Source organism: Canis lupus, chromosome 3 (genome assembly GCF_011100685.1).
Source record: "Canis lupus familiaris isolate Mischka breed German Shepherd chromosome 3, alternate assembly UU_Cfam_GSD_1.0, whole genome shotgun sequence".
Classification (NCBI taxonomy): domain Eukaryota; kingdom Metazoa; phylum Chordata; class Mammalia; order Carnivora; family Canidae; genus Canis; species Canis lupus.
In genome coordinates this window covers 55644409-56797841 of record NC_049224.1, presented here as the reverse complement: position 1 = coordinate 56797841, position 1153433 = coordinate 55644409, and the positions used below count along the sequence as shown (strand labels likewise).

The 1153433-nt window shown below is 42.4% G+C and overlaps 6 protein-coding genes, 8 long non-coding RNA genes, 2 other non-coding genes and 1 pseudogene across 30 annotated transcripts; 8 read left to right on the top strand and 9 right to left on the bottom strand.

The window, feature by feature from the left end:
- Positions 1 to 66461: 66461 nt before the first annotated feature.
- LOC111095236 lies at positions 66462 to 86092 on the bottom strand. 3 transcript variants are annotated; one of them, XR_005357113.1, is made up of 3 exons: positions 85275 to 86092; positions 83163 to 83316; positions 66462 to 69056 (listed from the first exon to the last, which is right to left on the bottom strand). It is a non-coding gene; the product is annotated as an uncharacterized LOC111095236 (long non-coding RNA). The 3 variants fall into 3 exon arrangements; XR_005357112.1 differs by having other exon boundaries at positions 83163 to 83225; XR_005357114.1 differs by having other exon boundaries at positions 66462 to 67037; positions 83163 to 83225.
- Positions 86093 to 108467: 22375 nt separating this feature from the next.
- Positions 108468 to 148115, top strand: LOC111095235. 2 transcript variants are annotated; one of them, XR_005357111.1, is made up of 9 exons: positions 108468 to 108696; positions 111584 to 111651; positions 112022 to 112067; positions 112271 to 112391; positions 117453 to 117688; positions 117808 to 117856; positions 119886 to 120061; positions 123888 to 124103; positions 148005 to 148115. It is a non-coding gene; the product is annotated as an uncharacterized LOC111095235 (long non-coding RNA). The 2 variants fall into 2 exon arrangements; XR_005357110.1 differs by lacking the exon at positions 148005 to 148115 and adding an exon at positions 138169 to 138442.
- A 3286-nt stretch (positions 148116 to 151401) lies between these two features.
- Positions 151402 to 158431, top strand: LOC111095234. The gene is made up of 3 exons (XR_005357109.1): positions 151402 to 151630; positions 154018 to 154099; positions 158068 to 158431. It is a non-coding gene; the product is annotated as an uncharacterized LOC111095234 (long non-coding RNA).
- An 8546-nt stretch (positions 158432 to 166977) lies between these two features.
- LOC102154086 lies at positions 166978 to 181596 on the bottom strand. The gene is made up of 7 exons (XR_005357108.1): positions 181475 to 181596; positions 171220 to 171398; positions 170406 to 170625; positions 170073 to 170167; positions 169847 to 169981; positions 169494 to 169604; positions 166978 to 167206 (listed from the first exon to the last, which is right to left on the bottom strand). It is a non-coding gene; the product is annotated as an uncharacterized LOC102154086 (long non-coding RNA).
- Positions 181597 to 399872: 218276 nt separating this feature from the next.
- Positions 399873 to 402560, bottom strand: MEX3B (mex-3 RNA binding family member B). Its single transcript, XM_038532095.1, has 2 exons — positions 402251 to 402560; positions 399873 to 401401 (listed from the first exon to the last, which is right to left on the bottom strand). The coding sequence occupies exons 1-2, from the start codon at positions 402543 to 402545 to the stop codon at positions 399951 to 399953; spliced, it is 1746 nt and encodes a 581-aa protein (XP_038388023.1). The 5' UTR covers positions 402546 to 402560; the 3' UTR covers positions 399873 to 399950.
- Positions 402561 to 407701: 5141 nt separating this feature from the next.
- LOC119871217 lies at positions 407702 to 415435 on the bottom strand. Its single transcript, XR_005357107.1, has 3 exons — positions 412924 to 415435; positions 409786 to 409958; positions 407702 to 408223 (listed from the first exon to the last, which is right to left on the bottom strand). It is a non-coding gene; the product is annotated as an uncharacterized LOC119871217 (long non-coding RNA).
- Positions 414029 to 419151, top strand: LOC106558624. 3 transcript variants are annotated; one of them, XR_005357104.1, is made up of 3 exons: positions 414029 to 414371; positions 417488 to 417654; positions 418947 to 419149. It is a non-coding gene; the product is annotated as an uncharacterized LOC106558624 (long non-coding RNA). The 3 variants fall into 3 exon arrangements; XR_005357105.1 differs by lacking the exon at positions 414029 to 414371 and adding an exon at positions 415258 to 415689 and having other exon boundaries at positions 418947 to 419150; XR_005357106.1 differs by lacking the exon at positions 414029 to 414371 and adding an exon at positions 415703 to 416628 and having other exon boundaries at positions 418947 to 419151.
- A 53788-nt stretch (positions 419152 to 472939) lies between these two features.
- EFL1 (elongation factor like GTPase 1) lies at positions 472940 to 592999 on the bottom strand. The gene is made up of 20 exons (XM_038532984.1): positions 592976 to 592999; positions 592333 to 592436; positions 588605 to 588672; positions 583632 to 583716; positions 573477 to 573610; positions 572167 to 572304; positions 570572 to 570786; positions 561909 to 562032; positions 559623 to 559699; positions 558824 to 558960; positions 557776 to 557898; positions 555716 to 555815; positions 550997 to 551148; positions 550579 to 550745; positions 545666 to 545804; positions 505954 to 506085; positions 501296 to 501443; positions 492146 to 493128; positions 480759 to 480943; positions 472940 to 473266 (listed from the first exon to the last, which is right to left on the bottom strand). The coding sequence occupies exons 2-20, from the start codon at positions 592421 to 592423 to the stop codon at positions 473078 to 473080; spliced, it is 3387 nt and encodes a 1128-aa protein (XP_038388912.1). The 5' UTR covers positions 592424 to 592436; positions 592976 to 592999; the 3' UTR covers positions 472940 to 473077.
- LOC111095232 lies at positions 506899 to 512237 on the top strand. The gene is made up of 4 exons (XR_005357103.1): positions 506899 to 507079; positions 508525 to 508766; positions 511650 to 511760; positions 512038 to 512237. It is a non-coding gene; the product is annotated as an uncharacterized LOC111095232 (long non-coding RNA).
- On the bottom strand, positions 529242 to 529388 carry LOC119871382. Its single transcript, XR_005357482.1, has one exon. It is a non-coding gene; the product is annotated as a U4 spliceosomal RNA (small nuclear RNA).
- Positions 593000 to 593131: 132 nt separating the features above from the next.
- Positions 593132 to 632928, top strand: SAXO2 (stabilizer of axonemal microtubules 2). Of its 4 annotated transcripts, XR_005357101.1 has the most exons (6): positions 593905 to 594055; positions 595966 to 596145; positions 599054 to 599118; positions 601506 to 601708; positions 631455 to 632039; positions 632732 to 632928. XR_005357101.1 is itself a non-coding variant. In XM_038532982.1 (4 exons), exons 1-4 carry the CDS (start codon positions 593253 to 593255, stop codon positions 609694 to 609696), a joined length of 1365 nt encoding a protein of 454 aa, XP_038388910.1. In that variant the 5' UTR covers positions 593132 to 593252; the 3' UTR covers positions 609697 to 611377. The 4 variants fall into 4 exon arrangements, 2 of the variants coding, with proteins under 2 accessions (XP_038388910.1, XP_038388911.1); XM_038532982.1 differs by lacking the exons at positions 593905 to 594055; positions 599054 to 599118; positions 631455 to 632039; positions 632732 to 632928 and adding exons at positions 593132 to 593290; positions 608753 to 611377; XM_038532983.1 differs by lacking the exons at positions 599054 to 599118; positions 631455 to 632039; positions 632732 to 632928 and adding an exon at positions 608753 to 611377 and having other exon boundaries at positions 593560 to 594055.
- LOC119871355 lies at positions 613162 to 613229 on the top strand. The gene has a single exon (XR_005357463.1). It is a non-coding gene; the product is annotated as a small nucleolar RNA SNORD49 (small nucleolar RNA).
- ADAMTSL3 (ADAMTS like 3) lies at positions 618205 to 955523 on the bottom strand. 2 transcript variants are annotated; one of them, XM_038532980.1, is made up of 30 exons: positions 955397 to 955523; positions 954010 to 954111; positions 908531 to 908650; positions 856742 to 856869; positions 832401 to 832446; positions 822772 to 823008; positions 808050 to 808176; positions 780190 to 780264; positions 773307 to 773464; positions 758926 to 759037; positions 753430 to 753568; positions 752300 to 752350; positions 751255 to 751459; positions 749029 to 749176; positions 747374 to 747458; positions 735200 to 735486; positions 723999 to 724128; positions 708508 to 708700; positions 708248 to 708427; positions 693926 to 694079; positions 681279 to 682350; positions 674302 to 674429; positions 672043 to 672171; positions 643553 to 643735; positions 641264 to 641380; positions 634873 to 635056; positions 631739 to 631943; positions 626712 to 626812; positions 621219 to 621433; positions 618205 to 620342 (listed from the first exon to the last, which is right to left on the bottom strand). In XM_038532980.1, the coding sequence occupies exons 2-30, from the start codon at positions 954076 to 954078 to the stop codon at positions 620236 to 620238; spliced, it is 5085 nt and encodes a 1694-aa protein (XP_038388908.1). In that variant the 5' UTR covers positions 954079 to 954111; positions 955397 to 955523; the 3' UTR covers positions 618205 to 620235. The 2 variants fall into 2 exon arrangements, with proteins under 2 accessions (XP_038388908.1, XP_038388909.1); XM_038532981.1 differs by lacking the exon at positions 641264 to 641380.
- LOC119871216 lies at positions 677585 to 680645 on the top strand. The gene is made up of 2 exons (XR_005357102.1): positions 677585 to 677705; positions 680418 to 680645. It is a non-coding gene; the product is annotated as an uncharacterized LOC119871216 (long non-coding RNA).
- A 6721-nt stretch (positions 955524 to 962244) lies between the features above and the next one.
- On the top strand, positions 962245 to 972177 carry LOC119872856. The gene is made up of 4 exons (XM_038533688.1): positions 962245 to 962463; positions 962504 to 962695; positions 970625 to 970708; positions 971866 to 972177. Exons 1-4 carry the CDS (start codon positions 962245 to 962247, stop codon positions 972175 to 972177), a joined length of 807 nt encoding a protein of 268 aa, XP_038389616.1.
- Positions 972164 to 1109578, bottom strand: SH3GL3 (SH3 domain containing GRB2 like 3, endophilin A3). 6 transcript variants are annotated; one of them, XM_038532975.1, is made up of 10 exons: positions 1070820 to 1070917; positions 1032325 to 1032365; positions 1027199 to 1027267; positions 1018886 to 1018958; positions 1016240 to 1016383; positions 1012246 to 1012379; positions 1008641 to 1008799; positions 999108 to 999211; positions 997858 to 997967; positions 972164 to 972818 (listed from the first exon to the last, which is right to left on the bottom strand). In XM_038532975.1, the coding sequence occupies exons 3-10, from the start codon at positions 1027205 to 1027207 to the stop codon at positions 972613 to 972615; spliced, it is 939 nt and encodes a 312-aa protein (XP_038388903.1). In that variant the 5' UTR covers positions 1027208 to 1027267; positions 1032325 to 1032365; positions 1070820 to 1070917; the 3' UTR covers positions 972164 to 972612. The 6 variants fall into 6 exon arrangements, with proteins under 6 accessions (XP_038388903.1, XP_038388907.1, XP_038388902.1 ...); XM_038532979.1 differs by having other exon boundaries at positions 1016240 to 1016376; XM_038532974.1 differs by lacking the exons at positions 1032325 to 1032365; positions 1070820 to 1070917 and adding an exon at positions 1109462 to 1109578.
- LOC119870923 lies at positions 1036734 to 1037331 on the bottom strand (annotated as a pseudogene).
- Positions 1109579 to 1153433: the final 43855 nt, after the last annotated feature.

Below are 1153433 nucleotides of genomic sequence, written 5' to 3'. Positions count from 1 at the left end.
ACACACATATTTTCTGATCTGCAAAGTTGTTTGAACAGAGTACCCTCCAAGGCATATAATTAAAATCTGGCCCTTGTTAATTGTCCTTTTAAAGACTATAGCATCTACAAATCACTTGAAATCTCCTATATTTAAAAAAGATTCCTAATTGAGCCAAAATATTAGGGTATTGATTAAACAGTTTAAGCTCTATTCATATAAGTAAATACTATGCAGCCGTTAAAATTGAATAGAAGAAATTTGGATGGCATGAAGAGGTGTCGTGGTACACTGATTGCTGAGGGAGCAGAAGTCGCTCCAAGGCAGAGGTCATGTGATGGACTAGGGCAGGGCTTCTTGAACTTCACTGATGGGGACCCACTGTGAGAAATACACTGGAGATGTGGTATACAGCCCCCCATCCCAAACACACACGCACACACTTGAGGTAACAATTTTGTAAAGCTCTGTCTCCTACTCATATTTCTCCATTGAAGAAGAGTTTTGTGAAATCCCTACTAGCTTGTATCATGTCTTCCTTTTAACGCCGGTCACAACACCTAAATCACAGTCATGGTACGTTCATAAGGCTCAAAATCTGCAGCTGGAAAACCCCTGATAGGAAGAGAAACAGGGGCCACTTCCAAGCACAAGCTCAGGGAACACAGTATTCTAAACACTTGGTGTGAATTAAAACAGTTCATTTGGTGATAAATCTATTGTGTCATTACAACTTTATCCCCCTTTTCTAGATGAAGTAAATGTGGGAGAGAAAAGTGCAACACCTGGGACAAACGCATGAGACAGAAGAGCAGTGGAGTGACACCTGTCCTCGGGGACACGCCTTATGATGCCACATTTCATCCGCCTTTAACCAACATAGATGAACAAATCTGGAGAGCACGACCAGATGCACCAAGGCTTATCTCTTAGTGCAGAATTAAGGTGGGGGATAGTTTTCTTTCTGTTTATCTACATTCCAAATTTTTTTAAATTAAAACATTCCTTTGGAACCAAGTAGAAAATTCATTCCATTTACCTATTTCTGAATTCAGTGACAATGTTGTTGGGAAAACTCACCTTGTTCAACAAATCTTCATTCATCTAAATTTCTCTAAACATCCTTTTGAGTGACTCGGAGCAATTTATTTGAATTGTCAAGAGAGGTCTTACAGAATCATTTCGATGGCCACTGCTGGTCCCTCTGACTTTAGAGAGCTGTTAATTAACACAAATCACTTGTCAAGCCCACACCCTATTCGCTAGTAAGTGGTGGAATTTGCAGATGCCCCGTATTTCTAGCATACTTGATGTCATCATGAGAAAAACGTGGAGGGCCTTTCTGCAGTCTCTAACGCTCACTTGCCCTTGCCTATTTCCCTGGGACGTTCTGATGGAAACAGGATTGAGGGAAAATTTACCTTAGGATATGGTGTGTTGGAGCCACTCCAGCTCACAAGAGCCAGTTGCACATGCCTCTCTCCAGTGACATCAGGTTGGTCACTTAGAATCAACCACGTTTATTTAAACCAGGCATGTTGGCAAATTCTATAAATCAAGACTTTATTTTTGGAAAGCTAGTTAATACACATTTACCACCATAGCATTGAGTATAATAGATCTGTGACTGAATGGGTCTTGTCGGGTGATGTACAATTACCCACACTGTTTGTACCAAACCTTGTTTTGCATGAGTTTTATCTTAAGAAACGTATCCACTGAAGCTCTAGACACAACAGAATCAGCAGTTAAGCCAGCCTCTCGCATAGAATATGTTGTCATATTTCCTGCCTTGAGTCAGGCTTATTCCACCAGTGAAAAGATGAATTGTCATGTCTCTTCTAACAAATGTGATTCTTTTGGCAAAGCTTTTAAAAAGTAAATCTTTTTTTAAAGTTATCATTTATAGTCATTTTGACATGAAAATTTAATATGTAGTGATATATTTTCAAACCTCTCGAATGCGTTTGAGCTCTGGCAACATAATATTGTAATACAGCATATGGAAATGTTCCTTGTTGATATCACCTGGGCCCACGCCTTTCCTGACCTAAGGCCACAATTTCTTGGATCCCTGTACCAACTGATAAGTCTCTTGGGCTTTAGCTATTGAAATAGCATATCCAACCCTGATCATTGTGCATGTATTAATGTTAATAACTGTGTAGTCACCTTAACTTATGAATTGTCATTTATTAATGAGTTTCAATGTCTAATGACTTTATGCATATCATTATCTAATTATCTAGTTATAGATATATATACACACACACATACATTAAAATCTAACTACTTTTAATTACAATGTATCAAAATCTAACTGCTTCTAGAAGACTCAGATTAACTCTGGAAAAAAGAACTATTTTAGAAACCCAAAATACATGGGCATTTTATTTAGAGGAGAGGTACTGAATTGGAGTTCAAAGAGCCTACCTGGTTCCCTTAATAATATAGCAGCCTGATTCTCAAAGGAATGTTTGTGTGGGACCGGTGGCTGGCTGTGTAGTAGAGATGTTCTCCATTACCCCAACCACCACTTCTGCAGGAGGTAGAGGTGGAAATCTAATGCTTGCACAATTCTCCTGTGAAGATATTTGTATTTGAGGCTATTTCTTAGAAATGTTTTTCTATTTCTTCACTGGTAATTGATTGTGGTGTAATTTCTTAAAAAAAAAAAAAGATTTTATTTATTTGAGAGAGAGAAAGAGAATGAAGGGATCAGCAGACAGAGGGAGAGGAAGAAGCAGATTCCCTGCTGAGCAGGGAGCCCAATGTGTGGGACTCAGATCATGACCCAAGCTGAAAGCAGGTGTTTAACTGACTGAGCCCCGATTGTGGTGTAATTTCTCTCTTAGGGTAGGTTTTAATCATTTAGATTTTATTGGGAAATGACCACGGGGTTCTCGTTTCCTTGCACAGAATTACAAATAGGTTTTTTTTTTTTTTTAAATGTGCTTATATCTTTCCTTCCTTCTGCCTTCCTTGGGTTTATTTTATCATCTCTTTTGTGCGTATGTATGTATGCATGCATGTATAGTTACACACAGTGTCACATTACTTTCAGGCATACAACATAATGATTTGACAACTTTCTACCTTATGCTGAGCTCCCCACAAGTGGAGCTACCACCTGTCACCATATAACACTATTACAATACCATTGACAGTTTCCTTCCTTTCCTAACTTTTTGAATTAGATGCTTAAATGATATTTTAAAATAAATCTTCATTTATTAATAAATGCATTGAAGATAGTGAATTTTTCTCTGACAACAGCTTTATGTAGGTCGGCAGGAATTATACAATAGGGCGTTTGGTTCAGTTAAGGGATGGAGGGTTTGCATCACTAAGGAAATGGTATTGAGTTCAGATCTGAGAAACACACAGGGGTGCAGGGTAGGGAGCATTCCTCTCATGTGACAGAAGAGGCCAATTCCCTGGGGTGGTGGTAGGGAAAGAGTGGGATGCTCAGGGAAGTGAACTGATTGGTGAGGCCAGAGTAGGAGGGTTGATGGGGGAAGGATGGGGAAAGGGGACTGTTTGACACAAAAGTGAGAGCTGGAAGGCTGGTTAGGGGATGAAGCCTGGTGTCTATACAGAGACACAAAGAAACGGATGGATTGAAGACTGATCTAGGAAAAAATCAGAAATAGTCCCTGGTGTTATATTATTAATGGATGGGGTAAAGGAGATGGGGAACTCACATAAATCCCCTTTCTTATGCAACCACACCAGGTGCTAGTGCCTAAATCTTATTTCAGTGTAGCACTTCCTTATCCCAAGAGTCTTACTCACGGGACTCCCAGTATACCTCCCCCCCAAGCCCCATCCTCTTCTATGCCCTAATGATGCCCAGGCTAGCACCTGTGTCCACATGTACCCCCCTGTCTAGAAAGCCTCGCTTTCTGGTCACCTGTCCCAACCCTAGATAGATGAGAAAGCATGTTTATAGACACGCATGTGTTTTTTCTTCTCTTCTCACAACTTTTTGTCTTGTGACCCTTCACCTACGTGGTCAGCACATCTGTCACTTCATGGAAGGGATATTCCAGCAGACAATAGGCTATTGCATTTCAAAAGCTTGGGCCTTAATAGGTTCTCATGGTGGAGAACAGTCATCTCTAAGTAAGAGTATATAAGTCAGATCCCAAGAGGAAAATATTAGCTTTTCTCATATGATGGGACTGACAATTATGAACTCATGATCAGTCAGTGGGGTCACCTGAGGGAACAGACAGAGCTTCACATCACAGGGCAATCTGACTACCTTACTCTTTCTTTTACTGTTTGTATATGTATTATAATTTCTGTGTTTCTGGTTTAGTGGTCATTTAAATTATATTTCTTGAATTTAACTAAATCAACCTTCAAAAAAAATGGACAGGTGGCTTTAAAAGATTTTTGGAAGAAACTTTGATTCCAAAATAGTACTATAATATATGCACAAGACAGAAACAAAATACCAAAGCTGACATATCTCCTACATCCAAACTGAGTTGTCAGCTACCTCATGAATTTAAAAATGATAATGTAATCTGACCTGGAAAAAAATCAGAACAATTTTAAAATTATTAAAACAATTAGAAATACAGATTTGAAACCCATTGCTATGAACAATAAACTTCACACTGAATATATATAATTCCTTGAGATAACAACCAGTAATGGTAATGGGAGTATAAATGAACATATGTATTTTGGCAGAGCCTGCCTTTGGTTGGTAAGTGTTCGTGTTCATGTAAAAAGCAATCTACAAATTACTGGCATATGGAATATTTGATAGATCATAGCATAACTCCCCACTCACTGAAAGCAGAAGATCGTCCTCCTATTGCAGTGGTGAGAGCAGTATTTCTAGAGGAGTGAGGGCTTGGATTCTGGTGCACTGCAGAGTAGGAAGCACTGTGTCCTGGCTCTGGCTGGGGCGTCTTTGCAATGAGTGCCCTGGCCCAGTACTGAGAAGTCTGTAGCAGAGTAGGCCTAGGGATCTTTAGAGGGCTCTCTGATTCTCAAAGGGCTGTTAAAGAGAACTATCTTTGAGCGCTTAGGAGGGGCCTGGAGAGATTTAGAAGACTTGTTGAATCCCTAAGGCCTTTTTAGGTGGGAATAACAGACGCAGCAGCAGGAATCTGCAGGAAGTAAGACTGAAAACATGACAATCAGCATCATGTTATGTGACTCTAAACCACGTGCTCCATATTTATCCCTAGTTGCAGGCTATTTCTTCCTGGTTAGATTGGGACCTTCTTTTTATTTTTTTTTAAAGATTTTATTTATTTATTCATGATAGTCACACAGAGAGACAGAGAGGCAGAGACACAGGCAGAGGGAGAAGCAGGCTCCACGCAGGGAGCCCGACGTGGGATTCGATCCCGGGTCTCCAGGATCGTGCCCCGGGCCAAAGGCAGGCGCCAAACCGCTGCGCCACCCAGGGATCCCAGATTGGGACCTTCTTGAGAGCAAAGTGGTCTCTTTATAAGTGTTTTGTGCTCTTCAAAATACCTAAAGCATTGATGAGGACACACAGGTGTTAGTTGAGGGCTTACTGATTTATTGACACATTGACCTCAAGAGAAACAAAGGTTTATCTATCTCCTCCACATCCTATGGATGGTTATCAATTCAGAGACGAGACTAACCAGCCTCAGCCACTGATCTAGTGGCTCTACCCATTATTTACTCATTCCTTGCTTGTAATGAGTACTCCCAAATGGAACAAACCCCCAGGAAGAGTTCTTGATCCATAGAAATAAATCCAAGTGAAATCCATTGAAATAAAATTTATTTTATTTTAACAATGCAACTATTGGCATAGAGACACACAGGAATTTGTTTAAGGTCACCAGAGAAGTAGTGACAGAAAACCAGATGCTTCATCTTTACCATTTCCAGGCAGCTATTAGGCAGTGAGAGAATGGTCAGATTTTGTGTTTGTATGCTGATTAGTGATATTTGTATTAATTAATAATTATATTTTAAAAGGTAAAAAAATATTTTCAGTACTCATTACCTTCTCAAGAAATAGATGAGTTGATACCTACACCTTGGGACTTTATATACATAGATTTTAAAGATTTTACTTATTTATTTGAGAGAGAGAACACTAGCAGAGCGAGGGGCAAAGCGAGAGGGAGAAACAGACTCCCCGGAGCCCAATGTGGGGCTCCATTTCAGGACCCTGGGATCATGACCTGACCTGACGGCAGACACTTAACCTACTGAGCCATCCAGGCACACTGGGACTTTATATATTTGCTTCAAAAACAGCTTTTGTTTTCTTTCTGATTTGTCTCTATTATATGAATTGCTTGTGATTTTACATAATTCAATAAAAGCATCATTGGCAGAGCTAAGGCAACCCAATTTTAAACTATGGCTTTCCTTTCATTAAAACATACATACACTTTAGAGAAGCTTTGGAGAGGATACCAGTTCGAATTAAAACAGTTCAAATTCCATTTTAAAGTTCTTGCTGAATTACCCAGAAAAAATACCAAACAGGGAAAACTCCACAACACCACCAGATACTGTTGGGGTATAAAATCAGTACATGTCAGAAGGAAGCTATGATGTATATTTTGTGTTGACCACAACACAAAGATGATGAACTTCTGTGTTTGTAAAGGGATGTGTGTGCTTGCTGAGACTAGCAAATGATTACTCCTCAGTCAAGAGAAATTTTTTCTTACAAGTATACAGCAAGGGACACATACTCATTTGAACTGTTAAGAAAGTACCTATAAGAGAAACTTCTACTTTGGAGAAAAGGAAGGGGAAAGACTCCCATTGAGCAAGATATATCCTAGAACTTCAAGGCTTCCTAGGAATAGAGATGGAAATACAATTCTAGTTCTTGAGTCTACGAAAGACAGTATGGCTTTGAACCAAACTGGTAACAATCTTCACTGTGATTTTTCTAGTGTGGCTTCAGCATGAGATTCCAAAGGACATTCATTTCTTGCTTGAGGTGCTTTGAGTAACTTCACTGAGGTGACAGAGATCTGAACATCTACCTATGGTTTCATCTTTAGCCATCTGGCTTGCGTACATCTTTAGCAAGACAGCAAAAGCACTTGCTAAGTATTGTTCATTAAGTACAATCAGAGCAGGGCCACATGGCCATGGGCCAGGGTCTTATAGATTGCTACTGAACAGAAATTATTCTCCGGAACAGTAGCTGCAAGCCAGCATTTCACCTCTGAAGATCTATTTCCTAGGACTTTTAACTGGTATTGTATCTTTCAGGGTTCTGTCATTAAAGTAGAAACCATAATAGGTATATAAACTGAAAGGATTTGATATAGGAATTGGTTTTATAATAACTGGTGTGGTTGAAAGAATAGAGAAGAAACAAGTAGCAAGCCCAGAAAACACACACACACACACACACACACACACACACACACACACACACGAGAAATAGTTATCACCCATACGTTTTGGGGAGAAAAGGAAGGAAATCACTTGGAGTTATCAGAATAGATAATTTTGGAAGTGGGAACCCCACTGAGGTTGAACTTAAACTCCTGAGAAGTTTATTTTGTTTTGTTTGTTTTTTTTTTTTTTTTTTGTTTTGTTTGTTTTGTTTTGTTTTTTCCTGTAGCTGAAATGACTCTGATGATCCATGATGATAAAGGTTTGGGAGTGTTGAACAAAATTGAAATCTAGAACTAATTTCTGCTGTTGGGGAGAAGTGCTAATGTTGAGGTGGCCAGGGACAGTCTGCAGGAAAGAAAAAAGAAGCTCACTCCTCCCTCTAGCCTTCCCACACTCCCCAGTCCTCCCTGCTGTCAGAACCTAACATGAAGTCACTTGGCAAAGAAATAGTCCCCCACACCACCATCTCAAGATGCCTTAAAGAAAGTTTGGGCAAAAGACAATATGTAAAATTTTATTTTGAGAATCTTGAAGAATTTAGTTTATTCATTCAAGGAGGAAAAGAGAAATTTATGAATAAGTTTTCTGCAGTGAAGTCACCTGGGGACTGTTTGGGTTTTTCTGAATTAGGATCACAGTGAGTATTATGAATTTGAGTTTAGCATTGAATTAGTGAAATTGTATTAAGTGATTGGAGATTTGCAAACACAGATCTACAATGAACATTTGCACTAAGTTAGGAGAATTTACATTTCGCAAGTTACAAAGCAGAGCCAAGTGTGAAGGAGGACTGAGGGCAACAGCATCAGCTGAGATTAACAAATAGAAATTCACATTAAATTCAACCCCCCAATTCCAGGATATTAATTTCACTCAAGGTTCTCCAATTTCCAAATTAATGTTAGAATTATGAGGCTGTCCAGTCACATTTAGACTTCTGTTATGCCATTCCTATTTCCCAGCCTCTAAAATGTAGTCATTTGGCCCGTTATGCTTAGATAAACACCTGGAAACTCTCTTGGGAAAGATCCCAAGTCTAGACATACTTTTAAAAAAATCCTCACATGTGTTTCTTGTTATAAGAACCGATTACTCTGCACACAAGAGAAAGTTCCCATGTCTTCAATGAGTTGCCAATTATGTCACATTTTGTGATGAAGCCCTTATGACTAATATACAAATACTTGCCTTCAGAAAGTAGAATAATAACAGGGAAGATAGAGAAGAAAAATGATTTTATCTAAACTGCCAGAAGACCTATTTTTTAAATGCAAGCCTTAGATGATGGAAAAGGAAGGTGACTCACAGCAATCTACCAAGTAAACTGTTACTGTAGTTTATAATTTTGGCAATACCACTTATGAGAAATCTGATCACAGCATTTCAGGTTTAACACAGGAATCCATGCAAATACATTTAGCTACTATTGTTTTCTAGATTTTCAACTGAGATGTCTCTTTTCTTCTCCTTCCTCTTTTTCTTCTCCTTCTCCTTCTCCTCCTCCTTTACCTTCTCCTCCTTATTGTCCTCCTCCTTCTTCTTTTTCTTCTTCAAATGATGATGATGAAGAAATAGGAAACCATCTATATTAATACTCAATTCTAAGAACAGTTACTGTTTATAAATCAGAAAATTAAAAAAAATCATACATGCAATGCTACCAAGAATGGACTCAAGGGGTACTAGCCAAGAACATTTACAATTCTGCAGGTATGAACTATGGATAAATGGCAACTCTTACTAGCTACCCACTAATGTACCTTTCTTAGGGCAGCCAGGACCGGCCATAATGACAACCTCTAAACAAGCACATCAAAAGAACACAGATTTGATATCTAGAACTAAACTCTACAAAAATAAGAATGCATCGATAGTACTTGGTTTTAGCTAAAAGTTTGTATAGAAAACATACCGAATAAAGTTGGAAAATAATCAGTTATCAGGCAGGGATTTTGATAGCTTGAGGGGTCAGAGCAGTGACTCACAACTCTGGGCTTCCAAAATAAACATATTAAGATAAAAACTTAATATCTTCTTGAGAAGATAATCAAAACATGACTCCTGCGTTAGGAACTCTCTTCTTAAGCCACTGCATCCCCGATCTTACAAATTAAAAGTTTCATCAGATTGATTTCCCCCAGAATTTCTCTCATGGTTCCCTAAAAAATCAAAATACGAATGTGTAAAAATTGAAAACAAACAAACAAACAAACTAACCCGAAATTGCATTAACCCTCATATACAATATTCATTATTTTTGAAAGAGCAGTCACAACACAAAGAGCAGTACAACAAAATGTATTTATGTACAGACATTTGAAAAGATTCAGTAATAGAGAAAAGAACCATCTGATATCTCAGGGAAATACCTTTTCTTTGAAAACCTATAACCTGAAAGAAAATGCTCAAGAATCTTTCATTTCATTTATGGAATCACAGCATAGAATCATGAAGAGGGAAGAATATAGGACCAGTACAGTGCTTACAGTACAAATGAAAAATGTGTCATGAAATTGAATATAACAGGCAGTAATAGCAAATTAAATATAATAATTAACATTCTTGATTTCATGACACAGAGCAGATTAACCTAAAGCATTTATTGATTCACATAACTGGATATTCCTGTAGAATGAGTTTCTTTTCAGGCAGGGCCCAATCCTGACACTCAATGATGTCATCCACTTTATCTATTCTGCAACTTTACTTGTCTCTGTTTTTCTTTTACTTTGGCTGCAAACCTTTCTTACTCTATATAGACTTTCAAAGTGTCTGGCAAGATACTCATCCGAAGTCCCAGGCCTATATGCTTTCAGGTCATAATCCTAAAATTTTTTTTTTTTTTTTTTTATTTATTTATGATAGTTACAGAGAGAGAGAGAGAGGCAGAGACACAGGCAGAGGGAGAAGCAGGCTCCATGCACCGGGAGCCCGATGTGGGATTCGATCCTGGGTCTCCAGGATCGCGCCCTGGGCCAAAGGCAGGCGCCAAACCGCTGCGCCACCCAGGGATCCCAAAATGTTTTGGCATATTCTTTTTTTTTTTTTTAATTTTTATTTATTTATGATAGTCACAGAGAGAGAGAGAGAGAGAGAGAGAGGCAGAGACACAGGCAGAGGGAGAAGCAGGCTCCATGCACCGGGAGCCCGACGTGGGATTCGATCCCGGGTCTCCAGGATCGTGCCCCGGGCCAAAGGCAGGCGCCAAACCGCTGTGCCACCCAGGGATCCCTTCAGGTCATAATCCTAAAAGAGAAAAAAAACCCTCAAGTTCCCCCAAAATATCCCAGGGAAAACTCTGGCCTGGGAAAATATCATATACTCCTATCTGAAAATATCACCAAATCCGTTGGGATGCAGTACTATGATTCTCAAAATGCACATTCCTGGGTCTGGGATTAGAGTTTGGAACCATAATTAACAGCCTACCAGCACTCCATGGGACTGAGAAGTTCCTAAGAGAACCAGATTAGGTGTGGCAGTTTCTAATGCCTGCCCTGACCAACAACCACCACCGTGTGCTACTTTGCAAAATCCAAAGAAAGAAGTAAATGACTTAAAACACATCATTATTAAATTCTCCAGAACTCAAGGGAGGGCAGATAAAGAGATGAAAATAACCAGAAGATAAGACGTGGAATTTTGCGTGAAAGATCCAATGTCCATAAAAGAGGAATCCAGAAAGAGAGAGTAGCACATATAGAGAAGGGGCAGAAAGCTAAGCCAGAGCAGGATTCAACAATGCAAAATGCCGCGTCAATAGCCAGCCCCAATGCCGCCTTCTGTGGCTTCTCACTGATATCTGGGGAAATTGGACACCAACAGCGCAGCATATGGGTTGAAATGAGTAACCTCTCTATTTTTTTAATAGTACAATTTGCTTTTGTTTTTTGAAACTGAAAATATATATTTTCTAAAAAGTCAGAAAGGTTTCAATTTGCCTTCTCCAAAGCCAAGAGTTGTGAAAAAAAGGAAGGAAGGAAGGAAGGAAGGAAGGAAGGAAGGAAGGAAGGAAGGAAGGAAGGAAACAAAACATGACAGCTTGACACCATTCACCTATGTTCTGTGGAATAACCAGAGCGCTGTTCTACAAGACCTGTCTGCTACAAGTTGCCATTCTTTAAAATGTCAGAGAGCAGTCAGACTGTAGGAAAAACAGGCTCCACATATGTTCAGACGATTGTGCTTTTCAAATGAAGTGTTGTCGGAAAGAGTTGACAGTGGAAACCTGCCAGCAGATGTTCATATTAGAAATAATTTTTTAAATGATTTCCTTAGTTCGAAATTGCAGACTACTAGTCAGCTTTTTTGGCAATACACCAATAGAGAATCTTCTGGAAACCAGGAATTAGAATGGTTGTAAATGAGATCTAAAACAATAGTTTGTACCAGTGGGGAGAGAGGGACACATGGAAATCTGCTGACATAGTCTATTAATAGATCTTATTTCCAAGTCTGGAAACAAAATTCTCTTAATATCTGTGGATAAATGAAGGGGAGAAAATCAAGAAGGAGCCTATGAAAATATATAGCAGAGCAAGGGAAAGGAATACACGTTTAGAAGGTGCATAGGAAGAGTGTTTTTGTGATTTCCTTTGGTATTCAGAAGGAAAATTCTAGAAACTTTTCGCATGATGAAAATAATTTAAGTAGACACAGAAATTCTGAAATAAAACCACAACAGGCTGAAATGGAAAGATGAGAACAGAGGGCATGAATACATGGGTAGAGATAAAGATGATCACAACCCAAGACTGTCCGTGCAACATTGAGTTGTTTGTTGGAGGCATTGAAAATTGAGATGATGCCAAGACTAATGAGATGAGTAAAGTGGAAAACAGCTTTGTAACTCTCTCTTTCAGATTTTAGGAGATACAGTTGAGATGGGAAATCATGAGAGAAGGTTCTAAATGTAAATGACAGCAAAGCATCCTTAACAGATGGAAGATTATTTCTAAAGAAGGTAGATGGTAAGAAATCCACAAAGTTATAGGAGAAACTTTTTTCTAAACTGAAGAAAGTGAATAAGAATTCACTGAAAGAGGAAGGAAGACGAACACATAGCGATTTCCCTAGAAAACAGAAAAAAAGAAATGACTAAGATAAAATAATTATTAAAATGAGAAATAAGAAAAATTAAAAAGAAGATAAAATTGATAGCTTTTTCTGTAATAAATACCATTAAAACTAAGAGCAATAAAACAGTTCAGTCTCTGGTCTGAAACAAAAATGTGCAATAAGCAATTTTAGGAATAAAAACAAGGGCGTGACCAAAGATTCAGTAGATATTTTGAAAAGAAAACGAACATGTTCACATTCCATTCACATGTTCCATTCAATGTAAAGAGAGGCTCTCTTGGGTTCAATGAGATTCACTTTTAAAGTACAAAGATGCTTTTAAAGGACAAAGTAAAATTCCAACAAGTATCTGGGCAGAAAGAAAATTAATCATTACTTAGTCACATAAATCAGGCTGCCCCACCTTTCTCTAGTGCAACAATCATTTTAGAAATAAGACAGAACAATTCTGGGTGCCCTAGAGGAGAAAGAAAAGGTTGTGATATTTCAATATATCCATTCAAGATCATTTATGTGCACATGTTTAGTGGGAGTAGAGACACCCCAGCCATGTAACTGCTCACAAAAATATACCATGCATTTCACTTGAAGATTTTATTTCAACAGGTAATCCTTCTAAAAAGATGATGCAAATTTCTGATTTTCAGAAGCAGGCTACCATAGCATGAAAAGTCTGAATATCAGCCAGTGACATTAATTCCATGAGACTGAACCTTTAAAAAACAAATATTGTTAAGTATTTGTTGCTATCTTTAAAAAACAAATATTATTAAAACTTTTGTCTTTGAACTTGTGAATGATGAACAAATGAAAGATACTACTTCACTGTTTGAAAGAATATTGCATGATTCTGATAAAGAATATAGCTTAAAGTTAAAATTTGATCTTTTAAAATATAAACCTGTAAAATTTAAGATAGATCTCAGGCCTCTAACATACGGGAGAAGGGTGCCTGGGTGGCTCAATTGGTTAAGCATCTGCCATCAGCTCAGGTCATGATTTCGGGTTCCGGGGATCCAGCCCCACATAGGGCTCCCTGCTCAGTGAGGAGCTTCTTTATTCTCTCCCTCTGCAGTTCCCCCTGCTTGTGCTCTCTCTTTTTCTCTCTCTCTGTCAAATAAATAAAATCTTCTAAAATGATAAAAGAAAATATGGGAGAAAATCAAAACAAAAGCGGAAAAGAGATTCATTGGAAAGTTATTAGCTAGTTTACAGAATTCATGGAAACACTGAGGTGGAGGGCAGGTCCTAGGAGGTGAAGCAGCTAAGATTTTGTCATAAGAATAATCTTCCAAATACCGCCTATGTCACTTGCCACTGCCACTCACCACCACCACCACCACCACCACCACCACGACCACCACGTGGTTGACTCTCCTGGGACCACTGGCTATGCATTCCTGTTCATTTCTATGGCTCTTGGACACTCACCTTTGTTCCAGGAGGATTAGACTCTCAGCTCATCACAAACATCTTGAATAATCTGTAAGCTACCCAGAATATTTAGGTCACTCCTTCAAGGGTTGGCATCTGATTATCTGTGCTCTGATTCATGCCCATGATCCCCCTACAAATTAATTATTAAAATTACCTGATAAGCTTTTTAATAATAAAGATTCTAGAGACTCACACTGGAAACTCAAATCCAGCAGATCTGTGATGGAAATCTCTCTCCCCCATTATCTTTAAAAACTACCCATGAAATTCCAACCAGGTCCAGGTACTGCTATTTAAGGATCCCTACTGGGCACAGAAGATGGGGATATAGCTGTGCTTACAAAATGGGATCTAGCTGTTGTATAGACATAAGGTGACTCTCAGATGAGCCCTGACCCTAGTTTCAGGAGGAGAAAGGAAGGAATCCTAAGGAGTACAGCATGCTCAAGACATTGTTCAAGACTCAAGGGTTGATGAAGAGAAGAATTAATTAGTAGGAAGAAAACTGAGAGCAGATGTTCAAGAGATTATACACAGAAAATGTGAAATCAGAAGTGATACCTGCCCAGTGTGCAGAAAGTGAGATGGGGAGGCAATTAGGAGGAGGAGGTAGGCTGGGCTGGGTGAGATCGTATAGCAAGTTCACATTCTTTTTGGCTTTTTGGAGCTTGAGATAGGAGTAGAATTAGTCTGTCGTTCATGGCAGAGCTGTTATGATGATGTCTGATCTGTTGCCGCTCATCTTCTTTAAATCAGAAAGTTTTAGAGACGATTGTCTGTGCTAAGAAAGAGAGAGAGGTCAGGCAATGGATGCCAAATACCATGTCTCTTTAGATAACTCTGCTGCTATTCCCAACATTTTTATGAATAGCAAGGAATGGAACAAGGAAATATTGTGTGTTCACAAAGTAGAATTGGAGACATGGATTACACAAAATAGTCCAGGGGGATATGGAATGTTTGAGAAGGGCAAAATTAGACTGAGAAATTATGTCTGCCATAAAAAGAAAAACTTGTCCCAGTTATAAATGAAAACAATGTTTTTGTTTTTTTTAATTCTAGAAATGTAAAGAGATTGATGGGACATGTGATCTCACTTCTAAGGAGGAGTTCAAAAAAGGAAATGTAGGAAAATCTCTGGAAAGAAAATTAGAAGGAGTGGAAATACCATTTTCTGAAAGAATACATTTGCAGTGAATGATGTTAAAACCCATGGTAGTTTGAGAGTTCTGGTAGAACAGTGTGCTCATGAGAAGGTAAGATCCAGAATCTGGGATAGCACAGGTGGTGCATGGCACAGAAACATCCTCAATGAAACAGCAGAAGCTGTTGGTCCCTGAGATTTATAATAGTTCCCCTGAGGTAGGGAGGAGCCTCTGAATTCAGCAAAACCCACAGTTTTAATGAGTAAGACAAAGAGAGGGAGTTACAGAGCAGAAAATTTGCCCCTGGTGATAGGAAAGGCCAAGGAAACTTGATATAATAGGAGGTATTAAACCAGACAGAGAAATAGATTCTAAGACTGAGCTGTAGAGTCAGTGAGTCTCAGCTGTTTAATTAAAGTGCACTTCAATTCGCTGAGTAACATTTTTCTTCCCTTAAGATTATACATTTGAAAAGTGAAGGGATAGGCAGAGAAAGACTCCCTCGTGTTTGAAGTGCAATCTGTCTCCCGTGCCATGCTACATAAAGAATGTCATTGTGGGAAACAAAGGTTCACTCAGCAACTCTTCAGGGACAGTATTACAAATCTTCCGTTTTTTACTTCTTTGGGCTGGAGTGAATACAAGCGAGCATCAAATACGGACCCATGACCTTCACCATGCTGGAGCTAAAGATACAGCAGACTGTGGGAATATCATTCATTCCTTCAACACACATTGGCAGAGAGTCACTGTGTGCCAAAACCGGTGTCGGACACTAAGAAATCAAAGACCATTAAGACACCAGACCTTGATGAGTTTGCTGAGTGGGAGCAATGCCATGATTAGTGTCTAACGTGATCAAAGACAGCATTCCGGGGATCCCTGGGTTGCTCAGTGGTTTAGCTCCTGCCTTCGGCCCAGGGCATGATCCTGGAGTCCCGGAATCGAGTCCTACATCAGGTTCCTTGCATGGAGCCTGCTTCTCCCTCTGCCTGTGTCTCTGCCTCTCTCTCTCTGTGTCTCTCATGAATAAATAAATAAAATCTTTTAAAAAAAAGAGAGAGAGCATTCCAAACAGGTGTAAGAAAACACAATACTTAATCCAGCAGAAAGGAAAGAGATTGATCACCAGTCAAGGGTTCCTTAGCTAGAGATCTCAATTATGTTTAGTGTCAGATAGCAAGCTTTCAGTGATTTGGGAGGGAAAAAAGCCTTCAGATTTTAGGCACAAGATAATTTCCAGGACTCTGCAGGAAAAACAAATGAGTGGGAGCCTCCTACATCCATGCACTTCTGGTCTTTCCCTTCTCATTTTCTTTCCATGCTACTGAGGGCATAATCTCATTTTAGACAGGAGAGGAGCAGCTCATTCTCTCATATGGGTGAGGGGACATTGAGGAATGGGGGGCACACAGTTTTGCAGGAGAGCAGGAAGTTGAATGAGTTTCTGTCTGAAGACCTCAGTCTTCTCCATGAAGTGGGAGGTAAAATCATTGTTAATGGGTGTATTAGACTCCAGGGCTGCCATATGCAATGCCATGGACTAGGCGGCTCAAACAATAGAGACTAATCTTCTTCTATCAGTTTTGGAGCCTGGATGTCCAAGCTGAAGGCACAGACAGGGTCTATCCTTGGCTTGAAGAGGGCCGTCTTCTCCCTGTGTGTCACAGGACTTCTCTGTGTGCTCACACCCCTGAGGTCTCTTCCTTTTGGAAAGAACCAGTTCTATTGGATTAGGACCCCAGCCTTGAGAATTAATTTAATATTAGAACCTCCTGAAAGGTTGCATCTCCAAATACAATCATACTGGGGCTTAAGATTTCAACATATTAATTTGGCAGGGGGCACAATTCGGTGCATAATAGTGTATAAGGTAGATGAGGTGGGTTGGCGGTTTGGAGAAAAATGTGGAATTGCAAGAGCTGCAGAGAGGAAATGGATCAAGAACAAGCAAAGACTGACCAAGGTAAACCAAACAGTGCTAAGAACCCTGCAAAGATTAGAGATCTGGGGTATACAACATAGCCATGTGTTCCTCTAACTGCCCAGGTGTGTGAGTGGAAAGGCTGGCCCAGCAGGCTGATTGCACCTGTTTGTCAGGATCATCAGGAGGGCAAGGCATTCTGAGTCCTGAGGGAGATCAGAGTGGGTGAGAGAGTATAGAGCCAAAGCTGGAAAGTCTGGCACAAGGGATAGAGGCAGGAGAGCCCCACCAGGCACAAGAGGAGTCACAAAAGGGACTCAGGAGGGATGAGAAATGGGAGGTGGTGACTCAGAGTGTGGGATATGGGAATGCAAGTCCAGAGATGCAAGAAGCCCCAGTTTCCATTTGTGAGTCAGTGACTGAAATGCCACAAATGTTATTAAATACAGGAACATTTGGGACCACGTTAAGAAAAAAAAAGTGAATGTTTTTCTAAATGCTAATGAAAATTATAAGTCTTTGGGACTACTTAAGAAAAAAAAGCTACTAACCAAAATAATTTACAATGCAGGTAAATTCCTGAAGCTTCATTTGTGACCTTCCCCAAGATGAGCCTGAAGGAAAAGTGGAGGGAAAACAGCAGATTTCACAATGAATGTAGACAATTTTCCAGACTAATATGAAGGTTACATGGCCTAAGAAAAGGGAGGCGTGCATACCAACATGTTGTATTCAGTGAGGAATTTTGAGGCACTATGGGCTAAGGCTTAATCTAAAATATAAAATGAATCAGATAATTTTACATTTCTCACTGAGAGCTGTCAAGAATAATGGTTTGTCTTCAACTTAATTGCCACTATTACTTAGACCCCTCATCCTCTGGATGGGTTTCAGGAGGAATGAGGCCAAAGGAACTGCCCTGTCTGATGCAAGATGCTTTGGCAGGGAGGGGGTCTTTCGCTCATGGATGGAAGGGTGTTCTTTGAAAGAGCTGGCCCTGGGCAAAGAACACAACTGTTAGAGCTTGCACATACTTTCTTCTCAGATAATGCTCTGGCGTCAAAACCAAATTTGTCATCTTTGCCTAGCTGGGCCTTGGCAAGGATGCAGCACAGTTAAGTCTGGGAGCAAGAGGCTCATTGACATTGCATGTTTCTCCAGTTATATCCATCCTGAGCATGGGAGTGTTCACAAGACAAGGGATCAGGGACTGGGAAAAGCGGACATTGGCGCTTCTTTCCTTTCTGTTCTGTTCACTCTGTCCAGTAAACGTGTCTTTTTTTGTACGAGAGTCCCTGGCACTAAGAATGCTCAATTGCGCCAGAACATTCAGGTAGACTTGGCAAATGTGGAGTAAGTCGTTATGCAACCATTGTGTAGAAGTTAGGAAAAATTGCCACCTGTGTAGATGAAAATATGTGGAAACAGCACAAAACTTACGCTCTGACGGGAATGAGTTAGGTAAGGGCCAGAAAATACTTCAGGTGATAAGCCCAATTCTTAAAGCCAAAAAGTGTATGTCTTCATCACCGACATCATGAAGTCCTTGACATGATATAAAAAAGTCAGAATTTTAATCAATTCTGTTGTTTTTCTCCTTTTCAAATTCATTTCTTATTATAAACTTAATAAAAGTTCTTTCTTCTCTTAATTTGGTTTATTATGTGGCTGTTTTTCTAACTTTTCTTTAAATGCTTAAATAATTTATTGTCATTTTTTTACCAGACAATATCAAAGCAATTTAAGTCATGATTTTCCTTTTAAGTATAGATTTGGCTTTTACTAAGATACACAATATTTGCCTTGATATGTTGTTCTGGTTATGTTAACTATAGATTATTTAGAAAATAACGTCAATTTATTTTGTTACTCAGGGATGCTTTAGGTGAATTTCAGATTTAAATTTTCAAGTGGTTTCATTGTACGGTATTTGTTTTGCTTGCATTTTAATAAAATACCTTCTTCCATCACATTACGGCCCCAAAAATGTGGTCTTTACAATTTCCATTATGTAGCGTTTCTTTGTGTCCTAGCTGTGGTTGATTTCATATACATTCCATAGAAATATTAAAAGAATGTGCATTTTTAGTTCTTTGTTTATAAGAATCAAAGCACATGTGTATCCATGTCCATTTCACTAATTAGATTGTGAAGTTCCTCTATTTCCTTATTATAGAGAGTTTTGTTTGTTTCTGATGTCCAACATCTACATTCTATAGCTGAGGCCACAGTTTTTGTTGTTGTTGTTGTTTTAATTTAGATTACTATTAATACACAATAAAGTGCACGGATGTTAAGTATTGAGTTTGGTGAATTTTGGCAAGTGTATACTGCTGCATCAGTACTACCTAAAACAAAATATAGGGTGCTTTCACAGCCTGCAGAGCACTCCTGAGCCCCTTTCTGGTCAATTCTCCTCATCCCATAACCTCTATCTGCTCAGAAACTTGATTCAACTTTGAAAGAAGCACTGTTATCTAGCTATATCTCATAATAGGAGCAAATCATGGTGGCCTAATTCAGAGGGAAGTTTACTATTTATATTCTCACAATAAAAGCAGTGTGGAGTTACACAATCCAGAATCTAGCTTCCAGGTCAGGTTAGTACATAGTCTCCCATCAAGATTACCTTGTAGTGTCAAGTTAAGCTTTACTGCTGAAACAGAAATGAAGAATGAAGGAAGAGACAGGGCAAATGGGTCACCTCTCAGCTTTTTTCACAATTTTTCCGGAAGGCTTGCTTGAAAACCACTCCTTACATCTGGTCAACTGCACCCAACTACAAGGAATGCTAGACCATGTAGATTTTTTCTTTTCAAAAGCAGAATACACGGAACTGCCTCCATGGCACAGGGGTTTTGGGCAGGAAGAATGGCTATGACCAGGGCCCCAGCTTACCTCTGTCACAGCGTTCTTCATCTGTATGCTTCTGGTGAGGCTTGTATCTTATCCAGCTCCAAGCCCAGGGCCTGTGACCCCCAACTAAGTCACCTTCCATTCCCCTGACCACACATTTGTTTCAGGAAGGGCCACTGAGAATCGACAAGTCTCGCTTCCACGGGATGTGTTTGATCTCAGGGAAGCCTCTTTTTCCCTCACCATCTGGAATTGCTTGATGCTAGGTGGCTTGGCCAACTTGACACCATGTGGGAAGCAGCCACCTAAAATGGAGTCAATGTTGGGAGAAGTATGGCCAAGGAAGCTTCAGAGACCAGGTCTTTGTCCATTGTCACTGCCCATAGTGTCAGGCCTACCATCAGAGGTAATAGGTAGTGTTGGTACAAGCAAAGTAAAACATGGTCCTTAAAAAAATTAAAGACTAAAACACATATTACAGATTATTTCCAAAGAATGAGATAAAAAAAAATAAAAGACTAGAAGGAGTCTTCTCATGTCAGCCGATAAATCTCCCTGTCTTAAAACAGATTTGATTGTATTTCTATACTTTTATGGGAGTCCTAGGCGAACCACTTACATAAGTTTTGTGTACTTGATGGGTAGAAAGGCCGATTGGTGTGTTCAGGTTTCTCTGAACAAGTGTGACCTTCCATGTCTGTAAATCTCATTTCATTTATTTTATGTCTATGCCAGTTTGGTTTCTAAAAACTTTCTGATGGCGTACTTGCATTTACTGTATATTTATTCTTTAGCAATTAGAAGCATACTGTTTTTGTCTTGTCTACTTATTTTCCCCTCCATTACTACTTTATCTGCAATTAATATTCTCCTCCCAAACTTCATTTGGATTTGCCTGGTCTCTGCCTCCCCTTCGAACTTGGTCATCTTATTCATCATCTTTAAGGTCTATCACAATGCCTGACCTGCAGTGGATATTCAACAAATATCTTTAGGATAATTTCATAGGATTTTGTTTTGAAAGATGAATCTGAGAGATAAAAAAGTATGTCCTACTTGTAATAGTCTTTAATATATTTGTTTCCTTTTCTCCTTTCTTGATAGATTTTTATATTCCTAATCTTTCATTTTGTCTCATTATGTAGAAGTCATGAATATGACTTTTAAGATATTAAATCTTTTAGTTTTGTTTTAATTTTTTCTGAAGGATCATGTTTTACTTACTTGTATCTACCAAAACCATGATCTGACTATACCCTGACATACTTACTTATTAGTTGATTCTTGTGGTACTGAGAAAATATTAAGAAGATGATATGGGCCTAAAAATATTTATCAACATGAGCCAGGCATTTTTGGGGGGGAACATTGTAGTATTTGGCATATTTCTCAAGCAATTATTAATTTCATTGCATTTTCTGACATTCTTTACTGGATTTAGGGAATTTAGGATGGGTGCAACACTTGGCTAATAAGGATCTGTATGGCTTCAAGTGCCTGTAAAAGATGAAATTTCATCCTACAATTAATTCTGACAAAGAAATGAACAATTATATTAGTTTTTAAAAAGGAGGTGAAAAAATATATTCAAAAGGTGGGACACAGAGGCAGGAAGGATGTCTTTTTCTTGGCTCATTGAAATGAAGACATATGAGAGGATCAAGAAAATCTCAAATCCCAGTATTTGTTAGTATGCTTCCTTGCATCTTTATTCCCCCCTAGGTATCAGGAGATTTTTATTTTTTGGCAACATGGGTTCTGTGCCTTTGTGTTTCCCTCTTCCCAAAGCTAAGCCAGGAAATTCTTTATCTTTACAGACAGCCAGTGTCACAGAGATAGGATATTTAGAGAGACTAATATTTGTACTTGTACACATGGAACACATTCCGGGATGCTTGTGCCAAGGATTGAGGAGAAAAAAAATATACAAAGAAGCAAATTTAACAGGGAAACAGTGCACACCATTACAAAGTTGTGTTTAGTACGCTGTGTGCCGTGCATGCTTTACCTGAGTATTCTTACCCACCGGTGGAAGCCTCATCCTTTTTCTGCAACCCTGGAGTATGACCTCAAGATGGCCAATCCAGCAAGAACTATGTGGTTGTTCTGGTAAACCTCAGTTACTCCAGCCCATCTGGGAATCTGCTGGTTTCAGGAAAGGGCAAAACTCCTCCAGACTGAGGGAATTGGATGGGAAATGGTGCTGTTCCATTGGTGGCTGTTCTTAACTCTCCTTTTTCTCTCTCTGCCTGGGGCTTAAGAGCCAATGGACTCGGGGAAGGAGGAGGGCAACAATTCAAAAAATAAAGGAGATGCTATTTTACTTGTACCCAGAGGTGGTGAAATGACTCATATTGGTTCCAAGTACATTGCAGTTCCGGGGATTATCTTGTATACCACTTTAAAAAAAAATTTAATTATTTATTTGTTTGTTTATTTTAGACCGAGACAGAGAGGGAGAGAGAGAGAGGGCACAGGGGTAGGAGCAGAGAGAGAGGGACAAACACTCCGCACTGAGCGCAGGGCCCGACATGGGTCTCGATCTAACAACCCTGAGATCAGGACCTGAGTTGAAATCCAGAGTCAGATGCTTAACCAACTGAGCCACCCAGGTGCCCCATACATCACTTATTTTTAGGCAATTAAGCCATTTTTATAACAAGTGAATACTAAGTCTCATCAAAAAATTAAATAATATAAAATAAATGGAGTAAAATGGGAGTTCTGTCTTTGTTTTCCTATTCTTCCTCCCTACTCTCAGAGGACTCTTTTTTTCACTTTGGGTCTGTGTGACTTTGAGCAAGTTATTTTTGTCTCTGTGTTGGAGTTTTTTTTTTTTGTTTTTTTTTTTTTAATTTGTAAAACAGCAATAACAATAGCAACTATCTCCAGGAACTTTAGTGAGGATTGAAGGAGAGACAATTCATGTGAAGTACTACTTACAGTAAACTCTTAATAAACGCTGGTTATGACCTTGCTAATATCATCATCAATTCATACTTGTCTTGTATTCTGACACATTTGGAATTTATTAAGTTGTTTCTCATGTCAACTTTTTCTTGGATATCTTTCCATTTCCATATTTGTTTCTATGTAACGATTGCATAGTAGCCCACAATATGAATAAATCATGATTGATCCAGCCACTCTTCTGTTGGTAGAGATTTGAGTTGTTTTTCGGTTTCCAATATGACACATAATGCTGCCAAGATCATCTTTGTGTATAAATTTCAGAGCACCTACTTGTGAGAATCCTTCATATTTCAAGGTATAGCACTGCCATGGTATATATTGTATATTTAATTTTAAGAGATATTGCTAAGATTACCAGTCCAAAAGTTGTATCAACTTGTATTCAGGCCACCAATGGTGAATGAAAATCGCTTTTCTTTTGCTTCATCATTTTTTAATATCTTCTTTCCCCTTTTCCCCAAGTTCTAGGGAAATTTCTCAATCTTTTCACTGTGTTCATAGCCTTTAACAATTTTTTAAGAAATTGATGAAGACAACAACCCAAATCACTCTTTCAAACTATAAGTTGTGCTATAGCATTATTGTTATTCAGAGGCATGGTGCCTATTTTCCTTAAAACTCTGGAGACTTGGTCTCACACCTTTGAGGAGAGGTGGAGGAAATGGTGGCTTGGATTTTGATTGTTGTTTTTTGTCTTATTTTGTTCATTGTGTTTATGTCTTAAGAAGCTGTGGTCATCAGCAGAGATATCTGAGATATAATTAGGACATAGAATATTGGGATTAAAGTCAGAGTTGCTCTGAATAAGTTTCATTATATGGAGTGTGGCTACCAAAAGATGTCTCTTTAGTTGTCCAGGGAGCCTGCCTGGACATGAGAACACCTTTGCAAAATGGAACACAGGACATGAGAGCTAAAAACCCAGGTTTGGGGGAGCCAGTTTTCTTTTGTTCACTTTCCACTATCTCATAGGATCATCTCTACCAGGCTGGCCTCCTTCTTGAACATGAAGTTGTGATAAATGCAGCTCATTGTCTTTGGCTAATTATGGACCATGAATGATATCACTGATGCACTGGTAGGAGAGGTGAGCCCATACACAACTCTGTACATGTGACACACACTGCAGTCAAAGGTACCAAAAAAATTAATAAGTAAATCCAATAAGCAAAACACTGGTGAATTATATATTAAGATGATGGAGTAAATAATAATTAATAATAATAAAAGCAAACTGTCTTATAACACATAATGAAATGAATGTAAATTTTTTGCAACAACAGAAACAAAATTCACCACCAGTAATCAACCTAAGAAAGGATAGAAGGATTCATGTAAAGCTGTGAACTCCCCAAAATGATGACCAAATAAAAAACCAGAAGATTCTAATGTGGAGCTGAAAGTTGCAATGCAAGACTGTCTCCTAATCCCACCCTCATTGTGAGAATGAAGGTTAGAGTTGTTTTTTTCTAAATCATGTATTTCAATTTTGGATGGTGTTAATTCCCTGCAGTTAAAGAGGTGGCTCTTCATGTTTTCAAAGGCCCACTCATCTTCTTTCAATTTTATTTACCTTTAATTTTATTACATCGCTGACTTTATTGATCTAAATGTGAGCATGGAAAGATGTCTGGAATAATGCTTAAGGAAAAACCAGTATTTTTTTTTTTCCTAAAATAATTCACTCAAGAGCATCCTATATCCTGTGGCCATTTCAAGGCTTTGCGGACAGTGGAGTTCACATTCCCACGGTGCAATCCTGAGATGCCTGAGGGTCTGTCTTCAGCTCCGACCCTGAGGATTCTGATCTAAATGATTTCTAAGGCCTATTGATTCCAGATAAAGATCTTCAACAATTCCTGAGGGAGACTCTCCCGTAGGAAATCCAGGAAGCTTAGTGGGAATGACAGCATCACCCACATCATGGACTGAACCACAATCACCGTGTATTTGAAGAATTAAAGACAGCATACATTTACAATGGATGACAAATAACATAAAATACGATTCTGGCATGAACTCCCAACCCATCCTCCCTGGGGAATGGGCAAATTCCTGACCCAGATGTAGCTGGGAGAAATGTTTTTGCTCTGGCTCAGCGGAGTCTGACTCTCTGTCCTTGAGTGATTTTGTGTGTCTCTGCAATGTCCTGTCTACCCACAGTTTGTGTCCTTATTGTCATCACCCTGGTGTCAACAAACAAACAGAGGAATAACCTCAGGTTGTCTGTTGTCCGTGGGCTGAGATTTGTCACGGTCAGGTGCAGGGTCATAAACAGGTCCCTATTTTTCTGCATCCCACTTTTGAGACCACCACTTGCCAGATCTCTGCAAAGCCCCAGGCTTGCAGTGTGCACACTTCAATACAAATGCCTTATACATGTTTAACAGAGGCCCTCCCTCCTGAGGCCCTGGCTCTGCTCTGGTCCACATGCTCTTTAAATCACACTTTGTCTTCCTCTGAGCAGTCCCCTGGCAAGCGGCAGGGATTTTATGTGGCTCTAAAAACCTATCTTTTGTGAGAAGACAACAGTTTCTGGGTGGAGTTCAATGTGAAAAGCCACACTTGGTGCAGAAGTCACTGATTTTATGATACTTCCAGTATCTTTCTTTTCTGAGCATCTCCTGGCTTTAGCACAGGACTATTCCACTTTGGCTTTTCTGAGTTAACCTTCCCACAAGCACCCTCAACTTCTGCCTGCTTTTAAAGACCCTGAAACAGAGACAGGGTGTGGGTTGATTGGGTGGCCTTAAACCGAAGACATTTCCCAACACCATTCTGTGAGTGAATTTCTGACCATGGTTTCAAAGTTTTATTTATAATTCCCAAAACGATGCCCCCACCACTTGCTAATCTTAACAGATGTACCAGACAGCCATTAAATTGGGGTCGAATTCTGTGTAGGAGAAGAGAAGGGAGCTCAGATTCATTGAATTTCCATGTGTCAGATGCTAGACTGATTTCTCTTGTTTACTTCTCTCAACAGCCCCATAAAGCAGGTACTGTTCTCATTTTTCTAATAAAGAAACTGAGGCCAGAGCAATTTACGTAACTGGGGAAGGTCACTCTCCAGCAATCGATGGGATTGCCCAGGTCCATCTGATTCTGTGGTTGATACCTTTCGCATGAAACAGAACACATTTCCCAGAACTGGAAACATGAAGGGAGTTAGAGACCCATCTTTAAAAGACTTCCAAATGTTTATAACATTCTTTATTTCAGACAGCCCAAGGTTGCTCTGTAAGGCTGATGCTGCTGTTTCGTAGCTAGGGTTAGCTAAGACAGGTCGGGGGCTGAGCACCACAAGGAAATTCTTAACCAGATCCCAGGGGTATCCAGGAATCCACGTGGTACTTATTAGGAAGATTTTTGCAAATGAATCGCTTTGAGGATTTTCATGGAGGAAGTGGGTCTGGGAGACCCTCCTGCTCCATATGGGCTGCATTTCGCTCAATGGGGTCTTTGTTTGAGCTCAGCTCTGGAAGGAGGTCAGGCCGTGGTCAGCTGAGGGAACCCCCGCTGAGCAGCCTGGGCCCCGAGCTGTCATTCCCCCACTTTGCTTTGGACAAGGTACAAGAAATCCTTTATGGGCTGGTGCGGCGAAAGCTGATGGAAGCCAGCTTTGTTCTATTTTTGTAACGTATTTCTGGTTGAGTTAATTCTATGGAAAAAAATAGTCAGTGGGTTTGTGTGTTTATATAGGCCCTTCATCCCGCTGCTTTGCGCCAAAATTCCCCAAGCCTGTGAGGAAGTGAAGCCAGACGTGCTCTGCGTCCCGGGTTCTCACCCCAGTAACCTTGTGATCTTTCCAGGTTTACTCGCAGAGCATTTGCGTGGAAACTGATCTCTCAACTCCTGCCTTTTGGCAGGAGGACACTTCCTTCATATGGAAAAGTGTTTAATACCAATTTAATGGTCTGTCTAGCCACTGTACACCCTGAGCCCCCCTCCCTCCTCAGCACCCACTGGCACAGAGCATGGAAATCTAACTTTTAATCACCTTTTCCAAAACGCCCCCAAATTTTCTTTCCAATGTGTCCACTGCTTTTCTAATGAGGGCTTGTCCCAACTCCCTTTTAATCCTGCAGAGGGTAACTGCTCCTATAAATTAGAATGATGCTCTTAATGCATCCATATTAGTTTTTAGCTTCTCCTACTCTCATTAAACTTAATCACAGACAGGAAGGAGGTGGGTTTGTTTTTTAATTCTCAGAGACCAAAGCAAATGGAAATTATTTTGTTGGTAACACTGTTAAAATGATGCCAAGTGTTTTAATTTAAAGACTGAGACTGATACAGGCCAATGGGAGGAAAAAGAGATGTTTAATGAGCATTTGCTGAACCTGAGGAATCAGATAGACACTGCATTACACGTTTTTTTTAATAATAAATTTATTTTTTATTGGTGTTCAATTTACCAACATACAGAATAACACCCAGTGCTCATCCCGTCAAGTGCCTCCCTCAGTGCCCGCCACCCAGTCACCCCCACCCTCTGCCCTCCTCCCCTTCCACCACCCCTAGTTCACTTCCCAGAGTTAGGAGTCTTCCATGTTCTGTCTCCCTTTCTGATATTTCCTATCCATTTCTTCTCCCTTCCCCTCTATTCCCTTTCACTATTATTTATATTCCCCAAATGAATGAGACCATATAATGTTTGTCATTTTTAAAAATATTTTATTTATTTATTTGAGAAGTGGGGAGCAGAAAGAGAAGCAGACTCCCCACTGAGCAGGGAGCTTGATGCAGGCAGGGCTCAATTCCAGGACTCTGAGAACATGACTTGAGTCGAAGGCAGATACTTCACCGACTGAGCCACCCAGGCACCCCACTACAATACACATTTAAGCAAATCGTAGCATTATTTTGTTCAAGTGTCCTTACATAACATATGGGTACATGGTGGAAGACTGTTAAGTATGCTGAAGTCTTCGTTAAATACCACGCAGTCATAAGATAAATTAGCTACACTATCCATTTCTTATGTCACTTAACTATGAATGATCAACTCAGTGATTTATCCCTGGCCAAATTTTGCTTTTGCTGATAGTTGCTGTTGTTTTTTGGGTTTTATGTTTGCTTCTCTGTTTTTCATTTTTAAGTATTGTTATTGTTTCAACTGTCCAATTTTTAAAAAAAATATATATTTATTTATTTATTCATGAGAGACACAGACTGAGAGAGAGAGGCAAAGACACAGGTAGAGAGAAGCAGGCCCCCCACAGGGAGCCCCAGGCGGGACCTGATCCCAGATCCCAGGATCACGACCTAAGCTGAAGGCAGGCACCCAACCACTGAGCCACCCAGGCATCCCTCAAATGTCCAATTTTTAAATTCATTTAATTTTAGTAGAAATAGCTGTGTTCTAGTCTTGACTGCTAGTAATACACTAAGTGACCTCGGGAGCACTGCTTACTCTTTCTAATCGTCCTTCCCTCACTCCCACCAATTCTTTTATTCTCTGAAACATTTATAATTCTCATGTCCCCAGTACACTTCCAGCAAATTGCAGGTCTTGTAAAGATCTTCCAGACCCCTGAGAGCTTGGACTACTCACTCGTCTTGCTTTCCGGCTGCTTTCTTATTTTTACATTTTAATATACTGCATAAACACTATTTTAGCAGCAATAAAAGAAGAGGGAAAAAAATCTTTAAATTTCCCTGAAGTTCCCATTGTCCTTAAACACCACTTTTCTCCACGTCTGGGAATCTACTCACCAAGTTCTCATGTATGCACACATAACTTTTACATAGTTATACTCATAGTCTCAGTGGAAATTATTTTTGTCTTTCACTTAATATTATATTTTAAGCATTTCCTGTGTTGCTGGAAAGTTCATTCATTCAATAATCTCTTTTCTATGGACTTCTATGAATCAGTTATTATAAAAAAATGTAATTATATTAATAGTTTATTTTTATGTGAGGAGAGCTCACATACAATAGTGTTATATTAGTTTCAGGTGTACAGTATACTGATTCAACACTTCCATACATCACCTGGTGCTCCTCACCGTGAGTGTGCTCTTCATCCCCATTACCTACTCCCTCAACTCCACCCACCTCCCCTCTGATCACCAGTAGTATATTCTCTGTAGTTAAGAGTCTGGGTTTTTTTTTTTGTCTCTTTTTTATTGGTTTGCTCATTTGTTCTGTTTCCTAAATTTAATAATTATTTCTATAAAAAGGTTACGTAAGGGATACCTGGGTGGCTTAGCCAGTTGAGTGTCCAACTCTTGATTATGACTCAGGTCATGATCTCATGGGATCAAGACTCAGGTCAGGCTCTGTGCTCAGTGAGGAATCGGCTAAGATTCTCTCCCTCTCCCTCTGCCCCTCCTTCCAACTCATGTTCTCTCTCTCTCTCAAAATAAATAAAGTCTTAAAAATAAAAAAGATATAAGAAGGCTATATAATATCTCCATAATATGTCATTAAGAAACATCATTTAATGAAGCACCCTCTTTTATTGGATGTTTGACTTTCAATTTTCTGTATTATAAGTAAAGCAATAATGTAAGTCTTCTTGCATCCAGGTCTTTTCTCATATTGACAGCCCCTCACCCCACGTAAATTTTGACGAGTCTTATTTTACTCAGAAATTTCTATAGTCATAGCAGTATTGGGTAAGAATTTAAGCTTATTTGTTTACTAGTCTTACGGCATTCAACAGGCATTTAAATCTTCTGAACTTGTTTGCTTGCTTGTATGATGTTGATAATATCTGCTTTCCATATTTATTGTGAGGATAAAATGTGATTGGTTGTGAAAGCATCTAACCAGAAAACTATGAAATAGTAGACCTCTACTAGAATTTTATTTGATTTATTGCCAAATTATATTTCAACTGTAGAAATTTACACTATGTGAGAGTATCAATGTTGCTAAAATCTCACCATATTATTTATATTTTTTCATATTTTGAAAATTGACAAGGCATTAATCGGTGCCTGATGCTGTGATTTTTTAGTAATTTTTAAAGATTAAAATATAATTTATATACAGAAATACAAAAATCAGAGTGTGCATCCCAGTGAATTTTATAAGGTGAACATACCCATAAAATGATAGAATATTATCATATCAGTATTCTGTAAGCTATACCATACTCTTTCTGCCATTACCTCATGACCAAAGGTAAACCAACATTTTAACTTCTATCATGATAGGTTAATTTGGTCAGTTTTTGAAATTTTTATGAATGCCATTATATAACAAGTCCTTTTTTTTTCTCTGGATGAAATTACTCATTGTGTTTATGAAATCCATGTTTCATATAAAAATAGTTCATTTACTCCATGGTACAAATATATTACATTTTATTCCTCCATTCTAGTATTGATAAACATTGAAGGCATTACTAAATTGTAATAGAGGTAGTTAAAAAACAATAGAAAAGATGGAATAAAATTCTAAAAATGTATTTGTGAAAGAAGGAACAAAGAATAGAGTGACCACATAGGAAATAAATAAGATGATAGACTTAAGTCCAACTGTATTGATAATTACATTAACGGTAAATGGATTAAACATTCTGAAAGACAGAGATTTTCAGATTGGATAACAAGCAATATCCAATTCCATGATTGTTTAAGAGTTTTACTTTAAACTCAAATTTGAAAATAGTAGGATAGAAGAATATATACTACACAAATCATAAGTATAAGAAACTTATGTATATTAATACTAGGATAATAGGGTCACTTGGGTGGAGTTAAGAGCCCAACTCTTGGTTTCAGCTCAGGTTGTGATCTCACTGTCCTGAGATCAAGCTCCGTGTCAGGCTCCATGCTGAGTGCAAAGTCTGTTGAGTTTCTCTCTCCTTCTCCCTCTGCCCTTCCCCCACTAGTGCTCACATGCACTCACTCTCTTTCTCTCTCTCTCTCTCTAATAAATAAATAAATAAGTCTTAAAAAATACCAAGAAAATAGACCTCAAGATGATAAATCTTGTCTTAATAATAAGAAGTTAGTTTATGAAGAAGACATAATAATCCTATTGGTAGTATATTACCTGATAACAGACTTTCAAAATACATGAAATACCATCAATACAAATGAACAGCTGTTAAACCCCAAAACATGGATGAATGTCCCAACTAATACCACACAGAGGAAAAGAAGCAGATATAATCAATTATATGCTGATTGTCTTTATTTATAGTAAGCTCTATAACAAGCAAATTAAATTATGGTAATAGACATACAATCAGGGGCTGCCTAAGGCAGTGTATGTTGCTTACCCAAAGGAACTTTTCTGGGCAATGGAAGTATTCTGTAGCTTCAATATGATGGTGGTTATACAGGTTTACACATTTGTCAAAACCCACCAGACCTACATTGAAAAGTTATGCATTTTAATGTATGTCACTTTCACCTGAATAAAGTGGATTTTTGGAAAGGTAGAAACATGGTAGTGAAGTCCCATTCACCTCAGTGTGTTCCCTTCTATTTGCCTCTCAAGTTCCATACTCTCTGAGTGTTTTCCAACACCTGCAAGCAGTTCTTTTGTTGTTTGTTTTTGCAACATACCTCAAATTTGTATTTGCTCCTGGTGGGAGATTTAATCTCATACAAGCTCTTCCATGATAGCTAGAAGCATAAGTCCTATTGACATTTTTTAATTACTAGAAAAATTAAACACTTTTAATATTTGGAGAAAAAGGTAAAGAAAAGAGAAGTGACGTACCCCCAAATCACACAGCTTCTAAATTGAGAATAAGGATCAGAACTCAGCCACTCTTTTTCCAGAGTCTATCCTTTTATTAATCATGTTTTATGGAGAGGATGGATTCTGGATAGGTGAACATGGGAAGGGGGGGCTGCTGATTGAATGGCCCATGTATATTTTTTTCCTGCTACATGAGTTATAAGAGGGAATCATGCCAGGATTTTCAGAAGGTAAGATCTGAAAATCTTGTTGCTGCTGAAAAATGCTTTGTTTTTCAGTGACCTTTTGGTATTCTGGAGAGACTTGCAGGAAGGAGCATTTTGGCACCACTGCTGTCTTCTCCTGTAAACTAATTGAAACCTTATTCAAAGCCAAGCATAATTATGATGAAAAATCTTCTGCCAAAAATGGAAAATGCATTCCTTATAAAAGATTTTGGGGTTATCTGAGAATAGATAATAGAGTGTTGAGTGTATTATGTCATTTTTGTTCTAAAATTTGATTCAGTTTAGTGAACTTAACCTTAAATACAACTGCCAGACACTTCTCTATTGCTTAAAAAATGTTTAAGTTGAACAAAAAGTTGGGATGCTCCCATCCCTGGAAGTTTTCCATCTTAGCTCTGGTTTGTCCATGACAGTTCCTCAACCTTAGCTTGACTTTGTAGTAAACGTTTAGATTCTGTCCTTTTACTAAATATGGCTTCCAGAAGTAATGCAGGCAAAATGAACTATTTTTTATAGGAAATAACAGATTTTATCATAAGGTTTCAGTGAGAGGCATTGCAGTATAAAGGACAGAAACCCGGGGATCCCTGGGTGGCGCAGCGGTTTGGCGCCTGCCTTTGGCCCAGGGCGCGATCCTGGAGACCCGGGATCGAATCCCACATCGGGCTCCCGGGGCATGGAGCCTGCTTCTCCCTCTGCCTGTGTCTCTGCCTCTCTCTCTCTCTCTCTCTCTCTGTAACTATCATAAATAAATAAAAATTAAAAAAAAAAAGGACAGAAACCCTTCTCAAAGATTGATTCCTACTTACCAGTTCAACAGTGAAGGAATGATTGTATCACTGTGTTTCTCAGCTCCCAAAGACTCCTCAACACCGGTCAACATGGGATTGTCCTGGACAATTTCATCTCAATTTCATCTTTCATGCCTGTATAGTACCCATATCACACAGTCTTAAGCTTAAGCAGAAGAACCATCAAAGGTCAATAACCTCTCTGAGATTGTATTCAATAATTTATATATGAATTGTCTGTTTGCCCCCCAGATCTTATTCCTTGCTCTTTCCTAGCTCTGCTGTCTAAAGCCGAGGGACTCACCGATGTCCTGCGGGACCTGGTTCCAGGCTCCCATGTCAACTGATTTCCCCCTTGCCTTGGCTAATGGAATACACTGGCTAGATATTGGAGATCCAAGGCTAAGAGAAGTCAGGGTACATTTCCCTTCCCTCTCTTCTCAGGTGACTTTTCTCTTAGGGCGTCTACCTCCTCCAGGTCTTCAGTTTCTGCAAGACAGGTTCATTGTGGTTCCAGCTTCTGTCTGATGAAGCTAAGCTCCTGTGCTACAGTAAGACCACCTCCACTATGCCATTCCCACCCGGGCATGGGAGTGGGTTTCTGATGTTGTGACTCTGATTGACCTCACCTCACCCTGTTTGGCTACTTAAGTACTTAAGTTTACATAAGTATTCCTTATATTAAAATTTCTTTGTGGGTAATTGTTAAGGTCATTTTCTCTCCCTGGTTAAATCTTGATATAGGGCACTGACTTATAGGGTATATTTACTGCTATCTTGCCATTGCTGCTAAGGCACCAATGTAAAGACAAAGTGTTAAGTAACCTACATTCTGAAGACAGTCCCAGACATCTGCCTGCAATAGGCATCATCCAGGTCTCAGGGCTTCCCAAGGGCTTTTTAGAGGCAGCAGAACCTGCTTCACCATCACCCACCATCCCACCACACATTCCCAGTCTAAGAAGGAAAGCGAGGAAGAAGGGGCACTTCTTACCATGAGAAACACAGTATGTGTGGAGAGAAAATTTCCCCTCCCTCATACTAGGTAAAACTAGGAGGGAATGATTCGTAAAGCTGAAGTGGATCTGTAAGAAATAAAGATTGGCATGCTTTCCCTTTGATGGATGTCAGTTAAGGCAGAGGAACTGCTGATATGACATCATACCTATACTAGAAGGGATAACAAGAACAGGAAAGAGGAGGGAGGGCTGAAAATGAGGCCGGTAGGGCCCAGGAACACCCTTCCTTTCTTCATAGCCAATTCTACACAAAGGTCCTTTAGACCAAGTGCAGACAAGTGAAGGTGACCGTGTTTAAGTCATCTTGCCAGAACCCCACCTTTCTGGTGAGGGCACCAAGGATCAGCCTGTGGGTTTAAGTCTGTGAAAAGACTCAGATGCATGCAGTAGGTAGATCCTGGGGACCCTAAAAAGTCCACATACACTGCCTAAAAGTTTCAGTGCCAGTCAACATGGCCCAGGACACAATGACAACAAATGGGAGAGGCCTGTGACTTTGCCCAGCTGGTTAGGGAGACATTGCTCTGCCTTCATCTCTAACCCCTGCTGGAAGAGGAAGGATCAGGGTGCACCAAGAGCAGCTCTCAAGCTCACCCTGCAGCCCTGCCCCCAACAGAAATGCTGATGCTGGGAAGTGCAGGAAGCCTGGTCTCAGACACACTGTCCACATTTTAAACCAACGCAAGCTAAGTTCTTCAAAGAGAGATGACTCAAAAGTTATAGAATCAGGTGGCTCAGCATCGCCTTCAGCCCAGGGTGTGATCCTGGAGACCCGGGATCGAATCCCACGTCAGGCTCCCTGCATGGAGCCTGCTTCTCCCTCTGCCTGTGTATCTGCCTCTCTCTGTCTCTCTCTGTGTCTTTCATGAATAAATGAATAAAATCTTTTAAAAAAAGTTATATAATCTACTTACAGTATCACAGGGGTAAGAAAAAAGTTTAAGTAAAAGATAAGTATGAAAAAATTTCAGATTCGTTAGTGAATCAATCATGAATTTGTGTATTTTCTGGAGACAGGGTATACAGCTTTCATCACTTTGCCAAAGGGTCTATGAGCCCCAATTAGCCAAACCATCAACATATGTAGTAATGACTTCAAATCTTTATTCTTTGCTTTGATATGTCTCTGGAACACCAAACTTGAATTTTTAATTTTATGTCATTTACCTTTTCCTACCATCTTGTTTCCCTTGTTGTACCCATCACTCCCTATTATTATTTGGTTTACCTACCCAGCCTGTGAGTAAAGCCATGTATTGTCTGTCTCCCCCACTAGGATGCATGCTACATGAAGACAGGGCCCCTGGTGTCTTGCTTACCATTTTATCTTTGGAAAGCCATGGAGTGCGTGGGGTGACAAGACTGTCTATAGGGAGTGTCCTGTACACATCCGAAACAGACCACCTCACAAAGCAAACCCTTCTCTGGCCTACTCTTGTTCTTGGTTACTCTGCACTAGAAAATGGTCTTGACTTATCTCCCACACATAATCAATTTCTAAATCTTGCCATGTGCGCCTGAGAAATGGTCTTTAATCTAATCCCAGCTCCTAGCTCGTGCTGCTTCGGCTTCAGATCTCCTTCTTACCTCTCTCACCAACCTCCTAAGCAGGTCTCTGTCCCAGTCCTCCCATTCCAGGGGTGCTAAAGCTCTGATTCTAGAGTTACTGCCCTAGAACCAAACCTCACAACATCAGTCCTTTGCTTAAAGACCTCTGTTGTCTCCACCTTCTATCAGGATAGAGCTCAAATTTATCACGTGGCCTTGATGAATGTTCAGAATTTGGGCCTTTTGTCTCTCCAGCCTCATTCTCTGAGTCCCCAAAACCTTCCACCCAGGCCCTAGTGTCTCAAACATCCCACGCCCTCCCCAGCTGGACACCGTCGTGCCCTTGCCTCCCTACCTCTAGCTTTATTTCCCTCCCAAATTACTCTTATTCTTCCAGACTGAGAAAAAAAATCCGTGCTGCTTTTCCTACTCCCCTCGGGAGAATTATTTATGTTAACTGAGCAAATTTCTTAACCACATTTGGGACTGCTGCTCAATCTGTCTAACGGACAAAGTGAGTATGAAGGAGATGATGAGCAAGGAGTCAGTGTGGCAGGGAGGAAGGAAGCTTGGCTTCATGTGCAGTGCTAACTTTATATCTTTGTTTTGCAAAAGTCAGCCCTAGCTCACGAGTGAGTGTTTCTATCACCTAGAATAGGACCTCATAGAATAGCCCAGCCTACTTTCTTATTCCCAGATGTCGAAACTGAATGAAGTTCATGAAGACTGAACACACACCAGACATGATTTTAAATATTTTCTACATATGATGCCATTTCACTCCTTCAAAACCCCAATGTAGGTGCTCTTGTCCTTATTTTACTAGTGGGGAAACTGAGGCACAGAGTGATTCAGGATTTCAGAGTCAGCACTCTCTCCCCCTACTGTACTCCCTGGACCTCAGGGAAGGGGTGATGCTTGCAGCCACACAGCTGCATGTTGGTGCAGAGTCAAGACTCAAACGTGGCCCCTTACTGCCCAGTCCTTTAGACAGTGACTCGATATCTGGGAATATGAAGATTCACCCGAAACCACAAAACTATAATAAGAGACCAGAATCGAGAACCAGCTGACTGGCCAGGGACTTGCACTGAAACAGGCTGAGCAGGTGGCTGAACTTTTATGCCCCTAAAGCTTGTGAGTAAAGCACATAGATGTTCAGGCCAGAAGAACATGTGGAAACCATATACTTTCTATGACCAGAGAGCCCTGTTGGAAGGTGGAGTTGATCTACAGTGTGTGTGTGTGATAATCCGCACATTTTTTCTTCTTGGAGCAAAGCCATTTCAGTCTCAAAAATGAAAAGAGCTCACTTTGACCAGAATGCATCTCATAGCTCTTCTCTGATGCTATAAGACAGCAGAGCAGTGTGGTAGGAGAGGAGGATCCCACCCTAAAAAGACCACAAGCTACAGGAGGGTCTGGTGTGGCTCAGCTCCACTGGTCAGCCTTTGCACAGGACCTCTGGGGTCTGGGACTCACATTCATTGGGAAGAGCTATAAGCTACTGTTGCTCGGGAAGAAAATATGGAAAGATTTCAAAAAAGACAAATATCTATTTCACCTCGAAAACTTCAGAATTAATGATTCCTTTAATTGGTTGGGGTTCTATAGTTTACAAAGCACATTCTATATACTACCTCACTTGATTCTCACATGTGTGTGCATGTGTGCCTGTGTGCACATATGTGTGCATGTGCATGTCTGCCTGCAAATGCATATGTGTGCATGTGCACATTTTGTGTGTATTTCCTTCTGCTCCCTTTCTCCACCACCATCCCACACAGAACCAGAAGAAAGTCCAATCGCAGTATTGTCCATTTTCCAATCCTGCAACTGGATAAGACCAGAGATGGGAAGACCGAGTAAAATGGCTGAAGGACACTTGAACAGGGCAGAAGGTGCAGAAAGAGCTGAGTCCTTGAAGGAGGCAGGTGAGACAGGGTCTTCGTTCAGGAAGCCCCACAAGTGGAGCTGAGGGACCTCAGTGCTGAGCTGTCTTAAGTGTGAGTCCTTGTGCTGATCAGCTGCCCGCAGACAACTCACTGACCAATATTCTAGATATGTTTAAGGTCTGTTAATATGAGGTGGGAAATGGGGAAAACTTTCATGGGACTGGGATGAGGAAGGGAAATGTTCACAAAACTGGAAGTGAATAAAGTAGTTGGAAACATTCTTGGTTTCCAAGCTTGGGTCATGGGGAGCACACTTACACTTGCAGGGGGCACATCTAGACCCAGAATGTAGGTCTAATAGGTATTATCTGCTCTTCTTAATAAATAATGAATTGAAAGCCAAAGAAGTGAGGAAAATTCACCCAAGACATAAAGTCAAGAAGTGGCCAAACCTGCACTTGTACCTGAATCTTCTGACAATGACTCCAGTGGATCTCTCCTGCAGAACTGGAGAAGGCACCAAGAAGAGATGGGTTGGAATCCAACAGCCACACACCATCCCTGCTGAACCAGCCAAATACAAGTGACTTGGAGGTCTTTGTTTTTTGCTTCCACAGCATACAGGCTCGCCAGCTGATGTTATCGACCTAGGTAACAGGGATCAAGATAACAGAGCAGATGGAAAGGTGACATGGGAGAAACTCAAAGTCTAAAAGACCAAAAATTCAGATGCAACCTGACCAGTTATCAGGAAAATGCAAAATAGAGCAGGAAGGCAATATCTTTTCATCCAACAGAATGAGGTTGGCAAAACACATTGAGTTGATAATATGAAGTACAGGAGAAAATATGGGTGCTTCCCCCACACTGCTAGTGACAGGGCCTCTTGGAAAAGCATTACCAGGCAGTCCATTAATTTAAAAATACATATGTCCCATATCCCTTTAATTCTCAGTATCTCCACAGAGAATTGCGTTAAGTGTACACAAGGAAGCGTGTTCATTGCTAAATGTTTTTTACTGCAGTGAAAAATTGGCACCAATTAGCAAATGTCTAAAGTAAAACAAATTTTTTAATTAAAAAAAATCCCACTGTTATTCACTTCCTTGCTACTCACACCTAGTAAAAATACAAGGATGGAGTGACACGATCTGGCAGAAAAGATCCCTCGTAAAATTGTGCTGAGTGGACAAGGCATGCAACAGAATATCATTTTTGCAAACACATGCCTACGCATCAACATTACAAAACTCCATGTGGACATATTTCTGTATAAGTGCAGATGAAATGGTCTGAACAAGTTGGGGTCTTATTGTGAGCAGGGGTAATGGTGAATGCATTGGCAAATTCACATCTATAAAGTATAACCATCAAATAAACCTCTAGACTGGAAGCAAGGATTGGGACTATTAAGAGAGATTTTAGCTTTATCTGTCCTGTCTGAATTTTTCAATGATAATATATTTGTGTTAACTAATATATATTATATATTGCATACACACAATTATATATTATATGTATACAAACATAAAATTATATGCATACTAACATATTGTATGTTTACAAATGTACTCTTAGGAGCAGCAGGAGGGTGCCTGTGGCCATCACAGCCCCGCTAGGTCTAGGGTGGGGGGTGCCCAGAAACTTCCCATGAGCTTCTCTCTGAGCTATCCTGCTCTGTCCTGCTGGGTTAGGCCCTCTGGTTTTATTTTATTTTATTTTATTGTATTTTATTTTATCTTATTTTATTGTGGTTATATTTCCCACATTAAAAATATGTACTCATTGTAGAACATTTGGGAAATACAGAAAAATTAGGGGGAGAGATTAAAACAATCCCCCATGGTGCCACAATCCAGAAGCGATGGTTGCTAAGCTGTGGTCATATCTATCTTTCAGGACTTTTTTTAGTACATTGTTCACATGGTGCTAATCATATGGTATATATCTAATTGCATATATTGATTTTAATATCATTTTTATGACCACCAATGTAGTGCGTATTAGCTGTAATATATATTAGTTTAAGGCCAAAAATTTGAGAGGGGGAAATAAAGATTGTAAAGAAAAAACAACAAATGACTCAGGTTCCCCTCTTCCTCAGTAAACATTTTCTCGTGTGTGTGTGCGTGTGTGTGTTTTTGTAATTTTATCTAGTTGAAAGCAAAATACGCCTACTGATTTTTAAGTTCAAGGGGTTATCAGTAAGTACCCGGTGAAAGACGAAGGTTAATATCTGCCGTGATTTGCATTAGCTTCTATTTCTTTCAAAATGACATGGGCTACTTAATATATATTTTTATACCTATGTAGAGCACCAGGATTTTAGTGGTTCTATGCTGCATTGCTGGTTTTTTTTGTTTTTCTTTTTAATAATTTTCCTAGCATTCTTCCAACCATACTACATTTGCTATTAATTTTGTTAGGAATAACTAATTATTTAGAACACAAAACAAATCTAATATTCTTAAATAAAAAAGCCCTGCAAGTCAGTCTACACTGCCGCACCCTCCCCACCCTCACATTCCCTAGGTTATTCATTATTATTGGTTTATCAGTAGCTCTGTGAACTGCCTTGTGTTTAGAGTCAAATTTTCACAAAGGGCACGTAGGCAAGGTATTTACAAGGTTTTTGTGTATTTAAGAATCTCTTTCTCTTTAAGGAAAGCGAGTGGGCCTGGTAAAAAATTAGGGGTCTCAGATTTTCCTCCCTCCCTCAAGTCTCACAATATTGCTCCATTGTTCTGGTGTTCAGTCTTGTAGATATATATTCCTAATTTTTGTTGCTTCTAATGTGACTGGTTTTCTGCAGGGAAGCTTGCCAAACTTTCTCATAACTATTAAACACTTTAAAAATCATGTTTTCAGGATCTTCCTTATGAGAAATTCCTTTCATAGGTATTTTTTTTCTCCCCCTGCACAGGTGTTTCCTGTGGGTGCAAGCAGGACTCCTTCCCCCCAGGCAGCAGGCACATGCTGTGTTTCCTGCCGCTTTGGCTCTAGCTGTTCTGCTCTGTGCTTTCTCAGGCCCATCACTGCCCATGTCTGCACACCCCCGTGTCTGAACAGCCCCATGTTTGCACACCCCCATGTTTGCATACCCCCATGTCTGCACACCCCCATGTCTATGACCCCCGTGTCTGCACACCCCCATGTTTGCACACCCTCATGTCTACGAACCCCTATGTTTGCATACCCCCAGTCACCGCAACTGTGCTGGGCCCCTCCCTCTCTCTCCGCTGACCTGGGTCCCGTGGAAATCCCCCTCCAGATAGAGCCCTGAGACTCATGGCCCTGCGCAGGTCCCCTGCTGCGCTCCGGGGAGCCCTCCTTCTACCCTGCACCTCTCTTCTCTGGCCCTCAACCATCTGCCCCCAGCATTGGTGAGATACAGGTGCACATAGCAGGGAGGCCAATACTTCCAGGGAAGCCAGTGACACCTGAGTAACACAATGAGACAATCAGCGGTTGAAAGGGGGGCCAGAGCCACATCATGGTGAAAGGGCAGAACTGGGGCCCGGTGCTCGGATTATAAGTGAAAAATGCCCCCTTTCTGATCCCTAATAATAATACTGGTTAGTACTGACCTCATGCTCACTCTGTCCTGAGTACTTCCTCTATTAGCGCATTTACTCCTGGAGATAAACTTGTGCAGTGGACACACCATGATTACTCCTGTTTTACAGATGAAGAAACTGAGGCAGAAGACTTCAGTCTCTTGCTCCAGCTGTCATGGCCAGGAGGGACAGAAGAAGGACTCAAAGCCAGACTGCTCCAGCACTGAACTCTTAACCACCAGGCTCCAAACATCTCAGTGAATCAAACTGGCCATGATTCCTGGAAAAAAGACAACTTTCTCATCAACGAGTAGATAACCAGACCACTGATATTCACGGTGGGGTTACAAGGACACATTTGGACAAACCAGAGGCTGAAGCCCAGGGTCATATGGGTTGCATTTGGTTTTGGTTTTGCACTGTTTTGCACGTTTGCTCCTCGTCTCCTCCTTACCCCCAGCCTGCTGCTGTGGGGGGTGCTCCTCCCAGAGTGCAAGAAACTCTCCTAGTCCTTCCTCTGGTGCCTGCCCAGGTGTGTCCTGGCCACGGCCACCTGGGAAATGTTGTAGAAGAGAAGGACAGATGAGCACGAGTGAAGAATTGCACGTCACTCAGGATGTTACCACGGCTGTGGCCACACAGCAGAACCAAGGCTGCTGGTTCCCTTGTGGGGACAGTGTTATTTCAGAGCTAGTGGTTGGGGGTAGGGTGGGAACAGACAGTGATGCAAAAATTGGGTTCTATTACTTTTATTTTATTTTTTAAAAATATTTTATTTATTTATTCATGAGACACACAGAGAGAGGCAGAGACATAGGCAGTGGGAGAAGCAGGCTTCCTGTGGGGAGCCCGATGTGGGACTTAATCCCAGGACTCTGGGATCACAACCTGAGCTGAAGGCAGATGCTCAAACACTGAGCCACCCAGGAGCCCCAATTCTAATTACTTTTAAAGCTGGATAGGTTCATTCTGTTCCAATTGAAATAATTGCAGAATATGGAATGAATGAATGAATGAATGAATGAATGAATGATCTAGGCAAGCTATAGATCATGCCTCCACGTGTCTCAGCTCCTACAATTATTTTTCCTAAGATAGTTGACTCTGACTTTCATCCATGAAACATCCACACTCAAATTCTCCCCGACTTGTCCAGCCTTTGTTCCCATGCTTGTCCTCATGCTCCAATTCATTGTATAGGTCCTACTATAACTGAACAGTAACCATATGCCATCCTATATGTTTCAGTGTCACGTGTGTGTCCTCGTGGAGAAATGTTTGATCACCAGGGGACTGGACTTCATTTACTTATTCTCTATTCCCCCTTACTGCTTTTTTTTTTTTTTTAAGATTTTATGTATTTATTCATGATAGACACAGAGAGAGAGGTAGAGACACAGGCAGAGGGAGAAGCAGGCTCCATGCAGGGAGCCCGATGTGGGACTCGATCCCGGGTCTCTAGGATCAGGCCCTGGGCTGAAGGCGGCGTTAAACCGCTGAGCCACCCAGGCTGCCCTCCCTTACTGCTTCTTGCAGAGTATTGAATATGTAATTAAAGTACCAGTGACTGAGTGCTTTTCCAAGGGTCAAGACGCTCCACAAGATGCTCCATAACCCCTGCCATAGTTAATCTCACAACAGCCTGGTAAGTAGGTATTTATACTACAGGTTAGCGGAAGAGGAAAATGATGTATCAACACATTAAATAATTTACTCAACCTGGGATTTAACCCCAGGTGGCCAGATTCTAAAGGCCATACTCTTAACATCATTCCATGATGGTGCTTTCACCCAAAAAAGACACAGATATGGTTGTGATAGGAGAACGTTATTAAATTCTAAGTGTTTTAAAATTTTCCTGAAAGGAAATTCAGTTAAAGAACAATTCTGCTAAAGAAAATTCTATTTTTGCCGATAATGAACCTTTCATCAACTTCTAGGGGTAGTCTGTGTGCTGGCCCAGTTTCTATGCTTTGGTTGAGTAGAATCTGGGAAATGGGTAGACAGAGCCGAGTAACTACCAGGAAGGAAACTGGTTTACTTTGTTTCCAGTTAAAATGGGAGGAGAACTGCATGTGTGAAAAGAAGACATTGAGGAAGAGTGGACTATCTAAGGTGATTACTTAATTGGTCTGGAAGAATTTTGTTTCAGGTCAGACCTGAGCATGAAGAGTGAGAGCGATCTGGGAGCAACTGTATGAGAGACTTGGGAGATGGGGTGGGTACGGAATCCTGTCCCTGGAGCTTGGAGATACTTTTGCAAATGAAAGCAATGCCTTCAAAGAGGGTTGTCTGGCTCCAGGAAAATCAGATTGGAGCATTTTCATAGGAAAGAGGAAGGATGAAGATAATTGTCCTGTTATCATCATGTACCAACCAGGCTGTCCAAAAACACAAGAGCTCTGTTTCTGCGAAATGCTTCACGAAGGAGGGGGCGTAGCACCAAACACAGTAGATGAGATTCAGGTAAGATTTAGTTGGATTTCTAAAACAGTTCTTGGGAAGGACTGGCATGTGCATGAAGCAGCTGTCTGCATTCAGCTCATTCTATTCTATGCATTTTTAAGGAAATATTCTGTTAATGGAAACATAGGTATAGGTGTGCAAAAAGTGTACATTGCTAAATAATTAGACTATTACTGCTATTTTTGAGATCTTTATGTATTCTTATTGCTCTAACCCCCAGAATTGACCTCTGACCTGAACCTTGTATTTATAATTCCTGTGCCTTTCTTTAAATTTTCACACAGGTTTATATGGATCAACAGTATATTTTAGTTTTGCATGATTGTGAGTTCTATATAGATGCCCTCATACACCTAAATATGGCACGTGGGGTGTATCTTCTTCTGTGACTTCCTTTCCCCACATTGACAGCATAATCCACTTTGATCCATGCAGCTAAAATGGATCTACCTTCACTGCTCTCTAATGTTCCATTCTGTGAGTAGACCAAAATTTATTTATCCATTTTTCCTCTCAAATATTAAGATTGTGCCCATTTATTTTTGCTACAATAAAAACACTAAGATGACGTTATGTATTAGGGTTCTCCAGAGAAACATAGACAAATGGAACAGAATATAAAATATGTATATATGTATTCCTTCTATATATATGTATGTATGTATTCCTTCTGCTCATGTGTATATATATATATATATATATATATGTATATATATATGTATATATATATATACATGTATATATATATATATATATATATATATGAGAGAGAGAGAGATAGACAGACAGACAGAGAGACAGAAATAGAGGGAGATTTATTATAGGAATTGTCTCAGGCAATTATGCAGCCTGAGGATTCCCATGACCTACTTTGTACAAGCTGGGGAACCAGGAAATCTGGTGGTGTAGTTCAGTCTGAGCCTAAAGGCCTGAGCGCCAGGGGAGCTGATGGTGTAAGTCAGAGCTGGAGTCTGAAAGGACTCAGAGCGCCAGCGTCTGTGGGGAGGAGGAGATGGATGTCCCAGCTCAAGCAGAGAGGGCAAATTTGCCCTTCCTCTGCCTTTTTGTTCTATCCAGGCCTGCAACAGATTGGATGATGTCCACCAACATTGGTGATCACCCTCTTCTTTACTCAGTATACTGATTTAAACACAACCTCTTCTGGAAACACCTTCACAGACACACCCAGAAATAATGTTCTACCAGCAGCCTGGACATCCCTCTGCCCAATGAAGCTGACACATAAAATTAGCCATCGCACATTCTTAACCATGTCTCCTGGGATGTGGAAGCCTTACCAGGGAAGTGTGATTCAGAGAGAGGAGTTGCGGGGTCACAGTGTATTCATGGCCACCCTGACTAGACAACACCAAACTGGTTTCAAACTCATGGAGCCTCTTCAAGTGCCTGAGTCTGGTGGCTCCTGCTGGTGTCATCTAACCTAATAGATTTTGGTCAATTTATTTGGTGTGAAACAGTAGCTTATTGTGATTTTAACCTGCATTTCCTTGGTTAATGATAAAATGGAGCATCTTTTCATGTATTTACTAGTCATTCATGTTTCCTCTTTTGTAAAATGTCTGATTACGTCACTTGCTCAGTTCTAAAATTAACTTTTTCTTATCAATTTATTATTTCATTCCCAAACTTAACAAATTTTGTCATATATTTTGCAAATGGACATTTGCTCCCTATTTGTAACTTAAAGAATTGATCTTATGATGTCTTTGATCAAAAAGAGTTTTAAATTTTAACGTAGTTGCACTTTTAAATCTTCTTTATCATGGGAAATAATATAAAGATTCCAATAGGCTTTTTTATGAAATAATAATATTATTTGTTTATAATGATTGTTTATTTTCCTTTTTTTTCTAATCTTTGCCCTCTTTTCTTACTGTGTGGCCAGTACATTTTTTGAGTAGAAATGGTGATAGGTGTTTCCCCTCCCCCTCTGGTTTTAAGGAACACGTTTTAAGTATTTCCATTAATAGTAACCTTTACTATAGGTATTTTTTCCCCACATACTCTTTATGGAGATAAAGAAATTTCCCTCTATTCCTAAATTGCTAAGTGTGTGTGTGTGTGTGTGTATGTTTTAACACACTTTAAGTCTGGACTTGATGTTCAATTTTATTGAATGCTTTTTTCCTTGCATTAGTTAAAATGATCATATGGTGTTTCTCTTTCCCTCTAAGAAGTGAATTACATTTCCTAAGATAGTGAATTACATTGCTACCCTAAAATAGATCTTTTAATGTCAGCATGTTAAATTAGATATTTTTATGTTAATCCCGCCTTGTGTTGCTGGAATAAACCCAATATGTCAATGCTCTATTTTTTTTAATACGTTGGTGGATCTAGTTTGCTAATACTTTATTCAGAACTTTTGTATCTGTGTTTATGAAGGAGGTACGCCTATGATTTTCCTTTTACATTCTATTCTTCTCAGGTTTTGGTTAGGCTAGTCTCAAAAACCCAGTTGAGAGATGTTCCTTCTTTTCTATTTTCTGGAATAGTTTATACAAGTTCAAAAGTCCTTAGACATTTAAGAGGGGCTGTCAATAAAACTAGCTAGGCTTAGAATTTAAAATTTTCCCCTTTATGTTTAATGCTCTCTTTTTTTTTTGCTTAAAATTGTTAAGTGTATTTATCTTTTCTTTTTTATACTTTTTTTTTTTTATTAAGTAGGCTCCACATCTAATATGGGTCTTGAACTCACAAGAGTTCACTTGATCACTCACAGAGATCAAGAGTCACATGTCTACTGATTGAGCCAAACTGGGGTCCTTATATTTATCTTTTCTATTCCAATAGTCCAATATCTGGGGATGCTATAGTTTTCTCCCAAATTATAAGTGTTTTACAAACAAGAGGATTCTTCAAGTTTCTAATCCTCAAACTTATGGAGATGATACATGTTTTTCAAAGTAGTTTCATCAGGTGACCTATTCCATACTTCACTGAGGCTCAATGGATAAATACAGTCAACCCTTGAACAAAACAGGTTTGAACTATGCGGACATGTATACACAGATTTTCTTCAATAAATACTGTCGAGTGCTGTTACCATGTTGTCTCCTCTTTATGATTTTCTTAATAACATTTTATTTTCTCTAGGTTACTTTACTGTAAGAACATATAATACAGATAAAATACAAAATATGTGTTAATCACCTGTCTGTGTTATTTGGTAAGGCTTCCCCAAAACAGGAGGCTATTAGCAGTTGAGGTTTTGTGGAATCAAAAGATATATGTGGACTTTCAACTACGTGGAAGGTCACCACCCCAACCACCATGCTGTTCAAGGGTCAGCTGTATTATTATGTGAAAGTCTTAAATAAAATTCTTCACAAGTATAGGGTACTGTTACTTTTATTTTTGCTGATGTAACAAATGAAGAACCCAGGTATTTAAATAACACGAAATTTTTTCCTAATCTAGTGGGTTTTCCACTCATACACACCACCAGGGCTAGTCTTTCTCCTAGCCTTCAGGCTGCAATATACTTGCACTGTCTCCATCATCAATTTTTCTCAACTGTGTCCTTAGGCTGGTGAATGACTTCTTACCTTAAAAAGATGACCAGAGAAAACTAAAAACATTAGCTGGAGGTTCTGCCCATGTGTCAGTAGTAATGGGATGGACATTTCTTCTCAAGAAGGAAAACAGAAATATGCCAAGGTCCACCTTCACTGTTGGTCTCTCATTTGGGTTTGATTTTATTAAAGATCCCCCACCTTCTAGGTTTTCTTTATAAGCACTTTTCACATTTCTTATATAAACGCTTTATATTTCTATGGTGATTTGTAACTTTTCATGCAACAATGTAAGAACCTCACCAATGATGAACTAGAAGCTCAAGAAACTAATGTTGATTAAATCACAATTACATGCCCGATATACACCCATTATCTAATCCTGCCACCAATTGTGTGAGTTGGGTGTTGTTATTTCTACTTTTCACATGAGGACACCAGAGTCACACATCTGTGAGTCACAGAGCCAGAATTCAGATCCAAGTTTGCTGTCTCCAGGCACAGTGCTAGACTTACAGAACTCTCCTACATACAATTCTCTAGGCTCACACAACCTTGTTACAAGTGACCTTACTAAACTCTATTCTTTTGACTTCAAGTCCAGGAAGCCTTTCACCATAGTCTACTGCTTGAACTGAAATAGTAAGCATTTTTCCTGAATATTTCTATCAGTAATGAAAAGTGAAATGGATAATATGGCAGAGACTAATTGGTATCCCCCAAGATGTTTCTCCTTCTCCTATAGCCACGGACCTTCAACCTCAGCTAAAAGGTGGGCTGTGGCCACCCTCCATGAAGGTGAGATTCCCCAGGCTCTCTGGCAGCCATGTGGGGACTGTCATGAGGTCTGCCAATGGGATCTAAGTGGAAATCAGGTGAGTGACTTTGAGAAGCATCCTTAAATTTCCATTATTTACTGGAATCACAGTAGGTATTTGGGATCAAAGGAGGTCCTGGGGCAGGAAGCCAAGCCCAGTAGGACACAAGAAAGAAGCCTGGGATCCTGCTTCAAGAGGCATTACTTAGCCCTGGACAGTCTCTCTCCATTTTATATGAGAAAGAGCCTGTTATCTTGTTACATTACAGTGGTTTTGCTTATTTTTTTTCCTCATTACAGTCAAATATAATCCTAACTCATAGTAAAACTTTACAAAGAAGACTCTGAACCCAAATCCATTTTCTTTCTGGTAGAGAAAAACAAATGTTTTTAGTTTTGCTAAAACTAAAGCTATTTCTTCATTATTTCTCTTTGGGAGTGGAGAGGCTGGAATGAAGCCCAGAAATGATGTCTTTGGAGTTTTAACATTCCTGTAAGGTTTATGTAATAAAAATCAGAGCTTCTGGATGGCTTTTTAGAAGCTCAAGATGAATGAACTACAAAACCAAAATGTGGAATAGCACCCAAAGTATGAAAGGCCTGCACTCTGCCCCTTAGCTCACTGAAGAGAGCACAGCATTGCAAAACTCTCTCACTCATCAGCTTAGACCACGCAGACTGCCTTGTGACAGTCACACTGATACACAGAAGACAACAAAGGCACTTAAAATGGTTTGCCTTTTCCACTAACAGCTTCAAGCATGTCAGATATACCCATTATTGTTTAGCAGAACAATATTCTTGTGCTGCTGATGGAAGGGCAAATTCTATAACATATATATGGTGATCTGAATAAAGACTTTCAGCCCCCATGTGAGTACTTTTATGAAATATAGAATTAACTGTTTTCAATAACTTAGCTCATCTATAAAGAATATATCAATATTTCAATTGTACCAGTTGCCAATTTCAACCCAGATAAAGGATCTTTAAAAATGGAGGCTATTATTATGGGTAATTTATACACAAGGCAAAAATATATGGTGACTAGGAAAATAGAAGAAAATAAAAATCTGTAATCATCCCATCACCTAGAGTGATCTCTAACTTGATCATGCATCAGAATTCCCTGTTGGGCTTGTTCAAACACAGAGTGCTGGGTCTCACGACCCAGAGTTTCTGATTCATTGATGTGGATGGAGCCCAACATTTTGCATTTCTGACATGGTCTTTGGTGATGTTGATGCTGCTGGTCTTGGAACTCCACTTTGAGAATAATAGACTTTGAATAATCACTTTTACCTTAACAATGTCAATCTTCTGGATCTTCTGATCAGCAATACCTAACTGTTCCAGTCAAATCACTGATAACTTTCACACTTTATTAGGGTCACTTCTTGGCCCCTCTCCTTTTTATTTATCAGCAGAATTAGGCAAAATAATCATGCCCTCCTCTTGGTAAACTGTCCTCATTTGGCTTCTGAGTTCCTGTCCTACCTTATTCCTCATTTCTTAACCTCCGATAAGGGAGTGTTTCAGGGCTTAGTCCTTGGACCTTTACCTCACTCCATCCACACTTACCTGTTATTTTTGACTTTTTGATACTAGCCATTCTAACAGGTGTGAGGTGATATCTCATTGTGATTTTGATTTACCTTTTCCTGGTAATGAGTGATGTTGAGCATCTTTTTATCTTCCTGTACATCTTATTTGGATAAATGTCTCTTTGGATCCTCTGTCCACTTTTAAATCAGGTTGTTTGTCTTTTTATTGTTGATTTGTAGGAGTTCTTTATATATTTTCGATATTAACCCTCTTATCAGATATACAGTATGCGAATATCTTCTCCCATTCAGTAGGTTGCCTTCCATTTTGATGATTGTTTCCTTTATGGTGCAGGAGTTTTTTAATTTGATGTAGTCCCAATTGTTTATTTTTGCTTCCATTGCCTTTGCCTTTGGAGTCAGATCCACAAAGATACCACTAAGACTGATGTCAAAGAACTTACCACCTATGTTTTCTTCTAGGAGTTTTATGGTTTCAAGTCTTACATTCAAGTGCTTAATCCATTTTGTGTAGGTGTAAGATCATATTCTAGCTGTATCATTTTGTGTGTGGCTGTCCAATTTTTCCAACAGCATTTATTAAAGAGACTGTTCTTTCTCCATTGCACATTGTTGGCTCCTTTGTCACACATTAATTGTCCATATATGTGCAGGTTTATTTCTGAGCTCTGAATTTTTTTCCCGTTGACCTATGTATCTGTTTTTGCTGTAATATCATACAGTTTTGATTATTATCACTTTGTAGTATATTTTGAAATCAGGGAATGTGATATATCCAGCTTTGTTCTTCTTTCTTAAGATTGCTTTGACTATTCAAGGTCTTTTGTGGTTCTACACAAATTTTGGCATTGTTTATTCTAGGTCTGTGAAGTATATCGTCAGAACTTGATAAGTATTCCATTGAATCTTTTTTTTATTTTTTTAAAATTTATTTATGATAGTCATACAGAGAGAGAGAGAGAGAGAGAGGCAGAGACACAGGCAGAGGGAGAAGCAGGCTCCATGCACCGGGAGCCTGACGTGGGATTCGATCCCGGGTCTCCAGGATGGCGCCCTGGGCCAAAGGCAGGCGCCAAACCACTGCGCCACCCAGGGATCCCCGATTCCATTGAATCTAGAATTTGATTTGGGTAGTGTGAATATTTTAACAATATTAACTATTCAAATCTATGGGCACAGGATAGCTCTCCATTTATTTGTGTCTTCCTCAGTTTCCTTCATCAGTGTCTTATGGTTTTCAGAGTATATAGGTCTTTCCCTTCTTGGTATTTTAAATTTTAAATTTTTTGATGCAATTGTAAATGAGATTGATTTTTTATTTTTTGCTTATCTGGGAAACTCTTAAATTCTCAAAATAACCATGCTGGGTAGAAAATTCTTTGTTGAAAGTTTTTTCTTTCATTACTTGGAATATGTTATGCCACTCTACTCTGGTTTGTACCATTTTTGTTGGAAAATTTGCCAGTCGCCTTATGGGAGTTCATTTGTACATAAAGAGTTGTTTTTCTCTTCCTGCTTTTAAGGTTCTCTCTTTATCCTTAACTTTTGCCATTTTAATTATAATGTGTCTTGGTGTAGACTTTTTTGGGTTCATCTTATTTGGAGGTTTTTGGGCTTCCTAGACCTGGATATACACTCATTGCATGTTTGTAATGTTTTCCTCAATTTTTCTCTGACCTTCAATAGTGTACATTTTTTTAAATGTATGCAGGTTTTTGATTTTATATAATCAAATTGAGTCAATTAGTTTTTCTGAAATGCTTTCTGATATTCATGTCAGCAAGCCTTTCACATATATGCATGGGCTTATACTTTCTTCTCATTCACTTGTGGTTCCATTGTAACGTTTACCTCTAAACCATTTGAGATTTGTTTTAGTGATTAAGTTGAGATCTAGAGCTAACTTGCATGAATATGAAATTACCCAATTGTCTCTAAGCTTATTTAAAAATCCAATAGATCAAGTCCATTCCATGCTGAGAGAGATAGAGACAGACACAGAGACATTCTTGCATAGGCATTATACCAGATACCTTTTTTCTTTTCAGACTAAGTCAATTTGTATTTTTGTGTAATGAATTTTTTTAGTTGGTCATTTTGGCTTTTTCAACCAAATACATACTCCCGTGATCTGTATTAGTAACATACCTTTATTTCATTATTTTGTATTTGTTATCTTGGCTAGCCTCTTCAGCAAAATGATAAGCATTTTCAGTCATACAAGAAAGTATATAAGAAGAAAATCACTAGTAGGGTTTATTTCAGGAATGCAAGATTAATTTGATGTCATAAAATTTATTAACACATTCAATCACATTGGTAGGTCATAGAAAAATAGCAATTGACCAAAAGAATTTAATAAAATTCAACCTCTCCTTAAATTTAAAGCTAAGATTAGAAATACATTTCTATTCTATTTGATTTGAAAAATGTTAGCCCAAAGGGTGACACTATATTTCAAGATACAAAAGCTTAAGTCAGGAAGAAAACAAGAATAGTTGCTTTCTAATTTATTTGTTTTCATATAGTTTTTCTTGATCAATTTATTTTTTCTTGCACATTTGAAAATCACACATTTTATTTCTATTTTAGAGTGGTTGTCACTAGTAATTACAAGTTTTATTAAAAACCACTTTCAATTAATGTCAAAAATTAATGAGTATCTATTGTTCTTCCTTTAAAAGTAAAGCATTAAGCAGAACTTTACTCCCTTCTGTCTTACCTTCTGCTCTACATAGCAGTTCTTTTGGGGCTGAAATATGCAATGTAGATTTCTATGATCAAAATTAACTTCTTTTTGACTTCTGAAGCTTTCATTTCAAGATCCTCATGACCTGGGGCCTGCCTCCACTTCTGTGGTGCCACCTGTTCTGCTCTCCCTAAGGTGTTCAGTCTTTAACCACATTAGCCAACGGCTGGCTCTGGAGGGGTACCATGTGCTTTCCCACCTCAGAGTCCTTGCATAAGCATTACTCTCTGCCTTGGATAGTCTTCCCTTTCCTCCCCTTCTCCTAATTACATTCCCACTCATCTTTTGTATCTCAAGTCAAGCATCACCTCTGCATACCCTGATAATACTCTGTACTTTTTCAATTATGGTGTTTGGTAGAATTCATAATTATGTATTTGTGGGGAAATTATATGCTGTCTCTTTTCTCCACTAGTCTATAAACTCCATGTGGACAGAGACTGTGTTTTGCTGACCATTTTATCTCTAAAAATTAAAAAAATTGAATAAATGAATGGTGTATATCTTAGATATTAATTTGCATAATCATACAAAAACTGATTTCTACCTAAATCTGTATGTTACCAATTTCATTGTTTATAAGCTCCAGGAACTCCTTTGTTTGGAGTGACCTTAAAATGGGTGATCATAAAAATGATGAGGCCAGGATAGGGTCACACCTTGTTGGGTTTTTTTTCAATTTATTTTTTATTTATTTTTTTATTTATTTATGATAGTCACACACAGAGAGAGAAAGAGAAAGAGAGAGAGAGAGGCAGAGACACAGGCAGAGGGAGAAGCAGGCTCCATGCACCAGGAGCCCGACGTGGGATTCCATCCCAAGTCTCCAGGATCGCACCCTGGGCCAAAGGCAGGCGCCAAACTGCTGCACCACCCAGGGATCCCGGGTCACACCTTGTTATACCTCACCTTTCCTCACCTCCCCTCCCCATGCAGAACCAGGTTTCATATATATTCTGTGAGGTACAAAGGTTTTTATACCAATGCTAAAGGCACAGTAATACTTCAAGACAAGAAAGGCTGGTGTGATCAACTTATGGTGTATAGAACAGATCAGAGAATGTACATCAGATTTTTCATTTCTGGGTCATATCTTGGTCCCTGTCAGTGACTTTCAAATTGGTTCCCAGGGGACATTGCTGGGGGCTTCCAAAGAAAATTATTGTCTGCATTTTCCAATTGTTTTAAAATGAGTCTGCTATTACTTTCTTGATTAAAGAGAAAATGTTAACTAAAATAGAATGGCTCTTCACAAACTTTGGACCTTTTGTGGAATTCAGTTCTGCAAAAGGTTATTTAAATTTTGGACTTAAATTCCAGCTCAAAGAGGATATTTATTTCTTGTTGCATTTAGTCAATTTATCTGTAATGAGAATATACTACCATGACTTTGGCAATCATTGGAAAACCCCTGTGTAGTGGTATGCTGGAGCCACAGTGTGCCAGCTTGCAAGAGTTGAATGTTATATTTTCAGAAATTTTGCAATCCATTTGTTAAACCCTCAGTAGCTTGAAATCAGCCATGGTGGAAGTTTTACACCATGGAAATTGGCAAATGCTACAAATCAGGGCATTGCTCCCCTGAGAGAGCTGACTTTTAACATTTACCAGCATCCCACTGAAGCAGGCTTGAACTATAGAGTATTCCCCTGGGTAGTTTAAAGCCACAGCCTAAAACACTGAGTAACCTAATCCTTTACGTGTTTGGTTAACCAAGAGAGAATTTGGAATGTTGCCCTGGTCTATGAATGCTTTATTATATTTAGGTGCTTGACAAAATCAGAGGGGACTTCCTTTAGGAGACTAGACACATTTGACTACTTTCATGGGCAATGAAGCAAAATTTCAAGATGCCAAGAAACTTAGAGACCAATCAGATGGTTATACGACTTCTCATTTGTTTTCAATAGACACACATGCATGCACATACCCCTTACAATGTGTGTAAGAATAGTCAAATATTCTCCGCCTGAGTATTCAGCCCTTTGCTTTTGAGGTAGATTCATAATTCCTATATCTGAGCAGAGCTAAAACCTCCTCTTTCTGTGTGTGAGAAAGAGACTAAGGACTTAGGTCATCTTAATTCAAATAGGAGAAGGGGTTCTTTTCCTCCTAATATCCCTCTGAAGGCAAAAATGATGGGCAGTGATACCATCCAGCCAGAACATTATGTCCTCAGTTGAAGTGACATTAATGAGTATATCTTTTTCTCTTCTCTAAGTAGCTGCAGTAAAGATCAAGCTGGCACATATTTTGAACAGTTTCCTTCTAGAAACATTTTCAGCTGCTTCACGTCCATTTGTTCCTAAAAGGTAAAATTGATCTTTCTGAGAACAATGCACACAGATCATTATGGGTCTCAAGTTGAGAATAATAGCTAACAGCCAAAATTTGTTTTCTTCTCTTTTCCCCAAGAGGAAACACACACACACACACACACACACACACACGCACACACACACAGTCACAGAATATATAATGAATGTCAATGGAGCTACAAGCCTATGGAAAGGAATTTGAGCATGGGTCTCTCGGGACATTTTCAAGGAATAAACATTGGCTCAGTTTAGCACCACTACTAGTTGTGAGAATAATGGTGTGCAATGCATATCCAGGCCAACTGTACACTGCTGTTCAATTCTCATCTAGGATTCCCCTGCATATTCCCCAGAGCCTCACCAACTATTCTAATATCTCACTCTTCTCTTTTTTTATTCCTAAGTGCAAAAGCTTTCGAAAGTAAAAACAAAAGAAATGAGAGATACAAGAATGTAAATAGGTGCCTTCCTTAGAAAAGGAAACCTAGTGGAATCTATGATTCAATGTCAAAGTTATCATCATGCTCATTTCTTTTGGGCTCTCTAATTTTGTGTTCATATTTCACATCTTTAGTTTTTGGAAATATTTTTGTTTAGCCAGTAATGGTGATCTTTGGAGGAATTGTTTAAAAGGCTTAATCATATAGCTTCCTTCACTCAGTTGAGATTATGGCCAGTATAGATTCTTTTTTAAGACTCTTTTTTTTAAGAATCCTCAATTTTGATGTGTTTGTTGCATGTGTTCTCTCCGTGGAGTCTTGAGTCCATTTACAGTGTGAAATATGTGTCTAGAGCAATGGGTCCCTGTGCAAAGGTGGTGCCATTGTTCTTTCCCGGATGCCATTCCAATGCACTTCTTGCACTGGCTTCCCGCCAAAGCACAAGATCTCCAAGGAAACCTGGAGCTGGTTGCCATGGACACTCCCTTGGCTGATAAGTCACATTGCACCTCTCCACTTCTAAACACGCCCACGAAGCAAGTCCTTTGGGTGATCAGACAATTCTATTCATTGACATTTCCAAACCTCTTAAGCTCAGATCCATTTCATGGGCAAGGAAATGGCATACACAGGGCCCAGCAAATATTTGTGCCTATCCAAACTAGCATGGAATGAAGCCATCTTTCTGGAGCGTGGGGAATAAGTAAGCTTCTGCAAATATCAGGCCTGAATTCGAGCAATCAGACTGTAATGACCAGAGCAACAGGAGTGAAGACTGTCTGTGAAATCTGCTCCTTGTAATCAGATTGTACTCAATCTACTTCCACTTGATTGAAGGTCACATCACACTGTGTTTCTCTTGGGGATGACAAGGAGAGGACAGTGGCCCATGGGGTCATTCACACTCACGCTGTAAATGTTCAACAATTTTGAACACTCACGCTGTAAATGTAACAATTTTTTGACAGTGACTCTTTTGCTTATGATGTCACAGTGTTTAGAAACCAGAGGTCACTTACTAGCATCTTATGAAAAGTTTTTCTCGTAATTTGGGAGAGGTGTTGATAGTGTAGCAGGTTTTGCTCAAAATCTTCTGGCTTGATTTATTTTCTAGAACCAAGCATTTTGAGCCACCAGTTCAGCTAATTCTGATTGCTAAATGGGAATTCTATATTAAAAACCTGAGAAAGATGAACTCCTTGGGACATGTCCAGGGGTTCAGTTGTTTATTCGGCCACACATTCCTTTGGACCTTTACTCACTATTTTACCACCAAAAGTAGCTGTGATGCAAAAGGACACCAGACATGGAGCTGTGGCTTTCTGTCAATCCACAAGGATGAAGTCGTGTGTGTTTAAATATTTAACATCAACCAATAGTATGTATGAATGGTCAGAAAGGAAACTGAAAACCTATTCCAAATTGCTAACATTTGTTATCTTACTCTGAGAGAGGGGAATGGATGAAATTGGAGAACGCTTACTCTCTTTTCTCTCAATATCTGTCTGTTGTTGGCTCTTTACAATTAGGATGCATTATTTTGGTAGTTAAATAGGTAAACTATTATTTTTAAAGAAAATTGATGGCATTTTTCCCTTTATCCTTGAACATATATCTGCTATGAATATGAAAAAAAAAATAAACTGGATGCAAATAGGATGTAGGAGGATGTGTGTTTTGGCCTCCCCAGGAGCACAGGCTGCAGGTTGCTTTATGGAAAATTAGAAGCATCCAAGAGGAAGAAGGTGACGGGATGTACAGTATCCAATTTTTCTCATCCTTCCCAGAATGCTGCTGGAGATGGTCCCAATCATGCACAAATGAAGGGAAACCCAAACTGTCACTCAACACCAGGGGAGAATGTCATTCAGATGCAGCAGTGTGCAACAGAGTCAGCTGTGCACTGTCTGGGGGCTGGTCTGAAGAACACCCCACACTGCCTTCCTGAGATCATGGGCCTGTAATTCTGGGAGTGGGTCGAGGAGACTGGGCCAGAGTTAGCACCCAGTCAGGTTGAGAGGCTGTTAGCACGGATATATACATGAGGATCATTTCACTCTGAAACGACAGCTTGAACTCAAAGAGAGAAAGACAAGCAAAACCACAAGAGCAGGAAGCAGGTGTGGAGGGTGTCTTATCACCCAGGAGTAAGTAGCTCAGAGCAGGAGATCTGAAGGGGACTTGGGAGGAGAGGTGACACCAAGGATGCATAACTGGTGCTTGACTCCGGAGCCCAACCAAACCCAGAGAAACCACATGGAGTGATTCCCCACGCTGGGTCTGATTAGCACTTGATCAGAATGCCCTTTCCACCACAGGGCACTGGACCCAGCACCCCAGCTTTCATCTCCCTTCCCACTTAAGACTGGGAGAGTGTCTTTAGTCTCCAGCTGGTCCGTTCTGAGAAGCATTTTCTCTTCATGTTATTGCTGACTAAATCTGCCAGGGATTTGTCTATTTTCTTTCCTTCCTCCTCTTCTCCTCCCCACCTCCCTCCCTCTTCCCCCTCCTCTATCTTTCTCCTCCTTCTTCCTCCTTTTCATTTTCAAAGAAACAGTACTTTTCTGTTTTCTGATGCCTTCATATTAAATTTGTTATCATAGATTCTTTCTTCTTACTTTCCTTGGTTTCATTTTGATGTTTTTTTTAAAAATATTTTATTTATTTATTCATGAGACACAGAGAGAGAGAGAGAGAGAGACAGGCAGAGACACAGGCAGAGGAAGAAGCAGGCTCCATGCAAGGAGCCTAACGAGGGACTCAATCCCCGGACTCCAGGATCACGCCCTGGGTCAAAGGCAAGGGCTAAATTGCTGAGCCATCCAGGGATCCCCTTTTTTGATGTTTTTTAATAACATTTTGAGGTGAATGTTTAGATCATATATTTATATTCTTTCTTGTCTAATAATCAAAGCCATAGAGGCCTTATGAATTTTATACTGAATAAAATGTTGAGTACATGTAATGAGTTTTGATGCACAATTGTCTCTGTCCTTCTGGTCCATGCAGTCTGCAATTGTTTTTGTTTTACTTTCTGACTCAAGATTACTTGAGAGTGCTTTTGAATTTAAAAGCAAATAGGATTTCTATTTAGACTATTTTTTAAAAATTCTTGATGTCTATGAACTGTGGTTTTTATAAATTCTGATTCTTGAAAAGTATTGAGGTTTTCTTCCTGACATAATGTATCATCAATTCTTTATAAATGTTTCACAGGCACTTGAACAGAAGGTATATTCCCTAGAGAGTAAAAAGACATAGTAAGATATTTACTGGTTATTTGTTTGCTTTGCCTTGGCTTCAGAGAGTCAAATCAGCCATCTTGTTCCACTCATGAGACTTTCTCATTCTTCATTCAAGCCAGGATTTTTTTTTCCCTTTAAGTTGACTTGCTTTAATCTATTTTATTCCCCCCACACCCATTCCCCTCTTTCTCTACAGATAGTTTCCCTAATGGGTCTGCTAATGTCTTTAGAAACAATAAATCGCTGTAAACTATGATGTTTTGTGTATGTGTATCTTAGGTTTGTGTAAATCTTATTATGCTGAGGATCTAACTTCAGTTTTTACCTTTTCCGTGACACTGTTTTAAGCTCTACCCATACTGTTGTGTTTTTTCCTATTACTTCTACCTGCTATAGTGTGCGCCCGGCATCGTGTACATTCTGTTTCATTTCATATTCAGTCTTTATGTGTCCCTGCTTCCCACTTCTGCAGACAGCAGGTGATACCCTACTTCACATGAGCCCTCTGGAAGGCACATTTCTCAACCTTGTAACCACTGACGTTTGGGGCTGGATAGTTAATTCTTTGTTGCTCAAGCTATCCTGGGCCACGTAGGGTGTTGAGCAGTATCCCTGGCCTCTCCCCAACCAGAAGCCTGTAGTATCCTCCTAATTGTGATACCAGAATAAATCTCCAGACACTTCCAGATGTGTCCTGAGGAACAAAACTATTGTAGTGAGCTTACTGCTCTAGGGTACATATTCAAGGAGGTAACTGGTGAGTTGTTGTAGCAGCAGGACTTCACGGAGGGTGGCCAAATTGCTCCCTGCCCCCAGCAGGGTTTTTGTTCTAGCATTTCTGCCAAAGAAAGATAGCATTCAACTTTCCTGTGGGACTAATCTGGTGGCTGTGATGTGGAACCTTATTGACTAATAAAATTACCAGTGATACTGAACAGCGCTTCGTATACTAGCTGCATCTCCAGTCCCAGGCTGTTGAAACGTCTAGTCATATTTTTGCCCACTTTCCTGAGTATGTATCCTACATTTGTCTCTCAGGGTAAATACATCCACGCAGTCAGCTCTCTGTTAACTTTATCTGGATTGTCCTTTAGGAAGCAGAAATCCTTAATTTTGATGGAGTCATATATAAAATTTTGCCCTATAAACTCTAATGCTTTTGAAATCTTAAAAAGACCTTTGCCATTTAAAGGTTTAAAAAAATATATCAATCTCTGTAGTTTGTATTAATCCATCCAGATGTGAAATTTGCAGATATCATGTGATAGGAATTTATAATTTGAGTCCTTCATTAAGTGAATGATTTTCACCCCCAGTAATCAGTACTGAGCAATCTAGCTTCTTCTAACTGTATGTGGCCAATAGCTTCTTCCAGTCTGTAACATCTTTTCATTATTGTAAGATTAGGAATTTAAGACAACCAAATTCAGCAATATTTTCTTCTGCACTTAACGCTTCCCATTCCTGTTCAAGTAGTCTTTCCCAATTGCAAGGATGGAAAAAGATTCATCAATATTTTCTACTAAAATTTTGCCACCTTATTTCGACATTTAAGCTTTTAATCCTTTTGGAGTTGATTTTGGTTTTTCATGTAAAGTAGGTACACAATTTAATTCCTCCCCCTCTCCCCGGGTGGATAAATATGTTTTCCAGCTCAATTTATTAAGTGATCTTTTCCCAGTGATTTGTTAGACCACGTTTGTCATTTATCAAAGTACCATAACGTAGGGCCTGGTTTCTGAGCTCACTACGCCATTCCACTGGGCAATGTGCTCATCCCCGCGTAATCACATGATGCTTTAAGATATGCTGGCTGCAGTGTCACTCCTAATCTCTACTGAAGCACATCTCCCCTCCTTCTTTTTCAGACACGTCTAGCTACTTAGTATCATCTTATTGAGTTCCATGAGAAACTCTGTTAATTTGTGTTAAATTCATTGTATTAAATTGAATTTGTGTTAAATTTATAGATTAATTCAAAATTCAACATAATTTTGACAGAAAACCTTCCATCCATGAGCATGAGATATTTCTCCGTTTATATAGGTCTCCTTAATGTCTTTCAGTGAACTTTTATAACTAATATGTACAGGTCCTTTATGTAAACTTTGCTAGATTCATTAACAAGTATGGTTTTCGTTGCTGCTGTAATGTTCTACATAAATTACATTTTCTGTGTGTTGTTGCCACAGTACAGAGATATGATCAAATTTTCAATATTGATCTTCTTCTTAACCACCTTGCAAGTCTCCTGTTATTTCTAATAATTTATTGATTTTTTTTGAGTGAGGTTTTATGTAGACAATTGTTATTATTTCTAATGCTGGATGTCTTTCTTTTCTTTTTCTTTTGGTTCTGTGCTGGCTATGCCCTCTATCATGATGTGGAAGAAAAAAATGATAAAAGTTGGTATTTTTGTGTAATTCCTGATTTTAAACCTATGGGGATTTCCATAGGTTATCAATGCTTTCATGATATTTTCTTATTTAGCATAATGCTGAGTATAGATTCCTTGTTTGAGGTTTGTTGTTATTTTGGAGAAAGAGTGGTGATACACATCATCATATTAAGAAAGTCCTCTTCTTGTCCTAATCTACTGTTTTTTTTAATAACGCATGAAGGATTATAAATTTTATAGGTGGGATTTTTTTTAAAAATTCCTTTTTCATTCAAGTTAATTTAATTGTGTTATTCAAATCCTTGGTAAATTTACTTATTTCTTTTCCTCTATTTGATCCATCTGTTTCTGAGCTGGGTATATGATATATCTGACTATAATTGCTTACGTTTCTAGATGCCTCTACATTTCTAGAGGTGTTACATACACTTTGAAACTAAATTGTTAATTGGATATGTGCTTATGCTTCAGGGTACATTGTTCCTCCCCCCACCCCGGATTCATTGTTCCTTTATATTCATTATGATGATTTTCACTATAATTATTTTTGTGTCATATTAAAGCTATTACCCTGGCTTTCTTTGGGTTCAGAACGGCATGAGATTATATCTCCCATCTTATTGTTTTCAGTCTTTTCCTATCTTTTTCAGTCTGCCTATTGAAGAAAACGTGATGATGAATATCATTTTTTTAAAAACAATTCTTTTCTACCATCACACTGTCTTTTTATTTCTTTAATATTCTTTTCCTGCTCTCCATTGCTTTGAAAGTTACACATTTCTATCTTTGTAGTGCTTTCTCATAACATGTTAAGATTCATACTTATTTTCTTCCAGTCTATTTCTTTTTTTTTTTTTTAAGATTTTATTTATTTATTCACAAGAGACACACACACACAGAGGCAGAGACACAGGCAGAGGGAGAAGCAGGTTCCATGCAGGGAGCCCATTGCGGGACTCGATCCCCAGACTCCAGGATCATGCCCTGGGCCAAAGACAGGCTCTAAACCGCTGAGCCACCCAGGGATCCCCTCTTCCAGTCTATTTTTAAAGCTCACCAACAGATAAATACGTTTCAAATATTTTAAATTTTTCAAATATTTCCATCAAATAAGAAAAATAAGAGTGCTCATCTCACTCTAGTTTCTCCCTTTTCTGCTTACTGCCCAACCCCTAGGCCCAAGCCATAGTGTTAGTTTTCATTTTATTGATTAACTATTACAATTAACTTGGAGGGGTGAGATAATTATTTATTTAGACAGGAGTAAACTTACTCTTGCTTTACATATACCTCATGGGGCCTTGAATTTAGTTTTGCTTTTTTATTAATGTATTCTTTGCAATGAGTTTTCGAAGAGGGTCTTGGGGAAACTTTCTAACACTTTTTCACGTCTAAAAATATCTTTATTTTGTTCTTACACTAAAAAGGTATCTTGGTTTGGTATATTATTTTAAACTCTAAGTTATCACTATTCCACAACTGGAAAATACTATTTCGTTGTCTTCTAGCATCTGACATTGCTATTGATAAGTATGAAGTCAGTCTGGTTTTCCTCCTTTGCAGGTAATCTTCTGTTTCTTTCTGGAACTCTCTACAATATTATTTGACTTTAACCTTCTTAAATTTCACTATATTGTGAGCAGTTGTGAGGTAGTATGTACACATCTTCTGATATTCAGTCTGTAAGTCATTTATTTTTAAAATTCATTTAAAAATTATTTATATTAGGAATCTTTCACTACACAAAATAAAGACAATATTACAATGAAGTCTCATGTCCATCACCCGGTTTGAACAAATATCAACAAATAGCCAATTTAACTTTGTCTCTACTCTTCCTACTTCACCACCACCACCACGCCATCCATTTTAAAGCAAACCCCAAGCCTCATAACTTTACATTCACAATAAATTCAGTATCTTTAAAAAAAATTTAAGGGGTGCCTGGCTCAGTGGTTGAGCGTCTGCCTTCAGCTTAGGGTGGGATCCTGGAGTCCTGGGGTCAAGTCCCCCAACAGGCTCCCTGCAGGTGTCTTCCTCTGCCTGTGTCTGTGCCTCTCTCGGTGTGTCTCTCATTAATAAATAAATAAAATATTTTAAAAAATTTGTTTAAATTTTTTAAATTTTAAGTAGGCTGCATACCCAATGTGGGGCTTGAACTCACAACCCCAAGGTCAAGAATCACATGTTGCACTGACTGAGCCAGCCAGGCACCCCATAAATTCAGTATCTTTAAGTAAAAATTATTAGGTTTTTCCCAAATGAATGGCAGAGAAATTAAAACCGGCAGAGCCATGCAGTAGGTTCAAGTGTGCTTTAATGGGAAGTGCTCCCGGGCGAGGTTCTGTGACTCGGAGGGGCTTGAGTCAGGGAAGTCCTGCCCAGGCAAACGGCAGGGGGGGTCTATAAAGAGTTTTCCGAGGATCCCTGGGTGGCTCAGCGGTTGAGCGCCTGCCTTTGGCCCAGGACTGGGATCAAGTCCCAAGTCGGGCTCCCGGGATGGAGCCTGCTTCTCCCTCTGCCTGTGTCTCTGCCTCTCTCTCTCTCTCTCTCTCTTTAGGTCTATCATGAATAAATAAATAATTTTTTTTTAAAGCGTTTCGGCGGGGAAGATGGGGGCAGGGCGGCATTCTGATTAGGGCAAGGGTTACAGGTCTTGTAAGCTAAGTTAGGGTAGGGCGGCAAGGTGGCCTTATTGGGAGGCTGCTGGCCTGGGGTCAGCCGTTTTGAGGTCCCCAGTCTCACCAGCCCAACAAAAAGAGTCCATCTTCTTAACATACCCACAACACTATGATTACACCTAAAAATATTATATTAATTCCTTAATATCGTTTAAAATCTAATCTGTGTTATATTTTTCTGATTAATCAGAAAGATGTCTTTTTATACTTGTTCAAACTAGGCTACAAACAAAATCAAAGCATTACATTTGTCTTACATAGTTTGTAAGCATTTTTAAACTGTAACTGTTTTTCCCTCCTTATTGGTTTTTTTGATGAAATGGTGGGGTTTTTTCCATTTTTTTTCTAATTTTGAGAAATTCTTTTAAATATTTTTCAAGTATTTTCTCTTTTGCTTACATTTCCCCTCCTTTTTGTAATTCTATTATGCAGATGTTGACATTTCTACAGTATCCTCCATCTGTCAACTTTTCTCCTGCTTTTTCTGTTGTTCTACCCTTTGCTAATGCCTTTGAGACAGTGTCCTAACCTGTTCTGCGTACTAATTCATTCTTCAGTGAGACCTACTTTGCTATTCAGTTCATCCATTGTATTCTTTATCCCAGTTCTTGTATTTTTCATATCCAGTATTTGTGATTGATCCTTTGTTACAGCCACGTTTCCATTGCACGCTATCAAAACTCTCCATTAGTTAAGACGAATTTCTACATTTATTTTACACTCCTGCTTTTCTCTTCTCCATAAAATCTCAATGGTTTATAGTCTTCCTTGTATACAGATTGGCTCAGATGGCTTGGCATTTTTCTTCCTGAGTTCCTATTTTACTAAAGATAGCAGCTATGTTGGCAGATCCTGTGTGCCCCAGGGCAAAGCTCCCAGGCAGGAAAGTCTGGGTGATGGGTGCAGAGAGAGGAGTGTGAGTTTGGCCATGCTGTCATTCTAGGCCACCCACCTTGTCACATACCTTCCTGTCTCTGCCCTTTCCCAGTTTAAATGCTCTATGGTTTCTCTCCCTTGGTTGTGATCACCTCACTTTATGGGGTGCTGGGCTTGTACCACTGTTTTTCTCTTTTCTGGGGCAATGGCTTCCTCAGGGGTATGTCTGAGGTCCCCCAAATTGTCCCCCAGTACAAACCTTTGCCTCTCAGCCCTCTTCTGTGTTTAGACACCCTTCTGTACTGGGCTGCCTCTTCCCTGCCCCTGGGGCTCCTCTGGGGATTTCCATAGGTTATCAATCCATCCACCTCCCTCTTCCTTTTATGGAGTAGATTAACCTACATCAATATAAAATGACCATCTTTGTCTTATATAATAGTCTGTGATGGTTTCAAGTCTATTCCTTTCATGTTCCTCTGTTTAAAATAATCCTTACCTATTTTACTTCCCCCTATCTCTTTTAGTTGTCTTTCTTATAAAGCGCATAGTTAGATGAGGTATTTTTTCTATCATATCTCAAGAAGTAGTCTTTTAACAGGAAGCTCTAACCTACATATAGTACTTTCATAACTAAGATACACGGTTTTTGAGCACATCATCTATTCTAATACTGATTTTTATTTTCTGCTTCCATGTTGGTTTTTTCTAGTTGTTTTAAATATCGCTTCCAGCTTCTTCCAAAATAACTCTTTTCTTTGATAGTGTTTTAAAAATTGTATTTACCATCAATTTAAAACTTTTGAAAACATCTTCTACTGAGTTGTTGATATTTTGTGTTTCTCTTATTTAAGAATGGTGCTTAATCTTGCTCCTGTTTTCCCATGCACCTTTCTCCTACCCCTCTGTCTGTGTTTATAGAAACTGAAGCTTTAAATTCTAATCATTACTAATAAGTTATAGTTCAAATGTGGCAGGTTCTGTATTTCAAGAATTATTTTGAAAATATATATGCATTCAGCATTACAATCTGCTCTGCTACTATTGTGATTTATGCTCTGTTGAACTAGCTTGAACTCTCACAGTCAGTTCTAGTTTATGACGACTTCCTTATACTTGAGCTCTTTATTTTGCTCCCTCCCTCTAGATTCAAGGGCTTTTTGAAACAAGTACACATAGATGCTATTTCTGAATTTTTGCATGTTTGAGAATGTTTCTCAGTTTCCCTCACCCTCATAAGATGATATTCATGGGAAATAATGTCTGGACAGCATTCTTCTTCCTACAAAATTTAGTAATTATCACTTTATTGACTTTCAGTGTTCTGTCAAGAAATAAATCTAAAACTCTAATACAGTATCAACCAAAATTCACACACTTCGTCTTGACAAAAAAAAATACCCTAACATTTGTGTGGACAAATGAATATGGAAGGAAGGTCAAGACTTTTCAATAAACTTTCTGAATCAAATGTATAATGAGGGGGTACTTGCCAATCCAAAATGAGAAGATGTTATTAATTTCTAACAATTAAAAGAACACTGGTTCAAGAACAAGCATACAGATCATAGAAGCAGATTTAGTATAATGTTTAGCATAAAGTAAAGATAACATTACAAGTAATGTTAGAGAAAAGATAGAATATTTAACTTATGGTATTTTGATTCATTTGTTCCCAAATTGACTGATATGGTTTATAATATTTGAAAGCTATTTTAGTGTAGAGAAACTAGAAATAAATATAATTATGTAATATATAAATTTGCTGTGATGGTGGCCCAACTACATCAACCCTGTTTATCAAACCTGACAGTGTGCTAAGTGATATTTCAGGAGCAAGAAGCATAATGATGAATAAGAGGGTTTGTGATCCCTGCCCTGGCAGAGCTCACACTCTGTTACAAATTATTAAAATCTAAGAATAACACAACAGGGAAAAATCACACAGTATATGAAAATGCCCAGTGGTTAAGAGAAGGGAGGTATTGGTGTCTGATGTGAGTAATCATGCAAATTATTCCTATGAAATAGATTAACTGTAAGAATATGCAAAAAAAAAAAAAGAATTCTAGTGTCAATGAGATCCGATAGTGAAATGAAAATGAAATGAAAAAAATGATATCTGAAATTAACGTTCTCAGATGTATAAGGAAGAACTACAATTACGGTGATACACTGTCTCATTTTTCCTAGTCTTTGACAAACCATACAAATTTTAAAATAATACAGAGCATTTGGATATTGAAAACACTCAAACTTAAATTTTAGTGATACACACACAAACATGTTTCATACTATGATGAAGTATTAAGATATTCAATTACTAAAAAAAGAGATATTCAACTACTAACATGTTAGGGAAAAAATATAAGATTATTTTATAAATCAATATGAAAAATGTAGCATCTCAATTTAAGAACTAAGAAGCTAAAGAGGAGAGAAATACAAATAAATAAGATGCTACAAATTATGCAGTCTCTTAATAACAGAAATTCACTTTATTAAAAAATGAGGCAGAATTTTAGCTCTCAGTTTGGCAAATATCTTAAAACACGATATGATGGATTGCTGCCAGGACTGTCGTGAAAACAGAACTCCCATAAACTTTTGACATTGTAAATTGGTATATATCTTCTGGAAGCCTCTCTTATATCAAGAGACTCAAAAATGCCCAACTTTTCTGACTCAATATTTCTAAGATTTCCCCCCAAATAAAGTGTGTGTGTGTGTGTGTGTGTGTGTGTGTGTGAAGATGTTCAGTGGGAGATTGTATGAGGAACACAAACAGACACTTCCATTCATAAGACTAAGTCATGCACAATATTAAATCATGTCTCTGAAGATTATTTAATACAGAAAAATGTTATATAACTTAAGAAAATAAGCCACACAATTGTATGCACAGTACATATGTATTTTGTGAAAACCATATGATGTGTAAGCTATGTATACTTTTACAAAGTCCTTGTGTAGATTTTTATTGTATAGAAAAAGGTATCAAATGGAAACATGTCAAATTGTTAACAGCGGTCAGCTATGGATGGTGAGGTTAAGGATGCTTCTTTTCTTCTGAACACTTTATTTTTCAAATAGTCATCTGTGGACATATTCTACTATAATAATTATTACAAAATGTTATTTTTAAAAGTGAGTCATCTGGTTTTATAGCATCTCTGACAGATGGTATGCCAGCCTGAACACTTCCAGTGTGTAGGGGTCTCAACATTTCCCAGCTTATCCACTCCATTGTGTGACAGTTTTAATTATTAGAAAATGTCCCTTATACTGAGCCAAATTCTGTTTCTCTGTGAATGCTGTCCATTGGTCAGAAGTGCATCTTCTCCTCCATATGGAGAGTCTTTGGATATTTGAAGACAGCTGTCACGTCAGCCCCGGGTTTTTCCAGGTTCAAACTCCTTAGCTTCTTTAACAATCCCTAGTATGGACCACATCTAGTTCATTGGCTTCCAGGCTGCAGAATTATGTGTTAGAAAGAAAAGCTTAATTATCAGAATCAGTTATGCTTGCCAAAAAGGAAGACATCAAGCCTGCCTGTGACCATTTGTGGCCTTCACTCTACCTGTGATGACTTCTCACAGCCCAGGCAGAGGGGGCAAGGTCCTCACCTGCCTCTTGTCTTCTCCTCTACCTGCCAGGTCTTGGCTTCCTCCTTACTATCAGAGTACCATGTCATGCCTTCATCTTGTTCAAAGCCGAACCGCAAGGGATGTGCTTTTGCTCTGCTATTCTCTTTATCACTCTTTGTTACTTGTCTCCTTCAATTCCCTATTTCTTCACATTTTTTGCCAGTGTTGTCTGCCTTTTCTCCCACCAAACCCCACCCTCAGCCTTATCATTAGATATCTAGAAGGTCATAAAAAACAAACCATATCTTTCTTCTTTGTGACACTTAACCTCAGAAGACCACTGCTTTTCACTTCTTCTTACTTTCAAACTGCAAGTACATTTTACTTATTTTTAAAAAATATTTATTTATTTGAGAAAGAGACAGAATATCAAGAGAGAGCACAAGCAGGGAGGAAAAGGAGAAGCAGGCTCTCAGCTGAGCAGGGAGCCTGATGCAAGATTCAATCCCAGGACCCTGGGATTATGATCTCAGCTGAAGGCAGATGCTTTACCCGCTGAGCCACCTAGGCACCCTTGCAATTACATTTTAATAACTTATTATCAGAATAAGCACACTTGAAGCAGAATACTCAAAGAAGTAGGAAATATTGGGTAGTAATATAATATTATGTTGTGAAATAAAACTAAACTCCTTTCTGATGGATTCAATCAGTCACAAAGTGTCACTCCATGTGCAAGAGAATGGTCCACCTTAAGTGTCACCCCATGATGCTTCTAGCTGAGAAAGAAAAACACATTTTCAGATTGTCAAGTGCAGCAAATATGATTCTACTAGCTTCCTAAAGAGTCTACTTCTAGGGATCACCTGTGTATTAGGGTTTTCAGAGAAATGGGACTAATAGAATGTGTGTGTGTAGAAGGAGTGATTAGAAGGAATTGGCCACATGATTACAGAGGCTGGCAATACCCATGTCTGCAAGGTGGGCTGTGAAGCTGGAGATGCAGGACAGACAGTGGTGTAGCTCCAGTCTAATGGGCAGCAGGCTGGTGGTCCAGGAAGAGCTGGCATTTCTATTTGAGTGTGCAGACAGGACAAGTTGATGTTCCATTTCAAGTCAGAAGGCGGCCTGGAGAAAGTCTCTCTTTTAGGGGAGAGTTGGTCTTTTGTTCTGGTCACAGCTTCAACTGATAGGAGGAGACCCACCCACATTATGGAGGGCATTCTACCCAACACCCACTGATTTAAATGTTAATTTCATCCAAAGATTCCCTCACAGAAACACGTAGAATAATGTTTAACTGAGTATCTGGGCATCCTGTATTGATGCATAAAATTAGCTATCACAGCCTGCTTATTAGAAACAATCTAAGTATCCATGAATAGGCATTAGCTAGCAAACAACAACACCTGGTGGCATACTATGTAGCTACTAAAAACCATGAGTAAGTAACACCCAAAACTGTCTGTGAAATAAGATTCCAAAAGAAAAGTAGAATAGAAATTCATATGTCCACAAACATAGCTTACGACCTGCCAAAAATAAATGTGCATTATTAAAAATGACTAGAAAATCTTAAAAAAAAAAAAGATCAAGGGTGGTGGGATGAAGGTATGAAGTTTCTAATGCATAGAAAATAATTTTTCTGCAAACTCCCAAATTGATGTCTTAGCCACATGTTCATAACTTCTGCTTTGTCCTGTGAAATTATCATTAAATGGTCCCTTGAAAACTCTGTAGGGGCTTTTACTATAAGATTTGGTTGAAACCAATGGAATTCCCTTACCTAAATTAGTGATAAATTGTTTTTTTCCTCCAAATGTTCTTATATCTCTTAAAAACAAACATCAAACCAAATAGTTTCCTTTGAATATCATCTTTTTTTATATGGGTCTTACCGATCCCTGCAATAAAAGACCAAAGGTAAAAGGTGCTGGCTTCCTGCTTCCAGAGAAGTCCCAAGCCTGATAATCATACAGTATACAAAAACTGTCAGTGGTCTCCTGAAGCTCTCCTCACTCTCTCCAGTCACAGGAAGAGGCAGAGCGTCCACTCTGGAGAACAAGAAGTAACACAGGTTTGAAGTGAAGCTCACTGGCAACAACAGTAGCTCCACAGTGAGCTATTGGCTCTTCTGCTGTTTTGTCTGTGACGGGGTAGGGATGAGTGTGAGTCAGGGCTGCAGCAGTACCAGAGAGCTCGATAAGAATAGAGTGTGGGACAGAACCAGCAGGGAGCCTTGGGACACCCTGAAGCTGGTAAGAGCAGGAATCTGGCCCCATTCCTGACCCCCCACCAGGACCACCACTGCTGCCACGCAGTTCCAAAGGAGCACAGAACTAGGTTAGGGGCTGGGCCATGTTTTCCAAGCCCTTGAGAGCAAGAGCTGGGGAGGATGGGCCCAGCAGGAGCTGTGGCCACTGAGGGACACAGTCTCTGTGACTTCAGTAGGGAGCAATTGGGGAGAGACAGCCTGGTTCCTCTTTACCATCTCTTGATGGTGCCTCCCATTGGTTGATCCACCAGAGGCCAGTAGGCATGGGAACCTGGATGGTAAGTCCAGTAGGTCCAGCCTTGAAGACAAGGCAAACAGAGAATGGCAGACAAAGGTAAAGAACAGCTTTCAGCTTATGTGGAGGTGGGTAGGAGGACAAATAGAAGGTAGTCAGCACGGTATGTTCTTTGCTGAGATGCATGGAGGAGGTAAAAGGTTTTTGCAGGGCTTCCCTTGACTTTGGGTAGATGGTGACACATTTCTGATGGTTCTCTCCAAAGGATAATCTAATCTGAACACCAGCGGGGAGCCTCGCAGGCTCAATCACGGCCAAGGTCAGGCGGAGTTTAATGATGTGCCTGACCATCATCATGGCCCACTGAGACACCTCCAGGGCAGACTAACCAGGACATGCTATCAAATTTGAAAGCATGGTACTTAACACGGACAGGAGCAAGGTAGGAGCGCCCAGGAAGAATTGTGGCAGATGCAGCTCTCATAACTCAGGGAGATGCCGTGTGTCATGTGTTCAACCCCAAAGATGACACAGGCACTGGTATTCGAATGATATTTTTATCCTCACTGCCTTTATATGTTTTAATGATAATCCTGATGTGGCTCAGGCCATGCTCTGGAAGACTTCTGCATTGTCTCAAAGGGAGACAGATCTGCAGTTTGGCCTCTTATTCATGTCTCTCTGGTTTGGAATGATGCTTGTTGTCTACAGAGCAATCCCAGGAAGGGCTGTGGCCGAGGGTCATCAGGTCCATATCAGACAGGAACTACAAATGCGCAGATTCTCCTCATAGGGGATGCCCATGGTCTGGCTGTGCCACAGTTTATTCATTCACCTACTGAAGGACACCTTGGTTGCTTCCACTTTTTGGTAATTAAGAGCAAAGCTGCCAAAAACATCCTTGTTCAAGTTTTTGCATGGACCTCAGTTTTTAACTCATTTGGGTGAATACCAAGGCAAGCAATTGCTGAATCTTATGGTAGGGGTATGTTTAGTTTTTTGAGAAACTGCCAAGCTAACCGCTAAAGTGGCCACACTCTGTTGCTTTCCCATCAGCAAGGAGAGCTTCTGTTGCTCCACATCCCCCAACTGTTTGTGATGTTGTCAGGGTTCTAGATTTTGGTTATTCTAACAGGCATGTATCTCATTATTGTTTTAATTTGCATTTCCCTGATGACATGTGATGTGGACCATTTTTATTATATACTTATTTGTTATCTGCGTATCCTTTTTGGTGAGATGTCTGTTCAAGCCTTTTGCCCATTTTTTTGGGCAAAAGACATGAAGAGAAATCTCACAGAGGAAGACATAGACATGGCCAACATGCACATGAGAAAATGCTCCACATCACTTGCCATCAGGGAAATACAAATCAAAACCACAATGAAATACCACCTCACACCAGTGAGAATGGGGAAAATTAACAAGGCAGGAAACCACAAATGTTGGAGAGGATGCGGAGAAAAGGGAACCCTCTTACACTGTTGGTGGGAATGTGAACTGGTGCACCACTCTGGAAAACTGTGTGGAGGTTCCTCAAAGAGTTAAAAATAGACCTGCCCTACGACCCAGCAATTGCACTGTTGGGGATTTACCCCAAAGATCCAGATGCAATGAAATGCCGGGACACCTGCATCCCGATGTTTCTAGCAGCAATGTCCACAATAACCAAACTGTGGAAGGAGCCTCGGTGTCCATCGAAAGATGAATGGATAAAGAAGATGTGGTTTATGTATAAATGGAGTATGACTCAGCCATTAGAAACGACAAATACCCACCATTTGCTTCGACGTGGATGGAACTGGAAGGTATTATGCTGAGTGAAGTAAGTCAATCGGAGGAGGACAAACAGTGTATGTTCTCATTCATTTGGGGAATATAAATAATAGTGAAAGGGCATAGAAGGGAAGGGAGAAGAAATGTGTGGGAAATATCAGAAAGGGAGACAGAACATAAAGACTCCTAACTCTGGGAAACGAACTAGGGGTGGTGGAAGGGGAAGAGGGCGGGGGGTGGGGGTGAGTGGGTGACGGGCACTGAGGGGGACACTTGACGGGATGAGCACTGGGTGTTATTCTGTATGTTGGTAAATTGAACACCAATAAAAAATTAATTTATTAAAAAAATAAAAAGAAAAAGAAAAAAAGAAAAAAAGAAAGCTAAAAAAAAGCGCCTTTTGCCCATTTTTTAAAAATGGAGAATGGGGTTGTTCTGTTATGTTGAATTTTAAGTGTTTTTTGTACATTTTGGATAATAGTCCTTTATCAGATGTGTCTTTTGCAAATATTAGCAAGCCCAGTTGTGGCTTGTCTTCTCATTTTCTTTATAGTGTCTCTTGCAGAGCTGAAGTTTTTTAAATTCTAATGAAGTCCAGCTAATCAGTTCTTTCTTTCATAGATCATGCCTTTGGTGGTGTACCTAAAAAATCATAGCTAACCAAGATCATCTAGATTTTTCTCTCCTCTATTATCTTCTAGGACTTTCATAGTTCTGCAATTTACATTTTGTCTTTATGGTCCCTTTTCCATTAATTTTTGGAAAAGACATAAGGTCTGTGTCTGGATTTAGTTTTTCACATGTGGGTGTCCTGTTGTTCCAGCAGTGTGAGTTGAAGAGACTGTCTTTGCTCCATTGTACTGCCTTTGCTCCTTTGTCAAAGATTAGGTGACTGTATTTATGTGGGTCTATTTCTGGGGTCCCTGTTCTGTTCCATTCATCTTTTTGTCTACAGCATTCACTTTTGATGTACACCATTCTCCCATGGCTTTTAACAGCCAACGACAGGTGCTCCTTGCCCTGAGCCCAACCTCAGTGGGTGCTACAATTCAGTCCTGGGTGTTTAGGTCTCTGGAGATGCCTCTGCTCCACTGCCCTGACTACCTTTCCCAGTCATTACTATTCTACATCTCGTTTTATGAGGAATGCAGGGCCTCTGTGAGAAGTTCACAGATATCACCCCCCAAAAAACAAGACATAAATACTAATGTTCTTAGGTTGTTCCTATAACCCTCTGGAATTCTTCACCAGACCCACCTGAGGGGCAGCATGTCCTCCTCCTGCCACAATGTTGAATTTTTATTTCCTCTTGGACAAGAACTAGATCTTATAACAGCATGTATTCTCTTTCTCAACTGTTGTTTTTTATAGAAACTTTATACCTTCTTCCTTTAGAGTTTTTATTCTATCTAGTCTCAGAAGGTCCCCTTTCTCTTACAAAAACAAATAATCAAACAAAAGATTTATGTTCTACAAATGAAAACTTGGATTTAGAGACTATTAGTTATGAGTTTAACAAATCCAATAGCAACTTCACCAATGTCTGTTGTCCTAAGGCCTGAGCTCTATCTTCCCACTCAGCTCATTTCATACAACATGTTATCACAATGCCCCAACTAGTGGAAAAAGGAAATAATATTAAAATGCATGAGAAAGAAAAAGAAAGTCTGGCTAATATCTCAGTATATCCTGGGTATACACATAGGCTCACACATAGATTACAAACAGAAAAATAGATAACTTTGTAGATCAAAATAAATGAATACTATATACACATTGGTATATTTCTCACAATCTTTAATTGAGAGATAGTTTTGCATAGTGAAGACCATAGTAGTGTATGAGTGAAAGATCTAAGTGTTGTATCTATTTATACAACTATCTATCTAGTAGTAGAAGTATAAGCCAGTTCTTATTTCAGTTTGTTATTAGTTAAATACCTGTTTAATAAAATATCTAGTTGAACAATTAATGACTGTTCTTAATAACAGAACTGTTAATTATTTAACTTTTTTTAATCTGCATTTTCCAAAACTTTTAATGGAAATAAAAGCTTTAACCAGATTTTTTTTTGCTAATTAAAAATGTTAAAATGTAGTGATAACTATGAGATCTCATTTCCACGTAACATATTGGCAAATATCCCAGACTTCAAGTGCCCCCAAACACTTGGTAAAGCAAGCAAAAGTCCTCTCCAAATGAAAATCACCTCACTCTAGATCTCAAGAAATTTCTTCTTTTTTTTTAGATTTGGGGTTTTTAAAATTTATTCATGAAAGACACAGAGAGAGAGGCAGAGACATAGGCAAAGGGAGAAGCAGGCTCCCTGTGGGGAACCTGATGCAGGACTCGTTCCCAGGACTCCAGGATCATGCCCTGAGCCAAAGGCAAATGCTCAACCACTGAGCTACCCAGGCATCCCTCAAATAATTTCTGAAGTAGTTTTACAAAGGCAATATCCAGCAAATAATCAACAGTAACCAGAAATGCAAGAAGATCATACAACATAAATGAGATCTATAAAGCAAAACAATAGGATAGATCTATATGGATTCCAGTTACTAGAACAATCAACCACATCTTATAATATAACTGTGCTATCATGACAAAGAATAGAAAAGCCATGTTTGCAAATTTCTGTAAGGAATAGGAAACTAACAACTGACATAACCAATTTTGTAAAGAACAAAGAGCAAATTCTAGAACTGAAAAGTACAAAAATGAAAATGTATTACATGGGTTTAAGGGCAGATTAGACATTGCTGAAAAGAGAATTAGAACTGGAATAGAGGTCAAAGAAAATATCCAAAATAAGGCACAGAAAGACACAGGAGGAAAGAGACATAGAGTAAGATGCTGAATACAGTGAGAATCTCTCAATGCATGGAACTGGAGTCACAGAAGGAAGAGAGAAAATGAGTAAGAACCTTTAAAGAGTAATGGTTGAGAAAGTTTCAGAAGTACTGAAAAACAGTAATTCATAGATTCAAGAAACCCAATAAATCAGAAGTAGAGGAAATAAAAATAAATCTAAAACTAGGCACCAAAAAGAAAAAAGTCTATAAAGACAGATTATCTCCAGTTTCAAAAGTTAGGGAGGAGGGGCAAGACGGTGGAAGAGTAGGGTCTCCAAATCACCTGTCTCCATCAAATTACCTAGAAAACCTTCAAATTATCCTGAAAATCTATGAATTCGGCCTGAGAATTAAAGAGAGAACACCTGGAATGCTACAGTGAGAAGAGTTTGCGCTTCTATCAAGGTAGGAAGACGGGGAAAAAGAAATAAAGAAACAAAAGGCCTCCAAGGGGGAGGGGCCCGCGAGGAGCTGGGCTGAGGCCAGGGCGAGTGTCCCCAGGACAGGGAGCCCCGTCCCGGAGAAGCAGGAGCTGCACCGACCTTCCCGAGCGGAAAGGGGCTCGCAGGGAGTTGGAGCAGGACCTAGAAGGGCGAGGATGCCCTCGGGTTCCCTGGGACACTAACAGAGCAACTGCGCGCCCAGGAGAGTGCGCCGAGCTCCCTAAGGCCTGCAGCGCGCACGGCGGGACCGGTGGGACCGGGAGCAGCTCGGAGGGGCTCGGGCGGCGGCTCCGCGGAGGGGGCTGCGCGGCCCCGGGAGCAGCTCGGGGGGCTCGGGCAGAGGAAGAGGCTCCGTGCGGAGGGGGCTGCGCGGTTCCAGGAGCAGCTCGGAGGGGCTCGGGCGGCAGCTCCGCGGAGGGGGCTGCGCGGCCCGGGAGCGCGAATCCAACAGCGCAGGCTCCGGAGCACAGGGCGCCGGGACACAGCCCAGGATCCGGCCTCCCCGGGACAGGCAGAGGCCGGGAGGGCCCAGGACAGCAAGGACGCTCCTGCCCCAGCTGAGCAGATCAGCGGCCCCGCCCCGGAGCCTCCAGGCCCTGCAGACGGAGTTCCTGCCGGAGCTGAATCCAGGTTTCCAGGGCTGGCCCCGCCACTAGGGCTGTTCCTCCTGCGGCCTCACGGGGTAAACAACCCCCACTGAGCCCTGCACCAGGCAGGGGCACAGCAGCTCCCCCAACTGCTAACACCTGAAAATCAGCACAACAGGCCCCTCCCCCAGAACACCAGCTAGACGGACAACTTCGAGGGGAAGCCAAGGGACTTAAAGTACACAGAATCAGAAGATACTCCCCCGTGGTTCTTTTTTGTTTTGTTTTGTTTTGTTTTGCTTTTTGATTTGTTTCCTTCCCCCACCCCCCTTTTTTCTCCTTTCTTTCTTTTTCTTTCTCTTTTTCTTCTTTTTTTTTTCGTTTTTTCTTCCTTTTTTTTCTCTTTCTCTTTTCTTTCCTTCTTTCTCTCCTCTCTTATTCTCCTTTTTCCAATACAACTTGCTTTTGGCCACTCTGCACTGAGCAAAATGACTAGAAGGAAAACCTCACCTCAAAAGAAAGAATCAGAAACAGTCCTCTCTCCCACAGAGTTACAAAATCTGGATTACAATTCAATGTCAGAAAGCCAATTCAGAAGTACTATTATACAGCTACTGGTGGCTCTAGAAAAAAGCATAAAGGACTCAAGAGACTTCATGACTGCAGAATTTAGAGCTAATCAGGCAGAAATTAAAAATCAATTGAATGAGATGCAATCCAAACTAGAAGTCCTAACGACGAGGGTTAACGAGGTGGAAGAACGAGTGAGTGACATAGAAGACAAGTTGATAGCAAAGAGGGAAACTGAGAAAAAAAGAGACAAACAATTAAAAGACCATGAAGATAGATTAAGGGAAATAAACGACAGCCTGAGGAAGAAAAACTTACGTTTAATTGGTGTTCCCTTGGGCGCCGAAAGGGCCAGAGGGCCAGAATATGTATTTGAACAAATTCTAGCTGAAAACTTTCCTAATCTGGGAAGGGAAACAGGCATTCAGATCCAGGAAATAGAGAGATCCCCCCCTAAAATCAATAAAAACCGTTCAACACCTCGACATTTAATAGTGAAGCTTGCAAATTCCAAAGATAAAGAGAAGATCTTTAAAGCAGCAAGAGACAAGAGATCCCTGACTTTTATGGGGAGGAGTATTAGGGTAACAGCAGACCTCTCCACAGAGACCTGGCAGGCCAGAAAGGGCTGGCAGGATATATTCAGGGTCCTAAATGAGAAGAACATGCAACCAAGAATACTTTATCCAGCAAGGCTCTCATTCAAAATGGAAGGAGAGATAAAGAGCTTCCAAGACAGGCAGCAACTAAAAGAATATGTGACCTCCAAACCAGCTCTGCAAGAAATTTTAAGGGGGACTCTTAAAATTCCCCTTTAAGAAGAAGTTCAGTGGAACATTCCACAAAAACAAGGACTGAATAGTTATCATGATGACACTAAACTCATATCTCTCAATAGTAACTCTGAATGTGAACGGGCTTAATGACCCCATCAAAAGGCGCAGGGTTTCAGACTGGATAAAAAAGCAGGACCCATCTATTTGCTGTCTACAAGAGACTCATTTTAGACAGAAGGACACCTACAGCCTGAAAATAAAAGGTTGGAGAACCATTTACCATTCGAATGGTCCTCAAAAGAAAGCAGGGGTAGCCATCCTTATATCAGATAAACTAAAATTTACCCCGAAGACTGTAGTGAGAGATGAAGAGGGACACTATATCATACTTAAAAGATCTATTCAACAAGAGGACTTAACAATCCTCAATATATATGCCCCGAATGTGGGAGCTGCCAAATATATAAATCAATTATTAACCAAAGTGAAGAAATACTTATATAATAATACACTTACACTTGGTGACTTCAATCTTGCTCTTTCTACCCTCGATAGGTCTTCAAAGCACAACATCTCCAAAGAAACGAGAGCTTTAAATGATAGGACCAGATGGATTTCACAGATATCTACAGAACTTTACATCCAAACTCAACTGAATACACATTCTTCTCAAGTGCACATGGAACTTTCTCCAGAATAGACCACATATTGGGTCACAAATCGGGTCTGAACCTATACCAAAAGATTGGGATCGTCCCCTGCATATTCTCAGACCATAATGCCTTGAAATTAGAACTAAATCACAACAAGAAGTTTGGAAGGACCTCAAACACGTGGAGGTTAAGGACCATCCTGCTAAAAGATGAAAGGGTCAACCAGGAAATTAAGGAAGAATTAAAAAGATTCATGGAAACTAATGAGAATGAAGATACAACCGTTCAAAATCTTTGGGATGCAGCAAAAGCAGTCCTAAGGGGGAAATACATCGCAATACAAGCATCCATTCAAAAACTGGAAAGAACTCAAATACAAAAGCTAACCTTACACATAAAGGAGCTAGAGAAAAAACAGCAAATAGATCCTACACCCAGGAGAAGAAGAGAGTTAATAAAGATTCGAGCAGAACTCAACGAAATCGAGACCAGAAGAACTGTGGAACAGATCAACAGAACCAGGAGTTGGTTCTTTGAAAGAATTAATAAGATAGATAAACCATTAGCCAACCTTATTAAAAAGAAGAGAGAGAAGACTCAAATTAATAAAATCATGAATGAGAAAGGAGAGATCACTACCAACACCAAGGAAATACAAACGATTTTAAAAACATATTATGAACAGCTATACGCCAATAAATTAGGCAATCTAGAAGAAATGGACGCATTCCTGGAAAGCCACAAACTACCAAAACTGGAACAGGAAGAACTAGAAAACCTTAACAAGCCAATAACCAGGGAGGAAATTGAAGCAGTCATCAAAAACCTCCCAAGACACAAGAGTTCAGGGCCAGATGGCTTCCCAGGGGAATTTTATCATATGTTTAAAGAAGAAACCATACCTATTCTCCTAAAGCTGTTTGGAAAGATAGAAAGAGATGGAGTACTTCCAAATTAGTTCTATGAGGCCAGCATTACCTTAATTCCAAAACCAGACAAAGACCCCACCAAAAAGGAGAATTACAGACCAATATCCCTGATGAACATGGATGCAAAAATTCTCAACAAGATACTGGCCAATAGGATCCAACAATATATTAAGAAAATTATTCACCATGACCAAGTAGGATTTATCCCCGGGACACAAGGCTGGTTCAACACCCATAAAACAATCAATGTGATTCATCATATCAGCAAGAGAAAAACCAAGAACCATATGATCCTCTCATTAGATGCAGAGAAAGCATTTGACAAAGTACAGCATCCATTTCTGATCAAAACTCTTCAGAGTGTAGGGATAGAGGGAACATTCCTCAACATCCTGAAAGCCATCTATGAAAAGCCCACAGCAAATATCATTCTCAATGGGGAAGCACTGGGAGCCTTTCCCCTAAGATCAGGAACAAGACAGGGATGTCTACTCTCACCACTGCTATTCAACATAGTACTGGAAGTCCTAGCCTCAGCAATCAGACAACAAAAAGACATTAAAGGCATTCAAATTGGCAAAGAAGAAGTCAAACTCTCCCTCTTCGCCGATGACATGATACTCTACATAGAAAACCCAAAAGTCTCCACCCCAAGATTGCTAGAACTCATACAGCAATTTGGTAGCGTGGCAGGATACAAAATCAATGCCCAGAAATCAGTGGCATTTCTATACACTAACAATGAGACTGAAGAAAGAGAAATTAAGGAGTCAATCCCATTTACAATTGCACCCAAAAGCATAAGATACCTAGGAATAAACCTAACCAAAGACGTAAAGGATCTATACCCTCAAAACTATAGAACGCTTCTGAAAGAAATTGAGGAAGACACAAAGAGATGGAAAAATGTTCCATGCTCATGGATTGGCAGAATTAATATTGTGAAAATGTCAATGTTACCCAGGGCAATATACACGTTTAATGCAATCCCTATCAAAATACCATGGACTTTCTTCAGAGAGTTAGAACAAATTATTTTAAGATTTGTGTGGAATCAGAAAAGACCCAGAATAGCCAGGGGAATTTTAAAAAAGAAAACCATATCTGGGGGCATCACAATGCCAGATTTCAGGTTGTACTACAAAGCTGTGGTCATCAAGACAGTGTGGTACTGGCACAAAAACAGACACATAGATCAGTGGAACAGAATAGAGAACCCAGAAGTGGACCCTGAACTTTATGGTCAACTAATATTCGATAAAGGAGGAAAGACTATCCATTGGAAGAAAGACAGTCTCTTCAATAAATGGTGCTGGGAAAATTGGACATCCACATGCAGAAGAATGAAACTAGACCACTCTCTTGCACCAGACACAAAGATAAACTCAAAATGGATGAAAGATCTAAATGTGAGACAAGATTCCATCAAAATCCTGGAGAAGAACACAGGCAACACCCTTTTTGAACTCGGCCACAGTAACTTCTTGCAAGATACATCCACGAAGGCAAAAGAAACAAAAGCAAAAATGAACTATTGGGACTTCATCAAGATAAGAAGCTTTTGCACAGCAAAGGATACAGTCAACAAAACTCAAAGACAACCTACAGAATGGGAGAAGATATTTGCAAATGACATATCAGATAAAGGGCTAGTTTCCAAGATCTATAAAGAACTTCTTAAACTCAACACCAAAGAAACAAACAATCCAATCATGAAATGGGCAAAAGACATGAACAGAAATCTCACAGAGGAAGACATAGACATGGCCAACACGCACATGAGAAAATGCTCTGCATCACTTGCCATCAGGGAAATACAAATCAAAACCACAATGAGATACCACCTCACACCAGTGAGAATGGGGCAAATTAACAAGGCAGGAAACAACAAATGTTGGAGAGGATGTGGAGAAAAGGGAACCCTCTTACACTGTTGGTGGGAATGTGAACTGGTGCAGCCACTCTGGAAAACTGTGTGGAGGTTCCTCAAAGAGTTAAAAATAGACCTGCCCTACGACCCAGCAATTGCACTGTTGGGGATTTATCCCAAAGATACAAATGCAATGAAATGCCGGGACACCTGCACCCCGATGTTTATAGCAGCAATGGCCACGATAGCCAAACTGTGGAAGGAGCCTCAGTGTCCAATGAAAGATGAATGGATAAAGAAGATGTGGTTTATGTATACAATGGAATATTACTCAGCTATTAGAAATGACAAATACCCACCATTTGCTTCAACGTGGATGGAACTGGAGGGTATTATGCTGAGTGAAGTAAGTCAATCGGAGGAGGACAAACATTATATGTTCTCATTCATTTGGGGAATATAAATAATAGTGAAAGGGAATATAAGGGAAGGGAGAAGAAATGTGTGGGAAATATCAGAAAGGGAGACAGAACGTAAAGACTGCTAACTCTGGGAAACAAACCAGGGGTGGTAGAAGGGGAGGAGGGCGGGGGGTGGGAGGGAATGGGTGACGGGCACTGGGGGTTATTCTGTATGTTAGTAAATTGAACACCAATAAAAAATAAATTAAAAAAAAAGTTAGACTGACAGCCCACTTCTCAACTATAATAATGGAAGCCAGAGATGATGGAAAGATACATTTAATGAGCAGAAGAAGAATAACTGCACTTTTATCTATTCTCAGTGAATACATCTCTCAAAAGTGAGAGCAAAATAAATAAACCTTGAAGAAAAGAAAAAAGAGAGACAACTTCCCACCAACACATCTACATTGTAAGAAAGTCTAATGGGTATAATTAAGATCAAAGAAACATGTCCCTGGATGGGAAAAATGTTGGAGATGCAAAAAAGAATGAAGATCAATGAAAATAACAAATAAAATGAAATGTAAGTAATCTTTTACTGTACAAAGCAAGAATAATATTGTCTTGCAAGGGTTAAACCATATAAAAGAATGGAAAAATACACCATGGTATGAGGGAGACTCTGAAAAGTGGGGCCAAAATATTCTAAGGTCTAGGATACTTACAGTATTAGGGAGGAAAATATAAAAATATCAGTTAATGTTAAGTTAGAATAAGTCAAAACATGGTGTTGAAAAACTAAAGTAACCACAAAGTGCATGGTAAAAGACAGCAGGGTGTCTATACTATTAGAGAAAAAATATCAAAATAATAAAAACAATGCCCCCATTGAAAAGAAGTCAATAAAAGAGAATAAATAGAGTATATAACAGGAGCAACAAATAGTGTGCATTTAGTGCAGTGACAGTTTTAATCAAGGTGTATTGCATAAAAAGGTAGAAAAAAACATCCCACCCATGTACCATTTTTATGAGTTATCTAAAACATAAATATACAGAAGGTTGAAACAAAGCAAAACGGAACAAATGGAAAAAATACTTAGTTATTACTGGTGTGGAATGGCTTCCAGGAATGTTCTTTCTAACATTGAGCTTACTCATTGGGCACCTTAACACAAAGGGCCAGGCCAAGACATACCATGCTGTGAAAGGGTCTTTTGGTGCCCAGTGCTAAAAATATGTGGGATATGCAGAAATAAGATGTCAAGGGTGTGGAACCAAAGGTACCCTTAGAGAAAGGTTCTAGTCAGTAGATCTCTAAGTAGCAGATTCAGTTCTCACAAGAGATTTTTGACTAGATAATTTTAACAGTTAAAACATCCCACATAGAGTATTTTCTTTTTCAATGGGTACCATTTGAAGTAAAATTTATCATTTCTGTCTGTAGGGCATAAACATGGAACTACTATACACAGTGAGTAATCTTTGTGGGAAGTCACATTTTATTAATCCCACTTTAGGAGATCTCATTTTAAGATACCTGACATTTCTTACTGACAAAGTCTAGTGACTCCAGATTACCACCTGCACAGCAAGGAAACCTGCTCCTATGACAAAATGTCTATACATATTCATCCAGGGTCAGTGCATATAGTCTTAACCTGGTTATATGTTTGTGTGTCTCAATACAATATAGCAGTGATTTTAAAGTGTACTGGGGAAAAATAATGTGTTCTGGGATGCTTCTTGTGTATCTTTAATTTTAGAATAATTGTGGTCTAGTGATCGATTATACTAAAATTCAAATGCAATGAGAGAAAGTACCTGATTTACCTTATTAGGAGTCAATAATATAAAAAACAAAAGACTCAAAGAAGTTTCAAAATGTCAAAAAATTATCTCTTATTATATCACAATAAAAAAGCAAAATTCTAAAGCTAATGGTCAAAGTACTAATGGTAAGGAGAAGAATTATGTTAGCCAAGAAAATGCTGGTAATGAAAATAGTAACATTATATGTTCTCATTCATTTGGGGAATATAAATAATAGTGAAAGGGAATATAAGGGAAGGGAGAAGAAATGTGTGGGAAATATCAGAAAGGGAGACAGAACGTAAAGACTGCTAACTCTGGGAAACGAACTAAGGGTGGTAGAAGGGGAGGGGGGAGGAGGGTGGGAGTGAATGGGTGACGGGCACTGGGGGTTATTCTGTATGTTGGTAAATTGAACACCAATAAAAAATAAAAAAAAAAGAAAATAGTAACAGACAAGATCAGGAAGATTAGGAGAATATTCTCAAACAAAATGAAAAAGCAGAAGGAAGGTAAAAGCAATAGTAAAAAAAGTATAGTCTGTGTGATCAACAGAGTATCCATGAAGGTCAGCAGCAACTTCATTTTGACAAATTATTGGATTCGATAGGATTTGGTAATGATTCTTTTGTTATGATCTGATATGATAAGCAGTATCCCATTCACATTGTTTAATGAAAGGTGGTTTTTGTTTTTAAAATTATGATCCAATAATAACAATAGAGAATCCAACAAAGTGTGTAATGAGCAAAATATATTTTTCTAACACATTTCAAAGGAGAAAATTTAGTACCATTGTTATCCAACCTCATCAAAGCTTAAATACCTTGTTTCATTTCCAATCAGTTTTTGACATGACAGACATTGCTGATCTTAGGTTTTCCAACTTCTGAAATGTATTAAATACATACAATAGTCATCATGATCTCAGAGAGTAGAAGAAGGTGATGTTTCTTGGATTGCATGTAGATCAAATAAAACTGAAACAGATCAATCTCTTTAAAGATATATAAATATTATTTTAAAGGGCTAAAGATAGGGCAATGCCAATTAAATTTTTACATGAAACATGCTTACCTTTCAGAAGTCAAGAAATGAAGTGGTGTTCTTCAAATAATGACAATTTAATGAGCATATTAAACCCATTGCTGTGTTAGCACCAGAGTTATGTAAAGAGGAAAAACAATTGACTTGCTTATTCAAAACAATTTAGGAAGAATTAATTGAAATAACTGTTAATTAAAATTAACTGAGTTAATTGAAAAAAACGGTAATGAAATTGTAAATCAAAGAAAAAACAGACACAAAATACAATACCATTATTGTAGAGTTTCTACCACATGTGGGATTTAAATAATAATCAGTGTGCAATTATATTGCATTACTGTTATAGCAGAAAACTCGATGAGTTTTAATTTTTTCACCAGCTGCAAACATCTATCTGAGAATCGATTCAAAAGAAGAGAAATAAGTTCTGGATGATTCTAACCTGCTACTAAGCAAAATTCATGGTAGGCCATGAGACCACACTGAGGTTATGGAAAGGCAAGGGGAAAGCTATATGTGCTCTCTTAAAACTTTGATAAATATGCAGAAGGCACATGAGACATTGTTCTGATAGCTCCTGGACTGCTTTCTACTTGACTATTTTTCATTAGTTCTGCATTTCTCCTTCATATTCTCCTTATGGAGAGAGTACTTGGCCAACTTAGATTTTTTTTCTGGAAAAGACCAAGTGTGATGAGACAACCTACTCATTAAAAAGCTGTTCAGCCTTGAAGCACAGAATAATAACATTTTTTTAGGAGTCCGGAATAAAATTTTGAAGACTCATAAGAGAAAGCAATCATGAATGCCATGCCAAATGTTTGTTTTACAAGTTAATACATTTCAGTTGTGCCTTGCTTGAATACACTCTTCCGCACGCTCTCCTCCTTCAAGCAACGAGAGGCACCTGCTCCTTATTTTCTTCCCACTTCGTGAAGTTGCAGGCTCTGTTTTGCCTCCTATTATGTGTACTTTGCCTCTTTCATCATGCAGCTTATTATATCTTTCACTTCCTTGTCTTCTCACTTTATGGGTCTTCTCTGGAAATTTGCATATAAGTGCAACCCCAGATCTAATGTCTATCTTATGGACACACTGACCTCTCCTCTGATGCTTACTGAACTCCTGCCTGCCTGCTGGGCCTCCCTGTGGAGTCATGCTGCTTCTACCTCAAATACGCTATTGAAAACTGAGCTCATCACAACTCATTCGCCTGATACTTGTGTGAACATCAACTATACAGTGAGTGCTTTCATTTGGGTGGGACAAAAATAAGATGGCTCTGGCCCTACCCTCAAAAAGCTCATAGTCTGGAGGGACAAAAATGTGTGGATAAATGTGGGAATGCACCCAAGGGGATGCACTGAGCCTCACTGGTCCTCAGCTTCAGGTGGATTGCACCTCTCCGCACCCAGGGCACTGGTGGCTCTGACTCACCCTCTCCTCTCCCCATACACACCCAGGCAATTCCGAGCTCATTAATGGCAGTGTCCTGGCTTCTCTTCAGTCTTTGGACACCACTGCCCTTGCCCATACCTTTATAATGGCCCTATACCAGCTTTTGAAATGGGATTTTCTTATGCCAGTCTTTGACTTCCCATCCATTTTATACAGATCACTGCTCCAGGGCTGTTACCCAGGCTGAAATGGTTCATTGGCTTCAGTGCCAAAGAATCAAAAGAATCAAATCCCAATTCTCAGCTTGATATGGAAGGATGGCATCTCCCCCAGGTTCCCACAGAACCTTCACACACACACACACACACACACACACACACACACACACACACACTTTCCCATGTTCCCTTGGGCTCAGGTATACCAGGTCACAGACCACCTCTGAGTGGCACAAGCACTGTGAGTTCCACGCATACACAACTGGCTTACTCACCAGAGCTGCAGTGTGGGTGCTACAGGGTGCACATCTCCTCATTCCCTATGCAGTCTCTCCCTCCCCGCCACACACACTGTGTGCATAGCAGAGTCCATGTGCCTGTCTAGCAAATGCTTCTTGGATTGACAGAAGTGCTTTAGAAGTGTCATTGGCTCAAGGCAGTGAAGGGAAACTACACACATGGTGAGGGTAGCCGTGTAGCTCTGTGCTCTGCAGAGGTCTGCAATGTTGGCCTGAACAGCAGAGCGTGGGGTACTGAGTACCAGAGCACCCTCCCTGACAAGTGGGGAGGAGAGAGGGAGGGACAGATCCCAAATGAGAAAGTCTGCAGCAGGGCAAGCCTGGAGCTCAGGTCTCTGGAGGCCCAGCCTCCCTGCCTTCTGGCACAACCTGCTGCTCCAGAGTTTTTTATTTCAGTGACAGGCATTTCATGGTTCTGTCACTTTTATTCCGTTTTGGTGAGGCTTCTGTTTCCAGGAAGCAAGCAGACAAACGCAAGCCTCAATTATAACATTTCCCTGCAATCCTAAAACCATTATCCAAAGGACGGGAAGAAGAATTTAGGTTTGGGGAACCGCAATGCTGGGAGGATCCTCAGTGGGGCCCGAGCCCGCCCTCTGTGGACAGTGAGTCCCAGCCTGCGCTCGCTTCTGCTTGAGGGACGCTGGGGGGGTGGAGAGGGGGTGGAGAGTGGGGCTCATGCTCAGCACCGTGGACAGCTGCTGCGGCCCCAGGGCGCGGAGTCCTCCTCGCTGGCCCCACAGTGCGCATCCACCAGGCGGCCTTGGAGGTTGGAACTCCATGTTCTAAACGTTTCTGTCCCTTTCTACTTCTAGCTTTGATTCTAGAATTTCAGCGCTACTGTGACAGACACATGAGGGGCCGTGGGGTTCCGTGAGGTCAGAGCGCGTGACTTCCCCTCACAACCAGATGGGCGTCAACTGCCCCAGGCAGAAGGTCCTCTCCCCCACTCCTATCTCTCTCCTCGCTTTCTCCTCTCTCTCTCTCTTCCGTTCTCTCTCTCTCCTTCCCCCCCCTCCTCTCTCTCTCTCTCTCTCTCTCTCTCTCTCTCAATCTGTCTCTCTCTCTCTCCCCCCTGCCCCATGACCTGTCTGTTCTCTGCCCGGAGCATAAGGCACAGTGTGTGATCACCCTTGGCTGCCCTTGAAGAAGTGAGTTTCCTCCCCCTGAATCTAGAGAGCTCTTTGGAGGCCGGCAGGCCCCTCCATTACACTGTCACAGAGGCTGACCCAGGCAGAGAGGGCCAGGCCATCCGCGGCAAAGAGCAGAAGCCCTGCAGCCTCAATTTCGTGCCCGTGAGGGCCTCCCCTCATCACCAAGGACGGCGAGTCCCTGGGCCCTTGCTCAGGAAGCTGCCAGGCTGGGACAGCTGCAGGCCACCGTGCAGTCATGGGACAGCCATAGGTCACCGTGGGTAAGCGCAACATGGCACAGGGAGCGAGGCCTCCAAGCTCAGGTCTGTGTGTAGGGAGTTCAAAGGCCCTCCTGCCTGATGGAGTTTTTGGATCCCCTTGTTAAGAACCACAAACAGGGCCATGACCCCTGCTGGGCACCGTGTGCCTCGGGTGCAGGGCTCTGTAGGATTCTGACTCCTCCACACAGCATCAAATCCTTCAACGAGAAACAGGAAATGGAAATCGTGCCCTAAATTTAATTCCAAAATACAAGTTGCCTTTCAGGCCATCTGATCCATATAACCAGAGGACTGGCATTCGGGAAGGATCTTTCCCTGAGGATGTTATTCTGTATTGGCAATGAAAGGCCACCAGAAGGTCACGTTCCAAACAGCATCGTGTCTGCTCCTGTGTCACCGCAACCATCATCTTTGCTCATGTTTACTGGGAACTATTCACTGAGCGCTCTGTTCAATGCCTAGTGCATGTTCATTCATTTAACCGTCACAGCGATTTTACAGTATGGAAACTATAACTGTCCCCATTTCACAGCTGAAACTATAATTGTCCCCATTTCACAATTGGCTTCTGGTCTCACAGCTGGGACGTTGTGGAATTAGGATGTGGTAAAGCCCAGATTTGAAATCAGACCCCAAAGAGATGAAATGACTTGCAGACAGTAACACGAAAGTGCTGCACGACCAAAGTCTTCTGGTCCCCGGTGCTCTCCTCTGAGAGTCCAGGAGCCTGAGCTTTGGGGGGTTTGAGGATACCAGCTTTAGGATCAGACCAGACCAAGGTACTTAGTCTTACTCACTCGGGGACCATGAATAAGTTAGGTCTCAGCTCAGAGCTCCAGTTCTTCCTCCATACGAAGGAGGGGGCAACATCACCCATAGGGTGCTTTGGTGTGTTCCATACAATTAGTTCAGGGCTTTTCAGAAGTAGAAGAACAGCCGGGACTGAGAAGCACTAGGATAGAGACGTGGCTCCTGCATTTTCCCTGCGGTGGAGCTGAGGATACCTCCCTAAGCCGCCAGCTTCCTGCCTCCTCCTCACAGCTTCTCAGGAACAACACCTGCCCTGGCCAGGGAATGTCATGGAAAGGTGAAGAAGGGCTGTGTCCTCCAGACAGGTTGATATATGAAGGACTTCTGAAGAGCCATCACACCACACTCACACATACACACATGCATACACATGTACAATGCACATGCATGTGCACACACGCACATGCACACATGCTCACACACGTGCATACACACACATGCACAGACTCGCACACACACACTTTCTACTATCACCACTGGAAGGATAGGAAGGTGGTAAAAAAATTATAAATGTTATTTAAAACTGCCTCATCCTGGGAGGTCAAGTTCTCCCCTGAAAACATGAAGACAGGGAGTAAAAGCTCTCACTTTCACCCCAATGGGGCACTGAGTGAAACCAAGGGCCTTGCCTCATGGGGCCTACGTGTGGGTGCAGACCAGGTGGTGAACGAGTCTGGAGTAGCAGTGACATGGCATGAAGCAGCCTGTCTCGAGAACTGAAGGGCTCTGTGGATGTTTGCAGGAATCTGCGGATGCATAGCTACACCGTGGTAGGGGATAATCACTGCTAAGCTGTTTGGTGCTCTTGTCACGTCTCGGCCTTTCATCAATGACACCAAAACTTTGTTGTCTATTTTGCAATTGAGGAAATCCAGGAAAGACCAGAGAGCTACTGAGTTAGGACTGGGGTCTGGGTCTCAGAATACCCAGAGCAGAGTCTTCAGAAGGAGAAGTAAACCGCATGAGCAGAGCTGATGGTGGGGAGACCCGGCTAAGCCCCAAGGCTACCACCTCAGGTAGCCCGAGCCTGACGGGCCCAGAGGGACACGTGAGGCTGTCAGTCAACAGCAAAGAACTGTTTGAAGACCAGCTCCCTGGAGGGAGAAGAGCATATTAATGATACGAATTGCATATTCTTAACAAGGCAGCCTTGGAGAAATTAAGCATCAAGGAATAGTGTGTGGCTCAGAGCTAATTTACAAACTATTCAAGGCAAAGATAATGAAGATGAAAGTCCATGTTTATTAGAGATTTTTTATGTGCCAGGAAGTGTGCTATTGGCTTTTCATAGATTATGCTGTGTAATCCTCAGGAAGCCCTTACAAGTTAGGTGCCAATATCATCCACATTTTCACAGATGCAGAAACTGAGTCTAGGAGCTTCTAACCATTCCTCAGACGCATCGTGCTGGCCATGCATTTGCCATTCATTTTGTTGGGACGCTGCTCCCTGGGTCTTCATGTGCACAACCTTTCATAGGCTTCAAGGATGCACTCGAATATCTCCTGGAGAGGTTTTCCTGACAATGAACCTACCAGAACTCCAGAGTCTCCTAAGTCTGCTTGCCTTCTCTCTAAGGCAGCTGTCACTACTCGAAATTATGTCACACCTCTGTTTGTTTACTGCTGGTCTGTCCGGCTAGAAGGTAAACTCAGTGAGAGCAAGGGACTAACCCAACTTATTGCTGGTTGCAAAGTCTGACACATAGTAGATACTAAATAAACATTGGGTGAGCAGATGCCGGAGCAGATGGGGATTCAGCGTCCTACCCTCAGCCTTTGCTGGCCCTTCCCACTCCACGCTGGCCCTCAGGTTGGTACATACTTTCCGAGAGACCAAGAATTCTGCTGCCAAGTGTCACTGCCTACTGGTCAGTAAACAGAGATGGGGATGCTCTAGGCTTCTTGCAGATCACTTTTCTACTTTAGGTCCTTGGGCTGATTAATTTAAAAACCAGAGAACTGAGAATCATCACAGGCTTTCCTGGAGATTAAATTCTGTCTGTTGTTATTTCTTTGAATATTTTTTCCTTCCACTTCTCCCTGTTTTCTTTCAGGAATCCTATTAAGTAGATAGTGAGGCTTCTGAATCTGTCTTCTCTATGACTTTTTTTGACACAGTTCCTATCTCCTTGTCCCTTTGCATTGCATTCTGGGGACTCCATTTGGCTTAAACATGCAGTTTATTAATTTGGTCTTTGGCTGTGTCTTTTCTGCTGTTTTTATCAGCCACTGAGTTTTCTAAATGATTTTTTTTTATATAGATGCAGCATCCGCTGTCATCTCTCAGAGAATATTAACAAATCTATCAGGACCCTCTTGACTTTCTCTGGGTGGCAACTGTTCTCTTTGTCAGGTTGCTTCATCTGCATGCATGATGTCCCTCTGCTGCCATATTTGGTCCTTGTGTGTGTGCCTGCCTCTTTGAATCTAAGAATTGCCATCCAGCCATGAGTCCTGGTTTTACTTGCTCAGCCTGCCTCTAGGGATTGCAAGAAGGGACAGGGCTGTGGCCATCAGGGGTGCTCTTAGCCGTCCTCCTGGAGGTCATCATGCACAGGGACATTGCCTGCATCTCTGGTCTTGATTCCTCCACTCAACACTCCTAACTAAAAGTAGCACTCACTGTGGTCTACAGTTCAGCACACAATGGCTCTCCTGCATCTACCACAGACTCCTAGACATCTAAACATCTGATGGTGCCTCCTCCTTCCTGCCAGTAGCTTCCGCCCCAGTGCAGAGCCTGTCAAGAGCCAACACACCAGTGGCAGTGCTCCTGGGTTCTGCACCTGTGGTTCTGAGAAGTGCTCCTCCTCTATGACCTCCAGCCAGGTCTCCCAGAGACCTTCCTAACACCCGGGCTGTGGGGAGAATGACCTTTTGTTCCAGGACAGTGAGAACTCAGCATGGGTCAGCTAGGTGTTCACCATGCTCCTTTTACCCTCTTATGTCTCCTTAGCATCTGGTTGTTTTGTGGATGTAAAAAGAAGTCTCAAGTACTGAGTCTGTTGGGAGAGCAGGGGGAGGGAAACAAATAAATACACATACACACAAAACCCTCTTACATTTGAAAAATAAATGATATTGACGTAGATGTCTATCATACAGCCCCATAAAGTTTGCTGATGGACCCTCTGATAAAAGGTTGTCTCTGAGATATCTGGGTAGCCAAATGTCAAACCCTGCCAAATGTCTTCTGAGATGAAAGGACTCTAACCCAGTGAGACATTTGTTCTTAAGTAGAAAGTCCTGTCTCCCAGCTGGCTGACCAGCCCCCTTAGATACAAACAACCCTCAGGAGTCTGAGGAGAGGGAATCTGCAAGCAGCCTGGGGCTCTGTGTGTGGGCTCTTTGCTCAGCAATACTGTGGGCCCCTCTGCCACGGAACCCGCTAGTCAATGTGCTCTGTGATGAAATCTTTCCAATTTCCCTGTTAAAGGAGTTGTTGCTATTTCTCAAAATTAGAATGATTTATGAATTATTTTTCAGAGATAAAATATTATTGACCAGACCCTTTTAGAGTTAATAAACTAGCTACACCAGTAGGTTGATTGGTCAACCCAGATGAATAACTATGTGAAATTTTTGTTGTTGGAGTTTTAAAATATTTGTTGCCTTCCCTTTCTCTCTGTGAAAAAGATAGACTTTTTGAAAAAAGTTTTCAAAATCAGTTAAGAAATGTATAGCACGGAAAGGCACAGCCCTGGGAGCCTACCAGTCACTGTAAACCTAACTTAACAATTAGGAGAACAAGAGGAAATGCTGTGGTGGAGCCAAAAATTGTAGTCTTTGGGTATAAAACAAAAAGAGGATGGAATCAAATTAACAGAAGAACCAAAGAGAGGGTCAATATTTTAAAAGCAACAAAAGGAGGGGGTCAATGTTTAGAGCTATAATACCTGATAATACCAAACATTTCTCACAAATGTAGTACATGCTTTCTTTACGTGTATGACCATATGCAGTCCTTTTAACAATCCTATGAAGCACAGAGTTATTATCCAATTTGCACATGAGGAAATGCAGCCCAGGATGGTTTAGCAACTTGCCCAGAGTCACACAGCTGGTGATGGATGAGGAAGTTGGAATGCAAATCCATACCGCCTGGTTATGGAGCTCGGCTCTTGCACTGGATATGGATACTCTTCTGACATTCACAAGGGCAGCTGCTTAGGCTTCTTGTCAATCCTTATCCCTATTTCATTTTCTTTTTCTGTTTTGTCTGCGCTGACTAGTACTGCAAATTCAATGTCAAATAGAATTGATGATAACAGACATCTTTGCCCTAACTTATTTATATTAGTCAGAGTTCTCCAGAGAAACAGATACAACAGGATACAGATATGAATTTTGATGTATCTATAGATGTAAATCTATAGCTCATATTTGGCCAGGACATGAGCTACTGGCCATAAAGATTATGATACAGATGCTAGCTTAAACTGGCTGCAAGTTGGCACTCCTTAACTTTTTTAAAAGTAAACTTTATTTTTTAGAACAGTTCTAGACATAGAAAAAATTTCAAGATAGTACAGAGAGTTTTCTTATACCCCCTTTCAATTATATTTATTTTGGGTAGATAGTCTGTTTATATCCATTGTCCATTTTTTAACTGAGATTTTATTTCATTACTTGTGAATTTGAATGAGCTAGTCATGCTTTAGGGAAATTAGTAGGGAATGTGTGTGTGTAATGTCATTTGCAACAATTTACCCTCTCATTTTTACCTGTCTTCTCATTTTGCTTCTAGTGGTTTTTGTCATGCAGAAATCTTGTATTTGTATGTAATTAAATTTACCAGTACCTTATGGTTTCTCTGTTCTAAATTGTACCTAAAATATTTATTATTCTGAATCTATAAAATAACTCACATTTTCTTCCCTACCAAGTAATCAATTTTTCCCCCTAGATCCCCCCATATGAAATAAAATCTGTTCTATTTTTTTAATCTATTTCTGGATTGTCTATTTCGTTTCCCTGAATTGTTTCTCCATGTGACAATATCATGTTGTTCAAAATGGTTCCATGATGACTCTTAATAATAGAAAGCAAATTGAGAGTTGATGGAGGGAGGAGGGTAGAGGATGGGCTAGATAGGGGATGGGCATTAAGGTGTGTACCTGCTGTGATGAGTACCGGGTGCTGTATGTAAGTGATGAGCCACTGAATTCTATTTCTGAAACCAATGTTGCAATGTTTGTTAACTAACTAGAATTTAAATAAAAATTTGAAAAGAAAAAATAAATGGTGGGATGACATGTTTTCACTTGATACAGATTAAGAATGCATATACATGTTTCATTTCAAAACATGATGACAACTGACGGTGGTGTTTTTGAGGTGGTGTTGATGCACACACACTGCTGGCGTTACCATGCTCAAACTGGAGAAACCTGTGTAGAAAACGAAGACAAATGCAGGAAAGTAGTCTCAGCCTTTGATCCTATAACGTCACTCCTGTTAGGTATCAGGAGAAATCATTCAAATAAATGAACATTTTACATTTGTGAAAACATTTCTCTTGCATTACTTATTATAGAAAAAAAGTAGTAAGAGCCTTAATGGCCAATAATAAGGAAATGAGTAATTAATTTTGGGAAATGATCTAAATGAAATAATATTTACTCATTAACATTGTAATTATGAAAAGTATGTAACATCCCAGAAAATATATTATGGATATAATTAATTTTAAAGAGCAAAATAAAATACCATAATAACATGTAGAAAGTATATACACATACGGGTATTAAGCAGTGATTGATGTTTCTTCCTTTTTAAGAGATTGCTTTGAAGTAAGAGATTTTTCAAAGTTTTTTACTATGTGTATAAAAGATTTTCATGACCCTAAGTGCTTTTTATTTGGAGGTTTTCTAAAGGTTATTATTTTACCACATATTTATCCATTATATTTTATTGTGTTCTTATCATGAAGCCACCAGTTTAAAACATTTGAAAGGAACACTTTAATAATGTACTAATTATTTTGCTAAGAAATGGCTAATTCAGAGATTGCTATAGCAGAGTGACATGAAACCTGAGTCATTAAAAGACACCTTTTTAGAGCTGTCTTGTTGTCAAGCAGAGTTCTAACAATTGTATGCCTGTTGCACAAATTCAGTAAAGAGGGAGGCAGAGAAGAAGCAGGAGAGGGGGAAAGAAAAGGAGCCAGGGAAGCCCAGACAAGTCAGGATTTCAGGGTTTTCCGTTCTCAGTATTGGATGCAAACAATGACACCCCCGCCCTGCCCACCTCGCAGGATTGTTCCAAGACCAAACGAAAGCAAACATGAGCCTAAGTGGAAAGCTGTTGTTGTAATTATAAGTGCACTCATCAGTGTCATTCCCTTCAAAATGTGCAGATTTCCAACTGCTTTGAGGGAATAATGCCACTGATCCCACTAATGCACGTAGAGGCTGAGAATTTCTTACTGAGATTTGGTCTAAAGAGAGGCCAATTATGTCTGGTTCCACACCTTGCAGGGAGCTGGCTTTTTTTCTTCTTCTTCTTCTCCTTCTTCTTCTCTTTTTTTTTTTCTTTTGGGAGAGCACTGCTTCACAAATCTTGACCTCAGCAGAGAATGAATGAGCAAATGCAGAGGCTGACATTGACTTTGAAATGTCTGACGGGACATAGGGCTGAAAGCATCTATCAATAATTCATTTTAGGTTATGGGGCAGAACAGGATCCCCGCTGGTTTTAAAGCCATTAATTGGTTGTTAGACTCCATTAAGTCACTATGGTTGTGAAAAGCATGTCTGAAGTTTAAAAAAGTCACAGATAATAAAGGCAGCTTTTTTTTTTTTTTTCTTCACAACTGGTGTGACTTCTTTGCTAGCAGGAAAAAAAGCCTAGGCCAAAAGGAGATGAAAATTGAGACTTCACAGCCATGGTTCTTTGGTCTTTATATCTGGGAACCAGAAGAGATGGCAAGACTTGCTCAAGCCATTGTTCTTTTTCCCAAACAAAACACAATTTTTATTTTAAATGTTAATTTCCTGACAGTTGCTTCCTAATATTCTAATGAACTCTGTTTGCAGATTTACAGATGTTTTGTCAAAAGTATCTATTTTAAAGAGAAAAAGGAATTCATAGGCTTGAAGTCAATTTGCCAAAAATAAACAAATAAATTTCCTTTTGGGCTAAAGTGCACTTATATTACAATGAAGAAATTATATGGGAAATCATTAAAGCCTTCCCTTGTTTTAAAAATGTTTTCATTCTTTCACTTGTCTTCCTAAATGGCCACAAGTAAACCAGGAAAGCCACAATTTCACATGTGATTGTAAAACAATATGGGGGCAATGCTGTTTACCTGCCAAGTGGAGCTCTTCCCTTTGCGCATTTAACATCATTCCTCTCACTTTGCATACAGATACCACTCATGGGCAATCAATCCTCATGAAAATCCAGACAGGAAGTTGAAACAATTATCTGTATCTCCATTTTTCACATGAGAAAAATCATACCCAGAAAGTTGAAGTGAATCTAAAAACAACACAGATAGAAATGTGCCAGACATCTTTGGAGAGATTTTTACCTGTGGTGGCTTTCTAGGTGCCATTCTGTAAAGTCCTCACCTGACCTCTTGATCAGGGGAGTGATTTGCAAAGGGTCCACTGAGTGCATGCAATACTTTACTGGGTCAAAATAATAATAATGAACCATTTGGTAATGATCCACTCTTTTTGATAGTAAAATACGCCCTTCCAGCCTTTGCTCTTCCCACCTGATTGTTCAACTTAGGAGCTCTCTCTTTTTTTTCTTTTTTTCTCAGATAAATATCCTATGCCCTCTTACCCTCACCTAGCTTTAATGGAATATCATTGACAATAAAAATTGTATATATTTAAGGTGTACAATGTGATGCTTTAATATACCTACATGCTGTGAAATGATACCACGATCTAGGTAACTAACATATCCATAAGCTCATACAGTTACCTTTCTTGTATCTGTGTGTGGTGAGAACACTTAAGATCCACTCTCTTAGCAAATTTCAAGTAGACAATAGAGCATTATTAAATATAGTCAAAATGCTTTACATGGGATCCCCAGAACATACTCATCTTATAACTGGAAGTTTGTGGCCTTTGGCCAGCATCTCCGCATTTGCATCACCCCCAGCCCCCCAAAACTACAGCACTACTCTCTGTTTCTAGAAGTAACATTCTTAGATTCCATATATAAGTGAGATTATGCAGTGTTTGTCCTTCTGTGTCTGGCTTATTCCACTTTGTGTAATAATTTCCTCTTGGTTCATCCATGTTGTCATTAGTATCAGGATTTCCTTCTTTTTTAAGGCTGAGTGATATTACATTTTTATATATATATATAAATTTATATTTATATTTATATATAAAGTATATATAAAATTTTATATATATATAATTATATTTATATAAAGTGTGATATATATATATAAAGTATATCACACTTTATCCATTCATCCAATGACAGGCACTTAGGTTGTTTCTGTATCTTGGCTACTATGACTAACACTGCAGTGAACATGGGAGTGAGGAGATTCCTCTCTTCTTTCTCTTTCTAACTGTACATGACAAGGGACAAGGGTGCTACGTTAATTTTTGGAATGGGCATAATATGAATGCCTTTCTTAAAAAAGTACATGATGCCTCCAGTGTATATGTATCATTACTGCTTAAAACTTGAACTTTATAAAAGCAGCAGAAGCACTTATCAAGAATGACTGATCCACATGGACCAATTATGCACCTGCTGTTTAAAGACACCTACAAAATACATCCTGGGACAGTATGGAAAATGGTGGTACAGACACGGGCATGGATATTATTGCTGGCATTCTTCTCACTGTGTGATCCTGGGGCCCCTGCTGCTACTGCAGAAACCGTGGCTCAGATGACTCAGGGACGATAAAGAGGGGATGGTGAAGCCTGAGAAACCAAACACAGGAGATTTCAAGTCTTTGGAAATCACAGCATGTGTCTTATTTCTCCACCATCATGGTGGCTCTCAAAACGAAATTCAAAGAGTGCTCTGACATAATTCAATTCCATTTACAGAGGACCAGAGAATTTCGGTGCGTGGCACAAGGAAGGCCATGACTTATAAGTAACAAAATCTCAAAGAGTTCTCACTATTCTATTCTTTCTCAACACTATATGAGTATTCCCTCCAGTCTCCTTGGAGTTTGGAATATAGTATATTTAAATGATCTCTTCTGTGTCTGTGTGTGTGCACGCACATGTGTAAATAAACTCAGTCTTCCAAATGATCAAGGCTCTACTAAGGCAACCTTGACCTTGGCTCTAAGCAACCTTACTATAGTAATTTTTTTAACATGTGAATAACATGATTGAAACAATTTATTATTTGTATTTGTTTCCATGAAACAATGGAAAATACCACAGCGATCTCAGATCTGTTTCAGATCTGTGATTTGCTATGATTTTGATTTTCTTATGAAGGAGGTATGGAAGGCAAGTGTGGGCAGGACATGGAGAACAGGGAGTGTGATAGGAGTGGGGAAAAAAAGTTTCTAGGAGAAAGCTGGGAGGTCTCACAGTGATTCAGCCAGGGCTTTGCAGTAGGCACATTCCACAACCTCCACTGTTCTTTGACTATAGGTAAACACAGTCTTAACAAAAACAACGAGGCGTAAATATTAACGAGGCCCAGTGTGAAATGATGTTTAAATAGATATAACCCAAGTAAAGTAAGGTAAAAACATATACACAAACAATCCTTTTATGTGACTATTTTTTGAAGTTTTGGAAGGCGCCCACGGATTCACCATACGTCTTAAAGGCAGGAAGGTTTTTAACGGGCTGAAAATCGACCGCCAGTCATTATGATAGAATCACATCTCTGTTAGGACCCTTGAACACTGTCTCTGAGCTCTGTTATGACAAAATGGGGCAAGGGAAATAGGTCAGACAAAAAGAAAATTTTCCTGATTGGAAAAATTATATTTCTATATATATTTTTTAAAAAATCAAGAGTTTTTTTTTTTTATTGCATCATGGGGGTTTATAATTCTCTTTTTCAAGCCTAAGAAAACTGAGTGGTAAAGAACTACTCTGGGAAATAAAAGACACTTTTCTCTGTTCCAAAATGAATAGAAAGCCCAAGGAGCCCAGTGGCCAATTCTGAGTGCTCTATCCTGCAGAGAGCACAGCCCGGCTGGATTTCAGACTTCTAGCCTCCAGAACCATTGTTTAAAGACACAGTGTTTGTGCTAATTTGTTACAGAAGCCCAGACAAGCTAACACAGCGCACTAATATTCAGACATGAAAATGTCCATTCATTATTCACTTTTAATATTTTCTCCAGTCCAGAGTAATTTTAGAATCATTTTGTCAAAGCATGATGAAAAATACAGTCCTATTCTGATGTTACTTAGAATAATGTTAAATACATAAAGGAAATTGGGGGCAATAGATCTCTTTACAATTTGATCCTTACACCCAGCAACATGATATGACTTTTTAGTTATTCTTCTGTTATATCGCATAAGAAAGCTTTGATTTTTTTCTTCATATGATCCTTGTAGTTGAGTTTAATTTTAAGTTTTTTGATAAGTATGTTATACATCATTGCTAATATAATTGAGTGTGATTTTATTTTTGTCATTATATGCTCTAAATCAGTGCTGTCAAGTAGAACTTTCTGAGATAATGTAAATGTTCTATATTTGCACTGACCAATGTGGTTGCCATCGGCCCTACATGGCTACTGAACACTTAAAATTGGGTTAGAGTCATTGAGGCACTGAATTTTTAAATTTTATTTCATTTTAATTGATGTAAATTTAAATAACTACATCTGACTAGAGACCACAATATGGAAAAACATAGTTCTGAGAGATTGATTACTGATGTTTTGTAAGAAGACCATGTAAGGCATTATAGTAAAATGGTTAAGAGCATAGGCTCTGGAGTCCTATAGTCTGACGCCACAGCTCGTCACCACCATTACTATCTCAGTGAACTAACACTGGAAATAACTCTAAGTATTGGTCTGGAGACCAGCACAGGGAGGTGAAAAACCCCGAGGAAGATAAGCATTGTCTTATGAGGGACTTGCATCATCTGAGGCTTCCTCCTTTTAGGTAAAAGATGGGAAATGGTAAAATCCTTCTTCAACTCCAAGAATCTTATGTACATCTATTCAAATAGCTCTATCCCAATTCTTCAGGTCCCACTCCTCCTCTCTCAGGATTTGGTCTTTAGTGTTGGACACCTCCCAGTACTGAGAACCCAACATTCTCTAAAATTTGTCTCCTCTTACAATTTGGCCCTCAGTTTGGTCCCCGCCTTTACCTCAGCTCTAGGAAATGAGATAGTTTTGCATGCAGTTGAAGAGGCCCTGAAGGACAGCCCAGAGAGGTTCTTGACCCTTTGCTCTGAATTGGTGATTGATTGCACCATGCTTGCCATTGTCTCTCTCCTGTGTTCAACAGTGGCTGCTCAGTTCCACAAGCGTTGTAACCACCATTTCCCCTCAAATCACTCAAAGGCTAGAGATATTGCTGGAGCTAGGCATTGGAGTTTGTGCAATCTACTGAGAAAGTGATCTCAGACAAAGTAGGGGAGAGAAGCAGAATAAGGCAGGAAGTATTGTTTAACAAAGATGTAGTCTCAACTGGAGTCTAGCTTTAGTCTGAGCATGCATTGTTCCACAAGGTCAGCCCACCACTAAGACAAGGGGGTCTGTCTTCTGCAGCCCTCTGTCAGGAAGTCATTGTCTGCAGGCTACCTGAGGTCAAAAGTAATGCCATTTCTGTTCTGCAGAGTGTGATTTTTCTGGATAAGTTGTAGCTATGAGCTTTTGGAACTTAGGAGAGCAATTGAGGCATTTGTTACTGTCCTGGTAAAGAAAATCTGTGAATCAAGAGTGTTCACTACCCTAATATTTTTAAATTGAGTATTAGGAATTGAATTTCTCTTAAAAGCTAATCATCTACTAAGATTATCATTTTTTCTTTTCTTTTTTTTTAAATTTTATTTATTTATTCATGACAGACACAGAGGCAGAGGCAGAGACATAGGCAGAGGGAGAAGCAGGCTTCCTGCAGGGAGCCTGATGTGGAACTCAATCCCAAGACCCAGGATCACAACCTGAGCCAAGGGCATGACCTGAGCCACCCAGGTGCCCCAGATTATCATTTTATCTAATTATATTTAGAGTTATTAGTTGTTATTGCTTATTTATTTGATAATTGGTCTATTGCTTGATTGCTCTATGTTACCCATGATGAGTTAGTCTTTTTTAAGCAACTGTTAAATTCAATTGACTAACATTTTATTTAGGATTTTTTATCTGTTGTGTATAGCTGCATAAAACCTATTCTGATTCAAATTGCTTAAAATAAAAATAATTTATGTGCTCACAATTTTTCAGTTTGGGTAGGAGTGGGAGGTATGGCTCATCTTTGTTCCATATTGTACCTGCAGGGATGTAACATTTAAGATAGCTTTTTCCTAATATGGCTTGGCACCTTATGGGATTCTGGGAGGATGAAGGGTATTTCTCTCTTCCAGTGATGTCCCCACCTGACTAGCTTGGGCTTCCTCACAGCATGGTGGGTGGGTTCCAATTAAGAACATGCCAAGAGGAAAGTCCCAATGTTCAAGCATATTTCACATTTCCATTGGCAGCAGGTGGACTAATGTCTTATTGGCAAGACCCAGAGTCTCTGTGGACCTACCAGAGAGGGAATACCCATAAGGTGAGGGTCACTTGAGACCACCAGCATCAGTTTACTACAATTCTGCCCTAATGATTCATGTTTCTCCCACATGCAAAATATATTCGCCTCGTAGGACCTGTAAAGTCTAATTCCACCAAGGCATGAGGCTGAGACCTGAAATCCAGAGTGGAGACATCTAATTCAATCAAGTAAAGGCAAGGCTCTGTGGATATAGCTCATCTTTATATAAAGACCTGTGAGCAAAACGTCTACATTTTCTGCTCACTCAAAACCTCCATATACAGTGATGAGACAGGGACAGCAAAACTGCAGTGGACACTGTTGTTCAAACAGAGGAACACAGGAGGCATGTAGCAATCATTGTTACATAGAATTTCTGAGATCCAGCTGGGTGCACTCTCTGGTTTCTCTACCAAGACTCAATCATCTTCCCTGGGAGAGATTTCCCTGGGATTTTTTGCTCTTTTCCATAAATTTGTGGTTCCTCCCTCTGGTTCATCCTTCTTTATCCATGAGAAAGGCCTATTTTTGTAGCTGAGTGGCTTTTGTGGCTTACTTTCTGCTCATTGTGAACATCTCTGTCCCTTTTCACCCAAGCAGTCGGTGCAAGTACAGGAACAGCAGGTGTAACTGTGTGATTGACCAGGCAAGGCAATTGGGAACTCTTTCAAGGCTCTTTGAAGCCTAGAGAAAATGGACTATGAAGAATCCACCTTAAATTTCTTTCAATGAAGGGTCTTACAGTTATACACATAATTTTCTACTTTGAGAGTCTTCTGTTAGGAGAAACAGGATAAAGTGGAGAAGGCAAATAAAAATCCACGTCTGGCAGCATATAAATCATCAGGAACCAAACTACAGAAACCTATACTTGTGAATGATGAAGAAAGTGAGGAATTTATTCATAAATGACATTCTTCTTTCCATTCTTTCCCTTTTCTCCCCAAAATACCTCACTCCCATCGTTAAGTTTTGGAAAGACTGGGAAGTTTTATTTTTGAATACAAGAAGTTCTGGATTCTTTTCACTATTTCAATAGCATCTATTTATTTGCTGAGACTTCCTATTTGTGGATTCATTGTAAGTATATTTTCTTTTATATCCTTGAGAATAGTTATAATAGCTCCTTTAAAATTCTTATCTGATACTTCCAACATCTGGCTCATCTCAGGTTTAGTTTCTTGTGATTGTCCTTTCTTTCCCACATGGGTCACATTTTCCCATTTCTTTGTATGTCTAGTAATTTTGCATAGTTTACTGAACATCATGGATGATGTATTTTAGAGACTGGTATATTCTGTTATACTCCTTCCTCTAAAGAACTTTGTTATTTTATTTTATTTTATTTTATTTTATTTTATTCTATTCTATTCTATTTTATTTTATTTTATTATTTGCTTTGTTTGGGCAGACATTTATTTTGTCTGGATACAAACTCCAAACTTTTTCTTTCCTGGCGAGAGGCAGTTAAAACATCTCTTTCATCATTTTATTCTCAGCAGGGCTATTTGGAGTCATCCTCTACATATGTAGTTCAAAGGTTTCCACACAAAAAAATTGTGACTCCTCTTTTCTGGCTCTTTCTTTGTTAGGACAACTCTGATCCCTGGTGATCACACCCTAGCTGTCCCATCCCAGCCAGTAAGATGGAGAGTTTCTATTCTAAGACTTTGAGTTTCTATCCAAGTTTTAGCAGCCTCACAGGGAGTCTGCCTGGAGGCAAAGAGCAATAGAAGTGGAAGACACCCACAACTCCAAGCATCCGCTCTCCTACAGCTCTTCCCTGTATCTGCAAGAAGCTGTTTTAAAATTTTCATCCAAAGTTTATAGTTGCTATCTGTAGAAGGTTTTGTCCAATAGAAACCCTTCTGCCATTAATGGAAATGCAATCTCTATTTCTTAGGTCTTAAAAATAGTTCACCTAGAAAAACATCTAGTCCTAAAATCTGGGTCAAAGTGAGGTCGTTGGGGAAGGAAAGGGAAGAGAAGAATGGAGAAAAGAATATGATTTTTCTATATGTCTCTGTTTCTTTCTCATTAATAAATATAGCTTTTCTCATTAATAAATAAACTATAGTTTTTGATGAGTTATATTTTTGGTCATGGACTTTTATCTAGATTCGTTGCTTAGTAAATGTTTCCTTGGGTAAGTAATTTAACATCTCTGAGCTACTCCTTTATTTTTGTAACAGTGTTGATCATGCCTTTCTGAGGGAGAAACTGAGGTAACAGGTACTCTGTAAATGTTCATTTCTCCTCATCCACTCATTCACATGTGACTTATTCAAAGGTAAAGACTACACTTTATCTTTGAGCCACAGATTTGGATCATTTGGTTGCCACATAAATATTTGTACAGTAAGTAAACAAACAGACTTGCCTATGAATGTGGAAAGTTTTAAGATTATATATATATATATAATTGGTGCATATATATAATTTAAGATATTTATATAATACATGTGTATATTAAGTTATTGTTTCTATGTAGCGGTATTTTATTGCTCTGTCTGCATACAAAATCTCCTGTATTGATACCCATGCTAATAGAGGTGAAGTTACATCTGCTTTATTTTAACAGTAAACTATTTAGAATCTGCACTTCTGTTTTTATGGTCTTTGTATACTCTTTATTACTATATAAATGAGTACAATTTTGTGTACCTCTTGAAAAATAGCTATATTAAAATGTTCTGCAGAAATACCTTAGTCTAAAATCAGGTAATAAAAATATTTTTCCCTAGAGCCAGTTCTGGGAAAAGCATAATAGTCCAAAATCCCACGATTGCATAGTATAATAGTATAAACTAAGAAAAGATTTTGTATTTGTTGTTGCCTATGAATTATGTGAATTATATTAAATATTGTGGAGAATATTTTCCTTGCGTGAATAAAGTTGTTTATGTAACTAAGGTCTCAACTATGAAAAGGCCATGCAGATCTCAGCTTATACCAGCAGGTAATGGTATAAACTGCATTCTTAGCTTGCTGAAGGTATGAATTTGCTCTCAGATAAAACATTTCTTATTGTTGCTTATATATACAACTTAAATTTTTTCCTGAGTGCTCACTAACCCAAATGATAGGATGTTTATCATTAATTAAAACTGGGGCTTCCATCCCAATTCCATTTCAGAATGAAAGAAGTCCAGACTAGAGTCTTGACTGTCTTGGCAAATTCTGCACTGTCCACCCATTTATGCAGCTATTACCTTGGGCATCTTTTTCCAACAAGAGATATGGCTGTGCTGAAAATAAAGCACCTACTACGTGTTGTGGGATATGCTGGACACTGTGGGAGGTTTGGAAAAAGATAAGACACAATCCCTATCCTCAGTGAAGTTCAGGAAAAATCTCAAAGTAAAAAAATATACAGTTTACAGGCTTCTGGACATAGTCATTACTTTTAACATAGCTACAATCGATATCAATGGAAAACTGGCTGTAAAAAGCAGAACCATGGAACATTTAGAAAAGAGTAATGAATATGGCAGAAAATTCAGTTCTCAGCAGAATCCTGTCAACAGGAGAAATGCTACTTCCACAAATTCCTGAGTGGAAGAAGGCGTGTAGAGAGCTTCCCAGGCCATCTATAAAACATGAGACCAAGAACAGAACAAATGAAGAAAGGTTTCTATTTTCCTTCTGATTTAGCCTTAACTTGTGATTTATATAAAAAAAATTTTTTTTAAAGAGAGGACTAAGCTCTTCTTGGGGCCGTTACAGGGCTGCATGGCTATGTGCTTGCACTAACATTGTTTATTTCGAACATCTGTGCCATCATCTTTGGTCATGCCTGTGGAATATATGAAGTCATCTCTTTGGATGTTTATATAGCTGAGGAATAATCAAAACCAATGCACCAGAGATGGATTCTCCTTTCCAGAGTTTTGAGCTCCTTTGCCCTTTTCATATCACTTTTAAATTTGCTCAATCCAGCAGCAAATGGTTGTTGAATTAATTAATGAGCATAGTCTGTGATCACTTTCTTGCCCTTCTCTCTCAACACGCACATATACCGCATTCACGTGCATGCACATATGCACATACATATGTACATGCATGCCCTTGCACATGCACACACACCCATGTGCACCCATGTACACACACACATATGCACAGTTCAAAGCACAGAAGAAAGATGAACAACATGACTTATGGTGAGCTGAGTTCTACTCTGGATCCTGCCATCCATTGCTCCGGAACTTGGGTAGGTCCAGCTCCCACCTGCCACCAGGGTGAACTCTCTTTGTTCTTCTTCTCCTTGAAACCCTCTTTTACTGCCTACTACGTGCATGGCAAAACCCACAGATCCTTCATGTTCTGGCTTCTGCCTCTGTTTCCAGCATCATCTGTCACAATTCCACCAAAATGCACCCTACTGGTAACCATCCTGAACTACTTGCTGGCCTTAACTTCAGACATGCTCTTTCTCTCTCAGCTTTTTTTGTCTGCCCCTTGACCAAGCTGAATGGCAGCACCTCCTTCACCATCCTCAGTGCTACAAACACATCCTTATGGACACAGTCTTGTAGCTGCAGTTGACCCAAAGGCAGGTGAGAGTCTGGAATGAATACAGCACTGAAGGCAATTGATGGCAGTTCTCCTGAAAGTGGGAAGGACCATGCTGAAAGGCAGCAGGATCAGTGGAAACATTTGACATTAAAGATTAGGTTGTTTCTTTGTACCTACAACCTGTTGACATATTCAGGCTCTTTATTTTCAGATTCTTTTCTTTTTTATTCCAGTTGTGTTGTAAGCAATACAAGCGGGGCAGTCTTGGTGGCAGGAGGTGGCGCATTGCTGGTGTCATGCCTTATCTGGAGACTGCTGACACCCAGAGCCCTCACCCTTGGGGGCACTTTCTCTCCCAAAGGGCTAGCCTGTCCACCAGTCTCTTTCAAGAAGCACACTCCTGAAGGCAAGTTACTCGTGAAAGGCCCCTCTCTGTATCCATCCCCATTCCTCTTCCACCCTTCCAGAAAAGGCCCTGATGGAAATAATCAAAGGACATTGAAATGGAGAAGAAAGCTGGAGCAGGGTTGAGAAATGGGAAGGGTGCACCTGCATGTCCATCTTGGCCGTAGATGGGACTGTTCTGAAGGGAGTTGCTGGCTGCCAACTCAAACTCTTTCTTCCTCAGAAAGTGACGCAGTGTGGAAGGACCAGAACAGTACTCTGCCAGCAGCTCCAAACCAGGAGGAAGAGTTGCACGTGAGGGTGGCTTCAGTGAAAGATGGGGAGCGACTCCATTGTCAGTGGAACCAATGACGTTTGTTGGTGACTTCTTAGAGAACTAGTGGCCCCTCATGAGAGACCGTCTGTGGGAGGCAGGGCTTGTTAGTTGGCCCTGCTTTCAATAGTGGGAAAATATTTCCTATGGGAATTGGACATTCTTTTACTCCCAGAGTGGCCAGGAAGCTGGCTCAACCAAACCATGACCTTGAAGTAGAACTCCAGGAGAGCAGATGAGGAAGGTGTCCTCCCGTCCAAGGTTTAAGGGAAGCCCGTGGAGGATACTTGGAGAAAAGATGTCTCTCACTTGACTACTCTGGACTGGAAAATCCTCTCACCTCCAGGGTTGGCAGCTGGACAGGCATGCTGCTCATACCACCAGGCTCTGATCTTAAGGCTAGAGAGAATTCTAGCAGTCACTAGGTAAACATGAGGGGGGCCACTCAGACTGTTTAGAGGGACACAGCAAACTGGGGCGTACCCATGCATGAATCAGAAAGCAGTGGTCCTGCGGGCAGACACTCACCCACATCATCCATCACATGTAGACTCTAAAATAGGTAAACAGGAAAAAGATAAAGTAGGGTCTACCAAAAATTCACTAATGTAAAAGTAGGAGACATATGTCACCCACAAGACATAGAAGAAGAGTGTATCTTCACAAGAGATGTACCAGTGACTTTTTGCATTGTTATTATGCAATTATTCATTGCAACAAAACGGTAAGTAGAAAATGCTGTTAAACTAAAAGAAAAAAAAAGCCAGCCATAGTCTCATCTGTGAGACATAGCCCATCATCCTGTCCACATGTATTAGGGGATAATTTACTATTAAAAAAGAAGGAGGAGAGAGAGTGAGCTTTCCCTTGTCTTACATTTATTTAATCTCATATATATTTATTATTTCCTGATACATATCAGCAAGGACCTTTGATTATTATTTTAGCCTGTGGATTATATCACTAATGGTTTGGTGCTTGTTGCATGCCAGGTTTGGCTAGTGGGAACCCCTTCAAACTGGCTCCTATTCTCACCATCTTTGGAGTACATCCTTACCTCCCAGCCCAGCCCTAGAATGAACCATTTCTGCATGGACTCCTCCTGTGAACATTTCCATATATTTCTTCCCAGTCATTTTTTCCTAGGACAACTTAGGGAGATTTGGCTTGAATTTCATGGAAGTCCAGACATTTCTTAGCTATTCAGGTGAGGAAAGGGGGCAGGTTCTCCTGAGAACCCTCCAGGTGGAAAAGATCCTGAGGGAAGAAGAGCTTAGATGTGCTGTACCTGAGCCAGTAAGAAGCCCTCCCCCAGCAGAGGAGAGAGGTACCTGTGTGGAAGCAGGAGTCTGTCCCTGAAGAAGTGAATAAAGCCTGGAAAGCTTCTCACCAAAAACATCCTGAAACTATGCAACATGATGGCCTGGCCAACACAGATAATAGGGTCCCTCCACCACCGCTTTGGGACTGTGCTTGCAGGGGACTGTGGCTGGTAGCTGCTGCCCTTGGAGAGGACTTTTGGGTCCCAGGGCAGGAGCTGAGGACGGACCACCAGAGTGGAGGGAAGGTAAGCATCCCACAGAAGCAGACAGGCTCGTGAACACCTGTGACTCACGCCCCGGTGCTTCCATAGTTCTGGGAAGACACCTGCAGAGGATGGGCTTCTTGTCTGAACAAGAAGAGGGAAAATTGGTTAAATCTTAGTTATTATGACTAAGATTTACACATTAGCACCCACAGAAAAGTGAAGCTCTGGTTACTTGGAAGACAGAAACAGATACTCATTTTATTTATTTATTTTTGATCCATGTCTGCCTTCCTGTTGAAATATAATGCCACCTCCCAAGACAAATCCAGAAATTTTCCTTCTGGCTCCATGGTTCTCAATTAGGAGAGCTTTCCCCCCACCCTAGGGGACATTTGGCAATGTCTGGAAGAATTTTGGGTTGTCACAACTAGGAAGATGCTAGCGGCATCTAGTGGGTGGAGGCCAGGGAGGCTGCTGAGCATCCTACAGGGCATGGGACAGACAGGATGGCCCCCGCAGCAAAAGATTCCCTAGTCCAAAGCGTCAATAGCACTGAGGACAAGAAATCGTGTTCTAGTTATATATTTTTTAATTGATTTGGAAAAGCTATTTATATATTAAGAACATTACCATACTTTATTGTATATGTTACACAACTTTCCCATATTTATCTTTTGCATTTAATTGTATTTTTAGACTCACAAAACTACAATTTTTGTATATCCAAATCTATTAATTTTAGGTTATGTCAGAAAATATTATTTCTATTTTTGATATTATAATTTTCCTAGGCTAACATTACACGAATATTCACCTATTGTTTTGATGTTTTCCTAGTTTTATCATTTATTTTTAGTGATCTGAAATTTATTTTGTGGTAGGGTAGAGTGGGAAAATCTCAAATTATTATTTTCTTCACAAATAGTTATTCTGTGTTCCAGCAATGTATACTGAATAAACTTGATCCTTTCTCCAATTTTTGAAATAATAAAATCATTATATTCTAAATCTAAATATATAGTTAGAATTGTTTTGGGGATTTCTATTTTGTTCTATTGGTCTATATATTGTGGTGACAGTTTTGTTGTAGCTTTTTTATTGTAGATAATAATTGTGTCAAGGTCAAAGAAAAATCGTATTGAGTTTGGATCAGGAAGGATATTTTCTGGGTTAATTTAAAGAGAATTGTTTTTGCAATGAGTTTTTTAATCCAGAAATATTCTGTTTCTCTATTTATTTATTTATTTTGTCTCTTCGTATATAGTTCAGGAGGGTTTTTAAAAAATGTCTTCTATATGTTTCCTTTAAATTTATTGCCAGATTTTTCATATTTTTGGTGTTACTAAAATATTTTCCCCTTCTGTTTTAATAGCTTATGCTCCATAGGAAAGATATTGCTTTTTAAAGTTCATTTTGTAGCTGGTTTTCTAAATTGCCACTGTTAGCAGTTTTTCAATTGATTGTTTATTTTCCAGGAATCATGCCCAGTTACTGTTCTTGGGCCTTTTTCTTTCCTGATAATGCTCTGGGGACCACCCTCACTCTTAGGAATTAGAATTGCTTTGAAGTTCTGACAAAAGTCCAAAAGTTCAGAGACTAGACACTTCCAGTAATATCCTAAGATGTACTGACTTCAGGACACCTATCATCATCATTTACTATATGCCCTAAATATGGAATGTGCTGTGCTGTATTTCTAGAGTATGAATGAAAACTGAGGTAAGATGTTTATCTGTTGAAATGCAGAGATCTTAGTTATGTAATTCCATGAGTTGCATGTATTCACGTAACCACCATCTAAATCAAGATATAAAACATGCCCTTTAGCCCAGAAAGTTCTCCCTCTCTCCTTTTCAGTCCCCATTCTCCTGAAGGCAACCACTGTTCCGATTTTTATCAACCTGGTTTTGCCTCCTGTAGGATTTCATATAAATGGAATCATGCAGTACGTCATCTTCTGTGCTTGGCTTCTCTATTAAACACAGTTTTTGAGATTTGAGCCCATGGGGCCACATATCAGTAGTTCATTCTTCTTTATTGGCAAGTAGTATTCCATTTCATAAGTTTGTTTATCCATTCTTCCATTGGTAGACATTTGGGTTGTTTTCATTTTTTTTCACTACTTTGAATATAGTTGGTAGGAATATTTCTGTACAAGTCTTTCTGTGAACATATGTTTTCATTTCTCTTGGGTAAATATCTAAGAGTGAAGTTCCTGAATCATTTGGCAGGTTATATATTTAACTTTCTTTGAACATTTTGGTCTTCCAGAGTTTACCAATTCTGAGAGTAGACACTTCTGCTAATACCTGAAGAGTATGTATTGACCTGAGGATGCCTATTGCTATCTGCTGTGTTCCCTGGATGTGGAATGTTTTATAACTTTGCATTCTGGCTAGAATTTTAAACTTACAAAAAGTTGCAAAAATAGTGCAAAGAATTCTTGCATATCTTTTATGCTAATTATTCACCAATAGTTTACATTTTGCCCTATTTGCTTTCTCTTTTGTTCTATCTACCCATATTATTATCATATATGTATGTATATGTGTTTACATATTAACCTTTTCTGAATTGTTAGTTAATAATAAAAGTAAGAGTGAACTAGTTGGTAATCATTAGCTAATTCCTTTCTGAATAACTAGCTAAAGGGATCATTTGATATTTTACCTCTAAATAGTTCAGTGATCCACCTAATAACGGTTTTATCCACTGAGTGGCATTCAATTATTTCAAGAGTTCCATCTACTTAAGTTTCTGGCCACTTTTTGTCATTATCCAGCATGTTCAAATAACTGTTTTCTAAAAAATATTTTGTACAGAGTTTATCACTGTTATCTGACAGGAGGGATGTTATCCAAAAAAGCTGTTCCTCTTTTATAGGAACCAAAATATGCCTTTGATACTGCTTTTGACTGAATCTTAGTGAAGTGCAACTAAAATCTCCCAGTGAAATACTGTTAATCTTCTTTCCCTCCATTGCCATCATGGCATTGACCATACAGCATGCATGATCAAACATGAGCTCAAAATCTATGCTCCCCCAACTCAGAGACATTGAAACCCAGAAAGCTCATTCAGTGATTTTAACTTTTTGTGGGATCTCAGTGTTTTGTGGTCATAGCATTAAAAAAATCTTCCATTTAATCTTAGCTGCATTCCCATTTCTAGAATAATGCCAAAATAACAGAGAGACCAAAGCAGATAGCCTGTGTTGAACCAATGTCATAATGTAGGATCCTTTTTAAAATCATGGAATGAAACCTGGTTGGTTATCATGTATTACTCTTCTAATTTAGTGTTTGAGTTCAAATAACATTTTGTCTGTGGTTCATGTGTTTCCATTCATAAATTAAACTATGGTTTTCTCTTTTGAGGTTTCCATGTCAAGTCCCTCTACAAGGGTGATATTTGTTGCATAAACTGGTCCTAGTCACTTACTTCACTATTTTCTGTAGGAGTTCAGAGAGCAGAGAAATCATTTGTGTTTTGGGGATTTGAAACACTGCACCATGAAACTATCTGTGTCTGGATTATTATTATTATTTTTTTGATTAGAGTTATTCCTATGAAGAGTTTTTCAAACTCTTAAGGTTGTTGGTCTGAATTCACATTTATTTCTCTTCATAAATAAATTTTAGAACATAGTAATTTCCTTGAAGATTATGTGACCATCAGAATCATCAAATTTAATAGAATATATGTTTAGATGGTTGTCTCTTACTACTTTGGAATCCCATCTGCATCTACAGTTATGGCTACTGTAGTAATGTTGTATATTCGTGTTTACTTTTTAATTTTTAATGAGTACTGAGAATTTAGAATGGTTGTTCTCCCAATTCTTCAATGCATTTTGAGGGGCTGGTAGCTTTGTTCTTATTTTTTTTTCCCTAAAGATACAGCTCTTGTATGTTTATACTCTAAATTAGTTTTCCAGTTCATTAAAATCTATGTTGCTATTAATTCCTTGCTTCTCTTCCCATATGTTTATTTAATTATGCATTCTCTGACTTTTTGTACTAAGTACCAATTTCAATTATTTTAATTCCTTTTTTATTTTACAATGAATATAGTAACTGCTCTGAATTTTTCAATGACTTTAGTTTCGGCATATGTTTTGGTTTAATTGTACTGCCATTTTTATTTCCAAAATATTTCTATTCATATGTTATCGATTCTATTCAATCATTATAAAAATGTGGGTGAAAATTATTAACATAAATAGATGCTAAAGATATTTTTTAAGTAAAAATACTGTGTTACTATCTGGCATCTACAGAATCATCCAATTTTTTTCATATATTTAGTAGTCCAACAAGTATCAAGTATTTGATAAGCATGTAAAAATATTTTTCGTGGGTAGATATGTATCTTAAATATATATCAATCATCTATAAAAATATATTGACAGATAGTTTAATAGCTATGCAGAGAAAAGTTCTGGAAGAAAAATTAGCTGAGACATGATTATGTGCATATGGTAGAATTATTATTGTTTTAAATTTTTTGTTTTACTTCTATTTGTAGCAGATATTTGATTTTTAAATATTGTTATTGAGGTTTTTTTAAATGTGACTCTTCTTTGACCCAGTTTTTATGTTTGTAGGAATTTTGCCTAAGCAAATAATTCGGGATGTACAAGAATTTAGGAATAGCATTGTTTCATGCCAGATTGTAAGTAAATCAAAAGTGCTCCAACTATCTCTGTGTCCAACAATGGCTATGGATAAAATAAGTCATGGGGTTTCCTTACATGGTACCATGTACCCAATAGTATTATGTTACAAAATATATTAATGTGCATTGATGTATTTTGATAAATGACACACTCTTAAGAAAGCTATTAGCAACATATAATATAGAATGGTTATACTTAGAAATTCACCATAATTAGATAATCATAAAAAACATCTATAATTACATGGTATGATTTTAACCATTTATTTCTTAGCTGTTAATATTATCATGATGTTTTATTCCATTATTAATGCCTACCTTTTTGTTTCCTACGATAAACTTTCATGTCTTCTATTATTTTTTAAAGACTTGTGAAGGATAAAGAAGCGGAGGTGAAACCTAGGGGATGGCTGGTAATTGAAAGCATGTTTTTCATTCAACCCTTGTTTGGGGGAAATTAAAGCAAAATTGTTTTTCTGGAGACTCTAATAAAACTTAGATAAAATAGCAATAATTAAAACGGCAAGGGGGAAAAAACCCTCTGTGGAATTTTTATTGCAAATTTCCGAAAATAGAGAATGTGTGTCCATTTATGTGAGACCTTTCTTACCAACAGATTGGGGAACTTTCAACAGACCAGACAACAGAAACTAAGACTAACAGTGAACGTGAAAGAAACACATCCTTATGCTATTCCGGACCAAATACCTGGACTCTTGTTGCTGACTGCGCTGCAGGTGCACCCCTGTTCTGTTTTTTGTTAACTGTACCATGCCCCACACAGAGCCCAACTGGGGAGCACCAGCCATGAATGGGTGGGTCAGAATGTAGATGGGTCTGGGTGAAAAGTGTGGCTTTAGTGGAGTTACTATAGAATGAGGGTGAGAAGATGGTGCCCTGAGCTTCCAAGCTGTTAATTATTTTTAGAAAGTCATTTGGCAGACTACAGTAAATATGTCTATAATTTGAAAAGATATCTATTTGAAACCACATCTATTTGAAACCATGTAACCATATAGGTTTGAGCTAAAAAGTTCCCTGCTGTATTGACAGCCAGGAAGAATTAGAAACTATCTCTCCCTGATGCCAGTGATGCTGTCCGTGGACTACACTTTGAGAATCAAGGATCTGTAATACTGCCAAGGATCTATACAATGATAATTGTTCAGCTATAATGACCCTTCTCATACATAAATATAAATATTACCTTGAGCAAGATACTCTGCTTTACTCAAATGAAAAGTTAAGATAACACCTACTTACCAAGAATGTTGAAAGGATCCCAGTAGCTAATGCATTTGAAGTTTCTGGCATACAGGCACACTGTATATGGTTCGAGAGCAGCTTCTCTTGGCTCTGTTAGAGAGATGGAGTCTTTATCTTAGCCAGTGACCTGTTAGGCATGACCTTCATGATGAAGGTGAAGATGGCATAGATCATCAGATCTTTGAGATTAGCTGAATGTATTTAGGACATTTTTTAAAGATTTTATTTATTTATTCATGAGAGACACAGATAGAGAGGCAGAGACATAGGCAGAGGGAGAAGCAGGCTCAATGATATAGGGAGCCAGATGTGGGACTTGATCCCAGGATCACACCCTGAGCCGAAAGCAGATGCCCAACCGCTGAGCCACTCAGGCATCCCATATTTAGGACAATTTTTGGATGGCGATAAGAGCTTACATTTGTTGAATCATGACTTCAAGTCAGTTTTGTCTGACTTAAGTGCCTGCACTCTGAGCCACTGCTTCTTTGGGGGGCATTTTAAAAAATCATCTTTTTTAAACTTTTGCAATCATATCATTTAAAAGAGAGGATTTCTTCGTGGTTGGACACACCACCTCCCCATAGCGATATCCTAGCCCTCCACAGACATCGGGAAGACCCTTACATTTTCATCTTGAAAGGAACAATGTTGTATCCCACCACAATAAGACATATGTAGATGTTGATGGCTTATAAATGTCCTTCTAGAGTTGATCAGCAGTTTGTGGCTGTGACATGACACCTTCACAGTCAAATGCATTTGGAAAAAAAGAAAATTCTTCCAACAAGCAAAACTGATGCAGGATAGTAAGCTTGCAGCTTCTGGGTAAACCCAATAAGTGATTGCCTTCCTTTTGTGGGTATAATCTTACCAACTTCATAATGGCTCTGTGAGGATCAGATGAGATGATGTCAGCTATGTTTGTACTCTAAAAAATAAACATATTCTTTCCATGTAGATTGGCTCTGGTGGGATTTGCTTCTATGTCAAAGTATATTTAACATAGTCTAATGTTTTAAAGCACTTTGAACAAGCAGAGATACAGTAGGATTAAAGAGAGATTTGCATATGGGCTTTTCCCTTTGTGTTGCATAATGAAAATGTGAATTCCACTTTCCCAGCCACAGGGGTGATGACTTTAGCATAAAGGGCTCACCAGGTAGGAGGTGGCTTCCTGGGATGACTGGCAGCATTCTCATGGAAAATTAAAAACAAGTGCTTATTTTTAGCTATGAAAATGTAATCATTCCTGCACTCAAATATGCTTTACATTACCTGGAAGAGGGTTTATTGGCACTGAGTCTGTTGTGTAACTGAGGAAACCACCATGTGCTATAAAAATGTGCTGATGTGAAAAGCAGTCCAATGAGCAACAGGCTGATGGCAGGAACAGGTAGCAGAGCAGAGGAGGCTCTCCTGGAGGGCGCACAGGAGACTGGGGGGGAGCCACCTGGTGCCACATGGTTAGGACTCTCTGTCTTAGCATGCTGCTGAACAGTTGGCAAAAAGAATTCAAGGTCAGAGGAATTATTACCTTATCAGCATGTGGGATCATTTGCCCTTTTTAGATACAAATTTTTATCTCTTGTTTGCAATGGTCAATCATCTCTGAGATCTCACATTTGAGCTCTCTAGATTGCCTTTTTCAAGGGAGAGATTCCCAAATTCCTAAACTGAGAATGTGGAGAAGAGTTCACAGTGATTCTTGGAGGGTAGAGTAGAAATAGGCATTTTTATAGCACATTATCTGGGGCTAAACTTTAATCGAGATCACAAAGGGCTCACTGAGGGTGGATCTCTTGACACTCAGAATTATTGACCTGACCTCTGGGACCTCTGGGTCTCATATCTGTAGCTCTTGGAAATGTTATTCCACTCATAATACAGAAGCATTATCAGTAGACATAAAAATTAAAATAATCAATACCAAGGCTCCTCTGGAGAGCACGGGAGCAGGAAAGTCTTAGTATATAAGCCACAAATATTTTCCTCTTTCTGGTCTAACAATTGGCTACAATGACCTAACTCCCTTGTGAACAGCTCTGCTCAAATCTGATATCTCAGGGCAAGCCCTGCCCTTGCTGACACCTCTGTCCAAGATATTGCCTGGGTCCCTCCAATACCCTCCTCCTTCTTTCCATGAAAAGCCTTGCCTGAGCTTCCAGGGATAGGACCCTCTCTTGTTCATTTTTACAATTTTTTTAACTGTGACTATCTTCTTTTTTTTTTAAGATTTTATTTATTCATGAGAGATACACAGAGAGAGGCAGAGACATAGGCAGAGGGAGAAGCAGGCTCCCTGTGGGGACTCCAACGCAGGACTCGATCCCAGGATCCTGAGATCATGATCTGAAAAGACAGATGCTCCACCACTGAACCACTCAGGCATCCCTTATTTTTTGTTGTTGTTGTTGTTAACTGTGAGCTCTGCTGCCTCCAGGCAGTGTGCCAGCATCATGGAGAAGAAATCCAAAATCTCATGCCTGGGCTGGAAGAGGCAAGAAAATAAACCTAAAGAGATTCAAAAAGAAATACTGAGATAAAAGCTGAAATTAATGGAAAAGATTTCCCCTTCTCTAGAAATGATTTGATTAGCAAAACCCAAAGCTTGTCTTTTGAAATGATGAATAAGACAGATAAACCTCAGGCAAATAGGATCAGAAAAGATGAGGCACAAGTAACATTAAAAACCACAGGAAAGGGATCCCTGGGTGGCTCAGCAGTTCAGTGCCTGCCTTTGGCCCAGGGTGTGATCCTGGAGTCCGGGGATCAAGTCCCACGTCGGGCTCCCGGCATGGAGCCTGCTTCTCCCTCTGCCTGTGTCTCTGCCTCTCTCTTTCTCTCTCTATGTCTATCATGAATAAATAAATAAAATCTTAAAAAAAAACACACAGGAAAACACCAGCACACAGATAAATAAAATGTTTGAAAATTGTAACAGGATACTATGAAAAACTCCGTAACAAATTTGAAAATAGAGTTGAAATAGACAATTCTCCTGAGAAATATAAAATCAGAATTGGCCCCAAGTCCCATATACAGAGGCTCTAGATTTCCTAGATTTATATGCACAGTTGTTCGTGCAATTCCGGCTCTTTCTCTCTACTTCTCACACCCGCTACACAGACTCTGCTCAACACCTGTCCCGGTGTGCTGCTCTACTTGTACCTGCTTTTGCTCTTTGCAATTTCTTTCCTATAAAAGGAGCATCCAGGAGGAAGCAGAAGAGGCACATGTGGGCAGGGGGTGTCATTGGGCCACTCTGCACTTGTCCTCACCTCACACTCTCCATCCCATCAATGGATGGGAACATTTTGCCATGGCTGCCCTACTGTCTCCTGTTTCTCCACAAGGTGTCAGTGATCCATGCCTATTCCTGTCAATTCTGAGTTCACACATTTCCGTTCCTTCTACATCTGCTCACTGACTAATCTATTTTCCACCTGCAAAAGAAGAGGCTCCCTGGTGGATCAGTACTTGAGCATCAACCTGCGCATATGTAGAAGAATGACTAGAAGGATGTGCAGCAACAAGCAAAATGTGCTTTTCTCACGTGGCAAGACGACAGATTTTCTCTCCCATGTGTTTTCTAGTTTTCCAGAGTGAGGCTGGACTGTCCTTTTAAAATTATTTACTTTCTTATTCAAAAGTAAAACATGAACACAGTCTCATGTTTAAAAATATGCCCAAGGTCCACAAAATGTTTTCTTAGAGGAATTACTCATCAGTGTGGTGGGTATCCAAATGCATCTTTGCTTTGAATTTCAAGCTCTCTCCTGCTGTGTGTCTATTTGTCTCTATCTCTGTGTCTCTTCTCGTTGTGGTTTGTGTGTAGGAGGGGTTGATTTTGTATCTAAATCTTGTTATACTATACTTCTTGTCCTGTAAGTTATACTTTGCTCATTTGACATGTTTTGAAGACCTTTGCACATTGGTACACACAGATTCGTTTTTGGGTATGTACTGCAGAGTTTGGAAGTCTGGTGGTGTATTTATTCCAATTTGATGTATTTCTCCAGTTTTGCCTGTTACCCACACCGCTGCAGTGAATGTATATGTCCTTTCACATCAGACACATGCGACTCTGTCTCTAAGGTGGAGGAGACACCGAGGCAGATATTTGCTGAGCCATGGAACATATATATTTTTCTGCTGAAACTATACTGTGGAGCAGCTATGGAAATTTATACCCACCAAAGCAATGAATGAGAGCATTCATTTCTTTACCACATCATCAAGATTTGATATGGTAATAAGAGATGGTTAATCAGATGAGTAAGAAAATGACGTGTCTTTGTTCTCACCTGCATTTTCTCATCACCATGAGGCTGAGAATCTTTTCCCATGTCTGTTAGTTATTGGTACCTCATCTTTTAGGACCAGGACTACCTGTTCATGACTTTTGTCCGTTAGGATTTTTTATTTCTTTTTGAAACAAGTATCTTTATATGTTCTGAACGTCCATTTTACTGTGGGCTATGCACCTTGCAGCAATGACTTTGGATACCGGGGCTCTCCCTCTCACTTAGGGCTGCAAGCAGGGCAGTGTATTGTCTCGTCTCAGATGCCAGCAACCTGTTCTGTGATGCCTGGCCCAACGCAGAGAAGCAGAGACACCAGATAACCCCTTCTGCTCATCCCCAATGTCTCCAGTAAGCACCCTGATGACCGCTCTTGACCACATCCATGCCTGTCCCTCCAGCGTCTGCTCCCTGGGCTGTCAGCATCTCCAGAGCCCATCTGTCCTTCCAACAGCCCTCCTCAGGTGCGTTTTAGCCCACAAGTTCTCCTCCAATCTGACCCCATAGTCTATTTCCCTTTCAGGAATTTTTATAATCTTTTCCTTTTTAAAAATTTCACTTTTTGTTTCTTGACATTGAACAGGGAACTATATTCACTTTAAAGGAAGAAGAAGAAGCTCAAAGACCTTATGGTGAGGTCACACTTTTGTTCGTTTGTTTATGAGTTAGGGTTGATAACCTCCAGTGTATGCAAGGCTGGGTTTCCTTGCTCACCTGGATTTATTCTGTAATTATTAGGCATCCTGGATGTTGGGCACATGTTTATTCTGACAGTCATCTTGAACTGGAAGTCTGGTGATTTTTAACATATTGCTGAAAGAAAGCAGAAGCAAACACCCAAACCCCAAATCTTTACATTATTCCTTAAAAATAAAGCCATTTCATCTAAAAATAGGTGTATCCAGCTACCATGCTGCACTTGGTGGTGGGCTGGGTGCCGAGGCCAGGGCGGTAAGACAGACCTTGCGCTCCCCCGGTGCAAGTGCACAGCCTCTTCCAGGGGGTCTTGGCTTAAAATACATTCCAGCAGGGGTTATCACCCAGAGAGAGATCCTTCCAAAAACTCTTGTCTAGTCATTATAATCAGGTCTCTTCCACTATGATAATAAGAGCTATATGTTATAATGAACAAATCTATATTCATCTGCAAAACAACCCTATAAGGTAACCGCTATTTTTATCCTAACTTTGCATATAGGAACTATTTTAATACTCTAAGCACACAGTATTTACCTTTCCTGGTGCACAATATGTTGCAAGGAAATCCCCGTTGGTTGACATTTTGCAGTGGCAGGCCTCCATGGGTTGATGACAGACCCCAAGTAACTCTAGGATAACCCACCAGATCCGACGACTCTCCTTCCCAGACCTATTGGCCAGAGGTAGGGCTACACTGTGCCCACCTGTGTTCTCGCTCTCCACAGTGTTTCATTTGCATTAAGCCATGACTCCCTATGAGCCCTCAGGTGGAAGTGCTCTTAGGATCCTCTCCCCTTTTCCTGAGGCACAGAGCAATGAAGCAAGCAGGCAAAGGTAACAATGCTGGGGCTGGGAGGGTCAGGATTTGAACCCCTGCCAGTAGAGCTTCCGAATTTTTGTTCTCAACCACAGGGAGGCAAACCATGGATGGTTTTGCACCGTCTACAAGCTAAGGGTGTCTTTGGAATGTTTAAGGTTTGTGAAAACAAACAAAAGCAAAGAATAACTCGTGCTAGGGGTTGTGTGTATGGCCCACACAGCCTGAAGTACTTAGTCTCTGGCTCTTTATGGAAACAAACTAACAATCCCTGCCCTGAACTGCTCAGCCACAGGGACCGCGAGTGAGCTGAGCGCTGGGCCAACTTTGATGACCTTGCATCGGGAGCTCATCCCAGAAGGGATGCTGGCGCTTGTACGTGAAAATCCCAGTGAGACATAAGACTCGGGTGTAGGTCACTGGTCTGGTTCCACAAGTTCTTTTACATCTTTGGATCTTAGATTTGATGAGCTGTGCTTGTCTGCTTGGGTCTGCTAGGATTACTTGAGCCCCTTTGAATTTCAGATAGCATCGCCACTCCCAGGATTATCTGCAGGTTTTGTTCTAAGTGGAGTACAGAGCACGGATGGTTTAATAGGCATCACATTTGTCCTAGAAAAGATTGAGCTCCGAGTCTGTTGCAGAGGAGGAACTGAGGTCAGAGGGGGTGACACCTTGATGACTACGGCATGAGTGATCCTCGGTCACTGTGCAGGTCCCTTCTTCCTCCCAGTCATGGGCACACAAGGGAAATGGGAAATGGGAACAAGGGAGCATCTCTGTCCCTGCAACAGATGGGAGGATGCAACCTCCCATCTCACCGCTCCTCTCTCAGCTTTGCATCATGGGACTTGTGGAAACTTCAGAACACCTGTGAATCCTAAGACATCATACACAAAATGTGGCATTTGTGAACATGTATGAGGGACAGATAATTGTCAACAGATTCTTAAGCATATTCAGGACTCCCCAAAGATTAAGAACTATAAGCTGCACCAGGACAACTGGCCCATGGCCTTGTTTTATGTATACCTGAGTAAAAAGATGGTCAGTAAATTCAGTTTCTGGCTTTGGGAATTTTGATTCTTTCCCTCAAGTTTATTGTTTTAAATAAAGTAGTAATGATTTTTTTTCCACTCTGTAAGGGACATCTGTGGGTCATCGGAGAGCCCTGCAAGAAGCTACATAGCCTACTAAGGGTCCTGCAAAGGGAACACAGACCACACATCAGCATTTATTGAGGATCTGCTCAAACATGGAAGCCCGAGTCTCTAAGGAAGGATGGTGACCCTTATGTGATAGAGGAAGAGATGGAAGCTTGGTATGTTTTCACCAGCATTTCACTGTCACAGCTCTGACCTCTCTGACTCTAAGCCCACAATCTTGTTTTATTAAGCAAAATGTATCTTGTTTTCTCAGATTACATGTTTATTATAGAGTAAATTAGAACTAACACAAAGAAATCACTCTGTTATCACCATAGTATGTTTCCTTGTCATAGACTAGATCTAGAGGCATAAATATTGACATAGGCATTTCCGAGATTGTGATTATACCAAATGTACAACATTTTATTCTGCTTTATTTCACTTAACACGATAACGTGAGTATTTAATGTTTACTGACAACATATTCTTAATGATTACATTATATTCTAAGGCAAAAAAATCCTGGCATCATGTATGTACTAAGTCATTCAATTACAGTTGTAGAGGAAAATCATTTACAACATTGTATGATTTCCATGAATATTTGTAAGCATAAAGGCTGTAGAGTTACTTTCTGATGGTAAAATTCTAGAAATTGTCACAGGTCACGAACCTTTTTTGAGTTCCAGTTTTGTATATGTATGTATACAAATGTACCAAAATAGCTCCCAGGAAAGTGAAGTTTATTTACACACACACACACAACAGTTTTTCTGTTTTATCTGTTTCGTGCATATTTGTCAGTACTGCAACCTGCCAAATTCATAAATTCAGTCCATTTGATTATTTAAAATAGTATTTTATGGAACAGAGCAGCATGGTAGAGTACGAAGAGTACAGCTTTGGAGCTGGAGAGCTCGCTGTGAAGTAGCTGGAACTTGACCGGTATGTGGTCTGTAGATAAGTCATTTACCTTGCCCCATGCCTCAGTTTCCTGACCAGTGACATTTGGAACATGACACCTGCTTGGTGGGCCTGTTGTGAACATCAGAAAAAAAAAAAAAAAAGAACTAATGGAGGTAAGTGGCACTCAGTAAGGAGAGGTACTGCAGTCTCGGTAAACCTTCCAATTTCCAACATTTGATCGACCAGCCATGTCCAGCCCAACTTGAACTTTCATGTCCATTTTCCCCTTGACCGCAGGTTCTTTGAGCTGAAAGGATTGAGTTCTCATTTAAAAAAGGGAGTATTGCCTCTGTAGGTTCTTCTAGCAGATCAGAGTAGGGAGGTGAGGCGGAAAGGATGCTGCACCCCAGGCAGCTGCTCCTAGAAGAGGCATGGCTGTGAGTGTCTGAGGCAAAAGTCAGGCCATCCCAGAAGAGCCAGGAGGATCTGACGCACAGCCGAGGGGCCACACCACGGACAGGGTTCAATGAAGCAGGGGTACAGGAAGAACCTTGGGGTATAGGAAGAAAATTTATATGTACTTTTTAATTTAAGGAAGTTTAAAAAAACATAACTAAGCTAAAAATATATACAAATAAAAATATTTGTATTTTTTAAAGATTTTTTTAAAAGATTTACTTATTTATTTATTTATTTATTTATTTATTTATTTATTTATTTATTTATGATAGACTAGAGAGAGAGGCAGAGACACAGGAAGAAGGAGAAACAGGCTCCCTGTGGGGAGCCCGATGTAGCACTTGATCCCAGGACCCCGGGATCACGACCTGAGCTGAAGGCAGATGCTTAACCCCGGAGCCACCTGGGTGCCCCTAGGCTAATATTTAAGTACAGATCCTAGCATTTGCAGTTGGCCACATGCTAACCAGTTATGTATGTGAAGAACCTTCCTCTGAGACAGGAAGTTGCAGCATAGGGGTGGGCTGAGCACGCGCTTGCTTACCTGCTGGCTTTCAACATGCATTTTACATGTGTCCCCACCAAGTGAGTTCACAGATCACAATCTTAGGTGGAGCATGTACAGACATGTATACATACAGAGTAAGTATAAGGTTACCTGTAGGACTTATGTTTTATACAGAGTTGTATACATGTGTACCCATTTATATAACATTATATAAAGAATTTTATGTATCTATAGGAATATATAAAGTGCTACTAGTATTTAGATGTGTAAAACTATGTTCAAAATTTTATATATGATGTAAGTATATACATAATCCTGATTATGATAGGATTATCAATCTGTATAGAGCTGCATTTAGTGAGTACATAGATGATTTTATACATGTGTATATACAAATACACATAATGTATATATCATATAAAGTATTAATGTACTATTGTGCATATATTATTTTGCACATATATATAATGTGATTAAAGTATATTTTATAAGAAAATGTTTATGGATATAATTATGTATATATGCAAAGGCTTATATATGTGTGTCTGTGTCTGTCTCATATATATATCTCATATATTCTGTAACTACAAAGAGTTTCTTTGATTGCCCTGGAGTAACATACTTGGAAAGTTTTCAAAATTGAAGATGTCTGCAAATTTTTAGTTTTAAGTAGATGGATATTCCGAATTCACTAATACTTTCTGTGATGATAAATGACTCTGAGAACCTCACTCAGTAGGTATTATAAATGCACAATCTGCTCCTTCAAAGTAAAAAAAGTTTTAACAGAAACTAAGAAGGCAACTACTTTTCGGAAGAAAATCATAAAATGGAAAGAGCACCTTGATACAAATATGATGTTTGGAATCATTTTCATTGTTATGCAGTTTTGTTCTGAAATTTAAGGGTGTTACCTATAACAACATTCGGGTCTGCAGGCTCTAAAACCCTGAAGTGGAATTTTCTGGTTAAATACTAAATAGCTGGGCAGCCCGGGTGGCTCAGTGGTTTAGCGGTGCCTTCAGCCCAGAGTGTGATTCTGGAGACCCAGGATCGAGTCCCACATTGGACTCCCTGCATGGAGCCTGCTTCTCCCTCTGCCCATGTCTCTGCCTCTCTCTCTCTCTGTGTCTCTCATGAATAAATACATTTTAAAAATCTAAAAATAAAAAAAAAAACCTAAATAGCTTCAGTGGGCTTTGAACCCACTAAAAATATGCAACTAGTTTGCCAGAGCACCTGATTCCCACAAGGAGCGAGGGAAATGTATTAACTAAATTTAACAAAGTACTGTGCATAATGGGTGAACGGATCTAGTCCGTTTTAGCCAAGGATACACTGATTCCTTTTTAGACCTTTGAATCTTTATGAAACAGCTCCTCAGTTCTGAGAAGCATTAAAACAAAGTCTGGAAGATGAATTTAGAAGCTTCTTTGAATGACTGTGTTGAAAATGTAAACCAATGTTTTCCAGAAATGATACATCTTCTCACAAAACATTATTGATATTTAGTAAAGGGGATTGGTAATATTTATGGAGGGCAAAATAGATTGTACAATTGAAAAATAATTTAAAGGACTTGTTAATTCATCTTTTCCTCATCCAGTAAAAATTTCTTTGATACATAATTGACATATATTAGGAAGGTAAGGCATGTAATTTATAAACATATATAAGCATGTACTCACATATAAAATTATATGCACAATCTCAATATGTATGTATGTAATAATATGCATGCATATGTGTGTGTACATACATATATTCACACATGTGTATGTAGTATACTTAAATATTTTTAATGCTTAGGGGAGGTCAAGTATGTATTTGGAAATCACTGCCTTTAGTAGAGTAGGTCAGAAAGAACAAGTGCTTTCCCAAGTACATATAGGTAATTTGCTCCACACATAGCTCAGTTACAGGCTTTTACACATCACTTTACTGCTGAGAGACAGAAGGGCAGCTTGCTCCTGGGGTGTCCAGGTAAAGTAATGCTTTTCCTCTCACTTTCTCCAGGTCTTGATAAGTCAAATTAGTGACTTAACTATCAACCTCAATTTTAGCAAAGAGGCAGACTTAAAGGGTCAGTGACAACTGGAATGAAACTAAAAATGCATTTAAAATAGTTCTTCGCAGGTAAATGTTTTACAGCCTCTCTCTGGAGATAAAAGCCTTGATGTGTAGCATTTGCCGATTTTCACGGTGTGACTACCTCCCTTGAAGCCAGTTTCAATACCAACACATCTCTGAATGCTAAGGTTGGAAGAGCTGCACACAACCAGCCCTTGCCAGACAGGATGAGCTGGCTCCAGCACCCACCGCTGAAAAAAAAAATCATTAAAGTAAGTGCACCTTTAAGATTAAAAAGCACCATATGGGCAACAGAATCTCTTTCCCTTTCCCTCTCCACCCCAACCCATGTTACTGCATCAAAGAATAGAGTGGAGTCAGAAAACTGTGTGCCCCAAGTCAACCACTTACTTTTGGGGTCTTATACCAATCACAGCATCATGCTGGGCCTGTTTCCTTTTCTGTGAGATGAGCATGACACTAGCTCTCCCACCCAGCTTCCAGGATTGTCCTGAGGACCTAATGCTGTCCTGTGTACAGATTAACTTCTCATAACTTCATCCTGTCCATCAGGCAAACATTTCTCAAAGTTGAACTCTAGAGCCCTGTCAAAAAGGCAGATAACCAAGTGCATGAATTGTGAGCCGGAAACTAGGAAAATATAAATGATGAATCATCTAGCAAAGGAATGTCATGCCCAGTGCCTCCTGCAATTAGGGCTTCTAGCGCATTTTATTTTTCTTGATTTCTCTAATCATATGCAGTTCTTCTGTAATTAACTGGCTACTGTTCTTGAATGAGTGGAAAAACTATTTGCTAAAGGCAAAGACTTGATAATATTCACACAAAATTGTGTGCTTCTCTGACATATGCTGTTCTTAAAGTCAGCTGCTATTTTTGTATACATCCCATACACCAAACCCCTGCAGGAATATTCTGAAGACTCGCCTGCTTGCTGTCTGTCGATTACCTTGTAGAACGTGTATTATTAATGGCAGCAATTGCTTTCTGACCTCCTTGCCATGATCCATTTCCATCCATTAAGGCATTACATTATCCACTTTAGCAAAACATGAATCATAAATGAAATATTGATTTTAAAAATCACCAACTGCTTTACATTAAAAACACAATTCTTATAAAGTAAAATTTCTTCTAAACTGAAGTGAGAATTCATACCATTTAAAGACGCAATGTAGCTCAAAGACTGCACAGTGATCAAATAAATACATTCATGTGTAGTTTCCTTTTATGATAGCTTTATTTTTAGGATCTCAAAATTATTTGTTCTTTGAATTTATCATTACTGAATTGCATACATTTGGATCAATCTATATCTTTTATTAAAGCAAATAAGTATAAGTTTTTAAAACTGCAAATCTTCTTTCTCACTGTGCATTGGAGAAATTAGGGCTCTGTTTCCAAAACAAAAGTGAGGACCATTCAGCAAGGGAGTGATTTTAGAGTAAGGCACTATTACCAAATGTAATGTAGTATCTTTCATAATGTTAATTTTCTTTGCAGCATAATAGAGGAAATTTGATACTCTGTGACAAGTGAGACACTAGATATTTGTAAAAACATAAACTTGTCTCTCTAAATGGGATAATGTGAGACAAGTGTTTATATCTATTATGATAGATGATCAGCTCTCTTGGACAGGCTTCACCCCAACATCTGAGAAGGATTATGGCTTATGTAGGGAGGAGTTGGCTGACTCTATAAAAATAAAGTCCAGTGCTGAGAAGCTGTATCCCTGAACCAAACATTACCCTGAAAGGATGCTAATTAAAAGGAGGGATTGTGAACTTGGCCATGTGCTGACCTCACTTTTAAAGCATATAGAGATCCTCAAACACACAGAGAAAAGATGATTCTCTCAAAGTGAGACATTCTCATGAGTAAATAGATCTACCTCTATGTCTACACCTATGCCTATATACCTCTTTCTTCAAAAGAAGCACACCTGGTAGTACATGAGCTCTCTCACCTGTGCTGAGACAGCCAGGTAAGTAGACCATGAGTGTGGATGTTCATGACTGTCTTCCTCTAGTCTCAGTAAACAGCACATAAATGGGTGTTCTGATTGATTAGCCACTGCCCACTAATTGGGAAAAAGAGGAGGCAATGTTAGACCCTTTTAAAGGTCTCCTTTGACTTAAAACTCCTGACAGTTATCTTATCTTTTTGGTCAAGAACATGCCATTAGGAAATATCTCTGTGACTTACTTTGGCCAGTGATATGTGAGTGGAAATGAGACAGATTATGTCTGCTTGCTTTGAGAAAGAGAGCATGAAAGCATTTTAAATTCAATACTCAGTGGTTTCTCATGATTTTCCTGGGAATTAGAGAAATAAGAACCTGGGCTGAAACTCAGGTGGAGAGGCTGAGAGGTACCCTTTCCTTGTAGGTGTGGCTAGGGTTTTCCTGTTGAAGGAAATCTTAGGGAAGTTGGTGACATGAGTATATTTAATAGAGGAGTCAGGACCCATGTATTCTTGAGATCCCCTTTAGGAGCCAACACTCAGTTGTAAGAATGATGCACTTTTGGATGCACGGGATGGTTTCTAGAGGCCATAAATTAAAATTGAAATTAGAGATGTCCAAGAAACTTCTAGATGAAAAACCATCTAACTTAAATGTCTTTTAGTCTAAATTCATTAGGGCTTAGATTTACTCCTCAAAATCCCTGAAGACAGGACTTTCATTATATCTCACAAGTAGTCCATCCCATCTGTGGAACAGCTCTGAGAGATGAATTGATGTTTATTTTTTCCATCCTTCTGCTTTCTAGGTGGTACAAAAAAAGTGTAGAACTTTTTCACCTTGATAGACACCTCAATATTTGATGACAGTAATCATGAACACTGTCCCCATTACCCATTCTTCCTCTCCTCATTGCTTTTAAGTGCCTGCCATGCTTTTGGTTAAAATTATTTTATTTATCCAAGGATTAATTTACAAAAGTAATATAATAATCTACTTTTATAAAAATTTAAACAATAGAATCATATCTAAGATAAAATGTTAAAACTCCCTTTTACTACTTTCCACCTTCCTTCCCCATGTTTCTTTTCAGAGGTAAACAGTTTTTTAAGTTTGGTGTATATCCTTCCAGATTCTGTGCCATTCTATATGTGCATATACAGGCACAGAATGTTATGGTTCTTGTTTTTATATAAATTAAATTATATTACAGGTTTATATGTTTCCACTCATATATTTCCATTGAACACTTGTTTTAGAGATGTTGCTATCACAGAACTTATAAAGATACCTCATTCTGGAGCACCTGGGTGGCTCAGCTGGTTAAGCATCTGCCTTCGGCTCAGGTCATGATCTCAGGGTCCTGGGATCAAGCCCCATTTTGGGGGTCCCTGCTCAGTGGCGAGCCTGCTTCTCCTTCTCCCCGCTCTTGCTCTCTCACTATCTCTCACTATCTCTCTCTCTCTCTCTCTCTCTCTCTCTTTCTCTCTCAAATAAATATGTAAGATCTTTAAAAAACATAAAGATACCTCATTCTATTTAATGGCTGCAAAAGTATTCTATAGTACAAATAATTTATTAACATTCCTCTATGGATAGCCATTTAGGTGGTTTCCATTTTTCAGCATTGTAAGCAATGCTAAAATAAACATATTTGTATATGCATCTTTGTGCACATGTTCAAATATTTCTTACAGAATAGATTCTTAGTAGCAGAATTGCTTTTCAGAATGATATGGAAACTGGACTTTTTATAGAGTCTATCTTAGTGTCCTCCTCTTATTCGTACAGCCTCTATGCCATGCTAATTTGCAAACCCATAAGTAACACATACAATTGTCCAATTTCACATGACAGCCTAAGGTGTCATAGACAGATACTGGTTGCAGAAGCAGATTGCTACCAGTATAAGTGAACATAAGATATATAGCAATGGCTTCAGGGCCAGACAATGGTGAGTGATACATGGAGGCTGAAGAGTTAGTAACCCACATTACACAGTGGTAAAACATCTGGTCAATTTGTTTCTCTGATAACTTGGGAAGCAGATAATATACCAAATGAGCAGATGACTTTAGGCAAAGAGATTGGGAAACAAAATGCTAGCAGCAAGACTTGGTTGTTATTGGCTGCATTTGGCAAGGTAATAAAGAGATGAGCTCACACAAGGATTGCCAGTTTAAAGGGATTAAAGGGACTGATGTCTAGAGATTTCTGGATTAAAAAATGAAAAATAAGACTATTCCTCATCTCCAGATCTTTGATCAATAAAGGCCAACTAATATTTAGCCTTGTCCCGTGGCAATGAGTACACTTAGTACCCTAGGGTAAGCACTAAGAAAAACTTATCACGTACACAAGCATTCTTGTAAAAATGCATAAATTAATTGTACTGTGACTACACAATCAGACAAATCCAGGATCCCATGTTGAACTTGCTCCATCAGCCTATGTCCATAAACAAGACATAGGACAGTCCCCAGACAAATCATGACAGATATGTAATCTGAGAAAGAAACAAACTTTAGAAATTATAAAACAGAGATTTTGAGATTTCTTGTTATCATAGAATAACTTAGCATAGGCTGATTGATACAGGGATGATAATAATTAAAGTGTTCTAATATCCTCAAATTATGAATTTTACAAATTAATTAATTTTAGACTTTATTAATTATTCATAGTATGTTCTTAGGAATAACTATTAAAAATAGAAGCAAGATATATAACATCCATTCCAGTAAGAAGAAGAATAAGAAATAAAGTCTCAATTACATTAAAAAAGGGGGGGGAAGTCATAAAATGAAAATATGAGAAATAAAAAGGACAAGTAGTAGAAAATATACAAATATATCAATATATCAATGATAATGATAAATGTAATAGACCAAGCTCAAATTAAAGTTAAAAAACAAAGACTCTGAGTTTGCATTAAATTAAACAAAGTTCAGCCATAAGCTGCTTATAAATCACACACCTAAAATATAAAGAAAGAGAAAATTTGAAAGTAAAAGGATTAAAAATGGTATATCAGACAATGATAAACCCAAAGGAAGTTGTGTCAATTGCACATAAAATAGATGTTAATAAGACAAAATAGGCTTTAAGACAAAAGGCATAGAGAGGTAACATACATGGTAATAGAAGTTTTAATTCACAAGAAGGCACAACAGTTCTTAACATGTATGTACTTAGTAACATGGCCTCAAAAATATAAAGCAAATATTAGCAAAATCATGGGGAGAATTTTACAAACTCTTCATTTCAGTGATATACTTAAATACAACTCTCTCAGTTACTCATAGATTCAGTAGAAATATAAATTTAAAGAAGGTATCAAAGAAATAGAAATACATTTTTGTCAAGCAATGAAGACATTTATAAAAATTGATCACAGTTTGGGGTGTAAAGCATATTTCAATGAAATAAAAAGAATTGATGTCATACAGATCATGTCCACTGACACAATGCATTTTAGAAGTCAATATCAAATGAAGAAATAAATCCTCATATGTTTGGAAATTTAAGATACCCTTCTTAAGTAATCTTGGGTCAAAGAAGAAATAAAAATGAAAACTTGAAAATGCCAAGACTGAATGGCAATTAAAATACTACATATCAAGAGGCACCTAGTGGCTCAGTTAGTTAAGTGTACAACTTTTGATCTTGGCTCAGGTCATGATCTCAGAGTCATGGGCTCTGTACTCAATTGGGGGTCTGCTTGAGATTCTTTCCCTTTATCCTTCCTCTGCTTGCTGTCTCTAAATAAATAAATAAATAAATAAATAAATAAATAAATAAATAAAATCTTTTAAAAAGGACTACATATTAAGCACATGGAAGAGAGTAACAGCTGTATTTTCACACAAATGTATGACCTAAAATGTTAATTTTTGAAAAGAAGAAAGGATGAAAATTAGTGAAGTATAAAATAATGAAATTAGGGAAAAAACAACTGAATAAGTAGAAATCAAATAAATAAAAAGGATCATAAAAACCAAAAGTTAGTTCATTGAGAAATCTAAGAAAAGGGACATAATTCTAGTAATAATGACAAAGAAAACAGAAAGAAGGGCACAAATATCAATATTAAGAATTTTAAAAAGTTATATTGCAAAAAACTTATAATATTTCATGCAAAAAGATAAATTAATGCCAATGAGTTTAAAACTTGGATAAAATACACAGATTTTTTTAAAAAAATTAACAAAAACTAAAACCAAGGAGAAATGGAAAGACTGATAATTTCTAATGCACTACAGAAACAGAACTGATAGTTAACTTACCATGAGAAGAATACCAGAGCCAGATGTTTCCCAAGCAAGTCCCAACTTTTTTAGGAAAGATCATTCCAATTTTATACAAACTATTTTATGGAACTGACAAGAAGAGAATACTTCCAATTCAATCTATGAAGCCAGTGTAATATTGATAACTGGCAAAAAAAAAGAATATCATTAGAAAGAAATATTATAGGCCAGGTGCCTAGATGGCTCAGTCAATTAAGTGTCTGCCTTTGGCTCGGTCACGATCCTGGGGTCCTGGGATCAAACCCCACTTCAGGTTCCCTGCTCCATGGGGAATCTGCCTCTCCCTCTCCTCTGCAGCTCCTCTGCTTGTGCCCTCTCTCTCTCTCTCTCTCTCTGTCAAATAATTAGCTAAAATCTTTTTAAAATAGATTATAGGCAAGTTTAAACATAAGTGTAAACACAGAAATTAAAAAATATACCAGTAAACTGAATTCAGCAACATATAAAAAGATATAATGAAAGAATTGGGGTTATTCCAGACATTTAAGTGGTTTTGCAATGGAAAAAAAAATCTATACATGCAAATGCAGAAGGAATGACACAGTTAGAAAAATCACCATTGTGCAACTCCTAATGAAGTAATCTCCCTTAGCAATGATCATCAGTAGACTCTAAGACCACTAGTGAAGGATTGATGGCCAGTGTGTCATGGAAGGATGAGGCTGACACCATTTGAACCCCAGGGATTCATCTTAGCTTGACTTAGAGCAACAACAGGACCCAACAGGAGGTATATAGCACCACTGGGAAATATTCTTAATAGATTGGAACCTGAATCTAGAACCTTGTATCTTAACCACCAGTTTACAGGAAATCCAAGGGAGAAACAAGCTAGATGATGATACAGAAGAGCAATCAGCCAAATCCCTGACCTAGTTTCCACAAGTCAGTGACATAAAGAAAAGAAAGAAACATTTTTGTAGAATAAAAAAGCAACAAAACAAAAATGTCCTTCAGGGGCATTCTGAAATATTCATGGGTGAAACAGCATGACTTCTGTCTTGCCATAATCAAATAATGGGTTTAATTGAGGGAATAATTGAAACAAGATTAACAAAATACACTTAGGGTTTGTTACTAAATGATGGGTACATGGTGGTTCGTTTACATCATACTACTCTCAGACATATTTGGAAATTTTTATGATAAGAAGTTTAAAAAAATGAAGTATTATTACTCAGAGAATCAGATTAAATAATGGGAAAAATATGATTATTTGATAAACATCAAAAACCTTTTCGAAAAGTCAACATCTGGGCAGCCCGGGTGGCTCAGCGGTTTAGCTCCACCTTCAGCCCACGGCGTGATCCTGGAGACCTGGAATCAAGTCCCACGTCGGGCTCCCTGCATGGAGCTTGCTTCTCCCTCTGCCTGTGTCTCTGCCTTTCTCTCTTTCTCTCTGTGTGTCTCTCATGAATAAATAAAATCTTAAAAAAATTAAAAAGGCAACATCCATGCAAGATCTAAAAGAGTCTTAGTACACTAGAAATAGGATATTTTTATATATGTTAGAATTACTAATTAAAAAAAACTATATCAAAATACCATACTTACTGCTAAAATGTTAGTAATATCCTTCAAAAAGGAACAAGATAACTATACTCATTATCACTACTTTTTTCAAAGGTTTATTGTACGTACTAGTTAGAGCTAAAAAGTATACTGACACATGTATTCTATGAGCTCATATGCACACTCACACACACAGATAAATAGTTTTTAGATTAAGGTGTAAGCAAGGATTTGGAAAGTAAGAAACAAAACTGTCATTATTTAAAAATTATGACTGTCTATAAAATTCCAAATAATTATCAAATCAATTGTTAGAATTGATAAAAGGACATTTATAAGATCGATATACAAAATGAGATCAATATACAAAAATTCATTGCAGATTCTATAAGCAACAACAATTTAAAGATGAGATCTTTTTCTAATAGCAATGTATGCATGTATATCCCCAAGGAATAAATTTAACAAGAGATGTGTAAGACTTTTATGAAAACAGTGATTAAATTCTACTGGAAGACATTAAAGTTCCATGAATACAAAGTTTCAATATCCAAAAAATGTCAATTCTTCTCAAATTAATCTATAGATTTAATACAATTACAATCCGAATATCAATAGCATTCTTTCAGGAACATGTCAAGCTGACTTTAAAAGTATTCTCAAGAACAGGTCCTGAATAAAGAGAATAAAGTGGGAGAAAGTGCTATATCAAATAAAATGCGCATAAAGCTACAGTCCGGCGATGTGGGCACAAGTGTAGACAAACTGTTAACCATTGAACATAATAGTGAAACCAGAAACAAAGCCACACACAAACATATCTGAGGTACATAACAGATAACCAAGGAAAAGATAAAAATAGTCAATGGTTCTGGAACAATTGATCATTCTTGTGAAAAAAATGAAATTGAATCCCCAACTCATGCACAAAAATCAATTTCCATTAGATTAAAGTCTAAAATGTAAAACACTCTTAAAAGAAAGCAGAAGTAAATATTCTTATGATCTTGGGATGTGAAAGATCTATTTAAATAAGAAACAAAAGCATTAACCTTTAAAATGTTCATCAGTTCAATTGCATTGATATTAAGATATCACCATAATTAGAGTAAAAAATAAGTTAACAACTTATTGTATGAATACAATATAATACAACTTATTGTATTGTGCTTATTGTAACTTATTTTTGTATGTACCATGTGTTAACAAAAGGGAAAACTATATCTGCCAAATATAACACTTGAATGACTAACTGGAACAAAGAATCCTATAAATGAATACCGAAAAATAAGCAAACCCACCTGAGTGGTGTTGTCCAATTCTAATGAACATACAAATCCCCTGGGAATCTTATTTTAACGGAAGCTGGATCTGGCATAGGGGCTGAGATAGTGCATTTGTAACAAGCTCTCAGATGATGCTGAAGCACGTGTCAGTAGTCAGCATGTTGAATATCAAGGCAACAAGAAAATCAGCAGAAGATCTAAGTGAGAATTTCATGAAAAATGAACCACAAGTGGTCAATTTAAAAAAATGAAATGATGCCCAGTTTCATTAGTAATCAGCAGAACAATGTCACAAAATTTGAAAATTCTGACAATTTCAAAGGTTGCCAGGAGTGTGAATTAACAAAAACTCTTATGCTGATAGTGCAAGTTTGCTTTTGTTTGATTAGTGAAGGCACTTTGTTAATAGAACTAACACAGTGTTATTTGCTTAAATAATAAAATATTTTATATTTTATATATATAAATGAATATATATATATAAAATGAAATGAATGAATTACAGGTGCATATAACCACATGGGTACATTTTAAAGTATAATTTTTGGTAAAAAATAAAACATCACAGAAAACCCAAAGTTAGGTAACAAAAAAATAAAAATAAATAACATATTGCTTGGAGATGTGTTTATATATGATACTATTTTATAAAAAGCAAAGAAATTGTTAGAATTATGGTCAACTCTGGAGAAGAGGCACAGACAAGAAAGTATACAGAAAGTACACAGGCTCTAGTAATATTTGAACTATGTGTGTTGTGATTTCACAGATATTCCTGTAATTACTACATTTCATAATATATGTCTATTACTTATATAATTGTATGTATCATGTGTTTACAATAATAAAATTTAAATAATATTATAAATATGAAGTTCTGTGTTTATAAATAGATATATTTACTTTCTTGTGTATTGGTGTGTGTCCCCATCTTGAGCTAAACTATTTAAAATCATTTAAAGTAGGGGATTAAGAGGTACAAACTCCCCGATATAAACTAAATAAAAGTCTTGGGGATGAAAAATACAGCATAGGGAATACAGTCAATAATATTGTCATAATGTTGTTTGGTGACAGATGGTGACTCCATTTATCATGGTGAGTGCTGCGTAATATATAGAGCTGTTAAATCATATATGTTGTTCACCTGAAACTAATATAATACTGTAAGTTAATTATACTTCAATAAAAAATCATTCAATGTAAAAACACTTCAAGAAACATTTATGTAGTTCTATAGAGATTTAGATTAAAACACTTTCACATACGCATAGGAAGATATATTTAAATTATACCTCATAAATAAAAAATTGATTTATTTTCATATTTAGTGCAGAAGCCTCTATCTTATATTTAAAGAGTTAAAATAGAAAAAGAAATTGACATATGACACTTGGGTAATCCTATACAGATACTGATGCAATGATCTTTCATATAGATCATTCTTAGAGATAACAGATACTATTCATATGCAAATAAAAATGTACTTACAAATATCTACACAAATTTACATGATCCCACACAGGTAGATTTACAGATAGATTTGCAGAATTTTAAACAAACCCTATATCCAGACATATGTATTAATCCCATATAGTCTCAAATATATGTGTTTACATATAATCTTAAATAAGATATATATATATATGCAAATACATATGGGAATTCTATTTACATAATCCTATATCAATAGTGACACAGATATTTTCATGATCCCACAAAGGAACAGAAGCTAATACATTAAATAATACCATACTAGGTAGTATGTACTGAGGATTTACTGAGACACTATATACTAAACATACAAAGTTATAGAGAGCAATTCATGTAGGTAATCTTGTACAGGTATATTTAATTATGTACTCTAAACAATTACTGATATAGTAAGATTTTTGTGATACTAAACAGATACCCATACATTTACAGAACACTAAATGTTATACACAACTGATAAATCATTTAACACAACATCTGAAATTAAGTATGTACTTTATGTTGGCTAATTGAATTTATATTTTTAAAAAAGAACACTAAATGTATTAGTGTTCTATAGGTCAAGCTATGTAATTTGGTATAAATACGTAATTTATTCTATAATCTGAAACAGAATCAAAGAAAGATTTGGAACATCATCTAAAGATATGGATATATTTGCATAATCATAACAAACTTCCCATTTCACATAATCAATCTGGCAATAAGAAATTTAAAAAATCCCTTATGAAGATACAGATATATTAAATAATCCATCAGAGAAGTAGACTCCTATATATCTGTCTATATATTCCTGAGCAAATAGATATATATTTATATAAGTCCATACAGGAATTTCTACACATATATATTTATATTATATATATTAAAAATATCTAGAGATATATATATTAAAATATCTAGAGATGCATTTTCATAACTAATGATGCAAAAGATATATATCTTTATATATATGTATGTATGTATTTATATATTTATCTGCATATATGTAACATATATATTCCTACCCTTAGATAAACTTACACAGTTAAATATATAATTAAGCATGATCTTAAATAGATGCAGAATCAAAACCCTATCCTGGTACAGATTAAAAATTCAATTAATAATACTATATAGTCAAAAACTCTATATTCATAATCCCAATGAATCTATAGCTATAAAATCATATATAGTTGCATAAAAATAAATCATAATCTCACCCAGATCCACATTTGGGTCAAGGTTTATGCTCTTAATCCTGTCCATAACCTAGTCTCCAACCTCATACCAGTGCACACCTGTGATTCCATTCTCACCTACTATCAAAACCATACCCTAACCTCAGCTCTTCCCCAATTTTGTATACTATCTCAATCTTAACTCACATACGTGTACATACTTACCCAATTATACCCACAATCTGATTGTGTATTATTACTCCTTTATAAATTAACATCTTCATATTCCTCTATACATAGCCATACATATGCCTAGTCCTCTATGTACATAAACAAATGTATATTTAAAGATATGTTTACATATACCTGGGTATCAATACATGTATATGCTTAGTCCTATATATACTTAATTTGATATAATAATACTTAAGCTTATCTATCTGTTTGAATATATATGTTTCTATATAGACACATAATTTTATTATACACATAAACACACATACAGTTTTTTGTTTGGAAGGAATTATATTTGTCTTGCAACAATTGAATCATATATTTTCCCACTTCCTTTTTCTTTCCTAAAAATACCTTGGGATAGTTTTCCAAATCAACTGGTGGGCATCTAATTCATTCTTTTGATAGGCACTACTTTTGTTCTCCGTTTTGCCCCAACTAACAAATGTAGTAAATATCTATGGATATAGATTCTTTTTTTTTTTTAAGATTTTATTTATTTATTCATGAGAGACACAGAGAGAGAGGCAGAGACACAGGCAGAGGGAGAAGCAGGCTCCATGCAGGAAGCCCGATGCGGGACTCAGTCCCAGGTCTCCAGGATCACGCCTTGGGCTGAAGGCAGCGCTAAACCGCTGAGCCACCTGGGCTGTCCTGGATAGAGATCCTTATATACTGTGGCTTCTGTATCTAGAGAAAATTTTCCCAGGAGTGAATGTCTGGGTCATAAGCTATACATTATTTTAATACATGTTGTCAGATTGCTTTCCCAAGAAGATAAACAGTTTACTTTGCCACCAGCAATGTGTAAGAGTACTTTTTCTGTTGGTTCTTACCAGCAACCATTATAAATCTTTTAATTCTTTTTTACTAGTCTATGAATATTTAGTGTTCTTTGTTATTAATTCAATTTTCATTTCCCCAGCTACTGATAGATGTGAGCAACTTTTCCTATTTTTTGAGCCTTTTAGTGTTGTTGCACTGTGAATTATCAACACTTAGCTCACTTCTCTCTTGAATTATTCCATACTTTCTCAACTTATAGGAGTACTTTTTATATTATAAGTAGTAATGTAACATCTGTTGTATGAATTTCAATTACTTTACCCAGATCTATTATTTATTTGCCGACTGTCATAAGGTATCACTGGCCCATACAAAAGTGCTTCACTTTTTTTTTTTTATTTTATTTATTTGAGAGAGAGCATGACAGCACAAGCAGAGGGAGCAGCAGAGGGAGAGGGAGTAGCAGACTCCCTGCCGAGCAGGGAGCTACATGTAGGGCTGAATCCCAGGATCTTGGAATCATGACCTAAACCCAGCACAGACACTTAACCTACTGAGCCATCCAGATGCCCCAAAAGTGATTCACTTTAGACATCTGCATTAATTTTGAACCTTTGGGTGGCCTGTCTTGATGAAGGCCTCTCCACCCTTAAATTGCATATGGAGTCTCAAACATTTTCTTGAAATATTTTTTTATCATTTCAATAGTTTATTTAGCCCCTTTGTCTGCTTGCATGTGAACTCCCTTGCTTATTCAAATTGCCATCTACCAATCTGGAGTGATCTGCCTCTTTCCTGGGTCTCTCCTTGTCCTCCTTTTCTGGGTCAAGGTTAGAACATCACCCAGGGAACTCCTGAGCTCGCAAACCAACACCACCAATGATTACCAGAATACCATCACTTCTTTCTGATTTATCCAAACCTGAGAGATGTCAAAATGTTCGACTATAATTATGCTTCGATGAAGCTTTCTTTGCATTTGAAAGAGTTTTTGCTTTTTTACCTGCTATGCTATTTGGTGCTTTATTGTGTATCAGCTTTTTTGGGGAAGGGGGATTCAGGTGAATCGCTTCATAAACTGCCTCATCATCATCTCCTTTACACATCATCGTGCTCCATGCCTTAAGCTCCAGCTCACTTGCTACTACCATTTCAACCTACACTCTGTTTGCATTTGCCCCCGTATCTCTTTTCCACCCCTTTATTTTCAAGCTGTCTTTATAATTTTTTGTTAAATGGGTTTCTTAAAAACAGCACATAGCTGCATTTAAAAAAAATCACAGCCTATATTTATTTTAATGAAAGAATTCAATCTGCTCAAATTTATTGCAATTATTGAGCTAGTCAGCTCTATTCCCTCAATTTTCCTTTGTTACTCATTTTCCACAAGTGTATTTTTTCTTTTACTCATTATTTGTGAGTTTGATCAAAAAAGCATTGATTCTATTCTTTTTATCTTTTGAATTGGAATTTGTGTTATATTTTCTATTTTATTACTGGCTGGTATGATTACCTTTTCTTTCCCATATCTTACATCTGTACTCTACTCCTTTTTTTTTTTCTTCCAGACTCTACTCTTAAAAACTGAAGTGTTACACTTTTTGGAAATAATGACAGTCTTAGTGGGTTATAGACAAAATTATATTCATAGAATGTAACATGCTCATTGTTTATTGAGCACCTATCATGTGCCAGAGACTTCGGAGGTGCTGGAAAGACTTCAGTGGATAAGACAAGTCCCACCCAGGCTGTTTCCACCTGAGCGAGTGGTGGTGCCTCCGGCTGAAGGCGAGCACAGGGCAAGCTCATTGGCTTGTTCATGTTTTTTGAGAGCTTGGAGTCGAGAGTCTATAAGAATAGCAAATATTTATAAATCACTTAACGATTTTCCATTGTTTTATGTGTGTGTGTGTGTTTTTTTTTTTTTTTTTTAAGATTTGTTTATTCACGTGAGACACAGAGAGAGAGGCAGAGACACAGGCAGAGGGAGAAGCAGGCTCCATGCAGGGAACCCGATGTGGGACTCAATCCCAAGACCTCGGGGTCACGCCCTGGGCCAAAGGCAGATGCTCAACCACTGAGCCACCCAGGCATCTCTGTGCGGTTTTTTGCAATGTATCCACTCAATTCATGTTCACAACAGCTCTCTGAAGTAGGTACCCTTGCAGTTTCTCCAGAAATGTGAGGCAAAGAGGAATTTAAGTTTCCCGCGGTTCAAGGCTACGGAGCCACAGGGCCGAGGCGACGTCCTAAGCACGGTCAGTCCAGCTCTCGCTCGCGGACCAAGGTTGGCTCAGACTCTTCCACGAGGTCGCCCGGGGAGTTCATGGAGGTAAGGGAAAGAGGTGTGCAGATGGGACCCACACGGCAGCACTCAGAGCTGCCACAAGGTGGAGGAACCGGCCACGGAGGCTGGAAAGGAATGGCCCTGAGCAGAAAGAAAACCAGGAAGTTGGGGCAGCCCCGATGGCCCAGCGGTTTAGCGCCGCCTTCAGCCCAGGGCCTGATCCAGGAGCCGCGGGATCGAGTCCCACGTCCGGCTCCCTGCGTGGAGCCTGCTTCTCCCTCTGCCTGGGTCTTTGCCTCTCTCTGTGTGTCCCTCATGAATAAATAAATTCTAAAAAGAAAGAAAGAAAGAAAAAGAAAGAAAGAAAGAAAGAAAGAAAGAAAGAAAGAAAGAAAGAAAGAAAGAAAGAAAGAAAGAAAGAAAAGTTGATGTTTCAGGAAAGAATTGCAACACAAAGAAGGCCCGGGCCTCCTGGAAACCCCAACTCTGAGCGCTTCCCAGGCAACCTCTGAAGCCTTGCCCGTCGTGGTCCCGCCCTGATGGCGGCAGGGATCGTTGCATCCGCGGATTTCCCGCAAGGCGGCCATGACGGTCGCATCGGGCTATTTCCTGGAAGTGCCCATAGAGGCTTCCGGAAGTGACGCAAGCGCAATGGGACCCGCATGGGGGTGGGGCGGGACACCGAGGGGCAGGGGTACCCGGGAGTGGGTCCTGGAGGGATGCTGGTCGTGGTGGGGCAATGTTGGGGGCTTGTAATACCTCACTTCCTGTTACACGTTTTATGTGTCGGGCAGTGTGCTACACACCAGCATTGCCATAGGGTTCAACTCAGGAGAAATAAATGTTACATTTTCCATATTCTGTGAGGGAGATGAAGGCTGGGTGGGGGTGGGGCAGGTGGTTTGTGCGAGGCCACAGCTCCTGTGGCTGCTCCGACCTGCTCCCTTGGGCAGCAGAGCCTGTGCTTAGACCTCCTCTCCTCCGTGGTGCTTCCACATGCAAGTGCCAGACCCCAGGTCCCCTGGAGAAGCCAGCTCAGCCAGGGCGTGGAGAGGGCCGACGCAGTCCCTGTGTCCTCCGCGGGGACATGGGGCCAGCCCCCTGGTGACCTGGGGCTTACCTGGCCTTCTACCCCTCCTTGACTCCGCAGCGCTGGCCGACAGGAAACGGCTGATGGCCTGGCTCAGGGAAACTGTCACCCCTGCCAGGCTCCTGGAAAGTCAGGCTGCTCCCACCACTTGAGGCCTGTCACCACCATCCTATAATACCATCTCTGGCCTTAAGAAGGGACTGACAGCTATTATCGTGGACATTCCTGCAGAAAGAGAGAGAGGGGGAGGGAGGGAGGAGAGAAGGAATGAAAGAGAAAGGAAGGAAGAAAGGAAGGAAGGAAGGAAGGAAGGAAGGAAGGAAGGAAGGAAGGAAGGAAGGAAGGGAGGGATACATGTATACCTGGACATTAATGTAATATAAACAAGCAAAAATCCCAGTAGACTTGATCAAAATCAAAGTTTTTAAAAGAGAAAAATGGGCAAATTCTGGTGAATCTCGTTTTTTAAAGCTAGAGAAAGCTCAAGCATGCAACCTTAAGAATAAAGATGATTATACATCTACAGGTACAAAGGATATCTAAATATTATATGAGGATAATATGCCCACACTTATGAAATACATCTGAAAATACAGATAAATTGAATTAACTCCCAGAAATAGATTAATTACCAAAATCAACTCAGGAAGAAGGGGAAAACTTAAATAGACTCAAAGTCATACCAAAAAACTGAAAAGTACTTCTGAAAAGGTACTGAAAGATCTACTCAGATTGTTTTTCAGAAAAAAAAATTTACTAAGTCTTTAGAAAAAAGAAAACTGCATACTTAAGAAACTGTTCCAGGGAATAGGGAAATGTGAAACACTTCGTCATATGAAATCAGCATAACCAACTAGGCAAAACAGACAAAAATAGAACAAAAAAATAAACGATAGAACTACATATATGTCACTTTTGAAAACAGATGCTCATATCACAAAAAAATATGTAATGATTATCTGAGTCTAGTCCAGTAGTAAAGTGAATATTACAAGCTAGGCATAACCCAAGAAGGCAAAGGTGATCCAACCTTAGGAAATATATGGAAAGTATTTACTACATTAACAGATTAAAAATCACACTTCAGTCAAAAAGATGTTGAAGAAAAATATCTAAAGCTGTTCCTGAAAAGAAAAATAAAAAGCACTAACAAAAAAATAATCTTAGTAAACCACACATAGAAGAAAATATTGGGGCGCCTGGGTAGCTCAGTATGGCAAGTGTACAACTCTTGGTTTTGGCTCAGGTCATGATCTTAAGGTCTGAGATAGAGCCCAGCATCAGAGTCCACACTCATCAGAGAGTCTGCTTCAGGATTCTCTCTCTCTCTGTCGCTTCCCTGTGGACATGCTCTCTCTCTCTCTCTCTCTCTCTCTTTCTCTCTAAAATAAATAAATAAATCTTTTTTTAAAAGAAGAAAATGCAAATAAACTAATGAGCAATATTGCAGAAAAAAAGTCTTAGCTATACATATCAGCAATCTCCAGATCAATGGCTAAAACCATAAGGAAGAAGTCTTGAGGCACGTTTTCTAGAAGACCAACAAAAGACTTTTGTCTCATTAGCCAGAATTTCATCTCAAGCTCATTCTTAGACCAATCGCTGGTATTGGGAGTGGGGTTCCAAAGAAAATATGGCCATGTGGAGCTGTGTGGGTCAACCAAAAAAAATCATAATTTCATTAAAAATAAATAAGTATGCCAGTGAGGAAACCAGCAGTATCTGTTAGCGATCTCTATCAGAGACCTGAAATAAACAGCATGTTTAATATATAAATAAATGCCAGAAAATTAGAGGCAGACTTCTTTTTTTTTTTTTTTTTTTTTTTTTTTTTTTTTTTTTTTTAAATTTTTTTATTTATTTATGATAGTCACAGAGAGAGAAGGAGAGAGAGGCAGAGACAGGCAGAGGGAGAAGCAGGCTCCATGCACCGGGAGCCCGATGTGGGATTCGATCCCGGGTCTCCAGGATCACGCCCTGGGCCAAAGGCAGGCGCCAAACCGCTTCGCCACCCAGGGATCCCTAGAGGCAGACTTCTTGAAGTCAGGAACAAGATGGGGCTGCCAGTAGTTACCATTCTGTTAGAAATCTTAACAACTTATTCAATATTGTTTGAGCGCTTACGAGGCACCTGGTGCTGTATTAGGTGCAAAAAACATAGTAATAAGCGAGCCTCAGATTCTGGCATCTAGTAGAAGAAAACAGTAAATACAAAATAACTGCAAGTTATTCTAAAGGTTGTGCGCTAGAAGAAAGGAGCACTTTCTCCAGGTGGATCCAGAAAGTCTTAACTGAGAGATATTTAAGCTGAGAGCTAAGAATTAGAAGGATCTGGAGGAAGAGGCAGCAAATGTTCCAGGAGGGAGAAAATGCCCAGAGGACAGAAAGGGTTGAGGTATCAGTGCCCAAAGGTTGATATAGCTAAAACACAGCAGACAAGGAGATATTTAGTGACATTGGCCAAGGAGGATACCGGCTTGCCCACGGGGCTGTATGTCTCCTAGGAGTTCGGACTCTAATTGCATTGACGGCTACTGAAGGACAAAGTTGGGGAATGCCATGATATGATGCCCGGTTCAGGAAAACCTCTTCTGCTACTCTTTAGAAATGGGATTGAGGAATGCAAAGTAGACACAGGGATTCCAGTTTCAAAGCATTCGCCAGTCACCCATGTGAGAGATGATGGTGGCTGTTATGGGAGTGGCTGTGTCCCTCCTGCCAGATTCATAGTTTGAAGTCTTAACCCCCAGAACCTCAGAACATGGCTGTATCTGGAAATACAGTCCTAGGAAGGCAATGAATTAAAAATGAGGTCATTAAGGTGGGCCCTCATTCAATGTGACTAGTGTCCCTATAAGAGGAAGTCTGGACATATGCACACAAAGAGAGAAGAAAAGGATTAGGGAGAAGATAGTTAGGCACAAGCCAAGGAGAGTGGCCTGGAGCAGATCTTCCCTTGCAGCCCTTACAGGGAGCCAGCCTTGGTGATACCTTCATCTCGGACTCCTAGCCTCCAGATTGTGAGCCAGAAAATTTTTGTTATTTGAGCCCAACTGCCCCCCATCCCCAGTCTGTGGTACTTTGTTATGGCATCCAGGAAACTAATACAGTGGCCTAGACCAAGATGGGGGTAGTAGAAATGTGAGGGGTGGGGAAAAGGCAAATCCACACACATTTTGGATACAGAATCACAGATGCACCGAAGGGTCATCCAATACAATCATACAATGAGATAAGAGATGAAAATATTAGAAGGGAAGAGATGGATTATCACTTGAGCTGGTGATGCAACTGTTGCCCTAGAGCCTGCCCAAGAGCTGTAAGGTCATACGTCATAGTCATTGGTTATTGGTGGTTGGACTTTCCTGACCATGTCACTCAGTGTTTTCTTTTTACCTATTAGAGACCTAGAGCAGGCATAAGAGCTGTCTTTAAGGAGATAAGGGCTGTCATGGGGATTAGAAACCTGACTTGTTTTGTGACGCTTCAGTAGGTGAAGCCAGGGAAATAGTAGAAATCATAGGGAGGCTTAAAACAAAAGTTATTCTGATGAGAAGCATCCAACAAAAGAACTTCCTGTTAGTAATGAGCCTCCTGCCCCTGAAAATACTTCGTCAAATGCTGGGAGACAAAAGTGATGCTCCTCTTTGAAGAGGAACTCTTCCCTGGAGGGAATTGAGGCTAGGTGACCTCTCCAGTTGCTGATTCAGTGATTCCAGGAGATGCAGTGATTTGTTTTTGTAACTTGGTAGCAGAGGTAATACCTTGTGGGTTTCAAATGCCAAGGCACGGAAACCTGTCCTGGATCTGGCCATCCAGTGTTTATTGGTGAATTCAGCATGGCCACAACTCACCAGAGACACCCTCTTAATTCCCAGATCTACCAAACCCAGTCTCTTCTGTTGTATTTGGTTGAGCGCCAAGCACATGGATCATCTCACCATATTCTAGGTCAACTAAGAGAGAGCTAAATATCCTTTGAATCATTATTAACATTTATCAAATGTTCAGTTTCTTTCCAGCAACATTTACCACATATGGTTCCCTTTCCTATTTAGACTAAAATTATTCTATGGCTGTTTTGTTCCCAGGTTTTATTGCAGAACAAAGCAGTCCTGAAGAGCATGTGAAATTGCTCTGTACCTAACATTCTGTAAAAGTTTGGTATGGGCTGTGGTTCATGAGCTAGTCAACATTTGTAAAACCCTTCCAGACTTGTCTGACAGTATTTTTTGCCAGGAAATTGCTTGATCATTAGATACCTGATGTTCATGATTAGCAAAAATAAGCTTTCTTAGAGTTGGTGTGTGTGTGTGTGTGTTTAGTTGGAGTTAGTGGGGTTTTTTTTTTTCAGTTTTAAGATATTTACAAAGCATTCTTTATGCTGCCCATAAAAGTGCAAAATAAAATTTTCCTCCTGACATTCTGTACAAGCTTGTAAAGAAAATGTTGCAGCCACATGAACAGCCTACACCTCCATTCTGCAGTTATGATTTATAATAACACTGGAAGTCACGGGCCAAGGAAGGATTATGAACTGATCTTCAATGCTCTGACACTTCAGCATGAAAAAGCAGTTGCCCAAGTGCCAATCTGCAAAATCCCACCATAGTTCCAGCCAGACTATGAGGGCTTTGAAAGGGAAACAGATTTCGGTGACCATATGTGCAATTATTATTCATCCCAATGATGATTGAATAAACAAGTGTGTTAGCCTGTCTGGCCCTCAACGTGCTGAAGCCAGGTAGGCTGATGCCACTTAACCCCTATGCAGAAAGTTATCCCACCTGACCCAGAATCTAGATCCCTAATTCCCCACCAAGAGGGAAGAAGCACTCTTAGTAGATCTTAGGCCAGGATCACAAGGTAAACATGTGTCACCCAGACATGAGTCATCCAAATGGAGACACATGGCCATTTCCTCGGACAGCGTGACCTTAGCTCACTTTCTCATTGCCCCTGCCCTCTGAAACACTTGACTTTTATCTGGCCTCATTTATCCTGTTTCCCCCATAAATTCATGCCCCCATTCATCTGTGATAGAATTACACACTACTTTTGTCTTAGTTTTGTTTCAATTGTGTTTTGTTTTAAGCAAGAACCAGAAGCATTGGTTTCATACCAATGAAGGTGCTCATATAACAACACAAAACAAGGTGCCAAAATTAAGGGAGTTATGGTTACTCTTGCTCACTAAATCTGGCTAAAAGAAGATCTCTTTTATTTTTCCCTTTGTCTAATCTTGGATTAAAAGATGAATAAGGCATCATAATTCCTCAGTAATTCTAGCTTTTCATTCTCAATGACCCTACCACATCCCCAAATGGCCCTAGATCTCCACAGCATCCTCAAGCATGTCCTCTAACCACTGAAATGTCTTGGATTCTGGTTCCTGTCCAGCCACATTTCAGAGAGAACACTTAACAAAGTGAATCATGGCCAAGAACTGGCTCCAATAATAACCACAGCTGTGTAGTCATAGGCAAACGACACCCTATCCAAACTGACAACATTCAGAATCCCTGATTTGAAGGGAAAAATCAAGGCACACAGACTAGGAAATACACTGGCCAGTGACTTTCCCTAGCAAGTAGTTTCTTATAATTCTAGAAACATGGGCAAGGGTAGCAAAGCTGCCACGAACATCTTTGGGTCCCCAATGTCTATTTATTTCCCACTGACTACATGGCAACCACTCCTTCACTTAATCAGCACATGTTTACTGAGCCTATGTTCCAAGCACTGTCCCAAGGAAATGTAGATACTAAGATGGGAAAGAGACAGAAGTGACCTGATGCACCATCTGGCTTCGAGAAAGCTCCCAAATTAGTTACCTGGCAATTGGAATCATTTCCTTTTTCTTTTTTTAAAGATTTTATTTATTTGAGAGAGAGTGTGTGTGTGGTGTGAGTGTGTGTGAGCCAGGGGAGGGGCCAAGGGTGATGGACAAGCAGACTTGATCCCATAACCTGGAGATCATGACCTGAGCCGAAAACCAGGAGTTGGAGGTTTGAACCTACTGAGCTTCCCAGGAGCTCCAATTGGAATAATTTTCAATCAAATTAAATGATCTCAGTGCCTAATTTGACTAAGAAATAGAAATTCTCGTGGAGGGAAGTTCTGAAAGATGTTCCTGGAAGGGCAGCTGTGGCAAATGGCTTGGGAAGTGCACGATTTAACACATTCTGTCTCCAAATCAAAGAACAAAGATTCCAGATAAAGTCATGCTCCCCATAGATCTAAAGTCACCTAATGAAGGTGTGGGTTTCAGAGATAATATTCTAAAATTTAAAAAAAAAAACTTTTTTAAGGAGCAATGCTATTAAATTGAAGCCCAGAAACCAGTGATAGCTACAGGCATGGAGTAACCTGGCCAGTGTATCTTATTCCAAATATTAAAAAAAAAAAAAAAAAAAAAAAAACAAGAAAGGAAGGAATGGCAACAATAAATGCATTGATTTCTGCTTAACATACTTCCTTCTTTTAAAATAGAAATAAGGGGTACTAGGTTGCTCAGTGGTTGAGTGTCTGCTTTTGGCTCAGGGCGTGATCCTGGGGTTCTGGGATCGAGTCCCTCATTAGGGTCCCTGTAAGAGCCTGCTTCTCTCTCTCCCTATGTCTCTGCCTCTCTCTGTTTCTCTGTGTAATAAATAAATAAAATTTAAAAAATAGAAATTAGTTATTTGCATTCTATTCTGTGCTTAAAATTTGAGAGAGATACTTTTCTTAAAGGACAAAGACTCTGTGAATATAACAGCCACTGAGATCATTACTATCTAAATCAGATGTTCCTACTTTATACATTTACTTCTGTCCCTTTGCACTGCCACCTACTCTATTCACTCTCCCTTCCAACAGCCCCTACCTTGGGCCTTTTCGTTTAACACAGGAATTAGCAAAACTGGGCCCTGCCCACTGCCTGATTTTGCAGAGCCTGGGAGCTAAGAATAGCTTTTATACTTTTAAATGATTGGGGGGTAGAGGATGAGGAGAGGAAAGAAGATTATCTTGTGACCTGTGACCACTATGTGAAATTTACATTGGAATGCTCTAGATAATATTCAACAAATGAGTGTAGCTGTGTTCTAATAAAACTTTATTTGTTGGTTGCTTTTGCACCAGGACGGCTGAGCTGAGTAGTTGTGAGAGAAGCCTCATGGCTTTCACAGCCCAAACTGTGAACTTCACAGAAAAGTCTGCCAACTACCGGTTTAATCTTACCTTATTCTTTTTCTTGTAGTGGTCTTGCACATTGGTGCTGTCTCTGGATCTAGCGAGGTCTCTTTCACTTATCTCACCACAAAATCTGTTCATTCGGCACTTTTTCTACCTCTCTGAGCACTGAACTTGTACTTCATGCTATGCTTTCTTGCAGGCTGAGCCAAGGCATCACTGATCCATCCCCTCGCTGCCCCACCTATCAACCTATAGGCTTTTCCTTGTCCTGGTGATTCTCCCCAAGGCTGTTCTCTATCATTTTATCTCTGGGGCATTTTCTCCCTTCTAGAACTCTACCATACAGTCTTTCCACAGCCTTTCTGGCAAAGGACTTTGTAGGCTTGATCCCAGCAACCTTTGGCTCCCATGTCCTCTTTTCTCATCCTCCAGGAGGCTCACCCATAATGGAGACACATGGCCATGTCCCTCAACAATGACCTTAACTCCCTTCTGCATTGGCCTTCCACCTGAAACACATAGCTTCAGCCAGAAATTTTATGGGTTCCAAACATCTTTTCCTTTCTCTAAATATTTTAACACAGCTAATCAAAACAAAACTGTTTTTAAGTTGGTGCAGGTTTTTTCTATGGTAAACTATTTGGAAGTTTTTGTCACAGTAGTTCTATTAAAGCCACATGGTGAAGACACTTCTATGACTAATGTTGTCAACATTCCTCCTGTCCCTCAAATTTGTTTTTGTAAACAATTTTTAATTTTCCATGGAAATGGTTGAGATGGGAGGGTGCAGAAGACCATGAATCAGAGCCACCTAGTGATGGTGCTTCCCTCAATTCCCTACTCCACTCCAGGACTGAGCAGCAAGTTTGACTCTGTGGATTGTATCCTTTTCTCCTTGGCCCTACACTCTCAGCATCAATGGAGGTATTGACAGATTGTGAAAGACTCAAGTACAATTGCAGGTAAAGAAAGAATAAGAGAAAGATCCTAATGATGATCCAGGAAGTAAACTGAGTTTCTGATGTTTGAGGTAGGGGGAGCATATCCTTAAGAATCTTTGCTGAGTTGCAATCCTCTTTATTACTTTTGCAATTTATTTATTTATTTATTCATGAGGGACACAGAAAGAGAGACAGAGACATAGACAGAGGGAGAAGCAGGTTCCCTGCAGGGATCCTGATGCAGGATTGGATCCCAGGATCCTGGAATCATGCCCTGAGCAGAAGGCAGATTCTCAAGCACTGAGCCACCCAGGCGTCCCAATATAGCCTTAAATTACAGAGACCTAATCTGGCCATTTGACTGCCAATAATTCTAGTCCCAGTAGTATCAATGAAGGATGAACTTCTTTGGATCTCAGTATTCTAGGACCAATACTCATCAGTGGATTGGGCAGGATTTTGTCCCCTCACAAAGAGGTAACAGGAAGCTGAAACCTCAGTAAAGTCAAATGGCATGATTACATTAACTTGATGTATAATTGTATGGTGTGATGTATGGCATGATGACAGCCAGACTAGATGAACTTCTCATCAGTGCATGTACCATGTGCAAATTCTACTAGAATCCTACTCTCCTAAAAGGTATTCTGTATTGTTGATTCTGAAAATACCAAACATAACATACCATCAGTAATTCTGGGCATTCCTGAACCTGTGGGATCCTCTTCTGGGAGAAGAAAGCTATTGAACCATGAGAGGTGATGTTCTTATGTCTCTGGGAACTCCCAGTCCCTGCAGACACATGTGTCTGTGCACATCGTATAATTGTTATGCAAAAATCTATAATAAGAGGCTCAGTCAGTTAAGCCTCCAACTCTTGATTTTAGCTCACGTCATGATCTCAAGATGATGAGATTGAACCTGTGTCCGGCTCAGTGCAGAGTCTGCTTGTCCCTCTCCCTCCCCCTGCTTGTTCTCTCTCTCTCTCTCTCTTAAATAAATAAATAAATAAATAAATAAATAAATAAATAAATAAAATCTTTTTAAAAATTACAACAAAATCCCCGGGAGTCACCTAGATCTTGCCTTTCCACTGGTTATAAAAACTTACACTGTGTTCCTTTGTCCAACTAATCATGCACACTGATGGAGAGCACCTGCTCTGAAAGAAACTATAAACTCAGTACCAGGAAAATGAGTATCTAAGCTCTCTTATCTACACTCTTCAGATAAATCCAACTCTTCCATGAAAGAGGTAAAATGAAATAATCACTACAATTTAGAAAGGGAAAAAAATGTCTGTGTGATGTCGATCTGGGTTGTGTACAACTGTAAATAATAATAAATATGGTGGCTTAACCAAATAAATCCTATATGGATTTGTCCCAGGCACCATCTCTCTGTCCACTCCTCCCATCTTTAGGATGTGTTTCTATTTTAATGTAGGTTGTCTTATGGTCACAAAAGGGCTGCTCCAACTCCAGACTCAGTACTGTGTTCCAGGCAGGAAAGTAAAATGCAATGGGGGGACTAGGAGGGAATGAAAAGAAAAAGAAGAAAATTGCAACATTTGTCAGAAATGCTTAGCTGACTTCTGCTTCTATCTTACTATCCAAAATTCTATCATGAGGTCATCCCTAGCTTCATTGCAAATTGGAAAAATTAGTATTTTAACTGAATGTATCACAAAATTGGCCTCCTGTTAATAAGGAAGAAAGAGACAGCACAAATTGGGTAGACAACTAGAGACGTCTGCCATATATGTATAATTCCCAATGGGAAGCTCAGAGACAATGTGTTTATCTATAGCTATCTGCAGCTATTACATAGGGATTCTGATCACAGAGTGTCTGTTTCTGTGTGATATTAAACATCTAGCTGTATGAAAACCATCTGAAATATGTTCACATCCAACAGATGTTTGGCACGTTGGAACCCCATTCTACATGTGCTGATTTTAACCCAGCCATCCTTTAAACAACAGATCTCCAGGTTATGGAATTAAAATGAAGTACAAGGCTTGACTTATATTAGAACTAGTGAATTGTGCCAGAACATGGAAAGAATGTATGGAATGATCTGTGAAAGTAGAAAGAATGATTTTGTTGTATGTGCGATATAGTAAGAATTGTTCTGATCTAGATGCCAAAGTTGAAATTTTTGCAAGCAGAAGGTTGATCCATTAATTATTTTTGAAACCCCAGGGTTAGTCATGCTTGCCTACCTCTATACATCTTGGGTTTGTAAATTGCCATATTGTAAGGAAAAGATTTTCAGATACATATGGAAGTTGATTGAAAATCCAACTGTTTCCAAGGATGAGGTTTGGCTGACTGGATTTGCTGTGCCTTTACAAAAAAAAAAAAAAAAAAAAATTTTTTTTTTTTTTTACTTCCAGATTTAGTTGAGACCCTGGAATTCTGATTGCATCTGAAGGTCACACAGCTGGCATTCATTTCCAGCTACTAAGTTAAATAACACCCCTACCTGCCACCTTTCTTTCCAAGAGAACAGAAGCATATACATTTAAATGAAGCAACATTTTTTAATGAGTCTGGGAGAAGGAAAACCAACTTTTATTGAATACCTACCATGAACCAGACCCCGTGCTAAAAACTCTTTGCATATTTGCAAAGTAAAATGATACCTTAGTTTGTGAGTCCTCTGGGAAGAGAACATTTCATGACAAAGTGAACTGTGCTTAAAAATTCTAAGTCAAAAAAAAAAATTCTAAGTCAAGCTGAGAAGTTGAAGTGCACAATGACCCAGCTGAACAGAACTTCTATATTGTCTTTGTGATTAAAAGAGATCAACACCATCCAATGAGCTTCATGGCCAGCCCAGTTCAGCTACTTCTCAAGCCTTTTTATTTTTTCCCTCATGGTGAATTTTACGAAGTTTCTTTTCCAATTCCTTCTACTGATATAAGCGGGAAAGATTTTATATGTTGTCTTGTTAACAGATTGCAGTTCTATGTATGTGTATACCTGGTCATGATAGGAGTTCAACTTAATTTGATATTTCTGTTTTTATCCATAACTATGTGATAAAGGCTTTGTCTCCATTTTAAATTTTCCACCCTAGAGGCACATAGATTGGAAAGTATGACCATCAATTTCAATAAAACTTTCTAGGGTACTGAAAATTCCTATGCAAATAAGGTGTTCCACAGCACAGAAAAGAATGGGAAATTCCCCCAATTCAGTTTACGGATCTAGCAAAACCCTTATAACAAAACCAAAACCAGACAAGAATAACTGAAAGAGGAAGATTGTAAACTGCTTCTCTTATGACTATAAATATTCTAAATAAAATGCTATCGAACAAAATCCAGTAGCAAATTAAAAATATTGCCAAGTGTCTCCCCTCAGAATACAAGAATGATTCAAAATTGGGAAATCTAGTAACATAATTTAAATGTAAATTTACACATGAGCATTACATCAAACCTCTTCTCTTCAGAGCAGGAGAGAAGAGGACGGAAAGTTCATCGTCCAGCTGGGAAACTTAAGAAAGAGAGGCTGAAGACAAAGAATGTAAGTTGCTGATTTCATTTTTCACCCAGGCTGGCAACATTTTAAAAGATTTGTCACATCCACTGTAGTTGAGCATATGGGAAATGGGTACCTTCATACTTTAATGAGTGAGTGTATATTGGTACAGTTTTCATGGAGATCAATTTAGCAGCTGTCTCTCAAAAGGTAAAATGTATGTATCCTACTGACCCAACAATTCAACTAAGGAAACTATCCTCAAAAATATATGCATATGTGTATAAAGATATATAAAGATTTCCTATTTCTGTATTGGAGAAAATCAGAAAAAAGCTGAATGCCCAACAATAAAGAAATTGTGATATAAATATTGATGTATTCTTAAAACAATGTATTCTACAGTTACTAAATAGAATGACGTGGACATCTGAACTGACAATGGGATTTCTGAGACATTTCTTTGAATGATTAAGAAGTTGCTCTGCAATATATATACATAATGCTCCCACTTTTACAGATAAAACCTCTCCGTGTGTAGACACACACTCACACACACACAAACACACACTTTAATCATGGTTACCTCTGGATACAGCGGAGGGGAGGGGTCTCCTCTCCTCTCAGGGGAGACACTGAGATTCACTGAAAGTATAGGATATAAATGGGAACTTTACATTTTATATCTGTCCTGATTAAGTTGTACTGCCCACAGAGGTATATTATTGCAATGTAAAACAAAAGACTACAGACAAATATAGAAAGAAATTCAGGCCAGTAAGAAAGAATTGTTCTGGACAGGCTAAGAGAAGGCAGTTGTTCAAAGCACATGATTCAGTGCTCCATGGGGAAAGAGACTCCATGCCTTCAGGAAAATCAGCCAGCCACTTCAGTATCTCATAATTAAACCTCTTCTGTTTTCTATAGGCAACAAAAAACATAGTGTAGTCCTTCTCAGATATCCTACTAGAAAACGTTAGTGCGTAGAGAAAGCTCTCTGTTTAAGAGAGGTTCCCAGAGATATAATCTTAGAAAGCCCATGGAACCTCTTTCAGTGAGACACAGGCTTTCCTCCAGCCACCCTAGCCCTTTGGGAAACGGGATCTTTGTGACCTGGGCAGACTCCTGAGCGGAGTCTTTGATTGCCAAGTTCAGGTATCTTTTTAATGTATCTTGCAACCTTAATAATAGATTTAGCCAGACCAAAATATGTGGGTGGCCCCAGGGAAATTAACATTTTGTCGCCCTTTAGAAATAAAGCTCTTCAAATATCTGCTTACATCCATTTATTTAGGATCTGAGCACTGTAGGAGAAGGGGAGAGAAGTCTGTAGATAGCAGGCAATAAGCATGCTCTTGATTGTTCTGAATCATTTAGTTCCGATTTTAGGCCTATGCACCTTATGAGACAATCAATTAGCTTGCTTCTGAAGAGTCTAACCCCAAACCTAAGTGGCTCATGACATTATTTCTTCCCACCACACTCGTTACTGTCCTTTGCATGGACTCTGAGCAAATACAACTTTCTCCACCTGTGTCACATGTTCCACGTTGTATTGGTTTTCCATGGCTGCACAGCAAATTACCAGTAGCCCAGAAGCTTAAAGCAACGTGCATTTATTATGTCATGGTCTTCTGTGGGCTAGAAATCCAGGCACAGCTTCATTGAACTCTGGGTGGTAAGCTAAGGGTCAGCCAGGACTGGGGTCCCACCAGAGGCTGGACAGAGGAAAGAGCCACTTGGGAGATCCCTCGGGCTGTTGGCAGAATTCATCTCCTGGCTGTAGGACTGAGGTCTCTGTTGGCTTGCTGACTGTTGACCATGGGACTCTTTCATGGCCTAGAGGCTGCTTGCAGTTTGGCACCAAGTGGCCTGTCTCCATAGTCCTTCTCACAGCATGGAGGCTTACTTGTTCCAAAATAGCAAAAGAGAGTCACTCTTATACACACACACACACACACACACACACACACACTGCAACATGGCAGGTGTGATGTCCTGTTACTTTTACCATAGTCTATTGGTCTGAGGCAAGTCATAGCCCCTGCCCCTGGCACTCAAGGGGGGATGATCACAAATGTGAACATTAACATAACAGAATATAAACAGTAACTAGCCCATGCTAGGATCTATCATGGGGTGGTTCAGCACCCTCTAATAGATCAAGGTCCTATGAATTCATTTACTGGTCTACTCCTTAGTCTGGATGATAAAGCCAAGTCTAAATTATTCTCATTCCCTAAATTCATGACACTTCTCTCATTCCTTAAGAGATTAGTGTGTTCACTTAAAAATGAGCATGGATTTTCAAGTGCTACATAATGTAAGTGTTTCAGTAAAGACAAGTATTTGAGCATTGTTTCCTGGTCTTTGTTTTTGAGCAATTGCTATTAATATTTATCTGAAAGTCAACTCGGCTCTGCTTTTCCCAGTTTCCATTGAAGGGTGAAACCATTCATCTGGGTGCGCCTGATATCATTGTAAATGGAATCTCTGGAAATGCAGCATGATATGGTAAGCCATCCATTAGGCCTTAATTTTGCTTAAAATCACAGGCGGCAGAGTATCATGCTTCCATTGAAAGAAATAATGGATGCAGAAAACAATCCTGATAGGGATCCCTAGAGAAACGAATGAGTGTGCACCCTTGATGTTGGCAACTTCTCAAGAAAAGAAAGTTTTCAAATGAGGAGGCATGATGACTCATGTTTCCACGAGTAAAAAGATCATTTCTTTCCATAGAAATAAAAAGCCACTTGGCTCTCAACAAAGATCAGGAGATTGAAACTGAAGAAAACAAAATGAATAAACATGGAGAGGATATCTGGGGTCAAAAAAGAATAAATCTATTCCCTAAATCACAAATACCCTCAAAAAGAGAAACACGACACCTTCAGGAACTAATCTTATTTATCCAAAGCAGGCAAAAGCTCAGGAGGGGAGCTCATAGGGACCTGTGATTAGCATGCCCATGCTGGTCGGTCATTTCTTCATCTCTTTGGAGTGGCAGCCTAACATGGGTGGTGGCATGCCCCCCCCCCCCGCATCTTCTTCTCCCATATTTTACACACCATCCTTACCCCTTGGATTCCAGGATGGAGTGCCATGGTCAGTGGCTCCGTTTGCCCAAATCAATCCACTCCCTAAGGCCACTCCTGGTGTTGACCTGGCCTCAACTAACTACCCCATGGCTAGCACCTCAAGCCTTGCCTTTCCCAATCTCAAAGAGACTTTTTTTGGAAGTTCTGATGGCACTTTGTCCACTTTCCATCCCTTGAACCATGGTCTGATTGGAATTTCTTGAAGGATGGGAAGGCATACCATTCAAGAAGGATAGGGAACTCTTCCCTATTTTCCAACATTGACATAGATTTTGGGTTATATTGGGAAAATGAGAGGATAGGGAATTAAAGATGAGTTCAATCACCATCTTGAACTGGATTGGTGCAGATTCTTTTCCCATTGAAACCCTGTTTTTAACTGTTTGTTTTTCTTGAAGGAGGAAAAGAGAGGATCTATCCCTGACAACTCTTTGTTCAGAAATCATGTAGAAGATGCTTGTAGGGGGTGAGCCGGTGCTTCACTGGCTTACTTTTAGCATGCCTGATGCTATAGCCTGAGGCCTATGGATGGGCTCCGCCTGAGGCAGACCATTGTCTCCAAGCCTCTCGCTTGGGTGTGTGTGTTATGTCTGCTTACCCTCACCTCCACACCAGGTGTGTGGTGGGGTCACACTGAGTACTCTTCCCAGGGTGCTGCTGCCCAAAAGCTGAGTGAGGGATCTTGCACTCCAGGGAGGTCAGATGCCCAGGTCCATTGGCTGGTGGCTCCTTAGGCCGCAGCACCTCCAGTGGTACTCTTTGTCCCATCTCTGCCAACCTACAGAGACAGGTTGGTAAACACATGATACATACCAAAGAAATAAGAGTGTTGAACATTTTTATAACAGTAATTGGCTTAAAAATTGAAAAACTCTTAGAAGAAGAAGAAAAAAAATGTAATTATAATGAATTACTCAAATGCACCAATCTGAGTTTTTGACAGCAAATACACAAAAACAAACAAAAAAGAGGTGAGAAGAATCGAAACTATACAATGGCTAGAGCAGAATTGATAAAACATACATGAAAATCTACATTGTTTAAACCAACAATGCACATTGTAATACAGGGTCTAGGCATGCTTAAAGATTTGTTTTGATCACAAAGTACATTTAACACATGTGAGAAGTAGAAAGAGAATTTCCATTCTCTGAAAAAAGTAATAAATAGATGCTCTTAGTAAGAAAGAAATCAGACAAAAAAAACAACTCTGTTATCCTTTGCAAATTGAAAAATTCTATGAAATAGGTTTCACCTATTTTTTTCTGATTTCCAGGAACCCAGCAGATGTAAAATGAACCATTATTTTAATAGCTATTGTTTTCAGAGTCTTTAGGACAAGTTAATTAATTATATATAGATTGGGGCCAGAAATTGATGGTATATGCTTTTTGTAAGTTTCCATTAAAACTGACTTTCGAATTTATTCTTCAGTTTTTGTAATTACAGTAAAATACACAAAACATAATATTTATCATCATAACTATTTTGAAGTGTACAGTTCAGTAGCATTAAGCACATCCACATGGTTGTGCAACCCTTCCCCAGAATTCTACTCATCTTGCAAAACTGAAACCCTGTCCCCATTAAACAAGAACCCTCACCCACCCTCCAGCCCCCCACCCCCCACCTGCAACCACCATGCTACTTCCTGTCTCTGAATTTGACTGCTCTAGGTACCTCAGTTATGTGGAATCATAACGGTATTTGTCCTTTCTGGTTGGCTTCTTTCCTTTAGCTGACTATCATCCTAGTTCATCCATGTGATGTTAAATACATTTTGAGAATACCTTGAGACAATTGTTTTTCTTACATTATCTATTGTTACATATTTATTAATATATTCCCTAAGGATTTGGCTTCCGTTTATGGATGAATCCCTTCTTGGTCATGCATTGTTCTTTTAACACATTCTTGAACCCAATAAGGCTGTATTACATATATATGAATGCTATGAATTTGCTTTGCAACAAGTGTGTCTGGGTTCTTAGCTCCGGCAGGCAACTGTGCTCCCTGCTATACCACCAGCTTTTGGCTGTTATCTTTGGTAGATATTGGGATCACCATTTGAGTTGCTTCATACCTGGGCAGGTGCCCACATTTTTTAATACTCAGGATGAGTTCATTCATTTTATATAATCTCTTCCTAGGACATGTGTTATCCCTTCCCTGATTTGCTTATTTCTGGGTTTTTCTGCATCAATTCCTCTCCTCATAGCTCTTTGATTATTCGTTTGCTTTCCTAGAGTGTATTTTCTTCCTGGTAAATGAAGAAAGCATTTAACATTATTTTTTTCTGATTATAGATTCGGCACGCTTCCACTGATTTTCACAGGCAATGTTCTAATTTTCATAATTACTTATTAATGTATATTTGATTGCCTCCTTAACCTACCATAATTCCTTGATTTTAAAAGGGCCATTTAAAAAACAAAAACAAAAACAAAAAATAATAAAAGGGCCATTTTCTCATATTTTTTTAACATTTTGAGAACCAGTTTGTGACTTAAATAAGAAAGACCCAGAGCAAATATGAAGACATAAATCAACATCTGTTCAAACTAACTAGTGGATGCAAAGGATCCATTAAATAATTCCTTGTGCGTATTTATATTTTCAAAATATAATTACTATAATAATTTAAGAACATGCTTAAAAAACGAATGGGCTTACGTGAGATAGGGAAGTAGCAAAGGAAAAAAAAACTCTTGTCTCGTCCAATCTATTCTTTTCACTGATGAGGTAACTGGGGTCATTTGAGAGGAACTGATCGGCCACAGAGCGGGAGTATTTTTAGGCAGTAACTTGCAGAGCAAGCTGTCTGTGGAGCACGTCCTCGCAAGTGAATGGCCTCGCAGAGGCTGGGGGAAGAGGAGGGTGGCATCAGGCATGCAGGTGACCCACCAGAGCCAGTGCTTGAAATTGGTACACAGATCTAAACACAGACTTCCCATGATATCTGAAACACACAGCATCATTCATTTCTTTGGACCAAAATGCTGGAAAATCCTAGGAGACTATTCAGGAGAAGTGAACATCTCAACCTGGCATTGCCTTTAAAAGCTTGGCCTCAATTTATTTATTAGATATGATTGCAGCTTTCAGGACCCTGATTAAATAGGACACAGAAAGGTTAACTTTTGAGGAGGGAATAATGGGTCAGAAAAGTCCACCCTGCACAAGGTCTGCTGGCAGGACAGACTGCCAGCTGGGGAGGGAATGAGGAGCAGGGCGTTAACGCCAGGACTTGGCCGCTTCCCATGGGGGCCGGGCTGGGACGCTGCCACGGCTGTGGGCTGCCTGCTTCAGGGTCAGACTTCACTGCACACTGTACACGTGACCAACCTTGAGCTATCTCCAAGCTCTTGTTCTGCTCTCCAGATCTGTAGAAAACTCCTTCTGGACCAGATGACAATATATCGACTGCTAACATCAGAGCTGGAAGAAGCATTTAAGAAAACCAAGTCTACCATGAACCACCTGGCTGAACTGATACCTACATGATTTTGTCAATTTAATTTCTGGAAAGTGGTGATAAAAATAAGAACCTAAAATGTTAGAGACAGTCTTCAACATCATGATTTCTTTAACTTGCTGAAGTCTGGGTTTTATTTTATTGTTTATTTTGCAACAGTAGAAATAAAAATTAACCATGATCAGAAATGTATATTTTTAAAATGACAAAATATTAAAATCATGAGTCAAGAAAAGCTTCAAAAAATAATGTAATGCAGCTGGTGTTTTGTTTGGGATGTTTAGCAGAAGTTTCCTTCCTTCACATAAGTTCTTAGGAGGAAGCTGATATGTACAACAGTAATGGTAGAGTTTCGGTACTTGAACGTAGACTTGGGGACATAGAGGCAGCTCATGGGATCCCTGTAAGAGCAGATTTTGCAGTAGCAATTCTGTGTAACAACCACAAGTGTTTAGTTCTTGCTCACAGGTCTGCGGGGTGGCTGCCAGGGATCGGTTCCAAGTAGGAAGATAGGTTTAGAATTTTGCTCTCCATGTGTTCTCACTGTCAGACTAGACTGAAGGAGCACCTCCTACCCGGGACATAATGTCCTCATGGTACAGAGCATCAAGGTAAGAGGCTAAACGAGAGACATGAGACACCTCTTAAAGTCTCTTCCCATAACTGGCATTGGGCACACAGGTACTTCCACACAAAGCCCACCGGACAAGGCAAATTATAAGGCCACACCCAACGTCAATGCAATTCCTCCTATAGAAAGAGGCGTAAAGCATTTTCTAAACTAAAATATCCACCTGCTGTGGTCTGTTTGTGTCCCCCTAAAATTCATAGGTTGAAACCTACCCCCAAAGGTGATGGTATTAGGAGGAGGGCCTTTGTGGGTGATTCGATAATGAGAGCGGAGCCCTGATGATGGGATTAGCATCCTTGTGAAAGAGCTCCCTTGCCCCTTCTGCCATATGAGGGTAAAAATAGACATCTGTGAGCCAAGAAAGAGCTCTTACCCAATAGTCTGGCACCTTGACCCCGAGCTTCTGGTCTCCAGGACCATGAGGAGAAAATTTCTGTGGCTTACAAGCCAACAGGTGTGTGGCATGTTGCTATAGCAGCCCAAATGGACAAAGACTTTGCTGTTTCCCTCATTCCCCCTTCCTCAATTGTGGGCTTCTGATCATCTCCATAGAGCCCTAAGACACCAGGGAGCAGAGTTTAAAAACAGACAGTCAAATTCAACTCCCTTTCTTTTATAGTTATTGGAAACGAGGCCAGGGATAGTTCAGGTGGAGCCTGCAGCATCACAGTGCACACAGAATCCGCTTCCAAGGAAACCTGGAAACAGAGCAGCTTCGCTAACTTATCTGGTGCTCAGTCCATCAGAAGAGAGCTGCTCTCCGTTAAATGCTAATGCACCAAACTGATTAAATATATCTTTATATACTTAAAATTTTGAGACTTAGGCAAAACTTATAATTACAGAGTATATAGTAAGACTGTTAATTAACTTGTGCTTGGAGAAGATTTAGGCCAGTAAGTCATATCCTCTGATTTCATTGATGTCAAAAGCATCTTGGCAAAGATTTGCTGCCAACCTCAAACACTGGACTTGGTTTAAGGGCCCTCCTTAGGACAGAAGATGGGATGAGAGTTTGGGAGGAAAAAGAGGGTTTTGTTATTGTACTTGTTGATTTTTTGTTCTGTGTTTTCAGGTTTGTTTCCTTGCTTTTTCAAATCTGGAACATTTTCCTGATTAACTAAAGAGCCCATCAAGTAACTTTCCTATACAAACTATATGTAGTTCCCAACAAACTCAGGATGAGCCATAGCCAAATATGGTGGAAGGAAAGAGCAGCCAATCCTGTATTTTTGAAAATTCTCAAAAGAGCATTTTTCTTTATGAGGTTAGCAAGCCTTTCTAGAAGATTCCCAAACTTTCCTTTCTATCACAAAAGGTCTTCACACTAGCCTGCAGATTTTAGAGAGATGGACTTTCCTAAATCTTTAGGACATCCTTGTAGAAATAGAAATATTGAAAGGTCAGTGTTCCTCACAGACTGGCTGCAGGCTTCAGCAAGGCTTTCCCCTCTTTTGCTCTTGAACAGCAGAGAGCAGGAGTCCCAGGCTTGCCTGATTTCTTAAGAAATGAGCTTCTGTGGATTTCATAGAGAGATTTGGCTGCTGGTAGATTGATTGTTCTTCAGCACATGTGAGCCCATCTTTCTGAGGATGCCAACATTAATGCATACTCTCTTCTCTAGAGTCAGACAGCACTGCTTTCCCCCTCCTGCCTTGATGTTTCTGTGGTCTGGAGGTCTTGCACACGAGTGGAAGTGTATCTCTTCCAAGCTGTTGCCAGAGTGGAAGTGTATCTCTCCCCCTGAGCAACCAGAGAGATGGGTAGGGCAGGGAGAGAGTGCCCAGCAAAAAGCAGAGACAGGACAAGTGATTCCCCTGGTGCCGCAGCCTTCACTCCTTCTTTCAGGAGGGTGAGATGCACAAGGAGGGGACTTGAGTCTTCAAAATGGTGCCGACTTTCTCATGAAAGTGTTCACTCTCATCACACCAACACTGATCCGGAAGCAATCAGGTTTATGATTCAGTTGAATCTCTGTGAAAAACCAACTCTTAATGATCTGGATCAATACAACTGAGGAGAAGGCTCTAATGCCTCGTTATTCATGAACTTTTTATGTGCCTTAGATTTCATCTGTCCAAGAACTGAGCAAACCCAGGGTTGAATGAAACACCAGATTTGTTTTAGAATTACCTTGCCAACCCCAGTTCATCTCTGTGGCTCTTCCAAGGGAGCATATTATAGTCCAATGTATTCTTCGAGATCACACTATCACATCTTAGATCTAAAAAGCTGATGTAAAAAAGTCATCTAGCCTAGTTTTAACTTAATGGATAATTAAAATTAGAGAGAAAAGTCTTTCCAACTATGATAGGCAGAATTCTGACACAGTCCCCCACATTCCTGCCGCCTGGTGGATATGACTCTTTAATCCTCTCCTCTGAGGGTGAGGGGACTGTTCACATGATGCGCATCACTTTTGTGGTTGAACTGTGCTATATGTGGGTGAGGGCAAGGCAAAGGAATCTCTTAGATATAATGAAGGTCTCTAATCAGTTGATTTTGACTTAATTCAAAGGGAGATTACCCTGGGTGGGTCTGTCCCAATCAGTTGAGTCCTAAATGAAATTGGAGATTCAAAGAAAGAGAGATTCTCTGATCCACCCTGAAGAAACACCGCCATGTTGCAGACAGGACCACATGGCAGAGAACTTTCTTAAAGGAGCTGAGGACCTCAGTCCTACAGCCACAAGGAAATGAATTTTGCCAACCACCTGAGTGACCTTGGAAGAGGACCCTGAGCCCTAGCCAAGTGCTGCTGAGACTCTGAGCTGTGCACCCAGCTAACCTGTGCCATGCCACTGACTCCAGGCTGTACAACAGCAAACCTGCATTGTTTTAAGCCTCAAAGTTTATGGTAATTTGTTATGCAGCAGAGAAAACAAATACACTTAGATCATATATCCAACCTGGGCAAGGCTGGTCCAAGAACAGTCTCTTTATCCACGAATTGGTTTCCTTCTGTTGGTTGCTGGACTGAAAGGCCTCAGCTGTCCCCCAAGAACACAGACAAGATGAGACCCCCAGAGGAGCTCAGAACCCTTGAGAAGGAATTCCTTGAATGGAGCTACCATGCACAGTTCCATGACCTCAACCAGCCTCCAAAGGGGCTTGTTTATAGCTTTATTCCCACACATTTAGGGCAGCCATCACACAGACAGCCCCAGGCCTCACACACCAGCAGACATGGTTTGTTTGGTGCTTAAGAAAACTTGGGATATGTTACCAGTCTGTGAAAATTCCAAGGATTTCATACAAAAGTTAGAATGTGTGGCTTTTCTTGAAAACTTGGGAGATGTGACATTAGCACATGGGGCCTGAGCATCAGTGCCCTTTCCAAATGGGGCGACCCTCACCATCCCCAGGGCTTCAAGTTAATTTGCACTGGCATCAAGTTAACTTGAATTGTTTCCCTCGTTTACTTTCTTTTTTTCTTTTTAAAGATTTTATTTATTTATTTATTTATTTATTTATTTATTTATTTATTTATGAGAGAAAGAGCAAGAGAGAGAACACAGGCATAGGGGCAGGGGTGGTGGTGGTTGTGGGCAGAGACAAAGGGAGAAGCAGACTCCCTGCTCAGCAGGGAGCCTGATGCAGGACTCATCCCAGGACCCCAGGATCATGACCTGAGCTGAAGGCAGATGCTTCACTGACTGAGCCACCCAGGTGCTCCTCCCTCATTCACTATCAATGCCAGGTCGTGGGAGGTTGTTGGTTTGGTACATGTTGGGATGTGTCCCTGCAGGGAGCCATTTGGCACCATACAGAGAATGAAGAGAGGATCCCTAATACAGGGGCAGGGTCCACAGCCCTTCCTGCCCTGGCAGGTGGAACAGGAGAGGAAGGGGAGCAGAAAAGGGGTCACTGGCTGCCTGCCAGGCAACTCCTGCTTCTCAGAGCAGGTATTAAGGTGCAGAAAGATGAGTGCTAGGGGGTTGAATAGAGAATGAAGTGCTGGTGGCTCTGGCTTGGGGTCCGGGGAGAGGGTCACTCCTACCTGCTGCCAAGGGAGTAGAGGCAGAGTCTAGCAAAGGCTGAGATGGAGGAAGCCACAGAAACCATACTGTTCAGTCTCCTGGGAGGCCCAGGTAGGGCAACAGCCAGGTCTGGTCACTGGTTTGCCCAGTGTCCTGGAGACCCTTCCCCAAAGCTCACAAAGACCGGACAGACAAGGCCACACAGCCCCAGGTTCCCAGCCTGGCCAGCAGCTGCTTCCATAAACCAAAAATGCATCCTCTAATGCTTCACCATACTGGGAACAGTGGGTATTTGGTAGATTAAAAGGGTGTGAGTGAAAGAGGCTACTTCCTTGGTGGCAAAGATGCCTGTCCCTGCTCTTTGCACACAGCCCCTGGTGCCACCAGAGTCCCTGGAGTCAACAGTAGCCTCTGCTCATCCCCCATGGCCTCACCCTCAGTTGTGCTCTAAAGCCCCCCACTTTGGTGGGGGAGGGGGTGCACAAGGCAACATTGTCCTAGAGTCCATGTGGCCCTTATCTGTTAAGGAAAGGGGTGCCCCCAGCTGTGATGCCAGCCATCTCTGATCTGAAGGTCCCCTCTCCAGATCCGACCTTCTCCAGGTCAGCCCTGCTGCCTGAGCATCTGGTCTCCTGTCACAGTCTCAGGGGCATTCCTGAGAACACAGAACCAAGCCATTATCCTGAGCCGAAGTCAGTGCCAGAATGCAGAGTCCAGCCCGGACGTCGGCAGGAAAGAAAGCCTTCCAGTGGATAAGAAAATGCATCTGAGGCCAGCGTGCCAGCTGCAAAGCACAATACGAATGCCAAACACGACTAGCAGTACTCCTGCGTCGGTGCTAGAGCCGACCGTGTAAATTATGCATTCTCCAGTTGGTCTGGGGCTTACCGTCACATGCGCTTTGCACTCAACGCATCAGGCTTCCATTGTCTCACTTGTGCATGAGACCGGCTCATCTGAAGACAGTGACACTTGTCTCAGAGAAGCAGAGGGGGCACCAGACGCAAGACAGCAGCTGCCCCCGTCTTGCTGCTTGCCCGTGGATACCTAGGAGCGGTATGAGGCTTCTCGTGCCTCCCAGGGCCCAGCCTGGATCCAAGACTCCCTTTGTTACTGCTGAGTGAACCCGCACCGGGAAACTCCCGTGAAGACGGCTTTCGTAAGGCTCCCCCAACAGGAGCGCCCGCCCAGGACATGGGCACCGGGCTCCGCAAAGAAGCTGCAATCCGTTTCTTAATCCCGTTCTCCTCCTGCTTCCTCCTTTAAAGGGAAAAGTATCTCCAGGAATATGTCCTCTATCAGGAACATACCAAACCTCTTCACTGAGTCACGCCTGACTCCCTTCATTCAGTACACAACACCCTGATCGATGTCTGCTGATGAGAGATAAGATCTCCTGATGAGTCAGGTGTTATCCGGGAACAAGGCTCCCGATTCAGTGGCTTTTGCAGAACAGTGTAACTAAAAAGCATCTCTTGAGGACAGGCACATTGTCAGGGGAATGGCTCGTGGCCCCTGATCATGTAACTTTCATAACTCCTGGTTTGGCAGGAGGGTTACGTGGGTTGGAATATATATATACATTTATATATGTATACACATATATGTATATATGTGTATTGAATTATAAGATGATTACTTCACCTTTTAAAAAGTCAGTTTCAAGTGAAAAAAAAAATTTAAGTCTGCAGAGAAAGAACCTGGAAAGGAATACAAATTCCTTCCTGGAAAACATGTATCCCTTCCTGCCCTCCCTCCACCCCTGATAAATAACATGAGCATGCAGCAATTTGCCAACAGCAGCTCCAGGCATGAGGCACAACATCTGTTACTGAGACGCTGGAGAGACAGTGGAAGGCAAATTGGCTGCCTGCCAACCCTCAGACTCCAGATTTTTGCTGACAAGGCTGTCAATAAATGGGCAGATGGCATCAGCTCTGCTGGCAGGAGAGTTCGGTTAACCCAACGTGGGACATCATCTTAAATTCATGGTGCACTGGGCTGAACCCTTTGTTGGGCCATTAAAACCATTCCTTGATGGAGAAGGGAGAGCACTGGCTTCGTTTAATGAGATTAACTAAGCTTCCCACGATTGGCAGACTGAGTAAGATCAGCCCCTGTGACCGCAGCGGGGACGGGGGGAGGGGGACCTCATTCACACACTGCGTTTTATGCCATTGAAGCACGGGGATCTGCCCTGAGGAGCTGTGCATGCCCCTGCAAGGAGAACGTGACCTGAAATAAACGCTCGCCAGGAAGGACGGGCTGCCTCCTTTGCAAACACATGGGTTTGCACGATGATCGTCTTCCAGGCGCCTCATGAGAGTCTGTGAGACCCAGGCCAGCAGCCTCTGCATGAAGAGCTGTGGGAGCTCCAGGTCTCAGCAAGCAGGGGCACGAGCATGGGGAACCCTCGGAGACGTCCTCTGGTGGTGACTCGGGAATAGCACCCTTTCCTATGGGAGACAACGATGGAAACCCCTTAGAGGAGAAGCTTTCGGTGATTACAGCATCATCTAAGGCACACGGGCTGTGACAGATCTGCAGTGAGACCTGAAGCAGGTCATCCAGCAGCTGGCCCTATTTTGCCATCTATGATGTGGAAGAAGGACGGACCACTCAGCTGTTGGAACGTGACACTTGAAATATTTCCACACACCGCGTAGCGTTTCAGAGTTGCAAGGTGCTTTTGCATGTTGTACGACAGTGGGTCTCAACTGGGGACCATTGTGCCCTTCAGAGGACCTTTGGCAGTGTCTGCGGACACCACCAGCATCTCGTGGAGGAGACTGGGGATGCTGCGAGGTGTCCCGCAATGCAGAGGACAACCCCGCGACAAAGAATGTCCCTGTGCCCGGGCTGAGAGCCTGCACGAGGGCAGTGGATGTCTTCCCAACGCCCTGGAGATGGGGAAACATGGATGGAGACGCAGGCGGGGCAGAAGAGAAAACTGGTTCTCCATGTCTTCAGCCGACTTAGTTTCAGGGTGGCTGTTCCAGATGTTATTTGCTGTTTTTAACTCTTCACTAAACTGCGAGTTCTCCCAGTTTCTTCCAGCTATTCTTGTAAATCAGATTTGAATAATGAAATGGCAGATCCATAAAAGGGCTTTTAGTTCAGCTTCTCCATCGTAGACGAGAAGATACATCTGCTCTGTAGCTAGGCCCGTAATAAGGTGAATAAAAGCAAGGTTTAAAACTGGCAACTGGGATGGAGACAGGGTGTGAGGGGTTAAAAGGAAATTAAGGCAGCTTGGGGATGGGATTTGGTGCAGACGTGGTCTCTCTCTCTCTCTCCTTTCTTGTCTCAGGTCCGAGTTGCTTTGGGTGGACAGAGAGGAGCGGTGACTTACTTCCTTAGGCATCAGTTAGGCAAAACTTTGACCTCCCTGCTAAATTGTGTCACCCCCAAAATTCAGATGGTGAGGTCCTGACCGCAAGTATCTCAGAATGTGACCTTGTTGGGAAAAAAGGTCATTACAGATGCAGTTGGTTAAGAGAAGGTCATATCGGAGTTGGTTAGACCCTTAATCCAATGACTGGGCTCTTTATAAAAAGGGGTATTCTGGACACAGGCGTCTGGGGAGAACTGCACATGACGATGAAAGCAGGGATCAGGGTGATGTGTCCTAGCTAGGGCATGAACTACCAGAGAAGACTGCCAAACATAGCCAGCAAACCTCCAGAGGCTGAGAGAGAGAGGCATGGGGCAGAGTCTTTCTCATTGCCCTTGGAAAGAACCAACCGTGCCCCCACGTGGAATGCTGGCTTCTACTGAAGCCAGCTAGTTCATGACGGTCTGTTACTGCAGCCCCAGCAAACTCTCACAGCCAGGCAGGTAAGAGTGGTGGCAAATGACAGGTTGTTCTTGTTGGAGTCAGCCTCCACCCTTCCCTGTGCCACCCAGCTGCTCCTAAAGAACCTGAGACTCTCTGTTCCACTCATACACTGAAGCCTCCACACCCTCCCCTCTCTAGCAGGTAGGGAGGAAACAAGTTTTCATCTCAGCAGGGCCCAGGGAAGGTTTCCAGGAATCTTTGCTACACAACTGGTGGTAAACTCTGTCTTTAAAACATCATGACAGGGGATCCCTGGGTGGCGCAGCGGTTTGGCACCTGCCTTTGGCCCAGGGCGCGATCCTGGAGATCCAGGATCGAATCCCACATCGGGCTCCCGGTGCATGGAGCCTGCTTCTCCCTTTGCCTGTGTCTCTGCCCCTCTCTCTCTCATTCTCTCTCTCTCTCTCTCTCTCTGTGACTATCATAAATAAATAAAAATTTAAAAAAAAAAAACATCATGACAGGATGGGGGATGGAAGGCTGCCTACCTGATTCCTTCTTCTCTGCATCTTGGGGACCTAGGGTCTCTACACCTCTGGTGTAAGGCTGGTTCAAGTTGTGGTCACCCCTGGATGCACATTAACAGGATCTGGAAGCTTCAACAAACAAAATAAAACAGTGTCTGGGTCCCCAGCCTGGAATCTCCAGTCAGGGGTGCTCAGCCATCTTCCCCATGTGATCTCATATGCAGCCCAGGCTGAGACTCTCTGGTCCAGAAGGAAGAGCAGAGCAGCCTGTGTGGGAGGGTGAGAAGCCACCATGTGACTCCTGCAGGACTCCAGAGTCATGTTATTATAGAAGATGCACATGGGGTCCCTAAAGAATTCCATACTGGGCAGTGAGTGGTCACGTTTCCATTGCTGAAAATTATGTTAGCAGCAACAAAAAGGATATTTTGGAAAGAGGAGGCAGGGAAGGCATGAAGACCAGCAAGAGGCTGTTGTGCAGTCTAGGTTAATGGCAGGGAGCATCTCAGCGGGAACAGTGCCGAGAGGGTGTAGCGGCGTGGGCTTAAACCACATGAACAGTCCGTAGCTTTGAACAAACTCTAGGCAAAGTTGATTTGGAGGTTGAGAGAGAGAGGGGTGAGACCAAAGAGAAACCCAGTGCATGTCTAATGGTGACACAGTAGGATGGGTAGCGAGGCCGGAAAGTATCCCGGTGAGCTCTGTTCCAGGAGGACACTGGAACTCAAGTGAGCAAGTGAGGCTGAGTCGTACTTCTGGAGGCCATCACCATTTTTTGAGCATGGATTGAGACCAACCCTAGGACCTCCAAGGTTTAAAAGGAATAGGGAAAGGAGCAAAAGCAGAGCAAAAGGGGGCACGAGACAACACCAGGAGAAAGGAGGAGGGATTGCTGTCAGAGGCATCAGAGAAGATTTCTTCTGGAAAATCAGTGTGAGGAGTAACCAGGGGGTTGGGAAGTTTAGTGAAGGAGTTTCAATGGATTGGTGGGGAGAGGAAGCCAGGAAAGAAAGGGTCGAGGAGCTGGGGGTGAGGAATGCCAATGGAGAAGAACTCCTGTTGTAATAATAATGTACCTAACACCTGCATCGAGGGCTTTTTAGTTGTGAAAACATACACATAACATAAAACTCACCATTTTAACCGTCTTAAGGTACACAAATCAGTGGTATTTAGTGTACTTAGCATGTGACACAATCGCCACCACTAGAGCTAAAATAAACTTCCCAATAAATGTCCAGTCTCCAGAATAACCTCATTTCCCCTTCTTCCCAGCCCCTGGCAATTGCTGGTCTTCTTTCCATTTCTATGAATTTGCCTATTTTGAATATTTCATACCAATGTGACAGTTTAGTACATGGCTGACGTCTCTCACTCAGCATATGGATTTCTTGTGTTTTCAGGCCAATCTATGTTGTAGCATGTGTGAGTACTTCCCTTCTTTTTATGAATGAATAATATTCCATCCTGTGAATAGAGAACAATTTGCCTGAGCATTCATCAATTTGCGGGTAATTGGGTTGCTCTGCGATAGAGTTTACAATTTACCTCAGTCCAGATTCTCTGAGAGGTGGATGCCAGAATGGGATTGAATACGCAAGGATTTCATTAGTTAAGCCACCTGTGAGGAGAGTGGGGAACGCTGGGCAAGGGTGGGAACCATGCAAGCCTCTGACCCACATAAAGGGGAGAGAGGGAGGGATGCATAGAAATGTTCTCGGCCCCAGCCAGTCCAAGTGAGACTCAGCAAGGCCAAAGTCAGATGTCCAAGACTTGTGTCTCCCGTGAACAAGCTCCCCTGTGGACCCTGGCAGTAGCTCCAGCGAGGCAGAGCCAGGGACAAACCAGCAATGACTTCAGAGCCCAGTGGCTGAGGCCCTGGCTGTATTTGATAGTCTGTGCAGAGCTCTCTCATGGCCTCCACACAACATTCAATCTATGAGGCAGATATTATGTTTACTATCCATATTGTAGAGCTCAAGAAAACTGAATCATAGAGTCTTGGCCGATATCAATTGGGCAGGAAGTGGTAACACTAATGTTTAAACTCAGATTTTTTTAAATCTCTGTTTTCCCCAAAATATCTTCAAAATGCTTGGAGAATCTCCCCCTCATCTCTATTCTCTGTTCTGCTGCCATTCTGAAGTTCTCAGGATTCATCCTCCGAACTGCAGCTTCTGACAAGTCTTCCTGCCTTCACTGCTTTCACACAGATGGTCCTGCACGTCTCTGCTCAAAACGCTCTGATGGGTCTCTGTTCTTATAAAATGGAACCTAACTCCTTGGCATGATTTGTTAGACCTCCAGGACGCATCTCCTGCTCCCCTTTCTAATGAGCTGCCTCTCTACATCCTCTGCCACACGAAGCCACCCTGCGTCCCCCAAGGATCCCCAGCTCCCTCAGACCCCTCCTCACCTTATGCTCTCTCTGTCCCTCACAGGTACCTTCTCCATTCCTTTGATCTGAGAACTTCTACTCATCCTTCAAGACACAGTTTCTCTGATCTCCAGGTCAGGATTAGTGCTCCTGGGATGAAGCATTTATAACACCGCACTGTAATTAATCGGCTAGCTGTTTGTCCCCCAGAATGTGGATCCCGGGAGGGTTGGGACTGAATCTGATCCATCTCCACTTTCCCTGTGCCAGAGGCAGCACTGGCACAGAGTAGCTGCTTAATCAGTGTTTATAAGCCACCCAGTTAGATCAAGGAAAGCCTATCACAGATCAAAGCCTTGCTTTTCAGTGGGTAGAACCTCATGATTTCTCACCTGAGCCTGGTGGTGGAAGCCAGGGCACTTAGGCTTCTAAGGAGAGAAGAGTGGCAGAGCTTGAGGAAATCAAGGGGTAGACGACCGACCAACATCTCCCCAGTAATCCCGAGCCTTCAACTGGCGGTTCAGAACCTGTGAACCAAGGAAGTGGTTTTCTTCAATCACTCAAGACACATTTAACAATAAGAAGATCAAGTTCCCCTCATATCTCTTTAGTTCCTACCTGGAGTAGCCTGAGGGAAGTGATATCTGATTCTATGAAAAGCACAAGGCTTGAAACGTGCAAATGCCAGAGGAGGCGACGGCCTGAGTTTTGATCTATGGAAAGGAATGATAAACAGGACTAAGATCTATTAACCTCACATCAAAGTGAATCGCAGCTCCTTCTTTTCAACAGCAATTAGCATGGCCATTTCTTGACTCTTCAGTGGAGTGAGCCCAACTCCCTCTCTTAAAAAAAAAAAAAAAAAGGCAGAAATCTGATCTTACAGAGAACTCTGGCAGGAATATTAAACTGCCCTCCCCACTTCCTTTCCACAACTGGAATCAAAACTACCTTTCATCCCTCTGGTATGCAGATTCCAGAGCCTCCTGGACGGGGTGAAGTCTGCTCAGAAACGAGTGTGGTGCTGGGCAGGGTCGCGTGTAGCTGCAGGACGGTGAATGTGCGAGCTGGGGAAGCAGCCCGTAAATCAGTTTCGTCCCCGCCTGGCTCCGAGGAAGCAATCATAATTGTGTAACTCTCTTTTAAGACCTTCCTCCCAAGTACAAATGCACTGCGGGTGAGAAGCACAGGACAAAGCCGGTCTGGCAGATCAGGAAGAGAAAGAAGTGGGAAGAGAAGCAGGGCCCTAACCCCAATTCAGATGCCCCACCCCCCACCCCGTCCAGCCACCCCTCCTACCCCATCCACCCCCATCCACTCCCTGGCCAGCCAGGTTTCCTGTTCTCACCAGTCGCACTGGGAAGAGCTGGCTGGGCAGACAGAAAGGCCTCCCCTGCCTGGAGCACTTAAAACACCTCTGTGCCTGGAAATGCAGGAGTCTGGCTGGGTCAGTTCTCAGGAAAGCCGCAGGGAACCCCTTCTGGATGCCTTGTGGACTCCAGGCTGCTTCAAACTTCCCTTCTCCTCAGAAGTGGGTTGTGCCTTACCCTCAGGCTTTCACTTTTTTACTTTTACTTTTTCCCTCATTTAAACAAATACATCTACATCTACATCTGGGACCTGCTGCAGTCCAGGGTAGGCACCCAACCAGTGTTAGCTTTGGGGTCATGTAAAGGCCCACTATGATCTCCTGAGGGGTCTCAGCTTCCTCAAAAGACAAGACGCAGGGTCCCCAAAGTGGGAGCACTCAGAGGTCAATCTTTACCTGGGGAACTGTGGTCTTGTGCCAAAGCTCAAATGCTCCTCTTGCACGCGATCTCCTCTGTACGGGCTCTGCTCCCACATCCTGCCGCCACCTTCAAACGTGGTTTCCCCTGTTTGAGCCTGGACACAGCTGGCTCTTTCACTTCTCCTTAGCACGGATGCTTGCAGTTTTCACAGGAGCTATTCAAACACCAAGAGAGAATAAAATTAGAACAAGTACGGATGATGCAAAAACAATGACCTCTATCACTTACAAGGCTGTCCTGGCCACCAGGTGCTCCGCGTGCCGGTCCTGTGCGGCCACACAGAGCAGATGCCATCCTCACGTGATGCGTGGTAAGAACAAGGGATGTTATGTACTGGGTTGCCCACCACTCCTCCTCTCTTCTCTGAATACTACACTCTTCGGAGCAGCCTCTCACCCTCTTCCCTCCAACATTCAGTAAGACCTGCTGTGGACTGGTGATCCAAAGCATGGCTTTGGGTCAGAATTGCCTGAATTCTAATCTCAATTTCGCAACTTCCCTCAGACAAGTCTCTTAACTTCTCCGTGCTTAGTTCTGCATCCTCAGAAGAGGGATGATTTTATGAGTACTTCGTCATGGATTGCCTCCTAGTGTTGTGATGGGGAGTAAAAGCTCCTATGAGTAGATGCTAGGAATATTAACAAGCCAAGGAAGAAGTGCTATGTGGTTATTTTTACTCTGGAGGGGGCAGCCTATTGTGGCACCCATCCCCTTGGCCACAGCTGACCACCTAAAGAGTGGACACACTACTCATGTGGCTAGTCTACTTCTTCGGTTTTTCTCAGGGCATCCAGGTTAGGAGAATCAGTCCCACTAGGGGCAGAGGAGGGCAACAGCTTGAGATATGAGATGCAAGAACTTCTTGCAAGGGGGCTGAGTGCTGCTGCCAGAGCAAATCCAAGAAGAGGGAAAAATTTCAAGAGAAGCACTCCCAGCAGCCTTTGAATCTCTACTAGATGTTGCTGACATCCAATAGTACCCCAAAGCTTCATCCCATCCCAGACCCCACCCCTATCTCCTAGAATTCTAGTACTCATCAATGGTAATAAAACAGTAACATTTTAATGTCTTCAGGGTGAAGAACAATCCTATTAAAATAACTGTTACTCACAGAATAACCAACCCCTGATTCAAGACACTGTAATACAGATAGATGATCTGCAAATATTTTCTCTCAGCCTGTATGTTGCCTTTTCATATTGTCTGATGGAGTTCCATTTGTTGATTTTTGCTTTTGTCACTTGTGCTTAAGAGGTAAATATCCAAAATATAGAAAGAACTCATATAGTTTAAAAACAAAAACACAATCCAATTAAAAAGTGGACCAAGGATTTGAATAGACATTGCTCAAAAGAAGATACAGAAATGGCCAATGGGTTCACGAAAAGATGATCAATATCATGAATATCAGGGAAATGCAAATCAAAAACACCATGAGACATCACCTCACGCCTGTTATGGTGGCTATCATCAAGAAGACAAAAGAGACCAAGTGTTGATAAGACTGTGAGCTAAATTGCAGTGGTTATCACATTGCAATATATAAATGTATCACATCATCATGTGCAGCTGAAGCTTACATAATGTTATATGTCAGTTTTTTTAAAAGACACTACAACACAATATTCAGAGACATATTACACACCCAGAGCCATAGTTCATCCTTCAACACAATCACTTGAGCCAGACTTCCCCAGTTCTCACCACCATTTCTCACTCAGACTCCTCTATGCTGTAGCTCTGTAATGCTGGATGGTTTAACTTGGCCATCTGGGCCAGCTATTTGGATGCCATTCTTGATTATTTTATTTCTGCCAATTTCATAATGCCAACTTTATATTCCAGCCAGTTAGTAAGCAGTTGGGTTTCCAACCTTCGTCAGTGACACTCATAAAGGAAGGGAGGACAATGGGACAGGGAGAGGAGGACTGAGGGCATCATGCTTGGTATTTTTCAAGAAAAATGTGGTTGGCGATGTGAGGTTTCGTGAAAATTAGTGCATATCAATTCCCAGCAAATGCCCAAGATACAACTGAGTCTTTTTTTGGCAAATAAAGAAAATACCAACTTTACACTTAATTCATATTTAATTCTGGGGGATAAGTCTGTAAAATTTTTAGTTATCCATAGTTACTATGGAGTATCAACTACAAGGAAAAGAGAGGTTAGTGGATGTTGCTCTTTGCATGTGGCTTTCTAATTGGTATAAGTTGCACAGAAGAATTAGATAAGCAACCAAATTCCCAACTTCACAATGATGTCAGTCATAGGAACACATATTCCGTCAGTCTCTATAAGTCTCTGTGTGTCTTATAGGTGTGTGTGTTTAGAATAGTCTGGGAATGAGGAATCCTGGCTCCAACACTAACGTGTAAAGCCTGAGACAAATTCAGGATTTAGGAGCATCATTTGGCCTTTCTTTCTTTTTATATTCACAGAATTCAATCAATGCAGTGGAAAAAGCTTACAATTAGAAAACATCAAGACTCTAAACCAGTTCTGCCTTAGGTTTATGCTCACTATGTGACCTAAGACAAATTACTGCCCTCTCTCAACCTATATGGTCTCACCTTCAAAATAGGAGTAATAACTTCTGCCCATCTTGTTGGGTAGGAAGGATCTGATGAATTAATATATGCAAACTACATGTGCATTGTAAGTACAGGATGACACCACCATGACCATCACCATCATTACCACCATCATCCTCATGATCGCCAGGATCACCACCATGATCACCACCACCACCACCACCAGCATCACCCATCACTATCACCATCACCATCAGTACGACCATCACCACCATTGTCATCATCACCATATCACCATTACCACCATCACCACTACCACCACCATAATCACCATTATCATCATTTATTTTTGGCCATGGTTGGTGGGCATTCCAATAAGTGGGATGGGTCTAAAGCAAAGTTTCTCAATCTGGGTTCTACTGACATTCTGGGCTGTCATGGGGTCCTGTCCTCTGCATTAGAAGGTATTTGGCACTAACCTGGCCCATGTGCCCATAGCACCCCCTTCCAGTTGTGACAACCAAAAACACCTCCGGACATTTCCAAATATCCTTTAGGGGTAAAATCACCCCCAGTCGGCAGGCAGTCAGTGGCCTAAAGGGCAAGCCCTGTCTTCCCATAAGATGAAAGAAGGATAGAAGAAAGAGTTAAGCTTGTTTGGCAGTATGGCAACCATCATTCTCTGAACATTTGGATGGGACTCAAAAGAGATATCTGCACCTGTGTCCCATTGCTTCTAGAATATTCTTTTGCTCCTGTTCCCAAACATTCTTTCTCTGAATTAGAAGTCATCAGCCCAGTAGCCTTTGACTCCAGGTGTCTGTCTCAGAAAGCTTACATTGTTTTACATCAACCCCCCTACCCTTTGCATGGAGAGTGCACCATTCACTTTAATCTCTGCTGATCTTCCCAGTAACCTGGAATGAGGAATCTGAGGATATTATAGAGGGATGCCTGGCTTGTGGCAATGCCATAGGTGGTAATCCTTGTATACATTCACCTGGAAAAGATACAACTCAGAGAGTAGCCAGGGAAATCTGCCTTTTATCTTCAAAGTAGCAGGTCACCCCCTCCCCAAAAGCTAGCTGGGGGAGCTCAAACCCAAGTGCCATGGGGTCCTTTCTGATTTGTGTTCTACTTGGTCCTCTCCCATTAGATGTGTGCCCTCTAAAAGATCCCAGCCATCACTTTGCCTCTGACAGTGTTATCATTTGTATTTTGTCTTGTCTGGATTCCTTTTTTTTAAAAAAAGATTTTATTTATTTATTCATGAGAGGCACATAGACAGAGGCAGAGACACAGGCAGGGGGAGAAGCAGGATCCCTGCAGGGAGCCTGATGCAGGACTCGATCCCAGGACCGGGATCAGGCCCTGAGCTGAACACAGATGCTCAACCACCGAGCCACCCAGGAGTCCCTGTCTTGTCTGAATTCCTAAAGTTGATGTTGCAGAGCTGCCTCCTCTCTTTGCAACCACACTGGCCCAGCTGCAGAGGCCAGGTGCCGCTTCTTCTAGCCCCAGAAATGTTCACCTAATCTCATGCCTCACCTTGGCTTTAGAGCCCCTCCAGAGACCGAGTACTATGTGCTGCTCTAGCCCCTTGACAGGGAGGAGAGATGGGGCTCTGCAACATTCAAATAAGAACAAAGGACTTGAGGAGCTCTGGGGTGACACAGTTGGTAAAACGTCTGACTCTTGGTTTCAGCTCAGGTCGTGATCTCAGGGTCATGAGATAGAGCCCCATGTCTGGCTCCATGCTCAACAGGGAGTTTGATTGAGACTCTCTCTCTCTCTCTCTCTCCCTCTGCCTTTTCCCTCCCCATCCCTGCTCTCTGTCTCTCAAACAAATAAATAAATCTTAAAAAAAAAGAATAAAAGATTTGGAAAACTTAAGCACTCAGATGCACAATTCCACCCCTCAACACATCAGCTAGTTTATTTTTCCTGTATTCCTGTCTAATCTTTGTTTAGGCCCAAACATAGCTTGCACACTTATTAAGGTATAAATATAATGATATGTCCTTCTTTTCCATAGTTAATACCATATCATAAGCATTTTCCACTTTGCTTTAAAAATTACCGTTTTAATGACCACCTAAGCTTCCATAGAGTGGTTATAAAATTCCTTACTTAACTGTTTTTCTGAGATCTAGTCTTTTTCTGTTTTCCCTATTAAAGTTAATTCTGCAATTAACATTCAATATCTTCCAAAATTCAGAATTTTTTCTTTTAAATTATTTCCTTGGGACAAATCCCCAGAAATAGAATTGAGTTCAAGGACATACATGTTTATATGACTTTGGTACAGCTTGCTGTTGCCCAAAGAGTTATCCCAGTGACCATGGTGTGAGCAATGTTGGAATAATTATTTTATCACATCCATGTCATTATTTTTTTAATGGTATCAGATTATTTATCATTGTTTTCTCCAACATCTTTTTGAATACTATTAAAGGCAAACATTTTCTCCATATGAATTTTATTTTATTTTATTTTTTTGTTTGTTTGTTTGTTTGTGATAGTCACAGAGAGAGAGAGAGAATGAGGCAGAGACACAGGCAGAGGGAGAAGCAGGCTTATGCACCAGGAGCCCGACGTGGGATTCGATCCCGGGTGTCCAGGATCGCGCCCTGGGCCAAAGGCAGGCGCCAAACCGCTGCGCCACCCAGGGATCCCTCCATATGAATTTTAGTTCCATCAAAGAGTTCATGGAAGGGACAGAGGAAGAGGTTTATGTCCCAAGTTCTACTTCAAACCATTTAAAATCACACGTTAAATTACAAATGTTCTGTCCAAAGCCTTCCTTAGGCTCACCACTCTCTGTAGGTTTTGTGGTTGCTGTTTTGCTCCTTCCCTCACCTCATCCTCTTGTGCAACACCTCTGTACTGCCTCTTTCTCTAGTCATGGAACCTCAAACTTCTCATGCTTTTATCTCCCAGAACCATTCAGCTTTGCTCAAACCCATACAGGTGCAAACACCTCAAAGGTAAAAGAACCAGCAGACATAGAAGGCAGTTAGTGACAGCGTGTTAGGCTTTAGCTCAGCACCCTTCACAATAGACATTACTGCTGATGCTTCTGGATAAATAGAGGGCTGTCCAAGGAGTTCTGGTGAAGAAATATTTCTGTATCCCATCATAAGCTTCCATCATGGAAGACTATCTGAGTACAGTACCTCTTCGTCACATACCTGAAGCACCACCTAGAGAATCTGTACCATGCTTCTGATAGATCTGACAATGCTTTCCTTCTAGATGTAACAAAAGCAGCAGCAATCCCCGTAACATTAGCTAGCTCTTCTATAGCTCATAGCACAGGCCAAGGACGGCTCTAAGAGTTTCACATTTATTAACTCATTTAATCAACCCTGAAAGCATATAGATTAAGTATGGGAACTATGCCCAGTATACAGATGAGGGAACTGATGCAAAAGTGCACCCAGAGCTGGAGTCCATTCCTAGACCCTGTGTGTGTCCTGCGAGCCTTGTGGGATGCCAAGACCAGTGGGGTCGGGGGGAGTACATGGGACCATGCAAGCCCCTCTGACTCCTTGCTCTGCCCAAACCTGGGCTGGCTCTGTGGCCAGCTCCTCATGCAAGGCTATTCAGAAGGAACACATATTCGGAACCAGCATGGGCTCAGGCCTTCTCCCATGCTGGCATACAAGGTTCTCAAGACATGCTAATGTCCCATTTTTCTCTGCTGGCCAGGGTTAAGGTCAGAGTGAATGTGGTTGGATAATGGATCTTAGTCAATTCTGCACAGTAGTCGTGTTTTGCTGCTCCTAATGCACCCTTAAAAATCAATCCCATTGGCATTAATAGAACGTTCTCATTAAAAATATATGAGACATGCTGAGTGGCATATGAATGGAAAATAAACATTATGAAATGAAGTCAGGGACTGTGTGGAGTCTATTCTTTCCTGACTTCTATTTTTCTCCAAACTCTCAGGCCTTCACTCTGATGATTGCTAATTAATTACTAGTTATTTGTGCGAAATTAGCAGCATCACTGTCTAAGTGGCAGTACCATATATCAGGAAAGACAATAGCCTTTGGGTGGAATCTCAGCTGTGCTACCAGGGGCTGGTCCCTCAGCATCTCTGAGCTTTATGTTTCTCCTCCATGAAGTTCAGGTGGCTGGACCTCTTCCCACTGCCCTGCAGGCTCCAGGAAACCCACATGAGGCCATGTATGTCTCAGCAATGCCTCCACCCTCACTAACTCTGGGATTTTCTCAAGTGACATACCTGGGCGAACCTTAGTTTCCTTGTCAGTCAAATGTAGAAGACAGTATGGGATTGAGTGAGGAAATTGAGGAGGAATCGGTACCAACATAGTTTGCAAATATGAGTGTGCTGTGTCTGCATAATAGATGCCTTCTGAAAAATTAACAAGGCAGGAAACAACAAATGTTAGAGAGGATGTGGAGAAAGCGGAACCCTCTTGCACTGTTGGTGGGAATGTGAACTGGTGCAGCCACTCTGGAGAACTGTGTGGAGGTTCCTCAAAGAGTTAAAAATAGATCTGCTCTACGACCCAGCAATTGCACTGCTGGGGGTTTACCCCAAAGATACAGATACAGTGAAAAGCCGGGACACCCCGAAGTTTATAGCAGCAATGTCCACAATAGCCAAACTGTGGAAGGAGCCTTGGTGTCCATCGAAGATGAATGGATAAAGAAGATGTGGTCTATGGCTACAATTGAATATTACTCAGCCATTAGAAACAACAAATACCCACAATTTGCTTTGACTTGGGTAGAACTGGAGGGTATTATGCTGAGTGAAATAAGTCAATCGGAGAAGGACAAACATTATATGGTCTCATTCATTTGGGGAATATAAAAAATAGTGAAAGGGAATAAAGGGGAAAGGAGAGAAAATGAGTGGGAAATATCAGAAAGGGAGACATAACAGGAGAGACTCCTAACTCTGGGAATGCAAAAGGGGTGGTGGAAAGGGAGGTAGGTGAGGGGTGGGGGTGACTGGGTGACGGGCCCTGAGGGGGGTATTTGATGGGATGAGCACTGGGTGTTATGCTATATGTTGGCAAATTGAATTCCAATAAAAAAAAAATAGATGCCTCCTGACTCCCAGTAACTTCACAAATTAAAAATAATGACTAGGAAAAGGATAGAGATCCTCAGTTCTTATGGTATATCTCTTTTTGCACCCTAAAGATGGTGTGCTGGTTGCACTACACCATTCTTTCCTCCCCCATTGAGAGACTTTGGAGAGGCTCACCATTCATCCCTAAGGTGACACAGAAGAGGAGCTGTGTCAGACATGCTCAAGCTCAGTGGTCAAGTGTTATAGGTAAAGTGTAATGTGAATGTACTACATGGGCTTCTGTTGGCTTTATTCACACACCAGGGCCATCCAAGCCAGCATCAACTGTGACATTTCAGGTTCCCCAGAAAGCAGATATTTATTGGAAGGTGGAGCAACAACTGTATGAGAGTCATCCCATGAAAGGAGCAGGGCTGGGCCAGGAAATCCTGGGCCGTAATGGGGTCTGGTAGAACTTTTGTCTACACCTAGTCCTTTCTTGGAGGGGGGATAATGTTCCCCTACGCACCCCTAAGGATGTGCACATCCTAATCCCCAGTGAATATGCTACTTTACATGCAGAAAGGGACTTTGTAAATAAGTAAGGATTTTGAGATAGGGACCTTATCTTAGATTACCCAGGTGGGCCCGTGTAGTCAGTCACAAAGCTCCTTATAAGAGGGAGGCGGGGGTGTCAGAGGCAAAGAAGATGTGATGATGGAAGCAGAGGTCAGAAACACAGAGATGAAGATGCTATGGTGGTTGCTGCCTTTGAAGATAGAAGAAGGAGCCATGAGCCAAACAAAGCAAGTGGCTTCTAGAAACTGGGAAAGATGAGGAAATGGGTTCTCTCCATTTCTTTGTTTTTCCTTTTTTAAAGATTTTATTTATTTATTCATGAGAGACACACAGAGAGAGTCATAAACATAGGCATAGGGAGAAGCAGGCTCCCTGCAGGGAGCCCGATGTGGGACTCGATCCTGGGACCCCAGGATCATGCCCTGGCCAAAGGCAGATGCTCAACAACTGAGCCAGGTGTCCGTTCTCTCTATTTCTAGAGCCTCCACAAAGAACTCAGTCCTACACACCCTTTGTAGACTTCTGATATCCAGGACTGTAAGATAATAAGTTTGTGTAATTTTTAACTGTTAAATGTGTATCAATTTGCTGTAGTGGCCATAGGACATGGACACAGAAGATCACATGAGGCATCTCTGTGGCTGCCTGTGACCTCCAATGCCCTTCAGGCTCTGTACGGATACCAGAGGAAAAGCTGCTGAGCTTTAAATATTCCCTCTCTAAAGGCACAGAAAATGTTCAGCCTCAAAGGGTGTGGGAGCTTCACAGACCTTCACAGAACCCGCTCCCTGTATTGGTGCTGGGCTTTCTCGATGCAGGCATTTTGACAGGCCTGGAGCATCAGGCTCATGCTGAGCTGGATGGCCCATCATGCACAGGCCAGAGTCTGCAACACGGACATCAGTCACTGTCCAACATGGTGAGAAGGAAGTGTCAGAGGGAGAGAGCAAAACTGTGTACCTCAGGAATTCAGACCCTAATATCTCAGGGACACTGAAATCTCAGGGACGCTGGGGACTGAGTTTCCTAATTAAAAATCATTCCACAGGGCTGTCTACATACTATTTAATTTCTCTTTGTTTGGTTCCTAAACTCAACCCTGAACATATGTTCCAAAACCTCAGTTTCTTGTGTCCCTTTCCACAGTTCATCTCTAAACACAGCCCTAGTGCACTCTCCAAGAATCCACACTTTTCTGGTCCCCATATGACTAGATGCACCCTCCCACCCCCACATGGCACCTCCTGCTCTGTGGGCTCCATGTGGCCTGCCCACCGAAGCCACATCCCAGCTCCAAGAATGTAATCCCTTGCCTGGCTGGGGGTGTTTTACCTGCTAGAGTTTGGATGCAGAAAGACCCATTGCTTCCAATGAAGGGAGGACCAGGGTTGACCTTGTTATGCTCTGACTCCAGGGGGGATTGCTGCATCACAGTGCAGAAGGATTTGGGGGATGGGAGGTGAAGGAAGAAATCCCAGACTGCACATTCATGGTGTAGGCAGCTGGATGGGAGGATGGAGAGCACAGCCCTGGGGAAAGCAGAGACATTTCTTGGGCTGGCGAACCAGGTTAAGGCCTCCTTATGACTCGGTTTGCAACTGAAGCATCACCCAGCAGCAGACCTGATCCTCTAGAAAAGTCTGTAAGGGGTTCCGTAAGGAGGTTTGACCATTTTGAGGACGTTTACCTCCAGGTTGTTCCTCAGAGGCCCACCGGGTTATGACAGAGCATCTGATCACGCTTCTGCAGGCCCCAGCTGGGTGAGCCCCAGGTATCTACCACTGTCCTGGGAGCAGTCAGTCCCAGCCTCCAGCCTACAGCAGAGCTCATTACTGCAACGCACCCAGTGCTACACCAACACCACCCAGAGATTAATTGGCTGTTACAATCTGATTGCTTGGAGCTCCCTTGTTGGAAGTTTGAAAAGGCTAACACCATCCGTGGGCTCCTCTGATGGCACTTTTTATGGCAAACCAGGCTGAGGACAGGGATGCTTATATGCAACCCAGCCGCCCAGAAGGGGTCATTAGCTGCCTCAATTATGGACCATGTTTTTCTAAAGCTTACTTTGGTTCTGGGTTTTCCAAAGTTGTAATCAATCCAAATTAAACTGCGTGAGATGTTCAATAAAACAACTGATTGTAAACCATTTGCAATTCGGTAACTTCCAGAGCTTATTATCCTGGACGCCTAAGGTAATTTTTTTACATAAATGTGTGATATTTTCCATCCCTTTATGGGTTCAGTTTGGAAGTTCAGCATACAAATGTTGTTTTCTTCATTTCTTCATTATTTCATTCACTCATTCGATTCAATGATCAATTCAACAATTAAGGTCCACTGGATGGGTCCTAGGGACAGTGAGAGAATCACAATAATGAGCATGGCACCCCAAAGAGTTTGTAGTCTAGAGAAAACACAGATACATAGATTGAGTACAATGCAATGAGATATGTGTTCTAACGGGTGCACCCAGGGACACCGAACCTAGAAACATTGACAACCCACTCTGCGTGGAGCTTGGAGGTTGCAGGAGAGATCTGAAGACTGGACAACGTTTGAGCTGAGGAGAAAAACCATGAAGGAGACACTGGCATGATCTAAGCAGTTTGATATGTTTGGGGCTCTGGTTGTCTGGGGGAGGAGCTGGAGGGGCTGGTCGGTGAAGGGACTCCAAGGGTCACAGCGAGGAGCTTGGCTTTGTTCTGAAGGCAGTGCAGAATTTGTGGTCGGACACTTCATGGGGTTCAAGTTCTCCTGAAAACCAATGGATTTTGCCAAAGGCAGTCTTCTGCTTTACCTGAGATTAATGTGCTCTCTTCTGTAGTATTAGAATTCTTTATCATAAGAAAAAGTCAAACAGAAGGTTGGTTATCTGGGTGAGAAGCTCAGGAAATAATCAAGTATAGATAGATAAAGGTTTTGGAATCATCCAAATTTTTTTTTTTAGTTGAGGCTGTAGCAATGGATAATTTCACTTCAAGAGAATTGATTAAAAAGTAAGAGAAGAATCTTGAGATACAACAAAAATTACCTGGTAATATACTTAACAAAATATAAGAAAGTGTCATATAGAACTTGGCTAAAGGACATAAAAGAAATTTAAGCTATCAAGCCTCTGTAAATAATAATTCTCTGCCCAGCTGAGTCCATTCTAGCCAAACTCATTGTGGAATTAGCTTTTAGAATTTGATTTAAAAAGAAAATTCTAGTGATCATCTGGAACAACGGTGATCTGAGACCCTGGGGTGCTCCCCATGCTCTTTCAGGGGACAGTCTGCTAGACCCAGTTATTTCCATAACAGTAATCAGGTGCTGTTTTCCATTTTCACTTCCGATTTGTGTCCAAATGTGTGACAGAATTTCTCACAGGCTACACGACATGCAATGATGTCATCATTCTGACCGCTAACAGATCGTGTGCTTTTGTATTCATGGGTTTCTTCAAAATGTTCAAAAGTAGCCAATGTAGAGGATAAATGTGTAAATTTTTGAAGATTACCTCGGTTTGCTGTCTGTGTTTTGACTGTGTCCCATTGTCCTCTTATTTTTTCCTGCAAAAATATCCATAATACCCTGTAAAGCATTACTTTAAAATCCCAACGTTTTCCTCACATCTATGCAGAAACCAACAAGAAATAATGCATCCTATTGTTAGATTTTGCAAGTCCTAAGTTTTGAAAACTTTACTGAGAAATAAATAAAATCTTTAAAAAAATTAAAAAGAAAACTTTACCAAATTATCATTTTTTACATAAAATTTATTTTAGAATGCAATATTTTGTTCAAAAGTAAAAGAAACCTTACTTATAATTTAATTTCTTGTATTTATGGACAGATTATTGGCTTAGAGAAGATCAGAAGACAAACTTTTCTCAACTCACAAATTTACCACCTTCGTCTAGATCCTGAAGAAAGGTCAAGTGGGCTTGAGAGAATTCATCAACTTTATGACAAGAAGGAATCTATTCCAAGGAAACTGGGGAAAATTGTAATACGAAACAAAAATATGACAAACGTTTCTGTTTCCTTGGTTTATTTTTTTTAAGATTTTATTTATTTATTCATGAGAGGCACAGAGAGAGAGAGGCAGAGACACAGGCAGAAGCAGAAGCAGGCTCTCCGTGGGGAGACTGATGTAGGACTAGATCCCAGGACCCCAGGATGGATCGAGACCTGAACCAAAGGCAGATGCTCAACCACTGAGCCACCCAGGTGCTCCTCTTTGGTTTCTTATATGTTAATAATTTACCTTATTGTTTCTCACACAACAAAATATTGTCAAAAGGTATTATGGTGGAATAGTACTATGCAGTTAATTTGCTACATCGTTTTGAAACTAATAGCTTGATGTTTAAAGGAAAAGACATTGAATATTTAAATGTAGGCATGATGGGCTCTTTGAAAGCCAAAAAATGTGTTTTACATTTTTTTCCAACTAGAAACAATATAGCCAGGGAAGCCTTTTCCAGCGCAGGAGAAGCGCACTCCATAATGAGAAGACCAAAAAGCCTTATTAAGCCAGCATTGCTGACTGCCTGCTGAATGAAGTCAGTCAAAGATATAATGGTGACTCTACTTTCTGATAAGATCAGTGATGACATTAATGAATGTGATTTTTTTTTAAATTTTGTATAATGAAATATAGCAGCATTTGGGAAAGCTGCATAACTCAATGAACCAATATCTTCTAAATTACCAATACATGGCATTACAAAACCATGAGTAAATAATTTATTCAAAGGATAAGATAAACAAACAGGTTTTAATGTATGAAAAGTTCATTGCTGTCATTTCAGACTCCACAGAGCAAACAATCTTTAAGAAACTTCCAATTGTTAAATTTTTGTGTAGTATCAAAGAAGAATATCCATAGTTGCCAAAAAAGTTATTAAAATACCCCTCCCATTTCCAAATACTTACCTATGTAGGGTCAGATTTTCTTCACAGGCTTTAACCAAGACAACATCCACCTGTAGATGGCATGCTGAGTCGGATGTAGGAACTAGGCAGTGTTCTAATAAGCTGGACATTGGAAATATTTGAAGCAATAGTCCTTAGAGCTATGGCTACTGGTTGGTCTCTCACTTCTTGGGAGACTCCAATTCTCTCTGATCCCAGATATCACCTCTGCTGGTCCCCAGGGCTTGCCTAGCAGGATGAACCAAACCCCAGCTCCTGGGAAGTCGGAGCTCTTGATAGTCACACTACTCAGGTGAGCACAGTTCTGTTCACAGTCACCACTGTCTGAGATAGCACCTAAAGGAATCCAAATGGATCACATGAGTTCTACACCCTTTCACCCCTGCTATGTAACCAGGGCTATACCACCAAAAAGGGAAAAAAGAGAGAGACAAACAGACAGACAGAGAGGCTTGCAAAAATGTAAAACAATACTTTTCTCTTTTCCAATAATTTGTTTTGGAAAACATAGCCATTTTTATAAAAATTATATTATTTATGTTAACATGTTATAGTTACATGGCATTTGTTTTTAAATGATTTAGCAAATAAGTATTTTGAATAGTTCTCAGTTTTAATTTTTTTTAGTTTTAATTTCTAATAGGTGAATATCAGTAGGTATAACACACATGAAACAAGCATTCTTTGAAGTCCTCAAGAATGTTCAAAAATGCAAGAGAGTCCTGAAGCCAGAAATTTTAAGAATTTTTGATCTGAAAGAGTAAATGCATTAAAATAGTCAAGTTTTTGAAAAGGAAGAGTAAGAAATAGAAATTTTCCCTTCTCGATTTTAAACCGCATTATAATATAAAGCAGGCCACCTGAGTGGCTCACTGAGCATCCAACTCTTGATTCCAGCTCAGGTCATGATCTCAGGGTCCTGGGATCCAGCCCCATATTGGTCTTCATGCTCTTGGGATTCTCTCTCTCCTTCTCCCTCTGTCCCTCCCCTCAATCTCTCTCTCTCTCTCTCTCTCAAATAAATACATATATCTTTAAAGAAATAGAAAATAATATAAAGCAATAAGGTGAGGCTGGCAACAGAAAACACATATTTGGCCCAGAATATATATATAAATATCCAGTGAATGATAAAAGCAGCATTTTGAATCAGGGGATGGAGGTAAAGATTATGTAATAATTATTTATTATTTTTAAGTCTTATAAAAAGTTACATGACAAAATAAAATATAAAGAATATATCTGTAATATATTTTATAAAAGGTTAATAATATAGTTAATATGTAAGGAGTTCCCAATAATTAATAAGCAAAAAGAGAATCACAGAATTAAGAGGATAATGGGCTAATTTACAAAGCACGCTATTCAAAGGCCTAATAAACACATGAAAAAAATTTTTCTCATTAGCAACAAAGAAACGGAATAGTTAAAATCAGATATCATTTTTATTGATTGTATTCACAGAGAAATTTACTTTGTAGTCCTGGGAACAATTTTTGGGAAATAAGCACATTGATCATTATTCTCAGGACTTAATAGGCTCCTTTTTTTCTGAAGAACAATTGGTCAATCTGTAACAAATTATTTAAAAATGTGCATGTTTTTTGACTAGGAGCTTTCATTTTGGAGAATTCACACTAGCAAAAAAATCCAGCATATGCACAGACACTATGTAGAAGACTGCTCTTCACAACATTGTTTTTACTAGAGAGAAATTAAACCAATCTAATTATCCACCCTTAATAAGGGATCATGTCAATAAAATGTGGTATAGACTTACCTTAACATACTGTGCAGTCACTAACAATGACAAGGACACATGGAAAGATGCCCAAGGCAAATCAAAGGCTAAAAAGAGTAGATTATAAATTAATATGTTTAGTACGAACCCACATGTGGGGAACATCACCCGTATTCATCAATATGTGGTCTTCCTCCTCTTCTGGGCGTGCAGAAAGTCATATTTTTCAGTTTCATTGAAGTTAAGTGGAATCACAGGACTAGTTCTGGCCAACAAAATGAGTGCAGAAGTGACTTGTTTGACTTCTGGGCTGAAGCAGTAAAAAACTGATGCTGGTTGTACAGTCCCGTTTCCCCACCCACAGCAACCAAGAAGGCCATGCGGTCCAGACAGTGTGGTCACAAGACAAGAGTCTCTGTGAGCTTGGCTCACAGAATGGCTGAGTAGAGCAGAGCCACTGCCAATCTGTGTTGGAAAAGTATGAGGAATAAATCTTTGTTTTATTAAGCCACTGAGAATCCAGAGTTAATTTATTGCTGCAGTAAAACTTAGCTAACATGAGTAATATGCTATTTTTTTAAATAAAAATCACAACAAAAAGAATGTGTGTGGGGTGCTATGTAAATGTGATTGGTAAAAAATTTTATGTTGTGACTTTCTCCGGATGATCTATTTTCATAGCTGTAATTTAATCCGTATTTTTTTTCCTTGAACTTTCTACAAGACACATGTATAATCAGAAACTCTGAAGCTGTTTCCATTTTGGAAAATGAAAAGTGTATCGATAATATCTCGGAGAGAATTCTCTGGTCATTTGAGGGCTTACTCCTGTCTACTCACATTTAGCCCTTATTATAAGCGGAGGATGATAACTGCCAAGTATGTGTTTCTCAATAAACAAGCATATCTGCCTGGGCAAGAGTGTGTTTTCCTTCTGGAAGGGTATTGAGAGGAGCTAGCATTGAAATGAAACCTAAGATTGTCAAAGTGGGTGATGTCAGATGAACAGATCCTTGAATACAAAGCTACAAAAGGAAGGACCTGGAAGGGGTAGGGAAAGGGAGTTGAATGAAACCACTGAGCCAAGTGACCCCAACACATCTTGACTTGACTCCAACAGTGTCCCGGAGGAGCTAGCGTAGCCATTGGAAAAGCTAGAGATCTGCCAAGATCTGTGAAATCAGCCGCCTTAAGTTAAGGCTCTGTTTGTTCACAGAATGTTATTCATTCTGTGACAGAGTACAAGAAAAAGCCATATATTCTTTTTTTTTTTTTTTCAGGAGAGAAAAGAAAAGCAGAGACGTTCGTGCCATTTCATGAAGAGCACTAATGTTTACTCACACGTGTCTGTACTTCCACCTCCTACTACACGTCCCATCATTGCGTCTTACCTGTGGCTACTCCAGGCCAAGTCAGGAAGAGCTGAGGATGCAGAGTCAAGGGCGTGTGATCCAAGGCACAGGAAGAAGGCTGCGTCTGAGGGATGGCTTGGGGAGGGGAGTCTGTATGTCATTTGTAGTTTACTCTACCCCACGGATTGGGAGTTTCAGATTTCTGGAACCTTTAGAATTTCCCCAGTGTTAACTGTCCACACAAGCAGCAGTTTTCCCATGGGTATGAGCAATCAGATAAGTATCTAAGAGATTTGCAGGAGACAGGAGCTGAAGTGACGATAACTCCACGTGCCAGTTGGTGAGCTCCCATGTCTCAGCCCCAAACCCATCCTGCTCTGCTTGTTTCTGGGATGCTGGAGCGGGAGCTCTGCAGACCACATCTCTGCTCTGCTGACTGCTTCCTGCCTGGTCTGGCAGTAGGGGTGCTGGAGGGAGGCTGGTGGGCTGGGGGAGCCAGGGGCACCAACAAGTAAGATACAGGACACCCAGATAGATTTCAGTTTCAAACCAATAACAGGTCCCTGTTTACCATAAGCGTGTGCACGATCTTGCATGAGATAAACTAAAAAAATCTCTATCGTTGATCTACAATGTAAATTTTGGGCATCTATATTTTTATTTGCTAAATCGGACAGTCCTCAGAGAAAGTAGGCATTAATTATTGTTCCTCCCTGGATTATTCACCTCGAGGCCACAGTGTGTTCCAAGAGAAGGGACTGAATTCACTGGACAGTCTGTCCAACCCTTGCTTGAAGAATCAGCCTATTTCATACCCTCAGCGATGCCAATACCAACTGACCAGTGTCCCCTCCTCTGAAGTCTGGGTCCCAGCATCACAGACCCTCCTCTCAGTCCAGAGACACTGGCCCTAGCCAGGCAGTGCCCCTTCATAGAAATCTGCTTCAATTCAGAGATAGTTTCCACTTCTTTCTTCTGTCCCCCAGCCTTAGAAATGGTAGTTGCTACTTCTTAAGACAGGCATATTTTTGACCTTTTCAGTTCTTCAGAAACTAATGAGCAATTCTTTACAGTAAATTTTCTTTGTTAAAATGAGTGACATGGTTTTTCTTTGGATTGGGCTTGCCTGATGCATCCACTCCGTAGCTAATCGTGATACAGGCATGGAAAGCGCCAGGGGAAATTGAATGGTGGCATAGATGTAAAGTAGAGGGGGAGGGTGGGTGGTTGTCTGGACTCTCCTAGGGCTGGGGGACTGGGATCTAAGGGAATTAACCTGGATGGAAATGGGCTGTAGGGATTATCATGCAGAACGTCCGTAGAACTGCCTGACAAGAGAGCAAGAATGACTACCCTCCAGCGGCTGGTACCAAAGGGAAGAGAAGTTGACTCTGGAGTGTGGCACAGGATTCTGCAAAGATGTGGACATGAACATGAATGGCAAGAAGGAGGAACACAAAGCAATGGTGCATCGGATCAATGGTCCAAACATGGCCATGGAGAGCATGCAAGAGCAAGCTCTTCCCCTTGCTGCAGGAGCTACAGCAGGGGGCAGGAACAAGATCTGCATCAGAGTCACCCAGAGCCGAAGTTCATGGAGGTCGGGGGCGGGGGGTGGACACATCCAAGGAAAGCACTGGAACACATAGATGTTCCCAGGGAGCGAGTGGGAGCAGAGAACAAAGGAAAGATCTGGGAGGCATGTGATGGGGTGCACACCCCAGGAACCCTGACTTGGGTTAGAATCTGCTGTATTGTGCTGCAGAGTGTTGGGGCAGATGTCTTTCCTGGGCTTTTTAAAGGCCAGTGGCAACAGGTGAACCCATCATGTTACTCACTGTTCCATTGATCTTCAGACCCCAAGTGTATGTAAAAACCAGACTGCCACTAGCCTGGGGCAGGTGATCGTCATCTCTCCTGCTGGTGGAGGGCAGCAGCCTCCCAAGGCGGCTGTATTCATTTCCTATCATTGCTGTAGCAAGTTAACCCAAACTCAGTGGCTTAAAACAACAGAAATTTATCATCTTGTGGCTCTGGACGTCAGAACTCCAACGTGGCTCTCATCGGTCCAGAATCAAAGTGTCGGCAGGACAGCGTTCCTTCTGGAAGATCTAGGGGACAATCTGCTTTCTCGCCTTTTCCAGCTTCTAGAGGCTGTGCCCGTTCCCTGTCTTATGATGCATATCACTCTGACCTCTGCTTCTCTGAGCACATCTCAGACTCTCCTACTCCCCTTGTGACGTGGGCTCTCCCCAGTAATCCAGGCTAACCTCTCATCTCAAGACGTGTAACTTCAGTCGCATATGCAAAATCTTGTATCCAATATAAGGAAACACATTCACAGGAAACACATTCACAGGTTCCAGGAATTAGGGTGCGGACAGTTTTGGGCACCATTATTCTGTCTCCCACGGGCACCAGGACGGAGTTTCAAGTGTACCAGTCCCTGTGACTATTCCAGGTGGACAGGAGTGACTCACCTGTTTATGATGCTAACGCCCCCCCCCGCCCCTGGTGGGAGGTAGCCGTCACCTGTCAATCTATGTTGGGTGCAGCAGGGGTGGCAAAGAAGAAAGTGTGCACAGTGGGCTCAGGTCTCCCCCAGCATGCTCAGAGCGGATCATGTGAACAAGGATGGTAGGGGCATCTTTCCCAGTGTGACCAGTTCCCATGACCCACTGGACTATACACATCCGTTTTAGCCTCTAACCCTAGAGGACTTCAGGTAAGTAGCAAACAGAAGGGAAGTTGACAAGAGCAACGAGGAACCAGCTGCAGGGAGGTGATGCAGACAGAATGCCCTCAGGGTGTTGCTGCCACCCAAGCCCTCACCAGATCTTGCCCCAGAGGACAGACATCCTCCCACAGAGGACCAGCCCGGATGGGAGCCAATTGGCAGTACCATACCCATAGAAGTTTTATTTGTGACTTAGCAGCCAGGACTTCTGTTCCAGAGCACCTGCCAAGTTGGCCAGCAAGAGAGGTTTTCTCAATATGCTAGGCCAGAAAAAGCAACCTCAATTTGCTCACATGACCCTTCGTCTGACAGGTTTAAGAAACACCAGAAGTTAATTATCTGAACCTAATTTCCCAACTGGTGTAATAAAGGAACAGAGATGTTAGTTAGCAGCTCCTGTGCAGCATCTGGAGTGAGAGCTCCGGAGGACAAACCCCTCCCCAGGCCAGGCATGTCCTGGCCACCACCTCATCCGTGTGAGCCTCCCAGGCATATGGCTCAGGATGCAGGCCAACAGTTGCATAAGCAAAAAAAAAAAGTACATAAAATGACAAAGTTGTCACCTTTCATAACACATCTCTGGCCTCCTGGGTTGACATCTTTTTCTCATTCATGGTGGGGGCTGCGGCTATTTCTGTTACTTGATCTGTTATCGTATCCCTCCCCTAACTTCTAGGTGAAGAAATGCCACAAAGGGATTAAGTGACTCAACAAACATTTAGAGGACTTTATGAACTGGCCCGGAGCTTGTCTCGGGAGCCTTGCAAAGGCGGGCGGAAGCTGTCCCTGCACCACGGGACCTGGGACCCGCAGCCAGGGAGAGTGGGGGTGTGAGTAGTCAGGGTCTGAAAGTGAAAGCATCGATCGCTGCAAACAGCCACAGACACCGTTCAGGGGGCCGGGGGAACACAAGGCTCGGTGGGGAGGCAGGGACTGTTTCCAGAACAAAGAGTCTGTGCTGAGCCCCAAAGGACACAGAGGTAGAAGGAAGAATAGGGGTAGACATGGCAGGGCTTTTTCTGGGGGATAATGACCCTGCGGTTGGATTCCAATTTATATCCGGTTCATAAAGGGCAATGGAGAGAAAAAAGGAATCACAATGAAATACAGTGTATGATTCTTGCCTTCGGGAACCTGAAGTCTTAAATGCACTCATGTAACAACAACAAAGCTATAAAACACTGGGCAGTGGAGGGATTTGGGGCGGGACAGGTGTCTGGGTCTGGGTTTAGACGGAGGTTAGAGGAGGGTGGTCTTATTTCTGGGCACTTCGGCAGCCCAAGCCCAGTTTTCAGGACATTTCCAAAGTCCATGAATGGGCAATGGTTCTAAGACCCAAAAAGTTCCAGAAGGCTGGCAAGTGCCTCAGGGCTTCCTTATCATCAATGCTGTTGCACTGACAGGGAAATAAGAAAGGCTCCTAAGTATCCACTACTGTGGAGTCTGGGGGACCTGGAGGTAGATCTTTGCTCCGCTGGCTTCTCACTGTGTCTTCCTGGACCTCAGTGGCTGGAAAGCTAAAAGCAATCCCCGTCTTCCCTTGCAGCCAGGTAATGTTCCACATGTATGTCCCACCAAGCTTGAGACTAGGGCAAGAGCTGATCTGGAAACCGAGTCAAGTAGCAGCAACACCAATGAGGGAATGGGGAGGAGGACCAGGGAGGCATCTATGATGCTGCCCTGGATGGTGACCCCAAAGGCCCGGGGAAGTGGGGTCTCCCGGCGGCTTTCACTGAGCAGGAACAGCAGCTCCCCTGGAGCCCGGTGCTACAGTGCAGTGTTAGGAGTCTGCTCTGGACACTCCGTCTCTAGTCTGTTCCTAAAGCCCTCCAGGATCTGGTAAGCTGTCTACCACCGTGAGCCTCAGTTCTTTCTGCTTAGCTTGAGTAGATTCTGCTTTCTGCAATGGAATCCCAACTCAGAGGAGCTAGGAATGATTTGTATAAGCGAAAGGGCCTGCCAAGTGCTGTCACCGAGATCTCAAAGCAAGACCAAATAATGGTCCCCAAAGATGCCCACACCCTAATCCTCAGAACCTGTGAATATGTTACCTTACACGGTAAGGCAAATCAAGGATCTTAATAGGGGTGAGCCACATGGATACACGTACAATTACAAGGGGACTCATAAGAGGAGCACAGGAAGGTTGGTGAGAGTCCGAGAAGATGTGATGACAGAGCACAGTGGGGAGTGATGCAGGGCTATACCGCTAGAGACAGGGCACTTCCAGAAAGTACCTGGCTCTCCCGATGCCTTGATTTAAGCCCCATAAGATTCATGACATCCAGAACTATAGGGGAAAAAAAACTTGTATTGCTCTAAGCCACTACATTTGTGGCAGTTAGTTAGAGCAGTGATAGAAATTAATACAAGTGGCTTTAGGGATCCCCCCACCCCACTCTGGCCTGGCTGCTGAGAAGAGCCACAGTAACGCTATGGAGCTGTTTGAGGGTGGCCAGTTGACATTGAGGTAGACGGGACCCTCAGGGGCCTGGATCTGAAAGTTCCTTCAAAGGCGGCCCTAGCTCTTCAGGAATCCATCTGGGGCCTCCTCACCGTCCTCCAGCCCATGCCCTGTAGGGAAGAGTGGCAGGATGTCGGGAGCAAAAATAGGATTATAGGAGAGAGAGCACAAGGTCTGGGTTGTCCTGTGCCAGTCTGCAACTTCTGGCTACACCTCCTACCAAAATCCTGAGAAATCCCCACAGTTTATATTCAGGGCTTCTCAGGAGTCCAGCAGTGACCCACCTTGCACATTCAAGAAATTCCAAGACTGAAAAGTTATCAACAGATCTGGAGAAACCGGATGGAGGAGGTGACTTCGTGACATTTTCCCATGGAAACCAACATCTAGGTGCGATGAAAACTCTCTAGCAGATTCATGGGTGCCAGGGACAGAGAGAAGGGGGTCAGGGGACTGCATATGGATACGGAGTTTCCCTTTGGGGTAACAGCATGTTCTGGAACCAGATGGTGGTGATGGTTACATGGCATTGTGGATGTACTAAGTGCTGAAAAAGGTTTAAATGGTCAATATTAATTTATGTGCATTTTATCACAATAAAAGAAAACAAACCCTCTGCTCCTTGTGGCTGGGTTGGTGCAAAACCGATCAACCACCTCGGCATTCTGCATCCCTCTAGACACTTCTCAAAAGTGAGGCTGTACTACGAATCCCACCAGCCAGCCCAGGGCAAAGAGCAGTTTCCCTGCGGGAGCCCCTGGCTGGGCATTGATCAGCGGGTTCAGCTGCCCAGACCACCCGTCAGTGGGGCAGCACCTGCTGAGGGACCCATCTCACTTTGTGGAAGAGCCCTGGAGTCCCAGAGGCTCACACATTAATCATCCCTCTCCTGTGCTCACAGGCACACCCTGGAAGTAAATCAGAAGTCTTGGGGTTTGCTCCAGATGAGAGCAGGAAGCACGTGTCTGTTACCCCCCAGCCCTGCAGACGTGGCTGCAGGAGGGGACGTGCTGCCCAGAAGCTGTTCCCTGGCTGGTTCTACAGGCAGCTATGGCAGTTTCCAGGGACGACAGCTGCGCCATCCGGATGCACTGGCTCCGCTGAGCGAGGTATGCAGCCACCGTCGTGCCTACAGCTCAGGAGCTGAGCACATGCCAGACCTCCTGCTCCCTGCTCGGTCCTCCCAGCCAGACTTCCTCCCGTCGTTCGAGAGTGATCCACCCTCACATCCACCTTATAGGAACTAGAGCCTCAAGTACTGAAGCGCTGTGTTCAGTGTCTCCAACCATAGAGAGCTCCTGAACTGCTCTGATTCCAGAGACTACAGTCTGCACCATTGCAGGAGGGTGAGATGTAGGGAGAGAAGATGTTTGCACATTATGCTGCCTTTAAGGAAAAAATAAAAGTCCTTTTGTGTGTCCTTGGTGAGGACTTAGACGATGCAGCTCCTGTAGGTCACGGCTAACCTGTGTGCAGGTGTGAGATGGAAGCCTGAGGGAATGTGTCCCACCCTCGCACCGCTGGAGAGACTCCAGAGCAACCAGACTCAGAAAGCTAAAGCCCAACCTGGACTGTCATGTCAGAAGTCCCCAGGGTTGGGTCCCTGTGTTCCCAGGGCAGGCCTGAGACCCTGAGAAGGGGAAGCAAGCTGAGGTGCCAAGAGGTGCCTAGCAAGGGGCTGCTATAAAAATTATATATATATATATTTTTTTCTTTAGGTCCTGGGAACAAACACTTTTTGAGCTTCTTATGAAAGTGAACATAAATCATAAATCACAAGTTGTAAGCACACGGCTTGATGAATCTTCACAAACGGGACACATTTGTGCAGCCAGAAGCCCGTCCAAGCAACCTGCCTTGTTCCCCAATACCACAGATCGGTGTTGGCAGTGTTTGAACTTCATGAGAATATAATCACGCACTAAATCCTCTTGCGTGTTGCCTGGTAGGACTCCTGGAAGCTTCATCCATATCGCTGCATGTGGTTTCGTTTTAGTTTATTTATTCTTATCAAGGAACTGTATCTATTTCATCTTGTGAATCTGTCTACCCATTCTATTACTGATGGACATTGGGGTGATTTCCACCTGGCAGCTAGTATAAATACTGCTGCCGTGAGCATTCTTATATAAGTGTTTTGGTGAATCTCGCATGCATTTTAGAAAATCATGTGTCAGTGTCTACTTTTAGGTGTGCTTTTCTCCCCCCTGCATTTAACAGCTTCATCTCCAAACCTAGATTGAGGTGTTCCATAACTATGAAGTTCAAAATCTAAAAGCAGAAATGAAATAAAACTAAAATCCCAGATGTCCATCCGCAGTAGAACAGTTAAGTACACATTAGTATATTCACCACATGCAATATGATGCTGCATGATGGGGTGCAGGGGGCAGTTAAAGGGTAGGAATATAAAGAGAATGAGACTTTACTACTCCTCCCTGAGATTTGCATGGCTGTGGCCGCATCACCTCCAGGGAATGGGCATCTCGGGGTTCCAGACTGTTGCTGATGGTAATCTCTTTGTATCAGTGGATGCAGTACGGGTCCACAGGCAGGACAACCAGAAAGTCCAAGCTCAGCTGCACACCTCGTCAGAGCTGACCTGTGTGCATCCTTCTCTCCTTCATTCTGATATTATGGTTTGGTTATGCAACCTTCCCCTTCGAAGCAAACCATGAATGATGTATGCTGCTGAGGAAGTGTCCTCTGGGTTGAGCAGAGACACATTTTCCAGAGCAGAGCTAGCCTGAGATAATCATGAAAGAGCCTAAGAAAACACATGCATATGTGTTGCATAGAAGTGAAGAGAGAGAGGAACAGAGAGACACAGGCAGACAGGAGAGAGAGATAGAGGGAGGCTATGCAATCAAACAGAGCTGGCAGGTCTTGAAAATGAGACTCAGACCATTGACTCCAAACCTGTAGAAAAGATTGAGTGGTGGTGAGATGCACTAAGCCTGCCCGTCTCTGGACCTGCAAGTGCAGAGGTCTGGGAGGGAAATACCTGCTGTGTCTCTATCTGCCTCTTCTCATCCCAGCTTCTGCATTAGGGAAATTCATGAAGCTCATGAAAGAATTCTGCAATATAAATGAGAACTTCTGTTTCCAAATCAAAATCTGGGAGAGAGACGCTATAGGGTTTGAAAAACAAAAGTTAAAAAATTCTCGCCGAGCATCTCCTAGCTCTGTGAAAACACACATTAATATTGATGCCTCCTCAATAAATGTTTGTGAACAAAAATCTCTTCCCAAAGGAAGTCAGCCAAATTGCTTCATTTCAGATAATTTTCCACATTTCCTCCAAAGTTTCCATAGCTCGCTTCGATCCATCTTGAGAAGCAAATAAAGAACATTGTTTTCCAGGAATACGTTTCAACAAAGACCTCCACTTTGAAACAGCCGCCGGGACTTTCTGCGTGGGGATTGCAGTGAGCTTGCTGGCGATGTTGCTGTCGCTTTTACCAAGATCAATATCATCGGGTGGGACAGAGCACACTCCTCCAAGGACACCTGTCATGTAGTGCTGCACGCTCCTGTCCCTTGCAGGGAAGACAGGTTACTGATCGCAAAGAACGTCCTCATCTTGACCCCGGCTGGTTAGGAAATTCTGAAGGTCAGCCTAAACTGATTATTCTCCAATGAAACTGCTGTATTTCTGCATATTTGTTTTCAATCTGCTTCCCAGGCACCTCACCTGAGATTTCCCCAGCATGTTCCATTGTGTCTGAACTTTTGTCCGTGTGCCGTGGAGACCATCCGGGACCAGCACAATGGATGAAGGGCCCTGCCGTGGGGACCATGGGACAATGAGCCAGAGCTACAGAAGCTGCCCTGGAGATATGAAGCACACACCTGCAAGCCAAAAGCAAATACCATCCTAAATATAGCTGAAGCCACACGATATTAGGAATGAGATAGTTACGCATAAATACCACTGAGATGCTGTCATAGTGTCATCTAGAAGTCATGAGTCTATGGAGACAGAAGGTTACCGGTCGCAGCAAATAGACTGGAATAAACAACCTTGTCTTTGTCATAATTGCACAGAGGGGATGTTGGCAGCTGAGGACAATGCACACAGACAGGTGCGCATACTCACTCCCTGATACCGCAAAACCATGTTGAGGGTTCACCTATGCCAGGCACCATGACTCCTGCGGGACAGCTGGCGGGGACCAATGCAGACCAAGCCCTGTCCTTGTGTGGCCACAGATATTAGGGCCAATGGAAACCTGATGGAGCAGGTCCATGGGGGGTGTGTGCTGGAGTGCAGTGAGGGGCCTTTCTGAGCAAGTGACATTTAGGGAGGATCTATCTAGGTGACACACGGGAACAGAGAAGTAAGAAACCAGTAAAAGACTGACACACTGACAATTCATATGGTAACAAAATGAATGTTGGCTCAACATATGTTTAAGTCTCTCATTTTGCCAAAATTCAAATACCTGCAAGTTGAAATAAGAATAAACCATGATAAGCCATCAAATTGGAATTTATTAAAAAACTGTCCTAGTGCTGGCAAAGAGGTAGCAAATTGTCATTTCCACATTGGCTCAAGACTCAAGAAAACTGTATCATTTGGTCCTCCAATTCTACTTCTAGAAACTTAAACTACGAAAAGATAATAGAGTCCCCATATTTAGACTATGAGGATATCAGACATTGGAACACTGAGGGACAACGGGGGTTGCCATGTATGCACAGACTACACACTCGGTGAGAATACACCCAGTGCCACGGCAGTCATGTTTGGAAGGTGGGGCTAAAAATGACTCTTTTATTTCATTTTTTGGTGCTATTATCTATTTCCCGTTCTTTCTGCTTTGGAGTCTCCTATGCATGAATAAAAAACCTGCAATAAATGCTAAAGAAATATTTGCCTGGACTCACATAGTGCAAGGAAGAACTTAGTTTGCACTCCCGATGTCCAACAGGTTAGCTGGAAAGGTCTGGTCTCTTATGCTAGGTGCTTCTATGGGTGGAGCGGGTTCCGTCAGGGGCAGTCGGAGGGCCTGAGGGAAAGCACCCAGTTTGATGTGTCACCATCTGACAGGCATACATCTCACACCGATGGCAGTGAAAGGATGTGTCAGGGAAGCTATTACATGAAATGGGAATTTGGATCTATTGAAAAGGATTAGAGAGACGAGGAGGGATTTGGTATAAGGAAAGAATGCCTCCTAAATCTGCCACGGAAACTGCTGTAGTGGAAAGGTCAGAAGAAATATGGGAGGCGTCCGGGGCTGCAGAGCCGTGGCCTGGGACCAGAGAGGCACACCTCATCAGTCACGGGGATGCTCTCAGCCCCAAGAACTGGCTCGGCTCCCTTGCAGAGAACCAGGAGCACTCCGGCTGAATAGAGCACTAAGAAACTGCATGTTACCCTAAGTCCCATGGTTAATGACCCCAAAGGAAAGATAAATGTTTGAATCATTCATAAAAGGAAAGAGCAGAATAATGAAGTAAATGAAAAGAGAAAAAGAAGGGGGAGAGGGAAAGAAAATAGATAAGGAAAAAAGATGAGAAGTAACACCATTAATATCATTTTTTAAAAAGCCACTAGAGAGTAGAGAAAGGACCATATTCAGAGTCAGTGGAAATGGGCTCTGGCCCCTCGTTCTGACCATGTCTGACCCTGAGAAAAATCCCTTACCCTCTCTGGATCCCAATCTCTCCTCCTACAAAACAGGTGGGGGAGTGGGTAGGCTTCACAAGCTGCAGGGGATGTTTTAGGCTAAATCTCAACAGGTGTAGCTCGGTAGTGCTGATGCCTCGTTTCCACCCAACAAGTGAGCATGACAGTTATGTACACATGCTTTCATCTGAACAGGGGCTGAACTTGAGCGGAAAATTTATACCAGAGTCTTCCTCTCTCCACTACCCCTTGGTGGTGTCACGTCCAAAGAGAAATAGAACTGTAAGTTAGGGGCAGTCATATGTGGCATCTGCCTTCCAGAGGAACGGGAGCTGCCCGCAGCTTTAGCAGCAGTGACCACATGGATGGCCTTGGCAGTGATTGCTTCGGTGTGTGCCAGGAACAGAAGACACATTTCAGGAACACCTGGGTGGCTCAGTCGGTGAAGCATCTGCCTTTGGCTCAGGTCATGATCCTGGGGTCCTGGGATGGAGCCCCGAGTTGGGCTCCCTGCTTAGCAGGGAGCTTGCTACTCCTTCCCCTCCTGCCTACCCTTGCCCTCGCTTATGCCCTCTCTGTCAAATAAATAAATAAAATCTTAAAAAAAGAAGAAGAAGACACATTTCAGGAGACTCAGAAATAAAAGGGAAATTTGAAAATGGGTGACGGGCACTGGGGGTTATTCTGTATGTTAGTAAATTGAACACCAATAAAAAATAAATAAATAAAAAAATAAAAATAAAAAAATAAATTAAATGGAATATAAAAAAAAAATGAAGACAGAGGGCATGAAGCATACTCTCGAGCAGGTAAAAGTTCTGAAACACAGCTCTGTGTGTTGGAGTGCGAGCTCTAGGGTCTTCTTTTTTTTTTTTTTTTAAGATTTTATCCATTTATTCATGAGAGACACAGAGAGAGAGGCAGAGGCACAGGCAGAGGGAGAAGCAGGCTCCGTGCAGGGAGCCTGATGCAGGACCTGATCCCGGGACTCCAGGATAACACCCTGGGCCGAAGGCAGGCGCTAAACATACCTGCTGCTCCCTGGCCGTTTGCTCCCAGGTACCAGAGACTCGCAAGGGGTCGCGGCCACTGAGACGGTGACGGCGGCAGGGAGAGCTGGGAGGATGGAGGGGTAGGGTCCCTTGAGATGGAGAGGTAGCTGGTGCAGACCTCACAGGTGGAGGCAAAGCTGTGCTAGTGGGGAGGGCTGAATGCGGGAGGAGCCAGGTTTGTTACTTGGAGAGCAGGCAGGAGAGCACCCTGCTCTAGAGAGGGCACCTTGGTTGAGAAATTAATATTCTTCGTGTGGATCCAAACATTGCTGAAGGCAAAGATGGAGTAAGTGTTTGGTGAGGGAGCTGGAATTTTAGTACAAAATGTCCTCATGGAGACTGGAGTGCCAGAGGACCCGATGCAGAGGATTGGCAGGCCCCTGGGGAAAAGGTCAAGATAGGAAGCAGGAGGGTGAGGGGAAGGTGAGGTAGGGGCTCAGACGCAGGATGCTGGCCAGGAACGCATGGGATTACCAAGCCTCATGGTTATGAGGGGATCAGTGATTAAATTTTATTTTGAAAGGACCTGAGCTTCTGTGAACCATATCCTAGGTGCTGAAAACATATTTATTCAGCTAATTTTCTCATCTGGATCTTTACAATTGTATCTTAACGATTTTTTTAATGTCCAGTTGTAACTTCCAGGCAAGTCCAGCCTCCACACTCCCCCTAGAGTTATCTTCCTAAAATATGGATCAAGGACCTATCAATTCCCTGTTGGAATACTGCACCAGCTCCCCAGCACATTAAGGAAGAGGTACAGCTAACTTCAAACACGTCATTGAAAGCCCAGCACAATCTAATGTATCTGACATCATCTGCCCTGCCTGGCACCCCCTGCTCCGTCTCATCATGCCAACTACACGGCACTCCCCTCGCCGGGGACAGGTGGAACATCAGTGGGCATTCGGCCTCCAAAGCCAGTTTGCATGTGTTAGAACCCCAGGGTCATGACATACAGCGACTGTGTGACCTGATTTAGTTACTGACCATCTCTTAGCACTTCCCACATTCCTGAAGTGAAGTGGTAATAGTGCCAACCTCATAGGGTTGTTGTGAGGATTTAATAAGTTCATGCAGGCACAGCACTTAGATCACAGCCTGGCACCGAGTATGTGCTCAATAAATGTTAGTGATTCTAGAACAAGTGTTCACATTTCCCGTGATGCCGCACCCTCCTCTTTGCAGGAAATGCTCCTCTTGCCTTCCCCACCTCCAAATCCCTTGTTTCCTCTCAAATCCCAACTCAAATATCACTCCTTTGAAGCTTTTAGAGCTTTTTCCTTTTCCTATTTTCCAAGTTAAAATTAATCACTGACTTTGGGCTCTCATGAGATTTATCCAGACCCAATTAGAGCAATAACAGCTTTTTACTTAAATTAACTGCTTAATGCAGCTTCACCTAGAGCAAACCGAGAGTGGGCTTCCCCCTTCTGCTGACGGCCATGGACAAACGCAAGCTCCGTGGGCTTTGATACACAGCAGTGAGAAGGTGGCATATGTGCTTTCATTCACCTGCACATCCCAAGGGGCTAAACACGGTGCTCAGCACTTACTAGGTGCTCAGGAAAGGTCTTTTGGGCCAAATGGAATGGAATGGAATAGGATTGAAGGGAATCGAATGTATTTACATCTCGAGGATTTAGAGGTATCCACCACACAGATCTCTCAATGCATCTAACATTATTACAGGTTTTAACTATTTTGAAGGAAAACTCTAAACTGAACCCCTTCTAATATGAACAACTAACATGCATTTTAATGAGCAACAGAGAGCTTATAATATCCCACTGTACTAGCCAGCAATATGTCCCTTTTCTTGCCAGTAATAATTTCAATGGGGAAAGTATCCACAAGTATTTCTAGCTCCCTTTAATGTTATTAAAAGTACCAGTGTAGCCTAGCAACCACCAAGATACAGATATTAAAACAGACACTTTATAATATATTCCAGTACTTTGCCATCCATTTAGCATAAATGTCTGCATTCTAATAATTCCTGATTTCTTATTTATAAGAATAATTTTATGCCATTTTCTGTGCTGTCTTTCTCAGGACCCTCTTCCTCCCCTCTCTGGTCCCTTCATGTGTTGATTGATCTACTCAGATGTGATGCGAGAGAAAAAACAAGTTAGTTAAAAAAAAGAAAAATAAAAAAGAAAGGAACCCAAGAGCACCTCAGGGCAGGGCAGGCTATGTGAAGTGAAAGGTATGTTTAAACAGGTCCCATGGTGAGACTTGGACTTCTTTCTAAACCCCAACATTCTGCTTTCTTAGCAAGGCAAGGGCATCTCTTTAGCTGCAAATCTATTATCTCATTGTGCAAAGAGTTGCAGAGGCCCTGGAGTCAAATGCCAGAGGTCAGTGTAGATTTTTGTGTGGGGATCTTGCATGCAACTGAACCATGAGGCATGAACAACAGAATCGTAGAATTGGGTCTTAGAAGGAGTCTTGAGAGTCATCTCTGCTATACTCCCACATATGTTTGACAAGCAGGCACCCATCCTGTACTAATGCTTTGGCCATAGAGCACACTGGCAGGGTTTTGTGCCACCAAAAGGAGCCTGAGACCCAGACTAAGGTGGACAGGGAGACTCTGGAGTCCCCATTTTGGGGAAAATCTCAGCTATGAATGCAAGAAAGGACACTGAGGCAGTCATCAAGGCACAAGCAAGTCAAACAAGACCCTTTTTTAAGCTCCATAGGGATGGGAGTAGACATCTGCAGACTCTTATGGTGAATGAAGATGGAAAGATTGATGGTCCTAGAGAAAGGACACACAAGAGTGTGTCAAGCCTGGAAGGTGCAAAGCAGGGGTGAGTGTAATCAGTGAAGCTCACATAGGTCAAAAGGAGTAAGAAAATCTCTACCTAGGCACTAAAAGGAGAGGAAAATATCTGTTAGAACTAATAAATGGATCAAGCAGAGTTACAGGATATAAAATCCATATAAACATCAGCTGCATTTCTACATGCTAACAACAAATTGTCAGAAATAGAAATTACAAAAACAATACCCTTTATAAATGCATCAAAAAAGAATAAGCTACTTAGGGAATAAGTTTAACCAAGGAGGTGAAAGATGCATACTCTGAAAACTGTAAGACATTAGTAAAAGAAATTAAAGAAGACACATGTAAATGTGCTCATGTGCTGGAAGAATTAATATTGTTAAAATAGTCATACTCCCCAAAGCCATCTACAGATTCAATGCAACATCTATCAAAATTGCAATGGCATTTTTCACAGAAATTAAGGAAACAATCCTAAAGTTTGTATGGAACCAAAAAAGTCTCACTACCCAAAGCAATCTTAAGAAAGAAGAATAAAGCTGGAGCTGTCACAATCCTAGATTTCAAGATATGCCACACAGCTATGATAATCAAAACAGTATGGCACTGGCATTAAAAACCAACAACACATCAATTAATGGAGTGAAATCAAGAGCCCAGAAAGAATCCTATGCATATAAAAAGGAGCAGGGTGTGGGAGACATTCCTGAAGATGGAGGTACATCTCTTTTTTTTTTTTTTCATTTACTTAATTTTGATTAAGCTATTCCTCCCTGCCAAGCACTGTCCTAGGCATTGGGAATACAACATAATTCCTTGTAATTATGTGCCAACATAATCCTCTAGTGGCAAGGAGCAGTTCAGAAGTGGAAAATCACATTTGCAGTAAGAAGTAACCAAGTAATAAAAGCAAAGGATCAAGAGGAGGCATCATCCATGCCTCAGTCAGCATGATTTCCAAGAGGCAGTGGCATATAGTTGTGATAAGGTGGAAAGATGGTGGATGTTACCAGTAAATAGATTGTGGGTGTTTTCTGAAGGCAATTTTTCTTTGCAATTAAGAAGTCTAAAAACTGAGGAAGCTCACATAAGCTCAAATGCAGAAGTAAGAGACGAGAGTGTGATGTGGTCGCTAAAGCCATCACCACATCTCCTGCATCTTCTGCATCAGAACAGAATCCCTCCTTGCTCTGTTCTAGAGACAGTGTTTTAAGGACGGCTTCCAGAAGAAGGTGAGCAGGTGTAGGCATCTGAGAACATGGCCTACAGGAGTATCTCAGAAAGTATGCTGAGCTCAGTGGAGCAACGGGAGTGGAGATTAATTGAGCTTGACAGTTGCCGAGTGCGGGTACACGTCCTTCCCATAAACCATCCAGGGACACGTTAGTGGGAAGATGGCTCCATTGGTTTCCCGTGTCCACGTTCCTTGGCATCAGTCTCCCAATGCTTTCCTAATTAAGTCAGGGAGTAACTGTCCCTACACCCCTGCTGCTACAGGAACCCTGGCCCCTGAACAGGGGCAAAGGTTCCATAATAAATTCATTTAAATACAGTGAGGAGTCCCATGTGCTGCTTGTCTCCTCTCACTCTTGATCTCTAGCTCCTTTTTCAAACCCCGTGTCCTGCAGCTAGCTGTCTAGCTGGCTCTGCAGCCGTCTAGCTGGGCTGCAGGAGGAGATGGAGTGGGGAGGGGCAGCTGGGCCGAAAGTGAGAATCTGGCAGAGAGAGCATGGGATCAAGACTCCCTCCAGAATGAGAAAACCATTTGGCTCCCCACCTCACTCTCCTCCCCTCCCCTGCCTCATGACTGAAGAACAAATGGGACCCTGACTGTTTCCTGAAAAAAAGTGCTGCCTGCCAAGCCTAGCACCATCTGTCGTATGCCCCAAGATCATTTCCACTGCACCGATAGCATTGGCTCATGTCCTGGATGGTGAATGTTGCCTAACTACCTAGGATTGAAGGGAGGAGGGAGTGCAAGGGAGGCGCGACCAAATGGGTAGATCATTCATACTGGATATAACAGAAGCCTCATCAATCGGGGGGGTGGCATCTAGAAGGATCTCACACTTGTTGAGGAAACACAAAGGTCAATCAGCAGAAGAAGCTAGCAAAGAAAAGAAACGATGCAAGTTGGCACTGAGTTCGGGAGATCGTGGGAAGATTGTTGGAGAGACCTGGGGGTGTTCATGGCTTCTCTTCACAGGCCTGGGGTGCCTCAGCTTCTGTTACAGGGCCAGAGGTGGGTGATGAATTCATATACACCTGAGAAAGCAGGTCTCATCGTCCACCATGGTCCCCTCACTCCCATCCAGCTTCTCCTAGCGGTATCGCACAGAAGCGACACAGATGATGTGTGTTGCTGCGAGTCCTCCTGCCACACGTTCTGTTCTCACTGTCGGGGCTGCTGCCAGTAGCTGCAGACAGATCTGGGAGGAATGAGTTCTGCAAGGGTTTGAACATGGAGCTGTGAGCTCGATTCTCAGCTGAGGATTGAGCGGCATTTCTCGCTGGACCTGCCAGCCAGTGGGTTGATCTGACCTGTAACTCGGGACCCATCATCGGTGATGTTGGGGAGCCAAGACGCCTGCAGACGAGGGCAGCTAAAAAGGTGAGGAACATTTGAAGACCCTGGAAACGTGTCCTTCACCTTATATAAACCAGAATTCTGTAGAGCAGTCATTGTCAGACTAGCTGAGCCAGGGGTCTGTTGCACCCCCGATTGCCAGCCCCACCCTCCAGGTTTCTGACTGCTTGGTCTGCGGTGGGCCTGAGACTCTGCATTCCTGATGAGTCACCAGATGGTGCCGGTGATGCGGCCCTTAGCAAAATGGGCTGCCCTGGAATGGCTACTGGGTTGGAGGCAGAACGGGGGTGAATACAATATTCCATTTTGGGTTCCCCTAAGACTAAGAAGGATTAGTGTGCAGGCACAGTGAGAGGGGTTCCCCACAACACTGGGTGGGGGGGTAGGGAAGTGAGCCAAGGAAGGGAAGAACCGACAGAGGGTACACAGCGAGGCCACTGACCCCAGCAGGCGTCTACGGCTTACTCTTGCAGAAGACCTGGGAAACCAGGCAGCACACGTCTCAGTATCACTCCTCTGTGGGAAGCAAGCTGTGGAGGGTGGCAAGCAGGAGCCCCCCCACCCCACCCCACCCCCGAGCCACTAACCTCCCCTGAGGCTGCTCCAGGGAGTGGTAGGTCCTTAGCACGTTCATCCTGCCACTCGGGGCGGTTGACAGGCTCTGCAGAGCTTGGCTGATGGGATCCGGACAGGATGCCGGCAGCAGGGGCGGCAGGGGAGGGCCAGGCAGGTGGCAGACGGATGCATGGCCAGCCCCACTCCCTGCCATCTCGGTCCGCGATCCACGGACCTGCCTCCGGAGCCCACGTGTCCCCTCCGGCAGAAACTGGCACCCACTCTGCCAGCGAGGACAAACCTCTTTCCCGGATGGTGGGTAAATCTCAGAGGCTTAAGGGAACAGGGAAGGTGTTGTCAGGGAGAGGGCATCTCCTGGGGCACCTGTCTGGGGAGGGTCCTGCATGACACCTCCATCAGGCCACTGCCCATCCCCGTGTCATGGGGTTAGCTCTCGTAAGTGGCACCCTAAGTTACAGATCATGTCCCTGGCCCGAGGCTTCAGTCATCCCCTGGTCTCTTTGGCTAAAACCCTTTGCAGGATATCCCATCCCCTTCTCCACCAAACCACTCTCTCCCTTACCAACCCTATACCCTCCTCTGTCCCGGCAGAAACCCAAGCCATAGCATGCTGAGCTTCTTAGACTTCTACAAATAAAACATTGTTTTATGCTTTGTAGTCTGCAAATGCTGTTCCCCTTCAAAGCCATTCTCACTTTCTCACCTCCAGGCATTTACTCTGCAGGATTTGAAGGTTTGGGACCACTTGCCCCATCATGCTCTATTTCCTGGGCTGAGACACCAGTGTTTTTGGTGCATTATATTAAGTGCTTGATTCTTTGCTTTTTTTGCTTTGCCAGGTCTGGCAGCGAGGAGCACCTTCTAGCCTTCCTTCTGGATAACGCCACCTAGTGCTGCAGCTGGGTGAAACCCTGGCTGCTGCGCGGCGGCCCCTCCTGTTGCCTGAGCGGCTCCAATGGGTGGCTAGCTCCTGGCACCTGCAGCTACCATGTTGGGGACCGCTGACTTCATACGGACAGCCCTGCTTCCCCTGCTCCTTTCTATTTTTATTAGGGCAAGAGGGTAAAACGGCATTGTTGTTGTCTTATAATTGGAAACATGACCCATATATTCTTGGCTGCCCCAACCTTTCCTAGAAGGGGGGAAAAAGTGAAATATCATTTCAGGAACGAGGGCTTTCCTAATCTGTACGCTCAGCATTCCTGCCTCCAGGTTAATTAAGGACAATGAGATATGATCCACGGAAAACAATGTGGGAAGGAGGCAGAGAAGTTAGAAGTACAAAGCTTCCAAGAGGAGATTGAAGAATAGGATCCGTGCCTACAGCCGTCACGGGAGTTTTAAATAGCTGAGTCTATTGACTTGCCATTTTGGTCTTGGGAACACAGCACTGGGAAGAGGAGTTTCTGAGGGGCCTGCTCTGTCCTGGCCCCTGAGATATGAAGATCCTAGCCAGCACCACCTTCAGATGCCCGCAAGCAGGTAACTTAGAATCTAAGCAGACAGAGCCAGCCTCCCAGCTTCTGTGCAGCCCTGGATCCAAGAAAAGCATGGGCCCCAGATGAGTGAGACCCTTTGACTCTTTGTCCTTCCCCTTCTCTCCCTTGCTCCTACCTTGATGCTGTCATCTCAAAGGCCTCTTGGTACCTCGTCATCTGTTCCTGTCTATTTTCCATGTGGACACTCAGCCCTACCCAATCCCTGAGCCGGTGAGAGACTCTGGCCTGGCACCCACAGGTGGGGTCTGTCCCAGCCCAGGTCCCTGTCCCTTGCATGAGCTCTTGGTGCTGGGAACTCAACGATCAAAAACTTTCCACTGGGGACCCCTGTGAATCTACGTCCAGGCATTCCCCCTGATCAGACGGGAGCCAGACCAGTCCGATCAGAGGCACCATACCCACAACATGCCTGCCACTCCCAGTCCATGAAAGACATTGAGGTAGAGGGGACCAGACCTGGCCACCATGAATACAGTGCTGCAAAGCCTCAGAGGCAGCGGGCAACAGCCTTCGTCTATCACCTGCTGCTTTCAGATTCCTAGGGCTTCCAATTCCAGCTCTGTGACTTACTACTTTAGTGGCCTCAGAAATGTCCCTCTCTGGATTTACTCCCTCTTCAGTGACGTGGATGCCATGACTTCTGCATCTGCCTCCACAATTGTCCACCCTCAGGCCATCGTGGAGGCACAGACCCTCGGCCTTACTAGAAGGTAAGAGATGGAGAAGGGAAGGGACAAAATGGATGGTTTGGAATGACAATTGTACTATGCACCCAGTGGGTTCCTATTCCTGTACTCTGATCACCGAATCCTGATCACAGGGACATTTCCTCCCTAACTTCCAACCATTCCAGTGGAGCACCAGCCACATGCTCCACCCTGTCCCTCACAGCCCTCAGAGGAGCAGCACGTGACCAAGAATCGCCTTATTGTGCACTGTACTCCCTGGACAATGTGACCCAGAAAGAGACAATCCAAGACGTCTGCAAATAGGTGACAACTGGCTAGCTATTCCTCTCTGCCTGTAGATTGAGAATTCTCAGGAGTACAGACACAAGGCTGTTGATGAGCATTTTCTCAGCTACATGGAGAAGGGTGAGTGAATATGAGAGCCAGCAAAGACAAAGCAGAGACACAGATCTACCCTCATTTCTCCCATATATTTCCCAGTGAACCCACCACTACCATCACTACCACCACTCTCCTGCTCCCACCACCCAATTTATTTTTTGGCTAAGCCAGTTTGAAGTAGTTTTTATCATTTGAATCTAAAAGTGTCTGGAGTCATAGAATAACTCCTTGTTCATCCTTGCTCATATCTCTTTTTTTTTTAAGATTTATTTATTTATTTATTTATTTTCTTGAGAGACAAAGAGAGAGAGGCAGAGACATAGGCAGAGGTGGAAGCAGGCTCCATGCAGGGTGATCCCAGGACCCAGGGTCACACCCTGAGCCAAAGGCAAGACACTCAGCCACTGAGCCACCCAGGCGTCCCAATCCTTGCTCATCCTTGCTCATCCTTGCTCATCCTTGCTCTTTCGGCATCAGAAACCCACATCCCATTACTTTTCAAAGCCTCCGCTCCCTTCATGGCAAAAACCTTGCATTGTTTGGACTTTCTGTCAGCCTCCATGGGCCTTGGGCTCTCCCAGGTCTTTTAGGTTTCCTTGGCCTAATGACAAACATCAAACATACTCACACTCCCAAGAAATACAGTCCAGGGGCTGTATCCAACTGTGCTATCTTTGTGTGGGAGCAGTGTCCAAGCACGCAGGAAAATGGGAGGATGGGGACATCCCAGCCAAGAAAGGCAAGCCCCAACACTGCCAGAGAGAAATGAAGACCACATTTCCAGCATGTATTTCAACCCAACATAGACCTCCAGAAAACAAATTCCCTGTCCCCCAGTTTCCATCAACAAATCAACTTTATTAATCCTGAATACACTGCAGATGAAAAGTTTAGATGGGCTGACCTGTCTGTCCAGCCTAAGGAAAGTAGCAAGAGTACATTATGCACCAGCGCTGTTTATGCCAACTGCAAAATCCCACCACCTCGGCTTTTTGAGAGCTCCTAAGGTCATAGGTTGTGAGAGGCTCATGCAGTTTCAACACCCTAAAATAAGTCACCAAATATAATAATTTCACACCTTACTTATTCCACAGATAACCACATCCAGTTTACACGTGTCATTTGGCAAAGCCACGAAGACAAAGAAACATGCCCCTAATGAATAATCTTTTCTAAACCAACCCTGGAAAAATCTTAGTGCTTTTTGGAGCACAACATACAAAATGCAATTTCATTTTTCCATTTTTTCCCCAGGTTTCAAGTGGCAGAAGCAATCTGATGGGCTTATAGGCTCCGTATGTAGGTCACTGGCACATTTGCATGTCCTCCCAAGAGTCATTTTCCATGGGATTTTTGCTCGGGGAGTGAACACATCTAAAATTGAAACTCTCTTTGGTGAGGCTGGTATTCAAGTGGGAAAAAATAGAGAGCAGCTCCCAAGCCATGCTAACAATGTTGGTTCTATTTCAAAGTGTGTTCAGTCTGGTGAAAATGACAGGGAGGGCCACCTAACCTGCCTAAGTGTCAAGCAGCCAAAGCTGTGTTTGGAAAAAAAAAAAAAAAGTGATGGTGTCATTTATAATCCACATGTGCCCTTTCTAGATTTATACCCAAAGGCATCTTGTCATTTATTGTTTGGCCAGTGCCTCTTGGAGACATTTTTCTGTGATTATTTCCATGCATTTTCACAGCAGCATCTGCTGCTCGGATGGTGATGCCCAAGAAGAGAATTATAGAGGCTGCATATCCAGAAAGTCATGGAATCTGAGCTCTCAAAATGAGAAGTGACAAAAGCCAAGAAAGAACATGGGATGATGTGTTTCCAATTCGGCATTTAGAAATATATTCATCTACTAAGTCACCAAAGCCACGACAGAAACCACTTTTGATTTGCCTTTGTGCTTCCTTCTGCTGCCATCCAAACAGAGGGTTAATTGGACAAATTTCACCGCATCTTCCCTCAAAGAGCAGGTTGTGGACAGAGTCTGACGCACTTGCTATATGCCTTCCCTGGTTTCCTGTCCTCACCTGGCAGAGGAGAGCCAGAGGCTGTGGCAGCAGAGTGACCTTGGGGGAAGCTCCAGGCACTACCTCCCTCCCCACACCTCCCTCCCTGTAGAAGAGAAATAATCAAGGTCAAGGACTCCATTGTTTCCAGCTACTAATAGTTGGTGAAGCCAACAACAACAACAACAAAAAACAATGTATCTCTGCTAAATGCTGTGCAGCACCATTTTTCCCTTTGCTCCCAGACAACATTGCACAGGACCTGCAGGCGTATCCTCTCTGCCTCATTAGGATGCAGGTACAGCCCAGAGGGACAGAATCTGGTTGTGGTGGCTGAATTCAGTCCTTGGCTTTCCATCTGCTGCCCTGGAAACTTGTAAATGGTGACATGGAAGGAGAGCCCGGGGAGATGCCCATGAGGCCTTGTCCTTGGCTCTCGTTGAGGCCCAAAGTTAGAGCCCAGGCACCCAAGTGCATTACCCCAGCCCACCTCAGTAGGATGAGCCCCCCAGTAAACAGGAGGTGCCATCCCCAGAGCTATCTGCCTCCCCCATTCCTGGCCCAAGGCAGGTGGGCAGATCCTGCATAGCTGCTCCTCACCGTCTCAATGGACACACTCAGTCTCCAGTCATAGAGCCATTTACTCAACAAAGCATTATGGGGCCCTGTGACTGGTGCTGGGGACATCACAGTGAGCAAGGAACACCCCTCATGTAAGGCAGCACAGAACAAAGCCAGATGGAGTTGTCTGTCAGATGCTTATGTTCCAGGGCAATACACACAAGCACCACCCAGACAACCCAAGTAGTGTGGCAGTGCCATGGGCAACTGCTCCTGGTGACACAGAGAAGACTCCAAGGATGGGCCGAGTAGGGAGCAGGAGTCCACCGCGTGGGCAAGGCAGGAGGATTGGTACATTTTTGAAAATACAAGGCAGGTAAGAAAGGGAAGAATTATTGGCTATTACAGTATGACTGGAGAACAGCACCCAGTAGAAGACAACAGGAGCAGGTGAAACAGGCCAGGGCGTTTTCACGGAGGCCCATGTACATCACCCGCCCAACACGTGTACATCATTCATTCAGCACGTAACTATGGCACGCCACCTCATCCCCCAGTACTGCTCTAGTCCTTGGGACTGTGACAGCAAGCAAGTACATTGTGCTTGTAATGTATACCAATGTCCCGATTTCGTGCGGGTACCATCTAGCAAGGGTGGACACACAAGCAAGTGAATTTCCAGACGAGGTCAGCCCTGTGAAAAGCAGTCATGCTGAACAGGGAGGTAGGAAAGATGGAGCTGCTACTCTGCACATATGTACAGGGAGCCCCGGATGGCAGCTGGACAGAGAGCTGAAGGAAGTGACCAAGTGGCTGGGGGGACTGGGCCTTCACAGATCTCGAATGCATGCACAGAACCCATAAACCACGTTATCACAGTTCCCTGGGCAGGTGCTCCATCAATGCTTCAAAGCTATCCCTCTAGATCTTTCCCAACCCCAGTACCCCCATATCAGCTGACTTGCCATTTCTCACAGTGGATGAAATCACTTTCTCTTGGTGCCAGTGTAAGTGGAGGCCTCTCTCCCCACAAGTACAGTCCCTTCTGTGCACCCCACTGTGAGCAGCCGGCCAGGAGCCACTGTGCTGGCATCCCCGGCACTCACTCACCTGCTGGATCCAGACAATTGACCCAAGCATTTGGTGAATTTACCATATCCCCTTATTTATCAATGATGCTCTTAACCACATCAAGATGACTATGAACAGCTGTAAGAACGCTCATTCTTTATTCCCAATAATGAAATACAATTTTCTGTTAAATATTGCATTAGCAGAAACCCACACTGCGTCCTTTTGCAGGAGAACTTTGCAGTTCATGCTTTTAGAACCAATTTGAAATCCTTCTTGGTGTCTTCTTGTTGTTTTTACAAATCTTTTAGCATTTTTAGGGTTTTTCATCCTTCTTTCACAATTCCACTCTTAACCGTTAACAGACGTGGAATCTGAGGTACAAACGTACAGCCATGACTGTCATTTCCCTGAGAATTCTCATTCTTTCCCCTGATTTGAGTATTGCCTAATTTTTCTGCAAATGATTAACAAGTCAACACATCCAAAATTTTCCTTATTAGAAATGAAAATGTAAACGTTTAGCAACATGTTTGCAGCTAATTCTGATTTCTTTAACATTTGTTTCATTTAGTTCGTCCTTAAAAACTTAATTGCAAGGAATATATATACAAGGCTGATTTGAGGGATTAGCAAAAACGATACTTACGCTATAAAGATTTTAGAAAGAGAAAAATGCATTCAAACGCATCAGAAAGCAATCAGAAGTAACAAAGGAAATCGTATCACATTTGCAATACAGAAGTTTGAGTTACAGAAAGATAGTACTTTATATGGAAAATGTTCATTTGCAGTGATTTCTCCTTGGACAAACTTTTAGAATTTTACAATTTGCTTGCCAGTTTCTTAGAGGGGGGAGGAGGGGGGCAAACCAATTTTAGATTAGCTCTCAATTAGATAATCTTACTATGTAATCAGTACCCCAAAATGAACATTTCTGCCAGAGCTATTAAAACAGTCACATTAAGAGCTTTCAAACTGCAAATCTATGATTGATAACCATGATAAGTTGAATGAGTTGGTTATTTGACAAATCAAATTTTAACTGGTTGGGTTTTTGAGAATTAACTTCTGGCCATATTGCCTGACTTTGAAAGAGCCAGTGCCCCTCATACTGGGGAGTCTGTCTCCACAACCCATTTCCCAGGAGCAGTTGGTCTCCCGACTGGTTGTGTTCTTCTCTGTCTACTCCTACTGGCACTTCCAATTACATCATAAATCTTGGCCAAATCCATAGCCCTTGTAGGATCTGTGGCCTCAGCTTCCCTGGAAAGACAGGATGTGACTGGGATCATGAGCTGTACCAACACCTTAGCTACAGTGCAGTTCACTTCCATTAATACTCACATATATCACTCTGTTGGGATCATGACCTCTTACTTCTGGCAGCTTATAGTGCAGACGGGAAGCCTCTGGATTTCTGCTAAAACACTGACTTCTATTTTCAAGTGGGTCATAAGGCCCAGACACCTAATACCCTTGATACTTAAATCCTGGCATTCTTGTTTTGAGCACAGTTATTCTCCACTTGACCATGAGACTATCATCCCGGATTCACAAGAGAAGAATCAGAGGATTTCCCTGAAATTATAAAATCTCTCTCTCTCTGCCATCAGTTTAGGAGAATGACAACATGGGACAGAGAAAAGGGTGCTGAGCTCACAGCCAGGAGACCTAGCTCCACCCAGGATGCTGCTCACTGGGTGACACCGAGCACACAGTCCCAGTTCTTCGCATCTTGGCTCTTGGCACTGTCCAGCCAGGGGCGGGAGCTAAATGGTCTCTGCAGCCTTTCTTGGTGGTAACTCTTTGGGATTCTTGTAAACACAGAGCTTCTGCCCGTATGTAGGAAAATGAGGCATCCTCTCCATCAACCACTTTTTCTTAATCATTGACAGTCCACTTCTTATGAAATCCTGTATTTGATTTTGATTTTAATTTTGGACAAAGTAACAAAGATCTCTCTCCCAGTAAAACCACACTTTGAGAACTGAGACAGCAAAGCAGAAGAGAAAGTGTCAGCCATCTGGGGTCCCCCAAGGCCCCATCCCAGGCTCTGTTCTGTCATAAACAAATCACCACCCCTGTGCTCTGTCTCTTTTGATAACACAGAAACATTTATACTCATCCTCTGTATTGGAAAAGGAAAATATGTTTATCAACATATTAGAGCTCAAGTAGTCATTCGGTTCTCTCCGCACATAGTAGGGATTCTCAACCTCAGGACTACTGACAATTTGGGTTGGATAATTCTTAGCCATGCAGGCCTCTCCCTCATGCAGGCTGTTCTGCAATATCCCTGGTCTCTAGCAGCTGGATGCTGAAAGACACCCCACTCCCCAGGTATGACAAACCAATAATGTTTCCAGATATTGTTGAAGATAACCTAGAGGCAAAATGATCCGACTTGTGAACCAATCAGTAATGTGGTAAAACTAAACTACAAATCTAAAACGTAGATAAATGATTTAGTAGATCATGTTAGTGCTTTACAGATGCTGATGTCATTGGATGTCTGGAAATGAAGAATTTCCAGGCCAGAGAACAGCATGACGACCTAGCAGACTCAGAAAGGAGAAGAACCTCTTTGAATCCTGCTTCCCAACCTATGAGCTGAGTGAGCTTGGGTAGGGAACATGACTTCTCTGAGCTTCCATCTCCTCACCTGTAGGATGTAGCGGTTGGGAGGATTAAATGTGAACATTTGGGTACTTACCGTAGCAACGACTATTGATAGCACAGCGACACCTACTGACAAATTTTCATATTGCCACTCAGCTCTGCTAGAACTTTTTTTTTTTTTAATCCAGCATCGTTAACATACAGTGTTATATTATTAGTTTCGTACACTATAGTGATTCAACAATTCTGCACATTATTCGGTGCTAATCATCACAAGTTCCCTCCTTCATCCCCAGCATCTATTTTACCCAATCCCCTTCAGAACCGCCCCCCCCCCCCATCAGAACATTCTCTGTAAGAGTCTGCTTTGGGTTTCTCGTTTTTCTTCGTTTCTTAAATTCCATATATGAGTAAAATGAGCACCTATTGCGTGTATACCAGATACTATGCTGAGTGCTGGAGTTATAAAAATGAACCAAACTAAATCCCTTCCCTCAAGTTTCCCATTCATTACTAGGGGAGGCAAAGGCAGTTCATTGCTAGTCCCAATGCAATCGAGTTGGTGTGCTATGCATATGTGGGGCACAATGGTCCAGAGACAAAGGAGTATTTCACGGTGCCCTACAGAGAATCACAGTCTATTGGGGTGACAGAAATGTGAACACAAATGATCTATATAGTACACTTGAACTGTCACAGAGATATATGAAGAGAGCCTAACATTGCCTCAGAGAATCAGAGAATGCTTTTCAGAGGAGATGATAAGTAATGTCACACCGCCTTTAATAATAAACTGTTTAGAGATTACTATAAAGTTATTTTTGAGATTTCTTAGAAATGCAAAGAAAGATGAGAAAGCATGTCTACTAATGATGGAATATTATTTTCTTGAGGATAGTTGACACACAATGTTATATTAATTTCAGGTGTACAACATAGTGATCTGACAAATTTAGACATCATACGATATCTACAAGTATAGCAATCATCTGTCCCAATTCATCATTGTTATACTATCATTGACCAAATTCCTTAAACTCTGCTTTTTATTCTCATGACTTATTCATCCCATAACTGAAGGCCTGTGTCTCCCACTCCCTTTCACTCATTTTGCCCACCCACCCTCCCCTCTGGCAACCATCAGTTTATTTTCTGTGTTTTAGTTCTGATTCTGCTTTTGGTTTATTCTTTTTTAAGATTCCATTTATGAATATAATCATATGGCATTTGTCTTTCTTGTCTGACTTATTTCACTTAGCATAATACTCTCCAGCTCCAACCATGTTGTTGCAAATGGCAAGATTTCATTCTTTTTTATGGCTGAATAATATTCATATATATCTATATATATCACATATATAGAGATACATATCACATCCTTTTCATCCATTCACCTATTTATGGACATTTGGATAGCTTCCATGTCTTGGCTATTGTAGATAATGCTGCTATACACATTGCGGCGCATATATCCCTTTGAATTAGTATTTTCATATTCTTTGGTTAAATACTTAATATTTGGAGAATATTCCTGTTTCCCGAATTCCTGGATTGTAGGGTATTTCTATTTTTAATTTTTTGAGGAATCTCCATACTGTTTTCCACAGTAGCTGTACCAGTTTGCATTCCCACCAACAGTACACAAGGGTTCAATTTTTCTCCACATACTTGAAAATAATTGTTGTTTATTGTGTTTTTTATTTTAGTCATGCTAACAGATATGAAGTGTATCTCCTTGTGGTTTTGATTTGCTTTTGCATGATGAGGAGGGATGTTGAGTATTTTTTCATATGTCTGTTGATTATCTGTATGTCTCCTTTGGAAAAATGTCTATTCTTCCACCTATTTAATTGTTTTGTGTGTGCGTGTTGGCTTGTATGAGTTCTTTATATATGTCGGATACTGACCCCTTATTGGATCTATCATTTGCAAATATCTTCTCCCATTCAGTAGGTTGTCTTTTTGTTTTGTTGATATAAAAGCTTTTTGTTTTGATGTACTCCCAAAAGTTTGTTTTTGCTTTTGTTTCTCTGCCTCAGAAAGCATACCTAGAAAAACGTTGCTATGGCTGATGTCAGAGAAATTACCACCTATGCTGTCTTCCAGGATTTTAACATTTCTTGTACAGCTGGTTTAGTGGTGATAAACTCCTTTATCTTTTGTTCATATGGGAAACTATCTCTCCTTCAAATCTGAATGATAACCTTGCCTAGTAAAATATTCTTGGTTGCAGGTTTTTTCCTTCTGGCTCTGAATATATCATGTCACTCCTTTCTGGCCTATAAAATTTCTGCTGAAAAATCATGTAAGCTTTATAGATGTTTCCTTTTAGGTAACTTTTTGTTTTTCTCTTGCTACTTGCAGGGTTCTCGCTTTAACATTTGGCATCTTAATGACTAAGTGCTGTGGTGTGGACTGCCTTGGGTTCCTCTTGTTTAGAACTCTCTGTGCTTCTTAGACTTGGGTGTCTATTTTCCTCCCCAGGTTAGGGATGTTTTCAGCTGTTTTTTTCTTCAAATAAGTTTTCTTCACCTTTCTTTCTTCTTCTTCTAGGACCCCTCTAATGCTAATGTTTGTTCACTTGATGTTGCCCAAGAGATTTCTTAATCCACCCTCAGTTTTTAAAAGTTCTTTTCTTCTTTCTGCTGTTCAGCTCATATGCTTCCCATTACCTTGTCTTCCAGATCACTGATACATTCCTCTGCCTCCTCTAATCTACTGCTGATTCCCCCTAGTGTATTTTTTTTATTTCAGTTATTGTATTCTTCAGCTCTGATTGATTGTTTTTAATATTTTCTGACTCCTTATTGAAGTTCTCACTGAATTCTTCCATTCCTTCTCCAGCCTGATGAGTGTCTTTAGAATTATTACTTTAAATTCTTTATCAGGTATATTGCTTTTCTTTGTTTCATTTAATTCTTTTTCTGAGATTTTTCTTCTTCTTTGTTTTGGAGAATATTCCTCTGTCTCCCCATTTTGCTTGACTATCTGTGTTTGTTTCTATGGATTAGGCAACATGGTTACTTCTCCTCAAGTTGAAGGAGTGGTCTTGTGTATGATGTCCCCTGTGTAGACCATGTGTTCTTGATGATCCTTGCTGATTGGCTGCAACTGTGGCTATAGATGCTACTTTTTAAAACCATGGCTTTTTACAGAAAGGATAAAGGAAAAAATAATAAAAGAAAAAGGAAAAGAAAGAAAGAAGAAAAAGGAAAAAAGAAAATGAAAGAAAAGGACAAAAACACAGGAAAAAAGCTAGAAACAAGACAGACAAATTTTAAAAGGTAAATAAAACAATAAACATTAAAAAAAAAACACAGAACTACAGCTTATTTTCTGTGCTCCAGCACAACCAAGGCTGATGTGGGCTTCAGGACCCTGGGCCCACTGGAGTGTGAGCTCATTAAGGTGACTGGGCCCACTCATATGGGGCTCCAGACTCTGCTTGGGTCCAGGTTTCCAAGCTGAGGTGACAATGTACACCCTGTGGTTCTCCAGTCCCTCTGACTTGCAGAGCATTCCCAAGCTCCTCTGCTTTGACAGAGTTCTCTTTACATGCTAGCTGTTCTTTTAGACACTTTTTTCCTGTGCCCCAGGACAGAGATATCTGTCCCCAAACCCACAGTACTACCCTCACTGCTGTTGGCAGTGTCAGAGGTGAGACTTCCCTTCGTGTCTCCATCTCTTTGTCTGATCTTTTGTCATTCTCTATCTTTGGTTGTCCAGTAGCCATTCAGTCATCCCTCAGTTCTTCTTCAGGAGGAATCATTAGTAGACGTACAATTTGGTGTGTTCCATGGAGGAGGGAAGTTCAGAGTCTTCCTGTGCCACCATCTTGAACCAGAACCAATGGTGGAGTCTTATGATTAGGGCCCATAGAGATGTGGAGTCACATGGGGAGTCACTTTGTCAGTGTGCAAACATTCTCTGTTCCACTGTGTCTGGGTTTGAGACATACTCTGGTATCACAAATACCTGATAAGCCAACACAGCACTATCTTGATAATGATCAAAGTTGAAGTGACCAGCCTTTTCATGGTTTGCTTGTATTCAGGCTTCCCAAAGAAGTAAGATCAGATTGCATCAGGCTGCCATTCTCTCATTTAGAGTGCCTCTACTGGACAAAGTTGGTCTCAAGTCACCTCAAAGATAATTGACCTTCCTTATGCCTACCCATTGTCTTTAGCTGTGCACTGATCCATGGCACAATCAGCTGTGGCCAGCATCATTGGGTTGGTTTCAGTCAAGGTATATGGCACAGGCCAAAATAATAAATGAAATAAAAATGTGCTTCAGGTCACTGTATGGCAGAAACTTCTAAACATATTGGCCAGACCAGTATATAAATTTACATGCTAGCTTTGTATTAGTTTGTAGCATATTTCTTGTATCATAAATTATCACAAATTAAGCTGATCAGCACAATGGAAATTTGTTCTTTTATAGTCTGGAGATCTAGAATTCCAATATCAAGGTGTCAGTGAACTATGTTCTCTTCAGTTGTCTCTGAGGAAGAACCGATACCTGATTCTTCCTAGCTTCTGGTGGCTCCTGAAATTGTTAGCATGCTTGGCTAGTACAAAGACATCACTTTACATTCTACCTGCATCTTCACACTGCCCTCTTTGTGTGTCTGTGTGTCTTCTCTTCCTGTAAGGATACCAGTCATTAGATTTAGGGCCCACCCTCACCCAGTGTGATCTTATCTCAACCTTTAACTAAAAATATCTGCAAGGACCCTATTTGCAAATAAGATGACATTCTGAGGTTCAGGGTAGATATGAATCTTTGAGGATACTATTTATCCCATTACTAGCTGTAGGGTTATCAGACTTGTTTTCCAACTATACATTCAACCTTTGATGCAGGTGTGAATTTATGAAAAAAGCTGACTGGTGTATTTCAAAATAAAAAAATCAAATAGGCTGCTTTGAAGAGTTGAGGGGAAGTCTTCAAAGTCATATATGTAAATCTGGTTCATCTTTGCCTTGGACTAGTCAAATTTCTGAAGAGAAAATGTAAGTGGGGCTGGACCAGTTTGCAAAAAGGGAATGCCAATGTATAAAAGCAGATTTAGTCATCCAGGAAATAAGGGATAAGTAAAAATACTATCCATAAACGTGAGCCCTTTGTCTAGGCAGACAAGGAAGTTTTTCAGGTGTCATGAGTGTTTTAAAAATATTAGCATTCTTTTTTTTTAATTTATTTTTTATTGGTGTTCAATTTACTAACATACAGAATAACCCCCAGTGCCCGTCACCCATTCCCTCCCACCCCCTGCCCTTCTCCCCTTCTACCACCCCTAGTTCGTTTCCCAGAGTTAGCAGTCTTTACGTTCTGTCTCCCTTTCTGATATTTCCCACACGCATTCTTTATAGATTTTGTATATTACAAATATCTTCCCCCTAGTTGTGAAATATATTTTAACTTTCATATCAGTATCTTCTAATAAAGAGAAACACTAAATGTTAGTACAGAAGAAAGTTTCAATTTTCTCTTTTATTATCTGTGTTTTTCTTTAGCTTACTGAAGAAACTTTTCAACTTCTATATCAAAAATATTTTTCTGCATTTATTATTGACTTTTTTACACAGTTAGGTCTCTAATTCATCATATCATTGATTTCTTTTAAGGTGAGGATCTAACTTTATTAATTTGGAGAAGTTGACATTGTACACATGATTATGGCATGACTCTGGAACCAAATCATCTTCTCTGGCTTATAAAATAGTTTCTTAACAGTTCCTTGTAACACGTGGACAAGAAGATATACAAGAATGTTCATTGCAATATTTTTCATAACAGTAAATGAAATGTCCCTTGAGAATAAAATTAGCAAATAATTTTCAGTGTATTTATATAGCCGTAAACGTAACTGAACTGGAGCCACACATATCAGCGAGGGATATTCGAAAATTACTGTGTTGAGAGAAAATAAATTTGAGGATGATATTTTTTAAAACCACTTACTATGAGTACTAGCATTAAATGTTCAAAACAATTCCATATGTTTCATATGTACTAACAGCATAGAAACATGCCTGGGAATGAAAGACTCCATTATGAGGTGACCGCTGGGCAACAAGGATGGAATCAAGGAGGTGACCGTGGCGGAGGGGGTGTTCAGCTTCAATTCTATCTGTAATGTTTTCACTTAAAAACAAACAGACCAGCAACAAAAACCCTGCGGTGATCCGGCGTGCTGTCTTCGAGCTGAGTGGTTCAGAACTGAGCAGGGAGTTCTCGGGTGTTGATTACAGCACTGCAGACCCGGTGATCGTTAGGCCTTCTGACTGTGACCCACAGTAAGGAAACGGTTATTTCACATTGTGACACACGCGCATGCACAGGCGCTTGCCCACATCTGCATGTACACACAGAGAACTGAAATCAGATTTTTATGAAAGAAGTTTGCGTTTACTAAATTGATACCCTCATATTTTCCATTCTCCTTTATTCCATTTATTTTCTTGAAAAAATGTTACCTGCAGTTTAAAAAACACTGGCTTATAGTTTTGCATGGTTAAAATATTTTAAAGTTTAAGAAATATCAGTACTGGCAAATATTTTAATTGGATGAAAGGACCGATTTATCTGGAAGGAGGACTGATCATGTACTCTCAAAATTCGTCACATGCTCCATCAGAAAACAATGATGTGCAATGGCTTTCAAACTCTGCTTAGCCATGAAGCCCTTTTGATAAATCCAGTGCAAAGAAAGTTGAAATGTGTGACCTTGAATAACAGTGCCAAACTCTTCCTCAGGGAGGGAACAGTGGTTCTTGGAAAACTTTCTTTGATGCATGCCTGGAGCCGAAGGTGAGCCTCTCCGAGGCCTGGCTCCAACCTTCGGAGGCAGATGAGGCTGCTCCGCGCAACTGAAGTGGGAGAGTCTGGAAGTGCCAGGATGTCCTGCAGGGATGGGGTGAGGAGCAGAGTTGGGAGGGCAGCAGGGAACCAGAAGACAGCAGAGGACTGTGAGAGGCAGGAGGTGCCTGCTGCCCTGGAGCCAACCTCCAGAAACGTCTATTAAGCTCATGCATGTCTGGTATATGGGAAATTATTGTTGTTATAGAAGCCCAGGGGGCTTCATATCAGGGCTGACCTGTCATGACAGAGGAGCCCAAAAGAACTCCAAATCCCAAGAGACAATTGAGGCCAAATGAAAATCATCGTCCCTTGTAATGAACAGAAATCAGGAGGAAGGTTTGGGTTTCCACTGGGTGACAAAGTGAGGGATCCAACACCATTTCAAAACTAGATCCCAAAGGGCAGGGAATTCTGTGGATGGATATGGGTCACGGTGGCATCTCAATATGTAAAATAGGTAAAAACTGGGCTGCTTTGATGAAGGAGGCAGCAGGAAGGGAGACGGGGGTCAAGAGAATGGGATGGGGGTACATTCAGTGGAATCTGGGCCCTTAGCCTCCCCCAGCAACTGAGGGACCTCTGGAAAATGCTGTGCGTAACCTATTTTACAGATTAGGAAAGAGAGCCCCAGAGTAGTAAAGTCACTAACCTGAGGTGACCCACTTAAGAAAGCAATGGGATCTCCTGGCCTCCAGTTCAGACTCTCTCATGACCATGCTGCACTTGTTTGTGTGACTTGCTTCACCGTGTGAATTAGGTAGAATCAATAAGATGAGAGCCTTGAGAGAGTAAAACACAGGTCATCTGATTTGGGCATTACTATGCCCAAATGTATGTGGGAGTTCGAAAGAGGAAAGGAGCAAGGAACAGGACATTCTATGGGGAGAAACTGAGTGACATTAACAGCAAGGAAACAACAACAACAACAACAACAACAACAACAACAACAGACAGGCAAGCCTTAGCTTGTGCAGAATTTGCATAGGGCTTAACTGCCTGCATCAGGAAGTGGGTGGGAACCTGCCAGGCCCAGGCCCCCAGTGTCCATGGAAGGTTTTAGGACAAATGGCCTCCTCTCATCCTCTCCTAATGAAGCCCATGGGAGGATTTACAGTTGTTAAAGAAACTGAAAAATGTCAAAAGATCTATATTGTGTCAAGACACCAAGAATTTGCCTCGGTTTCGTTTCTACCTTGTGCCTTCCTGTCTGCTTTTGTCAGGCCCGTGATGGAGAATCTTTCAAAGACAGCAAAGCCAAGGGACATTTGCTTCTAGGTTCTTCCTTTGACTTCTTTTCTCCAGTGACTGAAAGTGAGCAGCACACAGAATTGACAGTTCCCAGGCAGCACAGTCTTCATTCGGTTTTTGTGTTGTTTTTTTCCAGATTCTGGAGCTCTGAAGATTCGAATGGGCTCTGGTAAAAGCAGAGCTTGAAATGCAGACAGGGAAGCTGAATACTCTGTTTTCGTGATAATGGTATAGTCTGGTTCTTCAAGGGCTCTGTCTCCTGCTTGCTGTTATAAGCACTAGAAGCCACACCTAAAGCTGACTATATAAGATTATTATTTAGATATACCTTACCTCTGTACACTAAAAAATCTCCATGGTGACAACTGCACTGTTTCTCTGGAGAATTCTAACATGACACATTTCCACTTATTTCCATGTGGTGGGTCTTCTGTTTTCATGCTCGTTATTGTACAGTCCAGGCTTTCTCCAAGATTTAAAGTTATCACCTTTATCATATAGTAAAGGCTTTCCTCTTTCATCTCTATTTGGGTCTATGTCTGGATTTTTTTATTCTTTCTCATTCCTTTCTTTGTGTACTCTTTTGAAAGAACCACATTGTCAGGGCACCTGGGTGACTCAGTGGTTGAGCGTCTGCCTTCCACTCAGGTCGTGATCCTGGGGTTCTGGGATTGAGTCCCACATTGGACTAACTGCAGGGAGTCTGCTTCTCCTTCTGCCTATTTCTCTGCCTCTCTCTGTGTCTCTCATGAATAAATAAATGAAATTTTTTTTAAAAAAAGAAAAAAAACACGTTGCTAAATTATTGTCACTTTTTTTCTTTCCAAGTTTTTATTCAAATTCTACTTAGTTATCGTAGAGTGGAATATTAGTTTCAGGTAAAGAACGTAGTGACTCATCACCTGCATACAATACCCAGTGCTCACCAGGACGAGTGCCCTCCTTAATCCCCATTTCACGTATTCCCTGCCCACCTCCCCAAATTATTGTCACTTTAAAATACATGCTAACACTGGTACAGAAAGCTGTCCATCATTATCCCTTTTTTTTTTCATTATCCCTTTTTATGATATTTTTTGTCTTCTTACCACTTTATTTTGTCTGCTGAACCTTATGAACCAGCATTCCCAAAGTGTACCTTTGAGATTTCCATAGGTGACACAAAGAATTTATAGATTTCTCTGGGGACTATTGACATAGTTACAGTATTGTCTTTCCAAGTGTTCATCAAGTATTACTTCTAATTAATGGATCATTGTTTTATGTCCTTTGTTAAAAGCTTTGTAGTTCTCTTTGAGTAAATGAAAGTTATTTCTTTTTTTTAAAGATATTATTTATTTATTTATTTATTTATTTATTTATTCATGAAAGACACAGAGAGAGAGAGAGAGAGAGGCAGAGACACAGGCAGAGGGAGAAGCAGGCTCCACGCAGAAAGCCCGATGTGGGACTTGATTTCGGGTCTCCAGGATCACGCCCTGGGCTGAAGGCAGCGCTAAACCACTGAGCCACCCGGGCTGCCCAAAAGTTATTTCTTATTTTATTTATTCCTAGGTATTTTTTTTGTTGCTATTTTGAATGAAAATTTTTTCTTTATATATCCAAACTGGTTATTTCCAGTACACAAGAAAGTTATCAAGTACTGTATTTTTATGTTAAAAGTAGTCTTCTCACTAACTCTTTTACTTCAGATGCAGTTTTAGTTTATTTACTTGAGTCTTCCCAGAGATAGAAAGCATCATCTACAAATACTAGTTTCACCTCTTCCTCTTCAATGTCTCTGTCCCATCTTACATTTGTATTTCCCAAGCAGCAAATATACCCATAAAAATATTGAATAACAGTGTTGATAGTGATATTTTTCATTAGTGTTTAAGAAATATTACTATGTTCTAAACTCTGCAAAGCAGTTTACATGCTGTTATTAACTGAATATTGGTGCTCCCCAAACATAAAATTTTGAAATCCTTACTCCAATGTGATGACATTGGGGGCAGGGCCTTTGGGAGGTGAATGACAAGGTCATGAGAGTAGAGCCTGAATTCATGAGGATTAGTGACCTGGTAGAAGAGACTCCAGGGAACTCTCTCACCCATTCCACCATGTGAGGACACAGCAAGAAGATGGCCATCCATGAACCAAGAAATGTATCCTCAGCAGACACTGGATCTGTTGGCACTTTGGCTTGGACTTTCCAGCCTCCAGAACTTGAGAAATAAATATTTATTATTTGAGCCACATAATCTATGGTGTTTTTGTTGTGGTAGCCTGGACAGGTTAAGACATATACTTTGTTTTATTTGTCTTTCAAAAAAAACATTAAGAGGTCAGAGAAGATGGTGAGCATCCTATTCTCACTTTCTCCATCAGCAAAATGAGAGTAACAGCATCCCCACACAACAGATTATTTGTAGAGATTGATGGTCTACAAAATTCTGGTTCAACTTCTCACACTACAAGCTTCTGTTATGATAGTTGTTAACTCTGCATCATGACTACTGTTATTTTATCATCATTTTACAGATGAAACAAGGAAATGAGACTTGGAGAAATTGAGATCCACACAGCTAGGAAGTGCTGGAATTGGGACCCAGGCGCCTATCTGTATAACTTTCAGATCTATGCTTTTGCCTCCTCTTCATTTGATGGAAATTTTCCTGTGTTTCAAGGTTAAGCAAATCACCTTTCAACTTCTAGTCAATGAAAAACATTTTGGGAGGAGTTGTTACCTAATTTTTATCAGTGGCACTTCTGGATATTAAAATGATCATACAGTCTATCTTTTCTAATCTACTAACAAATTAATTTTATGGTAATATTTCCTCATGTTGAACCATCCTTGCATTTCTGAAATCAACTGCACTTAGCAATGGTCATATTATCTTTTAACATAACAGTGGAATGCTGAATTTAATTCACATGCATTGATTCATTTCCCAATGTAAGACAAGGCCCTCACATTTTTTTGTTTTTAGATTTGAAGCAGTTGTTTTAGATGTGTCTCTCAGAAACAGCATTTAATGGAATTGAATTTTTATTGATTTAAGACATTTTGTATTTAATGTGAGTATTCAACCCAATTACATTTTGTTTCATAGCTGACAAAGGTGGCCTTACTTCTGCCAACTGTATTTCCTTATTTCTGTACTTGTTTACTGTTTCCTCTGCCATATTTTTCACTAGTTTTTCCTCATGTGGCAATTTAGAAAGAAATTTTAAAACCTTACAAGCACTTATATTTCAGTTTTCTTTCAATATACTTGATATAGCGTGACATTCTGTTCCTTTTATGCCATGACTTCTATATGTTTGCATTCTTTGTTTTGATTTATTTCACAATTGCCTGGTATATATCTTTAAGTAAAGATTTTTGGGAAGAATATAAGTGCAGTATATTTTTTTTTAAGAGTTGGCAAATCTGACCACATCTTTCTTTTGCCTGTACTCACAAATTTAGCTGTGAATAGAATTTTTGGATCATGGCATTTTAAATTCAAAAGTCTATCTACCTCACCTCATTATTTTCTGTCACTGACTTATGGCCACCTCCCACTTTATTTACATCTCTGCTATAGTGATTCCTATGTTATATGATGACATATCTCTTTGTGGGACACCATGCTACTAGGTAATAAGCTCTCAAGAACTGTGACTTTATCTTTTTGATCTTTGATTCCCTAAGACCTATCACCATACCCAGCACATAATAGAATGGTTCTCAGTAGAGGTTACTTTAATTAAGGGATATGAAAACAAATGAACTTTGCCAGTTATAATGTTCTACATAAATAGAAAGGCAAGACCATCATCAAAGGCTCTTCATTATCCGTGAAGGTTACATAGCAATATGTTTAAAAGCCTTTCTATTAAAGTTAATATTATTTTAGTTTAATTTGTTGATTAATTGATTTTGTAGGTGACAGTATGACTGAGGCTAATGGTAGAATCTAGAAAAGGATATTTCTACCTCCTAGGGTTTTGTAGGTAAAGGCTGTGACTTCTCCATCAGTTAGTTGATCATTGGGAATAACCATTTAATGAAAACAAATTGTTTAGATTTTAAAATAGCCTGGAAGAGAAGCAATAATAAAAGAAAGCTGGCATCCCATCACAATGAGTTCAATTATCGGAAAAACTCAAACATCCTAACCCCAGTGCAGGACAGGTGAACATGTGCCAGGGGCAGCCACACATCTTTCCTAAGGTAGTACAGCAGGTTGCACAGACAAGTTTCAGAGTCTGACAAACTTAAGCATGAATGCCACTAACTGTTTAGGGATTATATCATTTATCAGGAGCCCACCTTCAGATTTCCTTAAATGTAAGATTGTAATAATGCAACCTATCTCTTAGAAGTCTTATTAGAGGGCAGCCCTGGAGGCTCAGCGGTTTGGTGCTGCCTTCAGCCCAGGGTGGGATCCTGGAGACCTGGGATCGGGTCCTGCGTCAGGCTCCCTGCATGGAGCCTGCTTCTCCCTCTGCCTGTGTCTCTGCCTCTCTCTCTATGTCTCTCATGCATAAATGAATAAAGTCTTCAAAAAAAATTTACAAATTAAAAAAAGAAGGAGTCTTATTAGAATGAACTACAATAAGGAAGAAACATAGGATCTGAAAAATTGTTATGTGCAAAATTGATATAAATCCCATTCCTTTGTCCCATATGCACAGGTATTAAACAGGGGGATATCAATTAATGAGTAATTCAACTTTAGGAGTTGTTCAATGGTCATGAAGGGCATTTTGCCTGGCCATCTGTCACTAATACCTACTCAGTGAAGAGCAAAGCATTATTGTTTCAGGCTTGGCATTGTGCCATAACCTGTAGATATTTAGTAGAATTTCTTTTTAAAAATATCATCTTTGCTCTTTAGTTTATTAACCATGTCAGAAGAATCCCATACCTCAGACTGGCCCCAGACTCCAAAAGACATAGATAAGTGTCAGATTCAATAAAGTTGTTTTGAGAACGAGCACTGAGTGGTCCTCTTTTCTAAACTCATTATTGGGACCAGTTTACATTGGGTAAAATGTTCTTTTGATGTTATAAAATGTAAAAGAAGGGGGGAGGACCTAAAATACGTATCCATGTTACTCTTTGAAGAAAAACTAATTCGTGAGAAAGTACCCAACTGGCAAAAAAAAAAAAAAAAAAAAAAAAAGTACTGAAATAAAGAATGCCAAAACAGACAATATCTTTCAAGACTGTTGGTGTCAAGCAAATAAGTTGGGAAAACTTGTAGTGATATTTAAATAATTGTTAATGTAACTATGGAACTTAATGTAAATGTTAAGAAACATCTTCAGAAAAAGGTTCATAATTTAAACATCAATAATATTTACTTGATTTATATTCTTGATTTATTGGATTATTTAACTTAATATTAATAATAAATATATTGACTAGCTTAAAGTCTTAGATATTCCCTCACAAAAATATATAAACGAAACAAATAATTATACAAAGGACAAGGATGAAGTGAATGTGATAAATTTCTCCCTGATAGAGCAATAAATTTTTTCATTCTTGTTTTTGACAGAAAGATATCAACTCAATATAATTTTACCTTAAAGTAACTAGAGTAAAAAGATCGTATATTTTTGGAAATCTAGAAGGAAAAAAGATCAATAAAATGTGAACAAAATACTAGCACAAGAGGTAAAGAAAGTCATAGTAAAAAAAAATCAAGGAAACAAGAATAAAAAATACAAAACAATGAAAATCAAGCCTGTCTATGAGCACAGTAAATGAGAACATACTGAGTGCAGTTAAGAAGTCAATGTCTCTAATACTGAGTCAGATAAGAAAGTTCAACTTTGTTGTTTGGAAGACATAATCTCATTTCTTTTTTTTTTTTCAAAGATTTTATTTATTTATTCATGAGAGACACAGAGAGAGAGAGAGAGAGGCAGAGACACAGGCAGAGGGGGAAGCAGGCTCCATGCAAGGAGCCTGACGTGGGACTCAATCCCAGGACTCCAGGATCAGGCCATGGACTGAAGGTATCACTAAACCTCTGAGCCACCTGGGCTGCCCCATAATCTTATTTCAAATAATAGTGAATAGGTACCAGGAAACATTAAAAAAGAAAGCAATATTATTATCAAACTAAGAAAAATTCTAAACAAATAACATTTCCTAATAATTAACATAAACCACAATGAATGCATAAAAACTAAGAAACTTGATGCTTCATCTAATTATCATGAAAATCCATATAGCTAATCTAGAAATAGAAAAACAAGCTTACAGAATCACAACCGCGGTGGAAGAGTTTAATCCACATCTCTTGTATTTGAAGGTCAAGTTGACCAAACTCAGATGATGATAGAGAATATTCTGATAATAAAACTGACAAGCTTCTTCAATAGCCACAAACGTTTGAACTTTGGAATCCCAACACAAAATATATTCCTCTCCAATACTTCTGGTGTATTTACAAAGATCCATTTCATGTCAGAACACAAAAATTCAACAATTGTAATGAACAAAAATTACACATCACAATTCTTTTGTGACGATTTTAAAAATACCTCTTTGAACAAAGAAGTTGAGAACAAAAGGGTCTCAGAAGAAATCCTCACACTTGGGAATTTAAAAATCCTTTTTAAATTTTAAAAAATTTAAAATACTTTTTAACTTTGATGTTAAAGAGATTAAATAATGGCCCCCACTCTGAAATGACAATTTTCCTAATCACAAGAAGCACCTCATGTGCCGGCAGCAGCCTGGCTGGGCTCCTCCCGCTGTTTCAAACCCTCCCTGGGGACCAGAGGGCAAGTGCTCTCCCACCAGCACCCCATCACCACTGGGGTTCCCACTCTCCCCTCTCTGCTTGCCTGGGGTCCTGGGGTAGGAAGGCAAAGGACATGTTTTCTTCTCAACACTAACTGAAATTAACTCTGACATTTTCTCCCTCCTCCAGTTCAGAGTCTATTTATTTTGGAAGCTTGGCTCTTTATGTATTCTTTCAAAACTCTTGGTTGGACCCTCCAGCCCAACAGTGCCTCTTTCATTTTCCATCTTTTACTGTTATCTCTTTCCTGAGGTTGTAGGCTTTAAATGCCACAGCCATGAATGGACTGAGTCCCAGAGAGGCCAAATGAAAGGAAATTTTAGAGAAAGTTTAGATAAAGTGACAATATAAAATATAAAATATAATTTTTATTTTATGTTTAAAAAAGACACACCAGATTTGCCAAAAACTGGCAAAATGTTGATAATTATTGAAGTTAGGCTAAGAGTTCATCATGCTCTTCTCTCTACTTTTGTTTGTTTTTGAAATTCCCATAACTAAATGATTTTTAAAGTAAACTTGCATACTGTGTCAAAGTGGACTTTATTCCATCACATGCAAAAATAGTTCAATATTGGGAAATCCATTTCTATAGTTTGTCATCATATCAAAGGGGGGAGATTTTTGTTAATATTAAATATCCATTCCCCAAGGAGCTTTTAGTCAACTAGGAAAAATGTGATCTTGTGTCAAAATATTTTAAAGAAAGTTAGCAGACATCTTATTTATAAATAGTGGCAAGCCCTTCTATAGGATTTATGACATACCAGTCTCCATTCAAGTCCTTTACATACACGAATGCATTTGACTCTCCCAACAGCTCCGTGAGAAACATGCCATTACTATCCCCAGTTTACAGGTGCTGGAACCAAGAACAGAGAGGTTGAATGATTTGCCCAATTTCACCCAGCTAATCAGTAGAGGGGCAAACTCACAGTCTGGCTCTAGAGTCCATCTCTCTCTAGTACCGGGTGCTTCCCTAGGTTATGCTCACCTACAGTAAGACTCAGAAGAGTTTATCATCGGCATTAGGACCACATTCTAAGTTGTCAAGATCATCACAGTTATCCAATATTGATCTGAAAGCTCTAGTAACTCCATAACATGAGAAAAAAATAAAAGGAAATGTATTAATATTATGAAGAAGCTAACCAAATTACCATTATTTGAAAATGTAAAAATATATTAATTTCTCTAGGAAATTCAGGATAATCCACTGGAAAATTATTAGAACACATAGGTAAAATGAAATAAATAATACACCCAAGAAGGTTTTTTTTTTTTTACTACAGAAATATTTAGTTAGAAAACATAGTGAAAAATGGATTCCCTTTGGAAAAGCAAGAAAAAAATCTAGAACAGCTAGAAATAAACATAACAATATGGATGCCATGCCTAAATGAAGAAAACCACAATTTTATTTAATAATAAGACTTTAAAAATTAAGATATATTCCATATCCTTGGATGTGGAGTGGCACAGATATTAATTGTAGCAAAAATATTAATTTCCAAAAAATGATTCCAAAAATCAATTGATAAAGATGATACAATTCCAATTATAGACCTAGTGTCATGATCCAAATTGCTTCCTCCCAAAATTCGTAAGTTGAAGTATTAACGAAGAAGAGATTCCCTCTCTCGCTACCAGTGTCTGCAAGCCAGAAAGAGGATCCTTACAGGAAGCAACCATTTTGGACTTGATCTTGGATGTCCAGCCACCAGAACTATAAGAGAAAAATTCCTGTGTTCAAGCCAGCCAGTCTATAGTGCTCTGTTATGGTGGCCCAAACTGACTCATACATCCATTAACTTTTTTTTTTTTTGGTAAATATTTAATAAAATTGTTCTAAGCTCTTCCAAAAGACTAAACTCTTAAGAGTTATATTCTAGAAAAACATCATTTAGCAAATCTCATCATAAAGCTGATTCCCTCAAAAGCCATCAATGGATGTTAAAACTAGTAGGTGAAAGTTTGATGAGTAATGGGATATTTTTTGCATTCAAAGGATCCCCTCAGATGATGCTTATTAATTACAAAGGGAAAATAACAACTTAATCGTGGAGACATCAGTATTTCTGATAAGTGGCATCAGTATTTTTTTTTTTTTTTTTTTTAAAACATTTTTTTTTTTTTAAATTTATTTATTTACGATAGTCACACTCAGAGAGAGAGAGAGAGAGAGGCAGAGACACAGGCAGAGAGAGAAGCAGGCTCCATGCACCGGGAGCCTGACGTGGGATTCGATCCCGGGTCTCCAGGATCGCGCCCTGAGCCAAAGGCAGGCGCCAAACCGCTGCGCCACCCAGGGATCCCAAGTGGCATCAGTATTAATAGGACCAATAGATCTGATGTGTCTCCCAAAATGAGAAGAACACAGCCTCCTTTCTGTGATATTTCTGCCTAAAGCTGCATAATCTGAGTCTAATCATGAGGAAACACCAGATAAATCCAAACAGAAGGGCAGTCTGCAAAATTGTTGGCCTGTCCCTTTCAAAAAAGTCAAGTTCATCAAAGACAAGGAAAGATTGGGAAATTACTCATGAGAAATAAAGAAGACCAAAGAAATAGGACACCTGAATGCAGTGTATGACCTGAAATTTTCTTTTGATGCAAAACACATTATCGGGCAATCGACAACATTTGGACAAAGTCTGTAGGTTACTAGCAGTGTAGGGTCAGCCTTGCTCTTTCAACTCTGGCCATTATGCTGTGGTTGAATGAGAGAATTCCTTATTTTTAGGAAAATACACACCTAAGTACTCAGGATAAAGCGACTTTCTGTCTGCAACTTATTCTCAAACAGTAAAGCAGAAAAATGGTGTGTGTGTGTGTGTGTGCGCGCGCGCACACGCACATGCACGTGCATACACACACGCAAACACCTGAGAGGAAGGCCCAGGAATTGAGATTTAATCTCTGGAATCATAAACTCTCAAGATTTCAGAATTAGAAAAAGACCGTAAAACTGATTCTCCGATCCTTTCAGCAATTTTTCCACGCAGGGGCCCTCAGAGAGTGCCTACATACAAACATTAACAGGCAGCCATTAATAATAAAAGTATATGTAATTAATTATACGCCTTCATGCCAGATGCTGCGTTAAACCCTTTGCACACATTACCTCACTGTACCCTAACAAACTCAAGACCAAGACTCTACGATTTCCACTTTAAAGAAATAGAAACAAAAGCCAAAGAAGTGAAGAAATTATCGGAGATCACAGAGCTAGCCGGGTAGAAGATCCAGTCTCTCTGTATTTTCATTGTATTAAGGACTTCGCCAGGCCTCTGGTCACAGATCTGCACCCTGGGGCACCTCTAATGACATGATTTCTCACTGTTTGCACACAGTTCAAGATGACCCTAGTCATGGGCAAGGGACAGATCAGAAGAACGAGAAGTTTGGGGGAGATTGGAGCTTTCTATAGTGAAAGACAAGCCAAGAAAAGTGTATCAGGAAAGAAAAGACCCCAAGGAAAGGGAGGGGTATATGCTTGGGGAGTGGGAGTTCAAATGAGAGGGAAGGCTGGTCCCCAGGTCAAGGCACCCAGGAGTCCAGACTGGTCCCTGTGAACCATGTCAACTCCCTGAAGTGGAGCCCTGCCATCATAGGAAAAGAGACCCCAATTTCTCAGAGAACCAAGACTTTGGAGAAAATCATCATAAACTGGAAGCATACAGCAGGGTGGAAGCATACACAGGTGTGGATGTCAGCTGGATCCTGCCTGTGCATGCCGGGCACATAGTCGAAGCTCTCTGAACCTCAGTTTCTCCAACTCTATAATGGGGATAATGATCATTATTCCAGACACTGGCTAAGGATTAAATAGTTAACATGTAAAATGTTTAGCACATAGTAGGTACCTATTAATATTAACTGTTTCCTTCTTCTTTCCTATAATGAAAGAAGAGTATCTCCAGAGGCCTCCAGGAGGATATCAGAAAGGGAAGAAATTCTGACAAGCATAGAGGAAGATGATTAATTATTGGAGCCACTTCAAGCTCCTAGAGCAGCCGTAGGCCTTCAGCCAAAGGTCACAGAGGTTGGCCAGCTGTCCGGCCCAGCATCCAGGCCCTCCTTGCCGCCATGAGTCAGGGAGTACTGTTCCCTCCTCTGCCTGCCCTGCTCTTGGCCACATGCTTCCTGCTTTCTTTGCTTTACTTATTATTCGTTTGTTTGCAGTCACATCCCACCTAGCTCAGAACTGTCGGTCCCCAGTGAAGATGCCGTTGTGAATTATGATCCTGGCTATTAGAACTGGAGTGGCCTTGCCACACAAAAAGGGAAACCGAGGCCCTGAAGGGGCGAGAGGGTGGCCAGAGGTTGTAGTAGTGATAGCTCGCAGGAAACCAGGCACAGACATGTTAACTTTTGGACTCTCCCCAGGACATCAGGTAACCCTGGAAGGAAGAGTCCAAGCTTCCCATCGATACTTGAGTGGGGACAAAGAAAAAGTTCCCCCGAGAATGACAGCGGGCATGACTCTGGCCTCGCCTCTGAGTGAGGGGTGGCTGACCGCTGGACAGAGACAGACTAGTTGATCACATGCTGGCCATATTCTAAGCTCCAGCACAGCGAGCCCCCCGGATGGGGACTCTGTCCCTTGCCAGGGTTCTTCTATAGTCACGCAGTGTAGTGCTGCCAGGTGCTCGGAAAATATTGGCTGAAATAGATTGGGCTTCCTGTTCAGGTTTTGAGGAATGTCTCCTGGCTCTCTCCAATTAATTTGCAACCAGGAAGCTCCTTCCTTTTTTAAGAGAACAAAACAAAGCACATAGAAAAAATGAACAGTGAACAGAAAAGTGGATAGAAATTGTAAAGACAATGAGGTAGATACCTTATTCCTTACTTTATTCATTTGACATTTATGTAGTACTCTCCAGGGAGCCATGAGTATGGGAGGTGAGGCCCACAGAGCAGCAGTACCAGTGTTTCTGGAGAACTTGTTAAAGATGGAAGTTCTAGGGCCTGGGTGCAGACCTCTGATGAGGCTGGGCATCTGTATTTTAACAGTTGTCCAGGGGATTCTGTGCACACCGAAGTTTGAAAGCACTGCAGGAGAGGATAAAGGCAATGCAGACAAAACTCCATAGAAAATCCACCCAACAGAGGGAAAGGCTGACTCCAGCATGGCTGTGGAAAGGTTGGCCCAGGAGGTGGGCTGGACATTGTCTCCCCTGCGCCTCCACCCCATAAAAAGATAAAAATGAAAAGTAGGCAATTGTCATGTTCTTGTATGCAAATCACCTTCTATGGCAGGATTTTTTTTTTTTTTTTTACAATGTAGGTTATGTCTTGTGAATTCATTTTCAATTATTTTGAAATGAGCTTGATCCAGCCATTTCCAGAATGCTAAATGCAGCAAATGTGGATGTTCTTATACAATCGTGGTCAAGGGACCCTGCCTTCTGTGCCCACGTAGTCGTCATGGTACCAAACTTCCCCGAGCAAATCTACAGATTGCTAATGTCAGAGGGAAGTTGGAGATGCAGTGAACACATCCATATATCATAAAACCTGTTGGTACTAAGTGAGAAACCCACTATTGGTACCACGTGAGTCTCTAAAATGGCCTTTAATTCTGCCAAAAGAATAAGCATGGCTAATTGTATGTCCAATTCAGATAATTGTTACAATTGAGCATTATAAATCACTATTCTAAAGAATAAAAATCATTTAAAAACATCCAGGTTAAAGAAAAAAAAAAAACACTACTCTATGTGTGACCTGATAGAATGACTGCAAAAGTCAGCATAGAGGTGAAATAAGATACTGTCCACAAGGAAGAAAAGAAACAGAGGCAGCCAAGCTGGCGCTCCTTGTGCATAATGGGGGAGCAGCAGGGTCACTTCCGGTGGTATGATTCTTTTGTGCTCCTAGATTTGCACTTCTCAGTGGATCAGGATGGGTTAAGCAATTTTTTTTAAGTTTTAAAGATTTTATTTATTTATTCATGAGAGATACAGGGAGAGAGGCAGAGACATAGGCAGAGGGAAAAGCAGGCTCCCTGTGGGGATCCTGATGCAGGACTCAATGCCAGGACCCTGGGATCATGACCTGAGCCAAAGGCAGATGCTCAACCACTGAGCCATCCAGGTGCCTCGGTTAAGCAATTAAAAAGAAAAGAAAAGAAAAACTTTGATGAAGCCTCTACTACTCTAACAGCATATAGCAGTGAGGAAATTTCAATTGTTGATTATTTTGCAGAAAGCTAATAGTCTAGCCTTTCCAGAAAAAGAGTGTGGGAAGGGAACATGGTTGATGTGAAGTTAACGAGTCTCAGGGTGTGGGGCAACCTCCTCTCACCTGGATTGACTCTTGACTTTACAGAGAGCTGACTGAGATGAGGGAGGATGGGGTGGCTCGCCCGAGGTCTCAAAGCTTAAGACTGAGGAAGCCCTGACTCCCACCCCCCCACCTTCCAACCCCATGCAGGGATGCACCCCCCCTCCCCCAAGGCATCTGCAAAGTGACAGGTAACACATTTGAGAGTTTTAATTTCAGGGTCAGAGCACATTGCTGCCTTATCTTTTCAGCACCACTAGTGGCCCCTAAAGACAATTTTCCAGGTAAATGAGTCTAGCCCTTTTTAAGCACCAGATTTTGAAGCACTTTGGGGGATGAGAGTGTTTCTAAAATAAGCTAATCTCCCACACCACTTTCCAAAACAGAGAATGCTGAATATTAAGTCTGGTGGGCCGAAGAGCGGCCCCTCTGAGAGGTCTCTATCCTAACACGTCAGCATTACTCAACGTGGCAAAAAGGGAATTTGCAGATGTGAATAGGCTAAGGCTCTCGAGAGGGAAGGTTACCCTGGATTATGTGGGAGGGCCTCGTGTCACAGCAAGGGCCCCTGCAAATGGCAGGCAGGAGGCTCAGGAGGGGGAAGGGAGGCGGGATGACAGCCACAGAAGCAGGTGTGGAGAAATGGGAGAGGATGTCTCTGGAGGAAGTTCTGTCCACCCTGAGAGGTCACCCATGAAGGGAGGTTTACTAGGCAAAGCGGGAGAGGCTGGGAAGATGATAAAGGCAGAGGAAGCAAGGTACAAAACGGCCCTATCGGGGGAATTAGGGGGCTACGTCCAAGCCTGCCCCACGGGCTGCATTGAGAAGAGCAAGGTGCCCACCGTGCAGGGAGGGCTCAGGCTCAGGCTCAAAAGCCAAATTAGTAATGATGGACTGTGTTCTCAGAGCCACGGGAAAATAGGAGAGTATTATCAAGGGATTTGCATTTTGAAGTGGTCTGTTTGACAAGTGGTAAAGGACATACAGAAGAGGCAGGAGGAGAAGTCAGAGAGCCATGCAGAACAGTGCCAATGGTGGCTTATGTGAGAAAGGCTGGTGGTCCTGAGCGAGGAACAATCCCCAGACCCATGGCTGAGCAGGGGTGGAGTGTCGGGGGTGGAGAAGGTAGTCAAGAATGCCTCTGGGACCCTGGTTTCAACAGCTCACCAGGAAGCAATGTCATTTGCAAACAGGCAGTGCTGTACCTGAGGAAGGTTGGTCCTTTGGGAGGGAAGATGGGAAGGAAGCCTCTGGACACGCTGCATCTAAAACTTGCATGTCCGTCAGGATGACAGCGGATGACTAAGACCATCTAGGCTCATGGTGGCATACTCTGCAGCGTTCCTAAGAGGAAACTGTATGGAAAGATGAGGAATATTCTCAAACTATATAATTACATGGTGGGGAAAAGTGGACAATGTGCTACCATTTTGGTTTTTAAAAATGTGCGTGTGTGTGTGTGTGTGTGTGTGCATGTGCACTTGTTCATTTACATAAGCTCAGAAACAGGAGAAAATAAACTAGCAACAGGGACTATCTCTAGGGGAGATATTAGAGGATCCAGGGGGACAGAAGAGTTTTCATTTTATAATTGTGTGCCTCTTGAATGTTTTGACATGTGCACGTATTACCTATTCATTTAAATTGAATTTCAAATAAATTTCACATAAATAGATGCACAATGCATATCTTCCTAGAAGAATGGAGGGCATGAGGTAAATGCAAGGAAAACAAACAGACTGGACAAGAGAGTGACAGTATCACACAAATTAAAATCCCTGGCAAAAACGTTTAGGCGGACAAAACAAGTTATTTTATGCTGAAGAAAGATACCGTGCAAATTAATATGCAGTCACCTTGAAAGCTTATGTACTAAATATCATAGCCTAAAGCATATGGAATTTAAAAACTCAAAAATATGAAGATAAATTGGCAAAACTAAAATCACAAAGGGAGATCTAACTATACCTCTTTTTAACTGACAGAATAAAAACATAGGAAATAAAGAAATCAAATAGTAAAATTTAAAGTGTTATTTACAGAAAACAATGAACTTTGTAACTTATACTCCATTCATCGCTTTCAAATAAATGTGAAACGTTTACAGAAAGAAAGAAAAAGAAAGAAAGAAAGAAAGAAAGAAAGAAAGAAAGAAAGAAAGAAAGAAAGAAAGAAAGAAAGAAAGGATCTCTCAGGGCAAAATGAAATCTACAATGAATTCCCCAAAGTGAAAATTATACAGGATTCATCCTCTCCCCACAGTGCCGCAAAATTAGCAATTAATATTTGGAAAGCAACCACTTGGAAATTTAAAAACCATTTCTGAGAGAAACCTAAATTGCAATCACATGTTGTTTAGAAAGAAACAGCAGTGACATAGTCAAACATTGCGTATCAAAGCCAGTGGGGTATGACTAAGATTGTACTCAGCATATCAATGGCCTTAAATGTTTTCATTATTTAAAAGAAGGAAATAATGACAAAATGAATAAATCCAGATCAAACTCAAAAAGCTAAAAGAAAGCAAGAAAAAAATTCAAGTGTCCACATGCAACACACACACACAGGAGTGAGGAGGGAATGGGGAGCTCCATGTTGACACAGCTGGTGAAACTTTTAACAGTATTGGTTAATCACCAATATGCATGAGCATGTTGACACTCTGGAATCTTTTTTACATCCAGACAGACTGTTGAACTTCCTACATGGCCACTTACTAGCACAGCACTGGTGTCCTCTTACCCTAGAGATGAAAACATAATTTAGGATAATATTTTATGGAGATACATTTGTAAAGGCTTAGGATTTATTTTTTTTAAGATTTTATGTATTTATTCATGAGTTGCACAGGGAGAGGCAGAGACCCAGGAAGAGGAAGAAGCAGGCTCCCTGCAAGAAGCCCGATGTGGGACTTGATCCCAGGACCTCAGGATCACAACCTGAGCCGAAGTCAGATGCTCAACCACTGAGCTGCCCAGATCCCCAAAATTTAGGATTAAATTGATAGTTTGGCTTCTGGGTAATTATTCAAAAGGCATCATCCAGGAGATGTGCTAAAAGGATTTTCTCAAGAATTACTTTGATGGGGAAAGTTGGAAAACTTTCAGTGTGCGACAATGGGAGACCATTGAGTTTGATAACCCAATCTGTCGTACAGTCGGGTCCCGTGCAGCCCCTTAAATCCATGTTGAGGATTCATTTAAGATTAGGTGGAGACAGTGGCTTGTAAACATGATGCAAAGAGCCTCGTTTTTGTAAAATGCCTCAGCTACTCTAAGAAATAAAACCTCCCTGAACAAACAGCCAGAGATTTCTAAGTCAAGTCATCAGTGATGTTAGGAGAACAAGTTTCTGGTTCTTTTCTTTTTTTTTTTTTTAAGATTTTATTTATTTATTCATTCATGAAAGACACACAGAGAGAGGCAGAGACACAGGCAGAGGGAGAAGCTGGCTCCATGCCGGGAGCCCGACGCTGGACTCGATCCCGGGTCTCCAGGATCTCGCCCTGGGCCAAGGGCAGGCGCTAAACCGCTGAGCCACCCAGGGATCCCAAGTTTCTGGTTCTAAGTCTATTTTAGCTACATGACTTGGGGAAAAATGACTTCTCCCCCTAGCCTGTCTCCTCATCTGAAGGGATTGATTAAAACGATCCCTTCCAGGCCAAAAATACTATGATTCTTTTATGTGAGGCATTCACAATGATAAAAATCCTCTCAGGTACATCGTGTAAATTCAGACCTAAGGGCCTGCGTTTCACGAACGGCTGTTTGGTGCAAGTCCCCAGGGCAAGGACAAGACCCAGGGCTCTGGCGTGAGTCTCCTAAGGCAGAAAGCAAAAAACGCCAATGCACCAAACCACCTCCACGCTGGTGAGTTTTATTCTGCAGAGAAAGCCAAGAGAGAACAGGATTGCTGCTCATTTCACGTCACAGTTTTAACAGGCCTGTTTGCTCCATTCTCCAACTTTCAGGCTATTTTCATCCCGCCAACAGCTAATTATCGCAGCTTTCCACGGTACACGTTCGCGAATTACGGCTTCGGCCAACCTCTCTGTTCCCTTCCCCAGTGATTTGCTATCCCTCTCTAAGAATAAGCATTTCTAGATTCTGAATGAAAGCTCCTAAGACGCAAAACACATGTGATCATTATTTTTTTTCTGTTATCTTTTTTCCTTTCTTCTTTTATTCCCCGTTCACTTCCTTACTTCTTGGCTCAAGATTCCATCTTCAGTTTCCTGTGCCTCAACTTCATGTTGCACAGTGAGGAGACGATGTCCCCCCAGCTCGGTGAGTGCAGATGAGACACGGTGCGTCCCCCGCCCCCACTGGCAGCAGGAACATTCCTTACCCCAGGCCGGCTGGCTGCGTGTGGGCACCGGGGAGTCGGGAGGCCTGGCCTGCGTGCAGCACACGATCCAGCACAAGCCATTACTATCCCAGGCCTCAATTTTGCATCTGTTACAATACACAGAAAGGACCCCTGCTACGGTATCGCCAGCTGGCAATGCTCCTTCTAGTTTAAAGCTCTGTCAGTGTGGACGCGTCCGCAGGTCACTCGTTCACACGGAGGCATGCCTTGATCACCGTGGGTACCCAGCATGCATGAAGCAACTACTATAAACAGAACATACACCTGTCCCTGGAGATATGACACAAGCGTGCGCCTCATCAGAGCCGATGGCCATGAGATCCAGGGAACCTTCTTCCTTCCAGGAGTGGGGAAGTGAAGACTCCCCTGACTCATCGCCTGGTCATGATTCCAGCACAGACAGAAGAAATGCCTCAGCATCTTGTGCAAATCTCTCTTCCTGGGCCCAGTACACCTCCTCATAATGGTTTCTTTCAGTAACCATCGTTGGCGATGGGCGGTGAGCTCACTGAGGGCAAGAACCCGCAGCATCTGGTTTGGGACCTGCTGTGCTCTGTGCGAACAAACCAACTGGTCAGGTAGGAATGCAGGACACACGTGACCTGTGCCGAGTGCCCAGCCTGCGGAGCCCCCCTGGGAAATGCAGTGCTCGGCGGGAGAGGTGGTGCTCAGGCTGGGAGCAGAGAGTGTGTTTTTGTGGAAGAGATGGAGTGAAGCAGGATCTCAGGGTCCCTGAGATTGGTTCAAAGAAGGGAAGACTGGAGGGAATTTAGAACGAATTTGGCTTTCCTTTTCACTTTTCTGTGGGAGTGAAACATAACCTCTAAAAATCTCATCATTAGGCATTGGCTGATCAGAAAAGCATCCCTTCGGCTCAAGCCCAAATATGACCCAAGCGGCAGCCCCAGAGGGGTAAGGCTGGGACGAGGGGCCTGGCGGCAGAGAACCAACGGTTCACTTTATGCTTCATGCCTAACAGGGCTCTTCTCTCCGGGGTCTCACGTTTAAACATATGCGTCTGCATTAGTCACTCCAACTCAGTTTCTTTTCAATCCGATTTCTAAGCTAATGTAGCATTTTCAATATGATTCCACAGTGTCTTGGCATAGGAGAGACCATGATGTCATACTTGAACTATTCATTATGATTCTAATATGCAAGGGGAAATGGCCAAATCTTTTCTGGCTCCATGTGTGATGGCAAGATGAACACTCTCTCTCCAGTTAAGAGTAAATCAAGATGCAAACGACCTAACATTTCCCAAAGAGGGCTGCAGCAGACAGCCCACATAAATTAGGAGCTGCTTCCTCAGAGGTTATATAAACTCAGTAATTATTTTTAGGAGTAGATAACTGTGATCAGATTGAAAGGCCCTATGGATGGAAAAGAGGGAAAGAGACAAAGAAATAGGAAAATTGAATGTGCCTTGAGCATGTAGATTCTGTATTTATTCTCAGAAGTGAGGGAGGAGACAGGTGAGAAGCCAGAGGAATGAAGTTGCAGGGCTACCTTCCACGTGGGCTCTTTCATAAAAAGGTCCCATGAGTCCTAGCTCGATCCTGGGAGAAACTGAGGCCCAGAGAATGGAGGTAACTTAGCCCAATCTTGCCAGTGGGTGACACCAGAATGAGGGTGAGGAAGCATGTCTCCTAGTGTCCAGTCTAGGGGCTGGCTGTTTACCTTCTGCTTGAGTCCTTGGAGCTGTGTCTTGGGACTGCATAGACTGGGGTTTGCCTGACTAGTTACATCTGGAAGAGAGCTGACTTTTGAAGATCAGCTCAGGCTTGGGCTTTCCACCACCACACGACACAACCCCAGGAGAGAATCTAAGAGGGTTCTGGGACACAGGATCAGAAGGGTGGGCTCCCAGCTCAGACCTCCCTGGCCTTTGCTCAGTAAGGCTCCAGCCTCGTTCTCAAAGTGAGTGAGCCCATCACACCCGCTGAGCCTTGCCCCCCCAGCCAAGCAAGGTGAGTGAGAACGGAGAACCGCTCATCGATTGTTAAGGGTAACACAAGCATGTGGTATTGACAAGTGGTGTGATTGGGAGGAGCGTGCCGGTGGAGGCCTTCTGAAGGAGGGTAGGAGTCAAAGCCACAGGACCCAGGAACCAGGACGGCCGGATGAGCTGCCGGGGTGGGCTGCTCAGACGGGACGCCAGGAACTTCCCTGAGGTGGTGCTCTCTGCTCCACGCTCAGCCTCAGGGCTGTCAAGCTCCAGAAACCGCATACACTATGGGATCCCAGCTCACTCGGTTTCAAAATCACCACAAAAGGTGAAAACCACGTAGCACTGATGTTTACCTAGTCACAGCTGAACAGATCTAACACATTCAACTCATTTTCTGAGGGTTGGACACAGGCTGGGTCTCTCTCGCGGGGCCCCGGTTGCAATAGTTTGCTAGTATTCTGGCTTCTGTTGTCCAAAAAGTACACATCTTCAAGGAGCAAGATCACATCCAGAGAGTTGTGATGCGCAGAGGCCCAGCCCCTGGAGACCAGGTGGGTAGAGAGCGCAGAGGAGTCACCTTCCTCATCCCAGGCACTCAGGCAAGGAGCTCACGGAAGAGAAGGATGGGCCAAATTCCCTCCACCACTTACACTGTCCTTTCCTCTTCTTCCTCCCTCTCCTCCCGAGGTTATAACTACACTAGCATGTGTGAGGTGCCTTGTCTGAGCAAATGTTGGAGCTCTGGGCCAGTCTCAGATTGTTCCCTCACCCACCATGCTTACCACTGAGGTCCCTCAGGTTTGCTGTGGGGCCAGGCCTTGTCACACAGGGTACCTGACTGGCCTCACTGTCACCTTCGTGGACAGGGCCCCTGGAGAGCCAGCAGGGAGCCCCTGCCTCAGACCCTGCTAGAGTCCCAAGGCAGAGCTATGTCATCCTCTCAGCAGAGTACTGAGAACCCTCTGAGTATTGAGAATGACTGCAGTCAGAGGCCCCTTCTCTTATTTCCTTGGCTCTGCAGACAGAAGTTATCTAACCTGGGGAAAACCCCTCCCCTCTCTGGGGTCTGTAAATTGGGAAGATTGGCCTACATGAGCTCTAAGCCTCTCTCCCCACTGATATCCTATGTGTGCCAACATTGTGCTGATGCACACCGTCACTAGACAGTTTCCAAAGAGACTGTGCTACACACACCTATCTGTAGCAACACAGTGCTACAGTCCCAGAGTTTCCTTAGAGTGTCACTCGGGAGCCCCAGATTCCCCAAAACTATAGGAATAAGACAGGGTGGGATCCAAAGCCCAAAGTGAGGGGCTTCGGGTACTGCTTCACTATTGAATGCGGGGCCCCTGGTTTATTTATTTAACAAGTATTTATGTAGCACCTATATTGCCAGACATTGTTCTAAGTGCTTTGCAAATATTAATTCTCTTGGTCCGGGTTACAGTCCTGTGATGAAGGCACTATTATAGCGCCCACTTTACTGATAAAAACATTGAGGCACAAAGCGATTAAGAAACTTGCCTAAGAGCATAGTGCTAATAAGTAAGGACTCCTTTACATATTTGCTCAGAGTTTAATACGACTAACATTCCCATGGAGGGGAAGACGGATGGGAAGCAAAATCTCCAGGGAGGAGCATTAAGAAGGCTGGGAAGTATGCCCAGGCTTTATGACCCTCAAGCTCATGCTTTCTCCCCTTCCATAGCATTTCTCACAGTGCTCATTTCCAGAAGACATTTATAGGTATTTTGCCAACACTTGAAAAGGAGATGTGTGTGGGGCTTAAAACTTAGCAGGTCCCTTTGCTGTAAGTTTTTTCAGAGCCTCTACTCTGAATAATACGATTAATCAAAAAAAAAAAACAAAAAAAAAATAATACGATTAATCAATCATTGATTATCTAATGATCAATTATTATTTTAATTTGTTAGTATATAACTACTGATCGGTTATTAGTTATATAACAAATAATGATTATTATACAATTATTAATTAGCATTTATTTGTGTTATCAATTAACTAACGATTGGTAATTATTAGTATAATGAATCAATTATTATTATTTTTTAAAGATTTTATTTATTTATTTATTTATTTATTTATTTATTTATTTGAGAAAGAGAGCATACAAGCATTGGAGAGGGAGAAAAAGACTTCCTGCTAAGCAGAACCCTGAGATCATGACCCCAGCCAAAGATAAACGCTTCACCAACTGAGCCACCCAGGTGCCCCAAATTTATTATTATTAATGCTACTAATGCTTTTTACTCTAATTATCATTATGAGTCTCACAGGGAGGTGGATAGAATGCAACTTTTGTCAAACATGTTTGACAATGGGACTTTTTTCTCAAGAAGTGTCCCAAGGGATGAAAGCTCTAACAAGCACACTTTGAAGACACCAGCAGAAGGCAGTAGAAAGTTGATATGTACTCATTACATCCTCCAATGTGACCATCCACTCCCTTCCCTTCTGAACTCACACATCACATCATCTTACCCTTTCCTGAACATGTCTAACTTGCCCCTTTTTGTTATGCATGAACACACCTGCCTCCCCTCTATTAGTGGTGGGTAGGCTCCCTAAAATAGAGCCCTCTCCAGATTATCTGTAATATTCACAGTAATGAGCACAATGTCTCGCTCATAGTAAACACTCACCTGTTTGCTGAGTGAATAAATGAGTATATTAAAACCACTTCCATAGGAGAACAACAGAAACCAGTATCCCAAGAAAAGAAAGAAAATTAAATCTAAGAGTATTCATTGGGGGTTAGATTTCCAGGGTGGCAATGCTGTTAAAGACAGCACAGATCAGAAGAAAAGGCAGTTCTCACGTGAGAGTTGGTTCCCAAGTAGCAGAAAGGGGAGAGAGAGATGCAAAAGAAGCTGCAAGACTATCCAACTTTTAGAACTGGAGGGGACATTGAAGACATGCCTGCCTGAGTCTGACATTTTATAGGTGGGAAAACTGAGGCTTACACGTACATCATGACTTCCCCCAAGCCAAAATCTATCATCCCCAGACTTTCATAATGCTATCAAGGCTGTAAATCCAAAGAATCATGCAAAGCTGACCTCTGAAATTATTTTTAAGGAAATGGCATTATAGGCAGGCAGGGAAAAAAATGATTTCTTATTAGATTTTCCTCCTACTTGGAAATAGCATGGGGCTATCTAATTTGGAAGGGCCAAGGGGCAATCTTGCCATGAGTCCTGAGCCGAGCTCCCACCCAAGCACCCCCATCCTACATCACCCTTCTCTCTCCAGTCTCTTCTCCTTGAGCTTGGATCCAGGCTAACAGGACAGTGGCCCACAAATGCTAAGCTCTGAGTTTCTGCCCCCCATCACACCAACTCCTCAGGGCTCACAATAGAGAAACTGCAATTTCTGTGGCTTCCCCATCAGCTGGCCTGCTCAGTGAATCCTTTTTCATCAATCTTGGTAAGAGTTGAAGTCAAACTCATGTTTTTTATTCAGGTCTAAAATAAATGAGCGGCAGCTGATTTTCTCGGCCTGGCACAAAACTGCAGTCATGAAACATGAAAAGGAACAAAAGCCATTGGGCCAGAAGTTTTTTATGGTTTCCTGTGAAATATCATATTCCCTCCGCATGTCCTGGAGCCCTCACAGTGCTCACTGCAAGAAACCTCAGTCAGACCCGGGCTGCAGCTCAAATCCAGGCCTTGTCTAAACCCTACACACGAGGGAGCTCGGGGGACAGCTCTCTTAGAGTTCTTCTAAGGTCAAGGGTATTTGTTTGTAGATAGGAATGTCTGCTGAGAACAGGCTACAAACAAGTGGGAGTTCCCACACTGTTCTTTGGAAAGAGTCATAAATGCTGCACTAGCTCTGTCGAATTTAACAAGATATTCCAATATCTATTTGAACAATTTGGTCACATTCTTATGGATTAATGGAGGGTTGACTTACATATGCAGACTTGGACCAAAATAGAGAGAGGGGCCCGTGGGAAAAAAAAAATCTAGATCTTTATTATAAACAAGAGCTAGTAGCAAGTAGAATTTCTAATGTCTCACCAATAGGAGAGGTACTGTCTGCATTTCAGTAAATACTTTTATCTATATTAAATACTTTCAATCAACTTATCTTATTCGATCCTCATACGGCTGGCAGTGATGGTAGTAACAATAGTTGCACCGGGATACAGGTGTTGAGGTGCAGAGAAGTAAAAGAAACCAAACAAGGTCACCCTGCAGGTGACAGAGTCAAGTTTAGGGCAAGATTGGACTTCTTCCTCCATCCACTCAATCCCCACAACATTGGGTAGATTGTCCTGACTTGTGTACAGTGCTGATTGGATCCTGCCAAGCTGAAACATGCCATTTGGGTGCCTTCCTAGAGACAGGAACAAAATTCTCCATTAGGATCCCAGCACAGGAGAAGCTACTCCTGGCTTTGTGGGCATGCTGCTGCCCAGTGTGGGAGCCACCACCAGGTGCAGTGTGGTCAGCGGAACAGAACCACATGACAGAAGCAGGCAGGTCCTGTGGCACAGGCTTCCTGCAGCACACAGTTCCATTCAAGTTCATTGTAAACAACTCTATTTAAATAGCAGAGCGTGGCTATTATTAACTTCTATTGCTCTGTCCAGACATGGGATCAAAATTTAGAGAAAAACAGCCACACACAATTTAATCATTTCCATATTCGTTTTCAACTACCAGCAACCAGCATTCAATTCATCCTTGACCGTCTCCCACCCTAAACTGGAAAAGTTTAGGGCAGCACCTGTTAAGGGTGTAGGCACAGCTCTGGCTGGGGCCCTGTTTGTTGGCTGCTGCCAGCCTGCTGGGCTGCATACCAGGTGTTGAAAGCCTTTCGCCCTGACAGCCTCAGCAGAACCCGTGCTCGGAGCCAGACTGGACTCTGAGTGTTTGGGAGTCTTGCTGTGTCCTTGGATGTGGTCTGCCAAGAGTTGTGCTGCTGGGATTCCACATGAGTGTGCATGCACACACACACAAACACTTCAAAGGAGTGGGACCACAATGTTCAGGGTATCAAGTAGGACATGAAAACAGGACCCTATTTTCTTCCCCAGGATGAATAGGAGGAATGAAGCAATTCTAGAGGGATCTGAGCAAAGACTCTACTTCCTCTGGGTAGAAAGCCTGAGTTAGCTCAGCTTCCAATCAGGGGCTGCCCACATGAGTATTAGCATGGCCACATTTCACAGAATATAAGATACTACAGCTTGAAATAAATATCATTATTTCATATATCGATTTAAGAAAAAAAATCACTTCCAGTTAAGCTATGGCATACCTTCCATTTTAAGAGACATCCCAATATCAGAATTCTGAAATTGTGTGTGTATGTAGGAGAAGTTTTAGAAATGATAAATTCCTAAGCCTATAAATTTCAAAATAGCCTATGCTATTTTGTGGATGGGGGCAGAAGGATGGAAGGAGGAAGTACAGCTAGGGGAGCTGGTTTACTCAAGGTCACACAGCTTGTTTGAACCTGGGATGCAAATCGAACTGATTCTGACTCCAAAGTCAAGATTCTTTCTACATGTTCCACCCCCTGAATTCCACCTTTCAAACAACAAGGCCTTCTAGTACCAACTAGTGTGCTTAGGACCTAGTGCCTTACAGAGCTGACCACCAATAGGGCCCAGCATCATGGTGGGGCCATTAAGCCCACATCACTCCTGGGTTTACCCTCCTGACCTCCTGTTTTCTGAGGTTTCGCTACACCGACTGCCAGAACCCACCAGCAAGTCTGCGTTCTAAAGCAGAAATGCCAAGGAGATGCTGGACACTTTGGTTTTACATTTCTGGCACGAAAGACCAGAATTCTTAATAGAGGAGCATTATTGATATTTGGGGCCAGATAATTCTTTGTTGTGGGGGTCTGTCCTATGCATTCTAGAATGTTTAGCAACATCTCTATCCTCTATCCACCAGATGCCAGTAGCACTCCCCAAGTTGTGACAACGAAAAGCATCTTCAGACATTGCCCAATGTCCCTGGGGAAGGAGTAGAAGGCAAAAGCACCCCCTGTTGGGAATCACCACCATAGACCTTTATTAGTCTACTTTATCAGTCTCTTCTTGATTTAAAATTTTTTTCAAGGCAACTCTTTGGCATCCTCATTAGCTTTCAGAGTATTACCTTGCCTCTGGCCCCATCACAAATGAGAAAGAAAAAAGGAAGGGAAGAGTAGATTCCAACTGTGCTATAAGTCCATGTGACCATATTTTCCAGTAAGACAGAACAAGCACAGTGTTAAAAAAAAAAAAAAAAAAAAAGTTCTTCTCTAGTCCCATCAAGTATTTTGTCAACAGCACATTATTTGGTAAGTCTGTGGGTTGGAACCCACTTGAGAAGGTTTGACCCGCAGCTTCACAGTGTGACGCTAACGGCTTCTAAAGACAATCTAGCTCTTATTTCTTGAACATAGTCTTTGTAAACGCAATTAGGCACACATAACCAGTTTTTAAAGTGGAAGACAAAGATTTCTCAACTAGGTACCCTCCCAGTTATGTGGATTTGAGTTCAAACATGTCTCCTCCCTTCCATTTCTACCTCTAGTAACTCAACTGGTCTACACAGTGGCGAAATTTAAATCTAAACTGAAGCCAGAGTCTAGTGGCTTGATTTAGAGTCTAGGGAGTTAATTCTCTTAGGATAGGATTTGAGATATCAGCCGAGTTCTCATTTCCTGCCTTTTAAGCGAATCTCTGAAGCATGGATTTAGGAATAAGTCTAAATAGTCTTCGGATAATTTTAATGATTATTAGTTTGTATTATCTTTCTCGTCAACTGCCTAGAGGCACACGGAGTGTTGTTATAACTCTACCGTAAGGCTAAACTAGCATGCGAGATGTTGGAGACAAAGATGCTGCCAGAAAAATAGAAGCTTACCCCAGCTTTGCATATATTGTATTTTTGTCCATTGCTATGCAAATTACCTCACAAAATTATAAAGAAAGTACAGTCAAGGTCCAGGAAAGTAAGAAAATAAATACATAGTGTGGGAAGAGTGTTTTTATTAAGCAGAAAAAATAAATTCTTGACCCATTTATTCTTTCATTCATCCATTGAGATTATTCAGTATAAAAATATTTATTAGGCTGCTACTTTGGGCCAGGTAGGAACAGGGGAGATAAAAGAAGCAATTCAGACAGGACGTCAGAAAACCTATGCCTAGCTGGGAAAACAGACAAATAAGAAGCGCTATTGAGTAAAGCGATCATTGCAATGTGAAAAATAGGCGCAATGTTGTGCAATAAGAGGCATTCCCCTTCCAGGGAAAGTGAGGAAGGGCAGGAAGGTCCCATGGAGGCAGTGATCTCTAGGTTGAAGCTGGAAGGGAGAGTAACTCCTACCATCACAGCTGATTGATCGGGAGGAGGTAGAGTGTTCCAGGCAGAGAGATCTTCAAGCCACAGACAGTTGGAGGTTGACAGGAACGGAGATATGTGCTCACATTATGTCTTCATTTTAAATATAGGAAGCCTGAGGTTCAGAGAAGATCTTGCCCTTATATGTAACCAGCAGAGCTAGAACCTAACTATCAAATTCAACTCTCCTGACTCGCCATCCAGGGTTAACCCGAATGACTGGCTAGCTGATTCCTTCTGATGCTTGCATTCCTGCTTTCATTCAACTGTTGGTAGATGACCTCTGTATGTTCCTGATGATAAAAAACTGGACCTATGATAGCCTTTGCCTTCAAGGACCTTACAGCATATATATAATATATTATATAATAAAATATAATATAAAAATAACTTCACTAAGTGCAAAAAGAGGGGTACACTACACACTAGTGAGTACGTGGAGCAACAGGGACCCTTATTCGTTGCTGGTGGGAAAGCACTTTGGAAGGCAGTTTGGTGCTCCTTCATATTTACCCAAAGCAGATGGAAACTTTGGTCCACCCCGAAGCCTGCATACAGGTTTATTCATAATCAACAAACTTGGAAGCAACCAAGATATCCATCTGTAGAAATGGATAACCAGAAAATACACTGTGGTCTGTCCAGACCATGAAATATTATTCAGCACTAAAAAAGAAACAAGTACCAAAAGACAGGGAGGAACCTCAAATGCATATTACTGAGAGAGGCCAGTCCAAGGAGGCCACACACTGTATGATTCTACCTACATGATATTCCGGAAAAGGCAAATCTGTGGAGGCAGTAAAAAGATCAGCCGTTGACAGAGATGAGGAGAGAGAGGGATACACAGAGCACAGAAGGCGTTAGCAGTGAAACGTTTCTGCGTGCTACGAGGGCACCTGCCACACATCATTACGCATTTGTCAAAACCCACAGAATGTAGAACAGCGAGACTGAGCCCCGGCGTAAACCACGGAGCTTGGTGATGATGGCCCAGGCTCATCTGTTGTAACAAAAGTCCCACCCTGGGGAGGATGTGGATGGTGGAGAAGGCTGTGCATAGGGGAGGGCAGGGGAGGGCGTATACGGGAAATCTCTATACCTTTTGTTCATTTCACTGAATCTAAAACAGCTCAAAAAAGTCAAGTCTATTAAAAATTTTGAAAAATACCAGAGGCTGTGCACATGTGAAGAGTACAATATTTGAATGGTGTTAAGAGACTATTAGTTACAGGGGGGGAAGCTGATGGAAAGAGGAGATCCCCGAAACTCAGTGGCTGAGAGAAGAGGAGAATTTCATGCTGTCACTTAGCTGTGGCTGATGAGCACTAGCGCCAGCTCTGCCCCAGCGGCCATGCCTCCCCACAGGGGTTTCCCCGGCCGCACCCCCCAAGGTGCGAGGAGCAGTCCTGGGTCCCTCCCTCCAGAAGTGAGATGGCACCCGGCACCTCCACTCCCCTGCTGCGGGAGAGACGAGCAAAGTGGCTTCAGCTTTGGATTTCAATTACATAAGAAATAAATTTGGTAGCTCTCCACTCCCCAAGGATCTTAGTTATCTTCACTAAGCCCAAAGCAAGCCCCGCAGTCTGCGAAGCATCTCCTTGTGAAGATTTCCCATGCAGACCACCTGTGCCCAGTGCGCTCCCTCCAGCAAGGAACTGGGAGCGGCCGGCCAGCATGTCACCCCTCTGGGCTGTGTCTGCCCAAAGGCAGATGCGTTTGGAGGAGTAGAGTCAGGGGGAAGCAGGACAGGGACCCTCAGAGATCATGGAGCCCAACTAGCTCTTCAGAGAGGGAACCTGACTTCCAGGGAAGCTAAGTAGCCCATCCAAGCCCTGACAGTGCAGGGAAGAGAGTGTTTGCTCTTTCTACGGCCAACTCTGAGCTTCTGATCTTTCCTTACCTGTTTCCTTCAGGGAATCACTGAGTTAAATCCCTGAAAAGGAAGGTCAGTTTGTCCCCCATGGTACCTACAGCATCCTGCATGATGACTTCAGGGGGTGGGGCTCTCTGCCGCCAGCCAGTGGGTGGTGCAGAGCAGCTGAGCGAAGGGCAGTGAGGATAAACCAGATCTCTCCAGATGCTGTCATTCCCTCCCACCTCAAGGACATTCCCTCCCACCTTCCCATTGAAGTGACCCCTCCACCACTCCAATGATCTCTCTTTGAATTCACTGAATTTTTTCTTGGTTAAATAAAATGATTCTAAAAAGAAAATATACATCCCTCCTGCCATAAATGGAAAGCGATACCATTTCTCTTAAATGGAAAGTAAGTATGAAAATAAAAACCCATTAATTAAAAAAGACACCTGTGTACTGCCTGCATTGTCTCACCTGTCCTCAGTGGAACATAACTCCGAAAACATGTCCTAAACCACAGGACAAAGCAAGTGTTGTCAGATCAGCTTGAAGAATGCACACGGGACATGGAAGCCTGTGCTCACCTTTGCCAAGGTGGAGGAATTGCTGAAGACCGAGTAGCTGTGTCACCATGGGGTATACGTGCACGTCCTAGATAAGTGACAGATCCCTCTGTTTCCAGGAAGTCTGGCCTTTGCAAACACACCCCGGGGCCTGAATTGTCAGTTCGACAGGGGAGAGTCCAGGTCCCAAATGCAGGGCCAAGATTCAACAGTTCATCTCTCTAATCTTCATGCCTTCAACGAATGGGCAGAAACAAGTGTAATGAAGTGGGGCAGGGGCGTTGTATTAAAACAACATCCAGCTCCAGCATTTCTCTTAGGAGAGCAGCTGGGTTCACCTGGGGGAAAAGCCTCGGGAAGTGTTTGGAGTTGAAGATGACTAGGGGGACTGAGTGGGTCCTCATCTGCCCCATGGAAGGAGAGCCCGGCTTAGTGACCCAGGGAGGGAAACAGGAAGGAAGGGAGAAGTAGAGCCAAAGACGAGGAAGGTGAAGAGTGCATGAAGAACCCCCTCCCCACCGTCCATGCTGGCTCCACGTACCCGAAGTGACCCAGAGACTACTATGAACCTGTTGCCTGCTGCCCACAGTCCCTCTGGGGCCACCGCCTCGAGTACGGCAGCTGCCCGCTTCCAGGGCCCCCATCCCTAGCAGCCAGTGACTGCCTAGAACCCACTCCTGAAATGCCTCTGACGCCTCCCCGGACACAGTGGGGACGTGGTGCCTGCCGGGGTGCAGAGAGGGTGCGTGGCATGTACCCCTCGGTCCCTGTTCCAGCAGAATCAAGCTCAGTGTTTCCCTTCACGCCTCCTCCTATATTTGTTATATGCCTTACCTACCTCAGTGTCCTAGCTATAAAATGGGTACAATAATAATAGGGCTTGCTTCCTGTTATCCTCTCCTTTCCTTCCTGCATTAGACAGGAAGCATGGGCCATCTAATAAGAACTTCCTGAATTTCTTTTCCCTCGCCCCTCAAGCAACACATCTACTCCACATCTTTATTTGCTTCCCTTGGTCACAAAACAGTGAGCAACCCTGGCCTGGGCTAATGGGGTCCCCTGTGCTCTGACCCACAGCTGTTCCCCCTCCTCTTGTACCTCCTTCTCCTTCTTCCCTCTCCTCCTCCATCTCCCCCTCCTCCTCCTCCTCCTCCTCCATCCTCTCTCTTTCATGACTGTCAGCAGCCCCACCACCATCATGATCACCAGCCTCCTTTGCCTTTTCTCCTTTGGGCTCTCACTCAAGCATCCGCCTCATCCGTCTTGCTGGGCTGACTCTCTCCTGAGTCCTTCACTCCCCCCATAAATATGCCGGGTTACTCCCCTGCCCAGAGAATCACCAACTTCCCTCAACCCGCCCTTCTCCTGTGGCTCCTGCTCTGCTTCCCTGCCTCCCTTCACTACCAAATTCCTACAAGAGGAGTGGACATGCTGCAGCCGCCTGCGCTCCCTTCTCGTTAGTTGAGCCCCTGCAGTGGGGACGCAACCCTGATGGCTTTGGGTTGTCTGCCAGCCGCTTATGTCGTCTCTCTGCAGCATCCAGTGGTCACACAACAGGCATCCGCGAAGGCTCCCTAAGGACACACACCATGCCGGTCCCTATGCTATTGCTTCGTGTGCATCATGGTCAGTGTCTCCCAAGCTGTGAATCAAACTTAAGCTCTCTTTCAGAGCTACAGTCCAGTCCAGTGACAGGCACTGCAAATTCACCCAGACTCCAGCAGAGTTCCTTAGTGAAGTCCTGTAGCTGCATGTCTCCTGCCTGCCCTTCCAAATCCACAGGCAACCTTCGCCCCTGCTCTCTACTCAGAGCTTCAGTGGGGCTCTGTGCCCCTGGCTCTCCAGGGGAGGGCCCTGGAAGAAAACTGGAGCAAGAGAGAAGTGAGGGAAAGGTACCGAGTCTTCAGCTGCCTTCTGGTGTGGTCCCCTGGGTGGGCTGTGTGCAGGTGTCTGGGCCTCTCTTCAGAGGGTCATGGCTCCTGCCAGGAAACCCTCCCAGCAGATCTTCCCCTAGAGTCCAGTAACCTCTCTCTTTCAGGCCCAAGGAGGGGAATCACAGCTCCATTGATGTAGCTCTAGGGCAGCGTACAGTCTCTGGGCCCTTGTCTATACCTCCCAAAGAGCCTCTCCGCCTCTCTCCTCTCACTGGTCAGTGTGAGCGTGTTGTCTGTTCCACCAAAATCATGTCCGACATATGGATCCCCCATTCTCTGTTCCATTCAGTGGAGGGAAACCAAGACTGACCCTTGACCCTTTGCCCTCTCTCCTCACCCAGAAGCCTATGTCCTCCGCCTTCAGATATGTGGCCCTAGAAGGCGCTCTGAATGCCTGTTCTCACTGAGCTCGCAGCCCCACACCCAGTTCTCCCTCCTGCACCAGCACGGAGGTCCTTCTAAAATGGCAGGCTGGCCATTTCTGTCTCCTGCGTAGAAATGTCCCCACGGTCTGAGGATGGAAGACAGAAATTACAGTCTCTGCAGGGGTTTGTAGAAAGACAAGTCTCTGAAAACTATAATCAAATGACTGCTGGAAAGCTTGGAGAATTTCTACACAAGCACATATTTGTCCTTAACCTAGAGACCTACAGAGGTGTCACACACACAGTGATGTTTCCCTAAATGTCTCGCATGTCATCACAGTGGTTTCATGCTTTACCATAGGCCTGGGTAAATCCAATCTCTAACAGCTAGCCCAGATCATAACAGCCACAACACACATGATTTCATCTTTCTCAGGTCTGTGAGAGTCAATACGTAACAAACCTAAAATAGAGGGAAAATATTTGCATCCTCTCCAACAAATAAAAACACATTTAATTTTGCTTAGCAAGTGACAATTGCCATAAAGCAATGCAGCAGAGGATCCAGTAATTCTGTTTGACTTTGCTAGGAGTGAAGCTTTCATTTTTGTGATAATTTTGGTGCAACCCTCCAGATGAATAATGCAAGCAGGAAAAAAAAAAACTAACCCCTGCGCCCAGTGTAGATGCCAGAGGCCACAGAGCTCTGCAGCAAGGGTGTGAGGCCATGCCTGCAGCTTCTCAGCAGGACAGAAGGACACCAGCCAATTAGGAAGAAGGCTCCTGATCCACTTTGTTCTCTGCAGAGCAAACAGAGCTGAAGGTTTTAATTCCCTGGGAGCCAAAATCTTTCACGAGAGAGCCTCGCATAATTTCTTATTTAGGGAAGGTTTAAAGAGATTTGCGCTGGGGTATTTAATCCAAAACCCTGGAACTGTCCCAGCATGGGTATAGATTAGAGGACAGTTGACTTCACACATTGATATTCAAAATAGAAAGTCGCTATTCTTCAAAAGTGGCAGGGAGATGGGTGAGTGACAGCATCCAACACCAGCTGTGCCGGGCAGGGACCTCTGTCTCTCACAACCTTCAGGGTTCTACAGCTCTTGGCAAGCCGCTTAAGGGAGGACTCCCCCCTCGCGCCCCCACCAGCCTCTGGATGCCCAGCCCTTTGCAAAATCAACCACAGACCTTTCAGGAAAGTCCCTCTATCATGTCTCTCCCTCCCCCTTCTCTCTAGCATGCTCTCTCTCTCTCTCTGGGCTACCTTTCCTGTTCTGTTTCACTGGATTTTCATGCCGCAGACTAGGGATGTTTGCACTTGGCAGTGAGCCCACAATCATAAAATCCAAGAAGGCTTGTTTATTTATAAGAATTCTGCAGTTAGGGTAAGTTCAGTAGAATGTTTCAATTTAAAGTAAGCAAGAACCATTGGGTAATCCATCACCAATTTACATTTTCCATTGAGAGGACGCTATTTATCACTATCTGCAGATAGCCACACATTCCGTCTCAGTGTTTGCCAAGTCAAATCCCCGGCCAGTGAATGTTAGACAGCCCTGAAAGGAAGTGAATGCATAAATCAAATTTGGGGATTTTGTAGATAACATGCAGAGAGCTACAGGAGATGCCCACGGAACTTGGAAAGAAGGTGACCCCTGATGTCCAAAGTTAGAAGATTTGGCTCCATGCTTTTTTTAGAGCCCCAAACAGAAGTGATTCACTGCCAAGAGACATTCTGTAAGGTGTAGTGAATAAGATCCTAGAAAGCCCAAGTCCAAGCAGTGCTCATGGAGGGTGGTGTCAAGGAGGTGGGAATAATTGATGTCAAAGGAGGCTGGCAATGTGCCCTGCTGTTGGAACATAATGTGAACAGAGTAGAATGGATAGCACCCAGATGAAAAGGAGGCACAAAGGACAACAGAGTGGGGGTTGGTCCAAGAGCACAAGTCCTGGCTTCTGGTTGAGAGACCAATGGATGAAAATTCAATTATAGAAACCCAAAAAAAATTATGTACCACATAACTGGCACATGTCTGGACAGCCAGATAGCTCAGTCTCATTCCTTTCATTTCTCTGTCTCATCTCTGAAAAAGTGATGGCTTTTGTTTTCACTCCATAAACCTATAACCCCATAACCCACCCACCTCATCCCAATCTACCAGCCATAAATTCACATTATGTCAGTGAGAAGGTACAACTCACAATGGGATGGATCATGGCGAAGTACTTGCAACAGAATGGAGAAAAGAGGCAGAGGCATGGCCAAGGTCTAGACTCACCTTGGCACTGGGATAGAATACATCACATTATTACCAAGAGTAATGCCATGCGCGATTCTGATTGTTTTCTACATATTCCAAATATTACCGTGACACTTAGTGAAAAAAAAATCACAATATTTAAAAGCATGGCAAGCAAAAAGATAATAAAATAAAGGTCCAGGAAGCAGTTTTAAAAGTGGTTGGCATTTGGTGATACAGGAGAAAAGAATCCTATGATGACAGATGGGTAAAGCCCAGAAGCAAGGTAACCCAAAAGATGTTCAAGTAAGTACACAACCAAATATCAACAGATATAGGTCTCAGCCAATGGAATTAGGGTTGGGCATAGCCCTTACCCAGAGGAGGAAAAATGAAAAAGACAAGGTAAGACTCTAGTTCTAATTAGTCATGGAGATACAACACAAGTGTCCTGAACTGGAAACAGAAAACGATTTTGAGACAAAATAATGGTAGTGAGAACTAAGATATTCAAAGACAAGGGTAAGGAAAGCCTGGGGGCCCAATGTGAGATGCTGGGTCGAAGCAAGTAATGAAGTGATAGAAGGTGTGTTGTTTGTGTAGGGAAGGAAAACTAATTTCCTCCTTCCCCTTCTGAATTCTTGGCTGAAATCTCTGTAACAAAAGATAAATAAGAGACAAAAAACAAAACAAAACAGAAGTCTATTGACATATACGCCTCTTGTGCAAGTGGGAGATATCCAAGGACATAGTAGTAACTCAAAGCAGCAGCTTAGAACTCTGGCGTCTTATAACACCTTCAGTCAAGAACAGTACATTTGTGGAGAAATGACAGAAAAAAGAAACACAGCTTTAGCCTTCTGAGTGTGGAGATAAAGGCTGGTGAGCAAAATTTGTTACGTGGATTCCTCTGGTGCCATCTCCAGGCTGATAGGGTCTGTAGTTATCTCCAGTGATTAAATTTTGCCTTTCCTGATTGAGAGGGGAGAAGAGATATCTTCATCAATTTATGTCCTGCCTCAAGGAAAACAGGAAGAGGGCAGGAAGCTTTTCTTATATCTGGTTCTTCTCAATTAACTTCAGCTCAAAATAATCCTTATGTCAAAGTGGCATATTTTGGGGTGGCATATGTGCTACCTTTCATCTGCCCTACATATTTCAGCTAATTTTTGTGTAGCAAACAACCACAAAATTTCAGTGGCATGGAAAAGCATGCATCTATGTAACTCACACATACATGGATCAACCAAAGGTCAACTGATGTAGGCTATTCTCAGCTGGGTGGCTCTCCCAGTCTCAGTAAGCCTCACAAAAGTGCAGATCAGCTGAGGATTACTGATGTAGGCTCAGCTTGTCTGGAGTGTTGGGCTGGTGTTGCTCTACACCATATGTTCTCCTTCTCCTGTACCAGTGGGCTAGCCCAGGCATGTTCTGCTCATAGTGAAAGAGACATACCAAAAAGTAAGCCCAATGCGAAAGTTCATTTTAAACTTTTGGCACAGCAAGCCCACTGACATGCCACTGACCCCAGAAGGCGATAACCACACCCAGCATGAAATGGGCAGAGAAGCACATTTTACCCTTGGAGACTGAGAGGAGGGGGCAGCCCTGGGAGAAATGCATATTTCTGAACAGCAATCCACTAGCCCACAGGTTTCCAAACACAATAAGTTCAGAAACGAGGAGACATAAAAGGGAAGATGCAGAAGGTAAGAACATAGCCAGGTTTGATTATCACCACTTTGTCAGACAAGCTGCAGCTTCCCAACCTGTCCTCCAAGACAACAGGAGACACAAGTTGGATTTCTATACTTATTTTTTCTTCCCACAACTGAGGCCACATGAGCCCCATCTGCACATTCAGTTCTGCCCTGCAGGCTTGCTGTGGAGAGAATTTACAAGCTAGCCTCCCTCTCACAACTTGAACCTCCATGTTAATCCTATGAGGCACACTGCTCAGCTGTCACCGTCCAAATGGTTGGCCCATTTCCCAGAAATGATTATTCCTTAAGTGTGGAGTAGGGATACATTTTTTTAAAAATCAATTAAAGGTCAAGTATGAATAGAAACCAACATAAGGACTTGGGACCAGGATAACAGTGATTAGTGCTGGAGAAGTACTTCAACACGCTTGCTCAACTCAAAACACTTCCTGGTGATAAAAAGGAGAAATAGGTGAGCCTGATGACATCACTCAGGTCAAAGTGAAACAAAAATCTGCACGACGCAGAAGTGGAACAGAAACCGAAAGTAATGAACCGGAATGGAGGGACTGCAAGATCTTGGACCCAAAGGAAGAAAAAAGTGCCCGGGAGCTTGGTCCAGGCACGGGTGACAGGAACAAAAGGTTTTCATAAGAAATGAGATAAGAAAGAGTCAGGAGGAGGTGCCTGACTGGCTCAGTGGTTAAGTATCTGCCTTCAGCTCAAGTCATGATCTTAGTGTCCTGGGATCGAGCCCTGTGTTGGGCTCCCTGCTCAGCAAGGGGCCTGCCTGCTTTTCCCTCTCCCTCTGCCTCTGCTGCTCCCACTTCTGGCACACTCTCTCACTCTTTCTCTTTCTCTGTCAAACAAATAAATGAAATATTTAAAGAAAAGAAAAGGAAAGAAAAAAAGAAAAGAAAAGAAAAGAAAGAAAAGAAAGGAAAAGAAAAGAAAAAAGAAAAGAAAAGAAAAGAAAAGAAAAGAAAAGAAAAGAAAAGAAAAGAAAGAAAGAAAAAAGAAAAGAAAAGAAAAGAAAAGAAAAGAAAAGAAAAGAAAAGAAAAGAAAAGAAAAGAAAAGAAAAGAGTCAGGACTGTGTGAAGTGAAGGGCTCCCCACTACTCTTCAAAGGAGGCTGGAAGTGGCAAGTGGCTTTAAAGCTATGATTGCATAGGAAGCAGTGGAGCTACAGAGGCGTGGGCACAAGGAACAGAGACAGATGTGCCGGCTCTGTGTTTGGGTGTGTGGTATCCTCTGTAACACAACTGAGGTGGAGCCTCCTTGAAGCTGGGGTGAGATGGTGCTAAGCTAGGAGCCCAGGGGTCCCAGGAGATGGGGATCATGGAGGGTGACAGGAACACACCAAGACCATTCAAGGAGTGGAAGAAAACTGAACCACACAGATAAGACCAAAGTAAAACTACACTGCCCTCTCAACATTAGCTTCAAAACAAGGAATGATAAAATTGAGGGGCCAAGGAGAACACCTATATCAGAGCATGACCTGGTGTAGTTTGAGGGGCCCGAGCAGGGTTAGGGGGAACCCACGGGAGGGAAGGTGTCAGCCCTGCACCATGTATTGCGACAGAGAGTGGAGGGACAGAGGCCCAGAGAGCAGCCAGGCAGGGAACAGGGTACTGGGAGTGGTGGGGGAAGCTAGCTCACCACACACAGAGGTGTTCATCAAATATTTAAGTATGCCGAGGATCATGGGAACCCGGTCTCTCATGCTGGGAAAGGAATCTGTAGGTATGAGAGGAGAAGAAACCATGAGTAACACTATGTGTCAACTATATCTTAAATAAACAAATAAGCAAATCAGTAAATAAAATGAAGAAAAAAACACCTAGAACAAATCCTGTAATGTTGTTTGGGATTGGAATTGAAGGTGTAGGTGTGAACTCATGCTTTTCAATACATGGAAATAGAGAAATAAATATGAATGTAAATGCTTATAGATCCATAGATCTGCAGATCCATATCTGCACCTAGAAACCCCAGGAGCAAAGGTTCCTTAGAGAAATGACTGATTTCACGACCAAGACAGTTTTTATGCCAGGAAATAGGACCCAGCTTGAAGGGGTTCCCACTGCCCCACAATGCCCCACAATGACAGCATTTGCACATCAAAATAAGCAATGATAGTAATGATTACAACCAATTGAATAACATGAGAACCCATGAGCCCATGCTGATATAAATGAGTCATTGGATGAACCCAGTTTGCAAAGAAATGAAGCATAGCTTCCAAGTACCACCCCCCAAAACACTTAGGAATTACAATGAGTAAAAGAATAACTTTTCCATCTAAAATTCCAGCAGCCACCACCTTTCTTAAGGGACTAAAGTACACATCATCAGTCATGTGATGGATTCCAATGGGGCACCACCTGATAGGATGCAGCAAAGTGAGCACTGTGTCACTGTTAACCCCCTCCCTGTCCAAAGTGCACGGCAGGAGTCTCATGAAAAAACTTTACATAAATGCAAATTTGTCAGGAAAGGCTGAGGAGCTGCTCCAGAAGAAACTAAGGAGGCCTAACAACTAAACATAAAGCATAATTCTGGACTGGAACATTTTATTAGAAGGGACCTAAATGGGATAATTGATGGAACCGTAGGGAGTCTGATGATTAGATCGTAGGAGTGGCTATTTCCTGTGATGTAAATGGCCTGATTCTTGTAGCTGTCTTGTGTACTGACCTGTGTCATTACCATCGTTTTGCCTTTTCTAGATTGTTCTATAATTGGAACCATGCATATGGAGCCTTTTCAGAGTGGCTTCTTTTACTTAATAATATGCACTTAAGTTTCCTCCATGTCTCTTCATGGCTTGACAGCTCTTTTTTTTTCTATGTTTTTATTTTTATTTTTTCATTTGGTTATGTATTTTTATTGTTGACTTTTTCCCCCCAGCTTTACTGAAATCGGTGGTTGGCAGCGGTTTGACGGGAGGGAAGAATAAGTAGGGTAGCACAGAGGGTTTTTAAGGCAGTAAAACTGCTCAGTGTGATCCTATAATAGTGGACACATGTCATTACATATTTGTCCAAGTCCACAGGATGCACAACACCACGAGTGAACCCTAGTGTAAACTATGGGTTGGGGTAATAATGACGTGTCAATGTAGGTTCATCATTTGAAACAAATGTACCCTCTAGTGGGGGATGCTGATAGTAGGGAAGGCTGTGGTGTGCAGGAACAGAGGGTATATGGAAAATCTCAGTACTTGCTTTTCAATTTTGCTGTGAGCCTAAAATTGCTCTGAAGGAATAAAGTCTATTTTTTTAAAGACAAATATTTCCAACTAGTTTTTTTTTTAAGAAAAACCTAATCATGTGCTTCTTATAAGAGACTATAAAATACAGTTACAAAAGGTTAAAAGTAAAATATGTAAAAAGATGTATCGTGTAAATACTAACCCGTATGAGGCTCTCACAGCTATATTAATATCAGACCAAGTAGACTTGAAGGCAGGAAGCATGATTAGAAATAAAGAGGGAGCATTCCATAATGAGAAAAGAGCCAACCCACCAGAGAGATTTTACAATTTAAATGCACCAAGTATAAGACCCTTAAAATATATGGAACAAAAAAGAATCTGAATCCCAAACATCATTTTTAAGAGTATATCTTTCAAACAAGTGGGGAAAAAAATCAAGAGAAGTAACACAACAAAATTTGATCAATTAACTAAATAGCAATATTTTTTTCAAGCAACACAGCTTTCCAAATCTGCATTGCTCTTGGCAATGTTCCTTGGTTTTATTTCTGGCCTAGAAACTTTAAAGTTATGTTTGCTGTAACTCATGGCCATCTAGCTATATTTTGACAATAGTGGCTTTCGGAATATCCTATTCACCATGGAGCTAGAAGCAGAAGCCCCCTTCACAGCCCTTGTCACAGCCCAAATTTTATATTCCTATTGTGATTATTTGATTAGTATCTATGTTTTCCAGTATCCTGGAATCCTAAATCCTAAATCCCATCACAGCTGAGGACCCTGTTGTTTTCTGTGCCTCATACCATGATCAGCAAGTAATATGAAAAATGTGATATTTGCCTTCAAGAAATTTAGCAGGGAAGGCAGTTATTAAACAAAGAATAATACAGAGTTAGATAAATCTACGTAGGCTGAGTGATACAAAGATCTACAGCTTGCCAGGAAATACCTAAAAAGGGAGAGGATCCAGTCCCAAAGATCAAAGTTACTGGTATCTAAATAGAGCAGCTGTCAGGTGCACAGCTCATTCTTCAGGCGCTGCATTCCACTACGGATGAACCAAGCAGAGGCTACGCATAGGAGGCAAAACCTCCATTATCCTCACAGGATGGGACCGCTTTGCCTCAAGCCTGAGGAGGCCAAACTCCCATTACCCATGCTCAGGCTGTGCCTCACCGCATCGAAACTAGATTAATAGTCTACCCTTTGGAACCATTTCCCTGCAAGACCAGTCATACAGAGACAGAAGGTTTTCATAAGTTGAAAAGGGCTCTTTGGCATTTGAAGCTTCATCATTCTCTGAGGGTTTGGCCATTTTCGTATCTACAAGTTTTGAAATCTGACTGGGGTTGAACTTCCAATCTACCATTTCCTGTGTCATTTTGGTCAAATTGCTTAACCTCCCTAAGCTTTGGGTTCCTCTCTGAAAAATGGAATGAGAATGACATGTTGCCTCATGAGGACTAGGTGAAGCGAAATGGGTCACGTGCTCAGAAGGGCTCATACCCTCCTGCTCAGCACTGGCCCCCAGGCTGCCAGCACATGGAAGCACCTGCTACATGTCACACGGATGAGTGCCTCGCAGCTCTGGAGGCCTCCATGAATATGTTGATTCTCACTATCCACTCTCATTAGATATAAAGACATCTCTTACACTTATTTTGGAGTTTTAGTCTTCAATATTTATTCCTGTTAATTTCCATGCGGTATGCAGTCCTTTTACCATCATCCATAATGCCTCAATGTGTGAGGCTGGGAGAGGTGGGAGGGGAGTACACCACGCACAACCCCCTTCTCTAAGTCCAAGAAGGCAGAATGTGAGCAATTGTCTCTTCTGGCTTCATAAAGCTCACCCAGGCAACATCATCAGTTGTATTTCACAGACTGGGATTCTTATTTGGGTAGGAAATAAATAGTAGAGTACAGAATGATGACTGTAGTTAACATCCAGCATTAATGTACTTGAAAGCTGCTAAGAGAGTAGATCTTAAATGCTTTCATCATTTTTTAAAAAGGTAATTAAGTGAGGTGAAGGAGGTGTTAATTAACCTTGTTGTGGTCACCATTTCACAATATATGTGTTTGTCAAATTATCACAGTGTACACCTCAAACCTACACAATGTTTTATGTCACTTATATCTAATAATGCTGGGCAGGATTATAATCCTAAACTACCTGTTCATGGTAGCTCATCAATTATTGAAGGAAGGTGGAAAACATATATGGATGGATGGATGGATGGATGGATGGACCGGTGGATGACAGATGAGGATAGAAAATATTTACAGATAAAAATAAAATTTTTCTTTGATGCCTGGGTGGCTCAGCAGTTGAGCGTCTGCCTTCAGCTCAGGGTGTGATCCTGGAGTTCTGGGATCGAGTCCCACGTCGGGTTCCCTGCATGGATCCTGCTTCTCCCTCTGTCTATGTCTCTGCCTTCTCTCTGTGTCTCTCATGAGTAAATAAATAAAAATCTTTTTAAAAAATTTTTGTCCTTGTGAAAACAATGCACTTAGGCCTGTACTAAGGGAGGCTTACAAGATATGTAATACAGATTAAGGACTCAGGAGTTTGGAATCTTGAGAATTAAAAAGCCTAGACAACGATTTGCACTGCCACTGTCTGCCTGTGCTGCAGGACCATCTCTATGGAACAGTGTGTTGACGTAGTAATAGACAGTTTGTCCGAGCACTAAGGAGAAATGACCTCTAGAAACACTTCACTGACCTGTACAGCAGGGCCAACTGTGTCTCCTTTTGTTCAGAGTGGACCGAAGCAATGACTCCAAAGAGTATTACAAACTGACAACTCACCCTGGATGATCAGGGATCATGTAGGAAACACAATTCATGACTTTTGTGTCTGTGAAATGGAAGTTGGGAGATGACACCAGCCATCTCCCTGTGTGATCTAATAGTTCAAATACTCTGGTCCTTCTTACACAACAGACATTTTCTATGCGTTCCTGTAGCATAGGACTGTGAAGAACCAAATCCTTTAAAACCCTTTGGGGATTGTGGGTTCATCAGATGCCTGCGTGCAAGCAATACCTTAAAATGTAAAGTTCGGCAATGGGATAAACCCATCAGAACAGGTTCAACGAGGACTGCAGCCTATTTATCCACAATTAAATAATTCTGACACCTTGGTGAAATACCCATACATCTCTTTCCCAAGTGCCTACAATTTCAAATAACACTAATGTTAAAGAAAGAAAATATACTCTGGTTCTTCCCTCTTCCTCACCCTACCCCCCCTGCACCCTTATAGCCACAGTGGTCTACCTTCCCCACCCCAAAAAACATCATACATGCATTCGCACACCCAACATGCCCAATTAATTTGGGGGAAACCCTGGAAATTTCTCACACATATTTACAGAATATCCCATATGTCACCATGTACCATCTGCTGACTGTATCCAGATACATCAGCACCCATGACGAAGAATGCTCCCTCCCCACAGATTGTGCTGCACTCTTGTATCTCTTTCTGCTCCAGTGTCTTGTGGAGTTTGGGCTGAACCAGCCCACCACATGCCACCAGCACTCTGTTGAGTAAATCCAGGAGAGGCTGGGGGTATAAGTCTAAATAAAAAATATAGCAGGCTTGACTCAGAATGGCCCTTCCTTGCTGATGACTCAGTTTTTGTTACGTGGCCAGGAATGTTTTTTCAATCTGATTCTCTTCCTTCAGGGTATATTCTGTGCCAGGGGGCTCCTCAATGCCTCATGCACATCAGCTCCTGGCATGCCCACCCTGCAGCCCCCAGACCAACAGCTGGGAGTTTGAACTGTAGCAATGGGCACACCATCCAGGCTCAGCTTAGGACTTACTATCCTTCGTCAGCATCATCTTCAACACTTGTTTTAAAATTAGGCAAAAAAAAAAAAATTTAATGAATTGTTTAGGACTGCAATCTTAGTCCTGAAGGTATTTAAAATACCTCTTGTGGGAAGAACAAATGTTTCTGAAACCCAAAATAGACAAATTGCACTGGCCTACTTTTCAACAAGTCCTAGCAAGGCACCGACCATAAAAACTTCCAGTTTTCTTTTGGTCTTAACCAGACTAGGAAAGTGTTGAGGTTTGGTTTGCAATTTTCCACTGGTCCAAAGAGACCACTCTTTGAAATCGCTGCCTCAGGGCATTGGCACCCATGACCATCCTGCGCTCCGAGTCCCCCCAGTGCCCCCGCCCCCCAAGAGGAAGGGTTGCAAGTGATCCTTCTGCCCATGGCTGATACATTTATCATCGAAAAGAAATGTAGCTTTGTTGGTAGGATCAATGACTTCCCTAATGAAAAGCACATTTCCATACATGTTCCTAACAAGGTCTCACGGAGGGCCTGTGCCGCTTTCAAAGTTAACTGTTTCCAGGTGCCCGGAGAACAGGTCTCAGGCTCAGCGAGCCATTTGCAACCTAGTGCTTGAGTGTCTTTGTTCTTGCAAGTGTAAAGTTTCCCTCATTCTCTGCTTTATGGCCAGAGGTTTCTGAGTTGCGTAACACCCAATAAGAGAGCACCAAAGGGCTTAGTTTTATTGTTTTGTTGTGTTTTATTGACTACATGTTTTATTCAGCTAATGTGTGCCGGAGAGGCAGGCAGTAACAGCTCAATTATACCATCACGCTCTTCCTCTTTCCCGAGAGCCCAGCGACCCAGCACACTTTTATTACATCCACATGCCAATGGGAAGGAAAAGAAGGAACAAAGGAGGACGGCATGGTGCTCTGGTGTAAGGGTTAAAGCTGGAACTGCTTCCTTCTCTGGCGATCTTTCAAGGCCAAGAGCTTCCCAGACACTAGCAATGGGTTCCTGGGGTGGTCATACAACCAGCCACCGGATCCCTACCTGGGGGCAGAATGCCGTGCTCTTTGGAGAAGGGCCGGGGGAAGCTTTCTCCTCATTTAGAGGACTGGGAGCACTGGGATTGCACTACAATCATCCAGCCTTGGATGGAGTGACATTTCAGCCAAGGTGGAGGAGCTCACTCAGAGCCCCTTAGATTTGGCTGTTATTAATGTTCATGACATTTCAAAGTAATTCATAAAAGGTCATATAACCAAAGCTTTAGAATGGGTGAGTGACCAGAGTTCAAATCCACACTCAGCTACTTCCTGTCTTTGTGAACTTAACAAATCTCTCAATTTTTCTCAGCTTCAGTTTCTTCAACTGGAAAATGGGAATTATGTTACCTGCCCTCAGGGTTGTTGCAAGCACTTAATGGGATAATTGGAAAGCACGTAGCATATCACTGAATGCACACCAACTGGTACCAGTTTCCTGCTGTGCACAGTTACAAGCAAGTACACTCAGTTTTTGCAGTTTGCTTTTGTCACTTGTTGCGTGAAAAGCATATTGGTGGTTTTACCCACCTTTGTACCATAATGTTCAGTGAGAAGAAGCGACATAATGTTTGAGCCATTTCCTTGCTGCTAAAGATTTCCCCAATATCTATGTAAATAATGCTACAATGTATATATTTGTGCATAAGTTTGTCAGTATTAATGGCTATGTCCTTAAGATAGATTAATAGATGAGGACTTATGGGATCAAAAGATAGGAACACTTTTAAGACTTGATACTCAATAATATTGTTCAATTATTTCCCAAAAACTTCCCATTACATTTCCCAGCAGCACTAATAACGTCTCTTATTGGCCAACAGAAATGGGAAGAAATATCCTAAATTTGACTTCTTCAATGAAAGATTCGTATTTAGGCATGAAGTTCACATTCCCCTCTTCATAGCAAAAGAAAGGGGAAATAATGGTAACTATGCAGCCAATAGGAATTATCTAGAAAATTGAAAGAAAATTAAAACTGAGTTGCTTGAATATTTTCTTAATTCTCCACACTGCAATTCCAAACACAACCTCAATACACAGAACTGTTGTTTTCTACATTTTACAGTGTGCATATTTTTGTCCTAAAGTAGAAAGAGTTACAAGTGGAGTGCCTGGGTGGCTCAGTGGGTTGGGCATCTGCCTTCAGCTCAAGTCACGATCTCAGGATCCTGGATTGAGTCCCACGTCAGGCTCCTTGCTCAGTGGGGAGGCTGCTTCTCCTTGTCCCTCTCCCCTCCCCTTGCTTGTGCTCTCTTTCTCAAATAAATAAAATAAAATCCAGAAAGAAAGAAAGAAAGAAAGAAAGAAAGAAAGAAAGAAAGAAAGAAAGAAAGAATTACAAGTTAGACATCCAGCCACTTTGTGGAGTCTTTAGCACTCAGTAGGTAGAATGTGGTGCGGAATTAGTGAATTCTGAGCAACTTGAAGATTGTGTAGGACACTGTCTTCAATGTGGCCATAAGTGTAAGTCTAGCATCGCTATGCAGGAGAGTTTTTAGATGACCCATCTCCACATTCTCATTTTTGCAAATGAGCAAACTGAAAGCAAGAGAATGCAAGGAATCTCACCAGTTAGCCAGCTAGGAAGTGCAGAACTAGGGACACCCCACAAGCAAAGCTTGAGTCATGCTGCCTCCCTCTGCAAGGAACATCCATACTACCACCAAAATGGTAAAGCATTCCTGGAAACGGTCCAGTTCTCAAATCTAGCAACTACCTAAAGGGCATATCTTGGTGAGAACTGTGAAATGTACCCTAGTGAAAAAAAAAAGCAGGAAACCATTAGTCCACAGGCTAGGATAATATACGATTTGATTGTTTTGCCTAACAGGGGGTCAGCACAGAAGTTGAGTGAGTTAGCCAGTCTCATGTTCAGGAGCCTGCTCAATACTCTCTTTGTTTACCACATATTAGACCACCTACTTCCTCCACACAGATAGGAGATGGGAAGGACTGCTTTCCAATGGAGCAAAGACCCATGGGCCATCCCAGCCAGGCAAATTCTTGCTGCACAAAGCAAGAAAGCACAGGCTCTGCTGTCTGCGATCATTCAGTGGTCTAGCAGACCCACAGCCAAATCCAGCTGGCAGCCTGTTTTCATATGGCCTGTGAGCTAAAAATGATTTTTTTACCTTTTTTTAACGGTTGGCTAAAAAAATAAAACAGAAGAATATGCAACACAGACCGTATGGCCCACAAAGCCTAAAATATTTACTATCTGGCCCTTCACAGAAAAAGTTTGCCAGCCCCACTCTAGATTAGAGCTCAGTACTGATTTATCAAGCCTACTTTCAAGGCTCTGACTATATTTTTAGACCTGAAATTCTTTCTTGTCTATCAGAACACCTCTTCTCAAATAATGTAAAGGGTGAAAAGGTAATGTAAAGGGGAAACAGTATGTCTGGTGGTCAGGAGCACTGCTTTCAGAGTCAAAGGAGTCTGAGCTTGAGACTCAGTGCCTCTGTCATCTGTGAGTTATTAGACCTTGGACAAATTGCTTTACTTGTGGGAATCATAATTTTCTCAACTTTGAAGTGGGAGAAAGATCAGTGACCACCTCATAGGGCTCTATTGAGGAGCCAATAAGATTTTCTATATGTAGTTAAATAACAAAAATACAGCTGAACACATTTGAAGATCTGATTGGCTTTATTCGGTGATTCATTAATTGGGTAGCATCCCAACTAGCTAGGAGAAAGGAGCTCTCATGAACCGGACAAAATGGGAAGTTTTTAAAGGTAGAAATGGGGGCCCCTAGGTGGTTCAGTCAGTTAAGCATCTATCTGTGGCTCAGATCATGATCTCAGGGTCCTGGGATCAAGTCAGCATTTGGCTCCCTGGTTAGTGGGGAGTCTGCTTCTCCCTCTCCCTCCAACCCTCTCCCACCCCCTGCCCACTGGAACATGTGCATTCTCTCTCAGATGAATAAATTAAATAAATAAATAAATAAATAAATAAATAAATAAATAAATAAATGCAGAGAGGAGGTGGAACAGAGAGTCATAAACTGCCTCCCCCAAAAAGAATTATTTTGGACAAGGTCACCTTCCTTTGGGAGACAAAAGGGTCTATTAGGTGGATTACCTCATGGGTGCTGACCAGTAAATTCTAAAATTAGTTAATTAGTGAATATTACATTTCTGGGGAAGGTGGAAATTACAATTAGATTAAGTAATAAATTTTAGTTTGATGATGTGGGACATAGCACAAGTGACTCCATTTTGGACCTATTATTTCTGTTTAACTATATAAATATATGTATATATTTATAAATTGTTTTATAACTATATATGTATATGCATATATATGTATGTGTATATTTTATAACCTAGAGTTTATATTTCTATAAACATAAAATTTATATTACATTTACATATATATAATATATGTAACATATATATGAAGTTTTTATAGCCTATAAAGACCTACACAGATAAAGAAAGGTATTTTTACTCATGATATTGAATCCAAAATGACTTTTTTTACACTTGCTCATGTTTTAAAATATATCATATCTTTAAGTATTTTTAATTAAGGTATAATTGGCATATAACATTATATTAGTTTCAGCTATACAACATAATGATTCAATATTTGTATATATTGCAGAATGATCACTGAATAATCTAATTAACATTCATCACCATACATAGTTACAATTTCTTTCTTGTGATGAGAACTTTTAAGATCTACTCTCTTAGCAAATATGCAATACAGTATTAACTATAACCACTATGAGACATTACACTACATTACATCCTCATGACTTATTTGTTTAATCATTGCAAATTTGCACCTTTTGACCCTCTTCACCCATTTTGCCCACCCCTTTCTTTATTAAAGTAATAAAAAGCATGCTTATTTTTATTTTCAGATCATGTATAACTACTTATCCCTTGAACTGGAATAATGTAAGGAAGGCAAATGTTCCAAAGGGTGCATATTTTTGTGAAACTCAAACATATTCCTACGGTATTGAGCCCATGGACAAATCTAAAGCTACTTGTAATTTAAATCTAAAGGTAAGGGGAAAAAAAATAAAGGTAAGGGGAGAAGAGTCAAGATGAATATGAGGTTCCTGGGATAATTACTACTTACTGATTCACCAATTCATATAACAAATGAGCTTTGTATCTCTTAGAATTAAATTAGGCTGTAAACAATGACTAGCACATAGCAGTTTGTTTTTTTTTCTTATAACAAGAATTGATATATGATGGCCACTCATGCCCCCATGTGTTCCAACTCTGTCACCTGTGGCCATCTGCCTTTCACGTTCATGGTCACAGGATGGCTGTGACCATCTCCAGCATGAGCATCAGGTTCATGGAAAGGCTGAGGGCATAAAGCCAAGGTTCCTACCAGCTGAGCTTTCCCTTTTACAAAGAAGCCCACCCTGTGATCTCAGAACACATCACATGGACTTCTGCTTCCAGGAACTTCTCCATGTTCCTCCTGCTAAGTACAGCTGAAAACTTTGGACATTGTATTTAAAACAAATATAAGAGGACTCTGAACCATGGACAGAAGAAGACAGACCAGCTGGGGACCTCAGGACTCAAGGAACAAAACAGTTGGTGAGTTCCCCGGGCTTTCTTCTTGCCTGGTGTATTTCAGATCTGGACCAAAGAGGTTGGCAACCAGGAAACTCCAAAAGGCACAGACAAAAAGCCCAGAGAAAGCCTTTTCTCTCTTAACAAAGGATCAGGGAGATGGCAGCTTAGAAAAACAGAAATCTTTTGGATAGCAACCTCTCTACTCAGCCAAATAGCACAGAAAAATCTGTGCCCCTCCCCACAAAATTGTAACAATGCGTCCCAACACACACACACTTGTACACACACACACACACACACATCCCAGATGGTGTCAGAGTAGGCTAATGAGAAGCCACAAGCTTCGTTACTGCTGACTGGTCATGCAGTCCCACTCCAAGGTGTCAGAGGAGACCAGGTAGGACCACCATCCTCACCTGGCAGTAAGGAGGAGCCCTCACAAGCATGGAGTATCATTGGAGATGATAGGGGAACCTGAGCCCCTCCTTCACCTGGCTATTACGGGAAGTCCCTCCACCCCTGCCAGAGTGGTGTCAAGGATAGACAACTGAAACAGAATGAAGTAAGACCAATGCCTTGTACCATTATACAAAAATTTCCAGGATTCCATCACAAATCATCTGTCATACCAACACCCAGGAATATCTCAACGTGAATTCAAGAAAAACAAAAACAGACAATCAATACATGCCAACACTGACATGAAAGAGATGTAGGATCAGATTTAAAATCTGACAGATTTTAAAGCGTGATAAAAATGCTTCAATCAGCAGTTATGAACACATTTGAAGCCAATGAGAAATAGAAAATGTCAGCAAAGAAAGGAAAGTCCTAGGGGAATACAGACATCTCCCCAGCCAGAACCAGTCACACCGCCTTCCTGGTGCAAGAACGACTAGGAAATGTTTTAGCTCCAGTGTCCTGTGCAGAGGACAGGGAGGGATGACAGGGTCTGTGTGAGCAGTTAGGAACAAACAATCTTGAGTGTCTTCTATTAAGCTCTTGTGTAAGATGTTTGTAGCCAACTACTTTACCCACCGAACCAGAGTTAGCATTCTCCACGCATCGTTGTCCTCTTCCTTCTGGTGTCTGTTGCATAAGTGTGTGCCTGTGGCCCTAAGCCTTTGTGAGGACAATGGTAATTAAAGGAATTATTCCTTCGAGACAGAGTGGTGATTGGTGATCATCGATAAGTGGTCTCTGTGGGAAAAGACTCAAGATTAGAAGACCTTCGCTAGCATACTGGCATTTTTTTAAGATTGTATTTATTTATTCATGAGAGACACAGAGAGAGAGGCAGAGACATAGGCAGAGGGAGAAGCAGGCTCTCTGCTGGGATCCCGATGCGAGATTCAATCCCAGGACCCCAGGATCACAACCTGAGCCAAAGGCAGACACTCAACCATTGAGCCACCCAGGTGCCCCATCATTCCAGCATTTTAATAACTGATTTTAAGAGAGCTGTAAACAGATTAATATTTTAGGGGAAATATAAGAACGGTTTTTGAAATTGCCATAATATGCTGTGTGTTTTCCATGACAGTAGATGCCATAACAAACCTCCTTTTTCCAAAGTGACTTTGAAATTTTCCTCCCACTGAATCTTTTTGCCCCAGGAATAAAGTCACACACCAACATGGATGGAGAAGTAGGGACAGCCAAGGCAGAGGCCTGATACTTCCCACTGTGTGAACTACACACAGTGGCACCTGATTAAAACAAAACAAACAATAAGGTGCTCTGCATAATTAATAGTTAACCAAAAGATTGGAGGCTGGGCCTTGAATGAGAATAGAACTGAATATTTCTAAGAACCGAAGGTGCCCAATGGTTCCAAGCTGAGGCTCTGGTTACGCTGTGTGACATTCTGTTCCAGGAGCAGAGCGAGGTGGGGCCCAGCACAAGAAGGCTGCTCATTAAAAAGAAGAAGAAGAAGAAGAAGAAGAAGAAGAAGAAGAAGAAGAAGAAGAAGAAGAAGAAGAAGAAGAAGAAGAAGAAAAGAAAAGAAAAGAAAAGAAAAGAAAAGAAAAGAAAAAAGAAAAGATAAGAAAGCTAACAATTATAAAGCATATAGAGGAAATATTTCACTGATGATATATCTTATTAGGTTCTGTGTGTGAATGTGCCTTCAAAAGTTTTATTTCAAGAAATACATATTTCTAATATATGGTGCTTGTAATGCAAGAAGCAGGGCAGACAGATGCTGCAGAGGGAAAGGTTCAGAAAGGAGGGAAATCAGGCAAGAATTTTCTGTTGAAAAGAAAAGAAAACTAGAAAGAGGTAGGTGGAGAGAGACTTCTAGAAGGGGAAGTAACAGCTGTTGGATGCGGGTGACCATGCTCTGAGTACAGGGCCATTCCTGCCTCCCTCTGGTCTTTCAGGGTCTGTGGTTCTGCTGGGTGGGTGAGAAATGCCAGGGCAGTGGGTCACTTTGTTCTCCTTGTGGAAGGTAATGTTAAGAGCTAAGAAGAGCTGGGGCCCTGATTCTGGTTCTGTCACTTTGAGTGCAAGTCACAGAAATGGGCCTCCAGTGCCATGGAGAAGCATTAATAGTAACATAGTGGAAGGACCCTCATGTGAGGGAATAGGCTCCAACTGTCATCTTTTGATATTTAAATGCCCAGGAGAGACCACCTAAGCAGCCTTGTGTGGGCCTGGTTCCCACCTGTTCCCCAGGACTCCTGCTTCTCCAGTTCCACCATGGCTAAGAAAAACTGCAGCAGTGATAGCCAAAGATGGGGCTGTTGATGCCGACAGGTGTCCAGTACACCAGCAGAAGTCTCGGATCGGTGGGCCAGTTTCGGGAAAGGTAAAATCCCAAAGTATTATTAGTCAGTGAGTTAGAAATGAAGAGTTGAGGGAGCAGAGATTGATCCCCTTTAGGAATGGAGGAAAGTAGGTGCTGTGCTCTGAGCTTTCTGGGCACCATGTCTTCTGTCCTTGTAACAACCCAGTGAGCAGAGTACTAATATTTACCCCTTCTACAGAAGAGGGAAGTGAGCTTCAAAGCAGTCAAAGGATCCTCCTAAGACCACACAGGGGTAAAGAAAGGAGGAAGGTGGAAAACGGAGAGCCAGCTCTCCTGCCGGAGTCCTAGAGTTTACAAGTCCAAGAGCAAATGCACCAACCCAAGTGTATGTCCACCCCACAGCCTCCTTGTCTACCCCTCAGGCCCATCTGGAACCACTGTTTCTATGTAAGATTTCTTCTTGGAGAATAGAAGTGCTTCTACTACTAAACACAACAAACAAAACGTTATTCAATCCTCTGATGCAGGTAAACAGACAGAGATTTCCAGATTCTAGCCTGTGAAGACGTAGGAGGCATCATTTAAGGAGTCGACAGTGTGTGGCTCAAACGTATGGACAGAAGCCCTTCTCTGACAATAAATACAGAAAAAGAAAATAGTTTCAGCAAGTATTTAAGGCCATAGCAGCAGAAGAAAAAAATCTGTAATTGGTTAATATTTCCGTGTTAATTCCTTACAGTTTGGTCATTGCTACAGTCCATGAGTCATTGAGCATCATTTAGCTTTTGGTCCTGAGCAGGGTAATGCATTGTATCATTTAAAGTCGAAACTTTTAAAGACAGAGTCAAAATTAAAGCCAGTTTTAATAAAAAGCCTGAAATTATTACATGTCATCTTGATGCTTTAAACTATATATTTAATGTTTTAGTTCTTATATCAATTATTGCTATGAAATGTTATTTTATTTGGCACTTTTCTTCAACCCAATGCACCCAAACTATATTCTTTAGTCCTCGTGTTAATTGGAAATATCCCACCATATCTGATTCTGTGTGCAGGAGCTGTATTCTTTTAACAATGACAGTATTCAATTTAAAAGTCTCTACTATATTATTGCATAGGCTGTAATTTGTGCCCGAACGCTTTTGTTAATATTTCTACAAACTGTGATTCTTTTATGTGGGTTTCTTCGTACTATGGATCTCTAAAAGCTAAAGTGCATGTCCTAGTCTTCCTTCCTTTACTACACAATTCAGCTTTCAGAGTTACTGTTTCTCACCCAGTATGACATGGAGTGGTCCTCTCAGGGGGAAGGGGGAGGGGGGACCACAGGTCTCTGACCTTTGCATTTTACTTTTGGAATCTCTGTGACCATTTCTAAATATATGATGCAGAAGAGGAAACACAACTGAGGACCAGGGACCCAGGCCCTAGAAAACCGTCCCCATGGCTATGCTCCTTGGGCCTCAGTCACTTCCTCTGTAAAATGGGAATAACGACCCTCAACTACATGGTTAAAAAAATATTAAAGCACCTTGGCATGATTCTTCACAGGTGACAAGACAAAGTGACATGCTTGTTCTTATTCAAAGGAGTCAATAATCCTCTGCGATAGAGAGGAAGATAGCTAAGAACATAGGTTCACACTCTGCCTCCACTGTTAACAACATCATGACTTTGGGCAAACTATTTAGCTGTTTTGCACATCCACTTCTGCATCTATGAAATGAAGATTATGATAATGTGCACAGTTTGTTAGAGGATTAGGTGGGTAAAGACAGTAAAGGACGCCCAGCAGCATGTGGTGCATGCTAAGCGCTTAACTGAAAGTCTACTGTCATCACCATTTGTTATCATGCCTGCTGAGCTTCTAGGGAATCTGAGGTTTGAGTGGTGGATGCCACAGTTGCCTCACTGGATTTCCATCCCACCCCAACCCTGGGAGGTCTCCTAAGTCACAGTCTGAAAGCAGAAAACACCTCCCAGACTCTGTTAGGCTAGAGCCCTACATGGTTTGGTTTCCACCGTCCAGATGAATTTATAAGTGGGGAGAAAGACAAGGTTCAAGGTGTTAGTTTTCCCAGTTCCAAGTTAAGCAGAGGAGTGTCATTCCAGAGCAGGAAGTGGGTGGGGGTGGGGGTTGGGGAGGGACTTCCAGACTGGCAACTTCCTGACCAGGTAGAAGAGGAGGCTCCCTTGTTGGCTCAGTTTAGTGGTGTGGTTTTTGGAGATGTTCCCAGAAGCTCAAGTCTCTTCCACTCTCCTCCCTCTGATGTTGTGAACTATATTTTGTTTTTCTAGACCAAGTGGAGAGGATTCTGTTGTCTGCAACTGAGAGGCTCATCAATGTGGAAGGCCCAGGGCATCTGCCCTCAGTCATAAGCATAAACCATAGAACACCAGGTTTACAATTCCGATGTTAGTTCTCATTCCACTACGTTACAGGAAGAGAAAAGAAAATCCACCAGATTCATCTAAATTCATTTATCAAGTCTCTGAAACATGATTATATCCCTATAATCTAGGAACTGTGCTAGGTCCTGGGAAGGAGTCTGAGTTCATTTGTAAATAAAGAGTTGTCTTCAAGAAACTTGTAATCAGTGGAAGAGACCAAATGAAAACAAATAACGTGTGATGTAGTGCTTTCGTAAAGACAAACACTATATATACAACAGCAATAGGACAGAGAAAGCCACTATCTCCAGAAGCAACAGTGTGAGTTTCTCAGGTAAGGAGGCCAGAAAGGGTGGCTGGGGAGGGCAGTAATTACAGGTAAGGGAACAGTATTTGCAGGAGCACAGAGGGCATACCCAATCATGGCATTTTCAGGATTGTTTTAGTATTCAGAAAAAAAAAAAAAACAATATTACTTTATTTCAAAATTGTGTTACTTTATAATCATTTTACTCCATAGCTATCTTGAAGCATCTTGGGGTATTTATTTCAGAGTATTCAAACCAATAACATAGAAGCCCTAGGCAACAAATTAGCAGAATAAATGCATATGGCTATGAAGCATTTCAGCTTATTTAACCACATTAATATGACTATTGCTCCCTTTGGAAGAAAACCAGGGGCCTCCTCAAGTGAGATTGAATTAAGTATGGGGTTTCTCTACCTCTGATCTAAGGAATTTAGGGGAAAGGGGAAAATAAATTCTGAAAATTCTCACTAAGGAAGCATCTGGTGGTCAACCAAATGGGATAAATTATATCCACAATTCCTATAGAATAAATAACCAAAATATTTGATAACTATTAGTAATGAAACATAAATGTAATTTTATAATTTGGCCAGCTGGCTTTTACAGGCTTCTGTCATTATCTTGAGAAGTAGAACATTTTTCAAATCTAAAGCTGAAAAACACAAGCTGAAATTAAATTACTTGTACAATCTGGACATCACAACTTCCAGGGACTGATGAGAACAGGGAAGTGGTCAGAAAATCTGGTTCTGCTTCTGGTTCCTGGTGCATTCCTACTTGGTGAATAATTACAGGTAAGCCTCCCAAAGTCTTTAAACTCATGCCAGCCCTAATTCGTGGGGATCAGCAGAGACCATGAGAGTGAGACCATATTCTAAGTTGTAAAGCACTGTACTTCCTTGGGAGGCTCTTATTGTCCAACTGTCCTGGACCTTCCTGTTTTTTCATGTACTTAAAAGGAACCTTAAAACATGACTTCACATTGTTCAAGATATCGAGTTGATTTAAATACATTTTAATTATTACAACATTTTGTATCTCCATTTTACAGGTGAGGAAACAGAAATCTAGAAAGACAAAGTAACTTGTCCAGGTTCCCACTAGTCAGTAAAAGCAGAGCCAAGACTCAAACTCAGACCTAGCTGACTCTAGAACAACTAGAAGTTGTGTTGTCTACAAAAATACCTTAGTAAGATATTCAACAGAGGCCTCTTTATCAGAATAAAACATGAGGATTCTTGATGGATTTCCAAGTAGTAAGGAAGGCAAGAGCTAAGATTTATCTATAAGTGGTCCAAATTTCTGGCATTTTCTCAGCCTGCACATTCTCATCATCTTCTCAACTCACACAGGAAGTCATTGTTACTTCCACTCGGGCTCAGGTATCGTATGTGCTACTCTTTCTTCCTGGGTATCACAGGGAGATTGCAATATTATGGCCTCTTAAGAAAGCCTTTCACATTCCCATGCCTGGTCTATCATATTGGTTTGGGATCTTCAGATCCCTAGGCTATTCCCATGTTAGACATCTCCCACAGGTATAGACTTGGCAGGATGGGATATAGTTGGTAAGTAGTTGGAGAGAGTCAAGAATGGTCAGACTGAATAAATAGGAGCCAGGGAAAGCCAAGGCCCAACACAGCCAGGCTCCTTCTTCATAATTGTGTCCCCAGGCTCTACAGGTCCTGAGGAGGATGAAAATTATACTCCTAAGCACTCTCTGCTCTCAGGGCATTTACCCTCAAGTACCAGAGGTAAGACAGATACACAATTGCTCTTTAAACAATGCAGCACATTTCTGGGTAGGTAATATATCTCATTTCTATACAAGTGAATACATGATTTTAAAGGTGTGGTAAAATAAACAGAAGATGAAATTTGCTTTATAACCTATAAACAGCAGCTTGCATGGGCCAGGGAGTTGATCTGACATTCATATTTATGCTTGGTTCAAAATTCAGGGCAAAGATTTACAACTGTTCTTGTAGATCAGAGATTGGAGTGTGGAGTGTGTCCAATACCACGTCTATTCACTCCACAGAAAGTAGATGGAAATCCAGCCTTCATAATTTTCACTGTTGCTAATTGTTTCTCAGAATGCTAGGAGTCTTTATAAGCTGGAGTGGACAGAAAAGGGGGAAGATAAAAAAAAATCCTAGTTCTAGAATCTTCCCTGCTGGAATGTTTGTAGGGAATATTATAGAATGCCTGCTGGCAACTCTCATTGGACAGAAGGGTAAACTGAGGCTGTGGGAGGATGGACAGCTTGTCAAAGTCACACAGTTAAAGGTGAGGCCTAGTACATTTCCTCTGTCTGAATTCAAGTGCCCTGAAAGCCAGTTTCTGTCAACTGGAAGAGAGGGAAGAAGGAAGGAAGGAAGAAAGGAAGGAAGGAAGGAAGGAAGGAAGGAAGGAAGGAAGGAAGGAAGGAAGGAAGGAAGGAAAGAAGGAAGGAAGGAAGGAAGGAAGGAAGGAAGGAAGGAAGGAAGGAAGGAAGGAAGGAAGGCAGAAGGGGAGGGAAGGAAGGAGTAGGAAGGGAAGGAAGGAGGTAGAGAGGGAGGAGGTGGAGAGAGGGAGGGAGGAGAGAGAAAGAGAGTGTTCATATTTGACATTACCATTTTAATGATCAGCAGCAGAAGGAGAGCCAGCCAGCCAGGAGAACCTCCTAACCATGAACGCACACTTGGAAATTTGCATGAGCAAAGACAGTCATTGTATCGAGCCACTGAGATTCTGAGGCTATTCCTGCCACACTCCTCCTTTACCTAACAAGACAGTTATTACTGAAGGAGGGGTTGGCTGAGCAGGCAGTGGGCTGGTGTGCTGGGAGGCAGAGCATTTGGAAAGACGGCTGTCCTCAGCTGCTTGAAAAGGCAGCCCAGATGCCTACTGATCCCACAGCAGAGGACAGAGGACAGAACCCACGCCCTGCCTGTCGGCTGTTACTTGCCAAATTTGGCAAGGTCTTATAGGAAAGTAGTGGCTGGTTTAGAAGCACATATGAAAGAGAACAGGAAGATTTCAAGTATTTGCAGCAGCAAATGTTGAAAGAGCCAAATCCTTCTGGACCCCAGTAGCATAAGAATGGACTGTAAACGGCTTTGTGTGGCAAAAACCGGGTGAACTGACTCTAGTGACTCAAGGGATCCCAGGCTCTGACTGCATGGAAGCAAGGTAGCGCCCTAAATCCCAGTGTGTGGGGGTAAGGGAGCGAGGGAACCAAGAACCAAGACCGCAATCGAGGGGAGGGGAAGTTGCATATAACACTGAGTGGGGAAAAAAAAAAAAAATCAGAAGTCTTCCAAGTTTTAAAGAGAATTATAAATTGCTTAAGAAAAACTCCATTAAAAAAAAAAAAGAGTTTTGACTGTTCACCATAAAACATATGCTTTAGGAAAAAGGTCAGCAGAAACTGTATCTCCCAAAGAAGGCATCCACCTGCATGCTCTCTTCCCTTAGGTACAGTCAAGGAAACCTCTTCCAGAAGGTACAGCCAGGGGCCACGGATGGCAAGGCTCTAGCAGCCTTCCCCACCTGGGTCCCCCTCCAGGATAGAATCAAGCCCTAAAGCCCCAAGACATTCCTTGTAAGCACTGAATTAACTTCTTCCCCACGAATCCAGAATAGTTCTAACTACACACCAACCTTGGGAGAATGGGAATGGTGGCTCCAATCATTTTCTGTATGGCTTTATTCTCTCATGGAACCCCAGTTGAGAAAGGATTCCAGAGAGTTCCTTTTAGAAAACCAAACCACTCTCTAACTGGGAAACTTTCTCCAAGGCCAAGGCAGGAAGCTTCAGGATACTGCCACGGAGAGGAACGAGAGGCTGCTGTGTGGAAAGTGAGTACTCTGGAATCACATGGATGGGTATGGACATGAGGCCCACACTTTCTGGGGATAAATTAAAAGGTCTTTTAAAATGCACATCTTTTGGGGGCCCCTGGGTGGCTCAGTGGTTGAGCGTCTGCCATCGGCTCAGGGATGATTCTGGGGTCCTGGAATCGAGTTCCACACTGGGTTCCCTGCAGGGAGCCTGCTTCTCCCTCTGCCTGTGTCTCTGCCTCTCTTTCTGTCCCTTATGAATGAATGAATGAATGAATGAATGAATGAATAAAATCATTTTAAAAAATGCACATCCTTTCAACCCAGCCCTTCCTCTTTGAGGATTGCATCCAGGAGACAATTGCAGATTCATGCAAAGATGTTCACTGAAATTTTCATCATGGAGTAAATTTTTAACTGTGCAGACTTGTATATGCAAGAAATATCAACATCACTTTATAACTTTTAAATTAAAGTGAATATAGCAGCATCCCCACCCAATCATCTCAAGAAGGTGGGAATTCAGTCTCGGCTGTTTTAGGAAACTCTGCTCTCTTCTTGGGGTCTCCAGTCAATGGAATCAGGAATCTTACATTGGGTCCAGTCTTGGTGGAGATGGAGGGCTTCTTTTTCCAAGCTGTCAGGACCCCCCTCTGGCCATGCACCACCCCCCAAACTCCCCCTCCATGTGGCTTCCATCACTTGCTGGGGGATGGGGACGCCTGCCAGGGTTGAGAGCCCCCTGCTCAACACCAGCCCTGCAGCAACCATTCCCTGAGCCCAGCCAGGCACACGTTGGGTCCCCTCCCATTTATAAACCTAAACTCCTCCCTGGACAAAGCCACTTTGCATAATCCTCTCAGTAAACTGAAACTTATCCAAACAAAAGTGTCTTCACACCCCTGCCACAAAGGAGCTCAGGCTTTTGGTTTCCTTTCAAAAAGGAGGGAGAGGGAAAACCCAAAAACCCAGGGAGAAAGGGTACAAAGAACCAGCCTCCCTTCATAGTCTTTGACAAAGACGAAATGAAGCACCAAATAGTAAATTAATCCGCACCTCAAGGATAGCAAAACTACTGGGGAAAAGATGAACAGTTTGCAATTCGAGGGTATTCCCTTCATTTACAGTTCACCCAGTGTAAGGAATACCATGTGGGGATGGAAATTCAGATATAGTCATTTTAATAACAGGAAAACATTACTAAAAATTAGGTTTTTATGAGGGACTCCTGGGTGGCTCAGTGGTTAAGCATCTGCCTTTGGCTCAGGTCGTGATCCCGGGGTCGTGGGATCAAGTCCCATGTCGGGCTCCCTGCAGGGAGCCTGCTTCTCCCTCTGCCTGTGTCTCTGCCTTTCTGTGTCTCATGAATAAATAAATAAAATCTTTAAAAATAAATAAATAAAATTAAAAGGGGTAGGAAAGTTGAAAACCAGGTGGCACAAAAGTGTTTAAAGATTGTCTCCCCCTTCTAAAAACCCAAAGTATAAGGGTACGTGTGTGTCCAAAGAGCCTCTCCACACAATTATGAGACGAGCAGAGACACGGGGCATAAAGCCCCAGTGCCAGGTGCCATATGCATGTCTTCTGTCCTTTTGCTTGTGTGTATATCATGCAATTTTTATAACCATGCATTGTGTTTGCATGACGAAGCGTTTAGAAGGACGCTACATCCCTCTGCTGTCACCTTCTCTTTTCCCCACCTGGCTGAGGCTCTGGTGGCTGCCCCCTAGTCTGCTAACTCAGACCCCAAAAGAGCAGAGCCCAAGTCCCATGAATTACTGAAAACATTCCTGCCCTAGAATTGGGAGTTGGGGGGCTCAAGGCAGGCTTCTAAAGACAGGGAGTCCTGAGCAGAAGAGAATCCGACCTTGCACTTGTGCATTCAGTCACACCATGGCCTTTGTTTTTTCATAAGTGTTTAATTTTAAAAATATTTTAAAACACAAAACAAAACAAAACAAAAGTTCTTCAGGGACTTTTTTTTTTTTAAGATTTTATTTATTTATTCATGAGAGACACTCAGAGAGAGGCAGAGACACAGGCAGAGGGAGAAGCAGGTTCCCTGTGGGGACCCGAATGTGGGACTGGATCCCAGGACCCCGGGATCACGCCCTGAGCCAAAGGTGGAGCTCAACCACTGTGGCACCCAGGTGCCCCTCGTCAGAGACATTATTGGGCCCTCTGTTGGTCAGTAGGAAGAGTAGGCAGGCAGCAGGGCCAGTCAGAGTGTGGGACGTAGATGGGGTGAGGGAAGAGGAAAGAGGGGGAAGTGGGGTCACTTCTCCCTAAAAAGGGAATAAAATACGGGAAGGGCTGGGGCTTGGATCCCAGTGTCTACACCATGAATAGAGCTTGATTCATAGTGTTGAGTTGTGCTGAGTTTATAGGAGTGTCATTTTGGACATCTAGGGTTTCTGTGTCCCCAAATTCATCTCAATCTGTGTTCACTCATGGCCCCTAAGGGGGCATCAATGGATCCTTACTGTCAAACCAAAAGAAAGGTCTCTGAAGTGTGGCCCCAGGAAATAAAGGTTGGAATGGCACCCAGGAGCCTCAGATGGACTCCCCCACCAACAAGCCCAGGGTCCTGGGTCAGACATCAGCCTTCCGGGACCCACATCTCCTCCTGACGTGAAGAGGTCCAGGCTGGGCTGCATTGGGCCAGTCAGGGTCAGTGGCAGGAAGCCCTGCATGTGCCCAGATCTCCAGGGACCCCTGAGGGGACACGGAAGTGGGTGTCACCCCTTCACATGGGCAGCGCCTGCCTGGTACCATGCGTGCGTGTGTGTGTGTGTGTGTGTGTGTGTGTGTGTGATTTGGTAAATGCTTTCATGTCGTTTTTTTTAATGCTCTACAGCTGGAAAATGCTTTGGAAACTATGACACTTGATTTTTGCATTGCTTGTCTCTTCTATCATTCCATGGTTGTTTTTAATCAGTGTAGTAGCAACAGAGAAACTCAATACAGGGCTGGAAGGGCACCTAGGGCTATGCCGTGACACCACCCAGGACCCCGCCGGGGTCAGCTTGGTGCTGCTCCACCAACTGTCTCTTTAGAACGGTTTGCACCTGCTGTTTGGGTGTTAAACATGCATTCCTGAGAAAGACAGCAAAAAATGAGAATGGAGATGGGGAGACAGGCAGGGAGGAACGAGTGAGCCTATGGTCTTCCGCAACGCGAGAACACCGGGTCCTATTGTGACATCCATGGGTCCCTTCCACCATAAAGAGATATTAAAAATTACATTTTTACAACCACATTGATATAAAGAAAAATATAATCTAGCTTTGATTATATTCATTGCCTTCATTCTATGTTTAAATGAAATTAAGACATTTCCCAGGGTCCCTAGAAGCATCACAAGGCCAGGCACTGTACCTACTCCTGCCTGATGGGGAAGATGGTCCTGAGTCCACCTGCCTCTGCCCCTTACCCATGGCTGGCTCCTTCTGGAATATGCTCATCCCTGGTCTGACCCCAAGCTCAGTGCAAATGTCCTGAAAAAGGGATCTAGTTTTTAAATATCAGAGGGATGAAAAGTTAGACATCATGTTCTGTAGGAATCTTTAGAGTCTCTCTGAGAGAATGTGATCACAGACACAGTAAATAAATTTGAATTAAACTATCCCTCTTCTTCTCCTCTCAATCTCTTCACCATCCTAAAGAGAAAATAGGCAAATAAATAAATCATAGTTTGGAAGAAATTAGCAGATCATTATTGTGTGATTTTGCTTGGTTTCAGCAAAGTGTGGTTGACATTCTTTCTAGGGGAACAGGCAATTAGTGCACAGCAGAGAGCAGAGGCAGAGGCTCATTATAAAAATAAAATAAATGTGTGACCCGGGCACCACGAGGGAAGTGGCACGGCTGCAGAGTGACACGGTCGGGGCTTTCTTCAACAGCTTGAGCTCAGTCTGTGTCTAACACAACAAGTGAGCAAGAGGTCTCAGAAAAGCCCCCGTCAAGAACCAAGGGTCAACCATGGAAGATCAAAATTAAGGAGAAACCCGGGGAGAGAAAGGAACAAAGAAAGAGCAGGGATGCCTGGGGCTGCAGAATGTCAGGGTGGAACCAGGAACCGGTCTCCATGTTGGGCATTATTGTGCCAAAGCAGAGCGTGGACAGTCTTCTGAAGGCAGTGGGCACTGGACGTACAACCCCTGACGGGGGATGGAGTGCACCCAGGTGGCGAAGAGCACTCCGGGGGGGCCCTGGGACAGGCAGGCTGTCAGCACCAAGGTCACCGGGTGACCTTGGGTGAGTCAGCTCAGCTCTCAGTGCCTCTACTTCCACACCTGTGAAATTCAAATAACTGCATGATTTTCAGGGTTGTCGTGGAGGGAGAGTGACAGCACATGTGGACACTACCTGCTTAGAATAAGAACTCACTGATGGTTTGCCATTGCTAGTGTCATGAATCTTAATACATCATGGTCAAGATTTTTAGGCAGCTCCAGGGAGGATTATGGAGACATGGCGTGGCCCAGTTAAGTTTTGGCTCTAGGGGCTCCCTCTGAAGAGCTGTGTTTTTGAGACTGAAGGGATTCAAGGAGAATGGGATTGGTGAGAACCCACTAGGTTTAGTGATTGTTCTGTCTCATGCACACACACACACTCACACATGCAAGCAATGCACACATGCATGCACACATGTATGCACATACATGCACACACATGCACAATGTATGTATGCACACGAGCACACACATGCACATGTGCACACATGCATGGGTACACACGTACATATGCACACACATGTGCATGCACACACATACACCCAAAACTCAAGGCTGTCTGACTCCAGAGCCCACACTTGGGAGTACCAATCCTCTGCTAGTTCATAAGAGTCAAGAGAGGAAATGTAGACCCTGGTGTGTTGATAAAGTCCATCAGGGAAGCACACACTAGAGTAATTTAAATAGTTAAATGAAGGTGTATCATGGTAGGACTGACTTACACAGGGTTTACTGCAGAACAGCTTCAGAGCTTAGCCTGATGGAGTGGGGGCAGGATGGAGTCTTCATTCTGAAAATGAACTAACAGAGCCACAGGTGTAAGGTCCACAGCATCAGATAAAGGTCAGTGGGATATAGATAAACTTTGAGAATTAGAATAATCCCATAAACAGGGCTGGGCTTGGTGTCCAAGTGTGGTAGAGCTCTGGTCTGCACTGCACCCGTCTGGGGCCCATGGAAAGTCCGGAATTTGGCTGAGGTCCAGGCACTGGTGAAGCCACATAAAACCTGAACCCTCGCAGTGTTGGGTCAGGTCTAGACTCCAGGATAGCTCTGCTCTTCTCTGTGGGGAGCAGCTGCGGAGCATTTCCAGAGGACCATGGTCTCCACCAGCCATGGGTCTCCCCTGTTATCTCCTTGCTTGGCCAGTGGCACCATCTTAAGCTACCTTAAGTCCCCCTGCCCCAGGGCAGGAACAAACTCTCAGTTCCTCTGACAACTTTCTCAGGAGGGTCCAAGGGGACCAGTCCATCCCTGGGACTCTCATCTATCAGTTTCCTCCCAAGACCTTCAACCAGTCTTTAAAAGATTTGCATTTGTCCTCTATTCAAGGCCATTGCTGCAAGAAGCCCTCCTTCCGTTCCCCTAATTCCTTTACATGGAACACTGACTCCAGCTCTGTGACCTGGGGTGGCCTCCATGGTCTTGACTCAAACCTCTCCAGCCTTTGGGAGGAAGGCTTCCCCCCTCCTCTGAATGTCATGAATTCTCCATCGCGACTGGACACGGCTTCCCCACAGTACCTCGGGACGGTCAGGCAGCTCTTGTGGCCAGCACAGCTGTATCGGTCCCCAAGCGGCTCCAGTCTGTGGACCACACTTGGAGTCAGAGATCCAGGGCTCTGGGCCCTGGCCCTGCCCCCCCACCACCCCCAGGTTGGGATCCCACCCACCCTCTGTCCTCAGTTTCCATCTGTGGCGCCAGGAGCTCAAGGAAATGCGTGCTGTTCCAGCTGCTGCAGGGCCCCGCAGAGCTCCTGGGGCTCTGGGGGACTTCCGCTCCCTAGCCTTCTGTATCAGTTTTTACTGCCTATGATTTCATTTGAAGACAGGTCTCTACCACGTTAAAGAGTTTGAAAGCCACTGGGCCCTATGGCCACTCACAGCCCTTCCAGCTGTGGCTGCCCATCATTCTGTGACAACTCCCTCCAATAGTAATTGCTGGCACCAGGTGCAGGGGCCCCACAGGCGCGGGCCGGGTCGTACTGATTCTCCTCTGGCCCCCAGCCAGGAGCCGGCACAGCCTCTGCACCGTAACACTGCAGGGGCCAGCCCCAAGGGACACTCTGGCTAGTGTTCCTGCTGATGAACAACAGCTGGCCAGATGCTGGCGGCCGTTTCTTGGTCCCGGGGACTCATCCTTTCTCCTCCCATGTCCAGCCCCCCAGGCCACAAAGCCAAGGTCAACCTCCTTACGGTCTATGGAGCCTTGGCACAGCTCGAGAAGGCAGGAGGAGGCTCCCTGAGGTGGCCAGAAATAGCCACTGCCACCAGGGAGAGCGGGAAGCCTGGACCAGCATCCAGCTCACAGCTGGGTGACAGCTTTGGGAAACCCTTCGCCATGGCCAGACTCACCCCCTGTTGCCCTCAGCCTGGTTCAGGCTGGAAGCCAGGCTGAGGACAGGGACACCTGCCGGTGGCGTCTCTCCTGTGGGGAGATATGTATGTGTGACCATGGAAAAATGAGTCATCCTTTTGTTATAGTTTCCTAATCTGTAATATGGTGATAATAGTACCCTACCTTACATAATTTGTGGTAGAGACTGGTGGTGTCCTCTTGGGCCCCTACAACAGGACATCAGTTTTGTGCCCCACCCCCACAATATGGGTCATAAGTAGTCGAAGCCGGTTATGTTCTCATTTGCCAGAAACTGCTGGGGAGGAAGGGCACAGGACATAATTCTATAAAGAGAATATCTATTGGAGACTTCCAGGAAAGATGCTCATCCCTAATCAGTGATGAGAACTTTTCAAACGAAAGCTCTATTTTCCTGTTCCTTTTTCCTCTTCCTGCTTGAGATGCTGTCCTGTGGAGATATATGCTGGAACCGCAGCAGCCACTCTGCAGCTATGAAGCCATCCACCACTGATTCACTGAATATGGCAGAATGGAAAGACAGAAAGGACCCAGGTTCTAGAGAGGATCTTTCAGCTGCTGAGCCAACCCCGAGTCCATTAATTTCCAGATTCTTGTTCATAATAGACCTCACTGATGAGCACTTACTACATTTACTATATGGTAGATATGATGTTCTAGCAGATGATACATCTGAAGCATATTTTTGTGCAGTGTCTGGTCACAGTATATACTCCGTCAATATTTGTTCCGGAAAATGATAAAAAAAAAAAAGCCCAGTTTTTCCCTGTGGGTAATAGCCTCTTTCGTTTTCAGTAAAATCTCTAGGTCAAGGGAATGTATTTTGAGAGGCAGCATACATTTACCAAGTGCTCACTTTCTACCACTTTTGCTCTTGAGGACATTATACAAGATGCATAGAGTCCTGTCCTTAAGGATATTACATTCCAATGAGGGAGAACAAACTAACATTTAGGAGGAAAAATTGAGTCCTATTCATAGTGCTAAGAGAAGAAGGGTAGATATTTTTAAATTTTAATTTATAAATAAGAGTAATGTAAGTAAGTGGCTTAAAAACTTTAACACTGTAGAAAAACATAAAATTAAAAGTATGCGTGCTTTTCTGTTACTCTTTGTCACACTGTTTACAATTTCTTATATATCTGATTAGGAAAAAATTTATGCATGTATCACCATTTCAACCTATAGACGTTTATATGAGTTTTATTGAGATCTAATCACGTGTCATACAATTCACCCATTGGAAATATACAATTCAAAATATACTCACAGAATTGTGCAGCTCAAGCTGCAATTTTAGAATATTTTCATAGCCCCTCCCCCCCAAGAAAGAACCCTGTACCATAGCAGTCCCTGCATACTCCCTACCCACAGCCCCTGGCAACCACCAATCTACATTTTATCTCTGTGGATTTGCCTATTATGGATCTTTCATATAAATGAAATCAGACAATATGTGGCCTTTTGTGTCTGCCTTCTTTCACTGAGCATGTTTTCAAGATTTATCCCCCTCGTAGCATGTCTCCATACTCCTTTCCTCTTTACTACTGAATGATATTCCAGTTAATGTACATTTGGATTATTTCCATCTGGGGCTATTATGAATAATCCTGTAATGAACATTCAAACCCACAAGCTTTTTAAAAAAAAATTCAGAAAGGGGTTCAGTCCTACTTTTCTTCACAGTTCATTTGTCACTTAGAAATAAATCCACTTCAGGGCAGCCCAGGTGGCTCAGAGGTTTAGTGCCGCCTTCAGCCCAGGGCGTGACCCTGGAGACCTGGGATCAAGTCCCACGTCGGGCTTCCTGCATGGAGCCTGCTTCTCCCTCTGCCTGTGTCTCTACCTCTCTCTCTCTCTCTCTCTCTCTCTCTCTCTCTCTCTTTCTGTGTGTGTGTGTGTGTGTGTGTGTCATAAATAAATAAATAAAATCTTTATTTTTTTTTTAATTTTTATTTATTCATGATAGGCACACAGTGAGAGAGAGAGAGGCAGAGACACAGGCAGAGGGAGAAGCAGGCTCCATGCACCGGGAGCCCGACGTGGGATTCGATCCCGGATCTCCAGGATCCCGCCCTGGGCCAAAGACAGGCGCCAAACCGCTGCGCCACCCAGGGATCCCTTTTTTTTTTTTTTAATTTTTATTTATTCATGATAGGCACACAGTGAGAGAGAGAGAGGCAGAGACACAGGCAGAGGGAGAAGCAAATAAAATCTTTAAAAAAAAAGAAATCCACTCGAGATCTTTATATATTAGCACATACAGGTTACTGGGTAGAAAAATAAGTGCATCATGCATTTGATAAATGCAATAAGGAGATGGGGTTTGTGTGGGGAGAAGCCATCTTTTATTTTGAATGAGTCAATTTTATAGAAAAAAGAAAAAACTGGGGTGCCTGGGTGGCTCAGTCAGTTAAGAGTCTGCTTTCGGTTCAGATCATGATCTCAGGATCCTGGGAATGGAGCCCTGCATCAGGTTCCCTGCTCAGGGAGGAGTCTGCTTCTCCCTCTCTTGTTCCTCCTGCTTGTGCTCTCTCTCTCTCTCTCTCTCTCTCACACAGATAAATAAAATCTTTAAAAAAAAAAAAAAAGGAGATAGCTGGGAAGGAGTGTTTTTGCCAGCAATCAGGAAAGGTATAAATAAGATTAAATGCCATTATCACCTACTTTTGCAAATATGGTAGTTTCTCTTGGTATCCCTGGCCTCATTTCTAAATAAATAGGTTATAAAAACAAAGCAAACAAACAAAACAAACAAACAAACAAAAGCAACAATTGGTGATTGTCGGACGGCATGGAATTGACAGGGGCACCTGCGAGCCTCCCGCCGCCCTGGCTGCCATCCCAGGGCACACACCATTAGAGCTGGCAACCACCCCTGCCCACCACCCCTAGTCACCCTCTGTCATCCCCACCTCTCCCCAGCACAGTCCTCCATCCATCCCCTCACATCTCACATGCCCAGTGCTTGGGTATCTCCCGTTTGCTTTATGAACAAGTCCACAGAGGTACCCCGGAGTGGCTGCTCCTTCACCACCATGCAGCCTGGGACACTGAGCGAGGTGCCCAGATGAGGAGGGGTGGTAGGAAAAGGGTCCCACATTTCCCCTTATTACCCCTCGGTAAGGTAACTAGAACTGTAGTTGTCTTGCCTGCCCACCCTCAGGCAAACCTCATGCAAAACAGTACAGGCTCCTCTTATTACCTACTTTAGCACCCCATCGCTTTGTTTTTCCTAAGTCAGAATTGGTTGCTATATTTGTAAGAATTCATTACTGAAATATTCCACCTGGCGACCCAATCAGACTGGCAGCAGACTAAGGCTGATTATACAGAAACCCATCTGTCCTCATTAATCTGGGTAATGATGTGCAGAACACCAGCCCGGTACCCTGGACGTCAGCGTGAGGGTCCCTATGCAGGCGACAGCGGGTGGTGACATGGCTATACACCACCTCCCTCTTTGATCTGCAAGAACCACATCAGAGACAATGACAGCCCGAGGTCCAAACACAGCCATGCAGACAAATCATTAGCTGGTATCACAGGGGACAGGACCAGTTCCTGTAGAAATTCAAGTCTGGCCCCATCTCCAAACACACAGGGGACTGTAAGCACTCTTTCCCCTGCTCCACCATTGCTACTTACCACCCTTTCCTAGACCTGAAAAAATCATCTAGCTTTTTTTAAAAATGCAGTTTTAAGATATCGTGGATGTTTGGAAATTTAAAAAAAAATACAAATTCATTGTGCTGCAAACTTTGTCATCACCCCCACTGGCTAGTTTCTATCCAGAACCGAAATTCTAAAATTATCCCATGGACTGACATGGTTAGGGTTATCCCAAACACCTGCCACGTGCTCATTTGCAAGTAAGCTGGTGCCACCCCTTCCTGATACCAAAGATGTTCCCTGCGCAGCTCTCCTGCATCACCTGATCTGACACTCCATTCACCACCAATATAGACTGGTACCATGAAAGGCAAATCCAAATGGTTTCACTGGGAGCAGTTGTTCACCTGGAATAAGGATTCACACTAATGTCTAAATTCCCAGATGCCCAATGGACCCTCCATTTCAAGGTCCCATGGGCCATCAACTTCACTTATCTAGAACTGAACTCAGTCTTTCTCTTCCAGCATCCAAATGAAATTCTCCTTCCTTTGCATCATGACACCACCCTCCTCTTGGTTCATTTTCTCTGAACTGGAGCATCCCACTCCCCTTCTCCTTTTCCTGTAAGGGAGGCCACTTAATGAGCTTCTAAGCTATGACAGTCATCTGGCTATTTCCCTTCCTCTATCAATCCCTACTAGGTTCAGCTCTTCATCCATCAAATTAGCCCTCATACTTTTTTTGCACACACTATTAGTTACAGATCTCTCCAACCTCAAATACAATCAAACAAAACAAACAAAACAAGAAATAAGATATTAAATACATTAATACTGGAAAGAAAGTAAAAAAAAAGTCATTGTTCTCATATGAAGCCAGCCAGTTAGTAAGAGAGTTCAGTAATACACCAAACACATGACAAAGAAACAAAAAATTCCTGTATTTGTCCCAGAAACAGATAATAATCAACTAGAAAGTGTAACAAAGACATTGCCTCCCCAAAAGCAACAAAAAACGTAAATGCTTAGGAATTAACACCAAATGAGAAGCACACAGGTCTCAGATGAAAACTGCAACACTAAAAAAGCAAAAGAATACTACATTGTTTTTAGGTAAGAGGAAGCAGTGTAAAGACGTTAATTTATCCCCTAAATTAATCCATCAGTTCAATTTAATCCAGTAAAAATCACCACTAAGATTTATCATAGAATTTGGGTTATTTGACAATTATACAAAAGGTCATATAAATCTAAATTCATAGCGAAGAACAAATATGCATGAATAATTAAGAAAGTCCTGAAAATAAGAACAATTTGGCAGGAGTTCTATTGGAATTTGAAATACGTTATAAAGTTATAGTAATGTGTGTCTTTTTGAGTCAGCAGCAAAAGTCAAAGAAGTTTGCGCAACAAAACAATGACTCCATAGACACAACAATGTAGGAATTTAGTTTATGATGTTTACTGGAGAGTGAAGGGGTTAGAGATAGAAGATGAAATCATCGATGCTATATGGAAAAGCATGTGGATTCAACCTTACTTTACACTACACAAAAGACTAAAGATAGAGCAATAAATCAAGTGCAGAAATCAAAGCTCTAAAAGAAAAAATACAAGAATATTTGTGTACTCTTAGGATGAGGAAGGTCTACTTCAGAAGACAAAGAAATCCATGAGCCATAATGTATAAGACTAATTTAGCCACTGCAAAGATTAAAATTTCATATTAAAAAATCACACACACAGCAAAGTTATGAGATAATTTACATACTGGAAGAAGAAAAGTGGCAACAAGAGAATGGGGGTGGGGGTATGGTATGAGCTAAGAGATGAGGCAGACCATGGAGGACCTCAAAGGCCACATTGTAGAATTTCAACTTCACCCTAGAAGAATTGGACAACCAATTCTACTGGACACCAAAGGGTTATGTACCAGATGGTGACATGCCTGGGATTTGTATTCAGAAAGATCCTTCTGATACAGGATGGAGAGTGGATGGGAGTTCAGCTGCGGTGAGTGTGGGCAGACCAATTACAAAGGCTTCTAGCACGGCAATCTGGGCACAAGGTGTTAACGAGGGTTGTGATGGAAATGGACAGGAGTGGATACATTGGAGAGACATGCAGGTGCTAAGGTAGCAGCTCGTGGCCATAGATTGTCATGGACTCAGAGGTGAGGAAGACAAGAGTGTCAGGAATTACTGGTAGGGGTCAGGCTTGTGCAACTGGAACGGTGGTGGGTCCTGCAGGGAGACAGAAAACAGAAAAAGATGCTTGGAAGAAAAGCCTAAGGCTGTTTTGGACAAGTTAGATTATGATAAGTTTGAGACCTCAGCGCCAGTCATCGGTGTCCCACAGGTCCTGGTTCACAGGCAATAGGAGAATCAGGCAACTGTATAAAGATGTGAAGATGCGGGATCTAGGGGAGGGACATGCCTAGGGGAAGGGAGATGCTCACACCAGGAGTGGCACACTGCTTGTTTCTCCACGTGGAGATATTTTGTGTCACTCTGACTGAATCCGTGGAGAGTGTCAGGACTTAGGGGAGTCTATGTTCAAGATGTGCTCCCCAGATCCCGGGTCGTATCAGCATGGGGATCATGCCAGTGGGATTCTACGTAAATGTTTCCTTCTTCTTCTTCTTCTCACTCATAACTTCCAGATTTTGTCAAAATATACTTGTATTATTTCATTAGGAGGCTGTAGAATGAGGATAGATGAATTAAAAAAAAATGCCTTCCAGAGAAAGACAAATGGGAAACTGAAGATGATAGATGGTTATTTTTTCTTTTTGATTCTCTTTAATGCTTACAATGTTTTGAAGAATGGTAGCATTTGGAAGGAAACTTAGAGTGGAGACCACCAGTGCCTGGGGGTGTATTGTGATTCTGTAGGGACAGGAGAAGGGGAGGCAAAATGAACCCGCAGGGGGAGAGGAGAGGAAAAACCCACTAACACACACTTTTAAAACTAGTGACAAGCTAGAGGGGATTTCTCACCTCAAAGTGAGAATGCCATTTCTTAACAAAAATATTCCCCTCAAAAAAAAAATATTGTAATGTTGCTCCTGTTTATCAGAATCACCCACTGCGGTTCCCAGTTTGGAGTCTTTCATATTTAAACTTAACAAAGTCATTGAAATTAAGTAAAATTCTTCCCTTCCACTGCCATTTCCCCCCCTTGTACCTAGTAATAGAAATGCTCAAAATCCATTTGTTGTTGATAGACTAACTGTGATTCTGCAGCGCCGTGGGATTTGAACAGAAATACCCTGACATGTTCTCAAGTATATCCAGGGTTGCTGGGCTGGCAAAGGCTGCCCCAGGTCAGTTCTGTGGAGCCCCATATTCCCTCTGTGTGGCAGTTTGTGCTTTTTGCACCTTTCTGAACCTTCCTTGTCCCTCAGAAATCCCTCTCTGTGGTGCTCTGAGCTTCATTTCCTGGTGTGAGTGAGCAGATTCTCTGACATCTGCTTCCTAAGTGTGAGTCTGGTGCTTCATTTCCATCTCCAGCAGTCTAAAATTAGATGACATCACTGGGAAGACATTCATCCCAAGAAAAACCATCCAGCCAGCAACACAGACTCGACTCCAGCTATCGTTCTTAGGGACTGCATCCAACCTGGACAAAAGGAGAAGAGGGGCAAGGATGGCCCTGGGCGACCTTCTCCAGAAGGGAACTTAGGACCTTTGTCATAGGGAAGTTTCCTTCCACCTCCACAGAGTGCAAGTCATGTTCAAATATGGAGTTAGAGACACTAATGTTCACAACAGAGCAAAATACAAAATCTGAGCTGTGTTTGCAAGAAAGCAGCCCACGGTAACGCCATTAGAAACATCCCTTATCTGACCCACATAAACAATACATACACGTATGTGTGTAAATGCACATGTGCAGCTCTAGATATAGATAGAAACATATACCAACAGACTAAAGAAACCAGTCTCATTTGCTTTTTTCTCTCTAATCAAGATGCATTTTGGGGGCCTGCATTCAGTTTCAATTAAGGGATGCTTTTAGACCTTTTATAGAGGAACAACTATATTTAACACCACCATTCCCTCTAAATAGTAATTGGATTTTACAAGGTATGAAGCTTTTAAAGGTACCTTGAGTCTCAAAACCTTCTCTCTGCCACTCATGAGCCAAGTTGGCTGAACTCAAAGTACAAATGCCCCAGCAGGAGCTGCCCAGGAACCAAAGAACTCGCATTCCACCTCTGAGGGTGGAAAGCAGAACCATGCACAGAGGGTTTGGGCTCATTTTTCGCCTCCAAGGGAGGAAGCAATCCCTTTTAAAAAAAAAAAGAAAAAGAAAAAGTAATTTGAGGTAATTGGCTCACTGAATTTTTTAAGGATTCAGAATTAGGTTTTAAACATGATGACTGTAAAGAAGAAGGAGGAAAAATATGCATTCAGAAACATATATATATATATATATATATATATATATATATATATATATGTATATATATATTCTGTTGGAAAAAAATCAGCTAGAAAAAAAGGACTTTTGCAGGATCCATTGAGATTAAGCATGTTTTTCATCTCAGTCTGCTTTTATGGCACCAAATCAAAATTTTCCCAATGTCACAAAACAATGATGCAAAACTCCAAATAAGTCAGAATGAAACACTAATGCATCAACAGGATGTGTTAAAAAAATAATAATAATAACCCTTCAGACATCTTCTTCTGGAATGCATGAGCCTGCCCTTATTACAGCCTAGACATCTGCTAGCACTCTCCTCATTTTCCTCCACATGGTATTCAAGAATTGATGGACAAAAAAAAAATGCATCAAAACAGGTTTACTGGAGCCTAGGAAGATGGCAGAGCAGGAAGCACCAGGAATCTGTCTCTCCACCTAGACAATTACACTAGCAGAATCTGTCTGAACTATTTTGGAACTCTGGAATTTATTGATGTCTTGCAACTTCCAGAGGAAGGTCTAGACAGTATTATGTGGTTAATTTCTGCCAATTTTTCAGGTCTTACTTCACCAGCAGTTACCCTGCCCCACCCCAGCCCCATGGCAGGCAGCTATGCACCTGTTCCTGGAGCCGTTGGCATGAAGTGTGTGTGAGCCAGAGTGGACAATAAGGACCTTGTCCCTCCAAAAATCAGGTTTTTATGTTCTGATCACCGATTGCTGCTTCTGATCATGGAGGTGCTGGACACAGAAGCAGGTGGCCATTGTTACACTCTCCCCCCAACCCTATCATTGTTGCAAGCTCCTCCCTTCCAGTTGAATGACTTCCAGGGGATTTAAATGGCCGGCATATTTTTTCCCCATCCAGTTTTCTTTTTTTTCCCTTTAGGGAACTGGCAGCAAAGTACAGGTCATTCAAGGGACACCTGAGTGGCTCATTGGTTGAGCATCTATCTTTGACTCAGGTCATGATCCTAGGGTCCTGGGATTGAGCCCCGCATTGGACTCCCTGCTCAGTGGGGAGTCTGCTTCTCCCTCTCCCTCTATCCATCCACCCTGCTCGTGTACTCTCTCTCTCAAAAATAAATAAATAAGAAAATTTTTTTTTTTAAAAAAAAGAATAGGTCATTCTAAAGCAGCTGCATATACAGAGGAAAGATTTAGGCTAGAAAAGACCCAAGAAGACCTTAAGTTTATACATCAGGCTGATCCTTGGTACAGAGCCCACATGATAAAAAAAATAAACAAACAAACAAACAAAAAGACCCAAAAAACCCCAGCAAATTCTGGGGAAGAGGAAGTATATAACTGACTTCAGACTTGCCACATTATTAGATTCAAATGTCCAGTTTTCAACAAAAACTCAGAAAGCATACCAAAAAAAAAAGGAAATTATAGACCCTCTGAAGGGAAAAATTAAACCATCAGAAACTGTTTCAGAGAGGGGCACCTGGGAGGCCCAGTAGGTTAAGCATCCTATTTTTGGTTTCAGCACAGGTCATGATCTCAGAGTCATGAGTTCGAGGCCCACTTCAGGCTCAGTGTGTGGAGTCCACTTAAGATTCTCTCTCCCTTTCCCTCCCCTTCCTCCCCATCACCCACGCACATGTGCACACCCACTCTCTCTCTCTAAAATAAATAAAATCTTTTTTGAAAAAGAAACCATTTTAGAGAAAAACCAATGACTCACCAAGCAGACAAAGATTTAAACAACTGTCTTAGTGAACTACAGGAAAATGTGGAGAAAATCAAGAAAATGAAGTATGAACAAAATGCAAATATTAATAGAAACAGAAAATCTACAAAGAAATGAAAAAGAAATTCTAGAAAGGTCTAGAGCTAAAAAGGACACCAACTGAAATGAAAAATTCACTAGGGAGATTCAAAGTCAGAGTTGAGTAGGCAAAAGAATCAGTGAACTTAGAACAATTGAAATTATTGAGTCTGAGGAACCGAAAGAGAAAGGATTGGAAAAAAGTAAACAGAACCTAAGTGACCTGTGGGACTCCATCAAGTGGACCAACATATTCATTGCAGAAGTCGTAGGAGATGAGAGAGAAGAGGTAGAAAGATTATTTGAAAACAATGGCCAGAAACTTCCCAAGTTTCATTAAAGACATGAATATAAAATCAAGAAGCTAAGTAAATTCCAAGTAGGATGAATCAAAGATACCCACATCAAGACATTAAAATCAAACCATCAAAATACAAAAACAAAATGAAAACCTTGAAAGCAGCAAGAGAGAAACAACTCATTACATATAAGGGATACTCAGTAAGATTATGAGCAGATTTCTCAGAGATTTTGGGGGTAGAAGACAATGGGCCAATGTTTTCCAAGTGCTAAAAGGAAGGGAAAAAAATTGTCAACAAGAATCTTATCTGGCAAAACTTTCCTTTAAAAGTGAGGGAGAAAAAAAAAATAAAAAAAAAAAATAAAAGTGAGGGAGAGGGGATCCCTGGGTGGCACAGCGGTTTAGTGCCTGCCTTTGGCCCAGGGCGTGATCCTGGAGACCCGGGATCGAATCCCACATCGGGCTCCCGGTGCATGGAGCCTGCTTCTCCCTCTGCCTATGTCTCTGCCTCTCTCTCTCTCTCTCTCTGTGACTATCATAAATAAATAATAAAAAAATTATAAATAAATAAATAAATAAATAAATAAATAAATAAATAAATAAATAATAAAAGTGAGGGAGAGAGGATCCCTGGGTGGCTCAGCAGTTTAGTGCCTGCCTTCGACCCAGGGCGTGATCCTGGAGTCCTGGGATCAAGTCCCACATCGGGCTCCCTGAATGGAGCTTGCTTCTCCCTCTGCCTGTGTCTGTGCCTCTCTCTCTCTCTCTCTCTCTTTCTGTCTCTCATGAATAAATAAATAAAATCTTTAAAAAAAAGTGAGGGAGAAATTAATACATGCACACATAACTGCCAAAAGCTGAAACAGTTTGATACCACTAGGTCTGTCCTGAAAAAAATACTAAAGGAAGTTGAGCCGGTTGAAATCAGCAAACACCAGACAGTAACTCAAAGCCATGTGAAGAAATAAAGATTTTAGTAAAGGTAAACACATGGAAAATGATAAAAACTAGTATTGTTGTAACAATAATTTGTAACTTCAGTTTTTGTTTTCTACATGATTTAAGACATGAACAGATTAAACAAATTATTAGTTTGTGTTTTTGGAGACAATGTATAGAGATATAACTTTATGACATCAATAAATCAAAAGGATTGAGACGGAGCTACAAAGGAGCAGAGTTTTTGTATGTTATTGAAGTTAAGCAGTATAAATTCAGATTAGAGTGCTATAACTTTAGGATGTTAATCAAAATCGTCACTGTAACTATAAAGAACATAGTTATAGAAATACACAAAAAGAAATGATAAGAGAATTAAAATGCTTTATTGTGGACAAAAAAGTGATAAGGCATATAGAAAACAAGTAGCAAAATGACAAAAATCTCTCCTTAATAGTAATTAAATGTAAATGGGTTAAACTCTCTAATTAAAAGAGAAAATGAAAAAAATGATACAAATATATGCTGTCTATAAGAGACTCATTTTAGGTCTAAAGACACAAACAGGTTTCAACTGAAAGGATGGAAAAAGATATTTCATGTAGATAGTAACCTAAAGAGAGCAGAAATAGCTATACTAACATGACACATAATAGACTTTAAATCAAAAAAAGTGATAAGACACAATGAAAGGTATTATATTATATATCAATAAAAGTTTCCATACAGTGAAATAATATAACCGTTATTTGCACAATTAGTAACAGACTATCAAAATATCTGAAGAAATTAAATGGACAGAATCAAAGAGAGAAACAATTTTACAGTAACAGTTGAAGATTTCAATATCCCACTCACAATAATGGACAGAATGCCAGACAGAAGTAAGAAAACAGAGGACTTATATAATATAGTAAACCAACTGTATCTAACAGCACTCCACCCAAGAGCAACACACACCTTCTTCTCAGGTGCATATGGGACATTGACCAGGATAGATCATATGTTAAGCCATGAAATAAGTCTCAATAGGGTTAAAAAGAGAGACATTATACAAAGTATTTTCCCCAACCACAATAAGGTAAACATAAAAATCAATAACAGAAGATCAACTGGAAAATTGCACAGATTTGTGCAAATGAAACAACACACTCTTAACAAATAGATCAAAGAAGAAATCACAAGGGAAAATAGAAGCTTCACAAGGTTAGAAATAGAATTGCCATATGCTGCAGCAAATTCTACTTCTGGATGTGCACCTGAAAGAATTGAAAGCAGAGTCTCAAAGGGTTATTTGCACACTCATGTTCCTAGTAGCATTTTTCATGAGAACAAAAATGTGAGAGCCACTCAAGAGTCCATTAACAGATGAGTAAATAAACAAAATATGGTACATACATACAATGGAATATTTTCAACCTTAAAAATTAAGGAAATGCTGACAGATACTACAACATGGATGAACTCTTAAGACATTATGCTAAGTAAAATAAGCCAGTCACAAAAAAAAATTGTATGATTCCATTTTTCAGAAGTACATAGAGTCATCAAGTGCACACAGAAAGTAGGATGATGGTCGCCAAATCTAGGGGAGGAGGAGTGGGGAGTTATTGTCTGACAAGTGTAGAGTTTTAGTTTGGTTGCACAATAATCTGAATGTACTTAATTCCACTGAGTTGCACATTTAAAAATGGATAAGATGGTAAAATGTTTGTTACACATATTTTACCACAATAAAAAAAGTGGTGTTGGCCAAACTCACAGAGTTTATGAACCTAATTCCATACTCTCCCACAGTGCCATTTTTTCCTCATTCTAAGTTTGCTCTTACCCTAGATTTCATTGCCTAGTAGTATTGTGCCTGAAAGATATTTCCTCCCATTTTACCAAGATCCATTCTCTGTGGATTGTGTTTTCAGGAGCTAGGAGAACTAGCTTTTGGAGCTGGGTTGCCTTGGTGTGAATCCCAGCTCTGCAACTCACTAGGTGGGTGATGATAAGAAATTTATTTATCCTCTCTGTGCCTTCAGTTTTGTTACTTGTAAAATGGAGTTCATAATAGATCTTATCTATGAGAGTAGTTGTAAGGATTAAATGTTAAGCTGTAGGTACAAAGCTGATCAGAATTCCCAGGCCATGTTAGATGCTCTATTATTACTGTGACTACCATTTCACTAAAACAAGCATTTTCTAGGAAATCAATCAGGCCCATGGATTCTACATTATTTCGCTTTCCACTGTACTTACCTTTGTTTCATAGTCTTTTAAGTGGTCTCCCTCCTCCAGTCTTGGATCCTTCCAATCCATTATCCACCTCCAAGCTAAGGGAATCTTTCTGAAAGACAAATCTGACCATGCCTCTCCTCTGCCTAAGGTTGTTCAGCTGCCAATGCCGCAATCTAGCCCCTGCCAGCTTCCTGAACACTTTTGTAAGGTTCACCCACACTCCGATTGCCCTGAACTGCTCGCGGTTCCCTGAGTTCTCTTTTGTTATTTCCTATGGCAGGTCCACACAGCTCCCCCTCCTGGGAAATCCTTCCATGTTTGATCCACCTGGAAAACTCACTCATCTTTTCAAGTGCAGCTTTACAGTCACTTTTCCGTGAAGTGTTTCTTGGCCACCTTGGCATTGGATCACAGCAACCATAACACTTGACTGCATTTGCTTGTCTCCATCTGGCAGGAGCTGATGCTTATTCCACTTCATGTTCCCAGTACCCAGCATGATCCTGGCTCAGGACAGACAAACAATATGGAATGAATGGACCTACTGTGCACCAGCAGACAAGGAGACGGAAGTCATGGTGTGTCTGCTCTCAAGGAATTTGAAGTTATTACAGTTAGAGGCAACACCAGCCAATAGTTCAGGAAGGACTCCAACCAATGTGCAGGTAAATGTCTCATAAAGGCTGCAGATAAACTCTCACCTTCAAAATGAGGACATCACTTGGGGAGATTTTAGAAACATTAAAATAGGAGTCAGTATCTGTTGAGCACACCTATTGTCTGTTAAGGACCATGATAATTGTGTTAAAGGCATCATGTCATTTAAGCCTCATTAATTGATTAAATAATCAGTCTGAGCAAGAGAAATCAGATACTTATATTGCACATAATTAAGTTTACACTGGGAAATTCTTAGTCACTCTATTCATTCTCTGCTCATGTATGTATGTGTCAATTTGTATTTATTGACCCTGTCACAGAAGGAATGCAAAGAGAAAACAAAAGAGGTAAAATAGCCTTTGATTCTCCAACAAGACAATGGTTTCAAAAGCCAAGCTTTAAATAAATGAAGCAGAAGGAAAAAGAATTATAACTCCAAACACTTATTTACTTATCAGAGGCAAGCCCAGCCTACTTGCAGACCAGAGTGTTTTACCATAAACCATGGAACTCAGAAGTGAAATCAGAGAAATCTCTGCCACAAGGAAAGAGGGGAATTCCACTCCTTCTCACCTGTGGAATGTGGGAATGAGAGACATGGGGCAAGAGGTGAATCATGGATGCTGGCAAACTCACCAACTTCTAGGATGAAACGTGGAGGCAGAGAGCCAAAGTCTTCAGAAAAGTTTGGAGGAATTCAAGTATACTGTGCCTAGTGGTTCATTTCCCTGAACATAGCTTAAGGAAAGTTACAGAACTAGGAAAAAGCCTTACGTGTAGCAAGACCACACACCTTACGTGGCATAGATTGGGAAGGCCACACTGAGCGAGGCAGCCATCAACCATGAAGGAGATCTGGAAGTTCTGTGTGCCTCAGAGAAGTTCCCAGAGATCAGGAAAAAAAAAGAGAGAGAGAGAGAGAGAGAGAGAAGTTCCCAGAGGAATCCAGGACAGAGAGACTGCAGAAGATGGCTTTGGGATCAACAAAATATGGTCAGACCAGTCTTCAGCATTGGGGACTCATGTAAGCACATCTGAGTAGACACTATGCAGTGGCCCAGGTAGAAGACAAGGCCAGCCACCCAGCAGAGAAATCAGTCAGGACATAGGAGTCAGCAAAAGGTCCTGCACTCACACAGACATAAGATGACCCCTCACTTCCCCTGGGCCATCAGATTTGTAACACCCTCACTGTAGACCCAAATCTTTTGGGGGACAAGTAAGGGGAGAGAGACAAAATCAGAATGACTGCACATTTTCCAAAAGGGATTAATCCACTCATTCTACAATACTAAGTTCCTATCCCATGTAAAACAGTCTCATAGATACTGGAAATATAGCAATGAACCACATAGACAAAAATCCTACACTCACAGATCTTGAAATAAGACATTATTCTTTCTATTAGATTCTATTAGATAAGACATATGTACCATGGGGTGCCTGGGTGGTTCAGTCAGTCAAGCATGCAACTCTTGATTTCAGCTCCTGTCATAATCTCATGAGATCGAGCTCCCAGCATGGAGCCTGCTTAAGATTCTCTCTCTCCTCTCCCTCTGACCCTCTCCTCTCAACTCATGCTTGCTCTCTCTCTCTCTCTCACAAAACAAAACAAAATTAAAAACAAAAACAAATAAACACTAAAATACATCAAATATACAAATACATCAAATATATACAAATATAACAGAGGGGCATGCTAAACTCCAGTGCTAAGGAGGAGCATGGGGAGTGTGTGGGGTTGCTGTTTTATGCAGAATGATCAAGAAGGACCTCAATGGTAAGGAGGAAAATGAGGAGAGATCTGATATTATAAGTAGTGATCCACAAGAATGCCTGAGAGAAGAAGGTTCCAGATAGAGGGGACGGCAGGTGCAAAGGTCCTACAAGGAATATGTTATGGGTGTTTTTAAAAAATCACAGAGGCCAGTTCTGTTTTAAACAAACAGAACAGGAAAGACAGTTGTCAGAAAAAAGCAAGGGGCCAAATTATATGGGCCTTATAAGCTTTCATAAGAGAAAAGGGAAGTAATTGACAGGTTTGAGCAGAGGAATGATATGATCTGACTTGTGTTGTGAATTCATCACCTCTTGGCTAAAGAACAAAGAGGTTATAATTTCCTGATAGAAGGGAAGTGATGGGAGAGAAAAAAACAGAAAAGAAAGACACACAGTAAATATACAATAAAGTGATTGATATGATTAAACACACACACATCAGTAATGACAAACAGTACAAATGGACTCAACTCAGGAAGAAATAATAAAAATAATTCAGCTGCATGTTGTGTAAAAGACATAGGTGTTAAGCACAAGGACACAGAAAATTTGAAAATAAAAGATGAAAAAAAGAGAAAAGAAGAAAATGTTAACCAAAAGATTGACAAAATTGACTTCAAAACAAAAAGCATCACTGAAGATTAAAAAAATCATAGATGATTAAAGATTCCGTTCACTAGTAAGATATGAAGAATTCTGATGCCCTCGGTGATTTGCATATGAATGGAAGCCCCCAGAAGAGCAAACATCCATGCTAAGCCTGGAAGAACACCAGGAATGATACTGCAAGAGAGATGACCAATGCACAGCCAAAGATAACAAAGAATATAAGGAAAGGAACAAAGATTATTGATTTAAAACATCCAACTGCCATGGCCCTTCACAAGGAGACATCCAAAACTAAAGATATACTAAGATTGAAAGTAAAAAGATGCCACTTACAATAGCAGCAAAAAATATAAAAACATAGGAACAATTCTAGCAAAAGATGGACAAGCCATGGATGGGATAAATTGCAGGGCTTTAATGGAAGTTTTTTTCTAAAGCTGAATGACTGGAGAAATATAGTATTTTAAATACCCATTCTTCCCCAAGTTATCTATAAAGTCAATGCAATCCTCAACCAAAACCAAGCAGATTTTTTAAATAAGTTGACAGCTGATTCTAAAACTTCCATGGAAAAGTTAAAAGATCGAAGAAGAGACCAAACGCCACTGAAGAAGTCAAAGCCAATATGCTTGTGTGAAGATGTATTATTAACTCAAGTAACTAAAACAGTAGAGAATAAGTCAGAATAGTCAAGTAAATGAAAAGAATATCCTAGAGAGCCTAGAGACAGATCCACATCTATGTGAAACTCACTATAAGACCAAATTGGCATTGCCTATCAGGAGAAAAAAAGAGGTTACTTTTCAAAGAATGGTGCAGAAACAACTGATATCCATGTGGGGAAAAAAATCAAATTGAATACATACACCATACCATTCATAAAAATCAACTCCAAGTGGACTAAAAAAAAAAAAAAAAACTTCCAAGTGATTACAAAAGGAAAATTATAAAAATTTCAGAAGACAGCATACATGAATATCTTTATGACTTGAGGATAAATAAAGGTTTCTTAAAACATTAAACTCACAAACAGAAGCATAAATTATTTAAAATTCAGCTACATTAAAAAAAAGGACTTCTATTTTTTATGTGATTGAAATTTTTTATAACAAAATATTTTTAGTATCAGAACTTCTGTTAATCCAAATACAATAAAGACTGCCAAAAAAGCCATGAATTAAATGAAATGTTTAATTTAGTTAAATGATAAGGGATTAATATACAAAATACATAAAGAGCTTTCCAGAACCAAAGAATTAAAAGACACACAATCCAAGAGAAAATGAGAAAAAAAGAATAATGTCAAAAAGAGAAAAGACTAGTGGACCATGAGCACATGTTCAACTCCATTACTTTCATTAGGCATTAGGCTAATGATTATTAAAATCCCAACGATAGACCTTTTCATCTCCATCCAAATGGTGAAAATTGAAAAGTTGAACAATATCAACTGTTGGCAAGGATATGAGGCAACCAACTGACTCTATATCCATTCTTGGTAGAGAAGAAAATTAGTGTAAACACTTTGGTAAGCAGTTTGGCATCACCTAATACAACTAAACATGTATGTATCCTATAACCCAGACATTCCTCTGCCAGGACCATATACTGAGTAATCTTCACACATAATACATAAGAAACTCTTTCTCAGCAACATTGTTTACATCAGGAGCCACCGAACTTTCTGTCAAGGGCCAAATGGTAAATATTTTATTCTTTGTAGCGCATCCAGCAATTATTCAACTCTGCCAGAGTAGCAGGAAAGCAGTCATTAGACAATACATAAACAAATGAATGACTGCATTGCAACCAAATGTTTTTGATGGGCACTGAAATTTTAATTTCATGTATTCATGTGTTATGAAATATTATACTTCTTTTAATTTTTTTTACCACTTAAAAATATAAAACCTTTTTTGTATTGAAGGCCCTATAGAATCAGGTGGATTTGACCCAAAGGATAAATTTTTCTCTGCCTTTGGTTTGTGACCTAAAAAAAAGAAAAAAAGATAATACAATCATCCATCAACAGACAAATAGCAGGATAAATTACAACATATACACAACAGATGGGGAAGTAAGTACCTGTGTGGAAGAAAGTAGAGGGGACCTGGAAGAAGTCTGGAAGAGCCACCAGACTGCAGTGAGGGAATGGGAGGGGAGGTTGGGTGGAGGCATCCCAGACTGCCATGCAGTCGTGAAAAGGAGCTTCAGGGAATCTGTGAGCCAGAGTTGGCCCACAAAGGACCTGTCTCCCAGAACAGGTCTACCTCAATACCTTTACCTGAGGTATCCTCAGTATGGACAGTGAGTCACTGCTGGTGAGCAGCATATGGGAGGTGGCCTTGGCACTAACACTCTTGAATTTCAGATCCCACCAGCGAAACCCTTGGTCAGTTATGTTCCCTGCAGTAGGACACCCAAGACACATTGTCATGGCCACCATTATCAGATAAAGCATATATCCCACTTACACGAAGTTCTAAAACAGGTGAAACTAAACACTGTTTGGTTTGTTGATTTATCCATAGGTGCTAAAACACAAAGATAGACAAAAGAATGATTGATAAAACCTCAGGATGGCGATTTGCCCCCCCCCCCTCTGGGCAGGGGAGTAAGTGGGAAATTACTCAGCATTAAGGCCACTGGACATACCATCTTGAGCTGGATAGAGGGCACATGGGTATACATTTTATTATTGGTAACCAACTGCACATAGATGTTTTACCTACTCTTTTGTATATATGACATGTCACCCAATAATTTTTATAGAAAAGTATATTTTGCATATCAAAGTAGCAGAGTGTGCAAATACTCAACCATGCCAAAAGGATAGAGACTCTGCACTTGGCTGCTGTCAACTTTAGAGATCATGTATGTGAAGCTGCCTAGCTCAACAACCCAGAGATCTCTTCCTCCCTTCCCCCCTGGCAGTCTTCAGCACCAGTCTGCACCTGGTCGAGTTTGAGAAGGTGCTTTTTCTGTTTTTTACTAAAGTCAATGGAATCACATCAGTGCTGTTCAAAGGGGGTCTGGAAGATCTCCTTCCTCTCATCCCTGCAGAAAGGGACAGCAGAGCTGTTCATTTTTTTCTGTCCCCTTCCTGATCAGTACTCACGGGTGAGAGGGAACCCATCAGCCACAGACCAGCCTTCACTAGCAAAATGCTCTGTGTCACTCTCAAATTCAGAAGCGCATACAGTACTCACACTGCACTTGAGATTCCCCACCAGCTTAGTTCATTGTAATTATCATTAAGTGCCTCCGCATTGGAGTAGTAGTTTAAAACTCTTGGCTTAAAAGAGAAATTGAGATAGAAACTTGATAATGTCGAGGACAAATTTTCCATTCCTACTTCATTGTTACTCTTCAGTAATTTAATTTAAATTTTAGCAAATACCATTTTGGTGACTATTGAGATTTTTCTTTGGACCTATGGATATATATTACAGTAAAATTTTTCTAACATCAAATCATTATCGCATTCCAGGAATCTTGTTAATTGGGTCTTGAATTCATCTTAATTTAATAGAATGCTAGCCTCAATTTGCTAGTGTTACATTCAGGAACTCCTTGCCTATTTTTGAAACTTAAATTGGACTGTAATTTTTTGTGTGTAGAGGGAGTGGGCTGTGTACATTCTGTTACCAAAGTTATTAACAAACAAATAAGGGAAATTTCTGTATATTTCCTTTCTGTGTTTCTTATACATTCAAATGAATCTAACCAATAAAACCATCTACCAGGTGCCCACATCCTTTTTTAAGTGTAAATTTTGGCATCTCTGGAAATCAGTCCTCAGTTATTCTAGTTCTCAAGATTTTCCGCTTCTAATGTAAATTTTTATAAAGGCTCTATTTTCCTTAAATTACTCTGTATTTTAAGATGTTCAGATTTATTTCCTTAATTACACAGAAGAAAAATCTCTATATTCTTTTCTTTCTTCCTTTACCAAAAAAAAATTAAGGAGAGATTAAATTAGTTTCCTTATAATCTCCATTGTTTATTGTCTCTTAATTATTCATTGGGGCTACTATTATTCTCTCCTCCTGCTTCCATGAGATTTAATCTGTATTTCCTTTCCTAACCTGGACTCCATCTTTGTTACGTTCCCTCATCCGCAAACTCATCAGTTACTCTGCTTTGGAGCCACTGCTCCCCCCGCATCACTGTTCTCCCGGTGTCTCTACAGCTAATATGGGGGACTCACTTTCACCGTTTTCTAGGATGTTTGAAATCACAAATTTAGATTCAGTATTTTTTATAGGGGATTTCTTTTTTTTTTTTTTTTTTTTATTATAGGGGATTTCAATTATTTCCCATGTGATTGAAGTTTGTGATCACAAAAATGGACTGTATAATTTCTCCCCTTTGAAATGTATTAAGACTTTCTTTGTGATCTAATTACGTCTTATAGTTGTTCAATGCATTCTTACCAAAGGGCACTCAACTATGAGTAAGGTACAAGTTTCAATTTGGTCTATTTAATTAAATTTAGTAATGTTGTTATCCAGATCCTCTGTATTCTCACCTAGCTGAGGCTGCTTGATCTTTCAGAGGTGTAGGAAACTGCTGAAGTCTTCCTCTCTGCTGGCCTTTCCACTTTTTCTTCTTGGGTACCTTATACAAAAGCACCCTGTCATGTATGCCAATGACATGCTACTTCTCACAGGTACATTCTGACCCTTATGTCCACAGGGTGCCCTGTACTTTTTGTCAAAATAAAATGATCTCCATCAATTTTAATGCCTTTGTACTTTTAATTCTTAAAAGAATTATATAGGACTCATATAGGAGTCTTTTACTCAAGATTTTTGCTTTTTTGCTTCTTTGTCAAGATTTTTGTTTTAATCTTCCCATTTTTCTTTTTTTCTTCTTTCCTTTCTTTGATAGTCTTTCATGAGTGATGTATAATAAGATTTGATTTGCTATTTCTTTTATTGCAGACTAAGATTAATTTTCTCTTTGAATATCTTAATGTACTTATGTGTGATTTCATGGATAATACGTTTGATCTTATTTATGTTCATCTTGTTTCATGCTTTTCGAGTTTGAGAGAATTTTGTTTGTTTTCTGTGTTTGCTTATACTTTACACCAGGTTTTATTTATTTTGTCTTCTGTGGTGATATTAAAATTAGTCCTTTTTAAAACAGACTAGTGATTACCCTGAACTCTTATAATATTATCATACTTGCAAATACATTTCTCTAATGATCAAAATCAAATATAAAATCTCTCTGTCTCACACATGTGTGAGATGACACACTTCGTGCGCACTTCTTTGTCCCTGTTGCCTACCTTCTTCCCAGTTTTGTCACATGATATTCGGGATTTTCAGAAGCATGTTATAATTAAATTACAATGTTTACATCATATTTGTTCTATTTTCATGCATATAGCTTACAAAGTAAACATAAAACAAAAACAATTCCATTCTCCTCCTTTAATTCTCCAAGTACCTGCTTCCATAACTGGAAAAACCCACTTTTACTCATTTTGATTCATTTCTTGGCCAACTTAACTGCTCTGTGGATTCATTGTCCTCTAAAAGAGCATGTAGGTATTACCTGATGGCACCTTCCCTTCTCCCTCCCCTATCCCCCCAAAAGAGAAAAGATAAGATCTCATGGATGCCCTTGTCTATGAAAACTTTCCCTGATAGAAAATTTGGAGGCTAAAAGGTTTTTCTTTCAAAAGATTAATTTGGAAAAATCTATGGCAAGCCTGAATATAAATAGAACAAAATTCTATTTGTGCCTTTACTCCCTACCTGGATAACAGTACGAATTTATAAAAGCACCACCACACCTGATGTGCTGTTCTTTCCTTTGTTTAATCGTACAGAATGTGTGCTTATTTGGGCTCAGAGGCTTTCTTCCACGTGTCTTCCCTTTCCATGGCTGGGCTTTTCAGCAGGTGTCCTGTCACCCACCTGTGGCTCTGCCACCACATCATGCTCCTCTCCATCCTTACTGTTCTCTCTCTCTCTGTACCTCTTTTCCAGATTTTGAGAGCTTTCCTTAATCCAATTCAGTATCACTTTCCAAAAGGTTCTAGCCATGGAAAACAATTTCAGACAAAATCTCAGATACCCAAATTATTATAAGGATTATTTTGAAGGAAAAAAAAAGGATCAAAACTAGCTGTTCTGGTTGGCATGAGCCCACAGGGCCCTGGGCCCCCATGCCCTACAACTCCTTTCACCTGCTAGCCAGCCCCCAGGGCACTCCCTTGTGGCTGCAGCATGCTCAGTTTGAAAAACACTACTCTGCATTTCTCATGAAATTTTCTGCAGTGTCAGCTTGCTTCTTTATTACTTCTACTGCTGATTTTGATTCAGCAATTTCATTTTTAATGCAAAATACTATATTTTGTTTATTTGGTACATTCTAAATGTCCCAAAGCTCTGTACCCAACTCCTCTGTACACCTGTAACCTTACAAAGCTTACACTTCACATTTAATTGGCAACACAGGCCAAAAATTTTAAAAGAAGTCAGATCTATTAACATTTGGAGCAATTTTAATAACACATTTGGCATTCACTGATGGTAGGTCTCTTTGAAAAGCCAAAAGAGTAAAGAAGGAACTTAATTTATAATTTTCTTTTCACTAAGAAAGGCTCAATATACACTTAAAAAACAAATTTCGAACTCCTGAAAACATCTGTCTCTGGGTGGGAGGGGTGCAGGATGTGGACTCAGCCCTGGGAACCATACAAATTAAAAAGGAATGCAATATTCTGTGCATTTTATGTTGGTCTTTGCACCCAGGTCTGTTATCAACCATTTTAAAAAGTAATTAAATTCTAGTTTTCTTAAAAGCTTTCTTTATCACAATCATCTCCCGTTTCATGAAAATCTCTTGTGCTCTCCTCTCATCCACCGGCTTCCTGAAGTTTATTGAGTTCAAGTTAGATATTTTCTAAAAATTTTCTGCTCTTTCCCATAATAAATTTTTTCCAAAGCACGCTGTTCCTGGGCCCCTTGGGTCCTAGGTTCTCTGTCTTCCTCATTTCAAGCCTTTGATCAAGGGAAGATCTTGGGTTTGATATTTGGTCATAAAAAGTGCATGTGGTTTTGCTCTGGTCCCCACCCTCGTCTACATGCCTCCCATAGAGTTTCACATCTCTGCCCATTCCCAGCCAACTCTCCCGCGATCTGCAATTTACTCAACCTAATGAAGGATCTGCTAGGTCAGCTTTCTGGTCTCAAGTGGCACAAACTTATTTCCTCATCCAAGACACTGAATGAAGAACAAAGCCTTCTGTTTGCACTAATCCCACAGTTTTCCCAGTTGCCAAATTCATATTTCCCCATTAACATATTGGGATTGTAGTCCAGGAGTAAGTTGGAGAGAGAGAGAGAGGCTATCACAGACAAAGAATTTCCTGTGACCTCTTTTCCCCTATATGGCCTTACTCTGTTCCTCAGAGCTTCCTCTCAGTTCTGTGAAGTAGACATTTCTCCAGGCTTCTAGGAAGCCATTAAATAATATTTCTGGTTTCCAGCTTCGGTGGAAATCTGAACTCACTTCTATATTTTCACAATTATGTCAGAGGGAAGATGGGAGAGGGTAAGTGGAGAGTGTCTAGTTTCCTGCCATCATAACCCACAAACTAGCATGGCAACTCAAGTACATAAGGCCACGGATCCAGCCTGCAATCTTCTCTGAAATCGTTCAGAATGACTGCTAGTACCCAGAGTGAAATTTGACCCATTAGCATGAAGAAGACAGTAGAGGACTTGAGTATATATTTGTGCATATGTGTGTGTCTATGCATGGAATGTAGACATGTGTGTGTGTATACATGAAATGGGGTGGTAAAATAATCAAGGGGTGGACACACATAAATTTAACACAGAAATAGAAATCTAACAGAATCTAAAAATCAGAGAGTTTGTATACTCATTTCTGGAGTGTTCCTCATGGCAACTGTTAAAGGTCATTTATTTTATCTGCCCTCTGGACTCTAATCTACTTGGTGCATGGCCTTGCCATGGGCTTTTGATGATTAGCTACTGGGTATCCACTGCCCTCCTAACAGTACCCAATTTGAGCTAAGCTCTTGATATTTTTACAAAGCCCTTGTACTTTGAGGGAATTTGACCCTATACTCAGTGCCCTGGGTGGAACCTGGGCACTCTAGTCGTATGACTCTAATCCAGTCAGAGTCATACCACCTGCCACAGGGCTAATTCAGATAAGTGGCCTAAACCAGCCAGTATCTGTCTTTCCTCAGCCTCAGCAACTGGTCTACACTTAGCAGACAACCCAGTGAGATATGAGAAGAGGTTTGCTGAGAAATTCTAGGAAGGAGATGCTTTCTCCTTAGCACTACAGTCACCAATATTAAATCTGGAATGGTGACCACACTTGGCTAACATGAAGAAGTCACCCCCGAGATAAACAATGATACTGCAGAAAACTGAGTAGAAACAAGGTCCTTAAGAAACTGTGGTGACTGAAGTAATCCCATCCTCAGATCACCCTACCTTGAAAATCTTCCATTCATGAACCATAAATCATGGCTTGATATAGTTCAAGCAAGTTTGAGTTGGTTTTTCCATTATCTCCAAAGAATCCCATGTAACTCAGGGACTAGGGGTCATGTTCATGTCTATATCTCTTACCTCAAACATGACATCACCTGTTCTGCTCTCTGTTTCCTAAATGATTAGCCTTACAGGAAGCTAATGCCCAAATGGCTCAGAGAAACCAACAGTGGAAGTCAGCACCAGGTTATGGGTTATCTGTGCTGGGCTGAATCTTGCCATCTGCCCCACTCAGCAAACAACCTCATGATCAATGAAATCATGGTGGGCCTTTATTTTATGGCACAAATTGCATCATCAGTTGAAACCATAGTCACTCTGAAAGCAGGAGTACCCGCTTTATTTTTGAGACTTCCTTCCAGAGCATCAGTGGTAGGAAGTTGGGTTGTCTCAAAGAAAATGAGTTAAGCAACTTGATAAGTGAAAACTTCCTGATTGGACGATGGGAACTGCCTGTATAATCCATCTCTGTGTCCCCAGCACTAAACAGAGGACCTGATTCTCACAGTGCCTTCCAAATGTTCTATGAACGATGGCTCAGGAAACATGGCCTTCTGGAAAAATCACTGAGCTCTACGTAACTATATAAATATCCCTTCTTTCAATGCCCACAGTTACCTAATGAAAGTTCATTGAATTAATTGTCTGTAAATATAGGCTTCATTGCACAGGTGTTTTGAGAAGAAAGGAACAAGAATCTACCCTTGTCTCCATGCAGGAATTTCCAAAGAATCTATGGAATATGAGAGAAAGTTTTAATGGCAGCATGAGTTACATGCAATTCTAGGCTCTGGGGATAGATGGAGTGAATAAAGCCCTGATAGGAGCTCTCAGTCAGAAGAAATGACCAACTTCCTGGTGATACGGAAATTTCAATGAACAGCACTTTCCTTTTCTGTACACCTTACCCAATTAGATTCCTATTAAAAGGGATCCCTGGGTGGCTCAGCGGTTTAGCGCCGCCTTTGGCCCAGGGCGTGATCCTGGAGTCCTCGGATCGAGTCCTGCATCAGGCTCCCCGCATGGAGCCTGCTTCTCCCTCTGCCTGTGTCTCTGCCTCTCTCTCTCTCTCTCTCTCTGTCTCTCTGTCTCTTATGAATAAATACATAAAATCTTAAAAAATAATAATAATAATTTAAAAAAAAGATTCCTATTAAAATATCAAATGGGAAACAAGTTTAAGGAGACAAATATCTTAAACATGTAGAATGGTGACATCTATAGTTCAGTGTTCCTTGATAGATTCTATTATAACTCCTTGGGAAAACATGATATTAGGTCTTGACCTCAAATAATTCCTTAAAATAAATTATGTATTTACATTACATTACACAAAATGCCTTATAATAAATTAAATCAAATAGGAGAAAATATAGACCTATATTTTTCCATTCTTATAGTAGATAAATGCTACTTTAAACATAAGAGAAAATAAAGATTTGCTAAGAGAAAAAAAAAGACTGATAAGCACCAGTATGTTAAAAAAGAACTGTTACATTTTGTTATATGATATTTTTTTAACTTTTAACTAGCTCTAAGCTTGGTATTGATGACATCATGAAATCATTTTCAGATATGTAGTAGTTTTAATGTAGTTCTCACCCCTTACACAGACCCAGATTTGGTTAGGACTATTTAGATTGTCTTTGCTTCAATGAAGTCAGTTCATTATTTGTACTATGTGTCCAAGTAGTATAATTGAAGATAGAAAAACGTTACCAAATTTTCAAAGCTTAGTAAGGCTGGCATGACCAGTCAACACATCCATCCAACACATGACTATAGCTGAGGTGTTAAACATTGGAGACCTCCTGCAGACTTTAGGGCATCTGGGTGGCTCAGTTGGTTAAGCATCTGACTCTTGATTTCAGCTCAGGTCATGATATCAGGGCTGTGGGATCAAATCCTGCCTTGAGCTCTGCATTGAGTATGGAGTTCACATAAGAGTCTCTCTCCTCCCTCTGTCCTTGCCCCCACTCCCATGTGCATACTCTCTCTCTCTTTCTAAAAATAAATAAAAATAATTTTTTAAAAATTATTCTATTTCTCAATTATTCAAATTTTCAAAATTATTTAATTATTCAAGTTGTCTTTAAAAAAATTCTCTCTCCTTGTCCCTCTGCTCTCCCCATTCATGCTTTCTCTAAAATAATAATAATAATGATAAATTTTAAAAATCTGCTTAACTTTAGTGATATGATTCAATTAAAGAAAACATGAAGTCATGAGTTAATTCAAACAGAAAAGTGACAACATAAAAACTTGCAGATTCAGCAGAGAGTGGATAACAACTTGGAAGAAAATCATAGACATTTGTAGGGATTTTTTTTTTAACTGTAACATCACCAATTAGCTTTGATGGCAAGAGGATGATACTTGTGGAAAACCATAGATATCAATGAAAAGCTTTAGATTCTTTGAAAAAATACAACTTTCAAAACTGACAGTAAAAAGACATAGAAAATTAGGATATTCCTGTATCTATGAAAGACATTGAATCTGTAATTTTAAACCCTCCCACAAAGAAAGTGCCAAGCTCAGCTTCAACAGGAAATTCTCCCAAATATTTTTAAAAGAACTTCTATTTTACACAAACTTTTCCAGAGAATAAGAAAAAGCATGAATACTTTCCATCTCTTTTATTCTCTATCCAGCATATCTTTGGTTCTAAAACCTTAATACATATATATATAAAAGTCTGATCCAATCTTCCTCATGAACATACAACAAAAGTTAAAATGAAAAAAAATCAAAACCAAAATATTAGCAAATCAAATCCAGTGATACATTAGAAAGAAAATTAGCAAGGGTCAACCAAGTTGAATTTATTTCAGGATTGCAACTTAGTTTAACATTTAAAATTTAATCATCAGGGTCACCTGGGTGGCTCAGCGGTTGAGCATCTGCCTTTGGCTCAGGGCATGATCCTGGAGTCTCAGGATTGAGTCCTGCGTCAGGCTCCCTGCATGGGGCCTGCTTCTCCCTCTGCCTGTGTCTCTGCCTCTCTCTCTGTGTCTCTCGTGAAGACATTATTAAATAAAATATTTTAAAAAAATAAAAAGTAAAAAATAAAACTTAATCATCAGATTAACAAAAAAATGGAGAAAACCATTTTTCTCAAATAAATGAAAAAACATATCTGGGAAATTAATCACCCATTCACAATTTTAAAAAACTATAGCAAATTGGTAATAAAAGGGAACTTTTTTAATATAATAAAAGAACCTACAAAATAAATATATTAAATATAATTAAATGGTGAAATATGGAAATGCACGTACCTAAGTTTGGGAATGAAATAGATGCCACTATCACCACTTCTATTCAACATTGCTTTGGAAATCCTACCTAATACAAATATATAAAACAAGAAAAAATAAATAAAAGTTTAAAGTATTGGAGAACATTTGGAAATAATTATCATTATGCACACATGATGTAACATCCAAATGATCTACAGATAAGAAGTGAAAGATTTTTATACAGGAAGCAATAAAATGTTACTAAGAGGAATTTCAGAAAGACCTAATTAATCAGAGGAATACACCATGTCTGCCAATTTGAAGACTCAATATTATAAGGATGTCAGTTCACTCATATTTATCTAGAGTCAATGGTCAATGTAGTCTTAATCAACTTCTTGCAGCTCTTGTAGAAATTGGTGAACTAATTCTAAAATTTGCGTGGACTGCAAAAGGGTCACCAACATCAAACTTAATGATAATGAGCAATTCTAAATGACTTGCGCTTCCAGATAGGATAACTTATTAGAAATCTGCAGTAGTTATGGCTGTGTTGTGCTGGCACAAAACTAGACAAAAGAACTAATGGAACTGGATTGAGAGTCCAGAAACACACATAGATGTTCACATGGATTATGACAAAGACAATCTTGGAGCACACTGAGGAAAGAGTGATGTTTTTCAAGAAATGGTGCTAGGTCAATACACTATCCAGAAAAATAAAGAATATCTGAATTCTGAGGCATTTAGGTGGCTCAGTGGTTGAGCATCTGCCTTTGGCTCAGGTTGTGTTCCCAGGGTCCTGGGATTGAGTACTGCATCAGGCTCCCTGGAGGGAGCCTGCTTCTCCCTCTGCCTATATCTCTGCCTTTCTCTGTGTGTCTGTCATGAATAAATAAATAAAATCTTAAAGAAAAAAAAAAAAGAATAGGGCAGCCCAGGTGGCTCAGTGGTTTAGTGCCGCTTTCGGCCAGCAGCGTGATCCTGGAAACCCAGGATCGAGTCCCATGTCAGGCTCCCTGCATGGAGCCTGCTTCTCCCTCTGCCTGTGTCTCTGCCTCTGTCTCTCTCAGTCTCTCTCTCTCTCTCTCTCTCTCTCTGTGTGTGTGTGTGTCTCTCATGAGTAAATAAATAAAATCTTAAAAAAAATATTGGAATTCCTAACTCTTATGGTAAAGAAAAATCAATTCCACAGGGCTGATACACATTATTTGGGCTGATGTGCCCAAATGTAATAGGTAAAAGAGTAAAGCTTCTAGACCATAACATAGAGGAACTCAAGCTCCACAGATAGCACGCCCAAAAAACAACCAGAACATAAAGAAAAATAATGATAACTAAACTTATGAAATTAGAATTCCCGTTTATCAAAAGACACCATTAAAGAGGTGAGTCAAGAGTCAAGCCAGTGAGTGGGAGAAGAGGGATTTCAACCAGCATATATAAAGAACACATATATCGATTTTAAAAGAGAGAGACAACAGGTCCAAGGAAGGCCTCTGGGCTGTTGCTGCTGTTCTATTTCTCAATCTGGGTGCTCATTCCACAAGGGCTTGCCCCAGTTGGTCCTGGAAGTAGAAGGATTCCAAACCCGGGTATACCCAACTTCAGTGCCCTGTCAATAACACTGTTTTAATAAATGTGTGTATAAATCGTGGTTATGAAGAGGTCTACTTCAAAATGGTTAAGAGTAAGAAGATATTCAAATCATCTTTAATCACCCATTTGGTGACAAAAAAATCACAGAACCATGACTGAGAAACCACTGCCACCTGGTGGCACCTTGCCCTAATTGCAGGATCAGATATTTTCCACATGACTCCACTTCCAAGTGTGCAAATTCAAAACAGCAGGATGACAGCAAAAAGTTGTCCAGTCTCCCCACACACACCCAGTACTTCTTCTTCGAACAATTATTTATAGAAACCAATCACTTTTCTTTCATATCACTTCATCTTAGTATTATAAATATTCCATCTTTATCCTCTACTCATAATAATACTGTTACCTACTGATTATTGGACCATTACTACATGCTCAACATTTTTGTATCAGTCTCTTTGCACAGATACGTGTCATTAGCTTGTCATGGCAATTCAGTGAGGAATCTTCTACTGCTATACCCAATTTAGAAATGGGTAAACTGAGATGTGCCAAGATTTCCCAAGGGTCGACAGAGGTACTAAATAATCAAGTTGGGATTGTAATCCAAGTCTGTAGGATTCCAGATGTCCTGCTCTCCTATTTTCCCAGCATTCAAATTGGATGTTTTCTCCTCACAGTAGGGAATCCAGAGATGAGTATTCCAGAGTCCAAGGAACATGAACAAATCACTGTATTTGTCACATTATCTGCAAACTAAAAGTCTTGCCCAGATGATCTCTGAGGCTTCTTCCCACCCCATCACCTCATAGCTCCTGAACACAGAAGAAAGGCATTAGTCTAAGTCACTTGCAATATGTTTTTGCAGTTTGCTGCAACTATTTTTAGATCATCACAGAATAAGAGCTCATTTCATGGAGCCAGTCACAAATTTCTCACAATCTTTGGGGGAAATCCAGGCTTGAGGGATTCTAGTGCTTAATGAGATGATGTAATGCAGGAAAATATATAGCTGGAAGAAAATTTTATTAGTGTGAGTAAATGTACATTTTCAAGTGAATTACAAGACCTTAAGAAGTAAATGTATATGCCCCACGGGGAAAATCACCTAAGACTCTAACACAGAGCATGTAGTGTTCATTTTCAGGCATTCTGAGAACCTCTGCAGATGTGAATAAAAAAAGGAAAATTGTGCAGAACCTTTAACCCTAGAAAGAAAAACGAATGACCTCAGAAAAATATCTTCAATTAAGCAAATTGAGGACACCCTGTGACAGGTGCAATTGTCAGATAAAGGGCCTTTCTAATGCAATATGAGTTAATATATTCATTCAGCAGAAGTGCATTTATGTAAATCTGCTGATGTGAAATATCTACAGGATTAGCAACGTTTAAGACTAATACATGAAACTGGTCTGGTATTCAAATAGTTCAACATGTCTGTTTTTAAAAAAAAGAAAAAGAAGAAGAAAGAAAGAGAAAGAAAGGAAGAAAGAAAGAAAGAAAGAAAGGAAGGAAGGAAGGAAGGAAGGAAGGAAGGAAGGAAGGAAGGAAGGAAGGAAGGAAGGAAGGAAGGAAGGAAAAAGCCATGCTGCTTCATGCAAATACAAGAAGTAACATTCCAGGGATCCCTGGGTGGCGCAGCGGTTCGGCGCCTGCCTTTGGCCCAGGGCGCGATCCTGGAGACCCAGGATCGAGTCCCATGTCAGGCTCCCGGTGCATGGAGCCTGCTTCTCCCTCTGCCTATGTCTCTGTCTCTCTCTCTCTGTGTGTGTGACTATCATAAATAAATAAAAATAAAAAAAATTTAAGAAGTAACATTCCAGGTCATATAAATTTCTCGAAGTGTTTCTAAACTGTCACATATATAGGTATAATACATTCGACACATACTAGCAGATTTCAATCCTATGATGTCAATTTCAGAATTTAAAACTGTGACAGACTGTTAGTGAATGGGAAATCAGGTTATTTCCATTATGATTTCAAGAGCTCACCTTAAATGAATAAAATAATAGAGGTAAGGAACTGCACAATGAGAAAGATGCCTCAGAGAGATGCTCTTTTGTCCTGTCCTACCTCTTCTAACTCGGCAGAGGTGCTCCTGCTGTTTTTTTAGTTATTAAACAGGAATTTACCAGTGTGTAAGCTAAGAATAAATTCAGAGATTAAAAATCTTAGGGAATACCCCTCACTGATGCTTTCAAAACCAACAGAGCATTGCAAGAAATAAAGGGACCACAGCTTGATGGGGCTAAAGCAACTAACTTATCCCCTACCTCGTTCTCAGCATGCAAAGGGCCATGCGGACACTTTCACAGAAGAAGGGACCGGAGCACAATAAGAAGGCAAAACCGTGCATGCATCCAACAGACCCAAGTGTTGATGCCTCCAAGTGTGGCCTGAGGGCTCCTCTTTAGAATGCTTCTCTGTCCATTTTAATCTTGCTATTTACCTTCTCACGCTGTCCTCCAAGGCCAAATTCCAGTTTTGCATTTCTCAGAAAGTCATTTTGACTGTAGTAGCCCACAGGGATCTCTCCTTTCTCTGAGTGTCTGCAGGACTTGCAATGGGAACCATACGGTTTGTTTCTCAAACATAAAATGCCCCGAATCTCCTCTATGTCAAAGGAAATCAGATTATTCTGCAAGAGATGCCTCTTAATGCACAAGAAATACTTTGCATTTCTGATGTGTCCTTTCCTAGACACTGTGTGGATCCTGACTTCCAAGCTGCTGAGCAAGGGTGGGAGTGGGGGGATGGATGGAGACTGCGCTGAGTTTGAATCCAACCTCCTCACTTACAAGTCATTAATTTTTCTGAGATACCACTTCCTTGTCTGAAAAAAACAATGGGATGAGAATATCTCTATTGCAAACACAGTATGACAGTTGAAGGAGACAACCCATGTGAATGTACTTAGTACAGTTCATAGCAAACGTTAGGCCTTCCACACATGCTTGATTCTCTCTTCTATTGGAACTTAAAATGCAGGGAGGGGGAGGAGGGTTAAGGTAAAATAGCCCCCTCCCTCCAAGGTTTAAGTCTATCAAATTCTAAAACAAATAGTTTGGTCCTTAAATAATTCACTGGAAGATGACTTTGAAAGAGTTAAGCTTTAAGTGTAAAATCTTTGTTTTACAGAGTCAACCCGCAGTCCACAAAACCCTGTAATTCGGGAGAGAGCAGGATGGTGTTCCACACAGGCAATACACATGTGCCATGACCCCACAGAGTCCAGGGCTTATCAGTCAAGGGCTTATCTTGCCAGCCAACATCCTTAACAGCTACATTGTCTCTCCAGAATTATTTATAAAATGTCTGCGGATCGTGGTGGTATTTCAGCCTCCTGCAAGTCATGGACAGCCTATTCCCTGCCTTCTTGAGTCTCCTCTTGACAGTGGGCATGGGCAGTCAGACAAGACAATGCAATGAGCTCTTAGGGTCCTAAATCAGAGAACTCACCACAGCACCTTCCACTGACCCTATTTACACACATTCTGGGACAGAGATCTAAATTAGTGTAGGTGAAATAAGACCCAATGAAACAGGGTCGGTAGAGGTAGTTTGTGCTCACACAACAGAGATGGGCCAAGTGGAGAGTGGTGTACTTCCTCCACACTTCTGGATTCTGCTCTCTCTGGGCACGGACCTCACCTTCTCCTCTAGGAGGGCTCCCTTCTGTGCCCCTTCCAGCCGCCATCTGAATTCCCTCATTCCTTTGTGGTCAAAATCCTTGACAAGCTCATCTACATAAGATTGCTCCGTGTTCTCCCCTCCCACTCTCTCCCTCAACCACCCCAGACTCATTTCTGTCCTACCACTGCATCCTAAAAATGCTCTCCTTCCAGTGACCAAAAACCTCTGACTTGCCCAATCCGACCGCACTTTGAGTCTTGTGCCTCTCAGGCTGGTCTCTTTCTACCTCAGCAGCCTTTTCTTGGGGTCCTTCACTTGGCTTCCTTTCTTCTACCCATCTTTTTAATTTTGTTCTTTCCCAAGGTTATGTCCTTGGCTTTCTTCCATTCTCACCCTGTTTTCCTGGGTTGTCGTAGTCACATTCTTAGCTTTACTGTCCACCTTTAAGTAATGACTCTATTTCCAACCCAGATCTTTCCTTTGAATTCCAGATCTTTAACTCTCTCTATGTTTTCCCAATGTCCAAAGGCACCTGGAGTTCAACATGTCCAAACTGAACTCAGCATCTCCCTTAAAGCTTGTTCCCCCTTTTATTTCTGAATGGCAGCATTCTTCCCTCAGAATCCCAACCTAGACACCTGATAACCACCCTCAGCTCCCAATTCAGCAATCCCCCAGGTCCTATTGATTTCTAGATTATATTTGCACCCACACACACAACGCCACTGCCACTGCCACTGCCACTGCCACTGCCACTGCCACTGCCGTGGCTCAGGCTCAGGCTCTGGTCCTTTCCCCTGGAGCACCACAGAAATAGCCTCTAAATAATGGTGCTCATCTCCAGTCTCCCCTTCCTACCTCTTTCCAGTCCAATCTCAAAACTCCTTTAAGCATGCACTCTCTAAAATATAACATAATTGTGATCATGTTACTCACCCACCCCCGCCTAAACTCTCAAAGTGCTACCAATTGTCCCCAGAATAAAGTGTAGGAGAAAAATGTCCGTCATGATCTGGCCCCTGCCAGCTCCCCCAGCCTCCTCCCCATCCTGCGTGCTCATGCTTTGGCCCACCTGTTCCACGGGGCTGCCCCACTGTGGCCACACTCTCACATTGGCAACGTGGCCTGAGATGCATCTCTCGATCAGGTGTTTTTCCTCCTTATTTGCCTAGAATGTTCCTCCTTATATTTTGGATTTCAATTTAAACATTGTATTAATGTCCCAGGGCTGCCACTAACCAGATGTCTCAAACACGTGAACTTGATGGTCTCTCGTTTCTAGAAGTTGGAGGTCCAAACTCAAGAGGTCAGCAGGAAGGGAACAGAAGAGTCTGTTCAGTTGCTCTGCCCTCAAGTCTGGCAGCCTCAGCTCTTTCCTGGCTTGTGGAGAGCAGGCTGTGTCTCCATGTGGTCTTCCTCTAGGCACATGTCTCTCTGTGTCCCCTATAAGGTCATATAGGATCAGCCCCCCTCCCACCCGCCAATGACCTCTACTTGCAATTTTCACCTGACAATCTGCAAAGACCCTCTTTCCAAATCAGGTCACACTCACAGTTTCTGTGGGTTAGGACTGCAACATATTTTAGGAAGACGTGATTCAACCTATGATAGTCATTATTATGTCAAATTCCCTTTTTCTTTCTGTTTCGAGTAATGACCCATAAACACTCCCCCATGAAGTTTTAGGGACTTCTTCACCCAACAATTAACAGGCCAAAACTAAGAAGACTAGGATCCAGTGAGGCGATATAGCCCCACTGGCCACTTGCCCTTGCAGGGAAACTGAGCTATTCATTTTGGGGCCTTCTGGGCCAAAGGCCAAGGACCAGAAGTGACAGTCAAGGGCCACAAGATATGAGGAGTCTGCTGGAGGTCTTCCGCATCCCACATTGTGCCACAATGATGAGAAATGACAGCCGTGGGGCACGAGTGAAGCAGAAGTGCACTGGACTCCCTCCCCCAGCTCAGCAGAGCACAGAGGGCAGCTTTGGTGCTGAACAGCAAAGGGAGGGGAGAAAATCTATTCCCGAGAGGCAATAAACTGACATTACCCTCCACACAGGATTGCAGCCCAGATTTGAATCACCAAGGCCAGCTGGAAGCACCTGTGCATCCAAGAAGCGCATGGATACAGTGCCAGAAATGAAATGACTGGTGAATGAAAGACTGCATCTTTAGAATGAAAAACAATTTAAATCAAAACTATGTAATATTGATACAAAATGATGACTTTGTTTTTTAAAGAAAGCAAGTGAATGGGGAAAAAGGAGTTTGGCTTAACACCTTTAAAACTGATATTCTAACATATTATGTTTGTTATTAAAACCATATATAACAGAAGTTCTTCATTCCTCTGACATCTGATTAATCTTCTTCACTTCCTTTTACTCTTTTTTTTTAAAGATTTATTTATTTATTTATGATAGACACAGAGAGAAAGAGAGAGGCAGAGACACAGGAGAAGGGAGAAGCAGGCTCCATGCAGGGAGCCCGACGTGGGACTCGATCCCGGGACTCCAGGATCATGCCCTGGGCCAAAGGCAGGCGCTAAACCGCTGAGCCACCCAGGGATCCCCTACTCTTTTTTTTTAAATAAAACTACTGGGCCTTTTGGGGGGCAGGAGGTGTTATGGCATTGTTGGAGAGAATTGTATTGCTTGGAATCTAATGATCGTGAAAACACAATGAAGCACCGACATTTCACAACATAATAGTCAAAACAATTCTCAGGAGTGAGTTCGACCACAGAGGAGTTCAGTGCTGTGACCATGGCCTCAGAAAGTTTAAAACCCCTTCCTCAGCTGGACGTTACTGCACAGTGTCATCTTATCTGTAACAAGGCAGGTGTTAGGGGCACCTGGGTGGCTCAGTGGTTGAGCATCTGCTTTTGGCTCAGGTGGTGATCCCAGGGTCCTGGGATTGAGTCCCTTATCAGGCTCCCCACAGGAAACCTGCTTCTCCCTCTGCCTGTGTCTCTGCCTCCCTCTCTGTGTGTCTCTCATGGATAAATAAAATCTTTAAAAAAAAAAAAAGAAGTCAGGTGTTAAGTGAGATAGCAGGATGGCAGTCAAATAAAATGAGGTTCCAGAAATCAAAGAGGACTGAGAGATCAGTGTTCTGCTGAAGCTTAAGCAGGTCCTTCTTCGGGGTGCTCAGAAAGGCTACTGAGCTATTTGGACAGAAGCCCGGGTGGATGGAGCCAAGGTCGACAGCTCATGGGACACTCAGGAAGTTAGTCTCGTCCTTCGACAGGGTTGAGTGGGTCTTAAACTTTGGGGTCCCTTTGTTCCTGCAGTGGCCTCTGGCAGAAAGATGTACAGGGCCGGAGGGGAAAAGCCTCTCCCGAGCACACTCAGGCCAAGTATTTTGCAAAGCACTGGCTGGGAGAGAGAAAAACATCCCTATCTCCTCAAAATTTCAGACACATACAGATTCAGAAGTAGCATATCAGAAACTAACTAGCTACATTTAAAATGTGTGTGTGTGTGTGTGTGTGTGTGTGTGTGTGTGTGTAGCTAGTAAAGACTGTAAGGGAAATAAAATTGGAGCTATTGCAGGTAAAAAGCCCGAAAGCTGAGTCTAGAACTCAGGTATAGGATGCAGCCTTCTGAAACAGGACACGTGGCCCATGGGAAGGGGGGTGGCATGTGGAAGACCTGTGGGAGTGAATCAGAACGAGGATGATCAGAGAGATGAGAAAAGAGAGGGGCTCCGGGTGAGGGGCGTGGAGGGTGGGGGAGCTTGGTATCTGCTCGCAGTTCCCTACAGAAGTTCTCCGCTTCGGACCTGCCAATGCAGGAGATGAGACGGGGTGAAGACCGGCGCACCTAGCTTAGCTCCAAGGCACTGCGCAGGTAAGTGCAGGTAAGAGCAGGTAAGCACATCCTCCCTCAATGGGGCTCATTCCTTCCTGCGTGTCCACACAGGGCACCTCCGCCTCTCTGGGCCTCCACGTCTTCATCTATACAACCAACGGGCTGGACGACACCGCTTGTGTGGTCCCGTCCAGCAGGCCATTTGTCTGAGTTTCCTATCACTGCTATGGCAAATTATCATAAACGCAGCGGAGCAACCTAAGCGTGTTCCCCCATAAATCTGTTCCCTTCCATGGGTCCGAAGTCCAAAATGGGCCTCACTGGCCTCCGATCAACGTGTTGGCAGAGCTGCATCCCTTCTGGAGGCTCTGAGGGAGAATCCCTTTTTTCTTTTCCAACTTCTAGACGCCCCCCCCCCACTACATTCCTTACCCTCCCTCCTTCTTCCAACAATGTCGGGCTGGGTCCTTCTCACCCGGCCATCCCTCTGCTGCTCTCTTTGTGTTTCCTTTACCATTTCCGTGGACTCTTGTGCTTACTTTGGGCCCACTCAGATCATCCAGAATAACCTCCCAGTCCTAAGGTCTTCTGATTCCATTAAGGTCACCTTACTTCTAACCTTATTTCCTCTTTGCCACTTAACCCATCAGTCTCAGAGTCTGGGGATTAGGACACAGGCATCTTTGGCGGGCGAAGGGGAGTCATTATTCTGCCTACCACACCAATAACACAGAATTCTGTTTCTATGATAATCACCTTTCCTGCACATCACCTCCCCAGGGCCCAAGGGGTGAGTGCCATTGGAATAAGGAATAAAGAGTTGGGCTTGTGAACCCCCTGCTGGTGGAAAGGCAAGAAGGGGGCACACCAGCTACTTATCACGTTTCATTTATGGCATCCCATTTGTCATCACTTTCGTAGGAGAAAACCAAGTTTCAGGTCATTTATTGAACGGGGCTAGTAAGCAGTAGAGTAGAAATTCAAATCCATGTGCATCAGAATGGACCAGAATTTATGTTCTTTTGCTTATGTTAGTATTGTCCCGACTGATGGGCCCTTGACTTGGACATGTTCCTCATGAATTTTCAAAACATAAATAAGGGAAAGATAAAGCTAAATGTACTCAATTCAAAAGACTGTCTCAGGCAGCCCCAGTGGTGCAGTGGTTTAGCGTCGCCTATAGCCCAGGGCCTGGACTGGAGACCTGGGATCGAGTCCCATGATGGGCTCCCTGCACGGAGCCTGTTTCTCCCTCTGCCTGTGTCTCTGCCTCTCTCTCTGTGTCTCTCATGAATAAATAAATAAAAGCTTTTTTTTAAAAAAAAAAAAAACTGTCCCTATTCTGGGCTTTTGATCTTCCTATCTTTAGGTTTTGGGATATTTTTTAAGATTTTTATTTATTTATTTGTTCATGAGAGACACAGAGAGAGAGGCAGAGACACAGGCAGAGGGAGAAGCAGGCTCCCTGCAGGGACCCTGATGCAGGACTCGATCCCAGATCCCAGGATCATACCCTAAGCTAAAGGCAGATGCTCAGCCGCTGAGCCACTCTGGTGCCCCTATGTTTTGGTTTTAAAATGATTTCCAGTTTAGAGGATGCTGGATGTGGAAAATGAAGTTTCTTCCAGTTGTACAGACCCGATCTTTGGTGTCAGCACTGCTGCCAGCCCCAAGTCTCTGTTAGCTTCTCTCTGAAATGAGAATAATCGGATTTATCTTGGAGCTGTTTCAGGAACTGAGATAAGGCACAGGGCCTGGCCTGGCACCCAAGATTGCTGCTGATGGGAATTTGCTCAGGCCACCACCTTTGCAAGGCCAGCCAACCACTGGCCTCCATCTCTCACTTGCTGCAATTGCCTCCTGCACTCCCACTCCTGGGCCCTCCTCTTCCTGGCCCTGACTTGCCATGGCCTCGCCAAGCATCACCATCCTGAAGTCTTGGCAGATTCTCAGACTCACCACATCCCAAGCTGAACCCTCCTCTACTCCTAAATCTGCTCTTCTCAAGTTGTCTTTGTTTCTATGCAGGATACACACCCCACTGCCAGTCGCCCAGGCCAGTAACCTGGAGACTCCTTGGTTCACTCTTTCCCCTAAAGCAGCAGTGGCTGCCTGGGTGACACCCTGCTCTTAGATGGGATGCCCGTGGCCGCTATCTCCAGTTTTTCTGCCCTGGTTACTATTCTAGAGCTATCCTCACTCTCTGTTTCCAAATGCCTCCAGAGAGACATCCAGACTCCCTTGCCTCATCCTCAAATGCTCTGCAGCTCACAGTAGCTTTCCTGTGCTCCTCCTTTTCCTATCACTCTCTCACCACATCCTGAACTCTAGCTGAATTACCAAAGGCCCATTGTCTGCCTCACCACCCCCATCATGGCTCCTGCATATGCTCTTTCTTCCACAAGATTATCCTGGGCCTCGATAGGATATCCCCAAAGGATGTCCCCAGCCCAGGCCCTTGTGCCCTCCCAGTGAGTGCCCCGTGTAAGAAGCCTTCCTTTCTCATCAGCCAGTAGACTGCTCATTTTATGTCCCTAGGTCTTCCATATAAAACAGGTTGAGTAGGATCCTCCATTACTTTGTAGGATACATTTACTTTTTACATTACTTTTCAAAGCTTTATTTGAAATATAAATACGGGAACTGTCAATTGGCTTTAGTTACTTATTCATAAAGAACAGGTGCTCAGTTGAGCCTGGCAACCCAGCTTCACAGTGTCTGGCTCTTCTCAAGAGAGTTAGGACCTCACCCACTTATTCTGTAAAACCAGGGGCCCAGTGACTCACTGGATGGCAGCTACTTCTCTGGCGCCCACCAAGATCCAGTGACAAAAGTTATCACCTCTTCCCTGACTCGATGAGAAAGAACCAGTCCTTCTGGGGTAGGGAAACACCACCAGGATCTCCTCTTTCTTCCCCACCAGGGGCAGTTTTCTCATATCCAGAGCCCCATATCCATAGTGAGTCTGTGTTTTCTCTGGACCCGCTGGTTTAGAGGGAAAAGATGCAATGTCTAGCTCACCTCCTAGATCTAGAAAGCAAGTCCTTACAAAGTAGCGAATCTTTCCTTTCTCCCACCCCATGTGCTCACAGCTTCACCTCCTTCAGGCACCTGTAAGGGTGCATGGTTTTAGGACTGCCCCTGCCATGCCCCATCTCTTAGCCAGCTCTCCTGCTGCCACCTCTACTGCCTTACCTCATCACGGTTTCCAACCCAGTAACCACAGAGCTGTGCCCACACTGTAATTCTGGGTCCCACCCCATCATCACCTCCAGGGCCAGGGCCAGGCATCTGTGCTTTACATATATGAAGCTGCCTGATTTCTAGGGTGCATGAGGACAATGGTCCCATAACCGCATCTTGAATTACAATATTAACTCCCATATTAAGTGATATCTAGCCCCTCTGCCTTGGGGGTGCTGCACCCCCAACACTTACACTCACGAACCAGGAATCCTTCCCTTGCTCATGATTGTCACAAGCTCACCCCTTTCCTGGAAATGCCTCGTCAGATATTTGAAGGTTCTACTGGAGATAATATAGTTCACGATCAGTTCAGTTCCCCCAAAGTTTGAAGAACTCCAGAATCTTTTTCACATGGCTCGCCCAGTGGGAACGGACAACATTATCATGTCTTATAATGCTCCCTGAATTAGCAAATAAAATTATTTCTGCTCTACCCTGAGAACTACGTTGACAGTTGGCAAAGAGACATTAGTTTTTGAAGCCAGATTCAATAAACCAAATTCATAAATCAAAACAAAGCCTTTAGATCCTTTCACTGTATTATTCTCAAGTTATTTCTTTACTATTGTATTTCAGACTCCTACCTCTGATGCCCCTCCTTCACTGCAGATCAATCTGTTCATTTTTTTTAAACTATACCTGCATCTATTAAATGCCAGGAATGATGGCTCTAAACCAATAAATGCCTGTTACCCTGTCATTCATTTCTAGAAGGAAATCGGCTATTGATTGAATTTGCTTCAAGTCCCATACCTGGTTCAGTTCAGCTGCCTCTGTATTTTCTGATGTAAATACTTTGAAAAAAAAAAAAAAGAGTCTGAAATCCTTTGCTACTTGATGTTAGCATTATTAGCAGCTTGTCAAAGAATTCCTAATTTTTTTATGTGCTCTTTTTAAATACTTTCACCTCTTATCGGGTATGATTATATATTGTCTTGGGAACAACGCTTTCCCAAGGAACATATGCTTAGCCGTGTACTGTGAAGCCACAGGAAAGCCATCCTCTTGGTGCAAGCTCTCAATACACTGGCACACACCCATCTTCAGGGGATGGATGTGATGGTGAGAAACAGTCCTAGTGTGTGTGTGTGTGTGGGGGGGTTGTAGGGCACCCTTCTTGTTCCAGCCTCAGGAGAAGAGGGACACCAAATATTTTGGGATTCTGACTCAAGCATCCGCGGAACATTCCTGGGGCCCTGAGGAAGGCTGCTCATTTTGTAGTTCAGTGTGGGGAATGGCCTCTTGGAGCCATTAAAGAGGGACAAGCTGCCCAGAAAAGCTGTGGCACCAGAAGAATGTAACCAATATGGGAAGGACTCAAATTCTTCAAGCTCCAATATGTGCTGAGCATATCCTGCTTCACTCACCAATCTCAAGAGCAAAGCATGAGGCTTGATGCCACCAGGGTACAAATCTCAAACTTGCAGTTTACCAAAAAAGTGATTATCACCAAAGTCTGTGTGAAACAAAGCCCCTCATGTTCCCAAAGGCCTGCTAGCTCCAGCTCTCTTTTCTAGAGTGGGGACAAGGCCCCAGGACATGCAGTTCCGGGGGCCTGCAGGGAATGACGAAGAAGGTACAGGGTAGAGGATGAGAACCACGTCACAGTGAAGGAGAGTGGAGGTTAGGGACACCCATGGGCTACCTAGCATCACATGAAAAATGATCCCTAAATGCAGGAACCCAAAACAGTATCTGTTTTTTTTTATATAATAAATTTATTTTTTATTGGTGTTCAATTTGCCAACTTACAGAGTAACACCCAGTGCTCATCCCGTCAAGTGCCCTCCTCAGTGCCTGTCACCCATTCACCCCCACCCCCCGCCCTCCTCCCCTTCCACCACCCCTAGTTCGTTTCCCAGTGTTAGGAGTCTTTATGTTCTGTCTCCCTTTCTGATATTTCCCACACATTTCTTTTCCCTTCCCTTATATTCCCTTTCACTATTATTTATATTCCCCAAATGAATGAGAACATATAATGTTTGTCCTTCTCCAATTGACTTATTTCACTCAGCATAATACCCTCCAGTTCCATCCACGTTGAAGCAAATGGTGGGTATTTGTCATTTCTAATGGCTGAGTAATATTCCATTGTATACATAAACCACATCTTCTTTATCCATTCATCTTTCAATGGACACCGAGGCTCCTTCCACAGTTTGGCTATTGTGGACATTGCTGCTAGAAACATCAGGGTGCAGATGTCCCGGCGCAAAATGGTATCCTTTATTGTGTGGCAGGTTCTGTTGGCCAGGACTCCGGAAGGAGCCCGGGGGCCCTAGCTTAGAGGCTCTCAAGTGGGTTGCAGCCAAGACATTATCTGAGGGCTTGACTGGGTTCCCAAGCTCACTCAGGAGCTGTCCACGGGGGTGTCCACTCTGTGCCACATGGTCCTCTCAGTGGGTGCCCTGACTATCCAGAGTACATGGCAGCTGACCCCCGCCAGAAGGAGAAATCCCAAAGACAAACCAAAAAGGAAGTCCCGATGCCTTTTACCAGCTGGTCTGGGAAATGTAGACCTTCACTTCCTCTTTGTGCTCTTCAGGAGGAACCACCAAGGGCAGCCCACCCTGGGAGGCAGGGAGATTGGACCCCACCTCCCGAAGGAAGGAGGATCTCAGAGAGCATCTGCATTTTCAAACCACCACTGAATGGATGGGGGCTCAGAGCAACGGCAGAGAATGTTGTTGTATGCATTCTTGGCCATAAAAACACCATTTTTACACTTTTACATTCTAACACACTTGCTTCAAGACATTTTGCCCTGTCCAAGTGCCCACTACTTCAGAAGTATGTATAATCTCTTGCACCTCCTGCAATCTGTGGTTCTGCATTAGTGCAGACTTGCAAATCACCTTACGTCTGGGTGCTCAAAGCCAATGAGCAATTGTATCGACTTATTGGAGAGGTCTTCCAGGTCATGAGCATTCGGGGCTGGGGGGTGAGGCCCAAAGCCAAGTTCTCCACCCTCAGACTAACGCCAAGCCGGCACCGACTGTAGCAAATCAAACAGGATGTGTCAAAGGTTTACACATTGGCCCTGCGGATTAAATTCATATAATTTCGTAGCAAGAGATAGCTTTGTCCCTGCAAAGGCTCCCTAACTCCATCACAGATAAAAATAAGCAAAGCTGCTTTTAGAAGCTTTGTATACTTTTTCCCCTTCTGACAGGCTTCAAGTGGCAGCATATGATTTGGTCTCTGAGATGTACAAAGTGTTTTAATTAAAGGTTGTCTAAAAATACAGAACGTCTCCACAACCACATCTGCCATTAACTCTTCTGACATTCTGGCGGCATTAAGTCCCAGAAGATTCTTTACATATTAAAAAGAATGCAAGTGTGCCTGCACACTGCTGGCTGTTTGCACCGACAAACCAAACCGTGTGTTTACAGTTGGTGACCACAATAATCGCAGGCGCCACGGGGCCCGCTGCAATTTGTTCTTACGGCTTGAGAGGCAGACTCAGAGATTGGGTGGCATTTTGCTGAATGACTTTACTTAAACATCCTGGGAGGAGAATTTGATGGCGTAAGTGTCCACGGGAACAGCCCAGGGAAACAGTTTTTTATCCCAGATGGCCACCAGCGCTTCCCTGTCTATTAGTGAATTTGCCCCTGTCTGTCTCAGGTTTTTAGATCCATAACAATAACACTAGGTATGAGCTAGACAATGTGCCTAGGAGCGTGCAAAATGCTTTACACTGACGATACACCCGATCCTCACTTCCTCCCATGAGCAGGTCCTATGGTTACACCCATCCTGTAAGCCTCCTTCATCTTGCTCATTTGCACCTTATCTGATGATAGACAGAGCTGTCCTCTGAGAAGCAGTGGCGGGTAGTGGGAAACAGTATATGCACGGAAAGAGAGGTCCAGAAGCTGGCTCTGTGCTTTACCAGCTGAGCCCTCTCCGGTTAACTCCTTAGCCTCTCTGTACCTCAGTGTTCCCCACCTGTGAAATGTGGGTCATAGCAGTTTGTTAATATGAATCGAGTCAGTTAGTATCTGTAAAGTACTTAGAACAGAGTTCGGTACATAATAAGTTTTCAAATAATCTGGTCCGGTGTGAACCAGCCTTTCCTGGAAAGAAGAAGGCGACTTGGGAGTTAGATCCTTAATTAATCAGAGAAAGAGAAAAAAAAAGTGTTTTCGTAAATGGCCTGTGTCTGGATCCCCCTCTAGAGCCTCCCACCAGAGGCGGGGAGGGGGCGGGGGGGGGGGGGAGCCGCAGGGCTGTCCCAGCAAGCCAGGCTACCAGGACGACAGAGCAGAGCCTCCCGCAGACTCAGCCTGAGCGGGAGACACAGTGAGTGGGAGCAAAGCTCTGCCAAACGTACTGCAAGTAGAGCCACGTTAACTGTAGAGCAGAAGTCACCATACTTCACGCCGAATTCCAAGCTGCTGGTACCAATTAGCCTCAGTCATGAGACGCCCTTCCTCTTTCTCTGTAATCCCTACAGCAATCTTGTAAATAATCCATCAAGGCCCAGGAGCCTAAATCCAGCGTTTGCTCCTGGCCCACAAAGGAGAGCAGCAGTGCGTGAATAAAATCTTGAGTTTTTTATTCCTTCTTCACCCCAAACATTTTTCCCTATAAAAGAAAGGTTGCCATATATATCCCCAAAGCTGCTGAGGGTAGGCTAGGAGTTCTACTCTCTGAGATAATGGGTTGAAGGTCTCCACACACAGGAACTCACCATATGTATCTTTGCAAAATAACCAAAGATAAAGCTTTCATGTATCAGAACTTAGGGAGTGAAGTGAGAAGTGTCGATTCTTGAGGGCCAAGCCACCCAAATGGACGATAAGATAAGGAGCCTCTGGCAGCTGGAGGGTCAGGAGTAGGAAGCATATCTGCATGAACAGGGCACTGTTTGGAGAACAGGGCACTGTTTTGGAGAAAAAGGGAAGAAAGCAGGAGAAGAGATGGAGAGTCCAGGAGAATTTTCCACCAAGCGTTGGTTACGGGAGTGGTTGCCGGCTTTGTGGGGGATACTCAGAGAGGAAGACATGGAGAGGGTTTCTAAGAAGAGTTGCTGTGCATTAACCAGCCCCCTGCTCCCCACCTCCCATCCTGTCCTGGGAGATTTTTCTAGAGACTAATTCGACACTGGCAGTGTTTCCAATGTTATTATTCTGAGGGACTTTTAATTCTTTTAATTGATACACTACAAAGGTGGGGCCACATAGAGCCCTGGTTATACTGAGCCTATATGTTCAAAACACACCAGCTTCAGGGGAACCTCGACCCCAGGATTCCACAGCTCTGAGAACACACTATCCAGGCAAACATTAATTAAGCTGAAGCGTTTGTGCCGTGAACCCGTAAGAAAAATATGCCTTTTTGACTTGGAGGTGGCCACAACCAACATTAGGAATGGCTCGAAAGGCGGATTGTATGGGGTAAAAAAGTCAGGCTGTGCAAGAATCTTCCACCCTTGTGAGGGAGCAGCGGGCCTCCGGCAAACCCACGACGATCCAGACCCACTCGGCTCTCCTTGGCTACTGTTGTTATAAGTCTCTTATACTTTTAGGCCAGGAAAAGATTACCACTCATCAGACAGTAAGACAATGTCACTTATAAGACACAAGAGCACACTGTGACCTTAAGTCACTGGGAGGAGCTGCCCGGGGACCATGCAGTCTTCCACCAGTCAGGGCGTCAGGGCAGGATGGAATGAAATAGCTCTCCTCTCCTTCACAACACTTCCTCATCTTCCCTTCACTCTTAAATCCCCTAGACTGGTTTGGGGGCCCATCATTCCAACAACGTCATCCACAAACCCTGCTGATGCTGGGTCCTCATCCAAAGGCTCTGCAGCAGCCCGACACTCCTCACCTGTCCCTCGGCTTCCACGATGCCATTCTGCCTTCAGTACCTGTCCTGGTGCCCTGGCTGTGCCTTCTGTCCTGCTGGACATGCCCCCAGGCCTCTGCATTTTATTTTCCCCCCAGGCCTCAATGTTGGGCTCTCTACTTATGACCCCACGTCCCTCCCTGAGCAGTCACATCAGTGCCCAAGGCTCCCCTAGCATCTGAAATGTCAGAGCTCTCCTCGGAGCTCAGAAGAGCCTGTCTGAGTGTAATGCTTTAAATCTCCACTAGCGTATCTCTGAGATAATTCATATTCAGTATGTCCCAAGCTGGACATGTTATCTCCCCGACAAATGTTCCTCCTCTCAGTAAAATATCAAAAATAACAAGGATGAGAGCAAATGTATGCTCTGTTTCCCGTGCCCTCAGCACCGTGCTGCACATATTATACGTGGCGTCTATAAATCTCGTACTTTGCACAGGAATTCTAAGGGTTGGTACTTCATTAGCTGGGCTTTACAAATAAAGAAACTAAGGAGCTGACAAGTTAGGTCATTTCACTGTTAGTAAGTGGTGGAGCCGCTGTCTAGATAGTTGTCACACCAGAAGCCAGGGAAACGTCACCCGCTCCCCGCCCAAGAAGCCTCTGGCCAATTCATCAACCAGCTCTGTACATTATTGCTCCTAATAGATGTTTCTTTTCCCTGCTCTCTATCTCTGAGGACACTTCCCTTTCCACCTGCTGTTATTCCTCCTTGGCATGCCTGTGATGGCCTGACCCCCTCCTCTAGCACCTCCTGCTCATCTCCAATACATTCCCCACACGGCAGCCAAAATGACACTTTCAAAATTCCATCACCTAAGCCTTTAATATCTTCCCACTGCTTTTAGAATCAAGACCAAGTTCCTTTTATTTCTTATGATTTCATTTATTCATTCATGAGAGACACAAAGAGAGAGAGGCAGAGACAAAGGCAGAGGGAGAAGCGGGTTCCATGCAAGGAGCCCCAGGTGGAACTCAATCCCAGGACTCTGGGATCACGCCCTGAGCCAAAGATAGACGCTCAACCACTTTGCCACCCGGAAACCCAAAGACTGATTCCTAATGATCCCACCCCCACCCCGCAACACTCCAGGTCTGTGGCGTGATACTACCTTCTTCTCTGAGGGCTATAGTCACACTGTTCTCCCAGGTCCTTGGCATCCTGCTTCTTCCTTCTTCTACCCAGGCTCTGCCCTGTGCCTAGAAGGTTCTTTACCCCCCCCCCCTCACCCTACCTAGTGAGCATCAACCCATTCTTCAGATCTGAGACCAAATTCACTGTTTAGGGAAAACTCCCTGCCTCAGAGCTGTTTGTTATCTACTTCACAGCATTAATCTCACTTGGGCATCTGATTCATGGTTATAGTGATGTCTGTATCCTTCACTGGTCAGCAAGTTGCCTGAAGACAACAATTATATCTGTTCTGTTCACCACTGCCCCCTCCTTTGACTGGCAAGTAACTGGCATTCATGGATGTCTGTTGGGTGGATGAATTGATGGAGAGACAGGTGGATGGATGGATGGATGGATGGATATGATAGATGGACGGGTGGATGGTTGGACATGGACAGGTGGATGGATAGATGGATGGTTGGATATGGATAGATGGATGGATGATCGGATGAATGTGTGGATGGATGGATGGATGGGTGGATGGTTGGATATGGATAGATGGGTGGATGGATGGATGGTTGGATGGATGGACAGACAGATGACTGAATGAAAAGGGACAATCAGAAGCGCAACCTACCTGCCCCTGTTTTTTGTTTTCCACATTTATCTGAAAGATGATCGGTGTTTTTTTTCTTTGCACACCCAGCCATGTCTTCAGCATGCTGCGTGGGTGTTAAGTACCAGAAGTCAAGTGATTCCTATAAACCTAAAAAGAGGCCAGCTGCCAGACTCATGAGAGCAATGAATAAAACTGGAGAGGAAAGCAGAGTTCTAATCTCAGCAGGAGACAGTGAAGAGGGCGTGAACCCGACGTCTGGAGACGTGCCTCCAGTCACAGCTCTGTCACACATTAGCCATGTGACCCTGGAGAAATCTCTTCGCTTTCTTAGTTTCTCCAAATGCTATTTTAAAAAAAAAAACAGTGAGAGATACAATGCTGTCTTCATCTCTCAGGATCCTTACTGACTTATTAATAACTCTCAGTTTATTTCAATTATAGTATTTGAATTCTTCCCATAGAGGAGGATTTCACATAGGATACAAAAGGGAGGTTTAAAATAAGAAAATTCGTATAAGAACTAAACGTGGCCTTTAAATTTCTTTTGGTGTTGTTTCCAGACCAGGTACTAATGTTTTGCTGCATTTTAAAATAGCAATTTAAATGTTCTGCTTCTTTTATTCACCATGGTCATTTATTTGCTGCTCTGTAGGACTTTAAATGAACATTGAAGAAGTCATGTTTATTTCATTAGTAGAATTATTAATTTCTCCTTATCATGAATGCTGGTGAGGAAAGTCATTTTATGCACTGCAGTTCAGAGCTGCAGCATATCATCTGTGTGTCAATCATCAAAACACATTTTCTTTGAAAAAAAGTAAACTATAAGTACAACAAATTGAGCTTTGTCTTCTTTTTATAATCACTGAATTCTATTTGTGCACTTTCCAGACATTAACTCTGAAAGGGAAGAAAAGCAAACTTCAGATCTGTTAAGTCTAATTAAGGTAAGTATAGTGGATGCGTTGGAGTGAGACCCAGACCACCAGGAAACTTCAGTACATTTTCCGACGAAGTGTAAATAAACACGTCCACTTTGCTATTAACAACAGCAATAGAAGGCACTAAAAAGCTTGGCCGACATGAATAAAGATGAAGTTATGAATACTTAATGACCAAATGCCCCAATTAAGAGAGGCAGACCCGGAATATGTGGGTGCAAGTGTATGTGAATTTCCAGCCCGTGAGGGAAGAACCTGTAAGTTTCACAGTAATGTTGAGCTTCAAATGTGTGAGCTCTATAAACTCATTCTCAACCAAGACTTTTAGGTTTATTTTAGATTTGGTATTTTAAATGTAGGAGGGAAGCAATGCTTATGAATGGTAGATACAGTGTTCCTTTGTCAGGGGGTGGGTGAATATGGTTGAGGAGAAGCCAAGTTGGAGATTTAAATAAACCCAATCCTCTTTTATATAAGGGTTAACTCAAAAAGTACAATTTTTCAAACCTATTGAAGTGTTTATATCCAGAAAGAAAATAAGGGATTTTATCCAAGGGGGAGAAAAAGAGATGCAGGTGGTAACCACATTTTGGTTAGGGTTCAGGCAACTTTGCAGGTTGGGGAACAGTTTTACAAGCACTAGCTGGGAGGTCTTGGGCAAGTCCCTTCCCTTCTCTGAACTCAATTTTTCATAGCCATACACTTTATGTGAGGATGGGAGTCCTCCAAAGTCCCTTTAGCTGGAATATTCTAGGATGCTATAAGAGCATCCCCATCATTTCAGAAAAGCATGAGTTGAAATTTTTTCTGTGCCTAAATTCTCATAAACGAAAATTTGCCTTCTGATTTGTACATGGGCACCTTATAAGTTTGGTAGCTGAAAGTCATTCCTGACCACTTGATCTACTTTATGGAGTTCAATCACATGGCATTCAAATCAATTTGTTGAATTGTTAATTCAACAAATATCTACTGAGTGCCATATACCCTGAGGTTAGCAAGTGTCAGGAATTGCCTGACCAAAAAGAAAGCCATGGGACGGATGCTCTCATTTGAACTTGGTCCCCAGGAGGCCCTCTCTGTCCAGCAGGTGTTCCGAACAACCATCTTTGCTTCACTGTTTTGTCTAACCCTATCAGTGTTTGTTTCCAGTATTGATCTCTCTACCTAAAATAAGTTTTATATATATCTATGCCTTTTTTATCATACCAGACTGGACATATTTTCAATAAATTTAAGAGAGAATGCTGTGAATGGTCAACCGCACATTACAGTCTATGGCACCCTTGAAATGTACTTGAGTGGCCTGTGAGTATGTCTAAGAGATAGGTCCTCTCCTGAGCCAGCTAAACCTAAAGTGTAACAGGATGTCTTAGTATTTGGAAACAAATAATGATTTCAAGTGTCAGCTCCAAACTTCAGGAGTGATTTGCAATGATGCTCTTTCTCAATGAGTAATTCAATGTAGCCTGACACAGGTAAGGTATAGCAGAGATTTACTTATTTTAAAATGATGGATGATTCTTCCACATAACACTGGAGGAGTCAAGTAATACAAATGCAACTTACTTAACTCCGTATGTTTTCTATCTTTATATAATTATAAAGCAAACATTAGTATGGGCAATTAGTATTGTGTTCCATACAAAGCAGAGGATTAGTAATGCACTAAATATGATCCCTACCCTTCAGCATTTAAGTTAATAGGAGAAGGAAGATATTGACATAAATAAGTACTATACACATTTCTGTTTCATTCAGGGTAATGATAGCTTTGCCCCTTCCATCTCTTTGAAATCAACCAAAACAGCAAAGAAAATACAAACATAAAGGCAAAGTCCAGAGTTACAGGAAAGATACCAAGTCCTGCACATCTCAGACAAAAGCCATCAAAACATAATTCTCCTAAATACACAGCATGACTAGATGCCCTTGTCTGAAATGAGAGTCAGGTGCAAGAGCCAGTGCTAGGAACCCTTCTGGATTTAGGACAAAAGTTAAGAAGGCAAGAATAAATTGGTAATCACACACACACATACACACACACGTGCATGCACACATACTTTCACAAGTACACACACACACATGCAACATATTTGCAGGAAGTAGTTTATTGTTGAAGAAGAGTGAAGGAAAAATCATTTGTATTAGAAGCAGCCTATTTCTGCCAAGCTCCGGTGACCAGGTAAAAGTATGAATCCTAAATGAACTCATTCCCGCATACAAACCTGAGAAATGAGGAAGTTGGAAGAGTTCCCACTAGCCTGAAACAGTCCTGGGTCCTCCCCTCACTGAAATTTTCTGAAAATAGCCGATCCAGGAAAGAACTCATCTTATTCAAAACTGAGTAGGATTTTTTTTAATTTATACAAAGATGCCATAAAAAGTGAGTAAAGAAACTGGAAAGCTAAATGCCAAAATAAATGCTCACTTGAAAAAATGTTGCCATAAAAAAATAAAAAATAAAAATAAATAAAAAAATAAAAAAAAATGTTGCCATAAACAGGTGAAAACTGGGATCCAGCATATTGTCATGAATGTTCAATACTTAAACAATCAAAATTATCTAACAAGAGTACAAAGCAGGAACAAAGAACTAGAAAAGCAGTGAGAAAATCACACGAGGAAATATCATAACTGGTAGAACTCAGGAAATCAGTAAAACAGAAAAGGAAATAATGACCTAATGAAGGTATAGTGGAAGCAGCAGAAGAGAGAAAAGAAACTGCTGGAAACTCAGTAATGCATGTAAAGCACAACAGAGAGAAAAACATTCATTCTGAGAAATGAAAACAATCAAAAAGTTAAAACAATATTTTAATTTTAATGGAAAAATAGACAAGTCCCATGCTATATAGTTAAAATTGTCACAGAAACAGAGAACTTGAATAAGGGACTACATTAAAAGTAGTTTATATTTAACATTTATAGTTAAAAATATAAACAAAAAAAGTTTTGAATCTACTACAACTTGAAGGACACATTATTTCCTTGCCCAGAGAAGGAGGGTGTGGGCAGAGGTCAAGTGATACATAATGAACATCAACACATATTCTAGTAAAATTGTTTGAATTTATAGACATCATTATTTTGCCAGCCTGATAAAAAGATCAAGTCACCTATTAGGGAGAGAGAAAAAAAAAATCAGGTGGCCTCAGATTTCCCTACAGCAATACTCAACCTAAGAAGAACCCTAGTAAAACAATACCTATGAAATTCTCAAGGAATGCAATGTGGGGCAAGGAAGTGAAACTCAGCCAAGCTGTCATTCACATATAAAAGCTATAGATGAATATATTTCCCATGAGACCTTCCTGAGGAAACTACTAGAAGAGTCAAGTGACAAATGGAGAAACTACATTGAAATAACAGGTGTTGGACACTTAATCCACTTAACTATTTGACTACAGCTAAAGAAAATAAAGAGATTATGGCTCTATAAGCAAATGTAAATGGTATACACCATGACAATATAAAAGATAATAAGACAATGAGATTGGGAGGAGGAAAAAAGAAAAGAGGTTATAGACTATACTAATTTTGTCAAGAAATAGTGCTAATAGAGCTATAAGTATAAGAGATATAACATCTCAAAAAATAATATAATCTAATAAAACTAAATGAGGAAGAGGACAGAAAAGATGGAAGAAATACACTGATTCACTATTGCTCATAAAAATTGAAAATTGAAGATTATCGTTGGAAAGTAAGAACTAGAGAACACAAGTGTAAAGCTTCCAAATTAGGGGCACCTGGGTGGCTCAGTGGTTGAGCATCTGCCTTTGGCTCAGGTCAGGGTCTTGGGATCAAGTCTTGCATCGGGCTCCCTGTGTGGAGCTTGCTTCTCCCTCTGCCTGTGTCCTGCCTCTCTCTGTGTGTCTCTCATGAATAAATAAATAAAATCTTAAAAAAAAACCTTCCAAATTATAAGGAAAAAATATAAACACAGAACAAAAGCAATAACTGTAAATAATTTGCCCATGGAGCTTATATAGTAAAAGATTGTTTCAAAAAGCATTAAAAACAGAAATTAAGGTGTAATATTCTGACAGAACAAGTCAAAGTCATATTAGTAATGATGTGGTAAAATACACTTATTCAAATAAAAAAATCCAAACAAGCATTTGCACTATCGTTACAAAGAACAAAGCACTCTTAGAATTCCAGCTGCCCCTTTTGCAAAAATTGACAAACTGACCCTAAAATTGATATGGGAATGCAAGGGACCCAGAATAATGAAACTAATCTTAGGGGAGAAAAAAAAAAAACAAAATTAAAGGGCTCACAGTTCCTGATTTCAAAACTTATTATAATCAACAGAGTGTGATAGTGGCATAAAGATAGAATTAAGATCAATGAAATAAAACTAACAGTCCAGAAATCACCTGCCATTGATCAGTTTTAAGGTCAATTGATTTTTGTAAAGGATGCCAAGACATTTCAATGGGGAAAGAATTATTTTTTCAATAAATAGTACTGGGACCAACTGTATATCCACATGCAAATAAGTGAAGTTGGACCCCTACCTCACATCATATACAAAAATTAACTAAATGGGTCAGACCTAAATGTAAGACTTAAAACAATAAACACTCTGAGAAAAAAAAAAACATAGGAGTAAATCTTTGTGACCTCAGATTAAGCAACGGCCCCTTAGATATGACACCAAAAGCACAAGGAACAGAAGAAAAATACGTAATTTGACTTCATCAAAGTGAAAAGGCATTGTGCTTCACAGGACAACATCAAGAAAGTGAAAAAGTAAACTACAGGATGGGAGAGAGTATGTACAAATGTTTGTAAACATCTTTTAAGGGAGTTGTATCAAGAATATATAAGGAACTCTTACAATTGAAAGATAAAAAAACAACTCATATCTTAAATAGGCAAATTATTTGAGATTTGAATAGCTATTTCTTCAGAGGAGATCTACAAATGGCCCATATGCACATGGAAAGATGCTCTGCATCATTAGTCATTGGAGAAATGCAAATCAAAGCCATAATGAGAAACCAATTTATGCCCATGGGGATGGCTTTAATCAAAAAGATTGACAATAACAACTGTTGGCAAGGATGTGAGGAAATTGGAACCCTCCTAACATTGCTGGTGGTGGGAATGTAAAATGGTGCAGCCACTTTGAAAAAGAGTTTGGCAGTTCCTCAAAAAGTTAAATATAGAGTTATCATTTGACCTAGCAATTCTACTCCTAGGTATATATCCCAGAGAAACAAAAAAATATGTCCTACCAAAACTTGTATGGAAATTTTAATAGTGATATTAATTCTAACAACTAACAAGTGGAAATTACTCAAATTCCCATCACCTACTGAACTGATGGACAAGTTGTGCCATATCCATACAGTGGGTTATTATCCAGATATACAAACAAATGAAAAACTTATAGGCACTACAACAGAGATAAGCCTTGATAATATTATGGTGAGTGAAAGAAACTCAACACAAAAAGCCACATATTGTGGGATTCCATTTCTATGAGATATCCAGAACAGGCAAATCCAGAGAGACAGAAAGAGTATTCGTCATTGCTGGGACCTCGGAGGAGGAAGGAATAGGGAGTGAGTGCTGAAAGGAACAGGGGTTCTTTGTGGGGGTGATGAAAATGTTCTGGAAGTAGAGCATGTTGATGGTTGCTCAATTCAGTGACTACATGAAGCCACTGGATTCACCATGTGAAAAGAGTGAGTTGTATGTTATATGAGTTATTTCTCGATGAAGCTGTTGTTTAAAAAAAGAATAAGCCATTATCTATATAGTTTTCATATATATATATATATATATATATATATATATATATATATATATATGGAAAGAAATAAAATGACGAAGAGAATGTACCATGCATGTAAAAAGTAGATAGATAAACAAATACTGAAAGGGTAGGAAGGCATCCAACTTTTCATCTTATGCTCTTTTGTGCTTTTTGTTGTTTGTACTATGTGCAGAATTATATCTGTTAAAATAATAAGAATTCAAAAATTCACTATAAGGAAAAGTGTAATCACTAACATACAAGAGAGATTGACAAAACTCTATCCATAAAAAGATGGACAGGGGAGGATTCAAGGTGAAAAGGTAACTCAATATAAGCCTGCAAAGATTTGCTGACTTCATCTGATGAGAATCAAGGACATTTTAAAAGGACAGAAAGAACTAAAAGAGCCAAGGGGTAAAGAGTCCCTGGGCTGTATTTGTGTCAGGTCAAAGTTTGGAACTTTATCGATGAGGCAGGTCTTTGTAAATATAAGCATGTCAATCCTCTAAAAATTGCAATGACATTTATCAACAGCTCTATTACTCACTTAAATAAGGAAGGAAAAGAATAGGCAAAACTATATACCAAGCATATTCTTTAATGTTAAGCCTACTATATTGAACATCAAAAGCAATGATTATTCTTGTACAATGTTTTCTATCATATGTTACATTTTAGGGAAAAGCTATAAATATGAAACCAGAGGCCTCTGGTTCTCTCTCAATCCCTCCCTTCCTCCCTGTCCAGCCTTCCTGCCCTCCATACTTTTGATCTACCTGAAAGAAAAGAAAAGAAAAGAAAAGAAAAGAAAAGAAAAGAAAGAAGAAAGAAAGAAAGAAGAAAGAAAGAAAGAAAGAAAGAAAGAAAGAAAGAAAGAAAGAAAGAAAGAAAGAGAAAGAGAGAAAGAGAGAGAGAGACAGGGAGGGAGGGAGGGAGGGAGGGAGGGAGGAAGGAAGGAAGGAAGGAAGGAAGGAAGGAAGGAAGGAAGGAAGGAAGGAAGGAAGGAAGAGCAAGTGATCTTCCAAAGCCCATGTGTGTGGGAAGATCTCAGAGCTCAGCACCTCTCCCCCTGCATCAGAGTGTCAGGGCCTTAGCAGATTTCTGGATCACTGGGTGCTGAGAAACAACAGCAAACTCATCCAGAGTTGCTGCCTTTGTCCATCAGCAGGTGTAGACAAAATAACCATTGTAGAAAGTGTTATGCATTCCTCCTACTATCATTTTCTCTATGCATGCTGTCACACTTGGGAGCATTTAGATTTTCTGCCAGGGACTGAAATGAGAGCTTAGAGGTGCATTCTTGCACACCCGAATCCAAGATCATACAATTTACATCTGTTAAAATGCACATGTTCTTTGACCCATTATTCTTATTCTGGGTATTTGTCTTAGAAAAATATCTGTATCTGTGCAAAATAATTCATATATGAAGATGTCTGTTGCACCACTGTTTCACAAAACAGAAAAAACTAAATGCCCATTACTATGGAGATGATAAGCCAAGTTGTGGTGCATCCATATTATGAAGTACAACATGGCATTTAAAGAGAATGATCTAGATCTACATATACTCACAGAAAGCTTTCCAAGACATATTAACAAAGGGGAAAAATCAAGCTGAAGAAATATGTGTACAGTGAGATATTTATTCAAAACACACCTCTACTCATAAAAGAATATAAATGTACCAGAAAAGGACCTAAAGGATTCATACCCCACTGATAATGGTTGCCAAGGGTAAAGCAATTGGGAAAATAATTGAAATTTCATATTTATTTCTTCTCTATTGTTTAAATTTTTTTTACAATCAACACGGCTTTCTGTATTACTTGCATAATAAAAAAAATAGTAACCCACTGACTTGGCAAAAATTTGGGAAAAGACAAAACACATAAAGAAGAAAATTAAATTGACTTTAATCCTTTTGCTCAGAAATATCTACAATTAATATTTGAATATGTTTTCTTCCAGCATTCTGTGGACCTTTTTATTATAAAATGTTCAAGGGATTTAAAACTTCAAAATCCCCAGCACAGAGCATAAACTGACAATGTAGGGCAAGGGTTGTACCCTCAAGTTACATTTCTATTAAAAATCAACCCAACCCTGCATGTGCACAGCCATTACAATGAAGTTTTAAAAACTGATATCAAAGAAAATAAGAGAAATGAAATGCCCTATAGACCCAAAACAGACTGCACTGTGGGCTTTTGACTGCTGCAACCTCTACATCATCCATTTTAAAATATGCTGCAATTGTGTTAGGTCGCTTTTATAATTCAAATAGATCTTGATCATCTTTTGAGTTCTTTGAGGAGCAAAAGGTTTTAAAAAAATGAAATTTTACACCTGTTTATAGTAATTCTCATTTGCAATATAACCTCTATAAAGAAACATACACAATTCCTCAATGCTCCAAACCAAGGCCTAAGAAACATGCCCATCCTGGAATAGGAGAGGGGTCTCTAACAACCACAAGGCAGAGGAAGGTGGGCTGAGAAAAATACTGCTGTACCTCACAGGAAACCCAGTGATAAACCCAGCTTTATCTGCTCAGGTGGTCCCACCTGGAAAACACAGATGGGATGTCTTACTCTCCCACTGTTTGCTTCAAAGAGACAGAGCCTACACCAAAGTCATAATTGGCCAGGGCTACGGGGGCATTTTCTTGGTGGCCACTGGAATGTGAGTACCACCACCACCCAACCTGATGTGGAGGAGTCCCTGTGAATAGCAGTTCCTGGGGTAAGACAGAAATTCTAGAACTACATGCTGGGTGTTATATTTAATGTGTCCTCTACTAGTTCAGCATATCAGAGAGTAGAGATCATTGTGTTTCAACAGAGGAGAGTTGAAACAGGCAAATTAAGGGGAAAGAGGTGAAATAAAGGGAAAAAAACATATAAGAAGAGTGGAAATCCTGATTGGAGAGAGTAAATGCCAAAATTGATGGTGCAGAAAATTGAATCAGTATAGCAGAAAAAAACCAGAGAGTTATTCTCAGATTTGAAAGAAAGGGATGAGTAGACTAAAATGATTAAAGATAAAATGACATATAGAAGAAAGTGGAACAATGCTCTGACATAGACATGATTGAGATTCCTGAATAACATACCACACAAAATAAGAAAATAATTACCTAAAACATAGTGAAAGAAAGTTTCTCTTAGGTCAGTCATTCTCGAAATATGGTCTGCAAACCTTTGGGGGCCCGGGACACTTTCAGAGAATACACAAACTTGAAACAATGTCCATAATAATACAATGACATTATTCTCTCCTTTTCATGGAGTTGCTAATTTACAACTAGCTATCATATTCTTCACCCCCCATGCATTTTTTTTAATGCCAGTATGATTTGAGAATGTCTTTGCTGTAACAGCACAAGTAATAATATTATGAAATCCTGGCCATTTTATATTCTGAATGTTACTCTATGGTACTGAATCTCCAAGACATCCCAGTGGTGTGCACCTGCCAGTATTCACACTCTCATGCAGCCTCTCACATGAAATAGAGACAACCTGTATGACCGAAAGGATATTGCAAAAATAATATATGTAACTTCTGAAGCTAAGTCATGAAGATATCATGCCTCCCTCCTTACCGTCCTTCTCCTCTGAGGAGGCAGCTGCCATGTTGTGAAGTCACAACCCCTCTGGAGAGGTCCTCATGGAAAGAAATTGAAGTGTGCTGCCATGACCCACCAGGGATGTGAGTGGGCCACCTTGGAGGTGGATCTTCCAGCCCCAGTCAAGCCTTTGGATGATGCAACCCCAACCAACATCTCAAATGCAACCTCATGAGACCCCCTGAGCCAGGATCACCGAGTGAGGCTTGTCCTGGATTCTGGACCTGCAGCAACTTTGTGAGAAAATAAATGTGTGTGTTTGTGTTAAGCTGCTAAGTTTGGGAATAATTTGTTATACCCTCATAGATAGGCAGGAAGCCATGTGTCAACTGGAGAAGCACAATGATTGCTCCAGAAGATTTGCTGACAGCACTAGTCACTGCTTTTCATGGAATAGTATTTTTACTGAATAAGTAACTGGCACATTAAAGTTACTCAGAAGCAGGCACATGGCAGCCTTTTTCTCCAAAATGAACAAAGTGAACACGTCACCTTCAAGGAAAACTGATAGCATTTGTTGCCAGTGATAAAACGTGGACTTTTAGAAGGAAATTCAAAGCTTGAATTTCTATCTGCCACCATGAATCTGTTTTCTTTTTTAATTTATTTTTTATTGGTGTTCAATTTACTAACATACAGAATAACCCCCAGTGCCCGTCACCCATTCACTCCCACCCCCCGCCCTCCTCCCCTTCTACCACCCCTAGTTCGTTTCCCAGAGTTAGCAGTCTTTACGTTCTGTCTCCTTTTCTGATATTTCCCACACATTTCTTCTCCCTTCCCTTATATTCCCTTTCACTATTATTTATATTCCCCAAATGAATGAGAACATATAATGTTTGTCCTTCTCCGACTGACTTACTTCATTCAGCATAATACCCTCCAGTTCATCTTTTCTGATGAAATAGTGACCAGCTAATTAACTACTGTGATTTTTAATATGGCATGATGAAATGTGTCAGCATTTGGAAGATCTATAATGCTCAACAAATTATCATTTTCCACGTGACCACTGCATGATGTCACAAAAGATCCATTTGAAATGTAAGATGAACCAGTGGGTTTTAATCTAATGGAAGACGAATAGCTCATTGATAGTTTCAGAGTCCATGCTGGAGCTCACCTTTAAGAAATTACCACTTGCTAAGTTTTGGTATAATATCAAAGAGAAACATCCATAAATATCCAAAAAGTCTATAAAAATACTCCTCTTTTCATCAAATACATAACCATGTGTTGATGGATTTTCTTCATCTACTTCCATAGAAACGACGTAATGCAGCAAAGTGGGTGAAGAAGCAGATCCAAGAATTTATCTGTTTTTTAGTTATCTCCTCTTAAAGAGATTTGCAAAAATACAAAGCAATGCTAGTCATTGAGTTTTATTTTGTTCTGGAAGATATAGATAGCCTTGATAAAAAAAAATTTGCTGTTTATGCAAAGATTTAATGAGCTTATTATTCTACTTTAGATTAATTAATGAATTTTTTAATCCTCAGTTTTTAATTTACAATATGGTAAATAATTGGTAAATATATCCCACATAAACAAAAGTTTGCCGGAGAAGGTCCTCAAAATTTGTCAAATCTGAGACCAGTAAGTTTAAGAACTGCCTTATATGTGGAAGATGTGTGTGCCTGGTTGAAGCGTTGACCTTTCTGTGACTCAAAATTGGTTGAGTTGCGCTGTGGAAATGAAAGCCTGCAAAATCTGAGGCTTACAGCAAGAAAAGTTTATTTCTTGCTCACACCGTAGGTTCATAATGGCATAGCTGTTGTATAGGAAACTTGCAGTCATCATGGCCTGGCGTGATGGGGAAGGAGGGCCTGGCAAAGCATGAGTGGGTCTCACAACTCCCAACCAGAAGGTAAGTCACAGGGACACACCCGACCTGAAGAAAGGCAGACATTTCTTCTTGCATGGCTACCAAGTACAAGTGCTGTAATCGAGTAGATGACACCACATCTCAGACAAAAGTCAAGTGAAAGAATCCACATCCTACATCCAGGGCTTTAATGTCAGGAATGAAGAAAATAGTCCAAGTACACATGCAGAGAGAAAAAAGCCTACCTGAAGAAAAAAGAAACAAAGTCAAACCGGGTTTTCTGCAACTCTGAACGCCAAAAGATAATGGATTAAAAGCCACAGAAACTCAAAGATTAAATCATGTGACCCAAAAATTGTCTTGGTCACATTTCAAGGTAACAGAAAACGCTCTGAGATGTTTAGGGGCTGCAAAATCCACCACCCTTGAATGCAATCTCAAAAGCATTTTCCAACCCACTGAGAAAGGAGCAACATGAAGAGCCGGGAAGTGGGAAAACCATGTTGTAAATGAAATGGTAGAGAACCCTAGAATCACTTAAACGGAGATGAGACTGAACACTTGTAAATCTGGTCATAAAATGGAAGGCAAAGAACAAGAATTATTCTGGAAGAGGAAATAGTATAAAGGAACTAAGACTTTTATAATGTCAATCAAGATCTAAAATTTCAGATAATAGAAACAAAGATTAACAAGTGGGAATATAATGAAATAGAGCTAAAGTTTTATATTTCTATTTCTTACACCAGCATTACTTCCTTCTTGAGTCTGATATTTGATGAAATATAGGTTGAAAGTTTTTAAAAATTTAATCTTAATTAATAATAGAAACCGAAATTACAGATATAAATGTAGATATTCATAGATCTATAAATATAGATTTTTTAAATGATATAAAAGATAAAAATAATAGAGTCATTTATAAGGAAATAAAAGAAAAGCTCTAAAACACTGAAAGGGGGGAGGGGCCAGATCAATTATGATGATTTTGGAAACTAAGCTAAACTCTTCTGAAATGGGAGTGATTCTGTAATAGGGAAATTAAGTGTGCTGTTTATAAAAGGCATTCCTAAAACACAGTAGAAAAAACTAAAAGCGAAATGAGAAGCAAAGTATATCAAGCAAAAACAAAGTCGAGATATCAATTTACTTTACACAGAATGAAGTTCAAGAAAATAAAAAGACACCACAGACTACAGAGATGGTTAATTTTATCCTGATAAAAATCACAATTTACAATGAAAAAGTAACCACAATGAATTTTTATGTGTTGGATAACCTTGTGTCAACAAACCTGTGGAAAGTATAAAGTAAAAGGAGAAATGAATATAAACATAAATGACTGGAAAGCTAGTGTCAGGCCATGATAGATCAGGACAGCACACACTTAATAAGGATATAGAAATAGGAGTACAATTTTTAAATTAATATATAAAAGAACAAGAGAATTTGATGCTTGGACTATATCTTATCTAAAATTCATGAAACATAAAATTGATCATAGCATTGGCCAGAAAAATAAGTTCAGTAAATTTCAAACAGCATAAGTTATTTGGGCCATATTTGCATATAAAGCTTCCATGAGATTAAAAATTAATTTTTAAAAGGGAGAAAATTTGACTGAGTGCCATGTAAAAAGGAATTAATATCAAGGTATTATTAAAGTAAGAAATCAAGAATAGCTTATATTTTAGAAAATCAATTAGTATAATTCATTATATCAATAGTTCATAAAGAAAAATGAACCTCTTATTTTTTAAATACACACTGAGATGGAATTTGAGAAAAATAAAATTATAGACTTCTGACATTGAAAAATATATATATTCTTAGTAAATTAAGAATAGGAACTGATTTATTAACATTATTTTTTAAATTCCTACTTTAATGCAAGAAAAAAAGTCACAATTTAAGGCAAAACTCTAGAAAAAGTGAGAACCAAGACAAGTATATGCATTTTCCCTCAAGGAGATTGCCTATTCAGCTAGCCAAAAGAGCATATAAAAAAATTAAAGATGATTGTTGTATGATCCAGCTATTCCACCTCTAAATGTATACCTGAAAGAATTGCAAGAGAGAGACAAACTGGTACTGTCACTAATTTCTCGCCAAGTTGAAAAGGCAAAAACAACCTAAGTGTTTACCAACTGATGAGGAGCTAAACGAAATGAGGTCTGTCCAGACACTGAAACACTATTCAACCATAGGAAGGCATGAAATTCTCATACATGCTACAACACAGGTAGACCTTGAAAACATGCAAAATAAAGTGTACAGACACTGCAAATATACTTAACATCACTGAGTTAGGCACCTAAATATGGTTTAAATGGCAAATTCTATGTTATATATATATTACACCATCATAAAAAATGCAAAGAAAAATTAAATATAGAAAAAGAAGAATTATAATTATTGCCTTAAGCTGATATAAATATGCTTATTATGGAAAATAAAGGAAAATAAACTGAAAAATTACTAGAACTTAATAAACTAGAACTAGAGCTTAATAAAGAGACTAATCACAAAATAAATAAACAAAATCCAATAATTTCCTATATAGCAATAAGAATTACTTATAAATTTACGTATGAAGTATTATTTATAATACTTATAAAATGCATTAAAAGTAAATATTCTAATTTTAAGAAAAAGTTTAAAAATCTAAAATACTTAGGGAAAAAAACCTAAAACATCTTGTAAGAAGAAAGCTATAAGCTTTATTGAATGACTTAAAAAGAACATCTGAAAAATGAACAGACATACCATGTCCTGGAATGGGAGGGCTCAATACTGTAAATATGTCGGTTATCACCAAATTAATCAAGATGAACAACTAAATCTCTATCAGAATTTTAAACTTAACGAAAAAATCCACAAATGTATCTGGAAGAATAAATGTATTAAAATTACTAGGAAGAAAAGGTTACAACAATCTAAAATACGTTACTAGTACTCAGATGTGCCCATTGGCCGATTCATTTCACATTTATGTAATAAAAAGCACCGAGCACACACCATGTACCATGTGCAGGGACCCAGTGATAGCCAGACACACAGGGTTCCTGTCCTCATGGGCCAGTGGGAGGAGGGTACTTGGCAGATATAGTGAGAAAACACTGAATTCTTTTCCATCTCCACCTGTCTTAGGTTCATCGGCTGTGACTCTGCAGCTGAGATTGCAAAAAGAAAAAAACAGTTTGTTAACACATACATCATGCATACCCTGCATGCGGAGTAGGGGTGGTTACAGCTGGGGGTTTATACAGCATTTTAACAGAGAACAATAAATTGGGAGAGAGATGGGAATGGAAAACAGAGGAAAACGGTCCAGGCTTCTAGAGACGGCACACTGGGAAGGCGAACATCTAGGGGAAGCTCATGGAAGGTCAGCGTTACTTCAGTGAGGTTCATTACGTGGACTCTTCCCCATATCCTGGGCTGTTAAGTGCCTGGGGTTCTAGGGAGCTCAGCCCCTCCTGAGACAGGAAAGGGAGACACCTTTGCAAACTCACAGCCCGCTTTGAGGCAAGGAGGGAAGCAAAGCTTTTCCCGTGTCTGCTTCTTCTCAGTGGCCTTCAACTCAAAATAACTTGCATGCTGAAGTGGATACTTGGGGTGGCGTATTTTGATACTGAGGGACCTGGGGGGTGGATTGCAGTGAGCTCTGTGGAGGAGAGAACCAAGATAAAATGCAAACAGGGACCATCCCCCCAGAAAAGACCATCAAGAAACGGGAAGAGAGATCATGTAGCAGGTGAGATTTAAAGCAGGGGGTCAACTGTGGGGAAAGCCTGCTGCAAGCATCTCCCCAAAGGGAACAGTGTGCACAGAAGCCCTGAAACAGGAGGGTTCACGGGTGTTTGCATGGCAGCTGGCCAGAGGACAGGGGATGGAGAGCTGTCCACAGTGGTTTGGTAAGCAAGAGATTTTAAGCCAAGGGAAGGACTTTTGATTTTATTCTTTTTTTTTAATTTATTTTTTATTGGTGTTCAATTTACCAACATACAGAATAACTCCCAGTGCCCGGAGTGTGATTTTATCATGGTAAGATACTTTCGTAAGGATTATATTTTATTTGGATGAAAAGGTTCGATTTGAAATAGGAGATTGCATGATCACGTGCTTACTGGTAAAGCAGCAGGCTAGCTGCTGTGTGCAGAATGCCCGGAGGGGAGAAAGCAGTGGAGGAAGGGGGAGCATTGGAGTGCTGAAGCAACACCCCTAGAAGACACCTGTGATGGCTTGTCCAGCAGAGGTGACAGGGAGGATGCAAAAAATTAACTTGTGGGACAGGACAGGAGAAAGTTGTCCGGAACAGACCCAAACATGAATACAAATGGACTACATAATAATTAATAGTGTTTCAAATCGGTAAAGAAAGAATAAATGATATAATAAATAATTTCAATATGGTAAGCTCTTCCTTTGGGTAAAGATTCAGTCATGACCCTACCTCAAGTCCCACACTGAAATAAATTCAACCTAATTGAAAATGTCAGTGTGATGCATGACTTCGCCATTGCTTTAGGGAGGGGGACAAATCTATGACCGGAATTTTCCGCCCTTTGAAACAACATCCCAGAGTTTGAACATGTGAAATCACAAAAGAAAAGGGACCAGAGAAGAAAATGAAAATTGCCACTTTACAGGTACTTGTCATATTTCCCTGGGCGCCTTTTGGCTGTCTCTCAGATTGTCCTTGCCTCTGATGACTTAGACAGCCTTGAGGGATGCTAGTCAGCTCTTTTGGAGAATGTCCCTCCATTTAGATTTGTCTGTTACTCTCACGATTAAGATGGGAATCCTGGTTTAGAGAGGACGAGCACAGAGGTGAAGTGCCACCTGCGCCATATCAAGTTATGGCATCCTGTCCACGTGACTTGCCATGCTAAACCGGATCACCTGGCTGAGGTGGTGTTTGTCAGGTTTCCCCGTGTAAAGTTATTCTTTGGTCCTGTTTCCCTGTGGTCCCCATTGGAAGGAATTCACATGGGACATGGGAGGAGTAGGGAGTTGGGCTCCACCTCCTTGACGGCACAGCTTCCACATCATTTGTTTGGAATTCCTCTGCGTGGGAGATCTATCTACTCTCCTTCGTGTATTTATTTATTCAATCCTTATTTATATCAGTATGGACTTGTGGATATTTATTTTATACTTGGGCTTCTAATCTAAATACTACTTTATTTATTTAGTTGCTCAAACCATTCCAGCTTTGGCCATTGGGAGCTCTTCCATGGTTCCTGTGACCTTTGACACTTGCCATCTCCTTCTTTTTCGAGCACTTCCTTACTCTCTGGCACTACAAGATGCTCCAGGCTCATCTTCTATATTTCCTGTGCCAGACCCAAAATCAGTCACTGCTCCAAGGATCCCTGGTTCCTATAGTTGGGGAATTGATTTTGAAATGAAGATCCAGACACCAGGTGTTAATTACTTTTTTAAAAAATCTGATATGATTCATTGCTTTCAAGGTTGTGTTAAAAAAAAACTGGCACTTTTCATCCATCACTGATGAAGGAGCAAATGATATGGCTTTCCTGGAAAAGTAAATTTTCAAAGTGTGTACAGCCTTAAGACTTACACAGATTTTGATACTGTAGTCTCACGTTTGACGCTCTATCTTAAGTGCAAAGATTTTCTGCCTTATTATGTACAATAGCACAATATCAGAAAAGCCAAATAACATAGAAATGATGAGACAAAAGAATAAGAATAAATAAATTATTCATATAAATGAGTAGGGAAATAAATAGATACATATGCATATGGGTGTTGTGGAGGAATAGTTTTTGTGTGAACGAGGAGCAATAACGCGTGTGTGTGTATTGTGAATTACAATTTGTTAATAAGAAAACACCTTTTAAATGAAAGGAAAATTTCTAAAATATTAATAGCAATGGCCTCTGAATGACAGGATTGTCATGTGTAATTTTTATTGTTTCTTCACATTTTTTTCTGTTTTATCCAACATTCTTCTAAAAGCTGTACTTATAAAAAAACTAAACATCAAATGTTTCTATCACTTTAAATTAGGGATGTGAAGCGGATGTCTAAATGATTGCTGTGGGCTGTTTGGATTTCATGGACAACTGGCTTATCTCTTCACTGAGTGACGCCATGATTTTTTGGCAGTAGGTTCCTCATCAGCAATAGAGGAGGAGGGCCTTACCCGGGAGATGAATCAACTGTCCTCAAATCACACAGCCAATTGGTAGCAATACTTGAACTCGACACAGCAAAAGATGCTGGTGTGGGGCTGGACTAAAGGCGAGGCACCAGAAGCCTCTGGATTGATTTGCTCTGTCACGGTTCTCTTGGCCATGCTAACTCCTGAGGAACACACCTTCCTGCGTCATAGGGAGGACTGAGGAAAGGAGCAGACAAGCCTCAAAGTATCACAGGGAGCAGAGCATGTTGAAATTACAAAGTCAAGCAAACTTGGCTTTCAGATGTTGGCAAGGCGGGTAATTAATTCACGCGGGACTTTGAGTTCTGGATTTGTTTTTCTCTTGTGCGAATCTGGGTTTGTTTTGGTGGAGAAGTAAGTAATAATTTTGTGTCGTCTTCCCCAGCGACAGAGCTAGGTCACATGACTCAAAGTTTTACCAAAAGCAGCACTTTTATTCTGTAAAGTTGCCAAGGCAACACCAGCTGCTTATGGCATCATGTGACGGAGGGGACACAGACTGATTTTAGAAGCCTAAAATTATCACTCAATCTGCTCACCAAAATTCTGAAACAGCCAAGATGGCCCCAAGCCCAAGGAAAAGCTTCATAAATACTGCTCTGTAAAAATGATGATGCTGATGAATTATGTATTGTTCTCTGAAGTCTGGTATCACAGCCTCAAATCACATACTAAAAACATATTCAAGACCAACATATGCTGGATATGCAGGACATGCAGGACACACCTGCTAATCTGTTACCAATTACAGTTTTCCCAATACCACATGGATAAAAATATTTCTTTTTAGTTTTTGTTAAATGGACTTGAAAAATTAAAATCTATTTTTGTATAAGTTAGATTATATCTCAAAGAGTTCTAATTCAAGATATGTTGAAGATGGAGAATGAGAATGATACTTTCTGACTAGAATATACAATTGTATAGTAATTGGGAATATATATATATATATACACACACACATACACACACACAGTAATTGTTTCAATATTTTTATGATAATAAACAACAGTCCATGGACCATAGTAAAAGTCTAAATCTTAGAGGTTCCCAGAGAGAATTAATTACATGGACAGATTCCAGAGAGTTATAACCTAATTCTAAATTGATCATTTGTCAGGCATTTAGAAGCAGAGAAACTGGTCTCAACCTCTCGTCATCCCCTCTTAGAGAAGAGATAAATTAGAATAGAAAGCAAAAACTGGACTCACTGCAAAATGCAATACTTTATCCTATCATGTTACCCAAGCTTTACACTTTTTGTTCTCAGAACACTCACTTTTAAATTAGATAGTTGCTTTGAAGTGTATGCTGCTTTTGCTGACAAAACGGGTAAGATTATTGTTGAGGGAAAAAATCCAGAGTGCGTGTGTGTGTGTGTGTGTGTGTGTATTTCTTGTAAACAGACTTCTCAACTCTTTACATTACTTTTGCAAAGATGAGTAATTGAGTACTCACTGTGTGCAGTACAGTGTGCTAGGTTCTATGGGGATACCAAGATCAACAAAATAACCTTTCCTCCGAGGACATGAGATAAAGGTACAAATAAATAGAACAAGATACAAAGAAGTAAAATTGAAAGCAACAGGACTATCCGATTACAGGAAAGGCAAAAGTGTCTCTGACTAGAAGGATCATGAGTGCTTCATGGAAAAAAGTAATATTTTGAACTGAGCTTGTAGGATGAGGAAGACTTTAAATTGAGTGAGGAATAGTCTGCTGAGGCAGAGACGCAGGTGGGCGAGGGTGGAGGAAGTAAGTCAGGAGCTCGGGTGGGAAGCAGAGAGGAAAAATACAGTCAGGAAGTTGTTTGAAGAGCGTTTAAGGGTAGGTCGGGACCAGGTCCTAGAGGAACATCATTCTGAGGTTCTGGACTGCATTCTGAGAACAAACAGAAGTGCTGATGACTTGGGGCTGCAAGAGTGACGTGTACTTTAAGATTAATTTGGAGAATGTCCATTGAATGCAGGCTAACCCAGGGGGGCGGGAGTGAGTCATGTTGGGGGCCCAGAGAAATCACAGGTGGGAGGCACTGGAGATGGGGACTGGGTAAGTGGATGAGGAGGCAGATGGCCTTAAGATGCATGTGGGGGGTGCCCAGCAGGGCTTGGGGCCAGCTGGGTGCGTGTGGGTGGGAGGGAGTGCTCGTAGACTATACCAGTGCAGAGTATATGAAGACAAGCAGCTCTCTGACCTCCATGCCAGCTGGAGTCTGGCTTTGTCTCTGGAGCGTCTTCCCCTTCCGCTGCCTTCTATGCAGAGTCACGTGTGCATGTGTGCCCATGCGTGCATGTCCCTGTGTCTATCTGATCAGAACTGGAGGGAGAGAAAGAGGACAAATAGACATGATAAGGCTAGGGCATTGTCAGAGAATCCAGAGCACAGCACCTAAGAGAATCGAGGACCCAAAGTGAATATGAAAGCCAGTGTCCCAACCATGATCCCTTTAATGCATGAGGGAAGAATCAGATTCATTTTAAATTATTTTTCCATGGTGATATTTAATCCTGTAGACCACATACTCCAGAATTGAAACATAGAGATTGAAGCTTCAAGAGGGCTGCATGTGGCATGGACCATGATTTGCTTGGTTTGGTTCTAAGGACAGCAAGGAAGGGAGAGGTTTTTGATTTAATTCATTTTTTTTAATGTTAGAGGCAAAGGCCCAAGTAGCAGTGTCCAGGAGGCAGGATCATCATGAAATGACTGTCCTGTGATCCGTGACTGCTGTTGAAATGGACTTTCACTGGCCACGATCCACAGGTCACTTCAGTAAATACAGTAAATAAGTAAAAATTCAGACCCTTGATGTAGCGGCAAAAGTGGCTCTGAGAATATTTTAATCTGCTATAAACTATACACATACATTGTAGCATCACACCTGCATTCAGATCCAGACTGTGAAAAATATTTACAGTGCTTTATAAGTCATCTTATCAAACAACTCAGTTGGATTTCAGGTGCCTGATTTCACCGAACTTTTCGGAGTGGTCATCTAAACCGTATGAATGTGAAGTTTGATAGGCACACCTCATTTGAAAGGTAATTCCATTTTATTTTAGAGAATTTTTTAAAATATGGAAAGGTAGAAAAAGCTTATGCTTTGCCTGCCCCCCAAGTGACAACTGCTTCCATGTTGATGCCAGTGTTTTAATATTTTCTTCTCTGCATGGATTTCCTGATCATTTTATATAGCCTAAATAATAGTTTATGTGTAAATTTGTATCATTTAATCCAGGTGTTTCCACGTCATTATAAAATTTTCATAATTTATTTTCACAGGTAAATAACGTTCCATCAGATCAGTATACCATGATTATTGAACTATCATTGAAACTTCGGGTACCTATATTTTTGCTAATAGAGGAGCATCTCACTGCATATTTTTTATGCTTAGGTTTGTTCCCTTGAAATGTGTTCTCAGAACCAGGATTGCTCACTTTTTTTTTTTTTTTTTTAGGATTGCTCACTTAAGTGTAATTTTATTTTGATCCAAATATCCTCACCTAATGTATAAATGCAGCATCTCCCATTTCTTACAGGAGAGAAGAAACAATCATGGCATTTCACGTGGCGAGCTTTATCATTATATCCTTCACTCCTTTTCTGTTTCGCTCACTGTCAGGCAAGCAGGGTTGAGAAGCAGGAAGGGTAAACTAAGGCTGGTGTCAGATGAACTCCCCTGATGGAGAGATGATTAGACTCTAGAAGGAAGTGTGTGAGAACCACCTACCTGTCCCCCCTCCTCTGGCTCTGTTTGGTCTCTTGTCACTCCACCCAGTTGTGATGGACAGTTCCTAACATCTGTCTGAAACTTGGCATCAGCCTCCCCTGTTTGGTGCTCTGAGGTCCTGCACCCTCAGAGCCCCAGAATCATGGTAAAAAGCTGTAGCACCTGGACTGGATGAAGCCAAGATGCGTGTGCATGCCCAGTACCACGTGGAGTCTAGCCTCCTCCCAAAATTGGAGCCCTCTGTATGAACTCCAGTCCATACAACATCAATATAGGTTTCACACACACACACACACACACACACACACACACACACAAGCATTCTAGGGCCCACTTTAACAAAGTTTTCTTGGTTGAAGATTTTCTCCGAGTATTGGTAGTGCTCTCTTACTCTGAATTCCCAAATAGGAGATAAAATACATAGCATTTTCCAAACTCAGTTGATGACAAGGACTCCTTAATGGTCTACTGATGGGTAGGAAGAATGTTGGGGAACAATACTGTGAAATGGTGCCTCACATTCCCGCTTTCTCCTTCTGTGTACCTGACATCCTTACCCCAGCCAGTCCTCTGAAGTGTGGAAGACCACCCTCCCACAAAGCACAGTGTTAGCACTTTTGAAAATGAGCAGGTGGTCACTGCTCCCTCTGTTTTATATCCCTTGTGTAAATACAAATTAGCCAATATCTTGTCTTCAAACCACTTTTCTAACTGTGTCTTTGTTCAATAATGGGTGCTCTAGAAAACATATAGGGACTTAGGAAGATTATATGGCATGCATTATGAACAGCATTATCTTCACATTGAAGTTGGCTGAACCCACCTCGAGATCAGCAACCATTCATTACAGGGGGTGGGGTGGGGGTGTGTGCGGTAAGGAAAAAAAGGAAACCAAATGTTAAATATCCCCTGAAGCAAAAATCCAGAATAATCTGGGTTTAGACTAAAATATAGACTTCAGGGATTGGAATGAAAATGAGAACCTGAGGAGGCACAATAGTTTTAACACCTTATTTAGTAGGCTATTATTCAGAAACTAGGTTGTGTATCCCCTTAGCAGCCAATAAGCATACTTCTTTAAGAAACAGGGTCATGATTGGCCAACATGGATAAAATAAAAGTGTTTTGCTTAGCATTTCTCTTAGATTCTCTGACTAAATGAAGAACATATTATATTCAAATATTTTTGAGACACTACAAATGCTGTCTTGATTAAGATGTAAAGGTTCCTGGTGACACATCATGGAAATGAACTTTTGACTCAGATCATCCTCAGTGATGGCCAATGTGTTTAGGGCAAAGCTTTCTTTGCAGAAAGAGCCACAATTTAAGCCAAAATTATGTATAGTAGTTGTCATTCCAATTTACCTGTTTTTGCTAGAAACTCTACCTGAGATGTGAGGCTGAGGACTAGGAGTTAGAGGGACTAGGAGTCAGAGCTTGCATCTTATGCCCCCACTGCACCCACAACAAGGCCACCATAGACAATGGCCTCAGACTCCAGCTTCCCAGGGTCTGGATGGAGCTAAAATGTGTGTGCATGCCCAGTACCAAGTGGAGTCCTACCTCCTCCCAAAGTTGGAACCCTCTATATATAAACCTCATTGGTTCCAGGAACTAATTGATAGAAAGCTTAAGCATTTTGCAAAATAAAACAAACAGCTATAGCTTAAAAAGAAGGGTAGCCAAAGCTCCAAACCATAGATCATAATGTATTCAAATGAGTCAACTCAGCTCCAGCTCTTGGATTCTGGAGAATGAGACAAGGTTTCTATGTGCTAGGAGGTCACTGCTGACAAGTACAGAAACAAAAGGAATGTGAATGACCTGCAAAACAAAGAGGACTTGGATCCAGGGAGGATTGACTAGGAATCCAGGCCTTCCTAGGGGACAGTCTGCTCCCCTCTCTCTTCTGAGCCATCTTAACCACAAGTCCTCTGGCTATCTCACCCTGCTGCTCCATCCTTAACGTCAACTACATTTCTGAGCACAACCACTGTTGGCTTTTGACCACCATGGATTCTAGCCAGGGGGTTCCTGAAGACACCAGGGCTTGTCAGAGACAAGATTTCCCACTCTCTGACCATAAATTGATGGTTTCACTACTTTCACTGAGCTGTTCAGGCTCAGAACCCAGGAGTCAATTCCAGAAATCCCATGTCCCTCCTCTCCAAATATAATTACTCATCAAACTTTGAAATTCTCTGTATTGTCCTCCATTCCCCCAACACACACCACTCATTGTGCTCCCAAGCTTTCTTAAAAATGTCTCTTGTCACACTAGACCCTGAGATTCATGAGGATCAGGGCTACATCTAATTCATATTCCTAGCTCCGTCCCCTGCTATCGTGCCTGGCTCACAATTGATACTTGGGCATGTTTGGTTGAAGGAATATGATCCAGCCAATTGTTCTGTTCCATGTGTTTCTTCCCTGCTTTATATTCTTGCCAATACTATCATCTTTCAACTAAGACTCAATAATATAATGATTAAATTATGGATAGTGAATGCTGTGAAGAAAATGATGTGTAATAAAAAGACTGAGGCAGGCCATGATATCACAGATAAAATAGTCAAAGATGTCCCTGAGCAGAGGCATGAATGAATGATGGAAAAGAGCTACGCAACCACCTAGGAGGCAGAGGAGAACAGGGAAGCAAAAGTGAAGGTAAAGGCCCTGAGTTAGGAATGATGGCATCTTGCTTGAGGGGAGAGGAAGAGGGCCAACATGGCTAATGCACCATTAATCAGGAAAAAAGGAGCCAGAGAAGAGGTCCAAGAAGTAGCAGGGACTAGAACATACCCTAGGTATGTCAAGAAACGTGGATCCTATTCAAGTGCAGTGGGGAACCATAGCATGGATTAACTTAGGAATTTAAGTTGTCTGAGTTAATTATTTCAAAAAATCATGCTGGATACTGTCTGCAGAGTGGGTTGAAGGGGGACAAAAGAGACCCGTGAAAGCATGTATGCAGAAATGTAGGAGATGGTGTTTGTGGATTGTGCTTGAGGAGAAGAAGTAGAGGGTATCAGTAGTGGTTGGATAACATATATATTTCTAAGGCAGAATCAAAAGAATGTGCTGATCAATTGGATGTGGCTGGTGAGGAAATCCGATGAGCCAGGGAAACACCTGGGCCCTGGATCTTGGGAAATGACGAGCTGGGTGAGGAACTGCTTTGCAAGGTGGAGACAGTGAGAAGTCAATGGGAAGAGAATCTGTTTGTGTTAAAGTGAAAATACCACAATTGCAATTGGTGTGGATCTGGAGCTTAGACAAGAAGACTGTGCCAAGGACATCAGTTTGAGAATCAGTCATATGTAGAATGTATCAAAGATCTGCAGGGACGGGTGAGTTCAATGAACCATGCATTTTAATGTCATGGGGTCCCCTTTGGCCAGGAGCCATGCAGGTGCACAATGCCCTAATGAGAATGTCCAGATGCCTTCAAACATTTGACTTTTATATCTACATCATGACCCTTATGGGCATTATTAAACTTTAAGAACTCTCTGGAGAAAACAGGGAAGGAGCAAAGGGCATAAGAACCTCAGGAATTCATGTGGCCCCCAGGGAGGCAACGCAAGAACACACAGTCTACAGCAAACAACGTAAACCAAAGTTGGGGAAACTCGCCAATGAGTGTGGCTCCAAATCGTCTCTGCAGCAGCAACAACAGCAAGGACCAAGAGCCAGAGATATAGAAACAGAGGTGAGCTGAGCACGTCTCCCCAGAGCCTCCACCTCCACCAATCTATTAGTCTACAGATATCTGGTCTCCAGAGACTTCTTCCATTCAGACCCTTAGGCCTATTTCCTTGGGCTCAAGGGCATCCTTCTTCATCTCCAGACCCCTCTGGGGACCTCCATGTTTATACCTACCACTTCCCACCATGATACTTTGATCCAAAGTTGGGGCTGACCATCTGAATGAGAACCATCATAGCATGGGAACATACCTGAATTCACAAGGAGAGTCAACCCACTGAGATGTTCAGCTGATCCTTAGGGGAACCATGAAAAAAACCAGGAAAACAATTTATGTTTGTGTAATTCATTCACGATGCTGCCCCCAATTTTTTTTTCTGTATACTAGTGGTTCTCGGTCTTTAACATCAGGATCATTTGAAGGGCTTGTTAAAACAAGCACTGAGCCCCACCTGATCTGCTAGGTCTGAAGCAAGACCCAGGAATGTGTATTCCTAACAAGTTCGCAGGTAATGCTGCTGTTTCTGATGCATGGTACGTGTTTTGAGAACCACTGCCATAGGGTATTCTGTTGTGTGACTATCCCGCCATTTATTTATACTTTCTACTGCCATTGACATCTGGGTTATTGTCATTTGGGGGCTGTTATAAATAATGATTCTGTGAGTATCTTTGTCTACATCATCTGTTCACATATGTAACAGGTTTCTGCTGGGTCCCTAGGAATTGTTGGGTCATATGGCATGTGTAAGTTCAGCATTAAGAGATACTGCCAACAAGTTTTCCAAAGTAGTTGTAACTAATTTACACTCTCAGGAGCAATAAATAGTTGAGAGTTCTTGTAATGCACAGCATCCCCACCAATGTTTAGGCTTTTGAAGCTTTTAAGTCTCCGCCAATCTGTTGACTGTGTATGTGGTTTTCATTGTGGTTTTATTTTTCCTTTCCCTGATGACTAATGAGGTGGAGGCCTTTTAATATATTTATTGGGCACTAGGCTTTCTTTTTATATGAAGTGCCTCATCAAGATTTTGCCTGTTTTTCTAATTGATTTGAATGAGTTCTTTATACATTTTAGATACTAGGTCTTTGTCAGTTCCATGTGTTGCAAACATTTTCTTCCATTGTGTAGCTTGTCTTTAATCTTTATGATGCCTTCTTGTGAATAGCATTTCTTGATTTTCATGGAGTCTGTTTCCGGGTCTCTCAAACTAGGAGCGGTGAAAGACCTTTTCTCCCCCACCCCCACCCCCACCCCCACCCCCGCCTCACATCAACTGGGGAGTGATGCTTTAGAAATTACAACATGATTGAATATAAACATATAACTTTTTAAAAGCATTCAAAAAACTTTAAGCATTTGATTATCAAGAAATGTGTTCAAGAGACCCTCCCTTCATCCTTAAGCCTCACCCAGTCTTCTGAGGATATTGTACCCAAGAATGAAGCAAGACTCAGGAATCCGAGTTTTGTACTTATCAACTGACTCTTAAACAGAAGAACATTCAATTGCCAAGCTTTTTACTGCTTAATAAAGGTCACAATAGACAACTTACCCTATTTACTCCCAACTATCCCCCCACTCATTCTTTTTTTTAAAAAAATATTTTAGTTATTTATTCATGAGAGACACCGAGAGAGAGAAAGAGAAGCAGAGACACAGGCAGAGGGAGAAGCAGACTCCATGCAAGGAGCCCAATGTGGGACTCAATCCCGGGACTCCAGGATCATGCCCTAGGCCGAAGGCCAGGGCTAAACCACTGAACCACCCAGGGATCCCCTCCCCCACTCATTCTTGACCTTGACCCAGTTCATGGGCCTCCAGTGTCCTTGAAGCACAGGGGTGGTTAAAGTCATGGATGTGGTGAAGTCATCTGTACACATGATACACAGTGATAAAAAAAAAAAAAACTATGGTTCTAAAATCATGTTCCTCCCTCCAGAAAAAAATTTTAAAAATAAAAAATAAATGAAAAAAGTAAAAAATAAATTAATCAAATTAAATCAAATCATGTCCAAATATCCCCCAGAACTTTTTTCAAATTCAGAGTCCAAATGTCATATGGACTAGCTGAATGGCATGCTCATAATATAGATTGATTTTAGCAAAACACTTAAAAACTTTCTTCTAGAATATAATGATAGATAAGAGTACAGTGAGAACTGGGGGATTACACCATTAAGTCATGGAAAAGGAGATGGTTGAGCAATATTTTTTCTTTTTTTAAGGATTTCAGTTATGTATTTGAGAGAGAGAAAGAGATGGCAAGAGAAAGCACAAGCGGGGAGGAGAGGAAGAATCAGGGAGCCCAACGTGGGGCTCGATCTCAGGACCCAGAAATCACAATCAGAGCCAAAGGCAGATGCTTAACCAACTGAGCCACCCAGGTGCCCCTTGAGCAACTTTATGATATAAAAAGAAATTAAAAGGTGAAGACTGATTTAATTGATATGATCCTTATTTTCTTCTCTGTTAAGAAGACTTAAAAATTAATTATGTTGTCATCAGCTGTCACTGTTTCTGTGCCAACCCACCCTGGATTGTGAGCCACTTAAGGGCAGGAGTTAGATCTTGTTCACCTCTGCAGTGAGTCTTTTGTAGATAATCTTTAACAAGTAAAAGCAGTTCTCTTTCATTCTTTTTTTTTTTTTAGTTCCCTTTCATTAATTTGTTAAAAGTCTACCATAAACGAATGACTGCGTACATGTTTTTCCTGCATCTGTTGAAACGATCCTGTGGTTTTCTGCTCTAATCAGTGAAAGTGACAGCATGTACCAATAGATTTTCTTTCTTACATCCTTGAGATGCACCCAGTTCATCACAATGTAGCATCATTTCTACACATTCCTGGATTCAGCTTGCTAATTTTTGTTCATCAGTTCATGATCAAAACTGGCCAGAAGTTTCCTTTTCTCCTCCTGTCCTTGTCTTGTTCCGATATCAGTGTTACACTTGCATCATTAAATGAGTAGGAGAAAACTCCTTTTTTCCCTCTATTTTATGGAACATTTTGTGTGAGTCTAAAACTGTATATCCCTGAATTGTTTGTTAGAACCCACTTCTAGATGACTCCAGATTCAAGGGTGCCTGGGTGGCTCAGTCAGTTAGGTGTCAGCCTTCGGCTCAGGTTATGATCCAGGAGTCTCGGGATTGAGTCCTATATGGGGCTCCCTGCTCAGCGAGGAGTCTGCTTCTCCTCCCTTGGCTCCTCTTCTTTCTAAAGCTCTCTCTCCCTCAAATAAGTTTTTAAAAACTGTTAAAAAAAAGACTCTAGACTCAACTATTTCTTTTTGGGAAACATTTAAGTACAAATTACTTTCTTTAATGGTTACAGAACAATCTGTACCTTCTGTTTTTTTTGAGTCAACTGGATAAAGTTATTTTTTCTAAGAATTTGTCCATTGTTACCTAAGTTCTGAAAAATGGGGCACATAGTTATTCGTAACATTGTCTCATTACGTGCTAATCTCTGCAGCACGGACAGCTCTGTTGCCTTTCTCTCTCTGGTATGGTTTATCTGAGCTTTCTTATTTTCTTGATAAATACTGCCAAGACTTTATCCATATTATTAATCTTTTCAAACAGCAAACTCTGACTTTCTTTATTCTCTTTATTGTCCTCTTCCTCTTTTATTTAAATAATGTTTATCTTACCTTTAATATTTTCTTTGGGGGGTTATTTTGCTTTTATTTTTAAAATTTACTTAAAATCACTCAAGTCATTTCTTAGGCCTTTCTTCTGGTCTTGTTTAAGTATTTAAGGCTTTACATTTCTCTCTACCAAATTTAGCTGCAAGTCAAGTTCACATACTCTGCCTTTTTGTTCTTGTCCAACCCCAAATACATTCAATTTTCTATTGTGATTTCCTCTTTGACCGACCTCTGAATTCTTTAGAAGTGTTTTGAATTTCCAAATGGATGATTTTCTAGTTCTCTTTCAATACTGATTTTTGAAGTTAATTTTTGTTAATGTCAGAAAATGTGACCTCCTCATGGCGCCCATCCTTAAAAGTGGTCTGGCTTTTATAATCTAGTCTTACATTGTCCAATACATAACCACTAGCCACAATGGCCATTTAAATATAGATTAATTAAAATAGAATGCAATTTAAAGTTCGGTTTCTTTATTGCACTGGCCATATTTCTGTTGCTCAGGAGCCGCCACAGCAGACTGCAAATACAGAATGCTCCTGTTACTGCACGAGGTTGGTATTGGACAACTTCTGGTGTGGCGTGTGGTCAGTTCTCCTAAATGCACTCTGTGCACTCGAGAAGAGAGACTGGGGCAGCTGTGGGATCCAGCATCTTACATGCACAAGTTCGATCAACTGTGTGGTTCAAACTTTCCATGTCCCCCTTGAGTTTTAAATTTGTTTTACCTACTACTGGAGAAGTGTGCTAAGTTTGTGTACTGCTCCATGCAATTCTGTCAAATTTCATCTTAAATGTTTTGAGGTTATATCATTATGGGCATGCGAGATCAGAATTGTGACATCTTCCTTGTGACTTGCACGATTTCACCATCATGTGTTGACCTTCTGTGTCTCTAGTGACATTTTTTTTTTTAACCTGGAAATCTATTTTATCAGATATGGTTACACCCATGTATGGTTTGTCTAATAGAGCAGTCCCTTTATATGGTTCATGTTTACCTGGAATATCTTTATCCAATCCTTTACTTTTCAACTGTATATTTTACTTTAGCTGTGTCTTTTAAGCAAATAATGGCTGATCTGTTCTTTAAATCCCAGGTGACAGTATTTATCTTGCAACCGGATGGTTTCCATCATTGACATATATTGAAATGAGTGATACATTAGATTTATTTCTACTATTTTATTTTGTGTGCTTTATACTTTTCTCGCTCTTTTACTTTCTTCTGTTTATTATTATTCCTTTCTTGCTGTGTTGTAGAATAGTCAAGTTGCATTTTTCTTCTGTTTTTTCTTACTACTTTGAAAGCTATGCACTCAATATCTATCTTGTGGTGGTTTCTCTAGAAGTTGTAACATGCATGTGTAACTTAGTAAAATCTTAGTTAATCAATATCCTGCCTCTTGAAGAGATCAAGGTGTATTTTAACTCTGATTAATCCCATTCTGAATAACGTGGTTTGTGTCCAGTGTTTTGGGTTTCACCTTGTCTTTATTTAAATCAGTGTTACTTTAGGTAAATGGTTAATTATTGTTTTGCCCTTAATCACTCTTAATTTCTGCTTTTTCTTGTCTTTGGGCTTCAAAAGAGTTCTACTTTCTTGCTAATTTAGCATTTGAAGGGTTTCTATGTACATATATGTGTGACCTAACAAGAGTCACTCATTTAATGAAGACTTTTTTTTAAAGATTTGGTATATATTTATGAGAGACACAGAGAGAGAGCCAGAGACATAGGTAGAGGGAGAAGCAGGCTCCCTGAGGAGAGCCTGATGCAGGACTCAATCCCTGGACCCCGGGACCATGCTCTGAGCCAAAGGCAGACACTCAACCACTGGGCCACCCAGGTACCCAATGAAGACCTTTTTTATTAACTCTTAGAGGCTCCAGACTTAGGGAGCCTTCCTTATAGTTTGAAAGAGACATTTCAACCCAAGAAGATATTTACTGAGACCCGAATGTGCACAGGTCAAGTAGTTTAGAGACACCCTGGAAAATTCATCGCAAACATGTGCACAGCCTACCACAGGTCAGGGTTGTAACCTGCATTACTTCTTGCGGAAAGTATAATTATGATCATTATGATCTTCAGTGTTCAGAGGAGGAAAGTGTGTCTTAGATTATAGATTATCCAAATCCCCAAAGCTTGGCAGAAAGATCTGGAACATGAATCCAGATCTTCTGGCTTTGAACACCCCTGACTGTCCACCACCCCTCCACTTGTTTGTCCATCATAGGTAGTTAAGAGCAGCTAGAGATATTCTGGGAGTCCCACTGGTTTAAAGTTAATAGTGAAAAGGAGATCTGTGCCACGGGGGGTGAAGGGTGGGTGAGTAAAAACTGAACAGAGAAAAACATGTTGAATGAAGTTTGTTTTGTTTTGAAACACTGTGATTATCCTCTTCATGTCCAATTTTAAGTGCTTGCTCTCCCTTGCCTACTGTCCAAACCTCCAGATGTCTTGGAAAGACAGATGCTCCAGCATGTCAACCGTTTGGCCCCTTTAAGATGACAACGTATGGTTCCTGAAACACTCAATTACCAAAAATAATTGTGCTGTACTTAATAAATCCTCACTGGTGCAGTAAGCATATGGGCAAGGCAGTATGGTAGATGTCATACAGCAAGAATAATGACAACAGATGTGCTACTACCAAGTTCTTTCTGGAACAGCCACTCCCGTTTCCTACTCTTTATTTCAGGATTAAAAAGTGAAGCATATTAATGAATGGTCTGGCCTACAGGAAAAAAATATACGTTACATGATTTGGCCTAGTGCCCATCCCAGAGTCCCCATGACTTGTTCATCCTTGGAATTCCAAGCTGTTTTATATGGGCTAGTCATCATGGACTCTTTTGAAGGCTTCCACTTTCCTTCCTGCTCTCTCCTGCCAGGTCAAGAATCTTTAACTCTCATTTTTAAAAAATGGCATCAAGCTGATAAATGTTTAATTCTAGAACCCCTCTCTATCCCTTCATCCATGAAGCTGTGTCACTGTCCTGAGTCACCTTACGTCTGATCCAGAAGATGGAGGTCACTGACCCTGGTACCCTCAAGGCTGCCTGGATCCTCTGACTTTATGCTACAGCAGTGGCCTGAGCTTCTTCTCTCTGCCCTATAAGCCAACTCCGCCCCAAAGACTACACATTCCTTTTTTTTTTTTTTTTTTTTTAAGACTACACATTCCTGAGACTCAAACAGTCTCCTATCCCTTGTCTCTTCCAGTTTCATGGCTTTCCTGCTTTAACCACACTGCTGGGACCTCATCTTCCAGGTTCAAATCTCAGAGGCAGTCAGGCAGCCCTAAGAGAGCCATTGAAAAGAGTTTAACCATGTGCCATTTCTGTGTGTACCATGGGCTTCCCAGCAAAGACTCCCCCCATCCAGGGAAGTATCCTCTCTTAGACCAGCATTGCCATGGTGATTCCCAGGTCTAGAAATACTTAGTAAGCAAGGAGAGATATCCTGATCCAGGTTCTCCATGAGCAAGTAACAGGCATGGTTCCTCTGCTATGACCCATCATACTCTTCTTTTTTGTCCCCAGCAGACTGGATTCAGAGGTCTCCAACCTCTAGGTTCCTCTGCCTTAGAGACTATGGAGGACCATGAATACAGGTGGGAAAAACTGGTGATCACCATCTCATGTTTCACTGTGAGGCACCCATGCAGCATTCCCATGAAAAAGGTGTTCAAATCCTGTAAAGCTGTAGGTGGTATCTGAAACACAGTATTATGTTTAACAGGCTTGGCAAAAATCTCCTCACAATGAAGTCTTTCAGAATCTACCTCTGAGTCTCCCCAGTTCAACCTTCTCTCTTGTTTTCCTCACTAGAGCCAAGAGGCAGCTTGCAGCTGGGGAGTATTGAGTGTGAGAGCCCCCACTGGTACTGAGGCATAGCAGGAAGAAAGACAAAGTAGAGAAGAAAGCACTGGCCATAGAGATTTGCTCCCAGATGAGTGGTGCTTGATCTCCCTACATATTGCTCATCATCCTTCATCCTTAACTCTGCTCCACTCTCTCTGAGAACCTCATCTCCAATTCCATTAAGAAAATTGCCTCCTTCCACCCAACCAATTACATTATTTCTGCACCCATCACTCATCTTTACTGCATTTCATTCTCCCTGTTTGACTACTCTCCCACTGGTTCATTTGACATCATCCCATCTACCTCCTTGGAAACATTCTTCATCAGTTTTTACCTCCTTGCTTTATTTCTGAAATCTCTCCCTCTCTCCTGGCACTTTCCCTTAAGTAAATAGGCATGCTTACCTCTCTTATCATTTTTCAAAATTCCTGCTTTAACCCTGTGTAGTAGATAGAATAATGCCCCCTCTGCCAGAACAAGTCCACATTCTAATCCCAGGAACCTGTGAACATGTTACCTTACATGGCAAAAGAGAATTTGCAGACATGATTAAGTGAAGTATCTTGAGATGGGGAACTTATCTGGGATTATCTGGGTGGACTCAATGTAAACATAAAGGTCCTTATAAAAGGAACGTAGAGGGGTCAGAGCAAGAGAGACAGATATGACAGCAGAAATGCAGGTCAAAGGAATGCCATTGGTAGAAGGGGAGCATGAGTCCAGCAATACAAACAATCTCTACAAGGTTAGAGGCAAGGAAGAGATTCTCTAGAGTCTTCAAAGTGAAGTGAAGTCCTGCCAACAACTTGATTTTAGCCCATAAGACCTGTTTTCCAACCTCTAACCTCTGCAACCATAAGATAATAATTTTTTGGTTGTTTTCAGCCACTAAGTTTCCACAATTTGTCACAGCTGCAATAGGAAGCTTATAAACATTGCAATCCTTCTTTAGCTAATCTTCAAGACTCTCTTCTCTCTTATCCAAGCTGGCTCACCCTCTTTTCCCATTAACCCCTTAAATTACTATAATCTCTTATCAGAGAGAAATACCCAAGGTATTTTCCTACCAATTCCCATTCTGGAACATTCCCATTTCTAGAACATAGTCTCTGTCTCCTTCTCAGAGAACCAGCTATAACTCAAGAAGATAATCCATAAAATATTATGGAGGGAAAAAAAACCTGTTGCTTCATACCCTGGTTGCCTTAAACATTGTTCATAAATAAGAGACTCTCCACTATTTTTGTGGGTCTTCTCTGTAGTTTAAAATATTTTCTCTGTGTGTGTATTTCTTGGAAGAAATGATAACATGAGAAAAAAAAAGAAAGGATAACATGGAAACACCTGGTTAAGGGGATTTACCCACTGTTTATATCCCTTCAAACCCCCCATGACCTCTGTCAGTTCTGGCCCCCAACCCTGGTCCCATCACTACACCACTACCTTCCCCCCCAGACAAGACTGCCTTTCTGGAGCCCTCCTCCAGCCAGCCTCCCATGGCCCATTGGAATCCTGCCCTTCATCAAACTCAGAGCATGGCTCCCCTCAACCTCCTGAGGATTTCAACCTGCAGGTAAGGTTCTGGCTCCAACCCTTCTTCAGACCTTTCCCGGTCTCTGAGATCAGCTCTTCTGTCTTTTCCCTGGGCACCTTCTCCTGGGACTCACACTGGTGGTGCCATCTGCATGGATGAGGAAGATTGAAATGTCTTTAATGTCACTCAACAGAGGCCACTACCGAGGAGACCTGAATCCACTCTGTCTTGTCTGCTCTGTGGATGGAAGAGTCTGGGTGAGTTCTCCTTAGGCACGACTCTCCGCCAGTACCTCATGTCTCTGCCTCATCAAGGTTGTCCCATTTGGCCTACTTTCTTCTTGCATCTTGTGGCATCTAGCTTTCTCAGTTTGGCTGACATGAGAAGCTACCACATCTCCGATACTTTCTTTCTGTTGAACTCCAAGTTCTGAGACAAAGAGTCTTAACTCCAGCTCCTCCTTGAAGGAGACTCAGCTGCTGAAACTGTCCTTCACCCCATGCCAGTATCCTCCAGGATGGCCTTTGGATGGGAAACACACAGCATCTGACCAGCCACCCCCAGGGTCTCTGCTTAGACCTCTTCTTTTTCCTTCCTTATGGACAAGCTCATGTATTTTAGCCACTACCTCCTCCTCAAAAGGCCTGATGGGATTGACAATGAACCAGAATGAGCAAACAAGAGCAAGCTTTAGAGTATAAAATATCTGACTGCCAAAATGTGTTTTCAAATTTTCAATGGAAGGGTGGGAAGATAAAAGTAAGAAATATTTCAGATGGACAGATCAAATCTAGAAGGTCAAACAATCAACATATAAACTCCAGAAAGATGTACTCACACGGGAAGAATCATATTCAAAAATGAAAAAAAATTTTCCCCAGCTAAAGGGAACACTGACCTTCAAATTAAAAGGCCCCTCAAAGTGCTGGATGCTGGAGAAAGGATTCAAATGCAGACACATCCCCACAAAGTTTCAGAACCTCGGAATGAAGCAGGCAATCCTGAACCTCTTGAATGCTAGCAGGTCACTCAAAAAGCAATAAAAATTAAACACGATCATCATCAGCGATCCCCGGTGACCTGTGACAATAGAACACCCTGTTCTTTTGATGGAACATTGCCTTCAGAAGTTCAAGTAACTGGTCCAAAGAAACAAGATTCAGGAAACAGTAGCTCCAATACAGCAGAGCAAGGAAGGGCTATCCCTTGTGATATTAATGCAGCAGACCTAGAAGCCAACAGCACAGACGGCAACAGGCTGGCTGAAACTAATGACGTGACCAAATCAGGGGTCTCACATCCAGCCCACGAGTAGCTATTGCTTGCATAGGACGGAGAGGTACCAAAAATAGCAGAGGGTGATAAATGCCATCCCCGCTCCTAGGGGCTCATAGTCTAGCCTACAGGAAACAAGCTGTGGTCGGCCCCAGCCTCCCCTCCAAATACACACCATAGCCATCCCCTGGCTCAATCCCAGGGCTGCAGCTCCTCGGCAGCGTGGCAAAGTACATGTGACTCAGTTGTTCAGGGGCGAGCAGTCTAGTAGGATAAGGGGGTTCCAGGAATGAAACCCCCATTCCTTTTTTTAAGATTTTATTTATTTATTTATTTATTTATTTATTTATTTATTTATTTGAGACACACAGAGAGAGAGGCAGAGACAGAGGCAGAGGGAGAAGCAGGCTCCATGCAGGGAGCGCGATGTGGGACTCCATCCCGGGTCTCCGGGATCAGGCCCTGGGCTGAAGGCGGCGCTAAACCGCTGAGCCATCCAGGCTGCCCATCCCATTCCATCCCATAGCCCATCCTCTGCTTTCCAAACCAGGTTACTTCCTTGCATCCTTCAGTACTCCCTGCACCCCCTGAAGGGCAGCTACACACAAGAGGTCAGTGGCCCTCCAGTCTGGGCCCCTCGGGACTGGACTGCACTGGACAAAAGCTCTTCCAGAGGGTGGCCTATGGGTGGCCTCTTGTCTGAGGCAGACTCTCCCCTATTTTATATCCTTTTTGATTTCAAATCAAAACAGAATGGAGGTGTAGTAAAATAGAGAAAGTAATTCTATATATAGATATAGATATATGATAAAATTGCCATTTTACCCAGAGTTAGAAGGAGCCGTGAGATTGAACAGAGCAAGAAGGAAAATTGGAAGTTAATTACTACTTTACAACAGAATAAGAAACTGAGAATGCCTTGCGTTCTTTATCATCAGTCCTCCCTGAATTACAAAATAAACAGGATAAAACTTCATGTTTTCTCTATGCAGACTGAAGCGTGGCATTAAGAGGCTCTGGTAATTAAATTTAATTGGAGCCAGATTTATAAAACAGACTGTGGGCTGTTGGGGGTGAGGCCTGAGCACCATCTACCTTCCTCGTCACATAAATGCTGGCTATTAAACTTGATGCTGTGATCTAGTATGTGTAACAGGCCTTAGAAATAATTGATCAAAATGAGATTTTACTTCTATCAATTTTTTTAGAAGATTTAATTTATTTATTCATGAGAGACACACAGAGAGAGGCAGAGACACAGGCAGAGGGAGAAGCTGGCTCCATGCAGGGAGCCCGATACAGGACTCAATCCCAGGACCCTGGGATCACACCCTGAGCCAAAGGCAGATGCTCAACCACTGAGCCACCCAGGTGTCCCTCTATTGATGATTATAAGATTTTTCTAAGTAAATCATGGCTGGATGAAAAGCATGCACTTCTTTGTAAGGGATGGTGTTCTATAGCAGGATTTATATTTAAATGCTAGGGATAATATTTTTGTTAGGGTTCTTACAAAATCAGTCATCAAAAAATGGTTTCCCCTCCTCTATCCAGCACAAAGCCAGCACTCTGAATCTGTGAAAGGTAAACTTGCTTCTCTCTAAATGCATTCACCTGCTGGCTTTCAGATGGACCTCCTCCATCCAGGCAGAGAGCGGCACTCTGTAGGGGAAGCCAGAGGCTAGTCCCATCAACAAAACAGCACTTGCAGAGCAGGGGATGCCTTTCTAGGACAGCAGCAGAGAGCACAGACCAGAAATAAAGATGGGGACAAATCCAGGATGATAGAGTAAGTGCCAACGCAGGGTGGGAACAAAGAAGAAGGGAGTGGGGTCCATGTGGCAGCTTGGGGAAGGAGAAAGGGAAGAGCCAAGAGAAAAGCAGACACATGGGTAAAAGCATGTGAGAAGCCAAGCTGGCCAAGCAGCAAGCCACTGTCCACACCCCAGTCAGAGCACAGTGAAAGATGGAGGAGCAAGGTGTGGGGTGTGGAATAGACACTCAGCTCCCTGTTTCCAGTTCCATTTCCAGTTCCAATTGCCACAGAGATACCGTCATATCCACTTTCATCCACATAGCAGGTACCATAAACCTCCTGGACAGAAGAGAAGAAGACCGATCACTCCAAAAGTAGCATTTAACTGAGCAGCTACTATGGGCCACACCCTCTGCTGGGCACCATGCACACATTATTTTATTGAATCCTCATAACTAGCATATGGGAGACAGATTGTTTCCCCTTCTGTTATGGATGGGGGGAAAGGGTCTGAAGGAGATGAAATACTTTTCTTCGTGGCCCAACATACAATGATGTTTGAATGTCTACAAAGTCCTTGTCCTTAACGAGAATAAAACCCAAGAATCACACAGTGCTCTCAAAGTCTGAAAGCAGCCTAACAAATTTTATCTCGTTTGTCTTATAAACACTTACCTAGTGAAACAAGCAGGTTATTTATTAATACCTTAGTGGGAAAAAAATGAATAAACTGAGTTAAAAATTAACTCAAAGCCACAGTCACACAACCTGGAAAAAGTGCCAGAACTGTGGGCACAGCCAGATCTCCCAATTCCCTGACCGACGAGTTTCCAAGCCCCTTCCAGGTTACAGGGAAGAGCTGGGACCTATTTGTAAATGGAAGTGAGAGTGACTTTCCAAGGAGCAGAGGGTCAACGGTGAATGGGTGAAAACATACATTTTCCCTTTAATATTGTATTAGGTCAGGTAACCTTGATCAATGGAATAGATAAACTCCCACATCCCAGCAGAGAAGCAAATAGAAGAGTCTTTCTCAATTATAAAAAATAATTTATATATAAATGTTATATTTATTTAATATAAATAAAGAAGATGTGGTGTATATATAGTATGGAGGCAATGGTTTTGGCATCGACCAACTCTCAGCCGGGAGAAAAAGGATCCTCTGGCTAAGTGCTCCTCAGACAACTTCAGTTTCCAAGGCACCCTCTGCCCACCCTGGAAATGCCAGGCTCCCCACCCCTGAACTTCTGGGCCTCAGACTTTCCTGCTCAATCTTCAGGGACCTCCAGGTATCTCCCGATCCTTCCTCCTCTTCTCCCATGTAAGCCGGTCGCGACCGCAACAAGTTCAAAGTCGCCAGCGGGCAGGTGACTGCAGGGGGATTCCTTATGCTCGCTCCTCCCAGCCTCCTTAGAAACCAGTGCCTTGGGTGCCTGGGTGGCTCCATTGGTGAAGCCTCTGCCTTTGGCTCAGGTCATGATCTCGGGGTCCTGGGGTCGAGCCCCATGTTGGGCTCCTTGCTCAGCAGGAGGTCTTCTTCTCCCTCTGCTCCTCCCCCTGCTTGTGCTGTCTTTCTCTCTCTCAAATAAATAAATAAAATCTTAAAAAAAGAAAGAAACCAGTGCCTTCCAAGATGGCCTCCCCAAGCCACTTCACATTCCATTCCCAAGGCCATGTTCAATGACAAGGAAAGCTCCAGAGCTCCCTTGTACACCTGGCAACTATGATGACCTGGGCACTCTTTACCCACCTGCTAGGCTGGAGCCAGCACAAGGGGATACACGTCCCTACCTCTTCCTCTACATTCTAGATGGTACCCTTGCCCCACCACTCAACCAACTTCCCCTCTCCCCCATTCCTCCAGACACAGTGTGTTTCTTTCTAGACACCACATCTCAGAGCTGATCAAGCCATCCCAAAAGAGAAAGGGCAGCGCAAATACATTCCAGTTAATGTCCAAAGCCAGTCAAATCCACAAAATGTGGCCAAGTCCTCAATAGCTCCTCCTACCCCAGAAGTTCCCTGGGGTTCCCTGTCCAGGGATGACCTCATCAGAGCAGAGCCCTGGGACTGATGGAAGGGGGTTCCTTCTTGGCTGCAGCTCAGCATGCTGTACCTTGGCTTTTTTGGTAATAAGCTGAGCCCATTCACTTGTCTCTGGAACCGGTCTGTAAGCTCCTCCAGGGCTCACCTTTGCCACAGTGCCCAGAGGATGATCAGAACTGCAGCTGAAAGCGAAGGATCACTGCAATCAGCCTCCTGCCCAGTCCCTGCTTCCCCTTGTCTTGCACCCGCAGCCTTGGGAAGCCAGCTAGAGAACCCGGATGGAGCCCAGTAGGGCCCTATGTGCAAAGAGGCACTCACCTTCTAGTTAATTAACTAATTCATCTGATCAGTCTGCAAACATATGCTGATGCTCCTCTCTGCCAGTTCCCTGGCTGGGCGATGGGCACAGGATGACTCACGGTCTCTCCTCCCAGACCTCATCCCCGGGGGGATTTTCCTACCAGGAGTTCTTTCCAGCACAATCTCTTTGGGAAAAGAGTCTGTAGGCCCCCTTCACACGGTGCATTGGGCACCAGTCAGAGGTGGAAACTGTAGTGGATTTTCTCCCCCAGGGGTATGGGTGAAAAAGATGGGGAAACAACCCCCTGCAAAGCCAAATGGATTCAGACTCTGTCAATTCACATTTCTTCATGAATCATGGGCTCTCCTCGCCCCTTGGCATGGATTTCAGGAGAGCAATTCTGCTCTCTGCTTGGGGGTTGCTAGGAGGGAAGGGGAGCATGGTGGTACTCAGACGAAGGGAGAAAAAACCTGTATGTCCTGCCCAGAAAAATGTCTCCATGGCCTTGTGGCAGTTCAGGTTCTTCAGGTTGCAGGGAACTGGGTCAAGGGTCAATACACACACACACACACACACACACACACACACTGCTGATGTGCCTGGAGCCTCTCCCACCCACCCATCACCCACAGAAATCTCTCTTCCACACAATAGTGAGGTTCACACTGGGAGCTGTGCCCCATTTTCTGGATCAGGCTGTGGTTTCGCCTCTCTTCTCCTGGGTGTCCAGGAGGGTATAAGTGTCCCTCAAAGGTCAGCTATTCTGAGCCTCCTGCCAGAGCATCTGCTCCTGAGGCCAGTCATGCTGGGCAATCAGGAGAAGGGGGTGGAGTGGGGCAGATTCCAAGGCCTCTGATGAGGGGCCTCAAAAGAGAAGACAGCATGTCCCCCTCCACTGGTTTCCCTCCCAAAGTCAAAGATCCTTATCCTCAGCATCAGTTCAGGAGCAGGGTCTTCTTCCTCGTCCTCGCACACCCCCTGCTTTTTGCATCCCTTCCAGCTGTTTTTCCAGCCTGTGCAGCTGCTGTCTGTTCACCCAACTGCTCCTGCAGGACTGGACATGTTTCTCTCTTTGCATTTTCTCCCCTCGTGGCAGCAGGCCAAGCAACAGAAGTCCCCGAGAGTCACCAGCCCGTCCAGCCAGGGTCACTGCCCGGGGCCTGTCCTCCTCCACTACCTGAGGGACAAGCTCTGTCAGGTCAGATTCTGTTTCCTCTTCCGGAGTCCCACTGAGACCCCCTTGCCAGGGGGTCTTGTGTTATCTTCCCCACTGGAGAACAAATTCTGCTCTGTCCTGCAAGCTCAGACGCTTGGGTGAGGAAGGGGGTCTGCAGGAGGTGAAAACGCAGTCTCTGCTTCCCATTCAAGTGTCTCCTCCTTTAGGGTTTTCCACTGGCTTCTCCAATGTCCCACAGGTCCAGCTTGTTGACCTTGTTGATCTACTCAGCTACCCACCCGCCTGCCCGCCCTACACCTGCTGGGATTCTTTCTTTGAAGGATCCAGCCAAGAATATCTTTTCTCTTCTACTAATGGAAATCATGAGGTCTCTGGATCCCTGCCTTATCTATAACCTAAGGAATTCTTAGCCAGAAGCAAATTTTACATACACACACACACATACACACACACACACAACCAAGGAACATTTGGCAATGCCTGGAGACATTCTTGGATGTCACACGGGGGTGGAGGGATGCTACTGGCATCTGGTGGGTGGAGGCCAGGCATGCCGCTAAGCATCCCACAGTGTGCAGGACGGCCCCTCAGCAAAGATGAGCTGTCCTAAGATGTCATTCATGGCCATTTTGAGAATTCTGGCCCTAAGGGTTTGACACCAAGGGATCTGCAAGTGTCTCTGCAGCCTAGCAGTCTATGAAACCCTATCAACTTCTTCCCACTCCCAGAGATTTACCCTTCCTGATTCCAAGTTCTGAGTCCCAAGTGTTTGCAGGGAATATCCAATCTTGTGTGTGATTTCAAGTAGACCAATAATAGGAATGCCTAACAAAAACATTTTATTGACCTTTAATAAAATCATTTGTAAATGATTTTACAAATCATTTGTAAATACTGTGGCATATTGTGTGTATTTTGTATATGTAGAGCACCTGTCTGTTTAATTTTTTTTTTTTTTTGGTCTCTCCAATTTTATTATAGGACGTGTTAGGGACCTTTTTTTCCCCAAACATTTATTTGTTGAATATTGGGTGAAGAATTCCTGAGAGACTTCAAAAAAAGTTTTTACCAAACCTCCATAATGCAGTTTTCTCTCAATGGAGAAACATGTGATTTTCCTTAGTGTTATATAGTTTAAGTGGAGGAAATACTGACCTCTTTAAAGGTAAGGAATTTTATATCAGCAAATGTATTTAAGGAACGAAAAATGAATCCTATCTTTCTGTTAAGGCTTTTATGAGATCTCCCGATAGAGAAGTGTTCTCCTTGCCCCCGACAATGCTGCAGCAGGTTATCTACAGACTTGAGAGCAATGAAATTGCCTTTCTCTACACATTTGCCTCTCCAGTCAAAATTCTTGAATTCAGATTAACCTCTAGTGAGAAGTCAAATCATTGACATCTACTGTATCTTAAAAGTTGGAAGTCAGGAGCCAACTCCTCGACCAAATGCAGGGCCTGAGGAACTCTAAGGGAAGCAGCAGGGGGAAAAAACTGCCTGTGGTGGTGGTGGCCTGGTCCAGGAGCCCAGGAAGGTGACTGAGTCGGGACACCAGGCAGCAAGAAGTGTGGGTATTCATGGGGGTGGGGGGAGAGAGAAGGAAATAAGCCAGAAGGGAAAGATAATAGTGGAAACCAGAAAGGCAGGTAAGGGGATAGAGAAAGGGAGGTGGGGCCACTCAGGGATGAGGGGCCAGGGGGCACAGAAGACAGACTCACACAAAAAAAGTCTGCATCCTTGACTCTGCAAAGTGAAATTTTAAATAAGAAAACTATGAATATCTTCCTTGAAGTTTCTTGATCCTTGAGTGGGGGATGGATGGAAAAGCCGGGAAGTTAAAGAGATGGGGAGTGGGGCCGAGGGCCTGAGCGCATTATTGGGGGTCAGGACCCTGGCCCCTAGCAGCAGGGGTGCTCTGGGCTGGGGTTGGGGGGCAGCCTACATTCTGCCCACCGCACTCCACTCCCATTAACTGCAGGTATCCTTGGTACTCTCTCAGCTCCCAAGAACTTCTCAATATGGTGCTCCAACACCACCATCCTGCCCACCCCCAGCATACACCTGACTCTCAGCTCCTTTGGCCCTTTTGTTTTTCCCAGACCTTTTCTCCAAGATATTCCATTTCTGCATCTCTGGGCACCAGCCACCATGGGGCTCTCTTTCCCTCTTGGAATGCCAGAAGATGGGGTGCCATAAAACCCTTTGTCCTCTGGTTTCTGCTTCTTCTTGGCTCATCACCTTCCGAGGATTCTTCTTTGGGCCACAGACCTCAACTCAAGATAAATACCCCAAAGAGGTTCCTACTACCAACCCCAGCCACTTCAGTCAACCCTACAGCTTCCTTCATCTTGGGCGCTCAGTCTTCCCCACATCCTCCCTCCTCTCTGCCCCTTTGCTTCCAGCCAGCCAACAACCACCTCTCTAAGAGCTCATCTTGGATGACATTTTCCCCATTCCACACTCCTTAGTCCCAGATTTTCCTCCTTCCCTCCTTTGCCTACATTAAAAAGTTGATCATGAAAATACAGTTTTAAAATACTTAACCAGCATGAATTGGGGAAGAGTCATATCAAACAGTAGGCCCCTCCTGGGACTTTTTGGCATGTCGCTGGTCACTGTGCATGGGCCGGTGACCACTGAGGAGCTGGTCTGTGCTCATTATGCCTTAACTTAGATTCATGGAAAAACTCATGCATCAGTGTTCCAGGTGCATAGTAAGTAACTCTTAGGAGCTATGCAATGTGCTCCTGCACGACCATTAACTAATCGGAGACCTGAAAAAGCCCTGCAGATAGCGTCCTCACTATCCCACTTGCAGTCCATACTTCCTGCCCCACCCTCTTGGGGGCTCAGCCACTTCCCAGTACCCTCCCTGGGACAGATGTTCCAACTAAACTCTTACTGATCCATGGTCATAGGAGAGCAACACCACCACGTCTTCCAGAGGCTCCTCGCTACAAGGAGTATAGGTAGCTGGTCCCCTCCAGCTACCACATTTTAGGGATCTACTGTGCCACTCCTGCTGAGGCCTGGGCTACTCCCAGTCAATGTCTAAGTGCAGTGGAAGTACTACCGCCAGGGTATTCCTGCCCAACACGAGACTCCTCTAATGGGAAATCATAGCTATGCCACTCTCCAGCAGGCTTCTTCCTTCCGTCTTTCTCTTCACAGATGTCAAGTCAGGCTGCAGTCTGAAGGCTGCCCACTACACCTGTTCCCTCTCTCCTTCATCCTCCATAGGACTTTCCCTTAATAAATATCTTGCATGTCTAATTCTGTCTTGTTATCTGCTTCTTAGAGGATCCAAACTAACACAGTGATTACCAAGAGTGGCCCAGGAAAGCAGACAAGAAGAACCCTAGTCTTGAGGCTGGATGACTCCCTCCCAGGTTGGCAAGGAGGATCCCACCTCCAGTGAAATGTGAACATGTTCCGTGGCACAAAGTAGCTGCCTAACTGGTAGATTTCACAGGTGGTAACCTGAGAAAATATCTCAGTGAGGGGCAGGGGGGCACTTTCTTGATGCTATGGTGGCTTTGAGAAGCCTGCAGAATAAGATGGTCCATGCTAAGCAATAAGGATATGCCTGATACTGCTTTGGCAAACAATAGAGGAAGGGCGAGAAAATGCTCAGGGCAGTGGATCTGATATACAAAGCTAAAAGACCCACTGGAGAATTAAGTTCCATTGGTAGGCACCGTGAACCCACCATTCATCAAGGTCACCAGGAGTAAGTTGATGAGAGGGGTACCAACGACACCCAGCAATCCAGTGGTGGCTCTCCTCTGCAGCCTAGAGCTGACTATAGGGGAGGCACTCACAAAGTTGGTCTCATAAAAGGTGAATTATGTGAAGGAGGCCCAAAATAGTAGAGTCCAGGTGGCAGTACCTCACTACCAGAAGCCAAGAGGCCATAGTTACTGCAAATCAGAGAAGCAGTCATGGGGCCTGGACCCATAGGGAATTGTAGAGTTGGTCCATAAGGCATAGTGTCCTGAGAAGTAAAATAGATCATCAGCCAACAAGGGAACTGCTAAACATCTCTTATCAAAAGAAGGCAAAAATGAGATGGTAGGAGGCTGTCAGAGATCACCCAAATAAAACAGTCATGATCCTTCTTCCAGTTCCTAGACCTGAGCCCAATGATTGAAGAGTTGGTCAGGTGCCCTAGAGAAAGGACCTTTCGACACCACAGCAAGTACATATTGTGATGATTCCTTCTGTCTTTCCCCAATGACCTCTGGGCAATATTCTCGTGACTCTTCACTGGGTAAAGGGGAATGCACATACCTTTCAAGAATTGGTAGACACTGATACTTGGATACCTAAAGTGTCATCAGGACTTCATTGTTATAGTAGGAGCCCACAGGGACCACAGGAGCGATATAGTTCTGGCTAAAATTCACTGGATCAGTGGACACATGTGGTGGTCATTTCCCCAGTCCCAGAGCACATAGTTGGGATTGATATACTTGTCAGTTCGAGTTAGCCTGTATTAGTCTCCTATTGTGGCTACAATAAATTGCCACAAAATAGCTTAAAATTATATACATTTATTAATTTATAGTTCTGGAGGTCAGATGTCCAGAAAAAGGTCTCGGTGGACTAAAATCGAGGCAGCAGCAAGGCTGTGTTCCTTCTGAAGGCTCTAGAAAAGAATTTGTTTCCTTGCCTTTTTTAGCGTTCAGAGACCACCCACATTCCTTGGCTTAAGACTCCTTCCTCCAGCTTCAAAGCCAGTGACTGCATCCCTCCAGCCTCCCCTTCTGTCACCAATCCTCCTTCACTAACCCTCCTGCATCCTTACTTCCCCCATAAAGACCCTTGTGATGATATTGGATCCACCCAGAAATTCTAGGATAATCTCCTTTTCTCAAGGTCCTTAACATAGTCACACCTGCAAAGTCCCTTTTTGCCATATAAGGTCATGTAGTCACGATTCTGGAGATGAAGATGTGAACATCTTCAAGAAGCCACCTTTCTGCCTATTACTCCCAACACTGAGTCCTTAGCCTCTGGGCAAGTGCTGTCATAGTGAAGAGGACCAAGCCTGGTAATCCATCAGGAACAATGTGGTATCCAGTGAAAATTCCAGAGGCTAGTGGCATCTTTAAGGATCTTGGGGAAACACATTAGAGACCTTATTGTATCTCAGTTTAATTTATCACTATGGAGCCTCTAAAAACCAGATGGATCCTAGGGAATAACTAGAGACTCCCACAACCTCAATTAAGTAGTAACCTCAGTTGCATCTGCCCTGCAGATTGTGGCATTACTGCTGGGACAAATTAATAAAGCTTCAGGTACAAGGTATGCTGTCACTGATTTGGCAAATTAGTTATTTTCTATTCCAACCAGAAGAGAAGATGTGAAACAGTTTGCATTCCTAAGAATCAGACAACAGTATTAATTTACAGTTTGCCTCAGGGCTATGTTAACTCTCCTGCTCTCTATCATAATGTAGTCTGAAGAGATCTGAGGCACCTGGACATCCCACATAACACCACATTGATCCATTGCATTAATGACACTGTGCTAATCAGTCAGGATGAACAGAGCCGGTGAGTACTCTGGAGGCCCTGATAAGATACTTGTAATCCAAAGGTGGGAAATAAATACCACAAAGATTTAGGTACCTGTTCTTTTGATAAATTTTTAGGAGTCAAGATGTCAGGGCAATACTGGGATTTTACCTCCAAAGTAAAAGATTGCTATGCCTTGAATTTTCTACCCTAAAGAAGGAAGATAGTCCTTTTGGGGTTCCACATCTAGGAGTACTGCTGTGGTCCACATACTGGTTGACACAGAAGGCTGGAAGATTCAATGGAACCCAGGGCAGAAAAGAGTTTTGTGCAGTCTTGCCCCTTGGGCCAGACAATCTGGCAGACCATGTGACATTGAAAGTGTGTGGTAGCAGAAGATGTGGTATGGAGTTCATTGCAGAGGCCCATGGGAAAAATCATAAGCAGATCCCTGGGGTACTGGATTGAGGCCTCATCATCTACAGCAGAGACTTACATGACTTTCAAGAAATAACTCATGATATATAAGTAGGGCCTGGTAGAGACAGAATGCTTGATTTTGGAGCATCAAGTGAACGTGTGTCCACAGATGTCTATTATGAGCTGGATTCTCCACATCATAAAGTAAGATGGGCTCAGTAATCCATTAGTAATTGAAAACAAGTTATCCAAGACTGGGTCTAAAAGGACCAAAAGGCACAAGAAAGGCGCATGAATGGGCCCAGATGCCCAAGCCATTCACCACAATTTTCTCAGCTTATATGGGACCAACTGAGGAGGAGAAAAGATCTAAGCTTGGTTTACTGCTGGGTCAGCTTGGGATGTGGGTATAGGCTAAAAATAGGCAGCAGCTGCATTATAACCACATTCAGGGTGGTCCTGAAAGACAAGTTAGAGGGGAAAAAATCTTCCCAGTGGAAGAGTTGCATACCTGGCACTCTAGTTCATGTGAAAGAGAAGTGGCCAAGAGGAAAACATCTAAATTCCTGAGCAAAGGCCAGTGGTCTGTCTAGCTGGTACAGGGCCCAAAAGGAAGAGACTAGAAGGTTGAACACAAGGAAGTCTGTGGAGGAGGCACATAAATGAATGTGGGAATGGGCACACTATGTGGGGATTTTTTTCACCTGTTAGCACCCACCAGAGAGCATTCACCATAGAAGAGATGGTGGACAACCAGCTAGACAAAATGCCTTGGCCAGTTGGCTTTACCCAGACTTTGTCAGTGGCCACCCCAGAACTGGCACCATGAGCACAGGAATGGAACAGTGGAGGCCATGCATGGGCCCAACAGCCTGGACCCCTACTGAGCACAGCAAGTCTAGTCATGGCAATGTCTCAATGTTCAACCTGCATCAACAGAGGCCAATGCTAAGCATAAGAAATGGCACTATTCCTTGAGAACAACCAGCATGGAGTGGCAAGTTGACTATTTTGAACCCCTCCACCCTCAAAGGGATGGCTATTCATCCTGTCTCTAGGCTTCAGGTCCCATTTCCTGCCATAAACCAAACCTTACTCAGCTCAGGCGGATCTATTCAACTACCTGCCTGATGACCTCAGCCTTAATGGCAAATTACCGGCCCATCCAGTCTCAGCTCTTAAAGTAGGTCTGTTGCCATTTGTCCAATATTTATCCCCCACCCTCCTTCATCCTTTATCTTTTGTTCAAGATGACACTATGCAGAGCTAAAAACGTTTGTTTTCCCAACCACATGACCAGTTCGGGCCAGTGAGAGGCAGTCCACAAATGAAAAGGCAGACACTCCCCAGGAAAGTGCCTCTTTATGGTCACCTTTGCCCTTTCACTGGGCCTCCCCGCTTCTCTTCATGCAAGGACTACAGAAAAGAGGGCACCAAGCAAGCAACATGGTGGAAAGAGCAGTAGTCCCTGGTTATGTCTCTGAGCCAGCAGACCAGCCCTAATCTGTTCAGACCATGTGATGTGATGTCCTACTCTGGGGCTGTCTATATGTAAATCCACTCAAACTCTGAGAAGCCACTATGGGAAGTCATACAAGCTGAATTATGTTCCCTGAAAAAGATGTATGTTGTGATCCTAACTTCTAGTATCTCATAATGTGACCTTATTTGGAGATAGGGGTCTTAACAGAGGTAATCAAGTGGGTGGGCCCCAGGCCAATATGACTGGTGTCCTTACAGAAGGGGGACATTTAGCACAGAGACACACAGAGAGGGAAGGCAATGGGAAGAGACATGGGACAAGACAGCCATCTACACACTGAGTTCAGAGGCCTGAGATGGGTTTTCCCTCCCAGCTCTCAGAAGAAACCAGCCCTGCAAGTACCTTGATATCTGACTTCTCACCTCCAGAACCATGAGACAGTAAATTTCCATTGTGTAAGCCACTCAGTGTGTGGTGCTTTGTCAATCCTAGCAAAAGAATACAAGAGGGTTTTCTGTTATTAAAAATGGACGAATTCCCTATGATGCAGCCAGGCATCGAATCAGGATCCCTGGGTGGCGCAGCGGTTTGGCGCCTGCCTTTGGCCCAGGGCACGATCCTGGAGACCCGGGATCGAATCCCACGTCGGGCTCCCGGTGCATGGAGCCTGCTTCTCCCTCTGCCTGTGTCTCTGCCTCTCTCTCTCTCTGTGACTATCATAAATAAATAAATAATACCTTTAAAAAAAAAAAAAAGATGATGCAGCCAGGCAGCCTCCAGCTCTGCTCCTCCCCAACCCTTCTTCCACATGTGACCTCAGCAATCATCTACTGTAACCCAACATTTGGAAAAATCTCCCCGCTCCGGGTGACTGATGGGTCAGTGAGCTATAGGGATAGCCACTAAGTTGTACTTCAATTTACAGAAGCCAGTAAGAACTACCAGGGAGATTCTCAGAGGTCTTAGCAAGTGGCACACGGACTGCCCATGGCCACAAAGTTATGAGATTTCATAAACACCATACAGGGATGTGTTTTTGCATTCCTCTTGTCCTGTGCATCAAACCCTGCAGACTTTCCTATTTTGAGAAGTTCCTAAGTATGACCAATTGTCTTTGGAGGTGGGTTTGGATCATATTCTAACCATTAGGGAAGGATTAATTGGATTGCCCTGGAAGGGACTTCATTCTGGTTTCCAAATTTAATATATGGCCGAGTTCCATCAAGAACCTGCAAGGCCTGGCTCACTCACTCTCTTACAGCGTGTTGCTTGGCAGCTCCAACCTCACTAAGCAGAGGGTAAGATACTTAGGCAGTAAATTCAAAATCCCACCCCTTCCACCACTTCCTTGGTCCCAAACTTCTCATAAATTTTTTAGTGAAATTTAAGGTGGTTTTTCTCCCTAAGTGGGAAATATAGATTGGAGGTTTTCATTCATTTTGATCTCATCTTTGGAGTGGAATTGCTGGAATCTGACTGGCACGTGCTCCTAAAATGTATATTAATGAAGACTGAGCTCTTGAAATTAAACTTTTATGACAATAACACACTGATGTACATGCTCATACAAGAGAAGATCTAAAATACTGCTACTAATAATAAATGGATCTTAAAAGCTTCCTGGTAACAACTGTTTGTCTTTGATATTTAATTAACATGAAGCCAGAGCCAGTGTAAGGCTGTTGAGCAAATCCTAACAGTAATAAAATAGTAATGCACTTATTTATTCCTAGATGTCATTTAGATACAGTTAGCAATTCTTTTTTGTTTTCAGATATCACATTCAGTGAGTCTGGGGGTCAAATATGCTCCCATTAGATGCGCAGAACTGCTTACTGTGCTCTCGTGTGTCAACCTGCTTACGCGTTACATTGTGAGCAGTTCTTACCCTAAAGCACTTGGAAAAGAGTCTAAATCAAGCTCTTCCATCATGCAGCATTTAGGGTATTTATTCCATGTATTTTATCCTTGTCTCAACATGCTATATTTCAGTGTTCACCCCGATAACACATGCTTTCCAGTTTTTGCCCTTCCTCATAATTATTATTTGTTAATTATGTGCATCTCATACATTTCCGTGGTTAATCTTCCTTCCTATCTTTGGATTCTCTTCTAAAGTGTTAAATTGCTTCTTCTCTGTCTTCTGAAGCCCTGCTTCAGAAAACTTTCAAGCCAATTTGTAGGATCTACACTTCTACACTTCCTAATAGCCTTTAGCCTTTGATTATGTAAATATATGCTAAGAAACAAGACTTTTATTTAAAAAATAAACACTGGTTCTCTATAGTAAGTTTAAAGTAAGTGACAAGTGTTTGAAACGTTGTAGAATTTCTAAACTTAATTTGAAAAAGATGGAATAAATGAACGCTCAGAAATGTACACATTCCTATAAACAGAATATATGAACATACCTGTCTCCTATTAGTATCAGTATGTGTAAAACTCAACAATGGAGGTTTTCAGATAATCTAACTATATATTCATTGGTTAGAACAATTATGTAAAAACCATACTCAGAAGAAAGCTGGGAAACATTTGTAAGCTACACACACACACACACACACACACACACACACACACACAAAACTTTGAATGAAATAAGCAAGCACATGGGGCTCTTCCATGACATTCACCTCTTTATATGGCTGTCTGGGCTTTGCTTCCAAATGCATAGTTTACCGAAGGATAGAAATGCACCTTGTAATGTGGATAATCATGATAAACCTAAAGCAAGTTGTTTCAGGTCGTACAAAATTGTACCATGTCCCCTTGCTAAGGAGCACATCTTTCCTCATTTGAAGTCATCCACAGCAGAGTTAGCCCTTCCCCGGGGCTCTTGAGCTCTCAGGTGAGCCTGTGAGTAGAGGTAGGGAAGGTTTGATTTCTCAGCACGGTCAGAATATTACTAGGCACATGCACAAAAGCTTCCTTTTCCCCGAAACAGGCTTTTTTCCCTATCTGCTCTCCCCTGGTGGGAAGGAATTCTGTGGTAAACAAAAATATATGTAAAAGAGGGACATGACTTAAAATAGCTCAGTCAGAAAGTGAAATAGTGGTCACCAGAAGCAGGGGAGGGAAGTAATAGGGAGTTTTCATCTGAGCAGATGAGAAAGTTCTGGAGATGGATGATGTGATGGTTGCCCAGCAGGTGACTGTGCTTCATGCCACTGAACTGGGCACTTAAAAATTATTAAAATGGTAAGTTTGGGGCAATGTGTATTTTACCACATTTTTTGTTTTTGTTGTTGTTAAACATATAAAACGAGGAACATGTTACTAAAATAACACCTAGACATGATGCCGTTAGGATCTGTCAATGTTAGAAAGATTTGGTTGTCTTGTGGATGCTCTTCTCTATAGACAGGCTTACATGCTCTCCTACAGCACAGTACAAATGTGCCTCCCACGAGGAGGAGGTGTTAGAACTGCTAGGACTTGAAGCTTCTGCACAACGAAGGAAATAACCAACAAAACCAAAAGGCAACCTATGGGAAGGGAGAAGATATTTGCAAAGACATATCTGAGAAAGGGTTAGTATTCAAAATATATAAAGAACTTATAAAACTTAAGATCTGAAAAGCAAATAATCCAATTATTAAATGGGCAGAAGACACAAACAAACATTTCTCCAAAGAAGACACACGGATGGCCAACAGACACATGAAAAGGTGCTCAACATCACTCATCATCAGGGAGTGGCAAATTAAAACCACAATGAGATCCCACCTCACACCTGTCAGAATGACTGGAGTCAACAACACAAGAAACAGCAGATGTTGGTGAGGATGTGGAGAAAGGAGAACCCTCTTTCATTGTTGGTGGGAATGTAAACTAGTGCAGCCACTCTGGAAAACCGTGTGGAGGGTCCTCAAAATGTTATAAACAGAGCTACCTTATAAACCCATAATCACTACCAGGTATTTACCCAAAAATACAAAAACATTTATTCAAAAGGGTACATGCACCCCAATATTTATGGCAGCATTGCATTGCCTACAATAGCCTAACTATGTAAATAGCCCAAATGTCCATGGACTGATGAGTAGATGAAGAAGATGTGGTATATATGATGGGATATTACTCAGTCATGAAAAGAAAGAAATCTTGACATTTGCAACAACATGGATGGAGCTAGAGTGTATTATGTAAGTCAGTCAGAAGAAGACAAATACCATTTGATTTCACTCATATGTGGAATTTAAGAAGAAAAAAAAAAAAACCAAACAAGCAAAGGAGAAAAGAGACAATCTAAGAAACAGACTCTTAACTCTAGAGAACACATTGCTGGTCACCAGAGGGGAGGTGGCAGGGGGGGAACAGGTGATGGGGATGAAGGAGGCACCTGTTGTGATGTGCACCAGGTGATTATGAAGTGTTGACTCACTATAGTGTACACCTGAAACTAATGCGGCACTGTGTGTTAACTATGCTGGAATTAGAAAAAATAAGTAAAAGTTAATCATTTGAGAAGAGAAAAAGAACTGCTATCAGAAAGAGAACTGATAGAAAAAGGACTCCACATCCCTCCTCTAGGATGGAGATGGATCCCTCACGAGAGGACAACTCTACAGATAATACCAAAAGTGCCATGACGGAGAAGGAAGAGGGAGGAGGATAAGACAGTGGAGGGAAACCTGTGCACACATCCAATGTGGTCTGTGTTCAAAGTGAAAGCAACTCCATAAGAAACATCCAGAAGTGGTGTCCAGCCCCTATACCCCTGAGTCCCTGCAGCCCTCCTCACAATAGGAACAGCCTCAGTGTCCAATGACAGATGAATGCATAATGAAAATGTAGTATATATGTACACAATGGAATATTATTTGGCCTTGTAAAAGAAGGACATCCTGTCATTTGCAACAAAATGGATAGGACTGGGGGGACACCATGCTAAGTGACACAAGCCAGACACAGAAGAACAAATACTGCATGATCTCACTTGTATGTGCAATCTGAAGTAGTCAAACTCATAGAAGCAGAGAGCAGAATGGTGGTTAGAGGGGTAGGTGGGGGGAACCTGGGTGGCTCAGTGGTTGAAAGTCTGCCTTCAGCTCAGGTTATGATCCTGGGTCCTGGGATCGAGTCCCACAACCCTGCAGGGAGCCTGCTTCTCCCTCTGCCTATGTCTCTGCCTCTCTCTGTGTCTCTCATGAATAAATAAATAAAATCTTAAAAAAGAAAGAAGGAAGAAGGAATAGGGGTAAGGAGACATGAGGAGGGGATAGTCAAAAGGTACAAAATTTCAATTATGTGAGATAGATAAGTTCTGGAGATACACTACACAGCATAGTGCCTATAGCTAACAATGCTGTATCGTATAAATCAAATTTTGTAAGACATTAGATTTTATATTGTGTTCTTACTACTACTACTACTACTACTAATAATAATAATAATAATAAAGAAGCAGGAGGAAACTTTGGGAGGTGATGGATATGTTTATGGCCTTAATGGTGGTGATGGTTTCACAGATATACATTTATCCCCAAACTCAGTGAATTAAATATATTAAATGTGTATGTAAAAATGTATATAAATGCGGGATGCCTGGGTGGCTCAGTGGTTGAGCGTCTGCCTTTGGCTGAGAGCGTGAACCCAGAGTCCTGGGATCGAGTCCCACATCAGGCTCCCTGCATGAAACCTGTTTCTTCTCCCTCTGCCTGTGTCTCTGCCTCTGTGTGTATGTTTCTCATGAGTAAATAAATAAAATCTTTTAAAAATGTATATAAATGCATATGTACTGCGCTTTATGTCAATCATACCTCAATAAAGTGGTTTCCTTTATATTTTTTTAACAGAGAAAAAGAGAGTGAGTGTGGCGGGGGGAGGGGGGGACGACGGGAAGGGAGACAGAGAATTCCGAGCAGGTTCCACACTAAATGGACCCTAAGATCATGACCTGAGCCGAAATCAAAAGTCAGATGCTTACCTGATTGAGCCACCCAGGTGCTCCAATAAAATGGTTTCAAAAAAAAAAAAAAAACTATTTAATAGCCTTTCCTGTACTTATCTAGTTATGGTTTCCAATCCCTGCCCTACTCCCCCCACCCCAACACACACACAGGCCTTGCTAGGCCTAACGTGTTTGGTGAAACATGTCTTGCTGACAACTCCAGCCAGCCAGTGGCCAGAGCCCATGACCGGGGGAGTATGTCCAGTCCTCACCATACATGGCCACATGCCAGCAGCAGGTGTGATGGAGTTTGGATGGTCTGTGTGAGCTCTGACTCGAGAATGGGCTGGCAGCGTGACCAGGTAGTCAAGAAAGCATATGAGTGCCAAGGACGTGTCCCTGCTCCGAGTCCCTGGAGCTGATGGTGAGCCAGCCCAAAGCACAATATTTCCTGGAAAGCCAAAGTCCTCGAGTGGGGTAGCGTGGAAGTCAGAAGATTCGGGGTGTCCTGGTGAGGATCTTCAAATCTCTGATGGGCTGGTTGTTGGGCCAAAAGAGAAATCTGACTTGATCCACAAAGTGAAAGCTGCTGAGTGGAGCTTCGGCTTTTGGCTCCAGGCAAAGACCTGCTTTCTCACAGGTGGACCAGCTCAGGGGCACAAGACGGATGACCTCCATGGCCCCAAAACTCTCCCAGGAAACGGGGTAGAAGAGGCAACTCTAGCACCGAGGGAGGTTCTGTTTCAGCAAGACTACATTGAAGCTGCCTTCTTGCACCAAGACCCTGCCAGGCCCTGAAGGTCCTCAGCTCATTCCCCTTTCCCAAACCAGCAGTGGCCTTCCTGACCTAGGACCCTCACCACCTCCATCTTGGGCCACTGATCGCTCTTCTCAGTCCTGACTACAACCAGGCTTTCTTCTTCCTAAACCAGCATGTTCCTTAGGGAGCCACTGTGTCCACAGGCCCATGCCCAACCACATCAAATGTAAATGCTTCTCTTACCTTTCAAATCCCAGGGACCTCTCCCCACCGCTGTGAGTGCGTAAACCCCTGTTCCAGTAGACCTTTCTTTCTCTGTCTCACCAGACAGCCACTTGGATCTCTATTTTTATTTGTTTAAATAACGCATCTCCTAGGGATAGGGAATGGTCCAGGCAAAGGCACAAGTATGTGAAGACAGGAGATGTATTCAGGAAACAGTAAGCAAACGTGTTTCCTCTAAAATTCTATGGCTCCATTCAGTCATCCCTGAAACATCTCCATTCCTTTCTCTTTAATAGCAGGGACATAGCCACTGAGACTTCAAGTCCCCACCTCACCCTGTCCCTCTGCACTCTCCAGGAACCCCCTCTGCCACCATACCGTCAATTCTATGAGGTGGAAGCCTTCAGAATTGCCATCATTTGGGGCTCCGAAAGGTCCAACACCAGTGATTTCATATGACTCAGTCGAAGATTTTTGCAAGGCCCTTTGCACTCTCTCCTCTCCTCGGGCTATCCCAGATGCTCTTCGCCGCTCTCACACTGAGCCATCTGCTTCCAGGATCAGGGCCAGGGCTCCTCACCAGCATCCCCAGCCTATCCTGGCTCTGGCCCAGTTCATCCGGCTCACGGTTACGAGAGAGTGATATGAAAAGCGTAGCCCCTGAAGGCCTGAGAGACGCACGCCGAAACCCTCAGCCAGGCCTTCTGGGCCCTCTATAGTCTCCATCTGACCTGCTTTTGCAATCCTTTGTACTGTTTCGTTCAGCTGGAGCCCTCCCTGGAAGGAGCCTGTGCCTGGAGCTTGCCCAGGCCAGTGGTTCCCAAACCTGGCTTCGCATCAGAGTCCTGGGAGCTGTTACATCATCAATCTGTCAGTTGATCGATCCAGCTTCATGGTCATTCATATACGGGCTTACGATGTTCTTGTACTTCAAACATTTTTTAAATTCATAGATTATTCCTTTGAGCAGTTTTACTTAGGTTTACACCCAAGTTTAGCAAGAAAGTTATAAGGAGTTAGGGATGCCTGGCTAGCTCAGTCAGTAGAGCACACAGTTCTTGATCCCGGGGTTGTGAGTTCGAGCACCGCACTGGATGTGGGGATGACTTAAAATGTAAAGTCTTTAAGGAAGAAAAAGTCCAGAGAGTTCTCCTATACCCCTCCCTCCCTCCCTCCCTCCCTCACACACACACACACACACACACACACACACACACACACAGCCTCCCGACCAACCACCGTTATCCCACATCAGTGGGGTGCATTTCTTACAGTCAATGAACCAACTCTGACCCATTATCAGCTGAAAAAAGTGCTTTTGAATGGGTAATATTTATTATTTAAAAAGATGTGAACACTACAAAAGGATATGCAAGAAAAGCAAGCCTCTCCCCAGCCCCTGACCCCCAATCTTACTCCCCAGAGGCATATTCTATATATCCACAATCACACCTGCATGTATGTCTCCATATACAATTTTAATATCAATGTAGCATCCCGTCTATGTAATAATGCACCTTAACTTTTTCTTTTTAAAGATTCTGTTTATTTATTCATGAGAGACACACAGAGAGGGACAGAGACATAGGCAGAGGGAGCCCAATGTGGAACTCGATCCCAGGACCTGGGGATCATGACCTGAGCTGAAAGCAAACGCTCAATCATTGAGCCACCCAGGCGTCCCAACTTTTTCTCTAATAATGCATATTGGAAATTACCTAATATAAGTACAAATTAAAAGGTTTCCTTCTCTTCCACAGCACCTTGCAAAGTGTTGTCTAAGGTATATATTTACATCTTTAACTAACCACCCCTACTGATGGCTGTAGGGACTTGGTTAAACTGCAGATTCCCAGGCTCCTCCCAAAGGTATTGATTTTCTAACGGGTGGATCCGGGAATTTTTTTTTTTTTAGGACTTTTCCGGGTTTCCCTCACATAGACATCTCAAGGGACAAAGCCGCTTACAAAGCAGGGAGTGCGGACCAACTAACCCACCCGGGAGGTCCCCGCTATAGGTGTGGTGGTGATAAGTAACCCCAAATATCAGAGTCCTGCTTGTAGAGAGCTTCTCAGCGCTCATTTTCTTATAGGGTCATACACTACTGTTGAGGTGCTTTCCGGACTCTGGAAGGAATGGTAAGGCAATACTATCATGGTTTTAATGAGAAATGGGTTTTATGGACTCTAAATTCATGGTGGTGGGGTGAGATATTTTCAGTTAACAATATATTAAATGTACTCCTAAAACATTGGAGTCACTTCTGAAAATTCTGTGAAAGCAAAAGCTCTCCAGATATCTGTGCAGGGCGTGGTTAGAAAGATCTCAGTTTCCAGAAATCCCTAGTCTCCACTTCACCAATGATTCCCTGTTGGGCAAGGTATTTAAGCTCTGTTTCTTGGGCTGTAAAATGAGGACCATAATGATATCGATATTATCCACCTCCTCAGGGGATCGTCATGAGGTCAGTTAAATAAAAACATTTTGAAAAGTGTAATGTCTCCTGTGCAAAATAAAATAATGGCATTGCATCACTTTTCAAGGTACATTGTCCATCAAAATGTTCTGATGTAGAAGATTCGACTCAGGTAAAATTGACCAACACCACTCATGCCTCCTACTTTGAATTTTTCAAATTATTTTTGACCTACGAAAATAATGCAATGACATGGTAGAAAAAACCCTAAGGGTCATGAGGATATAAAATGAAAAAAAGTCCATATATCAGACGTATGGATTAATAGGTAGTGATAGATAGATGCCCTTTCCATAGGTCACACATTATCCTAAATGCTCCTCAGTGCAACACTTTGTTAATAGTAATAACATTACTATTATCATCCCTATTGCATAAATGATAAACCCGAGGTGCAGAGAAGTTTAGTAATTTTCCCAAATTATACAGAGTGGCAGAGCCAAGTGTCCTGTCATCACCCCCAAATATCCATCTTACTCCCCAAAAATGACCACTGTTCAACAATTAATTGCATATCTGTATAGTCTTCTATTTCTGCATAACAAATTACACTGAAACTTGGACACTTGACACAAAATGCATTTATTGTCTCACAGTTTCTGTGGTTCACGAATCAGGGTTTGGCTTAGCTAGGAATCTCTGACAAGGTCTCCGCAAGGTTGTGGTTGACATGTTGGCCAGGGCTGTGGTCTCATCTCAAGATTCAACCTAGGGACTCTGCTTCCAAGCTCATTCTCATGGTTGTCGGCTGATCCCAATTCCTGACAGACTCCTGGGCTGAGAACTTCAGTTCTTCATGGCCAGAGACTCCCCCTTACCCCAATTTCTCACCCCATAGACCCCTCGCAGGGCTGCCTCGGGACATGGCTTCATCTGGAATGAACAGTTTGAGAGGCTGGAGCCAGCACAGAAGCCACAGTTTTCTTTATAACCTAACTTTAGGGGTCATGTGCCACATTCTGTTCATTAAAAGCAAGTCACAGGGACACCTGGGTAGCTCAGTGGTTGAGCATCTGTTGTCAGCTCAGAGTGTGATCCTGGGGTACTGGGATCGAGTCCCACATTGGACTCGCTGCATGGAGTCTGCTTCTCCCTCTGCCTCTCTCTGTGTCTCTCATGAATAAATAAATAAAATCTTTTTTAAAAAGAAGAAGAAGAAGCAAGTCACAAAGTCCAACCCTCACTCGAGGAGAGGGATTACCCAGGGGGTGATTATCGGGAGGTGGGGATCACAGAGGGCTAGCTTGAAGGGTGCCTATCACGATAGCCTCAGAACCTTTTCTATGCACGCAAAACTTTGCTTTCACAAAAAGCCTGTCTTTTGGGTTTCTCCTCTACAGACATCAAGGTGATGATTCTGTTTATTATAATATCTAGAATTCCACTCTGTGTAGGTTATAGAGCTTAATAAACAAATCTCCTAGTGATGGGCATGTAGGTTATTTCAAGTAAAATAGCCTTTTCTCACTAATTTTCCAGATACTTACTGAGTACCCTTGTGGGCTCTGTGTCAGGTGTTGGGGGCTCAGAAATGGAAGGATGAAACCCCTGCCCTTGAGGCATACTCAGCCTAGTGGAACAGAAAGACCAATAAACAAACAACTGTGAAAAAAAAAACCAAACAAACAAACAACTGTGAGAAACACCAGCCGGTGCTGCCATAGAAGGAGGCACAAGGAGTCCTTAAGCCCAAAAGAGGGGCTCAGCACGACTGACACTTCCAGAATGATGTGAGCCATCACTCTTCCCCTCAGATGAGGAAACTGAGTCACAGACCCATCATGTCTTCCACCCACACCTCCCATGAAGACATGTGCTCCAGATGAATGCCCAAGGTAATGAAGCCAATGGGAGAAAACAGAAAAAGAACTTCGCATCCTAGAGGCTAAACAATGGATTGATTACATTTTACTTTTCAGTCAGGGGTTTGGCACCTTTTTTGTCACTAAGTTAGTTCAGTTGACATTTTTAAGGAGTTTTTTTTTTTTTTAAGTATTCTGTACTCATTTTATCCTCATCAAATTGTGTGTGTGTGTGTGTGTGTGTGTGTGTGCACCTGGGAAGAATATGTTATAGAATGAGCTTAATGTTCACTGTTCAGCTGGTCACAAAACAGCCAAGAGATCACAAGGCTTTGGCACAGAAAGGCCCATGTGCTTCTACGGCGCTATTCGTGTTCTCACTTCCCATCAGCAGCACGGGCACATGGCCAGGAGTCCTGAGAGCTGTGAGGCCCTTGCTCCACTTTCCAAATCAACTACACTTATCAATAAGAAAGAACCATCATCCCCTTGCTTGACCGTTGTGTGATGAATGAGTGCTCACTCTTTCTGAAAATACCTCCTATAAAAGCCATTTTTTCTGAAGCGGTAAAGATAGGAGCTTTGGATTCACGTGGAATCCTAGTCCAGTGCTTATGACTATGTGGTCTTAGGTAGGTCATTTAACTTCTCAACAACTCAGTCTTTTTATCTTTGAAATGGGTTTACTCATAGTCACCCTGTTGGGCTGGGTGGGCACAGCGATGGCCCAATAAACTGCCACCAGCACATAAGGGATGCTTAACTCCTCCTCCCCACTTTCCTTTTCCTGGAAAGTAGAGGGAGCAGGAGCCATATGGGGGGGATAACCTTTACCACTTGAAGCATCATCAGTGGGGGCACAGTCAGGTTTCCATTGGATCAGGGGAGGGAGGAAGGCAAATGGTGGGCAGTACTCCGCATTAGAAGGACCCGTGTTCCCTAGCTACTCGGGAATGACCTTCTCAAGGTCAGAGTCATCGACACTGATACAAATTCCACCTCTTCCCAAGTTACCTTGTTCTCCATTGAGCTTTAAGGGCGGCTACTACCAGCGCCACACTGGCCTGCAGGCTCAAGACCCCCGTGAGAGGGGGCAAATTTGTCCACACTTCTTGGAAAGATAAGGCTTAAGAGATAAAAGCACTGGCCTGCCTCATATCTGAAGGCCACTGAAGATAACGAGGCTTTTCTCAAGAGCCAATTGTGGTAGGATAAGGCAGACGCAGGAAACAGGGAAAAGGGAAAGGCTGCTGGCACCGAATCCATTCCCAGAATTCTCCAGAACCTGGTTTCGCCCTGACGAAGCAGAAGGAGCACAAGCCTGAGAAAAGCCAGGTTTGCATTCATTCGGACCGCATTGCGAGTATTTGCATTTTCCCACAAATAGGCACAGTAAGCTGTCAGTGGTGCCTCCTGCACGGCCGTGGGAAGGATCACGGCAGAGAACGGGACAGAAAGTGCTGTGAACATTCCATGCAAGCGGTATTGCTCATCGATCGGGTGCAAACTAGCCCTGTTTGGTGCATAAAGGAGTTCTTGAATTCTGCTCCCCAGAGCTCAGGCGTCAGCTGTGCTCCCCCAGCAGCCCCCCTCCCCATATTCCTGATGTCACTGGAGCTACCCTGGCTAGTAGATAATCCCACCAGAAGATGGCTGAGGGTCAATCTTTATGCATTTAAACATCAGAAGAATATCACCAATTTCTTGTTTTGTTTTTTTTTGGGGGGTTGTATATTTTTTATTGGAGTTCAATGTGCCAACATATAGCATATCACCCAGTGCTCATCCCGTCAAGTGCCCCCCTCAGTGCCTGTCACCCAGTCACCCCATCCCCCCCGGGCCACCTCCCCTTCCACCACCCCTTGTTCGGTTCCCAGAGCTAGGAGTCTCTCATGGTTTGTCACCCTCTCTCATTTTTCCCACTCATTTTCCCTCCTTTCCCCTATAATCCCTTTCACTATCTCTTATATTCCCCGTATGAATGAGACCATATAATGTTTGTCCTTCTCCGACTGACTTACTTCACTCAGCATAGAATATCACCAATTTCAAGGCAGTGAATAAACAGCAGGGAAGATACATTTGCTTTGTCTACATCAGGGTTTCTCACACCCTGGGCCACATTAATTCCATCCTGTGCCTTGTAAGACATCTAACAGCATCCCTGGACACTACTCCCTAGATGCCAAGAGGAGTAACCCCAGGTGTCATACCCAAAAATGTCCCCAGAGACTGCCTAAATTTGGGGAGAGTGCAAAATCACCCCCGTGATTTCGTACCATTAGTGTACACAAATGGGAGCGGGGAGAGATGTCTGTTTGCTGGCCTTTTGTTGCTGAAAGATTTCAGAGGGGTATAAAAGCAGAAAGGGAAGGCGCTGCCAGTCTCAGGGCATGAACGGGGCATCTCTCACCTCTCCGGCGGGAGGACTGTCACCTCCACACCCAGTGAACACCTCCACGTGGGGCTGTCATTCAGGGTATCTGGGGAATGGGACAGAGGGCTTGCCTTGGATCAAAAGCTAACGCCATCTGATACCATGAGCATTTTCCACAACCTGTGCTGGTGACAAGGGCCTGCCCTGCAGGGGAAACCAATGGTCTAAAAGAGAGAAAGCTCTTTCTCTTAAGAAACCAACATTTATTAATAATACATCCCCAAACTTCATGTCAACAAAGGGAGCTTCTCACCGCAAAGAAATATAGGCCATCCAAGGGGATGTTAGCGGCCTCAAGACCTTTTTTTTCCAAAGCAGTATATGGACCACAAGATACCTCTACATGTAAGAGCCCATAAGAAGCTCAGGCAAGGCTTTTGGGTTTTGTTTGCCTTCTGTGTAATCATTCTGCCAAAGCAGAAAAGCAAAGTTACACTGGTAAAGAAGTAAGTGTAAAAAGAATCTTGGTTCTGTTCTAGGCATTTCCGAACAGCTAGCAGGAAAGGTGGAATTGGACTAGAATATTGCTGTTTGCCAGGCCTCGGCCAACCTCCAGTCCTTGAGGGAGAAGAGAGGAGGTAAACGCCGACTGGGAACGTTCCAGAGTTGGAGACGATGCCAGAAATTTCCCAAGCTGGGCCACTCCTTTTTCCCTTCCCACTCCGGATTCCAGCCTCTTGCCTTCACACGGCAGCATTTAAACCAAACCAATCAGGAGCTATGATGTGACTCAATTTCTGGACAAATAAACATTAATACAAAGGGAAAAGAGGAACCACCACCAATATATACTGTAGCCCACTGTTTGGACTCACCTGCTAAATGTTACCCATCAGCACAGATTAAAACAAAAGCCTGCCACAATCTGGGCAGACACCATTCCCCAGGGGCAGCTCAGCTGGAAAGTTTGCTGGAAATTCAGTGGCATGGTCTGATCAATTTTTAAATACTCTCTAGAAGACAAGAGTTCAGGTCAAGTGAAAGCACAGGGCTCCATCGCTTGACAAAACCCCACAGCCAGGGAGCAGGTGTAGCCTGCCAAAAGCAAACAAAAACTTCTCTCAAACAACAACAAATAGTTAACACCCTCAGCCTGTCAACACCAATTAGCCTGCCTTCCCAGCAGAAGCCTCTTAAGACAGACGGGTCCTGAAATCCAGCTAGGTCCTCTGCGAGCGGAAACTGTCACTGGGTGGCTTCTCCCAGGGAAGTGACCCTCAGTGGAAACCTACACCAGCAGGCACAGCCCTTAGGCCCCCTCTACCCGCCCCCCCACCAGGGGTCCCGCTGGGTGGGATTCTAACTTTGCTGGACTCCAGGCACTTTTGCTTTGGCAGGCTTCTTCCTGCATAATAATACCTATGTTAAAATTTACTTTTGATAGAACTTTAAATACTTTCATATTTTATTTTCTTAGCATTTCAGGCAAGTTTTAATTAATAGGTTCTTGCGGACCTGAAAATTAAAACATTCCCTTTGAATAATTTCATTTCCTGTGGGGGTTTCTTTCTTCTAATTTGAAAAGAAATTAAACGTTTTCCTGGGGCCCCCTGAAGGTGTCAGGGGCCCTAGGCTCCATGCCCACCACTTCTCAGGGAAAAGCAAGCCCTGATTAGAAGGAACTTGCAGTTCTTACAAAATACTGTTACCCGTGGTCTGTACATCCAGCTCAGCACAGCTCTGGCCTATTCGAAAGCCCATTCTATTGATAAAATACTGACATAACATGCCTGGAATGTACACATTTTCACTTGTCACTTAAGAGTGATTTACACAGGTGTACTCCAAGGCGCTTAAAACAAAACAAAACAAAAAACCAACTCACCACACAAGATAGATTTTCTTCAATATTTTATTTATATAGAAATACTTAAAAAATGAAGTAGCACCATTACTTAAGTTTTTACCTTTATTATGTAGAACTTTAAATGTCAGAAAAATAAAACTCTTGATACAATTTCAAATCTTGTCTCAGCAAATATAATATTAGTATTTGACCATGAGGTTAAAGGCCCTTTATCATAAAATAAAATATATTTTGTTTTTTAAACTTTGCTCAGTAAAGTACATTTAAGCTCAAGTAACGTCACCTACATATACATAAACAAGTGGTAAACAAATGTATTAAAATAGAAATACTAAAACTATAGTGGCCCAACAGAATTTTTGTAGCTTGCACTGAATTCTATTTATACAAATGTTAGAAAGCATCAACAGTTCCTTTTGACATGTTTATACATTTCCGTTTTTTTTGTAATAATATAGAATAAAATATGCTTTATATCACTGAATAGAAAATATGCTGGGTGAAGCATTTCTAGAAGATTTGTCTGAACCTATAAAATCTCCATCCCAACAGAATACTGTTCAAAACATTACACATTTTATGGTTTTGTAATTCCGTCACGATTGTGTGGTTATTAAAATAATACAGTGTTCTTTGCCATAAGGCCATACTAAAATAAAAAGATTTAACCCAGCTACAAAAAAGTTCACTGAACTTAAATTAAAATACTTGTAAACATCTTTGCAATATGAAATATAATTTTTCAAGTCAAAAAAGAATAAAATACTTCAATCTGTATTAATGCAATTTCTCTTTTAAAACTTTTAAACGTTTTTTAATATATAAGAGATATGTTACAGTTTGTTTAACTTTTATAAAGCTGCAGTATCCTGGTTTCACAGGTACTCCTGGCCCTTCCAAACATTCAGAAAGGATCCACTGTGTTCTATAATAAGCATCGTAGGAACCCAGCCACAGAGGGGAACACACTAAAACAGTCCACACATCCCATAAGCACTATTATTATCATCTTCATCATAATCATTATTGTTCATTTTTTTTCCTACTTAAAGAAAATGGAAAACTTTGTGGGGTTTTTCTTCTTTTGGAAGCCTCCTATGAAGTACAGTGTAAAAACTATCATTACTAGAATGTCGCCGTTCCTATTATTTATAGAGCATGCATTTCAGGTGGTTCGGGGGTTTCCCAGGCTATAGGACTCTGGATGCAGATATCCTGGCAAGTTCCTTTGTTTAAAAATTACTTTAAAAAACAAAAACAAAAAACAAAAAACAAAAAACGAGCGGATACTACAGCTTTCCAAGCTCCTCTCGGATCTCAGAGTGTGAGCAGGGCGGGGGTGGGGCGGTGAGCGGGGTGGGGGAGGGAGGAGAAAGTGGGGCACCAAGGCGGCGGGCAGGGGGGCTGGGGGGCTGGGGGGCTGGGGGGCTGGGGGGCTGGGGGAGGACGCCGAGGCCGCGGGGGAGGGGCCCCCTGCCCCCGCCGGGTGCGCGCACGCGCGCTGCCTTCAGGAAAAGATGCGGATGGCCTGAGTGACCGCGGTGTGGCAGACGGGGCACTCGGGCTCGCTCTTCTCGCAGATGCGGTTGGCGCACTCCATGCAGAAGAGGTTGTGGCCGCAGGGCACCAGCGCGGCGATCACCTCGCTCTCGAAGCACACGGAGCAGTCGCGGCTGCCCTTCCGCCGCAACCCCGACGACGAGGAGGAGGAGCTGGAGGAGGAGCTGGACGACGACGAGGAGCCCGAGGTGTCCGACGGCTGCAGCCCGGGCAGCTGCGCCCCCAGCCCGTTGGCATAGGCGGCGTAGGTCAGGCCCCCGCCGCCCGGGTCGCTGCGCACGCGGCGGGCCAGGTGGTGCTCGCCCGCCCCCGGGGCCATGTGCAGGGGCGGGGACAGGCGCGGGCAGCTGGCGCCCGGGTGCAGCCGCCGGTGCACCAGCAGCCCCAGGTTGGCATTGGAGGGCGCGCCGGCGCCGCCCCCGGGGAAGACCACGGAGGAGGACGACGCGGACGAAGACGCGGACGAAGAGCAGGACGAGGACGCGGGCGCCGCGGGGCCGCCGCCAGGGGAGCGCTCGAACTGCGCCCAGAGCAGGGGCGCCCCGGGCGGGGGAGCGGGAGCCGGGTCGAAGGTGGGCTGCAGCTCCGGGCAGCCGTCGGGGGAAGGCACGGGGGCCTCCCCCGCCGCGTACGTGTATCCGTTGCCGTTGTTGTTGTTGTTGCCGTTGTGCGCGAAGCTGAGCGCGGGGCTGGGGGGGCTGTAGTCCGCCAGGCGCGGGGTGGCGGCTGCGCTGCCGCCGGTCCCCCCGCCGAAGTAAGAGTCTGTGGAGGCGCTGCCGAGCGAGCTGGAGCTGTCGTTGCGGTAGCTGGAGAAAGGCTTGCGGCCGGGGGTGGGCGTGATGCTGGGGGTGGGCTTGCTCCAGAGGCTGCCGGGGCCGGACCCGCCGGACCCGTGGTGCAGATCGAAGCCCACGTCCGTGCCGTTGGCGTGAAAGTCGTTTTCGTCTGTGAGCTCAATGATGCCGCCGGTGCGCAGGGCGATATGCGCCTCTATTTCCTCGCGAGCCCGGTCCACGTTCTCGGGCATGCCGGTCACCTCGAACACCGGCTCCTTGTCGCGGCTGGGCGTCACGATGTACGTGTGCGTCTGTTGTTGGATGCGCTTGATGGTCGCGCCCTTGGGCCCCACCACGAGCCCCACCACGCGGTAGGGCACCCGCACCTGGATGGTGGTCTGTCCCGGCAGGTTGGGCGGCCCGGGCACTGCGCCGTTGAGCGCCGTGTTCTTATTCCGCGAGGCGCGGATCATGGAGAAGTGCTCCGCCGCAGAGATGATCTCTCTCCGAGCCATGGCCACATCCTCCTTCCTGCCCGTCACAACAAAGACAGGCTCCTCCCCGCGAACCGGGGTCTTGATGTAAGTATTGGTCTTCGCCCGCAGCGCTTTGATTTTACAACCTGGGAGCCAGGGCGGGGGTGGGGGGGTGGGAGGGGGGTGGAGTGGGAGAGAGAGAGAGAGACAGACACGCCCATTATCCCGGGGTAACCGCGGGGACCCGGGACCGCCCGCGGCCAGGGCTGCGCGACGGCAGGACACGCTTTGGGCGGAAAGGGGGCGGCTCCCTCCCTGACCCCGGGCCACGCCACGGGCCGGGAAGCGGGTTCCCCCCGCGAGGCGCTCGAGGAACAGCCCATTGGCTGCCCGGCCCTCCCCCAGTGACTGCAGTCGTCCCGAGCAAACCCGAGAATCCCAGAAAAAGTCAGCTGGGGAGATGCTGCTAGGATCCAGCGGGGCGCGCGGTCCCGCCCTGGAGACGCGGCGGAGGGGTTCGGGGACGACGGCCGAAGCCGCGATGCCCCAGAACTGGGGGACTGATGGGAGGGGGGGGGCAGTCCCGGGACCCATTGTTCCTCCTCTGGGCTCCATTCCGCTCTGCAGAAATCCAGAATCCTCCTCCCATCCGATGCTCCCTCCTCCTCCTCCCCCTCCCAAAGGACCGATCAAAGGCCCCCTCCCCCAAGCATCTTGTATTTAAATTCTATTTCCCGGGGTGGGCTAGGTGGGGGGCGCTAGGGGAGAAGGCAGTGATTTTAGCAGGATGGAGCGCATCCCGCCGAGGCAGCGGCGCGGCTCCGGGAGACAGCCTGCCTGCACTTTCTTTGTCTGGGGCGCCGGCCCCTCGCGCGGCTCTTCCTCTCTCCTCGAGCTCGCGGGCGCCGCGGATCCCGAGCCCTCCCGCGCCCTTCCCGCGGGGCGGCGGCCCGAGACCCTCTGCCCCTCCCGCTCCCCGTCTCCGCCGGACCCACCTTGGCGCCCCACGATCTCGGCGACGTGCTCGGAACTGGGCACCGGTACGCACTCGGTCATGTTCACGCTCTTCTTGCGCGGCTCGCTGTCGTACAGAGAGGCGCCCTCGTCACTGTCCAGCCCCAGCAGGGAGAGCTGGTCGAGCGCGAGCTGCAGGGCTCTTTGGTCATCCAGGGTCTCGCCGCCGCCGCCGCCGCCGCCGCTGCCGCCGCCGCCGCCGCCGCCGCCGCCGCCGCCTCCCCCTCCGCCGCCGCTGCCGTGGCGCTCCAGGTCTGCAAACAGGGAGCTGGGCATCGCTCGGCCGTGCGCGCCGCGCCCCCGCCGGCCCTCGGCTCGGCGGCCAGAAGCTGCGGCCACAAAGGCAGCCGGGAAGCGAGCGGTCAGGGGCGGGGAGGCCGGCCGGCTGCCGCGGGCTCCGTGGCTCCTTTCTCGGCGCCGGGAGGACTGGGTCGCTCGGAGCGGTCCGCGCCGGGCAGTGGCCGCGGGAGCCCCCGCCTGGGTCCCCACCCCAGGTCTGCCGGCGGGTGGGGCGGGGGCAAAGCTCGAGCGGCAGCCGCGCGTGCCCCCCGAGTGCCCGGCTGGCTGGCCACAATGCCGAGCGAGGAGCGAGCAGGCGAGCGACAGCAGCGTTTCTTTAAGGAGCCCCTCCCCGGCTCCTCTCCTCCCTCCCGCCCGCCCGCCCGCCCGCCCTCACTCAGCGCTTTTTCCTCCTCTCCTCCCCGCCTCTTGACTGAGCCTCTGCAGCCAGACGGCTCCGGAGGGGGACGAGGGAGGCGCAACGTCACCGGCGGGAGCTGACACTACAATGCTACTGACACTATCGCTGGGGGAGGCGATTGGCGCGCGCCGGGCCGGGGGCGGGCGGAGGCCGCGGTCGGGGCGAGCCGGGAGCGAGCGCCCCCCGCCCCGCCCCGCCCCCGCGCCCGCGCCCGCGCCCGCCGCAGCCCGCCCCGCTCTCCGCCCGGCCGCGCCCCTCCCCCGCCGCCGCGAACGCCTCTCTTTGTTGTCGAATGCGGGACCGGCAGGCTCGGGACCCTCGCGCGCACCTACCGGCCGAGGACGGCCTGTCCCCAGCTCTGCTCCCCCGCCTGACGGGGACCAGGGGACGCGCCCAACTCTGCGGCCGGCGGCCGGCCCGAAGCGAACGGTCCTGAGAAAGTCCCGTTAGCGTCTCCAAATAGACCGCCCCGGGAGCCCTCGGTGCCGCTGGGAGGAGGGGCTACTGTGTGCCCCGCAGGGCGGTCCGAGCGGCCGGACGCGGGGAGTGGGACTCGAGGTCCCGTTGCGCTCGGACACAGCGGCTCCTGGCGCGGGTTGCCCACCTGCGCGGGAGCGCAGGCGACACAAAGGCACAGGCCCGCCCGCATCGCTCCCGGCGCGCGCGCCCGCAGCCCCGCGCCCCGCGCCCCGCGGGCGGCACTCGGTCCGCCCGGCCCCGACCCTGCGACTGGGCCAGCCGGGCAGCCGCCGCGGCGCGGGGCCGCCCACCCCCCCCGCCCCTGCGGCCCACGACCCGCGACCCCCGACCCCCGGAGCGCGCGGCGCGGGGGCCCTGCACTCGCCCCGCGCGCCGGCCGAGCCCCCGCGGGCGCTGGCACGTGCACGAGCGCCGCGCCGCCACCGCGGGGACGCCGGCCATGGCTCCGGCGGGCAGCGAGGGCGTGCGCGCGCCGCCGGCCCGTCCCTCCCCGCCCCGCGGCCGGGCATGCGCGGTGCGCGCGGGGAACGGGCGGGCCCTTTAAGGCGGGAGCGGACGGAGCGCGCCCCGGCCCCTCCCGCGGCCCCGCCCCGCCCCGCCGGGAGGTGTGCGCCCGCGGCCCGCCGCTCTTTGTGCGCTTCTCGGGGTGGGGCTGGCGGCGGAGGGAGGGCGCGCCCCGGCCGGCGGGCACGGCGAGCGGCGCCCCCTCCCGGACCTGCCGGGGCCGCCTCCGAGCGCGAGAGAAGAAAGGAGGCTTTGAGGGCCCGGGCCCGCCGCCCCGTCCCCCCGCGCTCGGCCCCGCGGCGCCGCCACCCGGCCGGTGGCCCCTCGGCCCCGCGCGCGCTCCTCTCCTTTGTTCCCGGCGCCCCCGGGCTCTCCGCGCCCCCGCGCCCGGCCGGCGGGGCCGCTCCGCAGGGCGGCCGGGGCTGCGGTTTCCCGCCCGGGACAATGGGGCCATGTGGCCGCCGCCGCGGACCGGCCCCCTCGGGGGACCTGGCGGGGCCGCGGGGCGAGCTCGGGGCGCGCGGGCGGAGGCTCCCCGGTGCTCGCTCCTTGCGGGAGGAGCGTGAGCGCCCGGGCTCCGGGGTGCCGAGCGTGAAGTGGGGGAACTCGTGCCTGCCGTGGCCGCCTCGCGAGTTCGGAGAACTGACTGTGACAGCGGACGCGAACGCGCCTGGCCATCGGGCCCTTGGGCTGATGCCTTTACTTGGGAGCGCGGGAAGGTGTTCCCTTCTTGCTCACCTGGAGCTGTCTTGGGGAAGAGGTGCTGATTATTTCCTCGGGGAAATGAGGCTTCGAAGCCACTTCCAGTAGTTATTTCCTCAGGATGTTTATGTCCGCGTCCCTGCGCCTGAGTGTGTGCGTGTGTGTTTCTTCAAAGGGAATGATGGATGGGGTGGGGGAGGGTGCTGTGTCCTCCCAGAGAGCCACCACCTAGAACTCCAGCGGAGGAATCTTGTCTTTTGACCTGGTTTATGGACTCAAGCCCCACTAATCTGTGAATGAGGAGGGAGTGCCTTGAGGGTGGAGAGGGTCCTGGCCGGTCCAGGCGCCTCACTCAGGGCCCGACAGCACCGGGGCGGGCAGGAAAAGCACTCCAGAGGCCCAGGTATTTGCATCCTGCCAGCACAACAGGCTTATTGCTGGCCTCTCAGCTCTGTTTCTAGGAATGTATCAGCCTCCCTCTTGGGCCAACTGAGGTTTCTTTCTTCAAATAACACGGTGAAAATAAAGTTGTTGCCCAGCCATCCAGTGCTGGTGAGGCCTGTACACAGGTAAAAGGGGGGGGGGCCTCCTCCCCAGCGTTGCTTGTGCTGGGGAATGGGCCTGCACACATCCTCTCCTGCTACCTGCCGTGCTGGGATTTCAGATGGGAAGACTGCATGCTTCAGAATCCCCGGGGTGCCTGGGTCATCTCCACGAAGGTGACTGTGACACTTTGCATAGGTGACAGGTATCTTTCTCCACGACCTGATCATGGAGGCAGGAACTGTACCTGGCTCTACTTACACATGTCCAATGAAATCACACATCTTAACGCACATGGAGGATGAGCTGAAACTTTGAACGTAGGAATTCATGAAAAGCTGCCAACCCCAAGGAGCCTATGACATTCCTTGTAGCCTGGGGTTACACTCCATAGACCAGAATGCTTCAGTAAAACTTATGCAAACGTGGCATCGTTTTCTGAAGACACCCACGAAATTGAAATGATGGACATGGTAGCAGGAGCTATGACGATTCACAGATCTGATTCCCAGTGGAGCCCTGCTTCAGCATTCCTACCCTACGAAGAGAGGCCAGCATCCAGCTTCCCACCTACCTCAGGGGGTTGTTTTAGCAGATGGATAATGATGGTGAAAGCTAACTCATTGTAAATTACAAAGTACTAAGCAAACATATGGGTAGATTGGTGCTTTACCTACAGCCTCTTCTTACCTTCTCAGTTCAGTACTGACTGGTCAGGGTATTTTCTGACACTTGAATGCCATCGTACAAGTTACAATCTGGAAAAATTAACTCTCAGTGAATGGATTTAATAAGCCAAGACCTGATAAAACTTGCAAAGTCCAGTTCTGTTTTAAAATAGGTAATACAACCCAACTCCGTAGTTTTTGGCTAGACTTTCCCAGGCTCTTTTAGGACCTCAGAGCTTAACTGCTTTTCCTGATACAGGACACATTCCCTAAGGACTTCCCTGATGTGGCTGTATTATTATTTTTTTTTTTTTTTTTTTTTTTAGCAAGACAGAAGCTTGAAGAGCGTGATCTGGTAATATTATAGAGAATTTCAGTTGTTATAAAATAAGAAAAGGTAAAGTTACTCAAAACAACCAAGATAAACAATGGGCCCATCTCGTACTGGTTTCCAAAGAACTCAAACTATTTTGCACACAGCCTTCTCACTTTTGCAAACTGAAAAGCTGGCAAAAGCAGCTAAAATCCTCATGGGAAAACATGCACACTTTCAGTCAACTCACTTCACATTATTGAGTATCTACATACCTTACTACAGGCACCCAAGAAAGTGCTGATGGTACAGAAATGAACATGGCAGGGGGGTCCTTTCCCCTGGAGCCCTGCTCATGTGCAAAGCCAGTTACACGGCAGGGATGAGTGCCCAGAGAGTAACAGGTCTGCCTGGAGTCCTGGGAAGGCTTCCCAGAGGTGGGGACGTTTGTGTTGTGCTTTCAGAAAAACAAGGTGTGAGAATTGAGATTAGTGCCTAGTGTGGCTCATGGTATCTAGTAGGAACCCCATCGGTGTTTATTAAATGAATGAGTAAGCCAAGCTGAAAAGGCTCCAGGTGTAATTTTCTTAAGTATGTATGTGAATAACTGTCTCTGGGAAGCAGCCCGAATGACTCCAGCCACAACTACATGACTTTGAGTAATCACAGGCAAGATTTATCGAGCACTCACTGTGTGCCAGGCAGTTTACCAAATGCTTTACAACGTGCCATCTTGTGTAATCCTCTAAACCACTCAGGTAGATTCTTCTCTTGTCCCCATTTTGCGGATGAAGGGAAGTTAAGTCATTTGCCCAAGCGGAGGCAGATTTGCCTCGAAGCAGGTGAAGTCCAAGTTTCTGTGCCCTTTTTGTGCACATGATCTTTTCACGGCCCCAGGAAGGGTCAAAGCAATTTATGTACAGGATCACGTATTTTAGTAAAATTTCCAAGAGTCATGTTTTTATTCTTTTCCTTAAGGAGGACCACAACACTGATGTGACTTAGTCTGTAATCGTAAAGTACCCCAGGTTCCTTCCCGTCTCTGGGCTATGGGTTCCCCAGCTGGAAGTTGGGAGCATTTCCAGCCCTGGACTCCCCACAGGATTGGAATGATCACATGAGGGAGGGCCCTGAAAAGCATGTTGTTTTTTGATGTCTTATTGTCTCTACTGTTAACGTGTATGTGACATGAAACACAAAAGTTTTTTAAGAATATTTTAATGAGGGACACCTGGGTGGCTCAGCAGTTGAGCCTCTGCCTTTGGCTCAGGACGTGATCCTGGAGTCCTGGGATCAAGTCCCACATCAAGCTCACTGCAGGGAGCCTGCTTCTCCCTCTGCCTGTGTCTCTGCCTCTCTCTCTCTGTGTGTCTCTCATGAATAAATAATAAATAAAATCTTTTAAAAAATATTTTAATGATATGGGAAATCCTCCCACTTTGAATGAACAAAAAAAAAAAGAGGTAAGAGGTGTGTGTGTGTGTGTGTGTGTGTGTGTGTGTGTGTGTTACGAAACATTCAGGAAGCATCAGCAGAAGCAAATGAATAGGCTGGAAAGCAAGACATCAGAATTTTCACACTTGGCTATTTAAGTAGTGGGCCACATTTTATTTTCATGGTTCCCCATGTTTCAAGTTCTAAACATACATCTTTATTCAATTAGTCTTTAAAAGTAATACATGGTTAGTTTAAAAGTTAAATAGTGCTAAAAGGCTTAATAAAATAAAAGCACCTATCCTGCTGTAAGTAGGAGGAAAAAAAAAACCTAAAGCGAATCCTAGCACACATTGATATTTATTAAAGCTTTTGGAATTATGAGAGTAAAGAGAGAGGAAGTTCCATAAATTTTATAAAATGGGCCTTTAAAAGTCGCTTGACTTCTAAAATTTAAACATCATTTAGTTAATAATCAGTAATAACCATTCTGCAATATCACAAAGAAGTAGGAACAAGAGGAGGTAATTTGAAAATCTCTCAGATACACAGGAATCCAAGGAGCCTGGAAGCTCACTGATCTTCAGAAAGGAGATGCCCTTTCTTCTTCCTGCACAGACATGAAAAAGATTGGTGGAATCAGGGCTTTTTTTTTTTTTTTTTTTTTTTTTTTTTTCAGTTCGATCCTCCACTTTGCACCAGACTCTTGGGTGGAGCCCCTGTCTCTGAATTGACAGAGGCCACAGGTGGCTCCCATCTCAGGATGTCCGCGCAGGCAGGGTCCCACACCCTCGCCTGGCAGGGCCCCCACGGCCGGGGATGAGAAGTGGCAAATACTCCTTGACAGGGAGTCTGCGTTGGGGACGCAGAGACCCAACTTCCAGCATGAGGTGCTCATTGTCTCGGATGTAATTAAGGTGAGCCACTGTGTGTGTCATGGGTCAGTGTGGGCTAGACTCAGACTGGCTGCTGCGGTATCTAAGAGGAATGTGACAACTGCCCCCCAAATCTAGGTGGTGGGGTCTCCCTCCCCTGGTTTCCGGCCTCCCTGAGCTCAGCAGTGCCTGGTGGCATTTATAAAGCAATAGAAATAGAGCAAAAAAGTATTTAAAGCCCTCATCTCTTTCAACATCTTGTATGACCACACTTTCTCTCTTCCTGTAACTTTTTTTAAAAAGTAAGAAATACCTTTGTAACCTAAGGAATTTTTGTATTTTCAGCAGCACCTCTAAATGTCACGATGCTAATGAGTGAAATACAGCTGTAATGTTGTCAGGACTAACTGTGAAGTACTAGCTCGTTTCACTTCATGATAAAAAAAATCCTTTCTTCCCTGCGCATTTCAGTTCAAAATATAAAGATTATGTCAGCGGAGCTATTAAAGTGTTGGCTAATAATAGAATCATTTTCATAATGCTAATAAGACAAATCTACAATTTTATTAAAATTCTAGAGTCTTCACCGTAGTAACATGTGTGTGCAGCTACATAGAGAAGACTCACTAAGCAAAGAAATACAAGGGCAAGAATGCGTTTGAGGAAGCATGATCACCAGTCAACCCAACTAGAGAACTAGAAGAGGCCATGGTGTAAACTCCACGTCTCAGAGAGAAGAAAGAAGACGTGGCCTCCAGCAGGAAAATCTGAAGCAGCGTCCTAAGTGGGAAGCATGAGACCAAACACAACTGAGTGTATGGAAATATAAAACCACTGCATATAGAAAACAGATACCAACAGGTTGGTTAGGAACAGAGCTGAGGAGGCTGCACGTCCCCCTCCCCCCAGAAGAGGTGGGTCTCAGGTAGGACTTCACTGGGCGGAGGGCCCGCCTTGGTCTCCGGAGCTCAGCGGCCCCGGGTGAGAGCTGCCGCCCTGCCTCGTGGTGAGACCTTGAGCATGTGTGTGTCTTGGCCTGGCGTGCTCAGCCTCCGCGTCTGTAACACCTGCCTCCCGGGGCTGATTGCAGGGTGCCGAGTGGCACGTACTGAGTCACCTGCACTGCTCGCTGAACTGAAAAGACACTCTCTGGGAAAGAAGACAAGGGGGCTGCTGTGTTTAGCTGTGATGTGCAGCCAGAGGAAATTAAAACCGCGGACACTGGTGTCAGATGAGAGCTGGGTCCTTAGAACGCTCACAAACGTTCAGAAGCAAACCCGAATGGAAGACGGCTTACTATGTGACAAGAGTAGAGACGCACATGAGTGGGGGCAGGAATCGTCCTGAGATGCAGCTGAGATGCCCGGCTGTTTTGAAGCACTGTATGAAAACTGGACCTTTCCCTGCTTCACAGCATAGACTCTAGTGAGGTCCAGGGGGATTAAGGAGTTCAGCTTGAAATATGAAATCCTAAAAGAGCCAAATGGAAACAGGTGACTGTTTCTATAATTTCAAGTAGGAGAAGGGCTTTCTGAGCGTCACCCTAACAGTGGAAATCACTTAGGGAAAGGCTCTTATAAAACAAAGAAACTGCACTGCAGGAGAAAATCCTATACAGGAGGCCTCCGCAGGTGTGACGTACCAGGGGTCACCTTGGGGGGGCACACAGATAAGCCCTCCACTATAGTTATTGTAAATAAAATGTATTTATTCTAATTGTATTATAAAATCCTATCAGTATATCAAAACTTGGAATTCACTGGTGTGGATGCAAGGAGGAAGCCAAATTTGGCATGTCGTTTTAAAAAGGAAGTCAATCTGAACAACAATCTTAGATGAAGGACATTACAGTTGGTTCTCAAATATGGTAAAATATGTAATATGGATCTTCTGTCAGAGTGATGATTGAGATGCGAACTGTGGATGAGATGTTCTAATTAAGGCTGCTTCTTTAAAGATTAATTTATAACTAGAATTTTATACAGTCCAATCAAAACAAGTTATTATGGGGGGAGGCATGCAAAATCTTTCGGAGGTTCATCTGAAAGATCACAGAAAGAGCACGGCTTCTGTGCAACCGAGATGCAATACGCTATAAGGCTGTGCACGGACTCCCATCCTCCTGGCAGATACTCAGCGCACCTGTCCTGCTGGCACTGGGCTGGGGGATCCAAATGTAATGGTGACCCAGGGCAGGACTTGGGCTGATGGGCATTTGTGTAGAATCACCACTGTCACAAGTGCCATGGAGGACAGGACCATGTGCAAGGAGTGTAAAACAAGAAATCTGATAATTCTTGGTACATAGAGGACTTCATCTCTGACCTAAGAATACATAATTGATAAGAAAATGTATTCATGAATGAAGTGAAAAAAGCAGAAGAAATTGCTAGCCTGTAACATTTCTTGAGCGCTTAATATATACTAGGATTTTGCTGGTTCTCTACATTAATAATCTCAACAATCCAGTGAAATCGGTACTATCATTATTTATATTTTCACTCAAGGGAAATGGAGCCTGAGCTAGCAGGTGGCAGGCTGACCCAGGCTGCCCAAGCCAGAGTGTGTCCATCAGCCTTTTTTTTTTTTAAAGACACCATCATTGAGAAATAATCAAAATTCAAAACCTTGGACATACTTAACACGTATATTTTTTTAATATTTTATTTATTTATTCATGAGAGACACAGAGAAAGAGAGAGAGGCAGAGACACAGGCAGAGGGAGAAGCAGGCCCCATGCAGGGAGCTGGACGTGGGACTCAATCCCAGGACTCCAGGATCATGCCCTGGGCCGAAGGCAGGTGCTCAACCGCTGAGCCACCCGGGCGTCCCTAATGTGTACAGTTTGATGGGTTTGTACATATGCACGCACCTGTGAGCCCATCAACACAATCAAGGTGATAGACGTAGCCAATCAAGCCAAACATTTCCTGGTATCTTTTTTTTTGTGATAAAAAGATGTCACTGACATAAGATCCAACCTCTTAAGTTTCTCAGTATGCAATACAGTGGTGCTAGATGCAGGAGCTATGTAGTATGGCAGAAACCTGGAACTTACTCATCTTGCATAACTGAATAGCTTTACACCAGTTGAGCATCTCCCCATTGTCTCGCCCGCCCAGACCTGGTAACCACCACTCCACTTTGCTTCTCAGGCGGCCGTGTTGGAATATCTCTGTAAGCGGAATCGTGTGGTCTTTGTTCTTCTGTGGACTTATGTCACTTAGTACGGTGTCCTCCAGATTCGGGCATGCTGTCACAAATGGCAGGATTTCCTTCCTTTTGTAAGCCTGGTATTCTATTGTATGTGTGTGCCACCTTCTCTTTACCCATCTGTCTGTGGACACTTGGGTGTTTTTGTACCTTAGCTATGGTAAGTGATGCCGCAGTGACCGTGGGAGTGCAGATGTGTCTTCGAGAACGTGACTGAGCGTATACACCCAGAAGGGAGACTGCTGGATCACACGGCAGTTCCACTCCTGTGTGTGTGGAGCTTCTATGCTCTTTTCACAGCAGCTGTACCTTTATGTGTCCGCCAACAGTGCACAAGGGTTCCAATTTCTCCACATAATTGCCAACGTTTTGCTCTGTTTTGTTTTGTTTGCTTTATAATAGCCATCCTCACGGGCATGAGGTGGTATCTCATTGTGGTTTGGATTTGCATTTCCCTCTTGATGAGAGCCCTGGAGCATCTTTTCATGTGTCTGCTGGCCATGTGGATGTCTTCTTTGGAGAAACGTCTATTCAAGTCATTTGCCCATTTTTTTAATCTGCTCTTGGCAATGAAATTATGGCTATGACACCAAAAACAGAGTCGACAAAAGCAAAAGCAAACAAGTGAGACTACATCAAACTAAAAGCCTTCTGCACAGCAAAGGAAGCCATCAACAGAAGGAAAAAGCCACCTACAGAACGGGAGAAGATATTTGCAAACCACATATCTGATTAATATCTAAGATGTTAAGAAGTCGTACAATTCAATCCAAAAAAAAACCCCCAAAACACACAGTAACTCAATTGAAAAATGGGCAAAGAACTTAAAAACATTTTTCCCTCTTAATCATTATGCTACAATGCCAGAAGAATTTCAGGATTACACACACACACACACACACACACACACATGTGCGTGCTAACGTTTGTTCACACACCGAAACATCTGGCCACATACATATCTAAATATTAGAAAGTTATAAATCAAGGTACTGGGGCAGCCCGGGTGGCTCAGCGGTTTAGCGCTGCCTTCAGCCCAGGGCCTGATCCTGGGGTCCTGGGATCGAGTCCCGGATTGGGCTCCCTGCATGGAGCCTGCTTCTCCCTCTGCCTGTGTCTCTGCCTCTCTCTCTTTCTCTGTGTCTCTCATTTCTAAATAAAAGCTTTAAAAAAATAAATCAAGGTACCAACTATTGTATAAAATATATTTTATCCTCCTACCTAGACAAATAGAACTTCATAATGAACTGGAAGGCCAGGTTAGAATCCAGAACTCTCAGCCTCCATGGGGTCCTGCCGTGGAGCCTGAGCAAGTGGGGAGAGGTAGCTGTGGCCAGGATCCGCATCTCCCACCCCTCTTCTGCCCCGTGGTCAGGCTCCACCCCACACCACAAGGGGTTCTCCGGCACACATGTGTAGACACCCCAGGCCCATCCACACCTGTCCCCTGCAAACGGCCACTCCCTTAGACACACCTTGGGCCTGTGCACACATTTTCGGTGGAAGGCCTAAGGGACTGTCAGGGGAGAGGTCCACATAGACACCTCTGGGCACAAGGTCCCATTGTGACCTCACATTATGGGGAGAGGCACAGCCAGAGGGCAGCAAGAGTGGGACCTTCGAGCATGGGGTCCAGGGCTGGGGCCTCTCTTGTCTGACACATAAAATGACTTAAAAATATATATGAATTTATATTTAATATTAATATAAATATTAAATATTTATATATAAAATAAAAATATATTTAATGACCTAAATACATATATGTATTTATGTATGTATGTATATGTATTTGTAAGTCACTTACAAACTTTATATATATACATATATATATGAGTTATGAGGTAGCAATTGAGGTAAGTACTGTTATTCTCCCCATTTTGCATACGGGGAGCGATTACACAGGAACTTGCATGCCCCAGGACAGGGAGGTTGTAAAGAATACCTGTGACAGCCTCCCTCGCGGCCTCCCTCCTTGCTCCTCCTGCCCCCTGCCTCTCTTCCTTCCCTCCTTCCCGTCCTCCTCTCCACAAACGTTTGGAGGGCACCCCGTGGTGTGCCAGGCACCGCCTTTACCCAAAGATTCAAGGGTGATGGGGACAGACTCTCTCTGCGGTATACAATGTAGTGAGGAGACGAGCATCGATCCCACACAAATACATGTCTAATTACAATCTGGGACGAGTGCACTGACAGATAAGCATGTGTTGATTTGTTGGTTGTCTTTGATTTCAGGTTTCCTGCTGAGACAGGGAGGAATGTAAATCTGTTTTTCTCTTAAAGCCAGGGGCCTTCCGTATTTGCTCAAACCTTCGAAGTGGATGCATTTCGTACAGCTAGCCAGAGCTGGGTAGGCTTCTGACACGTCTATAAGCTCATTAAGTCAACTCTACCACTTAACTCTTTACCAAGAGTTTCAGAGGCACACCTTCCTGCAGTGCTACGCAGCCAACTGCCCGCTTATTGAAGGTGGGGGTCTTACTCGGGACCTCCGTGCCAGGTTCCCATGGAAATGCAGAAGGGCGGGTGGAAGAGGGTCTGTGAGCTCCTACAAACCCATTTGCCTTCTGGATGTCCATGCACCACACACCAGAAGAGGCCAGAGGTGGTGGTTAATGCCCGGTATCTTGGTGCTGCTCCTCCGACTGCCTTACTCTAGATGATTTCTCGTAAGTGGACCCTCGCGGTGTGGGGGATGGACGGTGGTCATCTTAAAACTAGGCAGAGGCCCCGTCAGCGGAGAGCAGGAGGGTCCTCACTCTCACTCGACAGTTAACACCCTCCACAAGGATTTTGGCTGAGAAGACCTAAAATCATGTTATTTTTAAATAGCTTTTGTGTTGTGGGACAGGCTCCTAGGAGGAGGATCCACTTGTGCTGTGTGACATTGGTTCTGTGGATTTCGGATTGCCTGTTGATCTTACAGCTTTTTGCACACGGTTTTCATAGTTTCCAGTAACCAATAACTAAATCCTGACGAACTTTACCTTGGGAACGGAACCGTTGTATCTTTATCATACTTAAGCGTCAGTTAGACAAATATTACCCAAGCAGCAAAAGCAGCTTGTCTTCCCCCACTCCCTCGCCCTGGACTGAACATTCCAGCTTTTTAAAATTTTCATCTCCTGCAGAGGAAAATCTTATTCTTAAAACTGGTTTTACACACACACACACACACACACACACCTTCCTTTCTCAGGTCTGCTGCAGGGGCGCCAGTCTGTGGGCGCCCGTGGGAACTGGTACACCTTGCGGTGGCCTCCTTACCCCTCACTGGAGTGTCTTCTGCTGCCTGGTGGTCTCCCGGGGTGCACGAGGGACTGGCCTGGACGCGGTGAATGAGCCCCCGCCAGGATTGTCGTGTCCTGCCCCAGGATTTCCAGCTGGGATGCGTTTCCTCCAAGTCACTTACAAACTTCAAGGCAACTGTTGGTTTGTGGAGGTTTTTTTGTTTTGTTTTGTTTTTTGTTTGTTTTTTTTGCCTGGGGATTGACAGGATTTGGGAAAGCACCAAAGCCCCAGAATCCGAGCTCAGAAAAGAATGAGGACATGGCTAAGGAAGGGGGACTATCTTGTCTCCAAGGTCTCTTCTACCCTATGAGCCCGAGTGGGGTGTGAGTGCTGCAGAGGGAACCAGCTCAGTTCAGGCGCAGGCAGAGAAACCCAACGCTCATGAAGCTTCTGAAGCGTCCCAGGGCCTAACGCCCAACCCGCCACCACCACCACCTCTGCTCCTCCCTCTCTACCTCCACCTCATTATTACATTATCACTATTATGATGAAGCACTTTGTAAGCTCCCAGGCTTCGTTGCCACCCTAGATGTGTATAATCTCCTGCGATGCCTCCATTTACTCGTTTAAGGAATGAGGTTGTCACGGGTGCCCGTCGCAGTGCTACAGCTTCACACGGGCAGATGCTCCCCGCCCCAGGCCCTGCACCTGGAAGGCACTCAGTGAACGCTGCCGTCTCGGTTTGGGAAATCCCAGGTGCACTCTTTCCCATGTCACCTCAGAAATGACTTAACCTCTGTGTTTCAAGGTCCGTCTTTGGAAAAGGGGGAGATGTCCATTTTTCACAGCATGGAGTTAGCACAGGGATTACAGAGACCCTGCAGGCAGGGGCGCCTGGGGGCATCTGTCAGTGAAGCATCTGCCTTCATCCCGGGTCATGATCTCAGGGTCCTGGGATCGAGCCCCATGTTGGGCTCCCTGCTCCATGGGGAGCCTGCTTCCCTCTCCCTCTGCCCTCCCCCTTGTGCTCTCTTTCTCTCAGATAAATTAAAATGCTACCCGCAAAAATGCAGCACGGTCCCTCATGCCAAGGCCACAGTGTCACATAGTAGATGCTCAGAAAGTGTCTGTGGGGCATTGTATGGGCAGCTGATGCGCCGCCACGCCGAGCGGCAGGCCGGGGTAGAAGGTCTGAGATTGTAGGTACATAGTGTCGCCGTGGTGAATGGAGTCAGCAGATGTGAGGGCCACAGATAGCTGTGACTGTCCCCACTCACGGTGGGCGACTTCGCAGCCACACAGATGCTACTGTGCACACAGCCCAGCGACCCAGAGGGGGGGCTCTGCAACTGCAGGCCTCACTGTTCCTCAGGGGCCGCATCTGCGGCCGGAGCCCTGACACCATATGTGCGGCCGCCCCAGCACGTGTCGGGTGGCTGCTCGGGGCACAAGCGTCCCTGTGCTGCCAGCGTCACATCTGTAAGGAAGCCCAGTCGCCTCTCACAGAACTGGGCCAGCTGAACTCTAACCAGATTCAAGACACATAACTAGGGAAAGAAAAGCAGCCACGGCAAGTCAGCCCCAAGTTGCTCCCGTCCAGACAGCGGGCACTCGCAGCTTCCCGGCCCTGCTCCCTGGGTTTCAGAGAAAAACAGGCATCACGCCGTCTTCTCTGGGGTGTTCACCTGCTCCAAGGTCAGCGGTCTTTTTCTTTTTAACCTTTCACAATTTCAAACGTCTAGGAAAGTGCAGACACAGGAATAGTTGGAAGAATACACATGTGTTCTTTACCCAGATTCATCAGTTGTGTGGGGTTTTTTAAAAGATTTTATTTATTTATTCATGAGAATAAATACCCACACCCACACCCACACTGTCTCTGTCTCTGTCTGTCTCTGTCTCTCTCTCTCTCTCTCACACACACACACACACACACACACCTACTTTCTGAAACCACCAAGAGTCAGTGAGCACGTCCTGGCCCTCTACCCTTAGTCACCTTGTTACGCATGTCCTCAGACCCAGGATCTGCTCTCACAAACCCCACCACTGTGACCCACTTTAGTGTGTTCCACGCTGACAGCGCTTTCATCAAGTCCACCGTCCTGTTCCGATGTTGTCAGTCAGGGTCAGCACCTTTTACGTCCCAAAAGATGAAAGAATCAAAAAGATGAAAATCTCAGAGACTGAGTAGAGTCGTATGTATTTTAAAATCCTCACCTTTTGGAGTAAATTCTTGAGTGGGCACACGCGCGCACACACACGCACACACACAACTGTGCTTTAAGCCACCCACCTTGAGGTGCTCTAGGCTCTTTTGTGTTTGCACTGTCTTAGTGAAAACTCCCTACGAGCCCCGTGTCCACCGTGTAGGCCGGTGTCCCAGGTCCTAGAAAGGGAGGCTCAGGGAACGAGGGGCAGAGGCACGCAGAGCAGGCTCTGCCAAAGCCCGGTTCGTTCTCCAGCCGCCAGCTCTCCAGCCGTCCCTGGGCTGGGCTCAGGAGGTACTAGAGGGAATGCTGACCTCTGCCCCCACTTTGGCTTTGCTCTGCAGGAAAGATCTCAGACTTAGAGGGAGGAGGAACCTGGGTTCTACTAATCAGACGAGAGCAGACTACAGAACTCTGAGCCTCAGTGTCTTGAGCTGTGCAATGGGGGTGCTAGCGGAAGCCAAGCACATCTGTCCAGTGTCAGCACCGTGTCTGTCTGCGGAGGTGCTCAGTAAGTGGCAGCCAGCATGTCATGGGGGGAGAAGCAGGGAGGCACACAATTCTGACACAGTCCCCAGATGGCTGTAACAGTAGCTAGGGCCTCCAAGGATCCCCCCAAGAATGTCTCGAAAGGGAGGCCAACTCTCAGGGGCCATCAGAGGTGTCTTCAGAGGAGGCGTTTGACCCCAGAATGGGAAGGCAACTTTCCAAAAGACTGGAGGGAGTCTGGAGGCTGCAGGAGGGTGAGGAAAAGGGAAGGGGAAGCAGTCCATATTCCACCTGCAAAGCACAGGCCATCAAGAGGCTACAGCTTCCTCTGTGGGGCTAGCCCTAGAGCCAGAGGGCTGGGCCAGTGGAGGGGAGGCTGGAAGCCCCCACCGACATACTGCAACAATCGATTTGCACGGACCCCTCCCGATGCACGCTGACAGCACCTGCCCCACCTCCACCCCTGGGCCATTAGCAGGTGCAGGCTAGTAGAGGAGCCAGTGAGAACAGACCGGCCCAGCCCTCCCTTTATTAGGGACTTTACTTTACTTTATTTATTTATTACTTTATCAAAGTAACCAGGTACTTTTTTTGGACTATAAAATTAATAATGCTCATCATCGATGATTTTGAAAATATTTTTTAAGTCTTTTTTCGCATTTTCAATTAGGGAACTCTCACTCTGTAATGGCTTTGTTACCTGGCACATCAGAATAATTCAGAGGCTGGTTAGCTGGTATGAAGTCACTAGACACCACATGGACCCCCCCCTTCCACCTTCCCTCCTATGACCTGTCAGCACCTCCTATGACCTGCAGCTGCCCTGCAAGGTCCCAGCACCCCTTCTCACCCAGGGGGAAAGCCTCCTGTGGCGGCAGGCTACCCAGTGGTTTTCCTACAGGCGATCCATTTTGAAAGTTATGGATTTTGCTGAATGTAAAACCCCTATCTTGGAAATAAGACCCCATCCGCTGTGATTCTCAGGCAGAAGCTGGCAGCAGTGTCACCAGGAGCATCTCGTACCCTCTCGCATCCCCCTCTGGAGCATTGGGGTGGGGGTGCTGGGCCTGTGTTTGGGCCTTCAGCTCCCCAGGTGGCGGTGGTTCCAATCCTCTCCATCAGAGGGTGTTTGTTTACTGGCTTCACGCTGAGCAGGAAGGGACCCCAGAGGGAGCTGGTTATGCCAAAGCCCCAAGCTGGAGCCCCCTCATTAAAGCTCCACTCACCCAGTTGTGCCTCTAAATGGCACAGTGCCCTGGAGCTTTTAAAACACAGTTTACTCCCAAAAGTAAGCACTTGTGTCTTCTCTTCCAGGAACAGATCCGCCAAGTGAAGCTCAGCTCTCGTCTCTGGCCTCAGTGTGGCCCTGACAGCCATCAGGGAAAACAGCACGAAGCAGAGATCTGATTCATCCAGGTTACCCGTCCTGTTAACTTTGTCTTTTTTTAAAAAATATTTCTTCTGGTCTAAAAAATATTATCTTACACAAATGCTGGCAAAAGTGTTGTGTTTCACTTCACAAAGGGCTTCTAAGAGTTCTTTTTTTTTTAATTTTTTTTTAAATTTTTATTTATTTTATGATAGTCACAGAGAGAGAGAGAGAGAGGCAGAGACACAGGCAGAGGGAGAAGCAGGCTCCATGCACCGGGAGCCTGACGTGGGATTCGATCCCGGGTCTCCAGGATCGCGCCCTGGGCCAAAGGCAGGCGCTAAACCGCTGCGCCACCCAGGGATCCCACTTCTAAGAGTTCTTAAGAGCTGAGGGTAGCTTCCCCTAAAGCACTGGAAATGTGATTCAGCTTATATCTGGGTTTTATAGAAAATTTGGAAGAAGGTAGATGATGCAAGAGATAGGTGCATCTGCCACAGGTGTGGCCCGAGGGTCCCGGACACCCCACCCGAGTCGGTTCGGGGCAGGGGTGCAAATAACAAGCCTGGGGCCCTCCTGGTGGCTCCGCCCCATGTGTTTCCCCACCCCAGCCTTTAGCCCCAAATCTCAAACACGGCCAGGCCTTGCTGGTGTGCAGGCACCTCTCCCTGTTCCTTTCTCCTGACTTCGTGAAAAATCGGGATACAAATCAACCCATTCTTGAGAGAAGCACCTGACTATGTCCTCAAGGGGAGTTAGAAGGAAAGCCATCATTCCTTCCCTGCCTTTGTGTTTTTATCATGTTTGTTCTGTGTGGTTTGTGGAACAGCAAACTATTCAATCCAGCTTGAAAACACACCCACACCCACACCCACACCCACACCCACACCCCAGGGAAGTGTGTTGGAAGGACCCAGGAAGCCCTGCCAAGGGCAGGAAACACAGCCTTGTCTCAAGGGGCTGACACCATTGGCTGCAAGGACAGAGGGGTGGCTCACACTCCTTGTCTCTCTGGGGCTCCTGGGTCCCTAACCTTCTCCTCATTTCTGCTTCTTTCTCTCTGCTTCTGTCCCTGTAGCTCCTCAGGCCAAATACCTGGCGGAAGCTTCCAGAATCTCTGAGTCGCAATATCTAAGTTTATCGTAGGGACAATCTGGTTCAGCGTGAGTCCCATTAGCTCAGTGGGGGCAGGGTCCACCAAGGTCCTGGGACTGGCCCCCCAGCATGCATCCCCCCCACGTCACTTCACCCCAGCTCTGTCATTCATAGATGTGCACACATTTCTCTACCTCTGACTTCTCAGTCCACACGGCAAGCGTTCCTGGAACACTCTGCTCTTTCTACCTCTCTGGCACCATCAATCGCTCCTTCTTCCAGCCACAGAATCCCTGATTGCCTTCTGGAAATACCCCTCATCCAACACCGTGCAGGTTCAGGTGAGGCTGTCACGTCCCACTCTGCCACCTGTCTGGGCAGTGGGTCACTGTGATTCAAGGTCAGAGGAGGAGCATGTGACCCAAGCAGCAGGGCCAAGGAGCTGGGCCTGAAGCTGCCCATGGTCATCTTGGTTTGCCCCAAAATGAAGCCAGCACAGACAAAAGGCAGAGCCAAGAAACAAACCAATGATGGACAACGTGGTTTGAGCAACTCAATCTGGACACATCTGAAGTACGTGTCTCTCCCCACCCCCCACCCCTGCAAAACAACCTGTTTTTTGCTTAAGCCAATGTGAGTTGTACTGAAGTTACTTTTCCCAGGAATGACCCTGGCTGGGCAGAGGGTGGACCCGTAAGACCCTCCTGAGGTCTGAATCACTTGCAGAATTGCAACTCAGTGACTTCCTAATTTCTGAAAGCGCTCTGGATGGCGGACATTCTCGAACACAAGTCTCCGGTGTGGGCTCTGCTCTGAGAATACTGGCATCTGCAGCTCTTTTCAAGACCCAGACTTCAGGATTATATAAATACGTTACCCGTGGGAATGAGAGTTTGGAAGGTAAGTGGACATAACATTAAGGGCCTATGGGATTCAACAGACAAAAAGGGCACGTGTAGACACAGTGACAAGTGGAGGGCCCTATGTAGGACTGGGCAGGTGGGTTCTTATCAGGGGGGAGCGGGGCTGCAGCAGCCCCTACGGAGGATGGACCAGTGCATCTTCCTTGTTGCCCCTGGGGAGGAGCACAGGTCATCCTGCCAGTTTGCCCCCCTGCAGGACCAGCAGGTCCCAGTGGCTCAGCCACCTACCCCATGCCAACAAACCTCCCTTTCAAAATCCCCAGTGGGAAGTGCCGGGATGAGGAAGGGGTTGGAAGGCTTAGATCATTCACGGGCTGTTGCTCTTCCTAAATCCCAGCTCTGCTACATCCTGTAATCTGACCCTGCAGGCATGCCCCCTGAGGAGACACTGGGGGCATGACCCCAAGGTTCTCAGGCTCAGCAACCTCTCTTCTTAACAGGACCCTAGCAACCTGCTTAATCTGGAGAGTTGAAAAGAACCAAATTAACAGCAAAGATGAATGCAAAGATAACCCTTAGGAAATAAGCACCAGCCTCTCTTCCTCAGGGTTCTGAGGGCCTGGGCTGCAATCTTACCCTAGAATAATCAATCAGGGCCGAGAGAGACTTAAACTATTTCTAGTGTTTGAGAATTCCAGTATATGTTTTGATACAAGGAAGAACATCTATATTTAACATCAACCAACAATGGTGCGATATAATCATGCTAGTTCCCAATGATGATAGGATTGATGAAAAACACATTAAGGGAGCTGGTGCCCCTGGGGGGCTCAGTCAGTGAAGCGACTGCCTTTCACTCAGGTCATAATCCCAGGGTCCTGGGATCGAGTCGGGCATTGGGCTCCCTGTTCAGCTGGGAGCGTGGTTCTCCCTCTACCTCTCTCTCTAATAAATAAACAAACAAAAAAATTTTTTTTGAAGATTTTATCCATTCATTCATGAGAGACACAGAGAAAGAGGCAGAGACACAGGCAGAGGGAGAAGCAAGCTCCTTGCAGGGAGCCGGATGTGGGACTCGATCTCAGGGCCCAGGGATCAGGACCTGAGCCAAAGGCAGATGCTCAACCACTGAGCCATCCAGGTGCCCCTAAATAAAATCTTTTTTTTTTTTTTAAAGCATCAGAGTGCACCAGAAGCAATACAGTCCAGGCATGAACCTCTGGCACAGAAATGTTGGATGTACTTTCTCCAATCCTATTGCTGGATCTCTGTGACTGTATTTGTAACCTCATTTGGAGATAACTCCAAGTCTAACTCTGAGGCTCCTCCTGAGCGGAGGGTAAATCACCCGGCCCCCTGCCCACCCCTGGGCCTCTGCCCCAGATCTAGATCCGTACTGGTCCTGGATGTGGGGCGGACGCTCCACCTCTGACCTGGGATACCAGCTTCGGGAGGCCCCCGCGGTCCGTCCAGACCCTGGCTGCTGCTGACCCCAGGGACTCTGCTGCCCTCGTCTGCAGGTGCCCGAGGTCCCTTTAATGAAGGGAACTCTTTTCTACCCCACTCTGCAGAATTCAGCAGTTGCTCTGGACATTTATTAACTGCTCCTGCTCCTATCGTTCCTATTCTTCTGCCAAACCCATGTGACACACTCTTCCCTTCAAAACTGTGTAAGTAGTGAGCATCGGCTGATTAACACAGACACAGAGCGAAGGGGGTGAGCGGCTCCCCGGGAGCCCCCAGCCCTGCAAAGGACACAGGCATGTAACAAGATAGCACCACACGGTTCGATGAGGGGGGGAGGGATATTTCTCCAGTTTTTCTTTTTCTTTTTTTTTTTAATTTTTATTTATTTATGATAGTCACACAGGGAGAGAGAGAGAGAGAGAGAGAGAGGCAGAGACACAGGCAGAGGGAGAAGCAGGCTCCATGCACCAGGAGCCCGACGTGGGATTCAATCCCGGGTCTCCAGGATCGTGCCCTGGGCCAAAGGCAGGCGCCAAACCGCTGAGCCACCCAGGGATCCCCAGTTTTTCTTTTTTACGATTTTATCTATTTATTTGAGAGAGAGAGAGAGAGAGAGAGAGAGAGAGAGCACGCACACGAGAGTGAGCTGGGAGCAGCAGGCAGAGGGAGAGGGAGAAGTAGACTTCCCCTGGAGCAGGAAGCCCAACACAGGACTCAATTCCGGGACCCTGAGATCATGACCTGAGCCGAAGGCAGACGCCACTCTGACTAAGCCCCCCAGGGTCCCCTCTCTAACCTTCACTGTTCATCTCCCCCCAGAATCCACATTCCAGGAAGACAGATGGTGTTCGTTTTGTTATGCCTCCACCCCTCCTGGCACACAGTAGGCGCACAATAAATATCTGTGGAATAGACGAATACCTCGCATGTTTTCCTACCCTGTTACTCCATTTGACATTCTCAGGGCTTAAAACATCACGCCTCAGTAGAATTACGTTCTCTTGGTAAACATCAGCTTGAACGACATCATGGCACATTTCATTTTATTTCCGTTTTATGTTATATTTATATTTTATTTCAATGTTTTCCAAATGTGTCAGAGGACAAGAATGGCCTGAAGTGTCTTTCTGAAACACGGGGTCCTGGGTGCCACCCCAGCCGTTTGGAATCAGAATCTCCCAGGCGGAGGGACACAGTCTGGGGCCAGTGCTTGGGCACATCTCCCTCATTGGCAGGGAGACTGGGGGACTCCTGATTCTAAGAAATTTATCAGGGATTACCTAGCCTGCTTCTAGTTAAGTGATTTGTGGAAAGCCTGCATTCCGGTGCACTGCATGGTTTCCGTGGCCTGTACGTCGCAGGTGTGTCACTGGGCCCGCGTCAGTGCCCAGGTCCTGACAGCCCTCAGCTCCGGCGGGGAGGGGCCCCCGCTGCACTTGGGCCCGCACCCGCCACCCTGGCCACCGCCGGGACCTCACCCGTCTTACCACCGACTCCAAACCTCCTCATTCTATTTCGTGCTGGTTTGATCCCTCCTGAGACTGAACATTTTCCAGTGTTTGCATACTAATCATATTTTCTCTTTGGAGACTTTCTCTGACCCTGTTTTTTGTCTGTTTAATTCCTGGTCTCTTCATGTTTCCTGCCTAGTTTCCACAAACTTTATATACAAGATAGCAACTCTTCATCTTTCATATTTACTGCAAACACTTTCCCCTCAGTGGTGTTTGCCTCCGACTTTATTTTTGAACACAGGAGCTACATGTGCACATGGACTCACACACACCTATGCACACACACTCCCTCTCCACAAGGAGCATTTGGATGTCTGCAGGCTGGCGGCCTGGGCTGGCGACATGGACATGGCAGTGGGAGCTAACAACACAAAGGACACACAAGACTGGAGTTTCGACGATCACTTAGGAAGAAAGTAGGAAAGAGAAGACGTAAAAGGACCCAAGGACTCCAGCATGCAGAGGCCGGTGCAGAGGGAGCGATGGCACGGGAGGCTGGCCTCAGAGGCAGGAGAAGGCCAGGAGCCCTGGGGGTCAGAGGTGCCGAGAGGGGAATGTGCAAGGAAGACAGGGTTCTGGGAAGAGTTCGGGTCCCAAGGTGGACAGGCCTTTGCTTTTCCTTCTACTTGTTCCATGGTTTGCTTGGTGGGTTGTGCATTTAACTGCTTCATCCGTCTGGGGTATCCACAGAGAAGCAGTGCAAGGTGTGCCTTGGCAGCCTCGAGATGGAGGGGGCTGAAGCTCTGTCCACTTTCTCCAGCCTCACAGACCAAGGGGTAGAGGAGGAAGACAGAATGGAAACTGTTTCCTCCTGACCTGTGGTAAGGATGTGGTTTCCAGGACAGGCCCAGGTGACTCTGTGGGTCTCTCCCATCTGGATTAGAAGCCCGAGGTTTACTTAGACACTTGAAATTAATTGGAATTAATTTAGGAGAGGAGTGGAATTAGGGAGGAGAGCCTTTCCTGACCACAATAAACTATTTTAAAATCACTTTCAACTACTTGTGATGCAAAGTTATGGCTTTATACTAATAGGTGAGGAAACTGAGTCAGAGCAGTCATGTGAGCTGCCGGAAATGTCATGACTAGAAAAAAGTGGAATTGGGAGAAAACCCCCAATCCGGTCATTCTCCAGCACATCAGGCCACCTGAAAACCATAAGAGCAAGACTGAGGGAGCTTGATGCTCCTCTCTTGCCTGAAGGGACATCTCTGGTCATGATGTGTCCCGGGAAGACACAGATCTGAGGCAAGTGGGAAGGTCTGACAGGCATTTGGCTCAGGTGCTCTCATGGCTTTTTGAGGAAAAATGTTCTGCTTTCTTGAATGAGAAAGGGACCCCTCCAGGGACAGCTCTCCTCTGGGGCAAGAGGGGGCTCCATTCGCTGCGGCCAGGCCAGCAGTCTGCACGCTGTCATCTGTTCCTGTCCTTGGACTTCACAAGGCTGGCTTACTTTAGCCAGGATCGGGGCTCCATCATCCAACAGGTAGCGCGAGTGTGTACTTGGGGTACAGCAAAGTGGGGGCACGAGAAGGTGCTGGTACAACAGTTTGGTATTTTAGAAAAATATGTCATTATCATGGAGGAAATTAACCTTGTTGAACTGGCATGTACTTAATTTTAGAGCTTGGTATTGTTTTGTATTTTGAATTACACATTGCGGGCAGGGGGAGGGGAGGGCACACTGTAGCGACTTCAGCATTCAGGGCCTCCTTTTTTTTTTTTTTTTAAAAGATTTTATTTATTTATTCATGAGGGACACAGAGAGAGAGGCAAAGACAGAGGCAGAGGGAGAAGCAGCCCGATGTGGGGACTTGATACCAGGACCCCAGGATCCCAGGATCATGGCCTGAGCCAAAGGTAGACTCTCAACCACTGAGCCACCCAGGTGGCCCGCATTCAGGGCCTCTAGACGGATTCTCCCTGCCTTGGTGAGGACTCGGGGGTCTGAAGAGGCCATGCTCTGCTCTCCTGCTGGGCTGGGGAGGGAAGCAGCTGAATTTCAGGCTTCACCTAATATCCTGGCTCTGCTCAGGGAATCAAGAACAGGACATTGTAGGATCTGCGTAAAGCTAACAGCTGGCATAAGAAGATGTGCAAAAAGTGGCAGCCCTTGGCTTAGCCGCTCCTGGACAGCTAGTCCTGTGGCCTTCCTCCGTGCAGGGCTAGCCTCAGTGTCTCTGTAGAGGACTGGGTGGTATTTTTGGTCGCCGTCATACAGTGTCTGTGTTACAACTACTCAGCTCTGCTTGGTGGAGGGCAGGAGTGGCCATAGAAAATATATATGAACCATGTAGTCCCAAGAAGACTTGATCTAAAGATAAGGTGACTGAATCTCATGTCATTTTACAACTGCCCCCAGCTATTTAAAAAAAAAGTGCGAGGACCATTCTTCCCTCATGAGCCGCATAAAGCCCAGCAGCGGGCCCACCCTGGCCCTCAGACCACATGTTACAGCCCTCCCATCCCCTCGCCCCCTCGCGCCCCCTCCCACCTCATCACATGTTATAATTGGCTCTTCCTTATGCAGGACCGGCATCACATTTCTTCTCGCTAGTATAGAATGGAAATTAAGTACCAACCTGTCTTAAAGCCACACAGACAGTGGGACAGCCGAGTGCCCAGAAATGCAATTGTTCATTTATTAGCACTGCCACCCTCTCTCGGCTACGGGGCTGTGGCTGTGATGGGGCGCCCCCGGTCCTAGGAGATGCAGGGAAGCTGGTGGCGGCAGAGATGGGGAGCATTTGCCTTTAGATTTCCCGGTCAATGTGCCGAAATCTAACTTGGAGGTTCAAAGTCCCGCTTCTCTGCTTCCCAGCAGTGTGATGCCAGACAGCTCCTCGGCGTCCGGCGAGGCGTCCGGGGTCCGGCGTGCAGAGCCCGCGCTCCCCCTCACCTCGCAGGGCTGGGAGGATTCTGGGAGAGGAGGCAAAATCGGTACCGACACACGATAAATGCTCAGTGAACGCAGAGGAGAGCACCCTGAGAGCCCAGGGTAAGCACCACACGCATGGTTCCTGATGTGGCCTGACATCTGGAGAAGGCACAGAATGGCAGAGGGCTCCGGGACATCTGCAACCTGGGGCGGGCACAGTTGAACACAGTGCTTTTTGGCTTCCATGGGGCAGGGAGCAGGTTCCTGTCTATGGATCCCAGCTATCGTGAGCAGAGTGTGCAAACATACTGGTGCAAAGAGTCTATTCTTACCCGCCAGCAACCCCCCAAAGTCCCCACCTCTCCACAGGAGACAATTTGGGGAGGAAAATCTCTTAGTGGGATCCTCCTGTGGGCGGCTGTTCTCATTTCTGCAGCCTGGCTCCCGGGCCTCCCCAGTCAGTGTATACAGATGTTTACACAGCTGCAGACCTCACCGAATGTCCTACATCCATACGTTCCCCCATGTTGCCGTATGGTGCTCTTATCTACCAGTGGTGGTGGCAGCAGACTATTTCTCCGAATAGCTTCACCATCTTTGTCTTAACACAGCCTCCTCTGAGGCATTGGGCTGGGTTGGTTGATTTGTTTTTCCAGTGTCATATATAATGCAGTGCCCACAGCTCTTACATTCTGCTGAACTCTTCCCCTTTGTTTTCTTCTGAGAGATTCTAAGGAAAGGATTGAAGCCGCGCTGCACTCAAATCAGGCTACAGGTTTCTCCATCCCCCTCTGGCTGCATCCTTCCTCATATGATGAAGGGTCCCCAGCAGTCCCTGCCCCAGTGGCCCCAAGGTCATCTCCAGATCTGCTTTCTGGATCTCTCCTCCCAAGGTCCAACCTCCCCAGCAGTGGGCATAGACGTGGACCTGAGGGGTGGCCACTGGGCACTGGTACAGCGGACAGAGTTGGAATGTGGGAGCCAGGCTGTCTGCACACATTTACACGAGGTCCCTCCCAATGCCAAACAGACCCAGGAACTGGGAAGAGATTGGGTGTAGGGGCCAGCAACTGGCACTTCCCATGTTGTCACACTCCAACATGGGACCCGGAGCAGTCTGAGAACCGGACACGTGAGCCTGGCCTTCTAGGTGCTGTGCACATGTACCCGTCGAGGAAGGACAGGTACCCACTGGTTCGTAGCCTGACTTATTACCGTAACCTACTGATGCACATGGTAGGTGAGGCCCCAGTCGTCCTCTTACTGGCACCCTGCGAGTGAGCAGGAGTCCTGGCGTTGCCACCATATTTAGCCTCTCAACGCGTCTGTGCGGCCACACCGCCTTTCCCAACAACCATCCTGGTTTACAACCTGTGCGCGGGCCAGCTTCGTCCCTGCTCCCTCAGGCAGCGGGGACGGTCACTGCTGCTACCTGTGTCCATTCAGTAGGAGTGGGACCATCTGCCCGCACTGCTTCCCCCTGCATTTCTTGGATCAGCTGCATGAGTGATAATAAAAATCACCTTTTACTGAGCCCTCACCACACTCAGGGCAGGAAGATAAAACACTCTTGCCCGCACATTCTCAGTTACTCCTCCCTGGAGCCCTTTGACCTTCGGGGTCCCTATTCCAGAGACGAGGATGGCCAGAGGAATAAAGGGGGTGATCAGTGCAGAGAAGCTCTGCTGGACCCTCCTTCCCGCCTCTGCGGGCTCTCACTCTGCCCCTGTCCCTGCCGACACCTGTCTGCTCTGGTCTGAACACGTCATACAGGTGGAGTCCTACCCCAGTGACCCTTTGTGCCTGGCCTCCTGTTCAGGAGGCGCCTCCGCCCTCCACGCCGTGGCAGGTGGCAGCACCACATTCCCATCTGCGGCTGCATGTTCGAACTATGTGTTCTTCCGTCCAGACGGCCAGAGATGTTCCTTCCTCTGTAGTGCGCTTTTGATTAATTTCCACGTGGGGAAGGGAGAGGACTGTCTTCAGGTGACAGACGGCCCTTGTCTCTGTGGGACCCCCAGCCTGTCACCCTCCGGAGGGCACCTGTTTACCTTCTCCCCTCAACAGCTTTCCTCTCTGAGTGCCAGGGTCCTGTTGACCAGAAAGTCACCAGGCCTGCCTTGGGCATGCGGGAGGCTGGTCTGCGGCGAAAGCACACTTCCTATCGGTCTTAGCTGGTTGGTTAATGGGCTTGTGGATGATACCAAAACAGAGAAAAGTGTTTTTATGGTTTCCAGGAGTTGATGAAAAGCCACAGAGGGGGTAAAACAGAGGCTCAGCTACAGCTTGAGCTTCCAGGTTCCTTTTAAAAATGAGCGCCAGGGCCCAGGGTTTCATAAATAATCACTGAACACATGGGAAGATACCACCTCTTTCGTGAAGCCTCTCCAATGCCCATCGGACACCGAACTCGCACATACCTTCCCAAGGGCTACCTTCCCTACAGTTCTGTGACGGCACCTTCCACGTGCCCCAGACCCGTCTCTGTACTCATCCTTTGCCCCCCGAGAGACAACACACTGTCTACAGTGTGGGGCCAAGGCAGAGACCTCTGGGGCTGCACACCTTCACCTGTGCACTGGGCCAGGACAGGCAGCTTGGAGAACCTGTCCTGAGTCACAAGTGAGAGAGAGTGAGCGGGTGAGCAAATGAAGTGAGACCACAGCTCTGTGGTGCACAGCCACACTGCCCAATGCTGTTGCCGCTGGCCACACGTGGCCACTTCAGTTAAAATTCATCAACATGACATGCAATCAAAAACTCACACTGGCCACAGGGCAAGTGCCCCATAGCCACACGTGGCTGGTGGCCTCCAGTGCACGGCACACGTGATGGAACATTCCCATCATCACAGAGAGTGCCTTGGACAGTCTGATCTGAACGCCTGTGTCTGTTGCACACTCACACACGGACGGACACGTGGGATTGCAGGGACTCTCCAGTGCAGGCACAGGAAGGGTCATCTCACCCCGACAGATTCAGCTGAGTCACTGCCAGATGTGCAGGGCGTCCAGGTACGTAGGGGGGCAGAGAGGGTTCTAGAGAAAGTGACAGGGGATGCATTTGTTCCTAGGTACCTTCCTCTTCTTACTTCAAGCCCTCCTAGAGATTAAAAAAAAAAAAAAAAAAACCCTCAGGGGGTGAGCTCATGGCCGGGACGTGAGAGCCCTTCACGCCTTTCCCAGACAAGCAGCCTTGCATGGTATTCCCATGACTCTGCACTTTTGATTTGTGAGGGGAAAGTCCTAGGTGTCACGTGATAAATCATTATTATTTATTTAGGGCTGGGAAGGGGCCCCAAGCAGACGGTCTGTGAGCCACGTGCGGTCACCACAGATGCCTGCCTAGAGAGCCCGCGTGGGGCACACGCCTTCCCCGCCGATTCCAAAACAGTCTTTGCTGGGCCATGTTTGCCCAGACGGCTTCAAGTGTGCTGTGCCTCTGTCCCTGGGGCCCCATCTCAAGCAAGCACATCGGTCACCCGCAGGAGGCCCCCTCCCCTTTGGGGTGACATCTGACTCCAGCCCCGGAGCTCAGCCGCAGCCAGACACCCCCACTCTCTGCTTGGAAACAATGAGCGACCGTTACTGTGCGGGGCAGGGAAGTCCCTGGGGTAACAACTGGATTCTTTTTCTTTTTTTTTTTTAATAATAAATTTCTTTTTAATTGGTGTTCAATTTACCAACATACAGAATAACACCCAGTGCTCATCCCATCAAGTGCCCCCCTCAGTGCCCGTCACCCAGTCACCCCCATCCTCCCCTCCTCCCCTTCCCCCACCCCTAGTTCGTTTCCCAGAGTTAGGAGTCTTTATGTTCTGTCTCCCTTTCTGATATTTCCCACACATTTCTTCTTCCTTCCCGTATATTCATTCCCTTTCACTATTATTTATATTCCCCAAATGAATGAGAACACAACTGGATTCTTTTTTTTTTTAGACATTTTTTAAATTTTTATTTATTTATGATAGTCACAGAGAGAGAGAGAGAGGCAGAGACATAGGCAGAGGGAGAAGCAGGCTCCACGCACCGGGAGCCCGATGTGGGACTCGATCCCGGGTCTCCAGGATCGCGCCCTGGGCCAAAGGCAGGTGCTAAACCACTGCACCACCCAGGGATCCCCCACAACTGGATTCTTAAAACCTCGAGGCGACCCAGGGTCTTCCAGGCAGCAGCTTCTATGAATGGAAGATTTCACAGGAGAAAGATCTTGGCATTGCCCCCAACACAGATACCCTGGAAGCCAAGGACGGCCACAGTCTCAGGCAGAACGCACAGCAGGGACATGCACATGGAGAGGGCGGCTCACTGCGCTCCGGCTCCGGGACGGGCACACGGCAGGGGCAGGGGCGCAGTTCCCGGGGGCCCCGGGGGTCCCCAGGCCTGAGGAAGCCAGCCAAGACGGCCAGGAACACCGTCTCGGCTGCAGAGACCTATTAGCTGAGATTTCTCTACGTGGAAGCCTGAGGCTTCAAAATAAGCCATCGAGTGAGACGAGGAGGAGGCATGTCTCACCCAACAAGGATGAAACCCGCAGCAAGAAATTCATCCGGAACCAGAAATATTTATTTGTCAAAGTAAGTGCCTAAGAGTCTGTGAGTGCTACAAGCCCACTGTAAGGCAACCGGCACGACTGGAATATTAAAAATAAGGTTGTGAATGCTCGTGACTGGTAAGGGGTGAGTGGGAGCAACGCCCAGAGGCCCTGCCCGGAGCACCCGGTGCCAGCGTGAGAGGGACCCCGAGAAGCGTGATGAGGACGCCATGCGCCGGGTGGCCTGAGTCTGCCCGAAGAGTACGGGGAGTCCCGATGGGTCTCTGCAGACCTTTCAAGGTTTCCCTCCTCCGGAGGGTAGGTCAACAATGCTGCTTGTTCTGAGCAGGGGGAGCGCCCGCCCGAGTGCCATGCTGGGGGTGGAGGCTGCTCATTATATTTCAAGCTCAAGGGCACACAGCTTGTAAGTGGCAGCACTGGCACTCACACCTGCACCCTCCTGATACCCCGGGCCCCTTCCTTCGGGAAGTCCACCTGACTGTGCCAGGAGCCCCCTGACCTCTGACTTCTCTCCCCGGTGTCGCCTTTCCTCTTGGGTGGCTCCCTCGGACCTCTTCTCCCCTCCACGGAACCCACTCCTCCACATGGTCTCAACGTCCATCTCCCCCTCCTGCGGAGTACCCCCGCAACACCAGCTGACCCACCTGCCCAGCCCCCTGCCACACCCCTCCCCCCATGTGCAGCTGTGGTACCTATTTCCCCTCACGCTCTGGAGAACGACTCAACGAATTGACCAGTTCTCCCTGAACACTTACTGGGCTCAGGGTGGCTGGGGGTGTTTGGGAAACCACCAACAGGAACAAAATAATACCCAGAAATCGCCATCTGATGGTTAAACAATGGACTCTCCGCATACCCAGCTAGCGCTCCATCCCTGCCTCCCAGGGCACAAGAGGTAGAGATGCCCACAAGTAACTTCGGGTGTTGCGGGCGATGCAGTGGAAGCACAGAAGTCTTCAGGGGCTTGCAGGGGCCTGTGGGGGGCCTGTGGGCATGTTCAGGTCGGTGTTCCACAGGAGCTCAAGGGGCAGGGAACATGGAAAGGGCACCCCCAGGAGAGTCACTTTGGCAGCTCCAGGCACGGGGACTGCACTGCTCAGACATGTCAACACACGGGGGTGGCTTTGGGTATTGATTGCAAAGGTCAAATTGTCAGCTAACTATGAGCGCAGGTGACAGGGAGGTGATGGCATTCAGCACACAACTCAGGCCCTCGGGCTCGTTCATCATTACACTTATTAGAGCAGGAGCACAGACTTTTGGGGAAGGGATCTCAACAGGGCCTGATGGTCAGATGCAGCCATGATGCCCTGTGATCCAGCAGTTCCCCTGAGGACGGTACCCTACAGAAGCCCATCGCTCACCTCACTGCTCATCTCATTGTCCAGCACATTGTTAATTTTTGTTTTTCAATAGTGGGATGCTGGATATCTTGCTAATGATTTTTATAAGGAATTACTTGACAAATTATCAAAGATCCACAGGATGGAATATGATGGAGCTGACAAAAGGAATGAGTTCAACATACATGTCTACATGGAGAGATGACCATGAGAGACTGTGCTTTGTAGATCAGGATACGCACAGGATTCTGTCATGGTGCCCGTGTGTGTGTCTGCCCAGGAAAAGACCTGAAAGATCTGGTTGTACATAAGGGTTGACTCTATACCCAGGAAGGGAAGAGGATGGAAGGGAAGGTTTTCACTGTTTACTGCATGTGTTTCTGGATCGCTTAAAGGATTCATAGCACACAGAAGTGACAACTTCTGTTAACTTAGAAAATTTTTGAATGAAACAATTCAAGAGAAGATGCTGGCCTACAATGAGATGAAGTAAAATCTAATTAAATATCTGCTTCATTCCTTCTCCAAGAGCCCCCAACCAAAGGGCCAGATGTGCTGGCAGGAACCACGCAGGTGAGGCCAGGCACCTGGCACCCCTGCTGCTCGCCTGCAGTGAGTGGTGGCTGCGGACAAGTCTTGCTGCCCCAGCTGGAGGGGGCCAACGCCCATCCTGAGGGACCTGATTTTCCTACTTAGGAACTGTGTCCGATCGCTATCCTTACCCTTTCCAACCTGTGTCCAGTGACTGTTCACACACACACACACACGCACACGCACACGCACACCCACATACATGCATCCCAGGCGCTGAGCAGGAGCCTCTCTGTTTCTCCAGCCAGGATAATTTTCGGGGCCCTGCTTCTCACTTGTGACAGAAGTTTCCCTTCTCTCACTGCACATGAACCCATAGCAGCAGCAGATCAGCATCACTGCTGCAATGTACAACCACGTGTGCTGGAGCAGTGCTGCGGACACACATCGCACATCTCCGAGCAAGTGCACACGCTTTGTAACACACCCGGCAGCAGTTACTGCCTGTCTTTACTCCGTATGAAAAACTCAGGCTTCTCCCACAACTTATTTGCAGCTTCCCACTGAAAGCACAAACGGTGCAATTGCTGGGTCGTAGGGCAGTTCTATTTTTAACTCTTTGAGGAACCTCCACACAGTTTTCCAGAGTGGCTGCACCAGTTCACATTCCCACCAACAGTGCAGGAGGGTTCCCCTTTCTCCGCATCCTCTCCAACATTTGTGGTTTCCTGCCTTGTTAATTTTCCCCATTCTCACTGGTGTGAGGTGGTATCTCATTGTGGTTTTGGTTTGTATTTCCCTGATGGCAAGTGATGCGGAGCATTTTCTCATGTGTTTGTTGGCCATGTGTGTCTACTTTGGTGAAATTTCTGTTCATGTCTTTTGCCCATTTCATGATTGGATTGTTTGTTTCTTTGCTGTTGAGTTTAATAAGTTCTTTATAGATCTTGGATAATAGCCCTTTATCTGATACGTCATTTGCAAATATCTTCTCCCATTCTGTAGGTTGTCTTTTAGTTTTGTTGACTGTCTCTTTTGCTGTGCAGAAGCTTTTTATCTTGATGAAGTCCCAATAATTCATTTTTGCTTTTGTTTTCCTTGCCTTCATAGATGTATCTTGCAAGAAGTTGCTGTGGCCAAGGTGGATGGAACTGGAGGGTATTATGCTGAGTGAAGTAAGTCAATCGGAGAAGGACAAACATTATATGGTCTCATTCATTTGGGGAATATAAAAAATAGTGAAAGGGATTAAAGGGGAAAGGAGAGAAAATGAGTGGGAAATATCAGAAAGGGAGACAGAACATGAGAGACTCCTAACTCTGGGAAACAAACAAGGGGTGGTGGAAGGGGAGGTGGGCAGGGGGATGGGGTGACTGGGTGACGGGCACTGAGGGGGGCACTTGACGGGATGAGCACTGGGTGATATGCTATATGTTGAAAATTGAACTCCAATAAAAAAAATAATTAAAAAAAATAAAACCAACTTCCCAGAAAAAATAAAAAAAGAAAGAAAGAAAGCACAAACGGGCCCCTGTAGCGACAGCCTGGGACTCTGTGTAGGGGAGGCTGCTGTCTGCCTGGGTCCTCCTCACCCCAAACCCGGGCCTCTCCTACGGGAGCTTGCAGGGCAACAGAAGAGAGGTCAGTGAAAGCGCACTTGAGATCACACACTGGCCTCTCCAATTAGGAAATATCCATTTTAGTCTTCGTGTCTCTACTTCAGTCACTCTTAACTCTTCTTCCCGCGTCAGTACCTCCTTTCCATATCATGGCCTCTTTCTAGATTCCTCTATGCATTTGATTTGTCTTTAAGGATTGACTCAGCAAGACCTTTCAAAAGCAGACAGAGAAAAGGCCTTAAAACTCTCGCTGATTTAAGTCACTTATCCTGTCAGAACTTCCATCTGGTTCCAAAGTCATCCCAGCTGACAGGAGCTCAAAGGCTCACAGATCCTTCGTTAGTCCGTGACGCTGACCCCACAAAGCTGGTCTAAAAACCTCCTCAGGATGCACACTGGCCTCCCAGGGGGGTGGGGGGCGGTCACAAAGCTCCACTTCTTTGGGAGAAGGAACTGCAGGGAACGCTGGGTGAGCACAGAACACGGGATGTCAGAGCGCTAAGGGCCTGGACGTGCGGAAAGATAAGGAGCCTGAAGCCCCAGGACAGCAAAGTAACCTCCCTGCAGTGGAACGTCTGGAAGAGCCTCTCACACCATGCCCGGCAGTCACGACAGCCCGGACACTTAGCTCCTCAGACCAACGTCACTCACCTCCCTGTGCATGAGCCCCTGGAACCTTGAGCTGTAGCTCTCATAATTTACACCCTTTTCCAGCTAGCTCTGCAACACAGCTCTCTGTGTTTAAAATGTGGCCAAGGGTGGAAGTGAGTACAAAGGCTTCTGAGCAGCCCAACTGAAACACTGTTTACCCACAGAAGCATGTAACTCACTCACATTCAGATGCAAGCCTCTCCACCTCACTCAGAGCCCGTGTGCTCTTACTTAACATGCAATTCTAACAAGACCAGATGTGAGGCTCCTAAACTAACAGCAGATCAGAAGTAACAAACTACAAGTAGATAGAGGAACGTATCAATATGTAACAGAAAATGACCCCTTACAGGAAAAGATACCTTTCCTACAGGGAAAGATAGTCAACAAGGAGTGAGTGCAAAATCTGGGCTGTTATGCTGGAAGACAGATAGTCTTGCATCCCTCAGGGTCTTGAGCCTTATAACCAAGCACCTACCCTGTAACAGGCTCTTTGCTGGTACATTAGTCATTGCTTTTGGTCACTAGTTATAGGGACCCAAAATAAAACTGGTTGAACCAAGCTGGAGCATGGGGGGCAGATGTTTTCTTCCACATACCAAGAAACCCAAGGGGTAGGGAGGCAAAGACTGAGATGGCTCTTGATTTCATTAGTAACCTTCACCATTTTTAGCCTGTGGCTTCCAGCCTCGAAGTCACCTCATGATCACAAGATGACTGCTCCAATTCCAACCATCACATTCGCATTCCAGTCAGCAGAGGGGAAGAAAGGGAAATGGAGGGAAGAAGGCACACTTCACATCTCTATTGACCTCTCTCAAACAGCTTTACCTGATTTTGCTTTTATCTCACTGGCCATCCCAATGTGCAAGAAGAATGGGAGATGAAGGTTTCCATGGTGGCTCCAGACAACACAGAGGTTCCAGTGGTGAGGATGAAATGAGAAAGAGGTGTTGGGAAGACAAAGACATCGCCGTTGGGCACCACGGGCAACGCAGGGATTTAAACACAACTCCACCTTCAAGGAGCTCAGGCTTCAGGGAGAATCCTTTCCTTCCAAAATTGTTAAAATAATAATTATGTCTTGAGACATAAACTCTCATCTTGATGAACAGACTCCGTAATTTAGGGCAACACTTTCCCAGAAGATTCTAGACTGCAGAGAATTTTGCTGAGTTTGTTTGTTTGCTTTAATTCCATGAGAATTACATTTCTGTCTATGAAATCCGCCTGGGCCGCGCTCCCGCCAGCATGTAGAGTCTTCATGAGTCTGCGGTAGGAAATGGGAGAGGTTTTTGCTAATAGCAAATGGCCACAGAGTTCCCCAGGCAGGTAGACGTGGAGGGCCTGTGCTCCTGTCTGTCCCCCGACTTACTCCCTCGGGCTGGTCCCGGGATCATTCAGGTTGTGGGTATCGTGGCTGCGATTCTTCCCTCGTGGCACTTTATCAGGAAACGAATTGGCCGCAAGAGGCGGGAAACCCTCCGATCACGCACCATGTGGCTGCAACTCCAGGCATGGGAGGGATGCACTTTTAGATTTCACTCCGAGCAAAACTGATGTTTTCTTAAATAAAGCGAATGTGCTAAACTGTGATGGTTTTCTGCCCCCAGGGGAACAGGTGAATTTGAAGCAGGTTTTTTCTATCTCTACACTGGCCAGGGATGCGGATTTCCCGACTATGCTCTATGCCTCCTCCCCGAGCCAGAACTGTGGGGGCGAGCGCTGCACTCTGGCACCTCCTGCCTCTGCTGTTCACTGGCCCTACCTGTCCTCTCTCTGCGTAGGGGCAACATGCAGGCTTAGTGACAGGTGGAGGTGCTGGGTGGGGCGGCACTGAGGGAGGGTGTGGAGCACCCCACGCAGCCTTGGGGAGCATGGAGAAGTGGGGCCTGAGGGCACAGGAGGAGCATGAGCAGGTCCAACCAGACACCCAACAACCTTGAGGATGAGTCGCACATCAACGCAGGCGTGCCAACCCCGTTGTCACTCACTCGGCATTCCTCCTGCCGGGTGCGAACCAGGCACCATGATCTGTCCATACCAACTCCCTGCCTCCCAGTAGGGTTGATGGGCACAGAAGTTTTTCTGAAAGAGGTTTGCCCAAACTGAGTTCCAATGGAGGGACAGTGCAAGCAAAGCAGAGTGGGGAGCGGGGCTGGTGGGGGGAGCCCGTCCAGGGCAGGTGCAGGTGAGGCTGGGCAGGACTGGCTGGGGTAGGCGACAGGCCGAGATGATGGGGCCGCCCTCAAAGGGGCAGGATGCCTGGGCCCCCATGGACTGCAGGCAAGGAAGGGCAAGGATCCATGTGGCCAGGGGAGGGCAGCTTGGGGCGGGCCTTCCTGGGGGTCAGTCAGTGGGCTGCGACACAGACTTGTCAGGATACCAAACACAGGGGCAGAGGTACAGGCTGCTAGAGACAAAATCCACAACTGCTGGGGAGGTGGGGGGGGCACTGAGCGATGGGGAGTGGGTGACCTCATCCCAGCTACACATCCTGCTCTGAGAGTCTGTCAGAGTGGGAGGTTTGGTGGGTTAGCCGTGGGGCCTCCCTCTGATCAGCTTGGGGTATGTGGGTCCAGGAGTATGGAGGGAGCTGGGGAATGCAGCAGGTGTCACTCTTCTGCTGCGGCCTGAAGACTGAGCAAGGCTGTCCCTGTGACGATACATGTACTGTTCCCCTAGAGAGCATCAAGTGCCATAAGAAAGGATGAGGATCCTCAAAGGGAGAGGGGCCTTTTTATGGAGGCTCTGTCATCCTTGGCAATGGGGACCCGTCATTTGCAAACACATGTCTTCAGAAAACCCTGATGGGTAAGTGCTGGGTAGGATTCACTCCCCGAAAACCACAGTGAATCAGAGGATCAGAGATGGACAGCGGCTCCCTCAAGCTGACCCAGACAATTAGTGACAGACAGGGAACCAGACTGCAGGCCCAGTGGTTACGTGAAGATGGGTCAAGGCTCGGATCACAGCCCTGCCACTCTCCAACCTCCCTGAGCCTCTGCTTTGTCACCTGTGAGCTGAGGCTAAGCGATACCACCTTCTCACAGGGACACGGGGAGGCTCAGGTGAGATCATGCAAACCTGCATCATCCTTCACACGGAGCCCAGCACACGGAGCTGCTCAGTTACGGGGGATACTTAACAAAGCGACCAGTGGGCCCAGTCTCGTGATTAATCTGAGAGTAGGACATGAGGGCTTGGCAGTCTGGGAGCCATGGATTTCCACGGGGTGTTTTTCTTCCTCTAAAAAGCTGAGTTCATCCTCCGTCCAAAGTTCAGTGCAAGCCAGGGTCGGGCCTGCAGCTGAAGCCCAGGGGAGAATGTAAAGCCCACCCTCCTGCTGGGCCTGACACAGGGACAGCATATGACACTCCTGGCAGAAGCAAGCCAGCCTCCTCCATGCACCCACTGGGCTTAGCCACCGCTGCCGGCCCACGCTCCCGGACCCCACTCTGCCTCTTCCTGCACCGCCCCCTCCAGGTGGCCCTTGGCACTGACTCGGCGGCCCCGGGCAGGGGCACTGGCAGGGCAGGCAGGAGCGGCCGGGTGGCGGTGGGTAGGCGTGTTTTGGGGCCCTGCCTTCTGCAGAGCCAGCGCTAAGGCGAGCAGAAGCTCTGACTCAGCTTGGCTTCTTCATCTGTGCCCTCAGTCACATGTCCGTGGTCAGGACCACAGGCCCCAGTGACAGTGACGTCCGACTGTGAGCAACACAGCACACAGCTGCTCTGTTCCAGGTCTGGGGTGGGGGTGTCCCGTAGGATTTCTTGAAACCTTGTTCCTGTGGTTGCTATGGACCAGACACTCTTTTGCTTCTAAAGTTCAAATATAGCCTAGTCTAAAAAAAAACAAAAGAAAAGAAAAGAAAAGAAAAGAAAAGAAAACAAAACAAAACCTGCCACAATTCAAAGTGAACTCTGTTTCTATAAAAAGGAAAAAAAAATAGTACTTTTCCAAAAAACCATAGCCCAAACTGGAACATTTAAATATGAGACTGATATATAAATATGCATACCCTCTCATAAAAATAGAGCGGTTTAGGTTGTGTTATTTTTTTCCCTCATTGTTGAATGTCATTGAAAACCCACCAAAAGCCATCCTGTGGTGAGTAAAATCGACTCCACACTGGTCACACCTCCCCCTGCTCACAGCAGACAATTTCTAACAGAGGAAAAATCTTAGAGCCTCTTACAGGGCCACAGCTGGTTGTTGCAAAGTCAGCCACAGTCATGATGCCCATTCTGAGGCGGGAGGTGCATTCCCAGGCCCCCAACCCTGCCCTGGGGAGCTGGACGCTGCCTGCTAGCAATGGGGCCGGGGTGAGCAGAGACAGGGGCGGGGTCTGTGTCCGCCCAGGGGTGCTCTCGGCGGTGGGTGCCAAGTGGGGCACCACGAAGGGGAAGTCTCGGGCTCTCATCCTGCACCCTTCTGTGTGCTTCACTTTGTGACCTGTGGTGACCAGGGGCCTGGCCACTTGGGGGTGCTGCGGTGACCTGCAATGACCAGGGACCCAGCCACACAGTCATGGGGCCATGTCGTCTCAGGGCTGCACAGTGTCACAATCTTGGGGCTGTGCCATCACAGGGGCCACCTGTGGGAAAAAGCTGGATACACTTGACCCCTGGGGCAGTTGAGGCATTTTTCTACATAAAAACAAAGAATTGAGAAGGCCCAGGAAGAGTCAAGAATGGGGATGAAAAAAAAGAAAGAGCACATCTTGTGCCATGATGAAGGTGACTAACTGCCCAAGCGTGCCCACAGATAGGTGGAAGGGCCAAGAGCCCAGCTAAAGGAACCCCCATGCCCGAGTTGGAGCTGCTGAGTGACAACATCAGTAAAGGAGGACTAAACGGTACACCCAAGTATAAAATAAATACCCATGGGTCTATACTGACATAAAGAAATGATCGAATAAATCAGTAAAGAAGAGAAGAGACAAAGCTCCCATGCAGAATTCCAGGTAATTGATGTGGGTTATCTGCCCTCAAGCAGGTGGAGCTGACCCTCCAGCTCTGAAGTGTGGGGGTGCCCTGGCCTCCTTCAAAGACCACTGGTGGGAAGAGGGGCAAGAAGGAGTAACCTGACTGTCTCTCCTGGGCCAGCATCACAGCCAGAGGTCAGGCTGACAGTGTCTGCGATGGACGTTGATATGATCTGATGACAGTGGAACTTTACCCCTGGGACCTTCCTCACAAAAACCTATTGCTCTGCTCTAATCATGAGCAATGCATCAGAGAAAGTCCAGCAGAGGGGCCTCCTAGGAACATTTGCCCAGAGCTCCTCAAACCTGCCAAGCTCATCAGAGACAAGAAAGGTCTGAGAAACTGGCAGAGCTGAGAGGAGCCCGAGGTGCAAGGCCTAATGTCACATGGTGTCTGGTATTGGATCTTGGAACCAAAAAGGATGTTAGGTAAAAACCTAGGAAGTCTGAATAAATTGTGTTAATCTAATGTTAATAATAATGTATCAATACCACTCTATTAATTCTGGCAGAGGTGCCCTACTGGTTAGGTAAGACCATGATCATAACGGGAGAAATTTAGCGGGGTGGGAATGGGAGAGCACACGGGGAACTCTCCATACTATCCACTCAGTTTTTCTACAAATATAAAACTGTTCTGTTAAAAAAAAAAATCGGGTCCATTAATTTAACAAAGGAGGAGGAGAAAAGAGAATTCTTAGTGCCTGCCTCCACACAGGGGTGACCCGAGGGAGGGCAGGGTCAGCACGCGAGGAGGGGAATCGAGGCAACCCCACACCCCCAAGTTTGTGGGGAGGTGTGCAAACCTCCCTGGGCAGTCGGGAGAGGAACCCCATCAGCATCAGCGAGCAGGCTGCCCGGGCGCCCGGCATCAACACCACACGCTGCGGGGAATTCCGGGCTCGTTACCCTCGCTGCTGTAAAGGAAGGCCATTGCTTTGCTATTTATAACCACAATAGCCTTCTAAGGAAGAGGCACCCTGTCCTGTAAAGACCCTTTGTCCTGCCAAGCACAGCTATGGCTTCAGATAGCCGGAGGTGAGTGGGAAGGGGAGGACAGGGAGGGAGAGCAGCAGGAGCCCCAGAGGCTGAGGGCTACAGGGGGAAGGGAGGCTGGCCGAGAGGACTTTTATACCCCGAATGTCAAAGGTGAGGCTGTCGCTGTCTGCACGTGGCTCCCAGGCGGGAACTCCCGGGTTGGCCCACAGGGCGCCTGCAGAAGCCCTGCCAAAGCGATGGCCTGGGACATCCCAGGCTGCTTCACTGGCAGAGGAACAGGGCTAAGTGTTTGTCTGTGTATCACTCAAGTGGACATAAGGAAGCACCCACAAGGCATGGAGCAGCAGACGAAAATGCAGTCCATGTGGGAAGCTGGCTGTGGAGGCGACCCCCCTCCCCTTCGAGATCTCAGATGTCTCGAGGGAAGTGAAGATTTCCATGCATCCTTCCTGGGAGGGTCTGTGTGGCATAGGGACATGAGCCAGCAGCTCCTAGGGGACGCCAGGAGCCAGGAGATGCCAGCTGACATGTGGGCTGCAGAACTCTAACTCAGCACTGGAGAACTTGCAAAGGTGGCCCGGGCCATGGGACCAGCGAGGTGGGTGCAACCATGTCCGAGCAAGGATGCCCAGGGCTTTCCTGGGGAAGACCTAGAGCTCTCAAGGCGGGGGCCGCAGCTCCCTGGCCCTCGGCACACCCTGGTAGAGGTACCCTACTGGGGTACTTCCAGAACACGCCTGCCTGAGTGAATGTGCCTGAAGTATACAGCGCAGTGCCGTTCCCTCCATCTGGGAGTGCGTTCGCTCCACTGCTGACAATCATTTCTCATGGGTAACAATGAACACACCATTCACTAATTAGCACCCTCAGAAAACATCTGTTTGTCTTGTTTCTGGTGGATATTTGGAAATAGAAATCACTGCCGAGCTAAACTGAGCGAGTGAGCATGTGTGTTGGCGAGCTGGGGAGTGGCATGGTGGTAAGGCCGCCAAGAGCAACTCTATTTAAAATCTCCCCTCAATGCCTGGGTGGCTCAGCGGTTGGGTGCCTGCCTTTGGCTCAGGTCATGATCCCAGGATCTGGGATCGAGTCCTGCATTGTGCTTCCTGAGAGGAGCCTGCTTCTCCCTCTGCCTATGTCTTTGCCTCTCTCTCTCAGTCTGGGTCTCTTATGAAGAAGTAAATAAATTTAAAAATAAATAAATAAAATAAAATCTCTCCTCTACCCGCGTCTCACAGTTCAGCACAGGCCGCTGGCACAGGTCAAGCTCTCGTGGAAAAATGGCTAGGGTGGTTTCTGTTGTCAAGACCCACTGAAGGGCTCTTGACAGAGAAAGGGCTGGAGGTGGCAGGGGCTGCACACTGACACCCCTCTGCTGCAGGATTTATCTGGCCATAGAGCACAGGCCAGCAGAGGGCTCTGGGAAGAAGGAGCCTTAGAGCATCAACGTGGACTTGCAGGGTCTGGTGGTGGGACGAGGAGACCAAGGAGGATCCAGAGTCATCTGGGTAGAGCCAGCCATTCAGGTGAGGGGGGAATGAAAGTGGGCAAGGTTGAGGGGAGAGGGACCCCAGAGGGCTGAGAAAGGGGGCATCTGGTGTGCTCAGAGGCAAGCAGAAACCCAAGTGTGGTCTCACCGCTTCCATCGTGCCCCATGGGCCAGTATCTGGGTCACACTTGATGCTCAGGCCCTTCTTCCTCTCCAGGAGGAAGGACTCTCCCCCAACCCCTCTCACCGTGCACAGGACACATGGCCAGGACCCAGTTCTGGAGGCCACGTGGTGGTCAGGAGGAGGACCACATCAGGCCCACGAGATCTTTCTTGAACCCTAATCCTGTCATCGCCTATCTCTTGTGGCCCTCAGAGAAACTGAGCTCTTTCCAATGATAGTCAGAGAGAGCCTCCACCACTAGGATAAGCCTGTAAAAAAGTGCCCCCATGATCCAACTCCCAAGCAAGGAGGGGCCCTGCGCCTGCACATGGCTGTTGATGGCGGACACTGGCAGCCTGTCCCAGAGCCCAAGGTGAGCTCAGGAGACCACTCACAGCCCCTTGTTCCTGCCTAGCACCTGCACGCACAGCGTCCATCCCAGCCCCAGCCCCAACCCCGACCCCGGGGGTGTCTGCCACCCCAACAACTCGACTTCTTCATTACTCTTCCCACATGCAGGGTTCAGGTCACTTTCTTACCTTTCCCATCCTGAAAACACAAAACCTTAATGGATCATTGGAAATTGATGGCTAGAGTTCTGGTGCCCATCACCACCCCCTCCAAACGCAACCACTTAACTTTTGGGTTTGGGTTGGCAATAAGGAAAGCTCAGACACTAGGAATATAATCATTAGTCTGTGACTACAATATATAATAAAAAAGAGGTAACATGTCATGTGTAGTAATACAGATGTATATGTAGCATTTAATACCTACTATATGATACATAATATATGACACAGTATGTATGTGTCTCAACACATAGTAATGGGTATTCGGATGGTTACTATTATTTGAATTCAATCAAATGTATTATAGCACTTGTCTTTACAATACACATTTTTCTATAACAAGAGGGACTCCAGCTTCCCATCAAGTCTGTTACCATGTGCTTCACTCACGGTGGGGAAGTTCTAATGTTCTCATCCGGGGAGGAAATTCTACCTCTGTGAGACAAGGAAACTCCCTCAGGTTTTCCCAACCCTCATCTCAGTTACCTCTCGAGCTCAGGTTTGCACACGTGAGCCATGGATGGCAGACTAGGGAAGATGTGACGCACACAGACCAGTGAATCCAGGCCAATTGAGGTGTGCTTTTTCACAGCCCAGCCTGGCCAGCTGGTGAGAGGTATGCAAGGTTGTGGAGCCCACAGCCCACGGCCCCCATCCTGCTCTCTGCCCCGAGCACCCGTCTCCCTCCCCTGCCACCCCCTGAAGTTCTGTGTGTCTTAGAAATTCTCCAACCCTGAGGAGTTGAGTGTTCATCAGTCCCAGCGAGAGGGAAGAAAGTGGAGGGGCCCATGGAAGCCAGCACACAGCCACTGGGAGTGCCCACTAAAGGGCCAGGCCTCCACATCCATTCCTGTGCACTGCTCTGAGCCTCAATCCTTGCGCCTCTCCCTCCCCCTGGACATGTCCACACGGATGTAACAGTGGAGACTCCATGTTAGTGTTGGGAATGGCTTGTCTCTAGTCACCCCAAAAACCCAAGGAAAGGGAGTCAAAGGGAGCCGAGGAGAAAGATACCCAGCCATCATTCACACATCATGGAGGCCAATCCATCAGGGGAGAAAGGGCAGGGATCAGAGGGACCCCGCTACTGACCTTGACTCAGAAAGTAAATGCAAGCCCAGAGCTGAAGGTGGCAAACAAATCTGAGCCCCATGGAGCCTCATGTGGTGTTCTATAAACAGCTTTTTGTAGCATACGCTCTATCAAGATCATCTATGTCCATAAATGCACTTGCACAACATAATGTTTAAGGGCACTCTAATGATTTCATCAATCCTTTAATAACAACTTTCGGGTTTTACACTAGAATAGACAGTGCTGCTCAGAGTCTAATCAAAACAGCTTTGCCCACTTGTCTACTTCCTTAAGACAAACCCCAGATGGAAACGTCAGATAGGCACACTGATAAGGCTACATTTACATTCTTTTCCAGAAAAGGTGTGGCATCTTTCAATCCCACCAGGGAGACAGGAGAAGGTCTGTTTCTCCCTGTTCTCACCAAATGGGATTTATCGTTACATAATGCTTGCCAGAGCTTCTCAAGAGTCAGGATGCACATATCCTTTGATACATTAATTCCTTTTCTGAATGACCCCTAAGGAAACATTCATTCATAGCTGTATGAACAAAGACCTATGATGGCGCAGTGTGAATCACAAGCCGGCCTGCTGTAGGGTCCTTTCAGCTGATGGCTAAGTGTCTCCTACCAAGGACAGCATTAGTCCTCTCATCAAAATCCTTAGGGCCATGATTAGTAGGGCGGGTATCCTAATGTCCTCCCCACCCCAATAGCAGTGCTCCCCTGGAATGCCCACAGCTGCATTCCCGGGACAACCACAACCTCCCTTCCCCAAACCTGTCCATCAGACCCAATTGCTGGCAACTTCATCTTTCTTAAAAGCAACTTTTAACACTTCATACCTTGGCTCAAAGCAAGAGAGATTCTGAGGTCACCTTGTAGGCCGTCTGGCTTCAGGCTTTCCTGGCCCCTAACCCTCACCCTGGCCCTCCTTCCTCAGTCCTCAGGACGAGCATCCCACAAAGGAGCATCCAGCTTGTGGACCAATGCTGACGCTGTGACCAATGTCTGCCCTCCTCCTCCCCACCCACCACCAAGACCCTGCTGCCCCCCTCTGTTTGGTCCCCGAAAGACCTGAAATATTCAGAGAACACAAAGATCTGAGTGGCGGCGGCAGGGGAGAGGGGGAAGGACACCATGAAAATTAGAGATCCATCTCTGGGTAGAACTGGACTCCCTTTCCTTGATGCCAGAAGTGATCTTTGTCCACTCTGTCCAACTTCAAACCTCATTTCCTTATTCTGTCCAACAGCCCAACAACTAGGAACCCATGAAGATGAATCTCAGGAGTGCTACTTCCCAGGGGATAAGGTACCTGAGAGTGAAATCGATGGTTCAATCAGCTTTCTCTCCCTCAAGCCCTCAGCTGCCATCATGTGCACTGGGGGCTGGAGGTGTGGGGCATGATGGGAGACGGACAAGCTACTGTGTGGCTGGGGGAGGCCCAGGCGGTACCCTGCGGGGGTGGAGGCCTGGGGGGCGAGGGGTGGGTAAGGTGAAGCCTCTGGGACAGAGGGAAGGAGGCCCAAAAAGAAAGGAGTGCACAGACAAGGAATCAAAAGGATGTCAAACTCATCTTGCTTATAACAACACCTGACTTGGACAGGTCACATAGGAATCCAGGCAGAAAAGGAAACTCAGCTCACACTCCTCTTTTCTCTTTCCTCGCAGCCCCCACCCCATGTCTCTTCCCAGTTCTACTGAGGTATAATTGACCAGCGATGCTGCATAAGTTTAAGGATGATTCGATATGCACTCGTGTTGTAAATGTTTACCGCAGTAGGGTTGGTCAACACATCTTTCACCTCACACGATTACTATCTTGTTATGGCGGTGAAAACGTTTAAAATCTACTCTCTTAGCAACTCTCAGGCACACAATACGGTACTGTTAACTCCAGGCCCCATGCTGCACATTAGATCCCCAGAACTTGCTCATCTTTACCGGAAGCATGTACCCTACTGACCGCCATCGCCTGATTTGCTGCTGCCACCTTCTGCCCCTGGCCTGGCACTGACCGGTCCACACTGTTTTCCAGAGTGGCTGCACCAGCTGGCAGTCCCATCAACAGTGTAAGAGGGTTCCCCTTTCTCCGCATCCTAGACAGCACTTGCTATCTCTTGTTTTGATTCTCGCAGTCCTAACCAGTGCAAAGTGATAGCTCATTGTGGTTTTGATTTGCATTTCTCTGATTAGTGCTGTCGAGAAACTTTTTGGGTACTTATTGATCATTTGCATGTCTTCTTTGGGAAAATGTCTATTCAGATCTTTTGCCCATTTTTTAATCAGATTTTAATTTTTTTTTTTTTTTTTTTTTTTTTTTGCTGTGGAGTTGTAGGAGTTCCTCATATATGTTGGAAATTAACTTCTTATCAGAGACAGAGTTTTGGCACAGTGTCTCCCATTTCATGGGAGGCCTTTTTGTTTGGTTAATAGTTTCCTTTGCTGTGTAGATACTTTTTAGTTTAGTCCCACTTACTTTTTTTTTTTGCTTTTATTTTTTATCCTTTTTGTGTATTTTACAAACCATTCTGGCCAAGACTGTCAAAGAGCTCTTTTCCTATGTTTTCTTCTAGGACTTTTATACTTTCACACTTTACATTTATTTATTTGTTTGTTTATTTATTTATTTATTTATGTTATAACGATTTACTTATTTGAGAGACAGTGCACACCTGCAAGCGGAGGGGGGGGGGGCACAGAGGGAGAGAGAGAATCTCAAGCCTACTCTCTGCTGAGCGTAGAGCCCAACACAGGACTTGATCCCATGACCCTGAGATCATGACCTGAACTGAAATCAAGAGTCGGACACTCAACCGACTGAGCCACCTAGGCACTCGACATGTCTTACATTTAATCTCTTAATCCATTTCAAGTTAACTTTTGTGAGTGGTATAGGACACATTAATAGAATAAGAGACAAAAATCATATGATAATCTCAATAGAAGCAGAAGTAGCATTTGACAAAATTCAACATCCTTTCATGATAAAAACTCTCAACAAAGTTGGCATTGGAGGAACTCACCCCAACATATTAAAGGCCATCTACAGCAAGCTGCAGCTAGTATCATGCTCAGTGGTGACGGGTGAAAGCTCTCCCACTAAAACCAGGGACAGGACAAGGGTATCCACTCTTACCACTCTTATTCAACACAGGATTAGAAGTCCCAACCAGAGCAACATAAGCAAGAAAGAGAAACAAAAGGCAGCTAAGTCAGAAAGGCAGAAGGAAAATTGTTTGCTTATGACATGATCTTACATGAAGAAAATACTAAAGATTCCACCAAATAACTGTTAGAACTAATAAATTCAGTAAAGTTTCAGGACACAAAATCAACACACAAGAATCAGTTGTGTTTCTGTACTAACAATGAACTACCCGAAAAAGAAATAAAGAGAACAATCCCATTTATAGTAGCATCACAAGCAATTAAATACTTAGGAATAAATTTAACCAAGAAGTGCAAGATCTCTACGCTGAGGTCTGTAAGACACTAATGAAAGACTGTGAAGAAGACACAAATAAATGGAAAGATACCCAGTACATGGACTGGAAGAGTTAATATTGTTAAAATATCTGTACTACCCAAGGCCATCTATAGATTCAACACTATTTTTATCAAAATTCCAATGGCATTTATTACACAAATGGAACAAAGAATCCTAAAACTCCTATGCAACCACGAAAAATCTGAAATAGCCAAAGCATCTTGGGAAAGAACAAAGCTGGAGAAGCCTCACCTCACACTTGCTGATCTCAAATATATTTCAAAGCTATAGTCATCGAAAGAGTATGGTACTGGAACCAAAGCAGACACCTACATGGCTGGAACAGGGCAGAGAGGCCAGAAAGAAACTCGTCCATCTGGTCAACTAGTACTTGACCAAGGAGCCAAGAATGCACAACGGGAAGAAGACAGTCTCTTTAAGAGGTGGCCCCGGGAAATGGATTGTCCACATGCAAAAGAACGAGATAGGACCCCTGGTTCCAGGAGCACTGCAGAGTCCTGCAACCCTCATAAGCTCTGACCCTGGCAGCAGGTGCTGGTGCAGTCACCACAGAACTCTCTTGAGACAAGCAAAGAATTTTCCAGCCCATGATGAAGTGCTCATTTCCCATGTGGGGCAGGGAGGGGAGCTTAGTGATGCTTTATGAAGTGGAGAGTCAAGTTACAGATTTTTTTTTTTTTTTTTACCATCACTTCAAGCACTCAATTTTGTCCTCGCTGGCACAGAAAGGGCTAGAGTCATTTGAATTCTGTGCTAAGGCTGCTTTTCTGGAAGGGAAAACAGGGAGCCTTTTAGGATAGCGGCCTCACTTTATTTCAGAAGAGGGACATGGGATTCAGAGTTGAAATGCCCTTCCAGAGGCAGCACAACTGGTCACACATGAAGCCCAGAGTGGACCCCAAGCCTGCCTGACTACAGGGTCCATAGTCCCAGTGCCATTGTAGCCCAGGATGCCCTCAGACTCAGGCCCGCAACAGGGGACCTGTCACTCGGCTGTCACTGTCCTCAGCTTCAGCCTCGGACCCAAAGAGCCCATTTCCCTGCAAGCTTAGTTGCCTGAGCTTCCTGGCTCTGCACCGTCCAATGTGCAAATGTGGGTTTGTTTCCTCAAAATGGATCCCCTCAAGTCGGAGCTTCAGGCCCCACAAAACTTGATCTACTTCTGCTGACCAAAAGCATCTCCATTTCATCTTCAAAACCCTGTCTGATGGGACTGTCTCTGGGATGAGGGACAGAAGAGCCTGGGCAAATATGGACAAGGCTTCGGAGACAGTGGGAGCTTACCCAGAGCAGCCCTGATGACCCCTGGTGCTTGATCTCTGGGCAGCCAGTCCGAATACACGTCCTAAAAGGCTTCCTCTTAAATTCCTTCCTTCCTAATTGGGGTGGGGCAGGGGCGGGTTCCCCCTTCATTTAGGACTTCCCACAGGCTCAGAGCCCCATCTGTAAGCCCCTGCCACTGACGATCTCCTCCATCCAAGACATGCGTGCACAGGACCAGAAGCTTTGGAAGAATCATCCAGGCCACAGAAAGAGGGCCAGGGGATGGGGAAAGCCATACCGGAAGAGAGGAAGGCCCATCTACAGAGCTGGAGGTTGGAGATCGCAGCGTGCTGTGGACACTAGGACTAACTGCATGCGATGGAAGCTTAATCCAAAAATCAGGTGGAAGACAAACTGGTTTGGGGAAATGTTCAGAACAGACTAGACTTGGTGAGCATATAGAACAGGTGAGTGGGGGTGTGGGAGGAATGACTTGGGTGGAAAGTGGTGCCAGGAACCGAGGCGGGAAAGGCTAGAAGTGGACCCAGTTTGGGGAGGTACTGGGAGGAGGGGAAGGCAGAGTCAGCTTTGGACATTTTGACTCTGTGGGACTCCTGGTAGGCACTGGGATGAAGTGCCTGCTGGGTGAGGGGCCCAGAGTGGGGCAAGGCGTGGATAGCAGCCACAGAGAGGCAGGGGGAAGCCCCCTTCAAGGCCACCCAAAAAGCCCACGTGGGGACCCTGGGGAGGAGCAGCCCTGGAGCATCAGCTCCTAGAGGTGTCCCAGCCAACAGGGCTGAGCATGCCGCTCCTTCCTCCCCGCCCTCTACCCTGTCCTGACTGACCCTGGAGACCAGATGTGGAGGGTGACCGGGGTGGGGGGCCAGGGTGGGGGGAGGTGCAGACATGCTCCCTCCCATCCCCACCTCCTTCAAGCCAAGGCCAGGCCAGTGTTAGGGAAAGAGGTTGGGCTCTGGGAGGCAGAGAGTTGGACAGACATTTTAACCTGGGCCAGGCATTTTTCTTTTTAACATTTATAGGTGACTGGGAAGTTTTTAGATCTTCCTGAGATGACAGCAAGGACCGGACAGGAAGGCATGCTGCAGGTGGGATTTTGTATTTCTAAGGCAGTTTCCAGGACCCCACTGAGTTTGGGTGCTTGATGAACCAATTAAGGGGTTAGAGATGTTTACTTCAGACAATTTTAGAAAACACTTGTCTGCAGAAAGATGGAAATAAAAATCAAGCATGATCCTAACACCAAAGTATTATTGATGTTTTGGGGAATAACATTCAAGTTTCTAATGTACTTCTTGTAACTTGTAATCCTGACGTCATTCGAACTTGCAGAAAAGTTGCTGCAACAGTGTGAGAAGCTCCCACACGCCCTCACTGGGGTTCACTCTCCCTCTTCTGTCTCCATGTATACGGGCACAGGTGTATGGGCAGGATGACTATTATAGTGTTAAATGTATCAAATGTGAGTGTGAATATTTAAATAATTATTTTAACAATATACTCCTGTATTACAGACATTTATTTTCTGAGCCATTTGAGATTGAGCTGGAATCGCTTCTCGGCCTTTTGGCTAAAATCAAATGCGACTAAGCTGGAGGCTCCCTTAACCCCTGAATGCTTCCACGTCTGTTTCCCAAAAGAAAGGTAGCTCCCTACGTAACCACAGTACTGATACCAATACCAGTATCAATATCTGTCAATATCTAGCCCACAGTCCATATTCAGATGATGCCAATTGTCCAAATACTCTTTTTCACAGCAACTTGCTTTCCTGACTCAGTGGCCAGGTCAGTGGTCTCAGGATTTTGAAGAACACAGGCCAGTCATTCTATCAGCTGCCCCACAGTGGGCAGTTATGTGACGTTTCCTCGTGGTTCAGGTGACGCATCTTAGGGTATAGATACCCCAGAAAGGATGCGTGTTCCCAGTCCATCCTGGGAAATGCACAGGAAACGGGCTTATCCCACTCTCAATGATGTTAACTGACATTTATCACCTGGTGGAGGTCAGATGTTCTTTAGGAAAACTGATATTACACTGGATATGCCATTTTACAAATAACTTTTTCACTAAACAACCTGCTATAAATGTTTGGTATGTTTTATTTATTTATTTTTTTTATTTATTTATGATAGTCACAGAGAGAGAGAGAGGCGCAGAGACACAGGCAGAGGGAGAAGCAGGCTCCATGCACCGGGAGCCCGATGTGGGATTCGATCCCGGGTCTCCAGGATCGCGCCCTGGGCCAAAGGCAGGCGCCAAACCGCTGCGCCACCCAGGGATCCCTGTTTGGTATGTTTTAAACATACTTACATGGCACTATTGTAATAGATACATAGTTTTACATGATATGCACATCCTATTTACTTATTAAATTCCCATTTTTTGCCAATTTCAACATTTTGCCAAATTTTTGCTAACATTAGCAATATGGTGATCATTTTAATAATTCTTTATACATCAAAGATTATCTCCTAAGGGTACGTCCCTAGGACTGGAATTAACAATTAAGGGTTATAGATATTTTTAAGGCTAAAAAGGCCATTAAAAGGGCCTTGTCCTCAAAAGCATTCATGGTATCCATCCCGCTCAGCAAAGTGTCCTCCTCACCATCCGCCTCCCTAGAGTATGCCCAACATTGGGTTTTGTCAGTTTCCCAAATCCTTTCTTGCTCCAGTTTCTGTTTCTTTACTTAGAAAATGTGAACTTTTTTCCATTTATTTTGGGCCATTTATGCAACTTCTTTTCTTCGGCTTCCTAATCACACCCTTTGCTAGTTTTTCTGCTGAGTTTTCATCTTTTGTTATAATATATAGTTCTCATTGTTACTATTGTATGAACAATTTGTAAGTTTGGTTTTGAGTTCCTCCTTTCTTTTTCCCTTAGTGTGTGTTTTTCTAAACTTCCAAACAATATTTCCATTACTCTATTTGTAAATAGAGTAAATTTGTATTTGTAATTTTTTTTACACATTTGTCAATGTAGTCATAAGTAATGCTCTGCTGATTAATGTGTGATTAATGTGTGGCGCTACATCTTCTGGTTCAAAAGCAGAGCCTGGAAGACTTTATAGTCAGTGGTTAAGATCATCAGCTCAGGGTCAGGCTGACCTGGTGTGGAGTGCTGGAGTGCTGTCTCGACGGGGTGACTTTGGGTGGGTTCTTCATTCTCTCATCTGTAAACGAGGAGATAATAGTAGGGCTTTGGTGAAGATTGTATGAGATAGCGTGTGAAGTGCCTGTTCCCTGGCGTTCAGACAATGTTGGGCTCTGTGGCCATTTCATTGCTCTAATGCAGGCTCCTGGGGACCGCATCCAAGGCTCTGACCATTCAGGATGGTATAAGAGGACAGTGAGCTGCTCCTGGGATGTGGAGCGGGGCTTTCAGAGAAGCTCGATGGTGGGTCAGCACGGAGACTTGTTCGGCATCTGTTAACTGGCTGTGGTGAGGGTGCCTCCAGGTGCCAGCCCCAAATTGCTGCTCTGCCTCTAACTCTTCCAGGTCCGAATTGGGATGAGCGGCTGTGTCTATCAGTTTCAGTTTTCTATGGTCCCTGTAGGCCAATGATTTGGAGTTTTAACCTAAGTCAGTAAGTCCTCGTGAGCCACTGACTGAATGATGAACTTGGAAAACACTGAGCCTGGCTCCTGGTACAGGTACAGGGCACAGGGTACAGGTGCACAACCAGCACAAGCTGCTTCTGTGATTCCTGCTTCCCCATCTCCTGCCCACACTCTCATGGACAAGGCAGATGCTGTGGACAAAGCCCAGGCAGCAGCCTGGTGCCAGCTGAGGTTCTGCTCGTTACCTGCTGTATGGCGCCAAGCAAGATGGGCACCCCGGGAATTCTCTTCCCTCCTCTTTGAAATGATGGTTTGGAGGACAACTTGCGTTCAGAGGGCCATTTCCCACTTGAACATCGTGTAATCCTATCCTATGGGATTTGGCATCGTCGCTGATTCCTGAGAGCTTACCCTCTTGAGCTGCGTGCATACCCACAGAACGAAAGCATGACACAGGAGGCGAGCACCAGAGTCTTGGGAAGGGCATCCGACCCTCTACCTCTCATCACCTGACCTGCTTCCCAGGTGTCCACCCTCCCACTCCTGCTAAGTGCCCGTAGAAACTCCAACTTGTGGGCACCCCCTGAACGCCAGGCTTCTTACTCAGCTCTACAAGCTAATTATTCGTCCGACCCCAACTACGCACATATTGGGAGAAGGGCCGAATTCTTTCCAACCTCACGATGGAAATCTAAAGAAAACAATGTGAGACCAAAACAATGGACAACTGCACATTCCCCACCACAAATGGTGCCATCACCAAGACAAATATGCAACATTGCAGGGCTTGGGAGACGGCCCAGGAGCGGCCTATGCTAAGAATGGGAGCAATCTGGTCCTGTGGTCCAGTAGAGGAAAAAACCCCAAAGTTTCTAATTACCTCGCCACAGTCCTTTATTTTTGATGTAAAAAAGAGGAAATAGCTGAGATCTCTCCTAGTCACAGACACGCTCAAGAGTCAAGAGAAAAGCCTCGTGGCCAGAGCATGGCTGGCCTGGGCCCGGCAGCCCCTGATGCTCCTCCGATGAGCCCTCAGGAGCCAGCGGTCCCACTTCCTCCTCTGCCCGCTGTGCAGGGGTGTTGGCAGCAAAGTTCCCCTCAAAATGCACCTCCTCCCACTTTGGTGTTCTTTCTCACAAAGGTCTGTTATGGGAGGAAGGACCTGAGGTCAGTCACCATCCTGGTCTACTCAACAACAAAAGGAAAGTGCAGCTCGTCCCCATGGGTGCTCTCCCATTCCTCCACAGCTCGCTGCTTTCATCCTTTATGTCCTCTGGGGGCCGCTGGGGGCTGTGAGGTCAACAAAGAGCTCATCCACTACCGGCTGCAACAGAAGTGGAATCAAGCTTCAATCCTTAGACTTTTAGGGCATCACTAATGTCCTGTCTCAAGAATTTTCCAGAAGCCTCGGCATGGACAAGCATGGCCTGAAAGGATGCTTCCTTCCCACAAATAGCATTTCTGCTGGGGAAACGCTCTGCTGCGTCTGTTTCCCTCAGTCTGGCCCCAAGTGTGGCTCTCCTTGCTCAGCCGCAGAGTTACCCCAACTGCCCACAAGGGACATGACTCCGTGGTATTTCCTGTCCCTTGTGAGGGGACAACTGGCGTCCTCCTCGCCGCCTGACAACACTCACAGAACACACGAACCCTTCTCCCAGCCTGCCCGGTTTCAGGACCTATAGATAGGAGAATGGAGTAGGGACGGCACATGAGGTGAAGGGCCAAGGAGAAGAAATTCAGGAAGAGGGAATGAGGGATCCTCTCTTGTTGCGGTTGGCTTGCCTCTCAATACCACCGACACGTGCCAGCAGGGCTCATTTGACTTTTGTCCTATCTCAACAATGGCAAATCATTAAAACACACACACACACACACGCCCAGTTTATCAGAAAGTATAAAAAGAAAAAAATATTACCATATGGCTGTGACATCTCCCCTCCCACATCCTAACCACACAAGCCCCACCCCGGCCCCGATGCCCCTCCTGCTTCCTCTGCCCGACCAGCCCCACTCTGTTCTCCTGTGATTCCTGAGCACCTCTCCCAACAGAACACCATCAGATCTGGAGGAGAAATGCATCGCTTGAAATGATGCAGGAAGGACAGTCTGTCTGCAGAGGAAGAGGACGCTTGAAAGAGGGGAAGAGAGCTGGATTCAGAGACAGAAGACCAGACAGGGGTCGTCCAGAGGAACTCGGGGTGGCAGCGCTGGGAAGAGCAGAGCTCATGGGGCAGGGTGCCGGGGGCTGCTCAGTGCTCCTCTCACCATCTGCCAAGGGCCCCAGGAAAGGTCTGGACAGAGATTTCGAATCTTGATTCCTGCCCCCGAATATCCTTGTTTCTTGTGCAAGACCCTCACCACAAGTCACCTTCAGGGAGTCTACTATACCAGGTCCTGGTGACCACCCTGTTCCAGTGATTGCCAGGTCCTGGTGACCACCCCAACCCAGTGACCACCAGGTCCTGGTGACCACCCCATCCCATTGACCGCCAGGTCCTGGTGACCACCCCAGCCCAGTGACCACCAGGTCCTGGTAACCACCACATCCTGGTGACCACCCTGTCCAGTGACCACCAGGTCCCGGTAACTACCCCATCCTAGTGACCACCCCAGTGACCACCAGGTCCCGGTGACCACCCCATCCTAGTGACCACCCCATCCCAGTGACCGCCAGGTCCCAGTGACCATCCCATCCCAGTGACTACCAGGTTCCGGTGACCTCCCCATTCCGGTGACCACCATGTCCCAGTGACCACCAGGTCCTGGTGACCACCCAATCCTAGTGACCACCACATCCCGGTGACCGCCATGGCCCAGTGACCTCCTCGTGTGAGCTCCTGGAGGGGACTCCCATCGAAGTGCCTGGGGCCACCATCTTTCAGGAGTGACCCTGGGAGTGGTGGCCTCAGGGTTCTGTTAATGCACTGACCGGGCGGTGTGGTGACAGGCGCCCCTCGGGGTTCTGGGAGGGACCTCGGGGCAGGAGGTCCAGCACCCAGCCGTCCAGGGAGGCCCACTTCTTGGTCTCCAGGCTGCGTCCCCGCATGGGGACCCTCCCCCGTGGGCTCCCTGGGGTCTCTAACCCCATTCCTGGGGGCTCCTCCCTGGTGGCCCCAAGTGCTCCCAAAGGCGCCGCCTCGGGCCGTCCCACCGGGAACTCGGTTCCAACCGAGGAGTCTAAGGGGGACACGGCCTGGTGTCTACACAGGTGGGCTAACCTCGGTGTGCGTGGGGGCGGGAACAATGGCGACGGCAGTAATCATAGTGGGCCCCGCACTAACCGCTCCACGGACCCACCTGACCCGGCGCTCCCCGAAGCCGCGCCCCGGGGGTGGGATCCCCCTGTTGCAGATGAGGCGCGTGGGGCCCGGGGAGGGCACGTGCCCCCAGCCCACCAGCTCGCAAGCGGCCGCGTCGGGATCCAGGCGCTGACCTCTCTGACCCCAGAGGCCAGCTCCTCCTCACCGCCACCCGCAACCACGTCCAGGTGGGACAGAGGAGGCCCAGCTTCTCCGCCACGCAAGGCCGGGTCAGGCCTGCCATCGCTGATTGGTGGAGCTTGAACGAGCGACCCCACCTGTTGGCTTCCCATTGGCTGGTTTGTCGCTGCACCCGCCTCTTCCGGCCCCACCCAGAGAGCTTTGATTGGATGGGTAGGGGGTGGGGCTGTGCGAGGGCACGCCCACTAGTGGGGCGGGGCACCCGGGAGCCCCGCCCCTTGGAAGCCGCAGGTGGGAAGGTCTGTCCCTGGCTTTTCCCGGACCGTGTCCTGGGAGACCCCTCAGCCCTCAGCCTGTTGGTCACCCCAGGGGGGCCTGACCCTGAGCTGCCCCTGCCCGGACCTGGGGCCACCCGGTGAGAAACCAAGGAGCGTCCAGCTCAGAGCACGTGGCCAGGGCCCTCCCGGGCTGGCCTGACTGGCAGGTGCTTGCACCCATCCATCAGCTCGCGGGGACCCTGCGGCACCCCCAGGCCACAGCTGGATGGGGCCTCTGCGGCCAGATAGTCCACCTCGCTTGGCATAACGCGTGGCTGTTTCCTCTCCCTGGGGACTGGTTGGAATGCAACCCCCCCCCCCCCACGCCCCACCCCAGACTCCCCGCCCCAATCAGAAGCCCTGGGACTCGGGCCACTCTGCGTTTTAAGTCCTACAGGAGATTCTGGTGCAGGGTCCAGTTGAAGAGTCTTCAACACTGAACTATGTATGGGTTCGCCTCTCTCCCCAGGTCGGGCCTGGGGCTGGCAGTGCCGGGAATGGGCTACAGACCTGAGGCTCTGACCACCCAGAGGATGTGACCTGGCTGGGGGGTGGGAGTGGGGAGCTCATCCCCCGAGGGGCACGTTGATCACCTTCTGAGGTAGAGTGGATGGTGTTGGGGCGACACCGCCAAGGTGTGGAGGAGGTGGTTGAAAGTAGATGGGGTTGGGGCGAGAAACTAGGCAGAGGGCGGAACCTGTTTTCAGGGCTGACATTCCCCCCCAGCGAGGCCTGCCCCTGCCTGGTTCACACTGTGCTTCTAGAGCTCCCGAAACAGCCGTCCTCAGGAACAGTGTCACCAGAACAAACCTACCACAGGAATAATTCCTGAAAGCAGTTTGCACAAACAGATCAATATTTAATTTCTAATGAGCAATTTTCGATGAGATCCTCAGTCTGCTGTCCCCTCACTCACCTGCACCCTTGGTAGGCCTTCTGCTTCTGCCAGTGGCTGCATCCACCTGATATTATGGCCTTGATAATCTGATATTACGGCCACATTAAGACGGTTTTGCTCCTCAGGAAACATTTGACAGTGTCTGGAGACATCTTTGCCTGGACCACTGAGGGATCTACTGGCATCTAGTGGGTAGAGGCCAGGATGATGCTAAATAGGAAGATGCACCCTCACAAGAGTTATATGCACGCCGCACACACAGACACACACTCCACAGCACTCATTGCCTGCAATCTAACAATCTAAACTCTACCAATGATTTAGAGCCAATCACACCCTGGGGCCACCTGCCCTTCTGCTTTTTAAAAAAAGATTTATTTATTTATTTGAAAAAGAGAGAGAGCACAAGCATGGGGGTAGGGAGAAGCAGGCTCCCCACTCAGCAGGGAGCCTGACACGGGCCTCGATCCTAGGACCCCAGGATCATGACCCGAGCTGAGGCAGACGCTGCACCAACTGAGCTCCCGGGCTCCCTGCCCTCCCACTGCTGTCCCCTTCTCCCTCCAGTTGCTGGCCACAGTCCCTATCCCAGTGACTCTCAAGCCTGACTCTGCACCAGAACCTCATAGAAGATTAGTTCGAACACACATTCCTGGACTCTGTCCCCGGTCTTTGATTCTTGTAGGTCTGGACCTGGGCTGCAGAATTTGCATTTTGTACAGGTGCTGCTGCAGCTGCAGCTGCTGTTCATCTGGGGAGCACACTGGAGAACCACTACCTGGCGCCAGCTTCTCTTCACCTCTGGTCCTGTTCTCAGGCTGCTGCTGCTGCCCTGGCGCCCCCGGGGTTCCACCCTCAGCATCCGGCTGGAACGCCACCTCCTCCACCAAGTCATCTCGGGTGCCCAAGTGGAAAGAATATTTCTACTGCTGCCCTCTATCAGCCATATGGGCTCTCTGTAGCCACTTATTTTCTTCTTCCATTGACAGTTATTTAAATACATGCCTTGCCAGTCAGGCATACTCAAAAGCTAGTCACTGGAAGAGACTTTAATCAAAGAGATTATCCACAAAAATGTGGGAAGGATTGGGGCACCTGGGTGACTCAGTGGTTGAGCATCTGCCTTCAGCTCAGGGCATGATCCCAGGGTCTTGGATTTGAATCCTGTATTGGGCTTCCTGCAGGGAGCCTGCTTCTCCCTCTGCCTGTGTCTCTGCCTCTCTCTGTGTGTCTCTCATAAATAAATAAATAAAATCTTAAAAACAAAAAACAAAAGATCTGGACAGGATTTAGGGAAACTAGCAAGGATGCTGAAGATACCCCCACCCCGGGCTACAGTTGCTGGAAGCCATGGCTCCCTGAAGGGCAAGTGGACAAGTCATTACTGGAATCAGGAGAGGGTCACTGGACAGGAACTATGGCCTTGGGAAGAGGAGCACAGACACTGCCAGGGGATGGCCTGGCAAGGAGGAAGTTGCAGGAATAAACACTCTGGCCTCTCCCTTGCACCTGTCAGTATCCTGCCGGTGCCTCCCACTAGCTAAAGCCAACAAGCACACAGATGGCTCTGGAGCAAATGGATGCAACCCCTAGGGGTCAGCCTCCCAGGGCTTGAAGATGGTGGAGCAGAGTGGAGGGTGGGCCTAGTGGTCAAACAGAGGGTCCCTGGCACACAGCTTCCATCCCTGCAGTGAAATCCCAGAGTGTAGAGTCCACGTCAGAATCACCCACCCCCTCCCAGATCCATGAGAAGCCCAGACCTTGCATAGCATAGTAAGTTATTAATAAATATTTGGTGAATGAATCTTTCATCATTAGTGGGTGAGCATGTCTGATGATTAACTTTCAGATGTTTTATGGAATTTAGCTGCTCAAAGAAATTTCTGAGAATATTCTAAGAATGTTCATAGCTCCACAGGAAAACCTGCCAGCAGAGGCCCCATGATATGGCTAAGAAAACCAGCTCGTCATATTTCCCAGCTCCATCCGGCACTTTCTCACTTATATGTCACTTTATCTTTCAAAACAAAGAATATGAAGGAGGGATGTATCAGACATGTGGAGGAATGAGAATTTTCTCAGGTTTTGAGTCATCAGAGAAAACACAAAGCAACAGAATTAACAGCAGAGATATTAATCTTTTATAAGTGAAATAGAACCACACCAAATGTAAAGGGAGAAAATTGACTGCAAAACATATTTATTTATTTAAAGATTTATTATTTATTTATTTATTTATTTATTTATTTATTTACTTAGTGTGTGCAAGCAGGGGGAGGGGCAGAAGGAATATCAAGCAGACTCTGGGCTGAGTGCATGGAGTCCTGCTTGGGGCTCCATCTCATGACCCTGAGATCATGACCTGAGCCGACAAGAGTCAGACACTTAACCAACTGAGCCACCCAGGCACCCCAAAACACATTTACATTAGAAGTGAGTATGGGTTCAAATCTATGCAGTTCTTGCAAAGATGACCAAAAAACAAACTAGAGCTTTTGAGAGAGAGAAGTGGTCTTTATGCTAACACTACCAGCTACTGTTTCCTGAGCACTTACTATGGATAGGAGCTGTGCTAAGCGCCTTATATATTTTGTCTCATTTAATTCCCACAACTAGCATGTGAACCACATACTGTTACAATTTCCATACCAACAGGTTCTCATAGTTGGTCAAAGGCAGGGTCAGAGTTTAAATCCAGATCTGCCTAATTAAATCCGATTCTCACTAGCAAATAGGTGGTAAAAAGTCAAAACATTTGGACCAGGGACAGAGGAGAGGCCCGCCGAAGTCCCCTGGGATGGTGTGACTCAGGATACAGGACCCAGACAGAGAGGCACAGCCACAATTGTTTGCTCCCAAGCTCACTGACCTGGAACGACAGATGTTGATTTGCAGCTGTTGAGCAGGTGCAGAGACGGGGCAAGGTGGGGGAGCTCCCTAGTGAGCATGAGGTCCCTTCCTGAGCTGGGGGAGAGCGTCCTGTGCACCCCTGCTGGCCACTGTGGGAACTGGGAGAGGCTTTCTGCCTCTGCTGCCTGGCCTCCTGGAAGCACCTGCCCCTCAGCCCTACTCTGGAACAGGTGTGTGGAGCATTCAGTAGCGCCTGGCACCTAATAGGGACTCGATAAGTATTTGGTTTTCACTCTTCCCTGATTTGTATCCAACAAATTAGTGGAGGAAACATGTGTGTACAGTCTTCATTTTATAGGATAAGGCTCACCTCGTTTGGGGTTTTAAGTTCTCACATTAGTGAGAGGGCCTAGTGGCTGGAGCTGGCATGTATGGAGCAGGGGCAGACAGGACAATGTAGCAGGGCTCCACCGGAGGGGAGCAGAGAGCTGGGAGCAGGGGCGGGGGGCAGGGGGTCTGCATCCCTGTGCCAGGGCAGGAAGACCCAACAGGGCCACGGAGGCTCTGGGAGGCCCTTCCAGCCTCTGTCACTGCAAGCTGGTAGTTTATAGGAGTTATGAACTGGTGTCATCAAACCCAAGACTCCAGAGGCAGAGATCTAGGTGAGGAGGAGCCCAGGATGGCTTTTCGATTAAAGGTGTAGCAGTTCTGTAGGGTCTAGAAGGAACCCTTTCAGAAGGGGGCATAATGACAACCACCGCTGTTCACTGAATGTGCTGCTATATAAGGATATTACTGGGGGGATCTTAAACATTCTTCCCTGTGGTAACATCTAGTGCCAAACCCAGCAGACGCAGGTCGCGGAGTGTGTTCTGGGATGTGGGGAAGATACCCCGGAGGCACCCCATGGGTTTTAGGACTTGGGCGGGGACGAGGAGATTGTGTGGAAGGAAAAGCTTCCAGACAGGAAGGGGAAACAAAACTCCTGCTATTTCCTCTCGATGGGCCGGGGAAGGAAGAGAGGGGAGGAGAAGCAGTGGGTCAGACCCATGTGTCCCGGCTTCCCCAGGATGTGGCAGCGTTGGCGTGAAATCAGCTGAGGCTAGTGCCCTGCCTCTGGGTTGTGACTCTGAGAAGAGTATTCCTTGCCAGGAGCCCCTCACGTTGACACGGAACGGCCACACCAAGTGGACATGGAGGCTCCATGGGGGAAGGTAGACTCGAGGCCTGATGGAGAGCTGCCCGGCTATCCATTGGCTGGCAGACCAGAGAGCCAGCGCATGAGAACCTGAGCTCGGCCCAGGGACCTGGGCTGGTAAGAGGTGAGGAGACCCCACGACAAAGGCCATGGAGTGCACATCTTAGGAGGGGTCAGGTGGAGGGTGTGTCTGACTCTCGGAAGCCATGCAGAACCATGGAGAGCTGGGGTAGGGGCAAGTCAGCAACTGACCCAGAAAACAAACTTCAAGTTAATCACCATTCCCGGGAATCAGAAGCTGAAGCAGCCCATGGACCAAGCATCCTCACCTGTGCTGCCATGTGGCCTCCAGCCAAGCCACAGGGCCTTTGCACATCCCCTCTCCTCCCCTCAAACTCGGCTTCATAGGCCTTCCTGGCTCAGTCACCTGCCCCTCTTCCATACTCTCTTTTATAACACTTGTCATTTTATTTGCATACAATCTTACACTTACCTTGGCAGCTCCTTGCCTAACACCTGCCTCCCCCACAGATTATAAGCAAACTACAGATATCCTGCAAATCTGGAATCAAATACTTCAGTTTGCATCTCTAGAAAATAAGGACACTGCCCCGTTGAACCAAAACGCTATTATCATACCTGGCAGGATGAACTCTAACTTCTTCATCCCCTTATACTCAGGCTGCGCTCACATTTCCCTGAGTCTCCAAGATGTCTCCTGCGCTTGGTCTCCTGGATCCAGGATCCAATCAGTCCTCACACAGAGCAGCATATTTAGAAAACCATCTCAAATGTCATAATTCAGACCAGATGTTTATCAACGTGGATCACAGAGAGCGCCAGATGCCTCCCATGTGCATCCCTGCAAACTCAGGCCCTTCCAAAGCAGCCTTGGCCTGGATGGGCATGCGCGTCCAGGAGTGAGTAGCTGTGTAGATGCCGAACGTTCCAGAAGCCGACTCCCTGAACATTCCAGAAGCTGCGTGGAGGGGCCACAGGGTGCTCTTCAGAAGAGCAGACCGATGGCCACAGGGAAAGTTTTCTCTTTCTCTAAAGGACGCCACAAATCCTGCCACCTTGTGGGTGGCACTGCCCCCGAGGCAGGTCCCAGGAGGCAACCCTTGAGAGGCCATCCACGTGGGCAGCAAGTCCTCCCTGGTGCTCGGCCACAGTGCAAACAGCGGTGTCACCACACCAGCTGGGGCAAGGGCTGGGCCTGTGAAAATTTTGTGGTTTGCACAATCGTCTTGTGACAAAGAGGCCCTTGGTGCATGGGACCCCACTGGGCACCAAATACTTGGTGGTTCGGGGCCCGTCCTGTGAGCTGTGGTCGTGGAGGGGCTGCCTGGCCTCTACCCAGCAGTGTCCTTGGTGCCAACATCGCCCTCAGTGGACGATGACTCCGGTCCTAGGTCTTATAACCAGGGACTGGCTTGAAAGAAAAGCCAGGAAAGTTCCAGAACTATGAGGGAGAACCTCAAGCCAGGCATTTCCGTGGCGCCGGGAGGGCACCTGCTCTCGGGGGTAGGCAGATGCATGGGGGCCACTGGCCAGCTCCGTCCTGAGCCTCAGTGTCCCTCCACCTGTGTCCACGGCAACCAGCACTGGCAGTGAGAGGACCGATGGGGCACTTTGGCTCCTGACTCCTTCCCGGAGGCCCACTCACTCACCCCCCTGGGCCTAGGCCGAGGCCTCACCCCCCCGTGGCCCCTGCGGGCCGCACAGACGGCCTCTGTGGCCCCCACCAGGGCCGCCCCCGCCACGCTTGTTGCCGGCCGTCCCCGAGGTAGCACCGAGGCCGACCTCAGCCCCCAGGGCCTGGCTCTGGGCCTGGGCTGCGGCGCAGCTCCCGGGCCTCTCAGCCGGAGGCGCAGGGAGCACAAGGCGTGGGCAAGCCTTGGCACGGGGTGGCACCCGCAGGGGCTCTGGGGTCCCGGTGGGTTCCTCCATCCTTCCTTGCTATCCCACCGGGGTGGTGAGAGGGGGCCACACGGGCCGAGCCAGCCCACCGACAAGAAGGGGTGGCACTCACAGGGCGAGGTCAGGAGGTCAGGAGCAAGCCGCTCTGCTCGCTGTGCAGGGGCGCAGGGAGGATGCCCCTTGTGGCCTCCAGAGCAGGCACCCCCGTCCTGGCCCGGACGTGCCCGAAGGTCCCTTTCTCACTAGAGGCTTTTCTGGCCCCCGGGAGCTCAGGGCCGGGGCCTGAAGTCTTTCCCTCGAAGGCCCTCGCCCTAGATCTCCAAACACCTTCCCCCCAGTGGGGACCCTCCGTCTCCCTCGCCAGGATCTGCCTGGAGCACAGCACATGAACGAATCTCACTCCCGATCCTTCAGTCTCGGGGGACCACCTCCCTCCCCTTCTCTGCCCGCACCCCACTGCCCACCCACAGCGAGGAGGCCGTGAGAGGCCGACTCTGCCCGCCTCGGTCCCCCTCACCACGTGCCCCGCCGGGCTCTCACGTCGAACACGGGCACGGGGACCCCACGGCCGCTGGGGCCAGCCCGGGAGCACCCCAGGCGGGTACAGCACACCTTTCTGCTGAAACCAGGTTGGGTGAATTTCTTGGAAAACAACGTGTTTCTTAGGAAGGACATGAAGCATAATGTCTCCCCTCGCTTGGTCTCCTTGGTCTGGTGGGCGCGTGCAGCTAGCTGGGCCTCTCTGCCTTCTGTAGCTCACATGCCTCCGCCAGGGAACCAGCATGCAGACGCCCCGCGGGGTGGGCTCTGCTCCCCCACCTAGTAGCTGTTGACCTTTAGCTCAGTGAACCTTAGACCGGCATCTGTAAATGAAATAGAACCAGTGCACATCTCGTTACCAGCAGTGTTCGCGAGCATGCAGTGGGTGCCAGGGTTCAAATCCCAGCTCTGCCTCCTGTGGGGCCTTGGGCAGCTTCATCTCTCAGCCTCTAGGTCCCTCGTCTGTAAGAAGACCTCCTGCCTCAGACAACTGTCACGAGGCATTGGGATGCCTGGCACAGAGTAAATTATTAATGGTTCTGGAGGATTAATTGTAGGTTGCTTGGCACGGTGCCCAGCACCTAAGGGCTCGATGCATGGCAGCTGCTATTATTGTAATGAGTTCCCTGATATGCCAAGAGTGAGGGCACCCTGGGCTTTTGGGGTCAGCCTGTTAGTGCCACGGCTCATAGTGTAGTTTTTGGTTCCACTCAATCTGTTCTCTACCTCTCCAGCCGCTTGATCAAGCATCTCAACCATAGCTACATCCAAAATCCGAGGCAGCTGAACTGAAAACCCCTTGTTTGCAGCAGGAAATGGTTTTTCTACTTTTTACTCCAGTTTTAACAGTCCAACTGTGTGGCGACGCCTGGGTGGCTCAGTGGCTGAGCGTCTGCCTTCAGCTCAGGTCATGATCCTGGGGTCCTGGGATCGAGTCTCACATCGGGTTCCCTGCATGGAGCCTGCTTCTCCCTCTGCCTGTGTCTCTGCCTCTCTCTTTGTGTCTCTCATGAATAAATAAATAAAGTCTTTTTTAAAAAAATAAAAGTCCAGCTGTGTAGATGGAGATAAACTCACAGCGAAATAATCAGTAATGCTGGCCTGTCCTTGATTCAAAGTTTGAGCGTATTTTTCAGCTGATGATGAGAAGTTGTAAGGACAGGCAGGTTGGGCCAGACATTTTCCAGTTTGGTGAACCATGGTGGCCCTCAAGTCATGACCCACAGGGAAGGGAGGGCCATCCCTGGCACAGTCCGGGTCTGAGCATTCATGCCACCTGCCACCTCTCATCACACCCACAACCTGGAACACAGGACAGCAGATTCCAATTGCCAACACTTAGCAGCGGGCCCCCGAGAAGCTGGCAGGGCTTCCCTTCTTCGATAGAAGAGCACAATGATGAGATATCCAGGTCCCCCTGATTCATAATTTAATTGACTGTATCCCAACATCTGTGTGGTGCTTGGGCAAGGTCTTCAGCCAATCTGCTCAGTTTTCTCAACCATCAGAAGGCGCTATCTGGGAATCATGGCGACGTTTGGAGGTAATCACATGATGTGCTTGGATGGAGTCTGGCACACGGTAGGAGCTCAAACAATATTTATTTTCACTACTACTGGTTTTATCATAAACATGCTGAATTGTCTTGGGAAAGAGTAAGCATATTGTATAGGAGGCAGGTACCCATCTCAGAAAGAATCCCTGTGATGCTAAGGAACACCCGTGGGCTCTTTCCCTGCTGCGTGTCCAGAGTCAAGAACTGTGTGAGGGCATCTGTGCCCTGAGACCCATATTTCTTGTACATAAATAATGTAAAAACCCAGAAGGAAGGTGAACAAGGGTCACTGCGTTCAGTGAAATAATTAGTAATCAATGTGTATGTGTGTGTCCCAGAGCCTGTGAGATTTGAAAAATGTACTGTTTGTATCCAAGGGGAGCTTCCCCAGGACAAAGCATTGTTGGAGGGACAGATGGACTCTTATCCCTCTGCTGGCGTAAGGCTCTTGGCTCCTGGCAAGGGGTCCCTAATTTTTCCTTGAGGTTCCCTGGGAGCACTTCCAAGGCGGGGTGCCCACGGTATGGAAGGGAAGCTGTGCTCTCTGGAGGCACGAGCTGGGACTGGGCAGCAGGGGGACAGGTGTCTGCTTCCTTCCACACCACCCTTCCCATAGGAAGGAGGAGACTGCACTGTCCTCTCCCCCAGGACCTGAGAGATCCAGCGAGACAGCTTTTTCTGGGTGTGCTCACCACCTGCAGTGGGGTTGTCATGAGAGGCTGCTCCAGGAGCCCAATCTGAAGAGCAGGCCCCGGGTGAACTCCAAGGTGCTCCTTTCCTGGCTCTTGCTGGGGGCAGTGGTCCTCAAGCCGCAGAGTGCGTGAGAATCGCTAGGAGGATCGAGGTGGCCGCCCCCACCTTCTGGTTCAGTAGGTCTCGGGTGGGCCTGAGGGTTCGCACTGCCCACTAGTTCCCAGGCTAGGCTGCTGCGGCTGGTCCAGGGCCCGCGCTCCGGGAACCACTCACCGATCCAGGGCTTCGCTACTGAATTAGTGTCCGCCTAGACGCCCTTTCGAAACAGGAGTCTCGGGGGCTGAGACATGTGCACCTGAGTCACCTCGGTACCCCCTGAGCTCGGCGACAAGTCAGCAGCCAGCTCACTGGCTGCCACGCCCTGTGACACGGCGTGCTCACGTAGACTCTGGGAACGCAGGGATGGGGCTGGGGTGTGCGGGGAGGAGGGGGACCCGGGGCATGGCGCCTGAGTGGGATCTGCGGCTGGGGGGTCTTCAGATGTGCTCTGCAGGCCCCTCGGAGCTCCGTGGAGTCTGCCACGAGCCACTGTGTTGTGCTCCTGGGGCCGGGTCTGAGGCTTCCCTTCCTTCCTCCCCCTACCCCCCTGGAGCCTGCAAACGGGTAAGTCCACTTGGATTGCTTTTACGTTGGACCTTCCACACTGGGTCTGTTCTGGAGGGAGCACCCCAGGCCTAGGTGGACTGCATGTGTGCCCACTTTAGGGTGAGCAGACCTTGCCCTGAGGTTTCCCTATAGGGGGAGGTACACCTGGGAAGCAGACAGGCCTTGAGTGACCAGGGTCACAAGGCCGGGGATGCAGCACGGCCAGGTTGTGGGGATGGGGAGCCAAGATGTGGTAGGGTCCCAGGAGACCCAAGGACTCCACCCTGGGAGCTGAGCACAGAGCTTCTGGTGACTTCACAGCCCCTCCCCCTCCCATGGCCTCTCAAGGGCTCCTCTGTTCCCCTCCTTTCGTCTCCCAGCTCTCAATGCCAGATTCCCTATTCAAATTCCTGAGACCCATCAGCAGCCTGCCCTGATCTGAGAGCTGCGGGTGCAGACACATGGTTCAGGATGGGCCAGCTCCTGGGACAGGTGCATCCAGGGTCCTTCCCCCCAGTAGATGCTGCAGGGGACGGTGGGGGGTGTGTGGGGACTGGGGTGCCCCGTCTGTGGGGTGACCAGGTGCCAACCACATCCCTCCCCGCACTGCCACTTCCCTGTGGACACAGAGCCACTCAAACCCTGGGCAGCCAGGCTGGGGCACCGAGACGAGGCAGGACAACTGTATTCGCTGTCTCAGCTCCTGGAATTACCTTTTTCTGATCATCAAAGTAATTCACGTTGGATTTGCAAAAGAAAAACTGTAGAGAAAAACATAACATAGAAAGAAAAGACACTCTAATGATGACCACAGAGGTAAGACATTTATTTAACAGGTTGGTAACCAGGTCTCCAGGTTTCTTCTGAGCATTAACAATGTACACACGTTATAAATGCGTGATAAAAACGGATTCAGGCAAAGTATAGAATCTTGGGATTTCAACGTTCATGGGTGGCTGCCGGTGACCCGCTGGTGCCACCGTTGACGTAAGCCATCCTTATCGATATCTGGGCACCTGTAGGAATGGAAGAGAGGCTTCTATACAGATGCCCGGGCTACCCGTGACAGTCGTACCTTCTAGCACATACTGCCAAACCAGGCAGGATCCCTTCTCAGACCCTGGTGTCGGGGTCAGTCTGCAGTGGCCAAAAGATGGCCACTTCCCCTCTGGTGCTACTGGTGTCCTGTCTCATCTTCAAGCCTCGCCCGGCTGCCAGTTGCACAGCTGCCACCACAGTATAGTAAACAAGGTCATGGTGGTGGCGGTGGTGGGGTCTCCTTAGAGGGAGCTTGGGGTATGAGAAGGAGGCAGACTCATTTATTTGTAGGGGATCTGAGGAACTTTCTGGTGCATAAACATACTATAAAAAGCACGACTGGTAGAGTCACGGGAGGACATAATAGCTCTGAATACACTAGTGATGGCCATTTGCATCCAGCCCAAGCCAGGCCTCAGGGACACCTGCCGAGGCCCCGGGGTGAGTAGAGTGTCAAGGAGCTGATTTACTCAAGATTCCACAGAACCCCAGGACATGAAGGCCCACTGCTTCGAGGGCTTTCCGATGAGACAACACAAAGAAGGTAAGATAGAAAGAAACAAAATCCAGCTCCACGGCTCTGGTAGGAGCGTGGCCCAGGGAACAGTGGTGGTGGTGGTGGTGGGCAGGGGCCTGGGGCCCCAGAGAACGCAGGTCTGACCCTGGGGCTGAGTGAGCTCCCCAGGAGTCCCTGCAGTGGCTGCCGCAGTGAGTAGGGCTCCCCTCGGGCAGGGTGGCCCAGGGCTCCATGAGGAAGGCTCCGTGCACACGGCTTCAGAAACATCAACCTTTTCTAGGGTAAGGGAAGCAGCTCTCAGAGACAAGGCTGGGCACAGTCTCAGACTTCGACGGTGTTCTGCCTTGTGTGGAGAAATGATTGACCAGTAAGCATCGCTTTTTCTAAATCCAACTCTACTCCAAATGTAAAATGCTATTTTTTTGGAAAGACTGAGAGGAGATGGGGTGGGATGGGGTGGTGGTAATTTAAAAGCACCCTAAAGCCGCTGCAAACAGCCAAATGAGCTCACTTCCAGCTGATACTCTCAAAAGTGAAGTTGTTTTAATAAAAGAAAATGACTTTGGAAGAGGTGGCATATAAAAGGAAAAGCATATATTGTCAATGATCTCATGTGATGGGCAGAAAGAAAAAGTCTCCAGCTCTGAATTTTCTAGACATACTTTAAAAAAAAATAGAAGAGGAGTAAACATTCATAGCTGGACCTCTCATAAGGTCATTTTGTCCCCCCTAGAATTAGGGCAAATAAAAAAAGAAACATCTAAATCGGATGTTCAAACAACCCCGTCCAGTATGATCCAACCCTCACTCCTTAAAAGCACACTTAGAAGTGCCCCAGATCCTCCTGCTGGGCTTGAAAGGCATGTAGCTGCTTCCTCCATCCATCTGTGTTCTGTGCAGAGCAAACGCTATGTGGATGCTCTTTCTCAAATCAAACAAACTTTTTGGTGGTTCTATCCTATGCCCTTTCATGTCCCAATCCTAAAAATACAGCGTACACATGTGGAGAGACTGCAGAGTTTTTTTTTTTGAAATGATCGTTCTGATTTTATTACATCAGAAACTCAGCCTATACATTTTCTACAACTAGTCACTGGGGAAAAAAGCATTATTTTTTCTCTGTATCTCTATTTTTAACTTTTTATTATTATTATTTTTTTAAGAGTTAAGAGTTTCTCTATCATAAAGTGGAAGAAAATCTCAGCCAGACACAAAGACCTGGCAGAGACATGCAGGGTCAACGGATTAATGAATCCCCAAACCAAAAGCTCCACCCTGTGGGGCTGAGATGAGCTGGGGGAAGAACCGGTGAGCTGGGAATACAACTCTCTGGCTCTCTGGAACTTCCTTAGGAAAGCCAGGCACTGAGGAAGGCCATGTGTGGGGTGAAGAAACCCCATGCCCCTCCTCAGGATCATGCCTCTGGCTTAGCCCTGCTGGGTCCAGGAGTGCCCAAGTTGGGAGAGGCCTAGGGAGCCCCTCAGCCCCTCCTGCCCGGCCCATCTGGCAGGAGCTACTCTGCCTCTCTGGAGTCTGCAGCACAAGGCTGCAGAGACCCCACGGGCAGAGACACCACAGGTGGGTGCCTTCCCATTTCTCGTCCCCAGGCCACCAGGAGACACTCCGGGGCAGGCTGTGTGTGTGGAACAGCAGGATCAAAGCAGAGGCTCAGTCCTCTCTGGTCTGGTTCGTGTTCTGGTTGGCATTCATAATCTTGCTTTTAGAATCTGAACAGAATTCTTGGCTTTTATTAATTTTTATCAATTTTTGTCTCCTTAGAAAGCTTAAAATGCTCTTTGACTTAAAAAGACTGCTTCACAGTGGAACACCTTTGAATTAATCAATCACCTGCTCCTCTGGAGGGCTCTGGGCTCAGGGACGAATGGCCTGCGGCCCTGTGCCTTATTTGGTTGCTGTAAGACAGGAGAGGAAGGACACGTCCTATCCAGGCCCTTATTCTCAGTTCCAAGTGCACAAAGTCACCTTCCTGAAAGCAATTATTTTTCCAAACTTACCAGCCATAAACCAAGCCATTATATGATTTTGAATCTTGGACACTGTGAGTAGCTTTAGCTTCTAGGCTGGAGATGCAGACTATAAATACAATAAACATAAAGATGTCCCATGTCCTCCTCTCTGCCAGAGCAGGGATTCAGCTTCTGTTGAAGAACCGTGGACAATAATCCCTGGAGCGTAGGGCTTACCCGAAAGACAGATGGGACCATGGGCTGTGCACTTAGCTCTTCCCAGGCCCTACTAGATTTCCTTATTCCTACCCCATTCAACACATGTGAGAATTCTTCAAGTAATTCCACACGTGTGTGTGTACACATGCACACCTACACATAGTTATACACACACACACACACACACACACAATCTATGTGTCTGTGTGTATTGATATGGTATCCCAAGGATCATAATGAGATTTGGGTATTTTGCATCAGGTCTATGAAAACTCTGACCCAAGAAGCATGTCTCTTCTAGCCTTCCCTCGCTTGGTCTGCCTCTGCTCCAGGGTTGGAGGGGAAGAGGCATTATATTGATGTTTCCTGAGCAGAAGGACGGTGGGCCCTGGACCTCCATGAGTGAGGGTCCTGGTTTTGTGGCTGCCTCAACCCAGCCCTCCTCATGGCCCCTGAGGTCATCTATAATACTGCAAGAAAGCAATGCCTATGTGAGAACAGGAGCACTTCTGCTGAGGCAGGGTCTGGGCACAGCACTGGAACATAGAGTAGAGACACAGTCTCATTAGCACGCCTGCCACAGATGGATGGGGATGCAGTGACTCGGGTTCTGGCACGAATTGCGTTGTAGGATGGATCACCCCCGGGAGGTGCCTAGCTTACCCCTGGGCTGGCCTCTCTGTGGTTACTTGACTGCTCATGACCGTGTCCCTCAAACAAAGAGAGGAGGGAGGAAGTCTGTGAGCCCGACTGCCACTGCCCCCACAGCCATACACTTGGCAGGGCCCATGGGGCTGCAGAAAGAGCTCCCACTCTAACTCTTGTGCTTCTTTTTCTCTGTTAAATGCAGCATGTGCTGCTAAAGGGTAGAGTCTAAGAATACTTTTTATAGCACATCTGGCAGCTTGAAAGATGTTATTTACAAATGCTATAAATCGACGTGCCAGCTTTTCCTGCGCTATCAAAGTTTTCAAGATAAACCAATACATGGACAAACGCTCCTAAATTAATTCAAATATCAGTACCTGTTAAGCTCAAACAGATTGCGAATTACCTAGCCACGCTTTCCTCAGCGTCTGGGCCAATCAGACTCCACCAGCTATTCTGGGGCTTGAAAGATTAAAGATAAAATGTCTATAACTAGTATTAAGACCTAGTTTATTGACCTAGTTTATTGGGGGGAAAAACCATTAAAAGCATTTCGAAAACAAAGCCTGGTCTGATCATTTTATGTGTTTTGAAAAAGAATCCTTCCTTGAAGTGGCTATAAAAATTATTAGGGCAACATCAAAAAATTACAAAATCTATTTTTGGCTGAATTGCATTAGCTCCTTATATGGAGATCTCCCTGAAGGATGCAGCCGAGGAGATTTAAGAAAAATATTTGCAATAAAGGCAATGATCTCGTCACATGAGCTAATATCCCGTAAGACTAAGAGGAAGCAGCCAAGGAAATTATAGAATTTTTTTTTTTTTTTTTTTTTAAAGAAAAGGTATAAGGCATGACGGTCACTAACACCTATTTGAACATGGGCAATCTGATGCACGAGGAGCTGTGAAAACACAGGGTTGAGGTCAGCACCAATCAGACCGGACACTGTTTTGCCAGACAGAAAGACCAACGTAAGAAGGTGGGCTGTGCCCATGCCTGGTTCAACCAGCTAAAAGGGAGGTAGTCTCCTGAGCCTGGAGTCTCTTCCAAGGGATAGAAGAGATTACATGCGGTATGATGCGGGAATTAAACATGAGCCACATTTAGGTGGAGAACCCCAGCAGAGGTGTGATGCGGTGGAGGCGTGGCTGCCCAGCGTGGGGTCACTGTCTGGCCAGGGGTCTGTGCATCAGGCCCCGACAAAGCACATGCCTCACTGCCAGGGGTTACACACAGGGTGGGCACACGCCACCACTGCATCGTTTATTTAACCTTTCCCCTCTTACCAGAATCAATCAAGAGAACGCTTCGGATACATGTTCTCTAACACCTTCTTTAAAATATTCATAAGGACCAACTTTATTGAAAGTGGACACACAGAGAGAATGCAGCATAAAGAAGTGTTTCCAGGATCAAACCCTGGGTGATGCTTTTACATTTACTATAAAGAAGAGAACTTGTCAGTAGAGTAGCTACTTATTTTTGCTGAGGGTTCTCTGCTTTTCTGCGTGCTCCACGATCTTCTCTTCCACGTAAAGACCCTTCCGTTTGCGCACGGCGTTCATGTACTTCCGGGCCTGGTTCTCAGAATCAGCCTTTTCCCCAAAGTGCAAGTATTCTTCCTCGGTGGTTGGCACCCAGAAGGGGTCGCTGGGAATGATCTTGTAAAAAGAAGGTGACAGAATGTGCTTGATCAGGCAAATATACTTTCATGCCAAACAGCCCTTCAAAATTCGTACAGTCTTAGCTGAAGGACAGTTAAGCAACGAGCAGGGGAGCAGGGAAGCTTGCCAGAAATGGTAATAAACCAATGTGGACAATGAAAGGAGTGGGATGAACATAACTGGTAACGTCCACACCCCAGAGCCTGCATGTGACACTAAGGAACGAGGGAAACTCTTAATTTTGAATAATGTAATAAAAAATCCCTTTCACTAGGATATTATCTGGGTACTGGTGTCTCTTCATCAATTTTGCCTTTGTCCCCAGCAGAGACCAACACACATAAGCCCATTCTTGATGACTCTGAGCCTTTGGCTCCAAAACCCAGTGGCGTGCCCGCTGAGCTGGACTGGAGGGTTGGCCCGTGTTTGCCTGGATGAGACGCAGACAGAGGCACCTCCTTCCCTCTTCTGTCTGGACCCATGCCTGTTCCCACTGGGCCCGTGAGGAAGACAAGGCCAGGGGCAGGCACGCCAGGGATGCTTTCTCTCTGAGGCTACTGCCAGGGTCAGGGGGCGGGGAGGGGAGGAGAGGGCCAAGCAGGGCCCAGGGATGGCAGTGGGGAAGGGCCGAGGGGCTCTGTGGCTCTGTGATGACCAGCCAGGTCACGATGTCCATGGAGGTGGTAATAACCCAGGACATGACAGAAAGTGGGGGTGGTTCCGACTCCTGACGGTTTCATTCAGGCAGAGAAAGATCCACGAGCCCAACACTCACGGCCTCTCTCTGCCTCCTCACCTCAGACTATGATGGTGAACGTGAGAGGAGGAAAACAGACCTGAAGAGCATGGCCTCCCCTTCCTCCAGAGGCTGCCCCCAGGAAGCACACAGCCTGCCTGTCCCTTGCACGACTTGCAGCAGCCTCACTGCCCCCTCCCTGCCCCTGCGGCAGGGGCCCCGCCAGGCCAGCTGGTGTCATTCTGGAACTCAGGACCGGCTGCGCAGTACTGCCCGCGGTCAAGATTGCATCCTCCAAGGTCAGCTTCATCAGTAATGAAGGTGAGAGTCTGCCCCTACGTGCCTTCTTCTTATGTGTGTTTTCTCCCGTTTCTCAATTGGGTGAACAAAGGGATGGTATTTATTAAGTGGCCTCAAATCCTGACACTTTTCAATTTAAAACAGATGTGAAAGAAAAATGTATTTTAAAATAGTTGCTCTTGAGCACAAGAAAGGGGGGTGTCTGTGGCCCAGGAGAGGGAGATGTCTTGGAGGGAGAGATGGGAGCCCCCAGTAGAGGGAGGCAAAGGCCCCATCCCCTCCCCACTTTGGATGGGCCCTGCCACACAGCCCGGCCCCCAGGGGCACGGGCCACTCCTTCTCTGGAGCTGGAATGACCAAGGGCCTATGTCCCTCATCCTGTGCTGCCCACCCTGGTGGCGGCACTGAGCCAGAGCTGTGGCTCTTGGGAGGACAGAGGGACAGGCGACTCGGACACGCCCTGCCACGCCATGACACAGTCCATGGGGAAGGAAACTCTCACTGAGGTCAGCGGATTACTGGGCAGGTAACCCCGCACATGAGAGCAGGAACCACGCTCAACAAAGGGAGAATTCACAATCAAGTAAGACATAACAACAGAGGGCCTGGAAATTATAGGTTCATTTAAAAGTCCTCTAAGAAATAAAGGGTGTGTGGGGCCATGGCATCCATAAAACGTTAGGCAGTCAGAAAAAAGAACTGGAAATCCTAGAAATAAAGAATTTGGGCTACGAATAAGAAAGAAACTCCATAGCAAACTGCTCAAGGGAGTAAGTGAAAAGATGGACTTGACAATCAGATTCTGTAACGAACTCAGCAAAGTAGACACACAGCCCAATAAAACATGGGTAAGACTTGAGAAGACCTTTCTGCAAAAAAGACATGCAAATGGCCAACAAGCCCTGGAAAGCCTGTCATTAGTCCTCAGGGAAACCCAAGCCCACAAGGAGCTTCCTCTTCTCACACAGGAGGACAGCTACTGCTGCAAACAGGAGAGGGAGAGACAAACACACTGGTGACTGGCTTGCGGCAGGAGGGACATGGTCAGAAGGGGGGACACCTGAAGCTGGCTGGGCCACCATGCTAGCAGAGATGGGGAGCACAGAGGGCACTGGGATCGGAGCCCCCCGCCTTGCAGGGGTATGAGGAGGCCCCCGGGAAATGGAACCATCACCTGGGCACCTGGGCAGCCATCCACAGGACTGTCTATACTGCAGGAGACTAATTTTAAGCTGATTACCCTCCCCTTTCCAGCGGGACAATAAACCCACCACAGATGATAAAGAAGCTATGTGTTCTTAGTAAGTCTGAGGGACAGTGGCAAATAAGTTGTTGATTCTGCTACAAAAGTGACAAATTTTATGAACAGCAAGAAATGAGCTACTAGTTGAGAGATACCAGACTTGGACTAGCCAATTTAAGACAAACCAGAGTCCTTGATTCAAAAATTAAGACCAGGAGTTTCAAAAGATCTCATTTTGTGTGGGCCTTGGGCATAGACTTCCAAGGTTTGCTCAGTTTGTTGGCCAAGACTCCAAGCCCACCTTCTGCACTCACCTTCATCTGCTGGAGGCCTCCTCTGGGGACCTGCTCCCTACCACACTCCCTGGGGGCTGAGGCACCCACATTCCCTGCTCCTCCCCAGGGCAGGTACTCCCTACCACCCTCCTCAGGGGCTCAGGCGCCTACACTCCCTGCTCCTCCCCAGGGCAGGTACTCCCTACCACCCTCCCCAGGGGCTCAGGCGCCTACACTCCCTGCTCCTCCCCAGGGCAGGTACTCCCTACCACCCTCTCTCTGGGGGCTCAGGCGCCTACACTCCCTGCTCCTCCCCAGGGCAGGTGTTCCCTACCACCCTCCCTGTTCCTCTGCAGGCAGGTGCTCCCATCCAACTGTCCCCAGGAGCTCAGGCGCCCACACTTGCTATGCCAAAATGAACAGCATCCTTGAGGCATCAGTTTGGAAGAAAAGATGCTGTTTGCTAACTGGCTCAGCCAGAATTCATCGGCCCAAGGGGAGAATGTTGTTTTTGCAACCCCACAGGCTGAAGGGAATGGCATTTACTAGTTCATGGAAAGGGAGGCACCCAAGTGTTTGCTGTTGTCCTGGGTATTTAAAAAAAGAAAAAGAAAAAGAGAAAGAGAAAGAGAAAGAGAAAGAAAGAAAGAAAAGAAAAAAAAGAAGAGAAGAGAGGAAAAGAGGAAAAGAGCTCAGAAGGAAAGAGTCTGGGGAGCCCCATGTCCGTCCTATACCCAACTGCCACCAGGATTAGGGCCAGCAGGTGGGAAACACCGAGTCCAAGATAACCCCGTCGGGCGCTCCCGTGATCCTAACTGTGCTCCTCAAGGCAGGGGAGCCCGGGCCTGCCCCCAGGGTGGGCTCAGCGTCACACAGCCAATCCCGAGCCTGTGCTAACACAAATGCACCCCGGCACTGGCTGGGGATATTTTTCTTTCTGTGCCTGTTATTAGCTCCTTTTCTTCCTTTTTCATAGAAGGGGCCAAACATAGAAAGAGAAATTATGGGATTGCTGACTTCAAAGGTTTCCTCGTGGAAAATGCCTGTAATCTTATCTTCTCTATTTTTTGAAGCACTTTCTCTCAAAAGCTCTTGATTGTAAATTATATGGTGTGATAGAACACAAATGAAAGAAAGTGCCTTGGAGTGAGAAGCCAGATCTCAACAACAGCGTTATTTCTAAACCTAGCTATGGGGGAAAAACCAAGACAGCCAGAAACTATCAGATCAATGGCATTTAATTATAACATCGTTTTCAAGACTTTCAAAGATGCGAAGCTTTTGGGAATAGGACCAGGACAGGTGGCCGGGGGATGACACGGGACAGCACCAAATTCTTGACTCTGTTCTCTTTAAAGTTGTCAGGAGACTGATTTTTAATAACAAACTAAGGAAGCCAGAAACCAATATTAAAAAAAACCAAACCACTATTATTAAGTATGTAAGATGCCTGGCCTCTTTTTAATTGAGAGAGAATGGAGACTGAAAAAACCATCATGGTTTTCACATTAACAAAAACTGCCTACTTGGTATAAACTTGCTGTTGTTACACGGCTGCCCCTAAACACCCATCCTCCCCAGTTTCTTGGCTAATAGGTATTTCAGGTGGGCATACTTAGGATCAGGATGAGGGGGCACACTTCTTCTGGGAAGAGCCAGACAGTCAATATTTTAGACCGCAGGCCACACGGTCTCTGTTGCAAGTACTCAGCTCTGCTGGAAAGCCACCACAGAAAATATGTAAATTGATACAGCTATACTCCAGTGAATTTTATTAACCAAAACAGGTCACAGGCCACAGTTTGCTGTCTCCTGACCTAGTCAAAGACAACATTTCCCAGCCTCCTTGTTAGGTGGGCATTATCAGATGTGTCCGTATGAATGGCTGTGGGCAATGGGACTTGTATGAAATCCCACCGTGTCCCTGCAGGGAAGGCGCAAGCCCCCCTCTTACTGGCTGGAATGCAGGGATGCAGGGGTATGGTGGGAGGCAGAATGGCCACTCTGGACCATCAGCAGGAGCCCAGCAAACCAGAGGAGCCTAAGCCCCTCCCAGTGAGCCCCCACCACCCCAAGCTGCTGCCCTAGATGCAAAAGAGCAGCTCTGCCTTAGCTGAGCCACTCTACTCTGAGACCCTTTTGAACGAACAGCCTTACCTGCCGCTTATTTGCCAATTAAGAAACCATGAAAACATGACAGATTTTTTAAAATGCATTTTATAAACCCACTTTCCAGTTTAAATCTGACTATACAGCGATGATGTATTTCTAACAAACAATAGAATATATAAATTCACACATCTAACTCTTCCAATATTGATAACATTACAACTGCTGTGAATACCTTCTTTGGATCTTACATGCAGGGAATGCTGGGCATCACTAACTACACTCTCTGTGCTGATCAAGCATACTCTACCCCGGTCCCGTCAGTAGTGTGGATTGAGGCTATCTTCCTGAAACGGATGAATTGTCATCTCAAAGATATCAGAAGCATGAGCTGCAAGTTCTGGAGGCTGTTTTCAGCCATGGCAGCACCAATGAAGAAAGTGCTTTGCCTCTCAAGGTCATTGCTTTGAAGTGGGATAAATCTCGCTGTGGTTCTACATATCATTTGGCTGCACTGCCCCATAATCACAGCTCTGGTCCCCCCAAAAAACACAGGAGAGGGCTGTCGAGATGTGTTTCACGGAGAGCATCACTCTGATTGACACCACAGACGGAGTTCCTCACTAGCTGCTTGGATAAATCCACTCCTCCTATTTCTCACTGCTCTGTGTTCTTACATAAAGTTGAGTGCCAAAAACCCAAACTGAAAGGGTAAAAGTTTGGGTAAGTGGGAAATTACTACCTGTTTAAATTCAGAAGTTAACCAGTCAGTTAAATGTTTTGGAGCACCTGTTTTCCACATAACGAAATATAGCAATGACATCTATTCAGATATAAACCAGTAAAACCACCAAAACCTCATTTCTAGACAAAATACACAATGCAAGAAAAGTTTCATAGCAAATCCCTGCTAAAATGGAGACTGTGCTGACATAAGAAAGGAACCTATATTAGAACCTTAACCGTAGTTCTATCAAGCTATAAGAATGACTTTCTCTATGGAGAGGCAGACTCAGGTGTGAGCTCTGGATTAGCATCTTCAGTTATCACTTCAAGTGACACGAACTGACCAAGTACAACTGGCCCTGTCCAGGTCCGTGGTTCTCAAGAGTCACCTTTCTTTACTATGCTGAGTTACCTGACTATAAAATTCATTTTAAAGAGGAGGTTCTCCCTCACTTACTACATTCGCCTTTATTTTTTTTTTAATAATTTTTATTTATTTATGATAGTCACACACAGAGAGAGAGAGAGAGAGGCAGAGACACAGGCAGAGGGAGAAGCAGGCTCCATGCACCGGGAGCCCGATGTGGGATTCGATCCGGGGTCTCCAGGATCGCGCCCTGGGCCAAAGGCAGGCGCCAAACCGCTGTGCCACCCAGGGATCCCTACATTCGCCTTTAATACCTGCATTGATATGGGACCCATCTGGCTAACGGAGGTGAGAGAAGGAACAGCTGAGCCCCGATCTGAAACCGGGAGCTGTGCCAGGGCAGCACTGAAGAAGAGCCTGGTGGTCTGAGTGGCCGAGACAAGCCTAGTTGAGCATGGAGCAGATGCCAAGCACACGCATGCCAGCGATGGCCCATAGCATCGGGCATCAGGCCCTGCACTCACCATGCCTGATGTCAGGGAGAGATACACTGAGCAGGTTCCGTCTGCCCCAGGGAGCAGAAGGACACTATGTAAAACCAGAGTCTCCCACTGCAGAGCCAATGCTCCTTCCAATAACAATGACCCTCCCAGGGAAGAGTGAACACTGTGACATTCTTTCTATTCCCTGTAAAGTGACTTACAGCCAGTAATTAAAATATTCCACTCCCGACCCAAGGCCATGTCTTGAGACCTCTCCAAGGCTTCCGGCATGCACTCTGTACTCCCCCCAGCAGCACGCGCCTCTGGTCTCAGCAACCTGTGGGTCTCTGCTCAAAGATGCCTCCAGAAGGCTGCTCTGACCTCCCTACCCTCCTTGGATTATTACCTTTCTCTCCTGCTCACCATCTTCTCTTCTCTCCCCAGCAACGTGGATCAACACGTCCAGTTTTAATCTCAGGTAAGGTTTGCTCTCACCCACCTCTCCCTACCCTGGCAGTGGGGTGTTCTGATGAGCCCCTTCATCCCAGTACATGTGAGAGCCGTGGAGACCCTGAGCCTTCACAAGGCGGAATGAAGGTTACATGATGCATCGGAATTGAAAGCTGTCCCTTGCAAGAAGCACAACTGTCCCCTAAATACTTCAAGTACTTTTCCCCCAGAAGATAAGTTCCTGAGAGTTTCACTTTCAAAATGTCTGTGATTTTCCTTTAAAAATCTAAAATCTGGGATCCTCGGGTGACTCAGTGGTTTGGTGCCTGCCTTCGGCCTAGGGCGTAATCCTGGAGTTCCGGGATCGCGTCCCACATCAGGCTTTCTGCATGGAGCCTGCTTCTCCCTCTGCCTGTGTCTCTGCCATTCTCTCTCTCTCTCTGTCTCTCATGAATAAATAAATAAAATCTTTAAAAAAAAATCTGAAATCTATCTTCGAAGGGAAACAGAATTGAATGTTGTGGCTTAAATTTTACATCCAGTAAAAGGAACAAATGAGTGTGTGTGTGTGTGTGTGTGCGCGCGCGCATGCACGTATGTGTGTGTGTGTTTATTACAGGCCACCTGTGACCTAAGGATCATTCGATCTGAATGAAAAGCAGCCCTGCGCCGTCTCCAGGGCCATTGGCGGAGCTGCAGGAAAACCAGCCGGCGTGGGAGGTCCTGTTTGCCACTCTCTGGCGTTATGTGCAGGAAGCACATGTGCCCCCAAGGAGGAGGGAAGGGGATCAGGGCTGTTACCTCCCAGTGGCTGAACACCAGCTGCGGGCTGGCCAAGCCACTCGTCCGCTTCCTGATCTCATCCGCAAAGCCGAAGCTCTCAGCAACGGGCAGCACCGCCTTGATGATGAACATGTCTGTCCCTTCTTTCATTTCTTCTTGAAGCACTCGACCTTCTCTCTTTGACAAGACGGCATAGACACGACCTGCAAGGCCATACAGCTTTTAAATTCACTGAGCAGTTATGTATCTAGAGCCACACAAAGACATGATTACGCACACCCCCATAACAATCCACCAGTGAGTGTAACTTGGTTCCTGATAACTGAAGTTTCCAAAAGCATGAAAACTTTTTCAGTAGTTAAAAGTAAGCTACAAAAAAATTAGAGGCAAAAGGTAACAAAAAGCAAAATCATCCTACCTAAAGGGCAATCCCAACACAGCATGAGAAGCAAGAGACTTTCAGAGGAACTTCTGATATAATTTCACCCATGAGCAGTCTCATGAGATGAGTGTGATTGGGCTTTGTAAATATTAAACTATTTTAATAACTATGAGACATCATTAATAGGATGGTGATAGCACAAGGCTATTTGGGACTCATAAGCGGGCAACTGGCACAGTGACATTTTTTATATCAGAAACAAAACCACACAGAGACAACTGGATGCTCAAATTTTTAAGAACCGCTAATATGTAAGTGGCGTAAGATTTTATTCCCCCTGAAAACGGATAGTCCCTGGCATCTTTAATGTCTGATAACAACGTCTCCTGCCACATCACAAGAACACCACCAAATCCTCTTGGCTAATACTCGCATTTCATCCTTAGGCCCGAGGCTGCCTGACACTGCGAGGGGGAAGTCTTCCCTGGGCGGCTCGGTAGCGGTGCCTCCAGGTGCGAAGTCTCCTATCAACTGGTAAGCAGGACAGACGCTAAGAAGAGAGACTCACACACAGCTGTAAGGCACCAGCTGGGGCCAGCAGATACTCTCATTAAAGCCTCCTCTTTCACCTGCCACTTAGGAAGTTTTCATTGCATAACTGATCCGTCCTTAAAAGTTTACAGCGTTGCAGCTGAGCAGAGCAGAAATCTTCTCTGAGCACTGGCAGGGTCCCTGATGTTTCCTAGGTGCCCGGGGGACTGCCCCAGTGTGCCCGTGCCCACCTTCCTCCCTAGGTGCCAGGGGGTGACCCGGTGCGCCCGTGCCCACCTTCCTCCTTAGGTGCCGGGGGGGGGGGCTGCCCCGGTGTGCCCACACCCACCTTCCTCCCTAGGTGCTGGGGGGGGGTACTGACCTGGTGCGCCCATGCCCACTTTCCTCCCTAGGTGCCCAGGGGGGCTGCCCCAGTGCGCCAGCACCCACTTTCCTCCCTAGGTACCCAGGGGGGCTGCCCCGGTGCACCAGCGCCCAATTTCCTTCCTAGATGCCCAGGGGGGCTGCCCCGGTACACCAGCGCCCACTTTCTTCCCTAGGTGCCCGGAGGGGGGCTGCCCCAGTGCACCAGCGCCCACTTTCCTCCCTAGGTGCCCAGGGGGGCTGCCCCGCTGTGCCACGCCCACCTTCCTCCCTAGGTGCCCAGGGGGGCTGACTTGGTGCGCCCGCGCCCACCTTCCTCCCTAGGTGCCTGTGGGGCTGACCCGGTGCACCTGTGCCCACCTTCCTCCCTAGGTGCCCGGGGGGGCTGCCCCGGTGCGCCAGCGCACACCTTACTTCCTAGGTGCCCGGGGGTCTGCCCCGGTGCGCCAGCGCCCACTTTCCTCCCTAGGTGCTGGGGTGGGGGGCCTGACCTGGTGCGACCGTGACCACCTTCCTCCCTAGATGCCCGGGGGTCTGCCCCGGTGCGCCAGTGCCCACTTTCCTCCCTAGGTGCCGGGGCGGGGGGCCTGACCTGGTACGACCGCGCCCACCTTCCTCCCTAGGTGCCTGGGGGGCTGCCCCGGTGCGCCAGTGCCCACTTTCCTCCCTAGGTGCCCAGGGGGGCTGCCCCGGTGTGCCAACGCCCACCTTCCTCCTTAGGTGCCGGGGTAGGGGGAGCTGACCCGGTGTGCCCGCGCCCACCTTCCTCCCTAGGTGCCTGGGGGGCTGACCCGGTGCGCCCATGCCCACCTTCCTCCCCAGGTGCCCAGGGGGGCTGACTTGGTGCGCCCGCGCCCACCTTCCTCCCTAGGTGCCTGTGGGGCTGACCCGGTGCACCTGTGCCCACCTTCCTCCCTAGATGCCCGGGGGTTTGCCCCAGTGCGCCAGCGCCCACCTTACTTCCTAGGTGCCCGAGGGTCTGCCCCGGTGCGCCAGCGCCCACTTTTCTCCCTAGGTGCCAGGGCGGGGGGCCTGACCTGGTGCGACCGTGCCCACCTTCCTCCTTAGATGCCCGGGGGTCTGCCCCAGTGCGCCAGTGCCCACTTTCCTCCCTAGGTGCCGGGGTGGGGGGCCTGACCTGGTGCGACCGTGCCCACCTTCCTCCCCAGATGCCCGGGGGTTTGCCCCGGTGCGCCAGCGCCCACCTTACTTCCTAAGTGCCCGGGGGTCTGCCCCGGTGCGCTAGCGCCCACTTTCCTCTCTAGGTGCCCAGGGGGGCAGCCCCGGTATGCCAGCGCCCACTTTCCTCCCTAGGTGTCCAGGGGGGCTGCCCCGGTGTGCCCACACCCACCTTCCTCCTTAGGTGCCGGGCGGGGGGGGGGGGAGGAGCTGCCCCGGTGTTCCTGCACCTACCTTCCTCCCTAGGTGCGGGGTGTGGGGGGGCCTGACCTGGTGCGCCCGCACCCACCTTCCTCCCTAGGTGCCCGGGGGGGGGGGGGGGCTGACCCGGTGCACCCGCGCCCACCTAGAGCTGCTTATGCATCCCTAGGAACTGAGGACGCAGAGCCAGCCTTCTGCCTGCGAACTCTGAGGACTCAGATCCCCCTGGTGGTGGTGATCAGGAAAGACCAAGGAAACAAAAGGCAGGAGGCCCTTGTGTCAGGCAGTGGTGGCCTTAGGAATAAAAACCCCTAAAAACTCTAAGGGGTCTTCCTCATCTCCAGATTTAATGGAAAAACAAGCAAATTGCAATTCTGTTCGTGCTGAAAGGCTCGGCCTCCCCTTCTCTCCCGCCAGCTCCCACACTGCTCCCTTTCTTCTGTTTCCCGAGTGCTCAGATTTTCACTTCTTCAACACCCGGGTTCTACCGGCAGCCTGGGCTGAAGAACGATGGCTGCCCTGACGCGCCACCATCACTTTCAGATGGCAAATGTCCTTTCCCCATCCTCTCATGATTTCTGCGTGGCTGAAGCTGCTGGCCCACACCTCTGACGGCTCTCTCTGGCATCAGCATCAACCCTCAGAGCCTGGCCCTCTGACTGTCAGCAGCATCTACCCAGGGACCAACGCCCCAAGGACCACTGGCCGAGGCTCCCATCGCTCCTCTGAACACTTCCCACAGAGAGCCCATCCATATCTTTTGTGTGAGTTAAGCTAGGGAGGCCGTGCCTGAGCTGCTGAGACCAGTTCTTTGCTAGGCCCCGCGGTCACCCACGCTGACTGTGACTGCCAGGGCATCCCCACGTGCACCCCAACTCCTCCAAAGCCAGCATGCTCGGGATGAAACACAGTCCCCACCCGTCATCCAGACTAGCAATCTGCGGTAGGGAAGCAGAACAGAGGTCAGAGGGGTAACGGAAGGGTCACCGTGATCCACCCCAGCTGCCACAGAGATTCTGCTCACCACTCTGCAGCTTACCTCCTCCCACAAGGCCCAGCCCATCAGGGCCACCCTCCCCCATGGGCCACTCTCCAGCCCCAAACCTGCTCCCCTCTGGTTTCTGTTAGCCCCAGCTTCTCTCACAGGGAGACCAGCCTATAAGCTCCTGGAAGATAATTGGCTCTCTCTCCACCCTGAACACCTCCAACTTTTCCATCCCAACCCTTTCCTATCTGTACCACTGTGACTCTCTCATCCTGCTCTCAACATTTGGAGCCCAGACCTGAACATAGCACTCTGGGTATGGTCTGGAAGCTTTGACACAGCACAACAAGGGTCTGTCCCCTAGATGCCCTATGTAGCTGCCTGCGATTCCCAGGAGGGGAGAAAACCTTCGTAACCTTGACTCAGCTAGCTTGTTGCAGGAAAAGCTGTAGGTGATTTACAGAAGCAGATACGAAACAGCGAGGCGCAGGGTGGGGGCGGGGGAGAGATGGTGATCTGATGAGTGAACTGGAGTGGAGACCACAAGGGGCAGACACTGCAGAGGCCCCTTCCTTGGGGGTCATGCCAGCGGGCTCAGATCAATAACTGAGATGGAGGCTGAATGTAATTAATCGTGTAATTTTGAGCCATTCAATTTTAATTCCACTAAAACTAAATCCTGAAACTGGGGCACAGTGATGGATCACTGAACAGGGGAAAATAGCTATAAATAGAACCTTCCAAAGATACTTGGCTTTTATGACAGGTGTGTCCAGTGCTTGGACCCTGTAACCCTGGCTCTGCTCTCACAGAGCCATGATGGCTGCCTTACCCAGGAGGACTCACCATTGTGTGGCCTCTGTGGTGACTCCAGCTCCCCTTCAACCAGACGTCTGCTCCACGATACAGGAGACCCCTGTCCATGCGCCAAAGGCCACGGTGTACCCCGCTGTACCGCATGCAAGGCACCAAGAGCAAGCACCCACCAGGGAAACCACAGCAACAAAAAGCTTAGTCGATGACAACAGTCTGGTCACAGCTGGTCTTTGAATGACTACACCACGAATTTCTCAGCCTGAATTCAGGGCCCTCTGTGGCCTGTAGCAACCCAAGACGTCAAGCCCCAGGGAATCCAGGCCCTGCAGCACAGAGCACAGCTGGAGCACTCACTACCACAGCCACCTGAGGTCCTCCCACTCCCCACTCTACCTACAATGCACCTACTCCCACTCCATGGTCACGTCCTTTTCATGAGTTAAAGCCCATCTAGAACCACCATCTTTCATGGGATCCTACAACAAGGAAAATCATCTCTTCACCACTTGGGCTTCACTGAACCTACTCTGCTCTAAACGCATTCATTATATGTTCTTATATGTATATTTTCTTCTGTGATAGGCAGCAAGACTGGTCTGTATACTCTACAATCATTCGAGCTGAAAGTTTGGAAATTAAAGGTATGATTTTTTTTTTTTCCTCCAGTATTTAGGAAAGGAAGCAGCTGTTCACAGCAATGTTTTCTCTTACAGTCAACAAACAGGAAACAATGCAGATTTCCAATTTGGGGATGATGGGAAGTAAATTATAGCCTAACAAGTTGATAGGATGTTATGCAGAGGTTAAAATGAAGTTTTGTGAATACTGAGTAGCCACATGGAAGCGGGCTTATAAAATGAATAGTAAATACAAAAAGCAAAACTAATATTACACTCCTGCTACCATAAGGTTAGAGCCACGCAAAATGTAGTATTATGGATGAAGATTGTAAAAGAAAGTGGAAAACGACATGTTGATCTCCAAGGAGGAAGATTTTTCTTCATCTTGTGGTTTCTGTTATTGTTGGCAGCCCTTGCAGTGTAACTTCAATTAAAACACATAGATGGCAAAATTGGTGGGCACTTCTCACTCTAATAAATCAGGTCACACTAACCTCTTTCCCTTTTGTTACAGAGCAACCAGGCTGCTAAATCCAGCAAATGTGGTTGACAGGATGCAGACGGGCTTCCACCAAACATGCGCTGCAGGGTGCTGTGGACTGTGGGGAATGTGGGCTGCCTGCTTGCCTACAGAGGAATTCAGCCACGAGTTTATAGGACAAGCATGTCAACCAGTTGCCCCCACCCTGGGAAGACGCGCCAGTGCTCTGACTGCAGCTCCGTGCCCTTACGATGATCACCAGCAGCTTACAGGCTCAGAAGGCATGGGGATCAAATCCCAAGGTGACAGGATGCTGAAAGGCTAAGAGATACTTGGACAGAATCAGGGTAACTAGGTAAGGACACACACTCAACATGACATCAGTTAGTATGGGTAAATGCAAGGTTTTACAGTTGGCTTCAACCAACCAGCCATCCAGGGTTAGAGGGAATGCTGAAAAGAAGCTCCTGTAAGTAGTTTGGTATCTACCAAGTAGATACCAGTCTTCTGTAGGCTCTGTCTTTAGTCTGTGGTACACAGAGAGCCAATTTCACACTTAGCTGCTCAACTCAAAATTATTCCATCTATCAAAGCCCATTTCAAAGAACTATCACTTTCAAAAAGTCTACCCTGTTTCGAATTTTCCTAATCCCAATTTCTCATAAAATTTCACTGGAAGGCCATATTTATTCACTGGATTCAACCATGTTGCACTTCCTGTTTTACAGTTAGGCTTTGTCACCCAACTCATCTCTCAAAGCAGGATCTCACACAGCATAGGCATACATACATATCTGTACATTTTTGTTGAAATGAATTATGAGATGCTGATGAAATGTAGAAAGAACTCCGAGTTTGGAATAGGAAAGGTTTTTAAAAGTAAACAGTGACACTTATTAAGACTGTTTCTGACATGTTAAGGCATGCATGTTTATCCTTATAGGTGAAAACACAGGATGGACTACAATAGCTGTTGCTGTGATTAAAACTCTAGAACTAAAAAAACAAAACTCTAGAACTACCAGAAAAAGTTATTTTTCATACGTGAAATTATTGCCAAAAACAATGAGAACCCAAGAATGAAAGAAGCTACCAGGTTAGAAGAAGGAATATAAAGAGAGACAGCTTGCTACCCACGTGGGAATTAAAAACACAAACAAATTCCACTAATGTTAATGTTAAAGACGCCTGGGGGGCTCAGTCAGTTAAGCGGCTGACTCTGGGGACTCAGGTCATGATCTCAGGGTCATAGGATTGAGCATTGCATCAGGATTCCTGCTCAGTGCAGAGTCCACTTGAGATTTTTCTCTCTCCTCCTCACTCTGTCTCTCATGCCCACTCTCTCTCTCTAAGAAATAAATTAAGTGGAGCATTTTCTCATGTGCTTGTTGGCCATGTCTATGTCTTCCTCTGTGAGATTTCTGCTCAGCCATTAGAAACGACAAATACCCACCATTTGCTTTGACGTGGATGGAACTGGAGGGTATTATGCGGAGTGAAATAAGTCAATCGGAGAAGGACAAACATTACATAGTCTCATTCATTTGGGGAATATAAAAAATAGTGACAGGGAATAAAGGGGAAAGGAGAAAAAATGAGTGGGAAATATCAGAAAGGGAGACAGAACATGAGAGACTCATAACTCTGGGAAACGAACTAGGGGTGGGAGAAGGGGAGGTGGGCGGGGGGTGGGGTGACTGGGTGATGGGCACTGAGGGGGGCACTTGATGGGATGAGCACTGGGTGTTATTCTATATGTTGGCAAATTGAACACCAATAAAAAATAAATTTACAAAAAAAAAAAGAAATTAAGTAAAATTTTTTAAAAATCTTAAAAAAATAAGATCAAAGACAATTTTCATGGGTAAAGAACGAGAACAGAACCATACCTCTGAGAAAATAGAGTTTATAAGTAAAGAAGGCCATTTTCTTGGGATCATTCCCCAGGTAAAGTGATTCTGAAATGACTATTTTTCCACAGAATGTCCCAATCTGACCATAAGCAATTTTATCTATTTAAAGAAAGACTTCTATACTTTAACAATCTGTGTAGAAGGAACTACATTTTTAAGAGAGACTAAGGACACTGACTTTGTTAAATAAAAAAGACCTGAACTTGTCTTTTTACTCTTCTTGTGTCAATTCTTGGAGAATTAAAGCATCGGTCAGCAAAGTCTGGAAGATCTCTGAATATCCAGGCAGGGATACTGCTGGGTACTAGAGCATGGCTATCATTACCCAAGAGCCCCTCAAAGCCATGGGAAAATGAACTTGAAAGGAGACCCTCCCCTCTAAGCAGCTTCACACTAATTCAGGAGGGAATAATTCCAGACCAAATCAAAATAGTTTCTTTGTGAGGCGGAGATGTGGCAGCCACGTAGGCCAGCCAGGGACGATGGGACTGAGGCTGAGCAATGACCAGCCCACACACAGGAGCCGTGTTGCCGGGGGCAGAGAGGCCAGCGCAGTGGAAGGTGTACCAGGTGGAGGGGAGGAAAAGACTGACTTTGCTCCTAAGACAGAAGAGGGCAAACAACCCTGAGGATGGAGATGTGTGTGTAACTCTCCCACTAGGTGCCAGAATGCAGCCTGACGGCCAGGTGAAGAAGAGCGCCAGGATGGAGAGAAAGGCCAGGAACCCAGCGATATCTCAAGGGGCTGTCCTAGGGCTGTCTGCTCTTGTGAAGGGTCCTGGTGGTGATTTCCTACAGGAAAAGGGGAAGTGGGCATGGCACACTGATTCGACAGTCTGCCCAGAGTTTCAGTCTGATAAATGCCAACAGCTGATCCAGGTTTCACGTGTTATGTGAAAAACTGTCTTCTCAGAAAGCGAAGGACAAATGCTACTCCAAACACACAATGTAGGAGAGCCGGCAACTTGAGGAAGAGATATGTGCTCCTGTCACTATCGTAGGAGTGCAAGAGAAGGAAGGACAGGCGCAGATGTATGGGGACCACAGACTTTTTGAAGGATTCCCCAACCGCATATACAAGAAGAAACAGAACAAGACAAGTTTTAGGATAACAAACTCCAAGATAAAATTCCTTTCAGGAGTAACAAGAGTCTGAAATATCAACCACAAATAGTCCCAGTGAGAGACAGAGGAGAAGAGATCCTCCCCACCCCTCAAATACAACAGTAGCTCCAAAATAAACCTTGGGTCAAGGAAGGGATACTTTCACTGTCGTTAAGAGGACACACACGGTGGATAGAAGAAAAGGTGATAGAAGCACATCCAGAGTGTTAAGCCGATCCTGACAAAACCACAGTGCCAACTAATGATACCACAAAGGGTCTTCTCTGTTAGCTTCAAAGTGACTGAGGCAGGCCCACAGTGAGGAGAAACATGTGCAGTGTCAACAGAGAAGAGCCGGAACGCAGGGCTTCCTCATATCTGTGTGTCCTGCTCTCTCTTTAGTGGGGGGCACACACGTAGAGACAACACTCGCGTTCAAGACAGCAGAGAAGCTGACGAGCAGGTACATGGATTCTGTCTCTGGATCTCATGCTCCTGAAGGAACTTGGCCTTCTGAGAAACTATGGATGATAGGCATCTACCAACAAATGAACCTCTGGGGAGTGGGGTGAAAACCCCCTGCAGTATAAGCTGCAGACTACGAAGCCACATGCTAACTAACCCTGCAGATTTTTAAGAAAATATTAAAGATTTGTGCATATTTATAAAAGCATGAGTTAGGCCTCTGGACATCATGGACTGTGTCACAATAGCTTATCAACCTACGCTTACTTCTTTTATATGGTTGGTATGCTGATCATCAGGGGAAATCTATAGATATGAAGGAACTTAACTTCATCAAAACATTCAGTTCACTGCTTACAGAGTTTCAGTTCTCAGCAGATGAAAAAAGACACATGAAAAAAAATGAAAAAAGAATCTGTGTTAAGATTGTGGTGCTGGGACTTCTTTGTCTTGGCATTAAAAACAAACAGTAAAAACCTTCCTATAAGCATTGTGTATCTATATAAAACCTAAGGGAAAAATGAATTGTATAAATCTGGCTGACTCATAACTAAATACAGTTGTCTGTGGGGACTATGTACTTTCTATGACCTAGTCAATACCAAAATTTGGATTCTGCTTTCTGGAGAATAAGCGGGAAGATATAACTTATTTTAAAAAGAAACGAGGTTGAGGTTGATTTTGACTCCCTACGAGTCAGTGACAGGATGCAACTGTTAAATGCTGTCATCAGGAGAGTGCTGTCACATTGGGGAGGCGAGAGCAAGTCTGTGCTCCATGCCGGTCAGATGGTATCTGCGGTGCTATGTTCACATACGGCTGCTTTAAGAGGGATGCTGAGCAAGTAAAGTATGCCTCAACAGACGGCAATGGAACAGCGAAAGGGCACAGAAAATCTTCTCAAAAAAACAAGCCGAAGGCTCTGGAGAGTCTTCTCCAGGACGTACCTAGAAAACAAACGTGCCACAGTGTGGAGGAGGCACACATGGTTGGAAACTAGCAGGAGACAAGACTTTTGCTCAAGAAAGGAAAGATGATGCCTCATCATGGAACAGGTTGTGAGCCACCCATCAACAAAGGCATTCAAGTTGAGGTGGCATCTGTCAGGGTTAGAGAAGTTGGAGCTCAGGTCTCCTTCATGAGTCCCTGATTCTAACTCCACCTCTGCCTTCATGAATTAAGAAAGTTCTTGGTGAAAATGGAGAATAACATCTGGGAATGGCCTTGATTGGTTTTCTCAAACTAATCTATGGATTCCACAGCTACTAATGATACACTGGACCCAAATAATGCCGAGGCACATTGTATACTACATGGCACCCCCGCAGATGTGATTCACAGCACACACGGGCTCTGAGCAGCCCCACATCACCAAATCCGTGTGACTGTGTAACCCAGCTGTTTCTGAAACACTGTTACAGATGCTAAGTCCCTATCATAAGAGCCCTGCTGTGGAGAAAGGCATACATTTCTTTTGGGGAAAAAAAGCCCTAACAATTTAGATAGCTGCTTTTAGGAATGAATCAGCAGAAGAACTTTACCAAAAAGAATGTAGGATAACCACAAAGTGACTCAAAGGGCCGCAGACCTAGAGGAAACCTAGTAATTTGGTCCACTCTCCCAACCAGCGCTCAGCTCCCTATCACCCTTCCAGGCCCACAGGAGAGCTGCCGCGTGCCAGGCACAGCTCGAAACCCAAATCTGTGTTCTCCTGTTAATCTTTCCTACCTCCAGTGAATGATTATTGTACTTCTTACAGATGAAGACAGTAAGTCTTAGCAAGAAGTACCAGCTGTCAAAAGTCAGAACAGCTCCTAAATGCCAAGGCTTGTGTCTCCAGGGATCCCAGAGGATCTTCTTCCAGAGAGGAAAAATCAGAGTGGGATTTAAGGTAATGCTTAGTGGTGAATAAAGCCCCCAACAATTTTCTTCTTCCACAGGGACCCATAATTTATAGAAGCCCTTCTGTGTTAGGTGTGTAAGAATGTCACCCACCTCTTTGACCATTTCCAGGAAGACTCTGGCTACCCAGACTGATACGGTTACTCACTTGAGAAAGAAAATACTGCACAGGTTTGGGTGGTGATGTTTCTGGGCAGTTTACAGCTCATTTACCAGACCTCTCATGACAGAAAAGAGTCTATGTGCCGCAAATGAAAAGACCTTGGGTAATCAAGTTTCCTCCCCCAACCACCCCATCACAATTTTAGTATTTAAGATGCCTGGCTTTCAAAGACCTTAGTCTTTTAGTAAACTAGATGATGATGTAGCTTCTGTAAAAAAAATATTAAGTGCATTTGAGTTTTCTGATCTCAGAGACCTCACCATACTCGCCCCTTCTTACCAAGAACATCACCGGTGGCCATGATGTCACACGTGTACATTGCTGCCATCAGACGCTGAGGTTTCACCTGCAGGGCATAGCGACAGGCTTCCTTCATGGTGGCGATGAGCTGTCCTGAGAAGGGTCCGTAGCAGTCAGTGAGTGAAGACTCTCCTCTCTGGGAAGTCTTCTTCTCCATGGGCTCAAGGCTGCCATCTTGGAGTCCCTGGTTTTCACCTTTGCTGGAACAGGCTTCTCCTCCCCCCTGTCCCTCCTGCACCAAGTCTCTTTGCTCTGGATTGTGTTTATCACTCGCCCCTTGTTCCTCAAATTTACTTAGGTCCCATTTTTCCAGAACGAAACAGACACCCATGAGAGGCTCCTCACACATGGGGCCAGAGAGGGTTGCTAGCTGGAAACCACTCACGATGCTATTGCCAAAATCTCGGTATCTACTGGTCTCTTTTGAAGCTTTGATGGCTGGGCCTGTCCATACTGAGTTCTGAAAGTCTTCACTCTTATTTACTAATATGTTGGGCCCGCATTTCCTTGGGCCAAATGACCAGATCTGGTCAACAGTGTTCCTCCATTTCCTCCCTGTTAGGTGCTGCTCTAGTCTCCCTTTGAATTCCCACATTTTTTCTTGGGTCTTCTGGTGCATCATCTGATTATGTCTGCCCTCATTCAAAGAGGATGTCAACTGCTCCATAGAACGAATCAAATCACTATTTTCTTCCAGGATCTGTGTGACTTCTTCTGGAAGGGGCATGGCTCGAACACTGAGTGTGGCAAGCTTATTGGGGGTTGTTATGGTGATGAGCCCGTCAGAGTCAACTTGAATTCCTTCAGGGATTTTGCTCTGATCTTCTTTTGTTTGGTGGATAACTGCAACTTTTTGTTGTTTGCCTATTTCTTCATTGACCATGTCAACTTTTGGGGGTTTGGTGATTGTTTCTCTGAATGGAATAATGGGTTCAGATACACTGATTTGAATCCTAGCAAACCTACAGACAAATTCAAAAGAAATAGCAAGGTTATATAATAAAAAATGGCATCAAAAATCCCATGTAGAAATATCACAAAATGGAGAGTCTGCAAAAACACAGAAACACAGAAGTGATTTACTAGGAAAGATCGGTACTGTACATCATATCAGAATTCAAAATCCGCTTTCATTTTGGATTGAAAGGACTCCCTCTAATGGGGACATATCTTCAGGGAGTTCTGTGCATATATAAGAATGTCACTGCTTTGTTCACTCAAAATAAATAAGCCATCTATTTAGAAAAAGATGTTTTGAGTGGAAAATAAATATTTTAGTAAGATCTGACATATGAATTCTTTAAAATAATATTTGCCAATTTAAGAACCTGGAGAAGAAAAGCTCCATGATTATAACTCTGAACAAAGAATATCAGAACTTAAGGACACCTTGTCAAGTGCTGGCAACATATCTGGCTTTGATAGTGAGGCTCATGGCAAGGCTAGCATGATGCAGGAGTGTGCAACTGGGGAGATGAGGCTTTATTTAATTAAATTTAAATAGCCACACGTAGCTACTGAGCATGTGATATGTGGCTGATGTGACTGAGGAACCGAAGTTTTAATTCTACTTAACTTTAATCTGAAATAGCCCCACGTAGCCTGTGGCTACTGTATTGGCCAGCGCGGGTCTTGGACCGTAGTCTGGTACCATGTTCAGAAAGCCCCTTTTCCACATGTCATGAGGTTTAGTTTCATGCTGCATTTTTTTCCAAATGAATCATGAATTTGCAGAGAGGGGATTCAGAGAAATTGGTGTGGATTGAATGTGATGACAAAGAACCATGCAATTTTTCTCTTCTTTTCTATCTAGTTCACTCTCAGGTAACATCAAGGCTCTGGTCTGCTCTATGTCTGCCACTGGCAGTGGATGGATGGATATACAGATCAATGGACATACAAACATGTATGTGCTCACATATACATGTTATATGAAATTTTGGGATTGCAGAACAATGCTTTTCTCTGGGAAATATTATTCAATAAGAATATTGAACATTTCTTATTCAGTAAGAAAACTAAACACTAAACATAAAAGTTTATCCACATTCTGTGGATCTAGGCAGGTATTTGGTTTATCTGATTTTATTCTTTTTGATTAAATTTGAAAACTCAATAAATGGATGGTTTTCTAAAAACAGCATGTTATCAAAATTGGTAAAAATTGAACCTAACTGATTTCAGAATATGGAACCTGAATATACCATAAAGTGTGGAAGAAAATAATGTAAAAAAACATTATTTTCAAGAAAGGTTTTGGTTTTGCCAGGGAATGTGTTCACCTTCAAGGATTAGCTTATTTCAATGCTGTTATGATTCACTGTTCTTACTGTTACAGAATATGTAAGGGATGTTTTCTTGACTTTGCATTAATTTAAAATATACTTTGTGAGGGGCACCCAGGTGGCTCAGTCACTTAAGCAGCCGACTTTAAATTTTGGCTCAGGTCATGATCTCAGGGTTGTGAGACTGAGCCCTGTGCTGGGCTTGGCACTGAGCATGGAGCCTGCTTGGGACTTTCTCTCTGCCTCTCCCTCTATCTCTAAAAAAAAAAAAAAAACGAAAAATGAAAAAAATAAGAAAAATATATGCTTTGTGAAATAGGTGATGGGGATTAAGAGTACACTTACAATGAGTACTGGGTAATGTATGGAACCGAACTACTATATTATACACCTGAATAATATAACACTATATATTAGGGGGCCCCTGGGTAGCTCAGTGGTTGAGCATCTGCCTTTGGTTCAGGTCATGATCCTGGGGTCCAGGGATCAAGTCCCATATCCGGCTCCCTACAGGGAGTCTGCTTCTCCCTTTGCCTATGTCTCTGCCTCTCCCTCTGTGTCTCTCGTGAATGAATAAATAAAATCTTTTAAAATAAACCCACTGTATATTAGTTACACTGGAATTAAAATAAAAAACTCAAAAGTACTACTTTATTCAAGGTATTGTGGCTAATATAAAAATTATAGCTGAAGTCATCATCAACATGCATTTGGTGCCCTCTATGTACACCAGGACATGCCCCATACATTTTCATGTGTTAAGAAAATAATAAAATATACTTTAATATTTGAACTACACAGACAAACCTGCAGTTCAATCTTAAGAATTCAAATATAAAGTCTAAAATAACGGTGAGAAAAAAGGATATATGTGTTTTTTTTTAAATAGTCATTTACTATGTATGAGGCACTGTGCTAAATGTTTTACATGTATTATATCTTTAGTATTATCCTCATTTTCTACAGAAGTAAGAAACATTAAGCCACACCCCCAAAGTCCCAGAGCTAGTCAGTAGAGGACCAAGGACCCAAATTTAGGTCTGACCCCAGAATCCATTCTTTTTCCAGTTATACTACACTGAAAGTTAAATAGCACATCAAAGGAATACTTCACCACAACACTAAGTAGCTTTTATCACAGGGTATAAAAATTTATTTGTATTAAGAGATCTGTTAAAATAATATAGCATATTAAAAATGCCAAATAAAGTAATCAATCTATGTAACCATCTGTAAAAATGCTTAGCATTCAATAAAATTTTAATACCCTTTTCTGATTTTTTTAAAAAAGGAAAGCATTTAGCAATCTCAGAAATAGGAAAATATTTTTTAAATTATCATTATTTTGAGAAAAAACACTGTTTTTAGAACATTCCAGAAAATCACTGCACAGCTACTAAGATAATGAGTGCCACATCTATGACATCACCCCCTTTTCCTCGTGTTGTGAGGTGCTGTGTGTCAGACTAGCCTTCAAGTTTCGGAGGGTCCCAGGAAGTCTCTACAGGAATCATTTATGAGATTGATGAAAACCACGCCATGGAAGTGGGACTGTGCACAGGATGGTCACACCTGCAAAGCCCCTTGGGATCAAAGGCTCTTCAAATCCCGGGAATGCAGAGCCACCATTACTTCAAAGAAGATGCAGCAGGCTCAGACACCCCAGTAACTTCCTGCAGTTTCCTGTCACCCTGACCACCACCACCTGGAGGTCTTGTGGTCTCTGACCGGTACTTCCTTGAGCTCTGGACACTTAGAACACTGACAGTTTCTCTGGCCTGGACAAGACAGACTGTCCCCTACCTCCCGCTCCTGCGCATAATATATTCCTGAAAATGTGTGTGAGCTGAAAAGGAAGCTTATGTATTAGAAGGCAGGTTCTGTCCCATGAGGGCTAAAATACTCTAAAATTCTATAGTCCTATAGGACAGGTGACCAAACAAACATCTACTGATCTGTGACTGACGACATGTAAACAACTTGTGACTGACCCACGTAAACAACCACTCAAGTCAAGACTATTCGCTGTCAGGACCTGTCAGAATTTCCTCCAAGTCCATCCTGAGTTCTACTGTCGTCCTTTCTTTAAAATTCTTTTTATCACGTGAACCTGGAACCCCCATACTTTAGTTCAATCTGCTCTGCTTTCTTGTGCTATATGTATAAACAGAATTGAATTTTGTTTTTTCAGTTGGGTTCTTTGGCTCAGGATTATGTTGTGAGATTTCTCCATGTTCGCTTGTTAGCTTGTTCACTGAGATTACAGAATTTCATGGTAAGAAAATATCAAAATTTATTTACCCACTGTGCTGTTTGAGTTGTTTTCAGTCTTGGGCTATTAAAATGTTTGTTGCTATGAATATTCATTATGCACGTTTGTCAAACTTTGTGTTAAGTATCCTTAGACTAGAAACAGGAGTAGGTTTGCCAAGCCACAGGAAATACCTACATCCTACCTGAGTACATAGTATGGAATTGTATTCCAAAGTAGTTATACCAATTCACATTCCCACTAGTTATGTAAGTGAATTCCTACTGCCTATCTCTGCCACCATCTGATACTGTCACTTTTAAATTTCAACCACTCTGGTGGGTATGAGGTATTTCACTTTGGTTTTAATTTTGTTTCATTTCATGTATCTTTTCATGTATTTATTGGTCTGTAGACTTCTGTTATGTAAAGCACCTGTTCAAGTCTTTGTTCCAATTTCTAGGGATTGTTGCCTCTTGAATGAATTCCTCTCTTGGAATTCTTTATACATTGGGACTTTAAGTCCTTTGTTTATTGCACGTATTACAAATGTGCTCTCCAACCCTGTGGCTTACCTTCTTACTCTTCATAGTATCTTCTGATGATTAAACTTCACTTTGTCATTTATGCATTTAACACTATATTTAAGAAGCTTTGCTCTATCCTGAGGCCTCGAAGATATTTTCCCATATTCTAGGTACTTTATGATTTTGCCTTCCACACTACTATATACCTGGAATAAATGTCTGAGTTCAGGATGTCAGGAGTTCAGAGGCCTGAGCTGCCAGCCCCATCTGCAGCCTTCCCACTGTTCCGCTGTACCCCTCATTTCTATGCTCTGTGAGAGTCTACCCACCCATCCATCTATCCTTGTGTCAACAGCACAGAGCCTACTTCTGTAGCTTTAAAATAAGTTTTGATTTCCAGTGAGTGCAGTAAGAACTTGCACCTTGTTATACTTTTTTAAAGGGTTTTGGTCATTACTGGCCCTTTGTATCTCCACACAAACTTCAGAATCAACTTGCCAAGCTCTGCAAACACATGCAGTTAGCAGGATTTTGATTGGGACTGCTATGAATATATAATCAGTTTGGGGAAAGCTGATATCATTATAATATTAACTTTTTAAAGCCATAAAGATACTTTCTTTCGTGCTTTATAAGTTTTGCACAGAGGGCCTATATATGAGTACATTTTATTCCTGGGTATTTAATAGTTTTGTTACTATAAATAGTAACCTTAAAATAATTTTCATTTTCTGTTTACTAATGGTATATAGAAATGCAATAGATTTTGCATATTAATCTTGAATAGAGCAACTCTGCTGTATTTACTTTCTAATCCTAACAGTTTCTGTAGATTCTTCTGGATTATTAGTACACGATAATATCATGTACAAACAGTAATGGTTTTAATTTTTCTCTTTCAATTCCCATACCCTTCATTTTTTATTCTTTATAATGCTGCCCAAGACGGATAATATAATGCTAAACAGAACTTGTAAAAGGAGGTACCCTTGTCTTATTTCTGATCACAAAAGAAAGCTAGAAAGCTTTCAAAAATTTCATCCAGTAAGTACATGTTTGCTATAGTTATTCTGAAGATACTCTTTATCAGTTTAAGGAAATTCCCTTCTATTCCTAGTTTGCTATGAGTTTTGATCATGCATGAATGCTGAACTTTATTAAATGTTTTTCCTTAAAAAAAAAATGTTTTTCCTTTGTCCACTGAGATGATTTCTCTCTTTTTTCTGTTAATCTGGTAAAGACACATTCATTGGTATATTTTTTTAAATAAAGATTTGGTTTATTTATTTGAGAGACAGAGGGAGAGAGAGGGAAGGAGAGAGCATAAGCAGAGGGAGGGGCAGAGGGAGAAGCAGTCTCTTGACTGAACAGGGAGCCCCACTGGAGGCTCGACGCCAGGACCCTGAGATTATGATTGAGCCAAAGGCAGACGCTTAACTGACTGAACCACTCAGGTGCCCCTTGACTGATATGTTTAATGTAATTCCAACTTTGAATTCTTTTGATAGTTATAGGACTATCAGGCTTTCTATTTTTTCATGGGTCAGATTTTTCTAGGACTTGGTCCATTTCCTTTAAAATTTATTGGCATAATACTGCTTATAATATTCTCTTCTGTTTCTTGGCCTGGGACAAGCTAGCACCTAGCACCTGATTCATCAAGGTGCCCTAAACTCCGACACGCCACGAGGGACTTAAAGATACAGTGACCTGTAGTCAATACCAGCTGACGCAGTTACTCGGGGTCCCCATGGGGCACGTAACAGAACTCTGCCTCACAGGGTCCTGGAGGATCCATCCATTATCCTCTCCAATGCTTAGTCTTCCCTGCTAACTATCCCTCCCTACTTGGGCTCCTGGTCTCCTCTTTGACAAGGGGCAGTAAACAATGAACTTGAGCATTATTTCTCTGTCACACCAGGGGCCACACAGAGATTATTTGTGTTTTCTTTTGAAGGGGGTTGGTGTCCTCACTTTCAGAAACGAATTTTTAGGAGAAGAAGATAATAAACAATTCAGAATTTATCAAGTATCTTATTAAAACAGTATATATTTTTTGAAAAGTAGATATGTTTTTGCTTTTGTTAGCCTCATTCAATGTAAGTCTAACTTATTTTCAGGTATTTGGATATTTTCTAAAAAGGTTTACATAGAGTAGTTTCCAAAATAAACTGATGCATTAAAGTATTTTAATGCTATGTTAAGGGCATATTTTTTAAAAACAAATTTCTTTTATTGTAAACTATAGTTCTTTTCTCCTGAGATAAAAAAAAAAAAAAAAGAAAAAAAAAAAAGAAAAAAAAAAAAAGTACCCATATGAAAGCCATGAAGAGGAAAATTAAAAAAGACTAAACAAAGATACAAATAAGTAATAGTCAATTAAATTAACTTTAGGTTTATGGGAAAACAGTATTTGAAATGTAATTCTAAGTGCCGAAAAGCATCTTTTTTTTTTTTTTTTTTTTTAAAAGAGGAGTTAATGGCCTGAGAAATGTAAGGTTATTTAACCTGAATTTTAATTGGCAACAGAGTATGAAAAGAGAAAATAATTTAGTTCAAAGACCCCAAAAACTAACATAACATTTCAATGGTTTAAAAAAAAAAACCCTCTTGAGAACTATTATTTTTTAAATATACTTTAAGATTTATCCAATTAGCAGAATTCTCTAACCTGATACTATAACCTTCAGAAATTGTAAGAAAATGTTATCAATATTGAGGAGATGGAAGATCTGCCTTCCAGTTTTGTGCTAATCATGGCTATAAAACCATTTAAAGAAGGAATAAGCCACAACATCATTTAAACTAGAGAACAGAGCTGAGGAAACTCCTCCTCCAGCAGGAGATTTTACAACATCCCCAGGATGGTGCTGCAGAGCAGCTGTTTTCATGCTATTCCATTATCAGGAGTAGCAGGACAACTGTAGCAGGAATACTACAGCAGGAATATTTTAGTAGTAGTATCGTAGCAGGAGTAGTAATAGTTGGTGTACTACTATCAATGTGACTGGCTCATCATAAGGATTAAATGAGACAGTGTTTAATACAGTGACTGGCATGTAATATTTAGTATATAATTATGTTGATTATTTATAATTATCATTACAATCATCACAGCCCTCCAAAATTTTAAAAATAAGAGGAAGGAAGGCCATGACAAGGCAGTTCATCAAAGAAGAAAAATGAATGGCCAAGAAATACAGAAAGAAATGTTTCAATAGCATGGAAAATGTCTTTATTAACAGTGAACATCTTAGCCGTCTTCCAGACTGGTGAATTTAAAAAAAATATACAGGGTTGACGAAAATTTGGGAAAAGAGGCACTTTCAAATACTTTTTGCTGGCTACAGTGTAAACTCTATCAGCCTTTCCTAAGGATAATGTAGATCAGAAGCCTAAAAAATATGCCAGCAATATATGGCACCTGGTGAGCCAGAAATAACACCTCTGAAGTTAATGTAACCAAATCAGAGCTGCGCATATGTAGATGTCCGTATATATGAGAATGTGCACAGAACAGGCTGCGGGTTTGAGAGCCCAAATGTAAGTGAGTGGTTCTTTTCATCCTTCTGGCTTTTCCTAATTGCTATAATAAACACACGTTGGCTTGGGAATAAAGAGGAAAAGTGTTATTTATAAAAAGTGGTCTGGGATGCCTACTTCCTAAAAGGCATCACCACCAGGATGGAGAAACAGATCCCCTCAAGGTGTACCTCGCACAGACTCCATCAGGAAGGAGAGAACTCTGTCTCAGTGGCCCCTGAGCTCACAATGTATGACGTCATTCTGTTGCCCTGACATGCTGTGTGTGTGTGTGCACCTACAGGAAAATACGGATGTGTAGAGATATTTTATGACTTAAGCTTAACAATGTTAGAGTATTCAAGTCCAGAAGTAAATGGTCAGTCATTAAAAACCTAGTCTACAATCTGACAGCACAGTAACAGTTCATGTTTGAATTGAGGGCATTTCATTTTTCTCCAAAAACAAGCCACAAAGTCCCCCTGGTTCAGGACCCATTGCCCCCCAATGACTTGGGGGCTATGCTGGCCCACCACCATCCTACCTTTCTTTCAAGTCATCCAGGCACCGCTGAAGGTGGACCTCCCCTGCTGTCACTAAGACGTGCTCTCCTGTTTCTTGAATTAAGATCTGGACACAGGGGTCAGCCTGGTTTAAGAGTTTCATTCCTCTGACGAGCTGAGGCATTTCACCTAGGTTAATAGAATGAAGTGCTGATTAAGAGCAGCATAAGGACTCATCAAACCTCAAGACGGTGTCCATGGACACTGAAAGGAAAAGTATAATGAAAGTCTTAAAATAACTCTTCCAAATCATGCAGCAATGTGAAGAAAACTGACTTCTGCTCATTTGAGTACAGAGCACTAACATGAAACACTCAGAAGCTTACCGTCAAGACTCCCAAAGCTGGTCTATACCACTTCTTCAAATGCTCGGCAAATACAAACTACCACCACTGTATGTGTAAATCCACCTAAATTGTATTACAGAAGTACATACTCTCTACCTAAAATGTAATAGAGCTCTTCCCCAAAGAAGAGTTAAAATCAACAAATCAGCAAATAATGACAACAAAACCCCACTTCACATGGTATTCAAGAAACTGCAGTAGAGCCACACATGTAAAATGATCACCCTGAGGCTCTTGACAAAACTGTGTTTTAGAAGAAAGCTGTCTCATGGGTCGAGGCCACTGTGCCCACTGAGCCATGGGCACCTTCTGTATTCCCTGCTGCCTGTCCTTCTGGCATGCGGCAGCTTTCCCGTATGGTCTGTGGGAGCTGAGGCCATGGCCAGGATTCTGGTCCATATCGTGGGCTTGGCCACTCTTTCACATCTTCCTGCTTGCTCAGCAGCTACTGTTCATTTAAGTAGAGACTCCAGTCTTGAAGGCATTTCTATGCAGCCTGGTTTCGCTTCTGCACTTGAAGGAAAGCCTCTACCATTCCTCAATGCTTGGTTTTCAACATGCCAAGCAAACAAAGCCACAGGAACTTTCTGCCATCAGTAGTTTTCAGTATGTCTATTCCATGGCTATTTATTTATCCATATCTACTTGGTTCTGAAATAAAGCTTTTCTAATGATAATACTTCATATTAGCTAGTGACATGACAACAAGTACTTCATAGAGACAAGCTCATTAACTATGTGGCAGAAATGAGTACTGTTCTTGTTTTATGGATGAGGAGGCAGGTATGGAGAACCTAAGGACTTATGTCAAGGTCCCAGAACCATGGGCTTTGAAGCATGCGGGACAGGTGTCAGCCCCCCGCAAAGCCAGGCAGCCATGAACCACACATGGGATGCATGCAATAAGAGGACCCCACTGTGCATGGGGCTACCAGACTCGGTCTCATTTGTTCCCTCAAAGTATACTGTGTCTTCCTCTGCCTCATTAAGTGGACTCACGGGCATTACCTAGTGTTAACTTAAGTTTCATAGAATTTGAAGCATGGCTGAAAAGCATTCCTGCAAAAAGACCACTGATGACACAAATAACACAAAGCACAGAGGAATCAATAAAAAAATAAACAAAAGAGCTTTCCATCAGCTCCCCATTAGCCAAATTACAAATTCTTTTTTTTTAAAAAAAGAAAGCAAATACACTTAAATCTATCTCTTCATAGTAAAGGTGACAGTTTAACAATAAAGAAGAAACTTTCTCAAAATAAAACTTGGAATATGGAGACATTTTGAAATTAGATGTTTGAAAATGTTTATTTACAATGATAGTCATTTTGTTTGTTGGCAAAAACAACGTTGATTTAACCTCTTAAAATCTGGAAGTTGATTTTCCTAACCTGCTTAAAAATCTTCCAAATGATCTGTTAAAGATAAAAAACCAACATCTTTTAATACTGTAAAAAAAATCCTGAGATGATGACAAATACTATCTGGATTTAAAGGAAATCTTTGTGTGTAAACTGCTGACTGGGTTTTAAAACAGACACTGTGAGCTAGCAAAGGCAGCCCATGATCTATTTCTTCCATCTGGACCACACAGTTTTGAGGTGTCTTTCCTAGTGGTGAGGCCCATTTAAAGTGATGGGCTGAAGTCAATAGACACTACAAGCAGATCCTTGGATGACTGTATCACAGTCCTGTGTCAGGACAAGATTTCAAAAACAACAAAGTGTCTCTGTGGCAGCCATCTCTATGATAGCCCAGCTGTCCTCACCTCCCGGCAGTCCTTATGGGCCCATGTGGGCCAGAGTGAGCCTAAGTGCTGTGTGACCCCCAAGCCTCAGCCACACAAGCACTCAGCCCCCATGTCAGGGTGCTGGACTACTGGCTGACAGCAGCTGCCATGCTGTGCCACAGGGCACTGACTACTCCCTGTAGAGCCTTGGGCAAGAGTTAGTGTAAGCCTCAGTTTACCTCTCATGAAGATGGGGATAACACAGCACAGGGCTAATGAGAGGATTAAATAAAACAGTCAATGTAAAATCCTTAGTGTGTGGCATGGAGTAATGAGGAAGAGGATGTACTGGTTGTGGGATGTCTACACTGTTTTGTACTGGGGTGTCTGATCTTAGGAGGACCCTGTGGATACAGAACTGAGAGGTGGTCACCATGGTATCCTAACTCCAGCTTCAGAAATCAGAAAAAGAAAAGTGGATGAACAAGTGCTCAGAATTACCTATGCTGAAAGTGAGAAAGAGGCTGTCTTGTAGATTAGTCAACCCAGTTTGTGAGTATGAACAAGAAAAAACGGCCTGAAAAAAAAAAAAAAAAGAAAAAGAAAAAATGGCCTGTTCTGCTCAGAAATAAATAGCACATCCACCTGGTGGTTCTCAGGGGCAGTGTCACTGGGAAGTCTGGGTACAGGAGGGTGGACACCACAACAGTTGGCACACATCATCCACGGAGAATGGAGCTCTGCGCCACAGTGAGGAGGGGCACAAGAGACTAGGACACAGTAAACACAGGGGACTCCTCGGGGAGTCACTGTCCCCGAGGGCTCACGGGGTGAGGACAGCATTGGGAGAAGTGTTCTCACACATCCTCAGTGTGTAATGAGATGTGGGCCTTGTAACAACAGCAAGAAGACAGAACAGTGGGTATAAAATTCGGACACAGAAGTGTGGGAATGGGGCACCTCAGTTACAGTCAGTAACATGCACAGTAAATCCAGCAAAAACAATACATCTGTTGGGAAAAAGGAGCAACACTCTTTAAAATTATGAGAATTGGGTGCTCCTTCTAAATCATCTTAGTTTCTTTTTTACCTAGTACATTCTAATGAAACACATATGAGGGAAACCCTAGCATCCAGATGGATCATCCTTAAGTCTTTCTATTTATTCCATCGCCTCATTTATGGAGAGGAAATCACTCTTACTGAGAGTCTGCTATGGGACGGGATGGAGACAAAATGGGGGCAGGAGCGAGGTACCAGGGTCCCTCTCCTCCTGCCGCCAAAGCTGTAGAGAAGCTGGTTCGGCTCCCTTCAGGGCTAGGAGTTAACTTGGCAGAGACAACAGCATAGGGCAGCACACAACCCTCAAACAGATTTCAAATATTATAAATTTCTAGTAAACCATCATGGTTTGAATTATCAGTTATTTCTTTAATCTCTGTTTTAAAAGTTTAGATCTAAATGGAATAGAGAAGAATTAAGTAATACTAGAAAGGCCCAAGAATAAGCTATGGTTGCCAGACTCAAATGTCACAACTCCAATAAAACTGAACTTTCTTGTACTGTATGTACTTCTGAGGTGGAGGCAGCTGACAACAGCCAGAGCCAGACCCGCAGTGAAAGAGAAGAGCCAACCAGGAGGGCCCAAGATCTGGACAAGCGCACAGAGAGGAAGCGGGTGTTAGATAGAATAGGGTAAGTCCATGCAGTCAGTCACCACACGCTGGTCGTCTCCAATGACAGCCCAGAAAGGAGGCTGTATCCCTGGGGCCCAACGAAGATGGCTGTTTCCTAGGGCAGAGCCCAGAGGTCAGAGATGCAGTTCTCCAAGTATCTGCTCTAGCATGCAGGGAGCCTCAATGCCAAGGCTATCTGGTAGAACTTGAGGCAGAGATAAGCTTTCGGAAGGCCCAAGTTTTGGGGCGAGGAGGCGTACAGCCATGCAAGGACAACGGGACCATCCTCTACCTCGGCAGAGATCTACCACTTCACAGCGCTTGTCCTTTGGGTCCCTGAGCACAGCCTGGAGGTTCCCTGACCTACCACCAAGCACTGGGAACAGCAGAGTTGGGGTTAGCGATGCCATGGGAAACTACATACAAGAGTTACTGAGGACTGCTCAGGCAAATGCTAGAAGCCAAAGACTAAGCACCAGTCAGGACATAATCTGGCATATGTGGGTGGGGCAGGACATGCTTCTAAACAGGCAGGAAATGCTCCGTGTCCAGATAATCTAGCAAACCTAGAGGGAAGGGCCCCCCCTGTGCCAGGGCTGTGAGGGTGCAGAGATGCCCTGGTCTCTGCCGGACAGACAGACCCAGTTTCTCAGGGAACAAAGGTGCCTAAGTACACCATGTTCCTAAGGCAGAGGTCAGATTCCCTTTGGAGAACTGGCAGAATGTGTGGCCTGATGGCAGGGTGGGGGGAGGACTCCTTCTATTATGCACCTGAATGAGAATTCACAGCATACTTATGAAACAAATAGTGAGGAGTCAAGTATGAAATCCATGCATTTACAAAGTGTAATGAACATTACAGGCTTTTAAAAATGAAGTCATCTTACTTGGGTGTTTCGGTTCAACAGCAACCCTCACAATAGGGGTGGCCTCGAAGTTGAGCGGTATGAACGGCGGGCAAGATGGCACACTGCACAGTGTTGCTGACTTCAGCACCAAGTCCTGAAGGCCCCCGATGCCTGCAGGGAGGAAAAGATCCATGTGATCAGTAAAGGGTGATGGGTTCTGAATTTACGTCAGAAAAATAAGACCATCAACCCAGTGTATACATTGCTGAGGAAAAACACTTAAAGATGTTGCAAGGAACGAGGCCGACCAGCACCCATGGATACTATTTAACTGCTGATAAACAGACAGGAATTCTGCTGGCCACTGGCTTCCAGACGCACAAATCATGTGGTATATCAAACTGGGCTAACACATCTCTACTTTGACCACAGAAGTGATCACGTCCAAATACATGTCTGAAAATACTGATGATTTCGAATCATAAGTTTTAGTTTTTTAAAGTACATTAATGTGATGAAAGTGAGTGTCTACTGAAATAGTCTCTTTTCTCAAATCCTTGCTTCGGGTCAAGGGCATTTGGAGACTTCAGGTTTGAGGCTGCTCTGGAGTCCTTGACCCAAGCCACCCTCATACCACCCCAATTTTAGAAGAAGACATCACACCTTCCCCACTTCAGGCTCCCAGAGACAGTTGAGTAGGACCCTCCCGGAGGGCATCCATCCCTGAGCAGATGGGGGCAGAGAGAGTGCTGACAGGGGAGCTCCTGGGGCATACTGAGCCTCACATCCACACTAAGAGCAGACAGCATTTTAGAAGAACTCAAGTCATACGTACAAGGGCCATTTTCGTGCTTCTGGGCTAAGGCAAAGATTAGGGAGGGTATGGAAGGAGAGGCAGTCTACTCAAAGGAGAGGGGACACAGGAGACGGGCAGGGACATTCCATCAGCATTCCATGTCTCCACTGTGAGCTCAGAAACAACAACGGAAGGGAAACAGGGAAACCACTCTGTTGCCTTCAGTTGACACCCAATACACTCTGTTTCAATGTGTACTGGGGTGATGGGATGCTCCACGACCGAACATCCAGCAAGGGAAGGCAAGTGACACAGAAGCTTCCAGCACACAAGCTCAGAAGGTGGTGGAGAGGTCTCCCATATAGCATGGTGCGACCATACAGTGTGGATGGCCCTCCCTCGTCCCCCACTGAATGCCTCCAGTCTTCACCACCTGCCTGCATGAAGGGAGGCTCTAACCACATGAAATCTCCTCCTGTAGCATGTATGGCTACACATGCCCAGTTTAGCTCTCCAGAGGTCCACATAAGACAGGCTTCCATGTCCATCGGACACCCTCAGGATTTTGAAGGCTCCCGTCAGATCCTCTGAAGCCTTTTCTGCCTTACTAATCATCATTAGCTCCTTTAACTGTTCAGCTCATGACAGGATTTCTAGACCTTTGTTGTGCAGGGGACCCTCCCCAGACTGAAGTTTCCAAGGTCCTAAATTTAGTCTTCGTGTATCCTGTGTATGTGTCTGGTCAAGGTATAAGTTTCTTATCACTGTGCCCCTTGGCCCAGTACACAGAAAGGTCTACCCTGGTCTCGAGCTTCTTGCTACTTCCCCGTACTGGTAAACAATGATGGAACAGATCTGGGTCTGCCCAAGTTACCACCAAGTCTACTAGGACTAACATCCTCTTCCCTTCCTCTCCCTCTGACCATGCACACACAGCACATGGTTTCAATGGAAACAGAGAGGCCAGTCCTTCCTCTGTATTACCAGAGATGTAGGCTGCAGATGGTCAGCAGATTGGCAACCCTGTCTGTCTGAACTTCTGGTCTACATTTTGCTATTCAAATTACCAAATCTATTCTTGCTACTTAGATGTGTCCAGATTTGTGAACATGATTGTAATTCCCCCAAAAATAGAAAAGAGAAAAGTTATTACCACAGTATTCTTAGTCAAGGTTAAGGATTTACAGAAAAAGCAATGCTCCAAAGATCATCAAAAACCCACCATCTGTATGACGTGTCACCATTTTTACTTAATTTAAGATATGATCTTAAAATCCAGGAAAGGGACCATTTAAGTTATTGGGCAAATCAGAAAAAAAAATTAAGAATCACTTTAAGAATTCCTTGAAATACTAACAGATAATTATTAAGTGTACACTCTGGTATTTATGCAAAACACAGTTTAGAAGAAGCTTTTTGTTTTCAAATGATAACACAATTTTGAAAAAAGAATACCCAGGATCACACCATCCTAAGATCATCAATGTTTTCATTTCCCCCGCCCCCCCAGGCACACATAATTTATCGTTACAATGTTCATATAATTTTTTATCCTTTCTCTTTCACTCCTATTGCTCAAGTCACAGTGATAGCAACTTTGGAGGAAGAGTTTCTTCACAGAAAGGACATTTGCTGAGGCCTTTTTCAACTGGGGCTGAGGGGGTAAGGGACATATTCCTTCAAGAGAATCACTTCAGAATTTCTGGGATAGAATAACAGTTCAGAAAAAAAGATCAAATTATCATGTCATTGATTAGGGTTAAGGACTGACAAGAGTACAAGCTTATTTTTTTTTAAATATTTATCAAAAACAGATGTATGATCTACGAGAGAGAGAGAGAGAGAGAGAGAGAAGACAGGCTGAGGAAACAGGAACATGGGGTCACAGCGACGTCCTGAACACCAGAAAGCTAGCGTTGTTTCTCTATGGACACGGGCAACTGTTGCCTGGTTGAAGATAAATGATCCAAGTCCTCTCCGCTCCGAATTCTTCTCTCCACAATATCACTTAGGTGAACTCCGGCTCCGGGGCTGGGGTGGAAAGTAACACACCCAGGTAAATGCCGAGCCCTGTGCCGTAGGCCCCTGCCAGGCTGGCACACCGCCCCCTCCCAATTCTTATTTATGCAGATCAGCACTGGACAACACAGTCAGGCCCCAATTTTTTCCAGGCTCTCTAATGTTTCCCTTTCAAAAGTATTCCAGAAACAATACACAGGAGCATCTTTTATGTCTCCTCTTTTATGGTCTGAGACTGGAAATTTGGAGTCTGAGAGACAGGCTGGCTCTTTGCTGACAACGTTCTTCTATTCTGAACAACTCCCTGAGCACAGGCTGAATGAGTCTAGGCCCAGGTCACATCAGCGGGCAGGAAGACAGTAACAATGTCACTGAGTTCTAACACTGCTTCCTACAGACTGAACCCACTGCCCATCTGAACAGCATTACTATCTTCAGGGAAGTCTGGATTCTGAAGTGTGCATTCAATGCTGGTATAAAAATGGTATTGGATTTTTAAAAAAAACCAACTTTGTGGGAAAAGATGTTAACGCTCTAGCTGGAATATAGTCTCCTAAATGCCAAGGTTTCATTTCAAGCCATTTAAACATTACTGCTCAAGAACCAGCAACTCGTTCCTCTTAATCTGTTTAATACATCTGAGATACCAGTTTCCTTTACATCTCCACAGCAAATGCTAGTTATATACCATGAATGCCCACAGAGCCTCAGGCCCATGAGAGCAATGAACGTGACCTTAGAACAGACATGGCAATTCAGACCATGTTGCTGACCCTTGAACAACAAGGGGTCAGGGGTTCCGGCCCCCATCCAGTTAAAAATCCGCGTGCGACTTTGACTCCCCTAAACTACTAACAGCCTGTTGTTTACCGGAAGCCTGATAACATAAATAGTTGGTTAATACATGTTTTGTATGTTATATGTATTCTACACTGTATTCTTATGATAGAGTGAGCTAGAGAAAAGGTCATTAAGAAAATCGTAAGAGGAAAATATATTTACAGCACTTCATTTACTGAAAAAAATCCACATATAAGTGGATCCACGCAGTTCAAATCTGGATCCAGTTGTTCAAAGATCAACTGGATAAAAAAAAAATTTTTTTAAAGTGCAAGTTTCCAGGGTAGTATGAATCCAGAAAACCACTGGCTGGAAGACCACCTTCTAATCTAGGTCCTTCTGTCTTTGGATCCCAAAGAAGCCCAAATCTTCTGTCTCAAGTTCATGCCCTTATTCTGTATTTTTCAGCAAAACTCTTATTCCGCCCCCTTTGACTCGGTCCAGAGGGCAACACAGGGGATCCACACAGTTTATAACTTGTTACGGAGGTAGGGGGGCAGATGGGTACATGAATATAAAATATACTCGAGGGCCTTTTACAAGTCTGCTTGGCTAACAGAATAAATAGCTCCAAAGTAGACCAACAGTGCTGACTGAGGTTTTCAGAGAATTGGTCACGTTTCCCCAGCATGCTCAAGAAGTCCATTAAATCAATTGCCCTGTAGCTTGTGTTACAAGAGGCCCCAGGGAAAATCTTACAGCAGTGACATCACCGGGTCAGAATTTCTTCTTCTCATAGGGACAGATGGAGCTCATAAGCAGTTAATAATAGTTCTTAGGCAAGTTACATCAAGACCAGGGCCTTGCTCTCAGAAGGGCCTACAGTAAGGAGAAGAAGGAATACCTAAGGAAACAAAAAGACTTTTTTCTGGAGCTGTGGAGGCTTGCTATCCTTGTCCAAGTTAGAAAACAGCCAAAAACTTGCCCTGCAGTGTCCTGCATCAGATAGGAGTGACACCTGGGTGTCACAGTGGAGTCTCAATTTACACCCCAAGAAAGAGTCCTAAGGGAGCCAGACCCCCTCCACTCCTGCAGGAACAGACTAATGCCACTGGGCCTGTAAATCCTCACCCAGAATCCATGGTAAGGGAGGCCCAGGATTAAAATGATGGAAGAAGGGGCACCTGGAGTGCTCAGTCGGTGAAGCATCTGCCTTTGGCTCAGGTAATGATCCTGGGGTCCTGGGATGGAGCCTTGCATCAGTCTCCCTGCTTGGCGGGGAGTCTGCTTCTCCCTCTCCCCCTGCTGCTCCCTTTGCTTCTGTTCTCTGTCTCTCTCTCCCTCACCTCTCTCTCAAATACATAAAATCTTAAAAAAAAAAAAAAAAAAAAAAAGTGAAAAAATTCCAGCTTGGGCCTGGAAGTGGAACAGATCACTAAATGCTGCCTGATATCCTATCTCAGAGCAAATAAAAAGACAGAGAAAGAAAAAGAAAAAAGCCTTTAAGTCATCTCTTGGTGTGTCACATCAGGACCAAAAAGACTTCCAAAGGCGCTTTCTAGGGAAGCCAGGAGTCTAGAGCGCCTGCAGTGGAGGGCGGGCCAAGCTGGAGGCCAGGGGAACACACACAGAGCATCAAGGGCCTTGCACGCCACGCCTGGACTTTCCACTGAGGGTGGATGTGGGTGAACCAGACCTGGAGCAGAGCTGGCAGCGAGGGCTATTACTCTGAGGCTGGGCAGAAGGGATGAGGAGGGAAGTGAGGCCAAGATCCAGATTTCACATCCAGATTTTGGACTCAGCAGAGGATAACCTGTCCAAAGTGTTTCTCTACCCTTCTTTCAGCTTCATAATTATTCCTGCCATTTGTATATGGGTTTTGTGTGTGTGTGTGTGATAAATATTGTGATTCTTATTTTTCCCTCTAGACCATAATTTCTCTTTTTGTTCTACGTCTATATTTCCTCTCTAGTACCTTTTCTGAGCCTTTTTTGTTTGGTATCTAAGTTTAAATGCTTAGAAAGTTGTGCTTTCAAAAAAACTAATAAATATCTATTCAACTTTCTGTTCATTTTTTGATGATTATGTTTTGAGGGCAAGGGTACAAACAGGCACTTCATAAAGTTTTTTCAATGAACAGGTGAACATGAGCACAGCTGTGTCCTCAGAACTGAAGATCCAGATGTGGACAAAGGCAGGTGAAGTTGGTGACAATAAAATGTGACAAAGGTCACAAGGAGAAAAACATGAGGTTTGTTCATGGAAGAGAGAGAAGTGGGTATGGGGGGTGACTGGGGAGGTGAGGTGGGAGGGCAGCACCACGGGGGGGCAGGGGTGGTGATGGTGGACATGGCACCTTCGGAGACCCAGTGGGATACCGGCCAGCATCCACAGAGGCCCTGGGACCACATGTATGACTGAAGATCCATTTTCAGCCCACTATTTCCACTTCTCTGGGACCCTGCAGCTGCTGCCGGTTCTCTCATCTAACAACATGTGACCATGTTATGTGCACTTTGCGGTCACAGGAACCAGGATGTAATTCCAGCTTGAGCATTACACCGGCCACCTCACCTCTTCCAAGTTCCAGCTCCCTCATGGGCAACATGCAAATGCAGCAGGTGGCACCTTTCCAAGGTTCCTGTGAGCCGAGGATGCCCACACACAGTGTCTGAGTCCCAGGCACACAGTGAGCATGTGTAAATGGAAGTGGTGGTGTGGTAGTTGTAGGGGTTGTTTTATTACTAAAGTTCTTAACCAATTTGGGGTTGGTTTTTTTTTTTTTGGTGTACGGTATGAATTCGTTAATTTTTTTTTTACAAATACTATTAACTGGTTAACTATTACATATACTGGTTAACTGTAAAGAAGGTTATAATAACTTCCTTTGAGGCATAAAATTCATATTCATAATCAGATCCACATAGGAGCTTTGTATCCTGGCCCACTGACCTACATTTATATTTTACTCAGTTTTATGGGATGCTCCTTTGAGATAGGTTTCAACTCGAGTGATTTAAATAAACAAGGAAATATAACAAAAGTAACCACATAAGAAGTACAAAATGCCTGGTATGGTTTAAAACAACACTGGAAATTTGTTTTTATGGTTAAAAAGAAAAAAAAGAAAAGAGATATGGCTTTATACAACCAGACAGTTTTAACTGGATTTATGTTTCAGCTCAAAGTATTTCCAGGTATTTCCAGTTAAAAGTGGGAAGCAGAGTCACTTGCAGATGAAGTAGCAACCTTGTCACAGGCTCATACCAGACCCTGACTGAAGGATCCAGGGAAGAAAACAGAGGGTAACCCAAGTGCACGAGGCCTGAGAAGAGCCTCCAAGCTCTGCGCTCAGGTCACAATACAGACAGAAGCAAGGCTCTGTTCCTAACTCCTTTCTGGGAAAGTAGTGCAACTAAAGGAAACCCAATGCACAATGTAGCAGTTGCAGCAGTGGCATGTCTGATTACACAGCACGCGCAAAGAGCCCAGAATTGTGTATGTGGGAACCCAGACATGACCAAGGGGACACAATGGGGAAAGGAGGGACCACTGGGGAAACATCATGGAAACAACAGTACGTGTGCCTTGACCACACAGCACATAGAAAAATAAATCTCTCAGGGATCGAAAGCCTGAAGGTGAAACAGAAAAACAAAGCACAGATCACAAGATGACACAGTGAAGACTGGTAACTCTCACGATATCATTAAAACTGTATCACAAAAAAGCCAAGGATTAAATGTTTCAAAGTATTTTCAATGTTTAAAAGACAAAGGATTAGTAAGCATAATATATAAAGAACTAACAGAAATCAATGAGAAAGATAGGCAAGCCACTAGCAATACAGGCGAAGAATATAAGCACTTCCAAGAGAAGACTGAAAGACAAGGAAGCTCTGAACAGTCAGAAAACACATTTAAAAAATCTTAATCTAAATAATAAGGTAAATGCAAGTTAAAACAATGAGATGGCATTTCATGCCAATAAAACCGGTATAAGTCTGAAGAAAGCACGGGTTTAGTAAAGAAGTGCAGAATAAGTAGGTCCTCTGCACTGGAGACAGAAACAATTGTCATGACCACTCAAGAGAACAGCTCTGCATGTTCAGCGAAGTACGCCCAGACAGTGCAGCTCGACAGTCTGACTTCCAGCTGTATATCCCCCAGTGTTGGTAACATCACAGCAGTGCACACTGGCAGCAACCCAGAAGCAGTGACAACACCAATGGTACGATCTAGGAGATCTGGTCTCTACTGGGGACATTTCTGGCTGGAGCCTACTGCTGACATTCAGCAGGCAGGACCAGGGACCAGGGCCTTGCAATGTGCAGAAACATACACTGCAAGGAATTCCCCCAAGGTGGCACAGCTTTTGAGTATTCTGCTGGACAAACCTGCTTATAATGATCTGAGCTTAAATCTAACTTCCTTTTAATAATGAAGTACTTTCTTCACAGTTTAATATATTGAGCTTTCGAGAATTCTGTTCTGAGAAGGAGCTGTTCACCATTTCACTGACAGCCACACACGGCATCTGAGTCATCAGTACCATACATCTGTATCAAGCTACATCTGCAGCCACCACACTCACGGTGATTGCAAGTTCCTGACTTGATTATGCTATCGGTATGGTCCAACTGGAGCACTGACATGCTGCAATGTATTTAATTTCATTGTGGATCATTTCTCTTTTATTTATCTTATCACAACAAAGGTAACTATTGATGTTTTTGAAATTAGGCAAGAAGGTAGATTATCATCGAATTTCATTTCTAGGTGGATGTTCATTATATTACATGCTATTTTTATTATTATAATTTTTTTAACCAGAAGATTAAAAAAAAAAAAAACACAGCCTTTCAGTTGCTCCTGTGCCTTGAATGCTTGCATTGTTTGAATGACCACACAGCAATAAACTCTGTGATTATCCTGCATATGTATTACATCTGCATTAGCCGGTTTAGGCCCTAGATACTAAAAATGTGCTCTCACCTCTGGACTGCCAGACTTGGATTTCCCTGGTGCCTGGTGTCCACTAAGGGAGTTTTGGATTCTTATCTGATGGGGAGCTAGAATGTTTCCTGAGGTTAATCAAGGTTCTGAGATTGAGGCGTCTGATACTTTGAACTATTCACTCTTAGTTCCATGAAGACCCTAATCTCGAGATCCCCTCACAGGCCATCCTGGCATTAGATGTGGGCCTGTGTCACCTGACATTACCACTGTGTCCTCTACCATTCATAATAATCATTTTTCCAATGATTAATATTTTCTTCAAAGTCAATTCAGTAATTACAGAATTTAGAGGGTCCCACAGAACCTTATAATCTCATATATCATGATTTATTTAAAAGTAGAGCTCAAAATAGTTGGTGAAAGAATATTTCATATAATTCCTGTCCATTTTAGATTTATGTCAACAAACACCAGTTGACCACTTAGATTTATAGGTCTGTGCTGAGCACTATGAAGGACACGGAAATGAAGACCAAGACCCCACATTTAGTTTTCTTGCATTTTGTTACTGTAAGTGCCAGCAGAGCATTTTGAAAACTCAGTCACATTGTTGCTGATAGTTTATTCAGTCCTTGAGCCTTGGAGTTTGAGATGTCTGAGACTACTGCTATGTGTCCGCATCTTGATGAAGCATAGTCACTATGGCACAGATACAACTCACTTGATACCTGAAGAAATGTAATTTCTAAGAAGAAATGAAACAGTATTAGAATGTTAACTAGATTTTAAGCAAACTCAGGTCATCCTAATGCAAGCTGGTACTTTTGCCAGTTCATGCAGCTTTCAAAGCAGTTGTTACTGTGGACTGATCACTTTATAGATGAATAAAATAATATATCACTTAAAATATTAGTGAGGCTTACATTATAGTAGTAGTGGGCTTTAATTTTATAATAAATGAAAGCATTTGGTCAGTATTGGTATCAACTCCCTTAATAAAGGACCAAGGAATCTGTGCTAGAGACTGGATTAATGGGAGAATCAGCTTAAAAAGAACTGAATAAGATGGGGCCCCCGACAGATACATCCATTCTCATTTGCTGCTCTCTCGTAAAATGACAGGTCAATAAAATTTCCACAAGGTAGCAGTTTTCATCACTATAAGTTAGAACATCCTAAATGCCTAGTAATATGCTGAACACAATATACCTGTCAATAAAATACCATACTACAAATCGAATTTTGAAGACTACTTAGACACAGATAAAGCAGAATATAAAATTATATGCTGTAAAGATGATATGAATAGAACTATAACTAAAAATGAAAATTGTAATAGTATTAGGATTGACATTATGATTATTTTAAAATAAAAGGCATTGTAACTCTACCATGAAAAGTTATTAGACACAAGCTTTAAGAACTCTGGAGGGTTTTTGTTTGTTTGTTTTCAAAGAGCTGTCATTAACTGGGTCAAATGAACATAAACCATATAAACTGATTTACAGCAGAGGGAACACCACAGTGCAGTGAGGATCTGGTAACGACTCTAGTCACTGGCGTATCTGCACTGGAAGAAACAATTCATGTGACTCTCACCTCATACATTTTACAAAGACCAATTTCAGACAGATCAGAAGTCTAAATCTCATAAACAGAACAAAACAGTTTACAGAAGAAAAATGCAGAACTTCTTATGACTTTGGAGCAAGCAGATTTCTGAAAAGGACACTAAAAGCACTACTCATAAAAAATTGGTAAGTATTACACTGCATTAAAATTAAAAACTGGGCAACCCGGGTGGCTCAGCGGTTTAGCGCCACCTTCAGCCCAGGGCCTAATCCTGGAGACCAGGGATCGAGTCCCATGTCGGGCTCCCTGCATGGAGCCTGCTTCTCCCTCTGCCCGTGTCTCTGCCTCTCTCTCTCTGTCTCTCATGGATAAATAAATTTTAAAAATCTTTAAAAAAATTAAAAACTGTGGTCCACCCAAAGACACTGTTAGAGAGAAGGTATCTCCCCGAGTAGGAAAAACTATCTCCAATAAATACATGCAACCAGGGACTTTAATGTAAAATATATGAAGACTACGTACAGATCAATACAAAAGAAGGCAGAGAACCTTAAAGAAAGCAAACACTTAACAGGCAATTCATAAGTGGGTAAAAATCAATGGTCAATAAATAAATGAAAAGGAATTTAAATTCACTAGTCATCAGGGAAACCAATGTGAGATACTACTCCTGCACATACCAGAATGACTCAATGGCAAACAAAACAAACACTGGCAAAGGTATGGAGCAATGGAATTTTCAGCGAACTGGTGGAAGCATAAACTGGTACATTTACTAAGTTTGTACATATGCCTACCCGACAACATAGCAATTTCTTTTCCAACAGAAGTGTGTTCAAATATTTAGGAAAAGACATGCACAGGAATATCCAAAGCAACGATATTCCTAACAGCCAAACACTGGAAATAAACAACATCTGCCAATAGAAGAGTGGATACACTATGGCAGTCACATAAACAGTGACAAGAACGGACAAATCACAGCCACATACAGGGACACGATGACTCTCACACCACTAGCACATGGAGTGAATGAAGCTCAACAGACGACACATGAGGACATTCTCTCTGATTAGGCTTTCCCAAAGCTTAACAACAGGTAAAATGAATCTATGAAGCCAGGATGGTGGCTACCCTTGGCATGGGGTGGGAGGCAGGTGGCAGTAACCAGAAGGGCATTTGGCTTCAGGGAGGCTGGTTGTGTTCTGTTCCCAAATCTGGGTGCTAGTAACACTGGCACATGTGCAGTTTATGAAAATCTATCAAGCTGTGGTTTAAGATTTGCATGCTTTTCTCTATGCCTATTGTGCATCAATAAAGATTTACTTAAAAATGTTATTTGACACAGATTACAGGCAACCTCAGGTGCTTCTGAGTCTTTTACAGATGCCATAACTCAACTAATAAAGATAAGCCATTTCAGAGCCTTCACAGAGGAAGTGGCAGCCAGAGAAAGAACACATGGTGTGTTGCCTTGTCTCTTTTCCTGCCACATCATCCAGTGACTAATGAAAGGACTAAGGGGCCATGTCCTTACATGGATTTTTCTGAACACTGTCCTCGAGGAAATCACTCCCCTTATCCAGTCAGAGCAGCCAATCTCTTCCTGGCTGTAAGTGTGTCTACCTCCTGGCTCCTGACACTGCACTTCGTTCAGAGGTTGGTCTTTTTAAATTCTCATTGGTAGATGCTCAAAATGATTTTGAAATTTATTGTTTGGTTTTAGATCTATTTCATTTTCCAGGAAAACAAAACAATTCCCAGCAAACATCACATAATTTTCTACTGCTACCTTTATCTATTTGTAAAAAGCATCCAACACATTACCCAAAGAATTTCCGGGTGTCTCCTTCCACTCTAACTAAGTACCAGAGCTGAAATCTAGCCACCATTAGAGTAAAATGATCTCAGTTACATCATGGGAAGCATTTCTTTGGCTCTAAGAAAAACAGGAAAAGTGCTGCAAAAAGTACGTCAGCAAAATAATATGAAAGTCACTTCAAGTTGATTATTTCCGTAATGTGGTCCACCGTATCTCTCGACAAAGACTCCAGAAATACTGTGAGGTAAGACTACCACCTCTAACTGACCCTGAATAGGAGAACATAAAGAGCGATATCAGGAGAACCTCCTTTACTCTACTGGGGCCCTTAGTGTATCTTCTTAAACAACCACAAGTGTCCTTCTGATTTATTAACAGGCCCTGCTCCCCTAGTGAAACCTGTTACAAACCAAAGAACTCCACTATAGCACAATGCAGAAATGCTGATGGAGCATCGAAAAAGCAGCCTTCCTAGGATAGACTCATGAAAACCATTCTCAGGGCTTCCTGCCCCTAGTGGAGTTAGACTAGCCATAACCAGATCCCACTGGCTCTCTGTCCGCCAGTTCCAACAGGGCCCTATTTCGGACCTGGCCACCAGTTTCTCTGGGGCTGTTCCTCCAGGGCCCAAGAGCTCACACTCACTATAGATACTCAGGCACTGGTACTGTGAAGGTGCCAAGACTTGGCAGAGGGATCTCTGAACTAGAAATGCTTTTTCCATATGCTATACTGTTAGATGGTGTAAGACACTGCTCATGACCAAAAGTCTCACAGAGGTCAACTCTTGCAGCTCTTACTCTTTCCTTCCAAAGGTCTTGGTCATGGGAGCAACAGGCCTGGGTCAAAGGCAAGTCAAGGGACAGTGTCACACCCTTCCTCCCTCCAGAGGCTAAGGTGTAGCTACTGGATTATTCTGTCATGTGTAGTTTCCTATTTCATAGGAGGAGTTTCCTTCTAAGAGGTACCTCAACCATATCCTCAAGGGCCCGTTCTACAACCAGGTGGATACAACCCACATCCAAACCCCAGAAGATAATGTAGTCCATGCTGAAGCTGGTCCTTCACACTTCACTATTCGAGTAACTATTCCACATTCCGGAAAGGGCTCATGATATTCAGCTCAGGTGGCAGAAGACGAGGGTAGTGGGAGATGTGGGAGCAGCCAGGTTTCCAGATCCAATACCACATCAGGCTGGCAAAGGCCTTCTCTGGAAAGCAAAATCACCTCCAAAACTGTCACCATTGCAGATAACATCAAGGGCCTTCTTTAAAGATTTGCAAACACCTTTCGTAGCTTGCTTGTAAAGCAGCAATGTTCTTGGTTTCAAGACACAAACAGAAACCGTAAATTCCAGCAAGTCCTCAGAGCTCATCCATTTCACAGAGGAGGACCTGAGGAGTACAGTGGGGTAAGGCTGATCCCAGACCGTAGTTCTGGAGAGAGACCAGACCAATTTTCCTGACTCTCAAGCCAAGAGTTTTTCCCTCTATGCCATGTTCCCCTGATGTAGTCCAGACAAGAGGAGTTACATTTTTCCAAGGACAATAAATAGTCGTAACATCTCTGCTCCTTTCCAGGATCACTAAGATCTCATTCATATGAGTTCACGGCTTCATCCTGAACATGTACTGCATTACACGCACGTGGATGTTATATCACCTTCCCCTGTCAGGCTCTCCCTGGCTTCTCGTGTTGTATCCAGATGACAATCCTTCTTTGTAATGCCACTGCCTCTACTTTTACCTTCTGGAATAACACAAGCCTTTACACACTCGAGAGCTAGTACATCTTCCCCAATACTTCTGTTCTCATAAAACTCCCTGGAAATGTCATATTCCCTCCATTTTTGGGCCCATTTCTAGGCAGTTCAGCTTGTTCTAAGCACAGGTCTGCTGGGAGTAGATGGTCAGGCAGCTGCTGGCTCAGACTCAGGTTCCCATCCAGTGGGGGTCCTGGGGGGGAACCTCTTCTTCCTCTCTGCCTCTTTCCTGTCCTCTCCCTCCGTCGCCAGTCACCAGCCATCCTTCTCGACCAGGCAGAGGGTGGAGCGGGCAGTCAGGGGCCTGGGGTGGCCTGGCACAGGCCACCGGCCCACAACCCCTTCTCTGGTCGCCAGTATTTCCCCCGCCCCAGCCCTTTTTAAAACGAAATGCCCTCGTTTGTAAATCCTTAGACGCTTGAGAATAAAACCCCTCCCTTTTCTTCAAAAAAAAAAAAAAACCTGCACAGTACAGTTCATAAGCAGCAGGTTCCCACAAGGGTCACCTGCATTGGAAGGATTATTCTGTAAGGAAAGCTGGAGTCCACCCAGGGATGGCAAAAGAGGATGTCAAGCCACTTGTAAGGCATACTTTAGGGGCATGAAGGACAAGGAGCCTGGACATGGTGCTAAGTTGGGTTTCACGAAAGCACAGCAGGTAAGCATGTGGACAGGAGCTTGGCACCCACCTCTACGTTGGGGATCCAGCCCCCTGGGCACAGGCCACAAGGCAATGACAAGGTCAGCAGGTGGAAGGCTCACGTGGTGAGAGAGCTAGCCTGGCACAGCCCACGGAAGGCCTAGTCTGTAGAGGGAGCAGGAGCATCAGCAGGCCCTGTCGCAAGAATTTTCCTGGAGAAGCACTTAACTGAATACTGAGGAGTGAAAAGTATCAATTTCTCAAATGAGGGGAAAAAGGAAGGTTAATAATTACATTTTATAATGATTTTGTCCCTAATATAAACTTAGTGACACCAAGCGTTGCCTATGCCTGGGTGTGTGCCCATTTCTGCAGGCACAGGGGTTAAAGACAGATTTGGCATCAGGGTCTATTTCTCTGCACACAGCTCCCACTGGCTCCTTCCAAAAGTGAATCTCAGCATGCTGCAGGGGTGATGGCTCCACCGCCGAGGGCACCTTGCACCGTGAGCTCTCCCTAGCACACCGCACTGCTCTCTCGGCAGCTGGGGCCAGCTGAGGAGAACACGTCTGAAGAGGCACTGCACCCACCCTCCCCAAATCTGATAGAAGGAGCTGGAAGAAATGCAATCATAACAAAGGTTCTAAGGATGGGCCAGGAAAACTTATTCTGTGGCTCTGAGTTGCTGAATTTCTAGCCATTTTGAATACGATCACTGGGTTTACAATAGGCCCTTGTGTTCTCTGTTTGCGAACAGGGTCAGTTGGCAGCTGCTTAAATTTCTTAGGGAGTTACTGAAGCCAACGTTAAAACAAAACCAAGCACAGGATTCCCTAAAAAGTACAAAGCACCGGGAAGTATGCCCAGAAGAATAATGTCAGGTGATCTTCTGAGTCCAAGAGCATTATACTCTATCGGTACATATTATTAACGAAAAGCTCACCCTTCCAGATGGCTAGAGCCGGCTGTGCCCTCCTCCCCAAGGTCCTAGTTTACTTTCCATGGTGCTGTGGTGCTCTTGGACCGCAGAGGTGAGGAGATACATGAAGCAGACCAGAACAGAGGCCAAGAACAGTGACTCAGTCTTCTGGCTGTCATTATAATCAGTGGTTAATAATGTTTTTTAATCCAGAGATTTGGCCTTGATATTGTCAGGAAAGTCATTGTTACAAACGTCTACCCCGGGAAAGCCGGGTGCTAGATTGCCATGTGGAAGGTCTGCAGTTGAGACACACATGCAGGATTCTTTTTTTTTTTTTTTTTTTTTAATTTTATTTATTCACGAGAGATGCAGAGAAAGAGAGGCAGAGGTACAGGCAGAGGGAGAGGCAGGCTCCATGCAGGGAGCCCGACGTGGTCTCCAGGATCATGCCCTGGGCTGAAGGCGGCGCTAAACCGCTGAGCCACCCAGGTGCCCCACATGCAGGATTCTGACCAGCCAGTGTCACTCCTGGTACTCATGGGAGATTGAACTTGAGGAAGGCTCCAACCACGGCTGGTGACACACACTCACGCCAACTTCACAAAGTGATGGGGGAGCATTAATTTAGTTTCAAAAAAGTTGCCTAACAACAAGAAAGACAACACATTGCAATCCGGTTGGGTTGGGAATCCTTCAGTTCATTCCCCAGAGGAGGAGGGGATTAATTATCACAGTGAGCCTCTCCTTGAGAAGGAACTGTCCTCCCACTGCTCCGAAGGCATACTTAGCATTCAATCAGGGCAGAGGAAGACCCTCCCGGCAGGCCCAACCCCTGTCAGAAGCTAAGGCCATGTTATGACGTGGGGCGGACAACCTGCCGTGCCCCCCTGCCGGCATGGACAGACTCAAAACACACACATTCACAACACACATGCATCCTGCCCAGGAGACCTGGGACTCTCAGGAGCGCTGGGTGCATATCTCTGACCACCCTCCCTCGACATGGTTGGGACCACCTACTTTCAAAAATAAAGAATCAAAGCTAAAATTACACCTGCATCTCACCCAGGAGGCCAAGGTAAAGATGCAGGGGGGTGAAAAGTGAGACAGGGACTCGTTCTTGTTTCTGTAAGCCCCACACCAAGTACCAGCCAAGGGGCTTCGTCAGAGAAAGGAGGAGGCCAGAACTTTTCTCTACTTGTCACCCTTTTGCTTGATTCATCATAACGTGTCTTCTTACATGAAAACAGACAAAAATGAAGTAAAGAAAGTCAAAGAACAACAAATATCTAAGAGAAATTGGGGGGGGAAATAAAAGGAAAAAGCACATCTTTGCCTATAAATTTTAAAACCTTCTCTACGGCAAAAATAAAAGTTAAAAGGTAAACCAAAAATTCCAAAAAGTTATATAAAGTGTACATCAGAAAAAAGACGAATAGCCTCCACATATAAAAAGCTTTTTATGAATAAATGAGAAAATGACTGAGATATAGCCAAATCTAAAGATGGAGCCAGGGACACCTGGGTGGCTCAGCAGTTAGCACCTGCCTTCAGCTCAGGGTGTGATCCTGGAGTCCTGGGATCAAGTCCCTAGTCAGACTCCCTGCGTGGAACCTGCTTCTCCCTCTGCCTATGTCTCTGCCTCTCTCTCTCTGTGTCTCTCATGAATAAATAAATAAAATATTTTTTTAAAAATAAATAAAGGTGGAGCCAAAGAAATGATTCAACAGAAGTAACACAAGAGGCCAACTTACATGTACTGCCCCACTTCATTGACAACAAAATAAACGCACATCTGAATGAAAACTCAGTTCCACTGGTCTGACATATATGCAGAACTCTCTAACCTAATGTTCTGAGCCTAGAAGAGTGGACAGTATCCACCTACAATTTAAAAATCTCCATGTGTATCACTCTATTCCCACACATTCCTAATGCATGGTTGTTTCGCCCTCCACTCAAGGAGAAATTGATCTGTTACGCTGATCTCTTCAAACACATCTGCTATTTATCAATTCGAGGGTATTAGTATCGTCCAATCTTCCTGGTTGTTTCTTTGCTGATGGTTGTTCTTTCTCTGATTTCTTAGTGTAATCATCTGCTGATTTTTTTTGTTTGTTTCTTATGAAATAATAAAAGCAGAAGCTAGTGTTTACGGTCATAGTTTCGGAACCACATCTCTAGGGTTTAAGTAAGTAGAATCTCACTTTTGTCCACTTCAGAATCTGTGTGGGAAGTGCCCTTTCCACCTTCAAATAATACCCATAAAATGTAGGGCACCAGGCAATAGGGGGAAAGGCCATTAAGAGAACACAAAAATATTCTCAAGGACTATCCTGTGTTGTCTGGCTCTCTGGCAAAGCCCAGCAGGAAAGTACATTCTCTTTACATAAAAAGCCAAAGGAAATTCTGCTTTAGCAGAGGACACTCCATCAGGCTGAACTGAACCAGTTCCAAACAGCATTTTGCTTTTGCAAGAAGCACCATACACTTTTTTTTGGATCCTTTTTGAGTATCTGCTACCTTTAATTTTGATAACTTAGCTTGATTATACATTATACAGCTTATTTATTTTTATCTAAACCTTGTTAGTTAACATACAGTAGAATTCTGGTTTCTGGAGTAGAATCCAGTGATTCATCCCTAATGCCCACCCCCCACCCACTTCCCTTACAATTTAATTCGTAATAATGGCCGAGTTTAACAGCTGGTTAGCAAAATTCATTTAACAACTGGCTCTCGTGAGCTCCTCAGTTTCCTTTTCCACATTTTGCAGGGCTGATTTTCCAGACCTGAGCTTTCTATTTCAACTTTCTGGAAGCTGTATTTATAGGACTCGGTTTTGCTCCTGTTCTGCAGAAACGACCTTCACCGTGCATGCATCCTCTCTTATGAGGGAGGCTCATGAGGCTCTTACTTGCACGGCTCCCTACAGCAGACACCCCACAGTGCTGTGCCACTCATTCTGGTAATTCAGGGGCTCACCCAGAGACTCCTCTGAGCACCTCCCCACTGGGACCTCCATCTGCAGTGACTTCAGCTACTTTCTAGAGGGACGTTGTTTACCATTCCCTTGAACCCTGAGTCCCCTAATCATCCTAACCCTAAGATATTTTGTTTAACTTTCCTGTGTAAGCTATTTCTAATCTATTTTTAAGTGTGATTTCACAAATGCTATTATATACTGCCTTGCAGAGAAGTTAGCAGGGGGTGACAAACACCACTGCCATCACAGTGGTTTTGTACTGGGGACACACTTGCCAGGGAGTAAAGGAGCGAACACCGTGATGCATATTTAAAGCTCAAGTTTCACTTTTTATTTCTAATGGTAGGAAAAAAAAAATTATAAAATGGACATAATTTCCACTAAGCTGTTTGGTTAAAATGAAATTCAAGTGTTTTAAATCAAGAGATACTATATCCTATAGACACATATTTAATTTCTACTTTGTTCTACAAGTGACTTAAGAGATTATATTTTAATATCTAACTGGTGAGAAGTATTTTGAATATATTTTATTATTAATTTTGACTTTTAGTTTATTTTATAATATAAAACTGCCTTGCTGCTTATATTTTGGGAACTTTATCAAGATTTGGCCTGTAATCTAGAACCCAGTTTTTAAATTTAATTTACATACAGGGAACAATGTTTTATATACACCTATTAAATTAAGCTTACATTCTAATAAGGTAAAAAGATGGACCCAGAAGGACACAGAATTCATGAGGAAGAGCTTTCCCCTTTTGGAATTCTGGAGATAGGAAAAGAAAAGCCTGATGCTGACCTAATTTTCTTTTTCTCGTGGGTACCCCTGCTTTCAATGATGTGGATGTTCTGGATTTTTTTAATTCTTGAAATTCTTGAGATATCTGTTTAGAAGATTTCTGGGGGTCTTCTCTCTTGTGCTCCTGTCCCTAGCCCTCAACGGTGTCTGTTCCTTGGGTATGCTTTCAACACGAGGACGCAGGTCCCTGGACACTCCCCCCATGACTTCTTTCTGGTGTGCAGACACACACATGCAGGCATGTCAGTACACACATCTACTTATACTGAACTCACTGTGACTGTTTCCTGTGTCCCAGCTTTGCACTCGAGTTTGAGTTCTGCTAGAGTTTCTGCAGAGCCTTCTTCTCAGTCACTGACTCAGGTCTCCTCTGCCCAGAATCTGCTTCTCCACGGCTTTGTTTTAAAAATCCTACGGCCATGTTTGTAATTTCCAGTAATTTTTCTGTTCTCAGTTCATTTGTTTTTCTTGAGTGTCTGCTCTGGCTTTCATCAGTGCTCTATCCTCCTAATCTTACCCTGGATAATAATTCATTTTTCTCTATTTCCTCTGGTTTCTTGTAAGAAGTCAGTCTCAGATGGTCCTACTGCTTTTGTGGGTCAAACTGGTCTTTTTCCTTAGAAACGCTCTATCTTTCTCTATATCCACTGATTCTTCCCATGTTTACTCTGGGAGAGAGAAGCATCTGTTTTGTGAGTGGTCAGAAGCTGTGCCAGAGTACTCAGGTTTCTCTTTGAATCTTTAGTCTTCATGAAAAGAGGAGGGAAAGTCTGAAATTTACTGTAAATTTGCCATCTTGGTGACACAATCATCTATATGGTACCGAAGGGGTTGGCAACTGAAATCAGAGCGGGGGGCGGGGGGGTTTACTTTATTCTTCTCATGCCTTGAGTAATATAAGCAATAATACTGGTTTAATAGGGATGTGTGTGCATGCATGGGCATACTTCCTTTTTAACGTCTGTGGAACATTTTTTTTTTTTAAGTAGGCTCCATGCTGGGAGCCCAACATGTGTCTTGAACTCACAATCCTGAGATCAAGACCTGAGCTGAGATTAGCGGTTAGATGCTTAACCAGCTGAGCCACCCAGGGGCCCCAGTGTCCGTGGAACATTTTAAAAGGGACATTAGGTCACAAGTATAATCTCACTAAAGTCCCCCCAAAATATAAGCTGCACAGCTATGATTTTATTTTCTGATTCTCCTTGGATTTTTTCCATCCTAGTTTGCATCCCCACTACGATCAAAAAAAAAAAAAAAAAAAAGGATTTTTCCACAATGAAAATTATTTATAATTCATTTCTACCACCTTAGATATTTAAGGAAAACTGACAGCTTTCTTCGCTCCATATTCTCTCCTGGCTATATCCAGAGCTTACCCTGCACATGTTACTCGCTATCCACATCTCGGTCAATTACAGACACTCTTTGTAAAGAAAAACAACAACAGAATGGAAATCTCTGAGGTTGCTAATTTCTCAGATTACCTAAAGCAGTGAAGTATTCTTTTACGGAAAAGCAAGTTTAAAGTTTCATCATTCAAATGCAGCCTATCTAAAACACCTGGAAATGATTTCCAAGTTTTCAAAGTCACTATTCTAATAGGTATTACTTCCAACCTAACCATTACTGGCCTTTGAAATATAGAAGCTAAGAGCAGACTGGACGGATCAAATACTATAGATAAAAGGAGTCTGAAAAGCATACAGTGCTGTAAAAACATAAGGTGGTAGTATTAAAAATGGATTTGGACATGAAATCCCAAACTCATTCATTTCAACGACTCCCCTAAACCTTGGCTGAGGGCAGAGAACAGTGAGACTTTAACCCAGATCTCATTCTGCACCTTACCAGGGTCCTTCCAGGCCATCAACACCAGTCGAATTACACCCCGTCCCTATGTGATTAGAAACAAACAGGTTTTCGTCAAGTGCCCTGGGTTTTCACTCAAACCCATCACGTTTACTTTCTGGGGGCACTTCTGCAAATTATGTGATCAAATTTGAAAGTAACTTTTCAGGAGCTGCATGTGGTCTGACAAAGAAGAGCTCTGCATTTGTGGCAAAGTGACAATTCCTGGCTATAACTAATTGGTTGGTAATAAAATCATCACAAGGAAAATGGATGCAGACTACCAGTCATAAGAAATCTCAGACTCTAACATACACGTGTTAGCTGAAGGAAATTTATACACTCATCCACCCAAGAATACACAGCTGAGTGCCAGTGAATATATGCAGGAAAGAGTTGCTGAAGGTACAAACTAATGGGATTTTTTAGTATCTGCTGAGGAAAAGAAGGCTAGGCACGCTGTATCCGAAAGTAACAAATGCAGTAAAACCAGGTGTGGAAATGTCCAAAAGCCACTAAAATAATTAAAATTGAAGGAGATGTACCAGTCTGTCCTTTAGGAATCACAGAAACTAGAATTATTCTCAAAAAATTATTAGCAATCATCGTGGTCAGATCCTGCTGCTCTATGTCTAATGAGGGGCTTTAATAAACATTTCTTTCTTTGGTTTTCACAACTCTATAGGGTGGAAAGTCCTCATGTGAATCAAGAAAGAAATTAACAACAGTAATGACTTGGAAACTGTGTCAGAAGGGAGTGTGATAAATTATATACCTGTAGTACACAATCCCTCCTGACCCTGGGAGTGAGGCAAGACCTGCACAAAGTAATCACATATTCAAGGCCAATTTTATAAAACAAAGAAAAGGGGCAAAAATTTGTGTGTGTCCGTGCCTTGTATAAGGAGGAACTATGGAAGAATACATCCCGATTTGTTACTAATGGTAACATCAGAAAAGTGGTTGTAGACGTGATACTATTACCTCTGACATTTCTGTATTGTTGATAGTTACTATTGGCATGTGCTACCTTTGAAATCCAAAATGAGTGAAATCAAAATAAAAACATATCAGTTAAATTTGCCAACAAAGAATGGGTATATATTCAAAACAGAAAACAATTCAAATTTCATACACACACACACACACACACACACACTCATACATTTTAATAAAAATGAAAACACCCTTGGATTATGCTGTGGTTTGTGACAAATGGATCTTGAAAATGGAAGTAAAGTTGATCAAATATACACACTTGCTGGAGGAAACAAAATACAGATTCCACTATATGTACATTTACTGAGCATTAATCATCATGTCTTAAACATTACCTAATGACTTAGGACTCAAGAGAATATTTTTTTAAATTTTTTTTCAAGAGAATATTTGTAATCAATTTATCCACAGCCTTCCTTCTACACTCAATTATATCCATTTCTATCCTTGCAGATAAGCAACCCTTACACTTTGAACACAAAGTCCAAGATTACTGTGCTTCCTCATTGCAAAGGCTTTTATTCATGACAGTCTACAGCATCATGACAATGTAAAAACAGTTATGTTTGTCCACATTCTGCTTAAATGTGGAGGTACTTGGTTAAAGTAAAATTTGGCAAAGCCTTTAAAAGGACTATTTTTTTTTAAAAAAGGACTATTTTTTTTGATGGTATAAATGCCTATCAAAGTACAAAGTCATATCTTACTAATTAAATTCTTTAAAAGGGTGTTCTTCCCTCCTCTGGCTCGTAACTGATCAAGTGTTACTAAATACACCTAGCTTTTAGACTAAGAAGCCAAACCCATTCTTTAGAAAAACCTGGGGCCCAACCAGCTGATTGTGCCCACAAAAATCTCTGGCCTCTTCCACGACCTCTTTTCAGGGCTCTCCAGTTACCATCCCACTTGGTCTCTCCCACCTAACTCAGGGCTCCTACTCTCCCTTGGCCTTGAAGCAAGGTTGCTGCCAACACTGCTGGCATCCACAGTGGCCAAACCAAGCTGGAAAAGTCCTTTGTCTTTACACTCAGTAGCAGTGTAATCTCTGAAGAAGAATTCTAACTGAAAAAGAGTTTACTGAGGACTTCTTTGGGAGTCCCTCAATAACAGAGCAAGATGAATGGCATCTCTTCTACAAGGGGGTTGGTCAGTTTGCAATGAGGAAGCACAGCTATGGGGCTCCCACTCCTTCATCTGCGGGAGGACCTTACACTAACTTCAGATCAGAAGTTCACCCTTCCTTCCATATGACCAAACTGTTTCCCCCAAGATTCATTCCAGAAACGTTTCTTTAGCTCTTACCTAGTTCAAAGCATACTACCAGATGCTGTCAGAAACAAAGATGAGCCAGGTAACATCCTGAAAGAATTTATAGTCTCCGTCTTAAATTGGCAGGATACGTGGGATGGTAGCATTTCATTGTTGACTCTTATGTTTAAAGAATGATTTGAAAGACATAAAAGGCAATGATATATGGAATTAAAAATAGCATATGCCTTCCAATTAGCAATAATCGCGCCTTGGATAAACCTCATTGGCTACAATACTGCCACTGCGCAAAGCTAGCATGTGCCTTCCAAAATGTTAAGTAATCCAACAATACACAAAAGTATCATAAAAAAATGCAAAAAAAAAAAAAAAAAGAAAGAAACATTAAGATCAAAACATAAAATAAAATAACCAAGGATAAATACTTTGGTCATAATTAGGGTGGATCACAGAATTCAGCATCCAAACTAGGATTTTCAAGAGTGAGAGGGGGCACAAGGACTTCTCCAAGACAACAGGCATAAACCAGAGTGTCCCGCACAAGCCCGGCTGGGAGGTCCCCATCAGAATAAAAACAAACAGCTTGCTTGACCAAGGAAGGGAGACAGAGTGATAGGCTCCAGTATTCACTCTTCCTGTTCACCTCACGCCCCAACACAGTCCTGCTTTCAGAATCTGGAAGTCAGTCAGGCATACACTGAAGAAAAATGGAAAACAAAAAAGGATTCACACACACAAAAATATCCTACAGTGTCTGCAAAGAACAAAGCTACAGACTTCTTACATTTAAACTAAATTTAAATTTGGTCATAATGTGAATTTTGGAAATACTGGGCTTTTGTTTTTAAAGACAATTTTAGATTTTAGCACCAGGTTAACACACCTGGTTTCAGTTATAAGCTGGTCTAATCTCATAAAGGGAACTGTTTTCCAAACTTAGTATCTAAATAACTATGAATACATTGGACTTTCATGGGCCAAACAAATCCATGAAACACTCAGTTATTCAAAAAGCGAAGTTATTTTGAAAGATCTAAGTAAGACCAGTGCTGTATTACTTGTGATCTCTCACTGCTGTAGGAGTTCAGGCTGTGAAGAGCCGCAGATACATCCCATCTGGGCATATTGACACATCTCTGTATGAAGGATACCCCGCCACCAGAGTGCATACACCCAGCTTAGGTTACGACACATTCTGCACCTCTCAACTGACGTTGGCTCTTAGACAAACTAATTTCTGGTAAACACACTGAGGATCAGAAGCAGCAAAGCAGCAGCAAAGCAGCAGACCAGACATGTGACTGGTGCCGCAGGCTGGAAACTTAAGCGCCCAGTAAGCTGGGTCTCTACTCTCCCTGTCTGATCTCTGGGACCTCAGTTCTCCCATACATACTCCAGAAAGGAATCCTGGCAAACCAACAAATTACTGTAACAATATCTCTTGGGATTTCCACAGACTCTCTTCTTTCTCTGGCTCAAAATCCACTCCATCCCTATGCTCAGAAGGAGCAACTGGAGGGGCAGTATACACCTGCATGTCCACTTACACATAGCCGCACTGTGCCATGAGAACACGCCCCCATTTGGTAACAGGCCCAAGGAATAAAGGTGCTGAGAGATGTACTAAAAGAGGTATAGGGACTCAAAGGAAGGAGCCAGATATATCTACTGGAGCAGTTGGAGAATGCTTCAAAGAGGTGGCAACTGAGCTGGGTTTTGTGTCTGCGTTCACAAGGAAAAGGAATCCTGGAGGAGATAGCACATGCTGAAACACACAGGGAAGAAAACTCTGAGGGTGCGCTGCTGGTGGGAATGGAAACTGATGCAGCCGCTGTGGAACAATATGGAGATTCCTCAAAAAACACAAATGGAGCTACCCTGTGACTCACTGCTCCCACCTCTGGATACACAAGTCAAAGAAATAAAAACAGGACATCAAAGAGATATCCACACCCCCTGTTCACTGCAGCATTATTCACATTCGCTAAGATATGGACACAAGCTAAGTGCCCACCAACAGGTGGACAGAGAACGGTGTATGGAGTGTGTGTAATATTATAACAGGATAATAATGGGACATTGTTCAGCTGTTAGAAATGAAGGAAATCTTGCCATTTGCCATAACATGGATAGTTCTTGAGGGCCTTATGCTAAGTGAGGTAAGTCAGGCAGGGAAAGACAAATACTTGCATGAACTCATTCATATATGGAATCTGAAAAAGCCAAACTCATAGAGAGTAAAATAGTGGTTACCAGATGCTGAGGGCTGGGGGCTCTAGGGGCAAAGTTGTTTATAGGCACAGATTTGAAACTAGCAGTTAAGTAAGTCCTGGAGATCTAATGCAAGCTTGGTGATTACAGACAATAAAACCATATCATAAACTTCAAAACTAAGAGACTACATGTTCTGTGTCCTCACCACCAAAAAGAAATGATAATTAAGTGATGTGATAGATATAGGCTAATGTGACAGAGAGAGTCATACTGCAATATATAAATGATTCAAATCAACACACTGAACACCTTAAATTTAGACACTGTTATGTCAATTATGTCTCAATAAAAATAAATTCTTAAAAATCCTGATATATTCAGAAGTGGTGAGAAGCAGATGGCGAAGGGTCTCTGAAGCATGAATACAAAGCAAGTCTAGACAGCTGGTGTGTGGTTATCAGCAGAGAGGAAGTATAAAGGGGCCATTGGAAAAGATTGTTGCTTGGGGACAGGAGTCTCACTACCTCACCTCTGTATATAGTTCCTCTTTCTAAATGACAAATTCTCATTGATCAGCTTCTCTCCTCTCCCTTTTGAGAGAAGCCCAGCTATCTCTCCTCTTGTCCTTCTCTACAGTTTTCTCACTTATAAAAGCAAAGACTGGATCCTAGTTTCAAGTCTCATCAACCAAGCTCAGAAGACTCTGAGTCTTAAATTCCCCTTTTATAGGAGGAAAAGACTGGGCTACAGAAGGATGAAATTCAAGGACCCCACAACAAAATGTCACAGATCACAGCATTTCTGCATTGCAACAATCAGAGAGTGTGAGGAGAACCTGGCAGAAGGATTTAAAATAATCTGGGCTACACAACTGAGCAGGAAACAAAATCCAGCTAAAAAGCGGTGAACGAGACAGTATCATTTGTTGTAAGTCAAACTTCCTAGTCTCTGTTTTCTCATCAAGTTTCTTGTGAGGCTTCCATAAACAAACATAAACGAAAGGGACTCACTGAACACCTGGCATACAGTAGGTGCTCAGTAAATGCTGGGTAAGTCTAAGTCTTTGATACATCGTTCAAGCACATTTAGAAATGAGGCATCTCAGGCACCTGGGTGGCTCAGTGGTTGAGTGTTTGCCTTTGGCTCAGGGTGTGATTTCCAGGTCCTGAGATCAAGTCCCACATCGAGCTCCTTGCAGCAGGGAGCCTGCTTCTCCCTGTGCCTATATCTCTGCCTCTCTGTATGTCTCTCATGAATAAATAAAATCTTAAAAAAAAAAAAGAAAGAAATAAGGCATCTCTATGTGTATCAGTTAGCAAAATATATACAAATATAAACTGCTTAGAAAATGGAATGACAATGGTCATTTTGGAAACACTGAAGGCTTGTGGCTTTGAAGAGAAACAACTATTCTGCAATAAATCTACTAATTGCTGCTTCTCTAGACCTGAAAGAAAACATCCCCTATCTCACTCCCACCCCCAGGGGAGAGGGGCTTTGCCTTTGGTTTTTAAAGCATATCTGATTTCTTGCAGCTTTTACAGAGTCAAATAGTAAGATCCATTTAGCTCCAACAGAGAAGGAATAGCAACTCTTGCTTCGAATGTGCACTTGAACCAACAGATCCAAATCCTTTGAAATATGACCATCAATGCAGTTACGAGTTGAACTGCTGCAAATTAACAAACAGTCATCTGGGAGACATAAAACAAAACCAGCGACGAAGTGCTTCTAATTGCACGGGAGATCAGGATGTTAGTGATGTTTTCTCTTCTGCTTCATTGCCGACTAACCAGTATGTATTTTCATAATAATGCTTCTTCCAACTAGAAACCACCTAAGGAGTTATAACTCAATTTCTAAGATGAAGCGGAAACCAAAGCAAACAACAGAAACAATGCCCTCAGTATCTGGAAGAGAGGTGGGCTATGAAATTGTTCTTTGGGTTCCAGCAGCAAGCTGAAACCATGATCAACATCTCTTTTTTTTTTTTTTTTAACATCTCTATTTTAATGACTCCCACATCTCTCAACCTCCAGGAATGAAAGCTGCCTGGCTGCCACGTGCAGGACGCTGGGCCGGCAGCCGCGTTCCCGCACAGCCCCATGCAGAGGGAGGTGGGTCATGTTGACATGCTGCGGTCCAGCGCAGCACAAAACCCATGCCGCACTTCAAACCCTTCACCCAACGGCTTAGGACTCTCTATAAACATGGTGAAGGGTTACAAGTTTCACAGGCGGCGCTGGCAGGGCACAGGCTCGGGGCACGGGGCTCACAGACACCAGCCTTTGTTCCTCCGTCCCCAGGCAGGATGGAAATCCGTGGAAAAGGCTGCCCCCTTGTGCGCAGCTGTGTGTAGCTGCGGCCCCTGCTAGGGCTGGAACCATCCTCTGCCTTTACGCATCCAAGGATGGGCGGCGGACGGCTTTAGAGAGCAGGTATAGCCCACTCAGCCTCTGCCCAGAAATCAAGGATCTTGTGTAATTATGGGTCGGAGAAAATACCAATGCTTCCCACTTGGCTTAAGTCTGAGAAAGCATTCTGGACCTCCCTTGGGGCTGAGGCCCCTCAGCATCACGCCTCTGAGAATAACGGGGATGGACAAGCTCTCCAGAGTGAGAGGCAGTGGGGTGCTGCCTTCCTGTGAGACCACCCTCAGCTCAGGACATAGCAAAGGGGTTTCAGAGGGCTCCAGGGTAGCAATGGCCTTAGGAAGAGGAGGGCAATGTTCTCCTGTTGACCGAAGCATGGCCAAGAGAAAGAGCAGGGACTCAGAACATCTCTGCACCTCTAACATCATGCAGCCTTGCTTCTCAGCCTCCCACAGCACCTGGCTTACACCTAGCGGGGAAAAGGAACTGGTTTCAGTGTACTGCGGGAGGGAAACAAAGAACTTCCAGTGATGACATCACCTTGGCTCTGGGGCCCTGGAAGATCTCATCACATTAAAAAAAAAAAAAAAAAAAAGGTGTTACTATCCTGATACCCTTTAATGAGAAATGTCCAGACTGAGAAGAGATTCTGCTCTCAGCTATGAAATTCCAGAGTATTTATAATGAAAAGAAAATGTGTCCACTATTCTAAAGAAAGGTCTTCCCCTTAAGGGATTCCTCCCCCAAACCAGCTTCTGTGAAGTGCAGAAGCTAAGTGTCCACCTACAAAAGAGACAGGAACTTCCTCTTTTGGCAAAAGGTAAAGTGACTCTCGTCCTCCATCTACAAAACTGGAAAAAGGCCACAATCTATTTTATGCTGGGGCAGAACCCAGGTGCTTTTAGCTCCTCTTGTTCTTAATACAATTACACAGAGGTCTAAGGATTTCCCTTGCAAATGACAGCTAAAAAAAATTAATAAAAAATTAATATATTTCCTTTTATTTTAAGGAAACAAATTATACTGAATCAAGATTTTTTCAGAATATTATTTCAGAAGAATATATACTCATTTTTATAGTTAATAACTTCTTGCAAAAAAAAAAAAAAGGAAGAAAAAAAAGAAAAAGAATTCAAACCTTAACTCTGAATCTACCATTGCACACAGCTCATGGTCAACACACAGCCTGGCCTCTCATGGAAGAACCTGTTCTGTGCTCTGTGTTCAAGCCTGCACACATGCTTCCCAGTAGAAAATTTTTGAGCTCTCTCAACTTGCAAGCCGTGGCCTCTGCCAGCCGGCCCCTCCTCCTCCTCCCAGATGCCTACTTCCGGAGCCAGGTTTGGAGTGGAGTTCCAACATCAATGCTGACAAGTCAGGAGCTTCATGGATTTACCCCTTCTGCCTTGCTTCTCTGGGGAACTAACTCCCTATCATCTCTGCTGCCTGGAGCTTTCTCTTGTGGAAGCTAACAGAAGTGCTCATTTTCTGTAACTAAATAAGCAGGATTAAGAGAGAGTCAAGAAACAGTTTTAGTTACAGCCAAAGCACCTGATTTCTTTTCTATATCTGCTGGAAGACACTTTTCAGATGGGGTTCACTATAACAAGTGAAACATCAGAACGCTTATGATGGCTTGCTTGGATTTTCATTAGATAAAAAGAACCGCATTTAAATAAATGACATGTTAAGTTTGAAAAATGTTCTTTAATCTTCACAATTAAGTGCTTTACTTATAATTTATCTTCTTTGTATGTGTGACTTTTGCCAATTAATGGTATTTCCCATAGAAATCTATAGGAATAACCTTCTTACTTAATCAACATTTTGCCCTTTGATACTTTTAGAAACAAAATAAAGGCCACCATCCCACTGTGTCCTATAATCTGTACCTGCAAGATGGAACTAAGGATCAGAGAGGTTGAGCACTCCACCTAAGGCTACAAAAGCCAAAAAAAAAAAAAAAAAAAGCTCTGCAGGAATGTAACCCAGAGTATCCTACATCCACTCCATACACTTCCCATTTCTCAACTCAGCCCTTGGGGACAAATTCTGTAAGGCAACACCAACAACATCAAGTAAAGATATTAACACGGTCTTCCCTCCTAATCTAAAAAATACATGAGATGACACTCAAGATATAAAAAACTTTAAAAAGGAAAACAAAACAGACATTACAGGCCCACTAGTCATCTGAAGAAAGGAGACATTCCTAGTATGTGTGTACTCCTCCCTTCTCAATCAAATCTCTCCAGGGAGTGCTTTGACCTTGCAGTTTATGTTTCCCTGTGTTATTTATTATATATGTATCTGTTCCTCAACGATACATGGTATTTATATATTTTTAACCTCTATATAAATGCTTGGCAACTTGCTTGTTTTTTAAGTCCACTGTACTTGTGAGATGGACCCCAGCCAATACATTAGGTGTCCTGGTGTCATTCACTTTCACTCAGGTATAACATTCTTCCCAAGTAGACTCCACCATAATTTACTGATCCATTCTTCTGTCCATGGATGTTTAGGTGGTCACCAATTTTATTTTTTGCTATCATAAACAGTGCTATTATGAACGTTCTTGTGCCTACTCCCTTGTTTAGAGCAGACTTAAAAGCTTCTCCAATATATATACACCTACTCATGGAGTTCCTGCATCTTGGAGTCACATATTCAATTTAGGGGTAAAAGAGAACATATTTTTTGAGGTTTTTGACAATCAGTTGACTGTCTACAGAAAAAAAAATCAAATTTCACCTTGTCAACAAGAAGACCGTTGTATCAATTATTAAGGACATCTCAACCTTCATTAAACCATTTACAGAAGTCAAATTATTTCCCCACTTCTGGTCATGCATTAAAAATACCAAGAAGAGGGATCCCTGGGTGGCGCAGCGGTTTGGTGCCTGCCTTTGGCCCAGGGCACGATCCTGGAGACCCGGGATCGAATCCCACATCGGGCTCCCGGTGCATGGAGCCTGCTTCTCCCTCTGCCTGTGTCTCTGCCTCTCTCTCTCTCTGTGACTATCATGAATAAATAATAAATAAAATCTTTAAAAAAAAAATAATACCAAGAAGAGAGGGCAATCTGCTATCTTGTCAGAGCCATTTAACAATAAAAAAGGCATGTACTATTTTGAGATGGTGGGGAAGAAAAGCCCTATCAAATAATCCTTTGTTCTCAAATAATGTCTAGAGAGGCAATGAGCTTATTAACAATTCTTAGCTTACACACCTGTAATAATCTATCTGTTCAAAAGAAGATATGTGGTTACAACCAGTTACTTTAGTCCATGAAAAAGGATGAACAGACACACCTTAACCTGCGGGATGAGCATTTTGCCAAACCCTATGCTAACAATTCTGTGTGAGGCCACTGACAAGGGGACTCCAGCTACTCCATAACCTGGTCAGCTTGCTCCATTTGTAATGAGCGGCTGCAGTCCACTGGTTGGGAAGGACACAGAAAAATGAAATGATAAAGAGAACAATGTATAAAACTAAAGAAATCCAGACAAGGTTTTATGAAGATTCAGGTCATAAACACATTCATTTGAAGAAGAGAAAAAAAAAATGAACCAATTCTTCTAAAAAAATAAATAAAATAATATATGATATATTAGAGGCAAGGCTTCATAAAGATGCTAAATTAATGTATCAAAAACTTGTAACAGATGAGGAATCTGTTAAGGATAGAAGTAAAAATACAATATAACAAACAACCAAATAACACTGATCAAGAGAAAAGGAAAAAATAAAAACCAATTAACATAAAAACAAAGAAGGTGAAATAAGCACAGATAACATAGGAAGACAAAGCTTCCAGCTTGCTCTGGGACAGATGATGATAGGACCTCCCCAAGCCTCAGTTTTCCCATCTGTAAAATCAGATAATCACCCCCTGAACACACAGGAGTTCCTGGCACACAGTAAAGCACTAACAGATGCTAATTTTTGATGTCATTATAATCAATATTAATACTGGTATTCATGCAAATGAACTGAAATACATGATTATCTATGAGAACATGAAGTTCCAAAACCAACATAAGGAAGAGTAAAAAGAACCTAAAAGGGAGAATAATAACTGATAAAACGATCACATCAACCTTGACAACCAACCAGGTATAGTTGGTTTCATGGGTGTTAATATCAAACTGCTTAAGGACTAGAAAATTTCTGGAAAACTGTGTGGAGGTTCCTCAAAGAGTTAAAAATAGACCTGCCCTATGACCCAGCAATTGCACTATTGGGGATTTACCCCAAAGATACAGATGCAATGAAACGCCGGGACACCTGCATCCCGATGTTTCTAGCAGCAATGTCCACAATAGCCAAACTGTGGAAGGAGCCTCGGTGTCCATCGAAAGATGAATGGATAAAGAAGATGTGGTTTATGTATACAATGGAATATTACTCAGCCATTAGAAACGACAAATACCCACCATTTGCTTCAACGTGGATGGAACTGGAGGGTATTATGCTGAGTGAAGTAAGTCAATCGGAGAAGGACAAACATTATATGTTCTCATTCATTTGGGGAATATAAATAATAGTGAAAGGGAATATAAGGGAAGGGAGAAGAAATGTGTGGGAAATATCAGAAAGGGAGACAGAACATAAAGACTCCTAACTCTGGGAAACGAACTAGGGGTGGTGGAAGGGGAGGAGGGCGGGGGGTGGGGGTGAATGGGTGACGGGCACTGAGGGGGGCACTTGACGGGATGAGCACTGGGTGTTATTCTGTATGTTGGTAAATTGAACACCAATAAAAAATAAATTTATTAAAAAAAAAAGAGAAAATTCCTGGGCCATTTAAACTGTGTCATAAAATAAAAAACAATGAAATCTACCCCTTAATTTGTTATTCATTTCATGCAGCTCGTACAATGCTGTTACCTATACTCCATGAATATGAAGTAAATATAAAGTAAAACTAATCTATAAAATGCAGATCATCCAAACTTAACAAACATAAACATTTTACATGAAAAACCATCAACAAATTTAATTCATTGCTCTGTTAACATACTGAAATACATTCAACAGTAGTTTTATTCCAGGAACACATGACTCATTGATATTAAGAAATGTATTACTGTGATTCATGGTATAATGGGCTCAGAAAAGAAAAAACATCTATTGCCTGAGAGGTACAGAAAAGACCATTTGATAAAACTCAACATCTAGCTGCCTTTAAAAAATTAATCCAGTAAATAGAAACAGTTGTTGTAGTCACTATATCATTATAAACGCCATGCAGATCAAATCTCTTAATGCAGTGTAGCATATGTAAGAATTCTGACAATGGCAGGCATGAGAAACCACATTGCACCACCACTTAACACTGTCCTGGGAGTTACAGCAAGTGTACTGAAACAATAAGCTATAAATATGAGAGAAGAGATCATCTCTAAGAAAAATACGTATAGGGGATCCCTGGGTGGCTCAGCAGTTTAGCGCCCAGGGCGCGATCCTGGAGTCCCGGGATCGAGTCCCACATCAGGCTCCCGGCATGGAGCCTGCTTCTCCCTCCTCCTGTGTCTTTGCCTCTGTCTCTCTCTATATATCATAAATAAATAAATAAATAAATAAATAAATAAATAAATAAATAAATAAGTAAATAAATAAATAAATAAATAAATAAATCTTTAAAAAAATACGATAGGTTATAAAACAAAAAGTATGATTATTTTTGTATTAAATATATACTATTTAACTCTACACTTAAAAATGGTTAAGATGGTAAATTATACATTATTATCTTTTTTACCACAATTTTAAGAAATGATAGTTTCATACGTGGATATAAAGAGACTGGTGGTTACCCCTATGATAAGAGAGAACTTGTACACAGCCGTCTGCATTTTTCAAACACACCTATATTATGGCCTACATTATACTGAAAATTACTTTTTAAGAAGAACTTAAAACATAACATTTAGCATTCATATAGAAGAGCTATAACATAGCTCTTCATATAAAATAAAATAGACAAACTTATATAATAAACAAAGCAAGAAAACACAAACAGAATTGGTAATAAGACAATAAACCAGATTGAAAGAATCAAATATTTTATGTACATCTTATGTACCCAGCCTAGATGACTTTATAAGTGAACTGTTTCCAAACTTTCAAAGAGAAGGTAAGTATCACATTCTACAGATACTTCTCTAGACCGGCACTGTCCAATACAGCAGCCACGAGGAACATATGATTACTGAGTACTTGAAATGTGACCAGGGCATCAGATGGAGTAAACTTTTAATGCTATTTGGTCCGTCTATGTAAATAACCACATATGGCCAGTGGGTACCATCACACAGTGCAGCTCTAGAGGGTGGAAGAGATGATGTTTCCTATTTTGGAAATAGCAAGAAAATGAAGACCAAACTTACTTAATATCCAAGAAAAATCTGGACAAAATGCTAGGAAACAGAACAGAATGGTGTATCACAAGAATATGCAATGATCAAGTGCTATTTTTTTTTTTCTAGGAATGCAAGGACAATTGAATAATCAAGAAATAATTAAAATATAATAAATCCATGACATCAATTACAGCAAGCAGAAAAGCTCTATAACTTTGTCTTCAGATGCTGAGAACACATCAATAAAATTCAGTATCCCCGGTTTAAAAAAAAAAAAAAAAAAGCAGCATAGTTTGTTAGCACAATACATCAGAGATATGAACCAACCAGCATCAGCAGACCTGAAACTAAAACTACTGTTTTCATTGAAGTTAGGAACTAGACAGAAGAGCCGTAATGAGTACCTATCATATTTCTATTGGTGATTTAAAAATAAGAAACAAGACACATTATAAGGACACAATAAAATCACTATCATCTATAAAAGAATAATTATTAAAACCAGCTGAAAATTAATTCTAGGAAGTGACTAGTTAGGCCACTGGTTATTTGCTGATTAAAATAGATTCTGTCCAAGTGAAAATGTTGATAATAAGGTGTATTTAAAAGAAATTCGGGGATCCCTGGGTGGCGCAGCGGTTTGGCGCCTGCCTTTGGCCCAGGGCGCGATCCTGGAGACCCGGGATCGAATCCCACATCAGGCTCACGGTGCATGGAGCCTGCTTCTCCCTCTGCCTGTGTCTCTGCCTCTCTCTCTGTGACTATCATAAATAAATAAAAATTTAAAAAAAATTTAAAATTTAAAAGAAATTCACTAGTAAGTGAATTCAATGTATTACAAAATGTACAAACTTGAGATTTCCTTGGAAACAACAAAATCAAATCTGCGTGTAATGTCCAATAGCTCTGACTCCTCACATACCCCACACGACTAAAGCCAGAAAGATGGGCAGATGGACACACAGCCCTTCAGTCAATCTCTGCTGACTTCCCATCACCCGGCAACCCACCTCAGCAGAACTAAAACCAGCTCAGAAAAAAGCTAATTACTGTTATTTTTCCTCCTGTTGTGAAAAGAGGAATATCATGTTTCCTCTTAGAATATGTCCTTAAAATGTTGAAGACTTAACCATATGGAAGAGTTCTGAAAGTATATAAGAAAAGGCTAAAGATTTGGAATCCTAATTCAATTTCCCCTCACATTTTAATAGGAGCCTGTAGCAAACATTTATTTTTAGAGACATTCTTGGTAGGGGCTGAACAAAGGGCTATTGTGTGTTAAACACAGGGAGGTCTCTCTGGTCTCATCTACCCAAGTTTTTCAAACATCAGGTTGGAATTAAATGATTTTAAACTTTAAATCAACTATTTCCAGACCACAAACTCTATTCCACACTGATCAGTCAATGTGTTCTCCAAGTGAGCTATAACGGAGTTCAAATGTGAAATCTACATTTTCCAAGTGCCAATAAAGGAACTTTCCTTTGGACTTTGACTATATGCACTGAGTTGTTCAAAATGCCATATAAGTTTTCATTTCCTTCTCCAACAGAAATTTTCATCTGCATTTCATCAATCCGACTCAGCATCATCTCTGATGAAAAGCACATGAGTATCAGTCATTTCATTCTCTCTTATATTCTTATTAAACAGGAATTACAACTTTTCTCTAAGTTAACAAGAGCAAAATAGATGGGCTTTATAGGCCTGCCCTGATCACTATGAACTTTGTAATGTCTTAATTTGTAATATGTGTTCTGTCACAGGCCTGCTAAAATAGAAAAGAAAACAAGAAATTATCTATGGTTTGTGGTGTGGTCATTTTAAAACATGCTAACAAATTTTTTTGACATGTCTGCCATCAAAAGGTGGAGTTGGTCTCCTCCCTCTGAATATGGGCCGGCCATGGTGACTCACTTCTAATATGGAGTGAGGTAGAAGCTAGGGGGAGGCAGCAGAAGCTATATCAGCTTCTCCAGGCTCTTCCTACGGGATGCTCACCTGCAGAACCCAGCACCATGCTGTGAGGCAGCCAAGCCGCCATATGGGAAGGCCACATGTTCAGGCCCCAGGCCCACCCCCAGCCATGGCCCCAGCTGCCAGCACCAGCCTCCCCACGGGTGAGTCAAAGGAGCCTTCTGTCACTCTAGCGCACAGGCCTGGAGCTCCCTAGCTGATGCCATGAGGAACGGAGACAAGTTGTCCCACCGAACCACCCCCAAACTGAAGATTCATCAAAAAATAAAAGCTGTCTGTTTTTGGCCACCAGGCTGCGGGTACCTTATTATGCAGCAACAGGTAGCTGGAACATGTCCATTAGTTCAACCAAATTCATCCATCCGTCTTCTTTTTAACTTCAAATCTCCCCAAGAAGACAAACCTCTTTAAAGTTAACAAAGATACAAAACACACTCGCTCTCAGCCCACTCACCTGGACAACCTGGTGGCTGGGGTCCCAGCATCGGCTACCCTTGGCCATTAGGAAGCTTTCTCCTGGGCTGTGTGCTTCCCACCGCCTGACATGCCAGGAGACTTGGACTGCTGCTCTCTGCTGCCTGAAACTCACTCCTAGCTTTGGAAAGTTCCTTATTAAATACCTGGCTGATGAAAATGCTGCTCCTGTGACATATGCTCCAGTTTTTAAATCAACAAACAAGTGGAACTTGCCTAAAAGTGTGGTTCTGTTTCCAAGGCTGCTAACTAGTTTCAGGATGTTCCCATGAAGCAATTCAAATGCATTATCAAGCCCACTGAGTAACCATATCAAAAATTTTCTGTTCCTGAATACACACGAGGAAGGAAAGTATCCTAATTACCTGAAATAACATTTTTCCCTAAGAAGCACAAGCCTAAGAAGTTAAAGCTGGAAGGGACCGGAGAGATAATCTAGGATTTAGGATTCTTTTTAACCAGTGGAAAACTGACATAATCTATGTGAGATTTTCATGACATAAGTACTAAGAATTTTTACCTCGCTCCCACCTCACTGAAATATCAACCTACCAGAATATAATGGCAACGTTAAACTTCAATTTTGTTCATATCTTACAAACCAAATGTACAAAATATAATTTGGTGGATATTTTATCACTAGAGCAATAAAATGTACTCCTTATGATGTTATTTAATATTCCATCCTTAATGTTTAGAATATATGATAATAAGTATAACAGTATGTGATGAGCATAATAAAAAAAAAGTCCTGTGAACCCACAAATAGTCTTCTAAAAAAAAAAAAAAAAAAAAAAAAAAAGAAGCAGCAGCAAAGTGGCTATTCTATTTTTACCAAAAGAAATGTTAGCCATCACTGCTCTAGTCCAAATCATTTGGAGAACTGATGTCCAGAAAGATTATACAACTGGCCCAAGGCCATATAACTAGTTAGTGGCAAAACTATGACCAGAATTTTGGTATACGCATGTTTTCCAGTCTTGCACAGGGCTCAGATTTTAATTAATAAAAGGAAAATGATTATTTTAGTTTCATTTCAAAAGGCAAATCAAAGTGGTTGGCTGGATTCCAACTCCTCCAAGGTTACTTGCGTAATCCTTCTGGTGGACTGTCTTCCTCCTTAAGGTAAAGAAATGGGGGCCCAGGCAGTGCAGGCATGTGGGAGGAATGTGGCTGACAGTGTGGACTGGCCAGGCAAAAGCACTCACAACCCAGCATCCCTGGCCTTAACCGTGGAGGCTATAAGAGTAAAATACTCATTCCCTCGCCTCTACTGCAACTAGGGGGGCCATGTGACAAAAGCCACAATAAATGAGACTACATATACATAGACATCACTGAGCAAGCATTTCTTCCCAAATGAAAACAGCGCTGTGAGAAGGACTCTGGCTCTTGTACTCTCTTCCTGCCAGGAATGTGGGTGTGATTCCTGGAGACACTGAAGGTGTTGTGGTTCTCTGGGGGCAAAAGCCACACACTGAGAACAGCAAACAGGCATACAGAAGGAACCCAGCTCCCTAAGAACACAGGAGAACCAAGCTCCAGCCCTGGATTATCTATCCTCCCGCTTCCTGTTGAGTGAAATTCCAAACTATGTAGTTGGTTTTTAGTTACCTGCAGCTAAACACAATCCGAACTCTTATGCAAAATCAATCTGGCTTTCCTCCTCAATCCACTTCATCCCCAAGTGGTGTGTGTGTGTCTGTCTGTGTTATTTCTACATAGCTAAATTTGGTGAACAAATGTTTTGTTACCTTGACCATCACCCTCAGCTCCTACCAAGCACCCCACCATTATTTCTGAAATAGCCGTAAAGGAGAAAGAGGCACACCTCTTCTAAGAGGCAGAAAGTGTTAGCTTCCAGCAGGTCTCCTACAGCAGATGGCAGGGTGAGGGCTGCCCCAGGCAGCAGATGAAAGACAGATGGTTTTCTTCCTCATACACCACAGAGCCTCAGCTCTGGACAGCACAGGGAAATCCAGAAACTACTGCACATCAAGTCCCCAGCCTCTACTGGGGAAAGACTGCCAACACTGGGCCTTAGTTGGTGGAAACAGGACAAAAACCGTTCACTCTACAAACACCCTCCCTTTCACTTGAGTGTTGTGTTAGAGATCCTCTCTGCCTTACCTTCCATTTAAAAACAGTGTCTTCCATTCTTCTTCCCATACCCCTTCTGATAAATTATTTTGTTGGCTATGGTAGCTCATAGAGTTATATCAACTGCTTAGGTTCCATGGCATTTTCCAAAGGGATGGAAGAGAATAGGTAAGAATGATGAGAAGTCGGGAATTCTACTAATTCCATGCCCCTCCACAAAAAAAAACAAAAACAAAACAAAACAAAAAAAAACCCTCATAAACTAAAGAAAAGAATGGATCTCTGTGAGGGAGTAGCAAAATGCTTAGGCAAATTTCTTGGACCCGAGTTCACAAAATCCAAACAAATCGTCAGCTATTCTGGACCAGCAGTCTAGACCATTTCCTTAAAAGATAAAGAGAATTCCTAGCGCAAACAATCACCCAACAGCTTTATAGCTGACAGTACCCTAAGGGTTTGGAAAGCAGCAGCACAGGAGCTACGGCATCCCCACACCACACTCAGGTCCCTGTGATGCTCCAAGGGAAACTCCTCAATCTGAGACTTTCGGGTTGCATGAACAACCTCAAAAAGTGAACTCCGCACATGGGAGGGGAGGCTAGCAAACATTATGGGGTTGATAGTATTTATGGATGGAAATTGGTAACTCCTATTAGGAAAGCAACATCCAATGGATTAAAAGTATTGGAAGAAATGAAAGGAGTTCCATAGACCTTTACATCAGAATAGTTTCTAATAATTTAGAACCAGAAAGGTCTTAGTCATCCAGACTGACTTCTATGTGAACAGGAATTCTCTTTCTTGCTCCCAGCCAAATGGAACCCCAGCTGAAATCAGAGCATTCACAAATTACTTAAGCAGCGCTTTCCGAAACAGAACTGCGAGAATTCACAGCAAGTCACAGATCCACAGGCTAACTGCTCAAATGCAAGAATTTAAAGTCTAAGGACGCCAGAAAAAAACAGCCAAACTAAAAGAGAGATCACAGTTGTTTCCTTCAAAGATCTCACTAAGTTTGTGCCACATACTGGCCGCTCTCTCCAAATGGCACAACACGGCCTTACCTAGCACATTCCCTGGAGGTACCTCCTCTAGGTCTTCCAGTTCTCTCCCCATCAGAAGATACAGGTTTTCTAGAGTGCAGCATGCCATGTGGGGAACCGGGGGAAGGTCCTCTAGAGGAGCCGAGAAGCCTAATGGCACCTGGGCAAAGAAAAGCAATTGAAGAGAAGTCAGGAGGCATTGAATAAAAACATTACGTACTATATATACGTTATTTATATTCATGGGTGAGATGGTACAGTCATACTTGATATAAACCTGAAATACGGAAATTTGAAAGGGTATGATATAAAATATATCTCTTTTATGAATAAAATCGGAAGTAGTGAAACTTTTCACATACTTAAAAACTGTCAAGAATTCGACAATTGTCATAAGCTTTATGGCTTAGTAATATAAATTCTGCTATGATCTGGACCACCACATTACCCAATAGACGCAAATCCCCAGAGTCCCTTGCCAGTATTTTTGTAAACCATGTCATACACCAGTTCTGGTGGCAACTGTGCTATTACTTCAACACTTGTTACTACTATTATCACTTAAAATTCTTTTACTCTTATTATAATGCCCTTCAAGCATTCAGCAAGAGCAGGTGCCAGTCCTGAGTTACGCATGAAAATGAGTAACTTTGGAAGAGTAGTCAGATGTGATAAAAATGCCATGAAAATGGCCAAATAACAGCTATTCTAAGCTTATGTTGGTAATCTGGAAGACAGCACGCTGCAAGATACTGGGGATAATATTTGTTCTTACAGAGAAACCGTCTCAAATTATGTAAGTTATGTCAAGAGTTATTCAATATCTTGAAAAGTATTCAAGACAGTGCCTTGAATTATTCAGCAACCACCGCATAAATGCAAGTACCCTGAAAGTCTTTTAATCAACCAACTTATCTTTGGTACCCCTAGGCCCAAGGCACTATGGTATCTGTGAAGTGAGAAAAAAGTAAAGTTATAGCACATATAAAGATAACATCACAAACGGAGTGACAAAAAGCACCAGAGGCCAGGAAATTCATAAAAGCCCAGAGAAGGGAGAAGCTCTTATGTTAGGGAAGACTTGGAAACCCCATGAAAATGCTGGCCTCTCAGGCACACACAACATTCAAATGTACTTGCTCTGATTCAGCGACAACTCTGTAGGATAGCTCTAAAGACACACTGGAAAGACATACAAAATAGAAGGATGACACAAGAGGAAACGGAATTATCCACAGATAATGTGATCACCCACTTAAAATAAGCTACAGATAAGCTATAATTAGTAAGACAGTTAGCAAGGTGGCTGGACTCAAGGACATCATACAAAAGTTAACTGTCTACATCAGCAAGAGAAAAAATATTTTTTTAAACAGTAACTTTTAGAGTAACAACAAAATGTAAGATAGCCAGGAAGAAGTCTAATGAAAATTATTAAAATAGAGAAAATTATAAAACTTTAATGAAAAACACGGAAAATAACCTAAATAGATATGCCTAATAGATGCATAGATTCTATACTGCAAAAAAGTCAATTCATGCCAAATACATGTGCTAATTTAAAGCAGAGTCTCAATGGAGAGTTTCACAGGACCTGACAAACTGGCAAGCTTTATACAGAAGAGAAGAGAGCAATAAGCAAAGCACTCACACACACATGAAAAAAAGGCAGATGACATGGCTTTTTAAATATCAAAACACTTAGAAGTGAAGTCAGTACTGAATAGAGACAGTGATTGATAGACAAACAGAAAAATGAAGTCTAACAGTCCAGAAACAGACCAATGCACATATAAAATTTAATTTCTGACAAGGTTGACAGAGCAGTGGGTAGAGAAGGGAATTCGCGGAATGGTGTTGGAACAACTGGTATTTGTGAACTTTTTTTTTTTAAGAGTTTATTTATTTATTTATAGAGACAGAGAGAGAGAGGCAGACACAGGCAGGGGGAGAAGCAGGCATCCATCATACAGAGAGCCTTATGTGGGACTCGATCCAGGGTCTCCAGGATCACGCCCTGGGCTGCAGGCGGTGCTAAACCGCTGCGCCACCGGGGCTGCCCAACAACTGGTATTTGTATAGGGACAAAATAAGATAAGATACCTTCTTCATATCATATACAAACACTGAATCAAATATTTATACGTGAAAGGTAAAACTTTAAACTTTAGAAGGAAACACAGATGAAATATTGCCTTTGGTACAGTCACAATTTTAATTTTCTTAAACAAGATACAAAAATCAAAACCCATAATGGAAAAGACTGACAAATTCAACTACATTAAAATTGAGAACTTCTGTACATTAAAAGATACTAATAGAAAATGTGACAAGTCCCAAACTAGAGAAGAAATCTATAAGACTTCAAACTAACAAGGAATTAGCATCCAGCTTATACAAAGAACATCCTAAAAACCAGTGTGTTATAAATATTTAATTTATTAAATTTAATGTAAATTAAAACCTCTTGAAAAGACCATATCATATGCATCTGATTGGCAAAAATTAAAATTCTGGCAACAGCAAATTTTGGTGAGGATGTGGAACAACTGAAAGGTTAAGCACTCCAGCTGGGAGTGTAAATCAGAACTATTTTGGAGGACAATCTGGAATTAACCAGTTAAGCTGAAGATACACATACTCATTACCCAGACAATTCCACTAAAGGTGTATTCCCTAGAATTTCTTGCAAATGTGCACAAGGAAATACGTATTAAAATATTCAAGGAAACAATGCTTAGATTAACAGAAAAATGAAAGCAGCTCAAATACATAAAAAGAGGAAAATGGAAAAATAAAATTGTTTATTTATATAATGGAATATTATACAGCAATGAACACTGGAGTACAGGAATAAGCGTCAACATAAATTAATCTCACAACGTTAGGTAAAAACACTGAGCCGTAGAAGCATAACTACAGCAAGATTCCATTTATACAAAGTTCAAAAATAATATATCCTTTCATAGCGCATGGATAGGTCATAAAACTATAAAGAGAAACAGAAGAATGTCATAGCCTAATGGTAGACCCCCCGATTCCTGCTTCCTGTTCATGCCTTCTTGCAATCCCCTCCCCGGGCGTGAGAGGGGCCTGGAGCCTGCTTCTCATCAGAGGCATATGGCAAAGGCGGTGGGATGTCACTCTCATGATTATGTCACATCACCACCAGACTGCCTTGCTAATAAATTCAGCCTGGACTCTTCTTGCTGGCTTGAAGGAGTAAGTGCAGCCAAGCTGGGAAAGTCCACATGACAGGAAACTGCAGACAGCTTCTAGGAGCTGAGGGTGGCCAACAGCCAGAGAGAACGTGGAGCCCTCAGCCCTACTGGTACCAGGATATGAATCCTGCCAACAATCGAAGTAAACCTGGAGACAGATCCTTTCCCCAGTGAGCCTCCAGAAGAACACAAGCTGGTCAACACCCTGGTTGCAGCTTTGTGAGACACCACCAAGCAGGACTGGCTAAGCCATGCTTGGACTCTCAATCCACAGAGACTGTGAGATGACAGAAAGTGTACTGTTTTAGTTTGCTAAATTTGTGGTAGTCCATAATGTGCATCAATAGAAAAACAACATAATGGATAAACACGCAAGTCCAGGTAAGGCTGACATCTGGGGTACGTGTAATAATGTATCTCACATTGTTTTTAAACCAGGTTGGATTTAGATTCTTCTGGGGCCCCAACTACTGGAGCATGGAGTCATTTGCACTGTCAATTCATTTCACTGTTGCTCCTTGAGTCAACTTGACACATGAGAAGTGGATTTCAACCTCTAGCCTCACGAGAGCAAAGATACACTACATAAGATAAATCGGAATGCTCATGGAATTTATAATGCCCAATAAATCAGTGCTATGGTAAGTAACAATTTCTTACTCATCTTGACAGTTTAGAGAACTAAAAGGAAAAAAATTAGCCACTGCTTGACCCTTACTGATAAATTACAAACTACCAACTATGTCTAAACCAGAATGTTAAGATGACCATAACTGGGTTTTTATACAGGCCATCACAGCACTCTCAGCCCCCAAAAATATAGCCCTACACACACCCACTGCTGTGCTCCCTCCTGCCAAAGCAGAACACACCTCAGCCCACCAAGGGCTGTTTACCCACAGCCTAGCACAGGAATCTCTAAGGATTAAACTGCTAACAGTAATGGAATAAACATCTGAGGCGAGGCAAGGCAGGTTAATGGCAGACCCTCCCAACTGCCACCCGGCTCCCTGTCATGTTTAGCCACGACCAGTAGCTTCCCTGGTTTACCCACAAGGAGAGGAGCCTGCGCTCTCCTGCTCACAACACAGCACATCTTACATGTCCTTACTCACTGCTTCTTGCTGATCCTGACTCACTCCCAGGACTTCTGGCATCTTCATTATCCTACGACCTTCAAAACATAACTACTGCATATACACTTTGCTTATGTCCAAAACTGTTGTAGGTAGCTCGAGCCTATGGTTTCTTTCTTGCACTTTGGCTCAGGAGCACTTAGAGGCTGGCTGTTCACCTGCCTGAGCCTCCTGATCAATTTCTGGGACCTACTTGCCAGGCAATGGCTGCTGGCCACCTGCTCTCTGCCTGTGTCACCCAGTTTTTGGATCTCCATATTTAGTGAAGATCTGCCATTGCCTTGACTCCAACATGACAGCTGCTCTTATCGTATCTTTTCCTGAGCCTTGAAAAGACTTATGATTAATTAAATAAGGCCTGAAAACAGAGTTCATATACTGGTTTAGTTTTCCAAATGCTACTAAGTGAGATAGATTAACAAATGTCACCAAAGCAACATAAGAGGAGATATATGGATTCATATGAATGTGCCTTTCTAGAGACAAAACCAATCTACCAATAAGGTAAATGCAACCAGTTTGAAAAGATATTAAGAACCTTGAAACAATATACTAATGTTTTCCTTCCAATTCTTACCCGCTGCAAAAACTCAACGGGACTGTATTTAGGCCCCAAGACAAAAATTTTCTTTCCTCTTCGAGCCACACCACTGAACACGCGAGCAAATGCAATAAAAGACTCTTGGTTGTTTCCTTCCTGGGGCAGAGATTTAAGGGTCACAGTCTCCAGCTGATGCTCATCGCCTGCCGGAAACAAAAGGATAGTGAGTGCTAAGAACACTCTTTCCAATCCAGGACCCACCTAGAAACACTACAAACACAGAGGGAGCACTGAATAAGGCACACCTGGCCCAGTTTCAGGAAAGAAACACCCAGAATGGCGGAATACTGATGAAAGTTATGATTAAAGCCGAGCCCAAGAGCTATAGGATGAGTGTTCTAAGTTAAAAAACAAAAACAAAAACTTACTTCAAACCTATTTAGGAAAACTATACCTTTTGGCTCTTCTGCCTGTGGACTTGTTTCAAGGGCACTCCCACCCTGGGGGCGCTCCATGGGTGCCTGGCCCTGCGCTGCTGCCAGCTTCTCCGCGTGCCTCTGCTTTGCACGCTCACGCCTCTGAGCAATTTCTTCCTGAGTGAGAGGTCTACAGGAGATCACAGATATGTTAACATCCAGCAGCACCATGAACCTCTTAGTAGCCGGAGCAGGGAAACGGCAACCATCAGTGTGGCTGGGTGACGATGATGGTCACAGGTCCCCTCCAAGCAAAAGGTTTCCCCCAGCTGTGGCGACAGAAGAGAAAGCCTCGTGGGCTCTCTCTAGAAGAGAGAGAGTGTATCCCTAGCTATACAGAGCTTACAAACTGACATGGGGGAGCCCATGTCCCCCGAGTCAGCCACAGCAGCACAGGGCCTCTCTGTAACACCCACATCCACCTCCCCATACACAACCACCCACAACAGCATGGGTCTCTCTGTAATGCCCACATCCACGTCCCCATCCAGAGCACCCACAGCAGCACAAGGCCTTTCTGCAATGCCCACATTTCTTCTGGATGAGGCAGGTACCAGGGCTCATAGCACCCCTTTAGAGAAGCAAGGGTAAGACCTCAGTAGGAAATGGAAGTTTTCTCCACAAGCACAAAAACATATCTTCAGGGAGAACTGGGGTCCAAGAGGCAGGGTTCAAGGTCAGGCTGAACGCTGGTTCAGCAGGCCTGAAAGGTCACACTGTGATTATCAGCCGCAGCGTCAGACCTCAGTGCACGGTAGAAAAGGCAGGGCATGGGTGTGTCTGTGGGTTCACTAGGCGTTAGTCTTGGTTGGGGTGAGGGAGGGGGTCCAGGTATTCTTCCTAAAGAGTTACCGTCGAGTCTATCAGGCCACAAAAAATGCACATACATCCTTAATTAATAACAAAAGTCTTTTCAAAAGGAAAGCGCTAAACTGAATAAAAATGGACATTCTGTTTAGGAGTTTAAGTTTGGAAGGTGGAAACCAGGCAGGTGCACTAAGTCCCAGGATCTGGCTCTTTCCCATGTGCCTTCCTAAACCTACGTGCGTCCTCAACTCCCGCACAAAGCAAGAGCAACTGCTACCCTAGTGCTGGCAGCACTAGAGCATCTCAGCCCTGTACTCTGGGACCAAGCACCAAGAAACTCAAGACCAAGAAATTTCTGTTCCTAATTTTATGCTCTAGCTGTAGAAGCTCAGCTCTGCCACCTGGTCCTGTCACTCTGTGCCTCCCTCCCGCTGTCCCTCACCTTTGGCACTGTGATTTTCTCTCTGATCTCTGACCTGACACCCAACAGGTAATCTCATCCCCACCCTGCCATCCTGCTCCCCGCCCCCCTCCCCTAAGTACCGGAACCATTCAGATAGTCCTTCTGCATATACACTGTTCCTGTGCATTTGAAATGGCCACATATTCATGGAGCTCCTAAGCTGAGGGCCCTAAAACCCTTCTCCCTCCTACTTCAGGTGGGTTAGCCTGGAAGATGATTGCTTACAGCACTGACTGTCCACTGCTGTACCCTTCACATTCCTGTCTGTTAGACAAGGCCTCCCAACAGGACTGGACACTAGTTCTACCTCCCTTGGCAACTGCCCCTCAAAAAGATGAGTTTGGTTCTAGGAGCTGTCTCTTTTGGTCAGTCCCACATGACTGCATGGCTGCATCATAGGACACAAAACCTGAGCAAGTAATCTCTGAGAACAGACTAGTCAGGTGTGTCTTGAGCCAACCAAAACTGCTGGTACTGGAGGCTGGCTTCCCCTGCAGGAGATCAGCTTCCCTCCTGGAAATTCTAAGTATTAGAAGCCCTTTAAAGTATGGAATAGGTCTGCTTCCTCATCATTTCCCACCACAGCTGCAGTTCTGTCCTCTGGAGCAACATCCAACTGACCCACCTCTCCCTCTCCTTGTGATGGCCTACACTCTTCCCCTTGCCCTGCTCCACAAGGGGCAACACTCCAACTGTCCCATCCATCAGCCCCATGTTTGTAGACTCTTGCTAAAACCTCTTACAAGGGACGCCTGGGTGGCTCAATGGTTGAGCATCTGCCTTTGGCTCAGGTCATGATTCCAGACTCCTGGGATCGAGTCCCACATCGGGCTCCCTGCATGGAGCTTGCTTCTCCCTCTGCCTGTGTCTCTGCCTCTCTCTCTGTCTCTCTCATGAATAAATAAAATCTTAAAAAAATAAAAATAAAAAAAAATAAAACCTCTTACAAGAATATCTGAAAAGTGCAAGTTAAAATATAAATGTAGGATGTAATATCTTCATTAGAACAGGGAGGAAAAAATACAAGACACCTATTTGCCCATGAAGAAAAAGTCTCCTTCAACGAGCTTATCACTAGGATCTTGACAACCTCTTAATCACTTTGCATAATTACAGTACATAATTGTTACAACAATTAAATGAAATAGATATTATCATTCCTACGTTACAGATGATAAAGCAGAGGCTTAGGAAATTTAACCTGAACCAGAGTCACCCGGAAAATAAATGGAGAAGCCACAATTCAAATCCAGATCTGACTCCAAACCCTGTGCTCATTATCCTCAGGATGTCTCCCATTCAGAAGGAATTAAAGATGATAATATCATCATCACATTAAGTAAATCACTTTAACTTTGGTTAAGAAAGAAACATATTTATTCACATAAATTACATCTTCATTCTCCCTAAATTCATGACACAGTCTGTAATAAATTAGCATTTATAGTCATAGTCATCAAGTCAGCATCCAATGCACAGAGGCTCCCTGCCCGTCTGAGCATTTGCCCAGCCATCCCGTGAACATTCACTCTGTGCCCAGCGCTGCTGGGGGCTAGGGCAGTGGTGCAGGGAAACAGAGCAGACAGCTGGACAGGGACTCACACAGAGTCCCCACTGCATTTCCAGCATTTGTGGAGAATAAAGAGGAATTTATTTACAAGGAAACAGAGCTTGATCAGCCAAAGAAAAGCTGTGGGTGACAAGTTCCTCAGGCTGTAGCTGAACGAACCATTGATGGTACTTCCCGAATGGAGGGGCATTACTGATTACTGACCCAACAGCAGAGATGAAGGGGTCAGAGGCAAGCACGCTGCCTGGAAGGCTGGGGAGAAGAGTGGGGAGTGAAGGAAATGCTGCAAGGACGCATAGCCATCCATCCTCCGGGCTCCACACAAAACGCTCATGCTCTGGCTGGGCAATGCTAGAGTGTCAGGGGACATGTTGCTGCAGCTGCTACCAGAGATGAGATGGGGGAAGCAACAGACCCAAGAAGTGGCTTCTGTTTGAAAACAGCATCTCATAACTGGAAGGAACTGGTTCTTGAGAAGGAAACAAAAGCAACACACAGACTCAGAGATTCAGGGGAAGAGGAACCGCCTAAAAACTCGCAATAGAATGTTACTTACCAGGCATTTAGACCAAGTACATACTAGCAAGAATTCGTAATCAACTACAGTTGAGAAGAGCAAAAACAAAGGACCAAAATCTAGAAGGGCTGGGAGGTTGGATGGCTGCTAGACATTTGATAGCTCCTAAATTTAGGAGCAGGAGCTGAAAAGCCACACTGGGTGGAACTTTCCAGAATACCCAGTGAGAAGCTAAGGAGCAGCAGAGTGGCATTTTCAAAGTTACATGAAGAGTAAAACCAAATGCAGAAGCTGGAAAAAAGAAAAATAAAAGAAAAAAAGAAGGAAAAGCCACCCTGGATGAGCAAGGCCAGATTCCAGGCAGCAAACTACAGCCCCAGTGGCCTCCTTCCAGCATTGTGACCTGGAGCACCTAACTCACTCTTCTCCAGGATCCTTATTTTCGTCACAGGTGAACCTGAAACCCTAAATCCTTCCACTGGAGAAGTGTTGTTAGATCTCTCTAACAGATGAGATACGAATACTGTAAGAGCTCTGTAGACAACAGCCAGTGATTACTGTTACTGCCATTATTATTCACAAGACAGAAGAGTAAGATTTAAGATGCTCCCGAGTTGGTAGACATTCTTAAGAAGTAATATTTACATTATTTCTCTCGGGTTACTGAGAAGATCCCTACAGAGAACATCCAGAGTAGATGTGGGTACTACAGAAAGAGGAGCTTCCAGACCCCACAATCACACTGAAGGAAGGTGGTCCATGGATTGGCAGAGGCTGAGACAGTACGGGGAACCAGACAGGAGGCTGCTGCTGCTGTCATTTTCATAGGAACTGATGAGGATCTGAACTAGATGGAGAAGTGGTGGAGTCGGGAAGGAGGGTAACACACATGGAAACCGAGATGATGTAGAAGAGATTCTCCAAGCCATGGGCAATGTGAGAAATAATCCATCTCTGGGGGTGCCTGCCTCCTGCCACAAACACACAGATCAGCACTCATGCTCAGGCATTCATAAATCTCCACGAGGTCATCAAAATGGGCTTGGAAAACTTGCCAGATGCTCAATAAAAATGAACTGTGGCTACTGGATTATGATTCTTGAATTTACATGAATTCAAATCAATCGTCTTGGCACTGACTCAACACTGTCTCCTACAGAGAGATCACAGAAAGATACTGCACTGTGCACAGTGTGTGCTCCCACAGGGGATGCTCAGGACCCATCCCGGCCTGAGGAGGAAAAGGGCTGTCTGCACACTCCCACCTATGCCACCTCTGTGCTCCCCCAAACACACACCACCATATCCAGGGCCCAGCCCAACCTTCCCCTTCTCCTTACCTGGGTTTATTCTGGGGCAGAGCCTTGGCATCAACTGCAAACATTTTGGAAACAAAGATAATAACTGGAGCAGTGTCCTCGCTTCCACATTTCAGGAAAGCTAAAACAAATAGGAAGGAAAAATGTCACTAGCTTTGCCCATTACCAGAAAGGCAGACTTCTAAAACACAGGATGCTTAGAATATGGCATCATCTCCCAGCCTATAATCTTTTATAACTACAATAAAATTTCTATTTAGAAAAGTATAAAATTGCTAGAACATAGTAGAGCAAAAGCAAGCAGAGCTGGTAGAAATGGAGAAAGAAAGGTGAAATAAACAGAGCAGAAGGAGGGCTGGGAGCTGAAGCATGCAAAGAGTGCTAGCCCCTTGCCCCCACTACAAGCCCTCATAAATCCCTCCCTACATCCTGAGAGGGGGTAAAACTGAGAAATCCTACCACATGTCAACAGCCCACAAAGCAGCTTATTAATAAAATACGTAAAAGTTACACAAGTTAGAAAATGGACAAAATTATCTCACCATGCAGTAACAAAACACTTAGAAATAAAGATTCAATATTATAAACATGTCAATTTTCCCTAAATCTAAACATTCTAATGCAATTTCAGATCAATACACTGACATTTTTCTCAACCTTACTGGAGGTATAAAACCACTGATTGGTAAATTTCTTAAAAAAAAAAAAAAAAAAGTTAACCCCCCCCCATCAAAATAATGTGCACAAAGATTAAAGAATTCAACAGTAATACTGAAATAGGAGCAAAGCTACAGGAAATCAGAAGAAGCATACAGCAGGTGTCTTGCTGGGGACACCGGTGCAAGGCTGTCAAGACCACACTGTCTAGGATCACTCAGGCTGCACTGGGGAGAGAACCAGAGGAAACCAGAGTGGAAGAGGGGACTCTGGGTGAAAAGCTATATTAACACCCTAATGAGAGATCACGGTGGCGTGGCCCAAGGAGACAGAAGCAGAAATGCTGGGAAATAGGTGAATTCTGCATAGATTTCGAGGCAGGAATATGCAAGATGTGCAGATGGACTGGACGCAGGGCTGTGAGTAAACTTAAGAGCCACGGATCACTCTGAGCTTTATGGAGTGAGCAAATGAAAGGACCGAGTCTCCTATGACAGAGCTGGAAATAACCAGGAGAGGCAGGCTGAGGGAGTAGGGAAGAAGCCCACTTGGGGTATGTTAGGGTTCAGGTGCTTCTCAGACAGCCAAGCAGAGAGAGGTGCTGTGGGCACCTGAGTCCAGAGCCGAGGGGGCACACAGACCCCGAGACACACGAGTGAGAACCATGAGCAGATGCTGTTGTAGAAAGCCCCGAGACAGGTGGGATCGCCAGGAGAGGGAACACAGGCCCTGCTTGGAGCCTCCCGCCTGAAAGAGAAAGGAAAAGGAGGGAGAGGAGCCAGGAACAGAGAGTAAGAATAACCAGCCAGGGAGGAAAGCAGAGGCTGGTGGGACGCCTGGACACCTAGATAACAAAATGCCTCAAGGAGGAAGGAGTGACCTGCTGGGTTAAGCGCTGGGGCAGGTCTAGTTGGATAATTGTTCAAAGGAGAGTCAATAGGGGCCCCAAGAACAGCAACCAAGTGGTTTTGGGGATGGAGGCTGCAAATTCAACAGAACGGGAGGAAAAGAAGTGGCAATGGGGAGTACATGCAGGGGACCTTATGGAGCCTTTCAGAGCCTGGAACAGGCAGTTCTCCTCCTGTGGGGAGCAGTGAGAAGCCCAGCCCTGGAACCCTTGGCACAGTCACTAGGGACCCAGCCATGCTGGTGACACAGCAGCTCAGCGACACCTTATTGGCTGTGAGGGGCTGGTCACAGGGTCCCAGTGGCTTCTGAGATGAGATCCAGGCAGAAGGGATGAGGCTCAGAACCTCTGATGTCCCACCCCAGGAGTGAACAAAACAGCAACGCTGAAGCTCTGGCAAAATGGCCTTTTGTGGAACTGGTCATTTAGCAAACTGGCATTTGACAAACTGATCTAGAGCAGCCTTGACTGAGGATGGTCCGAACTACGGCACATGCTGAGGCCACCTCTACCTCACCTGCTTTCAGGGCCTGGGTTTCCGGCGGTAGAGAGTCGAACGTCTGTGATCCTGTGCACATCAGTCTCTCCACCCTCTCGGCTGTCATATCCAGGGGGCTGGGAAGCTTCTGGCATACCATAGCTGACGTCTGCTGTCAAGGGCTCACAACCTCAAACACATGCCCTTCACCCAGATAGAGATTCCCAGCGCACACTATGTACCGAGGTGACAGTGTCGGTCCATACAGGAAATGCCTGAGCTGGGAAACGCTGTGCACCACATCTCATGGTACAGACACACTTCCAAGGAGTTCACAGACTCGCTACAGCCTGGGAAGGACCCTTGGCACAGATATTCTAGGACATGGATGGCCCAGGGAGCAAGAGAGGGCAGCATAGCTTAGTAGCTCGGCTTCACATGGTTTCAGTCTATCTACGCTTCTATCAAACAACCATTAGCCACCAGCCAGGATACTGGAATGTCCCTGACCAGAGCCAGTGTCACTGCAGGGGTGAGGTGTCACTTCCAGCCCACGCCCAGGACCCTGCACCCAAAGCCCTCCATGTGGGGACTGCTTGGGACACGCACACCAGTGAACAAGAAGACAATCTGAATTCACCTATAAAATCACCTCAGTTAAGGTGCACCACCTCAAATCAAGTCTTCTGGTAGTCACTAATATGATGAGAAATATCAAAAGGCTAAGATAATATGGCACTAAAATTAAACACTGATCTAACATAACATAAACACCTAAATTATCTACTTATATGTAAATCTTAGTAAAATATTTTATTTTTACAAACTACCAAATAAAAATTCAAAAAATGCATCTTCTTGAAAGAACCTGTATGTGAGTTGGTTTAGTAAGACCATGAATCAGTACCAGAACATTCATTTGTAAAAGCAGTAAATACAGCTTCATAGCAGAGTACTAAGTACAGAAGACTTATTTTGAGTTGAAATGTGTTATCTCCAAAGGATTTCCTGATTGCCAGTAACGTGATGTTTTCTCCAGTTTTGTCAGAACCATGATTTCATTACAAACCATCCAGGCAAAGGATACCGAGCACAGCATGGGAGATGGGCAGCCACTGGCTGCAGATGGCATTGATCTGAACTTTAGGATCTGAATGTCGTGCCTCTCGGGCTCCAATTTTCAATCCTAAAGAAGTCACTATTTTATCAATTTTTTCTCTGTCCCTGTAGTAAGCATACAAGTGGAGGGAAAGTCAGAGACAGGAGGGAACAGACAGGAAATGGAACTCCACGTTCTCTGACACACTTACTTCTAATGTACGTCTGCTACAAGGACCTGAACATGCCCATGGAGGGGCACCTGCCATGGTGGGGGGCAGTTCGGTCCTGACACCCTTCCTTTCCAAGATCCCCCTCCTGCAAGGCTCCCAGGGGGGCACCATTCCAGGGCCCATAGGTGAGCTGTGGTGACCAGGAAAGCAGCCTTATGTGCGAATGCTCAAGGTCATGATTCCAACTCTGGAAAAACTCTGAATTTACTAAAGCAAAATTTCTTTTCCACTGGTTTCAGGCAAAGTGTTCCCAAGTTCCCAATTAATGATCCTAGATATCAAACACCCTTTCTGCTACAATTACTACTTTATTTTAGGCTGAGTTTATAAAGACAAAGACCCAGTGTTTCCCTCCATCCCTGTGTCCCCTCATCTCAGCATCCTGGGGAACCCTGACTACCGTTCTGTCCCTCCTGCTCCCTGTGACTGGCTGGTCTTCAAAGGCTCTGCTCACTTCCTTGACCAACTAAGGTTTCTGAAGCATGTGGCTCATCGACCCTGAAGGTGAGGGTGGATCATACTGCCCAAAGATAGACGATTTTATGGCAGTCTTACTTTTTCAAGACGGCATCATACAAACTCCATATATTCTCCAGGATCAGCTGCACAAATAAAGGTTTCTTTCCTTTTGCCTGTAAAAAAGAACACATGCACTTAAGTTTCTGAATTTTTAACAGGTAGCTTATTTATCCTTGACATGTTTTATTAACAACAGGTCTCATTTCTACCAGAAAACATTCACTTAGCAATAAAGTAGCAGGAAACAGTTGTAAGAATGCACTAAACAGCCAATAATGTGCAGTGTATATAACAAACCACTGTTCTTTTTCTCTGGGAGCAGGGACTTGACAGATGATGAGAACCACTGTGGGGCATGTCACTGCAACTGCCCCAGCACTGCCATCAAAGGCATGCATGACATCCAGGCCAAGCACGAAAATGTCACACTGTGTGTGCAGGTCCCTTCCACAGACTTCTAAACAATGCTCTTAAATATGAAAAATGTTCAACTTTGAAGAAAAGGATACTAAAACAAAAAACAAAAAAAAAAACCCTATCATTTCTCTTACCAAACTATATGCAAAATAATGGCACCTCAAGAAGGATACCGTCACACACATGAGACGGAATATACATGGCCACCCCTTTCCTGAAGGACAGGTGAGTAACGAGATAAGGATGACCGTCTCCAGCTTACAGATGTAAGAATGAGGACAGTCCACAGAGCTGGTAGCAGCAGAGCCAAGATTCAAATACAGACTTGGACTCTTGGGTGCTCTTTGCCACCTCACTACACCGGCTCCTTTTTAAAATATACTGTTTATAAAACAGTATTTTTGGGCAGCCCTGGTGGTTCAGTGGTTTAGCGCCGCCTTTAGCCCAGGGCGGGATCCTGGAGACCCAGGATTGAGTCCCACATCAGGCTCCCTGCATGGAGCCTGCTTCTCCCTCTGCCTGTGTCTCTGCCTCTCGCTCTCTCTCTCTCTCTCTCTCATTGTCTCCCATGAATAAATAAAATCTTTAAAAAAAAAAAACAGTATATATATATATATATATAAAATATATCTATTTTTTTTATTTTTTATTTTTTTATTTATTCATGAGAGAGAGAGAGAGCGAGAGGCAGAGACACAGGCAGAGGGAGAAGCAGGCTCCATGCAGGGAGCCCAATGCGGAACTTGATCCCAGGACCCCAGGATCACACCCTGGACTGAAGGCAACGCTAAACCGCTGAGCCACCCGGGCTGCCCTATAAAAGGCTTTTAATGGCACAGGAAGATGTTCACGATATGATGTCAAGCAAAAATCCAGCCATGTTATATAAACAATATAAGCTCAGCTGAGGGATGGACATCTCTATTCTAAAAGAATGAAAAAAATTAAAACCACAGCACCAGCAGCGTTGGCTTCTATTCTTTTCTTATAGCTTTGTATTTACAAATATTTTCTAAAAGGAAATATATATATGCTCTTCCATGAGAATAAATTTATAAAATCCTGAATTTTACATTAAAAACAACAAACAACAAAGCAGCATCAAGGAAAGTATCCTTTAAGGTTCTGTGACTCAGCAGCCCTGCACCCATCAGTTCTCCCTATAGAGGGAAGGGTCCCGGAAGCACCTGCCTCTCCCCATCAGTAGGCATGGTGACCAATGTTCAGCGAGAGAAGGCCTGGAGCTAAGCCTAGGAATACAGCATGTTCAGAAAGAGTCGTCTCTTTACAATGAAAGGGACAGACACACAAAAACTTGATGCACAGGCTCCCTGCATGGAGCCTGCTTCTCCCTCTGCCTGCACCCCCCCCTCTCTGTTTCTCATGAATAAATAAATAAAATCTTTAAAAAAAAAAAAAAGGTTGATGCAAAATATGTCTCTTCAAGTGCATGGGGTCTGAGAATTTTGCTCCTCTTAAAATAAGAAAGAAAAGAAATAAACAAAAAGCAGTTCTTTGTTCCCTGAATTTAAAGAATTCCATTTAAGCAATTCTTGGAAGTGAGACATGTTAATGTGAACCCCTCATGAACTGACCCACTTTTTTTTTTTTTTATTTTAAAGATTTCATTTATTTATTCATGAGAGACACAGAAAGAGAGGCAGAGACATAGGCAGAGGGAGAAGCAGGCTCCTTGCAGGGAGCCTGATGTGGGACTCGATCCCCGGAACTGGGATCATGCCCTAAGCTGAACCCAGACGCTCAACCACTGAACCACCCAGGCATCCCATGAACTGACCCACTTTAACCAAAACCAAATTACATCTACCAGAGATGTTACAGTACAAGTGTGAATATCAGGGCAAGAATGTGGCTGACACACAAGAGGGACAAATGCCACATCACCTGATCAACCTTCATGATCTTCTTAGCCTTCATATTGATATAATAATCTCCCCACAAGGTTTTCAGAAGAACTTCCTTTTTGATGCCAATTTTTTGACTGTAGATTGTGGCAAAGTGCTCAACCCTGAAAGAAAAGCAAGTGTTTGTATTATGAGTAACAACACTTATTATGAGAGTAGCTAACAATCCACTATTTCTGTCAGGTTCTGTTCAAAGTGCTCTAGATGTACTACTACATGCCCTCATTTCCACTTCTGATGAGCTGGTACTAATGACCTCCCCCATTGTACAGAAAAAGCTGAAGCACATGAGATATTATATAGGTAACACATGAGGTTGGGACTCAAATCCAAGCAGTCTGGCTTCAGAGCCCATGATCTTGCCCAGCCGCTCTACATTCATATGGATTAGAGTTCATTCTATTGCTCCCTTTTGTAATTCTGCATGTGTAAAGCAAGGCAAGAGGCACAAGCGTTAAGGAGATGCAGACTCCAGCTGCCCTCTGCAACTATGCCAGCAATAAACTTTGTTTCTGCCCTTTGCTACTAAAGGTGTCTGGTGCTCACAATGGAAAACACTACAGAGCCAGAGCCTGCCAGAAAAAGGCCATTTAGCATCCTGGATTCAATAGGAAACATATGCATGCTTACTAAGCTCTCTCCCCCACCTTCAGAAAAACCAGTTAGCACCCAGGTCTGCTCAACTGCAAACCCCAGCCACGGAATGTAGTCACTTAACAATGCGAGGTGCTATCTGTAGCTCTGTGCCGTCTGGATCAAAGAAAAAAAAAATCTTTTCTGCATGGAATAGCACACTTCACAGAAGGTGTGAGTCCAGTTCTCAAAGCACCAGCATCTGGGAAGATGCCTGCTATCCTGTCCATGGCACACAGTCCACAGGTAACAGACTCTTGACAAGTTTTTACAGAGTGTCAGCAAGTGTGGTATTGCCAGAATCCAGGGGTTAACTACAGCTTAGTCCGATGAGCCGAAATTCTCTCACGATAATGGAACCCTGATGGGAGCATAGGAAGCTAGTTCATGGTTGCAGTCGGAACCAGAGATGTGAAAAGCATCAGGCTTCAGCTTAGCAGCAAGGGCAGGCACCACAAAGTGCTGGAGATAAATACCCAATGTCCCTTTCACTGAGGATGCAGGGAGAGAAAAGACCCAACCAGGAATCAAAATCCTGATTATGAGGTTACAGGCTGCTTACATTCCAGAGCTGGCATCAAGGGGCCACCTCAAAGTGACTCACTATTATCAGCTTAATTTCTCATCTGATTCCACAGTTATTTGTTCAGGTAAAGGGTTTGTTGTTTTTTTTTTTTTTTCAATTTCCCAAAATTTTAGTTTCTATTATTATTTTGTTTATATTTATTACACATATAAATTATATCTAGGTTTTGTATATATATTATATATGATTAACTTAAAATTGTTCTCTCCACAAACTCCCAACTCAGTCCACAGCCCGACAGCTCCTCTGCCATGGAAGGCTGAAAGAACATTAACTGGTCTCTCTCCCAATCCAGTGGCACATCACCAGTAGAGAGAGCAGGGCCTCCTCGCCTTCCTGTGGTGAAGCACACCAAGAGCATGGCACAGAACCTGCCTTCCATCCAGATCAAGTCAGCAGACCATATCACCCTGCAGTTTTCTAATTCTAACCACCGGATTTTGCCAGGTTCAGTACAATCCTGCATGCAGATTTGCAGATCCATTCTGGGACCTATGGGAGCAGGACAACGAGAGGCAAGCCCTATGGCCTTAGGGTCCCAGGCATGTCCTTCAACCCAACCTTTGCCGAGAGCCCTGACCTTTGCCCTGATGGTTTTTAGGCCTCAATGAGTAAAGCGGACACTTTGATCGACATACTGGCAAGTTGGGTCTATTCTTATGTGGCTAAAATTGAAGGCGATGACCAAGTGATTAGCACAACCAACTTCCAATATTTTCATATTTCATATTTTTTGAAATTGCTTTTTTTCTTGATATAGGCCCAATTTTTATATATCCTTCACTGACACTCAAATTCTGACTTTACTTATTATCTGTTCACATGATTTATGTTTCTAGTTGACCTGTTAACAGTCTGTGATATAAAATCTTCCCCAAACCACATAGATTTCTACTTATACTTCTATTTTTGTCTCATGCACTTTGTTATGATCACTGATACAAAGTTAATCTCTGCCCATTATCCATTAAAAAGGATCGTTATACCTCAATATATTTGCTATAAATTCTGCATTGTTCTTCAATACTGCCAAATTGACTTTCTTTTTGCTCATGTTTGACTGACATATTGAGCCAAAACTCTCATACTTACCTCTTATCTATTATGTTCCCTGTTCATCTATTTTAGGTAGCAAATCTTTGGGGTTTTTTGGTTTTGTTTTTGTTTTGCGGTTTTCCTTCTTTTAAAAAGCTATCTCTTCAATGGAGTATTCCATGCACTTAGTGTCATAACTGTTCTTGTCAGGTGGATTTCTAATAAGATTTCTGCTCATGTTTCTAGGATTGTTTTTAAATGTTACTTTGTGGTACCTAGACTTTTCCATATTCCAGATCTTGTACAACATTGTGTCAGATACATGTCCTGTTTTTAATTTGAAAAGTGGTAAACTCAAAGGTATCCACAATCTCAAACCTCTATCAGAGTCACAATTTATACTGTAAGAAAACTGCCCATTTGCTCAGGCCATGGTCCTCAAATCCTTTCCATTATTCATTTATACACGCAGGCACAGAAATCTCCAAAATCTTGGTTCTTATCCTTCTCATTCTTTTTCATCCCATAGTTGCCATTAAATTTGCTTATCAGCACTTCCTCCACTACTGCTTCATAATTTTGTCATTAGTTATAATTTTAAAACAATGACAATTTCTCCATTCTTGGATTCTATTTTAATCTATTTCCTCCACAGAGTACCCTCAAATGAGATTCTTGGGAAGATCTGCAGACCTACCGACCTACCCATCCTGGTCTATCTTCCTGAGCAACAAGGTGGCCAAGTGGCAGGTTCTGGGGCCACATATCCTTCTGCGTCCAAGCTGCCTAGTAGGCTGATGTTAACTGCAGAATCCGAAAATGCTGGTGTTCAAAGATAAAAGAAGTTGCTTTTGGGAGAATTCCTGCCACTACTCTATAGGGTTGGGAACTCAGTTGTACTTATCGAAAACTGGAGCCAGATTCTGACCTATCCAAGCCAGTGTGTCTCTGCTTCTGTGCAGCAGATTCTCCTAAATTAACATCTACAACAGGACAGGCTGAGGCCGGACACCCAGGTTCAGCCTTGAGCCACACTTCATCCTGTCCCATGGCGTGTAAGTTTAAACCACTCTCCAAATTCTGAAATGTGCTCATGTCCCACCTTTAGGGATACTGGAAGTTGCCACCTTTCCCTAGTCACTGACTTATGAGGAGAAGGCCAGTAGGAGAGTGCCTCTAGTGCTTCCATTTCCAGCACCAGCTCCCTTTAAATGACCATGTCCACGTGCTGACCACAGGCAATGACAGATCTCTAAATGCCACCTTACCTAACACAAGGGAACTCAGTAACTGGCTGAAAGCAGGTGGAAGTATCCAGAGTTGTAAGGGATCCAGAAGCCATCCGTTCAAGACTCTCACCATCCCTTTTCCTTTCACAATAACTTACACCAATTTCTGAGATTTAGACTAAAATTCACCTGAAACATTATTTATGGAAATCATTCCAAGACAAGCCCCCCACACTGTGACTTATGAGCAAAATGCTTACAAATTAGGAAACTAGCAGGCCTGGTCTGGTTATATGACTGAATGAACCAGTACTTTTTAGCTCAAAGAGATTCTCCAAAATCATCCGAGCCCAACATTCTTAGTTTTCGGTTGAGGATGCTGAGGTCCAAAATAGTGACTGTGGCAAGTCATCAGCTATGTGGGAAAAGTGCACACTCTCTGAGGGTTGGAAGTTTCTATTTTCATCATATTTCCACTCTGAATTTTAGTATGACCTTCACAGGCACCAGATGGACTCTGGTATCTATAACTGATGACAGGGATCCCTGGGTGGTGCAGCGGTTTAGCGCCTGCCTTTGGCCCAGGGCGCGATCCTGGAGACCCGGGATCGAATCCCACGTCGGGCTCCCGGTGCATGGAGCCTGCTTCTCCCTCTGCCTGTGTCTCTGCCTCTCTCTCTGTGACTATCATAAATTAAAAAAAAAAAAAAAATTTCTATAACTGATGACAAACCAAAAAGGAAAAATCATGGTATTGTCATTTATTATACTATCAAGGCAAAAACTGTTCAGTCAAAAGGGAATGAAGAGCACATTCCTGTAAAATGGAGGACAGAACAGCCAAGATTGGTTGGGCTCCCCCTAGGCCATGCACTATGCTCAATTTATGATCCCTCCTTCTTTTCCATTTGCAAACTGACAGACATTTTATGAATAGGCTCTGTTTCCCCTGGTGCATTGTGTCTGGTTCTATTATCCCTGCAATATATGCAAGATTAAGCCCATGACCAAAGTAAACTTCATTGTGGTCCCATAACTGTTCATCCAAACTGAAGACATTTTTATCAAAGTAATAATTCTCTCATTGTATTTGGATTTTTCTAATTCCACAAGTCAGTAATGGTTGTGGGGAAGAAATATAATCAGATGCCCAGCCCATTCTAAAAACTGAGATCACTACTCCATGGCTTGGCGTGTACGTATCCAGAAGGGGCAGTCAGAAGAGACAAAGTCCCTGTATCCTAAGCAAAGAGCCCACGGAAGCACCACGTTAAGAAAGCATCAATAGCACATGTGCATCCAAAGAAAGTTAGCTTTTCATACCAACTTGTGCTAGTGCAGATAATAGAAGTTAATATAAATGTATTTGCTCATATAGTCATAAATAGCCTCCAGATGAGATACAAGAAACTGCTAGGATGTACTAGTTTCCTGTAAGAAAATGAATTGAAAACCTAAGGGACAGGGTGGGAGACTTTTCATGGTCTCCTGTGGACACTTTGTCCTTTCTGAATTTTAAATTTATTCAAAAATAAAGTTCTAAACAAATCATTTTACATAAAATCCACAAAGAGATACAAGACTCGTTCAATATCCAAAAAATCAATCAATATAACCAACTATATTAATAAATTATATAAACTAAAGGAAAAAAAATCATATATTAACTGATACAGAAAAAGCATTTGACAAAATTTGATATTAATTCATATAAATGACTCTGAGAAAGGAATACAGGGGGAACTCCCTCAAACTGATAAAGAACATCTGAAAATAACCTACAGCTAACATTATACTTAATGGTGAAAGACTAAGTTCTTTCCCTCTAAGATCAGAACAAGGAGAAGATGTCCACTCTCCCTGCTGTTACTCAAATAGTCCTGGAAGCTCTTGGCAATAGGGCAAGAAAAGAAAAGAAAGTGGCATGGTAAAGGAAGGGGTAAAGTAGTCCCTATCAGCAGGTAACATGACTGCCTTATAGAAAATGCCAAAGCACCTACAAAGAACTCTAATGAGTTTAGCAAGGTCACAGCAATACACAAGAGCAATACACAAAAATCAATTACCTGTATTTCCAAAAAAGTAGAACTGAATATGTGAACACCAAAATCAAAAATATAATACTATTTATAATTGCTCAGAAACAACAAAAAATTAAGTGCAAATCCAATTCAATATGTATAGGACTTTATGCTGAAAACTACAAAGTGCTAATAAAAAATCAAAGAAAATCTTTAAAAATTGAGAAACATAGTGTTCAAGGATTAGAAGTTACAACGTAGTAAAGATGTCAATTATCCTCAAATTGATATAGAACTTTCCCCATGCACTTTCAATAAAAATCCTAGCAACATTTTTTTTTGCAGATATAGGCAAAGATTATTATAGAATGTACATAGAGGCAGAGACCCTTGAACACATGAAACAATTTGCAAAAGTAGGAATGTGGGCAGAAACAATTTACCCAATTTCAAGCCTTATTATATCCTTATAATAATCCAGACTATGTGGTACTGGCGAAAGACAGACACACAGGTCAAGGAAACAGAACTCTCAGAAATAGATCCACCCAGGTATATCCAGCTGATTTTGACAAAGGCACAAAACCAGGTCGTGGGGGAAGCATGATGGTGCTGAAGTAATGGGACTTCTAGACCAAAAAAAAGAACTTTGACCTGAGTCTTGGAGCTTATACAAAAAATTAACTCAGAATGGATCACAGACTTAAATGTAGAAAGTAAAACTAAAAACTTTTAGAAAACACTATGAGAGATCAGGATCTCAGGGCCATGCAGAGTTCTTAGACTCAACTTTAAAATCATAATTTATAGGGGTGCCTTGGGGTGACGCAGCTGGTTAAGTGCCCGACTCTGGGTTTCAACTAAGGTGGTGATCTCATGGGTGCTCATGAGATGGGCCCCATGTTGGGATCTGTGCTCAGTGTGGAGTCTGAGTTCTCTCTCTCCCTCTGCTCCTCCTCTCCACGTTCTGTCTCTTTCTGAAATAATAATAAATAAATCCACCCAAATTTTGCTCGATGAAAGACACTGTTAAAAGGATGAAACATCAAACTATAGACTGAAAGAAAATATTTATGAAGCACATAGGAGACAAAGAAGTAAAATCTAGAAGATATACAGAAAAACCAAACGATACAATTAGAAAATGGGCAAAGGACTACAGAGCAAAGGAGCTCATCAACAAAATGAAAAGGCAATTTATGGACTGGGAGAAAATATTTGCAAAAAGGGGTTAATATCCAAAATATATAAAGGGCTCATACAACTCAATAGCAAAAAAACAAATAATGCAATTTAAAAACTGGCAGAGGGACTGAAGAGACATTTTTCCAAAGAAGACGTACAGATGGCGACACTGAAGTTGCTCAACATCACTCCTCATCAGGAAAATGCAAATCAAACCGTAATGAGCTACCACCTTCTATTTGTCAGAATGGCTACTATCAAATAGATGAGAAATAACAAGTATTGATGAGGGCATGGCAACAAGAGAATCATGGTGCGTCACTGGTGGGAATGTAAACTGGTGCAGCCAGTATGGAAAACAGTATGGAGTTTCCTTGAAAATTTAAAAATACAACTACCATACAATTTGGCAATTCTACTTCTTGGTATTTATCTGAAAAAAATTGAATTTGAAAAGATATATGCAACCTCCAGTTCACTGCAGCATCACTTACAATAGCTAAGATACAGAAACAACCTAAGCGTCCACCAAGAGATGAACGGATATAGATGTGCATCACATATAATATGTACGTATTGTCTGTAGAATCAAAAAATAAAAACCAAACCAAACCAAACACCTCACAGATATAGAGAACGGACTGGTGGTTACCAGAGGCAGAGGTGGGCAGTGGGTAAAATGGGTGAAAGGGGTACAAACTGACTTACAAAATAAGTAAGGAGGTCATGCACAGCACAAGTGACAACACTTACATATCGTATTGTATGTGGGAAAGCTGCTAAGAGTGTAAATCTTCAAAGTCCTTATTACAAGAAACAAACTTGCTCTATACCAATCTATGGGTAACTACACTTATCACGGTGGTCATTGCACAGTTTATACAAATATCCAATCATTCTGCTATACACTTGAAACAAATGTTATATGTCATTCATATGTCAATTAAAAAAGAAAGAGAAAAGAAATGAAAATGAGCAAAGGACATGAAGAGATGTCTCACCCAAGGACACTCATTATTAAGCCCACAATAACATAACAATACACATCTGTCAGAATGGCTAAGAAAAAGTGACACCACCCAACGATAGTGAGGATGTGGAGAAACTTGATTCCCACACTGCCAAGCAGCAGAATGTCACTAGATGCTTAGCACATCTGTGGGGGGGATACACACCATCTAGAATAATCAGTCAGTTTGGGCTCCATGGACAGAGTTGATGTTTACAACAATAATTAAATGGCGCCCCTTCTGGGAAACAGACATACTAAACCTATGACTGCCACATGCCCAGCAAATACACTCCCACACACTCATCCCAGAGAGATGAAAACTCATGTTCACATGAATGTCTGTAGTGGCTTCACTCACAACAGCCCCAAACCAGAAAAAAACCCAGACATCCCTCCATGTGTGAACAGTTACACTGTGGCACACCCACCCCAAAGGATAGTACTGAAGAATAGAAAGGAACCCACTTCTGATATGCAACAACTTAGCTGAATCTCTAGACTATACCACTGTGTGAAAAAAGCCAATCCAGAAAAGGTTATATAATGTTTGATTCTGTTTTTATAACATTTTTGAGATGACAAATTATAGAAACGGAGGACACTTAAGACTGCCAGGGGTTAAGATGGGGCAGGGGGTGTGAAGGAAGCAGAGGTGACTATATTAGGGCAACATGAAAGATCTTTGCTGGGATGGACTTAATGAACATCAATTCTCTGGCTGTGATCCTGTGCAACAGTTTTGCAAGGATACCTTACTAGGTAAAGGGCACAAGAGAATTACCTATACCTATACTATACTAGGTAAAGGGCACAAGAGAATTCTATTCTTTCTTAAAACTGTATGTGAATCAATCATTGTCTCAATAAAGTCTTATTAGAAACATCACTTGTATATACAGACCACGAAGAGGAAGAGATCGAAGGAGATTCGAACAGACTTACCCAAAGCCCCACCCATCTAATGCACTTGTAAACACCACATTGCCCTGATCTGGAGAGAAGTAGAGGTGAGAATCATCCGTGTCTTCCAAGCCAGTGCTCCAGTCGTATACTTGCTCTCCTGGTTCAGAACTGGGATTCACCTGCGATTCAGTCTCTCTCTCTGCTCTTTCTTCTAGGACTTTAGAAGTAAAAAGAGTTCCTGTGAGTGCATTAATCTAGGAGAGAGGGTGAAATGGCAGAAAGTCACTAGATGCTTAGCACATCTGTGCTGGGCAACACACTATCTAGAATTGTCAGTCATTGGGGTGGAAGGACAGAGCTGATGTTTACAATAATAATCAATTTACATGTTATCAACCCATTCCTTCCAAACCCAGCAAGACTAAACCGTAAGGCTCTCAAAGGTCATGCTGGGATGCGAGGGAGTGGCATGTGCAGCATGGGGCTGGCATCACCTGAACTCATGACCCCCGTGATCCTAGTCCAGAGCTTGAGCCTATCCACTCGCCAGTTCTCACACCTGGATGTTTTTTCACTGTCCTCAGGCCCTCTTCCCGGCTGCCAAACCTCCTCACCTACTTCCCTCCCAAGTAAGCGACCTTATTCCTACTGCAGAGAGAAAACGGAACCTATTATTCAGAGACCCTACAAGCTCCCAAGATTCCACCCTACCGGCCCGTTTCTGTCTGCAAACACCACTGGCCCCTGTCCTGCTGCTTCACTGGTGCTCATCCTTGTCTGCCTCCACAGGGAACTAGATCCATTGATCTACACTTTCTCCTTTGATCATTTCTTCCCTTGGGCAAATAAATACTCTCAACTGGTCTCATCGGTGGTACCCCACTATCTTGAAGAAAGTCCAACCCTCCACACCCAGCACATGACATTCGCCACAATCGAAGCCCTGTATTCCTCTCTACTCCTGCCTCCTGCCACTGCTTTATAATCTCATTCTTCAGCTACAGCAAGTAATCGGTAGTTCTTTGAATGAAACATCCTCTTATGCTTTTCCTTGCGTTTACTTTGTACATCTTATTCTTGCTCTCCTAAATGCCCTGGCCGTAATTCCTGACCTTTTTCTATCTTGAGGCTTCTGTTGCATGACTCTTCCTCTCTTCCCTCCTGACCTCGTCTGGGTAAGGTGGCCCTCATTCATTGTAAACCACACCCAGGGCTTCTTGCTGTTCTTCAAAGACCTCTTTAAAGGTCTCTCCACCACAATATGAGATCTCTGAAGACAGGGATTCTGACCTGTCAGTACATTCATGCTCTCAGCACACAGTGGACATCCCAGAATTCATTTACTCATCACACAGCTATGTAAATGTCTGCTGAGGAAATAAATGGTTGGGCAAACTGTCATCTAAAGGCAGGTATAAAACAACAACAACAACAACAAAGAGTTGTTGGAGGGGATTCCCACGAGGATGCCTGTCCTCTGCCCACTGCCTCTGTTGTAGTGTGATGACTCTGACACACAGCAATTGTAGGTGGAAAAGTTCTAAATATGCGATTTTCTGTGGCAACTTACCAGCTTCCCTACAACTCTCCTTGGAGCCCCAACTTTTAAAATATTGAAGTAAAGGATGAGATACCTGCTCTAAAATATTCTTGAGGTGAGAATAGGCCTCCTGGGGGGTAAATTTCAGTTCCACTATCAAACGATCTAGCTTATTAATCACCAAAACCGGGCGGATGTTTTCGAGCCAGGCTTGTCGCAGAACAGCTTGTGTCTGACGAAAACAGAAAGGCAAATGTAAAATTCACGATTTGAAATAATTAAAGCACCTGAGAAAAATCCTGATTAATAACCAGCTCATTGCCATACTTTTATATCACAACCCAGATTATACCAGTCAGATATGGGGGCTCAGCAAACGCTCCCGAAGTCTCCATCACAGAAGGAAAGAACCCCAGACAAGAAACTGCCTTTGCCTTTATGGAACTGACCATTTATTTAAGAAGGATAAATAAAATTGTGCAAAGTTTACTAAATAATTAGAAAACACTCATGTGGCCAACACATAGGCCTAAAAACCAGAGCATTCCCCATGGAAGTCCCCACATGCACCTTGCTGACCACAATACCATCTCCTGGAGTGAACTACTGTTGTGCTTTTCTGAAGTCAGGCATATTAACTCCACTTATCCTGCAGGGCAGAGATTCAGGCTGTGCTTCTCCAGCCTGAGGATCTGTGCCCTCAGGGGGAAACCAGAAGGGAAGAGACAGGACAATGATGGCATAATTTCTTGGAGTTAACCAAATTTCCTCCATTTGAGTAATTTAAGCCTCTTACGCCTTTTTAAAAATATTAAAACAAACAAGGGTATGCTAAGAGGGAAGATATAAAGGCTGACATTTTCTCAGATAAAACGTAAGGCCAGCAAACAAGTCCTTCCAAGAAGGTGGCCGGGGAGCCACCCTGAGGTCCATGCCCAGAGCATCACCCTGGTGAACCTTCCCACCACTGGTGCAAAGGAGAAACACTCAGTTGAATGAGAGAAGGAGTGGGGGCGGGAGTGGGTGTGCAGGCGGGCAGAAGCGTGAGCGCCAACAGAGAAGCCAACAGAAGAGTTTCATGTAGGGGAGAACTGGCTCCGTATCTTGCCATCAACCACCTCTCACAGTCCAGAATCCTCTCCAAACCCGGCATCTCCCCCGCTTTGGCACAGTCCCTCTCCAAGAGGGCATCAGAGATGCTTCCAAGTTCTTAGAGGTAAAGTCATCCTCTCTAGGATCTCTTCCAGGCGTGGGTGACTTAACTCCATCTCAGACTGGAATGTCATCAAATGAAATGTGAAGCCCTTTCTGTCAGGGAAATGTCTGAAATGGCACAGAGCTTCCAGTGCCCAGTCCCTCCCCTTTTCTCCACCTTCTTCATGTGACCACGTTGTGACCTACTACCTGTGGACACACTCCTTCCACGGCATCGACCACGATGATACACCCGTCACAGATGCGCACAGCTGTTGACACTTCTGAGGAGAAGTCCACGTGCCCCGGAGAGTCTATGAGATTGATCAGGTAATCCTCATTATCTAAAACAGAATTTGAAAACATGTATTCAGCTGTCCACAATATACTCCCTTAGCCATGCTAGAGTAAGAAAGGTTGTGAAGAAATCACTGAATGAAGCTAAAGAATCCAAAAAGCTCCATCGAAAGCTGGTGTTCCAACTTAGGAATTCCTGTGGATGGAACTACTGATTCCAAGGAGCATCTACAAGAGAATGTCGAAGGAGTTTATTATTCGAAAAGTTACTACTTATTTAGAATTCTCTGTGAGCCAGGCACTGTGCTAAGCACCTCTCACATGCTAACCACACATTACCAAATCCTTACAATGCCCCTATGAGATAAATATTACTATTTCACTCTACAGATTAGATGCTGAGACTCAGACACCAATATCTGAACGTAAAAGCTGTTCAAAGAAGCCAAAATGGGAAATGCTAATTTTAAAAGATACGAAGCATTTTGCCACTGCTTTCCTACAACCTCTCTGAGAGTAGGGTGTGAATCTGAGATTTAGATGTGATTCTACAAATATTTAAGGAAGGGTTATTATGTGCCAAGCAACATGCTATGTGTTCACATACAGAGACTACCTCCTTTAATCCTCTTGACAAACAGGAGTATTTAGCTTTTACTAGGGTGGTAGCTCATAGGGATTTGTCCCAAGCACTGAAAGCCCCACAACCCATCAAACTCCAAAGTCAGTCCCAGACCAGCCAGAATAAGAAGCCACCCCAAGTTACAAAGACTTCACACTGGTACGTAATTAAGAAAACCTTGCAGAAGAATAGGAATTCATTAGACTTCTATGCTCATTCCCAACTGTCAAACCTGATAGAGTTCTCTTTTAAAGGCAAAACCATCACTGAATGCTCAGGCTCCCACAGAGACACTTTATTTCCCCTTTTCCTCCTAATGTGTTGTTTTCCTACTTCTGTGAGCTCCCGAGCTACTCCACTGTCCAAGGGGTAGATATTGATATTACACTTTGCAGGCCATTTGGAGGATTTGCCCTGCTGTAGCCTGAACAACCTGACGACAACTCACCTTGTATCTTAGGTGACAGTGATGATCATCAAACATTAACCACCACAAAAACCACAGCCAAGGTTCACGTTTTGTGGACTCTTGTGCCCGGCACTGCTCTAAGCATTTTACAGACACTATGTAGTGTTTGCCAGTAACCACCCTTTGCGGTTGCTAGTATCATTAGCATAATTTCACAAGGCAGGAAAACTAGGGTACAGAAAAGCTAGGTATCTTTCTCGAGGGCATCTAATGGGAACCCAACTCCAAGGTAAAATGCCTAGGATCAAACAAATCCAAATGGCAGAGTTGAGGTTCACCTTTAACACTCCACTCAAGATGGCGCCAAGTTCATCTCATGTGCTGGGAGTCCGCTGGTAGTGAATTCCTAAACACTAGGTTAAGGATTCTAAAAGGCACCAGGTCTCAGTGAAACTCTGCCACCAATTAGCAACAGGCTGCTTCTTACACATCCCCACTCCCAACTCCAACACACACCACCTATTCCAGGACTTCTTGTGCAAATTTTGGTCTAAGGGATTCTAGCTCTGCTGACCCACCAGGGAAGGCTCCAACCAGACAGAGGACTGTGGACATCTCCAAAGAACACCAAAGATGTCAAAGACCCAGGGCCCTGAGGCAGTGGCCCCGGGGTCTCATGGGACCTTTTACTGTCAGGGTTCACATCACTCTCTGGCATAAACCTATGCTCTCTACTGAATAATCCAGAGGAAAACAGGCAGTACTAGCAGGGTCCAACGGCCTATCAGCCCCCATCACATAAAACAGAAGCTGTGAGATTCCTAAAATCTCTCCGCATTTTCCTAGGCTAACCCTTCACTTCATAGATAAACATGCCCCCGAAAGGGAAGATATGTACCCAAGGTCACAGAAGGAGTAGCCAGCCAGAAGCACACCCAGGTCGGTCTAATGACCTTAGCCACTTCCCATAGAGGTCTTAGATTGCTTTATACTTTGCAGCCAGGGAAACAACACTTGCTTGTTCATTTGGATGAAGTCCAGACTCTGGTGTGGGAGAACTGTAATCACTTTCCTACTCCACCTGACAATGCCTGGCCCTAAGAAAGAACTTTCAGAGGCTGTGTCTGCTGTTGGTTTTTTACAGAATTTAAAAATGTGCCCACAGAGAAACCTCAGGCTTCCTACACAGCAGTGCTCTTGCTTCTTGTTGGGGTTACAGACCTTTTAGACAACACCTAGAAACACAAACATACCTACCTATAGATCCACCTATCTATCCATTGTCTATCTATCCTCCCCTAATTATGCGCCCAATCCCAGACCCTTTGAAATTCATTCAAGTTTGGATCTCGAAGACAAGAGAAAGCCAGTGGATATACCAGGTGTTTTCGCCTGCAAACAGGCAGAATAAAAAATAGGACTGTGTGATCAAAAACCTTTGGGAAATGCAGTGGAGGGGGTGTAGGGATGAGGAAGAGGTTACAACACACATATCTGCTAAAGGCTCAGAGAAGCTCTATAGTCAAAAAGACTGACTTCCCAAATGTATGTGATGGAGAGAATGGGAAGTGTCATGGTCACTCACACAGCCAGTAAGCGTGGTGCTCAGCACACAGTCTCTGGCTTTCAATGATTTTTTTTTCATCCTAACGCTTTCCAAATAACTTCAAACACTCATTTCAAAGGTATGAAAAAGATCTCCAATATCCATCAAGAGAAAAAAAAAGTCCATAAACCCAATTCTTCTGCTGTCTTCAGCTGTGTTGTACTAAGATCTATTTCCCTGAATTCCATCTACCACTTTTTGTATGCCTGAGAATCAAATACACACACAGTATTTAAAAAAACAAAAAGAACAGTTGTGGGGTTTAGCATGTTAGATATTATTACTCTTACTAAGGGAGATTATAATTTTGAGGCATGCTAAATAACCTCTCTGATTTGTCACATGGTCCCAAAGCTGCACACAGGGCTGACTCCTGCTAATGCATGAAGCTGTACTTCCCAGAAATTCCCACTCTTCATTTCAGGGACTGATCTAATCGGCAGAGCGCCAATGCAATTTTTTTTTTTTTTTTTAATGTTCCAGGTACCTGGGAAAAAGAAAAAGTTGGAAGCCTTTAAGTTAATCATGGGAGGTGTCTTTCAGACAAGGTCTACTAACGGGGTGATGGGAAAGTCATCTTTCCGCGGCCTGTGAGTCCTCCAGTTTTAAGACGCTATGGGTAACTGTCTCACTGAGGGTGCACATTTGTCACCAGGGCCTCCCAAAGGTCTTGTCTATGAAGAGGAAAACTTCATATAAGGTCATGTTCAATTTCCAAAACACTGGACATGTTCACTAACACACATGTGGGAAGCTGAAATGAGAAAACTTGCCTTCAAACAAAGGGACGTGGTTGAAGACACTTCGTGCAAGTGTCTCTTACATTTCGGTGTATTAGAAAGATACTATATCTCACAACAGAAGCATCAGGAACACGCAGAACCTGAGCCACGGGAGAACACAATCCTGAGTATGTTACTTACAGAACATGCAACACTTACGGACATCAGTTATGCCCCAGCTGTATGGGAACCACCAGTTTTCACAGGAAATACCATTGCTATCCCTTTCTATGTTAAATTAGTATATAAAATTCTTGTAAATCAACTGATACAGTTCATTATTTCAAAGAACCGTGTGACATACTCTATCTCCTATTTGCTGACACATGTTACAGGTCTTGACAGGAGAACTGTGTGCTCAAGAGGAAATTGTGGGTGGTTGATCTGGATGGCACAAATGTCAAAAGTGAGGTGTCTTAGGGTGGAGACAATGACCTACAGACAGCTATGAAGGGCAAAGTTTCCTTGCTGCGTGACTCCATTCCCGAAGTCCCCCCAGACCCTCCCCAACATGAGACAAATGAAACTACACATGGGCCACCCCTGACTACAGTTGACCTCACTGGCTTGTGGTTCTTCTGTGTGCCCATCTGTGCCAGCCACTCAGTACTGTGGCCACACCCTGAACTCTGACATCACCAGGAACCCTGCTACCTTTGAAATTGTGCTGCATAGGTAGTAAACCTAGTAATTATACATCCATACTGTCTTGATCTTCTATTCACTGGCCTTTTTGCCTAGAAGGATGTAAGAAGAACCAGAAAAAGAAGCCTTGTGAAATAAATAAATAAGTAAGTAAGTAAGTAAGTAAGTAAGTAAATAAGTAAGTAAGTAAGTAAGTAAGGCTGATGTTCATTGTTTGGAACAAACCTGCTTAGAATCTTTGTGTTTACTTCACCCCGGAGGGCAAGTCAGAGGCCAAGGACTATCTTTTACGCAGTTTCGTGCTGGTCATGTGTTATGACTAGAAGGCACAGGTCCCATTGTCAGAGTAGCTGCAAGCATGACAGTAGCACACCTCTGACCAAGACAGCGCAGCAGGACATGAGCTAGAAGGATGTATGAACATCTTTTTTAAAGATGAGACAGACTTGAGGGAACATGATTAAAAGCTGATGGTCAAGTGTCAATGAAAATATCAGAGAAGAGGGATCTTTGGGTGGCTCAGCAGTTTAGCCCCTGCCTTGGGCCCAGGGCGTGATCCTGGAGTCCCGGGATCGAGTCCCACGTCGGGCTCCCTGCATAGAGCCTGCTTCTCCCTCTGCCTGTTTCTCTGCCTCTCTCTCTCTCCCTGTGTCTCTCATGAATGAATAAATAACATCTTAAAAAAAAAAAAAAAGATATCAGAGAAGAAACTTAGCAGGTGCCAAGTCCAGAGCACAGGTCTTCCACAATGAAGGAGACCAGCAAAGACACTAAAATCACTCTGTGTTGAGGTGTGGTAGCAAGCAGCTGAGAGAACTGTTCCATTTCTGTGATGCAGAAGGTAAAGATGTCTGCTAAGATTGTGAGGGAGGGGAAATGTGTGGGCTGGGGTCGGGAGGGAGGTTTAAACAACCTGCTGGAGAGAACACACAAGACCCAGCAGAAGAGACAAGAGAAGTCTGCCAGCATCCCTGAGGACCAGCCAAGACCCCAACCCAGCAAAAGAAGGAAAAAGTGTGGCACTAGCTCTGTGAAGGGTTAGTGTTTTATTCAGAGAAGTAAGACAGGAGGTCGAGGAAGCAAAGAAACTGAGGACCCTGGAGAGACGGTTAGTGAGATGGCACATCTGGGCTGTAAGAGACAGGCTGTGGACGGGGCCCAAGGAGCTAGAGAACCTGATGAAGTCAAACTTGATGGGCACTTCCCCACATAGGTGAGAGAGTGGGACAATCGAAGAGTGTGGGGGAAGGGAGTATTCCAATTTGAGTCAAAGATAGGCGGTTCCAGGGGATGCTGACACCAAAAAAGGAACCATGACAGTGAGTGAGTGAAGAAGATCTACATGCCACCATTGTTGAGAGGCCATGCCGCTAGAGAGCTCATTGTCAAGAGTGGTAAAAGCTACCTTGGTAGATTTGGGTAAAATGGATAATCACAAGCCAGGTGCCAATGTCACTCATGAGCTTGCACCATACTCAGGAGCTGTCAGGGATAAGAAAGAAGAGAACAGATAGGATGAATCTCAAGAGATGGGGAGTTTTGAGACAAGGCTGGAAGAATGAAGCTTTGAATTAGAACCAGGGAACAAAGAGAACAGCAACCCTGTCCATGTCTTAACCCAGAGACAGATGGAGCGAGGAAGAATGAGTAGCATTCACTGGAAAGAAGTACAAGGAAAGCAGTGTCCTGGGAAAACAGCCAGGCTAGCAGCGGCAAGGAGAACATCAACAAAAAGACGCTGAGGATGGAGAGATGCTTGTTTCCCTTGGAACGTTTGCAGAGTGCATCTTGGGAAGGAAGGGAATACCAGGAAGTTGAGAGAAGGGGTTAACATCACAGAGAAACACGGGGAAGAGCTGCTAGAGAGGCTCCCAGTTTGGGGGATGACCAAGGACTGCGGGGATGTGGACACTGCTGGGTACACGAAGATGTCTGTACGACCCCCAGCACTCCCTTGTGCACAGCAAAGAGGCACACTTCAGGAGCCATGAGCCATGGTCTGGACTGACCAACTTCGAAGAGACTCCTGGTCCAAGTGAACAAGCTGGAGATGGAATCAGCTGATTCCCAGGACCACTGCCACATGCTAACCACTCTGTCCCCAGGAAAGTTTCTGAAACTCCATGAATACCACTCTGTATGTATGTCAAATCAGGGTAGCATCCATCTCACGAGGTTGCTATGAGGATTATACATGAAATCATGTATATGAGGCACCCAGCTCAGAATCAAACCATCACATACCCACTTTCTTACAGCTGGCATCAACGGAATGCTTCACAAAAGAAAAGCATTATCTTAAGAGTAAAAAGTCTGACCTTCAGTCAAATAAAGGATGGACAATGGAAGCCCTCCCTCCTAGCCTCAGTCCCATCAGCAGGACAATAATTAGGACCAGGGGTTAAAGTTCACATTTCCAGAAGGAAAGGGAAATTACTGTGTCTAAGACATTAGACTTTCCAGTGCCTGCCAGCCATGGGTGAATGTGGGGGCGCAACTTGGTTTCCCCTGGGCCTTGTCTCTGGGGATCAGGACCAGGGTACCTGCAGAAAGCCCTGCCCACTTTCAGCCTCTAGGCCCCACACAGTTGCCTCGTGGATAAATCCTGAGTGTCTTGCCAAACCAGGCCTTTAGCCTGTATGCCTCACATCACAAACAGAAAGCCTCTAAGTTAAATACCCACTGCAATTTGTTCTACATTGTGTTTTAAACATCTTTAAATAAGTTGCCAATAGCTTAAAAATTAGAAGATTTTAACCAAAATCTCAAAGCCAATTAAAAAAAAAAAAACAGATTCCCACAAAGCATCAATCATCTGGAGCTGAATGGCATCTGCCCCCACCTGGGGATTTTTTTTTTGGGGGGGGGGGGGATGGTGGTATTTCAGGGGTGGGTACAATTAATTCACTCTCCAGACTGCCTTGCTCATGTAGAGGTGTCAACACCAACACCATGTCAAGAGCTAATAATGTAGTACTTAATAATTACATTTGACTTGTGTTGCAATAAGCAGTTAATTATTTGGGGGTAAAATTAAATTAGACATTTACCTCACAACTTGTGTGCATATGCATGCACATATACACAATTATGGCTGGATTAGATGTAAAACCTGAAAACATAATATGGTAAAACTAGGAGTGATTTTTTTTTTTAGGAGTGATCTTTATTTCATTGTGTTTTACTGTATATTCTGTAACATACTGAATTTTCTATAATACATACAAATATGTAAATGTATTTAGAATTTTTAAAAAGACGAGTTGGATTGAACACTTCATTTCAGAAGTTCTGCAACAGTAATATTTACTCACCGGTATAAAGAATGGCTACGTGGTAGAAATGGCAGCAATATGCCTTGAAACTACTCGAAGAATACTCCAAGAATTTCAAATTATTTGACCCATTTAAAGACACTTCTCTCATCTTTATCTGAATTCTAGGTTAAAGGATTCAAAGGAATCCTTAGGACTTTTTAATAGAATGTAAAATGTATAGTGTTTCCTAACCCTTGAAATCCCCAGATGAATGGATGGTATCCTTGTGGGAAGGACAGAGAGAGAAGTAAGAAACAGAGAAATAATGAGGCTTCACAATATGGTCCCAATATTTGTAGCAAGTTTTGATCACAACGGTAAAGATGAGGCTCCATTTCCTCAAGGAAGAACCAGGTCCCTAGAAATGCTAAGATAGAGTATTACCTTCGATAATGTACCTAGGTTTGTAAGCTTATTTGTTTACTTCAAACTAGAAAAACACCCTCTCTTTCAATCCAAATATGGATCTGAAAAAATTTTTGAAAGCCAGTTAGGAGTCAGAACCAGACTGGGACTTGATTGACATTTAGCACAGAGCTTCTTAATGGATTATTCAGAAGAAGCATGAAAGAGGGGAGACACAGGGAAATAAAAATCACCTGTAGAGTTTCTTCAACCATCAGGTTTCCTTTCTCCAAGAGGAGATCCCCTTCAGACTGTCCCACCTTCACAGCAGGAATACCCTCTTGCAGCAAATGAGTACTGAGATACAGATAAGAACGTATCTCATCTCAGAGGTGTTCTGAGAGCATGTGCCTCACTAAAGATCCCCAAATTCTAGCTACATTTTGTATACTGGGAAAAGAAGGTTCTGTACCAATCGTCAGTTGTGACAGCTGCCTCCACCAAAGCCCCCTCTAGGCCATCATGTTCACAGAGACACATTTGATGCTCTATGACTCCACTCCAATCACCACTTATCAGACTAGAAGGTGACCATCCAACCCAAGGGTGGTCAGTCCATTGGCACAACCTCTGCTAGGGCCTGACATAAAAAGATAAGCTGGGCCACATCTTGCTCCTGGGAATATGTGATCAGAAACACAAGAGAAAGCAGCAGTAAGCAATGAAAATGGAATAAAAAAACAGGAGTTGAGAGGTCAGGGCAAAGTGAGTTTATGAAGATGGGGACACTAAGAGTAGGTAAAAGCTATGAAATAGAGAAAAGACTTACAGGGTAACAGAGAAAAAGACAGAGACTGAAACCCAAGGAGAACAGTGGAGTTCCAGAGAGAAGATCCATTAACTTGTACTGATGGTCTCCAGGGCCATGCTGGATCCAGAATCAACATCTGGCTTCAATTCCTAGGAGATATCGCTCCAATAATGCTGTTTCAGTAAACAGTTAAAAAAGGGAGTGGGAGAACTGAAAATACAGAGACAACTAAAACTGACAAATGGAGGAATTATCAAATAAAAACAGAGTAGTGGTATGAGTGTGGACAAAGGAAGACTACAAATCTCTTGAGGTCTATAAAAATAGGGGGAGATGATAAATAAACTGAGCATTGACCCATGCCACGCAAGAAGGACACACTCTTTAAAATGTGAAAGTTAATTTTAAAACAAAATGAGGCATTAATTTAAATATTAAATTTTAGGAATTCATCGAGAATGCCTAAGAGCTTCTAGACTGGTTTCATACAAAAATATTTTGAAGTCTGACATCAAAGAGAATATAATCGTGTCTCATACAGAATGTCCCTTATGTCAGTGACAGACACAGGCCACTGTGAAAGATGAACCACAGATCAGTCGCTTAGGGAAATGAAATACATCTTTATTATTTTCTTCTAATTATAAAAATACACATTTTGTGTAAAATTTCCAAATAGTACAAAAATACATATTCTAGACAATGTACATTTCACATAACTGAACCCCTGGTGGTAACTGGTGTGAGGTTGTAGTGTGTATCCTTCCAGACTTCTTTATCTACACATATAATATCAAGACATGCTCTTCTCATACAAGCATTTACTCTGCAACTGGCTTATTGTCTCAACATATATTCCCTGTATTATCACATGTAGATCAAACAGGTGTAGAAGAGCTCTATGCTCTTCTTGGCAAGGATGTATCAGTGTCCTTGACCATTTCCACAGACAGACATAAAGGTTGTTGGTATTTTTTTTTCCACTAAGACAAACTTTTCAGTGACTATCACTGAATATGTATGTGTGTGTGTATATATATACACACACACACACACCTCTCTCACATACTTGTATGACTACTTCTGTCACATAAATTCCTGCAAGTATTACTGGTAAAATGATATCTTGGTTTGAGGATAGCAAGTTGTCACGGTCATGGCAACCCAGTTAAATAAATAAGATTTTAAATCCAATACTGAGGCCATAGGAAGGAAGGATCCAGCCAGGAAATGGAACACTACGGCTGAGCCAGCAAAGTCCTGAGACTCTTGACCATCCTTGTGAAGGAATCCTTACAATCACCTGGGTGGATGGGGGGCAGGTGTGAACTGCCAGTTCTTCTGCCCTCAAGCCAGTCAGAGGTCCCCATCTGCATCCAAGTCTGCACAGCCTGTCTCTGACAACAGATCTGGAGGCCAGAATGAAATTTGTGGGATATAAAGCAAAGAAACTGAGGCATACAATTAATTCAGAAAGAGAAAGAAGGACACTGAAAAGACAAAACTATTTTTCTTTAAAACACAGATTTACCTTTTGCATAATGTAGTGAAATGGCACTGGATTTCATAGTGATCCCTCGAACCTGTTCATCTTCTCTGCTGTCCATGTACCTTAACTGTAAAAATGCAACATACGCATCCTTACTTCCCAAGGAATTAAAATGTTAACATCAAAATGGACTGAGTTGGGACTTCTGCTTTAAACACATAATTTTTAAACTAAAAGCCCCTTGTCTTCTTTTTAAAGTGGGGAAGGGTTGGAGAACTATCCAGATGTGTTCCAGTACCACACATTCATACAGAAAGTAGCATGCGGGGGAATTCCTTCTACTCATGCAGAGCAGAGCCTGTCTTTCCCTACTCATACAAAATCCAAGCAAAGACTGAAACAGAAGCTCTCTAGAAGCACTCCTTTCCCCAAATTAGCAGATTTTATACACATTTTTAAAAACAGAATGGCATGATGGACGATATTTATAATATCACCAGTTAGCTGATGGCGTTCAGTGTTAATGCCATGAACAAGGGCCCACGTCTTTTTCTCTGGGCTACGCAGTGCATCAACACTGACGGGACTTCACATACAGGGCAACCACCTCCTTGTACCCCCTCAGACCTACGCGCCTAACTTCCTAACTCCGTCTCCAGGACCACCTTCCTTTGCCCTGCCTTACTTCTCTCCACTGTTACTCCTTTGAAAAATTCTTCACTTTTACATTTACTCCTTTCAATCAAAAGCCTTAGGAAAAATGTACTGATGTGGGATTGCCACATTTATTCATCCCACATTAATTCCTTAATCTTCCAACAGCCTTCCAACCCCGCAGCTCTGGCAAAACCAAATGCCTAAAAGCTACAAATGACTTCTGGCCAAACACGACAATCCTTTTTAACATTCAATCTTTCTGATTCAGTGTGGCATTAGACAGACATAGCTACTGACCCTTGTGTGTAGGTGTGTACACATGGGCACATGAGATTCTTCAAGGAGTCTGAAATCTCCAACTCCCTTCCTATCTCATGAGATGGTAGTGCCAGCTCCCCTTCCCCTCTCTGAACTCTGAGGTCTTCCTCCAAAGTCTCAGGCCCTGGTCATTCTTCTACATGTGTGTATTTTTAAGTACTGAGTTGATATAAAACATACACAGCAAAAAGAATAACACAGTGAACATCAGTGTGTGTGCCATTCTATTGAAGAAAGAAAAAAAAGATTTATGTTAACGTCCCTCTACGCCCCGGTCAGAGGCAACCACTATCCTAAATTTTACCTTGTTCATTCACTTGCTTTATAATTTGTAAAAATGAGTATATCACTAAGCAATATATATATATTTTAGAGCTGCAGGTTTTAAGCCTCATACAAGTAGAATCACACTTTCTATACCTACATATCACATACATACACACACCCATACATACATATATGTACACATATGTGCATATACACACATACCCATATGTACATACATGCACCACACATACACATATGGTACTATCACTTTATCTCTGCTCAAATTCAGATTCCTGAGATTCATCCATACTGACAGATACAGTCATAATTCATTCAGTAGGACTGAACTACACAAATCCACCACGCCTTGTTCATCCATGCTGTTCGTGATGGGACAAGTAGACTGATTCTAGTTTTTCTAACTAACCCTGAGCTGTCATTAACAGATGGGTGTCTGTCTCTTGGTAGACTACCCAGGAGTGGTATTTCTGAGTTATTAAATGCACCCATCTTCTACGTTACTAGCTATTTCCACAGTTTTCTGAAAAGACTGTACTGTTCTGCACTCTAAAGAGTGGATCAGTGCCTGTCCTGCTTGGCCACCTCGGCAACACTTGAAATGGTCAGGCTGTTTTTTTAAAATAGATGGATGATAATATTTTTCTAATTTACATCTCTCCAATTATCAACAGGGTTGAGTATCCTATGAGTTTACTGTGAGTTTCTTGCTCAAGATGTTTGTCCATCTTTTTAATGGTTGTATTACAGATTTATTGTTTTAGACTGAGTTATTTATAGCCTTTGAATACTAGACCTTTGTCAATTATGTGTCATTATTTTCTTCCAGTTAACAGGCTTGTCTTTTCCCTCTCTTTACGGTGTCTCCTGAAAAATAGATGTTCTTAAGTTTTAATGTAGTTGAGTTGATCAAACACATGTAATGGTATGTACTTCTGTCTTCTATAAATCTTCTCTTAAGGTCATAAAAGTATTGCCCTACATTATTTTCTACAAGTTTTATAATTTTGCCTCTCACATGAGTATTTTAATTACATGCTACTGGTATGTAATTACATGCTACTCCACAGGTAGAGGTCCAATTTTATCTATTTTCCACATATAAACCAACCATCTAAGGACAACGTATGAGGAAGCTCATCTTTTCCCTCCAGATCAGAAATGCCAGCTCTGTGATAAATTAGGATCCCTGTTTCTAGGCCTGCTATTCTGGGCCATGAGTCAATTTTATCCCTCAGCCAACTGCAATCTACAAGCTGTTGTAGGTTCATAGTAAGTCTTGTTATCTAGTAAGACACACTGCACATCCCACTCTTTTTCAGATGTGTCTTGGCTATTACTGGCCCTTTGTTCTCCTGCATGATTTTAGAAAAAGTGTATCATACTCACATTTTTAAAAAGCTGAAATTTTTACAAGAACTGCTTATAGATCAACATGAAAAAATACTGAGTCCAACAACTTGTGAACATGATCTAGCTATTTATTTACATTTTCTTCAGTGTCTCACAGGTACAGGTACATCTTTTATGCTATGTAAGTATTATATTTTCTGCTTATTGCTCATGTATACTCTTTTCAATGACTTTTATATCCTGAAATTTGCTAAATTCTTATTAATATCCTATCAGTTTATCTGTATACTTTTCTGAGTTCTCTACAAAGTCATAGCATCTTTTCTAAAACTTTATTTATTTATTTATTTATTTATTTATTTATTTATTTATTTATTTTGCTTTATTGTTGCAGCAGAACCTCCAGGGCGGTGTAGAGCAGAAGCTGTAACACAATGAGCAGAAAGGAAAAAGAGCGCCCTGCCTTATTCCTGAATACAAATGCAAAAATGTCAATACTTCATCACTAAGGGTGCAGGACTTTTTGTAAATACTGTCAGATTGTGGAAATTCCTTCTATGCCTACTTTGCTAAGAGGTTTCATCAAAAAGGATGTTAAATTCTATGTTTCCTACATCTACTGAAATGACCATGACTTTCTTACCTTTAATCTGTTAATATGATGAAATGTGTTAAACCAATCTTCAAGTCTCTGCAATAAACTCTATTTAGCTATGAAAAACTAGCTTTTTATACAATTCCAGATCCTGTTTCTTAATAATGATTATAACTCTTGTATCACCCATCACAACAGCTGTCATGAGATTTTCCCATCCTGTATTATCCTTGCTGACTTCGGGGATCAAGGTAATGCCATTGTCTGGGGAGCTGGAGAGTACTCCCTGCCTCCTCTCTCCTGTGATATCGAATGGTTCAGGTAGAGCTAGAGCATGTGTTCCCTCAATGTCTGGTAGAATGAAAATTAAACCATGTGGACTTTTTCTTTGTGGAAAGATTTCTGCCAACAAATCCTGTTTCTTGAATGACTGCTTTCTCTCTCTTCCTGACCTCACAGTGGTGAGTCCCAGCTCTCCATCTTTAAGTCTGTTGCTGGGCAGCGCAGCTCACCATGTCCCACTCGTGCCTCCCCCATCCCTGCAGCACTTCCTTTCCTAGCAACTCGCACCTTTTCCTCCTTCCTTTCCTTCTTGATCAGTTTCACTAGCTATTTATCACTCTTGTTAAAAGATAACCAGAAATTATATTGCTAATATTTTTCAACAGACTATCTTTCTAGAGAAATTTTAAGTCCACAGAACAACAGATCAGAGAGTAGAGTCTCGCAAACTCCACCCCTAACACTCACACGTTTCCGTATTATTCACACCATGTGTTAGTGTTAGCGGGTAGGTTACATGTAATGAACCAGTACTGATAGGTGACTAGGAACCAAAGTCCCTCGTTTACATCAGAGTTCGCTCTTTACATGTGTGATGACCCGTGTCCACCATTACCAACCATATGTGCTGGTTATATTAATCTTTTCCAAGAACTAACTTCAGCTTCATCGATCTTTTCTATAAAATATTTGTTTTCCACTTCATTAATGTATGCTTTATTATTTGTTTCCAGCTACTTACTTTACAGCTATCACGTGCTTTTCTAACTTCTCAGGTGGAGGAAACACAAGCAGTTGCTCATCTTGCTCAGCCTGGTTTCCTCGGCCCTCTGTGCACTACCTGCCTCCTCTAGCTACTTTTCAATTAATTTCTACTTCTCTACTTCCTCTCCTCTCCCATCACTCGATAAATTTTGCTGATTGCGTCCTAAATGCATTAAGGGAAGGAATATCTCCAGTTCCCTACTGCCAGTAACTTATTCTATGTCCTCCTACTCATGGCTGAAAACAAACAGCTCTTTAATTTCATTTTCCAAAACAGTCCTTTCACCATGACTCTCAGACTTCAGAAGTCCCCTCTTGGTACTCAAGTCAGCCTTCAGGTTCTTCTCTGATCCGTTACACTCTCTCCACCAGCACTCTTCCTCCCCCAGGGGTCTCTGGGCAAGTGTTCCTCTCAGATCAAGCACAACACACCAATTAGCCTTGATGCATTTTATCCCCCCTATCCCCCCACCTGACAGTTTCTCCGTCTTCTCTTCAAAACACAACTCATCCCCGTGAAGAATCTCATCCTCTGTGAAATCTTCCACAATTGTGCCAGGCTCTCATTAGACTTGTTGCAAAATCTTATTTTGGCATTTATAAAATATTCATATAAGGCCATATAAAAAGAACTTTTAGCAGCTTCTTAGACACACAAATTGTGCTTTACACTTTTTTAGGATCTCTAAGAACACATCACATTGTAAACAGCTAACATTTATTGAAAGGCAACAAGTATTTATCAAATAAAACAACTTACCTTGCCTGCGAGGCGGCTAGAAATGATTCCATTGCTGGATATAAGACAGTCAGCTAGAGTAGTTTTTCCTGTTAAGATAACAATATTAATTCAAATCGATTTCTTTTTCTAAAAGGAAAGGAGATGCACTGCATCCTCAGAGTTAACTTCTGACCATGAGAACTGGTTTCACAAAGATTTCCTATTTACCTATAGTGAGTGAAGCAAGACCTAATGAGCATTTAGACTTCTGAACAGAATACCATCTGGAAGGACACAGACACTAGCGCTCAAAGTGCTGTAATTTCTATCTCCACTCCTAGGGATCGCATCACCCTCACGTGAAAAGTTGTCAAGCAACTTTTTTTTTCCCCAGCGTAGAACTTTTCAGTAATGGAGGCATCATGTACAGAGTCAAATGCAGACTCCTAGGTGATGAGACAAACCATCATGCCAATCAAAAGACAGAACATCTAGATTACAAACATTTGCAGAGTTAGAATAATCGGTCTTACAAGAATTTCACCTAGTTTATCATAATTATTTTTTTCTTTTTAGTTTATCATAATTATTAATCATCTGATATCCATAACACTGACCATGCTATTAATTTAAACTCTTGACAGCTCAGAATGACAAAACAATAGCAGAGCGCTCATTTTTGTCTCTGAATGGCAGACTGGGTAAACCACCACCAAGAAACAAGAGAATATAATCTTCCGCCACATGCCCCCACATATGGCCTCAGCTGGTATTTGCGGGTTAAAGTGTCTTAAGAAAATACTTTGCAAAGAATTTCAGGAAATTGGCTCTTAGTCCTATAGTGAGCAAGCCCATGGAGGGCATCAGCTACCCTACATCTACTCCCAAAGCTACTTGCAATCCATACTAAACCTAGGGATCTACTCTGTAATAAAAAAGTCTTGGTATATTCAAGTACAATTTCATAAAAGATTTTATGAAGTCTACACAATTTAAACTGGTATAAACAGATAACTCTGTTTAAAGAACACTGCTTACATAGTTACTGCAGCTGGACTGAAGTAGCAAAAGGAGGGTCTTGTCTTTAAGACAAACAAGTCCTAAAACTCTAAAACTTTCAGCAAAGCAATGGAATCTGTTAACAGTACAAACCAGAAAGCAATCTTGGGAGCACTGAAGAGCTTTAACAATGTGTTGTCCACTTGGCACATGCATCTTATGTGTTAGCACAATCCTAGAGCATCACTTGTCTACTATTCAGTGGAGCAGAATTCATTCTCAGGATGGCAAGCATGTATCCCCTAGAGTGTTAAGCACCCAGAAAGCACTATCTTTCAGCACTCTGCTATATTCCTAGGGCCAGACACCACTGACCTGCCATGTGATTTAATTCACAAAGCAAAAGAAAAAATACTTTTATCAAACCTCTCATCCTCAACGTGTAAGCAAATTATAAGAACTCCTAGGGCAGGGGTCAGTGACTGGACCTGTACACACTGCTCATGCTCAGCTGGCTTCACTTGCATAGTGACCCACTACTTCTCCTCCCAGTTCCCACACTACTGCCTTTCAGCTACTACACCAGTGGCAACAGTCACCTCACTAATGTCTGCCTTCAGTGCATACTGAATACTTCCACCAGACTCATCTTTCTAACGTGCTGATTACAACACCCCTGCTTTGTTTTGTTCTCCCAGTGGCTCCCTACTCCCTAAGAATAAATGTTAATGATCATCCTCACAATAAAGTGCGTACTTGCCAAGGGCTTCTCGTTATTACCTCATTTAATCCCCACAATCCTGTTAAGTAGGTAAGATCTTCCTTTCAGTCTAGACATTGCATGTCAAAACTCAAAAAGGCGAAGTGACTTGAAAAGGAGTTTGAATTCAGGCTAACTCCAGGGCTGGGGTCCTTAACCTTGACCCTGGTGCCCAGCTGTCACTTAAATGGAGCTTGAACTCAGCCTGTCTACCTCCAGGGCTGGAGCCCTTAACCCTGATCCTGGTGCCCAGTTGTGACTTAATTGGAGTTTGAACCCCAGCTGTCTACCTCCAGGGCTAGAGCCCTTAACCCTGACCTTGGTCTCCAGCTGGCATGAAGGGCTCTCCGAGCTATGACCCAGCCAGCCTCTTCACCTTCAGGATGGTAAAGATATCTTCACACACCTGTTCCTATCACCATGCTGTGGCTACCTGAACTAAGAAGGAGTCTGAAGTCAAGAGCAGGAAGAAATGCGATGGTGTAAGAGCAGCTTTTCTGTCAGGAGCACACACATTGTCCATTAGCTATCTCTGCCCTTCCCATGGCCTATGTCTCCTTCTTCCCTTCTGATGCTATTCCCACTTGGAATGTGTGCCTCACCTTCAAGGATCACCTTTAAAACCAAATACAGCATGAAGATGCCTCTTCTTAACCCATTCCTGCCTTCCCGATCCTCCAGTTCTCCTACCCCTCAGAGTCCAGTTTGCCCCTCATCTTGTGCGGCTTCAACCCCAAATCTCCTCTAGAGCTCCACTGCTGCCCTATTTGTAAGCTCCTATCTTCTGACAAAAGTAGCAAAATAACTGGAGTTTAACAGATGTTCACTAAATACGTGATGAGTTAAATAGAATCACATTAACACAGGCTCTGAAGACGTTATGTCAACACTACAGACTTTTTATATTACAAATCCATTCCAAAGATGTTCATTTTAACCAAAACTCAAGTTCTCATTAAGAGGAAAAAAAAAAAAAATTACACAGGGGCACCTGGGTGGCTCAGTGGTCGAGCATCTGACTCTCGGTTTCAGCTCAGGTCATGATCTCAGGGTCCTGGGATCAAGCCCTGCAGGGAGTCTGCTTGGATTCTCCCCCTCCCCTTGCTTGCACGCTCACACTCTCTAAAATAAAATAAATGAAATCTTAAAAAATAAATAAACAAAAAGCAATGAAATACACTACACAGAAGAATGCTAAGCACTAGTTAGCCACGTTCATTTCAAGGGCTTTATGGCTGCGTCTCTCGCAGTAAACTTGCAAAGCCATACTCGCTTTCATCAGTCTCACCTGCCCACAGCTTCGCTCCTCCCACACCTGCGGAGACACACCCGCTTCATTACTGAAAGTAAGCCCTTTAAGAAGGACTCTTAACAATGGAATATTACTCAGCTATTAGAAATGACAAATACCCGGGATCCCTGGGTGGCGCAGTGGTTTAGCGCCTGCCTTTGGCCCAGGGCGCGATCCTGGAGACCCGGGATCGAATCCCACGTCAGGCTCCCGGTGCATGGAGCCTGCTTCTCCCTCTGCCTGTGTCTCTGCCTCTCTCTCTCTCTCTCTGTGACTATCATAAATAAATAAAAATTAAAAAAAAAAAAAAAAAATGACAAATACCCACCATTTGCTTCAACGTGGATGGAACTGGAGGGTATTATGCTGAGTGAAGTCAGTCAGTCGGAGAAGCACAAACATTATATGTTCTCATTCATTTGGGGAATATAAATAATAGTGAAAGGGAATACAAGGGAAGGGAGAAGAAATGTGTGGGAAATATCAGAAAGGGAGACAGAACGTAAAGACTGCTAACTCTGGGAAACGAACTAGGGGTGGTGGAAGGGGAGGAGGGCGGGGGGTGGGAGTGAATGGGTGACGGGCACTGGGGGTTATTCTGTATGTTAGTAAATTGAACACCAATAAAAAATAAATTAAAAAATTAAAAACAAAAACAAAAAAAAAAAAAAACAAAAGCCACCTCATTAACATAACAAAAAAAAGAAGGACTCTTACCGTGGTCTACGTGAGCTAACACGCAGATGTTCCTGATGTTAGCAGTGTTTTTCTGCAGGTGAATCATCTTCTCCAAACTATTGAGCACCATGGTCCCTGATTTCCTGTGTATCACAAGAGCACACGCGCTAAAGATCGGGCCTAAACTATTACTTTTCCCCTGTAACGTGGGGGCCCGACAGGGCTCGCCAGGAAGGAACCCGGGGCCTGTCTGCTCAAGCGCACGCCGCCCGGGTCGCGCCCAGGTCCGGGCCCAGGTGAGCACCCGAGCGGAGGTCACAGCACGCCTGCCCCCGGGGACCCGCCGCACCGCGAGGACCCAGCCGGGACCCCGGCCGCTCCCTCCCTCCCGCACTCCGGCCCCCGCGCCCCCGCCCCGCCCCCGGCCCGGCCCACGCGCGCCCTCACCGAGCAGGTGCACTGCAGGGCTCCCGGAGCGCAGCCCCCCCCCGGGCGCCCTCCCTTCACCTCCCGGGGGCCCCGCGCTCGCCGTCTCACGATCGCGGCCCACAGCCCACGGAGGCGGCGGCCCCGGGTGGACCCGAGGGCTCTGCGCGGCGGCCGCTCCCAGCCGGGGCTCCTCGCGGCCCCCGGCCACGCCCCCGCGCTGCCGCCCGCAGCCCGCGGAGGACGCCGCACTCACCGGCCGCCGCCGCCCCGCCGCCCCGCTCAGCCCGCAGCTCGACACACCGCGCGGACGGGACGCGCCGACTGCCCTGCGGACCCGGACGCGCGCGCCGGGGGCGGGGCTGGCGGGCGCACGACCTCTGACCCGCGCGCGTCGGACGCGCCGGAAGCCGGAAGCCGGAAGCGGGCGCCGCGTCGGTCTCCCGGGCGTCCGCGGTTGCCCTGACGACCGTGGGCGCCGCGGAAGCTGCAGGTGCTGAGAGCCCGCGGGGCGGCCGCTGCGGGCGGAGAGCATGAGGAGCCGGTGTCTGTGTCAGATCTGCACCTGCGGGTAAGGGCGGGCCGGCGGGGCGGCGGCCGGGCGGGGTGGCCGGACCCCGGAGCGGGCGCCCCCGGAGCCCAGGGAGGCGGACGCTCGCCCCGCACCTGCCCGCTACCGGGCTGAATGTGTCGGCTGCCGACCCCGCGGCCCGGTGCGCCCTGAGCGCGGGCCCGCTGGCGGAGGTGGGGGCGCAGGGGCACCGGTCCTCTGGGGCCTGGGGCGTGGCGGGGGAGGGGGAGGGTCGGACCCCCTGGGACTCCACGGGAGTAGGGCGATGCAGGTCCCTGAGCGCTCAACCCTGCCTTGCTTCCTTCCACCTGCAGCTCCGTCCATCCCTGACCCTGTCCCCGTCCCCTCCAGGCAGTGCCCGCGCCCGCTCTCCCTCCATCCCTGACCCTGTCCCGTCCCTCCAGGCAGTGCCCCCACCCGCTCTCCGTCCGTCCCTGACCCTGTCCCCGTCCCCTCCAGACAGTGCCCCCGCTCCCTCTCCGTCCATCCCTGACCCCGTCCCCTCCAAGCAAGCAGTGCCCACGCCCGCTCTCCGTCCATCCCTGACCCCGTCCCCGTCCCCTCCAGACAGTGCCCCCGCTCCCTCTCCGTTCATCCCTGACCCTGTCCCCGTCCCCTCCAGGCAGTGACCCCTAGGGATCTGCCTGAGAAGGGAGTAGCCTTCACCTAGAAACCAAGGATTGGTCTGGGAGTCCTGCCTAACAACTTCCCAGCTCCTGTAAACACAGTCTTCTCCTTTAGCTTCACTGTTGGCCTAGGAATTAAGTAAGTATTTGCTAAATAAATATTAGAAGCATGTAGATTCCCCACAATGAAAGAATGATCATGTAGCAGTGGGAAGTGAGTATTGGAATGGTATCAATAAAATCTGTCACATTTATGTTAGGATTTGAACTTTTGTAAAATTTAAGTGGATAAATCAAGATGTTAAAAGCTTACTAAAAAGAAAAAATAAAAAGCAGATGTAGCCTCCAAAAAAACTAAAAAGAGATTGTCAGAAAGTTGTTTCTAGAGATTGGAAACATTGGGACAGGAGACTTTTGCTTTCCTTTATAAGCTTTTCAGTATTTCTTAATTGTTTTGTTATAGTATGAATGAATGTTTTTGATGGAAAATAAAACTAAGAACAATGAGAAATTCCAAAGCTTTGACTTGATTCTTGTAACTCCGTGCACCCAAATCAGAACCTGCATGTATGACCTATGTACCCTGTCCCTGATTTTTCCAAAAGACCAGATGTGATACTAAATCACTTCAGCACTTTCCCAAAGCCTCCATTGTCAGCTGATAATCCTGAATTTCTTGACTCCTCTCACTTTGAATTTTCCTGAACAGCCTATGACACCACCTCTTCACTCTTCCCTGCACGGCAATTCTTGCTGTCCAGCAGCCTCTAAGCAAAGCTGCTTATCTCTCCTGTGTTCTTCCTGGGGGTTATGATTTCATCTACAGACCATATGCATTTTCTTCAAATCCAACCTTCCTTCCATGGGCTTGGATAATTAGCACTTAGTCCCCAAATGACATAGGACTGAGAAATTGACCTCATATTTCAGCATTGCGGGATTTTACTTTTTTGTGTTTTGCTTGGGTTTTTCTGTTTAAGAGCTTTTATTTTTTTCTGATTATGAAATGAATAAATAGGCATAGTATGCAAATTCAAGGCAAAAAACCTAGAATATAGTGAAAATCCCTCATAATCCTGGTCGCCACAAATACTAAATGTTCTTTAAGGCTTTTTGTACCTTTGTACCATTTTTGTACATTCTTTAAAAGGAAAGAGAGAGAAACCATACCATACATTCTGTTCTACCACAACTTTTTCTCTGCATCTTGCAATGGCTGCACCTCAAGAACAAACCCCTTCTCTTTAACCACTGCATGATATTAGCTTATATGATATATTGGCCAGGGTTCTTCATTACAGACAATATAATCTATTGTGTTCTAGTCTAGAAATAGAAGAATTTAAAAGGAGTATATATAGCTCACAGAACTGTTGAAGAACCGAAGAAACAGTTCTCAAAATAAGATTTTTAGGAAAGATTCCCAGAAATGTCATCTCAGAACTGGGCTGCCAAGGGAGCTGCTGCCTCTACTAACAACCGGGAACCTGCAGCAGCCAAGCTATAGGCCTCAGAAGCACTCCTTACTGCCAACGTCAGGGAGCTGCTGGTCAGGAAGCCCCCTTGCAAGGCTGAATGCTGCCGGATGGCTGCTGGCTCCAACCTCCCTGTCTCTCCCACAATCCTGCAGCAATGGGGCTGTGTCCTGCCTCTCTCCCCAGGTAGCATTCTGAGTCAGAGTCTCATGTGAACATCCAACAGGTTGAAAGCTCAATTGTGTGGAACCTGCCTGCAAGGGACCTGGGAAATGTGCTTGTGGGCTTTTCAGTTTCTCAGTATAAGAAGACCTGCTAAATCTTTGTCAGAGGAAAACCAGAGTTTCCACCTGAAAGGACATACCATAATTTATTCTTGTTTTGGCAAACACCACTACAGAATAAACAGAAGGGTTTTGTGTGTGTGTGTGTGTGTGTGTGTGTGTGTGTGTTTTAGTAAAGCTGCTTTTAAATTTAGAGATCCTATGCTTATTGAAGGACTGATTAAGATGCAATTATTATAAAATATTTTGGGAAGTCAAAATAATCTTGCAGTGTTTTTATGTTTGCACAGGCGACATCACTGTCCACATGGAACCACGAGAATTTATGAAAATTCTGGCCATTCTTGCCCTACAACTGAATATTTGGAAAAATATCCTACATATGGCAATGTGCTTCCACCTCAGAGTCTTAAACCCAAGCAAGAATTTCGAGCATGCCGTGGCAAAATGGAAGGAATAACAACATTTAAGTAAATATTAAGAAACTATTTGCTTGACTTATTTTTTTCCCAACTCTTCCAGTCTTAATAAAGTTTTTTTTAATTCTTTAAATTGAACTATTAAGTTTATCAAAGTTGAACCAAGAAACAAGGAACTAGTTGAGTTGCAACTTGAGAAAATCAGAAAGATGAGAAGTAACTTAGAATGACAAAGTAAGGAAAAGAGGAAATAGAAAGTTTTCTTGATTTTTTTTTTTTTTAACCACCTAAAATCTCTCATGTCTGTCTGCTTTCCACTGTCACCTCCAACTGGAGGAATACAAGAGCTTCCCGTTTTTTCTGTATCTACTCTAGGTCTGACATCTCTGATCTGTTTCCTATACTTCAGCCTGCAGAGATGATCTTTTCAAAGTGCAGTTCTAATCCTATCACCTCCTTGCTTAAAATACTTAAACTTTCCCATAATAGGGCAGCCCCGGTTACTCAATGGTTTAGCACCGCCTTCGGCCCAGAACGTAGTCCTGGAGACCTGGGATCGAGTCCTGGGTTGGCTCCCTGCATGGAGTCTGTTTCTCCCTCTGCCTGTGTTTTTGTCTCTCTCTCTGTCTCTGTGTCTCTCATTAATAAATAAATAAAATCTTTAAAAAAAAACTTTCCCATAATATTTAATATATATAAAAATCCCTACCAAAATCCCTTCTTGGTTTGGTCCCTAATTGCTTCTCGATTTTATTGTCACTGTGCTCTTTAATGCTCACATCCCATAGGACATTTTTCATCTCTTGAAAATATCAGGATTCTCTTGCCACAGAGCCTTCCAATATACTATTTTACTTACCTGGAATTTTCCCTCACCATGACCCCAGTTAGTGCCTGTGTAGCCTATAGATCTCAAAGTGCTCTGATGGCCGCTGGCACTGTACCTGGTTCTCAGGCTGGATAAAATCCCCTATGTAAGCCCCTAAAACATCTTCCTATTATTTATCATTTCAGAGGGCCATGCAAAGAGGGACTCTGTCCCTTCTCATCTTAGCATTTTATTTCCAGAAACCTAGCACAATGTCTGCTAGCATAATAGGCACTCAGTGTTTATTCAGTGGATGATAGATGACAAAAGAAAAAAAGAAAGAAAGAAAAAAAAAAAGAAATCCTAATCCTAAACTCATTTGGACTTAGCTTCTTTTTTATTTTTTAAACATTTTATTTATTCATGAGAGACACAGGAATGCAGAGACATAGGCAGAGGGAGAAGCAGGCTCCCCAAGGGGAGCCCGATATGAGACTTGATCCTGGGATTCCAAGATCACGCCCTGAGCCAAAGGCAGATGCTCAACCACGGAGCCACTCAGGCATCCCGCTGCTTCTTTAAAGAAAAAATATTTTTTATCTTTGTAAATGCATTCTTTTCCTTATTAATGTGCATACCATATTCAAGGCACAATCTTAGGTGTTAAGTATAAGACCAATAAATAGAGGTTCTTGCTTTCAAGGAACACATACATCAGATTTCTGGAATTTGGGGTTTTAAAAATGCTCTGTAACAACTTCAATTTGCAATGTTACCATTTTCATATCATTTTAGATAGAGCTCATTTTACTTGCATGAGCAAAGGTTGAAACTTCCAAACTTTTAGTCCAGTACTTCTACCTTTAACATTTTAGGCAACCCTTGAAGTTAACAGTGCTTTGGTGACTCTCTTTGACTTCTGTAGGTGTGCAGCTCTTCCACAGATTTGAAAATCTTCCATAGCCCTCAGATTGCTTTAGAACCATCCAGAAGGGTTAAAATTGCAGATTCCAGAGTTCCACCTAAAACAGTCAACAGGTGACAGAGTGGATCCCAGGAATCTGCATTTTTAACCAGCATTGCTGGTCGTTCTGTTGCCACAGATTCAGTGAAGTGGGCCGACTACTGCACTGTTCCCTGTGTCTGACGTGGGACGCGAAGGACTGTGCCTTCCTGTTGCTTACAGCCTTGTGGAAGTGCAAATGAGAACCAAAAACTCAAATGAATAAACAAAATATAGATTATAGCAAATAGGATGAAGAAATTGAACAATCGATTGGGACAGAGCAAATGGGAGTGGTTGCTCTTTTTTCTTGCTTTAACATTCTTCCTCAATGCCTTAATGATCCATAATGGAGATTTGAAATAAATTCTACAATAAGCATATTTGTTGAATAAAGATTCTGTGTTTAACTAGTTCTAAGTGTTAAAATAATTAAGTGTAACCTGCCATATCTTTCTTTAAAAAAGCAATTGCTTTTCAATTCTGGGTTTGTCAGGTAACTTGTTCAAGTATCCCTTGATAGTAAAACAAAAAAAAAAAAACAAAGCAAAACCCAAAAAACAAACAAAAAGAAAAAGATGTCCCAACTCCCAAAAGGTCCAATATGCCAAGAAAACTAAAATATCCATTTCTTAAATCATCATCTCTACACTTAGTAAAACATTGCATCTTTTCTTTACATTTTGACCAGGGAACTAGCAGTATTTCCAAGAGTCCTATGCTAGAGGTTTGGAACCTTTCCTTAACTCCCTCATGTTGACTGTGTTGACTAAGCAGCAGAAAGCTGATGTATCTGTACCAAGGGAGAACAAAGTATCGTTCTATACTTTTCTATAGTAAAGGATGAGACTGGGTAAAGAGCAGAGGTCTAGACAAGATTTTTGATCCTTTATAGCATTACAGTTGCAGTAAAGTGAGTGCCAGAGTTGGCAGGAAGTCTGCCCTGGAATTATGATTATGGACATGTTCTATGTTTGGGGACATATCTGATGTCTAAGAGTGTATTCAGTCATTACTGCTCATAGAAAGTTGCTTTGGGTGAGGAGGTATACTTTCTAACACTTAACTAATCTAACTAGAGAAACTAAGACATCTAAGCCTTCTCTCTGTCTTCTCCCTGATTCTTCCACTCCCTGATTGCATTTTAGCCTATTCCCCTCTAGCTGGTGTTTGGGAAGAGCAAAGAACAACTTAGATGTCTTGAGAATGAGAGGTATGTGACTTCTATTTATCTATTCAATAATACTTAGTAAGCATCTATTTAGTGTCAGGTACCACACTAAGCACCTGGGATACAGCAGTTAGCAGCAACAGTCATGATCTCTGTGCTCACAGGCGCTGCGGTCTAAGGAAGGTAGCAACATATCACTCAGAATAAGTACAAAATCGCACCAGGGAAAAAATCTATGAATAGGCATGAGGTGACTTGAGAGCCAGAATAAAAGTTTTGACTTTATCAGGAAATTGAGAGGAATGAGTGAAATCCTGAAGGATGAAGCAATTAACTGGATGAAGTGGGTAAGGAAATGCATGGCAGACAATGAGCAGCATGCAGGAGGCAGGAGCAGAGAGAGGAGGAAATTCTCAGAAAAGGTCAGCTCGGGCACAGAGGAGGCAGCTAGTGAAGGAGGCCACATGCATTTTTTTCTGTGTCATTGGAGCAGTAAGAGATCATGGGACATCTCTTTTCTTTCTCATTTGTCTGTCTGCTTGTGTGCTTGCTTGTTCTTTGAGGGGGTGTGGAATGGGGTAAGAGTCTAGGCAGATGAGGACCGGCATGACCTGATCAAATTTCCAAGTGAAAGGATCAGTTTGGGTGCAAGGTGAGGAAAGACTTGAGAGAAACCAGAGTGGATGCATATAAATGAGTTTAGGAATTGTTGAACTGACTTGAATGAGCTATTATGAGAGCTTGGAGTGTTGTGGTAATGACCTGGAGAAAAGGGTGGGTGAGATTGGAGAGAGAAAGGAGGCCAAGGTGGCGGGAGCTGGTGATGAAGCAGCCCCAGGAGAGAGCTAAGGGGTGAAGGGTGAGTGCTTGTTGGTCACTGCACAGCTGAAGAGATGGTGATGCCCTTCCCTATGATGGGCCACCAGCCACCAGACCACATCTGTCAGGGGCAAATAGTGCATTGGACTGGGGGCATGTTAAGTTTGGAGATGCCACTGCAAATGCAGGTAGGGAGCTCAGAAGTCTGAGCTGATTTACAGGTTGGTGGGTCATTATTGGTAGTAACTGACGTTGTAAGTGAGAGTAGAGCTGTCTTCAGGGGTGAGCACTGGGGGAGAACAGTACTGTGTGTAGCTAAAGTGTTCAATGGCTGAGGAGCGGGGTCACAGCCACATCAGAGACTGAGGAGAAACCAGCATGAAGGCAGGAGGAAAGAGGCTCCCAGAGACGGAGGGAGTGGGGAAGAATGCCCCACAGGACAGATGAGAAATGGACTCAGTCACAAAGAAGCCACCATGGCCCTTCAGCCATGCTCAGAAAGCCGCTGTGCTGGACAGTGGCCCGGAGCATGTGGACCCAGTTGAACAAGAACCACCAAGTCTAAGAAGGGACATTGTGAATGGGAGGAGGGACTCAGTGAGGCTTCTGCTTTAGGGGGCTTATGGACGTAAATAGGAAATAGTAATATAAGATGGTTCAAACCAACAAAATGAGTGACACAGTAGAGTTCAGAAGGAAAAAAGCAGTTTTGAAGACTTGTAGTCATAATAGTAGGAACTAACATCTTGCTGCTGCCATGTACCAGGCTCTCGTATGCGTGTGTATGTGCATGTGCGTGTTCCAGTCTTTAAAATAACCCTATGAGGTAGATGACATGCTTGTCCTAGTTTATATATAAGAAAACTGGGGCCTCAACAGGTTAACTAAGTTGTCCAAGGTCACGCATCTAGTGAATTTGGACCCAGGCTGTCGGGTCACTCTGGGCCAGTCATCTTCACCCCACCAGTCAGCCCCAGTGTCTGCAGCACCACTTCTGCAAAATGCCTGGGGTGGCTGGACTACACTATGGCTCTCATTCATGGCCAGGGCTTCTCAAGGATCCAGAGATGAGTGAGAATCACATCTATACTATGAATGTGACTTATGACTGAAGGCCAGAGTTTAGACATTGATTATTCATTTAATTGATTATTTAATAATAAGTGGGAAGCAGCATGATTTCAGTAAGAAGCGTGTCCAAATTTAGCTTAGTCTTCAAGTAGGATAAATAAGGATTTTGACAAGTAGACTCAGGATACATTTAAAATTTTTTCTTAGAGTCATTAAATCTTTCACCTAAGATTTCCTTCTAGTTAGAAAAAAAATGCAGTTACTAAAAGATTTTATTTACGTAAGATCCAATCAACTAAAGATCACATAATAATGATGTTTGAAAACTAGGATTTTTGACACACTTATTTCTTAAGCTATTTAGTCAGTGGATAGGACATGAAGGAATTAAAGTATTTCAAGCAGTTTATCAGCTATCACCACCTTAATATCTTCTTAGACTTTCTAAGTGAAAGAAACTTTGAAAACATCAATACTGCATTGAAATAATTAGAAATAAAGGAACCTATGAGGCTATGTTTCAAATTTATATGTTTCAGATCGGATTACCGTCCTTATGAGATAGTCAAACAGCCTCGCCCTGTACCAGAAGAATACAAACCAAAACAGGGGGCGATTGATCTTGGTACTACCTACAAACGGGATTTTAATTCTTACAAGGTACAGCCTGTGGCCATAGTCCGGCCTTTGGAAAGAAAACAAGTGAAACGAGGGAAGGTGGACACTGTCCCAACCTATAAAGGTAACTTGCCATTTCAAAGGTGAAGGAGCCAAAAAGACTAAAGCTCACTTTCACCCAACATCACAGCATAATTTGGTGTGTTGCCAAAATTAGTTCCCACCACTTAGGAAACTTTTTTTTGCTTTGGTCAAAGTAGTATTATATAGTGAAAAAAAAAAAAAAAAAGACCATTTGCCTGAATGAAAGTTAAAAGACCTGAATTTCTGTCTAAATTTAGCCACTTAATTCATTTTTTATATCTAAAAGCATATACAGTTGACCCACTAGCAATGTGGTTCAAACTGTGTGGATCCAAGTAAATGTAGATTCTTTTTTTATAAATACAGTCCAGTCCTTTAAATGTATTTTTTCTTATGGTTTCCTTAACACTTTCTTTTCTCTAGCTTACTTGATTGTAAAGAATAGAGCATTGTAATACATATACACAATATATGTTGACTGTTTATGCTATTGTTAAAGTTTCTGATCAACAGTATGCCATTGGTAGTTTGAGGAGTCAAAATTATGTGCAGATTTTTAATTGTGCAGGGGCTCAGTGCCCCTAATTCCTGTGTTGTTCAAGGGTCAACCATAAAAACAAAGAATGTCATTGAAAAAGCATTATGTCACACTTACCACATTATGCCACATTTAGTTGGCACTGTTCCTTTCTTTCCATTCCAGAATGAGCTGAAACTCTACTGAGTTTACTTGAGTCTTTCAGAAGGTCAAATAAATAGCAATTCCCTTCACGATTTAGGTTCTGAACCAACTGATAAAGCAGAAGAGTTAGCAAATGGAGAACTATATATTCCCTTTATAGTGATAAAGACCAGCATGAAGGATGAAACAGATGCTTCCCGATACTTAACTCAATAAAATAGGCTTATCCACCCAGTGACAATGTTGGACCACCACTTAGGAGACCAGCTCCTCCAAGACTTCCAGCATGGAAGAAGTGTGAAAATACCTTTTCTCTATTGGCAACTGACTTAGAAGAGTAAGGGGCTGGTTTCTCCCCAAAAATCAACCAGATTTTAAAATATTCTATTGCTTTTAGAGAATGGGGTCTTTTTTTTAGTAAAGTCTATCTTGTTAGTACATATTATTTCTATATTTTTAATAATGTGATTTCATATTTAAGTTTATATCCTTTTCATTCATTATGTGATACAGCTGAATCATATACCTTTATATGAGGTATATCCTCATATAAAACCCATTTATAAAAGTGATGTCACCCACAACAAAAGCAATGGTGTACAGTTTAAATAGGCAATAGCTGAATGCATATGTTTTCTTTAAATATCACCCTTACCGGTTCAATGTGTAAGTGATTGCATGTTATCAGTATGCTATGATCTATGGGGAGGGAGGTCAGGAGCATTGTGCTTTCATCTTTTAGGCTGTGAGCACATAAGATGCTACACAAGGAACAAAATTTTAAGACAATGCACGTGGTGAACAAGTATATTGTTATAATGCAATACAGCATATAGTAATTGCAGTTCTGTATTTACTGGTATGCAGAGGAGGTCATGTATTACCATAACAATTGGACATAAAATAAAATTAGTGAAAACAACTGTGTCTTTTAACAACCATCATAATTTCTTTTCTTTTTTGCCCTACAAGATTTTTTAAAAATATCAGTAATATTGATATTCCCTGTGACTATTACACACACACACACACACACACACATACACACACACGTTCTCTAAGCTCATTACCTGGGTTTCCTGTAGATTTCTATACTTCTCCCCCTATAATCCAATGTTGAGGATTCCTGGGCCTCTGATTTTCTCACTTCTGACCTTTCCTCGTGAGGAAAGGTTATTGTATTTCCAGATGTGGGAGCATGAGACAATAAATACTAAGGGCTAATGCAGTATTCATTCTGTGTGATGATTATACTGCAGGTTTTGTAGGTATTTATGTAAGGATAGGTCTGTAGCTGGCAATAAGTCACAATGAGAAGAGACTCTCTCACTATCCACTGAGAATTGGGAAACAGAGGAAAGACAGAGAGGGAATATGATAATGAGAAAGAAAGAAAAAACCCTGTAGGGCTATGGTGAGAAGGGTAAATCTAGATTCTGGAGATGCAGTTCTATGAGACAAAAATGTATCTGCCCCCAGCACGCTCAGTTTAGAAAGTCATTTATACTGAAATGTGAATGATGAAAATAGGCCAGTATTTGGTTTGATAAATGTTTAAGGATTACTCTGCTCTGTAGTAGGCCCTATAGAGATCTGAATGCAGAGATTTGAATTGAGCATGTTTGTTAACATTTAGATACTTTATGATTGAGGGGAAAAAGCAATAATAGCATAAAAACTAAATAGACATACTAGAAATAAATAATATGTGTTATCATTAGGGAGGAGGAGAATTCACTAGAAAATTAATGGAACAAGTCATGTTCCAAAAATTGAGACTGAGCAAGATAACACTTCAGTCCAGCCTGAGAATGTATTAGAGACCAGTAAGTATTGATCTATAGGAAAGGGAGGGAAATCACAAAAATTAAGATGAAATGAGCAAAAACACATAGAGCCAGAAAAATAAATAAAATAAAAATAAAATGTTGTTCAGTAAACATCTGAGGATTTCAGGAACTGAAGAGATTGGGGTGTACCTCTATAAATGTAGATAGAGATCAGATTGTGAAGTCTTGATTACTAGGCTGGAGAGCTTAGTATTTTTCTTGTAGCTGCTAAAAATGTTTGAATTCTGTTCCCAGATAGGATACAGTAAATGACAGAAAGCCATTATTTCCACTGCAACAGCTAAAAATATGTACAAATTTTTAAAATATAAAAAAATTCTGTTTCATGGCATTAGACAGCTGTGGAAGCAAAGAACTAAAATTGCAGAGATGGAGGAGGCCTTCTTAGGTGACCTAAAATAGCCAACTGTTTACTTCCCTGGGAGCATTTGTCACACCTAAGCCTAGGCTGAAGACTGGGGTGGCATAACAGAGACTCTACTGGGTGAAAGCAAACCAGTGGAGCACCTGATATGTGGACTGGTATGACAAACTGGAATCTATCAGTCCTCCAGATGTATGGCTGATTTTCCCTGTGGGATGTTTGCTGAGTGTTTAGAGGGTATGATGGGCTAGGAGACTAGGCCAGAAAGATCTCACAGAAATATCCTATGGCTGTACTTGGGAGGAAGTGCTTAGGACATAATGTACCACAGAATGAGGACACTACCACAAACACACCACAGTTCCTGTCCTTGTAACTAGAGAAAGATTTTGAAGATTATGTCTAACTAAAAGTGCCTCTGAGCACCAACCTAGCTCAATTCCTAACTCAAGGTGATCTGCCTAACATTGGGAACACCAAGCTTTCTCCTTTTGAAAATAACATTGATTTTAATGTCTGTGGTTTACATATACATGCCATCTAGCATTTGGTAAAATATGAGACCTATGAAAAGTCAAGAAATATCTGGAGAGATGATGGTCAAGAAATTTCCAAAATTGATGCACAAATCAGGTCACAGATTCAAGAAGCTCAATAAAACCCCCAAATAGATAAATACAAAGAATACCACACTTAGGCAACTGTCATCAAACTTCTAAAAGCCAAGTGAAGGTTAATCTTCAAAAGTAGTAAGAAAAACTACACATTATTTATGAAAAGAAAAACTAGACATATGCCTAACTTTTCATCTGAAGTCATGGAAGCCAGAAGATAATGCAATGACATCTTTAAAGTGTTGAAAAACAAAACAAAGACCCTAGAACTTTAAACCCAATGAATCCCAGAATTTTATATCTAGTGAAAATATCCTTCAAAAATAAGGCAAAATAAAAATGTTTTCAGAAACAAACAAAACCCCCAGAGAATTTGTTAGTAACCAACCCATACTATGAAAAGTAGTAAAGGAAGTTCTTCAGGTTCAAAGGAAATGATTCCAGAGGGCAGCATGAAATGCAGGAAGGAATGTAACACACAGAAAGGGTAACTTTGTGGATAAATATAAAAGAATATTGACTTCTTAAAGTCAAAGTTATATTACGTATTTTATATTAATATAAAAGTAAAATGTAATAGCACAAAAGACAGCAGCGTGTAAATGGAATTACACTGTTGAAAGTTTCTTCCACTTCTCCAGAAGTGGTAAAAATATCGGTTTAAGTTCAAGTAGGCCAATAAGGTCCCCTAATACATAAAAATGCATTTTTATTCTAATAGTAGGGCAAGTTCTAATTAAAATGCTAATGGAGGGATCCCTGGGTGGCGCAGCGGTTTGGTGCCTGCCTTTGGCCCAGAGTGCGATCCTGGAGATCTGGGATCGAATCCCACATCGGGCTCCCAGTGCATGGAGCCTGCTTCTCCCTCTGCCTATGTCTCTGCCCCTCTCTCTCTCTCTCTCTCTCTCTATGTGTGTGACTATCATAAATAAATAAAAATTGAAAAAAATTAAAAAAAATAAAATGCTAATGGAGAAAACTGAATAATAAAAATACCCTTTATCCAAAGGAAGGCAGAAAATAAGGGGTAAGAGTAAGGAAACAAAGAGCATGTGAGAAGAGTCAAAAGCAAATAGCAATATAGTCAACTTAAATTCAACTACAGCGTTCACTATTACATTAAATGTAAATGAAATTAAAATTTCAATTAAAACTTCAAGATTGATTATTCAGTTGGAGCATACAGAATTTCCATTTACCTCTCAAAATAGAGATATCTAGTAGGAAGGTAAATATGTTGGTTTGATGTTCGAAAGAAAGCCTGGAATGGAGATTCAGCCTGTAGAAGTCATCAGCTTACAGGCAGTATTAAAAGTATGGGAGTTGTTTGATGATATGTAGATTGAGAAAGAAATGCCCATGGTGGAGCTCCTTGGTTTTATAAAGGTTATTTCCAAGTCCGTGGTGCCATAAGATGCCGCAGGGAACAGGTTCCAAAGTACCAAGGAAGAGAACTAGCATATGCAACTTAGGACTTATGTCCTCAAAAAGGAACATAGAACAGGTCACTAATAAGGATGAGGTTGGAGCTCTGCATACAGACATTCATGGTGAGCAAAAGCATGCAGGCACCTCATGGACTTCAAGTGGTTCAGAAGCAAGCAAACTTCCTAACTAAATTTTAGTGGCTAGGACTCAAAAGAATGAGCAGAGGAAACTGAATTGCCCTTATCTAATCAGGACAATACTGCAGTTGCCAAATGACCAGACTGTATTGTTAGATGTGCATGGCGTTATGCTTGCCTTTCTAGAAGTGTCCATAAGATACTAAAATCAGATGATATTAATAAAGACTATGATGTTTTAAAGGTATCATTAGAATGTTATTAATAAATATTCCAGAGTAAACAAATAATCAGTATTCCAGGCATATGAGCATAGGCATATGTATAAAAGGAAAATCAATTTTCTGCAGTTATCTGGAACTGATATTCATGGTAACATGTGCTGTCAAACCTTGTGTCTCAGTTTCCAAATTCTTACTTCCTTTTTGAAAATTGAAGCTAGTGGTTGGTAAGGGAGAAATACTCATTTCTATTTATTTTCTCTCATAAAATTAACATTTTCCTCAGTTGTTTTGGCAGTAAGGTGGAACTCTAGGCCTTCAAAAGCACCCTGTTACTTCCTTTTAGTTTCTGAAAAATTGTGTTATGATTTTATACATTAAAAGGGAAAGAATATATACAATCTTTGTAAAGATTCCAAAGATTAATTTATAAAAGACAGAAGTTATGCAAGATAACGTATTAGAGTCTAGACTAAAGTCCATGTAATGTCTATTGGAAAGGCCAAAACTCAAATGCTTTTTACATGGATACCTACTTTGGAGAGAAAAATTCTTCATTCACAGACATTTCTCCCACAACGGCCAAGTTGTGGACTGAATGATTACTTCTACCCCATCAAGCTACTGATATTTGGATGAGAGTAGATGCTTGGCCCAAGAGACAAGACAAAATAGTCTGGCAAGAAGAGATGAGCTGAGTAAGCCATTCTTCTTCTTGTGAACCCAAATTTGAAAAAATGGAGCTAGATAAAAGTGAGAGATGAATCTAAAAGGATGCCATGAAGTAGAAGCTGTGGTAAGGTGAAGACTTCAAAATCCACCCGTAAAAAAAAATCCACCTGTAGGGTAACAGAACTGATAAACAGGCAGAAGAGCCCAGGTAGTAGAGTAGCAATCAGACCAGATGCGTGCAGAGAAGTTAAGATGCTGTAATAGAAACCATGGGCTCTTGCAGAGAGGGAGGGAGGGAGTAGCTCTTTCTTTCCTCAAGCTTCCTCTGACCCTGACAGCTTTCCAGTACCAGTTCCCTGGAAGCCTTTACTGTGAACTCTCTTTTTCTTGAAGCATCATGAAGGAACCTCTGTTGTTTGTAACCTGAAGTATAAAATAGGTTAGTTGCTGTTTGAAAGCACTCAGTTCAGGCCTCTGGCCTCTAGATGGCCCTTTGTCTTTTAGTGACACCTTGAAGTCCATTTTCTGAGAAGGTAAAGTTGAAGGTAACGATCTTTCTTGGATAGTTCAGGTGATTCTGTATGTTTGCTCAGAGCATCTGGTAGGCTTTCCTATAGTATAATGGAATTGAAATTTTCTCTCCTTTGAGGAGTCCCTCCAAGGCAAAGAATAATGCTCACATCACTTTTGCCCACGTATCTGGGCCTTTGATTTTATGTTAATCTCTAGATTTTATGGTTTACTTTAGCATTTCATGAGTTATGGTGAAAATCCCAACCAGTTCCTGAAAAACACAGCCATAATCTCCTAAACTCTGTCTTTACTCAAAACACAGGCTTTCAAAAACTATCAACAATCCAAGCTCAGATGTTCCATTCCCTTGTGTATTCAGGTAAATCTAGAAGTAGAAAGTTATACGTACTAAAGTGGGGAGATAGGAAGAGAAAAGTGGATATGAAAAAAACATAAATCAGAGGAATCTGAGCAACTTCATACTTGATTAGTGTTTTCTGAAGGAAATGGAATGATGTTTGACAATGAGAGAAGTAAGTCATGATTTTTAGAAGATGGTTGTTTTCTTCAGTATTTTAAAATGCTCTCTTTTTTATTTTCAAGATGATTATAGAGCTTGGGACATTCAGAAAATTGACCTTTATAAACCAGAACAAACTTATCATCCCCCAACTGTGAAATTTGGAAATTCAACTACATTTCAGGATGATTATGTTCCTCAGGAGATAAAGCCTAGGCAAAACTTTAAACCCAGCCCTGTGGCCAAATGCTCTACAGTTCCTTTTAATGGTGATACAAGTCATCGCCTTGATTATGTACCTTATCAGCTAGAATTCAAGTTTGCAAGGCCAAAAGAAGTGTACAAGCCAACCAGCCAACCCTTTGAGGATCTCACAACTCACCGATATGACTTTCAGGGTCTTGTAGGTGAAACTGCAAAAATCTGCAGACCTCCATATACCAGAGTGACCCAAAATGCTCATTTTGAAGGAAGTACTGAATTCCGTGAAAGCTTTCAACCATGGGAAATTCCACCACCTGAAGTCAAGAAACTACAAGAGTATGTCCCACCTACAGGTACCATGCAGTTAAACAGCACGAGCCATCTTGACTATGTTCCCTATCAGATCAAACGTGTTGTTCCCATCAGACCAGTTTCTCAGAGAAGAATTAACAATTTTCCTTTTCAAGGAAAAAGCACCACAAAGGAAGATTTTCCAGCCTGGGAATGCTGTCGTCAAGGTCTTATTAAGCAGCAACAGCAGATTCCCAACCCATCTGGAAAATTTGATGGTTGGAGCACTTTCAGGTCTCACTATGTGCCACATGAGCTGGTTCCAACAGAGAGCTGCAAACCTGCACATGCTTTGTTTAAGAGTTCTGCTCCATTTGATGACACAACCATGTACTCTATAGAGTACACACCAAAGAAACAGGAAATCTGCCCTGCTAGCTATCCTTCTCCTCCAGGGTATATCTTTGAAAATACAAATTCTCGAGGTCATAAATTCTTCCGCAAGATCATGCCCACAGTGGAGGCCTTCTGATCATCAACTCATGTTTGAAAGGAAGCTAACAGATATTGGTTTTCTATGGGCAAAGCCAACTTTTTAGAGGGGGAGAGCAGAAGAGTGAGAGAGAGAATATTAAGCAGGCTCCACATCCAGCACAGAGCCCAATGCGGAGCTCGATTTCACAACCCTGAAATCACGACCTGAGCTGAAATCAAGAGTTGGACACTTAACCGACTGAGCCACCCAGCCACCCCAAAGCCAATTCTTTTTTTAGTAAAAATTATTTATGGGAGAGCTAAAACAAATCATTTTTAAATTTTGAACAAGAAAATCAGAAAATTAATTATAGGAAATAAGGACATTAAAATCCATTTTTTAAGATCAATCCATTGATATTCTTTACCAAGATTGTTCTTTAATCTGTTATTCTGAAAGTTGAATAATAGACATTCATTCCCATCTGAAGTACTTTAATTCCCAACATACTGTTTGGTAGCTTGTCTCCAATTGATTATCATTTATACCTATGTTTTAAATTATGGCAACTACCTGGTTATTTACGTACCAGTTGCCAAGTATAAAACACGTTAGAACTATATAGGCACACCTCTGAAAATGATGCATGGATTCCCTCATCCAAGACAATGGCCTTCATTTCCTTAGACATCAGAGTATCTATGCGGTGTACTTTGGTGGTGTTGAGGGTGATTGCACTGTTCTTCACCACGTTCAAGGTCATAAGAGGAACTGTGGTGTGACAAGCAAAGGCTCTGCGGGCTGGGAATCAAGGCTCTGAGCATGGGTTCCAGTGACATCACCCTAGGCCAATGACTCATGTCTTTGAGCCCCAATGTCTTCATTTGTAAAAGGACACCTGCCCTGCTTAGTTCAACATTCTGTTTTGAGCATCAGATCATATGACTCATCGTAAGCTGAAAGTAAAAATGCTGAACAAATCTCAGGAATTCTTAATAAGTCCCTTAATCTCTTTTTGCACTTGTTTTCTCCTTTTTCAAAGTAGGGTAATTACCTACTCAATACTCACTTTCGGGCCCAAGGCAAAGATTGTAAAATGACCAAATTTGCGTTGAACTTCTGAGTAGTTTGGTTCCTGGGAAGAGTCTTGTCCTCCATAGTCATGCAAGTGCCTGCAAGCTTCTTACAGAGAACAGAGAGTTTGGATTAGGAGAAGAACATGGTTTGAAAGATCTCATTTACAAGAAGGAAAAAAGTATTTGTGAGAGTAGTTTTAGGAATGATGGACAGCTCTGAAGGATCCTCAGGGTGACCTTGGGTAAGGATGCATCTAATTGCCATGCCTAGAGTCATTGTTCCGAAGCAGCACCAGGCTTACAATGGGGCATAATCTTGTCCATCTCCAGTGTGAGCTGAGTACTAAGGTTGGAGGGAAAGCATGATGCCAGTAAGTGAAGGGGGAAGAACATGTTGCATTTATAAATGCTGAAAATTTCCTAATGAATCAAACTCCTGTTTTGTTTTCTTTGATAAATGATTGCATTATGAGAGAGGATGATTTATTTTTTTCACAATGTTTGGTCTTTTATAGCTTTAGAGCTGTTTCAAACTATATGCTAAAATGTTTTTAGTTGTTTGAAAGTAGCTTGTTTTTATTTATGTTTGTATTTATTAGTGAAAATTATGACATGTAGAATTTTATATTTATGCAACATTAATAAAGCATCAATAAAATGAATGAATTTTCATGAAATCATTTCTGTACCAAATTTTCTCTGGAAAAGAGAGCTTTTTAATAATGTCTTATCTAATTTAACCTGTACATAACTAGGTATTCCTACCTTTCCAATAGAAAACATTATTATATACTCAAAATGAAACAGTAGGAAATATGATAACACTCTCAACCTAGCCCATTTTCTGATGCTGGACGTTCAAATCCCCCTGCAATCTAATGGGGGTGGTCTCCTCTTGAGACAAAAGTTACTCATAATAAGATGTATCCTGGCAATACATCCCAAGGCAATGTGACTTGAGCTGAGGACACAAAGATGAATAATGATGTGTCCCCATAATCTAGCAGTTACTATAATAGGTGTGACTAAGATTGGAACAGGGTGTACATGGGCCACTTTGCCTGGGGGTTTAGGAAAAACTTCCATAGAGAGAGGACAGCCGAGCTGAATCTTGAACAGTCAGTAGGCACTTGCCAGGTCCAGGAAAGCAGGAAAGGGGGAAATAAGGTGAACACAGGTACAGAGGGATCTATAGCTGCATGCATCACCTGATTCATGGTGTCTTTAGGTCTCCTTGAAATATGTACTGCACAGGCACACACACACAGCACTGTAAAAACACTGGAAACCAGTAATATTTAACAGCCTGCCAGATCCTAGAAGCAATTTTTACTAAGCCAAACCAGGATGAATCCAATGAAGAAAGCAGGCACTAGGGAATTTCCACCCCCACCCCATCCTGTGTCCACTGTCTCCCTGCATATCCTTATCATGGAAAATGAGCCTCACAGACTCAGAACGGGCTTGTGGTTTATAAGGCTGAGTGAACCCTGTGGTAAACTAGGGACTTCGGGTGATTCGGATGTGTCGGTGTAGACTCATGGATTGTAACAAACGTACTGCTCTTGTTGGGGCTGTGCATGGCAGGGGAGGGGGTAGGGGGTACAGGGCATCTCGATACCTGCAACTCCATTTTGCTGTGAACCAAAACTGCCCTAAAAAGACTATTAAAAAAACTGCTGGGCAGGAAGAGGAGGGAAGTGTTCACTAGTCAGAGGTTGGGAACCCCATACTCCTGCTTAATAAGATTTACAGATTTGAGGGGCACTGGGGGGCTCAGTGGTTGAGCGTCTGCCTCTGGCTCAGGTCGTGATCCCAGGGTCCTGGGATCGAGTTCCTCATTGGGTTCCCTGCAGGGAGCCTGCTTCTCCCTCTAGCTGTGTCTCTTCCTCTCTCTCCTTGTCTCTCACGAATAAATAAAATCTTTAAAAAAAAAAGATTACAGATTTGATTTTGTATGAACCTACTGCCTAAGGCCCTAAGAACTGCTGTGTGAAGGGAGGCACCTCCTAATACAAAGGCAAGCAGAGCCCCCTTGAACAGCCCTCAGAGAGGGGGAGGGTGAACTTTGTAATCCTAAATTAGCAAGCTTCAAAAAGGCTGTTTAAAAAGAGGGTTGATAATATGTTTCTGAAAGGGTCACCATGTCCAACAGAACACGAGAAGTCTTATATTCTCTCAAGGCTTCAGCTTTTTTCCCCTCTCCACCCAATGCTGTTTTATGTGGATGTGCAGGTTTTACCCTGTGTCATCCGTCCCCAACCTACCCAGGGATATAGCACGTGGTTTGGTAGCTGCTCTCTAGGGCAGCTGGGCCTGTCACCATCACTCCAACATGGCCATCAGCACTTCTTTATTTGTAGCCTGTATGGAACTATCACTGCTCACCAGGACAGGTGGCTGGGAGAGCCTCACCTTCAGCAAGCATTTAAAAATGCTAAGTCTATGCTCTAATCAAATCATGATTAGGAAGTGACATCAGCAGGGATCACTGACGATAATTCCTGGCTGATAGCAGAAGAAGGAAGGAAGGAAGGAAGGAAGGAAGGAAGGAAAGGAAAGGAAAGGAAAGGAAAGGAAAGGAAAGGAAAGGGAAGAAAGATAGAAGGAAGGAAGGAAGGAAGGAAGGAAGGAAGGAAGGAAGGAAGGAAGGAAGGAAGGAAGGAAGGAAGGAAGGAAGGAAGACGGAGGAGGGGGAGGGAAGGGAGGAAGAAAAGAAGGATGGAAGGAAGGGAGGCAGGAAGGGAAAGGGAGGCAAGAAAAGATGCTGAGTCTAGAATAGTAATGGGAACTACATCTTTTTAATTTTTTTAGGATTTTATTTATTCATGAGAGACAGAGAGAGAGAGAGAGAGAATGAGGCAGAGACACAGGCAGAGGGAGAAGCAGGATCCCTGTGGGGAGCCCAATGTGGGACTCGATCCCAGGACCCCTGGGATCATGACCTGAGCCGAAGGCGGACGCTCAATCACTGAGCCACCCAGTGCCCCTAATTCTTCTTCCATAGACTAGTATATGTGATCTTGCACAAATTATTTTCCCTCTCTGAACCCGTTTCTTCATATACAAAATAGACTTCAAAGGATGTTTATCCAGAATATTTAACGAATATTTAAAACTCAAGAACAAGAAAAAATAGGTAAAAGATCTAAACAGATACTTCACCAAAGAATAGATAGAGATGGTGTCTTATTTTGCTAAGGCTACAGTGTCCCAGACATTTACTGTCTCTCAGTCCTGGAGACTGGAACCCCGAGATCAAGGTGTTGACAGAGTTGGCTCCTTCTAGGGCCAGTAGGAAGAATGTGTTCTGTTCCTCTCTTCCAGCTTCTGGAGTTTTGCTGGCAATCTAACATTGCCCGGCTTGTAAATCTCTGCCTTCATCTTCACATGGCACTCTCCCTGTGCGCAAGCATCTTGTCCCATCTCCCCTATTTGTAAGAATGCCAGTCCTACTGGAATTCACAGATATAGGACTCTCCCCAGTGTCACCTACCCCAACGATCTCATCCTAACTTGCTTATCTAAAAATACCCTATTTCCATATAAGGTCATATTCTGGGAGTTAGAAACTATTTGAGGGGAAGACACAATCCAACCCATGAGAAATGGCAAATAAGCATGTGAAAAGGTACTCAATATCATTAGTCATTAGGAAAATTAAAATCAAAACTACAATGAGCTATCACTACACATCTATCAGAATGGCTACAAAAGGTAATACAGGGGATCCCTGGATGGCTCAGTGGTTTCATGCCTGCCTTTGGTCCAGGGCATGGTCCTGGAGACCGGGGATCGAGTCCCACATCGGGCTCCCTGCATGGAGCCTGCTTCTTCCTCTGCCTGTGTCTCTGCCTCTCTCTGTGTGTCTCTCATGAATAAATAAATAAAATATATTTTTAAAAGATAACACACACACAAATCTGACAATCCAGGCATTGTGGAAAATCATTTGACAGTTTATAAAGTTCAACATACACATACACATCACATGGCTAGAGAGAAGCAGGACAAGGGGATTTTAGGGGTTGATGGAAGTGTGTAGGAAATGGCTGGTGAACAACTGTCTGAATTTTTCAAAACTGTTAGAACTGGAAACCGCAGAGTCAATTTTACTGCATGTAAAATTACAAAAACCATCCCCCAGGATGAGAGGAGAACCCAAGAAAGAATGCAGACTGTGACACATGTGTCTAAGGGAACAACAAATGAGTCATGTAACCACACTGAAGAGGGTGCAAGGAAAAGGGATGACCTAAGGAATTTTGGAAGACAGTATTCTTTTCTTTTTCTTTTTCTTTTCTTTTTTTTTTTTTTGGAAGACAGTATTCTGACTGAACACTAGAAAGCTATAGATAAAAAGGATCCCACACGAACACAGTATTCCAGTCAATAAATTGTTTTTCTGTCACCGGGCTATAAACCAAGAAAATGTATTGTAGGTAATGAGAGCTAGGCTTCATGTCAGAAAGTGTCAGAGAAAGAAGCTACAAATAAGAAAAAAGTGTCAACTGTAATAATGATCCTGTGGTGCTGGGTTGACATTTGAGATTTCAGCGTGAATTCACAGATGCAGAAATAAATAGATGTGTATGCATAGGTGTGTGTGTGTGTGTGTGTGTGTGTGCACGCACCTGTGCATGCATGGGTTAGTATATATGAAATCAACCTAAGAAACCCCATTACCTGTTTCTCGTCCCCCCACCTCTGGTAACCAGTAGTGTCTTCTCTAGAGTTAAGAGTCTGTTTCTAGGCTTGCCTCCCTCTCTCCCTCCCCCCCTTTTTTTTTGTCCTTTGATCATTTGTTTTGTTTCTTAAATTCCACATGAGTGAGGTATTTGTGTTCCTCTGATTGACATTTCACTTAGCATCATACTCTCTGGCTCCATTCATGTTATTGCAAGTGGCAAGACTTCATTCTTGATATAATATTCCATTATATATACACCACATGTTCTTTATCCATTCATCAGTCCATGGACACTTGGGCTGTTTCCATAATTTGGCTATTGTCGGTAATGATGCTGTAAATATTGAGGTTCATGTGCCCCTTTTAAAACAGCATTTCTGTATTCTTTGGGTAAATACCTAGTAGTACATTTGCTGGATCACAGTATAGTTCTAATTTTAACTATCTGAGGAAACTCCATACTGTTTTCCAGAGTGTTTGCACCAGTATGCATTCCCACCAACAGTGCAAGAGGATTCCCCTTTCTCCACATCCTCACCAACATTTGTTTCTGTTGTTGATTTTAGGCATTCTGACAGGTATGACATATCTCACTGTAGTTTTGATATTTCACTTCCCTGATGATGAGTGATGTGGAGCATCTTTTCATGTGTCCGTTGGCCATATGAATGTCTTCTTCAGAGAAATGTCTGTTCATTTCTTCTGATCTTTTTGTAATTGCATTATTCATATTTTGGGTGTTGAGTTCTATAAGTTCGTTATGTATTTTGGGTACCAACCCTTTATCGTATATGTCAAGTGCAAATATCTTCTCCTATTCCATAGATTGTCCTTTAGTTTTGTTGATTATTTCCTTCACTGTGCAGAAGCTTTTTATTTTGCTTAAGTCCCATTAATATATTTTTGCTTTTGTCTTCCTTGCCTCAGGAGACATATATAGAAATAAGTTGCTATGGCCAATGTCAAAGAAGTTATTGCCTGTGTTCTCTTCTAAGATTTTAATTGTTTCAGGTGTCTTATTTAGATCTTTACTCTACTTGGATTTATTTTTGTGTATGGTATAAAGAAAGTGGTCCAGCTTCATTCTTCTGCATGTTGCTATCAAGTTTTTCCAACACCATTTGTTGAAGAGACTGTCTTTTCCCATTGGATATTCTTTCCTGCTTTGTCAATTAGTTGACCATATAGTTATGAGTACATTTCTGGGTTTTCTATTCTGTTTCATTGATCTATGTGTCTATTTTTGTGCCAATACCAATTTCTTAGTTGTGATCACTGTATTATGGTTATGTAAGATGTCAAGGCTAAAGGAATTTAGGTGAAGGGGATACCAGAATTCCCTGCAGTGCTTTTGTAACTCTTAGTCATCTCAGTATAAAAAATTAAAAAAAAATAGTTTGACCTAGTCTGCCTGACTCATTACCTAATGAAGGAAGCCCTCTATCCATCACCTATCAATAAATTTACTTCTAATTTTCGATGTCATTCTACACAACTGACAATATGTTAGATGCTGGTACTGGGAGTAAGCTTCACCTGGCAGAGGCCAGGGTTCAGTAAAGAACTGTGGAATGTTGCCCAAAGCTTGAGAAGGGGAATTAAGGAGCTATGCATGAATACCTGCCCTGTTGGAACCTTCCCTCTCTTTGCACTTGGGAATTAGGGCTTGTTGCAAATTTCACCTATCCTCTGTTTATTTCAAAGAAAAGCCTGGGGATGATCTCTCCTTATATTTTCCTAGAATGACATTTTTCACCTTTTCTCTAGTTGTTGATATGTAAGAAATAGAGTATTTGGGTATTTATTTCATCATGTACATGAGAGGACCCAAGCCTTGCATTAGAGCTCAGACTATAATCTGGATTTTTCAGTATCCTTGTGTAGTTACTGCAGGTCATAAAGTATTTGAGACTACCAAGAAAATAGTAGGGAGTTCCTAGGGAAATTTATCTGAATTGGAAATGACATCCCTCACATTTCCTGTCCCTCCAATCCTTGTAACCCACATAGGCCTTAGTTTGATAGAGAGAGAGAGAGAGAGAGAACAAAAGGGAAGAAAAGAAAAGAGAAAGGAAGGAGGGAAAAGAAAGAGAGAGAGAAGGAAGGAAGGAACAAAGGAAGGAAGGAACGAAGGAAGGAGGAGAAGAAGGGAGGAGGGAAAGAGGAGGGAAGTGAGAAGGAAAGACAAAACTATATTTTTAGACATTTGAGGTGTCCAATTGCTAATCTCCCATGTGGCTCGGCCTCATGAGGTTAAGAGTCTCACAAGTTACTCTACAATGATTGATTTTTCTTCAATGAACGACCTTAGAAACCCCAAGGCTCAAGGCAAATGGCAAGGAATCTCAAATTCAATGACTGTGACTGTAAAGACTCACTGCCAATCTTCAAGCATGAAATGGCTGGAACACAGAGGAAGGGCTTCCTCACCAGCCGCTGCCAAAAAGCCTTTAGGCGCAGACATCTCTCAAGTCCATTCCTAAACTCATAAAGGGCCAAAAATAAAAGGGTATTAGTACCTCCTGCTGTCCTACTACCACCTACTTCTCTGATGTCTCCGGCCATCCACTTGGGACTCAAGCCCTTCTGCCCTTGACATTGTTTGCATTACAGTCCCCAGGGTGCAAACGATTGGGGTAAGGGAGTCAGAGGGAATCTTGTGTGATCTGTCCTGTATCTTGTAACCCACCCTTCCTAGGACAGGCCAGGGCAGCGAGCCCATCAGGTTTGCTCCCGGATTCACAAGCCAAGGTGACGATACTCAAGGCTGCCAGAAATGACACAAATAAGCCACCCACATTTATAAGGATGCCACTGAATAATCAAAGTAAATTTATTTCTGAATTACTTAAGGGTCATGAGAGAAACATTAACTCTTATAGGAACAGTAGTAAAATACAGTACACAGGAATGTCACTTGAATGATAAGACAAAAGTACAATAGCAAGTGAAAAATAGCAACTTTAAATACAAAGACAAAGCAATTTAATCAGAAATTTTGTTAATCAGAAAAAATATATGTCCCATGTCTTTATTACATACTGTACAAAATAAAATATTGCACCTTTAAGTCATATAATAAATATGTACAAAGAGTATTTTACAAATGATCTTTCTTTTAATTTAAAAACCTTCAACAATCAAGTGTGATTGATGATTAGCAACCCATGGGCTGGTGTGTGCCCTTCACATCCCTATCCATCCCGGCCACCAAACCCTCCACGTACAGTAGTGCTCATTGCCAGTGTCAGTGAGGCTGAAGTTAGAACACGAGAGCCGGTGCTCAGAATATATGGTAGAGAGACTCAGCAAGCTTGTCCACAGACAAACCCAAAGCCCTCATGTGCTGTTCACTTATTTATGATCAGGGACGAGGTGCAGCACAACCCGCCTTGGGTGACGTGGTGGCCAACTGGCTGTGGGCAGCACAGGTACAGGCAGCAGGGATGCTGAGTAAGGAGGGATGGCCATTTCCTTGGGGTTGTGTGCCATCTAAAGACATAACTGGTAGGATATAAGGGAAAAAAGCCCCAGAACCTAATCAGCTTTAACAATTTCACGCAAGCCCCGGACTACTTCAGCAGAGACAATTCATTCCAAATTGACCCTCCACCCTGACAGTATCACTAACACCAGCACTGGCCCCGGTCTAAACACAACCCGACGCAAGCAATCCAACGCAACCCGACCTGGCCCTCGCCCCAACTGCCAAAGCCAACCAACTCCAGCCCTCCTCTGACAGAACCTCCGTTCTCACCTAAACCAATCCTGACACTTAAAAGGAACCCTAAACTTACTCACCGAATCCTAACTCTGACCCTTAGCCCTAACATAACTTCTAGCCTAACCCAAGTTCACTTTGGATTTACCAACTAATCAGTTCGAATTAAAACTATTGACTATAAACAATCCTTTCCAACCACCTTGTTTCATATTTAGATTACTTTCTTATAATCTTCCTGGGAAATAAAAAAAATCCTTAGGAGTACTATTTTATGCATAAATTAGGTCTAATAAGGCTTTTTGATTTTCTGTTTGTGTGCAAGAGAATCGTGCTTAGAAAAAGTTTCATTCACAGCTCTTAAAAGAAAGCTTTGAACACACTTCAAAATCAGTAGAAAAGGTGAGCCTTCCCTCTCCTTTAATTTCCAAGATGCCTCATTTGGTCACAGATCTCTGGGTTTGTGAAACTGGCAGCGGCACTTACTCTGTGTTTTCTTCCCCGGATTCTATACAAGCAAGGACAAGATGCCACCCCGCCCCACCCCCGCCCGGTCCTTGGGTCAGTCAGTGCTGCAAACTTGTCCAGAGTGACTGCCTCTTATTTGCACGTTAGACGTAAAGACCCACAAAAATGCCACTGGCGCCACTCATGCCACCTTAACAACTACTGGCCAGAGAGCTTCTAAAGTGTGAATGCCTATGAACCTGGTGAGATCCTAAAACCGGAGAGAAGAGGAAGTCAGCAGTTGCTGTGTGTCCCTCACGTCCTCAGGACATCCTGCCCTCTCTGGGTCTACACGTTATAGGAAGCAGCAGCCCGTGACAATGCACTGGGGAGGACACCGGCAGGGCCCCAAGTGCAATGGCACACTTGCTACAGTATTTTTGTTCGTCCCAGAAAACATCATCTCAAAGAGCTGGGATTAAAAACCAGCCGTGGGGAAAATATTAGTATGAAATCCCACCAGTGGTGAGTTGGCATAGACCCCTGAATGCAGAATCTAGAGTTTTTAAAGAAATAACATGTTTCTGAATCAGCTACATGGGGAAAAGAGCTTTTACATTTCTGTTCTATCTTCACAGCAGCATTACGACTCCACCACAGGTTTACCCTTCTTGACATGACCGGCAGCACCTCTGTTTGTAGAGATCCAGCGAACACAAACTGAGATGCTTTACAAACATACAGTAGTGAGTTGTGTCTGAGCAGTCTCCTGCAAAAAAAGGAAAAAAAAAAAGATATCCACTGAACACATAGCTCATTAGAGAAGTAAACACACACACACACACACACACACACACACACTTTGAGTTAATGACAAGCATATACTGCATGATCAGAGTGAGCTGGAGAAACTGGGCTTGGATTCACAGCCCCGGGAATACAGCCAGTGGCACTGTGACAGTGCCAGGTGGTGACAGCTGGCACCTGGACTTGTGGGGGAGCCCAGCATCATGGAGAGAGCTGTTATATCATTTTGTCTTATACCTGAAACTAATGCCACGTTGTGCATCAGCTAGGCTCAAATACGAAAAACTGAACACAGCCCCACCCCACTAGGCTTGGGTGAGAGCCATGGCCCCACATGACAGCCAGCATACCCGGAGCTTCCGTCTCAGCCAGGCCAAGTGGCTTCACCTGCTCTCCAGGCCTCACGGCCCCTCTGGCCTCAGTTCTTAGAACAGGGGAGCATGGGCCCCTGGGAGAGCTGATAAAAATGATGGACCTGTGTCCTATCAAAATATATTTATGATTAAATTTCATAAAATAACAGTTATATATATAATATAAAAATATATGCATATATGAACATCTATGTCAAATTGTTAAGAATCCTCATCCTAGCAGATGAGACAGTAAAGGAGTGCTTGATGAGCCCCTACGAGCCAAGGCCGCTGACACCCAACTGATCTCCTGTTATCTAAAGAACGCTGAGCACCCAGAGCAAAGCTGCAGACCTCCTCAGGCCCCAGGGTGCCACGTGCATCCTGAGTGGCCCATCAGCCAGAACCTACAAGGTGGGTGCCCCCGGGGGTCTGGCTGGGACAAGGCTGCCGGGTAGGTGGTGGCAGCTGGGAGGAACACCTACTATCACAGGAAGGCCCAAGGCAGTGCCGCCAGGAAGCCGGCCTCTTCTCCTGCACACAGTGTCTCTCGGCCACCGGCCTGCAGCTCCTGGCGCGCACACACTCCACCTTCCGAGACTGGAAGCCCCGGCCGCAGGCAGCGGTGCAGGGTCTCCATGGGCCGGTGCGCCAGCATGTGTCACAAGCCCTGGAAGAGCAGTTCCTCCTCAAGCTGGGTCTGGACGAGGAAACAAAACAGAAAACAAGGGAAAAAACAAAAAGTGGAACATGGAAGAAGTGGGATGTCACTTCCGCTGGGATCAGGCCGTTTACCAAGTACCATATTTTCAATGCACTAAAGGTTTCCCAATTAGGAACCTATTGGTCTGGTGCATGCTTTGCATGGTGCATGGCTGGTAAAGCAAAGTGCATGATGCATGGCTGGTGGTGCTATTGTGACTACGATGGGCGTGCAAACCACCACTTCTCACACACAGTCAAGACTCAGGCCTCCAGAGATGCGCCCTCCTGATAAGCTGGAGCAGCTCAATTTAAGCAAGGAAGACAGGAGTGGCTCACAATCCGTCACTTAAAGTCTGCTAACAACCTTTCAGTTTTGTTGATCTAAGCCCTTGGGCTAAATTCCGTAGGAGTGTAAGTATGCGTGTGAGCCAAGCTCATCTGCTAGGAGACAGTACTCTGATATGGACAGTTAGGCCACACCATGACTCATAGTCCATTAACAGAGACCATTTGGGGACAGGGACCTAGCTCCAGTTCCTCGCCCTCGCGAACAGAACAGAAAGTTGGTGCCCTCTGATTTTGGAAGATGCTTATTCACCCCAGAAGGGAGAGTCCGCTTAGCGGAGCCACTCTGGGGTCCTGGGAGATATCTCCGCACTACCTGAGAATGTCTCCAACCCCACAGGTGGTGGGAAGAGAGCCCTGGCATGACTGAGCTGGCTTAGGAACTGTTTTCCTTCCAGGAATTTGGATGTTGCTAGAACAAGATCTGTAAACCTGAAGGCTGGGGCAGTGCTAGTCATATTTTGCCACACAGGCCAGAGAAATAGAAAAAAACAGTAATATTCAGAAAAAAAAAAGAAAGAAGAAAGCAAAACACAGAGAGCTGCAGAGACAAGAGGAGAAAAAAAAAAAACAGTGACTTCTCATTTCTTTGTCCAAGTCCTTGCATCCTCCCTTTGGATTCTTGAGGCATTTTTGTGTTCCTGTAAAAGGCTCTTTAGCAGTGCACGTGATCTGTAAGGAGTGCAGAAACCCCACTGGAAATGTAGCAGGATGGGGCAAACCTGATGGCTCCTTCAGGGAAGAGTATTACAGAGTTGGAAGCACTACTATGACTAGCCAGTAGAGGGAGACCCCATCCTCCATCAGAAGGTTTACTTGAACAACAGGGTCACACACCAAACTGCAAGATTTTACACGGAAGAGGAGCGTGTCCTGTTAATTCCAGGGCTTTATTTTCCCCACTGGGTATGAATCAGAGGGGCCAGAAGTTTAGTTGCTTTGGACAACCGGGCAGAGACCCAGTACTTCTCAGCCATCCACTGCTCCCCCCATGTAAGAGATCTGCTTTTTTTACTCAAAATTTTTGAAAAAATATTCACAGAATATACAATAAAAAAAGTATTTTAAAAGGATATCAAATTGTTGTGCACAAGTGTTGGTTGGTCCTTTCTTAATAAGAAATCGCCCACCTTTTGTGCATAAATCATACTGAGCTGACTTGTGTTGTTTCCAGCCCAAAGAATCTTCTGCTCCAATGGAAGGCAGGGCCAGTGGGAAGTCAGAAGGAGCTCCAGAGCTTATACACAAGGAGAGGACACAGGAGCTAGAGACCAACATGGAGGCTGAAGCTCAGGAGGCTAGTCATTAAAGACCCAGCGGAAGAAAGAGGTTGGTCCAGCAAGAACATCCCATATTCTCCCAGCCAGGGATAGGACTAGGGATGGGGATGCCCAAGCTAGGGGGACATGGTCTGGGCACCAGCAGTACATACATCTATGCATGGGAGCTCGTGTGCTGTCCTATATCACACATCACACACCCCCTCCTCTTCGGTTATGCCCACACCCCCAGAGGCCCCCCAGGTCCAAAAGAAGAAGCTGTGAGCAGCCTGCTCGCCTTTGATCCTCCACCCCTGGCCACTGATACCATCACTCCAACAGCAGGGCCCGACTCCAGGACTCAAGGTCCCCAACCTGCCCACTGCTCCCTCCCCTAGGGTGCTAAAGGGACAGGGACACCCCCTCTTCCTTCTCCAGCCCATGGTCAGCTCGCCCAGGCAGCAGAACAGGCCTGTAGAGAAAACACAGCAGAGACCACAAGAGGGACGCACAGCAGCTCCCTCACTGAGTCCTTCACCCACAAACCTCCAGGTATTTGGAGGAGACTCCCAGCACAAAAACAAAGCACCAGCATGTAAAAGCAGAAGAGCCAAGCCTGGATGAAGCAGGGGTGATGCAGAAAAATGAAAGCCAACCTGATCCTTCTCCTCACTCAGCCCCGGAAAGTTTTCTTCTATTATTTCTTTTAAATACTTTCACACACACAAAACCACACTTTCACATTTTCAGTTCATCTCCACATCTTTTTCTTTTTTTTTTCTTAAGATTTATTGATTTGAGAATGAGAAAGAAAGAAGAATGAGTGGGGGAAGTGGCAGAGGGGAGAGAGAGAAGCGGACTCCCTGCTGAGCAGGGAACCCGATGGGGTATCGGATCCCAGGACTCCAGGATCACCACCTGAGATAAAGGCAGACGCCTAACTGACTGAGCTGCCCAGGTGCCCCTACATCTCTTTTTCTTTCTTTTTTTTTTCTTTTCTTTTTCTTCTTTTTCTTTTCTTTTCTACATCTCTTTTTCTAAAGCCACATTTGGCCATTTATTGAGCCTTCTTACAGACCCTTCCATGCCTTCTACCTTCTCCAGTATATTTCTGCTTCTTGTTTTTGCTGCCATTGGTTGGAAAGAGTGTGGCGCATCCAGTGTGTATCCTGAAAGGAGAACATTGTGGCTGGAGCACCAAGAGTGAGGGGGTGTGAGGTTTGGGATGAGGCTGTAAGGCGAGGGAAGAGGGGCACATGGGTGGCTCAGTCGATTAAGCCTCAAGTACACTTGATTTTGGCTCAGGTTGTGATCTTGGGGTCCTGGGATTGGGCTCTGAGTTGGGCTTTGTGCTCAGCAGGGAGTGTACTCAAGATTTTCTCTCTCTCTCTCTTTCTCTGCCCCTCCCCCATGTTCTCTCTCTCTCTCTAAAAATAAATAAATATTTATCATTTATGAATAATAAATAGAAGTTAATAATAAATAAATGGAAGCTGGGAGGGCTGTGTTTTTTGTTGTTGCAGCCTGTGCTTTTGGTGTCATATCTAAAAATACCATTTCCATTTTCTTTTAAAAAATAAGTAAAGGGAGGGAAGAGTTGACCATGTGGTGTTTTCTAGACCACATCACAGACTTTGGTCCCCCTTCTTCTTAAGATCAAGTGAGATCTCTAAAGTTATTTCAGTCTGTTGGGGAGGTGTGGTGGTGGTGATGATGCTATCAGATTTGATTTTGGAAAGGGCTGCTCAGGCTGCAGTGTGAGGAGTAGGCTAGTAAGGAGCAACAGGTGGAGGGGGACCAGCGGGATGGCCTGGCTATGGGTACCCACGGTAGAGATGGAAAAAAAGAGTGAATGGGTTTGAGAAAAAGATATAAGGAATCAAAAGGTACATAAAAAGTAATCAGAGGGTGGTTCAGTCTATTGGGCATCTGATTCTTTATCTGGGCTCAGGTCATGACCTTGAGATCATGAGACTGAGCCCCACACTGGGCTCCACACTAAGCGAGGAGCCTGCTTTAGATTCTCTCTCTCCCTCTGCCTCTGCCCTTTCCCCCTTCTCGCGAGCATGTGCATGTGTTCTCTGTCTCTCTCAAAAAAGTAATCAGAAAAGCACAAATTACAAAGGATGTAATTTTTCATCCATCAGGTTGGCAACATTTTTAAAAAGACTGAAACCCGGATAATATTCATAAAAAGGGGGAACCCTCCTACACTCTTGGTAGAGACATTTTGATGGTAACTTAGTAGCATCAGAATTATGCCTGTCAATTCCATTCCATTCCATACCAAAAACTATCCTACAAGCATATAACCCTCAGTGCATAAAGTTGTATGTTCTGGGATACTGCCTGCAGCATTTATCTGCAATAGCAAAAAACGAAACAAAACAAAAACTCCAAAACCAACCTGAAACAATTCAATGCCCATCAACAATGGAATGAGGTAATGTTAAATAGTGAAAAAGAGCAAAGTGAGTCTTACGTACTAAGATGGGGGAAAAGTCTGTAATGTAGTGATTAAGTTTAAAAAGCAAGTTTCGGAAAAATACATCAGGTATGTTAAAAAGAAAGCTCAATCCGCATATGAATCTGTGTTGTAAGCATCTCTGAGAATGCAAAGTGAAACATCTGGGTAATGCACATCAGCCTGTGTGTGGTCTCTATCTTCTCAGCAAAAGACAAAACTAGGTTGTCTGTTGAGAGGAGGGCAGCTGTTCCAAACAACTTCCATTTCAGGAAAATAGTTCTGGCTTGAGCTGTGTTGTGGGGAATAGGAAATGCGGCAGATTCTACACTGCCAAACCTTACTGAAGGCTCAAAATGGAAACTGAGCCAACTGTCAAGGTCATTTCCTTTTCTCTGGCAACACTCAGGGTGGGGAGGAAGGAAGAGGAGCCATATCTCGAGCACCTGCTATGACCCAGGCTGCTTAGGGGCTCCTCGCTAGCCAACTACTCAAAACTTCCCAACCATAATTTTACGTGGACGGTACTATCCCAATTTGCAAATTAGGAGGCTGGGTAGCCCAGGTCACACAACAAAAGAAGGAGAGAATTCAGAATTCCTTCATGCTTGCTGGGGAGCGCTTCCCTGCGATGGTGGAGAGACCAGGCAGAAGGAGCCTGGGTCTCTGGGTGACCTCATGAAACAATGCTCTCTACCCCAAACCATGCACCAGCCTTGACTTCTACACAAGAGAAAAGCAAACTCCTTTCTTGTTTAAGCCCCATCACAAGGCAAAAGCTGATTTCATTCTCTGCTAAACCCCCATGCCAACATCCTAAACAACATAGTTTCTAGACAGAGGAATACCGTGGTTCACTGAACACATTAGGAAGACGTAATCTATAAACTTAAATATTATTAGGCTTGACCAACTTTGTATATAGAGGGAAAAATATCTGTTCTCAGTGCTACTCTTTTTTCTCTTTGGGGTATCCCTCTCTCAAGATGTTTAACATTCAAATAATTTGTACTTGTACATAGTAGTTAATATTTCAGTATGATGTATACTATCGAGGATGGCACAATCAGAAGTCATCATTGGATAGGAATTGTCAATTGTGAGAGGTGGTAGACAGGAGAAGTCATTCGTTTCATTTTTCAAGCATTCACAGCCACGGACTGATGCAGATGATGATTCATGTCACCCTGGGGCAGGGCCATTACCTCCTTCTGTCATCGCAACGGGGGTCAGAGCTGTTGTGGTGTTGACAAACTGCATGATGCTGCTGCATCCTGCCAGGGCGGCCCAGGCAACGTGCAGGACACTAGAACAAAAGCACAAGGCAGCATAAACAACATTGTGAGGTCACGCGTGCTGTGGTACCACAAGGTCACACATCAAACCCCAGCTACAGGGGACCAGTGGTTCCCCAGGGGAGGTCATGGAAGTTGGGAGGGCCAGACAGCCTTCCCTCAGAGCCAGGAAGATTACCTGAGCATCTTCCTCCTCCTCTTCCTCCTCCCCCCACACCCTGCCCAGAAACGTAGACCATCTCTGGGGAGAAGGGAAAAAAAAGATGGGGCCAACCACTAACTGACAGGGCTCAGGTCCAGAAATGATGATGCTTAAAGTCACAAGCGACTACCAAGTTTGGGTTTTCTTGCTCTGAGTGAAAGTGGAGGCTTGTGTGTCAAGGTGAGTTCAAATGTAGAAAAAAAATTTTTCTGACATGAGGTTCTTAAATTTTCCTGTAGTCATAATATTAATTTTCCTTATACTCTGTCTTATGCTTGAAAAGGCCTTTCCCATCACACTGGTCCTATTTCCATTCACCTTCCTGGTCATGTCCTTTATAGCACCAAAGTTTTTAATTTTTACATAGCCCAAAGGCTGTGTTTTTGTTGTTGCAGCCTGTGCTTTTGGTGTCATATCTAAAATTACCATTTCCTAACCCAAGACATGAAGATTTATGTCTACATTTCTTCCAAGAGCTTTATAGTTTTAGCTCTTAAGTTTAGGTGTTTGATCCCACTCTGAGTTAACTTTTTGCATATGGTATAAGCTAGAGATCCAACTTCATTTTTCTCTGTGTGTGGATATACAGGGGTCTGGCACCATTTGTCAGAGAGATTATTCTTTCTCTGTTGAATGGTCTTGTCACCCTTGTAAGAAACCAACTGATATGGATATAGAAATTTATCTCTAGACCTAAAATTCTATTCCAGTGATCTATATCTCTATCCCTTGTTAGCACCACACTGTCTTGATTACTATATAGCTCTAATAAGTTTTGAAACTGACAAATTTGAACCCTCTAACCTTGTTATTTTTTCAGGATTGTTTTGACTATTCTGGGTCCTTCATATTTCCATATAAATTTTTGGATCAGCTTGTCAATTTCTGCAGAGAAGCCAGCTGGGATTTTATAGGGATTGTGTTGAATCTGTAGATTAATTTGGAAAGCCTGGTCAGCTTAACATTAAGTGTTCTGATCTATAAATATGGGATGTCTTTCCATTCATTTAGGCCTTCTCTAATTTCCTTTAAAAACCTCTTGTGGTTTAACACTATTTTTAATTTATTTTTTATAAAGATTTTATTTATTTATTCATGAGAGACACAGAGAGAAAGGCAGGGACATAAGCAGAGGCAGAAGCAGACTCCTTGTGGGGAGCCTGATGTGGGACTCGATCCCAGGACCCTAGGATCACGACCTGAGCCAGAGGAGATGCTCAACCACTGAGCCACCCAGGTGCCCCAACACTATTTTTTTTAAACCATTCTTCCAGTGTGGTTAATTACCTTTGAACTTTAAACCCACTTTAACACGAGTCTGTTCTCTCATTACACTGCATGACTCAGTGTTACTCCTGCAGGAATGCTGCATTATTTTATTTACATCAGATCACACCAAGTAAAGAAGGTCAACCCACCCTTCTAATAAGTTTTCCTAAAAATTTCCTGTGCTCATTTGCTCTCCCTTATGAATGTCAGAATTACCTTAAGTTCCAAAAAAGAATTCTACTGTAGTTTTAGTTGGAATTTTATTATGTATTTCAGTTCATTTAGGGGAATAGATATCTTTATAGTATGGAGAGTACCTTTTATTCATCCTTCTTTTCCTTTATCTGTTTCAATAGTGTACTCTATTTTTCTTCATAGGTTCTATTTTGGTTAATTTTATGTGTCAACTTGGCTGGAATATAGTGTGTCTAGATATCTGGCACTTATTCCAAGTGCTTCTGTGAGGATGTTTTGGAGGAGATTAACATTTAAATAAGTAGTCAAGGGAAAGCAGATTATTCTAAGTGGGTGGGGCACACTCAATCAGTTGATGGGCCAGAAAGAACAAAAAAACTGACCCTACCCCCAAATAATAGGGAATTCCTCCTAATTGTCTTTGATCTGGAATATTGACTTTCTCTTGCTTTTTGACTTGAACTGAAATGCTGGCTCTTACAGGGTCTGTGGCCTGCTGGCCTCTGGGCTGGAATGAATCTCCAGCTTCCTGACTCACTCTGCAACTCTTGGGACTTGGCGACCTCCATAACTGCATTAACTTGTTAACTCATGCATGTATGCACATGCAGGCGCGCACACACACACACACACACACACACACACACACCCAACTGGTTCTGTTCCCCTGGAGGATACCTGCTAATACAGATACGTAGATTTTGGTACTGAGAAGTGGGGTGCTACCATAACAAATATCTAAACATGTGGAAGTGGGCTTTTGTACTGGGTGACAGGTAGAGTCTAGAAGAGTTTTGAGGTGCATACTTGAAAAAGCTGGACCGAGTTAGAAATATGAACATTTAAGGGGATTCTGATGAGGTTTCAGATGGAAATAAGGAAGAACTGGAGGAAAGGCAGTCGTCATTTGAAAATGGCAAAAATACAGGGTGCCTGGGTGACTCAGTGGGTTAAGCATCAACTCTTGGTTTAGGCTTAGGTCATGATCTCAGGGTCATGAACTTGAGCTTCTGTGTTCAGCAGGGAGTCTGCTCAAGATTCTCTCTCCCTCTGTTCCTCCCCCTCCCCCACTCATGCACTTGTGCTCTCTCATGCACTCTCTTGTGTATACTTTCTCTGTCTCTCAAATAAATAAATAAATCTTTTCAAAAAACAGCAAAACTTGGCTGAATTGTGGTCCAGTGTTTTGTGGACAATAGAACTTAAAAGGGACAAAATTGGATATTTCACTGGGGAGATTTCTAAGGAAAGTGTTCAGGGTACTTCTAGGAGAATGTGAGGGGACAGATAAATTGAAGGAATCATTAAAGTAAAAAGGAACCATAACTCGAGGATTCAGAAAACTCTCAGTCCATCCATATTTCATTCAAAGAATGAGATCGTATGTTCTGGAGGGACCACTGCAGGTGTGGCTGTAACTTCACTCCATGGAGCTCCAAGGAGCTTACCCACGGAGTTAATCAGCCATCCCAGCAGAGGTCAGGAGTAGAGATAGAATTGTACCAGGAGAGATAATGATGGGACCCAATTAAGGAAGGCTTTAGAAACTGTGGATTCAAAAAAAAAAAAAAAAAAAAAAAGAAAGAAACTGTGGATTCTACAGGATGGGATAAGCCATTCAGCTGCAAACATGCTTTATTCTTCAGGAAGAGGGAAGAATGACCCCAGATTCAGAGCTCACCAGGGCTGCCACTCCCACAACAAGCCCAGGGGGGAGGTTGTTTCCTCCTCAATTTCCATGGGCCCCACTGCCCCTGCCTAGTGCTTCAGGAGCAGGACCATTCCAAAGAGCCATGTGGGAGAGACAGGCATGCTGTCTTGGGCCATGGGGGCAATGCCACTGCCCCGGTGGGTCTGGAGGGCAGAGCATCAAGCCAAAGAGGATTATTCTCAAGTGTTAAGATCTAATGGATTAGCCCTGCTAGAGTTTGGACTTGACTGGGACCCACCACCCCTTTCTTCTGATTTCTCTCTTTTGGAAAGGGAACGTCTATCCTCTGCTTGTCCCATCACTGTATTTTGGAAGGATGTAACTTGTCTGCCTCCACAGCTTTGCAGCAGGAGAGGAATTCTGAATCAGGATGGCTTGCTTCTTACCCATACCTAATTTAGGTGACATTTGGTGAGACTTTGGATTTGAATTGAGGAAAGAATGGGACAAAACTTCTAAGGATACTGGGATGAGATGAATGTACTTTGCACATGAGAAGGACATGAATTTGGGAGAGAGGGGCAGAAGGCGGAATGTTATGGACCAAACTGTGTCCCCTCAAAATTTGTATGTGGAAGCCCTAACCCCCAAAGTGATTGTATTTGGAGACAGGCTCTATAAGGAGGAATTAAAGGTGAAATGAAGTCATAAGGGTGGGGCCTTCATCTGCTAGAAATTGTGTCCTTATAAGAAGAGGGAGAGGCACCAGAAATCAATCTCTCTCTCCGTCTGCACAGAGAAGGTGCCCCCTGAGGACACAGTGAGAAGGTGGCTGTCTTGAAGTGGGAAAGAGAGGTCTCATAAAACTAATCCTGATAGAAACTTGATCTTAGACTTCCAGCCTCTGAATTTTGAGAAAATAAATTTCTACTCTTCCAGGCACACCAGTCTGTAGCATTTTGTTATGGCAACCCTAGCAGACTAACTAGCTTCCTAGACATTTCTTTTAAAATTTTTTTCCGGGATGCCTGGGTGGCTCAGTGGTTGGGTGTCTGCCTTTGACTCAGGGCATGATCCTGGAGTCCCAGGATTGAGTCCCACATCGGGCTCCCTGCGAGGAGTCTGCTTCTTCCTCTGCCTATGTCTCGGCCTCTCTCTCTATGTCTCTCATGAATAAATAAATAAGATCTTTTAAAAATTGTTTTTAAATTAAAAAAAAAAAATTTTTCTCAAACATTTTTTTTATTTATAATGTTATTCAGGGTGGTATTTGGGATACGGGCTATGAGACTTTTGTGCACATGTTACTAACATTCTTCTGCTTCTTCTCTTGAAGCCTTCTCTAATTCTGATGGCCCTGGACCAGCCCGTCTTGGAACTTCTGTCACTGAGCTACTATATTCAAAGAATCCAACTCTGATTCACCTTTACATGGGAAGACAGAGATACTAGGATTTCCAAATCTAATCCTTCACGTCAGATACATACATTAACTTTAGAAATCAATCAGATTATCCCCACCACCCAAATTTTTTTTAAAAAGAAACAACAACAACAAATGTATTAGAAGCAAAGTGATAATCACAGTTCTGTTAAAGCACTAGATTTGTCAGCTTGTACCTGGCCCCCTGGTTCGACGACCCACTGACCACAAGGATGAATGGAACATGGCCTTCTTCCTAGAGGTCTCTCCGTGGGAGCACATGCTCTTGGGGACACCACCTGCACAGTTCCGTTGGCTTTGATACGCTTGCAGGCCACTTGCCGACTGTGGAATCCTTCACCGCAAGACACAGAGCACTCTGACCATGCACCCGTGAGCCACCTGAGAACAAAAACTATGGCAGCTTAGTGAGGACTGCAATGTCAGATCCCAGAGGGAGTGTCTGGAAAAGGAAAAATTGAGCAACAGAATTACCAGGTAGAGACAAGGAACACTGGGGTGGAGTCTGCACGTACATGAGCGCTGGCACTTGTGTGGCCCCAGAGTACAGCTGGGGAAACGTTAGGTGGGAATTTAAAAAAGATGATTTCAACTCACTGAAACTAAGGGGAGAAAATAATTTTAAAACACATAGGTGCTATTTGCTCTATGAGATATTTACATGTTATTGCTATTCTTGTAGGGAAGACACCAATGTCCAAGAGGGTCAATAACTTGGTTATGGCCACATAACCACATGCCAGCAGAGCTGGGGTTGGTCTAGGCTTACTGACCCTGAAGTTCAGCAGAGCAGGGGTTCCTAACCTGAGCTCTGTGGTGTTCCAAGGGACCACGCACCCGGATAGGCAAAGAATTACCTCTTCATCATCACTGAGCTACAACTGAAACTTAGTATTCCTTTTGTTATAAATATGTCAGTCACAAAATATGGTAGTACTAGCAATATCTGGGATTTTGTTAACCAATGGAAATCATAGATGTTTTTACATGACATAATAACTGTGGGAGGCATCTCAAAATGTCATTTATATTTATCACTTCAAAATTAATGTACTGCTAGGTATTACAGTATTAACAGAGAAACAAATCCATGACTGTACCATCATTTTTTAACATGTTAGTATTGTATTTCAATGTCTTTGGTTTCCTTTTCCTTTTTCCTTTTACAGATTAAAACCGTCATTCCCCAGGCTTCTCCAGACAACCAGAGGTATCCGTGGCACAGAAAGATGAAGGACCCTCTGTGTGGAGAGCCCTAGGGTTACATGACATCTAAGTCATCTCTCGTAGATGTGAAAGTAGACAGCTGCTTATTCTAGAAATCTGCATAGGTTTGAGAATACTTAATAAACACGGTTGCTGGTAATTTTTTTTCCACTTTGTTAAGAGTTGAGAATTGACATAACCAGCTCCCCCGAGTTACTGCCACAGCGGTTCACTGCTTCCCGAGGGACAGATGACTCTGTGCAAGACCTTTCTCCACAGAACAGGACAGGTGTGGAGAGACACGTCAGCCAGGGTGCCTCCGATGGCCACAACCCTTCGAGAACATGCTCCCAGGCATCTGTTTGTTTTCCAGTGTGGCCCTGCTTCCCTCCTCCCTCCAAGACCCAGGTCAGCAGATCTAGTGTGGACCTTTGTATGAGGGCAGTGAGCTCTCCAACATAGTACCTGTCTCATGGCTGTGCTGCATAAATGCTACTGTTATTATATTTTATTTCATTTTATTTTACTGGGGATGCTGGTGCCATTTGGTCAGTTACCTGCCAGGTACTCTGTGATTCAATCAATCATTCATTCACTCCATACATATTTGTGGAAGGTGCACAATGGGGCAGACATTGTGCTAAGTGCTGGGAATAAGATGTTCTGCAAACAGCTGTGGATTTACCTCCTGGGACAGGACTGTCTAGCAGGAGAACAAGATAGATCATGGTAAGATGAAGATGAATGGCTATGAAGATGAATGATAAAAAAAAAAAAAGAAACTCCTATAGTACAGGGGCCTGGCTGAGCTTGGAGGGGAAGGTCAGGGACAGTTTCCCTAAGAGACATGAACAGAAAGAACTAAGTGCAAACAGTGTTCTAGGCAGAGGGAGCAGCATGTGCAAAGGCCCTGAGTTAGGAGGAAGGCACGCCTAAGAGACAAAAAGACAGCATGGAGTGATCACATAACCAGGCTGGGACAGACAATGACAGAGTATAATGGCAGCCCGAGGTATAAGCACAGAGGGACTTTTGTTCTTCCACTCCTGTATTCAGCCGGGCAGCAAATTTTACTAGTGTGTGTGAGGCACTGGTGTAGACTCCAGGGTGAAAAAACTGAGCAAGACAGACATACCCACAATGCTAGGGATTAGGGCCATTGTCCTAAGAACCACAAGAAGTTTTTGAAGTGTTTTAAACAAAGAGGCATCATGGAGAATTCATGTTTTATTTTTAATTTATTTTTTAAAGGTTTTATTTATTTATTCATGAGAGGCACAGAGAGAGAGGCAGAGACATAGGCAGAGAGAGAAGCAGGCTCCCTGCGGGGAGCCTGATGCGGCACTTGATCTCGGGACTCCCAAATCATGATCTGAGCCAAAGGCAGATGCTCAACCCCTGAGCCACCCAGGTGCCCCCAAATTCATGTTTTAAAGACTATTCTGCTTACGTAGGGGAAAAGCACTCTGGGGAGGGAGCCAAGAATCAGGAGGATTCTGTAGCAGTCCCCATGAGGGACGCTGATGGCATAAGCTCCTGCAGGAATGGTGGAACTGGACAAGAACAGTTGGAAGTGAGAGAAGCAGGGAGGTCTGGGATGCAGTCACTGGATCTGGAAGCCTGGGGCGGGGGGCAGATTAGGTTTGGTGGAGATCGTGCATTTGATTCTGGACATTTTTAAATTCTTGATTTCTATCATCTCTTACATTAGAAAGGTTATTAAGGGTTTTTATCCAGGGTGGAATCTAGGGAATGGCACTTTGGACAGGACCTCTGATGACTCTGGCCTGCTGCATTGTCTCCGAGGCAAACTCACAGGCCCGGCACCACTAAAGACCAGATAATACTGTGAGCACAGAAAGAAGATTTGGGGAGCGGTCAGGAGCCGAGGCTCTGAGCGCAGATCATCTTGATTTGAATTTGGCCTTTATAACAGTGCGGCCTTGGGGTCCTTGTAAAATAAGAAACCCACATCTACCTCCAAGGTAATGGTGCGGTGGTCCCCGTGAAGCACTTAGCAGAATGCCTGGTGCCAAGTACAACTTACCAGGCCTTCTAACACAAGCAAATACCTGGTACAGATGAGAAGAGTGACTACACATACCTCGGGGGGCAGTCCCGGATGTTACAGGGCTGAAACCCGGCCAGCGGCTTCTGGAGGTGTTGGCAAAAGGCCTCACTTACTTCCTGCCCGGTGGCCAGCACACACCGGGGCCTCTGAACTCGGGTTCCCAAGTGGCCACAGGTGGCAGAACAATGTGTCCAGTTACCGAGCTCCCAAAAAGGCTCTGTGGAAAGGAAATGAAATGTCATGACAGCCCTAAATGAGGTATGATGATGGGCCTGGAGCGGACATGGCTAAAGACCATCAGGAGCTGTGTCTTGGTTAGCCGAGGAGCACAGAGAGCAAACCATCCCCTAGTGCAAGGGCTCCTTTAAATTTCATGTTTCCTCCACTGACTTATTGTAATAACTGGGGAATGGTGGCCAGCATGGGGCCCTTGGACCACAGCCTGGAGAGGCGCTATTGGAGGCCAGCTGGACTTGCCAGAAAAATCCCAGAAAGAGGGAGGAGGTGCTCTGTGCAGTGGGCTGGCTCCTCGGCATTCTCCGAGCAGAGCCAAGAGGACGAGAGAGAAGGGTATCTCCAGGGGATGCTCTGACCGGTTCTAGTTCTCCAATGTGGACCAGGCGGAGAAATGAAAGACTGTTTAACAGGGACTGGGGATTAAGCACTAAGGTTAAAAATGCATTTCATTCCATTCTTACTTTTCCATTAATTCTTATCTAAACTTCAGCTTACTGCTGAAACTGCATAAATAATTTGTCGTGGAGACATCTGGAAAGGTAAGAATGGGAGTTTCCTTTAGCGAAGTTGAAGCTGACCACCTCCAATAATTATGGCTTTTTAATTTTAGTCCTCATTCCAAACAGCCTTTCCCTTCCTCTTTGACACTTGGTAAAAAAGATGAGATACAATACGATGATGACAGATTTGTGTGTGACCACAGAAGGTGCCAGATTTTCCTGTCACAATCACAAGTAATTGATGGCTACCAGCTGTGTCCACAGACTCCCTCACAGAGCAGAGCCATTTCTTTAACTTGTTGTTTTCCAGATTTTCCTTCTGATTTTTGAATTTTTGTCTTAAGTTGCATATGGCATCATTTGCAAAGCAGAACTGTATATATTTTTAGTTGGGCCCCCAGGATTACAGTTTATTTAAAACAATTTTTAAAAATAGCTGGGTTTATGGAGAACCTCATAGGTGAGGTGTACTGAATTAGACACTTGGTCATCAATTTTTCACTTAATCCTTATGGCCATCTTGTGAATTCGATCCATTTTATTTGCAGAAGTGTGAAAAAGCTAAGTGACTTGCTCAAGTCCCTTCACCCAGAACCCAAGTGTGTCTGACTTTACATTGAACTTTACTATGCCATATTTCACAAAGACACCTTGACACTTCATGACAGGACAAACATGCATTTCTTTAAAAACATGTGGTTTTTTTGTTTCTGTTTTTTAATTGAGGTGTAATTCACACACAATAAAATGCTCAGCAATCTGGTGTGCAGGTTTATGAGTTTTCACAATTGTATGTGTTCTTGTAACCATAATCCAAAGCAAGATATAAAACACTTCATCATCCAAAAAGTTTCCTCTGAATTTGATCAATTTTAATCATTAATTGAATTATTTTAATCAATTATTTTAATCCAAATTATTTTAATCAATTCCCCTAACCCTCCTTCCCAGGCAATTACTTGTTCATTTCCATAAGTATTCGTTATTAGTGTCATCTGCTCCTGGACTTCATTCATGTACTCTTTTGCATTTGGTTTCTTTTACTTCACATAAGATTTTTGAGATTAACTTGTATTGTTGTACATAGCCCATTCTCTATTGTTGCTGAATAATATTCCATCATATGAATATACTATACTTTGTTTATCTATTCTCCTTTTGGTGGCCAAAAGGAGAATATGAAGTGAAGGCTGCTATATACATTCTTGTACACATTTTTTTGTGAACATGTTTTCATTTTTCATTTACCCAGATATGGGCAAATATCTGTGAGCAGAATTGCTGTGTCAAAGGTAGGTGTATGCTTAGCTTTGTTAGAAACTAACACACAGTTTTCCAGAGTGGTTGTATTAGATTACACACCTACCACCCATACGTACAAAGAGTTTCAGTAGTTTCACATCCTTACTGAAATCTGGCATTGTCAGTCTTTTCATTTTCACTGTTCTAGTAAGTGTAAAATGGTATCTCTTTGTGGTTTTAACTGTCATTTCCCTGATGCCATCTGTAGATCTTTTGTGAACTATCTGTACAAGTTTTTGCCCATTGTTTTGGAGGGGAGGAGAGAGTTCACTGTTTTGTAGGAATTCTTTATATATTCTAGATATAAGTTCCTCATCAGACATATGTTGGGCCAATCTTTCTCCTAGCCTATGGCTTATCTACTTATATTCTTCATGGTGTGCTTGAACAGATTTTAATAATTGTGATGAGGTTCAATTTGATAATTTTTTGTTAATGGTTAGTGATTTTGGATACAAGAGCATTTGAAAAGTAGATCATATTTACTCCCATAAAAGACTTATCATTGCTTCATATGTGTTAGGACTATACTCTAGTCTTTTTTTAAATTGAAGTATAATTAACATAGAGTTGTATTAATTTCAGGTGTATAATACAGTGATTCGATAATTCTATACATTATTCAGTGCTCATCGTGATTAGTGTGCTCTTATCTCCTCACCAATTTCACCTATTCCCCATCCACCTCCCCTCTGGTAATAATCCATTTGCTCTCTGTGTTTTTTTTTTTAATTTTTATTTATTTGTGATAGTCACAGAGAGAGAGAGACAGAGGGGCAGAGACACAGGCAGAGGGAGAAGCAGGCTCCACGCACCAGAAGCCCGACGTGGGATTCGATCCCGGGTCTCCAGGGTCGCGCCTTGGGCCAAAGGCAGGCGCTAAACCGCTGCGCCACCCAGGGATCCCTGTGTTTTTTTTTTTTTAATATCTTTTTGTTTCCTTGTTCATTTGTTTATTAGATTCCATACATGAGTGAGATTATATGGTATTTGTCTTTCTCTATCTCACTTATTTCACTTAGCTTTATACCCTCCAGGTCTATCCATGTTGTTACAAATGGAGAGATTTAATTCTTTTTATGGCTGAATAATATTCCATCGTATATATAAACATATCACATCTTCTTTATCCATTCATCTATTGATGAGCATTTGGGCTGCTTCCATATCTTGGCTATTGTAAATAATGCTGCTAAAAATATACGGGTGCATATACTTTTCAAATTAGTATTTTTATTTTCTTTGGATAGATACCTGAGTAGAATTACTAGACCATATGGCAGTTCTATTTTTAAGTGTTTGAGGCACCTGCATAGTGTTTTCCATAGTGGCTGTACCAATTTACTAATATTAGTATCAATAGTACACAAAAATTCCTTTTCCTCCACATCCTCGCCCATACTTGCCATTTCTTGTCTTTTTGATTCTAGTCTTTCTGATAGGTGTGTGATGATACCTCATTGTAGTTTTGATTTCCATTTTCCTAATTATGAGTGATGTTGAGCATCTTTTCATGTGTCTGTTGGCCATCTGAATGTCTTCTCTGGAAATATGTCTGTTTAGGTCTTCTGCCCATTTTTAATCAGATTATTTGTTATCTTGCTGTAGAGTTGTATAAGTTCTTTATATATTTTGCATATTAACCCCAGATGTATCATTCACAAATATCTTCTTCCATTCAGTAGGTTGTCTTTTTGTTTTGTTGATTGTTTCCTTCACTGTGCAGAAGCTTTTTATTTTGATGTAGTCCTAATAGTTTATTTTTGCTTTCGCTTCCCTTGCCCGAGGTTACATATCTAGAAAAATGTCTCTACAGACAATGTCAGAGAGATGACTGCCTGTGCTCTCTTCTAGGATTTTTATGGTTTCAGGTTTCACAATTAGATCTTTAGTACATTTTGAGTTTATTTTCATGTATAGTGTAAGAAAGTGGTCCAGTTTCATTCTTTGCATTGTATGATACTGGAATAAAAACAGACACCTAGATCAATAGAACAGAATAGAAAGCACAGAAATAAACCCTTGCTTATATGGCCAATTATTCTATAACAAAGTAGGTCAGAATATACAATGGGGAAAAGACAGTCTCTTCAACAAATGGTGCTGGAAGAATAGGAATAAACTCTAATCTTTACCTTGACCTTCAAAGGTCCTCAGCAACCTTCTAACTTCATTTCATATCTCCTCCCTCTCCTCCACTGTGCCCCCATCACATGAATTTTCTTTGTGTTTCTTGACCACATTAAGCTTGTTGCCACTTTATGGTTCTTGCACTCACTATTCCCTCTGCCAGAAATGCTCCTTCCTCATTCTTGTGTATGGAGGGTCCTATCTTTATTGTTTAGTCTGGGCTCAAGTATCACATCCTTGGAAGGCTGGTCCTGACTTTCTTCTCCAAGGTGGCAAGCACCGTGTTATCACCCTATTTTGTTTCCTTCAAAGCACTTACCACAGGGAAATATATGTTTCCTTGTTTATTGTCCATCTTTCCTACTGGGATGCCAAGTCCATGACAGTGGGGAGCTCTTCTGTCCTGTCCACTGCCAGACAGTGCATGTTATATATTAGGTACTCAAGCAGTATTTGTTAAATTAATAAACGAGTCTCTTTGAAATGTTAAGGTAAGGATCCATTGAAGGGCTGGCATATTCCAGAATGTATACATGTGTATGTGTGTGTATGTATGTGTGTAGGAGGTGGTCAAACAAGGTAGGTAGTATTAATAAACCAAATGTTTAAATATTCCAAAGATTTCAACTTTCCAGCACTTTCAGCCTCATAAATACCTAATTTTTAAATTAATTGATTTGAAGGAGTTCCTTGATCTCATGTTCCCTTCCACATGGAATTCCTATCTGCCTTTGCACATCTGTCTCTGCCTGGAATGTTGTTCTTCCTCATCCCAGAACAAACATCATGGCCTGTGCAAAAACTTGGTTGTCTTCTCCAGAGTTAGGGCCCCTTTCTCAGTGGTGCCAGTGTAGTTGGTCATCTTTCTATTACAGCACTTGTCAAAATACCTATTTACATGCCTGCCTGTCTCTCTAGACTATGAGTGTTCCAAGGGCCAGGTCATCTCTGTACCCCAGCCTGGCAAAAGTAAGTGCCAGGCAAACACTTGTGTCTATCCAAAATTCAGATGTCAAATCCCAAATTCCAACAAAATGGTCCTAGGACGTGGGGCCTTCAGGAGGTAATAAGGTCATGAGGGTGGAGCCCCCATGAATGGGATTAGTGCCCTTACAAGAGAGAACCCAGGGATCTTCTTCACTCCTGCCATGTGAGGAAACAGTGAAAAGATGGCCATCTGTGAACGAGCAAGTGGCCTCTCATCAGACACTTGATCTGCTTGTGCCTTGATCTTGGGCTTTGCAGCCTCCAGAATTTGGAGCAATAAATGTCTGCTGTTTATAAGCTACCCAGTCTATGGTTTTTGTTTTAACAGCCAAAATAGACTAAGACAAATGCTGAATGATGAATGGATTATAGTGCATTTCATAATGGTAGTATTATATCTGAAAGAGGAGAAGAAATATATAAATACTCCTGGGGAATAATGTCATAAATAACACAAGCTGGACTGTTTGATTGGTGGTCCAATACTATTTTCCTCTTCATGCTCTCTCTGCTTCTGAGAAGGTGGGGGCCTAGGAACTACATTTCTAGACTCTCTACCTACAAAGTTATCCTTTGGGATATGTTCTACAAAGGAGAGGCATTTGTTCAAGATTTAAAAGATCAAAATGATGTAGCCAGTATTATTCCTGTATAGGACATATAATAAAGCATGAAGTCCAATAGTAGCTTCTCTGTATCCTTCTGTGATTTACTCACTTCTGAGCTACAAGAATCTGAGATCATCAGTACTAGTTTCCTGCAATTTCAGCATTTTTGATTTTCTTAACTCTACTTCTTTCCCTTGGCCTCCTAAAGAGTTTTGTAACCTTGAAATACTAAGATTATGTTCTCCTGACCAAACAGTGATGCATAACAAAGTTAGTAAGTATAGGGAAAAAACTTATGAAAAGAGAAAAATGAAAGAATTGGTTCCAGAATTCTTAGCAAATCTTCCCTCTGTGAATATTTACCAAGTTGGCAATAGTTTTAAAACTGGAAAGCCAATCCCTATTTTATCACAAATAATGATGCACATTTGGGATATGAGCTCTGCAGGCTTCCTTGGGAGTGATTTCTTTTTCGAAAATGTTTCAATATGGAAGGAACAAATTGAGCCACAGAAGACTGAGGGCAAGGGGAGAGCTGGCCAAATGCCTAGGAAAAGTTTTACTTATTGAGAAGTGCAAAACATGGAGTCTTGCAGCTTAATCCTTTTCCCTGCATGTGCCTCACAAATGGTAAATCCCTAAAAAGTCAAAATCTCTGACCTGGAGGTAGGGGTTCTCCTGTTGGGTCATTACTGTTGGTTCCCGTGTTGGATGCCTGGAGCATATGTTTTTTGTGGTCCTTGGGAAATACACTTTTACTGTCCAAACGTCTTTGTTCTGAGGAAGAAAAAGAAAGAAGAAAGGAGCCTTTCTTTTCCAGTTAAACAGTATCAATTCTTGTCCCCACTTGGGTGTTTTTAAAAAAGACAACTACTAGGAAGTCAGCTCTTTCCAAATAAATGCTCTGTCTTGGATGCTCAGGCTCACACAGATCTGGGAGTTATGTGTGGGTTTGGGTGTGTGCATGCTACAGAGGCTGTTACAGCAATTTTGCTAACATGTGGTACTTCTGCATGTTTTCATGGTTTATAGCCTAATAAGATGAAAAAAAAATAGATTCACCAAAATTCTAAAAGGGCTGGATGAGGCAGCTGAGAACAGCAGAGTTCTTCCACTCAAGAGGGGCCTTGGCAGCAGGAAAATGGATGATGTCTCATAGGGGACTTCACGTGGTGGGGAATGTGGGCTTTCAGAAAGGCCATGAAGCCTGAGCATAAGAGCAGGGCAGTGGAGGAATGCCATGTACTGTGCCATGTAAAACATTCTTGATTCCTCAGTCAAGTTAAGCAAAATGATGAACTGCTTAGTGGAAGGGACTTCTGAGGGAAGAGGTGTGCAGGGCAGAGCTGAGATGACCATGCAGCTTCATAAGTGGAGAAGATCAGAAGCAAGGAATAAGGCTGGCACTTCTCAGAGCACGGGGAGGCATTCAAGAATAAGACAGGCTTGGCCAATTCAATCAGTTGAAAATCTTCCATTCCATAATCCTAGAAGACCACAGGGATCTTTGGGAAGAGTCAAATGGAGGTACACCACTGCCTTCCTGGTCAGCACTTATGGTCCACAAGGGGTAGTATGAAGAACATTCCAAGAGAAGGTTATATATTTAGACTCTAGGAAAAATTTCTGTGGGGGTCTCCTTATTTGTATAGTGGGATTAAAACTTCCCCCCAACCCTGTGCTATTGTAAATATCAGAGGAGTTAATGAACACCAAAGTGTTTTATGCATGATAACTGTTCTAACTGCCCACATTGGCATCTCCCATCTGTTCATGTCCCTGGGTGCCTCTAAATGACAGGAAGAAAAGCCATTGGGAAGGCTCTTTTCCATCAGTCCCTTGGTTCAGCAATGGATTCTCTAATAATGTCATGCCAGGTCTGCCAACAACTCAATTTCATTCATTTGTGAAACACTGATTTAATACTTAAATACACCTGTGTTAGGTACTAGAGCTATAAGGAGGAATAATAAATGATCCTTAATGTCCATGTGACTGACTTATGGGATCAATTCTCAATTGGTTCCAAATCCTGATGGGAAAGAGGAGTATTACTTACTGAGTCCTAAAACCTCAACAATTTAAAACCTATTTTGGTGACAAGAATCTGTTGAACTCCACATATTATCCTACAGATAGTAGAAGCAGCACTGAGCTTGTCACTCTGTGCCAAGGGGCACATGGTAATGAGCTTCTCCAAATTACACTACTGATCCAACTGTACGATGTCTTAAGACTCAGTTGATTAGTATTTAATGAATACGTACTATGTATCTCATTCTATATTATATCCTCAGAGTTGCAAAACAAATCACACATGGTGTCTATAATTAAAGGACCTACAATTTAGCTGAGGAAACAACTGGAGAGAAATGTGTGTTAGGACTTAATCAGATACTGAATGGTAAGACCAGAGAAAAGAGGTCAAACAAAATCCAGATAGGAACTCTTCTGTAAAAGGCAGAAGTTGGCCCTCCATTTTTCCAAAGAGAAAGGCAGTGAGGGACACATCTTCTTTGGAGAGCAGTGTGCCCAGAAGCCATACTTCAATGGAAATAGCATGTGCGTGGCAGAGTCTATTGGATTATAGGGCAGGAACCCATGTTGACTACAACAGAGCTCGTTGCTAGCTTGGAATGGGGGTTGGGGTCAGCAGATAAGCAAATAAAGAGGCAGAAGCTGAAGGGTCTTGATTCTGAGCAGAAAACTTTATAAGTCAGTGTAGTTTTCTGGGCAGAGAAGTATTAGCAAGAAAGTCACAGCCTTCTATGAGGAGAACTGGTAGGACAAAATGTCAGACTTAGTGCTTGTTGTAAGTGGGGAGAGGGAAGCCATGGTTAAACCATTTAAGATCCATCTTGTTTATTCCTCAACTCCAGAATGACAAAACTGGGTCCTGCTTTGTATATATTACAGGAAGCACTTCAGCCAGAAGAATTTGACACTTACCCAGCACGTGGAGTACAGATGCTGCCACTGCCTTTCCAAGAACATTGGTGGCTGTGCAGACATAGGTTCCTTCATTTTCAAGGGAAACATTCTGCAACAACAGGGATCCATTGAAAAGCAAGGAAATATTGTCACTCAGAGATCCTCCTCTCTTCAACCAAGTTATATTAGGTTGAGGGACACCTTTGGAATAAAAACAAATATGACAAAGGCAAATTCCTTTAAGAATAGGGCCACAGAGCCATATGACAAATACCAGTTAGCATTTCGACCACAAGTTAATGAATGGATTTAATTACATGTAATAGGACAAGTGGCTATTTCTATACGTATAGCTCCTCTATAGCAGGTAGGGCACTCCATTAAAGCAAAGGGCTTTGGTCTACTATATATCTGACTAGTTTATGCAAGTAAGTCAATAGGAGCCAAAGAGGGTGGGATTTGCTCTATAGCAGAAAAAAAGTACAAAGTTCAGTGGGGGTAGTAGGAGAGTGGCTGGAAAAGAGCTGGTGGAGATGAAGGCAGAGACAGAGAGAAGTTCTCAGTGCTGAGTTATTGCAAAAAAAATCTCTGGAAAGCAAACATATCTACTGCATATCTTTATTTGCTGTGCAGGAGCAACAAAACATTCATCCTTCAGAAAAAATATAAAATCTTTAGGGAAAAAAACTTGTTCATTAATACTGCTGTAAAAGAGGATACTTTCAGGGAACACAACATGTTGAGTTTCAAGTCTGGATTGACATAGCAAGGTGCAGAGACTATAAGCGACATCCCTGGACACAGAGTGGAGCATGAGAAATCAAAAGAATTTCTTCCTCTAAATCTAGAGAAGTCTTAGAATTTTGCTGGGATATGAGATGCAAAGCTCAGGGGAACCTCCCTTGGTTCTTAAGAGCGAGGGCAGCCTCAGAAAATCCTGAGATCCAGCTAGGTAAGGTAAGTGGTTTTGATGAGGTGCTCTCCTCCTGCAGTGCTCTGCTTAGAGGGAAGGTGCAGGCCTGGTGAGGCTTCCTGACAAAAGAGAGGTGTCACCACTATCATCACATTTGCAATGCTCCCTACTGTGGGCAAAATGCATGCACCATGAATGCTGTGACACTGATTCCCACAGTTGTTTCCTGACCTGGGAAGTGGGTCTTGTTAGCTCCACCTTACAGCTGAGAAAGCTGGTCAAGGCAATACTAGGCTGGAACCCGAATTCCCAGAAAAGTGCTAATCACACATACATGTGTCTTTTCAGTTATTTCTTCTACAAACACACACATATATATAGAGGAGTTGAAATCTCCCAAGGTCTCCAGTTAGTAAACACTGGAGTCAAGATTCACACCCATGTGGTTTATTCCAGAACTGATCTTTTAACCACAATGTAGGTAGGTCTTGCACACTCCTTGATCAATTTATTCTGAAGCACCTTATAGTGTTCATTGCCAAAGTAAGCAGACTTTCTTTTTTTTTTTTGTAAGCAGACTTTTAAAAAATATAGCTTATGGTCGTTTATTGCTGACAATAATAAAGCTACGGGAAATTATGAACACTTGTATATTTCTCTTATATTGTCAGGTTACAGTGGATCCCTAAACAATATGGGGGCTAGGGATGCTGACTCCTCTCCCCGGCACAGTCAGAATTCCATAAGTAACTTTTGACTCCTCCAAAACTTAACTACTAACAGCCTGCTGTTGAACAGAAGCCTTACCAATAACCTAAACAGCCAACTACATATATTTTGTGTGTTAGATGTATTACATTCTGTATTTTTGCAGCTAGAAAAAATGTTATTAAGAAAACCATAAGGAAGAGAAAATGCATTTAAAGGACTGTACTGTATTTATTTTTAAAAAATCCATTTAAAGGTAGGCCTATGCAGTTCAAATTTGTTTTGTTCAAGGGTCAACTGTATTTGGAATAGTTTTCAATTGACTTTTTTTTAAGGTAAACAACCAGGGATGTCTGGGTGGCTCAGTCAGTTAAACATTTAACTCTACATTTTGGCTCAGGTCATGATCTCAGGGTCGAGATCGAGCCCTGCATTGGGTTGTGTGCTGGGCATACAGCCTGCTTAAGATTCTCTCTCTATCAATCTCCCTTTGTATTACCCCTGTCATTTACACTCTCTCTAAAAAATAAATTAATTAATAAACTAATAAAATTTAAAAGAATAAAAGGCATACAATCATATCTATACATAGTGACAATTGTATCTTTTTCCAATATTTATATCTATTATTTCTAACTATTGCATTGCATTGATTAATGTCTATAAAACAATACTGAATAAGAATAGTTACAATAGGCATATTTGTCTTATTTCCAACTTTAAAGGAAATATTACTAAAGCTTCCTCCTGATGCATGATGTTTCCTTTTGGTTTCTGATAGTTGTCAAATCAAAGAAATTTCTTTTTATTTCTAGCTGACATGGAAATTTCTAAGTCTCTGAGTTGATACTGAGTTTAATTTTCTTATTCTAAAATTAAAATATTTAGAGCTATTAATTTTCTTTTGAGTACAACTTTGACAATATATCTTATATTCTGAAATGCAATACAACTATAGCCATTCATTCATTCAAAAAAATGTTTCTGAAGTGCCTACTCTATGTGAGGCTCAATCCCGGGGCTAAGGATATAAGGATGAACTAAGTTCCTCAAGAAACTTAATTTAAGAAAAAGAAACTTAATTTTCAGAGAGGGCTTTGGAGAGAAACAGGCAATTGCAATAAAAGGAGATAAAAGTTTCTGGTAAAGGCAAACACTGGATGTCATCACATGGAAGCTGCACTTAATGCAGACTGAAGAGGTGGGAAGATCCCCACATGAAGGATCACCTAGGCTAATACCTTAGGACAAGTAGGAACATGTCAAGCAAAGGGGATAGCAGTGGTGAGGAGACTGTTTTAGGCACAGGGAACAGTAGGCATAAAGTCCTAGACACAAAGTAAAACACAGTGCACTTGGGGGATCATGGAAGTTTACTATGACTGGAGCTTAAAATGCATGGAAGAGGAGTGAGGAAAGAGGAGGTGAGAAGTGAGCAGGTGTCAGTCAAATGCAAATTTATTATCCACAGTAAAGAATGCAGTTGAATTTATTTTAAGGGAAATAGGAAACATTTAATTATTTTAAGCAATAATTATTTTAAACACTCTGAAAATATCAGATTGGTGCTTTGGAAATATCATCCTGGGTGGCTTAGTCAATCAAGCATCTGACTCTTGATTTTGGCTCAGGTCATGATCTCAGGGTCATGAGACTGAACCCCACATCAGGCTCCACAGTGGAGCCTCCCTTCCCCTCTCCCTCTGCCCCTCTCCCACCGCTTGTACTCCTGCTCAAGAAAGATAAGAAAGAAAGAAAGAAAGAAAGAAAGAAAGAAAGAAAGAAAGAAAGAAATATCAGCCTGGATGTGTTGTAAAACAAGGAAGATGGGCGACCAGGGTCAGGAGGACCAGTAGGGAAGTTATAAGTGAGAGATGAGAGACAAAGGTAGGACAATGAAGGCAGGAGCAGTGGGTTTAGAGAGATACAGGTTAACCTAGCACATATCAAGGAGGAAAAAAAACAATAGGACTTGGTGATTGACTTTACATAAGGAAGTAAAGGAGAGAGGATTTAAGGATGACATGCAGATAGATGGTGGTGCCATTAGCTGAAGCAGGGGAAACCAGAGAAGGAGTAGACCTGCCAGGAGTACATGAGAAATTATTGTAAGTGTGTTGACAGCAATTTAGCATAATCTTCCAAAATTACAGTTACATTTATTTTTTTCTAGGAATTAATGCTATCAATATACCTGCGTACAAAATGCTCCATTTACACAGTTATATAAAAGCAAAATATTGAAAACAAGTCACATATCTAACAATAGGGACCCATTAACTAACTTCTAGTATATCAATGTAATAAAATATTGATGATATACTCAAATTACTGAAAGAAAAAAGTAGCCAACCAAGAATACACCTAGCAAAACTGTCCTTCAGAAATGAAAGAGGAATAAAGACTTTCCCAGACAAACAAAAGCTGAGTGAGTTCTTCATCACTAGACCTGCCTCATAAGAAATGGTAGAGAGTTCTGCAAGTTAAAATGAAAGGACACAAAACAACACAAAAGCATGTGAAAGTATAAAACTTACTGAAGATGCTAAATATATACACAAATACAGAATACTATTATACTGTAATGGAGCTGTATAAGTCACTTTTAACTCTAGTATAAAAGTTAAAAGACAAAAGCAGTGAGACTATAAATGTGAAAAGCTGTTAATGGATACTCAATTTAAAAACATGTAAAGTGTGACATCAGTAATACAAGTAGGAAAACAGAGAGGTAAAAAATGTGTAGTTTTTGTATTAGATTGAAGTTATGTTGTAATCACCTTAAAATAATCAATTATAACTATTTTATGATTTATATAACCCCCCAATAACCACACACAAAAAAACCTATAGTAGATATGCAAAAACCAAAACCAAAAAACAAAAAATAAATTAGGTACAAATAAGGAAGATAAGGAATAAAAGCCAATAGAAAATATTAACAAAAATAAGATGCTTTTTAAAAAGATTTTATTTATTTATTCATGAGAGACACAGAGAGAGAGAGTGAGAGAGAGAGAGAGAGAGACACAGGCAGAGGGAGAAGCAGGCCCCATGCAGGGAGCCTGACATGGGACTCGATCCCAGGTTTCCAAGATCACACCCTGAGCTGAAGGCGGCACTAAGCCGTTGAGCCACCCAGGCTGCCCAGATGCTTTTTTTAAAAAAAAATAAAATAAAATAAAAATATAAACTAAACTGACAAACCTTTATCTAAACTTACTAAAAATCTTAAGAGGATTCAAATAAATAAAATAAATGAAAAAGGAGACATTAAGACTGATGATACAGAAACCAAAAGGATCACAAGAGACTATTATGGGTAATTATACACCAAACCTAGAAGAAATGTATATGTTCACAGAAACATACAAACTACCAAGACTGAATAATGAAGAAACTACAAAATTAAACGGACATGAATAATGTACAAGAAAATTGAATCAGTAATCCAAAACTTTCCAACAAATCAAAGTCCAGAAACAGAAGACTTCACTGGTGAATTATACTAAACTTTTAAAGAATACAATCCTTCCTAAATTCTTCCAAAACATTTAAGAGGAAGAAATACTTCTAACCTCATTTTGTGAGGCCAGCATTGTCCTGACACCAAAGCCAGACAAAACACTGCAAGAAAAGAGAACTATAGGTCAACATCTCTGATGAATGCAGATGCAAAAATACTCAAAAAAATTAGCAAACTGAATTCAATAACACATGAAAAGGATCATCTAACATCACCAAGTGGGATTTATTCCTGGGACACAGTAAATTAATTAATGTGACAGACTATATTAACAGAATGAAGCATAAAAACCACATGACCATCTCAAAAGATGGAGAAAAAGGATTCAACAAAATCCAACACTCTTTCATGATAAAAACTCTAAACAAACTAGATATAAAAGGAATTTACCTCAACATAACAAAGTCCCTATATGACAAACCCACAGCTAATGTCATATGCAATGATGAAACTGAAAGCTTTTCCTCTAAGACCAGGAACAAGCCACTCTTGACACTTGTATTCAACATAGTACTGGAAGTCAAAGAGTATTTAGGCAAGAAAAAAAAAAAGCCACTGGAAATGAAGAAAGTAAAATTATCTCTGCTTTAGATGACATGATCTTTTATGAAAAAATCCTAAAGATTACACACACACACACACACACACACACAAAGAACCAGAATGAATACAGTAAAGTTGAAGGATACAAAATCAACATACAAAAATCAGTTGCATTTCTATACACTAACAACGAAATATCTAAAAAGGAAATTAGGGGCAGCCCGGGTGGCTCAGCAGTTTAGCACCGCCTTCAGCCCAGGGTATGGTCCTGGAGACCTGGGATCAAGTACCGCATCAGGCTCGCTGCATGGAGCCTGCTTCTCACTCTGCCTGTGTCTCTGCCTCTCTCTCTCTCTCTCTCTCTCTCTCTCTGTCTCTCATAAATAAAATAAAATAAAATAAATAAAAAGGAAATTAAGAAAATAATCACATTTACAATAGCATCAGAAAGAATAATACTTAGAAATAAATTTAACCAAGGAGGTGAAAGGTTTACACACAGAAAAGTACAAAGCATCCATGAAAAAAATTAAAGACACAAATAAATGGAAAGGCATCCCATTTTCCAGGACAGGAAGACTTAATATTGTTAAAATATTCATACTACCCAAAGCAATCTACAGATTCAATGCTATCCTCATCAAAATCCCAATGGTATTTTTAAAAATAGAGAAAACAATCCTAAACTTCATATGGAATCACTGAAGACACCAAATAGGCAAAGCAATATCAAGAAAAAAGAACAAAGCTAGAGGCATCACACTTCCTGATTTCAAAATATATTACAAAGCTATAGTAATTGAAAGAGAATGGTACTAGCATTAAAAACAGGCACACAAACTAATGGAACACAATAGAGAGCCCAGAATTAAACCCACATAAATACGGCCAACTAATCTTTGACAAGGGTACCAAGAACACACAATGGGGAAAGGACAGTCTTCTCAACAAATGGCGTTGAAAACAATCAGATACCTCACATATAAAAGAATGAAATTGCACCCCCAAGAATGAAATTGTAAAATATGTGTATTTTACACCATACACAAAAACGAACTAAATACATATACATACACATATACATAACTAAATACATATACATACACATGTATATTATATATATATATATATAAAGTCAGATATAAATATGACTAAAATATGTTCACAGAAGCAGAGAATAGAATGGTGATCACCATTCTGAATGGGATCAGAGGGAAGGAGAAATGGAGAACCATGGTTCAACTGGTATTAAGTTTTCATTAATGCAGGATGAATTAGTTCTAGAGATTTGCTGTACAGCAGAGTGCCTATTGTCAACAGTACTGAATTATGCACTTAAAATGTGTTGAGAATCTCGTATTAAGTGCTCTTACCACAAAAAAGGGTGCACAAGTGTTGGAAGTGATGGATATGTGTATCACCTTCATTGTGATAATGGTTAATGAGTATGCATATATCCATCCTCATCAAACTGTAAATATTAAGTGCATGTGATCTTTTGTATCTCAATCATATTTCAAAAATACTGTTTAAAAAAAAAGAAACATTTTCAGCTGAAAAATACAAGGTATAGAATGGTGTGTTGAATATACTAACCTTTATATAAGAAAGAAAAACCTAAGAATTCATGCTTGCATAGAGAATCTCTACAAGGATTCATTAAGAATCTAATGAAGGCGCTTACCTGGGTGTGTGGGGCGCAGGTGCAAGGGAGTGGAAATAGGGGATGAAGAAAGACTTTTCATTCTATGATGTCCTTGGAATGCCTTACCTATCTCTAAATTTTATTTTTTGGAAAGATTTTATTTATTCACGAGAGATCGAGAGAGAAGCAGAGACATAGGCAGAGGGAGAAGCAGGCCCCCCACAGAAAGCCTCATGAGGAACTGCATCCCAGAACCCCCAGATCACGACCTGAGCCAAAGGCAGAGGCTCAACCACTGAGTCAATGAGGCACCTTACCTATCTCTAAATTTTAAAAAGTTAGTTAAAAAACTCAAATGACATCTCCTAGATCACCAATTCTCCTAGGATAAAGAAAGGTGAGGTTTTCCTTCCTACATCTTTCCCCTATCCTTTTTTTTTTCTTCTGACATAAACTGGGATTTGAAATTCAGGTCATTTTACATTGTTACTTCTCATTATATATTTCCTTTTAAACATTTTTTTGAGATTTTCAATCTATTTTTTCAGTCACTAAAGTAAACTCTTAAATTCTGTATTTAAATTGTTCCAATATTTCAGTGTGATTGCTCTTATGCTGCAATATCTCTGTGATCATAATTAAGATGCATTTCTTGCTTGACAGGGCAAGGGCAGCATCTTGGTAGTATTTTTCCCACAAATGTAGGTCAGTGAGTAGGATTGATTATGAATCCTTGAGTGGGTGAGAACATTTTCTCTTACCACTAAGAAACAGCTTAGCTGGTCACAGAATTGGAGTGTTGCGATGCACCTTCCCCCAAACGGCTCATGCTGCCCATTGTCATCTGGGCCTTCACACTATGAAGGAGTCTGAGGCAAGCCTATTTTTTATTATCCTTTAAGTAATCTGTTATCATCTCCTTTTTTCTTTTTGGATTCCTGCAGGATTCTTTCTATGATCAAAATTTTCAAAACGTTTGCTAGGGTATGATCATGAGATAGTATTACTTGCTCATCCATTTTGCCTGGAACACTCTGGGGCTTTGGATCTGTAAACGAGTCATTGATTCCTTCCATTCAGTAAAACTTACCTTCTCTCTCTCTCTCTCTCTCCGTTATATGTCTCTAAGTTCTGTGTCTGTTCCTTTTGCTCCATTCTCTCGCTCAGGAACACCAATAGTTGATTAACGTCTTTCCTCCATGTCCATCACCCAGGTATCATTGTTTTTAGCTCTCTGCTCTTTTCCTTGGCATTCTGCAAGCAATTCTGAAACTTGCTCCTACTTTGCTCATTTCATTTAGAGTGTTTTATTTTTCTGCTTCTAATTTGGCTTTATTTTTGATTGATTTTTAAAAGTCTTTCCAGCCACTATTTTAATTTCTGCCTCTCTTCTAGCTGGTTTTCCCCCCAGCTTTATTGAAATATGATGGACATAAAACATCATGCATTTTAAACATGTGCAACATGTTGGTTTGATGCGTTTGTATATTGCAAAATGACTGCCAGCATCCCCTTCATTAGCTAACACCTGCATGGTGTCATATAGTTACCATTGCTTTTTTTGAGGTAAGCACATTTAAGATTTACTCTCTTAACAACTTTAAGTTAAATAAACTAACAAATTAAAGTTTAGCGTTTTAAAATTTCTCTTTGTTTTCATCTTGCTTTTCTAGAGTTTTGGGGAGACACAATACATACACTACCTCACATTCACTTTTCTGATACAGTGGATACTCTTCATGGGCCTCTTGAGTGCTTATTCTACATCATTTTTGCTGCATAACCTCGGTGTTCTGACTCAGAACTCTGATGAGCAGAAATCCCTTGTGGCCTCACCCGGGTCCAAACAGACACTTTGGCTCCCAGTGCTACAGATGCTTGGTGTCTTTTGCACATTTTATTATTATTTCAAATGGTAACATTAGGAAGAGCAAACTCTGCTGAAAGACCACAGTAGTGAATTTGTGGTTTCCTGAATATCTTAGATCATATTGCTCAAAACTGACAAGAGTAAGGGCAAGAGACTGTGTTAAACTATCTCCTGGGATCCCCCTCCACTTTAAGATATGTGTGAGATCAATTCGTTCATTCATCCGCTCACCCTTCCTTTTATATATTTATTCAACTCATGTTTTTTTATGTGCTTTCTATGACCAGCACTCCTTCAGAGCATCTTTACTGCATTAATCTCAGGCCTCCCCAGTAGGCTGTGACGACAGTGTCTGGCAAAGAGTAGACATATGCATATCTGCTGAATGCATAAAGGAGTGAACAAAGGGATGGATCTCCTAGAAGAAAATCATTTTATCTCGAGGATACATCAGTGTGACTTTTTGGTTACTCATGGCAATGTTCTTTTCCAAGGTAATAAAATACGGACTCTGTGGTGAAATCTTCATACGTTCATGCACATTTATTTTGGAATCCATGGTAGCTTGGAGAAGGGCTGTATTAGCTAGGAAGAAAATAATCTCCTTAAATATTTTGATTAAAAAAGTGTAAAGCATTTCAAAAATCTCTTCAAACACTTCTCCAGTCTCCATATATGTGAATTTAAATTATTCACTAATTGGAGGAGATTCCTTTAAGAGCTCCCATGGAGTAATCCTCCAGTGGCTAAATATTTTTGAAAGCAATACATAAGTTTGAAAAAACATTATAATTCAAGGATCTTAGTGAATTCAGACTTATCTTCTATAATTAGTCTAAATAAATGGGGTTTTCTCAAGTTATAAAACCTCTTCCAGGAGGAGACCCTGAAGCATTTCAGATGCATTGGCTTCATCATTATGCCTCCATGGTAGGAAGCATGTAAGCAATAGTGCTGTAAATTCTAACTTGAAAGGAGGTTTATTCAAGGCCTTTAGCCAGACTGTACATGTGGGGGTTTCATTCAGGCAGAAGGGACAGCAGGTGCTTTGGCTCGGAAGCAGATTCCTCACATGGAGTCTATTAACCTCAGGGTCTCTAGGTGGAAGTCAGGGTTCCATGACCTTTTCAGTAACGTTAGCTGACATTCAGCATTTCCATCAACTATGAACACAAGCAACAACCAAGGTAGCAGTATTTTTGACTCTGCTGCTCATGGAAACCACAGAGAAATATTTTCATTTCACATTACAATCGTTGCAGATATCTCAACATATCTTCTACGCCACCACAACTTCAAAATTATGGTAGTTATTGGACCTGATTGTAGATTTTGAAGTGATCGCATTAGGAAAGAAGCACTTATATTATTAGATCATACTTTTGATTTATTAACATTTTCATATCTGGATTTTGAGAATTAGTTTTCTTTATAATATGATGTGTTTTATTTTCTGCATTTGAAAATACTATTCTGAGAAGCAACTCCATAGACTTCTTCAGCACACTCCTACTTTGGAGGATCATGAAAGAACAGTGGGGTTGCAGAGGTGTGAGCAAGGGAGGTGAGGTAGGAAACAAGGTCAGAGAAGTGGCAGGTTGCTGTGTGTGTGTGTGTGTGGGGGGTGCTCTGATCATGGCCTCACCAGTCACTGTGAAGATTTGGCTTTTATTCTAAAGGATTTAAGGAATGGCATGAGATCTTTTGAAGAATTGTTTTGACTGCCTGAACAGATCTCAGGGTGCAAGGGCAGAGGTGGGGGGACCAGAGAGGCAGGCAGTTATAACAATCCAGCTGAGAGATGATGGTGGGGTGAACCAGTGTGGTAACAATGAAAGTGGTGAGAAGTGGTCAGGCTGAAGGTGGATATGTTTTGAAGAATCCATCAAAGGAATGGCGGGGGGTGGGGGGGTGCTCCAGAGAGGTGTGAGAGAAACACAGATCAAAAATGATACCAAGATTCCTGGCCCAAGCACCTGAAATAATGGCATTGCCACTCTCTAAGATAAGAAAGTTATGAGAGCAGACCACTTGGGAGCAAAACTCAGGAGTTCAGTTGAAATTTGTTAGGTTTGACACATCTGATAGTCATGGGGAGATGCTGAGCAGGTACTTGGATCTGTTTACCTAGCACTTAGAGGAGAGGTCTGGGCTGGAAATACAATTTGGGAGTTGTCGGCATATAGATGACATTGAATCCTTGAGCATGTATGAGGTTGAGAAAGGAGTGAGGACAGCCAGAGAATGGAAAATGTCTGAGGCTGGCCCTGAGGCACTTCCCCCAGTAGACTAGAGAGATGAAGTGAAAGCAACATAGGAAGGCTGAAAATGAATATGTGACAGAGCGGGAGTAGAATGGAGAGAGTGGTTTCCCAGAAGCTGAGAAGAAAGTATTTCCAGAAGGAAGGAATAAGCAATTGTCAAAATGCAATCACAACCAGAATGGCTAAGATCACAAAGACAAGCAATAGCAGGTGTTGGTGAGGATACAGAGAAAAAGGAATCCTCGTGCCTGTTGGTGGGAATGCAAAGTGGTGCAGCCACTGTGGAAAACATTGTGTGGAGGTCCCTCAAAAACGTAAAAATAGAACCACCATAGGATCCAGCAATTCCACTCCTGAGAATTTACCCAAAGAAGACGAAAACACTAATTCAAAGGGATACATGCACTCCTATGTTAATAGCAGCATTATCTACAGCAGCCAAATTACTGAAACGGCCCAAGTGTCCATCAATAGATGAATGGATAAAGAAGACGTGGTATAGATATATGATTATTACTCAGCCATACAAAGAACGACATCTTGCCATTTGCAACGATGTGGATAGAGCTAGACGGTATTATACTGAATGAAATAAGTCAGAGAAAGACAATTATCACATGATTTCACTCATATGTGGAGTTTAAGAAACAAATGAACAAAGGGAAAAAAGAGAGATAAGCCTAAACACAGACTCTTAACTAGAGAACAAGCTGGTGGTCACCAGAGAGGGGAGGCGGATGGGGGGCTGGGGGGAAACAGGTGAAGGGGATGAGGGTTACACTTGTCACAGCACTGAGTAATGTATAGAGTGGCTGAGTCACTATATTGTACACCTGAAACTAATACAACACTATTAAAAAAAGACTGATGATCCTCCCAGACCAGTGCCATCAGCAAGCCCCCACATGCCTCAAACTCTACATGCCCCATGGCAATGGTATCTCCCTCCTCCTCTGCTCCTCATCATCATTACAATGACCCAGCTACCGGGCCACTCACCCTGGAGCCTCAGAGCCACTCCTGGCTCCCACCTTCTTATCCTCCATGGGTAATTTGCCCCCAAGTTTGTAAAAATCACTTCTAATTTAGAACTCCCTTGGATCCAGTCTCCTCTTCCCCATTGCCATGGCCACTGCTATAGCTTAGCACCATAATTCTTCTCTAAATTACTGAAACAACTTCCCAGCTGGCTTCCCTACTTCCAAACCATCTTTCCATGTGAAGTCAGAGGGAGCAAAGTGCTGGTCCCTGCCTATCTACGGAGGCACATAGTCCTGGCAGTGCCAGCCTGTGCCACGCAGCTCTGACCACACCTCTGGCTGCCTCCTAACCCTGTGGCCGCAGACCCTCTGCTATAGTCTGCTCAGTGTCCTGTCAGTGAGACTGCCAGGCCTGCCAGCTATCCTTACTCGTGCCTGTCACTCATCCACAGTGTTCCCACTTTCTCATCTTGGTCTACTCCTCTCACAACAGCCCTGGAGTTGCTTGTATTCCCCTCCCAGTTCCTATAGAGTCCTGTTCATACAGACACTATTGTGTTTGCGACATTGTATCACAGTTAAGACTGCAGCTTTCTGGGAGTTCCTTGTTTCAGCTGGGCATGCAGCAGGTGCTCAGGAAGCCTGTTGAATCCAAAGTGTGCAGGGCCCTTGAATGGATGTGTGGGTCCCTCCCCTGCTCCCCACTAACAAATCCATATGTGGAAGTCCTAACCCCCAGTGTGATGGTATTTGGAGATGGGGCTTTTGGGAGGTAATGAGGTTCAGATGAGGTCATGAAGGCGTGGCCCTTGTGATGGGGTGAGTGCCCTTCTAGGAAGAGGAAGAAACGAGAGCTTGCCCACTCTCCATTTTTCCATCATGTGCAAAAGCAGTGAGAAGGTGCTCTTTGTGAGTCAGGGAGGGGACTTCACCAGACACCAAGGCTGCTGGCACTTTGATCTTGGGCTCCTGAGCCACGGACACTGAAACAGATGTCTGTTGTGATTCCCTCTCCCCACCCCCACCCCCCCAATCTATAGTATTTTATCAGCCCAAGCTGATAAAATCAGAGGAGGATTTATCAGAGGAGGATTTGGCTTTGGGTGAGTTGCCTATTATGGGATTCACCTGTCCTCAGGACCTCATGGTACACATTTTGTTAAAAAAAGAAAGAAAAGAAAAGCTCTCCAACATTTTTTTTTAGTCCATTTTGGTCACTAGTTATTCTGAAGCACAGTTATGTCCTAGATGCTTTAAGTCCCTCGTGCCTTTGCTTACATCACTTGGTGTAGGGGACAACATAAATGCCGCTCAGACTATCCTCCTCCCCCTGAAAAATCCCCTACACCTTTTATTAGTCATGAATTTATTCATCCAGTGAGTACTCTTTAGGTGCCTCCTGTGTGCCAGCACTCTGCCAGGTACTAGGGTCTTAGCCTTGCTGAAAGCTGAGCATCAGCTTCTTCTGCCTTTAAGCTTTCAGGAGGGAAGGAAGGGGTAAGACTCCCCTCAGGAGGCTGTCTCTTTCTCCAGCAAAGACGCCTCAGGCAAACAATCAGCCATGAGCTTCCTCTAGGCTGAGACGTGCCACGCCACTACACCTCAGAAGCCCCCAAGCAGTGCCTTACACGCAGCAGGCTTGTTGATTAAATTCAACAGAACCAACTACAGGCTGGAGAAATAGTTTTGTTCTCTACAACTCCAGCTGTCTTTGGAAGAGGCTGGATGCTTTTCCTTCAGGACATTTTTCAAGATTTCAATGCATGCATTTGTAGGCAAGAGCCACATAACAGTGAGAGAAGAATTTGGAGTTTCTATGGCAATCCCAGGGGTTGGAGAAACCAGAAGGAGGATGGGATTGAGAAAGAAGAGGGAGCAGAGGAGCCACCTTGTGCCTCTGCCACAAGCCCTCAATTTTCAGCTTTGCTTTGACAAGTCACCAAATGCCTGGTATTAATGAATGTCTTGCTATGAGTAGAAACCTGTCAAGGAACTGAATTTCGTATCCCAGTCGATAGAGGGCAAGAGAGAGAACCTATCAGGTCAGTGCAAGAGGCAGAGCACCCAGGCCAGGGTAAGCCCCCCAAAACTGTCAGAAGTCAGTTCCAGAAGTCTTCCGGATTTCCAATCTCTGGAACTGACAGAGGTCAGAGACAATTCCACTTAAATCTCAACCTCAGAGTGGCAAGGGTATGATAGTGAGTTTATACACATAGTGATATTCTACATATACCAGGAAGTTCAGAGAACAAAACAGAACTTGGCAAGTTTGAAGATGCGAAAGGAGACACGAAGATCTCCAGCATGGAGGGAAGAGGAAGGAAGGTCTCCACCGCAACTCGGCACCTACAAGCATCGTTACACATGTGAGCATTTTCAAAGAATGGAAGAAGCCAGAGGAAATTCAGATGGGATTCTTCATAGTGCTGTTCTTTACGGTCTTTCAAAATAACAAATGTTTTCTCTGTTGAAACAGCTACAATATGTCAGAAATAGTTTAAACTTATTTATCTAACCTCAAAGACAGGCTATTTCCCCTAAGACGCGCAGCTCTGAAATACTCAACGTTCTGTTTCCACAATGCTGAAGTAGTTTTTGGAAGGCAAATGTTGTGGAAAAAAGTTCAGATCTGGAGGGGCTGTAAAACATGTGTTGCAGAAAGCCTGCACCTCTGGGTGTCTTTAAAATAGTCACTGTTTAAAAACAAATATCCTTCATCCTTGAAAGGTTCATGAAAAATTCCACACTACAAAATCCTTGGCCTATATTAGACTGCTCTAAAATGCTGGGTTTTTATATCAACATGTCACATATACTATACCTGATGTTTTCGTTCATTTCTTTGTTTCTTCTAGCTACTCAACACTCATACAATATTCTGTATTTTTTTCCCACGTAACAATTGAGTTTGAGCTACCATTAGTTACTTCCAGGGCCTATGAAGAAATGGTGTTGTCAATTCATAGGATAAGAGGCAGATTGAACACATTGTAGACAAACCACACAGAGAGTCATTACTAATAAATGAAACAAACAAGAGCTCACAGTTCCAGTGTCAGAGAAAAAAACCTCAACACTTCCAGCACAGAGAATATACTCTTCTTGACAGTGGAGTCAATCTTCACAATATCATAAATTTTGTAAAAATATTCCCATTTTGAGTTAATCGCATACCCTTCCGTTCTTTTTGCCAATATGTAATCTACGCTTTTTGGATATAAAGGACTATTTATCAGTGATGCCATATCCAGAACTTCCTCCAAATATGCGAAAGGCTATGGTTTTTACCAACCACAGAACTCTCTTGAATAGCTGAAGTACTTTCCCTTCTTTAGCAAAATGATGTTAATGGATTGACATAATCAGGTCCCCAAGCAATTTGATTTGAGGAATTAGAAATAATCTGGGTTGTACCATCTAACCCCAAGAATCTTTCCCCAGAGACTTTTAAAATATGTTTCTTCTGCCATGGAGGAAAGGTGTCAACAAGCCTCTTCCTAGTGTGGCCATCCTTGACTCCTGCTTTGCTTGGGACTGGACAGTTCTCTTGAAGTCCACCAGTCATATCTCATGAGTGCTACACAATCCATTGCTGGATATTGACCCCCAGGGGCTTGTTCATAGGCTAGAAAAGGCCCATGGGGGTTATTCCACATATTATCTTGAAAACAAAACCCTCCAGTGGTTCCTTGAAGAGTATGATTAAAAGTCAAAGCTGGTACAAATCAAGCACAGTGATGCATGCCGAAGTTATCCAAGTGGTATAAACCACTCACACTGGGTCAGAGACTTCTGCAACAACAGCTAAAATGAAGATAACCTTAGACATTCTGGAGGCCTTTCCTGATCAACAGCAAGTTTGATAATTGACCAATGTAACACCAGAATGCTGATGAACAAAGAGCTAAGATATGGTCCTCAAAGGCTACATGAAAAGTATTGCCTATTTGGAAATCATGTGCCATGACCTTGAAGTTGGCCCTGCTGCTGTCATTGGCAAACCCAAAGCCAAGGCCGGGCTGATATCCCAGGGCTCTCCTTCCACCTCCCTCAAGGCTCCAGCTCATCTCTCGTTTTTCCAAGCTGCCCTCACTTACTTTATAAAGTGGGTCCTTTCTCCCTAGGATTGAGGAGGGAAAAGATTCAGTTTTCCCAGCTCCATAGCTTGCACTCTTTCCAGAGGATACAGACGCAAAAGCCCTTTCAGTGTACGGGTACTGAGTGTTAACGAGAGCTCATCCTCTGGCCCCAGCCATCCAGCCCTCACTGTTCACCAAACATGCCTCACTCTGTGTATTGTTAAGATTTTCTATGTGCTCTTCTCTCCACAGTGGAGTATTTGCTATTCTCCTTTATCATGTGGAAAATTTCCTCTTTTTCTAAGATTTTATTTTTTCATGAAAGACATAGAGAGGGAGAGGCAGAGACATAGGCAGAGTGAGAAGCAGACTCCCTTTGGGGAGCCTGATATGGGAACTGGATCCCAGAATCCTGAGATCACGATCTGAGCCAGAGGCAGATGCTCAACCACTGAGCCACTTAGGCGCCCATCACTTGGAAAATTTCTGTTCATTCTTGAAGATCCATCACAGGCCCTCTTGTCCCTGACCCTCTTTGATTCTGCGGCTGATTCCTCTTCTGTGGACCTTAGCACACTGAGGTCTCAGCTGTTAATGGGCCTGATCCCACCTTCAGAATGAGCCCAGAGCATGGATGCAGACCCTTGCCCATCACTCCTTGCTACCCACTGTTTCCTGAGGATGTCTCTCATTTTGAGATAACATTTGAGATAAGTCCCAGGAGACTCTCTGGCCCTGTTTACTGACTAATGCATTGGTTCTTAACCTTGGATACACATTAGAATTGCCTTGGGAATTTAAAAAACACAACATTCTCAGGCCATACTACAGATAAATTAAATCAGACTCTCTGGGGTAGGGTGGGTGGATAATTTAAAGATAAATTAAATAAAAGAAAAGATAAGGAAAAACAGAGGGGCACCTAAGCTGGATGTTAGTAGAGATGCTGAAATCTATTCAGGTCCTATGGTGTTTTCCCCACAATGAGGTTTTTTTGTTTGTTTGTTTTGTTTTGTTTTGTTTTTTATCACCAGGTCTTGAATCCTTTTTCAGACTATAGCAAGAAGCCCTCATGCTTTTTTATTTCGGGGGGTTGAATTCCAACAAGATTTTTCTCTCCTTTAGCTCCTGGCCCTGTGTGGGTCCTGTGGGCCCTATCCCAGAAAGGCATAGTTGAGGCAAAGGAGTGAGAGCAGAGCGATGGATGGGTCATGGGAGGGCTTTCACCGGTTCCATGTATTTTATACAATAAATATTCCTCCAGCCCCTACAGCTATCCTGTGCCCTCTGTCACTATCTGGGGGTCTCAGCATACACAGGGAGAAGCTGACACTCTTGGGGGACAGAACAAGCGAGAGCCTTTCTTATAGGATAAGTAGGTGTAATCGGTTTGATGTTGGCTCTTGCTGGCTTTTAAGAAAAGCCTCCCAATTGTTTACTAGCAAATCTCATACAAGTCTGGGAAACTCAGCACTAGCCACTCTGGCTCTGGCTCTAACAGCATCCTGAAGAACCAAGAGAACACAAGGTCAGCCTAGAGCCACCACGGGGGACCCATGGAATTGAAGCAAGTTATTTGTTTAGAAATCTGCGCTTCAAAAGATCACCAAGAGAATACCAGATGTCTGAAAGCACAGAGGACAAACCTAGTTCCTGCCCTCCTGGATCCCCACAGGTCTATCCTACACAGAACACAGGCTCAAACAGGACCAAGTCTGGGTCATTTTATTAACATTACAATTTAGGTGGATTTAATGAGTCTCCATGTGAGAAACACAGTAATGAAAAAAACTGTGAGGTGAAAGTTATTTAAATCTGAAATAAGATGTAATTGTGGAAAGGTTATGTGTTATTTTGGAAGAGGAAGTCTGTAGCTTTATTCTTTTATTTTTTTAAGATTTTATTCACTTGAGAGAGAGAGAGAGAAGAGAGAGAGAGAGAAAGAGCAAGGGGGAGGGGCAGAGGGAGGCAGAGAAGCAGACTCCACGCTGAGCAAGGAGCCCGACATGAGACTTGATCCCAGAACCCTGGGATCATGACCTGAGACAAAGGCAGACATTTAACTGACTGAGCCACCCAGGTGCCCAAGGTTATGTGTTATTTTGGGAGCAGAAACTTGCCATGGGGGTCATAGGCCCTACTCCAGTGTTCTACCCAGTGGTTCCCAAACACTGCTGGTAGTAGAACCAATTTTAATTTTTTTTTTTTTTTTTTTGTAGAAGAAAATCTAGTTTATAAAACCATAAAACAGGAAGGTCTTTTAGTTGAACTGTACATTGGCAGAAAGGGTAGGCAGGGTAGAAAAGGAAGACTGGGGTCCTTGACAAGGCTCCATGGAATCTACAGTTTGAAAACCACTGGCTTATTTGCTGGTCTACTGATAGTATACAGGAGAAACGTTAGTTGGAGACAGGGAATGAGTGGGCCTAGGATGTGAAATTACATGATAAAAGGCCTATGGGTCAGTGTGTTTTTACCATGCGAAAGAGTGAAGGTGAATGTGGGGCTGGATGTCCATGAGGTTTGGGGACAGAGAAACATACTGGTGGTACTGAAGATAGAAGTAGGGTATAGACACCTGAGGATGAAAGCAGTGTTGTTGATAACAGGACCAAACCACAATAGCTGTGGTCTGGAGGCTTTAAGACATGCATGACTCAGTATCCGCAGACACACACACCCAAGCCTGAGGTTTTTTGCAATAAGTATGAAATTTGATAGGTTCTAGAATAGCCCTGTTTTTCATCTTGCATATTTAGCTACCTTATTCTAGCATTTCTTGCTACTTCTTAATTGTGTAGAGACTCATGTTTTCTCCATATGGGAAATGATGTGAATCAAAGATGAGGAGAAAATCTTTACTCGAGGAGCACTGAGAATGGAGCTTCCACAGATAGATATTCAAAGAACAGCAAATGGTTTTAAAAATGAGTCTTTTTAATCCACTAGCTCAATAATCCAAATATGAACACAAAGAGATCTGGGGCAAGGGTACCAAGGTTTAGGTGAGGGAGTGAAGAGTCATTACTAGACAGACCCTTTCCTGTCATTGTCATAGTAATGGTAGAAGCATGTGTCTGGGGGCAGGTGGGCCTCCATCAGCCTGGGTGCTGACCCAGCTTGCTGAGGCAGACCCCTGACCTAACACTGGTCAGCATCCCACCGGCGAGCGAGCAAGAGCCAGCCTCTCTGTGCATGCTCCCTGGACTCTCAATCTCACACCATGGGGGCAATTCTGCAGGCCAGAATTGGGCCCTGGTTGTTGCCTATACCTGAGCCTCTGACGCTTGTCTCCAAGCTGTGGCACTTCCTAATTCCCCCCTCAGAACTTTTGTCTTGACATCCTTCTCTTTGAATAGCACTCTGGAGTTCCCATTTCTTCTGTCTCAAGTCCAGATTCTCCTTTTCCATCCAGTTCCTTTGGGGTCACACAGACTTGGGATTAAATCTGAGTTTACCCTCTCACTAGATATATAGACATGGGAAGTAACTACACGTATCTGAGCCTATTTATTCACTAGCAAAACAAAAACAATAATCATATCCACCTTGTAGGCCGTTCATATTTTGACACATTAAATTATTAATGATGAGTTTTGATGGATTTTCAATGTGCACCTTACGAGATGCTATCTATCAGCATACACTCCTTTAGCTCTTTGCAATGTAGTGTCTCTCTGTGTTCAACTCAACTGCTATGTGCCAACACTCTGGGCTGGCCTGGGAATACCTGTGTTCCAGATCTTCAATTAGTGACACATCGGTTGCTAAATGCCAGATATGCTGGCTCTCCCTGTTGGACAAATCAGAAGCATTTAATATCTTGAGTAACTGGTCCAACAGACCAATCAATTGGCCATAATACAATTCCACTGATTTCAATTAATGGCTTTCTGCAGTTTCTTTCCCCTCTATCATTTCATCCATGCTGTAGGTAGTATGCTCTTTCTAAAACACAGATTAGCTCACACTACTACTCCGCTTCAAATTTTTCTTGCCTCCCCACTGCCAATGAAATGAAGTCCAAGGGTTTTAGCCTGACATTAAACGCCCTTCACAATATGGTTCCAACTTATACTTCCAAAGCCACCTCTTCCCACTCTCCTTCACACCCTCTGTTTTAAGTCACCCAGATCTGACTGTGGTTTTGCAAATAAGCCAGGAGCTTTCATGTTTCTGTGCTTTTGCATATATGCTGTTTCTTCTGCTTCAAATGGCCTTTCTTTTTGTTCCAAATCTCCTGGTTGTAACATCATCTGTTCTGTAAACCTCTAATCCTTTAGAAGCCTTAACTATTCTCTCCTGTAGGTGTGTGATGCACTTCATACACACAGATTTCTGCATTTGTTATATCATAGTTTCTTTGTCTATAAAGCTGTAGACACCAGGTCTTATTCATCCCTGCACACTAAAGAACGAGATTGGACTTAGCACATGCTTAGTGAATGTTTGCTGAATGGATGGAAAAAATGTGTGGAATTTCCAACCACCTATGATTGATTGTTTGATTGAATATAGTATTAAGAGAGGAGGGTGCTGGGAAGACTTCTGTATCACAGGCAGAAGTAGGGGAAAGCAAGGGATGGGTAGCCTTTCTGAGTGGGAGAATAGGTTTTAAATATACTTAAAAATAATTGTAGCAATTTTAAAGATTTTTTAAAATTTTTTTATTGGAGTTCAATTTGCCAACATATAGCATAACACCCAGTGCTCATCCTGCCAAGTGCCCCCTCAGTGCTCTTCACCCAGTCACCCCAACGCCTCGCCCACCTCCCTTTCCACTACCCCTTGTTCGTTTCCCAGAGTTAGGTGTCTCTCCTGTTTTGTCACCCTCACTGATACTTTCACTCATTTTCTCTCCTTTAAGGATTTTATATGGTTTAAAAATGGATAACCATAATATAGAAGAGGGCATACATTTCAAAAACCATAGGTTGAGAAAAACAAATTAGTTTTAATATGGCCAAAAGCAACATAATGTTTAGTTCATAAAATAGGTGCAAGCAGATGATCCTCAGGTTTTCTTTTTAAGTATTCTGAAAATTATATGCCAAATTTTGTAGGTGAATGTATTTTTCTGAAGCAATGGTTCTTTTTCTTTAGAGAGGATCAAAGAGATTTGTGATTTAAAGATGTTAAGTGACTACCATTGAACTCTACACTACGTAATATAAACCAATGGCTTTTGGGTGAAAATAATTGTCAGAGAGATGAGCTACATATAGGACTTTAACCATATCATTTTGTTGTACCACAAAAATGTTCTCAAAATCCTCCCCTGTAAGGGAAATTATTAAACCCAGTAAAGAAAGCTAGTAATTCCATTAGACATCACCAAAACTTTAGGTATACTCAACAGAATTTTAATCCTAAAAAAATCTCATGATTAAGAAACTACTTTTAAATTTATGTCATATGTTCTGACCACCATCTCTTAGACATTGAAAGGCTTTCCTTCCCTCTACTCATGTTGTGGAGCACCAAGCACCCCACTGTTACCTGGGCACACTGGTGCTTCCCACCACCTGCTTGTCTATATACGGTAGGGGGTTAATCCTGTAAACTCCCACCTACATGTTTCCCTATCCTTTCCCATCCATGGGCAGCATAACACTGATAGGGATGTAGGGCTTAAACCCACACCACTAATAAGATACTCTTTCTAGAAGGCAATTTGTGATAAGCATTTTGAGTTATCGAAATTTTAATGCCTTAAGATATTATAAAAACATTGAATGACCTGTGATTCAGTAATTCTAATCCTGTTAATCTGTTTTAAAAATTAATCTCAACAACACAAAAACGTTATACGCACAAAAAACGTTCCTTATATAGCTATATGTTACTGTAAAGAGTATAAGCAGCTTAACTTTCCCTAAATAAGAGAATGGCTTAGTTGAGCTGCATTCATATCATTTGTGAAGCAATTAAATTATATTTATGATTTTTTTTTTTAGTGTCATGAGAAAATTCTGACTTAATGAGAAAAGGTTGCAGGAATGCAACAAAGAGGAAATGCTGGTTGTGTCTTTGTGATGGAATTATGGGAATTTCTTTGCTTTTTAATGCTTTGCTGTGCTAATTATTTTATAATGAGATGTGTTACTTTTTATAAGGAGACAAGAAAACTGAAAATAGGGGGGACCTTTGGAGCAGAAGGAGTGCTAGCTTCAGAAGCAGTGAACTCAGCTCTCCCATGGACTAGGTTTATCCCTTTGGTCAGGTCCCTCTTCTCTGGGTCTTGTTTTCAAAACATAAGGACTCTATATTCAACTACCAAGACCAAGACCTGGGTGGTTTCCAGTCAAGGCCATCTACATTGCTTCAAATCACCCTCTGTGAAAGATGTTTTTCAAATGGTGAAATTCCGGTTTCACCAAATCACAGATTCTTACAGTATTTGGTTCCTTCTTTTATCATTACAACTATAGTGTTTGAATCATAATATAGGTAAATGAGTTTTTCACAGACTGGTGTTTCAGCTCCAAGTAACTCCTTGATAAGGACATTGTAACTACCTTTTTTTTTCCACTAAAAATTTTTTCATTGAAGTAGGGTTGATATATAATATTAAGTTGGTTTCAGGTGTATATCACAGGGATTCAGCAATTATACAAATTATGAAATGCTAACTACAATATATGTACTATAGTATTATTGACTATATTCCCTGTGCTGTACTTTTCATCCTCATGACTTCTTTACTTTATAATTGGAAGTCTGTACCTCGTCACCCCCTTCATCCAGGTCACTATCCACCCCTCCATCTCCTCTTTGGCTCTTTAGAGAGAGATCTTTCTGGGTTCCCTCCTCAGTCTTCCTGATATTGGGTAAGAAGTTTGTTGGCACTCAGTTATAAGCCCAGACTGGCCAGGTATCTTAGCTCAAGCATTTTTCCTACTTTTACTTCCATTTGTCCCAGATTCCTGCAAAAGACCAAGGATCTAGGGTAGAATTTTAGGGCTGGTCATCAGCCTCCAATCCCTTATTCTGTAACAGAGAATCACGGTTGAGTATGTGACAGGACCAATGTCCCACAGCACAGCAGAGGCAGGGTGGAGAGGAAAACCAAAAAAACCACGGGTCTAGGATGCAAAATTAGTTCCCATTCATATTGGACTATATTTGCTTTAATTCTTGGTTAAGCAGTAAAGCATCATAGCTAAGCTAAAGTTCCTGCCCCAAACTTTTTCTCCTTTTTTTCCTGGCAGTACCGACAACCCTGCCACTGGTGTCCATCCTTCCTGGGAACATCTGTGCATTTTTGCCATTACTTACATACTGATAAGTGGTACCTATGATTGTGTTGTCTTGAAAACTTTGTAGTGTTATCCTATTGTGGGTATTCAGATTATGATTTTAATGAGATACAATTTATATACTGTAAAATTCACCCTTCCAAGGGTACACTTCAGGGACTTCTTTGGCACATTCATAAAGTCATGCAACCATCTCTACTTGATAATTCCAGAACATTTTCATCCCCTCAAGAAATGTGTGCCCATTAGTCATCCCTGCCATTTAGTCTCTTAGTCACCAGCAGCATCTTATCTGTCTCTGTGGATTTGCCTGTCCTAGACACTTCGTGGAAATGTAATTACACAATATGTAATCTTTTGTGTCTGGCTTCTCTCACTCACCACAGTTTTTCAAGATCTATCCATGTGTTAGCATGGATCAGCCCTTCATTCCTTTTTACGGCCAAAGAAAATTGCATTGCATGGATGTGCTACATGTTGTTTGTCCATTTATCAGTTGATGGACATGACATTGTTCCTACTCTTTGCTATCAGCATTCATGCACCAGGGTTGTGGGGATGTGTGTTTTTATTTGTCGTGGGTGTGTATACCTAGGAGTGGAATTGCTGAGTCTCACTTTTGGGAGAACCGTCAGATTATTTTCCAAAGCAGCCATAGGATTTTAAATTCCTCTTGCAGTGCAAGAGGGTTCTGACTTCTCTACATTTTCCACACTTTTATGATCTTTAATGCTTATACATTCTGATTACAGCCATTACAGAGAGGAAAGTGGCATCTCATGACTATGTTTTCTATGCAACTGATGAGTCACTAAACTGTACATATGAAACTAATAATACGTCAATATGTTAATTGATTTTCATAGAATTTGAAAAAAATAAAGAAAAGAAAGTGGTATCTCTTGTGGTTCTGACTTAGGCTTCCCCAATGACTAAGGACGTTGGGCATCTTTTTATGTGCTTATTGGTCATCTGTACATTTTTGGAGAGATGTTCACTGAGATCATTTGTCTGTTTTAAACGAGGTTGTCTTTTTCTTGCTGAGTTCTAAGAGTTCCTTTTATATTTTGGACAATCTCTTACCAAATATATGATTTGCCAACATTTTCACTCATCCTGTGGGCTTTGTACTTTCCTGACATGTCCTTTGCAGTAAAAAAGTTTTTCAGTTTGAAGAAGCCTGTTGACCCACTTGTTTGTTTTGGTGTTTATATCCTAGCTAAGAAACTATTGCCTGGGGTTCCTGGGTGGCTCAGTCAGTTAAGTGTCGGACTCTTGATTTTGGCTCAGGTCATGATCCCTGAGTCATGAGATCAAGCCCTGCATCAGGCTCCCTGCTCAGCACGGGGCCTGCTTAAGATTCTTCCTCTTCTTCTACCCCTGCTTTTGTTCTCTTTCAAATAAATAAATCTTAAAAAAAAAATTATTGCCTAACCTAAAGTGACTAAAGTGACCTAAAGAATTGTGCCTGTTTTGTACTAAGGGCTTCATAGTGTTAACTTTCAAATTTAGGTTTTTGATTCACCATGAGTTATGTTTTGTATATGATATAAGGTTCCACTTCATTCTTTTGCAAGTGGGTGTCCAATAGCACCACCACCATTTGTGGAAAAGATGACACTCTCTCCCACCTTGAACCTTCTTAGTAGCCCTCTTGAAAGATCATGCTTTAAAGATTTACCTGTGTTGATTCAGCAGCTCTAATTTATTCATTTTACTACTTTATAGTATTCCAGGAAATGAATATATTTTCATGGCCTCTTTCTCCTGCTGGTAGAGATTTAGGTTGTTTTTATTCACATTTTTTTCTTTCTCTTTTCATTTCTCTCTCTCTTCCCCTATCTCTGTGCACATTCTAGTTAACCGTCTCTTTACCTTGTTACAAAGGCTACCCCTGCAAGTAGAATTTCTGGCATCCAGAGGAGCCTGACACACAAAAACCATGCTACAGCAGAGACTCAGGTTAGCTGCACTTCTAATGAGCTTGAGTATGAAAAACAAGCAACACAGAATATACATGCAATAGAAAATTATAAAATAGAAAATTATAGAAATTTATAGAAATTTGCAAAGTAAATGATAGATAATTATAAAATAAATGATGTTCTTACTTAAGCATTAACACTAGGGAAAAAAAAATGCACAGCTAGATTTATCAGTAACTTTTCTCAGATGAGCTTTTCTTTCTTGCCAGAAGGTGGCAGAGAGGATGCAGCTTAAACTCATCTTCCTCCATTTTTAAAGGGAAAAAAAAATTCTTTTTAAAGATGAAGGCAAATAACTTGTGCAACTTAAAACTTCTAACTTTTAAACATACAGATTTGCAGGTTCTAATATTTAATACAGTTACTGAAATATTACCTAAGAGTGACTGGAGACAATCACTTTGGATATCTGTATACCTGAATTAAAACATATTTGGCCATAACAACAACAACAACAAAAAAACCTATGAATCTGTCTAAAAGGTATGAATAGATGAGCTCACTATAATTACTGGAAAATATTTTAAGGTTAACTGAGAAGAGAAAAATACATACATGCCACTGATTCACGGAAATAGTATCAATTTGCAATATGAAAATATAATTTTGAGAAGCAGCATTCAAGTTTGTAAATGCTCTATTGCCCTCACCTATAAATGAGGGACTGGATTCCATGAAACCCAAAGTCCCTCCTTCCACTAACATGGTGCCTTTCCCACTGTAGAGACGAGGGTAGGAAGGTCATATATGAGCCAGGGACAGAACTGTCTGTAAAATCCAAGTTTTCTGACCCTTCACCACCTTCCCCATCTGTCTTTAAAAAGACGGATCTCCATAAAAAGCTGTTCCTATGGCTTCTGCCCATAAGAAAACACAGTAAGTTCACTATAGGTTTATTTAAAATGGCACATAACTCAAAGTGAGACAGGTTTATTTTGAGAAGAAAGGTCCTGATGAGTCCCCAGGGTCCAGCCCATAGGGGATGGCTGCCAGGAAAAGAAAAACCCAATGGGGCAGCTCCCAGTAGGAGAAAGGAGTGGGGGAGGAGGCAGAGGAGTGCTCCCAACACCAAGCTCCATCCAGACCCCAGGGGTGCAGAGGCGAGGGGCAGGAAGGAGGTAGAGAAAGGTCAGAAAGAGGCCCACATGCTGACGGGGCCTGGCCCAGTCAATAAAACCCAGACGAGTTTAATGTCTTTGCTGGAGGTTTCACTCACAAGAGCAGTTGCCACTGAATCCGGCCCCCGACTTATGACAGCAAGTAATACACCAGGATCCTTTCAATGGCTTATCCCCTGAATGCCTGATTTTAAACTATTGTGGAAGTAAGAAATTTAGAAATAATGTTAAAAGTTGAGGTTTCTCTTAATAGAAGTCAGATCTATTTTGCAGAATCCTCTGCAGGTGTAGGGCTGGAGAAACTCTAGCCGTTTGTGGCTTGGCAACTGCAAAGTTCCGTTCTGCTTTTCTCCTCCATGCGGCCAGAGAATGCGGGCCCGTTCTGTAATGGTAGGTGCGCTCTGCCAGAAAACTCACATATTTGTGGGTGGAGTCAGTTGGGAGGCTGGAGGGATTTTGCAAGTCTGCGTAGGCCAAACACTGCAGGGACTTCCAAGGGGTGAAAAATAATACCTTGGGGGTTAGCAAATTTCCACTGCTTGATGAGCCAAAGATGCAGCTCTGGAAACATGGCAAAGGAACAGATCATCACAGTGAGGGAGTGCCTGGAAGGTAGGGGGATGTGTCCTAGGATCACTTCACTACATGCATGGTCACTATGTTACCAAGAACAGCAAAAGGACTCCCTGGGTCACCCTGGTTATCTGGGCCACGGTCTCTGTCAGATTCATCTGAAGTGGCTACAACTTACAGGGACCCTATTAGCTGGAATTGAGGGAGACACAGTCGCCCTGGCAATGAATGAATGTACAGTAAATCACGGGCATGCCCTCAGTCACCTTAAAATAGATCTTCATTGCAAAGAGTTCACAAATCTCACTGAAAAACTGATCAAAATTATTCACACAGCTCCCCTGACCCCATAAAATGTACATGTGTGCAGGATATAACATTTATCCCAGTTTGGGGATGCATGGGTCCAGGTTAAGACTTAAGAATCTGTGATTTAAAGAGAAAGAATGGCCTGACATCAGGGCAAGTTGGGACTGCAAGTGTTGTTTCTATTAAAGAAAGAAGGAGTCAGAAAGAAAGCTTATCTGCCATTGCAAACAATGCAGAATGAGCCACTGAGGCATAGACTGGTTATGCTTGCCTTAGGATTGTCCAGGATAGAGAGAGTGTAGGCCAGGAGACCCTAATATTCCCACCCCCAAACCTGGTTTTTGCCTAGCTGGGGGACACATCTAACAATTTCCAGCAAATCCCCTCCCTGACACTCTGCTTACTCAGCAACTACAGGACTAGAAGTTGGCCTGTCATGTAGCTCTGCCCACAGAGACACAGTGTCCTGGGTTGGCCAATATGAGCATGCCAGTGTGCAAGGCAGTCACAGTCCTCACTGGAAAGGGATAAATGGGGATTCTATTTTACACACTGGTCTCATATGAGTTGGTCTCACCCTTGAGAGACAGATCCACTGTCAGGTTGCTGGAAAATCAGATCTTTAAGCCAATCAGGCTGAGGTCTGAGATGTCAAACTGCCAGCTGACATCTCCTGGCAACAGTAGACTGGCCATGCCCCCCTTCACCCCCCCACACTGGAAATGCCCATACTTGCCTTTTACAGGACATTGGATTGTCACGTCTGCCTGCAGGGCTGCCTCTATGATGCCTCCAACCACAACGGACAGATGGCTGTGTTCCAGTCTGCTGATATTTCTTTCAATAGACAAGATGGCAGGTGCCTCTTAATTCAAAGGGAGCAGGAAACTGTGTTAGGTGCAGGCTTTTGCTCCGATTAAACCCTGCTGCATTTGGTAAACTTGGTTGTGCTCTGTAAGAGCAGGGGCAGAGTCTGGCTCTCTCTGTATCCCTCATGGTGCCCATTAGGATTTCCACATACACAGCCAGGGGGTGCCTAGTGCACAGATGGACAGGCAGACAGATGGACGGACACAGTCAAAGAGATACCCACAGGGTGCACAGCAACAACCATAGATGGGTTATGGGGTTATTCTGGTTTTATGACCAGAATAGAAGATAACTCTCCCTTTGATAAATCAAAAAAGATGGAATTCAGCAGTTCATAAAAAGCCAAGGAGGCAGGGGAGGGCAGGGCCAATGTCTCTGCAGTGCCACCCTGCATGAACTGGCAGGATCCAACACACCAGGGCTTCGGACCAGCTGACTCTTTCTCTGGGAGGAAAACTTGGAACAAACTGACATAAAACTTGCATGGGGAAATAATAACAAGTCACCAAGAATCAAGAACCTAATCAAGGACTTTTATGTCCCTGGATTTTGAGAAACATGGACTTTAAGCAGATGCTTTCGTTAACTCACTCAGGAAATAAACTTTGTGCCTGAGCTGAACAACAGGAGTGCAAAGTTGGAAAACAGCCACTCTTGGCCTCAAGCAACTCAGATTGGTGGGAGACTCCAAGCCACACAGGCCGGTGGCTGCTAAGGCAGGAGAAGGTGCTGGTTGACCAGGGGTCTCTCAGGAGCATGTGAGGGTCAGGGAAGGCAACAACCCAGAAAGGGTGTTGACAGAGTATCCCTCTACGGAGGATGACCTCCATGATTGCATTCCCTACTCTACCATCAGCATGTGAGCCACTGTGGGGAGAGGCCTGTTTTGTCACCTATGCATGTGCATGCAAAACGAGTGCATTTCAGTGGACTGTTTGGTATCCATGGATTCAGGAGCCAGAGGACATGCTGTACCAGCTCTCCCAGGAATCTGGATTGTCCTCGATGGGCCTAAGGGGAGACTTATGATCACCAAAGGGGACTGCCATTCTTCCTGGGAATTCCCAACCTCAGGGCTGATGCTCACAGGAGGGTCAGAGCACAGAAAGTCAAGACCTGGAGCAGTCCAGGTGGCTCAGCGATTTAGTGCCGCCTTCAGCCCAGGGTGTGATCCTGGGGACCTTGGATCAAGTCCCGCGTCGGGCTCCCTGCATGGAGCCTGCTTCTCTCTCTGCCTGTGTCTCTGCTTCTCTCTCTCTGTGTCTCTCATGAATAAATAAATAAAATCTTAAAAAAAAAAAAAGTCAAGGCCTGAAGGCCCCACCTGGGGAATGCAGCTAGGGGCAAAGCTCAAGCCAGACAGGTTCAAGGAGCTTTTAAATTCAACTGGTCCAACCTTCTCAGTGTGTGGATACAAGGCACCTGCTACCAAGCTCAGAACTCAGTTGTCCGAATGCTGGATTCTAATCCCTGGTACTTCTCTCCTCCTCTTACTCCCTGTGAGCCACAGATACCAGAAACCACAAGGCAGATAGCTGGAGGAGGGAGCTCGTTTTATTTATAATCCCAGAACAGGGACTTACCACAAGGAAGCGTTGCTTACAACTTACCACCCAGAAGTCTTCCTTCGTAATTAAGCACATTTTAATATTAAATGACACCATCTGCCTTCTGGGAAGACAGTAAATTTACATCACCTCTGAAAGTGTTCTGAAGGACTGGTAGGTGTGCCTCTGGAGGTATATAGCCCTTTTTAGAGGATAATTATTCACTTGCATTGGCTGGTGGCACTTAAAAAATGAGAAGTTCATACTATCAATGCTGCCAGTTAAACTCTGTCTCATTAACACCCAGTTCTCAGACGGCAAAGCTCTAAAGCAGACATTTTTGAGATCTGGTCCACAGGCCAGCAGCATTGGTATGACTTGGGACCGTGTTAAAAATGTGAACTCTTGAATTCCATCCCAGACCTACTGAGTCAGAAGCTCCAGGAATGGGGTCTAGAAATCTGTGTTTAGACAACCCCCCTGCCCTCGAGTATTTCTGCTGTCCATGCTGACCTTTGGGAGCTGCTGCCCTAGAAAATCCCAAACCAAGCATCTCAGGTTTCAACAACGGGCATTACCTGCGTAGAGCACTGGAGAACTCTCCACATCTGAACCAAGATGGTTAGCCACAGAGCATCCATACGTTCCTTGCTCCTTCTTTGTAGGGTTCCGTATCTGCATTTTTCCCATTCCAGCCAAGACTATCCTGTAGAACAGTTAGAAACGGGTGCGTTCATGTAACGTACTTCACAGCTCTAGGCTCACAGCATGTCCCAGGGAAAGAAAACTGCAAAATTATACTCTGAGCTGGCAAAGATCCTGCCCATAAGACTATAGAGTGGAAGAGTCTTCCTCCTGGGTTTGAGCTCAGAGATGCAGTACCCAGACATGCTTGACAAGCCAGTCTTTCTGCCTCACTTTGTACCAGAAAAGACTTTTCTGGATGAACTCAATGCTTAATCTACCGCATTTTCAGAAAGACAAACTAGCAAGTGTCACTTTGCAGGAAATTAACCTCTCATTGTGTGCCCAAACCCTTCTTTGTGAACTGCAGGTGTGAGTTTTTTGGTTCAGATTTTTACACCGGAAGCAAGCGGGCTGTCTGGCGATACAGCTTGGCTCAAGTTGTTACCTCAGTAGGACCGAATGGAGAAGTCAGAGGAGGCAGCAGTGCTAAGGCTGCCTTAGGACTGACCTGTATGAGTCCCATATGGCTTCCCAATTACAGATATCCATAAACACCTGCAGGTAAATACTGCAAGAACCAGTATTGCTCAGGTATATCCTGACAGGTGAAGTAACTATTCAGGGATTAGAAAAGGGTGATTGTTCTTCTTTTCTTTTAATTTTTTCTTGACAATCTGAAGCTGCTTCTAGATCACCTGGGTCGGCATCCTTAAACTATTTTTTCCCTGCAACCTCCCACTTTCCAGATCTTAGCAAGATGAACTATTCTGACCACTAAATGCTGTATGTTTTTCTTCATGAATTCTAGAACTAGCAAGCTGGAGAAGAGTCAGTTCTCCATTTCCTGTCACTTCATGGTGCTCACCCTATGCTCCAGCCATAATGAACCTCTAACAGTTTCCAGAACATTCTATGATCTTTCATCACCCCGAGCATTTGCATATGTTGTTCACTGTATTTGGAATGCCCTTCCCCCCTCCCACCCCATTCTGGCAAACTCTGATTTACCCACTGAATCCTGGATCAAATATAATTTCCCCTGTAAAGCTTTCCCCAATACTCCTAGAGTTATCTTCCCCTGCTCTGGGTTCCTTCTGCTCTGGTTCATATATTTATTTGATGAAATATCTATTTCTTCCCACCAGATTGTGATCTTTCAAAAGCAGGGACCAAATCTTATTCACAGCTGTGCATTTACAGTGCCTAACACAGTGAATTTGTATAGAAAGTTCTCAGAAACGTCTGATGACTAAATGTACGAGTGGTCAGAATATAACAGAAGAATAGCACATGGTTTGCATACTAGCAGGAGCTCCTCTGCAACACACATATGAAATACACAAAGGTGGGCAGATATACAACAGTGGAATTGCCCAGACCAAAAACGACAGACCTATTTTCTTTTTGCAATCAAATGCATTAATTTTTAGCTTAAGCAAGACAGATGAGAAACACAGAAAGAGGGAGAGAGAGAGAGGCAGAGACACAGGCAAAAGGAGAAGCAAGCTCCATGCAGGGAGCCCAACGTGGGACTCGATCCAGGGTCTCCAGGGTCTTCAATAAATGGTGCTGGGAAAATTGGACATCCACATGCAGAAGAATGAAACTAGACCACTCTCTTTCACCATACACAAAGATAAACTCAAAATGGGTGAAAGATCTAAATGTGAGACAAGATTCCATCAAAATCCTAGAGAAGAACACAGGCAACACCCTTTTTGAACTTGGCTGCAGTAACTTCTTGCAAGATACATCCACGAAGGCAAAAGAAACAAAAGCAAAAATGAACTATTGGGACTTCATCAAGATAAGGAGCTTTTGCACAGCAAAGGATACAGTCAACAAAACTCAAAGACAACCTACAGAAGGGGAGAAGATATTTGCAAATGATGTTATCAGATAAAGGGCTAGTTTCCAAGATCTATAAAGAACTTATTAAACTCAACAGCAAAGAAACAAACAATCCAATCACGAAATGGGCAAAAGACATGAACAGAAACCTCACAGAGGAAGACATAGACGTGGCCAACACGCACATGAGAAAATGCTCTGCATTACTTGCCATCAGGGAAATACAAATCAAAACCACAATGAGATACCACCTCACACCACTGAGAATGGGGCAAATTAACAAGGCAGGAAACCACAAATGTTGGAGAGGATGCGGAGAAAAGGGAACCTTCCTGCACTGTCGGTGGGAATGTGAACTGGTGCAGCCACTCTGGAAAACTGTGTGGAGGTTCCTCAGAGTTAAAAATAGACCTGCCCTACGACCCAGCAATTGCACTGCTGGGGATTTACCCCAAAGATACAGATGCAATGAAACGCCGGGACACCTGCACTCCGATGTTTCTAGCAGCAATGTCCACAATAGCCAAACTGTGGAAGGAGCCTCAGTGTCCATCGAAAGATGAATGGATAAAGAAGATGTGGTTTATGTATACAATGGAATATTACTCAGCCATTAGAAATGACAAATACCCACCATTTGCTTCAATGTGGATGGAACTGGAGGGTATTATGCTGAGTGAAGTAAGTCAATCGGAGAAGGACAAACATTATATGGTCTCATTCATTTGGGGAATATAAATAATAGTGAAAGGGAATATAAGGGAAGGGAGAAGAAATGGGTAGGAAATATCAGAAAGGGAGACAGAACATGAAGACTCCTAACTCTGGGAAACAAACTAGGGGTGGTGGAAGGGGAGGAGGGTGGGAGGTGGGGGTGACTGGGTGATGGGCACTGAGGGGGGCACTTGACGGGATGAGCACTGGGTGTTATTCTGTATGTTGGCAAATTGAACACCAATAAAAAATAAATTTATTATTAAAAAAAAGAATATAGGGCAGCCTGGATGGCTCAGCGGTTTAGCGCCGCCTTCAGCCCAGGGTGTGATCCTGGAGACCCGGGATCGAGTCCCACGTCAGGCTCCCTGCATGGAGCTTGCTTCTCCCTCTGCCTGTGTCTCTGCCTCTCTCTCTCTCTCTCTCTCTCTCTCAAATAAATAAATAAAATCTTAAAAAAATAAAAATAAAAAAAAGAAGAATATAACGAGTAACCACATTTGAAAAATAAACACAAATAAAATAAAAATAAATACAGGAAAATGTTTTCTTCCATTATTTCATATATATGTTTATATGAATTAGGAATCCTCAATCTCTTTATTTTGTAGGTCTCTACAGCACAGTGAGAAATCATTGAGATTGGAAATGGTTGGCACATGTGAATCTTACTGCTGGAGAAGCCACCTGGTATCTAGTCTGTGTCGGTCCCTGGACTGGAGAACAGTAGGTAGGGTTCTATAGGGGGGTGTGACCTTGGTCTCTGCTGTACAACCTTGGTCTTGATGAAGCTGATTCACAGGCATCAGCCCCAGTGAATCTACCTACAATCTGCCCTTCCTGGCTGAGATTTCTTACCCAGTTGGCATCCAAACGCCTACACCCCTACACACTTTCCTTTCATTGGATAGAAGCTCTCTTGGGATCCCAGTGGTTTGGCGCCTGCCTTTGGCCCAGGGCGCAATCCTGGAGACCGGGGATCGAATCCCACGTCGGGCTCCCGGTGCATGGAGCCTGCTTCTCCCTCTGCCTGTGTCTCTGCCTCTCTTTCTCTCTCTCTCTCTCTGTGTGACTATCATAAATAAATAAATAAATAAATTAGAAGCTCTCTTAATTCCATTTCTTAGTTACTTTGATTGAAAAGACATGTGAGATTCAGAAAAATATATCTAAAGGTGAGAACCTGTGTTACATAAAGAAAATAAAATGTAAGGGGAACAAATTAATTAGGTAAGATTAAAGAAGAAAATGGAAATAAGAATGGATCTTATTTTTTAAATTCTCTTAACAACCTAAAAACTTTTGGGGCACCTGGATGGCTCAGTGATTGAGTGTCTGCCTTTGGCTTAGGTCATGATTCAGGGATTCTGGGATCAAGTCCCTGTGGAGAACCTGCTTCTCCCTCTGCCTATGTCTCTGCCTCTCTCTCTCTCGCTCTCTCTCTCTGGGTCTCTCATGAATAAATAAATAAAATCTATAAAAAAAATACAAAAAACAAAATTTTTAATAGCCATATGTAATTGCTTTGGTATCAAATGTTTGATCCTTAAAGTATGCAGAAACACATTTGAGCCAGATGTACTATATCAAAACCTTTCTTCCTGAGACCTCCAGGAATCTCAGGGTCAGAAGCTAAAGTTAATTCCACATGATCAAGTCAAACTACTTAAAATCAACTCAACAAATATTTACTTAAACTGGCCATGCTCTATCACATCCCTGCCATACTTATATGGCCACAGTTGAATCGATTACTTCAACTTGCTCAGCCTCTGCTTCCTGACAACTTATGAAGTGAAAATTGCTGAGCGGTCCTCCAAGGGCGGTCCATGGACTCCAGAGGTTCTTGAAGTCAAAACGATTTTCATAATAATGAGAAGCCATTAATTGCCTTTCTTGCTGTGTTGATCTCTGCTTGGATAGCAAAAGCAGTGGCAGGTACAATCCTGGCACCAGGATGTACGAGTAGTCACTGTGTTCTTGACTGCCACACTCTTCCCATAAAAACAAAAATGCCAGTTTCCCTTAAGAATGTCCTTAATGAGGCAGTGAGACTTAACTAGTTTTCCTAAATCTCAACCCCCAAGTATGTATATTTTTCATATTCTGTATATGAAATGAGAAGTACACACAAAGCAGTCCTGTAGCATGTTTGACTTGCTAGCTGAATTAGCTGCTTTTTTCCCCCATGGAATACCATTTTTACTTGAAAGAATAGCTAACAAACTATAATTATTCAGGCTTGGGTATGTGACAGCTATTCTAAAAAATAATAATGATAACTAAAATGAGCTAACCAATTCAAGGAAAACGATTGACAGTGTTTATTGCCAGTGACCAAATTCGAACTTTCAAGTGAAAGTTAAAATTTTGGAAAATTGGTATCCTCCATTGTAAGCTTGGCAGTTTGCCAAAACTCAGACTTTTCTGATGAGTTGGGTCGCAATATTGCAGAGTATGTGTATTCTTTACATTGCCTAAGGAAATGTGCCAACACTGGGGAGATGGTATAATGCGGTGAGCTAATATTTTCCAAATGACCAATGTGTGATATAAACACATGTGTAGGTAGAAGATCCATCGAAAGTGCAAGATAAGCCAATATCACATTGTAAGGGAGTAACAAAATTTCATGAATATGGTTTTAGATTCCACATTCCAGGCAACTTTTAAGAAGCTACTGCTTGTTTACTTTTAGAGTAGTTGTAAAGAATTGCCATAATTATCTGCAAAGGCTATGAGAATGTCCTTTTTCCAACTAACATATCTGTATGAGGCCAAATTTTCTCTATAAACGTTAATTAAAACAACATATCACAACAGATTTAATGGAGAAGCATTTATGAGGATCCAGCTGTGTTTTATTAAGTCAGACATTAAAGAGCTTTGCAAAGATATAAAACAGTGCCATTGTTAGTAATTTTCTTTAAATATTGCTTTTCAAAAATTGTTATTTATATGAACATGTAATGGGATTCTGTTATTTCTACATGCATTAATAAACAGATATTTTAAATATTCTATGTGTTCATTTCTAATATGGTAAATATCGATAGCTATAACACACATTAACGAAAGCTCTTTAGGCTTCTTGGAGAAGCCTTTAAAGATTTTTAGATTCAAAAGGGTCCTAAGGCCAAAAGATTTGCAAACTGCTAAGCTAGTTGATCTGGAAGGTTTATTCCACTTGGAAAACTTCTTTACACTCCTGTGTTCAGTGTTCCAGGACAAAAAACGAAAAAGTTAGATTTGTTCTACCTTTTCACTCTAAGATACAACCTAATCATTTATAATAAAAAATCGAGTTTTACCTAGATTTCTTCTGCTGCTTCACACAGTAAGCTCAAATGCACTAAAAGACATGATAAAAATAAAATTTGCATTTTTAAAGTACAATATGGTCTGCAAAGCAATTTAACATCTGCTGTTCTATTTCTCTTAGTAATCCCTAGAAGCAGCTTGGACTCTCTGAATGCAAATTAAAAGAAAGCAAAGCATCTCCTGTCCTGTGTGCACAAACAGCAAGATGTGCAGATATTGAAGAATGCAAAAATGAATTTGTTAATCCCTGTTATTTTATGTGAAATGAATGAAATGTGATGTCTTTGTACTGACATGGAGCTCGTAATAAAAAATATGATTTAATATTTGGTTTTGAACATCTCAAAAACTTTGATCCTTACTTTTCATAACATAACAAATTGCATGATACAGAAAATTACTTCTGATCCTCAATCTTTTCACTAAGGCTATTATTTGTATGATATCCAAGCATCCTTGGTGGTGTTCAGGACAAGGGTCCCAGGTTCTGGATGGCCATGGATTAGTCTTGGGATTCAGTGACCTCATCAGACAACTACTAACCCCCACCCTGCCAGCTCGCAGGACTGACGTGAACGCCAAGGAGATACCATATCTCCTAGCTATAGAAGGGCACTGTAAATAAATTCTGATTTGCAGTTCCTACGTGGCGTGGGATTACTGCCAGGATGATTACTTTTTTGGGGCCTTATATGGATTTTGTTTTTAAATGTTAAGTGCCCTACAAAGAGAGAGGCTATACACGCTTAAACTCATTCTGTCTGTACCCAGTCTTGGTAATGATGGGGATGGTATGGTTTAATTTTTAAAATTCCAGTGTGTATGTGAAAAACACACCCTAACATTTTTTTTAGTCTCTTTCCTAAAGACTCCTGTTGGAAACACATTCTCAGGAGAAGGAATTTGAAAATCTTGTCAAGAAAACTGGAATGCCCATTAAGAAGGTATGACACAGTGAACACTGTATTCTTATTTTACTTACTTTTCTGAGGGCTGTAACAACGCCCCATCCTTGGTCCATGTATACGTGGCCTGACTGGGGGTAACGAGCTCACACAGTATATTGATGACCTCCGTCCTTTTTGTAATGTAGACTGTATCTCCAATCCTTGAATTTATTGTTTTATTAAATGACATCGAGGTGGGCTGGCTTTGTCTCATGAGAACAGGTCCCTTCAGCTTGAATGTCAGCTTGCCTGAGTTTTCCACATTCGAGCTTTGAGGCATACTTCTCGTTTCACCCCTTAGATGAGCAGCAGGAGGCACCCCTTCCTGGACACCCCTCCATTGGCTGTGTGCTGGGGGCACCTTGGCTAACTCTGCCACCAGCTGATAGATCACCTGGGATGCAAGATCATCACTGACCTCCCTGGTTTCCATGAGCTGACTCATGTTTCTTATCAGTTCATCAAACTGGGCCGTGTCCATGCTGTATGCTCCCTGCTTGACTGCTGCCTCAAACTGCTTGTTCTTAAACTCCCAGGAGTTGGTATTTCCCCCAATATTGTTACAGGCGCCCAAGAGAGCTCTCAAGAAAGGCTGGTTATCGATTTGGCCATCATCCGGATGAAGCTCATTTTTGTTACCCCATATTTGCCTCATTTTCTGCCATGTGGCTCCCAAGCCATTGGTCTCACTGTGGTCCATCCCAGGATATTCCCTCGTGTGCTCTCTGAGGGCTGGAGGTGCAATGAGCCGGTTGTCAGTGCCAATAAGCTTGAGAACCACAGTTTCCTGTGCAGGGCCGGCGATGCACCGGTATGTGCCGATATCAGGGGCTGCAAGGCTGTGGATTTTTAGTGAGCCCGACTTGGTGATGCCAAGCCGTTTGGAGTTCTGCAGACAACGGCCATCCTTCTCCCACTGGATCAGAGATTTCTGGAATCGTCGTACTGGACATTTAATAATCACAGATGTGTTGGGCAGCAAATAGGCTCTGCTACCAATGGTCAGGTTAATGCGCTTCTCTTCCCTCGTCTGAATGTAGACTCTTTGGACATCAAGGATCTGGGGTCCCTGCTCACTGGCTTTTGTCTTCTTCTCTGGTTTCACTTCTGCAAAGAGAAGAAAGAAAGAAAATACAAACAAGTATCTCAATAATAAGAGCTTTCTGACAGTAGTCTTCCAAGGTTGATGCAAGTCAACAAATGTATCTTTTTTCCTCCTTTAAAACAGCTGACAGTGAAAACATAAATAACGTATATAATATATCTACAGATGCAGATAAATTTCACAACTATCTGGTACTTTAGCAGCAAAGAATGGAAATTTGAATGAATGACATAAAATGTGTAAATTATTTTGCAAAGCCCTGGTTTGGGGAGACGTGAGGTTAAGTGTTTATATGAGTAGGAGGTGTCCAATGTTTTGGGCTTCCACCATCTGGTAGGGGTTCTGGGGGTGGTTAATATGGCTCAGCCAGAGGCATATCAGCTCTAGGGGAGAAAGCAGGAGTGGGGAAATGAGAGAATGCATTTGAAGGATCTGGAGGTGAGGCCAACGTGGCCAGTGGCAGCAGATAATCAGAGCAAGTCCACTAAACCTGGGCCTGAAGAAGCAAGTGATCCAAGAAGAAAAGAGGAAATAGGTACCTTGAAGCCAAACAAATCTAAGTTTGGATCTTAGCTCTGCCACCCAGACTAATCACTGAGCTCTCTGAGCCTCAGATTCCCTGCCTAGGAAGTGCGGGTAATGTTAGTGCCTTCATCAGGTGAGTATGAAAATTTGGTTGGACATTTACACCAAATGCTCGGTGCTTTCACACACGTGAGTGCCCCTGACAGCTAGCGGAGAACGGTCTGAGAGGAAGTGAGAGGTGGGGCTGGCTCTAGCTTCCTCCTGGGCGCGGCCCCCAGTTCATGGCCTCCGGCCAAAGACGATGCACCTTAGATCTCTCCTTTAGAAGAGGAACCTGCAGGAAGGCCTCGATATGTCCCAGGGTGATTCTGAAGTGAGGGAGGCATGATGTGGGTAGAATCCCAGTTCCTCTTTGATAACACACTTAGGTCCACAGGGACACAGAGGACCTCATAGCACCAGGTATGACAGAAGAGAGACTGGACTCCTTTCGAGGGAACTGCTAGATTCAGAAGGTCATGGGATCGGGGGCCTCATTATTTTGGAGGATCCTGGTTACAGGTCCTCCTGGTTGAAGCACTTGCAGGGATACACCAGAAGAATCAGATTGAGTCTCCACTTAGGTGGAGGAATTTATAACGGTGCCACTTAGGTGGCCCTCTCGGCCCGAGGCCATACCAATAGCATGCTTACTGATACCCTGGTTCTCCAGAATACCTCCTGGAGTCCTCCTGGGTGGCTCATGAGCTTCATAGGGTCTAGCTGCTTGCTGGGGTGTGGTGGCATCAGTACATTCCTGAAAACAACAGGGGTGAACCCATAATTTCCATGGTAGAGGATGTTCTTGGTGAAGGACACACATAATGAGTTTGCATTCAAATCCCGCACAGATGCGATTGGTAGGCCAGGACTATTGGCCCGGGCTCTGCCCGTGGATGCTCCTCAGCTCATCTCTAAGTGGAGCTGGATGACCTGCCACACATACATGCTTCCCTGTTGGATACAATCTCCACGGGGCATGTCAAGCTCACCGCCCCCCCCCCCCAGTTGATACATAAACATTTTCTTCCAGTTGGCAGCACAGTATTTTGAATATACTGCTGTATGTTCGAAAGAAGGAAGAAAATGTATGGATTCACTGGCAAATGAATAGTTTATCCATTATTATAGGCAGAGATGCTATCCGAAATAGTTAACAACGTGCACAACAAGGGTGCCACCAACCAGAACAGACGCTGGCTGTCGCCCTGGAGTGGGGTCCTGTTGTCACACCATACTCCCAAGTATTCCTTCCTTCATTGCTATGTTATGAGGAGGTCAGGCTCACCAGGGTCCCAAAAGCTGGGAGATAGTCATGGTATTCAGGCAGAGGCTATTTAGCAACCATTTGGGAAGTATGTTCAATTTTTTTTTTTTTTTTGAGAGAGAGAGAGAGAGAGAGAGAGAGAGAGAGAATCTTAAGCAGGCTCCATGCCCAGGGCAGAGCTCAACAAGGCTCTGAGATCATGACCTGAGCCAAAATCAAGAGTCATATGCTTAACCAACTGAGCCACCCAGGTGCCCCAAGTATGTTCATATTTTAACAACCAATATGTGGGGGTTCAATATCAAGTAAAGCAGCAACTCTCAAACTTCACTGCCTGTTAGAAGCACCTGTATTATTATTTGTTAATCTCAATGCCCTGGGTCCTCTCCCCAGATATTCTGACTTACGGAGTGCAGCCTGGCACTAGAAATTTTTTAAGCTCTCCAGGGGCCTGAAATGTGTAGCAAAGTTTGAGAACCTCTACCTCCAAGCGTACCACTGTATTAAACCAAGGCAGCACAGAGAGAGGCTCCTGACTTCCGTTATTTTACTGAAAGACCATGTGTGCTAGGATGTCGCCAGTCAAGAGAGGAGAATAAGAAGCAGCATCTGTGCTCTCTGTGTGAACCCTGCCAAAGTCTTTACCGCATGTGGTGTCTTCTGGAAGAAGCCTGCAGGAGGATTTCTTTCTGGCCTTGGCCTCAGGAATCATCATACTTTATTCTGAATAATTAGTCTGTTTCCTATCCAATGAGTGCTGAACTGTGTCACTAACCAGGCTGCTTTTTCAAGGTTGCTATTTTGTTGGCGAGTTTAGAGCCAAATCTGTGCCCCTATGTAAGAGGAGTATACAATTCAAGACATGATCACGTACTAGCCTTGTTTGTTTTCCTTTCTCATTCCTTATCTACTTCTAATTTTACTTGCCTGGTTGCATCTTATAAATACTTACAAGTGGCCTATTGTTGTCACAAGGCAGGGTATGTGTGCATGTACACACATGCACACATGTGAACATGGTATCTACCCAGATGTGTATATATCTACCCACACAGATCTCTCATGATGATTTAAAAGGACCTATTTGAACACCCTGTCTGGTCATTGGTCCCTTATAGGTCAACAAAGGAAAGATATGAATGTGCAATGGATAGCCTCAAAATTAAAATACAAACTGGGTCAAACTCAGGTTTTTATTAGTGCAACTGAGGCATTGAGGAGGTAGGCTATTTTAGGGTAGCCATGCTGTTAAGAATGAGGCCATAGCTGGAATGTTTCTGCACTTACTGGGACACAGATTCCCATGTAGGAAATGGAGCACACCTGTCTGGCTGAATTGTTCAGGCTGGGGATGATCTGAGGTCCATATAAGCCCACACAGCATCCTGATGCCCTAGAAGCAACCATGAATGTGGTTTCTCATTACTGTTAGGTCCACTGGTAGCCAGATGTTCCTCAGTTAAGACTGAGGCTTAAACTAGATGGGGCTCTGACTCCTTCCAAGGCAGCCTGGGGAGTCTAAAGGTGATGGGCAGTGTTCAGTCTTGGTGACGAAGCTGCCCAAGTGGCTGGGTGAGCTGCGTGAGAGCCATCTGCTCCCTCTGGCTGCCTGCCCATTTGTTGGAAGGTCAGCCCTGTGACCTTGGCTGGCTGCATTCCCAATCCTGCAAGTGCTCCTGCTGAGTACAGAGCAGGTTAGTTAGCAGGTGTGCCTGAGAAGTGGTCTGGGATTCAGGCTCTATCTGCCAGGCTGCCAGGTACCACAGCTTGGATCAATTCCTCTCTTGGGACTCCTGTGGGTTCCTTTGGAGAAGTGCCTGGAGCATGACATCATTAGACACGGTTCTTAGGCAAGAACTAGTCTGGTTTCAGGTGACTGCCTTCTCCTGAACCTAGACATGCCCCCAAACTACAACACTGGCTTAGCCTGATCAGGTGCGGCATCATCTACCGTGCAGAGAGTGGTCAGGTACCTATGGCAACCTCCTGAAGGGGCTGTGGGCCTGTGCAAGGGTCCCGACCCATCCTCCACCTCTCTCACTGTGCTGGATTTGAGAAATGTCACATCTCTGGCTTTTCTAGAAAATGAAAAGATCTTTCTTCTAGAGGTCTTCCTTCTAGGCCTCTGGGCCAGCCTGCCCTACACAATAGAAGCCAGCCAGCTCTGGGAACCTGAGGCTGTTTACAGCAACTGCATCTCGGTTCCTTACTTGTTCATGTCCTGTCTTAACTCCAGTCATATCCCTGCCATAACTCTAGACCTTGGTGCCATGCCAGGTCTCTGCCCCAAGCCATCTGGGCTGGATATTTCCATTTGGTCTTGCCAGCATATGCCTCCTGCCACACCCGAATGGGCTTCAGCGGCGAGGCAGCCTCTAAGATCTCCTAGAGCCCTGCTGGAATCCCAGGCCTCTCAGAATCCACCCCTGAGTGTGGCTGCTGGGCTGAGGCTGGCTCCCATCCCGCCCACAAGTACTGAAGATCCGGCAAGCTCATTTGGAGCTCAATCAAGAACTTGAGCATATTGGATTCTTTCCAGCCTTCTCTGAGGGTAGAAGCCCGGGTAGCTGAAAGGGGGCTGCAGGGGGTGCTGTGGGTAGGACATGCTAAATGAGCTGTGAAGGCCCCAGAGGCCCCACGGAAGACGGCTACTGTAAATGCCACATCAGCCTGAGACGATGGCTTCCGTTTCTTGCTTCCCAGGCACTTTCCAACCAAACGCCGTCTGGCTTCTGCTCACAGTTCCCCACTAAATGCTCTTTGGGAAAGGCCACCCATGGTCTGCCCCCCTAGTGACAGATACAAAGTCTCCCTTCTGTGTTCTTACATGGCCATTCTAGGACATATGGCAACCTCAATCCCTCACTTCTGGAAGAAGACTCTCCTCTCATGTGAGGACCCTCACCTGGTCCTTTCCAACCACCACTCATTTACAGTGCATTACGTGCTGTTGCTACCCCTCTGGCATCGCACTTGGCTACTTTCCTTTCTTGCTCTGACCTTTCCCTTGGATGACCTTGTAGGTGTAACAAGCAACTCTGAGCTATCTAACTTACCTGGTCTACTTCACCTGGTCTGGTTTATCAGATCTAGTCTATTGGTCTAGTTTATCTATCCTGGTTTATCTGGTCTAGTTTTTCTAATTGAATTGATCAACTCTAGTTTATCAGTCTAGTTTATTGGGTCTAGTTTATCTAGTTTATCTGGACTAGTTTATCAGGTCTAGTTTATCTGTGTAGTTTATGTAGTCTAGCTTATCTATCTAGATTATCTGGTCGACTTTATCTGCATAGTTTATCTAGTCTGTTTATCTGTCTAGTTTACCTGGCCTAGTTTATTATTCTAGTTTACCTAGTTTAGTTTACTGGCCTAGTTTATCTAGTCTAGTTTATCTGTCTAGATTATATGGTCTAGTTTATCAGTCTGGTATACCAGGTCTAGTTTAGTCTAGATTATCTGGTTTAGTTTACCTGGCATAGTTTATCAGTTTAGTTTGTCAATCTAGCTTCTCTAGTCTAGTTTATCAGGTCTATTTTATCTAGTCTAATTTCTCTGTCTAGCCTGAACCTCTCTCTGGGGCTCCAGACCTAATTATATCTACTGCTTATCAGAAATCTCTTCCTGGTACTTCAAGTTTTAAAATATTATCATCTAAACACATTATTTCTGCTTCCTGTCCCATCCCAAGTATCCTCCTTTTCCTGTATTCCCCAAGTTAATGGCATCACTTTCTCCCAATTACCCCAAGGCAGAAACCAGAAAATCATTGTGATTCCTCTCTGTCCACTGGAGTGCTGACCCCACCTCTCACTGGCTCTCAGGTCAGTAAAATTGTTAGTATCTGTCCCCAACTCTGCATTCAACCATATCACAGTGGCCACCTGAAGTTGGCCATGGTGGGAGTACTTACACCACAGAAATCAATACGGCTAAGAAATAGTAACTACCCTTCTCAACACTCCTCCCCCAAAGCTGGTTGTTAAACACTTACAAGCACATCTCATCCCTGTCCCTTAGCTCCCAGCTCCAAATGTCATCCTGCTTAGGCAGGATATCTGAAACATTGTGAGCATCTACTGCCACACTCTCTCTGCTAGATATTGCCATAGTCCCTTCCCCAGACTTCCAGCTTGCACCCTTGTAGTTACCCAATGTCTCCATATAGCTGTCAGAGTAAATAAACCAAAATAAAATCTGACTGTGTCGTCTCCTTGTTGGATAAAATCTAAACTCATTAACATGGAGTCCTAATATCCTCTATAACTAAATTCTCAAGCTTTCTCTTTTGTCATAACCTTGAACCTATGTTCTAATCCCATGGTATTTCTGGTAGTTCTTCCCAACATATGACTCCATTTGACACCCTCTACCTTTCTCCAACTGGTCTCTTCACCCAGAGTCTCCTGTGTCCTCCCCCACATAGGCCTAGAGAATGGACACTGATCTTCCAGAACTCTGCCCAAGGGATCCTCTTCTGTGAAACTTGTCCTGACCTTCTCCTCACCCAGTGGCATTGGCCACTGCCTTCTGCATCCTACCATGGCACCGATGGTGCTTTACTGTTCTCATTTGTTTATGTATATATTTCTCTCCCATTGGACTAGGAGGTCTTTTCCATTTTGTATCATAACATCTAAGACACAGTAGCAGGCAGCCCTGGTGGCTCAGTGGTTTATCTGGGGTGTGATCCTGGAGACCTGGGATCGAGTCCCACATCAGGCTCCCTGCATGGAGCCTGCTTCTCCCTCTGCCTGTGTCTCTGCCTCTCTCTCTCTCTCTCTCTGTCTGTCATGAATAAATAAATAAAATCTTAAAAAAATAAATAAAACACAGTAGCACTTGATGAATGACTGCAGAAAGAATTAATAAGGAAATGGTATCTCTGACACTGAAAACTGTATGTCTAGGCAGAGAGATCGTCTCTGCCCTCAGGGCACAGCATAGCACCTGGTACACAGTAAAATCCTCTTTACTGAATGAATAAATGAATGAATGACTGAGTGTATGCCCTTGGATGCTGCAGGACAGATGATACAATTCTGAAAGGGGTGCTGGCAAGGCAGACCTGTGCCTCCCTGGGCTTCCGAGGGCTGCAGCGAGGTCAGGCAGCATGGGTCACTGGAAGCTGAGCAGGTTACAGGGAGAGGAGAGGCAGGGGGCGCTATAGTCTCTTCTGAAGTCCAACGTATGTGCAGGAGGCGGAGACCTAACGAGGCAGATATGGAGCTGGAACCAAGAGGGAGACCAAGAACTGCAGAGAAGCGACTGCATTCCAGATAACCCTGGCAAGTGGATGGGCAGATCTTGGCATTGCCGTCACAGTGCACACCTGGGTGCCTCCCCTCCCTCAACCATCTTCATCTCAGTACTTTGACCAAAAATAAGAATTCTTCACTAGAACTCAGGAAACCTAAAAACCTAGAGCTATAATTTAAAAAAATCTAAAATCAAACACTACATTTCTATTTAAACCAAGACAGGTAGGGATACCTGAGTGGCTCAGTCAGTTGAGCATCTGACTCTTGGTTTTGGCTAAGGTCATGATCTCAGGGACATGAGACGGAGCCCTGCATCAGACTCTGCACTCAGCCTGCACCCTACTTATATTTCTCTCCCTCTGCCCCTCCCCCCTGTTTCCATGCTCTCTCTCTCTCTCTCTAAAATAAATCTTAAAACAAAAGAAAAAAGAAAGAAACCAAGACAAGTAGACTTTTAACAGCAATATGAGGAAAATCCCAGTCTGACATATTTGGAAAGCATCTCTATGGGTAAGTCACTATGATAAGCACTTCCGGTGGCCTATGTGGAGAAAAGTCCAGGGCTACTGCGAACCTACCCCCTACAAGTACACACCCCTGTGGAACACAAGATACAGCACAAATTGCTCCGTTACATTTTATCCTATCTTAAAGCTATAATAGGAAATAAAGGGATGGCATTAAAAATAACTAATGTTGTTGAGCCTTTAGCATGTGCCTGGCATTGTTGCTAAGCACTTTATAGGTATTATTTCTCAGAACAATCCTATGAGGTAGAGACAATGACTACTCCCATTTTACAGAGGAGGAAACTGAGGCTGCCAGAGATTAAGTAACTAAGGAAAGATTGGAACAACTGGGATTAGAACTCAAGTGAGTTAGCTTAGCCACCATGTTGTATTATCTTCCAGAGATCAATACAGCTAAGAAAGATTATTGGAGAAAGCAGGGTTTGTCGTGGTCTTTCAGGAACAAGAAGACCATCAGTGGCAAGATACAGCAGAAGAATTCAAGGGAGAGGTCAAAGTCTGCAGTGGGGGGAAGCCGGGAATGGAGGGGAGACACAGGCCGGACTGCGAGGTGTTCAGGACATCTCTTCTACCCGCCCTCCATCCACTGCATATCAAAGTTGTCAAAATGAAGTCCAGCAAAACTCATTCCTCCAAAGAGAATGAGTTTTACTTAAGCCTAAGGCTCCAGTTTGAACTTTTATCTACAAATGGAGGCTTGAGAGGGAATAAAGATCACAGCACAGGTGGCCTTGGCCTTTCTTGTCTTCAGACCCCTTCAATAATGCAGGGGTCAGGTCTATAGTGAAGACCATGCATTTCCAGTCTGGGGAGTCGATGGGGGCGGTGCAGAAGTGAGATGAAGAGGAGGTGAAAGTTGGAGGACATATAGGCCTCGATAGTCTCAGTGGAATAAGACAAGTGCACCACCAGAGAAAGGGAATCGGAGCTGCTATGGGATGGTGGATTTTTAGGGGATTTTTAGGAAATAGGAAGAAACATATGATGCCCAAGTAAATCAGACAGTATGAATACCAAGGACGTCTAAATCAGCATGGTGATATTATTTCCTTCAGTGAATCCCAGTAGCTCAGGCCAGGGAACCAAAAGCCAAATAATGTCACCTGAAAAGTAATACAAGGGTGGAAGTGAGCAGATGATCCAGGCAGGGGGTGAAGGGAGGGCAAGCCTAGCTACAGCGAGATGGGGGTGGGGGAGGGAGAGCAGGAAGCTAATTCTGAAGGTCATGTTTGAGCTGGTGTAAGGGGTCACCATGCCAAGGTGATGGGGCAGGGGTCAGTGAAGTGAACAATGGTAGGAGATAGGGATAGAAGGTTAGAAAGGTCATGGGCAGGGATGTTGGTTGTCGCCAAGGAAGAATGGATCTGGAGGTAGTGTGTGCTGGAAAAAAGGTATCCAGTGTCTTGTGATGCAATGAGGGCAACGTTGGTGCTGAGTGCACGATGGTGTTGGGGAAATGGTGCGACAGAGCAGGAGTTGGGAGGGTGGGTGAAGGCCAAGTGTGTCACTTGGCTCTATGATATGGTCAGGGGGAGAAGAGGATGCCACATCACACTGCGAAGGGAGAGGCCAAATCTCAGCAAGCAAGGGCCACTGAGCAAAGGTGACGGTGTGATCCAGGCTACTGCAGAAATGGAGGCCCAGCTCAGGGTGATCTGGCGGGGCTGGGAGCAGAGGCGTTCCCCTCTCTTCTCTGTTTCTATGACCCACATGTTTGGCAAGCCAAGGAATGGGGTGGGGAAAGAAGAGATATTACTGTCTTTTTTTCTTGTGTTTCCCCCCTCCCTAAAATTTATAATTTTACCCTGTTCTCCATTGCATGCTGTAAGAGTTTATAATTTCATCTGCACTGCATTGCGCCTTAATAACCACGCTGTATTTCCGCATGCTATTTTGTGATTATCTTAGAGGAAGCTCCAGTACTCCTGTAGTTTCTTTCTCCTTGAAGGCAATTTACAGCCTAATTGCCTTGCTATGCAACCATCCACAATTAATAAAAGTCAGATAGATAAGTGCTTTGAAGCATGACACTGTGCCATATGCCACAGGCATTCTTGAATTCCAGGACACGACAAAACTTGGGATCTCAAGTTTTTGGAATCTCAAGATTTCGAAAATGTGGTCTCAAAGAATTCCCAGGAAAAAAATGTTGACATTGTCCATGAATCAGCATAGAGAGGCAGCTAATAGCAGGGACTCAGGAATCAGACAGACCTGTGGTCAAACAAGCCAAGGCGTCCAACTGGCAGCTACGGATCTTTGGTCAAGTCTCATACATTCTCTAAGTCTTGGGTTCCTCTGTCTAAATGGAGATGATATTTGTCTCACAAATTGCTGGAGACTGAAGGACTTAATGCATGCAAGGAGCTCCGCATCATAAATGTTCAATAAATAGCTCAAAAATGCTTTTATTTTTAAAGTTATAACTGTTTTTTTTTACTTTGTTTTATGAGTTTCTCCAGGAAAACTATTGACAATTTGGATTTTATATCTAAGGTTTTTTTTTTTTTCAAGCAACATTAACGTAGTTAATTTCTGATTTTTGTTTTCTTCCCATAAGCTCAGGAGGTACCCAAGGGTCTTAATATTACTTTACGGGTAAATAATTAAAGACCATGAACAACAAGGCAGGAGACAGACCAAGAGTCTACTCTGGTGGTCCTACTCTGCCTTCCCAGCTCTGAACACCCCATCACTATTCTGCTGCCTTATTTTTCACTTGCTGTAGGACCAGCCCTCGACTCATTGCTGTCACCCACCCTTCCACATGAAAAACACATGCATATGTGCAAACGTATATTCTGTTGTGTACACTGAAAATACAGAGGAGTCCGACATGCATGTTAGCTTTTGGTTATATATTATTCTAAGCTTAGTATATATTTATATACTTCATACTAAGATTACTATTATTTATTTTCTTTTTTCTTTTTTTTTATTTTTTTTAAATTTAAATTCAACTAATTAACGTGTAATGTATTATTGGTTTCAGAGGCAGAGTTCAGTGATTCATCAGTCTTATATAACACCCAGTGCTCATCACATCACGTGCCCTCCTTAATGCCCATCGCTCAGTTACCCCATCCCCCTACCCCCTCCCGTCCAGTGACCCTCAGTTTGTTCCCTATGATTAAGAGTCTCTTATGGTTTGTCTCCCTCTCTGATTTCATCTTGTCTTATTTTTTCCTCTCTTCCTCTATGTTCCTCTGTTTTGTTTCTTAAATTCCACATATGAGTGAGATCATATGATAATTGTCTTTCTCTGATTGATTTATTTCGCTGAGCATCATACTCCCTAGTTCCATCCATGTCATTGCAAATGGCAAGATTTCCCTTTTTTGATGGCTGAGTAGTATTCCAGTATGTATATATATATATATATACTGATATATATATGTGTGTGTATATATATACACACATTACACTAAGCTTATTACTTACAATTAATTGAAGAAGTGCCCAAATCACCATTAAAAAAAAAAACAATGATAATTTATGTTTTCATCCTTGCTGGTTTTAGATTATACACAAGAACAGATACTTGAATACTTAAAAATACTTAGCTCTTCTACTCGTACTGGAATGGGTCCAAAAGCATTATTGGCGAAGTAAACCAGAAAGTAGTAGTTCAGCTTAACTTCTATAAGGAATACTCCTGAATTGTAAGTGGAAGAAATCGTGGCCAAGTGAAGGACAGAAGGAAGTTTAAATCCAAATTTAAACTAGGAAACCTAATAGATGCATTTGCTAAGTTGTGTGGACATTCCTTAACATTGGTTTTCCTTAGAACTGTATCATGTATTCAACATCATATTGGTTGCTGTTCAAACAATTCTGAGTTCTGCTCGATCTGCTCTACCTACAGATTAGAAACGTGCTGCTTTATGGGAAATAAAGTCACCAGGATGAGAGGAACAGAATGAGTATTTCCTCTGGAGCATGGCCTTTACATACTTACTATTGCACGCAGGCATCTGGCAAGGTCTCATAAGAGGGGGCCCTGGAAGGTCTCGGCACATCATCTCACTGAGAGGCACGCGTCGGCCTTTGGCTGTCAGCCTCTGACACACCTGCTTTCTTCGCTGGGTTCCAACACCACAGCTGACAGAACACTGCAATGAGAGTTAGGCACCTGTCACGTGGCATGTCGGCAGTTATGCACCTGTCACAGCCAACCGCCAAGTGTCCGGCAGCACAACCAGGGCATCTCACAGGTGGCTGTGCCAGTAAGTACGCCATTTCCTAGGCTTGAACCCCTCTTATTTTTTATTTATCTTTTATTTCTTTAATTCAAGTTTATATGACATACACCATTACATTGGTTTCAGGTATACAACACAGTGATTGGACAAGTCCATATGATATTCAGTGCTCACTGCAGTAAGTGCTGTCACCACGGGTCACAACACAGCATCATTACGATGTTACTGACTGTATTCCTCATGCCATGACTTGTCGTGACTTTTATCCCCGTGACTTGTTTTTTTTTTTTTTTTTGACTTATCTTTTATAACACAAGGAGTTCCCTCCTCCCCACCCTCCCTTCCTTCTTCCTCTCTGAGACAGTAATTAATTTCCGGTAATTTACTGTATTGGGGATTTTTTGTCAGTATAATCGATATCTATTTTATATTGGATAAAGCATGAAGATTTTTGGACGAGGAACCTTCTAAAATTTATAACCCAAGATCGAACTAGTTTAGAATAAATTCATTTTATCTTTACTTCTCTCCTGTTTTTACACAGCCTTTAAATGGTTGAAAGGACGTTTCTAAACAAGGTTTGGGTTGTTGTTTGCTTGTTCATTTCTTTTTTTTTTTTTTCATTGAAAACACCAAACTGTTATGGACTTTAAACTAGACAGCCATACTGATTTTTTTTACTTATTTTTTTTTTTTATAGAGTAAGATGAGTACACTCTAAAAAAAAAAAAAAAAAAACCCATGATCATACCCATGACCAAGACTTCAAGAAACAAAAAAGTATTAAAGTTTTTTAAAAATCAAACTACTTTACATAACACTAATATTTGATCATCAATGTGTGCATAACACTGATATTTGATAATAATTCTGTGTACATGCAATCTTAATTTAAAAATGTAATGTAGTTTTATTTTTTTATTTATTTTTTTTGTAATATAGTTTTAGTAGGCATATTAGAAAAAAGGGAACTAAGGTAGAATCAAAGCAGTTGTTAAACATCTGAGGTTTTCTACCCACCATAACAATTAATTCCCAAAAGAACGCTGTAATGTTAAGGAAGAAAACTGAAGAAGCCAACGGAGATTTGGATGGTTGTTTTTAAGGTTTGACTCAGGAGAGTAGCTATTGGCCTACTGCTGAGAAGGATGAAGACATAAGCCCATTTGGTTCTCCCTCTCCCTACAAACCTCCAATTACCTCCATGATCATTTAGGAGACATCTGGATTTCTGATATCTACGTTCTGTATTGAGATGTGATTGTTGACTGATTAGTCTTAACCCTGTACATAAATTAACTCATTACTCATCTTCTGTCTTTTCATCAGTGTCTGTGCATTTATGGTGAGTCATCCTGGCCCTGCAGGATTTTCACAATGTACTTACACATATTCTCTGACTACCTCTCTGTTGCCTTTCTTTTCCATTTAATTTATTTTTATTTTTATTTATTTATTTTTTAAGTAAGTTAATTTTTTATTGGTGTTCAATTTACCAACATACAGAATAACACCCAGTGCTCATCCCATCAAGTGTCCCCCTCAGTGCCCGTCACCCATTCACCCCCACCCCCCGCCCTCCTCCCCTTCCACCACCCCTAGTTCATTTCCCAGAGTTAGGAGTCTTTATGTTCTGTCTCCCTTTCTGATATTTCCCACACATTTCTTCTCCCTTCCCTTATATTCCCTTTCACTATTATTTATATTCCCCAAATGAATGAGAACATACACTGTTTGTCCTTCTCCGATTGACTTATTTCACTCAGCATAATACCCTCCAGTTCCATCCACGTCGAAGCAAATGGTGGGTATTTGTCGTTTCTAATAGCTGAGTAATATTCCACTGTATACATAAACCACATCTTCTTTATCCATTCATCTTTCGATGGACACCGAGGCTCCTTCCACAGTTTGGCTATTGTGGACATTGCTGCTAGAAACATCGGGGTGCAGGTGTCCCGGCGTTTCATTGCATCTGAATCTTTGGGGTAAATCCCCAATAGTGCAATTGCTGGGTCGTAGGGCAGGTCTATTTTTAACTCTTTGAGGAACCTCCACACAGTTTTCCAGAGTGGCTGCACCAGTTCACATTCCCACCAACAGTGTAAGAGGGTTCCCTTTTCTCCGCATCCTCTCCAACATTTGTGGTTTCCTGCCTTGTTAATTTTCCCCATTCTCACTGGTGTGAGGTGGTATCTCATTGTGGTTTTGATTTGTATTTCCCTGATGGCAAGTGATGCGGAGCATTTTCTCATGTGCGTGTTGGCCACGCCTATGTCTTCCTCTGTGAGGTTTCTGTTCATGTCTTTTGCCCATTTCATGATTGGATTGTTTGTTTCTTTGGTGTTGAGTTTAATAAGTTCTTTATAGATCTTGGAAACTAGCCCTTTCTGATACATCATTTGCAAATATCTTCTCCCATTCTGTAGGTTGTCTTTGAGTTTTGTTGACTGTATCCTTTGTTGTGCAAAAGCTTCTTATCTTGATGAAGTCCCAATAGTTCATTTTTGCTTTTGTTTCTTTTGCCTTCGTGGATGTATCTTGCAAGAAGTTACTGTGGCTGAGTTCAAAAAGGGTGTTGCCTGTGTTCTCCTCTAGGATTTTGATGGAATCTTGTCTCACATTTAGATCTTTCATCCATTTTGAGTTTATCTTTGCGTATGGTGAAAGAGAGTGAGACAGGGATGTCCACTCTCACCACTGCTATTCAACATAGTATTGGAAGTCCTAGCCTCAGCAATCAGACAACAAAAAGACATTAAAGGCATTCAAATTGGCAAAGAAGAAGTCAAACTCTCCCTCTTCGCCGATGACATGATACTCTACATAGAAAACCCAAAAGCCTCCACCCCAAGATTGCTAGAACTCATACAGCAATTTGGTAGCGTGGCAGGATACAAAATCAATGCCCAGAAATCAATGGCATTTCTATACACTAACAATGAGACTGAAGAAAGAGAAATTAAGGAGTCAATCCCATTTACAATTGCACCCAAAAGCATAAGATACCTAGGAATAAACCTAACCAAAGAGGTAAAGGATCTATACCTTAAAAACTCTAGAACACTTCTGAAAGAAATTGAGGAAGACACAAAGAGATGGAAAAATATTCCATGCTCATGGATTGGCAGAATTAATATTGTGAAAATGTCAATGCTACCCAGGGCAATTTACACGTTTAATGCAATCCCTATCAAAATACCATGGACTTTCTTCAGAGAGTTAGAACAAATTATTTTAAGATTTGTGTGGAATCAGAAAAGACCCCGAATAGCCAGGGGAATTTTAAAAAAGAAAACCATAGCTGGGGGCATCACAATGCCAGATTTCAGGTTGTACTACAAAGCTGTGGTCATCAAGACAGTGTGGAACTGGCACAAAAACAGACACATAGATCAATGGAACAGAATAGAGAACCCAGAAGTGGACCCTGAACTTTATGGTCAACTAATATTCGATAAAGGAGGAAAGACTATCCACTGGAAGAAAGACAGTCTCTTCAATAAATGGTGCTGGGAAAATTGGACATCCACATGCAGAAGAATGAAACTAGGCCACTCTCTTGCACCATACACAAAGATAAATCCATTTAATTTATTTTTAATGTTTTATTATAAATTCAATTAACATATAGTGCATTATTAGTTTCAGGGGGAGAATTCGGTGATTCATGAATTGTATATGGCACTCAGTGCTCATTACTTCATGCCCATCACCCAGGTACCCCATCTACCCCTTCCCCTCCAGCAACCCTCAGTTTGTTTCCTAGAGTTAAGAGTCTCTTATGGTTTGTCTCCCTCCATGTTTTCATCTTACTTTATTTTCCCTCCTTCCCCTATGTTCATCTGTTTTTTTTATAAATTTAATTTTTATTGGCGTTCAATTTGCCAACATATAGAATAACACCCAGTGCTCATCCCATCAAGTGCCCACCTCAGTGCCCATCACCTAGTCACCCCCACCCCCCTCCCTCCTCCCCTTCCACCACCCCTAGTTCATTTCCCAGAGTTAGGAGTCTTTCATGTTCTGTCTCCCTTTCTGATAATTCCCACTCATTGTTCATCTGTTTTGTTTCTTAAATTCCACATATGAGTGAGATCATATGGTATTTGTCTTTCTCTAGCTGACTTATTTTGCTTAGCATAGTACCCTCTAATTCCATCCACATTGCAAATTGTATGATTTTATATTCTTTTTGATGGCTGAGTAGTATTCCAGTGTGTGTGTGTGTGTGTGTGTGTGTGTGTGTGTGTGTGTGTGTGTGTATCATATCTTTATCCATTTATCTGTCAATGGACATTTAGGCTCTTTCCATAGACTGGCTATTGTGGACACTGCTGCTATAAACATTGGGGTGCAGGTGCCCCTTCGGATCACTACATTTGTTTCCCCTGGATAAATACCTAGTAATGCAGTTGCTGGTCATAGAGTAGCTCTATTTTTAACTTTTTGAGGAACTTCAAGAAGGCTGCACCAGTTTGCATTCCCATCAACAGTATAAGAGGGTTCCCCTTTCTCCACATCCTCACCAACACCTGTTGTTTCCTGGCTTGTTCATTTTAGCCATTCTGAGAGGTGTGAGGTGGTATCTCATTGTCATTTTGATCTGTATCTCCCTGATGCCTTTCTACATGATGAACACCAAGAGGAAGAACGGATAGTTGGGTCTGATTCTCTTTCCCTTTGAACTGTGCAGACCCTGTTCCACTGTCTTCATGCACTGAATGCTACTGTGAGGATATGTGCAGCCAAACAGGGAGTTTTTGTTGTGTATCCATTTGCCCTTTCTGCTCAGAGGCCTGGGGGCTCCTTCTCTATCCATGAAGTTCTGCACTGTAAGCACGCTGTGTCGCACTGGGTCATATCTTCTTGGCACATTAGTACGCCATTATGACTTACAGACCAAAGCTTTTATCCAAGAAAGGTTTTTATTATTACTATTTGTTATTAATAAATTCTCCTTTATTATCTCTGAATATTTCTCTCTTTTATTTTCTGTGCCATTTGATCTGTTCTTTTCACAAATGAACTTGGGTTATTTCCTTTCCATCTTTCATGTCCACAGCTGCCCCTGAAAATCAGTGCACATCTGTGCTCTTTCCCCACATAGTAGACGCATCATTCCAGCCTGTACACATCTGTCTTCTGTCACTTTCTTTAACTTTGTTGTTGTTTGTAATATGTTTTTTTTTGCAGCAGGCTTTTTTTGCCCTGAATGTTCCAACTGTCTTCTCCTTTTGTTGACTTACGATCTCATTTTGAGCTCAAACCTTGTTTTAAAGCCACTTTCCCGCCAGACACCATAACTATAATTTTCTCAGGGACACAGAGCCTATTTGTTGGCAGTGTTCCCTGGGGGATAGTGTTGTGATATTACCATCATTCGTGTGGCTCTTGCCTGGTGTTGATGCACGGGTTTTATGCTGGAGCTCTGAGTGCAGCTCTTTGCCAACAATGTGGGCAGAGGATGAGGAAGGGCAGCTTACATCTGTTGTGTGCAACACTCTGGCACCGCATTTTCATTTCTGTTGCCCATGTCTGTTCAGCTCTTGGCATTTGAGTGGCTGGTGTGACTCAGAGAAAAGCCTCTTCCGCAACTGGCTCACTGTGTAATAATCCAGCAACTGCTGCCCCTTCTTCCCACTTCTTCACCCCTGGCAGCCATCCCTCGGCCAGGAGGGCCACAAATGCCATGTCTCCTTTGGTGCCACCTGCCCGCAGTTCTGCAGGGACATTCTCAGGGCAGCTTACCTGCCCTCTGTAATCAGAGGACCATTGAATAGGCCCCAGAGGACTGTCACATGTCGTCCTAGGGAGATCTATACCGAGCACGGCGCCCGAGGGATACTTGCCAGCTCGCAGCCTTCCCTCTCATTTTGGCCCAGGTTTTACGGCCTTTGGCAGGTGTGTTCCATGATTTATAGTTTGGGATTCTAGCCATTTCATTGTTCACTGAAGACAAACTGTTCCCTCTCTTCCATTCTCCTTGTGGGTTTTTTTGTTGGATTTCAAAGGAGTAGAATGGAATTTTCTTAAAGTCCTTTATTGTCATTGTTAACAAGAAGCCCTCAACTATTCATATTTTCAGTACAGAGAAAAGCTTTTTGTAAACTTTTGAACAAGTAACTTTATTTTTTTAAATTTATGATTTACTATTTTTTAACCAACTCAAATCATCATCTAGGAGTTTCTCATTTAATAAAAATTAACATCAACTTCTTTTTCTTTTTAAAGATTTATTTATTTTAGAGAAAGACGGAGAAAAGGAGGAGCAGAAAGAGAAGGAGAGGGAGAGAATCCTTAAGCAGGCTCCCCACTGAGGACAGAGTCCAATGTGGGGCTCAATCCTAGGACTTCGAGATCACAACCTGAGCTGAAATTAAGGGTTAGCTGCCCAACCAACTAAATCACCCATGTACTGCAAAAATTCACACAAACTTTTTAATGTCGGTTCATGTAACAGTGAGTTACATAATTGCCAGTCTCCGCTCATAAGCCATTTCTAATAATAAATATATGATTTTTTCCTCCCCATTATGAAGCATCATAATGAGGAGCATCATTTGTAAACTCCCTCTTGGGATGGAGGTCTTATGTGACCTTGTGTTTTCTAAGTTCAAAGTTAGGGTGCCATTAAAGAATGTTCCCAACTCAGAAAAAGAGGAAGGGACAGAATCAGTGCCATTAATTACAATTCACAAAGCCACAACCTTTTGCCAAAGCTTTTGCTATTTATTCTACAGAAATCTGGTAGACTCCTTGGGAAGAGCTCCAGGGAACAATATACCTTGAGTTTTTGCAACTTTGTAACTATTTATCTGTGATCTTTACACTTTAAGGTCACCTTGGTAGGATATAACATCCTTGGCTCACATTTTCTTTTTTGTAGTATATTAAATCTGTTGCTCCATTGCTTTCTAGTATGAAGTGGTCTTGTCAAGAAGTCTGCTGCTAATCTGATTTTCTTTCCCAAGTCACGAGCAAGTGACTTGGTCTTTTTGCCTGGATACACAAGTACATTTTCCCTTATCTTTAAAACCAATACTTCAGCAGAAGATGTCTTGATATTAGCCATGGTGGGTCCATTTACCCAGGGTTGTGGTGTCCCCTTTCAATATTGTGATTTGTGTTAAATAGTGATTTTATTTATAGTTTTGTCTTGTTGTTTTGGTTTTCTTTTCTTGGAACTCTAGTATACTTATATATTGGATTTTATTTCCTCTTTCATATCTATTTTTACTTGAATTCTATTTTTCTTTGATTATTTTCAATCCCCTCCTTTCTTTCATTTCTCTTATTACCCTTGTTTCTAGTTTACTCTCCACTTGAGAAATTTTCCCCATAAGTTTTCTGGTTCTCTCCTGAACCACGTTAGTTCTTTTTGGTCACATCCCCCTGTTATTTATTCAACTCATGCCTGGGTTTTACTGTTTCTGATTTGTTTCTGTGTATTTCTTAATTTCTTTCAGCTCATTTCAAAACAGTAAGTTATATTCTCATCCGAGGCCAAATTTTCATGATGTTGCTATGCTATTGACACTTTTAGCTTACAGTATCTTTGTATGGGGCTTGCTGACACTCCTATTTAAATGAGATAATTTTTTGTTTCTGAACTTTTAGGAAAGTATACGGAGGTGGCAGTGTTTTGAGGTCATTGCCTTCACTGTTCCCTCTTCTGGTGTTGAAGAGAAGTATTCAACAGTTTGGACACAGTTCTGAGATTCATATGTTCTGGAATCTTCTGTTCCCAGGGGTCTGAGCTTTCCTTCCCTTCCTTTTCATATCCTTGCTCAGCTTGGATTACAGTTATGGCAGGTGTGCCGTGTATTGCTTTGGCTCTTAGAGATGTGCATTCCCCTCATGCTCTCCAGTCTACTTAAGGCCTAAGTGGGTCTACATGATCTTCCTTGCACTCAACCATAGCCTGGGACCCAGAGTCCTCTCTTCTGTGTCACTGACGGGTCTCAGACCCTGAGGTGGCATGCATCATTGACTTCTGTGTTCCCTGGATTTTGGCTTGCTCTTACCTTCTTTCTGTTGGCCTAGCTGTTAAACTTAGAGTTTCTGCACAGTTTCCTTGACTGTGTGTGGTTGGGCCTCACCCATGTGTCTCACTCATGTTAAAGTGGCTATCTGTGTTTTTTTCTTTCTTTTGGCAATCCTAATTGTTCTGTTTTCTTTGTTTCTTTAGACCGAAGTATAGTTGATATACAATAATATATTAGTTTCAATATATTATTATATATTATATAGGTGTACAACAGAGTTTCAGGTGTACAACAGAGTAATTTGACCTCTCTATATACGTTACCAGATGCTCACCATGATATGTGGAGTCACCTTCTGTCACCACACAGAGTTATTACAATATTACTGACGCTATGCCTTGTGCTGTGCTTTTCATTCCTGTGACTTATTTACTTTGTAGCTGGAAGTTTGTACCTCCTTAGGCCCCTCACCATGAGGGATCTAGTATATTCTATAGCCATGCAACCATTGTGATTTTGCTTCACCGGAAGCCTCCTACTTTCAAAAGAATTCCTAGCGATGACATACACATATATATCATGGTATTCATTTCTCCACGGTTCAACTACTGCTTAAATGCTGATGCTTCCCACACTTTAGCGCAGATCTCTCCTTAATGATGACTTGTTAGGCACTTAGCTACACACACATCAAAATAGACTCATTTTCTCTTTCAAGTCACCTCCCCAATGTGTTTTTCCTTGCCCAATTTGTTTTAAAATTAATGCCGGCTCTATCCACAACCCTTCTTTTCCATTTCTTTCTTACCACTTCAGTAATGAAATCTGTCTGCGATATATGCTAAAAACATCTCTTACTACTATCTCCTATTCTCTACCCAACTGCTTCCTTATTCTCCTTGGTTTTATTCTACCCTCTCCTAAAAAGCTCTCCCAGGATCCAGTTCCTTCTCCCCCAACACACTGTTCATACCACAGCCAGAAGCACATAAAAGGCTGCATTTGCCTTCTCTATTCAGAAACCTTCCTTGGTGTCCTCACCACTTCAGGGACCAGCAGACACTCAAGGTCCTTCCCCATCTGACAGCAACCTCTCCTCTCTATCTCATCCTTCCATTCCTCTACAGCATCCTCATCTCCAGCCACATAAGCCTGACAAGTCCACCACCTGTGCCTCCGGGTGCACTCCTATCACCACCTGGACCACCTGGGGCTCATTTCCACCCAGCCTGCACTCAACCTTTAAGACTCAACTCTAGAGTCGCGTCTTCTGCAGCACTTCCTTGGAACCCACACAGATGTAAATGTCTCCCCTCGATTTCCATGCAGTTCTGTAGATGGGAGTCCTTGTGGGGCTTGTTACATAATTTTTTTGTGTCTGCTTCATTAAACTGTGAGCTAACTGAAGGCCGCATTCTTGGCTGTCTCAGGTCCCTAGGGCCTGGGCTAGTCAATACAGCAGTGCTCCATCAGTGTCTGTTGGTGACAGGACAGGGCTGTGGCAACAGGCATGTTCAATTTAGAAGCCTTTATAAGTCTAATTTTAGTCAACAAGTGTTTACCAAGCACCCAGTGGGATGCACAGATGCAGAAATGGTCCTTTTCCTCTGGCAACTACAGTCTAGTCAAGAAAATAAGGCATATTCGGGTGTGTGTGTGTATGTGTCTATTATTTAAAATAAGTGGAACAGAGAGAAGTGCATGGACTTGAATGCACTGGGTATATTTCAAGTAGGTCAAAATATAAGAATAAACTGTCATCTTGAGTCTAAAAAGACATTATTCAAATAGGAGAGTAGTTATCTACAAAATTATTAATATTTCAAAACTCATAATACTATGATAATAAAAAAGTAAAATGAAGTTTTAGAATAAACCTTGAGAGCTGGAATAGCCTTTTATTCATGGAAGGAATACCTAATGCATTTGGATCAATCACCATGGATCAAGACCAAACTAACCCTGCAGGATAATGATGGATAGTTTTCATCTAGAGATCAGATATTTCCTAGCTTTGCCAAGCACCAATTATGAAGATAAAAATAAAAACAACACCTTAGAGAAGCCCAACCAAGGTTCTTAAACTCTGTGCAAAAGAGTCCAGACATGGGTACTTCTTTAGATCATTTTCATCCTAAGTAACCATCAATAAGCTAAAAATTGTCTTATCAATAGTATTATGTGTGTGTATGTGTGTGTGCATGTGTAACTCCTTTCTGTGGCTGTGTGTTGGTAAACTACACAAGTTCTTAGGGACAGAGCACTTACTATAACATTTGCTAACTTCTGTGGTATAAATGCTCCCATCATGGCTGATTTCAAATTATCAACCTGACATCACTGAGCACAAGGTAAGAGATCACAGTTTGGTTTTGCAAGCTGGTATGGACAGGCTTTAACAAACTGCTACTTTCATGAGTCATAATTAGTAAGCCTACTGAAAATTAGAATGCCATATTTATAAATCCATGTGTCTAGGACATGTCTTGAGATGTTCTTTGTAAAAATATTCTCATTAAAGAGATCTCCTTTTTACTTAGCATATGGATATATTTTAAGAATTGAAGAGTTAGAAGGTATCAGTAACCAAACACAGGAGCCAAAGATGGCAGAGATGATCATAAGTGTTGGAAAGATGGTGGAGTGAGGTGGGGATCTGATTGGAAATGAAGAGGTTGTCTCTTTGCTTTCCCAGGATTAAGACACATCCTATTTGGAGACCTGGGGACACTGCATTGAACAGAAGGTTATAGACTGTTTCTCAATATAGAGAACTATCTATAGAAGTCAGAGAAGAGGTCAGGACACAGAACCAGCCATGGAGGAAAAATGCAGTGATGTATATCAAATATCTGGTCAAATATAGAGCTTTCTGGAGATCTGGAAGAAGGCAAATCCATCAACAAGATGTAATTAAGTAAACAGGAAAAATAAAAAACACCAAGAAACATCATGAAGGAGAATGATTAAGGTAGGCAAAATGGTAAAATACTCTATCAAAATACAGAGAATCAAGAATGAGGAATGGTTTTACTGATTTCCGCCAAGGAATGAGCCATAAAACAGGCTGCAAGGGGTCCATGGAGCACAGGAATCCACCATTTGGGAAGACTGCCCATATATGAGTCAATACTCCCTTCTTACAACTTGAAATGTGATGTAAGAATTGAAGGCTTCTTCCTGCCTAAAACTTAGTTCAGATCTAAAAACTAATGAGCCAATGAAGGAAGAAAGCCCAAACATGCCATGAATAGAGCTAGTGTCAGGAAAGAGGACTATTCCAGCTGCAGGCTGAGAGGTCTGGCTCAGTGAAAAATGGGCATTCTGGCATGGCTCCTAAGCCTCTCTGGGTCCAGGGTTGGTGGCCAGTTCCAGTGTAGAAAGGCCTTATCCAGAACCACAAGATGGATGGCTGCCCCCAAGTGAGCTAGCCTGCGGCAGAAGGATCAGTCTGGCAGAAACCTTTGGAGAAGGTGGCAGTTTGGCATCAGAGCCTCTGCCAAAACAAAGTAACTCTGAAATGAAAGGAAATTTCAACTAACAGGAGAAAAGCTGAACCCAGTAGGAAACCCAACATGTGTGCCTGACTCTTCGATCCCAAGTCTGGATGTTCGCTTTTGGTCTCAAAGGCTGAGACTGGCTCTGCCTTCCTGAGCCTGTGTGCACACCCACCCTCCCTCTTGGACATTTTCTAGAGATACAGCTTTGGCTGGGAGGGAGAAGATGTCTTGACTGTGCTTGAGCTGATCTCTGGGGGTGACTACCAATTTGCTCTTGCCCTGCCCAGTGGTTGCCTAGGAAACCGACTCACCTGGGGTCCAATCTAGCTCATCTGGGTAACCTTCACTTCTGTCTCTTCTCATTTCTCCCTGTAAAAAGCCCCCCCCCCTTTTTTTTTTAAAGATGTATTTATTTTAGGGAGAGAGAGAGCATGAATAAGATACTCAGGAAGTAGCTCCCATTGAAATGCAATAAAAATTTGGGTCATTGTGAGTTAAAGCTGGGAAATGCTACATGATTTCAGGGGTTAAGAGATTTCACAGAAAAGGAAAGCTCAGATATGGATCCAGGACCTGAGAGCAAAGACAAGAGCAAAGACACAAAGGCAACCATGAGTGGATGTGCCGACTGTGTTACTTCAACGATACATAGCCAACAGCTGCCAATTCATTGTTCGCAGAAGGAATGGACAGGGGAGGAAAGCACCTCCAGCCTCCACTCTACGAGGCCAATGAGAAGAGCTTGTTCTATTCTCAAGGCAAAGGAGAAAAGAAAGAAGTAGAATGCCATACTTCAGGGTACAGGAAGGGTTCTAGGTGTTCCCTGGCTGCATCTAAAACAAGGTGCCTGGTTTCCCCTCAACCCCTGATCACTCCTGCCCTTCCCTTCTTGCCTCTTCCCCTTGGGTTATGGCAGGACTTGCTCAGAGAAATCATTTCCCACAGCTGTTCCTACCTTGGATACAAACTTAAGGGCTGAGCAACCCTCACAAGGATGAGGGGCGGGTAGAGAAATGCTTCTCCAACTATGATGTGCTTTACAACACTTGGAGATCTTGCTGAAATGCATAGTCTGAACCTTTAGATCTCAGCTGGAGGCACTTGAGAGTCCTCATTTCTTGTGAGCTCCCACCTTGTAAAGAGACACCCATTGGTTTGGTTCTTGAGGCACACTCCATGTAACAAGAAGATAAAGTACCACAATGCTAAGAGTTCTCTCCACGACTGCCTGGCAGCCCGTCCTTCCTTACAGTTCTGTCCCTAACTTCATGGAGATAGTAATTGGATTATCCCCTCTCAGAGAGAGTGGCAGGACTTCACTCTTGGGGCTTAACTGGGTGACTGGAATAAATATTGCCTACCCACTAGCCTACCTAGATACCCTCCTGTCTAATGCCTTTGCCCAATTCCCCCTGCCTAACCCAGTCTCAAAGAAATGCTTCTCCCTTGGGGTCTCCATTGTTCCTTATATAGAGAGGAGGGGAAACAAAGCAAACCAGCTTTTACAGGTGAAGATCCCCAGGGCAGATTTCTACCTGTCCTTCCACATCCCTAGCCTGAGAAAGATGCCTCACCTATAATAGTCTCATCTCTCATTCCAGGCCCTGACTGTAGGAGGAAATAATTCTGTCCCTCATGTTACTGATATACAGTGAAGCAACTCATAGAGGGAAGTCTTGGCCACTGGCTCTGGCTCCTTGGGAGTTAGACAGAGTGAGCGGGGCATGGTGGCTCAATCCTGGGGCTCTTACTGCTCTAAAAACCCTGCAAACATGGGCTCATTTCCTGGGCATTTTCTGAGAGTTTAGGGAAACATTTATATGTCAGCTCTCCTGGATGAGGACAATGACCAGCAGCTAGCTTGTCAATTAAGACAATCTTTGAATACTAGCACTTCATTGAGCTATGTAGTTAAGACAAGAAAAATATAAAGCCAGAGAACGTGTAAGCAGAAGTAATATTGATCCAACCTATGCCGGAAGCATGTGAGCTTTCTCTTGGGAAGATCACAGGGCCCACTCTGCTAGGGGTTTCTGTCCTAATATTTCATGTTATCCTCACAGCAACCACTGCATGTAAATAAAGGAAAGTGGGGCTCAGACAGGTTAACTATATTGGACCCAGTTTCTAGGCAACAGAGCTGGAAATCCATCATGGGTGTGTCTGGCACAAAAATACTCGTGCATGAAAGACATGTGTGTACACACTTTGTACTAACCTTGGATTCCACAAACCTGGGCTCGAATCCTGGCTCTACCCTTGGGAAAGCCACAAGTCCTCATATACACACATGGACATGATGTCTGCTGCTGGTACCCTTGTAGAATTGTAGGATGAGATGAGCATAACAGGTTTTGGCTGTGCCCAGCCCTGAATTTAGGTCTCAGGGAAGTTCAGCAAGTCGGCAACTGCCCTTTCTTGTTTGTGCAGATGATTTGTGATGTCAGATTGCCTCTCCACCTCCACTGGACAACCCAGGTTACATACCCCAACCACCTGCCTCAGGATCATCTTGTGGAGGAAATAACTAGAGTCTGAAGCAAAGAAGGGGCAAAAAAGAGGGGACTGTGAGGTTAGGAATGTCCCTTACCTTCGACCAGTCCCCCACAGTTATATGCGGAGGGCAGTCTGTTCTGGCACAGGACTTATGGGAAGATGCCTTGGGTCCTTGGCACAGTTCATCGGAGAGATTCAAGAAGCTGCCATCTGTTAACAGCTGCCGACAAGTGACTCTTCTATTGTGAGTTCCCCCACCACATGTCCTGGAACACTGAGAAGATGGAAGGAGGCGGGTCAGGGTTCTTACGGTCCCAGATGGGGTGGGCGATGGGGGCCCCCCATCTGCCATACCTGTTGCCATTCTTCAATGTGCCAGCTAGGAGGGCAATCAAACTGATTGCATGCTTGTAAGGCATGGGGCTTTTCGTCTCCACATTCCTCAGCAGGGGCTGGGGACTCCCCAGGGTGCAAGCAGTACACCTCTCGGGTCTGGATTCCAACACCACAGGTAGCTGAGCAGGGGCCCCAAGAGCCTGTGTACCACCTGCACCAAAACACAACACGAGAAGTAGAAGTGTCTGGTGAGACTATGTGCAATGGTCAGAGCATAGACAATTTCAAGTTTTCTTGGGATGTCCAGACTTCCTGCTCTGTGGCAGACCTCAGAGTCACAACATCCCCACCACTAAATGTGATTAAAATATAGGAACATAATATTTAGAGGCAAAAAATGTTGGGAAAGAGTTTAAAGGTTTTACCCATTTGGGAAAGCCCAGAGCACAAAAGAAGCAGATTTCTCTCCATTCTAACATACCACCAAATATCCATAATAAAATCTTGGGTTTTGTTTTGAATAGAGCCCCAAGGCAAGCATGATTTATACGGGTGTCAAAAGAAATTTTAAATGCTCAAAAGCACACTTCAGGAAATTTTCAGGGCACCTGGATTCATTATTTGGAATATCCCTAAGAAAATTCTTCTCTGTTAGGATTGGATTTACAACACGTATATATAATGTGATTCCTTTCCAGTAAGATCTTGGAAAAATCAGGTTTTCTCATGAAACATCTGTAAAAATGAAAAACCAGGGCAGCTGCTTTTGATACATATTTCCAAAGTGCATTCAAGGAAGATTCTCTCAATTCACACTCCCAGTAGAAGCATGTGAGGGTGCCTGGCTTCCTACACCCATATCAACACTGGACAGTATCTCTGCCCATCTGAGGTGTGAAAAGTTGTACATTATACTTATCTTAATTTGTGGATATTTAATTACTAGTGAACATGGATTTTTAACTAGTTACCATAGAGCTATATCACAAGGAAATAATTTTAAAATGCTTAAAATTGGCATGAAGGGATGTTTGCTCCAAGGTAGTTTGTAATAAAAAAAAAAATAAAAAGTTTTGCAAAATGGAAGGAAACAATCTAAATGTTCTACAATAAAGGGTAAAATAAGTAATTATATATTCATACAACACAATGCTAACAGTCATTTAAAAATGAAGTACAGTTATTGATATAGAAATAAATTTATATATTTTTTTGAGAAAACAGAAATACCTTATAGTGTTTTTTTATACATTTATAAATGCAAGTAGAAAAACGTCTGGATTATTATATATCAGAATGTTAACAGTGATGTTCTCTAAGTGATAGAGGATTTTTATTTTCTTTATTCTTGCCAGTATTTTCTCCTGTTTTTTTCTTAAAATAAACATTCATTATTAGAAAAAACAAGTTAATTCTTTGAAAAATTTTTTATCTAATTTTTTCCTTATCTAAAGGCAACCTCCAGTTTTTCTGATTTCTAATTTTCCATAATAAACATTTTTAACTTGTATAAATAAGAGGAAAAATTAAAAATGAAAAATATTCAAGACAAATATAATGGGAAAAATATTAAAATTTTTACTTATGAAGACAAAATTTCACAATATATAATCATATAACTATGAAGACTGAATAAAAAGTATTTATGAAGTACAGCTGTAAGATATAAAAAAATGGAAGCATAATAAAAAATTTAAAAAGCTATAAAATACTTCTCTAAGCCCCTGATATATCAGCAAGGCAAACCTTAATAAGAATACAGAGAATTGAGGTGCCTGAGTAGCTCAGTGCATTAGGCATCTGACTTTAAGATTTCATTTATTTATTCATGAGAGACACACACAGAGAGAGAGGCAGAGACACAGGCAGAGAGAGAAGCAGGCTCTATGTGGGGAGCCTGACATGGGACTCGATCCCGGGACTCCAGAAACATGTCCTGGGCTGAAGACAGGTGCCAAACCCGCTGAGCCACTCAGGGATCCCCAAGACATTTGACTCTTGATTTTGACTCAGGTCATGATCTCAGGATCTTGGGGTCAAGCCCCATGTCAGGCTCTGTACTCACTATGCCATCTACTTGAGATTCTCTCTCCCTCTCCCTCTGCCCACCCCCACTCATGCATGTGCACTCTGTCTCTCAAATAAATCTTTTTTAAAAAAGTATATAGAAAACTAAACAACACATTTGAAAACCTTGATGAAATAAATAACTTTTTAGGAAATTACAAAATTTCTATTCAAGATAGGGACTAGATCCTGTTAACTTTGTGGTTGAGTTCCTACAAATTTTAAAGAAACAGGTGAATTTCCATGTCATTTTAAAAGTATATACAATACTAGTTAATGAAGGACATAAGGATAAAAATGTTTTCTAATACAAAACAAACATCTCAGTAAACCAGAAATCAATTGGAAGCACAGTGGTAGCATGAACTAAAGTTGTCCAGGTTTAGTGGATGCCAAGATTGGAAACTTACAATGGCAGCTGGGAGTTCTATTTGTACGGGGAAATTAAGAAAATAGCACCACAGTGTGGGGGTGACTGAAGCTAAACTCACTTGTAGAAACACAACTGGGTAAGACTCCCTGACCCATAACTGAAGGCTAGAAAAAAAGCAGCCTGTTTATGTGCTTGGAATTGATCAGCTGCCTGGGATAACATAAAAGAATAGAGATAACCTGGAGCCTGCTTATTTTTCTGAAAGATTTATTTATTTATTTATTTATTGGAGAGAGAGTGCACAAGCGGGGAGGGCTGGAAGGAGAGGCAGAGAGAATTTCAAGCAGACTCTGTGCTAAGCGCAGAGCCTGATGCATGGCTCAATCTCACAACCCTAAAACCATGACCTGATAGGAAACCAAGAGTCAGAGGCTTAACTGAATGAGCCTCCCAGGCACCCCTTGAGACTACTTTTGAGCCAAACTATCATATAATATTCTGGGAGGGGTTCTGCAATATTTCACCTGGAATGAGAGCCCAAAAGAAGCAATATGAGACCTGGCTCTGATCTGAGGATCTTGGGGAGAGATATTCATTCAGGTAAGCACAAAAGCCCCAGATAGGAATATATAACACCCATTTAATATGAGCTTGTAAACCAAAAGGTCCAAAGAGAGAAAAAAAAATACTGACGTGAAAGATAGCAAACACACTCACAACAGATGAGAGAATTCTTCCCTAAAGAAGTAGAAATAATAATAGCACTACTTGCATACCATGTACTATTTCCCACATTTGGTTTTAATATAATACTCATGTTATCTTCATAGTATCTGAAAAAAAAACTTTAATATAACTATGTGGGATTTTTTTTTTATTCTTCAGGGCTAATAGTGATTCAGGAAATAGCAGATTGATTGCATATGCTTACTTCTGTTCCCTTCCAACCACATCCCAAAAAATACCCAATAAAAAGACAGGAAAAAGATAAAAGTGGAATTAAACAAAAGCATATAGCCATAAAGATAAAGAGACTGTGAGAGATGCAGTTGAAACATTTTATAAGCTGGAGAGAAGATGGAAAGTGATGTTTAACTTAGCAGTCTGGAGAAATCTAAAAACCAAGCCAATAGTTGGGAAACTCCAAAAGCAAGAAGCCATGAAGGGATCAGACACAACATATTTCTAAAAGTGGGGTATAGCTGAAGCTAAAATAGATTCACTGAAAGTCTATAAAAACCTGAAATCCTTTTGTGTCTCTTAGGCATGCAGGAGATTTATTCTCCTGCACCCAGCAAGAGAGTGAGAGGCTACTTAAGGGCTTGGGGAATAGCAAAAAGTGGGAGACTGTACTAAAATAGGGATTAAGTGAGGGTTTATGTATTATCAGGTGAGACCACCAGACTTCTTCCCTGACTTGGCTCAGAGAAAACAGTCCCAATCAGACTTGTATTCCTTTCCTACTCTCAGACAAAAGATTGGAGAAATCCTCCCTAGAAACATTAACTGGCTTGAGAGCAAAAAAAATTCAGGATATCTCCCTCTGAAATAGCCCATCGAGATCACTCTACAGTGATGCCTACCATTCAACGAATTTTGTCCATATACACAGGGCTTCCAATCTGCTTTTTAGTGTGTCATTCTTAAATAAGTAGATAGTCAAGGAACATAAAATATTTAATGAAAACATCTAAGAAAAAAGAAACAAAAGTAGGCATACAGGAGAAAACATATACAATGCAAAGTACAGAAGAGAATAAAACAAAACTAATATAAAATAAAACTCCATAATTCATATTCAAGAAACAGAAGATATCGTATTCACAAAATGAAAACAGGACGTTATTAAGAAAGGTACTAGGAACCTACAGAGAACCAAAAAAGACTCTTGTAAATCAAAAATGACTAAATAAAAATGTAACCGATCAGTTGAAAATAGAAGTAAAGAAAACTCTCAAAAGTAGGAATAAAAGAAATGTAAAGTAGGGTCAGTTCATTTCAACATTATATAATGGGAGTTTCATTTAAAAAGCAGAAGAAAAGAATAACTCAAGAAAATTTCCCAAAATGGAAAGAAGCATTTGGATTTCAAAGCCCTCCCCAATTTCCCAACACAAAAGATAAAAATGAACTAAATCAAAGTATACAACATTGTTCCATTGTCTTCCAGAGGGAATAAAACAGGTCTCTCTAGAGGAATGGGGATCTAGGTGGCAAAGCAGTTCTCAGTAGCAGCATTGAATGTTAGAATTCAGTAAATGGAACAACACTTTGAAAAAAATTTTTGAGGGAAAATTATATGCAACTTTGCAATCTATACCCAGACAAAATATCAAAGTAGAATAAAACATTTCTAGATATTCAGAGCAAAAAATTAATCCCCAGTTTTCTTGGGAAGCTCTTGGATTTATGTGCTCCAATGAAAAATACTGAACAACCTAAGAAAGGGGAAGGCCTGGAACATGAAATATGGCAAAGAATCCAAAGTAAGAGAGATGCAAGGAGCCCTCAAGATGAGAGTGAAAGGAGAAGAAAGCTGTTCAGGAACGAGCAACTAGTCCAGTTTGGATCAGGAAGAGGGATATTCCAATAGGGATATCACTGAGAAAATGATGAAACAGAGTATGTGTTGTATTTTAATGTAGTGAGAGGATATTTAAACTCTGGTAGATATTTTGAGAATAAATTAGTGATGGGATCATAGGAGCTGAGAAAAAAAAAATCAATCCACTCCAGAGAAAACAAAAATGAAAATGCAACCATACTTAAAGTAATTAATGGTCTCATACTCCCTTTTTTTGGGGGGGAACAGCTTTATTGAGATAAAGATGTTTATTTAACTTAAAATTTATTGAGATATATGTTTACATAACTTAAAATTTACCTTTTAAAAATGTAACAAAATCCCTTTAAGAAACAAATCCTGCCTAGTCCTAGGCCTTTTAGATACTAGAAGCCTCACTATGGTGGAACATCTGACCATGATCCAACAGATAAGCATGCAATGTGAGCTACTCATCATGACATGGACATTACCTGATCTATAAAATTATAGTCAGATATGTCCAGAAATGGACTCCACTGAGTTCGAAGTGGTATATGGGACCAGGCATTGGCGGATAAATCATTGAGAAATGTCTAGTGATAGAAATGGCCTCAAGTGCCCAGCAATACCTAACCGGACACAACATCTAATACAATCTTAGCTGTGTTTTCCTTCAGTCTAACCTCTCTTGGTTCTTACCACTTTTATGAACCTCATTCTCCAGCCTTTCTATTATTCTTGTTGGCCACCTAATATCTTTCCAGTAATATTTTTTCAGCTTAAGTTAGCAAGAATTAATTTATACTGCTTGCATTAAAGAGCCCTCATTAAAAAAGAAAGTTTAAGTTTTGAATCCTTTTTTAAATCTAGAAATTTTACAAATTAATGTGCAAAAAACAATAAATATATATTTATATTCACTTAGCACTTACATTTAAATATAACATACATCACTAGGAACATTAATAACAAAGTCTAGAGTTATTTGGTATTTCCATCTTTTTCTTGATCAAGATGACAAGACTTTCAGCAATCTTGAAATTTTCTCATCTGTTACTTTTATCTAGAATTCTGTTTTTCCTGACTTTTCCATATTTATTATAATTATATCCTGTGGGATACTGGTTGAGTTTGTTATATTTTTTATTCTCTTTCCTCCTCTGCTATCTTCTATTTTCAATTACTCTTGGAATTTTAAAGGACCCGTTTAAATTAATAGCTTTAGAGTTAATCAAAATCATTTCCATTTCACAAATAATCTAAGGGGCTTAAAGACTCTAATCACCACCCTTCCCCCAAATTTTACTGGGCTTTATCATCCAAATTTATTTCTTTTTTTCAAGCACAAAAATCAGATATCATTACTGAGTTACACAGTCAGTGACTTTCTTTTAGATTAACTATCTTGACAATGTACATTGCTCATCATCATTCATTCTTATATTCTTATATCTTTCTTCTGGGATCAGTTTCCTGTATAATGAATACACTAGTTTAAAATTATCTTTAGTGAGAGTTCACTGATAATAAAGTCTCCTGGTTTTGTTCGCCTAGGATATCTAACATAATAGTAGTTAACATTTATTCATTACTATGTGCTAAGCTCTTTTGTAAGTATTTTGCATATATTAATTCATTTGATCCTCACATAAACTATAAGTCTCTAGTTTGCAGACCTGTGGCATATCTGAAAATATCCTGTTTTGCTAAATATGCAATACTAGGCCTGACAGTTATTTTCTTGAATGATTTAAAGGTAATATTCTTTATTATCAATGAGAAGAAAACTTATTTTTGTTTTTGTTTTTTTTTTAAACGTTTTTTTTTTAATTTTTATTTATTTATGATAGAGAGAGAGAGAGAGAGGCAGAGACATAGGCAGAGGGAGAAGCAGGCTCCATGCACCAGGATGCCCGATGTGGGATTCGATCCCAGGTTTCCAGGATCGCGCCCTGGGCCAAAGGCAGGCGCCAAACCGCTGCGCCACCCAGGAATCCCAAGAAAACTTATTTTTGTTGCTATTGTTCCTCTTGTAGATCTTTTCTCTCTGCTTTTGAGATATTTTCTTTGCCTTTTGAGTTCTCAGATTGAACTATCATGTGTTTAAGTGTTTATTTCATTTTATTTTTCCTGCTTGGTGTTAGTTGTGGCTCCAGATTCTTAGGATTCATACTTTTCATTAATTTTGAAATATTCTCAGTCATCTCTGAATATTACTTTTTTTTCCTTCAGCTCCATTTAGATATATTTTACATCCTCTCAAATATTTCCTCTCTTACCTCTAGAGTATATTTTACATACCTCATTTGCTCTCTGTGCTTTATTCTGGATAATTTCTTCAGATCTCTCTTCCAATTTACCTGTTTACCCCAGTCCACAACTTTGAAGTTTCAATGATTATGTTTTTAGCCTATATATATTTTATCAGGTTAAATCAGATGAAATTGCCAATATGGGACCTTTTGATGGATAAAATTGGAATTTCATATAGTGCAACCTAATATTTGGTTCTTTAAAAAAAATCTTCTAGGTATTTTAGATAGTTTGTTATTCCCATGTTAGGTTTTCAATTTCTGTTTTATATCATTAAATATTTTAGACAAATTTATGTTATATTCATACTTGATAATTCCTATATCTGAGGCCCTGTATATCTGATTTGGGTTTTCTCCCCCCACTGATTCTCACACATTTTTTTCTTCATGTGTTTTTTGGTTTGTTTTATTTTGTTGCTGTTGTGAGCTCTTTAATTAGGTCTTTGTGGGAATTTTAAGTTTGGAGGAGAAGACACATTCTTCCACAAAGTGTGTGCATTAACTCTTGTCAAGAGCAACGTGAATTAATTTTTCAGATCACACGGTCAGACTGAATATGAACTGCATTCCTACATAAAGGGCTATTTGTAATTTTTAAATTCTCAGAAGAGTCTTTTTTTAACCCACTTTATTGAAGTATGACTGATAAGTAAACAGTTATATGTATATATTAAGTGTATACAACTCCGTGAGTTTGGGAATAAGTATACACCTGTGAAACTATCAGCACCATCAAGGCCATAAATACATTATTACAGAAAGAACATTTAACATAAGGTCTACCCTCTGACCAAATTTGAAGTATACAATAATACAGTATTGTTAGCTATTAGTATTATGCTGCAGAGTAAATGCCCAGAACTTACACACCTTGTATAACTGTGACTTTGTACTCTTTGACCATCACCTCCCAATTTCCCTCCTCCCAGCCCTCATCATTCTCTTCTCTGCTTCTGTAAATTTGACTACTTTAGATTCCACATATAAGTGAGATCACACAGCATTTTTTCTGTGTCTGGCTTCTTTCACTTAGCATAATGCAGGGGAGGCTTTTTTAATTCCTTCCACTCAGACACAAAGCCAAGATAGATAGTTTTCCTAGAGATCTGCCTTTTAGGGGTGGATTTTTTTCCAATTTGTCTTTTCACTGTAGACCCTGGCTTCATATGGGAATCTCCATTCCATTCCTTATTTCCTGGAGGTCCAAGGACTTGTCTGTTTCCAGAAAAAAAAATTAAAACCAAAGATCTAGATTAGTGGGATTGGCAACTGTCCCCCATGGAAGCACTAACTTTAATACAAGTTTACCATGCTAGATTCACACTGTAGCTTTTTTTCTTTTATCTTTCTTTCTTCCCTTTTTTTTTTTTACTTCTGAGGATTTATCTTACTTTCTTACAAGCTTAGTTTTAGATTTCAAATTATTTTATACATATTTTGCTCAGTACTTTAGAATCTTTTATTAGAAAGGCATTCAGTAAATCTAGTTCATCACTCGGCTAAAAATGGACATTCACATTCACATACTTGAAATAATATTTTAGCAAGTTTAGCTCTAGGTTGATCATGACTTCCCCATAGTACTCTAAAGATATCATTCCTTTGTTTTTTGGGGAACTATGGTTGTTAATAAGTTGTTAGTAGTTGATAAGTTTTTTACGTCTTGTAGCTCTTAAGATTTTCTTATCATCTTTGACTTTATGCAGCTTCACTATTATGTATCTAAGTGTATTTTCATTTATTTTTCTTGATATTAGGAGTAGACTTTTTTCTGAAGTTTTAGTGAGCAGTTTATTTAATATCTTGCTTCTCTGCCATTACACCTATATTTCTTTTCTTCTCTTTTCCCCAAACTTCAACTTACTGTGCCTTCTTTCTTTTGACTTCCTCAGCACTTTCTTTATTTTTTTATTTTTTAAAGATTTTATTTATTTATTCAAGAGAAAGAGAGAGAGAAAGAGAGAGAGAGAGAGAGAGAGAGGCCGAGACACAGGCAGAGGGAAAAGCAAGCTCTGCGCAGGGAGCCCGACGTGGGACTCCATCCCAGGTCTCCAGGATCAGGCCCTGAGCTGAAGGCAGGCACTAGACCGCTGAGCCATCAGGGCTGCCCTCTTTCTTTTTTTAAAGATTTTATTAATTTATTCATGAGAGACACACACACAGAGAAGCAGAGGCATAGGCAGAGGGAGGAGAAGCAGGCTCCATGCAAGGAGCCTGATGCAGGACTTAACCCTGGGACTCCAGGATCATGCCCTGACCTAAAGGCAGATGCTCAACCACTGAGCCACATCGGCATCCCCTCAACACTACTTTCAAGGCAACAACTTTTTATTTGCCTGTAGTTTACTTATTTTTCACTGGCTTTTAAAATTTCTGAGCTGTGTAATTGGTTCTTTTTAAGACTCATCTATTGTGACTACATTTTTGCCTATGTCTATCTCATTTCCTGTTCTTTACATGAATATTCTTTACAATCTGTATCTCCAAAGAGTTTAGTAACACTTAAAGTCTTTTTCAGACTGTTCTTATACTTTTATTTCATCTGGAGTGAATTTATCTTTCAACTGCTGACTCTGCTGACTATCTTCTTTAGTAGTGGTAGGCTTCTTCATGTGCTTTGGAATTTCATTTTGCAGGCTCAATTTGGTTTCTCTCTCTCCACCTCCCTTTGTCCTCTCTGATTCCTAATCTTCCCCATCTATAGTGTTATTTGCTTTAATCTAGACCTCCAGTCTGGAATCAAGTCTCATGGACAACAAGGCAAAAAAGCACTGTAAGGACACTGATGATCCAATAACTGAGCCAATGTAATTTTGGCTGTATTGTTGTGTCTGTCCTCCCCAAGCAAGAAGCTTCATACATACAATGGCTTCAGGTTCTGATCAGCAGCAGCTTTTTCCTGCTTCCATTCACAAAGAAGCAGTGAACATGGGTCCAATCAAAAGGAAGATGTTCAGTCCTTCCTTTCTATGGAACTGAACTCTCACACGTCCTGATGGCTCTGGGGTTTCAAGTCCACCAGAACTACAGATCTGTTTCCACTCACCACTTCACATTTCCTTTCCTTTCCTGGCCCAGATATTTCTTTTCATGATATTGCCTTGGGCATGTTGTTTTAATTTCCCTGTTCTTATACTGCATCCATCATCAATCTGTATTTGGAACAGATTGTCAATTTAAAATACCAGCTTAATTGGAAGCCCATTAATTAGTTAGATTTTAACTGATTATATCTAAATTTCCAGTAGCTTTTGAGGTGAGGGAATTCACCAACAGAAGAAATATACATCATATTTTGATGATAATCAAGCTATATGGATAAATAATTAAAAGGATGCTGTTTCACTATTAATTCAGCTTAAATATATAACTTATTTGGAGTGACTTCTGGATAATCATCTTTCAAGAAAGTATATAGCTAGAAAGAATCATCAGAGGCACAAGGGACTAGAAATGAAACCACTGTTATTCAAGAAAAAAATCCAAACTGTTTCTTCTTAACAGATAATGGGCTAAATTCAGAATTTTTTAAAAATTGAAGAGTTGGGTAACAAGTAGGTAAAGAAACACATGACTCTTGCCTCTTGCTTCCTGACTTCCCTCCCTAGCAGTGCTGACTGCTGTCAGAGAAGAAAGCTCTTCTCAGACGAGTGGGACCATTATGTAACCCGCATGTTTCTACAAGCTGCTGGCTCTCTCCTGGAAAAAGCAAACTCCATAAATAGCAGACACTCAGCAGTTATAGCATAGACCAGGGGGAGTAACCCCATAAGAGCAAATAAACATACAACACCCCACCTTGGAGAGTCCAGGCTAATACATCAAATGCATCTGCCTTTGGAGAAATAAAGACCCACTGACTGTCCAACCCAATCTCAGTGGTAAGTTTCACCCTGGGGTGATATTTTAATGCTATTGCCCTTGGAGTCAGTAAATATTTGTGTGGAAAATATGATGCAACACCCTGTTCCTGTTATTCCTACACCACTGGTTTCTAGAACCTAAAACATTTTTGTAAACTTACCTTTACTTTGGCACCAACCCTTTGTCTCTGCTGGGTTTTTTCCAATATAACTCTCAACCTTCGAAAAGTTTATTAAATTTGCAATTTTGAAACGAGGAAGAGTATTTCCCTTCACAGAAAAACAGACTCTTAATTTTGCAAAGTGGCCAAGTCATATTGCATGCTCTATTATTCCTAGCTTGGAAGCTCTGTGGGCAAGACGTTGCTGGAGAAGATAATGTGCCATCATTCTTGCTGAGCAAAGCGATGAGGGGATGGGGATGCTGCTGCACAAGGGACGGATAGGCAGGCTTCCTTCAGGAGCCTTAAGAAACAGGGTCCAGCCTTGCAACTAAATCTTGCTCTGGTCTGGTCTTGTCTGACTGCATACCGAATTCAACCCTGCCATGACCTCCTGGGCAGGTCAAGGGAAGGCTGTTTGTTGTTCTTAGAACTAAAATGAAGCCTGGGCATTAGCAACTACTCATGAGTAGATGCAGGGATCCCTGCAAAAAGACCACAAGTGGTTCTGAGGATGTGAGTTAAAAATGCAACTTGAAAGCACCCTCCACAGCAAAAGGCTGGAGGTGAAAGGATCTTGCTGCCCACAAAGTCCAACATGTTCGTCATTACTCAGATGAAGAAGCAGGCTCTATCTGGGCTGAGGCACCTGTCTGAAATTCCCTGAGTGGGTACAGCTGGGGCACCACCTCATGCCCCTGACCTGCTCTCAGCCCTCTCCTGACTACTAAGAGTTTCCTTCTATCAAGGGTTTCAGGGGAGGGTCCTGTTTCACATTCTGTTTGATTTCATTTTACCAGTGAGAAGTGATCACTTTCCTGGGAGAGACAGAACTTGTTTTATGGTAGAAGAGGGTTCTAGACAGTAGGCATGGTATGTGCAAAGTCCCGAAAGCATTAAGGAACATGAGTGTGGGGCACAGTGAAAATTTTCTGTGGCTACTGAGCACATTCCTCAGGGCGTGTGCATGCTTGTGCCTGTCTTTCACATGAGCTGAGGGTGGTAGTGACAGGAGATGTATTTCAAGAACCTAAAACCAGGGTCACAAAGGACTTTACAGCTCTTACAGACTGAATTGTTTCCCCACAAAAAGTTAGGGAAGCCCTGACTCCTAGTACCTGTAAATATGATTTTATTTGGAAATAAGGTATTTGCAGATGATCGATTTAGATGTGGTCATTAGAATGGACTCCAATCCAATATAAGTGGTGTCCTTATAAGAAGGGGACAATGGGGCAGAGACAAACAGAAGGAAGACAATACAGAAACATGGGGAGAACAGCATCCACAAGCCAAGGAATGCTTGGAATACCAGCAGCTGGGGGAGAGACCTAAACCAGGATCTCCCTTCCAGCCTCAGACACAGCCAATCCTGCCAGCACCTTGATCTCAGACTCTCCAGCCTCCAGAACTGCAACAATAAACTTCTGATGTTTATGCCACCTAATCTATGGTGCTTTGTTACAGCAGCCCTAGGAAACTCATACACAAGCTAAAGTAAAGAACATGAATTGTGATCTACAGGTAAGGAAAATTACCAAAGGGTTTATGTAGGAGCTTCACATGGTCACCGCAATTTAGAAAGATACTTGGAGGCCGTACATGTCCCTATGGATCACAGCAGGAAACACAAGAGGCCAGAGTTTATTTCGAAACTGCTGAAACAGTTCATGCAAAATACCTCTGAGTTAAGGCAGCAGCAGTTAGGAATGGTTGGCGCAGACTGATAGAAGGTTGAGAGATAAAGCATCATGAATTGTGTCCATGTCATCAGAGGAGCAATGAAACCAGAAAAAGCCACTTAACAAAAGCCACTCGAAGAAGGGACTCAAATTCTATGATAAATAGAATAAATAGTGGGGAAATGTTTGATTTGGAATTCATCTTAAAAAATTGAACTAAAGATTATGAAACCAAGTTATTTATCTTACACTGAACATAACATAGGTGGTAATTGCAACTGGGTACTCTAATTCTTCGAATGAGGAAAGAATAGATTGTTTTGTATTTTCTCTCTCTTTTCTTTTCTGAAGAAATTATATGATGATCTACTATGGCTGTCTTCACTTTCAGAGCAAGATCAGAACAGGATTGCTTTTACAAAAGTAAAACCCAGTTTCACCAATGTCCTCAGCCCCCTCTGTCCCCTTGCTGTGCCAATCCCCCTCACTTGAAGAACACTTTTTGTTGGCACCTGTGTCCATTTTCCTGGTTAATTGTCCAATGTCTACTTGTCCTAACATCCTTATTCATCAATTCATCAATGGTTTGGGCTAGAAAGAACAGTCACAACTGGGTGAAGACTAGCTTTCTGTTGATACAGAATACGATTTGAAACTAGAAATAAAGCACACTCCAAATTTAGTAGTAATAGTTTCTTCTTTTCACTCTTGTTTGTTTATGGCTATGGAACTGCATGCTTAGCCCAACTGTAGTCACCATTTAGAGTTTGTATAAATTCCAAATCATTTCTTTTATAGTCATCTTTCCAGAAAGAGAGTGCCGGCTGGTGTAGAGAAGGCAGCACTTAACATAAGTGTCACTTCTCCAAAGATAAAAGGGACAAATCAAGTAGATAAACACTCAGCATTATACCCACATGATTGATACTCTTAGAAAGCTCTGGACACACCTGACAAAGTGGGCAACCAAAGTCGGAGTTGGATCAAACTTCCTAAAACCCCTCTTGTATGTCTTTCTGTAATCTGGGAATCATTCTGGAATGCATCAAGCAAGGTAAGAGGGGCGGGTGGGGCAGGGAGGGAAGCATATTTCCCTGTGCCATTTCTGGGCCGAGGTCCTAACTGCATCTCAGTGGAGCACAGCAAGATGGCTGTAACGCAAGTCCCTGGTATTTCCTTAGCCTACAACAGAAGTCAGAAATATGGTCATGGATATGGAACACTGTGCCTGTCTCATTGCAGGGGGTACTCTCACCCGGTATGAAGCATACACTGGAGCCAGTCTCCTCTGGATACTGTGCCCATTGGAGAAGCAGACTCAGAAAGAAAGGGCCCATCTGCAGGATGGAGAGGGCTGGATTCCTAAGATGGACTTGCTTATTCCATCCCCACCCCCATATCCCTCAGACCACCAAGGCAGGAGTTTTTACAACACAGCCCACATATTTTATGGAATCAAAATCAGAAGGGGTCAAGAAATTTCCAGAATCAAACATTTTCTGAATAAACATAAAATACACCTGTCCTTCCTCCAATATGGCCAGAGGGACACAGTAATCTTCCTTAGTTACTTAGAGGCTCAGGTGTAGCAAACTTGACTTTAGAGAATACAGGTACCTCATTAGATGGGCAATATGATTACCAAGAGGCAGTTAAGAGAATCTGGCAAAGAGGGAGAGGAGATGCTTGAGAATCTGTGTTGTGTTTTTGGCAATCGATTTGTGCTGGAAGGGTGATCAAGTCAACAAACGTGAAGGAGTGAAGAAGGAAAAAAATTGGGAGGTCGGATTCTGGAAGCTCTTAATGTTAGAAACCAATGATGCTGAGCCTTAATCCTCTGTAGCCAGCAACACTCAGAGATAGAGGAATATGGGGCAAATCTACCCTCCCTTCTGATAAAATTCTCCAAGATCTTATAAGGACTTAAGCAAGGAAGCAGATTAATTTTTCAGGTCAACCTTTCAGATCAAGGAGAGCAAAACTAAGTAAACCCCATCTATTCATGGGGGCCTATAACACTGCATGCCTCAGTCTGAGATCTAAGGTAAGTCAGTGGAAAGGGTGATGATACACAGTGTGTAGGTAACAAATAGGAGATCATTCAATCGTTCAATAAATATGGACTGAGCACTTACTGTGTAAGGGTGCTAACTCTACCTCAGATCCTGTGCTCTTTGATGTGACCTGGGGCAAGAAGTGCCCCTGAGGAGACATATAGGAGAAAGAATAGAACTGTGGACCTCATGGCTTTGCCAGCAGTGGACCAGCTGACATTCATTCACAAGAACCAGGCTAAAGGGGTTTCTGCTCAACACAGCAGTATCCATGCACCCAAGCAGAAATCTGGCTGGAGCCCAATGTGAATGGAGAAGAGAGAACTCTTATGTAAACTGGGTGATTTACCTTGGGTGGATGCGCAAGCCTCTATGTACATGTGGGTGTCTCTGCAGAAGGGGGTGTTACGGTCAGATACAGTGTCCCAGGAGCACAGGACAGCACTTACCTGGGTGGGCAGGGCTCTGTGTTGCAAGCCTGGCTCATTGCTGGAGGACGGTGAACTAGATCACACAAGGTGTCACTGACTGTCTGCTGGGTCTGGGTGTGCAAGCACACTGCGATGGCTTCTTGATGACCTGGAGGTTGGAGAGAGAAAAAAATGCAAATGATTTAGAATAGCTTATTGTGGGGGAAAAAATAGGGTCTTGGGACTTTTCAAGCCACTGCCCTTTGACTATACTGCTTGGCTATAGGCTTCATTTCAGGGTACACATGGGAGCAAACAACTTTGTGTTTTCCAAAATCTTACAATCTTTTTTCTTTTTTAAGATTTTATTTATTCATGAGAGACATGCACACACAGGAAGAGAGAGAAGCAGGCTCCGTGCAAGGAGCCTTGTGGGATTCGATCCCGGGACTCCAGGATCACGCCCTGGGCCGAAGGAAGGCGCTAAACCGCTGAGCCACCCAGGGATCCCCTTACAATGTTTAATATTCTGTCACCTTTTAAACTCAGCCCCTCTACCCTCCCTGCCCAAATATACTTACCTTGATACATGAGACCCCGACTCCTCATCTACTATCAGATATACCTGCATTCCAAATGTACTCAAAGTCCCCTCAAATGAACCATCAGAGTGTTCCTACTAAACATACACCATAGATTCCTGAGAAGGCTTTTCCTATTAGATGCTAAAGAATAACATTTTTTTTTTATGTTACCACACAGGTGCTAACTTTGGTGTACATATCTTATTAAAATATTCATTATGGTGTGAAGTCCTGTTCATTATTACTATAAATAGTAGTATTTCCATTGCTAGCAAAAACAACAGCAATACTTCCCATTGGCAAGGTGCTCTGACATGTACAAAGTGCCCTCTATAATCTTGTGAGGTCCAAAGAATGGTACCATCATCTCCATTTTATTAACTTAATAATAAGGAACCTGAGGTTTACAGAAAAATTGAGACAACAAAATAGTGGTAGATTCAAAACTAAAAATTAGATTTCCTATTTCCAGTGGAAAGCCAGTGGTCTTTTTTTCTCCTGCAGGGATTCCAAATACAGTCAACTAACCGCCCAAAGCAGTGACTGCCTCTTGGGCAAAGAGGAACTTCTCCAGGCTGATCTTTCCTTTGAGGCCAGACAGGTCTGTCTGGACCTGAAGCCCACGTCTCAACCAGTATTCTGTGTCTACTGAGACAAAAAGAATTATTGGAAAATCAGAACTGAACAAAATATAAATCAAACTTTTGATGAGAAAAAAATCACATAAAAATTGTAATAGCAACTTGACTATGCTATTTGAAATATGCAAATGTATTCAGTTTCATGCAAGAATGTGTGTTCCATTATGTTAGAAGACTGTGGTTCTCTTTCCAAATGCCATGTTTCAATTCATCCGTTTTATGATATTTTACAGAATGCAGAATAGGCTAAAAGTATATATAAAATATACATTGGTGATGTTCAGTTCTTTCCACTAAATTTTCTCCTACTTTCTTTAGTTGTAATCTTATGTTCCTGCCATGGCAGGATGCGGTCTTCAATCTCCATAGATCACCCATGAACTTTTTTTTAAAATACATACTGGCTAACTTGAGATACCAAGAGGACACAGCTACAACTGAGTAATCAGTTCCCATTTACGAACGTCAAACTTCCTTAGTGACTTTACAGGGGTACAGATGCTCATTTTCTAGCAGGACTGCATTTCTTTTTCATCAAAGTCCAGTTCTCTTTCACATATATTTTAATTTGTAATCAAAATTCTGTAGAAAACATACACAGAAACCATTTTGAAACATTTTCTGGAGACACAGTGTGTGGGCCTTAAGGCTCTAAAGTCATCTCATTTAATCATTCGGATGAAGTGCTAGAACACTTGTGAGAAATTTCTCTGTCTTAAAGCAAGTATACTCAAAAGAATGTAAAAAATTAATAGATGGTTTAGGATACTTATTGAGGTAAAATGTATTTTCCAAAGATGACCACAATAATATCTTCTATCCCACATACCCAACCTACAAGATGACTTTAACACTCTTGACTTCAAGAGTCTTGATAAGACTTGACTTGTGTACTAGTGTTGTAATTTTTCAAGTTAAAAGTGTCCCTAAAGGCCACTTCCTATATCTGATTTTTCCCAGTAAATGAGGCAAAGCAATTCTAAGACCTTCCACAAACATCTAGCCTTCTAAAATGGAGAGGTGAATCCTTCTGCCTATACAAACAAGCTAGCTATTAGAGAGTGGTCGGGGTATGCTACTCTTAGGATTTCAGAGTGTCTTCAAACTGAAATCTCAATGTTCTCAGTAATGAAAAACCTGAGATCAGATGCTTATGTAAGGAAAGTGCTATTCACCCAGTAAATCCAAAAAAGCAAATGGATAATGCTGGCCATATTTTGCCTTTCTGAGATTTCCTTGGGAATCTACAAGAACCTCCCCTATCCCCTCCCCCAATAAGACCATTTAAGTGTGTGTTAAGCAACTACAGAATACTAAATAAGAAGTTTGGCCAAAACCAAAAAAAAAAGAGTCTTGATACAACTTTTTATCTTCAAAAGTTAAAGTAAAAACCATAAATACAAGTTTACCTCATCTTATGCTTAGCAAAACTTGGGGGATAATTGTGATGCATTTAGAAAATAAATGTTCAAATTTCGTTCTAATTTTTCTAATAAATTCCTTTGGCAGCATGAGACAACATCCTTCAATTCACATTTGACTTCTACAATGTCATAATAAGAGGATATTTTTAAGGGCAGAAATAACATTCAAAACCTTCATCAAGAAATGGATTTACAATTTGGGGAGGGGAGGTGGGTGGAAAGGACTCAGAAAAGGGAAACAGAGCCAATTAACACATTTCCTTTTGTTGGTTTAAGGTTAGCGTGAGTTGGGTTTCTTGCACACAAGTGCTGAGTAATTCAACATGCCAAATAATATAACACACAAACACACACACTCAATAAGAAATATCTGGAGGAATGAAGAATATGTAGTCAGAGTCTTTAAGGTGCTCTATCCACTATTTAAAACATCAAGTTGTAAAATAAATATGAAAAAACAAATTGAATAAGAAAAGTATATTGATTTAATAACCAAAGAGCCTTGGGCCCTAGAAAGAGACGTAATATGCTCTTTTGAAGCACCAGTGGAACACTAATAAAAACTGATCCTCTATTAGTCTATAAAGTAAACTGCAGTAAGTTCCAAAAGCAAGAAATCATGAAGCTCACATTCTCTGACCACAACAGAGTCCAACTATAAACAAATAATAAACAATTAAACCCCCAAATCCAACTGTTAGAATTTTCCAAAAGTCATTCCCTATGTAACTGCTCAGTCAGAAAGAGTGAATGGATTCTACATTATTCGTGGCCAGAAAAAGACAAGAGAGAGGCTTAAAGCAACTGGAGACTAGATGAAATTACTAATAGTAATTTCAATATTGTCATGAAGTGGATGACTTTTTTTCCCAAGAAAACTTAAATGAGGGAATTTTCTTAAAAATCAAGATCTTGACTGTAACAATAAGCAGGGGTTGAGGGGGGTTGAAAATGATGCTAAGATCTAGCCGAGATGCTCTCCCTTCAATCCTGCCCCCAAGAGGGAAAAACAAGAACGGGTAGGAACCAGTGCTTTCAAACTTCTTAAACAGATCTGTGATATAAACTATTTTTAAAAGATTTTATTTATTTATTTGAGAGAGAGAGAGAGAATGAAAGCGTGCATGGGTGGCAGAGGAGGGGCGAAGAGAGAGGAAGAAGCAGACTCCCTGCTGAGCAGTGAGCCTGATGCTGGACTCCATCCCAGGACTCAAGTGGGATCATGATATGAGCCGAAGGAGACACCTAACCAACTGAGCCACTCAGGTGCCCCATGATATAAACTATTTAAGATTGTTGAAAGGTACAGAAAATCCCAATTCATGTTACAAGACTACTCTAACCCTGATGATAAAATCTATAAAAGAAAAAAATATATATCTACTTTATTTAGTATTGCCTTGTACAATGCTGTATCACAGAATCAAGCCCAAGGCCATACTGAAAAGAACAGTCAATACATTTTTCTTTCTCTGAGCTGATTAGCTACTGTGAATGAGAGGATACTGCTCTAAACTCCCAGGTAAAGTAAAAGAAGGGAAGCATGATATGCTATGGGTTGGGAGAAATGCCAAAGAACAGTATCACTCTTGGCGTTCAAATGCAAGCTTTATAGCACTGCAAATAGGTGAGTTCCTTTTAGCAACCAGTTGAGGACACAGCTGGTAAAGATTAAGGATTGTTGAAACCATTTGGCCGCATGAAGGGCATCATAAACATCGCTGGAGCCCGAGAGGAAGTGACCAATTATATCAAGAGTGGCTGGAAGAAACTACAGCTCGAGGCCTGTCATGACTTGAAGAGATCTGAAGAGAACAAAACAGTGATTGCTAGCCTTCCGTGTCAGGAACACATCTCCATGGGGAGTAGGCTAAAACTAGCCCGCAGTGGGCCAATTCAGTTTTCACTCCTATTTTCCCCTTTGTGGGAAGGCATGCTTGGACTCCATCATGCTGAATGCAAGATACATACATGCATCAATGTTATGCATCTAGGGCACAAAATCTAATACCAGCACATTGCAATCAGCTGTGTAAGAAGAGTATTACACCTTGACCTCAGACATCTATCCATTCAGCCACCAAATCCCTCATATACAAATATTCATGCGCATGCGCGCGCGCGCACACACACACACACACACACACACACACACACCAGGAACTTTCTGCGGTCAGGCATATGGACCCATAGCCTCTCACGTGCATCCTGGCTATTTCCTATCCTATTTCAATTAGGAACTGCCCCTCCCACTGCTGAAGACTGATCTCTACTGCTGTAGAACTGTAGAATTCCCTTCCACCTTCCCAGGAAGTCTGCTGGTGACTTTGGCCTTCGCTTTCATCCTGGAGCATTCTCTCTGCCTTATAAATGTATCCAAGCTACTCAGTCACTGAATGACACAACATACACACAACCCATAATGCCTTCTAGTCTCTTCCCTCTCTCTATCTTCTTTATTACAGATCAATTTTGCCACAGAAATGTATATTCTATTCTTCTCCATTTTATCACATGTCATTCTTTCCTCCAACCTTTCAAATCTCCTTTCCATGTCCAATATTTCACTGGATTGACTCTTCAAGTCACCAGTGGGCACTCATTCTCTTCCTGGAGATTCTCATTCATACCAGGGCTTCAATTCTGTCCATACACAGATGACTCACAATTGTGTAATTTCAGTCTAGATCTTTGCACTTTGCCTCAGATTCACACGTTCAATGGCCTACTTAGCATCTCCGTTTGAAGCCCAGAGGCATGTCAAATTCATTATGTTCACAACTGAACTCATGATTTCCTTGTCCCCAACTGGACCTCTGGTGAGCACTCATCATCTCAGAACAGAATCCAGGACTCAAACTAGCCACTTCATTTCCACTCACTCTCTCCACCCACAGATTCTCACCTGCTATACATTTTTCAGAGTCATCTGCTCTACTCCATCTCTAGCATCTTTACTACTTAAGGCCAAGCCTTTTCCTGGATGAGGCAATAGCTTCTTAAGACAGCCTCACTTACATCTGTTCTTATCCCTTCCAAACCCTTTTTTAAAATACATCTGGACTCACCTTTTTGAAATAAATTAAAGTTTGATCATGTAACTTTGAAAATGTAACTCCACTTTGATTCCTTGTATGGATTCCCATTGATCCTGGGTTAAAGAACCAAGTCGACTTTGCTTGTAAGGCATTAATTGGCCCTTGCCTTCCTCTCTAGCATCACCTCACCATCTTCCTGAGTACTCTGGCTGCACCTGCCTCTTCATTCCTAGGAAGGACCAGGAACCTGAAACCAAGGGACTTTGCACCTGCTTATTTTTCTGCTGGGAATTCTCTCTGTGCCGCCTCCTTCAATCCTTCCCTTGTTTGATTAGTTCCTCATCTTTCAGATTTAAGTTCAAATGCTATTATTTTTTGGAAAGCCTTTCCCTTACTTCCCTAATTAGGTCAAGTTCCTCCCATTATCTGCTTTATAGTGCCATGTATTTCCTTTGCTATAACCAGCCTGATTCACACGTATGTGCATGATTATGTGATCAGTGTATTTTCCTCACCAGGTATGAGTTGCAAAAGAACAATTGGGTGACTATCACCCAGCCCCGTGCCTACCACAAAGAAACATGCAATAAGTATTTGTAGAATGTTGCTTTTGAATGAAACAACAGAAAGATTCCTGCTACTGTCAGGACAAAGGCAAGGTTGGCATTGCCTACATTATTTATTATTATTCTTAAAATTCTAGATGATACAATAAGACATAAAACTTACATAAGATAAATAACTATTTGAAAGGGAAAAGTAAATTCATCATTAATTACAGACGATTATTTTACTTAGAGAATTCATAAGAATAGACTTGAAAACTAGTAGAATGCTTTAAGGGGCTCAGCAATTTAATCAGATTTTTTAAAAGAGAAAAACATGGCAGCATTATAAGAAGAACATCATATTATTATTATATGATAAAATAATCATTCCACCAGCACTTCTTCTATACCATATGTCAGGCACTGTAATTAAGCACTTCTCCAACATCATCTTGTCAAATAATTATATATAATCCTTTCATTGACTCTAATGAAGTAGGTATGGCTCTTCTCATTTTACAAAAATGAGCTTCTACAAACTTATGTAACTGACCCAAAGAAAGTGGTGGAAGGGGAGGAGGGCAGGGGGTGGGGGTGAATGGGTGACGGGCACTGAGGAGGGCACTTGACGGGATGAGCACTGGGTGTTATTCTGTATGTTGGCAAATTGAACACCAATAAAAAATAAATTTATTATTAAAAAAAAAGAAAGTGGCAGAGCTAGATTCAAAGTGGGGTCAGGCTTCAAAGTCCATGCATCTGCTACTAGCTTGTGCCATAGAAAATACGAAGGTAAAAATGAAAGGTCCCAAGTGCAACAGATGACATAAAATACAAAGAAACATTCTGGTGAGGAATGTTTATGATGCAGTAAATTATAAAACCTTAACAGGGAGTATTGTAGAGGTAAGCATATCTTCCAGGATGTGTATGTGTATAGGCACGCACACACATATGCACACATGCAAGGCTGCACACATACACACATGCCCTCTGGAAGCTGGAAATTCAGTATGCCTGAATTCTTCATGCTTTCAAGAATTAAAAAAGAATTGCTTGTTGCCACTCCAGTATGAAAGCAGACTTATGAAAGCTTCTCAGGTATCAGCAATTATGACGAGTAGATGGATTTTGATTTCCTGTGTGATATGAAGACAAGTTAGAAGATACAAGTACACAGATTATCAGGATGTGACCAAAAGTTTATCCTTCCAGAAATCTGTGATTTGTATGTATTATTTTTCTATTATAAACAGGAATGTTGGGGAAATAGCTAGGTGCCTGGGGAAATTCTATTTTTCTGTGGTATTCAGTTAGGGCAGATCAGGGTGAAGGTTAAAACTGACATTCATAGCCACACATAAGTGGACTCATAGAGGTTGAGCCTCCGAGACAACATTAAAATGGACCATAGAGAGGCAAGTATCACTGCATGTAAGTAGCACAGTCAAGACAGGACAGGCAAAATAACCAAAAACCATGGTGCACCAAGTCAAGGACTGTGTCCTATTCATTTTATATCGCAATACTGGGCCCAGAACCCAGAGACATAGAGCCTAGCACAGAGCAGGAATGCAACTTCCTGCCTTTATAGAGGAGTTTGGTTTCAAATGTTAGGCCTTAAGTGTAATAGAATTTAGTGATCTATGTAAAAGGAAATTTTAAGCTTGAACCCACAAAGTTAAAAATATTACTTTCTGCCAAGTTAAAAAGCTTATTGTATGCACTTACGGTTCAACCCTTTCTGAAGAATGAGAGTTGTTTTCTGTTTTGGACCACAAGATGGGCTATGAGTCTCAGTTTCCCTAACTGTAAAATTTGGGTTAGTGGATATCCAAAGTTCATTTAAATGATATTCTAGGATTAAGTAATATAATACACCCTCACGAGGCTCAACTGCTATTTAACTGGGTATTGAAAGATTTTCAAGTTGATCTCTGTTAAAATTTGTAAAATGTATTCTAGATGCACAAGAGGATGTCAGAAAATAATTTGAAACCCTCACATCAACCATCTGAACACTGAACTGCATGCACTTCTACCATGTTCAAGGCAGTTTCTCTTCTCACAGTGGGCCCAAAGGTCCCCAGTGTCACTAAGGATAAATTCAAGTAGCCAAGTTTCACAAAACTTGTATGTTTTATATGGATTCAAAGCTCATTCTCTGGGATTCCTGGGTGGCTCAGTGGTTGAGCGTCTGCCTTTGGCTCAGGGCATGATCCTGGAGTCCTGAGATCGAGTCCCGCATCAGGCTCCCTGCATGGAGCCTGCTTCTCCCTCTGCCTGTGTCTCTGCCTCTCTCTCTCTTTCTGTCTCTCATGAATAAATAATAAATATATAAATAAATATAAAAATATATTAAAAAACAAAGCTCATTCTAATACTTCGAGGTATATACCCAAGAGAAAAGAAAACATACATCCATAAAAAAATATGTACCTAAATGATCATAGCAGTATTACTCACAACACCCAAGACATGCCAATAATCCAAATTTCTAACTGATGAATGGATAAGTAAAATGTGGTATATCCATACAATATAATAGTATTAGTCATAAAAAAGGAACAGAGTACTGATTCATGCTATAACATGCTATAACTTCAACTAGAAATATTCCACTAAGTGAAAGGAGACAGTCACAGAAGACCACCTATTATATGATTCCATTTATATGAAAAGTCCAGAATAGACAGAAAATAGATTAGTGGCTGCCAAGGGTTGCCACTGGCAGGAAAAATGGGGGTTTGAGGAAAAATGGGGAATGGCTGCTTACGGGTACAGGATTCTTTGGGGGATAAAACATTCTAACATTGATTGTAATGATGGTTGCACAACCTTGCGAATATACTAAAACCCACCAAAGTATATACTTCAAATGCATAAGGTGTGTGGTATGTGAATTATATCTCAATAAAGCTATTACCAAGAAAAAAGGGGGAAGAAAGCCTGATTCCCATGGGTTCAGTCATTCTGGAGGTGGACCCTAGGGCCATAGGTTCATAACACCATAACAGATTTAACACTTTGGCATCAAAGCTTCAAATAAGAAAGAGGTCTAACAGACTCCACCAACTGGATCAGAATTAACCCAGTTGCATTTCCTTGGGTAATTCCAAGTACTCTGCTAGTTCCAACAACCCAACATATCATCCTTTCCCAAATCAAGGGGGAATTTTCCAGTCAGGGAAAGAACTAAAATCAAGGATGACAGAGTACTAGACAAAATAGTAATTCTACCAAGGGCAACATTCAAAAGCTTGAGGGGCACCTCGATAGCTCAGTTGGTTAAGTGTCTGACTCTTCATTTCAGCTTGCGTGTGATCTCAGGGTTATGAGATCAAGCTCCGCATCGGGCTCTTCACTCAGTGGAGTCTGCTTGAGATTCTCTTCCTCTGCCCCTCCCTCTGGTCCCCCTTTCTCTTTCTCTAAAATAAACAAAAAATCTTTTTTTAAAAAAGCTTGAGATGAACAGATTTGAGGGTGTGCAAGCAATAGTAGGATTTGTTTCTGCTCTCCATAATAAAAGACAAAGTTCCAGGCTTCTGGTGAAACCACAGGAATGTGATAGTTCAGAAGTGGTATAGACAGCTGACATTTTGCAGTAATGTAGTAAAAGTTCCAGACATCTATAATTGCAGTTGAATATGGGACCATTTTTGCCTCACAGCAACTAGCTCTAGACAGATTCTCCAGACTCATCAAGGAAGTACCGGTTCCTGTTATCACCAAGGGCATGTCAGAAATATGAAGGTTTCTAAACTAGAAACAAGGGCTGTGTCCAGGGTCCTGAACTCAGAGGGAGCAAGAGTTAGGCTCTGGGCAGCAACACAGGTGTGGCTAAGGTTATGTGCCCTGGCAGCAAGTGACAGAGCAGCCAGTTAGGGTCCAGGTGAATAAGAAAGTCTAAATTCCTAGCTGGTTAGATGGGCTTTTAAAAACCAGGGAGAAGCCAGTAAGAGAGCAGAGAGAATGTGACGGCAGTTAAGGGTTCTTTTCTTAAATTCTTTGTGCATAAGTCCATATGAAAGGTGGTAGTAGCTTAGCTGAAGCCTAAGGGTAAAACATATGCCACTCCATCTGCATCTACTGCAGGCTGGCAATGTCAGAGAACAGGTGTCTGAGTCAGGATAGGTAGGTTTAGATGTTGAATTAGGACAAGAGAAAGACAAATACCATCAGGTCATGGAGACCAGATGGAAAGGACTGGGAATTCACCTAAGAGCCTGGGGGACAAAGGGTGAGGGGCTCAGGCATAGTGATAGGACCATGAGCTCGAAGACCTGATAGGGAGTTCCAAGTAATGGGTTCAAGACCACCAGGAGGCACTCGATCCTATTGCCTTCTAAGGTAGCAGCTTCTTCCCGCCACCAGCTGGGACTAAAGTTAGCACACATTTAGCCACCAAGTTTTTCCTATCCACTCCCTTTGGATCCTGGAATGCTTAATAACCTTGGGGCCAATTTCCACCCTACTGAGGCCACCTGACCATATTAGCACTCCCTAATCCTAACAGGTCTGCCTGCTACACATGTGATTCCACATGTACATACATAACCTGTAGTCATCAGTATGTTCCGCACTGGTTTCCAGCCCAATATGTGGATATGAACCTAGCTACTTTCTGAGGCTGACTCCTAACAGTGTAGCAATTCCAGGCCACTTTACTTTGTAACACTGATTTATGAGCAAGATTGCCTAGACTTACCAGTTCTGCATTTTCCTATTTATTCCATATTAATCAGTGGCCCCTTTCCCCATTTCATTTATGCAGATGCTTAGGCCAAAGGAACATAACATTTTTTTTTTTGGCCATGATATAATCTCACTATCCTGTATCTTCTTAGAATAATTATGATGGAAAATAAAGCAAGCTTTTCAGTTATTCAAATGACTTCACCTCCTTTAGATTTATCTAACTTGCATATTTGGCTTGGATGATCTAGTGTTTGTCAAACCATTAGCTGTACAAGACAAGACTGTCCCTCAAGTGAGAATCAAGTACCTCCCAAGCATGTTGCTGTGCAAGGGGTGAACCCGGCATACTCCCAGTGGTAAGTCATCCTGCTGTCCTCCTGGAGAGAGGCGTCCAGCTCATGGGAGGCAGGGCTCTCCTCACACGGCTTCAGGAGGCAAGGCCGCTCGGTGGGCAGCTCAGGGCCTTCACACTCTTCCTCAGGCAGCTCGGTCTCTGTCTGTGTGAACGTGAGGAGCACGCGGCACTTAACCTCTCGGACCTGGATGCCCAGCCCGCATGTGGTGCTGCAGGCTGACCAGGGTTCCGGAATGAACCTACAGAAAACCCGGAGGACCCGGGGGAGGACAAACAACCATTACATATGCATCACAAAGGTGACATGCATGCTCCGAAGAGAAAAAGTAACTTCATTCTGAGGGAGTTCAGAACATTGGAAATGCCATACCTTTACTGATGCTCAATTATGTTGTTAGCAAATTTTCAAATCTTATTAGCAACAGAATTTTCCCTAAAGATATACTGAATGTTTTCATCCACTTTATGACTCAAGTTCTGTGCTATGACCCTTGCATAATATCATCAAAATTAGGGGGCACCCGCGTGGCTCGATTGGTTAAGCATCTGACTCTTGGTTTTGGCTCTGGTCATGATCTCAGGGTCATGAAATCCAGTCCCACATCCAGCTCCACACTTAGTCTGCTTCTCTCCCTCTGCTTTTGCCCCTCCCCACAGGCTGTCTGTCTCTCTCTCCCTCAAATAAACAAATTTTTAAAAAATATATTAGTTTTTTCAAATTTGGTAATAAATAAATCATTCCTGGATAATTTCTAATCTGATTTCTTTTATATTATGGAGCTTTTTCACCAATATTTATTCATCTAATCTTTATCAGGCTTATCCTTTAACTGGCAAGGTTTTATTAAACCCTCAATTTTTAGGGGCTAAGCTACAGGATAACAAATGTTTTCTGCAGTGTAGACAAAGCTTTCATATTCTTTCCTATTTACATAAATACACTGAACTTCATCTTCTTGAAAATACCTTAGGTATTTCACAATCTAGCTGAATAAAGTATTTATTTCTGATCCTGAATTATTATCTACTGAATCAGAGGTTGTCAACCTATGGCCTACAGGTCAATTCTAGCCCACCTGTTTCTTTACAGCCTACTATCCAAGAATGATTTTGATGGCTTTAAATACCTATTTATCTAGGGTGGGGGGAAAGGATAATATTTTTGTGAATGGCATAAAATTCTATTGAAGTTTCCATAACTACAGATTTATAAAAATACAGCCATGGTCACTTAGTTGCCTATTGTTTAAGACTGCTTTTGTGCTATATGGCAGAGCTAAGTATCTGCAACAGAGACAATTTGGCCTGTAAAGCCTAAAATATTTACTATCTGGGGCTTTGCAGAAGATGTTTACTGATTCCTATACTGAATTTAAAAGCATAAGTTCAGTAGGGACATAAGTATTTAAGATATCCTGAAGCAACTTACATCATGAGACATTCTCAAGTGACAGACAAGGAAGAGCTCAGTAATAGAATAAGTCTGGGGAATTGTGGGTGCAGTCATGTTAAACGGGTTAATTTACTACAAACTCTCCTAAAGACTATGATATATGAACACATACCATAAATGCTAAGAGGGGAATATGGTGTGCATCATTTCCTAAGTTTAAGTGAATACAGACCTTTCTCTGCAGGATAATGTGCTAAGTCACTTCAGAAAGTGATTAAGATGTAGGTCCAAGGCTTAATGTTCAAAAGGTAACAAGAGTCTCTTGAGTCCTCCAACCTTCTCTCCCTGGACAAGACATCACAGTTGTCCACAAGAGCACATTCCAATCAGCAGAATGAAACACCATTGCTGTGTATGAGCCCAGTAAAGAGCTATCAGGAAACCCTTCAAATTTTGTTTATTGTGTTGAAAACTGTTAGTGGGGAACTCCCTCTCCTAACCTTCCTAGGCCAGGAGAGGGCTCTACCAACTTCCCAGGATGGAGTTGTACTGTAATAATATTTGCACAATATTTTTCTTTCCTTGCTGTTTCCCCAGGAGAACTGGAATGAAAACACTTGAATAAATTGATTGAATTGAAACACTTGATTAAACTCTTGGTTTTGGCTCAGGTCATGATCTCAGGGTCATGAGATTGAACTGCCCCTGTCAGGCTCCCTACTCAACAGGGAGTCTGCCTGAGATTCTCTCTCCCTCTGCCCCACCCTTACTCATGTTCTCTCTCTCTAAAATAAATAGTCTCTCTTTTTTTTAAGGAGGTGGGTCTATATTAATTGAGCAGGAATAGACTCCTTTTGGATACAGTTAAATGAAGTAAGTTTGGGGTAGTTTATATACTATGATCTTTTGCATAAATACACACAGAAAGGTATACAGACACATATATAGTATATATGCTATGTAACTATATATTTATAACACATATGTCTATATATGCTGATTTATGTATAATTTCTTTTTTCTGGAAGCAATCACATGTGTTAGGGTCTAGTGTATATAAAAAGGGGGCTTCAATTTTTTGTTTGTAGCTTTAAAAGTTATGAATTTTCTAAATGTGTGCATACTGTACTTTAAGGGACACTATTTTTCCCCCTTCTCTCCTTAGTAATAAAAACTTAAAATTTGGGATTTTGCTTTAATGGAAGTAGATTTTTTTCATTCAGACTAGACTCCTGTGTCTTTTGTGATCCATAACCCTGATAGATTACAGGGTAGGCAAGAAGGCTCACCTCATTTCCCAACAGGGCAAATGATGGTTGCATCCAGTGCTTTCCTAAGGCACCCTGTATGTTTCAGGTTGGTTTTCAGAGGTCCTTTTAAGGGTCCTCTTAAAAACCAGATGCAAGAGCTGTCCAAATTAGCCATGAGTGATTTCAGGGGAGGGGGGTAACCTCACACTTTATGCATAAATGAGCATGAGTTTCTTCTGTGGATTTTTAAATTTTTTCATTTATTATTGCTAATTTAAACAAAAGATATTACAGTGTTCATGCAGTTCTGAATCTTGTTTTTTTCCTTCACAGAAAAAAAAATTTAAGGATACAAAAATGGAGCAGAGCCACATGAAAACATCTGGAGTGCCATGTCTATGCCAAACGCAACCAGAGAAACAGGGCACGTTCCCTACATCTGTAAACAACAGAAGAACTTAGAATAGCACTTCACTACCATGAGAGTTTAGACACGAGATGATAAAAATGACAGAATAAAATGGAAAACTATGGGGCTGAAGAAATAAACTGTGAAACCTAAGGACATGGTTACAAATCTCATCAGGAATTTAAAACCTGGAAAACGCAGAAGAAACAGGGCTGATGATCAAATTGATGACACAGAGGCAGGACTTGGAAGTGCATGCAGTACTGAGAGGGCGAAGCTTTTGGAGCAATTGGAGGGGTGGAGGGGATGGACAGGCTGCAGAAGGGACTTTCTGGGGTAATGGAAAGGTTCCGTGTCATGCCCGAGGTGGGAGCTACAGGGCTGTCTCCACCTGATAAGATGCATCATTTTAAATAGACACAGCTTACTGTATATAAATCACACTTCTCCAAAATGGATTGTTTATTTTTTAATTTTTTTAATTTTTAGAAGATTTATTTATTTGAGAAAGAGAGAGACAGAGCATGAGCACAAATGCAAGGACAGGCAGAGGGAAAGGAAGGGAATCTTAAGCAGACTTTGCACTGAGCACAGATCCCAACATCCCATGACCCTGAGACCATGACCTGAGCCAAAAATCAAGAGTCAGACACTTAACTGACTGAGCCACCCAGGTGACCCCAAAATGGATTTCTTTAAATGGCAGTTTTTAGAGACAAAATGAGAGAGAAACTAAAAAATCCGATATTGAAGATACGTGGATTCTGCAAGTAGAGGTTCTAACATGTAACCAACAGAAAAAGTGTTCAGAACTAAAATATGTAAAAAGAAAAAAAGAGTGTCTAAAATACAGCTTGGAAAGGCACACTGTCTTCCAGGAAAAAGTGATAAAAAAAATGATGAGCATAAAAACCTAGAGTTTCAGGCAGGATAGTGGCCACCCCAAATGCTTATACCCTAGTCCCTAGAACTTATAACTAGGTTATACTGCATGGCAAAAGGAATTTTGCAGATGTGGTTAAGATTATGGACCTCAGGATAAGGAAACTGTCCTAGCAGGATAATCTAATCACATGAGTCCTTAAAAACAGAGAAACATCTCTGGCTGAAGTTAAAGAGATGCAAGAAAAGAGCAAGAGAGATTCAGAACATGAAGGGCACTCAACCTGCTGTTGCTGGCTCAGAGATGGAAGGGGCCAGGAGCCAAGGCATGAAGGCAGCCTCTGGAAGTTGAGAACAATTCTCAGCAAACAGCTAGCAAGGAAGTGGAACTTTCTTTTTTTTAAGATTTTATTTATTTATTCAGAGAGAGAGAGAGAGGCAGAGACACAGGCAGAGGGAGAAGCAGGCTCCATGCAGGGAGCCGACGCGGGACTCGATCCCAGGTCTCTAGGATCACGCCCTGGGCTATAGGCAGCGTTAAACTGCTGCGCCACTAGGGCTGCCCGGAAGTGGAAGTTTCAATTCTACAACTGCACCCAACTGAATTCTGCCAACTATCTGAATTAGCCTGGAAGCAGATTCTCCCACCAGGGTCCCCAGAGAGGTGCTCGGGCTACAGACACCCTGATTTTGGCTTGGTGGGACCTAGCACAGGGGACCCGGCTGAATCTGCTGGGCTAGAAAACATGTATTAAACCACTTGGTTTACAGTGAATTGTCAGAGCAGCCATAGAAATTTAAAAGCTTTGAATTTTCTAACCTGGATAAATTTTTTTTTTTAATCAGGAACTTTGAAATAGCTTGGTAATAAAGCAAGCTATGTCCACCCACTCATTTTAAAGATGAAAATATCAACAGAAATGGGGTGTTTATGATAAAAAAAAACATAGAAAAGGATGAAATTACAAAGGATTGCTCTGTCATTGGAGAAAACAAATCAAGAGAATATATGTCTGAAATTAATGATGTACTATATGTTAGCAAATCGAATTTTTCAGAAAAGGAAACACACACCTTCTAGAAAATCAGAAACAAGAAACACTTAAAATAGAGGCCAGAATTTCAGCAATGATAAATTTAAAGGAATTAAACTATCCTATTAAAATACAAAGACTCAAATCTCAAAATCTATAGAAGATACAAACAAACTGTCCTCAGAAATGTAAAAAGTGTAAGGAATAAAGAAATGGGATAGGAAAATGTAAAAGGCCAGTATACATTTTAGGAAAGAAAAGATGACATTATTCTTTGATTATGACTTGACACTGATGGGAAAGAGTAAAGTTATTTGAAGATTTTTAGGAAAAAAAATCATAGTGCAGTAAAATAGTCCCTGTCTATCTATATATCTATCCTAAAATTACCTGGTTTTCCAGAATTCAGCCAACACTTCTTGCCGGCATCGGCTGCCAGGCGCTGGTGCTAAGGACGGTACATGCATTACTTGAATATAATCTTCACAACAACCTTACAGACAAGTACCATTATTTTCCTGACTGTAGATGAAAAACAACTGAAGCTTAACATGTGTACGAAAATTGAGCTTGTGAATAAAAACTCTGTAAGCAAGTGCAGGCCACTTGATTAAAACCACAAAATACTGAGGGGATTCTAACCCCAGACACCAGAGATAGCAGCACACACCTCTGAATGGGAAGACTCCAAACTGTAAAATGTTTGTCCCTCCCACTTTATTAATTTAGCAAATGAATGCAGTTCTGATCCATGTTTTTTGTGTGTGGCATAGAGAGATTGGAAACAGACAAGACAACTCTCAAGTTTTATGGGAGGTTAGGTGAGGATAGTCAAGGGTACGCTTAAAAGGAATAACAATTACACAGCATTTACACAGCCTGAGAAAAATGTACTAAAACGTGACAGTAATTCCTATAGTAGGAGACTGGTGATGGAGTCCTCTGTTTACCCAGCGAAGGCAACTGGGAATCAGAGAGGACAGTACAAATTATCCACTATCCAGTGCTGGAGTGATTTGGTAATAATTTGGGAGAGAACGACTGATGCCACATACCACAATCCCCAGGGATCAGAGTCACATATAAACCATGAAAACGTTCAAAGTACAGTTGACCCTTGAACAACTTCAGGGTTTAGAGGTAAGACCGCTTCCTCCTTCCACCAGCCCACGGTCCAAAATCCACATATAACTTCTGACTCCCCGGACTCTTACCCATAATATAAACAGTCACTTACACACAGTTTGTATGTGGTAAGTAATATATACTGTCTTCTTAATAAAGCAAGCTAGAGGAAAGAAACATGATTAAGAAAAGCATAAGGAAGAGGAAATACAGGTATAGTGCCATGCTGCAAAACATCCATGTGCAAGTGGACCATAGAAACTCAATGCCTTCTATGTGCCTGTCTTCCGGCCCAGTAATTCCACCCCAGCAAATGCATCCCATCTAGACAATCAGAGATGTGCAATTTGAGATTTGATGCAGTTTGTTTTGTTTTGTTTTTTGAATCATGGTGAGTGATCAGAAACAAGCTACAGACAGCCAGAAAGATCTTTCTAAAACATAATCAGGATGACATGACTAGTTAAAATCCTCTCACTGCCTTCAAAATAAAGTCCAAATTCCTTAGTGAACCCTGAAGAACCTCCAAGACTTGCTTATGTTACCAGCTATATCTTTGCTGCCACCACCAGCTCTGTATCTTCTAGGCTTCTCTCCACACTCAGGACTTCAGCAGCCAGGCACGGCCCCCATAGGCCAGCTGGCCGGCATGCAATCCCAAATACTAGACAGGCTGCTCTTCTGACACTCGTGCACATCTCAGTACCTTAGTCCACACACCATCTCTCCCAGGAAGCTACTACCCCTGCTTCCTAGACCTCTCAGTATGGTAAGACAACCATTAAATTCTCTGCCTACCTTATTAGACCAACCTAAGAATGGGTGAAGCTTGAATTCAGATTACCTAATGTAAAACTGGAGCTCTTCCTAGAATCACATGCCAGAGAATCACCGTCTACTGCTTAACAGCACTGAAATGCTGGACAATTCCCTGATCTTTCTGTGCCTTGGTGTCTTCAGCCCTAAAGTGAGGGTAACAATAACACCTCCTCATGCGGTGTTGGAATTAAATTGTTGGAATTAAGCGAGTCAATCCACATAGACCTCCGGCACAAACAAAATCCTCAATATTAGCTGTTAGTACCAATGTGAGAAAAATAGGTGTCTGAAAGAAGACATAATTTGATTTTAGCAAATACAGCTCCCACAAATGGAGAAGCTAAAATAGCAGAGAAGAAAACATCCAAAGTGCTCTAAACTTGTCCTGTTTCCTTGGTTTTCACCTATGAAAAATGGGAGAAAGGGCAACATAGCTGCAGAAGCATGAAAAATCCCAAAGAAATGGGGAAGTCTCTAGGGAAGGCCTCTTAAAACAACGATAAACCATATCAACCGTCAACACATTCCACAGCTGAAAGCTAAGAAAGGTCAAAATTGCAGTTCTCTTGGCTTAGCTTTATAAGCTATAATTTTTATTTTCCTAATTAAAAAAAAAAAAGAAAAGCTTTTGAACATCCACTCTCTGTGTAAATTCAGAGCTCCAGCTATGGTAAACCACAGAGGTAGAAATATTTATCTTCTCCATGCAGGTTTGGCAGGCTTTCCTCGAGGGATCTGAAATATAGCTGCGTTCACCTTCTCCTTCATTGTCAACAAGCAAGCATCCCCAAACCACAAAAGACAGTGGTTATAGAAGGATGAACTGGAAGCTGAGGTATGTTGCGGTTTTGTTTGGAAATTGAGGGAATGAATAGAGTCAGAAGTGGTAGGAGGAAACTATAAACTTCACACTAGACAGCCAGGAACAGGCCAGAATCTGCCAGCAGCGTGAATTATAAAGGAAAATTGCATAGAGACCACAGAGGGAGAGAGGCAGAGGAAGCAGGGAGGAGGGGGCCGCATGGACTGGGAACAGGTGCTGTGGGCTCAGTCTTCCATGCTGGAGAGAAAAGAGTGGTGTCTTTCTGGAGGAAAGGGGAATAAGGGGAGCAGAAAACCAGCTGCAAAGTCAGGTAGGCTAACATTAAGAGCAGGTTTGGAAGGAATAGAGCCTGGACTCATGCAGCTTACATGATCTTGTCCCTTCCAGTTCAATAAAATGAACAGGATCTTCAGACCATGAAAGGGACCCTGTGGACTACCCGATCCAGTGGTTCCCAAACTCGGATGCACCCTCCCAAGTCACCTGGGGCATTTGCTAAAAATGCTGGTGACAAATTCACAGAGATGGAAAGCAGAAGGGAGGTGCCAGGGGCTGGGGGGAGGGCTAGGGGGAAACGGGGAGCCAGTGCTAATGGGGACAGAGTCTATGTTGGGGGAGATGAAGCAGTTCTGGAGGTGGGTGGTGGTGCTGGCTGCACAACCATGTCAGCATGTACTTAATGCTGCTAAACTGTGCCCTTAAAAATGGTTAAAATGGTAATTTTTTAAATCAAACCACAACTTACACATGATATTCTATCCATTTCAGGTGCACACCAGAGTGAGTTGGTATTTTTATACATTACAAAATGATCCTCACGATAGGTGGGTCATCACCACCTGTCACCATACAAAGTGATGAAATACTATGGACTGTATTCCCTATGCTGCACTTTTCATCCCCGTGATTTATTTATTTTATAACTGGAAGTCTGTACCTCTTCAACCCCTTCACCTATTTTGTTATGGATATTTTACCACACACACAAAAAAAGGTATCTGGCGGGGCCCCCCAAAAATGCCAGTGACTAAGCCCCCCTCCCTACAACAGTGTCCACCCTATGGGGCCCAGAGATCTGCATTTCAGTAGCACCACAGGTGATTCTGGTGGAAGTGATTTGACAGTTAGACTTTAAAATGGTATTATGGTTATGAAGGAGAAGAAAGAAAAGAAGGGGAAGGAGGAGGAGGAGGAGGAGGAAGAAAAGTAGTGGTCCTTCTTCTTTAGAGGCACATCCTGAAATATTGATAAATGAAGTGCCATGCTGTCTGGAGTTTTGCTTCAGTGTTGGTGGCACAGGAGGAACAAGAGTGGCCCTGGTAACTGAAGCCAAATGATGGACACACGGGGTTCATTATACTATTCTCTCCTCTTTCATAGAAGTTTGACACTTTCTATAATAAAAAAGCTTTAAAAAAAGACTTAGCCAGGTGGCATCCCTTCCCAACAGAGAAGTGAGCATGATTAAAGGGGTGGTGGGATGAGTAAGTCACGGGGATGAAAGGCATAGCGTAATGAGTATAGTCAGTGGTATGGCAACAGCTTTGTGTGGTCTTAGATGGTAGTAGCTACGCTTGTGGTGAGCATAGCAAAATGTAGAAACTTGTAGAATCACTGTGTGGTACATCAGAAACTAATGTAACATTGTGTCAGCTATACTTGAATTAAGAAAAATATTAAAATGGGGGGGTGTAGAGGTTAGTGGCAACCTCTTATAGGCAAGGCACAACCAACAGTTCAATGTGGCTGGAGATCCCACTCAAGGCAAAGCAAGGAAGAGCTCAGGGATGAGGCTGGGAACCCAGAAGGGTGATGCCCCCACCCCCTACCCACTAAGTCTGCTTGGCCCTGGGAATGAGTGTAAATCTTTGGGAGATGGGGAACCACTGGGATAGTCTCGATGTTGGAAAGAAAGAATCAGATTTGTGCCTTTGCTAGACTTTGTCCAGGAGTTGTGGGATATCTGGGTTTGAGGGGACTGCATGGAAAGTGAATCAGAAGGCTGTTGCAAGTGTCCCGGGAAGTGAGTTCAGGACCTGGACAGGATGGTAGTAGGAACAGAGAGAAGGAGCTGGAATGGAGACGGATTTTAGTGGATATGGTTGCCACAACCAGTAGTTAACTACATATTAGGGAAGAATGAGAGAGAGAGAGAGAGAGAGAGAGAGAGAGAGGCAAGAATGACCCCAGGCTTGTGATTTGGGGAACTGGACAGCAACCCCATTAACCAAGAGAGGACGCACAGGAGGAGTAGCAATTATAATCTAGTTGTGTTCTGGGGACAGAAGATCCAGGTAGGATACATTATTCTAGATGAAAACTCTAAACCTTCCTTGTGTGACAACTGCACACTCCCTTTCAGCTATCTCTAATCTCTTTCTTCCCTTACAGAATCACAGGAGATCAGAGCAGGGAGAAGGTTCCAGTAGTATTGAGCCCAACACCCTTCCTGTACAGTTGGAAAGTGTAGACATGTTAACTGACTCATCTACAAACTTTATTATTTTTTAAATATATTTAAGGCCATCCTCACTTCAAATAAAAAAACAATAACAAATCAAACATCCAGAGAACCACTTCTTTCCATCAACTTTCCTACCAATATTCACTCCTTTTTCGGTACTCAAATACTTACCTCCTTCTAATTGGGAATTCGTGTCTTAAATCTCTGTAATGTTTACTTCTCTACCCTCTGAACAATACTACTCTAAAATTAACTGGAAAAGACTCTCTTGTCCATCTAGACAGCGTTTTCTTGGACTGCATCATTTTCCCTCAGCTTTCTAGATCTACACCCTTTCTTAAAACTTTAATGCTTTGGTCTGTACCACTGTGGTCCTTCATTGGGTCTCCTCTTCCCTCTGCTTACTACTCCTTCTCCTGCATCACCCAGTTCTTGCGTCCCCCCTCCTCTAGATCACTATGCTACAGTCATGAGCACAGAACTCCTCTCTAGTCCATGTGGAAAAGTTCTATGCGTGTCCTAAATGGGACCCTCCAATTCTCTTGGCTCATATCACTTGAGGCATGGTGCCTTCTCAAAGAGAAGTAATCCACATTCCCCTGGGGTTCACTGGGAGGGACCCCAGTTGGAAGGGACGTTGACAAATGAGCGTCTTCTGAAAACAGCAATGAGGTTGGTAAGAGACCTAAAAACAACACATGAAAACCACTAGAAAAGGCAAAGAGTGATGAGCTTGGGAAAGACCACACTCTTGGGATCCAGTTTTCTTCAAATTTGTGAAAACCTGTCACAGAGGATGGGGCATAGATGTGGGTTGTTTTCTGTTTTGTTTTTCTGTTTTAGAAAGCAAAAATTTGAAGGAGGTGTATTTAGCTCAACCAGAGAAAAGTCCTGCATATAAGTCAGGTTGTTCAACAGAAAAATGAGCGGTCTCTCCTCGCAGGGAGCTCTGAATGTCACTGAAGGTTTTGAAGAAGAAATGCCTGCTCCGAGCGGAAAATGGCCATATTGCCTTTGAGATCCTTCCTCCTACAACACTCTGTGAATGCCCTCTTGGTAAATAGCCTATCAGCACCACAGACTTAATGTGTCTGACAGGGAATCATCTGTCCTGTCCAATTACTTGAATCTATCATTGGTGCTATTGTTCTTCTAGACTCCTGGATGAAACATCTCAGAGCACCTTTGATTCCGTGCTCTCTTTAGATCTTTAGATCTCTCTGTATCCAGAAGTTTCTTTGATTTGCTTTGCTCTTGATTCTCAATTTCCACTGACACCATTACACTCCAGATTTGCCAAATCACACATGGATGGACATCACTGGATTTTTGAGTTGCAATGGACCGTGGAGAAATCAAATCCCACTTGCTCGTTTACAGGATGAGACACAGAAAAATTAAAGATTTGTCTAAGGTCACATTGTTAAAAGTGGTGGTTCTAGACTCTGAGATGCGCAGAGCCATATTCTTTCCACTGCTCCATACCGTAGCAGCTCTGGGATTTCTCCTTATAATTCCTCAGGCCACCCTGATACATTTCAACTGAACTGATTTTACAGAGAATGGCCTTGTCTTAACCATGGAACGATTGATTTATTTGTATAATATTGTCATGGTCCTTGGTCAAATCATAAGTGTTAATCGAGATTGAGGAATTATCCTCAATCTCTTAATTGTAACAGACCACTGGGTCTGCTTTGAGTTAACAAACACTGTTCTTTTATGTGCTTCTCACCAATACTGCCAAAGTGGGACTGCTGAATTGCGAAATAAAGAAGAATTCTAGCCAGCTCAAGCTCTCTAGAGTCTGAAAATTCAGGTCATTTGGATTTGAAATGTATCATTGTACTCCAGTGAGTACAAAACTTACATATATCATGTTAACTGGCTATGCCCTGATTACTCCCATAAATGGCCCTGGACTCACGTTGGTTCTTCTGTTGCTATTCTGGTCTCTTCTACTTCTTGTGCTTGTTTCAGCCAAGGTAATTTAGCTTCCACTGGACTTTTTTCTAAGAAAAAAGGAACATAAACAACAAGCTTAAGGGAGTTGGATACATGATCATTGTTTGCTGAATGTTTCATCAATAAAGCAGTCATGCTTTGCGAATGCAAGCTGAGTCTTTTAGCACAGGACATGAAGCAGCTTCTGGAGTGAACAAGGCATTTCTGTCATATATATTTTTTTAATTAACACATTATCCAAATACAACCAGATGATCCCACAGCACAGTTGAGCTTGTTCTCCAAGTGAACATAAAAATGCCTTTTTATTAAAAAAAAATGCCTTTTGCAAACTAACACCAATCTCTGTTATTTACATATTAAAGCTCTTACTTCAAGCCTATCAGCTTGCTTTCTTTTGCCACAAATTCTAGTTGCCCTTGAGTAAAGAAATCACTAGAGAAAATCAAATAACATAGCTGTTTAGAAAGTTGGGAGGAGGAGAATCTGTGCTTTGGTTTACTTAAAATTTGATTGTTGTAGTTCCTGAGGGCACTCATTACCAATTACAACCATCATGCAGGAGCAAGATGCATGCTCCCTTCTGTCCATGAAGTCTCCCTAAGATATGAAGAAATAGTAGTTATGAGAGAAGAAAGGAAATAATTTTGGACTGCTGCAGAGAAATCACAGACACTAAGAACGTGGCTATGACAGCACCATCAACTGTATAAGGAAGGAGGCAAGACTTCCCTGATGAAGTTATATAACCAGGATTTGTCCTTTCCATGGCAGCCAATGATTTTTCTGGAAAGCAGACACAGTAAATCAATATTTGCCCAATGGTTGATTATGAGGCTATTTGTATGGACAATGAACCCTGAAATAATGAAGGAGAATTTTACTATTCTTTCTAAGATGTTAAGGAAGACTTCTTGGCACTAACAGGTGGGAATAATCCCTCTCTTATTTTCAGAAAGGAAATACTTGTCATAAGGGTTGGAAAGATGACCTCACAAAAATATTCGGAAATAATCCTGTATAGAGAGGAACATATATCTGAGAGATGATACCAAGGCTTCCTGCCCCTGGATGCTACCCATTTCTGCTAATTCATGTGGAACAAATAGGAACAACAAAAGAAACTCTAGAAGTATCTATAGGTCTAGATTGGGAGCTGAAAATCTTCATTCATTCCATAGTAGGCAACAGGACACATGACGAAGAGGATGTATAAAATACTGTGAGAACAAAGACTGAGAACCCTAGGGGAAATTTCCTCCTCCTCTTCCTCTTTATTCTTCTTCTCCATTTCTACACCAACCTTTTTCTCTTCCCATTCACCCTGCTTCTTTTTCTTCAAAGCAGGGATTACACCAAATTATTGTAATTCTTGTCACACCAAGACACATTAGTGTAAGCCCAGACAGATAGGAGCCCCTCTCTATGTACTGAGTCAATACCAGCTCACTTTCACCCTGCATCCCCCCAGATCACTTAAACACATCGGTCCAGCTTCTTTACTTAGGTGGACGGGTCTATTGCCATTTACAGGTGAAACCATTTTTTAAGAAACTAAGTTGAATGTAAATGCTACAATATTGGAAAACACATTTGTTTTCCATACCACAAACTTACCTTTTGGTTTATAACATGGGATGGGAATGATACATTCCTCTTTAATGTGTAACTTCAGTTGTGGGTTGCATCCGCCAACATGCTGCCCACGGTGATTGATACACAGAACAACACGGTAACGTAACCCTCGGCCGCAAGTCACTGTGCACTTGAACGAAGAAATGAGAGGCCAGTGAAAGTCTTGCTCGTGAACAGACCCACAAAGGTGTTAATGACTCATGCCAAGAAGAGCCACTCATTTACATGAATATTAAGCAAAAAAGCCTGTCAGACAAACATGTAAAGAAGGGGCTAGAAGCTGATTTTCAGTGATTCTTATGTTTCAGGGCCCCTCTTTTGCAAGGCATCCTTCCAATTCTCCATTTGAAAGGTATTTTAGATGAGGCCACAGCATAAGAAAATCTGAAATGCCCTGAAATCTTTCTGCTCAAATATGAGAGAAACCTGATAGAAGTTTTCTCAAATTTGATTAAAAATTTTTATGACATTATCCAAAGTAAGTTGTGAGAATGGAAAAGAAAAGCTTTTTTAAACTATTAATTAAAAAATCAAATTCTGATCAATCACCCCACTCTTATGACCACTGAACAAATATTCTAATCAACTGAGTGAGGTTTGACATTAGACCCTATTTCTGGGAAACTGACTCCCCAACCTCAAGATTTATCTACTTGAAATATATATGACACTGAGAGGCTGTTGCATACTGGCCAAGAAAGAAACAAAAATTCTGCCCAAAGATAAAGAAAATGGTATGATTATAAGGTATAACTATAGCAGAAGTGGTCAATCCAAAGGAGTATTGCCTCCTCCTATTCCTCCTCTTCAGGAAGCTGGACATTTATTCCAACAATGCTGTCAGTATTTATGTTTCCAGAACCCCTCTTTGGAGCTGAATATATCTGTAATGATAGCAGATTCTTATTACTGAGAATGTATTTAATTTTTGTAAAGAAATGAAAAGTATCAAAAGCCAAGAAAGGTAAATGAGATGATTTGGTTAACAACCTTTTGTTTTGAAACTATGAGTGACGATAAAGTCATGATATTGATACGGGTGTGTTGGCAGGAGTGCTATAAAAGCTCTAAAGCCAACACAAAACATGTAGATGAGACTTGTAAGAGCTGAAAACAAGTTCTGCAGGTTATAGAGTTAAAAATCTTGATTTCTGATGATAGGATCATAATGTGGTTTTTGGTACATCACTCAGGAATTCAATAACTGAAAATCTTACTATAATAAAATCCTCCCACCTCAGGCTACTTATTTATGTGAACAAGGTTTCCTGGTGTGTACATACAAAACAAAACAAAACAAAACAAAACAAAACAAAACAAAACAAGAAATCTGCAGTTAAAAATTAAGAATAAAATTACTGCTGAACCCATCTCTCATTCTGGCAATGGACTATTTTTTCAAGGCCCCCTCATTTTCTAGAAAGATTGACAAAACTGTTTACCAAAATTTGAAATCTATTTATTATTTCTAATACGTAAAGCCTAATGGCCACAGGAAAATAAAATAAATTTATTTCAAATAAAATTAATTAATTTCCATCACCATACATATTTTCTTGGAGAAAAGTAAGAGTTTAACAAATAAAAAAGACTATAAAGCATAAAGGTACTTTATATTAAGATAAATTTCTATGGGGAGAGTAGACTGAAAATGTGAGTTCAAGGGGGAAAAAATGTAAACTATCCAAATTGTTCAAGAAGAACTTCTCCATGTGTTTTTTTTTTAAGGGAAAGATGGCAAGGGTAGAAATTAACATGGCATTTACATTCTGCTGGACACATTTTTTAGCCATAACACTTTTATTTTTAAAATGCCAGCATTCACAACATGTTAGAAATGACAGTCTTTTGATACTTATTATTTAAACTTACACAAAAATTTTAAATGTCAGGGCACCTGGGTGGATCAGCAGTTAAGCAACCAACTCTTGGTTTTGGCTTAGGTTATGATCTCAGGGTCCTGGGACAAGCCCCACAATGGACTCCGTGCTGGGTGAGGAGTCTGCTTGTTCCTCTCCCTCTGCTCCTCCCCCCTCAAATAAATGAATAAATAAAATATTTTTAAAAACTTTTAGATATCAACCTAAATATATGTGAAGGGGTATATAATTTTGCAAACATCTTTTAGGGGGTATGTGAAAAAAGGATCAACAACACCTTGATTAAAGTCTGAGGTTTAATTAAAAGTGTCCTGTCCTCAAATCTTACCTGAGACCACTCCATGGCGATCCACTTGGGGCAGTCAAACAGGTTGCAGGTCTGCATGACCTTGGGTTTGGGAGCATACATACACTTCCATTCTTCCACCTGGAGTATCTCTCCATGCATGGACTCCTCCACACACACGAAGCTCCGCCTCTGAATCCCACCTCCACAGGACACCGAGCACGCAGTCCAAGGATTATGTTCCCAGCTCAAAAGCAAACAAATAAAAATACATTATTTGTCATTTGCTTTTTGTTTCAAGCTTACAAAGGTGATGGATGCCAGGTGTGGTTCAGCTGAAAGCACACAGGGCTTGGAGTCATGAGACTTCTATCTTGAGTGCCACACACAGTCCACAGTAACGGGTACTTCACTCCTCTGATCCTGAGGGAATACTATACCTGCCCTTGTGCCCCTTCCCAGGGCCATTCTGAGAATCACATTGGTTAAAATGGAGGGTATGAAAGGATTCTTTAAACTGTCTCTCCATTATAAATACAGATAATACTACTAGAGAATAACAGAAACTGAAGGTCAGAAACTAGTCACCTGGGTGTAAAAGGGAATTCACATTTCCTGACCAACTGCAATGCCTGAGCTCCCTCTGTACTAGCCAGTTACCCAAGCTGTATTAACACCTCCAGTAATGGGAAATGTCGCTGTTTGAGGGAGCATATTCCACCTAATTCTTTTTTGTAAAGACTTTATTTATTTATTCATGAGAGACACACAGAGAGAGGCAGAGACACAGGCAGAGGGAGAAGCAGGCTCCTTGCAGGGAGCCCAATGCAGGACTCGATCCCAGGATCCTGGGATCACCACCTGAGCCAAAGGCAGATGCTCAACCACTGAGTCACCCAGGTGACCCCCTAATTCTTAGACAGATCTTCCTTATTATGGAGTGGAAGTCTGCTTTCCCTTAGCTCTCTGTAAAGGATCTAATATCTATCCCTCTTACGTTTCAGACTACTGCCACAGATCTTTCACAATTCCTTGCAAACTACTTAGAGCTAACTGCAGAATGAAAAAAAGCAAACACGTAACTCACCGAGGGAGAGGCTGGAAGTGGTCATAGGGCATGATCTCTTTAAACCCATCACTACAAATGAAATAATTGGGACAATGTCATTTCTCAATCAATTAACATATTTATTAGTTTGACCAATATAGACTTGACATCCCAAAAGACAGAGCTCTTTCAGATTGAAAACTATTTATGCAAAGTGTTGGGAACTCTTCCTAAAAGCTCAGCCACCAACTTTTTGATTTTTGGGAACATTTCCAGCACATGCCATCCCCAGTTATATGAAAATACAGAAACTAGTGGAAGGAAAGAGTGTTTCTTAATTTAGATAAATCTATTTTTTATCATCTAAAATATTTTTTGGATATAATATATTAATGATATTAACACACTATCATATTAGTAAGAATATTCAGAAAAACTTTATTTCATAGAATTTGTCCTTTGAAAAGGTCTCTATTAATAATTATGTTCACCTGGGATTACAGGAAATGGGCAGTTCAGTGATAGGAAATGAAATCCACTGAGAATGCTTCCTTTTCCACTTGCACACTTCTGCCGCAGCCAGCTGGCAGATGTCGGGGGGATTCTGGGACTTGATATTGTGCTGTTATTTTAAGATACTGTAGTAAAGCCAGGAAACTTCCCCAGGCAATCCAAGTCAGCAGGTACTAAATTATGCAACAGGGATAGTTTATGCATAGCTTTTCTGCTTTGGCATTAAAACTTTTTACTTCCTTGCACAATGCATCATTTATACCGAATTTAATGTGAACACTTCAAAAGTCAAAACGTGGTAATGGGTGACCCAGTTTAAAAGTGAAAATGATGAGTTCAAGATATTTATGACTAGCAGATGGACAGGACCTCATACTTGGACGAAGAGATCTTTCCTATTGTGTATGCAGGAGATACTCAAAGGGGTTCGTGACAAAGGGGCAAGTATCCAAGCGCACACACACGACCAGACGGGAGAGCCCCAGACCAGTGAGCTGGTGAGCCTAGTCCCTGCTGAGCAAGGTTACAAACACAGATAGGGCCACTGGCATGTGTTCAACGTCACATGGTGCAAAGGTCACTGCAAAGACTGATCAGTCTCAGCCACAGTTGATTTATTTCTTTTTAGAGCAAAACCCACAGGTAATTATGCAAACCTTGATGGGCAAGGGTCCATGCTGCACTCCTTCAGCTTGGGTTTTGGTTTTACGTTTTCAGGGTAGTAATGGCAGTAATGGTCAGGAACCACCCTCTTCAAGCGGATATCCACACATTCAGCTGAATTGAGCTGATAACCTAACGAAAAAAGAAAAGGCAGTTCTGAATACTGAATGGTGTCCTTTTCACGTGGCAGTGATCACTTGCCACACAGTTTTTTTTCCCCTCAAGAAATTTAACTCAATGGTTCTCATCCCTGGCTACACAATGGAACCCCTGGGAAATTCTAGCACACATCACTGCCTGAGTCCCTTCATGGTCCAATGAAGCCGGAAACGTTGTGGCTTGGTCTAGAAAATCGTGTTTTATTTTGTTTTGTTTTGAACCATTTTTAGGTTCTTCTAAGATAACTAAAATGTGTGGCCAAGATTGGGAATGATTACTGGAACTGATTACAGTAGTCTAAGCACTTTCAACGAGAAAGTTACAACAGACTCCTTTATAGAATACCTGAACCTTGGGGCAGAGGTCCGTTCGTTGGCCTGTCTCCTGACCGTCCCCATGACTTCCCCTCTTTGCCTGTCACCACCCGCCTCTCCCAGAGATATCTGTTCATTGTTTATATGTTCTTAAATATACATCTGCCTTATGTAATGTTGTTTGAGAGTATCTGTTTTAACTAAATAAGTATTTTAAATCTTATTCTATTTTCTACTTTTCTCACTCAACATAACATTGTCGAGAGCTACCCATGTGCCTGGTAGGTGCTTCCTCCCACTGCTTAATATCCTGTTACTGGCGTATACCACGTTTCACTCTTTTGCTGTCCTGGGGGATGTGGGGGCATCTCTGATGCCAACAAACTTCTCTAACTAGGGAAGTAAGCATTATAGGGAGAACCCAAATCCATCTCCTATACCGCCCCCTGCCTCCAAAGGCTTCAGAGGAGAAGGGATCAAGACTCACTTCCGATTCTATTAAATTCAAATTGTCATCTCTAAGGAAAGTGAACATTCCAAATGGATGAGTGCTATAAACTTTAAAAACTCACAAAATGAAGCTTCTATTTCCTGAAATATCTGATTCCAGGTTTCCTGTCACTACATAAGTGTCATGCTAAGTTAAAAAAAAAAAAAAGGCAATTTTTCAAAACCAGAATGAGCTCTTCAGGGAAAAAAAAAAATGCCCAAAGCTAAGCTCTCAGCCACAGCCAATTGGTCTAAAGGTCTAAAAATACATTTAAGGGCTTGATTGTCGAGAGGAATCTGATTTTATAAACCACTAGACAGCTTTCTGCAGGCCATGGCTTGGATGTAAGCTGAGTGCAGAAGGACAGACTGGTATGCATTATAAAAAGCAAGGTTGAAACCGCAAGAACGAAAATCCAAATGGAGTCAATAAAATGTTACTCGGGTGCCAATATCTGCCAGAGAGTCTACAATATCAGATGGTAGCAGTGATCCCAGAACTCTCTCCAGGCTAATCTTAAGAGTCCCACGTAGATGATTACAGATGAGACCAGGAAAGTCCATCCAAGTATCTTAGGAAGCAGGGAACTAAGTCCCCTGATTATCTGACCACTCAGAAATGGCCTTTTCATATATCATGTACACTTGATTACTGATATAATTAAATTCTGGTAATTCTCTCCTTGTGGGTTTTATGTGTGTGTTTTTATTTCCTCCAACACAAGAATAGAATGAGATTATAGCTCCTTGAATTAAAGAAAAATCTTTCTTCTAAATGGAAATATACTTCTAGGAGACAAAAAGCATACAGGTGTTTATCATTTTAGGAGAGACAATTTTCCTCTGTAATTTTATGGCAGTACAGAGATAACTTAAAGAGAAGGAAATAAGGCAGATTGGCTTCCTATCCTATATTATGAACAAATGTACTGAGATTCTGCTAGTGTGCACAAAATGGCAGGCTGCAAGGGGAACCCCCAAAAGCAGCCTAAAGTCTGCCTCTGTTCTTACAACTACCACTCTGCTTCTGCTTGGTGGGCAGACTCACTGCTAGGTGCTCCCATCCATGATTCTAGCAGGGCTGAGTGTGTCTTTCCTTTGGTCCCCATGTATGAGACATATTTGTTTTCCTTCCAAGGATTTAATCAATGGAACTAAGCCAAATCCCATTACAAATGTCCCTCCCAGAAAGTGGAAAGCTTCTCTTTTATCTTCTGTGTCTGAACAGGAACATCTCTCTGAATAACTGGCTGTTAGAGTTAGCAAATAAATTAAAAAGAAAGAGATGTTTGTTTTCCTGCTGAGTAAGAATAAAAAAAGCCCCACCAGCTCTTTGCTTTTGTTTTGGGGGCCATGAGAGATTCTGTGTTCCCTGGAGCCATGACCCACATGACTCTGAGGTGGTAGGATTCTGCTTCTGGATATCAAGTGTACAAGGAGGGATCTATAGATATGTCCCACTTCGCCAGAGAGCTTTTCACTATCAGCACTGAGTCATGTATGTATCTCATAATTCATCACCAGAAAATGCCAGGAGTGGGGACGGCCAGAACTCTGTAGATCATGCAGAGACATTGTTAACAAGATTCAGGCTTGTCTAGACTCTGACATAACAGGTATTTCCCGAGCACTCACTAATTGCCAGGCACTGTACTGGGCTCCTTGACATATGTCCTCTCATTTTGTCTCCCAATGATGCTGCAGAGAAGGGGGGATCATCCTGTTTATGGATGATCAGATTGATGTTCAAAGATATCTCAGAGCAAAGTAGTGGCAAAGCCAAGGAGTGAGTCCAGGTCCCTGAACTTAAGCTCCATGGCCACACTGCCTCTTGATGTAAATGTTGTCACACAATTTTTGGAGAACAAGTTTGGCCAGAATGAGCCTGAGGCCCAGGTCTGGAAAGACTCATGGAACTGATGCAGATCATGGTCTCAATTCCAAACACTGTTTCACCTCAATCAGCTTTCAACAAGACTAAATGTGTTGTAAGAATTTCCTTGGGGTCACTGTTGCAAGGTCACTGGCTCAAAGCTCTGAAGGAGCTTCTGCCTGAGAACAATATTCAGCATGTTCAACAAAACCAGATTTCACGTTCAGGGGGAAACAAGAATGGCCTGAGAGAACGTGAGGTTCTGGCAGGGACTTAAAGACGATCTCCAGCATTTTGTTTCCGTCGTATTTATTTTTGCGATTGTGTTCTATTTATGGCAACAGATCACAGTTTTACACTCTGAGGTGATCATATTAGATCCTTTTTGGTGCCTATGTTTATGTAAATTTTTAAAAGGTCCATTGAAAGAAAAAAAAAAAACGTAAGTTATAGTACAGGGGTAACACAGATACGCAAAAGCAGTGAGGTTAATATGGCTACAGCCGATATCCAAAGCCATTGCTTTAGAGAGCAGTGGTTCTTTTTTTTTTTTTAAGAATGAATGAATGAATTTATTTGACAGAGAATGTGCACAAGCAAGGAGTGCAGCAGGCAGAGGGAGAGGGAGAGGGAGAAGCAGGCTCCCCACTGAGCAGAGAGCCTGACGCGAGACTCAATCCCAGGACCCTGAGATCACAACCTGAGCTGAAAGCAGATGTTTAACCCACTGAGCCACCCAAGTGTCCCATAGGGAACAGTGGTTCTTAAGCTTGAAACTGCACCATAATCTCTTGAAGGGACTGTTGCACAGGATTGATGGACCCCAGTCCCAGAGTTTCTGATTCAGCAGGTCCAGGGTAGGGGCCAAGAATCTGAATCTCCAACAAGTTCCCATGAGGTGGTGATGTTCCTGGCCCAGGGAGCCCACTTTGAGAATCACTGCTATCAGATCATAATCTAGGAATCTACTGCCCACGCCTGGCCCAAGAAGAACTCACTTGGAAGGTTAACTTTTTACCTTGTTTCTAGAGCCCCATGCAACCCCCAGACTGTTTCTCTTCCATTCCCAGCAACACCAGCTCCTTCTGTGGTCTGGGCTACTCAGTGGTCCCACAAAGCACCTGCCTCCTGCTTTCACTAGGAGCCTAAATCCCAGAAGAGAGCGGTCTGATGTACACATTCAGAAGAACCTGATGCTGGCTGAGGAACCCTCCATGATAAGCCTGTGGTTTAAGGGAGAAAAGGCAGAAGCTGCACTCAGTTTGTGGCTCTCTGTATAAGCTGATATTCTGTAGCCCTGCAGGGAAGCAGTGGTTTGGGGCCAGGCTGACTTAGGCTGGGCTGAAGGAGGAGGATTTATTCTAGTCCTTCAAACACAACCATACCTGAGCCTGCGTACTCTGATCTGCTCCCAAGTGTGGTAGGTGGTTGGGGGAGATATAAGAGGAAAATCAGTTAGAGCATGGGGCTCTGGCAGCAGACGGACCTGGAGCTAGATCCTAGCCATGCTGTCCACTAGCTGAGCAAACAGAAGCTCATTCTTTAGCTTTTCTATGTTTCTGTTTGTTCACACATAAAACAGGCATGGGGCGGGCGGTGGCGGCGGTGGGGGGACCTGGTGGCTCAGTGGTTGAGCAGATGTCTGTCTGCCTTTGGCTCAGGTCATGATCCTGGAGTTCCGGGATCGAGTCCCACATTGGGCTCCCTGCAGGGAGCCTGCTTCTCCCTCTGCCTATGTCTCTGCCTCTCTGTGTGTGTCTCTATTAGATAAATAAATAAAATCTTAAAAAAAAATAGGCATGAAAAGAGATCTTTCACAGGTTTGTTTGGAAGAACAAATGTGAAGATGAGTGCCCTAGCTCATGGTTTGATACACGTAAATGCTCAGCACTGTTGCCCGGTGCTTTGAGAGGAAGTATCAGCATTGAGTCCCTCGAGCAATTCTAGTAACTGTGGTTCCTGGGGTGGCACTAGTGTTGAACCATTTACCTTCAATTTAAAAATTCAGTTCATTAAAAGAGACTTATCTCAATGGAGGCTCTGGTCGCCTCCTCATTTCCTCCAGGCAGACACTTCCTCCATATTAAACAGATGATGATCCCCCACATGAGCCTGCAAATATGTGTAGCACATGTGCAGAGCCCTGGGTTAACTGGCCCAGAGCCTTCCTCAGCTGCCTGTGAAATCTCTGAACTAAGTGAGCAGTGAGCAGGCTCTCCCCCTCACCACTTAGCAGCTACCCCTTCTGTCTTTGGTAAGTTCTGTTTTGGTACCTGAGGGAGGATAGGGTGAAAATCTAAATGTTAGAACCAATGCATCCATTGACTCGATCAGACAGGGCAAGCAACCTGGTCTCTCTGTTTTTCAGGTTTTCCATGGATAATTAAAAATAATACATGTTTTAAGGATAATCAAAACAAGATACTCAAGAATTAATGTAAATATGTTTCCTGCTTTTTGCTATAAGTAAAAAGTGTTTTCCAAATCCTGTTTTCATCTGTCTTCAAGAATAAAGATAATACCACTGCATTCCAGCTGCTGAGTAGGATGCCATGTATTACACAAACACCAATTTTGAAGTCAGCTTCAAAAAACACAAGTGTGTCATTTCTAACTCTGAGCCCTGGCATTCACAAATGAAGTCTGTGCCTCACCTCCTCCGCATGTTACAGTGCAGGGAAAGAAGTCAGTTTGTCTCCACTGATGACTGATCGGCTGGTAGAAGAAGAACTGGACAACACTGTCTTTGGCCACAGTGTACCTGGTCTGGACAGAGAGAACTGTGGTCATGTATCTGCATACACCGAGTAGTGCTTCCCGCACCTTTCCAAATGTGATGAATCTATTTCACTAATGTAGGCAGACAATCACATATCAATCACAACAAACTATGGCACATGAAAATTCCAAAAATTCTAACATGTGATAACATTTCATTTAGGTTTGGCATACATGGGGGCTCAACAGATCTTCAACCAGTCTCCCTGGAGTCATCCTTCCAGAGGATTCCATGCCTGTGAATGAGTTCTCAAATGTGTAGGTGGGCTTGTTTGTTTGTGTAACTTCTTTTTCCTATCTGATATATCTGATTTTAATTTCCATGAGAGCAGGGACTGGGACAGGCTGGGTTTGTTTGCAACATGGCACATAACTGGGATTCTTACACTTTCAATAATAATATCCTTAAGCAAATACTTTCAAAAAGGTTTTCTGAAAGCACAACAGCAAAAACACAAACACACAGAAATACATAGTGTTTACACATGATGTTTACTAGCGCTCCAGAATCTAACTAAAGAGGAGAAAGGGTACCACAGTGCATGTGCAAGCAGAGGCAAGAAGGAGGTATTGCTGCAGGACTGATGCAGCAAAAAGAGAAAAAGAAAGATGAAAAAGAAGTTGAGTTCATGCAGAACTGATCCAGAAATGCCAACACACATCACATATGGATGGAGTTCAAGTCAGAGACCTAGAGTAAATAATGAGTAGCCGATATTTGATGATGTAATTGCTGAGAATTTCCTAGACCTTGAGAAAGACAGGTATACTTGGTTCAAAAAATTTTTATCAAGTTCTGAGCAGACATTTTTAAAAAGTTACAACCACCAAGATAAAGAAAAATCTTAAAAGTTCAGAAAGAAACAAATAAGATTACCTACAAAGCATTGGCATCAAATTTCTCACAGAAAACACTGGATTCAAGAAAACAAAATCATACCTTTAAAGTGACGAGGAATAGTAACTTTTCATCTAGAATTCTTTAAATTATTAACCAATAATCAAAGATCAATTATCAATCTATGAATGATCTATGATCAAATTAACAATCATAGTCAATGAAATAAAGATATTTTCAGACACAAAATGACCAAAACTTTACCACTTGAGACCCTTATCGGAAAAAAAAAAAAGAAAAAGCTACTAAAAGGTACCAAACAAGACTAATAATAGAAAAGCAGAAGAAGGTAGTGGATGCAAGAAACAGTAATGATGAAATCAATCAGTAAAGCTTATTTATAAATGTCAATAAATAAGAGTTGACTAAAAAAATAATACTTTGATGTATCTGATTATAAAACAGTATAAAAAGTCCAGCACGAGATGTGTTGTTGGGGAGGAGAGGCAGGGCAGTGTGGTGGGGGAGGGGGTGTACAGTGGTCATAGGGGCACAAAACATTTCTAAAAGGTTTTTCTCTAGCTATGGAAGAATGGCTTGTCTCTGATGAATCCTGCCAGTGAGAATAAGTGAAAACACTGCCTAAAATATTTTTTAATGTAGTTGAAGGCACCAGAGAACTACCATACTAGTGAGTGTTTGCAGGGCCAAGAGCCCAGACACAAAGAAAGCCCAGAGAGGTGAGCATAACACTTGGCACCCTCTCTGGCACCACATTTCTGCTGAAGGCATTTTCCATCATGCAAGTGGTGACTGAGTGGCTGAGAAGCTGAGCAGACCTGTCATCAGACTCGTGTGGCTGAGAACAAACACTGGAGCCCAAGATCCACCAAGCTGATGCCTTACTGGTAAATGCCCCAGGCACCCAACTGAGACCCCAAAAAGCTCTCTCCTAGGAAAAAGTGTGAACTGGAAGTAGACCAATTTTCAAAGGGAATGAAAGGCCAGGTTCAAATTACTTCAATTCCTGTTGGCTGAAGGTAATTGGCTGCTAATCTGTGTTCCAAAAGCAGAAATTAATCCAGTGTCAAATCATATCTATAATCTTTCATCTACTATACATAGAAAAACTTAAAAATAACTAGGCACACAAAAAGGTAAATTTTAATAACAACCAAAAAAGGTGGAGGAATAGACTATAAGTGGAATTACAGAACATCCAGATATTGGCTTCACCTGATAGAAATTTAAACACCTATATATACTGCCACCACCCCCTCTAACTCTAGCTTTGGCTTCAGCTCATGTCTCACAATACTCCTTCTAATCCCAGGGTATTAGAGCACCACTGTTAGCACACAGCTCTCCTTAGGCTCTGTTTTTTAGAAAGCCTAAGCTAAGATACAGTGGTTACAATGCTTAAGAAACTAAATAACGGGGGTCCCTGGATGGCTCATCAGTTTAATGCCTGCCTTCAGCCCAGGGTGTGGTCCTGGGGTCCCAGGATCGGGTCCCACATTGGGCTCCCTGTGTGGAGCCTGCTTCTCCCTCTGCCTGTGTCTCTGCCTCTCTCTCTCTCTGTGTATCTCATGAATAAATAAATAATTAAAAAAGAAACTAAATGACAGGAGAGAGAATTTTACTACAAACAAGAAGCTACAATAAAAATAAAATGGCAGGGGAGACTGGGTGACTCAGTTGGTTAAGCATTTGCTTTTGGCTCAGGTCATGATCCCCAGGTCCTAGAATTCAGCCCCCACATCAGGCTCCCTGCTCAGTGGGGAGCCTATCTCTCCCTCTCCCTCTTCCCCTTCCCACCTCCATGCATGTTCACTCACTCTCTCTCTCAAATAATAAATAAAATCTTAAATAAGTAAGCAAATAAATAAATAAAATGGTGATTCTAGAAGTACGAAGCATGATCATTTAAATCAGTATCTCAATGGATAGACTTGACAGTGGATTAGACTGGAGTTCAGCAAATACTTTCATAAAGAACTAGATAGTAAACATTATAGTTTTCAGGCCATATCATCCCCATTTCAGTTATTTGATGTGGCTGGTATAGTGAAAAAGCAGCCACAATCTATAAACAAATGGCTTTGGCTGTGTCCCAGTAAAATTCCACTTACAAAAACAAGCCATCAGCTTGCTGGCTAGGATTTGCTGGCCCCTGGATTACACATACTTGAAGAGAGAATCAGCAAATGGACAGGTAAGAAGGAACTGGAAAGTAGACATTGAGAGATAAAAGTATATACCTATAGCCCCAGAAAAAGAGAACAGAGAGAATGCAATAGAAATAAATGTGCAGGAGCAATAAACGAGAATCTTCCAAATTTGATGGTGGATATGAAACCAGAGTTGTGAAGCACCACAAACCTCAAGCAGAAGAGAGCCACTAATTACCTCACAGTCAAATGGATGAAAACAAAAACCAAGGAGAATACACTTAAAAGCAGCAAAACCTCCTAAGGCACAAAAATAAGACCAACAGCTGACTTCTCAACAGAATTAACGGAAGCCAGAAGACAATGGAGCGATAAAGTGCTGAAAGACTTTATCAGCACTGAAAGACTTTCAGACTCTAAAGTGCTGAAAGAAAATAGTTTCATAAGGGTAAAACAGTCATATCACTAGAAGAGGTAACGACTCTAAATGTGAATGTGCCTAACAATCTAGCCTCAAAGATAAATAATTTGAAATTAACAAGATTAGAAAAGAACTAAATAAAGGAACAGTCACAGTGGCAGTTTTTTTTTTTTAATTTTTATTTATTCATGATAGGCACACAGTGAGAGAGAGAGAGGCAGAGACACAGGCAGAGGGAGAAGCAGGCTCCATGCACCGGGAGCCCGACGTGGGATTCAATCCCGGATCCCCAGGATCGCGCCCTGGGCCAAAGGCAGGCGCCAAACCGCTGCGCCACCCAGGGATCCCCACAGTGGCAGTTTTACCATATCTCTTATGGTAACTAATAGAATGAGCAGACAACAACCAGTAGGCTATTATTTTTATTTAATTTTTTTAGTAGTCTATTGTTTTTAATAAAACCATTAATAATACCATGATAAAATTGACATATGAACAGTGATCAACAACAGAAGATGATGCATCATATCTTCTAATATTTGCTATGTTCTGAGCCACCAATTAAGTTTCATCAGATTTCAAAAAAAAAGAACATAATATAGAATATGTTCTTTGACTAAAGTGAAATGAAGCTATAAAATAATGATGAGATTACTGGAAAATTTCTACATACTTGGATAAGACACTTCTAAATATTCCATAAATCAAAGAATATATCACTATGAAAATTATAATACAATTTGAATGATGATGGAAAAGATTTCATATCAAAATTTGTGGAATAAGGGGATCCCCAGGTGGCTCAGCAGTTTGGCACCTGCCTTTGGCCCAGGGCGCAATCCTGGGGTCCCGGGATCGAGTCCCATGTCGGGCTCCCTGCATGGAGCCTGCTTCTTCCTCCTCCTGCCTCTCTGCCGTCTATAATAAATAAATAAATAAATCATAAAAAAATTGTGGGATAAAATATAAGGCACACTTGGAATGAAATTCATAGACTTAAATACATGTATTATGGGAAAAAAAGGAAGAAAATAAATGACCTAAACAGTCAACTCAAAAAGTTAAAAAAGGAATAGTTTATTGAATCCAGAGAAAGTGAAAGAACAGAGATAATAAAGATGAGAATGGATATTAATGATATAGAAAGGAAACTACATTAAAATTGGTAATAAAGTCAAAATGTGTTTCTGTGAAAAGTCTAATAAAAGCAGTAGCCCCCCAAAATGACTGATCAAGTTAAAAAGAAAGTAGAAACAAACAATCAGTATCAAGAATGAGAAAAGGCACTCACTACAGATCCTGGAGACAATGAAGAAATAATAAAAGGATATAAAAATGAACTATTGGGACTTCATCAAGATAAGAAGCTTTTGCACAGCAAAGGATACAGTCAACAAAACTCAAAGACAACCTACAGAATGGGAGAAGATATTTGCAAATGACATATCAGATAAAGGGCTAGTTTCCAAGATCTATAAAGAACTTATTAAACTCAACACCAAAGAAACAAACAATCCAATCATGAAATGGGCAAAAGACATGAACAAAAATCTCACAGAGGAAGACATAGACATGGCCAACATGCATATGAGAAAATGCTCTGCATCACTTGCCATCAGGGAAATACAAATCAAAACCACAATGAGATACCACCTCACACCAGTGAGAATGGGGAAAATTAACAAGGCAGGAAACCACAAATGTTGGAGAGGATGCGGAGAAAAGGGAACCCTCTTACACTGTTGGTGGGAATGTGAACTGGTGCAGCCACTCTGGAAAACTGTGTGGAGGTTCCTCAAAGAGTTAAAAATAGACCTGCCCTACGACCCAGCAATTGCACTGTTGGGGATTTACCCCAAAGATTCAGATGCAATGAAACGCCGGGACACCTGCACCCCGATGTTTCTAGCAGCAATGTCTACAATAGCCAAACTGTGGAAGGAGCCTCGGTGTCCATCGAAAGATGAGTGAATAAAGAAGATGTGGTTTATGTATACAATGGAATATTACTCAGCTATTAGAAATGACAAATATCCACCATTTGCTTCAACACAATAAAATGAGTCAAATGAATTTTTTGGTTCCTTGGTGCATATACAAGTGATATTATATAGCACATTAAGCATTCAGTAGTATTATGTCTAAGAAAATAATGTATGTACCTTAACTTAAAAATTTATTGCAGAGCACCTGGCTGGCTCAGTCAGTAGAGCATGAAACTCTTGATCTCAGGGTCCTGAGTTTAAGCCCCATGTTGAATGTAGAGATTATTTAAAAATAAAAAATCTTAAAAAAATTAAAAACTAAAAATACTTTTATTTAAAAAAATAAGCTCAAAAAAATAAGCTCACATGGTAAGCTTTCAGCTAGATGTTGTTACTGATCACAAATCACCATCACAAAGAGAGTAATAACAAAAAATTTTGAGATATTCTGAGAATTACCAAAATGTGACACTGAGACATAAAATAAGCAAAGTCTGTTGGGTAAATGGTGTCAATAGACTTGTTCAATGCAGGATTTCCACAAACCTTTGTAAAAAATACAGTATCTACCAACTGCAATAAAATGAGGTACACCTATAGACAAAGTCCATGAAACAAAACTGACATAAAAGGCAACTAAAACTCTGAGTAGTTCTATATATTTTAAAGACCCCAAACACACACTTCTAAGAATTTCCTGTTGAGTATTTCCAAATATTTAAAGAAGAAATAACACCAGTTTTATACATACTATTGCAGAGAATAAGAACTCAGAAAACACTCTAAACTTGTTTTATAAAGACAGTGTAAATTAATACCAAGACTTGACATGAATACATTACAAGAAAAACAAAAAACCTCTCCTGGACATAGCTACCAAAAATATCATAAATAAAATAATTTAAAATTATACTCAGTGATACATAAAAGGATAACTTTTTATTAATAATGAAATAATAAATACTAATAAAATATAATAATGATAATGACGAAGTGAAGTTTACTACAGGAAGGTAATATGGGTTTAACACTTAGAAATCAACATAATTCAGTATACTGAAGGGAAAAAAACAACACAATATATGAAGGAAAAAACATATGATCACTCCAAAAAATGTAGAAAAAGCATTTGATAAAATTCCACATTTATTTATGACGAAGCAAATTAGAAAAAGTTTCTTTCATTGGATAAAAAAGTTATCCAAAAAAAGTTTCTTTCATTGGATAAAATAGTTATCAAAAATTCTTAGCAAACATTATACATGATGGGGAATTACAGGGTCCATTGCCCCTGAAATGAGAAGCATGACAAACATAGCTTCTGTCAACTATTACTCTTCAATATCATATCAAATATCCTAAGTAGTACAATGTAGCAAGAAAAATAAATAAAATATACAAGATTAGAAAAGAAGAAACAAAATTACCATATTTGTAGGTGCCATAATTGTTTATATATCTACTACAAAAGAATATATTAATTATTAGTATTAATAAGTGAATATAGTAAAAATAGAATGCCAATATACAAAAAATCAAGACTTCCATAACTGGCAAATAAACTGAAAATGAAAAAAATGCCATTTATGATAACATCAAAATAACAAACTGGGAATAAATTTACAAAAAATATATGACATAAACATTAAAAATTAGAAACATGAGAGAATTTTTAAATAAATGGATGGATATACCATATTTATGGATTGAAAAATTTGGTATTGGAAAGTTTTCAGGTCTCTCCAAGTTGACATATAGATTGAGTGCAATTCCCATCAAAATCCAAAAGAATGTTATAAAAATTGATAGGCATACTTAAAAGTTGCTATGGAAATGCGAAGAGTCAGTAATATCAAAGATCATCTTCAAGAACAAAGTGGGAAAACTTACACTAGCAAATATCAAGACTTGCTTTAATATAAGGTAATTAAGTTATGATGGTACTACACAGATCAATGAAACAGAATAGAGTCCAGAAACAGATCCACACACATACAGTTTGGGATTTAAGACAAATGGGGAACGGACTGTCTTTTCACCAAATGGCACTGGGTCAACTGGATAGTCATGTGGAAAAAGATATTGATTCTACTTCACAACGTGTGCAAAATCAACTCTGGGTGGATTATAGCTCATAATACAACAGGTAAAACAATAAGGCTTCTAGAAGAAAACACAGAAGAATAGTTTCATGACCCTGAATGAGACAAAAATCTCCTAACACACAAATATAAATTGTCTAAACATAAAGTTATAAGTTGATAGCTTACACTACAACAAAATTAAGAGCTTTTGTATGGCAAAACTGATTGCCCTAAATACATGTAACAGAGGGGAAAAAAGGTTGAAGATAAAATGAATTAAGAATTGAGCTCTAGAAACTAAAAATACAACACCAAAATAAACCCATGTGAAGATAAAGGAAAGAAAAAATTAAAATTTATATAAATCACAAACTTGGAGTTAAATTTTATTTATTAAAATTTATATAAATCACAAACTTGGAGTTAAAAAGACAAAAATCTGGTTTTTATATGTCTCAGAGACAAATCTTTGGAGGGTCTGAATGAAACAAAAATGAGACAAGGAACCAGTGGAAGAGACATAGTTACTTAGAAGTACAGTGAGATTTTTTTTTTTAATGCTAAGGCAATACTATTATTACATTTGAAAAGTTTGAAAGAATTAGATGAACTGGATACTTCTCTAGCAAAATACAAATTCCAAAACTGGCTTAACAATAGAACCCTAAATAAATCAATAAGCCTAAGAGGGGCTGAAATGGTTTTCTGAGTCCCACCCATTATCCCCAAAAAGAAAGAGAAGAGGAAGAAAAAGAAAGAAAAGGCATTAAACCCAGATGTTTTCCATAAAGAGATGACCTTATCGGAGCAGATGCATTTAATTGCTGACCAATATCTACTTCCCTTCCCCATCCTGCCAAAGGCTCACTTTTGTTCCGGTGCTCATGCCTCCCCCACGTGTCTTAGCTAACGCATGATTGTCCCACGTGATCATAGTGGGCACAGCTGCCTTGCCAGGTGTGGGGCCCAACGTGATCGTGCCTTTGCTCACACAACTGCAGAGCATAACTGATTGGTAGTGCCCATCCCAAGTCAAGCTCGCTGTGGGCTGCTCCCACCCAGGGGGTCCGAGACTGGCCATTTCCCAGGAGACACTGTGTCATGTGATAAGATGACTCTGGCTCAGAGACTCTCCTGCAGCCTTGCTGAATTCTCTAGAACTGCTCTCCAATCTGAGATGCTCCCACCCAACTGTCCTTCCTTCCCTCTCTCCTCTGCTTGTGGTCAGATCTTCCCTATAGCTGGACATCCCTCCTGGCCTCTCTCGGCTCCATCTTGCCTGTCCCTTGTGGGCATGCTGCTCCTAAATGTCTTGCATATCTAATCCTGTCTTGGCATCTGCTTCCTGAAGAACCCAGAAGGACTAACACCCAGGGAATGGTTTAGAGCAAGCACATGACCCAAGTCTTGTCAACGAGAGGTGATAAAGGGTCTGTTGTGGAGCTCTTGAGAAAAAAATGTCCTTACTGGAAAGGTTTATAAGAAATAAAAAGTCCTATCGGGCTTCTGGACTTTGTCTTCTCTGCATGTTAGCCTTCTACTCCAAATGCAGGGCAATTATAAGCCAATTTACCTTTTTCTTTTTTTTTATTGGAGTTCAATTTGCCAACATACAGCATAACACCCAGTGCTCATCCCGCCAAGTGCCCCCCTCAGTGCCCATCACCCAGTCACCCCAACCCCCTGCCCGCCAATTTACCTTTTTAGAAGCTGACATATAACACTGCATCTCTTCAGGTAATGCCCTATCAGGTGAGGTGACTCTACCTTCATCCCTCAGCTACAGAGTCATTCTGCCCTCACTGTGTCAGCCCCTCCAAGCATGGCCAGCTAAGAGCACAGAGAATTTTCCAGATACCTTCCATGACACTTGGGGGCTGAGGGAGCCTCCAGACAGCTGAACTCACAATCTGTGCCCCAACTCTTCACGACCCTAAAGCCAATTTCATTCCAAGGTAGCTTGCCCAGGTTGTTGCTGATGGATGCAGGTACTCCACAGGGCATCTTCCTCTTGGGGTTCTAGATGAAAAGTGGACCAAAAGCTCCTTTTCTGCCTTTGCTGTGAAACCTAGTTAATATTCTTCCCTGCTTCAGAGAGTGACTGCAGTCATGACATGTGTCTCTTTGCCTTCCCTCCTCCTGCTTGTGTCCTCACACATCCTTGTGGGACCCCCCTCATTATGGGGTACACTCCTGACCACAGGGTGCTGAGGACACAAAGCCCAAGGCTCCGCCTGATGGGGGAATGGGCATCCCCTCTATACCGAAGAAGACACACTTAGATTTAGTCTCCAAGCTTGGCTCCTGACATTTCCAGAAGCTGAATCAATTTAGAAATAGCCTAATTTCTCTCCATAATTCTGATTCTCAAGACAAAAGTCCAAACTAAAGAAGAAGAAGGAGGCGAAAGAGACAAAGAAGAAGGGAAGAAAAGATCTTACCTTAATAATAAAAAGTTGAACATAAATGTGTGAACTTATGGTTTACACATATAATTTAGCTGTGAATTCTGAGAACTACTAGGGCAGTATTTGAACTGCTTTCACTGAAAAACTCCCCTCAACAGACCACATGACAGCAAATATGGAGTGACACTTCGAAAGTCTCTGCCTCTGTGATTAGCAGCAAACTCTCAGGTTGAAGGGAATTCGGATTGAGAGGCACAATGAAATAGGTAAATTTTCTTTTCTATTAGACATTGGTATGGGTTTAATCCTGTTCTCCCCCCCACCCTGCCACCGCCAAGAGATATGCTCACATTTTAACCCACGGTCCCTCAGCACATGTCTTCATTAGAAGTCGGGTCATTGCAGATCCAGTCAAGGTAACTGAGGTTATTAGGGTGAGTCCAATCCACTAAGGCTGGGGTCCTTATAAAAAGAGATATTTAGACAGGCGGGCCCCAGCCGAAGACGGTGTCACGGCCAAGGGAGAAGGCCTGAGGACACATCAGCTGAGGGGGGGCAGAGGGAGGCATGGAACAGACTCCCCCTCTGCCCTCAGAAGGAGCCAGTCCTGCCCACACCTTGATGGTGGACTTCCAGCCTCCACAGCTGTGAGTATGCGACTGTCTATCATGGAAGCCAGTTGAGGGTACTTTCCTGTGGCCTCAGGAAACTGACACAGGCACCAGCCCTCAAAATTATGTCTTGCTGTGTTTTGAAATACCTGTGAATGTATACATGTAGTCACTGTCTGCAGCACATTACAAGGCAAGAATCCATTCTCTGAGATAAAGGAAAGCAGGAAGTTTCAAATCCTCACATCCCTGCATCAGTCAGATGTGCTATTGTAACCACCCAGAAAGAAAAGAGATTGTGTAAGGACAAAACAGAACGTGGACCTAGGGGAAACTGAGGCAAGACTTGCCTCACTGAACACGAGTGGGAAGAGCAATCAGAAAACATTTTCCTACAGACACACAAAATATCTGGCGGGGAGAAAGACAAGAGACATCTAGAACACAAAGGAAGATTTCAGACCATGAGGAAGAGGAACTTCATTCTCTCCCGTAAGATGGATATGTTGTCAAAGAGAGGGAAAGCTACCAGCACCATTAAAAATAGTGAACTACGGAAAGAGATGTCTTTACCAAAGCCATTTCATTTTGTTCTCGTGGGCAAACACTTAAAATCGATATTCACAAGCCTCTACTTGCAGACCCTCCAATGCACAGGGCATTCCGCATGAAGTATTTGATTGGGACTCTCTACTGCTACCTGGTGGCAACATACACACATTTAAAAAGCCAAATAAGAATACTTCAGGGGCTCTAATGCAAAATACCATGTGCTGTGACAAAGGTCATCCATGAGAAACACATCATTCGGGAAAGGATATATAATGAGAAACCTACTGGGGGGAAAAAGTGCAATTTTCAAGAATGGCCCAATCATGAAAACATAGCTTCTGAAAAAGTAGAAATAAAATTTTTTTGGTCTCACTGGTGCAGTGATTGATAGGCTTTACAATCTGAACAATAACCACAAACGAATCTAGCATCCCACTGATGTCTTCAGAAGTTACTCATGATGTCAGAATACAGTGTTTTTCAATGGTCTGTTTATTAAAAGTCCATGAAGTAAGGTCTTATCTAAGACCATAAGAAAGAGTGTGCCTCGGTATCCCTTGGTGTGCCGATGACTGTGCTACCTTGGCACTGGGTGGGCAGAGCTGGTCTCCATTCTGCATCATCAGGGTGAAGCCAGGTGTTCTGTTTTTAGAACAACTGCTCTTGGTTGATTCGAATGGATAAAGAAACAGCGAAACACATGGCTGACCATCATCAGTGACCTTATATGCACTTTTTACGTCTCACTCAAAGTACAGCCGTTACTTGATTGTGTGATGAGCTGTAAACACATGAGTGGAAGTAGAGCTCCCTACCTTAGCAAGAACACAGGCTGGGGAATACTATGGTGCTCCAAGAAAAAAAAAAAAAGAAAAAAGAAAAAAAAAAGAAAAAGTAAGATGGAAAAGTATATTTCCTAGAAACCCACATTATTTGGACAAGCTTATAAGTCAGGGAAAAAACAACATCAGAGTCATTCTTGCTTCATCACAGTGTCTGATTTTGCCAAATTCTCTCCCACCAAGTGCACACCACATTTGGGAAAGCAAACGGCTGTAGGCACGAAAACCAGGCTCTAGTTATGCGTGAGTCAGACAGTTGTATGTAACACCTTCTCTGATGGATATATATTTTTGAAACCTTTCATTTAAGAGAGATCAAAAGCTTCCCAGAGGTTGAAATTAAAGCCCAGAATTGTTTATAAAATCTGAGGAAAACAGAACCCAGAGTGGAGAAGAAAACAACACTAATTTGGACTTGAACAAGGTGCTACTGAAATGTATTCTAGTAAGAAGTGGACATGTAATTTAGACAAGAAGGTGTAAAATAATTTTTAATTATGCAAGTGATATGTGATTGTATTCTTCTCTTTAAGAATTGTTTTAAGTATTGGAGTATTCTAAATGATCTAAGCCAAGATCACTCCCCATAGCACCTATCCCCTATAAAAAGAAGCATTGTGTTTTCAGTTTGGGATATATCCTCTCAAATCTTAAAAAATGTATACACACACACACCTACAGAAATACACAGTTTATGTGTATGTGTGTTTTTATGTATGGTATCAATAAACAATATGCTTTCCATGCTGATACTGCAACCAAACAATATCTTGAAATGGTCATCTTTGTGGCTATTCCTCCCAGTCCATCATTTTATTAATAGCTCCTATGCAGAGATCTCCAAGTTGACTTGAGAAGAACTCAGGTTGTCTAAGGAGAAATGAAAAGAGGACAAGAAAAAAATATAAGGTGCCTGTGTGCATGTATGCATGTGTGTGTGTGTGTGTGTGTGTGTGTGTGTGTGTGTGTGTTTTATTACTTGGAAACCAAATGGGAAAACCCTAAGAGAGCAAAACAAGTACAGAACATATGCCTAACAATGAGAGAACAGAAGGAAAGACGGATTACAGTTATGGCTTCCCAAAAGCCTTTTACAATGCTATTGTCCAAGAACAACACTGGGTTGATGCTTTAAGGGTCTGACACAGAAGTCACATAAGCGTCTATGCATGGCAGGTAATGTGAACGACACTCTCTCCAACTATGAACTGGCACTTGTGCCTTCAATGCTGGGAACACAACAGGGAGCAGTGTGGACGAAGGCAAATGAAACAGTGTGCCCTGATGGGAAAGCCACTGGTATCCAGCTGCCGCCAACTATTGCTACAAACAAGTGTAAGCTAGTAGTCAGATCTTCCCATTTTTAAAGAGGAGTGGGGGGCAGGGAGGGAAGCCTGGCATTTTTATGTTACAATCCTTGATTTTTAAATGTTGACCATTTAAAACTCAAAATTTCAAAGCAACAACACTGTGCCCTCAACACTTGGCTCGTCCCACCGTAGGCAGAACGTGGAGCACGGGACATGTGTCTTCAATCAGAAACATTCTTTGACAAGTTAATATACGGAACACACAGTTCTTTTTGAAGGCACTGGGTCTGTGTATAGGTAAAGCAAGTCCTGGCGATCAGGGCTACTTGTTTTCCTCCATTTCCATTCAGAATGGGTCTCCAAAAAGGGATGGGACAAAACCACCCACTGAAACACCCTTTCCTTTTTTCATGTATCAGGTATTTTGAATTTTATCAGAAGTATCACACTGTGTCACCTTAGAAATATATTGCCCAGTACCTTTTGTATCCTCTGAGTGAAGAAGGATGCACCCTGATTCACCCAGAGAGGGACACAGGCCCATGGTTATGCTCAAGAAGACTTCTTAGAGGAGTCCCTTATGACCATGCCCGACAAGCACGTGTAATGAGACACAACTGAGGAAATGAGGAAGGAAGGAAAGGACGAGCCTCTGTCTTCTCTGCTGTCCTCTGCAAGGAGAGAGAGAGCATGCACAGTGGCACAGCACCCGTTTCAGACGTGGAGCATTTAACGAGGGACCATTTTCACCATCTAAAGGTTTACAAGTGAATACAATGGGAATCTACAAATGCAAAAGCAAGCTCACCCCTATAAAAGTGAAGTTTGTTTCTTAACTAGTGGGGTTAAGGAGCAGACACTGGAGAGAGAGATGAACGATTTTTAGGAATCCACTGCCACGATGGAGAAATTAATGGTACATGCTCTGCACAGAAATAATTACTGATGACGTCCTGCTGAACAAACTCAATTTTTTAAAAATTCAAGATGTGCTGAGCTTCAGATGCAAGGCACTGACGAAGAGTCCCATCCTACCTTGAAGATGAAATCAGCCATCAGAGGTCCTGGAATCTTAAAAGTCTGCCTTTCTGAGCCCTTCTGAAATTCAACTGTGGTATTTTCTATGACAAAAACTCCCGGGCTGTTAAAGCTGTGTTCTCTTTTGCTTCCTTGAAGTGTTTTTGATTCAATAACTAAAATTTAAAAAGAGAATTTAAGTGAGAGAACTGTCTTCAAAGTATTCTATTTCAAAATATAATTCATCACAAATATCAGCATATGATATCAACACAATACCAGTATATTCACTTAGTTTACGTTGACTCAGATCAGTGGAATACATATGTAAGCCTTTTAGTTGTCCACAACTAAAAATTGGTTAGGTCCAATTAGGTCTATTCAACTCTTTGGAGCCATTTCTACAATAAGGGGAAAGAGAAAATGTCTCTTTCTTCATACTTTTTCATAATACCGCTACAGGTTACTGTACAGGTTACTCATTTCATCTAACCGAGAAGATCTTAAGCATGGTCTTTTATTTAGACAAAACTGCCATGAATTTTGAACTTCTTTTTTTAAAAACATAAATTTTTCGTATTGAAATAATCATAGTTTCGCAGGAAGTTGCCGAAATAGCAGAGGTCCTATGCACTGTTTATCCAGTTTTACCCAGAGGTATGGTTACATCTTATGTCACTAGAGTATAACATCAACAGCAGGAAATTGACATCGGGGCAAGGTGTGCATTCCTATGCCGTCTTCTATCACACATCACCATGACCGAGATACAGAACTGTTACATCACCACAAAGATCTCTGTCCTGCATGTTACCTCTTCACATAAACTTTATATGAACAGAAGGGCTTTTAGAACTCCTACAGAAAAATGTCAACAGTTGGACCAAAATAGCATTTCTACTTTATTTAAATGATTTTTCATTCCTCCCCTTTTTACCTCCTTTCATTTGATAAATATCACTATACTTGGTGGACCTGGTCTGAGGTTGAGAGGGGCAATTTTTGTCAATTAAAAAAAAGAAGGCACAGCTAGGGGCTGGGGCATCTGCAATTTCTGACCCCAACTCTATCTCTAAGCCTTGGGTTTTCACTGCCTCATTTCTAAAATGTGGAGTCAGAGCAGACAAACTCGCAGGTCCTCTTCTGTTCTGAAACCTACACTTGATTTGCAGATATTCAGTGGTTCTTTGACCACCTTGAACAAAGGACACAACAGAACCCGAACCCTAGGAAAGGGGATAAAACATAACAAAACCATTTGGCCCTGGGGGCTGCAATCTGCATGCGGCTGTGCTTGGCTGTTTTCCTTTGATTTGCCTCTGCCCCTGGAGCATCTGCAGGAATCCAAGCTCCCTAGACAGACTGTATAACAGGCATTAGGAGACATCCCTGATTATGCCTGACAGGCAGGCTGGGAACTTTGCTGGGAAAATTCAAAGGCTGGACATGAGCTTCTTGATCTGCAGGAGTCATTAGCGGTCGAAGAATACTGCTGGCTACTCTCAGGCACACAAAACCCCAACCACGTTGGCCCTGATCTCCATGACCGCAGTAGGTTTTTGGAAAGTGTGAGATTAAATTCATTTCCTAGTTCCAATGAAGATATAAAACTGAGTGTTATAAAGTGAGCTGTCAGTAAAAATGAGGTGGGAAGCTAGAGATGGTAAGAAGGCCCTACTCTGAGTGGATTATCCCTCTAAAGTAGAGGAGGAGATAGAGTGAGCATTCCGGCAATATCGCAACACAGAGTGAAGCTGGACAAAATCCATCCTCGTGGAAGGCCTGTAAAACACCAAGCTTCTAGATGGAGGTTCAGCCTGAAATGAGTTGACTAAGTTCAAATGATGTGCTGTGCTGGGGTAGTGATGGCTTCAGCAAGGTGCTAGCCTTCTGGACCCCAGCGTCCGAGTGCCGTCAGGCTGCAGACAGCAGGGGTATTAGAATCTGGAGAATCAGGGAGGAAGGGAAGATTAGTAGGACAGCTACCCTCTAAAACCAAAGGCCAGCATTTCTGTTAGTCTGGTCCTGGTGTTTTGTCTTTTGGTGTCAAGTCTATTCCATTGGACAGCATCCAAGACCTTTAATGGCAAGGACGTGAGAACTCAAGCAGCAAAGTCAGTTGTCAAGTGCATGTGAATTATCCAAGCCACTCTTTTCCTCCATTGAACCATATGCTTATGATAAAATGTCTTCACTGCAATTCTTTCAAAAGGCTTCCAGCTCTAAAGGTCACAAACACCATTTGCATACATAGAAGGTAGAAGGCAGGTGCTCTGACCTCTAACTGAGTCAAGAAATGGGCGAATAAAGACAGGGGAAGTGATCTTATGAGGGTAGAGTTCATTGATACAAACGACTTTGATCATTGCATTGACAAAGTAACTGTGATGGATCCCCAGGTGAGATGGAGGTCAATGTAGTTTTTCAAAAGTTGTCATTTTTGCTGATGGCAAATCTGCCTCCCCTTAGTGACTATGCCTCTTAAAATAAATAACAGAATAAGGGTTTGTAAAAACCAACAATACAGATGATGCACTGACTTATAAATACACATTTTAAGTTTTGTTAATTTCTAGCATTCCACTGTATTTGACTGCAGCCCTATGTCATGCTAATATATAATTCATGGCTCATGAGACTTACACACATACGGTCCTTGAACTCTCAGAGCTTTCCCTTTCCCCTCTGTGGTTCTGCAGCAAGAGACCTCATGCTGGGTGGAGCCCCCAAAAAGTCTATTAAAATACCCATCACTGTGGGAAGCAGACGGTATGGCCCTTCATCTCTGCTGTCCACTGCCAATTTCTTTCCCCTCTTCAGCCTTAAAATGGTAAATGGTGGGGGGGTCGCAGAGTACGGTCAAGAAAGACATAGTATATGGCCTCGACCAGATAAAAGTAGAATCAGAAGTCAGAATCCTCCTAAATCTCCCAAATCTTCACAACTCAAGTCTATAATGGTGCCTTTAAATATTTTGGTCCATCCCATCTTTAAAGATGATGAAAGCTTTTGCTGCTTCTAGAGGGAAGGGTGTGTATAGAGAAGTACCAGTCCAGGCTTCCTTCAAAAGAGACAGCCTCCTGCTCACCATCCCCAAAAGGTCTCCTTACATTCTAAGGCCATAAAAGTATTGTTAGGTAAATGTAAGGAATGTTCAGCACAGGTAAGTCAGTTATAAATACACCAACTTAGGCTTAGAGTGTGGTATTTTACAGCACATGGGCACATCATCCAACATCCGTGTCCTTTGGTCATTATGCATCTATGTTTATGTTTTTAGAGTTGACCCTTCGAACAACATGGATTTGAACTCTGCAGATGCACAGATACAGGGATATCCTTCCTTCCTAAAACAGTCCAGTACTGTAAATGTATTTTCTCTTCCTTATGACTTAATCAGATTCCCTTCTCTCTAGCTTACTTTATTGTAAGAATACTATATCTAATACAAATAATATAAAAAATGTGTCAACTGCTTATGTTGTCAGCAGGCCTTCTGCTCAATAGCAGGCTGTTAGCAGTTAAGTTCTGGGGGGAGTCCAAAGTGTTACACATATTCTCCACTGTATAGCAGTTGGTGCCCCTAACCCCCACATTGTTCAAGGGTCAGCTGTATATGTCAATGTATGATCATCAACAGGACTTTAGAGGACAAAACAACAACAACATAAATGATTCTTCCTATCAATAATGGAGGTTTTCAGTGTATGGCGTCTTGGCGTCTTGGCTTCTCAAGTCTACTGTTAGTGAAACACATTTAATGCTGAAGTTTTGCTACAATAAAATCTCTTTTGCAGGAATCTTCTTATTGCTTCCATTTTTGAAGTTTTAGAGAAATTTGGAACTATGTAGTTGGGATAATGCTGGGTCTAGGTGTGTGACAGGACTGGAAATTGAGGATCTAAACAACTCTAGGCAAACAGATAAGACAGCCATTCCAGAAAGTGATCTTACCATTGTTGGGTATTCCCAGTTCTTCATGATATAGACTTTTGGAGGGTTGTAATTAATACAGACCTTAAAAATGATTTATTACAGCAAAGTAACCTTTATTTCAAGAATATATCTTTGTTTCAAATAAAAAATTAAGAAAACAGTTGTATAAATCAAGAAAATAAAACCACTTCTATATTTAGGTGTTCAGAAATGTTAACTAATCCTTTGTAAATCCTTTGTAAGTGAAGCCAGTTCTATTCATCAGCAGAGAAGGGTGACTTTCAGAAACCCTCCCAGAGCCAACTGCAAGATGGTTTAGAGGAGAAATATTCCAAGCAATGGTTCTGTCACCTTTGGAGAAATGGGAATGTTTCTGAGCCTTGTTCTTGGAGCAGTGCCAGTTTTGAAATCTAAAGTTATGTTTAATATGCCAGAACATATTTGCATGTAAATGAATATTCTGCCTCCAAGTATTCATCTTTGCTTATTCTGTTTACTGTCTACTTATTCTGGTTTTGCAACTTACAAACCTATTTTTGGAGCTGAAGTTTTGGGAATTGCCGTTAGCATCATGAGAAAATTAGGTCCAGTCACTGAATATTTTTTAAACATCCCTTTGATATGCCATAAAATTCACATGCCATGAAATTCACCCATTTATAACATAGTTTAACGATTTCAGTATATTCACAGAGTTGTGAAAACATCACCATGATCTAAGTTTAGAATATTTTTGTCATCCCCAAAAGAAACTCTATACCCACTAGCAGTCATGCCCTCATGTCCCCAACAACCCGACATCCCCCAGCCCCAGACAACCACCAATCCACCTTCTGTCTCCATAGATTAGCTTATTCTGGACATTTTATATAAATGGAATCATATGTGGCCTTTTGCAACTGGCTTCTTTCACTCAGCTGTGCGTTTTCAAGGACCATCCATGGTAGCATGTGTCAGGGCTTCATTCTCTGTTATAGCTAAATAATATTCTACATATGCCACATTTTATTTATCCATCCATCAGCTGATGGACATTTGGATTATTTTTACTTCATGGTTATTATGAGTAACTCTACTATTAATATTCATCACCTTGTACTTCTGAATCCCAAACTGTATATTCCAATACAATCCTTCAAATGATTCACAAAATTTGGACCTGAATAACCTTTTACCTCTTTTCAAAAATACAGTTCACATTTACAAGGATGAAGATTTACTCTCATCAAGAGCTATAGGCTTTAAGCCATTTTAAAAAGCTTAGAAAATATTTTGATGTTTCCTTACTAAGAAACCCTTGAATACAGTGACCATTTTAGGATTGTAAAGATTTTAGTATTTTAGTTAAAAAAATTGGTCACACCCTTTTAATCATAATTGATAAAATAAAGTTAAGGGTTAAAAAAAAAAAGACTTTCAAACAGTCATTCACCCTTATAGCTCCAATATCTTTGGATATTGGAAGCAAGATTTTCTCTTGCTTTTCTAGTTGCAATAATAATATATTACAGAATTTCTTGTTTTTTTTCAAGATTTTAATCTACTGGGGTGCCTGGGTGGCTCAGCAGTTGAGTGTCTGCCTTCAGCTCAGGGTGTGATCCTGGTTTTCTGGGATCAGGCTCCCTGCATGGAGCCTGCTTCTCCCTCTCCCTCTGCCTCTGTCTCTGCCTCTGCCTCTCTCTCTCTCTCTGTCTCTCATGAATAAATAAATAAAATCTTTTTTAAAAAAGATTTTTATCTACATTGTTGGTGATCTTAAACATTTTTACTTAAACATTTTGACATAGACTTTTATTTAATTTTTTAAAAATTTTTATTCATTTATGATAGTCACACACAGAGAGAGAGAGAGAGATTGGCAGAGACATAGGCAGAGGGAGAAGCAGGCTCCATGCACCGGGAGCCCGACGTGGGATTCAATCCCGGGTCTCCAGGATCGCGCCCTGGGCCAAAGGCAGGCGCTAAACCGCTGCGCCACCCAGGGTTCCCGACATAGACTTTTCTTAAAGAATATTTCTAGTTGGAATATTACTACTGAATTCAACATATGCAAATACACACACACATACATGCTCATGCATGCACACACACACACACACTTAAAATTTACCAAAAACACAAGATGTTTGTTGCCCAGAGAAAATTGTATGAGTCAAAAATCTAGGATGATGGCTCAGGAAAAAATAAAAGGCAAACTATGTAGCACTTTTATCCAGTGGACCTTGATTTGTATAGCTTTAAAATAGTATTGTTTTGTACTTTTATGGAAAGAGACGGCTGAACTCAGTAAGCTTCCTCAAGGCCAGGGAGCCAGTCTTGGCAGAAACGCATTCTCCCCTGAAAGAGACTAAGAAAGTCCTGTCTCTGGCCACAAGAAGACCTTGGGAAAGAAGCAGACAAACTCTGTTATTTCCTGTTCTATTAGGTCCTAAGAGACCAAAAACAAAGAAGAGATGCCATCTGACTTTGGCCAAAGAAACAATATAGTGGCAGTCTTCTATCATTTCAAACTCAATATTCTGGGAAAACAGTATTTCTTTTTGCTGCCCCTGTGCCTGAAGTTGTGATGTGCTGGCAACAAAGCTTATACTTTTCAGCTATAATCACTGATATGGTTTGGTGTTTCAAAAAAAATTTCTTTTGTCCCACACTTTTGAAATCTCTAGAAAACTCTTGAACCCTATTCTGCTCTCCACATAAAGATAGTTTATTTCCCATACAACCTGATTTCCTCTCCCATGAGGAGGTTAATCCTGAACTGATTTATTTCCAAACACTGGGGCATGAGAATAGAAAAGTTCAAGGTATTGATCATTCCCTAGTGATACAGATGATTTCAGAGTGGTCAGCAAAATCCTTGAGATATTTTTCTATCTACTCATTAACACAAAGAAAGGGCTTTTTTTTTTTTTGGCTAAATAAACTATCAGAAATTAAAAATATGTTAGGATTAAATTGTACTTACAAAGATGTGCTGGTCCTTTCACTGTAATTCTTACACTTCGACTTCCCAGAGGAACAGCAATTACATTTTCTTCCCCTAGGAAAGAACGCAAGGCAAATGTAAAACTTGTGCACAAAAGGCCTATCAAGATAAGTAAGTCAATCAAAACCGGAGGCATTTGTAAAGGGCTTTTTAACTACACTTCCATCTTACAGTCAAGAAATCTCTGGAAAGCACCTACTGTTTATAAGGCATATTCATACTACTCATAATTTCATTTTAATGCATTAAAATAAAACATTAAAGAAAAGTTTAAAATGAATGCGCTGGCCTACCACCTCATCTGCCTTAATCCCTCATCCACCTGCTTTGATGGGGGTGGGTCAAAGTAGGTCCCTCAGGATGAGTCTGGCAACACCCATTCACTTAAGGCTGCTTTACCCTACATGAAGGTAGAGTTGAGTAGTTGTAACCAAGACAACATGGCTCACAAAGTCTAACCTATTTACTAACTAGTCAAGGCTCATATATAGAATTTTACTCAAGTAGTCCTTGATTTGAACATTAAGCCTGTTTCTAAATGGTATTAGCATATTATCATAATATGGATTACATCAAGCAGATGTTTTTGTTTGTTTAACTTATAGAGAACAATTTTTTTGGATAAATTCTTGGGTGAAATTGTTGGATCAAAGGATGTTACTGTTTGCTGACTTATCTGTAAGTTTTTATTAGATGAAAATATCTGTTTACTATTGAAAATTTTAAAATGCAAATAAGCAAGAAGAGAAAATAAAACTTTCTAATCTTGCTACACAGAGATCATCACTTCTAACACATGGATAATAATTCTTTCCATATTTTCTGTTTGTTCCTAACATACATACATGCAATAAACAAAACAAGACAATGAACACTATTTAAATGTCCATCATTGTGGGAGAGATGAAACAATGATCTACCTATATTAAGAAATACTTTACTAGTGATAAAAGTAATGATAATAAACTATAGGACTTGATGTGGAAAGAAAGCTAACATATGTACTGATGAATAAAAAAGGAAGTTAAAAGATAATATATATAGGCAATTATTTCTTGGATATAACACCAAAAGCACAGGCAACAAGTGAAAAAAATAAATAAACTAGACTACATCACAAACTTTTGTGCATCATAGGATACTCAGCAGAGTAAAAAAGCAACCTATGGAATGGGAGAAAATATTTACAAATCACATATCAGATAAAGGGTGAATATCCAGAACATATAAAGAACTTGTACAACTCAACAATAACAACAAATGATCCAAAGTAAAAATGGGCAAAGGACTTGAACAGACATTTCTCTAAACAGAATATACAAATGGTCAATAAGTGCATAAAAACATTCTGAACATCACTAGTCTTCAGGGAAATGCAAATCAAAAACATAATAATGAGATCCTATTTCACATCCATTAGGCTGGCCATTATTAAAAAAAAAACAGAAAATAATCCTCAGAATGAGGAAAAATTGGAATGCTGTGAACCACTGGTGAGAATATATAAAATTGTTCAGCCACTATGGAAAACAGTTTCTCAAAATATTATATACAGAATTACCATATGATTCATCAATTCCACATCTGAGTTTATACCCAAAAGAATTGAAAGCAGGGATTCAAACAGATATTTGTACACCCGTGTTCAAAGCATTATTTACAATAGTCAAAAGGTGGAAGCAACCCAAGTGTCCATCAACAGAGGAGTGGAAAGCTATTATGTGGTACATACATACAATGGAATATTATTAAGCCTTAAAAAAGGACAATTCTGACACACGTTATGTAACATGGACGAACCATGAAGATGTTATGCTAAGTGAAATAAGTCCATCACAAAAGGATAAATACTGTATAATTCCATTTGTATGAGTAGTAAAGTTCACAGAGACACAAAGTAGAACAGTGATAGAGGTAGGAGACAATGGAGAGTTTTTGTTTAGTTGGTATCGACTTTCAGTTTTACAAGACAAAAAAAGCTAGAGACAGATTGTGGTAATGGTTGTATACCAATGTGAATGTATTTAATGCTACTGAACTTAAAAATTATTAACATGGTAAATTGTATGTTATGTATATTTTACCACATTAAAAATGCATGAGGTATAAACTCATTGTGAAGTACATGTGTTTAAGTATTGCATTTTCATTTATGTTATCTATAGCAATATATACAATATATAATACATCATATTGTGTGTAAATGCATACAATAAGAGTGTATACACATAATATGAAAATGCATAGCACTGTGCAAGTGCATGTTAGTAAATAACAGACTGCAATTTTAATTTTTTAATTTTTTAAATTCATGGAAGAGTTTTCACCAAGGCTTTGACACTGGTTACCTCTAGGGAAAGAAATGAAAGTTCCAGGAATGAGTGAAGAAGAACATAGTTCTATATTTTTAGTTTTGTATAGTGACAATGTAGTGATGAGTTACTTTTCAAATGCAGTATTAAAAAGCTAAAAACATTTTTTACAAAAAAAAAAAAGATAGAAAGTGAAAACAAATGACCAGGGCCCAAAAGTTTTACTGGGAGAGTTTGCAAAACCTCAAGTAAACAGGTAAGTGCATAAAAAGAAGACTGAAAGGTCCTTGGTAATGTAACTAAAATAATTCAGATACTCAAACCAAACATCGCACAAAAATAAACACATGAACCACATCTTAATTATGACTATGGATGTATAAAAACAATAAATAAAATAAAGCAAATTAATTCCAGAATTCTATCATAAGGATTATACATCATGAGCAAACAGAATATATCCTAAAAATGAATTACTGACTTAACATAAAACTTATTAATGTAACTGGTTATATCAACATATCAAAGAAGGTGCACATCATGATCATTTAAATGAATATAAAAATGTGTCTGATATAATTCAGCATATGATAAGATTCCTATTAAAGCTAGGGATACAATAGAAAGAAATATCCTCAATTTGATAAAGAATCAAAAGCCATGAGCAGATTTAATGGTGAAACATCAGAATTACTTGCATCATAGTAATAAAACAAGGATTATTACCACCATCTTTTCCACACTTTTCTGGAGATCCTTATCCCAGTCAATGTAATTAGAAAATAAATAATTTATAGGAATATATGTTAGAAAGAAACACTTTTAAATACCATTATTTGCAGGCTGTCAAATAAAACTTCAAGAAGAAAAAATCAATTACAGGCCAATATCCCTGATGAATATAGATGCAAAAATTCTCAAAAAAAATATCAGCAAGCCAAACTCAGTAGCACATTAAAATGATCATTCACCATAATCCTGTATTTCACAGGATACAAGAATGGTTCAACATACATAAATCAATCAATGTGCTACATCACATTAATAAAATGAAAGAAAAGAATCCTATGATTATCTCAATACAAACAGAAAAAGCATTTGACATACTTCAACATCCGCTCATTATATATAAAAAAAAAACATCTTAGCAAATTAGGCATAGAAGGAACATACTGCAACATATTAAAGGCAATATATGACAAGCCCACAGCTAGCATCATACTCAATGGTAAAAGGTTGAAAGCTTTTCCTCTAAGAACAGGAACAAGACAAAGATGCCCATTCTCACCTCTCCTATTCAGCACAGTACTGGAAGTCCTAGATAGAGCAGTAAAGCAAGAAAAAGAAATAAAAGGTATCAGAATTTGAAAAGAAGTAAAATTGTCTCTACAAATGACATGATTTTGCATAAAATTGCCCCTTGAACAATGCATAAGAGCATCAACCACTCATGCCATCAAAAATCTGCATATAACTTCCCCTAAAACTTAACTGCCACTAGCCTGCTATTGATCAGAAGCCTTACATATAACATAAACAGTTGATGAATACATATTTTGTATAAGCATTATACATTGTATTCTTACAATAAAGTAAGCTAAAGAAAAGAAAATGTTTTCGAGAAAGTCATAGGAAAAATACATTTATAGTACTGGACTGTATTTATCAAAAATAAAAATCCACATATAAGTGGATCCATACAGTTCAAACCCATTGTTGTTCATGAATCACCCATATCAAAAATCCCAAAGATTTTACATACAATTAACATACAAAAATCAGCAGCATTTCTGTACACCAACAATAAATCTTCTGGAAAAAAATAAAGAAATTGATGCCATTTACAATAGCATCAAAAATAATATTAGGAATAAATTTAACTAAGGAAGTGAAAAATCTCTGAAAACTGCAAGACAGTAATGAAAGAAATGGAAGAAGATACATATAAAAGTAAGAGTATCTTATGTTCGTAGATTGGAAGAATTAATATTGTTAAAATGTCATTACTACCAAAGGCCATCTACAGATTTGATCCAATCCCTATTAAGATTCCACTAGCATTTTTTACAGAAGTAGGAAAAAATATTCCTAAAATTTACATGGAACCAGAAGAGACCCCAAATAGCCAAAGAAATTCTGAGAAGGAAGAACAAAGCAGGAGGCATCAAACTTCCTATTTTCAAGCTATACTTTAAAAAACGCAGTTACTAAAACATTATGGTATGTTGGGGCACCTGGGTGGCAAAGTCGTCTGAGTGTCCAACTCTTGGTTTCAGCTCAGGAGTGATCACAGGATTATGAGATCAAGCTCCTGTCCCCACTGGGCTCTGTGCTCAGCAGAGAGTCTGCTTAAGATTCTCTCTCCCTCTGCCTCTCCCCCCATGCTCTCTTACTCCCTCTCTCTCAAATAAATAAATCTTATTTAATAAAACAGTGTGGTATGTCATAACAAAAAAATAGACCAATGGAGAAGTATCAATAGCTCAGAAATAAACCCAAGTACATACAGTCAAGTAGTATTTGACAAGGGAGCAAAGAATACTCAATGGAGAAAAGACAGTCTCTTTAATAAATATGCTAAAATAATTGGATTTTCACACTGAAAAGAATGAAACTGGATCCATATTTTACACCACTCACAAAAATTAACTTGAAATGGATTAAAGACTCAAGTGTAAGATCTGAAACCATGAGACTCCTAGAAGAAAACACAGGACTACATGCTCCTTGACATGCATCTTGGTAATGATTGTTTTATTTGACACACAAAGCACATGCAACAAAATAAAATATGAACAAAAGGGACTACATCAAACTAAAAAGCTTTTACACAGCAAAAGAAGCCATCAACAAAGTGAAAAGGCAATCTACGGAATGGGAAAATATATTTGCAAACCATGTACCTGATAAGGGGTTAATATCAAAACTTTATAACAAACTCATGCAACTCAATTGCAAAAACAAACAAATAAACAAAAAAAACAATTTAAAATGGGCAAAAGACCTGAATAGTCATATCTCCAAAGCAGCAATCTGGACAGAATTTATTCAAGAAAAATACTGGGTAAGAACAACAAATTTTATGGCATTTTAAATTGTCTAGTCCCATATCCCCCATTCTCAGCTTCTGCTGTATGCTTGAAAACCAACATCCCATAGTCATTGTGAAAATCAGTGCCTGGAAGATGCTACAGGGGCAGATTATAGTTGGAGCTCCTTCAAAACCCCAATTTTCAACTATCATTATTTAACTTGAATGATGATTCCTTGGAAGACTTCACTTACAAAGCTGTCTTTATTTTACCTATCTAGGAGCTTGCCCAGTGCAAACAGCCTCTTCCTGAGAGGCACTTGTCCAAAACAATCAGAGGCAACTGTTTAACATTGAGGCTGCCCAAAGTGGTAGATAACAGTTGAAGAAAACAATGAGCTATCCAAATAGCTTAAAAGGAAAAGCTGGAGAATAGAGGTGTCCACAGGGGACTTTGAAAAGCTCCAATATACCCCTGGGAATCTAGAAGTCCACACATATATGGAGGGCTGTGTGTATACTCAGAAAAGACCTGAGAAGGCCCCAAATTCTCACCTCTGGCTGACCTTGAGACTTTGCAATAAGCAGGAAATGGAGGCTATAACAGAGTTATCAACTTCCTAGTTGAGTGCTGAACTGTGTCTCAACATGCACACAGAACCCCTCAGCAAGACTTTGGGATTTTAGATATTTTAAGTTTCTATCTAATCATTAGCTGACCACTAAATGAACTGAGCAAAGATTTCAGAAGCTACAGATGACAATGACTTTACAAAACTGGCTCAAAAGAAGTCACTAAACAAACAGGAGCAACAAACAACAAACTCTGGTCTTTGGGGGGGTTGATTTCCAGATATGCAACATTATATCTAAAATGTCCAGTTTTCAACAAAAAGTTACAAGACCTACAACAGAACAAGAAAGTATGGCTTGTATGCAGGAAAAATAAAAGCAACCAAGAGAAACTATCTCTGAGTAAGCCCAGAGTTGGAATTTTAGACCAAAGTTTTAAATAAGCTATATTAAATATGCTCAAAGAACTAAAGGAAACCATATTTAACCTGAGCAAGTAAACTATAAGATAATATTTATCAGATGATCTGAGAAAAATGAACATAGACTGGATGTTTGACAACACTAAGGGATTAAGTTAACACTTTTAGATGTAACACTTTTAGATGTTAACATTAAGTTAACACTTTTAGATGTAATAATGGCTTTGTAATGTTTTTAAAAGAATCTTAATTTAGAAGAATAAAGGTCTTAGATATAAACTTATACTCTAGGCAAATACATACAAAAAATAAAACAGGAGTCATATATGATTGCCAAAGTTTAACTCAAGGCAAAATGCATTAAAAAAAGGAAGATCACTTCATAATAATATAGGAAATAATTCAGCTATCATGACCTTCATAGATGCTTTAGATGGTGGTACTAAAGTATATGAAGCAAAATCTATAGAAAGGAAAGGAAAAAATAAGAGAAAATACCTATTAATTGAAAGATACATCTTTCTGTTCTTGAAGGATATAATATATGAGAAGGTATTTCATAGAAAATTAATTACAAATAACTCCTAAATTTAAGAAAATGCCCAAGGTTGTGGGAAATTAATATAAAAATATACCTAAAAGTTTTAATCTATTCTTTTAGCAACTACAAAGACCAACAACACCCCACATTGGAAAACCTGGAGAAAACAGACAGGTGCTAAAACTTTGAGTGGGAGTGTAATTGGCGACATGTTTGTGAAAGGCAATTTGGCAATATCAACCAAAAATTTTAATATGCCTCCCAGTTGATGCTACAATGGACTTTTTAAGAACTTTTCCTACAGAAACAATCTTACAATTGTGCAAAGATAGATGCTTAACATATTTTACATACATAAAATCACAATTATTTACAACATTCACTGCAGCATTTTTGAAATAATGATGGACGCTGGAAACCACACAAACATTTACGAATGGAGGGTTTGTTATGTAAATGTTGACATATTCATCAGAAAGACAGAGGCAGTCTACATATACCAACATAGAAGTAGGTCTACAGTACAGTGTGATGTGACAAATACTATTTAGGATATTAAATATAGCATGTATATCCATAGACACATACAACATTGTGTCACTAGTGCTTCTTTAAGGTTTAGGAATATGAATGATTTTTATGTGTTTGTTGTGAATTTTCTGTAATTTCCAAATTTTATATAATAAAAATGTATTGATTTTATTCTACAATGTTATTTTTAAAAATTGCTCAGTTAATTGTCCAATGGTTTCAGATTTTAAGATGGCATTTATAATATTAGAAGGTGACAAGAATCTCCAAGTAGAGTCAGAGTGACCACAATTCTTAATAAGTTGAGGCTGGCCAACACATTAAGGACAATAACCAAAAATATGCACTTCATTGGTATTATTTTAGATGGAAGAGTCAAAAAATACCATATTGATGAATGACAGAGTATAGACAACTTTTTGACTTTTAATTTTCTTCTGACTTCTCTGTCAAGAAATACTTACATTTAAAAGTAATAAAAACTTATCAAATCACTATGTTGTATACCTAAAATTAGTATAACATTGTGTGTCAACTACACTAGATTTTAAAATAATAAATAAATAGCAAAGTAGCACATTATAAATATCTGAAAAAATCTTGTTCAGAACTCTCTAATAAAATACTGGTAGTGACTATTGTTAACACTGCTGTATGGTCAGATGGAGTGAAACACCGGGACACCTGCACCCCGATTTTTATAGCAGCAATGTCCACAATAGCCAAACTGTGGAAGGAGCCTCAGTGTCCATCGAAAGATGAATGGATAAAGAAGATGTGGTTTATGTATACAATGGAATATTACTCAGCCATTAGAAATGACAAATACCCACCATTTGCTTCAACGTGGATGGAACTGGAGGGTATTATGCTGAGTGAAATAAGTCAATCGGAGAAGGACAAACAGTGTATGGTCTCATTCATTTGGGGAATATAAAAAATAGTGAAAGGGAATAAAAGGGAAGGGAGAAGAAATGTGTGGGAAATATCAGAAAGGGAGACAGAACGTAAAGACTGCTAACTCTGGGAAACGAACTAGGGGTGGTAGAAAGGGAGGTGGGCGGGGGGGTGAATGGGTGACAGGCACTGAGGGGGGCACTTGATGGGATGAGCACTGGGTGTTATTCTATATGTTGGCAAATCGAACACCAATAAAAAAATAAATTTATTTTTAAAAAACTGCTGTATGGTACATTTTGAAAGTGGCTAAAAGAATAGATTCTAAAAATTCTCATCACAAGGCAAAATTTCTTTTCATAATTATATGAAGTGATTGCTGTTAACTAAACTTATTGTAAATAAATAAACTTATTGTAATCATTTTGCAATATATACACATGTCAAGTCATTATTCTATACACCCTAAATTGATAGTGTTGTATGTCAATTATATCTCAATAAAACTGGAAAAATAAAAGTAAAGTTGATAAAAAATAAAGAAACCATAAAAGTAAACTTTAAATAGGCCCACAGGTGGGAGAGTTTCACTTTTTCTGCAGTCTATATTTTCAAAATTCTCTGCAATGAAAAGGGCCTGAAAGCAAGATTACCCAGGAACAATAAGTATTACCTACATCTTGGGATCTATCTATCTATCTATCTATCTATCTATCTATCTATCTATTTTACGTCTTGGGTTTTAAATACCATTTCCCAGTAAAAAGAAAAGGTCTGGAGGAGGGAAAAACTCCAGGTGAGCCTTTTAGAAACCAAGGCAGTGTTTAAAATCTGATGGAATTTAAAAAAAAATCTGATGGAATTATGTCAAAAGGAGTCAGCTTAAAGTTCTCCCACTGGACACATTTTGGACAATTTGAGACCCCAAATGAATATTGCCTATAATATTATAAAACACTGAATGAATAAAAATTCCTGAATGCAGAGTGAGAAATGAAAAATAGGAAGGGGGGTCTTCTTTACAAAAGAAAGTCTGCAGAACACGAGAGACTCCTAACTCTGGGAAATGAAAAAGGGGTAGAGGAAGGGGAGGTGGGCAGGGAGGATGGGGTGACTGGGTGATGAGCACTAAGGGGGGCACTTGATGGGATGAGCACTGGGTTTTATGCTATATGTTGGCAAATCAAACTCTAGTAAAAAATATATACAAAATAAAAAACAAAAGAATGTCTGCAAGTAAATGTAGATGTAATGACAGGGTTAGAACATCGCCATTTGTAACCAACCCCCAGTGTAAGTACTATTTCAAGCAAGGATCAACAGTGGATGCTAAACTCATGGTGTATAAAATTGTTGCAAGATGGAATATTTATACCTTGTCAAGAGAACATCCTGAAGATTTCTTACTGGGAAACATGGATCTATGTCACCACCTTAGAAAAGTGATCAAACTCAGAATTACTAATATTGGGACAGGCTGATATCATGGGCTTCCCGATATGATGCAATGTAAACCACACAGTATCATATCGATATGTTCCTCCAATTTTAATCAAGCTGCAGCCCTCACTGTTTGGTTTACAGGAGATACATGAGGGAGATCAACAGATTAAATGACTATCAGGCAAATCCAGAATATGGGAAATTCTATAAGACGACTGGGGTAAACTCTTTCAAAACTTAGTATCATGAAAAAAAGTGGTCTAGAAAGGGAAACTACAAACACAGAACTACTAAATACAATAAATGATCTTTGGATCAAGGGAAAAAAAACTATAAAAGATATTATTGGAACAATATGAGAAATTTATAAATGGCTTGGATATCAGATAACATTTTAACATGATAAATATTTTTCAAATATAATAATGAGATGGTATTATTAAGAACAAGTTCCTTATTTTTAGGAGGGTGATAATATATTTATAAGTAACTGTAATGTCTTTTTTAAAAAATAAATTTATTTTTTATTGGTGTTCAATTTACCAACATACAGAATAACACCCAGTGCTCATCCCATCAAGTGCCCCCCTCAGTGCCTGTCACCCATTCACCCCCAACCTCCCCCCTTCCACCACCCCTAGTTCGTTTCCCAGAGTTAGCAGTCTTTATGTTCTGTCTCCCTTTCTGATATTTCCCACACATTTCTTCTCCCTTCCCTTATATTCCCTTTCACTATTTTTTATATTCCCCAAATGAATGAGACCATATAATGTTTGTCCTTCTCCAATTGACTTACTTCACTCAGCATAATACCCTCCAGTTCCATCCACGTTGAAGCAAATGGTGGGTATTTGTCATTTCTAATGGCTGAGTAATATTCCATTGTATACATAAACCACATCTTCTTTATCCATTCATCTTTTGATGGACACTGAGGCTCCTTCCACAGTTTGGCTATTGTGGACATTGCTGCTATAAACATTTTCATTTTCAATACTTTTTCATTTTATCATATTTGTTATAATGGTCTACGATCAATGATTATGACTCACTAAAGGCATTTTTAGCAATAAAGTATTTTTAATTAAGGTATATACATTTTTTATATATGCTATTGCACACTTCATAGACTACAGTATAAATGTAAATATAATTTTGATATGCACTGAGAAACCAAAACTTCATTTGGCTCACTTTATTGTGATATTCACTTTATCACAGTGGTCTGGAGCTAAACCTCCAATATCTCCTAGGGGTGCCTATATTCAAAAGTTAATAGCTTTCAGAAATACCAGCAATAATCAGCAAACACACTGATAGAAAATGTCTCATTTACAATGACAAGAAAAAAAAGAATGAATACCTTGGAATAAACTTTAAGAATGAGCATGACCTACAAAAAGAAAATATTACATCTCCCTTTAGACATAAAAATGCCTTGAGAAAATGAAAAGATTAATTCATTTGACATAAAAATTAAATATAAAATTGTCCAAGACAGAAAAATCATAATTATGTACACTTTTGTTAATATATAAAAAGTGCTTATAAATGAATAAGAAAAAACAAACATACATTAACAAGAAAATTGGCCAAATGCTTGAAAAATAGTTCAAAGGAAAAAGGACTAAAATGACAAGAAGCTCATGAGAAGATGCTTAACTCATTGGTTTTCACAGAAATGCAGATTAAAAACAAGATACATTTCACTTATTCTATTAATAAAAATGAAATGCTCTCATAAGTTTTAATTTGTGAAGATATCAATAAATCTTATTGGAAGAAAAATTAGCAGTATCTTTAAAAAATAAAACACACAATCAAAGATGTACTTGTACAAATGTGAACAAGCACAGCAAACCTAAGAAAAAACCTAAATGTTCATTAAATATGGGTCTAGTTAAATCATGGCATGTGTTCCTTGGTCAACATTATAAGAAGATAAAGTAGACTTTTCAAAACTAACAGGCAAATGATCTTAGTGATAAAATTAAGTTGTAAAAAATACATGTAATTATCAATTCTGTACAGTCCTCAAATGCGTAAATGTATGGAAGGTCTGTGTTATATTACTCAAACAGGACAAATACTACTCTAGACACACAGCCTAAACTCATAAAGATTTTTTAAGAGTGCTAAACCCAAGTTATGTGCCCAAACAGGTTTTCATCAGCTCAGGTAAGCATTCCAATTTACACGCATTTTCAAAACAAATTTTTATTATGCATACAACATGCTATTTGTTTACTGCAGAAAATTTAGAATATCCAGGCAAAGAAAATAAGCATGTCATTAATAAGTCACAACACCAATATGTTATTATATTAGCATGTTTTCTTCTTGGGGTGCAGGGAAATGGTTGAATATGTATAATATAAATTAATAATTTATTATGGTAAAATTAAGGAATGTTTTTGTAAAAACACAAGAAGGTATGACCATGACCTCACAAACTCCAAACCAATTCCATTCTTTAGAGGTATAATTATTAATAGTTGCTTGAATTACAGATATCTACTGTGTGTGTGTGTGTGTGTGTGTGTGTGTGTGTGTGTGTTCCAACCATCACCAATGGACAGTTACATACTCAAATGAAACCTCTCCAGCTAGAACCCCTGGCTTTTGATTTTAGTCAGAATGCTCAAATCTGGGAACAAATGTTTTTCTGTGAAGAAGGCAACGAATCCCCAGTTGTTCACAGTATTAACCTTGGAGAGAAATGCACACTGTAGGGCAACTAGGCAAGGCTTGGAATGGGGGGCAAACTATAAGGGACCACTGTTAAGGATTTAATGTCCTTAGAATTATGGGGAAATAAATCTATATTATACAGCATTAAATGTCTTCTCCTCCTAAAGTGCAATCCCCTCCGATCTCTGTAACTCTCACATACAGTTTGATATATCTGTAGAAGTCTCAGTGACACTTTTATAGGGCAGTACCTCCCAGAAGCACCTGGAGAACTTGTTAAAACACAGATTCCTGTTCCACCCACAGAAATCCTGACCCAGAAGTTTGGAGTGGAGTACAAGAAACTGCCCATTTAGCAGCCTCCCAGGAGGTACTGATTCTGCACATGTGTGAGCCCTGTTTTGCATAGCACTGATTCAGAGACGCATAGAGACCGAAAACTCCACATCATAATGACAGTAAGAGAGGACTGTTCCATAGTCATAAACTTGTCAGCATTTCTTCACTGTCCTGCAGGAAATGGCAGAGCTCTGACTCTGACCAGAAGTGCAGCAAGAACTCAAGCAAGATATAGGATTTTGAAGAGGAAGGGGCCGGCAGTACTAAAGTCTTCACAGCAGTAAAAATTGTTAATGGGCTTTGTAAAAGCATCTTCAATTAAGTGGTAGGCACAGAAGGCTGGTGTTTGAAAATAAAATGATCATGAAGGAGTAGAGAGACAGGAAGTACAAACCGTTTTTCTAAAATCTGTCAGTAAAGGTAGGGGAAAGATTAGGGTGGCAGCTAAGGATGCAGAGAATTTAAAATACATATACTTTTATATATAATTCATACACAAGTTTTAAAATTATACTTACTTGACATCACTAATCATCAGGGAAATGCAAATTAAAACCACAGTGAGATATCACCTCACATCTGTCAGAATAAATAAAATCAAAAACAAGAAATAACGAGTGTTAGTGAGGACATGGAGAGAAAGGAACCCTCGCACACTGTTGGTGGGAATGCAAACTGGAGCAGCCACTCGGGAAAACAGTATAAAGGTTCTTCAAAAAGTTAAAAATAGAGCTACCATATAATCCACTAATTCTACTACTGGATATTTACTCAAAAACAATGAAAATACTAATTCAAAAAGATATATGTACCCCTATGTTTACTGCAGCATTATTTACAATAGCCAGGATATAGAATATGGAAGCAAGTGTCCACTGACCAGTGGATAGATAAAGAAGATGTGATATGCATACACACACACACATAAATAAATAAATATATATATATATATACATACATACACACAGTGAAATATTATTTGGCCATGAAAAAGAATGAAATCTTACCATTTGCAATTACATGAATGGAGCTAGAGAATATAATGCTAAGTGGAATAAGTCAGAGAAAGATAAATACCATATGGTCTCACTCATATGTGGAATTTAAGAAACAAAACAAAGAAAAAAAGAAAAAAAGAGACCCAGACAAACAACCAACCTAGACTCTTAAGATACAGAGAACACACTGGTGATCTCCAGAGGGGAGATGGGTGGAGGATGGGTGAAATAGGAGATGGGATCAAGAGTATACTTATTGTGATGAACACTGAAAAATATATATCACTATATATCACTATATTGTACAACTGTAACTAGTATAGCACTGTATGTTAATTATACTTGGATAAAAAAAATAATACTTGTATTAAAGATGGAAGAAATCTGGGATCTTTTTTAACCCTGATGAGAAAGGAAGAGAGGGAGAGATGGAGAAGAGAGAGGAGATGATGGGTGGAGTGGGATCTCTGAGGAAGCAGAGGGGCTAGAGTCCAGCACACAGATGGAGAGATTAATTAGCCTTGGAAAGGGAGACAGACACTCATGCCTCTGTTAACAGGGGGGAGCAAGGAATGGCTGTGTGCAGCTGCAGGGCGAGGTCTCTTCTGGTGGTTTCTGTTTTACTAAGATTTTTTTTGCAAATCTTCTTTGGAGTCTAGCACAGAATCAGTTTTTATAAAAGGTCAATAGCTGCTTAAAACGACAGTATATTCTCTCAAAATACAATATTTAGTAATACCTGTTAATGTAACAGTAATTATACTGTGCAGACCCTACATGTAATTTATACTGACTTAAGTGTATCAAAGTTTCTCACAGCAGTTTTACTTCTTTTGATTTCTCCTTATATATTTAGAGGGTTTTTAAAATATATTTTGATGTAATGGTATTTGCATGCAAATTTTTAAGTCTGATTTTTCATTATTGATGGATATAAAATATTCATCTTTGGGGATTTTTTGCCTTTAATTCTACTAGCTCTGATATAAATACTACTATCATGTTTGCTCTGTTACAATGGGCCACTTTTAAATCCCATACAAACAGCCTTTTGGTCAATCCCCTTCAGTTTGGAGCTACCCAGAGTTAGAAGCCATGATGGATGGAGAAACCAGTCATAAATATCATGGGAGCAGGCTGCTACTTGTGCTTCAGGACAGGCTAAATACAGAACACTTAAAGTCTCCTATCACGAGTTTGCAAAAGAGGCCACCAATCAGATCTGATTCCAAGGCTGCTTTAAGATATACCTTCTAGGGCAGCCTGGGTGGGTCAGTGGTTTAGCGCCGCCTTTAGCCCTGAACCTGGTCCTGGAGACCCGGGATCCAGTCCCACGTCGGGCTCCCTGCATGGAGCCTGCTTCTCCCTCTGCCTGTGTCTCTGCCTCTCTCTCTCTCTCTCTCTCATAAATAAATAAAATCTTAAAAAAAAAAAAAGGCATACCTTCTAATGGTGTAGATTCTAATGGTCGAGAACATGGCACATGGAGGAAAGGCTCCTCCTCTGTCCCGTCCTACAATGTTGATGGCAACAGGTCTCTGTCCAGAAACACCCAGATTTGCTGGTGGTGGTGGTGGTAGGTACTGGTTCCAGCTGAACACTTTCAGTGTTTGAATTATTCTAAAACTTTTTAATTGAAGTTTGGTATAAGAGATTCTTGATACTGCTACTCACTGGGCCATTTTCCAGGCCAGGAACTTCTTGTCACATATTAACTGTCATCTGCATTTTTGTTACTGCACAAACTACCAGAAAAGGCAATATGGATGGGTGGTTAAGATCACAAATGCTGGAGCCAGACCTGGGTTGGAATATTGGTGCTGCCACTTGCAACTGCTGCATGACATTAGACAAATTTCTTACCTTCTCTGAGCCTCAGTTACATCTATAAAATGAGGATAATACGTATTCTTGTTTTGAGCGAGTTTTGAGAGAGTTCCACAAGGTAATATATACATAGGGCTTAGAAGAGAACTTAAGCATCAGTAGGGCTGGGTTAGTGTAAGCAAACCAAACTTAAATAAAAATAAATGAAAAAAAAAAAGACTGATGAACCACTGATCTCTACCTCTGAAACCAATAATACATTATATGTTAATTAATTGAATTCAAATAAAATTTAAAATGCAAAAAATAAAAATAAAAAACCTCACTGAGCACCTGCTATGCCCCCCAGCACAATGCCAGGTGACTTGAGATAAATTACCTCTTTAATTCTAATAAAAATCATTTTCTACAAGTAAGAAAACTGGATTTTTTTTCTTTTTCTTTTTCTTTTTAATTTTTTTTCAAGTTTAAATGACTTTCTCAAGTTCACAGAGTTCCAAGGCAGTAGAGCTGAGGCTAGAATCAAAAACTACACTCTTAACCTTAACGTCTACCATGAAACCAGATCATAATTGCATAAACCCAAACTCACTCATCAGAAGTATGTTCATTACGGATTTTCATTTTATGGATTTTACTTGTTTGATTTTGCAATCACTGGGCTGACCTAAGGATCCATTAAATTTGCTTCCATGGACTTCCCTCCCACACATAAATGCTCAAATCCAGCTGTTCGATCATATTTTTTCTATGTCTCATTTCCTGCTGCAGATCAGTTTTGTTAAGTAGCAAGATGTACGGAAGTAAATTGTCCACACAATATCAACTAATCAATAAACATCAGTTTCAGCCCAGAAGGACTGTAATTTATATCAGATTGTTTATTTTTCACTGTAATGTCCAACTAGAACTACAACAATCTAAATATATCCTTTCCATGGTATTACAAAAAAAGAGAAGCTTTACTCTCCCCTTGACAGGCGCATTCCCTCTCTCCCATTCCTGGTTTTTGTTTTTCAATTTTTAAAATTTGGATGTTTTTTTTTTTTTTTTTGCTGAATAAAATTTTCTGTCAAGCATTTTTATGCTACTTTTCTGACCCTGCCTCTATCTTCCCCTTCTGTTCTTTCGGTGAAAACATACACACACACACACACACACACACACACCCTCTTCCCCACTCTCCATTCCCAAGGAACAAAGGAGTGTTTTTAAAGAGGAAGGAAGGTATCTCAATAAATGCTAATGTGAATAATAATAACAGCCTTATGGAAATATTGGAAAGAGTACTTATTTTCCTTTAAAATGAGAAAGTGGCTATGAAAGCATTTTGTAAGCTCAGCAACAACAGTGTTTGTGAATGCATTCATGTGCCCATCACCACTTGGTGTCATTTACACTACAAGGAGATAGTCTGTGTGACACCTCACAGAGTAGGGGCTGAGGACTTTTCAAAGTCGGCCACTCAGTTTTGATCAAGTTCACCTGTCACTCTGTGTATGTAGGAGGGGATTGTGGAAGACAAGGGAAGGGAAAGTCAGTGTGTGGAGATACCAGTCCTGCAGCTGGAGGATTGTCTACGCCACCTGTTGTAGCTGGAGGTAGGACAAATGAGACACGCCAATGAGCAAAGACAGGCAAAGTTAAACTCAGAAATTGACAACCACTTCTTAAAAGTAGAGAAGGGACATGTCAGGGACTTGATTTAGTGAGAGCAATCAGTTGCAAGTTGAAAAGTGATTTCTATACCTACATCTGCCCTGCTACAACATCCCCTGGTCCTGCCTCAAGCTAGTTCCATGCTATATCATGAAAGTCTATTATTACTGAATCCATACCTGAGTATCCTCGGCTGCCAGCCCTTGTGTCTATGCAGAAACATCTGCTCCCAGCCTGGAGCTATGTTTCTTTACTGGCCTAAAATGCCTTTTCCTCAGAAGAGCATGGTAATAGGCAGGGTGCCTAAGAATGTACCCTTCTATAGTCATTTCCAGGACTCGCATTGAATGGCATGCAATAGACAGCTTCATTATACACAAGCAGCAAGCAAGAACTGTCTGTCCAGATGTTCCCCAGCATTGCAGTCTAACTTTCTTCTCTGCCCTTTAGAATGCCTCTCAGAAATCAAGAGCCTTATGAGGATTAAATGTTCCTTTGCCTTCTGACTCTACAGTGGGATGGATGCAGGGGTTCAGAACATGTTACCTCAAGTATGTCACTTTGGTATATTGATTATTTTGAATTAAAAGTACTTGAGAAATAGCAGGTGCAGGAAGGACACACTGCCCCTCCTTTGTCCACTTGAGAGGAGAAGGTAAATCTCCTGTGAGAAAGGCACCCTCCTCATACCAGGGGTGGGGTGGAAGTAGAAGGCATTTTTGTCATCACCATACACAAGGAATTTAGAGCCAAGAAGGCTTCATGAATTTGATCAAGTTCTACGCTACTACGTCACAATTTACTACCCACAGCCCAAACCCTTTGTCTTGTCAATTGTTCACAAATTTATCATTCCTTTGTTTAAAAGGTATAAAAGCTTCCTGCTCTGGCCACTTCTTTGAGTCTCGTATCTCTGTGGGGCTCCCATACTTATGTACATAATTTTCTTTTTCTCCTGCTAATCCGTCTCATCACTGGGGGCTGCCAGCCAAGAACTGAGAAGGGTAGGGGGGAAATGGTCTCTCCTCCACTACAGAGCCATCAGAGGCTGAAAAGCAGAGGTATTAACCAAAGGCACATATCAGAGTCATCCGGAACATTTGGTGACATAATTGTCCAGATTTACATCCCAAAATTCCAGGGTAGGGCTTGAGGACTAGAACACAGAACACATTCTCTAGATGGTCCTGATGTGCAGGCTGGGTTAGGAAGCATAGGGCCAGCCTATGAGACAGGGAGCCAGGGGCTGGCTGGTTGAGGCAGCTTTTGCTTCACTTGTGGTTCCATGTCTGTGCTTTGTTCTGACCCCGTCTCTCTAGGCCTCAGTGGACATTTCCTCTCTTGCTTATCTGGCTACCCCTGGAAGACAGCTCAGGAGGGCGGTGGAGTATATGGACTCTGACGTCAGATCAGCTGAAGCACTTACTTGCTGTGAGGCTTTAGACAAGGTATTTCATTTCACTGAGCCCCTTTGTCACTGTCCCATTTGTCAAAGGGGAGGCTGTAACAGAACCTACTCTATAGGGTTATGGTAAAGAGTAAATCATATCATACATAAAAGTACTGAGTACAGTGCCTGGTACATCCACATAGAGCCCACAGAGGCCACTGTTATTATGATTGTCAAGAATCCTCGAGCTCTCATCTGGTTCATGGAAGTCAGGTCTCCTGGGTGGCTCCAGGTGTGACAGGGCTTGGCTGTCAATACTTTTAATTCACATGGGCATCTGGTCTAAGTGGGCAGCTGGTCTATGTGGGTTCTTCAATCCTAGTCCAATCAATTCAGTACACTTTTACAGAAAACATACCAGGTGCCAGGTATTAGGCCAGGTGTAAAAGGTCCTTGATGAGCTCACATGCTAATGAGGGGGGTCAGCACACAAACAAAACCCCTCCCATGTAGGTAGTGATGGTAGCAGATAAAAGGTACCCAAGCAGTGATTCATGGGAGATAAAAGGAGACTTCATGCCAACTCACTTTTCTTGCATATATAAAATTTCCTGGGACCCTAAGAATAAAGGTAAGCCACCTCTATTGAACTTTTTCATTAAAGCATTGGAAAAAGTCTTCATATAAAATCCTGCTTTTATTTCTCTTACCTCCATTCAATCCCAAGATCTGCTTTTTTAAAAACAAGAAATAAATTACAGATATACTTAATAGGCTTTCAGAGCCAGAAGAGGTCTTGGAAATTATCCATGCTAACACTCTTAGTATGTAGATGAAAAAGCCAAGGTCCCTGTGATCCCGCCTAAGATCACAGATAGTTAGCGGCCAAGCTGAGGTTATTACCCCAGTCTCTGGCTTCCAGCACAATTCTGTTGCACAACATTATTTAGTCCCGCTGAAACCATAATAGGAAGCAGAATCATCTCTAGCAAAGAGCCTGTATTCATTCATTCAATATGTATTGAACTCCTGTGACATGCTCTATAAAGGCCAAGCAGGAAGTAAACAGAAAAGAGAACAGCCAACTGTAGATTGGTAGATTGGTCAGAGAAAGCCTCCTTGAGGAGGTGACATGCCAGCTCAAGGTGGAGAAAGAGGCAAGCAACCATGTTAAGAGCTAAGGGAAGTGTATTCCAGGTGCAGGGATTGGTCATTGCAAAGACCCATGGAGGGGAAGGGTACTTGCACTCTAGAATCTTCCAGATAGTTAGACTGGAGCCTAGTGCATTAGGGGCAAAATGGTGCACATGACATAACACGGAGCCAATCATGCAAGACTTTGAAGGTCATAGAAAGTGTAATGGATTTTACCCTAAGTATAAAGGCAATTCATGAAGAAGCTTGAAGCGGGGGAGTTCATGGTTAGTCTGCCTACTTTGTGAAAAACACAATCCATGGCACTCCTTCGCAGTGGAGCCAGCAGGTCATTTTGCTCTTGTTTTTCCTTATGCAGAGGACACAGAACACAGACATAGAGGAGTGGGAAAGAGCTGGAAAGAGCAGGAACACCAGGCCCTAGATATCCAGCATCAGGATCTTTCCTCCACCACCTGCTCTCATTGAATTAAATGGGGGGGGGGGGGGCGGGGGCGGAGAATATCTCATTAAAACTGTTGGATTTGAATCTTTCTTATCCACACAGAGTTCTGGTATAAGAATATAATTGGTCAGAATACTGCCCTAGAAGGATGAATGGGAAGGTAGAGAGAGATGATGTGAGCAGTCTGTGTGCTACGTTACAGCTAATACAGTCTTCCCTGCTACGGAATGATCTCAGTGTATGGGCTATTTTTGGAAGTGACAGTCAAAGGAAAAATGGACTGTGTGTGAAGAGAAAATATCATAATAATAACCCTCCAGGCCCAGGATTCTATTTCTGTCAGGAGTACCAAGCAAGGGAAGTTTTGTAAGAGGGTGTGGTTATCTTAAAACATCAAATATTACTGAAATGCTGGGGTTCCAGGTCAGCCTTGGGCATCACTGTATCAATAGGCTTGGTTGCCGCCAGGTAAAAATACACGAAGAGGCCAGACCAGACCAAGTGAGCTTGTTTATTTGCCTCATGCATGTGCACCCTTATGTGGAGAAGACCAAAATAGTGGGGGTGCCTGGGTGGCTCAGTCGATTAAGGGTCTGACTCTTGCTCTCAGCTCAGGTCTTCATCTGAGGTCATGAGTTCAAGCCCTCCATTGGGCTCCATGCTGGGTGTGGTGTCTACTAAAAAAAAAAAACAAAACAAAACAAAACAAAAGCAAAATAATGGACAAACCTGGAAACAGTACAGAGTACCTAAATGCCAAATCAAGACTCCAAATAGATGTGTTTGCTTCTTTGTTGCTGTGTGTAGAGTTTTCTCTCTTTAAAAACTGAGTGGCCTCTACTTCCCTGAATCAACATCCAAAGCTATTTATGCCATTGTTAGTTGAGTCTCTCCCCTTCTCCTGCAGAACAGGAAATTTGCGTGTTGTATCTGGATTAATTTCGGATTTTTCTCATAGCAAAAGTTTTGGCTCCAGGAGCTACAACCTTGAATCTGCCTTGCGGCATGGTGGGAATGATAGCCTGGAAGCAGCCTTGAGCACTTTCTCCAGAGTGAGCCTGTGCCAATGGCCTCTCGTGGCCATGGCCTGCCTCAGGGTGAGCCCCAAGGAAGACAGGAATGATCACTTGGCAAGGTGAGGACGTAGGAGCTCTGTGCACTCTACAGGCCCAGTGATGCACACTCGGGGAGAGACATGGCTTAATTTCCCACATTTCTTTCACACAAAGCATGATTATAGGGAAGTGCTTCCATATGGCCCACAGAAAATCCTGGCCAAGAACGGCTGCAGCAGGCCAGTTTCGGAGCAATAACAGACAAGAAGGGGCTATATTGAAAATCAAGGACGAGTAGCAGCATTGTTTTCATGCAGACAGGGATCTGCTGAGTTTAGCTATAGCCCAAGCACAGAGGTACGGAGCCTGATGACGGGCCAGCAGCCCCGCTCTCACCATATCACCTCTCCTCCCATGTTCAGGGATCTGTCCGGATGCTCTCATCACCCTTTTGGGGAAATTAATCACAAAGATTAGATTTTTAGGGGTTTTGACCTGGAATGCCCTGAACTGGTACAGGGGTCTGAGATGCCCTCAAAAAAAAAAAAAAAAAAAAATCAGACTGGCAAATTTGGGCCTTATGGGGACATATGCATTTTCCCTCTATTTTCCTGGAGGAAATACATACAAGACATATAACTTCCAATAGATTCTCAAAAGGATCTATAATCCGCAAAGCATAAATCCATGCATGAGAGAGACACAGAGAGAATCTGATCTACCTTACCAGGAGTGCGAAACTGTGAAGTACAAGCAGGCCCCTTTCAGCCAGCACCCCTCCCCATCTATCCCTTCCCATTTCAGAGCCTCTTCGGCACACTTCCCCCCAAAACACTGATTTCTTGACCCAATTTCACTTGACTTCTCCCCTGGCTCAATTAGAATTATCTCAGTTTCTAATCTCTCTTGGATCCTGACAAGACCACATCTATTTCTAATGAGACTTCCAGGCTTTTTAAAGCCAGTGCTAACTCTAGGCACTTCCCCAACACCAGAGCTGGCTATTATGTTCCCCATTCCATCTTCTTGTCCAAAAGCAGACCTGAATTAACTGTTTACGGTCCAGGCTGGCTCTTCTTGGTCTTCCCCTGAGCTGAATATTTCCTCCTCCCTTAGTTTCTAATTCACTCTTCCTTGACACTTCTGACAAGTTATTCCTCCACACCCATCAGTAGCTCTCTTACAAACAATATCCAGATTGACAAAATGTTGACTTGGACATCTGCTGGCAAATATCCACATATACATTGAATGTATGCAAAAGGTGTGACATCCATTGGTACCCAAATGAGCCACATGTCTAATAAAAACACTGCTAGCATTTAGTGGGCACTCACTAGGTGCCAGACACTATTTGCAATGCTCAGCATGACTGATTTACTTATTAAACAATACCTCTACAAAGGGAGGACTATTGCCATTTCCAATTTAAATGAGAAAACCAAAATATACACAGGAGGTTAAAAAAAAAAAAAGTGTTCTGCTTACACAGCAGTAAGCAACAAACCCAGGATTTGAACACTGGCCCCAGAGCCCAATTTCTTTCCTATATTGCCTTTCATAATTGGTTATGAGAGATGTTCCTTAACATCTCTGGTCCATAGTCTCCTCATTCATCAAATGGGTTTGACAGTATCAAAGCTACGATGGAAAGGCTTAGTGGAATTAAGTGATAGGCTGTGCCTGAAGGGAACTCCGTGTGATAAAGCACTGTATCAATGTTAGTAACAACAGAGTGGGTGGAATGCTGTAGACTTGCTCTCCCAGCTCCTTAGAAGCCAGTGTGTACATGGCACACTTGTAGGCAAAGAGGCAGACCTCCCCGGGGAGGATTTCTCTTCCTGAATAAAGAATATAGCATTCAAGGGATGGCTGCACCGCCATCTTTATTGTCTGGGGGTGGATGAACATGAATGTTTAATAGTGACTTTGCAACTACAGAGATGAAAGTCATCCTCTAAGGATAATGAAGGAGACAGAGAGGAGCCTGGGTCCTTAAAGACATAGCAGAACAGCTTCCCCAACCTTGACTGCCTGAAATGCTGTCCTGCATTTCAAAGGTGAACTTTCCATGATTTGTAGAAGAATGCATTCTTACCAGTGCACCACTACTCAAAGCCAGCTCCTTCATGAAGTCCACCCATTGGAACCTCTATGAATTCATGGTTTCCAATCTCAGATAGACTTCACGGCAATTCCTCTCCCTTTTCCCTGTTTTGGTGAGTTCCTTCCTCTCCTTTCTTTTATGCGAACACTCTAAAGTCTCTGAGAGCTCTTACTCCTACGCAGCTCTTACCTCTTAATGAACAGTACCAAAAAAAAAAAACAAAAAACAAAAAACAAAAAACCCAGTATGCTGGAAAATTGCTGATTTCTCACCATGTTCTCCATGGTGCCTTTACAGTCATCTAGCTGCTGACACGGTGTGGGTATATACCTTCCTTTTGTCCAGGGCAACTCTTTCCTGCTATATAGTCTCACCTTCTGCTCACTCACCAATCCACTGCAACTGGGCTTTGCCTTCAGCCTGAAATTCATGGACACCACTCTTGCTAAGGTCACACATGGTCTCTGAGTTGTCAGAGTACATTTTGGACTCTTATTCCAGTTGGTATCTCAGCAGCAGTTCACATGGTTGCCCATTACCTCCTTTTTGGAATTACTCCTCTGGCTTCCATGACACTGCTTTTGCTAAGTTCTGCATTTACCTACTCTTTTCATTTCCTCTCATTCAGATTCCATTAAATTTCTTCGCTGACTAAAAGCCTAGACTTCAATTAAAAAATAAATAAAATAAAAATAAAAATAAAAGCCTAGACTTCAGGTGTTCCCCAGGATGCAACTCTTCACCTCCTAATATATTCTACACAATCTCTTTAGGTGGACCTACCTAATTTACCATCAATGAGGGAATTTTGCCACCAGTCAACAATAGACAAGCATATTTTAGATCACTCCTTCAACCACAAATAGAATATGATCAACATTTGTTTGAAGGTATCAGAAAGGTATCAAGATATCTAATATTTATGGAGGCAAGTTTCCAAAGAGAAGGGAAATCCAGGAAGGTGAACCTTTATCTTTGGTATGTGACTCCTCTTCATGAATTTCTCACCCAAATGAACAGCAAACATATCCACCCTGCCACTCAAGCTGGAACACTGGCCTCTTCCTCACTTCTTGGCTCTTGCAATCTTCATTCCAAGAATCATCAAACTCTGCATATTCTACCCCGTAAAGATCTTTTCAATCTGTTCCTTCCTCTACCTCTCCCACCGCAATTCCCTAGACTAGGGCTTCATTTTTTCAAATACTTTTGAGTATTTTTTAAAAAGCTTCCCATTTGGGCTCTTTGCCTCTAGGCTCACCTCACACGGAGCCCAACCTCCCTGTGCTGCCAGAATTATTTTACTAAAACACACATCTAATCATGTCACTCATCTGCCTGACTTGCTCTGGTGACTCCACTTAACATGAAGTGTGCAGGACAACAATGAAAGCCCATATGGCTGCCTCCTGAATGCCATCTGTCTCATCCTTCACCCCAACCAGGTGGAATGGGATTCAGGCCTGAGCAACATATTAATAGTTCCTCAAGGATGCCAAGGATTTTCCTTTATTTTTTTTTAATTTTATTTATTTATTCATGATAGACAGACAGAGAGAGAGAGAGAGAGAGAGAGGCAGAGGGAGAAGCAGGCTCCATGCCCGGAGCCCGATGCAGGACTCGATCCCGGGACTCCAGGATCACGCCCTGGGTCAAAGGCAGGCGCTGAACCGCTAAGCCACCCAGGGATCCCAAGGCTTTTCTTTTAGGGTCATACCGAATTAGGGTCATCTGAAATTCAGGATCATCTGAAATTCAGATTTCCTCTGCCTGGAAATCTCTCTACCCTCCACCCCTCCCATGGTGCTCTCCCTATTTGGAAAGAATAAATAAAATCCCTATTTCATAAGTCACATCAAAATAAATTCAAATGAACAAAAGATACTAAAGGAGGAAAACAAAACCATAAAAGTGCTGGCAGAAAACACAGGAATAATATTTTTTCCCTTTAAGGCAGAGGTCCACAAACTACAACCTGAAGGTTGTAAATTTATTTTTTTGTAAACTTGTATTTTTGTAAATAAGGTCTGTTTGTTTTTTTTTTTAATTTTCTATATGCCTTGTATTTTTCCTCTTCATTACTGTGTTCTTTTGAGTATAACTAACTTTTTATAAACCATCTGATTCCATTCTCATTTATTCTTCTGTATATTTTGGATATATATTTATATATTTCTTTTAGATGTTCAGAGATTACTTATTTAAATACCAAACAGATTACAGTTATTCTCCTGAATTTATAACAAATCTAGGTTTTTTTGTCAGAATTAAAACATATATGTAAATATATATAAATATAAATATATATATTTTTATATATTTACTTTTTAAAAAATGGAAAAAGGAAAGCTTCAAAACCAGAGTATGCTACTTTAGTATGAATGTCTAATGTGCATTCAAAGTATTGAAAAGCAAGCCTTTTTACCAAAGGATAATGTCACTAGGACATATGGACTGTAATTATAAAAGAAGACTTTGAGACATAAAGGTGCGCATAGAAATTAGTGAAGAAAGGAAGCCCTGGTGAGGACACAGAGCAGTGAGCAGGTGCTTTGGGAGGAAGTCTCAGGAAGTGAAGGACATGGCCCCGGGTCTGGGATGGATGTCTGGCTCACCACCTGGATGCCAAAGGGAGAAGAACACACCTGGCAGGATTCCAGAAGAGAGCGTCACTGCAGCCTTCAGAAAAGCCACAGTTTTTGCTCCCAAGTGGGTAGAGGAGCCCCTCCAGATTTCAATAAGGTCCTCTCGGGAGGATCTGCCTTCCAACCTGGAGTAAGAAGCTTAGGCGGGGGGCTGGGGTGACTGGGTAATGGGCACTGAGCGGGGCACTTGACGGGATGAGCACTGGGTGATATGCTATATGTTGGCAAATTGAACTCCAATAAAAAAATATACAAAAAAAAAAAAAAGAGGAAGAAGCAGCAGCCTAGGATAACAGCTCCCACAATGGGGGATGTCCAGTATGAACAGCGACTCTTATGCGTGGTATTTTTGGAAGGATTTTTACTACCACTTTGAGGTTTGAGGTCCCTCCAAAGCGCACCACCAGTACAGTCCTGCTTCATATGCCCCATAGCATCACAGGTGTCACCTACACCCTCAGTGCTTTCACTTACTTCTGCGCCAGCTTGCTGGGACAAAACCTCTTCTCTGCCACCAAGGAATTGGTGGTGTAACAGACTTGCCCAGGTCACTAGCCACACCTCCTTCCAGGTGCTGGCTTCATCACCTCCTCCAGTCAGTAACAGGTGACAGAGGCCTCTCAACCCCTGGCCCCTGCCTATCACTGCTGCTTGTTGCCACAGTCACCTTTGGGCCTTGGGGTATCTCTTCCCTCCACTCCCCATTTTCCATGGCTGACTTCTACAGCAAGTCCAGCTTGAATTGATACCCGTAGTAATAAAGCTTTACTGGAACACAACTATGCCCTTTGTTCATGAGTTGTCTGTGGCTGTTTCTGTGCTGCAACAGCAGCGCACAATAGTTAAGACCATGGATATATATGCCCTGTAAAGCCCTAAAATACTATCTGACCCTTTACTCAAAAGGTTTACTGACCCCCAAATCGAAGGATTCAAAAAGGCAGATACCATTAAATTAGAAGCATGAACATTTCTGAGGCTATAAAACTTAGAAACTATGGATCCCAAAAATACAAACAATACTGAAAGTCAAGTAACGAATGGAAACCAATATTTAAAAGAGCCATCACAAAGAAATCTGAAAGTTAAAATTAAAATAAAATCAATGTAACAGGCAAAAGGTTAATACTCACGATGTAATAAAAGCTCACGATGGTGGGTAAAAAATCAATGTCCAAGCAGAAAAAATGAGTAAGTGACTTTAGGAGCTGACCGAAAGATAAGAAGGAATAGAGGGGCAAGAACCACTAGTGACAAGATTTTCTGCCTTGTTAGCAATCAAGGGAGGCAAATCAAAAATTACTACTTCATGCTTTACCTTAAAAAAAAAAATAGCAAATGGGGCACCTGGGTGGCTCAGTGGTTGAGCGCCTGCCTTCGACTCAGGTGGTGACACCCGCCTGGGATCCAGTCCCACCTCGGGCTTCCGGCATGAAGCCTGCTTCTCCCTCTGCCGGTGTCTCTGCCTCTCTCTCTGTATATCTCTCGTGAATAAATAAATAAAATCTTTAAAAAAACCAGCAAATTAAAAAAAAAAACCAACCTAGTCGTATTCTGTAATGGTCATGATTCAATGAAATGGGTAGTCTTGGGAAAAAACCAATGGAACCAAACGTCTGACAGACATGTTTTCAAAGAAATCTGACTTTCCGGAAACTAGTCAACAGCGCTTTCCAACAAAAAGCTTCAGTTAGGAAGACGGTATTCGGTATTCGGGGACCAGGGGGTCCGGAGCACCTTCTGTCCTGTGGGAACACAGCGGCGGGTTGCAGACCTACTTTTTTCAGGAGAAACGTGCGACTTGGATTGTCCCCGCACGAGCCTGCAGGTGGAGCCGTTGCCAGCACAGACGCCGCAGCTGTCCTCCCGGGCGCTGCTCCCCAGGCGCCGATCACAGCCCACGGCCTGCGGGCAGAAGCGACAGCAGCAGGTGTCAGGATCCGGGGATGGCTGAGGGGCCAGGGCCCTCGGGAGGCCCCCACCCCGCCCCCGGGCGCAAACCTTCCCTAATTAACCACTGGGCTCTCTCACGGTGACAGAGTTTTCAAGCTAAAAATGACAGAAAGCCTTAAGATTCCTGGTAGGAATCTTACCAAGGGCCCAGTCTAGTTAAAAGAGAATTGTGTCCCTCCCTTTACATCTTAATTTATCTCTTTATTTTAGTCATATATTTTTATGTATATAAAATGAACAGAACATTACAGAGGCTGTTTCCTCTGCCCCCCCTGGCTCCCCACACCTCCCCTCTTCTCTGGCCCCTACACTGAAGTTGACGAGTATCCTTCCAGGCCATAGTTTTATACATTTTCCCCTCTGTTTGTATCTCAATCTCCACATACTTATCTCCCAACATCTTTACATATCCATATCTCTCTATACTCTGGCTCTTTATATATCCTTCTATCATTATTTATGCCTATACCTATGTGTGTCTTCCTCTGTTATGAGATCTATAGACACACTTTTGTAAACCATTTCTTTTTAAAATTTTTATTTAAATTCAATTTAGTTAACATATAGTGTATTATTAGTTTCAGGGGTAGAGTTGAGTGATTCGTCAGTTGCATATAACACCCAGTGCTCATCACATCAAGTGCCCTCCTTAATGCCCATCACCCAGTAACCCCATCCTCCTACCCCCTCTTCTCCAGCAACCCTGTTTGTTTCCTAGAGTTAAGTCTCTTATGGTTTGCCTCCCTGTTTTCATCTTATTTTATTTTTCTTTCCCTTCCCCTTTGTTCATCTGCTTTGTTTCTTAAATTCCACATATGAGTGAGATTATATGGTATTTGTCTTTCTTTGACTGGCTTATCTTGTTTAGCATAACACTCTGGTTCCATCCACATCATTGCAAATAATACAATTTTATATTTGTTTTGATGGCTAAGTAGTATTCCTACACACACACACACACACACACACACACACACTTGCACATATACCACCTCTTCTTTATCCATTCATCTGTTGATGGACATCTGGGCTCTTCATAAACCATTTCTTAAATGCAGAAAAGGAATGAATGGGAGTGACCTCATAGCACATGCCTATACTGCTACCTTTCAGTCCTTCGTGAGTTATTATTTTTGTGAGGTATCTGTGTGTGTGCATACATGTGTGCATCTTTGCCAGATTGTGAGCTTCCATAAATGAGGACAAGGGCTAGGCACATTTCTTTTTACGGTACAAATCGGTCTTCTACATAACATGTGCCCACTAATATGAACTGGTGAGAAAGTTTCTTTCTACCTCCCTGTGTTACTCAACTTTATTTGCATTTCTATACATGGTGTTTAAGTGCAGGGACTCTGGAGGCAGAGAGCCTCCCTGTCCCACCCCTCCAACCCGTTCAAGATGGCAGACAGTAAACAGTTCAAACACTCAGAGACACATCTTCCTCAAGACTAACACACAGACAATAATACACATTTTACCCAAGATCTAGTAAGGATAAAATGAGAATATGTATGTAGACTCTCTTAGTATAGGGATTACAACATTACAAAGGACTCAACAAAAAAGGCTCCCTTCTTGGGGCACCTGGAACGCTCAGTAGTTGAGCGTCTGCCTTTGGTTCAGGTCTTGATCCTGGGGTCCTGGGATAGAGTCTTGCATCGGGCTCCCCACAGGGAGCCTGCTTCTCCCTCTGCCTATGTCTCTGCCTCTCTTTGTGTCCCTATTGGATAAATAAATAAAACCTTTTTTTTAAAAAAGGCCCCCTTCTATCCTCTCTGTTTTTCATTTTGTTTTGAGTCCTGGGCATAGCCCCTAAACCTCGGAGCAGGGAGTTGCTGAATCACTACATCCAAGGTGTTGAAGACAAAATAAAACTGGAGGGAGTTGAAACCACATCTACAGACTATTCTTTCCAAAATTTCAGTGCTGAAGGGAAGGAGAAAGATCAAATGAAAGTTTCAGGGAGAGGTAGGAAAAGTTCCAAGGAAGTTTAAGGAAAAGCCTGTGATTAAAGATATTTTTAAATTTACAACGGGCTGTCATGAAGAAAGGGATTACATTTGTTCCTTGTGTTTCCAAATGGTGAAAACTACAGGTTTAAGCTGAAGTTTAGTTCAATGTCAAAGAGTTTGAAAAGTCAGAGTTATCCAGCACCAAGTGTTCAACCGTGAGCTAGGTAGGAGACTTTCTGGCGGGGAAACTGGAGAGGGAATTAAATTATCTGAGGAGTAGCTAAATCCAAAGACTTTTGAGATCCTTTCATCCTTATTGTATATTTTTATAAAGGTGGTAATGAAATATTAATAGTTGATTTTTTTTACTGAATGCCTACCATGTGTCTGGCATTATGCCAAGCACATCACATACATCATTGAATCTTCACAGCAACCTGATGACATAGGTGATTTTTTCTGCCTCTATTTTACAAATAAGGCATCTGAATGTCAGTGAGGTTAAATGACCTGCCAGCATCACACAGCTAGTAAACAGCACCAGTAATGGCCTGAAAATTCAGGTCGGTTGACTCCAGAATCTTAATACCATGGCACACCTTCTTTACCTTTGGTAACAGTGGGATAGGTCATAGAGAACCAAGTCACACAGGCAATTATATTAATACTTAGCAGCACACGTGGAGCAAATGAAGAATGACTGATTTTGGAAACGCACTTGCATGGTTGGGATTCAATCAATGAGTAACTTGTGTTCATGCAACTTTCTCCAAGGGGAGTAATTCTACCATTAAGTTATAGAAACACTGTTCCCGAGCCAACCTCTGTCCTCACAATTCATGTCCCTGAGCACTTCGCATTTCATGAGAATGAGAATAACTGTCTATCTGGTCATCCAGAAAGGGTGTGGGCTTAGCAGCTAGGATGGGCTTGTTTTGAAGAGTGTTTAGGGCCTTGTAAGATCTTAGGCAAGCAAACACTTCCCTGAGCACTTACATTTGTTTCAGAATTTTGTTTCAAGTGACAGTTCATCCAAATCTTACAGCCAAAAAAAGCAAGTGAAAACATCACAGAAAAATAATATCTGAGAAGCAGCTCTGATTGCCTTGTAATTCAGAGGGTATAAGTCAGAATGGCCCTTGAAACCATGGGCCTACTGAATTTGGGCTCTCAGGTCTCATCATAATCAATAATAAGCAACTTCTGAAAAGCTACCCTGAGGTGTTTTCAACCTCTATGACATCTCCGAAAGTCAAGATCTTTAATTGTAATGATTTAAAAACCACGAACCAATAAAACATATCAAGAGATTAACATCTATTAAATTTGTATATAGGCAGGCATGACAGGGTATAATCTAACAAGACAAGGCTCATGTCCTACAGTGCTAATGAGACAAGCTACACAAAATGTCTGATTTAAACAAATATTTAAAATATATGAGCAGTACCTTTGGGAATATATACTCCTACATAAATCATCACTTCAGCTAAGGATATTTCACTATTTCTGCATACGAATTCCTAATCAGCTAAAAGAACATAGTATTTAAATAGGTGGCCTCCTCACTCCATATTAAGCCACCTAGGAATCTTTTTAGGTAAATCTAATTTAATCTTTCTAGAACCAGTTTTTTGAGTCAACTTTTGTTTGAGATCTCTGAAAACTGGATGCTACATTAGGAAAAAACTCTAGATGTCTGCCTTGAAAATCAGAGTATATAGAGCTACAGTCGTCATTAGAGATGTTCTAAAATATGGAGCTTCTCCTTTCAGCCCTGGAAGGACGATACTTCTCCATCTCCTTAGAAGTTAAGTGTGGTCTTGACCATCTTGGGCCAATGAACTGAATCTAAGTGCCAGTGTCATTTCTGTAAGAAGCTTTAAGGGTCAGTTACTCTTATTGCTACTGTAGTTATTATGTAAAACATGTGTTCGAATAAAACCTCCCTCAGTCTGATCTCTTGATATTCAAAGAACAGAGACCTCCTGCTGACTGATGGTGGACAAGTAGCATTAGCAAGAAATGATCTTTAATAGTGTTAAGCCACTGAACTGTGGTGGTTGTTGGTTACTGCAGGAAAACTTGGCCAGTGTCAGAAAGAGCACAACCTAACCATTAATGGACAAAGCAAGGTCATTAAAATAGCAAGGTTTTTTTTTAATTGGACATTTCGCATTAAAATCCCAATTTCTGGCTTCTGTTGACAAATAGAAACTCTAACGTGTTTATGTTAGTTGTCCCTTTCACAATGAACAAGTACATAGTCTCCAGGTCCCAACAGCCTTCATGCTCAGCATGACCATATCCGAGCACTTTCTGTCTCTGCGAAGTGTGGAGACACTTGAGTTTGTCTAAGCATGACTGTGTTGTCTGTGCAAGGCCCCCCTGTTGTCCTGGCTGTCCTCTACCAGAACCACCTCTCATTTCCCGTTACAAACTTCAGCTACACTTCAGGCATCATAATACTTTCAAGGACCATCAGTAAAGTACAGTGACTAAGAAAACAGATTCTGAGATTAGGTAGCATGGGTCCAAATTCCAGCTCTACCACTTTGCAGCCATGCAATGCAGGAAAATCCCTTAGGCTCTTCAAATCTAGTTTCCAAGTGGGGACAATGACTGTACCTACCTCACACATATAAGGACCTACAGCCAAGTGCTTCAGACAATACCTGACACTAAACACCCAATAAATGTTAGTTTTACTGTAACTACAAAGTGGTTTCTTCATCTACCCAGCTGTCAGGGAATTCAATAAACATGAACAATAAATCAGATTTGCTCTGAGGACGTGCTTCCAACCAGGTCCTATTTGTCATAAAAATCAGATGTGCAAAGCTGAAGCAAATTTCATTCAGTAGGGTCATCATCTCATGCCGCCTGCTGTGCTCAGATTCACAAAAGTTATTCCCAGGAGTACAGTGACGGCTCATTTAAGTGAACAGACTGTAAACACAGTTGCAAAAATCATCTGTGGTCTGTGCCAAGTGAACATCAGGGCTGTTTGCTCATCCTGAGGCAAGCAGTGAGAATCCCATGGTTTATTCTCTCCCATCCTAGCAATCGCTGATGGCCATGGCCACGTTGGACGAGAGAGGGCATGTGTGTGAATGTGATCCTGTTGAAGAAAAGATCTGAGTTCTTCTGAGACTCTCTCACAGTCACTTCTGAAGAAACTACGTACATTTCTTTTCACCCAAATAGCCTTGCCAAAAGAGCATTCAGCTCTCAGCAGCCAGGGTATCACCTGTTACTGCCTTAAAGAATCGGTTTGCCCATCAGCATCACAAAAATATCACAAAAACATGGGAAGCACACTTTTAAAATGAATGAATTTGGTATTGAAAACCACAGTTTTCCTGCAAGCCCCATTCAGCCTTGGAAATTACTAGAGTAAACTATACATCTGAGATAATGAATATGAAGAGAGGCTGTGGTCAGTGAACACAGACAGGAAGCAGGGGAAGGGAGCCAGTGCAGACTACAGGCCTCCTGTGCGACAGTTACTGGGCTGGACTCATGGAATGTTTTTCATGAAAGAACGGGTTTAAAATAGGACTTACATGGAGAATAATGCCTCCCTTTTATATACTGAAAAGACCAAGGCTTAGAGGTGGTATGAATGAAACCACAGGAAGTGAATACATCTGCCACCACTGTCCACTCCAACCATGTCACTGAGATGCTCAAGCTGAGATCACCAGTGGTATTAGTTTGGGCCACATGAAGCAAGTATACTTCCCCCTTAGCCCTCTTGACTTCTCTGCACTATCTGACACTGCTAACTTTTCTTCTTAAACACTCACCCACCCTTAACTTTTTTTTCTCAGTTTTCTATTATACAGAAGTTCTGTCCCCATCAAATGCACTCTGTCCGAAGTTTGCTCCGAAAATGATGGGGCCAGGACTCTGTCACTGGAAATCTGCTTTTTTTATTCAGTTCTCCAAGGACATATATTGGCCTTAACTACGATCTATGTTTCTCTATTAGAATTCTCTTCTAAGCTCTACATTCATATATCAACTTCGCTATTCACAGGTACATCAAGCTCAGCATCTTTTCCCATATATTGGTCCTCACTCAGTACTTTCTGTCTTGAGGAATGGTCTCATTATCTACTTAGTCATCATGTCAGAAATCCAGGCCTCATTCTAAACTTCTTTCTCACTCACCACATCCAATATCATCCAGTCCTAAAAGACCTTAATTAACCTCTACAGTTTGTCATCCCTTCTCCATTCAGCCCACCTCTGCATACTCTAAGCTCTTGTTAACCCACATTTGACCTTCTATAGTTTGGCCAGACCCTCTCCTCTCCAAATAATCTGCCACATTGCCACTTGAGTGATCTTTCTAATGACAATCCCAGTTAGGCTATTACTTGTAAGATTCTTCAATAATTCCTATTGTAACTTTCAGAATGTTAATGATTAGTTTCCACTTATGCTTGTAACCTCAACTTCTACCGTTATCCCACAGGTGTTTTTCACCTCAATTCTACAGAATGAGTCATTGATCCTTAAATATATCTACTGTTATATCTCTTCACAAGTACTATTCACTCTGTTTTGACTCCCTTCCTCATTCTGGTTTATGTAACTACTACTCAACTTTTCAAAACCTCAACATCAAAACATTACCTTGTCCAGATTATTCTTCTTCAACCCAAACTTAATTACTTTTAATGGTAATTCTTCTTAATTATGCAAGCAACACATAGTCATTGTCAAAAACTTGGAAACTAAAAAGCATGATTCCACTGACAAGTGATTAACTTTCATTATCATTTAGAGGAAAAGACCAAAAGTGAACTGGAATAAAGATAAACCACTAGCAGCATATAAAATAGAAGAATGAAGTAGTAAGCCTTGATCTTTGGGAAGATTTGTCAATAGCAAACACCAAATAAGATGGTTCAAGAGTAGTAGAGAAAGGAAGAGACAATGGCTAGGCCACAAAGGAAGAGTGGCTAGTCTAGTCTTGGGGAAAAAAGGTGAAAGTGAGAGGGGAGAAAAGACTAAAATATGAGAGATTTGACAGAAGCAGCAAGATATAGAGCACATGGGAGCAAATCCATTGACTACAATATGAATTCAGGAAGGTAACATTGAGAATTCTGGTGCCATAAACAGAAATGAATAGGAATAACAGAATAACTCATGGATCGGGGTAAGAACAATACTAGCTTATTTGAGGCAGAGGAGGGAGCATGCTGAATTGACAGAACCTGTGGAATCTCCCAGAATGGTCATTAAACTGAACTAGAAATGCAGGAGTGGAGGCTGAAAGAGAAATAAAAGAGGGACCAAAATATTTTAATAACCTCTGCATTTGCAAGTGAGTAAACTCACTTGTTCAACCAGTTTTTACTAAGGACCCTACATGGGGCCAGAAATGGTAAGAATTCTGGGGTATGGCAATGAGCAATAAATGTGTGATTCTTGTCCTTAAAGAACTTACATTCTTTATGGGAGAATGTCATAATCAAATTATCACACAAATAAATATGTAATTATGAAATATTACCAGGGCAGTTAAAAGGTATTATAATAGAATCAGGAAGACTAATTTAGGTAGAGTAATCCCAGAAGCCCTCTTAAGGAAGCAATATTAAGCTGAAACCCTGAAGATAATAAGAGTAGTCAGGAGCATAGGTAAAAGGCAGTGAGAACAGCATGTGTAAGAGCTTTCTGGCACTTTGGCAGAAATGAAAAACAGCACAAAAGGGAGAAGAGTGGAATCTCTGAGGAGAGGTCAATAGAAGCTTCCAAAATAAAGAGCAAAAAGAAAAAAAGACTGAAAAAAAACCCCAGAACATCCAAGAACTGTGGGACAACTACAAAAGTGCTTTCTGGCACTTTGGCAGAAATGAAAAACAGCACAAAAGGGAGAAGAGTGGAATCTCTGAGGAGAGGTCAATAGAAGCTTCCAAAATAAAGAGCAAAAAGAAAAAAAGACTGAAAAAAAACCCCAGAACATCCAAGAACTGTGGGACAACTACTCAGGGTTTCATGAGTATAGAGGGAATACTAGGAGGAGAAGTAAGAAAGAAAGGAACAGAAGAAGTATTTTAAGAAATAATGACTGAGAATTTCTCCCAATTAATGTCAGTCACAAAACCATAGGGCCAGGAGCTCAAAGAACACTAAGAAAGATAAATGCCAAAAAGACTACATGTAGGCATATCATATTCAAATTACAGAAAAAAAAAGATAAAGAAAAATCTTGGAAGAAACCAGAGGAATAAAACACCTTACCAATAGAGGAGCAAAGAAATTAATTACATCTGACTTCTCCTTAGAAAACATGCAAGCAAGAAGACAGTAGAGTAAAATATTTAAAGTGTTGAGAGAAAAAAAAATCAACCTAGAATTCTGTACCCTATGAAATTATCCTTCAAAAGTGAAAGAGAAATAAAGACTTTCTCAGGCAAATAAAAATTGAGGGAGTTTTTTTGCTAGTGGACCTCATTCTTCAGAGTAGGAAAATGATATGGGTCAGAAATTTGGATCTATATAAAGAAAGGAAGTGCTTTGGAGAGTGAATAAAGGAAGATAAAAGAAAAACATTAATTTTGTTATTTTTAATAGATGCAAAAGATAATAGTTTATCAAAATGATAAAGCAACAATCTGTTCAATTGTGTATGCTTAGGGCAGCCCGGGTGGCTCAGTGGTTTAGGGCCACCTTCAGGCCAGGGTGTGGTCCTAGAGACCCAGGATCAAGTACCATGTTGGGTTCCTTGCATGGAGCCTGCTTCTCCCTCTGTCTGTGTCTCTGCCTCTCTCTCTCTCTCTCTCTGTGTGTGTGTGTGTGTGTGTGTGTGTGTCTCATGAATAAGTAAATAAAATCTTTAAAAAAATTGTATATGCTTAGATATGTATATTTGTGTAGATATATGCTTATGCATAAGTGAAATGAATGATAGCAATGATACAAGGGATACAGAGAAGAATCAGAATTTTGTTGTTACTATTACTTTGTTGCAGGTATTTTCTCTATACCCATGAAGTAGTATAGTGTTATTTGAAAGTAAATTTGAACTAGGTATAAATATATACTGCAATCTGCAAGGCAACTACTAAAAAAGGCAAAAAAAAAAAGAAGTATAACTGATGTATTAAATAAGGAAAGAAAATGCAATCATATAAAATGCTCGATTAAAACAGCAATAAGCAGAAAAACAGTGGGTAATTGTTTTAACATAGAATAAGGGTAGAATAAGGGTAACAAATAGAAACAGTAATAAATATGATAAATATTAATCCAATTGTATCAATAATTACTTTAAACATCACTGACCTAAATGTACCAATTAAAAGGCAAAGATTGGGATCCCTGGGTGGCACAGTGGTTTAGCGCCTGCCTTTGGCCCAGGGCGCGATCCTGGAGACCCGGGATCGAATCCCACGTTGGGCTCCAGGTGCATGGAGCCTGCTTCTCCCTCTGCCTATGTCTCTGCCTCTCTCTCTCTCTGTGACTATCATAAATAAATAAACATTTAAAAAAAGGCAAAGATTGTCAGAGTGGATCAAAAAACAAGATCCAGTTATCCATTGTCTACAAGAATCCCCTTTTAAATAAAAAGACATAAATGTATTAAAAGTAAAAGGATGGGAAAAGACATAGCATGCTAATTAATCAAAATAAAGCAGGAGTAGGTATATTAATATCAGACAGAGCAGACATCAGAGCAAGGGAAGTTACCAGATTTAAGAGGGGCATTTATGTAACAATAGAGGGATCAATACTCTAAGAAGACATACAATCCTTAATATGTATGTGCCTAATGAGAATGTCACAATGCACAAGGCAAAAGCTGATAGAACTGCAAGGAAAAACAGATGAATCCACTACTAGAGTCAGGAGAATTCAAAAGCCCTCTATCAGAAATGCACAGATCCAGGGATATCTGGGTGGCTCAGTGGTGTCTGCCCTCAGCTTAGGGTGTGATACCAGAGTTCTGGGATCAAGTCCCACATCAGGCTCCCCACAGGGAGCTTGCTTCTCCCTCTGCCTATGTCTCTGCCTCTCTCTGTGTGTCTCTCATTAATAAATAAATAAAATCTTAAAAAATGGATAGATCCAGCAAGGAGAAATTAGTAAAAACATAGTTGAAGTCAACAGCATCATCACAAAAATTGGATAGAATTGGTATCTCTTGACTACTTCATCTGAGAACTGCAAGATGTACTTTCTTCTCAAGGTCATGTGGAACATTTACCAAGATGGACCACATTCTGGGACATAAAACACATTTTAATAAATCTCTTTAAAAAATGGAATCATACGCCATCTACTCTCAGACCACATTGGAATTAAACTAGCAATCAGTATCAGAAATATGGCTGGAAAATTCTAAAATACTTAGATATTAAATAGCATACTTCTAAAAAACACGAGTCAAAACATCTCAAGAGAAATTTTAAGATATTTTGAGGAAAATGAAATACTATTTGTCAAAATATGTGGGATGCAGTAAAAGCAATGCTTACAGGGAAATTTACAGCATTTAATGCATATATAAGAAAAGCAGAAAAATTTAGAATCAATAATCTAAGCTTCTACCTTAGGGAATTAGAAAAAGAACAAATTAAATCCAAAATAATAATAAGAAAAATAGTAACAACTAGAGCAGAAATCAGTAAAATTGAAAACAGGAAATCAATAAAGAAAATCAATGAAACCAAAAGCTGATTTTTAAGAAGATCAATAAAATCACAAGTCTCTAACCAGGCTAACTAAGGAAAAAAGAAGATACAAATTACTAATATTAGAAATGAAAGAGGGGACATCACTACAGATCTCATGGATATTGAAAAGATAATAAAGAAATAATATAAACTATTCTCTGCCTACAAATTTAATAATCTAGATGGAATGGACCAATTCCTTGAAAGACGCAATCTGCCAAAACTCACACAAGAAGAAACAGATAATCTGAATGGAATTGTTCTATTACATTTCTTTCTATGAAAGAAATTTAACCAATAATTAATAGCCTTCCAAAAGAGAAAGCACTAGGCCCAAATGGATTCATTGGTGAATTCTACCAAGCATTTAAGAGGCTATACCAATTCTCTATGATCTCTTCCAGAAAAAAGAAGAGAGGATACTTCTTAACTCATTCTATGAGAATTGCATTATCCTGAATGCCAAAAACGGACAAAGATGTTACAAGAAACCTACAGACTGATATTTCTCATGAAAATAAATATACTAACAAAAATTTTGTACAAGAATTATATGGGGGAAAACTTTAAAACTCTGATGAAACTAATAAAAAAAGAACTAGATAAATGGGGAGATATTCCACCTTTGTGGACAGGAAGACTCAATGTTGTCAGGATGTTAGTTCTTCTCAATTTAATTCCAAGAAGTTATTCTGTGGATACTGATAAACTGACTCTAAAGTTTATGGAGAGAGAGGGAAAAGACATAGAATAGTCAACACAATACTGAAAGAGAAGAACAGTGTCAGAAGACTAACACTACCCAACTTCAAGACTTAATACAAAGTTAAAGTCATCAAGATAGTGTGGTATTGGCAAAATAAGAGAAATAAATTAATGGAAAAGAATAGAGAGCATAGAAATACATTAATACAGTCAACTGATCTTTGGCAAAGGAGAAAAGGGAATAATATGGAGAAGAGATCATCTTTTCAACAAATGGTAATTAAATAACTGTATATCTGCAGGCAAAAAAAAAAGTATCTAGGCCAGACTTAAATCCTTCACAAAAATTAATTCAAAATTAATCATACACCTACATGTAAAACAAAAAACTATAGACTCCTAGAAGATAAAATAGGGGAATATCTAGATAACCTTGGGTATGATGAGGACTTTTTTTTAAGATTTTATTTATTTATTCATGAGAGAAACAGAGAGAGAGAGAGAGAGAGAGGCAGAGACACAGGCAGAGGGAGAAGCAGGCTCCATGCAGGGAGCCCAATGCGGGACTCGATCCCAGGTCTCCAGGATCACGCTCTGGGCTGAAGGCGGCACTAAACTGCTGAGCCACCCAGGCTGCCCTGATGATGACTTTTTAGGTACAGTACTACCAAAGGCACGATGCCTGGAAAAAAATAATTGTTAAGCTGGACATCATTGCAGTTAAAAGCTTCTGCTCTACAAAAGACACTGTCAAGAACATGGGAAAATGAATTATACTGGGAGAAAAATATTTTCAAAAGACTGTTACCCAAAATATACAAATAACTCTCAACAATCGAAAACAAACAACCCAGCTTAAAAATGGGCAAAAGAGCTGAACAGCCACCTCATTGGAGAGGATTTATAGATGGCAAATAAGTAGAAGAAAAGATATTAAACATTATATGTCATTAAGGGACTTGCAAATTAAAGCAATGATGAGATGCCACTACACACCTACTAGAAGAGTCCAAATCTGGAAGAATGACAACACTACTGCTGCTGGTGAGGATGTGAAGCAATAGAAAGTCTCATTCATTGCTGGTGGGGAGTGCAAAATGGTACAGCTTCTTTGGAAGACAATTTGGTACTTTCTTATGAAACTAACCATACTCTTAGCATGATCCAACAATTATACTCCTTGTATTTTCCCAAATGTGTCAAAAATTGTGTCCATACAAAAATCTGCACATGGATGTTTAAAGTAGCTTTATTCTAGTTGCCAACACTTGGAAGCAACAAAGATATCCTTCAGTAGGTAAATGGATAAGTAAAATGTGGTCCACTCAGACAATGGAATATTACTCAATGATGAAAAGAAATGAGCTACCAGGTCATGAAAAAATATGGAGTACTTAAATGCACACTACTAAGTAAAGAAGTCAATCTGAAAAGCATACATACTCTATGATTCCAACTATAAGACATTCTAAAAAAGGCAAAACTATGGAGATGGTAAAAAGATCCATGCTTGCCAGGGGTTGGCAGGGAAGGCAAGGATGAACAGGAAGAACACAGAGAACTTTTAGGGCAGTGAAACTATTTTGTAAGATACTCTACTGGTAGAAACAGTCAACAAACATTTGTCAAAACCCATGGAATACACATCAGTAAGGGTGAACCCTAATGTAAACACAGGTCTTGGGTGATAATGTGTCAATGTAGGTTCATTGATCATAACAAATGTATCACTCTGGTGCAGGATTTTGATAGTGGACAAGGTTACACATATAAAGGGGCAAGGGATAGAAGGGAATTCTCTGTACCTGCTACTCAATTTTGCTGGCAACCTAGAAAATTAAGTCTATTTTTTAAAAAGGGTGAGGAGGGAGCGAAAATAGTCCAGGAAGAGCCTGGAAAGGCAAGCAAGGGTCGCAGTTTTCACATCAATGCAATGATAAGTCATTGAGAGATTTGAGTCAGGGGAGTGACAAACTCTTAAAATGAAGCTTTCTTAGGTTTTAAAGCAATCACTTCAGCTGCTGTGTGGAGAGTAGACCTGAGGAGAACAGTGGTGGAAGCTGGGAGATCAGAAAAGGAGGCTAGCAATGCAGTTTAGGTCAGAGTTGATGGAGGCTTAGACCAAAAAAGAAGTCATGCAGACAGAAAGGAATGGTGGATTCAATAAAAAGACTTTTGAATACAATGGATTGGCTGTATGTGTTGAAAAAGGAGAATCAGGGACTCCAAAATTTTACAGTAACTGGAGGCCATTTTCTAGATGGACAGATGGAAGAAGGAGAAGCTACTTTGAAGAGCAGGAACATGATTCACCTTCGACTATGAAACGTCTGAGATGGCTGGTGGTGCCCAACACTTGGTAGGTGATTGAGGTGTTCACTTGCTCTCATTCATACTGTTTTTGTTATGAGCATAATTGGGTATGGAATACAAGACATAATTGTTTTAAAATATTTTTCCAGAGATTAAGGAATGGGGGTGGACTCTCATCCTCTCCCTGCCATTCCCATTCTATCTCAACAACCTGTCACGGTACCCTGAATCCTCATACCCACTGCAAGCTGGGGGAGGGAAAGGGAGAGTGGGGGATGTTTCAGTTACATGCATCACAGTTTTGCAAACCCCACTCTGAAAAATATGCTGGAATGCATTTGTGCTAATTTTGTAATAAGTAAGTCATTGCTCCCAAAGACCCAAAATAATAAATTCATTTTAATAAAACAATAAGGTGTTAAGAGGCTCAAAGGACCTTTCGACATTACCATTCTAAAGTAGTGGTTCTCTAAATGGGGTCCTTTGACCAGAAGCATCAGCAGCCCCCACGTGAACTTGTTAGAAATGCAAATTATCAGGCTCCAGCCCAGACCTAACTGGATCAGAAACTCTGGGAGTGGGAGCTCATCACCTTGTGTTTTAACCAGTCCTTCAGGTGGTTCTGAAGTCCCTTCAAGCTGGAGATCCAATGACCCAGAGGAATCCTAAGATGGTATTTACTGCAATATTTTGATTCTATGTGGACAAAGTTTACACTCTTTTAAATAAGTAAAACCTAACTTGAAGGCAAGTAACACCCTCTACAATATTTTTTACATGAAGATCAAAGACAATATTTCATTTACATGAACAAAAGTCTCTTTATGGAGAGCAAGCATGGCACATGAACCAGGGTAGGGGAAGCAGGTGTGGCTCACCTGACAAATGCCACTGATGCACATGTCCAAGGAGTCTGTGCTGCAGCGAGTTCCATCCAGTACCTTGGGGGCCAGCTCCACAACCAAGTTTTGTCCCCGTGCGTGACACTTGAGTGCACAGGGGGCAGCAGGATCATTATACCGAGGAAGCCATTCATAATAACGCCCCTGATATTGGACGTCATTGTAGGCAGAGCACTGTTGGGCTCTGAAGTCCTCTGCATCAGGAGGGCAGTCCTGGAAGCAAAGAAAGGCCACAAGCACATCACCCAGAGAGACAAGCCACGGAAAGGCTGAATGAGTTTACAAGAGTCTCAGGAGACCAGACCCCACCAGGGATTCACATCATTTCTTCCCCATATTTAAATGCTCTCTCTTAACCATCTTGCTTCTAATCTTCCCAGGTGACTCCAGGTCTTTATATGGAATATTAACTATCATCCATGCCTTCAAGGAACCATTTCAATGGGAAGGACTATTTGCCCCTAGGTTGGCCCCAAACTGTGTGTTTGTTTCTTTGTTTCTGTTTTTGTTGTTTAATTCATGTGTCTTTCTTCCCTTCTTGCCAGGCCCCCAACCACTGCTTTTCTCTGGAACTAGCTGCCTGCCTTCAACCTGCCAGAGGATGGAAAGAGAAAGAAAACAGATCTCGTTCAAATTCTGTCTACAACAACAGCAAGGAAATTCTAAGTAAATGCTCTAGGGAGCTCTCATAATAATAGTAAAAAGTGTTTGTGCAAGTCTTGATGACTCAGAAATCTTTTTACTTAATTACTAATCCCTCCCATCCGATACTTCCAAAGCTAACAAAATATGACTTTACTCTTCAAAGTTGGGTACAAACTTCCCAATTGATGGGAATTAATTAATCCTACACAAACTTCCCAATTAAAGCAAATGGATACAGAAAGGCAATATATTATTTTCTATTTTTTCTTATTACAAAAGTAATCGATGGTCCTTATAAAACCTTTGGGAAATAGTATCTATTAAAAAAAAAAGAATAAAAGACAAAGATTCTTGTACCTAAATCTTTACACAAATCCTTGATAATTCCCCAAAAGCAAATTTCTGGTAAGAAAATTTCTGAGAAAAAGGGTGTGTTTAATGAGCTTTTCAAACTATTGCCAGATAGCCCTCCAGATATTTCCTTCCTTGTTATCACCAGGCTCCCTAAATTCCCTTTTTCTCAATCTCTCTTCTCAGCTTGGATATTATAATTTTCTAACATTTTTCCAATCGTGTTAAATAGAATTTCATTATTTTAATTTATATTTTCTTTCCTTTCTTAGGTTTGATAGTTTTCATGTATATTTGCTTTTTGCTATTTTTAACAACTATCAACTTTCCTAATAAGGTTATCAACTCTTTGCCATCTGTACTGGAAATATGTTCTCCATTTGATTTTGATTTGGGTGCTTTGAGAAGTCAAGAAGCTTTATGTTTCAAGGTAGTCAGCTCTATTTTTTTTTAACATTTTATTTATTTATTCATGAGAGACACGGAGAAAGAGGCAGAGACACAGGCAGAGGGAGAAGCAGGCTCCCTGCAAGGACCCTGATGCAGTACTCGATCCCAGGACCCCAGGATCACACCCCGAGCCAGAGGCAGACGCTCAACCACTGAGTCACCCAGGCGTCCTGGTAGTCAGTTCTATTAATATTTCCTTTTAAGGCTTCTTTCTTCATTAATGAGTTTAGAAATGCTTCTTCTACCTAAGAACCTAAGAGGCTTCTACCTCTTAGGTTAGAAGCCTCTTAGGCTTCTACCTAAGCCTAAGAACAGATAAATATTGAAATGTATCTTTCTAGTTCCTTTCTAATTTAGCAATTATATTTAACTCTTTGTTACATCGAGGATTTATTTTGATACGTGGTGTAAGGTAGAAACCCACCTTATTTTATTTCTACAAATAATTATTAATATATTATCATCCAGAATCTTACAATACAATTTCTCTCATTTCTTCCCTTTTCACTACTTGACTTTTGTATCTTACTGTATTTATGCTTCTGGCCTTTATAATCTGCCTCAAATCCTTTTTGGAAGTAGGTAGGGAAGAGATAAAATATAAGAAATAAGCATCCCCCTGGGAGCTGTTGTATTAGTTTGCAGTAAATCATTCCAAAATCCTGTACTGCATCCACATTTTTCTGTTTAAGAAAGATTAAACCTTAACCCAGGTCACACCTATGAAAGAAAGAGTCGAACTAAAGATCAAACTGGTTGACCTTTCTCTCTTGAAATGAGGACTGTGTTTCCAATCCAGCCCCAGGGAAGATCATTCCTTGATAAAATTCTATGGCCTCCTCTTCCCTTAACCACAGCCAGTTTTCTCTATATCCGACTCTTTGAAACCCAAGCCAAAGAGTGTGAAAGAGCAGACTGAAAACAACTTCCCCTGCATTAGAGGAAGCAGGCTTTAGGGGCTGACATTTCTTGCTGATTCCTGACTGCCTTAAACTCTATAAACCCAGGGGCGCGTGGGTGGCTCAATGGTTGAGCGTCTGTCTTTGGCTCAGGGTGTGATCCCAGGGTCCTGGGATCGAGTCCTGCATTGGGTTCCCCTCAGGAAGCCTGCTTCTCCCTCTGCCTATGTCTCTGCCTCTTTCTCTGTATCTCTCATGAATAAATAAATAAAAATCTTTAAAAATATAAAACTCCATAAGCCAACGAAGTTTCACAAAATTAACAATGTTTAAATAACAGCCAGCCTCCACTTAGTCCTTGCTGGAAGGGTGGCCAGGTTTGGACACGAGACCTAGCCTCCTTGGCCACAGCTGAGTATCAGAGGCAAACACCAGGTCCACTTCTGGACAGTCTTTCCCAGGAATCTGGGATTGCACCAGAAGAGCTAGAGCTGAGGACTCCCATCACTGCGTGGCTGAGCTAACCATCTCTTTCATGAGATGCCTGTTGAGGCAAAGCAAGCCAATTCTCACAGCAGAGAAGAATGAATTAGACATGAAAGCAGGAAAGATGATAAACCATGTATTTCAGTAAAAGTATGTAACTTGAGTTTCTCACTTTCTGATTCCTGGGTCCAGGCCCCCTCAAGGTGTGCTGATGCCCAAATTCTACTAATATCCACACATCCAAACAGTGAGTCCCATTTTTCTTGAGCTATTTTGGGTGGGTTTCTGTTCCTGGGAAATCCTGTTTCTGAATAGTGCTTTCCAGTTTATGAAGGATCATTACTGACATTCTTTCTTCACCACCACCCTTTGAGGGAGGTAGGTCAGAGTTATCATTACCCTCATTTTTATAAAGAGAGGAAACTGTGATCTACAGTCTTTAGTCACTAGCCCAAAGACACATACCCAGAATATGACAGAGCCAAGAATGATTCCCAAAGTAACAAGTGTTCCATTATATGATACCACTTTCTAGTAATCTTGAAAGACATTGAGGACTTACTTTAAACACTTTCATTTACTTGGCATTCTTCCAATGTCAACACTAAGGCTGTCTAGTTGGCTTCTGCTGGGTCCCCTGCCCTGTCTCAAGACAATCTAGGGATTCTTGTGTCTTAAATAGTTCAGTTGATATTTAGGAAACTTGAATACCAAACATTCTTCAGCTTTCCTTTCCATGAGAAGCATTTCTTCCTATCAGTTAAGACAACACATTTGTTAAATATACTTTATGGGCTTTGCCTAGGTTACATACTATGGAGAACATCCACCGCTGTCACTTAGAGAGCTTGTTATTTACTGGAGATGTAGCATCTACATGCATGAAATATACTGACATAATGGGTTACTGTTTGTGGATTCACAAGTAAGACTTTGCAATTAAGGAAATAAAATTGCTGTCCAAGTGTTAAATTAAAATTGATTAAGTGGCAGGGCACCTGGATGGCTCAGTCACTTAAGCATCTGACTCTTGATTTTAACTCAGGGTCCATGATCTCAGGGTCCTGGGATCCAGCCTTACATGGAGCTCTGCGCTCAGAGGGGAGTCAGCTTGGGATTCTCTCTCCCCCTCAACCTGTCCCCCTCCCACACACTCTCTCTCTCTGTCTCTAAAATAAATAAATAAAAATCTTAAAAATGTGAATAAGTGGAGCTAATAAGGAAAGGACAGATCCTAGATCAGGAAGACCTGACTCAATCAGGAGGGGGCAGCCAGCTTGGAAAGCATAGAAAAGAAGAAGGAGGAAGAGTATAGAGATTAGGAGGAGAAGAAGGAAAAGGGGAGGAGGCTCATTCATTCAAGCACTAGCCCTCATTCAAGGACCATCCTGAAGACAGAGATCTCTTTTTCCTGCTCAAGCCATGAGGATACACAAGTCATTCTCATCGACAACTTGAGGATAAATGCTGAGACAGGGAGATCATCTAATAAATGGAGCATTTTTATGCAGAAGAGATAAACCATTAACAAAGGGATGATTTATATAATAGGATTGAACCAAGCTTTAATATGGGTTATATATTTATGTCATTTCCCCCAGATAAGCAGTGAGGAGACACTTAGGAGAAATATGATTTCTTTTGTAAGCAAATTTAAAATGTTTATTTTATCTTCCTATCCAAGTTGTACTATGAGTTAAATTTGGGGATCCTCTAAATAACCCAATGCCAAAATTTCTAGCATGAAAATGAATTATTGTGAGTGGCTATTATAAGACCATTAGCAAATGATGCATCCCGGAAAAGTGACATTCCAGATGAGATTTAAGGGCATGATGTAATTAGGACAACATACAGGAGGGAACACTGGGTGGCTCAGTGGTTGAGCGACTGCCTTTGGCTCAGGTCATGATCCCGGGGCCCTGGGATCGAGTTCCACATTGGGCTTCCTGTGGGGAACTTGCTTCTCCCTCTGCCTATGTCTCTGCCTCTCTCTGTGTCTCTCATGAATAAATAAATAAAATGTTAAAAAGAAAAAGAGAAGGATCACAAATAGGGAACAACACAAGCAACAGGGAAACCACAGAAATAAATGCAGTAGTGATGAGGGACAGGAACCAGTCATGTCCAGCAAGAGCAAAAGTTTGTGAGCTGAACACAAGCTAAGTCTAACCAACTTCTGAAGGTCCTTGAATGCAAGTCAGGGGAATTAAAAAGCAGTAAGGATCCACAGAGGAAGCGCGGCACTTTAGGAGGACCAGTGTGATGGCAGGATGGACTGGGGCAGGAGAAGTGACAGGAGAAAGTAAAGAACACCTCTAAGAAGAAACTGCCAGAAATTAGCCATCCTCAGGACCCATAGTATGAAGAGCCTTTCAAAGGTCACATCAAATGTCATCTCTTCTGGAAAGCTACCAGGGACCCCAATGTAATTGGAGCTAACCATTACTCCCTGTGTGCTCACATAAAAATGTGTTCATGCTGCAAAAACACTCTTACCAAACCATGATACTCTTGTTTTTAAAGATATTTTCCCTCTGCTCTCTTCCAGCACTGCCTTTGATCTCATAAACCCTGGTATAAAAAAATGAGTAGTCAGTGAATTCAAGCATTAGAACCCCTTGCTGACATGCATGAGTTCCCTTGGAAAGTCTCCACTGGGTCTGGAATACGCCTGATAAGGAAAATTCTTCACTGAGGCCTCAGAGGCCTGGTCTTGGCCATCAGGGTCTTTGCTGAGCATTAATTGGAGGGTTATTGCTGAAGATGGCAATTACCTGGAATTAGGGGGTGCTCCTTGGATTCTCCAGACCCTCCAGCCCAAACGTGCATTTCTCCAATTTCTCAGGGAGGACAGTGTGGTCCTCATTCCCTATCATGCCTCCCATTCCTGTGCCATCAGGAGTGGGATTTCTTCCTCTCTGCCCTCTGAATGTGCATCCCTATCACATCCACACTTCCTAACAAAAAGACATTCGGTCTTTCCTTGAGTGCCTGCATCCTATTTTTCTCAGGCATCTTCTGCTGAGGTGGGCAGAGATCAGAAATGTGGCTGTCAGGGTCTGTTCATGTCAAGCCCGATCCTCCCATGTCAGGGACGCCCCTGGACCACTAATGTGGAAGGCCCACGGCTGTGGAGGACTTCATTTCCGTGACTTCCCCTCTGCTGTCTCTCCTCTCTCCGACCTCTGCCCCTTGCCAACTCTGAATATCCGGAAGGTCTGTCCTGCAGCTCCTGGGGTTGGCAATTCTATAACAGTATCTGAAAAGGGAAAGTTCCTGCAGATCCCCCTGAGAGTCATGCTCTTGGCTTGGGAAGAGCAGCCACGTTTTAGACTCTGTCTATAGTGCCATCTCACATCTAACAGAGCTTGAGACTTTTCAGGCTCCTTTCCAAGAGGCAGTCTGGTGTAGCAGAGTGGATAGAAGCTGGCACTCCAGAGCCTGGGGCCCGACTGCCTCGGGTATAGTTCACCTTGGTCATGTTTCCTAACCCTCCTTTGTTAGAATAGAAATGAGGGGTGCCAGGATGGCTCAGTTGGTTGAGCATTTGACTCTTGACTTTGGTTCAGGTCATGATCCCAAGGGCCTGATAGAGCTTGCTCAGTAGGGCATCTGCTTGAGATTCTCTCTCCCTCTCCCTCTGCCCCTCCCCCTGTTCTCTCTTTCTTTCTAAAATAAATGCATAACTCTTTTTTAAAAAGTAGAAATAAAAATATCTACTTCGTCAAGACATTATGAGGATTAAATCAATTTATTCATGGATAGGCACTAGAACAATGCCAACATTTAGGAAGTACTGAATATGTGTGATTCATCATCATCATTATTACTACTGATATTGGTTAAGAGTTTAGAAGCTGGCACACACAGATGACAAACTCTGGTTTTGAGGCTGAGTCTGAGCCTTCAGATAATGATGTGGAGGAACAGAAAGAAGTACAAGCCACCTCTAGGGTGGGATGGAATGGTAGGTCCCTGGAGCCCCCCCACAGGCAGTGACCTCTGTTCTCCAGGGAGCAGGCTTCCCTGATCTTCAAAACTGAGGTGGTGAGGTCCCTCAGGTGGGAACAGGGGATCTCGCATCTCCATAGGACGGGCTCTCATGACCCCTGGAAATATAGGTGTGGGCATCTCTGAATCATAAGGCAAATCTCCCTCACAAGAGTGCCTCGTCCTGGAATCACTAACATCAGCTTCCTTCAGAAGAGTGGGTGATGGGCCCCATTTCCAGGGGAATGGGAAGCCATGACTATGGAGATAGCATGGCCTGTTCCCAATGGAGACACTGAATGGCCATGAGAAGCAACAGCAGTGGTTGCTGTTCTCTCCCCATTGGAGGTAGGCTGCACACTGGCCTTCCTCCTGCCCTCTGCACCACTCTGAGTGATAGAGAGTGGGCGATCTCAAAAGGGTGATTCTAAATCCCAATTAATAAAGCAGGAAGCAACTCAAGAAAAGATGTGACTATCTTTGTACCCTGAGCTCATGTGGTTACATCCACTCATGGTGCCTGACATCCTGGCAATGTTTCTATGGTATATTCCCAGGAACACACTGTATCCTCTCTCCTATGGAGGAACAGACTCCTTAAAGAGCACCAGCCTTGCAGCTGGGCTGCACAGAGCCACCTCTCATCTGCAGAGGGGCTCGAGGATGCTCAGCTGCAGACCCTGGCACATGGAGATGGAGGGTTCTCCTGAATGCTGTAGCCCTGAAAGCTCTGCCACAATTCCCCTTGTTTCCTAAAAGGAATTTTGTCAAAAACTCTGAGTTTTTAATGGCAAGCATAGTGATGAATGCCACATTCTTGCAAAATTGCTTTAAGGACTCCAACTCTGAGAACTAAACAGAGCAACATTCACATTGCTGTCCTCCCCACTGGTCACCACCTTCTAAACATCTAATCCTCACCAGCCTAGCAGTCAGAATCCTCCCAGAGGGGCCCGCACTTAGAGACCACGGGTCCTCCCAAGACCCACGGAACCTCAGATGGGATCCTCACTCAAGCGCAGCCAAGTCCTAACCACTGCACCCAATATGCGCTAATTTTAGTAGCTTATATTGTATGTCTACACTGTATGACCCAACACTCCTAGACCCTCGTAACACTTGTGTTGAAAAAAAAAGTGCCTTTTTGGAATTAGCGAGACCAGAGTCACACACACACAGAAACCCAAGAATGAAATCTCAAAAGGCAACACCCTGATCAGGCCATTTTAAATAAATTCCCCTAGACAGTTTCAGAGCATTGCTTGTGAGGGTACTGTTGTGAAATTTATTTTTGAATGACTGCAAGGAATTTGTGGTAATGTATTAAAGCAGCACTTTATAAAAAGAAAAAAAAAACCTTAAAAAATGGCAAAAAAATATACACCCAAGCAAAAGGTAGTAGATCAAATGCTTCCTAGATAAAACCCTCAGGCTGCTAATGTATTCACGTGCTTGTATAAGAAAACAAAGCCAAACTGTTTGTAATGAAATGACTGCCTCTATGCTCAAGTCAATCTCTCTCCTTCCCACACCCTGACCTGGATCTAAGCTCATTTAATTAAGCATCATGCACACAGGTGTCTCCCAATTCCTTGGCCCTCCATCCTGTCATAGGACATGTGAAATCTATTTGCTTTGTGGCCCCAAATTCCTCCAAGGAATTAATGGACACTAAACTGGGTGTCTAATGGCTGAGTGATATTGGAGTTTGAATGCCCCAAAATAATCACCCACATTTCCCACTTAAGGTTGAAATCAGTTGAGTGGGAAAGACCATCTTTTCTGCTTCATCACTGATAAAAACAGACTGAAAACACAGCTGAGCCCCACAGTCAGGTCTGGCTCACACTGCCTGCTGACTACTGCTCCAGCTTGACAGGGCTGCCCTCACAGGGCAAGTCTGGGTCTGCAGAACAGAAGCCTTCAGACAGGACTTCTGTCTCATGCTGGCCCAGGACAGAGAAGGGATGAAGAGGGACAAAGCCCCAGTGAGTGAAACTTTTGAAATAAATTAATCATGACCAACTGAGAAAAATGGATTGAAAAAAATCTAAATCTCACTTAGATTTCCAGATTCTAATAGTTTCCTTTTGATTCCTGTCGTTTTCATTTGGGCATATATAACAGGCTAGGAAACGGTTTTCAGTGGAAAATAGTATTGATTCCTTCTGATATTTATTTTGCATTTTCAGATTTGTAAAGCAAAATGTTTGAATTTTTTAGTTACTCATCATTGTTGGATAAGAGTGAGGCTTAAACCTATCCCTGTGTACAATTTTCTTGAATCACCAATAGAGTGCTCTTAACACATTTTGCAGTGGGCAGGGCAGGTGGTTCGGAGCAGGAAAAACAGCAGTAGACCAATTCAAGTCTGTGCTCTTCCTTTGTGACCTACGGAAAATAATTTTACACCAGGCCCCTCACTTGCAAAAGAGAAATAACCACACCTCATCTGCCTACATCTCAGAGACAGTGTGAGGGTCAGGTGGCACAGTGTGCATAAACACACTTTGAACTTTGGAGGCATTTACAGGCATCAGGTATTGTTTCTATGAATTCAGGAATTATTAAATACTTACCGAATTACTTTATAAATGAGAAAAGGCCTAAATAAGTAGTACACACATGGAAGGTATGAGATACACAAAATCTGTTGTCAATTTAAAAATATTTAAGTTTTCCACAAAGAGTATCAAGAGGTCACTAGCTTTACAGTACGTATAATGTTCCAACTTAACACATGGGCATTATTGTATTATATATTTTTATTACAGAACTTACATGATTGCTGCATGTCTTGTATCGAATGTTTTGTCCTTCACAATTCCTAGAGGGGAAAAAGAGGGAAAAAGAAATGATTTCATGGAAGTGGCAAGCGACACAAAAGAAAGAAGGAAAGGATGGTAGGAGGGAGACAAGCCAATACAAGGTGATGCTGATAAAATTTTTATTAGTTTATGTTACCTCAGAGATTCAAAGTTTAAATTCTAAGAAATAACTTTCAAAAAACCAGGAGGGCAAGAGTCTCATGAAACTGTCACTTTACATAGAAAGTGAATTCCTTAGCTGAATTAATGTAATGCTATTACTTACATGCAGTTTTTACCCTGGGAGCCATATAACTACTGAAATTAATGGATAACGTGTGTGCATACTTGTGGGGCTTTTCTTCTGTGAAAAAGAAGAGGAAGCTCCGGGTAGAAGCATTTGTGTACTGTGTCCCTCCCTCACTGAAGTAACTAACCTAAGTTGGCTGGACACCCCATGACCTCCTTCTGTAATTGATACAATGCTCTCTGTCAGACATTTGCTTGAGGCAACCCTTCTACGTTTTATTTCAACTACTGGCTTTACTGAATGGTGTCTGGGTGACTTTCTTGGGAGACTGGTCCTGTAGGGTCTGAAGTCATATATGGATTTGAAAATCCTCCAGGAAAGACCACCACCAACACTGTCCTCCCCTCCAGCCACTGGCTCTATTACCCTGCCACTCATTCTCAAGGCAGATTTTTCCTTTGAATGCTTGAGATTCCATCTGGCAGCTACTTTCCTGAATCAGTGCTTGCTGCTCCATAGTTTATATTAACTCTTTAAAGTTAGCTGGTCCACTAATGGTACCTTTCCCAATTTTTCAATTACACATTTTTACCTTTTTGTTTTCCCGGTCACTTCAATGACAGATTTGCAGCAAAGAAAGCTAAACACAGGCTTAACTCATCATCTTGCACTGAAAGTCAATTGATATATTTCAATTGTTTTAAAATATTTAGTCCTACAAACATTATATGTTCTCATTCATTTGGGGAATATAAATAATAGTGAAAGGGAATAAAAGGGAAGGGAGAAGAAAGGGGTAGGAAATATCAGAAAGGGAGACAGAACATAAAGACTCCTAACTCTGGGAAACGAACTAGGGATGGTGGAAGGGGAGGAGGTCGGGGGTGGGGGTGAACGGGTGACGGGCACTGAGCGGGGCACTTGACGGGATGAGCACTGGGTGTTATTCTGTATGTTGGCAAATTGAACACCAATAAAAAATAAATTTATTATTTAAAAAAATAAATAAATAAAATATTTAGTCCTAGAAGAATAGACATTTTTAAGAAGTGATCTGAGTGGGAGCACTGGGTGGTTCAGTCAGTTAAGCAGTCAACTACTGATTTCAGCTCAGGTCATGATCTCAGGTCCTGAGATTGAACCCTGTGCTGGGCTCACATGCTCAGTGGGGAGTCTGCTTGAGATTCTTTCTCTCCCTCTGTCACCCCCCTTGCCTCTCTAAAAAAAGAAAAAAGTGGATCTGAGTGGATCTGACTTTTTGCTGGTATAAATTGGAGCCTATATGAAATGACTGATAATCTATTTCAGTAATACACAATTCACTGCACCTATTTGCTGATGACTCCATTTTTACTGATTACAAAAAGAGTAAGTGAAAACTAATAATATGCCAAGATGTATAAAAGAGAATAATCAATCTTTCAAAATCCCATCGCCAAGACCTTCCCTCTCAATATTTTGGCATTTAATCATCCAGTGTTTCTGCATGACTTACAGATGTGAAAGCATATTTAACTCAACTTTGTATAAATTTTAATCTAATATAAGAAGCATTCCCCCATTTTATTACTAATTCTCTGGAGAAATTATTTTAATAACTAAATAATAGTCCATTATACAAACATTACATTTTTTGTAGTCCTGAATTTAAACGTTCTTCATTGTGGTAAAATACACATAATTGACCATCTTAACCATTTTTAGGTAAACAGTCCAGCATTAAGTATATCCACATTGCTGTACAAACATTACATTTTATGGTTATTTATGCTGCCTCTCTTTTGCCTGTACTTTTTAAGTTTATATACAGTCAGGTTTTGGTGGGTATACAATTTTATGAGTTTTGACAGATCCATCCTCCACATGACCAATTTTCTTTTAATGGTGTGATTATTTTGTATTTTATTTATCATGTCCGATACTGTTTGATCTTGCTTTCCACTTATTTCTTTACAATCCTTCTCAAACTCACCCTTCACCACTTACATCTCATACCATAACTCACCTCCCTTTCTGTTCCAATTGGAGCACATACCCCTAATGGGATTATTGAGACAGGCCTCTGCGAGGAAGAAGTTTGGGAGTGAGAAAAACAGCATTGCAGCTGCCTCGGAAAGCATTATCTAAATGACAGTTAAAGTTCTGAACTAAAAGGTAGACAAGGTATCCAACTAGTTCCCTTGGTTTAATAGAATTCTCATGACTTGAGGATTAGAACATTGTCCCAGATGTTATCGTAATAGGTCTTAGCATTTTGTAACCCTGCCTATTTCCTTTTTTGTGTGTCTTGTCATAGGTACATGACCCTGAAATCTATTAAGCTTTCAATGAGGCTACATCAAACTTTAAGCATTCAGGAAGCGCCAAGCTGGGAGGCTGGCGGAGAAACCAGTATTAGGGTGGAGAAGTCTCTCTCTTGGTCAAGGGGAAGTGACGCCACTCTCCTGGGAGACAACAGCTATGCCAGTGGACAAGGTCATGTACTTACATAACTTATTTCATTGTGCTTTTATGTGTGGGGAAAAAGAAGAAAATAAATTACAGGAAAAGTGAAAGGGGTAAAGTACTCTGTTTATTTTGGAAAGGTCCCAACTGAGGAAAGCAGCTAATAGATTAGGAAGGTGATAACCAAAAGCTTTTGTACCCCACTGACTTAGACCCCAAAAAGGCTTTTAATTCTCGTGTCCAGAAAGCAGGCAAATTGCAAAGATACATGTTAAGACAGTATTTGAATTAAGTACTGATATATAAAAAAAATATCAAAACCTAACAAAGAGTGACATTTTCTTTAAAAGTGTTTTGGAACTTCAGAAAAATTATTTCAGATGCACATTTGCCAACTGCTTAACTTTAACTGTTTAAATGAAAACAAAACTACTTTTGTGAAAAGAAATTTAAAACTAAAAGGAAAGAACTTATCCTTGAAAACAGCTTATGGTTGTGTCTCAGTCTGCAGTGTAGACCATACAGTCATGGTCTATACCTCACTGCCATCTGTTGTGTCCTGATTGTAAGCCTAGTATCCAGGAGGCACAAACTTGCATCTTGACTGGTGAGTCTGAAAATCTAAACCTAAAACATGAGTATATCTCCATTACAAATCCCACTACAAATGCTATGAAGTGGTATGGAAAAAGAGCTTTTTATGTCATGAATTCTCAAAATCTAAAGTACCATTCTGGACTCATTCTTTCTCCAACAACTTCTTATGGTGAATCTACTAAGTACCAGGATGTGGATATAAAGATGCAAGGAGACTGTCTCTTAATTCCCCTAACAAATCAGTAGTCAGATTTTTTTTTTTAACCCAACCATCTGGCCAACATTTTTAACATTCTACTTCACTTCAACCTAACACACAGTAAACTCAGTGACTGGTCTCTATTGATGTGGTATGCCTTGGTTACAATTTAGTATGAAAATGAATGACCACTTTATGAAACAGGCATAAAAATGAAATTCAAGTTATTTTAAAGTTAAGGACACTGGAGTCCTAATTCCCCAAGCAGGAACCTGCCAGCTTATTCTGGAAATAATTCCTTTGGCCCGAAGCAACTGAGCTGCAGAAATATTACTTCCAAGTTTTTAATTTCATTCTAATTATTGTATGCAAGAGCTAATGGTTATCAGGAGTATATGAAAATTCAAGAACATCATTTCACAATTATGTATTTTCTATCCATTACAACATTCATAACACCCTGAAATTGGAGATTTTTGAAGCCATAAATTTATGAATATATAAAAAACATATGTTGATTCCACATGAGGATACATTAAAAACATTAATAAAATTTCCCTGGAGTTTATAGCAGTATAATTTATTACATTCATTTGATGATATATTGACTCAAATACTAGTGTCTTAAAGACTGAGAAGCATGTGTTTTGAAGAATAAAAATATATTAATTTTTTAAATAGTAGTTAACTTAAACCTGTTTCCCATGGTTGGCAGTTGACTAGCATATCAAGTTACAAACTTCTGCAAGACAGACATTCTGGCTGGGGTATGCACTGCAGTGCAAAAGCACTGACTGTATATTTAAATATAATCAAATCCTGAAATAACATTATCCACAAAAAAATAAATGAGCAAAATAGCTGCATTCATCCCCTTCCCTAAATCATGAATTTAAATAAGCACTCTGATAAAAAGAGAAGGCATTGAAATGCTTTCAAAAGCTCTGGGATGGCTCTTTGTTTGATTTTATATGTAATCACCTCCACCTTCCTTCTCCAAGAAAAATTGACCACAGAGCTCAATATTTATGAAGATTTAACAAGTCTCTAAGGTTCTTCTAGGATAAAGAGACCTGATAAGCTTTCCAAGGGAAGTAGGTTTCCTTCTTAAGAATCTCAGAGTACTTTCGAAATGACAGTAAAAGTTCTTAATATGGGAGTGGGTCAGGAATGATTAAAGTTTTAGGCTGCCTAAAAGGTGGGGAACAGGGATAAGTGAATTAATGCATCTGCTGCCCTTCTTTTGAATTAATTTAATTCAGTTTTTATGCAGAGACATGATGTTACTGTCCCCATTTCTCATCGGAGACATGGAGTGAGTGGGTGTGCCATGGACCTGGCCCCATGCCAGGCACAAGCCAAAGACAGGATATATATCACCATACATTTATTTTACTACAAATACCACAGAACACACTATTCTCTCATTTAATTTTTTAATAGTTGATTAGGATCTTTTCTAGCCCAATATATTTGTTCAAATTAGATGAACTCAGGGAGTAAACAAATTTGGGGATTCTCGGCTTAAGAGCAAATTTCAGAATATAGGTTAAGATTTCTGCATAAATTTTTAAAAAACCCACCAAAGTCCTAAAAAAGAAAATTTAAACAAGTACTACTTCAAGACTGGACACTCAAAATCAAGTAGCAATATTTGTAATTGAATTGTTTTGTGTTCTTACAAGTATTTTATTATGAAATATTTTTAAGTCCAGCAAAAAAAGTATGAATGACAGAAACTCAAGTACCCACTAGCAAGGCTCATCATTTAAGTTTTTTTAAATTTATTTTTAAGAAATGTATCATTACAAACATGGTGGAAGTCCCCTGCCAAACCTCCTCCATTCTATTCCCTCGTCTCCCTCTGCAGAGACAACTAAGCAAATGGTATCACAGTGTGCATGACCTTCTGCAGCTTTTTAAAATCTATCAATTTTTGAGAACATCCATGTTGATAGGTGCAACTCAAATTCACTCATTTATATGGTTCAATAAAAACCCAATGTATAAATACATCATCATGTTTTCATCAATTCTTTTTAATTTTTTATTGGTCAATTTTCCTAAAGTTTATGAAGATTCGGCAGTAAGCGAACTTACACAATCTCCTTAGGCATATCTGCATGCAATTCTCTGGGATATATACCTGAGTGGGACTGTTCTGTTGTGGGCATTTACAGCTTCACTGTTACTGGATATATTGAAAAATTGCTATCCAAAGTGAGAATACCAATTTTAACCCCCATTTGTAGTACAGGAAGGCTCTTATTTTCACACATCTAGGTCAAGATTTGGCATTTTAAAACGTGTTAAGTTTTTCCCAATCTGAAGGATATAAAATATCTCACTTTGTATTTTTCAATGTCTTTTTATTAATGAGGTTAATATTGCCATTTGTTTTTGACTATGCAGATTCCCCTTCTGTGAATTGCCTATCCATATTCTTTCTTCAATTTTCTACAAGTTTGTTACTGCTTTTGTTTTATTGGTATGTAGAAGTTACTTAAATATTTCAGATACTAATCCCTTATTGGCTATATTCACTGTCAAGAGTTTCCCACTCTAGGCTTTTCTTTTGGCTTATAGTATATTCTTATGATACAAAAGTGTTTGCATGGTGAGTCTGAATTTATCAATATGTTCCTTTGTAACTTAAACTCTTTGTATCTTGGTTAAAGAATAATTCACTATCCAGAGACTATAAATACATTCTCTGGTATTTTCTTCTAAATGTTTTCAAGCTTTGCTCTTTATAAGTAGATTTTAATGTACCTAGAATGTATTTTTAATGTGTATTGATATTTTCTAATATTTTCCCTTTGGATATCCATAATCATACCTCAGCTCCATGTATTGAATATCCACCCTTTCTCTACAAATTTTTAGTGCCACTTCTAATATATATCAAATGCTCATATATGCCTGTTTTTGTTTCTTGTCTCTCCATTTTGTTACATTGGTCTATAATTTGTCCCCATGCTACTATGGTAGTTAAATTTTTAAACTTTTAGTGTCTGGGCAAGTTACTTATATTGTTGTTTGAGAAACTATTTTCATTACCTTTGTATTTTGATATGATTCTTAGAATTGGAATTACACTTAATTTAAAGATTAATTTGGGGGGAAACTGGTATTTTTATGATGTTGTGACTTCCTATTTAGGAACATATTATATCTCACCATTTATTTAGGTGAGATTTTAAATATTTCATAAAGGTCTTGTACATCTACTGAATATTTTACAAGGTACCTTATGTATTGTTGGTAGCAAAAATGGCATCTTTTTGAAATTCTGCTTTCTCAGTTCTTGCTACTGTATAAGAATATGGCTGTTATCTATGCATTAATTTTGTTTACAGTAATAGGACTCTCATTAGCCCTATATTTTTATGTGTAGATATTCTTAGATATTCTCTTAGATAATCAGGTAGTCTTTGAATCATGAGAACTTTATTTCTTCCTTTCTAATTCTTAAACTTTATATTTCTTTTTCTTAACTGATTATACAGAGTAAGGCCTCCAAAACAATAACACATATAAACAATGACAGCAGGCATTCTTATTTTATACCTAATAGAGAAAATGTGATCATATTTTACTATGAGGAATGAAATCTACTGTAGATTAAAAGAGTACACCACTATTTCCAGTTTGCTAAATTTTTCTTTTCAATCATGAAAAAAAAATTGCATCAATTTAGATAACTGTAATTTTTCTCTCTTACATCATCAGTGCTGTGCCAGATGGTACTTATTCATGGTAAATATTTCCTTTTGTATTATGTGTTTTAGGATTGCAAGCTAATCTCAATTAAGGGATCTATTGATAGGAATAGGAATCCCATAGGGCCTGCCCTGGTGGTCTGCCCTTCCCTATCTTTTATTACTGCCAGTAGCCTCAGAGCTATCTAGGGTTACAAGACTACTTTTCATATTAATTTCTCACCTCAAAGCTTCCACAATCATATGGGATATATACATTCAACTCAATATGTACAATATATGTAAATCAATATACATGTACCTTAAACTCTTAGGGGAACAGGTTCATTATTACAAAGTGGAAACTTTTTAAATTCAGTGTTGAGACCAAGGATTTAAAATTTTCTAAAATTTTTTTAAATTTTTGTATTGTTTTGTTTTTGTCTTGCCTTTATATTATGGTGGAGTCCCTATGCTGTGCCTCATCTACACTCAAGACTTGATCTCTTGTGATTATGAAGGAATTAAAGCTCAACAGCCTGAGTTCTAGACACCAGCAGATCCCCTCGCCATTCCCCAGAGAGGCACAGAATCAAGCTATGTGCTTCTTGATCTGGCATTCAGTTACCTGTTTGTTTTTTTGGTTCTGTGGATTTCCTTTAATTTCTTCTATACTCTTTTATTATGACTTTTTAATGTTGTGGGGTTTCTATCCAATTAACTTACAATGTTAGATTAGTTTCAGGCATACAATATAGTGATTCAACTATTCTATACATTTCTCAGTGCTCATCATGAGGAGTGCACTCTTGATCCCCTTTACCTATTTGACCCATCCCCTCACTCTCCTCACTTCTGGCAACCACCAGTTTGTTCTCTGTATTTAAGAATCTATTTTTTGGTTTCTTTTCTCTTTGTTTTATTTCTTATAGTCCATATCTGAATGAAATCTTATGATATGTATCTTTCTCTGATTGACTTGCTTCACCTAGCTTTATAACCTCTTGCTCCATCCATGTTGTTGCAAATGGCAAGATTCCATTCTTTTTTTATGGCTAATATTTCACCTACTGAAGGGCATCTTAGTTGCTTCCAAGTTTGGGCAACTAGGAACAAAGTTGCTATAGTCATCCATGTGCAGGTTTTTGTGTGGATAAAAGTTTTCAACTCCTTTGGATAAATACCAAGGAGCTCAACTGCTGGCTAGTGTGGTAAGAGTATTAAATACATTGCTAAACTATCTTCCAAGGTGACTGCACCATTTTGCACTCCCACCAGCAATGAATGAGAACTCCTGTTGCTCTACATCCTCACCAGCATGTAGTGTTGTCAGTGTTTCAGATTTTGGCCATCTAACAAAATGTAGTGGTAACTCACTGCAGTTTAATTTGCATTTCTCTGATGATATAGAGTGCAATGTCTTTCCATATGTTTATTTGCCATCTCTATATCTTCTTTGGTTCAGTACCTGTAAAAGGCTTTGGCCCATTTTTTAAATTAGGTTGTCTATTTTCTTATCATTAAACTTTAACAGACCTTTGTATATTTCTTTATCAGATGTGTCTTTTACAAATATTTCCTCCCAATCTGAGATTTGTCTTATTCTCTTGACATTGTCTTTTGCAGAGCAGAGGCTTTAATTTTAATGAAATGTCTTTGGTAGTGTATCTAAAAAGTGACTGTCATTGCCACCCTCGAGACCATCTGTGTTTTCTCCTATGTTATCTTCTAGACATATTGTTTTGTGTTTTACATTTATGTCTATGATCCATTATTTTGAGTTAACTTTTATTAATGATGCAAATCTATATCTGAATTCTTTTTTTTCTTTGCATGCAAATGTGCAGTTGTTTCAACACCATATGTTGAAGAGATTATCTTTGTTCCATTGTACTGCCTTTGCTCCTTTATCAAAGATCACTTGACGATATTTATGGGGGTCTATTTCTCAGTTCTCTTTTCTGTTCCATTGATCTATTTGTCTATTCTTTCACCAATACCAATACCATATTGTTTTGATTACACTGCTTTATAGTAAGTCTAGACATCAGATAGTGTCAATCCTCTGGTTTTATCCTTCTCCTACACTGTTGTGTTGGCTATTCTGGATCTGCCTCTCCAAATAAATTTTAGAATCAGTTGTGATGAGCACTGGATATTATATGCAACTCATGAATTACTGAACTCTATATTTGAAACTAATGATGAACTATATGTTGGCTAATTGAATTTATTGGCTAATTGAATAATTTTTAAAATATTTTTATTGGAGTTTGATTTGTCTAATTTTTAAAAAGAATCAGTTTGACTTACTTCACTCAGCATAATACCCTCCAGTTCCACCCACGTTGAAGCAAATGGTGGGTATTCATTCTTTCTAATGGCTGAGCAATATTCCACTATATATATATATATATATCATATCTTCTTTATCCATTCATCTTTCTTTTTTTTCAGATTTTATTTATTTATTCATGAGAGACACAGAGAGAGAGAGAGGCAGAGACATAGGCAGAGAGAGAAGCAGGCTTCATGCAGGGAGCCCGATGTGGGACTCAATCCCAGGTCTCCTGGATCACGCCGTAGGCCAAAGGCAGGCACTCAACTGCTGAGCCACCAGGCATCCCTCCATTCATCTTTCAATGGACACTGAGGCTCCTTCCATAGTTTGGCTACTGTGGACATTGCTGCTATAAACATTGGGGTGCAGGTGTCTCGGCTTTTCACTGCATCTGTTATCTTTGGGGTAAATCCCCAGTAGCGCAATTGCTGGGTCATAGGGTAGCACTATTTTTAACTCTTTGAGGAACCTCCTAACTCTGGGAAAGGAATAAGGGGTAGTGGAAAGGGTGATGGACAGGGGGATGGGGTGACTGGGTGACAGGCACTGAGGTGGGCACTTAACAGGAAGAGCACTGGGTGTTATACTATATCTTGGCAAATCGAACTCCAAAAAAAATAAAAAATAAAAAAAAAGAAGAAAATGAAAACACCAGAAAACAAAATAAAATAAAAAGAATCAGTTTGTCGATATCTCACAAAATAACTTGCTGGGGTTTTGATTGGGATTGCATTGAATCTATAGGCAAAGTTGGGAGGAACTGACATCTTGACGATATTGAGTCTATCCACGGACATAGAATATTTCTTCACTCAGCTTTACTTTTTCAAAAACATTTATGTCCTATTTTACCTGGAATTTCTAGGTGCTTTTTTCTAATTAATTTAAATCTTTTGTTTAAAAATAATTATAAATCAAAAAAATTAAAAATTAAAAAATTAAAATTAAAATAATTGTAAATCTCATGCATTTGTAAGAAATAATGAAAAGAAATCCTGTACACTTGACCTTATTTCCCTCAATGATAACATCTTGCAGAAGTATAGTACAATGACAGAATCAGGATGCTGACATTAATACAGTCAAAATACAGAACATTTATATCATCACAAGTTTCTCTCAAGTTGCCTTTTATAGCTGTACCTTCTTTTTTTCTACTCTCACTTCCTCCTTAATACCCGGCAACTACTAATCTGTCCTTCAATTCCATACCTTTTGTCATTTTAAGAATACTATGTAGTTTGTAATGTTTGGAGAATGACTTTTTCACCTCAGCAATTTCTGTGTTGATTCATTCTGGTTGTTGCATGTATCAGTGGTTTATTTCTTTTTATTGCTGTGTAGCATTCCATGGTGTGGAAGTACCACAGTTTAACCATTCACTCACCAAAGGGCATCTGAGTTATTTTCACTTTGTGGATATTGCAAGTAAAGCTGCTATAGACATTCACGTACAAATTTTATGAGAACAAAGTATTAATTTCATTTCTCTGGTACAAATGCCCAAAAGTACAACTGCTGGGTTGTATATTTACTTTTAAAAGAAACTGTCTGTTTTTCAGAGTGACTATACCAATTTACATTCCCACCAATATATGAGTGATCAGATTCCTCTGCACCCTTGCCAGTATTTCATATTGTCACGATTTTTCTTTTAGCCAAGATAAGTATCTAATGATATCTCACTGTGGTTTTAATTTGCATTTCTCTAATAGATAGCGATGGTAAGCATCTTTTCATGTGCTCATTTGCCATATATTCATCCTCTTTGGTGAAACATCCTCTTTGGTTTATGTCTTTTGTTCATTTTTGAACTGGATTGTCTGTTTTTAAATTATTGATTTTTAAGGTTTCTTAATTTAGATACTAGTCCTTTGTCAGATATGTGGTTTGCAAATATTTTCTCCCACTGATCTATGTGTTCATCCCTCTGCCAATAAAACAGCTTTGATTAGTAGCTATATAATAAGACTTTATATCAGGTAGACTGATCCTCCTACTCCATCTTTTTTTTTCCAAAATTGTTTTAGCTATTCTAGGGCCTATACCTCCCCATGTAAATATTAGAATAAGACTGCTTTAGAATAATTATTTTGGAATAGTCTACAAAAAATATTACTGGAATTTTGAGAGAAATTGAGTTAAATCTATAAACCAATCTGGGAAGAACTGACCTCTTTCCCATGTTGACTCATCCAATTGATGAACATACTTGTATCCATTAATTTAGATCTTTGATTTCTTTCATAAGCACTTTGCAGTGCTCAGTATACAAGCCCTATACATGTTTTGTTAGATTTACACCTATTTAACATTTTTTGAGTAACTGTAAATAGTATTATGTTTTTAACTTCAGTTTCTAAGTGTTCATCACTAACAAAGAGAAATAAAATAATTTTTACGTGTTAATTTTGCATCCTGTGACCTTGCTAGTTCTAGGAGTTATTTTGTACATTCCCTGGGATTTTCTACATTGACAAATAAGGGCAGTTTAATTTCTTCTTCTGGATTAACATATCTTTTATTTTCTTCCCTTATTACATTGGGTTGAACCAGAGTGGTGAAAATAGACTCTTCTGCCTTATTATTGACCTCAAGGAAAAAATATTCAGTCTTTCACCATGATTATAACATATAATGTTAACTACAGGTTTTTAGATATTCTTTATCAACCTGAGGAGTTCCCTTCCATTCCTATTTTTCTGAGAGTTCCTTATCATGAATTGGTGTTGACTTTTCTCAAATACATTTTCTGCATCAGTTGAAATGATCCTATGAAATTTTTCTTCTTTAGCTTGATAACTGAGTAGATTACAGTGGCTAACTTCCAAATATTGAACCAGCCTTACATCCCTGAAATCAACCGCACTTGATCATAGTATATAGTTCCTTTTATATATTTCTAAGTATTATTTGATAGCATTTTATTAATCATTTTTACATCTATATGTATGTGGAATATTGGTCTGTAGTTTCATTTTTTGTATAGTTTTCACCTGATTTTGATATTAAACTAATATTGTATTCATAAAATGAATTGGGAAGTATTCTCTCCTCTTCTGTTTTCTGGAAAAAATTGTGTGGAATTGGTGCAAATTCTTCTAAAATACTTGGTAGAATTCACCAGTGAAACAATCTTGGCCTAGAGATTGTTTTTGGGGGGGTCAAGAGTTTTTATATTATGAATTCAATTTCCATAATAGTTATGGAGCTATGTATCTACTTCATATTAAGGACATGTTTGGATTTCACAGACCAAAGAAAGAAAGTCCAAAGACAGCAGTGGGGAATTTTTAAAAGCAATTCAATTTGCTCTGCTGAATTCACAAAAGGCTCCAGAAAAGACACATCAGATATTTCTGGAAATGGGATAAAATTGAAGCCAAAAACAGTAAAACTGGTTGAAAGTCTGCCTAAGGAGCAGTTAGATGCCCAGCTCCCTTTCCATATTTTGGCAAAACACTGCACATTATTATCTAAAGAGGGTAAAACAGAAAGTCTCCAGACTGAGAGATAATTTGGTTCAATTAAGGGCAAAGGAACCATATTGAAAATAGGGATTAAATTTAAAAATCATATATTTAGACCTGAGACCCCACCTTTCAGCTCCACTTGGTTCCTAGTCTATTGGAATCAAAAGATCCTTGTCTGACAAGTCAGAGCAGCCCCCAAAAAAACACCTAGAACAACATCAGGCAATGAGATAGATCAAGCACACCTCCTACAATCAAGCTCACAACTCTTTTTCTTAAATATGAATACACAAGGATTACCAGAAATCTTAGAAAAGTCTCTAACAAGAAACATAATGACAAACATTAAATCAAAAACAGTAATTTGGAAGGAACTAAATCTATGTGAGGAGAAGAAAAATTCCTCCTCAAAGAGTCTATTTATATGCTTGGAGATAAAAGAAAATATACTGCATCTGGAGATTAGGGATAGAATGCTATATTTTTTTTAATTCAAGGAACAAAAAAAATCTCAGAAAAAGGATATAGATATAAATGTAGATATAGATAAATTTCCCAGAAAATTGGGCAAATAGATAAAGAGAAAAGAAAAAGTCTAATATCTGAATAACAGGAGTTTCAACAAAAGAGAATAGAGAAAAATGAAGAGAAGAAATCATCAAAGAAATAAGTCTTAAAGGAATAATTTTTCATAGTGAAAAAGTCCATGGTGAGTATAATACAATGGATGAAAAGAGACCCACACTAAGACCAACATTATGAAAGTTCAGAAAACTGGGAGCAGACAAATGCTTCTATATACATCCAGAGAAGAGGAAAAAAAGAATAGAAAATCAGAATGCCTTCAGATTTCACAATAACACCAGTGGAAGACAGTGAAGCAATACCTTTGAGCTCCTAAGGGAAAATTATTTCTATAGAATTCTGTACCTGGAAAACCATCCTTCGACTTTAAGAGTAAAATAAAGACATATTCAGATATCCAGGAAGCTCCTGAAAAACGTACTCCATAAAAATAAGGAGGAAGTTAAGAGAAGAAAAAAAAAAGAGAAGTGATTAGGGAACAGAAGATTGAACCCAGGAGAGATGTGAATGAAATATGCAGGATGACAGGAAGATGAGACTCAGGATGCCCTGTGTTCCTAGGTAGAGAGCAACTAGTTCAACTTAAGGCTGTTGGGAATTACCCAGGAAAGAAGTCTAAGAGAAGATTAAGTCTAAGAGAATGAAAATTAGAAAAATTTGTGAAAATTAGAATAACTAAGTTTTTTGAATTAGTGATAAAAATGTAGAAAACGAAGAAAGCAAGCAAACAAATGAAGAGCTAATTATGGATTCTAGGGAAAAGAAAAATACACTTAGGAAAGGAAAAATAATCAGACTATATTACATGGCTCAGCTGTGAATAGTATAAAGATCACAGTCATAATAATTTAAACATTGAACAATGGTCTAGCCAAAGTTGCATATGACCCTAGGATGAGGAACTAAAAGTAAGAGAGTATTTGCCTGTGTGTGTGTGTGTGTGTGTGTGTGTGTACGTGTGTAGAAATGTACATGCACACTCAGGGAACTAGAAGTGTGAGAGATTTATAAAATCCCCATCTTCCAAAGTATGAATCTAATAGATAATGCTTACAACTGAAAAATCAAGAAGTTGTAATATAAGCATCAGAAATTTAGAATAAATATAAAAACAATCAGTCACCCCTGGGGAATGAAGCCATGGTGAGTAAGGGATCCAGAGATTGTTGTTTTTCACCTTAAGCCTAATTGAGCTATTTGGCTCTTTAAATTGTATAACTGTACATCTTTGAAAAAAATAAACATGGAAAAACTTTTTTAAAAATCTCATTGTAAAATGTTCATATTCCCCAACTTAGCTTTCAATATGCTCTACAAAATGACCAACCTTCTCTATTCCACAGGTCTATACTGTAGTCAAGCAGGCTTTTTTTTTTTTAACCAACCCTGGGATTTATTAATTCATTTATTTATTTATAAAATAAAATTTACTATATTTCCAATATATGTCAGTAGTAACACTGAACATAAAATAAAGAGATGAAAGACACAATCTATGCCACCTAAATTTGGTCTCAATTGTAGAAACAGAAAAGTAAAACACAGTGAAATAAACACTCTTATAAAAAATATTCACAAGATCCCATGGAAACACAGAAGAGTTGCACATAACCTTGTAAAGAACAGGAATTGCCAACAAATGCTTAAAGGACGAAGTGAAGATTCAAAAAAAGTTTTCAAGATCAACTATGCATCAATCAGAAAAAGGAGAAAAGGAAGCTTTAGTCAGAAAGAAGAGCATTGACCAAAATATCAAGTTGATAGTGAGCACACATTTCACTTATCCACTCAATTAGCACTGTTTGGGTCCTAATACCATGTTAGATACTATGTTAGACCTTGGAGTGGTAAAGTCTTTGACCCTTCACTAAAAGGACTCCCATTTTGCCAACAGTCTAAAAAGCACAAAAGAGGAACATCAAAATTATAGTAAGGTGTCAAGATAGGTTTCCTAAATAGGGTGACCTCGACCAATCAGTAAGAATTAGCCAGATATCATACCCCAAAAAAAGACCCAAAAGCATATAATATATGATGCAGATGATTAAGACAGCAGACACAGAAAAGGGCCAGGTTTAATGTGAAGGAAAGAATGAAAGGTAAGAAATATGCCATAGAGCATTTTTAAACTTCATTAGAAGTCAATAAATTGATCTCTCTCTCTCTCTCACACACACACACACACACACACACACACACACAAATTCACATGGCAAGGATCTTGAAAAATCAATCCCAAATATACAAAAAAGACAAAGGAGATGAAAGTGATTGGAGAAAACACAATAAAAGTGGAAAGCAGACAGAAATAAGTGATGTTCATGAGAGCCAGAGCAAAGGGGCAAGAATCAACAGTGAATGATACAATAGAAGAAAAATTTCCCTACAGTAAATAAGAATCTAAATCTGTACAACAAAAATAGCTGCTATGTGCCAAGGAAAAATAAATTTTAAAAGACTAAGAGCTAGACACAACCTGTAAAATTCTTGACTTGATGAAAAAAATTAAGTCTCCTATAGGCTGCCAGACAGAACAAATAGGTTATCTACAAAAGAAAAAAATAAATCAAACTGGTCTGAGAGCTCTATGAGCAGCAACACCAAACATTATGGAAAAAAGAACTTCTGGGTCTTGGGAAGAAAAATTTATGTCTCAGGAATTTCATACCCAAATAAGCCATTCACTATTTATGTGTGAAGGCAAGAGAAAGATACTTTCAGATATATAAGGACTCATAAAGAATAAGACCCACATCTTTTTCCTGAAATTAAAAAGGCTATAAAGCCCTGCTGCTTGAAGTGTGGTCTATGGACAAGCAGCATTGACATCACCTGGGAATTTGTTAGAAACGAAAGCTCTTGGGCCCCACTCCAGACCTACTGAATCAAAGTGTATATTTTAACAAGATCCCTAGGTGATTCATATGCACATTAAAATTCCAGAAGCACAGCTCAAAACATATCCCTGCCAACAAAGTGATGATTCAAAATGAAGAGCTAAGAAGACTCATAATGAGAACTGAAATCATGTATGCACACAGACACAATTAAGTTTCAACAAAGATCTGAAATATGATTACAAAAGAAAAAATATAAAGGAAAATGCTGGTGCCAATAATGGAGTATCAAATCTCAAACAATAATAACAAAACCCAAGAAGTGGAAACGAAGAGGAAAAACATAAAATATTCATCATCTTACATCAGAGAAATCAGAAGAAACTATTTTATTATTGGCTTGGCATTGATAGTTTTAATTATTAAAATACAATTTTTAAACATCTTCAATTTAATCATCAGTAAAAAAAAAACAGATCATATATATAATTTCCAAATTTCCAGGGGTAATATTTCAGAGAAAAACATAACAGAAAAAAAAGATTTTAAATAGAAATAATAAAAAATAAAATAAAATAAATAGAAATAGTAATCTGAACACATATATTGAACTCCTCCTACCTTAGAAACGCATACTGAAATGATCAACCCAATTTGTTAATAAGTGGACATCTCTATATCATACCTGGAAATCCAAAGAGGCTATACACAAGCCAGGAACTTTGAGATACACTGTAAGCAAGTCTAAATAAATTAAAGGGAGTGCAAAAATATAATACTCACTGTATAGAGAATGGAACCCTGACTTTAAATTAAGCCAAAGAGATCTGTAGGAGAACCTACCTATAATTAGTAAATTAAAATGGACCATGGAGCCAGAATTCCAGGCAATTAATAGCATGGGGGTGGCTAGGATAAGACAAAAATGTAAAAGTACATAAGATCCCACTGGATGGGGGTCCCTGTGAAGTCTCAGTGCCTACTTGGACTACAATACTCTGAAAGGGTCACATATAAGATAGGTAATGCAGAAACTATCTCCAAATAAAAAGGAAAGTCACAAAAATCATAGAAAAGAAATTTGTTTAGCAGAAAGGCAAATTCCTTCCCATGAATGCTCTCAACTGTGCTTCCTGATGATCTCCCAGTATAGAGATACTGACCCAGAGCTGCAGTACTTTCAGGGCAATGATTCTTAGCCAGTCAGAAGGGAATTTTTTTCCATGAAGATCCAAAATGGAATTAACAAGGGACTTGATCAAATACTGACTCTAATCCAGACCCCTAGTATTTGAAGTATAGGGACTTGGAGATACACACACACACACACACACACACACTTTAAAAAAAAAGATTTATTTATTTGAGAGAGAGAGAGAGAGAGAGAGAGAGAAAGAGAGAGAGAGAGCAGGAAGGAGGGGAAGAGGGAGAGGGAGACAGAGTCTTAAGCAGACTTCCCTCTAAGCATGGAGCCCAACATGGAGCTCCATCTCACAACCTTGATATCATGTCCCAAGCCAAAATCAAGAGTCAGATGCATAACCCACCATGCCATTCAAGCACACCACGTATATACTTATTTTTTAAAGCTTCCTCTTATTGCTTAAATGGAAGATTAGACCATTAACTGTTTCATCCAAGTCTTTTCTAATATATGTATTTGGGTCATAAACTTCCCTATAAGGATGGATTAAGGTACATCTTCCAAGTTTTGATATTTTTTCATGATTCCTCTTTATTTCTGATGTTTCTTTCCTTAGTCTCTACTTTAACACCTGTATACCTTCACCTGTTTCCTTTTAATTAGTGTCACATGTTATAGCTTCTTCCCACACTTCTATTTTCAGGCGTTCTTATACTTAATATTGGCTCTAGTTAACACCGTGTAATTTTTGTTTCACCCTCTAACTACTTTTATCTTTTAACTGGACTACATAGTCCATATACATCTAATGTAAAAACTGATATATTTGGGGGTTCAAATCTACCATCTTACCATTTGCTTTCTATTTGTTATACGTACTTTATGTTCCGTTTTCTCTCCTTGAGTTTTCTCTTTTGTGAGTTATTTGGAGTCAATCAAATATTTTATCACTATTCTACTTCTCTCTATGATAGTTGGTTGTTAGTTATATAATTTTTTATTATGATTTCAATGGTAACCCTAAAAATTGCAACATGCATCCTTGACTTTGAAAAGTCAAATGTAAGTTAGTTATATTTTCCGGGCAATTCAAAACCATTAGATCACTTTAACTCCATCTGCCCCCTTCCCAAATTTCATGTCATGGTTTCCCTCTCTTTTTAATTCTATATATACTTAAATCCCACAAAACTTACTTTATTACTTTAAATGGTTAATAGTCATTTACATTTTTAAAAGATTTTATTTATTCATGAGAGACACACAGAGAGAGGTAGAGACATAGATAGAGGAAGAAGCAGGCTCCCTGCAGGGAGCCTGTGTAGAACTCGATCCCAGGACCCCAGGATCACGACCTGAACAAAAGGCAGATGCTCAATCACCGAGCCACCCAGGTGCCCCATCATTTACATTTTTTTTCTCAGTTGTTCTTCATTTCCTCCTCATTTCCATTCTCCATATGGGAACATCTTCCTTCTAGCTGAATAAGTCCCTTTTAGCACTTCTTTTAACACAGTTCAGGTAGCAAAGAATCCTGAAGTTTTTATTTGTCTGAAAATATCTTTATTTAATCTTCACATTTGAAGGCTATTTTTCCTACATAGAAAATTCTAGGGCAGCCTGGGTGGCTCAGTGGTTTAGTGCTGCCTTCAGTCCAGGGTGTGATCCTGGAGACCTGGGATTGAGTCTCATGTCAGGCTCCTGCATGGAGCCTGCTTCTCCCCTGCCTGTGTCTCTGCCTCTGTCTCTCTCTCTCTCTCCCTCTCTCTCTCTTTCATGAATAAATAAAACCTTAAAAAAAGAAAATTCTATTGTAATAGTTATTTTCTTTCAAGATGTTAAATAGACCATTTCATTATCTTCTAATAAGAATTTATCAGTCAATCTTATTTTTGCTCCTTTGAAGATAATGTATCTTTTCTCTCCAATTTCTTTTAAGATTTTACTGTGTGTATTTATTCTGTTTGGGGTTTGTAGAGCTTCTTAAATTTTGTGGCTTAATATCTCATAGCAGTAACTTTTAGAAGCTCTAAGAAATTCTTGGCCACTATCTCTCAAATAGTGCTTCTACTCTATTCTTTATCTCTTTCCTTTTTAGGATTCCAATTGCCCATGCTTTAGGCTTTTTCACCTTATACCACATATCCTTTAATCTATTCCCTTTTTTCCCCCTCTATAATTTAGCCAGGGTAGTTCTATAAACCTATACTCTCTTCAATTTAGTTCATAATTTTAGTTATATGTTTCTGTTCTCAAATTTCCATTTGATTCTATTTTATGGATTCCAGCTCTCTGGTAAAATCCTGTATTTTGTCATCTATTCTTATAAACCTATTTATTACAGAGTTTTTGTTTTGTTGTTGTTTTTTAACACAGAGATCTAACAGCTCCAGTACCTGTTTCTATTGTCTGTTTTACCTCTTGATCTGGTCTCATGGTAAGACTGATAATGTTTTATTAAATTATGGGCACGATCTATGAAAATGTGTATAATCATTGGTTGATGTCTTCTTCTTCCAGGGTATTTTAGGGTTTTTTAAAAGCTTCTTGGAAATAGTTGGAATCACAACACATTTCATCACTCAAATTAGGACTGAGCCTATTCAAAGTCAGATTTCAGTCTTAATAACATCTAGTCTATTTAAGACTGTTTTTTTTTCCCTTTCTCTTAGGGTATAGTCCTTCGGGAATACCAATTTATCACCTCAAGTGTCTACTGGAGCCTTGAACCTAATTTTTATGTTCCAGGACCCTGAGACTGTCAATAAATCCGCTTATCTTCTCAACCTCTTTGTAACTGCTTTCTGCTTGGCTTCTCTGCGTCTCACTGCTTATGAATCAGGGAATTCCTGGATGAAAAGTATATCTCAGATAAAATCACTTTTCTACATATTGCTTCCTTCAAGGATCTTAGAATCTCAAGTTCTGAGTCAATGACTATGTTTACAATTTCTGGTTCCCAGTTGCCCATCACTGAGCTATTAATATGTGCAATAGTTTTTATTAACCCAAAGCAAAGTGAGACAAGAGGAAAACTGTGGATTTTCATAAAGCTAAATGAATTCAATTTAAAGGCAAGTTTATAAATCTAAGAGTATGTCCTACCTTTAGATGTTAAAACAAAAATATTCTGATTCTAATTCTTTTTTAAAGAGTCTGTGATAGTAGGCCACAGTTGAGTTTTGCTTGTTCAATTTTTTAGTCCTTATTTGACTAAATAAAAAATTGACAACCTATATTAACTCCAAATATGCTTTCTAAAAAATTTTTACTAGTGTTTGAAATTTAAAAGTCTGAGAACCAGATTCTTTACCCTGGCCTACAAATCTACCTTCTTCTTCAATATTGGCCCATTCTGTTTTCTTCCTTTCTTCCTTTCTGCTGTTCTCCAAGAATATTCATTTCCTGCTCCAGCACTTTTACATATGCTGCTCCCACTCCCTTAACTATAAGAAATATGAGGGCAGCCTCTGTGCTAGTCTAATTCACAATTGTTAAACTCTTTGCATACGTTAAGGCATAAAAAGGGCCTGGTGAGAAGATATTTGCAACTGACATATCCAATAAAGGGGTTAGCATCCAAAATATATAAAGAACTTATACAACTCAACACCAAAAAACTCCCAAGTAATCCAATCCAGACGTTTCTCCAAAGAAGACCTCAAATGGCAAACAGACACATTAAAGATACCCAATATCACTCATCATCAAGGAAATACAAATCAAAACCACAATGTCACACCTGTCAGAATGGCTAAAATTAAAAACACAAAAAAGCAAGTGTTGGCAAGGATGTGGAAAAAAGGAACCCTCATGCACTTTGGCAGGAATCCAAACTGGTAGCCACTGTGGAAAACAGTATGAAGATTTTTTTTTTTTTATTAAAATAGAACTGCCAAAAGATCCAGTAATTCCATACTGGTTATTTACCTGAATAAAATAAAAACACTAATTTAAAAAGATATATGCACCCCTATATTTATTGCAGTATTATTTATAATAACCAAATTATGGAAGCAGCCCATGCGTCCATCAATAGGTGAATAAAGAAGATGTGTACACAATGGAGTACTACTCAGCCATAAAAAAGAATGAAATCCTGGCATTGCGATAACATGGATGGATCTGGAGAGTATAATGCTAAGTGAAAAAAAATTAGTCAGGGAAAGACAAATACCATTTAAAAGAAAAAACAAAGAAAACAAATAACAAACCAAAAAACAGACTCTTAAGTATAGAGAACAAACTGATGGTCACCAGAAAGGAGGTGGGAGAGGGCATGAGGGAAACAAGTGAAGGAGATTAAGAGTACATCATGGTGAATACCAAGTAATGTACAGAATTGCTGAATCACTACACTGTACACCTGAAACCAATATAACACTATGTTACCTATAGTGGAGGATGGATAGATAGAAAGATAGATAGATTTTTAAAAGGGTCTGGTAAGAAAGACACCTCAATGGAGGATTACACAGAGGAAGGATTTCTGAAGATTTCTTTGAGAAATTTGTGCTATAATCCTACTTTTCATTCTGCCCCACCAAGAAAGAAAAAGAATGAAGGCTTCAATCTGCTAACCCCAAATCAGGGGGATGAAATTTTAGCGACCCCACTTAAAGAATTCAATCTGTGTGTCCTGCAGTTGGTTGGTGGCTAATTCATACCTGAGAAATATAAGGGCAGAGAGATTCACTGTAGGCCTGTGTATGAGGAGCAGGTATTGCTGCACTAAATCCCAGAACTTCAAGAGTTCTTTTAGCAAAGTTCATAGGCGGGTCTCTGGTGAGCCAAAGGTGGGCCACATGCAAGACAGGCAACACGCTGTCTTAGGAACCTACCAAGATGGCCACAGAGGGGTGGGTAGACATCAACAGAGGGACATTTGGAGTGTGCCTCATTGTCCAAAAGCTGAGGAAAGAGCAATCGTACTAAGATAGGATTGTGAACAGCACATCTCAAGGGTGCTGCTAGCAAGACATGCCAAGGGACTGGGAGAAAAGAGAAAACAGAGTCTCAGAGAAAACCATCAAAGTGTTCATAACAGAAGGACCCAGCTTTAAATATCTGTCAAACCACAGACCACCGATATGTACTCACTCCCCCTGTTGCTCTACTTATGCCCAAACTGCTCTTCCTGAATAGGTGCAGAAAAGACAGAAGAAGCTTAGCAACTTCCCTTCCTTATCTGAAGTGTTTAATGATCAGCTGACCCCTGTTTGGAGGGAGAATATGCAAATTCACACACACACTGAAATAGATCACTCAGCAAAATTATATTCCAGACAAAATCAAAGTCATTTTTTAATTAATAAAATAACCAATAAATATGTAAGCATTTTGGTTGTATGACAAAATGATGAAAGTGGTCATTCATGGTCTTTAATATATTCCTCCAATTCTTTTTACAAATTCAAGTACATACTGTTAAAACAAACACAAATAAACCCACTCCTTTTCCAACCAAACCCCCCAATGATTGCAAATTATTCAGACCCCTCAGATCTGGAGGCCACAGAGTGGTGAAGAGTCATACCTTCCACACACCAGACTCTATGCTAGAAACTTCTCCCCCAAGTGACTGAACAGCAGTGGGAAAAATCTTATTCCACACATGAGAAGTCCCTCCCTGACCCTTGCTCACAGGCACACAGCCCTCCTACCGTAGGCCTTACTGGAATCAATATATGCCAGTGCAGCATAATATCCTGGCATCTTTCCACACAGCATGATGCACTTAGAGTCACAGGGTCTTCATTCCTCCTCAAGGTAACAGCACAGGAGAAGGTATACAAGGGTGTCTATGCAAGACTAATCCCTGGATTCAGTTCTGCAACCATTCACTTAGAGCCCAGTGTTCTGAGTTGGAACCCAGCCTGGGGTAATGACATCAACAGTGCCTCCCACGACCTTCCCCTGCTTTCCTACAGCTTTAATATCCCATATAATGTGAGCCAGACAAAATATCTTCTCCCTGCATTTCTGATCTACATACACCTTGACATCACCAGGGAGAATCAACTTACCCTTCTGCTTTATAATATCCCAAATCTGAAGACAGCTGCCGTGACCCTAGAACCTTCGTTTAGTCCAGAACCAGGACATCAGGTTCCATCAACCTGGGGCTCTATCTTACCTAACAGCCGAGGTAAATCTTGGCTAGGATTTAAACCACCCTATGAAGGATTACTTCAAATTGTCCCAAAATCAATGATGTGTGTGAGCTTCTTACAAACTTAGGATTTTTTAAAGAAGCCAATCTTACATTTTAACATGTTATTTAATATAAAAATACCTAAGGGTATTTTTATATTAAATATAATGAAAAAAGAACTTGAATTACCTTCTTAGCCGATGGGTTGCTCAGAGAAAGTGAACAAGAGATGAACTAAAATTGAAATAACTCAAGGGTAGAACCCAGAAGACCTGAGCCATTCTTCCTAGTCTTGACAGTTTGGCGCAAGTGAGTTAACATGCTGGCCTTCCCTCCTGAAAAGCTTTAAGTGTCTAGTGCCTCCAGGCTCCTTTGAGCTGGGAGTCTCATGTGGATGGACTATGGCCACAGTCATGAAAATGGGGCCATTACTATTTAAATGATACTGGAGGATGACTAATATTTATAGATAGATGTCCTATCACCATCCTAGTGCCTTCTGAAGCCAAGAAGCCAAGCTGTCACCCCAGTGCCATCCTTCAAAGGCACTGCCAATCCATGGAAAAGAGCAGATGAAAGCATCACTGACCTCCCAGTCAAGCACCTCCTCAGAGAGTATGATGCTCCTCCCCCGCAAGTCCTGGAGCAGTCACTCCAGCTGCCCCAAGCATCCCAGTTGCTGTCTTTTTCTTCATCAGAACGAGTGTTTCTTGAGGTCTAGAATGTGAAAAAACACAATAAATTATAGACAAATATGCTAGAACTATCCCAAAGCTTCCTTGCTTTTTCCAGAGTCTTATTCTAAGCCGTTCCCAGAGGACAAAGTGGCCTAATGATGCTTTGCTTTGGAATGGCTATGTTAAACACACACACACACACACACACACACACAAGATAGTTTTATATGGAAACTAGTGTCACATGAGTACCTTTATACCTTATGAAGGCTTTGTCGAGGCAGCTTCTAAGCTCAGTTTTAAATCTGGAATTTTATCCTTCCAAAATTTAAATAGACTAAGTTATGTTTTATAACCTACACGCAGGGTCCCAGCCTCTACCTAAGACATTCTTGCACCTGAAATGAAATCCTGGCTTGAACTTCCACTAGACAGATGAGCGCTAGCTCCAAGGAAATCATTTTGCAGGAGTATTGTGAAATCTCCTGAAAAGGGCTCCATCCCTCTGCCAAAAAAATAACAAAAGCCTTGGGGATCCACCAGGATCCTCCTGGTTCCACTAATTAAACCAACTGATTAATTTGGTTTAATTAGTCTTCTGGAATGGCCACCATTGACTATGTTGGGATACTCTGGAGGAAAGAGGAGGACATGTGTAAGTTAAAAATATATAGACAGATGTAGATGGAGAAGAAATTATGTGTATTACTTACATAAAGTTACAAACTTCACTAAGGGGCCTACAGTAGGCTCTGCTGAATAAATGGAGAAATGTACCATAGTCCTAAGTGGGTAGACTTGATACCATAAAATGTTAATTCTTTCCAAATTAATCTATAAATTTATAACAACTCCAATCAAAATCCCCAAGGGAATTTTTTTGTAACCCAACAAAATGATTCCAAAGTTCATCTGGTGGAGTAAAAGTCTATAAGAGCCAAGAAAAAACTGTAAAAGAAGGGAAATTGGAGGGAAATTGCCTCAATTAAGAGTAGAGTGCTGGCATAATGATAAGCAGTGAAAATCTACTAAATTAAAAAAAAGACAGAGAGTCCAGAAACAGACCCCAGTATAAGGAGGTAGGATGGAGCCATGAGTCAGTGTGATGAATGTCTTTTATTTTTTTTTTATTTTTTATTTTTATTTTTTATTTATGATAGGCACACAGTGAGAGAGAGAGAGGCAGAGACACAGGCAGAGGGAGAAGCAGGCTCCCTGCACCGGGAGCCCGACGTGGGATTCAATCCCGGGTCTCCAGGATCGCGCCCTGGGCCAAAGGCAGGCGCTAAACCGCTGCGCCACCCAGGGATCCCGATGAATGTCTTTTAAAACAAAACAAAAACCAGGGTGCCTGGGTGGCTCAGTCAGTTAAGCATCCAACTCCTGGTTTTGGGTCAAGTCATGATCTCAGGGTTATGAGACTGAGCCACAAGTTTGGCTCTAGACTCAGTGTGGAGTCTGCTTGAGAATCTCTCTCTGCTCCTCCCCCACTCTCTGAAATTAATTACTCAATTTTTTAAAAAAACATAGATGACTTATTCCCAAAAAACACCAAAATGATTTCCAGATATATTAGAGCTTTTTATCAAAAGCACTGAGACCATAAAATAGTAGAAAAAGTATAGATTGATAGTCTTACAGATTCAACATAGGCAAGACTGTCCTAGATAGGTCAACAAAGGTAGAAAAAAAGAAAAAGAAAAGACTGGAAAATTTCCAGTAAAATAAAAACACATAAGGCATTTTCTAACTCTTAACCCTTTAAATAAAGATGCAGGTATGTGAGTGTACATACAAAATGCATACCACAAGGACAAGTATATGGGCTGGAAGGAGCAACATGCCTCTGAGAGTGAAAGATATAGAGCTAGGAGCAAACATTGTCCTCAAAAGACACAGAAGGGATGCCAGCTGAATATCTTATAGCCTCGATACCCTCATAAAAGATTTGAAGCCAAAAAAAAAAAAAAAAGATTTGAAGCCAATATGACAAAACATTACACCTGATGAAGCCAGGTGGTGCTATAATGGATGTTAGTTTCATCCAAACTTGCATGTTTTATTTATTTATTTATTTTTTAGATTTTTATTTATTTATGATAGTCACAGAGAGAGAGAGGCAGAGACATAGGCAGAGGGAGAAGCAGGCTCCATGCACCGAGAGCCCGACGTGGGATTCGATCCCGGGTCTCCAGGATTGCGCCCTGGGCCAAAGGCAGGCGCCAAACCGCTGCACCACCCAGGGATCCCCAAACGTGCATGTTTTAAAAAAGTATCTTTCTCCAAAAAAATTTTTCTGAAAGAGGGGATAAAAGTCAATCCTTAGAGCACAGGATAAGTCTGTGTCACTTTTCACACAGGTAACTGTGTACATGCTCTGAGAAAGGAGTGAGTTAATTTAAAATATTCGCCATGGCCACTTCCAGGTGCGAGAACTTTGAGTGATTTTATCTTTTGTTTTTGTTTCTCTGCATTTTGAAAAAAAAAATTTTAAGTGAAAACTTTAATATTTGAATTAAATGTTTGCAGGCAAGCAAACAAAGGCCACATCCTGGTGACACACAGAAAAGCTGAAGCCAGAGAGAATTTCACAGGGAAGCTGTAAGTGGGAGAACAGAAACATTTATGAAGGAAACCCTAATACTAATAAAACCACATCGAGCAGCTGAACTAGATATTACATGGGCTGCCTTAAGCCCTTAGACCACATTACCTCATCCAACCAAAAAAATAGTTTTTTTAGATTAAGATGGGTATCTGTAGAAAGGACTTTCAAAAGTGAAACGAAATAATGAACCAAGGAGGGGTTTTCCAATAATTTCCACCCAAGACTCACCGGTCAGTGGGCTTCATGGCTTCTTGCCAAGCTACCTATTTATAGCACAGTGCTTGGCCCTGCTTGAGGCAATAGTTCAGTAACAGTCGAGCGAAAGGAAAGGATAAATATCTGGCAACCGATCAAATCTGTCATCAGGAATAAGGACTAATTAAATCCATACTATTTACTGTTCTAATTAGATCACTGTTCAGTTCAATTTTCTACACTAAACGTCACCAAATGGAACTGTGTCCTGTCTATCCCATAAAATAAAGTTTTAATTCATAAAAGAACAAAAATAGCCGTTTAATACATTCATCTGGACTTTTAGGTTGGTAAGTCCAAATCATTTAGGTAAACGTTTAAAATATACACAGCTGAAATTTAGTTTTCATTTTGTCACTCGATCTACCGATAGGTTGAATGTGAAAAGTTGAAAAACATCATCATATATATTTTTAAATGAAAGTTGAGAGTTCTTTGCAATATTGTTTTAATTTGTTTTTATTCCCACTATCCCATCTGTTCAGTTTATAGTTAGAGTCAGGTTTCTTTCCATAACTTCTCCACCTTTACTTACAAAAAAAAAAAAAATCTTGATTCTAAAATAACTAAAATAGGCATGTTATAAATGCAGGCATTTGGTTTCTCTGGTTGGGTCAGTGAGATATTTTCCCCCCTAAGAAAACAGGGAAAAATCATATCTCAAGAGGGATCCTTGAGTTTTTCTCCTGTCCTTGGCCGTGAAGATGAAGATGAGATTTTGCTTTGAAACCCCACTGATGCTTTCTGCCAGCTGGTCTTCCTGCCCTTCTTATACATGCTTCTTTACTCAAAGAGCAGCAATAATACTCCCAATTTGTCTCACCTCTCCCCTCTTCTGCCAGCAGTGTGAAAACAGCACAAACATTCAGAAAAAAAGCTCCATGGTGCCAGAATAAAGCACCACCAGAGTCGCTTCTGCACCTGCACATTTGTGCATCCTTCTTTACACTGACACAGCATCTCCTTCCTGGACCAGACCTCCTCCCAGTGCAGGGGGCCTCCAGTCTCCATCAGCTTCTGCGGACGGAACCAGAGCCCTGTCCTAGCTTTCTCAAATAGTCTGTTGCCTTCAACCGTCCCAGCTCTTCCACGAATATTTACTCTGCACACGTTTAAGTTTCCACATGTTTAATCTTAAACGGTAGTGGCCAGAATGACACTGTATCAGAGAAGAACACAGACCATGCTCCAGATTTCTTCTGATAAAATCTAAGTTTCCTCCTCCCCCCTTCCTCCCTCCTTCCTTCTCTCCCTCCCTCCTTCCTTGCTTCCTTCCTCTCTCCCTCCCTCCCTCCCTCCTTTCTTCCTTGCTTCCTTCCTCTCTCCCTCCCTCCCTCTTTCCTTCCTTCTTTCCTTTTTAGGCACACCATTTCTTGGATACCATCACGGAGGCCATATCACAAAATGGTTAAAAGCTGTGTGACCCTGGTAATGTTTCTTAACCTTTCTAAAACTCATCTATAAAATGGAGATGATAATCTTCATTTCAGCAGGATTTAAACAAAATGATACATATATAACAGATCACACATCACCTCACTAAATGTAATAAGTGGATGTCTCAATACGTGCAAGCCATTATTCTTCAAAATACCATCTTTTTCAAAGCAGCAACAGTAGAGCCCGTTCTCTCCCATTTTTACTTATGTGAGACTTAACATTAATCACTACTGAATTTCCTCTTGTTGGTTTTGGCCCAAAGTACTGGCCTATTGAGATCGGTTTGAATCCTGATCCTGTCACCCGTCTACGAGCCACTTTGCTCAGCTTAGCAGCTTCCATGGTCCACCCAAGTCCCTGATAAACATGCTGGACATAGCTTCCTAATCTTACAGAATTCCATTAATGCATATTTCTGCTTTTTCTTTCTTTCTTTTTTTTTAGGTAGTAAGCAGGCCAAAATGCCAAATAAGCAGCCAATGAATCAGACCTGGAATCGGTGAATGCAGTTTGATGTTATAATAAAAATATGAAATAATACCTATCACCATCATCAAATGTTAGGAGGTAGAAGAAATTGAGGGGATGGAAGAAACCAGCCATTCAGGTGCCCAGATCTGGCAGGTGGGGCCTGTATTCTTGGGCTGTTGGGGTGGTGGTGAGCCTCCCAAAAGAACGTGTATTTGGCAGCCCCAGCCCTGAAATCCAAGGACGACAAAATCTGGCTGATTGAGACCAGCTCGTTGTTTGGCCTGAGGAGGCTACTTCTGGTATTTCTAGGTGTGTCAGCTGGGTACCATGGTCCCCGGTTCCCTCTTTACAAACATCTCCATGAGTGTACTAATTATCTAAATTCCATGTTATTCATACCTTACAAGTTGTTATCTGAACCTATCTATAGGTTTTTCTCCCCAAGTCTGAGTCAACCAACATCATGTCCATCAGCAACTCTGCCTTGGGCAGGTCTCTGAAGTGAAGGGTGTAGGAAAATCTGAAGGATCTGCTCCTGCATAAAGCTGCTGCTACAGATGTACAGACTGAGCAATGCTGGCCTATACTTTTCCTACAGTCCTTCTAACCTCAACAAACCCTTGACGTGGGTGCTCCTAGCCCCATTTGATGTATAAACAACTGTGGCCTTGAGAACTACGTGTCAGGCAGGTGTTGGGAGTCTGGGGGAGTGCCTTCCTGTCTGACCCTGACAAGCCCGCATGCTCTTCACTGGTGTTCCACTGCACTTGTGACCAGGAATCCAGCAGATACAGTAGCGGACCTCTTGTCATTGGCAGCGAATTTGTATCTTGGATGGAACACACCTGCTGCTGTGATTAGCCGGACCACAACATTCTTCCAGTATCTCAGTGAAGACTCCTCCTTTTTTCTCGATCTTGCAAGTGAACTACATTTCTGGTTTTCTTAGAAGCATTTGGCTGTATCTAGGTTATTACATGAGGGATACCCATTCTTTGACAGATGCTGATGACCCCGACACATTTGTTAATTTCCCACACAGAAACAAAGTCCAAGGGATTCTGAGGTTCAAGACTTGGTGCCCTGGGAGGACTGGCCTGGACGGGCCGCAGGTGCAAGAGGGACGTGATGACAAAAAATCAGCTGTTGTGCCTTGACAGTGACAGACACAGGGCCCCAGAGCAAGAAGATGCTGACACAGAAGCACCTGCCAGCTGGTTAGGAGAGCCTTGGTAGGGACAAACACTTTCCAAGGACACACCAACTCTGCTGGAGGCATAGGTAGGCCTTCATACATCACCACCAACCTCTCTCCCAGGATGTGACTGCAGGTGGGGTCTCACCCTTGGTTCATCTCTACTTTGTAACCATGATGGAATTAGATGCTTTTCTATTCTCTTCCTTTGGCTCATCCACAGTTCCCATTTTTATACAATGAACACAATTTATGCAATAAAACACCCAATAAAAGTTCTTTTTTTGAAGGGGAAAAAAAAACACTAAAAGGAAACATACGGAAACATCCAGGGAAGCAAAATGTGCTTTGTGCTGTTTGGTTAAAACTATCAGGCTTAAAGATCTCTTAGGAAATCATATTTTCCTAAGTGAAGTCCTAGCTGGGGAATATTTTTGGATGAAATATTCAAAAGAGATATTGTTTACTCATTATATAATAGAACTGGAAAAAGCCAAGAATATTGTAGGAATAACTGTGTTCACAATCTCATAAAGACTCGAGGACTCCTTGCCTTTCTTGGATTCCCATGCATAAATCAAGTCATAAAATATTTTCCTGACAAGTTCTTAAATCTGTGACTTATAATGAATACTACAGTTCTACCAGTCTTGCAAAAATGTTAGTAATTAAACACAGATTTCACATATAAGGTCACTTATTGGAAATGCTATATTAACAACTCCATATTAAAAACAACCCAAAATAAAATAAGTTCCACTGGGATATTACTTCCCAGACATCAAATAAATGTTCATTCCAATGTTACCACGAAGGTTATTTAAGGAGATCACAAATGACCCAGATTTTGTTAACAGTAAATACATTCTTCCAGGTTAATCCAACCTTACAGTCTTCAACAACAAAAAATTTAAAAATATATGAATTGGATAAACAACATAAAAAATGCCACTCAAGCTGTCACAAAGACTCAACAATTCAATTCAACCAGAATATATTAAACACAGACATATCTAAAGATGTGCACAAGGCTCTATTGAGAAATGCTCCATGCTCCTGTATCTTATCTCCTCCTTTTCAGCTCATTTGACCGTCTCCTGAAAAGTGTACACAGTAGTCCCCCTTTTCCATGGGGAGGGGGACCCCCAGTGGATGTCCCAAACCTCAAGTAGTACAGAACTCTCTATATACGATGTTTTCTCCTCTACATACATAACTAAGATAAAGTCTAATTTATAAACTAGGCACAGCAAGAGATGAACAACAGGGGTGTCTGGGTGGCTCAGTCAGGTGAGTATCCTACTCTTGATTTCAGCTCAGGTCATGCTCTCAGGGTCACAGGATCGAGCCCCATGCTGGGCTCTGCACTGAGTGTGGAATCAGCTGGAGATTCTCTTTCTCCCTCTCACTCTGCCCCTCGCCCCACTCATGCTCTCTCTAAAATAAATAAATAAAAATCTTTATAAACGAGATATGAACAATAACAGAATAGAATGATTATAACAATACATGTAATAAAGTTATGTGCATGCGGTTTCTCTCAAAATATCTTTTTCTCACTCCTCTTCTTGTGAGGATGTGATGACACAATGACTATGTGAGGAAATGAAGTGAGGTGAAGGACGTGGGTATGTGATATTCCATTAGGCAGCTAGTGACCTTCTGATGTTGGGTAAGAAGGAAGATCGTCTCCCTCAGGATTGTGGTTGACCTCTAGTAATGGAAACCACAATAAGAAGGACACCTGGATGTCCAGGGCTCATGACCCTGATGATCAGTGACCTCCAGAATTTGGTTGACCTTCTTTCTCCAACAATGTGGTCCTCAATTATTTTACTGCCTCCTTAAAACTCTTCACTGATTTCTCAGGAAATCATGTCCTTTACCTCTTGTCTCTCTGTGACCTGCTCTGCCTCATTCTCCAGCTTGGGCTCACACCACCTTCTACATCCAAGCACACCATAGTTCAAATTGTTCCCCAAACACAAACACATCTGCCAGGTCTCATGGCAAACTCCAAAGCGGCATTAACACTGTCCTCCTGTGGCTGCTCTCTCTGTAGGAGACCAGCAAGTGGACAGCCAGCTGGCCCTGCTTCCCTGAGCCTGGGGTCGGTATAACCCAGGAGAGCTTCTGAGGAAGCATTTTGCTCCTTGGATTCTTCCTGCTGGCCCCAATAGCTGGAAGGCTGCCCCCAGCTCTGTGATTCCTGACCTCATCTAGAGCCTACCCTGACTTGGTCAGGCGTGGACTGACCTGACTCTGTGCAGTCCACCTCCTCATCCACACCCTCTACTGAACTCCTAATTTGGAGGTTGGTTGGATGTCTTGTTCTAGTAAAGAAAAAATCTCCCACAAATCTTATGAAGACTTCCCAAATCACGGCAACTAAGGTTTTCTCCAAGTCCAGAGAAGGAACACTGACTCAACATTTCTAGACTTCTGAGAATGAGGTAGACCTTCCATATACAGCCATTCAGCCCACTGTGTCAGGGAGGAGATCTAGGTCCCAGCAGGACACAGAGGGCAGTTTCAGATGGGGACCATCTGAGGGGCATTCTAAAAACACACAATTTACTAAGGTGTGGACAGGGCACAGGGAAAGCACAGGGCTGATGCGCCCCCCACCTCGCCCCCCCCCCCCCCCCCGGGCTGGTACCAGGCAGGCTCTGTGAATGCAATGATTTGCATTATCTGCTTGGGTCTGCATGCAAGATGGGGCCAGGCCGGACATAGGCCATGTGTAAAGGCTGCCTGAGAGGCATGAAGGTCATGGCTAAGAATTATAGTTTGCATCAACCCTACAGTGAGAGCTGAAGCAGCAAATACACTGCCATCCTCCCTGTCTCCAATGCCCTGCAGTGCTCACCAGAGCCAGAGGACACGGGAGATTACCAATGCAGACCGCACAGGTCTGCCTCCTGGGAGAGAAGATCTGGAGGGCCAAGGGAACCTTTCCAGCACAGTGACTTACTGACTTACTGGAATATTTTTAAGCAGAGGAGAGGCTTCAGCAAATTGTTATTTTGGAAAAATACTCTGGCAGGGATGTGGGGAAGATTGTAGGAGGAGAGCCACACATAAGAGCACAGCTGGGAGGCCACTGCACAGGGGCATGCAAGAGTCAAGAGCCTAGGGCTGGAGACCACCAGAGTCTGTAAGAGGAGAGTACAGACGTGAAGGTCTGTGCTGTTTGTTTGTTTACTTTTGTACTGAGATACAGCATTGTATTAGTTTCAGGTATATAATATAATAATTCAATATTTTTCTGTACTGCCAAATGATCACTACAATGAGCCTAGTTAACATCCATTACCATCTATCATTATAAAACACTTTTTTCTTTTGATGAGAACTCTCCAGATTGACATTCTTAGACATGAAGTCTTCAGGAGCTAGAATCAATAGGACCTGTCAGCTGCCTAAACTGTAGGGAGAAAGGAGGTGCTGGGGTGACTCTTGGGCTTCTGTACTAAGTGAGTGGCTTGTGGCACATGTTAGTATCACTCAGGCCTCAGCCATCTGCAACCCCCACCCCTGAGGTGAGACTTGTAGTGCTCTGTGTAAGCAGGGCCTGGACACCAGCTAAGATAAAGGGAGCCAACCCATGGTCCCAGAGGAGCCTGACCCGTGTGTCTGATTTCTTTAACCACATTTGCATATCCTAGCCCAAAAAAAGTACTTACTGGCTAATGTTTAAAAATATGGAGATTTTACATAACAATCTATATTTCCAACTTCTCAGGAAAAGAGAAAAGGAAATTGATATAGGACCCACATGCCAGCATGGCAATAACTCAAACTAAGCATCGCCACATGTTTTTTTCAAGTATAATTAAGACAGATGTAATACTGGTTTTAGGTGTAGAATTTAGTGATTCAACACTTCCATACAACACCTGGTGCTTATCACAACAAGTGCCCTCCTTAGTCCCTGTTACCTGTTTCCCCCATCTCCCACCCACCTCCCCCTCTGGTGACCAGCAGTTGAGTCTCTATCACTGAGTCTAAGTTCATCTCTTTCTCTCTTTTTTTGTTCCCTTTGCTAATTTGTTTTGTTTCTTTAATTCCACCTATAAGTGAGATCATAGGATATTTGTCCTTCTCTGACTGACTTATTTTGCTTAGCCTTATACTCTCTAGCTCCATTCATGTCATTGTAAATAGCAAGATTCCATTCTTTTTTATAGCTAAGTAATAAACCATTGTAATATATATGCCATATCTTCTTTATCCATTCATCTAGATTTATTGCAGCATTATTTACAACAGCCAAGATATAGCCACATGATTTTTAAAGGGCACATGCCCTCCAATTTGCACAGATCTCATCCAGCCAGTGTGAGGATTCACAATGTTTCCCAGGCCCATGGGGGCTGAGCTAGGAGCTTGTTGGTAATGAATGACTGTCAGTCTGAAGGTAACCAATAGATATGTGTAGCTATAACTAATGTCAGATTCTTTACAATCTTGCTACAGAACAATATCACATTCCAGCAAGTAAGAAACATAGACACAAATAACTTTAAAATAAAAAACAAAGGGCACATTGTCATCTTCACTGGACAGTGAGTTCAGCAACATGCACACAGAAACAGAAATAAGAAGTTACTCCTTGATGCTTGTTGTCTAAACTCTACTCCCTTTGCACCCATGGGCTTTCTCTCTGGGGTATTTCAGATATAAAATATTAGTGTATTTTAAAAGCTCAAATATGGGCAGCCTAGGTGGCTCAGGTTTAGCGCCACCTTCAGCCCAGGGCATGATCCTGGAGACCCAGGATCGAGTCCCACATCGGGCTCCCCGCATGGAGCCTGCTTCTCCCTCTGCCTGTGTCTCTGCCTCTCTCTCTCTCTCTCTCTGTGTGTGTGTGTGTGTGTGTGTGTGTGATGAATAAATAAGTAAAATATTTAAAATAAATAAAACCTCAAATAAAAATCTCCAGATTGTAGACAAAGCATATTTTGGAACGTATCTCTGCTGGCACTAACACATGGGACACCATGGCTGCCAGGAAGCCCAGGAATCACTCAGGGCCACCTCTCTGTAACAAGCTCTGCACAATCCTATATTATAGATGAGAACATATAAGTAATGTTTCTCTCCAGAAGTGCAATTTTCAAAGCTACTAAACAAGTTAGAAAAGAACTATAACCAGTTCCTCTCCAACTATAGGAAGACACATGAATAAAAATACCCAAATACTATAAGGGCTTTGTTTTGCTCTGTTTTGCCTTTTTGTTGAAAAGAAATCCCTAAATATAAAGGTACTTTATATGAAGAAAGATTTAATAGGATATCACCTACAATACTTGGGCAAGGCATCGTGAAGCATGTCCAACACAACACCGGGTAAGACTGACTAGCAAGGAAAACTAAATGCTGCCAAGCACAAAAGTCTGTTGGGCAGTTATGGTGAGCTAGGTAATATGGATCCACATCCCACTGAGGACAACTAGAAAAGAAAAAATATTCTCTGTGAATGAAATTAAGACATTCCCCCTCCCCCCAAAAAAGGACATTTTCAGACAAATAAAAATAGAAATATAACAATAAAGAGAATTTATCATCAGAACAGTCTTAAAGAGTAAAAGGTGAGGTTTTTTAAAGATTTTTTATTTATTAATTTAAGAGAGAGAGAGAGAGTTTGACAGCACAAGCAGGGGTGGAGGGGCAGAGGGAGAAGCAGACTCCCCACTGAGCAGGGAGCCTGACTCAGAACTTGATTCCAGAAACCTGAGTTGAAGACAGATGCTTAACCAACTGAGCCATCCAGGTGCCCCATAAAAAGTATTTTTAGAGTTAGAGGAAGCTTGGAGAAGTAGGAGGAAATGAAGAGTCAAAATAGGAATGGTGTGAGTAAATCTCAACAAAAAGCAACTACATAAAAGCAATTATAATGGCTTGTAGGGTTTTAAATATGTGTATGTAATTAAGCTATGTGACAATGATGGTATATGAGTCAGAAGAATGATAGATAACATTCAATATCTGGGGATCCTTGCATCATCGAGGAGGAGAATAAAAGGACAAATTCATAACTGATTTTGATAAGTCAGGAATACATGTTTTGATCTCTAGTATTACCACTAAAAGAAAAGAGCTACAATTTCCAACTTAATAGATGGGAAAACATACATTAAAGATACATATTCAGTCAGCCCAAAAGAAAGCAAAATGGAGAGAAAAAAGACATAGATAAGATGAATAAATTTTAAAAGTGCATAGAAAAACAAAAGATTTAAATGCAAATATATCAATAATTGCAATAAATCCAAATAAAATAAATGTGCCAATTAAAATACAAGGATTATCAGGATGAAATTTGAAAATTCAATTATATTCTGTTAAAAGAGACATCTTTATTCATTTTTTAATTTTTAAGGGGGTTGCAGAGGGAGAGAATCTTTTTTATCTTATTTTATTTAAATTCAATTAATTGACATATACTGTATCATTAGTTTCAGATGTAGAGTTCAAGGATTCATCAGATGCATATCACCGAATTCTCATCACATCACATGCCCTCCTTAATGCTCATCCTCCAGTAACCCCGTCTCCCTCCCTCTTCCCCTCCAGTAACCCTCAGTTTGTTCCCTAGAGTTAAGAGTCTCTTATGGTTTGTCTCCCTCTCTGATTTCATCTTGTTCTGCTTTTCCTTCTGTTGAAATCTTACCATTTGCAACCACATGGATGGAACTGGAGGGTATTAGACTAAGCAAAATAAGTCAATTAGAGAAAGTCAACTATCATATGGTTTTGCTCATAAGCAGAATTTGAGAAACAAGACAAAGGATCATAGGGGAAGGGAGAGAGAGAATCTTAAGTAGGCTCCAAACCCAGCATGCAGCCCAATGCAGAGCTCAATCTCAACCCTGAGATCATGACCTGAGCTGAAATCAAGACTCAGATGCTTAACCTACTAAGCCACTCAGGTGCCCCTAAAGAGACAGTCTTTAAATATAATGACCATAAATATTGAAAATAAAAGATCAAAAAAAGAAACACAAGACTACTAACCAAAATAAATTCAGTCTAATTACACGAATCAGACAGAGTCAACTTTAAGAGGAAGAGACAGAGATGTTTAATGATATTTGAAGTTTAAATTATCCAAAATGTAACAAAAAGTCTAAAAGTGTCTAATAACATTACCTCAAAATATACAAAGCAAAAACTGACAGAACCATAAAGGGAAACAGAAAAATCTACAGTCATGGAGGCAGATTTTAACACAACCCTCTTACTAACTTATCGAACAGACAACAAATCAGTAAAAGTACAGGACATTGAAATAATTAAATTACAAATGAAATGAATATACATGTATAGAAAGCTGTAACAAACCACTACAAAATATACATTGTTTATATTTATAAAATGTTTACAAAAATTAACTGTAAACTGAGCCATGTAGTAAACCTCAGGAATTCAAAGGATTGAAATCATACAAGTATTCTGAAAGTTGAAAAATTCAGTGACCTCAATTTATTTTAAGACATTAAGAAAATGGCAGCATATGAAATCCACAGAAAGTAGAAGGAAAATAATAAAGATGTGAACAGCAATTATGAAATAGAAAACAAAAATAGTATAAATAGCATCAATAAATCTAAAAACTGGTTTACTATAAAGACAAATAAAATTAATAAAATTCCTTCGCAAGACTATTGAAGAAGAAAAGAAAGAACAATCTCTAATAATTAATTCCAAGAATGAAATGTGGAGTATCATCACAGAGTCTGAAGGCACTAAAAAAAGAGGATGGAGGATAATATTTGCACACTAATATATTTCAAAATTTAAATGCAGGCCAAGACCCCTTGCTTTGAGGCAAGGCCAACTCTGCAGAGTGATGATGCTCCAGAGCTCCCTGCAGGATGAGGTGGAGGCAGGGACTCTTTCTGAAACCCCACCTTTGCTGTGCTCCCTTCCCCTTTTCTTTTCCCTGTTTTGCTTTTCCCACTCTCTTATTAGGCTCCACTGGAAATACTTCGCAAAAAGATCACTTGGATGTGAATCCTCATCTCAGCTCTGCCTCTCAGACCCCAACCCAAGAAAATTCTTAAACTATATACATGTAAAATACTGATTAAAAAAATACTGTGACCCAAATATGACAAACCATTAGTATTTATTAATTCAGGGTGGTGGGTTCATATGAGTCTGTTATATTAGTCTCTGCATTTTTTTCTTTAGATTTTTCTTCTTAATTGATTTTTCTTCTTAATTGATAAAAAGGATAAAATCCTCTCCTTAGAGGATGCAGATAGGGAGAAATTCTGAAGCATTCATTTAGTAAAAGCAGGTCACCTGCAGTGGGAAAAGTCTGCCTTTGCCACAGTGAGACTTCATAGAGAAGACAGGGAAACAATACCTACAAGAAAGATTAAAAAAAAAAAAAAAAAGTACCATCCAAGAAGATACTACATTCAGCCAAGACGTATTCAAGAACAAAGGCACTTCATCAAAATTTAAAACTTTTTTTGCATCAAAGGACACCATTAACAGAGTAAAAAGGTAATCTACAGAAAGGGAGGAAATATTTACAAATTATATATCATATATGGGATTGATATCCAGAATATACTAAGAAAAATTCAACAGCCAAAAAAGAAACACCCATTAAAAATTGGGCAAAGGGGATCCCTGGGTGGCGCAGTGGTTTGGCACCTGCCTTTGGCCCAGGGCGCGATCCTGGAGACCTGGGATCGAATCCCACGTCGGGCTCTCGGTGCATGGAGCCTGCTTCTCCCTCTGCCTGTGTCTCTGCCTCTCTCTCTCTTTCTCTCTGTATGACTATCATAAATAAATAAATAAATAAATTTAAAAAAATTTTTAAAAAATTGGGCAAAGGACAGGGATCAGCATTTCTCCAAAGAATACATAAGATGGCCAATAAATACATGAAAAGATGCTCAACATCACTCTTCATTAGGAAAATGTAAAGGAGTCTCATGATGAGATACCACTTCACACTCATAGGATGACTATTACTGTTTTTACAAAGCCAGAAAAACAAAAACAAAATAAAACAAGTTTGGAAGGGGATGTGGAAAAATGGGAACCCTTGTACTTTGCTGGTGGGAAGGTAAAGCAGTGCAGCCCCTGTGGAAAACATTCTGGTGGTTCCTCAAAAAAAATCAAATAGAAGGGGCACTGAGTGGCTCAGTTTAAGCCTCTGCCTTCAGTTCAGGTCATGATCTCAGAGCCATGGGATCGAGTCCCACATCGGGCTCCCTGCTCAGGGCCTTTCCCCCTGCCCGTGCTCTCTCTCTCTCTCTCTCAAATAAATAAATAAAATCTTTTTTAAAAATTACCATGTGAACCAGCAATCCTATTTCTGGATATGTATCCAGAAGAACTGAAAGTAGGGACTCAAACAGATATTTGTATGCCCATGTCCACAGCAGCCTTATTCAAAACAGCCAGAAGACAGAAACAACCCAAATGTCCATGCACACATGATTAGATAAACAAAATGTGATATATAGACACAATAGAATATTATTCAGCCTTAAAAAGAAATGAAATTCTGGCACTTGGTACAACAAGACCATTATACTTAGTGAAATAAGCCAGACCAAGAAAAAAAGACAAATATTGTATGATTCCACTTATGAAGCATCTAGACTAGACAATTCATAGATATAAAAAGTAGAACAGTGATTACCAGGGTTGGGGAAGGAAAGAATAAGGAAATGTTTTTTTAATGGGTATAGACTTTTATAGAATAAAAAGGTTCTGGAGATGGATGGTGGAGATGGTTGCATAATAATATGAATATACTTAATTCCACTGCACTGTACATTTAAAAATGGTTGAGATGGTGAATTTTATGTCATGTATATTTTACAATAAAGTAGAAAGAATAAAAGCAACAGTAACATTTTCAAATGTTAAGAAAAACTCAGAAGATGGAGCCTTTCCTTAAAAAGTTGATGAACAAATCTAGCCAACCAGGAGATGATGCAAAATTTTAAAAACCAAGATTGTAGAAGTCACATAAAAGGAATGGTGATGAGTCTTTAATTCATGTAAATAAACACAGGAACATTAAGGATGTAGGACAGAACATGTACTATATTAAATTAGTAAAAATATAATAAAAATTAGGAAGTGAATGGAGGAAAGTCAAGTAATAGCGTCTGAAGTTTAGTCATGAAGTTTTTAAACACAGCAACCCCAAACAAGTTGCTCATAATCTCATTCTTAGGAATGTCTCTGAGGATATGATTTATTCTTGTGAAGCATTAAGCCCAAGTTTATCAAGTCCTTCCTTTCATTTCGTTATCGTCTATTAAATTCACAAAAATTAAATATTTCTAATTAAAAAATGGCATACATCATGTGATAGCATTTTTATAGAATTACATCAATTTATTTATCCTAGGCAAAATCCTAGTTGTATATTTGTTTGAAAATGTCTGGAAATGGTATTGACCAAATGCAAACACTAGTTATTTCTAAAAAGTGGGGTAGGGGTGATTTGTAGTTTTCTTTGTAGATTTCTTTACTGCTGGATTTTTTTCTTTTTAAGAACAAGCATAATTTTTTTTTTAATGTCAACTATTCTGATGAATGAATAAATCCAACCTGCATCCAAAGAAGCCATCCCGCTGTAGCTTCAACACCTAAAGCAATTCAGGGTCTCTCTGGTGAATGCTTGCCAAGCAGCCTGTACTAGGGGCTGCCATTCCTGTGAGCATTATTTATGGAAACTGCCTCAGGGTATCTCAAGGCTGCTGGAACAAAGGCCTGCAGTCACATTCTATAGATTATTAACTTCCAGCCTCACACATTTCAAAAAACCTTCTAGAATGATATTTCTCAACGAGGTAGTTTTTTCCCCCAGGGAACATCTGGAGATGTCTGGAGACATTTTTTGGTTGTTGCAACTAGGGTAAGGAGGATGCTAATTTGGGGGACAGCCCCCCACTGCACAGAATTCTCTGACCCAAAATGTTAACAGCGGTGAGACAGAGAAATGCATTCTAGAAGGATTCGTGTCCACACAACCAAGATTCTTTATGCTCGTAGTGACTTACACAAGTTAAAGTGAAAATAATTATTTTACGTAATTCTTTTATATAACAACAAAGCATCATTAAAATCTTCAACCACTGGATACTCTTAACAATGCAGACAGCTTTGCCTGCACTCATCACCATGAAGCAAATTACCCTTTATCCACATGATGCTTCTTACTATTTTCTTTCTTTTCTTCTTTCTTTTCTTCTTTCTTTAAGATTTTATTTATTTATTTGAGAGAAAGAAAATGAGTGAGTGGAAGGGAAGAGAGAGAATCTGAAGCAGAGTCCTCACTGAGCACAAAGCCGATGTGGGGCTCGATCCCATGACTGAGAAATCATAACCAGGCCGAAACCAAGAGTTGGACACTTAACCAACTGAGCCACCCAGGTGCTCATGCTTCTTACTATTTTAAAGTAGGTTCGTGTAGGTTACTTTATATACTTTCTTGCCCTACATTAAGAACCACAAAATAGTCTTAAGAAGCTCTTAATTCAACATACCTCAAACCATATTCAAAGCATTCATATTTGACAATCCACAGTGGACTTTTCTTTCCAAGAAAAAAATAAGCATAGATTTTCAAGTTTAATGATACCAAGTTTTTAAAAAATTCTTTTTTGACTTTTCTCAGTGATTTACTTCCATCCATGGTTAGGCATTTCACATAGAAAAACAGAGGTTTTGTGCCAACAACTCATCAAGAATATTACCCAGACCACATTTTAGGGGCATAGGCTTTAAACAAACTCCCACAAGAAATATTATTTGACAGCTACAAAAGTAAGTCATGAAAGAAGCCAGCATGTTGTTTTTATCTCACTCCTTCAGGGATTGGCTGGCAGTCTGCATGCTCTGGGCCACCCATAGATGGCATATCATCCCAGGTACACAGAGAAACAGCACATCCACAATGGGAAGAGCTGACAACAAACTCAAAATTCCTTAACAAAAATGATAGGAGAGTCTCCCTGGTTAAATGACAATAGCCTTGTGTAGGCCATTGCTAAATGGTTGACATTCAAATCCGTTGAGTTTTCCAGAGGGTTAAGCAGGGCTTTGGCAGGGTTAACAGAGTTAAAATTCACCAAGTCTAATTTTGTCACTGCCCTCAAGATTAATCTAGTTACAAGAGAAAAGAAAATACATGAATTCTAGGGGCCACTGAGTGCTCAAAGACAAAGGACAACATCTCTCAGCATGGGAAGTTAGGTGTGTTTCCTGAGAAGGTGTCACTTGAGCTGAAGCTTGGTGAATGAGCAGGAGTTTATGAACCATACCAGTGATCATCTAAGCAAAACGTCTCTATAATTTGTGGGGAAGGGAGGTGATACTTGTATAAATTCTAGTGGGTTGCAGAGAGAGTAATCAAAGGAATATGGTAACTTGTAGAGATCTGTATCATGTTAGATTTTTATCTATCTCATAATATGACCACGAACTTAACAACCAGCCACACTGCAAGCACTTGCTGTGCACACATGTAGCTCGTGGTTATTGCATTAGTGCAAATATAGAAAATCCCCATAATTACAGAAAGTTCTGTTAGACATCAATGGTATAAATGACTGTCGGAAATATGGTCACAAAGTCGAAATAAAAGCCAAAAGTTTTCTTGGAGAGAAATCTTACATGTCTGTATGTACACACACACATACATGTATGCTACAACCTTACATGAGGTCAACCATTTTATTTAATCATGTATGTGATTAACTTAGAAATATCCAGTGGGAATGTTTATTTATTCTTTTTAAGATTTTATTTATTTATTCATGAGAGACACACACAGAGAGAGGCAGAGACATAGGCAGAGGGAGAAAAAGGCTCTATGCAGGAAGCCCGATGTGGGACTCGATCCCGGGACTTCAGGATCACGCCCTGGGCTGAAGGCAGGCGCCAAACCACTGAGCCACCCAGGCATCCCATGAATGTTTAATAATAGAACTTAAACTTCCAAAATTATCAGAGACAATGAATTCAAGAATAGGGTCTGGAGATAAAAGTACCAAAAATTAAAGAAATATACCAAAAATTGAGCATTTTCACTTGTTTAGATTCTGTGTCATGGATTCAGTTTTCACAGCATTAATTTTTCCTTCACCCTACTATCAAAATCCTGCTATGACATCATTTGTTTACATACTTGTCTTAACTTTTAAAACTTTTTCATCTCATTTTATTATTTTCATATACTCTATGTTTTCTTCAATTTCACCAATAGCCAAAGCAAATGTCATTTAAAATATAATTGTTAAAAAAAATAATAATAAAATAAAATAAAATAAAATAAAATAAAATAAAATTGTTTCCCTGCAATATATTATCTTCCAAATATTCCTTTTTACCTCTTGGAGGATATAGTTGTATGTTATGATACAGCATCTTTTCACATTTCTCACGTTATTGTTGTTGGTTTTCATTCATTATACAAGGAGAGATCTGTTCTAGGCTGGTGTTTGCCCCAAAATGTTGTAGGACAGGCTCTCGTTGAGTGGACAGATTTTTACTTCCCATGTGGACTCTAGGAGTACAATCCTTACACCTCAGTTTGGCTGATGTGTGTGGAGCAGGTAGTGAATCTAGCCTGAAATTAGTGCCAAAGAGACAATATCACCTCTGCAGTTTCTCCTCTGGATTTATGAAGGATGCTGCCTCCAAGAATGAGGTTTCCATGTGGAGCTTTCTGTTCATACCAGTGAATTTCCTGGCACAGCTGTTTGCCTTCTTAGAAAGGACCCGAAATGTCGGGGAAAAAATCCACATGGGAGAAAAGCACAAACGCCCACAGCTTTATGTCTGGTGTGGCCTGGCTTCTGCTTGATTTTACCTGGGCCAGGAGCTTCCAAATATTGTTAATCCCCAGCAGCCCAGCCAACAAGGCTCCAAGCAGAACCACGGCTGTCTCCCTGCCATTCGAGACTCAACTTCAAGTCCATGATAAATTTGGCTCTGCTTCTAAACTACTGGATGACCTCCAACACTTGGTGAAGTCAGCCTATTGAGCTTTTTCTTTTTCCCGTGATAATATAAAATGCCAAAATCTTAATGACCTTGAAATAAATATTCATCACTGACTCAAAGCTACAACCTCATCTCACCTGGTCACCTGAATCCACCAAAAATTTCATTCTCCAGACCTCACCTCCATTTCATTTCCTCAGAGGAACCTCCCTGACTTCAGCCTATAATTAGCCTCCCTCCTCACCTGCAGTTTTGTTTTCCACATTTTTAGTGACCCTGCTCAACTGCAGTCTGGATGCAGTGATCCTCTTTCTGACACATCATCAGATGGTCAGTAGTAGCCTAATGCTAGATTACCATGGCTACATCACCCACCTCACTTCATCTCATCATGTAGGCATTGTATCATCTCACATCCTCATAAGGAAGGTAAGTACAGAACAATATGGTGGTTTGAGAGGGAGAACACATTCACATAACTTTCATGACAGTATACTATTTCATTGTATATTGTTACAACTATTCTAATTTATTTTTGGTTATTATTGTTAGTTTCTTAATGTGCCTAATTTATACATTAGACTTCATCATAGGGATGTATGTATAGAAAAAATACATAGTATATATGGGGCTCAGTATAACTCCATGCACGATTTCAAGTGTCCACTAAGCCCTCGAATGTATCTCCTACAGATGGGGGGGTCTACTGTATGCAGCAAACCATATGATTACCTGATTAATGTCTGTCTCATCAACTAGACTACAAGCTCCACAAGATCTGGCATTTGATCTAGTTTTATCTGCCAGTGTATCTGCAGCACTTAGCATGGTACCTGACATACAAGAGGAACTTAATAAAAACATTTACTAAATGGATGCACGAATTAGTAATTTAGCTAATGGGCAAACACACGCATAGAGCTAATACTTTGAATAATAAATGTGTATGGATAAAAATTCATGTTTTGAGATAATGAATCAAGAAATTAAAATTTCTCCAACATGGAAAAATTTCTCTATGAACCATTTTGAAAGCGAAAGGGGCCAGACTCCTGAGCTGTGAGTTTATCTTTTTTATTATCTTATTTTTGTTATTCCCTAAATTAGCTTTTGATTCTGGTCATATCAAGCTATGCTACAGAGCCCACAAGGGAGAAACATATCTTACCCAAGTCCTCAATGAGTATGGACTCACACTGGCTCGTTTCTTTATTGACAGTGTTAATCCTCTTTTCATTACTATTTAAGCAGAGGCTTAGGTGAAGACATTCCATCTCTGTACAATAAGGAAAACTGATTCTGTCTTCCGTGGAGCTGGGTTGAGTTACCGGGTATGTTATAATTGATTAAGAAACAAACCCCTCAGGCTTGTAATAGCTGATACATGATTCTGGTTCAGCTTGAATCCATAATCCATTGGCTTCAAAATTTAACAATTGGGGGATTTTGAAGGCCATGAGTGTAGCGGAACCAATTAGCAGACAATATCCCAACCAAAGCTTCCAGAAGTCTGGTGTTACACTAAACTAGCCTTTGGCATCTTTCTCAAAAACACAATTAAGAAATACACACTGATAGGTAACTTTAATGTAGAATCACAGGCCGTTAGAGCTGAAAAGGGACTTTCAGGCTTATACTTTTACAGATGGTAAAACAGAGGCTTGGAAGCAAAGCTACACAGTTGATTTGGTAACAGTATGCTTGGATGAGAACTCAGATTTCTGCTTGCAACCCAGGACTCTTATCACTAGCCACAGTCCTCACCTTTACCAGTGACTAATCTACAGCCATTCCCCCCCACCACCTTTTGCCACTACTATTTCTCCTACATGTCGAAGCTAGATGTGTCCCTTTAAAATATAGTTTCACATCTGTCATACTCACCTACTGCTCTAACATCTATAGGACAAAGTCGGAAGTCTTTGGCTTGGCAGGCAAGATGCTTTGACTTCTGCCTCCTACCAGCACATCCAGCATCACCTCTTGCTATGTTTCCACGCAGTGACAGCTGCTTTCATTCAACTGTTCTGTTCACCACTGATCATCATGCTGGCTGTGCGTACATTTGCTTATGCACTTCTCCCTCTGATGACACGCAGTGGTGGTGGTTGGCGGGGGGGGGGGGGTGCCCAAAATCCCTGTCAATGAAGCTCTTGTTGTCCTCAACTACAGTAGTGTGTTATCAAAGAGCCATCAGCCTTTTCAGAAGTGAGATGCTGCAGAAAGACATCTCCCTGAGGTCACATCCAGCAGCAGCCTCCATTCAATGAATAATGCAAGCACAGGTATAAGGGCCTGGCCATCTCAGTGCAACTTGGGATGACTAGTTGGCTTCAATTGCTCCAGCGTTCCTTGTGGGGTGGGTGGAAGCTGCATTTGGGTCTACATTACAGCTCAACGTCCCCCTCTGCCTGTCTTCCATGGGTGTCAAGCCCAAATAAACATCTTGCATGTTGAACTCTCCCCCAGAAAACCCAGCAGGCAACACTCCCTGCCCCAAAATGCCTTCTTCCATTTAAGTTCTATTCCCTAGGCCACTCCTCTTCAGAAATTCTGCAGCACACATAGACCATTTGATGTATTTGACATCAATATGAACCACCTCATATCACTCATTATTTCAGAAATACATGATATCAAAGCATCCACTGTGCTTTATGCCCCTTTGTATTCACAAGAACTAGCACCATGCCCTGTGCACAGTGAGTAATCAGTGCACAGTAACACTGATAAGGAAGATGGAACCAATCCTGAATGGACAATCCATAGATTGTAGCTCCCTGAGGGCAGAGTACTGCTACTCCCCTTCCCCAGGTTCTTTATAGCAGGCACTGAAGAGAATGAAGGAAAATAAGTTTGCTTTTGCATTCTTAGCCACGGGAGAGTAGGTGAGGAGGGAAAGGGAAGCAGAAGAAACGTTTTGTTCAAGGGGAATGACATACAAAGTATGTTGTACAATGTCTTTTTTTGATGCCTGAACGACTATGGAAGACACTGAGTAGACACCTGCTGAAAGCTGCCACTCTGGTGCGGGGGAGTCTGGTTCTGCCACGTGTGATGGCTGCTGATGGCTGCCCACGTCCATTTAGAATGACTCAAGTTGTGAAGTAGAAGCCACTTCTCACCCCAAAACAGCCAAACAAAACTATTCCTTTTGTTTTCCCCTTATGGAAAACCATAGATGTTTGGAAGACAGGCTTTTGTCTTATTTAAAATAAAACTGGATCACAGTGACTCTCATGAAGTAGACCAAAAATCAACAAAAACTCACTGTGAGCAGTTAGAGCCATGGCTTGAATTTTGTGAGCATGTTCTGAAGAGGACCAAGAAATCTCATCCTCTAGGGAAAACTCAAAAGCTAACATTGGATACCGCCCTCCAGCAAGGGGCACTTTGCCTACTGCTCTGAAGTGGTGGGCACCGGGTCCAGCCCTTGTCTTACACATGTGGACAGATCTGGCCGGGTACCTGATGGGAAATCTAATGAGGGGGAATGGAAAAATCTACTGAAACCATTTCTCTTGCCAGGACAGACAGAGGAAAACAAAACAGGAACAGGACACAAGGGGAGGGTCCAGGAAGCAGGAAAACTCAGGAATGGTTAGAACTGGCTCTCAGTTGAATGGATTTCAGAAGCTTGCAGCAAGAGGGCAGCCCAACACTTCCTTATATAATGTAATTTCCAAATTACACCTAGACCACACTATCTGGGCAGCATCCTCTGAAATCCAATCTAACCTGTCATTTGTTAGCTTTGGACATTTTCTTGGTGTCCAAACAGATAAGTTAGGAGGCAGTCCCAGAATCCTTTTATCTCCCCCCTAGAAAATCTATGACAAAAATCTTTGCCTTACATTCCTGGAAATCAATCATCTCATCAGAATGACAGGGAAGGAAACTTCCTATTTTACTTCACTTTGAACAAAATGAGAAATGACTTCAAACCTGAAGTGTACTGTTTTCACCTAAGGCTAGCTTCCTTGTGTGACCATCATTGTATATATCATGTATGTTACACAATGTCCTTCATAAAATGACTCTGGCTTTCAGCATAATAGTCAGGGGCGTCAGGGGCATCAGGGGCATCAGGGGCATGGGCTTAAGAGTGAAATAGACCTCAGTTGATACTATGTCACCCAAGAACTGGTAATTTGGACCCAACCATTTAGCCTATCAAATCTGAACTTTTCCATGCGTACAACAAATATGGGATTTGTGTCAGACTCTAACAGCTGACCTTCACTATCCACACCTTCCTTCTTTTTTGCTAAAATCCCAGGTAGTGACAATCTTGTTCCCACCTTCCAGCCTCCCTTGCATTCTGGGTGGCCATGTGACCCAGTTCTGGTCAATGATACAGAAGAAGACATTTGTTCCGGGTGTTCAGAGCAAACATGCTTTTTTGATTAATGGGAATAATCGGCTCCAACCCTCTTCTCTCCTTCTTTCCTCCCAGGGCTTCACTATGATAACTGCAGGTACAACAGACATCTTGCTTTGACAAGAGGAAAAGCCAATACCCCAGTATGGGGAGCAGAAAGGCAGACTGGATTTCTGGTGGTGTCACTGAGCTACAGTACCAGCCCTATTTGTTTACATAACTATTGGTATAGCATTATGTTCTCCCAGCTAAAAATACTCAACTGATATAGAGGTTGTTGTGAGGAGTAAAAGACATTCTTTATTAAAATTATTTGGTAAAGCACCTGGCACATCCTAGGTTTGTCCAACTCCAAAGCTTACCCTTCTTCCATGACAGCAGGCTTGCCCATAAAAATTACATTTATCTGTGACATATATTGCCCAATGGCATAAACCAAGTATCATTCCATGTACTTTTTATTTCATGTACTAATGCAAATACCTTTTTATAACAAACAAACATACCCTTTCAACATTATGCAAATAGTTTCTCTAGAAAAACACATGTGGGAAATCTCAAGCACTAAAGTCTTGTAGACAAACCACTGATTCTACTTTACACGGGGTGAGAATGGAGAAAATCACAGAATCTGAAGAATGTCAATTTGAACAAAAATATTTTGGGTGTCCTTGGCAAATACTGAGTCATGGAAGTGGTTTAATTTTTCTTGTATAGCGATGCTTCACTTTTCTAGGACTAGAACTAACTGTGGTACCTAAGGACACCTGGGTGGCTCAGTGGTTGAGTGCCTGCCTTCAGGCCCAGGGCATGATCCTGGAATCCCAGGATCAGGTCCCACATGGGGCTCCCTGCATGGAGCCTGTTTCTCCCTCTGCCTATGCCTCTGCCTTTCTCTGCGTGTCTCTCATGAATAAATAAATAAAAAATTTTTTAAAAGAACTAACTGTGCTACCTAAATGAACTTTCCACATAAAGAAAGTTTGCCCCTTAGGCATTATTTGCATTGAAAAAATACTATTATTGTTATAAATATCAATTATTACACTAGATTAAAATACAGCACTTTTAATATTCTCACTTGATCTCCTCATACAACTATTATAAAGCTATTATATTTTAAGGCAAAATGTTAGACTCGAGTAACTCACATCTACCTTTATCAGTTCCTCCACCTTCCCTGAATGGCAGGCTGAGAAATTAAATTTCATAAATGTCAAAACCATTACAAATGTAGATGCTTGTGCAGGGAAAATAAAAGAATATACACCACTCAAAAGGCAAAGGAAAGCACATTTTAAAAAATATTTGTTAAAATCAAAAGAAGTAATGTTAGATTCCTGTTCTTGCTCATTTAAATTCAAGACAAATGGTAGAAGAAATAAAAATGGAATGATTAGGTAATGAACTCTCACCAAAAGAGGGGGATACAGATGAAGCTAAAATATAAGATAGTTGTAATATCATAGAATTAAAAATGAATATAAGTGTTATCAAGCAGAAAATAAATAAATACATAAATCTGAATCCCATAAGGAATAGCAAATACTAAAGCTTCTTTTAGAATGCTGATGAAAAGGATAAGTAAATTAAAACAAGATAAGAAATAATACTTGTGGCAATCAAAGAGCATTATCAGGAAATACCACTGTTTTTTATTGTAGTAGAAAGAAATTTTCTGAACCGAAGTCAGATCTCCATACAGAGACTACCAAGGTTCATTTCAGGTAAAATCATTGAAAAAACACACTCCCAGTAATGCATCCAGACAAAGTTTCTCCAACACAAGATTTAGAACTAATCTTCTAAGCTTCCAGACAGGAAAAACATAGGTGATCACAAACTGAGAAAAATCAGTCACCAAGGATTATTTTATTATTTTTATCTGTTATTGTACTTTGTTGTTCCTTTGTGTTAACATGAGGCTTTTTTTTTTTAGTTTTTAATTATTTTATTTTCCAAATAACTTATAATCACAGATCTTATTTCTTCTTTGATCCAATAATTGTTGGCTTAGGAGACAAGCTTATATCAATTTACAAATGGCTAGATTTATATAATTTCTATTGTTACACGTGTCTAGTTTTAATTGCATTGTGATAAGAAATGAGGTATATGTCTCTAATATGGAAAATTTATTGACTTTTCCTTGTGAATTGATACGGGTAACTTTGGAACTATGTCTTTTTTAAAGAAAATATATTTTCTATTTGGAAAGCATAGAGTCCAACATAAATCTATTAGATCAAATGCATTAAGTATATTTCAATTTATATCTTCCTGATTTCAGCTTTTAGTTCCAATAGTTTTGGAGTAATCTTAAACTTTTGGATTGATCTCGGGACACCTGGGTGACTCAGTGGTTGAGCGTCTGCCTTCGGCTCAGGGCGTAATCCCGGGTTCTGGGATTGAGTCTCACATTGGGCTCCCTGCAGGGATCCTACTTCATCCTCTGCCTATGTCTCTGCCTTGCTCTCATGAATAAATTAATAAAATCTTTAAGAAAAAAATTTTTTGATTGATATTTCTTCAAAATAATAATAGTTCTGTCTCTTTCTTTATAGTCTTTATACTACTTATTGCCTTTTCTTATTGCATTGGCTGGGTATTCAAATATAATACTTAATATTATTATATTATTCTATTATTCCCTTCCTCATTTCAATAGGATGCTTTAACACTAAGTGTCATGTTAGTCATGTTAGTTAGTTCCTTAATATCTATTAAGAAATATTCCTTACAGTCCCACTTCACTAAAAAATTACTTTATTAGTATTCTGTGTTGAATTTTGTCATATGCCTTCATGATATACTGAGATAATTCTACAATCCGTTAATGATTTAATTTTTAAACTGAAATAACTGCACTTTAAACTACTCCTTCATTCCCAGGAAAAATCACACTTGGTTGTGATGTATTAACCTTAAAAGAAAAGAAATAAAAAGCTGCTAGATTCCATTAGTTAATATTTTATTTAGGATTTTAGCATTTGGTGCATTAGATTGGAATATAATTTCCCTTCTCTGGATTATCTTTGATGTTTTGATATCCATAACATACATAACACACTAGCCTTTTAGAAAGATTTCTAGGGCAGCCCCGGTGGCACAGCGGTTTAGCGCTGCCTGCAGCCCAGGGCATGATCCTGGAGTCCCGGGATCGAGTCCCACGTCGGGCTCTCTGCATGGAGCCTGCTTCTCCCTCTGCCTGTGTCTCTGCCTCTCTCTCTCTCTGCATCTCTATGAATAAATAAATAAAATCTTAAAAAAAGAAAGATTTCTAGCTCATTCTATGCTCTAGACAGTTTATATTAATCGAAATACCTTTGAATGGTTGTTAGAGTTCATATGGAAAAGTATCTTGGCCTGATGTCTAAGTAATAGACAGCTGGTTGCTTTTTCAACTTTTCTATAAATATTGGTCTATTATGCTTTCTGTTCTTTATTTTAGGAATTTAGGTTTTATACTGAAATTATCCATTGTATCTAATTTTTAAATTTTGTTATTAATTAAACATAGGAGAGGATGTGTGGTCTGTGGAGTACGCTGGTAGTTGATCCTCTAAATTTGGGCTCCCTATCTCCCCTAGTGGTCGCTAGCTTTCTGGAGCATCATCCTATTCTCTGGCCCATGTTCTACTTCCTGCTACGTAGGAGAAAACACTACTGTCATGTACTGCTCAGCTCAAACAGGCCCACACCCTACTATCCTTCCACTTCATTTTTATCTGCTAATTCTAGCCTTAGGCTTTCCACAGAATGGCTTCCATCACAGAATTTCTCTTTAATATATGTGGGCTACAGTTTCCTACAATCTATATGAACTACCTACTTTTTATTTTCATAATTCCTTAGAATTTCTAGTTTGTTGGTACAACTTTCTCTTCTTTTCAGGGTTATCACTGACTTCTTATTCTTTATACATCTTTGAGGTCATTTCATGAGATTTGCAATATGTGATAAAGCAGATACAAAGTTATTAGCCACCATCTTGACCCAAAGTGTCATGTCCTATCTTAAATTTCTTATAAAAATGCCTAATATCTCCTTTGACATGGGATCTAATTTTTAAAATTAGATTTATTATTTTATATATTTTATATATATATAAATTATATATATATAAAATATATATATATATTTTATATATTTTATATATATTATTTTATATATTATTTTAAAATTAAATTTAATTAATCATTAAATATTCTACATACTCCATGGTACAGCTAATCATTTGGGAGGCCTAAATGCCAAGACCAATGGAAAATCCAATGGAATATCATCAGAATTTCTAAGGAATGGAAGGGCAGCTTTCCCATTTATGAACCCTAGCTTATTACATAGGCTGGTATGTTGAATAAACTTAATGAAGTTTCTGCGAATATTGCTAGTGTGCTTTAGCAATACAGAGTATTGAGTTTAGTCAACTTTACTTCCTCCTGTCCTTAGAATGGCTACTGCAGATCAAGTCAAAAGGAATTATAACTCCCTTATTTTCACCATGTTCATAGTGACCCAAATCCTTTCTGCCCATTGATTAGACCAAGGTAAGAAGGACAGAGGCACTTTCTAACTTTATCAGTAAAGACTCTCAGATTCTACAGTATGTGTCTTTAAGGTGATGCTTCCACTCTTGTCACCAGTAGGTTATGGAAAACCCAAAACCATTTAATTTATGAAGTAAATTTATGAAGTAGCTGATGTCACAAATATGGCTCAGTAGCAAACAAACCAACCAACCTACCTTTAGGTTATGGAGATGTCGAAAATAGATAAAAACATGTCTTCATTTATTAAAAATCTCCCACTGACCCCAAAAATGTCCTTATAAATACTTAAAAAATTCTTAATGGAAGAAGCTTCTAGAACATAATCATTAAAGATATGAATCTGGTAAGCAAGGTTAAGAAAGGTCATCATTGGAATTCTTTTTTCAAAGCCAAGTATCCTGATCCTTGTGGACTGACTACAGGCTGTTTTCTTATAAAATCAATAGCTTTTTCATTTTAAAATAGCCAATACTTGGTTTTGCTCCTCAGAAACACTGTTAGTTTATAATCTTATGGGTCCTGTGAATTATGTAATTGATTGGATTTCTCTCGCCAAGTCAGCTGCTGGTAAGCTCAGAACGGAACCTGCTCGATCCTATAGTAAGTACGTAGAGCTCTATGGTATGCATCTGTATTGCAGTCTTATTCGTGGCTTCATCACGTGCCTTTCTTTGTCTTTGTCATCTACATCTGGTTTATTTGTCAGATTTTCAAGCTCTTTAGTGGCTGCCTTGTTTAAAATTAGATATAACTTTTTTAAAAAATAAAAACTCTTACTCTGAAATGTTTGTATAGTGAGGCTACCTCCTGGAGTTTTAGTGTCCTTTAGATGGACTAGGATAACTACAACTGGAGCTCAGAATGCAGCACAATCATATCAGAAAACCAGTCCTAGGGGTGCGGGCTCTCCACTTTCTTGGAGGTTTCCTAAGAGGAGTTGGATGATTTTATAACAGAGATGCAACATCAAGCATGACACCTCTTGCCCTCCCCAATACGGTAAAAGCCAGAAAAAAAGAGGCTTCCACCCATCGATATCCATCATTCCCAAGGCAAGATGGGAATTATCTGGGGGCAGGCTGAACCTGATGTTCTGTGGAGTCTGAAAAAGAGACTCACTTCTTAGCTCCAACTTGTGCCTGCATGGTATAGAGGAGAAATGTTCTGATTCTTTTATGCCTAGTGTTCATATCTATAAACCACAAGACTATTTGCTGAGCATCTTCCCCTCCCCAAAATAGTTCCACTTGTATCTGAACTGGCAGGTGTAAGTCAGCAGAGGCAACTCATCACAAAACAGGCACACAGGTGCTGCAATACTGAATAGTTCCAGCTGTTGGGTCATGGCACTCCTATATGGAACTCCATCCCTGGTTTTCCTAGCTCTGCCCTGGTTATGCCCATAGCAGCTTAGTGACAGCTTATAAGGATGAAAAAAATCTTGTTTTAGAAATTAACAAAATGTCATTGAAATTATCAGTGTCATTAACTATGGAATAATCTCTACAAATCCAGATTAGCATAATAGGTGACTCCTTACAATTGCTATATTCACTCAGATCCCCAAAACTCCAGAGCGGATTTTTTTTTTTGCACACAAACTGCAAGATATATGTCAAAGACTTTTTCCCCTTTAAGAACCCACACAGATGCATCATAAATTGTTGCCGTAAAAATTACTATCTGGCCTTAATGTTGTTATGAGTTCATACTTTCTATTTTATAGTTAAACTGTTTCAAGCTGTAGATACTATTATAAAACAAAAAAATTAACAATTTTTGTTTCAGAGACTCATTACTCCCTTTGTGCGAGGAGTCTCACCACACTTTCCTCCAGTCTGAATACCAGCCTTTAATTAAATGTCCGCCTGCAATGTCTATTCCTCATATAGCATTCCAGATGTCTATCCAGTGGGAAGGAGTCCCTGGACTGTTTTGTGGTTGATGTCCGAGTCACTTTTCTGCTTTTGCTGGGCACTACGCCAAATAAATGATCTAAAGCATTCAAAATAGACGCCAAAATTAATAAATTTTTACTCATATGAAATTCAGGACCGTGCACCCTGTTTTATGAAGTATGAGTGCTGTCAACAAACTGGAGGGGATTTTTAAATAAAGTCATCCCCCTGTAAATTTAATCAACACCATTTTCTCCAAACAGCAAGACAGCTTCCATCAGACAAAACTCAGTGAGTATGGTACCATCATTTGAAAGATTTGCACGAAAATGTAGCATATTGCAGAGTGAATTATTTTCCAAACCTCTAGACCCACAAACTTTTTCTGGTGAGTTAAAATGACATTAAATCCCACTCATATAATGTGTCTCACCCACAAAAATGCTGAAAGACAATGAACTTAGCACCAGTCCCAGAGCTGCAATCATGCTTAGAAGCTGTGATTCAGTCTCTCCCCACCAACGTTCATGCCTAATTTGTAGACATTCATGCCTGAACCCCTCACCCCATGATACTCTCTGTCACAGAGTCACATTAGCATTATTTTGTCCATTTATGGTCCCTGCTGGACTGTGGACCAGTTGGAAACAGAAACTGTCCTGTTACTCATTTTTTTCCCGCAAGAGGTGGTGTATAGTAGGTGCTCACCTTGCTTGACTGGATGAAAGATTCAGTTCATTTTTGTGTAGGAGGGTGTAAGGAGACATTTTACGTTTCCCATTTCACTCTTGTGATTACACCCAGACGGTCAATGTAATGAAACGCAGAAAATGGAATGATGTGGCAGGTTGTAATAAATGCCAGCTCAGGAATTCTTTAAAAGCATGCTTCCCAATACAATGCAGTATTGTGCTCTTTCCAAGGGCCATAATTTATCCAGCCCATTTTGACAGATTCTAATGAACCAAATGTCATTTACGACAATATCCATTACCTGTGCTCACTGCAGCCTGACAGGAATCGAATTCAGAGTGACACTGTCCCTGAAGCTGGCAGTTTCTAAATAAACCTACCCCTTCCACACAAAGAAAGATAAACAGGCATATGTGATGTTCTGATGAAAAACCAGCCCTATATGAGAAGTAGAAAGATAATCTAGTACAAACAAGGAAAATTCAATAAGTTCCATGAAATGCCAGTGGAAAACAAACAATGGTTTTATGGAAGATAATCCACCGGTGAAAAGAGAGCTGAACATAGTTTATACAACTTCTAATACAGTCTGAGAGTATTTCTTGTGATCCAAACTCATCAATAAAATGTAGATAAATGTAGAAGCAATGCCCCTGGTATATATTATTGCCCATTATCATTCAAACAGAATAAAATTTACTGGAAAAATCCATTTTTAAGGGATCACATGGATGCCAACCCTTTCTTTTAAATCCCAGCGATACTCACGTATGTTTTGATCTGACAAAGGAAGCATCTGTGAGATAAAACGCAGTGATAACTCATTTATCTGACATCATTGGGGGAATTAGTGATTTTCCAGGTAATAAAGGGTGCTCCTCCCAAATATCATTTTTAGTATAACTCTTTTTAAATGGAAAGCATACAGGATACCTGGGTGGCTCAGTAGTTGAGCATCTGCCTTTGGCTCAGGTCATGATCCCAGGGTCCTGGGATCTAGTCCCGCATCAGGCTCCCGACAGGGAGCCTGCTTCTCCCTCTGCTTATGTCTCTGCCTCTCTGTCTCTCATGAATAAATAAAATCTTAAAAAAAAAAAAAAAAGGAAAGAAAGCATACGTGACAGCCTTTAGACAAGGAACCTAGAAAAGAATGTAACACCTTGTTGGTGCTCAGGATCATTTCTGAGAACACTCATTACTATAAAAGCAATGGGTAAGTTGTTTATTGTGTTTCTAGCATTCCCAACCACTAAGCTTCTGAGTCCCTGAAGCTGGCTTTGCCTTGCTGTGAACCTGTTCTGTGGTTTCTTTTACCCCAGTCTCCAGTGCCAGCTTCCAACTGCCCTATCTTGCTTCCTTCTTCCTTGCCACACAGTGACCTGGGTACCACTCCACAGAGGATCCTCCATGCTCTGTCCATCTTGGTTCACCATTCCAGTCTTTGGATATCAATTCATATCCAACCCTGCAGGCTTTCCTCCTGGAGTTCCCACCTATAAATCTCTTGTTTTGGCACATTATAGGTGGCCAAGGCTCCTGGTCTTGTCCACTAGCACCTCCTCTGAGCAATCAGTACTCAACCAACACAGACACAGTACCTTCTATAAAATTCCATGTCATTTTAATTTTCTTTTCAAAGGTTTTATTTATTTGAAAGACAGAGAGAGTGAGCAGGGGGCAGGGCAGAGGCAGAGGGAGAAGCAGACTCCCTGTTGAACAGGGAGCGCTGATGCAGGGCCCGATCCCAGGACCCGGAGATTATGACCTGAGCCGAAGGCAGACACTTAACGGACTGAGCCACCCAGGCGCCCCTCCCTGCCATTTTTAAATATCAGGTTTTTAATTTCTATTTTTAGACATCATCCATCTCCTAAAGCATAAAGTTAGGACCTGCAGGTCAGGTACCACTCCGCTAGTGACCTGCTCTGTCCTTCAGAGATGAAAGCAAAAACCATAGTTCTGGGTGGTCTTTTTCAAATTTAGATCCACTGAGGTATTTATTCCCAGTGCATTTTTTCCTGCTGCTTCCATTTCAGAAATCATCTGAGAAATTCATCTAGGCGTACTCTAGTTCATCTGAGGGTGGGGACACTCTATATGTCCCTGTTCCCTTTTGTGTTGCATTGATGGTTCTGTTCAAATTGATGGATTGCCCGAAGCAATTGGGTTTTACTTTCAATGCAATATTTCTCAAAGTAGGGTTTGGTTGTAAGGGTTGAATGATACGGCAAGGGAACATTGCTAGAGGGTTCTCTGCCCAGGTCAAACACATCTAAACTCAATTTTTTATTATACCTTTTTTAATCATAAAATATTTCATTAAATGATTTGATTATGAGCAACTTTAAGGAGTAAAGAAATTTCTGATTTCAAACCAACTCTTGAGCAAATAAATAGTTTTGCATTGATAGATGGATATTCAATTGACCTTACAATACGATTTCACCCAAATGTCAGGAGGAGGGGAATGGACGTATCTGGATTTGTGTGTGTGAAACTGAACACGTGAGCACATGCATCGCCCAAGGATGAATCCTGTAGACTTATCTGTTCTGAAAAAGAAAGGGTTTCCATAAGAAAACAGAGTTTCTCTATATAAAAACAAAAACAAAAAATGGAAAGGTAAGCTCTTGTATCTCTTGGTGAAGTTCTTTAAAGACAAACAAGAATGGGAATCACCACTATACACAGAAAAAGGTGAGCATTATTAAAATAAGTGTTTGGGCAGCAATGTCCACAATAGCCAAACTGTGGAAGGAGCCTCGGTGTCCACTGAAAGATGAATAGGTGAAGAAGCTGTGGTCTATGTATACAATGGAATATTCCTCAGCCATTAGAAACAACAAATACCCACCATTTGCTTCAACGTGGATGGAACTGGAGGGTATTATGCTGAGTTAAATAAGTCAATCGGAGAAGGACAAACATTATATGGTCTCATTCATTTGGGGAATATAAAAAATAGTGAAAGGGAATAAAGGGGAAAGGAGAAAAAATGAGTGGGAAATATCAAAAAGGGAGACAGAACATGAGAGACTCCTAACTCTGGGAAACAAACTAGGGGTGGTGGAAGAGAAGGTGGGGGTGACTGGGTGATGGGCACTGAGGTGGGCACTTGACGGGATGAGCACTGGGTGTTATTCTGTATGTTGGCAAATTGAACACCAATAAAAAATAAATTTATAATAAAAAAATAAGTGTTTAGGGCACCTGGGTGACTCAGTTGGTTAAGCAGCAGACTCTTGGTTTCAGCTCCCAATCATGAGATCCAGCCCCATGTCAGGCTTCCCGCTCAGCACCGAGTCTGCTTGTGGATTCTCGGTCTCTCTCTCTCCCTCTCTGTTCCTGCTCCCCACCATGCTCTTTCTCTCAAATAAATAAATAAAATAAAATAAAATAAAATAAAATAAAATAAAATAAAATAAAATAAAATGTTTAGGCCGATTTAGGATGTCCACTCTGCCATTTTCTATTTATTAAAATTTCCCCCAACCCTCATGGGGGTTGGTCACATCTCCTGAGTGCTCCTTCATCACTACCTAGAATAATTATCATGTTGATCATGTTTTTGTGATCAACATATTAGTTGCACACTTGTAGAAAACATGAGAAATACATTTAAAAGAAAATGTAAAACATTCATAATTCCACAGTCCAAAGACAATCACTGTTAACATTTTGAGGTGTTTCTTGATGTTTTCTTTTTGTCCACATATGAATAAAATCAGAGACTTGTATGATTTTATGACCCAATCTTAACTTAGGGATATATTAACATTGACCCTGTTATTTCAAAAGTGTAAATACAATAAAAATTTCTAATATTCCATCTTAGAAAATCCCATAATTTACTCAGCCATGTCTTTATAGTTTAAGATTTGGACTGTTTCTGGTTTTCACATATTATAAATAATCAAGAGATTAATGTATTTTTGCATAAAACATTTTGTTTTACTTAGAATATTCCCTTGAGAAATTCCCAGGAAAGACATGTTGCTGGATCAAAAAGTAAAGATATTCTTGAGCCTCTTAATACATGTTGCAAAACTGCTTATCAATAGGCCTGTACTTAGAATTATTCAGGAGCACCATATACACCTAATCTCTCCTACGACAAGCACCACCACTGAGTTTTCATACTTTTCTTTAAAGTAATGCTAGAAGTAAAAATGCATTTGGTCACTATTTGAATTTACATGTTATCCAGTATAAGTTGGATCTCTCCATAGGGCTGCTAACCACTTGCTTTCCTAATGGAGGTATATATTATTTTCCTTTAAAATATGCATCTACTATCTTTAATTTTTCTTGCCAATCTGAGAAGTCTTTATATAGTGAGCATTTTAACATAAGTTCTATTATGGGTAGTTTTTCTTTAACTTTTTATTTGAATGTTTCTTGACAAATATCCACTTTCAGCCTTCTAAGTAGTCCAACCCATCGATACATTTCACTTTCCATTCATTGTAAGTTTCTTATTGTAATTTTGAGAAATTTGAGAAACATCTACTTTTATGGCCTTTTTATATTTTTATGGTTTAATTTTTATTTAACTCTTCAATCCATCTGGAATTTATTTTGGCACATGGTAAAGGTTTAAATTAACTTTCTCTAAATAGTTAACCAATTGTTTCCAATACCACTTGTTGAATATATTAAGTGCTTACATTTACTGAAAATATTTGAAGTAATCTGTTCAGTTCTTTTTTTTTAAAGACTATTTATTCATGAGAAACGAGAGAGAGAGAGAGAGAGAGAGAGACAGGCAGAGGGAGGAGAAACAGGCTCCATGCAGGGAGCCTGATGTGGGACTCGATCCCAACACTCCAGGATCATGCCCTGGGCAGAAGGCAGGCGCTAAACTGCTGAGCCACCTAGGGATCCCCAACTGTTCAGTTCTCAACAGAGATTGTGGTTGCATTATAACTTTGGAGATAGTCTAATTTTTGTTATTTCCTACAGAGTGTATAGTTATATTTTTCATTTTCTCTTTGATCAATAATTGCTTTAGGAGAGTATTTCAACATTTCTAAATGTTTATAGTTCTTAGCTTGAAAATATGTTCCCCAATGTTTATTCGCATTACTTAGAGAATGTGGCCTATATTAATTCCTATATCTTAGGTTTTTTTAGTTTTGCATTTTCTAAATTCTATGACACCACTTCTTTTTTTTTTTTTTTTTTTCAGTTTTTGCCATCAGAGTACAACGCATCTTACAATCAACATCATTAGTGATAATCTGGGATTTTTTTTTTGCACAAGATTTCAGTAAATCAAAGATGTCTTACAACATTTAATTTCCTCTCCTCTTGCATTTCCCTCCTCTCTTTTATGAGTACATAGGTTGGCTCTCTGATGTCTATACGACATAGCTACAGTCTCCTTCTCCTAACTTTATTTCCCTGTCCTTTCCCTGTGTGACTCAATGGCTGATATTTGTTTTCTCTGCTTCGATTTTCTGCTGAATCCAGAATGCTTGATTCCTCCTGCATCTTTATTTCATTTGAAACTAGGCCTTTCCTTCGTCACCATAGGCCACTTTGCCCCCAAGAGTCTAAGCTAGTTTCATAAGGGTAGCATCTTCTAAAAAAACAAGGCAGTGTCCTGTGTTTCTTAGGACTCTTGTTGTGAAACTATTCTGCAGGAAGGCAATACCTAAGAGTGTTTAGAGAATTGGAGGTCTCCTCTCAAATTGTAGAACCTTTTGTAGGTTCTCTTATATCTCTGGCTTATACTTCTCTAGGAGGTTAATCTATCTGGAATTGGATAATAACTGAGCTGCTGAATTGGGGGTTGGGGAGGGTGATCTCTCAGAGACCTTTGGGGAAAGGAACCTTACTCACCCAAACTCTTTATTGAGGGATCTATGAATCTGAATCACCAGTGTGTGCATATGGACAATGTGACTGTTGGGTCCAATGCCACTAAATGCTCATGAATGATAGGGCCCACCAGGTGTTTAATGATCTTGCTAATCAGATGAACTCTGGTTGTTTGGAATAAGATTTCCTCTGGTGTGTGGCAAGAGTTCGGCCCAAGAGGCATAGAGCACAGCTATAAGATCACACACAGCAGACAAGGCAACCTTCCACAGCTATCCCAAACTGTTCCAATCCCAGGTCTGGTCCATTTTGCTAAATTAAAGAGTATATATGCTGCATCTAAATAAATTATAACATTAAAAATAAAAATATAAAAATTGCTTAACTAAACTGTATGGAAGATTTTCTGCTAAAAAAAAAAAAAAGATTTTCTTGACTCATCTGAACCTAGGAAAAAATGAATGTTTTCTGCATTTCTTTCCTAGGCTCTTATTCTAATATCCTACAGTAAAGTTTGGGAGGTTTAGTGATATGTTTTTTTAACTTAAAAAATACAAGTAGAATATTTTAAGGCTGAAAACTGAGGAAAAAATATGCTTTTAAAACATTTTAGCTGAAGGTTTACACTAAGCTCATAGTGTCATAAATCCATGTTTTGGGGCACCTGGATGGTTCAGCGAATGAGCATCTGCCTTCAGCTCAGGTCGTGATCCTGGGGTCCTGGGATCAAGTCCTGCATCAGGCTCCCTGCAGGGAGCCTGCTTCTCCCTCTGCCTATGTCCCTGCCTGTCTCTGTGTGTCTTTCATAAATGAAGAAATAAAATCTTAAGAAAAAAACATGTCTTAAAACGGGCTGAATTTGGGATACTTTTACTTTGTAAGAACACTGTCCTGTAATGGGACAGGGAATTAATCTGCTTCAAGTTAGAATACAAAATAGACTCAACTTGCAAAATATGCTAATAGTAACACAGTTTCACTGCCAATAACAAGGCATATTTTCTGTCATTAAAATATTTTAGTGCTTAACATAACTATTTAGAATGTAATGCTCATGGACACATTCTAACCTTTGTCAATGCTGACAATCCAAAATACCTTTTGTCACCAACCTCTAAATCAATACTTCTCAAACATGTTCTGGCATCAGGATGTGTGAAACATCATGGCATGCTTTTACAAGTCCCTATGGAATACTAATAAATTAAACTTTAATTTACAACACTTACAATTTGGGACTAAATTGAAAACTAGTTTCTATCATATTTCAGTGTGACAAAGAGGTCAGGGGCTATTTAAGAAATATCTATAGAAGAAGTATCTAATTGTAAAATGTTTTTCTGCTAATTTTTTTGAGAAGTTGAGATTTCTTTTAAATTGCATTCTTTAAAAAAATAAAAAAATAAATTGCATTCTTTAATTTTGGGTATGTAATCTAGTGTAGTAAAAAGTAAACATTTTTTCCCTTGAGAAAGACCTAGGTTTGGTGAGATCATTACCTCCTCCAGAGCTCAACTTCCTTACTAATAATGCAATGACACCACCTCACAGGAATGTTAGTGTCTGTTTTCTTGTTTGTTCTGTAATTGTTAATTTTTTTACTTTTTAATAAGGAAATTTTCAAATGTAAAATAGAATGCTATTCATGAACCCCAAATGTCACTCACTCAGCCCCACAATCAGCAACCCAAACCCAATCTTTACCCATCCACTATCCACTCTCCTTCATTAATTCATAGCAAATGCAAAACATCATGTCATTCCATCAGTAAATATTTTCATGTGATTCTGTAAAAGATACTCTTTTCCAACACAATCACATTATTATTTTCCCAGCTTATAAAGATTAGCAACTGATAATAATATATTAATTTTCCAATTTTTCTTATGCCATCAGTGGTATTATAATTCAGGCTAATTAATTAGTTTAAATGAAGATCCAAATGAGGTTCATATATTGCAAATGCTTGATATGTCTTTTAAGTCTCATTTAATTTTTTTTGGTTCCCCAGATAGTCCTTTCTTTTTTCCTTTACAATTTATTTATTGAAGAAACTGGGTTGTTTGTCTTATAAAGTTTCCCACTGTCTGGATTTTGGTGGTTGCAGAACCATGATTTGATTTAATACATTTCTCTGAACCCTATATTCCTTGTAAATGGGTAGTAGGATCTGGAGCTTTGATTTTTCATGGAGTGTGGGGACAGATACCACAGAGGGCTGGAGTACTTCACAGATGATATAGTGTTCTTCATCAAGAGACAAATAATGCTTACGTGTCTCTCTTTTTATGATATTATTAGCAGCTGCTGATACTCTATGCCTAGAATCATCAGTTCACTGGAGGTTGCAAAATGATGATATCCTCATTCTATCATCATTTCTTTATTAGCTGGAGTAAAGACAGATTTTCTTCATTTACCATTTGGTCACTCAGTGGTACAACTCACATAGAGAAGGCAGGATAAATATTTGGAGTTCTTCCTCTTATTCATTTTCAATATCATGAATTGATTCCTGAGCACCCACCAACATTGATTAATATGTTTTGTTATCATTATTAATTTAGGGATTTAAACATATGTGATATATTTAAATCCTTTGTAGTTTTTATTCTTGTTGATGCTCAGATTTTCCCCTTTTATGCTCATAAGAGTCTCTGCAAGTTGTCCCCTGAGCCCTTGTGAAAAGGTTCTAGCAATCCTGATTACCAGAGTTAATTACATGATGTTCCAGTCTAATTCTGCATATTTCTACCCCCAAGCCATTTTCTCATGAGTCCTGGTTCCTTCTATGCAGGAAATGATATTTAGAGACCATAATCTGGGCATTAGGGGTGCTATTACCGGTCAGTTGGTCATTTGGCCAATGATTTTAGGACTTTTCAGTGAATGGAGCTAGAAAATGCATCCTATTTTAGTTTTTTTTTTAAGATCAAATACCTCAGGGATTCTTAAAGATACTTACATTTCAACCTTGGGACTATCAGGTTTTTCATTTCTCTTTTATGTCTATCTCTCATTTCTCCCACACCAAGAATCTGGGTTCTCAAGAATACCACGAATAAAAAAAATGGATGATCACACTTGTATTTTTCACTTGCTTTATCTCACATTACTCACATAGCAGTCTCAGGTAGCATTATGGATGCTGCTACCAATAAGATTACACATTTTATAATTTTATTTTTAGTTCTTTTGTCCTTGGATATACCCACATACAGTCAAACTACTATGTGTTAAAGTCACTTCTAATAATTCTCTCTGTGTGGTTAATATGCTTCCAATGAAAAAAAAGGTTGTTTTTTTTTTTTAGTTTTGTTACTTTATTTTAGATTTTTAGAGAGTATACTTTTTAAAATCTAATTTCATTTTACGATTTTGTAAAATATTTGCAGGATTCCAGAGTCAAATGTATAAGACAGATGTTTAGAAAAAAGTCTGGCTTCCATCCTTCTCTGCTATACCTTATTCTCTCCCTTCCCATATATTAGCTCCTTGGTTTTTGTTTTCTGTTTTTTTTAAACTCTTAACAAATTTTATCTCAGCTAGTCCAGGGGCCATGCTAATATCCTCTGTATCATGAATTTCAGTATATATGCTCCTGAAGAAAACACAGAAGATGGTTTTGAGAAGTAACTGTAATTATAATGCACATGCAATATGCTTGTACATCAAGGTTACTTGATAAAGGACAGCTATAATCTTAGTCTTATTTGAAAAAGAAGAAGCCCCTTCTTCCCTAGTTTTCAAGATTGGATTTGCAGGAGCTATGCTGGAAACAATCCAATTTCACATGACCACACCCCACACCCAGCACAGTGCCTGGCCCATTATAGAGAGTGAGTCTATACTTGCTGAGGGAAGGACTGAATCAGAGCTTGAATGCCTAATTGCCCTCTTAGACCTGCTGCTACCAGCACAGATGTCAAACACCAAGGCCTCAGTTTAAGGCATCTTATCCTTTGTGGGAACAGTGTGTTCAGGATTAGGTTTTCAAATGGAGCACAGCTATACTTAATGCATATATTTAACACATCGCTGCTCTATTCACTATGTATATATTTTAGTGTAGCATGAACCTAATACAAAAGGAAAAATTCTGAGTCAAAAATCTTGCCTTTCCTAATGAGAAAGGAAAGTTTGCTCAACCATTTTGATCTGTACAAAATTTAAAAACATCAGCATTAAATCCCAGAGGGAAGGACTCAAAAGAAGGCATCAGCTAAGGTGCATCAGAAGTACTGGTGGTCTGTCTGCCATGTGGAAAGAGTGGAGAATTAGAAGCAGGGCAGCTGGTGTCCCCAACAAAACAATCTGATTCTCCAACCAAATCTCCAGATTATCGGTGTTTGGAAAGAAGTTCTTTCCACAGTTTCAGGTAGAGTAAAAAACAGAAATGAACACACATACACACAAGCAAGGAATCAAGATAGACTTGATTTCTTCCCAAGGGGCTGACCACAGGTGGAGGATGGAAAGGGCAGGAAGTGCAGTTTGCTCAGGGCGCTGGGCACATGAAAAGAAATGAAGGATTAGAGGAGCCAGGTAGCCCAGGCCAAGCTATGTAGTGACACGAACACTGTTTAAGGGTTGAGCTATCTCAGAAGAGGGGACAAATGGGACCCACTTAAGGTTTCACACAAGGGATAGAACTTTCAACAAGCAAATGTTCACTGTGCATCTACTATGTGCCAGGCTGTGAGTCAGATCTGAGAGCATAATGATGAGAAGACCTCGCCCCTGCCCCTAAGGGGCTCAGAGCCTGTGGGCAGGGGCAGGGGAGGAAATAACCACTGTGCTGGGGCCAGAGGACAGGGAATCAATGGGACAACCTCCAAGGGGGTGAGGGAAGAACTGATGGAGAAAGTACTTCATTATTTCAACCTGGCTCTGGGAAGGGAGGTGTATGTAATATTCATTAATTTCTACATAACTCAAATGTACTCATGTAAGCAGCCGCACAGGGATCCCTGGGTGGTGCAGCGGTTTGGCGTCTGCCTTTGGCCCAGGGCGCGATCCTGGAAACCCGGGATCGAATCCCACGTCGGGCTCCCAGTGCATAGAGCCTGCTTCTCCCTCTGCCTGTGTCTCTGCCTCTCTCTCTCTGTGTGTGACTATCATAAATTTAAAAAAAATAGAATAAAATTTTTAAAAAGCAGCCACACATTATTAACTTTCAGAAGTAGAAACCTGTCCAAGACCATTGTGTATGTGCAGAATGACGAAGAAATTGAAACAGTTTCTGGGAGGCAATATTAAAGGCCATCAGTCACTGTCCAGGACTATCACTGCTGACCCCAGGGACAGGAGGCTCAGCAGAAAGTGCTCCAAACCTCAGATCCTGGACTGTGCTTTCTTGGAACAGTACATGATGCAGCAGCCCCACAGGGTTTGCTGTTTGGATACAGAAGTCACCCAGACTAGCACTAGAAATTCAAATTGACCAAGTAACCTCTATGACCACACCCGCCTTCTCTCCTCACTCCCTCCTCCACCACCCAGGAAGGTCACAGTCTGCTCAGGAGGCAGGAAATGATGTAAGCAAGTAATGCAGACTGAGTCTTACCTGGGTGGGAAATGAAGGTGAGGGTGGAATCAAGGGACTTCCCTGACAAAGTCATAATTGAGCTGGAAGATAAACAGCTCAGCAGAAATGCCAGGGGAGGGGGAGGGAAGCAGAGGGCGATGTTCCAAGAACTGGGACAGTTTGTGCAGAGGCTGCCATTGGAGAAGAGCCACAGGAAAGGACACATGAAAGCTTCCTTAATAAAAGCAGGCCTGGAAATTCACTGGAAGGCAGTTTCCAGAGAGCATCCAAGTGGGGCATCCCTAACAGCTACACACTTGCCCCCTACTTGCCCTTGGAATGTCCTACCAAGCATGGCAGCCAGCAGCACCCCATCTCAGGACTACCAATCCCATTTAGTAACCGCAGCCCAAGGGTGGACAGTAATGTCTGGTCTGCAAAGTGGGATGACCAACTGTTCCAGTTTGCTGGACCATCTCAGTTCTGGGAAAACCAGGATGGCTGGCCACCATATAGAAGCTTACATAAGACTAATATTCAGAGTAGTGTAAAAGATAACACAATATAGAGGGTAACACAACAGACACTTTCAAGATACTTTTCCACCTGGCCCCAGGAATCCACATGGCAGAGCATTTTTCCCGCCATCTGAGGCCTCAAAGATGCCTCGGGTCCCCCAAGTCCAGATCCAAGAAAATACGGTCTGGAGAGACAAAGCTCCACATGGGAGCAGACAAAAGTGTCCACAGAATGACCCAAGCCGCACAGAGCCTTAGCCTGTCAGGAGGTGCTTTGCAAGCCATGCCTCCGCTTTAGCGATGGAAGCCAGAATTGGCCCAACCAAAGGAAACATTTCCAAACTCCAAATAAGCCAATCAAAACATAATGCTTGAAATCCCTCATGATAGGGAATAAATTCCATCATTGCCTCTACATCCAGCTCTTCCCATTCCAGCTTGGAGAGGATCAGCAATGTCTTTTCCTGCCTGACATGGCTCTCTCTCCCCTGGCCAGCAAATCAACTCACCTTTGTTTTGTTTCTTCTCTTTGACAAAAGAAAGACACGGCATGGCTCCATCCCGCCTCCACCTGCCATTATTCCCCATCCTTATGGCAAGGCTGCAAGTCCAATTCCCTGTCCTGTGCCCTGCACTTTGCCGATGGCAGACACAACCAAACCACTCCCTCTGCCATGCCACAGGGAAAGAAAGCCCTGGTGCACACTGCAGAGGAACACATGTTTGGGAGCAGAGAAGAGAGGTTGGGCACACTCACTTTCATTTAAGGAGTGAGGATGACACAGTGGGGTTGCTTGAAGTGACCTAGTCTCCCAGTGCTTAAAGACGGAACATCTCCGAGCAGGGACTGGCCTGATCTCAGACAGAAGGGACAACTGAGCACAAGCATCAAGGGCTTTGTCAGGATAGGATGGGTCTCTCAGCACTCATGACCGCAGGGAGAGACTTGGTGGGAAAGCTGCATCTGGGACTGTTGACCTTCATCACCCAGTACACATCATTCATATCCACTTGGTGAGAGTGATTTAAAAATATCACATGGTACCCCAAAAAAATGAGTCTAGGAAGACAGCGTTAGGACAGGAAAGTGTCTGCATACTTCAAAAGCTGGACATTGAGTCTCCAATAACAGACCCTATTCTTTCATGCTTGAGAAATAGCTGATCTGCTAAAAGCTCAATGATAATGAAATTCAGAGTTCGTGTGTGCCAAAGCTGATCAGAACAGCATGTACTGCCTCATGTGCAACGTTCATGTATTTGCTCTGTGCCTGAACTGAGAACAGACTATAAGTTATCCCAATTAACGTATTCTTGTCCTCTCCTAATAGACCATGAGCTCGCCTTCTCATTAGATCGCTAAATCTTTGGAATATTTAAGGAGCATAACTACATTTGACCAAGATTACTCACTAACAAAGGAATGAGCTATTCAAGCTCAAATGGCATGCTGCTTAAAAACATTATACACACAGGCCAGAAACAACACGGAAACTCTCCTATCTGGAGAATATGTGAACACTCGTTTTGATTGGGGGCAGGAGCTGACAATACCCTATACATTCAAGGGCTGCATCTATATCATCTTCCACCAGAAATTTCAGAAGTTGGTATACACTTCCCAAGTTAAAAACTATTACATAAATAACTTGGAAATGTCAAGTGATATTTCTGAGGCCTGCCAACAGTTTAACCACAATGAAGCTCCTCGCCAAGATATTCATGAAAAGTTCAGAAGAAGTTACTTTGAGAAAGATGTACTCACAGCAAACAGATTTCTTCTCCTTAGAAAAAAAATGCATAAATCAATAGTTACAATACGGAAAAGGAAAATTAGGTTTGTCATAATAGTAGAATAAAAAAGACTTTTAAGAGAAGTTTAGAAATGAGACTACACAAAGACTTCATTATTAATATATTATTGCTACTACTAGTATTAAAAATTCATTCAAACATTTCTCTCATACTTTTCCTTCCCACAGATTAGATGTAAAAATGTCTTAACTGAGCTTAAGAGCAAAGAACAGGCACTTGGCTTTGCTACCGCCTGGCTGTGTGATCTTGGGTAAGACCCTGTTCCTCTCTGGGGTTCGGATTCCTCACCTGAAAAAACAGAATCCCTAGACGTCCTTCCAACTCTGACTTGCTACAATTCCAGATGCCTGTCAGGGCCACAGATCCAGCCCTCTGCCTCCCTGGCAATGGAAATAGTAGAGGAAAAACAAATTGGAGAGGCATTTTGAAACGAGAAATCACACAAATAGGCGGTCAGTGGCATCCAAGGAAGGAAAGAGAAGAGTCAACCGTGACTCCATCCAGAGCGTCATAATGCCTTAGGATTTTACAAAGACAGAATTTTACAAACATAGAATGAGTCACGTGAGAGTCTGGATCTGACTTCCGGAAAGTAACTGAAATTCTTAAAAAGGATGCCTGCCTGAGGGTGAGGCTGGGGCAGGGGGAGGGTGGTACTAGAAGTCAGGTTTTAAAAGCTAAAATGAACAGGAGGAAGTAGCAGGAGACAGTAAGAATTTGAAAATCAAGTCACCAAAAGCAATGGTAGATCAGTATAGGTGACAGAATTTTTAACTTGAAAAAAAGTTTTGAATCCACTTAAACGTGGGCAGTAAGAGACAAAGTAGGGGTTCCTTACGTGGAGTCCACAGGATAGAGAAGGTGACCGCAGAGAAGGGATGATGGGTACAAACAGGTGTACAAGGACCTCTATAACATGAGATCAAGGCATTCTCTAACCAGCTGCAAGCTTACATCAGAATTTATCCTGAGTTAATTTTAGCAAAGTCCAAACCCACGCAGCCTGGTCCCACATGCCTAGAGTCCAAATAATTAAAGTTTGTTCTGCCTTTTGATGTCTCATATCCTAAAGCTACCAAGGTTGACATTACACCAACATGTACACACACAAAGCACACTGACCTTAGGAAAATGAACATGGATCCTAATTTTTAAGTGCACTTGACCTCCTTTTATTCCACTATGGCTACCCATAAGAGGAAATGTATTTTAGCAATCCACAAGGTCCAGAAAGATGCACCTTCCACATTTCCCTGTACCTAACACATACTAAAAAATAAAACACAAAAATTAAAGATTATTTGTGCAAAACAAAGGGTCTTGCTAACTTTTTAAAAAAGATTTTATTTATTTGAGAGACAGAAAGCACAAGGCAGAAGCAGACTCCTCTTGAGCAGGGAGCCCAATTAGGGGCTCGAACCCAGGACCCTGAGATCATGACCTGATCCAAAAGGAGACGCTTAACCAACTGAGCCACCGAGGCACCCTGAGTTTTGCTAACTTAAAAAAAAGAGAAAGAAAGAAATGACTTCCAACCAAGAAAGACTACACCTAGAACAGACTTTTGTATCCATCCCCATAATAAACTTCTGAGGTTCCAAATTTAAGGCTTCTGTGAATTGGAGGTAAGGATGAAGACTTGCCACCCTCTTTCCCAGAAAGAGACACAGGCCGAAAGTGAGGCCCACCCCAATCAAACCAACTGCAGAATTCAAGACTCTGCTCCCTAGACCTGGCCCACATTCAGCTGTTCGCCTGTGAACAGGTCCTCTGCAGAATCAACTCCAAAACTACATGAGGAATGACAAAAGAATTTACCGCAGAGGCTGGCTAACTAACAAGTCTTTGAACCACAAACCCTTTGCTCATTGTCCCAAATGAACACGTGTTAACTACCTTGTACGACTGAAGCAATCCAACATCAGGATGCTGCCCCTGCAAGGATACGCTCACTTAATGGGAAGTCAGTGCCATTTTCACTTAGGCTACCATGTTCCACCCAAACTCTGAAAAAAAAAAAAAAAAAGTCATTCCTAGTGTGATAATAATTACACTTATAAATGCCATCAGAGTAGGGCAGCCCCGGTGGCACAGGGGTTTAACGCCGCCTGCAGCCTGGGGTGTGATCCTGGAGACCTGGGATCGAGTCCCACATCAGGCTCCCTGCATTGGAGCCTGCTTCTCCCTCTGCCTGTGTCTCTGCCTCTGTCTCTCTCTCTTGAGTAAAAAAAAAAAAAAATGCCATCAGGTAGATAATTCTTAACTCCTGAAGGAATCAAGTCAAGAAGTTGCTAAGGAAGCAGCTCAGTAATATGAAATCCTTTCCTTAGGTCTACTGAGGTCTGTTGACTATGGTGAAAGCAGGATTTTTAGAAAAGAAGATCATTTTCTGGGGGATTCTTTTGAGAGAAGCAGCTAGATGGCTGAGGTTGGTGTGCCATAGTCTTCATTGTTTCAAACAATCATCTGGGTGTTCTTGAGTCGGTCACTTCATATCCAGAGTCTATGGTTCCTTCATTCATAAAATCAGGCATTTGAGCCAAGGTTTGTGCCAGCTATAAAATTCTATGATTCTCTAAGTAACAGTTTACTGCACCTCTGGCAACAAGGCCTCAATAATCAGAATGATCCAATTAACACTCTGTAATGCAGGCTATTCTAGCTATAGTTTCAAAAAAAAAAAAAAAAAAAAAAAAACCAACAGATTGTTCCAGAGTGGAAGGCATTCAGATCATGAAACACGACCACTTTGTTTTTCAAAACAAATGGCGAATCTGAGGTCCAAAGATGCTGAAAACCTATGTTAAATTACAAGCTCATTAGCAGCAGAAGCAAGACGAAGGCTGCCTGACTAGTCCCATTTGCACTGAGCCGCACCGCTCCCCCGCCCACTTCGGCCCTGCCGTCTGCTCCAGAAGCTGCCTCGGCCCCTGCAGAATCCACACTGTGCCTTTTATGTGACTCATTAAACACAGCCTACATCACAGCTGTGCTTTACTGGCCTCGGGGTTATTAGTTTTCCAGACACCTAATCTAGGAGATGTTGGAAGAGTGACCTTACAGGTTCTCCTGAAAGCAGGCCAAGAAAAAATACTCAAAAAAGTCCTAAGAGATCTGTTGAAGACAGCAAACATCTCTCCTCTACCTGCTTGCTCCCCATTTTTATCCAATGAGGATTTTGTAGATAGGAGAATCCCTGGCAACCCACTCCTGATGCTATAACTTCAGAAACCAGACAGCAGCCTCGACAGCATAAGTTCTCTGTTGCTCTGGCTTCAGGTGGCTCTGCCAGCAGAACGAGGCCTCTGTGCAAATCTACAAGCGCCTCAACTGGGTACATGCACCCCATGACATTGCAGACGCTGCCCAGTGGCTGCTCACACAGACCAGCGCCTGTTTCTGGCCAGGACAGAGTCTGTGGATCCCAGCAGCTGCTGAGTGTGACAGGGGTGACACCACACACCTGTCCCCACCACTCTCCAGATGTGGACTCTGCACAGCGACAGAAGGACAGCCCTGAAAACCCTTTAGCGTCAGCCTGAGAATTCCCATGCAGGGACCAATGTCACATGCCACTCAATGTGCTGCTGCATGTTCCAATACAAGACAATTTGTTCCAAAGAATATAATTTATGGACATGAAACCCTAAAGTACATGGGATAGGCCAACTTGTCAACTCTCTCGGGCATAATGCTGTCTGAGAGAGGCCAGACACATCTGGGTACATGCGATGTGACTCCATTCATGTAAAATTCAAAATAAAAAGCACAACTGACAGAAGTCAGAAGGGTGATACTTCTTTGGTGGAGGTATATGGAGCTTCCTAGGAGTTGGACACGCTGTTTACTGATCTGGATGGTGATTACACAGATATTTAAAAGTTCATCAAATTCCATACTTTGTATGTGTGTACTTTTATATGCATGTTATACCTCCACAAAAAATTAATTAAAAATCCATTTTAATTAATTAATTTAATTAATTATTGTGTGAGGTCCCTGATGAGAGTGAAGAATATGCTTCCTCCTTTCCTTCAGCATAAGGATATCTGAGATGCTCCAAAAAGGGTCTTTGCAAATCATATGAGTCCTGACAATAGCTGGATCACATGCCTACATGCACCAGGCCCTATGCAGAGAGACTTAGATGAATGACCTCCTTTCATCCTTACAGCATTTCCTCGGGGTAGATGCCATCCACATCTCCATCTCACACAGGAAGCGTGAAGTGTGAAGCAAAGTAGCATGCCCAGAGTCACATAGGAAGTCAAGAGTCAGAAGCGGGATTCAAAACCCACACAATCTGACTCCAGAGCCTGTGCCCCTAATTGGTCTGCACATTTCATTGTGTTCTGCAGGGCCAGGAGATTTTTCAAGCTGGGTAACGCTAGACTCATTTTCTTTTCCCTCTGCCAGAGAGGGTCCTGCCAGTACAATGCAGGCTGCATGCTCGGCATTAAGAGGAAAAGAAGACCAAGGCCCAGGGTGATGGACTCTCTCTAGAAGAGTGTGTTCTAGAGTTCATTTAGGAGATACACCTAGTTTGGTACAAAGGCCCGTGTCTCTTGTTTCCTTTGCCTTTGCCAGCAGAAAGCAGGCCCTATTGCTGACTTGTTATCATCTGACTTTAAGAGAAACACACAATAGGGAGGATACAGAATGTTTTCAGGTGCTATTCACTGGGGCTTTTTGGAACACCGTGTTTCAGGGCAAAATTTCCACAGCATGCCACACACTTTGATGATCTCCTTTAGGCCTTTTGAAAAGGCTGAAGGGGCTTATTTTCCTCTTTTTCTAGCTTGTATATTGTTATTATATTAAATATAAATACAGCGTGTCCTTAGGACGTGGAGAAGGCATTAACCACTCTTTAATTAAACAGTACGTAGCTCATGATTTTCCAGACACCCTCTTTTATCCTCTACTGCCCTCTCAATTAGCTCCCTGAAGTTCTCACACCAAAACCTGCTGGATCATTGATCTCTCAATTAAAAGCAGCCATAAATTACAGGCCCCATAAAAATCCACTGGGGAGAAGGATAGAAACCAACTTAATGATAGCTTAGACCCCACTAGCAGCTGGGTCCCAATGCCCATCCGAAGTATAACTGGGCTTGGTTACATTAACGTGGGATTGCCCCCCTTCTGCTTCCCACAGCAACAATTCACACACACGCTCATCAAGATACTTGGAAAACTAATTGCACCTTGAAAAGTTTTATTAAAAATTGGTCTCCTCTCACCACTGCTCCTGAGCACCTGGGTAGCTCCCTGCACACAGCTGGGACCCTGTGTTCATAGCCTGCCCCTCACCCCAACCCCAGGTGCAGACCCAAATGTCCCAAGTGCAGACTGCTCAGCAGCAGCCTGGAGGATGGAAAGAATGGGGCCTCCCCCAAGTTGGGATGCAGGGTGCTGGGGACAGACCACCATTCCTGCCACCCTCTGCACCAGACTCAGCCTCCCTCACCAGGCTGGTAACTCTCACCTCATCTCCAGAGCTCTGCCTGCCCAGCTTGCCCACAGCCAGGCCCGCACCCTATTATCACATCTCACACCTGCCCACATGCCAGAGCGACCAACCCAGAGCTGCCACTCCTGAGAAGCACCTTTCACTCCCTAACTAGCCTACTGCAATCAGGCCTTGACCACGCAGAAGAGTACTCTCGGTCACTGGGCCACCTTGCTCTACACCATCATGTGCCCTGAGGAGACATTCTCACCCCATTCTGCATCTGCACCTGGCCCTGTAGGTGCCAAGCTCTGCCAGGACCACCCAAGTCCTCCATCCCCTCACTGCCCATACGTCCATCCCCATAAGTCTCACCCTACTGCCTCATGAATTCAGGCCTCACCTCTGCATTTGGCAGAGTGGACATGCTTTGCTTCAAACAAGTTGTGAGTAATTTCAGACACATACAACCCTTCATGCAGTTAAGGCATCAACATGAGCTGGAGTGGAAGGGAACCAGTCCCACGGGCCCAGCTTCCATGCCTCAGCCAAGCACAGCCTTGTTCTCTGGTGAGCTGCCATGAGCTCCAGTGTGTCACACACACACACACACACACACACACACAGAGGCACACCTACCTTGTTCCTTTCTGCAAAGTGGACAAAAAAAAAAAAATCCATTTGGCACTGGTGAAAGAAACAAAGCAAACGCCAGAAGGGCAAAGAAAGGAAGGCTTATTCAGAAAACAATAGTCCTGTATGATTTCAGATAATAAATAAATTTGGTGATCACTAAAATGAATGAATCCATCATAGATTTCCAATAAAAATAAGAATAAGAAAAAGTGATTCAAGCTGACATCCCAACCAGAGCAAGAACCACACATTGTATAGGAAATTGTATGCAGGCATGGGCAGCCCAGAGATCTGGGATCCTTCCAGAGAGTCAATGGCTTATTGTACTAGTTGTGCCAAGGAGGGAAAAACATAATTATTTTGAAATTATTTTTGAGAAACTGTTTCCTGCCCACTGGCAAATGGCAAAGCCAAAGGTAGGCTCTTTTAGGAGGTTCTTACCTGATCATCATAGCGGTAGGTGAGGAACTGTTCACCCGTTGTGTCTTCAAGAAAACTTCCCTGGGGGGAGAGTGCAAACTCAGGAAGGAAGTAGGCTCCAGGGGACTTCTCTGCTGTGGTCTGAAAGGTAAAGTCACCGGGTTACAAATAAGGCCCCATGAGGACCCCCTGGCAGGCAGTCCTTATGGCAGGGCGATTCCCAGGGCATCGCCCTGCTGAAGGATGTACCAAGAAGGGAAGTGACCTTGCTCAAGGCCAAGGTGAGATGGGTCTGCGTGAGACCCTGCTAGGCTAGGACATCCTGCTGGTCCCCCTCAAACTGGTATGCACAGTATGTGCTCCCTGACACCTACCCCCTTCCACTCCCCATTCCCACAACCATCCCCAAGATTCAGCTATAGGACAGTTAACTTAAGTGCTATTGTTGCAAATCCATTGCTTCCAGACTTTCTTTCTTTTCCTTCCTTCCTCCCTTCTTCCCTTTTCACTCCTTCCTTCTTTCCTTTCTTCCTTCCTGCTTTGTTTGGTGAAGGAGTAAGAAAAAAGCTTTTTTCCGCACTACCAAAGAAACGTACATTCACCATGGAAACCTTTGAAGATCCAGATGAACACAAAAGAAAATAAAAAGTACCCCATAATCCCTTCAACCTCTAATAACCACTTTTAATTGTTTTGGCATATTTCCTTTGAGAATTTTTTTCTCATAATGCTTTGGATGTTTATAGAAAAATCCAAGATGAAATAAACATGGCTTTTACAGAAAGGCTCCATTTGGTTCACAGAAAGCTCAAGCACTGGCATCTGAGTCATTAGACTAAGCCCCCGTTGTCAGGGTTGAGGGGGGTCAGGGAGAAGAATCATCTCCTGGAGACTATGGGTGGGTCCAACAGCCCAGGGGACTTGCTGCCATCGCTTGCTATCACCTGCATCACTTGCCATCATCACCTGCAGCCTGGAAGAGCCCAACCAGGAAAAGTTGGAGCATGAAGAGGGCTTACCAGGATCACTGCCTTGACTGGTTGACAAGGAAGAAAGAGATAAAGTAGATGGAGCACCCCCCTCACCCCCGAGTGCAGACCCATCTGGTCCAGGAACACAGATCACCGACTCTACCATCAAAAGGGTACCTCACTCCCCCTGCTTGAGAAGGAGTAAGAATCAAAGAAAGAGGACACAGGTGCTACTCTGAGGAAAACACTCTGCAAATGGAAAGAGTGAAGAGTAAAAGTACCCCTCAAATATCTCTGCTCGCCCAATGGTCACCTTTTAAAACCTCAGCAGGAACTTCAGTTCAAGCAAAACACCCATTCGAACACTGCACTTTAAAAAGTGAAATTGGTATCTGATAGCTTTGGGAAGGCACAGAGAACAGATAACTCTCTGTTTTGGATGGCACTAGAAGGTTCCAAAAACTTCAGAAGTTTTTTATTAAATTTCATCCACACAAGGGTTTCTGCACCCTGTGAATGACAGGAATCTTCCCAGAGCCACACAGCCCACATCTCCCTTGCCAGCCCTCTGAGTGGCTTGCGTGAGTCCAGGTTACTCCGATCTGCAGTGAGGAAAATAGGGCAATCCTCTGCAAACGTTCTGCATGGTAAGCAGCAAAGTCTCCCTTGACACAGGCCTGTCATCTCAGTGTTCAGACCAGCACCGTGTTCTGTGCAGGTTTTCTCTATTATGCCACCTTCTATGGGGGGAAGCTTGCTCCAGAAATCACTGGGGTCACCTGCAGCCCGCAGCAGTGCCAGGGTGTCAAGACTCTGGCAGGGAAGTCTGTCTAGGCCCCACCAGAGGCACAGAATGAATCTATCCCACCTGGCCAGTCAGTGCTCTGATGATTGCTGGAGATTACTGCTAAGTGGTCCGGGAAGGAAAGGAAGAGAGGCTAATACTGCAGACCCCACAGAGACAACGTGGCTCTCACACGTTGTGGTGCTGTTTTATAGATCTCAACATGCGACCCCAGAAAAAGCAAAAAAATCTCTCCAGGACTCCTGCTTTCACTTTTTGGTAGTTATTAGCATAGGGGGGAAATATGACAGACTCTAGGCTTGACTGTAGCTATAGCTGATTGCCTTCTGCTTTCTGACCTGCTTTTCCAATCTTAAAATTTTATCAGGCTTAAAAAAAAAAGTGAGACAGGAATAAAAATGTCCATGTGAAAATAGGAGGTGAATTTAACAATAAAACTTCTTACTTCTGTGTATATTTTCCTAGCAAGTTTGAATATGTGTCAAAGTCCAATTATTCTCACCAAAGAGAAATACATGTAGGTAAACCTCAGGGGAAATTCTACATGACTACAAGACAACGATTTTTTTCATCATTTTTTTAAAGATTTTATCCATTTATTCATAAGAGACAGAGAGAGAGAGGCAGAGACAAAGGCAGAGGGAGAAGCAGGCTCCCCACAGGGAGCCCGATGCAGGACTCAATCCCAGGACCCCAGGATCACGACCTGAGCAGAAGGCAGATGCTCAACCATTGAGCCACCCAGATGCCCCTGGATTTCATCTTAAGACAGTTCATATAAACTGGTTACCAACATGCCTAGCAAATACTCCGTAAAATGTAGTTGCTGTAGTTGTGATTTGCCTCTGTTGCATTTAGAATTCATAGAATCATAATTTTAAATGCCTACAGAGACTTGTCACACACCACAGAGCCAAAGCCAGGCCTGGAGTCCATGAGAGGCTATGTGCGAAGACACAGCTCCCATTTCCAAAGGGTGGGTGCTGGAAGCAGCCCAGGGTCATCACCTAAAGATAGCTCCCTGAATGCAGGGGGCCTTCTTTTTTCATTATTTTTTATTTTATTTTTATTTTATTTTTTTTTTGCAGGGGGCCTTCTAATACAATGCTTTATATTTAGCTGACCACATGTTCCACATGTATTTACTGAGCACCTACTAATGCCTGGAACCATTCTAAGAGCTATGGCTACAATGAGGAACAAGAAAGATAAGGTCCTTATTTTTATGGAGGTTTCATTCTAATGAGAAGAGAGAGATGATAAGTAAATAAATTTGTAAACAAGACAAAGCTCTAAGTACCATAAAGGAAATAAGTAGGGTGATATGCAGATAAAGTTGAGTCTTCAGAAAGAAAGGGGGTGAGTGAGGCTGATCCAAGATGCACAAGGAAGAGAGCAGCAGGAAAGGGAGAGAAAGAAGAATGGAAGAGGCAGGACGTGTAGAGCACTGCAGGCCCAGGCAAGGGTTAGAGAACCACCAGGTGTATCTCAAATACTGACCACATCATGGAGGCTGGGTTAGAAGGTGGCAAGAATGGAACCACAGAGACCAGTTGGAGGGCTGTTGCACTAATCCAGGTGAGAAGGGATGATTCCTTGGACAAGGATGATGGTGGTAGAAAAGGGGAGAGCAGGATGGACAAGAAGTAGAACATTCAACACTTGCTGATGGGAGAGAAGAAGGGAGAATCAAGGATAATTTCTGGGGTTTTGGCTTGAGCAACAGGTTATAATAGAATGCCAGGGATGCCCAGGCCTGGTAGGATGAGAGGGACAAAGAGGTGATAGTTCTGTTCAAGTCACGTGAAGTTTGAGATGCCTATGAGACATCCATATGGAGAGCTTGAGTTGGGTGTTGAATACACAAGTCTGGAGCCCAGAAGGGTGGCCTAAGGCTGAAGACAGAGATTTGGAAGTCATCATTGACATTTTCTTACATACATACTCATGTATTCATAGTCATCCTACCTGAAAAGACCCGCCCTGGAGAAAGAGTTTGGCAGATAAGAGGGTTTTGTCTGGGGCCCTTGATAATTCTAATGTCTGAAGGTGAGTAGAGAAGGAGCAAGCCAAAGAGGTGAAAACTGGTAATCATTTAGAGAAGAATGAAGAGGAAAAAAAAAGAGAAATATTGAGTCATGGAAGCATTCAGCATCAAAGAGAGTGGCCAACTACCTTGAATGTCCCTGAGAGATTGAATAAGATGAGGCTGGAGGAGGGTCCCCTGGGTGTGGCAACAGGAGGTCATTGTTGACCTTGACAAGAGTAGGTACAGGGGAGGAGCAGGGGCCACGGGAATGGGTTTGGGAACTGGACAGAAGAAGAGGAAGAAAAGGTAAGCTAGAGGGAAGGTGGAAGTATGGGCAGAATTTTTAAAGATTGGAGGAACGAGAGCTTGTGTGCTTGGTTATGGGAATCATCTAGTGGTAAGAGAGACCAGGAGGCGACAAGAGAGAGAACTGCAAGAGTGGGGCTCTTAAGAAGACAGAGGAATGGGTTCAAACTGAATGGAGAGTCTGGCTTTCATAAAGATGAGAGCCCTTGGTCCATGTAGGTCTCCACCATGCTACACCCCCTGACTTCGATCCTCCATCCATCTTCCCTATGCTTATTCCTGTGACATCCTTCTACTGGGTCCCAAGGTCACCCACCCATGTCTATCACTCCACTTCCCATCTCCAAGCTGGCTTTCCTTCCCGGGCCCCTCTGCAGCTACCCTACAGATGAAAGAGCCTGTGCCCACATTTCCCCCCAAACAGCCGCTTTCCATGGTATGGTGGGATGTCCTGAGCCTGGTGTACATTCAATCCTCCAAAGGTTCCTTTAGTAACACCACAACACTTCCCTGCATTCAGGGTATTCTGACTGTGTTTCCATACTATTAAAAACAGCTACAGACATTTAGCTCCAATAAGCTTTCTTTGCTCTGCTTAAATTCAGGTTGGGTAAAATGAGGAATGTTCGCCCTACATTTTATTCCTACCCCAGGCTTCTGTCTCTCCTCCCAGGCCCACTGAGGTGTTGTATTTTGTTCCCCAAGGCAGAGTTGAGTGTCTCTATCACATCTGCCATTCCCCACAGCAGGTGTGTGGGCAAAAAGGAGGAAGGACAGGTGGGCTGCAGGGCCTGAGCTACCCAGGACAGGGTGCTTCCTCCAGAGAGCAACCCCAGTTCCACCTGCAGGAGTCCAAGGTTATTAGTCCCTGGGCTACCATAGATTCTCTCTACACTCACATCTCACTCCTTGATACTACTGAAAAATAATGCAGATTTTATACTCATCTCTTTTTATCAAAATCTTTACTCCTGAGTAAATATCTGATCATTGAAGACTTGATTCTAAAGCTCTGGTGCAATCCAAGTCCTTTCCCTCCATAGCAGCAAGGGTGAACCAAGGTCACGTTGCCCAACTATGGCTGTCTGAAATTTGAAAAGGTGTACTGTGCCATCCCACGATTATGAAAGCCCAGCACCTGAAAAGACCCCCCTCAGTCATCTAATCCAGCCTGTCTAGCTCAGGAATCCTGCTAGATGCCCTGCAGTCTCTACTTGAATACCTTTAGTGATGGGGAGCTCACTCCCTTCCAAGACAACAGGAATCTGTCAGAATCTAGGGAGTTCACAGACACCACACTGGTGGTGTCTGAAGTGGTCCTCTGTTCCCCAGTTGAGGTATGAGGTGCTCTGGGCATCCATCAGGCGGATGCTGGAGAGGATGCCAGGAGAGCAGTGCCCCTCCCCCACAAACACACACATTCTGAGTTGAATTCCAGAGTCTGAGCACAGAAGCATCTGAGTCCCAGGATTACAAAATGCAAGCAATTTCAGAGTCACTCGAATCCCAATCCCTCTCCAGGAGCAGCATTTCTCCTGCAGCATCTCTGACCGTCCAACAAAGCAGTCATGAGAGGCCCTCTAGAGAGAAAGCCAGGGAAAAAGGAAATCAAGCCTACTCAGCACCCACTGTGAGGTGGGATTTGTGAAAAGGGTCTCATTTCATCTCGTTTTGAGTGGGTGCCATTTGTGTCATTTCACACATGAAGAAACCAAGACGCAGGAGGGCAGGCGATTTGACCAGGAGCACAGGAACGCCCAGCGGCTGCGTGCAAGGTCAGGCCATAGAGTAGCAAGAGTGGAAGGGAAGGCAGAGGGAGGAAAGCTGGGCCAGGAAGTGTGCAATCTTCCCAGGGCACAGGTCCAGGGCCCAGAGAGAAGCTGCCAAAATGTATCATCCCCCAGCCACTGTCCGCAGCTGCCGAGTCACCAGGGATGGGGTCAGAAGGAATCCAAATGGTCCCTCCAGGGACCATGAATCTGAGACCTGGGGATGCAGCTGTGTCTCCAGCTCCCGCTCCAGCTGAAGGCTCTGACTTTGGCAGGAGGAAGTAGCTGTGCAATGCCAATTCGAGGACAAGATTTCAGCATCCCAGGCCTCCATCTGTACCCCGTAAGGAGGGAGAATGCCTATCAGGACTGAGCAAAAGGTTTGGCTGATATAATGGAAGGAGAGAGAAGCAGGAGTGAAGAGGGTGTCCTATATTTAGAAAATGGGGCCCCATGTGCCTCAAAAGTCAAGCAATCACCAGTTAAGAAAAAATACCATGTGATTCCCATTGAAATTCAATAAGCCAGTTTACACACTTCTCCCAACTTGGTCTGCGCATACCCATGGAGCATGCACCTCCCTCCAGAGTGTGCACACAGCCAAACACCACCCCACTAGTCTACAGACTTGTGGTCAGTGAAGGCCACCAAGCCTTTTTCCCACGTGCCACTGCAAAGCCATGTCTCTGCACTCTGAGAGCCAGACTGCCCTGTTCCCCATCGTCCACATCCTCTAGATCCAGCCCATTACTCCAGCCCGTCAAGACTTTGGATCCTGATTCCATCTATCAGAATACACAATCACTGTCTCGTCACTTTACATCAGCCCAAATTTGAGCAGCATGCCCTCTATCTGCATCTTTGTCACTGCCACACAAAGGCTGAGCAGGAACAGAGCTGAGATCCGGGCCCTCTACCAAGCTGAGAAGAGCCTGTCTCCAGGCTGATGGTGACTCCACCCAGTTCCGGTCCTCTCATTTCAGATGTCTGCATGTTGGCCACGTGAGGACTCAAAACACACCTTAAGATACTTCACATCTACAGTGACACAGACAAGGCATGAAGATGGGAGATGGGGATGCCTGGGTGGCTCAGCGGTTGAACATCTGCCTTTGACTCAGGGCCTGATCCCAGATTCCCAGGATCAAGTTCCACATCGGGGTCCTTGCATGGAGCCTGCTTCTCCTTCTGCCTATGTCTCTGCCCCCCCCCCCTCTCTCTCTCTCTCATGAAGACTCTCTCTGTCTCTGTGTGTGTGTGTGTGTCTCATGAATATATGAATACTAAAATCTTTTAAAAAAAAAAAAAAGATGGAAGACAGAAGAACTGATATCCCAATGGATCTTCATAGGTTGGGACAAAGGCTAAACTCACGAGGGCAAGGCCTAGAGACCCTAATGCAGGCATCCCACTCAGAACACCAGCACTTAGCAGAAAATTATTAAGGTTCCTATCTGGAATATTAATGCACAGGAAGCCAATCTTGATTCACAGCAACCAAGAGCTGCAAGGGCAAGTTCACTATCTGGATGGGAGGTTGGGACCACTCCTCCAAATGGTCATACTGGATGAGTCTAGAAGTGTGCCTTGCAGACAGAGCAGATGGAAGCCCCAGGCCCTGGGGACAGTCTGCAAAGACTGTCTCTGGAGGGCCCTGGGGGTTGTTCTTCCTGGCCTGGATGCACATAGGACCTTACAGTCTGCACCCAGAGCCCACGGGGGAAAATCAAGTGAACCAATATTATTTAAACTCAGCATACCAACCACATATTTGCTCCAAAAAGCATGATGGGCATTTTGTCTCTTGAACCTACAATGGTTGTTTAAAAAACAAAACAAAACTTTCATTTTGTTTTTTCAAATAGGATGTCATCATTCCAAGACTTTTCAAAGTCTTAGGTGTCCCAACACTTCCTGATATAAAACACATTTTATATCTGTGAAACACATATAGATGTAAAACATACACATATATAGGAAACATATTTACTTTGGCAGGATTGGAAAAGTGGGCAAAAAGAAAATTAGTTTTCACGTTTTTTTGTTAGTTTTTAAAAATTTATGCTAGGGATTTAAGATTTATCTTCCCTATTTACCATCAACTAATTAATATGTCCTCCTGATATTGTTGGGTTGAAAGACTGAATATTTGGATAAACATCTGAGTATGCCTTGGCCAAAAGACCATGTAGTTTCAAACTTCAGCTTCTACTCTGGGTCACGTTTTCAAAAGCAATATGAGCTAGCGGCAGGCCCTCCTGGATCCCTCCAGGAGCTGTGAGGTGGGGGGTGCCATGGGGGCATGCATATTCAGAAAGAGCTGTTCCACACAGGAGGTCTTTTCCCTGAATTTGTCATTAGGACTCTTTTTAGCAAATTGGAATTTGGATCTAATACACATCATTCACAGCACTAGTCCGCCTGCCACTAAGCATGTATGCTCTCTCTAATTTTCTCTCTTTCCCTTCCTTCCGCCCTACACACACACACACACACACACACACACACACACACTGACAGAACTAAGGGTCATGGGTGAAATGATCTTGCTGGAACAGATTTCATCCTTCAGTTTCCTGAAAGGAGAAAACCTGAAAGTGGAGTCCTAACACCTCTTTACATCTCTGAACCTTCCTTAGTGCTCAGGGTTGGGCTTTGTGCACAGAAGACATTAAGCAATTCATTTTCTTTTCCAGACAAAGCCACACAGGTCGACCCCTCCGCCTCCACAGAGCCCTTGCAGGAGCGATGCCTGAATATTCTCTCCACCACAGAAAGACCAAAATGCTCTGGCTGAAGAACGCGCTGGCATTTCACAAGGGGGTTATTTAAAAACTCCACTATTACTCTGAATGGGGAGAGGAGCGAAAGCCTTCCCCTGCCAATATACACAATACAGATCCTCATTTTCTGGACCCACCCCACCCCCAAAATTTTATTTAAGAGTTCAGGTTTTTTTTTCAAGACCTTGAAGTTAGCTGAGCCACTGGAATCAGCCTCAATTAGCAAAATGTCACATGGAAATACTCTCCCTTAAAATACCTCAGGGGAAAACACTGAATATCGTATCCCCTAAACACGGCTCCACCAGTAAAGAAAAAACACTAGGTGGATGGTCACCTCAAACCCGACCAGACTATACATTCACCAACACAGGCAGCCCTGTCCCTCCGTGCTTCCCTCCTGGTCCAGTCCCACTGGTGCAGGCTGCACCCCAGAAGTCAGCAGAGGAGGGGACCCCCAGCTGCTGCCCCCCCCCCAAGCACTGGATGAAGATGCTGTGTGTCTGGGAACAACTGACCAGGAAGTGCTCACCTCGAGCTCCCTCTGCGACCCTCCCCACCCCCACCCCCTGATGGGGCTTGGGTGCTCAGGGAGGAACACTCCCAGGCCCAGCATGGGCATGGCCCTCTGCACTTTGATCTGAAAGTGAAGCATGTATTTTCCCACAGCCTCTCCACCACTAACACTCATGATTATCTCTCTGGCAGAGAAAAGGCATCTTTGCTTTTTAAATCAAGCACAAACAAGTATTTTATTTTACCAAAGTGGTGGAGAGGTTTCGGGAAGCCCAAAAGCATGGCCTGTTCCAAGCAATTCTTGGGTTCCCTGCATCTACTCGGTTACTGGGTCCATCTGTGTTTATTATGCACCTACTGTGCATTGAGGCTGTTTTTGACACAGAGAATTCAGCAATCAATGCAACAGATGAGAATCACTTTTCCCAAGGAGCGTTAGCATCTTAACTAAGGGAAGCGGAAAATGAACACAAAAAAAAAGAAAAAGAAAAAAAAAGAAAATGAACACAAGAGATACATAAAGTGCATATACTTACATCACATGGGAAACGATTTGGGGGAGAGAACAAATTGCAGTTTTATTTTTTTATTTTTTTATTTTTTTAACTTTTATTTATTTATGATAGTCACAGAGAGAGAGAGAGAGGCAGAGACACAGGCAGAGGGAGAAGCAGGCTCCATGCACTGGGAGCCCGACGTGGGATTCGATCCCGGGTCTCCAGGATCGTGCCCCGGGCCAAAGGCAGGCGCCAAACTGCTGCGCCACCCAGGGATCCCCAAATTGCAGTTTTAAAGAGAGTGGTCACGGTAGGCCCAGGTAGATCAAAGTGCCTTGTGGAATCACCTTTTGTTTTTTTACTTTTTCTGATTATCAAAACTGATGAGTTTGAGGTTTAGAAATATCTGCATTTGCTAAGACCCTGGCTGGGATCTGCAGGGCTCTGGACTCATCTGCTCCTACCTACAGCAGCGGTGTGACCCTTTGCTCCTTGGCCCCAAGTTCCTCTCTGCCTTCACAGTCATCCAACTCAGCCAGGCCAGGCCCCAGGGCTCCTCCCTAACTGTTCCAACATCTCCTGCTTCCAGTGAGCCACAGCCTGACCCGCCCAGGCCCCAATAACACAAGTGCGGTGTGAGCGTGCAGAAAACACACCAGTGGACAACCCATTACTTCTGCGGGCATGCTACCTCTGTTGCCAACCTCGGCGCCCATTACTGGGTATCAGGCATATCTGGGTGTGTGCCTCAGGCATGAATTTGCATGAACTCAGTAGCAAGAAAGGAAGGAAGAAGAAAATAAAAAGAAGGAAAGAAAGAAAGGAAAGGAAAAAAGAAAGAAAAAAAAAAGCGTTACCAGCTCTTCCTGATTTGGCAATGAGACACCACCCAACCTGACACAGTCCAGAAACACGTCGGGGACATATTCATGTTTATTCAAGATTTTTCTCACCCCTACAGTTTTATTTCTTTCAGGAAACAGCTCGTCTGTGTGGCTGAAATCATGCAGGCTTTCAAAATCCAGCCTTCCAAGAGAAGAAAAAGACAGAAATGTGCTGTTTGCACATACTCTGAAAAACATTTATATTCATCATAAGCCGGTTTGTTTTTCTAAGCTTAGCAGGGCAGGAAATCTTCAGTGCTAACACGTCAGCAGAGCTGCCAAATGTGCTGTTGGGATGCTCCTGCCTTTCAGAATTCTTAAATTAGGAAGATAGTGATTTAGAGGCAGCGGTGTCTGTGGTCCATGTGTATAAAATGGCATCACACTAATTTCCACAAACTACAAAAAAACTGAGGGATTTGCACAAAAAAATGCTAAGGACTTCTTGAAAGTAAAAGGTGATGCTTTTATAAAATTAAGATGCTAATGGGGAATCTGGGTGGCTCAGTCAGTTAAGTGTCCAATTCTTGGGTTTGGCTCAGGTCATGATCCTCGGGGTCATGAGATCGAGTCCCATGTCGGGTTCCACACTCAGCTGGAAGAGTCTCTAGACTCTCTCTCTCCCTCTGCCCCTCCCCCTACTCATGCTGTTTCTCTCTCAAATAAATAAATAAATCTTTTCAAAAAAAATTAAGATGCTAACATCAACCCCAATGGTAACAAAGCTCTACTGGAACCATAAATCAGCAAAAGAAATTATCACAAACACATCACCTTTTGTTACAAAAGAGAAAGAGAAAAAGAGATACAAACTATAGTCTTTGATCCAAGTGGAGTGTTGGCCATGATACAGGTTTATGGATTTAAGTTGATATATGTTAAGGTCTAATTTTAATTTCTTAATGATACATGGAATGATAAGTCTTTTCTTTTGAATTCTTAAAACATCATCACCCCATTCCATATTTGTTTGACATGAAAACGTCACATAGTTTTAAGTCCTGAATAAACAGGATTAGTTTTGCAAGTGGTGCCAGATACACAGACAATCACATTCATACACTAATCACATTTGGAGACACTGGACATCTGTTACAATTGATAGATTGATAGATGTTCAAGTTTAGAAATGGAGTCAGGTTTGTAGTTGTGTGTCCAGGCTCCAGCCCACCTCCACCAGAGACCATGTGGCTCCTGGCACGCCTTTCCCATTTCCAGTGCTTGCTCACCACATTGTTAAACAGGAGGACTGGCGTAGATGAGCTCCCAAATCCTCCATGACTGGAGAAAACTCAGGCAAGATGAAAGTGTAGTAATTTTGTTTATTGACTGTATCTTTATATTATCGAAGGAATATTGTTAATATGAATTTAGAAAGTCTCCTGTTGTGGGGAAAAAAAAAAACAAGGGGCGCCTGGGTGGCTCAGTGATTGAATGTCTGTGTTTGGCTCAGGGCATGATCCCAGGGTCCTGGGATTGAGGTCTGCATCGGGATCCCCACAGGAAGCCTGCTTCTCCCTCTGCCTATGTCCCTGCCTCTCTCTGGGTGTCTCTCATGAATAAATAAAACAAATCTTAAAAAAAAAAAAAAAAGTCACCCAGCAGTCAACGCAACACTCTGGCATCCTTTATAATGAGAGTCATTGCATTTTCTTAAACCAAAGGCAGGTCCAAGAGAGAACAGCACAATGACCCCCTTAGTGACTCACAGGGCCCTCACATACAGCTCACAAATCCCAAAATTAAAAGAAAAACACAGAATAGTTTCAGGATGAAAGAGTCAAAGCTGCAGACGTTAACCTTCTTCTGCCCCCACCCCACTGCCACTGCAGAGAGAAAGCTCGTGTAAGGTACATTTGTACTGAGACTCAGTTTCCTCACCTGTAAAATGGAGGTGAAAACCTTATACCTCCCCTAACTATTTAATAAAATAATGCAAACGGTAGTGCTCCTTAAACTGTTAGGATCTGCACAGGGTATGGTACCATGGTTGTTAACATGCATGGACTGAGCCCTTCCCCCCACAAGCACCTACTCTGCTGGCCATCAGAGACCCGACAAGGCACAGTCCATGCCCTCGGGAGCTCACCAGCTCGGGGTGGGTGCGGCCGAGGAAAGAGACAAGCGGAGAGGCAACCTGAAGCCGTGCCAGGAGGACTATCCAGGGAAGGCAGGCCAGAATGCTGTGGGAGCCTCAAGAGGGACATGCAGAAGGTGGAGGAGGGAGAAGGGAGGCCCCAGAATGCATCAGAGGCACAAGAGCCACCACGCTGAGATGGGAGGAACAAAGGGGAAGTAGGATAATGGAAAGAAAGATGGGGGAACAGAGCCTTCTAGAATAATATGGGCATATTAAGCAGTATGGACAACACAGGAACTGGAGAGAGCAGGACAGGTTGGACGAGTGACGTGTAGCCCTGTGTGGCTGGAGCACAGAATGAGAGAGAAGCCAGGGCAAGCTGGAGAGGCAGGTGCAGGCTGGTCAGGGGGTCTGTTGGTGCAGACCCAGAAGTCGGTGCTTATCCCTGGGAAGTACTGGGGGGATGCTAAGTAGAGACATGAGACTCTGATTATGAGACTGGATGGAACAGGATGAGGTAGGAAAAGGTCAGGAGGTGAGTAGGCTACTATAATGCCTGGCAGAGAAGCAATGGTAGCAGTGAGGACAGAGGGGGAATGAGCCCTAACAAGATAAAGTATCTCAGAACTCAAGAGAAAAATTATGTCAATATGTTTGAAATATTAGGAGACATGAACGTGTTTTAGAAAAAATCTAAATAATCAAAATAGACTCTTAAAAAAAAAACAGAAAATCTCAATGGTCCTTTGTTCAAAAAACAAAATCAGTATTTAACATTCCTCCCATGGAGGAAACAATACATCTGGAAGGTTTTAGAGGTGAGCTCTACAAAACATTTGAGGTGTAAATAATTCTAATCTTAAGAAAAACAAAAACTTTTAAAGATCAGAAAAAGAGAAACCTTCTAATTCATTTCATGAGATCATCACCTTGATAACAAAACCAAGCAAGAACAATGCAAGAAAGAAATTACATATCAATTTCACTCTGAAAATGAATGCAAAAAATCCTAAATAAAACATAAACAAAAATAAATCTAACACTGTATAAAAAGAAACCATCCATGGAAGGGTGGATCAATCAATTGTGGCATATTTGTGCCCTGGAACACAAGAGAGGATCAAAAAGGAATGATTTCAGCTTCACACATCAACAGAGATGAAATTTCAAACCACAACATGGAGCAGAATAGACACAGTATGATTTCATTTGTATGCAATTCAGAAAGGGCTAATGCCACGTAGTATATTATTGGGAGATATAAACTCAAGAGGCTAAAGGCAGTATAAACACAAAGCTCACTTTTTGCTGTGGTTACTTCTGAGCAGAGAAGAGGATGTGATAAGAAAGCGACACACAAGTAGCTTCCGGGCTACTGCCAATGTGGCATTTCATAAGCTCCACAGTGAGTACTCAGGTGTTCATTACATCACTGTTCCTGGGCCTCTCCTGTATGGCTATGCAAGTCGGGGACTCCTTCAAAAATCATGTTATGGAGGCGCCTGGGTAGCTCAGTCAAGTAGTAAGTAGTAGACTGGGTTTCAGCTCAGGTCATGATCTCAGGGTCATGAGATCAAGCCCCGTGTCAGGTTAGACACTCAGCATAGAGTCTGCTTGAAATTCTCCCTCTGCCTCTGCCTTTCCCCCAACCCTTTCAAATAAATAAATAAATCTTTTTAAAAAATCATGTTATAAACTTAGAGTGGAAATCATTTCACAACATATGTAAGTCAAACCATGATGCTGTATGCTTTAAACCTATATGATAAAATATGCCAATTATATCTCAATATAATTGGAAAAAAACATGTTATATAAATTGCTTTTTATATATATTACATATATTTATTATTTATAAATAATAAAATAAGTTTTAAGTTAGACCTGTAGCATATGCATATTTATACTTGACACTAAATGAACATAGTCTCTTATATCAAGGGAAAGTGGTGGATCATTCAAGAAATTCTTTAGGATAATAGGTAAATTAGGAAAGCCAGACTCAAATCCCTCTTCAGTCAATGCACTAAAATCAATTCTATGTGAAAAATTATATAAAGACTAAAAAATATTATATTATATAATATGTATTATATATCATATATATATTTCCAGTATTCTGCAGAATCAAGAATCAGGAAAGAAAATTCTGCTACCCACCCCATGTCTTCCAGTGTAAGTTACTTTTTCTTTCATCTGGGATTTCTGAACATCTGTACACTGGCTGCTGTAAGTACCTATCTATGAATGTGGCTTCCTAAAAAGACCACTTCTATTGGTTACTTTCTTTCCCTGTGTATGGGCCACACTTCCCTGTTGGTTTGTGCTTCAGATCTTTGTTTAAAACTAGACATTTTAAATAACTGAATGTGGCAACTCAGGAAAGCTTTTCCTGTTCACCCTTAGAAGTCAGACATTTTACCAGAATATGGGTACATCTCCACTCCTGTCTTTCTTCACTGGTCCTGACTATGACCCTTGCAAACTCAGCTGTGCCCTCACTCAAGGACTTTGTACGCAGAGCTGCTTCTCTGTGACCTCCTCCCTATCCACTCCTCTCCCTCCGTCCTCTGCTGCTGCTGTTTGAACACTAGGCCCCCCCTTGGTATGCTCTCCATGTCTCTCAGCGTTTCCCTCATGACTGATTCTTTCTGGTTCTCCACTGTGTTGGATAGTCTTTTGTCCCCTTATGTTGCTTTCAACTCATCCCCTGAATTTTTGCTTTGAAAGCCCCATTGATTTTCAGCTTAAGAAAGCCATTCAGGTCTGTGGTGGAATCTCGTAAGGACCCTTCAGGATTTGGGGACTAAATGTGCTGCCTCTGTACTCTCACATATACAACGTTGCTTAAGTCTACTTAAGTGGTTACCTCCATCCATGGTAAGGAGGAGGCATCACCAATGCCCCTGGAGGCCCCCAGAAAACCAGCTGGCTACTAGCAATCTCCTATGGCACCAGGAGAACCCCCCTCCGCCCCTAATACCCATTCTCTTCCCAGGAGAAAAGCTCTGAGCCTGTATCCTAATGCACAGCCTCTATAGGAGCTGGGAGAGCCTGAATCCTCTCTTCAGACCAGCCCCCCTGCCAGCCCCAGAACCAACCCTCTACCAGGGGGGTAGTTGGCTTTAGAAAGCCTTAGAGGGGATGGCAGCATGAACCAATTCGATTTGCTGTCATTATAGGATTACATGACCTTAAATGATTCTGATACAGCAACTGTACAGAATGAGATATACGTAATGCATATCAGATCTTGGTGTGGGAAAAATCTTCAGAAGCACAACATCAAAGGCAAAAACCATAAAACATATTTATAGAGTTAATATTAAAATTTTTAAATAAAATTTAAAAGTGAATATCAAAAAATGAATAATCCAATTAACAAATGGGCAGAAGACACAAATAGACATTTTCCCGAAGAAGACATATGAATGGCCAACAGACACACATGAGAAGATGCTCAATGTCACTCAGCATCAGAGAAATACAAATCAAAAGCACAAGGAGATACCACCTTGCACCTGTCAGAATGGCTAAAATCAATAACACAAAAAACAAGTGTTGGCAAGGATGCCAAAAAGGGGAACCACTCTTGCACTGTCGGTGGGAATGCAAACTGGTGCAGCCACCATAGAAAACAGTATGAAGGTTCCTCAAGAAGTTAAATATAGACCTACCCTACGATCCAGCAATTGCACTACTGGGTATTTACCCAAAAATAAAAATGCTAATTTGAAAGGATACATGCACCTCGATGTTTATAGCAGCATTACCTTTGATAGTCAAATTATGGAAAGAACCGAGGTGTCCATCTAAAGAGGAGTGGATAAAGAAGATGTAGTGTATATACACAATGGAATATTATCCAGCCATCAGAAAGAATGAAACCTTGCCATTTGCAACAACATGTATGGAATCAGAGAGTACTATGCTAAGTGAAATAATTCAGTCAGAGAAAGACAAATAACATATGATTACACTCATATGTGGAATTTAAGAAACAAAACAAATAAGCATGGGGGGGGGAAGAAGAAAGTGAAGAAACAGACTCCGAACTATAGAGAACAAAATGATGGTTACCAGAGGGGAGGTAGGTGGGAAGGTGGGGGCAATTGGTGATGAGGAGGGTACTTGTGGTGATGAGCACCAGGTGATGCATGGAAGTGTTGAGTCACTAAAATGTACATTGGATACTAATATTACACTGTATGTTAACTAACTGGAATTTAAATAAAAACTTTAAAAATAGCCCCTTCAAAGAAAAAAATTTTAAGTGAATAATAAAACATTAGAATTTTTAAACATACATAAGAGGCAAAAGATTATTAACTTCAGTGTATAATAATAGCTTTTTAAAAATCAGTAAGAAGAGGAACAGATTAATAGAAAAAGAGGCAAAGACATGACTAGGAAACCCATAAAAGAAGAAATGAACACAGCCATTAAGCTTATGAATAGCACTCGCAATAAAAAATAAATTTCAAACACTTATCAGATTGGCAAGACTCTTTAAAATACTACCCATTGCCAGCAAGGGTCATGTTTGAAACACACTGTAGCAAACTGGACTTTCAAAGGTTTAAATTCAAATAAAGAACATACTGCAATCTTGAAAACTTTACACAAAAGAAAACACTGTCTCCCAAATAAAATCTCAGAACAAATCCACATTTAAAAGCTGAACTGGCTAAAACTATAAAACAGTACACTGGGGGCACAAGACACCTGAGCACATTCATGTATTCAGGAATACTCCTTCAGTATTTTTGAGCAGCAGCTCTATGCCAGGCCATGTGGGAGTCACTGACGATTCAGGAGTAAAAGACACAGACACAATTCTGCCCTCAAGGAACTTATATTCTAAAAAAATTATCAAGAGAGCATTTCAAACAAACGTTGCTAATTTTAAAACACGCTAATGATATGCTTGCTGGACCTCCTAATCCAAGAATTAATATCGAGGAATGCTGAAACATTACTCAGAATTGCTTATATGTAAAGATGAACTTTCCCGAGCACACTTAAATCACAAGTAGCTTATTGGTAATGGTGATGGAAGGGGAACAGAGTTTCCACCTGCTCCAGACTACGGAAAACTTCAGCTCCACATTGGTTGTCTCCCTGCAAGGAGAATAGAACACAGAAAATTAGCTAGTTGTGGTCCATGCCATGCAGGAAAGATTGGACACAAGGTATGAGGATTCCTACCTCTTCCCAGAAGTCCTGCTGTCCAATACGTAGCCACCAGGCAATGTGGCAATTGGGCATCTGAAACATGGCCACAGTAGCCCCCCGCCCCCAGTGGATGTCTGAAGCCACAGATTGTACCAAGTCCTATCCAGACTATCCTATCCATAGATATCTATGATCAAGTTTAATGTATAATTCAAGCCCAGTAAGAGATTAACAACAAGACTGGTAATAAAATAGAAACTGTAACAAGATACTATACTAAAAGTTAAATGAATGTGGTCTCTCTCTCTCTCTCTCTCTCAAAATACCTTACTGTTCTATACTAAAGCTTCTTCTTGTAATACTATGAGATGATAGAAAGCCTGTGTGCGGAGACAACGTGAGGCGGATGACGTAGCCATAGTGACATAGCATTAGGCTGTCAGTGACCTTCTGATGATGCATCAGAAGGAGGATCACCTGCTTCTGGGCTGCAGGTGACCACAGGTAGCTGGGGTTGTAGGAAATGAAGCCATAAACAGGAGAGACAACAGTATTCTGAATTGAGATGGGCGGTACATGGAAAATACTTAGTATGAGAAAAGGCCTGGTGAAGCATCTCATTAAGAATTTTTATATTGATTACAGATTGAAATGGTAATACGGGTATTTGGGGTAAAATGAAACATATTGCTACAGTCGATCTTGTTTCTTTTCACTTACTTTAATGCGGCTGCTGAAAGATGCAGGTGATACCTGTGGCTTGCGTTGCATGTCTACTGAGCAACACAACACAGGACCCTGGAGTCATTCTCACTTCCCTGAGAGTTTCAGGAAGGAAGCCCACTGATCTAAGATAGGTGGGCATTTCCAGCGCTCCCTGGTCACCAGGATGCAGTCTTGGGGTCAAGACGAGTCACATGATACCCAAAGGGGCTTCAGAAAGGATTAACAGGCACCTCATGGCACTGCAGACTATGGCCGAAGGAGTCTCCATCCACAGCTCAATGACCAGCTGGCAACGGCAAAGCAGTATGAGCAAAGCAATGCCTCAAGTCTCACAGTCCAACGCCACGGTGACATCCAACAGCTGGATTCACCCTGACTCTTGAACGAGAAGCCATGAAACAGCACAAGCATCCCTCTGGGACACTGTGCGCAGCCTCTGACAGAAAGCATCCTCCACGTCCCCCACCACCACCCCTGCGTTTCAACACAAATCAAAGAGCAGGGCTGTCACTCCTCCTCGGGTTCAGTTCCTGCCCGACGGCCAGAAGCCCCATCCCACCCTGGAGAACTGCACGCTGTCGCTGGCTGTGCTCAGGAGCAATGGAAACGTGGACGCCTCACAGGCCCTCCTGTGAAGAAACCTGGGCAGACACATCCTCATGTAAAAACTGATGAAAAGGGTCTTGACGTTTTCAGAGGGAAAAATGGCGCAGCAGCTCCAAGACCTGCCTGGGTCTTCTCAGGGGTCTGTGACAGGTTGTAAAAGAGAGGCATCTGCTACTTGGCTTAGGGCAGAAACCCAGCCTGTGGAGCTGAGGCCAAGCCAGGGAAGGACAAGGAGGAGAGCCAGCTGCCAGACAGAGGCTAGGAAGAGCCCATCATGGGGTTTCTACATGACCATGGGGAAGTAGCTGGGTAAGGCAATGTTGGATCCCGAGGGAAGGGAGCTTGCTCTGGCTTCGTGGTCTTCAGTGAAGGGATGAGAGAAGGAAGGAGTGGCCACATTCCTGGAAGCCTACCATGTGCCAGGCATGTACCTGGTGCTGGGCACGGTCTAGCTAAGTTACTCTCACATCCACCCTGCAAGGCAAGTTCATCATCCCCCCTTTTCCAAATAAGGGGAAAACACTGAAGTTCTCGAGGTAAACAGAGCTGTCTTATATCACAGTTAGTAAGTACCACAGCCTGTTGTAAAATGCCTCCATTTCCTCTTCACAGAGCCATACTGCATATAAAATAATTTTTCTTTGGGGAAAAAAATGAATGAGACCAAATACCAAGAGAAAAATATACAAGGATATATGTGTGGCATCAAGGTAAGAAGGGATTTCTCTAAAAAGACTCAGAAGAGGCAACTGGGTGGCTCAGCAGTTGAGCCTCTGCCTTTGGCTCAGGTCAGGATCCCAGGGTCCTGGGATTGAGTCCCGTATAGGGTTCCCTACAGGGAGCCTGCTTCTCCTTCTGCCTATGTCTCTGCCTCTCTCTGTGTGTCACTTATGAATAAATAAATAAAATCTTTTAAAAAAGACTCAGAAAAAGGCAAACTATAAATAAGAGGAATAAACATTAATCCTTTAATTTATTCAATTAATATTTTTGAACATCAGCCACCCACAATGCACTGAATAAAAGAGACCAAAGTCCCTCCTCTCCAGGAATCTGTATGCAAGGGAGAATCTGTGGTAAAATTCAAATAAACATTTTTGTTTACCATAGAGGCAAAAATGTAGGCCACTGACTAAGAAGAAACATGTAAGAAACAAAGAATTAATGTCTAAAATATATAAATAATGTCTACAAATAACTGAAAAAAGAACAGAAAAACTCATGAACAAAAAAGTATGAATAGTCAATTCTTGGGTAGAAACCCGAATGCCAATAAATATGAAAAGGTGAGTATTTTACTAGTAGTCAAGAAAATATAAATTATAACACCAAAAATGTACCATTTTCAACTAGGAAACTGACAAAAATGAAAAACCCTGACAACAGCATCAAATGTTGGAGATAATGTGATATGAGTATCCCTAGATTTTTGGTTGGACTTCAAACAGGTACCATGACTTTGGATAATAGCTTTGCAACTGATGATAAAGTTGAAGATGGGTGTATCATTTAACCCAGAAATACCATTCCTAGGCATAGACCTTAGAGAAATTAATCTTCAAAAAGAAGATGGACAGGGATCCCTGGGTGGCGCAGCGGTTTGTTGCCTGCCTTTGACCCAGGGCGCGATCCTGGAGACCAGGGATCGAATCCCACGTCGGGCTCCCAGTGCATGGAGCCTGCTTCTCCCTCTGCCTATGTCTCTGCCTCTCTCTCTCTCTCTCTGTGTGACTATCATAAATAAAATTAAAAAAAAGAAGATGGACAGAATTGTTCATAACAAAACTGGAAACAACTTTAATTAAATGTCCAACAGAAGAATGAATAAATAGGTTTTGATGTCTTCAGTGGACTACCACACAGCAACAAAATTAATGAATTAAAGCTACATTTAACAGCATTGATGACTCATTGACAGAATGTTGAGCAAGAAAAACAAGCTTCAGAATACTCTGTATAATTCTATTTTTAAAGATTTTATTTATTTATTTGCAAGAGAGAGTGAGCACAAGTTGGGGAGGAGGAATAAGGGGCAGGGGGAGAAGGAGACTCCCTGCTGAGTGGGGAGGCCCACCCCACGTTGGGCTCAATCCCAGAACCCAAGATCATGACCTGAGCTGAAGGCAGACACTTCACCGGCTGAGCCACCCAGGCACCCCTTTGTGTATAATTCCATTTATATTAAGTTTAAAAAGAAAAAAAAACACTATATACTTTAGGAATACATAGGGAAAGTAAAAAGACAAGGAAGGGAATTCAAAAGAGTCATTACTTATAAGGACAACAGGGAGAGAAAAAGAGGGAAATGTACCTAGATCTTTGTATTGACGATGTTTTATTTCCTCGAAGCTAGAAGGCAGTACATGATATGCACTGTATTATTATTCAATCCTTTCTAATTCTTTTTTTCCTTTCTAATTCTTAATTATTACATAACAAAAAGATTTTAGCAAACTAAGCATAAATCTCAAGAAGAATAGAACAGTTACAGGAAATGAATAAGGATTCTCAAAAGATAAATCAATGCTGTTCTTGGTAAGTCCTAAAACCAGGTCATCTTTGCTCTGAATTTCGAGTCTACCAGGAAGACCTAATATTGGAATATCAATGTGAAATGTGCAACCAGGTACATAAAGTACTATTGTATGAGGGAGAAACTTTAAATCTTTTTCCAAACAGCAGAATGAGAAAACACAAACCAAAGAGGTACAATAAATGGTCTCAGGCTATAAAAAGGTTATGCCAGGCCTTGAGGATGTCTCAGGCTCAGGGTTATTTCATATCAGAGGCTCAAGTTTTGAATGTCATGAGGTGAATGTGAAAAAGGCCAAGGGACACTCTACCCAACTTGGTGAGGGCCCAAGACAAGCACAGAGAGTAGTGTTGGACGGACGGACTGGGGTTCTGGCTGGGTCAGACACTCAGGAAGGCAACAGGACCCCTTCTATACTTCTCACATTATCCACTTGTCTCCCAACTCAATATGAACTTCTTCCAAAGCAGAGACTATGTCCTCAAATGAGTCCTCATGGTGTCCAGGGAGCTGTGCTAGACTGCAAGCCCAAAGGGAAAGCAGACATAGAACTTGGAAGAAAAGTCAAATGTGAAGGTCAATGACAGAGAAAAGACATGTATAGAAACAAGTCAGTTACAACGTGAGACACGATAAGGGAGAGATTTCCAGTAGTGAGAGGGTTGGGGAAGATTCTGGATATCTTGAATCTTAAATTAAGAATAGGGGGGCAAGTGGAGAAAAGACTAAGCAGGGGAGAATGAGCAGAGCAAAGCTTAAGCAACAGTTCATCTTGACTAGGGCATGGATACAGAATCAGCCAACTGTTTGGAGGAAACAGTGAGCCACGTACAAAGACAGAGCAAGAACTCAGAGATGCCTATCTCGATGACCACAAATAGAAGGTCTGAGCAAGTATCTACTTACTTTCATTCTTCCCACTGATTTCATCTTGGCTCAAAGGGATGACCGGTTTCATTGAGCCAATACCTAAAACTGAGTATGTGGCCTAAATCCAGTTACTTCCAAGTGAATTTCCTTGTACTCCCAAACTTTGGAAGGTTTGAAGGCCTGCCTGAGATGTCTTCCTCTACTGCCACACAATGAAGGCAGTTTGGTCCACCTGACAACAGACTGGGTAATGACTCAGTGAGAAAAGTGGATGGGAAGCAAATCAGAATACATTCACATTTCTTTACAAGTTATAAACAACACATTTTTGTAACTGAAGAAATAAACATAGCTCACTTCTAAGAAAGCAAACATTTGTAGGAAAGTCATTTTATGACATCTGCTCTCTGATGGAAAATTTAAGGAAAACAGCATGATTCAGGCCAAGCCAAGAGAAAGCCCAATTAGCATTATTTAGACTACAGCACTATCATGCTTCCTTGTACAATAAACAAATACCGAATCTCTCTACCCTTTCACACCAATGTTCTCCAACTACACATCAAATGCTTCCCTCTCCAAAACACAGTCAGTAATCTATTCAGTACTTAGTGCCAACAGCAAGGAGAAGCTCTACTAGTAGGCTCCTGTGGTAGACCAACATATATGGGGGAAGAAGGGTAAAACGAATGAAATAGAAGAGCAAACAGTGAGGAAGCACAGAAAAGAAGTAAAGGAATATGTGTCTAAGGTAGTGTCAGGTACAGTGACTCAGCCACTAGCCACTGGCCCTGATGCTGTAAGTTGTCTAGAGCAAGACATCAACTGTGGGATGTCTAGTCTAGACTAGGGTAGTGGATCTAGTCTTAGTTCTGACCCTCCCCTGTTCTGAGACCTTGGTTAGGTTGGTTTTGGGCTCCATGATGTTTGGCGTTCTGTTTATCCCACCCCCAAGTTTTTAAACACAAGTGGCCTACCACATATGACACCAGAGGGAATGAGGAGACGCCTGCTGCAATGCTGAGCCCATCCCAAGAGCCACAGGGTCAAAATGTCAGCATTCAAATAATGGAGGTGAACAAGTTCCCCTACCCAGCAACTGTCCCAAATGACCAAAGAAAAACAGACCTGGGAATATCAATAGTTTTGAATAATCATCTTGAGATGATGCCAGTCATAGGATACAAATTCTAAGGATTTTTTTTTATCAAGTATAGGAAGGACCAGATAAAGAAAAAGTCACTAAGGGCAGATTTTTAAATGTCCATTCTTAGGAAAGCAGTGCATAGGAACAGCACGGGAGTAAGTAAACAAAATTCTAGAATAACTTCTAGATGTCAAGGGTTTCCCAGACATGGGAAACCATGACAAATCACAGGGAGGCAGGAACAATGTGAAGGCTCTAACCATGGATCAAAGTCAAAAGTGGCTGGGAAAGCAAGGGGCTACACCAAAATGAGTCTGTAGACAGGGCAATGATCCCAGCTCCCACAACCCTTTATGGTGCTGGATGAATAAAGTTGCAATAAAAAAAACCTATATGATCAAGAATAATACTTAAAGTATTTAACAACTAGTAAGGCACAGGCACCAGCCAATCAGATGTCAGCTGAAACTACAGATATGACCAGGCTTGTAGGTACTTGTTTAACTCTTAACAATCATTCCTAACAATCTTAAAGATGGATTTCTAGGGTACACAAGCAAACAATGGGGGAACTATGGTAGCCATTAGTGCCATTCACCAAATATTTCCAGTTTCCCTCTTGGGTCCCTGATAGATGTGCACATTCCTATCCTTTTGAGAGTAGGTGTGGCCATGTGACTTGCTTTGACTAACAGAATGTGAGTGATATGTGTCAGTTATATTCAGAAGTTTTAAAAACCAGTGCCCAACTTGCCACATTTTGTTTCTCTCTGCAATGTAAACAGCAATGTTTATTATTCTTTTAAGAATTTATTTATGTATTTGAAAAAAATGAATTTATTTATGTATTTGATAGAGAGAGAGCACAAGCAAAAGGAAGGGCATAGGGAAAAGGAGAAGCAGACTCCCTGAGGAACAGGGAGCCCGATGCAGGACTCCATCTCAGGACCCCGGCATCATGACCTGAGCCAAAAGCAGACACTTAGCCAACTGAGTAACTCAGGCACCCATCAACAGCAATGTTTTAGATGGCAACAGAGCTAAGAAGAAATGTGACTGATACGCAATGAGTGAAGAGAAATTCCTTCATGTATTATGGTGATGCAATTTTTTGAATGCTAATGCAGCATGAGCTAGTCTATCCTGATTGACACCAAGAAAAATGTGCCTCACTAGTTTTGGGAATAATGCATATGGTGATAGGGTCATTGCAAATGCTCACTAAACCAATTTGGAAACTGCAAATATCTGTAGCATGAAAAGAAATAACATAACATGCAAGAGAGAATTTTTCAGAAAAAAGTTTTACTCTAAGAAACAATTTTAGATAGCATTTGCATTGAACATTTAAGAAAACTAAAGTAAATGTGTGCTTTGAGAAACAAGATAGGAAAGATGAGTCGATAAAACAATAGTTTCAAATGAAAAAGAAGCCAGCATATGAAAATAATGTCATAAAGCATTAGGTAGATTAAAGAGAAAATACATTATACAAAATTAAGAGTTTATGAAGTAGCAGATAAGCAAGAGAATTAGGAATGAAAAGAAAAATGCAAGAATTATAATAGAAAATAACAGACAATGAGAATAGACAAAGGAGATCCCATATGCATAATTCATGTTCTTAAAGGAAAGAACAGAAAAACTGGAACAGAAAAAAAAAAGTAAAGATATACTGAAAGAAAACTCCCCAATCCAAAGAAAATAGCTAAATTGTGTAGATCAAAATCAGAACCTAGTCAAATACTAGTAAAAATACTGAATTCCTCAACGATAAAAAAAAATGCTGGATTACAAACAAAATGGTGTAGACTCATGTGTCCCTAATTCCCTTGCTAAGTATAACTAAAACCTTGGACATAATGCAGCAAACAATCATAACATGACCCAGAAAGGAGGAAAGAAGAGGGCTGATGGACTAGGGACCTCAGGGCTTGAGAAACAAGATAGTACTGGGTTCCCTAGGATTTCCTTTTATAATTCCCCATATTCTGGACAGGGTGCTAGACAATTACAACACAGAAAACCAGTTAGCAGAGACACCCACCCCATAAAAGCCCCAATAAAAATCTATGCTCTCTAGTCAAGGACCAGGAGACAGTCCAGCAGGACAGAAATTCTTTTGACAATAACTACCTTACCCTATCAAAGAGCATGGATGCCCCCCACCACCACCATCACCAGCAGTGCTAGCAAAGAATGAGTAGAATGAGTGGAGAGCCTGGACTTTTACTTCTGGACTTTCTCACTGAACTACCCTCCCCTAGCTGATGGCATGGTATCACCAAAGACCAGGTGGGGATGTTAGAACCCCGTTCCTACACCAGAAATAGTGGGTAGTCCAAGATGACACTTGCCCCACTGATGCACAATATCTGCAGGGACCAGGTGGGGAGCCTGGACTCCCACCCCTGGCCCAACAGTGGCAAGTGGCACTCCTCCCCCTCCCAAGTAGAATGAGGAGAGTGAAGCAAAGCTCAGAAAAGAGTAGCTAGAGAAAGGAAATTTTTAAACTTGCATATAAAGTCCTAAGCAGACCCTTAATCTACCCACAAATGAAACTGTCCAGTATTAACGAGTATAAAACGTTTGGGAACTGAACTAGAGTGTGGTATATCAGTGCATGTACATGAGGCCAACCAGAATACAACTGCAAGGGCTCTAAAAATTGAATTGCCATTATAATTATGGCCCACAAAAGCAGACAAGGACCTGTATACTAATCTAAACAGGGCAGTTATATGCTATAATAGAATATAGGCTTAAATAGATTCCAGATTCTCATAACACCAGAAATATTTAGAATACAATTTTTAAAAATTACTTGTTATACCAAGAACCAGGAAAATCACAACTTAAATGAGAAAAGACAACCAAGACACCAACACTGAGATGACTCAGATGTCTGAATAATCTGACTAGGATATTAAAGCAGCCATCATAAAAATTCTTCAGTAACCAATTACGAATCCTCTTGAAACAAATTTAAAAAGAGAAAATCACAGAAAAAAAAATACATGACATGACAAAGAAACAGAAATTGCAGAACTGAAAATACAACTTAAATTTTTAAAAACTCACTAGATGCAGTTTTTAGCATATTAAGATGACAAATCCATAAACCTGAAGAGAAGTAGTGTGGGATTGAAAAAAAAATTTTTTTGAAGAAATATTGGCTGAAATTCTCCCAATTTGGGAAAAAGCATAAAACCAAAGATTCAAGAATCCATATCCTTAAACAGAACAACCCCAAGGAAGTATACAACAGGACACATCCTAATCAAACATCTGAAATCTAAGGACAAACAAAAATCTAAAAATCAGCTAGAGAGAAACAATGCATCGCCTACAGGGGTACAATCTGAATGACAGTGGATTTCTCATCTGAAACCAAAGTGGTCAGAAGGAAGTAGCACTTGTTTCAAGTGCTGAAAGATCAGTTAGACCAGAATTCTATACCCAGCAAAAATGCCCTCTAGGAATAAAAGGGAAATGAAAACATTCTCAGATATAGGAAAATGAAGAATCTGTCACCAAAAGATCTACCCTTAAAGAAAGAAAAGAAGTGCTCCAGAGAGAGGGAAAATGATGACAAGAGGAGGCTTAGAACTTCAAGTAGGAAGAAAAAACTACATAATCGATAAAAATAGACAATGGAATACCCTTCTCTTAATGAGTTGTGTTATTTTTTAATGTTTGACAGTTAAAAATGGTATCATCTCATATAGCACTCAATGTACAAAAAGAATATATTTAAGACAGTTACCATATTAAAAGGAGGGAGGGGTAAAAGGACCTACAGGGAGGTAAGGTTTCTACACATCACTTGAGGTAATTGTGATAAGACAGAGCAATCACAATGTGGGGGCAGAGGGAATCAGGAAACATTTTAAAATCTCTATAAATAGGGGCACCTGGGTGGCTCAGTTGGTTAAGCGGCTGCCTTTGGCTTAAGTCATGATCTCAGGGTCCTGGGATTGAGCTCCATATCAGCCTTCCTGCTCAGTGGGGAGTCTGCTTCTCCCTCTGCCTCTCTCTCTGCTCATGCATTCTCTCTCTCTCTCTCTCTCTCTCTCAAATAAATAAATAAAATATTTTTAAAAATAAATAAATAAACGTACATGGAGTTCTAAAAAATGGTTAAGTACCCCACAGGAAGGCAATAAAAGAGAAACAGAGGAAACAAAAAGAAAAAAATAACAGGCTTAAATCCTAACATAACATATAATTTTAACATATCAATAATCACATTAAATGTAAATGATAGAAATACACCAGTATACCAGATAAATACTGGAAGAATGGATGAGACACACACACAGCTCAACTATATGCTCTCTATAAGAAACTCACTTCTTATATAATGGTATATAGATAGGTTGAAAGTAAAAGAATATTGAAGTAAAAGGAAAATTTATATTATGCTAATATTATATTTAATAGTAATTTTTAAAAAGGAGTCACTACATTAATATCATATGAGCTCCAGAACAAAGAAAATTTCCAGGGACATAAAGGAACATTCCACCAAGCAAACACAGGAATTTTAAATGTGCTTGCGCCAAACAAAAGAGCTTCAAAATACATGAAGCAAGAACTGATAAAATTGAAAGAAAAAATAGACAAATCCACAATTACAGTTGGGGATTTCAACACCCCTCTCTCAGAACTGGCTGAATAACTAGAGAGAAAATCAGCAAGGACAGAGAAGAAGTAAATAATATTCTCAACCAACCAAACCTAATGATATTTAAAGAACACTCCACCCAACAACAGCAGAATATACATTCTTCTCATGTGCCAATGGAACATTCACCAAGAGAGACCGCATTCTGGGACATAAAACAAACCTCAATAAAGCATGCAGACTGAGAAGAAATAAAACTGTCCTTATTTGGAGATGATGTGACTATCTGTTTAATCACCTCCAATTCACCCAACAAGGGAGGAGTTCTCCTACAGGGTTATAGGAATGGCCAGACACCCTACACTTGACACTGAACTGATGAGACAGCAGTTTATTAATCACATACTCACAGCCTAGGAGAAGAGGGCACTACATGCCATGTAGGGCCACATGGAGATTTCACTTGGAAACAGAATAAACAAGAAGGGACAGAGGCAGGCAGGCAGTATCAAGCCATGACCTCTGATTCCTTAAAGAGGATGTGATTGGCTCGTTTGATTAATTCTGGAGTCTGGCAAGGAACTGAAACCCACTTTCAGGTATAAGCAGGAATCCTGTGCAGCCCCCTAGATAGGGAAGATTGTTTGGCTAGGGGATCATATCCATGGGAGCAGACTGGGGAAAGGAGCCTGCAGTGAGGCCATCTACACCCTCCTGGTTTCACCAGATGTCGAGGCAGAACACAATACTGGACCTTAATCTTAGGCTTAAAATTTTTGTCTATATACAGAATCCTAAGGAATACCCCTACACACACAAAACCTCCTGGAAATAGTATATGAGTTTAGAAAGGTTGTGAGGTACAAAAGCAATACACTAAAATCAATTGTTTTCCTATGTATTAGTAACTAACATGTAGATAATGAAATGAAAACCCCAACACCATTTACAACCATTCTAAAAAAATATGAACTATTTAGGTACAAATCTAAAAGAAATGTTCAAAATTTTACAAAACACTTATAAAAAGAGTCAAAAGCTATTAAATAACAAAAAGTCAGACCATGTTCATGGATTAGAAGACTCAATATAGTTGAGACATCAATCTTTCTTCAAATTGATCCATAGATTTAACACAATTCCTATCAAAATTCCAGCAAGATTTTCTTGTATATATAGACAAGCCTATTCAAAATGTATATGGAAATGTAAAGAAAATGTAACACGATTCCTATCAAAATTCCAGCAAGATTTTCTTGTATATATAGACAAGCCTATTCAAAATGTATATGGAAATTCCAGGGAAACTGGAATAGCCTAAATAATCTTGATAAAGAAAAATAAAGTAGGAAGGAGCACTGTACTCAATTTTAATAGTTATTATACAGCTACAGTAACACAGTGTCTTATTGGAGGAGGAATAGACATATAGCTCAATGGAACAAAATATAGAGTCTGGAAGTAAACCCACACAGATACTCCCAATTGATTTCTGACAAAAGAGTAAAAGTAATTATGGAAGGAGAGTTTTTTCAACAAATGACATTGAAGCATTTGCATATCTATAGGTAAAAGTAAAGCTTAGCCTTAACCTCACATCTTATACAAAAATAATTCAAAATGAATCACAAATTTAAACACAGTGTAAAAATATAAAACTTTTAGAAGAAAGCATAGGATAAAAATCTTCAGGACCCAGAGCAGAGTTCTGAGCCACGACAATGAACATCATGATCAACAAATGAAAAAATAAACTAAACTGGACTTCATCAAAATTCAAAATTTTGTTCTACCAAAGACTCTAATTAAGAGGATTTTTTTTTAAAATCAAGGTACAAACCAGGAGAAAATACTTGCAAACAACATACCCCACAGAAGGAATTCCAGCATACCACAGAAGCTACAACTCCTTTGTATATACCCAACTTACTCTTCAAGAGAAAGCAGGGAAGAATCTCTGAATTTTAAATGCTTAACACAGATTAGGACTGCATATGCACTTCTACTGCCAACTCTAGTCTCGTATTAGTTTCCATTAAGATCTCTCTTTCTTGATCTCATCAGGGATTGTCAGTCAGGGGATTTGTTAATTGAATCTCAGAATGATGTGCTAATCCTACAGTCTTACATTACAAAACAGAGCTCTGAGCTCAGTGAGTGCTTCCACATGACACTTACAGAAAGCTGTCCATGTCCTGGGTGCCATGTGTCTTTTGAAGGACTAGCTTCCCTTGTTTATTTCTAGAATGGAAAAATCCGTTAACTCTCTCCAAGAAACCACTCAAAAGGGCTAGCCAAGGGAGAACACTGGGAGCCAAGGCAACACCTGTGTTGTGGGGTGGGCACCAAAGTGGATCAGCAGACAACACATACAAAAAAAATCAGAATGAGGCCAATAAGGACAGAGATTCTGGCCTGCCACTTTCAAGGGATTTACCAGTGGCCCACTAAGGAAGGACAGGGCTGCATCGGCACACCATCTGTATTGCTACGTGCACACATATGTGCAAGAGTCTATCGATTAATTTTATCATTTAGCTACACAAAAAACCATAGCTAGCTCATTCCACAGCATGGGTGGGGCTCTTCTCTGCCCCCACCCCAAATCTTTCCATTGTCTGTTAAAGCATAAGGTTGCTAAATACATTGCTAAGGATCTGCCAGGCAACCGCACTCAGCAGCCAGGTACACAGGGTACACCCCCCAGCCCCCAGGTAAGCAGCCTTCTCACATCAGGGCCTAAACAGAACCCGCCAGAACATGGCTGCCTGCCACTGCACGCGTTCCTTCCCTGCTCCACGCACCAAATGCTTTCCTGGCTCTCACAATGGAAGCTGCTAATGCATCCCAGAAAGTGTTTACAGAGTGTGCAGCACAAGTGCTCTACCCCCAAAGCAGTGAACAATGATGCCTGCCACATGCTGGACCTCCCAAGGATGGAGAGGAGGGTTTGAAAGGTCAGCTCAAAGCCACTGGGCTTCCAAGATGCAAGGCCACAAAACTCATCCTGAAGCATGAGGCAAAGACCTGACCAGGGCCTGAGAAGGTCTTTCATCAGAGAGCCACAGAGGATGGAGTATTAGTGGCCATATTTCCTGTGACCACTGCTCCATGGAAAGAAAGCTCTGCATTTAAATATAAAGTGTGCATTGAAAGGAATTTCCTTTAAGTAGCCCCAGGACATTGGACCTGCTTCAATCTGCCCATCCCACAGATTTCCCCCTTTCCTCTCTCCCAACCTGAGCAAAGGATGACTACAAGTTATTGCCAACAAATGGGCAACCCTTCTGCCAGAAAGATGGTCATGCCCCTCACCTTTGGGCATCTTCAGTCCCAGTGAATGGGCAATCATCCAAACCAACAAACAGAACCAAACAAGCAGAAGACAGTCTTCACAAGCCCTACCTTCACCCCAGCAGAAAATTCTGACAGTTTCCTTCTTTCCAGACTCATCTGGAGTCCTGTCTCCCAGATCCCACTGAGCCACAGCAAGTCTTGCTTGTAGTTTTATCCACCATCACCACCCCAAAACTTACCAGTACCTTATTTTTGGACTTTGCATGTATGGGTCCTCTTTTCCCCTCTAAATTATAAACTCCTAGTTAATCTATTTTATAACATAGCTTAAAATGTACCCCTAAATGAGCTATACCAACCCTCAGAATTCCAGGCTCTGAAAACCAAGGTGGTCACTTGGATCTAGATTTAAGGACAATGAAGTTTAAAATGTCCAAACTGCTGTTAAACAGACAACCTTTTTTAATGATATCAAATGCTGGTGAGTGTTTGGTGACAAGGGCAATCTCCCAGGGCCCTAATGGGAGTGTGAACTGGCACAGCTCAGTAATCAAGATATTTGTGTATAAAAATGTTGAAGACTTCGTTATGGATAATATCGGAAAAACTACTGTGGGGCAAGATCAGCAAATGGGGAAGCAGAATTCAATTTCACCCAACACCTGGACCCATTGTTCCTCTTAAGGGGAGAACTATCTCTGTCCATGAAACCAGCTGGACAAGCACTTGGGTGCATGTGCACTCCTAAAAACAAAGATCAGTAGGAGACAAGAAGACAACAGGTAGATTGCGCCCCCACCCCGGGGGGGGGGGGGGGACTAAACAGGACTCAGTGTGGGGAGTGAGTTAACAGTAGATGGGAGCGACCAGAAGAAAGATAGAATAAAAGGACAGCATTCTCTAATACAAGTAGTATAATTTATAGTCAGCTAGCCATGGACATTTAGAAAAATGTCAAAATGTCAACTATCCCTACCACATTCGTGAAATTGAGCACTTACAAACTCAGCATTTCAAAACCAAAAAACTTAAAAACTGTTCTCTGAAGATAAAATATATCACAAATTAAAGCAAAACTTAAAACATTTTTGAAAAACTACAAAATACCTCCCTCTGTCCTACAAAAGTTCAAATTTTTGATGAAGTATAAAGTTTCTAGGAAAAGGTACATCACCAAAATCAATTAAAGAAGTAGGAGAAAAAAAAAAAAAAGAAGTAGGAGAAAACCTGAATAACCCAATAATCCTATAAAAAGTTAAAAAAAAAAAAAAGCTGTCAGAAAACATTCTCCCAAAAAAGGTTCTGTGCCCATTTACTACCAAGTTCTTTCAAATCATCAAGGAATAAGTTATTCCTGTGCTATTTAAACTGACCAGAAAAGAAGAGAATGATGGAAAATGCTCCAACTCATTTTTGTGAAGTTAACAAAAACCTTGATACAAAACCCTGAAAAATAGAGTACTAACCAACATTAGTTATGAATACAGATGTAGTACTTTTCAACAAACTATTTGTAAACCAAACCCAGTCGAATATGAAAAAGACAATATATCACAGCCAAGTATCATTAATGCCAGGAATGCAAGGATGATTCAATATTAGGGATCTCGTTAATATGATTCATTGTGTTAGTAGGTCATAGGAGTCAAAGAATATGATTATCTAGATTTCTCTGAAGAGTCCTGATAACCAAGTGTGCTGGCAATTACAGCTTCATGTGAACGCCACTGGCAACAGTTCAGCAGGGGAACATACCATCCCAGGAGACCAGAGCTACACTAGGTGATGGCCAGCCAGAATCTAGGAGTTGTGCTGGGAGTCTGTCTAATTTATCAACCCTATCCCTCTAGCCAAGTATCAGAGAAGGATAACCAATACACACAGAAATAGACAGAAAATGGGATCTATTAGCCAGCGAAGTGTTTTCTCAAACTGTAAATATAGCCCATTAGCAGGTCATGAAATCAATTCATTAGGTCCTAACCAGCCATTTTTTTCATGAGATCCATTGGAATGGAATGGGTAAAAAAGCAATTATCACAGTGAATCCTTCACAGAAATGATAAGCATTGTTTCTTGAAACTTTTGTTCCAGCAACATGATTTCATATACACATGATGTAAAATGTACTTCTTCCTAGCTGGCTTTACATTGTTGAAATGAGACTTTGCTACAATTTCTCAATTCAGTAATATTAGTTTATGATGAGGGTCTAAGTGTAATGATTAAAGTATGCTCTCCAAAGCTATACTTCCTCTACTGAAAAGCTTGGCCTTGTGTCCACTAATTGATGAATGGATAAAGATGTCTCTCTCTCTCTCTCTCCCTGGAATATTATTCAGCTGTAAAAAAGAATGAAATATTTCCATTTGCAATGACATGGATGGAGCTAGAGAGTATAATGCTAAGCAAAATAGGTCACTCAGAAAAAGACAAATACCATATGATTTCACTCATATGTGGAATTTAAGAAACAAAACAAATGAACACATGCAAAGAGAGAGAGAGAGAGAGATGAACTAAGAAACACTCTTAAGTATAGAAAACAAACTCATGGTTACCAGTGGAAGAGGGGTTAGGGGAATAGGGGAAATAAAGGATGAAGATTAAGGAGGGCATTTGTTGTAATGAGCACTAGGCAAGGTATGGAAGTGTTAAATCACTATATTGTACACCTGAAATTAATGGAACACTGAATGATAACTAACTGGAGTTAAAAACCTTTAAAAAAAAAAAAAACTAAAAGCTTGGATTTGCCAGTAAATTAGGTTAGATTATTTGAAAATACTCACCCCTCCCCCTCACCTCCCCACAACACACATACACACATCATCTCAATGGGAGGAGCATACTTGCCCACTCCAGTGATCTCAGGCTTGGCTTTATAATTTGCCCTGGCTTTGCAGTAGGTAAAAGTACTTCCCTACCCCCTAAGTATGGCTTCAGCTATGTGAATTGCTTTGGCCAATGGGATGTTAGCAAAAAATAACTCAAGTAGAAGGCACAAGAAAGACCCTTGTGTATTTGGACCTGTTTCCATATGTGTCTGTTATCATCAAGGGAAGAACATACCCTGGCTAGCCTGCTGGCCTAACCAAGGAGGATGAGAGACACATGGAGCAGAGCCCCATTACAAAAAAAAAAAATAAATAATAATAATAATAATAATAATAATAATAATAATTCCCAACCGAACAGAACCTTCACAAGATCAATGAATACAATTTTTAAAAATAGAAACATAACCAAAAAATAAAATAAAAATAGAAACACAAGCAAAATGTAGTCTTGATACATGTAATGCTAGATAAATTTCTCAAAATAAGTCACAGATAAATTATAGATAATATGATCTCGCTTTCAAAAAGCTCAGGTAGAAATATAGGAGTGTAAAAAAAAAACAGGACAACAGAAATAATGAGCTTAGAAAAAGAATGGCAAAAATAAAAAAATAAAAACATTAGAAATTTGAACCTCTCCTGAAGTTTTCTCCTGAACACACAGCACACACTTAGGAAGAGAAAAAAATTGTTTACATCATGTCTGGATAAAAATATCAGACTTCAGAATAAAGAAGAAATCATGTAGCTATCTATCATGGCAGATAAGATGAGGCACGTACAGGTAGGAAAGATCAGATTGGCCACAGCCTCCTCTTCAGTAACTCAATGCCAAATGGTATAGAATTGATATTTACAAAGACCTCAGGAAAAAAGTGAAAAAAGTCTTCTTTAATTGTCAATGGTTGAAGTTTTGGGGGTTTTTTTTTGTTCTTAAGAGATATTAACTATATGTATATTGGATCCCCTTTTATCATTTAATTGTTCGTTTATATTTCATCTTGTAGAATATCCATTCTGTCTGGCTCATCCGCAGTTACTTATTCCATTGTGCCTGTCATTCCTCATGGGGTCAGCTGCTCCTGAAGAGCAGCACAGGGAGGATGTGGTATGAGACGATGAACTAGAGCAATCCAGCACTTTGATTCTGCTTTGGTGCCTGGCTCATCCTCTTACTAAGCTCTTTCCTTGTCTCTGGGGCAACAACTTCCTTTTTTGTCAACACTCGAAAGTCATTACGTTCACAAGAAGCCCCTTAATGCACAGCTCTTAGTTCTGGGACGTGCTGATCCCTCTCCCTACCTTAGACCCTTCACCTTCAGCAGCCTTTCTGTAGAAGGTTAGCTTGAGCATCTAGAAAAAAAACTCTCTGTCAACAATGTTACCCTTCAACTCTGGGTTGCTTACCATTTGTGATGTCCAGTAAGACCTCCCTGGGAACAATACCCACTTCTTTCAAGTCCCCTCAGGGCCCCCACTTTCACTGTTCTTACCAAAAGTTTATTAGGTATGCTCAATTTGTGACAGTCACCATTCAGGAAATCTCTGTCCTGCTCACAATCCAAGGAGACATAGATCAGCCTTCAGCATCCTCTCCCTGATCTGGATTCAGCAGTACTCAAAAACAAAACAAAACAAAACAAAACAAAAAATACTTCATAGTTTGTGTTGGAGGGTCAGTATTTCCTTCTTTGACTGAAGATAAACTTCTTTTTTGTTGTTGTTTGTTTTGTGTAGTTTTGAGGCAAAGAACTCTTGTGACTCCCCCATTATGTCAAATCCCACATAAAACAACAGGACTTTTGTTCATGGAACTTGACCAAATCATTTGAAAGACTCTCTAGATTAGTCAAAAGTATAATAACAAAGAGAGGTCTTACCTTGATAGTTACTGAACGCACTACAAAGCTATAGTAGATTGTTTAAAAATACAATATTAGCACAGGAAGAAACTAGCAGATTAATTAAATATATTCTAAAATTGAAATGCTAATGCTCTTTTTAAAAGACTAGAAGATATACACATATATTTTCTTTCAGTATGATGTCATTTCTAAGCATGATGCAGAGGCAAAGAGTTCTTAAGAGATTCCCAGAGAAAATGGCTTGAAAATTTTAAATGTCAGTGTATTCAAAACATAAATAAAAACAAAATATTAATGAAAAAATGAGAAAACTATTTGCAACAAAAAAGGATAATATTCTTTATATATAAAGAACACTTACAAATTGGTAAGAAATTCTCAATAGAAAAAAACAGGCAAAAATGCGAAGATAAAATCTGTTACACTGTTTCTAATATCTTGAGGAAACCTTATATAAAGGCAGTATTGGAAATGGCCCAAAAGTGGGACGCCTGAATGGCTCAGTGGTTGAGTGTCTGTCTTGGGCTCAGGGCATGATCCTGTGGCCTGGGTATTGAGTCCCACATCGGGCTCCCTGCAGGGAGCCCGCTTCTCCCTTTGCCAAGTCTCTGCCTCTCTCACTCTCTCTCTCTCTCTCTTTCTCTCTGTCTCTCATGAATAAATAAATAAAATCTATAAAAAAAAGAGAAAGAAATGGCCCAAAAATATTTTTAAGAATCTTTCACTGCTAAGATTTCCTTCAATCTTATCCTGACAACTATTACACAGTAAGAGAACACATTGAGAGAAGCTTTCTGAAAGAGAACTTGATAGTATAAACTTAAGGTCTTAAAACCACATGGCTTTTGACCCCCAAATTATGTTTCAATGAATACATTTTCTTAGAAATGTATTTAAGGAAAATAATCATGAATGTGAGCAAGATGGATCTGCATACGTTTTTGTAGCAGCATTATTTGTAACAGCAAGAAACTGATATCGAGGTTCAGCAGTAAAGAATTGCTTAATATAATATAGCACATCCAAACAATGCAGTACTCTGAAGACATTAAATGTTATAATAGAAAAAATATTTAAGGACATATGGAAATATTCCTCACATTGTTAAATTTTTTAAAAATTACCATCAAAATACAGTATAATCACTTTTTAAAAGATGCATAGATGTTAATATTCTAAAAAGAATATTAGGAATACATATATACAACAAAATCCTAACAATCGGTACAACTAAAGATTATATTTTTCCCTTTGTTTTTCCACATTTTTTTCTAATAAATATGTTTTATGTTTTTAAATCAGGAAAAACACACAATGGAAATTTCAAAAGAGAGAGCAAAGAGAATTTAAAGAGTCCTTTAATAGTACAAATGAGTTCTTATTAATATAATGGGCATTCTTCCTTTTTCTAAATTATTTTCAAAACAAAAGGCTATTATATTTATACATGAAGGCTTGGAGAACAAATACATTTCTGAGTATTTGACCACAATAATTTGTAGCATACATTGGCTGGAGCTGTTCAGTGCTGACAAATTCTAGAAAGTAATTGCATAAAATACTTGGAGAGGAAACTGCTTTATGTTTCCATGCTATTTATGGAAATTAGCATCTTTGTAAAAATAAACTGCAAGCAATCACAATCACAAACCTTGAAATGTGGTTTCCATAAGATGTTAGCTTTGGTGCTTTAAGATCCATTAGCAAGGCAGTGGGGGAACACTGCCCACTTTTCTGTTACGAAGAAATTACATATAATTGGTTTTTTCCTCTTGTATCTTTAATCCCTCCTTTTTCTCCTAGATGCTCCCCTATGGAGTCCATATATGCTGACATGTTCACTTTGCCCAGAATAACCTTTCTAATGATCCTGTTTCCTTCTCAAAGAGCATTGCACATTCTCTTTATTCCATGCCTCACCTTCTGTAATCCACATCTTGTCCTGAAACTGCTCTTTCAAACATCACCAATCATTTCACAAGATCAGGGTCAACTTTCATTTTCATAAGTCTCTAAAACTTGTTCAAAACCTGAAGGAATCTTCATGTTTTTTCCCTCTCTCTCTCTATCTCACGGTACTCGTCGGGATCTCTCAGTTCTAAAATGGTTTCCTTATCCATCCTCTTATCTGCAGCTAACTCCCACCCATGGCACTCTTGTGAACTGAGTTGAAGGTCTCCTTATTACCAACCTGGACCTGTGCCAGCTGCCTTCCAAGCACCTCTGTTCAAGTGCATCACCAGTGGTCCACTGGAATCCTAACAGTGCCTCCATAACCCCCTGAACACCCACAGGAGTCCACACTGCCCACTGAATAAAGTCCTCTTTATTGCTGACTTACGTAGCATGCTCCTCAAGGTCCTCTCCAGTATGACTACAAACTGTCTTTGTTCATCCTGATTTCATACCCCGTGCTGCTAGGTACCCTACTCTTCAAACAAATCAATGGAAGCAGAGGGGCAGACACAGATTTAAAAAACAAGTTCTGAGATAGAACAAATCCAAGTTAGTGAGAACAGGCACGGGGAAGGGTGACAAAGATGAATGCCTCTAGAGGGAGCCCAGGATTCTGGCTCAGATGACCAGAAGACAGAGAATCCAAGCACTGAGACACAGTCAGGAGCAGGGGGGGCTGAGGACTTCCATTTAGGAAGTAGTGTGTTTGAGGCCCCCAAGGAATAGTCTAGTGGAAGGAACTAATAATAGCTCCTAGATAGGGGATCCCTGGGTGGCTCAGCAGTTTAGCACCTGCCTTCAACCCAGGGTGTGATCCTGGAATCAAGCTCCCTTCATGGAGCCTGCTTCTCCCTCTGCCTGTGTCTCTCCCCCACCCCCATGAATAAATAAATAAAATCTAAAAAAAAAAAAAATAGCTCCTGGATAAACTGATATGCAGCTCATGGAAGAGGCACATAGAAGCCTCTCAGAAATACTGGCCTCTTCCATTTTAGAGAGGCTTTTGAGTGAAAGAAAGAAGGAAGGAAGGAAGGAAGGAAGGAAGGAAGGAAGGAAGGAAGGAAGGAAGGAAGGAAGGAAGGAAAGAAAAGAAAGAAATCAGAAGACCGAACTGAATAAAGAAAGAAATAGGAAAGAAATACCCTCCAGTGGACGGAGGGCTTGCTAGTTCTTGCTTGTCCTTCCCTCACCTCCAACCACCTCCCTCATCACAGAAACTCCCTCCATAAAGAATATCACGCAAGCAAAGAAAGAAAGAGGCAAAGACAGGCAAACCAAAATAAACTTATCAAAATTGTGTCTTATCTCCAATGTTTATATTTAGAAGTTAGAGTAAAATAGAAGCCACCTTTTTATCTTTCCAGTGTATGGAGAATCTAATTTGAAAGCCTGAATCGCTAGGAGAGCTGGGTCCCCTGGTAATAAACCCCAGGCAGGAACCTCTGGAGAAAAAAACAAAGGAGTAATGGAAGGTACCCAGGGACAGCCTATGAAGGGAGAAAGAAGAGGCCAAGTGCAGAACTCTAGAACTGAGCAGCTTTGGGATCCCTGGGTGGCGCAGCGGTTTGGCGCCTGCCTTTGGCCCGGGGCGTGATCCTGGAGACCGGGATCGAATCCCACGTCAGGCTCCCTGCATGGAGCCTGCTTCTCCCTCTGCCTATGTCTCTCTCTCTCTCTCTCTCTCTCTCTCTCTCTCTCTGTGACTATCATAAATAAAAATTAAAAAAAAAAAAGATTTAGAACTGAGCAGCTTTAAAAAAAAAAAAAAGCCAGAGATGGGGGATTCAGGGCGTGGCTCAGGGTGTGATCCCCGGAGTCCAGGATCAAGTCCCACATCGGGCTCCCTATGAGAAACCTGCTTCTCCCTCTGTCTATGTCTCTGCCTCTCTCTGTGTGTCCCTCATGAATAAATAAATAAAATCTTTTAAAAAAATAAAAATAAAAAATAGAAAGCCAGAGATGGGAAGGTCAGAGAGGCAGGAAGAGAAAGGAGTCAGGTGTCATATATGACAAATAACAAGGGGGTTCCCCTTCATTCTTCCCCTGGATTCTCAAGGGATCTACCCAATGACTCCATCCTGCAGCTATGAGAGGCCTTGGGAGCAATGTGGTAACAAGGTGGACCCTCCCGCCAGGACAAGCTCAGGTCTTTCCACTCAGGCTCCATCATGAGTGTCACACACAGCTTGGAATCTGCATCCAAAATCACTGTAGATGGTGAAGTCATACAGGGAGTACATCTACAACATAAAACCCAGAATGCTGGAAGACCTCTACCCAGAATAAAAGAGGACAAAGAGAGGTATATCAAATGGGTAGCAAAGCACAGTCAACTAAGAAAAAATTATTCTAAGGAATATTCAAATAAGCAAGAAAATGTGTGAGCATAAGATGTTCACTACAAGTGGCTGATGGCAAACACAAGTGAACGAACTATCTTGGAAACAACCCAAATGTCAAACAAAGAAATAATGAGCTTAAATTATGGTATCATAGTATACCCTAAGTACAATGAACACAGACATTACAAACGAAAACACAGTCATATATGTACTGACATGGAAAGATATTCATGATATATTCACTGAAAACAATGATATATAACAGAATCTGTAGCATAATCCCACTTATCAAAACGTAACACATGTATTTATATCATATTTATGCATAGAAAAAGTCTGGAGGATTACACATGAAAACTTTAAAAGTTATTACCTGGGTGGTAGTAGGAAGGCAAATTTTTTATTTTGATTTTCCTTTCATTTATTCAGATCTTCTATTTTTCTACGATTTAAATTTTTACATGCATAATTACCTGCCAGTGCTCAGTGCTGCTAGACACAGAATGTCAAGCTACGGCAATGAGGTCAATCAATTAATTCACTGCCATTCTCTTAAACCTCTTGTCTAGATGGAGACCAGCAGGAAAAAGCGCCACAGAACATGGCTGGGGAGTTCTGAAGACGGGAGGTCTTGCACATGAGAGTATGAGAGGAAAAGTGGTTGTACCAGGAACTCACTGGTATCGGCAGAACTCACTCTGTGAAGAGTGAATACAAGTGTTGATGGCTCTCTAACCACTGCTCACACAGGACCCAATTCAATCAAGACGACACTAACCCAGGCTGCCACCTGAGTCCACTCCCCTCCTTCTCCCAGGCTAGGAGAATAGTTCTGAGGAGGTGGGAGATTTCTGCACCTCGCAACAACCACCAAGGCTTGGGGTCTGCCTTCTGATGTAAAAGGGATAGGGTGAGAGCTAAAAGGTCACTATTAATGTTTGTGGCATGAGAAGGGAAGAACCATGGCCAAGGCCAGAGCCAACACCAGGACGAGAACTACGAATCCCAAAGCCTCCACCAAGATAACAGCCACCCAGACAAAACTGCCATCAAGTCTCGAACCACCCAAACATCCAGAATCACCAAGATCAGAACCCCTCCCCATACCAGAACTGAGGAAACCAGAATGATGGATAAAGACCAGAAACCATGCCAGAGAGAAGCACTGAGACCAGAACCACCAAGAACCACCTAGAACAGCAATCCTTAAAACTTCAGGCCAGCATTGCTGAAATCCAAATCCCTGAGAGCAGAACTACCACTTAGACCAGCACTGGCCCTAAGCCTAGAGCCATCGCGTCTAATTTCAGTGTCACAATAGTCAGGGGGATCTTTCCCCATTCTAAAACATTGGTCTCATAGCCCAAAGTGGTGACAAAGAGGAGCTAAGTGCCTCACTTTCTAAAGAGAGTGACTGACATTGGGCAGATGCCTGCCTCAGAGCTCGCCAGGGAGGGAGGGCCATGACAAGCCCTACTGTCACCAGTCACCACCTCCCTCATCTCTATGGAGGGCTGAGATTCACTGAGGAAAAAGAACACCCAAAGAGACTGCATGGTGAGCCTGCAAGCAGAGCCTGGCAATCCACCCCCCAGATAGGCATCTGCTCAGAGGGTCTGCTGATGCATCCCTGGGCCTCCCCGGGCAGGGAGTGGGGAGCTGGAGGCAGCTGGCAGCCAGAGAGAGGAGGCAGTGTGGAGAATCTGATGCCTCCACTGTCTGCACAGCAAGAATGCATACATTTCCTATCAATCAAGTAGACAACACCAAAGGGAGCTGGGGTGTCTTTTTCTAACTGAAGTGTGGTTGACACACAATGCTTCATTCGTTTCAGGCATATGGTACAGTGATTTGGCAAGTCTGTAGGTTATGCCATGGGTTGGGGTTTAAACCACCATGCTTGTACCCTAGCCCACAGAGCTGCGTGCTGGGCAGGAAGTAGAAATCTCTCTGCTCTTCTCCCCACCACCTCTGCTATTTCCAATGCCAGGAAAGCCAGATCCAGAATAATTAAAAGGAAGAAGTGCCCCAGAACCAGTCCTCACCGCTGGTTGAGGTGGGAAGAGACTAGACCACAGCACAATCTCGCTTTATGTGCCCAGAGTCAGGTGATCAACCCTACACTAGACAGAAGGGAGGTGAGATTTAAATCAAAGTAGGGAATCAAGATTTAAAATTGGACTGGACTTTTTTCAAATGAAAAAATGAAAGTGAATCTGTCCAAGATTTCACTAAGGAATGGAATGAATCTGATGAAACACAGTTGGAGCCCATTCCTCGGCACCATGTTGAGACCCACTGAGTGGAAGCTTCCCGATGGAGGCTGCAGGGGAGAGCTGAAACAGGGGCAGCTGCCTTCTCAGGGGAGACCAGGATCCTGAAGGAAAGGATGTGGAGCAACAGGGAGCTTCCAAGGCCCATGACACAGGAAGGGTGAGGGAAACAGTAAGCTCCTCCAGAAACCCTCAAGAACAAGTTATAAAAACACAAGCCTGCCGACCTCACGGTTTGCTCTGCAATCCATCACATTTACTTGTGGTCAGCGAATATAAGAGGTTGAGTTTTCGCTGATGTATTAAAGGAAATCTAGTTTTTATTAAATGAGTTGACACACCCACGCTCCCTGTGGCTCAGCCTCGTGTCTATTAATTCTCCACCAGCCACCTAGGGGCAGCACTGACAAAGCAAGGGGAGATACTGAAGAATATCTTAAGGCCCCCAAACACCAAAGTCCCCGGACACCCCAGAGGGGCAGCTTTGAATCAAACCCAGGCTGACTGTAGGCAGACAACCACGTGCCCATGAGCAGGGTCTCAGGACTGAGGGACCCTTCACTATAACATTCTCCCCAGGCCCATGGTGAGAGTGTCCTGGCCAACCCCACTCACACCTGAGGGAACTGTCCTGAGAAGATACCGGCCCCACCTCCTCCTCACCAGTTCAGCAGCTTCTCTGTTCAGCTGATGCCTCCCGAGTGCCCCCTACAGTACCACAGCGGGAACTACAGGCACTGCTCTAGTTTTAAACCTGGGTGCAGGCGGCAGCATCAGCAGCAGCAGAGAGCTCAGGTCTATTGCACTTATTACATGCCAGACACGGTCTCTGTTTTGTCTGTTCCTTTCTTCCATTTGCAGTGGATTAACTCCTCCAAACAATTCCATGAGGCAGATGCCCCTCTCTACAGATGCACAAACCGATGCAGAGAAGTTTATGTGACAGGTCAGGAAGCAGTGGTGCTGGGAGTCGAGCAATGGGCAGTGTGGATGATAGTGTAGTCCGAAACCTCCTTTTACGATCTCCTGCGCACACTGCCCCATACATGGAAACAACGCTGCCAGAGGCACACAGATATGGAAAAATCCAAAAGAGGTCACTGAGTGATTCAAGCTGGGCAAACACTGCCCTTGGCCAAAGGTCAACAGACTGCCTCAAAGCACATTTAAATTTTATAGGGTGCAAGAAGACAAAATGAAACGCTGTGCCTTGAAACCTCAGCCCCAGGAATAAAGCTCTGAAGCTCTCATAGCCTTTTTCAGCTCTGCTGGGGTGGCGGCGGGGGGGGGGGGGGTCGGAAAAGCAAGCCTCCACCATTTGCCAGCACGTTACACCACATGGACTAGAGAAACCCTAAAATCACCCTGAAAATACTTAACTTCTGTTCTCACAAAAGCTATCTATTAGAATGTGCTTATGGAGCAGCATGAATGAGATGGGATAATGGGGGAGAAAGTGCACATCGACAACCAGGTTTTGTGAGCCACTGAAATCACAGGGCGTTGGAGTTGGAAGAGGCTCAGAAACACTATGTCCAAGAAACCAAGAGGAGAGGCACTCTGATTAATCTATCCCATGGTGTGTGCCTTTATTCAAGTGTGAATCCTCATTTAACAGACATGAATGCCCTTCTGAAGGGCCAGGCCCTTTGCTAGACCCTGTGGAGACACAGGCCACCAAGCCATGTGCCCAAGAAGTTATGTCTGAAGAGAGGGGTCGCCTTGTTCTAGTTCATGCAAAGTTGCTGTCCTGAGCCAGGAGCAGGTCTGGGAGGCCATGCTAAGACTTGCTCTGGACCCTTAGAACACGGACTATGAACTCCGTGGCAAAATCCAGGCTGCACACACATCTGCCTGGCTTTCAATGCTTTCAAAACTGGGAGGTTTCAGAGAAAATCTGGATGATCCCGCTATCTAGAAAATGAGAAGATATGGCCATCCTGGGTTTGTGTTCCCACTTGGCAACGATCAGCTGGAGGTGAGTAGAGGCTCCTGTAACAAGATGGAGCATGTGCCATCCTACTTTGCTGTAGTCTCCACCATTCCCTATTGTCTCTCCGGCGATGCTCTCTTCACTCCTATATTTCAGTCTGCCTTAAAGGCAAATGAGGATGCAAGAGATGAGCCAGGCCTTCCCAGGCTTGTGAGAAAGACAGGGGTCTAAAGAAAGGACTGCAAAATGGTGTGATATGTGTTGACAGAAGTCAACTCAGAATACTGACTTAGCGGCTGAACTGAGGTCAGAACCTGAGCTCTGCCCCGTTCATTGTGTCCGGGCCTTTATCAGCCTCGCCTCTACTGGGCACAGGCAGGCAGCCATTCTAGACTGAAAAGACAGGGCCCACCAACAGCCCCAAGTCACTGATGGTACATGGTATCCAAGTGGTATCAAAGACCTGCTCAAGACTCAGGAAGGACCCAAGGGATCTGAATCATTCTTACAGCTAAGATGACCAGAAATACCATTTGCTGGAGGTAAGAGAGAACATTAGGTTCCCTTTGGTATGGGGTTAACACAAATCCTACCACATTTTAGGTGATTTAGAATAATGCTCCTAAGCAAGCAGAGGGATGCCTGTCATTCTTCTTGCTCTGCATGTTACCTGCAGGAGGGCAGAGTGCATGAAGACCATCCACATTAGCAGCCACCAGGAGCTCTTCCAGGAAGCCATGGGGTCCAGTCTCCTGGGGAATCTCTCTTGAGCCTGCAAAAGAAGAAAAAGTTGGTTTCCAACCTGCTCTGTCCCCAGTGGCAGCAAGGATGACTTAAGAGACCAATCAGAGGGAGGCATCCTGAGCCTCCCATAATGTCTTGAAAAAGGCTTGTGCAGGTCCAGGATGGAGCTACCGGCAACATGGTAGAGGCTATGGAAATCTGTCTTTAAGACCGGTCCACATCAGGGTCAGGAGGGCAGCTGGACCTGACCCCAACAAGCAACCCACACACCTCCAGGCTTTCAAAAGCTGAGACATCTCTGCACCGACCACTTTCCAGCTCATGTGTCAGCAGCAGGGTGTGGCTGCTGGCATCTGACTCAGGAAGCCAGCATGGAGCCAAGGATTAGGGCACCTGCCAGCTTCTTCTTCGACTTCAGGCAAAAATGAATCTAAGACCAACTAAGCCACCCCAGAGAGGGGCAGGGACCTGCCTAAGGTCACACAGCAAGACGGTGACTGTTGTAGGACTGGAACGCAGGTCTGAGAGTTCAAGGCTTTCCCCAGCGATGCCACCGTGTGCCGTGCGCACCGGGACCTGCAGCTAGATCTGGGCTGGGCCCGGGGAGGTCCCGAGCGCGCAGCCTCCGCGCCAACCCAGCACCGTCTCCCGAGAGCGGGTGAGGGCACACCAGCAGAGGCCGCCGGAGCCCGGGCGGGCCGCGGGGGGTCCTCCGAGCTCTCCCCACAATTTACAGGGAAGTCAGTATGAGCCCGAGACTGGAAAAGCCGAGGTCACACTCGCCTCTCGCTTCGCCTCGCGGGCGCCTTGGCGGAGCCGGTGTCCGGGGGCGGGTCGGTGGCTTCCCTCCATCTGGAGAAGGCATTAAGGGCCCGGCCTAATGCGATCCGCAAATGTGCTGCTGTTTCCGACCTGCGGCGGCGACTCGGGGCCGAAGGGAGGCGGCCGGTGCCGGGCCCGGGACCGGGACCGCGCGCCCCGCCGGCCGCCCGCCGCCCCGCGCTGGCTCCTCCCGCGCGTCCCCGGCCCCTGCTCCCGCGCTCGCGCCCCACGGGCCAGCGGCCGGACCTTGCGACGCTCCGCGCTCCTGGCTGCCCGCCCCCGAGGGCCCCGCTCCCCAGGGCCCCCCGCGATCGCCAGCGCCCCCCGCCCGCCGCCAGGGCACGGCCCTCCCCGCACGCCCCCCGCCCCCCGGAGCGGGCCGGACCCGCGGTCCCCGAGCCCCGCAGAGGGTGAGAGCCGGGTCCCGGGGACCCCGGCCGCTCGAGTCCCCCGGCGCTCCCGCACCCCCGCGCGGAGCCCGCGGCACCCACCTTGCGCCGCACACAACCCTGGGACGTGCGGCCCGGGCGGCGCGGGGCGGCCCCGGCAGCGCCTCGTGCGGAATCCGGGCCCGGGACGTTCCCCGACGCCGGCCTCAGCCCGCGGCGCCGCAGTCGCTGCGCGGCCGAGCAGTTAAATGGGGCTGGGACGGGGGCCGCCCCGCCTCTCCCGCCCCCTCCGGGCGCCGCGCGGCGCTGGCGGGGGCCCAGAGGCGGAGGGCGCGCGCCGCCACCTGCACCGCCCGGCAAGTGCACGGCGCGCCCGGCCGCCCTCCGCCCTCCGCCCTCCGCCCTCCGCCCGAGCCGGGGGCGCCGGGGCGCGAGGGGAGCGCGGGAGGGGCCGGGCCCGGGCCGCTCGGAGCGCTCGGGGCCTCGGCGACGGCGAGACGCGGCTGGAACGCTCCTCCGCCCGCTTCCTGGAAGCCACTCCTCGCCCTGGGCCGGCCGCCAGGCGTGGTGCCAAGAGCCGGGATTGCCGACGCCGCCACGGCCGCCGCCGCCGGCAGGCGCGCTGGGGAGAGGCGGCCGCGGCCTCGCCAGCGGCCCGGGCGCCCCCCGCCGCCCCTCCGGCAGCACCCGGCGCCCCGGCCCGTGCGGACCTCGGCGGAGTCCGCGCCCCCCCCCGCCCGCCCCGTCCGGGCGGCCTCGTCCCGGGCGCCCCGCGCAGACCCGGTGCCGGCCACGGACCCCTGGGCGCGCTCGCCGCGAGGACACCTGGCCGCCAGGGGCCCCCAGCGCCGAGCAGGGGCACCCGAGGCCGGACACTGGCCGCGACTTCGCGGGAGCTGGGCGTGTTTGAGCTGCCCAGACCCTGGGGTGCCAGGCCCGGCGTGAGGGGCGGGGGTGAGTGTCGAGACCCGGTGACTTTCCTTATGGAAGCGTAGAGAATTGGGATGAAATGTTTGTCCCCGGCTCTGGCCTCATCTCAGGGGGATAAAGGCAGGGGCCAAGGAATCGCCCGGAAAGTCTGCCTTATGCCCCCGCCTAGCAGGACCACGGGCACCACTTCCTCGGGTGCCCGGCGCGTGCTAGCCACGCGCGGAGCTCCGCAGGCGCCGCCTTTGGGGACGGTCAGTCCCCTTCCACAGTGAGGAAGGAAGCTGAGGCCCGGGGGGTAAATACCCAGCACGCAGGGACTTGCAAAGCCACGGTGGCAGCCCGCGTCCCCTTCTCTCTAAAGTTCCTCTGTTGTTCATCCCCAAAGTTGCTCTCCTCCCTGTTCTGTAGTTGAGACATTCAGATGGTGTTAGAGCTTTACCAAGAGGAGCTGACCCCCTGCCTCCCCACCCCACCCCCCACCGTACCTTCCTTGCCCCGGTGACTCCCCTGGCCAAGAGGAGGATCTCTCCAGTGGGGACTGGCTCTCCACTCCATGTGAAACGGCTGGAATCTCATGGGGAAATGCGCAGAGGACCTTCAGTTGAAGAGGCAGAGGAGCAGGATGCAAGGCTCGGCTACGTGGTAGGGGGCAGGGAGCCCTGGGCTGAGCCACAAAGAACGCACCTGTGGACAGTTTTCTTTGCCATGGTTATGTTCTCATGAAGTCAAGGGAACAATGGATTTGTGAATACCGAACCACTGAAATAGAGAGTTAGGTCCATCAACCAATCAACACACAACCTCATCTTATACAGGCTTCTCACTGAACCATACCTTATTGATTCATTAGCATTGAACCCCGGGCCACCAGCAGTACAACTCCTGCCTCAATGACGCACATCTAGCCCGGGAATTTTCTCTGTAGGGCTCATTCCAACCGCTGCTTAGGAGCACTTTCCAGCGCTCCAGCACTGCCCTTGGGGGCTCTCTTAAACAGAGAGATTACCAACAAAGAAGACAAAAATGTAAAAAGTGGCACCACACAGACCATAAGAGGACACTTCTTTGCAGTGTGAACGCTGAAACAAGAAGGCAAAGGAGCGCCTCCCTGTCTACCTTAACTGGGAACATACATACCAGACGAGTCACAGTTTCTGCCCCTTTGCCAAATGCCATGATAGAACTGCAAGATTTGTGGGTTCCAAATAAATCTTAGCAAGTAGGTGAATTCACAAACATGGAATCTGCAAGTAATGAGGACCGCCCATATGTGCTTCTCATATCAGGGTATCAGTAGGGAAATAACAACATCATTTCAGAACATCTATGGTACGCCAGGCACTGTTCCAGGCACTTTGCGGGTAGTAAGTCAGTCATCGCGCCAGCCTACGGGGTAGGCATTGTTTTTATTCCATTTTACAAATGAGAAGACTGATATAGAAAGGTTTAACTGCATATTCTTAGCAACTCGAGTGTACCAGCTCTCACGTCATTCATATTCTAAAACCAGCTCTGATGGTTTCATGGAGTGTATTGCAGAAAGCACATGAATATTCAGGATGAAATGGAGAATTCAAAGAGATATTATGCCTGTGCAGCTGGGTTGAGCTGTGGTCCCCATGCCTGCAGGTCAGGAAAGCACCAAGGAGGCCTCTGCAACAGAAGATGTGCTGGGAACACTGGAGCTGCTCTGCTCCAGGTATTAATGCCTCCGCAGGACTTCCTGTCTCATTTTCCCGTGGGCGCTCTTGATTCCTGAGCCAGCCTCCAGGGAGCGCCCTGCATCAAGGATGGAGGCCAGGCTATGCCTCTCTCTCCCAGGAGTTCCATCTCCTATCAGACCAGCCCCTCAAGAAACAGCTGGTCTGGAGTGAAAAGAAGAGTAAACTTCACCAACAGCCTGATGGCAGCTCTGCCTTCCTTTCCTCTAGCAGATCAAGCAATCCTGTTTGTGAATTAGGATGATGAAGAGCCATGCAGGGCAGACTCCACTTAGGGAGGGCTGGCTGAACCTCACAGGCCCTGTCCCCAGATTCCCACCTAACTACCCCCATTAGGATCTCCTTCACCACTCTGCCCAAGTGTAGACCTCAAGCCTTCCCTCAGTTCCCCACCCACTCTCCCCTCCACCCTGGACCCCCTCCACTCAGATCTGGCCAAACTGTTTAAATAAGACATTGCCAAAGAGGTGGGAGAAGATTGGGAATGGGAAGAACAGAAGAGAATGAACCCCCCGCCCAAAAGCCAATCTGTACGATTGGGCCACTGGGTGCAGAGATGCCCACCCAATGTATCTCTGAGGGTTCAGGCCCTAGACTACCCTCCCCACCAAGAGAGTCCCCACCACCTGAGTAGAAGGGCAGTGTCATCAACCCTGAGAGGTCTAAAAACCAAGGTCTACTTTCTCCCAAGGATCCGTCTTCATGAGTTCCCAGTTCCCAGTTTCCATTACCTGTCACAAGATCTGCTTCTTTCCTGTAAGAGTTTCAGGGATTCCTACTTCTAATCCCAGCATGGCCTACTGACCCCAACTGGACAAGCAGACAAGCACAACAATGCAACATTTGTATGAGAGGCATGCCCAGAGGACCAGAGAAGTTACTATGGGTGATGCTGGGGTTGGAGTGTGTGTGTCTTTTGCCCTAAGAGAGAGAAAACATCACTTCAAGGCAGCAGCTTGAATTTGTTTTTGATACAGAATTGCTCTGTCTGCTTTGTGGGACTTGTGAGACAAGTTTGGGAAGCACACCTAAGAAGATGACATTGGAGGCTTAGAGAAAATAGCTTGTGGGCACAAATCCTATAAAAGTTGCAGTTACCTACAGTAGGCACAAAGGATGCATTCTCAGCCAAAGCCACCAGGAGATAAGAGGCTGAGAAGGTTGGGTGAGCATGGTGTCTTAGGGGTATGAGATTGTGAAGGGGGTGCTCTTATAGAAAAAAAAAAACTGTAAGGGAGTAGAGAGCAGAACAGGAAAGGGGTGAGAGTAGAGCAAGCCTGTGGCCAGGTGCATTCTCACCTTTGCTCGATCCTTGGGGCTCCTGGCAGAGGAGTCCCACAGTAGACTTGCCCACATGCCGGTCACTCCTTGCCTCTCCTAGAGTTGGGCGGTGGCATAGCCTCCCAGGCAGTTCTCAAAACCAAAGACAGCGCTCCAGAGCTCTCATATGTGCGCCCTTGCTCCGCCCTCGACTGAGGGACAGGTGCACCTGCCAATATTGAGGGTCTGGATAGGGCATTCACCCCGACAACACTGACTCCACATGGTTTATCAGGTCTCCTTAGCCCCATGTGGGAAACATGCTCAGCTAGTGGTTGTAGTTTTCTGCCTCTTCAGGGTAGGGTTCTTCTTTGAAAGAGAAATTTACTTTATAAAATGTGTTCAAGGCTTCTGCCTCCTAAGCAAAAAAAAAAAAAAAGAAAAAAAAAAGCCTTTGGGAGGAGGGGTGACAGGAGATGGTTCTACTTGTTGAGGGGCTCTGTGCTTTGGCACATCCTCACGCTTGGTTTCTCCTCTCATCCTGTACTGAGATCCCCAAAGAGCACCTAGGGGTGCCAGGTCCATGATTTTAAGTCAGGAGCTTAGGAATTATGATTGCTGTGGCCCTGGAAGTCTGAGCCAATCAGAATCTCTGTCGGGACAGTGGTGTTGGACAGACTTTTTCTAGAAAGCTTCAAATCTTTAGGGCTAGGATAAGGAAGGCCAGAGTCTCATAAAGTGTGGGAAAGGAACAGAGCTGGGATTTGGTGACCTGCCATGCCCCAAACCAAGGCTGGTTCCCATCTGACTTCTAGGATGAGGAAGGTGCTGACTTGACTTGGTTCTGTGTGCATACCAGGCTCTGATAATCTTGCACATAGACACATATGTATGTCCAGATAGACTCTACTGTGGAACAGGAGCAGGTGCCCTGCACAGATGCCCCAGGAAGAATGGATTTGCTAGTAGCTTTGAGCCATCTCACTCTTCCCTTAACCACCCTTTTCTTCCCCTCAGAGGCATGAGGTGAGTGGGCGACACTGGAGCTATCATCAGGAAATCCACTAGTAGTCCAGGATTGGCCACAAATTGGAGGATTCTGGGCAAGTCACTTTTACCTCCCTGAGCATCAGCTTTCTCTGCTACATTATGGACAATAGGTACTTCCAGTGTAAGGTCCAAAATTGTTTTTATACTCTGCTCATATAATAGGGCAACACACCTTCCTAATCTAGAACTCAGCCATAGCAATCTCTGCGGGTCTAACCCCAACCAGAAAAGAAAAGGCCTCTGAACATCCACCTGACATCAGATTTAAGCATATTGCATCTGAGTTAACGCTTGGGTCTCACTCAAACTTCTGATTCTTTGCTGGCACATAGTTCCAATGTGTTTGTTCAGCTTTCGAGAATAACTTAGAGGCTGTAAATTTAAAAGGAAAAGAAAGCATGCTAAGAAAAGGGATACGAACAATGTAAAGTCACTACAGAAGAACTAACTATAAAAGGCACAAAAAGAGTGAAAAAACACCATAGTCTGAGACAGTTTTATTTCCCTCAGAAGGCCTGAGAAAAATCACTGTGTCATGGCTCAGTCCTGTGTTCATGCTCACGAATCCAGATTCTTTATGAATGCATTTGTTCATTAGATTCTGCTTATGGAAGTGTAGAAGTACATGCTACATTTTAGAAGAACATTCACTCACAAAAGGGTTAAATTAAAGAAAAAGAAAACAAAATCAAGCAACATATTTTCTTTCACCTCTTCTCTCTTAGCTTTCTGGGGAAAAAATCACATCTAGAATATCACTTCTGACCACTCTAGGAGACCAAGATTTTATTTCAGAATTGATCAGTTTGCACAAAAAAAGAAGAGTGCCAAGTACTCTGTACACACTATTGTCTGTTTTCTTTTCTGTACCTGCTATTGTTTCAAATCGTGATAACAGTTTTCTCCCAAGTCGTCAAGATCAGCTTATTCCCCAGTGCCACACTGCATGTCACTTACCTGTCCCACAAAATGAGACCTCCTTGTTTAGGAGGCTTCCCTACATGTTCATTTCTCTGGCAGTTTGGCAATATTTGGGTTGGAAAGACCTCTAAGGAATAACTTGAAAAGTCTTTTTTTTTTTTTCATATATAAGTTCAACAAAAAACATGTCTATGAATTAGGTTTGCAAAACACACTGACTTTGGGATGGTTTTGATCACCAGTTAGGCATTTTTGTCCTTTCTTTACCAAGACCCAGGCAAAAATGTTCTATTCATGAGTGTGAAGAGCCAATCTCCTTCAGATCCCACCATCCACAACTGGTCAGCTTCAGACCCAAAGAAAAATTCAGTTCAATGCAGTGAAATGCGGTCTATATTAACTGACAGTCTAGGCATGTGCTAGGTCCTGAGAACACAATGGCACAGTAAGATAATACTCTGTCCCTGAAGGAGCAAATGGGATAGGGTATGAAAAATGTTCCCAGAGGTGTCAGAACAGGGAGCTATAAAAGAACTAGGTAGGATGGCAATTAATTCAGCCATGGGAGTGTTAGAGATTTCTAAGAAGTGATGTTTCGGTTGAGAACTGACGTTTAAGTACCAGCACAGGATCTTCTTGTTTAAAATAAAATCAGAAAGCTACTCTCCTTCTCTGCTTTTTCTCCAATGAAAACCAATCTACTATCCCATATAGGCATTTCAGAATAATGTAAATGGCTGGAGTGGGGGGTCAGATCTAGGAAAGAATCAATAAATTCATCACATGCTCTAAAACAAATCCTATCTGACCACTTCCATCACACATGTGAGTTATGCATGCTCCTTCAGACTAACGAGGAATTCAGGGAACGTTGTAGAGTCTCTGTGGTGGACATTACCATAAAGGGGACCCCATTGATCCTTGTCTTCTGGTATTCACACCACCATGTAATCGCCTCCCCTTAAGTGTGGACAGGACCTGTGACTTACTTCTAGTGATAAAATATGACAAAGGTCTCTCTTTCTCAGTGCTGCCTACAGAGGTGGAAGCCCTATCCTGTTTGTAATCATGGCCACCCTTAAATCTCTGATGAAGCTCAAGATCTGTAAAAAAAAAAAAGGACCAAGAAAGTTCATCCAGTACCAGTCAGACCCATATGTCAAAATAATGCACAACTGGGAAAAACCCAAAGGCATTGACAATAGGAAACATAGAAGATTCAAGGGCCAGATCTTGATGCCCAACACTGGTTACAGGAGCAACAAGGAACAAAGCACATGCTTCCCAGTGGCTTCCAGAAGTTTCTTTTTTTTTTTCTTCCTTCCAGAAGTTCCTAATCCACAGCATTAAGGAGCTTGAAGTGCTACTGATGTGCAACAAATCTCACTGGGCAGAGATTGCTCACAATGTCTCCTCCAAGAACCTCAAAGCCACTGTAGAAACAGCAGCCCAGTTTCCCATCAGAGTCACCAATCCCAATGCCAGGCTGTGCAGCAAAGAAAATGAATGGATAACTTGTGTACACATCATATTTTTGTTGATAAACCCATAAAACTACACACACACAAAAAGAATTTGCCAAAGACAATGGTACAGCATTTCTTTCATTATGTTGTGTGACATCATAACTTCCCTCTTGCCAAGAGACTTTCTCCTTTGTTTGATATGATGAAGCAAGCCAATAATAGAGAAATCCATGTGGCAAGGAGCTAAGGACCTCCAGCAGACAACCAGAAAAAAAAAAAACAAAAACAAAAACAAAAAAAACCTGAATTCTGCCACGAGCCACATGAAGTTGGCAGTGCATCTTCTTCAGTCAACCCTCAGATGAGACCTCAGCCCAGCCAACACTTAAACTGAAAGACCCTGAAACATAGAATCCAGGTAAGCCCTGCCTGGACTCCTGAAATACAGAAGCTGCAAGATATTCAATATGTGAATGTGTGTGTTTTTTAAGCCACCAGGTTTGTGATACTTTGTTACATAATGATAGATAATCAATACAGCTTTATTACATTCTAAAAAAGAATTCAGGGGGACCCTGGATGGCTCAGTCGATTAAGCATCTGACTCTTGATTTCAGGTCAGGTCATGATCTCAGAGTTGTGAGATGGAGCCCCGTGTCAGGCTGGTGTTGAGCTTGCTTAAGACTTCTCTCTCAAAAAAAAAAAAAAAAAAAAAAAAAAAAGACTTCTCTCTCCATCTCCCTCTGCTCCTCCCACCCACCCCTCATGCTCTCTTTCCCTCTCTCTCTTAAAAAAAAAGAGTTAAGAAATCATTCATCTGTTACTTGTTCATCTCATTTCTCTTTCCCACTATGTTCTCAGCAGTATCAGCTGTGAAATGGACTGGATATCACATCAGATCCAGAACTAGAGACATGGATGCTCATTGACTTGGAACCAACCATCTAAACATAACTTCCTCTTATCACACCCAGAGATATGAAAATCTATATAAATAAGCATTTTTATTTGATTTGAAAGTTCTATCTTATTTCAAGGATGCCACTTAAAAGCCAGCTTCTAGAGTACTGTTCCAGCTTTCAGGATCCTGAGAAAGAGGTTCTAGCCTGGCATTCCCATGCATTCCTCCACAAAAATAGTTCTGGGCAGGAATTATTCATGAGAAGGTTTGGGTGTGAAGTAAGAATTCCAGACAAGAAGGAAAACGTGCAGAGGCCCAAAGATGAAAGTTCCAATTCAACAACCACGTGTTTTTAAATGTTTGGTGTGGCAGAGAAAATGCTGCATATTTGCCAAATCCCTTCTCATATGCCTTCTTCTTGGAGGCTATAATTCCCAGCTTCTTGCAGAGCCATGTGATTTATTCTGGCCAATGAAAAAAGAGTGGAATTGATGTGTATCTCTTCCTAGTCGAGGCAGTGGAAAGCTCTCGTGGCTTCTCTGATCTCTCTCTTCCCCTTGGGTAGTTAATATAGATGCTGTGTGTTGGTGTGGCTGAGCCCCAAATCAAAGGATCCTGGATTGCTAATCCATGAAGGACATTTGGCTTGGAGAGTCATCCATTCTACACTGGGATGTATACCTTCATCTGCTGAACCTCTGATATTTTTTAGTTACTTTTGACTGTAGCATAAACCAGTCTATGCAGACTAATACATTTGGTGCACAAAGTGAAAATGGGATTGGCACAAGTTAAATGCACAGAGAAGTAGGCAGGGGTCAAGTTTGTGAAGGGCACATACGCCATGCTATGGGGTTTTGGACTTTACCCTAAGCTCACAGATTGCTTAGTATAATATCTGGCAGAGCAATGGCATGACAAGATTGGATCTTAGTAATGATTACTCTAGCTGTATGTTTAATAACCCAAGTGAGTCACATTGGCATCACCTGGCACAAGTTGTAATGGACATAGGAGGAAATAGATGGATTTGAGAGTTATTAGAGATTAAGATTGATAAGACTTGGTGAATGACTTAAAAAGGTAGGGTACCAGGGACAAATGAGTCAAAGTTAGCTCTTTGATTTTTTGACTTGGACCATGTGTTATTCACTAACACAGAGAACATAAGAGGAAGAGGAGCATATCAGATGGGAAGAGGCAGCGTGGAGACAGTGGCTTCACCTGGAACAGTTTGAGCTGGAAATGCCTGTAGGTCTAGAATCAGGAGAACAGCCTGGGGCAGAGATTCAGATTTGTCACTTGTCAGCATATGGCTAATTCTTGAAGCCACAGAAGTTGATAGTGTGCATGAAAACAGCTATCTAGCCATCCACCACCTATCCATATGTCTGCTTATCAGGTAAGGAATCTTTTTATTTTTTTTTTTAGGTAAGGAATCTTTAAATATTCTCTCATATGCATATAAGATGTTTATAATTCCCCTAAACAATGAAAATATCAAAAGTTTACTTCTTTCTCTCAGAAAACAAAACCAAGAAGCAATTATTTTGAGCCACTCTTTGATTTCTGCCTTTGTCTTCATCATTTGCTCATCTAGTTCAGAGGCTCAGGCTTGAAGCATGTGGTCTCGACTCTGTTCTTTTGCTTTTCCGTTGTGAATGTCAGCCTGAAAGGCACACCCGGAAGCTCCTGAGCCCTCCAAGGCAAGGATGACATTCAATCCTAGCCTGGGTCCCTGGTTTACCATCAAAGCAAGAGTGGGACTTACTCGGCATTCCCCATGAAATTGCTAAATGCTATTTCATTAAATATGTGCCAGAGCAATGTACTTTTATTGTTGTTTTTGAAAACCAAGAAAGAAACCAAAAGACTGCATGAAACAAACATTCCTAAACTCATGTATGTAGTCAGGAAAATTGAGAACACAATGTCCTGTGTTTTTACAAAGCACAAATAAAGAAACGGGAAAAGAAAATTAAAAAAAAAAAAACTGGTATTGACATGAAATTTTGGGTCAGGTAGAAACTTCTGATCCAAGAAGATGATTTGAGCTCAATTTTTTTACTCAAACCATCTGACCATAACCACTAAATGGATATGATATAAAAGTCTACATTAGTGCTGGAAACTGGGAAAGAAAATCATCCCCATAGCTGAGATGTGGAGGGTTGTTGAGATACAGCAGTAAGCATCACTCTGCCAACCATGGCCCCCAGGACGAGGGAAGAGAGCCATGTCCTCCCTTGGCTCTGCCAGGAGGGCAAGGAGACCACTCTGGAAGTAAATGGGGTGACAAGTACAAAAGAAAACAGTAATGATGCAGGTTGGCAGTATTGCTTTACCCTTCTGCCTTTAAAGATGCACTGAGTCTTTGCCTGCTCCATCTGCTGGGAGACTTCTCCTGGGCTTGGCAAGAATCAGAAGAATTTTTACTAATAAATTATATGCAGCGACCCGGAGAAGAAAGGATCCAGGAAGAGGGGAAAGGAGAGCAGTGTGCAGAGCTGGAGAGATGAGGAGGGGAGAGGTTGCTGGGGTGACTGGGGCTTTGGGAGCACAGCTTTAAGAAGACTGGAGGCACGTCGTACAACACACGTCTGGACATGAAACCGTGCTGACGTGGAGCCTCAAGGCACAAGCACGCAATCCGGTTTTCTTTCCAACAGTTGATTGGAAGCGGATTGATGTCAACCCTGTGCCAGGAGCCGGGCTGAGGATGCTATCTGCCGGCCTTCTCCATGGATGTCCTGCGGGAGGCTCAGCACCACCTGACTCTTCATGTCCTCTGGCCTCTGTTCCAAGCACAGTCCCCGTGTGTGTGTTGGGGGTGGTGGTGGAGGGGTCTCCTCTGTGTGGTACCCTCCTGGCTGCCTCTTGCCATCCTCCTCCTCTAGCTTCCTCTGGGCTATATAAACCAGAGGCCATGGTTTTAAAAAAATATATTCAGTTTAAAGTAAACAAGGGGTCATCTTCCCAGAGAAGGTTCTGAGGGAGCATTAACCCTTCTATCTTTGAAATCACAAGGGTCACAGGGCCTGGGGGGAAGGGTCATTGCCCGATTTGCAGATGCGGTGGCAGAGCCAGGAGCAAGGCAGCCTCATGGGCTCTGTGCGCTTCCGTCTCTCACCGTTCCTGTGGCTTCCTGCCAATGATAAATACGTCCACAGAGACTGGATAAATCCGTAGACTGAAATAGGACAGAACGGAGGATAATAAGCATTAGCTCCCTTAATGCTAGGAGTAAGAAATAGGGTAAGTGTGAGTGTGCAGGGGAACGAGCAAACAGCACCTGTTTCTCTGCCCAGATCTTGAGCAATAGGACAGAAAAGGAACTCATGGGAAGACCACATCTGGGGGCCACGGAGCATCTGAGCACTCCCTGCAGCTCGCAAGAAGGGGAAGGGGAGGGGCTCAGCGTATGGCTGCCCCATCCTGTCCCTCAGTCCCTTGCCCAAACTGGTCATCAGATTCTGCTTCCCTCTGGGCCTGGGGCTCAGGAACGAGAGGGCGCAGAAAGGGCAGGAAAGTCACAGTAACAGAGTGGATTCTATGCGAGAAAATATCACAGTGGAGAAGGAGGATGGATCTGCCAGCAGCCTCAACCCAGGCATTCCTGGGGAGGGGGGGCTTCTCCTGTTAGTCCCCTGGGTCTACTTGGTCATGGAAAGCCACATCCCCTCTTCACGAGGCCCTTGCTGTAATATCCTCATGGACGGGGTAGATTTTCCCCTAGAGGACACTGAAGTGAGTTAAAACAGTGCAAGAATTGAATTAACTCCAAGGCCACTTCATTAGCTTCCCAGGGCTGCTGGAACAAATTACCACAAGTGGGTGGCTTAAAACAACACAAATGTATTCTCTCTCTGTCCCGGAGGGCACCAGTCAGAAATCAAGGTGTTGCCAAGTTTGTGCTCCCTCTCCTGGGGGAGAATCCTCCCTTGCCTCTCACCACTGTGGGTGGTTTGGGGCCTTCCTCGACTGTGGGCTGCATCCCATCCGTCTTTGAACTTCCTCCCTGTGTCTCTCTTGTCATAAGTGTCCCTCTCATTTTCCTTGTAAGGAACCAATCGTTAGATTTAGCCCCCACCCTCCAATACAGGATCTTAAAACACTTAATTACATCTATAAAGACCCTATTTCCAAGTAAGGTCATATTCTCAGCTTCTGGGGGGTTAAGTCTGGGACATATCTTCTGGTGACCATTATTCTACCCACTATCACCACCAAGACCTAAACTCTAGGGGCTCCTGAGTGGCTCAGTGGTTGAGTGTCTGTCTTCAGCTCAGGGTGTGATGGGGGGGGGGGGGGGTCCTGGAATGGAGTCCCACATCGGGCTCCCTGCAGGGAGCCTGCTTCTCCCTCTGCCTGTGTCTCCGCCTCTCTCTCTGTGTCTCTCATGAATAAATAAATAAAATCTTTGAAAAGAAAAAGACCTAAACTCTATCTTCTGTATTCTCTGTCTCACCTGAAATTATGTCTAACCGTGTCTCCTGACACAGCTTATCAGAGGTTGTACAACTGTAACAAATGACATTAAGATATTCTAACAATAATATGCTAACAGCAATATGCCCCAAATCTGGCTATAAAATTTCTCCCATTAGCAAATTCCTAGGAGGAAATAAATGACTATATTGTGCTCAGCTCCTGATGCTAACTAAGCACGAGAGCTGTTGGTGACTCACCCCAGGCCCCTTGGTGGTTCTGAAAAGTGTTATCAAGCCCCCCCCAGAAAAGCTGTGTTGCTCCCCTGAATACACAGTCAGCCAATTGTGACAATTGACAATCACGGCCAATTCCTCTTCTCTAAAAATGCAGACGCACAGGAAGCCAGCTCTGCCTCCTGGGATGAGTCCCAGGGTCTGAGATTGGCGTCTGCTCCTGACCTTGACCTTCCGTGTTTTACCTGCTACATTTCCTAAAAACCCCAACATTCCCATCAAATTTTAAATTTCATTCAGTATATCATGCTCTATGATCCCTTCCGATCTAGCTAAGTGCCCTGCTAACCAGGTGAGTTACAAACTGTTTTTTTCCTGCAAGACACTTATGTATGTACCCATAATACTATCTTGCTTAAGAGTTGTTTCAAAGAAATCTGTGGATGACCTAAGAAAAAGAATTCATCAAAGTGGTTGCCACTGATGTGCCCTGGTAAAACTGTCCCCAGGAGGCAACAGAAGGGATTTGTGGCATCACCAGATACCGGTATTTTCCTATAGAAATGCAGCTCTAAACTACTGTTTCTTTTTCAGTAAGGATCACTAGAACCTATTTGCTACAAATTAGGTTGTAAATATCTTAGCCTTGGGCCCCACATTTGCTATAGTCTCCGGGAATGTGGCTACCCTGGCAACTGGTTGCATACCTTTTCACGTGCTTATTGGGTATTTGTATACTCTCTTTTGTGAAGTGTCTCTTCAAATCTTTGGGCCATTTTTAATTGCTTTTATTATTGACCGGTCAAATCTTTGGGCCATTTTTAATTGCTTTTATTATTGACCGGTAAGAATTCTTTACATATTCTGCATATAAGTCTATAATTGGAGATATATGTATTGTAAATACTTTCATCTATGTTTTGTCTTATTATTTTTAAATATCTTAGATGAGCAGAAATTTTTAATTTTTTTCTTTTTAAGTAGGCTCCATGCCCAGCGTGGAGCACAATCCAGGGCTCGAACTCATGACCATGAAATTAAGACCTGAGCTGAGATGAAGAGTCGGACATTTACCTGACTGAGCCACCCTAGGATGTCAGAAGTTTTTAATTTTAATGAAGTCTAATGTATGAATTTTGTTTTGGGGGGTTAGTGCTAAGAAATTATGCCCACTTCAAGGTTATGAAGACATTTTCTTATGTGTTCTTTCTTTTAAGATTTATTTATTTGAGAGAGGGACAGAATGTGAATGAGTGGGCAGAGGGGCAGAGAGAGAGGGAGAGAATCCCAGAGCCTGATGCAGGGCTCAAGCTCATGACCCTGAGATCATGACCTGAGCCAAAACCATGAGTCAGACACTTAGCCGACTGAGCCAATCAGATGTCAAGAACAGACATTTTAACAATACTAATATCTCTATTTATTAGGTCTTCAATTTTTATATGCAAAGTTATGTAGCTTCAGTGTCAAGGTCTTGCATATCTTTTGTTCAAATACTAAGTATTCTGTACTTTCTATTATAAATGACATTGTTTTTCATTATTATATTAAATCTAACATTTAATGTTTCCAACATATAGAAACATAAATGATTTTTTATGCTATCTCATGATTTTGATAAATTCACAGCATGTTATATTTACTAGTATATATATGTCTTAGCTCTAGTAGATTTTTTTTTTTTGTAGAATCCTTAAGAATTTTCTCATATTCAATCTTGTTTTCTGTAAATAAGGACAGTTTTATTTTTTGCTTTTTAATCTTTAGGCCATTTTTTTCCTTGCCTTATTGCATAGTTATAAACTCATTTTAAAAATCATTATAAAGAGGGCAGCCCAGGTGGCTCAGTGGTTTACCGCCACCTTCAGCCCAGGGTGTGATCCTGAAGACCCAAGATCAAGTCCTGCGTCAGGTTCCCTGCATGGAGCCTGCTTCTCCCTCTGCCTGTGTCTCTGCCTCTCTCTCTCTGTCTCTCATGAATAAATAAATAAAATCCTCAATAAAAAAAAATCATTATAAAGAATATTTCTTATAAATACTCCATATTGTGGCACCTGGGTGGCTCAGTGGTTCAGCATCAGCCTTTGGCCCAGGGCATGATCCCGGGGTCCTGGGACCCAGTCACTCATCCGGCTCCCCGCAAGGAGACTGCTTCTCCCTCTGCCTATGTCTCTGCCTCTCTCTCTGTGTTGCTCATGAATAAATAAATAAACATTTAAAAAATAAATACTCCATTTCCCCTTTGATATAGGTCTGTCTGGGCCTCTAATAACTTGAGTCTTTTATGAACTATGCTCATCTTCACTCCCCAGAGTTAGAAGGAAATACCTTTTCCCTATTCTCCCAGTTTCAATGAGGAGGGATTTTCTCTAAGTAGTCCTCGCTAGTTGAGTTACCTTGCTTGTGGGTTTGGTTAGGTACCAGGCACGAGTATCACAGTCCCTCCTCGGAAGCTGGACACAAGCAGAGAATGTGCATTCTTGACTATTGGCAGCCATGCGGTAAGCTCTTACCTATAAGAGCAGGTGATGACAGTCCACCCTCTCCTGGACTAGGTATGTCTGATTTCTTTGGGGCTCAGCTAGCAAATGCGTTTGCTCTCATCCTAAGGTACATATTGACACAGCCTTTTCCAATGCAAGCTACATACTGGCTCTTACCTGTTTTAACCCTTGACTAACACCCCAGTTTATTTAGAACTCACTGGGAAAAGAGGGGAGCCATTTACTGAAACCTCACAAGAACCACCCCCCCGCTGCCACCCCAGTCTATAACTCCCAGTTAACTGCAACTACTGTTTATTTCCCCAACAGGTCCTGAGGCATAGTATAGGCACTGAGAATGGCTCTGGATTTCTCCTTCCCTTTGATACATTTCAAATATGGCAGCTGGAGAAGGAAAAAGGATGGGGTATAAAAAGCTACCCTGTGGGGGGGGGGGGTGCAAACACATAGTATGAGAGGTAGCATGAGAGGGAGACTACCTAGGTCAGGAGCCCTGCTTGGGCATTTCATGACCGTGTGATTGTGGACAACTTAGTCTTGCTGTGTCTCAGTTTTCTTATCTGCAAAATGGGTTGTTATGAGGATTAAGTTTATTCATTTAAATGTCTACAGTGGCATCCGCACACAGTAAGCACTCAATGAATGTTAGTCATTATTTTATTATAGACACTATATATGCAACCACTTTAGAGAAGGTGTTGGGGGAAGATGCTATGAAAAGAAAGGACAATCGTCCAGGATGCTGTTGTGAGTTTACTGATGTACCAAAGACCCAGAGGACTGAGATGTCAGGTTTTGGTCCCCTTAAAACAACCTGTTGGCTGGGCATTTGTTACTGTTGTCAGTGAAAATCAAAGTACATCCCAGTAACTTCAGTGGGCACTTCAGTGGGCAGTGGGTACAGTTCAAACTCTGCCTCTCACCACTGGTGGTTTGGATCCTGGGCAAGCCATCTGAGGAGTCTCCTCCTCTGCTGAAGGAGAAAGGATATCCCTCCCCTGCCATATGAGGAATGCTGTGCCCACCTGACCCCCACCTTGGGTCCAAGTCCATGATGAGTGCATGCTCTGAGTGAGGCCAGGGACTGGTTTTCAGAACCCAGAAGATCTTGTGACTGTGCACTCACCCCCACTCTGATCCTGCTCCTTCCTGAGCGTGCCAACAGGATCTACTTGGAAAACCTACCCAATACTTGGCAGCAGCAGAAGCTTGTATTAAGCTCTCTTATAAAGAAGCTTGACAGAGCATGGAAGAGTCTTCTATCCCTGAGCTGGAAGGAGAGTGTGCTGTGTTTGAATCGGGACACAGTGGAGGTCCTCTTACACCTGCTGACTCAGGAAGAAGCATCCACCATCCACACCGGGAGCCCTGGTCAGCCACGAGGAATGGGGGAAGTTTACAGCTGGACCACCGTGCTCAAGAGTCAACTCCACGTTAAGAATTACCGAGGCCTTTTGCCAACATGATGTGTCATATTTATTGGGCTATTCACAGGTCAGCTAAGACACAAGGGGAGACCAGATGACATCAGAATGTCAGGAAACAAAATATTTAGCATTTCTTAAGTTTCCAATTTTGCATTCCGTTGCAGCTGAGCGATATAAATGGGCAATTCATGAACATAACTGCGATTTATTTTTAGCAACAAGAAGCACATACATTTATTTAACCGGTGACTTTTAGGACGGTAAGCAAACGAGAAAACTATAGTTCCATGTCGCTAAGACAAGAAAATCGTTTATACAAATTAAACTGATACAAAATACATTATAAAGAGAACACACATACAAAAGTCATTAAGTTGGTCAAAGAGCAAGGATGTCACAGAACACCACACTGAGGAAACACTGGTGTGAATTCATTTCAGTTACGAAAGTAGGTCCAAAGTTTGAGTCACACATTTACTGAGGTAAAGGCACGATCACTTCAACATAATTAATGGGGAAGAATCCAGATTCCCCGTGTAGCATTCCTTCATACCAGTTTTCATCTATTTGATTGGTTAATGTAATGACGTCTCCTTCTTTAAATCCTAGTTCTCCTTGGTTTTCTGGCTCAAAATCATAGAGACCACGACAGCAGGGCTGGTCCATGGCAACGTTAGAACCTGTCCACATCACATGGAGACAAAAAGTGGGGGTTAACATGACATGTATCCTTGGAGGGGTGGGGGGTGGGGAGCCAGGGAGGTCACGCACAGCGGGCCCTGCTTCCTCCCCGCAAGGCTGGCTGGACCCTGCTCACAGGTGCCGATGGCTCGGTGCCTGTGCCAGATGCCCCGGATAGAGGACGCCTTGGCTGACCCCTCCAGCCCCATGGCTCTTCCCCTCCCTGCTCCCATCCGGAGCTGGCAGGCCCAGCCCACCTCCCTGAGAGCAGCTTGTCCCCTCCCTGGAGCCCGAGGGAGACACAGAATCACAAGGCCCAACCCCTGCCCTCGGGGAGCTTATGGTCTCTCCTGGATGCCAGGCAGGACACGCGCAACACTGAAATGCCAAAGATGAGGAGGGGAGTCAGGTAGAGCTCAGAAGCTCAGAGGAGGAGGAAGAGGCAGGAAAGGCCTGGGTGGTGGGGACATCTTCCCTGAGCTGGTGCTAGAAGGAGGCAGGGTGTGAACGGGAGCAAAGGGGCAGACTAGCCACAGGCCAGCCTGCAGTGCTGGGCTTAGTGTATGAAGCCAGAAGTTCTCAGAATAATGTTTCCCAAATAGTTATTTTTTTTTTAATTTCAGAACGAAAACGTGGCAATGGTAGGAAAGTGAGAGAGGGAGAGAGGGAGGAAGGGAGGGAAGGAGGGTGGGAGGGAGGTAGGGAGGGAAGGGAAGGGAAAGGAAGGAGAAAGGAAGGAGGAAAGTAGGAGGAAGGAAGGGAGGAGGAAAGAAGGGGAAGGAAGGAGGAAGGGAGGAGGAAGGAAGGAACAAAGGAAGGAAGGGAGGAAAGAAGGAAGGGAGAGGGAGGGAAGGAAGGAAGGAGGGAGGGAGGGAGGGCGGGGGAGGGAGGGAGGAAGGGGAAAGGAAGGAGAAAGGAAGGGGGAAGGGAAGGAAGGACAGAAGTATGCAAAATTGAGAAAAGTCAGCCTTAACCCACTAACCCAGTGATAACCAATGTTAAATGAACATTTTGGTGGAGAAGCTTCCAGATGTCTTGATGATTATATCTATGTATGTATTTACATAAATATATTCTCATAAAAGAATGTTCCTATACATATTTTTGTGAATCTCTTTCCAGAATACTTCTAATCACTGACCAGTAAACTCCATCAGCACAAAATTTCTTTCACCCACCTCCCATATTGCTGGATAGATAAGGTCCTTCCTTCCTTTCCTCTTCTCCCTCCCTCTCTTCCTTTCTTCTTTCTTTTGTTCTCTCTAAGCTGTCCTACATAACTCCTTGAAAAATATCCTAATGCACGTTTATTTACAAACATGCACAATTAATGCTTGAAGGTAAACTTCAGGATGGAACTTATTATTCATAGGACACAGATTTTTCCAGGACTTTTAACATTTGCTGTCAATTTATTTGTCTAGTGTTGGGGGGGGGTTGCCTTAAAACTTATAGGAGCCCCTTATAAAATGCTATTCTTTATATTTATCATGTTTGCTTCCATTTGTTTCTGGAGTGTGTTCTGGGGACAGGGCAGGGAGGGGGTTGCTGGCACACATACAGAACACTTACAGAAACCTTAATCAGCACAGTCAAGCTCATCAACCTTTCCATCCCTGGTTTTTCCTCCTCCTTCACATACATATATTCAACTAAATTTATCCCAGGAATGATTTAATTTTTTCATGTGAAAATTTTTACTCTTAATTCCATTGAGTTTTGGCAAACGGAGGCATTATTTATTTTTGATGATGCTTAAGCCATCATCTAAGAGCAGCTTATTAAATGACCCATTCTTCCTCCACTGACTTCCAATACTACTTTTATCTTTGTCATATATTTAATGATCATGTGCATGTGGATGCATTTCAGGATTTTCTATTTTTTGTCACTGATCCATTTAGGGAACTGTAACAATGTATCATCTTAAATATTGTAGCTTTAAAGTAAGTGTTAATAACTAATGAAGTAAGTTCTTCATTTTCTATTCTCATGAAATCATATCACCAGGTAAACTTCAGTATCCACGTATTGAGCTTCCACCCCTAAAAATCCCACTTGGGGGGCACCTGGCTGGCTCAGTCAGTAGAGCATACAACCCTTGATTTTGGGGTTGTGAATTCGAGCCCCATGTTGGGCACAGAGATTACTTTTTAAAAATCTCATTTTGATTTTAACTGTGTCGATTTTTTTAGTATTGATCCGTTTTAGAATATTTTTTGCCAAAGATGTATTTATTTATTTGAGAGAGAGAGCACGCATGCAAGCAGGGAGAGGGGTAGGGGGGAGAGAGATAGAGAGAATCCCAAGCAGGCTCCCTGCCTAGCATGGAGCCCGACATGGGGCTTGATCCCAGGACCCTAAGATCATGATCTGAGCCAAAATCCAGAGTTGGCTGCTTAAAGGCCTGAGCCACCCAGGGCACCCCTAGAATATTTTTTCCCCTAGAATATTTTTAATGAGTGATGACCACCACATGCCCCAGAGGAACCACTTACTTGTGTGTGTGATAATTTTATTCTAGAGCTAGACAGAGTTTATTAGTATTTAAGATTTTTGCATCTGTATTTAAAAGTGAAATCACTCCCATTTTATATTCTGGTCAGGCCTTGGTATCAGAGCATGTCAGCTTTATAAAATAAATTTTTCTATTTTCTAAAATATTCAAACATGAAGATTTGAAAAAATTTGCCCCCACTTATCTAGGCATATGGATTTCTGAATGTAAGATGCTTTCTTGGGGAGTTTATGATAGTGAAGTCAGAGTGTCTGGGAAAGAGGTGTGGTCATGCAAGTCCAGGTCACTACAGCCTCTAATGGAAACACGTGTCCTCAGTGGCTCTCATGATTCCATGTAGAGATGCCGAGGCAAGAGGATGAGCAGGAGCACAGAGGCCACCTAGGCCAGATGAGGTGATGCCCCACCCAAGAGGTGACAGCATGGACCACTGGTGCGTCCAAAGCAGATGTGCTATCCAGGGAAGATGGAGCTAAAAGGAAGCTAAGCCCCACTGCAGGGAAACCATGCACCCTGCATACATGGTAACCACCCCCGGGGCAGAGGCCACTGGCAGAAGACAGAACAGGCCATCCAGAAAGAGACTGGGGAGGCCTCTACACCATCACAGCCAACTCTTCGTGGCCTTGTTTCATCACACCAGCAGAGTGAGGTCTGCAAAGGTGAGGAGCCAGTGTCCCAGAGCAAGATCATACCAGGTTCACGGTCCATGTCCTTTGAGAAGAGCTTAATCCCTGCACAGGATTGAAATATCCGTGTATGTCATCTCACAGCTGCCATCCTATTTCATGCTTTTTGTTCTTATTTCCTCTTCTGTTTTTATCAAACATTCTTCTTTCTCTCTCTCTCTTGACTTCAATTGACAGTTGAAACAAGTTCTTCCAAATACTGTGTTCCTTCCTCACCAAATCTTTCATGTCCAAGTAAAGAGAATATAAATTTGGGTATTTCGCCCCTCTGTCATTGGCAGCAGATCACTACACAGTGCCCGTTGGTTTCTCCAATTGACGGAGCAGAACCTCCTCAGTGACACCCCACTCCTGATCTTCCCAGTACTCTGATCACACCAAGGTAGGACGGGAGCCAAGCACTCCTTCACTTACAGGCTGTTTGTCAGTGAAGTTCCCCAGTGAGACTGAGATGCCCCCCCCCCCACTGCCTTCCTGTTACAGTAGCTCTCAACGTGGTGGCATACTAAGAAGCCCACTGCCCATCTGAACTCCAGGCCAATTAAACCAGAAGCTCTGGCAGTAAGACCTGGGCATGAGAATTTTTACAATTTCTTAGCTGTTTCCAATGTCCAAGGGAGGCTGCAAACCACCAGCCTAATGGCCCTCCCTTCCTTCTGCTTTCTTCAACCAGAGCTTGGGAGTGTCAAGGAGTTTTTCAGCTGGTAGGTAAAGGGAAGGTGGTAGTGGTAGGTAAGGGGCCCCACTTCTCCCCCTTGGGATAGGAAGCTCCTTCCCATGTGGTGACTTACAGGTAGTTCTGTCTTTTAGAATCTAAATCCACATGGACTATAGTCTCTAGAAGGTATGTGATGTTTTTAGCATTCGGATTGCTCCTTCCATGACACACTTCCATCTCACCCCACCTTTGTATATTCCCTTTGTCATAATGATGGCAGTGGAGGGCCTTAAACATATGGAGGTCCGGTTCACTATCTTGAAGTTGAACAGAACAGCATTCAGTTACTTCAAAGCACTGGGAAACTGAGTGCTCAGCTTGCATGCAGAACTTTTCATTTTCCTTTGGAAATGCAATGTCCTGTGAGTTGGTACACTGAGCATCTATGCCAACTTAGGCTGTTGAGTCAAAGTCAATTTTATTAATGAATACCTGTTTTAATGTGGTCTATAAAAGTGATTACTATCCTTTTAGCATGTCTTGTACTACCAATGTATTAAAGAGGGAGACGGAGTCAGGGTGCCAAACCACATGGTCGTCTTGGAAAGCACTGCCTTGAATGTGAAATGTTAGCGCTAGAAGGGTACTTGGTGGTCTTTCATGAACCATTCTCTTTTGAAGAAGAGGCAGTGATACCTCCAAAAGGTCACAAGAGCCTGGCCCTGAGGCTAATGGCAAACCAGAGCCAGACACCAGGGCTCCAGACCCCAGCCTGTGATCTAGCCTGCTCATGTCACCTCCCACATGATCTATGATGCCAAGAAGGGTTGCCAAGACATTTTATGGGCTATCATGCTGACTACAGGTCTAACTATATATATTTTTTTCCTCCCATTTACTCTGTAAGCTACCTGCAGTGACTAAAATAAATGCTAAATGGTAGGCACACACTTATCCTAGCCACCAGCTCCATGAGCATACATGTGCACTCCCAGCACACACACTGAACAAATCAGAGAAAAGACACATTACTCACTTCTCACTTCATTTATTCCAGGCAAAGGACCATTGCCACATTGCCCACTTTGATTTTCTAAGAGCTGGAAAGCGACCAGCACTCATATCACACTCCATCAGCAAATGAACCCCAAACATGGCGTCTCCCCCGAGAGACGGTGGGGTGGGGTAATTGTGCAGGCCAAAGCTCCCGACTCAGGTAAGGCATGAGCACCTGGCTCTCCGGCTACCTCTGCACAGCCCCTGGCACCTAGTGCAGGCACCAGGTAAGTCCACACCTACCAGGGCTTGGCCGGCTGTCCTGAACTACACCGGCAGCAGGGTGACAGTGCAGAAAATCATCCAACGTGTTTGTCATGTGGGATCATTTCTGCTGTGTGGGGCCTTCGGCCCAAGTAGCTGTGGCCTCCCCTACTCGAGGGAGAGAAGAGAGCCTGCACATGAACAACGCAGTCAATGTTCTAACTTCTGAGTTCCAAAATAATACCCTTTCAGCTGTGAAATGGTGTGAAAGCCAAGGTTTACAGGCCTTCATGCCAGAGCCAGGTAGGCTTTTATGAGATTTAAGAGGCAGAGAGAGAGAGACAGATAAGCTGACTTCTGGAGTCCAAGGAGCCAGAATTTGAAGAACTCAGGAGATTTTATTACAAGTGGTAAAGAGGGAAGAGCTCTTTCCTGCGACCCAGAGAAGACAGGCTCATTCTAGAGGCAGGGAAGGGTCTGTAGAGAGAAGAGGGTTGAAATGCTCCCCAGATTCCACCCAGGGTGGGTGGCCTCAGGCCCCACTTCCCACTGGATCTCTGGGAGAAGGCAGGTTCCTCAAGTGCTCTTGACCAGCATGGGGTGGGAGAATGAACATAGTAGAAAAGGTGGGCAAGGGGTAATGATGCAAGGAGGGGCCTGAGAGAGGCACCCCTGGCTGTCTAGGACCTATGAGCAGATCTGAAGTCCCCCCAGGAAGTGAGAAGGTGCTGGGGGGGAGGGCACCTGGAGCAGAGATGGCCTGGAGGTGGGCACACAGGAAGCCTCCTCACCTGCCACCATGACATCCAGGGAACTTCCCCTTGGCATCTGGGCAATATCTTGGGGGAGAAATGTGGGGATGAGAGAGTCTGTGAGAAACACCAATGGCCTTGACAGGGAGTCTCAACTGAACTGGCTGGATTTAAGTCCTCAATTGACCAAGTAATAAATGGATAGTCTACTTTCTATTGAAAGAGACCAAGTTACCTTGAAATGGCAAGATTATGTTTTTTTTCCACCATTAGAAGAGATGGAAAAAAGATTTATTTTTTTCTTTTCTTTTTCTTTTTCTTTTTCTTTTTTTTTTTTTTTTGGCCAACAGCAGAAATGGAAAAAAGATTAACTTGTTTCCGCCACTGGTCTAAATGGAGACTCATAAGCAAGTTCAGTTCACTTAAAGAGAAATAAAGTTTCTGCCCACCTAAGTGATAATGTACGAATTTTCCCTCTCCACAAAAGAGAAGTGAAAGTCAGCATGGAAGGACCCCAAAGGGCCGGACAGAGTAAGATGCAACCCTCAGTAGGGTCTTCCAGACACAAACACCTGCCAGGTGCCCGAAGGCCAGCTTCCCACCATCAGAAACCAGCACCCTTGCTGAACCCTTCCCGTAAGAAAAGATGGGTCCTACCCACTGTTTCAACTTTGGGGACAATGCTTTCCTTTTGTCCCCTGGGGTCTTGCAGCTGCTGCTCCTTGACCCCCCGGCCCTGCTTTCCCACCAGCAATGGCCTCCCCGACCCGCTGTGGGTGAGCACACACGCACACCTTGCTGGCTGACACAGAAGCGTGTGCTGTCCGGCAGCCGAAACCCCCAGCCCCAGGCCAGGCCGTCCAGCGGGCTGCCTCCACCCACCCTGGCCGAGTGGCCCGTGTTTATTTTCTCTTACTCCCGGGACCTGACTTAACATAACATGAGAGCAGAGGTGGGAAAAACACAGTCTTCCTTGTTAAAGCACTGAAACAAAGATTATTTTAACAGAGAAAAGGGAGTGCCTCTGTTAAATATTTATTATTCAAGTTCTGATCCACACCATTAGGAGAAAAAAAGAAACAAAGGAGACCATGACACAGAGTTTTGAGATGGCTGGGTGAGTGAGCAACTGCATGGGCAACGCACAACAGGTAAGGAAATCATGTTCTCCCTGAAATGCGTTTCCCTTCCCTCTTGGCAATGTGGCCTGGTTCCTAACAATATTGGGTCCCCTCTTGTTCTTTTAACAACACTAAAATTCTGGGGAGTGCCCTCCCCACCCCACCTCCATGTGCCACATCCCTGATGCAGAGGCTACTCACTCACATACAAACACCCAGCACATCCTATTCCGGTGACAGTCCCACGGCCCTCAGCCCCAGTCAGCAACGGGGATGACACCACAACCCTCGGTGCCAGGACAATAATCTAAGGGCCTCACTGACATCAGTGGATTTACTTTGGTACCATTACCAATTTGATGGATGGAGAAATTAAGGCATACAGAATTCCCCAAAGAATTCAGCAACGGTGCTGAGATTTGACCTCCTCTGGGTCCAGAGTCTGCTCTCGATCTCACAATCATTAGCTTGGGAGCTGATCCCCAATTTCTGAGCCAACCCCAAGCCAGGGGTGGGGGTGAGAGTTGGGGGTGGGGTCTGTCACTTGGGCTTGGTGACTGTGCGTCCTCACCTTGGTGTGTTGTAGGGAGCATCCCCGGTCCCCAAAGGTCTGCCCAGGTCCCACCTCCCCTTGCCAGTCATGCTCCAGGGATGCCCTTTGGATACTTATTCTCTGCCTGAGCCCCAGCTTCAAAGCAAGCAGTTTCAGCCTTCAGTTAAAAAACAAAACACAAACACAGGAGTCAAGTCCAGGTGGTGGATCAGCCACCAGAGTGGACGTGGCATCAGGTGGAACTGGCATTTCTGCAGCCCGGCCTGCTCAAGTGCTCTCCCCCCTTCCTCCTTGCAACTGCCAGGGTCTGGGGGCCTGATCTCAGGGGCCGTCTCTCTCCTCCTGCTGACCACAGTGGACGGGGGAAGGCTGGGAGCTCAGCGGGGCAGGGGCCTCCTTGTCTCTGCAGCACAAAAACACCGCCACTCCTCTGCTGCACTTGAACTTGGGTTAAACTCTCAGACCATCAGAGGTCAGAGAACCTCCTGTTCTCTCTCTCCAGGGACTCTGACTCTGGGGACCTCCTTCCCCGGAAGCCCCTGGCCAGAGCATCCCAACAGAAAGGCAAGCTCCACGCCCCCCTCCGCCACCACTCCTACTGTCCAGAAGGGAAAGGGGACAGACAGAGACGTGATTCATAGAACTGTTGTCGACAGGAGCACCTATCAGGGAATGAGGTATGGGATCTACGGGAAGCTACTGACCTGCGGAGGGGGCTCTTTGGCTTTTAGTAAACGCCCCAGACTGCTGTGCCTTTTGAGTTTTGTTCCTGCTTTTTTTTTTTTTTTTTTTTTTTTAGTTTTCTCTTGCCTCCCTTGTAGCCGGGCTGCGACCTGTCACTTTCCTTCCTGCCGTCAGTGGGCCTTCCCGAAGCAGTCCCTTGGCCTTTCTAATCTGCTGCTTCCAGTCTGCTGTAGGCTAAGAAATCAGATAACCGGTTAAGTAACGTGACTGGCCACCGTGCGGTGGGCTCTTGCTCTGCAGCAAGCACCCTGCGTGACCAGCATCTCTAATCCACACAATCTGAGAATGACCCTGTGCAGCCAGGATGCCAGTGAGACCTGGAGGTATGGGCCTAAGAGCCGGGATTGGGGCCTCCCCATGGCCCCAAAGCCCCCCAGCGGTGAGGCCCACAGATGACACCTGTCTGGACTTGGGGGGGTGGGGGACTCACATTCTGCCCACTTCCTGCTCTGAAGCCTGGAAGTTCAGGGCTGTTTCCCCATCACTGGTGCTACCCGTGGGGCTGCTAAGGAGCAGAAAGGAAGTATCCCGTTCACGGGTGGAGTTAACCCCACAGGCAAGGGACCCCAAGCCTCCCTTTCCCTCTGGAGGCTTTGGCTGCACGCCAACATGGCCCAGCGATCTGGCTGTGCCTGTGCCAGAGGACCACGGGGTAGTTCACCTCTGAATACTTTGGGACACAAAGCTGATTTCAAGCTTTTGAGTTTATCTGAAGTTCAGACTCATCTGAAACACTCAGTGAGTGTGCACTCCCTGCCAGGCAGCATGCTCAACCCACAAGATACCATCTCCTTGGAATTAGAACGGACATATTTGGTTCAAATTGCAATTTCTCTTTTTCCAATCTAAAATCTCCAGTACTTGCAGGAAAATTCTTTGGAAGCCAAGCACTTTCCCTTCAGCTGACCCAGACACAGTGCTGGTGCAGAACCGTAATAAATGCCACAAAAACCATTTTGTTCACCATCTCTAAAATACTTTTTGTCCACTGGTAATAAACTACATGGGAACTTCAGATCCCTGGTTTCTAGCTTGGGATTAGGCTTACCTCTGGGCTCTGATTTTCTTACCTGCAAATGCTATGCCTTAATCCGTGGTTGATGCTATGGACCGTCTGTGTCCTCTCCACGTTCCTATGTCAAAGCCCTGACACCCCCCCACTCTGGGTGATGACATGTGGAGGTGGGGCTCTGGAGAGGTGATCAGATCATGAGGGCGGACCCTCGTGAGCGGGACAGTGCCACTGTGTCAGGACACAAGAAGGCCATCTGTAACCAGGAAGCAGATGCTCACCAGACACAGAATCTGGTGGCGCCTTGACCTTAGACCTAGCCTCCTCACCGTGAGAAATAAGTGCATGTTGTTCCAGCTCCCCGGTCTGTGGCATTGTGATATAGCTGCCCAAGCTCACTGAGACTAGTTATGTAGTAAATTACTAAGAAAAGTCTAGTGACAGTCTATGAACCGTCTTTCTAGAAAGAAGTACTCTGTATTTATCCATAGGAGACTCAATTTATTGAAATGGCTTATCAGGGACTCAAGCTTAATCATTATACTGTAACTGACGAAAATAAGTGCGTGTGATTACTAATTACACTAAGGTTCATGGAATTAACCTTCGTTCCAATGCTCTACAATGGACACAGGCTGCCAACAAGATGGGTGTGACCAGTAAGATGCTGCGTCCTCCACCTGACACAACACTGCTGGTCCCGAGATGTCATCTCAAAAGCTGCAGGCTGTTTATTTACAGAAGCTGGGTCCAGTGTTTGGGGGCTGCCTTTGCCACTCTGACTGAAGAAGACAAACGGTGGCCTTCATCAGAGGTGGTTTCCTGGCTGCTGGCATGGAGTTCGAGCTCACAGATGCTTTTTTTTTTTTTTTTTTTTTGGCCTGTTCCTTGCTTTGTAGACTATGGATTATTACCAATATTGAAAAATCAGGAGATTGCACATAACCATAGGATTTTTTTTCTTGTCTTGAAAAATCAGAAGGGCCTACTACTCTATCCCATATTCCTAGGCAATAAACAGCCGCTCCTGACCATCAACACTCTCTTTGTACAGGGCAAGTATTCTGTACATGGCTACAGACTCACCTTCTTATTTTGTGCACCTGTCCTGGAGGTCAGGTGTCAGCCACCTGGTGCCAGGTCTGGCCTGGCACTGTTTTCTTACACTCTCCTTGTGTCTCTCATCCCCATAATCTAGCATTAGGGTTCACCCCTGAGGCCACACCCACTGGACAACTCCAGGGGTATCATCCACAAGGACTCAAACATGAGGTCCTCTGGAATTGTGCCCTATAGCTGCCCTATGGGTTATCCTTGGAAACCACTGACTTCTATATGATTTTTTTTAATTTTTTAAATTTATTTATGATAGTCACACAGAGAGAGAGACAGAGGCAGAGACACAAGCAGAGGGAGAAGCAGGCTCCATGCACCGGGAGCCCGATGTGGGATTCGATCCCGGGTCTCCAGGATCGCGCCCTGGGCCAAAGGCAGGCGCCAAACCGCTGCGCCACCCAGGGATCCCTGATTTCTAAAAAACATAAGTACCGATGTTAATATTTAGATGATGGCATTTTAAATTTTAGCTTAAAGACCAAATGTATCATTGCAGAATAACAAAATTTTTAAGTAGGTGGCAATCGAAATAATATAATCATGCCATCATCTCAGCCAAGTAGCATTAAAATCCCCACAACTAAGAAGTTACACCTTATGGCTTTCTGAAAACTCTTTTTAACAGACTGTTTAGAAGAAATACAGGAAACCATTCCCTGCAGGGAGAAAGCCTTTCCGTCTAAAGCTTCCTTCAGATGAAAAATAAGAGAAGGACTCTTCCCCTTTCCTGAATCAGTGGCTACTGGTCAACAATAAGAATCATAGTTCACATTTCATCTCCTTCAAGAATATTTTTTTAACAGAGAATATACAAAATGTTCAATCTGTGAACTGTTCAAGTTTCTAAGAATGCTAAGTACTCATAAAACAGAATTACAGCAGCCGTAGCATTTATAGAGGGAAACTTGCAATGTGTTCAATCTAATCACTTCATTTAGGGATAAATTCAAATCCACCCAGAGATGTTAAGAAACTCACCCAAAGTCACAGAGCTAATGAGCACCAGAATCCCCAAGCTACCCTGTAGGACTCCTATTCCCTGGTTTTTTTCTCTCCTGTCAATAACACTGACGGACCTACCACTGATAATATACAGAAATGCATATGCGAGAGGGGCTAGTGACAGCAAAACAAACAGGAAAACTGCGGGAAGGAAAGAAGAAAGCGAAAGAAACAATCTGCCCACTGAGCAATCACCGCCGTCACTGCAGAGTGAAAATTTTAATTTCCTCTTTGGAAATTTAGGTTAACAAAAATGCATATATTTCTATTTGCAAAGTGCTCGTCTTCTTCAAGTTTCAAACTTCACACTTTACTTCTGAATAAATGTTTATTTTCTAATGTAATCCCAGAGATTTTGCGCCGACGAAGGGAGCGACTCAGACTCTAGACATTATTTCCGAGCCCCCTTAGCAGTGTCAAGAACTTTATAAAAGTCTCCTTTATACCTGGAGGGAGTGAGAATGCCTTCGTAGAAGCCATTGGAGAGATTTATTTTGCCTCGCTCTGAAACGCCCTTGGAACCACACTTGCTCATTACCCTCAGCCTTCTACATTTTCAAAGCTGATCTCAGGCTGGAGCATATTAACCGTGAGTTGTGATTATATAAAGTGACACCCTCTTTAAGAACTTAAATGGAAAAAAAAAAAAACCCAACCCTTCATAAATAAAGGAGTTGAGAAAAAATGCAAAGTATACTTTGCCTTCCTGATTCAGTAAGTGACAAGGGAGGGGGGGGAGAGCACATCAGCCGGGGCAGGGAAAACACATGAGCTGAGCGTAGGTGACACACTCCTGCGCTATTTTCTTCAAAACTGAGGGTTTTTCTGGGAAGCACGCAGGCACACATTTCAAGTCCGGGGACTTTTCTTGGCCTCATCGTTTCTTTGGGGACACAGGGACAGCAATGCTGATGGAGCATCGTGACCCCGCGCTCACGGGCTTGGACAGGGTGTGCTTTCTCCAAGCCAGGGCTGAACTTGGGTTCTGCCTGCAATCCATCATCTCAAGATGTGACTTCCACCACTGTCCCCCCCACCCCCTGCTCCTGGCTCACTTTACTCCTCTTAAGCAGCGAGAAATGTATTATCAAAGATTCCATCTCAGTCCCACGATGGACTCTGCCTAATTGACCTACATCCTTTCATCTCCCTCTTTTCTGTTTCTTTAGAAAGAAATGATGAAGAAAATGTTCTTGGAATTCATCCCTGGCATGGTCCTGTGAGCTTTGCTTTAAATTGTTAGTGAAATGCTTGACATTTTTCCTCCACTTTATAAACATTATGTGCAAATCATTCAGAATCCTAATGGAAAGTAATTTCCCATTAATACAGGCTGTAAAATGCCATCTTCTTTTGAAACTGTGCCCTAGAAACAAACAGTGCGGACCCCTTTACGCTCCCAAATTCCACTCACAAATCACTGCAGCCCAAGGCTGGAGGCGGGGCTACACCTACTGCCAAGGGCAAGTTCAGAGAGGCGGCCTGGGAAGGACCAACAGTGGAGTCTGCAGCACAGGGGTTCGGCTAGCGGACTTGGGGCCTTCCGAAAAGCCATCTTTTGCACATCTGTGATCTCTGGCTGACCATTGCTCTTCTAACAACTTAATCTGCCTAGGGACCTAGCTACTGGCCAAGAAGGAGGGGACAAAAGCACTGACATGCAGAGTCTGGATGAGAAAGCCAAAGAACTTACTGTCCTATCAGCATTTTCTTCTTCCAAATCAGATGCATACAACAGACTCCCTCTGCAACTGCTTGCTGGCTACAGATTCCCCGTGATCAAGAATTTTGGAAAAAAAATAATTCCCAATGCTCTTGAACATTTTAAATGTTCCCCAGGATTCCTTCTCAAGGATATAGCATGAAAGATCTATACAGTAAAGCGTCCAGCTCTACTACTTACTGCCTCTGTAGGCCTTGAGAAAATCTCACTTAACCTCTCTGAGCCTCCACTTACTTATCTGTAAAATGGGTATAATGATAGCATGAGAAATGTGTAGGAGGTACTTAGTACATTAGCTGACCCATAGTAAGTATTCAGTAAGTATAACTGCTATATTGTTAACAATATTATTTGCTACCTTTTTACTTTCTACTATTATCACTTCCTTGCAATATTGCTATGGCCATAAAATGAGTGAATATCATAGATACATATATATCATAGATATACACATATATATCATATATATATACACACATATGTATATGGCATCAAATAATAATACTTGATATATTTTCAGTACTCAAAGGCTATGTCCTTATGCCTTTAAGTGATACTTTAGTTAAAATACTTTTTCATTTTCACAGAGTACAACACTTTCCATACTGCCAATCTGAGAAGTCAAAGTTAGTATCTCTACAGGTAGATAAGGACACCCTTTATCAAAGGAGACCTGAGTTTTCCCTCATAGCAAATGAGAGCATGGAATCCTGGGAGCTAGGCACTTGGTCCTGGGGTCTGCTAACTCTGCTTCCCCCAGATACAGTGGAGTGCAGGGAGGGTGTGTGATGGGAAGCCTGGGGCTGGATGTAATTTCAAAGTTTTTACTTAGTTTGTTTTCATACCCAGCTTCTTTCCAAACAGAAATTTTGAAGTGGCTTACAATAATACACATATTCAGAATATAGTGTTTCTGGACCAGAAGTAGAAAAGCAGGGAAAACAGGGAATAAAATGTGGTGCCCAATTTCTTGAAAGAAGGAAGTAAACCTTTACATGCAGATGTTGATTTGCAAAACTATAATCACAGTATACTTACAACTTTGTGTCTTTTCCACTCAATTATAGTACCATAAACATTTTTATGTTCCTACATAATTTCCATATTAATACATTTGAATAGCTGCATAATATCTCATTTGATGTACCATTATCTACATAGCCATTATCCTACTATTGACTAATATATATAAATAAACACCGGTCATTAGGTTGTTTTCACTTATAACTTTTCATGTCTCTAGACAATGCTGTAACAGATGGACCAACATGGTATTTCTTCAATGATTTCCTTAGGATACATTTCCAGGAATGAAGCCACTGAAAATGCATAAACATTTTTATTAATTTTGATAGGTACTGCTAAATTGACTTCCCAGTGAGTCATCTCAGGGCTTGGCTAACCATGGCCTGCACGTCAAATAATGTTTTAACAATACAGCGTTGCTCATTCATTTTCATATTTGTCTGTGGCTGCCTTCCCTTCTAGCTGAGTCACATGACTACAAGAGACTCCACAGAGCCCACGAAGTCTAAGGTATCTACCACTTGACCCCGACAGAAGACATCTGCCAACCCCTAGATTACCTGAATGTGCATTCCCACAAGCAGTGTGGGCATGGACGTGGGGCCACACCCTAACAGAAATGACTTATGCAAGGACCCTATAGAGAGGTCAGCGAGAGAGACAACAGAACCTTTCTTCCACAATGAATGTGTAGATGTCTGCAGTAGAAGCCACAAGCTAACCATCAAAACCCGTTCTTCCTTTCTTCCCCAGGAATATGAACACAGGTAGGATGTGGCTCTCGGTTTACCTCTCCCAGCCTTTGCAGCCAGTTGTGGTCATCAGACTGCACTCCTGTCAGGCTGGGAGTGGAAGTGATGTGAACCATTTGGAGCTCATTTCCTAAAGAGGAATCTCTACCCTGGGTTCCCATTCTTTTTTTAAAAAAATATGGTCTTTTAAAAAATTTTTTATTTATTCATTCATGAGAGACATGGAGAAAGAAAGAGGCAGGGACACAGGCAGAGGGAAAGGCAGGCAGAGGGAGAAGCAGGCTCTATGCAGGGAGCCTGACATGGGACTCGATCCTGGGTCTCCAGGATCACACCTTGGGCTGAAGGTGGTGCTAAACCACTGAGCCACCCAGGCTGCCGGGCTCCCAGTCTTAATGTCCCCCTTTTGAACCACTGCTTTCTGGAGTCTCCATGGAACAGTAACTGCCACTACCTAACTAACCCAACCTAGTGTCAGAAGCAGGGTGCTATCATCGTAAAACTCATGGTGCTGACTCAGTGGGCAGGTAGTGATGAGGAAGAAGCAGGTATAACAGGCGTGAAAGCCAGTGACCCTCGTTACGTCGTGGCAAAACATCTGGTGAAACTTTTGCCTATGACAACTTTGAAAGCATATCATATACCACTAACTAAAGAAAAGTGTTGAGTAAAACAGAATGTTAGTATACATTAGCTGCCCCTTGGTACACGCAGCAAATTATCATAGGAGAGACAAGAATTACCTGGTTTGCAAGCAAAGATAAAAGGGAAGAGACAAAGATCAGAGGCTGAATCCCAGTGCGCTGAGAAAACCCAACTGCTTCTCTGCCCCCAAAGAACAGAAGACAAGCAGGCTCTGATTCCAAATCATTCTGAGACTCTCTAAACCAAATGAAGGACCCAGTTCTGCAGCAGAGATTAAATTAAAGGCACCGTCTCCCCACTCCACTCACCTACTGATTCAGACGGCCTCAAGGTAGTCTCTATAAGTTAAGAAAGGCTAGACAAGAAGAGAAAGAAAGAAGGCAGCCTTAAGAGCCCCACCTAAGCACAGGAGATTGGCTGTGGTTACCAGCCCAGGAGCTAGAGATCAGAAGCTCGTCATGTTTCTGAAGGTACTCATGAGAAAGGAAGCAAAAGCCTAACCTGAACACATCTGTATCCCTTGAACCTTGAAGGACCCTCGAGGCTCCCAGGCAACATGAAGCACAGCTCCCACACAGGGCAGCTTTCCAAAGCCCACTGCCGATGTGAAGTGAACAGTGACTCCTGAGCAGGCAACTCTAGGGACCCATAGGACACAGGCCAACAGAGGCCCCCCTGCACCTTCCAGAGAGCAGAACAAGAATCTAATCAAGGAATCTCTACCATGGCTATTCCAGGGGTCCTTGCAATTCCTGTCCAGCAGAATTCCATCTCTCTAGGGACTAGCAGCCGGTGTACATTTCCCACTGGACCTGTACTGTGGCTGCCCAGCTAGAGCCTGCATCCCCCAGCTCTGCCACCACCCACAGTCATCTGATTCAGTTCTCATCCCTGGGTGTGTGTGTGTCATTTCTATCTTGCTGGCTTAAGAGGAACTGTCTAGCCTGGACTGCTATTCTCTCTCCCCTTCCTACTGGCTGGTGTGGAAATAGCTAGGACAATGTGGAAGCCACATGATGAAGCTGGCAGAGGTGCCATCAGCCCAGGCCCAAGTGACTCCATGGATGATTGGGAGCACCACCCATCTTCTTAAAATATTCTCCCTGGACTGGTGCATGAGCGAGAAAATCTTATTTTATTGAACACTGGTTGCACTTTAGGGTACTTAACCTAATACAATACAAAAGAACGTTCCAGAGTACTATGCCTAAGTGTGTTCTTTAAAAAAAAAAAAAAAAGATTTTATTTATTTATTCATGAGAGACACAGAGCGCACGCACGCAAGAGAGAGAGAGAGAGGCAGAGACACAGGCACAGGGAGAGGCAGGCTCCATGCAGGGAGCCCAACGTGGGACTTGATCCCAGGTCTCCAGGATCATGCCCTGGGCTGAAGGTGGTGCTAAACCACTGAGCCACCCAGGCTGCCCCCTAAGTGTGTTCTTGATAATATTTTAATGAAATCAATTTTACTCAAATAACTTTAAAAGAAATGTTACATCAAAGATGTAAGTTGGAAACTAGTGCTACATATCATAAAGACTGTAACCAGGAGACTATGATGGAAAATAGACAATTTTTTTAGAGAGAGAGAAAGAGAAAGTGAGTGTGGGAGGGGCAGGAGAGAGAGAGAGTGAATGAATCCTCATGCAGACTCCATGCCCAGTGCAGAGCCCAATGTGTGGCTTGAGATCATGTGACCTGAGCTGAAATCAAGATTTAGACACTTAACCAACTGAGCTACCAGGGCATTCCCCAAACAGACAATTTTATTAAATTCAAGCTAGCTACTTTTGCCTGCAAAAGGCTTGTAGGCCAAGGCCTATCTCCTCTGCTAAAACCTGACATTAAAAATATTCCAGTCCAAAACTGTGGCTTTAACTCCTTGAAATCAGAATGACAAAAAAAGAATAGAGAAAGGAATAATTTTCTTATGATGTGATTCAAGGCTATTTACGTCTATACCCACTGAGCGCCTAAAGCCACCTTAAGCGACAAGCAACAAAGAGACCCGTCCAGGGGGTCACCCCAGGGAGGTCTGCACTGACACAACAGACTGAGTACAAGACTGCAGCCACCTTCCTTTCAATATCGCATCACCATCAATCGTTAAATAGGTATTTTTAAAATTTCCAAGTGAAGATGGAAAACAAGAATGAACACTGCTGGCAGACCAAAAGTCATGAAGAATATGAGGAATATTCTGAAACGTGTATGTGGCAGATGGAAGAAATGAAGCCCAGAATGGTTCTCAAAGAAGGATGCTCCAGGAAAAAAAAAAAAAAAAGGATGCTCCAGAAGAGGGCTCTGAGGATGCCCAAACTCAGAGGTGGTGCAGACTGGAAGCTGGATGACTGGTTAGCATTCTGGAAAAAGAGTGGCCAGGTGAGTCTTTTTATTGTGGGTGTGTACTAATAAGCACCTGGGAGTCCAGGCATCTGCCTCCAGGAAGGAGTAGTGAGGGCATGGACCTGAACTAGAAAGTCCGGCAGTGCTGTGAGGATGCAAACATCCAAAAAACCAGAAACCAGTGAACTTCACTCAGCAGAGTATCCCTTATCCCCTCATAACCATGGAGGTAGGCAGCAGTAACAGACACACATATAGAAAATATAATTAATATCCTTAGAGGGACATGAAGACTCTAACTACTTATCAAATTAAATGTTAAAATTTGTTAAACTTTGAATATTGGTGTGATAAGCAGAATAATAACCATCCCCTCCATCTCCCCACTGCCCCATATGTCCACATCCTACTCCCCAGAATCTGTGGATTTCTTCCTTACATGGCAGAAGGGAATCTGCAGATGTGATTAAATTCTAGATCTTCAGATGGAAAGATAACTCTGAACAATGTGGATGGGCCCAATTTTATCACAATGTAATCACAAGAGACCTTAGAAGAGGAAGGCACGAGGGTCAGAGTCAGAGAAGGAGATACAACAATGCAAGCAGAAGTCAGATAGTTTTTGAAGATGGTCCACTGCTAGCTTTGAACATGGAAGGAGGGGCCACAAGCCAAAGAGTACATGCAGCCTCTAGAAGGTAGAAGAGATAAGATAAGAGATTCTTCCCTAGAGCCTCTTAAAGGAACACCAGCACCTTGGTTTTAGGACTTCTAACCTCCAGAACTAAAAGACAGACAACAATGTTGTGTTATTTTGAGTAAATTCAATGGGAAAAATAAATTCAATAGATGAGCTAAATAAATGAGTGTATATAAGGAAAAAATATACAAGGAGAAATTTTCTCAGAGTACAAAGTAAAAAGACAGATCAAGAAAGCAAGAAGGAAAAAATGAGCCAAAGAGTAAGAGACAAAAGTCTCAACATCTAGTAGGAAAATTTAAAAAGAAAAAATCATAGAGAATAGAAAAGGATACTTAAAGCATAAAAAAAATTTTCCATCATTAAAAACAGTATGAATAATCAGATTTAAAGGGTCAATGAGAACAAAGGGAAGAGAGGAGAATATAACCAATCTTCCCATAATTCTGATAGAATAGCTAGGAGGAAGAGACAACTCCATAATTACAGTCAGATTTCAATACCCTTTGCCTGAAAGTTAACACAAAAGAAGAAACAAAATATCTGCAAGGATACAGGTGACTTGAACTACGTTATCAAACAATTTGACCCAATTGGCATTTGTATAACCCTCCATCCAACAAGAATAGAATTCACGTGCATTTCAAGTGAAGAACATTTACTAAGACGGATCATATTCTGGGCCATAAAAAGGAAGTTTCAAAAAAATTTTGAAGGGTACAAGTCATACAGAGTATGTTGCCCAAGCAAAATATAATCAATTAGAAATCTAAAACAGAAAGATATGGAAAATGCCCCAAATATATGGAAACATACCTCAAAATAAACCATGGGTTAAAGACAATATCAAACATGAACCTAGAAAGTATTTTGAAAAAGATAAAAATTAAGACAACATACCGAGACCAATGGGGTGCTGCTAAAGCAGTACTTTGAGGGAAAAATCAACACTACACACACAGATTAAGATAGAAGAAAAGACTCAGTGACTTCAGTTTCTTCCTTAAGAAATTAGACAAAGAATAGCAAACGAAATCCAAAGGATAAACGAAATAATATAGATCAAAATCTAACTCAATGAATTAAAAAACAGTAAGCAATAGAGAACCACTGAAATAGAAAACTGGTTCTTTGAGAAGAGCCATAAGATTGATGCATCTATGGGCAAAGAGAAGACACAAATTTTCTATCAGAAAAGAAAGCAGTGGCATCACTACAAAGTCTTTCTCTCTCCCTCCCTCTCTCTCTCTCTCTCTCTCTCTATATATATATATATATATATATATATATATATATATATATATATATCTTACAAGGAAAATAAGGGAATATATGGAAAACTTTATGCCAATAAATCTGGCAACTTATGAAATGGATAAATACCATGAAAGACACAAACTACCAAAGCTCATCCAAGAAGAAACAGCCTCAATAGCCTCATATCTATAAGGAAATTTAATTTGTAGTTAAAAACCTTTGCACAGGGAACCATTTAAAGAGTAACTTTACAGAGAAAGCTGACAAATGCTACCTCAGCCAGGTGGTCAGCAATAGCATCAGTTAGAATTAACATCAATAGTAATAATTCATGTTGATACCCTGAGAGTGGCACGTGGCTTCTGTGGTCTTTCAATTCCATATCCCCAGTATCATCATGAAAAAAAGATCAAACAAATCTCACCTGAGGAATATTCTAGAAAATACCTGAACACTACTCCTGAAGCTGCCAAGCTCATTAAAAACAAAGAAAGTCTGAGATACTGTCACAGCCAAGAGGAGTCTAAGCAAACATCAGGACTAAATGTAATAGTGTCTTAGATGGGCTGTTGGAACAGAAAAAGGACATTAGGTAAAAACTAAGGAAGTCTGAAGTACAGACTTTAGTTAATAATAATGTACCGGGAACCCTGGGTGGCGCAGCGGTTTGGCGCCTGCCTTTGGCCCAGGGCACGATCCCGGAGACCCAGGATCGAATCCCACATCGGGCTCCCGGTGCATGGAGCCTGCTTCTCCCTCTGCCTGTGTCTCTGCCTCTCTCTCTCTCTCTCTGTGACTATCATAAATAAATAAAAATTCAAAAAAATTTTCAAAAAAAATAATAATGTACCAATATAGGTTCACTGAATGTCACAAGCTCACAAGATGTTAATAATAATGGAAAAAATAATAAGGGAACAGTTTTGGGTATATAGGAATGCTGTGTATTATCTCTGCTACTTTTCTGTAACTCTAGAACTATTCTAAAATTGTTTGTCTTTTTTAAACTTTCTCACAAAGGGTTTATCCCATGAATATAAGATTGCTTTAACTAATTTAACATAACTCACCATGTTAACAACCTAAAACAAAAAACATATTATCTCCACAGATGCCAAAAAAATTCATTCCTGATAAAAACTCTCAGCAAGGGATGCCTGGGTGGCTCAGTGGTTGAGCGTCCACCTTCAGCTCAGGGCGTGATCCTGGAATCCGGGATCAAGTCTCACATCCATCTCCTTGCAGGGAGCCTCCTTCTCCCTCTGCCTGTGTCTCGGCCTCTCTCTCTCTCTCTCTCTCTCTCTTTCTCTCTTATTAATAAATAAATAAAATCTTAAACTCTCAGCAAACTATGACTGGAAGGGAATTCAATCTGATAGAAGACATCTATGGAAAACCTACAGCTAACATCATACTTAATTATGAGATACTGAATGCTACCCCTCTCACATCAAGAACAAGGCAAGCATGTCCATACCAACTCTTCTATTCAACATTATACTGGAGGTTCTATCAGGTGCAAAAAGGCAAGAAAAACAAATAAAAGGCATCCTGACATCCAGTAAATCTTTATTTGTAGATGGCATGATCATCTATATAGAAACACTACAGGATCTACTGAAAAGCTGCAGAAACTAATAAGTGAATTTAGCAACATGGCAGGAACAAGACCAATACACAAAATCAACTATATATCTATACATTAGCAATAAAAAACTGGTCACTGAAATTTTATAAAAATTATGTTTAAAATCATATGAGAAATAGGAAGTATTGAGAGACTCATTTAAAAATGTGTAAGACCTATCTTCTGACAACAGCAAAACACAGCAGAGAAGAATTCAGAAAACTGAAGTGAAAAGTAAAGTAGACTATGTTCAAGACTGGAAAAGTCCATTTTGTTAGGCTGTAAATCCTCACTAAGTTGATGTATAGATTCAACCTCAACCAAATCAAAATCTGAGCATAATTTGTTTTGTAGAAAATGAAAAGCTGATCCTAAAATTCACATAGAAAAGCTACTAGAACAGCCCAAAGAGTTTTGGAAAAGACCAATGTTAGAGGACAAACACCACCCTATTTCAAGACTTATGATGAAGCTAGACTAACCAGGACAACAAAAAGTTGAATGACAATGGAAGTGTAATGATAGTACACTGGGTGATACAGCCATGAATATTATTTTTATGCTCCTAACACTGTAAATAATTGTTATGGGATATAAAAAATGGAAATTATGGCTAAGGTTTCAGAACTATTAAAAAAAAAAGACATGCAGAAGATTGCCATGTAGAACTTGCAAATATACAAACCAATTTTTTCAGGATTCTTAATTCCAACCTGATCTATGCTATAAATGGGTCAGGAGATGAAGATCAGAAAGGGTGTTTAGAGAAATTTCTAAAGAGCCTGAAGGAAGGGGATGTGTTACATTCTTCCTATTTCACATCAAGTCATGTAGACTTTTAAAAACACCCATAAGAGAGCTTGAAATATGTTCCTTGGAGCTTTAAGAACAGAAGTGGTAGATGGAGAAAGAGGAGAAGCCAATTACAATACCTTTGCTGATGCCAATCTTTGCACTACAACAGGCCACAGCTTGAGGAGGGGAAGCCCAGCTTCACATCAGGATTGTGCTTTGACTATTACATGAGGCTGTGATCTGAGGGCTGCCTGCATCCATACGCTCAAGTGAGCCGAGGACTTACATTACCCAAGAGTAAGCCAGATAAGTCATGGGGCTGCCCATGTCTTCGCCAAGAAGCAGAAGCAACAACATTTAACATAACAGCGTGGTGTTGGGAGTTCATGGTCAAAGTGATGGTCCACGATGAAGAGAGTGATTATGAGTAACTTGGAAGGAGGCAGGAGGGGTTGGGGAGGAGAAGCGTATGGAAAGCTGAGGACAGGGAGCCCAGTCTTCATCTGCCATATCAGGAAACCACAGATATTACCCCAAACCAAAAAACACAACTAGCAATATAAGCATATTATTTAGAACAATGGAGCTAAATACCAAACAAAGAGCTGAAAGTGGGTTCCTCTGAGAGCAGGAAATGAAGATGAGGAGAGGGTAGAAAGTGAGACAGCTACTTTTCATTAAAGTCCTGGTAACATCATTTTCTTTCTAGAACTATATACATATACATAATAGTCCCCTCATTTTTGTTAATTAAAAAAAAAAACCTTAAAGGATGTCAATAGTGTTGGAAGAAAATCCAGACCATGTAGCTCCCATGGACAGGTGTGTTCTGGAGGGGGAGTCTGAAATCCATGGGCAAATAAGTGAACTTCAACTTCAGTCTCTCACACAAAAATTAATTCAGAGGGGATTGTGGACTGAAATGTAAACATGTACAAGTCCAGGGAAAAAGTACAGGATCTCAGGCTAGTCGGAGAGAGTTCAGACCTCACACCAAAAAGCATGATCTTAAAAGGAAAAATGAGAAACGACTTCACCACATTAAAAACTTTTGATCTGTCAAAATCCCTGTTAGCAGAATAAAAAGAAGCTACAAAGAGGAAGAAAATATTTGCAAATCACATATTCATCAAAGGATTGTATTTAGAATATATGAAGAACTCTAGGGGGATCCCTGGGTGGCTCAGCAGTTTAGCACCTGCCTTTGGTCCAGGGTGTTATCCTGGAGTCCCGGGATCAAGTCCCACATCAGGTTCCCTGCATGGAGCCTGCTTCTCCCTCTGCCTGTGTCTCTGCCTCTCTCTCTCTCTCTCTCTCTCTCTCTCTCTCTCTCTCTCCCCCTCTCTCTCTGTCTCTCATGAATAAATAAAAATCTTAAAAAAAAAAGAACTCTAAAATCGCAACAATAGAGGCTGCTGGCTCAGTCTGAAAAGCATCTGACTCTTGATCTTGGGGTCGTGAGTTCAAGCCCCACACTGGGTGTAGAGATCACTTAAATAAATAAATCATTTTTTTAAAAAGGCAACAATAAACTGGAGGAAAAACCTATTAATATCCCTATGTGTAAAGGATGCTTATGAATCAATAAACAACCTAAAGGAAAACTGAATAAATCACATGAACTGACAATTCAGACCTAAGAAAATGTAAATGGCAAACTAAAATAAAGGGGGAAGAAAAGCTCAACTTCACTAGTTCCCACAAAAAGGCAAATCAAAATTGAATCCTATTTTTTACCCATGAATACTTGGCAAAAATGGAAGTCGAATGACACAGGTAGGGGGAACAGGCATTACTACATCAATAGTAGTATACCCATTTTGTAAGGGCATTTGGCAAAGCTACTATCATTTAAAATTTGCATCACTCTAAGTTAGCAATTTCAAGGAAGACTTGCCTATCAGCTCATGGAGGCAGATACAGCATATTGCTTTTAGCAAATAACTGGGAATAACTTGAGTGTCCATAATAGGGAAATGGTATATATAAAGGAAAACTATGAAGCCATTATAAAATAGCATAGAGACAGATCTATACGCATGACACGGAAATAACTCCAAGAGAAAGCAAGCTGCAGAACAAGATACCTGGTATGATCTTATATTTGAAAAACAGAAAATAATCTAAAACCATGTGTGTATAGTGTGTGTGCATGTGTGTGTGTGTGCCCACACATAAGTAGATAGGACAGTGTTCATACCAAATTGTTAACAGTGGCTACATCCAAGGAAGAGACAGGGATGGAGCGAGTGACCATGAGAAACTACAGCACGACTTATACCACTTGAATGTCATTTTTCTCCATCGGATCATTTCATCCGAGAACATAGTTGTGTCATTTGTCTAATGAAAAGATAATGATGCAGCACTCTGAACAGTGCCTAGCATCCAGCAGGTGTTCAATAAATGCTCCTTCAAATTTTTTAAAAATTAGTGAAATATTTTGAAAGAGTCAAACATGTAAATACAGAGGACAATGTAGCGCTCTGGTGCCCTGCCCAAGGTTTTAACACATCAGAAGCCAGTGAATGATGCAATTTGTCCTGGTGCTGGTTTTTGAAACTTGGATATAAGTATCCAAAACCAGGAAGCAGGAGAAGTGGCTTTAGAGGAAAGGAGGGAGATTCACCAAACAATCAAAGAAAAAAATTCAGGGTCTCACACCAAATGCAGCAACAAGCAAATGCTTGCAGCAGTGCCTCTCCACAGAGCACACTTAGCAGCAGAGAACGGTCCTCTTACCTGTGGTCTTGGCTGATGCGGTGGTGGACACCCCATTGAGCTCACTAGGACTCCTTTTTATGGGCCGTGGCTTATACTCTCGTTTGGGAACACTGGATGCAGCTGATATTCTGAAACACGCATTTTAAGATCAGTCAGACATCTGATAAAGAAAGCCACGCCTCCAAATGTACGTTTGCTCTGCCTTGGGGAGCCTCCAAACGTGTGGGATGGGTGGTGGTCGTGAAGGGGGTAATACGTATGCATTGATTCGTGAGTAGCTTAAAGTGATAGATGGGATATCCCTTGTTTTTCAAGTATATATTTGAAAGTGTGTCTCCCACGGTCTCTGAGGCATCCATCAGGTGCCAGCCCGCCCTGGGCACTCAGCGATGCTAGCTTCCTTCTCTCCTCTTCTGCTCATGTAGAGACAGAATGACACAAATATGGTCCTGCGAGCACGGCATGCATGCCCCGCCTACATGGATGCTGCAGAGACTGGCCACACCTTTTGTCTTCCCTCTATAATTTTGCCATTGATTTAAGTAAGCATCCCTCTGAATATATTGTAATCCCATGTAAAACAATATTCTGTTACCAAACCTGGTCAAGAATGGGGTAGGTTTTTTTTTTAACCCATTATATTAATTAACAGGGTTACTGTGCATACTCCATGTGATACTACTAGTTTTCAGAGAAATGTAGAAAGCCATGAAAGCCTAAGGGAAACAGCAATCTTTCTTGATCATTCAGAAGGTATTTTTGACTCTTTCAATACCTCTCTGAGTCAGTGTTATGAACTTGGCCTGATATCTGTACTGGTGAAATGAAAACACATCTTTCTTCCAGATATTAACATACTTCCCGATTATCACCTCACCCTTCTCCACATCCCTACATGTTGGCAAGGGGGTGTGTGCATCACCACCCCAAGCTCAAGCTCTCAAATCAACAACGAAGCCAGGACAGCTCTGTCGGGTCAGCAGCTCTGTCTGGTTGCCCGCACACAGGTCATGGAAAAAAGGCTTTCGTAAAACAAAAAAGGAAAAAAGCTGCCAGATTGCTTTTCCCAGTTCTGTCCCATTGGCCAGAGCCACATATTTATTATCTTCAGTGCTACCCCACACCCAACCAGGAAAGCCAGCTAAGAAAATTCAAAACAAATGGGGCAGTGGGTAAGGGCAGATGGAAGGACAGACGGACGGAGAGATTGGTTTTGATGGAGTTTAACTGTGCAGCCCTGGGCTTGTGAGGAACATGAAGGCTCTTACCGCATCTGCAGCTTGCTCTGGAGCTCCTGCAGAATCTCTGTGGACTGTTTGTGATAGTCTAAAGCTGCCTCTATAAACACGGCCAACTGGCTGACTTGTTCTACCTGCAGCAAAAGTAGAAAATTATCCCAAGGCCCACATAATGTTCAGAGAGGGGGCGGGGGGCCAGCGACAAAGACCCGGCTTTGCAGGGGAGCCCCACATCTTCCTCGGCTCTGGTCCATCTTGTTTCCTTCTGCTGCATAATCATCACACAGGTGGTGGCAGAAAGCTGTATATTCTGGAAAACCATGTTCACATTGACTTGTGATTAAAATGTGATTCAACTCAACAAAAGCTTGTTTTTCCAAGTAGATGATACTCTCAGGAGATTTTTTTTTTTTTTATGCTATAAAGTTCATGGATCTGAAAACAGAGAGATAAAGCTTTTCCAATTACACGAGAAGCCAACATTCACTAAATGAACTGCTTCCTCAGTGAAATATCTCTCCGGGCATTTTCTAGCTAAGTTAAATCAGGAAACTAAGTAAATGAAACTGTTCTCACGTAAGAAAGGAAACCAGAGGCAGGGTGTGCACCGGGGCAAGGACCTGCCAGCCGCCTGTATGTTTTCTTGCCCTCCATACAAAATCATAGCCCCAAAACATACAGCTGAAAGGAATGGACTCCATAGCCTCTGGCATCTCTTGTTCCCCTGAATCCACACTTTCATGAAATTAGTGACCGAATCATAGTGGATGGAAAAAATCAAAGTAAAAAAGCTCCGTCACATAAGAAAGCCTGGAAGACCAAAAAAAAAAAAAAAAAAAAAAAGAAAAAAAGAAAGCCTGGAAGACCAAGGGATGCACAGATTGAGGCACAGACGTCCCCTGTAGGGCCTGAGGGATTCCCTCCATCCCCCATGGGTCTGAGCAGCTGCTCCAGAAAAGAGGAATTCAAGACACTGATGTCAGCAAGTCCCAGGGGCAGGACCTCTGGGTTGAGGTAATAAAGGCCCCCAGCAAGAGTCCTTTGACCTCCAGATCCAGAGAAGGAGACAAAGCAAAACAGATCCCCCTCTTCCAAAGCTTCCCCAAAGCCTGTGCATCATTTCCATGTGCTAAAGGGGTTTTAGGGCAAAGTATGTCCTGCTTATTCACCCATATACGCTCATCCTGTAAAACCAACCATGGATTCGTTCACCTTCAAAGATCCAAGCCGTTTCCATTTGTTGTTAAAGACCGTGCTCTGGCTACCTCTATAGTTCATTTTCCTTGTGCACGCACACCACTTTAAAAACGGGTTCAGCGGGCACTTAAGATATGCACAGCATTCCACATGTGCCCCACTGTGATCAGCATCTGAACGAGGAGATCCTGGTGTGTTACATTTGCTTTGCCACGCTTGTGGCTGGAAAAGCAACAAGCTGAGCCTTAAATTTCCCAAAACCCAGTAAACAAAACAAAGACAGCCTGGCCCCTACACAATTCCAAGGATTTCTTAAGTTTCACCTCCTTGGCTTTTTCTTTTAAACAAGTCCAGTGCCACGACCTAACTCGACCACAGTAGAATCTACCGCAGTAGGAAATGTCCCCCCTAACGGTGGGAGGGCTGCGAGCTGGGTCAAATCTGTGCCATACCTCTCTGTCTCTGGTAAAGTTAATTACTATTTTAATACCCACTTTGAAATATGTCTGACTTTTCTCTTTTCAAAGGAGCAGTGAAAAAATGAATATTTCTTGAAACATATGGAGGGATGATAGGGAGGGGTAGAGGGAAAGATCACCAGCCCTCCTCTCTGGTTGGTAAAACAGTCATGTAACCTAGAGATGCATTTGTAACTATTCATTTGATGGCTGACTTTGGTAAGGAAATGAATCCCAAGGCCCCTTAAAACTTGAGGAAGAACAGCATGCACACAGTAGGTGCTCAATGCAACTACCAAGGAGGCAGTACCACACAGCAAAGGATCTTGCTGACGGTGAAGCCACACGGTGCCACAGGGGGATTATATGCCTCTCTGTGCCAGATGCCGGAGGCTTCCAGCCATCCTCCAGCCATAAGCAGCAAGGTGCATGCAGGTGGCCTCTACTTCCCAAACCACAGTTAGAAGTCAGCACCTGGGATGCCTGGGTGGCTCAGTGGTTGAGTAGATGCCTTTGGCTCAGGTCATGATCCTACTGGGAGCCTGCTTCTCCCTCTGCCTATGTCTCTGCCTCTCTCTGTGTGTCTCTCATGAATAAATAAATAAAATCTTAAAAAAAAGAGGAAGAAGAAGTCAACTGGATAGGCAGAACCAAGGTAGTGGTAAAGCCAGGCCCTGCGAGTACCTGTCCAGAAGGTAAAGCATTTCTTTCACTGGCCGCACCGCTCAATCTGGCAAATCCACCTGTTAACTTGGGAAAGATCACCTGGGATGAGAAGGAAAGTTTAGTTCTGCTGCTGGCTGGGATCTGCACTGTCCCTTTGCTGGTGCCACCTTGAGAGTGAAGTGTGACCGCACACCATGGAAGGGTTCACACCATATGCACAGAGGAAGCCTACCAGGGAACTGGCTCCCATCTCAGTGCTGAGTGTACTAGCTCTCACAATGGAGTCACACCTGGCCAGGTGCCATAACACAGACTTCCCTGTAAGCTAGAGGAGGAAGAGGGAGAGGCCACGGTGCTGGCAAATGGCCAGGTGAGGACTAGGAAGCTACCCCGGGCAGGGGGATGGGGTTCACAGAACCCGAAGGAGCTTGTGGTGAATAGAAAAGTGGGGCAGCCTGGGTGGCTCAGCAGTTTGGTGCAGCCTTCAGCCTTCAGCCTGATCCTGGGGATCCGGGATCAAGTCCCATGTCGGGCTCCCTGCATGGAGCCTGCTTCTCCCTTTGCCTCTGTCTCTGCCTCTCTCTCTCTCTCTCTCTCTGCCTCAGTGTGTGTGTGTGTGTGTGTGTGTGTGTGTGTGTGTGTCTCATGAATAAATAAAAAAAATTTTAAAAAATAAATAGAAAAATGACCCCAAAGACACCCCAGCCCATCTCCCCAAATCTGTAACTATGTTACCTTTCCTGGCAAAAGGGACTCTGCAAGTGTGATTGAGTTATGGGTCTTAAACTAGAGAATGACCTGGATTATCTGGGTGGCCCAGTGTTATCACTGGGTCCTAGAAGAGGAAGGCAGGAGGGTCAGAGTCAAAGAAGGAGGTGCATCAGGGGAAGCAGAATAAGAGTGTGGAGATGCCTCACTGCAGGTTTTGAAGGGTGAGGCGGCGATGCTCTTGGGATGCAGGTGCCTCTGGAAGGTGGAAAAGGCAGAGAACTGGCTTCTCCTCTTATGTCCTCCAGGAGCACAGCCCTGCCAACACCGGGCTTTCAGGACTCCTGACCTCCAGTCTGTAAGACCGAAAATCTGTGTGGTTTGAAGGCACCCATTTGTGGTAATGTTACAACAGGAAGAGGAAACTATCTCTGAGCTGCTTTCATCTACTCTCAAAAGAAGCAAAATCTACCAATGGAACTAGAGCTGATAAGGGTCCCCTGCTTATGGGAGATGGGAGCTGTTGCCTTGAGACTCACAGAAACCCAACACAATGGGAATGTGCCACCGTGGCTGGGCCCAGGGGCTTCACAGCTGACTCCACCCCACACGGTGGTTCCTCGCTCTCTTCCCAGAGGCAAGACTCAGTGTACATCTGGGGTGTCACACTGTGGGTGTACTCTACTTCAAAACCTTCTCGGTAGCTGCAAACCATGGCTGATTATAAGCATGAGGCTGTTGGGGGTACTGAGCCCTGGGGATGGAGGCAGAGCATAGATGTCCCCATATTTCTGTGGGCTATGAATACAAGAGGTCCCTGGGGCTATGTCCCTAAGAATTGGATCTTAGCCACTGGGGTGGCCTGTAGACCAAGTGCAAAGGATTTGGGCTGTACCCAAAGGTAGGATGGCCTGAAGGAATGCATATTGTACTAAGGTCAGCTCTCTGCAGAAGGTTACGGAAACAGGTGGCCAGGTAGGAGCCGGGCTGTGACTCTCCTCCTCAGACCCTCCAGCAATCAGTTACCAAAGGACTAGCTAGCATCCAGGTAAGCGGGCAGAGGGTGCCCCTCTACAGACATGAGGAGAGAGAACAGGGATGTGAGTAGGTAATGCCCTGTACCCAGATCCCTGGAATCTGCAGTGTGCTTGCCATGAAAGAATGAGGAAATGCACATCTTCTGGAACATGACAAGCCAGTCCCTCTCACAACTGAAAATGGCATACTTCCAATGGATGGCATCTTTGATTTGAATCGTGGACCATCCAAACGATTCCTTGCTCTGTCATATCAAAGACTTCCGTTCTTTTTGGATTCCTCAGAGAAGCTAGAGGAGTCTGATCATAAACAGATGCCTTTTCCAACGGGGCAAGATCTCTATTCAGAGCTTCTTAGAAAGTCTGAGCAAGGCAATTAAATTAGTAACCTAGGTAACAGCCACTTAACCTGCTTTCTCCACTCCCTATTTCTAAAGGCTTTCTTGCATGTCGTCGTTCATGTCACGCCTGACATTCATAGGTCAAGGGGACTTTCAAGGGGCAAAGAGCTGAGTGGAAGTGAAACCAGAATCAGATTGCAGGCCGCTCAGTCCTTGCTGGATATGTGCTCTTTCTGCAAGCCCCATTCTTCCAAATGTACCTTGTGCCACACGTCACCAGTCCCTTGAAATGACAGCAATAATGATGATGATGTGGAAAAGCTTTCCAGTCAAACAGGTTTGAGAAACTCCCCTGTGTACTATGCCTCTGGGATCTCTTAGAGATCGATTTTTCACACTATCATATAAAGACTCCGAAGAGTCTCGTCATCAAGAAAACCCACCTAGCTTTGTCTACGCTAGGGTTTGCCAAACTCTAGACCATAGAGATGTTATTAGTGGGACCTACTACCTCCCATGGAATGAATTTGAGAAAATGCTCCTCCAGACTGATGGTAAGAGCCCAGGAATCTACAGTCTGGCAACAACATTTGTTGCAGGAGCCCGGGGATGGAGGGAGAGTCCCCAGGCAGGAGACATGTACCAAGAGAGCTAGAGAGAAATGCAGGCGTCTGGCCTCACCGGCCTGGAATGGAGACCATCTATGTGCTATCTCTGGCTCCTGCTAAAGTCAAAGACCTACATTCTGTGATGCCAAGGTGTGAGGAATAAACTCTGCAAAGACAGAAGGAGTGCGTTAAGGGGCCTGCAGGTGATACACCATTCCCAAGAAATGGGTGATGGAGGCTGGCACCCAACCTGCTGAATTTCCCGCACCCCTACCTCAGAGCCAGTTGTGGTGAGCAAAGGGGGCCCTCTCCTAGGGGAAGCCTCCCAACCCAGCCCAGCTGGTCAGAAGGGCTCAGCCACAGGCCTGCCCTTCAGCGCCCCTGGGGAAAGCTGGTGATTGAAACATCTCTGGGCTCACATCCGTGCATGGACGAGTGAAGCTACTCAGCCCCGAACAGTTGCTGAAGTGATGCCCAAGGTCCCCAGTCCAGCCCTGACTGCCAAGACAGCCAAGGACTCCAGGGTGGGACCAGAGAAGGCTTCTCTTTGGTTCTCCCACTTGCAGCTTGGCCACACACAGGAAAACAGATGCCAGTTTCCCTGGGAGTGTCTGTGTGAATGATTCAGGTCCTTCACCTCACCCCTTCCTTCCTTCCACACCACAGGATGGTGGAGGTCAGGGGGTCCTGACAATCAGGGTGTCCATACCCTGACTGGAATGGGCAATAACTGGAGCCTGGCTCTGAGGTCTGTATTCATTAAGAATGTGGGTTTGCCAAGCAATGATCGGCTTTTCCTCTGCCCACCTCACACTCCCAGTGGGTTCCAAGGTCTCCCTGTGGGTTCATTCCTGGGATACGTGGTGGAGTCCCATTGTTGGCCCAGGCCTAAGTTGACCACATGGATTTCCAGAAAGTCCTGTTCTCTGGGCACGGGGCTGGTACGTGTGCCTTGTTTGGCTGTCCCTCTTTGTTTCTTATTGGAAGAATCTAGATGTGAAGACAGATGAGCAACCACACCCTGGAAACCCCCTACAAATGGCCTGCTGGCCAGAAGATCCTAAGAAGGGCCACACAACCTGCACGTAGAGATTCTGGAAAAACCAAATCTGTTAGTTTCAGTTGGGGCTTTCCTCAAACCAGGCAGATCTCTGGTATTATCTGGTGAAGCTTTCATTGTGTCTTAGCCAAAGCTACGGGACACGAGGTCTGGACACCACCTGCTCCCCACAGAGTGAGACTTTGGGGTATGAATTGTTAGTGCCGGACAGAGATAGGCAGATAGCACCAGACCACCTGACACACCACCTTACCTCCCTCATTCACACTCCTCTGCTTATTTACTTCCTCTAGCCCTGCTTCACTCCTGCTGGGAAGGAGACCAGGGAATGTTCCTTAATTAGTAGGATGGGTTCTTCTGCCCCAAAAGCCAACTTTGCATGGCCAGAGGCCACATGTCTCAGATCCTGTCTGGATGGGTGAGTCAGGTCAGCTTTCATCAAATGGGAATACTCTCCAGCACAGCTGCCCAAAGGCCTGTATTTTATAATTGCTGGGTGGTCTCAATGGTTAAAAGGGCTGCCCCTTGGTTCCAATCTGGCTTCTGTATCAATTCCTCAATTAGTCGGAACTCAAAGGGGTGGATGGCTTTGACTGGCACCCCCAACCTCTATCTCACAATGGTATTGGCCTCTCCCACTCATGTCTGGAGGAAGCACCAGGCCTCTGCTGCCCGCCACCACATCCCTGAGGCCACAGGCCCTTGAGAAGCGGGCATGGACCTGGGTTCCAGCAGGTGCCAGGTCAGGGGGATGTGCTATCCAATTACCTGGGCAAAGGCAGGGCTTGCAGACCCACTGCCTTTCCCAGGAATTAAGACCCAGCCATCTTTAGCTGCAGGATCAGTTTCTGGAAGAAAAGTCAGTGTCCTAACACATAGCTCCTCCTTCACAGCCTCCTTACAGATAGGAAGCAGACACAGAGGAGACTGAGTGGCAAAGGCTGGACATGCACTGGTGATCCAGAGAGAGCTGGAAGCCAGGGCTCTGTGGGCTGCAGAGCTCCTGGACCTGGCCTGGGTGCAGAGAAGGGCAAGGATGGGGCAAGAGCTCTGTGTATGCCTCCTCCCTCCACACACTGACTCTTCGTCTTCTCCCTCCAAGTCACCTGCTGTTCATGCCTAAACACCAACCTCCGCCTTAGCATGTCAGGGCCAAGGACTGAACTGGAGACTTTCTACACCTTTGCTGGTCAAGAGGACTGCCAGGCCACCCGGATATGGCCCAGACACACTGACACAGTAAAGGACAAAACCATCCCCCTTCTGGGTCTGGCTGCTGTTGCCCCAACAACAGAAGGAAGGCAGCCATCTAGAGTTTACACAGTAACTTGTGAGTGTCCTCAACCACAACCCCAGGAAGGAGAAAAGGTCAAAGCAGGTATGCCAGGCTAGAAGGGCCTCCCCCAGGGCCCCTTTTAGACTCTACCATGAGTCATTCAGCAAATGGCCCTCTGTCACTGTCACCATCATTGTCATCATCACCACCAACCTCTTCAGCACCACTCTGGCCATTCCTGTGACAATCAGCAATCAGAGCACACAGGTGGCAACCGCAGTTAAAGATGGCAGAGGGAGAGGAGGGCAGGGAAAGGGAAGGAGCCCAGTCCCAAGGCGGTTGGAAAGTCCTTTGCTGTCTTAGGATTTTGGTCTCCACCTACCTCTGAGGTTGCTTTCCAGGGGCTTTTGTCAAAGGACAGGCAGAAGCAGAAAGGCCATCCCTGAACAAGCGGGCACAGCCTGGTAGTGGAGGTGTAGACCCAGCTCTGAACTGATGGAGCTGCCCAGGCTCCCCAGAGGCACAGGGTGCCCTCCACCCCAGGAAGCCCTGCCTCCGCAGAGTCTGAGTCAAGAACTAGCCATTACTTCTGCTAGGGCAGGGGGTAGGCAGTAAACTCATTTGTGAATATGGTCACTGTCAGCGAAGGGATCAATAACTGAGTTTTTATATGGAAGGGATCATTCCTGACTGCCACCTTATCCTAAAGGGAGAAAACAGGTCTCTTGGGTGAACTGGCAAAGGCAGAAAACTGAACCAGGCCCCTAGTAGAATACGTTGCAAAAGCCCATCATCGTGGTTCATGAATGAAGTCCCGAAGAGGAGCACGTGGGTCAGGCAATAGGTCTGACACACGAGATTCAACCTCAGAGTTTGCACCCACCACTACCAGGCACGGGACCAGAAGGATGATGTGGGCTACGCAGACAAGGGTTAGATGCACTGGATATGTCACACTCTGAAATCACATTCTGAACACTTCAAAAAGTCAAATATGGCACTCTGAAATGAAACAAAACCAAAATTGTCCATTGCTTCAGGACAATGTTAAGAGAAAATTTCTATTTTTAAGGGAAAATAAATCAGAAAAACAGAGCAAACAGTTACACCTCTTCCCATTTCCCATAAGACATTTTAAAAGCCTGATCAGAAATTAAAAGGAGAAATGTAATAGAGTATACTTTTCAGGACTCAGGCTTAATGGACCTGGGGGTTTTCAAATGATTTTCTCTGGGATTATTGTCTCTTCAACATGGAATATAATTCCCCCTATCACCACGGCAAATAAAAGGTACTTTTGTTTGACTTGACTCAAAAATGCAAGACCTTGATAGACCTTTTAAAAAACTATTAGAAGAACATGGTTTTGCAGATAAATAAATCCTCTGACTTGTCTCCACAGGTTTGAAAGTTCGGCAAATAGGGTCCAGAGCTAAGGCTGGCCCCAAACGGCACACAGCATCGCTAAGGCCAGGTTCCGGGCAGGGAGGCCGGAGCCAAGCTAGTGGCAGGAGCCTCTTCCAGTCAGGCAGCAACAAACACCAAAGGACTCACTACAGAGCCTTCTCGGTGCCCCAGTGGGGGTGTTACCATGCCTCCAAGGTACGCTAAATCCGGCTTCTCTTGGACAAATAAAAATAAAAGCTGATGGGAATCACAGTGCAAGAGAATACTGGCATTTCTGAGGGATCTGTGTCAAGACTCTCACGATTCCCGAGTTCACAAGTACCACCACTCAGATGCATGATGCAGGCCATGCTTTTATGTCCTGAATGTTCACAATGACAAGGAAAGGCATCAGAGAGCCGCCCCTCCTCAAATATCTACCCCACAGAGTGCTTCTCTCAATGTTAGCAAAGCTGCACATCATACTACATGGGCTGTCCATTGGCCTGCAAAACCACAATGCTCTGGCTTCAAATACAAAGGCCGATCTGCCAACCTCCCGACTCCCCAAACGACCCCCTCCCCAGGGCCACCTGCTGCACATCCCGGGAGAAATCCTGAGATAAACAGGACTTCTTGAGACCTGAGGTGTGGGTTGGGACTTGCCAAATGTCTGAAGGTATTTCTGAGGCAGGTGATAATGGCTACCGAAAGTTCTGGAAGCTTTTGTAAACCAAAGCTCAAGAGCTCCTCCACATGTTGGTCCTAGTCATACGTTCAAATGTTTTATTCACATTAAAGTCTCCTGTTTGGTTTAAATACTTACATCATTTTCTAAAAAATTAAACATGCTTCTTTCAGCCAACTCCTTTGACTCTTCAAATTTTTCTACCGCTTGTCTGACTTCTTCATCTGGTATCTTACCTACTCGCTTCTTTTTATAATCATAATCCAGGCGGCGGCCTTCCAGCTTTTTCAGGTGGTGCTATACAAGACAAAGGAGTCTTTCAGAGACTGTACACTCAAAACATGGGGCAAAGAAATCTCTGTTGTTTCCATGAAAATATCCATTGTTTTTTGTCAGCCTAAATTCTAGGGGAAGGGACATATCTTAGACATCTGTGTGGCCCCGGCATTCACTAGGGGCTACCTTTACTATAGATCCTCATGGAATATTTGTGGAATATTCCACAATATCTGCTGGTTAGATGGATGGATGGATGGGCACGTAGGTGGATGGGTGGATGGATGGATGGATGGATGGATGGACGGACAGATGGACAGATGAATGAATGGGTGGGTGGGCAGACAGATGGGTGGATGGGTGAGTGGGTAGGTAGATAGATGGGTAGGTAGATGGATGGGTGGATGGGTGGGTGAATGGGTAGGTGGATGGGTGGATGGGTGGATGCATGAGTGAATGGATGGATGGATGGATGGATGGATGGATGGATGGATGGATGGATGGATGAGTGAGTGAATGGGTGGGTGAATCGATGGATGGGTGGGTAGATAGATGGGTGGGTGGGTGGACGGGTGGGATGGTAGAATGAGTATTTATATGGAAAATAAGGACATAGTATCAGCACTCAAATTCCATTTTCCAAAGTTCTTTATAAGACCCCTCACTTCAGTTCTATTAATGTCTAGATAATTTCTAACAAAATTACACCAAAAATAAGTACATTTCCTTTGGCACTACTATCAACTCCTCACTATGAGGTAGATTATAAAAGCACTAGTAGCCTCTAGAATACTTATGCATCTTCCATAAAGTTCCCAAACAATTACAGAACAAGTTGAATAAATGTTATCAATGCATATGTAGACACAGAGGACAGACACTTACAACCTCTGAAAAGGTGAGGTTTCTTTTTTTTTTTTTTTAAGGATCTCCTTAACAAAATGTAAGAATTGCAAATATTAGACCTGTCCATTCATGGAATGGGCTACCTTGTGTGGTGGTAAATTCCCCATCACAGTTTGTGTTCAAGCAGAGGGATCCCATATCAGAAATACTATAGACAGGACAGTTGTTTGGGGCAAGGGAGAGGTCTGGAAGAGTTTATACATGTAATCTTTGGAAAGCAGGTATTTGATATCAAATGTTTACACACAAAACAAAGACTATCCCACTGAAGTATGGATGTACTATGCATTTTAGTGAAAAGCACTGGTTCTACTTCCATAACGAATACATGAAAAGAGCATATGGATAAAAGCCAGAAGTATCTTTCCTCTATGTTCTGTGACTCTGGGCAAATCTATTATTTCCTCTGATTCTCTGTGTATGGCTGTAAAATGGGGATGGGGATGGCCAGCCTCCTGCTTGTGGGCCAAGAAATATCTGGAATCCATAAAACCCTTTACAGAGATCAGTCAGCTGGTGTTAAAGGAGCAGGTTCTCCACTCCTGGCATCTGAGACACAGACAACACAGCTGAGACTGGGAATGGCTTCTGAAGACTAGACTCTGAACTCTTGATCATCATAGGACTTAAGTGTAGATTTAGAGTGTTTCTGTGTCAAATAGCAGCTGAGCAACAAGAGATGCCACTCAGGACATTATTTTGTTGCGTAGGGCATGGACAACACTGAAGTATGGGTGTATCTTGCACATGTGTCTGGTGCATATCTGTGTCCACAGCTAGCTCTGAAGCAGGTCAAGTGGAAGAGCTACGCTGCCCAGAGGACTTTGCGTTTTTCTCAAGGACAACAGCACAAGATGAAATAGCATATTATGTACTTCAGCCAAGGGGACATCTGGTTTTAAAGTTCTCCATTCGGGAAGGACATCCTCATGTCCCCAGAATGTCCCTTCTTCTCTAGAGTCATCTGTTCCTTAGTAATTTGTGAGCACAAACCTCATCCTGGGCCTTGTGGTCACAGAAGTGAATGAAGCAGGATGCCGAGGCACTTAGCGCTGAACAACAGGAGGAGAAAGCAGTGATGCTCACGGCACAGGGCAGCATATAAGCGTATGACCAAGGCAGGAGAAAACAGGGCTTCCCAAGAGAAAGGGCATCTGAGACCTGAGAGGTGACCTGGCTTAGCAGGGAGGGTGGGGAGAGGAGGGTGAGAAAGACAAGGGACAGAGGACCGCACACAGCAAAGCATCCCTGGGGGCTGCAAACATCGCAGAGAGGCTGGATGGCAGAGCTGGCTGGGGCTCAGTGGGCCGCTCCAGAGGAGGGAGAGGCAGAGAATCAGCTGTGACGTGGCGGCTCTCTAGTCCACTGCCAGCGACAGTCAGCATCTTAGGAAGGCTGCCCCCAGAGTGGTGCAGAGAGTGCAATGGGGGAGGAGGATGCGGGTTGGGGGCGGGGGGGACACAAGGGCTGCTGTGCCTATGTGTCTAGACTTTAGCTGCAAGAAGCCAATAGATAGAAAGGGGAAGAACAGAGGTTCAGGAGAGAAGACAACAGACATGGCAATGGACTCCAGGGCCCCGTAGAGGCCTGGCTTCAGAGGGCAGGAGAGACACTGCTTTTCCCCACAGGGATGGGAAAGAGGACCACAGGAGTGAGGCGTGAGAGGGATATGGGGAATCGGGGGTAGCTGAATGTTCCGGGCATCTCTGAATGGTTGCTTTTGTTTTTCATTCAACCTCCTTGAATTCTCCTCCACATCCTCTGGTTTCATTTTAAATGCTAAGACCCATATAGGCTTCTAGGACTTTCTATTCGGAAAATCTGGAATAGTGCTCAAGCACATGCCTTTGTAACATGTCATGCTGATGCTGCTAGTCCTGGGGGCCACCCCACAATTGCTGGCCCTGAAGAAAGGAAAGAGGACATCCCCAAGGTTCAAATGAATTCCAAGCTGGCCTGGGCTTGCATTCAGCTCATGCTTGAAGACACCTGGAGGCAGGTCTTCCAGGCAGCAACCTAAGAGGATGCCAGAAGTAAAGGCAGGCTGCCCCTCCAGAGTAAGTCCCAGTGGGGTAGAAATCTCAAGGCTGTTTTTGCACATATACAAAAACACCACCAGGCAAGTGACATGCAATCACTTACAGGTCCCTGAGAGCTCCCATGTGTGCTCTGGAAGGCCATTTTTAACAGTTTTCCAAAAACAAAATGTCAATTCCCAGATACTAATTTCCTTGAGAAGCCGTGAAAAATAACTACTACTGGTCTGGTGCAAAGTATCAAAAAAGAGGACTGATATGGTATGATTTTGATTCCACTATGAAGTTATGGAGTCATTTTGCTATGGAAGACATGGCTGTGGAAATATGCTTCCTTATCTTGGCTTCTAGATGGCTTCAGTAAGACACAGAATGAAGGGCTCAGAGGTCCTGGGTCCCTTTCCCAGTGAGCTGGAAAAATAAAATGATGCTTTCACTGAATCCCCACAGAAGCATTCTAATGATTTTAAATACAGACATCATTTTAAGTAGCAACAGATAGATTATATAGCCTGGAAGACTTACCCCAATCTCTTTTAGATCTTTGTCTTGGAGTAACTGAAGTGGATCGATAAAAGTTTGCTTTACATTAATATCAAGAGAGTCTTTAACCTCAGCCATTAGCTTCATGGATTCACCAACTTCTATCAATGCATTGCCTTGAACAGAAAATGCAAATAAAAAAGGTTCTTTAGCAGAATACTTGAGGATAAAGGTGATTCTATTCAATTCCTTCCCAAAAGTTTGTGGATGATGGTGCAGAAAGGTCCTCACCCAAGGACTGCTGAATCCTGACCCAGAAAAAAAAAAGAAGAGAGCGATAAAGAAAGTCTTCCTATGGTCTGTATTTTCCTCTCAACGCTCTGTACTCATAAAGGCAGGAGGCTCAGGCGGACCGAAGCATTTCCCATTTTGGCCACGAGATGGGGATAAAGCTCCTCTTTAAAAACTGGTACAGCAATCCCCAGCTTTTCAAAAGTTCATGCTGTGCCCCTTCATTTTTATAAGAGACCTATATTAGTGCAAGTTTTTGCTAACTGAAAGAAATCCAAAGAGGACTTTTGCTGTTACCAAAAAAAAAAAAAAAAAGGAAAAAAGTGAGAATAACATTCAGCCTTTGTTTGGTAAGCAAGTCAAAGAGGCAGCGTCTACCCCAAGTCGTGAGAACTGTGCAGAGCACCCCGGCATCCAGCTACCACAGCTTTGAACTGTGTCTGCAAGCACCTGTGCTTTAACTCAATTTATTCTGTGCATGCACTAGCAAGAGGTGTCCTAAGTTATGAGAAAAGCCTAAGAGAGGTTATTTTTTAAGGTCTGGTAACACCCCTCAATTTTTCCATGTAAATTAATGCTAATTTCCTCTTTGCTTAACACCATTTTGGTTTACAAAAGGCTCTATAGGAATGTTCTACTTTCAGAGAGCAGGGAAATCTCTAGCTTTGTGAACTGGCACCTACGGCTCCTTAGAAGTTCCAGAACAAAATCCCTCTTTGTAAACTATAAAAGGATTCATTCATCAGGGCTAAGTATCAACCAATGAAGGTTACAATAGAAATAAAGGAACAAAACCTCCTGTCAGCTTCTAGCTACTAGATCTTGAGGTCACTCCCCATATCCTTTAGATGGTTCTAAGGCTCCTAACCCTTTCTGATGTCAAAGAAAGCCTGGCAGTGTCACAGGAGACAGCTTGTCAGCAGGATGGGCAAGGTTTGCTCTTCAATAAGGCCCAGGCCAGCAATGCTTGGCTTGGGCAGGGGTGGCAGCTTTTACTGGATTATGCCCTGGTACCTCCACGCCCAGCTACCAGGACTCCCACTTGCAAATAACTGTGGATTAGCTGGCACAGAGATACCAGAAACATTTCCAAATGCTTCTCTGAAGACTCCAAAAACTTAATTCTGAATATTGGCCGTCACCTCCATGGATCTGACAGTCCTTCCCCTTGCTCAAGCTTAGTGCTTTAGATTCCACTAGGACGTGGGGCTCAGCTTCCACTCCCTGAGGCTTCTGCATTTCAGGCAATTTCTACCATGCGGCCCAAAAGGAAAGCATTCCACAGTCTCTTCCTCAGAACAGCAAGCAACCTACCTGTCCTAACACTCTCCTGAACATGGGCTCTCCTCCTTAACACAAGTTCCCTTAGAGTGCTAGGGACCTGGGAAGCTCAAACTGTCCACCCATCCAAGCCCCCTGCCTAGTCACTGCAGACTGGCCTTGGCTGTGAGGGCCTGCCCGGCCCCCTCACCTATCTCCTCAACGGGTCTGCCCTCAGGAGAAGGAATAAGCCATCTTGTCTGCATTCACTCATGGAATAAAATAAAATTCACCTTATACTGCTCTGAAGGATATTGTTACCCCTGTGACTGATGAATGTTTTAGTATTGGGAATTTTTTTAAAAAATATTTTATTTATTTATTTAAGAGGGAGGGAACACAAGAAGAAGGAATAGAGACAAGCAGGCTCTCCACTGAGCAGGGAGTCTGATGCAAGGCTCGACTCCAGGACCCTGAGATCATGACCTGACCCAAAGGCAGATGCTTCACCGACTGAGCCACCCAGGCACAAGGCACCCCTGTTACCTTTTTTTTTAAGTTTGCAGGAGATTTTTTTCCCCACAATTTACTAGATTAATTACTATAGCCAAGTATCTGAATTCTCAATTTCCATATTTTGCCTTGTTACCATTACATGAATAGCAAAGTGACAAATTATCCTAGAAGAGTGAACAGGTTAACATTCAACTCACTCTCAATTTATTAATTTAAAGAAATCCCAATCAAAATTTAGTAGGTTGTTTGTATTTAATAAAGGAGACTTAAAAGGACTCTAGGTTTCATCTGAAAAAAAAACAAAGGTGAGTATATCTGTGAAATGTTTGCAATAACAAGGGGAAATTTTAGTTAAGTTTATGAAAATCAGCCTTAAAATTATATTACTTAAAATATGGCACTGGATCAAAATAGGGTACAGATCAAGAAAACAAACGAGAAAGACCAGAAACAAACAAAATAAAAAATTTAATCTGTAACAAAGTTTCTCTTAAATCAGAGGGGAAAAGTTGAACTTTTTAATGAAGTATCAGAACAATTAGCTATACATATGTGAGAAAACAAAATCAGAACCCTATTGCACAATATCTGCCCATTATACTCAGAAGCATGGAAATTTAGGGGTAAGAAAAGGAACTTGTTTCAAAAGAAAAGTATAAATAAACATTTACACAATTTGTGCGGGTTGGGGGGGGGTGAAAGTTTTTCTGAACACAATTACAAAGCCATAAGCCATAAAGGAAGGTGTATGAGTCCCACAACATAAAGAGTAGAAATCTCTCTCCATTATAGAGGTCTCCATCTACAAGGTCAGAGGTAAATGCCTACCTGGGGTGTAACTTCACAAGCATACATGGCAGACAAAGAGCAAATATCCTGACCATTGAAAGAGCTCATGAACAAGGAAAGGGAAAAAAAATGAACACCTTAATGAAAGAACAGGTAAAGGATACACATACACAATTAACAAAAATGATGACAAACAGGAAGGAATGCTACCTTACACATAATCCAAAAAGCAAAGTTAAAACATCACCAAGAGATCAATTTTACATGCTATATATCAAATTATCAGTTATTTAATAGTAAAAAAAATAATTCCTGCAGTTAGCAATTGTGCTGGGAAACATATGCTCATGCACTCCTGGCAAGTGTGCAACTGGCATAACCTTTCTGGAGGGTCCTTTGGAAATAATTCTTCAAAAAATCTGCAGAAACAGGCACACTCTCAATCCAGCAATTTCACGACTAGGGACTTCATCTAAGTACATAATCTTGGCTAGCCCCAAAGATTTACCTATGAACACGGTTGTATAAACACTATGTAAAATTTTTTTGCGTAAGTAAAAAAAATCTAAGTATTTAATAATTGGGATTGATGGAATGAGCTATGACATCACACATGGATTATTACGCAGCCTTCAGAAACAATATCATAGAAGATTAATAATTATTTATGACATGGATCAGGATATATAGTCAATGGGAATAAACAGGCTACATGAAGTCTAAGGATATACACCACAACTCCATTATGATTCTGTGAGGGTGCATGTGAATATATATGAGAATAAACAAAGGGTCTGGATGTGTGATTGTGGGTGATGCTGGCATTTATTTTCTCATATTTTACTTGCTTATATTTTCTAAACTTCCTGCAATGAACATGTATGATTCAGGAGATATAAAAGAAAAATAACAATAAGGTTGTTAAAATGAAGGCATTGAGGGGTGCCTGGGTAGCTCAGTCTGTTCGTTGGGTGTCCAACTCTTGGTTTTAGCTCAGGTCATGATCTCAGGGTCGTGGGATCGAGCCCTGGGTCGGGCTTCCTGCTCAGCAGGGAGTCTGCTTGAGGATTCTGCCCCCCACTCTGCTCTCTCTTTCTAAATAAATAAATATTAAAAAAAATTAAAAAAGAAGGCAGTGTGCACCACCTATACCCGGCCCAGGTCACATGTGAACACTCACCAAACGTGGAGCCTTCCCCGAGCTCCTTCCCATACTTGAGCATGCAGTCGCCCAGCAAGCCTTCTGTCTGTGGGTAGCCAGTGGTTTTCACCTGCCCTCGAATCTTCGACACAGTGTTCAGCATTCCTAGCTTAGCTCTGTATGCTTAAAAACATTGTCATTTGTAATTCCTTAAAATGACACAGTGCAGCCAGAGGTACATCACATTTAACAAACTGATGGCAAAACTCAGCCTCCCCACCCTAGGTGGACAACATGTAGGAGCCCTGAGGGTGGGGGTGGGGGGTGTGGAATGGGGCAATGTAGCCGCTCTCACCTCCCACAGGATCTCCTAGATTCTGTCTCCCAGGGAGGAGCTAAGTGCACTACAGCACAGCCAGGAAGGAAAACAGAAACACCCTCCACTGACCCCAGAGAGCAGTAACTGGGCTGCCCTAACCTCAGGGGCAGAGAGAGACACTGCAAAAGGCCTGCCTACCCCCACGCCCTGAGTCGGGGCAGGCAATTCCTCCTGGGGACCAACCTGTAACTCAGGACAGAATTGCTCAGGTGGATGCGTCAAACCACTAACGGGCCCTTAATGCCCTCCCCGGGCACCAAGAATCCATTTGGTCTGATCATGTCCAACATCATGATGAGGGACTGCTGCACATTCCCATTTAGGACTTCCCCTGAGTGAACATGAGCCTGTGTGGAGGGCCCCCTGCTGCAGTTGGACCCCCAAGCCCTTTGGGGGATCAGGGGATCATGGGTGGCCACCGCTCCTGAGCTGCTTTTCTTGGATTCAGGCAATGAGTGTTTACTGATCCCAACTCTGTGTGACACCCTATGCCATGTCCTGGGGCTCCTGAAAGACCCAGGACAGCATCAGGCCTAAAGGGGCTCAGAGACTAGTTACTCCGTAAGGCAGAATTTACAAGGTGTACTTTGCAGATAAAAGTTTGGGATGGTGTCGGGAAAAGGAAACTATAAGCGATATTGCTAAGTAAAGATAGAAAGATGCCCCTAAAAAGGCAGAAATCGCGTCAATGAAGCGTGGAAGAGGGAATGCTTATGGTTTATAACCAACAGATAAAGAGGAGGCTGGTTTGACTTCAACAGAAATCAAAACAGGACAGACCAGGAGATATCCATGGGAAAATGTGACTGTGAACCGAATCCCACGCTAAGGATTTGGGACTTTATTCTACAAACCAGAGAGCGAATCCCATACTACCTTGTGGTGTTTGAGGTAACTTTAGGAAGTAAAAGGATACTTTTTATTTTCTTTGACTTTAATAATTACACGTTTGTTTTAATGTATTCTAGTCTAGTGCCTCTCAAGCTGTAATGTGCATACAAATCACCCAAAGATCCTATTCAAATGCAAAGTCTGATTCAGGCAATTTGGGATGAGCCCAAGATTCTGCATTTCCCACAGTCTCTCAGGTAATGTGGATGTTGCTTCAGACACTCCCAGTGCCAGCCTTTTTTGCATCTGGCCCACCTCAGCTTCAAAGCCATTTTCTTCCTGGTTCTGTGCACAAAGCCTTCCCTCTCCAACAACACACACACACACAAACACACACACACACACACACACACACACACACACACACACACACACACAAGCTCAGCTCCTCCTTCCCACTGCCAGGGTAGAAACTGGGGGATGGCAGTCATGTGGCTAATAGCCATTAAACTGGAAGTAACGAGAGGCCTCTGTCCAAGTGGACACTTTCACTGTTGGCTCTCAGCCATTCCTGCCCTCTTCCAATGTCAGTTCTTTGAGGCTGGGATCTGGGTCCCGCTTCACACTATCCCAGGATCCAGGAAAGCACCTCACCAGAAGTAAGCGCTAGCAAAGTATGTGTTGGCCGATTTATCAGGAAAAGGAACTCATGTGGTTCATCTCAATCACTGAGGCGGCCAGCCAAGAGAGGTATTTATTATAGTTTTTAAAATTGTAATCATCCACGCAATTCTAAAGACTTTTATACCCACCAACCTCCTTGGACATGATTCTTATAAAATTAATGTTTTAAAATTTTTACTGTCTAGATTTACAGATGGTTGGGTCTGTGCGGATTCCCAAAGCCAAGGGAATCACAGGTCTCTACATGTAAATAATAAATTCCTCAAAAGGAAAGGCAGTTTTGGATATTCACAGAATTCAAGGCTTGGATGCCCTGTCCCCTATTCATTTCTGTAATTCATAACTCAGGAAAAACTCATCAAGGGATATTGCTTCATGACCTTGGAATTAAAATCCTTCCGTTATATCAATTTCAAGTTAATATACACCTTTAGAGCAGGATGACAGAAATTTTTCCTAAAAGAGGAGGTGCCTCAATAAGAAAAGTGGCTTTCTAAGCATCCCCTAAAAAATGTCTTTGCTTAGTAGCAGTACCTTGAAACTAAGACGAAGCCTCATCCAAATGATGTGACCAGAGTTCACAGAAGTGTCTGCTCTGCTTCTTATTGGCTGGAATTCACTGAAACTACCTCCGGTCACTGGAAGCTTGACTTTAAGAAGCTGAATTTCATTATTTAGAAACAGAAGACATTGTTTCTAAATTATGCCAGCCATATGCCAAGGACACATGGGTTACTGGTCTGGGCCAGTGAATGAACAACAGAATATTTCAAGACATTTTCTAACTTTACCTGGATTTGGCTGAAGATATTCTGTGGCTTTCGAAAGAATTTCTGCAACAGCTTTATTGGTAATATCTATTTTCTTTAAAAGAAAAACACATGAAAATGTTGATAAATAACAAACAAGGAGCTTATAGTAAAACACAAAAGCAATAGGGATTAATTTAATATTTATAACACATTATTATGATGATTTTAACCTAAATGAATTTCAGCTTTTTGAGGGAGGAGCAATATTTTCTCACTTTGATTTTGGGACAGCTCTTCCTCCCCGTGATGATGGGGAACATTCATTTCTTTTTCTAACATTAAAGTGACTATTCGTGTAATATTTAGAAAACTCGGACAAGTCATTATGCTCCACTAGATTACTCCACTAGATATACTTGAAGTTCTCTCAAAGCATGTCTGAGCCATACTTTCCTCATCTGCTGGGTGAACTTGATGTCTATACTTACATACGGACACCCTAATAATGATTCACATCAGAAACTACCACAGTAAATCAATTATGGAAGAATCATTCTCACTAGCACATCACTAACATAAACCCTTCTGTGGGCAGAAGTTAATATCAGAGGCTTCCCTGCCATGTTACGACTGACTCCTTCCTTCTGTAAAATCGGTTCTAGAGGGGCACCTGGGCAGCTCAGCAGTTAAGAGTCTGCCTTCAGCTCAGGTCGTGATCCCAGGGTCCTGGGATTGAGTCCTGCATTGGGCTCCCCGCAGGGACCCTCCTTCTTTCTCTGCCTATGTCCCTGCCTCTCTCTGTGTGTGTCTCATGAATAAATAGAATTAAAAAAAAAAAAAAATTCCCAGACACTGGTTGCTGGTTAGCCAGACACTGAATATACAATAAAGTTAAATTATGCATATTTCTCTCAATACCTTTATTTCATACCATCAATACCCTGAAAGAAAATATAAAGGAAAAAGAGATCCCAGTCATTAGAGCAATTTAAAAATATGTGACCATAAGGAATAAATACAATGAGAAATGTACAATATCTATCTGAGAAGCTATATTCCTAAATGGGAAAGTTTAATTATACAAAGAAATAAATCCTCCCCCTAAATGAACATGTAAAATTAATTCAAATCTCAATTTTTTTGTTACAACTTGGCAAATTCATAATAAAGTTAGGTTCATGCCTCACACTACAAACTGGATTACACATATAGACCTAAAAACAAACTGTAAAAGTACTTAATTTTACAGGAGCATCTTTTGAAATATGAGGATGGGGAGAATCTTCTAAGCATGATCCAAAATCTAAATGTCATAAGTGAAAAAAACAAAATTCTGACTCTATAAAATTAAAGACTGAACAGTGAAAAGACACAGTACATGAAGTTTGATAAAAATGACAAAATGAAAGAAAAATAAAACTATACAGAGACATGTGCTTAGTATCCCAAACACACAGAACTTCCATTTAAAAAAAAAAAAAAAAAAAAAACCCAACCCAACTAGAAGGGACAAGATCGTAAACTGGCAATCCACAAATGGGAAAAAATACAAGTTCAAACATTTGACAAAATATTCAGAAAAATTCTAAATTAAAAAGGAGTGTCAACTCATCAGATTGACAAAAAAAAAATGTTTTAATTGATTTGACCCAATATTAGCTATTATACAAGCGTGGAGGAATGGACCCTTTCACACATGGAGTGCAAAACAGATACAACTTCTGGAGATCAAGGTAAAGGACCTACTAATGAGCATATTAGTGTACCAGCTCTCAGACTTCCAAGAATTTATCATCTGGAAACACACCAGCAAAGTGCAGTGATATAAAAGGATGTTAGACCATTTTATGTCGTATTAAAAATTGAAACTAACTTGAATTATAAGTGATAAGAAATTGACTGGATACATGGTAAAACATCCAAATAAAGGAATACCCTTTAATCACAAGACAAAAAAATATACTTCCCACATATACTAGGAAGATGCCCATAGTGCATTGTCAGGGAAAGAAAGCAAGTTGTAGAGTGATTTGTAATACAAGAAATTCAATTTCATAATTGAAAAAACTATCATCTGGTCAGGATCAGAAGCTTTCAACCAAGCTAGCTCAACTAGCCTGAAACTGTATTTGTTCCCATTAGCTGATTGCCTAAATTCAGGGCCCCGGGAAGGTTTAAAAGGACAGTACGCTAGAACTCATACAGCAATTCGGTAGCGTGGCAGGATACAAAATCAATGCCCAGAAGTCAGTGGCATTTCTATACACTAACAATGAGACTGAAGAAAGAGAAATTAAGGAGTCAATCCCATTTACAATTGCACCCAAAAGCATAAGATACCTAGGAATAAACCTCACCAAAGATGTAAAGGATCTATACCCTCAAAACTATAGAACACTTCTGAAAGAAATTGAGGAAGACACAAAGAGATGGAAAAATATTCCATGCTCATGGATTGGCAGAATTAATATTGTGAAAATGTCAATGTTACCCAGGGCAATATACACGTTTAATGCAATCCCTATCAAAATACCATGGACTTTCTTCAGAGAGTTAGAACAAATTATTTTAAGATTTGTGTGGAATCAGAAAAGACCCCGAATAGCCAGGGGAATTTTAAAAAAGAAAACCATATCTGGGGGCATCACAATGCCAGATTTCAGGTTGTACTACAAAGCTGTGGTCATCAAGACAGTGTGGTACTGGCACAAAAACAGACACATAGATCAGTGGAACAGAATAGAGAATCCAGAAGTGGACCCTGAACTTTATGGGCAACTAATATTCGATAAAGGAGGAAAGACTATCCATTGGAAGAAAGACAGTCTCTTCAATAAATGGTGCTGGGAAAATTGGACATCCACATGCAGAAGAATGAAACTAGACCACTCTCTTGCACCATACACAAAGATAAACTCAAAATGGATGAAAGATCTAAATGTGAGACAAGATTCCATCAAAATCCTAGAGAAGAACACAGGCAACACCCTTTTTGAACTCGGCCATAGTAACTTCTTGCAAGATACATCCACGAAGGCAAAAGAAACAAAAGCAAAAATGAACTATTGGGACTTCATCAAGATAAGAAGCTTTTGCACAGCAAAGGATACAGTCAACAAAACTCAAAGACAACCTACAGAATGGGAGAAGATATTTGCAAATGACATATCAGATAAAGGGCTAGTTTCCAAGATCTATAAAGAACTTCTTAAACTCAACACCAAAGAAACAAACAATCCAATCATGAAATGGGCAAAAGACATGAACAGAAATCTCACAGAGGAAGACATAGACATGGCCAACATGCACATGAGAAAATGCTCTGCATCACTGGCCATCAGGGAAACACAAATCAAAACCACGATGAGATACCACCTCACACCAGTGAGAATGGGGAAAATTAACAAGGCAGGAAACAACAAATGTTGGAGAGGATGTGGAGAAAAGGGAACCCTCATACACTGTTGGTGGGAATGTGAACTGGTGCAGCCACTCTGGAAAACTGTGTGGAGGTTCCTCAAACAGTTAAAAATAGACCTGCCCTACGACCCAGCAATTGCACTGCTGGGGATTTACCCCAAAGATACAGATGCAATGAAACGCCGGGACACCTGCACCCCGATGTTTATAGCAGCAATGGCCACGATAGCCAAATTGTGGAAGGAGCCTCGGTGTCCAACGAAAGATGAATGGATAAAGAAGACGTGGTTTATGTATACAATGGAATATTACTCAGCTATTAGAAATGACAAATACCCACCATTTGCTTCAACGTGGATGGAACTGGAGGGTATTATGCTGAGTGAAGTAAGTCAGTCGGAGAAGGACAAACATTATATGTTCTCATTCATTTGGGGAATATAAATAATAGTGAAAGGGAATATAAGGGAAGGGGGAAGAAATGTGTGGGAAATATCAGAAAGGGAGACAGAACGTAAAGACTGCTAACTCTGGGAAACGAACTAGGGGTGGTGGAAGGGGAGGAGGGCGGGGGGTGGGAGTGAATGGGTGACGGGCACTGGGTGTTATTCTGTATGTTAGTAAATTGAACACCAATTAAAAAAAAAAATTAAAAAAAAAAAAAAAATAAAATAAAATAAAATGATAATATAATAAAAAAAAAAAATAAATAAATAAATAAAAGGACAGTACGTTAATGATAAAGATATGAATCACACCTGTATTACTGATGCACACGTGTCAGTTGTGTGTGTGAGGCATGTGTGCGTACGTGCATATGGCCTTCTAACAGGTTTTGTAAGCTTTGAACTCTCTTTGGTATGTTCAACTGTTTATGAAGATCGTTGAAATGTTTAAGAGAATACGATCACCTAAATGTTTATGTTTTATTAGAGTTTCAAGAAATTTAAGTACTTAGGAAAACTCTGTTTTAAATTGGATGTGACATAGGAGCAGATTCCACGCATTGCATTTGTGATCCTAGATATTTGAAATGTCTAGAGGAATCTGCTGAATTATATAACTGGAGATAAATATTTAGGGATTTAATCTGTTAAGTTTATGACTTAAGGGAACCTAAAATTAAGATTAGCTGAGAATGATCATTTTTATGCTGAAATTACTAAATTAATAATTAAGATTCATATGTTCAGTTTAAGCTTAAGAAAAACTAAGTTTTAGATTTCTCAACTCTCCTAAGTTTCATATTAATTAAAACACAGTGTAGAGTGTCCATTTCCATATATCCAACCCTCTTTAGACATGAAAAAGCACCAGGGAGCTAGGCGTCATCTCTGAAGGGTGACCCATGAGAGCTGTGGCAGGATTGCTTTCTACTTTAGATCCTTCTCTATCTTTGGGAGGAAAAAAGCCAAGAAACAAATGGCCAAAAAACCCACATGCCTGATGTGCACAACCTGGAGCAGCTTCCAGGACAGCCCAGCCATCACAACTGTGAATCACCCTCTACAAAATGAAGAAGAGGCCCACTAACCACCCTGGCAAATATAGGCAATCAAGATGAACACTGAAAAAATAACCCATGTAGTTTAAAAACAAAAAAATAAAACAAAACCTTCCTCCGGGAGTAGCTGGGGATATTGTGGGCAGGGGTGGGGGGTGGGGCGGCGATGTTCAGGTTAACAAAATGCTCTGCAATGTTTGCTGCAAACCATCAGGACAAACACGGTAAATTCCAGAGGTAAAAATTATTTTTGTAAAGTCTACCTGGTATGAAGGCATCTTTGTCCATTGATTAAATCTGGAATTTCCTTCAAATATTGGCACCCTACCTCTGCAGTGCCCCAAAGCTTGTGCCACTAATTCTTCCAGCCCTCAGCCTAAGCCAGAGAGCTGCTAGCAGCCCTGGTTTCTGATGGCTGTTAAGAGTATTCTATTTTTTAATTATTATTTTAGAAAAGAAATTATAAACCCCCCCCAAAAAAAGAATCCATACCTAACACTATATCCATCTTACTCCTTATGTGATTCATTTATGTTTATTACCCTTCTCTCTGTCTTGGTCACATTCAGCCACATTCAGAGGTGGCTATTTGAAAACAAAAAATAGTTCTTGGGTTTATTTATTGATTCTACCTTTTTTGTTATTGTTTCCTATTTTATTAATCTCTCATTTATCTGTATTGATTTCATTTCACGTAGAGTGACTTAATTTGCTGTTACTTTCCTAGCTTCTTGACTTAAATGATTTATTCATTTTCTTCATTTGTTTTCTATGAAGTATATTTAAAATGTAGCCATATACCATGGGTTCTGATATATAGAATTCTGTTTCTCATAACTAAATGACCTTTGATTTTACTTTCTTTTCCTCTTCAAGCTAAGAATAATTTTTATGCATTTTTAAATTTCCAAACATCCAGAATTGGGAAACTGTGCCTTCCTTGCAATCCTTGTATTCTATATTTTACACTGGGAAATTTTTTGTTGTTTTTTTTTTTTTCTGGAGCCTAGTATATAATTATTTCAATCGTTCTAAAAGTATTTAAAAAGAATACAGATTTTCAATTTGCGGAATGCAGATATCTGCATCTATTTACTTTTTTTTAAAGATTTATTTATTTATTTATTCAGAGAGAGTGAAAGAGAGGCAGAGACACAGGCAGAGGGAGAAGCAGGCTCCATGCAGGAAGCCCGATGTGGGACTCGATCCCGGGTCTCCAGGATCACACCCCGGGCTACAGGCGGCGCTAAACCGCTGCACCACCAGGGCTACCCTGCATCTATTTATAATCAAATCTAGTAATCGTATTTTATACTAATCATCTATGAGCCAATCTTGTCAATTGAACCTGTTATTTAATGAGAGGTCTGTGAAATATTCTACTCTTTGTCAACTTTTCAAGTATTTCTGACAACCTTTACCTTATGTATTTAGACGCCATGTTATGTGGTGCATAATGGTTCATAACTATTACAATTTTCTGATAGATTGCACGACTGCATCTTTTTAAATAGTTTTTTTAAAGATTTATTTATTTTAGAAAGAGAGAGACAGAGAGCATTAAACAGGGGTGGGGGCAAGAGAGTAAAGGAGAGAGAGAATCCTCAGGCAGACTGCTGGCTGAGCGCAGAGCCTGAACAAGGGGCCCAATCCCAGAACTCTGAAATCATGATCTGAGACACCCAGGTGCCCTCTTTTTTATAACTTTTTCCATTTGATGGTTGTTGATTTTTTTGCATCAAATTTTACTTCGGCATTTCTCTTGGTCCTCCACTAGGACTAAGATTTGCCATGGAATAACTCCATTAACTTTAGGATTTGCCATGGAATAACTCCATTCCTTTGTCATTTCTGTGCCGTGTTTTAGGTGGGTCTGATACTGTCTACTCTCTTCCAGAAAAGTCCTTAAAACCTCTGGTCACATATTAGATATTTCCATGCTTTTCACTACTGTAAGAAAAAAAACTAGATTTTATTTTTATATTTCTTCTGTCATTCATTGGGGTTTTAGGGAGAGAAAGAAGTAAACAAGAGGGATCTCAGTCCATCAGTTGAAACTAAAATTGCTGAAATGTGCTTTTAAATTTAACATTTGAGCTGAATCATTGTTAGTAATAGAGTCACACATGATATCTTTATATACCAAGGGATTTTAAAAAGTAATTCCAGGTATGCCAATGATGTTAAAATATTTCTATGTTTTTCAATTTTCAGAAATAAGTTTTTTCAAAAGCAAAACAAAATGAGCTTTTCTTCTCAAAGCATTAACACTTCTAGAAACTTAATAATGCTCATCCTGAAAATAAGGAGCTCCCTGCAGGAAAGTCTGGCCAGGGCCAGGATATCCTGAGGATAGGAACCCTCCAAGCCACAGCCTGGGATTGGACTTCTTCCCCTGCATCTGATGATAGCTCTACAACCTGCTGTATATTGTATTCTTGATGCAACATTTGAGGCTAGATTCTTTGCTTTCTTTCTGCCCTCTTTCATCTGGGGAGTCTAGTTATTAAAACAAGCCTATGTTTAAAGGGCCCAGGACCATGGGGAAGGAAACTGAGGAAGCTGGTAACTACTAGCAGTCCCAGTTCTACCTCTACTTTGGCTATCTCATACAGCTGATGAGGAAACATCATCAGGGACAGAACTTCATCATCATTAAGGGACGGAATTTCTACTCTTCCTTCAGAGCATATTACATTCATTTCTATAACAAGATCATCGTATTTTTCTAAATACTTTCATACACGTTAATTTTTTTGCATAATTATCCCAGCATCCATGTGAGGTAGTCAGGGCACACATATAAAACTTGTGTCACCAGTCAGGAAAGATGAAAGACGTATTCAAGTTCACAGTGCTGGTTCTAGTAGCAGAACCCAGATAAACGTCACTTGTCACTCAGCTTCTACAACATGTGGGAACAGAGTCAGAGTCCTCTGCACCGTGAAGGAATCTCTATGTATTTGAAATGTCTCATCCCAGAAATACATTTTGATTTTCCAGGATAAATCATCACAATTACTTTGGTATTTTTTTTAAGCATTTATTTATTTATTCACGAGACACAGAGAGAAGGGCAGAGGAATAGGCAGAGGAAGAAGGAGGCTCCCTGCGGGGAACCCGATGCAGGATCCATCTCAGGACCCTAGGATCATTCCCTGAGCCCAAGGTAGGTGCTCAACCACTGAGCCACCCAGAGGTCCCTACTTTGGTCTTTTCCTTGGAATAACTGCCAAGATTGACCATCTTTGGAGCATTCTGACCTTTGTCCACTAGAGGGAACCAAACAGCCATATCCCATGTCTGTGTTAGGGGGCATTTACGTACATCCCAGAGTCTCACTCTAATGTCCTTTACGTTATCACTACATCTCATATCACAATGAAAATCAAATTTGTAATACAAATGACAATAACATGCTCTCTTACCCTTTCCATGTCAAGAAATTCGTCATCTAGTTTCGTTCCTTCAACACCACTTATTTTTTCGCTAAATAGCTGTGAAAATAAACACAAGTAATTGCATTGTACAATAATTTATCATACTTTAACTCAACCCATTACAAACAAAACCAAAAAAAAAAAAAAAGACAACTCATGTTCAGCTTGTTGCATCTTTTTTTCTTTTCTTTTTTTTTTTTTTTTACTAAACCCTTTTACTAAAGGACATGGAAATATGTATTTTCTCACTCACTCAATAGATAATTATGCACCTACTGTATGTAAAGTACATGGTAGGTGCTCTAGTAGAAACACAGATAAATAAGATCCTTATCATCCAGGAATCTAGAGTTCAGCAGAAGAGTAAATACATGCACACTCAACTAAAATACAAGGGAGGAAAAATATGAACAAAATAGTGCTGGATGCAAATTATTGTAAACATGCCAAGTAATAGGCATTTTAGTGATTCGTAGGATCCTGAGAGCCCACAAGCGGAAGAGGGGAGACATCCAGGACCTGTTTCCTACAAGGCTTGGCATTTGAGCTGCCCATTTAAGGATAAAGGACATTTCACCAGGCAGCATGGAAGGAGTTTCACAGCATGAGGCAGTGCGGAAAAATACCCAGAGACAGCAATGTGTAGGACGGGGTTTTACCACCTTGCCACTCTGGTATTTAGACCAGATAATTCTCTGTCGCAGGAGCCTGTCCTGTGCATTACAGGATCTTTAACATCATCCCTGGCCTCTACTCACTAAATGCCAGTGGCGCACACATACCCACACGGTGACAACCAAAAATGCCTTTGAATGGTTAAGAATCACTGGTAGAGGGTAAATCTGTTTGAGAAACAGTAAGAAACTTGGTTTGACTGTAATGAATAGTGATCAAACAAGAATGGAGGAAAATAAAAGCCAAAACTTAGAGAAGCCAGATCACACAAATTCTCATATGCCAAGTGAAGAGGTATGACTGTGAAGTCCCTAAAGGTTCTTTATCAAGCAATGTAGTTGAAGAAACCTTTTAGCAAAGCGACTCTGGCTCTAGTGTGGGTTGCTTTAGAGAACAGGGAGGATTGAAAGTAGAAAATAAGTTAAATCACTTTCCTTAGTCAAGCACATTAACACAATTTGTTTATAGCTTTAAAATATTTATATGAATTTAAAAATCAGTAGTAAAGAGGGAGGGTTACCACCAATTAATGGTAAAAGGATCACAGGTTCTTTTACATGTAAGTGTGACTTTCTGCTACAAATGCAAATACAGTATTACTATTTAATAAGAGGAATGTAGGTGTACGTACGTAACTTAAAATCGAGGTGTGAGAAGGAATTACTAGGACAGAGTACATAGGGGAAGATTATAAAATGGCCATGATTTTTTATCTTCTCTTTAGCTATGTCTTTGCAGTTCCTCCTGGCCAGAATTGGAGTCTACCTATCCCCTTGTGAATCCAGGCTGGACTTGATACTTGTTTTGAACCACAGACTGAAGTGCAGGCCTTAGCAGATGTTGTATGCTTCCAATCACTCTCTTTAAATCCTGTTGCCATCATGTGAATAGGCCTGGGCTAATTTGCTGGGTGGTGAGAAACAAAATGGCCCAAACACCCCTCAGGACAACCAGTCAATCTGCAGAATCAGAGCCCCCGGTTGACCTGCAGCTGACTGCAGCAGACACATAGGAAAGCCCAGCTGAGGCGAGCCTCCTCAGCTCACCCATGGAAACAGGAGTTGAACAAATGGTGGTTGTTTTACACTCCACATCAGAGTGCTTTGTTGTTGTTTTTTTTTTTTAATTTTTTATTTATTTATTTATTTATGATAGTCACACAGAGAGAGAGAGAGGCAGAGACACAGGCAGAGGGAGAAGCAGGCTCCATGCACCGGGAGCCCGACGTGGGATTCGATCCCGGATCTCCAGGATCGCGCCCTGGGCCAAAGGCAAGCGCCAAACCACTGCGCCACCCAGGGATCCCCATCAGAGTGCTTTGTTACTCAACAAAAGCTACGTGATACATTGGATGACAGTTTTTATTTTTCAGGCTCAGTATAGATGTAGAGGGCACTATCTTAATGCCTGGATACCAAGTCTAACCTTCCACAAAAATAATCCAGAATTCCAGTGCCACCCCCTCAAGCAGTGTTTACATGGAAGCATCCATCATTTAGATCCCCCAAACATCTTTTCGTTCAGTACTGAAATCTTTTAAAATATTAGTTAACTTTGAAGGTGATATTCTGAGACTCTAATGAAAGTTACGCAACCACTTCCCAGGTAAAACACTCATTTTGTTGCATGGCAGATTGCAAAAACGGCCACAATACCTTGTCGCTCTCCTGCTAAGAAGTGCAGTCGATTTCTCTACCTGGTGACTAGCTTTTGTCAATAGAACAGAAAGTAAGCAACCCTGCAGGAGTACTGAGTTCAAGCCTTATCGGTACATCATAGCCATAATGGCTGTGTACATACTCCTGCTCACCCTCTGACGCCCACTGTAACCATCTCCACATGAATAAGCCTGAGCTAGCATGATGCAGAATGAAAGCCCACTCAGGGCAGAGACAAGTCTTACAAGCAGAGTCCTCTCAGAGCACGAAACCTCCGGCTCACTTGGCAGCTGACTACTAACAGACGAGTAAGCTCAAGCCCAGCTGAGATCAGCCAACCAGCAGACCTACCCAGTGAGCCCGGGCCAAATTACAAACCCACAAAATTGTGAATAGCTTTTGCTTTTGAGTCACACTGTGTTTTGAGGTGTTTTGTTATACAGCAAAATACTGATTGGTACAGGTGCCTATAATTTCCGAGGGTGACTATGACCTCCCCTCCCTGCAGGAGCCCATGCATAGATCCCTGTTTTAAAATATCCACTTGAAAATCTCATTTGTACTGAGAGGCAGACCTGGAACTTCCTTAATCTGAATCCATTCTTATTGGTTCAGGTTATACCTGTTCTATTTCCAAAAAGCAGAGAGTCTAATACATGAAGGAGTGATCCCACTTTTAAGAACAAAAACTAGTGAGGTTAATATTCCTTTCTTGTTTGGAAAGAGACAATATAGGATGGTTTTCAACATGAGTCGCAGGTAAGAATCATGATCATTCTTCTGCTTTTTCTGAATTTCCCAGTGATGTTCAGTCGTTCTGAGAAAGTAAGTATAAATATACATTTGGTATCAGTTCCTTAGACGACACAATGATAGTTGATACTTCATCAAAGAATACAGTTGAGCATCTATGTGTAAGGCACTACAATTGGTACATGGACATAAAGACAAAAAAGACAGGCATGATCCCTAAGGGCTCCTGACCTTATTCAAGAGTTACAGAAACTGCAGTTCTATTTCTTCTAAGTGTGGGAAGCTAAATATAAATACTCAAGCTTCTTCTGGTGAAGTTAATTGGATAAATTCAACTCTGATACATCCCTATGCTCTGAATACATAATGATGATAGATTAAATATATAAAAAAAAGGAACCATAGAGACAAGCAAGGCTTTAATAACAGAATGAACTTTTTTATGGACCAGAAAAGGCACAGAAAAACAACACAATGGGCAGGGTTAAAGCCTCAGTTATATTGGTGTCTTGTCTGCTACAGGCCCTGGTTCCTGTTGGGTAGACAGGAACCTGGTTCCTTTTTAGGTATCTACAAGCTCCCCATGAGACAAGAGCCTAGAATCAGGCTTTGCTTAATTCCGGGGGGGGGGGGGGGGGGGGGGGGGGGGTGGAAAGGAAGTGGGGGGGGCACGACACATTTATATGCAAACCACTGTCTGAGTTCAGCACCTTTGGCAATCCACAGGCCCAGCTCTCTGGCTAGGTCAAGATATCACCAATGTCACTGGAGAAGAGAAACTACCCTGCAGCACTGGGGCCTTGGGAAGCCAGGTGGAAGCATTTACAACCACTAGAAAGAAATGAGCAACAAAGATGGGTTAAGAGTAACAAAAACATGCTCCCCAATAAAAATTAAGCACAGAAATTTAAATTCTAGGGACACCTGGGTGACTCAGTGGTTGAGCATCTGCCTTTGGCTCAGGGCATGATCCTGAGATCCTGGCATTGAGTCTCACATCAGACTCCCCTCAAGAAGCCTGTTTGTCTCTCTGCCTGTGTCTCTGCCTCTCTCTGTGTCTCTCGTGAATAAATCTTAAAAAAAAAAAAAAAACCTAGATGGAAGGAAGCAACTTATATGGATGAGTAAGTGCCAAGAACGCTCCAGAACAGAGCCTAGAAGGATATGTGGAGTATAACAAGATGACCAGAGAAGAGTGGCATTTCTGGCAGAGAGAACAGCATAACCTCAGCCATACCTTATTTTAAAAGATATGAGGGCATTCAGGAAACAGCACAGTGATCAGTAAGGGTAACTGATATGAAAGACTGACCACAAGTGGAAATGAATATACAAGCATCCAGGCAGGGGCCAGATCCCAAGGCTGCACTTAATCCTGTGGGCAGTGGAGACTTTCAAACAGGTGAGTGGTATGATCAGATCTGGGTTCATCCAGGAAGATCACCCAAGTGGCCCAAGGAGAAGGCACCAGACAGGTGCCTGAGGATGGACAGGAAGGATCCACTAGGAGATGAACACACATGAAGAGGCAGACTGGGGAAGAGGGTCAAAATTTCACTCTAAAACTCTGCCAACCACCTTCTTCAACTTTAAAAATGCAAGCTGTCCTCACTTATTCATCTTCCCTGTCACCAACATCGTTTCTGACCTGCGCATGCCAGACAGAAGCTGCAAATCTGAAACACAAACATGTAGCCAAGTCAGCGTGGCTCATGTAATCTTGACCCAGGGAGAAAGATCCTGCTGTAAAGGAGGCATATCTGAAGCTGCCTGGGTCCTGCAGTCAGGGACAGAAGCCTATCTGCCATCTCCTCTCCAATTGCATCAGCAATAGGAAAACAAAAAGCATTTTCAAAGACTACAACAGAGCAGTCATGTAAAAGAAGTTTATTTGGGAAACAAAGGTTTGCATTTGGCTTTTCAGCTAGATGTGTCTGGGGTCTTAGTGGTAAATGTTAACACAGCCTTGGCCTTCTTCTTGAGCAAATATCTGTTTTCAAAGAAAACTTGGCTTCTCCACCTTCTTACCTTTAATGAAGCAAGAAATTAAACAGTAAGCAAGCCAGAACCTAGGAGAAAATGCAAAAAAGCAAAATTGATACCTCAGGATAAATTAGAAAGTGCTCTAGAACAGTATTTCCTAATAAGTGTGCCACAAAACACTGGCTAAACAAGCAAAAAAAAAACAAAAACAAAAACAAAAACAAAAACAAAAAAACAAAAAAACAGGTCCTTGGCCATGTAAGTTTGGAAACATTCGGATAAACCAAAATTGGCAGATCTCTTTACCGAAACATTTTTCAGAGACTTTAAAATGGAAATGGCATTGTGGATTTTCAAGGGGATGCATAGAAGATGCAGCATTTCCCCTCTCCCCAATTGGAAGATGTCTCACACAGGGAAAAAAGTCTCAGAGGAGATTTCTGAGACATACACTTGGAGAAGCCCCACACCAAAAATGTCACCCTCTCTACTGGCTCCCTTTGTTGTTGTTATTGTTGTTGTTTATTTTTAACCAATTAACAGTCATATTCTGCTATTATCAGCTTGGAAAATATGGCAATACTCAATGATAAATATAAATAATTAAGGTTATCTGTAGGTTGCTAACATCAGGAGAAGATGAGTAAAGGGTATAAGTGAGCTCTCTGTACTAGTTTTGCAACTTTTCTGAGTCTAAAATTATTTCAAAATTAAAATTAAAAATTAAATTTCTGAAGGCTTCAAAATGCAACCAAGGCAGTCAGGATCTGACCAGCCAAAATCACAGAGAACAAAATTGCACTGAGAAGAGCCATCGGTTTACAGCTGCTTTTTCCCTTTGGAAAGATATCTGCTTTACAACATAGGACATAAAGGCTGAGTAGAACACACCAGCCTAGAACTTGCAGCAGTTTCCCTGGACTGTGGAAAGGAAAACTGGAGTGTACCATAACCAAGGCAACCAACCACATAAGAGCCAAAATTCCAGGAACATAAAGAAGTGAACATAACAAGTTATGTGAAATTTCCTCTCGAGGCTTCTGACAATTCCTAAGCTGCATATACACTAGACAAAATGTTAAGATACCAGGAGGAAGAGGCTGCTAGAAGGCTAAACATCTCAGCAGAGATTTCCGCAGTATCACAGTGATCAAGAGATAAAACTGGAGTTCAGGACTGCCTTTCCCTTCATTATTTGTCAGAATAAAACTGAATCCTCCCTGGAGGAAGAGAACATCACCCAGAACTACAAATATCTGTCATTAAAATAATAATTTGTTAAAAAAAAAAAACCATCTGATATACCAGGAGACTGAACAAAAAAAAAACCCTGAAACTAAATTTTACTTGATTTATTTGCTTTTTTAAAGTAAGCTCTATGCCCAACATGGGGCTTGAACTCACAACTCCAAGAATAAGAGTCACATGCTTTACCAACCGAGCCAGCCAGGTGCCCCTGAAACTAAATTTTTAAAAAGATACTCTACTATGTAATCCCAAATTAACATCAGAAATTATCTTCAAGATAATTATGATTACCCATGTTCAAAAAATAGATGACAAAGGCAAATTCCACTAGAAATCATTAAAAGAGAGAAAATGGAAATTGTCAATGAAAAATGCAATAACAAATTCAGAATTCAGCAGCTGGATTTAGTAAAAATTAGACACTGAGAAAGAGAGAATATGTGCACTGGAAGATAAAGTACTGGAAAGTATCTAAATTGAAACATAAAGGGAAAGAAGATTAAAAATATACACAAAAAAGACATTATAAACATATGAGATATAGTGAAAACACCTAAAATATGTATATTTTAGAGTTCTACAATGAAAGGACAGAGAAATTGAAAAGAAGCAATTTGAAGAGTATGGCCAAGAACTGTTCAATATAGTCAAAATAAATCAAACTACAAATTAAAGTTCTGTGACTCTCAGCAGGATAAATATGAAGAAACACATTGAAGACCAAAGACAGAAAAACTTAAATCAAAGAAAAAATACACCAAAAAAGCAACAAAAAAATCGTGAGCTGACAATGCTGCAGAAATCATGACACAGCTACAAGACAATGAAATCACATCTTTTAAGTGTTAACAGAAATTATCTGCCAGCCTAAAATTCCATTCTCAGTGAAGAGACCCTTCATAAAGGAAGGCAAAATTTAAAAAATATTCAGACAAAAGAATTGAGAGAATTTTTCATTGACAGACATACACCAAAAGAAGCATAAAAGGAGCCACCTGGTGGCTCAGTGGTTGAGCATCTGCCTTCAGCTCAAGGCATGATCCCAGGGTCCTGGGATCAAGTCCTGCATCGGGCTCCCCACAGGAAGCCTGCTTCTCCCTCTGTCTATCTCTCTCTGTCTCATGAATAAATTAATAAAATATTTGAAAAGAAGAAGGAGGAGGAGGAGAAAGCAGCAGCAGCATGACAGGGAGTTCTTCAAATAAAAAACATCTCTTAAATCTAAGTGAATATTGACTGCTTAAAACAATACTTTGTGAGGTTTTAAATATATGTAGAATTTTAAAACATGAACTAAATGGCACAAAAGCCACCACTAAAGAGGTAGAGATAAATTGTTACTGGGTCTTTTATTGCTTGGAAGTTTTAAAGTACTAATTTAAGAAAGACTCCACCACATAAAATTGCATGTTGTAATCTCTAGGGTTGCTTTTTAAGTAATCACAAATTTATAACAAGCAAGATGCTGGAGAAGAAAATGGAATCATAAAAATGATTAATTCAAAAGAAAGTAAAAAAAGAGAAATAAACAAGAATGAAACAAATAAAAAATAACAGATTTAAATGCAAAAATATCAGTAATTACTTTATATGTGCATGGACTAAATATTTCAACCAAAGAAAAAGCATTAGCCAAGATTATAAAATATTAAACTATACTATTTCCTGCCTATAAGAGATGCACATTAAATATGATAGGAAAATAAACAGAAAAGATATTGGACAAACACTAACTTCTACATTAACAAAAAATCTTGAGAAGCTGGATACTAACACATAAAATATACTTTTAGACCAAAACCATTATTGCTAGAATAAACGAGGACATTAAAAAATGATAAAAGGTCAATTCAACCTTTCATAATTCAAAATTAAGAAATAAGAACCATAGGCGCACCTGGGTGGCTCAGCTGGTAGGCGGCTGGCTTCAGCTCAGGTCATGACCCTGCAGTCACAGGATCCAGCCCTGTGTCAGGCTCCCAACTCAGTGGGGAGTTTCCTTCTCCGAGCCTTCTCCGAGCTCTGTGCCCTCTACCTCAGCTCATATTCTTTCTCTCTTGCTCATTCTCTCTCCAGTAAATAAATAAAAACTTTTTAAAACAAGAAATAAGAATCCTAAATCTGTATGCATTTAATATCAGAGCCTCAAAACATATAAAGGAAAATTTTATAAAAATGCTTTCAAATATCTCAATTTTTTAATACATCTCTCTCAGTAACCAATAAAACAGACCAAAAAAACCTATCAGTAGATTGACTTGACTTGAACAATCTAATTTACGTGTGGAGAACACTACAACAAGCAGGACAGAATAACAATAGTTTTTTTTTTTTAAGTCCTTTTATTTGAAATTCAGTGTAAATGCTAACTTAAGACAATTTTAAAGCATAAATCAGTTCTGTTTTTAGTTTAGATGATGTAAAAGTTTTTGTTCCATTCAAAGGCATCTGTGCCTTTGGATTACAGCACCTTCTCATAACTTCTTGGCTGGCTACACCACAGCTAGAGTGGGAGACTGAGCGACTATACTGTACGGACTATGAGAAGCAGCTTTACACTGCGTTAGAATACGTCCATGTTGGGAAAGCCCTTTGTGGTTTTCAAAGCCTTTTCCTGTATCCCTTATTTAAGAAGCCAGTGTTACATTTGACTTTGTTTTAGAGAAGGCCATCCGAGCTACGCGCTGTGTAAGGAGTGGAGGAGGTATGCTCTACGCCCTGCCCCTGCCCTACTACCTAAAGGGAGAAGAGCTAGGGCTGGAGAGGCTGTACCAGCCTTTTCTGTAATGTCATTCAGAAGCCAAATGGGTTAAAAAAGCCTGATTTTTTTCCAACTTCAAACTGAAGGAAAGTTGAGGCAAAAACAATAACCATGCCATAACATTCAAATCAAAGCACATCAAAATGTAGTATTTACCAATGGGTTATAGGACAATGGTTAAATTATTTTTACTTTGCTACTTGACACTGATCTGTCTTGTCCAAATTTTTCTCAAAGTGCTTTATTTTTTATCAGAAAAACATCCTCTGCTTGCCAGTTGTTAGAAAAGCAAACAACAGAGTGAGTACATGGGCAGGGCAGATCTGGGAGGCTGAGGACAAAAACAAGAACCAAGACTCGTTATATAAGATAAAGAAGGGAAACTAGGTTAAGTTTTAAGGTCAGGTCTCTCTGCGGATGGCTGGGTGTGAAGCACTTCACATGTGCAGGTGGCTCTTTAGTGCACGGACTGCTCAGGCCACAGGCCAGGGAGGGATAAGCATGCCGCATTGCTCATTACCCCATTACAATCCTCATGATGGAGCTGTTGGGGCATTAATGCGCTTCCCCACGACTGCTTCATACTGTTTCTGTGTCAGTAACCCTTCCGTTATGCTTTTACTTTCTTCAAATTTGGGCAATACAACTGCAATGTAGCCTTCGGTTGACGGCTTCTCTTGAAGAATAGATGGCTTATGGAGAATGTTTTCATTCATTTCCATCAGCCGTCCTCTAACACAGCGAGATATGGTATATTCTTCTCCATCTGAGCAGTAAATCGTACACAGAGGTGCAAGCTCTATTAGAAACTGCCCCTCGCTTAAATTTCCCAGAGACCTTGTTCTGAAGTCGGCTACAGTTAGTACTGATTTGATAGGAGATGCTTTTAATTGTTTTTCCACTTTGAAAACTGGATGAGAGTCTGCCAATGTGATGACACATATTCAGTTGGAGCGCTGTAGTATACAGTGGTCCTCACAGGGTTTGCCTTTGACATCGGCTTTGTACCAGCCAGTGAAGTAACGATCCACGAGCCACAGCATCCACAGCCCCAGGCTTGGTGGCCTTGGCAACCAGGACCACGGGTGCCACTACCCCCGCCCTACGGGACTGGAGCACTTCCTCCCAATAACAATGGTTTTCAAGTAGACATGGTGCACTTACCAAAACAGACCATGCACTGAACCATGAAGTACGTCTCCAACAATTTCAAAGACTAAAATCATTCAGAGTATGTTCTCTGACCACAGTGAAATTAATACAGAAATCAAAACCCCAAAAATGTTCCAAATTATTAGAAAATTAAGCAATATACCTAAATAACCTGAATCAAATATGCAATTGCTAGGGAAATTAAAAATACTTATAAGAGAGTAATACCAAATACAGAAATATATTTAGGCTTGTGGAATGTAGCTAAAGCTGTTTCTTAGAGGGATTTATAGCTCTAAATCACCAGTTCTCAAACTCCTACATTTCAGGATCACTTCACTCTTAAAAATAATTTAGGACCCATATCTTACACCATACATCAAAAACAATTCTTGAGGCACCTTGGTGGCTCTGTCAGTTAAGCATCTTACTCTTGATCTCAGCTCAGGTCTTGATCTCAGGGTTGTGAGTTCAAGCCCCACCCTGGAGGAGCTCCACCCCACTTGGAGCCCACTTAAAACAAAAATAGAAAATTCCTCATTGATGTTAAAATAAATATAAAGGTAAAAGTTTAAAGATTCTATAGGATAACATTACCTTGGGATGGACAATTTCCCAATACTATAAAGAAAAAGAGGGGATCCCTGGGTGGCTCAGCGGTTTGGCGCCTGCCTTTGGCCCAGGGCACGATCCTGGAGTTCCGGGATCGAGGCCCACGTCGGGCTCCCGGCATGGGGCCTGCTTCTCCCTCTGCCTGTGTCTCTGCCCCCCCCCTCATATATACATATATATATGAGATACATATATATGAGATATATATGTGAGATATATATATCATGAATAAATAAAATCTTTTTAAAAAGACTGATATATTGGACCTCATTAAAAATAAGGCAGAGTGAAAAATCAAGTCATAAAGTAGAAAAAGATATTTTCAATACATTAGAAAGAATCACATTCAAACATTAAGAAGAATCCCTACAAGCCATTGAGAGGAAGGTAGCATACTAAATATTTTTTAACATGGCAAAATCTTATGGAGGCAACTTCACAAACAAGGATATCCAAATAGGCAATAAGCATTAAAAAATATTTTTATCTCATTATCACCATGGAAACACAAATTAAACCACAATGAGATGACAGTTCATCATGACCAGAGTGGCTAAAATTATTTTATAACAACCATAATGCAAATTTCTCCAAGGGCTCATAGAGCAACTGGAACACTCCTACACTCTTCATGGGGTTTACATTGGTACCATTACTTGGGAAAACAGTCTGGCAAAATCTAATATCATTGAACATATGAAAAACCAAACTCTCTGACTCAATAATTCCACTCCTAGGTGAAGACCCAGAAGAAATTCCTTATATATAACCAGAACAAGCAACATTACTCATAATAACCAAAAACTAGTAATGACCTAAATATCGATTAATAACAGTGAATAAATAGATTGAAGCTATTTCTATAATGCAATTCTGTATTGCAATTAAAAAGGAAGAAGTACTCCTGTCACATGCAACACATGGGTAGATATCAGATGTAACACTGAAAAAGCTCATGCTGTATGATTCTGATTAAAAAATTCAAACATAAAAGGGAACATCATGTACTAGTCCATTCACATAAAATTTAAAAACAGGAAAAACTAATCCATGGTGATAGAAGTATAGTAGTTACCTTTAAGTTATGGTAAAAGAGAGCTTCCTGGGGTGCTAGTAATATTCTGTATCTAGAACTGGCTATGTGAATGTGTTCACTTTGTCATAACAGATTACCTTGTTATAACAGAAGACCTGTCACTTTCCTATAAATATATATGTTTTATTTCAGTAAAAAGTATTTAGCCACCCCCTCCTGCAAACCCTGCATTCAATGTTTTCAGTATGTGCACACATCATATTTATCGAGATTTACCAGTCCCTAAGGAAGTTTAACAAACAATGCTGGCTTGTTTCTTCCTCTTCTTTCCGAATAGTAGAAATAGATAGTCGTGTCTGACTATCCACATATGGAAGTGTGTTCAGTAGAATCAGGACTAAACCATATAGAATCTAATAATCTATATTCAAAAGACAAAAAGCCCCAGAGGCTACTACATGGTGATCATGTCCTCTGCACCCAAAACGCTACTTCAAGTTTAATTATTATAGCAGCAAAATAAAGATATTAATCTCACCAAGAGGAAGTAAGTAGATAAAATACATATAGGAAGTACCACAGACATTGAATCAAAATGGTGGCCAGAATACACACATCTTCCCCTCCACTGTGCCAAATACCTTCAAATTAACTTGTAAACATATGTAGAGAGAGAGGCATATGACACACACATAATAGGGCTGAGAGACAAAAGAGGTACCAGCAGAAGAGCATAAATGGTGAAAAATCCTTAGAAGATAGGCAGCAGATGGGACCAGAGAGCTGAGCAAATAGTAGACAAACCCACACATGATAGAAAACTGCTCTCAAGCTCAAAGTTCATGCAGTAGTATCTGCTCATCCACAAGAGTACATTCCAAGACCCCCAGGGGATGCTGAAACCATGAATAGTACCAAACCCTACATATACTATGTTTTTTCCTTTACATGATACATTTACATGATAAAATGCAATTTATAAACTAGGCACAGCAAAAACAATAGCTAATAATAAAATAGAATGGATTACAGTATACTGTCATAAGATAGGTGAATGTGGTTTCTCTCTCTCTCAAAATACCTTACTGCTCTGTACTTGCCCTTCTTGTGATGACGTGAGATGACACAACATCTACACAAGAAGATGAAGTGAGGTGAAGGATGCATGGTCACATAGCATTAAGCTATGACTGACTTTCTGACCATATGCCAGAAGGAGGACCACTTGCTTCAGGACCACTGCTGACCATGCATAACTGAAATAGCAGGTAACTGAAATCAGGGAGAGCGAACCACGGGTAACCGAAACCACAGAAAGTGAAAGTGCAGATGGGGAGAGGGTAGACCACTGTACAGAGAAATCCCAAGTCTAAATGAAGTAAACATGAAAAGAATGGAGTGAGCCCCTGGGAAATCATCAGGAGATTTGATAAAAGAACTGTATTGAAAGCCAAAGGGTCAGTGGAGCCCCTCTAGGTCCATCCCTGTGCCATCTTGGTTCAAATCCCTGCCTTGCTGCCAACTAGAGGTAACTCCAGGCAAATTAGTGAAGCCCTCTGTGCCTCCAATTCCTCAGCTGCAAAATACAGATAAAATAATAATAGTAACTGCCTCATAATGGTTAATGTATGGGAAATATTTAGAACAGCATCTGATACTGTTAAGTCTCATTAAACATCAGCCATTAATACTACCACTGAAAAACAGGCAGGCAGGGTGTTTGTCCTGTACCTGTGATCTAAAGGGAGGGGACTACTCTAATCAGAGGGCCCCAACGTGGGTATGAAGAGAAACTAGAGATCCTTCCATCCCAACATCCCAACAGATACCAGGCGAACCATGGATAGGCAGCCCTGCCCAAGAATAAAAGTCCTCATTTCCAGAGAAAAACCCTTCTTTCCAGCCTTCCCATCTGGTGTTCTGTGGCCCTCACCCTAGTATGAAGCCCACTGGTCACCACACCCACCCAACTCAGCCCTTTTACAAATAAAAAGACTGTTAGACAAATAGACAAAACCTAAGCCAATTATCCAAGTGTTAGACCTAGTCCTTCACTCTTATCAACTGGTGGCCAAGAATCAGAAATTTAAGGAAAACTAGGAACATGAGGGAAAATGTCAAAGAGGAAACTTTAAAATGACCCAAAGGAAACAGAGGTAATCAAGGTGTACAGGAGAACTTCTAAAGCTTCTCATTAATGCCCACAGACACATTTGTGAAGATACTGTATGCATAAAACAAGAAATGCCTCCAATGAAAAAGGAGCAATCAGAAGGGGGGGGAAATCTCAATTTAAAAAAAAAAGGGTGAGCACAAAATAGAAAAGCTGAATTATGAATTGCTTACTGGGAAGTCAGAGTCCAGGAAACATGCTCCAGAATCTATAACAAAAACCAACAAGAAATGGGAAGTAAAAAGAAGTTTGGCCCAGGCTCATCTTGGTTAAGTGTGTCCAGGACCACCCACCTTCTGAGCACCCCACTCACTCTACCAGGAAGGCCTGTTATCCTCAAGCCAGGCTTGACTTTGAGCTTTCTATAGGAGCTGCTTCTGAATCCCCCTGGACTCACCAGGGGGAAAGGGGTTCCAACTGTAGTTAGGTGTTCCCGGTAAGTACAGAGGCTGTGAGTCCTCTTGGCTCCATGCCTGGAAAGTAGAGACTATCACTGAGGGTAATATTCTACCTTCTGAGTCTAGTAGAATCTCTTCTACTTACTTTCTTCATACCCTAGCTTTTTCTCTTTTTTCAGGAGAGGTATCTATGATTTGGCCAAGGAGACACTTTGCCCTCTATTAGGCAGAACTTCCTCCAAGTTGGTGACATAAGGGTGGATGACTTCTCTAGTTTCCAGCACTGATGCTGGTTTTTTATTTCTTTGGCCATTTTCAATTAGGGTTGATGGAGGAGATTGACATTTTTTCTCATAAATTTCATTCTGTTTCTTTAAAAGTATGCCCACATGTGCTCTATCCAGTGATCATTAGCCGTAGGATTCTTCTACAAGTCTGACCTTTTCCAAGGTTTGATTTCTAGCCTGTGGTTATGGTGTTTGATCTCTTTCAGAGCAAAATGTAGTCCTTCAGGATTTTCTTTGTAGAAAACCCTGCATAGTTAAGGCAGAGTCTTTGGGGAATGTAATCTATTACCAAGGTCACTCTCTTTCTGGGACCCTGTGCATGGGGTCCAGACCACAGACAGGCCCGCATAGGAACCCAGAGTTCCACTGGGAGTCAGGGAGGAAGTAGTCTTTTCTTTTCTTCCTTTGCTTTGATTTGTTCTGTTATGGTCCTTTTCATTGACCCACATAGGTGAAGACCTCACAAGGACAATGTCAAAATAGCTCTTGAGAGGAGTTATAAAATCAGACGACAGAAAAGGTTTTGAACCACATGAAACAGTCTGGCTGGAAAAAATGTACTTCGTTCTCCTCAAGTAATCCTGTCCATCCTAGGAAAATGTCATCACTTTCAGAAGTAAGTAGAAGTTGATGCTGAGAACATTATATTCCTAATGCTCACCAATAAATATTAGCCTAAAAAGAGTTCTAGGGCAGCCCGGGTGGCTCAGCGGTTTAGCGCGGCCTTCAGCCCAGGGCGTGATCCTGGAGACCCGGGATCGAGTCCCACATCGGGCTCCCTGCTTGGAGCCTGCTTCTCCGTCTGCCTGTGTTCTCTGCCTCTCTGTGTGTGTCTCTCATGAATAAATAAATTAAAAATCTTTTTTTTTAAAAAAGAGCTCTAGCACAAATGGTACACCTGTGGGTTTTTTTTAATGAATAAGCAGGAACCCCTTGTTTCAAATTTTAAAAATTGTATAACCAGGCCTAGACCAATGATAGCTCTTGTTCTTTATGTGGATGGTATCTTATAAAATTGAAAAAATAATGAGAAATACAAAACGTAAAACATGATCAAATCTTATTAAAATCTGATTTACAAGAATTAAGAAGCAAAGGTGCCCCTACTCCCGGATATAATCACTGTTAAAAGTCCGGGACAATTCTTCCCACCTTTTTCCTAGGTTTAGATACACATACACACACACACACACACACACACACACTTCTATTTACAAAAGTAACAAGTAATACTTATTTATCTGCAACCACTCCAGAGTAGAGACCTTTGCATTCTGGGATTCATTCAACAGATAAAGTGGAGTGTTCTCTAGATACCAAGCTACATATAACATTTGGATGTCAATCTATTCCCTCCTCAGTACTTGGGAGACACTGCAAGTTCTACTTTCTGGCATTTAATGTTGCTGAGAAAAGTCTGAGAAAGGATCTTTTTCTGACATTCCTTTTTAGAACTCTTTATCTTAGGAAAACTCTTTATCTTAGGGAAAAAATTAATTTCTTCATAAAGTCAAGTGGCTTTTTCTTGTTGATTTTTCTTGGTCTTCACAGAGCCCCTGTAAGTTGCAATATTGGGTCAACTAGTTTATGAATTTTAAGAACTTATAGACAGAAGCAGAGGTTCAGATCCCTTGCCCTACACTGACACAATGAAGACAGTGGGAAGTAAGTGCACCCGCAAACTCAGGGCAGATCAAAAGCCAGCAAACCCTAGGGCCAGAAGTAGGGTCCCCGGTATTAAAGGAACCCTTCCCAAGAGGATCTTCCAAAAGAAGGTTAGTGCCACCAGCAGTAAAAGAAAGTTTCATTCATTGCAGAGGTCAAGCCAATACCAATCAGAGGGGCCTAGGAGCAAATGAGGCCCCTGCGAGGGAGTCGGCTCTGATCACCTGCCAGCAACCAACAAGAACCATCACCATAGTCAAAGCACAAGCAGAAACTCCCTGTCCCACTATTCCCTCCTCCCACCACAGACTCCAAATCCTGAGGCCCGCAGCTCTGGGGAAGGACACTTGGGAGAAAGAAACAGGAGCACACACCCTCCCAGATGGCAAGGGACTCGTGGAGGTCAGCCCCAGCCAGGGAAGGGAACAAAAGGGACTCCAGTCACCCTTCCAGCTATGACCTTCAGTGGATTCGAGCTTCAAGATCTAACCGCCAGGCTGACCCCTGTGTTACATGACTTCACACTGGGGACACGTGGAGGCTAAGTATGGACAGCTTTGAGGGAATAGATTTCTAGATCACCCAACCTTCTTATGTCCTCCTTCCAACAGTCAATCTGTCTGAGAAGACTCTGGAAGCCACTTTACCAAAGAAAAGCACAGCCTTCCCCTGCCTTCCACATCACTGGGCACTGGCCAGGTGGTGGAAACCTCTCATGAAATCGACCCTGACAGGACTCACCTTTTCACACTCTATCTACCACAGAGCCTTGCACCATTTCCCCATGTTCCCCTCTGGCTACCTCCCCTGGCCCCTACTTCTCAGTACAGATTCTTAAGGAGACTTCACTTAGACCATCCCCACTTTCCTCTTCACTCCTCAAACCTGGGGGGGGGGGGCAGCAGGACTCTGCCAGATGCTGAATCAGGACAAGCTTCTCCCCTCCTGCTGAGAGGACCAGGGGTCATGTGAGAGGGCCAGCCCAGGCAAAGGCTCACTACGCCACCAGTGCCAGTCCCCCCCCAGCGCTCCTCACTACAAGAGCTCATCGTGTGACCCACGAGGACCCACAGGACCCGAGGAAAGGCACTGGGGTGGGGGATTCTGGGAATCTCTGGTATGAAGGTGATAGTCTCTCCTCCTTCTTCCTGCCTGACACAGGACCCATGGTGTTTGAGGCTGTGCAGCCAGTGGAGACCATAAGAGAGGCAGCCTTGGTACCACTAAGCTGCTGAAGGCCCCTGGAGGCCTCTCATCTCTGGTCTCTGTGTTGTGTGAATCAAAGAAACCCAGGTCTGTATGGGGCTGTGATGACTGGCAACCAAACTCATTCTTGATTGATACAATCTATAACCTGGATCCCATTAAACTGTTTGTTCTCCCCAGTGACCTTCTAATTTCTAAATCCCCAAGATAAATCTCAGCTCTTAGCTCACGTGGCTTTCAGCATTCTGACCCTCCTGGCCATTCCCTGCTTGAAAGCATGCATCCTTTTTTGGGGTGTCAGCGTGGTGCAGTTCGTTAAGCATCCAACTCTAGATTTCAGCTCAGGTCATGATCTCAGGGTCTTAAGATCGAGCCCCATGTCGGGCTCTGCACTCAGAGTGGAGTCTGCTTGTCCTTCTCTCTCTCTCTCTCTCTCTCAAATAAATAAATGGAAAGAAAAGGAAAGGAAGAGAAGGGAAAGGAAGAGAAGGGAAGGGAAGGGAAGGGAAGGGAAGGGAAGGGAAGGGAAGGGAAGGGAAGGGAAGGGAAGGGAAGGGGCCTAAGCGTTCTCCCCTGACTCCCTAGATACTCTTTCATTACATTTGTGATTTCATTTTGTTCAACCTTGGTTACAGCCTTGGCCTCCTTTCTCTCTGGCTGTATGTAATCTGTCCTCGTGATTTAATCAATTCCCATGGATTTACTGATCAACCTATATATGCTGCTGATTTGGAAATCTATACCTCCAGCCCAAAGTGCTCTCTTAAACTTCAATTATTTTCACACCCCAATTGCCTGCTAGACACTTCATTTGGATATTCCAAAGACACTCCAACTACACAATTTAAAAATTAACAAACTCATCATTCCATTCTTCAAATCTACTTCTTGGCCCACATTCCTTTCTCAACTGGTGGAAGCACCATCACACAGTCGATAAAGTCTGGATTCTGAAAGTTGTTGTAGACCTTATAGAAATTCTAAGGAAATCCCAGAAAAATGTGTGCGTGTCTCTGTGTCTCATATAAGTAAAAGTGAGCAGCTGCCGAAATGCTACCAATCTGTCTCCCCTCTCACTCATCCCACACGTGTCCCCCCACCCAGTCCCACCACTTAATCAGCCATCAATCCCTGTCCCTCCCACATCCCAAGAAGCTCTTGAGTGCATTTCTGTCTCTCCATCCTCATGAACGCACCTTCAGTCAGGTCACCATCATCTCACCCCCGAACTACCCTTCCAGCTTCCTGAATGGGCTCCTCCAATTCTGCCGGGGAGATATCTAAAACATCAGATAGGTAACGTCGCCACCCCCCACCCCAGACTGTTGCCTGTAGAAGAAAACCCACACTCCTACGTATCATGTCCCATGCCCTCCACGATCTGGCTGCCACCGACTGTACCTTTCCCTGCCTCATCCATGGCCAAACCCAGAAGCACCCCACACATCTCCATTTCTCAACTCTCACACAGAAGCCACCCTGTTCTTTCCTACCTTTGTACACGCCGCGCCTGTTGCTTGCCAGGCTTTTCCCACCCAGAGACCCTTCATGGTACAGCTCAGGTGTCACTGCTATGCTCAGCCTGCCTCATGATAAGACCGGGAAACAAAAGGACCCCATGAAAACTGCTTGTTTGCTCCTTTTCCTGTTCTGCTCTTGTAGGACCTACACTGCTGCCTTACACATGCCCTAATAGAACAGATACTGTAGGTCTTCCTTTTAAAGATCAAGGAGTTTCTTTGGAATCTTCCAGCATAACACAGAATATCTAAGGAGTAACCAGGCAGAGTCATCAGGAATGTTTTCCAAGGCCACCAACTTCCTGAGACCTGTGGCTCCAGGGCCTAAGCGACTCATGCGGGACACCTAAACACTCATTTTTGTTCCTGGATGTCTGAGAAGAGACATACACCAGACCATAACCCTAAATTTAAAAACAAAACAAAACAAAACAAAAAACAGACTCCACGCAGCGCAGAGACTCATTCTTCTGGTCTTTCTGAGTCTCCTGGATGCTCTGTCTATATCTGCACTCTCTCTGTGGCTTCAATAAACTCTGCTCTCACTTCCTCTCAGGTCAGATCTTATTTCTATCTTGTGCAAAGCCAAGAACCCTCTTGGCTTCTCCTGAGGGACTCCTTCTGGGTCCTCGGACCCAGCTGGCCTACATCACAGAGATCTAGCTGGGGGCCCCTCCTGTGGGTCCCTATGATACAGTCAGTGCTAACATGGCCCTTATCACCCCGCACCAAAGCTGGTGATGTGTCAGCCTCTTGCAGGGACCTGTGAGATCCCTGAAAGCAAGACCAAGTCTATATTAAATGTCATGGGATCCCCAGCACCTGAAGCATACACCACATAATAGGCCCTGCACCACAAACAGCTCCCCAAAAATGTACTGAAGGCATGCTAAGGATATTTTTTTATTTATTTATTAGAGAGGGGGGGGCAGAGGGAGAAGCAGGCTCCATGCAGGGAGCGTGATTTGGGACTCGATCCCAGGTCTCCAGGATCATGCCCTGGGCTGAAGGCGGCACTAAACTGCTGAGCCACCAGGGCTGCCCCACGCTAAGGATATTGTTTTAATTTCTATCAGTGACACTTTTCTCCAATAAAGTCCCAGGAAATTGGGCCCTGAGTGATAGCAAGGAAATAATGAATGTCTCTGAGACATGTGCCCTCCTGGCCTGGAGATCTTCAGAGAAGTTAAAAAGATTTAAAAAATCATCTCATCATAGAGTTGCTAGATAAGAATAAAAGCAATGCAAAGCATGAATATTAGCTGAAAGAAAGCAAGAACCTATTGCTTTAGTAACTTCCAGAAGGGGGAAAAAAAAAACAGAAAAAGACACAAAAATAGTAACTTGTAATTTTTTTAAAAAATATTTTTTTTATTTATTTATTCATGAGAGACACAGAGAGAGAGGCAGAGACACCGGCAAAAGGAGAAGCAGGCTCCCTGCGGTGAGCCTGATGTGGACTTGATCCCAGGACCCCGGGATCACCCTCTGAGTCAAAGGCAGACACCCAACCACTGAGCCACCCAGGCGTCCTATAAATTGTGATTTTATCTGGATTACCGTACAAGAGTTATATGAGATAATTTTTTTTTTAAGTTCCTCCTATAAAAACAAAACAGCTGAACAGAATGTCACAAGCGAAAGACATGAATCTACAGGAGTTCTCTCTGGAAATGGGAAGACACATCCTTCATAGCAAAACAACAAATATAGATTTAGATTTTTTAAAAAAAAAAGATTTGAGAGAGAGAGAGAGAGCACACAAGCCGGGGAAGAGACATAGGCACCTGGAGAAGCAGACCCCCGCTGAGCAGGGAACCTGATGCAGGACTCAATCCCACGACCCCAGGATCATGACCTGAGCCAAAGGCAGGTCACCACCCACGTGCCCTAGAATGTAGATTTTCTTAAAAAGAAAACAGCCAATAGGTCAGCAACCTGTATATGTTAAAGTTTTTTGGAGAAAAGGCTGATTGACTCACCACCTTGGAAAAAAAAAATTTAAAAAAACCTCTTGGGGACCACAAAGATCCCTCAGGGTCCCTGACTGTGCGTGTGATCCATTGTCCCCTGCTTTCCTATTGAGCCCTATACTCTCCCCAGCACCCTAAGAAAAGCCAGACTTCAGTAACCCTCCTAAGCAGGCAGAAAAGAAATCATCCGTGTAGTAAAATCCCTTTCTATGGCCCTCGTCACATCCTCTGGCCTTTGCTGTTCGGTTAAATTCAGTGCTGCTGAACACCAACTGTGACCCTCCCGGATCACCACTGGAAGGTCCTGGCGATCCCAGGGGGTCGCTGTTGCTGTTGCCAGCACGCAGCTCCCGTGTATCAGGGAGGAGAATCCTCTTGGGCCTCACGTTTGGTGGTTTCTGGACATTTGATGCCACTGAGACATGGGAAGAATAATGGCCAAAACAAAACAAAAAAGACTTACATGCACATTAGGCCACACCAGATGCATTAAGTCAAGGCTGGGTCTGCATCTAGAGAGGAAGGCTAGAACATTTCTGGGATTTTGTAAATCTCCCTGAAACAGAGACTGAGCTCATTCATAACTCCAAAATTCAGGTCAGAAAACAGTGCTGCGAAATGGCCTGTGATCCACCCCCTATTGCAGGGCACCCCCACAGCAGAGCCGGCTCGGGCAGGTGCCTGGGGTATGCAATTCAGGATCCTCCTTCCCGGCTCTGCCCCAAGCAGCTCCCCTCCTCTTCTGGGAGCCCACCGGGTACCTTTTAGCAAACCCTCCCTCAGAGCCCCACCCTTCCGTACTCTTCCAAGGACAAGCACCTTAAAATACTCATTTGTTTCCACCATGTCACTTTAGCTCAAGGCTAACAGGCTAAAATCAAGAGACTACCACGTCAATGTATTTTGAGATGCTGATAAGAAAAGAAAAGGTAGAAATGAATATGACATTCTTTCTCTCCCCCATTCTTCCGTGACCTTGCTCAACACTTGACAACCATACTTCCTCTCCAGGACATGTCCCTGAAAACTTATGTGTAATCTGGTTTTCGTCATTCAAAACACATTTTATTTTAAATTAACTTCAGAAGCTTGCTTATTTAAAAGTGTCACTGAAGAATCCTTTGCTAAAATGAAAGGGTGTTCATGATGCAGAAATCACTCTTATATCTATCTGGTGGTCATATAAATTCATATGTGGGTGTATCAGCTTTTCTCAAAATGCTGAGCATCTCTATGATTTAGGGGAAAAGGTAATTAGTTAAGCTTCTTCAAAAACAGTTTTTCGATTGCTCTTGCTCTAGCCCACCCCGGCTTTTTCCTAAGCCACACTGGTTTACTTGGGTCCTTTACCCAATAAGAAACCATTCTGTGATCTCAAAGTAGACCGTAGAGCCCACCACATATGTTCTACCTCTCTCTGGCCAAACTGAGGTGACTCTGAAACTTTAGTAAAATTTTGCTTTCTAAAAAAATACCTGTAATGACAAAGCAAGGGAAGAAAATCTGTGGGTTGAACTCAATTCTAGAGCCAAATTAGGGTGGTAAACACTTGTGTGACCACAGAGCACATGCAACATCTTACACGTTTGCAAACATGAGACCAACATGCTTCCAAACAGGAGACGAACAGGCTTGCAAACATGAGACCAGCAGGCTTGCACACATGAGACCAAGATGCTTCCAAACATGAGACCAGCACAGACTGGCACCCGCCCCCGCCAGCCATGCAGGGAGGGAGATGCTGAGGAGTGTGTGCCTGCATCACGCCTGTGGCAGATGTGGTTTGAGGAGCCTGTCTCTACAAAGGAACACTCTGGGGTCTGAACTTTAAGCTCACACCATGGTTGCTGCTGGGGTTCTCTATTAACCACTGGATGAAAGGCACCAGAGGAGATTTCTGCTAGGATGGTCCCTCTTGCCTCCACAAGTTCTTCTCACTTTGAAAATGCTGGGAGTCCTACAGGGTCTGGTTTCAGCCTTTCCCTCCTCTCTTCTTACTCTCCTGGGAAATTCTGCACCCTCTCAAAGGTTCACTTACCATCAAGCACACTAATTAATTTTTTTAAAGATTTTATTTATTCATTCATGAGAGACACACAGAGAGAGGCAGAGACGTAGGCAGAGGGAGAAGCAGGCTCCATGCAGGAAGCCTGATGCTGGATTCAATCCCAGGACCCCGGGAGCCAAAGGCAGACGCTCAACTGCTGAGCCACCCAGGCATACCAAGCACGCAAATTATTATCTTTAGCCCCAGATCAGTCTCCTGAGCTCCAGATCCACACATCCAGCTGCCTCCTGGATATTCAACCCAACATGCCCCAGACCCCTCATCTCTGTCTCCCCCTCAGCATCTGTCCCTCCGCAGCTGCCCTTCCCAGACAGCACCAACTACCCAGATGCCAAGTAGAGGAACTAGAAAAGACCTCACCTATTATGACTCCTAGCTTTGACCTCAAGAATGCACAAAAATCTCAAACCAATTCAACTTGCCCTTGAAGATAATCAGACACAAACCCTGTCCCTTCTGTGTTCAGCAACACTGGCCTCCTCCATTGGCCCTAGTGTGGACACAGCCCGTCCAGGAGCCAGTGCTTCAGACAGACAGCTGGCCACCACCCCAAAATGACCCACAGGCCACTGTCCCTAGATCTAGCAATAAGATGAGCTTCACAGTTTTCATGTTGTTGTAGGATGTCCTCATCTGAAGAGTTAGCCGTTCCACATCTGACTGTTCCACCTACCATCTCTTAGCTCCAACCTCACCCTCTGCGCCTACTGGGTGACACTGGGGCTAGGATTCAGCCATCTGCATTGCTCAGTCTTCCAGTTATGTTCCAACAGCAGAAAGAGGGAGGAGAGAGGAACAGACTGGCTCCTGCTTCCAGCCTCTAGCTGTACCACCCCTCCCCCAGCACCAGGAGAAGCTCCTGCTCCCACTCTTGGCACCTGAAGCATGGGCTCTGGGTGTCGTAGCTCAAACCACTCGGGCAGGTGGGCACCACCCATGTCAGCCTCTCCTCTGAGTGCTTAGGTGCCACAACCTCTTCATTCTGGCCCCCAGGAGGCAGCTGCTTCCTCTAATTACTACTCTCTGGATTATTCCAGCCTCCATGCCGCTTCCTTTAGCCTTCCATCCCCCATTTCATCAGAAGCCCCACCTGTTTGAAACATGCAGCATGGTTTCTGGATTCTACCTGGACCTTGGGGGTCATGATACACAATCTCCTCTGCCCTCTAGTTTGTTTACTTCTGTTACTGATTTTATGCTGTGCTCACAAAATATCACTTGCCACTGCAGAAGTCTCCACAGCTGGTTACCATATATGCTGCCAAAGAGGCTGATTTTCAGACTGGAAAGGAAAGAACTAGTATCAGTGACAAGAAACTAAAGCCTCAGAAAGAGGCCAGATGCACAGGCAGAGAATCCTGGCCCATAATCCACGTAACTCAACTTTCAGATGCTGAAGTCAACCTCATACTAAATATTTAACAGGTGAAGAGAAATACAGGCCTGTTTTAAATGTTTGCTTTTTCTCCGTATGGACACAAATACACTTCAAGATCCGATGAAGAAGACGAGTCTACTCCTGACCCCTCTCTTCGGTCCTGCCCCTCCTCCCACCATCCACAGAGTCCTGTGAGCTCCACCTCCCAGGGAGCAGCAGAGCCTGTCAGCTCCCCCCCTCTGCCGCAGGAACCCTGGCCCAACCCACCAGCACCTGGTTCCTGGACGACAGCATCTGCCACTTTTCCAGCCCTCAGTGCAGGGATAACTGTATCAGCATGGAAAATAATGCAACTCACTCCTTATGACATCCAACTCAGTAATAGGTGGGTTCCACTGCTGGGAAAGATTTCTCCCTACATATCTCACGTCTCTGCAAGTCTTGCAAGCAGAGGCTTTGCTCCCTTATTCAAGACTACCTTTTCAAGGATGGTTGCATGACGACTAGTCCTGGAAGATACAGTGTCTCTCTCCAGGTAAATTGACAGGTTTATTTACCATCCAGCATAATGAAGACCATGTCTCCCTCTGGAGCAAAGGTCAGGCAGGCTTACTGCCCATTATAAAAGATTCAGGTTCCCAAGGCTCTAGGTTCCTCTCCTGTAACACCGGGTACTGTGTGTACAAGAGTCCCAGCCCTCTTAATGTCTGCCCTGTGGGAATCTGCACTTGGGGCTTTGGCACAAGAATATACTGAAACTCTGGCTACTGCTACTGCCGAGAGAAATAAAGTCATCTGTCTCTGACCCAGGAGCTTATATCTTCTGCCAGCATTCATGAAACTGAGCTGGCCAACTTGTTAGCTTACAAGGAGGGTAAAATTTCAGACTCTCCACAGTTCTTTTTTTTTTAAGATTTTTTTTATTTTTATTTATTTATTCATGAGACAGAGAGAGAAAGAGAGAGAGAGAGAGAGAGGGAGAGACACAGGCAGATGGAGAAGCAGGCTCCATGTAGGGAGCCTGATGTGGGACTCAATCCCAGGTCTCTGGGATCAGGCCCAGGGCTGAAGGCAGCGCTAAACTGCTGAGCCACCCGGACTGCCCTCTCCACAGTTCTTAACATACATCACTAAGTGTGAGGACAAAAGCTATTAAGCTTTAAAAGACCATATAAATAGCTTCATAATCTAGAACTGGGAAAGATGTCTTAAAAGGAATACATAAAAGCACTTACACATAGAGGGGAGAAAACAAATAAACCTGACCATATCAAAACTAAGAACCACCATTTATCAGCAGACACTATTCAGAGTTTGAAGATGTCTGCAATAATAATATCAATACACAACTGACAAAGGCTTAGATCCAGAATGAACATATATCCTTTTAATAAAAAGAAAGACAAAAACACAATAGGAAAATGAGCAAAATATCTGAGCAGACCCTTCACAAAAGAGGGAATCCAAATGGCCAACAGACATATGCATAGACATATGCTCAACCTCATTCAAAGTCAGGAAAATACAAAGCACAATGAAAACCAGCACAGAAAACCATTCTGGAAAATAGGTGGCATTATCTAGCAATATACACAATATGACCCAACAATTCTACTCCTTAGATATATCCTCTAGGAGACATGTCTGAGAATGTTCACAGCAGTGTATGTTGTAACAGCCAAACACCGGAAACAACCCAGAAATCCACTAAGAGGAGAATGGATGAATAAATTATGGTATAGTTTGTGACAAATGAAATCAAATGGGGTTGCTTATGTCAAGAGGTTTTTAAGATGGAGCTTGGAGGTTTTAATGGGATGGGCCTTGTGCACGTCGTCACTGGCAGAACCATAAACTTCTGAACTGGGAAAACCACAAATATTCCAAGGATTCAGCCAGAACACCTGCAACTTGCTTCAGTAAGGGACTCAGCTTAGTGAGAGCCTCAGCAATCAATTTCACTCAATCGAAATTAGCTTTTGGCTGCCAATGCCAATCAAAAATTCTTTGTAAACAATGTACAAACATTCCCTTTTTGCTTTTAAAACCCCTGACTTTTGCTCCAAGGTAGAGCATTATTTGGGTTGTGTACCCTAATCTGTGTACCCCAAATTGCAATTCTTTGATCCCAAATAAATGCTCTAGCTTAATTACCATGTCCCAACAATTTTAGGTTGACATGACATACAATGGTATTCTATATCACGATAAAAATGAATGAGCTGCATCTACATGGATGGCCCCTGAGAAATAAATGTTGAGTGAAAAGAGGTAAAAACATAAAAGATAATATACAATATGACTTTGTTTTCATTAATTTCAAAAACAGGTTAAAGTAACCCATTGTATTTAGGGATGCATACTTAGGTCATACAAGTATAAAATAGAAGCAGTCAATGACTACTACTATAGATAGGATTGTAGTTACTTTTAAGAGAAAGAAGGGTAGAACAAAAAGGAGTACATGCTTTCTGGGGCGCTAGCAATGTTCTAGTTCTTGTCTCTGGTGGGGTTACACTACCATTCAATTTATAATAATCCAACAGTCTGTATATGTTTTTTGTCCTATAAAAAACAACATAGAAAAAAATGAAAACAAACAAACAAAAAAAGAAACAACACCCAGATCATGAAAGGGAACACTGCCAGGAATCCAGAAGGCCCCCACATATCCCTTTGCAATACAACCTCCTCCCGCCTCTAACATTACCCCTATCCTGACATTTATCCACTAAGTGTACACTAGTAAATACTATGGTTCACCTCGGTCTGTTTTGATTTTTACACAAATGAGAATCAATTGAATATTTGCATTTGGCTCTAAAAACTGTTGACAGGTCAATTAATTACTATGATGTATATGCTTCTTCCAACATAACAATATCTTTGTAGAGAATTATAGTTCAGCTGAAACAAAGATAACATGCTAGAACTTCATAAGTGTGTGAGAAGTCGTGTTGAGAACAACAATTTAGATTTAGTAAAGCAACATTATCCATGACATTAACTCAGTGGTGTTAATTGGAATTTTATTGGGTTGGCAGTTTTATTTGCACTTAATTTGAAATAACTTTGGACTTTATAGTTGCCTCAAAGCTATAAGCATAAGTTAACACTTACTTTTATGGTTATACATATTTAAGTAACAATATTTGTAATCAGACTAAATTTAACCCAACACAAGGAGTGCTTTATAAAAATATGTCCCTACTGCACACAGGTTTGAGAAGCCCTGTGTAGGAGTCAGCTTTCACACTTCCCTTCTTACTCCTCCACCTTACCCCCAGGGCCACAACTTGTTACCTAAAACCAGGCTCTCTCAAGCAAAACACTTTCTAAATCGTCCATGACATCTCTGTGTAGTGATGTCAGGCACTCTTGCCTGTTGGCTCTGGAATTCATACCAGTTCCATTTGTCATATAGGTGATCAAAGCTAGAGACCAAATTGAGGCACAGTGAGCCAGCGAAGAGTGAAAACAGTTTATTTGGGCCAGGTGACAATTCTTTGAAATGCTAATAATGATTATCTATGCTCATACTCACGCATCCCTACTGCTTAATTATGATCCCACTGAAAAGAGCCCTCGCCCAGTCTCTCTCTTTCCTACTGCTGCTGTAAAACATTACCAAAAATTTAGCAGCTTAAAACAACATAACATAGCTCCTTGCAGTCCTGAAGGTCAGAAGTCTGAATTCATCTCCCAGGGCTGAAATCAAGGTGTCAGTGGGGCTTGTTCCTTCTGGAGGCTCCAGGCAACCATCTGTTTCCCTGTCTTTCCTAGCTTCTAGAGTCGCTGCATCCTTTGGCCCCTAGCCCCTGCACCACATCACCCCAACCACTGGCTTCCATCTTCACATACCTTTTCCTCTGTCCTTCAGCGTTTTGTAAGGACCCTGTGATTACATCAGACGCAACTAACTGTCCCAAGATTTGATTTAATTAAAATTATCTATTTAATTTAATCACAGCTAGAAGATTCCTTTGCCATATACAGTACCATTCACAGGTTCAGGAGATTAGGACATGGATATTTTAGGGGGTCACACCCAGGTAGCAGAAGTCTGGCCTATGACAGGGTCAAAAGAAGCACACAAACTCCTGCCTTAAACGCAATCTGTTTCTCTGAGAATGGATACTACACTACTGTGGTACAAGAGGTGTATATGGCCATTGTCCCAGGTTTCTGCAGAGAGCTCTGAAAACCTTTAGAAGTTCTTGAGTGATAGGAGTGTCTTTTGTCATTCATTCATAAGGACTCCCTTTTAGAGCCCAGCAGAGCTTCTGATAATGAAGTGATTTAGGAAGGGGTCTCAAATGGGACTGGTCACCAGAAAGAGCAGATGATAGAAGGCTGGAACTTCTAGTCCAGCCCCAGACCTCCAGGGGAGAATCAGTTGCCAATGACCAATGATTTAATCAATCATGCCTGTATGATGAAGCCTCCATAATAACCCAAAAGGACAGGGTTCGGAGAGCTTCTGGATTGGTAGACACGTGGAGATTCCAGGAGAGTGGTGCACTCAAAGGCTGCAGAAGCTCCACATCCCGTCCCCATGCCTCACCCTGTGCATCAATTCCATCCACTGGTCCTGAGTTACATCCTTTCATAATAAACTGGGGCTCTTCTAAGTACGGTGTTTCTCTGAGTTCTGTGAGCCGCTCTAGCAGGTTAATGGAACTCAAGGAGGGAACCTTCCATGTAGAGCTGGTAAGTCAGAAGCTCAGAGAACCTGGACTTGCAGTTGGTGACAGAAGTAGGAGCGAAGGGGCGCTCTTGTGGGATGGAGCCTTTAAGCCTGTGGGCTCTGATGCTGTCTCCAGATGGACAGTGTGAGGACCACATTAACTGCTGGGTGGTATTAGAAAAACTGTCCCCATTAACTACAATGAGCTACCAGAGATTTAAAACACACACACACATAATCATTTTAGCAACTGTTTCATTCTTTTTAACTAGAAAATAATTCGAAGAATTTGTTTTTGTTTTTTTCAAAATAATCTTTTTGAAATAAATGTCTGGCTTACAGAGAAGTTGCAAGAATATTGCAAAGAATTTCCCAGTACTATAAAGCTCTCCGATATTCTGCACCAATTCCCAAATGTGACTTCATTGGCTTGTATTCCCCACCCCGTCTGTCTCTCTCCAGCTCTCTCTTCCCTAAACCATTGTGAGAACAGAGACAGTTATGATGCCCCCTTTATCCCTGAACATTTCATTATGTATTTCCAATGCACTTGAGCTTTCCAAGGTGTTTGGTGGGCTGAAATGACTGTGGCAAACGTTTTTCAAGGGAAATATTCTTTAGGTCCCAACACTCAAAGAAGATGAGCCATTGTTCTGGAAAGCAGAGAGTGTCACACCTCATTATCACAGAAAAGCTATTTTTCAAATTACTTGATCCAAACCCTGGTCACCAAGACTTTTGCCCCTAAGCTCCTATGGGCAGGTACCTGTAGTACATAATCTCTACCCACTACAAAGAAGCTCAGCAAAGCTGCCTCTGAACAGCACAGAGGGAGGAACAATGCATGCATGGAAAATAATCTTCAGCTTTGGGTTGTTCCACACTGCCTTCTCTATATACTGACCTCAAGTAAACTGAAACTCCCTCTAGGATGACAGTTTTGCCACCGTATCTATCAGTGCTTTGTGTCTGTCCCATAATCATCCAAGTGTGACGATCACTCATTTGTGATCCTTACTCATTGATGATTTCTGCTCTTACTCACTTTTAGAATTTAATGGAAAAACTGCATTTGGCAAAGATTCGTCATGCTCTGGGTTGCGTGGGAAGCTGAAATAAACACAGGGTCACAATACAGTGGAAGAGTTGTGCAAACCCTCAAAGAGCAAAGGAATGTGAAGTCAAGTCTATGGCAGAGTACGAAGGAAGAGCTCTGGGCAGGTAGGAAAGACTCCATAAGGCAAGTGCGATGGGAATTATGCCTTGGAGAATGAGTGCCATTTGGAGAGGCTAAGAGGAGGGGGAAGAAAATCTCCCAGACGAAGGGAAACCATGACTCAATGCACCAGGGATGTAGGTGTCGTGTATGTCTAGGCACAGAATGTGACATACCCAATGTGGCTCGACAATGGAGGGTTTGTGTAGACGTGAGGCTCGAATAGATCATAAAAGCTTGGACAACGTGTTATATGACTCCATGGTCTTTATTCCATAGTCACAGATGGTCTCCCAGAAAACAAATTTCCTTTCCATTACCAAGTAATTAACACCTTACAAGTTTAATATTCAAAACCTTGACCTAGTTCTGTCTCGACTAAGCAATTTCTTAAGGCCCCCTCCCACTGCATGCCTCTGAACTCTGCTGGGAGGTCAACCAAGGAAGACATCACAAATACACCCAGCAGAGAAAGGCCAATACACAACAGGAAAAAGCACAATTTCTGCATAACCTGCCCTCCACCTCATTACACAGTCATTGAGACCTGACTGAAAAGAAGCAGTATCTGGATTTGTCACAAGGCCCAATGCTATGTAAGTTTTTCTAAAGAGGATTATTTTGGGGTACCTGGGTGCTCCGTCCATTAAGCAACTGCCTTTGGCTCAGGGCATGATCCCAGGGTCCTGGGATTGGGCCCCACGTGGGGCTCCCTGCTCAGCAGGGAGTCTGCTTCTCCCTCTACCTCCGACTCTGCCCCTGCTCATGCCCTCTCTCTCTCTCACTCATTCTCTTTTAAATAATTAAATAAATAAGATCTTAAAAAAAAATAAAAATAAAGGGAATTATTTTCAAATTGCTCTAGAAGGAAAAAAGACATAACATTTTTAACAATGTGAGAAGCAGGAAAAATGCTGCAGGTGCTACTTCATCTAGATAATGAGTATTCCCTGAATTCTACACAGAATGACACCTTGTCTGGAGGGGGCTGCTGGGGAGAGAGATGGAGCAAGGTGACAGCCAGAAGAAGTGGGGAGGCAGAGTGATGGTTACACTGTGACTATATGTGTGTGAGAGAGGGGGAGAAGGCGGGGGAGAAACGGGGGTAGGGGAGGAAAAGAGAGGGTAGGAGGGGGAAGAAAGAAGACCGAAGCGGGAGTCAAGGTCAGGGAGAAGGTGGCCAGAGCAGGACCACAGTCTGCCCTCCCTCACAGAGACAGAGGCACAGAAGAGCTTTCTAAATCTAATCTGCAGGAAAACCAAAGCAAAGCAGCTTCCGTCAGAACCAGGAGCAGCTCTGCTGATGTCAGAGACAAGGAGAGCATCATGCTTTCAGGCTGTGGCTGCTGCTACAAGGAAATTTTTTGGAACATAAGTCCCTAAGGCTTCTGACTCTGAGTTAGGGGACCTCAGAGAAGTCAAGAACTAGATTAATATTAAGTATATGTAGACCTGTTAAGAAAACAAAGAACATTAAATCCATTTTACTCAAAGGGGATTTTTTTAAGGTTTTTTTTTTTTAATCACCTTAAATGTATACTCTATCTCTTAAAAATTAAGGAGCCAGTGTCAATGCCCCCTCAATATAGAAAGGTAACATCACCCACAGTCTTATCACTGGCAGTAAGGTTTCCTGAAGAGTTTTCCAAAATCTCCATTAATGGAGAGAAGCAGAGCTGGGCCGAGTCCCTTGAAGTACCACGTGGCATTTGTCTCCCTGGGGAGGACCTGTCAGGGTCATCCCAGACCTCCTCACAGGACCCAGGTCTGAAGACCCCTGCACCATTGCTTCTCCACATGAAAGCCCCCAGAGTGGCAAGTCTGTCCTGCAGATACTACGCGGAACCACAGGAGGGGTGACTGTCCATCTGAGGGCCTGGCTCCTCTCAGGGCCAGTGTCACTCCAAGTGACAAACTCCTCCGTTACCCTGAACCCCTGTGAGCTTCTTTGTATGCAACATTAAGGCACCATATCACACCTGCCCAGTGCGACATAGGGGTGATAGGAGAGGATCCCAGGGGGTGGTGGTGAAGATAAGGGTGTGGCTTCTCAGGAGCCCAGGCAAATTGAGGGGTGGGGGGAAGGAGAGGTGCATGGGACACCAGGGGAGAGCAAAACGGAGTTGTTTTGTCAGGAGCCTAGAGATTTAAGAGCTGACAGGGATGCTCACAGACCAAGAGAACAGGAATTTGCAAACTTTGGTATTTTTAAAGGCAGTAAATACCTATGATAGTACTCCTAATAGTAAGAAAAACAGAAAATATATTATTATAAATATATTATATTTCAATATATTAGCATAACAATTATATATGTATATATAAATGTATATCATAAAGTATTTTATTAAAGACTTTCATATATATTTTATAAAAACAATAAATATAAAACATTAAAATAACTATTAATAATTTACTATCATTATTATTGTTTCCATACAATAAAGTGTTTCTAACTCTTCATTTTCTTAGGAAAGGATTCTTCATTTTTTTAACTATTGCTATTTCATTTAAATACTAAAATTATAAGCAGAATCAAGTAAATTCAGATTTGATAGAAACTCATTTTTTTCTTTTGTCCTTATTTTTCTCATTTTGCTAAAGACCAGTGAACCCTTCAGAGAAGGCCAGAAGCTGGTACGTGGAGCTAGAGAGCAGGTGTGAGTGGACACCAGGCACTCCTGCCAGCCATGTCCCTACCTGTAGTCCTACAGGTGGCTCTCCAGAGTAGGTACCTCCCATGAGGAGCGAGATGAAGGCACAAACACTGGGGTGCCAGCTCCCACCAGCATGTCTTATTCACTCTGTTCTTCTGATTGGCTGGTTCTCTCTTGGGAAAGCCTGAATATCATCCTCCTGCTGAGTGGTGGACATGCTTTATGTAGTCCTGTGTAGAGCCAGAGAAAAGTCCCTCTTTTCACTTTGACTGCTGGGAAGCTCAACATCAAATCTGAGGATTGAGACGCCTTGGTGGCTCGCTCAGTTAAGCACCTGACTCTTGATTTCAGGTCAGGTCATGATCTTGGGGTCCTGGGACCAAGCCCTGCATCGCCTTCTGCGTTCAGTGCAGAGTCTCTTCTCCCTCTCCCTCTGCTCCTCACCCCCGCCCCGCACTTCCCTATCACTAAAATAAATGAATAAAATATTATTTAAAAAAATCTCAGGATCAACAATAGCAACTCCACTGACTTTTTGTTTAAAAGATTTTTATTTATTCATGAGAAGACAAGCAGAGACAGAGGCAGAGGGGGAAGCAGGCTCCCTACGGGGAGCCATCTGATGCAGGACTCGATCATAGGACCTCGGGATCACAACCTGAGCCAAAGGCAGATAGATGCTCAACCACTGAGCCACTCAAATGCTCCAACACGGACTTTTTTATAAGTGTTGTTTACATGTATATCTACTCCCAGAGACCTTCACAAGCCTGGCCTTTACTACATATATTTATAGTTTCCCTGATCATGAATCATTATTACCATCAACATTTTACTTTTTAAATTTCTTATAAATTGCTTCAAATCCTATGTGGGATAGAGAATATAAATTTTTAAAATCTGAGTTAAAGTTATAAAATTTTGCTAAAACAATTCGCTCATAGAGGCCAGCTGAGGCAAACATACAGTCTCTTATGTAATAACCAAACTGCAGAACAAAAATCATTTATGCCACCATATTAGACATTAGGGCCCAAGCATATATAAAGAAAAGCTATTTTTCCCTGAAAGATATAATATAGTGAGGCATCAGCTTAATTTAAAATTCACAGAGCTTCTAAACAATAAGAGGCACTTTTCTTTTCCATGAACAAAGACGTTTTATTCATATGTGAATAAAGCAAAGATTCTTTCTATTCTATCTACATGAAGCAATTCTGCATCTCTATACAAAATGAGGTATTTTGCACCAGGCAGAGCCATATTACTGAATTGCTGTGCATTGTGGATGAAGTTGTCTGATTGCACATGCATTAATAACAAAAAGCACTTTGTACTTCCAAAGAAGAAAAAAAAATCCTTAAGCCTTCCATGACACTCTGTTTTTCCCTCAACATAAAGCCAATGGGCGAACCCATACATTAATGTGTTCCCGTGGAACCTAGCACTGGGCATGCGCCTTAAGGAAGAAACGTGGGTGCCCACAGCCATTGGACCAAGTAAAAGAAATGTGAAACTCCACCCCAAATATTTCTAAGCACTGTTCTTGGTTCACTTTTTTCAAGGGTGTGTCTTAAAATAGGTTTTGTGAGATTGGGGGTAGGGATGGAATCTCCCCAAAGTGACTGCAAACTCCTCTGAGATAGCAAAAAATAGTTTCTACTTATTCTAGGGTTAAACCCATGAATTATTCATATTTCTTGATAATTTGGAAGGCATCATAAAAATAGCACATTCTTAAAAGAACTTTTGCCCTCTTTCCTTCTCCAGAAGTTTAAATCCTATTCTTAAAGTGTAAATATAGTTCTTAAATTTAACAGGAACTGACACTGACCAACTCATTAAATTTAACAGAAACCCACCTTTATCAGGCCAATAAAACTGGATTTGAAGTATGAAGTCCTAACTTTAAAACAAACTTCTTTGTTACTCCCATTGCTGAGCAATGAATTCCTGAGCAGTTCTGAGCTCTTGGGTAAAGAGCTAGTGAGAAGTGAGACAGCAGAAAATAGACGCTAATTTAAACCCGAAATTCACAGTGATGGGCTGGTAGCAAAACCTAACTTGACCATCATAGTCTTTACAGCGCCCCAGGAGGGGTTGGCGGGACAGCTTTCACCCCAGTAACTACATCCCTGGATTCTTTTTTTTTTTTTTTTCATCCCTGGATTCTGATCTCAGCACATGCAGGCCATGCCTCCTGCTTCCTCACCTCCGACACCAGCCAAGCTCTATTCTCCTCTCTTCCACGTAGGACAAGGCTTGGGCACAATGGCCCATTCCATAGATGATCCCACTGCCCTCACTCTTTTGTTCCATACTTTTCATAAGAAAAATGGGTATTTCTTAAATGTGTGGAATTTTTAAAGCATACTAAAATGCTCTGTGTGTATATTTAAAAAAAAAAAAAAAACATTGAGGTGCCTGGGTAGCTCAGTGATTGAGCATCTGCCTTCAGCTCAGGTCATGACCCCAAGGTCCTGGGTTCGAGTCCTACTTCAGGCTCCCTGCTTGGCAGGGAGTCTGATTCTCCTCTCCCTCTCCTTCCGCTGGTTCTTGCTCTCTCTCTCTCTCTCTCTCTATTCCATCTCTTGAATAAAATCTTTAAAAAAAAAAATTCAGTCCATAAAGGTGCACCCAATGCTTACTTCACAGTAAGCTGCTGGGTGAGGGGCTTTTGCACCAGTGGCCTCCAAACCAGCTGCCTAGTTTCCACCTTTGCCCCTATAAAGTCTATTCTCAGGCAGCAACCAGAATGATCTTTCTTAAATTTAAATCCATCTTGCCCCTCCAATATTCCAGAAGCCTCTTTTCACTCAGCGTGAAAGCCAGAGTCTTTAAAGTGAGGCTCCACATGAACAGTCTTCTATCCTCCCTGGCCACCCTCCTCTCCATCACCCATTCTGCTCCAGCCACTCTCCTCCCGGGTCCTCAAACTCCTCAGGCATGCTCCTTCCCCCAGGCCTTGGCACAGGCTGTTCCCTCTGCCTAGCACACACTTCTAGCCGCTACCTGCATAGCCAAACATCCTCGCCTCCAGGTTAGTTCAGATGTCCCCTTGTCCTTGAGACCTACACTGACTGCTTTTGAATTTACTTTTGAACTTAGCATATAATACATTCATCAGTTTTGTTCACAGAAATATTCTACACACCTAGAAAAGTATCTGGTACACAGTGGGTACTCAATAGATATGTTTTGTTTTGTTTTGTTTTGTTTTGTTTTGTTTTAAGTAAGCTCCGTGCCCAGTGTGGAGCCCAGCATGGGGCTTGAACTCATGAGATCTGAAATCAAGACCTGAGCTGAGATCAACAGTCTGGATGCTCAATCAACTGAGCCACACAGGTGCCTCTCAATAAATACGCTTTAAATGAATGAAGGATTACCTGGAAGATCCAAGATAAATCAATAAGATAAATAAATCAATAAAAGAGATCAGTAAAGATCATGACTCAAAAATAATACATAAGCAAAAAAGGATTTCCAAATTTCAGTAATAACTGGTCAGGGAAACTATACTGTTTTACACAGAAGTATTTATATAAATAAAACCTACTCTGGCAAACAGGTAAGGGCAGAGCTGGGACAGTGCTCAGCCTCTCATCATGGTTCTCAGAAGCCCCTGATCTCCAAGGGAGGGAGAAGTGGTTGGACAGCCACGCATTAGAAAACACTCAGGAGGTAAGTCACCCCAGCAACAGAAGATATTAAGTACTTAGAATACTGCAGAAGAATCTGCCAAACCGATATTGAAAGAACCTGATTTTGCTGAGGGACATAAAAGGATTTGGAAGTACATGGTAAGATACGCCACATGCAGAAGTGGGAAGATTCAAAATCCCAAACAAGTCCTTTTTCCGCAGATACACCTATAATACAACCCTGATAAAAATTCTTATGTTCCTATTTTGAGAAAACTGACAAAGATGATCCCAAGGCTCATCCTGAAAATAAAAATGTAAAATAAAGAACATCAGGAGTGCTGCAGAACCACACTATGGAATAAGGACAGGCCTTACTAGAGACGTACCACAGAGCTATAGTCATTTTAAAAAGCAGGAAGTGCCCAAATCAATAGAAATAGCAATGAACAAAACAGAAAGTTCAGAAATAAAGCCAAAACTATACAGGATACAATTTTACAATACAAGTGGCACTTAAGATTGATAGGAAGAGGCCAAATTAGTCTGTAACCTCATTAACCATATTCATAATGCTGAAGAAATAAAAATATACTGCCTTCATCACAGAGTCAAAAATATTCCTAATGAACTAATAGTTTAAATATTTTTAAGTAAAACTATAAAAATAAAACCACCAAATATAGTTGGATATTTGTGTAATCTCAGAGCAGGAAGGCCTTTCTATTTTTTTTTTTTAATTTTTTATTTATTTATGATAGTCACAGAGAGAGAGAGAGGCACAGAGACACAGGCAGAGGGAGAAGCAGGCTCCATGCACCGGGAGCCCGACATGGGATTCGATCCCGGGTCTCCAGGATCGCGCCCTGGGCCAAAGGCAGGCGCCAAACCGCTGCGCCACCCAGGGATCCCCAGGAAGGCCTTTCTAAATATGATTTCAAAATCAAAAGCTGTAATAAGAAAGACTAATAAAATGGACTACAAAAAATCCTACTACATTAACATTTTTAAAAATCTTGTTATCAAAAGACTTCAGCCTTTGGAAAGTGAAAAAAGATAAGCCACAGAGCAGGAAAAGATATATGCACAGTATAGGACAGGAAAGAACTAGTATCTATAATATATAAAGAAATGCCACAAATAAATAAGAAAAAGACAACTTATAAAATGGACAGAATAGGGGCTCCAGGTGGCTCAGTCAGTTAAAGAATGCCTTCTGCTGAGGTCATGATCCCGGGGTCCTGGGATTAAGCCCCGGCTCAGCAGGGAGGCTACTTCTCCCTCTCATTCTGCCCCACTCTCTACAGTGCTAGTGCTCACTCTCTCTCCTCTCCTCTCTCTCAAATAAATAAAATCTTTGAAAAAATAAAATAAAATGGACAAAATAGTTGAATAAGCATGGCACTAAAAAGGAAGTTCAAGTGGCCAAAAAAGAGTTCTTACCCTCTTGGCCTCCAAAGAAATGTAAATTTTAATCCTAATGAGGCATGACTACATGATGCAAAAATTTGAAAGCCTGACAATACCAAGTATTGACAAGGACATAAACGATAGGAGCTCTCATATCCTAAAGATGAAAGTGTACATTGATATAATCTGGCATTATCTGGTAAAGTGAAGGGAAAGGTGAAGATACCCACACCCTTTAGCCAAGCTATTATACCACTGGGTAGACCTAGGAAAAACTGTGCAATGTGCCAAGGGAAACGTGCCCAGAATATTCACAGCAACACTCTTAATAACAGTCCATCCCACTGGAAAACAATGCAAATGACCATCAACAGGAAAAAAGATGCCTAAGTAAGTGGAGTTCTAGACTGCAGAGAAAATAATAATGAGAGAATAATGAAACTATGTGGATAAACTTATACGCATGATATTGAAGACCCAATTAAAAAATTAAATGATCCCATGCATAAAAACTAAAAGCCCATGGAACACTAAATTGTATTGTATTGTTCAGACACACGTAGGTGTGTAACACTGTAATTATAAGCAAGGAAATCATTATTATAAAAATTTCAGAATAGCTGCATCTGTTATCTATTGCTATGTGACACATTATTCCAAAATTCAGCAACCTAACACTGCAAACACGCATTATCTCACACAGTTTCTGAGGCTCGGGAATCCAGAAGCATCTTAGCTGGGTGGCTCTGGCTCAGAGTGTCACGAGGTCACAATAAAGCTGTCAGCCAGGGTTGCAGTCACCTGAAGGCAGGAGGATATGCCACCTGGTGAACCCAACACAGCTGCTGGCAGGCCTCAGTTACCCAAGTGCTTTTGGATTGAGGCCCTCAGGCCCTTGCTACCTGGGCCTCTATACAGAGCTGCCTGAGTGTCCTCAAGACATGACAACAGGCTTCCCCCAGAGCCATTCATCCATGAGAGAATGGGAGAGCCCAAGATGAAAGCTGCAATCTCTTATAACCCAATCTGAGGATCGACATCCCATTATTTCTGCCGTATTCTATTGGTCACATGGGACAGCTATGGACTGGTGGTGGGGTGGGGACATGACCAGGAAGAGGGAATCAGTGGAGGGCACCTGTGAAACTGGTTATCACAATAGCAGCTTCTTCTAGAGGGTTGGAAGGAGGTTATACAGGCACATATGAGGAGCTTCTAAGAAGCTGGCAAGAGTCTACTGCTTGACCTGGTTGGTGGTAGAAGCTGTTCATCTCATACTTATTTGATAAAGTGTACACTGATATTCTCTGCACTGTTCCATATGTATGTTACATATCACAATAAAAATATTCTTTAAATATTTTTAAAACTCTAAATTTCAAAAGACCAGCTAGGAAAAAGTATTTATAACAAGTTAACAATCACATGAAATATAGAAATAATTCTTAAAAATAAAAAACCACACACGTATGTAAATGTTTTTAATAGTCTTTCCTATTATAGTTTTTGATTTTGAAATCATGCTTAAAAATCAATAAAAAATCAATAAAAAAACATATAAACTGGCAATTCACTAAAAAACTAAAAGTATGAGTAAAAACATGAAAATACCTCACCTCAGAATTAAATAAAAATCAAAATAATGATGTACTGTCTTTGGCTCTGTGTATCCATCAAGATAGAAAGAAACGGGGCTTCTCTTACATCATTTGAGGGAAAATTTTTCTGCAATATCACTTGGCAATGCATAACAAGTCCTTAAAATATACAATGCCAAGCCAGCAACCTCCAGAATATGTTTTACCCTGAGAAATTGTCAAAGTTGTGTCAGAGACAGGAGCACACAGTCACTGACTACACATTATTCCAGTTAGGAGAAATGAAGTCAGACTGCCAGGATTGGATCCTAGCTCCAAGATTTACTGTATACATTAGGCATATGGTTGGTGCCTCAATTTCATCATCTGTAAACAGGACATAGATAATACATACTCTTTAGGTCTGGTGAGAGGATTAGGTGAAATCCTACCTATGAACATCTTAAATTCATCACCTGACACAGCACTTAGTAAATTTTCCTTATTATTATTAGCAAAACATTGGAAACAACTTTAATATCCAACAATAAGAAACTGCTTCAATACATGATAGTACATCCGTATTATGCAGCCACTAATACCATAAAATTTATGATATGGATCTGTACTTGTCAGCGTGTAAATATGGCCACAACATATTGTTAGGTGAAAAAGTAGGTTCAAGGGATGCCTGGGTGGCTCAGTGGTTGAGCATCTGGTTTGGTTCAGGTCATGATCCTGGGGTCCTGGGATCGAGTCCCACATCGGCTCCCCACAGGGAGTCTGCTTCTCCCTCTGCCTTTGTCTCTGCCTCTCTCTATATATCTCTCATGAATAAGTAAATAAAATCTTTAAAAAAAGCAGGGCAGCCCCGGTGGCGCAGCAGTTTGGCGCCGACTGTAGCCTGCGGTGTGGTCCTGGAGAGCCGGGATCGAGTCCCACATCGGGCTCCCTGCATGGAGCCTGCTTCTCCCTCTGTCTGTGTCTCTGCCCCCTCTCTCCCTGTGTCTGTGAATAAATAAATAAATTCTTTTAAAAAAAAAAAGCAGGTTCGAAACGAGTATATGTTATTTTTATATTTTCACACATGTATGTAAATATAATAATATGGGACATACACCAAATATTAATATTAACATAAATGCATGCTAATGGGATTTGTATGCCTTTTTTCTTACTTTCTCTTCATATTCTATAATTTTTTCCAATGAATAAGGTGACATGGGAAATATGTGATTAATTTAAAATGGTATAATTCAAAGCATTAAACCTAGAAATCTCAGGAGGTATAAAAGTTCTCACCTAGAGGTCTGAAAGTCTCAGCATGATATCACATTTTAGATAGGGCTACACTTTTTAAGAACATGTATTTTACGTGAACCCTTGACTACAATTGCTTTCACTCATACAACCTTGGATCCCTCCCAGCGTCTGAAATTGAGGCCCAAATACAGGTGATTCTCATTGTTCACAGTAGTTATGTTCTACAAAGTGACCTGGAACACAGAATTAGTGAGTATTATGCAGGGGGCTCCAAGGAGAAACACAGGTTAAGTGCTGTGCTTGCCTCCAGCGGGCACAGCACCATACCCCAAGAGACACAGACATAAGGGGGTAAGCCCCATTCTTTTTTATATAAATTTATTTTTTATTGGTGTTCAATTTGCCAACATATAGAATAACACCCAGTGCTCATCCCGTCAAGTGCCCACCTCAGTGCCCATCACCCAGTCACCCCTACCCTCCGCCCACCTCCCCTTCCACCACCCCTAGTTCGTTTCCCAGAGTTAGGAGTCTTTCATGTTCTGTTTCCCTTCCTGATATTTCCCACTTATTTTTTCTCCTTTCCCCTTTATTCCCTTTCACTATTTTTTATATTCCCCAAATGAATGAGACCATATAATGTTTGTCCTTCTCCAATTGATTTATTTCACTCAGCATAATACCCTCCAGTTCCATCCACGTCGAAGCAAATGGTGGGTATTTGTCATTTCTAATGGCTGAGTAATATTCCACTGTATACATAAACCACATCTTCTTTATCCATTCATCTTTCAGTGGACACTGAGGCTCCTTCCACAGTTTGGCTATTGTGGCCATTGCTGCTAGAAACATCGGGGTGCAGGTGTCCTGGCGTTTCATTGCGTCTGTATCTTTGGGGTAAATCCCCAGCAGTGTAATTGCTGGGTTGTAGGGCAGGTCTATTTTTAACTCTTTGAGGAACCTCCACACAGTTTTCCAGAGTGGCTGCTGCACCAGTTCACATTCCCACCAACAGTGCAGGAGGGTTCCCTTTTCTCCACATCCTCTCCAACATTTGTGGTTTCCTGCCTTGTTAATTTTCCCCATTCTCAGTGTTGTGAGGTGGTATCTCATTGTGGTTTTGATTTGTATTTCCCTGATGGCCAGTGATGCGGAGCATTTCCTCATGTGCTTGTTGGCCACGTCTATGTCTTCCTCTGTGAGATTTTTGTTCATGTCTTTTGCCCATTTCATGATTGGATTGTTTGTTTCTTTGCTGTTGAGTTTAATAAGTTCTTTATAGATCTTGGAAACTAGCCCTTTATCTGATACGTCATTTGCAAATATCTTCTCCCATTCTGTAGGTTGTCTTTGAATTTTGTTGACGGTATCTTTTGCTTTGCAAAAGCTTCTTATCTTGATGAAGTCCCAATAGTTCATTTTTGCTTTTGTTTCTCTTGCCTTTATGGATGGAATCTTGCAAGAACTTACTGCAGCCAAGTTCAAAAAGGGTGTTGCCTGTGTTTTCCTCTAGGATTTTGATGGAATCTTGTCTCACATTTAGATCTTTCATCCATTTTGAGTTTACCTTTGTGTATGGTGCAAGAGAGTGGTCTAGTTTCATTCTTCTGCATGTGGATGTCCAATTTTCCCAGCACCATTTATTGAAGAGACTTTTTTCCAGTGGATAGTCTTTCCTCCTTTGTCGAATATTAGTTGGCCATAAAGTTGAGGGTCCACTTCTGAATTCTCTATTCTGTTCCATTGATCTATGTGTCTGTTTTTGTGCCAGTACCACACTGTCTTGATGACCACAGCTTTGTAGTACAACCTGAAATCTGGCACTGTGATGCCCCCAGCTATGGTTTTCTTTTTTAAAATTCCCCTGGTAAGCCCAATTCCTGAGTGGTGCAGGAGACCCATGTATGAAGAAGGAGGGTGAACACAAAACTGAATCTGGATATACTGGCAAATTGAATTTAAATAAAAAATTTTTTAAAAATGAATCCCGGACATGGGCACAGGTGAATGCAGAGGCCATGGCCTCCCCTCTCCCCTACTGTGTATCTTATACCTACACTCCCGTTTCACCCAACACAGCAATGGTTACAGACCTCACTCACTCTGGGTACCAGAACTGTCAGATTTCTGAGGCAGCCCCAAGGAAGGCGCCAAAACATTTTTATTCCAATCGTGCGCTCTGAAAGTGCTCTATACCCTAGCTCTGCTTTCCACTTCCATATGCTGGTGAAGGGAGTGCCTCGTCTCCAGAAGAAGGTCATCCTAAAATAGTAAATTAGACCTTCAGAGAGAAGACTGTGACTTAGACACATATTTGTTGCTCAGTCTAAAAACATAACCACATCTGATGAGGATTTTAAATCATTCTCCAGATTTCGAAATGTCTATTATTCCTAGAGAGAAATTTGGTCCCCATTAGATTTGTCTGCATATGAAAGACTGCAATTAACATTATTTCTAAGATCCCTATTTTTCTAATGAGTCATTGGGTTTCCTTCCTCTCCTACAACTGCCCAGAAAGAGGCTGGTAAGTCTTAAATGTAAAATACATTCTCACATGTCCAGGGTGAGTAACAGATCTTGCACTCAAATAAGAAAATGAGTAAACTGACCTTTCAATGTCTCTTCCCTTTGTGACACCAAGAATCGTACCCTGAATTCCACCTCTAACTGTTTCAAGATTATTAAACAGGACCGAGATGAGCAAAGTGAACTTTTTTCTTTAATATCTAAGTCAGGAGGAAAAAACAACATTAGGGCAAAAAGTACTCTTAGGATGCACTTTACAAATATAAAATTAGAACTTACCTTAAGATATGAACTATATCCTTCATAAACTGGGTTGCTTACACTATTAAGTTTCTGGAAATGTAAAAACACAGGGTTTTCTTCAGGAAATAATTTCAAATTTAATCAATTTACTTTTTTGAAAACTTCATAAAGTTTTTAACTGTGCCACAAAAAGGGTGACAAGCTGCTGGCTTTCAAAGAACTGCATAGCCCCTTCCTGTTTCTAACAAGCATAAAACAACAACTTTGGAACATTGAACAAAAAAATCAGATGAAAACAACAAAAAAGGTAATATTTTCTAGTCACTGACCACACAAACCATTCCTCCAGAATTTCAGAGACAGTGAGAGGGCAAAGAAAAATATTCCAGAATTCATGACTATAACTTTTACCAAAGGGTATTGTATAGCCTGTGTCTTCCAGAAAGCAGAGCTTGAGGCAAGGATTAACATGCTGACAATCTATTTAAGAGGCACAAGCCCAGGATGGTGAAGGTGAGGATAGAGGGAGTGAGGCACAAGGGAAGATACTAGGAAGCATGCAGAGTGATGGCTCTGGCCTCCTTCAGAACAAGCCAGGAGGAGGCACCAGGCAACCAGATAGGTATGTCTACTCGATACTTGAAACTTTCTCAGAAAGACCTGAAAGAACAAGCTGCACCTCGGAGTAGCCCATGGCAGGGGGGAAGAAAGGGAAATGTCTCTGTGCAGCTCCCTCCTATTATGTCCCATTGGTTCAGGTTCATCACAGGGAGCAAAGGACCCAACACTTCTGGTTTTGTCACCCAGCCTTTAGCAGCCATTCAAGAAGCCAGGCCCCACATCCTGCAGTGTGGCATATCACCAAGATCATAAGGGGGGAGATTTAGCATTTGATAGGGCTCAGCACATGTGGCCCAAAGGCCATATTGGCCCAGAGCCGTACCTATGAACTCCAGCCCGCTTTGAGGGCTTAGCAAGTGGCCAGCAAAGGTAGCAGTCAGGTGCTCAGGAAGGGGAGGGTCAGAAGGAGTCAGCAAGGGAGAGAATCTAATGAGATGCTCAAGGCTGGCATTCAATACAGAATCTTTCAGAAATAAAGCTCTGTCTAATTGTTTTAATATTCTCAGCAATCACAATCCACAATTTCTGCCTGGTTCATTCATTTAATGTGTACGTAATGAGTAGCTACCATGACCCAGGCCCAGTCTGTGTTAGGTTCCAGGAAAACAATAAGACAATCCCAATTCTCACAGAGATCCAAATCTACTCAAGGAAACAAGTCATTTGCTAGACAAATGTTGATTGAGAGCCTAGCACGTGAGCTAGACACTGCTCTAGGCCCAGAGAGTCAATGATTAAGGGTCAATAAAACGACCACAGAATGGTAGACAATGAGAACTATACCAATTATAAACCTGAGTAAGTGATGACCAGTGTTCGAACTACTGTTACTGCAACCTGAATAAAATATATGAAATCCATCAGTATACAGAGCGTTAGAGCAAACACACAACAATTACACAATATAACAGGGCCTGGGCACAGAATGGGGAGATCTGAAAAAAATCCTAGACAATGAAACTAGAATCCAAGAGCCCAGCAAGTCCCTGATAATTCATAAGATGTGTTATTTCAGGAAAAGATACCAGTCTGCATGGGGATCCCTGGGTGGCTCAGCGGTTTAGCACCTGCCTTTGGCCCAGGGCATGATCCTGGAGACCCGGGATCGAGTTCCGCATCGGGCTCCCTGCATGGAGTCTGCTTCTCCCTCTGCCTGTGTGTCTGCCTCTCTGTCTCTCTGTCTCTCATGAATAAAATCTTAAAACCAAAAAGATACCAGTCTGCTGAAAAATTAGCACATAAAATTGGAAAAGATCCCACTAAAAAGAATGGAGTAGGGAAGTCCTGTTGACTGTGGATGTGATAGCCACCAATGAGGAGTGCCACTGAACAGACACCAGCTCAGATAATCATTCTGGAAGGAGCCCCACATTCTCAGTCCAGGTCCCAATCTCCAACCAGTAACACAGAGCTGGACTACATTTTGGTTCCCAATTTGGCTGGGGACCACAGCTGGCTTAGGACTGTGGGATAAGGAAATCACTGGTGTTAATGCTTCTGTACTGGATACAATGATTCGTAAGGTACAATCATAGTAATAACGTCTATAGGTATTTTTATATGTGTCTGTCTACTTTTTACGGAGTTTAAAGCTTAATAAGAATTATACGTATTGAGCTTATAGCTATACTTGAAAATACTTAAGAGAAATTAATCCATGGAATGCATAAATGGTACTGTTTGAAAGTTTAATCGGTTAAATTTATAAATTGAGCATCATTCAAAGAGCAAGTAAAATTAGTGCTTTTCATTTTAACACAAATGTTACTAGGTTTACAAATGAATTTACAAGATTTAGAAGTTGTTCTTTAAAAGTTTAAGATAGAGAGGCGCCTGAGTGGCTCAGTCAGTTAAGGGTCCAACTCTTGATTCCAGCTCAGGTCATGATCTCAGGGTCATGAGATCAAGCCCAGGGTCAGGCTCTGTGCTCAGTGTGGAGTCTGCTTGAGATGGTCTTTCTCCCTCTCCCTCTGCTCCTCCTCTCATTCATGATCTAAATAAATAAATAAATAAATAACTTTTTAAAAGTATAAGATAGAATCCGTTGTTTTATTTATAACTTCAATGAATTAAACACTGGCCAGCATAAATCTCCCTTTCTGAGCTTTCAGACACTAAAGAGCGAAGGACAAGGAAGAGATCCTGGATCACAATGGGCCAGGTATGTACATATATACCCATGTACTGGCTATAAAAACACTGGCAGTAGAGCAATCAACTTTCCCCAGTAGGGGATGGGGTAAGGAGGCAGGAAACAGCAAAAATGCCTAATGCAGCAGGTGATGCTTCAGCAGAGTCTTGAAAGAGAGAAGACAAATACCAGGTAGACAATGAAGGGAGACAAAGGGAAGCGAATTATCAACAGAGAGAGGAGCATGGATATGGTTCAAAGGGGCAACCCAACCCAACTGCAGGTGGTTCTGGATGGCCAGATCTGGGTCAGCAGACACAGGTAGAGGAGGGGCAGTCCTGGCAGCAATGGAAAGCAGGAAAGGGTGACCCTGAGAGGCCAGAGTTTTAGTAGGGTATGACATTATTAGATTTGTGCTTTAGGAAGATCCTTCTGGCAGGCTAAGGAATATGGTCTGAGAGGGAGGAAACACAGGTGAGCGTATAAGCAATGTAGATGACAGTCAATGAGGCTATCCCCTGAGGCAGTGATGGGTACAGAGAGGAGTTAACAGATCTTAGGATACTCAGGAGGTAAAATCTATAGCATGTGGGTCCTGGAGAGATGTGGGTAGGGAATGGGTGCCCAGACAAGGCCAAGTAAATAAGGACAATCAAGAAATGTCAAACAAATAATGAATAGAAACATGGTAACAATAACGAAACATGGTTCTGGAGCCCTTTACTCAAAGATGAAGAACAGCTGTACAATTTCTAGCAATTGCGGTGATGAAAAGGTTTGGGGGAGGGGGAAGGGGAAGCATTATTTTGGACAATGTGAGATGTGTGTGGGGCTCCCAGGTAGAGATGCCTAGGAAGGCTGTCAATAGCTCAAGATAAATAACAGGAGGTAAAATTCAGATTTGGGAATTACAGGTAGGAGGTCACATGGGTCACCTTGAGAGTGGGTGGGATCACCCACGGAATATGAGCTCCGTGGAAGGACAAAAGGACCCGGAGCAAACTCCCAGTGATCACTGAGTTTCCAGAGATGGACAGAGAAGGAGAAGCCATGAAATGCGGTGGACAGAGCAGGAGTCTCACCAGCAGAGCGCCGTGAGAACCACAGCAGGTGCTTCAAGAGCGGGGCGCCACCATGCACAGCCTGTTGTGCACAAGCACCTGCTGGATTCTCTTAGCAAGACACTGAGGACACCTTGAGTGCCGCATCTCCAGAGAGAATGGAGGGAGAGGCAGGTGACACTGGGCGGAGGGGGAGACGGAAGGGGAGGCAAAGGCGGAGATCTGCCCTGTACCTGTCCGGCCGCGAAGACAGGAGTGAGCCAGGACGGGCTGGAGGGAGAGTGAGTCACGGGAGGATCTTCGGAAGCAGCACACTTCCGAAGAGGGTGGTAAAGAAGAAGGTGAAGATGAAGGGGAGAGGCCAGGACCGCCGCCCGGAGAGCTCAGGGCTGCAGCGGGTCGGGAAGAGCCACCCAGAGAGAAGGCAAGTCAGTCAGTCATTCGCGGCCAAAGAAAGGATCAGCGGCTCCTCCCGGAGCTGAAGCCGCAGGTTAGAAACATCGGTGCGGTTACAAGATCTCCCGCGGGGGCTCAGCGGCCCTGGCAGGAGGGCAGACTGATGTCAGGCTGCTCCAGGCCCCGAGACCTGCGCCCGCAGGAAGCACGAAAGGGGAGGCAGCCCTCGAGGGGCCTGCAGGCGGGGGCTGTGCGCGGGAGGCTGCCCTGGACAACCCCAGGCGGGCAGGGAAGGAAGAGAAGCCACGAGATACCCAGCCTCGGGGAAAGAGCTTCAGGAAAGGGCAGGGGCTGTCACGCTGCTGAAATAATCAGAAAGAGCAAGCTGAGTGGACCGTCCCTATTGACCAAAGGTCAAAGCCGAAGACGAAAGGCTCAAGACCGGCCACAGTCAGAGTCACCAATGAGCTTCCAGCCACGGACAGAGCCTCTGGCACCCCACCATTACCAAGAGAGGCCAGAACCGGCCCTGTCCCCACCCAAATGCTCCACAGACAGTACAGGGAGAGAACACAGAGGAGGAAGGGCGTGGCCTGCCTCATGGGGAGAAGGGGCCTCAGGGCGAGAGGAACATGCCACACCTAAGCCAGGCACCTGGGTTCAAGTCCCACAAATGCCACTTGTAAGTTGGGAACCCGGGGCATTTTATGTCCACTCTCATCCTCAGATCTCTCGTCTGTAAAATGAGGGTAATAACAACTACCTGATCTGGTCATCTCAAGGATTAAATCAATTAAAATATTTAATGTGCTTAGAACTGCCCTGTGTGTTAGCTCATTTTCTTATTTCTTCCCCGGCTCAGGGGAACTGATGGGAGTGCTTTCACTTCCCCAAAGCCAGTCAGGGGACACACTGAGAAAACCATTGGCAAAGACTGAAGATGCCTCCAAGGAAGGAATACTGTTCTCCTCAGCCCTCAGAAGGTACAAAAAAAGACTCCAGTAGCTCCTCTGACTCCAGAAGGCCCAAGGCAGGGAGTCGTACAGGAAGAGACATGGGGCTCTCAGGCAGCTTCAAGGATGAGTGATAGACATAGCCCTGGAGATGATGGTGGGGTTTTAAGGGTTTTATACCACCAATGGGACCAACTGGGAGGGAGGAACTGGGACAGAGCTGCTCTCCCAGAGCAAGCCCAGAGACCCTACACACACACACACACCATCCCCAACTGGGACTCTTAAAAACCTGGCTTCCCCCACTGTCTCCCTGCACCCAGCAGGGGGGCGGGGAAGGGGAGAAGCAGCTAGGGGGATGGGGAGGATGCTCCTCAGAGCCTGACTACAGGCATTCCTCCACTTCAGCAGCCGGGAGCCTGTCTCTCGCCATGCTATAGGAGATAGGCTAAGTTATAACCAGAGAAATGAAGAGTGTCTTCAACATTGAGCATGGCAGGAAAGCTATGGCTCTCCAACATATCCTCAGGGTCCCCCTCCACAGAAGGAAAGAAGAATTCTCTTCGGCATGGTGGATAACAGTGACTGATAAAAATAAAGCCAGTTTCTATTTCAGTACAGAACTGAGACCTCTCAATAAATAAGACAAATATAAAAGAACTTCAGCCTCCGTGTATGTTCTCCATGGCCACCCTCAACCCACCTGCTTTAGTGACCAAGCCCATTAGAAAGCAGCCCCACAGGGCTCTGGCCCTGACCCCTCCAGCAGCCAAGTGCTGCCATTCCATTTGCTGCCCAAAGGATGGAATACCTATGGTAAGCCAGGAGCAGCAGACTCACCCTAAACCTGGCCCATGTGTTCAGTTTTCAAGATTGGACTTTTGTCTTGGTTTCCTGACTATATTCCAATTTCATTTTGGAAAAGTCCAGGCCATTTGGCTAATGCCCAGACAACAACCCTAGCTTTCTCCAACATTCTTCTCCCAGAGGACTGAACTCTTCTCTTACTGGATCCTCCCCTGACTGGGGGTTTCCATCCTACCTCTTAGAATCATGGTGGCATGGCCCGCTTTTCTGCCCCTCCGCCATCACACTCCTGGAGTACTGCCAAGGCCAAAGTCACATACTCCCAGGTATCCCACTGGAGTTATTGACCACCACTCTAAAGAAGAAGCGCACAACCTCCCCACCCCACCCACCCTGCAGCTCTGGCAAGCAGCAGTCAAGACCACACGCCCTGTAGGAGGCTGGTGCACTGTAGACTGGAAAGCAGATTTGATAGCACCAGATGAATGGGTTGATTTGAGAGCAGAAGCTCATGGGCTGGAATTTAAGATTTCAGGATGAAACAGGTCTGAGCACTGTTGAAGTCTCCAGTCTGGCCATGGAAATGCGTGTAGGGCGGGGGGGCGGGGAATGCAGGTTGCCAAGGTGAGCAGGGCCAAGAACGGAGATGCTTGGGACTCAGGAGCCCCCTGACCCACTCAAACCAAAGCTGCTGTGTCCCAGGACCAAGACTGGTAGAGCATAATCTTGCCACAGAGCAGGGAGGCCAGAAGGGCATTCACGTGCTTTGTTCTAACATTTTATTTTGGAAAATTTTTAGCTTATCACCAAAGTAGACAGAACCGTGTGATGATCCGCCATGTAGCCATCATTCAACTTCAACAACTGTTGGAATTTGCCTTTATTGCACCAGCCCCCCTCCCAGTACCCTTCCCCCTGCCCCTGGGTTGTTTCAACGCAAATCCCAATACTTGCAAATCCTTCAGTCTGTATCTCTAAGAGGTAAGCACTATTTTTTTTAACATAAGCAGAAATAATTTTCACACCTAAAATATATTCAGCAATTCCTTAATAGTGTCTGACATACAGTTGCTGATCCTATTTCCCCTGGTAGATTCATGCCTTTTCACAGATGGTTTGTTTAAACTGGGATGCAGATAAGGTCTGCATGTTGCCCTGGATGGATATGCCTCTGTCTGGAAAAAGGCCCCGAGGCAATGACTTCAGTGCAAACCGTTTATCTGGGCAGTGACACCGGCAAAACTGGTGGGAGAAGAGGGAAAGGAGCCAGGGAAGGAAAGAGCCGCCAAAGGGAGCACACCACGGGGACAAACGGAGCGTGGTTCCTCTGGACAAGTCCGGGAGAGAGCCTGGGGCAGCCCTGTGGGGTGTCCCAACCCCAGGAGGGGAGGAGAACATTGGGATATTCATCCATCACTGCTGAGGCGGAGGGGCATTAACTCTCCAGGCCATTGATTGTCTGGCACCCTGCTCTGCTTGCTGGACATACTCTTGCAGGAGGCAGAAAAGCCCTCAGGCAGAGGATGGCCCGAGTTCCAAGCAAGCAGGCCCCACCAGGCCCCCTCAGGCTGTCCAGCTTGGGAGACGAGAGCCAACTGCTTCTGCCCCAGTGCTGTTTTCTTTCACCTCCATTCCCCTCCCCGACTTACTCTCAGCCATTTACCTACTAAAGAAATGTGTTCTCCATCCCTTATAAATTCCACATCCTAGATTTGGCAGATTGCATCCGTGGTGGTATCTCCTATGTTTCCCCTTTCATGTTTTACTGTAAACTGAACGGCTAGCAAGTCCAGCAGATCCCTATTCTAACTTCTGATGAGAATACCTGTAGGTCAGGAAGTGTGTCTAACAATTAAAGGTTGTCTCTTCCATTGGTTGGTTCAGTTGCTTAATGAAACATATTCCCAAGCAAGCAGGCCAACCTCCTCCACATGCTGGAAGCCAGACGAACACGAAGTGAACAAATCAGGCTCTGTGTCATCCAAATGCCTTGCTGGTGGATTCTGATCCAGGTTTGCTCGTGACTTGGAACACACACCTGAAGATGTCACTTACTCTCCCACTCCTTAGAGCACCGTTCAAATACCAAGCTCCCTTGAAAGCAATTTGCACACCAGAGCAGTGCAAGCACATATATTTTTGACTTTGAACCTGGGAGGTGTGAATCTGTTTACTTACGCTTAGGTTCAACAAATTCCAAAGCAGAAAGATGGTCAGGTCCTCTAAATCTTATCTACACCATTTCATAACAAAAGTATGCCTGGCTGATTGGAATGCACACAGAGCAGACACTAAAGAAGCATTTGCTCCTGGAGGAATGCAGAAGTTAAATTCAGAGAATGTTCTAGTCCAATGTAGTGTTTCATGCATTATTGACAAGTTAAAGATCATCAGCCACCAGTGTTTGGAAAGGAGCTTCACTATACTTTGGTTAATTATCCAAGGTCACTTCTACTTGCCTCCGATTCACTCATTCCAGAAACACCTACCAATGGGGTGAGTTTAGGAACCATGCTGACCACCAGTGGTTGACCTCCACAATGAAGTCAATGCCTTCAACATCATCCCAGACCAACAACATTCCAGTTTGTGCCCCTTAAATCCATCAGGGACACTGATCTGTTTCATTCAATACACTCTGACCCCAAATGTCTGGGTTTTCCCTCCACCAACAATCACTTCTCCAGTAACCAACACCAACTAGCGTCGAACAATACCATCCAATTGTGATACTAATGGCCTGGAGTTTGCATCTGACTCCAAGATTTAAGTGCTCGGCCATTGCTTCAGACACCAGTCCCAATATCGGGTGACCCATGCTTCTTCCCAACCTGGCTACAAAGTTGGGAATTCCCACAGTCTTCTCCTCAGGTCTGAGAATTTGCTAGAATGGCACAGATCTCAGGAAGGCATTTACTCTTACTGACTGGTTTATTCTAAGGGATGCAATTTAGGAACAGCCTAACTGAAAAGATGCACGGGGCAAGGAAGGGCAGTGGGCACACACAGGGCATCCATCCATGTCCCCCCATGGTGGGCACACCACCCTCCCAGCACCTCAATGCATTTACCAGCCCAGCTCTCCAAACCTCTTCATTTAAGGGGTTTTGAGGAGCTTTCATTAGGTAGGCATGAATGATTAAATTGCTGTTCACTAGTATTAACTCAGTCTTCAATCCCTCTGCCCACCTCCCCGTGAAAGTTAAGAAGCCAAATGGTAGGACTCCAAGCTCCAACCTTCTCATCACACATTGGTCTGTCTGGCAACCAGCCCCACCTGAAACTGTCTAGGGGCCCCCAAGCCCCATTCATCAATTAGCATATAAAAGACACTCTTATCACTCAGGAGATTGCAAGGGTCTTAGGAGCTGTGTGTCAGGAACCAGGGACAAAGACCAAATGTTTACTTTTTCATTTTATCACAGACACTATGGGTGTTGCTTTTCTGATAACAGGATGTCCCACAAAGTCATGTCACCAAGAAGCCTTGCTCTAACAAAACACAGCCCCATTACATGTGCAGCCTGTTTCATTCTAGACACGTGCCCGGCCCCTGGCATCTTATCAGATAACGGCATGTCCCCTCACACTGGAGTTACCTGTTTCTGCTTTTGTCTCCCGACACACACACTGCGACTTCTCAAGGGCAAGTACTGTGTCTTGCTTTTCTTGGTATCCGCAGATCTGAGACCCAGCCTAGCACACGAGTCCCTACCTAGTCAATCATCATTCCCTGCTCACGCAGCAATTCCCAAGTTCACCACAAAGGTCTGCAAGTACAGGCCCCCCCACCCACCTTGGAGAAGTTGTGGGTTCAGTCCCAGACCACTGCAATAAAGCGAATCCCACAACACAGAGTGTCAAATGCATCATTTGGTTTCCCGTGCAAGTAACAGTTATGTTTACAGTACACTGTAGTTTATTTAGTGTGCAACAGTATGATATCTAAAAAAAAAAAAAAAGGTACAAAACTTAACCAAAAGATACTTACTGCTAAAAATAGCTAACCATCATCTGAGCTTTCAGCTAGTCATGATCACTGATTACAGATCACCCAAACAAATATAATAATGGTGAAAAAGTTTGAAATATTACAAGAATTACCAAAAAAGTGACACAGAGACACGAAGTGAGTGAATGCTGTTGGAAAAATGGGCCGGCAGCCATTTGGCCATTTGGCCCCAAACCCTCAATCTGGAAGACATGTGGTGTCTGTGGGCAACAAAGTGAAAGGCGGTGAAATGAAGTTATACCCGCATGTCTGGTCCCACAGGCTGTTCTCTACTAGGCCTAATTCCCTGCTTAGTTTCACCTGGAAAGGGTATTTTGCTACAGCCTCTTTATTTTAGAGGTACAGACCAGAGAGGTGAAGTAACTCTCCCAAGATCACACAGCAGAGGTTGACTGGAACCTACAACTGTGGTGACCCCAGGCGACTGACTCATTCCATATCAAAGGAGTCTTGTGTTTGTAGTTATGGAGGAATAATGCAGTGTGCAAACACATACAGTTGGCCCTGGGCTCTCAAACACCGGCTAAGGACTGAGTAATAAGCTCAGTTGCTGTAGGAGAGGAGGTTGAGAGAGGCTTCACCGCCCACCCCACCCCCCCAAAGGAAGCAGCCGACATCAAAAGGGAAGGAACAGCAGTTAACCCTGGAGAGTGGAAATCTGAGGTGGTTTTTACCTTTTTCCTTGGATTTTGTGGTGCAGTTTCAATCTTCTTCACACGTAGGTATTATTCGTCACAATTAGGGAGGCCAACAAGCCTGATTCCCAGAGTCACACTCAGAAGCCAGTCGTATGTCCTGGGAGTCACCGGAGACCTAACACCCTCCTAGAGAGTGCCGTCGGGAGAGCTGAAGCATTCCCAAAGCCACACAGCAGACCAGCTATTGACACAGCATCCCACCTGCCAGCACAAATGACGCTGGGCTCCCAGGGCCCCCGTTCATCCCTGGGGCACAGCATTATGCCTTCAGAACTCGCCAGTATCTCTACCAAAAAGTCCACACAGGTCCTCCTGAGTAAGGGGAAGCAGGGGACAAACAGTGCCTGGTTGCCCACTGAAGTCTCCAGGAAAACAAATAAAAGTCTGGAGAGAAGGGAGTAGCAGTCAGTCTGGAAAAGATAAGAATCCATATATCACACAGCAAATCAGAAGGCTTTGCTGCTGCTGGGAAGGAATCCTGGCCTACAGTCACCAACCAGTGACCCCCAAGGGGCTGCAGGTGCACAGCTGAGCAGGTGGCATCAGCTGGGCCGCATCAGAGGGAGCATGCCCATTCCTTCACAGACACGGTAGGTCTATGTATTTATCGCACAACTTTTTAGCACATGGCAGTCAAAAACCTGTGCTAACAAATTCAGTCTGGCATGACACGCTTCCTACATGTGGAAGTGAAGGGTCCTGAAGTCTGACTCATAGAAAGAACACAGTATGGGCCAGCAGTGACCCCACTGGCATCCTAACCTCACTGGCTGCTGTTATACCGAAGCCCCAAGGGATGTGAACCCAGTCATACAACCACCCTGACACTGCTGGGAACCCCTTTCTGAAGAGATTGAGTCCTCATGTCTCATCAGTAACTTGCATTCCTCATCCATCCAGACTCTACAGCTCATCACGAGCAACCAGCACTGTGAGAGGTGCCCACACCAGCTGCATTCCTGGGCATGTGGCCTCCTCACCTGGGAAGACAACCTGCAGGCAGGTGTCAATTTTCATGGCAGGAAGGCCTGATCAGGTCCTGTGGAGCCAACATCCATTGTACCGCTTGTCAGAAAACAGATGGGGAGGGAGGAAGACAGAAACTATGTCAGCCAGAAAGAGCTGCCCGAGATGTGCCACCGACCAGAACCGTCCCAGTGGAGACACCAGCCCAGCCTGGGGCCCGTCAGGGAGGACAGGGAGGCACTGTGAGTGAACAGGGCAGCACATCCCTGAGCCAACACTAGGCCTATTCATGGATGAGCAAATAGAAACACAAGACTGAGGCCTATGACCAGAATTTGAAGCATAAGGGAACAAAAATAGTTCCTCGAAGAATAAGAGCAAAGGCCTCCTCACACATAGCTTTACTGTGGGAGAGAGCAGCATCTGCTATGGGGCCACAGGGTCTGTTCCCCGAAAACAGGCCACGGACAAAATACAAGAGCAAATACATCAAACAGAACACAGTGAGGGTAGGAAAGGCAGAGAAAATAAACATATTGGCGCCAAATAATAGGAAATGCAAAACTCAGAGGAGCATGCTGAAAAGCAGCACGAAGATAGAAGGTGGGACAGCAGGCCTGGTCATTTCAACAAATGGATGTCACAGGGAAAAAAGAAGAAAACAAAAAAAGAAAGGAGAAGAGGTAGAGAAGAGAGAGAGAAAGAGAAGGAAAGAGAGAAAAGAAATAGAAAAGAAAAAAGTTAAGAGAAAGAAAAGGAGAGAAAAAGGAGGAAAGAAAGGAAGAAGGAGGGAGGAAAAGAGAGAAAGAGGAAGAGAATTCTTCTAGATCATAGGATTTAAGAATGACCTAGCAATTGCACTCACAGGCATACACCCAAAGAACTGAAAGGTACCCAAACACGTATAGATTGTACGTTTGAGTGCTGTTGTGCCCTGAATGTTTCTATCCCCACCCAAATTTGTATGTGGAAGCACCAACCCCCAATGTGATGGTATTTGGAGGTGGGGCCTTTGGGAGGTCAATATATTCAGATAAGGTCATGAGGGTGAGACCCTCAAGACAGGACTGCTATCCATACATGATGTAGAAGAGTTCAGAGCTCTCTTTTGCCTCCATCTGAGGACACAGCAAGATGATGACCAACTACAAGCCAGGAATAGGACTTTCTTTCCACAGGAACTGAACCTTGGACTTCCCACCCAAGGACGTTTGAGCCACCTGGTCAATGGTATTTTGTTATGCAGCCCAAGCTGACAAAGACAGATTTTGGTACCAAGAGGTGGGGAGCTGCTGTAACAAATATCTGCAAGTGAAAACAATTTTGGAACTGGATATGGGTAGAGGCCTGATGAGTCTCAGGTACCCACTGGAAATAACAGATACAAGGGTGATTCTGGTAGGAGCGCAGAAAGAATAGAGATGCTTCTCTCTTCTTAGAGACAGAGAAATAATCATGAGCAAAATGTGGACAGAAATAGCGAGAGGAAAGGCTGCTCTGGTGAGGCCTGAGATGGAAGTGAGGAACATGTTCCTGGACACAAGGTGGTCCTTTATTTTTATTTATTTATTTAATTGAGACAGAGAAAGAAAGAGAGAGAGAAAGAGAACACAAGCAGGAAGGAAGGACAAAGGGAGAGGGAGAAGCAGATTCTCCACTCAGCAGGGAGCCTGATGTGGGGTCCAATCCCAGGACCCCAAGATCATGACCTGAGCCAAAGGTAGACACTTCACCGACAGAACCACCCAGAAGCCCCAAGCTAGAGACACTTCTAAGCAAAACACTGAAGGGGCAGTTTGGTTCTTCCTGAGTACTTATAAAATGAGAGGAGACAGAAATTAAGAACCTATTGTTAAGCAAAACGGAAGCAGAACCTAAAGATCTGGAAAATTCTCAGCCTGTCCATACTACCAAAAAAAAAAAAAAAAAAGGAAAGAAAGAAAGAAAAAGCTTGTTTTTCAGAGATCACTAATGATGTGGCTGAAGAACCATTCAGTAAGGAGACTGGCATGAGTGTGAACCATGAACTAATCAGCCACTCAGCAGAAAGACTGCCAGTTCAAACTGAAGGAGTCTGAGGACAAAATCAGAGGCTTGCTTAGATCCTACAGGACTGAGCCACAGAGCTATTCAGCTGTGAGCATGCACTATTCCTCAAGACAAGCCAAGAGTGATTCCAAAGGTAATTCAGAGCCATCAGGGCTGGGTCCTCAGTTTCAAAGTGGGGCAGGATAGTGCAGGTAGGTTTATTGCCTCAACAGGGCCAGATGGCAGCCATCCAGAGCCCTGGGGGCAGGACTGTCACTGGCAGAGTCATGGAGATGGGACCACCACCCAGCTGGGTCCCAAGGACAGAGAGCACTGAACCAAAGGGATTCATTCTTAAGGCTTAAGATCTAATGGTATTTGCCTCACTAGGTTTGGGACATGCTGAGGACCCAAACACCCCTTTCCTCCTGATTTCTCCTCTTTGGAGTGGCAACGTCTATTCTGTGTCTGTGTCACCAGGTAACTTGGAAGCACATAACTTACCTGGTTTCACAGGTTCACAGCCAGCGAGGACTTCTGCCTCAGGATGAAATTCACCTCGAGTTTGCCTTAGAGGATATTTAGATGAGACTTTGGGCTTTAGAGTCGATGCTGGAATTAAGACTTTTGGGGTAGTTGCAATAGAATGAATGGATTCTGCATGCAAAAACAGTACGAATTTTGGGGAACAAGGGAACTGAATGTTATAAACTAAATGTTGGTATTCCCCCCAAAATTCATACGTGGAAACACTAGGCTCCAATGTGATGGTATTTGGAGGTGGAGCCTTTGGGAGGTAATCAGATTTATACAAGGTCATGAGAATGGGGCCCTCGTTATGGGATGAATGCTCTTCTAAGAAAAAGAAAGGCCAGAGCTCATGGTCTTTCACCATGTGAGGACATAGCTAGAAGGTGGCCATCTACAAGCCAGGAAAAAGATTCTCATCAGAAAACAAATCTGCTGGCACCTTGGATTTCCCAGCCTCTAGAACTATGAGAGATAAAAGTTGTTTAAACCACCCGGTCTAGGGGCATCTGGGTGGCTCAGTCATTGAACGTCTGCCTTTGACTCAGGTCATGATCAGGGTCCTAGGATCAAGTCCTGCAGAGGGCTCCCCACGAGGAGCCTGCTTCTCCCTCTGCCTATGTCTCTCCCTCTCTCTCTCTGTCTCTCTCATGAATAAATAAAATCTTAAAAAAATAATAAATAAACCACCCAGGCTATGGTATTTTGTTACAGCAGCACAAACTAACTAAGAGAAGTATTCACAGCAGCACTATTTATATGTAATAGCCAAATATGGAAAAGCCCAAATGTCCATCAATGGATAAACAGATTAAACAAAGTAAGGTATATGCACACAGTGGAATATTATTCAGGCATAAAAAGGAATAAAGCACATGCTACAATACAGATGAACTTCAAAAATATGGCCAATAAAAGCAGCAAGACACAAAACAATTCCATTTATTTTTTTTAACAATTCCATTTATATGAAATATCTAGAATAGGTAAATCCATCAATCAGTGGTCATCAAGCAGAAGGGAATGGGGAGTTAGCTGCATTAAAAAATATGCAGTTGTATTCTGGAGTGCTAAAATGTTCTGGAACTAGACAAAGGAGGTATTCGCACAACATTGTGAGTGTACTTAATGCCACTGAGCTCGGTCATGTGAATCTCACCTCAACTTTTTTAGAAAGAAAGATTTAAGAGGCATAACATCCAAATGCAACACCCAGTCCTCGATTAGACTGTGGTTTTCACAGGCCGGCTAGAAACAACATTTGGGGATAGTACAGGTCTGAACACAGGCTGGGCATCGGATGATATAAAGATACACTGCTAGGTATGATCGTGGTAGCATAGCTGAGCAGAAAAATGCTCTGACGTCTCAGACACACACACTAGACTGTTTGAGAATGAAAGGTCACGATGTCTGTTAAAATAGCTCAGAGAAAAAAGATGATGAAGCAAGGTGGCAAAGTGTTCACCGTGAGATGTACATGACATTCACTGCAGGTGTAGGTGACATTCACCACAAGATCCATGATGTTCACTGAAGATGTACATGATGTTCACCACGAGATGCATGATGTTCACGATGTTCATGGCTAGATGTACATGTTCACAGTGAGATGTACATGATGGGGTCGAGGTATTCGCTGTACGTTTCTCCTCAGTTTTCCGTATGTTTGAATTTTTTCATGATAAAAGGTAAAAATAACTCCCAGTCAAAATCCCAGCCAGTTATTCTGTAGATACCAACACTCAATGTTTCTCAAGTTTTCTATGTAGAGGTGACGGTACCAGAAGAGCCAACGCGGTATTGAAGGAGAAGAACAAAATCGGAGCGCAGCTAGGACCTGACTTTAAAGATTTACTATAATTTACAACAGAAGAAGTATAAATAGCACATCTACCAAATCAGTATACCAAGTCCAAACATCACAACATATGTTTACATTTATCACAATGGTTAAATTTAAAGAAGAACAAACAGTACCTATGTCAGCCAGGAAGTGACAAACGAGGCCCTCTCACCACCAATAAGTGACGAGATAAATTGGAATAATCTTTTTGTTTGGTAGTAAGCTGGAAACGATTGTCCTCTTTAAAAAAAAATTATTTATTTGAGAGAAAAGCGAGAGACAGTGTGCAGGTGGAGGAAGAGGGGAGGGAGACGCAGACTCCCCACTGAGCAGGGAGCTCAAGGTGGGGGCTCCATCCCAGGACCCTGGGATCATGACTTGAGCTGAAGGCAGATGCTTCACCAACTGAACCACCCAGGCACCCCTGTCCTCTTCTTTTAACAAGAAAACTAACTCCTTCGCTATCTCAGATTCCAGAGCCCTTCTGATGGCCTTCTGCAGTGTCTATCTCTTAGATAGAACTATCTCAAGCAGAAAATATCAAATCAGAGAGCATCACCTCTGCAAGACAGATTTAGCAAGAACAGCTTTCTTTCAACACACATATTTCAAACCACATTTTTCTCTGCACAAGTCAAAGAAGGTATTTACTTCAGAAAAAAAAAAAATGGATCAATCCTTGAGTCTCCACAGACCTTCCCACTAGTGTTGGAACCTTAGTGTATGAAGCTCTGCCATCATATTGCATATTGTGCTCTTTCAAATGTGTGATTAAATAAAAACATTGTATTGTTCCCTTTTCCCAACCTGAAATTTCAGTTCTTAAAGAATATGTTTGCCTGGCTGAATGGAACTCAAGTCAAAAACGAATAAATTAAGCCATTTCTGAAGTGAACTGTATCAAAAATAGTCAAAATATAGCTCCACCCACGTGGGGCAAAACTGACAAATCACTGGAAATCCAATGCCCACCTCATCTCCTAGTTATCACATCACCCCTGATTGCAAAGTTAGCCGTTGAAAGATAATTTCTGCACGTTTCAACTCTCTGTGATAGGACTTAGTTCTCTTACCCCACACAGAACAAACAGGCACCAGGAAAGATAGCAGGTCCAGTGAACATGCATTTCTAACATGGATTCCGCTTTTATCCATCATGAGAAGCCCCACGAAGTGCCACCTGTGTGCTTGGAGAAAAGCTACATAATCTCTGTGTGCCTCAGTTTTTTCATCTGCCAGACAGGGACAGTACATCTTAGATCAGTGATAAAAATGGTTAACATTAATTTCTATAACAGTGTATGGGGTGGGGTGGCTCAGTCAGATGAACGTCCAACTCCTGATTTTGGCTCAGGTCATGATCTCAGGGTCCTGGGATAAAGCCCTGCATCGGGCTCTGCATTGGAGCCTGCATTAGAGTCTCTTTTTCCCTCTCTCTCTGCCCCTCTCTACCCCTTCCTCCCTTCTAAATAAACAAACGATGTAGATATATGAATTTATACTGACAAACTCCAAAGAAACAGACAGATAAAAATAATGGCATAAAGGCCATAGGATTAAAGGGGATTTTTTTTTTACCTTACATTTTTTCATTTGCATTGTAATAGTTTTAAAATAAACACTGGAGAAATTATTTAGATATCCAGAGAAACAGCAAAAAATTAATTTTCATTCAAAGGATTTTCATCTGACATCACAATGAACATGGTCAGTTTAATCACACTGATAAAGAACCTGAAGAAACTCAAAGAATAATCGTATAATAATAGAAGCTATTATTGAGTTAGCAATTACTACATGGCAAACACTCTACCAAGTACCTTAAACATATCCACTCAATTCTCATTGTAAGTCTAGGAAGGAAGTGCCATCATTACCTCCATTCTACAGGTGGAAAAACTGAGGCGCGGTACATGGCACACCCATGATCACAGAAATGGTAGGTGTCTAAGGCAAAATTACTACTGGCAGGGAGCTGATGTGGTCCAGGGACTCACCTCTAGACGCTCAAGACTGTTTACTGCAAGCCCTTGCAACTTTCAGGCTGGGTTTTGTTTGCTTCCCAGCTGCATGAACATCAACCCGAGTAGCAGGCACACTGGTGGTGCCAGAAAGTGCTCCTCCAGGCAGCCCCCAGCCAATAGGGCCAGGGCACCTGGGAGATAAATGCCCTAAACCTCCTGTCTCTGGTTGGATAACTCTCGGTGGTTTCCACACTGTCTCTGGGGTTCCCTCCTCAGGTGCCCTCAAAGGTAACTCACCTAGCAGAGGTAACTTTACTGGCTTCCTTCTCCTCCCCATCTCTGGTCTCCACCTCCCCATCTCTGGTCTCCACCTCCCCACTGGTTTTCCTGGGATCCCTATGAAACAAAAAACCACCAAAGAAAACTACCTCTCTGGACACTTCTGTCTCAAGGCCTGCCTATGGGGACCTTCCAAACCAAGAAAATAATACACACAGTCCAGCTATACTACCTCATGCCCCCAAACACTCTACCCATCAAGCTGTACTACCTACAATTTCAATGAAATGGCAGGGAATGTTCCTTCAGTGTCGATCCCAAATGTGCTCTCCTTTGAAGGATCCTGAAAATAGACACGTAGCCCTTAAATCATAAAGTGCTAAGTGCAGGACTTAATACAGGCCATATGGAAACATGTGGCATCGTGGAGGGGTAGACAGGAGCTGACAGATCTGTCATCTCCCGAGGAGCCCTTCTGCTCCCCCAGGACCCAGAAGAGGGTTCTCGTGAAGGGTAAGGCCTGACAGTGAAGCTTGGCTTAATTTCGCTTGAAGGAGCAAAGTTTGATTTTCTGTCCCAGGCAAGAGGCCTGCTGAGAAAGCTCAGAGCTGGCATCACGGTATGTTTCTCATGTGCCGAGCTCCGTGCCACCATATGACATGCATTAGGGCATTCATTCCTGGGGTTCCTGCCCACCCCATCAGAGCAGTTATGCACCCACTACAGAGAGCAGATGAAGCTTATAGAAGGGAGGTGACTTGTCTGAGCTCAAACAGCTCTGAGCTGGAACTCCTATCAAGTCTCCCTGACTCTGAACCCAAACCTTTTACCAACAGGTTATACAAGTCCCTGCCGAATGATCATTATAATAAAGTCACCACCTGCTGAAGCACAGATTATGTGCAAAGCACTTTAGATATGTGATTTCTCACTTTTACCACAGCCTACGAGTTAGAACTACACCATATATGGTGTAAGCTTCACATTCATACATTAGCCCTGTGAAGTATTATGTCCATTTTATAGGCAAGAAGACTGAGGCACCAGGAGGCCTTTCCCCAGCAGGTGCTGGTGCAGGGAGCCAGGCAGGCTCTGCTCTCCGTTGCTGGCGGGGCCTCCTGGGCTCCGCAATGCCCTTTGCACTCTCTGCAGCGGGATCCAGCCTCCCCTTCTGCAGTTCCTACTCAGACTCAGGGCTTAGGGGGAGCTGTGGCTGATCTACCTCCTGCCCACTTGTAGGGAAACCAGTGGTCCTCCCACAGGTGGGACCTGCAAGTGCTCCCAAGTCTTATCTTCTCAGAGTGACTTGACCCCATCCCATTAAATGTCTAGGCTCTCTTTCTCTCCCTCTGGGACCTCTGGGACCACATAGTCTCCTACTCCTATTCTCATAGCCCCCAAAGCGCCAAAGAGATCTAAGTGAGCAGATCAATAGCCTTATCAAGGGAAAAACAGATCGTGGATTATATGACATACCTTCTTTTACCTAAGTCTATGGGGCTTTTGTACTCAGTGAAGTCAGTTAAATAAATCCAATAATATTTGTTTCTTAACAATCTGTGCTGGCCTTCTGATATTACACTCCTCATTTTGATGACACACTCCAAAAAATTTTTCAATTATGGCAATTTCAGCTGACTTCCATTCCCAAAAAACCCCCTCTAAGTCTCCCAAGGAGAATAAATACACCATATTTCTTTAAAATATGCATGTCTGGCAATTCAAAAGGGTACCATCTGGTTCACATAATTTCTGCATGAAGTTTCCAAAAAGCCTATAGCACATACATGATCCACTCCTGCTGCAACAGAAGCCAAAACATTCCATTGGTATCGTACAAAGTGACTCAGGCTAAGTGAGGTGAAGACTGGCCATGGTCCTTGCAAGGGGATATGATGATCAATTCCCTTAGAACACGGCTCACAAGTTAAAATGCATATATTTAATCAAAGTCATGCTAGAGAAGAAGGATAAACATGGAAATGACATCACCCTCAAGAATCAGTTTTGAGCCATGGGAAAAGTAAGTAGAGAACTGGCAAGGAAAGCACACTGGGGCTCCTACAAAATGATGCAAAGGAGAAGGCAAAAGAAAGTTGGAATAATTAAAACAAGAAGGCAACGATGGAAGTGGAATGAACCCAGCCAGGGGAGCAAGTACTGTTTCCCTGGTGAGGAATTACAATGAGGTGCAGGGCAAAGTGCCAAGCAACCTGTAACCAAAAACACTTCTTGGGTCCTCTAATTCCTCGTCCAAGTATATTACAGCCATTCTTCTCTAGTGCTCTACACTTTGGGAAGGCATTAGCACAGGTGACTTTTGAGCACACAAGTCTCCTGAATTACATGGCAAGAATGCATTTCCAGAGCAAAGTCCTTCCCAGGTCACCAGGATGAATTAGAATTGTTAAGTGATTGGAGAGCCTCCAAAAAATGCACAGCCCAATTGCAGATGTGGACAAAATGTTTTCAGTGCTCTGTCCGGGTCTTCAAGAAATGTGCATACCGACGTACATAAACTCCCCAGCCTTATAGTTCAGAGCCAAGGTTGGCAAACTTTTTCTGTAAAGGGCCAGACATTAATAACTCAGGCTTTGTGCTCTAGGCTGTCACTTGTCACAATGATTCAACCCATTACAGGGCACAAGTGGCCACAGACAACGTGTATACAAGTGAGCATGGCTATGTGCCAATTAAACTTTATTTATGGACCCTGAAATCTGAATTGTAATTATCATGTGTCACAAGATATTATTTTTTTCTTATTTTCTTCAATCATCACAAAAAATGTAAAAATCTTTCTTAACTCACAGGCTGTACAAAGAAACAGGCAATGGGCTATACTGAGCCAATAGGATATAGTCTGCCAACTCCTGGGTTAAAGCTTCTGTATCATCCAGAGTCTACATATATGACATCTGTTTCAAATGAATGATGAAGACAACATTTTGAAACATATACAAATATTACAAATCCTGAAGAAGAATGTGGAGGACAGCAATGGGTGTATCTCCACAATGGTGACAAGCACCATACTGTACTGTCCCAGAATCAGACAGGCCTGTCCTTGAGAGTTCACAGCACCACGATCCAGCTGCAAAACCTTGAACAAGTTTTATTTAACCTTGCCCAGCCTTAAATCCTTCCTCTGTAAAAGGGGCATAACAAAGTACCTTCTTGATAGAGTTATCATGAGGATGAAATGAGATCCTGCCTCTAAAAATATTTTGCACAGGACCCAGAATTTCTGCAAAGTAAAGCTGTTTAGTATTAGTATTCTCTGACAATACTCACAAGATAACAGATTGGTTGATTGCAAAACATTTTTCCTGGATCTGAAGGTAAGATTTTTAGAAATCCTGACTCCTAACTTATAAAAGCTAAAACTCCAAATAAAGTAGATATCTAACACAAACTGATAAAATAATAAAAGGGCATTTTAATTTTGCCACAACACCTCAGTTATCCAGTTACCGGGAATCTAGAAACCTCAGATTTCTGTAAAAGTTGTGAGCTCGGGATCCCTAGGTGGCGCAGCGGTTTGGCGCCTGCCTTTGGCCCAGGGCACGATCCTGGAGACCCGGGATCGAATCCCACATCGGGCTCCCGGTGCATGGAGCCTGCTTCTTCTTCTGCCTGTGTCTCTGCCCCTCTCTCTCTCTCTCTCTCTCTCTCTCTCTCTCTGTGACTATCATAAATAAATAAAAATTAAAAAATAAATTTAAAAAAAGTTGTGAGCTCGAACTCATGAAGAAAATGCAGTATCAACAATCATTTACTCACTCAACAAGCATCTCTGAAGAACTCTGCGTGAGAAGAGTTTACAATATCTACTAAAAAAAAAACAAGAAGTCACAAAATAATTTCCACACAATAAACATGACATTATCAGTGTGTGTGCATCAGGGCTCAGGGAGTTGTGAGGGCAAGCAGGGGCTTTGGAAGAAGGAGGAAGAAGACAGAGAATCTGGGTGAGCTGGAGTTCTGCAGGCTCCAAAGATGGCAATGGAACCTTCCAAACAGAAGTAATAGAACAGGTGAAGGAGTGAATGAGTCTGGGGCTGCTAGAGAGTGCCAGCAGAGGGCTGCTAGAAGGGTATGGGACCATAGGAAAGGTCATCACACACCAAGTTAAGGAATTGAGAGTCTACCCAATGGCTCTGGGGACCCCAGGGAAGCCCTGGAAAGAGAGGGCTAGGTCCCTGATCCCCATGGAGCAGGTGGATGTGGGGAGGATGGAAAGGACGGTGTGAGTGGGAGGAGTATTTAGGAAGTAGTATCTACACAGGACCAGTGACTGAATGTCGATGAGACTGGGAGCAATTAACAAAAGACGCCATAAAAATAGTCAAGAAGCAGAAAATATGGTAGATTCCAGGAGAGACGATGGCATGGTCTGCTGGTCTACAATCAGTATGTGTGTGTGTGGTCGGGGTGGCAGGGGGTTAATGGATGCCAGCTTCAGATCCAGGAACAGCCAAAGAACAAGAAGAAAAGGGAGCAAGGAAAACACACACATATAACACACCTCCCAGGCTTGTGCAGATAGGGGGGAAAGAATGGCCAAGAGCCAAAGCAGCAGGTGGCGCCTTGTTGTAGCAAACGCTCACGGAACGTGTCCCACGTGCTCCTTGCGTAGTTCCTGGAAAATCTGCTACAGGAACACTAAAAATGCATATAAATACACAGAGTCAGATAGGCTTTAATTTTTCGCTTTACTTGTTATTTTAAAAATGATGGCAGCACACAAAAATACTGCACACCTTTCCTCCCGACCGCACAGAACAATTTATCAGCCTATGCACTGATTAATTCATTCTTGAAAATCACGTTCATTAAATGGGAAAAAGCAACACACGTAGAAGCCTTCATCATTGCAGAGCTCAAGCCCTCGCTGGAAGATGAGAAAGCTCTGTGAACTTGAGAACACGCCTTCACCTCTCTGGTATATGGATGAGACCCCAAGGCAGACACTCGGATGCAGGGAGGAAGGAGATCCAGGTGCTTTTCATGAGCTGTTTATCTTTTATTTGTTTTTAATTTTATTTATTCACTTGAGGGAGAGCGAGAGTGAGAGAAGGGAGAGTTGGAGACGGAGAGGGAGAAGCAGGCTCCCCAGTGAGCAGGGAGCCTGAGGCAGGGCTCGATCCCAGGACCCTGGGATCATGCCCTGAGCCAAAGGCAGACACTTCACTCACTGAGCCCCTCTCATTTGTTAACATGGTAGAAGCAGCAACTACTTTATCAGGTTGCCGTGAGGATTATGTATTTGTGTCAAGTACCTACTTAGAATCCGTGCAAAAAAACACACTTACTACATGGATATTCCAATGAACAACCTCTGATATTGGTCTCATTATTCCTTAGGGATGAGGGGACCAAACCCAAGGAGAGTTAACTTACTCTCCCCCAAAGTCACACTTCCTGGCAAATACAGGAAACCTACTTCTCCCAACCCCAAATCCCATGCTCTTTGGGTATTCCACGCTACCTGCCCTTTGGCCCTCCCCCTCGTTCAGTTCTCACCAGCAATAAATGGCTGGCAGCTCCACCATTTTGGCACAACCACTATTCAAAGGCAGACTCCCAGCCTCTGCATATCCAAGTTCTTTCTACTAATATCAATATAGACTCAGCCCCTGGAAGTTTAGCTCCCAAAGACTGTAGAATGGAGTGGAATGAAAGGCACATTTAATATACTTGACTTAACAACTCCCCCTCAAGGCAGGGAATGACAAGAAAAGAGAAATTCCTTTATTCTCCCCAGTTGCACCCACTCCTACTACTGCTCCTTCAAAATAAAACTGGGCTTCCATCTACTGTCCCCAGGACAGGACTCCACTGCTAAAAAGCAAGATAAATAAAAGAAATTCTTGGCTTTTGCGCTTCCAATGGCCCAAACCCTAGCTATTTATGGCCAAAGCATGGGATTTTATATGTCATTTACACTCTGAAATTTCTTCATTAGATGCTAACTGTACAACACCACTCTTGGTCCAGATGTCATCCCCTCATATTGAGAAATTAACCTTAAAGAGATATGACCAGGCAGCCCGGGTGGCTCAGCCGTTTAGCGCCGCCTTCCGCCCAGGTTGTGATCCTGGAGACCCAGGATCGAGTCCCACGTTGGGTTCCCTGCATGGAGCCTACTTCTCCCTCTGCTTGTGTCTCTGCTTCTCCCTCTTTCTCACTCTGTGTCTTTCATAAATAAATAAAATCTTAAAAAAAAAAAAAAGGGAGAGGGATGACCATGTGCTTTAGACAACAACTATCTTTTCTTGGAAAAAACACCTGGTTTAAGACATTAATTTGACTAATAGGAATCCAGTATGGATCAAATTCAAAGCTGTTGGTTAACTTTTTTAAAACAAATTTTATGAGTTATAAAAAATTTATTAACATCTGCTTTAAGACACATGACTTTTACTTATGATTTGACGAGAGCACCAAAGAAGGGGTTTTATGTGCCTTAGAATATTCTAGAAACTACCTATTTTTGCATCCTCTTCTTAAAATATTCCTAAATAGGTCACTACAAGCAAAGCACTAGTTCCACCTCATTTCTTGCCAGCGTTTGCATAGTCGTGTGAGGCTGCCCACTCATTTCAAAGCCTGCCTTCTGCTGCTCTGCCCACTCAGCACTGTCGAATTTGTATCATGACTTGACAGCTCTCTGCCCTTACACCTGATCGTTCCTCAGCTCCCATATGATGCCAGCCAAGCTCCTTAGGGGAGCCTAACCCAACAGCACATGGACAAATGCTCAGTTCAGCTCCATCCAATGTGCCTTCCAACAAAGTTTCCAGGAACATTCCCAGACCAAAAGCTAAGAGCCATCTTGTCAGAAACCATGTTTAGCTCCTAAGCAAGCACTGGATAGAACACAGAAGAAGCCAATCAGTGACCTGGAAGGTAAACAACAGAAATTACCCAATCTGAACAAGAGAGAAGAAATAAACTGGGGGAGAGGGGTGGCAAATAAAGAACACAGCTTAGGAACATGTGGGACTATAACAAAAGATCTAACATTCATGTCATCAGGATCCTAAGAGGAGAGAGGAAAGACAGGCAAAAACCAAATAAACAAAAATCACCACACTAGAAGAAATAAGGGCTGATGGGCTGTCTTGGTGGCACAGTCAGTTAAGTGTATGTTTCTTAGGCTTGGCTCAGGTCATGATCTCAGGTTCATGGAATTGAGCCCTGTGTCAGGCTCCACACTCAGTGGGAAGTCTGCTTGAGATTTTGTCTCCCTCCCCCTCTGCCTTCCCCTCCACATGCTCTAATTTCTCTAATAAATAATTCTTTTAAAAATTTAAAAGAAGCCTGAAAATTTCCAAATTTGGCAAAATACATAAACATACAGATTCAAGAAGTTACCTAAAAAAAAAAAAAAAAAAAAAGAAGAAGAAGCTACCTGAACCCCAAGCAGGATAAACAAAAAAACCCACACCAAAAGAACATGGTCAAACTTCTAAAAACCAAACAGAAAGAAACTTAAAAGCACTGAGAAAGAAATGATACCTGACATATAGAGGAAAACACCATCCAAATTATAGATTTCTCATCAGAAATCACTGAAGTCAGAGGAAAACAGCACACTATTCAGTGCTAAAAGAAAAGAGTGGTCAACTAGGAATCCTATAACTAGAGGAGGTATGCTTCTGGACTGAAGGGAAAATCAAGATATTCTCAGATGCAAAAAAACTAAGAGAATTTGTTGCCAGCAGATCTATCCTAAGGATTAGGGCTGGAGGAATTTCTCAAAACAGAAAGGAAAGTTTGAAAGAAATAACCCTGAAATATCAGGAAGGAGGGAAGAAAATATATGGTAATTAGTATAGACTCTGCCTCTTGAATTTTCTAAATTATGTTTGATGACGAAAGCAGAATCACTGATGATTAAGTGATGAGGAGAAAATCGTAATCATAGGACACTGATGTGTTTCCAAATATATACAGAGTAAATATTTAACAGAGAGGAAATATTTAACACAATCATATTATAAATGGAGGAGAATAATTGGACATAAAGGGAGATAAATCTACATTTCACTAAGACTGGTAAAATTATGACACTGTAGACTCTGATAAATTATATAGCTAGAATACAATACCTAGAGCAGCCACTGAAAATACTATACAAAAAGATACACTCAAAAACACTATAAAGTTGACCCTTGAACAACACAGGTCTGAACTGAAGGAGTCCACTATATGCAGATTTTTTTTAAGGGTTAACAACAGCCACAAAATGTTGAATAAACAGTTGTGAATAACAACTGTCCACCCCTTGCTCCACCGGACCTAATCAAAGGAGACAGGTGCAGAGGTTGAGCCTGCCGCCCTAACTCAGGGGTGGAAGCAGTCAGCAGCTCCTCTATAGATCCAGAACCAGGCATGGCTGTATGTCATCTAGTATATTGAGGGGGTTGATGGGTCTAGGGGGCTCCCTGGCCCTCTCACCACTGGAGTCCTTTACACACTCAGGCTCCAGGGCTGCCCCAGGGCAGCCACAGAACTCAGGGCCCCCCACCTCCCTCCAGCTATACCATCTTCCCCAAGCCCATACATCCAGGTGTGCCTGTTGCTGCCATTGGTCACAGGCCAGTGTACACCTCCAGGCAGATGGAGCAGCTGTACTGTATCTCCAGGTCTACGTTGCTGCCTGGGGACTACTACTGCTGAGCTGAGACCACCAGGCTGCAAAAGATTAGCATCCTGGGGCCACTGCTACCACCCTGTACCACTCTCCCCCACCTATACACGCTGTTTTCCAACAAATACACATATATACCACAAATGTATTTTCTCTGCCTTATGATTTCCTAGTAACAATTTCTTTCCTCTGGCTTATTTTATTATAAAACAACAGTGTATAGTACATTTAACATACAAAATATGTGTTAATTAATTATGTGATTAGTAAGGCTTTTGGTCAACAGCAATCTGTCAGTAAGTAAGTTTTCAGGGAGTCAAACTTATATGTGGATTTTCAACTGCAGGGACACCCCTCATCCCCCTATTGTTCAAGGGTCAACTGTATATTAAATCAAAATGAGTAATGTACAGGAAAGCAGGGAGGAAAACATGAAATAAAACACACAACAAACGAAAAACAATTAAATGGTATCCTTTAGCCCTAAGGTATAAATAATCACATTAAATGTAAGTGGTCTAAATATCTCAATTAAAAGACAGACTGGCAGACTACATTAAAAAGCATGGCTTAACTGTCTACAAGAAACTTACTTCAAATATTGTAATATAGGCAGATTGAAAGTAAATAGATGAAAAAATATTGTATCATGCAAACATTTAACAAAAGGAAACAGAATTGACTATATTAATATCAGATAAAGAAGACTTCAGGGCAAAGAATATAACCAGAGACAGAGAGTGGCATTCTACAATAACAATGGATTTAAAAATGTAAATTGCGGGGGAGGGGGCACCTGAGTGGCTCAGTGGTTGAGCCTCTGCCATTGGCTCAGGTCATGATCCCAGGGTCCTAGGATCAAGTCCTGCATCAGGCTCCCCTTGGGGAGTCTGCTTCTCCCTCTGTGTATGTCTCTGTCTCTCATGAACAAATAAATAAAATCTTTAAATAAATAAATGGGTAAATCCACCAAGTAGACACAGCAACCCTAAATGTGTATGATCAAATAGTGGGCCTGCAAATTATATAAAGCAAAAACTGATAGCAGTGAAAGAGGAAATAGACAAATGTATAGTTCCATATATGAAGTCTTCTCCCAACAATTAACAGTACTTGAGAGAAAAATCAATAATGATATAAAATAATTCCACACTATTAACCTAATCGATATTTATAGAACATTCCACCCAACAACAACAAATACATGTTATTTTCAAGTACTCACAGAACACATACCAAGATAGACCATATCCTGAGCCAGAAAATAAACCTCAACAAATTTTTTAAAATTGAAATCATGCAGAGTGTGTTCTCTAATGACAATGGAATCAAAATCAATAACAGGAACATAACAGGAAAAATGCCAAGCACTTAGAGACCAAAATGCACAATTCTAAATAATCAATAGATCGAAGGGAAAAACTCAAGGGAAATTAAAAAGTACACTGAACTGAATGAAAATTAAAATACAACATATCAAAATTTGTGAGATAGAACTAACACAGTGCTAAGAGGGAAATATGTAGTACCAATGCATACATTAGGATAGAGGAAAAACCTCAATATCAATGATCTGATTTCCCTTAAGAACATAGAAAAATAAAATAAATAACAAAATAAACTAAAGCAAACAGAAGAAGGAAATAAGGAGCAAAAGTCAATGAAATTGAAAATAGCAAAACGACAGAGAAAATGAAACAAAGACCTGGTTCTTTGAAAAGATCAATAAAACTGACCAACCTCTAGTAAGGCTGACAAAGTAAGAGAGAGAAGACACTAATTACCAATACCAGGAATGAAAGGGGGGGATATTACTATGGACCCTCTGGACAACAAAATTATAATAAAGGAATACTAACTCTCCACACATAAAATTGATAACCTAAATGAGATAGACCAATTCCACAAAAAGTACAAACTAATAAAATTCCCAAATGAGAAACTACTTTTAATGATTTTACTTTTAAGTAAACTCTACATGCAACATGGGACTTGAACCCACAACCCCAAGCACCGGTCAAATGAGAAACTTTTAATAACATATCGTTTCACTAAAAAAAATTCTACTAAATGTCTAAAAAACAATTAGGACCAATTGTATACAATCTCCTACAGAAAACAGAATAAGAGAGAACACCTCCCAATTCATTTCATTAAGGCAGTATTATCTAACACCAAAGCTACACAGGTAGGGTTGCTTGGCTGGTTCAATTAGTAGAGAATGCAATCCTTGACCTTAGGGTCATAAGTTCAAGCCCCATGTGGGCAGAGGCTAGTTAAATAAATAAATAAATAAATCCCTACAAAGTACCAAAAAATAGCAATATTCCTCAGACACAAAAATATTCATGAAAAATACAGACACAAAAAAATCCATGCAAAATATTAGCAAATAAATTCTTCTATTCCTATAAATTTATTCTATATATTTAAAAGAAATATACACAATGACCAGGTGCATTTTATTCCAAGGATGCAAAGTTGGTTCAATTTTCAAAAATCAATTAATGGAGTCCATATTAATAAACTAATGAAAAACTACATGATCAAATCAACTGATACAGAAAAGCATTTGACAAAATTCAACACCCATTCATGATAAAAGAAAATACTCAGAGAAGTAGAAATAGAAAGGAACTTCCCCAATGTGATAAAGAACATCTGCAAAAACCCTACATCTAACACTGCACTTGACAGTGAAAGACTAAATGGTTTCCCCTAGGTTGGGGAACAAGGTAAGGATTCCATTTGCACCACATTTATTCAAATAATGCTGAAGATTCCAGTTAGTGTAATAAAACAAGAAAAGGAAATAAAAGGTATATAGATTAGAAAGGAAGAAATACTACTGTAAATTTACAAGAGTAAATCACATGGAGGGTACGTCCACTGTCTAGAAGACTCAACAAGGGAAAATGTCAGTGCTCCCCAAACTGATACACAGATGTACTGCAACTGCTATCAAAGTTTCAGAAACGTGTTTTTGTAGATGTAGAAAAGATTATTCTAAAATTGAGACAAAGACACTAGAATAGCTTAAAACAATTTTGAAAAAGACTAGTGTGGAAAGAATCAATCTACCTGGTTTCAAGACTCACCATGTAGCTACAGTGATCAAGATGGGATTATGTTGGCAAAGGAATGGACAAATACACATAGATTAATGGGAGAAAAAAAAAGAGAAGACATGAATATGCTCACACGACTATGCCTAAGTGATTTTAACAAAGGTACAAAAGCAATTCAGTGGGTTTTCAACAAGTGTTGAATCTGGGTATCTGGTATCCATGGTGGATATCTATGGGCAAAAAAATGATCTCTGGTCCAAATCTCATGCCTTATTTTAAAAATTAACTCAAAATGGATTGCAGATTTAAATGTAAAACCTAAAACTAGAAAACTTTTTAGAAAAAAGCAGAAAAAATCCTCAGGATCCAGGGCTAGGCAGAGTTCTTTTTTTTTTTTTTTTTTTCTAGGCAGAGTTCTTAGATAACAAAAGCATGATCCAAAAAGAAGAAAATTCTCATATAGGACTTCATCAAAATTAAAAACTTCTGCTCTGCAAAAGACCAGGTTAAGAGGATAAAAAGACAAGCTACAGACTAGAAGAAAACACTTGGAAACCACACGTCCAACAAAAGACTAGTATCGAGAAAATACAAAGAATGCACAATTTTAAAAACTGTATTAAAAATGAGCTAAAGATATGAACAGACATTTCATGGAAAAGGAGATACAGAAAGCCAGTACGCTAAGCACATGAAAAGTTGTTAGCAGTTAGAGAAATACAAATTAAAACCACAAGGAAATTAAAAATAAATAAAATAGTAACAGTAAATACTGAGGAGGATGAGAAAGGATTGGAACCCTCACACATTTCTGAGAGGAATGTACAATGGTAAAGCCACTCTGGAAAACTGAGACAGTTTCTTAAAATACTAATCATTTAACTACCATTAGATCCAACAATTATACTCCCGGGCATTTATCCTAGAAAAATGCAAACTTAGGTTCACATTAAAACCTGTACATCAGGGCACTTGGGTGGCTCAGTGGTTGAGCATCTCCCTTTGGCTCAGGTCATGATCCCTGGGGCCTAGGATCGAGTTCCGCATCAGGTTCCCCGCAGGGAGCCTGCTTCTCCCCCTGCCTGTGTCTCTGCCTCTCTCTGTGTCTCTCATGAATAAAATCAGTCAGTCAATCAATCAATCCTGTACATATATATTTACAGTAGCTACATTCGTAATAGCCCCAACCTGGAAACAATCCCCATGTCCCTCAACAGGTAAGTGCTTAAACTGTGGGATGTCCACCCCATGGAATACTGCTGATACACACCATGACCTAGATGAATCTCTATAGTATCATATAGAGATAAAAACCAATCCCAAAAGGTTATAGACCATATGGTTCCACTTATTCAACACCTTCAAAATGAAAAAATTAAAGAGAAGCAAACAAATTAATGGTTGCCAGCAGTTAAGAGGGAGAGGGGGCAGGAGGGAAGTAGGTGTGGCCATCACCTTCCGCAGCTGATGGATGCCTACTGTAAACTGACTGTATCAGTGGTAAGTATCTTGGTTGCCATCACGTACTACAGTTTTGCAAAATGTTACCACTGAGGGAAACAAACCATGTAAAGGGTACAGGGATCTGTATTATTTCTCAAAATTGCTGGTTAATCCAAAACTACCTCAATACAAAATTTAACTTAAAAATACATGGGGTCATAAAGGAAACCAACAATACTGAATACACTTGTCAAAATATTAAGATATTTGTGACATGGTTTTCAAAACACCTGGGTAATGTGATAGTGAAGGCGTATGTCTATTTGCATTGGGTGGTCAGGGAAAACTTCTCTGATGAGGCACTCTGAAAATTCTGTGCTGCACTCTAAAAGAAAAGGAGGAGACACCCCGCAATGATCAAGAGGAAAGGCATGGCAGGTTGAGGGAACAGCTACCACAAAAGCCCCAAGACAAGAAGACCTTAGCCCAGTAAGGGAACGAGAGGTCAGTGCATCTGATCACCAGCAGGAGGGGGAGGAGAAGGCCCAGTGATGTGTGGTTTCCCATGCCAGGGGAGGAGGAAGTCTGGTTTGTATTCTAAATGCAACTGGAAGCCACTGAAGAATTCAAGACTTGCAAGCAGAAGAATGATATGGTCTGAGGCACATTTTAAAAAGAGCATAGTGAGCACTGTAAGTGGATGGTAGCACTCGGAATAAAGGTCTGGGAACGGGGCAGGAGGCTGCTGCAGCCGTCCAGGCAAGGGGAGCCCATGGCCAGGACCAGGAGGAGCATGGCAGCAGAGATAAGAGAAAGATGAACACATTTGCAGTTTATTTTGAAAACAGAACCAGGAAGAAGGACTCTCTGATGAACTTCCTTTCCAATGAGGGAGAGAAAAAATATCAAAGATGAATCCTGGGTTTTGTTTTGTTTTCATTGAGCAGCTGAGCACACAGTCAGTGTGATTTACAGAGACAGAGACCACCAGCAGAAGAACATGTTGGGGTGGAGAAAATGAAGAGTTCAAGTTTGGAAATCTTAAGTTTGAGAGCCTTTTAAATATCCAAGGGGAGAGGTGCCTTTTGAGTTTGCAGGAGTTTGTATTCAGAAGGAACACCTGGACTAGAAATACAATTTACAGGGCACCTAGGTGGCTCAGTGGTTGAGCTTCTGCCTTTGGGTTAGGTTGTGACCTGGGGTCTTGGGATCAAGTTCCACATCAGGCTCCCCACAGGGAGCCTGCTTCACCCTCTGCCTATGTCTCTACGTCTTTCTGTGTCTCTCATGAATAAATAAATAAATCTTAAAAAAAAATAAATAAATACAATTTACAAAGTAATCAAAGTATAGATTGTCTATACATCAGTGAGGCTGGATGAGAAACCTTGGTGGGGGCAGAGGCTGAGAAAGGGGGAGGTACCCAATTCAGAGCCTTGGGGCACTCCAGGATGTCCTTGGGAAACGATGGGGACCAGGGTGGTCAGAAGGAGCAATAAAGGAGACCAAGAAGGTGAGGCCAGGGGAAAACCCAGTGAGTATAGGAGTTGTGGGCAGAGTACAGTCCACAGGGTCACAGGCTGCTGAGAGTCAGGTGGGGAAGCGACCCCAAGGTGTGGCAGCTGGGGGGCGGAGGCTCACTTGAGACCTAGGCCTCAGGGTGCTGGTGAAGACAGCTGGCAGGAACCAGCTGAGAAAGAGATGAGAAAGTAGAGATGCGGCAATAGACAATGTTTTCAATACACTTTGCTGGGAAGGAGAGAGAGAAAATAGGATGGGGTGAAGCAGGATCTCAGACCAAGGAAGGACTTTTCCATATGGGAATGAGAGGGATGGGGTGTGAAGCCCAGTGGGGAGGCAGTGTGCAGTGTGCAGTGTCCTTGTTTGTCCTTCCAGGACAAAGAGAGTAGCACCCACTCATTAACTGGCAGATCCTTCTCAGCTGTGGAATCGTGGAAGAAACGACAGGGATGTGGGTGAGAAATACGGCTTAGCCATCAGGCTCAGGAGGGAGTACCCAAGGCATGAGGCCTGGAGGAGCAGTAGCTTCTGCCACTGATGGATGCTCTGAGCAGGCAAAGCAAGCCCTTAGAGGCATCAGTGTTTGAGAAAGATTTATCCAGTGCCGAAGGAAAGTCACCACCATCCAATGGATTAGAAAGAGAGCCAGAAAGAACAATCCCAGGCTCACAGAGGTCACTGCCATCGGTGCTGTGGTGACAACATGTGTACATGACCCTGTGAACTGCAAGGCAAGAGGAAAGGCATTTCATGGAACCCCAACAGTTAGCAATGCAACAGTCCCTTCCTGATCCCATCCCCAGCTGCCCCCAGACCCTTCCCCCAACTCAACACCTTCCCAGATTTCCACCGAAATGCAAAATCCAACTACCCACATTTTGCTGGTATAGAACCTCCAGAAATATGTTTGCCTATTATTTAACCAATACGGTAGTATATCAGTCCTATTGACTGGCAGTTTAATTTCCTAGGTGAAAGAATGCTCCCCCAAATACACATGATCTCCCCCCCCCACACTTAACTTTGGGTAACATCATTTACATTCAATTTGTTACTAAAGCTAAAAAATTAATCTGAAAAAAACAGCCAAAAAAAAAAAACCCTGCTTTCAAACGCCTTTTAAAATCAAATTCCAAGTGAGTGGCACCCTGTTACATTTACTTTAGGGGATAAAAAAAAGTCATCAGACTTAAGAAATGTTTTGATTATGTATTTTTTATGTATTTTATGTATTTATGTATGGATTTATGGATTTTATCTATTTATTCATGAGAGACACAGAGAGAGAGGCAGAGACACAGGCAGAGAGAGAAACAGGCTCCATGCAGGGAGCCCCATGCGGGACTCGATCCCAAGACCTTGGGATCACGACCTGGGCCAAAGGCAGAACACTCAACCACTGAGCCACCCAGGCACCCCATGTTTGGATTATACTGTTTAAAGATAATAATCAGTTTGGCTTGGACATCTATTCTAGCACACTGACTTAAATTTTTTTTAAAAAATACAAAGATTTATAGATGAATTTATGAAGCAATCTACGTGGCAAGAAGCAAGACTGTTTAAGTATCATGTATTTTCTGACGCATCTAAGAGAAAAAAATAAATCATTATGGATTTTGTAAAGTGCAGTTTTATCTTTCTCTCTAACAAGACAGTGAAACAAGAGACATTCAGTGCCTCCCTAGGGATTCTCATAATTTACAAAGACTATCCTTCTCTGAAGTGTTTACCCATAAATGGCCAGCATGTGCAGTGGGTTGTCACAGGAAAAATGTCTAGGCCTCTTATGACTGCTCATCATTTCTCTGGTTAATGCATTAAAAGAGAAGGGTGGGGGAGTTACCCCCCACAAAAAAAAGCTGTGTTAGATTCCCACATTCCCTATTGTTGCTGGGTCACAGGACAAAGGTTAAAGAGCACTACTACATAAGGCAAAAAGAAATAAATTTAACATGAAATAAATTTAACATGAAACCTCCACCGTGGATGGTCACCACCATCCACGGTTATCGCCATATGGTTAATTTGGAGACAGAAGAAGAAAAAGAGGAAATATGAACTCTTCCCTAGACTTCTCAGGGCTGAGGAACACATATCCTGGAAGTTCAAAGAGAAAGAATATGGCTATTCGCACAGAGTCCAGGTCAGAGGAAGTCCAGGTGCAGCCTGAACATCCTGTACCAATAGTGACCATTGTCAAGAAAACCACTATGAATTATGCATTATTAAGCATAATTAATGCAAATCAAAGAGTGGTAACAGTAATGTAATTACTCTACATTTTTATTAATCAAGTACCACGTTTGATAAGAAACCACAAGGCCATCTTGAACCCCTTTGTATTTATCTCTAATATAATAATTCAAGCTCTATCCCTTCCAGTAGGAGGATAAACTTAAAAATCCTTTCAAGAGGGAAAAAAAAAAGTAGTTATGAACAAGGGACACTTAGGTTCTAAGTTCCAATGCTGAAGAAGAGAATTAACTACATTTTGTGATCAACTCCACGAGTGCTCTTGTCATTTTACTTTATTTCTCCCTCTTTTCTATTGATCTCCATATGCTGCAAAATGAGGCATAATCTCTGGGGTTTACAGTTTTTCGTTCTCTGTACAGTAAGGGGATTTGTTTCCCACCCCCTGAGAGATAAGTGAGGTACCAAGAAAGAGGAGGTTATGAGTTATTTTACCTTGTCTATTGTGGAGAAAAATCATCTTCGGTCACCATGGTCCTATAGTTCCCTTATTTGTAAAAGATCCACTTTATCCTTTCTCTGAAATACTCTAAGTAAATTAAGAATTTCAGAATTGGGGGGCACCTGGGCGGCTCAATGGTTGAGTATCTAGCTTTGGTTCAGGTTGTGATCCCAGGGTCCTGGGATCAAGTCCCACATCTGGCTCCTCACAGGGAGCCTGCTTCTCCCTCTGCCTACGTCTCTGCCTTTCTCTGTGTGTCTCTCATGAATAAATAAAAATCTTTTTAAAAAAATTTTTAAAGGAATTTCAAAACTTGGAGGTACATACTGTGATATAATCCACACAACATACAATTCACCCATAAAGGTGAATTCCATGGTTTTCGGAATATTCACAGAGTTGTGCAAGCATCACTACAATCAGTTTTAAAACAGAGAGAGACATAGCTTCCAAATCCTCTAATCCAAGATACAGACAAAACTAAGGTTTAGAGGGGGTAAGTCAGGTTCCCAAGGTCACAGACCTGGTCAGTGGCACAACCACTGGGAATTATCGAGCCGCTGACATCATCTGGGACTCCCTTTCCCCTGCCCTGGAAAGTTCTATGTGAATTAAAACCTCCTGTTAAAATGTTGTCTGAGAAGAACGTCTGGCATTTTTTACTGTCATGCTCCCTTTTATATTAAACCCAGTCTAACTCTTCCACCAAATCTGTCCCATGGCCAGATTTCTTAGACAGACTTCTAGAACAGATAAAAAACTTATCTACTGGATACTTTGACGGAAAAAAAAACGTGGTTTGTAAACTGCAGAGAGAATCTGTGATTCCTTCTTTTCCAATAAATGCACAAAAGATTTCAGCTCATGCAACAAATGTCTAAATTAAACCTACTCTCGCTTTCTTTTTTAATGGACTGATGGTGGTTAAACTAAAGGACCTCATCACTAGTGTGACACTTCTCCGATGCCAATACCTTCCTAAGATCTCAACCATTCATGCTTGCTAGTGTTCAGAAACTAACATGAATCACCCTAGAGCTTTTATCTCCATCATCTTTGAGATGTGCTCCTATGAAGTCCTTACCAAATAAACGAAAATCTTCAAAACAGGTCAGTTCCTTGCCAGGAAGGAAGGCCCTCCTAGTTCCTCCTAAGGAAGGCCATGTAACAAGCACAGCCAGCAGTTACTCTGGCACTGCCCTAACCACAGTGGCACCCAGCCTCCTGGCGGCCCAAGCCGAGAGCATGCTCTGGTTCTGAGCTCACAGCAGCACTGCTCCTGCCTTTAAATGCGCCCCCCCACCCCATTTCCATGACACTCCTCTCTCCTGCATCTATCAGTTCTTTCCTTCCTGTGCTCCTCCACCCCAAAAGTTTCCTTTATTCAATAAATATTTATTGAGTGGACACTGCTTATCAAGTACTGGGCTGAACACTGTCCCTAAATGTGGCTGCTCCCTAGAGTCTGTATTTAGCTCCTTGTGCATTTTCTGACTTTCTTGCACTTACATTTTTTAATGTCCACTTAGGGCTTAAATCCCAAAAAGTCTGTAGTTCCAGTCTTGGCCTCAATCCCTGAGCCCCAGATCTGGGCATGCACCTGCCCCAAGGCCAGTGATAACTGAATGGCCCCAGACCATTCAAAGGGCCCAAGGCCAGCGAGGAGTACGCCCAGCCGGCCCCTCCTCCAGGACTCCTCATCACCCTGAATAGCACCACTGTCCGCCCAGTGTCCCCAATCAGAATCTGGGCATCACCCAGTTTCTTCATGGAAGGGGTGTGAGTGAGGGAACAGCGGTGCCCTCAGCCTGAAACTGAGGCTAGAAGAAGAGAATCCTCTAATTTCAGCTGCTTACCAATCTGTGGGAGAAGCAGGATAAGATCTCATTAATGCGGATTCTGAATGAAATCTGTCCACCTTGGTGCTAGCCAAATTGGGGGGCTGGGGCGGGGGCGGGGGGGGGGGGCGGAGGACGAGACAGAGCAACAGATCCCGGGCTGCAGGTGTGGGATAGGTTCTACAATGCGAGCTATGCCATGGCCGGAAGAGACTGCAATCTCGGAATACAAATTTGCTTGTCAACACACACACTCACGCACACACAGCAATTTCATGCCTCCCTTCCTGTTTTCCTGTTTTCCCGGTTTCCCCCACTCGGAACGCCCTTCCCCCTTCCCTGCCACCTCCCCCGCCACCACCACCATCCCTGCTTCTACTTAATTCCCAAACGCCGCGTCTCCTCCTCCGGGAAGCTTTCCCGGACGCCCCCATCGGGCTGTCTGCCCGCTCCGCGCGTGGAGGTGCGTCTACCACTGTTTGTTTACGGGTCTGCCGGCGTCTGCGAGCCAGACCGCGGCCCCCCGGGAGCAGGAGCCCGGCCGGCGGCGCCAGGACGGCGCGCAGGCGAGGCACCGCCACGGGGAGCCCCGGCCCGGGGGCGCGGCGCGGTCCCCCTCCAGGCGCGCGCGGGCCCGACCTCCGCACCCGCCGCGAGGCCGCAGGATGCGCCCCGGGGGGCTGCCGAGCGCAGGTCCGGGGGGCGGCGCCGAGCGCAGCGCGCAGGCCTCCGCACGCCCCTCTCCCGCGCGAGCCCCCGCCGCCCCCGCCGCCGCCGCCGCCCCCGCCCCGGCCCTCGGGCGCCCGCCGAGTGACAGCGCTCGGGGCATGGCCGGCCCGGGGCCGCGGGGCCCTCCCCGGCACCTCTGCGTCCCGGGAGGGGCCCCTCGGGTCGCCGGAGGCCTCGAGCCTCGGGGGACCGCGGCCGCCCGGTCGCCCCCGCCGACCTCCCCCGGGCCCCCCTACCTGGCTGGCTTTGTGGAACTGCTTCTTCAGCCCCGCCACCGACATCGCGGCTGCGCCCGGCCCGCGCTGGGGGTCTCCGGGCTCCGCGGGGCCGCGCGGCCGCGACGCGCTGGGGGAGCGGGCGCCTGGCCGGTCCCCGCGCGGCTGGGCTCCGCCGGGCCCGCCTCCCACGGCCAGGGCCACGGCCACCGCCGCTGTCACACTCGCACACACGCGCGCACGCAGATGGCAACACCGCGTTCCGGGGCCCCTGCGCAGCCCATTGGCCGGGCGGCGGCGGTATGCAAATGAGGCCGCCGGGGCCGCCCACGCCTCATTGTTGCGTGGAGACCCGGGCGCCGGGCGGCGGGGCGGCGGGGCGGCGTGGGGAGCCCCCGGGTGTGGGTCGGGGCGGGCCCACGCAGGGCTGCCTGCGGGCGGGGGCTGCGGCACGGCCACGCGCGGGGAGGGAGGGCGCACCTCTCCTGCTTCTGGGACTCGGTGCGAAACCTGCCCTTGCTCGCCCGCAGCGTGCCTCCCCCAGGCGCAGTTTGGGTGGGGGTCCGTTTTCAGGCAGGGACGCTCCCCAAGTCCGCCTAGAGGTACAGAAACCCGACCGGACGGGGATGGGGGGTGGGGGGGACCTGCGGGAGGAGGGCGGCGGGGTAGTTTCTCCTCACCCTGTGCGGTGCCCCGGCGCACCGGGTGCACATGACTGTGGCCTTCCAGGAGAACCAGCAGTTAACGGGTAATTTGCTGATGGATGCAGTGCTCGCTAAGCGCAGGGGTCTCCAAGGAGCTGTGAACCCCGTGCTCCCCACCCCGGAGGAACCACCACGCGCGGGACCCCGCCCCCTCGGTAATTCCTACCAGTTGCATCGGTTACGGAGTCATTTTGCACACTGAGGCCCATCCCGGGGCCTGGAGCATACTGTGCATCCTTGTGCCAGAGCTGCCCCTCACCAGGTCAGCATCTGCACAGAACCCTGCCTCCAGAGGTCCCGAGACCTGCAGCCCACTCTTGGCGCGCTTAACACTGGAGAAACAAACATCCTCTTCCTCCAGGCTCCACCTGAGAGAAAGAGGCTCCTCTTCTCTGAGCCCTCAGCAAGACCCATCTGGGATGACCAGGAGCCATGGTTTACCCAACACTTTTGCTTTTACACCTGCTGTTCCCTGGCGTCCACTTTTGGCATCCTGCGTTTCCCCAGGAAAAAGCCCTTTGCCATTAGCTCTTGATTCCCTTATCCCTGACTTCATCCCAGGAAGGATTTGTGGTAACTACACTTTCCTGTGCTTCTTTCCTCCCTTGCCTTTAGAGGCTGTGGACAGGAGTGAGCAGAAGCATTCTTTCTGTGGTGTTGGAGAAGGTGAAGTGAGTGAGGTGAGGAGATAGAGGTGACATCCCAAGGATTAATTAATGTAGTTTAAGGGAGTGCCATGGGCTTGACTGGCCAACAGGTGGCTGACACCAGCCACAGATAACTGGAATGTGTGAGGGTGGGGATCACTGGATCAGAATAGCATAACAAGGTGGCCTGTCCACACAACAGGCTGAATCCCACTCAACCAAAGGCTCCCCTCCAAGGGAACCACTACACTGAGGGCAGCTGGCCACAGGGATTACTGTCAGGGTCCCCTTTTCCTGGGCTGGTCCAGGACTGCCTGAAACATGCTCATCTGCCTTCCTTCTCCATGTCAGAATTGCTTAAATAACACAGATTTGGAGAATTTGCACCTAAACTAATCCAGCTCTGTGCCCTTTGGGAAAAGAGTGATATATAAAAAAAAAAACAAAAAACAAAAAACAAAAAACAAAACCTTCTTGGCATTTCTTCCATGGTTGATAATATACTGAAGTTTCCTAATCCAGTTAATTTTGGTAATTTCTCTTATTCAGGCATGAAGTGGTACACTGTATCTCATTTTTAAACTTAATAATTTTTCATGCACATTTTTTCCTTTGTAAAGCTATTTGTGGCCTTAATTTTTCAGTGATTAGACTCATGAGAAGGTTTACCAGTTTTATTGGTCTTTTAAAAGGGTTCTTGACTTTATTCATCATGGCCATAGATTTTTTTTTTCTATCGTTAATTTCTTTCTTTATTATACATTGTTTCCTTCTGTTTTGCTCAGGAGATTGAAGTTGTTAACAAAAGAAACTGGCCCTGGTTAATGTAAGCTGAAAAAGAATGTATTGGAGAAGGGTATCAGGTGGCCCAGAGATTTGGAGAGCCATAGGGGACCACATGGGGGAGTAAGCAGGAATGGGAATCTCAGTGGTCACATCCGCAGCGTGTCCAGGGGCAGCCCTTTGGGATGTGCTGACTTGGCCTTGAAAGCTGGCTGTGGCTACCAGAATGAATGCTAAACTATTCCCTGCTTCCTTCAGGCTCACGCTAGATTGAGAGTTCCAGGGGGGCAGCATCTGATTGGCTAAATCTAGATGATATGCCCAGGCTCTAGATGTCTAAGATCCACACCATGGTGGATCTCCCTAATATAGGAAGCAGCTTCAGAGACTAGGCAGCAAAGAAAATTATCTAAGAACAACAGCAACACAAATGCCCACTAACCTTTATTTGGGGACTCCTTAATCTCTTCCATAGAATATGTGGCTTATATGTTTTTATTCTTTTATGTTTTATAATCAACACATATAAAGCTATAAATTTTCTTCTGAGTACAGCTTTGGCTTCACACCTTGTTTTCATTATGTGATACAGTTCTTCTGATTGTTTTCTAAATAAACTTGGGATTGCAGTTTTAATGCCCTGTTTGATCTAAATGTTTTTAATATTTTCTATGTGGTTTGATTTCTTATATTCATTGTATGGGAAATTCTAGACTTGTACTATTGCCAAATAGCAGGCCCTAAGGTTTTTTTCATAGCCTACTATGTTACATTTTACAAATGTACTGTAGAGTTTTGAAATAATGTGTGTTCTGTTTCTATGGGACAGTTTTTCTCTTTATCCACCATGGAAGCACATGTTCCACTGAAAGTCCTAGCTCAGAGTGAGATTTCAAACTCAAGCTAGCTAGAGCCACATTGGCCAGTTCAAGGTTTGCTCTGTATGTCAACACCCACCATCCCCCAAGCTCTTCAGTCTGTTTAGGGAGGAGCATACAAATGTCTTGGGCCATTTGACAGTTGCCTACATGAGAAGAAATCAGTAGGAGAGCCTTGAGGCACACATAAGTGTTATTCTAAACTAAAGAATCTTTGGGCATTTGGGGTCTTCACAGGACAATGACAAGAGGGATGCCGTGGTTGTCTTTGGCACTCTGGATAGATGGCCCACGTTCTGGCAGAGGTTTGGGTGTTCTCCTGTTCATTTCTTTGTGGTCCTTGGCTCTCCTGACACCTTTACCTTCCCTGATGCAGAGTGCTATTCGAGTAGAGTATGCACTGACATTTCTCTGTCTTGTGCTTAGGCCAGCTCTTGAGTCTAGTATGTGCAGTCTTTGTGTCTGGTCCTGTGGTGAATGACTCATATCTCCCTGTGTGGGTGGGAGCAGGAGAGCCTGGGTAGGGGTGGAGGGGGAGGGAAGCATACTGATTAATGTCTAAAACAGGATGACATACCTCATTATGTATCTCATAAATCAAGTCTTCTGGACTTATCCTTCAAATGCTCTGTATCCTGATTTTTTTCCCTTCAATTAGGAAAGACTGAGAGGGACAGTCTATAGTCTCTTGCTCTGATTATGATATGTTGTTTGTGCCTTATGTTTGGGAGTTGAGCTGTAAAGGTTTTTCAGTGCTGTGGTATTCTGCTTATAACTGTTGTATCTTCTTGTGGTTTGGAATTTTATCCATAGAAGGTAACCTATTTTGTCCTGTTTATGGCTTTTTTTTTTTTTATTTTATTTATGATAGTCACAGAGAGAGAGAGAGAGGCAGAGACACAGGCAGAGGGAGAAGCAGGCTCCATGCACCGGGAGCCCGATGTGGGATTCGATCCCGGGTCTCCGGGATCGCGCCCTGGGCCAAAGGCAGGCGCCAAACCGCTGCGCCACCCAGGGATCCCTGTTTATGGCTTTTTGCTTCTATTTTTACTTTGTCACATATCAATTTTTATATCCCTATTTATTGTTTATATGCATTTCATATGTTTTAACTGTTCTTTTTTTGGTCCCTTTTGTCTAGCTTTATAGAGACATAATTGATAATAGGACATTGTGTAATTTTAATGTGTAAACCTGTGATGATTTGATACATGTATATATTGTCAAATGATCACCACAGTGAGGTTAAGTAACACTTCCATCTCCTCATATAATTATCTTTTTTTTAAATGGTGAGAATATTGAAAATCTGCTCTCTTGGCAGCTTTCAAGTATGGGTCCTTTACTTTTGACCTTTCAGTTTGCTTCAGGCACGTGTTCTATAAACAATAAAATTTAATTTTGTTTTGGGGCCAAAACAAGTCTTTGCCTTTTGTGAGAGAGATTTAAAGCATTCACATTTCTTATGAAAAGAGTATATTTGATCTTGGTTTTGTCATGTTATGGCATGTTATCTAGGGTTTTTTTTTTTTTTTATTCCTTCAAATAGTTCCTTCTGTCACTAGTATCTAATTGTTTACTCAGATTTTTCTTTACTTCTTTTTTCCCTTTGCTTTTGGAAATTATATGCCCAATTTTTACTCAACCACTGGTTACCATTGTTCTGTGAAATACATGAACCTCTATTCTCTGTCAACATCAATAATTAAACATTATATGGAAGCCATAGCATGACTAGCACAAGCCATGGCCAGCGCACATAAACTAAGTCTTCCTGTCCTTCCTTCAGCTTAGACCAGCTCATGCTCTGGCCCCAGCCACCCAAGAAGTCTACAGCAAAGACCAGAGTCCAGTTTCCTTCCTGGGAAGCAAAATACGAACGAGTGGGCAACCCAGGTGGCTCAGCGGCTTAGCGCCGCCTTCAGCCCAGGGCATGATCCTGGAGTCCCGGGATCGAGTCTCATGTCAGGCTCCCTACATGGAGCCTGCTTCTCCCTCTGCCTGTGTCTCTGCCTCTCTCTCTCTCTCTCTCTCATTCAGTGTGCTTCTCATTAATAAATAAATAAAATCTTTAAAAAAATATATCAACCAGTGGCTGCAAAGTATGGGTTTTAAGTTAGGGAGGCACAGATGAGGAGAAGACAATTTGAACAGAAATTTTGAAATAAAGGAATAGTAAAATTATTTTAAGTTCAAAATAACTGTTTTCATAAGTACGTATTTCCCATTATATAATAACACTTAAAGAAAATGTGGAAACTGTTGGAAAGTAAAAAGGAAAATTTACCTTTGCAATCACTGTCGAAACAACTGCTCTTAGTATTTTGGCATGTTTTTCTTTAATAGTCTATTTCCTATGCAAAATTTAAACATACTGTCACAACTGTACAAACTACTTTATTTTCTTTGTTCTCTTAATTACATGAGCATTTTATATTTGGTCTAGTCTTCACACATCATTTTCATGACAACTTAATAACCCATTATATAGACATCATTAAATTTAATTATTTTCTATTGTTACTCAATTTAAAAGTTTTTTCCCCAAATTGTTCATGGTTTAAATAATGCTACATTAAACATATTTTTCCATATTAAGGTTTCTTTCTGTATTTAGCAATAGTTCCTTAGAATAGATTCCCAGATGTAAAATTAGTGCATGAAAGATTGGAACAGTTCCTTTTTTTTTTTTTTTTGATTGGAACAGTTCTAAGTGCAAATTGATATATATTGCTCCCTAATCTGTGGTCATTAGAGGAAAGTCTTGTCAAAAAAAAGGGGGGAGAGGACAAAGTAACATGGACTTATATGTTCCATTTGCTGTGAATTTTATGTCATTAAACATGTGGACTGATACAAGGTCCAAATTGCAGTTCTAGGCAGATCATGAAGACCTAAGTTCAAATCATGGTGTCTTAGATAATCCTAAGGTGCTAGGTTGACCATGACCTCTCAATTTCCAGCTTTGTCTCTCTCTTTTTCCCTAAAGAAAACTCTCACACAGGGGCACCTGGGTGGCTCAGTCCATTAAGCAGGTGCCTTGGGCTCAGGTCATGATCTCAGGGTCCTGGGATGGAGACCTGTATTGGGCTCCCTGCTCAGCGGTGAGTCTGCTTCTCCCTCTCCTGCTTGCCCCACTTGTACTCGCTCTCTTTCTCTCTCTCAAATAAATAAAATCTTAAAAATAAATAAAAAGCTCTCACTCAGGCGCCCTTCAGGAGAGTCACCCTCAATTACTCATGGATGCAAGCATGTGGCTCTCCACCACATTTGTGCAATAGGCCACGTATTTGGACAAACTAGACCTAGAAGTGCCCTTCCCCTCATTTTACTATCCCCACATACCTGGCTACAACAGGAAGTTGAGAGCATGGATACTGTTTTGCTTTTCTTGTAACTTCATAGGCCTTTTATTTTGTACATCTGGGAAAGATATGTGCCCATCGATGAGGTAACAGAGCAGACATGATGAATCCCAGATGCTGAACATGGCAGTTTGCCTTGAACTTGCAAGATCACAACTGAGGACAAATGTATAGATTTTCTTCACTTATTGTTTTTGCGTGAAGCTAACAGAAAATCAATTGATCAGTTCAAGAAGAGGCCAGGGAAATCTTTTCATTTTAAAATATAGAGGGAGAAAAGAAAAAAAAAAACCTGAAGTGTGTTGATTTATGCAAAAATGAAATTGGGTGAAGGGCACCATCTCAACAGTGAAAGCAAATATAATTAAGTAGTGAATCAATGCATATCAGAGTTATCAACATTACCCCATTATTTTGGCCTCTGTACACAGGCAGCTAGCATTCTGGATCATGCTGTTATTCTAATTAGCCTTTGTTAATTACATAGGTGCCATTTTCATGCTCACACTTACCCCCAGAGGAAGACTCTTTCCCTTGTAATAAATGGATGCTCACTTTGTTCTGGGGGTGGGGCTTGTGAGTGGTGGCTGCAACTTTTGTAAGCTACTGCTGACACCTTGTGGTGCTCCTGAGAAGTGACAGAGGTCAGCCTTCAGCAGTTTAGACCGCGCTTCCTTACAGGTCTTTTACTTATATGTCAAAGCTTTTAAAAAGCACCCTTGTACCTCTGGCCATGTCACAGCCGCTCATCTGGGTGGTGTGAAGATTGCCTTGAGATCCCGGAGCACATCTGGGACTTCAGCTAATGAGTCCTCTTCTGGTTCTTACTGTATGAATCTAAATAAGGTCTCTTCCATCACTATGGCCTTAGCCAGAGAGGTATGAGAACAAATAGGTCAGGGTGTCATGGTTCCAAAGGAGCAATGTCAAGAAAGAAGAGATGGCCATTAGAGCCAGCAGTCACCGTAGCAGCCCATTGCATCCCAATTCCATTACTATCTGTCCAGCTTTACTTTATTTTCCTTCATAGCTCTTTACTCTGCCTGATGTTTTAATATCCATTTAAAGTCTTTTTTATTGTCTCTCTCCATGACCAGAATGAACAAAAGCTCTGAGGCAGCACCATCCAGTAGAACTTTCTGTGATAATGGCCATGTATGTTCTGTATCCTTGCTGTCCAATACTGACAACCAACTACTAGCTAACTGTAGCTTTCGATCATTTAAGAGTTGGCCACTGCCACTCCCAGTCTTTCATTTTATATAATGAGTATTTACATGCCCGCATGGGGCTACTGGCTCCCATGTTGGACAGCTGAGCTGGAGAAGGGCAAGAAATTATTCTTCTGTGTTTAGTGTGGTGCTCCCAGGGCCAGAAGAGTACCCGTGATCAAGCCCAAGTCCATTCGTCTGCCCCATGCGCAGCAAAGACAGTCACTGAGACATGGAGTCTGCGGCAAGATAAGAGTTTCTTCTAGAAGCAGCCGAAGGAGGAGATAGGAAGGCAAGCCTCACATGAAAGGCAAATGAGACAGGTCTGGGTAAAAAGCAGCAGCTGCACTTTAGTCGTCAATAGCTATGATTATTTACATTGACCCTTTGATTACTGGTTTCCTATCTAGAGTCTCAGAGCTGCTCAAGAAACGTAAATAGTCATTTAATGAATAAATGACTGAAGAGGATCTAAATTAGCAAGACGTTGGGGGTGATGGTCGGGGATGAGTTGCGGTGGGAGTGGATGGTACTGAGAGCCCAGGAAGTGGGAGGTGTCGCTGTTCACGTTGCATGTTCAAGGTGATGGGGGCAGTGGTCCTGCAGGCGCAGACCTCCATAGAGAGGTGTGAGTTTGCTCTGCAGCCAGAGCCTGGAATCCTGCCAAGGACAGCCAGCAGAGAGGGGAGCACCGGAAGCAGGGATTTCCCCAGGGGTGCATTGGCTGTGTCTGTTGACCGTAATGCCAGCATGGTCGATGGGGAATCCCATCTCCCTATGGCCTTGTCTCAGACTAGCTCTTTAAGGGGACCTTGAGGTTGATAAGCAATGACCTCACAGGTGGTGTAGGAAGCTTTGTTAAATACATGAGACATTTTCCTCAGGATCATTATAGCATGTGGCTTGATTCCTCTTTTTTTTTTTAAGATTTTATTTATTTATTCACAAGAGACACACAGAGAGAAAGAGAGAGGCAGAGACACACAGGCAGAGGAAGAAGCAGGCTCCATGCAAGGAGCCCAACATGGGACTTGATCCCGGGTCTCCAGGATCATGCCCCTGAAGGCGGCGCTAAACCACCCAGGCTGCCCTTGATTCCTCTTCTGGGCACTGCTCAGGGTGGTAGAGAAGTCTGTGGACCCTCACTGGCTGGGAGAGTCTGGCCCTAGACTTCATCAATCCAAGCTTGCATGTGTTCCCCACCTGTCTCTACTCCAGGCACCAACTGGAAATAATGCTCTAACTTGCCCGTGATCCACATTTCCCCTTGGAAAAAATAAAATCACATTCTTTTTTTTAAAATGTGCTGAATGAATACATTAAAGACACCAATTCTCAGGACTTGGTGGTAGTTATGGAATTGTAAGAAACTGAATTATTCTAAGAAAACCCAAAGAGAAGACACAGACATTCAGTCTTAAGAAAGGAATGTCTGTGGGGGGGCCCTGGCTGGCTCAGAAGGGTGCACAACTCTTGATCTCAGGGTTGTAAGTTCAAGCCCGATGCTGGGTGTAGAGATTACTTAAATAGAGAAAGCTTTTTAAAAAGAAAAAAATGTTTACTGGGTTATTAAGAAGTACTTTTGTCAACCTATTTTTCTATGAGTCTCCATTTTTCTGGGGAAAATTTAATCCCCAGATTGACTTCCTACTTCTTACTGCCCTTGCAAGAAGAAATTGTTCCTTCCTTTACGTGTAGGATTTTGCTGTGTTTACAGATGTAGCATGCACTTAGCCTCTGGTATTTCAAGAATCTACCACTTGTCCTCTAATCATAAAAGAAGAGTTTATACAGCATTATAGCAACTGTCCCTGGATTGATTTGCATTTTTAAGTTAGTCCATTGCTGTTGTGATTATTATGGTCTATAGGGGGCGGTGGGGACCTCAGAGTGAAACAGCAAACTTTAAGATACTACGGTGGTCATATATGTGATTCCATAGCTCTCTAAAGTCGTGCTTCTCAATCTGCAACGTGTGCATGCATCCCCTGGAATCTGGTTAGAATGCAGGCTCTGATTCCCCAGGTCTGCAGCAGGTCCCAAAGCCCGCAATTCTGCATTTCTAATCAGCTCCCAGACGATGCCAACACTGTTGGTTCAGGGATCACACTTTGAGGTGCAAGGCAGTAAATGACAGTCTTGTAGAGAGGCAGGATGTGGCTTTACTTACACACATTTGTCATATGAATAGCGAACATGCACAGCCAACAACTCCTATGTTTGATGAACTGAGTGAATTGGAAACAGCTGAGTTTTGGGAACGTCTTTCCCTTGACCTTGGGGGTGTCATTTTTCTCCTGTGGCTCAGTGACTCTCTTGGTAAACTTAAGAAGCTAATGTTGTTTGTCATCACCTTGGCCCGAGTAGGTGTAGAATTCTGAGTCTGATTTTCCAGATTTTACCCCAAGAATAGAACATGCCCCCACCCCTGCATCTTTGAACTGGTGGACTGCAGTCACCTTCCATGGCACAGGCTCTAGGTGGCTCCTGAACATGCAAGGGGAGAGAGGTGCATGTTGGACATCCCAGACCCCACCGTGCTCTCTCACGGCAACACTGGGGATACGCAGGACCCCCACTTCAGGGAGGAAGAGACTAAGCTCAAAGTGTCCCACAGCAAGATGGGACCTGCCCGCTTCTCAACCTTTGGCCTTAGAAGTCCACTCATTGGCCTGGAGAGAATCAGGACTTCCATGTATTTGAACATCCTTGCTCTAAGATCACTACGGCTTACTCATCTAACACACGTTTATTGAACACCTGCTGTGTTCTTGGCCTTATGTGAGGCGCGGGGCCAGCAGAGATGAATCAGAGTTTGTCTTGCCGGAGTTGATATTTGAAATACGTGGGCAGGTTTCCACAAAGAGTCCCATACAATCATGGGAAAAGCCGGAATCCAGCGAGCGGGCTGATACCTGTCCATACTGCTGACCCCTCGGGGTGTTGTTCCCTGAGCAGGATAATGCGGGAATATTCACTTGGTATTATATGCTGTGTGTTTGGAGACTGGATTACTCTGTGCATTAATGTGACCCTTACCTTATTGTATTGAGTTGTGGCTTTATTCTCCTCCCTATGAGAGTTTGAGCTAGGAAAAAAAAATGGCTTAGTAAGCACATATTGGATTGACTGGCACCGTCTCATCCTTGCAACTTATCCTGACTCCTGACCCTTAGCTGCATGCACCCTCTGCCCACCCATGCTGCTGAAGTAGTAGAGATCTATCTGCCTACATGTCACCCATCCTCTTCATGGACTATGACCTCACCTGGAGCAAACTTCTGGAAGAAGCATGTCTTTCCACCCCTATACACCCATCCATCCATACACACACACACACACACACACACACACACACACTCAGATAAGTACAGAACCCAACAAACTCTCATCCCACAACATATGAGAAGTCAATGACTTAAGATCTTGCCTATGGTTCTGAAGAACAGGAAGGCATTGACTTCAAAGTTTATTAGTTTTAGGCAAACCTGATCTCTGCTGTTAGAAACGACTGTGCTGTTCCCCATTGGGAGCAGCAGTTGTGATGGGAAAGAACCAGGAGGATCTGGGGACCACTCCTGTTCTATTTCTCATCCTTGGTGCAGGGTGCATAGAGGGCTCACTTTGTGAAAAAACATTAAGCTGTATTCTTAAAATGTGTTCTCTTTCTAGATGCAAAAAAATGCATAAAGTTCATGACTTTAAAATATCTTGACTACATAGATCAGCAATTTTAAAAACAAGAATTAAATCATGAGACTTAAGTCCGTGATGATGAACAAATGCCCCACATTCTCTCCTTGGCAGATCCATCACTTCTGCTTAAAAACAAAACAAATCACCAATTACCTAATCCTGGCCACCCCCATGCAACACAGTTAAGGTTAAAAACTTCAAAAACGGCCCGTCTTCTCTCTGTTTTCCATTCCTCTTTGCCTTCCCCCCCACTGACACTTGCTGGATGATCTCACCTGATTTTTATATAGAAAATTGAGTCCATCTGGTGTTTGCGCTCTCCAGCCCCCTCATCTCCACCTGAATATGATCCTGGGAAGCCCTGTTTTCCTCCATCCTTCCTCTTGAGTTTAGGGGCAAGGAGCCAAGGTCCTCCCTGCCCTTCTGCAGCTAACTACCCCCGAGGTCCTCCCCACAGGCAGCATATGCCGGATGTCCCAGACCTGGCCTTGCTCACTCCCAAAGCCTTTCATTTCAGGGAAATAGTTTGAGCCCCTTTCTCACCCCTTTGGAACAATGGTAGGACCCTCCCCTGAGATCTATGAGGCTACCTTTTCTATAGTCTTGACTCTTGATTTTTTTTTTCGCTTGCATTTGCTAGTTTTCCAGACACATATGGGACCTAATTTTAAGTGCCTTTGAAAATGTGGATGCTCAGGCTCTTGCAAATAATGTAATTAAATGGACCAAAACATTTGAGTTTCTCTGAGTACCTAGAACCTCTTCGGCTCTCTACACGGGGCACTTCAGCTGTGTGGCCTGGGGGTCAGAGGTCAAGCCTTGCCTTTCCATCCTCCATGAGAGCCAGATAAAGTGTCTAGTGGGGAAGCACAGGGCGCCACCTGATCCAATTCCCAGTCTGCTGGATCGCCCTGGAGAAGTCCAAGGAGACCAAAAACCAAAGCATCAATTCTCTAAGGATATATTAACCCAAAATGTAGACTTGGATGATCTATATAGTTCACATATGATGAAGAATTCTCTGCTCTCAGGGCTGCCTCTATCACCAATAGCATCTATCCCATGGGCACCTAACCTGGAGAGTGGATTATAAGCTTGCTTCCCCAGCTGGACACCTTGTCCAGGCTACAACCTGCACAACTGTCCATGGAACCTTTGTCCACTCATTTGGAGGTATTTTGGGTAATTCTTGACATCTTTCTGCTTCCTCTACTTTAAAAAAGTTATTACGTTTTTTAATTTTAATTCCAGCATAGTTAACATACAGTATTATATTAGTTTCAGGTGTACAGTCAATCATATGGTATTTGTCTCTCTCTGACTTATTTCACTTAGCATAGTACCCACTAGGTCCATCCATGTTGTTACAAATGACATTTCATTCTTTTTGTGGCTGAATAATATTCCATAATATATAATATAATTATAATTAATATAACATATTCTAATTATAATTATTATAATATTTATTATATATTATATATAACATATATTATAATTATATTATAATTATTATATTAATTATAATTATATTATATTAATTATAACATATTATAAAACATATATATCTCACATCTTCTTTATTCATTCATCAATCAGTCGACACTTGGGCTTCCTCCATATCTTGGCTATTGTAATAATGCTGTTGTAAATATAGAGGTGCATGTATCCTTTTTTATATACTTTGGATAAATACCCAGTTCTGAAATTATTGGATCATAGGGTAGTTCTATTTTTAACTTTTGGAGGAATTTCCATCCTGTTTTCCACATTTGGCTGTACCAGTTTTCATGCTCACCAACAATGTGAAAGGGCTCCCCTTTCTCCATAGCCTCACCAACACCTGTCGTTTTTTGTGTTATTTTAGTCATTGTGACAGGTGAAAGGTGATACCTCATTGTAGGTTTGATTTGCATTTCCCTGATGTTGAATGATGTTGAACATCTTTTTATTTGTCTGTTGGCCATCTGTGTGTCTTTGGAGAAATGTTTGTTCATGTCTTCTGCCCATTTTTTAAATTAAATTATTTGTTTTTTGGGTATTGAGTTGCATCAGTTTTTTTACATTTTTTGGATACTAACCGTTTATCAGACACATCATGTGCAAATATCTTCTCCCATCCTATAAGTTGCCTTTTAGTTTTGTTGATTGTTTCCTTTGCAGAAGCTTATCTTGATGAAGTCTCAGTAGTTTATTTTGCTTCCCTCAGGAGACATATCTGGAAAAATGTTACTATGGCCAATGTAAGAGAAATTACTGCCTGTGCTCTCTTCTAGGATTTTTTTAAAGATTTTATTTATTTATTCATGAGAGACACACAGAGAGAGGCAGAAACACAGGCAGAGAGAGGCAGAAACACAGGCAGAGGGAGAAGCAGGCTCCATGCAGGGACCCTGATGTGGGACTCGATCCCAGGACTCCAGGATCACGCCCTGGGCTGAAGGCAGGCACTAAACTGCTAAGCCACCCAGATGTCCCTTGGTTGTTGTTTTCTTTCCCTAGGATTTTTATGGTTTCAGGTCTCACATTTAGATCTTCAATCCATTTTTAGTTTATTTTTGTGTATATCGAAGGAAAGTGGTCCAGTTTCATTCTTTTGTATATAACTGTCCTGTTTTCCCAACACCATTTGTTGAAGAGACTATCTTTTTCCCATTGCATATTCTTTCCTTCTTTGTCAAAGATTCGTTGACCATATGATTGTGAGTTTGTTTCAGGGCTTTCTATTCTGTTTCATTGATCTATATGTCTGTTTTTTAAAAAATATTTTATTTATTCATGAGAGACACAGAAAGAGAGGCAGAGACACAGGAAGAGGGAGAAGCAGGCTCCCTGTGGGGAGCCGGATGTGGGACTCTATCCCGGGAATCCGGGATCAACCCTGAACCAAAGGCACACGCTCAACCCCTGAGCCACCCAGGCATCCCAATCTATATGTCTGTTTTTGTGCAGTATCATAATGTATTGGTTACTACAGCATTGTAGTATATCCTAGAATTGGTACTGTGATACCTCCAGTTTTTTTCTTTTTCAAGATTTTTTTGGCTATTTGGGATCTTTTGTGGTTTCATACAAATTTTAGGATTATTTGTTCTAGTTCTGTGGAAAATGTTGGTATTTTAATAGAGATTGCATTGTATCAGTAGATTGCTTTCAGTAGTATGGACATTTTGACAATATGTGTTCTTCCTATCCATGAGCATGGACTATCTTTCCATTTGTTTGCATCATCTTCACCTTCTTTCATCAGTATTTCATAGTTTTCAGAGTACAGGTCTTTTACCTCCTTGATTAAGTTTATGCCTAGGTATTTTGTTATTTTTGGTGTCATTGTAAATGGGATTGCTTTCTTAGTTTCTCTTGTTGCTTCATCATTAGTGTATAGAAATGCAACAGATTTCTGTACATTGATTTTGTATCCTGGAACCTTGCTGAATTCATCGATAATTCTAGTTTTTGGGAGAGTCTTTGATCATTTCTAGTTTTGGGGAGAGTTCTTTAGCATTTTCTTTTTTTTAAGATTTATTTGTTTATTCATGAGAGACGAAGAGAGAGAGAGGCAGAGACACAGGCAGAGGGAGAAGCAGGCTCCATGCAGGGAGCCCGATGTGGGAGGCAATCCCGGACCCCGGGATCACGCCCCGATTGGAAGGCAGACGCTCAACCACTGAGCCACCCAGGCATCCCTCTTTAGCATTTTCTATATAGAGTATCATGTCATCTTGCTGATAGTGAAAGTTTTACTTCTTCCTTGTTAATTTGAATGTCTTTTATTCCTTTTTCTTATCTTATTGCTGTGGCTAGTAATCCCAGTACTAAGTTGAATAATAGTGGTAAGAGTAGACATCCTTGTTTTGTTCCTGACCTCAGGGAAAAACTCAGTTTTTACCGTTGAGTATGATATTAAGCTGTGAGTTTTTCATATAGACTTTATTATGTTGAAGTATGTTCCCTCTAACCTACTTTGTTGAGGGTTTTATCATGAAGGCTGTTGTGCTTTGCCAAATGCTTTTTCTGCATCTATTGAAATGATCATGTGGTTTGATTGACTTGTGAATATTGAACTGCCCTTGCATCCTGGGAGTAAATCCCACTTAATCATGGTGAATGATTTTTTTTTAACTTTATTGTTGGATTTGGTTTGCTAATGTTTTGTTGAGGATTTTTGCATCTATGTTCATTAGAGATATTTATCTGTATTTCTCTTTTTTTGTAGTGTCTTTTCTCATTTTGATATCGGGGTAATGCATGCCTTGTGGAATGAATTTGGAAGTTTTCCTTCCTCTTGTATTTTTTGGAATAGTTTAAGAAGAAAAAAATATTAACTCTTTTTTAAATATTTGGTAGACTTCACCTCCAAAGGCATCTGGTCCTGGGCTTCTATGTTGAGAGTTATTGATTACTGATTCAATTTCATTGCTGGTAATTGGTCTATTCACATATTCTATTTCTTCCTGATTCAATTTTGGGAGGCTATATGTTTCTAAGAATTTATCTATTTCTATATATATTTTGAATATATATATTCTATATATTTTTTCTTTATATCTATCTATTTTGGGCTTATAATTTTTCATAATATTTTCTTGTTGTATTTCTGTGGTATCAGTTGTTATTTCCTCCTTCATTTCTGATTTTGTTTATTTGAATCCATTCTCTCTCTCTCTCTCTCTCTCTCTCTCCCCCCTCCCCGCCCCGTTCCTCCCTCCTACCTAGCTAAGGGTTTATCCATTTTGTTAAGCTTTTAAAACAAGCAGCTCCTGGTTTCACTGATCTATTCTATTATTTTTTAAGTTTCTATTTTATTTGTGCTCTAATGTTTATTACTTCCTTCTTTCTACTGGTTTGGGGTTTGATTTGTTCTTTTTCTAGATCCTTTAGGTGTAAGGTTAGATCATTTATTTGAAATTTTTCTTGCTTCTTGAGGCAGACCTGTGTTGCTGTAAACTTTCTTCTTAGAACCACTTTTGCTGCATCCCAAAGATTTTGGAGTGTTGTACTTTCATTTTCATTTGTCTCCATGAACTTTTTAATTATCTCTTTGATTTCTTGGTTCACTGTTTAGTAGCATGTTATTTAGCCTCCATTTATTTGTGCTCTTTCCAGATTTTTTTTTTTTTGTGGTTGATTTCTAGTTTCATATCATTGTGACCAGAAAAAATGCATGATATGAATGATCTTTTTTAATTTGTTGAGGCTTGTTCTGTGTCCTGATATGTGATCTGTTCTGAAAAATGTTTCACGTGCACTTGAAAAGAATGTGTATTCTGCTGTTTTACAATGAAATGTTCTAAATATATCTTTTTAAATCCATCTGGTCCAATGTGTCATTCAAAGTTACTGTTCCCTTGTTGATTTTCTGTTTGGATGATCTGTCCATTAATGCTCGTAGGGTGGTAAAGTCCCCTACTATTATTGTATTACTATCAATCACTTTATTTTTTGTTATTAACTACTTTAAGCATGTTGGTGCTTCCAAGTTGGGGGCATAAATATTTACAATTGTTATATCTTCTTGTTGGATTGTCCCCTTAATGATTATACTATATCTTTCTTTGTCTCTTGTCACATTCATTTTTTTAAATTCTATTTTATCACATTAGAGTTTTGCTACCTCTGCTGTCTTTTCACTTCCATTTACATGATCAATGTTTTTCCATCCCTTCCTTTCAATCTGCAGGTATCTTTAGGTCTGAAATGGGTCTCTTGTCAGCAGCATATAGATGGGTCTTATTTTTTTATCCACGCCATCACCCTATGTCTTTTGATTAGAGTGTATACTTCACTTACACTCAAAGTAATTATTGATGAGTATTTATTTATTGCCATTTTGTTACTTGTTTTATGGTTGTTTTTGTGATTCCTCTCTGTTCTTCTCTTGCTCTCTCCTCTCACAATTAGTTGACTTTCATTAGAGATACATTTGGATTCCTTTCTCTTTGTATTTCACATATCTATTACTGGTTTTGATTTGTGGTTACCATTACGTTTGTATATAACCTATTCTACCTGTAGCCATCTATATTAAGTTGATGGTCACTTGAGTTTGAACCCATTCTTTACTCCTATCCCTCCCCCCACATTTTAGTATATGGTATCATACTTTACATTGTTTTATTTTGTAAGTCCCTTGACTGATTTTTATAGATATATTTATTTTTACTGCTTTTGTGCTTCCTACTCTTCTTACTTCTGTTTATGATCTTTCCTTTCCACTCAACTCTCTTTGACATTTCTTGTAGGGCTGGTTTAGTGGTCATGAATTCTTAACTTTTGTTTGTCTAGGAAACTCTTTATCTCTCCTTCTAATCTGAATGATAGCCTTGCTAGATAGAATATTCTTGGTTGCAGATTTTTTCCTTTCAGCACTGTGAATGCTACTCCCATCTGGCCTGTAATGTTTTCTCCTGAAAAATCTACCTGAAAGCTTTATGGGGTTTCTCTTCTTTATAACCATTTTCTTTTCTCTTACTGCTTTTAAAATTCTCTCTTTATCATTATATCTTGTCATTTTAATTATTATATATCTTGGTGTGGATCTCCTTGGGTTCATTTTGTAAGACCTCTGTGCCTCCTGGATCTGGATTTCTACTTCCTTCCCCAGATTTGGGGATTTTTCAGCTACTACTTCTTCAAATACATTTTCTATTCTCTTTTCTCACTCTTCTTCCTGCATCCTTATAATGCAAATGTTATTATACTTGATGGAGTTGTCAAGTTCCCTACATATATTCTCATTTTGCATAATTGTTTTCTCTCTCATCTGCTTTGTTTAATTAATTTCCATAACTCTGTCCTCCAGACTACTGCTCCATTCTTCTGCTTTATCTAGTCAACTATCTACTCCATCGGGATCCCTGGGTGGCACAGCAGTTAAGCGCCTGCCTTTGGCCCAGGGCGTGATCCTGGAGACCCGGGATCGAATCCCACGTCAGGCTCCCGGTGCATGGAGCCTGCTTCTCCCTCTGCCTATGTCTCTGCCTCTCTCTCTCTCTCTCTGTGTGACTATCATAAATAAATAAAAATTTAAAAAAAACTATCTACTCCATCCATATATTTTTTATTTCACTTAATGGGTTCTTCATCTCTGACTGGTTAATTTTTAATGTCTTTGTTAAGGGTCTTCCTGATGTCCTCCAGTCTTTTTTCAAATCCAGTGAGTACTTTTAGGATCATTGCTTAAATTCTCTATCAGGCATATTACTTATCTCTGTTTCACTTAAATCTCTTGCTGTGGGTTTTGTCCTATTCTTTCTTTGGGACATATTCCCATGTCTCCTCATTTTGTCAAATTCTGCTTTTGATCATATCAGTAACTATTTTTTAACCATTCCTTGTAAGGATTCTTCAACTTTATTTTCATGTTCCTAGTGCATATTTAATAAAATGACAGAAATATTGGGTACCCAAAGTATCAGATTTGCCTTTTTGAAGGGTCTTCATTCCACTCTACTGTTTAAAAAATGAGTTTTACAGAATTCAGTACACTATAGGGGATTATTTAGTAAATTATAGCATATGGAGGATTTATGCCAAATTAGTGAGGCCTGCCCAGATGGTTAGAATGAAAAGAGAGAGGAGCCATAAGTGATTTAAGCTCCACTGCACTTTGTTTTTAAAGCTAAACAAACAAATAGGGGCACCTGGGTAGCTTAGTTAGTTAAGCATCTGACTCTTGATTTTGGCTCAGGTCATGATCCTGGGGTCCCAGGATCGAGCTCTGCATGGGGCTCCCTACTCAGTGCAGAGTGCTTCTTCTTCCCCCCTGCTCCTCCCACTGCTTATGCTCTCCTCTCTCTCTCTCTCTCTCTCTCTCTCTCCCTCCCTCCCTCTCTCTCTCTCTCTTACTCTCTCTCAAATAAATATATGAATAAGATCTTTTTTAAAAATTTAAAGCTAAACAAACAAATAAATGGATTAGGGATCACAAAATACTGATTAATACATAAAAAATTATTTGTTCACATTTAAGAAATATTTTTGTGGTTTTCTCTCCTCCATTCTCTTCCTAAAGCCTGTGCCTTCCAAAGGTAGGATAATTGAAAAGAGTGTTCACAACATAACCCAAGTATGGGAAGAAGGCAGACACTCTTCAGGATAATAAAATACAGCAGATATGCCAACAGCACAAGGTATCTGGCATATTTGAGATAATCCACCTGGAGACCAGATGACCATAATGGCCTTTTTCCATCCCACCAGCAGGATCTGAGGCTCCCTCCACCCTGTCTCCAGCAGTGGGTCTGGGCAATCCAGAGAAATCTACTCCAAAAGCCCCATCCACTGACAGACAGTATACACACAAGGCGATGACCAGAGCAGCCATTTTAGGGAGGAGATGAGGTATTAAAAGACTGGGGGCAGGGGTGCTGGGGGCCAGGAAGAGTTCCAAAGGGAACTACTTCTGCTCATGCACAGAGCAGGGTTATTTCAGACTGAGAACAAGTGTGGAAGAGATCCCAAGAAGACAACTAGACATGATTGTCTGTAGGGTGCCCTAAAACTCTAGGAAAAAAGACTTCCTATTCATGAATGCTCCATGGGGATAAACCAAGTAGATTAGTTCCCACCACCTCTTTGTACTCCAAACAGATTGATTCTGTCACTTGAACTTAAGACTAAGAATTGATTGAAGGAGGTTTTCAGCTGAACAAAGCAGCCAACATTTATCTCCGCCTCCACACAAAATCTCACAAAAGGACACTAAAGGAATAAGAGAATGGGAAGAGACGACAGGACCAGAGATGTCAACCAAATTTGGAGAAAGTGAACATGGTTGAATAAATGACACTGACTTGGTTGAGCCATGAAAACAGAAATCTAACTGCTTGCAGAGGAAACAAAACTGCTAAAAACTTGATTTCCAGTACAGAAGCCTGGGAAGGCTCAGGAACTGAGGCACAAACAGGTTCGCAGAGAGAGCATAGGGAGGTTTGCAGTGTGGGCAGAAAGCAGAACTGGTGTAAAGCTTGAATAAAAAAGAGCTAGACCCCCAGATTCCAAGCCCAGCCCACATATCCAAGGGAATGACCCTGCCTCTTGTTGCAGAAGGCAGAAGATTTAGTCTCCAGGGAGGCTGGACCAGAAAAAGTCTGGCTGAGCATGAAGTGAATGTCAGCACAGTGGGGCACCCTCCCACTGTGTTTTGCTAACACCCATCCCAGGAGGACTGGCTCCCAGGGAAAACCCTGCAGCTGATCGGTTAGGAGGCACGTTTGACTACATGGAGCATTTGTTCTTTTAGAATGTTCAGGGATAAATGAGAGAAAGATTGTTACTATAAAACTAAACAATAAGTAAGGCAATGAATAAAAAATGGTATAATGGAAATAAAGTTAAAATATGGTGCATGTTCTATGAACATTTGCATAACCATAATGATGGCAATAAAAATATTAATTTGACAAAAAATTGTGATATAGCTAAATTGGGAAGATGAGGACAGAATGTATGGTGGTCTAGAAAACATAACAATTTCAGAAATGGGAAGTATATTTTAAATCATAATTAGTAATGGATGTATAGAAATACCAAAGTTTAAAGAGAATGAAAGAGAAGGCTAAAAGACTTTCAAGCATTTCTTGTGGGCAGTGGGAGATGAGAAACAAATCAAGGTTTTGAAAGGCTGGAGTAGACAACTGCTTACTTTCTTATACATCGTGGAGTATCACTTGACTTTGAAAATCATGTACACATATTGCTTTAGCAAGAATTAAATTATATTATTAGAAGGAATTTGTTGGACATTCTTTAGAATTAGGTGTGTATATGCTCTTGGTGAGATATTAGACCACCCCTTTGCTCCCCCTAATCACCAGCAGATGCGTGGATTTCTTCTACATAGACGAGAGGAATTTGAAGAGACCACAACATGGAGCTAGACTAGCAGCTGACCAGTAAGATTAATTTGCTTTGTCAGCTGCTTCATCCTTCCTTCCAACTTAAATGCCATGGCTGTCCAGGATCCTGGAACTGTGACGTAGTGCCTTGAGATGCCCATGTGAATTCCATAAAATTGCGTCCAGAGGTGCCTGCCTGCTTTGGCAGCTAAACAGGATGTGTTTTTCTGAAGTAAAAGTAGCCCTAGCCTAAGTGGTAATGATACCTGTGCTGCAGCTTCTGAAAGGGCACCAGGTTTGGGAATGGATATGTTAACTGAGGACTGGGCTCACACCTGATTTTGTGGCATAGAAGATTGCCACAAAATCTTTGTCTGAGGAGGTGACCCATAGAAACTGTGGGTATACCTTAATTGTGTGGTGAATCATGAATGTCCTTGATGGCATCTAGAATGGTGAATTCTTTCCAGAAGGTTTTCAGTTTATTTTGCCCAGCTCCAGCAGAGGAATCACTATTTATGGCAGCTACAGCTTTATGAAATATATTACTTCAATAATAAGACTGGAAAGTCAAAATTATTCTTTGATCCGTGGGCTGCAGAATGGATATTGTGTTAACAGGCATGAAATATCTTCATCAGAGCTCTTGAGTCCCCAGATGCATTATCAATAAACAGTAATATCTTGAAAGGAATCTCTTTTTTTTTTTCTGAGCAATAGGTCTCAACAGTGAGCTTAAAATATTCAGTAAATGTTATAACCAGATGTGGTGTCATCTAGGCTTTGTTGTTCTACTGATTGAATACAGGCAGAGAATTTCAGCATCATTCTTCAGGTCCCTAGGATTTTCAGGATGGCACATGAGCACAGGCTGAACTTCAGGTCACCAGCTGCATTAACCCCTAACAATAGAGTCAGCCCATCCTTTGAAGCTTTGACTTCTCCTCTCTAGCTATGAGAGTCCTAGATGGCATCTTCTTCTGACAGAAGGTTGTTTTGTCCACATTGAAAATCCATTGTTTAGTGGAGCCACCTTCACGAATGATCTCTACATCTTCTGGAGAACTTGTTGCAGCTTCTGCATCAGCCCTTGGTGCTTCACCTTGCAGTTTGATGTTACAGAGACACTGTCTTTCCTTAAGCCTCATGAGCCCACCTCTGCTAGCTTCAGACTTGTCTTCTGCAGCTTTGTCCCCTCCCTCAGCCTGCACAGAACTGAAGAGAGTGAGGGCCTTGTTCTGGATTAGGCATTGGCTTCAGGAATCTCTTAGCTGTTGGATCTTCTGTCCAGACTGCTAAGACTTTCTCTTTATCAGCATTTAAGCTGTTTCACTTTCTTATCACTCATGGATTCACTGGAGTAGTACTTTTAATCTTGGCTTTTAATACATCTTCCTCACTGAGCTTAATCATTTCTAGCTTTATCTAGAGTGAGAGATATGTGACTCTTCCTTTTACTTGGACGCTTAGAAGCCATTGCTGGGTTATTAATTGGCCTAATTTCAACACTGTTGTGTCTCAGGGAATGGGGAGGCCCAAGAGGAAGAGAGAGGTACAACTGTTGGACAGTGCAGTCAGAACACACAAAACAATTACATAACATCAAAGATCATTAGTCACAGATCACCGTAACAGAGAGAATATAAACAAAAAAGTTGAAAATATTGTGAGAATTACCAAAAAGTGACACAGAGACATAATGTGAGCAAACGCTTTGGAAAAATGGCATCAATAGACGTGCTCAATGCAAGGTTGCCACAAACCTTTCAATTTGTGTAAAAACAAAAAATGCAGTATCTGTGAAGCGTGATAAAGCAAAGCACAACAAAACAAGGTGGAACTATTTTGTACACTGAAGTTGGCAAGAGAGTAAATTTAAAATATTCTGGCCACAAAAAAGTACAGTTGATCCTGGAGCAACACAAGTTTGAACTGCATAGGTTCACTTATACATGAGGTTTGGGTTTGTTTGTTTTTTTTCAATAAATATGGTACTATATTTTCTCTTCCTTATGATTTTCTTAATAATATTTTCTTTAGCCTGCTTTGCTGTAAGAATATAGTATATAATGCATATAACATACAAAATTGTGTTCGTCAGCTGTTTATGTTATCAGTAAGGCTTCCAGTCAATAGTAGGCTGTTACTGGGTAAGTTCTGAGTAGTGGAAAATTATATTAAGATTTTCAACTGCATGGAGGCTTAGTGCCCCTAACCCCCATGTTGTTCAGGGTCAACCTTTAACAGTAATTGTGTGATGTGACTGCAGTGTTAGCTAATGCTGTGATGGCAATCATTTTGCAATTATATACGTTAACAAATCAACACTTTGTCCACCTCAAACTTAACACAATGTTCTATGTCAGCTATATCTCAACCAAGCCTGAAAACAATAAAAGCATAATAAAAAATAAAAAGAAAGAAAAGGAAATAGATCAGAGGGGGGGAAGGCTGAAAAGAAGGTTCAGGACCAGGTTGAGGGGTTCGTCACCCCCAGGGTAGTAAAATCTTAGACCATTGTTCACACTGAAGCATTGGTCTCGTGTAACCTGATCTGAGGGAGTCTGGCAGTGCTTAAATCGGAGATTTGATCCATGGAAAACAGTGAAGGAAAACTTGGGAGCAAACTCTTATTTAAAAAGATGAAAGTCTAGATGCTCATTGAAACACCGTTGGAAGAGCCTCTGATTAAAATCTGCGATGCTGGGCCAGCTACCCTTGAGGTTGGGCATATGGCCCATGCCCTAGCACCAAGGGACACAGTACTGTGGGCGGGTGACCATGGGGAGGGGTACTAGCCCATGAGCCTCTGAGGACGCATGACTGTGATGTCCCAGACAAAGAGCAAGTGGAGGCGACGTGCTGGTTTAGTGCAACAACCTCAGTAGACTCAGGGACACCTCCGCCTTTGTAGATGGAATGGCAAGTCTGGCATCTAGAAACTGCTGTGAGTTTTCTCAAAGGTGCCGCTGTTCTTTCTCTGCACTGTGTCAATTTCCTGTTGCCTCAGGAATCTCTCCAGCCCTGCTTTTCCCATTTCAAGTGTTTTCTGTCATCTCCCTAAGAGAGATTTGAGCAAGTAAGACACATAACCAATTGCCTTTCGATCAAGGATGCTTCAACATGCATGTGGGAACATACCGTAAATGCCAGAATTCATTGAACCCAATTAGCCTGCTCCCCAAGGAGCATACGTGATCACCTGTCACGTTTGGGAAGATGATCCATTCCCTCCTAGAGTTTTCTGCCCCCGCACTCTGCCCCAGTAGCTGTGGCGCCTTAGTTTCCCCAGGGTAACTAGAGGAGACTGTTGGCCTGCACAACCTAGGACCATGAGTGTTCAAGTCACCTCAATTCTCTCCATTAATATTCCTCCATACCTGCACCCTACAGCCTGACAGGGTCTAATTCAGTCAGATGGGGTGAGTTAGCTGGGCAGGGAAGAGCCACTCTATGAGCTAACAACCATTGGCTTCCCAAAAGAAGACCAGACCTCTCCCAAGAAAGAGAGAGGCCAACTTCAAATGTGTACTGTCTTTCCAATTGTGGTTGCTGGTCCATTTCATTCCAATTCTGAGTGTTCCCCTTTGAAGGCCTCTCAAGATACCCTGCACCAGGTCAGTGGTGGTGCCTTAGCTTTATCTTGATGGTTCGTACACCCATAAAAGCTGATTAGATAAGAGAGAATGCTCATTTTTTTCTCTTCATATATGCCCTCCAGCAACAGAGCTAAGATCTGAGGAATGGAGATTGGAAAGAGCCTCCCAGACAGAAGGGAGAGTGTGTGCAAAGACCCCATGGATGCAGAGAGGGCACAGACCTGAAAGAAAACCAGAGTGCTGGTCCAGTTCTGAAGTCAGAGGAAATGTGGTGTGAAATGAAGCTGGAGCAATAGGTGAGGCCAGACTGTCCAGAGCCTTGTGAGTTCTGTTAGAGATCTGAGTCTGAATCCTAAAAATAGTGAGGAATTGAAAACTTTTAAAGCAGTAAGCAGATGAGTGGCTTGATCATGTTGGCTGCAATTGTGGAGGAGCTGTGGCATGGGTAGAAGTTTGGAGGGGCCCTGGGGTGGAGGCAACATTTCAGACATGAGGCACTGGCAGATGAGCCAAGTTCCTGGGAGGTAGAAGTGAATGGACTCCAGAAACATCCTCATGCAACAGGGTGACTGGGTGATAGGCTGAGTGAGGGAAGGAAGTGACCTTCTAGCCTTTGAGGCTGCCAGTAGCTCAGCTTCTCTCCTTCTCCCCCTGGGAAGGGGTGAAAGTAGCGTCAAATGCTAAACTCACACTTGGGTTTTCCTTTGCCTCCAAGATCTTGACATGATTCACTCTCCACTGCTTACTTCAGGTCACTGAGGCCTCACTCTGTCCAGTCTCTCTAGCTGTTCTTGGAGTGAGTCTTGTTGTCCTGTCATTAGCTGACGTGAAGATGCAGAGTCTGAGTCTACTCCAGAGATTCTGATCCCTGCTCCTGTTTCCTCACAGGGCCACTGGATGGGAGTTGGGAGGCAAAAAAGTATCAACTGGCATTGTGCCAAAATCAAGAAAAATTATACCATTGTGTTTGTCATTATCCATGAATTGCCCAACACAATCCTACTATCCATTCCTCTTGCTCTTCCTGGCTTATATACTTTGAATGCCTCTTCATACACACTGATCTTGGTTTTTCTCATTTAATACAGATGTATTAAGTAGTTATTATATGTCAGCACTTTCTGAAGATGCAAGAATGAACAAAGCAGATCCCAAATCTTCACATTTTCATGGGAGAAAGACAGACAATAAATTAATGGAACATTTTCATTGGCCAACCTTGAAAATGCCCTGCAAGAAATACCTTCATTCCCTCCATGATTCATTCATTCACACAGATCCCTATGCATTTGTAATCAAATCCTTTTTGGTTAAGAAAATAAAATAATTGGGACAGGTCTCATGCTTGGCATTTTAGAGGCTCAGAAAGCATTAAAAGGTGAATAACATTATCTTCTAACCTCCATGGGCAAATTCTTGATGATGTGAATTATCTGTAGAAAATATTTTTACTGGCAGTCAAAACAGTCGATAATAAAAGAACCTGCACACTCTTCCAAGACATGCTCAATCCCGCCTCTTCCAAATGTTATCCTGTTGGAGATACGGTATTTAAGGACAACCATTTATATATTATTAATATTTTGAAAAATTTTTATAGTTTTCTTATGAACAGACTCAAACCTAAGGTGGTAAATTTCCTTCATGCGTATTTAGTGACTGTCTAGATTAACTGTCTACATTTAGGAATATCACATACACAATCAGGGCTGGCAGATGACGCTAATCTTGTGAAATTGTGTTCTATAGAGAGCATAGAAAAGTTACTCAGGAGCACCTGAGTGGCTCAGTCCACTGAGCATCTGACTCTTGATTTTGGCTCAGGTCATGGTCTCAGGGTACTGAGATCAAATCCCGAGTTGGGCTCCACACTTAGCAGGGAGTCTGCCTAAGATTTTTTTCTCTCTTCCTCTGCCCCTCCCCTTACTCATTCATTCTTCCTCTTAAAAAAAATTGGAAAAGAAAAAGTAATTCAGTTTTCTTTGAGCATGCTTAATATAAATGTGTTTTTAGTATGGACAGTTTAGAAAAAGTTCCCTTCAACTTAAGAGCGTCGTGTTAATGCCCCATCTGTAACCGCACACAAGTCTCTTCAGTAATTCAAAGTGAGGGCCGGGCTGTTGCTGGGTACTAGGTGCTGGGTGGGGGACACGGAGGTGGCCGCCTAGTGGGGAGCAGGCTGTCACTGGCCGTACAGCACAGGTAGAGGCTGGAGCCCGGCCCTGGCAGCACCACCTGGCCGGAGGTGTGCTGGGGGGGTAGAGGAGGGCTGTTTTCTCTCCTTGGTCCTGGAGGGGAGCCTGCTGATCCCAGGAAGGGGCCCCAGCAGGTGAGGGGCTCTGAGTGAGGTCAGAGCCACATTAACTTGATCATCAGTCCGCCGCTGCCACCACGGAACAGCAGAACTGACCCTTCTGACGGTTTCCAGAATTCTGCTTTACCCTCGTAGGGTCTGGATGTTGCTGGAAGGACATGACTCTCAAGCAGGAGTTTTAGAAATGAGGTGGCCTCTGGGGATAAACGTCCAGACCCCTCCCAAGGGACATTTTAGAGGCAGCAGCCATCGCTGGAACTCTATTTTTAAGGACACAATCTCATGGACACTGTCATAGCCCATAGAGATATTTTAATCTTTCATCAAGTATATCAGTTCTTTCCAACATGAAATAACTTTTGAAACAGAGATGGCTGTGGTCAGAATCAATATTTTTCCCCGAGCTGAGCCTACTTCAGAGAACAGAGCCTCTCGGCTGGTTTTGCTTGGATCTTACAGAGCCAGACAGCTGGCGGGAGGGCAGCTAATGATTCTCCGGTCTTGGTCCTCCCCCTGCCCCTCTTCCTCCTCTCCCCTCGATGTGGTAGGATCTATATTCTGGGCCACACTTCCTTAGACGGAAAACTAAAGAAATTTGACATGTTATTAACTATATCCTTGTTTGAGGGTTTTATTCCCCCAGATTTTCTGTATGTTCCTGGATAGAAACATACAGGCACTAGAAAGTTTAGGGCTACTTTTTTTTTTTTTTTTTGGATGTTATTCTTAGTGCGGGCTTGGGGATAGGACGGTGGAGGGGGGCAAGGAGCATCTATCCTGTGAGAAGGGAAATTGGGGCCCGAAAGGCTTACTTGGTTCAGCCATGTCTCTATCCTCCGTCTGATATTTCCAGACCCCTGCTGTACCCATCTCCCTACATTCTCTGCCACCTTTTTCTATTTACCTAACAAGAGGGGATTTAACTATCACTCCAACTTAGAAAGAGTAATGTCTGTTTAAGTGTATGGTTTTTTAAATGAGCAAAGCAAAAACCCGTTGACAAACTGCGAAAATGCTTACAATTTATAGTACAAACAATGGCCTGCTATGACTAATATAGCAAAACCCTAAAAATTCTATATACTAACAATACCCAAGTAGAAATATCCTAATTTTAAAAAACTACCATTTGTAGCAGCCACAGATCCTTCAGAGTGCCAGAGAAAGGCTGGGGTGTAGGTACGGACGGAAGAATCTAAGTGCTAGGCTTTGTCACTGGCCCTTGTTATGAGCCAGATTGTGCCAATTCTTATACTGAAGTCCTAAATCACAGTACCTCCAAAGCTGTCTTGGGAGGTAGAGTCTTTAAGGAGGTAACTAAGTTATAATGAAGTCATCAAGGTGGGCGCTATTCCAGTATGACTGGTGTCCTTGTAAGAAGAGGAAGTTTGGACACAGGCATTTGCAAAAGGAAGACCGCATACAGACACAGGGAGAAGACAGGGCCATCTGCAGAGCAAGGAGAAGGCTTCAGAAGAAACCAAGCTGGGGGCACCCTGGTCTTGGGCTTCCAGCCTACAGGACTGTGAGAAAATTAATTAATTAATTTATGCCCCAGCCTATCCTAATGTTATGGCAGCCCGAGCAAACTGATACAGCCCTGAGGTAGCTCTGTGCTCAGAGAATCACAGAAGATTCCATCCCATCTTCTACCTTCCTGATTCTCCCCATTGTTGGCTTCCTTCATTCAACCCAGCTTCCTGAAGGAGCTAGAAATATGACCATGGGTGGGCTTTGGGGGGGGGGGGGCTCTGATTGGTCCAGTGAGAGTTAGGTCTCCGTCAATAGACAATCACTTGAGGCCAGAGGGTGGTATACTTCTATACTTCTATTGATTCAAGAGGCATCGAGTCCTTGCTCTCAACCACCCATGCTGCCTGCCACTGACACCACCACCTTAAAGCCAGCCAGAGTTCCCAACTAAAGCACCCCACTCCCTGGCCTTCCAAAGGCAGAGCTACTGCAAAACAGATGAGTCAGACACTGACCAGTGGACTCTGAGAATCCAGAAGGACCCTGGACTCTCTCTTAAAACATATGTTCCTGGTAGTGGTTACACATTGAATTAATCATTATGCTACTAATTTCTTGGTTGTCTTTTATTTTCTTTGTAGATGAATTGGGCAGAGAGTCCTAGAAATTGTGGGAAAGTCAGACAATAGTTCTCAGAGGGAAATGAGACACAAGCAATGAGTTTCACAGACTTAAAGCTCTTGCTGGGGCTGCTTCTGCCTCTGGGTTCCCAGAAAAGAACTCTTAATATGAAATGTAGCATAAACACATGCATGTCTCATTTAGCTGCTTCCTAATCTAGGGGTCCTAGATTCATGGAACAAAATCACAAGTTCTTTGTAATTATCCTTCCCTTGGTGCCGTAATTTAACTATGCTCCCCAAAATAAAAAAGTCAGAGAAGCATCACACAACTTCAGCTTCTGCATTCCACCACCAATTTAAAATTGGTGTAAAAGCCCTGTCTTCCCTGATCATTGGCTCTTACAATTTCTCAGTTTGAGGGTTTTACTTGTAACCAGTGGCAGCTGAGCCTCATATGGTCTAGCAATGCATATATGGAGTGGAGGGAAGGGGGCTGAGACTGGCTCAACATAGCAGGTGGCCAGGCTATAGAAGAGCAACTGGGCAAGTGAAGGCACAGGATGGGGAGGGGAGTGGCCAGGGAATGAGGTCAAATGATCCAGGGCTGAGACTTTGCAGAACTGTAAGCCTGAACCAGCGTGGAGGCGAGGCATGTGGGTAACAGGCTCAGGGCAGCAGCAGCAGCAGTGAGCTGGTGAAAGGTCCTAGACTGAGGCTGCTATGCTGGACTTCTGCATCTGCCCCCAGCCAGAGCTGAGCACCAGGGGGATTTGGCAATGTTTCTAGAAATGTCTCCATAGACTCCCCCATTGGCCCCTGAATCTCCTTGGTTGTTAAAAATACAGATTTCTTAGCTGCCGCTCATCTAGACCCACTTCCCCCCCGACCAGACACACTGAATCTAAATCCATAGGGTCAGTGCTCAAGAAAGAGCATTTTCATAGCCCTGCACCATGATTTTCCATACCTACATTTTTAGAACTTTGCTAAAGTAGCCGCTTGTGCCTCCAGGGAGGGTAACTAGGTGCAAGTAGCTAGAGGGGCATTTTTGATACCAGGGCAGCAATCAGGAGCAATATTTTTCCAGCTTTGTAGATCTGGAAAGTTTTGCTGACAAACCCTCATCTCTTGCCCTGATGTTGGCCCTTCCAACTCCCAGACCTGGTCTCCTAGGGCCTTTACAGAAAAGTTCAGCCTGACTCCTCTATCCTAGAATGCAGACTTGAGGCAGGAAATCCTCAGGCTCCCCGCCACCAGTGCATAAAGGCTGAGAGGAAGTTCACTGCTCCTGGCAGACTGGCCCAGGATAAGGCATTTCCACCAACTCTGACTCTACCTCCAATATGAGATCCAGTTCAGAGGGTTAGCTGCTTTGACTTCTATTTTAGTGTCACTGCTAGTGCTTTGGTGGATTGAAGCCCTGTCCCCAATTGCTGGCTGTTGGGATTCTTTTTACCTGAACCATTTCTGGAGACTCTGCATGGTTACCCATTTTCTTTAGACTCCAGCCAACCAGCATCTTCACAAAGGCCTGTCTAGTGCCAAACCTAGCATAGTGTAGGTGTTATGAGAATAGAAGGATATAGGAATTGATGGATGGACCCTTCCTTTCCATCTGACCCCTCCTCCCACCAAGTAGGGAAGTAGTGTTGATCTAAGGTGAAGTCATAAGACCACAGATCTGTCTTGATTCTGCTGTCATCCCAGGGCAGCCTTGGGTAAACCACTTCCATTAGAGTATATGCATATCTGTGCAACTTGAGACCACCAGCCCATCAGCCCCCAAAATCAGATGTATTCCTTTGGGTGGTCCACAGAACCCATATCCAATAATCAATCACTTCCCTCTGCTGCTTCACTTTGATACCCCAAACGTAGCCTCACTTAGAGGCTCATTAAATGCCAGATTGAAACTTTAGATCCAGCCACATGAAAAAAAATCACTCTAGTTACAAACATGAAGCATTTGAAGGAGACCAAAAACACACTAACTCAATACAGCCTGGTCTCTGCTTCCCCATCTGTAAAACTAGGCCCAGTCCCCAGATCCCTTAGGAGGAACCAGCAGCTCCCAATGCCAGGAAAGTGCTTCAACAACATCAGGTGAGCCGTGCAAATGAGAGGTAATTTGACAAGCGAGCCAGCACGGAACAGCCAGTCAAGTCAATGCAGAGTGCTCTAATGCACTTAAAAGCCCAGAAGCAAGCCCAGGCTGGGTAATAATGGCCTAAACACCACCAGGGATTTCCCGAGTCTAACTTCCAGGCCTGATGGCCATGGTGCTCCGTCTCCATTGGGCTAATTAAGGAATGGCGGAGATGGAATCTGACAGAGAAGCTCACCCTGGCCTTGGTCTAGATTTATGGAGAAGAGAAGTTGCCAAGAGGGCGAATTAGACATCAACGGGGCTTCCCCCAGACTGAAGAGGTCCTAGGGGCATTAGGACCATGAGATTCAAAGTGAACATAGATCAGTGCTGAGCTGTGCAGAGAGACAGGATTTGGGTGGCAAGAGCCAGGTCTCTTCCATTTGCTAATCGTGGGGTCCGGGAGGAGTTCACCATTCAAATCCTTATGTTACTTCATCTGCAAGATATACCTAATATCACCTATCCCAAAAGGTTGTTGTGAAAATGAGATATAAAATGGCAGTATTTGGGGCCTGGCACAGAATGAGTGGCCAATAAATAGCAGCTATTTTTATATTACATTTTAGTTGTTGGTCTTCTCTGCTACAGGGAAATAGGTACTGAAAGTGAGAGTGGCCAAGTATGTGTTCCTGAAAAGTGGGAGTCTGTTGATCTTTCAGACCCAAAGACAGCCTAGCCCTGAATGGGATACATGTTCCTTCAAGGAAGATCTATTTACATGCGGATGTATCTGCATATGGTAGTTACTATTTCCATCAGCTCCCTCAAATAACCGGTCACTTCAGCCAGAATGTATGCAATTTATCTCTCCCCCAGCATTCTGTAACATTAGCATCTTTCCCATTTCTACCCATTGGTTTCCTACCGGTGCCATGCACTAATTGGACCATCATAGAGGGGAGCTATAGCCTGTGAAACCTGCAGGTACAGAGGAGTCCATGCCTATCTCCTGACCATCCCTATTGCTAACTCTCCCCACTATCAGCTGACGTACATAATTTCCCTGCATCCAAGCCAGGAAGACAGGTGCTAGTAGTTAGAGTTACAGTTTTCAGCTCAATGGAAGAAGAGTAAAGAAATTTCCATTAAGTAGAGCCATCCAACATATACACATATATACATATGTGCATACACACTGTGAGAAGGAAATTCAAAGGGTCACAGTCTAAATCAAGCCCACTCCAAGCTCCTACATTAGGAGACACATTATTGTGAAGACTTTAATCATTTCCAAAGTAATCTGCAAGCTAATTCCAATCAAAATGACAAAGGACAATTTTTGTTGAAAATTGATTTTTTTTTGTTGAAAAATGATGAGTTCATTATAAATTATATGTGGAAATGAAAGACCAAGAATAGATACAGCAATCTTGAAAAAAAAGAACAAAAAAAAAAAAAAAGAAGAAGAAGAAGAACAAAGACACACACTACCTGATGTCAAAATTTATTATAAAGCTACAGGAATTGAGAGTGTGGTATTAGCAGAGGAAGAAATAGGTTAATGGAAGAGAAAAGAATCCAGTAATAGGCCCACATATATAAAGACAACTGATTTTCAACCCAGGCACCCAGGCAATTCAACAGGGAAAAGAAAGTTTTTCAATAAATGGAGCTGAAACAACTGGACAAACATGCAGGGAAAAAATGAACCTTGATCTCTGTCCCACACCACACACAAAAATTAATTTGAGATGGCTTTATTTATTTAAACATAAAATCTAAGAAGATGAAGCTTCTAGGATCAAAACAGGCTGACCAATGATTTTTTTATAGAGGACACAAAAAGTACTAAATGTAAACAAAAGTTTTGATGAACTGGATGACATCAAAATCAAGATATCCTGCTTATCAAATGACACCATTGAGAAAATAAAAGAGAGAACCACAGGCCGGAAGAGTATCATCACAATACACATATCAAAAAAAAACCCTTGTATTTAGATGGTACAAAGAACTCCTACAAATCTATAATAAAAAGACAAAACAGTTGAATTAAAAATGGGCAAAATGCTTTTGCAAAAGAGATACATAAATGACCAATAAGCGCAAGAAAAGATGTTCATCATCACTTGTCATCAGAGAAGTGCAAGTTAAAACCATAACGAGACACCATCTCACATCCCCTAGAGTGGGCATAATTCTACAAATGAGTACAAAGCAAACAATTTACAACACCAAATATTGGCAAGCATGTAAAGCAACTGGAATTCTCATACAGTGAAATAACTACTTTGAAAACGGTTTGGCCATTTCTTATAAAGTGAAGCATACAACCATCCTATGACTCCTTAGGTATTTACTTAAGAAAAATGAAAACATTTTCTTTATGGAGACTTGTAAAGAATGTCTATGGCAATTTCATTTGTAATTACCAAAAACAACCAAGTGTCCATCAAAAGGAGAACAGATAAGCAGATATATTCACACTATGGGCTACTTTTTAGCAATAACAACTTACTTGTAACAGTTGATAACATGCAACAGCATGTCTGAATGAGTGAATTCATTTATACATGAATTTGAGATTCCGGGGTGAATCTCCAAAAAATGTTGCAAAGGGGCACCTGGATGGCTCAGTTGGTGAAGCATCTGACTCTTTGATTTCAGCTCAGATCATGATCTCAGGGTCATGAGATTGGGCTCTGCACTGGGTATGGAGCCCGTGTAAGATTCTCTCTCGCCCTCTCCCTCAGCCCCTCCCTCATCTCCCTCTCTCTCTCTCTCTCTCTCTCAAAAAAAAAAAGTTGCACAAAATAAGCCAAACAAAAAATACATACTATATATTACATTTCTATGAAGTTCAAAAATAGGCAAAATTAATCTGTGTTGATAAAATTCAGAACAGTAGTTGCCCTTGGGGCATAGGATTTACTAAAGGGAGGCATAAAGGAACTTGCTGGATCTGATGGAAATATTCTGTATCTTGATCATAGTGATAGTTACATAAGTGTACACATTGATCAAGTCTCATTACACTGTATACTTAAGATCCGTGCATTTTACTGTATGTAAATTCTACCTAAAAAGTAATTCATAATTCAGTCTAGTTCTTAGGTTTGCTTTTTCACAGTGGGGTATGTTAGTAATTCAGAAGCTATGCTCTGTGTATTCTAGGCTGGACAAATAAGTAAATTTTTGGAAGACAATGGAATACAAATCTCTCACTGTTGAAAAATGAAGTTTAAAATATGCAAAGACAAAGACTAGAATAAATCTTACAGCGTTGGATTGGAAGACAGGTATCCATATGAATGGTTTATGATATATGGCTTTTAATTTACACGTTGATAAAGAAATAGAAGTATATATATATATTTTCTAGCCCTGAGAGCCGAGAGGGCATAGGAGCAATGACTCCAGTAAAGTGAACCCACCAGTGTCCAGATATGATGTCTAAATACCACTCTTCCCTAAAGGATGATAGCTCCATGAAGAAAGGGCTGATTCCAGGGATCCCAGGGGAGGGGAGGGAAAGTATAGTGTAAATCTAGACATCTTGTCTGGCTAGAAAATATGGAAGTGTTCAAAAAATGGTGGGAACATGTCTAAAGGACGCAGAGCCTACCTGAAGGGCTGCCACTGGCCAAATCTCAAGCAATTTAGGAATCAAATTATTTGGTTTTTTTTTTTAAGATCTTATTTATTCATGAGAGACACACAGAGAGAGGCAGAGGCATAACCAGAGGGAGAAGCAAACTCCCTGCGAGGAGCCCGATGTGGGACTCAATCCCAGGACCCCGGGATCACACCCTGAGCCAAAGGCACATGCCCAACCACTGAGCCACCCAGGCATCCCAAGAATCAAATTATTCATGAGGAGGGGGGCCTGGGTGGCTCTGTTGGTTAAGTGTCTGCCTTCGGCTCAGGTCATGATCCCAGGGTTGTGGGATCAAGCCCCAAGTTTGGCTCCGTGTTCTCTCACTATCTCTGTCACTATCTCTGTTTCTCTCTCTCTCTCTCTCTCTCTCTCTCTCTCATAAATAAAATATTTAGGGACACCTGCGTGGCTCAGTGTTAGAGCATCTCCCTTCAGCCCAGGGCATGGTCCTGGGGTCCTGAGACCACGGGGAGCCTGTTTCTCCCTCTACCTATGTCTCTGCCTCTCTCTGTGTGTCTCTCATGAATAAGTAAACAAAACCTCTCTCTAAAAAAAAAAAAAAAAAAAAAAAAAAGGAAAAGGAAAAGGAAAAAGAAAAAAAAAGGAAACATTGAATGCAGACCCTGGACTGATAGTATTGTATCAGCGTTCACTTCCCAGTTATGATTCTTATACTGTGACTCTGTAAGAGGATGTCTCTGTTCTTAGGAGATACACACTCAAGTATTTAGGGACAAAGGGGCTGTCTTTATTGGTTTGGGCTGCCATAATAGAAAACTATACAATGAGTGACTTATAAACAGCAGAAATTTATTTCTCACAGTTCTGGGAGCTGGAAAGTCAAAGAAAGGTGCCAGCAGAGTCATTTCTGGTGAGAATTTCCCGGTCCATAGATGGCTGTCTTTTCACTGTGTCCTTACATGGCAGGGGCAAGGGAACTCTCTGGGAGTTCTTTTACAAGGGTACTAATTCCATTCATGAGGGCTCTATCCTCACAACCTAATCACCTCCCATCTCCAAACGCCATCACATTGGGGATTAGGTTGCAATGTATAAATTTGGGGAAGATACAAACATTTAGTTTCACAAAGGCCAATATCTGTTACTCATTCTTGAGTGGTTCAAATAATAATATATACACATAGATATAATCACACACAGAGAGGGAACGATAAAGAAGCCAATGGGGGCAATATGCAAACAATTACTAAATCTGGATAAAGAATATACAGAAGTTCTTGTACTATTTTTGCAACTATTCTAGAAGTTTGAAATTGTATCAAAATTGAGCTTTAGGAATTAGTCATTTTGACTCTGTATTCTTCTGAAATATAACAAGAATTTTTATTCCTTTCCCATACCTCAAAACTCATGGGGAAAAAAAATAGAGAAGAGATGGAATCTTTGAAGGGTCAAAGCTGTTTAAATCTGCAAAATCTGGATGGAGGCAAGAAATCATGCTGAGAGCCAACACATGCTTCTCCAGTAGGATTTTTGGGGAAGCAGAATTTGAGACAGAGTGGGACATGCAGGACCTTTCCTGAGGTGTCAACATCTCTGGAGGGGGAGGGGTTGGGGAAGCAGGATTGGGCAGAGAAAGGAACCAAACTGCAATGCTCTTTTGACCACAGCCTCAGCCCTTCCTACCAGGGTCTCTAGAGCTGGGGTGGCCCTTTGCAGCTGTCTGCAGTCTGAATGAGGAGGCTGACCCTTCACATCCCTGCATAAGTGGTCACTGCATGAGCTCCAGGGAAGGAGAGGCAACAAGAGAAGTTTGCAAAAAGAGAAGAGTTGATACAAGAGCTCAAGAGAGACTCCATCCAGAATCCATTGTGAGAGCAGACTAAGAATTACTAACTATTCTGAGCTCAGCAGGAAAATGAAAATAAATCACTTCTGAGTAAAGAAACTAGACCATTCTCTTGCACCATACACAAAGATAAACTCAAAATGGATGAAAGACCTTAATGTGAGACAAGATTCCATCAAAATCCTAGAGGAGAACACAGGCAACACCCTTTTTGAACTTGGCCACAGTAACCTCTTGCAAGATTCATCCATGAAGGCAAGAGAAACAAAAGCAAAAATGAACTATTGGGACTTCATCAAGATAAGAAGCTTTTGCACAGCAAAGGATACAGTCAACAAAACTAAAAGACAACCTACAGAATGGGAGAAGATATTTGCAAATGACGTATCAGATAAAGGGCTAGTTTCCAAGATCTATAAAGAACTTCTTAAACTCAACACCAAAGAAACAAACAATCCAATCATTAAATGGGCTAAAGACATGAACAGAAATCTCACAGAGGAAGACATAGACGTGGCCAACAAGCACATGAGAAAATGCTCCGCATCACTGGCCATCAGGGAAATACAAATCAAAACCACAATGAGATACCACCTCACAACACTGAGAATGGGGAAAATTAACAAAGCAGGAAACCACAAATGTTGGAGAGGATGTGGAGAAAGGGGAACCCTCTTGCACTGTTGGTGGGAATGTGAACTGGTGCAGCCACTCTGGAAAACTGTGTGGAGGTTCCTCAAAGAGTTAAAAATAGACCTGCCCTACGACCCAGCAATTGCACTGCTGGGGATTTACCCCAAAGATACAGATGCAATGAAATGCCGGGACACCTGCACCCTGATGTTTATAGCAGCAATGGCCACAATAGCCAAACTGTGGAAGGAGCCTCGGTGTCCATTGAAAGATGAATGGATAAGGAAGATGTGGTTTATGTATACAATGGAATATTCCTCAGCCATTAGAAACGACAAATACCCACTATTTGCTTCGACGTGGATGGAACTGGAGGGTATTATGCTGAGTGAAATAAGTCAATCGAAGAAGGACAAACATTGTATGGTCTCATTCATTTGGGGAATATAAAAAATAGTGAAAGGGAATAAAGGGGAAAGGAGAAAAAATGAGTAGGAAATATCAGAAAGGGAGACAGAACATAAAAGACTCCTAACTTTGGGAAACGAACTAGGGGTGGTGGAAGAGGAGGTGGACGGGGGGTGGGGGTGACTGGGTGACGGGCACTGAGGTGGGCACTTGACAGGATGAGCACTGGGTGTTATTCTATATGTTGGCAAATTGAACACCAATAAAAAATAAATTTATAATAAAAATAAAAAATAAATAAAAATTCATACAGAAGGAAAAAAAGTAAGGAAATCAGACAGCTTTATTCATGGACATCTGAAAACCTGAAATATGCTTGAACTGAGACAAAAGCCTCTGTAGCTCCCAATCTTGGTTTATCTTGTGACATATGAGCTCAGGTGTGTTTCTTTCCTGTGCTGCAGAAGACACAGTAAAAAAGCTGTAGCACAGCAAGAGCAGACCCCCCTTGATGGCTGTCAGTGGAAGAGTGGGCTTGTCACAGGCCCAGGAGGGGCTCCTGAACCAGACACAGCAACACTGAGCCTTCCCAGCCCCGTGGCCCCACGTGCCACCTGTCCTGCAATCTGGACAGTGCAGGAGCAGCTCTCTGAGCTTCCCATCTGCCTTTGACCCTGGATCCAAGGGATTTACAGCGGCCCACATGGACTGATATTTTCTCTATTACTTGTGTAATCTCTATTAATCTTGTGTACTCAATATTCTCAAAAGTAACTGATTCTATCAGAGCCAGCTAGTGACATGAAGTGTGACTGAGATAAACTATGTAATTTCAACTGTAGGGCATCCCTGGGGTTCCAGGTTTTTTCTTCTTGCTTGTTCTAAGTTTTACAACATGAATACAGCTTTCGTCCCTCTTCCTTAGAAGAATCCAACTTCAGGGTGCCCGGGTGGCTCAGTCGGTTAAGCATCCAACTCTTGGTTTTGGCTCAGGTCATGATCTCAGGGCCATGTTGGGCTCCGCACTCAGTGGGAAATCTGCTTGGGAGCCTCTCTCCCTCTGACCCTGCCCCTCCTACTTGTGCACTCTTTCTCTGTCCTCTCTCTCAAATAAATAACTGAATCTTTAAAAGGGAGGGGGGAACTAAATGCTGTCAGGTACACATCATATTTTAAGGAATCATGGATTACTGCCTCTGTCTTTATTTATCATGCATTTTTTCCTCCTCCAGCAGGGTTTCTCAACCTTGACACTATTGACATTTAGGGCCAGACAATTCTTTTCACTGTGGCAGGGAAAGGAAGCAGTTCTGTCCATTGTAGGATATTCAACAGCATCTCTGGCTTCTACCAGAAACCCACCACTCCTCAAGTGTGACAATCATAAATGCCTCTCCCTGGAGCCAGATGTCCCCTTGGGGGCAAAGATGCCTCTGTTTGAGAAACACTGTTTTGAACTAAAATATTACAAGAGATTTTAGATATTTTATAATAGCTACACTTTATAACCAATCTATTTTCTCCCAAGTGAAGGCTTTTGTAAAGAATAAAAAAGTAAAAAAAGCTGGGTGAGGTGTAATCCCACTGTTCAACTGTTTCCTCCAGCATCTGTCCAACTCCTTGTATTTGCAAATTGTAATGCCTCATTGATCCCTCCTTTCATAGGTTCCATTATCCATTCATATTTTTACTCTAAGAGATGTTTGCTCAAGTCACGTCCACTGTGTCTAATGGTCTCAGCAATTTAAAAGCTTCCTGCCAGGAGGCATTTCCCACTATTGACTGTGGTCTTCTGGAAAAAGCATGCTGCTCTTGCATGAGTATGGTTGGGTTTCCCGCCCCATTTCACTGCTTCAGGTGTCATCTTGTCTACAAACAAAACAGTTGAACATAAAGAGTTTGTATTCATTGTTTGTGATTTAAGTCCCATGGAGATGCTGACCAGACAGTTCCTCAAGATGCTGCTGCAGAAAGTGGGCTTCCAGATAGAGAATAACGGGGAGATTATTGTCCTATCTCTGCCCCCCCTTCCATTCTGAACGAGCTTTCTTTTTTAAAAATCATGGGGAGACTTCTTCATTTCAGACAGGTTTTGTGGTTCTAGTATTGTTTGGAAATCTATCTATATGGCATTTTGCTTTGGAAAACCACTTTTTTATATTCTTGGAATAATTTTGCAAGATGAAATGCTTCCTTGTGGTGGAAGTTTGTCCCCTCAACATTGTTTGGAGAGGAAAAATGAATGTATGCTCAGCAGCTAATCTGCCTGTGATCATAAGTGAATTTAGCAAAGACCTTCCCTCAGAGGCAGCTGCTTCTTTTTCCATTTCTTCTACCAAAACTCCATGACGTGTTCTGTATGCCACAGTCCTCTCAGCATTCTGTGGTTCTCTCTCTAGAAAACTATTCAAGTCTTGTGCCATTTACTCTGTCATTCATTCAAATAGACTGTTGAGAACAGGAAATGAAATGAGGCACAGAGTCTAAAGTTGTATACATGTCATGCAAGATGCATCAGTTAAAAGTTATAAAGGAAAAAAAAAGTTATAAAGGAAAAAATAAATAATTAAAAATGAATAAATAAAAAATAAACATTATGAAGGTTCACTTGCTTGAGGTTGCTCTTATTTGGGGGCATATTTATTATGATCATCTGTCCTCAAAATATTAAGACACAGTTTAGTGTCTTCAGCTGGCCATTGAATGCTTTGCACACTGAAAGCTGCTTAATGAATAATTTCTTGTGGCCAAAAGACTGCCACACTGCAGGTGGAGGAGGCAGGGCAGCCCGGGCACATCACCTCCCCTGCTGCACACAGTGAGGCCTGTCTTCACCTTGTGGCAGCTTCCTGGTGGCATTCACAGCATGCAACTGCCATAAAACATAGAGCAAGTTTCATCAGAAATGACTTAGGCATCTCCTCAATTTTTCTTCGGCCGTGGAGTCTTTTCCTGCCCACCCTCATTAGAGAAATCCACCTCTTATTAGTTCAAATGCTAAAGACATTTAACTGTGATATGAGGGGACTCAGCCTGGGCATCTTCTCTTTGAGTGCAGTAGCCTTCCTTTGGTCCCAACATGGGGTTTGGGTGCTTCCAGAGAAGGCCACAAGGTCTTTGAAGAGCACACTGTTGCTGAGTGTGGTTTTTTAGTTTAATGGGTTCAGGCATCACTTCTCTGATGGAGAATATTGATTGTCCCCTATTACCCATTCTCTCCCTCCTTTTCAGTAACAGAACTTCCTGAGTGTTGACCAAAGGCTTGACGAACTCTGTGGTCAAGCCTTTGGTCAACAGACTTCTCCAGCTTTCCCTGTGACTGGGGGTGGACAGGTTCCACATGTCAGACAAGAGGTCTGAGAAGCACCATTTCCAGGGGTCACTGTGGACAATTCTCTGTCACCAAATGCTGTCCTTTTTACCTAAGTTTCTCTCAAAGACAACATCTGCTTTCTTCAGCCCCACCATTAAGTCTCCACTCCAAAGTTCCATGATTCTTCCCCTAAACCCTGTCAAGAGCCTCCTCACTGCACCCCCTTTGCCCACCATCTTTCCAACCATCTACCCCAAATCCAGTCTCCATGCAGGAGCAGTGTGTCTTTCACAAGATGAACCACCTCTACCACATCAGCTACTCTGATATGCTCCAGGACTTCTTGTTGCTCCTTGGAGGAAGATGAAATGCATTCAGGTGGCCCATGAGCCCGGCAGGCTCCCTGACACCCTCTCCGGCCAGAGCTTGCACACATGGCCCCTGCTCTGCTCTGGGTGCCTCACATCCCTGGGCTTTTCTCTCCAGGCCCCTCTGCCTGGAATGGCTGCCCCTTTTCTTTTCAGCTCAATGAACTGCTACTCACTCTTAGATTTGCTCCCTGGGAAAGCATTCCCTGACCATCTTGACATTCTCCATTAAAAGCTCCGACTATACCAACTGCCACCTGTACCTGGCAGGTCTACAGAGTACTTTTCAATGTCACAACTTTATTTATGTGACTTTTTATTAATTCATATCTCTTCCAGATATGATTAATTCATATATCTTCCACAATAATATCCACAAGAGTGGGAACTGTGTCTGTCTTTCCTCATCTTGGAATGCACAACACTAGCTCAGTATTAAAGAGTTATATCCAAGGTAAACTCACTTTTCCCCTTACCCATGCCACTGCCTAGGTTCAGACCAGCATGGTCTCTCACCTGGGCCAAAGAAACCAGGCTGTGGCTTGTTTGGACTTGCATTAACCAGAACAGTGGCAGTAGGTATGGAGGAGGAGGGTCAGGGCTATGTTTTGGAAGCAGAGCTATAGGACTTTCTATGGACATGGATGGAGCAGGATGGAGAAAGGGAGGAATCAAGACCTGTCATTTCCTACAAGATCCCTCAAGTCCAATATCATCATCTTCCTCCTCCCTCTCCCCCTTTTCTCCTCCTTCTCCTTCTCCTTCTTCCAGAGAGAGAGAGAGTAGTGAGGAAAGCAGAGGGAGAGGGAGAATCTTAAGCAGGCTCCATGCTCAGTGTGGAGCCAAAGCAGGGCCCAGTCCCACGACCCTGAAATCATGACCTGAGCTGAAATCAAAAGTGAGGTGTTTAACCGATTGAGCCACCCTGGCGCCCCACAATGTCCTTATCTTGAGACTTAGAAGGGTCATGCTGTGGTTCATGATTGTTTCACAAGCTGCATGTCTCACCTCTTCTTCTTCCTGCCTTCCGTACTCCCTCCCCAAAGCCAGGCTGTGGCCATAATGGACAATGTTCCATCCCCTGGGCTCCTACATGCCTCCATCAGCTGCACTCCATCTCTTATCTGACTAACACTGACACTTCATTGCCACTAAAAGCTGCCTCTTTAGAGAAAATGAGGCTGACTGGGTGCTCTCCTCTGCAGTCTCTTGCACCCCTACTGAACCTACTGTCACCAGCAGCTTCCATTGCTATGTCCTTGCTTATTTCCATGTCCTTCACTAGATTACAAATGCCTTAGGGGCAGGCAGAGGTGTCTCGTTCACTATCACACTCCCCAAACCTAAGCACGATGCAGTAAACCCTTGACATGCAGTAAATCTCAGTACACAATGAATATATGCATATATAATAAGATGATTATAGAGGCTCAGAGCAGGGCACCTGAGTGGCTCAGTTGGAGAAATGTCTGCCTTTCAGCTCAGGTCATGATCTCAGGGTCCTGAGATCGAGTCCCATGTCAGGCTCCCTGCTCAGCAGGGAGTCTTGCTTCTCCCTCTACCCCACCCCTCTGCTTGTGTTCTCTCTCTTGCAAATGAATAAATAAAATATATTTTTTAAAAAGAAAGAAAAGTAGCTCAGAACAACTAGCCAACTTTCTCAAGTTCACTGGACAGTAAGTGGCAGAGCTAGGATTCCAACCTATTAAGCAAAGAATATAGACTTTCTGTTTTCTCACTCTGCCTCTAAAAAGTGAAAAGATGAAAATAAGGAGCCTGTTTGTAGATGAGAGAAAGAAATTCTAGGAAAGCAGTTTGATCGGTCTCTCTTCTTCCAGAACTGATACCGATGGCCAGCATGGCCCTTCCTCGGCCACATGCAGCAGTCTTGAGTTGGAGTGGAGGAAATGAATGGACATGTTAGACAAAGAATCTCAGACATCTCGGCCTCAAGGGCCCTTCCTAGATAATTCATCCAGTCTCTCGCTCACCACCTGCATCTCATCCCAGCACTTCTTGAGCACACCCATCGGTATAGATGCTTTGTTGCGTGCTTATTCCTCTTTTGAAAGAAAACAGTGCTGTGGAATTGTCAGAAAATACTAACTTATATTTATCCTATTGTGAACATGCATCTGGCAATAAGATTTTTAAAAATTAATAGGTATGGCCAAATCATTTATTTGCCTGTATTTGCAAGGCTGCTTTAAAATCCATAGATACCTATGCCTATTGATGCTTGAATGTGAAAGTGTTTTTCCTTGGGTATTTTAAAAAGATGAGACCACCTGGCCTAAGAATTTTCACAGGTAATGTTGTACTTCTAAGTGGATTTATGAAAAGTTATCTCAGGACTTTTGTTTTATTTGCTGCTGTTTAAAGCTGCTAGCTTTGTTGTCTCCATCCTGTGAAAAATGTGGGGTTTTATTTTAAAATTAGATCTTAGCATTAATTTAAAGATTATGCCAAGTGTATGTTCCAAATCCACTCATCCCATCTGACCTGCAGGAACACATCTGCTCTGTGCTCGCCCCACCCGACTTCTGATGGTGGCATATGTCTGATTCTCCTGATTAAAGAGA

Coding starts and splice junctions, on each gene's coding strand:
- SH3GL3 (XM_038532974.1), bottom strand. CDS start 1,109,506: ATGTCGGTGGCGGGGCTGAAGAAGCAGTTCCACAAAGCCAGCCAG. Junction 1,012,380..1,016,239: donor CGGGGAAGGCTCCACGTTTG/GTGAGTGTTCAC, acceptor TTTCTGTTCAAG/GCAATGCATTGATAGAAGTT. Junction 972,819..997,857: donor CGCATCAGCCAAGACCACAG/GTAAGAGGACCG, acceptor TGATGTGGACAG/GTTCTAACGTTGCCATGGAC.
- EFL1 (XM_038532984.1), bottom strand. CDS start 592,423: ATGGTGCTCAATAGTTTGGAGAAGATGATTCACCTGCAGAAAAACACT. Junction 551,149..555,715: donor CTGCCCCAGAATAAACCCAG/GTAAGGAGAAGG, acceptor GATCTCCTGTAG/ACCTCTCACTCAGGAAGAAA. Junction 493,129..501,295: donor CTGGATGACTTGAAAGAAAG/GTAGGATGGTGG, acceptor ATTTGTCTGTAG/GTTTGCTAGGATTCAAATCA.
- SAXO2 (XM_038532982.1), top strand. CDS start 593,253: ATGAGGAGCCGGTGTCTGTGTCAGATCTGCACCTGCGG. Junction 596,146..601,505: donor GAAGGAATAACAACATTTAA/GTAAATATTAAG, acceptor TATATGTTTCAG/ATCGGATTACCGTCCTTATG. Junction 601,709..608,752: donor CACTGTCCCAACCTATAAAG/GTAACTTGCCAT, acceptor TTTATTTTCAAG/ATGATTATAGAGCTTGGGAC.
- MEX3B (XM_038532095.1), bottom strand. CDS start 402,545: ATGCCCAGCTCCCTGTTTGCAGACCTGGAGCGCCACGGCAGCGGCGGC. Junction 401,402..402,250: donor CGAGATCGTGGGGCGCCAAG/GTGGGTCCGGCG, acceptor CCTGGCTCCCAG/GTTGTAAAATCAAAGCGCTG.
- LOC119872856 (XM_038533688.1), top strand. CDS start 962,245: ATGGCCACCCTTAAATCTCTGATGAAGCTCAAGATCTGTAAAAAAAAA. Junction 962,464..962,503: donor AACAAAGCACATGCTTCCCA/GTGGCTTCCAGA, acceptor TCTTCCTTCCAG/AAGTTCCTAATCCACAGCAT. Junction 970,709..971,865: donor TGACTATTGGCAGCCATGCG/GTAAGCTCTTAC, acceptor CTCCTTCCTGAG/CGTGCCAACAGGATCTACTT.
- ADAMTSL3 (XM_038532980.1), bottom strand. CDS start 954,078: ATGGCTTCCTGGAAGAGCTCCTGGTGGCTGCTAATGTGGATGGTCTTC. Junction 908,651..954,009: donor TGCACTCTGCCCTCCTGCAG/GTAACATGCAGA, acceptor TTTACCTTTCAG/ACCACAGCAGAGAAGTCCCC. Junction 753,569..758,925: donor CACTGTAACATGCGGAGGAG/GTGAGGCACAGA, acceptor TTTTTTCGTTAG/GTTATCAGCTCAATTCAGCT.